The 1,138,690-nt window shown below is 45.3% G+C and overlaps 33 protein-coding genes, 3 non-coding genes and 2 pseudogenes across 60 annotated transcripts; 15 read left to right on the top strand and 23 right to left on the bottom strand.

The window, feature by feature from the left end:
• Positions 1-242: 242 nt before the first annotated feature.
• On the bottom strand, positions 243-3,161 carry SIGMAR1 (sigma non-opioid intracellular receptor 1). Its single transcript, XM_056117257.1, has 4 exons — positions 2,903-3,161; positions 2,566-2,766; positions 2,335-2,427; positions 243-1,281 (listed from the first exon to the last, which is right to left on the bottom strand). Exons 1-4 carry the CDS (start codon positions 3,039-3,041, stop codon positions 1,055-1,057), a joined length of 660 nt encoding a protein of 219 aa, XP_055973232.1. The 5' UTR covers positions 3,042-3,161; the 3' UTR covers positions 243-1,054.
• A 171-nt stretch (positions 3,162-3,332) lies between these two features.
• On the top strand, positions 3,333-15,516 carry GALT (galactose-1-phosphate uridylyltransferase). 4 transcript variants are annotated; one of them, XM_056117256.1, is made up of 11 exons: positions 3,333-3,473; positions 11,162-11,331; positions 12,545-12,620; positions 12,711-12,759; positions 12,886-13,015; positions 13,169-13,225; positions 13,383-13,505; positions 14,344-14,476; positions 14,570-14,653; positions 14,935-15,089; positions 15,352-15,516. In XM_056117256.1, exons 2-11 carry the CDS (start codon positions 11,224-11,226, stop codon positions 15,430-15,432), a joined length of 996 nt encoding a protein of 331 aa, XP_055973231.1. In that variant the 5' UTR covers positions 3,333-3,473; positions 11,162-11,223; the 3' UTR covers positions 15,433-15,516. The 4 variants fall into 4 exon arrangements, 3 of the variants coding, with proteins under 3 accessions (XP_055973231.1, XP_055973229.1, XP_055973230.1); XM_056117254.1 differs by lacking the exon at positions 3,333-3,473 and adding an exon at positions 10,769-10,894; XM_056117255.1 differs by lacking the exon at positions 3,333-3,473 and adding an exon at positions 10,769-10,887.
• A 2,083-nt stretch (positions 15,517-17,599) lies between these two features.
• On the top strand, positions 17,600-28,003 carry IL11RA (interleukin 11 receptor subunit alpha). 2 transcript variants are annotated; one of them, XM_056117183.1, is made up of 13 exons: positions 17,600-17,709; positions 20,921-21,020; positions 21,263-21,323; positions 22,497-22,663; positions 22,828-22,942; positions 23,072-23,104; positions 23,200-23,366; positions 24,380-24,543; positions 26,046-26,187; positions 26,448-26,567; positions 26,651-26,747; positions 26,980-27,062; positions 27,641-28,003. In XM_056117183.1, exons 2-13 carry the CDS (start codon positions 20,921-20,923, stop codon positions 27,679-27,681), a joined length of 1,290 nt encoding a protein of 429 aa, XP_055973158.1. In that variant the 5' UTR covers positions 17,600-17,709; the 3' UTR covers positions 27,682-28,003. The 2 variants fall into 2 exon arrangements, with proteins under 2 accessions (XP_055973158.1, XP_055973157.1); XM_056117182.1 differs by lacking the exon at positions 17,600-17,709 and adding an exon at positions 20,247-20,374.
• Positions 28,004-28,581: 578 nt separating this feature from the next.
• Positions 28,582-29,356, bottom strand: CCL27 (C-C motif chemokine ligand 27). Its single transcript, XM_056117425.1, has 3 exons — positions 29,174-29,356; positions 28,900-29,032; positions 28,582-28,741 (listed from the first exon to the last, which is right to left on the bottom strand). The coding sequence occupies exons 1-3, from the start codon at positions 29,241-29,243 to the stop codon at positions 28,582-28,584; spliced, it is 363 nt and encodes a 120-aa protein (XP_055973400.1). The 5' UTR covers positions 29,244-29,356.
• A 4,048-nt stretch (positions 29,357-33,404) lies between these two features.
• Positions 33,405-34,488, bottom strand: LOC130026500 (uncharacterized). The gene is made up of 4 exons (XM_056117347.1): positions 34,426-34,488; positions 34,055-34,122; positions 33,737-33,796; positions 33,405-33,567 (listed from the first exon to the last, which is right to left on the bottom strand). The coding sequence occupies exons 2-4, from the start codon at positions 34,099-34,101 to the stop codon at positions 33,411-33,413; spliced, it is 264 nt and encodes an 87-aa protein (XP_055973322.1). The 5' UTR covers positions 34,102-34,122; positions 34,426-34,488; the 3' UTR covers positions 33,405-33,410.
• A 15,134-nt stretch (positions 34,489-49,622) lies between these two features.
• Positions 49,623-51,450, bottom strand: CCL19 (C-C motif chemokine ligand 19). The gene is made up of 4 exons (XM_056117426.1): positions 51,329-51,450; positions 49,980-50,100; positions 49,740-49,833; positions 49,623-49,643 (listed from the first exon to the last, which is right to left on the bottom strand). Exons 1-4 carry the CDS (start codon positions 51,387-51,389, stop codon positions 49,623-49,625), a joined length of 297 nt encoding a protein of 98 aa, XP_055973401.1. The 5' UTR covers positions 51,390-51,450.
• Positions 51,451-63,644: 12,194 nt separating this feature from the next.
• Positions 63,645-64,780, bottom strand: CCL21 (C-C motif chemokine ligand 21). Its single transcript, XM_056117362.1, has 4 exons — positions 64,655-64,780; positions 64,451-64,571; positions 64,158-64,328; positions 63,645-64,078 (listed from the first exon to the last, which is right to left on the bottom strand). The coding sequence occupies exons 1-4, from the start codon at positions 64,719-64,721 to the stop codon at positions 64,045-64,047; spliced, it is 393 nt and encodes a 130-aa protein (XP_055973337.1). The 5' UTR covers positions 64,722-64,780; the 3' UTR covers positions 63,645-64,044.
• A 14,382-nt stretch (positions 64,781-79,162) lies between these two features.
• On the bottom strand, positions 79,163-99,983 carry LOC130026583 (protein SPATA31F1-like). Its single transcript, XM_056117427.1, has 8 exons — positions 99,945-99,983; positions 99,351-99,512; positions 97,556-97,601; positions 96,981-97,041; positions 95,781-95,887; positions 92,945-95,615; positions 92,338-92,833; positions 79,163-79,225 (listed from the first exon to the last, which is right to left on the bottom strand). Exons 1-8 carry the CDS (start codon positions 99,981-99,983, stop codon positions 79,163-79,165), a joined length of 3,645 nt encoding a protein of 1,214 aa, XP_055973402.1.
• Positions 99,984-146,622: 46,639 nt separating this feature from the next.
• LOC130026584 (protein SPATA31F1-like) lies at positions 146,623-153,137 on the bottom strand. The gene is made up of 6 exons (XM_056117428.1): positions 152,997-153,137; positions 152,005-152,050; positions 151,226-151,286; positions 147,477-150,327; positions 146,905-147,227; positions 146,623-146,680 (listed from the first exon to the last, which is right to left on the bottom strand). The coding sequence occupies exons 1-6, from the start codon at positions 153,135-153,137 to the stop codon at positions 146,623-146,625; spliced, it is 3,480 nt and encodes a 1,159-aa protein (XP_055973403.1).
• A 118,287-nt stretch (positions 153,138-271,424) lies between these two features.
• PHF24 (PHD finger protein 24) lies at positions 271,425-297,476 on the top strand. Of its 3 annotated transcripts, none has more exons than XM_056117388.1 (8): positions 271,425-271,571; positions 288,750-289,134; positions 290,436-290,621; positions 294,986-295,064; positions 295,491-295,696; positions 296,000-296,160; positions 296,661-296,756; positions 297,216-297,476. In XM_056117388.1, exons 2-8 carry the CDS (start codon positions 288,754-288,756, stop codon positions 297,310-297,312), a joined length of 1,206 nt encoding a protein of 401 aa, XP_055973363.1. In that variant the 5' UTR covers positions 271,425-271,571; positions 288,750-288,753; the 3' UTR covers positions 297,313-297,476. The 3 variants fall into 3 exon arrangements, with proteins under 3 accessions (XP_055973363.1, XP_055973362.1, XP_055973364.1); XM_056117387.1 differs by lacking the exon at positions 271,425-271,571 and adding an exon at positions 272,091-272,215; XM_056117389.1 differs by lacking the exon at positions 271,425-271,571 and adding an exon at positions 288,636-288,662.
• Positions 297,477-309,240: 11,764 nt separating this feature from the next.
• On the top strand, positions 309,241-317,958 carry DNAJB5 (DnaJ heat shock protein family (Hsp40) member B5). Of its 5 annotated transcripts, none has more exons than XM_056117386.1 (5): positions 309,241-309,387; positions 309,894-310,188; positions 312,834-313,078; positions 315,728-316,329; positions 316,513-317,958. In XM_056117386.1, the coding sequence occupies exons 3-5, from the start codon at positions 312,868-312,870 to the stop codon at positions 316,744-316,746; spliced, it is 1,047 nt and encodes a 348-aa protein (XP_055973361.1). In that variant the 5' UTR covers positions 309,241-309,387; positions 309,894-310,188; positions 312,834-312,867; the 3' UTR covers positions 316,747-317,958. The 5 variants fall into 5 exon arrangements, with proteins under 5 accessions (XP_055973361.1, XP_055973357.1, XP_055973360.1 ...); XM_056117382.1 differs by lacking the exon at positions 309,894-310,188 and adding an exon at positions 310,248-310,389; XM_056117384.1 differs by lacking the exon at positions 309,894-310,188 and adding an exon at positions 310,245-310,389 and having other exon boundaries at positions 309,252-309,387.
• A 22,191-nt stretch (positions 317,959-340,149) lies between these two features.
• LOC130026684 (U6 spliceosomal RNA) lies at positions 340,150-340,257 on the bottom strand. The gene has a single exon (XR_008792886.1). It is a non-coding gene; the product is annotated as a U6 spliceosomal RNA (small nuclear RNA).
• Positions 340,258-346,166: 5,909 nt separating this feature from the next.
• SPATA31G1 (SPATA31 subfamily G member 1) lies at positions 346,167-350,447 on the top strand. The gene is made up of 3 exons (XM_056117429.1): positions 346,167-346,289; positions 346,716-349,998; positions 350,248-350,447. The coding sequence occupies exons 1-3, from the start codon at positions 346,167-346,169 to the stop codon at positions 350,445-350,447; spliced, it is 3,606 nt and encodes a 1,201-aa protein (XP_055973404.1).
• LOC130026680 (small nucleolar RNA U3) lies at positions 350,296-350,507 on the top strand. The gene has a single exon (XR_008792883.1). It is a non-coding gene; the product is annotated as a small nucleolar RNA U3 (small nucleolar RNA).
• Positions 350,508-354,198: 3,691 nt separating this feature from the next.
• VCP (valosin containing protein) lies at positions 354,199-374,056 on the bottom strand. 2 transcript variants are annotated; one of them, XM_056117137.1, is made up of 17 exons: positions 373,777-374,056; positions 368,937-369,048; positions 368,578-368,750; positions 367,256-367,398; positions 366,355-366,485; positions 364,413-364,544; positions 363,017-363,119; positions 362,271-362,404; positions 362,052-362,187; positions 361,265-361,377; positions 360,419-360,583; positions 360,207-360,329; positions 359,323-359,535; positions 358,621-358,929; positions 358,129-358,284; positions 355,283-355,437; positions 354,199-354,841 (listed from the first exon to the last, which is right to left on the bottom strand). In XM_056117137.1, the coding sequence occupies exons 1-17, from the start codon at positions 373,791-373,793 to the stop codon at positions 354,736-354,738; spliced, it is 2,421 nt and encodes an 806-aa protein (XP_055973112.1). In that variant the 5' UTR covers positions 373,794-374,056; the 3' UTR covers positions 354,199-354,735. The 2 variants fall into 2 exon arrangements, with proteins under 2 accessions (XP_055973112.1, XP_055973113.1); XM_056117138.1 differs by lacking the exon at positions 373,777-374,056 and having other exon boundaries at positions 368,578-368,850.
• Positions 374,057-375,439: 1,383 nt separating this feature from the next.
• Positions 375,440-383,643, bottom strand: FANCG (FA complementation group G). The gene is made up of 14 exons (XM_056117168.1): positions 383,289-383,643; positions 382,994-383,084; positions 382,288-382,419; positions 381,876-382,078; positions 380,286-380,421; positions 380,004-380,134; positions 379,757-379,903; positions 379,262-379,413; positions 378,509-378,575; positions 377,977-378,266; positions 377,799-377,845; positions 377,431-377,586; positions 375,978-376,101; positions 375,440-375,821 (listed from the first exon to the last, which is right to left on the bottom strand). The coding sequence occupies exons 1-14, from the start codon at positions 383,409-383,411 to the stop codon at positions 375,713-375,715; spliced, it is 1,908 nt and encodes a 635-aa protein (XP_055973143.1). The 5' UTR covers positions 383,412-383,643; the 3' UTR covers positions 375,440-375,712.
• An 18,041-nt stretch (positions 383,644-401,684) lies between these two features.
• On the bottom strand, positions 401,685-410,567 carry PIGO (phosphatidylinositol glycan anchor biosynthesis class O). 2 transcript variants are annotated; one of them, XM_056117220.1, is made up of 11 exons: positions 410,544-410,567; positions 409,001-409,628; positions 407,587-407,730; positions 407,299-407,422; positions 406,852-407,011; positions 406,519-406,698; positions 404,780-406,304; positions 403,843-404,049; positions 403,394-403,617; positions 402,754-402,824; positions 401,685-402,604 (listed from the first exon to the last, which is right to left on the bottom strand). In XM_056117220.1, exons 2-11 carry the CDS (start codon positions 409,509-409,511, stop codon positions 402,475-402,477), a joined length of 3,276 nt encoding a protein of 1,091 aa, XP_055973195.1. In that variant the 5' UTR covers positions 409,512-409,628; positions 410,544-410,567; the 3' UTR covers positions 401,685-402,474. The 2 variants fall into 2 exon arrangements, with proteins under 2 accessions (XP_055973195.1, XP_055973196.1); XM_056117221.1 differs by lacking the exons at positions 401,685-402,604; positions 402,754-402,824; positions 410,544-410,567 and having other exon boundaries at positions 403,443-403,621; positions 409,001-409,916.
• A 4,555-nt stretch (positions 410,568-415,122) lies between these two features.
• STOML2 (stomatin like 2) lies at positions 415,123-419,557 on the bottom strand. Its single transcript, XM_056117156.1, has 10 exons — positions 419,407-419,557; positions 419,044-419,181; positions 418,531-418,630; positions 417,484-417,542; positions 417,293-417,394; positions 417,011-417,145; positions 416,726-416,870; positions 416,526-416,605; positions 415,921-416,049; positions 415,123-415,381 (listed from the first exon to the last, which is right to left on the bottom strand). Exons 1-10 carry the CDS (start codon positions 419,449-419,451, stop codon positions 415,259-415,261), a joined length of 1,056 nt encoding a protein of 351 aa, XP_055973131.1. The 5' UTR covers positions 419,452-419,557; the 3' UTR covers positions 415,123-415,258.
• Positions 419,558-421,033: 1,476 nt separating this feature from the next.
• Positions 421,034-433,660, bottom strand: ATOSB (atos homolog B). 5 transcript variants are annotated; one of them, XM_056117200.1, is made up of 9 exons: positions 433,562-433,660; positions 424,966-425,109; positions 423,754-424,723; positions 423,556-423,614; positions 423,276-423,381; positions 423,007-423,165; positions 422,704-422,772; positions 422,440-422,615; positions 421,034-422,318 (listed from the first exon to the last, which is right to left on the bottom strand). In XM_056117200.1, the coding sequence occupies exons 3-9, from the start codon at positions 424,645-424,647 to the stop codon at positions 422,165-422,167; spliced, it is 1,617 nt and encodes a 538-aa protein (XP_055973175.1). In that variant the 5' UTR covers positions 424,648-424,723; positions 424,966-425,109; positions 433,562-433,660; the 3' UTR covers positions 421,034-422,164. The 5 variants fall into 5 exon arrangements, with proteins under 5 accessions (XP_055973175.1, XP_055973174.1, XP_055973176.1 ...); XM_056117199.1 differs by lacking the exon at positions 433,562-433,660 and adding an exon at positions 433,080-433,179; XM_056117201.1 differs by lacking the exon at positions 433,562-433,660 and adding an exon at positions 428,579-428,640.
• Positions 433,661-464,807: 31,147 nt separating this feature from the next.
• On the top strand, positions 464,808-717,738 carry UNC13B (unc-13 homolog B). The gene is made up of 40 exons (XM_056117067.1): positions 464,808-465,139; positions 519,547-519,576; positions 524,075-524,174; positions 527,983-528,100; positions 531,869-531,992; positions 533,494-533,567; positions 544,250-544,307; positions 599,418-599,652; positions 617,135-617,449; positions 619,029-619,119; positions 678,754-678,800; positions 681,135-681,213; positions 683,952-684,026; positions 684,779-684,998; positions 687,652-687,879; positions 688,428-688,569; positions 690,197-690,366; positions 690,812-690,927; positions 691,672-691,835; positions 694,275-694,425; positions 695,885-695,953; positions 697,459-697,548; positions 697,856-697,984; positions 699,727-699,854; positions 700,472-700,557; positions 707,978-708,104; positions 708,352-708,448; positions 708,995-709,138; positions 709,400-709,477; positions 710,202-710,279; positions 710,521-710,609; positions 710,851-711,003; positions 711,128-711,251; positions 711,363-711,419; positions 711,604-711,684; positions 712,900-713,047; positions 714,403-714,459; positions 715,661-715,753; positions 715,903-716,062; positions 716,227-717,738. The coding sequence occupies exons 1-40, from the start codon at positions 465,118-465,120 to the stop codon at positions 716,510-716,512; spliced, it is 4,833 nt and encodes a 1,610-aa protein (XP_055973042.1). The 5' UTR covers positions 464,808-465,117; the 3' UTR covers positions 716,513-717,738.
• LOC130026693 (uncharacterized) lies at positions 508,612-508,734 on the bottom strand (annotated as a pseudogene).
• On the bottom strand, positions 563,215-563,596 carry LOC130026311 (lymphocyte antigen 6 complex locus protein G6c-like; annotated as a pseudogene).
• A 1,285-nt stretch (positions 717,739-719,023) lies between the features above and the next one.
• On the top strand, positions 719,024-876,244 carry LOC130026586 (phospholipid-transporting ATPase FetA-like). Its single transcript, XM_056117430.1, has 28 exons — positions 719,024-719,059; positions 789,434-789,547; positions 790,388-790,486; positions 792,391-792,452; positions 797,410-797,482; positions 798,348-798,418; positions 800,842-800,924; positions 802,397-802,555; positions 804,754-804,842; positions 829,913-830,109; positions 831,827-832,035; positions 836,052-836,092; positions 839,038-839,203; positions 841,845-842,033; positions 843,415-843,530; positions 845,468-845,632; positions 846,851-846,962; positions 849,562-849,667; positions 850,023-850,158; positions 850,706-850,889; positions 851,596-851,819; positions 854,466-854,549; positions 856,196-856,441; positions 856,623-856,761; positions 857,507-857,637; positions 857,730-857,910; positions 874,665-874,697; positions 875,817-876,244. The coding sequence occupies exons 1-28, from the start codon at positions 719,024-719,026 to the stop codon at positions 876,242-876,244; spliced, it is 3,873 nt and encodes a 1,290-aa protein (XP_055973405.1).
• Positions 751,124-751,229, top strand: LOC130026686 (U6 spliceosomal RNA). The gene has a single exon (XR_008792887.1). It is a non-coding gene; the product is annotated as a U6 spliceosomal RNA (small nuclear RNA).
• On the top strand, positions 875,959-944,527 carry RUSC2 (RUN and SH3 domain containing 2). 2 transcript variants are annotated; one of them, XM_056116986.1, is made up of 12 exons: positions 875,959-876,257; positions 930,559-932,655; positions 938,619-939,227; positions 939,570-939,752; positions 939,901-940,041; positions 940,972-941,048; positions 941,227-941,401; positions 941,496-941,601; positions 942,306-942,352; positions 942,722-943,526; positions 943,616-943,756; positions 943,835-944,527. In XM_056116986.1, exons 2-12 carry the CDS (start codon positions 930,627-930,629, stop codon positions 944,034-944,036), a joined length of 4,515 nt encoding a protein of 1,504 aa, XP_055972961.1. In that variant the 5' UTR covers positions 875,959-876,257; positions 930,559-930,626; the 3' UTR covers positions 944,037-944,527. The 2 variants fall into 2 exon arrangements, with proteins under 2 accessions (XP_055972961.1, XP_055972962.1); XM_056116987.1 differs by lacking the exon at positions 875,959-876,257 and adding an exon at positions 876,736-876,829.
• Positions 944,528-944,557: 30 nt separating this feature from the next.
• CIMIP2B (ciliary microtubule inner protein 2B) lies at positions 944,558-946,366 on the bottom strand. Of its 2 annotated transcripts, XM_056116989.1 has the most exons (6): positions 946,249-946,366; positions 945,658-945,881; positions 945,370-945,575; positions 945,185-945,236; positions 944,919-945,110; positions 944,558-944,667 (listed from the first exon to the last, which is right to left on the bottom strand). In XM_056116989.1, the coding sequence occupies exons 1-6, from the start codon at positions 946,308-946,310 to the stop codon at positions 944,579-944,581; spliced, it is 825 nt and encodes a 274-aa protein (XP_055972964.1). In that variant the 5' UTR covers positions 946,311-946,366; the 3' UTR covers positions 944,558-944,578. The 2 variants fall into 2 exon arrangements, with proteins under 2 accessions (XP_055972964.1, XP_055972963.1); XM_056116988.1 differs by having other exon boundaries at positions 944,919-945,236.
• Positions 946,367-961,532: 15,166 nt separating this feature from the next.
• TESK1 (testis associated actin remodelling kinase 1) lies at positions 961,533-965,864 on the top strand. Its single transcript, XM_056117037.1, is given in 12 exon segments — positions 961,533-962,009; positions 962,149-962,270; positions 962,398-962,446; positions 962,913-963,059; positions 963,335-963,417; positions 963,585-963,675; positions 963,866-963,949; positions 964,096-964,185; positions 964,318-964,432; positions 964,725-965,392; positions 965,394-965,555; positions 965,557-965,864. Coding segments are annotated over 12 exon segments (1,887 nt in total). The 5' UTR covers positions 961,533-961,790; the 3' UTR covers positions 965,614-965,864.
• A 1,511-nt stretch (positions 965,865-967,375) lies between these two features.
• Positions 967,376-972,784, bottom strand: CD72 (CD72 molecule). Its single transcript, XM_056117431.1, has 7 exons — positions 972,706-972,784; positions 972,519-972,620; positions 972,192-972,275; positions 971,657-971,746; positions 971,019-971,354; positions 968,097-968,245; positions 967,376-967,477 (listed from the first exon to the last, which is right to left on the bottom strand). The coding sequence occupies exons 1-7, from the start codon at positions 972,782-972,784 to the stop codon at positions 967,376-967,378; spliced, it is 942 nt and encodes a 313-aa protein (XP_055973406.1).
• A 13,252-nt stretch (positions 972,785-986,036) lies between these two features.
• SIT1 (signaling threshold regulating transmembrane adaptor 1) lies at positions 986,037-987,058 on the bottom strand. Its single transcript, XM_056117432.1, has 5 exons — positions 987,004-987,058; positions 986,741-986,912; positions 986,592-986,650; positions 986,397-986,458; positions 986,037-986,279 (listed from the first exon to the last, which is right to left on the bottom strand). Exons 1-5 carry the CDS (start codon positions 987,056-987,058, stop codon positions 986,037-986,039), a joined length of 591 nt encoding a protein of 196 aa, XP_055973407.1.
• A 12,922-nt stretch (positions 987,059-999,980) lies between these two features.
• CCDC107 (coiled-coil domain containing 107) lies at positions 999,981-1,003,799 on the top strand. The gene is made up of 6 exons (XM_056117239.1): positions 999,981-1,000,107; positions 1,000,199-1,000,347; positions 1,002,903-1,002,966; positions 1,003,063-1,003,153; positions 1,003,246-1,003,358; positions 1,003,478-1,003,799. The coding sequence occupies exons 1-6, from the start codon at positions 999,981-999,983 to the stop codon at positions 1,003,720-1,003,722; spliced, it is 789 nt and encodes a 262-aa protein (XP_055973214.1). The 3' UTR covers positions 1,003,723-1,003,799.
• Positions 1,003,800-1,004,241: 442 nt separating this feature from the next.
• Positions 1,004,242-1,007,797, bottom strand: ARHGEF39 (Rho guanine nucleotide exchange factor 39). Its single transcript, XM_056117346.1, has 9 exons — positions 1,007,512-1,007,797; positions 1,007,239-1,007,333; positions 1,006,906-1,007,026; positions 1,006,566-1,006,684; positions 1,005,966-1,006,036; positions 1,005,579-1,005,707; positions 1,005,210-1,005,439; positions 1,004,913-1,005,001; positions 1,004,242-1,004,549 (listed from the first exon to the last, which is right to left on the bottom strand). Exons 1-9 carry the CDS (start codon positions 1,007,647-1,007,649, stop codon positions 1,004,534-1,004,536), a joined length of 1,008 nt encoding a protein of 335 aa, XP_055973321.1. The 5' UTR covers positions 1,007,650-1,007,797; the 3' UTR covers positions 1,004,242-1,004,533.
• Positions 1,007,798-1,015,597: 7,800 nt separating this feature from the next.
• Positions 1,015,598-1,024,446, top strand: CA9 (carbonic anhydrase 9). Its single transcript, XM_056117349.1, has 11 exons — positions 1,015,598-1,015,952; positions 1,016,706-1,016,735; positions 1,016,979-1,017,149; positions 1,017,335-1,017,477; positions 1,017,565-1,017,657; positions 1,019,077-1,019,143; positions 1,022,809-1,022,966; positions 1,023,175-1,023,334; positions 1,023,540-1,023,566; positions 1,024,089-1,024,170; positions 1,024,278-1,024,446. Exons 1-11 carry the CDS (start codon positions 1,015,598-1,015,600, stop codon positions 1,024,348-1,024,350), a joined length of 1,359 nt encoding a protein of 452 aa, XP_055973324.1. The 3' UTR covers positions 1,024,351-1,024,446.
• Positions 1,024,447-1,026,943: 2,497 nt separating this feature from the next.
• On the bottom strand, positions 1,026,944-1,036,559 carry TPM2 (tropomyosin 2). 4 transcript variants are annotated; one of them, XM_056117017.1, is made up of 9 exons: positions 1,035,614-1,036,559; positions 1,035,122-1,035,247; positions 1,031,483-1,031,616; positions 1,031,273-1,031,390; positions 1,031,107-1,031,177; positions 1,030,904-1,030,979; positions 1,030,149-1,030,211; positions 1,029,951-1,030,020; positions 1,026,944-1,027,081 (listed from the first exon to the last, which is right to left on the bottom strand). In XM_056117017.1, the coding sequence occupies exons 1-9, from the start codon at positions 1,035,725-1,035,727 to the stop codon at positions 1,026,999-1,027,001; spliced, it is 855 nt and encodes a 284-aa protein (XP_055972992.1). In that variant the 5' UTR covers positions 1,035,728-1,036,559; the 3' UTR covers positions 1,026,944-1,026,998. The 4 variants fall into 4 exon arrangements, with proteins under 4 accessions (XP_055972992.1, XP_055972989.1, XP_055972990.1 ...); XM_056117014.1 differs by lacking the exon at positions 1,030,904-1,030,979 and adding an exon at positions 1,030,590-1,030,665 and having other exon boundaries at positions 1,035,614-1,036,558; XM_056117015.1 differs by lacking the exon at positions 1,026,944-1,027,081 and adding an exon at positions 1,027,936-1,028,236 and having other exon boundaries at positions 1,035,614-1,036,558.
• Positions 1,036,560-1,043,298: 6,739 nt separating this feature from the next.
• On the bottom strand, positions 1,043,299-1,074,749 carry TLN1 (talin 1). Of its 3 annotated transcripts, none has more exons than XM_056117077.1 (57): positions 1,074,397-1,074,749; positions 1,068,155-1,068,317; positions 1,067,900-1,067,997; positions 1,067,545-1,067,674; positions 1,067,304-1,067,456; positions 1,066,615-1,066,757; positions 1,066,407-1,066,534; positions 1,065,658-1,065,718; positions 1,064,933-1,065,037; positions 1,064,423-1,064,578; positions 1,062,916-1,063,017; positions 1,062,723-1,062,799; positions 1,062,404-1,062,584; positions 1,062,011-1,062,124; positions 1,061,809-1,061,917; positions 1,061,494-1,061,702; positions 1,061,249-1,061,347; positions 1,059,924-1,060,091; positions 1,059,340-1,059,634; positions 1,058,212-1,058,378; positions 1,057,245-1,057,373; positions 1,057,000-1,057,116; positions 1,056,803-1,056,916; positions 1,056,412-1,056,546; positions 1,056,160-1,056,288; positions 1,055,734-1,055,836; positions 1,055,440-1,055,648; positions 1,055,016-1,055,135; positions 1,054,635-1,054,832; positions 1,054,145-1,054,284; positions 1,053,871-1,053,964; positions 1,053,684-1,053,773; positions 1,053,480-1,053,602; positions 1,053,200-1,053,343; positions 1,052,572-1,052,733; positions 1,052,212-1,052,352; positions 1,051,943-1,052,124; positions 1,051,647-1,051,779; positions 1,051,251-1,051,352; positions 1,050,976-1,051,146; positions 1,050,747-1,050,896; positions 1,050,548-1,050,649; positions 1,050,349-1,050,468; positions 1,049,685-1,049,831; positions 1,049,396-1,049,562; positions 1,049,124-1,049,307; positions 1,048,883-1,049,008; positions 1,048,639-1,048,755; positions 1,046,160-1,046,345; positions 1,045,949-1,046,056; positions 1,045,358-1,045,463; positions 1,045,063-1,045,187; positions 1,044,840-1,044,965; positions 1,044,491-1,044,553; positions 1,044,224-1,044,406; positions 1,043,986-1,044,114; positions 1,043,299-1,043,890 (listed from the first exon to the last, which is right to left on the bottom strand). In XM_056117077.1, exons 2-57 carry the CDS (start codon positions 1,068,282-1,068,284, stop codon positions 1,043,765-1,043,767), a joined length of 7,626 nt encoding a protein of 2,541 aa, XP_055973052.1. In that variant the 5' UTR covers positions 1,068,285-1,068,317; positions 1,074,397-1,074,749; the 3' UTR covers positions 1,043,299-1,043,764. The 3 variants fall into 3 exon arrangements, with proteins under 3 accessions (XP_055973052.1, XP_055973051.1, XP_055973053.1); XM_056117076.1 differs by having other exon boundaries at positions 1,074,354-1,074,749; XM_056117078.1 differs by lacking the exons at positions 1,065,658-1,065,718; positions 1,066,615-1,066,757; positions 1,067,304-1,067,456; ... (2 more) ...; positions 1,068,155-1,068,317; positions 1,074,397-1,074,749 and having other exon boundaries at positions 1,066,407-1,066,526.
• An 87-nt stretch (positions 1,074,750-1,074,836) lies between these two features.
• On the top strand, positions 1,074,837-1,079,652 carry CREB3 (cAMP responsive element binding protein 3). Its single transcript, XM_056117085.1, has 9 exons — positions 1,074,837-1,075,137; positions 1,075,275-1,075,415; positions 1,075,507-1,075,571; positions 1,075,694-1,075,807; positions 1,077,645-1,077,751; positions 1,077,875-1,077,943; positions 1,078,763-1,078,847; positions 1,078,942-1,079,026; positions 1,079,110-1,079,652. Exons 1-9 carry the CDS (start codon positions 1,075,002-1,075,004, stop codon positions 1,079,487-1,079,489), a joined length of 1,182 nt encoding a protein of 393 aa, XP_055973060.1. The 5' UTR covers positions 1,074,837-1,075,001; the 3' UTR covers positions 1,079,490-1,079,652.
• On the bottom strand, positions 1,079,559-1,090,655 carry GBA2 (glucosylceramidase beta 2). Its single transcript, XM_056117084.1, has 17 exons — positions 1,089,935-1,090,655; positions 1,087,150-1,087,241; positions 1,086,731-1,086,846; positions 1,084,054-1,084,272; positions 1,083,608-1,083,847; positions 1,083,345-1,083,447; positions 1,083,053-1,083,206; positions 1,082,830-1,082,955; positions 1,082,513-1,082,682; positions 1,082,206-1,082,310; positions 1,081,926-1,082,033; positions 1,081,664-1,081,815; positions 1,081,441-1,081,547; positions 1,081,170-1,081,312; positions 1,080,961-1,081,076; positions 1,080,346-1,080,537; positions 1,079,559-1,080,122 (listed from the first exon to the last, which is right to left on the bottom strand). The coding sequence occupies exons 1-17, from the start codon at positions 1,090,252-1,090,254 to the stop codon at positions 1,079,853-1,079,855; spliced, it is 2,733 nt and encodes a 910-aa protein (XP_055973059.1). The 5' UTR covers positions 1,090,255-1,090,655; the 3' UTR covers positions 1,079,559-1,079,852.
• Positions 1,090,656-1,090,684: 29 nt separating this feature from the next.
• On the top strand, positions 1,090,685-1,094,797 carry RGP1 (RGP1 homolog, RAB6A GEF complex partner 1). 2 transcript variants are annotated; one of them, XM_056117086.1, is made up of 9 exons: positions 1,090,685-1,090,830; positions 1,091,519-1,091,653; positions 1,091,885-1,092,021; positions 1,092,275-1,092,358; positions 1,092,462-1,092,611; positions 1,093,108-1,093,254; positions 1,093,503-1,093,630; positions 1,093,818-1,094,007; positions 1,094,435-1,094,797. In XM_056117086.1, the coding sequence occupies exons 2-9, from the start codon at positions 1,091,538-1,091,540 to the stop codon at positions 1,094,656-1,094,658; spliced, it is 1,176 nt and encodes a 391-aa protein (XP_055973061.1). In that variant the 5' UTR covers positions 1,090,685-1,090,830; positions 1,091,519-1,091,537; the 3' UTR covers positions 1,094,659-1,094,797. The 2 variants fall into 2 exon arrangements, with proteins under 2 accessions (XP_055973061.1, XP_055973062.1); XM_056117087.1 differs by lacking the exon at positions 1,090,685-1,090,830 and adding an exon at positions 1,090,900-1,091,012.
• A 34-nt stretch (positions 1,094,798-1,094,831) lies between these two features.
• Positions 1,094,832-1,095,759, bottom strand: MSMP (microseminoprotein, prostate associated). The gene is made up of 3 exons (XM_056117088.1): positions 1,095,630-1,095,759; positions 1,095,332-1,095,440; positions 1,094,832-1,095,020 (listed from the first exon to the last, which is right to left on the bottom strand). Exons 1-3 carry the CDS (start codon positions 1,095,757-1,095,759, stop codon positions 1,094,840-1,094,842), a joined length of 420 nt encoding a protein of 139 aa, XP_055973063.1. The 3' UTR covers positions 1,094,832-1,094,839.
• Positions 1,095,760-1,138,690: the final 42,931 nt, after the last annotated feature.

Below are 1,138,690 nucleotides of genomic sequence, written 5' to 3' on the forward strand. Positions count from 1 at the left end.
AGGCAAATGCCCTACCTGCTGTACTATTGCTCCAGCCCCAAACAAGTTGATTTCTAGGCTTGACTCCAGAACCAAATTCTGGGCACTCAATGAGGGTCCTACTGCAAGGCCAGGCAGGTCTTAAAGACTTGAACACAGTAAGGGAGGGCTGCCTGAGGCCCTGCAGGAGGCAGCAGGTTCTTGTGCTGCTCAGACAAAGAGAAACAAAACTGTTCAACAGGTCTTTATTAAGAGACAGACAGGGGGAGACAGAATGCAACGGGGTCACGGCAGAAAGCTGTGATGGAATGTGTGCACAGAAAGGGCTGTCTCTAGGACTTGGCCCACCTCCCCAGGTTCTCTTTCTAGTAGTTGGGCCCTGGGCTGAGATCAGTGTCCCCCTCACACTGCCATCTGCCCCTGGAGGAGGGGCAGGGTTCTTCCAGCTTTCAGGACATTAGGCCCCTGACCTCAGCACTCTCCAGACAACGTGATTTGAGAGGATGGAGGCCGGGCTTCAAAGGGCGCTTGCATAGCAAGGGACCGGAAAGGGGATAAGGCATTTGGTGAGGACAGGGAGACGAGGGGGAAAGGCATCATAGCTGCAGGTGAAGGGGGCCTCCAAAGGCAGCTCCTCTTCCCCCCCACTCACCCTTCGAGGCCAGGTCGAGTGGTCAGACCAAGGCAGAGGGGAACACCCATCTCCATCCCTCACTCCAGAGCCCTGCTGGGGACAGGGAAGCTCTGGGAAGGCCTGAGGTCATGAGTCGAGCTTGCGGCATGTGTGTCTGACATGATTGGTCTCCCTGGACTATCTGGGGCTCCCTCTCTGGATGGGTGTGAATGGATGAGGCCAGGGAACACACGGGTTTCAGTATCTAAGTGCACGGCCCGTGAGTCCCCACACATCTCTGGGTTTGGTTGCAGAAGCATGTAGAGGTCCCTGCTCGGACCGCAGGAACTCAGCAACCGCATGTTGTGAAACGCCCTGTCTTTTCACCAGGGATCCAGCCGGTGGATGTGCGCGGGCCTGCCCGCTCCTGTTCATCCACAGGTCCTCCTTCAGGCCCGGCAGTCAGGCATCCTGGCCGAAGAGGTAGGTGGTGAGCTCAAGCCGGAGGCCCCGGGCATAGGCGCGAAGAGTGTAGAAGAAGGTGAGGAAGTCCTGGGTGCTGAAGATGGTGTCAGCCAGCGCAAAGGCCAGGGTAGAAGGGATGACGCCCCGGCCGTACTCCACCATCCAAGTGTTTGGTCCCCACTCCACCGCAGTAGCCACACCACGCTCGTGCACCACTGTTTCTCCTGGGGACAGGGAGCACCCACATGAGAACCCCAGCCCGACCCTTTTCCCCACTGCTGCTACCTCCCGGGCCTGTGGTTTAAGAGATAAGAGAGCAGATTAGGTGCCACAGGAAACAAAACCCTTCCTCTCTGGCCTGGGCTTGCTCTCTGCAGGGTACGAGGCCAAGACAGCCATCCCTAAACTTTCCTTGGTGGTATCACCCGGCTCGTGTCCTCTCTTGGGGGAAGCCAAGAAAGACCATCTCACCTGGCCATTGGATGGTGTTGTGGAAGTCTGCACTCCTGTTAAGACTTCCTCATTCATGTCAAGAAAAAATTATGGGAGCCAGAGCAATAGTGCAGTGGATAAGACATTTGCCTTACAGATGCTGGATTTAATCCCCAGCATCTCATATAGTTCCCAGAACCTCCCAGGGATGATTCCTAAGTACGGAGCCAGGAGTAAGCCCTGAGCACTGCTGGGTGTGCCTTCTCCCCCTCCATCCCCCCAAATTTATCTAAAACAGGCTAGGCCTATTAAGGAGAGGTACTCACTATATTTGAGAGGCTTTTTGAGAAACATAGCTATTCAATTACAAAGCAGCTCAAGCTAGGGTCACTAACCTCAAGTTTAAAGCTCTGCTTTCTCTTTTTGGCCACACCTGGCAATGCTCAGGATGCTGGGGATTGAACTTAGCTGCATGCAAGGCAAGCACCTTACCCACTGTACAATCTCTCTGGCCCTAAAGCTCTATTTTTCTATGCAAACTGCAGTTCTCTGCCTTGTGTTTGGGGACATGCGAGCACTTCTGATTAGCCACCTGTCTCCCCCATCAACTGCTGGAATACCATGAAGAATGCAGTCTCCAGGGAAGTCATGACAAACACAGCTAACATGTGCCCTTTTCACAGATCAAAGCAACCAGGGTCCTGAGTCGGCCTCAACCAACCACCTGCGGCTTATATGACACTAAAGGAACCAGGGAGAGCCCATTCACCCATCCCTTTTCCAGGTCATGCATTGCCCCGCCCCCAAAAGGGACCCCCCCCCCCAAACAGAGCACCCCTACCCACCTGGATAGAAGACCTCACTTTTGGTAGTGCCCTCTCTCCACTGGTGGAAGGTGCCAGAGATGATGGTGTCTGAGATCTCTGCCCAATAGCGCCCTGGGGGACAATCAGGGTGACACCGAGTATCAGGACGTCCGCGCCTTCAACACGGCCGGACCCAACACGAGGAAAGGAGGGCAGCTGGAGCCCTGGTACAGCCCTCGCCTCCCACTCCGGCCCGCCGCCAGCACTGACCCGAGTGGCCGCCAGAGCCCAGGGCGGTGCCGAAGAGCAGCACGTACTCGGTCAGCGACGCGTGCAGAAGGCACATGGCACCCATCCAGCCACCCGCGTTCACGAACACCCACTGCAGCTCCTCGTCCGGCAGCACATGGCCTGGGTGCAGCCGCCGCAGCTCCACGATCAGGCGCGAGAAGGCCAGCTCGTGGTCCAGCCCTGGCGGGGGCAAAGCAACCCTAGTCTGGGGGAGTCTGGGGGGCGCCTGCACGGGCCGGAGCCGCCGGCTGGGCCCCCCAGCCTCCCGGGCTGCCCAGGCCTTCCCCCACCCGCCCACCCAGCAGCCCCGGCTCACCCGCGTACTGCCGCGCCAGCTGAGCGATCTCTTCGGGCTGGAAGACGAAGCTCGGCGGCCAGAGCATTTGCGCCAGCACGGCCGTGGCGGCCAGAAACAGCGCGGCCCACGCCCACCGCCGGCTCACGGCCCACTGCATCCCGGCAGACGGCCTGGGCGGCGGAAACGCAGCGAGCCGGGGCTGCGGGGTCTGACGGCCGCCGCCTCCGACCTGCGGCGCATCCACGGCCCGTTCCCCCGCCACCGCCGTGGTACGGCTCGCGCGGGCCAATCGGAACGGGCCCCGGCGCCAGGCCCCGCCTCCCGGGCAGAACCATTTTCTCGCGGGAAGTTGGGGCGGCGCGTGCGCAGGAGGCGAGGGGGCGGGGCAAGTCCGCCTAACGCTGCCAGATTCTGGACCACCTTGGGGAAGAGTGATGGGTTGGGATGGGTGGAGGTGAGAACGCCCCTCTCTCTCCCGCAGGATGTACTGGCTCGCTTGGGCTCCTGGACTGGTGTGTCGCCAGCAAGCCCGGAAACAGAGCTTTTCGGGACTCGTGATCGTTAAGGTCCGCTTTTGCTAGCACATCAGGTGGGAGGAGGCACTTCTCTAGGAGGGGCTGGGGGTGGGTGCTTAGGGAGTCTCTCGAGGCGGTGACACCTCAACTGAGTCTTTAAAAGAAATGAAAAATTAATTTTAAAAAATCGAGCCGCCCGGAGTTCAGTGGTGGTGCGGCATGCTACCCATCGATGAGGCCCTGGGTGGAATTCATCCCCCACCCTCCTAACCCCATTAAACTAAATCAAAAACAGGGAAAACATTGCTACGAAAGAGACAAACTCCAAGGGCAAAATGGTGGGGACCTCAGAGGCCTACAGTCTATTCTTTGATCGCAAGCCCAAAAATGTCAGAGAAAGCCTTGAAAATCATCAAGGGTCATTCTCTTTTTTTTTTTTTTTCCGGGTCACACCCGGTAATGCTCAGGGGCTACTCCTGGCTCTGCACTCACGAATTACTCCTGGCGGTGCTCAGGGGACCATATGGGATGCTGGGGATAGAACTTGGGTGGGCCACATGCAAGGCAAACACTCTTCCCATTGTACTATCGCTCCACCCCAACTAGAGTCATTCTTAGGGGAGATAGGATTAGATTTGATTACAGAAAAAATGGGGTGCTGTAGGTGAAAGAGATCAAGATGAGTTAGGTAGACTAAGATCCAGCAGAGGAGAGATTTATGTAAGTGAAGATGAAACAAATGATCTTGAGAAATATTCTGGCAGACTTGATTTCTTCTTTTTGGAATACTCATCCTCTCTCTCCTTTCTAACTGCCTTTCATGAGACTCTTCCCCCACACCAATTTCCCTTGGTTAACACCATTTTTTCATGTCTAATGGGCAATCAAGTGCCCGGTCTGGTGTTCAGATCTTGTGTAGAGTGCTGGGAGTTGTTAGACAACAGCTATTTTGTTAGCACCTATATATGCCAAATTATGAGACAACTAGGAATATGGCCATTAAAACCGCATCATCCCATCTCTGCCTAGGCTTCTCCCTGGAAGCCTAAGGACAAAGTGGTAATTAAAACCCAAAGAGTGGATAAAGTGTCACATAAGAGATAAATGACTAAGATAAGGCTAAGAACAGAGAACACCAACAGTTAAGGGGGAGGCAGGGGAATAAAAGACGGAAGAGGAAGAGAAGTACAAGAGAGAAAAGAGACAGCATATAGCAGTGATTAAGAAACCGGAGCTTGATGCTGGAGGTACAGTGGGTAGGACATTCACCTTGCATGCAGCTGACCCAATTTCCATCTCATAGGGTCCCCCTGAGCCGCACCAGAAGTGATCCTGCAGTGCAGAGCCAGGAATAAGTTCTGAGAATCATCAGGTCAGCTTCAAAAAACAAAACAGAAAGCATGAGGGTGAGGAGGAGGAGGAGGAAGAGAAGGGAAAAAAGGAAGGAAGGAAGGCCATAAAAGACACTGGAACTAGGGGTTAGAGAGATAATATGGTAGGTAAGGCACTTGGCTGGAGCGATAGCACAGCGGTAGGGCTTTCGCCTTACAAGCAGCCAACATGGCCAACCCGAGTTCGATTCCTCCGCCCCTCTCGGAGAGCCTGGCAAGCTACCGAGAGTATCCGATATGCCAAACACAGTAACAACAAAGTCTCCAATGGAGACGTTACTGGGCCCGCTCGAGCAAATCGACGATCAACGGGAGGGCAACGGGAGGGCCTTTACCTTAAGGCACTTGCTTTACACACAACTGACCTAGGTTTGCATCCCAGCACCCCACGTGATCTTCCAGGCACTGCCAAGAGTAATCTCTGTGTGCAGAGCCAGGAGTAAACTTTAAGCACTGCTGATGTGGCTCCAAAAAACAAAAAGAAAAAAAGAAAAGAAACTGGTGTTGGATTAGTGGGTTAAATGCCTGTCTCTTGCTCTCTATTTGTTGTGTGATCCTGGGCAAGTTATTTAAACTTCCTGTGACTCAGTTTCTCACTCACAAAATGGGATAGCTAAAAGTAGCCATCTCATAGTACATACCTTCATTGTGAACATTAGATGAGTTAATATATTTGTAAAGCAATTAGTGACAGGCACATGGTGTTATATGTGTTCGCTGTATAAATACAACATAAAGGAGAAGGCTCTGGAAGAGGGTAACCAACACATGAGATGATGGAATGAAGGATCAGCACAGTCAAATGTAATTGACGGGCCCAATAAAATGATGGGAATTCGTAATTAGGTTTCTCAGTAGGGTCACAGAGCAGGAGATAATGGTAGACTTTAACAAGCCCATTTGTTTTTCGCTCTTGAGCAGCCAGGTTACATTCCACGGTTACCTCTATAGTTAGAGGAAGCCCCATGATTGCGTTCTGGCCAAGGAAATACAGACTTAAATGACGTATGCCACTGAATAGCAGGGGGACTGGTCCCCAAGTCTGTGCTCTGGTTCCTCGTTCCAAGCAGAGCACTCTGGTGCTGTGTAGATAGGCAGCTCCTCATTCTGATCTCTTAGAAAGCTTCTCCAGACACACTGATTTGTTTTGTTGTGTTGTTTTAAATAAGAAATCATTAAGAGCGTCTTGAAAAAAGGACTTATTAAAGGGATTGCAGGGGACTGGGGATCACAGCCATATTCGTTGGATGTGGTAGCAGACATCATTCCCCTGGGATATTGGAGAAAAAGGGTTGGGTAAGCCCTATCTCAACCATTCTCTTTTTCCCCAGCACCCCCACCCCTCCAAGACCTTGTGTAGATAGGGAGAGGGAAGGGTGATGTTCCTAAGATATGGTCCTGGGACTGGGAGATAGTGCAGTTGGTGGAGCGCATGCCTAGCATACACAAAGTTCTAAGTCCAATCCCCAGCACCATATAGCCCCCGAAGCACTGCTGGGAGTGGCCTCCATGTGAACAAAATGAAACAAAAAAAATTTTTTTTTGGCTTTTTGGGTCACACCCGGCAATGCACAGGGGTTGCTCCTGGCTCTGCATTCAGGAATTACTCCTGGTGGTAGCTCAGGGGATCATATGGGATGCTGGGAATAGAACCCGGGTCGGCCATGTGCAAGGCAAACGCCCTACCCATTGTGCTATCACTCCAGCCCCCAAATTTTTATTTATTTATGTAAAAAGAGCAATTCCTGTAAGAGTGAGGAAACTGTTGTTTTGGTCCAGAAAATGATACTGAAACATGAATATTATTGAGAAAATGGGACTGTCTGCACAAACTGTCACTCCAACACTAGAGAGGGTAAGTGGAGGCAGGACTGATGTACATATTTTGCATGTTGGAGGCCTAGGTTTTGTTCCTGAACACTGCTGGGAGTAGCCACTGAGCACCACAGGACATGCTCCAGTAATAAAGGAGAAACAATAAAAGGTACAAAAGCAGGTCTCCTACCCTCCCCCGCGGGCAATGAGATAGATAAAACTGAGTTTACTCTGCTCTCTGCTCCCTGTTCCCCGTTAGAGGCCTCTTCTGATTCCAGTCTGAGGAACTTAGGGCAGAGATCAGGTAAATAACCAATGACCCAGTTTTTGCATCTGAGCTATAAAACTGCATGGGCTGACTGGCTTGGGGGTTAGGGCCTCCCTGCTGCTGCCCGACTCTTAGCTCACTCTTACTCTCCTCTCCCCATCCCAGCTCCAATGAGCCACACGCCCCGTCCCTAGGTTTCTGGATTGAGTCTCACTGAAGTCTCAGAGGCATTTCAGAGTAGTTGGAAAGAGCCTGGGAAACTAGAGCTCAGATCTCAGCGTGGCCACTCATCCTTTGGGTGACCTTGTGATGGCCACATCCCACTGTGATGGGATGAGGAAGTTTAGACAATAGATGGTTCTTTAGGGGTCAGCCATGCCTGAGGCCCTGAATTTTATTCTTAATAGGGCCCAAAAAAAAGAAAAAAAGGGAGGCATGGAACTACAACTATGGAATGATCTCTTCAATGTGTGCAAACACTATAACTAAAGAAGAGTGACCCCAGAGGAGAACCCCACAAGCACCACGGCTAAGTGAGCACTGTAATTGAGATTGTGTGCATCCCCTGGTCATTGGGGTAAGATCAACATAGGGACAGTAAGGGGGAAAGTAAATAAATTTTATTGTTTTTGTTTTGTTTTGTTTTTGCTTTGTGGGTCACACCCGATGATGCTCAGGGGTTACTCCTGGCTCTGCACTCAGGAGTTACTCCTGATGGTGCACAGAGGACCATATGGGATGCCCCAGGTTGGTGCGTGCAAGGCAAACGCCCTCCCCCACTGTACAATCACTCTGGCCCAGTAAATAAGTTTTTTTTTTTTTTTTTTTTTTTTTTGCTTTTTGGGTCATACCTGGTGGTGCACAGGGGTTACTCCTGGCTTATGCACTCAGGAATTACCCCTGGCGGTGCTCAGGGGACCATATGGGATGCTGGGAATTGAACCTGGGTCACCGTGTACAAGGCAAAAGCCCTACCTGCTGTGCTATCGCTCCAGCCCCCAGGAAATAAGTTTTAAAGGCCAGGGGCTGGCATACATGCACACACGATCTCTGGGACCCCCTCGGATTACACCTGAATCACTTTCAGATGTGGCCTGTTGGCCCCTGTAGGATAACATTGGTTTGTCCTTTCTGCCTTGCTGCTGGGAGTTTAGGTTTATTGGTTTATTGCCATCACAGTGCTCCCATTCCTCTGTGTTTATTTCTTACTTCTTTCTTTGTGCTCTGTTAATTTGTAAATATTGTTTTTCTCTTCTCCTTAAATCCTTTGTATAGTTAATTCAGAACAATGTCCTTTTTATATGGACACAGGAAGACAGTAAACGCTATGCTTTTGTAACATGGGAGTTAATTGACTCCATATAATATTATCTCCGGGGCATCTGTTCTTTCCACACCTAAGCCTCAGTTGCCCTTACTTCCTAGCACTCCAAAAGAATTGTCCCGAGACGAGGAACTGGATGACCTGGGGCAGTGACTATGTGCTACCCTGGCATTGAAATGGGCCAGGGTATAGTTAATGCTTAACTATAAGTTAAAAGCATAGTCATGGACAAATTCTGTCATGATCCAAAAAGTAATAACTAGATTTGGACCCTGCTAGGGTTGGGAAAGATTAATTTAGCCTGAGCACTGTTGTCTGAGTTAATGGAAAGATGTTCCCAGGAGAGCCTCCCTACAAGCCTCAATGTATATCTTACTGTATCCATACCAAAAAACCCCTAATAATAATAGGTTGAATTAAGGGGCTGGAGCGATAGCACAGTGGGTAGGGCTTTGCCTTGCACACCACCGACCTGGGTTCTATCCCCAGTATCCCATATGGTCCCCCAAACACCACCACGAGGAATTCCTGAGCGCAGCGCCAGGAGTATCCCCTGTGCATCACTGGGTGTGACACCCCCCCAAAGAAAAATCATGAAGTAGAATTAAAATGTTAATTAAGTTATTAGACTAAGGAGAAGAGGAACATCCCTAGGTAGTGTTTCCACCCTTGAGCCTGATGGGCAGTCAGGAAGGGCTTTCTTATGTTGATTTTGCTACTGAATCTGTGTGTAACCCAAAGTGCTGGGGGTGGAGAGAGGAGAGAGTTTAGGAGATGAGAGAACAGGGCAGCAAGATGGAGTTTTGGAGAGGTGAGCTGGAGAGCTAGGAGACGGGAATGAGGAGCAGTGTGAGACTAGAATGGGGAGCTTAGTGAGACTGGAATAGGTGCCTGGGTAGAGTGGAATAGATGACAACTGAACAATCATCCGACTTGGCCCTTGTTTCCTCCTTCTGCCCCATAGCCTGGGCCGCCCTGGGTGGGGGAACTGCCTAACACCACTTAATGCGGGTGGAGAGAGAGAGAGAGAGAGAGAGAGAGAGAGAGAGAGAGAGAGAGAGAGAGAGAGAGAGCGCGCCTCTGGGGCTTCCCCTAGCTGCCTGGAGATTATACAGGTCCTCCCAGCACCACTGAGCTGTATGTATTGCTATGCCAAGCATGGAACCATCAGGCCTATACAGCTGGGATGGGCAACTGAGCAGAACCTGAACTGGTTGAGCATTGCCTGGGTCGTCCCCATCTTCTGCCCTGAAAACAATGTACCTTGGGAAGAGTTTGAATCCTCTACCAGTGTTAGCCAAATGATTTGATCCCAGGAAAAGTTAGAGAAGGAAAGAGGATGTGTGAAGGAGTTGCTCCTGCTCCATTTAGATGGTGGCTGGAGCACCTGATTGTCAAATCCATATTTTCTGGGTTATGTTTTTTTCTGGGATTCTCCAGCATAGCTGGGAGCAACCAGGGCTATACCCACTGGTATACATTTTCAGATTTCTTCTAACCTTTTTCTTGACTTTGTCTTTTTTTTTTAATAAAAGTTTTTTTTGGGGGGGGGAGGGGGCACACCTGGTGGTACTCAAGGCTTATTGGTGGTTCTCCTTTTGTGGGAGGACTCAGAGGGCATATGGAGTGCTGGGGATTGAACACAGGTCTGCGGCATGCAAGGAAAATCCCCTACCCATTGTGCTCGAGTGGGCCCAGTAACATCTCCATTGTGTTTGGCATATCAAATATGTCATGGGTAGCGTGCCAGGCTTTACCGTGTGGATGAGATACTCTCAGTAGTTTGCTGGGTTCTCCGAGAGGGATGGAGGAATCGAACCCAGGTCAGGTGGGTGGGCTGCGTGCAACGCAAATGCCCTACCCACTGTGCTATCGCTCCAGCACTGCTATCACTCCAGCCCGTGCTTGGGGGTATGCATACATATGTGCATGTGTAGGGGTGTGTGCACGTGCACGTGTATTCCCAAACCTGTTGAGAATGAGGTGAAGTACCAGCTCCCCCAGGATTCAGGATTCTTACCCTCAGTGAAACAGAGTAGGTCAAGCCCTGCTCCCCTTCCCTTCAATCCCCACCCTCCCTAGATTGCCTCTTCTCCACTGCACCCATAAGGGAGGTCCCCTGGACCCAGGGACCAGGACACCTTTAGCTTACCCTACAGTGTAAGCTCTGAGAGAGCAAAGGCCATATCTGCCTTGTGTACACAGGGGCGTCCCTTTCGCCCACTGGGAAGAGTCCAGAAGACTACGGAGTAGGAGGTAATAAATATTTGCTGAATGAGTGACCAAATGAATAACTGAACACGGGAATTTTGTAAGCACGGTGGAGCTGAGAGGCCTGCAGTAAGCATTGCTGGGGGAGGTTCTGCCTTTGGCCCCGGGTCAAGATCCGTAGGGACCACGCACGCACGTCTTCCAGCTACAGTGCGCCCCTGCCCGGAGCCCCGCCCCCAGGTGGCCGGCCCAGACAGTCACGTGCTGGAGACTGCCAATCAAAGTGGGGCGGGGCGGGGAACGGCGAGGTCCGAGAAGGAGGCGCTGGCGCGGCGGCTCGGACATTCCTCACTCTCCCAGCGTCCTCGCTGCACCTTCTCTGCGGCTCCCCGGGCAGTGGCCCCATGGCGCACGGTGGAACGGGCCCCGAGCAGCGCCAGCAGGCGTCCGAGGCGGACACCACGGTCACGAGCTTCCGAGCGAGCGGTAACTGCAGGGCGACCGCCGAGACCCTGCAGGTCCCCCCAGGGCTGGGCGCGCCCCATTCATAAGTGAGGAAGTTCTGATTCCTCACCCCAACAGTGCGAGATACCCACCCCCGGCCTGGCCCACGTGGCCACGGAGCTGCAGGCTGGGATCGTTGGCTGGGAACGTCTAAGCCTGAGCAGGGAGGAAGGGGGCCCGAGCTTGGGCTTGCTGCTGGGCCCAGCGGCCAGAGTGCTCTGCTGACTAATCTCGACGCTCTATTCCTAGAACATCAGCATATCCGCTACAACCCGCTGCAGGACGAGTGGGTGCTGGTGTCGGCTCACCGCATGAAGCGGCCCTGGCAGGGCCAGGTAGAACCCCCGCTGCTGACGACCGTGCCCCGGCATGACCCCCACAACCCTCTGTGTCCCGGGGCCACCCGGGCCAATGGAGAGGTAAGCCCTTCGCATCTGCACCTGCAGACCCTGCTCTCAGTGCGCCCCCTTTCCCCCGCCCCCAACACACACACAGGGACAGTGCACCTACTTCTGGGTCTTACCCAACCACTTATTTTTTTTTCCCTCCCCCAGTTTTTGAGCCACACCCTCCAGTGCTCAGGGACTGCTTAGTGCTGGGGAAGGAAGGTCACTTCTGATGGTTGCCAATACCAGGGGATCCAACTGGGTCTCCCGTATGCCAGATGGGCTCTCCAGTTCCTTGAACTCTGCCTCCCACCAAGTCTTTGTTTTGGGGCCATACCCAGTGGTTAGCACAGCGGTAGGGCGTTTGCCTTGCACGCAGCCAACATGGCCAACCCGAGTTCGATTCCTCCGCCCCACCCGGAGAGCCTGGCAAGCTACCGAGAGTATCTCGCCTGCTCGGCAGAGCCTGGCAAGCTACCCGTGAGGTATTCGATATGCCAAACACAGTAACAACAAGTCTCAAAAAATGGAGAAGTTACTGGGCCCGCTCGAGCAAATCAATGAACAACGGGAGGACTGTGGACCGTGACCCAGTGGTGCTCAGGGTTTATTCCTGCCTCTGTGCTCAGTGGTCATTCCTGGCAGGACTCATGGGACCATATGGGGTTCCAGGGATTGAACCCTGGTCAGCCGTGTTCAAGGCAAGCGCCTTATTCGTGCTATCGTGCTATCCCTCCGTCCAAGTCTTTTTGAACCCAATATTCAAAAGAACTACTGGGGGGCTGGAGAGATAGCACAGCGGATAGGGCTTTTGCCTTGCACGCGGCCAACCCGGGTTCGATTCCCAGCATCCCATATGGTTCCCTGAGCACCGCCAGGAGTAACTCCTGAGTGCAGCGCCAGGAGTAACTCCTGTGCATCGCCAGGTGTGACCCAAAAAGAAAAAAAAAAAAAAACCTACTGGGGCCGAAGCGATAGTACAGCAGGTAGGGTGTTTGACTTGCAAGCGGCTTGACCCGGGTTTAATTTCCAGCATCTCATATGGTTCCCCGAGCACTGCCAGGAGTAATTCCTGAGTGCACGAGCTAGGAGAAATCCCTGTGTATCGCCGGGTGTGACCCAAAAAGCAAACAAACAAACAAAAGAACTACTACTCCCCCCCACCCCCCAGAGCCTGTTCAGCCCCTGAAGCCCACCAAAGGGGCCTGTGGGGCAGTGGTTGCTTCTAGCCCATCTTTGTCAGTAGGTGAATCCCCACTACGATGGCACCTTCCTGTTTGACAACGACTTCCCGGCTCTACAGCCTGACGCCCCTAGTCCAGGTAACTGGGCTCTTGCCGCTGTTGGGAGGGAGAGAGGCTGGACCTCTTCGGGGATTTCTGTGGGCAGAGAGTGATACCCCTTTGTCTCAGGACCCAGTGATCACCCCCTTTTCCAAGCAGAGGCTGCTCGAGGAGTTTGGTAACTATGGATTTTCCCTTCTTGCCCCTTTCACCCCAGGGCCTGAACTGAGACTGGGGTTGGGCTCCTGCCCCTAGCACAACCAAGCCCTCTACCTCTGATGTCCCTCCCTCCTTCGCCACCCAGTAAGGTCATGTGCTTCCACCCCTGGTCGGATGTGACACTGCCACTCATGTCAGTCCCTGAGATCCGGGCTGTCGTTGATGCGTGGGCCTCAGTCACAGAGGAGCTGGGTGCCCAGTATCCCTGGGTGCAGGTCTGTGAGGTTCACCCCCACTTCCCTGGAATAGTAGGGTGGATGTGGGTGCGGCTTGGGTTGGGGGAGGCTTTTCTTGCTTCCCTGGGCTGTGGTCAGAAGGGTTAACGGGTGTGTCTTCAGCTACTAAAGCTCCCTGCCTCTACCTGACAGATCTTTGAGAACAAAGGAGCCATGATGGGCTGCTCCAATCCTCACCCTCACTGCCAGGTAAGCGTGTCCGGCATTCCACTGGCTTTCTGGGCTGAATCCAAGCCAACAGGGCACAGAGGCGACCTGAAAAAGGGAAGGCACAACATAAATAGGTTAGCAACGTCGAGGCTTTGGGGTGAATGAACTGCCTGTTCTTGACCTTGTCCCTTAATAGGTGTGGGCAAGCAGTTTTCTGCCGGATATTGCCCAGCGTGAGGAACGATCTCAGCAGGCCTATCGGTGTCAGCATGGAGAACCCCTGCTTATGGAGTATGGCCGCCAGGAGCTGCTTAGAAAGGTGGGCGAGGGGCCAAGAGATAGGACAGTGGGGAAGGCACTTGTGTTACACATAGTCAACCTGGGTTTGATCCTCGCATCCCATATGTTTCTCCAAGCAGCTCCAAGAGTGATACCTGAGCACAAAGGAACCAGGAGTAAACCCTCAGTACCACTTGGTGTAGCCCAATGCCCCCACCAAAAAAAAAAAAAAGTTGGAAAAAGCCAGGTGCTGTGTCTCCAAAGAGCCCCTAACCTCATCCCAAAAGACAATGAGAAGAAGAAAAGTATCAGGGCTGGAGCGATAGCACATGGATAGGGCGTTTGCCTTGCACGAGGCTGATCTAGGTTAAATTCCCAGCATCTCATGGTCCCCTGAGCACTGCCAGGAGTAATTCCTGAGTGCAGAGCCAGCAGTAACCCCTGTGCATTGCCGGGTGTGACCCCAAAAACAAAAAAGCAAAAAAAAAAAAAAGAATGGAAACAAAGTATCAGAGAGACCCACTAGGAGAGCATAGCACTAGTCTGAAGGGGTCTGAGAGATAGGAGAGCGGTTAAGGCACTTACCTTGCATGAGGCAAATCCAGATTTGAATCCCCAGGACCATGTAATGGTTCCCTGAGTGATCACCTCTAGGAGTGATCCCTGAGTACAGAACCAGAAATAGCTCCTGGTCCCCATCGGGTGTGGCCCCAAACTCCCAAATTAATAGTTATCTGTAGGAAATATGATGGTGGCTTAGATTTGGGTGGGAGTGGTAAAAGGCAGTGAGAAGCCATCTGATTCTGGGAACATTTTTTTTTTTTTTTTGCTGACCTCACCCTTGCCTTGACGCCGCCTCTCCATTCGGTTTGTCCCAGGAACGTCTGGTCCTGATCAGCGAGCACTGGTTAGTTCTGGTCCCCTTCTGGGCCGTGTGGCCCTTCCAGACACTGCTGCTGCCCCGCCGCCATGTGCGGCGGCTGCCTGAGCTGACCCCTGCTGAGCGTGACGGTGAGCGTCCCGGTGGGGACATGGGGCTCTGTCTGGAGATGGCTCTGGGAGCACCAGCATCTGAGTCCCTATCTGCTTCGCCTCTGATTCCAGACCTAGCCTCTGTCATGAAGAAGCTCCTGACCAAGTATGACAACCTGTTCGAGACATCCTTTCCCTACTCCATGGGCTGGCACGGTGAGAGTTTCCAAGCACCCTTTTGAGCCCTGACACCGTTTCTGCAACTCCTAGCAGGCCTGGAAACACTTGCTGGGACAAGTGTCCAGAGTCGGGATGCTGGGAATGAGCGTGGAGCAAGCAGCCTGCTGGGTGGAAGGAACCATGTCCCCTGGGTATGCTTTCAGATGCTCCATGATCTCTCACAGGGAATGCTGGGAGATGTAGTTTTCAGCCCTCTATCCTGGTATGGAAGCAGAGGGTGGGACCTTCCCTAGCCTTCTCTGCCTTCTTCCTTTCAGGCGCTCCCACTGGATCAGAGACTGGGGCCAACTGGGACCACTGGCAGTTGCATGCTCACTACTATCCTCCACTCCTGCGTTCTGCCACCATCCGGAAATTCATGGTTGGCTATGAAATGCTTGCCCAGGCTCAGAGGGACCTCACGCCTGAGCAGGTTAGGACCCGGATCACCCCGGGGCTGTGTTCTCCCTTTTTTCTCCCATTGCCTCAGAGGATCCCAATAGATGTGACCGAGAACCCCTGGAACCTGGGCTCAGGGACTCAGGAGCTGCTCAGTTCCTTCATCCTCTGGTGATGCCACCAGCCCTTAGCGCCAGCTTCCTGGCCCCTCCAGCTCTTGCCCCAGTAGACATTCAGCTCCACACCTCTATTCTGCAGGGTGCTTCCCATTCATGACTGCCCTGTTTCCTTTCCAGGCTGCGGAAAGACTAAGGGCCCTTCCGGAGACTCATTACAGCCTGCGGCAGGAGGTCAGCGAGGCAGCGGCTGATGCTTGACCATACTGACCACAGCACCTTCGGCTTGAAGGAACAGGGCCTCAGGCGTGGACAGATGTGGGATCAATAAAACTGCTTCTCAAACTCTAACCATGTGTTCTAATGCCAGGGCTGGAGCGATAGCACAGCGGGCAGGGTGTTTGCCTTGCATGCAATTGACCCTGCCAACCCGAGTTCGATTCCTCCGCCCCTCTCGGAGAGCCTGGCAAGCTACCGAGAGTATCTCGCCCGCACGGCAGAGCCTGGCAAGCTACCTGTGATGTATTCGATATGCCAAACACAGTAACAAATCTCACAATGTTACTGGGCCCGCTTGAGCAAATCAGTGAACAACGGGAGGACAGTGCTACAGTGCTCTAATTCCAGAGGAGTAGGAGCCCTAACTATCAGGGGCCTGTGAAGGAATCCATTGGCTATAACTTCTTCAGTCTGCCTACGTATATGCAAAAGTATAAAGATTCAAACATTCCACTTCAAATTGCTGAGCAATATTGAGACTCAATATAGATTCTTAGGCTCCTGGAGCAACGAAGACACATCATTTTAAGAAATGACTTTAAAATTAGGGGCCGGAGCGATAGTACAGTGGGTAGGGCATTTGCCTTGCACATGGCTGACCAAGGTTCAATCCTGGCATCCCATATGGTCCCCCCCCAGCACCGCCATGTAATTCCTGTAATTCCTGAGTGCAGAGCCAGGAGTAACCCCTGAGCATCGCCGGGTAAGATGCAAAAAAGATCTAAAAAGAGAAAAAAAAATGACTTTAAAATCCTGTGTTCGTGACTGTGACAGACTGGCAAGACCAGAGTTTGTTACTGCCCCTCCCAGGTTATCATCTCACCCAGGGTCTGAGGGTTTGGTGGGGAGCAGCTGAGCACCCAGTGGTCAGTGGCCAGCCCCTGGGCCATAGGCCAGAGCCCTCGCTTGGTGAGTGACTGCAGCCTGGTTCCGTTCCAGCCCACAAGGCTAGGGAGGGAACGTGTAGTGGCTTTGTCTCTCTGACTTGCTCCAAACTTCCCATACAGCGGGGGTGGACACTTCTATCGTTCCTGGACCTTGAACACTGATGCTGGGGGGGGGGGGGGCAGGGACTGTCAGACTCAGTACCCCCAGGACTGAGAAGGAGGGAGTGGTTGTTGGAGTGACCCCATGTCTGCTACCTCCCCTCTGGATCTCTCTCCTGGCAAAACAATGCCTGCAGGAACATCAAGCCACACAAGCCAGAACACCTGATTCTACCTGGGGTCTTCTAGGCTTTGCGGTGAGGATGGGGCTTGTGAGCAGTGCCACATGTGGCAATGACACTTTTGCCTCATCTCTGAAAGGGGAAATCATGCCAAAGCTGGACAGTGATGATTTGGCCTTGGCTGGGTTCTTTCTTGAGACAGTGGAGGAAAGGTCTGGAAGTGTAAACAGAATGTGCATGTCTTGTGAGCTCCCCTTGCCTGGGGAGTGGATGAGAATTGGAAGGGTGAGTGGTTTCTTAAGGCATATACCCGTGAACACCTGCACGTGCATGCACACAGCTGAGCGCACACCTTTGATTCAGCTGCGTTTTGCAATCATCTGAGAAATTTTAAACAATATTGATGCCGGGCGCCTGCCTCCAAAGGTTCTGATTTCATGGGTATGGAATGCGGCGTGGCATTCCAACCACGATGTCCAGCCGGTGTTGGAGAACCGCTGCCCCTCTTTATTTTTTTTGCTTTTTGGGTCACACCCGGCGATGCTCAGGGGTTACTCCTGATTCATGCACTCAGGAATTGCTCCTGGCGGTGCTCAGGGGACCATATGGGGTGATGGGAATCGAACCTGTGTCGGTCATGTTGGCTGCGTGCAAGGCAAATGCCCTACCCGCTGTGCTATCACTCCAGCCCTGCCCCTCTTTATCTTATCTGGAGTAAGGGCACCTTCAGTCACCTGCCCAGTGGCTACTGGGCCAGTGGAATTGTAGTTATCATTTCGGACCGCTGAGGGAGGGCCCTGGAAGCTTCTATTGCAGCTGGCCGGGGGAGGACAGTCCTTAAGTTCAGGACCAAGGAACCCAGCTCCAGTCTCTCCCGGGCAGCCTTCTCAGTCCGGACAGGACAGGAAGTGTCCGGCAGAGGTGGGGGTGGAGGTGATTGGCAGTTGGAGGCTCCAATAGGCCGAGACCCCCCCCTAATTCACGCCCCTCCTTCCATTGGTGCTGGGGCGGAGCCGCCCCAACTGCGGGGCCTCAAGGCGGGCGCGAATAGAGGCCGGGGCAGAGGGTGCAGGCGGCGGTGGCCGCGGAAGGTAAGACCGGTGGGGCCTCCCCGTGGGTGCAGGGCGAGACGCGGCCAGGAGGGGGCGGGCCGGGCAGGGTGGATGGATCCGAATGGGCTCGAGGGATGGGCCAGAGGATTGTGTGTGTGTGTGTGTGTGTGTGTGTGTGTGTGTGTGTGTGTATGTGTGTGTGTGTGTGTGTCCCCGTAACTGTCACTTGGTGCAGCTGTCAGCTAACGTGGCAGTGCGTGTCTGCAAGTTGTGCAATTGTGGATCTGATGCTGGGCATCTGACTTGTGGCGTGTGCGTGTGCGTTGCTGTGTGTGTTGCTCTGGATGTGTGTGTGTGTGTGTATGTGTGCGCACGCGTATGCTTGCGCGCGGGCCTGAAGGGACACGGGGGCTTCGTGTCTGGGGGATTTCTGTGGCAGCCCCGAAGTGCGCGGGAGGTGGGTTTGCGGGCTCCCAAGCGTGACTCCCACAAGAGCGGACTGTGTGTGCTGTGTCCTGCGGGGCTGCGTGCCTTGGGGGGAGCCCTTGCAAGCAGCGAGGGGGGCTGAGGTTCCTTCCTTGTCCAGCGTCTGCCTTCCCTTCCCTTGAGTGCTGGGGCCCTGGGTGACAGTCCCGCGTCTGCTGTTTCCTCCCACTTGTCTCCCCAGTGGAGTTTACTTCTGCTTTTCACTTTCTCTGCATCTCTCTCTCGTTCCCTCGCTCGCTCCGTCTCTGCATCTCTCACTGTCTCTCTCGCACACTCTCTCTCTCTCGTTCTGTTCATACTTTCTCTGTCTCTGTCTCTGTCTCTCTCTCGCTGGCTTGCTCTCACTCTCTGTGCCCCCCGTGCCTGACTGCAGAGCTGCCATTGATAAGAGCTTCTGGAAAGAGGGGGCAACTAACGCTGGTGGTGGGGGGAGGGCATGTAAGGAGATATTCAGCAGGTGGCAGCAATGCAAGCTTTGCATCCAGGATGCCCGGGCTGGATCCCTGACACCGTATGGTCCCCAGAGCAAGGCAGAGAGCAAGAATTGACTCGCCGCCCCCCCGCCCCCCCATCTCTCACACTTTGCTGGGAGTAGCCCTTGAACTCCACCAGGTGGGGCCTCAAAACAAGACAAAACAAAATAACAACCAAAAAGTCCCCAAACCTAATGAGCAGTGACTTTTAGGGAGTGTGGGATTCACCCCCACCCAACAGGAATGTGTGTGTGTGTGTGTGTGTGTGTGTGTGTGTGTGTGTGTGTTAAGGGTCCTGGTCCCAATAAGGATTCTTCATGTACTCCATGTGACTGTGGGGGGCTGTATCTGAGTGTGGGTCTGAGGCCTAAGTGTGGGTCTGTGTATCTTGCACCACGGGACCAAAGGCATTTCCTGGTGCAGGGGCTTAAAGAGGGGAAGGGGGGAGAAATGCAGGGGGAGGTGAGAAATTGGTGGAATGTCCAGGGAGGGGAAATTGGACTCTTTGGCTTTTCTTCACATCCCCCAACTAGGGCCTCCTTTCCCCTCAAAACAGTCAGCTGTGCCCGAAGGAAATATTTCCTGGGCTTGTGAAAAGAGTGTGTGTGTGTGTGTGTGTGTGTGTGTGTGTGTGTGTGTGTGTGTGATAGCTTGTTTTGTCACGTCCACTGGTGTTCAGGGAGTGTCTTTTGGTTCCTGTGCCTAGTGGTCCACACAAGGCCGTGGCCGTGTGGCTGAGCACACAGGGCATGGCTCCCCCCGAGGGGACACAAGCCACCCTCCTGTCCCTCCTCTGGCCCAGTGCTGTGCTGCGGCTTCCTTTCCAGACTGGGGGCAGGCCTCTTCCCTTCCTGGGGCCTCGGGAGGGAGGGAGGGAGGGGGTGAGGGGAATGGAGGGAGGAGCGGGGACGAGGGGAGGGGGCCTGGCTAGGGGACAGAGGGGCGGGGGCTGGGACGGGAAGACAGAAGATTCTGGGGTCCCAGAGCTGAGTGGAGCGAGCGGAGCTGGAGCTGGTGGGAGGAGGACCCGGAGCCATGGACACTCAGCCGCAGAAGTAGGGTGGGCTCAGGAGGGCAAGTGTGGTGGGGGCGGGGGGGCCTGCGGATACCTGCTGATGGACACAGGCCTGGACACCTCTGCCTCTCCTTGGCAAGGGTCTGTTGCTTCCTCCTCTGGCCCCTCACCTGGGGTCCTCACCATCACACCCTTTTCCTGTCCCCAGGGCCACTTTCCTACCACTTTTCCTGCTTCCCTTCACGATTTCCTCCCTCCCCCCACCTCCAGCCCCTCCACCCCCATGCACACCCCACGAGGGCCCTCTTTCAGGGCCTCTCTGAGCTCCTCACCACTTTCCCATCACCTCCCAGTCCTGCCCGGGGACCGTCTCCTGCCCACCCCCCACCCCTACCGTGGGGCCCCCCTGCCCTGCCGTGGACCCCTCGAGCATGCAGGCTCCCCACTTCTCTCAGCCTCCTCTCCCCTCCCCGCCACCCTGTCTCCATCTGCTGGCTGCCCGCCCGCCCCCAGCCTCTGGCAGCAGCCAGGGCATCTGGATCTGTTTAACTCAGCCTCAGCCTGCACCCTAGCCCCGTCCAGCCTCCCCGGCTCCAGCCCAGCGAGATTCCAGAGGCAGGCCCAAATAAGTGGCCGGAGTAGCCAGAGCAAGGAGCCAGGCCAGGCCAGGCCAGGCCAGGCCGGAGGAGTCCTGGCAGCCAACATGGGGCGAGGCCTCAGGGCCTGCCAGGTGGGCTCAGACCAGCAAAAGATGCCCCCCACCCCCACTCCGGGGGGGGGCGGGGGTAAGAGCTGCCCTAGATCAAGTCAGAGGCTGCATCTAGCAGTGGGCCAGGTGGGATTGACCCTCAGAACCCCAACAGCTGGATTGGAGGAGTTAACAGGAGCAGCTGAGCCAGTGCCAGCACTTGGTGCCAGGGGTGGGCGCCAAGGGTGTGTGTGTGTGTGTGTGTGTGTGTGTGTGTGTGCGCGCGCGCGCGGGTGGCGGGGGGGTGGGGGAGGGTGGTGCTGGCACAGTCTGTTGCCTCCGGCTTTTGTTCTGGGCCCTCAGCCCAGGACTCAAGTGGAGGGGGTGAGGGTGTGAGCGTGTGTTTTCATGCCTGTGCTACTCTGGGGTATGGCCGGAGAGGAGACCTTAGTGAGACCACCCCAGTGATTGGCGGTATCCTCACCTCTCTCGAAACCTCAGTTTCCCTCCTGGAGAGTCTGGCATGAGGGGCGGGGGCGGCGTGAGCTTGGGCCCAGGGAGCCGCTGACCTTGTCTCTCTCCCTGCAGATGAGCAGCAGCTGCTCGGGCCTGAGCAGGGTCCTGGTGGCCGTGGCTGCAGCCCTGGTTTCTGCCTCCGCTGCTGGCCCCCAAGCCTGGGGCCCCACAGGTGAGAACAAAGGCCTCTGCTCTGGCCCCTCCTGACTTGCGCTTTTCCACGTGTTGCTTCCCCATAACTGACCAGTCACCTCCTCACCTGCCCCTTCTAACCTGTGACCGCCTGCCTCACCTGTCCGCCGACCTTTGTCTCCACATTAGAACAGGATGCTTTGACCCAATGACCAAGGGTTTCACTCACATGGGTTGGGGGAGGGGGGAGGAAGAGCCTCTGCTCAGAAATATCCTCCACAGGGGTCCAGTATGGGCAGCCTGGCCGGCCCCTGACGTTGCATTGCCCTGGAGTGACTGCTGGGTAAGTGAACCCCTTCACCGTCGACCCTGACCCTCATGTCCACTCCCGTCCTTGCTCCTTCAGCTCTCTCTCCCTTTAACCCCAAACGGCCCCCATTCAACAGCCAACAGGAGGACTTGCTAAGGGCCTGGTTTCTTGGAAACCCCGGGGTCCAGCTAGCACAGGCCCTGCAGGCCAGACCTCTGCCCTCAGAGTTTGCATCTTAGGTGGCAGCCAGACCATAAGTTGAAAAGAATCTTACCAGGCAGTGATGCCTTCAGGGCCCCAAAGCAAGACTGGCTCATGGGGAAAGGCTCTGTGGGGAGTTGATATGGAAGATGATTTCCAGAAAGTCAGGAAGGAGGACCCCCCTGCCACCATATCCCAATATCCCAGTAGTGCATAGTGGTGGGGGGATAAGTATTCCTGACTGGGGGAACAGCTTGTGCAAACGCCCTGAGGTGGAATGAACTCATTCGGTCGGGACTGAGAAGACTAAGGGGACTGGAATGCGGTGGGTGAGGGGTTAGGGCGGTGGGAGCAGAAGGCAGGCAGGCAAGAGCTGGATCACAGGGTGGGGTGGGGGACCAGAAGGGAAGGGGGGGCTTGGTAAATCAGCAAAAGGAATTTGGGGTGTTTTTGTTATTCATTTCCTGAGCTTCTCCAGCAGAGCTCAGGGTGCCATTGGTATAACCCGTGAGGTCTGATGGCTCAGGGCTTGGTCTGCGGGTGCTGGGGGTCACCCACACTACACTCAGCAGCTCTGGGGACCATATGGTGCAGGGACCGAACTTGAGACCTCGTGCTTGTATTCCCTGGCCCAGGAGGTTTTGCTATTGCGCTGTCTCCCAGAGCAGGAGCTGTTATTGTTTTGCCCCCAATTGCCGCAGTTTAATAGGAATTTGGGTTTTGTTGCAACAAGTCGTGGCATCGTTTAGTTGCCACTGAGGGCTGTGGCATGGTCTGACTTACATTTTTTTCTTTCTTTTTAAATAAGGGCCAGTCGTACTGGGTGGCCCAAAGCCACTTGGGCTGTGGTTCTGACCTCACCGTGTTCAGTGCTTGGCCTGCTGGTGCTGGTGGCCACGGGGCCACAGCTGTGCTCTGGGGTCAGTGCCCTGCTCGGGATGGAACATGTGAGTGCCATGTCCTGCTGTCGGTCTTCCATCTACAATCATCTGCTCTCCCCCACAGAGTCCCTGTGTCCTGGTTTCGGGATGGAGAACCAAGACTGCTCCAAGGACCTGACTCTGGGCTAGGGCATGAGCTAGTCCTGGCCCAGGTAGACAGTGCTGACGAGGGCACCTACATCTGCCAGACCCTGGATGGTGACAAGGGTGTCGTGACCCTGAAGCTGGGCTGTGAGTTTGGGAGGGAATATGGTGTGTGTGTGTGTGTGTGTGTGTGTGTGTGTGTGTGTGTGTGTATGTGTGTGTGTGTGTGTAATGAGACTTGAAGTTCCTCAGGGGATTGAGGCCCATGGAAGCTATTGGGGTGAGGCTCCAGCTGTGCCCTCTGCCCCTAGACCCCCCAGCCCGCCCTGTCGTCTCCTGCCACGCGGCCGACTATGAGAACTTCTCCTGTACCTGGAGCCCCAGCCAGGTCAGCGGCCTGCCTACCCGCTACCTCACCTCCTACAGGTGTGTCACAACGGGGGTGAGCACCCATGTGTGCAGGGTGCCAGTCCGACATGGGTCTGGGAGGCGGGGGCGAGGGGGGCGAAGGCCCTTGTTTTGCTTCCTGACCACAGATGTCACCCTCCCTGCCAGGAAGAAGACCATGCTGGGGGCTGAGGGCCAAAGGTAGGACACCAGGCAGAGGTGGGGCAGTGTGGGGGGTACCAGCTGGGTCCTTCAGGCCGCATTTTCAAAACCCAAAACCCTCTCCTTCCTCCTAGGATGAACCTATCCACAGGGCCCTGGCCCTGCCCGCAGGACCCCCCCGGGGCTGCCCGTTGTGTGGTCCATGGGGCAGAGTTCTGGAGCCAGTACCGGATCAATGTGACCGAAGTGAACCCCCTGGGGGCCAGCACGCGGCTGCTGGACGTGAGCCTGCAGAGTATTTGTGAGTGCCCGCCCTGACATCTCCCCCAGCAGAACTCAGACGCAAACCAATCCGACACAGACCTCTCAGCCCTACACTGCCCTTACTCATGGGCCTAGCTCAGCACACGGATGGGCCCCGTGCAGCCAGGAAACCAAAGGGATGGGAGCACCAGAGGGGCTGCTGCTGCCCCCGCCCTCCACAGGTCTTCCTGGCTGTCTCTCTCTCTCTCCACTTGGAGGCCCCGCACTGAAGACAGCCACAGCTTCTGTCCCCTCTGCTCCATGGATCCCTCACCTCCATGGGGGCCCCATTTCCTCTTGCTGTTTGTGTGGAAGGCGGGCCCTACAGCTCTGATTGGCATTTGGGCCCATTTCCCCTCTTTGGGGAGTGGAACGCAGAGTCGCTTATTTTTACTTTTATTTTATTTTTGCTTTTTGGGTCATACCCGGCGATGCTCAGGGGTTACTCCTGGCTCTGCACTCAGGAATTACTCCTGGCAGTGCTCAGGGGACCATATGGGATACTGGGAATCAAACCTGGCTTGGCTGTGCTCAAGGCAAGCACCCTACCTGCTGTACTATGCTCCAGCCTGTATTTATTTATTTATTTATTTATTTATTTTGCTTTTTGGGTCACACCCAGCAATGCACAGGGGTTACTCCTGGCTAATGCACTTAAGAATTACTCCTGGCGGGGGTTGGGGACTGTATGGGATGCTGGGAATCGAACCTGAATTGGCTGCGTGCAAGGCAAACGCACTACCCGCTGTGCTATCGCTCCATCCCCCTCACCTGTTTTTAGAGCCCTGTCCTAGACCTCAGGTCCTGTCCCCAGATCTCAGAGCAAGGACGACAGCCTGGAGCTGCCTCTCACTTGGGCTCCTAGTGAGAGGCAGTTCCAGGTCTCTGCCCTACACTGGGTCTTGCTACATTCAATCGCCCTTAGGCACACACCTACTGCCCTGGGGAGGTGGTGGGTCAGGACAGGAACCCACTGCCTGCCCTGATCAGCTGTCTCCAATCCCTCTCCAGTGCGCCCTGACCCACCCCAGGGGCTGCGGGTCGAGTCAGTCCCTGGATATCCCCGGCGCCTCCATGCCAGCTGGATGTACCCGGCCTCCTGGCCCCGCCAGCCCCACTTCCTGCTCAAGTTCCGACTGCAGTACCGCCCAGTGAAGCATCCAGCCTGGTCCACGGTGAGGCCTGGAGCTTGGTCCCATCCAATGGTGGCTCCTGTCTTGGGTTTCCTGTTCCTTGGTGTTCTGACATCATTAGCAGGGCACCTGGACCTTGTCACCTCCCTCACTCCAGCAAGTTCTCCCTGGGCTGGGCTCTGCTCCGGGTGGGACTGACCTCCTGAGTCTCTGCCCTTCAGGGCTGGAATGCTGAGATAGACCCATGTGTTGGAAGGCAGCAGCAGATTATTTTTTATTACTGATTTTTGTGTGTGTGTGGTTTTGATTTTTGGGGCCATCTGCTTGGGGGCTACTCCTGGTGGTGCTGGGACCCAGCCATGGGGTGCTGGGGGTAAAATGTGGTCCTCCCACCTGTGGAACATGGGCCCAACCCTTTGAGATCCCTCCTCCACCCCAGCGGTGGCTTCTTAAAAAGAACTTTTCTTCGAAAAGCACCCTGCCCCAGAGGCACACCCAAACACTCCCGTCACCAGAGAGGGCAGTAGTGAGTTCCCACCCCTGGGGGCTCGCGTGGTGAGGTTAACCCCCCAGGACTCTCAGCCTTTACTATTTCGGAGCTGTCTGTCTGCTGGACACCTCGCTACCCATTGCACATGTAGGATCTCATGTAGATGCAGACAGAGATCTCTACTTTCCAAAAGAAGGAACAAGCACACCCATAGGCCCAAGGTTACCCAGTAAATGATTGTTTCTTCTTTGGGTCACACCAGGCGATACACCGGGGTTACTCCTGGCTCTGCACTCAGGAATTATTCCTGGTGGTACTCAGGGAACCATACCAGATGCTGGATCGAACCCGGGTTGGCTGCTTGCAAGGCAAACGCCCTACCTGCTGTATTATGGCTCCAGGCCTAAAATGATTTTTTTTGGGTTAATACTTTTGTTTTTTGTTTGTTTTGGATTATACCAGGCAGTGCCCAGGGCTTACTATTGGCCCTGTGCTCAAGGCTTACTCCTGATAGTGCTCAGGGGACCTTATAGGGTGCCTGGGAACTGAACCATGGTTGACTGTGTGCAAGACCAGAGCCGTAACTCCTGCCTTATCTCTCCCAGTTTGACCAAAGCTCTGAACTCAGGCAGTCTGACAACAGAGCTTGTTTACAGGACCACAATGCACTTTTTGGAGTGTGTGTGTGTGTCCTCTATGGGGCTCAGAAGCCACAAGGGCTACTCCCAGGGGTGCCATATGGTGCTGGGGATCAGGTTCATGCAAGGCATGTGCTCCACTTCTCTGAGCTGGCTCCCTGGCACCCCATGCACTTCAGTTTTATAGACACTAGTACAGAACTGACCCTTTTAAGTGACCCCATTGTGAAGCGCAGGCTGATGGGCTCAGGAATGGGCGGAAGGGGGAGTCTTTGTACAGAACTGACCCTTTTAAGTGACCCCATTATGAGGCGCAGGCTGATGGGGGCAGGAATGGGCGGAAGGGGGAGACTTTGTAGACTGGGACTTGGGACTAACAGCCAGGATGAGGCACAGCAGACCCTCTTCACCCATAGCTGGAACCAACTGGACTGGAGGAGGTGATCACGGATGCAGTGGCAGGGCTGCCCCATGTCGTGCGGGTCAGCGCCCGGGACTTTCTGGACGCGGGTACCTGGAGTGCCTGGAGCCCCGAGGCCTGGGGAACCCCAAACAGTGGTGAGAAACTGGGCCACGGGGAGGAGCAGAACCCACCCAGCCTCTATCAGATGGAAGGGGTGCCAGGAGCTGGCAGGTGGCAAGGCCCTGCCCACCACAGCATGGTGCCCTGCCCTGGCTGCCTGGAACCCCAGCCCAGCCCTGCTTAAGGCCTGCCCCTCCACCTCCACCCTGCCAGGTCCTCTCTCCAGGCCCCACCTTGTCCCCCTGTTCTGGTCTGCACCCCACTACACATGGATAATCCTCTTCCTTCTCTTCAGGACCCCCACCGAGAGAGGTACCTGCTGGGCTCCCACTACACAGTGAGCCTGAGGAGGAGGTGCAGGGTGACAGCCCCACCCCGTCACGGCCCTCCCTGCAACCAGACCCTCGGCCACTCGGTAAGCATGGGCAGATGCTCGGGGGCCAGACTGGAGTCTGCAAGATGGCTTGGACTGTCTTTTAGTGGCCTGTGATTCCCCAGACCACAGGGACCTCCTGGAGCAGGTGTCCGTGCTGGCCTCTTTGGGGATCTTCTCTTTTTTGGGACTGCTGGCTGGTGCCTTGGCGTTAGGGTTCTGGTGAGTACCCCCTGTCCTTCAGCCTCTGGTCCCACTCATGCCCCACGCCCCCCAGACCACACCGCTCCTGAGCTCCCACCAGCCTGTGCCACTCTGGAACTCCTCACCCCGCCTTACTCGGCTTTTCATGATTCTCATGGATTTCTCTCCGGACCCTTTACTAAGAAATACTTTTGGCGAGGGACAGAGATACCCCGATTGTTAGGGAGACAGCTGCCTCTTTCTGCTCCAGGCTGAAGCTGAGGCCACGAGGGAAAGATGGATACCCAAAGCCTGGCTTCTTGGCCCCGATGATTCCAGTGGACAGACTTGCAGGTGAGCGGGACTGCTGACAAGGAGGGCTGGGCTCAGAGATGTATGCTTTCCTTTTTGAGTGTGTCGGGGTGAAGAGCTTGATGTCCTGGTCATTATAGCGGTGATGGGAATCAGTTCTGTCTCTTAACACCCTTGCCACCAGGGCTCAGGGATGAACCTTTATTCCTGGAGTCCCTGCGCTTTGTGTTGTGTTCTTCTTCATCTGACTGAGTGCTGGGACTTCTAGGTGAACCCCTTCCTCATATTCAGGGTGTTGCTATCAGAGCTGGCTATCTGTCCTTATCTCTGGGAAGTCTGTGACCAGAACTGGGTCTTTTTTCTTCTTTGATTCTATTGTAGGAGGGGGGCCATGCTGTGCCCAGGGTCTCACCCATGCAAAGCAGGCACCCACCCCCCATTTGAGCCACACCCACCTCCCCTCTTCGTTCTAGGCTCGGAGCTTCATCAGCGTCTTCATCTCAGACAGAGCAGGGCTTCCCTATTTCCTCTGAGTGTTGAGCTCAGAGGTCCCCCTTCCTCCTTCTGAACCCAAATCCAAGTCTTATTCTAATTCTTGGTTTACCTCCTGCCTCTTCTAGGAGCCCCCACCCTGCCGAGGACTCAGGAGGTCTTCAGCTGATCTCTCACTGTTTTGCTGGTGTAGATGGATGGACAGATAGAACCCAGGCAGAAGAGTAGAGCCCAGTGGAGGGGCGTGTCTCAACTTCAAGTTCTCGTTGGAGTCCATTTCTGTGACTTTTTTTCTGACTTGCCGGCAGAAATGTGCTTGGATTTCTGATCACATCCCAGGGCAGGAAGAAGAAGTGTGTAGGGTGTGTGTGTGTGTGTGTGTGTGTGTGTGTGTGTGTGTGGTGCCATGTGTATTCGGGGCAGGGAACAGTGTACAGGTACATCAGAGTGTATGGCTTTGCCCGGTGCGGGTGGTGATGGTGTGAATAAAGAATGAGGAGGTTATTTGTTTTTTTCTTTTTTGAAAAATAATTGTTGGACCAATTGTTGGGTCTGGAGCGATAGCACAGTGGTAGGGCGTTTGCCTTGCGTGCGGCCGGCCCGGCCGAGCCGGGTTCGATTCCTCCGTCCCTCTTGGAGAGCCCGGCAAGCTACCGAGAGTATCTTGCCCATATGGCAAAGCCTGGCAAGCTCCCTGTGACGTATTCAATATGCCAAACACAGTAACAACAAGTCTCACAATGGAGACGTTACTGGACCCGCTCGAGCAAATTGATGAACAACAGGACAGTGCTACAGACAATTGTTGGGCCACATCTGGCAGTGCTCAGGGCTTACTGGCTCTGTGCTTAGGAATCACTCCTGGTGGGGCTTGAAGGACCATATGAGATGCCGGGATTGAACCTGGGTTGGCCATACGCAGGGCAAATGTCCTACGACCCCCTCTCCTGTTGCTCCGGCCCCTCTTTTGTTGCTTGACTGTCTCCCAGCTCTAGATTCAGGGCCTCCAGGAAAGGGCAGAGAACTTGGACACCACACCACACTCAGAGAATATTGTTCCAATGCTGCTTTATTGTTTTGGCTTGGGGGACCCCTGTATTTTTTTCCCCTTCAGCCCCAACTTCAGAGTGGTTGGGGTCCCCTGAAGCCTCTTCCCTCGGCGCTCAAACCAGCGTGCTAGGCTGCGGTTCTTGGGGTGGATGCAGACGGTGCGGTGAGTCAGGTGAAGCCTGGGGAAGGAAAGGTCCAAAGACTTGGTGGGGGCTTGGGAGTAAGGGGTGAGGGGCAATGGCTAGGTGAAAGCCTGAGGAGGAGGAGGAGCAGTGAGAGTTGGGCTGGCAGCAGGGGTGGGAATGGATGGTCCTGCAGGGGCAGGGCTAGTGCTCACACAAAAGCTTGGAGGTGACAGTTCCCATCAACCTTCTGCACTTCTACCCGGACGACCTTCCTCAGTAGCTTGGCTGACAGTGGCTGACGGTAGAGCTGAGTACAGCATGTGGCGACGGGCTGCAGGGGGAGTCCTTGGAGACGGGGGCGGGGGGGGCACGGACTCAGAGGGCTCCTGGCGCTGAGCCCCCCTCTCAGAACAACCCCTCAGCTGCAGACTGGGCTTCCTGAACCCCCACTTTTCTCTCCATCCCGTTCAGCCCCAAAGTCCTCACCTTCTCCAGGGTGCAGGTTCAGGAGCAAGAGGAGCAGTAGGACGCTGCCGGTGGGTGAGCGCCCCTTCATGCTGTCCTGGCGGGATGCTTCCTGCTCGCTCCTCCTCCGCCCCTACCTTTTATCTGGGTGCTTTTACCTGGGGCACCGGGTGAGTCACAGACAGGTGAAGATGTGTTCGTGGCTCATCCTGTTGATGCTCCTGGCCCTAATTGCCCCAGGCAATTCAGACCCCCCCCTTCCTCCTTTAGGACTGCCGTTTCCCAGGGGCCCCGGAGGTCCAGCAGAGAAGCTGGGGTGAGGGTGTAAGAGGGGAAAAGGATGGCACTGTCACTGAGGACAGGCATCAAGGACCCGCAGTGGCATCCAATCGTGGACATTCACCCTCCCATACCCCTAACCACACGTGCAGTCACACCTCACTCCATCAGCCTCACGTGGCCAGGCATCGTTAGGCAGAATCCTGCATTCCCAGTGATACTCCGACGCCCTCTCCGGCCACTGTGTTCTCACAGCAGCCCATCACTCAGCCACATCAGCACATACAGATTTGGATGGGGGAGATATGGGTGGGGTGGCAGCCAAGAGCAGGCAAACATCAGCTTGCCTTCGGCTTCCCTTCCCACTCCTCTTGCCAGCCGCACTTATCAGGAGAAACTGATGGGAACGGGGCCCTATTGCTGATGGAGAAATCTTGGCCGGGATGGCGTGCTTTGAGTCAGAAGCTGGAGTAGGCCCTTTTTTGGTGGTATTGGTTGGTGCCTTGGTCATGCTGAGGTGGGGGCTGTTTTCCCTAGGAAGACTGATGGGAAGAGGGCTAGGGAGGACAGAGAGGCCATATAAGGGCACGTAAAAGTCTTTGTTGTTTGCTGCTGTCAAACAGGTTAAAAAAAAAACAAATTTTATCTTCCTATTTTTGCCCTGTCCTGTCACAGGAATGCCAGCCTCCTGCCAGCAGTGGCCTGGGCTTTCCAGGCCACTGTGACTTGTTTGAAACAGCAGACTCAGGAATACAATGATCCCTTCTGCTCTACTGAAAATTCTAGCCACTGGCCACTGAGGGGCTAAGGGAACATTCATCCCCCCTCCTGACTTAGGTGTAGTAGTACTGCCTCCACTTCTGCACCCTCATGCTGTGGGCTTCCCCTTCCTTCCCCTTCTGGTTCCTTCTCTCCTCATCCCATGCCCAGCCCCCATTCTCCTTAGCCCCTCTCGAAGGCCCCTCCCTGCCCCCTGGTCCCTTCAAGGAATCTCCTTGTCCTAGGGCCTGGTTGCTAAGTGGAGGGCCCCTGGCACCTTGAAGGATTTTCCACCCCTGGTCTGGGCATTTCAACCCTTCAGCCCTGTTCTATAGTGGAAATGTAAACTGAGTCATAATCCGGTCCCTTTCTGTTCGTGGCAGTGATGTCGTTGTGACCTTTTGCTCTGTGGTCAGCTACCTTGTCAAGACAGGTCTTCTCCTGGACTTTGGTGTCACGTTTTTCCTGGGCATCTTCCTGCCGCACGGCTGCTCCAACAGTCAGGAGGGACCTTCGGCTCCAAGAGAGGACCAGCTCCCCTTGTAGGCTGGACAGCTTGAGCATTCCCTCCCTGTTGTACAGAAGTTGAAAGCCCTTTCCTGGCATTTATCTAGTGGATGCCCTGGTTCTCTCTCTCTTCCTTTCTCCCTCCTTTCTCTCCTCCTTTCTCTCCTCTTTCTCTCCCCTCTCTCTCGCCTGTCTCCACCCTCCCCCTCCTCTCTCCCCTTTCATTTTTGGATCACATCCAGCTGTTCTCAGGGCTTCTACTGCCGTGTTCAGGAATCACTCCTGCTGGGGGTCATATGGAGTGCTGAGGAATCAAACCCAGGTCCTCTGTGTGCAAAGCAAATGCGCTACCTGCTGTACTCCAGTCCCTGCCCTGGTTTCCGACAGTGTCCTGATGAAGTTGCTCAGTTCATTTTTGGAAACAGTTTTTTTTTGGGGGAGGGGCTCTCAAGTGATGCTCAGGGGCCACAGGTCCCTCCTCCTGATTCTCTGCCAACTAGGTTTTCAGTTCAATGTGAGGGCCAGAGGATGTGGTACTGCTGGGGCTCTGTAGTATCAGGGATTACCCAGGTCACCCTGGCAGTGACAGGGTCACCCCTGATGCTGCTTAGGAGACCATGGGGTACCCAAGACAGAATAGGTATTGGTCACATGCCAGGTCTGCCCCTTAACTTCTGTAGTATCTCTCTGATCCCTGGGAAACTGTTTTTTGGGGCCATACTTGGCAGTGCTCAGGAGTTATTCCTATCTGTGCTCAGGGCCTGGGGGACCATATGTTGGTGCTGGGGGTCAAATCTGAGTCCATCATGTGCAAGGCAAGCACTCTACCTGCTGTACTATCTTTCCAACCCCAGGAAACACCGTATTTTACTTTCTTTGAGTTTTCCTGGGTGCTGAGGGCTACCAGGATTCCACCTACATAAAGGGGCCATGTGGTATTAGGGATCAAACTTGGGGCCACTCTCATGCTGGGTGGTTCACTTTTTTTTGTTGTTGAAATAAATAGATTTTATTTGGAGGATTTCTAAGGTGTGGAGGGGGAGAGAGAGAGAGTAACGTAGTCAAGAGAGAACAGGGGCTTCTCTAAGGGCGGAGAGAGCCCCTACACACATCTTAGCATTAGACACGAAAACATGAAAGTACACATCTCAAGAGGGGAGATCGGGTGACACATGTGCTCAGTCCACATGTGCTCCGCCACGTGGGCGCAAGCAGCACATGGGCTCAGGCAGCATATGCCACTGGGTGGTTTACTTTTGAAAGGGTCTTTGTGACAGGCAGTGTGAGGGAGTTGGGGCCCAAGAGATGAGTCCTAAGGTGGCCACAACCCAGAGGTCACTCTGTGTTTGCTTTGGGACAAAGGGCCAACTTGAACTTCTTGTACCAGTGGCCTTCACTCTCTCTCCTACCATCCAAACTTGTGCCCCAGAATAGGCACCGCCCTTGAGGCACCATCATCTTGTCACAGAATCTCCCCATCAGCCTCACTCTTTCCTGTGCTTGTCACCAGAGATCTGGAGGGCAGGAAATAAATTCTTTCAGTATGCCTCCACTTTTTCCCTTTGAGATCCATTAAGATAGAACTTGAGGGGCTGGAGCGATGGTACAGCGGGTAGGGCGTTTGTCTAGCACGCAGTCGACCCAGGTTCGATTCCCAGCATCCCATACGGTCCCCTGAGCACTGCCAGGAGTAATTCCTGAGTGTATGAGCCAGGAGTAACCCCTGTGCATCGCCGGGTGTGACCCAAAAAGCAAAAAAAAAAAAAAAAAAGAAAGAAAGAAAAAAAAAGAGATAGAACTCAACATGTGATCTGCTTGAGCAGTGGCAGCCACAGGCCTGTATGTCAGTGTAACCCCATCCCTGGGGCTCTCTACTCCTCAACCTTTTCCCAGCCAAGACCTCCATCTAATCTTGCTTCCTTCCTGGGCACCCTAGGCTGGAATATCCCAGAGGCCCACAGGTGCCCACCTGACCCCCTGGCGAGACATACTGCCTTAACATAACTTAATTCTCTGGTCTCCTTGATGTCACAGCTGGCGCTGAGCTGAAAGCAGGTCCACCTCCCACTGCCTGACCTTTAGCACTGCAGGAGGCAGTGGACCAAGCAGGCAGTTCTCCTAAGGGAAGGAGCTCCAATTCGGGAGGTTGGTGCCAAGAGTTTCTAAATCCTGGGGGTCAGACTGGAGGAGTCAGAAGCTGGGCTACAAACTGCAGGGGAAGATCCCTAAACAGTGCCATGTCAGTCCCCTGTGGCAGGCTGGGGGTACCTCCTCTCTCTGGGACTGCTTTCGTTCCCCAACTCTGGTCTGAGAACAGCACCTGAGCAGACACTCTCTGGATACCTGGAAGGTGTGGTCGAGGAGGAGAGAGCACATCAATGCAGGGATAAGGCTGGGAGGTGACCGGCCTGGAAAACCGTCTGTGGTCACCCTGAGTGGGGCCGAGGGGTCCCATTGATGACTGTGTAGAAAACCGTGGAGGGCCTGACACCACCCGAATGCGAGGCCTGGTAATGGATGATGAAGGACCCTTAGGAATAAGGCGGTCTTGACAAGGAAAGGCACTGGGGGTGGGGGGGGTGGGGTTATGGGAGAAAGGGGACCCCCATGAGGAGAGGAAGGAAAGGAAGGACACCCGGGGCTGGGGAGGCGGGAAACCCAGCCCGCATAGACACAGCAGCGCCAATGAGCAGGCCATCACGGTAGCTTGGGTTTAAATCTTTAATGCACTGGCTGGCTGGGTAGTGGCGGTCGGGGGCCTGCGGGGAAGGCCTCGTCCAGCGCGCTGCGGAGCGGGACCCAGGCCACTTGATAAACAGCTCATCAGGCCACGCAGCGGCTCTAGTTTCTGCTCCCGGGGGTGCGGCGAGCTGTGGAGGGGACCGGGGAGGGTGCGACCGGATACGGGCATGAGCGCGTGGGGTGTGGTCCAGGGACTCCCAGCCCGCCCCATCCCTGCCCTGGTTCATGCACCCGCCCTCTTCCCCTCCTGGGACCACCCCGGGCGGGGGTCCGCGGCATCGCAAGCCGCCCTCTCACCTCCGCTCCCTCCGCCACATGCGCAGCCAGGGGAAGAAGTAAAAGCAGCCCCAGTAGATCCTGCGGGGAGAGCGCAGGGGCGGGCGGGCGGGGCGGGGCGCCGCTGACCCCACTGCCTCGGCCCCGCCGCCGCCGCCGCCGCCGCGCCCCGATCGGGAAGGTCAGGCCCCGCCCCGGGGCGTGTCTCCAGCTGGCCCCGCCCCGGCCCCGCCCCCAACCCGCCCGCCTCCGGCGGAGTCGCGCCCTCCTCCCTCCCCCCCCCCCCCCGCATCCCGGAGAGGCCGGGTTCCTCCTCCGCAGAACCCCGCCTCCACTCACTCCTCCTCCGCCTCCAGCGCCACCTCGTATCGCCTCAATCCCGACATGTCCCGGGCTCCGAACGGCTCCTGGGGAGCGGCAGGGTTGGGATCCAGGACTCCCCAAGCCCAGATCCCACTCTGTCATTCTCAGGGGCAGCCTCACATGGTCTCAGGTAACCTGGGGCAGGTGCCCCCGGGAAGCCTCCATGGCCACATTGGGGACGGGGTGCGGGGTGGGGTTGGAGATTTGGCAGGTACTAAACGTTAAGGGATTAGGAGGCAGGTCGAGACAGGGGCCTGGGGGAGGGGGTTCCGGAGGGGAGAGTCGGGGTGATCAGGGGGTTGGGATATTTGGGGCCCCGGGTGCGGATTTTCGGGGGCTGGGGTCACCTGGAGGGGGCTGAGGGGTCGGCGCTGCCTAAACTCCCCGCCCTCTCTTGCTCCACCCCGGAAACTGACCGTTATCGTTACGTCACAGGGACTCCGTCTGCGCATCAGGGGTGGGGTTTGCCTAATTTCCGGAAGGGGCGGAGTCAAATGTCATTCTCAGGAGGTGGAGGCAGGGTCTTCGCCTAAAGGGATGGAGTCCGGATCTTTGGGAGGATGTGGTGGAGTTAAGGACCCTCTCGGAGGGATGGAGCTGGATTTGGAAGCGCGGGGACCTCGGAGCCAGGCAGAAAGGAGATTTGGGGCCTGTCCATCACTGCTTCCCAGTCTCTTCTTCCTCTCCTTGACTTCTGCCCCACCAGTTGCCTTTCTTGGCTGCCCTTTTTCCATTTGTATGACCCTGGGTCAAGAAGGAGTAGGCCTCCAGAGAGGGCCTAGTATAGACAGATCCAAGCTTGGCAGTGGGCCACTAGTTGTTGGCAGTGGCCTTGGCCAAGTCACTTAGTGACCGACAATCTGCAGCCCTTCCTTTCTGAGTTGGGCCCTACCTTTTTGTGACTTTTGTTCCCAGGGCCATTCAGTAGTATTGAGTGTCCTGCATTTCAGGGCATAGGATGCAGCAGTAAAGAAGACAGGCAGCCCTGAACTTCAGAGACGTTTTCTGGCTTGGAGATGGGGGTATGGAAAGAGACTGAGCATGACAGTAAATGTCTGACTGGGGGATAGAGAGTGTGCTGTTGTAGTGCCCAGAGAGAGCAATTAAGCCTGTGTAAGAGGTAGGAAATAGCTGCAGGAGTTGCTGAGGAGGGAAGGGGGGAGCCCTGAAGCTGGACTGTAGGGAAGAATGGCCAGAAAAGAAGTGAAATTTCAGACTGAAGTGTGGAAAGTGGATACACCTACTCTCTCCATTCATCCCACCCTTTCTCTTTCTCTTTCTTCCTTTTGTACCTGTCTATCTGCCTGGGCCATAAACGGGTGCTAGACCAGTGGTTTTCAACCTTTTTATGCCTGTGGACTGGAGTTGTCCATGCACTGGTAAGTTGAAAACCCGTTGATAGGCATGTGGGTACCAGCTGGGCTTTATTGGAAGCATTACCACAGTCTGGGCATGGAGACAGTATGCTCCTGCCACATGTACACACACACACACATCCTAGGCCCTTCCTGCCACATGTACACACACACACATCCTAGGCCCTTCCTTGGTCGGTGGTGCTCTGCTGCAGAGGGGCCCCAGTGCTGCAATGATTCAGACCATTCACACACCAGGCTCTCACTGGGGAACTTGGGACTATTTCTGCTGAGGGGCTTGTAGGAGAGGCTGGGGACATGGATGAGAGTCTTGGACAGGGGCTTAGAGGAAGGGGGCAAAGGATCAGGCTTACCTTGCCTGGGTGCTCCTGCAGTCTCCGGATGGTAATCTTCACCCAAGACTGGGGTATGCAGAGTCACTGGTCGTGACCTATCCATTTGAACCAGCCTGGAGTGGGAGAGAATGAAATAGCTCTAGAAACTAGGGTTCCTGGAAGGCATGGGTATATGGGCTAGAAGCTGAGGACCATCTTCAGGACCATTTCAGAGGCTTCCTTGGAGGGAGGGCCTCCTCAAGAAGGAAAGTAGATGGGAATCCAAACCCCATGGGATGGAGGAGGTGATGGGGAGGGGAAGAGCCTGTTTAATCTCAGTATCTGCAGTCATCCTTAGTTTTTGGATTTTTGGTTTATGTTTTTGGACTACACCCTGTAGTACTTAGGGCATATTTCTGGCTTTGCACTCAGGGATCACTCCTGGTTGGCCTTGGGAACCATATAGGGTGCCAGGGATGGAACCTGGATCAGCTGTATGTGAGAAAGCATCCTACCCTCTACTATCTATTTAGTCCCTGTAGCTAGCCTTGAGGCGATAGGGGCAGCAAAGCACCAGAAACATCCCTCAGAATTGGATTCTGGTTCTCTAAGAAGCAGAGTTTTTTTTTTTTCTTTTTGGGTCACACCCTCCGATGCACAGGGCTTACTCCTGGCGGTGCTTGGGGGACCATATGGGATGATGGGAATTGAACCTGGGTTGGCTGCGTGCAAGGCAAATGCCCTACCCGCTCTGCTATCGCTCCAGCCCCAGAGGCAGAGTTCTTGTGAGATCTTGGCAGCACTCAGAACTCTAGGGCGGGCAGTAGCATTAGGATTTGGAGGGGGCTGTAAGACGGGAAGGCCGTACCCCTGACTGCAACTCAGGACACCTGTCTCCAGTGCTGCTGCTTTGGCGTTCTTTTCCTCCCCACAGTAGGGCACTGCCCTCCTCCCTGTTTAGAGGAGATGGCCACTAGAGAGGACTCCAGAGACCCCAGGTTCCCTCTAAGCACTGACACATCTGGGAACAGGTGGGTGCAGACACAGCAACATCATACAGCATCCATACTGGACATAGACACCCTGCACCACACACACAGATGAGGGGAATGAGCGTGTTGCACGGGTGTCCCCCCCAGTTACCCACAAGGTATGTTATTGATACCTGTACCCTCAGCTTCCCAGATACTCCTGGACCTCCATGCTGACCTGAACTTGTCTCTTTTACAGACTCTCTGCACAATGCACTGGTCCCTGCTCTGTGCTCCCTCTTACCAGTTTACCCTCTTTCCTTTCCAGGGGCACCAAGAAATCTGCATGCTGTGAGGAAGGGCGGTGAAGGACGGGTAGAGATGGACAAAAGGGTAGAAGCTTCAGCCGCAGCAAGGTGGCCTGCTTGTTGGGGAGCCTGTGTAGGACTGGATGTGGGGCTGGACGGGGATAGCGCCAGAGTGATGAGGGTGAGGGGAAGTCCCCAGCATATGTGTGTGTGTGTGTGTGTGTGTGTGTGTGTGTGTGTGTGAGAGAGAGAGAGAGAGAGAGAGAGAGAGAGAGAGAGAGAGAGAGAGAGCTTGTGTGAGGCCCCTTCTCCTCTGGCCCTTGAAGCTTGGACCTCCCATGGAGCACCAGGACCACACCTCCTGGTGCAGGGGGATGGGGAGAGGTGGGTGGCGGGGCGGGTGGAAGGGAGTGTGTCATGTGTTGCCAGGGTCTGATCTGGGCCCAGCACAGGACAGGCTTTCACAGGTATTTTTTTTTTTTTTGGCTTTTTGTGTCATACCTGGTGATGCACAGGGGTTACTCTTGGCTCCTGGCTTTGCACTCAGGAATTACTCCTGCCGGTGCTCAGGGGACCATATGGGATGCTGGGAATTGAACCCTGGCCGGCCACGTGCAAGGCAAACGCCCTACCCGCTGTGCTTTCGCTCCAACCCCTCACTGAGGTATTTCACCACTGAAGTTATCTCCCAGGCCCAGATGATGAAATCTTAATAAACACATGAATAAAAATACTGATACCAGAGCTCACATAACTTCCTGTTTGGTGAACACCTGGGTGTGCCGGGAGGGTGTGATAATGTGATTGATAGAAGTTTATGTGTTCATTCAGGTGGCCAAAATATTTTTTCCCAGAATTTTTTTGTTTGTTTTTTGGGCCACACCCAGCAGTATTCAGCACTTACTCCTGGCTCTGCACTCAGGAATGACTCTTGGCGGGCTTGGGAGACCATAAGGGGTGTCAGGGATTGAACCCAGGTCAGCTGTATGCAAAACAAGCACCCTATCTGCTGTATTATCGCTCTGGTCCCTCTCCCAAAGTCTTATCTGCACAGTTCCAAACCTAAAAACTGGCCAAACTGAGGATTCTATACCAACAGATACCTTTAAACTTCCTTTTTACCCTTTTCTCTTTTTCCTTTGGTATATTTTACCACTGAGATATGGTTTCCTTTAGACCTAGAAGTAGCTTATTTGTTTTTGTGAGGCAAGAAAGTTTTTATTGAAACTTATTTAGAAAGATGTGAGGGGAGAGAGAGAGAAGCACACGTTTGAGAGAGAACACAGGCTTCTCTGAAGAAACATCGAGACAAGCAAGGGAGATATGAGCTAAGGGAGAACATGAACTTGTAGTAGGAGCCGAGTTTACTCATCAAACTTCATTGGGTCCCCTCTCAGGATATCATCCTGTCTACCAGGTGCCTGTTTTACATGTTGATTCCAGCACATGCTCCTGTGTAAGTGGAAGAAGAATTGTGTCCATGTGTTATATGTTTGTGTCTGCATCCTTGTGTTTGTCTTGTGACAATACGGTTAAATATCCATGGTGTGTCCTTGATGTATCTATGCAATTGAATGCATGATTTATTATGTGCCTGTGTGTGTGTGTGTGTGTGTGTGTGTGTGTGTGTGTGTGTGTGTGTGTTTGGATGGACATGTAGGTGGGTGAGGGTATAAATTGGTACTTTTTTTCATTTTATTTTGGGGCCACATCTGTTGATGCTCAGGGATTACTGCTGGTTCTGCACTCAGAAATTACTCCTGGTGGTGCTCGGGGAATCATCTGGGATGCCAGAGATTGAACCTGGGTTGGCCCTGTGCAAGGCAAATGCCCTATCCGCTGTACTATGGCTCTGTGGCTCTGACCCCTAGATTACTTACATGTGTGTTTGTGGATATGTGTTTTGGCTACTTGCTCTTTCCCTTTGAGCTCTTGCCTCCACAAGGCCTGCAGGGGGCATCTCGTGCTTAGGGAAAAAAAAATATTGGGGCTTCTGGTGTGTGTGTGTGTGTGTGTGTGTGTGTGTGTGTGTGTGTGTGTGTGTGTGTTGCAGTGGGGAGGGCATGCTCTTGCTTTAGAATGCTAAACTGTTTGGTTCCAGACAGGAGCTGGAAATGAACAAGACATGAGATGACTCAACTCCTGAAAGTCCCCGATCCTGGGTGGGGGTGTTTTTTATTTGTACCCCATCCTTCTCCAAACCCTCTGGCTATGTGCAGACTGTCCTGGCCCAAACAGGAGGGCAGAACTTGGCCCTGTGTTCCCAGAATGTGGGTGGAACATGGCACAGGACTTCTGGAGGTGACAGGACATGGGGATGGGGGGAAGTCTTGAGCAATAGTATATACTCTTTCCTGCCTCCTGCCTTCTGGGGCCTGAAGTAATACTACTGCCAGGGGTTCCCGAAACCTCCCTCCCCACTTTGTTTCTCACAATTTGGACCATTTTGATCCCAGGGCTCTGGGCCTGGGTTTGGGAGAAGTTCTGGAAACAAGAGCTCCTGAAGCCAAAGCAGAAGGTGACTTATATGGCTGAGATGGGGAGCCCTGCAGGGTCCAGGAAGGCTGCCTGGAGGAGGGAGCTCTGCCAGCTTTGGCTTTTCCCCCTTCCCTCCTCTTGCTGTGTGCGGTGCTCACGTGTTTGGTTGTGTGCTCTCTGGGAGTGACTGTGGAGCTCCCTGGGGGATGCTCGCGTCTTTACATGCAGTGCTTGCTGGAGGCTGCACCCTTTGGTCACCCAGCTGCAATACTCTGGAGATCATATGCTTTACAGTCAGTGGAGCTGCTGGTGCCAGCGGGAGGCTCTGGGGATAGGATTTGAGGCCTCATGCTTGGCCGGCTGGCGCTTTTGCCACGAAGCCCTCTCCCAGACCTCTCTTCCTGAGGTTTGAGGCTGGGTGAGCAGGTGAGAGCAGACTTTAGGTAGAATGAACAGCAAGCACTAAGGTCGAGAGAAAGCACCAGGGTTGTGATTAATCTCAGTGTGGAGGCAGGCAGGGGAGGGTGAGCAGTCAGAGAGGTTGTGTTTGGGTGGGAGGTGGAATCTGGTTCTTTCTGGCCAGATCTCCTTTCAGAAAGATTCTTGAGAACTGAGCCCTAGGGGGCCCTTCAGGACGGAGGCCTTAGCGTGGCGCTGGGAAAGAGGCCCAGATGCCAGACACTCACTCAAAGAGATGGAAAGCCTGGTGCTAGGTGACAAATCGGAGCTATTTGGTCCCCGACAAATTGGGGACCAAACTGGCTGAGGAGTGAGGAACTAGCAAATTGATTTCTGGCTTCCAGACTGCAGAGCCAACTGCCTGCTTGGGCCTTTCTCTCGGCTTGTTCCCCAAACTTCGCTCTCCACTTGGCAGTGCTTTCTCTAGTCACTCATCTCAGAAAAATGTCACCTCCATCTTGCTCGCTGCACAGGCCTGCAGCCTGGTGCTGTCTGGTTTCCTTCCCGCCTCAGTTCGCAGTTCTTGACTCAGCCCCTCCCCTGTGTCCCAAGTGTGTCTCCTGCCCTTTGCTCTTCCCCTTGCCGCCAGCTTGCCAAGCCTGCACATTTGAGGTGTCCTCTGACTTCCCCACTGCCCAGTACAAGCCATTTTCTGGACTCCCAGGAAGGTCTTCAACTCATCTGAGATGTTTGTCCTCTGAGTAAATATTTAAGCACAATCTACAGTCCTCCATGTAGCCTTCAGACACTTAGACCAGCGTGTGCCTGGGGGCTGCTGTTGGCCTCCCCACATCCCCTTTCCTCCTGTCTGGCATGGTCCAGCCACTCTTGGTCTTTGCTCCTTGAATGACTGCTTCTCCTTCAGATGTTAGCTTAAATGTCATCTTGGGTTGGAGAGGCAATAGAGGGATCTAGGTGCATGTTGATGACCCCAGTTCAATCCCTGGCACCACATGATCTCCTGAGCACCACTGGGGCAGCCCAGGTAACTTCCAGCACTTCAGGGTCTGAGCAGCTCTGCATTCTCTGACCCTTGCGTATAATTTTTGGCTTGGTTGACTGAAAATTGCTGGGAGGGACCATGACCTCTTGAGCCCACTCAGGAGACCCTGTGCTCCCTCCCCGAGTTATCTATTCAAATACATTTTTCTTGGCCACCTATTTAAATTTACAAATGTACCAATGCCATCTCTGTTGTTGGTTTTCATCTTTTTTGTCCATTTATTGTACCTTTCATATGCATCTCCAATTTGAAATTCCCTTCAAATTTTTTTTTATTATGGGGTCAGAGTGATAGTACAGTGGGTGAGGAATTTGCCTTGCCTGGGTTATATCCCTGGCATCCCATATGGTCCCTCAAGCACTACCAAGAGTAATTTTGAGTGCAGAGCCAGGAGTAACCTGTGAGCATTGCCCCAGGTGTGGCCCTAGAAGACAAAATAAACAAACCAACAAACCAAAACCTTTTGCTACCATGCTTCTGGTTGTACTCCACTGCTCAGATGAGTCTCGTCCAGAAATTGATCTGTTGAAAAACTCAGGTATTCGAGTTTTGTGACTGAAATCTCCAGGCTTTCACAGAGTTGGGGATGGGCTACTTCTCCCCTATCTTCCTGTACTTCTGGAAGCCCCAGCAGTTACGCACATGCCCTCAGTTAAAAATTTGACTCTAGCTATATCATTTTTCATTCATTCATCATCCTGTTATTCGTCGATTGCCTCGAGCGGGCCCCAGTAACGTCTCTTTCATCCTAGCCCTGAGATTATATTCAAGGCTCTTTAGGAGAATGAGACCCATCATTGTTACTGGTATTTGGCATATTTGGTACACCACGGGGAGTTTGCCAGACTCTGCCCTGGCAAACTACATTCGATAGCCTGCAAGTTTGTCCAAAGTAGGAATGAGATAAGATGTCATAAAAAGATGTCATGATAAGATGTCGTGCGGCCGCAAATGCGGCCGCGCGGTTCCGGGAGCTGAATTTTATAGTCTCTGAGTCTTGGCCGCTGATGGGATTACACGGCGCCAGGGGGCCAGGTGGTGGGTGTGACCCCCGCCTACTGGAATTTGGAGGATCTGGGTGGAGGATGCTTGACTCCAATTCGAGTAGGCTTGGAGATCTTGGTCCCGGAACCCGCGTGGCTTTGTCCCTCTGCCAGTACCTTCATGTGTGCGGAGAGTGGTCTCAGCATGGTGGTGGCTGGTCCTGGAGGTCTTCGGCTGCCGGAGCCCTGGTCGGGGCAGGGAGGAAAGCTCAACCCGCTCCCCTCCAAGGGACCCCGGCGAGGAACAGCCAGGCGCAGGGGCAGGAGACTGCACTGGTCTCTTCCGGGAGCTGGATTTTATAGTCTCTATATTTTTATATTTTTTATTATTTAATATATTTTTTATATTATATTTTTATATTTTATAGTCTAGCTATATCACCCCGTTAAAAACTTTGGACACCCTGGATTGTACCAGCTGCATCTCTAACTCTGCAACACTGTTAAACCAGGAGTAGCATATCAGATTGGGTGGGATGTAATGTAGAAGGGCAGCTAATCGTGATTAAAAAATATAAACACACAGAAGGCTTAACCTGTCATTTTAGTAATCTCAGTGATTTTAGTAATTTCTCCACAAAGGCTTACTGGCTCCATGGTGAGATACAATAATTTTACTATCTTTCTTTTAAGGAAACTATTGGATTATTTTTTTAGCAAATTATTTATAACAAGCAATATAAAATAAAGTATTGAGGGTTTTGGATGCAGGCTTAAGAAGTGGTTGGTAAAATTGGAAATAATGGTGGTGGGAAGGTGGAATGGTGGTGGGATTGGCATTGGAGTATTGAATATTGAATGTGACTAAACTGATTTAAAATTGGAAATAAAATAAAATGAATAATAAAAAACAATTTCTAAAAATTATTTTGGTGGGAGAGTTTGGCTCTGTGCTGAAGGTCACTTCTCTGGTTTGTTTGTTTTGTTCTGTTTTGGTTTTGGGCCACACCTGGCAATACTCAGGGGTTACTTTAGCTCTGCATTCAGGAATTACTCCTGGCGGTACTTGGGAGTATCATATGGGGTGCTGGGGTTTGAACCCAGATTGGTCATGAGCCATCACCCTACCCACTGTATTGTCACCCCTCCCCTTCTCCCTTAAAATTTTAGGGAACGTTTGGGAAATAGGACATTGAATGCCACAGAATATACAATGAGATGTTTATCTTTTTGCTGTTTATCTTTTTCTCTTACAGACTTAGCTCCTTTTTATTGGCATAAGTCACTCATGGAGCGAATTTCATTGTAGAAAGGTCACATGCTAATTTTTCTAATCTCCTTTGCAGCTAGGGCATTTGGTTAAGTGTTTCTCTTCAAGGACTGTTGGTAAGGAAGGGATGTGGAAGAAAGTTAGCAGTGACCCAGGGCAGTGGCATTACGGAACCCATTTTTTTGGGTGGGGGGTTGTTTTTGGACTATACCAGGTGCTGCTCAGAACTTACTCCTGGCTCTATGCTCAGGGATCATTCCTGGCAGGCCTGTAGTGCTGGGATTGAACCCAGGTTGGCCACGTGCAAAGCAAGCACCCTATCCATTGCACTACCTTTCCATCTCCTAAGGAATCAATTTTTATGGTGGTGGGAGTGTGGTGAAAGCTATATCCACTTTCCAGAGGACGCTGTAGCTGTGAAGGTGAAATCTGAGAACCGGCCACTCCCTTAACATTTTGTGTCCTTGGGGCAGCAGTACCAATGACAGCCATGCATCTAAAATATTTCCAAGTTATAAACCAAACCAATAAGTTGTCGAATGAACATGTGTCTATCTTCCTGACTTAAAATATGGAATATTTTAAAATTAACTTGAAGGAAGTTCTGGTTCAAATGGAGAATTTTTTTTTTTTTTGGTGTGTGTGTGTATGTGTGTGTGTGTGTGTGTTACACATCCAGCAGTGCTCATGGCTTACTCCTGGCTCTGTATTCAGGGATCAGTTCTGGGGGGCTCAGGGAACCATATGGGGTGCTGGGGATCGAACCCTGGTTGAATTCATGAAAAGCACGCACCTTGCCTGCTGGAGTACATGAATGGAGAGTTCTTGGGCTTCCTGGAGTTTTATGCTGGAAGGATGTGGTCAGGGAGAGCCACATTCCAGCCAGCATCAGCCTTGTCCCCTTCCCTTTGTCCACTCTCCTCTTCCCATCTTCAGTTCCACAACGTACCATGAAAGGTACAATATAGGCACTTAAGACCCTTGCATACACCCCCTCTATGGTGTGAGTGGCCGTGCAGCCTCAGAGTCTTGGTCTCCTCCTACAGAATGGGACTAGTGGTCTCTCCTCACCTGGCTGTTCGGGGAAGGCACAGGAAGGAAGACCAGGCTAGAGGAGACACAGACACGGTGGTGGACAACGGGCATCTTGGTGATGGTGCAGTGTAGTAACTTTGTGCATCAATACTTTTAACCTTTAACACTATTGGAGCTGCCTAAACTCTAATAAATAGAAACAATGATTTTTTCAAAAAAAGTTTGATAAAGAAGATGCAACGTACAGAAAGCATTGAGTTTAGAGCCTGGCATGTGGTCAGCACCCCAAAGTAATTATTGTCCTTCTCCCCAAGGATCACTTTCTTAGACCTGGCCCTGTTGGACGATTCTTCATTTTCACTTTGGAGATGGGTTAGCTCAGAGAGGGAATACATGCTAAGAGTATGGAGCTGCCCAAGGAGGACCCCCTGCCTGGCCATGTTACCAGCTTCCTGTCTGGCGAGTTATTGTATCTCTGTTGCTCAGTTTCCTCCTGTCATATGAGAAAGTTCCAGGTCCCTTGAGGAAACGGCCAGAGTACACAGCCCCGTCCTTTCGTGGGGATGGTCTCAGGGCCCTGGATGTTCTCTGGCTTGAGCAGGGTCTGTCCATCCGCAGGGGTCTCCTGGAAGAAATCCCCAAGGGGAATCCTGCTTCTTTGTGAGATACTGATTTTTGAAGGTTTTCTGACTGTCTCTGAGTTTCCCGGAGGCAAAGAAGCGGGGCATGGGGTGGGGGGCTTATCGGAAAAGAAAAACCCCAACATGATGCGATGAAAACATGATTGGAATCATATGGCAGCTCTGATCAAACACAGCCGGGCACAGAGGCACAGCCATGGCTGGGAACTGGATGTGCTCCGGGAGTGTGAGGGGGTGGGGCCGGCCTGTGGGAAAGGACCACATTCGGTTCCAGTGGCTGGGAATCAAATGTGTTCTGGGACGAGTTCTGTGCCAGACCCTGTGCGGAACGCTGCTGCCAACAGAAGCAGACAGGGATCTTTTGTTTTGTTTTGAGCTCCCAGGGGTGCTCGGGGCTTAGTCCTGGATCTGTGCTCAGGGAATTGAACTCAGGTTGGCGGTGTGCAAGGCAAATAAGTGCCTTACCCGCTCCCCTGTCTCTCCAGCTCCCAGACTGGCTGGAGCTTTTCGTCCCGCATACAGGCTGTGTGGTGCTGGGTTTAGGTGGACAGCTCCCTGAGCTTTAGGCTGTTACTGGCAAGGCTGCAGCAGGCAGCAGCATCCTGGCGGAGAAGCTGGGAGTCCATTCCATCCGGCCCAGAGCCACCAGCCCTCCTCCTGGCCAGGGAGGGAGGGAGGGAGGGAGGCTCCAGGCCTGAAAAACTCAGGCTCTGTCATGATGAAAGATGTCACTGAGTCCCCGTGTGAGGTCAAAGAGGGTGTGGAGTGATTGAAGTCAAGAGCTGATTCCATCCTTGGAGTGGGACGTGTGATGTGACAAGTGACAGGTTGCAGGGCTCAGCCTTTCTGGGAGATGAAGAGATAGGCGCGGCTGAGCAGTAGGTGGTGGACGGAGGGTGGGAAAAGGGATGGAGATTCCCAGCCAGCTGGATGCTTGGATGCAGGGGACGGAGCCCTTGGCTGGAGAAGCGGGGGTGGAGGGCTGTGGGCTTGCTCCCTCTGGGGGACTCTGGTGTCAGCCTCCTCAGGCTTCTTCAGAACTTTTATCCCCCAGACTCCAGAGCCCTCAGGTGGCTTTGCTAGCTCTAGATCCTTGTTCTTGGTTCCTGAGCCTCAGCTTGCCCTTTGTTCCCTGAGGGAGCTCCCTGGGGCCCCAAGGAAGCAGGTATTTCAGAGTGAGGGTTTAGTTTGAGACAAAGATTTGGAGTTAGTCTTTAAAGAGAGGTCTTTTTATTATTATTATTATTATTATTATTATTATTATTATTATTATTTTGGTGGGGAGGATCTGGGGAAAGGTGTTGGTCCACATCCGGCAGTGCTCAAGGCTTTTTTTTTTTTTTAAATTTTTATTAGTGAAACACCATGAAGCAGTTTTTGTGCTTGGGTTTCAGTTATACAATGATCGAGTACCCATCCCTCCACCAGTTTCCATTCTCCACCACCAATAAACCCAGTAGCCCTCCCGCCCCCCCATCCCCTCGTCCCATCCCACCTCTGTGGCAGGGCATTCCCTTTTGTTCTCTCTCTCCTCTTGGATGCTGTGGTTTGCAAAAGAGGCATTGAGTGGCAATCATGTTATGTCTATAGTCTACTTTCAGCCTGCATCTCTCATCCTGGAAGGATCCTCCCAACACCTCAGGGCTTACTTTTGGCTCTGCAACTCAGGGATCACTCCTGGCGGTGCTTGGGAGACCATATGGAATGTCGGGGATTAAACCTGAATCAGTCTCCTTGATTCCTTCCTATCTTTCTGGCCCAGATTGAAGGGATTCTTAAAAATTAAGTATTGGGCTGGAGCGATAGCACAGAGGTAGGGCATTTGCCTTGCTTGCAGCCAACCTGCGTTTGATTCCCAGCATTCCATATGGTCCCCCAAGCACTTCCAGGAGTAATTCCTGAGTGCAGAGCCAGGAGTAACCCCTGTGCATCACCGGGTGTGACCCAAAAAGCAAAAAAAAATTAAGTCTTTATTTCCATGTGACAGCAGATGGTGGACAGGAAGTGCCCGGGGTTCCACAATGAGGGGCCAAGTGGGATTAAGAACTGGTGGTGGGAGGGGGCAAGGCACTGAGATCAGGTTCCAGTTGTCCCCAGGGACATGTTAGGGGCCTCTGACCTGGTAGTACCTGTCCCAGCACCCCACCTGCTTCCCTCTTCTGTCTGTGTACCAGGGCCCGAGGGACGGTGCTGTCACACTGGGCAGGATGCTTTCTGCTTGGCCTGCTGGGGAAGAAGTGAGTCCTGTGCACCCCCCATACCTGTGCTCATCTTCAGTCTGCTGGATGCAGGGCAAGGGGCCAGGAGGTCTGGAGGTCTGGAACTGGGCCTGCTGAACTCCGTGGCCAGTTGCCTTGATGGATGGCCTAATGGACGTGGGGAGACAGGGGTGACAGGAGGTAATGGCTGGATGCGCAGATGCATGAACGCATGGGTGGTTTCTCCCAGACAGCCCCTTCCCAGCCAGCTCACCGTTTCTCGTGAGCTCAACCTTCCCTACCCCTTGTACCCTTATGACACCTACACTTGGGCTAACTGAGAGACTCAAGTCCAGCTGAAGGAGAGTCCAGGGAGAGGCTTCCCTGGGTCCTGCTCGGTGAGGGGGTCCCGCAGTTTCTCCTGTACCCCGACCTCCAGCTACCTTGGCCTGACTTTGCTCCCACATGTAGGGGACCGGGACTAATGACGGCTGCCCTTCCCCAGACCTGGGGCTCTGTCCCGCACCACACAGACTTGCTACTCCCAGCTGGACAGGCCCATGGACGAGTCATGGGGTGTCCACAAGCAGCTCCTGAGCACCAGCTAAGCTCGAGCCAGAGTAACCAGCAGTGAACTTGAGTCAGAGGAAGTTTTGTCCTCCATGATGCTTTTCTTCTCCCCCTTCTGGGAGAATGTCCCTCATCTTGGGATCCCCTGGGGCTGAGGTAGGCTGTGGGGCCCTGGTGGGCGCCTCCATGCTCACTTTTCTTGCTCCCACGTCTATGCTGGCTCGTGCAGCTGTCCATGAGGATTCCTGAGAATCCAGTTCTCAGACATGTCTTTGGGGCTAGACCTTCCCCAGATGGCCCAGCTGGAGTGGTGGTCATTCTAGCTTGTTTTCCCGTGTGGTGCTGGAACCTCACATAGGCAAGGTGGGAGCTTTGCCACTGAGCCATCGCACCCCATTCCTTGATTTTTATGTTTTTTGAGACCATGCTCTGTTTATAATTTTTTTGTGGGGAGGGCACACTCGGCGGTGCTCAGGGCTTACTCCTGGCTCTGCACTTAGGAATCACTCCTGGTGGGCTCGGAGGACCATATGGGATGCCAGAGACTGAACTGGTCTTAGCTGTGTGCAAGCCCTACCGCTGTACTATCTCTCTGGACCCCCTGAGAACACACTCTATTTGAACAGGTGAATCTTCACTCCAGAGTCCCAGTCCCTCCTCACATAGTTATTTCTACCTTTCATGCGATGTGAGGGATTGAATTTAGGGTCTTGCATGTACAGGGTGAGTGGGCCACCAGTGAGCTACAGCCCCAGCCCCTCATGCAGTTATTCACTCTCTCTCTCTCTCTCTGTCTCTCTCTCTCTCTCCCCTCTCTCTTATTTTGGGCCACACCGAGCAGTGCTCAGGGCTTACTCCTGTGCTCAAGAGTCACTCCTTTGGTGCTGGGAGACCATTTGTAGTGCCGGAGATCTAACCGGGGTCAGCTGCATTCCAGGCAAACACATAATCTCTGTACTATCTCTCTGGCTCAGTTATTCATTCTCAAGACAATGTTCACCGAGTGGCTACTTTGTGCCAGATCATGGACTGGTCACCAGGGATATGGTGGAAGCCAAAATAGATTCTCACCCAGGAAGGCTGACAAACCAGAAGTATAACTTGGTGTGATGGAGGGGGGCAGGTGGGGTGGGAGAGCATCTCTGGATGCTTGGCAGGGACAGAGGTCTGTCACCCAGTCTCAAGTCAGGGAAGGCTTCCTGGAAGAAGAGTCATCTAGACCCAGATGGGAAGTCAGGAGGGCAAAAGAGAGGACTGATGTAGACGGAGGGAGAGGCCTGGGTGGGTGGGCACTTTCCCCCCTAGACACTAGCTATGGGGGTGGGGTGGGGGAAATCCTTGCCCCACCCCCCCATGAGATCAGGTTCCCCACAAACTCTCCACAGGGATACCTGATCCCTGACACACCTGGACGGCTGAACACTTGGGAGCATGAGACAGTCTGGCTCGGTCAGGGAACCGGCACAGGTTGAGTGTCGCTGAACCGTGGAGAGGAGGAGATTGTGGGAACTGACTGGGAGAACTCGGGGCGTCTGCTGGGCTGCAGGGTGGAACTTTCCTGCCAATCCGCCTCCCGCTTCCTGTCCCAGCCTTCCCACACAGACGACAGACAGTGCTCAGATCTGGGGGGTGCCAGCTGGGTTTTATTGGCAGCGTCGCAGTGTGGGAACTGAGGCACTGTGTACCCGCCAAGCACACGCATGCATGCACATAGGCATGTATGCTTGCACGCACGCACGCATGCACACACGCAGGCAAGCGCACACGCACGCACGCACGCACGCGCACTCCCCGACATCCCATGCCCTGCCCCGCTGAGGTCTCTGCGGAGGCACTGGAGCTGGAGATCTGGCTTTCCCTCTGATTCTTCGTTCCCCAGGACCACGGTGATGCGATACCTCACACAGGTGGGGTTCCTTCCAGGGCAGATGCAGGGAGCTAATTGCCCAGGGGCTTGTTCTGCAGGTAGGAGAATGGGGAAGGAGACACAGGTAATTGGAGGGGTGGAGGTGGGGGGTCTTAGGCAGAGGTGGGGAGGAAAGGACTCAGGCTTGCCTTGGCGTTTTGCTTCTGCAGTCTCTGGATGATGCGGTTCACCCAGGGCTGGTCTGGGGGTGCGCAGAGCTGGTGGTCTCTCAGCGTGGTGAACCTGGAGCGAGAGGGCACAAGGTAGAGAGGATGGAGCTAGGAAACCCAGCTTCCCGGAGGGCCATGCTCGGGTGGGCAGGGGGTTCCACAAAGGGGTTACACTTGTGAGGAAGAGAGGGAAGAGTGGGGCCGTGCCCCGCAACTCACACCACGGCAGGCATCCTGCAGCCGTCCTTGAGGTAGCGGAAGGCCTTCACGATCTTCCAGGGAATGAGGCGCTGAGTCACTGAGAGACAGCAGTCTTCTGCGTCATTGGCGCCCGCCAGAGCTGGGGGCCGGAGAAGAGAGGAAGGTAGTGTTGGGCACAGGGGACCCCAGGAGTCGAGGTTACTGTCACTGTAGGGGATGAAAATCTCCCCTTTCTCAGTGTGGGTGGAGATCCCCAGGACCAGTTTGCACCTACGGTCCATGGTCTTGCTGATTATTATTATTACTATTATTACTATAATTGGTTTTGGGACCTCACCTGGTGATGCCCAGGTGTTACTTTTGACTCTGCTCCTAGGAATTATTCCTGGCAGTCCATGGGGTACCATGTGAAATGTGGGGGGCCAAATCCATGTTGGCTACATGCGTGACAAGCGCCCTATCTGCTGTACTATCGCTCCCGCCCCTCCTGCCGGTTATTGAAGGTCTCAGAGTACTTCTTTTTTTTTTTGTGGTATGTTTTGGGCTACACCTGGGGGTGTTCAGGGATCACCTCTGGCTCTGAACTCAGGGATCACTCCTTATGGTGCTAGGGGGACCGCTATGAATGCTAGGGATGGAATCAGGGTTGGCTACATGAAAAGCAAGTCCCTTACCCTCCACTACTGTCTCTCTGGCCCCTGAAGTATTCTGAGCTACTGGGTAGCTGTCCTATCACCCCACCTCTTTCAACTTCCTCTTGACCTCTCACAAATTGGTGCTAGTCATCAGTGGGCTTGGGGTAGGGTGGGGAATGGGGTCGCAGGGTTGGGGTAGCAGGAAGATGGTGGCCAAGGCTTCAGGAATCGCCGAGTATTTGGGTTATGAGCCCTGCCTCTGTGTTTCCCATCCCTCCACCTCCAACCCAGATATACTGCTCTCTGCTTCTGCCTATGAAACCGAGGCAGCAGGAAAGAGAGCCTGCCAAGAGCAGGGTAGATATAAACTTTGAGATACTCCAACGCATACATGCAGTGGAATTTTGGGACCCAGATATACCCACAGGGCTGGAGAGATTGTACAGTGGGTTGCACATGGCCAACCTAGGTTTTATCCTGAGCCCCACCAGGAATGATCCCTGAGCACAGAATCAGGAGTAAGCCCTGAGCACCCAGGAGGGTGTCCTGTACTAAACACACACACACACACACACACACACACACACACACACACGACCAGATACATCCACATTCAGAAGGGAACCCCAAATTCACAGGCAGCCCCAACTTGCACGATGCTTCACGCCTAGCAACAAGAGCAGTCAAACGTTTAACCCCCACTTCCTGTCCCTCTAACCTTACCGCACTTACCCGGGCTACTCCAGAGGAACAGCAGGCTGAGGACCAGTAGGGGAGCCACAGGAGAGGCCATGGGCGGCAGGCGAACTGCAAAGAGTGTGAGCGGAGTGACGGACTGCAGAGCAGGAGTCTGCAGGGTTGCTGGAGAGAGGTCCTATCCTGGGATGGACGCAGGGGACTGGGTCAAGTGTGGAAGCCGTGAGCCTGTGGACTGTGACCGCTTCCTATTTATGTCCCTGGAACTTTCACTTTCTTTGCTCAGAAATCCCCTCACTGTGTTCTGTGGATCCCCCCTGCGCCCTCCTCCCTGGATGGAACCTGACCCTGCCCTCCTCTTTCCTGCCTCAGAGCCCCCCTCCCTACCCAGACCCCCCTCTTCTGCTTTCCTCAGCTTCAGCGCTGAGAACCTAAACTGACTGCAGACTGACCAAGAGAAGGAGAATCTGGGGGGCTCGCTCTGGAGATGGGGGTCTGATTGTCACCTCTTGGGGTGGGGGAGTGTTGGGCTGGCCGTCAGAGGTGATGGTCAGGATGGCGTCAGATGATGTTCAGGGTGGGAGGACCTGAGTGTGGAGTTGTGCCCCCTTTCCTCGGTGTGCCCCCACCTGTACTACCTTCTCTGCATCCCTCTCCTCTCTCTTCAGCTGCTGGTGAAGATGAAGATGACTCCTTGGGACCCTCAGGACAACCTTGGTGCCCAAGGTCACCCCTGACCTCAGTTTGGCTGGCATCTGCTCAGCCATCATCCGGGAAACTGCATCTTCCTAGAGACAAAGCAGAGCAGAAGGGAAGCTGCCTCTGATGGAGGCCTGACATGCCCTGCCCCCAAGACTCAGCCTTCTGCCTCAGGGACCACCATTAGTTCTTTCAGCACCAACATCTGGGTCAACCACAGAGCAACAGGGCTCTAGTCCCGGAGCTCCCTTCCTTGTACCCTTTTCCTGAATCCTGGGAACCCAGAGGCGATTTCTAAAGAGAGTGGCTGTTAGCTCATTATGAGGTGAGACCCCGGATTTCAAGGAATCCACAGCTGAGGGAGGGGAGGCGTGACTTCCCAGCCTTGTGAGAAATACCAGAGATAGACTGCAAGAGCAGAACCCAGCCAGGCTGAAAGAGCAGAATCCAGACAGGCTGGAAGAACAGAACCCAGCCAGGCTGGAACAGCAGAACCCAGCCAGGCTGGAAGAGCAAATCCAGAGACGGGCTGGAAGAGCAGGTCCCCACGCAAGGAACATGAGGTGTTCTGTTTCACCCACCCACATAGGCTCTGTGACCCCTTCTCCCAAAGGAATGTGTGTTTCCCTGAAAAGTTTCATTCTTATCTTTCTTCCCAGCTGCTGATGATAATGATGATGATGGTAATCATATTTCTGATTGATTGCACAGTGCTGGACTTTTGTTCAGAGACCTGTCTCCACTCCCTGGCTGAACTTGCCCAACCAAGCTTTGCAGTAGCTCTTAGTGCTCAGCACGTTATTCTCCGCGTCCCGCCTAAGGATGAAAGGCTTAGAGCAGTTCACAGCAGGTGTCCTGATCTCCCCAGTCTCTGTGCTAAGGTTTCCCAGTGACGTTGGGCCTATGGGCTTATGGGCCCAGTGCCAAACTATGTGATTGGTAAATCATAGAGTTGAATGTGCGTCCAGCATTTCTGTTTGATGGACACAGGCGTAGAGGTGCCTGCTGACATGCATGAATGTATGGCTGGTCCAAGTCCTGCTTCCTACTGCTGCTTCAAACACAGTTAAGTCTTCACTCGAAGTTAAGGAGGGTGGAAATGCTGGGTCTTGATTTCTCAGAGGGTGTTGGCAGCTGTCAGATGTACACGATTGCTCACAGGCCACCCATGGGTGACCTTAAAAGATAGGGAAGTCTCAGTGGACAGAATTTTAGGCAGCCCATGAATTTGTTGACTTACTTTTGGTTTTTTGGGCCACACCCTGCTATTTCTGGCTCAGTGCTCAGGGATTACTCTTGCTGATGCTAGGGGACCACGTGTGCATGTTATTCTAGTAAAAGCACAGAACAACGGAAGGCTTTGGACTTTGGGCCTAGAGATAGAGTAGTAAGTAGGGCGTTTGTCTTACATGTGGCCAGTCGGGTTCTATCCCTGCACTCCATATGGGTCCTTGAGCCCTGCCAGGAGTGATCCCTGAGCACCACCAGTTGTGGTCAAACCTCACCCCCCCCCACAAAAAAAGAAAAGAAAAGGAAACACATCTTTATTGGCAATAAAACAACTTGGGGAGCCTATCCGCCAGCACAGCCTGGAAAACAACTTCAAAGAGGGAGTAGTGGGTCTGACTTTATGCCCCGCAGAGGTTGAGTGATGTAACAGTGCATACACATATTAGTAGTTTTTCAATAAACTTCCATATATTCATGAGGGAGAGCAGTGAGCATGCACAACTGAGAAATATACAAAGCACACTGATTGCCTGTTTAGAAAATGGCAGAGAACCATCATGGAGGTGTGGAGTTAAGTATTGTAAGGAGAGAAAAGCAAGGATACTGGAGGTTGAACTGGATTCTACTGTGCAGTTCTTTCTTTCTTATTTTTTTTAGCTTTTTGGGTCATACCCGGCGATGCTCAGGGGTTACTCGTGGCTTTTCACTTAGGAATCACTCCTGGCGGTGCTCGGGGGACCATATGGGATGCTGGGAATCGAACCCGGGTCGGTCGCGTGCAAGGCAAACGCCCTACCCGCTGTGCTCTTGCTCCAGCCCACAGTTATTTCTTTAGTTTTCTTTTTTTCCCCCCTTAATGTAGGAGTACTGCCATTTTAGCTTTTTCTAAACCCAAAACATTTCTGGTTTTTTTGGGGGGGTAGGAAGGGAAAGAAAAGAGTTGCAAAAAGCTTTGACATGGGTACAGGGATCAAACATGGGTTAGCCACAGGCAAGGCCTTACCCACTTCCACCACCTCTCTGGCTCCTGCTCTGAGTCCTCTTTTTTTTTTTTTTTTGGAGGGAGGTCACACTCAGCAATGCTTAGGTCTTACTCCTGGCTCTGTGCTCAGGGGTCATTCCTGATGGTCTTGGAGGATCATATGGGGTGCTGGGGATTGAACCTGGGTTGGTCATGTGCAAGGCAAGCACTATACCTGCTGTACTCCTGTACTATTGCTCCAGGCCCTCTGTGATCTTTCTTGAACATGTCTCTCTCTCTCTCTCTCTCTCTCTCTCTCTCTCTCTCTCTCTCTCTCTCTCTCTCTCTCTCTCTGTGTCTCCCTTTCCTATTTCTCTAAGTAAACATTTTGAAATAAAGCTGTTTTACTTGATTATTTTGTTTCCCTGAAATTCTTCTCTCTTTCCTTTTTCTTTTTAGTTTTTGGACCACACCCAGCAGAGCTCAAAGATCGCTCCTGATGGGGCTCAGGGGACCATATCATTGCCAGGGATTGAACCTAGGTCAACAGTGTGCAAGGCAAGTGCCCTACTTGCTGTGCTATGGCTCCGTCCCCCTGAAATGCTTCTCAGTAAGTTCCTGAAATGCCTGTGCTAAGGCTAGGGCAGACCTTCCTTTTCCTGCAAAGGGCAATTCCTTGCTCCATCCTGAATCTACAGCTTCTCAGTGTCTCTGTGGTGGGACCCTTCCTGTGTGTGTAGATCTTTGGGCACAACCTGATTGCTGCCTTATGGGGCTTGTGGGATTTGAGTGTCCATGCCATATAGGTGCTCCTTGAAGCTTTTATTAGTCCTGACTCATACTAGGCATTTCCCCAGGTGGCTGAGTTGGAATGAAGAGAGGTGAGCAGTTAGTTTTAGTTCGTTTTCTCAATGCTACCTCCCTTGCTCCCCTCTTTACGTAAGCTACGTTTTGAAGGTAGGTCATTGGGATTTAAAAAAAAATTGGTACCACAACTGGGAGATTCTCCCAACTTAGTGCTCAAGGGATCCCGTAGTGCCAGAGATCAAACCTGGGCTTCCTACACATGCTCCTGCCCTTTGTGCTCTCCCAAGCCCAAGTCAGTAAATGGATTTTGCTGAGGGGTTCAGCATTCGAAGAGAGAGAGAGGGAGCACCAGCCAGTGAGAAAGCCAAAGAGAGAGAGAAAGAGAGAGAAGGAAGGAGGGAGGGAGAGGGAGAGAGAGAGACGGCAAAGATACTGCAATATTTTTGGCTTGAGTAATGAGATGGATGGAGTTATATTTACCAAGATGCGGCTGACTGCAGAAGAGTGAGCTTGTGGGAAGATCAGGAACCTTGTTTTAACTTGTTAGAATAAAGCTGCATTTTAGACCTATATGGGGAAGTGTTGAGGAGGTAGTTAGTAATATGAGCCCAGAGTTCAGTGGAGAAATTCTGGCTGAAGACAGGAACTTGGGAGCATATGGATGGTTTTTAAAGCCAGAAGACAATGAGATCACCAAACCACTGAGTGGTGATAGGGGCTCTAATGGACAGATCTGGGAACTGAAGAGGAATCGGGAGGAGGGGGCCTCGAGTGTTCTGAAAAGGCAGAGGTCACAGGGCCCCTGCGTGGCAGGTTCATTTATTTATTTTGAAATAAATAGATTTTATTTGGAGGGTCTTTAAGTTGTGGAGGGGGAGAGAGAGAGAGAAAGAGAGTGTAAAATGTACTCAAGAGAGAATGCGGGCTTCTCCATAGGTGGAGAGAGCCCCTAGACACATTGCAGCATTAGACACAAAAGTATGAAAGTACACATCTCAAGAGGGGAGATGCGGGTGATACATGTGCTCAGGCACCGCATGTGCTTGGCCATGTGGGCACAAGCAGCACATGGGCTCGGGCAGCATATGCACTCCGTGGCAGGTTTAAAGCACCTCTGTAGCTCTGTAGTGACTGGTAGGGGGGTAAGGGTAGGGAAGGGTGGGGGCCAGCAAGATGGGCTTGAAACGGTTTCCAACCCACAGAGCCCTGTGTCTTGGAGGGCAGGCTGCCTTTATGGGGATCCGGTTTCATGTGAGCCTTGCTTTAGTTTGGTTCCAGCCCAGGGCAGATCACCCCCTCTAGTCCCACCTTTCTCCTAACCTCCATGGTCCCTTTCTCACCAAATTCATGGTGATTGTGGGGATGAGGTGTGTGGAGATCCTTGGATGGAGGACTCCTGGGCCACTGGGGGTGGTGATGGTGGTGACAGCTGGATCTGGGAAGTCTGCCAAGACAGCTGGAGAGAGTAAGGGAGAGTAAGGGAGTGGATGATTGCAGGGAGAGGACCTTGCCTAGATGTTTAGTATTTGTGAAATGAGTGAATGTATATATCCAGAACTGTATCATGTAGAGTGGTGTGGTGTGTGCAGTTATGTGTGTATGGTGAATGGTTTGTAAGGTATGTGGTGTGTGTGTGGTGTGGAGTGTGTGGTCGTGTGTGAGATATGTGTGTATGATGAGTAGTGTGATGTGTGTGAAGTATATGTGTGGATGCCCACTAACCGTCTCTGGTGCCGTGTAAGTTCATTAATGGCCATGATTCAGAGACTCACAGATAAATCTCGGAAGAGAGCAACAAGCTGCAGAGATGCTTCTGGACTCCAAAGTCACCTCTAGTTGTATCACCTGATTTAAAATTTTAGAATTCCTGGAGTGACATCTCATACTCTATTCCACTGATGTACCAAGAGTAGCACATCATGTTTGTAAAGTAGAAGGCAACTGATCTTGATAAAAAAAATTAACACATAAGGCTCAACATGTAACAACATGTTAGTAATTTCTTATACAAGAATTTAAGGGCTCCAAGTTGAGATACAATAATTTTTTTAAAAATTTTTGTTAGTGAAACACCATGAGGTACAGTTGTAGACTTACAAATATTTGTGCTTGGGTTTCAGTTATACAATGATCGAGTACCCGTCCCTCCACCAGTGCCCATCCTCCACCACCACTGATCCCAGTATCCCTCCAACCCCCCATTCCCACCATCCCACCCTGCCTCTGTGGCAGGGCATTCCCTTTTGTTCTCTCTCTCTCCTTTGGGGTGCTGTGGTTTGCAAGAGAGGCATTGAGTGGCAATCATGTTTGGTCTATAGTCTACTTTCGGCATGCTTCTCCCATCCTGGGAGGATCCTCCCAACACTCCCTTTATTTGGTGCTCCCTTCTCTATCTGAGCTGCCTTTTCCCCTAGAGTGTGCGGCTGGCTCCAAGCCATGGAGTGAACTTCCTGGTACTTATCTCAGCTATTCTTGGGTATTAGTCTCCTATGTTGTTACTTTAGGTTCCCCAGATGAATGCAGTCTTTCTATGTCTGTCCCTCTCTTTCTGACTCATTTCGCTTAGCATGATACTTTCCATGTAAGAGGTACAATAATCTTTATACACTTTCCTCTAAGAAAACCTTTTATTTTATTTAATTAATTAATTAATTTATTTTTGCTTTTTTGGGTCACACCCAGCGATGCTCAGGGGTTACTCCTGGCTCTGCAGTCAGGAATTCCTCCCGGCAGTGCTTGGGGGACCATATGGGATGCCGGGGATCGAACCCAGGTTGGCCGCGTGCAAGGCAAACGCCCTACCCGCTGTGCTATCGCTCCAGCCCCAAGAAAATCTTTTTGGATCATTTTTGGCAAATGATTTATAACAAGCAATACAAAATAAATTATTTACTACCTGCTTTTGGGTGCAAGCTTGGGTGGTTGTGGGAAAATTAGAAATAATGTTGGTTGGAAGGTATAATGATGGTGGGATTGGTGTTGGAACATTGAATTTGAATGTAATAAATTATTGTGAGCAACTTTATAAAAATAAAATAAAAATTAAAAAAATAAAGAATCTTCTGAGGCAACAAGAAAGTATGTATATGGAGTATTCTGTGGTGTATGCATATGGTGTGGTTTTGTGTGCGTGGTGTGGAGTGTGTGCATGGTGAGTGGTGTGTCTGAGTGATCTGTAGTGTGTGTGGGATGCGTATGGTACGTGATCTGTGTGTGCTGTGTGTTATGTATGTATGTATGATGACTGGTGCGGAGTGTGTGGTGAATGGCATGGTGTGGGTTTGTGGTGTGATGTGTGTGTATAGTCATGGTGTGTGTGACGTAGTGTGTGTGGGGTGTGTATGGTATGTGATCTGCGTGTGTTGTATGTTGTGCAGGTGAGTCATGCTGTGCGTGCTGTATGTGTGTGTATGGTGAGTGGTGCGGAGTGTGTGATGAATGATATGGTGTGTGCTTATGGTGTGGTGTTTGTGTATGGTGAGGGATGAGTGTGAGTTGTGTATTTGTGATGCGTGTGGATTGCGCACGCCCTGGTGCCCTGTCGCGTCTCCTTCCCTGCCATGCCCCAGAGCTGCTTATGCCCCGTTCGGCCACCAGATGGCGGCAGTACCGCCGTTGGTCGTCGTTGGCTGACCGCAAGTTTGCGGGCTGAATTCGATTTCCTTCGGCCTCTTGGAATAATACACCAGGTCACAGGGCATGCGGGGCCTCCCGTCTGCACGTCCTGCCCGATGGGAACCCGGGGCGCGCTCTGAGGAGGGGACAGTTGGGGGGCTCTGGGGGCTGCAGAGGAGGGTCCTCTCTAGCACGGCGCCACAGCTGCGCCCCCTCCAGAGAGTCCCTTCCCCGCAATTTCAGGCCACAATTTCAGTTCATCTTCTAAAATGGGATTAGACAGTAGCTATCCACGGCTCTAAGGCAAGAAGTCTACAAGGACACAGAGTATTTCGGGGCTGTTTTGCTTTGCCACCGAGAATGCAGTGTCTCTGCATGCTGGAGCCCCAAAAGACACCCAGTGTTGGGAGCTTCCCTGGACATTCAGCCATGGCAGTCAATAGAAGAGGAACGGAATTCCACTTCTGGTTTCCAGAGCAGTCCGAGCAATTTCAGTTCACAATGTCCCAGCTCCCAGCCTCCTACCAGTGAGCCCCCGCCTGGGCAGTCAGCTGCTCACTGGTGGTAGTAACCCCTGAGCACTGCCCGTGACTCCCAAAACAAATTGCATAATCATGCCTTCAGATCCAGGGGTTCATCCATTGGTTCATTTTACTTTGTTGTTATTTATTGTTGTTTGGGCCCACACCCAGCTGTTCTCAGGGATTACAATTCCTGGTGGTGTTCAGGGCACCATACGGGGCATTGGTGATTGAACCCCATTGGGCAGCATGCCAAGAAAGTGTCCTATCTGTTTTGCTATCCCCCTGGCCTCTGGCAGGGTGGCATAGTTTATTTCTTTATTTTTAAAGCTGTGATGCTCTGGAGTGGTACCCATTAGGTTACACATGCAGGTTTGCACGGCTTTGGTGGCAGAGCTCACACATGCTTGCTGGGGTGGCACTCTTTTGCTGAGACATAACATTTGTGCATTTGTGGCTGTGGTGCTCACAGTGTCACACAGTGCTATCCAGGGCTTGCCCTCTCTGGCTCTCAGGGTCACACATCTGGGTTTTTTGTTTGTTTTTCAGATTTTGCACTCAGTAATTACTCCTGGCAGTGCTCAGGGGACCATATGGGGTGCTGGTGATTAAACCCAGGTTGGCCACTGCACTATGTCTCCTACCCCTGTTGTTGTTGTTGTTTTAGTTTTTGGGTAACACCTGGTGATGTTCAGGGCTTACTCCTGGCTCTGGACTGAGGAGTCACTCCTGCCAGTGCTCCGGGGACCACATGGGATGATGGGGATCAAACCTTGTGAGCTACATACAAGGCAAGTGTCCTACCCACTATCCTATCTCTCCGGCCCTCACATCTTTTTTAGTTGTGCTGTTTGCTGAGGGCCACACCCCTCTGTGGTGTTCACACAGACCTGACTGGATGTTGCTGGAAATTTTCTTTCTACCTCAAGTTTGGGAACATATCCATCTATACATTTTGTATAAAAATAATTATGCATCATCATCATCTATTTCTATTAAAAATTTGGTGAATGTGTGTGTTTAGGCCATACTTGGGGGTTACTTCTGGGTCTGCACACAGGAATTACTCTTTGTGGTGCTTGGGGGACCCTATGGGATGCCAGGAATTGAATCTGGGTCGACCCGGAGCAAGGCAAATACCCTACCTATTGTATTGTCTCTCAGTGTCTCTCAGGCCCCTATTTTTTTTGTTATATTTATTTATTGAATCACTGTGGGAAAAGTTACAAAACTTTCAAGATTAAGTCTCGGTCATACAATGATCAAACACCTTTCCTTTCACCAGTACTTATTTTTCACCACCAAGAACCCCAATATACCCCCTTCCCACCTCTCCTAATACCTGTGAGGCAGATGATTTCTACTTAACTCTCTCTCTACTTTGATTACATTCATTATTTTGAAAAAAGATGCACCATTATTCGTTAGAATTTCCCCCCAACAATCAGAACTGCTGAAAAGGCATTGTGAAATAATTTGTTTTCTATAGCTGGTTATGAGAACCATATGATGTCATGTGGCCGAGATAGCGGCCGCGTGATTTTGGATTTCTGATATTTTACTAGTTAAGTCTGGAGGGATTTCTGCCAAGAGCCAGATAATTACGAGATTGGTTTCTGTGTGTTTGGTGTTATGGCCATGCTGGAGAGCTGCTTGTGGGGGGCAACTCGTGACCTCGGTAGGGCGTGAAAGACAACCAGTACCGCCCCCCCTTCCTATGAGGTTGCAGTTGTCCTGTCACTGCTGGCTCATACCTGGCTTTCCAGTAAGCTCTGAGGCTGCGGCCACCTTGCTGCGGGGACGGGGGGGGGGGGGGGGGGGGGCAGAGGCGGAAGGGAGTGACACCCTTTCCTTCCTGGGGAGGCATGGAGCCGTAGTTTAATGCATAGTCCATTCACTTTTCTTCCGCAAGCTGCTGGGCTCTGGATTAAGTCCTTTTGCCTCTGGAGCCATGGCTGTGCTGGAGAGCTGCTCGTGGGGAGCAACTCGTGACCTCGGTAGGGCGTGAAGGACGTCAGGTCCCTATTTCTATTTGTTAATAGGGATGGAACCTGGTAGTTTTCAGGGACCCAAGTGGCTGTCATGCTGGGCTGGTCATGCATTGTTATATTTATTTATTGAATAATTATTGTTATATTTATGCAGAGGCCATGCATAAATATGTCATGCAGAGGCCAAAGAGATAGGACAATGGGTAGAGTAGGGTGTTTATCTTGCATGTGGCTTTCCCAAGTTTGATCTCGGTATCTCCTCCGAGCACTGCCAGGAGTAATTCCTGAGCACAGAGCCAGGAGTAACCCCTGAGCATTGCTAGGTGTGGCCCCAAAACTACACACACACACACACACACACACACACACACACACACGATGCATCTTAGGAATTGGGATGCATCAAAGGGCTGGAGCACGTGCTTATCACGTGGGCAGCCTGGGTTTGATTCCAGGTACTGTATGTCCTCTGAGCACCACTAGGAGCAGCTCCTGAGCATCGCTCTGAGAATAGTCTGGAGTTCAGGAGGTAGCTCAAAGAGATGGAGCGCATACAGACATGTGAGAGGTCCTAGTTTGGATCTCTAGAACATCCTAACCCCGAAACATTGATGGGTGAGGCCTCTAGAGCCCCCCAGCACTGCTTTGCCCAAGCTCTGAACCAGCTGGCCTTGTTAGCCAAATATCACCAGAAGTGACCCTTCAGGCTCCCAAGCTCCCTAACCGCTCCCAAACCCACATCTTGCAGAAAGGAGCAAGAACAGGCTGGTCTTGTGGAAGTGGAAGACCTCAGAGTGGCCCCTTGTTCCCTGATCAAGGAACAGTGAAAATCAATGCTGATACATTGCTGGCCTGCCCAGGACAGGGCTCAAGACAAATGCCAGGCAGCCAAGTGTGGCAAGATGATTTAAGGAAATATGATGTTTTGTTCGTTCTCTTTCTCCCATTGCTTGAAAACAGGCAAGGGTTTTTGGTCAGCTGAGGACAGAGGCGTCCTGAAGTCAAGGGCCTGTCTGCCTTTTGTCTAAGTCCAAAGTAAACTTGAAGGAAGGTTATGGCCTGGAGTGACTGAAGGCTGGGGGGAGGGCTTGGAAGAGAATTTGGCAAGACTGAGAGGAGACTGATGGTCCAGCCACTTGGCAACGGGCTCTAGAGGTCCTAAGGCACAGGCTGGGGTGGTGGGGTGGGGACTTCAGAGGCAGGGAGAACCCCAGAGCTCGCACACCTGCATCTCCATCTCAAACGGGGAGCTGAGCTGAGAGTCTGAGACTCCTTCCTGCCAGCAGCCTTGGGGAGACCAGTGAGGGGAGTGGGGGTTGGGGTTGTGGGAGTGTGGGGAGACATGCCTCCCTAACCCTGGATATTCTCTGACCGCTGCAGGGCCCTTGGCAGGGCTAGTGGGGCCCCAGGAGTGGAACCTCTCCAGTGCTCTGGAGTGGGCACTTGGGGATGGAGTCAAGTTCATGGAGAAACATTTCAACACCGTCATTCTTGGGGGCTGGAGATAGTGATAGGGGTTAAGGCTCTTGCCTTGCTTAGGGTTGACCCTCGATTCTGGTTTGAACCCAAAATGTCATATGGGTCCTTAGTGTTGCCAGGAGTGACACCCGCTTCCCCCCTCCCCCGCCCCCAAGCACAGAGCCAGGAATAGCCTCTGAGCAGTGCTGTATGTGGCCCCCAAACAAACAAACAAGTCTAATTCTTGGGGCTGGGAAGACAGCTCAGGGGGCAAGCCTGCGTTCTTTGCATGCACAAGAGCCCGATTTGGGGTCCAGCCCCAACATCTCTCCCCCTGCTATACTAAGTACAGCCTTGGAGGCTCCTGAGGAGGAGCAGCACAAGACCAGGCTTCCAAACGAAGTGGAGGGAGTGGGGTCCAGCAGGCATGAAGAGCACAGGATCGCGTGACGCAGAGAGGAGAGGTCAGAACCACTGCTCCACTGAGGGGGCGTTGAGGGGGTCTCTTGGGCCTTTGGGAGAGAATGGAGATGCAGAGGGGCTGCTGGGCAGAGCCGTGGTGGGCAGTAAGGTCTGTGTTGTACAGTAACCGGGAGGTCCAGGCTGCAGCCTCCCTGAGGGGTGTGGGGTGGGGGGAGTTTGCATTTTGCGGGTCCCATGGAAAGGGGGGTTACTTCCTGGCGGCACTGGGGAAAGTTGGAGCTCACTCCCTGGCAGGAGAGGAAAGGAATCTCTTTGGGTCTCAGGAGCCTGCTGAGCCTTGAGGGGTGGAGGTGGGTGGGTGGGTTGGGGGCCAGGGGTCAGAGGTGTGTGTGTATGTGTGTGTGTGTGTGTGTGTGTGTGTGTGCGCGCGCGCGAGCGTGCTCCAGGTCCACTGTCCCCCTAATGCTCAGAATTTCTCAAAGATGAGGAGTGGTCATGCCACATTCCTTTCAAGTCTGTGCGTCAGGAGGCAAGGAAACGCCTGGATATCTGAGAACATAGAATTTGTCAGCCTGAACCCCAAGTAAAGGGTCAGGGATCCCTATAGATACACACATGCACACAGGCCCAGGACTGGTGGAGGTTTGAAAGCATTTTATTCGGGTAAGTCTGCTCCCTCTTTACAAGGAAGAAGTGGAGCGTGGAGGGTGCAAAGGCAGGTCCGGAGCCCCGAGTAACCATTCTTCACAGGGGACAGTCCTGCTACCTCCTCTCAGACTTCCAGGAGATGTCACCTCCTCTGCCTCCTGGGGCCTGGCCTGAGCACCGCGCAGCCATGCAGAGGGTACCAGGAAGCCAGATGGGGTGGGTGATACAGGAGAAGGGGTGAAGCAAGGCCAGCAGGGTGGCTGTGGGGGGGGGGGGGGGACTCGAATCTCCTCTCTCTCTCCTGGCCCACTTCTTGTCCCTTGGGGTGGGGTTCCAAGCCCTGGTGAAGCTGTCCGGGAAGGGAGGGTGGTCCTGGGTTCCAGGCTGATCACAGAGCTACTATGGCCCTTTTGGGGTTCCTGACTGCTTGGTCCTAGGAAGGCAGAAGAGAAGTGTGAGGGGTTGATGGAGGTCCCACTTCCCGCTCCTCCGCATCCCTGGGGCGGCCTCACCTCCTACAGCCTTTGGGGCCCTTCCCTTTCTTGCCAGACTTGTCTCTCCGGCAGCCCTTGGAGGTCTCACGGAGGGCGGGAGGCTGGTCCAGTAGGCGCATCAGTTGCTGCACCCAGGCCTCCTTGGGGTCTGCGCACAGCTCGGGCAGGGAGTGCTTCTTAGGCGAGAACCTGGGGGCCGGGGTGGGGGGGTGGGGTGGTCAGCAAGCTGGTCCTAGTCTTGCCCACCAAGCCTCCCCATTAAATGAGGATGAGCCACCCACTAACTTGCAATCTCCCCCGACCCCACTCACAGGATGGCAGAGAGGGGGCAGCCCAAGCTCGGCTCCTGCTTGCGGTAGCTGCGGACCACCCGGGCGGGAATCTTCTTGCTGCTGTACTTGAGGCAGCAGTCCTGTGCCCCTCCGTCATTGCCTGCAGGGTGGGGGTTCACGGGGAAGTTGGGGGCCTCCCTTCCCCTCCCACCAGCCAGCCCCTCACCCCACTCCCGGGAATACCTTGGGTCCCGGGGGTGCAGCAGCCCAGGAGCAGGACAAGGAGGCTCAGAATCCGCCAGGGAGTCATGGCCGTGGTTTGAGCAAAAGAGGCCTGAGCTGGGGGCCAGCTGGTCAGCTGCAAGTTGGGGGGTCTGTGTGTGGGCTGGAATGGGTCTGATGCCTATTTATCATCTCAGACACTTTCACTTCTCCCATCCCCCCAAATAGGAATCTCCCTGCTTTTTCCTTCCTGAGAGGGAGAGAATGCCTGGCAGTCAGCCTCACCAGTGTGCCGGAAATCAGAACTTCACACAAGCCAGTCAGCCCGGCCGAGTATAGCAGGACTAGCGTCCTCCCTGACTGGACTCTGCACCCGGGACACCGTGACTAACCCTCGCTTTCTGCAGGCTGAGGACTTTTTCTGAAGGCCAGTGTGCTGTGGCTCAAGTGGTAAAGCACGTGCCCTTCGTGTGTGAGGCCTTGGGTTTGACCCCTGGCACTACTGGGTGCTGCCTGGTGGCTCCCCATCCCTGCAGCATTGCTGAGGTGTCCTCTATTTAGAGAGTTTTTTTAAAAAACATGAGAAGTGTGAGGGAGAAATTAATTGCAAGAGGTCTTTTCTTTGTATGTTCTGAATAATAGAACTTTCTCAGATTTGATTCGCAAATATTTCTTTGAATTGTAGCTGGTTTTTTTTTTAAATATATTTTAAAATTTTATTTATTTATTTATTTATTTATTTTTACCTTGAAGCAATATCTTTTATTATTATTTTTTTTGTTAGTGAAACACCATGAGGTACAGTTAAAGACTTACAGATTTTTGTGCTTGGGTTTCAGTTATACAATGATCAAGTACCCATCCCTCCACCAGTGCCCATTTTCCACCACCATGGGTCCGAGTATCCCTCACACCCCCCCCATCCCCCCATCTCACCCTGCCTCTATGGCAGGGCACTCCCTTTTGTTCTCTCTCTCTCCTTTTGGGTGCTGTGGTTTGCAAGAGAGGCATTGAGTGGCAATCATGTTTGGTCTGTAGTCTACTTTCAGCATGCTTCTCCCATCCTGGGAGGATCCTCCCAACACCCTTTATTTGGTGCTCCCTTCTCTATCTGAGCTCCCTTTTCCCCTAGCACGTGTGGCTGGCCTCCAAGTCTTGGAGCAAAATTCCTGGTACTAATCTCGGCCACTCTTGGGTGTTAGTCTCCTATGTTGTTACTTTATGTTCCCCAGATGTTTTTACAATCGTTTAAAAGTCTCCCTTTAAATGCAAATCAAAATGACAATGACAATGGTTGGAAATTACCGCAGGGGTGTGGGGGGTGGAGGAAAGTTAAGATAGAGGAGGGTCCTGGCTCTGCACTCAGAGTTGATTCCTGGCTGTGCTCAGGGGTCCTAGAGATCAAACCATGTGCAAGGAAAATACCCTATCTACTGTAATATCACTTCTGCCCCCTAATTCCCAGTTTTTATTTTTCAAAAACTAGATGGAAAATGGGTTCATTAGCCAAGAGAAGGCAAAGAGGCAGTAAGAATATTTGGAGAAGAAAATTATGTGCAAATATTGATGTGTTTTATTTAAATCACCAATAAAACATGAAAATGGTCTGTAGGTCATTGGAATATGTATTAGAAATAAGAAGTTCATGAACTATCACGACAAAGTCAGTTCAACAAGAATCACCAGGAACACTAATGTATTCTCACAAAGATAGATTTATTTAAGTTACCGCAACAAAGAAGAATGGCCATTGTGAAAAATTTTGGGGCATCTAGGTTATAAGGAATAATAAAGGGTTTTTTGTAAAGTAAAAAAAAAAGATAGAGGAAGGTCCATTATGACATTAGTTGGAAATGATCACTCTGGAAAAGAGCTGAGTGTTGGAAGTAGGTAAAGGGATATAGATGATAACCTTTCAGCATCAGTACCACAAACCACAATGCCTAAAATGACAGTGAGCGAGAGACAGAGAGAGAGACAGAGAGAAACACACACACAGAAAGAGAGAGAGAGAGAGAGAAGAGGTGCCTGTCCTAGAGGCTGCAGTGGGGGTTGGCTTGTGGGAGGGTTGGAGGGAACCTGGGGACACTGGTGCTGGGAAACTACACTGGTGGAGGGATGGGTGTTGGAACACTGTATGACTGAAACCCAATCGTAAACATCTTTGCAATGCTCTATCTCACAGTCATTCAATAAAATAAAAAATTAGTATAAAAAATAACAATGACTTATCATCTCACACCAGTGACAAGGGCACACATTACATGCACCAAACTTTCCCTTCCTGGTTAGTCCTTGTTGCAAATGCCAGGATTTCCTTGTCCCGTTCTCATGCTTAGTAATTTTTTTTTTTTTGCTTTTTGGGTCACACCCGGCAATGCACAGGGGTTACTCCTGGCTCATGCACTCAGGAATTATTACTCCTGGTGGTGCTCAGGGGACCATATGGGATGCTGGGAATCAAAGCTGGGTCGGCTGCGTACAAAGCAAACACCTGGACCGTTGTGCTATTGCTCCAGCCCCTCATGCTGAGTAATTTGCAGATATATAGCCATATATTATATCTATGTCATATCTTCTTTATCTATTCATCTATGGGGTTGGGGTTGATGTAAGTAGGTAGGCAGATAGGGAAGCCCCCATCCCAAGGCAATAGCAGAAAATTTCTTGGGAAAAACAGCTCTGAAGTTGAGAAAACCTGCTAAGAGCTTTAGCAGAAAATAGGAAAAAAAAAACCTCAGAAGCTAAGGCCTGATAAGACCCTCACCTGGTGCCAGCAATAGACCTGGAGAAGCCCCAGCAGAAATAAAAGGTCAGGAAAGGAATTTCAAAGAAGACCGTCACCACTTCTAATCCCCTTGGTAACTTCTTTAGCAACAGACTTTGACCTAGGTAGAAGCCTGTGGCAGCAGGTTGGCGAAACCCTATAAAAGCCACCTTGAACAAAGGAAGGGTACACATCTGCTGCCTGACCCCATGTGCTGCTTGCTCCCATGTAGCTGAGCACATGTGATATCTGAGCGCATGTGTCGCCCACATCTCCCCTCTTGAGATGTGTACGATTTCATGCTTTCCTGTCTAATGCTGGGTTGTGTGTATGGGCTCTCTCCACCCTGGAGAAGCTCGGATTATCTCCAGAGCACGTCATTTTCCACTCTCTCCCAGTTTTTCTTCCTCCTTCCCTTCAAAACCTCCAGATAAAATCTGTTTTATTTCACTTCTTGTTTACTCCTGAAATTCTTTTCTGCAAGGCGAGACAAGAACCCAGTAACTCTGGGTCCCTGATGGCAGAGGTGGATCTGGAGAAAGTGACCATCTTTCTCCTCTCTGCTTCACATGAGGCATCTGTGGGGCCTACTGACATCAGGGTGACACACATAGGTTGTTTTCATAGTTTAGCTATTGTGAATAATGCTGCCGTGAAGCAGGGTGTACATGTAACACTTAAAAGTTGTGATTTTATTTCCTTTGAATAAGTCCCCGAGAGAATTGCTGGATCATATGGTCGTGCTATTTTTGAATTTGGAGAAAATGCCATACTATTTCCCACAATAGCTATATACCAACCTACAATCCCACTGACAAGATTCAAGAGTTCTTTTTTCTCCACACTCACTTCAACCAACATTGTTACCTCATATCTCTCTGAGAATAGCCTCACATTATAAGAAGTGAGAGGTGATATCTTGTTATAGTTTTGATTTTTATTTCCTTGATAAAAATCACACTCAGCAGCTCACATAATTTGGCTCTGAGTTCAGGGTTTACACCTGGAAGTGCTTGGAGGATCATATGTGGTGCTGGGGATCGAACTGGGGTCAACTGTGTGCAAGAGAAGTGCTTTAATTTTTGTACTATCTCTCTGACCCTATTATTTATTTTTAATACCTGTGTTTACTTAAAGGTGGCCAAGGACAGTTCAGCAGATCAGTTTCTCAGCAGCTTGGGAAGGTTCATGACAGGATTGGACACAAAAAATAACATGAAGGTAAAACCTCTAGTGAACCGTTCTCTTTATATTATATATTATTCTCCTTATATATCAATACTCAAGTAGTTTCAGCTCATGGCAACTTTGGGAGGGTTATTCGTGTCCGAGCAAACTAGTAATAGTTTTAGTTAGGGCACATGCTATGTAATGCTCAGGAACATTTGCTTTACTACCATATACAAGTGAATCATTGTGACCTTGACCAAGATTTTTAATTTACCTAAGCCTCAGTTTCCTAATGATTGTAATGGATTAGCCATGTCAGTCTTTGAGCTGTGCTGAAGGAAGCCGGCATAGTACTTGGCATTTTGGTCAATTATCAACATTCTCTGGCTGTTGTTACTCATTTCTTTGTTTTCTGACTATAATGTTTCATCATGGCATATGACTAGAATTTATGAAATTTATATGAAATTTATGTGAGTGAGTTTGTATGTGTGTGTGTGTGTGTGGGGCTAGAGCGATAACACAGTGGTAGGGCGTTTGCCTTGCGCACAGCCAGCCTGGCCGAGCCGGGTTCGATTCCTCTGCCCCTCTTGGAGAGCCTGGCAAGCTACCGAGAGTATCTCGCCTGCACATATTCGATATGCCAAAAACAGTAATACAAATCTCACAATGGACGTTAATGGGCCCGCTCAAGCAAATCAATGAACAATGGGAGGACAGTGCTACAGTGTTTATTTTAAATTTATTTACTTAAAATTTTTCCTCTCTTTTCTCTGTTGCTGCAATGATTGGACACATACACACACATGGCTATGACGCTTTGCAAAGTTGTAGTGGTTGTAGTGCTGTAGTTATGGTTATAGTTTGGTTGCATTGCTTCCTGGGTCACACACTTTCGTTACAATGCTTGGACATATTCTGTTTTTATTTTTATTTTATTTTTTTTCCCACACACCCAGTTGTGCTCAGGGCTTATTCCTGGCTCTGCACTCAGGGATCACTCCTGGCAGGGCTCGGGGGACTATATGGGGAATCTGACATATGGGATGCGGCGGAATCAAACCCGGGTCAGCTGCATGCAAGACAAGCGCCTTACCTGTTGTACCATGTCTTCAGCTCCCACAATCTGACTGTAGTGTGGTCAGAAATGACTTGTGTTTGGGGCTGGGGAGATGACTCAGAGGACCAGAGTGCATGTCTGGCATGCAGATCCTCTGGGTTCAATTTCCAGCACTGACCAGTCCCCTGAGCTGTTACAGGGGAGGTCCTGGTGACCCCCAGCACTGGGAGTAATCCATGGGCACCTGGAGCACTGTTTGGAAGATGTTCCCCCCAGGGATTGCTGGTGTTGCTGAGGATCAGAGACACTAGGGCTGCCAGCATTGTGCCGAGCACACACAAGTGGCACCAGGTCTCAAAATTGCAGCTTCCTGCATAGAGGGGGACACCTCAGGCAACTTCGGCTGTATCTCGCAAATTAGGCAGGCGCTGACCTGATGTTTCTGACTTCTAGTACTATGTTAAACAACATCTTTATTTCCTTTTTTTTCAGTGTCCGTGTCTAACGTTGGTATCAGGGTAATGCTGCGTTGTGCAATGAATTTAGGAGAAATCCCTGCTCTCCAATGTTTTGATAAACATTGGGGGGAAAAAAAAGGTTGTTAATTCTTTAAATGTTTCACCAGTGAAACTACTTTGTTCTGAATATTTCTCTGTTGAGAGAATTTTGTTTATTGATTTAACATTCTTACTTATTATAGGTCTATTCAGGGTTTCTCTTCAGGAATTCAAGATTCATTTGGTAAGTTTCTGGTAATTTGTGTCTTCTTAGATTATCTAATTTGTTGTCATAGATTGTTCATAATGGTCTCTTATGTTGGTGTGATAATTAGAAAGTGTTCTCTTTTATGTTTTATTTTATTAGAATCTTTATTTTTCTTTTAACTCAATGTTAGCCATTTTTATTTTTAAAAATGAGCTTAGTTTTGTTGATTTTTTTGGTGTTAATTTCTTTCTTTCTTTCTTTCTTTCTTTCTTTCTTTCTTTCTTTCTTTCATAGTTTTGAGAGTTACACCAGAAGTTCACTTAATCAAGCACACCAAGACAAAGTTTATGGCAGGAAAACAAAGACGTTTTATTCATCTGTGGACTGAGTCCAGACAGCATGATTGTCTGAGAACTTCAGTCTAGAGATGTGATCTCACAAGCTAGTTTATAGGGCATTTCTGCAAACCTATCCCCTTTCTGATTCATGCTCAGTTTGACATGTTAGCATTGTGGGGGTGTTAGCATTGTGGGGGTCACGATCATGACCATCCTGTTGTTCGTCGATTGCCTCGAGCAGGCACCAGTAACGTCTCCTTCATCCTAACCCTTTTAATTTAATTTAATTTAATTTTTTTGCTTTTTGGGTCACACCCGGCGATGCGCAGGGGTTACTCCTGGCTCTGCACTCAGGAATTACTCCTGGCGGTGCTCAGGGGACTATATGGGATGCTGGGGATCGAGCCTGGGTTGGCCGCGTGCAAGGCAAACGCCCTACCCGCTGTGCTATCATTCCAGCCCCTGTCCTAGCCCTTTTCAAAGCTCATTCAGGGTTAGGAGAATGAGACCCATTATTGCATTATTGTTTCTGGTATTTGGCATATTGGGTACGCCACGGGGAGTTTGCCAGACTTTGCCGTGTGGGCAGGTTACATTCAGTAGCCTGCCAGTTTGTCCAAAGTAAGAATGAGATAATAAGATGTCGCGCAGCCGCATTTGCATCCGAGCGCTTCCAGGAGCTGGGTTTTATAGTCTCAGAGTCTTGACCATTGATGGGATTACACGGCGCCAGGGGGCCAGTTGGTGGGTGTGACCCCTGCCTACTGGAATATGGAGGATCTGGGTGGAGGATGCTCAGCCCCGATAAAAGCAGGCTTGGAGATCTCAGCCCTGGAACCCGCATGCCTTTGTTCCTCTGCCGGTACCTTCATGCACGTGGAGATAAGATATGGGGTTACAATTATGGCTACAGCAAGAAAGGTTTGGCAAGGTCCTTTACAGAAAATCAGGGGATCTTGTGGTTTTGTACAAGTTACGATTCACACATTACAATATTGTCTTCTGCTGTCTTTTGATCTAATTTTTGTTCCTTGATGTATAACGTTAACTAGTTTGAGATCTTTTTTATTTTTTCTCTCTTTTCATTTTTTGTTTTGTTTGATTTTGTTTTGGTGTATTGCTGGGATTGAGCCCAATTCCTCATACATGCAAGGTAAGTGCTTTAGAACCATTAAAAAATATGTCTAGTTTCTTATTTTTTCTTTCTTTTTTTTGATCTTCTACAAACAGCTTTATTCTTGAAAAAGGACAGCTAAATTGTACCAAATGGAATTTGTTATGGAAAAAGTACCCTTGCTCCAGTTATGGAGAGAGCACCCTTGACCCGAATGTTTGTACACGTTTTAGTAGACAGAAAGGAAAAATAAAGCCCTCTGGTGCTGCCCCAGTCCTATTTTTCTTAAAGTAGACGCTTACCCATAACTTCCCTCTTAGATCTGCTTTTATTGCATCACATAAAATTTAGCATGTTGCATTTTCATTTTGGTTTGTTTAAAAAAATTTTCATTTCCTTTGACCTATTGGTTGTTTAGGAATATGTTAATTTCCAAAAAAAATTGTGAATTTGTTAACTCTCCTTCTGTTTTGATTTCTTATTTCATACCATTGTGATTAGGAAAGATACTTGATATAATTTCAGTATTCTTAAATTTGCTAAGACTTGTTTTGTGACCTGACATAACATTTATTCTGGGGAATATTTCATGTGAATTGAAGAAGACTATGTATCTTGTTGCAGCTGAGTTCTTTTCTTCTTCTTTTTTTAAATTTTGGGTTTTCAGGACATACTCCTTACTCTGAACTCAAGTATAACTCCTGGCGGGCTTGGGGGGACCATATCGGATGCTGGGGATCAAATCTGTGTGTAAGGCAAGTGCCCTACCTGTTGTACTATTGCTCTGGCCCCTGCTGTTGAGTTCTGTACCTGTCTATTAGGTCTCTTTGGTCTAGAGTGTTGTTAAAACCTCCTACTCTTTGTTTACTACTGACTTCAGATCTGTTAGTATTTACTTACCAGAGTTAGGTGTCTGATGCTGGGTACATACAGTTGCTATATATCTTGATTAATTGTCACTTAATACCTCATATTACTTATTAAACTATATTTTCATTTAAATCTCTTGCAAACACTATATAGCTGGATTTTTTTTTTAAACTGGATTTTTTTTTCCCCACCTGTTTGACTGGGTTAATTTACAGTTAGAATAACTCTTGACAGATAAGGTCTTGCTATTGTCATTAGTTAATCATTGTCTGCTTCTTTTGTAGTTCTGGTTTCTCCCTATTGTTTTACTTTTGAACCCCACCCAGCTGTGCTCTGAGCTTACTGTTCATTCTGTGTTCAGGGATAACTCCTGGCAGGCTTGGAGATGTATGTGGTGCTGAGAATTTAACCCCAGTCAGCTGCCAGCTGTACTATCTCTCTTGCAACCTCCCCTGACCCCACCACCGATTCCCCGCTTGTTCTTTAAAAAAAAAACAACAAAACTTAGTTCCTTATTTTCTCTCCTCTGGTCCGGTGATTTTCCATACTGACACTTTTATTCCTTTCTCTTTCTCTTTGGTGTATCTTTGATAGATTATCATTTTGTGTTTACCATGAGACTTAAAATATGTTAGTTATAAAATGCTATTTTTATGTGATAACAATTTTGATTGTTTACAAAATATATATCCCTTTACTTTTAATATTCACATTTTGTGTTTGGAGTATTATAATTTATATACATATGTACATGTTGCAGACAGATAGCTCGGGGATGTCTGGTAATGTACTTTTGAGAAATAATAAAATTAAGAAATTTTCTAACCCTTAAGTAGGCCAAAGGCATGTAGATCACATTACTCTGAAATACAAGTCCTGAGTTCTTCGGAGAGGAGAAACTGAGGCACCACCCAGATGCAGAAATCTGAGGCCTCACCCAGAAAAGGGTGGATCTCCTAGAAAAAGGAGAAGCTACAGAAGAACCCATGAAATTATAGAGACCACCCATACACACAATGCAAGGGATGAGATTATGAGAAGACCATCAACAAAGCAAGGCTTTCCTGTAACAATGCCCAGTTTTACTTTTATGCATGCAAAACTTCAGAAAAAAATATTGGAAATAATTGCATAAAAGCTTCCCCCAAAAGCCATTTACGGTTTTTCTTCAAATCCCTGTTCTCCCTCAAACACATTCTTCGCTTGCTTATCTCTATCGTTCTTTTTTTTGGGGGGGGTCACACCTGGCAATGCACAGGGGTTACTCCTGGTTCTGCACTCAGGAATCACCCCTGGCGGTGCTCAGGGGACCATACGGGGTGCTGGGAATCGAACCCGGGTCGGGTGCGTGCAAGGCAAACGCCCGGCCCGCTATGCTATTGCTCCAGCCCCTCTCTATGGTTCTTTGCTTGCTTATTTCCAATCTGGAGAAGCCTGTGTTCTCCCGAAAGCACATTTCCCCTCTTTCCTCTCACATCTTTCTAAGCAGTTTCATTCAGGATAAACTACCTTGCTTCACTGTTTTGCCTGTGCTGAGATTAAGACCTACCATCAATCCTGATCTGTGCCAGGCATTTCCCAGAGCACCAATGGCCAAAGAGAGTTGAGCAGAAAGGTGGAAGCACTTTTTTCTTGAGTCTACTTCCTTCATTTTCACTCCCCACTTTACTGAACCACTGGCAATATATATATCTCTCCATACTTAGTAGTGCTTAGGGGACCATACGGTGCTGCGGGTCAAACCCAGGTCTTCCACCTACTATGAGTGCATTCTAGCCCTTTGATCTATCTCCCTGGATCCATAATTTACATTTTAAAATATTATGTGTTCATTAAAAATGATTTTAAGAACATATGTATAGAGGTACCAGAGCATACACTACTGTTAATCTTATATGTGCATATATTCCAACTCCATACTCATCAGCAGAGAGCCTGCTTCCTTCCACATCCCAAGGACCCCTCCCAATTCTCCCAATCCATGCAAACTCAGTCTGATAGACAAAACCTTCAGTTCCAATGACTTTGACCAGGGAAAACATGTAGAAGTCTGCCAAGTTTAATGAACATAAACAGTATCATCGGGGACACAAACACCACCAACCAGCTCAACAGATGCTCCAACAATGACTTTATTGACACCATGGTGAGGATGTTTAATGAACTCAAAGAAATGATAGCATAGGTAGCTAAGCACTAGATAATATGAATCAAAATAAGAAAACTAAACGCAAAGATGACAGAAATAAAGAGTACGGTAGGTGATATTTTAAAAAATTCATTAGAAGCTCTGAGCAGTAGAATAAGAGCAGCTCAGGAAAAGATCAAGAAGCTCTAAGATGAGATGGAGAAAACTCTAGAAAATGACAGAAGATAAAAAAGGTCTGAAAAAGAAGGAAGAAATATGCCAGAGAACTATGGGGTGAGCTTAAAGAAGAATAAAAGAATCATCAGATCCTGAGGACAGGAGGGTAGATTTGATGAAGAACCAAGAGTTAAATGGTGGTTAAGAATTTCCCAAAGTTGAGGAATATAGGCAATAAAATATGAGAGACCCAAATGCTCCCAGCAAAAATAAACTCAATTTGGAAAACTCCGAGACATACTGTACACAGTATGACAAAAACCAAAGACAGAGACAGCATCTTGAAAGTAGCAAAATTTAAAAAAAAAGCTTACATACAATGGAAAACTTGTAAGAGTCACAGCAGATCTATTAAATGAGATCCAACAAGCCAGAAGATAATGGAAGGATATAAAACAAAAGCTCAATGAAATAAACACCTCATCAAGAATATTCTATCCAGCTAAATTATCATTCATATTTGAAGGAACAATACAAAGCCTCATGGACAGGCAACAATTTAGGGAATTAATAGCCTTGAAAACATTTTTCAAGAAACATTAAAAGAGCTTCTTTACAGGGTAGGGCAAACTTCCCAACATATAGCATGGAGTATGGCACTTACTAATGGTGCATATGGTTGTCTGCTACTAGATTAAGAAAGGTATGTTTACTCCTAGTTTGTTAAGGGATTTCATACATTTTCAGTAATGAATTAATGTCCCATTGACATTGATTGTTCAATGTCTGATAAATTATTTTATTCAGAGATTTTTATTGCAATATTTTACTTATTAATTCAGACATTTAAGCAGTATTTACAACATAATATTTCCATAATATAGCGTTGTAGCACTGTCCTCCCGTTGTTCATCAATTTGCTCGAGTGGGCACCATTGTGAGACTTGTTACTGTTTTGGGCATATCCAATACACCACGGGGAGCTTGCCAGGCTCTGCCATGCGGGCGGGATACTCTCGGTAGCTTGCCGGGCTCCCTGAGAGGGACAGAGAAATCAAACCCAGTCGGCTGCGTGCCATAGTATAATAATAAATTTCATTTCATTTTCATTTCATCATCCTGTTATTTGTCGATTGCCTCGAGCAGGCCCCAGTAACGTCTCTTTCATCCTAGCCCTGAGATTATATTCAAGGCTATTTAGGAGAATGAGACCCATCATTGTTACTGGTATTTGGCATATTTGGTACGCCACGGGGAGTTTGCCAGACTCTGCCCTGTGGGCAGGCTACATTCGATAGCCTGCAAGTTTGTCGGGGCTGGAGCAATAGCACAGCGGTAGGGCGTTTGCCTTGCACGCAGCCAAATAATAATAAATAAAATCAATATTACCTTACCTAGGATAAAACACAGTGTTTATGGGCCTATTCATATTTTTCATCTAATTTTTATTAATTCTCTTCACCTTTTTTAAATTCTCTGCACTTTTACTAAAATTTACATTTGTAAGTTTTGTCTATTTCATGGAAACTCTAAAATATATTAAATGTGCAGAATTTAAAAAAAAGTCTTGTGGGGGCTGGAGCAATAGCACAGTGGGTAGTGCTTTTGCCTTGCACAGTGGTAGGGCATTCGCCTTACAAGCGGCCAACATGGCCGACCCGAGTTCGATTCCTCCACCCCTCTCGGAGAGCCCGGCAAGCTACCGAGAGTATTGGATATGCCAGACACAGTAACAACAAAGTCTCCAATGGAGACGTTACTGGGCCCGCTCGAGCAAATCGATGATCAACGGGAGGGCCTTTACTTTACTTACTTTACTATATGTATATAGGTAGTAGCCATCTTCACCCCTGGGCATCTTCCCAGATCTTGGAAGTGCAACTTTTATCGGGATAGGAAATAACAATGGGAGAATGGAGACACTTAAGCGTTTGAGTCTGAAGTTTCACAACAGGCTTTTTGCTGGGCAGGAAGAGCACTGAAGGGTATCCTGGGACATGCCTGGGCTGGAACAAACAGAGATTTTTTCTTTCTTTCTTTCTTTCTTTCTTTCTTTCTTTCTTTCTTTCTTTCTTTCCTCCCCTTCCTTCCTTCCTTCCTTCCTTCCTTCCTTCCTTCCTTCCTTCCTTCCTTCCTTTCTTTCGTGTGTGAAGCAAGAAAATTAAAAAAAATTTTCCTTATATTTTATTAGTGGGCTGGAGCGATAGCACAGTGGGTAGGGCATTTACCTTGCATGCGGCCCATGCAGTTGACCTAAGTTCGATTCCTCCGCCCCTCTCGGAAAGCCTGGCAAGCTACTGAGAGCATCTCCCCGCATGGCAAAGCCTGGCAAGCTCCCCATGACGTATTCTATATGCCAAACAAGTAACAACAAGTCTCATGATGGAGACATTACTGGGCCTACTTGAGAAAATTGATGAACAAAGGGAGGACAGTGCTACAGTGCTATGTTATTAGGGAAGTGCCATGAGGTACAGTTGTAGACTTACAAACTTTCGTGCTTAGGTTTCAGTTGTACAATGATTGAGTACTCATCCCTCCACCAGTGCCCATTCTCCACCACCAATGATCCCAGTAGCCCTCCCACCCCCCACACCATTGCCCCCACCCCACCCGGCCTCTGTGGCAGGGCATTCGCTTTTGCTCTCTCTTTCCTTTAGGGTGTTATAGTTTGCAATAGAGGTATTGAGTAGCCTTTGTGTTTGGTCTATAGTCTACTTCCAGCACGCATTTTGCATCCCCAGCGAGTCCTCCAAACATCCTTTACTTGGTGGTCCCTTTTCTATCTGAGCTGCCTTTTCCCCCAGCAAGTGCCGCCAGCTTCCAAGCCGTGCAGCAGACCTCCTGGTACTTATCTCAACTATTCTTGGGTGTTCGACTCCCATTTTGTTACTTTATATTCCCTAGATGAGTGCAGTTTTTCTACGTCTGCCCCTCTCTTTCTGGCTCATTTCACTTAGCATGCTACTTTCCATGTAGAACCACTTGTATATAAATTTCATGACTTCATCTTTTCTAACAGCTGCATAGTATTCAATTGTGTAGATTCCATTGTGTAGATTCCATTGTGTAGATACCAAAGTTTCTTTAACCAGTCATCTGTTCTTGGGCACTTGGGTTTTTTCCAAATTTTGGCTATTGTGAACAGCGCAGCAGTGAACATAGAAGTGCAGATGTCATTTTGACTGTACTTTAAAAAGCCTCTCCGGGATATATTCCCAGGAGTGGTATTGATGGGTCAAATGGGAGCTCAATTTCTAATTTTTTTGAGAATCACCTATACTGTTTTCCAAAAGGGTTGAACCAGTTGGCATTCCTACCAGCAGTGAAGGAGAGTCCCTTTCTCACCTCATTCATGCCAACACAGGTTGCTTTTGTTCTTTTGGATGTGGGCCAGTCTCTGTGGTGTGAGAGGATATCTCATTGTTGTTTTGATCTGCATCTCCCTGATGATTAGTGATGTAGAGCACTTTCTCATGTGCCATTTGAAGCAAGAAAATTTTTATTGAAACTTACTTAGAAAGATGGGAGGGGAAAGGGAGAAGTACATGTTTGAGGGAGAGCACACACAGGCTATTCCTGAGGGGAAGCAGCAAGTAGAGAAAGATAGCGACAAGCAATAGAGTTACATGTTCCAGGTAGAACAGGGGCTTGAGGAACAAGTTGATTTTTTTTCTTTGGGGTCACACCCAGCAATGCACAGGGGTTACTCCTCGCTCTGCACTCAGGAACTACTCCTGGAGGTGCTTGGGGGACCATAGGGGATGCTGGGACTTGAACCCGGGTCAGCTGCGTGCAAAGCAAACACCCTACCCGCTATACTATCACTTTAGCCCCCAAATAAGTCAATTTCTTGGGTCTTTCACTTGGTCTCATGGCCGGAAATCCCAGCTCTCTAGTCGCCTGCTCGACCTGCTACCTCCTCTGTGAAAATCACTGCGTATGTAGTGGGCAGTTTCTGAGGAGTGGCGGGCCGAGAGGTAGGTTAGCATGGCCAGGAAGGTTGTGTGTGTGGGCGGAATGTAGATGATTCTAGAGTCTTGCCATGTTAGTTTATTTTCATTGTTTTTAACCCTGCCTGCACTTCAGAACCATGTAAGGTGCTAATAAAAAACGTGTAAGAAGCTAATAAAAGAGTAAGAGGCACCGTCTCAGATCAGAAGCAAGGGATCTGTTGTTTTACTAAGTTCTTCAAGTCCTCTAAGCAGTTTGTGGGGTGGGCCCATTTTGCTCCACCACCTGAACTCCAGATGGACACAGAGCCTGTGGAAAGGAGCAAAGCTGGTGGGGAAGAGGTGAGACGAAGTTGTTGTGATACACCCCTAACCTTTCTGGAGTGTGCGTGTGTGTGTGTGTGTGTGTGTGTGCGTGTGTGTGTGTGTGTGCGTGCACACGCTCTGGCCTTGCACAGCTTGTGGAATAAGGGGAAACAGAGCTGGATGAGGGCCCCAAGGGCTGGAGTGCATGCTTTGCCTGTGGGAACCCTGGGGTCCATCCGGCCCTGCAGAGCCCCCTGAACATAGTCCCCTGAGTATCCTGGGTGTCCCCCCCCCCACCTCTCCTCCCCCTCCTGCTCCAAGGCAGAGGGTGGCAGGGAACAGGTGGGAACTGTGCTACTTTCTGTGGAAAACCCCAGCTTCCTTCTCTTTTGGGACCGTCTATCTTTGCTGTGTGTGCCACGTGTGTGTGGGCATATGTTATGGGGGTTTATGTTGTGGAGGTGGTTTCAACAAATGTCATGTGTTGATAGTGTCCACAGTCACTTGGTTCCATCCTCAACCACTTTTCTCCACTCAGGAAACTCCTGGGGATATATTCTGCGCCTCCACCTCTGCACCTGAGGCTGTAGTGTAGATCATTGTTTCTTGACCTTTTTCTGACTCTAGCCCCCTTCAGATTTTTCTGCTTTGTCCCAGGCACCTTCCCTCCTCCTGTGGGTTGGTCTACTAGTGTTACGCCATGCACCCCTGTGCTCCATTTATACAGTTTTAAAACTTGTGATCCCCTTATTCCAGGGGATCCAGGGGGAGCCATATGGCTTCAGGTTGAGAACAATGGTGTAATGTAATTTTTGTTTGTTTGAGGGCCACACTGGCAGTGCTCAGGGCTTACTCCTGGCTCTGAGCTCAGGGATCACTCCCATGGGGGGCTCAGGGGATCCTATGTGGTGCCCATGTTGTCTGTGTGCAAGGCAAGTGCCTTCCTCTCCGTACTTTCTCTCTAGCCCTGAGAAGGCTGGTGTAGACCAGGACAATCTTAGAGATGCTGAGGCCTTCCCACCTGCTATAAGGGCTTAGAACACAAGTTAGGGGTTCTGGGGAGGAAGAAAACCTTTGGGAACTTTGCCAGATATAGATCACTGGCAAGACAAGAATCCAGGGCTGGGAGAGTTGCTCACACAGGCTTGGGGATGGGAGTCACTGGACAGGGAACAGGGGACATCCGGGACACTGGACTACAGTTCTGGGAGCCTATGGGGCTCAGGTGAGCATGAGAGGGAGGCACAAGGGAGCCAGAAAAGGAGGGAGCCCAGATATAGCCCTTTTCTCCTGGAGAGGGCAATGAGGGAGTGGGGACCTCCACACTGCACTCCAACCCCCAACATTTCTCTAGCCATAGCTTCTGGCTGGGCTCATCTCATTCTAGAATCCCAGTTGAACCCCAAGCTTTGTGCAAAAACGTGGAATATGTGGCTCAGAACCAAGCTGTTTTTTTTTTTAATCCTGGTGATTAAGGGTCCTCAATCTATCTAAATTCTATCTTGCCCCAACAGTTCGTAGTCTCCGATTTGAGGAATTGTCTCTCCAGATTTTTAAAAATTATTTTTTGTCATTGAATCACCACGAAATACACAGTTACAAAGTTGCTCATGATTGCCTCTTAGTCACACAATGGTTCTAACACCTGTCCCTTCAGTATATATTTCCTACCATCAATACATCCAGTTTCTCTCCCATCACTCCGTCCCTAGCCCCTTTTCTTCTTTCTCTCTTTCCTTTAGGGTATTGATTTGCAATACAGGTACTGAGAGGTTGTCACATACACCCCTTTATCTACTTTCAGCACTCAATTCTTGTCCAGGGCCATCATTTCCAATTATAATTGTCATATCTCTTACTGTCCCCCACCCATCACTTGTGAAAGGCTTCTAGCCATGAGCCAGTCCTCCTGGTCATCGTTTCTACTGTTCTTGTGTATTAGTCTCATACTATGTGTTTTTTTTTAAAAAGTCATAAATGATATTTTTGAATATCATAATATATATATATATATATACATATATATATATATTTGCTTTTTGGGTCACACCCAGCGATGCTCAGGGGATACTTCTGGCTCTGCACTCAGGAATCACTCCTAGCGGTGCTCAGGGGACCATATGGTATGCTGGGAATTGAACCTGGGTCGGCCGCGTGTAAGGCAAACGCCCTACCAGCTGTGCTATCGCTCCAGTCCCTCATAATGATATTTTAAAAAAATACCATAAGTGAATGCAATCATTCCATGTCTATCCCTCTTCTCTGTCTCATTTCATTCAAGTCCCTGTCTTTTTTTTTTTTTAAAGTATATGTGCTGCTAAAGTGAGAACCCAAATCCCTCTCTTGGTCCTCCGGTCAGCCTGGATGTTGGTAGAAGGGGGCTAGCAGACCCACAAAGCCACATCCAGAGAGTCTGAGCATCAAAAGATTTCAGTCCAATGACCAGAGCTTTTTGATTGGTCTGTTCATGAGGGAGTAGGGGTGTCAGAAACCTCTGGGCTACCAAGATGTGGAGGAGTGTCATGTGAGCCCTGAAGTCAGGGCAGTAGGTGAGCGGGGGAGCAAGGGACAAGTGACTGACTTCGGCTTGATCAGTAAGTTCAAAGTGAATACTCTTTATCACGCAGCTGGAGAGGCTGGAGCAGGAGAGAAGGGTATACGGAGCCGCACACCCCTCACCCTCACAGCAGGTACACAGTCTTTCTCTCTTGCCCACTCACTCGTTTGCTCGCTCTCTCATTCGCTTGCTCATTCTCTCACTCGTGCTCTTTCGTTCTCTCTCATTCTCTCTCTCTCCTCCTTTCTTTACTCACAAACAGTGTTCAGAGGGCATGAAGGCTCCTCTTGGGCAAAACTCAGCCATTAAGGCCAAAGGGTTCAATGTTTGATTCCCACGATGTGGTACCATACAGACGTGGTGCTGGGATGAAGTGAGAGAGAATGCTTTCTAAAGGACAGGTGCCTGGACAGACTAGATAGATGGCCAAGGTGTGGGAATTGCAAAAGTCTAGAAATTTCTCCCATTGGAAAGTAGCCAATCGCTTCCATCCTAAGCCCATGCTCCCGCCCAATGGGAGTTGCAAGGCAACAGATGCTCCCAGCTTGGCAGGCAGGCTGGGAGGGCTATGGCAGGAATTTTCAGCTCAGAGGTCGAGCTCGTCCCGGAAAAGGGCTTGGGGTGGGCTGGACCCCTGTAGTGTTGGATGTCTAGCAGGGCCAAAGGGTCTGAGTACTTCAACTCGCCTAGGTTCCCAGCAAAGCACTGGGCCCGTCAGGGCCAAAATACGCTGCTGACATTGCAGCTGCTGCCAAAGAGCCCCTGAATTCCTGGGATGCAAATGTGACAGTGGTCTTGATATACGTGTGATTGAGTGCTGTGTAGATCATGTTTTGATGTGTAGCCACCCAGGATAAGGGTTAGCGAGGACTGTGTTTAGGATTACACTGACATGGTACTAAGTGGGCTTATGTGTGGGTTTTGGGGGGTAAAACTTGGCAGAATTATCTTCACTGGAGGTGTCTGCCTGGTCAGCTGCACCAAAAGATGCCAGCATTCAGGGCGCTGAGTAAGCTGGGAAGACACAGGGATTGGTGTGCAGATGGGAGAGGGCTGCTGAAGAGACAGTGGATCATTGGCTGACCTGGTCATTTCTATCTTCTCTCTTGAAGAGAAACGTTTCTTGGAGACCAGGGGTATACATGTGGATTCTAGATTATGATACAAGGAAAGCAGGAGGACAGAAATAACAAACTAGAGCTTAGAGGAGAAAGAGACAGGTCTGGTCGGAGCAGGCCAATGAAGCTGTGTGAGGGGAGCGGCTTTGAAGGATGTGTTTGGACTATGTGCTTGTGGATCTGCAAGACAAGCAGTGTCTAGGTCTATATACACCTCTGTGTGTGTGTGTGTGTGTGTGTGTGTGTGTGTGCTTGCCACACAGTTTACTCCTGACTCTGTGCTCAGGGTTTACTCCTAGTAGCTTTTGAGGGATCATTTGTGATTCTAGAAAGTGAACCAGGGTCGGTCTATGTGCGGTCTTTGTTTTCGTATGTGCTTAAATTTTTTTTTTCTTTTCCATTTTTGGACCACACTTGGAGGTGCTCAGAGTTTACTACTGACTCTGTGTTCGGGGACCTGGGCAGCATTTGAGGGACCCTATGTAGCACCAGGAAGTGAGCCAGGGTCTGCCACATGCAAGGCAAGCCCCCTCCCTATAGCACTCTCTCTCCAGCCCTGTATTCACGGTGTGTCTATGCCTGTGTCTGATGGTGTGGAGGCGACGGCAGAGGCATATGCACACATTCATGAGTATGCAGGTGCATTTCTATGTGACATCACTGAGTTTGTCCCTTTCTGGTCATGCATCTGTGTGGCTGAATATGCATGTCCATTCTGTGGACTCTGGCTATGTGAGGTTCTGCTCTGCTCTGTCTCTTCACCTGACCCCTCTGCCTTGCTGCACCCCGGCTGCCAGCACATTTTACTCCATGGAATCTCTTTCGTTCCCATTGCTTCCCTTCCCAAAGTCTGCATTCCCTTGGGTCCAGCTGCCTGCTGGGGCCCTGCCCCCGTGGCCTCTGTAGTTGGCTTGACCTTGGGAAGGCTACACTGTGGAAATCCCCCAATATGTACTCTGCCTGGCCATGGACCCAGAGAGTTACAGGGGTGGAGAGGACAAGGCGGGAAAGGGGGCCAGTTGGCAGCACCTACCCCTCATTCTGGAAAGAGTGTGCTCCCTGGGGCCCCTTGCCAGGCCCCCTTTTTCACTGTGTGCGCTCTCATCCGGATCAAGTATTAGACCCTGCAGTCTGTTTCTGGGGTGGGAATGTAAGCCCAGTCAGACCTGTTAGGGATCTGGTTTTGCGTGTCCCCAGCACCTTAACTTCCATCTCCCCACCTAAAGCCACGCTTGTCCTCTCTTCTCTACCTCTCTGCAGTGAACACAGGAACCACTCAGGTCCCTGATCTATGAAACAGGAGGGTCTATACCACGGACCCAAGGTGCAGATGCAGGTGTGCTGGGATTTTTGGTGGAAGAGGGCCTCTCACACAATGTCTCCACAGAGTTTATGCGTTTGTTTCCTCTCCTGTTGGATGCATGCAGCGGAGAAAAAATGAAGGAACCCTAAAAATCTCTCCTCTTGGTCTCAGTATTAAAGAGAAGAGAGTCTGTGAAAAATCTCTCTCCTCCACTGCAGACAGTGAGAGACTGAAATTTCCACTGGAGAATTCTGAAGTGCCTTTAGGGGAGCTCAGGCTCAAGTCTGGAGGGGGCAGAGCCATTTACCATGGCAAGAGGCTACCTCAAAGGTGAACTCCAAATTTCCAAGGAAGAATTGACATATGGATTGGGAGATATCTCAACAAGCTGAGTGCATGTGGTACATGCAGAGGGTCTGGTTCATTTCCCAGCACCACACGGTACTCGGTCACAGAGTGGAGACTGACCTCTGGAAATAGAACCAAGAGCAGCTCTGAGCACTGATGCGGGTGGCTCAAAACAAAGCAAAGGAAAAATCGTCTAATTCCCAGCATCTACCATCAATTCCAGAGCAGTGACTCTTAACTTTGTGCTCTCCCTGAGGGTCTTGTTTTCTGATTTTCTCTCTCTGGCCTAGAGGGAATGGGAGGGAGGAGATTTTGCCTGAGCTGGGATGGCCTGAATGATTCTTTCTCCCTGCCTAAGTCACAGGCTCTGAGTCTTCGTCTCTCAGTCCTGACTGCTGAGAAGTCAGAATCCTGAGGGTTTCAATTCCAGATCCTTCTCTGAAGTGAACCCCACAGGATTCTGACTTGTAGGACTTGGTTAGAACTTTGTACTCATGCTGCTCTGGAGCAGGTATGAGCATGGTGGGGAAGTGGGGGACGGGGGGAGGGGGGCCATGGGAAGGACTGGTCCACCTAAGCCAGGATGTGTGCACACTAACCTCGGTCTCGCACCTGACACTGACCCTTCCCAGTCAGTTCCTTTCACTGTTGCCTCCTCCTCCTCTCTGTGCTGTGTGACTCCCTCCCAGCTCCCACTAGGCAGGGAGGATGTGCCTGTCACGAGACCTCCTGTGATCTCTGGGTGCTTTGGGAAAACACCTGGAGGATGTGGCTCAGCAGGCTGGAGTTTGGACCCCTTACCCTGGTGGTTCCACAGAGCTGGGCTTTCAACTCCGAGGTACAGAATCAGCAAAGACACGTTTATGCTTCTTCCCAGCCTTGTTTTTCTGTACCCTTCTAGCAGCAGACACATTGGACTAAGTGATGGGGTCCTGTCAGAGAAATGGAATCCTCTTGTTCATTGGGATGAATCACCTGGGATATCTTTAGGAATCGGTGAGGCAGGGCATCCCTAGTCCTCTATAACACAACAGGATGAAGCTCCAGCTTAGTTAGTTCTTCTTTCTATCCTCCACGGGACTGGGAAGAATTTGAAATTACAATCTGAACCTGACTCTAAGTATAATATATATATGTGTGTGTGTGTGTGTGTGTGTGTGTGTGTGTGTGTGTGTGTGTGTGTGAGGTTCTTCCCTTTTGCTCGGGGCAGCCTTTCCCCTTCCAACTTGGCATATTTATCTTCCCACACCTGAATAACCTGGTCCCTGACCAAATACTAAGATGCCACATTTGCGTTTTCTTTGTGAAGACACATTCTTATTTCTTGCTAGCAAGCACATTTTATGCTCTCTGTCTTATCCTGTCTTGACCACAAACTTCAATCTTCTTTTCTGCTTTCTGCTTTTACTTGCTGCTATCTACTTTTAATTATTTAATATAATTTTTAAATTTTATAAAGTAGTTTACAATATTTCATTACATTTAATATTCAAACACCAATCCCACCACCATTACACCTTCCCACCACCATATTTTGGGTGTTTTCACCTTGAATCCCAATCCCTGTTCCAAAGCAGAACCAAAATAATGTATTTTGTATTGTTTGTTATGAAAAACTGCTGAAAATGCTACAAAAAAGTATCCTTAGAAGAAAGAGGGTGCGGATTGTTGTATTCCACCTAGGGGGTCATTAAACCCTTCTATGAGATCATTAACATGTTGTTAGAAGTTGAGCCTAGTGCGCATGTATATATGTATATATATATAAAATAACTGTAAAAAATATTTCCCTCTAAGATTGGTTGCCTCCCACTTTGAACCTCATCAAATGAGGTGCGGTTCTCTTGGAGTATGGGCAGGGTGTGTGGTATGAAATGTCATGCCGCCACAAATATGGACATGTGGTCCAGTAATAGGTTCATTCATGGGTGAGGCTTGGCCTGAGCATGTGGAGAGCAGCCATGAGCGTGACGGCGGTCGAGTTCTGGAGGTTTTTGGCTGCCAGTGATAGGTCCCTTGGGGCTGGAAGGGCTCTCACTCACCCTCCTCTGGGGCGCCCCTAGTGAAACAGCCTGGCTCAGGGTGCGGCAGCATGGTTATGGTGAATGTCATGTTATGCTCCCTTCTGGGAGAGAAGGATATGCAATCTCGCTATCTACTTTTTAGACCATTAAAAAAACTTTAAAAACTTCCCTTCCAAAATTCCTCTCATCTCTGTGGCTATTGGCTAATATTCTTTGTATCTCTATCTGTTCTCACAGTTTATTCCTCTTCTTGACTCTTTTTCCATCAACATATCATAGGCCATATCTCCTCCTTTAAACAACCGATTTAAGTATCATTTACTTGTATTTCTGCATTTCTGAGAAACAAAACAATTCTGTTATCACATATTCTTCCATTCTCCTTTGCATCCACTCCAGTCATCCCTTACCTCCATCACCTCAATTCCATTGTTCTCAAGATTACCAGTGCTCTATATTCTAAATATAAGTGCTAAGCTCTGAGTCCTTATCTTACTCAACTAAATGGTGACTTTTCATGTATTTAGTTTCTCTGAAAATATTTTCCTTTCTTGACTTCTAGTGTATCACTAGAAGTTAATGTTTTCTTTCTATCCTTCTCCTGGAGCTTTATATTTAGATATCTTCTTTTTTAAAAAATATTTTAGACCTTATTTAAACACCATGATTTACAAAGTTGTTCATAATAGTTTTCAGGTATTCGGCATTCCAGCACCAGTTCCACCAGGATGATCTTTCCTCCATCTATATCCTTAGTTACCCTCCACCCTCCAAGCCTGAGACCTTAACAGACACAAAATAATTTACTTCATATTGCTTATTATAACATATATCTCACAATGGTATTACTCAAGTCCTTTTCCGAGTAACTGAGATGTTAGGTGCTAGCTGAGACTTTAGTGTTATTATTTATTTTTTTTAGCTCACTGAGCTTATTGGGTGAGCTTAACTTATACAAAGCTGAACTGAGCTTAACTTATACAGTGTTCCCATCAAATCTTATGTGTGCCTACTGGACTGTCACTACTGTGAACTTTGAAGATGTAGTGTGGTCGCACATGCAACTGTGTGCTCCAGGAGTTGTGGAACTGAGATGACTCAGCAGCATGGGTTCTTAGCTGGACTGTTTATATGCCAAAGAAATCAGGTGTGGATGGACAACTGGGCCTTTTATCAGGGCAGAGACTTTGCCCACTTCCATCCTAAGAAGGTTTCAGAGGTCTGGGCCAGGAGATCAGGTTTACCTGGGTTAACTCAGCTGGATTGTCTCTCTCTAGATCTCTTCTTTTAGTGATCTTTATCCAGTTTTATGATTTACATATACCTATCTATCTCATTCTATTCTTATCATTTTTCTTCTTTTTTGTGGGGAGTCATACTTAGTCATTCTTAGAACTTACTCCTGTCTCGGTGCTCAGGGATCACTCATGGTAGGGCTCAGGGGACCATATGGGATGCCAGGTACTGAAACCAACTTGGTTGGTCGAGAGCAAGGTAAGCAGCCTACCCAATGTACTATTGTACCAACCCATTACCCATCATATTTCTGTCATCTATGACTATTACTAGCCACCTGCACTGTCAGGTTTTTGTGTTAAGAACATAATGTCATAAGTGTAGTTTGGGGACTGGAGCAATAGCACAACAAGTAGAGCACTTGCCTTGCATGCTGCCTACTTGAGTTCAATCCCTGGCATCCCACAGAGCTTACTTGTGTGTTCAGAAGCAAACCCTGAACACAGCTGAGTGTGGCCCCCAAACAAAACAAAACAAAGTGTAGTTTTGAGTAGTGGGTGGAGGGTAGGTATGTTATTTTAGAAATTATAGCATCAGAAGTAGGAGAAGTGGGGGCAGAGAAATAGTATAGTGGGTAGGGTGTTTACCTTGTATGTTGCTAACCTGGGTTTGATCCCCGGTACCCCATATGGTCCCCTATCCCATCAGGAGTGATTCCTAAGTGCAGAGACAGAAATAAAAACTGAGCGCCGCTGGGTGTGGCCCTCCCAAAAAACAAAACAAAACAAAACAAAACAAAAAGTAGTGGGAGGTGGCAGTGTTCTGAATTTATGTTGATGGTAGATAAAACAGGATTCTGATGGATTAGGTTTTGTTAGGGGAAAAAAGTCAAGAATGACACCAGGCCCGAATAAAGATAAAGTTGCCATTAATTGATGCAGTGAACACTTGTGATTGGAACATGCTGGTATGTGTGATTGGTGTTGTTCAGATATAGGAATTAGGCATTCATTTTTCTGTTTGAAATTGGATATCCAAATATATTTGTTGAAAGACAATTTGAATATGTGAGGCTGTACCTCATGAGATAGAGCTCCATTGTGCAGTCCTACATCCTGTTCATCATGTTGGTATAATACCTTGTATATAGCTTAGTACTAACATAATTTAAATGTTGAAATTTCTCATGATAAATTTACTATGCATATTCTGGAGTCCTCCATTAGATACATTGTCCTATTGAAGAATCCCTTATTTGACAGTTCTGATAATTAGGGTGCATCCCAGCCTTCAATTTGAATTCAAATACTGTATTAATTGCTACTCACTGTTCAAAATTTTGGGGATATGAGACACTATTGCAATCATTCAGACAGCAATGTATGAAAAATGAGACAGTAGAAATAAAAGAAACGTGTGTCTAGAGATGATAAAGTAGGTAGGGCACTTGCTTTTCACATGGCTGACCCTGGTTCAATCCCTAGCTCCCCCATGGGTCCCCCTAAGCACCACCAGGAGTGATCCCTAAGTGCAGAGCCAGGAATAAATTCTGAGCATAGCAGAGTGCTACCCTAAAACAAAACAAAAACAAAAAACAAAACAAAAGGAAGGCCAAAGTTGAAAGCTGTCAAAATTGGAACCAGAGACTAACAACATTTGGACTGAGCAAACAAGAGACAGTAGAAATAAAAGAAATGTGTGTCTAGAGATGTATGTATAGTGGGTAGGACATTTGGACTGAGCAAAAGCATGGGTTTATAGAACATGATTTCTTTATATTATAGAACAATATTTTGGACATGCGCACCTTGAAGCTCCTCTTGAATTTCTCCCACTTGGTGGGGCCCAGGTCCCCAGTGCCTTGGTCCAGCTCCTGCCTCTCAGAGAGCCTGGCAAGCTACCGAGAGTATCCCTTCTGCACGGGCAGAGCCTAGCAAGCTTCCCGTGGAGTATTTGATATGCCAAAACCAGTAACTATAACAGGTCTCATTCTCCTGACTTTGAAAGAGCCTCCAGTCACTGGGAAAAGATGAGTAAGAAGAGGCTGCTAAAATCTCAGGGCTGGGAGGAATAGAGACATTATGGTGCCTGCTTGAGTAAATTGATGATCAATGGGATGACAGTGATACAGTGATAAAACAATATGCTGGGTAAAAAGTGACTATTTAAAAAATTTGAATTTATCTGCACAGACTTTGACAAAAAAGCTCTATGCATATGGACAAAGTGAAACTTGGTATATTCACCTCCAAAATCCTGAAAGGACTTGATCTTGACTTATATTTGTTGCTCTGGGCTGGAGTGATAGCAGAGCGGTAGAGCATTTTCCTTGCACGCAGCCAACATGGCCAACCCAAGTTCGGTTCCTCTGCCCCTCTCGGAGAGCCCGGCAAGCTACCAAGAGTATCTCACCCTCACGGCAAAGCCTGGCAAGCTACCCGTGACATATTCTATATGCCAAACACAGTAACAAATCTCACAATGGAGATGTTACTGGGCCCGCTCGAGCAAATCGATGAACAACTGGAGGACAGGGACAGGGACAGTGACAGTGATTTGTTGCTCTATTCTTTTGAGTCTTTTTTTTTCCTTTCAGTTTTTGGGTCACACCCAACGATGGTCAGGGATTACTCATGGCTCTAAGCTGCTCAGGAATCACTCCTGGTGGCCCTCAGGGTACCATATGGGGTCCCGGTGGTCAAACCTGGGGCAGCTCTGTGCCAGGCAAACGCCTGACCTCTGCACTATCGCTCCTGCCCTTATTCTTTTGGATCTTTGTGAAAGCAAGAGAGCTACAGAAGATTCGCAGATGAATTCTTCAAAAGATCTAAGAGCTAAAGATCTTTTGAAGGGAGCAGAAAAGACTGATATTGTGCTTTTGACATCCTGTTATTTTAGTTGGATACTTTGTTGTGTTTTTGATCACACCAGAAGGGCTCAGGAGCCATCTGTAGCAGAGTATTTTGTGCAGGGGACCATGCAGTGCTGAGGATAAAACCTGGACCTCCTGACCAGCTGGCCATTCTAGGGGAAAGGGCAGCTCAGATAGAGAAGGGAGCACCAAATAAAGGGTGTTTGGAGGATCCTCCCAGGATGGGAGATGCATGTTGAAAGTAGACTATGGACCGAACATGATTGCCACTCAATGCCTCCTTTGCAGACCACAACACCCAAAAGGATAGAGAGAGCAAAAGGGAATGCCCTGCCACAGAGGCAGGGTGGGCTGGGGAGGATGGGGGTGGGAGGGTTACTGGGATCCATGGTGGTGGAAAATGGGCACTGGTGGAGGGATGGGCATTTGATCATTGTATAATCGAAACCCAAGCACAAAAATTTGTAAGTCTACAACTGTACCTCATGGTATTTCACTAATAAAAATCTAAAAAAAAAAAAACAAAAAAACTTGGACCTCCTGAAGGCAAAGCATGTACTCTAGCCTTTTGAGATATCTCCCTGGACCTGGGTGTGTGATTTTGATAAGCACGGAGCATTTCAAGGCTGGGGGGCACTGTAACAATTCCCTAAAAACCTTCCCTTCTAAAGGCAGCTCAGATAGAGAAGGGAACACCAAGTATGCGAGCCGAATGCAGACTATAGATCGAACACAATGGCCACTCAGTACCTCTAGTGCAAACTACAACACCCAAAAGGAAAGAGAGAACAAAAGGGAATGCCCTGCCTCAGAGGTGGGGTGAGATGGGGTGGGGATGGGGTGGGGTGGTGGGAGGGATACTGGCATCACTGGTGGTGGTGAATGGGCACTGGTGGAGGGATGGGTACTCGATCATTGTATGACTGAAACACAAGCTCGAAAGTTTGTAAGTCTGTAACTGTACCCCACAGTGACTCACTGATAAAAAATTAAAAATAAAACAAAACAAAACAAAAAACCTTCCCCTCTAGAGTGTGAGATTCCTGACTACTTATCTGTACTATCCTGCACTCTACATTACTCTTTGGGTCAGGGACACTAAAGAAAACAATGGCAGAAACCACACCAGGCTTTAACTTCAATGCATCTTAGACAAGGTCCTTCCTTCTGAAGTGCTCTTGTCCTTTTTTTTTTTTTCACTGCCCAATATAGGGCTGGAAGTTGTGTGGAATGCTGACCCAGTTTAAGTGCGAGGCCCTTTTAGCCTCCTTCCTGCTTTTCCCTTAACAAGTCACAGTGGAGAGAGGGAGCAGACAGACAACTCTTGCTTAGAGAAATAAGTGCTTTATGGATGGTGCTCTAGCCCACCTACATATGAAAAATAATTGACAGGAGCGGTTCTCTTCATGGGACGCAGACCCTGGGAACCTACAGACTTTTTTGATTGTGCCAGTCTTCTTGAGCAGACCAGCTTTCCCTCTAAAGAGAGTTGAATTATGATAGGTTCCTTAGTTGGGTGGCAAAGCCCTTCGAGGACAATGCCGAGGGCAGTGGCGGGGAAGACCCGGGGCTGAGGCAGAGTGGAGGTGGTGGGAGCAGGAGCGGCGCTGAAGCTTATTGTCTGGGAAACGGGGGCCATGCAGAGAGGCCATGCTCACCTGCTTCGGAGTGGGGGGACATTGGGCCTTGGGCTTCCCTCTTTGCTCCATGGGACTCTTGGCTGGAGCCAGGTTCCTTTGAACATTTTCTTTTCTGGTTACTTTCTCTGCTGAATAGAGCATGTGCTCCTCATGCCTATTGGCCATTGTCTTGGGGGGGTTAATAGAGTGCAGAAAGGATTTCATCTTACTTCTCAAGTCTGATTCTGCAAGGCTGGGCCTTTTGTGAGTAGGGACTGGCATTCTCTGGCCTTGCACAACTCGATTTTGCAATGTTTGGCCCTGCAATGGCTTCCTCTGCAGGGGTTGTTTCAGGAGAGCCTGGCCCTGAGACATGTGAGGCCGTGTGGACTGGGCATACTGAGCAACCCTTGCTGGTTTGAGGATGACATTCTCTTTGGTTTGGCTGCCTCTCAGGTTACTCTTCTCAGAGTGTTTTCTGTCATGGGTTCCTAGAGTCTGCTTTGGAAGCGTAAGCTGAAGGTTATCCCGGGGACTGCGTGGACAGGGCACATCCTGGAGAAAGTCAGGGCTTTGGTTCTGGAAACCATGGGATGCCCTGTGGTCTTCATCAGGGAGACTTTCTCTTATTGAAGCTAGTACAAACCCAGCATCCTCTTCTCCCTGGTTGCCCACATTTTTGGGTATCTCTCTATCTTCTTTCTTTTCTGCCAGTGTGGAGACTTGGGCTGAGTCCATACTTTTGCCAGAGCTATGAGACTCATGATCCGAAGGCTCTTCTACAATGGGGTTGCTCACAGTGGCTTCCAGTTGAACACAAAGCACCTGGGTCTCTGTGATCTCTCCACTGGGCTGTGAGATCTTGGCGACCCAGTTGTTAGAATCCTGGGGTACTTCACTGGCAAGAGGTTGCTTCTGATTCTGCAGTACCGCCTTTAACTCAATGCCTGACTGTGTTTTATGGTGGAGCTGGTCTGGATTTAGGTCACAAGGAGTATCTGCTGGGACGATGATATCGTCGGACAATGTTTTCTCTTTCTTGTTTAAAGTCCCAAGAGACTCCAGTGTGGTTATGATTTCTAGATTTCTTTTCCTGGACTCCTTTGCCTTAATAGGGATTCCCAACTGTACCTCGAGGATCTTCTTTTTCAGATGGAAATTGAGTTTGCCACATTTAGTGTTTTGGAGTAAGATGGATCTAAGAGGCTCTGACTCACTTTCTAGAGTCACTGGCTCAGCTACTTCTTCCATTTGTGCTTCAGCCTGGAAGTCATCTGCAGCATCAGCACAAGTGTTTTCAGTGTCTCTTGAGCATGGTTCAGGACTTAGACACAGCTTTTCTGATGAGATCTTCTGAGTCAGAGATTCGGCTGGGCTTTCTACAGCCTTTGGAAGCATCTCTGTCATTATAGCTTGGGTAATTCTTTCAGGGGACATGGCCCTGGAGAGAGTCACATAATAAAGAGCAGGAAACCCTGACAAGAAGGCCATATATTTGTGCCTCAACGTTACCTCCAGCTTCTCAAGGGCTGCCTTAGACAGGATTTGGGGTACCTTCGAGTGTGCAGGGACTGCATCTGATGGGTCTTGTTTCTGTTGATCAAGGGTCACTGGACTCCTGGGTATTGGTTCATCTTGTGAACCTGAATCAGTTGCTGCCTGTAACTCCAAGTTCTTGCTTTCTGGGATGCAGGTGAAAGGAGCTACTTTCAGATTTTCAGGAATACTATGTCCCCAGGAACTATATATACAGGCAGGGACGTTGCCCTGGAGAATCTGCCCACATTTTGAATGTATGTGGCTCTGTAATATTGCCTTGGCCTGGGCAAACAAGTGTGGTGTGTGAACTACCTCTGTGTGCATGAGATGTGAGAATGGCTCACCAGCTAAAGTGGCTTCTAGGTCTGTGGGCTTGGAGACACTCACATTGGTGTCTACTCCTGTTTTTCTCCATGACAGAGGCTGCTGGTCATTGTGGGACAGAACCAGCTTTCTGGGCTGCTGGGTCTTCTCATACAGGCTCCAGGGATGATGAATCAACTGCCTTTGGAGGTGAAAATCCAGTGGCCTCCTGGAATGCTCCAGAAAGAATAAGAATCCCCTGGTGTGGACTGAGGTAGGCTCCTGTGGCCAAGAAGTTTCCACTGTTCCAGAGGATGGGGATTTGTCATAGGGCATATGTTGCATGGGGCTCAGGACATGCTGAGAGCCTTGAAAAATTGCTGGCAAACCCCACTGCAGTTGGAATTGCTTCTGTAGCAAGTGCCACTCCAAAGCTTCACACTCAGCTAAAGTCAAAAATGGGACATTATTCTGAGTTTCCTGGCGTTCTGATGAAGGGATCTCATTTGAGGATGGTTGGAAAGAGGGTTGGACTGACTGGGGTGGTGTTTTAGGTAATAAGGGGAGAAGAGAGAGCTTTTGAAAGAGAAAATGATCCTTCATGGGCAGCCTAGACAAGCTCTCATTCAAGGACAATTCTTGAGAACACCATCCTGAATGCAGGGACTCACTATGCAAAGAAGGGAGGCCACAAAATAACTGTCTGTATTTTTGCTGCAAATCACTCATCGAATCATCAATCTGTTGGCCAGGAAGTGTATAGAAACTGTCTAAGTCTTTAAAAGCTGGAGAGGGTAAGACTAGAGACAGGTGGTTTTGGATTCGCTGATAGTGGTATTGATGTGCTGGGTCAATTATGGACCATTCTGAAACCCAGAAGGCCTGGGTGGGCTGGCCAGCCATACATGAACCCCAGGTCTGGTAAGATAAAGTCCCAAATCTTTCTATAGCCAAATTAGGAGGATAATGCTGGATGAAAGAAAGTGGTTGGTTGTTTTCAGGTTGGTAAAAGAGTGGTGGGTGTGGCATAAACTGCCTCATTGACTCCTCCACTCGTCTAGGAAGCCCCCACCTCTGGAAGTGCATCCATTTTTTCATATGTACTTCAAGCAGCCTCAGGATTTCAGGATTATAAATTGACGGGTGGGTCGGGTGCACAGTGACCATGTGCATGGCCACAGGGTGTGCCAGAGTATTGGCAGTTATATTTTGGTTCATAGTCAGCATTGGGACTGGGGGATTCAGGCCTTGATACCCACAGATAAAGTTGGGGCTTCTTTGCATCACTGCCTGCTGGATGTTAGGAGCATTAGGGTTTTCTGGCCTTAAATATAAACTGGTCTCTGGATCCTTGGGCACTTCTTTGACTTGAAATTCCTCGTTTAGCTGGTTGTGCTCAGCCCAATAATCATGGACGCTGGCTAAACTAGGTGACGGAGCATGCAACTGGGTGACGGAGCTCTGACTTTTGGTGTCTGACACCACAGGGTCGTCACATGGATGTGCCAGCTCGGTGGAGTGTGACAGGGATCGGTGCTCCAAATTCTGCTCAAAAGTCACAGTAGATTTGGATATAAACTCTGGGCAGGAAGTGCTCTGTAATGGCCTCTGTGCATTTTTGGAGATTGGAGTGTGCTCACCTGCCAGTAGCTGCTGAATCTCCAGAGCCACATCATTGCAGATGTCACAGCATGGATTTGCGCACAGGAGTTGCCGCACACTTCCTTCCTGAGGGTGCCAGCCCTGGCTGGGGAAGGAAACAGAGAAACAGTTATTAAGGGAGTGACACATACCTGCTTGGGCCTGTGTGGGCTGGGGCTGGCGCTGCTCTCCTCTAGGGCTGTAAACAACCCTGGGCTCAACACCCCATGGCTGTCTGGAGTACCGCTTTTTCTCAGAAACATGCAGCAGGAGTGGATTGCTGTCTGAGGAGTTGGGGCTGGTGGACAAAGTGTCTGACAACCACAAGCATGATAGTCCAGAAGTGGTGGGAAGTCTTTGCTGACCTGGAGGGGTCTGCCAACCCAAAAGCGGAGGATGTCTCTATTGACTGGGAAGTGGAGGAAGGTCTCTGCTAAGTGGGAAGTCTAGGTCTCTGATCACCCGGAAGTGTATGTGTAGGAAATCTCTGCTGCCCCATGTTGAGAAGCTGAAGCAGAGGAAGGGAAGCTGCCCATGGGGAGCTGGTGATGAACCTATGGGGCAGCCCCAGGAGATCACCAGCTAGTTCCTGGAGTCAGTCTTATTTGGGAATGAGAAGGCCCACAGCCTGATTCAGTGCTTCTACACTGAGGCAATGTGTCCAAGTGGGGACTCTGTATTCTGGGGACTGTGGGGTGAGCATGGTCTCTCTTGGGAACCCACCCCATCCTCTGGACATTTAGGCAGAGGATAAAATGCTGGGCTGGGGTCTGTGCCGGCTACTAGAGTCTCTGAAGGTGAACTAGAGAAGCCATCAGCAGGGGCAGCCAGACTCCCAGGCACCTGTCCTTGAAAGGTGCAGCTGGACAGAGATTGTGGCCATGGTGACTGATTTATGCACTCATGTATCCATTCTCTGGTGGCTGACAGCAAAGGTGTGTAGAGTCTTTCATGAACTCTCATGGAATCCAGTCACACCCGAATTTCAGACCACTATGAACATAACCCAGAGCAGATCTGAGTGCTTCTCCTGAGACCTGAGACTTCTCATCTCCTGGGCCCGGTAACCCATCTGAAGAGTGTTCCATCTCCAGTGTGCCCCTGCGCATATCCTTCTCCTTAGCCTCATCCTAGGCCAAGCTAAGAAATATTCACAGGCTTGGCAGGGAGTAGGACAATTGTAACAATGAATAAATCACCTTTTAATCACAGAAAGCAGTTTCTTTGGCTTCTCAAATTCTTCTTCAAAATGACTCCTAGCTGAGAAATCAGGAAAGAGTGTTACATTAGGAGAAGTTTCAAAGATGTGTGATAAGAAGCTGCAGATCTTTGAATGAAAGGAGAATTGAAATCCCAACCCCCAAGGATCTATGGCCTTCCTGTACATAACTTTATCAGCTATATGTGGTGTCTAAGACTTTTGATTGTAACTATCAGACTGAGGAAGGTAATATCATCAATGCCCATTTTATGAATAACAACACAGAGATAAAGTGACCTCCTTGGGGTCACAAAAGCCATAAATGACACAGTTGTAGAATTTCACCCTGCTTCTTACTCCCAGGAAGAAAAGTGGAGAGTTTTGGGATATTCCCAGGTTATGATTTCCCACTCAAGAAAGTCTTCTTGGAGAATTTTCCAATTTGTATCTTGAAGGCTTCAGTGGTGAGAGCACCTGGTTCCTGGCATAAGGGCTCTTTGAGGGCCAGGATCCATGATGCCTTCACCCTCAGTGCAGGTTATGAGAGATGACGGGCAGAGAATGGAACTTTACCTCTTGATGCTGCGTTTCTTGACCTTAGCTTAACTTTCCGGTAATGCTTAAAGAGAAAAAAAATTAGTGGGTAAATGTAGAATGCCATATTTTAAAAAATTGTTTTGGGGTCATTCCTAGTGATGCATGGGGGCTACTCCTGGCTTGGTGTTCAGGGTTGTCTCTTGGCAGATCCAGACCCATGTGGTATAAGGACTGAAGTGGGGTCTCTACACCCAGCACAGGTACTCTATCCTTTTGAGCTCTCTTTCTGGCTCCAAATTTTATATACTTTTTCTTGCCTAAAATGAGAAAAAGAATAAAGCAGTTCCTCATCATTGTATTCAACTACTTCTATTTTAATTTACTTTCCTATCTTTCCTTCCATACTCCTAACTACATTTTCCACTTCTCTCCTCTCTGAATCATTTTGAGGTTCCTCCTTATTCTAATCCTCCCACTAAATTCTCACATAAGTACTATTAAATGAGGCTTCTATTGGAAAGAGAGAGAAAAGAAAAAGATTCAAGGCTGGGCAGCTCTAATCACAGCAGACTGTTGGGACAAAGAGATGTTTAGATGCTTGCCTTAAATGAGACCCACCAATCAACAGAACTGGGAATGGGTGACCTCCCCGTATCTCCTACTGTTTCTGGCAACTTGGCAGTCACTCTGGCTGGTGCCATATAGTCTCATCAATGGCCATGATCTAGAGACTCAATATAAATCTCTCAGAAGAGAGCATAAAACAACTCACCATAGCCATGCCGCCGGATCCCACGCCAAGCTGTTTCATTTGGGGCAACCCAGAGGGGGGTGGGTGAGGCCCCTCCGAGCCCCAAGGAGCCAGCTCTGGCAGCCAAAAACCTCCAGAACTCAACTGCCGCCATGCGTATGGCTGCTCTCCACACGCTCGGACCGAACCTCACCCACGAATGAACCTATTCCTGGCCAAGGAATATCTCATACCTCACACCATTAATATTCCAAGAGTAGCACACCACATTTGATGGAATTTAAAGTAGAAAGCAACCAATCTTAGAAGGAAATATATTTTTACAGATATAAGTACACAACGCTCAAACTTCAATAACATGTTAGTAATCTCTTATAGAAGGCTTAATGGCCCCTGGGTGAGATACAACAATCTACACACACTTTCCTCTAAGGAAACTTTTTTGTATCATTTTCAGTGTTTTTTTTTTCATAAGAATAAAAAAATTATTTTGGTTCTACTTTGGGGCAGGGGTTGGGGTTCGGGATGGAAACATCCAAAATATGGTGATGGTAAAATGTAATGGTGGTGGGATTATGGTCGAATATTAAATGTAATAAAATATTGTGAACTACTTTATAAAAATAAAATTAAAAAGTGAGATCCACTAAAATTGGATCTTCTGTACTACACATATTCCCCTGAACACTGCCAGGGCTCATTCCTGAGTACAAAGTCAGGAGAAGGCCCTAGGCAAGGTGTGTCCCCAAAGCAAACAAAAAAAAAACCCAGAAATAACAGGAGACTTATGTTTACAGCTGTCTTAATAGACTGCCAAACAGAATAATCTCCCATATCAGAAGGTTTTCTGTATCTTTTGAGATAGATTTCCTCTAAGAACTCAACCTAAAGCAGGTAGATATTTCAATTCACATTATAATTAGATTACACTGCTGGGATGTCCTGGTAATCAATGATCTGGGCTCTGAGAAGGAAAATACTCCAAAGATGAACTATATGTGTGGTATTCAACTTGTCTGGTAGGTAGAAGATTCTCCTCTGGGGTTTAGTAAGTTCAATGGAGTCGTAGTTTTTCCCTACCTGGCAGTAGCTCCTTTTAGATTTCAGTGTAATTCTATGGTAATTCCTTTTAAGTTGCCAGATAATTAGGATAATAATAAAAATAGAACCATATATATATAGGGGATAGCCAACATCCCACAGAACAAAAGTAGGGCTCAGCATGGCCTCAGCCACATCAGTCTGAGACCAGTCATGTGTATAGGCTTTCAGATTCCAGGTGCCTAGTATCTCCAATACTGAGCTGTGTCATGGTAACCTCACAGATGATGGAACCAGGGCTCACAATGCATCACAAAGCCCTCCTATATCTCAAGGAAGTGCTGTGTTCTAGACCTTCCTTTGAGGAAACCTTTTTATTTTTGGTTTATTTGTTTGTTTTGGTTCAGGGGCCAAACCTGGTGATGCTCAGGGGTTACTTATGGCTCTGCACTCACAAATTACTCTTGGCTGTGCTCAGGGGACCATGTAGGATACTGGGCATTGAATAATCTCTCTGGCCCCCTGAGGGAAAGTGGGTTTAGGCTATATATGAGAGTGTCTGTGTTATTGTTATTTTTTTTTGGTAAGGGTTACAGAGGGGACTAAATTGTCCTCTCACCGTGTCTGTGTTACCACTATCTCTTCATTTTCCACACTGTAATCCAGCCCCATGGCCCAGTGTTTTCCTGCATGGTAACTCTCTGGAAAATGGGTGTTTAGGAATCAGAGTACTTCTGAACAATCATGACTGATAGGGGAAACTTGACAGATTTTCCCACCTATACTGGAAATACATCTATTAGTGTACAAAAGCATCTACACAGACTATGGGGATAGCACAGTCCAGTTAAGATCAAATGGACAACTTTGATCTTATAGGTGATGGATGATCATTATGCAGAAGTACTAAAGGGAAGCATGAATAATATGGTAGGAAAATGTCAAGTAGGCTTTTTTGGGTCCTGTGGCAGTGCTTGGAGCTGCTTCCAGTGCTTAGGCGGGACCATGAGGTCTAGGGAATCCAACCTGGACATCCTGCATGTAAAGTATGCATTTCATCAATTTAATTATATTCCTGGATCCCTAAAGTTGACTCTTTTTTAAATGTAAATATTTAGAGGAAGGGGATTTTCCAGTCTGTGTTGGGTGAAGACAAGACATATATGCTCATGCATGCATGTATGCGCTCCCTTCTGGTGCACCATTCAGAGTTTTGTTTTTCAGAGCTGAGTCTAATTTTGTGACTCCATTCTGATGTCAGGAAGATTAGTTTTTGTATAGATTAGTGGCCACTTCCAACTAAGAGGTACAAACTAATTCGTATCTGGTAACTTATTTTTTTGTTGTTGTTTTTGTGTCACACCCGGCGATGCTCAGGGATTACTCCTGGCTTTACACTCAGGAGTTACTCCTGGCAGTGCTCAGGGGACCATATGGGATGCTGGGAATTGAACCCGGGTCGGCCGCATGCAAGGAAAACTCCCTACCCGCTGTGCTATTGCTCCAGCCCCTCGTCTGGTAACTTATTTATCTACTCTGGATATATGATACTAATCAGAGAGAATATTTTCTTTTCAACCTGAATTTTGGGAATGTATGCAGAAAGATATTTGTTTTGTTGGTAAGAAATAATATCTGTTTCTAATCAGCACCTGAATCAATCACTCCTCCACCCTGACTATACTACCTTATAACTTTAATATACAAGGATTCTGAAATTGTTTGAGAAAGTCTTTTTCTGGTGACAGTGACATAGGCGACATAGGCCAAAAAAATTATTAGGCATGAAAATTCTGAAGAGACAATTTGGTTCTACTTTCAATAACAAATCCTCCAACTAGCTGGCATGGCAAGCCCTCAGTTCCCTAAACTGGGCAGTCTCAAGTGTATAAAAAATCTAGTCATGTTGCCTTCCTATTCTCAAAACATGTAACTACTATCTAGTTTCTAAATAAATATTAATTCACCCAAAGTTAGAGCCAAGAATCTAGAATAAATAGAATCATATACTCTCTTGTGAGGTACAGGTTACAGATATTATATTTCAGAGAGTGAGCATGGTTAAGATCAAAGTGGTCAGAGGAACTTGTGGATAAAGAGGGACATTGAAGTTAGAGGTGCAGCCTGTGGAGGCTGCTATATTTATATATTAAATATATATTTAATATATAAATATATATATTTAATATTTAATATATAAATATAGCATATATTTCAGATGGGATAGAAATTTACCAGTAAGTGCAGGGTCACTGAGGAATAGACCACAGAGAGTATATGTTAGTAAGAAATGAATTCTAAAGTTGGAGAGATATAACAGTGGGTAAGGCATTTGTCTTGTACCTGGCCATTGTAGGTTTGATCCTCAGCATCCCATTGGTACCCCAAGCTCTACCAGGAGTGATCTTTAACTTCGAGCCAGGAGTAAACTCTAAGTATTGCTGGGTGTGGCTCCAAAGCAACAAAACAAAACAAAATAAAAAGAAATTATATATCTAGTAGATATTGGGCAGGTGAAGTGGAGAGGATGTGGGAAAATATTGGAGGAGGAGAGATGAAGTCTCTTTCTCTCTCTCTTTTTTTTTCTTTTTGGGTCACACCTGGCTATGCACAGGGCTTACTCTTGGCTCTGCACTCAGGAATTGCTCCTGGTGGTACTCGGGGAACCATTTGGGATGCTGGGAATCGAACCCAGGTTGGCTGCATGCGACACAAACTCCCTACCTTCTGTGCTATCACTCCAGCCCCTGGGATGAAGTCTCTTGGGGAGGTATTTCTTTTTTAAAAATGACAAATTATTTAAAAAATCAGTTGAAATACATCCAACTGATTTAAGAAAAATTCTAAAGGTAGGAAGTATATACAATATCTGTTTCTCATCCTTGCCATCTCTTTTCTCTTCTCTGTGTATCTTTTAGAATCATCAATAGCTCAGAGCCAGGAGTTTACCCTGAGTATCGCTGGGTGTGACCCCAAACCAAAAAACAAAACCAAAACAAAACAAAAATAGAAATGAATTATCAGCAATTTGTTGGAGAATTTATTTTAAAACATTGTTATTGACTAATTGTCCCATAAACTGAATAAATCTGTGTTCTTTTGAAATATGTGTGAGGGTGCCTCTTTTTCCACACTAGTGCAGTATAATAGAATTTTGCCAATTTTGAAATTCATATTTATATTGCCAATCCAAGAAATGACAAATTGTACCCTTAACACCTCATATAGCTCCCCGAATCCCTCTAAGAGTGATCCCTGACTGCAGAGCCATGAGTAAGCCCTGACCACCATCAGGCTTGGCTCAAAGAACAGCAGCAACAAAAGAAATAAAAAATAAATACGGGCTAAGGACAGGGAAAATGGTCCAAAAAGTTGTAACATATTTTTCATGCAGAAAATGTGGGTTTAGTCATTAGTATTACATGGTCCACCAAGCACCACCAAACTAGTTCCTGAGAACCACCATATGTGTACTACCTCCCAAAGGAAATAATGGTCAAGAAAATTCCCAAAGGCTGAAGAGATAGTACAGTGGGTAAGGCCTTGCATGTGGTCAACTCATGTTTGATCCTAGGCACCACACATAGTCCCCTAACCTGCCAGGAGTGATTTCTGAGTAGAACCAAGGGTTATCCATGAGCATAATATTCTGTGGCCTATAAACAAACAAATAAAAAATCCCCCGAAAAATAAAGGTTTTAAAATAAATGATAGATACCAAACAACTTAATCACTTAATCACTTAACTTCCCGTTAGTCGTCGATTTGCTCGAGCGGGCGCCAGTAACGTCTCCATTTGTCCCTGTCGCGTGCTAGTGTAGCCCAATGGCATCTCTTCGCTCCGGGAACATGGAGGGCCTCAAACCGATCGTTCATGATCTTGACAAAGAAGTCTGACCATCTGGTAGGTGGGCGGCCACGCGGTCTCTTGACATCCCGTGGAATCCAATCAGTAACAGCTCTAGTCCAGCGGTCGTCTTTAAATCTCATTACGTGACCAGCCCATCTGATTTTCGACACCTTGGCATATGAGACAGCGTCCCTGATCCTTGATCGTCGACGGATGTCAGAACTCCGGATTCGTTCTCTCATTTGAGTGAAACGTGTTATTCCAAGCATAGCTCTTTCTATTCTTCTTTGGGAGACCTGAATGGCGTTCTCATCTTGTTTGCGTAGGGCCCAGGTCTCTGAGGCATATGTTAATGCAGGAAGAACAGTGGAATCAAAGAGATGTGCCCGGAGCCGGAGGTTCTTCGTCCTCTTAGCTATTTCTTCTATGTTCTTGAAGGCGTTCCAAGCCGCTCTCTTCCTCCTGCGCAGCTCGGGTGCCAGGTCATTTCTCATGTTGACCTCTCGACCTAGGTACACATAGCTGTTGCATTCGGAGATGGTCGTTCCATTGAGAGCGAATGGGGCGTCAGGAACAAGGCTGTTTCTCATAAACATTGTCTTCGTAAGATTCAGCTGTAGTCCTACCTTTCCACACTCACGGTCAAAGTCGGCCAGCATTTGTGCCGCTTGGCTGATGTTTGGTGTTATTAAAACAATGTCATCAGCAAAGCGGAGGTGGTGTAGTTGCCGACCATCTATCTTCACTCCCATTCCTTCCCATTCCAGTTGTCGCATGATGTTCTCGAGGGTGGCACTGAAGAGTTTCGGTGAAATGGTATCACCCTGCCGCACCCCTCTCTTGACATCAACGATCACTTCTTTGTAGAATGGTGAGATCCTGGTAGTGAATCCGCAATACAGCTCACGGAGGATCCTGATGTATTGGGCTTGAATGCCCTGATTGGCTAGGGCTTCAATGACCGCTTCCGTCTCAACAGAATCAAAGGCCTTCTTTAAATCAATGAACGTTAAGCAGAGTGGCATCTTGAACTCCTGAGAAACCTCAATGAGCTTGGTTACCGTGTGGATATGGTCGATGGTGCTGAATCCTTTGCGGAACCCTGCTTGCTCGCATGGTTGTCCTTCATCTAGTGTTCTGCCAATCCTATTCAGGATGACTCGAGTGAACAGCTTGTAGATGACAGAAAATAGGCAGATCGGGCGATAGTTGCCAATGTCATGGATGTCTCCCTTCTTGAACAGTAGTACGGTCCTGCTGGTTTTCCATTGGGACGGAACCTTGCATTCAGACAGGTAGCGAGTGAAGAGCCGAGCCAGTGTATTGATGAGTACTGACGGCAGGTTCTTCAGGTGTTCAGGTCTGACCTTGTCTGGGCCGGGTGCTGTTTGCTTCTTTACCAACGAAATGGCGTGTCGGATTTCGGAAGGGAGAACGGAAGGGAGATGCCATTGTTGACAACATTGACGAGGAATACGATCGACTGGTTCAGCACCTCCATGAATGTGCGAGGAACGCCAAGAGAGAGATAGCCACAAAAAGTCGCCTATCTTCGAAAACTCTTGAGCTAATTCGCCAGCGTGGTTTGGCGCATGCCTCAGGCAACCGCAAGCTAACGTCTGAGCTTGCAAAGCAGTGCAGAGATGCGATCAAGGAAGACCTCAAAGAGAGAAGAGCAGAAGTACTGGTAGATGCGGCAGAAGCCGGGAAAAGTATTCGTAAGGCCCGCCTGTCCTTCGCCAACTATAAGAGCAAGATGACTGCCCTCCGACGTCCTGATGGATCCATCACATCCTCCAGAACGGCAATGGAGAAGATTATCCATGACTTCTACTCAAATCTCTTCGATAGCCATGTCCACTTGCCAACATACCAAATTCCACAGGATGGGTATGTCGTTCCTACCAAACAACAAATCTAAAAATATCAAAGACTTACAAAGAAATCTCAGAAGAGATCAACAAGTTGCAGAGATGGCTCCAGACCCTGTGCCAGGCTGAACTTCATATCCAGGGCATCACGGGGGTGGGGGACAGGTGAATCCCCCACCAGCCCAAACAGAACCCTGGCAGGCAAAAACCTTCAGAACCCAATCGCTGACATGCTCACAGCCAATCTCTACAGGCTCGGATGAGCCTTATCCATGAATGAATCAGTTGAAAAGCTCAGATATGTGGGTTTTGTTACTGAAATCTCCAGGCTCTCACAGAGTTGGGGATGGACTACCTCTCCCCATTTCCCTGTTTTTCTAGGAGACTGGTAGTCAATGCCCACAAACTGCCCAGCACTACAAAAGCTCATTAACGAACCATGATCCAGAGACTCACAAATAAATCTTGGAAGAGATCACTATGCTGCAGAGATGCCTCCAGATCCCAAAGTCACCATCCAGTTAAAAATTTAATTCCAGTTCATGACCTTATTTAAAATTTTAGAATTCCTGCAGCATGACTTCTCATACTCTACACTACTGATATACAAGAAGTAGCACACAATGGATAGGATGAAAAGTAGATGGCAACAAATCTCGATTAAAAAAATGTTAGCACAATTCCTGGTACTAATCTCAGCCAGGGCTTAGAGGCCAGCCACACATGCTAGGGGAAAAGCGAGCTCAGATAGAGAAGGGAGCACCAAATAAAGGGTGTTGGGAGGATCCTTCCAGGATGGGAGAAGCATGTTGAAAATAGACTATAGACCGAACATGATTGCCACTCAATGCCTCTTTTGCAAACCACAATACCCAAAAGGAGAGAGAGAACAAAAGGGAATGCCCTGCCACAGAGGCAGGGTGGGATGGGGGGGATTGGGGGTGGGAGGGATACTGGGATCTGTGGTGGTGGGAAATGGACACTGGTGGAGGGATGGGTATTTGACCATTGTATAATTGAAACCCAAGCACAAAAATTTGTAAGTCTACAACTGTCTCTCATGGTGTCTCACTAATAAAAATTAAAAAATTAAAAAAAAGTTAGCACAAAAGGCTCAATCTGTAACAATATGTTAGTAATCTCATACAAGGGCTCAATGGCTCCAGGGTGAGCTACAACAATTTTCACATACTTTCTCCTAAGGAAAACTTTTTTGATCATTTTTAGAGAATTATTCATAACAAGGAATATAAAATAAATCATTTAGGGCCTGCTATTGGGGGCAGGCTTGGGTGGTGGTTGGGGAAAATTCAAAATAGTGGTGAGAAGGTGTAATGGTGGTGGGATTGATGTTGGAATATTGAATGTAATAAATTATTGTGTACAACTTTATAAAAATAAAATAAAATTAAAAAAATCCAAGAATATCAGGCAAAAACTAACAAGACAAACATCTAAATACACACCTAGCCATAGTCTTTGAGCTGCTAAGAACTAGAGACAAAGATATGAAGGCAGTATGAAGCAAAAAGATTACATAAAGAAGAACAAATATGAGAATGTAGTAAGTCTCATGAAAAACTAAGCGAAAAGCAGGCAAATAGTATCTAGAATTGTTGGAAAAAAGAACCTATAATTTTTTTTTCTTTTTGGGTCTCACCCGGCGATGTTCAGGGGTTAACTCCTGGCTCTGCACTCAGGAATTACTCCTGGCGGTGCTCAGGGGAACCATATGGGATGCTGGGAATCGAACCCGGGTCAGCCACGTGCAAGGCAAACGCCCTACCCTCTGTGCTATCACTCCAGCCCCCAAGAACCTATAATTTTATACCAAGCAAAAATACACATTTCCAAATGAAAAGGAAATAGTCTGAAATAAACTTTTAAAGACTAATATGGTTTCCTTTTCTTTTTTTGTTTGTTTGTTGGACCCACACCCCATGGTGTTCAGGTCTTACTCCTGGGTCTCTGCTCAGGGGCCACTCTTGGTGCTGCTCAGGGACCTTATGCAATGATTGGGATTGAACTGAAGTCAGTTATATCAGTTTGATGAAAAACAAGTGCCTTGAACTCTCTGAACCACCTACTTTTTTTTTTTATAGACAAAATTAACACAGATTCACCATTTAACCATTGAAAAATGTACCATTCAGTGATTTACTGCATTCACAGCATTGCACAACCACCACCACTACTTCCCGAACACTTTCATCACTCCCCAGATTAACTCTGTAATGCTTAAGTGGTCCAATCCTCATTACATTCCTTCCCAATCCTTGCAATCATCAATCTGCTTTAGGTATTCATGCAATTTCATCTTCTTATCATTTACTAGAAATGAAATAATACAATATGTGATCTTCAGTGTTTTTCACTTAGCATGATATTTCTAAGGTTTATAGAACATATATAGAACATTAATTTTTAAGACTGAATAATGTTTAACTGTGTGAACATATATTTTGAAAACTTTCATTCATGGGGCAAGAGAGAAAGCACAGTGGGGAAGGATCTTGCCTTACACACAGCCAACCCAGGTTTGGTATCTGGCATCACGTGTGCACCCAACCATTGCCAGGAGTAATCCCTGAGCTCAGAGGCCCTGACAACAGCTTGGTGTGGTTTCCAAGCCCCTTCCAAATATTCCAAATATTCATTCATCGGATGGTAGAAATTTGTGATATTTTTATTTTAAGGCTATTATGAACAATGTCAATGTAAATATTCCTGTGTAAACTTTTGTTTGAATAACTGTTTTCAATTATCTTAGGAATCTGCATAAGAGTGGAAATTGAGATTTGTGAGTGCTTTATAGATCTTGAATATTAGCTCTTTACATGGGAAAGCCTGGCAAGCTACTGGTGACGTATTCAATATGTCAAACACAGTAACAACAAGTCTCAAAATGGAGAGGCTACTGGGTCCGCTCGAGCAAATCGATGAACAGCGGGAGGACAGTTTACCTGATGTATTATGTTCATGTATTTTCTTCCATTCAGTAGGGTGTCTTTTTATTTTGGCTTGAGTTTATTTTGCTCTGCTTTTTAATTTGATGTAGTAAAATTTGTTTATTTTTATTTCTGTTGTCTTTTCCTCTATAGTAGTCTCTCTGAAGACACCCCTGAGGTAAATTTTCTGTACAGTCATGCCAGTTTTCTTCAATGTACCTTATGGTCTAATCCTGACCTCAATTCACTATAAATTAACTCTTGTGAATGGTGTGAGATGCAGTTCTAATTTTTTTTAACATGTGGATATCAACTTTTCCCAAAACACTTGAAGAGATTTTCTGCACTCCACTTCATGTACTTAGCTCCTTTGTTGTAGATTAACTCTATACCATAACTCTGAAGGTGTAACTCAGTATTCCCAATTCTGTTCCATTGATTCGTAGGTCTATTTTTATTTCAGTACCATGTAGTTTTGCTTATGTTATAGTTTTGCTTTATGTTATAGTTCAAAGCTGGGAAACACAATGCCTCTCATTTTCTAAGAATGGCATGTATCAAAAGTTTGGAAGCTGTTGTCAGGGTTGTTTTGAGAAAGGAACCTTCATTTGCTATTGGTGGAAATGTTGTCTTGTTTAGCTTCTATAAAAAGCAATATGAAGATCTCTCAGAAAATGTAAGAGTAGAAATCCTATACTACTCTATGATACTACTTCTTGACATCTACCTCCAAACACAAAAACATTAACTATAAAGTATATATGCACACCTTTGTTTATTGCAATGCTTAGTATAACCAAGATATGGAAACAACTCAAATGTCCAACTATAGATGAACAGATCAAGAAGTTGAGATGTATATACACAAGGGAATACAATACAACTCTAAGAAAGAATGAAATTATTCGATTTGCTGTGACATGGGTGATACTAGAGGATATCATGTTGAGTGGTCAGAAGGAAAGGGATAGACATAGAATAATCTCTCTTATATGTGGGATTTAACGATATACATTAAAGATTTCTATCTTTAAGGGCCAAAACCAACATAATTGGAGAGTTAGTCCACGTAACTGAATTTTCAGTGCAGCACTGTAGCACTGTCCTTCCGTTGTTGATCGATTTGCTTGAGTGGGCCTAATAACGTCTCCATTGAGAGACTTGTTAATGTGTTTGGCATATCGAATACATCACAGGGAGCTTGCCAGGCTTTGCAGTGCGGGCAAGATACTCTCGGTAGCCAGGCTCTCCGAGAGGGGCAGAGGAATTGAACCCGGGTCGGCCTGGCTGGCCATGTGCAAGGCAAATGCCCTACCACTGTGCTATTGCTCCAGGAGCTCCAGTGGTGCAATCGGTTAGTATGCGGTACTTATATGGCAGTGCGAGTTTTTTTCAGGGTATGGGGTTGAAAAGGAGGGGCTTTGGGATTGAAAAGGTGGAGGAAAGTGGATACTCTGGTGATGGGTGTGGTAGTGGATACACCACATAAAACCATCATTAACAGTATTGTAAATCACAGTACCTCAATAACATTTTTTTTTAAAAAAAGAGTGGACTTGGGGTAGAGAGATAGTACTTGGGGCTGGAGAGAGAGAACAGCTTGGGCATGTAGCTGACACAGGTTCGATTCCTGGCTCCCCAAAGGTACCCTAAGTACTACCAGGAGTGATTCCTGAATGCAGAGCCAGGAGTAAGCCCTGACCATCACTGGGTTTGACCCATTCTGGCCCCCCCCAAAAAAGAGTAGCTATCCCACAATCCCTGGCATGTAGACTATGTTGTAAATGGCCCAGCTTCGCAGCCTCATGACTTATCTCAGAGGAAATGCCAAGCTGATAAAATTCACAGGGACACCTGTTTTTGGACTGAAAACTTTGGGAACCTTCTTGGAAGGACAGTGGACTGAGAATAATCCCAGTTCTACAGATCCTGGAGTTTCTGGAGCACATAGCCACATATCCAATCATGTGACACTGCCAAATTCCACAATACTGATGGCCTACAATAAAATGTACATAGTGGCTGTACATTTTATACCACACTAGCAATTTATGGTGAACCTTAATTTTTATTGAGGGCTGCAATATACCAAGTTCCTCAAAATGAACCATAAATAACAAATCATTTGAAGGATCTATCTTTGAAATATGGCCATAACAATATTTCCAGTCTCACATGCTTTTCTTGAAACTTATCACTTTATCATCAAGAGATGGAATCTCTTCTTTCCTTGAAATGATCTGGTATTTGTGACTCATTTAACAGATAGAAGGCAGGAAGGTGTAATAGTGGTGGGATTAGTGTTCGAATATCGAATGTAACCAAATATTGTGAACTGCTTTATAAAAATAAAATTAAATTTAAAAATAAGCTGCAAACATTTCATATTAAAAAAACAGAAGACAATTTAAGCAAGGCTGTACGATTTCTGATGCTATGTCATAAAAGGCAATGTGACCTATTGCTAGCTTCTGTTTTTAGGATGTATATCCTGAATCTCTGAATAACCTGTAGGAATTTCAGAAGATCATAAAGATAGATTGCACACAAATAGAACGGGATACCCAAAGGAACCCCACTTTCTCCAATCCCACTTGTTATGTTCACAGCTCAGGACCAGATAGATGGGTGAGTAAATTTTCTGATGATTTTAGTAATACTATGATCTATTTTTTGGTGGTAGTAGTGGTGGGGGGTAGAATCGTAAAGCAGGTAGGACATTTGCCTTGAATGTGGTCGACCCATATTCGATCCCCAGCACTACTTATAGTCCCCCTGAAGCCGTGCCAGGAATGATCCCTAAGCCCAGAGCTGGGAGTAAACTCTGATCTATATCTGGAATAGCCCTAACACTCTCCTACTCCCTAATCCCCCAAATAGTCACAAATTGTGATGGGAAAGCAACTTGTGTATGCCTTGCACAAGGCCTCCATTTAGCCATTTTCTACATCCAAATAACCACATTTGACAATTACCAATAATCAGCGTCTGCTTTGTGAAATGAATTATAGTTTCAGTATCAAGCTGACAGGAAATAAAGTTATATTGGGACACGGTTATGCCCGTTTGTTTGTGCATTGTCTATGACTGCTTTCTCACTACAGTGGCAGAATTGGGTCATTGCAACAGAGGCCTAGCTTAAAATATTTATTATCTGAAAATGTGGCTTGCATCAGCACTATAGGAAGTCAGCAGTAAAGTTTCAGTAACAATATATTATCTCATGCACTTGTAGTGCACATTTCCCCCAAGTCTTTGTGCAGGTGTCTGTCATATTCTCTCTTTTTTTAAAAAAATTTATTTATTTATTTATTGAATCACCATGGGAAAGGTTACAAAGCTTTCAGGTTTAGGTCTCAGTCATGCAAATATCAAGCACATTTCCCTTTACCCAAACTTATTTTTTTACCATGAAGAACCCCAATAAAACCCCACCCCCCACCCTTCCCAGTCCCTATGGGGCAGATGAATTCTAGTTAACACTCTATCTGCTTTGATTAGATTCATTGTTTCAATAAAAGATTCACCACTATTATTTAGAGTTTACCCCCCACCCCCAAATCAGACATGCTGACAAAGCATTGTGAAGTGATTTGCTTTCTACAGCTGAGTTCAAGAATTATATGTTGGTTTTGGATTTCTGCTATTTTACTTATTGACCCTGGAAGTATTTCTACTGAAAGTCAGATAGTTAAGAAATTGGTTTCTGTGCTCTGGAGTCGTGGCCGTGCTGGAGAGCCGCTAGTGGGGGGCAACTGGTGGCCTCGGTAGGGCGTGAAGGGCGGACCGAAACGCCCCCCTTCCCATGAGGTTTTAGTCGCCCCCACTCCCCCGGCTCATACCTGCTGTCCACAAGGCTCCCATGCGGCCGCCATCTTTCTTTCCAGAGAGGAGAAGGCGACTGGGGCAACACCGTTTCCCCTCCGGACAGACCTGATGGCCTGGATTAACGCATAGTCCGTTCACTTTTCTGCTCCAAGCTTCCGGGTTCTGCATTAAGTCCTTGTGCTTCTGGGGCCGTGGCCGTGCTGGAGAGCCGCTCGTGGGGGGCAACTGGTGACCTCGGTAGGGCGTGAAGGACGGACCGGAACGCCCCCCTTCCCATGAGGTTTTAGTCGCCCCCACTCCCCCGGCTCATACCTGCTGTCCACAAGGCTCCCATGTGGCCGCCATCTTTCTTTCCAGAGGGAGGAGGGTGGAAGGGACCAACACCCTTTCCCCTCCGGGCAGACATGATGGCCTGGATTAACGCATAGTCCTTTCACTTTTCTGCTCCAAGCTGCTGGGTTCTGCATTAAGTCCTTGTGCTTCTGGGGCCGTGGCCGTGCTGGAGAGCCGCTCGCAGGGGGCAACTGGTGACCTCGGTAGGGCGTGAAGGACGGACCGGAACGCCCCCCTTCCCATGAGGTTTTAGTCGCCCCCACTCCCCCGGCTCATACCTGCTGTCCACAAGGCTCCCATGTGGCCGCCATCTTTCTTTCCAGAGAGGAGAGGGCGAATGGGGCAACACCCTTTCCCCTCTGGACAGTCATGATGGCCTGGATTAACGCATAGCCCGTTCACTTTTCTGCTCCAAGCTGCTGGGTTATGCATTAAGTCCTTGTGTTTCTGGGGCTGTGGCCGTGCTCCAAACTTAACTATGATTTTCAGAGAGAAACGTTGGGTCATTTACTTCCCATGGATCACTTTGTATATAGAGAGATTCCTAGTTCCCGCATACTCGAGCTGTGTTTGTAGAGGCTTCTGGTCACCGGGGTTCCATCTGGGGGAGGCGGGATGCGGTACCTACCCCATCTGGGACTTCCCGATGATCTCGGCTCTTTTTGGAACCTGTTTTTTTTTTTTCCTTCGGGATCTGTGGATCCCGCCCTCCATGTTGTCCTTCTCTTTGGCTGAATCTGTCATATTCTCAAAGACATATCTCTAAATGTTAGCAAGATATAAAAATCTTTCCTTACAAAAGACTCGTCTTTAATTTTTGAAATTTTATTTAAAGACAGTGATTTACAAAGTTGTTCACAATACAGTTGTTTCAGGTATTCAATGTTCCAGCACCAATCCCACAAGTGTGACCTTCCCTCCACCACTGTCCCCAGCTTCTCAACCACCCCCCAAATCTGCTTTCTTGGCAGGCACAAAATAATTTATTTGATATTGCTTTCTTACAACCAAATATTAAGTAGAATTAAAAACTAAACTTAGTAAAAGAAAATTGTTATATCTTACAATGTTGTTTTAAAAGTCATTGTCTGAGGATTTACTGAGCTCTTTGTTGCTAGTTGAGCATTCTACATTGTTTTGCTTCTTGAGCTTAGTTGGCTTTTATGCTACTTTCCCATCTAATTTGTTGTGCTCCTATTGGACTATCAGTACTGTAGAATTTGGAGGTGTCATATGACTAAATGCAAGTTTGTGAGCTCTAGGAACTCTAGGATGTATAGAAATGGAATGATCCTAAACCTGTCCCCTTCCCAAGACTGGCCCAGAGTTTTCAGCCCCCAAAACAAAGACTGGAGTATTTGTGAATGGACATGGTTTGCATCTCAACTGAGATTAGTGGTGAAACTGTGAAGCTGGGCCATTGTTTACCAGGTGGACTCAGTGGGATGTGGGTGTGACTGCTGGAGCTTCCAGCATTTTGGGGAGGGGGTGTTAGGGGTGGTGAGGGAAGCTGCCAGTCCTCGCTCCAAGCAGCCCCAGAGTTTTCAGCTCAAAGATTGATTTAACTGGGAATTTGTCAGCTAAGGACTGTTCTGAGATAAGCCATGAAACAGTGAAGCCAGGCAGTTTACATGGTGGTAGCTGTGGGATGTGAGGGTGACTACCAGGAACTTTGGTATCGTGGGGTCTTGGTCCATCACCCTCCAGAGGGCACTCCAGAGTTTTCAGCCCAAAGACCAGTGTACCTGGGAGTTTCACTAGGTTGGTGTCTCTACAGAGAATCTCTTTATAAAAATACATTATGTGATGCTCGGGATCACATTCAGGGTCTCACACAGGCAAGATAAGTGTTCTGCCACTGAACTACATATATCTCTAGCCTCTGAAATGATTGTTTTTCAAATTCACTTCCTCCTCTTTTTCCTGTAGTGACAAACACTTGGTTGTGATTCCAGGCATCCCAAATAGAGAAACTGCTGGGATCACACCGGGTGTGTGGAATAGTGCCAGGGACGGATTTATGATCTCACTAGCCTCAGGCTTGTAAGGCAAATGTTTTACTTTTCTGCTGAGCTATTCCTGGCCCCCTCACTGTGATTTTATCGTGTTGGGGGCGGGGTTTGGGCTATTGTGTTGGGGGGAGTGAGTTTGACTTTGTGCTCAGGAATCACTCCTGGAGGTCCTTGGAGGATCATATATGGTGCCAGGGATTGAGCCTGGGTCAGCAACAGCCAAAGCAAGAGCCTCTACTATCTCTCGGAACCATCAAGATTGTCTTAAAAGTAAAAATTTGTTAAGGATTTTAACAATTTTTAGCATCCGTAAGTAGTGGGCTGGAATGATAGCACAGCGGTAGGGCGTTTGCCTTGCACGCAGACAACATGGCTGACCTGAGTTCAATTCCTCCACCCCTCTCGGAGAGCCCGGCAAGCTACCAAGAGTATCTCGCCAGCATGGCAAAGCCTGGCAAGCTCCCCGTGATGTATTCGATATGCCAAACACAGTAACAATTGTCACAATGGAGACATTACTGGGCCCGCTCGAGCAAATCGATGAACAACGGGAGGACCGTGACCATGACCATGAAGTAGTTGGGAGCCACCAGGGATACACCCACTGGTGTTCTGGGGACCATATGGTGCCAGGAACAGAATTTAATGGCCACTGCATACAAGGTATATGCTTTACGTTGGATGTATCTTCCTAGACCTGATAACTGACTTTTGACCAGTGTTTCTGCTCTCTTTGCTTCTGTAATACTTGAATTTCTCACTAACCTGAGTTTCTCACTAACCTGATCCAGTGTGGCCCCATGTTGCTTCAGATGTCTTCCCTGGGCTGTGATTGTTCTGCAGAACCGAGCTCACCAAGGTGGAGGACATGGGTGGGGCGGTAGGTGGAGTGCGGACACCAATCAAGTGTGTGGTGTTGGAAGAGTGTATGCATGAATACTATCATTAACAGTCTTGTAAACCTCAGTTCATTAGTTAAAAATGAAAAAATCAAACTTCTACAAATCTCAGCGTTCCCATATTGTGTACCACCAAACTTTGGGATGGAACTCTCTTCTTCCCCAGTGGATGGGGTGAAGAGGAGGTGAACAGAATGTTCTCCCCAAGCAGCCCCTATTTCCTACAGGGGCCGCTGCCCTCTGTTTCACTGCATAGTTCTCAGGCTCCCAATAGCCTAATCCCTGACCCCAGGCAAAACCGTCAAGTTCTGTAAATTTTGCTCCTGCTCCAAGCTACTGCGCTGGGCAACTGACAGATAACCCACAGTCACTGTCATCCACTAAGCTGTTAAAATCATCTGCTGCAGGCCTCCATTCTTGGCTCTGGGCTTAGGGATCTCTCTTGGTGGGGTTTGGGGGAACATGTGTGGTACAAGTAATAGAACCTAAGACAGCTACATGCAAGGCAAGTACTTTACTCACCAGACTATCTCTCGAGCCCCCGAGGATGCCTTGCATATAACTTGTTGATTAGACAGATGTCCACTAAGAGCGGCTACCTGTGTAAACAGGATGGTGAATCAATGGTTCCCGAATAAGGGCAGATTCTTGTATGGAACACACTGTCACTTTTAGTAACATGTGGGTACAGATCTTCACATTTGCCTTTCACGACTTATAGTTTATAGTGAGGAACAGACAAAGGAGATGCAGTATATATATCCAAAGCCTCTGTGAACTCTAAAAGCGTTAAAAGTTGTGAAGGATTCATGTTTATTCGTTTCTGGATCACACAGTATGACCAGACTCTGCTCCCATGATAATTCCGAAGTGCCATAAATTGTGGGAGTTTAACTTCTCCAGGAAACCCTTCAAAGTTCCTGATTCCATGGACAATATGGTGTCATAGAGAAAAACTCTGACAGACATAGGCGTGAGTTTCTGACTTCACACAGCCTTAGGCAAGAGTTTTATGGTGTCTTTTTGTTTGTTTTGTTTTGGGGCCACGTTTAACAATGCTCAAGGTTTACACCTGGCTCAGTGGCTCTGCATTCAGGGATCACTCCTGGCAGTGCTCGGGTGCCCATATGGGATGCTGAGGATTGATCTCCAATTGGTTGTGTGCAAGGCAAGAGCTCTACCTGCTGTGCTATTGCTCTGGTCCCTGTTGTGTCTCATTCTCAGAAAATAATAATGAACACCTTAGAAGTGTCAAGCATTATTTTAGGTGCATAGAGAAAGGAACGTCGATTTTCTTAGCACCAATATCAAACTTTCTTTTAATTAAAAAACTGTTAAACAACCCATAGCATAAATTTTGACATTTTAACCACCGTACTGTTCACTAATATTAATTAAATGTATTGGCATTGTTGTGCTATTGTTGTTATCGCTAGAAACTTTTTTTTTATTTTTGGGTCATACCTGACGATGCTCAGGGGTTACTCCTGGCTCATGCACTCAGGCATCACTCCTGTCGGTGCTCGGGGGACCATATGGGATGCTGGGAATCGAACCTGTGTTGGCCATGTTGGCTGCATGCAAGGCAAATGCCCTACCCACTGTGCTATCGCTCCTGCCCCTATCGCTAGAAACTTTGTATTTTGAAAAACCAAAACTCTTTGAACAACATGTCTTCACCTCCTTGATTTACATTTATCCCTAAGAATTTCATTCTTTCTGATAAATTATAAATGGAATTATTTACTTAAATCTTTCCATATTGTATCATCTTTTAACAATTTTTTGTGTTGAAGCACCAACATTTAAAAATATGAGCATTTTTTATTAATTCCCAAGAGCCAAGATTTCAAAAAAGTTGGACTGGAAGCCCCAAAGCAGAGTCTGGAAGCAAGACCACTAATACTCTGCAGAACAGTAGTAGGACAGCCATTGCCACTAGAGGACAGCACCTACCCACCCAATGCTCTTAGTCCCTCAGCAGTGACAGGAAGTTTATAAGATCATGTTTCCCTCTGTCTCTCTCTCACTGTTTGGTCCCCTGAGCACTGTGACAGAAATGGTTCCTAAGCATTGCTGGGTCTGACCCTTGCCCCCGAATAAAAAGAAAGAAAAAGAAAAACTTTAGTCAGGTTCTTTTTTTTCTTTTTTTTTCTTTTTTGGGTCACACCCGACAATGCACAGGGGTCACTCCTGACTCATGCACTCAGGAATTACTCCTGGTGGTGCTTGGGGGACCATATGGGATGCTGGGAATTGAACCTAGGTCGGATGTGTGCAAGGCAAATGCCCTACCCGCTTTACTATCACTCCAGCCCATAGTCAGATTCTTTATGTTCATCTTTGTATATTAGATATCAAGAGCATTTCACTTTTAAGCAGAATCAGCAACGTTAATTATTATGAAGCTTATTTATGTATATGTACTTATCCTTGTCAGAATAATGGAAACAATAAGGCCCTAGTAAAAGTAAAGGCCCTCCCGTTGATCATCGATTTGCTCGAGCGGGCCCAATAACGTCTCCATTGAAGACTTTGTTGTTACTGTGTCTGGCATATCGAATACTCTCGGTAGCTTGCCGGGCTCTCATGAGAGGGGCGGAGGAATCGAACTCTGGTCGGCCATGTTGGCTGCGTGCAAGGCAAACGCCCTACCCGCTGTGCTATCGCTCCAGCCCAGTGGAAACACTAATATTATATATTTAATATATTCATTAACATACTCATTATATCATATACTCATTGATATATCAGCATTAGAATTATACTCATTCTATATTATAATATAGTCATTAATATCTTAGCAAATATATTTATTTGTTTGGGGGGCCTCTCAAGCGATACTCATAAGGCTGAGTCTCCTCCTAGGGATACTTGAACAATCAAATTGTTGGTTCAATGTGAGGGCTTGAGGATGCAGTGCCGCTTGGATGCTGTGGTGCTTGGACCTGGGCCACCCTAGTGGTGCTCAGGGGCCTCCAGGGTTGCATCTGGAGATGCTTGCGTGGGGGCATGTGGTCGAGGATTAAACCAGAGTTGACCACATGCAAGACAAATGCCTTAACCCCTATACTAGCTCACTGGTCCCAATTATTTTTATTTTTTTGGACCGTACCCAGTGGTGCTCAGGGTTTTCTTCTAGCTCTTTGTTCAGTGGTCACTCTTGGTGATGCTTGGGTGGCCATGTGGTGCAAGGATTGAATCCAGACCTCCTGCATGCATAGCATGCACTTCAGCTGGTTGAGTTATCCTGTGGCTCTGATTGTTTTAATTTTCTTTCTTGTTAACATCTAATTGCATTGCATGGAAGTTAGTAGCTTTCTTAACATGCTTGTTTACCTTATGTTCATTTTGAGTCTTGAACACCTCCCATACATTATGAGCCCACCAGAATTCTGTGTTTATGGGAACACTGCCTTTCACATATGGAAGACATACATGAGATTTATTTTGTTTATGAAAAACCATCAGACATCAATTGCAAAATACAAATTCAAAGATAAAATTACTTCATTTAAATGAGTGCCATCTCAGAGGTAATAGGCAACTGGAAATTTATTCAGAATCTCTAGGGAGCCCAAGTAACCCAGTTAAGAATGGGTTTGAGGGGCTGGATGCCTATTGAACATAGATGCAAAATCCTCAAAAAACATGAGTGAAACAAATGTAACAGTATGTTGAGGGATCATACATCATGATGAAATGGGATTTATTTCAGTAATGTAAGAATGGTTCAATATATGCAATTCAATTAATGTAGTATACCACATCAACAAAAGGAAAAGGAAGGATTAAAACCATATAATCAAATCAATAAGTAGGAGCTAGGGAGATAGTATAGTGGGTACAATACTAGCCTTGCATGGGACCGATCCAGGTTTGATCCCCAACATCTCATATGGTTCACTGAGCACTGCCAGGAGTAATTCCTAAGTGCAGAGCAGGAGCAACACCTGAGCATATCTGGGTATACCTCCCCCTCAAATAATTAGTAATTTAAGAGAAGGATTTTGACAAAATTCAATATTTATTTGTGATTTTCAAAATCTCAGCAAAATGCAGTTAAAAACATATATTTGGAAAGGGTGCACCCAAGCAGTACCCTAGTGACCTGGAGGTCACTCCTGGCAATGTTTGGACAACTATGTTACAGTTCAATGCTAGAGTCTGAGAATGCAGTGCTGCTCAGGCCTTGTAGTTCCAAAGACCACCAGGGCCATCCCATCAGTGCTAGGTAACCTCCAGGGCCACATTGGTAATGGTCTGGAGCCATGTGGTGCTGGGGACTGAACTCTGGTCAGACTCATGCAAGGCATGCACCTGAATCACTAAACTATCTCCTCAGTTCCTAGAAGGACATACCTTAAAAGAGTCACTTGATGCATACATCTGGGGAACATAAAGTAACAAAATAGGAGACTAACACCCAAAAATGGCCGAGATTAGTACCAGGAATTTTGCTCCAAGATTTGGAGGCCAGCCACACGTGCTAGGGGAAAAGGGAGCTCAGATAGAGAAGGGAGCACCAAATAAAGGGTGTTGGGAGGATCCTCCCAGGGTGGGAGAAGCATGCTGAAAGTAGACTATAGACCAAACATAATTGCCACTCATTGCCTCTTTTGCAAATCACAACACCCAAAAGGAGAGAGAGAAGAAAAGGAAATGCCGTGCCACAGAGGCAGGGTCCTGTGCCACAGAGGGGGGGATGGGGGCCGGGAGAGATACTGGGATCCATGGTGGTGGGAAATGGGCACTGGTGGAGGGATGGGTATTTGATCATTGTATCATTGAAACACAAGCACAAAAATTTGTAAGTCTACAACTGTACCTCATGGTGTCTCAGTAATAAAAATTTTAAAAAAGTCACTTGATCACTTGACATCCCGTTATTCATCAGTTTGCTCAAGCAGGCGCCAGTAACATCTCCATTTGTCCCTGTCGCTTACTAGTGTAGCCCAGTGGCATCTGCTTGCTCCAGGAACATGAAGAGCCTCAAACCGATCGTTCAGGGTCTTGACGAAGAAGTCTGACCATCTCGTAGGTGGGCAGCCACACGATCTTTTGATGTTCTGTGGTATCCAGTCAGTAACAGCTCTAGTCCAGTGGTCGTCTTTAAATCTCATTACATGACCAGCCCATCTGATTTTTGACGACTTGGCAAATGAGACAGCGTCCCTGATTATTGATTGTCGACGGAGGTCAGAACTCCAGATTTCTCTCACTTGAGTGAAGCATAATACTCCAAGCATAGCTCTTTCAATTCCTCTTTGGGAGACCCGAACAGCGTTCTCATACTGTTTTTGTAGGGCCCAGGTCTCTGAGGCGTATATTAATGCAGGAAGAACAGTGGAATCAAAGAGATGTGCCCAGAGCCAGAGGTTCTTCATCCTCTTAGCTATTTCTTGAAAGCGTTCCAAGCTGCTCTCTTCCTCCTGCGGAACTCAGGTGCCAGGCCATTTGTCATGTTGACTTCTCGACCTAGGTACACATAACTGTTGCATTTGGAGATGTTTGTTCCATTGGGAGCTAATGGAACGTCAGGAACGAGTCCGTTTCTCATAAACATTGTCTTTGTGAGATTCAGCTGTAGTCTGACCTATCCACACTCATGGTCTAAGTCGGCAAGCATTTGTGCCACTTGGCTAATGTTTGGTGTTATTAGAATGATGTCGTCAGTGAAGCGGAGGTGGTGTAGTTGCCGAATGTCTACCTTCACTCCCATTCCTTCCCATTCCAGTCATCGCATGACGCTCTCGAGGGTGGCACTGAAGAGTTTCAGTGAAATGGTATCACCCTGCCGAACCCCTCTCTTGACATCGATGTTTACTTCTTTGTAGAATGGTGAGATCCTGGTAGTAAATCCGTAATACAGCTCACGGAGGATCCTGATGTATTGGAGTTTGAACGCCCTGTTTGGCTAGGGCTTTGATGACTGCTTCAGTCTCAACAGAATCAGAGGATCAGAATCAGAATCAGAATCTTAAAAGAGTAAAAGCTCATATATGATCACTAACTTCATACTCAGTAGGGAAAAAAAGACAAAGATTTTCTATAGGATCAGGCACAAGAATGCCCATGCTTATCATTATTATTCAATGTACTGGAGTTCAGTCTCAGCAAATAGGTGGGGAACAGAAATAGAAGGAAAAGAAGAAGTAAAACTCTTATTATTGCAGAAAACTCAGTATAATACATAGAACCCACAGCCCCAAACACCACTAAAATGATTAGAAGCAATAAACCAATAAAGCAAAATGAGGATACAAAATCGATGTATCTATTGCATTTCTATGTGCAGGCAGTGAATTAGAAGGTTGACCTCTGTTTTATTATTGAGGCCACATTTTGTCCCTGAGCACTGCCAGAAGTGACCTTGAGCACAGAGCCAAGAGTAAACCCTGAACAGTGCTGGGTATGGGCCGCCCCAAACAAAAATTTAAAATAAAAAATAATTTACTCATGGGGTCAGAGAGATAGTACAGTGGGTAGGCTGCTTGCCTTGCATATTTCCAACCCAGGTTCCATCCCCAGCATCCCATATGGTCCCCCGAGCACTGTCAGGAGTAATGCTTGAGTGCAGAACCAGAAGTAACACTTGAACATCACTGGATACAGTCCAAAAACAACAAGAAAAATTGGCTCAGTTTTTGTAGAGAACAGTATGGAGATTTCTTGAAAAATCAAAATTGTAATTGCCATATCTTTAAGTCCATTCTTGACATCTACCCAAAGAACATGAAAGCACTAATTTTAAAAGATATTAATACACCTAAGTTCACTGCAACACTACTTACAGCAGCCAAGATATGGAACTTCAAGTGTCCAACTGACAGGTGAGTGGATAAAGAGGGTATTGTATATAAAAACAATGAAATTTTTTATGTTTTAATGACTTTTCTAAGTCAGTAGAAAAGATGAGGGGATAATTAAAAATGAAGTGAATCTCTAGGAGAAAAGATCTCTATTGATTTCATATACATATTATAAAGAAACAAAACAAGGGATCAGACAATTGCTCCTGCAAAAGAACCCCTTAGATTCTTCCCACAGAATTTTTACTAAGGAGAGGGAGAGGAGTGAGCTGAAAGTTCTGATGGTCTGTGGTGGAGGGATACTGACACTTTGGTGATGGGTGGAATGTAGTAACACTGTAGCCCTGAAACACACAATTTACACTCTTGGAAACCATTATTATCTCGATAAAGATAGGTTAAAAGCAAAAAATTTTAGGGACCTGGGGATGTGGTTCAAAGGCAGAGTGTACGCCTTCTCTGTGTAAAGCCTTGGGTCTCATACCTGACACTGTCTCACATCAAGTGCGATCTCAAGAACTACCAAGTGTGATCCTCCATCACCACAGCTGCAGCAACAGCAACAATTTACTGTGGGAAATGAGAAGATACAGTCTGGAGTGATGAAAAAACATTATACTTATATTCATTAAGTAATGTTAATATTTGGTATACTTGTTTTCAGTCTTTTTTCCTTACATATAGTAACAAACGAGTAATAAATGAATAGAACAAATATATTGCTGAGGAAGTGGCAAACATAAATTTAGACATATAAATAATAGTAACAAGTGAACTGATTATGTAATGTTATTTTAAATGCTAAGTTGGTCTCGTGGTCCCTCTGTTGCATTTGGCTGTCCATTACAAAACCTCAAACTTTGTTTCAAAATAAACTTAAGAGTCCTTAGGGTGTTGACTTCTCTGGTTTGCTTTGACCTTTATTCACTTCATCCAAAAATCCTCCTCCAGTGGCCTGTTTGCAGACTTGCAGCCACAAGAGTCTCCAATTCAACATGAACTAATGCTGGACAGAAGGACATGTCATACTTTCTATATTTTTATTCTCCTTGTGTCTGGTGGATTTTCTTACATATTTGTTTCACTTTCTGGGAGCTTTCATACCCTATGTCAGGGGACATATCTGTCCCATGGCCTGGCAGGGAGCCATTTAATAATAGTGGGGGTCTTTTTGTGCCACATCTGGCTATGCTCAATGGTCACTTCTTTTGTTTCTTTTTTGTTTGTTTGTTTTTTAGCTTTTTGGGTCACACCCGGCAATGCTCATGGGTTACTCCTGGCTCTACACTCAGGAATTCCTCCTGGCAGTGCTCAGGGGACTGTATGGGATGCTGGGAATCGAACTTGGGTTGACCGGGTGCAAGGCAAATGCCCTTCCTCTGTGCTATCGCTCCAGACCCTCAATGGTCACTTCTGATGGGGCTCAGCGGACCATCTGTTGTGCTGAGTATTGAACCCAGGGGAGCTGTGTGCAACCTGAGAGCCTTACCTACTATCCTATATCTATGGCTCCTGATTAAAAAAAAATTACAGATACAGAAAGATAGTTTCCTCTTTCCTCTGAGACTCCTAATCTGAGATGACATAATCCTGAAACTTTCTGTAGCTTTGTTTCTAACTGTCCTAGCTTGGCAGAGTCTAAGCTCAGTAGAACTGATATTAAAGGAAAAAAACTTCTCTCTGTCTGTCTCTCTGTCTGTCTGTCTCTGTCTCTCTCTAAATATTTATATCCTTCTACTGCCCTTTGTTGTTGTTGCATTGTTGTGACCAGAGGTCACACAAACTTGGCTGCTGTGGTCACACACTTAGCTCTGTGCTCACCAAGGTTGCACTTCAGGTTGTAGTGCTTGTACCCTTGTTCTCAGTGTTCACTGAGGCTTATACCTCTCCAACTATGATACTTTCACAATGCTCTCAATATTCCTTGAGGCACCCATTGTGGTACTTGCTGGGGGTCACTTCAGTACCCACACATGTGCTCACTGACTGGGTTTACATTTCCAGGTTATGGAACTTCCACATCTTTTTAATTGTGCTTGCCAGGGTTGCAACCCTTTTTATGGTGCTTACATACACCTTACTGCAGTGCAGCCAGCAATCTCCTGTGGTACCAGAAAATGCAGATGGCAGAGCTGCCAGATTAAATAGAATGAAAGAATTTTGTGTGGGACATAAAAGATATGAGGGGTTTGATCTCCTAAGAATACTCCTGCAAGGCAGGTTATTTAAGCTGCTGTACTTTCTCTCTGATCCCACATAATATTGTTGAAGTATTTTATGGCACACTGTAACAGAGAGACTATCACAGTAAATATTGGGACCTCTGTAATAGACCTTTGCAGTAGGGAAGAAAGATTGGGTTTCACTTTCTGAATATAATAAGAGAAAAGTAGGAATTTATAGCCAAGGTGGGGACCTGTGGGTGGGAGATTAGTTAGAGGAAATTTCAGGGCAAGAGAGATTGTGGGTAAAGCTATTCTTGCAGGAAACGTAGTTGAGATCAAATATCACCTGAGAACTAAAGGAAATTGAGGAACCCAATCAGATACTGAGGCCAATCAAGGATGTGGTTTTCTGGTTAAAATGAGTTAGCAAGAGGGGGCAAGCTAACTTCTGCCCTACCAAAGCCCCAGCAGCCCTTCCCACACCCCAAAGCCACTGCTAGGCCTCCATCTGGACTCTACCACTTCAGGACTGAGCCTCACAGACTGCCCAGTGAAATACACTGGATTTCTGGAGCACACGGCTGCATTTGCAGCCACTTGAGATCTCCAAACTCTACAACACTGACACACCAGCAGTAGTGCACCAGATTGGATGGGTTGTAACATAGAAACCAAATAATCTTGATTAACAAAACATCACACAGAAGGATTAATTTGCAACAACAGTATAGTAAGCCCTCAGACAAGGAATTAATGTCCCATGGTGAATTACAGGTGAATGAGACCAGTTGTAGTTACTGGTTTTGGCATATCGAATACACAACGGATAGCTTGCCAGGCTCTTCCGTGCGGGCGGAATACTCTCGGTAGCTTGCCAGTCTTTCCAAGAGGGATAGAGGATTTTGAGGCAACCTCTAATCGCCCTTGTAGGTGTTACCATATTTGAACCCTATCAGATATGGTACGACAATTCCGGAAGATGGGTATTTAGTGTCTTATGATGTGTTGCGCGGGTCCGGAAAGCATCCTGGAGTGTGGCGGCGGCTGGGTAGTGGAGGTAGTGTCGATAGTGGAAGTCTGCCAGTGGGGTATTTATCTGGGTAGGGTGGGTCTTCTGTGCGCAATCCGATTCCTGGGTGGTTGGTGGAAGCAGACAGGGCAGGCTAGGGTGGGGCTCCTGATTAGAATCCCTTTGTCACCTGTGGTTGGTGGGAGCAAGCAGAGAATCTCTGTCCCTGAGTCCGCTGAGCCTGGAGTCCAAGGTCTCAGAGAGTTCCGCTTATCTTGTTCTGTGGGTCTTCAGTTGTGCGTGAGTCTTGGCCGGAGCTGCCATGCGGGTCCGGAAAGCGTCCTGGAGTGTGGAGGCGGCTGGGTAGTGGAGGTAGTGTCGATAGTGAAAGTCTGCCAGTGGGGTATTTATCTGGGTAGGGTGGGTCTTCTGTGCGCAGGATCTCACCATTCTACAAAGAAGTGATCGTTGATGTCAAGAGAGGGGTTCGGCAGGGTGATACCATTTCACCGAAACTCTTCAGTGCCACCCTCGAGAACATCATGCGACGACTGGAATGGGAAGGAATGGGAGTGAAGATAGATGGTCAGCAACTACACCACCTCTGCTTTGCTGATGACATTGTTTTAATAACACCAAACATCAGCCAAGCGGCACAAATGCTGGCCGACTTTGACTGTGAGTGTGGAAAGGTAGGATTACAGCTGAATCTTATGAAGACAATGTTTATGAGAAACAGCCTCATTCCTGATGCCCCATTCGCTCTCAACGGAATGACCATCTCCAAATGCAACAGCTATGTGTACCTAGGTCGAGAAGTCAACATGACAAATGACCTGGCACCCGAGCTGCGCAGGAGGAAGAGAGCGGCTTGGAACGCCTTCAAGAACATAGAAGAAATAGCTAAGAGGACGAAGAACCTCCGGCTCCGGGCACATCTCTTTGATTCCACTGTTCTTCCTGCATTAGCATATGCCTCAGAGACCCGGACCCTACGCAAACAGGATGAGAACTCTATTCAGGTCTCCCAAAGAGGAATTGAAAGAGCTATGCTTGGAATATCACGTTTCACTCAAATGAGAGAAAGAATCCGGAGTTCTGACATCCGTCGACGATCAAGAATCAGGGACGCTGTCTCGTTTGCCAAGGTGTCAAAAATCAGATGGGCTGGTCACGTAATGAGATTTAAAGATGACCGCTGGACTAGAGCTGTTACCGACTGGATTCCACGGGATGTCAAAAGACCGCGTGGCCGCCCACCTACCAGATGGTCAGACTTCTTCATCAAGATCATGAACGATTGGTTTGAGGCTCTTCATGTTCCTGGAGCAAGCAGATGCCATTGGGCTACACTAGTAAGCGACAGGGACAAATGGAGATGTTACTGGTGCCTGCTCGAGCAAATCAACGACTAACGGGAAGTTATGTGATTAAGTGATTAAGTGGTGAATTACAACAACTTTCACAAATTTTCTTCTATGGAAATATTTCTTAATCATTCTATTAATCAGTTACTGGTAACAAACAATATAAAATTAATTTTTGTGGGCCTGCTATGGATGGTTGGGGAAATGGAGACAATGATGGAGGGAAGGTGACAGTGGTGGTGGGATTGGCATTGGAATATCAATGCCTGTAACTAATCCTCTTGAAAAACTGTAAATTATGGTGTTTAAATAAAGTGTGTGTGGTTGGGGGGAGAACATAGCAAACATAAATAAATAAATAACAATGTCCTCCCGTTGTTCATCGATTTGCTCCAGCGGGCACAAGTAATGTCTCCACTGTGATACTTGTTACTGTTTTTGGCATATCAAATATGTCACGGTTAGCTTGCCAGGCTTTGCCGTGCGGGAGCAATTCTCTGGGTAGCTTGCCAGGCTCTCCGAGAGGGGCGGAGGAGTCGTACTGGGGTTGGCCCTGGTCGGCTATGTGCAAGGTAAGTGCCTTGGCACTGTGCTATTGCTCCGCCCAAATAAATAAATAAATAAAATGACTTAGCAAGATTTTTGCTAAAATTAGATAATGTAGATATCAATATGAAAGCAAAAATTTAGGGCTCTTAGCTAATAGTTCATAGGAGTCTAAAGTTCGAGTTCTTTAGTTTGACCAAACTGAGATTCTGAGTAAAAAGGGCCTCAGAGAGAAAATTAGATCAAAGATTAGAAAGAAATGATATTTTGTTTTTCTGGGCCATAGTCAGCAATACTCAGTACTTACTCCTGGCTCTGAGCTAAGGGATCACTCTTAGTGGGGTCAAGGGACCATATGGGGTGCAAGGGATCAAACCTAGGTCAGCTACTTGGAATATAAGCGCCCTACCCACTGTACTCTCACTCTGTCTCCCAGAAATGACATTTTCTTTTAGAAATGAGATTTTTTGGGAACTCAGACCTACATAATAAATTCACCTATACAAATTTAAATAATTCATTGCTTTTGTCATATTCAGATATATATGTATATATATATACATATATATAACTGTAGAATAATATATATGTATATATATATATACATATATATAACTGTAGAATAACATTGCCACAGGGAGCTTAGGTTTATCGGGTTACACTCATCCCAGTGCTCCCGCGTCACTCCCAGTCCTCTGTTTATCTGTAAACTCTTCTCTGTGCTCTCCTCCCCAGCCAGTTAATCACCTTTTCATCCTAATCAGATTCTGTTAGCTTATAAGATCAGATCCTTCTAAGGACACTGAACTTGTATTGTAAGTTATGTCCTTTGCATAGTTTACCTTAAAGCAATGTCCTTTCTGTGCGGACACAGGAAGACAGTTAATATTATGCTTTGTAACTTGGGAGTTGATTGACTCCAAATAATATTTGCTCCTGGGCATCTTCTTTCTTGACTCAGTTGCCCTTTGTTCCTAGCACCCCAAAAGCAGGGTCCCGATGAGGGACTGAATGGACCCAGGGCAAGCTGTGAGCTACCCTGGCATCGAAATGGGCCAGGCCAAAGCTCCATGATACTCAACTATAAGTTGAGGGCATGATCATGGACAAATGCTGTCATGATCCAAAAGTAAGTAACGACGAGACTAGGACCCTGCTGGGACTAGGAAGACTGGCCTGAGGACTGATATATATATATATATATATATATATATATATATATATATATAGCGGAATATATAGTGAGATATCCTCAGGAAGAGCCAAACTGTAAGTTTATCTCTTACTGAGCTCATACAGAATGACATTGCTAGAAATATTAGAAGTAGACTTAGTACAACTATTTAAATAGATTACTAGCTGAGGAAAGAATACACCCTTGTTGGGATCCCACCCTTGAGCAGATCTCCTAGTAATCTGGAATTAATCTCTTTAGATGAGATTTAATCCTTGAGTTAATCTCCTCGAGGAGTGGTCTTACCTCTCTTTGCTGATGTGTTAATGTTCAACCCACCTTTGTGTCACCACCCTACGTGATTGCTATATAAACTAATACTGTAAGCTTGAAGGGGGCTTGGGCTCGAGAGAGCAGAGACTGAGGCTCAGGCTGAGGCGTGGGCTTGGGTTTGGGTTCGGGCTCGGGCTCGGGCTCGGGCGCTTGGCTCCAGAGGGTAGACAGAGGTGAGAGTGAAGATTGGAATGAACTACAATTGATACCAACCAGCCTGACCCTCCTTCGTTCCTTCATCTGCCCATCGCCATCGACCTCCCTGGGGTGGGGGAAATGGCTCGAGACTACCGAACACGGGTGGAGGGAGAGATAGAGCGCCGCCGGACCTTCAGAAAACACACATATAACCACTACCACAATTTTAAAATATTTTCATACTCTCAGAATAATGCCACATATTATTTAGCCATCATCTTGGTCCCAATCCATTTTTCTAAAAATAAAGTTTGGGTCACATCCAGAAGTGCTCAGAAGCTTCTCCTGAGACTTACAACTGAATCTTGGAAGAGAGCAGCATGCCCCAGAGATGGTCTCTCTACCCCACGCCAGGCTGATTTAATCTGGGCACCTCATAGGGGGCCAAGTGTGTCCCTCTGCCAACCCCAAATGAACCATGGCAGCCGCAAACCTCCAGAACCCAATCCCCGACATGCTCACAGGCTCGTCCTGAGCCTCCCACTCATGAGAATGAATCCACCTAAAAACCCAGGTATGTGGGACTTGTAATTGAAAACTCCAGGTTTCACAGAGTGGGGGTATGGGCTCCTCTTTCCATCTCCCTGCCCCTCCAGGTGCCTGGCAGTCAGGGCTATAAACTGCCTCTGGGCGGTTCTAATGCATTTAAGTGCATTAATGGCCATGATCCAGGGACTCACAAATGAATCTTCGAAGAGAGCCATATGCTGCACAGATACCTCCGGACTCCAGATACTGAAACTTTTAGAATTCTAGGAGCGTGCAGCTTCAAAAGTGACTGAAAAACATCTCATTTTATTCATAACAAGCAATACAAAATAAATTAGCACTTTCCAGTGGGGCAGGTGGTGGTTGAAATATTCAAAATAATGGTGGTAGGAAGGTGTAATGGTGGGATTGGTGCTGAAATATTGAATGTAATCAATAATTGTAAATAACTTCATGAAAACAAAATTTAAAAATCATAAAAAGAAGTTTCTCATGGCTCTGCACTCAGGAATCACTCCTAGCAGTCTTGGGGACCATATGGGATACTGGGGATTGAACTTGGGTCAGCTGCTTGCAACGAAACCTATCTCTGACCCCTTCTAGTAAAAATTGTTTTGTATTTTTTAAAATATTAGGCACTGTGACTTGCAATATTGTTAATAGTGTTTCATGCATTCAGTGTTCCAGTACCACACTTTCCAACTTTGTTTCAGTGTTCTGAACCACACTACTCTCCATATCCCCATCCCCAAGTACTAAACAAATGTTTACATAAACTTCCTTTTCTTTTTTTAATTTTTAAATTTTATAAGATAGTTTACAATATTTGATTACATTTAATATTCAAACACTAATACCACCACCATTACACCTTCCCATCACCAAATTCGGAATGTTTCCATCCCAAGCCTCAATTCCTGCCCCAAAACATAACCGAAACAATATATTTGTATTGTCTGTTATGAAGAAATGCTGAATAATGCTTACAAAAAAAATGTTCATATAAGAAACCGTGTGAAGGTTGTTCTATTTTGTCAGAAACCATTAAGACATTCTATAGGATATCACAAATATGTTGTTAAAGTTTGGATGATGTGAGCTTTGGTATATATATATCTGAAAATATGTATATATACATATATATATTTCCCCTCTATGATTTGTTGCCTACTATCTGAACCCCATCAAATATGGTGTGGTAATTATGGAGAGTGAGTAGGGAGTGTCTATGATGTGTCTCGGGGCTGCAAAAGCGGCCTCAAGGTCCAGGAATATGTTCATTCATGCGTGAGGTTCGGCCCAAGTGTGTGGGCAGCAGCCTTGACCCTGGCAGTAGTTGGGTTGTGGAGGTTTTTGGCTGCTAGAGTCGGGTCCCTTTGGGGTGGGGAGGGCTCTCACCCGCCCCCCTCTGGGGTGCTCTGAATGAAACAGTCTGGTGCAGAGTCTGGTGACATGACTACGTGGGCCTCATGTTATGCTCCCTTCTGGGAGAAGTAGCCATGTGATCTGGATGGTGACTGATGATGAGATTATCTGGTCATAAACTTTATTTTCAACATTCATGTAGATGGAATCGCAAGTGATCTTTTATTGTTGGCTTCTTTCACTTAATATTATGTTTTCAAGATTCATTAACATAACTGAAAACTTTAAATTTACCCTCTATAAAAGAAACTAAATAATATTCCATCATATAAACTATATTTTCTTACATATGTTTATTTTTTGATAGGTACTTGTTTTGATTCCATCTTTTACTATTATGAATAAAGTTACTGAAAATTGTCATGTACAAGTTTCTATTTTAATTTTTTCTTGAGACTACATCAGAGTAGAATTGCTGGGGTTATATGGCAAATGTTTAGTCATCTGAAGAACTGCTAGAATGTTTTCCAAAGTTTTTGCATCATAATCTGCAGCATATGAAGTTTCAACACTTGGTGTTACATGATTCTAGTCATTCTTTTTTTTTTTTAAATGGGCATGGGGTTAGGCCACACATGGTGGTACTTAGGGGCTATTTTCAGCATTCTGTTTTAAGGTTACTCCCAGTAATACTGGGGAGCATACTTGGGTCAGTGTTATGCAAGACTTTAACCCTTGTACTATCACTTCAGCCCCCGATTCTAGGCATTTTAATGGGTGTGAAGTGGATATTGGAATTAGACCTAGGCCTTTAGGTGCCAAACATCATACATCGCAGCCCTTTGAGTCATCACCTCAGCATGTGACAGTTTACATATATATATATATATATATATATATATATATCTCACTGTATCACTGTCCTCCCATTGTTCATCAGTTTGCTCGAGCGGGCCCAGTAACATCTCCATTGTGACAATTGTTACTGTGTTTGGCATATCAAATACATCACAGGTAGCTTGCCAGCTTTGCCGTGAGGGCGAGATACTCTCGGTAGCTTGCCAGGCTCTCCGAGAGGGGCAGAGGAATCGAACTTGGGTCGGCCATGTTGGCCGCTTGCAAGGCAAACACCCTACCTGCTGTGCTATCGCTCCAGCCCATATATATATATATATATATATATATATATATGTGTGTGTGTGTGTGTGTTACCCATTACCCAGATATTCATTAATAAAGCATTGTTTCTCCAATGGGGCCATTAACTTTATAATACATACCTTAATGGAATTGTTTTATTTTATAGTACATATCTTAACTAAATTGTTCGAATAATCAAGGTCCCTTGCAAAAACAGATTTACCTGGGATCCTGCATATCCTCAAGAGGTCTTGATGGTAGTACAGACTCTAAGTTAATTACGGAGCTTCCAGTTATTAGTTACATGGTCTCAGAAAGGTTGTGTAAACTCGTGCTTCACTTTCTAAATCTGTATAATTCAAACAATGACACCTCATGATGATATTGTGACATTAAAATACCTTATAGATATATAATGTTTAGTATCTGGTATAAGGAATACCAATAAATGCTGTAGTTCTTATATTCCCTATTCCTCTTTGTATCCCCAAAAGGTAAAGTGAATTATATTCATGACATAGATACTGAATTTATGAAAACACGAGGTATATTAAAATATAGAAAAATATTTTAAAATAATACTGATCTTTAGTATCCCATTTGTATTTCTTCTATCATTGCTATATAATTGACTGTCAGAGGCTTTCTGACTTTTGAGTGAGGTGAAATATTACAAGCTTAATCAGGTTAAAGGGCATTTGTATCTTGCTGGTTGTCATCTGGGAATTATTTTTTTTCATTTTTTATAATTTTATTTATTGAATCACCGTGAGAGCAGTTACAAAGCTTTCAGGTCTAAGTCTCCGTCATACAATGAAACACCCATACCTTCACCAGTGCCATTCTCCACCACCAAAAACCCCAGTATACCCCCATCCCACACCCTCCCCCTACCTGTGGGGCAGATGATTTCCATATTACTCTCTCTCTACTTTGATCACATTCAGTATTTGGAGACCAGGCCCACCATTATTATTTGAGATTTTACCCCAACGCTCAGATCTGCTGAAAAGGGAACAGTAGACAATTTGTGTTCTATTGCTGGTTATGAATATCATATGATGTCGAGTGGCTGCAGTAGGGCCATGTGATTTTGAAATTCTGAAATTTTAACACTTAAATCTGGAGGGATTTCTGCCAAAAGCCACAGGGTTTCGAGATTTGCTCCTGAGTCTCTGGGATCATGGCCGTTGAGCAGCTTGATCAGGAGCCAGAAAGGCCATTCGTGGGCGATGACTTGGGGTCTCGTTGGGGTAGGGAGGACAGGCCCGGCTCCCCCCATCCCCCATCCCGTGAGGCCCAACAAGTTTCATCACTGAGGGCCCAAACCTGACTGTCCAATGGCCTCTGGAGGATGATGGTCACTGAGTCGCCAAGGGGGAGCAGGCGGAGTGACAACACCCTTTCCTCCCTGGGGTGGCCCAGCGACAGTAACATACTGTGGGGTCTGGATGTATTTCTGCCAAAAGCCACTGGGTTTTGAGATTTGTTTCTGAGTCTCTGGGATCAAGGCCATTAAGCAGCTTGATCAGGAGCCAGAGAGGCCATTCGTGGGTGATGACTTGGGGTCTCTTTGGGGTGGGGAGGAAAGGGTCGGCTCCACCCCCATCCCATGAGGCCCTGCGTGTCTCATCACTGGGGGCCTAAACCGGACTGTACAGTTGCCTCTGTAGGATGGTGGCCACTGGGCCTCCAGGGGGAATAGGCCAAGGCACGAAACTTATTCCCACCTGGGTTGGCCCAGCACCGGTAACCTACTGCAGGGACCGGACGCATTTCTGCCAAAAGCTGCTGGGCTTTGAGATTTGTTTCTGAGTCTCTGGGATCATGGCCATTAAGCAGTTCAATCAGGAACCAGAAAGGCCATGCCTTCAATTATATAGCTGAGCCGGAGGTGGTTTGTGGGTGTGTTTCCCACATACCTAACTTTTGGCCGTTTACTTTCTTGGTAAACTTTGCCCCAAGTTTTTGGGGTCTGGCCAAAGGCACAGCAGCAATTTTGGGGTATCTGGATTTCTGAAGGCTCCATCAGGTTGCTGATGCACTTGCCTCACAGGTACAGATTGACCTGCTGGCGGCACCATACCTCCGGTGGAAATTATTCTTGACGTCTGAATACCACCTGCAATTTCTAGAGATACCTTGTGTTTTTTTGCTACATGAGCTTTCCTGACATAGGCACTCATCAAGTCAGAAAAGTAGAAAAGTGAATCTACTGACCAAATATGTAGAAGAAAGTCTTAACACCATGTAAAGCAACCACAGGAAAGACAATCTATCACCTCTATTATGTTCTGTCTATTTGAATCAGATCAAAGTTCTGCCTACACAAAAGAGAATGGGATTAAACAAAGCATGAACATCAGAAAGTAGAAATCCTGGGCATAATGGAGGGCATGTGTGCCACCAGAGAAACGGTCTCTACAAACAGTACCAAGGAAGGATTTAGGTTGTGATTTTACTCTCATTTCTTTCTTTCAACCAGATGGGACTTCTGTATTTCCTGTTCCCACTGTTATTTATCACTACCTGCCTCTGTCCCCTGAAGGTTTTTCAAAGCTTTTCTCAAGTTACCACAAATTATCCAATATTTACATTGTTCCTGTATTAGTATCTTATATCTCTCCTTTCCTTATTCTTTAAGGAAATAGAAAACACCAATTTCATTTACTAGCTAAAGAGATAATCATTAAATATAATCATTAATATAACCCATGGAATCTTTATTATTGATTTTTCCTTTTGAACTTAGTGTCTCTCTTCAAATAGCTTGTAATACAGGGAAGGCCAGTTTTTTTTTCCCCTCTCACAAGCCATTTTTTTCCTTTCTCTTTACTCTTGGAGGATGTAACTCATCTTGAGCCTAATGTTTTTACTGGTTATTTCAAGAATGCAAGGCCCTTATTGTTTTCTAGGCTATTCCTATGAATTCTATTTGAAACAAGAAATCTTAACAAATAAAGTAACACTTTCCCCTAGCAAAGACCAGGCTTATTTCATTACAAAAGTAAGAATTCTCAAAACTCAGTGTTCTTCATCTGTAACACTGCCTAATGTGTATTCGGTTTCTATCACAAATCCTGTGTCAATGCCAAAATTGATGCAAAAAAAAAAAAGCTAAAATTCAAGCTTGACTGTGTAAGAGTAATTAAGTCCATTATATTGGAGCCAGAAGTCGTGTGTTTTCTGCTTGGGAAAAAGAGATTAGAAGCTAATAGTTTTCTGAGACAATAACAGAATAGCTCGTTAACTTGTAAGTTGAATAAAGTCCTATCTCATCGCTGTTTTTGAGAATCAGTACAAATACATGTATTTTGAGAAGTTAAAGAGAATATTGTAATTTCACAGGTGCACCGTGAGCAACCCTTAATTCTCTCTATTGCTCCTCACATCAAGAAGGAAGTAAGCATTGGGGGAGAGAATAGAAGCTCAGATGGACTGCAAAGATCAGAAGCGAATGTTATCCTAAGAGCTCTAGTTCTATTGCTGAGTTTTGTCTTAGTGCAATCTCAAGAGAGCCATGCATGCTGTTAGGAAAAATGAAGTCATGAAATGTGCCTATAAATGTAAGGACATGGAGAGTATCATGCTGACTGAAATGAGTCAGAAGGAGAGGGATAGATATAGAACAATTGCATTCATTTGTGATATACATAAATATAATATATGAATACTAATATCAATGGTCATGGAAAACAGGGGTTAGGGGGACTGGTTAATGGTTGAAACTAACCACAAGTGTGTGTGGGGCTGAGGGTAGTTAAGATAGAGAAGAGATGAGTATGACAATAATAGCTGGAAATGATCACATTGGACAAGAACTGAGTGTTAAAAGTAGGTAAAGGGATATTCTTGATAACCTTTCAGTATTAATATTGCAAACCACAATGCCAGAAGGAGGGAGAGAGAGAAGGAGAGGGAGAGAGAGAGAGAGAGAAGGAGAGAGAGAGAGAAGAAAAGTGCCTGCCATAGAGGCACACAAGGTGGGAGATGGGGGGATGGGAGGGAAACTGGGGACACTGGTGCTGGGAAATGTATACTGGTGGAAGGATGGGTGTTGGAATACTGTATGACTGAAATCCAATCATGAACATCTTTGTAAGGGTCTATCTCACAGTGATTCAATAAAAAAAGTAAAAAGAAAAAAGAGAGTTCCGTGCATGTATGCGCGCGCATGTGTGTGTGTGTGTGTGTGTGTGTGTGTGTGTGTGTGTCTCCATCTGTGCCTTCAGCATGACTTGACTGACTTCATGAACGTAACTTATCACCATACTGAAAGCTTAAAGCAGGAAGAGAAGATAGCTAATGAGGATTGACGGTATCTCCTCAGAGCAGCAGCAGACCATTCTCAATAACATGGCCAAGCTGCCACTTCCAGGAGACACCCTGGGCAGTGCATTCATGTTCCACTCCCAACCACCAGCCTCTAGGCCACTCCCTCCAGGTGGCAGACCCTCCAGGACTACATGACTCAGCTGCTACCCTGAAGAGATCCCCCAGGAGGCACCCCTCTTCCTCTCTCCCAGACCCTACCCAGGCCATTCTCCCCTGGCCGCAGGCACCTTCTTCTTGGGCTCTCACCACTCAGGAAGAAACCTGCGTGGGCATCTGAGTGCCTCCTCCCCTTCCTGCCTCACTGTGCCTTAGAAAAAGAGACTCGGGGAAGAGGCAAAGATCTCGCACTCCTGCAAGGCTTTCTGCCTATGCTCCATCCTGAAATCATACAGTGCTGGCTCGAGCATATGGCAATATATGCAACAGATGCTCCCAGTTTGGCAGACAGGCTGGGAGGGCTATGGCAGGAATTTTAGCTCAGAGGTCAAGCTCGTCCCAGAACAGGGCTTGGGGTGGGCTGAGACTCTGTAGTGTTGGATGTCTAACAGAGCCAAAGGGTCTGAGTGCTTTGATTCTCCTAGGTTCCCAGCAGAGCACTGAGCCCCCCAGGGCCAAAGTACACTGCTGACATGGCAGCTGCTACCGAAGAACCCCTGAATTCCTGGGATGCAAATGACAGTGGCTTTGACACGTATGTGATTGTGTGCTGTGTGGATGAGTTTCAGTGTGTTGCCACCCAGGGTAAGGGTTAGGACTGTGTTTAGAATTGCATTGATGTAGTGCTTAATGGAGTCTTGTATGGATTTTGGGGGGTTGCACTTGACCACATTATCTTGAAGTGACCAAGGTACAGTCTAGTCACTGCTCCAACGATATTGGGGTTCAGAACCCTGAGTAAGCTGGGAAGACCCAGGGTTTGGGGATGGTGTGCAGGGTGGAGTGGGCTGCTGAAGAGCCAGGTGACCCTTGGTTGACCTGGTCATTTCTATGTCCTCTCTTGAAAAGAAACAAGTTTCTTTGAGGCCAGAGCTATGCGCACGAACACTAGATTATCATGACACAAAACAAGCAGCAGGACAGAAATGACAAACCAGAATTTAGAGGAGGAAGAGACAAGTCTGGTCTGAGCTGGCCTAGGAGGCTGTTTGGAGGGGAGCAGCTTCGAAGGATGTATTTGGACTGTGTTTGTGAATCTGCAAGACAAGCGGTGTCTAGGTTGGTCTATGTGCATTTGTTTTTGTATGGGCTGGAATGATAGCACAGTGGTAGGGCGTTTGCCTTGCACGCAGCCCACATGGCCAACCAGAGTTGATTCCTCTGTCCCTCTCGGAGAGCCTGGCAAGCTACCGAGAGTATCTCGCCCGCACGGCAGAGCCTGGCAAGCTCCCCGTGACGTATTCGATATGCCAAACACAGTAACAACAAGTCTCACGATGGAGACATTACTGGGTCCACTTGAGCAAATTGTTGAACAACAGGAGGACCGTGACCATGACCGTGACCATGTGCTTAAAAATTTTTTGTTTTGTATTTTTGGGCCATATTGAAGGTGTTCAGAGTTTACCACTGACTGTGTTTGGGGACCTGGGCAGCATTTGAGAGACCCTATGTAGCACCAGGGAGTGAGCCAGGGTCAGCCACATGCAAAGTAAGCACCATCCCCGTGGCACTCTTTCTCCAGCCCTGTATTCACTGTGTGTCTGTGCCTGTGTCTGCCTGTGTGGAGGCGACGGCAGAGGCAGATGCACACATTCATGAGTATGCAGGTGCATTTCTACGTGACATCACTGAGTTTGTCCCTTTCTGGTCATGCATCTGTGTGGCTGGATATGCACGTCCATTCCATGGACTCTGACTGTGTGAGGTTCTGCTCTGCTCTGTCTCTACACCTGACCCCTCTGCCTTGCTGCACCCCGGCTGCCAGCACATTTTACTCCATGGAATCTCTTTCGTTCCCATTGCTTCTCTTCCCAAAGTCTCCATTCCCTTGGGTCCAGCTGCCTGCTGGGGCCCTGCCCCCGTGGCCTCTGTAGTTGGCTTGACCTTGGGAAGGCTGCACTGTGGAAATCCCCCAATATGTACTCTGCCTGGCCATGGACCCAGAGAGTTACAGGGGTGGAGAGGACAAGGCGGGAAAGGGGGCCAGTTGGCAGCACCTACCCCTCATTCTGGAAAGAGTGTGCTCCCTGGGTTCCCTTGCCAAGGGCCTTTTTCACTGTGTGCGCTCTCATCCAGATCAAGTATTAGACCCTGCAGTCTGTTTCTGGGGTGGGAATGTAAGCCCAGTCAGACCTGTTAGGGATCTGGTTTTGCGTGTCCCCAGCACCTTAACTTCCATCTCCCCACCTAAAGCCACGCTTGTCCTCTCTTCTCTACCTCTCTGCAGTGAACACAGGAACCACTCAGGTCCCTGAGCTGTGAAACAGGTTGGCCTATACCATGGGCCCAAGGTGCAGATGCAGGTATGCTGGGATTTTTGGTGGCTGTGAAGAGAAGAGGGCCTCTCACACAATGTCTCCACAGAGTTTATGCGTTTGTTTCCTCTCCTGTTGGATGCATGCAGCAGAGAAAAAATGAAGGAACCCTAAAAATCTCTCCACTGGGACTCAGTATTAAAGAGAAGAGAGTCTGTGCAAAGTCTTTCTCCTCCACTGCAGATAGTGAGCAGACTGAAATTTCCTGTGGAGAAATCTGAAGTGCCTTTAGGGGAACTCAGGCTAAAGGCTCGAGAGGGGAGAGCCGTTTACCATGAAAAGGAGCAACCTCAAAGGTGAACTCCAAATTTCCAAGGAAGAATTGACATATGGATTGGGAGATATCTCAACAAGCTGAGTGCATGCGGTGCATGCAGAGGTCGTGTTCGATCCCCAGCCCCACGTGGTCCCCAAGTCACAGAGTGGAGACTGACCTCTGGAAATAGAACCAAGAGCAGCTCTGAGCACTGATGCGGGTGGCTCAAAACAAAGCAAAGGAAAAATCGTCTAATTCCCAGCATCTACCATCAATTCCAGAGCAGTGACTCTTAACTTTGTGCTCTCCCTGAGGGTCTTGTTTTCTGATTTTCTCTCTCTGGCCTAGAGGGAACGGGAGGGAGGAGATTTTGCCTGAGCTGGGATGGCCTGAATGATTCTTTCTCCCTGCCTAAGTCACAGGCTCTGAGTCTTCGTCTCTCAGTCCTGACTGCTGAGAAGTCAGAATCCTGAGGGTTTCAATTCCAGATCCTTCTCTGAAGTGAACCCCACAGGATTCTGACTTGTAGGACTTGGTTAGAACTTTGTACTCATGCTGCTCTGGAGCAGGTATGAGCATGGTGGGGAAGTGGGGGACGGGGGGAGGGGGGCCATGGGAAGGACTGGTCCACCTAAGCCAGGATGTGTGCACACTAACCTCGGTCTCGCACCTGACACTGACCCTTCCCAGTCAGTTCCTTTCACTGTTGCCTCCTCCTCCTCTCTGTGCTGTGTGACTCCCTCCCAGCTCCCACTAGGCGGGGAGGATGTGCCTGTCACGAGACCTCCTGTGATCTCTGGGTGCTTTGGGAAAACACCTGGAGGATGTGGCTCAGCAGGCTGGAGTTTGGACCCCTTACCCTGGTGGTTCCACAGAGCTGGGCTTTCAACTCCGAGGTACAGAATCAGCAAAGACACGTTTATGCTTCTTCCCAGCCTTGTTTTTCTGCATCCTGCCAGCAGCAGACACATTGGACTAAGCACTGGGGTCCTGTCAGAGAAATGAAGTCCTCTTGTTCAGTGGGATGAGTCACCCGGGATTTCTATAGAAATCAGCGAGGCAGGGGAATTCACAGTTCTCTCTGCAACATCATATAGAACTTCCAGTATTTTCATTGTTTCTCTAAGTCTTGGCTCCCTCTGCTGAAGCTCAGATAGGAATGTAGAGGTACCAACTTCTGAGACATAGTGAGTGATCAAAATACACTGGAAGTAGGTTTGTTCCCCAGTACAACATTCACAAAGAGATCATTTTATTCACTTAGAGCAACTTCTTTGGTTTGTTTCCCATTCTCTCCTTCCACCCCAAATCTCCCTGGGCCTGGTCAAACATCAGGATGCCCACTGACCTGCTCCTGATTCTAACATTGTCTTGTAGACTTACTGCAATTAGGACATCTGAAATCTCTCCCACTGCTCTAGTCTCTCTAGTCTTCAGAGGAAACTGGATCAGCACAGCCACACATTTAAGCAGCATCAGCCACCTTTTCTGCTTTTCTGTTGGAGATCCACTCCTGGGCTTCTTTTTTTTAAGTGGGGTGGAAGCACACCTTCCAGTTCTCAGGACTTACTCCTGACTCTGTGCTCAGGAATCACTCCTGGCAGTACTTGGGAGTCCATCGGGCATCCCGAACACTGAATCTGGGTCAGCTCTGTGCAAGGCAAATGTCCTATCCACTCTGCTATTGCTTTAGCCCCCACCCTGGAGGTTCTAATAGTAACTTCTGTTACCATAGAGTACAACAGAATACATCGCTACGTTTTTTTTTAGTTGTGAATAATCCACCCTACCTCCTTACCCAGCTTTAAGCCTATTTCTTTCTTTCCCCTTGGAGTCTTTGCCCTCATTCTCTTAGATTTAAGAGAAACTATTATAAGCACACTATCCCTCATTAATGTTATCCTCACTCTACTTACACATTTGAAGTGTTTGTAGTGTGTTTTTAGCTAAGATCTTGCCTGGACTGGGCATTTTCTCTCTTCCTTTCACCTAATATCACATAAATTCAGCAGTTCTTCCTTTGTTTTGCACCATCTCTCTTGATTGCATAACATATCCATGGCAAACACAGTTTCTCATTTTTAATAAGATTCATCTCTGCAGTCTATTCCCACCTACAGCTATTTGATTTATCTGCACCTCTGTGAAGCAAATCTCCTTAAGGGAGTTGATTATGATTACTATAGCCAATTACCTAATTTTTCCTTGCATCCACTTTAGTCATGTCTTCACCATCATTTATCCAAATCTGTTCTCAAAGCAATAAAACATCTTTAATTTTTTTAAATCTAATGGTCCACTCTTAGCCTTCATCTGGTTAATTTTAAGCTTTTCATACAGTTGGTCACGTTTTTCCTTTCCTCTCTTGGCTTCCCCACTCCCTTCCTTTTCCTCTGTTGATGTTGTGATGACTGGCGGTCAGTTGGGGTGAGGGAAAGCAGAGGGGACACACCCTTGCTTGCAATGCTTACGCATTTTGTTGTGATTTTCACTAGGAGTGTCACAATTCTTCAGTTGTGTTTATTTTTGGACTGTGCTCAGGGATCAGGGCTAACTTTAGGTTCTGTGCTTAGGGATCACTACTGGAGGTGCTCTAGGGACATATGTTGTACTGGGGAACAAACCTACTTCCAGTTTTTTAGTGTTTTAATATCCAAGAGTCCTTAGATCTCTCCCTTATTTCCTTGGTGATCTTGGTTTCATAGTTTCATGCGCATTACTACATCAGTTAATTAATTATTTGTAGCCAGATCCTCCCTGGGGATATTGGGTTTGTTCATAATAGACTTGGGAGGTACAATCAGGTAGAAGCTTTGGGATTAGGTATTAACAGTATTCACAGGAGCAGAAGGAGTGAGAAGTAACCATCTTCCGAATTAATTTTTAAATTTGAGACAATAAGATTTTCGATGGTTGGGATGTGGACTATTAAAAGGTAAAACTACAATATAACATCAGTGTTTGGGGCTTAAACTAGTAAGAGAAAGTTACTGCTAATGTGGAAAATATTGTGATTGGAGCAGATTTGTGTGACTGAGAGGTGTGTGGGCAGTCAAGGAATCCGCTCACTTTTGAGATAAATATGGAGATCCAATTGTATCGGTTGATTAGATAACTTGGGCATGTGAGACTCTTCCCCACCAGATCAGTATCTCCATGGAGACAGACTGTTATGTCTAGCATAGTTCCTAGCACACAATTAGTACTCATATATTTTAATTGTTGAATGCAAAATGCCACTTAAGGTAATTTTAACTGTGACTTTTCGGTGACCCTAGGATCCTTCTCATCAGCTTATGTGTGGGGTCCTGTAGCATAACCCCATACATCACAGCACTCAACAAATTGATGTAATGATTTTTATGCTTCCTCAGTCTACATTTTGTTTTCTTCTGTATCTTTTTTTTCTCATTCTAAATTTTGGACTAAAGTACTTTTTTTTTGGGGGGGTCACACCCGGCGATGCACAGGGGTTATTCCTGGCTCATGCACTCAGGAATTACTCCTGGCGGTGCTCGGGGGACCATGTGGGATGCTGGGAATCGAACCCGGGTCGGCTGAGTGCAAGGCAAACACCCTACCCGCTGTGCTATCGCTCCAGCCCCTAAAGTACTCTTAAGGTAAACCACATATCAATTGTATTAGTGTTATAGTGTTGGGGGTCACACTCTTTGTGGCATTCTGGTGTCACACACTTGTTGCATTCCTAGAGGTTGCACATTTGGGTGTGGAATGCCTGGGTTTGTACTTGTTTTGGCACCAGGAATCACACATGGCAGTGCCAGTGATCCCCTCAGTGAAGTGAGAGGCAGTGCCAGGAATTAAACTCACTGCCTCACTTATGCAGGCACTTTTCCACTGTGCCACTTTCCCAGGGTCCTATATGTCAGCTCTTGGGGCATGAGATACTACTATAATTACTTAGGAAAGGGTGACAAACTATAACAGGTACAAGCAGATGAACTGAAAATGAAAAAAAAAAAAGGGGGCGGGGCCAAGTCAAGATACACTAAAATTAGAGCCCAGTGACTGATTTGATCTGTAGTCAGAAAAAAAAAATAGTCCTGCTGTATAGTGATACCATATCCCGAAATTGATGCGTTGGTGAAACAGTATTTGAAAGTTTTAGATTAATTTGCATTATCTTTGGAGAAAGTAGTTATTTTCCACCTCTGGCCCCTGGGCTTTTGGAGTTGAAGCTATGTAGAGTTGGAGGTCAGGGAAATATTATCACTGTCACTGTCACTGTCCTCCCGTTGTTAATCGATTTGCTTGAGCAGGCACCAGTAACATCTCACAATAAATTGTGAGACTTGTTGTTACTGTTTTTGGCATAGTGAATACGTCACGGGTAGCTTGCCAGGATTTGCTGTGCGGGTGAGATACTCTCGGTAGCTTTCTGGGCTCTCTGAGAGGGGTGGAGGAATCGAACTCTGGTCGGCTGCGTACAAAGCAGACACTCTACCTGCTGTGCTATGGCTCCAGTCCAAGGGAAATACTAGAATAAATAAGTTATTTTGGGAATTACTAGCGCATTAATAGTGATTGAACTTATTGCTAAGGAGATAGTTATTCCCCTTTCTCAGATGAAGAATAAGCATAGCGATGTTGTTAACCATGTTGTTAACCATGGCAGATGTTAGAGTTCTAGACTCCCGAGAGAAAGCACAGGAATTAAGTCAAGTTACTGGTATGTGTCCAGCCTTGGCTTGAATCCCCAGCACCACATATGGTCCCCTGAGCATTGCACAGAGCCAGAGGTAAGCCCTGAGCACTGCCTGTGTTAACCATTCCCACCCTTCCCTGTTTCCCTGCCCTGGTGCCATGCTCCCACCCCCAAAATATATTAGGGTTCTAACTTTAATATTTTCCACATTCCATTTTTGTGACTTTGACCTTAAAATCTGCATCCTCTCTAAGGGTCACGCATTTGGCCTGAAAATTATCAAAACACATGGTGAAGGATTTTGTAATGTTTTTCTTACTATAATTTTGCTGCTCTCTTTTCACACTTACGGTATTTCTCTGAAATCATTTTATAGTCACTTTAACCAGAAGCGTCCTTCCACAAGGAAATGAATAAATCTAAATCTGTTATGTATATTCAATCTAACACTGAATAGCATAAACACTACTTTAAGCCATGTTCTGCCATGGCCCTCTTATCATTTGAGTTTTTGTTTTGATTTTGGTGCCAGGAATTGAGCCTAGAGCCTTACATGCAAGTCAAGTCTTCTACCACTGAGCCACACTCCTGGCTGCAGTGGCCTTAAAGGTTTAAAGGCTTCAATCCCCAACCTAATAAGCAGAAGGTAGGAGAGCATGGCTCATGTTCTCTCAGGGGGTCAAGGGAATGTGATTATTATATATCTACAGTTAACTAAAAAGCTTAATAGGGTTTTAAAAAATGTTTGCTTGCTATATTATTTTTGGGCTATACTTGGAGGTGGTGAGGACTTATTTCTGGTGCTGGGCTCAGGGATCTCTCCTGAAAGTGCTGAGGGATCATATGTGGTGGCAGGGATTAAGTTTGAATTGGCAGTGTTTAAGGCAAGTGCTTTTATACACAGGGCAAGTGCCTTAACCCCTGCAGTATCTCTCCAGCTCTTGAAGTTTTGTATTTAATAGCTAATATATTTACTTTTTACAAACCAAACCAAACCACCACAACAAAAACAATATAGTTAAATATAGTTTGGAGAAGTGGATTTATATTTCTTAGCAGTTGCTTACATCTTAGATTACCTTTGATTTTTTTTTCTTTTTGGGTCACACCTGGAGATGCACAGGGGTTACTTCTGGCTCTGCACTCAGGAATTACTCCTGGCGGTGCTCAGGGGACATATGGGATGCTGGGAATTGAACCTGGATCAACTGCATGCAAGGCAAATGCCCTATCCGCTGTGCTATCACTCCAGCCCCACCTCTCAGATTTTTGACTTTCACTATGTCATTGCAATGGTTTCAGAGAATTTTCTATGATGGTTAAATTAATAAATATTCCCCTGAAATATCATATTACTAGGTGTTCCCAGAAATAGGTGAAGGGTATCTGTTCGTTTCTGTTCTGAACAACTTCATGTGACTCATGTATGACATTGAAATCTAGATTCCTGGGCAGGGAGAAAGCTCAAATAGGTTAGCAAATACTGGCATGTATGAGGCCCTGAGTTCAATCCCTGGCACCTCAGGCCCCTTGACAGTACTGTACTGCTTTCCCCACTCAGTACAAGTGGCTGCAGGCCCCTGAACCCTCAGTATCTCTGGGTATGAACCCTATGAAAAAAATGTAAAATAACTCAAGATTCCTTGTTTTCAGTCTCTCGTTTTTGTAAAGTTCATTTTACAAAAACAATAAAGGTCTTTTTCTCTTTTTTTTTGACAATTCAGGTGACGACTCTGATGCTTTCTGAAAAGTAAGAGGTATGATGCAGAAGATAGGAAAAGATGATGGGAATCTAGGGCTTGGTTAGGAATATATGAAGTAATCATTGACTGAAGAAAAGACAGGTGTCATTCACTGAGCAGACACCAGAAAAATCCTGGAGGGAATGCAGTGGTTGAGTTCAGTGCTATATAATATACATGAAATCCATAAGCACTTGTGTGAATATTCAGAGGCAATGGTGGCAAGGTGAGAAGGATCCTGGTGAAGGTGGTATAGAACAAAGAGGAAGGAACAATCGCTCATTGTAACTCATGACTTGAGTTACAAAAATCCTTATGTGTGGTTCTTTACAGGAAAATTCAATGCTTAAATTGATACTCCTTTACCACACTATGGGCAAGCAGACTGAAATCCACCTAAAAAGGACTTGGATCTTGGCTTGACTTCCTGGATCTAGATTATTCTCAATGCAAACCATTGACTTTTCTCTCTTATTGTGCCTAGGAAGATGTAAGTCCATGAACTAGGTGCTCAGAGCTTTATCAACAAGGTCCCTTCTTTTGATCTCCCTTCCTGCCTACAACTGAAGCAAGGAAAAAGCCTCTCCATATCCTGCTGTGATCTTTATTCCAGGAAGCAATTGTTCTCTGTAGCCTTCACAGTGAGTACTCCAAAAGAATAGCTGACTGGTAAGAGAGGAAAGATATAGTGTGCTTCTGACTTCCTATAATATTAGCTGTATGCTCTTGGTAAATACCAACCATCTCCTCAAGGCCGGAGCACTTTAATATTTCACTAAAAACCCGCTTGAGTATGGGCATAATAGGTATCATCAGAAATTTTCTTTTCCTCTGAGATTCCTGACTATTTATCAGTACTATCCTCTTGTCTATATTGCTCTTTGGGCCGAGGACACCATGGGGAGCCACGGTAGAAACCAAACCAGACTTTACCCTCAATGTACCTTAGACAAGGCCTCTTCTTCTGAATAGCTCAAATCCCCTGGGCCTCCTCCCCACTTTTTTTTTAATAAGTTTTCAGACCACACCCAATGATGCTCAGGAGTTATGCACTCAGGAATAAATCTTGGCAGTGCTTGGGATACCATACGGGTATACCATACGGATGCCAGAGATCAAATCTGGGTTGGCCGTGTGCAATGTGAGCATCTTATCCCTTGTAACTATCTCTCTAGCCCTTTAAAGTTCCTTTTTTCATTGCCCAAGTGGGGCTTGGAGTTGTGTGGAAAACCGACCTAGCTTAAGTGTGTACTAAAGGCCCTTTTAGCCTCCTTCCTGCTTTTTCCCTTAACAAGTCACAGTGGAGAGAGGGAGCAGACAGACAACTCTTGCTTAGAGAAATAAGTGCTTTATGGATGGAGCTCTAGCCCACCTACATATGAAAAAAAAATTGACAGTAGCGGTTCTCTTCATGGGACGCAGACCCTGGGAACCTACAGACTCATTTGATTGTGCCAGTCTTCTTGAGCAGACCAGCTTTTCCTCTAAAGTTTCCTCAGTTAGGTGACAAAGCCATTCGTGGACAGTGCCGAGGGCAGTGGCGGGGAGGACCCGGGGCTGAGGCAGAGTGGAGGTGGTGGGAGCAGGAGCGGCGCTGAAGCTTACTGTCTGGGAAACGGGGGCCATGCAGAGAGGCCACGCTCACCTGCTTCGGAGTGGGGGGACATTGGGCCTTGGGCTTCCCTCTTTGCTCCATGGGACTCTTGGCTGGAGCCAGGTTCCTTTGAACATTTTCTTTTCTGGTTACTTTCTCTGCTAGATAGAGTATGTGCTCCTCATGCCTATTGGCTATTGTCTTGGGGGGGTTAATAGAGTGCAGAAAGGATTTCACCTTACTTCTCAAGTCTGATTCTGCAAGGCTGGGCCTTTTGTGAGTAGGGACTGGCATTCTCTGGCCTTGCACAACTCGATTTTGCAACTTTTGGCCCTGCAGTGGCTTTCTCTGCAGGGGTTGTTTCAGGAGAGCCTGGCCCTGAGACATGTGGGGCCGTGTGGATTGGGCATACTGAGCAACCCTTGCTGGTTTGAGGATGACATTCTCCTTGGTTTGGCTGCCTCTCAGGTTACTCTCCTCAGAGTGTTTTCTGTCATGAGTAACTAGAGGCTGCTTTGGAAGCGTAAGCTGAGGGTAATCCTGGGGACTGTGTGGACAGGGCGCATTCTGGAGAAAGCCATGGCTTTGGTGTCGGTGACTAAATAGTGTTTTATTCAAAAGTGTTCTTTCTTGAGTGTGGGCTTCAGCATGGAGACTTTCTCTTATTGAGGATAGTATAAACCCAGCATCCCCTTCTCCCTGGTTGCCCACATTTTTGGGTCTCTCTCTATCTTCTTTCTTTTCTGCCTGTGTGGAGACTTGGGCTGAGTCCATGCTTTTGCCAGAGCTATGAGGCTCATGATCCGAAGGTTCTTCTACGATGGGGTTACTCACACTGGCTTCCAGATGAACACAAAGCACCTGTGTCTCTGTGATCTCTCCACTGGGGTGTGAGATCTTGGAGGCCCAGTTGTTAGAACCCTGGGGTGCTTCACTGGCAAGAGGTTGCTTCTGATTCTGCTGAACTGCTTTTAACTCAATACCCAGCTGTTTTTTATGGTGGAGCTGATCTGGATCTAGGTCGCAAGGAGTATCTGCTGGGACGGAGAGATTGTTGGACAATGCTTTCTCCTGTTTGCTTAAACTTTCAGGAGGCTCCTGTGTAGTTATTTTGGTTATGTCCTCTGGGGTTTCTAGAATTATTTCTCTGGATGTCCTTGCTTTTATAGGTATTCCCAATTGTGCCTCTAGAATCTTCTTTTTCAGATGAAATTTGAGTTTGTCCAAGATGGGTTTCTTGACAGAGATGGAGCTAGGAATTTCTGACTCGCTCTCTACTTTCACCAGCTCAGTTGCCTCAGTTGCTTCTTTAATTTGTTCTTTTGATGATGTCTTCTGAGACTGAGGTTGTACTAGGCTTTCTTCAGGCTTAGGCACCGTCTTTGTGGTTATAACTTGGGCAATGGTTTCAGGGGACACAGTCCTGGAGAGAGCCACATAATAAAGAGTTGGCAGGCCTGATAAGAAGGTCAGATATTTGTGCTTTAAAGTCATTTCCAGTTTCTCAAGGGCTCCCTTAGACAGGATTTGGGGTATCTTAGGGTGTTCAGGGACTACGGCTGATGGGTCTTGTTGCTGTTGATCAAGGGTCACTGGACTCCTGGGTCTTGACTTGTCTTGTGAATCTGGGTCATTTGCTACCTGTAGCTCCAAGGTCTTGCTTTCTGGGATGCAGGTGAAAGGAGCTACTTGCAGATCTTCAGGAATACTGTGCTCCCCGGAACTATATATACAGGCAGGGACATTGCCCTGGAGAATCTGCCCACATTTTGAGTTTATGTGGTTCTGTAATGTTGCCTTGGCCTGAGCAAACAAATGTGGCATATAGACTAACTCTGAGTCCATGACATGTGAGAATGGCTCACTAGCAAGAGCAGCATTTAGGTCTATAGGCTGAGAGACACGCACACTGGTGTCTTCTCCTGTGTTTCTCCATGACAGAGGCTGCTGGTCATTATGGGACAGAAGCAGCTGTCTGGACTGCTGGATCTTCTGGGGCAAGCCCCAGCGATGATGAATCAACTGCCTCTGGAGGTGAAAATCCAGTGACCTCCTGGAATGCACCGGAAAGTATAAGAATCCCCTTCTGAGGACTGAGGTGGTCTTCCCTCCACAAGAAGTTTCCACTGTTCTAGAAGTTTCCGCTGTTCCAGAGGATGGGGATTTGTCATAGGGCAAATGTTGCACGGGACTCAGAACATGCTGAGAGCCTTGCAAAATCACCGGCAAGCCCCACTGCAGTTGGAATTGCTTCTGTAGCAAGTGCCACTCCAAAGCTTCACACTCAGCCAGAGTCAAAAACGGGACATTATTCTGAGTTTCCTGGTGTTCTGATGAAGGAGTCTCATTTGAAGATGGTTGGGAAGAGGGTTGGATTGACTGGGGTGGAGTTTTAGGAAGCAAGGGGCTAAGAGAGAGCTCTTGAAAGAGAAAATGATCCTTCATGGGCAGCTTAGACATGGTCCCATCCACGGAGAATTCTTGAGAACCCAAGATGCTGACAACCAGAGACTCACAATGCAAAGAAGGGAGGCCACAAAAGAGCTGTCTGTAATTCTGCTGCAAATCGCTCATTGAATCATTAATCTGTTGGCCAGGAAGTGTATAGAAACTACCTAAGTCTTTAAAAGCTGGAGAAGGTAAGATTAGAGACAAATGGTTTTGGATTCGCTGATAGTGGTATTTATGTGTTGAATCAATTATGGACCATTCTGAAACCCAGAAGGCCTGGGTGGGCTGGCCAGCCATACATGAACCCCAAGTCTGGTAAGAGAGCGTCCCAAATCTTTCAATAGCCAGATTTGAAGTATACTTCTGGATGAGAGAAAGTGGTTGATTGTTTTCAGGTTGGTAAAAGAGTGGTGGGTGTGGCATAAACTGCCTCATTGACTCCTCCACTCGTCTAGGAAGCCCCCACCTCTGGAAGTGCATCCATTTTTTCACATGTATTTCAAGATATCTCAGGATTTCAGGACTAAGGATTGGTGGATGGGTTGGGTCCACAGTGACCATGTGCATGGCCACAGGGTGTGCCAAGGCCTTGGCAGTTACATCTTCATTCACAGCCAAAGGTGTATAAATTGAGGGAGAGGAATTCTCTAGCTTTGGCTCTTGATTTTCAGAGATAGTGTCTGGGACTTTCAGCACAGTTGTCTGTTGGCACACTGAAATTGTAGACTCTTTAGGCTCTGAAGAAAATCTAGTATTGGAGTCATAGGTTTCCTCTGTGACTTGAAATTCCTGCTTTAGCTGATCATGCTCAGCCCAATAATCATGGACACTGACTACACTAGGTGACGTGGCACACAACTGGGTGACAGAGCTCTGGCGTTTATAGAGTGACATCACACGGACGGCAGATGGAAGTACCAGATCATTGGAGTGTGACAGGGAATGGTGTTCCGAAATCTGCTCAAAAGTCACAGTAGATCTGGACATAATCTCTGGGCAAGCAGAGCTCTGTGATGGCCTCTGTGCATCTTTGGAGATTGGAGCGTGCTCACCTGCCAGTAGCTGCTGAATCTCCAGAGCCACATCGTTGCAGATGTCACAGAATGGATTTGCGCACAGGAGTCGCCGCACATTTCCCTCCTGAGGGTGCCAGCCCTGACTGGGGAAGGAGACAGGGCAGCAGTTATTGAGGGAGTGACACATACCTGCTTGGACCTGTGTGACCTGGGGATGGTGCTGCTCTCCTCTAGGACTGTAAGCAACCCTGGGCTTGACACCCCCTCGCTGTCTGGATCACTGCTTTTTCCCCAGAAATATGCAGCAAGAGTGGACTGCTGTCTGAGGAGCTGGATCTGGTGGACGAAGTGTCTGACAACCAGAGGGAAGTGTCCGGACATGATGGTCTGGAAGTGGGGGAGGTCTCTACTGATTCAGTGTGGGGGAGTCTTTACTGACCCCGTGTTGAGAAGCTGAAGCAGAAGAAGGAAAGCTGCCCATGGGGAGCTGGTGATGAGCCCTTGGGACAGCCCCAGTGAGCATGCTCTCTCTTGGGAACCCACCCCATCCTCTGGACATTTAGGCAAAGGATAAAATGCTGGGCCTCTGTCTGGGTGCTGTGCCAACTACTAGAGTCCCTGAAGGTGAACTAGAGAAGCCATCAGCAGGAGCAGCCAGACTCCCAGGTACCTGTTCTTGAAAGGTGCAGCTGGGCAGAGACTTTTGCGGTAGTGACTGATTTTTGCCCTCATTTATCCATTCTCTGCACAGTTTCTTTGGTGTCTGACAGCATAGGCATGTAGGGTCTTTCATGAACTCTCATGGGATCCAGTCACACCTTGGATTACAAGACCACCATGAACATAACCCAGAGCAGATTTGGGTGCTTCTCCTGAGGCCTCTCACCTCCTAGGCCCTGGAAACCCTCCCAAGCAGTGTTCCAAATCCAGTGTGCCCCTGCCCATACCTCTCTTCTTAGCCCTGTTCTAGGCCAAGCTAAGAAATATTCACAGGCCAGGCAGGGAGTTGGAAAATTATAAAGATCAATATGAGTAAATCACCTTTTAATCACAGAAAGCAGCTTCTTTGGCTTCTCAAATTCTTCTTCAGTATGACTCCTAGCTGAGAAACCAGGAGAGAGTGTTACATGAGAGGATTTTGGGTTGCCTTTTACCAAGCTGAAGAATGGGGCAGACTGATAGTACAGCAATTAGGGTTCTTATCTTGTATGTGGCCAACCTGGGTTTGATCCCCTGCAGCCCCATATAGTCCCTTGAGCCCTGTGATGAGTGACCCTTGAGCACAGATCCAGGAGTAAGTCCTGAGCACAGCCAGGTGTGGCAGCAAAACAAAACAAAACAAAACAAAACAGATGAAAAGAAAGGTGCAGACCTTTGGATGAAGGGATACTGGAAATCCCATCACCCAAGTGTCTAAACCCTCCTGTACATAACTTCACCAGTAATATGTGCTTTCTGGTGTCTTAGCCATTTGATGGTCACAGCCACATTGAGTGACATGAAATCATCAGATGCCCATTTCAAAGATCAGGCAACTGAGAGACAAAGTGACTACACAGAGTCATTAAAGTAGCAAATTACAGTTAAAGACTTTGGCTCTACTTCATTAGCCTAACTCCCAGGAAAAGAGGTGGAGAGTTTTGTAACATTCCTAGGTTATGATTTTTGCCCAAAAAAAAGTCTCCTGGAAGATTTGTCAATTGTGGAATTGAAAATTAGGTCAGAACACCTGGTTCCTGGCACCAGGAGTCTTCAAGGGACAAGATCCATGGAAAACTCACCCACCATGCAGGAGATGAGGGGAGAGAATGGCACTTTACCTTTTGATGCTGCATTTCTTTCCTTCTGTCTGGCTTTCCAGTGACGCTTAAAAGACAAAGAGTTTATATGTGAAGCTTGGACACATTTCTTTTTGTCCAAAACAACAAAAAAAGGAAAAACAATTTTTCTAGTCCCTATTAGTCTGCCTCTATTTTAATTTTTGTTCCTAAATTTCTTTTTATACACTTTTAAAGGACTGGAGTGATAGCACAGCAGGTAGTACATTTGCTTTGCACACGGCCGACCCAGATTTGGTTCCTCTGTTCCTCTCGGAGAGCCCAGCAAGCTACCGAGAGTAGCCCATGCAGCAAAGCCTGGCAAGCTCCCCATGGCTTGCCATTCGATATGCAAAAAAGGTATTCGATATGCCAAAAACAGTAACAACAAGTCTCGCAATGGAGACGTTACTGGTGCCCACTTGAGCAAATCGATGAACAACAGGAGGACAGTGCTATGCTTTTAAAGCCAAACCTTTCTCATTTCTCTCTTTTCTGAATATTTTGAGGTGTCTCCATAGTCTAAACCTCCCATTAAATTCCAGGGAATGTGAGGATCATGATGAAGGAATAGAGAAAGACAGGGAGTCGCTTATAGGACACAGCACATGCTCCACATGCAGGTGGTCTCGATCAATCTCTACCAACTTATGGTTCCCCAAGCACTGCCTAGAGATACCCATAGGCAATATATCTGTCTTAATAGTCTGCCAAACAGAATCATCCACCATATTAGATGACCTTTTGTATCCTGTGAGGCAGATTCAGTGTCAGATAGCTCTCTACCTAAGGCAGATAGATATTTCAATTGATATTTCAATCAGAATATTCTCCTGGGATTTCCTGGGGAGCAGTGATCTGAGCTCTGAGATGGAAAGTACACAAACAAGGCATGGTATTAAACTTGTCTATTAATGTCAAGTTGAAACACTGATTGCTAAAAGATTCTTCTTTGAGGCTTAGTAAGTTTAATGGGATCGTAGTTTTTTCCCTACCCGGCAGCAGCTCCTTTTAGGTTCCATTATTCTATGGTAATTCTTTTTCACTTGCCAGATAAGTAGGATAATAATAAAAATAGAGCCAAAGGTATATAGGGGATAGCCAACATCCCACAGAACAAAAGTAGGGCTCAGCATGGCCTAGACCTCATCCATCTGAGGAGACCAGTCACACATCTCTAGGCCGTCGAGATTCCAGGTGCTTAATTCTTCAACACAGTGCTGTGTCATGGTAACCTCACGGAGGACGGAACCAGGACCCACAGTGCATCACAAAGCCTCCTGTTTCTCAAGGATGTACTGTGTTCTAGCCCTTTCTTCGAGGGAGGATTTCTGGTTTTAGCCTGGGACTGAAGTCATCCCCACTCACAGTTCCCACTTTCTCTTCATTCTCCACACCCTAAAGCAGCCCAGGTGACAACTCTCTCCTACATGACAACTCTCTGGTGACGCATACCAAAGAATGGGTGTTCAGAGAATCAAATCACCTTTTTGAAGAAACATGATTGGAACAGAGGGAGTTTGACTGACCTCCATAACTATTCTAGAAATTCTCAGTAGTACACAGGGGCCTGAGGGCGGGGCAAAGTCTAGTTGTAATCTGGTGATGACCCCCTCTGATAAATTACTTCCATTTACTTGTTGCTTTTTTGTTTTGTTTAGGGGTCACATTGGACGGTTCTCAGAGCTTACTCCTGCCTCTGCACTCAGGGATCACTCCTGGTGGGCTTAAGGGACCATATAGGGTGCCCAAGAGCAAACCCGATTGGCGGCATACAAGGCAACTGCCCTGCCTGCTGTACTATCTTTTGGCCTCTTTTTGCATTTTTATTATTATATTTCTAGCCCTCAGGTTTCTCTTTTCTTTTATAATTTCGACATGTTGATATGCTCATTTTGTTCATGCCGTTTTTATAGCTTCCTTTCATGTTTACCTGAGTTCCTTTGGTTCTTTTAGTATCTTTAACGTAGTTGTTTTAAAATCTTCATGTAGTTAGTCCATTAATGAAACTTAGGGAAAGTTTTTCTTCCTTTAGATGGACCTTTCTCTTCTCTCTCCTGGTTTTGTATCTGTTCTAATGTTTGTTGTTAAGGATTAGACCTTTCTAAATGTAACCACCCAAGTCTTTACCTTGTAGACCTGTTCCCTAAAAGGAAAGCCTGAACCTTCACTAATTAGTTGGCTTGTTATAAGTAGGGATTAGGTTCAGATAAAAGTTCACTGTCTTTTGTGAACTTTCTATTTCTATTGGACCTATATCACTGTATCACTGTCATCCTGTTATTCATCAATTTACTGTAGCAGGAGCCAGTAATGTCTCCATTCGTCCCAGACCTGAGATTTTAGCAGCCTCTCCTTACTCGTCTTTCCGCACTTATTGGAGGCTCTTTCAGGGTCAGGGGAATGGGACCCGTTATTGTTACAATTGTTGGCATATCGAATAAGCCACGGGTAGCTTGCCAGGCTCTATATATTGGACTTATATAAGGTGTTTAATTTCCCTCTGTATCTGATTGCTTTTGTTGGTTCTTTTGTTTCTTTTTGTTTTGGGGTCACACCCAGCAATGCTTAGGGGTTACTCCTGGCTCTGCACTCAGGGATCATTCCTGGAGGCATTTATGGGACCATATGGGATATCAGGGATGGAACCCAGGTTAATGCAAAGCAGATGCCCCACCCGCTGTACTATGGCTCTGGCCCCATCTGATTGCTTTTGAATGAACGTCCACCTAAAGACTCTCACCTTCGTTTCTTCTTTATTTGATGGTCTGTTTTATGTCTCTACTCTGGCCCTGGTGGTGGGTGTGGGAGTGTGTTTCTATAATCCCTTTTCCCCTTGCATTTTTCATGAGCAGCTTTCACCTCTCTGCCTGACATCCAAAATAAAGGCGACAGAGACTGGCTCCTCAGTCAGTTCTAGGGGAGCCTAGATTCAAATAAGGTCTTAACGTTCCCTTCAGTTTGAGAGAAGAATTGGGGAACTGTGCTGTTAACTTCCTCCAGACCAAAACTGTACCACATGGGGTGGGGGTGGGGAGCATGATGAGTAAAAACATTTTGAAATTTTCTGCTGCTTTGAATGTAACTTTCTCTTATAAGTCCTCAAACAGCCCCTTCTGTGGTAAGCTGGAGACTTACCTATTATCTACTGAAGATGGTTCTGAGTTTCTGTTGCCTTTGAATATGTTATTTCCCCTACTCTGTTTCTTTATATTCCCACCCATGAGAGAAATGGTTCTGTGTTCTGTGGTTCTGTGATGCACCCATATAGCAGCAAGTTGATTCGTCTTTTCTTATAGCCGAATAGTAGTTCATTGTCTAGTTGTATCATAGTTTATTTATCCAGTCATCAATTCTTAGACACTTGAGTTGTTTCCATATTTCGTCTGTTGTGGATAATGCTGCAATGAACATTATCATAAGAACACAAAAGTCTTTTCGGAGTAGGGTGTTTTTGGCCCTTGAGGTAGATGCCAAGAAGTAGAATTGCTAGGTGATACAAAAGTTCAATTCCTAGTTTAAAAAAAATGTGTCCATATTGTTTTCCCAAAAGTAGATATTTCCATTAACGTTGAATGAGGGTCCCTTTTCCCCCCACATCTATGCCAATACTGGTTGTTTTGTGTTTTGTGTCTTACCAGTGTGAGATGATCTTTTGTTGTTTTGATTTTTTTTTTGAGAAATTGACAAGCTTATGCTAAAATGTCTGTAGAAATACACAGTCCTTAAAATAGTCAAAACAGCTTTGCAAAAAAATAAAGTTTTAAGAGTAATACTAAGTAATATAAGACTTTTTTTATAAAGCCATAGCAATTAAAACAACGTTATTTTTTTTAATCTAATTTCAATGTTTTATTTGACTTTTTACTTTTTTTTTTCCTTTATTTTATTTTATTTTTTTTAAAGTTGTAGATTTACAATTTTTTGTGCTTTGGTTTCAATTATACAATGATCAGATACCCATCCCTCCACCAGTGCCCATTTTCCACCACCATAGATAATATCCCTCCCACCCCCATCCCTCCATCCCCCCTGTCTCTGTGGCAGGGCAATCCCCTGTGTTCGCTCTCTCCTTTTGGGTGTTGTGGTCTGCAAAAGAGGCATTGAGTGGCAAACATGTTCAGTCCATAGTCTACGTTCGACATGCATCTCCCCTCCTGGGAGGATCCTCCAAACATCCTTTATTTGGTGCTCCCTTCTCTATCTGAACTGCCCTTTCCTCTAGGATACCCGGCTGGCCTCTAAGTTATGGAGTAATCCTCCTGGTGCTGATCTCAGCTATTCTTGGGTATTAATCTCATACTTTGTTACTTTATATCCCCCAGATGAATGCAATCTTTCTATGTCTATCCCTCTCTTTCTGACTCATTTCGCTTAGCATGATACTTTCCATATTGTACCACTTGTATGTAAATTTCATGACTTCATCTTTTCTAAGAGCTACATAGTACTCCATTGTGTAGATGTACCAAAGTTTCTTTAACCAGTCATCTGTTCTTGGGCATTCAGGTTTCTTCCAGTTTCTGGCTATTGTAAAGAGTGCTGCAATGAACAAACAAGTGCAGATGTCACTTCGACTACACATTTTTGCCTCTCTGAGATATATTCCCAGGAGTGGTATTGCTGGGTCAAATGGGAGCTCAATTTCTAATTTTTTGAGAATCGTCCATACTGTTTTCCAGAAGGGCTGAACCAGTGGACATTCCCACCAACAGTGAAGGAGTGTCCCTTTCTCGCCACATCCACGCCAGCATCGGTTGCTTTTGTTCTTTTGAATGTGGGCCAGTCTCTGAGGTGTGAGATGGTATCTCATTGTGGTTTTGATCTGCATCTCCCTGATGATTAATGATGTAGAGCATTTTCTCATGTGCTTTTTTGCCATTCGGATTTCTTCTTTGAGAAAGTTTCTGTTCATTTCATTGCCCCATTTTTGGATGGGGTTGGATGTTTTCTTCTTGTGGAGTTTAACCAGTATTTTGTATATCCTGGATATCAACCCCTTGTCAGATGTGTATTCGGTGAATATCCTTTCCCATTTTGTAGACTGTCTTTGTATTTTGGTCACTGTTTCTTTGGAGGTGCAGAAGCTTCTTAGTTTAAGATAGTCCCATTTATCTATCTCTGTTTTCACTTGCTCGGCCAGTGGCGTGGCATCTTTGAAGATACCATTAGCTTCAATGTCATGGAGGGTTTTGCCAACTTTATCTTCAATGTACCTTATGGTTTCTGGTCTGATGTTGAGGTCTTTAATCCATTTTGATCTTACTTTTGTACATGGTGTTAGGCAGAGTTCTGAGCCTATTTTTTTGCATGTAGCCGTCCAGTGATGCCAACACAATTTATTAAAGAGGCTTTCCTTACTCCACTTCACATTACTTGCACCTTTATCAAAGATTAGATGAGCATATGATTGAGGAGAGATGTCATTGTATTCAACCCTGTTCCATTGGTCTGCAGTTCTGCCTTTATTCCAGTACCATGCTGTTTTAATTATTACTGCTTTGTAGTACAGTTTGAAGTTCGGGAGGTTGATTCCTCCCATTTTCTTTTACCCAAGAATTGCTTTAGCTATTCGTGGGGGCTTATTGTTCCATATAAATTTCAAGAGTGTTTGCTCCATTTCTTTGAAGAATGTCATGGGTATCCTTATAGGGATTGCATTGAATTTATACAATGCTTTCGGTAGTATTGCCATTTTGACAATGTTAAGTCTCCCGACCCATGAGCAGGGGATATCTTTCCATTTCCTCATGTCCTCTTTTATTTCCTGAAGTAGCGTAAAACAACGTTATTAACATAAAGATAAATATAGTTTAGTGGAACAGAGAACCTAGACATAGACCCACTCATGTAAGGACAACTGATTTTCAATAAAGGACTTAAATCTTTAATCATGCTTAATAACTGGCTATCATTCTGTGGAAATAAATTTTAATTCCATATTATGTTAGATGCAAAAACCTAACCAAAAGAGACCATAGATCAGGTATAAAATCGGAAACTATAAAAATTTATTAGACTACCTAGGAAATCTATGTGAGTTGTGTGAATATTTCTTAGATATAATTATAAAAGTATGACCCATAAAAGATGAGATGATACTTTATTCAAAATAAAAATTTGGGGAGGATGGAGTGCCACACCTGGTGGTGCTCCTGGCTCTGTGCTCAGGGATCACTAAGGCAAATGCCCTATTTGCTATACTATCACTCTGGCTGCATACTTCATCAAAATTTAACTATTTCTACTCACTGAAGGAAAGTTAACAGAAGGAGGAAGTCATATAGTGGGAGATATTATTTGCATATTAAGTATCTGAGAAAGAACTTTTTTGTAGATTATATTAATAACTCAGGATAGAGAGCAAAACTTCTGCTTTCTTTCTCCAGCTTTAGAGAAAAGGAAAGCATTTAAATAAAATTTTCTCTAGAGAATTGATGTTTCACAGAAATGTATTCCAAGACTCCCCCGCCCTTTTTTTTTCTTTTTGGGTCACACCCGGCGATGCACAGGGGTTACTCCTGGCTCTGCACTCAGGAATTACTCCTGGCGGTGCTGGAGGGACCATATGGGATGCTGGGAATCGAACCCGGGTCAGCCGCGTGCAATGCAAACTCCCTATCCGCCGTGCTATCACTCCAGCCCCCAAGGCCTTTCCCTTAACTGCAGGGTTTATAATAACAATCCTAGAACTTGTATACTTGTCTCCCTAGTATACATCAGTGTTACTTTAGCCATATAAAAGTTTACCTTGAATTTTGTATTTATTATTTTGTGGCAAATGTGGAGCCAAGAATCCAGGCATAGCTTAGCTGGATCCTCTACCTCATGGTCACTCATAAGGCAAAAAGTCAAATTATGAGTTTAGCAAAGTCTCATCTGAAGTTTTACTGAACTTCCAAGCTTACTCAGGATTCAGTTTGCTCACATTGGTTTGAATTGATACCTTCAGTTATCACTGCCTATTTGCTATAAGCCACCCTCAGTGCCTTGCAGTGTCAGCCTAATATGGCAACTTGCTTTATTAAAATATGCACACCAAGAAAGCAAGAGAGGGGCTGGAGCGATAGCACAGCGGGTAGGGCGTTTGCCTTGCATGCAGCCAACATGGCCAACACAGGTTCGATTCCCGGCACCCCATATGGTCCCCTGAGCACCGCCAGGAGCAATTCCTGAGTGCATGAGCCAGAAGTAACCCCTGAGCATCGCCGGGTGTGACCCAAAAAAAACAAAAAAAAAAAGAAAGCAAGAGAATGGTTTGACAGGAGAGTGCAGTGAGTAGGGCTTTTGCTTTCCACACAACTGACTCAGGTTTGTGGGGGGAAAAAAACCCCAAAAGTAAAAAAGAAGCAAGGTGCCCAAGAGTATTATTAAATATTGCGATTATCAAGAGACAGGGCTCAGAGAAGGCATCTGAAAGGACCACACTAGCTTCAGAAAATCTACTTCTCTGGTCATTTATTTATTTTGGTTTGGGGGTCACATTTGACGCGCTCAGAGTTTATGAAGGGCTCTGAGTTCAGGGATCATTTTGAAGGGTTGGGGGCCATATGAGATTCTGAGGATAAACCCAGGTTAGCCATGTGCAAGGCAAGCACCTTACTTGCTGTACTATCTCTCAGGCCCCTGGGTCACTTAAGTTTTGGTACTTAAATCCATGGTCATACATCCCTCTTGATCACTTTAAGCATGCTATTTCTAAACAATTCTTTGGGCTAATAATAATTCTTTTTTTCCCCTTTTTGCGCCACACCTGATGAACAGGGCATACTCCTGGCTCTGCACATAGGAATTACCCCTGGTGGTGCTCGGGGGACCATCTGGGATGCAGGGAATCAAACCCAGGTCGGCCGCGTGCAAGGCAAACACCCTAACTGCTGTGCTATCGCTCCAGCCCCTGGGCTAAATAATAATTCTATGTGAAAGCATGTTTCCTTGCCTATTTCTTCCCAGATCCCATCTGGTTTCATTCTCTTGGAGCCACAAAGAGATCTTTATAAATCAGGAAAATGCCTATATGTTCTTTAACCTTATCCTGGGATGACTGTTCTTTCTTTATCCACTATAGAAACTTATCTTTCAAAATTTAGCACATGCAGTGCCATTTTCTAAAATCTTATGGTTGGAGATATGGCTCAGAGGTAGAATATATGCTTCAGTGTATGATATCCTGGGTTTGATCCCTAAGACCCACCTTCCCATCTTCCATTTTTGTCCCCTAAAATATTTGGATTGTACTCTTTTGGAGGACCTTCTCAACTGCATTGGGAGTACCAAGGATATACCTGACAGTGCTGGGGAGGCTGCGAGTACCAGGAATAGAACTTAGAGTCCTAAGCATGCCAGATATGTACTTTTGAGTTATTTTATTGACCCACTCAGACTGTATTCTAAGTTTTGCATAGGTCCCCTTTGTTCACTTTTACCAACATTGGTTAAGTGGTTAAACTTTCCTAATGTATTTCCTAGTATATTCAGCAAATGTTTGTGAAAATTAGAAAACAAGTTAATGATAATAAGTATAGTACAGGGAATAGATTAAATAAGGCTAATTTCGTGTTTCAGAGGCCCAAAACAGGAAGTGCCTCTCTATCTTACTGAAAAGCCCTGCTTACTAAGTGCAGTTACACCAGCCAACCATGGATGGTTCAGTGTTCCTTAATGGTTGCCCTGCTTCTGCAGGAAGTAAGTACTGGAACTTTTCATGGAGATGCAGCCTAGGCTCTCAGGAGCTCAAGATCCTACCGTAATTTTGTCCTCATAAATTAGAGCTTGTGAGGTTTTAGTGAAGTATAAACAACAATAATCTTCCCCTATACTTCATTCTCTTGAGTCAAGTCCTGAAGATTCAAATTGAAGTCCTTGGAATCCCCCAAATAACTCAGTTAAATTAGGGTGTGTTTTCTTGGCTAAAGCTGGTAACTGCTGTTTCAGATAAATAGGGGCAAGTGGAGGGACACTGGGTCTACAGAGTGGACCTAAAAATAATATACAGGCTATTGCCAAGTAACTTAATAGATGCGCTAGGAATAGACTCCAAAAACACTGCTGTGAAGTGCTGGATTCTAAACCAAAGTCATTCACTGGCCACTCTGTCAGTTTTTGGCAGATCACTTCAGGGCTGCTCTTTTTCAAAGAGCAGTGGTCTCATGTAAGGTTAAAGAGACTCTTATTTTTTCACTTTTAGGGTTTCATCAGGCTTAATAACCCATATGTGCAACAAGATGCAGGTTTATCCTGCATTTTCAGCAGACCCTGATTCTACTGGTTTTCTACATTTTTATCTTAGCTATGTCTGTGTCTGAGGATCTCAGAACACCCTTCTGGCATAATATAGGAGCCAATTATAGACCCCCCTGAAATTTTCCATTGTTATGTGCAAATGCCGGTCATGCTAAATTTCTCCAGTCCAAACCCAGAACAGAAGAGATGCTTTTTAAAGCTTCCTACATATGCCATTAAGGCAGCTGCCCTCCTGTGGACTAGACGACAGTGCCACAGGATATAGAATGAATGCAGGTCACTTTAGATTTTGATCATTTTTAGTCTCTCATCATTGTGGCAGAAGCTGAATAAATTCCAGAATGTAGCTTTCTCTTGGGTCAGAGAAATCACTGATAGCTACTGTACATGTTCCCTGTTCTCATCCCCACAGGCTGACTCACTGCTTAGGCTTCACCTTGGGGAAAGCAAAATGAATGCAATGAACTATTTGTGCATAGTTTCTAGAACTGAATTTTGAAGGTTTGTCTGATCAGTTTTTTATTTTGAAGAAAAGAAAAGGCAGTGATAATATCATCTCAAACATCTTCTGAGACACAGACAGATGCATTGGTGCAATAAAGACAAAATGCATGCTCTGTAGGAGGCAGTGAAACCATCTCTGTAGTTTTGAGATAAGTATATTTCTGTCTATCTCAACAACATGTTTGGGCTTCTGTTTCCCTCTTTTTGAGTCCTCTGTGGTTACTTCTGTTATTTATTTTGGTTTGGTTTTTGGGCCACACCTAGAGGCTTACTCCTGACTCTGTGCTCAGGGATCACTCCTGGTGGGTCTTGAGGGCCTGAAATTAAACAGTCTGATGGTGTGTGAGTGCCCAGCCCAGTATTTATTTTGTGCTATCTCCCTGGCCTTCTGTGGCTACTTATACCTGTTTTTCCTTTCAGAGGTTTGTTTTTGCCTAATGAATACCTCTCACTTATCAGGAGAGATCACTGTTATTTATTTTTTAATCTTTCCCAAACAGTTGTGACTCTGAGAGTATCAAGAATTAAATGAAAGCAAAAGCTCTGCCTGCAGTCTCCTTTTTTTTTCTTTTTGGGTCACACCTGGCAATGCACAGGGGTTACTCCTGGCTCTGCACTCAGGAATTACTCCTGGCGGTGCTCAGGGGACCATATGGGATGCTGGGAATCGAACCCGGGTCAGCCGTGCGCAAGGCAAACACCCTACCCGCTGTGCTATCACTCCAGCCCCTGCAGTCTCCTTTGAACCCGTATCTCACTTGCTTATCTCTGTACTTCTCTGCTTGCTTATTTCCCCACTCTGCAGAAGCCTGTGTTCTCTCTTGAACACGTTTCCTCTCTTTCTTTCTTTCTTCTCACATCTTTTAAAGCACGTCCATCCTAGAAAAATAACTTTGCTTCACTATTTTGTCTCCTCCTGAAATTCTTTTCTGGGAGGGAAAGGCAAAGAATACCTGTGCTGAGGTTCAGACTGATTTTCCCGCAGCGCAATTCCTCGCTCCAGCCTGAGTCATGACCCCCTGAGAAACTGAGTGGCTGGGGTTATTATCTCCCAGAACAAGTGGACTCTAGGTGCAGTTTGATGGCTATCTTGTGGGGCTGACAGGATGTGAGTATCTTTGCCATGTAGGCATTTGTGGCAGACTTTACCAGACCTGGTCCAAGCCAGGCATTTTCCTGAGCACTGGTGGCTGATGTGGGTTGAGCAGAGAGGTGAAACTCTCTTTTTATAGACTCTACCTCCCTCACTACTCACTTTGCCAAATCAATGGCAACAATAGTCGGGGATCTAAATCAGTCAAAGTCATACTTCTAGACAGAGGACCCATCTCAGGAGTCTAGAAAACCATTGAGATGCAGAATTCCAAGTCAACTGCAGGAAAGGATCTCAGAAAGGAGAAGCAGCTGGACCCTGAGCAGGAGAGCAAACAAAGGCCACTCTAAGAGACCAAAAGACCATTGGTTATTCCATGCTCTCCCTTTGGCAACCACCCTAGCAACAGACTTGGTGGGGAGTGGGGAGCACTTTGGGCAAACTGTATGCAAACTAACTTGGCAAAGGTAAAGGTGCCTCTTTGGCCAGCCTCTTGCCTCTTGGGCCTGAGATGTGTACTTTCTTACTTACTCTGGGGTGCATTTCCCTATTGCTTGGGAGGTGTACGTGCATTTTCATACTCTGGAGAAGCCAATGTTCTGTCTCTTTTTTCTCTTTTCCTTCTTTCTCTTCTCATTTTCTCTCTCCCCTCCCTTTACTTCCTGAATAAACTTGTTTGACTTCATTAAGAAATATCAATAAATTTGTATTTAACATAGAATGAGAGTCCTCTGGTTGCAGCTGATTGGGAGGCTGCTCCTCTGGTTTGCTACACAATTAATTCTTATAAAGATCCCAAACTGCCTTTAGAACTTAGATCCCCACTTCTTTTCTTCTGCTGCGTAGTAGTCCTCCCCTCAATTTTGCCTTCATAAATACACATTTCCCTTAAAAAAATTTTTTTTGAATCACTGTGACTTACAAAGTTGCAAAGGTATTCTTTTTTTAAAAAATTTTTATAATTTATTTATTGAATCACTATGGGAAAAGTTACAAAGCTTTCAGGTTTAGGTCTTAGTCATGCAAATATCAAACACCTTTCCCTTTACCATTACTTATTTTTTACCACGAAGAACCCCAATAAAACCCCACCCCCACCCCTCCCAATGCCTGCGAGGCAGATGAATTCTAGTTGACACTCTATCTGCTTTGATTAGATTCATTGTTGCAATAAAAGATGCACCACTATTATTTAGAGTTTACCCCTCCCCCCAAATCAGACATGCTGAGAAAGCATTGTGAAGTGATTCGCTTTCTACAGCTGGGTTCAAGAACTAAATGTTGGTTTTGGATTTCTGCTATTTTGCTAATTAACCCTGGAAGTATTTCTACTGAGAGTCAGATAATCAAGAGATTGGTTTCTGTGCTCTGGAGTCGTGGCCGTGCTGGAGAGCCGCTAGTGGGGGGCAACTGGTGGCCTCGGTAGGGCGTGAAGGACAGACCGGAACGCCCCCTTCCCATGAGGTTTTAGTCACCCCCACACCCCCGGCTCACACCTGCTCTCCACAAGTCACCCATGTGGCCGCCATCTTCTTTACAGAGAGGAGAGGGCGAATGGGGCAACACCCTTTCCTCTCCGGGCAGACATGATGGCCTGGATTAACGCATAGTCCGTTCACTTTTCTGCTCCAAGCTGCTGGGTTCTGCATTAAGTTCTTGTGCTTCTGGGGCCGTGGCTGTGCCGGAGAGCCGCTCCTTGGGGGCAACTGGTGACCTCGGTAGGGCGTGAAGGACGGACCAGAACGTCCCCCTTCCCATGAGGTTTTTGTCGCCCCCACACCCCCGGCTCATACCTGTTCTCCACAAGGCTCCCATGCGGCCGCCATCTTTCTTTCCAGAGGGAGGAGGGCGGAAGGGAGCAACACCTTTTCCCCTCTGGGCAGATATGATGGCCTGGATTAACGCATAGTCCGTTCACTTTTCTGCTCCAAGCTGCTGGGTTCTGCATTAAGTCCTTGTGCTTCTGGGGCTGTGGCCGTGCTCCAAACTTAACTCTGATTTTCAGGGAGAAACGTTGGGTGATTTACTTCCCATTGATCATTTTGTATATACAGAGATGTCGCGCAGCCGCATAAGCGGCCGTGCGGTTTGGAGGAAAAGTCCTAGTTCCCACATACTCGAGCTATGCTTGTGGAGGCTTCTGGTCACTGGGGTTCCATCTGGGGGAGGTGGGATGCGGCACCTACCCCATCTGGGACTTTCCGGTGATCTCGGCTCTTTTTGGAAGCTGGTGCCTTCTCCGGGAGCTGTGGAGCCAGCCCTCCATGTGGCCTTCTCTGCGGCTGTATGCTGTAAAGATGGCGCTGGGGGGCGGGCCGTGGGTGTGACTTCCGGGATCAGAGGTTATTTGGGGGCCGGGATGGTCCCGGCGGTTTGGAGGAAAAGTCCTAGTTCCCGCATACTCGAGCTATGCTTGTGGAGGCTTCTGGTCACCGGGGTTCCATCTGGGGGAGGCGGGATGAGGCACCTACCCCATCTGGGACTTCCAGGTGATCTTGGCTCTTTTTGGAAGCTGGTGCCTTCTCCAGGAGCTGTGGAGCCAGCCCTCCATGTGGCCCTTCTCTGCGGCTGTATGCTGTAAAGATTGCAAAGGTATTCTTGATAGAGTTTCAGGCATACAAGCTTCCAACACTAGTCCTTTCACCAGTCCTCAGTTTCCCTCCACCCTCCAGCCTGCCTTTATGGTGGTACTAATTTCTTTTTCCTTATTTCCTGCCATCCACCTTCCACTCCCATTTTAGAGACTGTGGTTTACAGTATGGTTTCCTTCCTTCCTTCCTTCCTTCCTTCCTTCCTTCCTTCCTGCCTGCCTGCCTGCCTGCCTGCCTGCCTGCCTGCCTGCCTGCTTTCTTTCTTTCTTTCTTTCTTTCTTTCTTTCTTTCTTTCTTTCTTTCTTCCTCTCTCTCCCTCCTCCCTCCCTCCCTTCCTTCCTTCTTCCCTCCCTCCTTCCCTCCCTTCCTCCTTCCTTCCTTCCCTTTCTTTCCTTGTGCCCAACCAATTTTCCCAACACCACTTACTGAAGAGGTTTTCCTTTTTCTATTTCAATTTTTTGTCTGTTTGTTTGCTTTTTTTTTTAAAAATCAAAGATTCATGGACCACATACCTGAGAGTCTATCTCTGGATTTTCAATTATGATTCCACTAATCTGAAGCCCTAGCCAATCAGGGCATTCAAGCCCAATACATCAGGATCCTCCGTGAGCTGTATTGTGGATTCACTACCAGGATCTCACCATTCTACAAAGAAGTGATCGTTGATGTCAAGAGAGGGGTGCGGCAGGGTGATACCATTTCACCGAAACTTTTCAGTACCACCCTTGAGAACATCATGCGACGACTGGAATGGGAAGGAATGGGAGTGAAGATAGATGATCGGCAACTACACCACCTCCGCTTTGCTGATGACATTGTTTTAATAACACCAAACATCAGCCAAGCGGCACAAATGCTGGCCGACTTTGACCGTGAGTGTGGAAAGGTAGGACTACAGCTGAATCTTACGAAGACAATGTTTATGAGAAACAGCCTCATTCCTGACGCCCCATTCGCTCTCAATGGAACGACCATCTCCGAATGCAACAGCTATGTGTACCTAAGTCGAGAAGTCAACATGACAAATGACCTGGCACCTGAGCTGCGCAGGAGGAAGAGAGCGGCTTGGAACGCCTTCAAGAACGTCGAAGAAATAGCTAAGAGGACGAAGAACCTCCGGCTCCGGGCACATCTCTTTGATTCCACTGTTCTTCCTGCATTAACATATGCCTCAGAGACCTGGGCCCTACGCAAACAAGATGAGGATGCTATTCAGGTCTCCCAAAGAATAGAAAGAGCTATGCTTGGAATATCACGTTTCACTCAAATGAGAGAAAGAATCCGGAGTTCTGACATCCGTCGAGGATCAAGAATCAGGGACGCTGTCTCATTTGCTAAGGTGTCGAAAATCAGATGGGCTGGTCACGTAATGAGATTTAAAGACGACCGCTGGACTAGAGCTGTTACCAACTGGATTCCACGGGATGTCGAAAGACCGCGTGGCCGCCCACCTACCAGATGGTCAGACTTCTTCGTCAAGATCATGAACGATCGATTTGAGGCTCTTCATGTTCCCGGAGCGAACAGATGCCATTGGGCTACACTAGCACGCGACAGGGACAAATGGAGACGTTACTGGCGCCCGCTCGAGCAAATTGACGACTAACGGGAAGTTAAGTGATTAAGTGAATCTGAAGTTCTGTCTTTAGTCCTATTTACTACCACTTTGTAGTACAGCTTGAAGTTGGGAAAAGTAATGCCTCCCATTCCCCGGCCCCCCCCTGCCCGAGGATTGACTAAATATGCTTCTGAGAGAATATACATTTGAAGTTTCCCTATGTATCTTACTACCTGGCCAACATATCTAGACCATTTTCTTCATTGTTAATAGCACCATGGAAAGATTCAGCCTTTCCTCTAATTTTATTTCCTTTATTTTATGCAGCCAGATGTCTTTTTTACACCCTTTTTGTCCTTGTGGTTCTTAAAATTGAATGGACTTTTCTGGGGCTTTTGCCTCTTTCTACAAACTTTAGAATAAATTGTCGAGGGCCTGGAGGATAGCATCTGCCTGGCAAGGTATTATCACAATCCAGGGTGTCCCACATGCACAAAACATGATTCTGGCAGCTCTTCCATCTGTTCTCCCCAATATCCCAGGCAATTTCTGGCCATACTGCAGCCAGGTACATGGGAGCACTGCAAAAAGTGGAGCAGCCCCCATCCAGCACCACAGCTAAAACTCACACACACACACACACACACACACAAAAACTATGTGCAAGCACTCTGACCAGGACATGCAACCTCTGGCAAGCACTGTGTGAGCACGGCGCAAGCACTACAGTCATAGATGTGTTGCCTTGGCTGCAGAGTGCAACCCCCAATGAGCATGCATGCAAGAACCAGAGCAAAAGGAGTGCGAACCTCAGGGAGGCCTACAGGCAAGTGTGTGAGGTTTGTCAACCCCAGTCGTCACACCAAGAACAACTGTGATGAACAGGAGGAACTAATGATAGCAAACAAAATTTCACTGGGGATAGTTTTTAAAACTCAATTTTTGCTATCTATAAGATAACCAGTTGGGACTTTGATATTATATGAATTTATAGACCACTTGAGAACTTCTTGTTAACTGTTTTTTTTTTCTTTCTTTGAACATAGAATATATTTATTTATTTCCTTTTCCATTTATTTCCCTTTCCTTTCCTTTGATATCATTCATGTTCTATAGTTTTTCTCATACATATATTCTGAACATATTTTGTTAAATTTGTATCTAAGTACTTCTTTTTGGAGATACTTATGTAAATGGAAATGCTTTTAATTTCAAGTTCACTTTTTCATTCTAGTATATAGGAAAGCAATGAGCTTTTGCATATTATTCACCTACCCTTCAACCTTGCTATGATTACTTACTCCAAGGATTTTTATTGTTTTAAATTCCCTATATGTTCAGTCAGGTTATCTGTGAACAAATCTTTTGATTTCTTATTTCCAAGGCTTTATGTAATTCTTTCCTTTTCATGTCTTACTATATTAGCTAGGACTTTCCACAGCTATATTTTTACCTGTTACTAACCATTATCACTTGTTTCTGGTGATTAGTTGATTTTTAAAAAATGTTTTGAATTTAGCAACAAAATGGGAGACTAACACCCAGGAGTGACTGAGATTAGTACCAGGAATTTTGCTCCACAACTTGGAGGCCATCCACATGTGCTAGCGGAAAAGGAAGCTCAGATAGAGAAGAGAGCACCAAATAAAGGGTGTTGTGAGGATCCTCCCAGGGTGGGAGAAGCATGCTGAAAGTAGACTATAAACCAAACATGATTGCCACTCAATGCCTCTCTTGCAAAACACAGGACCCAAAAGAAGAGAGAGAGAACAAGGGGGAATGCCCTGCCACAGAGGCAGGGTGGGATGGGGGGATGGGGAGGTGGGAGGGATGCTGGGACCCGTGGTGGTGGAGGATGGGCGCTGGTGGAGGGATGGGTACTTGATCATTGTATAACTGAAACCCAAGCACAAAAATTTGTAAGTCTATAACTGTACCTTATGGTGTTTCACTAATAAAAAATTGAAAAAAAATGTTTTGAATTCTTGATGTATAAACATTATAATTTTGCAAACATTATAAATTTGCAAACATTTATTTTTCATATTATTGTACACAGATTTGATCCTCTCCTCCACTCACCATTACTGGTTTTGACCTCATTTCTTAAAGATTAATTCTATTGTGGGGCTGGAGAGATAGCACAGCAGGTAGGGCATTAGCCTTGCACGCGGCTCACCCGGGTTCGATTCCCAGCATCCCATATGGTCCCCTGAGCACCGCCAGGAGAAACTCCTGAGTGCAGAGCCAGGCGTGACCCAAAAAGGAAAAAAAAAGATTAATTCTATTGTGTGTGTTCTCAAAATCAAACTAACATCAATTTAGAATTAATTTTATTTTAAATTTTTATTTTAAAAAAATGTTATATTTTACATTTTCTTCCATTATAGAAAAAAAATTTCAATACACCCAGAAAGTGGCCTGATCTTAGGTAAAAAGTTCATAAGTATTCTTAGAGCATAGAGTCAGGATTTGAAAGCAGGGCGACATCGTTTTGGAGGCTGATGCAGGAATGAATTATGTGCTTGTTTTACTGGTGAATGTAAGCTTTATTTCATATAGTTGCTATGGTTCCCCAAGGGCTGAGGATGCAGCTCATAACTTGCATCCCTGAGGCCCAGAGTTTGATCCCCACTACTGGAAAATAAATTTCAAATCACTGTCCTCCCGTTGTTCATCATTTTTTTGCTCAAGCGGGTCCAGTAATGTCTTTATTTTGAGACTTCTTGTTACTGTGTTTGGCATAGCGAATACATCACGGTAGCTTGCCAGGCTTTGCCGTGGGGGTGAGATACTCTCGGTAGCGTGCTGGGCTCTCCGAGAGGGGCAGAGGAATCAATCCCGGCTCAGCCGGGCTGGTTGTGCAAGGCAAATGCCCTACGCTGTGCTATCGCTCCAGCAAAATAAATAAATAAATAGACTATGCAAGTCACTGAAATGGCATTATTAGAAATTGGGGTAGTTTGGGCCTGGAGGAATAACACAGGGGCTAGGCCATACTCTTGCAAGGGTGTGGTCACAAGTTCAAATCCTGAGTGTCTCACATGTACAAGTACAATCTTGATAGCTTTGTTGTGAGCCTGGCTGTCTGTGATCCCTGGCGTTATAAGAGATTTCCAGTTGTAGTTAGGTCTGGGTGAGCTCCACAAAGAGAGCTGTACCTCTCTCCCCAATGACATAACTAAGAAAGTCGTGAGATTTTTGGTCAGGAAGTGCAACTCCCATTGAGCCCCACAACCATAGTAGGTGTGGCTTGACTAAGAGCATCACCACTGGTGGAGCACTTGTTGAAGCACCAGAACTGAAAGGAGGGAAAATTTTGATGAGCTCCTTGGCTGAAAGTGAGCACTGCAACCTGATGTGTGACCATTGGTGAGCACCAGAGCCAGGCTTGTGTGTGGCCCCTGGTCATCAAAGCATCAATAACAAAGAGAAAGGAATAGGGAAAAGAGAATGAAAAAATATTTGAGGTAACTTGAGAGCGATCCTTATAGAGAATATTGGCTGAAGCAGAACCCCAAAGCACTAGTTGGTACCTTTAAGATTGACCCTCTTAATTTACTGCTTTTGTTTAGTAACTTGTATTATGTTATTTGAAAAAGTCAATTAGAACCACAAACACATCCTTGATTTTCCCCCAAGGATTCATTCTTGAAGTTTATTTTTCTAGTTTGTTTATTTGAGTTTGTAAAAGTGTTTGTCAATTGTTTTAAGAGTGTTTTTTGGTGTGTGTGGGCAGTTTAGACCACGCAATGCAATAGTCAGGGGAGTGTGTGGTGTGCCAAGGTCTGAGCCCAGACCTCTCACATGCGAAGCGTGTGATCAGCCCTTTGATCTCCTTAGCCTGTTTCTCAATCTGAAAAACCGGAAGTACTGTAGTTTATAACAGTGTTGATGATATGATTTCTGTGTCCAATAGCATAATCTACACCATGTTTCTGCTTACCTCAGGTCCCCTCCCAAATATTCTCTACTCCCTTGAATTTTTATTTATTTTTTCTTTTTTTATGTAGGAGTACTGCTATTTATTCAGCCACTGATTAGCTGATTGAACTGGGCATGAACTCCACTCCCTTGAATTTTTAAAAACAAAATTCCTATGGCTGCTTCCTGATGCTTACATTATAATGTCTCAGAAAGGGTCTTCTTCAAACCATTTACAGGGATAGCACCTTTTGAATTTCTCTAGAAATAAGCAGATACTTTAAACCTTTGCAGAGAAGTATTCTGTACCAAAATAAGAGTAATGACTTTTATTACTTGTTTTCCAACCACAATATGTTTTCCAACCATAATTAGAATAATTTTATTTTTTATTTTCCCCTTCTTCCTGGAGTTTCTTAGGTGTATTTTCCAAAACTGCTTCAAATCTAGCCAGTTCCTGTTTAAGAATCATTGCTTGAGGGCCAGAGGGTTAGTCCAGCAGGTAGGATATTTGCCTTGCATACGGTTCAGGCTCTATAGCTAGAACTCCATATGGTCCCTCAAGTACTGCCAGGAGTGATTTCCGAGTGCAGAGCCAAGAGTAACCCCTGAGCATCGTTGGGTGTGACCCAAAAGCAAGCAAGCAAAAAATACAAACGTGGGCTGGAGAGATAGTACAGAGAGTAGGGAACTTGCCTTGTACATGGTTGACTTGAGTTCCATCCCTGGCATCCTGTATGATTCCCCTGAGCACTGCCAGGAGTAATTCCTGAATCCTGAATGCAGAGCCAAAAGTAACTCCTGAGCATCACTGAGTGTGACCCATAAACAACAACAACAACAACAATAATAATAATAATAAATAATAATGATTGGTTGAGAGCCAGGAAGAAAGCTCCAGTGGTGAAGCATGTGCCTAGCATGTGAAAGGTCCTGAAATTCAATCAGTGGCACCACATGGCCAAGGGCAGCTCTGTGGTTCTTAAGAACTATTGTGTGGCCCTAGTGGACATAGTACAATCACACTTCGGTGAAACTGGAAAGTAGCCGTGGTGTTTCAAGCACTGCCAGTTATAGCACCTATTTGGAAAAAAAACACAACACTTTGTTCTAGACTGTTGTTTCCCAAAGTGGGCAATACTGATTCTCAGGGAGAGCATTGGAATGATGCTAGGGCGGTCGTAGCCTTGGGTCCAGTTGGGGGATATTTTCTGTTTGCTGAACAAAAGTAGATTTTAGGGACAGAGTCCTTTTTTTTTCTGAAAAGGGAGTATAGGTTAAATATGTTTGGGGGGCTAGAGTTACAGTACAGTGGGTAGGGCACTTGCCTCGCATGTAGCCTAACCCAGGTTCAACCCCTGGCACCACCCCTGGCAATCCCCTGAGCCCCACAAGAAGTGATCCCTGAGTTCAGAGCTTACCCACATAGCCCTGAGTACTGCTGGGTATGGCCCCCAAACCAAAATAAATTAAAAAATAAATGAAATAAGTTTGGGAACCTTTGCCCTATACTTGGCATTCTTATTGAGTTTGTTTTTACATTATTATTATTATTATTTTTGTTTTTTGGGTCACACCCGGCAATGCACAGGGGTTACTCCTGGCTCTGCACCCAGGAATCACTCAGGTTCTCGGGGGACCATATGGGATGCTGGGAATCAAACCCGGGTTGGCCCCGTGCAAGGCAAACACCCTACCCACTGTGCCATCGCTCCAGCCCCATTTGTTTTTACTTTAAATAACTATAAACAATTGACTGATTTGAAACAATTCTATAGTAAATGTGATTTCGTTTTGGCTTTATCTGGGGGTTGTACCTGGTGGTACTCAGAGTTTATGCCAGGCTTGATGCTCAGAAGTCACTCCTGATGGTGCTTGGGGGACCATACGTAGTGACAATGATTCAAATTAGGATTGGTTGCATGCAAGATAAGTGCATTACCATCTACTATCTCTCTGGTCCTCTGAAGACTCTTAAATATGTCCACATGTCTAAGGATTAGCCTACCATTATAGTAGTTCTCTTTAGCCAAGGTGTATTAGTAGTTCTCCATCTCTTATCCAACAACAAGAATCCCAAGACAAGCTTAAGGATTCTGTTCTTCAAAAGGGAATGCCCTGCCACAGAGGCAGGGTGGGAGGGGGGAGATGGGGGGGATATTATCCATGGTGGTGGAAAATGGGCACTGGTGGAGGGATGGGTATTTGATCATTGTATGACCGAAACCCAAGCACAAAGATTTGTAAATCTACAACTGTACCCCATGGTGCTTCACTAATAAAAAAAAATAGTATAGCATAGCAGTCCTAAAAAAAAAAAAAAGGATTCTGTTCTTGTATTATTCCTGCGAAGAATAAAATTTACCTTATTCCCAGACCCACTCCCACAAACCCCACACACCATAATGTTGTCTGCCATTTAGAATAACCACCTTTAAATCATAGCTCTCTAGGTGCTGGAGAGATAGTACAGTGCGTAGGGCACATGCTTTGCGCTCAGCCAACCTAGTTCAATCCCAAGCACCCATATGGTCCCCCAAGAGCCACCAAGAGTGTTCCCTGAGTGCAGAACTGTAGGATAACATTGGTTTGTCCTTCCTGCCTTGCCACAGGGAGCTTAGGTTTATTGGGTTACTCCCATCATAGTGCTCCCATTCCTCTCTATTTATCTGTAACCTTTTTCTTTGTGCTCTGCTTCCCCAACCAGTCAATCACCTTTATCTACTAATCCTACTAATCAGACTCTGTTTACTTGTAAATATTGTTTTTCTCTTCTCCTTGAGTCCTTTGCATAGTTAATTTAGAGCAATGTCCTTTTTGTATACACACACAGGATGAAAGTTAATGCTAAGCTTTTGTAACTTAGGAGTTAATTGAGTCTGAATGATATTCACTCCTGGGCATATGTTTTCTCAATCTAAGACTTAGTTGCCCTTACTTCCTAGCACTCCAAAAGCAGGGTCCCGATGAGGACTGGATGGACCCAGGGCAAGCGGTGAGCTACCCTGGCATTGAAATGGGTCAGGCCAAAGAGCCATAATAACTAACTATAAGTTAAGAGCATGGTCCTGGACAAATTCTATCATGATCCAAAAAGTAACAACTAGATTAGGAACCCGCTAGGGTTAGGAAAGATTAATCTGGCCTGAGCACTGTAGTTTGAGATCTATAGCAAGATGTTCCCAGGAGAGCCACCCTACCAGCTTAATGTATCTCTTCCTGTGTCCATACAAAATAACTAATATTAAAAAGTAGAATTAAGATGTTGATTAAGCTCTGGAAAGAAAGATGGCGGCCGCAGGGGAGCCTTGTGGACAGCAGGTTTGAGCCGGGGGCGGGGGGCGGCAGGGGCCTCATGGGAAGGGGGGCGTTCTGGGCCGTCCTTCACGCCCGACCGAGGTCACCAGAGCACAGAAATCAATCTCTTAACTATCTAACTTTTAATAGAAATACTTCCAGGGTTAATAAGTAAAACAGCAGAAATCCAAAACCGCGGGGCCGCAATAGTGGCCTAGCGACATCATTTTATTCCTAAACCAAGCTGTAGAAAGCAAATCATTTCGCAACGCTGTTTCAGCATATCTGATTGGGGGGGGGTCGTAAACTCTAAACAATAATTGTGCATCTTCTATCGAAACAATGTATCTAGTCAAAGTAGATAGAGTATTAACTAGAACTCATCTGCCTCACAGGAATTGGGAGGGGTGGGAGGTGGGGTTCTATTGGGGTTCACAGTTAAAAATAAGTATTGGTAAAGGGAAATGTGTTTGATACTTACATGACTGAGACCTAAACCCGAAAGCTCTGTAACTTTTCCCACAGTGATTCAATAAAGAAATAAACTATTAAAAAAAAAGATGTTGATTAAGTTTTTGGACTAAGGAGAGGAGAAACACCCCTAAGTGGCATTTTGCCCTTGAGTGGAAGAAGGGCTGTCATATGTTGATTGTGCTACACAACCTGGGTGTGTGGTGGCTACTCCCAATGCAGGGAGTTGGAGAGAGGAGAGGAGAGATGAAGGACAGTGAGTGGGAGCACGAAGAGAGAAGCAAGGGGGACAGGAGGAGACTGGAATGAAGGGCTTAGTGAGACTGGAACAGGCATGTTGGGAGAATGGAATAAAGGGCAACTGACCACCAACCAGCCTGACTCTCGTCTCCTTCCTCCACACACCACTGAACGCATGTAGCAAGAGCCACGAGGGGATTCCTAGTCACTTGGTGATTACACACCGATGTCGGTGGACCCCACGGGTGGCTCACGTGAGTCATGAGGAGAGAAAGACAGTCACTTTCTCCCACTCCGCCTCTGCCACCCAGGTCCTCCTGGGAAGACTAGGACTGGTAAAGTCTGCAATGCTTTCAGGAAAGGAGATACCAGTCCCAGGCCTTGCCCAGGGTTTTCGGGGTTCTTGTCTCACTCCCAGAAAAGAATTTCAGAAGTAGACACGCAGTGAAGTAAAACAGATTTTATTTGGAGGGTTTAAGGTGTGGAGGGGGAGAGTGAAGGAGAGAGAGTAACATGCTCAAGAGAGAACATGGGCTTCTCCAAGGGCAGAGAGTGCCTTGAATGGGCTTTTGGGTTAGGCTTTATGGGCTCTTTTTGGGATATCTTGGTCCGGAACATTCTGGATTCTTCTCTGGGCTGAATCACTAAAGTTGGAGTATTCAAGGAATTTTCTTCAGGGGGAGGGATCCAATCTCCTCAGGATCAGCTGCTCAAGGTCTTATCCATATCCACAAGGTGGGTTAGCCTTGGAATTTTCCTCCCAGAAGTCTTGCTGACCTGTATCATTGTCCAGGGCCTTTCCCTATCTACCTGCCTACATCAACAGAACCAGGAGACAGCCCTGAACACTGCCAGGTGTGACTCCCCACCAAAACAAACAAACAAAATTTTAAAAGGTTGCTCTCTAATTGAAAATGTAAAACGGGGGAGATGGCTCAAAGGGCTGACGTACATGCTTTGCATGCAGGAGCCTAGGATTTAATTCCTGGCACCTCAAGTTCCCCAAGCACCACCAGGAGCACCTCTTCCTCCCTCCACAAAGGTAAAATGATCCTTAGGCTGTGTTTTTCAAATTTTATATACAGACTCATTGAGATGTCATGAAATCACTTTAGAAAGCCACTTCCATCATTTAATGAAATGGGTAGAAGGCAGGAGACATGGTTTAAAGGACTGGAGTACATGTTTTGCATGCAGAAGTCCCAGTTTTGATCTCCAGCATGATATGGTCCCCTGCAGACTGCCAGTGCCAACCCCTAAACTCTGAGCTGGGCATAACCCCTGGGCATTGAAGAGTATGGCCAAAAAAAGAAAAAAGAAAAATAGATAAAACAGGGATAGAGAGGATAGAAAATATCAGGGAAGGATGTAAGACAGTACGCGAGATAAAGGTGCTTGCAGTGCATGCAACCAAACTTCATTGGCATCATCTACCTCTGCTCAGTGAAGGTCTGTCGCAGAGAATGAGGACTGAGCAAGCTGAAGGACCGCTGGGCAGCCGTCAGTGGTCTCACAGGCAGGCCATTTATTTAATACAGTCTCATTTTCCTACCCTGGATTTGTTATTCTTGTTGACAGGAACATTAAGGACATTTAGTAAGTACATCAAGATAAAATAGGTACCTGAGGAGCAGAGGCTGGGCTATTTCACCTAGCCATGCAGTGGGCATCTAAAAGACATTGAACTCTTTATACTATTCTTTCCTGGGTGCATTTTTGTATTCCCTATTATCTGTTATCTATTCTATCCTTCCCTGGGTGCACATTTGTAGACCTTTTGTGTTTTAAGTCTTAAACTCTTTTACCTAGTGTAATATCCCAACCTTGGGGTTTTTTGTTTTGTTTTGTTATAAGTGAGGTGATTTCCCACATCACACCTGGTTCAATTCTAAGCACCACATCTAGTCCTCAAGCATCACCAGGTGTGATGCCTCCACACAGAATCAGGAATAAGCCCTGAGCACTGCTGGGTGTGGCTCTCCCCCATTCAAAAAAGATTAAAACTAAAGAATTAAAAAAGAAAATATAAGGGAGCACCATGTGTACTGAAAGTAGTACTATTTCACAAAACAGGTCTTGGGTTCAATTATATAATAGTATATTGGCATTCGGTTATAAATCTATTTAGAACTGTGTGTACATGGTCATATCATAAGCTATATTTCTTGCTGTGAATTAGAGTAAAAAGAATTTATTTGTTTTGGGACCATACCTGGTGATGCTCAGGGATTACTCCTTGATCTGCACTCAGGAATTATTTCTGGTGGTGCTTAGGGGACCATATGGGGTGCCAGGGATCAAACTTGGGTCAGCCTTGTGCAAGGCAAGCAACCTATCTGCTGAAGTTGATAGGTCCCCACGGTGACTTATATGAGGCACAGAGGAAAGAGATGGTCACTTTCTCCTGATCTACCTCTGCTACTCCAGGACTGGCTGGGAAAGCTAGGACTGATAAAGTCTGTAATGAGCCCCTATGGTGCATAGACCAGAGTCTCACCAGTCCCAGTAGGTAGCCATCAAGCTACACCTGATGTCCACTTGTTCTGCCTGGCATGGGACTTAATCCCTACCACCTGATTTCTTAGGGAGCCATGGACTCAGACTGGAGCAAGGAATTGCTCTTTGTAGAAGCAAAAACCCATTTTATTTGGAGGCTTTGAGGAAGGGGAAGGATAGAGAGAGAGAGAGAGAAAGAGAGAGAGAGAGAGAGAAAGAGAGAGAGTCAGAGACAGAGTCAGAGACAGAGGAGGGAGACAGAAAGAGAAACATACTCAAGAAACATCCCGAGCCCCAGTACACATCTCAACGGGGAGATGTGGGCAATGTAAGTGCTCAGGCACCACATATTCTTGGCCACGTGGACATAAGCAGCACACGGGCTCAGGCATCATTTGAGCATACTTACTTTGTTCAAATTGACTTTTATATGGTTTTTCCCAAGCTGCCCACGTAGGTGTTTTCTAGTTAGGTAAAAGTTCATTTCTAGAGTGATTGTCAAGGGGGTAGAATTGAAAAAGGAGTTGATGGTCTTTGAAATTTCTTTTCTTGGTCTTTGTTCCTACAAGAGCTTCCCTTGGGCGGGGGGGTGGGGGGGAGTCCAGCCTTCTCTGGTCTGTGCTGGCACCAGGTGAAAAAATATTTTTTTAATCATTAAAAGTCCTGAGGAAAGTGCATTGGTGTGGGAAAAAGCAATTGATTGCAGCCAAGGATCACAAAAGAAGATTGTGAATCTGTTGTACACTTTCTTGTTTGGTGCACCTGTTTCTCTGTGTGTCAAGGACTTGCTTTCCTGTCTGTCTGTGGAATACAGTTGGAGCATGTGAGGCATGTGGGTAGTGTCTGGGGATACAGACTATTGGCCCAGCTTCTCACATTAGGAAACTCTTAAGTGAGTAATCTAGAAAAAAAGTTTTGTCACACCAACCAATCCCGGAACCCAACGGCTTCTGGCATAAATCCCTCTGGACTTAATTACTAAAATATCAGAAATCCAAAATTGTGTGGTTGCTATTGTGGCCATGCAACATCATATGCTCTTCATTATCAGCAATAGAAAACAAATGATCTAATGATGCCTTCTCAGCAGGTCTGAATGTTGGGGGAAAATTCCAAACAATAATGGTAGGTATTCTGTCAAAAAAGTGTATGTAATCAAAGTAGAGAGAGTAAAGTGGAAATCATCTGCCACACTGGCAGGGGGAGGAGTGGGGGTTATACTGGGGTTCTTGGTGGTGAAAATGTGCACTGGTGAAGGGATGGGTGTTTGATCATTGTATGACCGAGATTTAAACCTGAAAGCTTTGTAACTGTTCTCACAGTGATTCAATTTAAAAAAAAGTTTTGTGTGCACACGTATATACTCTTTTTCTATGTTGGGTGTATCAATGAACAGCATGAACTCAAAAGAACTTGACAAAAAAACCATTATAGATGCTTAGAGGAAATTCTTTGACTCTGTTCTAATCTAATTAGTAGATAGGGAAACTGAATCCCAGAGCTAAACCTATGTTTCTGGGTCACAGAGTGCTTTGTGTAAAACGAAAAGAAACCACTATGTTACCAACATGGAAATTAAAAATTATGTAATTAAGCATCTAATTAATTTGCAATATAGGAAATGAGAACATACAGATTAGTGAAATTATGTTTTAAAAAAGCCTAGCAAATGGTTTTTCTTTATTTTTTTCTTTCTTTCTTTTTTTTTTTTATAAAGGAGATTATGAGAAAGCCTGTAAGACTTTTGGTTTGGTGGTGACTTTAGAAACCTAAACTCCAATCCACTTCTCAAAACAATGCACAGGGCTTACGCCTGGCTCATGCACTCAGGAATTACTCCTAGCAGTGCTTGGGAACCATATGGGATGCTGGGAATCAAACCCAGGTCGGCTGCGTCCAAGGCAAAAGTCCTACCCGCTATACTATCGCTCCAACCCCATGGAGATTGTTTTAATCTCTAGTACCTCATAGTCCCCGAGCACCACAAAGCTACTCAAAGTTGGAGTAGCCCCTGAGTAGTGTCAGGTATACCTTCAACATAAAACAAACAAAACCAAAGATAGTTAAGGGAGTGAAGAGACAGGCACATTTGGAGAACATATTTGCTAAACACATACCTGACTTTATTCTTTTTTAAAGTGAAAGGAAACTTGTTTCTCTATAAAGAATTCTTAAGACCTAACAATGAGAAAATGAACAGACAAATCTAAAAATAGATGAAAGAAAGCCAGAGCTGTGACTCACTGCTAGCGTGCATGCCTTGCATGTGTGAAATCCTTCAGTTTGATCCCCAGCAGCACAAAAATAAAGAAAAGAAAAGAAAAGAAAAGAAAAGAAAAGAAAAGAAAGGACGGGAACAATATAAACCCCTCATCAAAGAAGATACCCAGATGCCACAGAAACCTATCAAAAGATGTTTAAAATCATCATTTTAGAACTGATGATTAAATCAACATTTTAAAAGTGTTACATTATAAAATGACTATTTGGAATGGCCAAAATCCAAAACAACGCCGACAGCGCCAGCACTAGCCAGGATGTGCAACAGCAGCAATTATTCACTGCTGGTGGGAATGTAAAATGGAATGAACACTTAGGAGCACAGTTTGGCAGCTTTTTTTTTTTAAATATAAAATTAAGATTACTTTTACTGTACAGAACAGCAGGTATGATCCTATATATTTACTCAAATGAATTGAAAGCTCAATTCATAACTGCCATAACTTCTTCTATATTTATAGAAGAAGCCAACATAAACTTCACTAGGTTAGTAGGTAATCAAGCTGTGGTAAATCTATACAAAGGAATATTATTCACATTTTAAAAAAAATGAGCTTAAGACTAGGAGGAAATATGCATTGCTAAGTGAAAGAAGGCAAGTTGAAAAACTCTATACAATATCACTGGACTCTGACATTCTGGAAAAGTAAAACTTAAGATGGCATGTTAAATGGCCAAAAGGGACATGGAAAAAATGCTCTACATCACTAACCATCAGGGAAATACAAATCAAAACAACAATGAGATATTATCTCACACCACAGAGACTGGCACACATCGAAAAGAATAAGAACAACCAGTGTTGGCATGGATGCAGGGATAATGGAACTCTTATTCATTGTTGGTGGGAATGCCATTTGGTCCAGCCATTTTGGAAAACATTATGGGTATTCATCAAAAAACCTAGAAATTGAGGGGTGCTGGAGAGATAGCACAGTGGGTAGGGCATTTGCCTTGCATGCGGCCAACCCGGCTTCGATTCCTAGCATCCCATATGGTCCCCAGAGCACTGCCAAGAGTAACTCCTGAGTGCAGAGCCAGGAGTAACCCCTGTGCATCGTCAGGTGCGACCCAAAAAGGAAAAAAAACGTAGAAATTGAGTTTCCATATAACCCCAGCAATACCACTTCTGAGAATATACCCTAAGGGCCCAAAAACACATTGCAGAAAAGCCATCTGCACTTCTATGTTCATTGCAGTACTATTCACAGCAACCAGAATCTGGAAACAACCTGAGTGTCTTAGAACAGATGACTTCATAAAGAAACTATAGTACATCTACACGATGGAATACTACATAGCCACCAGGAAAAATGAAGCCATGAAATTTGCTTATAGATGGACACAGAGAGTATCGTGCTGAGTGAAATGAGTCAGAGGGAGAGAGACAAACATAGACTGATTGAAATGAGGGCCAGGAGGACGGGTCCATTGTTGGAAGCTTACTGTTAAGTAGAGGGTGGTGGTGGGTAAAGCGGGAGCGGGGGAAAGTCCACTACGACAGAGAAGAGACCTCTATGACCATGATAGTTGGAAATGATCATTATGGACAAGATATAAGTGCTGAAAGGAGGTAAAGGGATATACATGATAACCTTTCAGTACCTATACTGGAAACCATAATGCCCAAAAAGGAGAGAGAGAGAGAGAGAGAGAGAGAGAGAGAGAGAGAGAGAGAGAAAGTTTTTAGGCTATATCCTATATAATAGTGTATGGTGTAACACTGTAAATGTGTCATTAGACATTCTTTAAAATCTGTAATGTGATCAGAGAGAGAGCTCAACTCAGTAGAGTGCATGCTTTGCATTCAAGGGGTTGGTTTTGATCCCCAGCACCACAGGGACCTGAGCACTATAGTGGGTGTGGCCCTCCAAATCAAAAAAGTCAAAAATACATAAATAAATCTCATGATATGTATAACAAAGAAAACTACGAACTTTAGTTAATAATAACATGGGGCTGGAGCGGTAGCACAGCAGGCAGTGTGTTTGCCTTGCACGCAGTCAACCCGGATTCGATTCTCAGCACTCTATATGGTCTCCCGAGCACCGCCAGGAGTAATTCCTGTGTGCATGAACCAGGAGTAACCCTGTGCATTTCTGGTGTGACCCAGAAAGTTAAAAAAAATTAAAAAATAATATATCTAAGTTGGCTTATAATTGTAATAAAGTGCCACGCTAAATTCATAAAGGAAACTTTATGAATAGCATATAATAAATATACAAATAGCCAATGAGCACATGGAAAGCTGCTCACTAGTCTCTGACTTCAATAGCTATTAGAAACTTGTGACCAAGGGCAGGAGATAGACGGAAATTCTCTGTACTTGTACTTGTACTATTTCTCCAAATCTAAAATTATTTTAAAAATAAAAATATTACTATTTACCTATCCTTATTCATATTTTTAAATGGGACTATAATGGGAATATTTTTTCACTCCTTTGTTTACTATGTTCAATCATGATAAACATCTTTCCAGAGGTTCAGACTGGATAAGTGGGGGAAATACAGGGTGACAAAAAGGGAAGGACTGAAAAGGCTGGACAAGCTGTAAGAGAAGATGAAAATCCAGGGCATGTGGGAGGTGAGGGACATTGGATGTTTTACCTAAAGCCTCACAGAGCAGGAGTAGAAATTTAAAGGATGAGAGGAGAATTTCAAGCTCAAGGAGTCTTCTTGGTCCCCTGCCAGCAAAAGAATGGCAAGACAGGATTGAGCAAGAGCAAGACAACAAAACGATGAAGTCACACTACTCCAGTACTGGTCCTATATTGTGACCTCCCTTCTAGCGTGGAGTGAACAGGTCTAATAGTCAAGTGGTTATGATACTTGCCTGCAATTTCCATGATAGATATCTGCAGGGGCAGGTAGAATTCTGTGAGGAATCATGGAAAGAATCTGTTCCGCCTCAGTCAGATATGTACGCATTAACCTCAGCTTTCCACCTGACATTGCTGTGACCTTCTGAGTCACTTTCCTACTTTTGGGTATCCTCTGTAGGATATGCCCAATTCCCATCAGAGACAGAGCATATTCCTGTCACAAGACCTAAGGTTTCCCATGAACTTGGGGGATGTTTAAGGAAAACACCTGGGATGTGCTGACTCAGCAGACCTAGCCACGTGCCTCCTCTCTCTCAAAGCCACAACAGAGATACATCCGTTTCTCCTCTCTCTGTGCCTCTTTGTCTGCCTGCCTATTTTCTCTCTTCTCTCTCTCTCTCTCTCTCTCTCTCTCACACACACACACACACACCTATGCATTATCTATCTTTTTACCTGTCTAAAGCTAGAGGCCTTCCCTGAACTTCATAGTCATATGCCCAAATCATCTAATCACCACATATACTTCAATACTCAGTGTCCATCTGCAAAAAAGGTGAACTCTTGGGGCTGGAGTGATAGTACTTGAAGGGCATTTGCCTTGCACGCAGCTGACCAGAGTTCAATCCCTGGCAACTAACATGGTCCCCCAAGACCTGCCTTGAATGATCCCTAGGTACAACTAGATGTGGCCCAGAACAATTTTTTTCTTTTTTCTTTTTTTATTTATATATTTTTAAATTTTTATTAGTGACAAACCAAGAGGTACAGTTGTAGGCTTACAAATTTTTGTGCTTGGGTTTCAATTATACAATGATCAAGTACCCATTCCTCTACCAGTGCCCATTTTCCACCACCATGGGTCCCAGTATCCCTCCACCACCACCCCCCATCCCACTCTGCCTCTGTGGCAGGGCATTCCCTTTTTGTTCTCTCTCTCTCCTATTGGGTGTTGTGGTTTGCAAAAGAGGCAATGGGTGGCAATCATGTTTGGTCTATAGTCTACTTTCAGCATGCTTCTCCCATCCTGGGAGGATCCTCTCAACACCCTTTATTTGGTGCTCCCTTCTCTATCTGAGCTCCCTTTTCCCCTAGCATCTGTGGCTGGCCTCCAAGTCGTGGAGCAAAATTCCTGGTACTAATCTCAGCCACTCTTGGGTGTTAGTCTCCTATTTTAAACAAAACTCCAGAACAATTTTTAATGAATTCATTATATAAACAATTTTAATCTCCTCTTCTGCTGCCATTATTGGAATGACCTCTTGACTAATCTCTGCTTTTGCATATCAATCTAAGTGATCCTTTAAAATATAATTCAGATCTAAGCAGATTCTCTAATAGCTCCTCATTTCCTCAAAATCATCATCTTTGCAATGACCTTTCAGACCTTACCTTATCTGGCCCTGTCACAGCTCTGACATCATCCTCTACTGCTTTGTCCCTGATTGCTTCAGGATCACTGATGGTTTCTTGAAATAGGCGGGGAATGCTCTAGCCTCTAGACATCTGTGCTGGCTATAAATTCTCACTGGACTGCTCTTCCTTGGATGTCCATATGTTTTGCTCTCATCCTCCCCCAGTCAATGCGCTTTGCCCTCAGGAATTACTCCTGGCAGTGCTCAGGGGACCATATGGGATGCTGGGAATTGAACTCGGGTCAGCCGCGTGCAAGGCACATGCCCTACCCGCTGTGCTATCACTCCAGCCCCTTGCATATATTTAATCACTTTCCATATACTATATAAGTTTTACTTAGGTTTCTCCTATTACCTTCCCTAGGATACTACTGCTGTTAGTCTTTGGGGAAATTTCCACCCTCTTTTGTCCATTGCTGTGAGTCCAGTACCTAAACAAGTGCCCGGCATATAGTAAGTTCTCAGTATTACTTGTAGGTATGAAAAAGTGGGTGCAGGAGTGCAACTTATTCTTCAGCTTGGCTACCTCATTTAAATCCCTCAAACGTTTCAATACTATTCTTGTTTGATTATTACAAGTACCTAGTCAAGAAATCTAATGTGACTTGTCTAACTGACAACATACCTTTATTCATGCCGTGATCTCAGCCCGAGGATGTCTTTCTGTTCCCACTTTCTTCCTGTCTAACTTCTCATCCAGTGAAATTCAGTCTATGTTTCACTTCCCCTGGAAAATTCCCATAACTCCACCACAAACACTAGGACATGTGTGCTCCTGTACATTTCCACCCATTTCCTTGCTTCCTCTAACCATCCTTAACATTGCTTTTGTGCATGGGGTTAGAGGGAAGGTTTGGGTCACAACTGGAGATGTTCATGGATTATTCCTGATTCTACATTCAGAAGTAACTCCTGGCAGTGCGTGGGGGGGCCTTACTTCACAGTCCTTTTGTTTGTTTTTGTCTTATTGGGTTTAGTTTGGTTTGGGGCCATGCCTTATGGTATTCAGGGCTTTCTCCTGACTCTGTTCTTAGGCACCACTCGTGGAGCTGCTCAGGGACTACATGCTGTGCCTGAAATCACATTTGGGGCTGGCCATAATTAATCCCTGTACTAGCCTTCCAACCTATGCTTTTAATAAATTTTTATTTGACTGTTTACCCCATAATTCCATGAGCTCCATGGAAAAACGCCTGGGAGCTATTTTGTACCCCCAGAGTCTGACAGTACGTAGTACATAGTAGGGACCTATATAGTTGAACTGTTGAATGCAACACTCAGCTAAAGACCCTTCCATCAACTATCATTTGAGAGGCCATTCATTCCACATATGTGAAACGTAATGGGGATCAAACAGGCAACAGAGATACAATAGACTTTTCCAGATATGCTAAGGTTCAGAAGAAAGGTTCTATCTATCCTTTGTGGCATCTCTTTGTAAACAATGTGTTTTTGACAAATACAAAAGCACCACCCCCTCCCCCCAAATGAGTTTTTAAGGAACTTTTTAAGGAACTCTCTTCTAGATTGTGGGCATACATGGAAGTAATTGATATATCATACCCAAGGGCCCAAAATGCACTGGATTCATGATCACTAATTCTTTTACAATCATCATGTCCATAGAGCTTCTCTGAGGCCCCAAAATCACCATGGGAAACCATTAATGAATTCAAGCATGACCCTGACCTTCAATGTGACCTTAATGAGTCTTCCTTCCCTATTCAAATCTTTTCTCCGTAATCCTGCTAGAGCTAGAAGAATTGTATAGCATGATGACCCATCAGAAATATGGACTTAAAACTCTTATATACTATGGAAATATTATCTTCTTCTTTGCTCTCTCCCCATCACACAACTTATTGAAAATAAGGAAGCACAAACAAGTGGTTCTTTGCTTAGAGGTATAGAATATATTTGGAAAGAGCCTTGCCTCACCTGCTTATTAGTAGAGATGATGCTGATAGTCCTTTCAGAAGGATGCAGAGATTTAGGAATCTTTGCCTTCCTTTTGCCTGAACTGGGGCTTTCTTGTGTAGCCCAGTGCCTTCTGCTGACACGAGATGGGAGCCCTGGAAATTATTTTCTGCATGAGTGGCACCTGTCAGCTGAGAATTATGCTTCTTGGTGTTCTTTGCAGGGCATAGGAGCAAGGAATGGCTGGCATGCACAGAGTGCTACTGGAGCTCACTGTGTGGGCACTGGGGGGCATCAAAAAAGACCAAGCTCTCTGCATCTGCTGTCTCCTCTAACTTAGCTTCCTTCTTTTGTTTGGTGAGGACTAGTTCTGTCTCGGATGTTTTTCTTGTGATTTGGGTCATTGGCTCATTCTTAGCGATGATAAAGGAGTCTTTAGGTGCTTGACTTTTCAACTCACAGTTAATCTTGGGGTCTGGAGAATCTTCCATCTTATTTCCCGTACCAGTTTCTGCACCTTCTGGAAGGATTAAGACTCAAGTGAGTATGGGATGGCTTTATCATACCTTGTAGCTCTTGGCCCTATACATTTTGGTCCTGCAAATTTTGGATATTTAAAATGTGACTCCTTTAAATACTGGGTTTGCAAAATTCAGTGAAACAAGTGATGCCGCAGTAAGTTGGCTCTGTGAGGACTTGCCCTTTAGGCTATGAGTATTCTATATTTGGTACCTCAGAACATGTATTTGTGGTGCGGGGGGGTGTGTTGATCTTGCTCTAACATCTTTAACAAAACACAAAACATTCTTATTTGTATGTTTGCTTGTTTGAGCCACCCAGGGTGCGCAGGCCATACCAGTGATGCTCAGGGCCATACCCAGTGGTTCAGAGCCACACTTTTAGCTCTGAATTCAGGGATCACTACTGGCAGGCTTGGGAGAACTGTTTGGGGTGCCAGAGATCAAACCTGGGTTGAATGTACACAACGCAAAATGTACTATCATTCTGGCCCCTCGAAACCATTCTTATCTGGAATCCTGGGTTACACTCCTAGGAAATCAAGGTGAGGGAGAAGCTGGTAAAGATACTAATGGAGAGCAATAATCTGAGAGGACAGAGATGGTAGCTCTACAGACCCAGCAGAACCTCCCCATCCCTTCTCTCTCAAGGCACCTTCATGAAAAAACCAAAACTCTACCTGAAAAGTCCAGGGAGTATATTTGGGAAGTTGGAGATTCTCGAGGATGTGCTTAGGAATGCTCCTAATTGTTCCCTACTTGTAGCAGGGTCAATGTTAGTTTAGGGACAGCCTAACACATTTCTTCTCTAAGACCCTCTATGTCTGAGTTTCCCTGGGTCCTAGTTAATCTTGCTGAGAAAAAGGAATTGTTCTTTCAAAGACGTGGGGCTCAGGGCTCTAGGACTTCCCTTGGCTGGGCTTGTTCACACTGGCTCTAACTGAACACAAAGCACTAGGGCCTCTGCCACAGGCTAGGAAATCTTGGATGCCCAGAGATTAGAATCAGTGTGCTCTGGAATTGTTTTGTCTTAAGTCTACAGTTGTAAGCTCTCCTTTAAAATGGACCATCTGGGGCTTGATGGATATCTTAAGGGATGGGAAGTAATTCCTGAAATAATGTTTTCTCTTGGTTGTTTAGACTCTTAGGAAATAGATTATCTGGGACAGCCACAGTCTGTGGGGCTCCTTTCTCTTTAAGAGACTCCCCAAATGTATTTCCAGAAATTTCTTTTTCGGATAAAAATTCAGTTTGGTAAAGACGTAGGATCTAATAGGATCTTTCTCTAGGGGCACCATTTCTATTCAGTGTACTTCGGTACAGTGCACTCTGTACAAATCTTCCTGGCATCTTGAAAGCTTAGCCCATGACCTACAATTTATTATTTAGATGAGACTGAGCACTGACTCTATGATTGCAGATTATGATTTCTAAGGCCGTGAATTTGGAGAGAGTCACATTTTAAAAAAAAACTCAGCCACAGATGACACCAAGGCCAAAACCTGCCTCCAGTGCCTCAGTGTCTTCCTGGAGGGCATCAGGCAGATGCTGATCAGAGCATTCAGTGACAGTATCTGAGGAATATCTGCACTCCTATGTTCATTGCAGCATTCACTGTACACTATAGCCAGAATTTGGAAACAACCCAAGTGCCTGAGAACAGAAGACTAGATAAAGAAACTATAATACACATTTACACAATGGAATACTATGCAGCCATCAGGAAAAAAAGAAGTCATTAAATTTGCTTATAAATGGATGGACATGAAAAGTATCATACTGAGTGAAATGAGTCAGAAGGAAAGGGACAGGCATAGACTGTTTGCACTCATTTGTGGGATATGAAAAACATAGTATGAGACTAATACCCAAGGATCACAGAAATGAGGGCCAGGAGGATAGAGTACCCAAGGACAGTAGAAATAACTGTGGTTGGAAACTTGTCACAGTGGTGGAGTGTAAGGGCAATTAGAATAGAGGAGGGACCACTATGTCAATGTTAGTTGGAAATGACCACTCTGGACAAGAACTGAGTGCTGATAGTTGGGGATGTACATGATCACCTTTCAGTGCTTGTATTGTGAACCATTATGCCTATGTCATGTGGTTCCCTGCCTCTGCAGAGATTTCAGGGTGATAACTGGAGAGCCCCTCCTCCTCTCCCCCTCCCCCCCGCCCCAGGAACTGCATCAGTTGCTACCCCAAGGGCTACCTGGCTGTCAAGAGGCAAATGCCAAATTCAGGAATGTGGGAAGTAGGTGGGGAGCAAAATGAGGTGGAGAAAATTTAGGCAGCTTGAAAATTAAGAGAAGTCATTGAAGGAAAGGAACAAGGGCTCCCTTTGTACGGCGACTGTGAACCAGAGACTCATTCAGCAAAGAGGAGCCAGAGACCAGAGGTGAATTTCTGCAGAGAACACAGTGAGAATCCCATGTGTTCCTCTGCAACGACAGAGCCACTTACAAACTCACAGGTGCTAAGGGTAGAGACAGTCATGAAGTTTGGGTTTGTTTGCAATGGTATTTGTTCCAGTGAATCTTTTAAAAATTCAGAAAATGTGAATGCACTGGCTGACCGCCCCTTACCACCAAGCTTTTCTCTCCTGGGCAAATCAAAGCTGATTTTTTCAATGGAGGCCTTACAGGCAGCATTCTATAAAGTCCCTAGTGAAAGAGAGGGGCTGTACCACTCATTACCCCTTTTTCCAATCTGGACAATACTGAGACATTGTGATATAAGCTACTAGAGGAACTTTCCCACAAATCTTGGATACTTTTAAGTACAGGTATATAAATTCAAGTACTTAAACTCCTTTGGGACCACTGAAGCTACTACCAGGTAATGAGAAGGAATGGCCAGAAGTGTTTAGCTCTATGATCTCGGGAAAGGAGGGATTGGGTATTCAGGACTGCTGACCTTTTTTCTCCTGGACATATTTAGTGTTGGTCTTCTTCTCATCCTTTTGGTTCACAGGAATCGAAGAGTCCTTAGAGATTGAAGAAGACTGAGCTGTCTTGTCCTGGCACACATCTGGCACTTGAAATCCCAGCCATGGGTGGTGAGGGCCAACCCATAAATCCTTGATGTTGTCTGTATAAGGTGACTGGGCAATGGACCGAGTTATAGAGTTCTTAGCAGCTACTTGGGACACGTTGGTGGTTTTATGTGGAGATGGAACCTCTTTGGTGAGTGAGGAATCCGCATGCTTCTCGAGAGACAGATTAGATGTGGACCCAAACTCTGGGCCAGAGGAGCCCTTCGATGATGCTAATGAAGTTTTGGAGGTCGGAGTGTGTTCACCCGCCAGTAGCTGTTTAATTTCCAGCACCACATCATTGCAGATATCACAGCTGGGGTCTGCGCACAGGAGTCGCCGCACACTTCCCTCCTGAGGGAGCCAGTCCTGGCTGGGGAGGAAAACAGAGCAACAGTTAATGAGGGAGTGACACTTGGGCCTGTGTGGCCTGGAGCTGGCACAGCTCCCCTCTAGGGCTGTAAGAGGACCCGACACCCCCAGGCTGTCTAGGGTACGACTTTTCCCCAGAAACATACAGCAGGATTGGACTGCTGTCTGCAAAGCTGGGGCTGGTGGACAAGGTGTCTAACCACCGCCAGAGGGAAGTGTCCAGACATGATGGTCTGGAAGTGACAAAGGTCTCTGCTGACCCGGAAGTGTATGTGTGGGACGTCTCTGCTTACCTGTGTTGGGAAGCTGAAGCAGCAGAAGGGAAGCTGCCCATGGGGAGCTGGTGATGAACCCTGAGGCAGCCCCAGGAGATCACCAGGTAGATCCTGGAGTCAGTCCCATTTGGGAATGAGAAGGCCCACAGCCTGATTCAGTGCTTCCACACTGAGGCAACGTGTCTTAGTGGAAACTCTGTATTCTGGGGACTGTGGGGTGAGCATGGTCTCTCTTGGGAACCCGCCCCATTCTCTGGACATTTAGGCAGAGGATAAAATGCTGGGCCTCTTGTCTGGGGACTGTGCCAGCATCTAGAGTCCCTGAAGGTGAACTAGAGAAGCCATCAGCAGGAGCAGCCAGACTCCTAGGCACCTGTCCTTGAAAGGTGCAGCTGGGCAGAGACTTTCGCTGTGGTGACTGATTTGTGCCCTCATTTATCCATTCTCTGCACAGTTTCTCTGGTGGCTGACAGCAAAGGCATGTAGGGTCTTTTATGAACTCTCATGGGATCCAGTCACACCCTGGATTCCAAGGCCACCATGAGCTTAACCCAGAGCAGAGCTGGGTGCTTCTCCTGAGGCCTCTCCCCTCCTGGGCCCTGGAAGCCCTCCCAAGCAGTGTTCCAGCTCCAGTGTGCCCCATGCCCTTATCCTTCTCCATAGCCCCATCCTAGGCCAAGCTAAGAAAGGAGTTGGAAGATTGTAAAGATCAGTATGAGTAAATCACCTTTTAATCACAGAAAGCAGCTTCTTTGGCTTCTCAGATACTTTCCAGGGCAGTGCCTTAGCTGAGAAATCAGGAGAGAGTGTTACATGGATCAGCAGAGGAGTCAGGAATGTCTGATAAGAAGCTGAAGATACTTGGATGAAAGGAGAGTGGAAACCTCAACAGCCAAGGGTCTAAGGCCCTCCTGTACACAACTTTACCAGTTATATATGCTATCTGGTCTCTGACCCATTTGGTTGTCACAGTCCCACTGAGTGAGGTGGGCTCATCAATTCATCAATGCCCATCTTAAGGCTTGGGGGTTTTTTGTTTGTTTTTGCATGCCAAGCAATGCTCAGGGGAACTCCTGGCTCTTCACTCAGGAATTACTCCTTGCAGTGCTCAGGGGACCATATGGGATGCTGGGGATCGTTGGCTGCATGCAAGGCAAGCGCCCTCCCCCCCTGTACTATTGCTCCAGCCCCAATGCCCATTTTAAGGATAACAAAACAGAGACAAAGTGACCTCAACAGGATCATAAAAACAGTAAATGACACAGTTAAAGATTTGGTCCCTTTTCCTTAGTTTCACTTCCACAAAGAGGTGGAGAGTTTTGGAACATTCCCAGATTCTGATTTCCCATCCAAGAAAATCTTCTGGGAGAACTTGTCAATTTGTGGAACTGAAGCCTTAAAGGGACAAGATCTCTGGGACCTCACCCATGGTTCAGGGGAGTACAGGGGGAGAGCTGGACTTTACCTCGAGGTGGTTGAAGTTGTTTGATGATGACTTTACTCCCTGGTGGTTTGTCTTTAGCCTTTTGTTGGACTTTTGGCTGTTGCTTAAAGAAAAAAAAAAAAAGGAAAAAATTGAAGCTGGCATGCCCCTTTCCAGAATCTTGTAAAATCCACAAATGTTTTCCCCAAACTCCTTCTGTACTTCACTTCATACATTATACTTTCATTTCTCTATTTTAACTCTCACCCCAACATTTCCTTTCTTTTTCCTGCTTCATTTTTAGGTTCCTTTGATACTCCATACTCCCACCCTCATTTCATTGAACAAGTTCTTCAGGGAGATCAGAACGAGGCCAGAGAAAAAGTAGAACTGACTCATGAAGACTTTTGCCATCCAATATTTTAAATATTTATCAACCCAAAGAATCACCCAATTTGGAAGCTGGTCTGAGATTTGGTAAGGAAACCAGCACTTAAAAGCTAGGGGCAAGAATAATAAGAGAAAAATCAGGGAACAAAATCTTGTTTGAGGCTTAATCAGTTTGGTCAGGTCAGAGGGTTTCCCTACCAGGCAAATGTTCTTCTTACGTTCCAACTTAATATTTTTATGGCTCTTTTTCACACGCCAAAAAAGCAATACAATAACGATGAGGGAGCCATAAGTGCATAAGGGATATGCAATTTCCCACAGAGTTATGACGGGAAATACCATAATCTAAACCTTATTAGCCATCCCTCTTCTTAAGCTTTGGGGCTTGAAAACTAATGCCTCCACACTCTGGGTCTTGTCATCTCTGCCTCATAGAGGACTGAACCGTCCTCCACCCCAGTCTGCATCACAAAGCCCTCCTGTTTCCTGAGGTAGGTGCTGTGTCATAGCCCTTTATCTGCCACAGGAAAACTTAAGTGTTGATTCAGCCTGGGATGTGGTTTAATAGAGTGTCCATCTACAGCCCTATGTTGAGTGTGGTATGTTTGACCTTTCTGAAATCCTAAAGTGGAACTCTCCTTCACCAATGGGATGAAGTGGAGGTGAACAGAACACTGTATCTCTTACCCAACCAGCCAGTTTCCTACAGCTGCTGCAAAAATTCTCAGGCTTCCATTAGTGTAACTCTGACCCCAGGCAAAACCACTAAATTCTGTAGATTTTGTTTCTGCTACAACCGGTCAGTGCACTCTCTACCTGACAGATAGTCAACAGCCACCACAGCCTCTGTCATTCACTAAGCCATCAAAACCATCTGCTGCAGGGCTGGGGAGATGGTTCACAGTGCTGAAGTGCACAAGGATCAAACCCAGAATTTGATTCCCATCACTGCCTGGTCTTCTGAGCAGCTCAAGGGAGTGGCCTTGAGCACTGCCACATACAAAAATCATTTGCTACTTTATTCATCATAGTCAAAACAATGTCCAACAGATGACTTGGTAAAGAAGCAATGGGACATATACTCAATGGAATATGGTTCTACATTTTAAAAAGATGAAAACCTGCGTTTTGGTACAAAATGGAATGATTTTACAGAATAAAATATGGTTATAAATGGTTATCAGGTGGTCTTATTCATATGGGGAATATGAATTACTAGAAAAACATAAACTGGCAAGAAGTAAAAAAAACTAACTCCTTGACTCAGTGAAAACTATGGAAGTTATGAGAAGGAAAGGGGAAAAGTGGATGAAACAATGAGCCAATGGATTTTTTTGGTGGTAGTATGATACTATTTTTAGAGGTGGAATGATAGCAGTCACATACATATAGCAGTATGAAGCTAACCACCTAGCATGCCTTATTATTGTATACCAATGATGAGTCAGTGAAAAAAGTTAAGCACCCACAAAATTTATCAGTAAATATGAAGAACTTTTAAAAAGTAAAAAAAATAGGGGCTGGAGCAATAGCACAGTGGGTAGGTTTGCCTTGCACACGGCCGACCTGGGTTTGATTCCCAGTATCCCATATCGTCCCCCAAGCACCGCCAGGAGTGATTCCTGAGTGCACAGCCAGGAGTAACCCCTGAGCATGGGCTGGGTGTGACCCAAAAAGCAAAAAAAAAAAAAAAAAAAAAAAAAAGAATAAAAAATAAAAAAAATAGAATCACCTACAGTAAACTCACCTTTGGCAATTCATCTAGCCCTTGCTCATCTGTCCTAGGCCTGAGGAATTAGAGCCAGAGATTGTTTTATGCTTTCTTCAGACTAGACCTTTAGTCTTATTGATTGAAGGTCAGTGATGTGGGGTATCTGTGTGGATAAGCGGGTGGACCCGTGGCTTCCTAAACAAAGACACATTTCTATAAAGAACACACTGGTTTTTAGTAATGTGTGGGATGGATCTTCACATGTGCCCTTCGTGCCTCATGGTTTCTAGTGAAGAGCAGACAAGGGAGACACAATACATCAAAAGCGTCTGTAGACTCCACAGGACTACTTAGTTGTGAAGGACGTATGTTTCTAGCCAGACTCTGCTTCCATGACAATGCTGCAATACCTGAAGATTAACTTCTTCAGGAAACTCTTCACAGTTACTGATTCATACATACCATGGGTCATTTCATAGTGAAAATTTCTGACAAGGATGAGTTTGTATTTCCATACATGCCTGATCTCCACATAAACCTTATCTTCACACAAGTTTGGCCGTGTTCTTGTTCTCAGCAAATAATAACGAACACTTAAGATAAGCTAACTGGGGGCTGGAGCAATAGCATGGCAGGTAGGGCATTTGTCTTGCACGTGGCTGACCTGGGTTCGATTCCCAACATCCCAAGTAGTCCCCCGAGCACTGTCAGGAGTAATTCCTGAATGCAGAGCCAGGAGTAACCCCTGAGCATTGCCGGGTGTGACCCCCCCCAAGAAAAAAGATAAGCTAATTGGCTGGTGCTAGAGAAGCATTGACATCTTTATTAACGCCCGAGAGCTCTGATATTTAAGTAGTTGAGGCAGTAAGTAAGTAACTAAGTAAGTACTTAAGTAAGTAAGTACTTAAGTACTTGAGTAAGTACTTACTTAAGTAAGTAAGTTACTAAGTAAGTAAGTAAGTTGTTGGGGCAGTAAGGCCAGAAGCACACAAATGTTTTTACTTTGTTATGCAGACGTGTAACCAGCAGCCAGAGGCACTAGAGGGCAGCATGTACCCACCCAATTCTCCTAATCACAAGGATTTGTTATGAGAAATTAATTTTTTTGGTTTTTTTTTTTGGGGGGGGGGCCACACTCAGTGGTTCTTAGGGTTCACTTCTGGCTCTGCAGTAGGGAGTCACTCCTGGCGGTGCACAGGAGACCATATGAGATGCTGGGGATCAAACCTGGGTCTGCCATGTGCAAAGCAAGTGCCCTATGCACTGTACTATTGCTCTGGCGTAGTCATGAGAAATTTAAATGTTGTCTTTCATTTCTGGTGGCTCTTAAACCCTGTCTTACATCAGATGCACTGGGAGATTATAAAATAATTAGATATTTGAGTCTAATACCAGATGGAATGAATCAGAATCTCTTGAAGTAAGGTCTATTAATCCCTATAAATTAAATAGGTATCACTGTATCACTGTCATCCTGTTGTTCATCGATTTGCTTGAGCAGGCACCAGTAATGTCTCCATTTGTCTCAGCCCTGAGATTTTAGCGGCCTATCCTTACTCGTCCTTCCCAATGCTGCCGTATTGGAGGTTCTTTCAGGGTCAGGGGAATGAGACCGTTAGTGTTACTGTTTTTGGCATATCAAATACACCACAGATAGCTTGTCAGGCTCTGCTATGCAGGCAGAATACCCTCAGTAGCTTGCTGGGCTCTCTGAGGGGAACGAAGCATTCATTCGAGGCTGCACTCCAGGAAATACTGCATCACTCTCTTCCAGGAGCTTTGTTTTTATAGTCTCTGGATCTTGGTTGATGAGATTACATGGCACAATGGGGCAGTTTGTGGGTGTGGCTGCCAAGCTACTGGAAAACTGGGGATCTGGGTGGAGGAGGCCCAGTCCAGATCTGAGCAGGCTTGGAGATCTCAGCCACGGGTCCCGCATACCTGGATTCCTCTGATGGTTCCTTCATGGGTGAGGCTCATCTGAGTGTGTGGAGAGTAGCCGTGAGCATGGCTGTGGCTGGGTTCTGGAGGTTTTCGGGTACCAGGGCTCTGCCTGAGGCAGGGAGGGAAACTCAACCCGCCCCCCTCCGAGGGGGCCTCAGTGAAGACAGTCTGGTGTGGGGGCGGGAGAGTCTATTAAATAGGTATAAAATATAATCCTCAGACTTCAGATCACTTAGTTCTAGATGTGCGTTAAGGAGCAATTGACCTCCAAAGAGCAACATTAGGTCTGGAAAGATAGTAAAAAGGTTAAGGCACTTGCATGCTGCTGACCCTGCCGACCTTGGTTTGATCCTCAGAGTACTGCCAGCAATGATTCCTAAACTCAGAGTTCTGAGTAAACCCTGAGTGCTGAGTAAGCCCTGGGTGTGATCCCAAATGCCCCTATCCCAATCCAAAGAGCAACATCTCTTTCCTCCCATTCCTCTAATTCATGAGATAAAGTTGACATGTAACATTCCTGGTTACAATTTTTCTCCCCATCTAGCCTCAGGGACTGAGCCCAGTGAGGCATATAATCTACTTTGGAGAAGCGTGGTGGGGGTGGGGAGGGAGTGGGGTGACACTGCGATTTACATATTGTTAATGCTAGGGCTTCATGAATACAATGTTTCAACACTTTGTCACCAATGTGTCCTCTCTGTCATCCTACCCATCCCCCCTCCCTCCCCACCAAGCAACACCATGGTAAGTTCATTTCTGTAGGTCTGCTCTCAAGCTATTGCACTGGCAGTTTGTTATCATCTTCCTATGCTTCTTTTTATATCCCACATATAAGAAAGATTATTCTGTATCTGTCCCTCTCCTTCTGATTTACTTCATTCAGCATGTTCCACTGACTTCCAGATCCATCCAGGTACTAGTAAACTGCATGGTTTCGACAGCTGAATAGTATTCCAACGTGTCTCTATACCACAGTTCCTTTATCCAGTCATCTGGTCTTTGTACACTTCATTGTTTCCATATTTTGTCAGCCATATTTTTGGCCACATGAACTTTGAAAATCTACTTTCTTAGTAACTGTCAAATGTAGAATATGGTGTTGTAAGCAGTTACAGTGCAATACATGAGATCCCCAGAACTTATGATCTTATTTGACCTTCCTGCCAGCCTGTCTGCCACACCTGGCAATGCTTACTCCTGTCTGTGCTTAGAGGACCATATGTGGTAGCAATCGAACCGAGGTTGCTGACATGCCCTATCCACCTTACTATCTCACCAACACAACTCTTGCCTCTTCCATTCCCCACTGTCACGCTAGCTCCTGCCTTTGGAGAACACTAATCTGTTCTCAGTCTTCCAATTTAGGTTTATTTGTCTGGTTTTTAAATTTCATATATAAGTGAGATCACCTTTGTCTTCTTAATCTGATTTAGTTCAGTTAGCCTAATAGTCCCAAGTCTATCTATGCTGCTACAAGTGGCAGGGGTTTCTTCTCCTTTTATAGGTGAATAATTATCTATTGGTTTAGATAAAACCAGTAGATAATTAGGCTGTTTCCATCTCTTGGCTGCTGTAAAGAATGCTGAAATGAACATGTAGATATACATTTTTTTAAGATTTATTTTTGTTTTGTTTTTTTCCAGATGCTGGATCACGTGGTAGTTTCTTTGTGTGTGTGTTGTTAGTTTGTTTGTTTGCTTGTTTAAGGGGGACAAACTGGTTATGTTCAGGGCTTACTCCTGGCTCTGCACTCAGGAATCACTTCTGGTGCTCAGGGAACTATAAAGATGAATCTCGGTCCATAGAACACAAAGTAAGTGCCCTGCTAGCTATACTTATACTATCTCTCTGGTACCAGTAGTTGTATTTTTAAATTTTTAGAACCTCCCCACAGACAAATTATTTGTTACACATGTGTTTAGGATGAATTTTGGTGTATAGTTTTCTATTATTGTAATGTCTTTGTCTGAATTTGGTGTCAAGGGAATGCAGTTCTCAATGGAATGAAATGTATTTTTATCGAATTTGGTGAAAGAATTTATGTATGAATGGAATTATTTCTATATTAAATGTTTCATAAAATTCGCCAGGGGAAGAAATATGGGCCTAGAATTTCTTTGGGAAAAAATAATTCAGAATATTTTCACTTCATTGCACTTTAAATAGAATGGTGGGTAGGGCACTTGCCTTGCACAGGGCTGACCCAAGTTCAATTCCCAGCATCAAATATAGTCACCTGAGACCACCAAGAGTGATTCCTGAGAACCAATGGATGTAGCCCAAATCCCGCCCTTCTCTCCTGCCCCCCAAGAAAATAAAGTAAGGCACATGGAGTGTGTGTGTGGGGGGGAAACTAATGTGAAGTGGTAACAGAAGCTTTAACAATTTAAAGCAATATTCAAACTCTCTTAAATGTTATCAAATTCTAGGAAGGTGAGTTTGGCCATTTCCAGCAATGCCCTAACTTAGGTAAAGAATTATAAACGGAGGTTAAGAATTCAGGAACAGGCCAGAGAGCTCAGTGGCTGGAGTGCATGCTTTGAAAGAGGCTCGGGTTTGATCCCAGACACCATATGAGCTCCAGAGCACCATACTGGGAGTAGACCCCAGCACTGCTGGATGTGAACCCCTTCCCAGAAAATAAAACAACAAATTCAGGGACAGGGTATTAGCTCTGATATGGTGGAGTAAGAGGGGAACCACAGGATGGGGAGGAGCCACCAAAGACCCTCTACTTTCCTGAATCACAAGCTTGACCACTAAAGTGCCTGGAGGTAAAGACTCCAAAGTCTGCACAAGCTCCTGCACACATGGGCACTCTAGTCCTGCCGGCCCCACAAAGGCAACTGCCACACTGCACCGGGACCCACCAGATCTGCAAGGTTTGGGAACTGGGCCGTCACCTGCATTTTCAGAAAGCCACAGTTCTCAGGCTGAGACAACATTCTGGGAAAAAAGTCAGTCCTGACCTCCATCCAGGTTTCCCAAGTTTGTTGTATATTCTCTTAGAAAGGAATTTCAGGGGAAAATAATAATAAAACAGAGAATTAATTAAGAAGGAGTGAGGAGGCCACGGAATGTTGCTTAGTGGTAAAGTTCATGCCTTGCATGCTTAAGGCCCTGGGTTCGATCCTAAGTACTATCACCAAAATAAATAAATTAATTAATTAAAAGAAAAGAAATGCATTTAAGAGAAAATTCAGCCCTTGCTAGAGAAAGGAGAGAGTCCCAAATGACTTTTGGGAAGGAGTTATATACAGGTTATCTCCAAGTTCCTCGGACTTGGATTTCTCTGTGCATATAAGAGTTGTTTCTAGGGCATTATTTAAGGGGAAGTATCTATAACTTTAAATGGTATCATTTCATAATATTTGGGGGGGGGGGGTTGGGCACATGGCTTACCCTGCACAACTCCAGTCAGTGCTATGGGAATCTAGAAACATGTCTAAAAGACATGCTAGAGCAAATGCTTTACATTTGGGAACCCTGGGGTTGATCCCTGATACTGAAGTTGCCTGAGAACAAAAAAGTTTGTTTCTAGACTCCACCAAGCCTTGCAACCTCCACTTCCATGAAGTTGAGAGGTTCTAGACACACAGATATAAACACAGATATAAGTTCCAGACACACAGATAGAGCACATGTCTCAACTGTGTGAGGTTCAGGATTGCAGCTTACCCACATGTCCATGGGTAAAACAGAACATCAGCACAGAAGCGAAAGAGCAAGACTGCATCCAAAGGTCTTCAGTGTCATTCAGGCCCCTGCTCACTTCCTCTTACCAGGGGTGTACCTTAGAGACAACAGATCAGCATGTCACAACCTGGTGATATTAAGGCCTGAGAGGGTCCCACTTCTATCCCTGACTTGATTCTAGACTCATCTAGTACCTCCTGACCTAGATGTAGCTTTCAGTGCAGAAAGATAGCTAAGAAGAGCATACAGTCAGCAGCAGGTGGGAGTACACCATGCCAGTTTCCTTGGCGTTAAATGTCCCCATACTGTTCATTAATTGGCCTCTTGGTGCCTCAGACCTTTTATCCACTTAATTATAGTTGCTCCGTCTGAAGAAAGCATCCAGCTCAGGTGACCTGGATGAGAACGAGGTTTTTCACAGATTAAGCTAATGAACCTTGACTCCACCTTTCCCCTCCTTTCTGCTCCTCTGCTCTAGTTGTTCTCACCCTCCTGAGCAGCTGCAGAAGCAGGGAAAAGGAGTCCTAGACTTCAGGTTGCTGAAGTGACCCCAATTCCCTATTTCTTTACAGAGGAGGGCTGGCGCTACGATCTCTCTATTTACCTTGCCTTCCTCTTGTGTCCCTTTATCTGCTCCCATTAGTATAAAGTAGTATCTACTAAAGGCTGTTTGTTGAGTAAAGCATGGGGAGCTGTATTATCTAGAAGCAAATCCTAATAACTTAAAAGTTGTATGCCTGAAGCCCAGTAGGAAATAATAAGTAGTTATACAAAAAAAGACTCAAAATATCTCAGCATGTGCCTGCTACAGATTAAACTGCCATATAAATCTATAAATGGGAGAGATTATTTTTGGCTGAAATGATCTCAGAAAGTTTCATGTAGAAGATGGCATTTCAGCTGGTGCCTGAAGCAGAGAGAAGATGTTAATATGTGGAAATGGAAGCTGGAGCGATCCAAACACAGGAATCAGCGTGTGGAAAGCTGCTGGCATCTCTGTGATAATATGTGGGGCCCACAGAAGGATTCCTGAAATATTTATTTTACTCTGGGTACATTTTATTTTGAATATATTCTAGCTCAATGAGGCGAGGTTTAGACTTCATTTTGTCTTTGTGTGGAAACTGAGGTGGTGGATGTCTCCTGTGGGTGTATTCTTCTGTATCACATGGACATGGACTGTGGAGATGAGTCTCCTGAATCTGACCATATGTGTTTCTAGGTATAAACGTCTGTGTGGGTGCATCTCTCTACAGAAATTTTTGGTCTTCGTGGGTGTGTGCACATGCAGTCCTGAAGGATGAGAAGGAAAGAGAGACGAAGGAAGGAGCAGAAGGGAGTGGCGGAGTGGTGTGAGAAGTGGATGGAGGGAACCTCTGTCTGAAAAACAAATGCGAAACACTTACGCATCATTCGTATTTTAAGTTGATGGATTGATTGCCCCAATGACCTCAGAGTCTTTTTCTAATAATACATTTACTGGTAAAAGGCTAGTGTTTCAAAATGCCATTTTTCATCTATTGATTTCTCTTTCATTTTTTTCTTTCGTCCAACTTAGTACACTTTTTTTTGTTCTCAATTTTGGTCTCAATTTTTTTTGGTCTCAATTTTGTTCTTTTCTTCTTGCTCTCTTTCTTATCCTTTCAGTTCTATTCTTTGTTTTATTGGAGTTTTCACTTTCTATAAGTTTATCCTTTCTCTTTTCATTTATGGAGTTAAGATTACACCACAGCCAACCTCCAGAAGCAAATGGTTTTTGTTGGTTGGTTGATTTTAGCACCTAGTGGTGCTTGGATGGGGGAGGTACTCCCTGCATGGTGTTCCAGGGCCCTCCTCCACTCCCCTCCCCATGGCTCCCAGTAGTGCTTGGGGGATTCTGTAGTGCTGGATCAAATCCAGACTTCCAGCATGCAAAGCACACACACACTAGTCCTTCATACTATCTCTTCACCCAAGAAACAGATGTCTTTAAATTGAGAAAGGAGATATATACTTTTTGTTATTAAGAAATTTTAAACTTAATGGGCTGGAGCGATAGCACAGTTGGGTACGGCATTTGCCTTGCACATGGTCAACCCAGGTTCGATTCCCAGCATCCCATATGGTCCCCTGAGCACCGCCAGGGGTAATTCCTGAGTGCAGAACCAGGAGTAACCCCTGTGCATCGATGGGTGTGTCCCAAAAAGAAAAAAGAGAGATAAGAAATTTTAAACTTAAATCTTGGGGTTTTTATCTTCACTGTCACTGCTATAGTCGATTTTTTGATGCACCACACCTTAATAGGTAAGTATACTAAAGGCATTGCTCTAGCTACTGTAGAAACAGAAAAAATATATACCATAGCTAATTAATTATATTTATTCTCATATTTTACTAAGGTAACCAAACTTTTACTTTCTACAGAACATAAAAGAGAAGTAGAAGACAAAAACCCTAGTGATTTAGCTGTTTCTTTCACATGAGCATCTGCTACATATCATCTTAAGAAAATTGAGGTAACAATCACCAAGTATATGTATGTATTATTTTCATGTTAATATATTTTCATTTTAAGAAATAAGATTAAATTAAAACTATATTTAGTGAGATATATTTGCATCTACTTCCTACAAATAATTCAGACAACAAAAATTAATTAAAAAAGCAAAAGTTTATAACTATCCCATGGTCCCTTTCTCCTTCCCACTCCCTAGTCTCCTCAGGTCCCAGTTCTATTGATCATGTCTCAGAGTTTGTTTGCATTGGGGATTGTCTAATCTCTTTCTTTACACACAGCATATGCGTGACATTGGTTTTTATCTTTTACTTTCTAATGTCATTAGTTCTAGAATAATAAGAATTCCATAAATTCTTATTATAAATTCCAAACTCTGAGACATGATCAATAGAACTGGGACCTGAGGAGACTAGGGAGTGGGGAGGAGAAGGGGACCGTGGGACAGTGATGAAGAAATCTGGAAATACCAGTGGAGGGATTGGTAGCTCTGCAACTATAAAATGATGACTTCAATACGATTGCAAACCAGTATACTAAGAAATTTCATTATTTGAAAACTATGATAAATTTAAAAATTAAATTAAACCCCTTTGAGAAGATACCCATGATTATCATTTCCTTTAGTCTAATATATATAATATATGTGTGTATATATATAGTATATATAGTATATATATATAAAATCCAAAAACAGATTTTAAAAAATAAAAGTTTCCCAGGTTTGGTGAAAGTCACACTTTTATGTAGTTAAAAAGTTCACTGAGGCTGGGAAGATAGACCAAATAATAGAGCACATGCCTGTCATATCCAAGCTCATTTCCAGTACCAAACGCCTCTCCCACCAAGTACCACCCCATTGCCCTGGTGGCCTTTGAGTATCTCTTACCAGGAATGACTGCAGGCTGCTTGAGCACTGCTGGAGGAGTCCCCTATTTTAAAACAAAAAAGTTCTGTTAATCCCAATCAGAATAAACTAAAAGAAAACCATGCCCAGATATTTCATAACCAAGTTTTTAAAACCAAAGATAAATCTTGAAAACAACCAGAGAAAAACAGTATCTTAGTTTGAATGACTGTGGATTTCTAATTAAAAACCCACATAGATGCCAAGAAGTGAAATGGCTGGGTCACATGGAAGCTCTATTCTTAGTTTTTTAAGAAATCTTCATAACCATTTTCCATAGAGGCTGAATTAGATGACATTCCCTTCAACAATGAATGCGGGTTTCTTTTTCACCGCATCCCCACCAACACTGGTCACTTCCAATCTTTTCACTATATGCCATTTTCCCTGGTGTGAGATGATGTCTTACTGTCATTTTGATTTTCATTTCCCTGATAGCAAGTGGTAATGAACTCTTTTACATATTTCTACTGACTGATAAAGTATCCTTTTCGGTGAAGTGTTTTCTAATTTTTTGGCAAGATGAGTCACACTCAGTGGTGCTCAGTTATTATTCCTGGCTGGGCACTCCTAGAGGCACTCAGAGGACCACACTGTGTCAGGGATGCCAAGCTTGCAGACCAGCCCTCTGAGCTATCTCCTCAGTTTTGAAAAAGCCTTTTAGTTTGTTATAATCTTATTAGTTTATATTTGCTTTTGTTGTCAGTAGGATAACATTGGTTTGTCATTTCTCCCTGGCTGCAGGGAGCTTAGGTTTATTGGGTTACACCCATCACAGTGCTCCTGAGGCACTCCCATTCCTCTGTGTTTATCTTTAATCTTTTCTCTGTCGATTTGCTCGAGCGGGCCCAGTAACGTCTCCATTGGAGACTTTGTTGTTACTGTGTCTGGCATATCGAATACTCTCGGTAGCTTGCCGGGCTCTCCGAGAGGGGCGGAGGAATCGAACTCGGGTCGGCCATGTTGGCCGCGTGTAAGGCGAACGCCCTACCCGCTGTGCTATCGCTCAGGCTGGATTCCTCCGCCCCTCTCGGAGAGCCCGGCAAGCTACCGAGAGTATTCGATATGCCAGACACAGTAACAACAAAGTCTCCAATGGAGACGTTACTGGGCCCGCTCGAGCAAATCGACGATCAACGGGAGGGCCTTTTCTCTGTGCTCTCTTCCCCAACCAGTTAGTCACCATTTCCCTCTAAGCAGCACAAGTGACTTGTAGACACAGAAAGACAGTGAATGCTATGATTTTGTAATTTGGGAGTTAATTGACCCCAAATAATATTCACTTCTAGGCATCTGTTTTCTCCACTTAAGCCTCAGTTGTCCTTAGTTCCTAGCACCCCAAAAGCAGGCTCCTGACAAGATACTGGATGGACCCAAGGCAAGTTGTGAGCTACCCTGGCATCGAAACAGGTCAGGCCAAACACAATAATACCTAACTATAAATTAAGAGCATGGTAATGGACAAATTCTGCCGTGATCCAAAGAGTAATTACTGGAATAGGACCCTGCTAGGGTTAGGAAAGACAAATATGATCTGAGCATTGTAGTCTGGGATCTATCGCCAAATGTCCCCAGGAGAGCCACCCTACAAGCTTAATGTATCTCTTACTATATATATATATATATATATATATAATATATCTCTTACATACAAAATGACTAATATTATTAAGAAGTAGAATTAAGATGAATGTTTAAATGGTTGTTGGACTAAAGAAAGGAGAAATATACCCCTACATCTCTTGAGGTCACCTCCTAGCTGCAGGAGAGCTTTGTCTTACCTTTGAAGACAAAGATAAAGACCATGCCCTGCAAGGAAGGGCTTTCATATGTTGATTGTGCTACCTGACCTAGGTGTAGTTGCTACCCCCAAGGTTTGGAGGTTGGGCGTGAGACCAAGGCCCTGAGACAGAGCGCAGAGACAAGCATGGGGGACAGGAGGAGACGGGAATAAGGGGCAGTGTGAAACTGGAATGGGGTGCTCAGTGAGACTGGAACAGGCGAGTGGGGAGAATGGAATAAATGGCAACTAATCACCTGGTGGCCCTGTTCCCTCCTTCATGCGTCTGTTGGCAGTGGCTGCAGGTCTGGGTGGGGAAAGCAGCTCCTGAGAGCGCATGTGGCAGGCGAGAGAGGCCACACCACCACCGCCAACGCCACCGATTACTTATTTATTTTGTGATTACACAGTTGTCCATGCCTTTGGAGCCAAATCCCCAATGATCCCACTGGAACCATTATCATGGAGTGTTTTGCCAGTGTACTTTATGCTCATTGTCATCACAGCTGAATGAAAATGTAGCTTCTCCCTATTTGGCCACCTTGTCCCCACTTTTCTCCCAGATTTTATTTTAAAATAATAATCTGTACAACATGTTACTTTCTAGAAACGTACTAAAATGCATACTCCAATGGATCATACATCCATAAATGTACATAAATTTATATATATTATGTTTGTATATGGTCAATTAAAAATATGCTGTGCAAACACTAATCAGAAAATAATACTAGATCAACTCCCTCCATATTGGACAAAATAGACTTAATAATAAGGAGAAGTAGGTGCCAGGATTTGTGGTAAAACATATGTCTCATATGTTTGAAGCCCTGTCTTTGAAGCCCAGCAGCAACAAAAAGAACAAGAGCAAAAAAAAAAAAAAAGAAATTGATAGTAGTAATGAAAGAAACTATACTGTGATGAATAGGAACAACCACCCAAAAAGGCATAACAATTATTTATTTATTTATTTATTTTTGCTTTTTGGGTCACACCTGGCGATGCACAGGGGTTACTCCTGGCTCTGCACTCAGGAGTTACTCCTGGCGGTGCTCAGGGGACCATATAGGATGCTGGGAATCGAACCCAGGTCGGCCGCAAGCAAGGCAAACGCCCTACCCGCTGTGCTATCTCTCCAGCCCCCAACAATTTTTAAATACTTATTTTTACGTAGTTCAGATAATGTTGTTCCAAGCCTGATAATGTTTATGGACATCTAGTTCCTTCTCAACTCCTCCCAAACTCCTACACTTATTAGCTGGTAATCTCCATTTTTGTTTTGATTTTGTTTTTGACCCACACTCAGCAGTACTCAGAGTTTACTCCAGACTCTGTGCCCAGGGATCACTCCGGGCCATACCCGGGGGTTTGGGGGATTTAGCTTCCAGGGTTGGGAGCATGCAAAGCAAGTACCTTAACCCCTGTACTATCTCTCTAACTTTGGTAATCTTAGTTTTATAGCCACAGTCCAAGGGTTTGTTATCATTTTATACTACGCCCTCATTTGTTTCTTTACATACCACAGATGAGTGAGATAATCTGATTTATGTCTTTCCCCCTCTGATTTATTTTGTTTAACATGATACTGTCTAGTGTCACCTAAGTTGCAGCAAATGGCAAGATTTCATCTTCTAGCAATATAATACTCCATTGTAAATTTTTCTTTACCTATTTTTTAAATTTTTTGCGTCCACACAGTAATGTTCAGTGGCTGCTTCTGACTTTGTGCTCGGGGACTTCTCCTGGCAGCGCTTAGTGACCATATGGTGCTGTGATCAAACCTGGGTCTCTTGTGACATAATAATTTAAAATATACATACATGCACTTAAAAGAGCTTCAGAATACATTAAACAAAAACTGAGAAAACTGAAAAGAGATCGATCAAATCCGCAATTATTCCTGAAGATTTCAATACTCCCCTCTCTGTAGGAGATAATTAACAAGAATATAGAAAACCTGAACAATACTACCAACCATATCTACCATATTGATATTGATAGAGAAGACTATAATTCATCTCATTCATTACACATTCAGATGCATGGTGAATGTTCATCAAGATAGACATGTACCAGTTAATAAAGTAAAAGTAAAAGTAAAGTAAAGGCCCTCCCGTTGATGATCGATTTGCTCGAGCGGGCCCAGTAACGTCTCCATTGGAGACTTTGTTGTTACTGTGTCTGGCATATTGAATACTCTCGGTAGCTTGCCGGGCTCTCCAATATAACTTAATTTTTTTCAAATGGAAATTATAAAAAGTATTTTTCAACCCATAAAGGAATTAAACTATAAGTCAATTCTAGAAAGATAACTGGGAGGCTGGAGTGATAGTACAGCAGGTAGGTCATTTGCCTTGCACACGACTGACCCAGGTTCAATTCCCAGCATCCCATATGGTCCCCCAAGCACCCCCAGTAGTAATTCCTGAGCGCAGAGCCAGGAGTAACGCCTGAGCATCGCAGGGTGTGACCCAAAAAGCAAAAATAAAGCAAAAACAAAAAACAAAAAAAACAAAACAAAAAAACCCCCAGAAAGATAACTGGAAAATTCCCAAACATTTGTAAATTATAAAATGTTGATGAGAGAAATCAGAGAAGACGTAATAAACAGATATATTTAGTTCAAAGATTTGAAAAATTAATATAGTTGACGTTTAAATTTCTCCAAATTGATTTATATACTCCCAGTAGATTTTTCATTTTAGATTTATGTGCAACTACAAGAAAAGTAAAATACTCAAAACAACTGAGGGGTCAAGTAGGTCAAAGGGCTGGAGTATATTACCTGGGAAGCCGCAGGTTTGATAGTATATGTGATCTCCTGAAAACCACCGGGTGTGGGTCACCACCTTCAAATAAAAACAACTGAGGAAAATAATACAGTGAAATACATTCCTAATTCCAAAAATTTGCAGTAGCAGTGTGGTACTAAAGAAAAACACAAAAATAAATGCAATAAAATCAAGTAGGGAGTTGGAAAACGAATGAACTCTTTACATTTTGAAACAAAGTTTCATGGAACACAGTCATGCACATTTATTTTCATAATGTCTATGATTTCTTTCATACTAAATAGCCAGGTTCAGCAGTTCAAACAGAGACCATCTAGGCTACAAAGTCTAAAATATCTATCTGATCCTTTATTATTATTTAATTTTCAGAAAAGCCAGCGTCCTCACGGCTCTGCTGTGACCCCCCCCAAACCCTCCTAATTCCCCCAAATGTATCTGCAATTACCTGTGCCCCCATTCTTTCCCAGAGTTTCTGACTTCTCCCCAAACTTTCTTTTTCTTTCAACCTTTGGAACTCCGCCCCCGCGGCCAGGACTGCCCTAGGCACCCTCATCTCTTCCTGCTTCCTGTGGCTGAAGCTAGGGTCCTCCCAGAGAAATTGGAGGTTTGAGGAGGTTTGGCAGGACATGCCGTCCCCCCACCCGCTCCACCAGGGATGTTTCTCCAACCTGCTTCGGGCCTCTCTGCGCTTTTATTTTTACTTTTGGGCTATTTTTCCTTTGGCGGTGCTTAGAACTGACTCCTGGCTTTGTGCTCAGGTATCTCCCCGCCTCTACCACCACAGCAGGGTTTGGGGAAGCCTATAGGATGCCAGGGATCGAACCCGGGTCTCCCACGTGCAAGGCCACGCCCTCCCCGTTGTCCTATGGCTCTAGCAGTCTGTCCATTTCTTCTTCTTTTTTTTTTCTTTTTGGGCCACACCCAGCCCATCCTCAGGGGTTACTCCTGGCTCTACACTCAAGAATTACTCCTGGCGGTGCTTGGGGGACCATATGGGATGCAGGGATCGAACCCCTGTCTGCCACATGCAAGGCAAGCGCCCTACCCGCTGTCCTATGGCTCCGGCCCTCTATCTGAACCTTTAAACTAAAATAGAGACTCTAGTAGTCAGACGATTCTTTGCTTTGCAATGGTTTTGTACTTGCAATGGAGAAATGATTTTATGTTAACAAATGAATAACTGGTATTCCTTTGCCCCCCTTTTCTCCAGAAATCAGTCTTTTATTTATTTATTTATTTATTTATTGAATCACTGTGGGAAAAGTTACAAAGCTTTCAGATTTTAAGTCTCGGTCATGCAATGATCAAACACCTTTCCCTTCGCCAGTACTTATTTTTCACCACCAAGAACCCCAATATACGCTCCTCCCTTCCCTCCCAATGCCTGTGAGGCAGATGAATTCTACTTAACTCTCTATCTACTTTGACTACATTCATTATTTCAACAAAAGATGCACCATTATTGTTTAGAGTTTACACCCAACAATCAAAACTGCTGAAAAGGCGTTGTGAAATAATTTGTTTTCTACAGCTGGTTATGAGAACTATATGATTTTGGACTTCTGATATTTTGCTTATTAAGTCTGGAAGGATTTCTGCCAAGAGCCAGATAATTACGAGATTGGTTTCTATGGCTCTGGAGCCATGGCCATGCCAGAGAGCCGCTCGTGGGGGGCAACTCGTGATCTCTGTAGGGCATGAAGGACGAGCCGGGAACGCCCCCCTTCCTATGAGGTTGTAGTTGCCCAGTCACCGCAGGCTCATACCTGGCTTTCCTATCAGCTCTGAGGCGGCCACCATCTTGCTGCCCGAGGGGAAAAAGGCAGAAGGGAGCGACACCCCTTCCCTCCCAGGGAGGCATGGTACTGTGGATTAACGCATAGTCCATTCACTTGTCTGCCACAAGCCGTCGGGCTCTGCATTAAGTCCTTGTGCCTCTGGAGCCATGGCTGTGCTGGACAGAAATCAGTCTTGACCTATACCTCACACACTCCAGAATAACTCAAAATTGAGTATAGTCCTAAATGCAAAACATAAAACTATTAGAACAAATAGAAACTCTTTATAAATCTTTGAACTAGGCAAAACATATTTGGTTATCCGTTCAAGCAAGAGCCATAAAAGACACATTCACAATCACAATCACAACCATCCTGTTATTTGTCGAATGTCTCGAGCAGGCCCCAGTAGCGTCTCCTTCGTCCTAGTCCTGAGATTTTTTAAAAAGTGCCATATTCAAGGCTCTTTCAAAGACACATTGGTAAATTGGATTTCAGCAATTTTGAACGTCTGTGCCAGGGAGAAAGCTCAATGACTTTGCATACAGAGTTCCAGGTTTGATCCCTGGCATCACATAGTCCTCCAAGCACCACTAGGAGTGACTCCTAAGTGTTGGACCAAAAGCAGCCTTTCAATACCATTGGGTGTAGCCCAGAACAACAGAACACAACAAATCTAAACTTCTGTTCATTGTAAAACATTGTTAAGAGAATAAAAAATAAATGACACACTGGGAGAAAATATTTACAAATCAGATATTTGATAAAAGATTTGTCTCCAGAACATCCAACTGTCAAAACTCAAAAGTAATTTTTAAATAATCCAATTTTTAGAAAAAGATGCTAAGCCTCTGAATTATCCCAGGTGGATGGATCGCCAGTTGAAATCTGAGGGCTTCTAGATTGGGAATGGGCAAATTCCCCCCTTCAAGAGACTTTGGCAGCTGTCACACCTAATCTCCTCTCGCATATAAACAACCCAGCCCTATGGCTTCTGGGATTATTTTTAAATTACTTTTGATGGGCTGGAGCAATAGCACAGCGGGTAGGGCATTCGCCTTACAAGCGGCCAACATGGCCGACCCGAGTTCGATTCCTCCGCCCCTCTCGGAGAGCCCGGCAAGCTACTGAGAGTATTCGATATGCCAGACACAGTAACAACAAAGTCTCCAATGGAGACGTTACTGGGCCCGCTCGAGCAAATCGACGATCAACGGGAGGGCCTTTACCTTTACCTTTACCTTTGATGGAAAAGTTGTACAGAAGCCCACCAAGCCCAGTGAACAAAAACAACATAAAAGGCATTACCAGCTCAGAAAATTCTCAGACAATGACATTAGTAACACCATTGCAAAATATTATAATGATTTAATTTTTTACTTATTTTCTGATCATTTTATTTTTTATTTTGTTGTAACAAGTAATATGAAGTAAAATTTTTGTGCATACTAAGGGGGCAGGCTTGGGGGTAAATGGGAAATTGGGAACATTGATGGAGAGAAACTGACACTGGTGGTGGGGTGGGATTGGTATAGGAATGTTAAATGTCTGATGCCTGAAACAACTGTATTGTGAACTTTGTAAATCACAGTGTTTGAATTTTTTTAAAAAGTCATTTTTTCTAATGGGCAAAGGGGGCTGGGAATGTGGGTCAGTGGTAGAGTACATGCCTTGTATATATGAGGTTCTGGGTTCAGTGCCCAATACCCAAAATAAGTGTGTGTGTGTGTGTGTGTGTGTGTGTGTGTGTGTGTGTGTGTGATGATTCAGAGTAGTACTTCGGTAGTGTCAATGGGATTGTGAAATGACCTTTATTTGTTTATGTCTTTTAGAATCCAGATATTCCTATACTCTTCAGCCTGCAGTGTGTTCTGCTTATTCTTGGTCTGTTCTTCACTTGCCTCTTGCCGTTTGTGCCCATTCGAGAACAGTTTTTTGAAATCCCAATGCCTTCTATCATGTTAAAGAAGTGGTGACGTTGTTTTCATCAGTTCTCAAATATAGGGGGGATTAAATAAAGGCTCAGTATGTGTGGTATAGATCACTGTAGTTATCTCCATGTTCAGTTAACTGGCCTATATAATAATGCAGGTACTTGTATGTGTGTAATGGGTAAAAGCTTTTAAAAAATGCACAGTAAAGATACTCCACATCATATGTTATCATGGAAATATAAATCAAAATAAAGAAATACTACTATACTCTTAAAAGTGGCCCAAATCTAGAATGCTGATACCCACAATGTTGGCAAAGCTGATATCAAAAATGTTGAGCTTTGCTGACGGGAATGCAACACAGCACAATTATTTTGGAAAAAATCTTTAAGCAATTTCTTACAAATATAAGAAGCACCATACCAGTAATCCCAGCCATGGATACTTTTCAAAGTCAAGTGGAAGCCTCTGCTCACGCAAAAACCTGTGTGTGAGCTTTCCTCTCATTTTCAGCTTGGATCCTTCCTCCAGATCCTCAACTGCCTCACTTTAGGCTTCTCAGCTTTGCATATATACTTTTTAAAAATAATAATAACTCTATCTCTATCATCCTGCCTCTTACTGTGTTTAGTAGGTTATACCATCAGTCTCTGGAACCCATCCCCTAGCACCAGCGAATTTTCCACCTAGTACTTTCGATTTCAATTATAAGCATGATATCATGCAAGTACATTTGGTGTTTTCAGAGTTTTAGTATGGCAGTTGTAGAGTCTTCTCAATAAGCATTTTATGAGAGAGTGTAATGGTATAACAAACTCTAGCTTCTCTTTTCTGTAACTGTTTCACGTTATTTATATTTATCAGCTCCCTAATTTATTCAAGATTCCAGAAAATGGGGGGCTGGAGTGATAGCATAGCGGGTAAGGTGTTTGCCTTGCATGTGGCCGACCCAGGTTCAATTCCCAGCATCCCATATGGTCCCCCAAGCACCACCAGAAGTAATTCCTGAGTGCATGAGTCAGGAGTAACCCCTGTGCATTGCTGGGTGCTACTCAAAAACATAAACAAACAAACAAACAGAAAAAGATTCCAGAAAATGGGACTGTGCTGAGCATTAATAACCAAACAAAGGATCTTTTAAAAATATCAGTTGGGCAGGACACCCCAGAGGGTGAGAGCCCTCCCCAAACACATCATAAGACACATGCTACTCATTCTCCAAGAGTACCACACCACATTTTATGGGGTTCAAATAATAGGCAATCAATCATAGAGGGAAATATATATATACATATATATATACATATATCACGATCACGCTCATCCTGTTGTTCGTCGATTTCCTCGAGCAGGCACCAGTAACGTCTCCTTCTTCCTAGCCCTGAGATTTTTAAAGAGCCATTTCAATGCTCTTTCAGGATTAGGAGAATGAGACCCATCATTGTTACTGGTATTTGGCATATTGAATACGACACGGGAAGTTTGCCAGACTCTGCCGTGAGGGCAGGATACTTTTGGTAGCCTGCCAGGTTCTCCAAAGGAAAATAAGATTATAAGATGTTGCGTGGCAGCAAATGCGGCCGCGCACTTCCAGGAGCTGGGTTTTATAGTCTCTGCGTCTTGGCTGTTGATGGAACCAACCTGCCGCTGGCGGCAGCTGGTGGGTGTGATGCCTACCTACTGGAAGATGGAGGGTCTAGGTGGAGAAGGCCCAGTCCCAATTCGAACAGGCTTGGAGACCTCAGCCCCGAGACCCGCACGCCTGGGTTCCTCTGCCAGTTCTTTCCTGCACAAGGCCCATCCAGACATGAGGAGAGTGGTCCCAGCATGGCCGTAGCTGGCTCCGGAGGTCCTCAGCTGCTGGGGCTCTGCTCGCGACGGGGGGAGAGGGGGAGAGAGAAACTCAACCGTCCCCCATCCAAGGGGCCCCAGTGAGAACAGCCAGGCGCGGGGACAGGAGACTCTGCGCTGTTCTCCTCTGGGAGCTGGGTTTTATAGTCTCTGCGTCTTGGCCGTTTGTGGGACCAACCTGGCGCTGGCAGGGGAGAAGAACAAGGCTCAATCTTTAACAACATGCTAGTGACATTTTATAGAAGGTCTTAATGGCCCCTGCCAAAATGTAACAATCTTCACACTCTTTCCTCTATGGATACTTTTTTTGTAGCATTTTTAGCAGTTTACCATAACAAACAATACAAAATATATTATTTAGGTTCTGCTCTGAGACAGGGATTGGGGTTTGGGATGGAAACATACCAAATATGGTGGTGGGAAGGTATAATGGTGGTGGGACTGGTGTTTGAATATTAAATGTAATCAAATACTGTGAACTATCTTATAAAATAAAAAAATTAAAAATATATATCAGTTGGGGCCAAAAAGATGGTATAGTGAGCAAGTTACTTGCCCTGCATGCAGGTGACCTGAGTTCAATCTCCAACACTGCTTGTAGTCCCCTAAGGACGTCTAGGAGTGATCCCTGAGCACAGAGCCAAGAGTAAGCCCTGAGCACTGCCACGTGTGTCTCCAAAACATAGATATATGTGTAGTGTTGGGGATCAGTTGGTAGTGGGGTGTGTTGCCCATGGTAATTGGGATTTGGAAAGTCTTGCATGAGCTCCTTCCCATTTGGGCACTAAAAGTCCTGCCGACTTCAAAAGCCAAAATAAACAAATGGGACTACACCAGATTAAAATGCTTCTATACAGAAGCTAGAAAGAGGTATAGTGAGTCAGGTGCTTACTTTGCACACAATTGACTGGGTTAATTACCCAGCACCCTGTATAGTCTGCCAAGCCTGCCAGGAGTGATCCCTGAGTACAGAGCCAGGAATAATCCCTAAGCACAGCCAGGAGTGGCCCCAAAACAAAAACAAATGTGTATAGGAAAAGAAACTCAAGTATAATAAAAAGATACCCTACTAAATGGGAGAAAATATTTCAATACAATGAATCAATTAAAGGGCTAGTATCCAAGACTTGTAAAGAACACACAAAACTCAACCACACACACATACACAAAAACCTAACAACCCCATTCAAAAATGGGTAGAGATGAGAAATACTCTCAGAGAAGACATATGGATGACCTAGAAGCATATGAGAAGTGCTCATTATCATGATTAGGGAAATGCAAATCAAAACAATATTGAGATATCGGGGCTGGAGCAATAGCACAGCAGTAGGGCGTTTGTCTTGCACGCAGCCAACATGGCCGACCCAAGTTCGATTCCTCCGCCCCTCTTAGAGAGCCTGGCAAGCTACTGAGAGTATCTCGCCCACACGGCAGAGCCTGGCAAGCTACCCGTGACATATTCCATATGCCAAACACAGTAACAAGAAGTCTCACGATGGAGATGTTACTGGGCCCGCTCAAGCAAATCGATGAACAACGGGAGGACCATGACCTGTGACCGTGATTGAGATATCATCTCATGCCAGTGAAAATGGCACATATCAAAAATTCTGGAAACAGCAAGCATTGGTGGATTATGATGAGAAAGAATCCTTCGTCTACTGTTAGTAGGAATGTCATCTGGTTCAGCCTCTATGGATAGCAATACGGTGACCTCTCAAAAAAAGAAAGAGAACTCCCATATGACCCAGCAATACCACTTCTTGACAAAACACAAAACATTACATCTTCAACCCCTGAAACATAAGTACATTCATTCAAAAGAATATGTGGTTATCGATGTTCATTGTCACACTTAGTACAATAATCAAGAAATGGAAACAACCCAATTGGCCAACTACAGATGAATGGATCAAGAAGCTGTGATATATATATATATATATATATATACACACACACATGTATATGTATATATATATACACACACAATGAAATATTATATAGCTTTAAAAAGATCAAAATAATGTAATGTCCTGTGATATGGTTAAAACCATAGGATTTCATGACTAGGGAAGTCAGTCAGATGGAAAAGGATACATACAGAATGAGCTTTCATCTGTGGGACTTAAAAACACGCAGGAAGGCAGCAACAAAGGGCCAAGGCAAACAACAGGAAAACTGATACACAGAACTGAGTTTGTTGGAGAGTGAAGTGAAAAGGGTGAGTACTGGGTACCTTGGGGGAGGGAGGTGGGTACACCATGATGGATATGGTGTTGGAATTATGCACATAGGAAACCATCACTAACAGTACCGTAAATCACAGTACCTCAATAAATTTTTTCTAAGTTAAAAAAAATAAAGGCCTGGCAGCCAGTCAATAAAGTAGCCATCAAATGTACCTGAGACCCAACCAAGTGCTGGTCACCTCCACACGAATTTGCGGGAAGATTTGGTTCTCATGCTGAGGCCATGCTATGCTCTTTGCAGGAAAAGAAGTTCGTTCCCATCTGTACCAACATTTAGGCTTTTTGACTCATTGTCTCAGGGAAAAAATAAGGTTTCTGGAGAAGATAAGAAATGTAATCTGATCGTTTTATTCAGGAAGTATGAGAAATGAGTGAACCCTGGAACTCTGCACCAGGCTGTTCTCACTCGGGGCACCCCAGTGTGGGGCGGGTGAGAGCCCTCCCCGCCCCAAGGGACCCAGCCCTGGCAGCCGATCTCCACTATCCAACCGCCGCCACGCTCCAAGCTGCTTTATGGAACACATGGCCGTGAATTTTCCATGATTACCACACCATTTTTGATGGGGTTCAGACATTAGGCAATAAATCATAGAGAGAAATATATATATATGTATATATAAATATATATACACAGTAACAAGAAGTCTCACAATGGAGACGTTACTGGGCCCGCTCGAGCAAAGCGATGAACAACGGAAGGACAGTGTGACATATATCTTTATCTATCTCAGAGAGCCCGGCAAGCTACTGAGAGTATCCTGCCCACTCAGGCAGAGCCTGGCAAACTCTCTGTGGCATATTTGATATGCCAAAAACAGTAACAATAACAGGTCTCATTTCCCTGGCCCTGAAAGAGCCTCCAATCATTGGGAAAGATGAGTAAGGAGAGGCTGCTAAAATTTCAGGGCTGGGAGGAATAGAGGTGTTACTGGTGCCCACTTGAGTAAATTGATGAGCAACGGGATGACAGTGACAGTGACAGAGTGAACCCTCTAAAACTGAGGAAAGAAACTATGTAGCCCAAGTTGGGATGTGTGGCAATTTCAGAACAGGGTACCGCTAGCTCCTTTGGGAAACTGATTTTACAGATTTTCTTTCCAATCTGCATAGGCTTGGGCTAAAGGTCATTGCAAGGAAGTTGTCAAGGAGAAAGACTTTTAGCTCACTAGAGTGGTCTGGCCTTTGTCCTGTGCTAGCATTGGGATACTCCATATACTTTCTCCCCAAATATCTCTTGGTTTTATGGCTTTTTGTCTCTCCAAACATTTCTTCTTTTTTTTTATTACTTTTTGTCTCCCCAGTATTTCTTGGTTTTTATGGTTCCTGGAAATTTACTGCCAAGGGGCCCTTCTCTGACTACCTACTTCAGCTCTAGCTGGGCTTTCAGCATCCTTGAGGCATCTCCTCAGCCTCTGTATGTTTACTGCTGTATCTCCAGCACAAGTTTGTTCTGCAAATACTTACAGAAAAAATGAAGAAATGAGTGAATGAAACAATGACTTATTTGTGCTATTGGCGCCAGGATTCATTAGAGGAATTCATTTTTATATTTTAGGGTTTGACATTTTTGTTTGTCTAATTTTCAGGTCACACTCAGCAGTGTTCATGAGCTGTTGCCTGCACAGTGCTCAGGAGTCACTTTGCTGGAAGAACCATGAAGTGTTGGGAACTGAACAAAGGCTCCCGCATGCAAAGCCCATATTCAGACCTTTGAGTTATCATCCTGCAGGGGTTTGACGAGGATCACAGCAATCATTCTTGCAGTCTATCAAATGTCTTTGTTATGAACTAAATGTTTATGTCCTTCCCTGCTGCCCAATTTATGTGTTGAAATCGTAATCACACTGTCACGGTATTAGGAAGTGGGGTCTTTGTGAGGCAAATAAAGTGAGGTGAAGTTACACATGGAATTTGTACTGTTATAAAAAAAAACACAGAGAAAGCTTCCTTTCCATTTCCCATTACTAGAGACAAGATAGGAGCCTATGAACCAGAATGTGGACCCTCACCAGACAGCGAATCTCCTGGGAACTTGATCTTGGACTTCAAAGCCTCCAGAACTGTGACAAATAAGTTTCTGTGTTGATGAGCCACCTGGCTTGTGGTATTTTGTTAAAGGCATCCAAATGTACCAAGACAATCTTCAAGCTGTCACGGTAATCACAACTCATCAATCTGTGTATTAGTCCTTCGTGAAACAGGCATGAAATCACCCTCAAGTATACAAACAGCAGTGGCTAGTTCACTGCTGTAAATATGCAGGTCCACAAACGGCTTCCTAAGAACCTAAGAAGCTGTCAGCTGCTCACACAATTGCTCCTCTCTATGTCCTTTCTTTCCCATCTCCTCCTTCTTCCCTGGGCCTCTTAGCTGAACCAGCCTGCCCCTTCACAAAATTTCAGCTGCGCTCTGGCTACCCAGCTGACTCTGATGTGGCATTTGTATTTCATGCTTAGTTTATCCGTAACATTACAAATTTCATACTCCTACATTTCTACTGTTATAATTATACTATTTTTGGATACTTCTCTTTTGCAAGTGAAATGAGCATTTCTGCATAAAATAGAAAGATTGTTGGTCGTTTCCCTTTTGTGTCCTGAAACAAGTATTCAGGCTGGAATTGAGATAGAGTGATGACTGGGCTTGGGCTTGTCACCCTTGTGAATTACCTAAACATTTCTCAGAAAATTTACCAAAACAGACCCGGGTCAACAAATTCTTCAAAGCAAGCTAGTCAAGATTTTGAGGACAAACTTCCCCCAAGCTGAGTAGAGATGAATTCCTAACCCTGGCGCTTGCACAATTCATCCTGTGTAGGACTTTCCTGAAGTGGCAATAATGAGAAAGTCTAACATCTTTTGGTGGGGAGAGAGGGGACACCAGGCAACACTCAGGAGTTACACGGGTCAGTTGCATGCACCATTGTCCAGCCCAGCTTTGCCATCTTAGGCCACGTGCTGTTCATCTCCAGTAGGCATGCGTAGGTGCTCCTGAGTGCGCAGTGCCAAGATGACTCCAGTTCCTGGAGGACAGTGTGGTGCTTCCCAGCAAAAGGATAAGGGGATAGCCAGATGGGATAGACACTTTTGAATCCAACACGTTAGAGCTTACTATCATTTTAAAATAATTTCTGATTTCCTTTAAAAATAAAAGTTAATATCATTTTGACTTTATGCCACCGTCACCACCTCCCTGCACACACACACACACACATACACACACACACACACACACACACACACACACACACACACTTGTCTTCCCTCTGTTGCTGCTGCAGTGACTGGGCTTACACACACACTTGGTCGTACTATTCTCCAAGAGTCTACCGTTGGGCTGGAGCGATAGCACAGCGGGTAGGGATTTGCCTTGCATGTGGTCAACCTGGGTTTGATTCCCAGCATCCCATATAGTCCCCCGAGCACCGCCAGGGGTAATTCCTGAGTGTAGAGCCAGGAGTAACTCCTGTGTATTGCCAGTTGTGACCCAAAAAGCTACGAGGAAAAAAAAAAGAGTCTAACATCTGGCTGTGAGGCTGGGAGTCTGGGGTTGCTGTGCTGCTCACACCTGTGCCTGGGGAAGGGAATGCACTTCTGGAGGTGAAGCTTGATTATCCTTCTCTCACAGTATCACACAGTGCTCACACACATCTAGCTGTGTGCAGAAAATTGCTTGTTCTATTGTTGAGGGCAGTGCCAGGCAGTGCCAGTCACTGGAGCCACTCATATGGGCAGTCTTGTGTGTAATCCCGAGGCAACTAGGAAGTCCAGTGGCTCTCTTACTGCCTGCATTCAGTGGTCTCCTGCCTCTTCCCCACCAGAGATGGCCGATACTATAGGTAGATGAAGGAGGAACAAGTGCCAAGCTGGTTGGTGATCAGTTGCCATTTATTCCATTCTCCCCACGTGCCTGTTCCAATCTCGCTACTCACTAAGGCCCCCATTTCAGTCTCCTCCGGTCCCCCTAGCTAGTCTCTCTGTGCTCCAACTTGCTGTCTTGATCTCTCTCTCTCTCTCTCTCTCTCTCTCTCTCTCTCTCTCTCGTCTCAATCAACATATCAAAGCCAACATATCACCGATCAGGCTCAAGGGCAGAGTACCACTTACCAGTTTTTCTTCTTTCCTTAGTTCAATAACTTAATGAGCATCTTAATTAGCATCGTAATTCTACTTCTTAATATTAGTTATTTTTTATGGACACAGTAAGAGATACTTTAAGCTTGTAGGGTGGCTCACCTGGGGATATCTAGCTACAGATCTCAGACTACAGTGCTCAGGCCAGATTAATCTTTCCTAACCCTATCAGGGTCCTAATTAGTTCTTACTCTTTGGATCATGACAGAATTTGTCCATAACCATGCTCTGAACTTATAATTAAGTATTATGGCGCTTTGCCAGACCCATTTCAATGCCAGGATAGCTCACAGCTTTCCCTGGGTCCATCCCATTCCTCGTCAGGACCCTGCTTTTTGGGTGATAGGAAGTAAGGGCCACTGAGGGTTAAGTCAAGAAAGCAGATGTCCAGGAGTGAATATCATTTGGAGTCAATTAACTCCCAAGTTACAAAAGCATAGCATTAACTGTCTTCCTGTGTCTATACAAAAAGAACATTGCTCTGAATTAACTATGCAAAGGACTTAAGGAGAAGAGAAAAGCAATATTTACAAGTGAACTGAGTCTGATTAGTAGATAAAGGTGACTGACCAGTTGGGGAAGGAGAGCACAAAGAAAGAGGTTACAGATAAACCGAGAGGAATGGGAGCGCTGTGCTGGGACTAAGCTAAGCTCCCTGTGGCAAGCAAGGCAGAAAGGACAAACCAATGCTATCCTACAGTTCTGGGGATGGGACTCACGGTCTAACGTTTGCAGGCAGGGACTTAGCCTCTGAGCCATCTGCTGGACCCCATGTGAAAGCTTAAAACTGCCTTCAGGCAGCCAGCCATGACACTGTTCTCTGTTGCCTCCTGTGTACTCAGGCACAAGCTCCTTCCCACAGTAATCTCCATCTGGAAAAAATACCGCTATGGCCCTTTGTACATTTCTCTTTCTAGAGAGTCAAAGAGCCTGGGTGTCAATACGATGAATCTGTAAGAAGGTGTTTGTAGGGATTTTTTCATACATTTAAATGTCTTGTGGATTTATGACTGCGTTTCTTCATGTTACTCTTTAGTAAAACAGGACCAGAAATTACAGACCCTCATATGGGAACTTTTTCCTGCAATGGCTTTAATCTCTTGTCCCTGAACATTTCACAGCTAGTATTCACCTCCAGAGAAGAATCGAAGATAAGGGCTCAGGATAAGGGCTAGAAGGAAGCAACAGGACAGTCAGCAAGAAATCTCTGTGGCTGGCGGGCTCTTGCCCCTCAGCATGAAAACTATGCAACAAGGCTGGGGTATGTGAGAGCAGGTTTATTTTTTTCAGCCAAGAAGGAATTCTTGAGTGGGGGAATCTAGGCCCCAAGGGTAACACTGAAGGTTCCCAGGCACATTTCTTTTTCTTTTGTTTTTGGGGCCATACCTGGCTACACTCAAGAGATCACTCTTGGCATGGCTCTGGGGACTATATGGGGTACTGAGAATCAAACCCAGTTCAACTGCATGCAAGGCAAGCACCAAATCTGCTGAAACCTATTGTACTATCTCCCCAGCCTCCAGGTAGAGTTTTTTATTGAGGTGGGGGGGAGGGGAGGGGACGTACCCAGCTGTGCTCAGCGTTTATTCTAGGTTCTATATTCAAGGATCATTCCTGACAAGGCTCAGGGGACTATGTGGGGATGTAGGGTACCAGGGATCAGCTGAATGTGCCTGGTCAGACACATGCAAAGCAAGCTCCTTACCCTCTGTACTCCCTCTCTCTGATACCCAGGCAGAGATTTTTGTTGTTGTTGTTAGTTTTGTTTTTGTTTTAGTAGTTGTCTAGGTATGAGGCCAGGTTTTGATGTGGATCCCAGTTTGGTAAGTTATCTTTAAAAAGGTAAACTAAGGAAGAGATCAGTTGGGATTTAAAGTCCTTGCTCAGTTTCCCACTCTATACTGGTGGGGGAAAAACAGCTGGAATTTGAAATGCCTTTTTTAGTTTTTCTGTCAAGCACCTTTTAACCAGGCTGAAACAGAAGTTCCTGCCCCACCCTGAAAAGGAATTTTGCATCGACTTGCAATAAATGGCAAGGTGTATTTAAAAATAATAGCCCCATACTAACATTAACAAATTCCTCCCTGAGAAACATCTATTCTGGAAATCTTCCAGGATGTCAGGGTATAATGTCTCTTCTGTAACTACTTCCTGCTGAGACAGGGTGCTGGTCCTAAATCTGGACTAGAAATAGAAGTCTTTCTCTTTGAATAGATGACCTTTATCAGCTGCATACTCACCTGGCAAGCCAAGGTACATATTTGAGTGATTTGGGTCCCCAAATCTCTAGTGAAGTGGGCAGAATGAAGCCCAAATTTATTTTGTCCATTTCCTAAAGCAACCAGCAAGGCTTTAGAAAATGGAAAGGATGGGCTGATTACTTAATAGGGATATATGCACTTACAAAGGGCCAAGAAGGGCTGCCTTTTTAGACATCTCTCTTAGAACAAGGAAGAGAGTATGGGCTGGAGCGATAGTACAGCACCTGGGGTATTTACCTTGCATGTGGGCGACCCAGGTTTGATTCCCAGCGTCCCCTATGTTCTCCTGAGCACCTTCAGGAGTAATTCCTGAGTGTAGAGCCAGGAGTAACCCCACGAGCATAGCCGGGTGTGATCCAAAAAGCAAAAATAATAATAATAATAATAATAATATAATAAAATAAAAGGAAGGGAGTAGATGCAGACAAGAGTTCAAGGATTTTGACCCACATAAAACAAACAAACAAAAACAGTACAAGTTTTAGGAGCCAGAGAGATAATGCAGTGATTAAAGTACTTGCCTTGCATGTATCCAATCCTGGTTTGGATACTGCATCATTGCCTGAGCACTACAGGAAGCGATCTTAAAGCACAGCATTGGTAGCAGTCCTCAGCACTGGCTGCAGATGGCCCAAAACTCCAGCCCTGACCCCAAAGAAAAGCAGTACCAGTTGTTTTTTTTAAATTTCAATGTGATTGTGTTGAGGATAGGCCTTTTCACATCCATATAAACATACGATCCAATGTATGATGAAATGATGGAGGGTGGGAAGCAAAACCACTGAAGACGGAGGCTCAGGAGACGAGTCAGCTGACAACAGTGGAAGATCATAGAATTACCATGTGATTGTAATTATTTTGGCAGCTGCATTTCCAAAGGAGGGAGGGCCCCTCGTTGCTGAGTCAGGGTCCCTCAGTGTCCTCGCTGGAGGAGAGGTCAGCATCACAGGTGTGGAGTTCAGAAGATACCTCAAACTTGACCCAATGAATGCCCCATTTTTTTATAAATACCCAAATTTATTTATTTTATACCCCTTGCCCACTTTCCCTGTATTTTTTTTTTACTTTTTATTTTGGGTACTGTGGTTTACAAACTGTCACTAGTAGGAATTCATACATGAGCTATTCCAGCAACCTCCATACCACCCACTCATGTCTACCTCCCTCCACCACTGTCCCAGCAAGCCACCCTCCCCAGCCCTCTTGTAAGCATCTTGCTGAAGACAAAGTACAAGTTTTGTTCAGTGAGTAGAATCATTGCAATGATCTCCCTGAGGTTTATCAGATTCTTTACCTCCAGCTTGCATGACCTTTAGAAAAGGCTAGTTACAAAAAGTGTCTAAGAGGACTAGAATCTACTTTTTAAAAAAGAGGGAAAAAAGATATATTACGGATGTGGTCAGAGACATAGTATCATAGGTAAGGTGCTTGCCTTTCACGTGGCTGACCTGGGTTCAATCTAGGGTACCATATATGGTCCCCCAAATAATGGCAGGAGTGATCCCTGGGCCCACCCAGGTGTGCCTTAAAACAAAACAAAAGTTTATTACTGAAACACATTTTTTCTCTACCTTCTACCGACAGAAGCCTGGGATTCTTACCATTCTCACCATCTTAAAAAAAAAAGTATATTACCAAAACACATTCTCTCTCTACTTCCTTCCAATGGGAGTCCAGGTTTCTGGACATTACTATCTGTAAGCAACAATTATTCTATAGATACTGGGTATAAGTAACAATAAAGCAACAATTAGTAAATCAACAAGAACTTCTCCCAGCAAGAGGTTGTCACACCCTCCAAGTTACAGACCTTGGGCTAGACTGTTTAGGCTCCTTAGCCCCATAGTCCTTTAAATTAATAGTCCTTTAAATTAAGACGATTATTCCAGAGAGGCAAAAAAGTATAATCAAAGTGACCTCTGCACTTGTTTGTTCATTGCAGCACTCTTTACGATAGCTAGAATCTGGAAAAAACCTGAGTGTCCGAGAACAGATGACTGGTTAAAGAAACTTTGGTACATCTACACATTGGAGTACTATACAGCTGTTAGAAAAAATGAAGTCCTGAAATGCATATACAAGTGGTACTACATAGAAAGTATCATGCGACTCTGGAAAGAAAGATGGCGGCCACATGGGAGCCTTGTGGAGAGCAGGTATGAGCTGGGGGTGGGGGAGGCGACTAAAACCTCATGGGAAGGGGGGCGTTCCAGCCCATTCCTCACGCACAATCGAGGTCACCAGTTGCCCCCCACGAGTGGCTCTTCGGCACGGCCACGACTCCAGAGCACAGAAACCAATCTCTTAATTATCTGACTTTCAGTAGAAATACTTCCAGGGTTAATAAGTAAAATAGCAGAAATCCAAAACTGCGCGGCCGCTATGGCCACGCGACAACATTTAATTCTTGAACCCAGCTGTAGAAAGCAATCATTTCACAACGCTTTTTCAGCATGCCTGATTTGAGGGGGGAAACTCTAAATAATGATGGTGCATCTTTTATGGAAACAATGAATCTAGTCAAAGTAGATAGAGTGTTAACTAGAATTCATCTGCCTCACAGGCATTGGGAGGGTGGGGGTGGGGCTTTATTGGGGTTCTTCGTGGTAAAAAATAAGTATTGGTAAAGGGAAATGTGTTTGATAATTGCATGACTGAGACCTAAACCTGAAAGCTTTGTAACTTTTCCCACAGTGATTCAGTAAATAAATAAATTATAAAAAAAGAAAAGAAAGTATCATGCTAAGTGAAATGAGTCAGAAAGAAAGGACAGACATAGAACAATTGCATTCATCTGGGGAACATAAAGTAACAAAATAGGAGACTAACACCCAAGAATAGCCGAGGTAAGTACCAGGAGGATTACTCCATGGCTTTGAGGAGAGCCGCACATGCTAGGGGAAAAGGCAGCTCAGATAGAAAAGGGAGCACCAAATAAAGGGTGTTGGGAGGTTCCTCTCAGGATGGGAAATGCATGATGAGAGTAGACTATAGACCGAACATGGTTGCCACTCAATGTCTCTTTTGCAAACCACAGCACTCAAAAGGAGAGAGATAACAAAAGAGAATGGCCTGCCACAGAGGTAGGGTGGGATGGGGGGATGGGGGGTGGGAGGGATACTGGGATCAGTGGTGGTGGAGAATGGACACTGGTGGAGGGATGGGTATTCGATCATTGTATAACTGAAACCCAAGCACAAAAATTTGTAAGCCTACAACTGTAACTCATGTTGTTTCACTAATAAAAATTTAAGAAAAAAAAAAAGATTATTCCATTTCCTCTTCCTGGTCAGAGCAAGCCCCATAGGACAGCACCCTTGACCAACTACATTGCTTTTGGGCCCTTGTGCGCTGAACCCCCACCCCCATCCCCCACCCACCACCCCATTTCATAGCTAGAGTGATGTGGCAGTTTTGCTCAGGGTCCTTCCAGACCCACAGTGCAATTTGTATTTGGGTGTTAGGGAGTAAGACCAATCTAGGGAAACTGAGGCTTAGGCTTGACTAGTGACAAAAGTCCAGGTAGGGCTTCATAAAACAATGTTTAGTTCACCCTCATGATCTACCTTTAACACCTATATTTGGGGATTAATTCTTCCATTCTTGAGTTCCCAAAATGTCCTGGGGTTTCTGATCCTACTAAAGGGCTACCTTTTTGCCCTCTTGGTAGACTGGATCCTTTTAAACAAGACAATAAGCTGTTTCTCTTTGTTCGCTCTGAAATCAATCATAATTCCTGAAACATGACATTCTGTCAAAGCCTCAGCAATACAACCAGTTTCTAAATTATCTTTTACAAAGAGAAAAAGATTTCTTCCTGGAATTATGTAAACACAGTGCCCCCAATGTAAAAATACATACTAAAGGTGTCAGGAAGAGCGAAAAGCAAATGTTTTAAAATCTTTCAGTTTGCTACAGGTCATAAGTAAAAAAAAAAAATTTAAATCTGTATAAAGTGAAGCATACAGTTTGAAATAATTTTTTTAAGTCCTGGGGCTGGAGTGATAGTACAGCAGCAGGTAGGGCATTTGCCTTGCATGCAGCCGACCCGGGTTCGATTCCCAGCATCCCATATGGTCCCCCGAGCACTGCCAGGAGTAATTCCTGAGTGCAAAAGCCAGGAGTAACCCCTGTGCATCGCCGGGTGTGACCCCAAAACAAAAAAAACAATAAAATAAATAAATCCTTAAGAATGCTGTATATTTGTAATAGTTCATTTAATTCCAGCAGAAAATCACAATTTCCTGCACTTTTTGAGAGTTCAGGTTTGTGTGTGTGTGTGTGTGTGTGTGTGTGTGTGTTTTGTAGGAGTACTGCTATTTATTCAGCCACTGATTAGCTGATTGAATTGTGCATGAACTCCACCTTACTTTTTTTTTCCATTTTTTATAATTTTATAATTTTATTTATTGAATCACCGTGAGAGCAGTTACAAAGCTTTTGGGTCTAAGTCTCGGTCATACAATGAAACACCCGTACCTTCACCAGTGCCCATTCTCCACCCCCAAAACCCCCAGTATACCCCCATCCCACACCCTCCCCCTACCTGTGGGGCAGATGATTTCCACATTACTCTCTCTCTACTTTGATTACATTCAATATTTTGACACCAGACCCACCATTATTATTTGGGATTTTACACCAACACTCAGATCTGCTGAAAAGGTAACAGTAGACAATTTGTTTTCTATTGCTGCTTATAAATAACATATGATGTCATGTGGTTGCAGTAGTGGCCGTGGGATTTTGAAATTCCGAAATTTTAACACTTAAATCTGGAGGGATTTCTGCCAAAAGCCACTGGGTTTCGAGATCTGCTCCTGAATCTCTGGGATCATGGTCATTGAGCAGCTTGATGAGGAGCCAGAGAGGTCGTTCGTGGGCAATGACTTGGGGTCTCATTGGGGTGGGGAGAACAGGCCCGGCTTCCCCCCATCCCGTGAGGACCAACAAGTTTCGTCACTGTAGGCCCAAGCCTGAGTGTCCAATGGCCTCTGGAGAATGACGGCCACCAAGCCGCCAAGAGGGAGCAGGCAGAGGGACAATACCCTTTCCTCCCTGGGGTGGCCAGGCAACAGTAACGTACTGTGGGGTCCGGACGCATTTCTGCCAAAAGCCACTGGGTTTTGAGATTTGTTTCTGAGTCTCTGGGATCATGGCCGTTAAGCAGCTCGATTGGAGCCAGAGAGGCTGTTCATGGGCGATGACTTGGGGTCTCGTTGGGGTGGGGAGGACAAGCCCAGCTCCACCCCCATCACATGAGGCCCTGTGTGTCTCGTCACTGGGGGCCCAAATGTGACTATCCAGTGGCCTCCGAAGGATGGCGGCCACTGGGCCGCCAGGGGGAACAGGCCAAGGCACGAAACCTATTCCCACCTGGGTTGGCCCAGCACCGGTAGCCTACTGCAGGGACCGGACGCATTTCTACCTAAAGCCGCTGGGTTCCGAGATTCGTTTCTGAGTCTCTGGGATCATGGCCATTAAGCAGTTCAATCAGGAACCAAAGAGGCCTTGCTTCCAATTATATAGCTGAGCCGGATGTGGTTTGTGGGTGTGTTTCCCACATACCTAACTTTTGGCCGTTTACTTTCTTGGTAAACTTTGCCCCAAGTTTTTGGGGTCTGGCCAAAGGCATAGCAGCAATTTTGGGCTATCTGCAAGTCTGAAGGCGCCATCAGGCTGCTGATGCACTCGCCTCACAGGTACAGATTTACCTGCTGGCGGCACCATACCCCCTTGTGTGTGTGTTTTAAAATAAACTCTGCAATTTTTTTTTTTAATTTGGGGCTGTACTCAGTGGTATGCTCTGAGGCTTCTCCCAAGTGCAGTGACGCTAAGTTGCCCCAGATGATACATGGAAGCTAGGTGACGCAGGTGATTAAACCTGTGGCTCTCCCACGCAAAGCTCCATCCCATCTACTCCATCCTTGAGCCATCTCCCCAATCCAAGTTCTGAAAATTTTATCTTCAGTTTCATAAAAAATCTATACTCTGTAAAATTTGTCAAAATTCTTTTTCTCTGGATACCTCTGAAGTTGAAACATTTGAGCAGTTCTGTAAATGGCAGGGGTTTCTAAATCTTTGTAAGTAAAGACATCACTGCATCACTGTATCACTGTCATCCCGTTGTTCTTCCATTTACTTGAGCAGGCACCAGTAACATCTCCATTTATCCCAGCCCTGAGATTCTAGCAGCCTCTCCTTACTCATCTTTCCCAACATATTGGAGGCTCTTTCAGGGTCAGGGGAATGAGACCTGTTATTATTATTGTTTTTGGCATATCTAATACACCATGGCTAGCTTGCCAGGCTCTGTCATGTGGGCAAGATACTCTCTATAGCTTGCTGGGCTGTCCAAGAAATATATATAAATATGTATATATATATATATATATATTTCTCTATCAAATATCATGTGGTAATTATGGAAATGGGTAAGGAGTGTCTTATAATGTATTGTGTGGTCGCAAAAGTGGCCTGCAGTCCAGGAATATGTTCACTCATATGTGAGGTTTGACCGAGTGTGTGGAAAGCAGCCTGGAGCGTGATGGCGGTTGGGTAGCGGAGGTCGGCTGCTGGGGCTGGGTCCCTTGGGGCAGGGAGGGCTCTCACCTGCCCCCCTCCCCCCCCCCCCCCGGGCACCCCAAGTGAAAACAGCCCGGCATGGAGTCCAGTAAAGACATATTATAACACAATTGAAGTTTGCTCAATTTTGTAATGTACTGTTTCCTAGAATAATACCCAGGGCTAACCAGATTGCATCTGACTTTGAGTGATTACACATAACTTTAGAATATATGTATTATTATCCATATATATGTTAAGGAGGTTAAACATATATCCTTATGTGACAATGCTTCCCCTCAATCTTCAAATAGGCCTGATCCAGGTGGCAGCTATGGCTACAAAATTCCATAGAGTTAAAAGCAAAGGGGTGGGGGGGAGGAAGAGAAAAGCAAAATATAAAACATAGCCTACGAATGTCACTCCCAGTGGTGGGGGGACTCAGCCAACACTCAGGTTCACTGAGCACTTTCCCCTGGGACCAGTGAAGGGAGGCAGCAGGTTGACAGAACCTCAATTAATTTCCCTCCAAGGCTGGTTGATGCTTGTAGGGGATCAGCCTCAAGTCTAATGGGGACTTTCCCCTGGGACCAATGAAGGGAGGCAGTAGGTTGACAAAAATCTCAATTAACTGCCCTCCAATGCTGATTGAGCCCTATAGGGGATCAGCCTATAAGGGAAGGGGCAAGTTCTCATGAGGAACTTCAAGATATCTAACCAGGACCAATCCAAATACCAGAAGGACTTGAATCACCCTAAATGAAGAAATTAGTGGACGAAGGGGGAAGCAGACATATAGGCCAATGGACAAAGACAGGCTTGGATAGCGTAGACAAATGGCAGAATTTCACTGATGTGAGGTCCAGCTGGGAACCCAGTGTTAGCAGGATAGAGCTTGTGGGACAAGGAGTCAGCTGTGCTAGTGGGTAAGAGTTGGCTCCCAGGTGCTCTAACAACTGGGGTTCTAACCCGTTGTTAGAGTTTCAGATGTCACTCTGTTAGCAGGATAATTTCCCAGAAAGAGGGTTCTCATTCTGGACATGAGAAAAATAACTAATCTATATAGACTTTGAAAATTGGTTTTATATCCTCCAGCCAAGGTGGGGTGGAATATCATGGATTATTCAAATGGAGAAAGCCCAGACCATTTGCCCTGAAGCTGTGGTTCTCGGAAATAACCTCCCTGCATCGCCTTGTATCACCCCTGATCTGGGACAGGTCCAGCAATAATGCAGGATTTAATGGTGATGTCTTTGTGCATTTAGTCCTGACCCTTAGCATTTGAAAACCCCCAGGTTACTTTATCTCTCTAAGCAGGAAGTAGAGAACAAAGCTGTTAGAAATGGAAACAGGCCTCTTTTTCCAGTCCTTTAGTTTAAAGTGCTAGGCTCAGTCGTAGCAAAGTTATGTGCCAGTATTATCTCTTGGCACTGATAAATAACCAGTGAAAATAAAATATATTAACAACTATAACATAAATACTAGGATGAACTGATAATAACACAATTAGGCCTTGGGTCTGCCATTGCAACTCTGAACCTCAGGTTGTTGAATAACTTGTCTGCCCAGCTATTCTTATTTCAGACTTCCTGAAAGAAACCCTTTTCCAGAACCAGAACCCAAAGGCCACTGCCAGATGTTTCTGTCAATGATCCAAGACCTACAGCTGGTGCATGCACAGAACACAAAGAAAATGACCTTCGAGGCTGAGAATGCAATGCCATCTCCACCCAGGGAGCAGTTTAGCCACCATTTCTGGAACATGAAGTAACATTGTGTGACCCTCTCGTGGGCACAGAACAAATGCAATCACCTAGTAGCAGACTTCCCAAGTTCTTGAAACCCCTGACACAGATAAGTTTTCCCCACGAACAAGCTCAGGGGGGCAGCACTTGGAAACACTGGCGTCCTGTCTCCATGACTTGCCATGAGCAGGAAACTTTTTCGTACCTCCTCCTGCTTGGTCATGGCCATTGATCCAGCACTCACCAAGAGGCAAACCCAGAGAGTTTGATAACAGTTTCAGTGTCTGAAGTGCAGAGTGTAAACTGTCAAGGAGCTTCCGGATTTGAGTTGCAATTAGGCAAGGACCCAATCTGGAAAGACACCAAGAAGCAAAACCCACCGCTTATAGAACTCAGAGTTGTCTCAAAGGGATCAGGCTCAATCTTAGTCAAAGAACCCCAAGGGACACTATTTCCCCAGAAATCACTTCAGAAGGCAACTGGAGAACCTGGAGGTGCTCTCTGCACCGCTCTCTGGCATGACTTAATCCAGCTCCAGTCTTCATCACGAAGAAGACTCCTCTCCCTTTATCTCACTCATCCTTTCAAAGCAGGCCTAGGGCTAAGGGAGCTGAGAATGTGTCTATGCAATATTCTCTCCCATCACTGCCCTCTTTCTGAGCCACCAGGACCCCTGAGCTACTCCTAGGTGTCAGGAAACTGAGCTCATTTGATCCATACTGGGAAATGTTTGGTAAACGTGCATTAGATAAACTAAGTACAGATACAGGCTAAGGCAGTTTTAAAGGAATCATTATGATGAAATTATAGCCAATTTTCCTACTCGAAATTTTCCTAGGTAGTTAGAAATTAGTTTTTTGTATATGGGACAAAAAGAAACATAGCAAGGGACAAACAAATGGCCAAAGATAACAGAACAGAAAACTGGTCTACAGATCTGAGCTTACCAAGGGCTGGTTTGGAGGTAGATGGGAGGGGACCCGTGGACAGTAGTGGAGGGAAGCAGATACTTTGGTGGAGGGTGTGGAGTTGGAAAATAATATACATGAAACCTTATCATGAATGATATTGTAAACCACAGTGTTTCAAATTTTTTAAATGTATTTTTAAAAATAAAAAATAAAGAAAAGAAATTTATATACTGGGGGGGGGCAATCATACTGGCAATGCTCAGGGGTTATTCCTGGCTCTGCACTCAGGAATTATTCCTAGTAGTCCTGGGGGACCATATGGGATGCCAGGGATCGAACCCGTGTAGTCCGCATGCAAAGCAAACATCCTCCCTACTGTACTATCACTCTGGCCCCCAAATTTATATACTTTTGAATGGAGGATTACTACCAAGCCTCTAATAGGATTAAGTTTTGCAAACTACCACTCAATTAAATAATAATATATTGTAAAATAAAAACTTTTTTCTAGGTAGTGGTGTTATTTATATAATAATTAATAAAACATTTCTTTAAAATATTTTATAAACTGGTATTTGTTTTTAAGACAATATATACAAGTATATGTGTGAATACTTTTCTAGAAAATTAATAACCTAACTGGAACAAAGGCAGAGCTGCAGACCAATGGAACAGGGTCAAATATACTGACATCTCCCCCCAAGCATATGTTCATCTAATCTTTGATAAGGGGGCAAGAAATGTGAAGTGGAGCAAGGAAAGCCTCTTTAACAAATTGTGCTGGCAAAACTGGACAGCTACATACAAAAAAAGTGGGCTCAGATCTGTCCCTAACAAAAGTAAGATCAAAATGGATTAAAGACCTCAACATCAGACCAGAATCCATAAGGTACATTGAAGACAAAGTTGGCAAAACCTTCCATGACATTGAAGCTAATGGTATCTTCAAAGATGTCACACCACTGGCCAAGCAGGTGAAAACAGAGATAGACAAATGGGACTATCTTAAACTAAGAAGCTTCTGTACCTCCAAAGAAACAGTGACCAAAATACAAAGACAGTCTACAGAATGGGAAAGGATATTTGCTGAATACACATCCGACAAGGGTTGAAATCAAGGATATACAAAGTACTGGTTGAACTCCACAAGAAGAAAACATCCAAACCCATCAAAAAATGGGGCAACGAAATGAACAGAAACTTTCTCAAAGAAGAGATCCGAATGGCTAAAAGGCACATGAGAAAATGCTCTACATCATTAATCATCAGGGAGATGCAGATCAAAACAACAATGAGATATCACTTCACACCACAGAGACTGGCCCACATCCAAAGGACCAAAAGCAACCGGTGTTGGTGCGGATGTGGCAAGAAAGGGACTCTCCTTCACTGCTGGTGGGAATGCTGACTGGTTCAGCCCTTTTGGAAAACAGTATGGATGATCCTCAAAAAATTAGAAATTGATCTCCCATTTGACCCAGCAATACCACTCCTGGGAATATATCCCAGAGAGGCAAAAAAGTATAGTCGAAGTGACATCTGCACTTGTTTGTTCACTGCAGCACTCTTTATAATAGCTAGAATCTGGAAAAAACCTGATTGCCCAAGAAGAGACGACTGGCTAAAGAAACTTTGATACATCTACACAATGGAGTACTATATAGCTGTTAGAAAAGATGAAGTCATGAAATTCATATACAAGTATTACTACATGGAAAGTATCATGCTAAGCAAAATGAGTCAGAAAGAAAGGGACAGACATAGAAAGATTGCATTCATCTGAGGAACATAAAGTAACAAAATAGGAGACTAACACCCACGAATAGCTGAGATAAATACCAGGAGGATTACTCCATGGCTTTGAGGCCAGCTGCACATGCTAGGGGAAAAGGCAGCTCAGATAGAAAAGGGAGCACCAAATAAAGGGTGTTGGGAGGTTCCTCTCAGGATGGGAGATGCGTGGTGAGAGTAGACTATAGACCGAACATGGTTGCCACTCAATGTCTCTTTTGCAAACCACAGCACCCAAAAGGAGAGAGATAACAAAAGGGAATGGCCTGCCACAGAGGTAGGGTGGGATGGGGGGATGGGGGGTGGGAGGGATACTGGGATCAGTGGTGGTGGAGAATGGACACTGGTGGAGGGATGGGTATTCGATCATTGTATAACTGAAACTCAAGCACAAAAATTTGTAAGTCTACAACTGTACCTCATGTTGTTTCACTAATAAAAATTTAAGGAAAAAAAGAGTAGAAAACATTTATTTCAAAGATTCAAATGAGATTTTCACAGTTGAAACTACAATATCTTACTTTTTTGGTGGTTGGACTCCTAATCCTTGGGCCCTTTACAATATGGTTTGACTTATGTGGATTTAAAAACTGTATCATTTGATTAAACAAATAAATAAATAAATAAATAATAAATTAAAACTATCATTTGAAAAAGGAAAAAAAGAAAATTAATAACCTATATATGTAGACTTAAGCTACTGCTATATTTTTTTTTAGGTTTTTTTTTTTTTTTTTGCTTTTTGGGTCACACCTGGAGATGCACAGGGGTTACTCCTGGCTCATGCACTCAGGAATTACTCCTGGCAGTGCTCGGGGGACCATATGGAATGCTGAGGGTCAAACCCAGGTCGGCTGCGTGCAAGACAAACACCCAACCCACTGTGCTATTGCTCTAGCCCCCTATTGCTATACATTTATTTTAAAAATTAGAAGAAAAGTTTCCCCTCACATTTTCTAGATATACCCTAATCATGCTCCCATCTGATCTCTCCCAGCCTAAAACTCTCCCCCAGGATGATGTGTATCCTTGCTTGGGCCAGACTGTCTGCTCAGTGAGAACAAGAAATCCTTTTTTGGTTCACCACTGTATCCCTAGTTTCCAGAACAATGTCTAATAAACTGTTCCCAATAGTTAATAAATACTGCTGAATAAATAAATGTAATAAATAAATAAGCTGCATGCATCTTTTTTCAGACACGAAAGCCAGGAAATAGAGACAATAAGAATGCATATATTTTATGAGTCATATTTCAGTATTAATAATGAATAATGCTTACAAAGCATTTATTAAGTTAGGCATTATGCTAAAACTTGATAAATCTATGATAGACTATTATTTAATTTTTTAAAATTTTTGTTTGGAGGCCACAGCCAGTATTGCTCAGGGGCTGATAGGAACAAAAGGGGATTAGGCAGGGTTAGGGATCCAGCTGGATTTGGGATCCAGTCCTAAAGAAAAGGAATCACAGATATGGAATATCACTAGGACAGCCGAGGTGGTATCTAATAACCTGGATGACCCAGGCCCTTCTGGATCTGCACCAGAAGATAATCATCTCAGTATCCTCTCCCCTGTTTTAACAGCCAACATTTTTGGAACATAAGTAATGTTCGCCCACCCACCTTTGTTAAAAGAGCGTAAAAATTCCAGAGAAAAGGATTACTTTTACTTTCTCTGGACTCCTTCTTCAGGAGGTCCCTCCCATAATCTAGGAGCTTCCCTGCCTTCTTTTTTATATTTTTTTTCCTTTTTGGTTCACACCCGGTGAGGCACAGGGGTCACTCCTGGCTCATGCACTCAGGAATTACTCCTGGTGGTGTTTGGGGGACAATATGGGATGCTGGGAATTGAACCTGGGTTGGCTGCTTGCAAGGCAAATGCCCTACCCACTGTGCTATCGCTCCAGCCCCCTGCCTTCTTTTCTTTTGTCAGTCTTTTCTGAATTTGGCCATTTGAGTCCCTTGCTTCCAGCCTTGAGGACAAGAACCTGAGAATTTGCACCTCTATATATAAAAAGGATACTCCTGGCTCAATGCTCAGGATCTATGAACGCTGGGGTATCAAACCAGGCCTCCTGCATACAAAGGATGTGCTCAACCTTTTGGTTTATCGCTTCAGCCCTATTTTTATTTTTCAAAAGCATGGAGGAAGCTGATTTTTAGAGGGGTTAGTATTGTTATGCATATCAGCTTTTATCTTTGGGGGGATTTTGGACTACAACTCATGATGCTTGGTGCTTACTCCTGGCTCTGCACTCAGGGATTGCTCCTGGCAGGGTTCAGGGACATGTGGGATGTCTGAGATGGAACCTGGCCTGTCAAGCGCAGAGGAAGCACCCTGTTCACTGCACTATCTTTCTGGACCCTCCTTTTATCTTTCTTTAATTTTGCAAAGCATTTGGCCTATCATCATGAGTTATTGTTTATAATACAACCATAATGACCAGGGAGATGGCTCAAAGATGGAGCTCACGCTTTGCATCTGGGCCAGAGTCTGGGTTCAATTTTCAGCATCACAAATTCCAGCACACTAGTTGAGTCCCCCCCACGTTCCTCAAAGATTATAATAGAATGAGAAAGACAATGTCCAAGTATTGGATTCTCAAAGTCAGCGAGTAAAAGAGACAGAATAAAGATTTTGATTCTCTAATCCTCGTTGATGGTCAAAACAGCTCAGATTTCTTCTCCAGAAGACAAACAAAAGTGGCTGCAGTACTGTTGCCCCTGTCACAAGGTTCTGGTGGGGAAGAGTTAATAAGTGATTACAAAATTCTTTGTAAATACAAAGTGCTGTGGAAATGCAAAACATCTACAACAACAGTAATTAGTTCTAATCACCATCTCTTTTCTGTGTGCAGCTGTCTCTCAAAATTCACTTTGGGAGTTTAATCGCCCATCTCAACAAATAAAGTAACCTCCTCTTTTCAGCCCTTACTAAGAAGCAGTCCTACCCCACCCCCATCTGTTGAAGCTCTTCCCCGTTTCCCCAATCCCTCAGACAGCCCCCTCCACCACCACACACACTTCCTACTCCCAAGTAATCAGCAAACTGACATCAAGTCTTCAAAATCCGCAAATTACAAAGGAAACTGGACCCAAGAGATACACATCAGGATAGGACTCCCTGCCCTCTGCTATTCATGAAAGAAACTGTTCCTCCCTCTGAATCTAGTAATATTCAGGTAACTAATTAAAACACCAGCTTGACAAATAGCTACTTAGTAAGCACTGACTAAATATAGGACTCAGAACAATGATCAGTTTATCATTCAGTAGATGGTGTCTATGGTTCTTGAGTAGTTAAAACAGAAGCCATATAGCAAACAAAGCAAAAAATCATACTTACCAGCCCCTTTACAAAAGTGGTTTGGCAACTCCTGATATAGGGAGTAAATATAGATAAAGGAGCAAGTCTTGACGCATTCTGCTCTGGTAAGAAATATGAGAGGGAGCAGTTCATAATATAGAAAAAAACTGGGGGTGGGGTGGGGTGTTGTATCGGGTGTTGTATCTCCAAGGTCAATCGAAGAGAATTTTTAGGCTAAGAGGGAGAAATCAGCAATGTTAGTGTTGCCTTGAGAACAAACAAGATGTGGATTGAGAATTGAATGCTGGGTCTCATCGTTTGAAGGCCACTGGGGCTTTTGACAAGAGCATTCTCAGTGAAGTGGTAGGAATTAAAGTCTAATTGATGTGGTGGATTCAAAAAGAATGGAATGAACTGCAGTGGAGACAGATAAGTGTTTTTGCTTGAAGGGAGAACAGAGGAAAAAGCCATAAGGGGAAAAAAGCATCACACAAAAAAGTGGTAGTTGGTTTTTGTTTGTTTATTTTTTAAAATGGTCTGGCCAGGCATATTTTTGTCTGATGAGAAGATCAAATGGCCCAGTTGAGATGAGAAGGAGGATGAGGACGATGGGAAGAGGTTAAATTAAGTGGCAGATGTCCTGCAGACGCTGCGTCTCTATGGGCAAGGGAGAGTGTCAGCATGGAGTTCTCTCCGTGACTTTCGGTTTCAAACACCAAGCATGAACAAGGGTTCTTGAAAAAGAAACTGATGATGAAAATGGTGAAAATAGCCCCAAAGCAAAAAGCTCTTCGGCCTTCCTCCAGTCACAGTGAGTGTTTTTTGTTTTGTTTTGTTTTCATCTAAAGGAGAGCCTGTGAGGACCAAGAAGAAACCCAGGTGTGGTGCCCAAGACTGTAAAGTGTCCTGCGGATTCTGAAAATAAATGCATGTTGCCAGCCACATACCTACATTGGGCCCATGAACTCCCTGGTTGGATTCCCCCAGGTTACCCTGTACTGATATCCCACGCAGATGCTCCACTTCTCAGACAGAATCTAATGGAAGCCCATGACCACCTGAGAATGAAACTGTCAGTAGCATCTCCTTGAGGCCAATGTGGGGAAGGGAAACTGATCAGGAATTTTACAGGCACTGTGGAAAAGTTATGGTTTGGGGGCTGGGGAGATAGTACAGGGGACAAGGTGCCTGCCTTGCAAGTGACCAACCCTAGGTCAATTCGTAGTACCACATATGGTCCTCTGAGCACAGAGCCAGGAATAAGCCCTGAGCACTACCAGGTAAGGCAGGCCACACCCCAAAGGAATGAATTAATTATATTTATATTTTATTGAATTAAAAAGAGAAGGAAATCTTACAAAACCATAGAAAATTTTGTGCAAAGGAGGGGCATGTTCTAATGTGTGGATATAAAATATATGGTTTTTCTACAAACAATAGCAAAACTAAACTTTCACAGTTTAACTCTCCAGGGAGAAGCTTGCCAAGGATGGTCCAATACCTTTCCAGAGTTTCTTCTTCCCCAGGGCACTCTCTTATCTTGAGAGTTATTACAGATGCCAGAACAGTGCTTGTCCTCTCCCATTCCAAGAGTAGTTAAGAACTAGTCCTGCCTTAGCAAGACAGAGACTAACTAGAATATTCAAGAGTCTCTCTAGGAGGCTAGGGGACAGTGGAGGAAACAGGAGCTGCATAAGCAGGAAAACAGGAACCGGAATCAGGGCTTACCTTCTCTGAAGTCAGATCATGCCAGATTTAAATCAGGGCCCTGGGGCTGGAGCAATAGTATAGCGGTCGGGCTTTTGCCTTACACCCAGCCAACCTGGTTCAGTCTCTGGCATCCTATATGGTCCCCAGGAGTGCTTCCTGAGTGCAAAGACAAGAGAAAGTCCTGAACTCTGCTGGGTATGGCCAAAACAACAAACAAGCAACTCCTAGAGTAACCTCTGAGCATCACAAGGTGTGACCCCAAAAGCCAAAAGAAGTTAAATTAGGGTCCCACCACTGAGGGTTGTGTTACTTAATCTCTCTGAAATGTTGGCAGTGAGTGCTTAGGAACGGAAGGGAGCAGAAGGGAGATAGAAGGAGGTAGAAGGAGGAGAGCAGGGCTGGGCTCTGCCCGGATAATAAATGTCCCACCAGTTTCACTAAGTCTTTTCAAAAGCTGCACTTAGGACTCACCCGATCTTTGCAGATGGGGAGCTGGTCCCTGCCCCCTCCACCCCCCAGTTCCCAGGCTGAGGTGAGGTTATTGGTCTGTGCAGGGGAGGGGAGGAAACACAAAAGTCAGTGCCTTGAGGCCAACCCAGGTTTGATCCCTGCCATCTGATCTGGTCTCCTGAGCACTGCCAGGAGTGATTCCTGAGTGCAGAACCAAGAGCAAGTCCTGAGCACTGCAGGGTGATAAACAAACAAAAAAAAGTAAAGAAGTCTATGCCAACCTCCACCTATATTCCAGGTTTCTTGTCTTTCAACATAGAAAAGAATTTCCCAATATAGTGAAGTAACAGATTATTGGGAAAACATAAAAGAGAGAGAGAGAGACAGAGAGAGAAAGAGAGAGAGAGACAGACAGACAGACAGACAGAGAGAGAGACAGAGAGGCTGAAGCAATAGCACAGCGGGTAGGGCATTTGCCTTGCTTGCGGCCGACCCAGGTTCAATTCCCAGCATCCCATACGGTTCCCTGAGCACCACCAGAGGTAACTCCTGAGTGCAGAGCCAGGAGTACCCTGTGCATCGTCGGGTGTGACCCAAAAAAAGCAAAAGAGAGAAAGAGAGAGACAGAGACAGAGAGAGACAGAGAGAGAGAGAGAGAGAGAGAGAGAGAGAGAGAGAGAGAGAGAGAGAGAGAGAAGAAAATCCCATAAAGGACAAACCTAGAGAGGGGTACTGGTGACTCTGGAATAGATAGCCCTGTATTGCCTCCAAAAGTTGTTCTGTCAGTCAGAATTTCTTCCCCAAGCTCCTTCAACTAGCCTAAGGGTCGTTAGCAGGTAATAGTCAAGGAGAACATTTAACTCTGGTGGTCTCTCCCAGATGGGGTATGAGCTGACCGTGGACTATTTTTCTCAGAATATGACTGCTATCTCCAAACATTCCTTGGCTTTTACAGCTCCCTGCAATTTACTGCTTAAGCCATCCACTCAAGATAGCCCATATAGAAGCAGTTTTTTCAGCTCTGCAGATACATTTATACCCGCCTGCATTCACTCAGGGCTTCCACGATGTGAACACCAAGATCAGAATAGACTTCTAAGAAATTGGGGGGAAATCTGTGAAATTATATGTGTGTGGGGGGGAGGGGGTGGAAAACATTGGAAGAAGCTGGGACCAGAGAGATAGTACAGAGGGAAGGGCTTGCCTTGCAGTCCACTGACCCCAGTTTGATCCCCAGTGCCCTGAGCAGCACCAAGTATCACTCCCGAGCATGGAGCCAGAAATCACCCCTGAGCACCTCAGGGTGTGGCCCCCAAACAAAAATAAACAAAAGATTGGAGAAAGTGAGATTGGTTGGACCATAAAGCACTTGAGACCCTTGAGCAGAGATGAATAGAGGAAGATAGGATAAGTAGAGCCTCGAGGACCATGAAGCTTCCAGAGAGTCTCAGTGACGCTGTTGGAGAATCCTCAGGCCTCCATCTGTTGGAAGACTGTCTGCCAGCAGTGGGTCTGCCATGAGGTCCCTGCTGTGCACAGTTACTGACTGGAAAGGGAACATGAGCAGTGTGGCCTCAGAGCTAATGCGCTGTGCCGACGAGATCACAGCTGTGAGGGGCCAGCCCAAGGTCATGCTCCCCACAGCAGGAGGGTCACTCTCTGGGGTGCACACATCTTCCCAGCAGGGAGTTAGGAAGCAGCTCCCCCACGATGCCCCGCCTTTCTGAGGGTACACTCAAGGGGCATGCTGAGAGGAACAAGCTGTAGACTTCATCCCTGCTGTTGATTCTATGTCTGCCTCTGCCTTCTCTGTCCTAAGTTCCCCCTCAACTCTAACACCTCATCGGGGCTTTCTGGCCTCCTGGTAGAGGAGCTGGTGACCCTACAGTTGAAATCACACACTTCCCAGGCTGGAGTTGTTGAGTGTAGATGAAGTAAAAGAGGACCAGGATGTTCCTAGTTGCATCCTCTGGGCTTTCACACACATTCAGTCTAAATCTTCACTGCAGGGCCTCTCGAGCAGTGCTCAGAGGACCCTGTGGAGTTGGAGCTCAAACTCAGGTCTGTTGTATGCTCACATGGTCGCCCTATGTGAATGATCTGATCTTTTCTTGCTGATCAGGGTCAGTTATTTCTGCTGAATAACATGACTCTTCTCTCAGACTAGTCCCTACATATGAAGTATCCAAACACCCCCACAGTACTCAGAGCTGATTCATCAGTATGCTCTTGTATACCTTCCTTCCAGACCAAGACCTACAATTTTGCAGAACTCAGAACCGGAAGGATAGGAAGACCCATGCAAATCCCACGCCATGGAAAGTTCTCTCTATACTGTATGTATACTGAACCATGCTGCTCTGTCCAGGCAGTGTTGTGATCAAACTGGCTCCTTAACTGAGCTCTCTAAAGACTGTTCAGGGGAGCTGAGAGATAACTCTATAGATTGAGGCTCACGCTTTGCATGTGAAAGGCCTGGGTTTGATCCCCTGCACCACATGGTCCCCCGAGCACTGCCAGGAGTTATCCCTGAGCACTGCTAAGTGTGGCCCAACAACAAAAATAAAGGTGTGTGTGGGGGGTCTCAGAGATAGTTTGGTGGCTAAAATTGCCTCCTTGCAAGAGTGTGACCGAGAATTGGATCCCTGGATCCCAGTAGGGCAACAAGATTTGTAAGGTCTGTTATGCGGTCAAGTGTGTGTGAGTTCTACAACTAAAGTATGTGATCCCTGGGGAATACCAAAACAAACAAACAAAAAAAGCTCCATGAACACTGTGGCCAGGAATGGAACCCCCAGTGAGCACAGTTAGGATGTGCAACAGCATCACAATCTCTAAAATAGTATGATGCCTGGTAAGCACATATGCCATCACCACAACTGAAGTGTGTGACCCTGAGGAGCCTGTAGCCAAGGGTGGGAGTGCCACCACCAAGCACACCTGAGCCCTGGACATTGCAACAAAAGCAGCAAGGGAAGAGGAACCAATAAAACTAATAACAAAAGGCTGTACAAAGGCTTTCTGGGGGCAGCTGTCCCCGAGTGGGTTGCTATGTGGTGTATCTATGTGGTGATACTCTGGTCAGGGCCCATTTTCTATGTCCTTCACCAGATACTTTGATATTGCAATTTGTAAGAAATATATAGCTGATCTCATTCAGATTACCAAAATAGAGTTCTCATATATTTTTGATTAGCATAGTTCCCAGATCCCAGCTCTCAAACCCTTGGCATTTTCTATGTGTTAAGAGAGATCAAAGTAGCTTTGTTGGAGGACAGAGCAATAGTACAGCAGGCAGGGTACTTTCCTTGCATGTGGCTGACACAAATTTAATCCCTGACACTCCATATGGTCCCCCAAGTCCACCAAGAGTGATCCCTGAGTGCAGAGCCAGGAGTAAATCCTGAGCACAGCAGGTGTGTCTCCAAAACAAAACCAAAAAGAAAAGTATCTCTTGTATGTTAATCAGGTGACTTCTGGAAGCATCCGAGGACTGGACTAGTTGCCAAGGAAACGAATCCTGGGATTTCAAGGTTGGAACTTGCAGTCCCACCCCCAGACTGCAGGGAGCTAAGAAGGGTGAAGACTGCGTTCATCTGCCAATGACAAATGATTTCATCAACTGGGCCCAAGGGACCATGTTGCCATAAGCACCCAGCATGACAGATTTTGGAGAGCTTCCAGGGTGGCAAACACGTGGTGATTTGGGGACATGGTGGTATCCCTGAAAGAGGGCACAGAAACACCATACTCTTTCCCCAAGCCATGCCCTTCTCCTCTCCCTGGTTCTTCCTGAATTATTCTTTGTAATAAACTGGTGAGCTGATGAGTCCATGGGTATCTTGAGTTCCTGGAGTCATTCTAGCAAGTTAATCAAACCTGGGGAGGCAGGTGAAGGAAGCTCAGATTTGTAGCTGGTTGATCAGAAGCCCAGGTAGCCCTTCGGGGCTTGCAACTAGAACCTGGAGAGGAGGGTGGCCCTGAGCCTGAGCCCTAAACTTTGGTAGCTGGTGCTAGCTTCTGGTAGAGAGGGCAGATCTGAGCAGAGTTAAGTTATAAAATACCCAGCTGGTGTCCAAGAGTTGTGTGTGGGGAACATTGGGAAGGGGTCGCCGAGCCCCTATTGAGATGCAGTGCTGCGAGAATCCCTGGCTGTGGAGCAAGCATTTCACAAACCCCTAAACAGTGGCACTGACAGACAGGCAGTTCAGGTAGGAAACACAAGTGCAGATCTCTTGGGTGATGAGCACCAGCTTGTCCACTCTGGGCAAGGCCCACAACAGTTGAATCAACAACAAGTAGCTGGATGGTTTCTTTAGGGAAGAAATGCAGACCAGGGCTCTGTATTAGTTCCTGTTGTTGTCATATCGAACATTCACAGGCAGCAGGAGCCAGAATTCCAAAGGCCTGTGTTGTGATTGATTCCTTCACAGGGGATGAACATGAGCTCCCTATTGAGTCTTTCCGTGCCATTGACTCCCAGCACCATATGGGGCTCCAGATCCTATTGGTCAAACTGCTCTCCCACAGTCTGAATGTACTGCAGTGCCCTTTCCTCTTCCGAGTCACACACAAAGCAGAAAGTCTTCCATGTCACCTGTATATGATCTGGAGCGATGTTCCAAGGTGTAGACTATACCGTTTCCAGAACCGAAAGCACTGTGCTTTTATCTTTGTGGCAGATGATCCAAGGTTTTGGCTTTGGAGAGCTATTCCAGTGTAGTCTTTTCTTTTCTGTTTGGTTTTGGGGTCACACTAGGCAGTACTCAGGGGTTACACCTGACTCAGTGCTTTGAGGTCACCCTGATAGTGCTCAGGGGATCATGTGGTACCGGGAAGGAATGGGATCTTCTGCATGCAGTGCATGAGCTTGACCCATTAGGGTGTTTCTCTGGCCTTCCCAACAAACTCTTGACCATTGGACTCAAGAAAACATCAGTGAAATGTCAGGTTTCCAAATCTGTAGGGTTTTACCTCCTATCCTCTGGTGCACAACAGCATGGCACCAGTGAAATGGATCAGCACTACTGGTTCTGTGGCTCTCCAGGCAGTCCTGCTCTCACCTAAATAAATTCTGACAGTGGGCAGGAAAGTTTATAGAACCCTACGGCCAAACTAAATAAGTATAGTTGGCAATCCCATGTGAATACATATTGTTCCTGATCCTCTTTCTTGATTGGAATTGAAAAGAATGCTTTTGTCAGCTCAGTGGCCATATACTATGTACCTGAAGACCTATTGATTTGCTTAGCAATTAAACCAGATTTGGCATGGTAGCTCTGATGAAGGCTATGTCTTGTTTAAGCCCACAGTAGTCTTCAGTCATTCTCCAGAAATGTGATGTTGTTTCTGATTTTCTATACTGGCTATATATTGCATGGACAATCTAGGTTTCAACTTACATACATATAATACATATTATATTATCATATTATATGTGTGTTGCTGTTCATTGGTTGGTGGGGAGGTTGTTGTCACAATCTGTGGTGATCAAGGTCTACAATCCAAAAGATATAACAAAAGATAAACTGCTTTTGACTTCCCAGCATTGCCCACGTGATCAAAGCATGGTCCTGCTTGGATTTAAGGAGGTTGGACTCCGCTCCTTGGCACCAGCTGTGTGCCATCCCCTGCACACAAGAGGTGTGTGTGTATAAGAGCAAGAGAGAGAGAGAAAGAGATAGATAGAGAGATAGATAGATAGAGTGGGAGGATCCTCCCAGGATGGGAGATGCATGCTGAAAGTAGACTATAGACCAAACATGATTGCCACTCAGTGCCTCTTTTGCATACCATAGCACCTAAAAGGAGAGAGAGAACAAAAGGGAATACCCTGCCACAGAGGCAGGGTGGGATGGGGGGGATGGAGAGTGGGAGAAATTCTGGGGTCACTGGTGGTGGAGAATGGGCACTGGTGGAGGGTTGGGTATTCGATCACTCTATAACTAAAACCCAAGCATAAAAATTTGTAAGTCTACAACTGTATCTCAGTTTTTTTTCTTTTTTAAAAAAGAAAAAGGGTGTGGGCACTGTGGCGAGAATACAAATCGAGGAGGCCCGTGCAGGATCCCCACAGGGGCCAGCAGTGAGCATATGACCAATAAATACTAATGCAGGCACCACTAAAGAATAAGGAACCTAGTCTGCCCCATAGCCCAGGGTGTGAGCACTGCAATCCAGTCAGCGTGGGGCTGGACTGCATGGGGGCATCATGTAATTAACAGCAACAGATAGAAGAGAATGTGAGGAGGAAATAAAACATTTTTTAAAAAAAGAATTTACCAGGGGCTGGAGAGATCATGCAGTGGGTAGGGCACTTGCCTAGCATACAACTGACCCGTTAGATTCCCAGCAACACATCTGGTCCCCCATGACAATCAGGAGTGATCCCTGAGTGCAGAGCCAGGGAGTAAGCCCTGAGCACACAGCTGGGGAAGAAGAAGAAGAAGAAGAAGAAGAAGAAGAAGAAGAAGAAGAAGAAGAAGAAGAGGAAGAGGAAGAGGAAGAGGAAGAGGAAGAGGAAGAGGAAGAGGAAGAGGAAGAGGAAGAGGAGGAGGAGGAGGAGGAGGAGGAGGAGGAGGAGGAGGAGAAGGAGGAGGAGGAGGAGGAGGAGGAGGAGGAGGAGGAGGAAGAAGAAGAAGAAGAAGAAGAAGAAGAAGAAGAAGAAGAAGAAGAAGAAGAAGAAGAAGAAGAAGAAGATGGAATAAAATTAATAAGAAGTTATTTTTGGTTATTTTTGGCTACAGAATTGGGGGACTGGTTTATAGACAAGGTAAGGAAATTAATTAGGAATTTATGAACAAATACCGGCAGGAAGTCTCAAAGATATAAACTAGGATAACGCATTATCTCTTGTATAATGGGCAGGAGGAGAAAGGTGGGAAACATTGAGAAGGAGAAATTACCAGAAATATATTATTAATTTACTCTACCAGATGAAGGAAAAGTGAAACAAAAAGAAAGCAAGATCTAAAATAAAAAAATAAAAATAAAAAAGAAAGAAAGCAAAGATCAGGGCCTGGGGACTGGCTCTGAGATAGTGCTGAACGCATCAGGCTAGAGTTCAGTTCCCAGCACTGCCCTTACCACCAAGCACAAATCCCCCACTCCTCTGGTATGACCACAGTCTCACAAGCAAGTGTGAAAGACCCTGGATCACCATAATTGTGTGTGTGTGCCTTCCAACACAACACAGCTGAGTGTGTAGGTGCTGCAATCAACTGTGCAACTCTGGACACACAAACAAAAGGGAAAAATAAATGAGAATGAGAAGTTAAGGGGCTAGGGTGTGGCTCAGTGGTACGGTGCATGTCTCACATTCATAAAGCCCTGGGTTTGACTCCTAGCACCACACACACACACACACACATACACACACACACACATACACACACACACACACATACACACACACTAAAAAGGTTAAGTAGGGTGGAAAGATAGTGCAGTGGATGGGGTATGTACCTTGCATGTGGCCAATGTGGGCCAATTCAAAGCACCTCATGTGGTCCCCCAAGTATCACCTGGAATGATTTATGAGTGCAGAGCCAGGAGTAAGCCCTGAGCATCACTGGATGTACTCCCCGGCCCAAGACAAACATAAAAAAGAGAAAGTGAGAGAAAAAGGAAAGAAGGAAGGAGGAAGAAAGAAAGGAAGTTGGGAGGGAGGGAGGAGAAAGGGAAAGGGAGGGAGGAAGGAAGGAAGGAAGGAAGGAAGGAAGGAAGGAAGGAAGGAAGGAAGGAAGGGAGGGAGGGAGGGAGGGAGGGAGGGAGGGAGGGAGGGAGGGAGGGAATGAGACGGAGGGAAGGAAGGACAGAAGGAAGGACGGAAGGAAGGAGGGAGGGAGGGAAGGGAGAAAGAAAGGGAGGAAGGAAGGGAAATCAAGATTCCAGGTGAGGAATGAAAGGGTAAGAAAGAAGATGGGGATGGGTATTTGATCATTGTATAATTGAAAACCAAGCACAAAATTTGTAAGTCTACAACTGTACCTCATGGTGTCTCACTAATAAAAATTTTTTTTAAAAGGTGGGTAAGTTTAGAGGATAGAGATTAATTTGGGGGGCTTTGTTTTTGTTTTAGGATCATATCTGGCTGTATTCAGGGATCACTCTTGGTGGATTCCGGAGACCACCTGTGGTGCCAGAGATCAAATCTGTGTCAGCTGCATGCAAGGCAAGCTCTATATCCTCTGTGCTATCTCTTGGAGCTCCAAGAGATTCATTTTTATTGCTGTTGTTTTAATCAGACTGTTATCCCTTCTTCTCTTCTATTAACAGCAATCTTCTGCTTTGGAGAAATTTTCTCACTCCACCCCATGTGGTTCTCATGGGATTCCCTCTTGGCATTTCCTCTTTTCTGGTCTTTGAGGGAACAGGAGCCCCAGGCCTAGCCAGTGGCAGGGTTCCACCCTCCTGACCATTGCAGTTACCCCAGTTATAAGTAGACATGACGCAATCATTTCCATCCATGAGCTTACCTTTGATTATTTTTTTTTTACAGGTGCAAGGAGAAAGGTGTTTTCTCTTTCTCCTGCCAAATTGGGATGACATAAATCCAAAGCTGTTCCCAAATTCTCACATTCTCCAGCTACGTGTGAGAAGTCAAACCGCAGTCAGATGGAAGTGGGAGTGAAGGGAGCCACAGAGAGGAAGACAAGCTTCAGAGATGGCATCTTTTGAGAACCTATACCCCACTCCACCCCTGACATTCCAATTACATAAACTGCTGCTCGAATTTGTTTTCCTTGGCTCTAATCTGTTTGAATTGGGCTTCTGTCATTTGTAAGTGAAAGAGAACTCAGATATCTGAAGACAGAATTGATTTGATGAATAAATTGGAGGTAATGGGAGATTAAAAGGAGCGAATCAATGGTGGAATAAGGAGGTCTGTATTTTTAAGTGAACAGGTGCTCACATACAGGGCATAAAAGTATCTAGCCCAGGAAATGACTCAAAGGGCTGTAGCACAAGCTTTGCAAGTGTGCCCCAAATGTTTTTCAAGTACCATGAGAAATGAATCTCGAGCACCAAGCAGGGTGCAGGCCCTCACACCACCATGTGTGATCCCTCTCAAAAAAAAAAAAGAAAGAAAGAAAGAGAGAAAGAAAGAAAAGTTATATACTATTATACTATTCCTACCATGTCTGTATGGTAAGAGACTTAAGGAAAATATTGCATAAAGAACATAGCAATATTTGTGAAATCTATACTCTATACTTCAACTATTTTGTAATCTTGGGCAATATAACAATTAACACTTGGTATGCATATTTTATGCCAAGCTATTAGGTAAAACAAAAGCTTCGTGTTAATTTTGTTTAATCATCTTTTCACACAAAATTTTGAGAGGCAGGAAAGTTTACAGAACCCTGGCATACAGTGGGCGCTCACTAAATATTCACTCAAAGGTAGACACAGGAATCTCCATGTCTCCAGCAGGACCCAACAGCTCAGGACTGTTAACAGTTCAAAATCTACTTTGCCAGTCATATTCCAGTTTACTTCCTGACTTGTTTATGGACATGACCCTTTACTGTCACTCTAACCATCTTAGCTCCAGTTGGCTCATGTCTTGACCAGGCTACTGCAGCAGTTCCCTAACTCAAACCTCAGTCTCCTCTGCTTTAGCCTATACACCTTTTCCAGAATGGTCTTTCTAAAATCAAGTTAGATCATTTCACTCCCAAGCTTAAGGACCTGGGTGAGTTCATCAGGGCATTCCTGTAGGGGAGTCTCAACCTGAGTATGGAGATAATGGGAGATTAAAAGGAGAAAATCAGTATAAATAAGCCCCATGCTCTGGCTCCTGCCTACTTACTCCCCAGTAACTTCACTCCCTGCTCCCCCAAAGCGCTCACCCCCTCAGACTGCAATCCCCCTACCCTCTGCTCTAACTCACTACTGTTCTTTCTAAATGTTTACTGAGGGCTGGAGCAATGGGACTGGGGTGATATGGCTAGAGTACAAGCCAAGATCAGGGACTTGCCTTGTACATGGCTGTTGGAGGGTTCAATTCCTTGCATCCTGTATTGTCCCCCGCGCACTGCCAGAAGTAGTTACTGAGTGTAGAACCAGGAGCAAGCCCTGAGCTTCGCTGGGTGTGGTCAAAAAATGTTTACTGACCACTTGATATGTACCAGGTGATGTTCTGGGCACTGGAGATTATAGAGTGAGTCAAAGGAGAAAATTTTGGGCATGAATTCTTTCTACTCAAACCCACCTCGATCTGGATGCCTTTCTGCAGTGCATCTACAGAACTGTCAGAACATCTTTACGATGCTTTATTACAGGATGCTGTGATTGTTGCTATACCTGAATTCAAGGATCCATGTAGGTTTTAGAAGCCTAAAGCTAATGTAATTTGGGTTTTGTGGGAAGGGACATCTTTGAGGGACAGAATAAAAGAAAAAAAAAAACACTCGGAGCTATAGTACAGTAGGCAAGGTATTTACTTTGCATTGCAGCCAACCTGGGTTCAATCTCTGACATCCCAAATGGTTCCCTGAGCCCTCCCAGGAGTGGTTCCTGAGTACAGAGATAGGAATAACTCATGAGCATTATTGGGTGTGACCCTAAGACAAAAACAAAACAAAACAAACAAACAAAATTCTCTAATACAATATAGTGATATTCTTTCCACTGCCTTGGAAGGGGTATGGACTAAGTCTTTTTGTAATAAAACCACTCCTACTTATCTGAATTTTACCCTAGTCTGAACTTCTCCTTTCTGTACCCTACTCAATTGTCCTACTCCACATCAACTCAGCGTCCTTTGTCCCCACCCTACTATGTCTACTGAGGACCCACAAAGACCAGGTCAGCCTGCCTCTCCAGGGTGATTGACAGTGCCCTGACTCTTGCTCACCATCTCCGAGATCAGCCTCATACCACATTCCAACTCCTGCAGGCCTGACTCAGAGATGCCTCGCAGCTTTCCAGGGACCTCCAGACATTCCAGGTCCTGTTTTGTTTTGTTCAGTTCATGTTTGTTTATAGCCTATTCCCATAAGGCACCAGGCCTCTTGAAGCAGATTAAAAGCTGATTACAAGAGTGTCCCCCAGAATACCAAAGTATTTAAAACTGTTTACAATAGACACTGTCATGAGTACAAAGAACAGATCCAGAGTCCAGAGTTGGAAACATTCTTTCTGGCTTCCTCACTCAGGTCAGAGCAAGACTTTTAAGCCCCTAAAGTTAGTCTTTTGATTTTTGTTGTTTTGGGGCCATACCCTGTGATGCTCAGGAGTTACTCCTTTTTTTAAAAAAAAATCTCTTGAGTTTATTATAAACTACTTTCACAGGCCCCAAGGAAATAAAAGGACTATGTACAGCTTTTTGGGAAGCAGGCAGGGAGCTGACGAGGGCCAAGTTGAATGTAGGACCTTGATGGGTGCATCCTGGGGGAGGCGGCCCTGAAAGGGAAACTAGACAATCCAGAGAGACTCCACCAACAACACCATAAGAATCAAACAGGTTCACGGGTATATGGCCTTGCAGAACAGGGCCCACACTTCTGTAGAGCTACTTTCATATCTCTGTGACCAAGGGTCAAAGGAGGCCTCTCATCCCCAAGGAGGAGCCTGCATTCCTAGAGTGGGTATGCCCATCAGAGTTCCTCAACCAAGGGGTATTCCCATTGGGGGGGACCCAACAGTGGCCTCATGCTCAGAGGTGGGGCCATCATGCCTGGAGGGGGCACCACTTGACCCATAGGTGGGGAAGGAACTCCACAGCTGGTGGGTACTGGGTGGGAGCCCTGGGATACCAGCGATGGCAGCAGCAGCAGCTGCTGCCATAGTGCCTCTTCTTTGTGGGATCATCGCCCGTTGGGATGGTCCACCAACCCCACAGACTGGCCCAGCAAGTCCTGCAGGTGCCTGGGGCATTGGGAACACCAGTAGGGATTCCTCTGCCAATAGTCAGGGGTTACTCTTGGCTCTGCCCTCAGGAATCACTCCTGGCAGTACTCGGGGAACCATATGGGATACAAGAGAATGAACCTGGACCAGCCACATACAAGGCAAGTGTTCTACGTGCTGTACTATCACTCCAGCCCCCATAAAGTTGCAGTCTTGTCCAAAATTACTTTGTTTCCTCTGGAAGCATGTATCTCACATTTAAATGCATGTATGCTGCAATAGATATACATGTATTTATTGTATATACGTTGGTCTAAACATTTCTTAAATTTTCCAAAATCAGAGACCTGAAAGTGCAAGAAGGGACTAAAGTATTTTTTTAAACCAGCAACTTATTACACGTTAAAATTGTTCTGCGTAGGGTTAGTGACAGTACAGAAGGTTTAGTAACATATCCTAGAAATCAGCTAAATTTAATTTGTTATATGTTTAATTGTAGACTGAGTGAGAGCTTCCAGAAGGTCCCCAATGGCCACAGCATGCTTGCTAATGGACACACTCTACCTGCTATCAATTCAACTTCGAGCTAAATAAAGAATTTAAGTATATAACATGAAGTGTTCCCCAAAGCATGTATGTGCCTGCATTTGAGTTACCACTAAATCCCAGATATTAAAAATAAGACACGGGGGGAGGGGTCCCAGACAGTACAGGGGTTAAAGTGTTTGCCATGCATTCAGCCAACCTTGTTTCAACCCCCTACACTGCCTGTAGTCCCCATTTCCCTGAGAACTCTCTGACATGACCCAAACAAAACAGCTCCACCTCAAACCCCCTCTCCCCCCTAAAAAAAGAAATCTAGATTGCAGCTTTTTCTTGGGGTCCTCCTTTGGTGCTTGTGGCATCTCTGAATTCCCAGCACTGATGTTAATTTTTCTGTCCAAATGAGGGGGGCTCCTGGTGCCCTTGAGGCTTTACCTACCTCCCCACATGTGAGTGTGGGGAAACATCTACCAAGCCACCTGCCTGTCCCAGAGCTGCACCCACTTTTTCTGGTTTGTCCATGAGATGGTCTTTAAGGAACTGACCAAGCATTGGCTCTCGCCTCTGCAGCCTATTTTAGTTTAACTGTTACTGAGACGTTGCACAGCCTTGGGTCAGCTTCCTTGAGTCTCCACGAACCAGTCTTCAGTAAAATTTGTTGGCACTGTGTCCCTCCTCCAACTCTCTTCCTCTCCCAAGTGGTTTTCTATGAAAACAGCAACAAATGGTTTCAGTTCTGAACTGGATCAGGAATAGTGTGGGCAGGAGGGTGGGATGAACACCATCAGAGAACTGAAAATTAGTTTTCTTTCTAACATGTTTTGATTAGCAAATATAAAGTAAAAAAAAAAGTAAAGAATCTGGAGAGACAGTACAGTGAGTAGGGCATTTTCTCTGCACATAGTCAACCTCTGTATGGTCTCCAAAGCACTGTCATGTGTGATTCCTGAATGCAGACTCATGAGTAAGCTCTGGGCATTGTCCCAAGCCAAAAACAACAAAAATATAAAATATTAAATGAAAACCAAGATAGACATATTAGGATGCTGCATTGAATGAATAAAGTAAAAAATCACCCCTAGATAACCAGTTCACTGAAGATGCTGCTTCAAGGTTTGCATCCTGGTTCCTTTCATTGCTGATGTGCCAGTACTAGATAGAGGAAGCTGGGGTTGGGTATTGTGTGCCTAGTGGTCACTGTGGTTGCTTCCTTGGTATCCTTCAAGATTCATGAAACTAGCAATAGGAAGGAGTTTTCAGTGCCAAAAATTAAAATGGGGGCAACATAACAACATTCTAAGTAGATGAGAAGGCAAGCGAAGACACATAACTAAACATCTGTAATGGAAAAAGATAACCCCAAGTCAATAATGTAATTTTTTTTTTTGCTTTTTTGGTCACACCCAGCGATGCACAGGGGTTACTCCTGGCTCTGTACTCAGAAGTTACTCCTGGAAGTGCTCAGGGGACCATATAGGATGCTGGGAATCGAACCCAGGTCGGCCGACCCGCTGTGCTATCTCTCCAGCCCAATAATGTAAGTTTTAAACCCAAGAAAGAAAGCATGTGTTAGGCATCTTATCAAATAAGACATACAAATTGCCAACAAACATATTATCAACATCTTTAGCTATTAAGAACATGAAATTTAAAACCACAAGAGACACACTTCATACCCGCTAAAAAGTCTATAACATAAAAGATAGGGGCTGGGAAGTCAGCTTCATGGGCTGAAGGAAGGATTTGCATGTAGGAGGTAGGGGATCAATCCCAGAACCAAACGGTAGTCCAGCACCACATACAGTGACCCCTGAGGACCAAGCCCAGAGTAACCCCTAAGCACAATTGAAGGTGAACTCTCCACCACAATTCTAAAAATATACAACAGAACATATTAAAAGAGGCATGAGGCACTGAAGTGATAGTACAGTGGGTAGGGCATTTGACTTAATAAAACCACTGGCCTGGGTTTGATTTCCAGCATCCCCTATGGTCCCCCGAGTAAGTTCTGGGTGCAGAGTCAGGAGTTACCCCTGAACATCACTGGGTGTGACCCAAAAAGCCAAGAAAAGAGAAGAAAAGAAAAGAAAAGAAAAGAAAAAGAAAAAGCATAAAGTGTGGGCTGGAACAAATAGTACTAATAAAAATTTTTAAAAATTAAATAAAAGCTAAATTGACGCCCTAAAAAAGATTGAAAGGCCAGAAAAAAAATAGTACAGCAGGTAGGGTATTTGCTTTGCATGTGACCAGCCCGGGTTTGATCTCTGGGACCCTATATGGTCCCCCATGAGCACCACCAGGAATGATTCCTGACTACAGAGCCAGGAGTAAGTCCTGAGCGCTGCTGGGTGTGGCCCCCAAACCAAAAACTTAAAAAGGCATAAAGAAACTGAAATTCTTATACATTGCTGGTAGAAATGGTATGACACATTTAGAGAGCTTTTTAGCTTCTTAAAAAGCTAAAGAGAGGCACAATAGTGAATCCCAGAAGACAGCAGCTCACCTGAGATCTCTCCAGACCCCATACTGAACCAATTCCACCAGGGCACCTCAGATGTAGCAACTGTGCCCTCTCTGCCCACTCCAGACGAAACTCCAGTGACCACGAGCTACCAGAAGAAAAACCCAGGTATGTGGGTTCAGGGATTAAGACTCCAGACCTCATGACGGTAGCGGAGATGGGCCATCCCTTCCCATCTCCCTGAGCACTTGGGGTTCTGGCTGTCACACCCATGAACTGCCTCCAGGCACCATCTCAGTGCACCAATAGCCTTGATCCAGAGATGCACAAATGAATCTCAAAATGGATTAGCTCCCTACGGAGATGTTTCTGGAGTCCAACCATTTACAATTTTAGAATTCCAGAAGCATGAGACCGCTTTTGCGACCACATGTCCTCTCATGATATTCATAATAAGCAATAGAAAATAAATTATCTAGCATCTGCCCCCGGCAGGCAGGCTTGAATGGTGGTGGGAAAATTCAAAATAATGGTGGTGGGAAGGTGTAATTGTGGTGGGATTGTGTTGAAATATTGAATGTAATCAATTAATGTGAACAAACTTATGAAAATAAAATTTTTTTAAAAAAAGCTAAACAGAGTGATGAAGACAGACCAAAGGGCTAATGGGTAGACTTTGCATGCAGGAGGCCTGGATTCAATCCCTAGCACCATATCGGCTCTCAAACACCACCAGAAGCAACCCCAAGCAACTTGCTAGAAGCAATCCCTGAATATTGATGGATGGCTCACAAATACAACAACTGAAAGCCAAACACAAATGTATATCTTCAGCAATTCCACTCCAAGGTGTTTATTCAGGAAAAATGGAAACATATCCACACAAAGACTGTATCTAAATGTTCACTGAAGCATTGTTTATAATAGCCAGAAACCTGAAATAAGCTAAATGTCCATCTGCTGGGGAATGGATAACAAAAACATGGCATAGTCATACAATAAACTAATACTGTCACTGTCACTGTCCTCCCATTGTTCATTGATTTGCTCAAGCAGGCCCAGTAACGTCTCCATTGGAGACTTTGTTGTTACTGTATTTTGCATCTCGGGTTCTGGAGCCGAGATCTCCAAGCCTACTCGGATTTGGGCCGAGCATCCTCCACCCAGATCCTCCAAATTCCAGTAGGTGGGGGTCACACCCACCAACTGGCCCCCTGGCGCTGTGTAATCCCATCAGCGGCCAAGACTCAGAGACTATAAAAACCAGCTCCCGGAACCGCGTGGCCGCAGTTGATATCATATGCTATGACATCTTATTATAACATCTTACTCATTCCTACTTTGGACAAACTGGCACACACGGCAGAGTCTGGCAAACTGCCTGTGGCGTACCCAATATGCCAAATACCAGTAACAATGCTGGGTCTCATTCTCCTAAAGAGCCTTGAATATAATCTCAGGGCTAGGATGAAGGAGACGTTACTGGGGCCTTCTCGAGGCAATCGACGATTAACAGGATGATTTGTGTGTGATTTGTGTTTGGCATATCGAATACATCACAGGTAGCTTGCAGGGCTCTCCGAGAGGGAACTAATACTAAGAAATAAAAAAGAAAGACACGCCCACAAACGGCCCTCGGCTACTTATTAAGCTCCTTAAGACCATGATCCCAGAGACACACAAACAAATCTAGGAACTAAGCAGCTCTTGGCAGAAATGCCTCTGGTCTTTGCATTAGGTCACCTTTGCTGGGTCACACCAGACTGGAGCAGGTGCTGTCCCTTTTCCCTGGGAATCCAGCAGCTGCCATATTCCAGAACTCACTGGAAAATCCAGATATGGGCCAGCGGTGACAGTATATACCAGTCCTCACAAGAATAGGAGAGGAGCTGGCCCTTCTCCCCCCCCCCAACAGGACCCTGAGATGACGCCCATGAACAGCCCCTGGCTACTTATTAAGCTCGTTAAAGGCCATGATCCCAGAGACACACAAAGGAATCTCTGAACTGAGCGGCTGTTGGTAGAAATCTCTCTAGACTGTAATTAATAAAATTTTAGTATTCCAAGACCACACGTCTGCTCTCTCAACCATATGATATCATATGCTATTCATAACCAGCAATACAAAACAAATTGTCTAACATTGTCTTTTCAGCAGGTCTAAAGTGTTAGGGAAAAATTCCAAATAATATTGGTGGGACTGGTGTCAAAACATTGAATGTAATCAAAGTAGAAAGAAAGTAATGTGGAAATTATCTGCCACACATGTAGGGGTAGAGGTGGAATGGGGGGTGTACTGGGGTTTTTGGTGGTGGAAAATGTGCACTGGTGAAGGGATGGGTGTTTGATCATTGTATGACCGAGACTCAAGCATGAAAGCTTTGTGACTGTTCTCACGGTGATTCAATAAATAAATTTTTAAAAACTAAAAAAGAAATAAAAAATAAAAGAAATGACACTACAACATGTAGCACAAAGAAACATGCTACAACACAGAACCTCAAAAATATGCTAAAATTTCAAAGGAACATATCAAAGGTCATCTAACGTATAATTCCATTTTATCAAATATCCAAAAAAGGAAAGTCTGTACAGACAAACAGTAGAATGGTGTTGACTATTCTATCCTTTGAGACAGTAAGGAGGAATGAGGGATAATAAGGAGGAATGAGGATTGAAATTCAGAATAACTGCGAACACACAGGAGGGGCATTTCTGCTGCTCTGCTGAAACTATGCAAAAATTGTGATTATGGCTGCACAATGCAAAAAATGTACCAAAACTCATAGAATTACAAACTTTTATGAATTATATTATCTGTAAATTAATAATCAATAAAGATTTTATTGCTACATTGCTACATTGCTAAAATAGGAATATGATAAAAAGAGACCTAAATCCACTCACCAGTAACCATGTTAAATGCAAACAGTATAGGGGCAGGAGAGAAGCAGAGATTATGGCACTTGCTTTCCCTATCCAATTCCCCAGCACTACATATGGTCCCCTGAGCACCAGGACTGATCCCTGAACACAGAGCCAGAAATAAATCCTGAGCACTGCCAGATGTGGCCCATCACACACACAAGAGAAAGAAAAGCAAACTCACTCCAAATAACAAGATATACATAAATTAGAAGTTAAAAGGTGGAAACTATAGACTGTGGAAATTCTAACCAAAAGAGAGCTGGAGCGGCTGTCTTGCCATCAGACAAAGTAGTCTTCAGATCAGGACCTACCACGAATGAACAGTCACAGTGGGAAATGATCACAAGACGAAATAAACACAATCCTATTGCTGCAACTAACAACAGAGGCTCAAATATATATAGTAAAAACTAATCTCACTAAAAAAATCAAACATATAAATATGCTTGAAAGCTTAAACACTACTCTCTGTGGTCAATAGAACAAGTAAATAGAAAATCAGTAAGGATATGGGAGATCTGAACAATCCTATCAATCAATTTGACCTAATTGACATTTACAGAGTACTCCGGCCAACAAAATTCTTTGAGAGTGCACATGAAAGATTCACCAAGAGGAACTAGATTTCTAGGCCATAAAATAAATCTTAATGAATTTTAAAGAATTGAAATCATATAGAGTATGTTCTTAGACCTTAATATAATGAAAATAGAAGTCAATAACAGAAAAAATAGCTGGGAAAATCCTAAAATAGTTGGAAATGAGACAAGAAACTATAAATAATCCAAATATCAGAATGCAAGACTCAAGGGAAATAAAAAGGAAATATTTTATGTGTGATCACAGGAGCCAAACCTAGGGTCTTATACATGCAAAACATGTATATTGCTGAGGCTACAATGCCCAGTACAAGAAAATATTTTGTTGAATTGAACGAAAGACACATCAGGAGCCAGAGCCATATAGTACAGAGATAGGGTGTGTTTGCCTTGCACATAACTGACCCAGGTTTGATCCCTGGCACCCCATATGGTCCCCCTGAGCCTACCAGGAGTAATCTCTGAGTATAGAGCCAGGAGCAAGCCCTAAGCATTGTCAGCTGTGCCCCTCAGCATCCCCCAAAGGAATACACATCTTTTTAAAAAAATTTTATTGAATCACCCTGAGATAGTTATAAGCTTTAATGTTTGGGTTACAATCACACAATGATCAAACACACATCCCTCCACCAGTGCACATTCCCCACCACCAATATCCCCAGTATAACCCCCCTTTCCCACCCTCCCTCTGCTTCCATGGCAGACATGATCCCCCATAATCTCTCTCTACTTTTGGGCATTATGGTTTGCAATACAGATCCTGAGAGGTTATCATGTTTGGTCCTTTATCTACTTTCTGCACACATCTCCCATCCCGACCGATTTCTCCAGCCATCTTTTTCTTAGTGATCCCTTCTCTATTCCAGCTGCCTTCTCCCCTTTGCTCATGAGGCAGGCTTCCAGCTATGGAGCATTCTATCTGTCCCATGTATCTACTGTCCTTAGGTGTCAGTCTCATGTTATGCTGTTTTATACTCCACAAATGAGTGCAGTCCTTCTATGTCTGTCCCTCTCTTTTTGAGTTATTTCACTTAGCATGAAACTCTCCATGTCTATCCATTTATAAGCAAAGTTCGTGACTTCTTCTCTCCTGACAGCTGAAGAATACGCATCTTACCAGATTTATGTTCCTGGCTCTCTGCTCCTCCCCATTCAACAGAAACTGTCTCTGCTAGTGCAGTGCCAGCCACATGCCTGAGACATGGGTGAAGGCTGACAGAATGAATTTGGCCGCATTTGGCACCAAGTTACCAGTGGAAATTGTGGGCCATTGATGACCCCCTCAGACATCAACTCATGGTCTATGTTTTCCTGTGTGATTCTACCCACATCAAGTCCAGTGGCAGTCAAGGCTGAGAACAGGAAGCTTGTTCATCCATAGAAAGACCATCTCCATCTTCCGGAATCAAGGTTCACTCACATCACGTGAGGTGATGCTGGCACCAAGTATGTCCTGGAGTCCACTGGTGTCTTCAAGATCCTGGGGAAGGTTGGGATTTACATGAAGTCCAGAACCAAAAGGGTCATTATCTCTGACCTTTCTGCCAGTGCCACTATTGTGTGTGATGGGTGTGAACCACAAGAAATATGACAATTCTTCAAGATTGACAGCAATGTCTCCTGTGCCCCCAATCACTAACTCTCCCACCTCTCGGAGAAAGTTAACAATACAACTTTGACATTGTGAAGAATTTCATGACCACATCCTTGCCGTACAGAAGACTGCAGACGGCCCCTCTGGGCAAGCTGTGGCTGGCTGATGGCTATGGGGTCATCATCTAAGCTTCCACCTTAAACTGAAAACTAAGCTTCCCACCTCAAACTGAATCTAAATCTAATCTGAACTGAATCTAAATCTAACCTTAAACAGAAAGCAAAAAAGCAAGGGGTCATCATCCCTGCTGCCACTGGCACTCCTAAGGCTGTGGGCAAGGACATCCCAGAGCTAAGAGGAAAGCTAACCCGGATGTCCTCTGCATCCCCACTCCCAACACGTTGGTCCTGGTTCTGACCTGCCATCTGGAGAAAGTAGCCAAATAAGACAACCCCAAGAAAGAGGTGAACCAGTAGCCAGAGAAATCATGCAGTGGGCAGGGCACTTGCCTTGCACACAGCCAGCCCAGGTTCAATCTCCAGCATCCCATATGGTCCTTAGGAGTGATCCCTGAGTGCAGAGGCAGAAGTAAATCCTGAACACCCCTGGGTAAGACACAAAAAAGGGGGAGAGGGGGTCAGGGAACAACCAGTTCTCACACGGCCCCCTCAAGGGCATCCTGGGCTACACTGAGGACCAGGGGTTCTCTTACAACTTTAACAGTTATACCCACTGCCACTGTACTGGGAAAAACAATTTGGGATATTAATCAAGAAGAATGTTCTGGGGGCTGGAGCAATAGTACAACAGGTAAGGCATTTACCTTGCACACGACCGACCTGGGTTTGATTCCCAGCATCCCAGATGGTCCCCTGAGCACCGCCAGGAATAATTCCTGAGTGCAAAGCCAGGAGTAACCCCTGTGCATCGCCAGGTGTGACCCAAAAAGAAAAAAATAAGAGAAAGTTCTGAAATTATATAGTGATGACAGTTGTGTAATACTATAAATATACTAAAAATCAGTGTTAAAGTGCCCGCCTAGAAGTCATGACACCGTGAATTCAATCCCTGACACTGCCCCACATGCCACATGCAATCCCAACACCACAATCCAGTGTGCAATCGGCACACAGCCAAGTGTGTGTGAGCATCACAACTAAAGTGTGCAAGCGCCAAAGCCAAAAGTGTGACTCTCAGTCATTACAGCAACAACAAAATGAAGACAAGGAACAGGTCAGGGATATGACTCAAGTGGCTGAGCATATATGTAACATGTACAAGGCCCTGAGTTTGATTCTCAACACCTGATGACTCCCAGACCAGCTTCAGGCATGGCCGAGGTAGCCCCCAAACACAGCCAGGGTGGCCCTGGAGGCCCCTAGTATGACAGCACCGGGCCTCAAGCTCTGAATCATGAAGCTCACGTCTTGAATCACAGGGTGAGCATCACTGGGAATGACCCAGCAGTGCTGGGTGCCTCCCTTATTTAAAAGAATAACAGCATGGCTAGAGAGTTCAGAAGGTGAACTTGCCCCGCATGAGGCCGCTACAGCTGTGACCGTTTGGATCTCCTGCACTTCATATGATCCCCTGAGCACCACCAGGGGTCACTCCTGAGCACAGAGGGCAAAATAACCCCTGAGCACTGCCAGGTATGGCCCCAGACCCCCAGAAATAACAACAAAGGAAAGGGTAAAAGAAAATAATGAACGTAAGAGAAGAATTTAATACAATTATAAATACTTCCCCCACCCCGTGTTTTTTTTTCAGTGCCAGAAACTGAACCCAGGTCCTCTCACCTGAAGCAGATGCTCTACTCCTTAACTTCACACCAGGTCCCTTGATTACTTTTTTTGGTGTTGGTTTATAACACACTGAGTCAGAAGAGCTTCATGTCTTCATAAGTATACACAAGTCTCATCATATCTACCACAAAAGCTATAGTGCCACCACACTATTCAACTGAACCCCAGTTAGAACACTATATGACTGAAACACAATCATGAACAGCTGTGTAACAGCCTATCTCATGGTGATTCAATAAAAAAATAATAGAATAAAATTTTTAAAAAAGTAACTCCCCAAACATCCTTCCTACTCCCCTTTTCCTCTGGTAAGCCCCATAGTTTTCACGGTTCAAAAGTTATTTTTGTTGTAATATGTCAGCTCTTTGCTTCGGTTCTTCATAGTCTATGTGAGTGAAGCTATCAGTAATTGTCTTTCACTTCCTGAATTATTTCATTTCCCATAACCACCTCCAGTTACCTCCAGTTTAGGCAAAGATGCGATTTCATTGTTTTGAGCAGTAGGGTCTTATTCTGTTGGGTCTATACACCACAGCTCATGCATCCAACACCATTCAGCAGGCATTTAGGTTGTTTCCTTGCTTTTGAGAATAATACTGCTATGCACATAGGGGAACAAGTATACTTCCAGACTAGGGATTTCATATCCTTCAGATAAATGCATGGTATAGCTGGATGATATAGCTATAGCTGGATCATATAGCATCTCCTTCGATTTTTTTCCTCAGGAATCTCTATTTCATTGCCACAGAGGATCTTGCTTTACATCCTTTCCAATAGTAGTAGGGGAGGAAAGTTCCTTTTATTCCACACCTTCAACAACACTGGTTTCAGGTCTTTCTGTTTTTTGTTTTTTGTTTTCTTTTTGGGTCACACCTAACAATGCACAGGGGTTATTCCTAGCTCTGCATTCAGGAATTACTCCTGGTGGTGCTTGGGAGACCATATGGGATTCCAGGGATCGAACCACATGCAAGGCAAACGCCCCACCTGCTGTATTATCGCTCTGGCCCCTCAGGTCTTTCTGATAAGGCAGTTTCACTGGTGTGATGTGGAATTTTATTGAGGTGGGGATTTTTTTGGTGTTTTTTTTATTGTTGTTGTTTGGTTTTTTTTGTTTGTTTGTTTGTTTGCTTTTGCAGGGACAGGTTCATACTCAGCAGTGCTCAGGGTTTATTTCTGGTTCTATACTCAGGGATCACTCCTAGGAGACTTGGGGGACAACATGGGGTGCTAGAGACAATCCTGGGTTGGTTGTATGCAAGGAAAGCACCTTACCTGGTGTATTCTCTCTGGGCCCCATTTTGACCATTTTAAAAATTGGGCTGTTTTAGATGACTAGTTAAAGAAACTTTGGTACATTTACACAATGGAGTAGTATGTAGCTGTTAGAAAAGATGAAGTCATGAAATTTACATACATAGCTCTTAGAAAAGATGAAGTCATGAAATTTACATACAAGTGGTACAATATGGAAAGTATCATGCTAAGTGAAATGAGTCAGAAAGAGAGGGATAGACATAGAAAGATTGCATTCATCTGGGGGATATAAAGTAACAAAGTATGAGATTAATACCCAAGAATAGCTGAGATCAGCACCAGGAGGATTACTCCATAACTTAGAGGCCAGCCGGGTATCCTAGAGGAAAGGGCTGTTCAGATAGAGAAGGGAGCACCAAATAAAGGATGTTTGGAGGATCCTCCCAGGAGGGGAGATGCATGTCGAAAGTAGACTATGGACTGAACATGTTTGCCACTCAATGCCTCTTTTGCAGACCACAACACCCAAAAGGAGAGAGAGAACACAGGGGATTGCCCTGCCACAGAGACAGGGGGGATGGGGGGATGGGGGTGGGAGGGATATTATCCATGGTGGTGGAAAATGGGCACTGGTGGAGGGATGGGTATCTGATCATTGTATAATTGAAACCAAAGCACAAAAAATTGTAAATCTACAAATTTAAAAAAAATAAAATAAAATAAAGGGAAAAAAAAAAGAAATTTACATACAAGTGGTACTACATGGAAAGTATCATGTTAAGTGAAATGAGTCAGAAAGAGCGGGATAGACACAGAAAGATTGCATTCATCTGGGGAACATAAAGCAACAAAATGAGAGACTAACACCCAGGAGTGGCTGAGATTAGTACCAGGAATTTTGCTCCATGACTTGGAGGCCAGTCACACGTGCTAGGGGAAAAGGAAGCTCAGATAGAGAAGAGAGCACCAAATAAAGGGTGTTGTGAGGATCCTCCCAGGGTGGGAGAAGCATGCTGAAAGTAGACTATAGACCAAACATGATTGCCACTCAATCCCTCTCTTGCAAAACACAGGACCCAAAAGAAGAGAGAGAGAGAACAAGGGGGAATGCCCTGCCACAGAGGCAGGGTGGGATGGGGGGATGGGGAGGTGGGAGGGATGCTGGGACCCGTGGTGGTGGAGGATGGGCGCTGGTGGAGGGATGGGTACTTGATCATTGTATAACTGAAACCCAAGCACAAAAATTTGTAAGTCTATAACTGTACCTCATGGTGTTTCACTAATAAAAAAATAAAAATAAATTTTAAAAAATGTTTTAAAAAAATTGGGCTGTTTTTGTTGTTGTTATCTGTGTGAGTTCTTTGAAAAAATTAGGCAACAATCCCTTGTTGAACATATAACAAGCAAATACCTGCTCCCAATTAGCAGATTACCTTTTTTTCAACATGATCTCATGTTCATATATCTATTGTGGGAAGGGGACTGGGTCATACCTGGTGGTGCTCAGATCATACCAGGTGGTGCTCCTGGCTCTGTTTTAGGGATCACTCCTGGTAATGCTCTGGGGACCATACACAGTGCCAGGGATTGAACTCATGTCAGCTGCATGTAAGGTAAGAACCTTACTCACTATATTATCTCTCTGTTCCCTCAGGTTTATTTAAGCTTCTATTTCCCTGGCATTTAGAGCTGTGTTTCCAAATGCACCTATGAGGTCAAAGTCCAGGAAAAAATTACCTAACTTTTATTCCATTAATGTTAAGAGTTGAAACTATTAAAATTGGACTGGAATGATAGCACAGTCATTAAGGAGCTTGCCTTGCACATGGCTAACCTGGGTTGGACATATGATGCCCCCAGCACTGCCAGGAGTGATTCCCGAGTACAGAGCCAGAAGTAATCCATGAACATTGCCAGGTATGGCCCAAAGAGAAAAAAATATTTTTTAAGAGTTTCAAAAATTATGCTCAAATCTTTCATTCATATTGAAATAATATATGTGCTTGGTATTAGTGATCTAGTTTCACCTTTTATGCATATGGCTTTTCATGATCATATTATTTTTATCTATTCTTTGTTGATATGCTGTAATGTTAATTGATTTGCATGCATCAAACTATCTTGCATCCTTGGAATGAATCCTATTTGATCGGGGCATATGATTCCTTTGATATATTGCTGGATTTGATTTGCCAAGATTTTGTTGAGAATTTTTTAAAAATCTGTGTCCATAAGAGATATCGGTCTATAATTTTGTGTCGTCATTATCCGGTTTTGAGATCAGAGTAATTTAACCCTTATAAAAAAAAAGGTAAAGGTAAAGGCCCTCCCATTGATCGTCGATTTGCTCGAGCGGGCCCAGTAACGTCTCCATTGGAGACTTTGTTGTTACTGTGTCTGGCATATCAAATACTCTCGGTAGCTTGTCGGGCTCTCCGAGAGGGGTGGAGGAATCGAACTTGGGTCGGCCATGTTGGCCGCGTGTAAGGCGAACGCCCTACCTGCTGTGCTATCGCTCCAGCCCAACCCTTATAAATATATTGAAAATTATTCTGTTTTCTTTAATTTTTTTGGACATGTATAATAAGGGTATTGTTACATCTTCTTTGAAAGTTTGATAGAATTCACTAGTGAAGCCATTTGATCTTGTTCTTGAAGGTTTTTGATTACTGTTTTGATTTCTGTAGTTATAATTGATCTGTTTAATTTTTTCTTCCTGGCTCAGCCTTGAAAAACCGTATGATTCCAAGAATTTATTCATTTCTTCTAGGTAGTTCAATTTCTTTCTGTATAGATAATCATAGCAGTTCCTTTGGTAATATCCTTTTTCATTTCTGATAGGTTTAAATAAGGAGTTTTGCTCTTACTTTCTTAGTCATCCTAACTAAAGTCTTATTCATTTTGTTTATTCTTTTATAACAAAACAATTACTGGTTTCGTTGCCCTTTTGTATCTTTTTTATTTCAATACATAAAATAAAATGAATAAGAAAACTCAAAGGAGCTAGAATATCTAAGATTATTTTGAAAAAGAATAAACTTAGAAACTTGAAAAAAATAAAAAAATAAACTGATTTTATGACTTACTATAAAGCCAGACTAATTTGTACAGCATTGTGGTATTTGGGAAAAGAAGAGACACAGAGCAAAAGAGTGCAATAAAAAAACCAGAAAAGTGGGGCCAGAAACAGTTCAATGGACCAGAGCACATGCTTTGCAGGCAGAAAGCTTGAGTTTAATCCCCTCCACACTGCTCCTTGAGCAGCACTGGAGTGATGGCCCTGAGCACCAAACTGGGAGTAGCCCCTAAGAACTTCTGGGTATGGCTCCAAAACTAAACAAAGTGAAAAAGAATCTAGAAATTGACCTGCAAAAAAGATACCAACTGATTTTTTTAAAGGTACAAAGATAATTCAATAAAAATATTTCCAACAGGGTGCTAGGATAATTGGCTATCCATATACAAAATAATCTCAATTCATATCTCATTTTTCATGCAAAGCATAATTCAAAACAAATAATGAAAATATTAATAAAAAACTATAAAACTGTTTTTTCCCTAAAAGATGGGACAAAGTCTTTTGTGATTTTAGGTTAGGCAGAATTCTTAGATATGACACCAAGGGCGTAACCTCTAACAGATAAAAATGATACATTGCTTTTCATATAATTACAACTGAGCCCTGCAAAGGACACTATTAAAATTAAAGAAGACAAGTTACCATTTGAGAGAATATTTTTGTAAATCACTTAACTTGAAAGAGACTTGTATCTAGAAGACCTAAAGACTTCTCAAAAGTTAACAATAAAGACAAACAACCCACTTTTTAAAAACAAACAATAAGTGTGTGAACCTTGTTGAGCAAGTGTTTGAGTGTGCAAGCCCCACAACCGGATCAAGAACCACATGTGTGACCACCACAGTCAGATGCATATGAAACTCTGACCATTGCAGAAGAGTGGAGGGGATAATAAAAATAAAAATAATAAATAGGGTAGGTGGTAGGAGGAGGAAAACTTGGGACACTGGTAAAGGGATGAGTGTTGGAACCTAGTATGACTGAAACCAAATCATGAACAACTTTGCAACTGTGTATCTCACGGTGATTTAATTTTTTTAAATGCTGCTAAATAACAACCAGCTAAAGAGGAAACCGAATAATAATAATAGTCCATAATAATGATAATAGTTGAACAAATATTCTACCAAAAATGTTAAATGGATAGTAAATAAGTACAGGAAAAGGAGTTCAACATCAGGACCAGAGAGAGAGAGTACAGTAGGCAAAGTGTTTGCCTTGCACACAGCTGGCTGACCTGGGTTTGATTCCCAGCACGTCAAATAGCCCCTTTAGCCCCACAAGGAGTAAGCCCTAAAAATAGAGTCAGAACCAGAGCCAGGTGTAAGTCCTGACCTCTACCAGATGTGGCCAAAAAACTTTTTAAAATTTTAAAAAATCATTACTCACTATAAAAATTCAATGAAAATCAATGAAATACTAATGCATAGTTGTTATATTAGCTAAAAACAAAACATAAAAATTAACAATACATGGGCCAAGGTGATAGTACAACAGGTAGGGTGTTTGCCTTGCATGTGACCAACCCAGGTTCAGTCCTCGGCATCCCATATGGCCCCCGAAACAACACCAGGAGTGATTCCTGAGTGCAAAGCCAGGAGTAACCTCTGAGCATCGCAGGGTGTGATCCTCCCACCCCAAAAATTAACAATACCAAGTACTGGAGAGGACCCTGAGCAGTTGGAAACTCATACATTGCTGATGCGAATGCAAAACGATACACTCATTTTGGAAAACACTTTCAAAAGAAAACCTTTACCACACCACCCAGCAATCAGACTCCTAGACATTCACCTAAATGTAATGAAAACTGAGGCTATAAAAATCCATGTGGAAAGGTCTCTTGTGATTCATGCACAATCACACAAAACTAGTAACAAGTTCTACTGTCACTCAACCAGCTGGCAGGAGCCTAAGGTAAGGGATGGATGAGAGGAAGAGAAGCAGTCGCCACGGGCAACGCAGGTACTACACAGCTGGGGAGCGTGCCGTGCCGCGGCAGCTCATTAACTCAGATCCAGCGATTCTCCCTCTCTGCTGCTCTGCTGCTTGGTGCTGAGTTTCACATGCCTGGCAGAGACGGATATTATTCTAAAGTAACTGGGGATCTACCTCTGGATGAAGTGCTGGTGCCTGGGGACCAACCTGAGTTTAAAGAAGACGCTGGGGCGTCTGGAACGATAGCACAGCAGGTAGGGTGTTTGCCTTGCTCCTGGCCAACCGGGGTTCGATTCCCAGCATCCCATATGGTCCCCCAGCACCGCCAGGGGTGATTCCTGAGTGCAGAGCCAGGAGTAATCCCTGAGCATCGCCAGGTGTGACCCAAAAAAGCAAAAAAAAAAAAAAAAAAAAAAAAAAAGACGTTGGGCATTAGCTATGGGGCAGGCTCGGGTGGAGGGAAAATTCAAAATAATGATGGTGGGAAGGTGTAAGGGTGGTGGGATTGGTGTTGAAATGCTGAATGTGAATAATTATTGTGAACAACTTTATGAAAGTAAAATTTTAAAATTAAAAAAATAAAAAAGAAGTCGCTCAGTAATCTCCCTGTGCATTGGAGTCCCTCAAAGCCCAGACGAGCTGTTTTATCTCAGAGATAATTGCTCTGAGAGATAGATGTGTATGATAGGAATGAAGGGTGACTGAGTCCCTGGCCCTGGACGTCATTATCAGAATGTGAAAAGGACTTAATGTTCAGTGCCATTCTGGTATCTTTTTTAATATTCTTTAATCTTCTTAATATCCCATAATCTGTTTAATGTTTCAACAAGCTTTTGCCTAAGATCTAAGAGAATTTACCTACAGGGTTGGTGTGAGGGTCCAGTGGGTGAGGTACTTGCCATGTGTGTGGCCAACCCAGGTTCAATCTACAGCACCACATATAATCCCTGAGCACTGCCAGAAGACCTGAGCTAAACCAGGTGTGACACAAAAACCAAAACCAAAAGAAAACAACAACAAAAAGAAATTACTTCAGTTTCCTGTTTATATTTTTAATTTTTGTTTAAACCACTGATGAAATAGCCTATGTACTCTCACTCATCTCTTCATGGGAGAGATTATTTCTAAATAATTAATCATCAAAGTATTGATCCTGCCCTACCCATCTGATCACCCCTGTTATCCACCCTATTACAACATCTAAGCATTTAGAGTTCCAAAACAAACAGCAGCTCTCTGCCCTCGACACTCCAATTTAATTAGACATGTGTTGAGCAGATGTCTAGACATGAAAACAGATATGGGAACCATATTTGTCCATCTTCTTAACAAGAACTATAGGTATTGGGAGCTGGAGCGATAGCACAGCACGTTCGCCTTGCACGCGGCAGACCCAGGTTCAATTCCCAGCATCCCATGTGTTCCGCTGAGCACTGTCTGTGCTTTACTGGGTGTGACCCAAAAATGAAAAAAAAAAAAAAGTATAGGTATCAGAGATTGCAATATATGAATTCAGACAATTCCAGGAATTCCTGGTATAGGTTTGTCATAACTAAATAATGTGGTGGGATTGGTTCAAAACACAAACTCTAAGGTCAGGCTACTTTTACAGTAATCTTTCACTGTCTGGTCAGAGTCTTCGCTGCCCGCAGACCTCTTTATTCATCCCTGCTTCTTCCTTTACTATTTCTTTGACTTTAAAATCTTTTTTGTTTTGTTTTAGAGACAGACCTGGCAATGCTCAGGGCTTACTTCTGGCTCTGTGCTCAGGGATCACTCCTGGAGATACCTGGAGAACTATGGACAGTGCTGAGAATCAAACCCAGCTCAGCCACGGGCATGGCAAACACTTTACCTGCTGCCTCCAGCCCTAATCTTAACAATCTTGTCTTGTGCTGCCTCATTATTCAATTCTGTGTCCCACACTTCAGATAAAGTGAGCCATCGCGAAAACGTTTGTGTTTTGATACTCCTAACCTTTTGATATTCCACACAGTCCTTTTAACACCAAGCAGTTCTTTTCCAGTCTGGATTAACAGCATAATGGCTTCGAGTACCTGCCTTGTAAGCGAACAGTAACAGATTCCGAAACCCAGTGTCCCACATACATTGAGCGCTATCCCGGCAACTCTGTAATTCATGGTGCCCCAAGCAATTTCCAGTTGCTCTAAGGCTAACAGCATGCAAGCGCCACAAACAGGGGTGCAACCTGGTAAGTACTGCAACTAAAAATAATAATAACAAATGATGTGCAAGTTCCGAGGCCCGGAAGAGCCACCTTTGCCAGCAGGAATATAAACATTGCAGCAGCCTCCAGTGAGCATCCCAGCAAAGCTTGAGTGCAAGTATGTCTCCCCTAAACCCATTACATCAGTAGTATCAGCAATAACAAAAACGGGAAAGGGGAGGGAAAGAGAGTTATTTTTAAGTTGTGGGGACAATAGTAAATGGCAACAGTAAAGCAGGTCGGGCACCTGCCTTGCGGAAACTGACCGGAGTTCCTTCCCCAACACCAGAAATGATTCCTAAGAAAAGAGCCAGGAGTAACCCCTGAGCACTGCCAGATGTGCCCCCCTCCAAATAAAGAAAAATACTGCCCAGGATCAAAGAGATGTTTCAATGGGCTGAGCACATGCTTTGCTGCAGGAGGTCCAGGGTTCAGTCCCCATGAAGCCCTCGGAGAAACTCCCCAGCATAGAACCAGGAGTAGTACCTGGGTAGTGCTGAGTGCAGCTTCCCCCCCAAAAAAAAAAAAACTTGCGGTTTTTGAACACGTGAAGAAGCTGAATGTAATTATAAAAGAGATTTTGATCAACCTTATGACCCTGAGCACAACAAGATAAATACTAATTATGCCTATTTCCTTAAGGTATCAACAGCAATATCAACAGCAAGATAAATGCTAATTATGTCTATTTCCTTAACCCAAATGCCTTTATAAAGTAATCTGCCTCCTTGGAACATCTACCACAGTCATTCCTCTATTGAACACAATTTGCTGTCATTCAATGCTTAGTTTCTCTGTGAGGTGACAGCTCCTTGAGAGAAAGAAAACTGTGTCTCATTCTTAGATGCCCGGGTTCTCTCTCGGGGAACAATGGCTGGCACAGAGAAGTGCTCAATACATTATTTTTTTCTTGAATGAAGGAATTAACCAGCAGAGATTTCTATAGTGATGTTATTACAAACTTCTCTTCACATAACCTGAGCAAGATTATAAAAATAACACTGAAAACAGTTCAGAGAACCCAAACTGGGAAATTGTTGGTATGATAGAACCCTGAAGGTTTTACCCCGCTTCGCATAGACTAAATGGAAAGCTGCTTCTTTTAAGTGACTTTGACTGGCAAGAATGGGATAGTGGTTTCTGAGAAGGTGGGACTGAGTTTGAAACTGCCTGTTAAAAGTTTAGCTTCTCAGGCTTAATGACCCCCTTGGTGAAATACAATAATCTTCACACTCTTTCCTCTAAGGAAACTTTTTTTGTAGTATTTTCAGCAGTTTTTCATAACAAACAATACAAATATTATTGTTATTTCAGTTTTGCTTTGGAGCAGGGGTTTGGGTTTGGGATGGAAACATCTGAAATATGGTGGTGGGAAGGTGTAATGGTGGTGGGTTTGGTGTTTGAATATTAAATGTAATCAAATATTGTGAATATTGTGAATATACGTAAAGTAAAGGCCCTCCCGTTGATCATCGATTTGCTCGAGCGGGCCCAGTAACGTCTCCATTGGAGACTTTGTTGTTACTGTGTCTGGCATATCGAATACTCTCGGTAGCTTGCCGGGCTCTCCGAGAGGGGCGGAGGAATCGAACTCGGGTCGGCCTTGTTGGCTGCGTGCAAGGCAAACGCCCTACCGCTGTGCTATCGCTCATTTAAAAAAAGTTTAGCTTCTCCTGATTGTACAATTCAGTTCACTTCACTGCCTTTGACTATCCAGGCTCCGTAGAGGGAAAGACCAGCTGATGGTTGACAAAAAGGCCCCAGTGGAATTCCCAGCAAGATGCTGCAGGTACCAATTCTGAACACACACACCATATAGTGAGGCCAGCTGAGGCCCGCCGGACCCTGGGAGCACACTGCTAGGTTTTCCATTTAAATTTGATCTTGTAAATAGCATTGGGGTTGCTCCCTGCAATGCTCCAGGAGTGAAAACACAAGATGGGTTTAAAGCATTTTTCACAACCAGTTAATCTACCATGAAAAGTCTCTGTAAATGACAATGTGTACAGATTTTTTCTGTTCAGATGCCCAATTGTAAATTTCTTGTTGAGATTTGTTTCTATTGCTTTTGTATGGAATTACATTGCAACAATAAAGAAAAAAGTACCTTAAAACAATAAAGTAAAAAAAAGAGTTTAGCTTCTCCTATAGCAGCAGCATTATAACAAGATGGTTAAGAGTCCTGGGTCTGAAGTTCAAATACCTAGGTGTCAATCTCCATAAGACAGTAGTTATATTCTTAGGCAAGTTCTTTCATCTCTTTGTGCCTCATTTTCATTGCCACAATAAGTTGCCTCCGCAATCCCTCAAAGGGATGTTGCTAAAGCTACAATCATATTTAAGGGGTTTGGAACAGTAACAGGCACTTCATTTTATTTTTGGTTTGGGGGATCACATCTGGTGGTGCTCAGGGCCTACTCCTGACTCTACAATCAGGGATCACTTCTGGCGGTGCTCAAGGGAACATATAGGGTTCTAAGGATCAAACTCAGGTCAGCAGCATGCAAGGCAAATGCCCTACTCAGGGTCATATCACACCAACCCCTGGCACTTTGCTAGCTATATAGAAGCCCCATCACACCTTCTATTTGACAATGTAAGTTCCAGGATGTTAAGGATAAAATGAGTTTGTTGCTTTTGTTTTTTTGAGGGTGGGGATTCTCAAGTCATGGGGTCCCTCTGGGAGACTCTCAAGCAATCTAGCCAGTGGTTCAATGTGGATCCCCAAGAGGTTGCAGTGTATCTTGTGCCTTGAGCACAGGGGATTAGCAAGGTCACCCTGCTGGTGCAGGGGAACCCCAGGGCCACACCCAGCAGTGCTCATCAAAGCATGTAGTGCTGGGGATTCAGCCTGAATCTGCTGCATAAAAGGCAAGCACCTTAACGCCTATACTGTGTATCAGTTCTGGTATTTTAAAAAAATTTCCTACGGTTCCTAGCAACTAAAACAAAAACTAGAGGTTCCAAAGGAATGTGAAACGTATTGGAGGTAACAGAAACAGGAGGCACGAGAAAATGAAGATAAGTTCCGAGTCTAAACGCAGCTAATTTAAATAAAAGGGCTCTTGACTTGTTCTTTGCAAATCTGCAGTCCTTTCTTTGTAGTGAGTCGCGAGGTGTTTCATGATTTGGTGTCTTCCCTGCCCTCTTCCGAGCACGTAGGTTGGTGTGATGCACATTTCAGCCCTTAGAACTGCTGGCCTCCTGACAAGCGGCTGTTCGCATAGTCTGAGGGATGAGCTTGCTGCAGCAGAAAAAGTGGGTTACATTACAGTATTGCTTGGCTACGAGAGATGAAGGGCCAATAATTTAAGAAAACAGCGCACAGAGAGGTTTGGGCCAGCCAAGCACTTTGCGAAAGGCTCGTCTGGACACTCTCCAGCGGGGTACTCGCGAAGGTGAGTTGCCCTAAAGCCGGCGGCGGCGTGCCCAGAGAGGGCCCCCGCCCCCATCTCCAGCAGAGACCCCGCTGTGGGGAGCCGGAGGCTCGATGAGTCATTCTCACCTCCCCAGCAGGTGCGGACGCCCGGGCGGACGCTCGGACGCCCGCAGCGCCCCTGCGGCGCCCCCTCCCGGGCAGCCTCCTCTCCACGGGCTCTGACCTTGCCGCGGGCAGCCAGACTGGCGCAGTCCGCGCGCCGCAGAGCCGGGGGCGCCGCCGGGGCCGGGGGCAGGCGTGGGGAGGGCGCCCCTGGACGACCCGGCCTGCCGCCCTCCCGCCGGGCCCGGCAGACTCGGCCGGGCGGCGAGGAGGAGCGCGCGGGGCGGGGCGGGGTGGGGCGGGGCGGGGCGGGCGCGCCCACCGGCCGGCCAAGGGCTGCGGGCGCGAGCGCACGCGCGGCGCGGGCCCGGGGGGCGGGGAGGGTGGGTGTGCTCGGGGCGCGCGCGCCGCCGCCGCCGCCTCTGCCCGCCGCGCCGCCCGCGCCGCCTGCTCCCGACGTCGGCCCCGGCTCGCCACTTCCCCAGCGACCATGGGCGGCGCGGAGTCCGCGCCGTAGCGGCCGCCAGTCCCTGACCCAGGGTCCCGCGTCTTGACAGTCGGGTAAGCGGGGGCGGCGGGTGGCGGGGCACCCGGCAGGCATCCTGAGGGGCGGGTCTGCGCGCACCCCTCCCGGTATTCTGAGATGCCGGTGGACGCCCCCCACCCCAGGAGGTCCCGGCGGCAGGGGAGATGCCCCGGGCGCTGTCTGCCTGGGCAGCCCTGCGGAGGCCCCGGGTGCAGGGCATCGTCCCCCTGAGAGCCCCCTTGATTGCTGCAACTCCGCGTTTGCAAGGGTGGTGAGTGCAGTTGCCTCCGTAGAAGACCATTGGGGGACGAGAGGAGCCCCCGGAGCCTGGAGGTGGACACGGACCACCCCCACGGAGGCCCCCCTATGGAAGGGGGAGCCGTGACCGTGTCCGGGATGTGCCCTGGGGGCCGGGCAGCAACTTCTCCTTTAGGATTCAGTGTACCCTAGCGTGTCTTGGTTCCAGGGTGAGAGGTGGAAGTCCAACCTGGGCCGGTGCCTTTGTGCATGCCCCCTCCCCCTGCACCCCCAGTATTAGGATCCTTCTCCATCCCCCTCGGTTGCCCAGCTGACCGCAAGCTGGATTTGTTGCAGGCAGGAACTTCTGGAAGCGCAGAGGGTTAAGGGAGGGGCCAACTCCTGAGCACCCCCCCCCCCCCCAGCAAAAGAATAAAGGAATGATCTGAGCCCCTGGGTTTGGCCAGGGAGGATAAAACTTGGAAGGCCACAAGGTATGGTATATTGGGGGAAAGTATCCCTGGGAGGCAAAAAAAAAAAAAAAGCAACGAGAAACCACGTTTGTGATTATGTTGCATTCGGGTTGCCAGCATTGGGCTTTGCAGTAGTAGGTGCTCAGTAAATGTGACGGTGTAAAGTAAGTGGGCGAAGGCGGTTTCACTGGGAATGAGACTTTGCAGTCACTAATTGCCACAGACGCCTGGGTTTCAGGGTGTGGCTTCCTTCCCTGGCAGTCCCACGGTCTTGATGTCTTAGGGTGGAGAGACCTCTGACTGTGTCTCTGGGGGGCTGGTGGAGAGAATGAGGATGGGGTGTTCTGAGACCACCCTCTCTGCCACAGAGGGAGAGCACACAGTCCGTAGCAGTAGACTGGGGGTCCCCTGATGGCTGCCTAGGGTACCTTTGCCCGTCAGTAACCTGCTGGCGAAGGAAGTGCAGAGACTTACTAGAGCCTGTTGTCTGAGGAGTGATGCACCCTCACCTTTCCCAGGTCGCTGCTAGCATTTTCATTTCACCCAGATCCCAAACTGCAGAACTAACAAGAGGTTCTGGTTTCTTGAATGGGGTGGGCTTTTGGGGGTGATGAGGGCCAGTGGCTGCGTCTCTCACCTGCTGGTGCCTGGGGGACTAAGCCATGCTGGGGATCGAACCTAGGGTTCCTGCATGCAAGGCATGCACTCAGCCCTTTAGGCTGTTTCATTGGTCCTCCATTCTGGTTTCTTATTCAAACTGGAATTGGGGAGAGGGGGGATGTTTGCTAACCAATGGAATTCTCTAGAAGAGTTGTCCTTGCTCATCCTCCCTTCTTCCACACAGCCAAAATGAATGACATTCTCCTTTAATAGAAGTGGCTTCTTCAGATGCTTGAAGAGAAATCATGTTTGTGAGAGAACAAAACAACCAGTTTGCTAATCATTTGCTAATTATTTGCTTCCTACTGCCATCCCCAGGTACCAACCCAGGGCCTCATACATGCAAGGTAAAGGGTCTGTCCGGGAAGCAGAACCATCCATTAGCTTTGATTTTAACCAATGGCTGCCTGAAGCATGGGTGTGGCCCCTCTCACAGTTCCAGCCGGTGAACCCTAAAATTTAGATTGGCTAAGCTGAATGGTTTGTAATCCCCATTCAGCGCAAACTCATCATTAGACAGCCAACAGGGTTGTGTATAGAGAAAACTCAGAGGGAACCAGACTGCAAATATGGTCTGTACTACAATTTAGAGATTTGTCCTAAGGGTGATGAAGAATGGGTGTTATTCCTAAACTGGGCTGTTGGTATCACGCCCATTGTGACCCTGGAAAAATAGTTAAATAGCTTCCACTGCTTCTGGGGTATTGGGCCTTGGATATCTTTTTAATGTCTGTCACTTGATAAACATTAAGGTTACACAATTCCTGGACTGGAGGGTGGCTCGGCAATGGAGCGCTTGCCTTGCATATGTGAGGCCCTGGGTTCAGTTCCCTCATTTTACCAAGGGGGGGAAAAAACCTTATAAAATCCTAAGAATACTATCTAATCTTTTCTAAATACAACATGAGTCTGCAAATCAAAGTATTCCAGAATGAGTGTGAAGGATATCGCCATGTGGACTTAATCTTTAAAAAAATTTTAAAAAATCTTCAAAGGAAAAATTTAAAAAAAGGGAGAATAAAAATAATAATAAATTGGTCCTTTCCCATCTCACATGCATGTCTACAAATGTTTCTGAATTTTAAGAACCGAGTCTTCAAGCTTTGACTTTCCATTTCTTCTGCAACTACACTCTCATGGTTTTGTTTTCCTCCTTCCCCCATCCCCACCCCCTCCATCCCTTCCTCCCTTCCACAGGGCTTCCCTTTCTTCACCTTGCAGAGCAGGACCTTTCCAGGCCCAGTTCCTACATTCCCTGTATTTTTCTTCCAGTACACCTGTGCTTAAGTGGATACTATTTATGCAAATAGTTGCCTTTCTTTTTAGCTCCAGAATTCATTATCTTCCAGCCCCACCTGCTTTTCTCCAGCAGCACTCCTTGGTTTCATCTTTCATCATTTCCCAAATTGATTTATTCATTTCTAATGGGAATAGCATGACCCTCTCCACCCCTCAATCTTAATGACCAAGTTCTGACCGGAAGTACTTCCCAGCTTTGGACCAAGAAACCCAGCCTTTCAGCGTGCCTCTGGAGATGTGATGCTTTTCTCCCCCCCATTTAACATCCCTCTTCATCCTTCTAGCAATTCCCCCTCAGAGACCCACAGACATTTACTAGGTGCTACCTACTTACTGGGCTCTGAGAAATAACCACAGTTCCTGGCCCTTGAGGCTTTCACATAGAATCAGTGTCATTTCTCTAATAATTTACTATAAGCAGCAAGAGAGGGGTAAATTACAGCTTTACCGAGTATCTGCAGGAATCAATATAGAGTATGCCTTTTCTCAGGCATCATTGAAACACAACTTCTGTGCCTCCTCTAGCAGCCACATTCGTAGCCCCCGCCCCCCTCCTCCTGCAGCCATTGCTCTGCCAAAAGTACTTTGCCCATATGCTTCCAGCCAGTCCCGCATACTCCCAACTTCATAGGAGAATAATGACAGTCTCTTATATGTTGGGAGAACAGGTTATAATTTACAGTCTTTACCTATCTCATCTCTGTTTGGTTTTAAGTATTTCAGCAGGGGTCTTACTGCTTTCCCAGCAGTGCATGGCTGGCGCGCTCTCTCTCTCTCTCCCTCTCTCCCTGTCTCTCCCTATGTCTCCCTCTATCCCTCTCTCTCCCTCTCTCTGTCTCTCCCTGTGTCTCCCTCTCTCCCTATCTCTTCCTCTCTCTCCCTCCTTGGTCTCTCTCTCCTGCACCATTCCCTGAAGCTTCTTTTGAGCCTCCTAATCAGACTTACAGTAAAGTGACCAGGATATACTACAGTTATCACCAAACAACTCAATCTATAGAGTCCTCAAATCAAACAATGCACTCACTAGTCAGTCCTGTGACTAACCAGCACTGTCCTCCTTCCCAGCCTCAGATATTTCAATTCTCTGTGTCTTTTTCTCCCTCAAATCCAAATTACTCCTTCCCTGCTAATCAAATTAATACCTTAAACGTGATCTCAGATCAGTTTGGGGGAATGATTCTGAGGAGAAGGCACATTTCCTTCCAGCACCCAGCTGGCTTTAGACTATGTAAACCATGATGGAGTCCCCATATAGCTCCATGCCTTGGCATGTGCTTTTACTTCTTCCTGGAATGCCTTATCCCCCCCACCCTTATCCACTGGGGTAACTCCCACTCACACTTCAAAATTTAGCTCAAGCAACACCTTTTTTTTAATCCTACACTTATGCCCCCTACACATGCACATACTCACTGCATCCTCACAGGCTGAGACTCCGTGTGTCCGTTCTACCAAGTTACTAAGTGCTTGAGGTGAGCATAGCAGGCTGCCCTCAGTAAACATTCATAGAATCAACAAGTAAGCGGTGAGAATGAAGGTGTATTAAGTGCCTTGCGAGCAGCTGAATCCATGCTTCAGCACCCACCTCCCCCTACTCCATCCCCCAGGCAGGGAACAGGGAGTGCCTCTCCATTCTCCATCTTGCTAAAGAGCCCTGCTTGCTAAGTGCAGTCACATCAGCCAATCACCGATGGTGTAATGTTCCTTAACTGTTGCTCTGCTTCTGCGGGAAGTCGGCACTGGAGCTTTTCTTGAAGATGCAGCCCCGGCTCCCAGGGACTCAGGATCCTGCCATCATTTTGTCCTCATGTCTATTAGTGCTTGTGGGCTTTCAGAAAAAATTAAGTAGCAGTGGGACCTCCCTCATGCCTCATTCTCAGTTTTACTCAGTCTTTAGCCCTTCTGCTTGGAAACCCCAAGAGAAACCTCTGTATTTGGAAGTGATTACATCCTCTGGGCTGACTTGAAGCTAGTGCTGATGTGGTGGGTAATTGGGAGGACAGGGAAGATGGCAGGTACCTGGGAGAATCCTCAGGTTTTATAGACATGAAAGCTAAAAGCTTGGGTTGCCAGTAGACAGCATGGCTGACTCGGAAAATGCTCTAGGTTCCAAGAACCCACTGAGGAAACGCTGTATTCCCAAAACAGTGCCCAGTAACTAGAGAATAGGCAAACTGTTCAGGCTTGAACTTTCCCTGAGATCTGCAGAGGGTACGGGACTGTTAGGTAATGGTTTTTAGTTTAAGTCTTTTTGGTGAAGGGAGTGGGAGGTCTGGGAAGGCATTGGAGGGCACTCAGTTTTGATCAGGGCTTACTCCTGCCTCTGTCCCCTGAAATCAGTCCCGACAGTGCTCAGGGGGACCACATGGGGTGCTGGAGATTGAATCAGGGTCAGCTGCACACAAAGTACCTTAAGCCCTGTGCTACCTTTCTGGCTCCTTTAAGGTCCCAAAATTGATATGGAATTGCACAGGGCATGTGCTTAAAGTGCACAGAATGAGCTCTTTTGTGCTCTAGCCAGGTCCTGCTCCTGCTGATCTTCCACCCTGTTATGTCCCCTTATTGTTTCTGCATTAGGTGTGTGACTTGTCCTGAAACTCTTGATCTTTCACACCGGTGCTTCCTGGAAGCACACGTTGTCAGCCACCTTGAAATGGTTCGCCTGGATGCTCAGATGCTGCTCATACTAAATTTTTTTCCAGCTCAAACTTGGGAGGGAGAAGGCACAATCTCACACTTCCTACTATCTGCCCATAAAACAAAGGCCCAACCACAGAGCGCAAATACAGGCAACTTTTGTGGCTAGGAAAATGGCTGAATCCTGAAATTCTATACTTTTCCCTTGTGTCAAAGAAATCACCTCTAACTGCTTCTTGGTTCCCTCATCCAAAGTGGTCTTGAAACTCCAGGAAGGAGCTCTCAAGAGCAATAAACAAAGCAGATGTAATACAACGGGCTACTACTGATGGTGTAGTTTCTAGAACTGGGCTCTGAGTATTTGGTCTGATCATTCTCTCTGGCTAACTTTGAGGAGAAGAAAGCTTTCTGTCAACCATCCTCACAAGTGAACTTTTCTTTTTTCTCCTATTTTGGTGGAATTGAGCCCAAAGCCTCACACATACAGTGCATGAGCCTTACTGCTTAATCACTTCCCTAGTAGCCCCCGAGAAACTTTCATTGTCCAATCAGCTCAGCAACTTTGGTTCAGCAAAGGTGGATGGATTAAAGGCAGTGGGAACCATCCACATTTTTCTTCTGGGGGGTGAAGTGGGGGGAATGGGCCTCATCTGGTCGTGCTCAGGGCCTGTTCCTGACTCTGCACTCAGAGATCACTTCGGGCAGGACTCAAGGATCTGTGTGGGGTGCCAGGAGTCGAACCTGGGTCAGCTGCGTGCAAAGCCAGCTCCTTATCCATGGTACTGCCTATCTCTCTGCCCACACCCCCCGCCCCTCACCTGCACATTTTTCTCTCTTTAGTTTCAGTGAAAAGCTCTGGAATTCTTTTTCCCACCTGCTCGATTCACTCTCTGGTTTCCCGACCCCCACTTGGAGCTTTCCTTTGCCCCGTCTCTCCCACGGGAAACCCTCCTAACCTCCAGGCAATGGCTTCTGCGCTGCCAGTCCCATATCAAGAATCTGAAGGAAGCACAGAGCTGCTTTCTGTTCAGATTTAGCCTGCAGAACCCGGAAGCTCCTGCCCCTGCGGGCTGCTCCAGCTTCATCGCAGCTGTGAATCTTCCTAGAGAGACTAGGAGGAGAGGTTCCCAGCTGCCTTCCCCTTCCTTCTGTCTCCACACAGCATCCCCTCCCCTCCGACTCCCACCACTTTGCCCTTATAAGTAATCCCACCGTGTTGTAAGCATGTGCTCGTCGGAGAATGGGTGTGTCTTGCACACACAGATTCCAAGCTGCCCACATATGTCCTACTGCCTGGCAAACACATCAGGACAGACTTCTTTCACCTGAAGGAAAATTCTGCTCGTCATCTATTCTTACTTCCCCTAGATCCTGGAGTCAGACAGGCTCTCTTAATACCTTCTTGTCCCTCTCTTCTGCACCACACCTGCTCCTGCCCCTTGAGAATTTTCCCACCCTCCCTGTGTACCAAAAATGCTTGGACAGTCGCATTATTCTTTTAATTTGTTGTTTTGTTTGAGGGTCAGGCCTCACTTTGCTCAGGGCTTAATCCTGACTCTCTGCTCAAAGATCACTACTGTCAGGGCTTCAGGTGCCAGGGATTTCACTCAGGTTGGTTGCATGCAAGGTGAGCACCTTACCCACTGTTCATCTCTTCAACCCTCAGCAGTCACATTATTCCTAGCATGGTATTTTTTTTTTAAATCTCACTTTCATCTTTGTTATGGAAGCATAAGAAAACAATTCCAGGGGTCAGAGAGATTGTACAGGAGGTACGGTGCTTCCCATACCCCAGTTTGATCCCCGGCATCACAACTGGTCCCCAAACAGCCAAGAGTGATCCTTGAGCACAGAGCCAGGAGCATCACCAGATGTGACCCGAAAAACAAAACCAAAGCAGACATCCCCAATCACTTCCATCCACCATCCAAAGAAGTAATTATTAGATATAATCTTTGAGATCTTTGCAACTTGATTTCCTTTTAACTCACTCTTATTCCTATTACTTCCTCCAGCACAGGAGAAACCAGGTTTTTCTCACGAGGCCTTTGTTTTTTTACCCAGCATTAATCACCACCACTTGTTTCTCTAGAAATTAGAGCTAATTTTGTTAATTCTCCAAACACCCCAGGTGCATATCCTGTGCGTTTCAGCTTGCTTGCTTTTAATCAAGGTGTGCTTTATGTACAGGTCACATCCTCTCCATTAAGCAATAAGGGTTTTAACCTCACTCTTGAAATCTAATTCTGTTGTACCCTCAGCTTGCTCTCAGAATGAAAGCCATATTGATGCAAAATGACTTGTGGTCTTGTTTGGATTTTAGTAATTTCATTTGAATGGTTTTGCTCTGTGTTTCTGCCCTTGTGGGCATAAAGTGGCCTGAGAAATCAACCCTCTCAAGACAAAAAAGAATAGCACTAATCCAAAAACTTGCGATTACACCTGGAAGGTGATTTCTTTTTCTCATCCATTTGTATGTTTGTTTTGCTCATGGATTTTATCTTTATTGAAATTTCCTTTAAGGATAAATTCCCATAACCACTCAGTGACATCATTAACACTGACATAGCTTAAGAGTGATTCTTGCTACTCTGTACAGGGTAATGATTGTAGCAGAATGGGAGTGTGTCAGGAGATGCCTGTGGTGAGTTTGCTGATACACTATTAATGAGTCAGTTCACTCAGAGGAACCCTCCTAATTGCTAGTCTTTGTTCAGAACTCTTATTACATTATCTGAAAAAGCCAATAAGCACTAAATGCATACCACTGATTTTCCTCCCATGAATCATTCTTGAAAGAGTGATTTTATATGGTTATTTCAGTTCTAAAAAAAAAAGTGCTCCTCGGTGTATTTTTTTTCTCTCAATGCATGCTTGCTTGCTCATAAACATAAATGTCTTATGAATGCTTCCCAAAACTTAAAACAACTCCTGAGCAGGGGATTGCTCCCAACTATTTGAAGAGTTAGTATCTTCCATATATCTCATTCTGTGATTTTATGTCACCCAAACAAAAAATGATGACTTAATTTTACTTTTCAAATATTTGTCATAATTGCTGTGCTTTTTCTTTTCTTTTTGCAGTAGGGTCCCCTGTTCTGTGTTCAAAAGCCCTGGGGTCACTCTTTGGGATACCAAGTGTGACCATTATGTACTGCTTGGTCCTGCAGGGTTGGGGGGCTACCAGGGCTGCTCCCGGAAGTGCAGAGGAGGCAGTGGGTAGGGGATGTGGTGTCAGGGGTGTTATACCTTTGAACTCTCCATCTGATCAGCCTTTTGGTTCACAGTTTCTCGCCTCTTTCCAGACCTCTGATAGACTCTCTACCTGCCCAGGTGGGTTCAGTATCCAACCAATGAGAATCGTTGCTCTGATTTCTGACTTTCTATTCGTTCAAATAATTTTTCTCACTTTACTTTCATAGCATAAATACATAACAAAGTATTCAGTATATTCCTATTTTTAGGTTATTTCTACCTTTCAGCACAGAAAAATGCTTAGATAAATATTACTTTTAGGCCCCGGAGTGATAGCGCAGAGGGTAGGGTACTTTCCTTGCATGTGACTGACTCAGGTTCAATCCCTGGTACCTCGTATGGTCCACTGAGCACCACCTGGAGTGATTCCTAAGTGCAGAGGTAGGAGAAGCCCCTGAGTATTGCCGGGTGTGCCCCCCAAAAAAATTTGTTTTCAAGGGTCCAAAAATAGTACAGTGGTAAGGTTAGCCTTTCACGCAACTAATTGGGGTTTGATCCTGGCATAAGGCCCCTTGAGCACCACTAGGAATGATTCCTAAGCACAGAGGCAGGAGTAAGCCCTGAACACTGCCAGTGTGACCCCAAAATCAAAAAAATAAATTCTTTTATAACTTATTTTTTATAAGGAAAAAACTTTAACGTTTTTAATCCACAAAAATACTGTGACCTGGAAATAGCGTTGGTCACGAGACCGAACCACAGCGACGATGGGTTGTGTGTCTGCTTCGCATTTTCCCTCAGTGTGCAGTGTGCCTGTTTCTCTCACTGTGCATCGGACACTTGCTTTCCCGCCCACCCGTGGAGTACAGCTGGTGCTCATGCGGCATGTGGGCAGTGTCTGGGGACTGTCGGTCCAGAGAACCAAGTCCACAGCTTCAGCAAGAGCTTGGGCAGCAGTCTCCTCTCAGACAGCCCCGACCCCATACCTACCTGCACTCCACCATGCACAGCACATGGATTTCTGAAAGAATAGGGAAAAAATAGCTCCAGGTCCAAGTGGGTTAGGTACTTGCCCTGCACACAGGCATCCCAGGTTTGATCCCTAGCGTCTTATTTGTGAGTTCTACCAGTAGTGATCTCTGAGCACAGAGCCAGAAATAAGCCCTACGCACCCCCAAGATGTGCTCCCCTCCTCTCAGAAAGGAATAAGGTTGCTCAAAGGTCTGGAGCACATGCCTTACATATGGAGGCTCTAGGTTCCATCCCTGGCATTGCAGAGGGCTCCAGCACCACTTGCCCAGGTCTTTAGGCCCACAGTTGCCCACATATCAACCCTAGGGGCCCTTGAGCATTACATGGGAAGTCCCCCTCAAAAACAGAAATATGAAAAAGAGCACAAACATCCGAAGTATTAGGACTGAATATTCCACATAGGGCCATTAACAGATAGAACTGCTGTCCAGATCAGTAAAACAACATCTGTGGGGCCACAGAGCAGTTCCAGAGCTAAAACAAGTCACTGGATTGCTAACCCTAGGGTTTTCTTACTACAAAGTTATTGCACAGTGAAAGAAAATTAGATTCACAAAAAAGATTAAAAATGTGTATTCTTACAAAAATTAGATAATGTAAACATTGCCACAACTTTTTTTTTTATTGAATCACCATGAGATAGTTACAAACTTTCATGATTAAGTTTCAGTCATATAATTTTTTTTACTTTTAATTTCTTAATTTTATATACTTTTTAAACTTTTTTTGCAGCCGCGTGACATCTTATTATCTTATTCTTACTTTGGTAAACCTGGCAGGCTACCGAATGTAACCTGCCCACACGGCAGAGTCTGGCAAACTCCCCGTGGCATACCCAATATGCCAAATAGCAGTAACAATGATGGGTCTCATTCTCCTAACCCTGAAAGAGCCTTGAATATGGCACTTTTTAAAATCTCAATGCTAGGACGAAGGAGACATTACTGGGGCCTGCTCGAGGCAATCGACAAACAACAGGATGATCGTGATCGTGATTGAAACTTTTTTATTGAATCACAGTGAGATATACCCTTACAAAGCTGTTCATGATTAGATTTCAGTCATACAGTTGTCCAACACCCATCCTTCCTGCCACAACTTTTTTATTACTAGTGTTCATATATTTTTAATATCTTTCCAGAGGAATAAATATACATCAATGTTTTTCCATTGTTCAGTCTTCCATTATAACATAATTTAACTGTCCCCATTCTGTCCAGTATTTATTTGCAACTAGGGGAAATTGGATTTCTTTATCATACTTATCCACTGGACATTAACACCTTAAGCAATTTCCTGAATTTGATCAATAAATCTCTTTTCAATAAATCTCCCTGACCATATTCCTGTAATAAACATTACATAGTCTTGGGGCCGGAGAGAGAGTACCTGGCCTGGGAGTCCGCAGTGACGTCTAAGAGAAGCGGTGCTTAGCCTAGCTCGGACAGAGCAACAGGCACTAAATAGGGGGAAGGAATGTTCAAAGTTGCCAAAAATAGAAGGTGCCTGGCAAGCAAAGGCTGAAAGAAGGCCGGTGTGTCCGGAACACAAAGAAGGGAGACCAGGGCCTCACAGCGCACGGGCAATAGCCAGAGCTAGAAGAGTTGATCCTGAAAGCTGTCTAAAGCTGTTGAGAAGTAATAAGCAGAGGCCAATGTTGTACCTAAATGCCCAAAGATACTCTTTTTGGGGGGAGTGGGAGATACTTTTGGGGGGGGATGGGAGGAGGGACAGGGCTGCTCCTGGCTTGGTGCCGGGGGGACCACGTGGTGCCAGGAACCGAACCTGGGCCTAATGAGTGTTAAGCTTATGCTCCCACCCTCTGACTTATCTCCCAAGCTCCCAGAGACAATGAAAGTATAAAATCTATTTTTGTTGGCCCTTGTTCATATTTCCCATTTCAGTGAGTGCAATGAGCTTTCTTCTAGGCAGTCCCTTTAAGACTGGCTTCTAGGTTCTGAGAGATAGTACAGGGGTTAAGGCACTTGCTTGCACATAACCCACCTGGTTCGAGCCCTAACGCCACCAGAAGGGACCCTGAGCACAGCAGGTGTGAGCCTTCCCCCCAAACCAGACAACTGCCTTCTCAATAAGTCATCCAGATAGACTGAACAGATACTCTTTATTTATTCCCCAGATTTCACACATATGTGGACTATACTGACAAGAAACACAAAGGGAAAAAGAATGGATTGATGATTGCCAGGGGGCTGAGGGCTGTGGGGAGGGGGAGATGCTGTCCAGAGGGTACAGGTGTTCAGACATAAGATGCCGGTTCCAGCACCTGCACTGCAGCCTGGAGCATGTAGCTAGCAGTACCTTTATGTCCTTGAAATTTGCTTCGAGGAAAGAGCTTTAATGTTCCTTAACAACAACAACAAAATGGTGATTATGTGAAGGGAAGAGAGCATTAGCTTACCTGATTATGGTGAGCATTTCACAAAAGACACATTGATCAAGCCGTCACATTGTCCAGACCTACATCATCATGCTGCACAAATACTGCTCAGTTTTTTGCTGTGGCAGCCCCATTCTAAACAAGTCTTTAATTCCATTTTCCCAACAGTATGTGTTTGCTTCATGTCTCTGTGTTACCTATTGATAAACCTCAAATATTTAATATTTTAGACTCTGTTATTATGTCTATTACGGGGATCTGTGATCTGTGAGCTTCAATGTGATTATTGTAATTGTGTTGGAGTACTGTGAACTCCAGTCTCTCCCTCTCCCCAGGTCTTCCTACTTCCGGAGACACAACAATATTGAAATTCTAGCAGTGACTAACCCTGCAGGCCTTGAAGTGTTCCAGCTAAAGGAAAAGTACTATTCCTCTCACTTTAAATCAAAAGCGAGAAGTGATTAAGCTTAGTGAGGAAAGCATGATGAAAGCTGAGATAGATTGAAAGCTAAGCCTCTTGCACCAAAAAGTTAACCAAAATGTCAATGCAAAGGAAAAGTTCCTGAAGGAAATTAAAAGTGCTACTCCAGTGAACACAAGAATGATAAGAAAGTGAACAGACTTAGTGCTGATACAGAGAAATTGCAGCTCTGAATAGAATTTAAAACCGGTCACAGTGTTCCCTTAAGCCACAGCCTATTCCAGAGTAGAGGCCCAGCTCTCTGCAGTGGAAGAAGGCCGAGAGGTGAGGAAGTTGCAGGAAAGTATTTTAGAAGTTACAGAGGTTGGTTCATGAGATTTAAGGAAACAGTCTCCAGAACATCTGAACACAAGTGAAGCTGATGGAGAAGCTAGCTAAAAGAGTCAGTAAAGGAAGCCATGCCTAACAACAGAATTTAATAATGCATTTATTTCCTCCCCCCCACTTCCTTTCCCTTTGTTGTTGTTACTGTGGTAACCAGGGATCACACACAGGCCTGACCTTTCCTTTGTATTGACAAAGATACTCCTTTAATTAGCCCCCAAAGTCTTTGCACATGGGACTGGAGACATAGCAGAGCAGAGAGGGCATTTGCCTTACACATAGCCAACCTGGGTTCGGTCCTGGTATCCCGTATGGTCCCCCATGCACTTTCAGGTGTAAGCCCAGAGAGTCGCCAGGTGTGGCCCATAAACAGAGTGCTTACAGATGCGCTCCCGGGGATTAGCAGGCTTTAGTTGTGCTATTCATGAACATTCTGGTTCAGGACTCGCCAGGAGGCATGTTGTGCCCATGCACAGACTTGCCAGGGGTCACCATTCCTGGCTGTGGCTCTCTCACCTCTGTCCTTTGTGCCTGTGAAACTACTAAAGCACAGGACCCACTGCACATCAAGCCCACTGTTGAGACCTATTGCCCAAGGGGAAATTTTTTTTTTCTTACAAAATGATACTGATCAGTGACAATGCACCTGTTCACTGAGGAGCTCTAAAGGAGATGTGCAAGGAGATGAGTATTGTTTCTATGTCTGCAGACACAACACCCATTCGCAGCCCACAGATCAAGGAGCAACTTCTCCCCCAAATCGTACTGGTACCGAGACACACTTCCTAAGGCAGTAGGTGCTGTCGATGGTGATTCTTTTGATGGTTCTGAGGAGAGTCCCTTGCAGACATGTAATGGCATTCTGGAGGCCATGAATAACATTCATGACTCATGGGAGGACGTAAAAACATCAGCATTAGCAGGAATTTGGAAAGAGCTAATCCCAGTGCTCGGGGATGACTTTGACAGATCTGAAGCTTCAGTGGAGATAACTGCAGGTGTGGGAATAGCGGGAGAACTAGAATTAGAATAAAGATGTGGGGCCAGAGAGAGTACAGAAGGGGAGGTGTTTGCCTTACCTTGACTCGTGTGTCTTTTGGGGGCGGAGGGAACAGTGCTCAAGTAGCCTCGGAGCCCCTCTAGCTACAAAGCCAGCTGGGCTGGTGTCAATATGAGGGTCCAATAAACGGTGCTGTGCAGACCCTGCAGTGCCAGGCCTCCCTGATGGTGCTCAGCGGCCTCCAGGGCTGCAGCCAGCAAAGCCCAGGAGATCATGTGGTGCTGAGGACCCAACCAAGATCAGCACCTGCTAGGCATGGGCCCTAACCACTGTACTATCTCCCCACCCTCAGAGGGTTTTTTTTTTTAATTTTAAGCCATCATGCTATTATATACTAACAGATTCCAGTATAATGTAAACATGTCATTTATGTGTACTGGAAAGCCAAAAATCATGTGTGACTCGCTCTATTGGGGTATGTGCTTCATTGTGATACTCTAGAACTGAACCTGTGGTATCTCTGAGGCATCTGAAGACCTTAAACTTACACAATGTTACATGTCAGGTATAGCGCAATAAAATGGGGGGAGGGGAAATCTAAATAATACTGCTCTCTCCCTTTATCCTTTCTCCAGTCACCTGTTCATTCCTAAATGCCTTCCCTGGTGGCAGAGAGACGCTGCACCATACCCGCTGCCTCTTCTAAATATCTTCTAACTGGCCCCAACCTGTTCTCTGTCACCAGCCCCCCGCCAAAAAAACCTGTGAATATAACTAAAGAGATAGAACAGTGGGTAGGGCACTTGCCTTGCACACAACTGACCCAGGTTTGTTCCTTGGCACCCCATATGGTCCTTTGAGCCCCACCAGGACTCACCCCTAAGCATAACTGGTTGAGGTCCAAGAATTTTTAACTGAACTAGGACTAACTTCCTACTCACCCGCCAAGATCCATTCTGACTCCCGGAAAGGTGGCATGGCCTTTCTTTATGCACTTTCTACTCTTTCTTGTCTTCCTCCTCTTTGAGTTCTAATATTAAGTAGCTGGAGTGGCGAGACTCTTCTCTCTCCCATTTCCTGTGATGAGCAGTTAGGGCCTTGCACATAGTGCTGTTCAATAAGCCTTGATTATAATGGATTGAGAGCTAAAAGGGACTCTCTGCTCCACTTAACTCCAAGCAAGCGTCCTCAGCTGAATTCTGCCCAGACCTTTCTTGCTCGGAAGAGCGGGTCTGCTCTGCCCTTGGCCATGTCATGCCCTCCCTTGCTAGGGCTGCACCCTGGTCCTATAGAGGAAGCAAAGGAGGAGTGTGAAGTTCTAACCTAAAGCAGTTTAGGATAGCAAAACAGAGGATGTGTCTGTGACATCCATGAAGCTTTACAAACCTGAGACTTGCCAGTAGTTTGCATTAGACCAGCTTCTGTGACAGACACCCAGAAGGAAGAGTGGTTACAAATCATTGTCTTATTTTTTCTATATATCTAAGGCTCCTCTTTGTAAAGTCTATTTCACAACTATATTGAAGGACCAGAGAGATGATAGTTCAGGAGCTTATTACTTTGCAATGTGTCTGCTCCTGTTTGATGCTCAGTACCACATTGGCCCCTGAATATGACCACAAGACAATTGCCTTAACTCCTGAACTCTCTCTCTGGCCCCAAGGTATATAGCTTCTTAACAGTGGTTTAGAACTCTTTATGGGGGGTTGCATAACCTCTTTAAAAAACGTTTTAAAATAAATGTATTTGTGACAAAAAAAAAAGTAGTTACAAATGAGGCAGAGGGCACCAAAGCCCACTGGTGCCTTGGCCTACCTTGGCCTCATGGAGAGCAGGTAGTTTCCTGGCTCCCGAATTCAGAAGATTTCTAAGAACAGCACATTCACTTGGACTCAAAAAATAGGCATTTGGATATAGATTATTCCTGGATGGACTGTGCACAGTGCTTAATGGAGGGCTGAAATGTGGTACTGCAGCCTTGCTTCAGGCCTTGGGCCATCCTGAGGGACAGAGAGGCCTGGACTCTATAGCCTCTGCCTGACTCGAAGGAACAGGGGCCTGGGACCCATGTCCTGAAGGCTGCATGCTGGAAAGACAGATGTGTTTCGTATGTGAGGCTGCTTTGCAGCAGGGGAGCAGAGAGGGTGAGGGAAGGGAAAGAGAGACAGACAGAGAGAGAGAGAGAGAGAGAGAGAACAGGCAGGAAGTCTTTATGGCATGAGAGGGGGGAGGTCTCCTGAGAAGGATTCCTGAGAAAGGCAGAAAATGTTTTCCTTTCAGACCTCAACTCGGGGAATGGGTGAGCACTTTTTTTGTGAGTTTATATTGAGGATAGCGACCAGAGAGATACTGCAGAGGTTAAGGCACTTGCCTTGCATATCCCTGAGCCAGGTTTGATTTGATTTTGGTGGGGAGGGGGGGCACATCCAATGGTGTGTAGGGATTACTCCTGGCAGGCCCCGAGAGAAACACCCTCCAAGGCAAACGCCCTGCCCATTGTACTATCACTCTGGAACTCTGGAACCCTGAGCCAAGTTTTATCCCTGGCACCTTATGGTCCCTTGAACCCCAACCAGGAGTAAACCCAGAGATCTTTCAGGTATAGCATCAAACCTCCTCCCAGTTTGACTCTGCCTCAGTTTCCCCTATCCCTATCATGCCCCCCCCCTTAAGCTGGAGGCTCTGCCACAGTTGAACGGCCTTTTCTGCCTCACCCAGGACTGCATTCCAGAAGAGTTGAGCACAGGTTAGCGGCCCCAGCCTCTTTGGTGGGCGGCTGAAACTCACTATCCTGCTCTGCTGAACCTTGATTGAGCCCACTCTCTCCCCACAGCGCCATGGGGGTGCTGATGTCCAAGCGGCAGACGGTGGAGCAGGTGCAGAAGGTGAGCCTGGCTGTGTCTGCCTTCAAGGACGGGCTGCGGGACAGACCTTCCATCCGACGTGCAGGCGAGCTCCCAGGGTCCCGCCGTGGCACCGTCGAGGGCTCTGTCCAGGAAGTGCAGGAGGAGAAAGAAGCCGAGGCCAGTGGCCCAGTACTCCAGGAAGAGAGCAGCGTCCCGCGGGGCGCCTGGGAGCGGCTCCGAGATGGGCGTGGGGTGGAGCCCGAGGACTTGGACAGGAGCAGCCGCTGCTTCACACCGCCCGCCTACATCCGGCCTACCCGCCAGCTGGATGATGACAAGCCCCCCGACATCTGCTTGGAGTCCAGAGACGCCGTGAGTGTCCTTGGGAAGGAGTGACTGAGTCTTAGACCAGCTGAGGATGGGGGTGGGGTGGGGCCAAAGCGAAATGCAAAAGCCAGAAAGAAGGGCCAGGGTCCAGAGCACTTTTGAGTTTCTTCCCCCGAGAAGACCAGTGTTCGTCCTGTCACTGACTAAGGACTCAGGACTCAGGCAGTGGATGAGGAGCTCAGCCCTCTGGACGAGCAGGTGGGGTACTGGGAAGGGAGAGATCCAGGAGGTCCCAGTAATGGGGAGATCCTGCTGGCATCTGTCCAGGGGAGCCAGGGATGGTCAGTATTCTGCCTTTCTGCCTTGCCTAAGAATTCTCTCCAAAACCTCACAGTGGGGCCAGAACAGTAACATAGCAGGTAGGGCATTTACCTTGTACATAGCCAACCTGGGTTTCATCCCTAGAATCCATTATGGTCCCCACTAAGAGTGATCTCTGAGCACAAAGCCAGGAGTAAGTACTGAGCATCGCTAGATATGACCCCCCCAAAAAAAAAAAAGTAAAAACACTCATAGTGCCTGTTCAGAAAGCTGGATGGAGAGACTTAGGCAGCTAGAAGCGCCTGCTGGCCCTTGTCCTCTAGAGAGAAAGCTCCGTTACCCCGACACTGGCTTCCCAGGGAGCGGTTGCTCTGGGTCAGCAACCCACTAGCAACCCCTTTTGCCCAAGAAATTTTTACAAGACCCCAGGTAAATGTAGTTCTAAAAAATATACAAACCAAACATATTTTGGGATCACATTTGGCAGTGCTCAGGGGTTACTCCTGACTGTATTCAGGAATTACTTCTTGTGGTACTTGGGGGACCACATGGAATGCCAGGGATGGAACTCAGGTCGGCCACATGAAAAGCAAATGCTCTGGGTATTTGACTATCCTCTGGCTCCCTACAAACCAAACACTTACTGATACTAAATCATAAAGAAGTTTATTTCAAAATAAATAGTTAAGATTTTTTTATAACTTCCATACTTAGTTATGTGACCCCGGTATAAGACAGTAGGCTAGGCTGGGGGTCAGAGAGACTACAGCAGGTAAGGCAATGGCCTTGCCCACAGCTGACCCAGGTTCGATCCCCAGCACTCCATACCGTCCCCTTATCACTGCCAGGAGTGCTCCCTGAGCATAGAACCAGGAGTCAGTCCTGAGCACTGCCAGCTGTGGTGCCCAATAACAAGACACAAAGGAGCAGAGGAACTCAGCGCTAGGATGTTCAGGAAGTCTAGCCTCACTCTTGGGACCATCGGGTCCAGCCGGTCTCTGTTCACTTCTGATCTCTTTCCCCAGATTGTCAATGATGAGATGTGTGACATCTGTGAAGTCTGGACAGCCGAGAGCCTCTTCCCCTGCCGGATCTGCTCCAGGGTCTTCCATGATGGCTGCCTTCGCCGCATGGGCTACATCCATGGAGAGAACAACGCGGAAGTGACCGAGACAGCCCACACGGACACAGGCTGGAGCTGCCACTACTGTGTGAGCCTGAACAGGGTCCGGAGGGGGGCTACACCCCAGAGACTTGTCACTCTTTCAGAGGCTCACTCAGAGCTCTGGAGTCTAGCCAGGATAAAGGGTTCCCCACAACAGACTCAGGTCCTAGGACTAAGTCCTGCTTTTCATGCCATGTTGCAGTAATTCTTTGTTGGAGAGACTATATGCATTATAGGATGGTTACTAACATCCCTGGCTTCTGTGGCCACTAGATGTCATCAGTGTATACACACACACACACACACACACACACACACACACACACACACTTGTGCCAACCAAAATTATCTCAGCTATGTCCTGGGAGAGCAAAGTTACCCCCCCGCCCCCAAGAATCTTTCAGTTAGAGGACTGATCGGAAAGGCCACTACCTACCTGAACGGAACTTTGCTTGGAGCAGTGCTTGCTCTGAGAGTTTGGGATCCAAAGTCCCAGACTGCTTCCGGTGGAGCTAGATCCTCTACAGGAAACTTCTTAGTCTGAAGGCCCTCATTCAGCCTGTGCTCCCTGAAGTGATCAGTAAGTGAATGAAGTAGCAAAAGTCTTTTGGTTTAGAACACTGCATGTTATCTATAAATGCCTTAATGCCTTTTTTCCTTTCTTTGGCAATGCCAGAGATAAAACCCAGAGCTTCACATAGGCAAGGCATGTGCTGTACTACTGAGCCACGGCCCTGGCTCCCCATCCTCGCAACTTTCAGTGGAAGACAAAAAAAGGAAAATGGACATTCCTTCCGTTGCCATCACATCCAAATAGAGTTCAAGCCTTGCTTTATTGATCTTCTGTTTAAAATGTTCGGATTTCAGAGCAGGGAGCATCAGCTGAGCCCTTTCTTCTTGCTGCTTAGAGTGAAAATGTGTCACTTTCTGATAAATAACGCTTTCTCTATGGGTTGTCCATAAAAGGAAGTGTATCTTCAGCCAGGTACACACTTTTGTTTTGTTTTGGTTTTTTTTGGGTCACACCTGGCTTTGCACAGGGGTTACTCCTGGTTCTGCACTCAGAAATTACTCCTGGCGGTGCTCAGGGAACCATATGGGATGCTGGGAATCGAACCCAGGTCGGCCGTGTGCAAGGCAAACGCCCTACCTGCTGTGCTATTGCTCCAGCCCCCAATTACACACTTTTGCCCTGCCTATAAATTCACACCTACTTTACGAATGATCTCTAGACTCATCCACCCCTCCAAGAACCAGTCTTTTCACTTATGGCCTTTGCTTTGCAGTGTCCTGCTGATGGGGGCCTGCTGGAGGGGGATTCCCTCCTCCGTGCTCCCTTTCCAGCCGTCAACACCTCCACTCTCCAGAAGTTTCTTTATTTTGGCTTTGGGGCCATGTCTGATGGTGATTAGGCCTTGCTCCTGGCAATGTTCAAGTGACCATATATGATGCTGGGGATCAAACCCGGGTCGGCCACAGGCAAGGCAAGTGCCCTACCACTTTTCTATCTTTCTGGCCCTCTACTGGACTTCTTAGAGGTTTCTTCCAGGCTCCTCCTTTTTCTCTTTTTCCCAACACAGGCTTCTTTAAAGGTCTTTGTCACCTCCTTGTGGCTCCTCAGCCACCTCATAATCTATTTTAACTTTCATCCTTCTGCTGAGTTGGTTCCTCCTAAGGTCACGACTGACCTTATTGTCAAGTTCAAGGGCCTTTGCCCAGCTACCTTCATACTTGACCTCTCCAGCATATTTAGCACTTTTTTGTTGCAGTTTTGGGGGGAGAATAGAGAGTATATTTTGTTTGTTTCTTTTCTTTCTTTCTTTTTTTTTAATTGAATACAGTGAGATACACAGTTACAAAGCTGTTCAGGATTGGGTTTCAGTCATGCAATGTTTCAACACCCACCCCTCCACCAGTGTACATTTCCCACCACTAGTGCCCCCAGTTTTGCTCCTGCCACCTTTTACCTCCTCCTTGCCTCCCAGCTTGCCTCTATGTCAGGCACTTTTTTTTTTTCTTTTTGGGTCACACCCGGTGATGCACAGAGTTACTCCTGGCTCATGCACTCAGGAATTACTCCTGGCAGTGCTCGAGGGACCATATGGGATGCTAGGAATTGAACCTGGGCCCGCTGCATGCAAAGCAAACGCCCTACCTGCTGTGCTATTGCTTTAGCCCCTTTTTTCTTTCTTTTTTTTTTTTTAGGCACTTTTCTTCTTAAGAGTATTTTTATCAGTGTGATTATACAAAATATGAAAACTAGGGAAAATAGAAAATCAACAGAATTTTTATCCTCATAGAACCAACCATGGCATTGTTTCCTACACGTGAAGTTAACTCTCTTTTGTTGGTCTCTAGTACTCTCTCCCAATTCCTGTCTTACTTCCTCCTTCTCTGACAGTTCTAAGAACTTTTAGTTAGTTTCCTGTCCATCTTGAAAGCAGGTATAGGAGAGAGCTTGATGGGTTCCGGCCTTGCATGCTGGAACCCCAGGCTCAGTCTATGGTACCACCTGCTTCCCCAGCACTGCCAGTAGCTTCAGAGCACCCAGAAAACTGCTGGATCTGGGTTTTCCCCAATCCCCCAAATTGCTGGCGTTTCTCAAGATCCTGTTAGAACTTCTTTCTCATTGGTACACACTCTGGCTATACATGTTCGCTCCAGCTATATCCAACATCTAAACAACAATGACTCCTCACCTTTGTCTGTCCAGTTCCACGTGCACTGGTGCCTTGGACGCATAGCTCTCCTAAAGTTGCCCAGGTACCTCACACAACAATTCCTCAAATGACTCTGTCTTTCCATTATTTGTTCTGTCTCCATCCCCGACTTCTGCGAACACTTGTACTACCAGTTACTAATCCTGACTCAGTTTTCTCCCTCTTCTCTCACCTCGGTACGTCAACAAGTCCCACTGATTCTACCTCCTAATAGGACTAAAATCTCCCCCATTTTTGCATTCTCGTGTCTTTGTTTAGCAACTTTTCTCACCTGTGGCAACCTCCACCTAATCCTCACCCCCATGGCTTCAGACTATGCCGCTCCAATCTGCTCTCCATATTGCATTAGGGAATTGGAGCCTGGTGCTCTGCAATGAACCCCCCTGGGGCTTCCCTTCATTCAAAATAAAGCCCAATCTCAGGGGCTCAATAAAGGCATTGAAGCACTTTAATCTGCCTACCTCTCCTTCCTCAACTTTTAGCATTCTTATGCATGCATCTCTTTCTCTCCCTCCTCTGTCTCTGTCTCTCTGTCTCTCTCTCTGTCTCTCTCTCGCTCTCTCGCTCTCTCACTCTCTCGCTCTCTCACTCTCCCCCCCCCTTTCCCCTCTCTCTTTCCCAGCTACACTGAATAGCTGTTATAGTCCCAGTTTGTACTTGGCACTGTGAAGTCAAGAATGATTTGAGTTCTTTATAAAACCCATAAGTAGGTAATCATGAAATGCTTGCACCTGTTTTGACTTTGGGGAGTGGGAGTGGGGTTGTGGGGTGGTAACCTTCTTCTAGAAAATATTTTTTCCCCTTTTCTGGGCCACACCCACCATGTGCTCAGGGCTTACTCCTGGCTTCGAGTTCAGGGAGCACTCCTAGAGAATCATATGCGGTGCTGGGGATCCAACTGGGTTCAGACATGTGCAAGGCAAATGCGCTACCAGCCCCAAAAAGTCTTTTTAAAGTTTGGAGGACCCTAAATTATTGTTAACAAAATAACAGTGCTCTTTTGGAATTAAAACTTAGGTGGTACCACCAAAAAAAAATCATTTGGTTTTACAAAGTTTTGTTATAATGGTGTCTCATTCCAAATCAATCTTCAAAATGATACAATACCTGCACTAGAAGTAGATATGAAGTTACACCTTAAAAAAAAACCTAAATGAAAACACTTGTTGAACACAGTCCTTACTCAGAAGCCAAGTGGATCAGGTGGAGAGGCCAGCAAGACACTAGCCCGCTCCACATAACCTCTGCACTTCCTGAGGCTCTTCTGAGAACTCCCCAGGGCCTCTCTCTTTTTTTGTCTTTATTTTTGCTTTGGGGCTGTACCTAGTAATGCTCAGGGCTTACTCCTGGTGGTGCTCCGGGGACCACTTGGGATGCTGGAGATCAAACTTGGGTAATCCGTGTGCAAGACAAGAGCCCTAGCCACTGTACTATGACTCCAGCCCAGAGCATCTCAGAGTAATTTTAAAACCCCTTTCATGGGATTCAGGGCTGAAGGCAGGTATCTAGGGTCCACCACAGCTTCCAACCAGGAAGTGGAAACTGAGCAAGTTGTCTCTCCCTTCTAAATCCTTCATCTGACCTGGCCTGAGGCAGGGATTAGGTGACCCTAGCATGGTCCTCCAGTGAGCACCTCCCCCACCCTGGCTTCTCAGCCCAGAGCTCTAATGGGCACTCCCTCCTGTTTCAGGACAATCTCAACTTGCTGCTTACCGAGGAGGAGATGTACAGCCTCATGGAGACCTTCCATCAGTGCAAAGTCATCCCTGGTAAGGCTGCTGCGTGCAGCTAGGGGGCGCAGGGCACTTCTTCAGCTGTGTTAGGATGAGCCAAGAAGTGGCACTCAGCGGGGCTGGAGCGATAGTTGCTGCCAGTAGGGTGCTTGCCTCCCACATGGCCAACTCAGATTCAATCCCCAGCACCACTGTGGTCCCCTGAGCCCCACCAGGAGTGATCCCTAAGCCGGAAATAAGCCCTGAGCCCTGGTGAGTGTCGGGAATTTGGGGCCTGGGAGTAAGCAGATCCTAGTTCCTGGGTCACCAGCAGGGTACTCCCCAGCCCCTGGCCATAGCCCAAGTTATCCTGTCAGGGGGCGGGGGTTGAGGGGGAGGCTTTAGGGGGAGATCTCTGAGTGAATGGAGGAACCCCAGAGGCCATGGCAGGCGGGCCGGAACATGTGTGTTGCCTCCCTGCAGACTGCTCCCTGACGATGGAGGACTTCCTGCGCTACCGCCACCAAGCAGCAAAGCGGGGGGATAGTGACAGGGCCCTCAGCGAGGAGCAGGAAGAGCTGGTGGGCCGCGATTTCGCAGCCCTGGACCCTGAGCGTAAAGGCCACATAGAGTGGCCGGACTTCTTGTCCCACGAGTCCCTCCTGCTCCTGCAGCAGCTGCGACCCCAGGTGAGCTGGCATGACTGTTCCTGAGACAACAGTGACAGGCCAGGAGACATGCTTGGTGGGGGAGGGGGAGGGCAGGTAGGGATCAGTGTGAGGAAGGGGCTGCAGTTCTAGCCAGTAAGAAGGGGTCGGTACTCGGCTGGGGGAGGATTGGTTTTTTCCAGACCCCACTCTGGAAACGCTGGTGACCAGAGGTTCTGTCTGGGTGGTGCAAAGGGCAGGAGGTGGCTGAGGCACAGATGGGGGAGGATGTTCCGGGCTTGACCGTTTGCCAACTTTTCCTAACTGTGCCCGCTTCTTCTCCAGAACTCTCTGTTAAGGCTTCTGACACCCAAGGAGCGTGAGCGAACCCGGGATGCATTCCTGGCAATAGGTGGCGGGGCCGCCATCAGTGAGGCCGAGTGCCACCGCGCACAGCATGCCTGGTTCTGCAAACGCCCGGCAGAGGCCTCGTCCTGCAGCGTCAGGTTGTCCCCAAGTCCCCACCCCACTCACACGCACCTTCCATTCCCATGCCTCATGGCCCTGAAGTAAAAGGTGCCCCCACCAGGGGCTGGAGCAATCAATAGCACAGCAGGTAGGGTGTTTGCCTTGCACACAGCTGACCTAGGTTTGAATCCCAGCATCCCATATGGTCCCCCCGAGCATCACCAGGAGTAATTCCTGAGTGCATGAACCAGGAGTAACTCCTGTGCATCGCTGGGTGTGACCCAAAAAGCAAAAGCAAAAAAAAAAGGTGCCCCCATCTCCTCCAGGAGAGGGTCCCTCTACACACTGTGTGTGTGTTGGTGGCGGGGGGGAACGGGGACAGTGCTTTCCACCTCATTAGGCAAAGTGTGGCACAGTCTTGACCCCCTCTCACCAATCAGAAAAGCCTGCAGTGTCCATCCAGAGCCTCGGATTCACAGCTGGGGGGACAGGCCTCTCACACACCCAGTCCTAACACACATCACTGTGTGTTCCACAGTGTCAGCCACGTGGGTACCATAGCCGACAGCAGCCCGGCCAGCAGTAGCAGCAAGAACCAGGACAAGGCTCTGCTGCCCACTGAGCAGGAGACCAGGTAAGTAGGGCTCCTGCCCCTGAGGCTGCCCACCCGGCTATCTCTGGGGCACTCATATCCAAGCAAGGAAGAACGACACCTCTTGTACCCACTAAACAGCAACCATCCAGTGCAGACTCCAAGAATGCATGTTTGAGGGCTGAAGAGATAGTACAGTGGGTTGGGTGTTTGCCTTGCATGCAGCCAATCCTAGTTCTATTCCCCGGCACCCCATAGGGTCTCCTGAGCACTTCCAGGAGTGATTCCTAAGAATAGAGCCAGGAGTAAACTTGAACATCATTGGGGGTGGCCCAAAAACAAAACAAACAAGCAAACACACACACACACACACACACACAGGAGCTCAGACCCCTCTGACCTGTCCACTCGGAAACACAGAGCGGGTTGGCAGGCAGGAGCTGGGCCAGGAGCCTCAGGGTTCTGCTGCCAGTGTCTTAGGCTTTCTTTGCTTCCCTCCAGATCCGTGGACTGGCCGACCTTCCTGCGGGAGAATGTCATCTACATCCTGGCTGCGCGCCCCAACAGTGCAGCCATTCACCTAAAACCCCCAGGATAGTGTGGAGCAGAGAATGTCAGCCTGGGGAGAGGGGTGGTGTTCTCTCCCCGCACCCTCTCTCTCTCTCTCCCCTTCCCCCACCAAAGTCTGACATGGAGACTCACGGGGATGGAGCACTGCCAGCATCTCAGTTTGTCACTCAGCTTCATGACACGAAAATCCTGTCCCCCACCCACCCACCCACCCCATGCAGAAGCAGCCATGTGCTCTCACGGGGCAGCCGGAGCTGAGGCCACATCTGCCCCAGCCCCTCCTGCACCACCTCCTTGACTGAACCTGCCACTCACACACACATAGGCTGCGCTGTCCCTGGTTCTTTTGGGTTGAAAAAGGACCAAAGTCCCTTTGTGAGATCCCTGGAGGCTCTGCTTACTCCACCTGTGACCAGTTCTGGTTTCCGTTGGCCAAACACTGCAGAAGAAGGAAGCCTTGGGTTCCACGCTCCCTTGAGCCGGCCCTGGCTCCTTCCTTCCTCCCTCTGGCCTGGAAGTTGTGTGTTTGGGAGGTGGAAAGAGGATGAAACCCACACCCATTGTTTCAAGAATTCCAGTTCCCAGAATGTAAGAGTCCTAATCTGTAAGGCTCTAACCAGATAAAGAGGGGCACCAGCCCCTCTCTGGGACCTAGAGTTCTAGGGATTTCCCAGGAAGACATCCAAGTGCAGAAGACTAGCCAGTCACTCAATCCACAGGTGTGAGTGAGCCATCCTGGCCACTGCTCATGGCCCCGAGTCCCAGGGCACTATCTAGAACAGGTGAGTGGAATCCTCACCTCTGCATTAGTTGCTTCACCCAAGCACCCAGAACCCGGGCGACAGGGTCCAGATGGAGAGAAGAGAAGGCCTGTGCTTTCCCCACCTTCCAGTTTAACTCGGCTGTAGACTAGAAGCGTCTGCTGCTGTGTGGCAAAGGAGTCAGCCTCTCCCGACGCCCAGCGAAAAGTACCACAGACGCCTGAGCACAACGCCCCCTCGCCGCCCTGACCACGAGAGTAAGAACCTGGTGCCAAGATGATCCGCATCTCAGCCCTCTTGAGCAGAGAGTTCCAGCCAAGCCCCACGGAGGAGGAAGCACTTCCTTCTCTCCATCCTTAGATGCTGCCTTTCCCTGGGGCTCACAACATCCTTCCCTGCCAGGTAGCAAGCACCTGGGCAGAGCAGGAGGGGACTTGGAAGACATGCAGAGGTCCCCAGGGATGCCATGTCTGGCCTCCAGGCCCCAGCTTCCCCTCCTTCCTGAGTCCTCATCAGATTCCTCAGTCAGCCAGCGGGACCCCGGGTTTCCCCTTCCAGCCTAATGACAGGGTCAGCCTCCTCTGATGGCTGAGTGTTGATGGAGAGGTTCAGTCCCACTGACACAGGCCTCGTGGCTTATGGTCCTTAGAGAAAACCGGGCACTCCTGAAGGTGTCAGGTACAGTGCTGAGACTCGGGAAAGGAAGGGACTGCAAGCAGGGGCCCAGTCGGAGAACTGTGGGTGCCCTCCCTCGGAAACTGCCTGTCATACAAGCAGGCTAAGAAGATTTTTCAAGACTTGAACTGAGAGGAATGAATCTGGGTTCATGCAGATGAGCCTGAAACCTTTCCAAGCCCACAGCTATTCTGTAAATACTCCTTAGCCATACTCCCAAGGATGGTCATTATCCAATCTAACCAAAACAAACAAAACCAAGCACATTACTCTGGGGCCCAAGAACTGCATCCGAAGCAGCTGAGCCCGGGGTTTTGCACTAAGATGATTAAAGCACATTAAGCCCAGGGGCTCTTGCTGCCTTTCCTGGCAAATGATCCTCTGTCCCAGTACCTGGGGCTCCCTGATCCCGCCAGGCAGGCCTCTCTTGAGTTGAGGTGAGCTCTGGGCTTTGAGAGCTAGACAGGCCTTTTTGCCAGCCCCTCTAGCTTCCCGATCCTGCGCAGGTCAAGGTGATGGCCCCCTGTCTGGAGCAGCAGCGACTCGCCCATGGCTGCAGCACCCCAAACCAGGCAGGCTTCTTCCATTGGGCTTGCCTCTTCCTTTGCTGGGACATGAGCCTCCTTGGTCACAAGATGAGACAGAGGGCCTGGGGGTGGGGGGGGGAGGGAGGACACTGCCCCCAGCAAATTGCATTTCCAGTCCACAAGAGCTGCAGGAACCCAGAGGGTGGATTGGAGCCACATTTCCATAGGCATTTCACATTTTACCAAAGGGGGAGGGGGTTTCCCATTGCTTCCCCAGACCAGAGCTTCAGAAGCTGCATCTCAACCCTCCCTTTGTAGTGTGCAAATCTGTGGAGTCCTTTGCAGTACATATGGAGATGTGCAAACTTTTATCACCCTAGCGAAGCCCCCTCTTTCCTTAGCAATCCCCCTCCCCCCATCACTGTGACTTATCTGAAATTCTGCTCAGTACGTAAACTCCTGTCTAAGGGAAAGGAATGTGTTTCATGCTTAACTTGGCTACCCCAATTCAAAACTTTTTTCCAACCATCCCCTACTCCACCCAAGAAACTGGGGTAACCCCAACCTTGGAAGACAACTTGCCCTCAACCTGTTTTTCATCCAGAAGTTCTCCCCAGCTTTATTTAAACACGAGGCAGCTGGATGTCTGGAGTGGGGGGTGGAGGGGGGTGCTGCAGGGACAGGTGGGTCGTGGCTGTGGCCACATAAACTCCGGGGCTGCTCTGTGGCTTCCCCTTCTAAGACCAACTTTTCCCAAAGTTTCAGGCTCTGTGCTTTTGAGCAAGGGCACCTTTGGGGTCCAGAGATGACACTCACTCCTGGGTTCTGACCCACTCACAAGTGCTCTGTCTGGGAGGATGGCCACAGCTGAAGCCATGACACATGGCCTGTCCCGCCTCTCCACCCCAGTGCCAGGCTGCAGGGCAGTCACTAGCCTTTCTGGTGCTGGTGCTCCCCAAATGACATCACCCTTGCCTTGTCTGAGTGGCCAAATCTGAGGGTCCCCCCATTCCTTCCACCAGTACTGGAAGAACAGCATAAACTGTCTTGGGGAGGGCACCTCACTTGTGGACTGAGGCCAGCACTGTGCCCAGACCTCGACCCAAAGCACAGCCTCGCCAGCAGCGGGTTTTGTGGCTTTAGGAAGTGGCCTCAGGAAGCCTGAGAGACAAGAAGCTCTCTGGCAGGACCCCGAGCTATCCAATAGTCAAAAGTAATCTCAGGATTGAGAATGGATTGCAGCCACATCCCCCTCAAACCAGCAGAGTCAGGGAGAGACTCGGCACTGAAAGACAAATCACCTTGAAGCCAGAATTTCAGAACCCTTTGACAGACCTGGGTTCATGTCTCCTTGTTACCTGCCTATTTACAGTGGAAGAAGTGTCCCTGTGCCACTGCACAGGATTTTGTCCAGGTCTTTTTTTCTGGGGTTCCCAGCTACAGCCCAGATATCTTTACATTGGGGTTATTAATGCTTGGCCCTGGCATGAGGTAGGTCTAGGCACTTTCCCTGCTATCACTGTTGTAGGCAACCTGAAAAGAAAGGAGTAAAGTTTGAGAATTCCCTCCAGGCCAAACTAGTGAAGAGGATAAGTTTTCCTCAGAGCCACGTGCTCTGCCCCCCATACTTGGATTGTGTAGAGGTGCCTGGTCAGATCTGGACCAGTGACTAAGAAACCCAATCCTATTCCAGACTGGAGACCAGGGTTGGCGTGGCCAAGGATGAAAACACCAAGGCACAAGCAGCAAGATGGCCCCGTATACTTGGGGAAACAAAGGTCTGTAACATTAGCCTCCTTAAGAGAAGACTAGAATCTGTCTTCCAGCCACATACTGGTGACAGGGGTTGGTACTACTGATCTCTGGAGAGTCTGTCTTTTTGGCCCCTCATGTGTATCCTGCTATTTGCTGTAGACTTGAACTCGGCAGTAAATGGAGGGGAATAGCAACCCCACACACACCCCACTACCACCCAGAGCCCTGTCTTCTCTCCAGTTGCATGTTCCTCCCTGTGGCTTAGCCCCTCCCTCCAGAAGGAGCCAATGCTCCCGGAGGCTGGCACAGTGGAATCATAATAAAGATTGTAATGCTATTTTGACTTCCTGTTTCCTGTTTGGGAGCACGTGGTGAATTTCCATGTGGTTTCCTCTCATAGGCCAATTCCTGCATCTGAATCTAAGACAGGAAGAAATCACAGATCCAAGAAGACCACAATAACACCATGGCTCTCTTTCTAGAACTTTCCTGGTGCCAACTTTCCCAAGAATCAAGTTGGGGAAGTCAGTGGGAGGGATCAGAGCTCCTCCTGAAAATGGGAAAGAGGGTATTTAAGGCTGGAGTTGGTTTTTGGAAAAATTAAGTGAGGTCTCTGAGCCTATCTGCAGTGTATTCATGCCCCACACATGACCAAATGTCAGACACTTTTCTCACTTCTTGTTGAGCTACAAAGTAGGCTAATTCACTCTGCTTTATCATGAACTTCTGGGTCCTCCCTGGTCTAAGCATCTCTTCGCATTTCTGCATATTGTTTTCATATATGATTGGTAAACAGGGCCAGAGAGGTAGTTACAGGGTAAAACACTTGCCTTGCATGTAACCTACGCTGGCTCAATCCCCGGCACTGCATGTGGTCCCCCAAGCACTGCCAGGGATCCCAGAACACCACTGAATGTGGCTCCAAACCAGAGAAAAAATTAGTAAATGAAGACCTGTAAAAGCTTCTGGAGGACTGTGGAACCCCATTCATCTCTTTAATTGTGAAAATGAAACCAATATTTGCATTCAGAAAAGCATCTCTGTGAGTCAGAGGCAGATTACTCGACCTCCAAACCCCATAATCCCCAAAACACCTACTTGCTAACATTTTGGGGTATTAGCTATGCATTTGGACAGTCCTAAGGGTGTTGCATAAGGTATTTAACAGTCAAAACCACCAAGGAAATGTGTGTTCCCGAAGCATGAGGAAGAGAGGCTGAGCTCTCCCCAGCAAACAGGGTTGCCCTGCTCAGGAAGCAGGAGAGCCAGGCAGTCTAATTCCAAAGCACTCAACTACTGTGTGTCACCTGTCAAAGTAACTTCAAAGGTAGCACCTCTCCTTTCCATCCCCAAAAGCAGACATGCACAGGTAACAAGGCCTGCAGTCAAGTCACAGGACCCCCTGCGCTGCCTTGCTACCCCTGCTGTTCACTCACAGGGCTTTGTCTCTCTCCTCCATGGTGTTTTACCATGGAGATCCACTAGGCTTGAAAAATACCTTGATGACAGGAAACCTGCAGCCTCCTGGCTCAGCCATGCCAAGCACTGCCATAGGAAGAGGCATAGGGGACAGAACAGTAGTACATCAAGTAAGGCATTTGCCTTGGCAGCTGCTGTTTTTTGATACCCAGCACCAAATATGATCCCTCGAGCCTGCCAGAAGTGATTCCTGAATGCAGAGCCAGGAGTAAACCCTGAGCACAGCTGGGTGTGATCCCCCCACCTCAGAAATAAAAAGAGGCATAAGAAGCCACACGTGTGGGTGTCAGTGACTAGCAAAGTTTCCCCATCAGTCCAGCAGTCCTGGACGCAACTTTACACTTTCCTAGCACTGTTGCTTTTATCAGGTACCACTCTGTCTCAGGTCAGGCTGGAGCCTTGGTTCCACACACACTTCCACGCAGCCCATTCTGAGGGCTCCAGGGCACATGACTCCTGGAGAAAGTCTCTCTCTAAGGAGAAACAGGGCTTTGCTATTAGTATTAGTGCTGACTCTCCAATCCTCCCCACCCGAAGGGCTGCTTGGAGTTTAATTTTGCCTGCTTTGTCCTCTATAAAACTGGGGGGAAACAAATGGCAGAGAGAGAAGGGGAGAGAGAGAGAAAGAGAAAGAGAGAGACAGAGAGAGTGTATGTGAATGAGTGTGTGTGTGTGTGTGTGTGTGTGTGTGTGTGTGTGTGTGTTCAGGGGGTTAGATGCTTGCCTTGAGTGTGGCCAATTCCAGCTCAATCCTGGGCACCCAAGCCCTGTCAGGAGTGACCCCTGAGCACAGAGTCAGGAGTAAGTCTTGAGCACAGTCAGGTGTGGCCTAAACTACCCCCACCTCAAAAATAAAAATAAATAAAAATTGAAATAGGGGAACATAATCCCTTTCCTGTCTGATTCCGAGGCATAGAGCTATTGAGTAACCAAATAATTTGCTTGGAGGAAAGGGTGTTCTTTATCAGTGCCCAGGCACTGAATGAGCAGGGGGAAGAGCCCCCCACCTTCCCCCAAGACTGTTTCCCCTCCCACAGGATCTGACTCAGCACCTCTGTGGTATAGCCAGTGGCCTCTGTCCACAGTGCTGAAGTTACAGCCAAGTCAGCCTAGAACGGTGTTTGCCCTGGAATTCAGAATGTGTTTCATTTATTTCAAGTATCTTTTTAACAAAACTTTTAATTTAAGCATTGTAATTTACAAACATGTCCATAATAGTGTTTCATGCATAAAATGTACTGACACCAACCCCAGCACCTATGTCGGCTTACCTCCAGCTCTGTCCCAAGGTTCCCTTCCAACCTCCAGCCTGTCTCCTTGGCAGGCACATTGTAAAGTTTAATTACTGTAGTCCCGGGTTTACATCACTGATGACCCTGTGGTACAGATATATACACATAGCACACCTCTACCCCACCAATGTGTCCAAGGCCTCTGCCCCTTGCCCTTACCTTCTGTCCATCTCTCTGTTGTTTTTTGGGAGGTGGGGGTTTGGGGGACACACCTGGCAATTTTTAAGGCTTACTCCTGGTTCTGTGGTCAGGAATCACCTCTGGTGGGACTCAGTGATCCCTATGGGGCGTTGGGGATTTAACTTTGGTGAACTGCATGCCAGGCAAATGTCCTACCCACTGTACTATTGCACCAGCCCCTTCCTTGCTTGTTTTTTAAAATATAATTGTCCTCTCAAAATTATTGTGGAAAACATGATTTTCATAACTCAGGGATCAAAGCTATAGTGGTCCCTTTGTCAGGTGCATAGTAAGCGGTGATGTCCGAAAAACTGATAGAAACGAGGGCTCCGTGCAATGGGGCTGGACCAACAGTACAGTGGGTAGGGCTCTTGCCTTGCAGATGTATGACCCATATTACATCCCCTGTGCCCCATAAGGTCCCCCGAGTTCTGCCAAGAGTGATACCCAAGCACAGGGTCTGGAGTAAGCCCTGAGCATCAACGGGTGTGCCCCCCCAAAAAAAAAACCAAAACCCTGAGTCTCTGTGAAAAGAAGTTCAGAATGAGAGGAAGGAGGGTAGCCGTGTTCCTGGAGAAGCTTATCGGAGACAGACAGCATGAACTGACTCTAGGTCAGAGGCACATGGTCTTAGTGACTGGAATCAAACAAGGCAGGGGAGAGCCAATGGCCTGTTCGCCACAGAGAAGGTGAGCTGGAGCAACCCTAGGGGACCAGTAAAGCCAGCATAGCCTCAAGAATGGAACTAGGACAAAACATGAAGGAGAGGCAAATCTGGCTCATTAGGACCAAAGTGCAACAGAAGTGCCAGCAAGAGGTTAAGCAGTTTCAAGTACATGCCCAACCCTAAACTCCACTGAACTGAAGGGAAATCTGTGATTGCATTGACCCACGTGATCAAAGTATTGGCATCACTACGTTTAGAAGCTCTCAGACCTACCACTGAACCTGCAACTCTTTATCTTAATCTAAAAGGGAAGATCCGAGATTCCATTTTGCAAGGTGCAGGCGCGGGTAGCTGAATTTCTAGAACTAGATGTTTTGCGCCCTCTGCTGGTCATCCCTAATATTGTCATCTCACCTCAAGGCAAGAAATAACCCCTACAAGTAGTGCCTGTCCCTTTAGACTCAGAACATGCAACTCTAGTGGAGATGCTACACCAAGTGTTAGGAATTTCACTGACCCGCATTCAGTCAGCGTACAGAATAAGAACAGAATCTGCTCGTGAGTTCAAATATTTTGTCTCCAGATTGGGGTTCACCCAAACTGGGTCTGGGTTTGGGTTTAGTCTGGCCGGGACCAAGATTTCAGACAGTGGCCAAAGATGGGATTCAGTGGGCCAGAGCTATAGCACAGCGGGTAGGGCGTTTGCCTTACAGGCGGCAGACCTGGGTTTGATCCCCAGCATCCCAAATGGTCCTCCGAGCACTGCCAGGAGTAATTCCTGAGACCCAAAAAGGAAAAAAAAAAATGGGACTCAGTGTGAGATCAAAGATTGGGCTCAAGTGCCAGCTGACACTTGAATCCAAGTGAGATGCTGGAAGGAAGAGTTAGTCGGCTTCAGACGCTGGAGAACTCAGGTAGAGTCCCTTCAGATGGCCGGGGAGGTGGGGTGAGTGCAGCAGATGGCAGTGGTCTTCAACTACTGATCCCTGCAGCAGTGCTGGCCCACAGACATGGGAAGCTTGGAAACCACCGGTCACTACCTTGGTTGTCACTGCTGACTTGTGCACTGGTGTGAGGGGGCAGGCGCTGCCCACGGTGTAAGAAGGCTGAAGAACAGTGGCAGAAGGGACAGGAGGCAGGATGAGATAGTTACTCATTTCAAAGTTCTCCCAACTGTAAAAGATGGCCATGGATAGGCTAGGGGCCCCCTTTTCCTCTAAGATAGATCTCAATAGTCCGGTTTCAGCATCTACCAACTCTAATGCTGCCACATTTAGGGCCAGGAGAGGCCCAAGAGCAGTCCTGTCACTGCAGAGAGCTGGCAGCTGTGGGGGTAGTCTTCCTTTCCCCCCCAGATCCTCTATTTCTACTGGCAACAGGGCCTGGCAGCCTCCCACACCCAGATCTTAGCAACAGCGGGAGCCCCTGGCAACCGCTGCCATGGAGACAAGACTAGGATCTGAGAACAGGCTGGTGGGGGGGACTTCCTCTGGAGCCTTCAGGATCTGTGTGAGAGAAGGGTCCCCCCCCTCCTCTCCAGTCTAGGGAGGGAGCATGTGCTTCTGTCTAAACACCTCCTCATGCACCCACCCCCACCCCTGCCCCCGGGTTCCGGTTCCCTCAGGGTGAGGAAATGAGGGACACCTAGGGTTATGACGTCTCCATGGGAAGGGAGGGTAAGTGGGGGTGTTTGGAACTGACATGATCACAGACATGAGCATACACCAGCAGACAGTGTCAATGTGTCAATAGCCACAAGGCCGCCCTCCGTCCACCTTTGTCAGAATATCCCACACAGCCACTGAATCACACATGTGCACTAACACACAATCATGGACCTAAAGCGATGAGTGGAACAGGACACACCACCACACAAAAATAACTACACTGATACACTCACAAACCGTGCTACCAATACAACAACGTGAATAACTCCCAGACTCACACGTTTACAGATGCACTCACACACCCAGCTACATGTGAGCAGCGTAACAGTTAACTTAGCTGAACATGACCTACATGTCAAACTCCGAAATAGGTGCAGGACATGTGTTACCTTAATTAACCTTTAAACAAGTGTCAGAGGACTGCCGTTGTCTGTCTCCATCTTACGGAAGAAAATGGGCACAGATTCAGCAGTGCCCTCACCACTCAACTGGGTGACTCGGAGATCCTCTTTGCCTCCAGACTGCAGTGTGTCCGGCCCAGTTCCTCACACATGCCACAGGTGCCCTGGACGGTGGGAGACAGAACAGCTCTAGCCAATGGCATCTGTACTCCGGCACCCGAGGGGGATATCCAGCCCCCTTGAAGTCCTCAGCCTGTACATCAGCGTTCACTGACCAGGTAAAGGCCAGTGACTAAACTCTCTGCCTCCGTTCTGGCACAGGCAAGGCTGGAGGAGGCGACATAGACAGAACTGGAATAGGAAGAAGCAGAGCCACCCACACCTCAGGCCCCATTAGTCTGGAGGTGGGAGATTGAGGGACTCAGAATCTGAGGAACCAGCACCAGTGCAGAGGAAGTGGGGGTCTGGTCCCACCTTACCCATCTCTGTGTTACACTATCCCTGTCCCTCCTAACATCTCTTTTCTTCCCGTCCGCATTTCTCCTCCCCCCACCTCTCAGGCATGTCCTTGTGCTGCCTCCTTCTGTGGCTGGTCCCCACTTTTCCTTCCCGTCTCATCCCATTCATACTTCCCAGCCTATCTCCCCTCCTCTTCCAATCTCTCCCTACCCATCTTCCCACCCTCCTTTCCACATCATTTCACCCCCTCTCTCCTCCCATCTCCCTTTCCCCATCTTCCCACTCTTCTTGCTCATCCCCCTAACCCCACCTACTCCTCACAATTCCCACTCTCCTTCACACCTCACAAGCTTTACCATTCACACCTCACAACCTTTACTTCTCACACCTCACAACCTCTACTCTTCACACCACACAACCTTTACCCCTTCACACCTCACAATCTTTACCCTTCACACCTCACAACCTTTACCTCTCACACCTCACAACCTCTACTCTTCACACCACACAACCTTTACCCCTTCACACCTCACAATTTTTACCCTTCACACCTCACAACCTTTACCCCTTCATATCTCACAACCTTTACACCTCACAACCTGTGCATCTGGGAAGAACCGGAGAGCTGACAGGTGGTTGAGAACTTGCAGGCCTAATCCCTGGGACCCCTGTACTCTCTGCTGCTCCACTCTACTCTGGGCCTAGCTACTGGTGCTCTCTGTGCCTCAGTTTCCAGCTTTATCCAGTTTATGTGACCTCAGCGTGACCAAACTCTGTTGCTGGGAAACAGCAAAAAAGAGAAGGAATCCAGAACTTCTGTACTGGTCCTTCCTTTGTCCTTAAACCCTCCAAGTATTCCCTCCCCCTTCACCCCCGGATTACCCCCTCCCCACCCCCGCTCCCTCGAGCACAGATGGGCCTGGGAGACAGTGACGTGGGCGCGCCAGGCACCGTGTCTGCTCAAGCGTCGGCTTCCGCCGGCTACCGCCTCCGCAGCCCTGCCTGCTCTGAACAGCGGGGACACTGGGGCTGAGATTTAATGGGGGTGGGGACCTGAAATGGGAAATTCTAAGGGTGTGAACCGAGGAGATCATGCGGAACTGAGATGAAGGGTTAAAGAGGGGCGCTAGAATAGGTGAGATGATGGGCCGAGGGGCAAGGATTCAGAGGGAAGAGGAAATGAGAGAACCAAGGGGGAAAGACAGGTGTCGTACCAGGCCAAGAAACGGATTAGGGGCAGGGGCTAGAGTGCAGGTACGCAAAGTGGAAGGACAGAAACACAGAAGGAGAATTCCTGGGGGCTGTGGAGGTTGCTGAGATGGAGCAGGGATGAAGGGACCATACAGAGGATGAACTGGGGTCTGAAAGGAAGTTCCTAAATCGGAGAATCACCAGGCGACAGCGGAGAAAGAGGAGGTATTTTAACTGCTTGGCGACCAGGCTCTGTTCTGACACTCAGTTAACGGGTCAACTCCAGGTCAGGGTAAGGTAAAGCTAAATCAGGTCAGGTCGAGGTGAGTTCACGGGTCCATGGAAAGAAAAAAAAAGGGATGATCTCTCACCCAAGTTCAAGAACTACACCTCCCCGGGAGCACAATACTCTGCCGTCCCTTGGGGGTGGGGGGTTGGGAGGGACCGCGGGGTGCGGGGGCGGAAAGAATGCCCAGAGTCACGGCCAACAGTGTCATTTTCCTTTAAGGCCGACTTTGACGTTGCACAGGTTCCAGAAGTGTCTCCCGGGATTCAAGCGGTGGCCAGTATGTCCCACCTTCTCAAACCGGAGATTGGACTAATATAAATTGTCCCCCCGGGGCTCGGGTCTGAGCCCCGCAAACCAACCAATGAAATCAAAGGGCGCGTGGAATTTCCACCCTCTGTCCCTTTCACCAATGGCACGACGGGATGGCGGAGAGGTGTGGTTGATTGATCCCCGAGCGCACCAATCAGACCCACGCCAATCACTGCTCGGAATGTGTGCGCGTGTGGCCGGGTGACAGGGGCGGTGTATGGGGCGGCCACTCGTTGAAAACCACCCAATGAGCGAAGAAGCTGGGCTGAGTGACGGGCGGGCAGCGCAATGGGCTGCGCGGAGGCGGAGCCGTGGGGGCGGGTTCCCGGGCCCGCTGTCTGCGGCCGGCGGGCAGGCGACTCCTGTCCCGAGTGGAGGCGGCGGAGCCGGAGCCGGGGGAGGGGGCAGCGGCTGTCTGAAGGACCGCGGCGTCGCCCGCAGCTCCTCATCGGTGAGGGTGCCCAGCCAGGACTCGGGGGGGCCCGGGAGCGGGGGGCGTCGCGAAGCCAAGGGGTCCTGGTCTGGGGGCCGCGGGGGGCAGGGGGAGGGTTGGGACGCTGAAAGGGCCCATCGCGGGTGCGGGGACCTGGAGTCTGCACGGTGGCGCTCGCTGTTCGCGACCCTCTCCCCCGGGGGCCGGGGGCAGCCCCGGCGGGCCGGGTCGGGTCGGATTGGGTTCGGCGGCGCGGAGGCGTTTTCGGAGCTGGCCCAGCCTGCCAGCGCGGTGACATCACCGACCACCCTCCCCCGCCCGAGCCCCCTCCCCGCTCCCCGCTCCCCGCGTCCTCCCCTCTCGCCGCGCTTTTGTCCCGGCGGAGCTCGGCTCTGCCCCGCCCCTCTGCGAGGGAGGAGACTCCCCGTCAGCGATTTCATTGAGTAGGTTTCTCGGGGATTGGGGTCGGGTCCTCGGGGAGAGAGGCGAGAAGGGCTAGCTCACTGCCTCTCGGGCCCTCGCAGACAATCACACCTGTCGGCGGTGGCACGCACGCTCGCTGCCCCTCTCCGCTGCCCGCCTGCACCCGCCTGGCCGGGCCACCCGCTCGCCGCCGCCGCCGGCCGGCGCCGCACCTGAGCGCAGGTGGCCGCTGGACCCTGTCCCTTCCGTCTGCACACCTTGGGATCCGATCCAGCCCTTGCTGCACCGCACAGGGCCCTCAGGGGCCTCTGAGATCCCCTCACCACCACCCACCACGAGGAGGTGCCTTCCAGGGCGGCCGCAGCTTGCAGCGCTCCGGTGGTGGAGCGATCCGAGGTGAGGGGCTGGGCAGGGCATGTTTAAGCGCACAGCGCTCTCCTGCCCATCCCCAGCAGCACCCCCACTGCAGGCCCGAGGCGCTTTCCGGAGCTTCCCACACTTCTGGGGAGAAGACTTCTTAGCCAGCTTGATGTTTAAAATTCAGCTGGAGCCCTTAAAACTTCGAGCGTGGACGCTGAATGGGTTTGTAAAGTTTCGGTAAGTCCCTCCCGAGAAGGGCGCTCATACCCATGACCGCGTCTCATCCTCCACACCCCTCCATCCTTCCATCTCCTTCCCGCACCCTCCAGCCCTTCCGGCCTCCTCCCTGACATGAGACCTCTGAGACCCACCATTTCCACTCCTCGGCCATCGCCCTTAGCCACTCCTTTCGGTTCCCGTTCCCACCAGTCGTGTCCGCAACTCTTGCATCTCTTTCAACCCAAAGGAAACATTTTTGTTCGTTTGGGGGCCACACCCTGTGGTGCTTAGGACTTACTCCTGGCTCTGTGGTCAGGGGCCCTTCCTGAAGGTGCTCAAGGGGGCTGTGTGGTGCTGGGGATCGAACTCGGGTCAGCTGCATGTAAGGCAGGCGCCTTAACCCCTGTGCTGTCTCTTCGGTCCCTGGAAACCCCTTTTCCGCCCCAGCCACCCCTCTCTGGCATTTGCCCTGCCCCACCACCAGACCTCATCCTCCGTCTCCCCTCTCCTCTCCCCGCAGCTCAGGCACCCTGGCCATTCCCTCCCCATTTGTCCTTCCTGCCTCCACACATCCATCTTTTTCATTCTTTCTCATCAAAGGCAGTGCCATGCCATGGGGCTCCTTTGTCATTTGAACACATGGCTTATGGGGAAGGGGAGGGGAGAGCGGGGTGGGGGCTGGAACCCACGTTCCTGGGAGGACCCTGTGGATGTGGGGGCTGGAAGATTGCAGGTCTAGAGCCACAGGCCAGGCAGGGCTGGTGTCTGTGGGAAGGGAGCCTGGTGAGGAGGTGATGCGGGGACAGCGGAAGGATGCTGGGAGTCCTGGTGGTGATCCCTTTGGCTTGTCCTTTGCCTAGGAACTGCTCTTGGTTCTCTGGGGTCTCTCTTGGTGTGCTAGGGTGTGGGCCGGGGCTGAGATGGCAGACCACCCCCAGCTCCCTCTCAGACGGCTTTTACTGCTGCTTCCGAAAATGGCTGCCCTCCCCCAGATGCTCTTTCTTCTCTGCCTCCTCCCACCCCAGCCTCCCCCACCAGGCGTGACATGCTGGTAGGGGGAGAAGGGGGAGTACCCGCCTTTATGGAGCCTTCTCCTCATCAGAGTGGGGTGACTCCAACACCGTGAGTCAACCCCGCCACCTGCAACCAGCCCTGTGGGGGCCAGGGTCACCATCCCTTCTTGTCCCTGCCAGCCTGGGGGTCTTGCTCCTGCCAGGGAGCCCTGGACACTCAGAAGCAGTCAGAAGCTGAAAAACAGCCTTGGCTGTGGCTGCCAGCCCAGGACATTGCTAGAAAGACTCTGGTTCTCCCAGCTTTTTGGCAGGGGTTGGCTAAACCTCCTAAGGGCTACAGAGTGGCTTCTGGCCATTCCCCCAAATAGCTCGAGTGACAGGAAAGTCCCCTTTCCTCCTCGCCACCCCAGAATCATTGTTGGAACGAAAGCAGAGCAGAAGAATGAGCGTGCTTTGCTCCTGCCTCTCCAGGTTCAGGGTGAAAGAACCATTAGAAGAGCAGGGGGTGGGGGGCGGGGTGCTGGCACCGGGCCAGCTTCTAAAGCAGGGGCAGGTGAAGCAGGGGACTGGCAGGCAGGTATCCACAAAGGTGGTGAGTGCTTGATTGTCTCCCAGTGTCTAGCCTTAAAGGCCCTGCCCCCAGGCTGTGCCTGCTCACCAATGCAGGAGTGCGTGTTCATGCACAGTTGGGTGTGTAGATGCTGGGAAGTGAGTAAAGGGACCGGTTGCCTGGGCTGGGGGAGGAACCAGTGTCACACACTCACACATACACACACACACACACACACACACACACACACACACTAGTGAGGGGTTCAGAACAGAGTTTCTGAAGGCTGCCAGTCACCCCACCATCTGAGTCATATGTGACGCTTCGAAGAGTCTGGGGGCTGAGACAGGGAGGCCCAGGGACTCCAGCAGGAGAGAGGACTTCCGGTCCCCACAGCCTGACTCAGCCGGGCCGCCTAGGACAGCTGGCTGAAGAAACCGAGGTTCGTCTCCAGACCAGCCACTGCCCCAGCTGCCCTTAGCTGGGCATTGTGCCTAAGGCATGGCGTAGGAGACCACGAAGCTCAGGTGACCTCACCCAGCACACTCATCTCCACCAGCCTCCGTGCACGGGTGTGCCAGTCCATGGTGCCACCTCACTCAGCAGGGCTGCTCTGGGGGTCTTCGGTCCGACCCCAGGGCCTGGACCTAAGCCTAACCCCAAGGAGGAGGCCATAGCCCACCGTTTCCTGCTGAGAAAATCCGAGCACTGAGGTGGGGGATCACAGAGCTCTAGAATGTCTGAGCCGGACGAGGTCATCTAGTCAGACCTTCCCTTCACTGATGGGGAGACAGACACGCAGGCTGGGCCTGACCTGCTGAGAGTGAGTAGCCGAGGGGCTGCAGGGCCGGGGCGGGCGGGCACGGGAGCCTCAAGAACTGGCCCTGGGTTTCTTTCAGAAACAAGGAGACCAGCGCCGGTCCAGTAGCCGTAATGGGAAAAGACTATTATAAGATCCTGGGGATCCCGTCAGGGGCCAATGAGGATGAGATCAAGAAAGCCTACCGGAAGATGGCCCTCAAGTACCACCCAGACAAGAACAAAGAGCCCAACGCTGAGGAGAAGTTCAAGGAGATTGCTGAGGCCTACGATGTGCTGAGTGACCCCAAGAAGAGGGGCCTCTATGACCAGTATGGGGAGGAAGGTAAGAGGGCAGTGTTTCCCCTGGAATGCCACCCACTCTTTGGGGTCCCGGGTGACCCAGTTCTAGCATAGATCTGGAGGCTGGGGTGGGGGTGAGGGCGGCCAGCATTCCTAGTACTGACCCCGCAGAGCAGAGGACAGACACCCTCACACACACCGGCCCCCATGACCCAGTCTGCTCGGTGACAGACTCACTGCCTCTTGCTGCCCTCTCCGTCCTGAAACTGAAGCCTTGGAGAAGGCTGAAGTGACCGCCAGAGCCTCTCCCACACCCCCCATTCTTCCTCCCGGCCTTATTAGTCCTGCCTGAAGTCTCTGCCACTTCATTGGCTGACAGGAAGGTTAGGGAAAGGGGGTGTGTAGAGGACAGAGCATCTCCCTTCATCAGCAGAAAAGTTTGGCCCTTCGGCAGCCCGGGAATTAACCGCTCACGCTCTGAGCTCCAGAGACAGTTGTCCCCTTCCCGGTTCCCTCCCTGCCCACTCCACGCCAGCAGAGCAGAGATGGAGCTCTGCCTCCCGCAGGAAGTGGTAGGGCTCTGAGGGTGGATGCTGTTGGCATCTTACCCCCTCCCTGGTGGGGACGCGGGTGGCCACGCACAGGGCGGCAGGAAAGGCCCAAATAAAGGCTCTGAGAGGGTGGCCCCTCCCCACACATCCCACGGGCATGATGTAGCTGCTAATTCTGTGCCTGCCCCTCAGGGCCGCCTGCCACCGCCAGCCACAGGCACCTGTCAGGCTATATTAAGAGACATTGTCACAGCTGAGGACTCTCCTTCCCGGGAGGAACTGTCCTGCCTGCCCAGCGGCACACACCTTCCTTCCTCATCCTCTGCCTCACTCGCCCAGTCCCAGCCTCCAAATGAAATCAGGTCCCCTAAAAGAACCGGAAGGAAAAGGTTCTTTTCTTCCTCTCCTCCTTGCTCTATGGATCCGAGTTTCCAGGCTCCTGCTCTTATTCCCAAGTGCCACGGACTCTTTCTGGCTCCCCTTTCTCACCTACTAGATGTGCTAACTCCCAGACAGACAGGCAGCGGGCAGAGTCCTGTATTCTCTCAGCTGAGGGGACAGAGAGTGCCGGGATGGGGAAGGAGTCTGGACACCAGGCTCCGTGGGACCTCCCTAGGGATGGGGCTCGCTCCTTCCACCCTCACCTCTGTTTAGGAAGAAGGTGGGGGCTGGGGGAACCAAACTGAAATGAAGGACGAAGCTCAGGCTCGCAGGCCGGGTGAGCCATGGGCTCCGATGCAAGCCTCCAGCCAGGAGGGATCCTGGGGCTGCGCTAACCCACCAGCCCAGGAGGGAGAGCAAAGGAAGCAAAGTAACGTTTCTGTCTGCCCGGCCCCTCCCGTAGCCAGCAGAACAGTTGTGCGCATGGACCACGTTGTCCTGGCTGGGGACACTTTGTTCCCAGCTTGCATGAGGGTGGCCATGTGCCGAGCCATCCCCTCTCCTTTGTCACCAGCCCCACCCCACCCCCCACCCCTAGCTCTGCCCACGTCCCTTGCACTTACCTGATCTCAGACCCTCCAGAGAGGAAGGAGAGAGACTGGGGCTTTGGGGAAGGGTGAACTGTGTGCCACTTGGCCTCCCTACGGAAACTGAAACCTGCGGCAGCCCCGGGAAGTAAAAGGCTAATTTAGGCTCAGGGCTTCCCACAGCCAATGGAAATTCAAGAGAAAAGGCTCCAAAGGTGCCTGCACTCCACTCTGAGTCCATCTGTTCTCTGTGTGAGCCCCACTTCCTGCCCTTGTCACCATCCCGACCACCCCCCCCACAACCCAGCCACCTTCTCACCCCCACACTCCCAAAACTGCTTCCAGGAAGCTGAGCCCGTGGGGAGCTGCCTCCAGTGAGAGCAGCTGGGGTCACCACCCGGAATGTGCCAGCTCATTCATGTGTTTTGGTTGCCCTGACGCCAGGAGTGGGCTGTGGGGCTTGGTGTTGTATAACTTGCAAGAGCTTCTCTCCCCGTGGAGCCTCTGTCTCACGTGCGAGCGCCTGGCCTAGTGCCACACTGCCATCCCCAAGCGTGCCAACAAAGCAGTTAAAACCTTTTTCAAGAGAAACTGCTTAACGAGATGTCCTGCTTGGGGGAAACCCTCCTGAGCTCCCATCCCAGGGGGGTATTGGGTGGGGAGAAAGAGACAGGCAGAGCAGGAGTCATGTTGAAGTAGAGAGAGAGAGACCAGCAGGTGGCCCCTGGACTGTCCCCCACCCTCTAAACCCTCCCCATCAAGATGAGACAGGGCAGTCACTATTGCCTCCTGCCCATCAGCTCTTTGGAGAGTGGCAAAGATTTGAGAGCAGGTATCATGAATAAGGGGGCCCCAGGCCAGCCACTAAATGCTTTGTGAGACAGTTTGGGGTCACAGGTCCACAGAAGAGATGACAGGCCTGGAAGTCACATCTTCTGAGTCTCCTAGTATTAGCATTTCCACATAGGGAGAAACTTGACCTCTCTGCCCCTCAGACACTCTTCCTTACCAGACACATCATTAGAGCAGGAATAAACATTACCAGAGACTTCTTCCTCCAGAAGGCCAGGCTTCTCTCTCCAGGTCCAGGAATTGGAATTGAGAGTGTGGGGGAAGTGCTGGGGGGGAGGTACTGGGAGATGCCATACTGCCCCTAACTTCTCCTCCCTCCAGGCCTGAAGACCGGCGGTGGCTCATCGGGTGGCTCCAGTGGCTCCTTCCACTACACCTTTCATGGGGACCCCCACGCCACCTTTGCTTCCTTCTTTGGTGGCTCCAACCCCTTCGATATCTTCTTTGCCAGCAGTCGCTCCACTCGCCCCTTCAGTGGCTTTGACCCTGATGACATGGATGTGGATGAAGATGAGGACCCCTTTGGTGCCTTTGGCCGCTTTGGCTTCAATGGGCTAAGCAGGGGTCCAAGGCGAGCCCCCGAATCGCTGTACCCTCGGCGCAAGGTGCAGGACCCCCCGGTGGTGCACGAGCTGCGGGTATCCCTGGAGGAGATCTACCATGGCTCTACCAAGCGCATGAAAATCACAAGGCGGCGCCTCAACCCAGACGGGCGAACTGTGCGCACTGAGGACAAGATCCTGCATATTGTTATCAAACGGGGCTGGAAGGAGGGAACCAAGATCACCTTCCCCAAAGAGGGCGATGCCACCCCAGACAACATCCCTGCTGACATTGTCTTCGTTCTTAAAGACAAACCCCATGCACACTTTCGCAGAGATGGCACCAATGTGCTCTACAGTGCCCTGATCAGCCTCAAAGAGGTAGGACCTGATTGTGCGTGCGTGTGTGGTGTGTGTGTGCATGTTCATGTGCGTGTGTGTGTGTGTGTGTGTGTGTGTGTGTGTGTATGCATGCGAGTGCCTACATTGGACTGCAAGGGAATGCCAACATGATTCCCAAACTTCTCCTCCCTTTTCCTCACATGTTTTCACCATTTCCACCAGGCGCTGTGTGGCTGCACCGTGAACATTCCCACCATTGACGGCCGTGTGATCCCTCTGCCCTGCAATGACGTCATCAAGCCAGGCACCGTGAAGAGACTCCGTGGGGAGGGCCTGCCCTTCCCCAAGGTGCCCACCCAGCGGGGAGACCTCATTGTCGAGTTCAAAGTTCGCTTCCCAGACAGATTGACACCACAGACCCGACAGATCCTTAAGCAGCACCTCCCCTGTTCCTAGGCTCTGCCCCGGCCAGCCCAGAGTCTTCCACAGCAATACCCCCAACTCTCACCCTGCCCACATGCACCCGGCTTGATGTCCACTGGACACTGGCAACTTTTTCTAAAATGAAAAAAAAAAAAACAAGAAAAGAAAAAAAAAGGTTTTTAGGACAATGTTCCTGTCCCTGACCCCTCTCAGAGCTGGGCTGTCTTGGGGGAGTGGGAGGGAATCGGGGAGAGCTAGCCCAGGCCTGGGGTCAATTTTCGTGTCACTTGCTTTGAATCCAGTTCCCACTCTAGTGGCTGGAGAGAGACCTGAGTGCTACTTGAAGATGCAGAGGTTCCTCGTCCACGCCTGTAAATAGCATGCCCTCCTCCCCTCTCAGCTTCGCAACTAATCTGTCCTCCCTCCCTGCCCTGCTTCTTCCCATTGCGGAAGAGGGGAGCAAGGACTCTGCTTTGCCACCACCGCCTGGTCCCTGGGCCGGTGTCTGAGGTTCCTGCACTCACACTCTTACAGATACACACACACACACACACACACACACACACACACACACACACACACACACGCTCACTTCAAGCTGTCTGTGCCTCTCAGAGTGGAGAGAGGAAGAGAAGGGTCCAGAAACCCTGAGCTGGGCCACTGAGCACGAGACACTTTTCATTTGGGGGACAGTGAGGTGAAGGGGGCCCTCAGAGCCTCCCCGTCAGCCCTCCTGCCTCGACCCCACAAAACTGGAAGTTGAGTCCTCAGGAGCCTCAAAGGAGGAGCGAGGGAGGAACCTGCTAAGCGCAGAATTCGGGGCAAGGGATGGGGGCCACACCCCAGCCTTCCTCAGGACCGGAAAGGGCTTCAGGGTCAGGTGGCAGCAACACCCCACCAAGAGATTCAGCGTCACAGGTTTCTCCCCACACCTCTGAACTCAGGGCCTAGCCACCCCCAAACTTCCAAATCCCATTTTTGTGCTACATGGAGCGATTCTGACCCTTTGTGGAGGCTGCTGAGGGGGACTGTCATCCCTCTGAGCCCATGTGAGCCACCCCACTCCCACGGCTGCAGGAAGGTCTAATAGTGGGGGAGCCAGGGAACTGGCTTCAGCGAGGTCCTGGGGTGGGGTCTTTAGGTTTTCTCACTTTGACAAGCCCCTGAATGTTTTTATAGTAGTTTTTTGTATTTTTTTGTAATGACAGTATTATGGAAAAAATAATAAAGTATTTTAAAAATAAGACATCTGAGAGACGCACTGAACCTGGGGTGGAGGCAGGTGCACAGGGCCCCTTTTCAAGTGCTCCCTACCCCACCTTGCCAGGCCCTGACTACCATCAATATAAGTGGAAGCTGGCTCCTTCCTGCAAGCCCAGATTTCCAAAACATACCTCAATACAGAAAATACAGAAGATACCATTCAGTGGCTAGAAGAGCTTTGGACCAGAGAGTATAGCGGGTAGGGCACGTGCCTTGCATGCAGTCAACCTTGGTTTGATTCCTGACACCATATACGGTCCCCTAAGCACTGCCAAGAGTAAGCTCTGAGTACCACTGGGTGTGGCCCCAAAACAAAAACCAAACTAAACAAAAAGAATAAATAGTCTTGGTTATGAGAAATAGACCATCCTCTTTGGAGGACGTGCTAACATGGTAACTGATAATTCTCTGTATAGATTAGAATTTGCCTTTCAAAGAAAGTGTCCTTCTGGGACAGGGCAGAAGAAACACATCCTCAATGACAGTGCCTGGAGCAGAGGAGAGAGCAGCCTGCACTGGGGGAGCAGGATCCCTGGAAGACATGAATTCTGTTGCTGATCTTTAAGTCACAGTTTCCTGAGGATGGTGGTTTCTGGTCTTATTTTTACTTATTCTTAGCTTTGGTGCCACTCCCAAAGTGTCTGGGGACTGTGTGGTGCTGCGGTTGAACCTGCATGTGTTTCAGTCCTCTCTGCACTTGTCACATTGTTTGGACCCCCATAGTCACCCACTCACCCCTTTGCAGACTCAGCCCGGGTGTGGACTTTCTCCTGAGCTGCCTTCCTTCTCTTCATGCCTGACCCCAGATTCCTTTACAGGATTAGGCCCATAAAATTGATAGCTCCTGGTGCCTGCATCCTGGGTACCAGAGAAAGGCATCTCTGCCTTCCCTAAGCCTGGGTTCCATGTGCAGATGGATATTTGGTATGGCTCCACTCTGAACACACTAAGGATGGGACCATCAGACTTTTAATACCTATGTCATGGAGAGACGGGGGGGAAGGAGAGGGAGAGTGGGGATGGAGTGGTGGAGAGAGAATGTGCAAGTCTAGTGAGTGGGATCACTTTAAGAAGCCCCTGGATCTACTGAAAGTAGATGTGTCCTTAGTATGATAGAATTTTCTCATTTGCTCCTCCATAAGACAGTGACAGGTTCTTTAAGGCCTCCCCGCCCTGTATTGTGGGCAACCAGCATTCCTGGTGGTTCAGGGGGCATTGTTGGCCACTCAGTTAGCCATTGACCTTCTGGGCACCAGCAAGTTCGCTAACCGTCAGAACATCTTCCACTTGTGGCTTAGGAGCTTCTTGGACATCAGTGTCGCTGGACTCTGGAGCCTGTGTAGGAATACAACCTTCATCTTCCACGTCCTTCTCCTAAACTGTCCTTTCTGAAAGATGCTGCTCTCTGAGGAAGTCCCTTCCCCCCAGACGTGTTCTTATTCTCTGCTTCTGGGCTTTGTCGCTCCAGAATTGCTGTTTGTAAGGACATACCTTCCCTCTTGTCCCTTGGGTCTTGTCCTGCCATTGTTGGACTTAGAGTGGTCCTGGGTGGCTTCTTTTGCTCCTTGCTAGAGTCTTCCTCTGCTACTCGAGAACCTACTGGGCTCGTCTGCTCATTCTCCAGGACTGCGGGCCCTCAGCCAAACTGACCAACATCTCAGGATAGAGCCCTCAGTCTTTCTTGCTCACAGTTGAAGAGGCAGAGAAAGAAAATGCAGGTGGGAATTTGTTTTTAATTTGGGAGCCATACCCAGCAACACTCATGTCACTTGAGGGGGTGGGGGATGGAGGTCACTCCAGTGTACCGCTGGGAACTATGCAGTTCTGGAGACCAAACCCAGGGCCCTCAGGCCAGAGAGAGAGCGTATCAGATAAGGTGCTTGCTTTGTACGTGGCTGACTCAGGCTCAATCCCCAATGTTGCAAGAAATGATGTATCATTAGATGGAGGTGTAGAGGCAAGACAAGCGAGAGGAACGCAGAAGCTTGGAAGGCCAAGGCTCATTCTGGCTCTGTGGCGAACAGAAGCTTTTGGTGGTCTCCTTTTATTTGTTCCCCTATCGTAAACCTCTCCAGAGAATTCAGCAAGGCAGAAAAAATCATTAACAAAGGAATATTATTGGAGCACAGACACACATGTCTCACAAGGACACCAAAGCATCCAAAGCATACATTGTTCTGTCATGTCCATGAAGCAAATGGCTACAGTCTCTGGGGAGGAATGCAAGGTCTAGCACGTAGGCTCTGTGCTTCCAAAGGTCATGACCTCCTTGGGGGGGGGGGGGCTCTGAGATAAGCAGGAGGGATGTTTTCTTGTGCTGTCAGGAATTAGTGTACGGCCAAGGCAAATGTAGGAAGACCTGTTAACCCTTTCCAATCAATCAGACTCACAAGCTTCAGCTTGCCCCCTTAATTAAAAGTGGGGTCCTTGTTCTGCTTCCTGCTTTCAGGGCAGCGTCCAAGGACTTGTCGTAATGATCTGGCTAGGCACCAACACCCCAACACCACATACAATCCCCCAAATATCACCGGGAGTGATCCCTGAGCACAAAGCTAGAAATAAACCCTGAGCACTAAGGGGTGTGGCCCCAAAATAAAAACAAACAAAAACCAGGACTCCCACATGAAAAGCATATATTTATTCCAATCCATTAAGCCATCTCGCCAGCCCAAATGTTTGTTTCATTCTGCCTTCTGGGTTTGGGGTCGATACCCAGTGGCACTCCTCCCAGTCCTGTATTTAGTCAGCAGTGCTCAGGAGACTATGAGGTGCCAAGAATCAAACCAAGGTTGGCCACATACATAGGCAAGTACCTTAACCCTGTATTATCTCTCTGTTGCTTGTCATTGCTTTTTCATTGCATACTGGGGATCAAACCCAGATTTCACACATGCAAGGCATGCACTCTACCATAGGAATACCCCAGCTCAATTTTCTTCATTTATTTTTAATATTTGTTATTTTTTTTTCACAGTGGTGTTGAATGCTATCTGCCCCATCTACACCATCCCTCCCTTTCTCCACGTGACTCCCATCAGCAATCTCAGTTCTTTTGTCAGGTTCCAAGCTTTGTTTTCATTGTCCATTGTCCATTCCTTTCCTGTGTTTCTTTATATACTACTGATAAGTGAGATCATCATCATTGTCCTTCCTATGATGTATTTCACTTAACATAACACCCCCTAAATATAACTTATCATGTTAAAGTTTTTTTTTATGGTGCTTGGGATTGAACCCCGTTATACATTCATGGCATGCACTATGCCTGCATACACTGTTAAGTCACTTCTCCAGCCTTGTAACTGACTTTTGCTGCAGTGAAGTATTTCCTGACTTGCCTAAGGTTTTTTCCCAAAATGATAAGAAACCTTGTCTTAGTCACCCCTCAAGGAAGTGAAACTGAAAAAGAAAAATGGACTGGGGAAGGGCCATAAGGAAGTCTCTACTAACAATTTTATGGATTCAGGAACCTGAGAGGTAAGTTTTATCTCTCTTACATTCAAAACTATATCATCTGGGTTTTCTAGTTCCGGTATAATGCCTCCATCAAGAAAGAAAAGCTTCTAAGGGTAATAATTGTTGGGGCTGAAGTAATAATACAACAGGTTTGCCTTGCAAGTGGCTCATCTGGGTTCAATCACCAGCATCCCATATGGTTCCTGAGCATGGCCAGGAGTGATTCCTCAATGCAGAGTCAGGAGTAACCCCTCAGCATCACTGGGTGTGACCCAAAAAACACACCACACACACAAAAAAGCAATAATTGTTTCATTGAAGACAACCATATTTCCAACTTATTTCCATTGGATATGGCCTTCCAAAAAAGAAAACAAAGGGGTATGGTGCCGTAAGCAGGTCAATCTGTACCTGTGAGGCGAGTGCATCAGCAGCCTGATGGCGCCTTAGACTTCCAGATACCCCAGAATTGCTGCTGTGCCTTTGGCCAGACCCCAAAGACTTGGGGCAAAGTTTACCAAGAAAGTAAACGGCCAAAAGTTAGGTATGTGGGAAACACACCCACTAACCACCTCTGGCTCAGCTATATAATTGGAGGCATGGCCTCTCTGGTTCCTGATTGAATTGCTTAATGGCCATGATCCCAGAGACTCAGAAACAAATCTTGAAACCCAGCAGCTTTAGGCAGAAATGCGTCGGGTCCCTGCAGTAGGTTACCCGTGCTGGGCCAACCCAGGTGGGAATAGGTTTCGTGTCTTGGCCTGTTCCCCCTGGCGACCCAGTGGGCGCCATCCTCCAGTGGCCACAGGACAGTCAGGTTTGGGCCCATAGTGACAAGACACACAGGGCCTCAAGGGATGGGGGTGGAGCCGGTCCTGTCCTCCCCACCCCAACGAGACCCCAAGTCATTGCCCACGAATGGCCTCTCTGGCTCCTGATCAAGCTGCTTAATGGCCATGATCCCAGAGACTCAGAAATAAATCTCGAAACCCAGCGGCTTTTGGCAGAAGCACGTCCTACCACCACAGGTAGGTCGCCAGGCCACCCCAGCGGGGAAAGGGTGTTGTCCGTACGCCTGCTTCCCCTGGCGGCTCGGTGGCTGTCATCCTCCAGAGGCCATTGGACAGTCAGATTTGGGCCCGCAGTGATGAGACACGCAGGGCCGCACAGGATGGGGGTGGAGTCGGTCCTGTCCTCCCCACCCCAACGAGACCCCAAGTCATCATCCACAAACGGCCTTTCTGGCTCCTGATCAAGCTGCTTAACGGCCATGATCCCAGAGACTCAGGAGCAAATCTCAGAAACCAGCAGATTTTGGCAAAAATCCCTCCAGATTTAAGTGTTAAAATTTCAAAATTTCAAAATTGCGCGACCACTACTGCAGCCACGCAACATCATATGTTATTCATAACCGCAATAGAACACAAATTGTCTACTATTGCCTTTTCAGCAGATCTGAGTGTTGGGGTAAAATCTCAAATAATAATGGTGGGTCTGGTGTCAAAATATTGAATGTGATCAAAGTAGAGAGAGAGTAATGAGGAAATCACCTGCCCCACAGGTAGGGGGAGGGCGTGGGATGGGGGTATACTGGGGTTGTTGGGGGTGGAGAATGGGCACTGGTGAAGGTACGGTGTTTCATTGTATGACCAAGACTTGGACCCGAAAACTTTGTAACTGCTCTCACGGTGATTCAATAAATAAAATAAAAAATTTTTAAAAAGTAAGATGGAGTTCATGCACAATTCAATCAGCTAATCAGTGGCTGAATAAATAGCAGTACTCCTACATAAAAAAAAAAAGAAAACAAAAGCTAAAAAATAAAAATTGGAAAATTTTATCTTAAAATATATATCTATACACTGTTTAGAAGAGACACTTTTTGAATTAATAGATGTAAATAGTTTAAAAGCAAAAATTTATGGGCTAGAGCAATAGTTCAATAGCCAGGGTATTTGCCTTGCATGTAGTCAACCCCAGGTCAATCCCCCAGCATCCCACATGATCCCCCAAGCACTGCCAGGAGTGATTCCTGAGTGTACAGCCAGGAGTAACCAGTATATCCCCCCCAAAAAAATTAAAAATAAAATAATAAAAGTAAAAATTTAGTAGCAAACAATAAGCAAAATACAGCCCTATGGTAGTTAATCTATTACCAGACAAATTAGACTTTCAAAGAAAAAAAGTGGGGCCAAAGAGATAATAGCATGCATAGGAATGCTTGCCTTGCATGTAGATAAACTAGGTTCTATCTCTGATACCCCATATGGTACCCCAACACCAGCAGGTGTATTCCCTGAGCACCAGTAAGTCTGACCCCAAAACCAAAAGCAAACAAATGAAACAAATTATATACATATATATCTTGAGGCTGGGTCAGAGCAATAGCATAGCGGGTAGGGCATTTGCCTTACATGCGGCCAACCTGGGTTTGATTCTTTCGCCCCTCTCGGAGAGCCTGGCAAGCTACCAAGAGTATTCCGCCCACACAGCAGAGCCTGGCAAGCTCCCCATGATGTATTCAATATGCCCAAAACAGTAACAACAAGTCTCACAATGGACACATTACTGGTGCCCGCTTCAGCAAATCGATGAACAATGGGAGGACAGTGCTACAGTGCTATATCTTGAGGCTGGAGAGATAGGACAGGTATAAGGCACTTGCCTTGCACACAGCTGGTTCCAGTTTGGTTTGTGGCACCACATACAGTTCTTCAAGCACTGCCAGGAGTAAGCTTTGAGCATGCCAATCATGGCCCAAAAAACACTGTCACTGGCACTGTCCTCCCCTTGTTCATCGATTTGCTCGTGCAGGCCCAGTAACGTCTCCATTGGAGACTTTGTTGTTACTGTGTTTGGCATATCGAATACATCACAGGGAGCTTGCCAGGCTCTGCCGTGCGGGTGAGATACTCTCGGTAGCTTGCCGGGCTCTCCGAGAGGGGCGGAGGAATCGAACTCAGGTCGGCCATGTTGGCTGCATGCAAGGCAAACGCCCTACCGCTGTGCTATCGCTCCAGCCCCCCCAAAAATAAACAAACAAAAAATAAAGATCCAAAATAATAACCTAATCTTAACCCCTTACTAAATTAGAAAGGATTTTATCTATACAGTAAGTTCCCAGGCCAGTGCCATTCATATTCCTGTAAAATCACAGATCAAGAGCAAAGGGCAGGGGCTGGAGTAATAGCACAGCGGGTAGGGCGTTTGCCTTGCACGTGGCTGACCAGGATTCGATTCCCAGCATCCCATATGGTCCCCAAGCATGTCCAGGAGTAATTCCTGAGTGCATGAACCAGGAGTAATCCCTGTGCATTGCTGGGTGTGACCAAAAAAGCAAAAAAAAAAAAAAAGCAGAGCAAGGGGCACATCAGCCAGTCTGGAAGTGCCAGCATCCCAACCTGGTGCATGTAATTCCTTTCTTTTATTTTGTGGAGCTTTTGCCTGTCTCTGGAGAAATCCATACTCTCTCTAAGCACATTTTCTTTTCTCTTCACTTTTATAAAAATTCTTTACCTCAAAAACTTTAATAAATAACAAGACAATGAATGAACATTCAGCAATCTGAAGGAAGAAAACACTAAAATCTAGAACAGAAATAATACAACATATATAAAAACAAATGAAGGTCACAGAAAAACAACTAAAAGTTGGTTGAAAAGATGATTGCTAGATTGACCAAGAAAAAAATTTCAAGTTAACTAAAATGGGAACAATACTACCTACTCCACAGCAATAAAAATGAGAAAAACTCTGGGGGCTGGAAAGATTGTAAGGCATAATATAAAAATAAAACAAAATGGGGGATAGGGAGATAGTAAAGGGGTTAAGATGCTTCCCTTTCATGTGGGTGACTTGATTACTATCCCTGACACCCCATATGGACGTCCAAGCCTGCCAGTAGTGATCTTTGAGCACAGAGCCAGGAATAAGCCCTGAGCACTGCTGGGTGTGCTCCCTCCCCAGCCAAAAAAATAGAGATTCTACAAACTATACATCAATGGAATAGATAACCTAAAAAGAAAGGGACAAGTTCCCTGAAGCACACCATGATGGTCATTCTATGTGTTGACGCGACTGAGTCCCAGGGAACCAACTATTTGGTTTAAAAAAAAAATCACTTCTATGCATTTCTATGAGTTTGCCTTTTTAGATGAGATTTATATTTAAATCAGAAGTCTAATGGGACAGGAAGACAATTCAGGGGGCCGGAGTACATGTGTTACACACACAAGGCATAGCCCCCGAGCACTGCTGGAGAGGCCCCTTCCACTCTCCCACCCCAAATCAGTCATCTGAATAAAATAGATCCATTTCCCTGCCACGGATAGTCCTCATTCATTCCGTTGAAGGCCTGGTATAGAACAAAAAGGCTAACCCTCTGCCAAGTTAGAAATAAGTTTTCCTATCTGATAGCCTTCAAACTGAAATAGTGATTTTTCCCATCCATGTGGATTCAAACTGAAACATCAGTCCCAAATCTGCCAAACTTCAGACTGGAAGTACGCCTTGGAACTTCCTGATTCTGAGGCTTTTAGACTAAGACTAACTCTAAATCAACAACTCTCTAGAGTGTCCAGCTCCCCAACTTCCCATACAGATCTTGTGATTTGTCAGCCTCCATCCCTGTGTAGCCAACTTCTTGCAATAATGAATCTCTTTATTAGTTGGTTTATATATAAACACACACACACACACACACACACACACACACACACACACACACATTGGTTCTGCTTCTCTGAAGATGCCTGACCAATAGACATACAATACCTTAACTTATTCAAAAAGAAACAGAAAACGTTATTAGAATAATAAGTGATGGAATCAATAATCAAACACTTTCCACAAAGAAAATTCCTGAATCTGAAGGTATCACCAGTATATTCCACCAAACACTGAGAGAAAAATAGACACTAATTCTTATCAAAATTCTCCCCTTTTAAAAAAAAACTGAGGGGCTGGAGCAATAGCACAGCGGGTAGAGCATTTGCCTTGCATGTGGCCGACCCAGGTTCGATTCCCAGCACCCCATATGGTCCCCTGAGCACTGCCAGGGGTAATTCCTGAGTGCAGAGCCAGGAGTAACCCCTGTGCATCACCGGGTATGACCCAAAAAGGCAAAAAAAAATTAAAAAATAAACCTGAAGAGCGAACATTTTATAATTCATTCCAGAAAATAATAACCTTTTTTCAATTGGGGGAGGGGGTTGGGACCATACCCTGTGGTGTTCAGGGCTTATTCCTGTTTCTGCACTCAGGAATCACTTCTAACATTGCTCAAGGAACCACATGGGATGCTGGGCATCAAACCTTACCTGATGCACTATTTCTCCAGCCCCCAAAATAATAACTGAAAAAAAAAAATTAGGGCCAGAGCTATAATACAACGGGTTGGGTGTTTGCCTTGCACATGGCCAACCTGGATTCAATTCCTAGCATCCCATATGCCCCCCCCCTTGCCCCGAGCACCACAAACAGTAATTCCGGAGTGTAGAACCAAAAGTAACCCCGTGCATAGTCAGGTATGACCCCAAAATCCTAAACAAATAAATAAATTAAAGGGAGTTATAGTAGAATGTGTAGGGCATTTGTCTTGCATGTGCCAGACCTACGTTTTAACCTAGCACTACTTTACCACATATAGTCCTCCAAATCAACCAGGAGTAATCCACGAGCACAGAGCCAGAAGTAAACCCTTAGCTACCACCTGGTGTGACCCCAAAACAAAAACAAATAAATAAAAAGATAAGAAAAGAAAAACGAACTCAAAAGTACATTTTACTGTAGTCGGGGCTTACTTCTGGCTAACACCAGATAACTTTTGGTGGTGCTCAGGAGAGCATGTGCAGTGCAGGAGAGCAAACCATGCTCTGCTGCTTGCAAGGTAAGCGCTAGACCAACTATACTGTCTCTGATCCCTCAAAATCACATTTAAAATATTATTCATGGGGCCAGAGAGATAGTACAGTGGTTAAGGCATTTGCCTTGCACACCACTAACTCAGGTTCCGTCCTCATTATCCCATGTGTTCCCCCAAGCAGCACCAAGAGTGATTCCTGAGCGAAAAGCCAGAAGCACAAAGCCTGAGCACTGCCAAGAGTGGCCCCAAAATTAAATAAATAAAAGATTATTCACAATAACTAAATATGATTTAATACAGAAGTGCATGAATGATTTAACCTAAGAAAATTAACAAGGGTCAGAGAGATAGTGCACTTGCCTTGCATCCAAAGACCCTGGTTTGAATGCCCCCAGCACCACCTATGGTCCCCAGACACTACCAGAGGTCACTTCTGAGTAGAGCCAGAAATACTTCTTGAACACCACAGGGTGTGACCCAAACTTCACCACCCACTCAAAAAAAAAAAAAACAAACTTAACCAGATCTGGAGTTGGCCTGCAGCTTTTGGTGTGGCCACCCCTGACAGCCCTAAGAAGCCACAGCTGTCTATGAACCCAGAGGAAGATAATCAGTTTTGGAAGGAGGTGCTGCAGGTTTGCTTGTGTGCAATCAAGCAAAAGCAAACCAAAAATCTCACCCTGGATTAATCTATGAGAGCCACCAACCCCCGGGGCTTTCTGAAACCCAGATCTTAGCGAGTTTGGCACCATTACAAGATTCAGACTGTCCAGAAGTGTCAAGACTGGGAATAGGCAAGGCAATGCTTTCTGGAGCTTGAGTCTGAAGATCTTGCCAAAATAGTTGCTGGAACAAAGAACAACTACCATTTTGGTAAAAGACTCCTGCACTGCCATTGTATGCCACCAGAAAAAGTACATGAAGAACTTTCTAGAGAGCGGCATATGCCATTTAAAAGGCCATAGTTTCTAGCAGTACAACGATATAATCAGAATCAAAAGCGCAGATGGAAAAGCAATTTAAGAAGAAAGAAAAATTACTCAGGAAGAAATTATTTTTACAAAGAAATTGATTATAGTTTTCCTTGTTTGGTTTTACATAAAGAGATGAAAAGGGCATCAAGGGCTGGTCTTAGAAAGTCTACAAAGAACAAAGTTTTATTTACATAAGAAGAAAAACTTTCAATCATCCTCAGACTCCTGGGAAGACTGGGTAGCTGAGGCCTCACACCAGTTTATATGCCAACATTTTTTGAGAAATAAAAATCTGAAGTAGCTAAGATAAATTATGATGATAAAGATGATGAAATAGTTTTCAAATAACTCATCTGGAGTAAAAGAAAAAACACCAGTCCCAAACACCTACACATTTAAAGCAAAATGATAAAGAAAAACCAGTTATCCTAAATTCACTGTGTATATTATACTAGAAAATGTGATTTTATTATGAGAAATAACTTTTTGTATTTAGATACAACAGAATATAAACACTGACAAAAAATTTGGAGAAAAAAACTGTTAGTTAAAGTCAGTAAGGAAAACAGTGAGTAATTTTGTATTAAAATTAAGCCAAATGCAGAAATGAAATGCTGAAATACAGGACTGTAATATGCACTCCTGGGAACCAGTTTCACACTGCGTATTTGTCCTCTTCTCTTGCTTTCTTTCCATGTTTCATAACTCTTTAGTGACTCTGCCTCCATAGAAGGCCACTGTTAAATGTAGGCTGAAAGACTAAACTGTAGCCTTTGTTGTTACGATCCAATAAAAAAATAAATAAAAAACTCACCTGATCATCACATGGAAAGGAAAGGAGAGGAGGGGAGAAAAAAAAGAAAGCAAGAAAGCAAGCAAGCGAGCAAGAAAGAAAGGGAAAAGAAAGGAAGAAAGAAAGAAAGAAAGAAAGCAAAGAACAAAAGAAAGCAAAGAACAAAAGAGAGAGGAAGGAAGGAAGGAAGGAAGGAAGGAAGGAAGGAAGGAAGGAAGGAAGGAAGGAAGGAAGGGAGGGAGGGAGGAGGGTGGGAGGAAAGAAAAGAAGAGAGCCACTTAGAAAAGATGAAGTCATGAAATTTACATACAAGTGGTACAATATGGAAAGTATCATGCTAAGCGAAATGAGTCAGAAAGAGAGGGATAGACATAGAAAGATTGCATTCATCTGGGGGATATAAAGTAACAAAGTATGAGATTAATACCCAAGAATAGCTGAGATCAGCACCAGGAGGATTACTCCATAACTTAGAGGCCAGCCGGGTATCCTAGAGGAAAGGGCTGTTCAGATAGAGAAGGGAGCACCAAAGAAAGGATGTTTGGAGGATCCTCCCAGGAGGGGAGATGCATGTCGAAAGTAGTCTATGGACTGAACATGTTTGCCACTCAATGCCTCTTTTGCAGACCACAACACCCAAAAGGAGAGAGAGAACACAGGGGATTGCCCTGCCACAGAGACAGGGGGGATGGGGGGATGGGGGTGGGAGGGATATTATCCATGGTGGTGGAAAATGGGCACTGGTGGAGGGATGGGTATCTGATCATTGTATAATTGAAACCAAAGCACAAAAAATTGTAAATCTACAACTGTAAAAAAAATAAAATAAAATAAAGGGGAAAAAAAAAAAGTAGAGAGCCAGAGAAATAGTACAGTTGGTAAGGCACTTGCCTTGCATATGGCCAACCCGGGTCTGTACCTCATATGGTTCCCCAGCATCACCCAGTATAATCCCTGAGCACAGAGTCAGGAGTCAACACTGAGCACCATCAGGTATGACACAAAAACTAAATACCATATATGGTTCCTGAGCACTGCCAGGAGTGATCCCTGGGCACAGAACCAGGAGAAATCCTAAATAGAGCTGGGTGTGACTAAAACCCCCCTCCCCAGAATTTAAGAACTGAGGTTCCTAATGACCCAGTAATTCTACTTCTTGGTAATACTTGGATCCACCTCAAGGACCCATAAACATTAATTCAAAAAGATATTTGCAGTGTTACTTTTATAGTAGTGTTATCACAATAGCCAAGATCTGGAAATAAACCAAATTCCTAAGAAGAAATAAGAGGGGCCTGAGCGATAGTACAATGGGGAGGGCAATTTCTTGCACAAGGCGGATCTAGCCCTGATCCCCAGCACCCCCCAAGCCTACCAGGAGTGATCGCTGAGCACAGAGCCTGAGCACTGCTGGGTGTGGCCCCCAAACAATAAATAAATAATTGAAAAATTAATCTCTTTTGGGAATGAAGAATTTGAAGAGTCTAGTAACAAAAATCCTAGATGGAAAAAATGAGGTATGGAACGGAAGAAGGTTCACTAATGACAAGATCTCCGGATGACAAGCAAGAGAGGTGGGGGACACAATGCTATTGGCAGATGAGGAAAGCCAGCCAGTGAGAACAGTGGGCACCTGGCAGAGCAGCCGCTAAAGTCAGAGAGGCAGGAGCAGAGCAGTGCAGCAGGTGGGGCATTTGTCTCACATGCCACCAACCTGGCTTGATCCTCAGCTCCCCATATGGTCCCCCAGCACTACAAGGAGTGATTCCTGAGCACAGAGCTAGAAGTAGTCCTTGAACACCGCCAGGTATGGCCCCAAACCCAAAATAAATAAAGTCAGAGAGGCAGCCAGAAATAGGTTTGAGAAGAGGGATTTTCATTTGGAGCCCCCTGAAAAGTCAAAGTAACTAACTGAGCAACAACAACTGAAAAAGGAAAGGAAAGGGCCCTTTTGGGGGGGTGGGAGGAAATAATAATAATAATAAATAATCACTGTCATCGTCCTCCCGTTGTTCATCGATTTGCTCGAGAGAGCACCAGTAACATCTCCATTGTAAGATTTGTTGTTACTGTTTTTGGCATATCGAATACGCCACAGAGAGCTTGCCAGGCTCTGCTGTGCGGGCGGGATACTCAGTAGCTTGCCAGACTCTCTGAGAGGGAGGAGGAATCGAACCCGGGTCAGCCGTGTATAAGGCAAACACCCTGAGTAAATAATAATAATAATAATAATAATAATAATAATAATAAAAAATAATCTCCCGGGAACTGACCCCCTGAGCTTCGAGTCACTCCTGAGAGGGGGTTTCTTTTCTACTGCTCCCCCTGTGGACCCCCTTCCGTGTCAACCTCAGCTGCTCCAGGACCCAGAAGTCAGGCCAGGAGAAAGGAGAATTGACAACTCCTGTCTTTCCAATGGGCACGTGCTCCTGACTTCCAGCAGCTTCTTCCCAGCAAGCTCCCCTGGGACACCAGGAGACTCCAGGGCAGGTGTGCCAGGCGGGAGTAACGCCACCTTGAAGAAGACCCAGGAAAGCTGCCCTGGGCAAAGTCCACTGAGAGCATGAGGCCCCAGGGTCAGCGCCACCCGCCACTGGCTAATGGGCAACTGTGCGCTAACGCGTGAACTTCAGCCCCACAGACCCTCGCAGCACACAGCCTCCTGGAACCCCGAGGAGGAGTCTGAGTCACAGTGAAACTGCCAGGCAGGACCTGAGAGGTGCCCCCTACCTCCAGAGAGCAGGTCACCGCGTCTGCACTGCCATCTGGTGGGCAAGAGCCGCAGGCCCGTCCACCTTCCTTCTCTGGGAGTCAGAAGAGTTCCACACACTTCCGGCTGGGAACTCTAATTTCTGAGCTGACCGGGCTCAAGCAGCTGAAAGTCTCAGGACCCAGGTTAACCCTTAAGGTTAACTCTTAAGAGTCCTCTAAGTTGGCGAAAACTTAGCTGCAAATGCCCTTTCTCATGCTCTGCTTTCCCCCTTTGCAGTAAAGCCCAAAGACAAGAAAGGAATGAGGAGCATGGGTTAAGTTCTCTGTGGACGGGGGAAGACTTCCCAAGCAGTGCTCAGGGTACTCGACCCTTCTTAGTGAGTCTCAGCCAACCAGACCAGTGGTTCAATGCTAGGACCCGAGAGTGTGGTATTGGTTAGGGCTTTGGTGTGGAGTCACTGCAAGTTTCCAGGAAAACACCTGTGATAGGGGACCTGGGATGCCAGGACTTAAACTGAAGCTGGTGGCATGCTTATGCCCTAACCTCTATTCTATCTCTCTAGCGTCTGAATCAGATTTGTATTCTCTTCTCTCTAGGAAAGTAGAAGACATTCATTATACTGTTTTTGTTTGGGGGCCACAACCAGCAGCAGTGCTTGGAGGCTATTTCCTTGTTTGGGGGTTGCTCCTGGTAGTGCTCAGAAAATCATACAGTACTGGGGATCAAGTCTGGGCCTCCTGTATGCAAAGCATAACCTCAATCTGCTGAGCCATCTCTCTGGTCCCCAATTCTCTGATTTGAATTAATAAATCTCTATGTACTTACATTGAAATTCCCCTTCCTTTTTTTTTAAGCTTCTGGTTTTTGTGCCACACCTGATAGTACTCGGGACTTACTCCTAACTATATGCTCAAGGATCGCTCCTGGTGGGCTCCGAGAACCGTAGTGTGCCAGGGACCAAACCCAGGTTAGCCATATGCAAGGCAAACACCCTACCGACTGTACCATCTCTGGCCCCTGAAATTCATTTTTTAATGAGTATTTTCCATTATTTCCTTCTCTGAAAATCTCAAACAAATATTTTTTTTTGCTTTTTGGGTCACACCCGGCGATGCTCAGGCATTACTCCTGGCTCTGCATTCAGGAATCACTCCTGGCGGTGCTCAGGGGACCATATGAGATGCTGGAAATCGAACCCAGGTCGGCCATATGCAAGGCAAATGCCCTACCTGCTGTGCTATCGCTCCAGCCCCTCAAACAAATCTTTCTGCACGTGATCCTCAGCTGATTTTTAGTCAGTGGTCCATGCATGTTGAAAAAAAAAAATCTAAGACCAAGTGCATATCTACACTGTTCACAGCCAACCCGGGTTTTAATCCCTGGTACCACATACAGTCCCCCTAGCCCCACTAGTAGTGATCCCTGAGCACAGAGTAAGGAGTGATCCCTAAGTACTGCCAGGTATGAAAAAAAAAAACCCTAGTTAAATAAACATAAAGCCTAAATCACTGTCACTGTCCTCCCGTTGTGCATCGATTTGCTCGAGCGGGCCCAGTAACATTGTGAGACTTGTTACTGTGTTTGGCATATCGAATATATCACGGGTAGCTTGCCAGGCTTTGCCGAAAGCCTAAATATATAAAGTAATTAAAAATAAAATCTAAAAATCATTTTATTTCTGGCCATTTAACTAAACTAGATATTAAGAAATGCCTTTTGGCTATAAGACCCCAGTGATGGCTACATTAGAGCAAATATACTTTTAAGTATGTTTTTTTAGTTAAAGGGAGGGCAGGGACAAGGAAATAAAAGAAGAAAGAAATTCTAGAACCAAAATTAGATGGAAAGCCGACCCAGACACTAGGGTTTCCCTAAAAATATAACCAACCCAGAAACCTAAAGCTTTGATAGCTACTAGGGCCTCTGAGTATTTAGACAAAACACAGTGGGAGAGCTAATCTAAGGGTTCCACATAAAACCAGGCCCCTGAAAGGGCAATATCTTAAATAGGTGAATAGAAAAATCTGTAAATAGGCAACAAGAGAATAAAAACATCTGTCTCTGGTGACATTAATAACAGAGAGGAGGACTAAGAAAGCGAGGACAGGGGTAAGGTGCTTGCCTTGCACACGACTGATCCAGCTTAGATTTCTGGTACTGCACCTCCCGGAGTGAGCCCTGAGTACTGTCAGGAGTAAGTTCTGAGCACCACCAAGTGTGAACGAACCTTCCAAAAACAAGATGGGAGAAAGCGCCCCACAGCTGACTTGGCAGCAATGAGTTTAATGCCCTGTGAGCCCACATGTACTGAGCACAGTCCCAGCAGCTCCATGGTTTGGGGTATCCACGGTGATCTTGGATCCTCTGCAGTGCAGCCAGTGTACAGTGCATAGCAACTAAAGATGCATGAGCATCATGGCCAGGAGCATAATCCCCAGCAAGCACAGTAGGGGGACAACCATAACCCCTGACAAGCATTGTAACAAGAGTGTGTGTAAGCACCACCACTAAAGGTATGAAATCCCAAATAGCATGCACGCAAGCAAGCACTGCAGCTAAAGTGTGCACAAACCCCAGCAAGCACCACCACAACCAGGCATGTGGGATCCAGAGTCGTTGCAACAACAAAGGGAAAGAGGGGCAAAGAGTGGGGAGGAGGGAGGAGGATAACATTGCTTTGTCCTTTCTCCCTTGCCACAAGAGCTTAGGTTTATCAGGTTACACCCATCACAGTGCTCCCGGGTCACTCCCATTCATTCGTTTATCTGTAACCATTTCTCTATGCTCTCTTCCCCAACCAGTTAATCAGCTTTTTCCCCTAATCAGAATCTGTTAATTTGTAAGGTCAGATCCTTCTAGGACACTGAAATTGTATTGTAAGTTAATATTGCCTTTCCCCTCTCCTTATGTCTTTTAAATAGTTTACTTTAAAGCAATGTCCTTTTTGTATAGATACAGAAAGACTGTTAATACTATGCTTTGTAATTTAGGATTTAATTGGCTTTGCATATTATTCACTCCCGGGCATCTACCTTCTCAAATTAAGCCTCAGTTGCCCTTAGTTCCTAGCACCCCAAAAGCAGGGTCCCAACGAGGGACTGAATGGACCCAGGGCAAGCGGAGAGCTCCCCTGGCATTGAAATGGGCCAGGCCAAAGCGCCACAACACTCAACTATAAGTTAAGAGCTTGATCATAGACAAATGCTGTCATGATCCAAAAGTAACGACGAGACTAGGACCCTGCTAGGGATAGGAAAGACTATCTGGCCTGAGCACTGTAGTCTGAGATTGAGATGGCCCTAGGAGAGCAATTCTATAAGCTTAAGGTATTTCTTACTGTATCCATACAAAATGATTTTATATTATATATGCTTATATGTTTGTTAGACAAGGAGAGGAGAAACACACCCATGGGATTCCGCTCTAGGGTGGGTCGTCCTGCTGAGAGAATATCTGTCCTAGAAACGGCTTTCCCCATGGGAAAGAATTCTACCCCTATTGACTGTGACCACACCTATGTGTAATTGTTACCCCAACCCCTCATGCTTTGGGATTTAACTGTACTGTAAGAGTGGGCTGGGGGATCAGAATCCAGACACCAGAGCAAGAGGAGAAAGGGAATTGGGATCAGTATCCAGATTCCAGAGTCAGAAGGAGGATGAAGGGGCATCGGAGAAGGAGAATGAAGTAGCATGGGGGAGGCAGAGAGGAGAGACAGGAATGTATGGAGAGAGGATTGGAATAAATCAACTAAGACCAACCAGCCTGGCCCCCATTTCCTTCCTTTGCCTGCCCAACGCCATGGACCTCCCCGGGTTGGGGAAGCGGCATGAGACTACCGAACGCGGACAGTGGGGGAGATAGACTGCTGCCGCTGCTGTCTTTTTTGAGTTTACACAGGAGGGGACTGGAGAGATAGCACAGCTGGTAAGCACTTGCCTTACACATGGCTGACCCCACACCCCATATGGTTCCCCAAGCTTGTCAGGAACTATTCCTGAGCACAAAGTCAGCACTGGGCACAGTCTAGTGTGGCCTAAACACACACACACACACACACACACACACACACACACACACAGTGGAAAGGAGAGATTGGAGGTGCAGCTCAATGGCAGCGTACATGCCTTTCGTGTATGAGGTCCTGGGTTCAACCCCCAGCATCCTCCACTCCACACATCACAAAAAAAAAAGAGAGAGATTTGAGAAATAGACAAAATGAACAAATATAGATGAATTCAAAGGCTAACAACATTAATATAGTTTCCCCTAATGATTGATAATCATGCTCTTTATAATAAATTATAATCATAGCCCTGTGTTACTCAACCCCAAGATTTGGTTTATACCATATATAGCGTGAGAAATCCCAATCCAAGAAATAGAAGGGGCTAGAATGATAGTACAGTGGGTAGAGCACCTGCCTTTCATATGGCCATTCAGGATTTGATCCCCAGCATCTCATATGTCCCACAAACCCCCACAGGAGTAATTTCGGGTGTGGCAAAAATAAGAAATAGAAATGGTTCCAGGCTGGAAGTATCCCCGAGTACCAGGAGAAACCAAGGCAAATCACTTTAATCCACAGCCTTCAAGATTCTTCAAATTAAAGTATTAACTAAATACATCAACATATCAAATATATGAAGAAATGGACCTCCACAAACAAGAGACAAGAGGCACTGTGAACTTAAAAATAAGACCTGCCTAGACTAAGATTAATACAAGAGATAAACAGATTGGATGTGTTTTAAAGGCTATTTTGTTGCTTTGTTTGATTTTTGTTTTGAGGCCGCATCCAGCAGTTTGGGGGGCTTGCCTCTGACTGCATTCAGGATCACTTCTGGCAGGTCTCAGGAGCTCCAGAGATCGAACCCAGGAGGGCTGTGTTCAAGACAATCTCTCTTGCCTTGCACACAAATATTAACTGTTGTACAATTGCCCACTGAGCTCTCTCTCAGTGTGTAAAGGTCTCTCCAGTTTGTAAAGGTAGCAGAGCCTGGCAAGCTACCCGTGAGGTACTCGATATGCCAAACACAGTAACAAGTCTCATGATGGAGACGTTGCTGGGCCCACTCGAGCAAATCGATGAACAATGGGAGGACCGTGACTGGACCATGACTGATTTTAACTAAAAAGACAGATGATCAATGTGAGCAGAAAAAAAAGAGACATTTAGCCCAACCTGAGCCTTCCAGATAGGCTCCCTAAGAAGATGACTTCTGAAGGTCACTTGCAGGACAATTGGAAATTGGCCGGGTAGTTAAGAGATATGTGTATTCCAGACTGAGAAATCAAAATCATGATGCAATAACAGAAGCAATAAACAGCATGGGTGTGCAAAGGGGAAATAACAAACACTCTCCAATAACCAGAATAAATAATGTAGAACAGGTAATGGTAAGAGAAGCAAAAGGAGAGAAATCTGCAGGTGGAGTGCCTGATACCTTCTAGGAAGTCTGGTAGTGCTAAAAAATGTAAAGGAGGGGAGTATCATCATCATCACTTTTTATCTTAGGTAGACTGCTTTGGCAATAGTGAGAGGAAAGGATTAATAACAAACAGAGAGGGACTGGAGTGATAGCACAGAGGGTAGGGCGTTTGCCTTGCACGCGGCCGACCCGGCTTCAATTCCCAGCATCCCATATGGTCCCCTGAGCACCGCCAGGGGTAATTCCTGAGTGCAGAGCCAGGAGTAACCCCTGTGCATCGCCAGGTGTGACCCAAAAAGAAAATAAATAATAAATAACAAACAGAGATCAGGAAAGGTAGAACAGGGTTAAGGCACTTGCCTGGTACTGCACATGGTTCCCTAAGCATGAGTCAAATGTGGCCCAACACTTCCCAATCCATGCATTTTAGCAAACTTGTTTTAAAAAAAATATGATGGACAAGTTAGGCTCCTACAGTTTATGGGGAAAGGATGATCTGCATTATGGGGGTGATAGGGAAAAGAGACAGATTATATGGGAGTAAAGACAGATTTGAAAAATCTGTTTTTCAAGTCAGCAGACACAATCAGCAAAAGTTGGTGACTATTTACGGAAAGGATAAATGAGCAACAGGGAAGAAGAGCTCCTGTGTTTTCTTGCTTGGGTGATTAGGTGGTACTACTTGCTTTAGGGAAATATAACAGAAAGAGCAGATTGGGAGAGTGGGGGAAAGATCTAAATTATGAAGATGTTTGGGCCTAGGGCACCTGTGGGAAATTGAACAGGAAGATGTTTAGCAAGCAATTAGATTTATGAGATTGAAGTTTGTCCTGGTGAATGACTCATTATGAGTGGCTAATTCCCTGCTTGAGAGAAACCACTTGAGGGAATAAAAGTCATTTTAAATGCTGTTTAGGAAGACTTTACAGACTGCAGAAAAGGTTTATATTACACTTGTTTTATACCTTACACAAATCTTCCTCTATTTAAACAGAGTAAAACATGAATAGCAAAGTTTGGGAAAGTCACCAAAATGTTATAGAAATTATTTGAGATTAGAATTTGATAGGATTCTTCCCCTTTTTCTGGGGGGGGGGGGGGTTGGGGGTGGGAGTGGGGAAGGCTCCATGGAATGTCCTCAGGGCTTACTACTGGCTCTGCACTCAGAAATCACTCCTAGTGGCCCACAGGAGATCATATAGGGTGCCGGGGATCAAAGGGACCAGCACGTGCAAGGCGAGTGCCCTGCCCTCTGCACTATTGCTCTGGCCCCTCATCCTTCTATTTTTGAAAATCTTAATTCAGCCTACTTGTGATGTTGTGGAGGAAGGGAGGGGAGAAAGGATGGTGATTTTTTTTTTTTTTTTTTTTTTTTTTTTTGCTTTTTGGGTCACACCAGCGACGACGCACAGGGGTCACTCCTGGCTCTGCACTCAGGAATTATCCCTGGCGGTGCTCAGGGGACCATATGGGATGCTGGGAATTGAACCCGGGTCGGCGGTGTGCAAGGCAAACGCCCTACCCGCTGTGCTATCACTCCAGCCCCAAAGGGTGGTGATTTAAAAAAAAAAAAAGCAACATTTCTACTTAACTCTGGTGGGTCAGTTACTTGAGTTCCAGGCAAACACAGGACCTGACACACAGAAGCCCCTCAATAAATGCAATAAAGTACTAATACCTGAGAATTGAAGGAAGTTGGCATTATCCTCCCTTATAGAAGCCTGCCGGGGCCCATCCGGTCTGCCGCTGCCTCACGGGGGTCTCTGGTCCCCCCCAACCTCCCGCCCCGCCTCCGCAGATGCAATCCTGGGGTTGCTCTGCCCCCCACCACTCGGTACTGATGGGCCGGTGTGGGACCCCGACCCAGCCTATCCCCGGGCCACACGGCCCCTCCCGGGGACATTAGCCCCACGGACAGTTAGAAAAACTGCCTTCCTGTGAGGTCTGGCTGTCCTGCCCAGTGTCAGGACATGGGTCTCCCGGGGACACCGGATCAGACAGCGCCAAGGCCAGTAGATAACAAGCTGGGCCTCCCGCCCGCCCGCCGAGCGTTTCCGAAGGTCCCAGCAGAGGGGGTGGAGCAGCGCCGCTGGGGGAGCAGAAGTGCCCGCGACGCTGAGGCCGCACGTCCGCTTAGGGGGCTCTGTGGCCCGTCCCGGAGGCGGTCCATCACTCAGCGGGCCAAGCTGGGAAGGGCCCAGGGTGTCGGCAGCCTCACTGCCCGGCTCAGGGTCTCCAGAAAGCCCAGGAGGCTTCTTTTGGCGTCCTGGAGGCGGTGGATCGCTAAGGGACCGCAAAGAAAACTGAAGGCGACAGTTCCGAGGCCACAGTCCCACTGGCAGCGAGACTCTGAACCAGGCCAGGCCTACCTGAACAAGACACACGCCCGCACCCAGCCAAGCCTGAGCGTGACGCGCCCCAGAAGCAAGGCACGCCCCCACCAGCTCCCTTAGGCACGTCACGCCACGCCCCCCTGAGCGAACACGCCCCCTCCACGCCCTGAAGCGCGACACGCCCCCTCCAATACCCCTGGGCGATCCAGGCCCAGTCCCCGGAGCAACAAGGAATGCTGCCGGGAAATGAAATCCCGTCCTTCTTCCTTATTTCAGCCACAAGGTACTGAAATCTCGAAAATAGTAAGCACGCCATACGAATTGAAGCTGTGAACTGGATCCCTACTCTCAGATACCTTTTCTTTTTCCCCATGATTTTATTTATTGTTTTTCTTCTGATATTTATTTATTAAATCACTGTGGGAAAAGTTACTAAGCTTTCAGGTCTAAGTCTCGGTCATACAATGATCAAACACCTCTCTTTTCACCAGTACTCATTTTTCATCACCAAGAACCCCAATATACCCTCCCAATGCCTGTGAGGCAGATGATTTCCACTGAACTCTTCTCTGCTTTGATTACATTCATTGTTTCGACAAAAGATGCACCAAAAATATGGAACGCTTCACGAATTTGCGTGTCATCCTTGCGCAGGGGCCATGCTAATCTTCTCTGTATCGTTCCAATTTTCAGTATATGTGCTGCCAAAGCGAGCACAGATACCTTTTAAAAATAATAAAAGTTTAAGGGGCCAGAGTGATAATACAGCCTTGCACACGGCTGACCCGGATTCGATCCCCAGCATCTCATACGATCCCCGAGCATCGCCTGGAGTAATTCCTCAGTTGTAGAGTCGGGAGTATAACCCCTGAGCATCACCGGGTGTGCCCCCAAAAAAGTAAATAAATAAAATTTTTATTAAGACATCGTGATTCGTAATTATTCATTGGTGAGTGAGTTTTAGGCATATTCAAGCACCAGTCCCACCACCAGTGTAGCTAGAGTGCCAAGTTCCCTCCCACTCCCAGGCCCCCACAGTGCCTGCTTGACAGGAACATTTTTAAGAGGGGTTGTTGTGGTTTGGATAATTAAGATACAAGTTAACATCAAATGAAGAGGAGGAAAGGGCTGGAGGGATAGATCAAAGGTCTTATGTTCTGCACATGCATAAACTAGATCCCTTGCAAGGTTTTGTCTCTGACTGAAAGAGACATGTTCCTCTAGTACTGGCAGGTGTGGCCCCCAAATAAAAACAAAATGTAGGGAAGGGGAGACTTGGTGTAAGTGAAGGACAGGAGGCTTAGAAGAGTCTCATCCTAGATTGGGAGAGTATAAGGACTGCAAGAGGAACAAGACAATTTAGAAATTGCATGCAATATGGTTTGTTTCTATTTGGGAGGGGTTTTTTGTTTGTTTTTGGGTCACACCTGTCTATCATTGTATGACTGTCATTCTGTTTTTCGTCGATTGCCTCGAGCAGGCCCCAGTAATGTCTCCTTCATCCTAGCCCTGAGGTTTTAAAAAGTGCCACATTGGAGGCTCTTTCAGGGTCAGGAGAATGAGACCCATCAGTTACTGGTTTTTGGCATATTGAATACACCACAGGGAGTTTGCCAGACTCTGCCGTGTGAGCAGGATACTTTTGGTAGCCTGCCAGGTTCTTCTTCAGAGTAAGAACTAGATAAGAAGATGTTGCGCGGCCGCATTCGTGGCTGCGCGCTTGTGCTTCCAGGAGCTGGGTTTTATAGTCTCTGGGTATTGACCATTGATGAAATTACACGGCTCCGGGGCAGTTGGTGGGTGTAACGCCTACATACTGGAAGATGAGGGGGGAATCTGGGTGGAGGAGGCTCCAGTCCCAATCCAAGCAGGCTTGGAGATCTACGCCCCGGGTCCTGCACACCTGTGTTCCTCTGCCGGTTCCTTCGTGCGTGAGGCTCGTCCAAACGTGTGGAGAGTGGTTTTAAGTATGGCTGTGGCTGGAACCGGAGGTCTTCAGCTGCCGGGGCTCTGCTTGGGTGGGGAGGGAGACTCAATGCACCCTCCTCCAAGGGGCCCCAGTGAGGACAGCCAGGCGCGGAGGTGGTATGTAGGCATTACACCACGGCGACATGTAATCACATATACGGCCAAGACCCAGAGACTATAAAACCCTGCTCCCAGAAGAGAACACACTTGTCTATGCCCTGGCTTATTCCTGGCTCTGTGCTCAAAGATTTCTTGAGCAGGGCAGGGGTGGAGGGTGGGTGGGAGTCTTGGAGGTGCTGGGTCAGTTGTGTGCAAGGCAAGCGCTCTAATCACTGTACTATCTCTCTGCCCTGGTAGAGTGATTTTGATGGTTTCAGATACAGCTAACGCTGGATTGGAGCACAGGTAAAGGATGATGAGATGGGAACCCGAGAGACAGTACAAGGTTTAACGTGTTTGTCTTGCAACAGGCTATCCCAGGGCTGGAGCTACAGTACAGTGGATAGGGCGTTTGCCTTGAACACAGCCGACCTAAGTTCAATCCCTGGCATCCTATATGGTCCCCCAAGCACTGCCAGGAGTAACCCCTGAGCATAGCTGGGTGTGACCCAAAAAGAAAAAAAAAAGGCTATCTCAGTTTCCATACCTGGCATAGCATGTGGCCCCCCAAACACTGCCAGAAATGATCCATGACCAAAGAGTCAGGAGTAAGTAAGCACTAACCACTGCCAGGTGTGGCCCCCCACCAAAAAAAAAGATGCTGAGGTAGTCTGGGAATTGAGAATCTAGGTTATTGGTTGGTTTTTGTTTGGGGTTTTTTTTTCGGGGGGGGGCAAGAGAGGGACACTTTGACATTCTTGGCAGTGCTCATGCGACTATGTGATGCTGGGGAGCCAACCGGGTTGGCCCTGCCCACTGTACTGTATCTCTGGCCTCAAGAATCTAGCCCATTGAATCAGATTTAGGATCCCTCCCTGCATCCCAACCAGTCACTTCTCTTGCACTTACACGCCAGCTTAAGACCCTAAAATGGCATCTTGACCACAAAATAGAATGGAGCTGTGATGGGCATTTTTTTGTTTGGGGGGTTAAGATTTGGACCACATACTGCAGTGCTCAGGGCTTCCCCGACTGCTCAAGGATCTCTCCTGGCAGGGTTTGGGGAACTATATGTTGTGCAACTGGGATCGGCTGCATACAAGGCAAGCATCTTAATTTACCCCCACACTATCTTTTGGCCCTGTACATTTTTATGTTTTGTTTTGTTTTGGGGTCATACCCGGTGATGCTCAGTGGTTACTCCAGGCTCTGCATTCAACTACTCCTGATAGTACTTGGGGGGCAATATGGGATGTTGGGGATCAAATCCAGGTTGGTCATGTGTAAAGGAAGTCCCCTGCCTGCTGTACCTGCTTGCACATTTTAAGCTGTGATGCTCACCCTAACAATGACAGTTCAGGTTACAGTACTTACTCAGCCACAGTGCTCACAGATGTTTGTACTCCTTTAATTGAGGTGCTTAGATACATGCTTGATGGGCATACAACTTATGTTTATGGTGCTAGTAGGGGTCATTGCATTACTCATACTTGCCAGAGACTTTACTTGCTGGCTGTGGCACTCATACATCATATTTTAGTAGTGGTGCTTTGGTTCAGGAATGTCAACACTCCTTTTTGTGGTGCTTGCAACACATCCTGGTTGTGATATAGTGAGTAATCATTCTGGTGACAGCTCTCCTGGTCAGATAGCAGTAGGGTTGGGCTCAAATAACAGAGATACCAAGATCATAGTGATTACAGACACTAGGGACTTGAACTCATGTCCATGTGCACACAAGACAGGAGTTCTAGGCCTCTATGCTCTCTGGGGTATCTAAATTAAATCTGGCCCATCCAACATTGATCTTGACCAAGACCTTCCCCTCCCACCCCTTTTTGAGCATGGTATCACTGTCCCCTCCCCACCTCTCAAAAAATATCTTTGGAAAGAACCTCCAATTTTGATTCTTCCATAGTAGCACTGGAATATACATGCAAACTCATATGGTCCCTTCAGTGATGAGTGCTTGAAAGCTTTTCTGCTAAGTATGCACACCAACATCTTCCCAAGACTCTATGTTTAATGATCTGTTAAGGCTTATTTTTATTTTGCAGTTGTGGAGATGGAACCCAGGCCAGTCCTCGAACACGTATGACCAGTGCTGCTTAGTCACTAGTCTACTAAATCTACTGTATAGCAGAATTCCTGCTGCCGCTTAGTGGATTTCTGTACAGACCTTATTATATCCTAGTAATATATATTATTATTTTGTTTGGGGACCACTGTAATGCTCAGTGGCTATTTCTGATGTAGTGTGGGATAGGGGGGGGGGGGGTCATTCCCAGCAACACGGAGTGTTGGGGATCTAAGGAAACCGGGCCTCTGGCTTAGCCCTTGTGCTATCTTTAACAGGGCTCAAACTCTATCATGTATTTTCTCAAATCTCTCAATTCTTACCTAGTACCTCCTCCATCTTCTCCTTTTTCTGTGGGGGTGTGGGGGGAAATACCCATCATTTCTGGCAGTGCTTGGAGAACTATATGTGGTGCTAGGAATGGAACACATATGCTCCCCTGAGCTCACCTGGAGTAATTCCTGAGTACAAACCCAGGAGCAACTCCTGAGTATCACTGGATATGACCCAAAAATGAGATGGGAGGGATGGGAAGGAGGGAGTGGGGGGGGGGGGGGAAGAGAGAGAGATAAAGGCGGGGGTAGGTCACGGTCATGGTCCTCCCATTGTTCATCGATTTGCTGGAGCAGGCCCAGTAACGTCTCCATCATGAGACTTGTTGTTACTGTGTTTGGCATATCGAGTACCTCACGGGGAGCTTGCCAGGCTCTGCTGTGCAGGCGAGATACTCTCGGTAGCTTGCCGGGCTCTCCGAGAGGGGCGGAGGAATCGAACTCGAGTCGGCCATGTTGGCTGTGTGCAAGGCAAACGCCCTACCGCTGTGCTATCGCTCGAGAGAGAGAGTGTGGAACTTAAGTCTGTTGCTGAAAAGAACCAACATAAAACAAAGTATTTTGAGGGGTAAGAGAAGTAAATGAAGAAAAATGACCAAGTTCTTCTGATTTATTTAGCATTCTTAACATGAGTACTTATCTACAAGGTCTCATGCAATCTAATATCAAATTAGAGAATTCACAACTGAGAGATGAAAGGAAGGAGAATGCAGGCAGAGGGAGGGAGGGAAGAAAAGAAGAAATGAGAGGGAGAGGAAAGGAGACACAGACAGGCTCTGAGAGAGGCTGGTTGGATAGGACAACGAACAGGGCATGAGGCAGACCTTGATTCAATCTCACCACCCACCCACCCATTATGTTCCCCCAAATCCTGCTATGAGTGATCCTTGAGAAAAGAGCCAGTAGTAAGCCCCTTAGTACCACCAGATGTGGTCCCCAACTAAAGACAAAAACAAAAATGTAGAGTCCATAAGCAGTCATCCAAAGTGCAGCTTGGACTTTGGGAGCTCCACCCTACAGTCACCCACATATCCCTACTTTGGGATGCCTAATTACTTTACTGGATTCTCTCTCCTCTTTTTTCCTAAATAAAACTTTTTTAAAAAAGAAAACCGGGGACAGAGTTATAGAACAGTGGGGGAGGGCATTTATCTTGCATGTGAGCTGGAGTGATAGCACAGCGGGTAGGGCGTTTGCCTTGCACACATCCGACCTGGGTTCGATTCTTCCGCCCCTCTCGGAGAGCCCAGCAAGCTACCGAGAGTATCTCGCCCACACGGCAAAGCCTGGCAAGCTCCCTGTGGTGTATCTGATATGCCAAAAACAGTAACAAGTCTCACAATCTGTTTTGAGAGGTTACTGGTGCTTGCTTGAGCAAATCGATGAACAACGGGAGGACAGGACAGCGGCCAACCAGGGTTCTATCTGTGGCATCCATATGGTCCCCCGAGCACTGCCAGGAGTGATTTCTAAGTGCAGAGCCAGGAGAAACCCCGAGCATTGTCAGGTGTGACCCCAGAAGTCAAATAATCAATAAATTCTGTTCTTTAAAAAAAGAAAGAAAAACTGCTTCTTTAAAAGACAAGACAGTAGGGTGGGGGTGGCGGAAGGGATTAAGTGGGGACATTGGTGGTGGGAAATGTATATTGGTGGAGGAATGGGTGTTCATTGTATGACTAACTCAATCATGAAAGCTTTGTTAACTATCTCACAGTGATTCAATAAAAAAAGACAAATTTCTTAACATTTTGCCATTGAGTATGGTATTCACTCATGACACTTATATTTGCCCTCTACAAGATTAATAAAGGTCCATTTATTCCTAACTATTCCCATTTTTACATATGAGAAAACTGATACACCAAAGAGGTAACGTAGTTTGAGATTTCATGGCTGGAAAAGGCAGACCTACAATTTGAGAAAAGACAGTTTGTTGCCAGAATTTTTGTTCTTAACCAAATACCTAAAAATAGTTCTTAGCAATCAAAAAAAAAAAAAATCACCTAACTTTCACTGTGTTGAGTATGAGTTGGCCTGTAGAGACAACTTTTGGGCCCTGAATTGAGAGACTGTTTAACCTGTGGGCTGGGAATTCTTTGTTCCATGATGCAGTGATGACCTCAGAGTAAACTGCCACTAAGCTAAGGAAAATGGACAGGCTGTTTGAAAGCCTGCTCGAGGTTGAGGACACGAAGCTTCTCTGGGAGCAGCTGACCCATGCCCTGGTCTGTAGACACTGTGGCAGCAACTGCCTCCAGAGTCCAGGAAACCTGGTAACACTATTCTTGTTCATGGTTTGGCAGATTCGGAGATGGTGGCACGTTGGGAAGTGGCAACAACTTCAGCTCTGGTACTCTGGGAACATGCTTCAAGGCAAGGTGGGTGTCAGACAGGGATGAATGACTTTTGGTATGTATGAATTCAGGTGTGAAATCATTAAATAATGTGACCCTAAGTGAATAACAACAATCTCTAAATGTGAAACAGCTTGAGTAATCACTGACACCTATTTAAAGTCAGATGAAGGATCACTGGCCTTAGAGGTATGATTGTGGAAGGAACACTCTTCTAAAATACTAATAATACCCAGTTATTGTGGATAACTGCTGGCTCAGGTGTGGGGCCAGAGAGCTGTTTTACTCTGGATATGAACAGAGTCTGAAGGCTTAGTGCTTGATAGAATCTTTTTCCATTCCCAGGGTCTATCATTTCTGTATCAGATGGCTTTTCTTGATCACTTGTGGAAACAAAAGTCAGAAGAGGAAGATGAGGAAGAAGAGGAAGAGGAAAAAGAGGAATCTGTGTATCTACTGAAGCCAGGCTGTCTACCCAAAGAAAATCCTGTTGGACAACAGGCCACCATAGTCCCATCCCAGTCATTCTGTGGTTCTGAAGGCCTCCACAAGGGCACAAGGACACCAAAACAAGTACTAATGCAGACCCCAAGTAGATCCTTCCCCACCTTTCAGACCCTTATCAACCTACCTGTAAGGTATAAGACAACACCTGGGAGCCATCTACTGCAGAGAAAAAGCCAGCTCTACTGGGGTCTCCCCTCACTACACAGTGAATCCTTGGAGGCCATCTTTCTAAGCTCAGAAGGCTCCTCTCCCAGGAAGTTGTCTGTTAGTCCTTCTGTTTTATTCAACAAACTTATCACCATGTCTAGTTCCAACTTGCTTTCACAGTACTGCTCCCTAACCCAGCTTCCAAACCTCAAAGATGTAGAAGGGACAGCCCCTGATCCTCAGCAACTCTCCTCACCATCTTTCCCTCCTGTCCCATTACTTCCTCTTCATCTTAAACTCTATCCCACGGACCACAAAGAAGTCCTATGTGTCACTGAGCAGAGAAGGGTTCCAAGGGTCTCTGAGGATCAAGTCTTGCACTCACAGCTTAACCTTCAAACAACCACACCCTCCAAGCTCCCCTATTCATCTGAGGTCTCCTGGGAGGTTACACGTGATCCAAGTCTCCAACATATTCCAGATCTACTCTCTGCCTCTCTGTTCTATCCCTCTAGTCATCTGGAAACCCTGACCAGGCTTCAGTCCCCAAGGAAAACAAAGGAACAAAGTGAGAATCCCAAAGTCTCCAATCCACCAAGATTAGCTCCCAGCTCATTTACAAATTCATGGCCAGAATTCCAGGGAACTACTTCTATAAAAGGTCTATTTGGATCTCATGTTCTCTGGGAAACCAAAAGGCAAAATGACAATCATCAGATGGTTGGGCCTCCAATCCTGGCCTCTTGCCAACCTATAGCCCCCATTTTGGAACCTCAAGAAACTAGTCACCTGGGAATTCCTCCTCCTACAGATGAGACTAGGTGGACAAGCATAGGACATACAGAAAATCCTCAAACCCCAGAGTCCCCACTGCTAGCCCAATGTTATCATCTGGATTTTCTGTCAGAACTCAACAACATCAGCCCCGAAGGCAGACTTTTTGCACCTATAGAATCCTGGGGGCACAGAGAGAACCCTCAGTCTTCTGAGTCTCCATTACCAGCCCCAGCTCCTCCAAACCTCCAGTCTGGAGTTCAGGAAGACAGCCCCCTGGGAGATTCAACTGGGTGTAAATCCCAGGAAGCATGCAGAGAAAACTCAGCAATCCCCTGGGACTTTGAGCCCCCACCCTTGGACCTCAACCTCAGGTTCTCTACAAATAGGCCTGTATGTTCCCCTTTAGGAACTGAGACTCTATTAAAGGGCATGCAGAGTCAAAAAAATGTTTGGATCTCTGCAAACTCAGTTTCACCTCCCAGTCTTCTCTCAGTCCCCACACTGGACTCCCTAGAAAAGATCCCCAAGAATCTGTTTGAGTCCAAAGCTTTACAGAAGACCGAGGGGCAGAGAGAGAACCTCTGGACCTTGGAGTCCTCAGCACCTAGCCACAACCTACCTCTAGCTCCTGTCCTGGAACCCCCCAGAATCAACCCCATGGGAGGTCTCCCTAAATCAGATACTGCATGGAAGGGCTATGAACATTTTAGGAATTCCTGGGCTTGTCAGCTTCCAACTCTGGCTTTCAGTTCACCCCCAGTTCTTGTACTGGAGTCCCCCTCAATTAGACCAATGGGGATTCAGTTTGATTCTGATAGATGTGGAGTTACACATAGAAAAAATTCTTGTGCCTCTGAGCCTCTTGCTTCTAATTTACCCCAACATCCATATGCCACGCCCTTGGGACTATCAGATTTTGAGCCTGTTTCAGGAGACACGGAGCAGAAAGAAATCTGTTATGTACGTATGTCCCAATTGTGCGGCCTCAGTCCAACCTATAACACTATGTCAAAGTTTCACAGAAGTGAGTCTACTGGAGATAAACCCAACCATAAGCTTGAGGGGCCAGCAGTGGAACAGGAGAACTGGGTTCCAGTCCCCAACTCATTTTCTGCTACTTCATCAAATGCAGGTGACAATGACCTTGGGTTTATGGGGAAGAATGCACGATTCAAAGAATTTCCCCTGAGTCCCAGTCCTCCGACAGTCAATTCCCTGCAGTCTCCCTGGTCTCCCATTCCTGAGGTTCTAAGAATTGAACCTGACCAGAGTGACCCACCCAAGAGAGGACTACCCCCAGGAGCTAAGATGGAGGCTTTACCCTCCCAGGGAGATGGTCCACAGGTGCCCAAACTGCTTAGGATCCAAGCTTGGCATTGGAGTAGACAGATGGAACTAAGGCTGCAGAAACTGCATCAAAGACCTATGTCTAGATTCCCTGACTCGAGTCGACTTGTCAGCCCCCCTGCCCTGGGCTCAACGCTAGGAACCTGTGGACTTCCTTCCTGGTCCCCACAGCAGACTCATCCCCTCATCCTACACCCCCACTCTCCAAGTTACCAATCCTTGCAAAGTCAGAGCACAGGAACTCAGCCTGTCCAGGTTTCTCCATGTCTTCACTCTCTCATCTCTCCTCAAGCTCACGTGGAAGGGCATGGAAGAGCAGAAAAGGAACTTCAGACAGGGGAAAAAACGAGAGGAAAGGCAACAGCTGAGGTGTCACCTCAGGGGCCAGTTCACAAGAAGGCTGGAAAGAACTGCCAGGGCTTGGGAAAGCTCTCAAACCTTGAGGTGCCAACATCAAGCAAGAGAAAAGACAAAGCTTCAGTACAATCTCTAGCCCAAGAGAGAGAGAACCCCAAGAAAACCATAGCAAGAGATCACAGGGGAGGAGATGCAGGATTAGGGTCACCCAGAATTACAGGGAAGAGGCACACAACCCAGACCTCTGTCTGCAGACCTTCCCCAAGATATTCACACAGACACCAGTGCTGTCAATACACTGCTTTCCTCCAGCAGCTTCACTCCAAGGCTACAGGTCCCCAAGATCAGCGAGGGGCAAAGACGGAAGCTGGTGACATTCTGACCCCTTGGCATTGTAAGTTCTGCCCTCAGGCCCACATGGAGAAGCAGGTGGTCTCCACACATCAGACTGCCTTTAGCAGGGGTCTTCAAAGGGTGTTAGCCAAGTTTGTGGGTACCCACAGACCGCTGCACAACAAACTCAGGAAGAGTAGTTCTAGCACATAGTATCTCTAAAGCCACAGTAGTCTGTTAGGGGTGAAGAATAAAGAAAACCAATAAACTAGCTGAAATAGATAAATCCCATTGTTTTTTTTTTTTTGGAGTCTGGGGCGCTAAGAAGGAATTATGGCTGCTCTTGTATCCCATCTCAGGGCAAGACCCAGTGGAATTTAGGATTCTTGAAGGTTCACCTCTTTTTCAGTCCTTCAGATTGTGAAATCTACAACCCTTATTCAACATAAAACCAAGACAGCCCAGTACTTTCAGGGATCATTTCTACAGTTCATTACTAGAAGTTTCTCTAATCTTGTAGCGCACCCGAAACCACAAGGAGGAGCCAGAGCATCCTCTCCTGAGGATGAAGACTGTTCTAGGTCTGTTGCAGCTGCCTTTTACCACTGATGGTTGTGTCTCACTAGGTTAAAATCATGAATTTATTAAGGCTGCACTTCATTTTGTAGATGTTTTTGTACACAGGATTCCTTTTTCCTCCCCTGACTTCAAGAGGCTACCCACATTCCTTAGCTAATCCTCTTCCTTCATTTTCAAAACTAGCAAAAGTCAACTTCTCTCTTACTGCCTCCCTCTTCCACCTTTTTGTTGTGATGGTCACACCCAGTGCTCTGGAGGCCCCTGATATGAAGCCCAAAGCCCTACCACATGAGCCCCACCCTCTTCTACTTAAAAGGACACACATTCTATTGCCATAACCAGATCAAACTGGCTATTAAACAAAATCAACCCTTCATTATGAAAAATGTCTCAGATTTCAGGAGTTAAAATGAGGTTATTTTGGGGCCAGAGTGATAGTACAGGGGTTGAGGTATTTGCCTTAAACACAGGTAATTCTTTTGGCAAGCCCCTTAAGCCCCTGTACTATGTCTGTGGCCCAGAAACTTCTGACACTTATATATACAGGAAACTGACATATATATATATATATATGTATATATATATATGATTTGAAATGTAAAATTGCAGATGAAAATCTAATTCTTCTCTTCTATTGCCTAAGAGATGTACAAATTTCACCATTTTTGCGTTATCTTGAATCAAGCAAGGATTACTTTTCCCATTTTTTGATGCCAGGGATTGAAGTCAGGGCCTCATCATGACATCATGAGAAGCAATCATATCCCACCTCCACGTACCTTATTATGGAATATAGAGGTTGGAGAGAGAGCACAGTGGGTAAGGTACTCTCCTTGTATAAGGCTGACCCTGGATGAATTTCAGGCATCATCCATGATCCATCCCAAATACTGCCAGAAGTAATCCCTGAGCACAGAGCCAGAAGTAACTAACCTGAGGACATCGAGGTATGGCCAATACCCCCCAGTTCCCTCACCCCAAATACCAAAACACTGGTCCAGCCAGTGATAGTGGTGGCTCGCCTTATAAGAGGCCAGCCCAGGTTTGATTACCAGCACGCCATATGGTCCCCGAGCCTCACCAGGTGGTGATCCCAAAGCATAAAAGCAGAGCCAGGAGTAAATCTTGAGCACCACCAGGTGTGGCTCCCCCAAACAAAACAAAAACATCAGTCATGCCCCAAGGGTAGAGCATTTGTCTTGCATGTGTGAGATCCTGGGTTCGATTCCTGGCACCTCATGATCCGCAAACACTGATTAGAACAACCCTGCCATGCACTAAGAATGTCCCAAAGCCTAAACCAAAAACTGAATACGGCTCCATATTAAAAACAGAAACACACCACACACACTCTACATCATAAGCCTTTTTAACCAGGCGTGGCACGCCCCCCCCACCCCCTCACAAAAAAAAGTGAAAAGTAAAAAAGAAAAAGTTAGAAGGCTTAGTTTGTTTTTGCCAGTGTATCTTGCTGGTCTTTGTGATTTTAATCACTACTATGAATTAAAAATTCTTTTTTGTTGTTGTTGTTTGTTTCTGTCATACCAGGTGATGCTCAGGGATTACTCCTGGCTCTGGCTCTGCACTCAACAATCACTCCTGGTGGTGTCCAGGGTACCATAAGTAATGTCGAGGACTGAACCAGTTTGGTTGTGTGCAAAGCAAGCGCCTTTCCCACTGTATTAACCCTCTAGCCCCAGAAATTCATCTTTTGTTAACATTTATCCTTTAAGAAGTGGTTAGCTACACTGAGATTGTATTTTAATTTTCTTGGAATTAAAGTAACTCTAATCTTCCCATGAGGAAAAAAGAGAAGGCATCTTCCCTGGTTTAACTATGCAGCCTTCTAAGCTATAAATTGACAATAGATGTAAACTGACTATAATCAATGACAATAGTCATTGATACTGCTTTCTATTCTACAAAGTACTGTTAATGATTTGATTAAGAAACTTGAGGTGCCATAGAACCAAGTACCTTGTCCAATGCTACACTGTTATAAGCTCAAGTGCAAGAACTAAAAAAAGGTCTGCTCTTCATCTTTTGTCTTTGGGGCACACCTTGCAGTGCTCAGGGCTTACTCTTGGCTCTGTGCTCAAGATGACCAATCAAACCTGGTTAAGGCCATGTGCAAGTGTCTCACCCACTGTACTTTCTCTCCAGCCCAATTTTTCCCCAATTGTAGAGTTCCAGCTATCTTCTCAATTTATACTTTTGGTTTTGGAGCCACACGAAACAGTGGTCAGGACTTACTCAAGCTCTCTGTTCAGAGATCACTCCTGGCAGTGGTCAAGGGACCAAGCGCAATGACAGAGATTAAACTTCGGTAGGCCATGTACAAGGCAAGCACTTTAGTACCTTTACTATCTCTCTGGTCCCTATTTATACATTTTGTTCCACAAGTGAAAGCAAAACATAATTCCACCTCAAGTTTTGATCACATCTCAACTAATTATCTAAACAAACTTTCTGAGAAAATGCCACTTGTCTTCTGTTATGTTTCCATAGCTTGAGTCTTACTCTAAAAAATTCTTTTCTTTATCCCTTACTAAGGATATAAAGTTTCAGCGGTATAAGAGTGATCATGTTCAGAATATAAAGACTAAAGCTGCAGTCAGATAGTACAGAGGTTAATCAAGTGGTTGGCGCTGGAGGGACAGTACAATGGGTAGGGTATTTGCCCAGCACGCGGCAAACTTGGGTTCGATCCCTGGCATCCCATATGGTCCCCCGAGCACTGCCAGGAATAATTCCTCAGTGTAGAGCCAGGAGTAACCCCTGAGCATCAAAGCCAAAACAAGACCCAAAAAAAAAGTGCACTTGTCATGCAGTCAACCCTGGTCCAATACCTAGGCATACATGGTCTTCCAAGATGCCAATCTGAAAGCTCCAAGCATTGCCAGTTGCAATTTGAAGGTCCCAAGCATTTTCAAGCCAAGCACCAATGGAGTGGCCTGGATAATCCCTGGCAATGCAGGACCCTTGCACTGAACTGCCAGCCAGGTTGGCCAAGAATCATTCAGATACTTAAATAATAGGAAATCCAAAGATAATAACTATAGAAAACTGGAGTACATTCAAACCTGCACACAAACTGGAGATGCCCTAACCAGCCAATGTTTTTACAGACACAGACTAGAGGTTGGTACAAGTACTAACAATACAAATTTGATTCCATGGAGATTTTTTCTTGGCACCATAAAGCCTCTCTGGGCATCTGATAATAACACTATGTGAGAGGATATCCTATAGCTAAACAAAATGGTGCAATCATCTCAAAAACTGAACAAGGTAAAGGATGCTTAGTTTAGGAAAAAACACATCCAATACTAGAATTTTATATAAGGAAAATGCCATTTTTTCTTTTATAAAACAAATTACATAAAGGTGGACATAATTGTTATAGAGATCCTTAACCAGAGCATGAATGTTTAAGATTTCTATCGTTAAACAAAGATCTTTCTGCACTCCAAAATTTTTGGAGGACACCCCAAATCAGTCCTTGGTCAGAAAGTGAGGCGCTGCAGGACTAGCCTTACCAAGCACATCAAATGTAGGTGGAGTTTGCCACATTCTCCACCACCGGAGTTCCCTCAGAGCGATCCCCATCTACTGCAGTCGGTGGGGTGAAGTATCATTACCATAACTGACGTCAATCATGATGAAGGTGAAGCGGGTGTAATCTTCAAGGATTTCACATTTGGAAGAGTGCCTGGGTAGTGAGAAGTAGCCCAAGGCCCTTCCCAGGAAAAGAAGCAGGCACAGGGGCCAGGACTCAGGCTCCATTTTGACCCAACATTTATTGTCCTTTTACAACATGTCATTTTTGGTTTAGAAACTGCTTGTGATTAGTTTTCCAACATTAACTCAAAAGCATGTAAAATGAAATCAACCTACTCTCTATATAAACACCCAGCAACTGTGGCCCTTCACCCTCCTGCCCAGGTTGAGTAGGAGGAAGAAGGGGGGGTACAGGCAGCATTGAGTGAAGTGCAGATGCCTACTGTGGGAATGGCAGTAGAGCCTTGGTTCAAACCCACAGGTTCCCTGCACTGCCCCAACCTACAACAGAAATGGCGTAGGTACAAGGCCCAATTCCCTGTTGGTAATTCACTCTGCTTCCCAAATGAAAATCGCTTTTATTTTATCGCTTTTGTATATTTTTGCAACAGAAACCCCCTGTCCAAAGTCTGACTGTAGCTGAACTGTTCAGACTGAGGAATGGAGCAGGCCGTGGGCGCACCCCCTGGTCCCTCCTGGGCGAGCGCCCCCACCCTCAGGGAACAAGGTCCAGCCAGGCCAAGCTGGCTACCACCACTTAGCCATACAGGTCATCATCATTGTCTTCTGTGTACACACTGCCACCTGTGCCACCTCCACTGCCCTGACTGGGGCCAGCTCCACCCTGGTTTCCTGAAGGGAATCTGTGTGCACAAAAGCAGAGCAAAAAAAAAAAAAAAAAAAGTTAAGACAGAACCTACTGGTCCAGAGAGAGAATACAGGAAGCAAATAGCTGGTCTTACATGTGACTGTACCTCACATGGTCCCCTGAGCACCACCCAGAGTGTTCCCTGATTATCATCAGTGTGGCCCAACCCCCAAAAGACAGAACTCACTTGGGCTCAATAGGCTAAGCAATACTTTACATACTGGAGACTCAGGTTGTTTCCCAGAACATTGTCAGAAGTGACCATAACCACAGAGCTGGGACTATATCTTTAAGCACCACTGGGTGATGCCACCTCCCCATCCCCAAGACATAATCCACTAAGGATTTTCACAATCACCCATTCTCCTTCTTAGGATACCCACTTTTCTTAGTTGTAAAGTTTTGTAAGATAACGTAAGCACTCCCCATAAGTTACCTGAAGCTGCCAAAGCCCCGACTTTGCTGAAGAGTCTGAGCAAACATCTCGTACTTCCGAATGTCATTGTCACTAACAGAACGGCGGGCAAAACGCATGGCTTCCTCAAAGTGATCTCGGCGAATCTCAGGCACTGGATCATCTTCTTCTACCTCCTATAGAGAAAACACAATCAGGGTCAAGACAAGGTCTCCTTAGATTCAGTCCCTGATCTTCCCAACGCCATTATTAGTGTACTTCACCTGTCTCCCAATCTCTCCAAACCAACCAATCTAGAAATCTGTCAGGCCAACCAACCTAAGCCCTAATTTTAAAAACCTGCATTCTATAATAGGATCATATCAGAGACTGTCAGGGGCTTATATGGAGAAAAGGAGTCACTAAAGTGAAGGAAGTTCCTGTAATTCAAGCTGGAGCAACATTAGAGCATTTATCTTGAGCATGCCCACCCAGGATTGATTCCTGGCATCCCATATGGTTCCCAGGTATGGTTCCTAAGTGAAGAGGCAGGAGTAACCTGATAATTGCCAGGTGTGGTCCCAAAACAAAAAGACTCAACAAAATTTCTGTAATTCAACTGTGATAGCATTTCTGTGTAAATATTATGTAAACAGTATGGTACAGCTAAAATGGGAGAAAGTAGGCCAGAGAGACAGTATATGGGTTTAAGGTCCCTGCCTAAAAACAGCCTCCCAATCTCTCCAAACCAACCAATCTAGAAATCTGTCAGGCCAACCAACCTAAGCCCTAATTTTAAAAACCTGCATTCTATAATAGGATCATATCAGAGACTGTCAGGGGCTTATATGGAGAAAAGGAGTCACTAAAGTGAAGGAAGTTCCTGTAATTCAAGCTGGAGCAACATTAGAGCATTTATCTTGAGCATGCCCACCCAGGATTGATTCCTGGCATCCCATATGGTTCCCAGGTATGGTTCCTAAGTGAAGAGGCAGGAGTAACCTGATAATTGCCAGGTGTGGTCCCAAAACAAAAAGACTCAACAAAATTTCTGTAATTCAACTGTGATAGCATTTCTGTGTAAATATTATGTAAACAGTATGGTACAGCTAAAATGGGAGAAAGTAGGCCAGAGAGACAGTATATGGGTTTAAGGTCCCTGCCTAAAAACAGCCTTCCCTGGTTCTACTATGCCAGCACTGTACATGGTCCTCTGAGCACTGCTGAGCCCAGAAAGAGCTACTGAGCATCACTGGGTCTGGCCCAAAAATTTAAAGAAGAGAGAATTTTGCCAGAGAGATAACTATTGGCTGGAGTACGTGATCTCCATCTGGGTAACCTTGTTTTGACGTGCAGCAGGGTGGCCCCCTCAAACACCAAATCAGGAGTAGCCCTTCAATATGACCAAAAAACAAAAATGAATTTCATAATAAGTAAATGAAGCCTTAATACACCTAAGATTTTTTAATTTTATGTGACGGTTTCTCTCAGTGCTTGTATCTGGATTACACCTTCCCTATCCTTACCTAGTAGTCTCACTTTCAGTATTACATCCTCTTAAATCAACCCCATTTTTCCTAATTCCTACAATTCTATTTCTCATTTGTTTAGGGGCTTCACTCAGTACTATTCCTCACTCTGTGCTCAGAAGTGAGCCCTGGCAAAACTTGGGGTTATTAATTAACCCCAAATTAATTCAGTGCCAGGGATTCAGTATTTAAGACTGCCATACTATTTAATTGCTTATTTACTTTACCCAAATTTTATTCTTTTTCCACAGTTCAGCTCAATTCCATCCTCTGCTGAGCCACTTTAATTGCTGTGATTTAAAGGACTATTTACGAGAATTAGTATATCAGTTAATTTGTTTTAATTTGGCAGGGGAAGGGGCTAGAGGGACCATACACTGGGTAGGGCATCTGCCTTGCGTGTGGCTGATCCTTGGCAACCCATATGGTCCCGAGTACACGAGGGGTAATTCCTGTGTACAGTCAGGAGGATACCCAGCGTCAATTGCCAAGTATGAACCCAAAACAAAACAACAAAAAAGTAACTCCTGAGGCTAGAGTGATAGTACAGCGGGCAGGGCATTTGCCTTGCATGCGGTTAACCTAGGTTCAATTCCCTGGCATTCCATATTGTCTCCCAAGCACTGCCAGGAGTAATTTCTGAGTGCAGAACAAGGAATAACCCTTGAGCATCGCCAAGTGTAACCCCACCCCCCAAAAAAGGGGGGGGGGGGGACAAATAAACAAACAAACAAAACTCCTGAACATCACTGGGTATGACCCAAACACTAAAAAAAGTTTGGCAGTGGGCAGTGTGAGGGGGTTGAAGGGGTGCATGTGGTATGTAGAGATTTCACAGACTCAAATCCAGTGCTTTCATATACCCAAAGCAAGTGTTCTATAGTTGTCTTACATCCCCAAACCCTTATAGGGATACGAAGAAGCCAAGGTCTAACTGGCTTCTGCCTGTCTGTACACAATGTAGAGTGCCAGAATGATGGACATGGTAGTAATCTGAGTTACTATCAGATGGGTGCTTTCTGTTTAAAGGTGGATCACCGCTGGGGTACTGTTTTTTGTTGTTGTTGTTGCTGTTGTTTTTTTTCTGGAAAAGGGGCAGTAGGCCAAATGTCTGAGAACCTCTGACCTATATAATCTTTGTTTTTCCTCATGGACTTTTTTCCTTAGCTCAGACCAAGTTTGCCCATCCATCTGCATGTGCAGCAACTCCTGACTAAAAGGGTTAAAGTGGAGTTTTCTTTCCCTTTGATATTCTGCTAATTATCTTGATCAAATGGCCAAAACATGCTCTTTAAATCTAAGTGTGATGAAATTTACTTCTGGTTCTCCAATTCATTCTAAAAATGGATGCACACTTACCATGGCTGATGGGTTTGTCTGTCTCTCCCGTTCTCGCCTGATCTCACTCTCAATGGATTCACGAATGGCAAGCTTGCAAGCACGTTGGCAAATCTCTGTCAAGTCAGCTCCAGAGAAGCCATTAGTCATCTTAGCCAAGAACTCCAGATCCACATCCTAAGAGACAGAACAGATGATGTAGCTCAATGATAAAGCATTTATCTTTTATGTGTAAAGCCCTAGGTTTGATCCCTAGCGCAAAAATTAACAAAGCTACTCTCCTATATATAACACACTAGGAGTTAATGCAATCATTATAAATCTTAAGTTTGTCTCATCATTCACTGCCCCATTTTGTTCTTGATTCTAGATTTTCCTAATAACCTCAAATTTTCTATCTCCCTTTGGGGAAACTATAGCCCCAGTAATCCCTAATAGTCTCCCTTCAGTCAGGAAATCAAAGCACACCACACAGTATCCTGAGGATTCATAGAGTTCCCTGACTACACCTGCCTTGGCTACTGGGGATTTGCGTAGGTTGGCCTTGAGGATGGCAACACGAGATTTCTCATCAGGAAGAGGGATGTAGATGAGTTGATCAAGGCGACCAGGTCGCAGGATGGCAGGATCAATGATGTCAGGCCGGTTGGTAGCGCCAATGATAAACACATTCTTTTTTGTAGACATGCCATCCATTTCTGTCAGTATCTGGTTGATTACTCGATCAGCAGCCCCACCACCATCTCCAATGTTGCCACCACGGGCTTTGGCAATTGAATCCAGCTCATCAAAGAACAATACACATGGGGCAGCTTGGCGAGCCTGAGGAGGAACAGATTTACTATGCATTAGCCTAACTGGGTCTCTCAGATCTAAGAAAGGAAAAAAGGTGACCTTCACTGACCCAGCCGAGTTGTCAAGAAGATTTTAGTTTTAACTCTTACAAAGAGCCTCCTGTCCCCAAATAGGTGAACAAAACTTAATTTCCCCCCAAACCCCGCTTTGTATTTTGGGAGGACGTCAATGGTGCTCAGGGCTTACTCTTGGTTCTTTGCTCAGGAGAACACCTAACAGGGTTCAGGAGACCATATGGGGTGCTGAGTGATTTAATATAGCACAGATCAGTCACATACAAGGAATGGCACATAAGGCATATCCATACCAGGTCTGCTCTACTATCTCTCTGGGCCCCAAATTCTGTCTATTATAGCTTACCTTGTCAAAGATTTCCCTGACATTGGCCTCAGACTCCCCAAACCACATGGTGAGCAACTCAGGGCCCTTGATGGAGATGAAGTTGGCCTGGCACTCATTAGCAATGGCTTTAGCCAACAGAGTTTTCCCACAGCCAGGAGGTCCATAGAACAGAACTCCCTTGGAGGGTGTCATGCCAAACTTGAGGAATTTGTCTGGGTGTTCCACAGGATACTAGGAGAAAAACAAAGGGAGTTCAGAGATATTCCTATAGACTGAAAGAAAACTAAGCAAACAGAAGCATCTGTCTTGCTACCCCATGGTGCTTACAGACTACTATGCCTCAAACTAAGAAAAGCAAGTTCCTATTCATTTGTGGAATATAAAATAGCACAATATGAGACTAACACCTAAGGACAAGGATCAAGAGGATTTCTCCATGGTCTGGAAGCCTGCCTCATGTGCTAGGGAAAAAGGCAGCTGGGATGGAGAAGGGACCACTAAGTAAATGGTTGGAGGGATGGCTCAGGTTGGGAGATGTGTGCTGAAAGTAGCCTAAGGACTAATACAGTATCAGTACTGCAAACCATAATGCCCAAAAGTAGAGAGAGAGAAAGGAAGGTGCCTGCCACAAAGGCAGGGGATGGGATGGAGTGGAGGTGGCAGGAAGAATACTGGTAACACTGGTGGTGGAAAATGTGCACTGGTGGAGGGATGGGTGTTCAATCATTGTATGACTGAAACTCAATCATGAAAGTTTGTAACAATCCCACAGTAAAAAGAAAAGTAGGTTCCTGAATTATGTTCTCACAATTCCTACAATGAACATGCCAACATTCCTAGACCCCAGCTCTGTTAAAATGTATTGAGGTAGTAACTCACCCTAAACCAGACTATTAGCCTACCTGGACCAGCTCCTGAAGTTCACGTTTGACATCCTCCAGGCCCCCGATGTCCTCCCAGGTAACCTGTGGCACCTCCACTACGGTTTCCCGCAATGCTGATGGATTGCTCTGGCTCAGGGCCCACTAAAAAGAGTAAACACCTGGAAATAAGACTCTATAGGGGAATAGTTGGAGTACACATGTGTATCTTGAGATACAAGTAGAATCCTTACCCGGAAGTCGTCCATAGTAACTGCCAGGGAGTTCATGACTTCAGCATCAATGGTCTCATCCTCTAAATCAATAAGATCCATCTTCTTGCGGATGGCCTGCAGAGCGGCCTCAGAGCACAGCGCCGCCAAGTCAGCACCCACATGCCCATGAGTCTCATTGGCTACCTGTGGAAAGAGTATCTACTTACTATCCTGCCTCTAAGACCTAGCTACCACAGGAAACTTAGAGACCATAGAATCCTGAAATCTTCTGACCCTGGAAACTACCTACCTCTTTCACAGGCTAGGTTTTAAGCCTGTACTGAAAGCCTAAGAATTAAAGCTGCCTCCAGGGGCTGAAGCAATAGCACAGCGGGTAGGGCGTTTGCCTTGCATGCCACTGACCCGGGTTCAATTCCCAGCATCCCATATGGTCCCCTGAGCACCGCCAGGGGTAATTCCTGAGTGCAGAGCCAGGAGTAACCCCTGCATCGCCGGGTGTGACCCAAAAAAAAAAAAAAAGTTGCCTCCAGATTGTTTGGTTTGTTTTTACTCCAGGCTCGGCACTCAGGGACCAGTTATACCAAGGGCTTGGGAATCAGATGCAGCGTTGGGGAACTGAACCTGGGTTGGCTGCATGTACCTGACCTGCTGTACTGTATCTCTGGCCCTCACCAAATTCTGATTTAGTCTAATACAGTATCAACTGAGATACACATCAACTTCAATTTCCTGGATTGAGGTTTTACTTGAAGTTCTCCAGTTCTTCCCCAACCCAGGAATCAAAATTCCTTCTGGGAAACTTCCAGTTCCTTTCTACCGTCTGCAGAAATCCAAATTCCCAGCCAACCCTCATCACTACTTCACCTGTTCTAGGTCCACATCATCTGCCAACTTCATGTTCTTTGTGTGAATCTGAAGAATTTCCAAACGTCCTGTGGCATCAGGAATTCCAATATCCACCTCCCTGTCAAAACGACCTATGGGACAGCACATGAATATAAAAGGGGATTGTTTTTGGATCAGAAGAAGGAAGGAATAGGTTTGGCCTCATATTAACACTGAAATATCCTTATCAGGGAAAATGGAAGATCCCAGAGTCTCAGGCAAGCCAGTTATGACTGATCACTTCAAAAAGAACATGGAAATACTCTAATTGATAATTGTTGTACTGTTTTAAAAATAACACTAGCATAGTTGGGGGCGTGAAGGGAATGGATGGGACACCACACCCAACAAGCTAGTTCTGGAGGTTGTGGAGGATCACAGGATTACTCAAGGGCCACTCCTGAAGGTGGTGGGTGATCAGAGCAGTGCTTGGGATATGACTAGGGTTGATGGTATACAAGGTAACCAAGTGCCTTAACCCTGGATTCTATCCACTCGTGGGACAATTTTTAACAAAATAATCTCATAATGGTTGTCCCCACTTGGGGGATGGAGGGAACTGGTATAAAACTGTGGTGGTTATATGGTAAAATGTGGCAAAGGGCTAGTCCCTGGGCCCTACTACTGAAAATATGCTAATAAGATTTCAAGAAAGCTTCAAGACCCGTGACTGAAATGAAGGACAAATGAGATCAAGAATAATCTCAATAAAGTCATTATCTCCCTGTGAGCAAGGACAGGGTTGAAAGAAATCTGGTTTCTTTACCAAACCGTCGTAGGGCTGGGTCAATGCTGTTTGGTCTGTTGGTTGCTGCCATAACAATCACATGGGCTCTCTGCTTTAAGCCATCCATAAGGGTCAACAACTGTGATACAATACGTCGCTCCACCTCCCCATGGGTCTGTCAAGACAGGATATCTGGTCAGAAGTCAAGCCTGGAGCTCTAAACCCCCCACCCCCAGTGGTCCCTCAGGTAAATCCTACCTTCTCTCTTTTGGGAGCAATGGCGTCTAGTTCATCAATGAAAATTATAGCTGGAGCATTTTTCTCTGCCTCCTCAAAGGCTTTACGAAGGTTGCTCTCAGACTCACCAGCCAACTTGCTCATGATTTCAGGACCTGACACAGCATGAAGGCAATTACAAAATTATACCCTTCTTCACTCCGAAATAAATCAGAAATTTTTATTTGTCCAGCCTAGGAAACACTCCAGGTGAGAAGGTGGTACCTTGCCTACTTTCTCACACTCTACCAACCATTCTCCCAGAACAACCAACAGGCCAGGCTAGAAAGAAGGGACACGTGCATATCACAGAAGAGCTTATTATGTGAAGATAATAAATGCTCTGGGATCTGATGCCCTCCTACCACCAAATGCCATCTCGAGAATCACTGATCTCAGCCAATCTTCCCTTAAGCACTCTCAAACAACAGCTTCTTCCATTTGTGTGTGTGCACACGTGCATGTGTTCTACCACTGAGCTAAACTCTGGAAAAGCAAACCTTTTGACTTCATTCTAAATTATTCCCCACTAAATGCCTTTAGTCTATTCATTTTTATCAAGGAAGACTAGATCAGATGCATCAGAGTTGTTGTTGCTTATCTGTCCATAATGTACCCCAGTAGTGGATGCTAATCTGTACACAAGAACATATATGCAAATGAACACAAGACTCCGTTATGCTCAATTCAGGATTGGGTCCAAACATAAAGTAAATAAAATCTCATACCATTAATCAAGAAGAAGAAGGCTCCAGTCTCATTTGCCACAGCTCTAGCAATCAGTGTCTTCCCAGTCCCAGGAGGTCCATAGAGTAGGATTCCTCGAGGAGGCTTAGAACCAATACAGAGGGTGTCATCAGGTTCAGACTCTAACCTCCCAATCCCCACCCACTTGAAAATGGCTGGACTAAGGCTTCTAGCTGGAAAGCAAGCATCAGAGCTCAACCCTCACAACAGTAAAAATAAACCTTTAGCAGTAGCTGCTAAGAGAATTTAGATTTAATTCAGGGCTTATTCCTCTTATCAGCAGAGAAAACACAACTAGAAAGTTGGCACATTTATGATTACTTGTTAAGAGCAAAAAACTCATTCTAAGAAACAGATTAGTAGAGTTTATGCCCAATTCAATTAGCTTAATCAATGGCTGAATAAATAGCAACATTCCTACATTAAATTGGAAAAAAAAGAAAAAAGAAACTGAGGTTAAAGATCCACGAACTAGGAAAAAGAAAACTGGGCTAGGAACTTGACTTTAGAGACAAACCAAGGAACAAAGACTAACTTAACCATTAAACAAAAACTGCTGTCAGAGGCTCAGACTCCTGAAATTCCAACCATCCAGAATTACAAACTGGAATGCTCTCCCTTACGCCCAAACCACGAGTTTCTCCCTCTTTGAAATTATATTTTCTGTGTTCTCATCCACAAGAAACACAAGGAAGATAGAACTAATCAATTTTTTATACAAGATTGTTGGGGCCGGAGCAATAACACAACGGGTAGGGCATTTGCTTTGCATGCTGCACTCCTGTGTTCAATCATCAGCATCCCAAATGGCCCCCTGAACCCACCAGGAGTAATTCCTGAGTGTAGAAACAGAAGTAAACCCTGAACATTGCCTGGTATAACCCAAAAAGCCGATAAATGAATTAAAAAAAAAAAGACAAAATTGTTTGTACACTGCATACTAAGGAAAGAATGATTGTTCAATTAGTATATCTCACTGATATAAAAAGTTGGAAGTTACATTACTGGTGAGCAGTTCTAATAAATGTTTTGAACTCAGGACCCTTTTCATAGTCTATTACCTTAACCCCTATTTCTATTGGACAGCATCATTCTAGACAGTGAACTCTGATCATATTTTTTTAAAAGACCTATGAAATCTTTTTTTCAGTTTTAAGGGTTATAATAAAAAAAAATTTTAAAAATTAGATACATGACAAAGAACCTTCAAGTCTTGCTCTGTCTAGACCATTAGCACCTTCTATGAATTTGGGACCCTCTATATATCCCTTTCTGTATATCAGTACCTCTCTAGCCCAAGATAATAATGAAATGTATATAATTCAAATCACCCCATCACCCTCTTAGGCTTGGTCCCAGAAAGTCCAGAATGCTTACCTTCACACCAATTGCCTTAAAGAGGGCAGGATGTCTCAGTGGCAGCTCCACCATCTCCTTAATCTGGGCTAGCTGTTTTCTGCAGCCACCAATGTCATCATAGCCTACTTCATTCAAAGACTCTTCCTCATCCTGAATAAGAGGGCAGGGTCAGAGAGATGGTCTAAGTACAAGGGTTGGGGCCAGAGCAGTAATTCAGTGGACAGGGTGTTTGCCTTGCACGTGGCCGACCAAAGTTCAATCTCCGGCATTCCATATGGTCCCCCAAGCACCATGAGGAGTAATTCCTGAGTGCAGAGCCAGGAGTAACACCTGAGCATCACTGGGTGTGACTCACAAAGAAAAAGAAAAGGGTTAAGGTGCTATCTTGGATGTAACTAATTCCAATTTGATTCCAGATGGCACCATATATGGTCTCCAAGCACCACAACGAGTGTTCCGCACAGAGCAAGGGGTAGTCCCTGAACACCACTAGTTGTGACCATCACTTAATCCTAAGCATTGAACCATATGGTTCCACTAGAAGATTATCACCAAGAACGACCTACCAGACCCCTGATCATTGCTTAGCAGCACCCTACCCCCTAAAACTGGATTCTAAGGCAAAGACTTCTAGACTAGACTTTCCCTAAGACCTAAAACTAGAATTTTTTAAAAATGGGAATGGGTATAATTCTTTCCCCATCACTTCTTCCAAATTATCCGAGGAAGTCAAAGAGAGAGAGTACAGCAGGTAGGGCACTTGTCCTGCACACAGCCAACAGAGGTGCTATTCATGGCACGCCTAAAGGTCCCCTGAACACCACCAGAAGTGATTCCTGAGTGCAGAGCCAGGAGTGATCCTTGAGCATTGCTAGGGGTGAACCAAAACAAAACAAAAATATTCCAGGAACCTGAGAGATGGTTCAAAGGATTAGAGCTTCTGCTTTCTATTTCATATGGTTCCCCCAAGTATACCACTGGGGGTAACACCCTAAGCACCTCCAGGTATCCCCCAAACTTATCCTAACTACACAGATGCTTTAGGCTCCATACACATACGCATATACACCTGTTTATATTATTGGTTTTTTTTTGGGGGGGGGGTCAACATTCAGTGGTAACAGTGGGTTAACTTACGGGCCTGACATACGAAACATGCAAACTAACAACTGTAGAGGTAGTATAGCAGGTAGGATGCTTGCTTTGCACACAGCGGATCTGGGTTTGATGCCCAGAATTTATTATACAGTCCTCCAAACACTGCCAGGAGTAATTCCTGAGTGCAGAGTCAGAAGTAACCCCGATGCATCACTGGATGTGATCCCAAAACAAAACAAAATGTACACTAGACCTCTGAGCAATTACCCCTGCCATGAGTTCCATTTATTCTTTTGTTTTGCTTTTTTGAGGACATACCAAACAGTGCTAATGACTTATTCCTGGCTCTGTGCTCAGCAATCACTCCTGGCAGTGCTCAGGGGACCATGTAGGTCACTTGGGATGGAACCGAAGCAAATCTAATGCCTGACCTGCAGCACTATCTTTTCCTTCATTCCCAGGCTCCACATATTTTGGAAATTATTGGTACAACTTAATGTACTTTTAATTAAAACAACGTATTTTAAAAGGGAGGAGATAACTCAATGAGCTGGAGCTTGGAACATATGTTTTGCCTTCAAGAGGCAGAGGTTTGATCCCTGGTACTGCATGAATCCCCAGTTGTCTCCTGACATTGCAGCCTGACATTGTGCACTGTTGGGTGTGTACTAAAAGCAAACAAACAGAAAAACTAATACAGGTATCAGATATCCTCAAAAAACACGTTGGCCTAAAAATGAATACCTAGGTTTCCTTTATTACACAGAAATCTACTTTCAAAAAGCATCCAGTCTTGACAGTTATCAGGACTGTCCCCACTAAGTAATCACGAAATCCATACTATTATCAGGTAAGCACTCACCTCTCGTTTGATGGGTTCCCCTTCACAGTGGATCACTGTGTCTGGAGCAACAATGCAATAAGGACTGGGATCTGTCTCCACTACTTTGAATTCTACAGCACGCATTCCACCCCGGACAAGAAAAATGTCTCCTGTGAGAAAAAAAGAGCACAAAGACAGTCAGAGATGTTCAGTTACCAGACCAAGCCAAAAATTTCTCATAGGAACTGGGAGTCTAGAATGTCATGTTTACAAAATATTGCCCTACTTTCTTCTTTCTAGTCCCCTCAAGAAGACCTTATTGATCATAAGGCAAGAGAAAAATCAATCTTTGAGGAATCCTTCTGCCACTTGAGAGTACAGTGAACATAACAGTATGTGCCAATCCAGATGACTGTTAATTCTCGTTTTTTTGTTTTGTTTTTGGGGGAAGGGGTTGGTTTTTGGGCCACACCCAGCAGTGCTCTGGGGTTACTCCTGGCTCTGCACTCAGGAATCACTCCTAGTGGATTCAGGGGCCCATATGAAATGCCAGGAATCAAACCAGTACAATCTTGCTGGCCCCAAGATTTGTACTTTAGGGACATAAGCAATCTAAGCTTTCAAAACCATCACCTATACCAAATGGAGAGCTGCCAAGTACAAACTACACTTTGAACAGCAACATAACCAAAAGGGCTCCCCTCTTCTAGACAGAGGAGAACATAACTCACTCTCCTGGATCAAGGACTAGGGGAGTGGATGTGAGAAAATAGGGAACTGAGGACAACAGACAGGAGGGAGAAGAGACTACACGTGAAAATATGCGCAGAACTTGTTTGTACACACCTATAAGGAAACAAAGGTATTCCAAGGTTAACTTACTCCCAAGCATCTCAACAAATAACCACCCTTAAGCTAAATCCTTAGAATTCCCTATTACCTTTCCGAATGGGTCGGTAAGCTTCCAGGAAGTACGGCTTTAGATAAACCTCGAAGAGATTGCCAGTGATGCCTTCCACCGTGTCATCGATGGGTAGCACATGGATACGTTTGCCGTACTTCACATCAGGGCATGGCTGGATGCTGAGGATGACAAGCAGACTCCACATTACCAACCACACTGCAGCCCCAAGCACTGGGTGTCCGAAAGGGCCTGGCACAGAGAGCTGATGGCAAGTGAAAGAGAAAAGGCAGGGGTGGCTTTAGGTGAAGAGGCAGGGGGATAGGGTGGAACTGAGGGTAAAGCAATAGCCAAGCAGAACTAAGACAGGTCATATTCAGGGAAAGACAGTAGAGTAAGTCATTAGGAAAAGCTACTGGGGCTACTCTCAACCTCTGAGAAGACCCACACAGCAAAAAACTCCAAGGACATGAGGAAGGGTCGTCAATGAGAAACATCCAAGAATGACCCTTTCTGGTCAATCAAGTATCAGGGTCAGAAGTGAAAAATAACTTCAGAGAAAAAGTGACTAGGTACCTCCAGGAAGAAGGCCACATAAAACCTAAAATCCATGGGGTAAGAATCAGAAGGCCCAATTGTTTCTGTTCAGGTCATGGGTGGGTAGGTAACAGTGCAAGAGATGATTCGAAGATGAGGACTCTTGCAGCTGGAGCAAACTATGTTTCTCTCCTAGATATATATGGATGCCTAAAAAAAGACTTGCCAGATCTACCTTCCACACCCACTTCATTTCATTCTCCATTCTCCAAACAAGTCACAAGCGAGGTTATGTGGCAGACACACATCCTCAAAAAATTTTAATGAGGATCTAAGTTGTAATAATTCTGGATGAATGAAAGCTTCAAGAGGGCCAGAGATATGGCTCAAGAGGTAGAGCAAATGCCTTGCTTCTGTGAGGTTCTGGGTTCAATCCTCAGCAGTACATGGTCCCCTAAGCATAGGCTGGAGTGTATATAGCCCTGGTGGACCCAGCACTGCCAGTATTACCTCTCCTCTACTCAACAACAAGGTATCTAGAAAAGTCATAAAAAAGCCAGCTTTCATATACAGCTCAACAGCAGAGCACTTGCATTCTGTGCCTGAGTCACCGGGTTCAATTCCCAGCACCACACACCAAAATTTTCACAAAGATTTTGAAGTCCCAGAGTAATAGTTTCAAATACTAAAAACAACCTGAGGGGAAAACTACAGTTAGAAAGCTTCTTATATCTGTAACTGCCAAGGCCTTCATGGAGGTCCTGCCTGTAATGCAGGCTGTCTCTGGCCTCCCCTCCCTGAGGGGCCAAGAACCCCACACACACCTGATAACATCCCCTAGGCGTACGCGAAGGTTATTCCGAACAACTCTATTCATTCGAATCTTCTCATCAGAACATGTGTCATCAGAAAGCACAATGCACACAGCTTCCCGCCTCTTCTTTCCTTTCAGCAACACTGTGTCACCTCGGAACAACTGGAGTTCATCCATCTTGGGCTGAGGAAAGAAGGTTAAGGCCTTTGGGTGACTGGGCCAGGGGATAAGCAGCAGCCCTGGAAGTTGGGATGCCCAGTAAACCCCACTCTATCTGTGGTCACTGCAAGAAAAAATGAGAAAAGAAACCTGGGAAAAATCCTCAGGTTAAGTGCAATAAGGAAAGTTTGGACTGTAGACCCATCTTACCTGGGACAGTGACACCACACTGTTGTCCTCATTGATGGCTTCATCAACAATTAACCGATTGGGACGGTTCTTCTGTTTAAGAATGGCTGTAGATAAATCATCACCTTTTGAACTAGAAAGAAAAAAATGGGGCAAGAGACAGTACAAGGGTTAAGGAACTTGCCTTATATCCTACATCCCAGGCTTGACGCCTGACCCCTGCACCATCAGGAGTCACTCCTGAGCACCAAGTCAGGAATAACCCCTGACCACTGAGTGAGACCCAACTCTCCAAGAGAGGGGGAAAAAACCAAAAAACCCTAAGGCCAAAGAGACAGTACTGATGGGTTAAGGAGCTTGCCTTCAAGTGGTAATCTCAGTTCAATTTCTGGCACCATGTATGAGCTGAGTCAGGAGTGACCCCTTTACCTGAGCACCACCAAATAAATATGATCTAACCTCCCAATTCCGCCCCCTGCACCCCAAGAAGTCAACCCCAATGTTCCATATACCAGTGCTACGAACACCACCCGTCTCTCAAATTCTCCTAGAATTTGTAACAGAAATTCAGTCAATATCATGAAAAGTAATATCTAGTACATGTCAGAGATTATAATTTCTATTCCATCAGTTCTTGGCATTCTGAGCACTGATAACTATAAAGCCTTAAGAGACCTTCTGCCAGGGTCAGGGAACTATGGTCTACAGAAAAAACAAAGTGAAGACTGAGTAACAATCAGAGAAAATTAAGGTAGTCTTAGTACAGAATAGTGATTAAGACTAGGGACTATGCAGTCAGATCTGCTTTGTCTGAATCCCAACCCCACTGCTGCTTTAACTATGAGCTAGCACTAATGTCCTACTCTATAAAAAGGAGACTACAGTTCATACCTATCTCAAAGGGTTCTTAAAGAGAATAATACTGAAGGAAATGAGCCAAAGGGCTGGAGTGCATGCTTTGCAAGAAGTCCCAAGTTCAATACCAAGGTATCACAAGATCCTAGAGTTACCTGGGAATAATTCCCAAGCACCAACTCCAGGGTGTAGGCCAGCAACTACTGGGTATAACCCAGAACCAACCATAACAGATAATACAACTATACCAAGACTACAAGACACCATCATAATATAACTTACTATATTGTCACTATGATTAGCACTATCCAACAAAGCGTCAGAGCATACGCTTTACATGCAGGAGGCTGGACTAGATTCTTAACACTACAGAATTCCCTTCAGTAGCACAGTTGTGACTGCCAAGCACCTCCAGCCAAGTGTGGCCCAAATGCCACACACACCCTTCCCAAAGAACTAAATAAAAACATAACCCGAGGGGCTGGAGCCATAGTACAGTGGGCAGGAATGATCCCTTAGAGGCAGGAGTAAACCCACCACTGAATGTGGCCCAAAAAACAAAACCCTAAAGCCAGAATGTCCTATTTATCACCCAATGCTAATTTTAATTGGTGTGTGTGTGTGGGGGGGGGGAACACAAGAAAACAAGGAAACAAGTGAAAATTAACAAATTTGAACCCTTCGGAGAGGTTGAAACTCAAAAAATAATTTTTCAAATTTCCCAGTCATTTCTTCAAAGTCACAAAACTCCTGGGAAGTTGGTTCAAAGTCAGAATCAGAAAATGCTGAAACATGAAACAAATTCATGCCACTTATCCAAAAAATTATCCAAACTGTAAAAACATATCCTATTATATCCTAGAAGCTAATTATATTTGCAATACTAATTTCTTACCTAGTTTATCTCCAGCCATCAAAACTAGATTCAGTTGATTCTTCCATTTAATTTTTTGTTCTGGGGTTACATCTGGTGGCATTGGGGCTACTTCCAGGCTTGGTGCTAAGGGGACAGGCATTGCCAGAGGTGCCAAGTATTGAATCCAGGGCAGGCTTTCACATGTGAAGCATGCACTCCAGCCCTCTGAGTTATCTCCTCAGCCCTGGATTCTTCCTTTAGATTACAGTTTCTTAGAAAATGTTCAAGAATGCGAGAGCATTACCAAAACAGAGAGGCCAGACAGTGGAAGAAATGAGTAAGTAAAATATTTTTCATGAACTAGTTCTCTAAAAAATTAATGACTAGGGGAGCTGGAGCAATAGCTCAGCAGGCAGGGCGTTTGCCTTGCACGCAGCTGACCTGGGTTCGATTCCCAGCATCCCATATGGTCCCCCTGAGCACCACCAGGAATAATTCCTGAGTGCAGAGCCAGGAGTAGCCCCTGAGCACTGCAGGGTATGACCCAAAAACAAAAACAAAAAAAATAATGACTAGGGGGCTGAAGTGATAGCACAGTGGGTAGGGCATTTGCCTTGCACGCAGTAGACGTTGGTTTGACTCTCAGCATCCCTTATGGTCTCCTGAGCACTGCCAGGGATAATTCCTGAGTGCAGAGCTAGATGTAACCCCTGTGCATCGCTGGGTATGACCCAAAAAACAAAACAAAACACACTTAAAAAATTAATGATAATCAGGCAACGTTCTAGGATGGTGGGGGGATTCATACATCAACAAACCAAAATAATATCCTTTCTTCTGAGAAATATCTTCACAACTTCGCCAAAAAATAAATGTCATTTAGATTCTAGAATACCAGCTCGGGAGTTACGAAATTTTACATCTTTTAATTCTGATACAACCAGCAGAAATAAAACTCTACTCATCTAACAAAATTGCTGACTCTCACATAGGCTGTATTTTTAATCACCATCACTTTCTGGGTTTGGTGTCTGGACTATATCAGAGGTGCTCCAGGAGGTGACCAGGAACCAAGCAGTGCTGGGGATGGAACCTAGGGTTCCCAAAGTTCCAGCCCATTTAGTCATCTCTCTGGCTCTTTTAATTATGACTTTTGTAGAGGGGAGAATCACAGCCTTGTGGCAGAGCACTTGCCCTGCAAGTGTGAGAAAAGGTCAATAAATAAATAAGCTAATTCCCAAAAGTGGACTTTCCTCAGCTTAAATGTGCTTCCTCTAACAAAAAGCAAGGTACCAACAGAGTAGGGTAACACAAGGCTTATCAACACCCTCAAAGCAAGTTCAGTCATGTGATAACTAAAGGCATAGGTAAGAGAATCCATAATCTATAGGTCGTCTTCCCCACACATCAAAAATAAAATATCAAGCAAAGACTAACATTTTCCTGCTTAATCCTAAGAACTAGGGCAAGAGAGGGAAAAAACACCAGGTCACACCAACAACCCTATTTTGTTTTGGGGACAGGGTTTTCTCCAAACTGTGCTCTGGGAACACTCCCGGCAGAGCTGGGGGGCAACCTTAAGGGGATAAAACCCTGGATCTGCACATGTCAGGCAAAGGCCTTACCTGTTGCTCTATGTTTTAACTATGCAGTCTAGGAAAACCTCCAATCTGCCTATCATTTCTAGCGCTGGCACTGGAATTGAAATTTATGATTTTTTTAAGGCAAAAAGACCTTTAATCCCACATCTAAGGAGATTAAAGGAAATAATCTCAGAACAAGATTTTGGCCTGACCACAGGCCAAAGGCATCACTGGAGACTCTTGGAGATGCTCCTCATTGTCTCCTGCATGAGTCAGGCCCTTTCCAGAACCTTGGTGGGCCACAGGGGACTTGGAAAGTTGGGATACAAGTCATCAAGATGACCTAGGAGCTAAAAACCCACCTATGATGCCAGGTTTCAAGAATTTTCTATTTTTATTTTCAGTCCTGAAAACGAAACATAAAAATAACACACCAAACTCACTGGATAATTTAAGAGAATGCTTTAAGTCCTTTAACATGACAACCAGGTGCTGAGGGTGTGGCTTAGTGGTAAAGGATCACCCTTGCTGGTGTGAGGCACCACCGGATAATGGGTTTAAAAAAGAAAAGAACTCACGACTAAATCTGGATTTAGAAACTTGGAAGGGAAAAAGCACACACCTCAAAAACCTGAACTCCAACCCGGAAGGGGATTTGCATATTCGAGTTTCCTTTCCGTAGGGTGGCCTTTTTGGGGGGCGAGGCTGGGGGGGGAGGGGTAATCTAAAGTTCCAGATTTGAAGTTCAGCGGGAACAGGTGGCCCGGTTTGGTCGGGTGTTCTGCGGGGGGCTGGGGGGTGCCGTCTCACACCCCAACAACAACTTGGGGTAAGGGGCGTGTGTAAGCGCCGGAAGCATTAGCGTCCTCAAACCCCCGCGCCCCGAAGGCGAGTCCAGAGCCCCCGAAGAAGCCCTAAGCAGCAGCGCGCCGCGTGAAGAGCGGACGCGGACCCCACTTCCTCGCGCGAGCCTCAGGGGGCCAGGGCCGCCGACCCCCGCCCAGCCCCCCTCCCCCCACAAACACACACCCGGCCCCGGAAGAGCCGCCGGCGGTGCCGGGGCTCCGGCCTCCGGCCCGAGGCCTTCACGTGGGCCCTAGTCCACGCCCACCGGGCCCGGCGAGCGCGTCGGGCCCGTTGGGCCTGCTCTCTCGGGGGGCCCGAAGGCTTTCCCGCCGGGAGTCCAGTCCTGAGGCCGGCGGGCGCCCCTCGAGCCGCGGGCTCGGCGCCGAGCGGGCGGGCCCGAAGCCCGCAGAGGCCGGGGCGGACGTTCCGAAGGAGCCAATCAGGCCGGCCGGGGCCTGCATGACACAGCACGATCCGGCCCAGGCCCCGACCCGGGCCCGACGCAAGCCCCGCCTAGGGGGCGCGCGGGGCCGCAGCCAGGTCCGGCCCGGCGCGGCCGAGCCCCGCGGCCCCCCTCGCTCGCCCTCCTCCCCTCGGGCCGACTCCCCCTCTCCCTTGTCTCCACCTCTTCAGACGCGCCCACGGCCCGGCCCGGCGGGGCCTAGTCCGCGCCGAGAGCCCGCGGCGCGCGCGCCCGCGGCGGGCGCGTGCACACACTCACTCAGCTCCGGAGGCCATGGCGCGCGCCTCTCCCGGCCGGCGGCTGTGGCGGCCCGCGGTAACGGCTACGAGGGCTGGCAGGCGACCGACGCGGTCGGGGCTCGGCTCGTGGGGGAGGGGGCGGCAAACCCGCAGGCGGCCTCCCTCTCGCTTCTTCCCAGTGGCACCCGGGCGGTGAGCGGGCGGGAGACGCAGGCTCCGGATCCGCGAGGGGGCAGCGGCAGCGACGACTCAAAACGACGGCTGCAGACGCTTCGCTGAGACTGAGCAGAGAAGAGCCGAATCATCGGAAGGAGAGGTGCCTTCCCGCTAGCCAATCAGCGGCAGTCCTGGGGACTACCGCCCGCCTCGCCGCGGCTCTCCCCAGCAACGCGCGGACCGGAGCCAATCAGGAAATTCGCTTGTGGCCTGGCTCCCGCCTCTGGGATGCAACACGCCTAGTAACGCCACGTCAATTGGCCGCAACGCCACACTTCCTCGACGGATCGGGACTCTCGACCAATCAGCGACAGGAATGGGGCCGGATCGACTGGCGTAAGGAGAGCCTGAAGTCCTTCGGAGGCGGACTCCCCCACTTGGCTCCAGTTCATTGGCTCCCGAGTTCATCCTGGTGGAAGAAGCTGGCACAATGGGTTGAACCGCGTATTGGTCTGTTTAGTCCTGTGGTAGTGATAACCTACACACCCACCTTTCCCTCCAGACACGAGGGTTCACGCTAGTCTCTCGCTTGACTTCTTTAAAACGCAGCCTCCTCTTCTCCTTTCCTCCTGTACCCCAGTCCCGGATCTTCTCCGTTCTCGTCAGTGCACCCTCAGTAACCTTAGACCCATCGGTTTTACGTTTCTTCAGGCAGTATCAATACTAATATTAACATAACTGTGTGGAGTAGAAGGGCACTCAAGTCCACAGAGGTCAAAAGGCAGCTACATGCCAATGAAGTTCTTTCTCCAAGCCCCACACCCCGCCCAAAAGGCAACCACAGCCAAACACAGTACATTCAATAGAGCTCAAAGTAGCAAGAAAATGGAATGGTAACTTGAAGCTCTTGAGCCCAAAATACCATCTACCTTATTGAAATATCAGCATTTTGATCTGATGCTGATGCAATTCACCCCCTCATTCGCCTATCCAGGCACACTGACAGAGACAGTGAAGTCCTAAATTTCTAGAATTTGGGATTAGGATGGGGGAATGATGAGTCATTTTGTGAGCCTCGGGTCTACCTGTCCCCCCCCTCTTAAGAACTAAACACTGGGGCCGGAGGTATAGCATAGCAGGTAAGGCGCTAGCCTTGAATGCATAGCTGATCCAGGCTCGATACAGGTACTCTGTATGGTCCCCTAAGCACAGAGTGATCCCTGAAGACAAAGCCTGGAAGAAACCCTGTGCTCCACTGTGGCCTGAAATAAAAACAAAAGAATTAAATACTTGCCCTTGTCCAGAGAGGTCTTACCTTTCAGACCTTACTCCACTCATTCTTTCATCTTGCATAAAATATGTGGGCTTTTAGGCAACAAGAATAACTAGATCCAAAGCTTTCTGAGCAATGATTCCCATAAGCCTCTCTCCTACCCAGCCTCAAGCTCCTGAGATAGAGCATACTGGGAGAGATCATCTTAGATAGTCAGCAGTCAGCTGAATTGGACCACCTTATCATTCATGTATATGTAGTAAGCAGACAGACATAAACATATTTTACTCAAGGGAGGGGGAACAGGAAAAAAAGTACCACAAGCAAAGTCAGTGTTTTGTTAGGTGAAGGGGAGTTTCATCTGGAACCAGAATGGCAGTCACAAGGACAAATTTCATAGGTCTCTTTGCCCATGTTAAACATACAGGAATAGCTGCAGTCACATTCCCCTTGGATGGTATGGCAGAAAGTCTTCCCTGACAGATGGTCCCTGAGGCCCCAGCTCAGACTCTATAAAGCAGGGCAGCTACAGGTCACAGAGCTCCAGTAGAGATGTCCGAAATTCTTCAACAAGCATTTCACGGTCAGGAGGATGGATCCAACTCAAACAAATTTCTAGGTACAGTGGGACAGACCTGAAGATCAAAGAAGGTGACATCTAAGTATGAAGGATAAGCAGAAGGTTGGCAGCCATTACTTCCCTTTCATTGACCATCCCCACTCCTTCGGCTCAAGGACTCCAGGACATCAAATGCCCCTAGGCCCCAAGCCAGCAGGCCTTGGAGCTTTACCATGTAGCATTCTCCTGTGGCAACTGAGTTTGGGCATCAAGTTTCCTCCAGAAAGCAATGGCTTCATCTCTCCGGTCTAGCTTCCTCAGAGTCTGAAGCAGGTGAAAGGAAGTGTCTTGATCACCTGTAGCCCAACCCCAGAGAAGAGTGCCTTAGAACTTTAGAACTTTATACGACCTATCACATTACTTTTTTTGGAGGGTAGAGATGGGGGGTGTCACACCCATGGTACACTACGCAGGGCTTACTTCTTTTGTTTTGTTTTGTTTTGGGATCACACCCAACAATGCTCAGGGGTTACTCCTGGCTCTGCACTCAGGAATCACTTCTGGCGGTGCTTGGGGAACCATATGGGATGCCAGGGATTGAACCTGGGTTGGCCATCTGCAGGGCACATGCCCTACCCACTGTACTATCGCTCCGGCCCCATGCAGGGCTTTCTTCTGGCTCTATACTCAGGAATCACCCCTGGGGGACCATATGGGGTGCTGAGGATCAAACCAAGGTCAGCAGCATTCAAGGCAAGCACCTACCTGCTGTATTATTATTGCTCCAGGCCCCTGCACCTTTTCATAAAAGGGAAAACAGAGAGGCTGCTGGAGAAACAGTACAATCAGTAGGGCATTTGCCTTGCATGTGGCTGACTCGGCATCCCATCTGGTTCCCCAGGCACCGCCAGAAGTGATATCTGAGCACAAAGCCAGGGCCAAGGAATAAACCCTGAGCAATGTTGGGAACGACGCATAAACAAAACAAAAAGGAGAAATAAGCCTAAAGTGAGGAAGTATCTTGCACATGGAACAAGATCATTTCCAACCTGTTTTCGTTTGGAGGCCACATCTGTGGTACTCAGGGCTTATTCTTGCCTCTGTGCTCAGGGATCATTTCTGGGAGTGTTCAGGGAACCAAATGCAGTGCCAGGGATGGAACCAGGGTCAGCTTTTGTAAGGCAAAAACCTTAACCCCTCTACCATCTCTCTGGAACAAACTTTTTTTTTTGAGGGAATGGGGATATATTTGGGACCACACCAGGAAGTACTCAGGGTTTACTCCTGTCTCTGTGCTCAGATACCATTACTGGAGATGTTTTGGAAGACCAAGGATTGAACCAGGATCAGTTATGTGCAAGGCAATGCCTAAACTCCTGTGCTGTCTCTCCAGTCCCAACCATTTTTGTCTAACGGCCTGCCCAGAATGAAGGGCTCAGCTAGCTCTGCTCCTTCCCAACACTTTCAGCACAGCATGGACTTTCTATCCAAGAACACTGAGGCGACCAGAAAAACTCCCAGGAAGAGCTCAAGTTACACTTGCATTTGTCTTGTATATGTCTGGACACCTGGGTCTAACACGACTCATATCACTACTTCTAACAAGAAATACTACTCACACACATATACCAAAGTACCTCCCTCTATGGGCCCCTCTCCTTGCCTATGGGGTGAAGTATACAAACCTGGACATATCTGCACAGCCAGGAGGAAATCTTGTAGGGCTTTGGTGTCCTGTCCACTAGCCACCCACTCTAGTCCACGACTAACCAGGGCAGCTTTACGAAACTGTGCAAGTGTGACTTCTGACAGAGACTCCTCCTCACAGCTGGAACCAGGCCCTAGGGACCATCCCAAAGTCAAGAAGTGTATTGTCAGTCAGAGAGTCACCAAGACACCCTCCCTGCCCCCAAGTTCCCCTGTCTTGTCTTGTATTTTTTTTAATTTAAGTTCCTTTTTTTAAAAAAAAAAAAACTTCTCCTAGTTGGCTGGGACACAAAGAAAGGGAACCGACATTTCAGGGAGGAAAAGGAAAATTTAAAATCTAGATCACCTTGTCCCTTATCCTCTGGTATAGTTCTGAAGAGCAGTTCAAGGCACCTGAAGAGAGATATGGAAGAGGGATGAAGAGGAGTCAATCTCAGACATTCTGGGAGAAGAATGGTACTTGATGCCTCAGGTCTCAGTCAGAAAATTGGGCCTCCACACTTCCCCTTGTGTCCTGGGCTCACCGGCTAAATTCACTAATTGCCTCCTTGTGGGCCTCCAGTTTCACCCAGGCATGGCCCTGCAGCAGGTAGGCAGCAGAGATCCAGAGTGGGCAGTGCGGTGACTCCATGGTTCTTCTCTCAGCGTCCTCACATAGCCATGGCATCCTGGGAAGTAGCGGTGAAATGCGGCCAAGCAGTTCCTCACACATAGTCAAAGCATCGTGGGCTCGACCTGCCTGGATCAGCGCTGCTGCAGCCTCCAGAAACACCTCAGGCATCCTGGGGCCTGGGGGGCCTGGGGGTAGGGAGAACTGGGATGGAAGAAAGAAGCAGCATCTTGAAGAGGTGCGAACTCCCACCCCCAGCCTTTTCATCAGAGACCACTCACTACTTGCTGTCCTAGACTCTTGCTCTGGGAAGCCTTTCTCATCTGGCCCATGAATCTGGATGGTCAGAACAGCAGAGGGGAAAAGACAGAAAGCAGCACTGCTCTACCCCCAGTGGGACTCCAATCCTTCCACCCCTCTACAGAGAATATTACCGAGAGACTCACCTTTGGCTCTGAGTCATCTAGCAACAGGGCCAGCAGATCCAAATAATGTTCAGCAGCAGCTTCCGCCCTAGGAATTATATAAGCCATGGTCTCACCACGAGCCCTAGTAGGGTCTTCCAAGGCTCTTAACTACTGAAAAGAGGCTCTAGGGCCCTAGGGAGAGAGGGGTGGGGTCTATAAGCTCTACCCCTAGCTCAGCATGGATCTATCCCTACTTGCAGAATGAATTGGGGAGACTTCAGAATTTTATTTCAGGAATGGGGGAGTTTGGTTATACATGTCAGTGCTTGGGTGCTATTCCTGACTCTCTGCTCAGGAGTGACCCATGACAGTGCTCTGGGAAACACATGTAATGCCAGGGATTTAACCAGTGTCAGTGGGATACAAGGCAAGCACCTTTAACCCTTGTGCTATCTCTTCAGACCCTAGATTTCTGAACTTTTTGTTTGTTTATTTTTGGGCCATACCAGCAATACTCAGGGGTTCCTCATAGATTTGCACTCAAGAATTAATCCTGGTGATGCTCAGGGAACATATGGGATGCTAGGATCAAACCTGGGTAGGCAGAGAACAAGGCAAACACCCTAACCACTGTACTATTGCTCCAGCCCCACAGATTTCAGAATTTTAATGTCACAGGTTAGTGTCCGGGTGAAGTGTCCTTGATTCAGGAATGGGGGTCTACAGCACTGATTCATCTATCCCATGAAGAATGAATCCCACTAATATCAAATGAGCAAGGTGAAATCTTACCTCCCAGTCTGTAGGTATCGGCTTGCTAGTCGGTACTTGGCCTGGCTGTGTGTGCCACAGTGAAGGGGTGAGGCTGGGTCAGGTGGTGGGAGTAGCAACTCTACCTCAATGAGAAGTGGAGGGGCTTCATGGTTCCGAGTAATACTTAAGGCCTAACAAGGGAAAAAGGAAGAAAGCAGTATCTATAATCTTCAGGAGCAATACTTCCTTCTACTTACACCAACCAAGCACCATAGTAATTTTCCAAACCCTATATCTTACATGGCATAATTCTTTTTTTGGCGGGGGGGATGGGAGGTGGGGAGTGGGGGTGAGTATTATGCCACACCTGGCAGTGCTCAGGGGATACTCCTAGGTCACTGCTCAGGGGTTACTCCCAGTGGTGCTCTGGTGATAATGCAGCACCAGGCGTCAAACCCGGACTTCCCACATGCAAAGCGTGCATTCCAACCCTTTGAGCTATCTCCCAGGTCCTAACCTGGTGTATTTCTTTACCTCAACTAGCAACTCCAGACTCTTCAGCTCTGCCTCTCTGTTCCCTACTTGCTGATATATCCTAGAAGCTTCCAGAAGCAGGGGACCACTGACTGATCCCCCTTTCAGGGCTGTAAGCAGGTACAGCACAGCTGTCTGTGGATTGCCCTTGAGGGGGAAACGGATAAAGTCTCAGCTACTCTCTCAAAGCAGAAAGTTCTCCTGAACAATCTGCAGTTTCCCCAACCCACCCACGGACCATCTTTACCAGCTTTCGAAGACAGGTGCCCAGGGCTGTATACACTTGGACCATCACAGGCCGGGAGCACAGACCTGAGGCCGCTTCATGCAGGTTGTTCAGTGCCTCAGTCAGGCTCCCTGAAATCAGGTCCTGGAGGCCTGAGGTAAATAAGGTGATGAGCTTAAAGACCACCATATGGCGGGGAGCAAGAGCCCAGAGAAGCTCCATCGAGCTGAATGAGAGCTGAGGTGGTCAGGAGATTAGAGGACTCAGCAAGACAGGGAGTGGGCAGGAAGGCATCAAGCTGACCTTGGCGGAAGGCAAATGCTGTCAGTAGGACACCCCTCAAGTGACAAGCATCCTGCAGAGTCAGTGGGGCATCTGACCCCACCGCTGGGGGAGCCCAAGTTTTCAGAAGTAGCAGTAGGTCTTCTGAGGCCCTATTCTGAGAAGAGAAGGATAATGAGAGGCGCCAAATTGATAGCCAGCTTGGCTTCTCCTATCTTGGTCTGCCCTAGCTGGACCCAGAGCTCAAGGGTTCCCCAGATTCTCGTCCCCTTGATTCTCAGAGACAGACAGCTGTGAGTCACAATAAGGAGATGAAATAAACAGTCTTGAGGCAATGCTGATCTAGTATGGATATCCTCACTAGGACACAAGGCAAGATCCATCTTGGTTGTGATTCATGGCATGCAATACATGCACTTTGCCACTGAACCCTATCCCTGGTTCTACTTTTTTTTTTTTTTTTTTTTTGCTTTTTGGGTCACACCTGATGATGCTCAGGACTTACTCCTGGCTCTGAACTGAGGAATTATTCCTGGTGGTGCTCGGGGGACCATATGGGATGCGAGGGATTGAACCCAGGTTGGCTGCATGTAAAGCAAATGCTGTACCCACTGTACTACCACTGTGGCCCTCCATATTTTTTTTTCCTTTCACATTTGAGCTCTGATGAGAAGCTAGAGTTTAGAGGTGACTTCACTAAGGTTATGAGAGACCTAATCTAACCCAAGATCATATAACTATTAAAACACACACAAACAGACACACACACACACACACACACACACAGAGGCTGGAGAGCTCAATGGGCTGGTGCATATACTTCACATGCAGGATACCTGAGTTCAATCTCCAACATAAAAAGGTCCCCTGAGCATTGCCAGGCTCAACCCACAAAAACAAAGCTGAAAATAACCCCTGAGCACCATGGGGTGGCCCCCAAATAAACGAGCAGATTGATTTTTTGTGGTTTTTGTTTTTTAGGCCACACCCTGCTTTGCTCAGGAATTACTCCTAGCTCTGCACTCAGGAATTACTCCTGTCAGGCTCAGGAGAACCATATGTGATGCCAGGGAAGCAACCCATAGGGCTGCATGCAAGGCACCTACCCCTACTCATTGCTCTATCACTCCAACCCACAAACAGATTGCTCTTTTTTTTTTCTTTTTTTTCTTTCTTTTTTTTTTTTTTCAGATTGCTCTTAAGAGAATTCTCAGCCTACCTCCAAGAAAAAAAAAAGACAGAGAGAATTCCTCCCAATGGAAGACCAGCCAGAGCAAGGCCATGTAGAGTCTCTGAGAGAGGAGCTGGAGAAATAGTACAGCAGGCAGACATTTGCCTTGCACATAGCCTACCCAGGTTCGATTCGCAGCATCTCATCTGGTCCCCCAAGCACTGCCAGGAGTAATTCCTGAGTGCAGAGCCAGGAATAACCCCTGAGCAACACCCAAGTGTGGTCCAAAAAGCCCCCCAAAAGAGAGTCCTTGAGAGAACTTGGGTGTCCTGAACACCATAAAACTCAACAACTTTAGCAGGATACGACAGCAATGCTATAACAGCTAAAGGGGTGGAAGGATGGAAGAATTGTTGAACCTGGGTCCCATCCTACATTACCTGACTGCCGTTCAAGGGTTGCAGCAGCAAGGTCAGGTCCTTAAGGCGGTCAGTGCTCAGCCAGAGGGCAGCTTGCAGGCCAACAAGGCAGTGCAGGGCAGGGAGCAGCTGTGGTAGCTGGGAGGAAGCATGCAGGGCAGAGTCCCACAGCCCCTGGAGCCCACGCTCCAGCCTGGGGCCCTGCTGCTCCTGGATCTCCAGCACTGTAGAGTAGACACAGACACAGCTGAAGTGGGACTTCTCCGGCTTTCCTTTGTGCCAAAAGACCCCAAATGGCTCAGTGGCACTAGTGAAGCACATTGCGGTTTAAAGAAGGGCATTTCTATGAAGATTAACAGATTGTATGGGTTCTCCACCCCCTGGCTAAACCAACCCCAACTGTGAGGCACGGAAAACAATCTCTGGTCCTCACCTCTTTCCAGGCCCTGCTGGATATCCTGGGCCAGGTCCTCTGTGAATCCCCGGGCCAGGCTCACCCTCAGGGTAATCAAATTGCAGGTGACAGTCAGTTCCAAGGGGAGAACAAAAGGAGCCACAGGCAGCCCTGGAATGATAGATGTGGGTCTCACGAAAGGCTCCAGGGAAACATCCCCAAGTGAGTACCCAAACTAAAGAATTCTCCACCACAACCAAAATGCCCTCAATACAGGCGGCTCTGGGGAATGGTGGGAGGGAAAAGGGGAACATTGGTGGTGGGGAATGTATACTGGTGGTGGAGAGATGGGTGCTGGATCATTGTATGACTAGCCAATCATGATAAAAAATTTAAACAAAGGGAAAATGCCCTCAATAAGACCCTTCCCTTGGGACAGAGTTTGGAAAGAGCACAAAGTTCTCTAGATCACACCATTCTGAAACGAAATCTTCAAACGCTGCTCTCTCTCTCTCTCTCTCTCTCTCTCTCTCTCTCTCTCTCTCTCTCTCCTCTCTTCTTCTTGCATCTTAAACAGAACTCTCTCCAATCTTCCGCCTGTCCATGCCCCCCAAACCACCTCCATCCAGGACCCGCAAAACTGACTCCGCAGTGAAGCAGGGGAACTCCCAGTCCTAGTGTCCTGGGGTACAGAGAGGGAGGGAACACGCCGGAGGGGATGCACACCTCCTCACCCCTCCCTTACCTCGCAAACTAAGGAGAAGTCCCGTGAAGCCTTGCAGTGCCTCCTGAAATAAATGCTGTCGCCTCCAAGTCAGATCCGAGTTCCAAGCCACCTGTCAAACGTGGATGGCAGTCGCTGAGGACCGGTCGTTACCTCTGCTCTTGCAAGAGTAGCAAGGGAAGCCCTTCTCCAGGCATGTCTTGGCTATCTGGGGGAGGTCAAACCAGGCCCTCCACTTCGGCGAGGGGAAATCCACGCCAAACCCTCTTCCTGGTAAGTTGAGGCTGCAACACAAGGGTCCCAATAGCTGCGTTACCTTAAGCTGTCGAACTAGCTGGTTATTTTTCTCCTTCCACATGTCCAGGCAGCTGGCATGCGGAGGTGAGGAGTCCAGAGGGGTCTGGAGAGACATGCTGGCCCGGACTCCCGGAGGGGGCATCGAACAGGTAGGCCTGGCCCCGACCCGAGTTCCCAGCCGAATGGGGGGAGGGTCGATAAACGTCCACACTCACGCAGTTCCGTGCTCCCTCCGGGGTCGCAGCCCGGGAAGCCTAACCGCCTTTCCGCGGAGAAACAAACCCACGCCTAGTCCCCCAGCCGCCTCCCGCCCCGGCCTTTTCCACCCTCGCCTCTGATTGGCCCGGCCGGAGACACTCTCGGCTGCGATTGGTGGACGACAAGGGCTCAGCTCCGCGGGAACTCGAGTAGGAAAGCCAGGAAAGGGTGCTAGAGGGAGGCTGGTAGAGGCGGGCCTGCCGGGGGGAGGTGGAACTCCCTGCTATTCCGCTAGCTCGAGCCACGTCGGAGGGCAGTCTTGAGAAATCGATCTCAGCACCGGGGTTCACCGGAACTGCCTTTCCTCGATCCACACTCCAGGTCTACATGACTCGCACCTTTGCGGTGAGCGGGGCCGCGCGATGCACTCTGGGAGTCGTAGTCCTGCGACGGTTGGCCGAGAAAAAGTCCCGCCCCGCTGAGTGTCCACCAAAGTCAAAGCTCAGACCTAGGCCCTGGGGGAATTGCGTAGGCAAAATTTACAGAACAAAATAAAACTAGCTCTTGTCTTACGTAAGTGGAGACATTGGATTTTTAATGAATGAACATATATACGTATTCAATTTGGACTTTATTAAAACAAAAATCTGTGCTACACCATCAATAAAATTCAAAACCAAAAAGGGAAGAAATTATTTGCAAGTCATAATGAACTTGTATCCTCATGATGAACTCAGGAGGACTGAGTCCACTATTGTAATTCATTGCATGCACAATAAGTAACTCTCAAAGGTCAATAATTAAAGGATTTTTATAAAACATTTTTAGGGTCCAGAGAAATAGTGAAGTGGGTAAGATGCCTGCCTTGTGCAACTGACCTGTGATGGCCTGCATTCTCCTGCCCACCTTCTTCCCCAGCCCACCAGGATTTCTGAACACAGAGGCAGGAGTAAATTCTGAGCACTAACAGGTATGAGTCCCCAAAAAAGCTAAATGAAAGAAAAAAAAATAAGATAGGCAATAAAATATTGAATGAAAAGAATGCAAGGTTTAAGAAAAGGACTCCCAGAACAACCACCAACTGGGAACTCTTTGGCTCTGTTGCGGCAACATGGGAAGATGCCGTCATTGACAACATTGATGAGGAATACGATCGAATGATTCAGCACCTCCATGATTGTGCAAGGAATGCCAAGAGAGAGATAACCACAAAAAACCGTCTTTCTTCGAACACTCTTGAACTTATTCGCCAACGTGGCTTGGCACGTGCCTCAGGCAACCACAAGCAAACGTCCGAACTGGCAAAACAGTGCAGAGAAGCCATCAAGGATGACCTCAAAAACAGGAGAGCAGCAGTACTGGTAGATGCAGCAGAAGCTGGGAAAAACATTCGTAATGCTCGCCTGTCCTTCACCAACTACAAAACCAAGATGACTGCCCTCCGACGTCATGATGGATCTATCACATCTTCCAGAAGGGCAATGGAGAAGATTATTCATGACTTCTACTCAGATCTCTTTAATAGCCACATCCACTTGCCCACATACCACATACCACATGATGGATATGTCGTTCCCAATGTTCTCCCTTCCGAAATCCAACATGCCATCTCGTCTGTAAAGAAACAAAGAGCACCTGGCCCAGACAAGATCAGACCTGAACACCTGAAGAACTTACCATCAGTACTCATCAATACATTGGCTTGACTCTTCACACGCTACCTGTCTGAATGCAAGGTTCCATCCCAATGGAAAACCAGCAAGACTGTACTACTATACAAGAAAGGAGACATCCACGACATTGGCAACTATCGCCCAATCTGCCTATTGTCTGTCATCTACAAACTATTCACTCGAGTCATCCTGAATAGGATTAGCAGAACACTAGATGAAGGACAACCATGTGAACAAGCTGGATTCCAAAAAGGATTCAGTACCATTGACCATATCCACACAATAACCAAGCTCATTGAGGTATCTCGGGAGTTCAAGATGCCACTCTGTCTAACATTCATTGATTTAAAGAAGGCCTTTGATTCTGTTGAGACGGAAGCGGTCATGGAAGCCCTAGCCAATCAGGGCGTACAAACTCAATACATCAGGATCCTTCGTGAGCTCTATTGCGGATTCACTACCAAGATCTCACCATTCTACAAAGAAGTAAAGTAAAGTAAAAGTAAAGGCCCTCCCGTTGATCATCGATTTGCTCGAGCGGGCCCAATAACGTCTCCATTGGAGACTTTGTTGTTACTGTGTCTGGCATATCGAATACTCTCGGTAGCTTGCCGGGCTCTCCGAGAGGGGCGGAGGAATCGAACTCGGGTCGGCCATGTTGGCTGCGTGCAAGGCACCCTACCGCTGTGCTATCGCTCCAGCCCTACAAAGAAGTAATCATCCATATCAAGAGAGGGGTTCGGCAGGGTGATACCATTTCACCAAAACTCTTCAGTGCCACCCTCGAGAACATCATGCGACGACTGGAATGGGAAAACATGGGAGTGAAGATAGATGGTCGGCAACTACACCACCTCCGCTTTGCTGATGACATCGTTCTAATAACACCAAACATCAACCAAGCGGCACAAATGCTGAAAGACTTTGACCGTGAATGTGGAAAGGTCGGACTACAGCTGAATCTTACGAAGACAATGTTTATGAGAAACAACCTTGTTCCTGACGCTCCATTCGCTCTCAACGGAACCACCATCTCCGAATGCAACAGTTATATATACCTAGGTCGAGAAATCAACATGATGAATGACCTGGCACCTGAGTTGCGCAGGAGGAAGAGAGCGGCTTGGAATGCCTTCAAGAGCATTGAAGAAATAACTAAAAGGACAAAGAACCTCCAGCTACGAGCACATCTCTTTGATTCCACTATTCTTCCTGCATTAACATATGCCTCAGAGACCTGGACCCTACGAAAACAGGATGAGAGCACTATTCGGGTCTCTCAAAGAGGAATCGAAAGAACTATGCTTGGAATATCACGATTCACTCAAATGAGAGATAGAATCCGGAGTTCTGATCTTCGTCAACGCTCAAGAATCAGGGACGCTGTCTCATTTGCCAAGACATCAAAAATCAGATGGGCTGGACACGTAATGAGGTTTACAGACAACCGCTGGACTAGAGCCATTACTGATTGGATTCCACGAGACATCAAAAGATCACGTGGACGCCCACCTATAAGATGGTCAGACTTCTTCGTCAAGACCCTAAACGATCGGTTTGAGGCTCTACATGTTCCTAAAACGAACAGATACCATTGGGCTACACTAGCACGCAACCGGGATGAATGGAGACGTTACTGGCACCCGCTCGAATAAATCGATGAATAACGGGGATTAAGTGATTAAGTGATTAAGTGAATAAAATATGAACAGAAATTTTACCATAAAAGAAATACACAAATGGTTAAAATAATTACATAAAGAAGTGCCAAAGAGATAGGTTAGCAGGTAAGGAGATTGCCCTGATTCCCAACACACTCAGGTGTGGCCCAAATACAAAACAAAATAAAATAAACAAACGGGAAGGAAACATTTCCACTGATAATGGAAAATGTACACTGGTGAATGGATGAGGATTGTAACACTGAATTATTGAAAACCAATCATGAACAGTTTTGTAACTATGTATCGTATAGTGACTCAAAAATTATTAAAAAAATAATAATTACAGCAACCAGAGTGATCATACAGCAGGTAGGGCATTTGCCTTGCACATAGCCAACCAGGGTTCAATCTCCATTATCCTGTATGACTGGCCCCCTGAGCCCTCCAGTAGTGATCCCGCACAGCATGGGTGTGTCCCCTCAAGCCACCTCCCCAGAAGAATTACATAAACAGATACTCAAAATTCTTAGTCCATTATAATATTACAAAATAAAACCAGGATCTATCATTATGCACAAACACTAGTTACAATAAAAAGCACAGATAATACCACATGTTGATGAGCATGTGGAGAAATTAGATCCTTCATACATTGGCGGTGGGAATATAAAATGGTATACTTATTTTGGAGTCAGTTTGCCAGTTCTTAAAATGTTAATCATATGCTTACCATATGACCAAGTAATTCTACTCCAAGGAATCCTCTCAAGAGAAATGAAATATGGCTATACCTAAACTTATATTTAAATTTTTATAGCAGCTTAAAAATATTCATAATAGCTAAGCAGTAAAAATAACACAAATGCCCAGTAGTCAGTAACAACCATAATGGTATAAAATGGGGTTTATTCTTTCTTTATTCAGCAACCCCAAAATGCGGCAAAGTGGGGCCAGAGAGACAGCACAGTGGGTAAGGCATTTACCTTCTACACAACTGACTCAGGTTCGATTCCCAGCATCCCATATGGTCCCTAAGCACCACAGGGGTAATTCCCAAGTTCAGAGTCAGGAGTAAGCCCTGAGCACAACTGGGTCTGGGAGTACCCCTGCGCCCCCCCCCAAAAAAAGGGGGAAAGCGATATATTCACCAACAAAAATGAACCTCAAAACTACATTCTAGGAGGCCGGAGCAATAGCATAGTGAGTAGGGTGTTTGCCTTACATGCGGCTGACCCAGGTTCGATTTCCAGCATCCCATATGGTCCCCTGAGCACCGTCAGGAGTAATTCCTGAATGCAGAGCCAGGAGTAACCCCTGTGCATAGCCTGGTGTGACCCAAAAAGCAAAAAAACAAAAACAAACAAATAAACAAAAAAAAAAAACCCTCCATTCTAAGTCAGGAAAGTAGATGAAAAGACTATATATTGCATGATTCCACTTTATGAAATTTTCAGGGGAAAATGAAGATGAATCAAAGGACAAGAATAGAAATGCAAAAATAAATTTTCTTGTTTTGTTTTAGGGGCCATAACTGGCAATGCTAAGGGTTACTCCTGGTGGTGCTTGGGTGACTATGGGATAACTGGGACTGAACCTGGTTTCGGGCTCATACAAGGCAAATGTCCTACCAGGTGTACTAATATTCTAGCACTTGGAGCATATGGTGGTGGCTGGTCCTGGAGGTCTCCGGCTGCCGTAGCCCTGGCCGGGGCGGGGAGGAAAGCTCAACCCGCTCCCCTCCAAGGGACTCCGGGAAGGGACACCGAGGCGCGGGGGCAGAGACTGCACTGTTGTCGTCCGGGATCTGGATTTTATAGTCTCTGAGTCTTGGCCGCTGATGGGATTACACGGCGCCAGGGGGCCAGGTGGTGGGTGTGACCCCCACCTACTGGAATTTGGAGGATCTGGGTGGAAGATGCTCGACTCCAATTCGAGTAGGCTTGGAGGTCTCGGCCCCGGAACCCGCGTGGCTTTGTCCCTCTGCCAGTACCTTCAGGTGTGCGGAGAGTGGTCTCAGCATGGTGGTGGCTGGTCCTGGAGTCTCTGCCCCCGCGCCTCGGTGTTCCTTCCCGGAGTCCCTTGGAGGGGAGCGGGTTGAGCTTTCCTCCCCGCCCCGGCCAGGGCTACAGCAGCCGGAGACCTCCAGGACCAGCCACCACCATGCTGAGACCACTCTCCGCACACCTGAAGGTACTGGCAGAGGGACAAAGCCACGCGGGTTCTGGGGCCGAGACCTCCAAGCCTACTCGAATTGGAGTCGAGCATCTTCCACCCAGATCCTCCAAATTCCAGTAGGCGGGGGTCACACCCACCACCTGGCCCCCTGGCGCCGTGTAATCCCATCAGCGGCCAAGACTCAGAGACTATAAAATCCAGATCCCAGAACCGCGCGGCCGCATTCGCGGCCGCGCGACATCTTATCAGAACTTTTCTTTATGACATCTTATTATCTCATTCCTACTTTGGACAAACTTGCAGGCTATCGAATGTAGCCTGCCCACAGGGCAGAGTCTGGCAAACTCCCCGTGGCCTACCAAATATGCCAAATACCAGTAACAATGATGGGTCTCATTCTCCTAAAGAGCCGTGAATATAATCTCAGGGCTAGGATGAAAGAGACGTTACTGGGGCCTGCTCGAGGCAATCGACGATTAACAGGATGATGAAATGATGAAATGAAATGAAATGGAGCATATGATTTGTGTGCAGGAGGCCTGGGTTCAATTTCCCAGCACCACTGAGAGTGACTCTAAACACTGTTGGCTCAAAACTTGAACAACAAAAAAAAAAGCTAACCTACAGAATGAATTAAATGTTTGAAAAATATATGTCTGATAAGGTAACTGTATCTAGAATAGATAAATAACACTTATTAAGAAAGGTAACCCAACCCAAATAGAACACGGGTTAGAAAAGACAGTTCTTTAATAAGCTCAAAATCATTAATCATCAATATGAAATAGGGACTGGGACGATAGTACCGCATAGGGCAAAGCACGTGGCCAACCCAAGTTCAATACCTGGTATCCCATACAGTACCCTCAAGCACTGCCAGGAGTGATTACTGAGTGCAAAGCCAAGGATAATGCTTGAGCATCACTGTGTGTAGCTCCAAATCAAAAAGAAAGCAAAAGAAAAAAGTATGAAAAATAATACCACCAGGAGTATATATATACTTCATATATACCTGGATAATTAAATTCATAGAGGTAAACGTATTATGAATGTTTAGAAAGTGGCTGGTGTAAATGTAAAATGGTGTAGCACCTCTGAAAACAAACTGGCAGTTTCTCAAAGTATTGAACAGAGCTACCATATAGCACCTAGCAACTCTACCAAATACCACTATAAAGCTATTACAGGGAAATGAAAATATATCTCAAACAAAAACTTGTACATGAATGTGCATAGCAGCATTGTTCATGGTGCTAAGGGGTAAAACAAGCAAAATGGTCACTGATGGGTGACTGAATAAATAAAAGGTGTGACATCGTACAATGTAATATTATTTGACCATAAAAATAATGCAGTTCTGATACATTCTGAAATAAGATGAACTCTGGGGACAGAGAAAATAGTACAGCGGGCAGGGTGCTTGCTGTGAACACAGCCAACCCAGCACCACACATGGTCTCCAGAGCCCCGCCAGGAGTCATCCCTGAACACAGAGCCAAGAGTAAGTCCTGAACACCAGGTCAGGGGTATGGATCAAAAACAAAACAAACAAAAATAATTAAGATCAACCTTGAAAACAAGCAGAATGAAAGAGGGAAGTACAGAAAAGGCCATATTATTTTATAATTCCATTTATATAAAATGCCCCAAATAATTCCTGAGTGCAGAGCCAGGAGTAACCCCCAAGTATTGCATGGTGTGGCCAAAAAACAAAAACAAAATAAAAATGAGACTTATACATCTGTTAAGAAGGGTATGCCTAAAACAATCATAAATAACTGTTGGATGATGTTGGTTTTGATGTAGGCAGATAGACAGGGAAAGCCCCTTGGCAATGAAACTTGGTCAACAGAACTTCTGGGAGGAAAAATCATAAGACTGATCCACCCTGTAGATACAGAAAACAGACCTGATAAGACCTTCAGCAGACCCTGAGGAGGTTGGACCCCTCCCTATGAAGTTCCTCAAACCCTCTGACTTCTCCCTTAATCTGATTAAAATGTGATCCAGTCTTGAGAAGACTCCAGAACTTCCGTATCAAGACAACCCATGAAGAGCCTATAAAAGCCACCTTGAACAAAGGAAGGGTGTGCATATGCTGCCTGAGCCTGTGTGCTGCTTGCATCTGTGTGGCCGAGTACATGTGGTGTCCAAGCACATGTGTCGCCCCCATCTCTCCTCTTGAGATGTGTACTTTTATGCTTTCCTATCTAATGCTGGGGTGTGTGTAGGGGCTCTCTCCGCCCTTGCAGAAGCCCATGTTCTCTCTTGAGCATGTTTCCCTCTCTCTCTTCTCTCTGTCTCTCTTCTTCCACACTTTCAAAAAACCCTCCAAATAAAATCTGTTTCACTTCACTGCTTGTCTACTCCTTTTTTGTGAGCGATACAAGAACCTAGAGACACTTGGTCCCTGATGGCAGAGGAGGTTGGGGAGAAAGTGACCGTCTTTCTCCTCCCTGCTTCACATAAGTCACCCATGGGCCCACCTACATCATTTTGTCCTCGCTCCTCCTGCAGAGAGTTTAGGTTTATTGAGTTATTCCAACCACCCAATTCCATCAGGCACTCCTAATCCTATACTGCTTTTCTTTTTCCTTTATGACCTTTGTATAGTTTAAAGCAATATCCTTTTTGTATAGACACAGAAAGACAGTTAATGCTATGCTTTTGTAACATGAGGAGTTAATTGACTCTGAATAATATTTTACTCCTGCGCATCCATCATATTTACCTGACTTAAGCCTCATTTATCCTTACTTCCTAACACCCCCAAAAGGAGGGTCCCAGCAAGGGACTTAGATGGATCCAGAGCAAGCTGTAAGCTACCCTGGCATCGAAAAAGGACAGAATAAGTGCCATAGGAAGTATAATATATTAAAGCATGGTCATGAAACAAACTCTGTCATGACCCAAAAAGAAGTAACTGAATAAGGGTCTTGTTGGGGTTAGGAAGGACTTACTTGGCCTGAGGACTATAATCTGCGATATAAAGAGAGATGTCCCAGGAAGAATCATCCTTTTAAGTTTATCTCTTACTGTGTTCACACAGAATGACTAGAAGTAGCAGGTAGACAGGGAAAGGGAAAGGCCCTTGGCAATAAAACAGAACTTCTGGGAAGAAAATCCTAAGATTGATCCACCCTGTGGATACAGAAAACAGACCTGATAAGACCCTCAGCGGACCCAGAGGAGAATGGACCCCTCCCCATTAAGTTCCTCCTCCAAAATCCTCGGACCTCTCCTTTAATCCTATACTGCTTTAGTAACTTTAGTGATTCAACCCCTAGAAGACTCCAGAATTTCCGGATCAAGACAACCCATGAAGAGTCTATAAAAGCCACCTTGAACAAAGGAAGGGTGCGCATATGCTGTCTAAGCCCCTGTGCTGCTTGCCTTCAAGTGGCGGTGAAAGTACACATCTCAAGAGGGGAGGTGTGGTTCCTGTACTTGGCCCGCATCTCACCTCTTTTTTTTTTTGCTTTTTTGGGGTCACACCCAGCGATACACAGGAGTTACTCCCGGTTCATGTACTCAGGAATTACTCCTGGCGGTGCTCGGGGGACCATATGGGATGCTGGGAATCGAAACTAGGTCGGCTGCATGCAAGGCAAACGCCCCACCTGCTGTGCTATTGCTCCAGACCCGCATCTCACCTCTTGAGATGTGTACTTTTATGCTTTCCTATCTAATGCTGGGGTGACTGTAGGGGCTCTCTCCGCCTTTGGAGAAGCCTGCATTCTCTCTTAATCTGCCTCTCTTACTCTCCACTTGCTCTTCCTCCTTTCCTTCAAAAACCCTCCAAACAAAATCTGTTTTACTTCACTGCTTGTCTACTCCTGAAATTTTTTTCTGAGAGCGAGACAAGAACCCAGTAACCCTGGGTCCCGGGTGGCAGAGGCAGATTGGGAAAAAGTGACTGTTGAAATTTCTCCTCCCAGCTTATGTGGGTCCACTGACATCAGAAGTATTATAAGAAGTAAATTTAATATAATTGTTTAAATGGATTACTAGCTGAAGAAAGGGGAAAACAATACACCCTTAGATGGAACCCCACCTGCAAGTGGATCTTCTAGTAATCAAGAGGGCTGAGCCCCCAGATGAGATTTTGTCTTTGAGTTAATCTCCTAGAACTTCACTGGAAGGAAGGGCTTATATTTGCTGTTATACTAATATTCAACCACACCAATGTGTACCCCCATCCTTTATGATTTCTATATAACTAACAACCAATGCTGTGAGACAGGAATAAACAGTCACTGACTACCAACTAGCCTGTCGCCCTGTTCCTTCCTTCATCCATTGCTGTCGGTCAGCTTTGGAGACTGTTCTCGGCCACTGAAGGAACCCACACTTGAACTCACAAGTAACTTTGTAACTTGGTTACTTGGTGATTCAACTAAAAAGAATTTTAAAAAGTTACACACAGTGGAATTTAATATATATAAAAATTCTGATCACTTGATCACTTGACTTCCCGTTAATTGTCGATTTGCTCGAGCGGGCGCCAGTAACATCTCCATTTGTCCCTGTCGCGTGCTAGTGTAGCCCAATGGCGTCTGTTTGCTCTAGGAACATTCATGTTCCTCATTCATGAACCTCAAACCGATCGTTCATGATCTTGATGAAGTGTGACCATCTGGTAGGTGGGCGGCCACGTGGTCTTTTGACATCCCGTGGAATCCAGTCGGTAACAGCTCTAGTCCAGCGGTCGTCTTTAAATCTCATTACGTGACCAGCCCATCTGATTTTTGACACCTTGGCAAACGAGACAGCGTCCCTGATTCTTGATCGTCGACAGAGGTCAGAACTCTGGATTCTTCCTCTCGTTTGAGTGAAACGTGATATTCCAAGCATAGCTCTTTCAGTTCCTCTCTGGGAGACCCAAATAGTGCTCTCATCCTGTTTGCGTCGGGCCCAGGTCTCTGAGGTGTATGTTAATGCAGGAAGAACAGTGGAATCAAAGAGATGTGCCCAGAGCCGGAGGTTCTTTGTCCTCTTAGCTATTTCTTCTATGTTCTTGAAGGCGTTCCAAGCCGCTCTCTTCCTTCTGCGCAGCTTGGGTGCCAGGTCATTTGTCATGTTGACTTCTCAACCTAGGTACACATAGCTGTTGCATTCGGAGATGGTTGTTCCGTTGAGAGCGAATGGGGCGTCAGGAACAAGTCTGTTTCTCATAAACATTGTCTTCATAAGATTCAGCTGTAGTCCGACCTTTCCACACTCATGGTTGAAGTCGGCCAGCATTTGCGCCCTTGGCTAATGTTTGGTGTTATTAAAACAATGTCATCAGCAAAGCGGAGGTGGTATAGTTGCTGACCATCTATCTTCACTCCCATTCCTTCCCATTCCAGTCGTTGCATGATGTTCTCGAGGGTGGCACTGAAGAGTTTCGGTGAAATGGTAACACCCTGTTGAACCCCTCTCTTGACATCAATGATTACTTCTTTGTAGAATGGTGAGATCCTGGTAGTGAATCCGTAATACAGCGCATGGAGGATCTTGATGTATTGAGCTTGAATGCCCTGACTGGCTAGGGCTTCCATGACCGCTTCCGTCTCAACAGAATCAAAGGCCTTCTTTAAATCAATGAACGTTAAACAGAGCGGCATCTTGAACTCCCGAGAAACCTCAATGAGCTTGGTTATCGTGTGGATATGGTCGATGGTGCTGAATCCTTTGCGGAACCCGGCTTGCTCGCATGGTTGTCCTTCATCTAGTGTTCTGCCAATCCTATTTAGGATGACTCGAGTGAACAACTTGTAGATGACAGACAATAGGCAATAGTTGCCAATGTCATGGATGTCTCCCTTCTTGTACAGTAGTACAGTCCTGCTGGTTTTCCACTGGGACAGAACCTTGCATTCAGACAGGTAGCGTGTGAAGAGCCGAGCCAGCGTATTGATGAGTACTGACAGCAGGTTCTTCAGGTGTTCAGGTCTGACCTTGTCTGGGCTGGGTGCTGTTCATTTCTTTACTAACCGAAATGGCGTGTCAGATTTCGGAAGGGAGAACACTGGGAACGACATATCCATCCTGTGGAATTTGGTATGTCGGCAAGTGGACATGGCTATCAAAGAGATTTGAGTAGAAGTCATGGATAATCTTCTCCATTGCTTTTCTGGAAGATGTGATAGATCCATCAGGACGTCAGAGGGCAGTCATCTTGGTCTTGTAGTTGGCGAAGGACAGGCGGGCGTTACGAATACTTTTCCCAGCTTCTGCCGCATCTACCAGCATTTCTTTCTTTGAGGTCTTCCTTGATTGCATCTCTACACTGCTTTGCGAGCTCGGATATTAGCTTGCAGTTGCCTGAGGCATGCGCCAAACCACGTTGGCGAATTCTGAATATATGTATAACTACTGAACAATATGAAATTATACAAGTAGGAGAGCAGCTTAGGCAACACTGAAGCAGATAGAAATATGATCACGACCTGTGTCCATACTTCTGTGGGTCCCTGTGCAGCCAGGAAAGCCATATCCTCCAGGCATCCACTGAGGACACCATTGTTGAGAGGTTAGATCTTATGTCAGATTACTTAGTTTTCCCTTAAACCATGCCATGGGACTCCTGGTCTCCACCTTAGTATGTAATTCTCCTTTCACCTTGAGTAAAAAAAAGGTTTCTATCTTAAAGAAAGGTCACACCAAGGGACAATGGCACAGCAATGGAGAGTTATTGGCACTGGGGGAGGGGGTCAGTACCATTGCAAGAATATGAGTCTGTTGTAAATCACATTATCTCAATACAAATGGCGATTTTTTTTGTTTGGTTTTTGATTTTTAGGGTCACACCCAGAGGTGTTCAGCACTTACTCCTGGCTCAGAGTTCAAGGATCACTCTTGGTGGGGCTCAGGGCACCATATATTTTGTCCAGATGGAAACTGGGTCATGTGCAAGGTAAAGACACTATTTTTTTCTTTTTTGGCTTTTTGGGTCACACCTGGCAATGCTCATGGGTTACTTCTGGAGGTGCTTGGAAGACCGTCTGAGATGCCAGGGATCAAATGCAGGTTGGCCATGTGCAAGGTACAAGCCCCATCTGAAGTACTATCACTCCAGCCCCTCTTTTTGGGGGGAGTGAGATGTCTTGTGCTAATTCATATTCTTGGAGATCTCAGCCCCGGGTCACGCACATCTGGGTCCCTCTGCCGGTTCCTTTCTGAGATCTCCAAGCCTGCTCGTATTGGGACTGGGCCTCCTCTACCCAGATCCCCCATCTTCCAGTACTAGGAAGTTACACCCATCAACTGCCTCCCCCTCCCCCCCCCCCCCCCCCGCAGTGTAATTCCATCAACAGCCAAGATCCAGAGACAATAAAACCAAGCTCCCGGAAGTGCACGGCCACATTCATGGTCATGAGATCTCTTATTGTCTACTTCTCTTGGAGAACCCTGCAGGCTACTGAGAGTATCCTGCCTGCACGGCAGAGTCTGGCAAGCTCCCCGTGTGTATTTGATGTGCCAAAACCCAGTAACAATGATGGGTCTCTCCCCTGACCCTGAAAGAGCCTCCAATGTTGCACTTGCTAAAATCTCAGAATTAGGACAAATGGAGACATTGGTGCCTGCTTGAGGAAATCAATGAACAACGGGATGACAGTGAATTCATATTCAAATTTTTTAAAAATATTCTTTTTTGTTAGTATATACAGATTTTCTTTTTTCTTTTTTTCTTTTTTTTTGCTTTTTGGGTCTCACCTGGCGATGCACAGGGATTATTTCTGGTGGTGCTCAAGGGACCATATGGGATGCTGGGAATTGAACCGGGGTGGGCCATGTGCAAGGTAAACGCCCTACCCGCTGTACTATCACTCCAGCCCCCACATTCTGATTTCTAATGATGCATATATGAAACTTACATAATGTTATAATGCAACATTACTTTAATAAAAATAATTTTTAAAGGGAGGGGGCAAAAGAGATAGTACAGGTGGTAAGGTACTTGCTTTCCATGTGGCTGTGGTAGCTGTACCCCTAGCTTGAATCCCTGGCACCACATATGGTTATCTGAGCACTGCCAGGGTTCACTCCTGATTACCTGAGCCAGGAACAGCCAGTGAGCACTGCTGTGTGAAATTCAAAACCAAGAAAGAAAATAAGAATAAAGTGACATGCTGACATGCATGATACCCTAATAGTAAAATATTATAAAACCACAATGCTTAAAAGTGTGGGGTTGAGGGGAAGAAAAGAAAAAGCAAAAGTGCCTGTCATAGGGAGGCTGGAGCAATAGTGCAGTGGATAGGGTGCTTGCCTTGCATGTGACTGACCTGGGTTCAATCCCCAGCATCCCATATGGTCCCCCGAGCACTACAAGGGGTAGTGCTGATAAAAGGCAGCATAAGGGGCAAGAGCCCAGTAGCCGGGGTGGGCAATGGGGTAACTCCTGAGTGCAGATCCAGGAGTAACCCCTGAGCATCACCAGGTGTAACCCCCCCAAAAAAAGTGCCTGTCATAGAGGCATGCTCAAGGGTGAAGGGAAACTGGGACAGTGGTGGAAGGAAGTGGGCACTCAGGAAGGGATTGGTGTTGGAATATACCTGAAACTCAATCAGGAATAACTTCGTAACTCACGGTGATTCAATAAAACATCTTTAATAAAATAATTTAACATTTTAATTTTTCTCTATTTTTCTTTTTAAATATTTTTTTAAGAAAATAATTTTTAAGAAAAGAAAATTAACACCACACACATACAAAAAGAAAAAAACACATGAACACATGGTGAGAGGCCAGAGCAAATATAGGGGTCAAGGAGCTTCCCTTGCATCTGCCACCACTGCTGCTGCTGCTTCTTTCCCTGAGCACTGCTGGGAATAACTCTAGAGCACAGAGCAGGGAGTAGCCCGAGCACTACTGGGTGTGGCCCAAGTCCACCCTTCCCAAACAAACAAGAACCCATGTGACTGTCCTAAGGGACCACGCAGCACTCTGAGTACAGAATTTGTGCCTCCGTACATAGCATTGTGCCCACCTAGACTACACACTTTGTAAGTACCTATACATGCTGTTAGATGGGTGAACCTTAAAAAATTTTGCCAATGGAAGAAGCCAGTCAGAAAAGGCCTTACATTATGTTATCCCAGTTCTATGAAACATCTAGAATGATCAAACATAAACTAGTAATCACTTGTCCATGATGTCTTTGTTCCACTGGATGCCTGAAACCTGGAGAGTCCAAGCCCTATACAGTTTTCCCCTACACATACCCAGGATAAAGTTTAACTTATAAATTAGGTATAGTAAGAGTTTAACAACAACAACAATAATACATTGGGGTAATTACAACAATATACTGTGTTGGTGTGACTATGGTCTTTCAAAATATCTGTAGCACTGTAGCACTGTCTTCCTGTTGTTCATCGATTTGCTCGAGCAACACCAGTAACATCTCCATTGAGACTTTTTGTTATTGTTTTTGGCATATCGAATAAGGGAGCTTTCCAGGCTCTGCCATGCAAGCAGGATACTTTCTGTAGCTTGCCGGGCTCTCCGAGAGGACATCTCTCTCAAAATGTCTAATACTGGGAATTGAGAGCTCAAAGGCCTGGAACAAGCTCTACATGCCTAAAGCCTGACTGAAACCCCAGGACCCACGATCAGCTGAGCACTGCTGGGAGGACTCCAGAGCTGAGTTGGGAGTAGCCCTTAATCACCTCCAGGTGTGCTCCCCCACCTTCCTGATCCCCTGCCAAAATACTCTAAACAAAAAAATCTGTATCTACTGTTTTGGGGCCATACGTGGTAGTACTCGAGTTTATTCCTGATTCTGTGCTCAGGGGACCATATACGTGCTGGGCACTGAGCAGGGGCATGGCTGAAACAGCCGCATGCAAGGCAAATGCCTTATCTCCTGTACTATCTCTCCAGTCCACATCTCTGCCTCTCATACTGAATTTTTGTTGGCTACAGGTAGCTGAGAGCATGAAAAGGGAAACAGCAGTTAAGGTGGACTGCATAGTCACAAAGTATTATGACTGGATCTTTAGCTAGGATTAGAAGTGAGAAGGATTAGGTGGTGTTAGAGTATCGAGTTTCTTTTGTTGATGAAAATGCCAAGTTGATTGTGTAAAATTTATGGTAAATTGTGTGTTAATTTTTTTTTTGGGGGGGAGGCTTTTTATTTTGGGTTTTTGGGTCATCTTTGGCATATTTAGGGGCTACTCCTAGTTCTGGAATGCCGGATCTCAAACCTGGGCCTCCTGCATGCAAAGCATGATGTTAATAAATGAAGGAACCATAAGAAGCAGTTAAGTGAAAAACCACCACAAGAGGGAAACACAATGAGCTAAACAGAAAACCGCTTTGGCTAGATAATTGCCAATCAACATAAGGACTACCTGGCCTCTCCGAGAATGAGCGTATGAATGGACTTGTTCCTGAAATGCTTGGTCTTTTACCTTGTCATAACATTGAATTTTAACACCTGCTTAGCATCTTTGATCCCAGATGCCTTAAAGAACCACTGCTTTTTTTTTCTTTTTTTTGGGGGGGGGTTGAGGGGGGGTTAGTGGTCACACCTGGCAATGCTCAGGAGTTACTCCTGGCAATGCTGGGGCACCATATGCGATGCCGGGGATCAAATGCAGGCCAGCCGCGTGCAAGGCAAACGCCCTTCCCACTTTATCGCTCTGCCCACAGGAAACACTGCTTTCAATAAACCAGGTTCTACTCCTGTAGTGGATCCAAGGCTCCTTGCTCATGTGTCCCCTGTCATAGGGACCAAATGGTAAAACTGCCAAAAATAAAACTGGGGGTGGGGCAGAAGTTATAGATTAGAATGGAATGGGTTCCACTACACTAGAATGCCAAGGGATTTAAAAAAAAAAAAGAAATAATGTCGGGGCTGGAGCAAAAGAACAGTGGGTAGACTATCTGCCTTGTATGTGGTTGACCTGGGTTCGATCCTTGGCCCCCATATGGCGCCCCAAACCCCTCCAGGAGTGAACTCTGAGTGCAAAGCAGGGGTAAACCCTGAGCGTGGCCCAACTCCCCCACCAAAAAAAAAAAAAGAATAATTTTGGGGACAGAGAGATAGTATAAAGGACTGAATGCATACTTTGCATGCCAGAGTCCCAAATTCGGTCCCTGGCACTTCCTGGTCTCCCAAGAACCACCAAAGCATTAGCTGAGAGTACCCCTTGAACATTACCCAGTCTGGTCCCAAAACAGTAACATTTTAATAATGCAAATCAATGTGCTAGTATCTCTAAAAATCTTGTAGTGAGGCAGAGAGGTGGCTAAAAGGGGTGGAATGCATGTTTTGTATGCAGCATGTTTTGTATGCAGAAGGCCTAGGGTCGATTCCCAGTACTGCATATTCCCTGGAACATCAGAAGCACCCCCCCCCCCCGTCCCCCCGTCACACACACTACAGAGCCAGAAGTAGCCCCTGAGCACTGCAAAGTGTGCCCCCCCAATTAAAAAATATAGAGATAAAAGAAATAGTGGAGGACCAGAGCGACACTACAAAAGGTAGGGTGCTGCCTTACATGCAGTCGACCAGGTTTGATCCTCAGCATCCCTATGGTCCCCTAAGCACCACCAGAGTGTTTCCTGAGCTGTAGAGAGCCAGTAATTCCCAAGAATTTCTGGGTGCTGGCCTTAAACCAAATAAATAATGGGACTAGGGATGTGGCTCGGTGGTGGATGGTCCACAATGGAGGTGTAAGTCTTGCACAGGAGAGGACTTGGACCAATTCCTAGCACTGCAATCAGATTATCCTTAGGCACCAAGATTGGGGCCAGCAATCACGTCTGAGGGCAGAGTGAGGGGTGGGCTGGGCTCCGAAGTCCTTCCCTCCAGTGCTGGGAATGGGGCACAATGGGCACTCAAGTCTTCTCCCAGGGACACTGCTCATTAAAGAATGCTTGTGAGCTCCGTCCACCAGATTAAGGGGCTCTGCTCTCTCTTATTTTGTAGCTGGGGCCTGGCATTATCTCCTCCTCCACTAAACCTGCAGGGGATACCAATGTCCTAACCTCCAGTGTGAGACACAGATCAACACCGTCATCTTTGACCTGTAAGAGTGACTGGAACTCTGCCCCCAGCAGGGCCTTGACTCCACAATCATGGCTGCCGAGCTGCTTCTTCCTACCAGAACCCAACACTTTTTGTCTTTCAGAAGTCTTAGCTCCTTCTTCCCTGGGTTTCTTGAACCTTCCTTTGAACGACCCTTCTCCTAAGAGCTTCTTCCTCACTCCTTTAATAGACATTTCCACAACATTTTCTCACTTTATCATGACACATGTGTAGTGAGGAGGAAGAGGAAGGAGACAGGAGACACTCAAGAAAAGCATTAGGCCCAAGCAATTTTGGGTTTTAAGTCAGGAATGAGCCATAGGACACAGTGGAATGCCGTGTAAGATAGGCAAGTCGGTCTGATAAAAGGCAGCATAAGGGGCCGGAGCGATAGCATAGTGGGTAGGGTGTTTGCCTTGCATGCGGCCGACCTGAGTTTGATCCCGGCATTCCATATGGTCCCCCAAGCACCGCCAGGAGTAATTCCTGAGTGCAGAGCCAGGAATAACCCCTGAGCATCACTGGGTGTGACCCAAAAAGAAAGAAAATAATAAAAAAATAAAAATAAAAGGCAGCATAGATTGAAAAACCAGGGAAGCTTTCACAGAAATGTTTCCTTTTTGATCACACCCAGTAGTACTTGGGGTGCCACTCTTGTGGTGCTTTTTTGCCATACTGGTTCTGCACTCAAGGGTCACTCTTGGCAGTGCTCGGGGGAACATATGTGGTGCAGAGATCAAACCGGGGGCATGCAAAATAAGCACTTTAACTGGAGGACCATGATGTACAGGGGATTGAACCCGGGGCTCCTGAAACCCAAGCATGTGTTCCAGAACTCTGAGCAAGTTCCCTGGTCTAACCACCTCAGATGAAGGGCAAAGGGTGTTGTCAAGCGAAAGAACATGTAGAGGGGGTAAAAAAAAAAAAGCACACAATATGGGGCATTAGACAGTGAAAGTCTGTGTTTTCCCTCATGCTGGCGCTGCTTTTCAGCCATCTGTCATCACACATGTTGCATTAAAAGGGAAATGGAGGTGCAATACGAGGAATGAGCTGGGAAGAGGCAGGCATGAACCAGTCCACTCCAGCCACTTCCCCGCGGTTCCCAGAGGGAGTCAAGTCTGTATCAGATGGCTGATCTCTGGGTCTGCCCCTTCCCCCTATAGAATAGGAGGGACCCTCCTGCCCAGCATCTGAGATGCACATACTTCCATTATTACTTTATTCCAATTTGGAGGTATCCTATCAGCACAGTCCTTTGGATGCCTCCAAAACAGGACTCAGGCGGCAGGCTGCCCCTTATGATCCTGAATATAAAACAGTGAAGTCTCAGAGGCCAGGAGCTCCAGGCAGTGTGGTAGCAAGAGGCATGGCTAAGCTGCTCTTGCAGATGATCCAGCACCCGTGTGGGCCAGGCCAGACAGCTCTCCAGCTTTCCCCAGGGCCAGAGGCCAGCACCTGCAGCCTGAGCTACCTTTGGTGGGACTGAACCAGCTGTCTGAACCAGGAGCTCACAGCACTGTCCACTCGCATCACCAATGCAATACCCAGGAAAAGTCCCATGCTGCTCACAATGAAGCCCACGGCCTCAAAGATGAACCTGCAGAGAGAGGGGAGGATCTCAGGGGACACGGAGAGCAGTTCCAGAGGCTATTCCCTGCAGAGGCGAAACCCTCCCCACTCCGAACGCAGTCTGTGCTCCAGGCGCCACCTCCCCACTGCCTCTACCCCTCAGGCAAATCCACTCACTTGGGGGCGAACACCTTCCAGACCATGAGATGCCTTCGGAGGATGGAGGCTGCCAAGGCACAGGCCAGAATCTAAGGGAAAGAAGAGGAGGTCAAGTTCCTGGGGAAAGGGGAGGTGGCAGTGGGTCCAACAGAGAGCCACCAGAGGTGCCTGTGAAGACGGGGCCAAGGAGGAAAGCCAGGTGTGTCAGTGGAATGAATCATATGCCAAGAGGCATAAAAACTTCATTCCTGCCCTGATTCCCTGGACTCTCTGCATGATTCTGAGCAACCACGTCCCACTCTGCCACTCACTGATGCTCAGGCTCTGCCTCCAGGGGTGGAGGAAGGTACCTTCTGCATCTGCAGGAAGGAGGGTCTGTCTCAGCTTGGGACAGAACCCTGGCCATCTGCTTGGTCCGCCCAACACTGAATAGCCCTCAGTATAGCCAGCTATTCTGGTCTAGCTTGGAGAGAAGTAACAGTTCCCAGGCTTGGATGGAGACTTGGGCTCAAGTCTCAACATTGCTGTCGAAGGCGCTACCTCTCAGGTGCACCTCAGTCCAATCTTTCTCCTGGAGTTTTGGGGAAGTATGAGATAAAGACTGTGATGTGCGCACATGAGAACAGGCTATGCACCCCAGGACCTCACCCTCACCCACCTGAATGCCGAGGACAAAGAGGTACTTGAGGCCCAGCTGAAGCAGCGCCGCGTTGAAGAGGTGAGGTGCGTCCCGGAGCCGCATCTCCATCAGTGGCTGCTCCTCTTCCTCCTCCTCCTCTGACCTAACTCTGGCCTCAGCTTCATTGGCTGGTGGTGGTCGCTGCTTCCGGGGCCCCGGGCTCTCACACAGGAAGGGCCACAGCAGGAGCAAAGGGCAGCCCACTGCCTCAGAAGCAAGCAGGGTGAAAACGAATGAAGGTCCCAAGGCCCAGTGGGTGCCCACCAGCTATTTCCTAACTATCCAAGTGGCTGGCTCAGGCTCTGACTAGCATAGCTCCGGGGGGTGCCAAAGATCCGACAAAACCCCTATCCCCCAACTGAAATCCAGGAATTTCCTTCTACAAATTTAGAGAAAGCAATGGAGGCGTGGGAGAAATGAGGAATTACCTGCAAAGAGGAGGTGGGAGGCAAAGGTGTTGGCGCCCACCAGCAGAGCAGGCAGCCAGGTGGAGGAGTCGTGGCCTTCTGGGAAGCCCACAAAGGCCGCATGCCAGTGGATGGCTGGGAAGACAGGCTGGTGGCCTGTGGAGTAGAAGGTCTGTGCAGCCAGAAGGGCCCACGCAGAGACCGCCTGCCACGGCACAGTGAAAGGACCTGCGGGAAAAGGATGGCCTCTTTCACATTTCCTAACCTGCGACGGCCCCACAAGCAGCTGCTCCTGCCACTTGAGCATTACTGCTCACACCCACACGGCTGATGGCACATCATCCTGACCATCGCTGACCACACCGTGACCTGAACCCTTTGGGCGACGTGGGGTTCAGATGAACCTTGATATGCTCAATCACTCTCTCACCCACCCCCATTTGCACACGGCTATTAGGTACAGATAACTTACTACTTCCACAATGGGAAAGTTAAGAGAATGCCCTCATGGGGCCAGAGTATAGTACAGCGGGGAGGGCGCTTGCCTTGCACGCAGCCAACCGGGGTTCGATTCCTGGCACCCCATATGGTCCCCCGTGCCCGCCAGGAGTGAGTGCTCCTTGAGTGCAGAGCCAGGAGGAAGTCCTGAGTACTGCCGAGTGTGGCCCAAAAACAAAGGAAAGAAAATGGCCCCGTGAGCAGGCATCATTTCCTTAAGGACAGACCTCAGAACTCTCTTGGCTGCTCTCCCCGCAAGAACCCTGCAGACCCCAGAACCAAAGGGAGGCCTGAACTCCTCTGCAGATGCGCAAGCACTCTGAGACCCCTCTCCTCCCTTCCCCCCAGCTGCGTGGGGCCTGAGGTTCCAAGTCAAGGCCAACCAGCTGGGGAGCAACATCAGCCTGCAAACGAGGGGCTGGACGGTCCCTGGGTGCTTCATGGCTGGAGGTTTACTTACCCGTGGTGCGGATGGGGATCCCAGCCGCCAGGAGGTGCAGGAGGAGGAAGCTCTGCAGGAAGAGGAGCAGGAACACCAGGCTCAGGCGTTCTGCGTGCAACAGCAGGAGCGGGAAGGCCAGGAGCGTAAGGGCGGTGACCAGAGCAGCCGAGTACACACTCCCCAACTGACAGGCAGCCAGGGTCAGTGGGCCTGAGGGCCTGGCCTGCTCCAGGCGGCCCCGGAACTCCTCCTGCATGTGTCGGTAGATCTGTGGCACCACATAGTCCAGGTCGGCCTGGGAAGTGGGGGGGCCTGAGAAGGGAGTAAGGATTGTCCTGGTTCTTGGGGCACCGGACACCGCCTTCACCAACACTGTCACAGGTCTCCAGAGCAGCAGCAGGAGGCCCGCAGCGGCCAGCCCCACCACAGCCCTTGGCAGCACAATGGATGCCCCGGCCACCAGGGCCCGGAGCCGGGGGGGTGCTTCCTCTGCCCCCGATGCCAGGGCCCAGTAGGCAGCCATGCCCAGGGCCATGACGGGCAGCCCCCAGCGCACGAAGAGCACCGGCGGCTCTGGGCTCTTGAGGTTCCCGTAGCGGCGAAGCCACAGCCGCACAGCCATGAGCAGGCTCACCAGGGACCCCACGCAGGCGAGGTACCACAGATTCTTGGCTCGACCCCCCACCATGGAGGCCAGGGGACTCAGCCAGGGGGAGGAGTGGCAGATAGGCGTCTCCTCAGGGCAGCGATGAAAGAGCCCGGCCAGCCTGATACACAAGAGCAACCCAGCTCCCAGCCCCAGGGCCTGGACGGCATGGCGCCGAGGGGGCACTGGGTGGCCCGCGGAGCCCAGGCGGGGGGCTGTGAGGAGCTTAGCAGGCAGCAGTTTGCCTTCCCAGTGAAGCCGGGCCACCAGGAGCAAAATGAGGGAGATCAAGAGGAAGCGGGTGGCCCCGGCCTCGGCTACCACAAAGCTATCAGAGAAGAAGGACGCGAAGCGAATGAGCAGGAGGGACAGGATAGCTCCCGGGATGGGCAGTGAGGCAGCGAGGGGTCTCTTGGCCCCCCGGTCCGCCCAGGCTTTCCACAGGAAAGGTAGGAGTGAGCCCGCTGCGACCAGGGCTCCGAGAACCACAGGATCCAGCCGGTGTCCGGCAGTTACCAATAGTCCAGCACACACTAACGCCCCAGCCAGTCCCCAGGCCATGGATATCAGAAGAGGGGAGAAATGGAAGCTCTGGGCTGTGGCCCACTGGGAAACCACCAGGCAGAGGAAGCAGGCAGCAGCCAAGACAGCAGCACCCCCTGCCATGCGGACCAGAGAGAAGCGAGCCCAGGACTCAATGCACAGGGCCCGAACTCCCCGCAGGTACTGCTGCAACTCCATCATCACAGTCTGCAGGGCCGCTTCGGCACCCTGTGGGCTTTGCAGCAGCCGCTGGAATTCGGCAGAAGCCTTGGAGAAAAGATTCTGCAGACGATGCAGCTCCTGCACTGGGAAGTCCTGAGCAGCAGCTGAGTAGGTGCGAAGAAATCGGGACACCTGGCAGAAACAATCAGAGGTCGGAGGGAAGGGCTCAGAGGTGGCACCTGGGAGAGAGGCAAATACTAAAGCAGGGACGAGGAGATGAGGAGCTAGAGGGAAGGGAGGGAAGAAGCAGGACACACAGTGGCCAGTGGCAGTGAGACTAAACCAAGGACGGGGGTGGGGGGTGGTATGGCCGTTCCACTTCCCCCACGCACAGCCCTGCACCTACCTGCTGAGCATTGAGATGGAGGGCAGAGGCCTGGGCCAAAGCAGAGGAGAGCGGCTGGGAGTCTGTGGCCTCTGAGAACAGGTCGGCTATCACCTCCCCGATGTTCCCAAATGGGATGGGCAGACCCAGCAGCAGGGCCAGTGTGGGCACAAGGTTGATTTGAGGAACTACCTCTGGTTCCTGGAGGACATGAACAGGGATCAGCAGGCTCCCCACAGCGCTGAAGCCAGTGTTTGGCAGGGGGATAGGGGATGAATTTAGGGACTTCAAATGGAGGGTCCCATAAGGATGCTACGATCTGGCTGAACACCAGGTTGAATATTGAGGCCTCACCTCTGGCGGGGCGCTGGAGAAGAGGGCCGTGGGACTGTACAGGAAAAGTGCAGCCGAGACCTCCAGCTCGCTGTCCCCTCCATGGTCCCCATTTGTGGTCATCCCATGGTCCCCAATCACCACCAGCAGTGTATCATTCTGCAGGCGCTCCACAAGTCCCCTGAGGAACAAGAAATGTGCCAGAGGGGAGGGATGGACAAAGGCTCTTCACGGAGTGGGGCACACTCACCCTCAGCCATAATTTCCCCCAGAAGGGCTGACCTTTGGAACAGTGACACCTCTTTGGTCACCACCCGACTACTAAAGCCACGTGCCGAGAAATGAAAGGTAGGTGAGACCTCCAGCTTCAGAAACACAACACGGTGAAGACTGAACTTGGCCAGTACACACAGAAAGGGGAATTTCTCAGACACAAGCACACTTCCCCCGCCAACAGCCCGCACTCACTGGATCACCTGGTCCATCTGGCTAAGTTTCTTGGCCATTTCAGGATGATGAGGGCCAAGCTTGTGGCCACAATGGTCCACACCAAGGAAGTGAGCAATCAGCACATCCCATTCACCACCGTCCACTGTGAAGGGGAGAACACAGAGCAAAGGGGACAAAGGGCCACTTCTCAGCCCCAGGCAGGCTCTGAGGTCCAGGGGCAACAGCCCAGAGAGCACAGACTCTGAGACCTGATGCAGTCCTCCCCAATTCCTGGCCCCCAGCGGCCAGCGCTGGGTCCATGCTCACCGGTTGGGTAGAGGTGTTCCAGGATGCCGTTGTCCACCGTGTGCAGGTCTCTGACATTGAAGGACGGGAAGAAGAAAGCCTGGGAGAAAGCTCCAGGAAAGAGATCTTTCCAAGTATCGTCTCCCATGAAGACCACGCGCCTTCCTGCAGGGACAAATGAAGGACAACAGTATGAGCAGAATCAGAGCTGGGAAAACGAGAAGATAAGGCCTTTAAGAGCCCGTAGGAAAATGCACTCTGGGGCAGGCATTCTATCCAGCCATGCTCTATCCTTTAAGGATGAACATTTTTCAGGAATTTGGGGAAGCTTTCCTTGATCACCACACCTGATCCCTTGATCCCTGACCTCTTTACTCCTTGTTTTGTTTTTGATTTTTGGCACTGCTGGAAATTGACCTCAAACATGGCAGGCAAATACTCTACTACTGCACCATTCCCCCACCTTCTTGCTTCTACCCAAGGCTCTGTTTTTATTTTTTTCTTTTTGGGTCGCACCTGGCAATGCACAGGTGTTACCCCTGGCTCTGCACTCAGGAATTACTCCTGGCGGTGCTTGGGAGACCATATGGAATGCTGGGAATGGACCCAAGGTTGGCTGCATGCAAGGCAAACACCCTACTCGCTGCTCCAGCCCCTCTGCTCATTCCTGATCAATTCTGATGCTTCAGGGGAGAGAGGCAAAAATCAGAGGCTACGCCTACCTCTGTGCTCAGGGGACCAGATGCAGTGCCACAGAACAAACTGGGGTCACCTTAACCCCTGAACTATTTCACTGGCCCCTGTTGCTCCATTTTCCCTTCACCCTCTCCTCCATGCTGAGATCACCAAGCCCCTATTTTCTCTTTATCTCTCCAGTCTTTAAACAGAGAGCTCCCATAAAGCTACATGGACAAAATCCAGAGCTGCACTCCCTCAAGCAAGGCTCTGGTCTCCTCCCCATACCCCACCACACACCACACACAGGAGACAGGAGGTACCCCAGGAACCCGAAGTCCCAGATTTTTTGCTTCTATACAGTCTTCAATTTTTCATTTTCCTTACAGATCAGGTAACAGGGTGGTTACAATATTGTTAACTTTCATGGAATTTTTTGTTTCTTGGGTCACACTCCCAGCAATGCTCAAGGGTTACTCCTGGCTCCACACTAGGGAATCACTCCCGGCAGTGCTCAGGGGACCATATGGGATGCTGGGGATCAAAGCCAGGTTTGATCCCACAGAGTAGTACCCACTGTACTATCTCTTTGGCCCAATTTTCATCGTTTTGATATATCAAGTGAGTGCACCTTCACTAACACCAAAGTGCCCAAACCCTCCACCACTATCCTCATCTCAGTTTGTCATCATTTGATACTGTCCACTTCCCTCGTGTGCTCTGATTTCTAAAGAAATATGCCCCAGACGCCCAAACTAACCTGCATTGGAGAACTGCTTGATGAGATTGTCTTCCACTATAGCATAACTGGCAAAGTTATTCCCAGCATCGACAAAAGTAGGCAGTGATCCAGTGGTAAGGGCTTTAAGGCGCTGCATGGTGGTTGTAGGGGGGTCAGCCTTAGACTGGTAAAGCCTGGCATGGTGAGGCTGAGTCTCCAGCATCCTCTGCAAGGTACCCAGCTTGCCCAGGAAGGGCAGGGAGACAGGAGGTACCCCAGGAACCCGTGAGTGCTGGGGCTGGGCAAAGTCAAATCGAAGAGCATCAATCAGAACTAAAACGACTCGGGCAAACCGGGAAGCCATCCAGCAGCCTCCAGGCCCCCCATGGCTTCCCCATGGCAGAGGTCCAGGGCCTGGGGGCTCCTGGCAGCTACTATGGTTGGTGAGCTCCAAACGGGTGAGCAGGAAGCCACTGGTGAAGAGGGCAATGCCAGCGTAGAAGATGAAGCTGACCCAGGTCAGGAAGAGCAGCACTGAGATCTTCTGCATCCTGATAGTTGGGGGGTGGATGGAGGGAGGGAAGTCATCACAATGGAATCAGGACCCAGCAGATATTTTGGTTCCTCAATAACGACCAACTAGAATCATATCCTCCTGGACACCTTTCTGAAGACAAACAGTCCCGTAACCAACCCCATATCAATTTCCTCTCCACTTAAACCAATGTTTCTGAAGAATATGGTCTTCAACTCGGAGTGATGTTTAAGATGCTGATTTTCAGGGCTGAAGCAACGGTACAGTGGTTAAGGTGCTTGTCTGGCATGAGGTTCACCCTTGTTCAGTCACCAGCACCTCATATGGTCCACAGGCAGGCCGGGAATGACCCCTGAGCACAGAGCCAGGTGTAAGCCCCTGAGCACCCCCTTCCTCACCAAAAAAAAAAAAAAAAAATGCTGATTCCCAGGGGCGGGAGAGAGTAATGGGTTAAGGCGTGTGCCTTAATTGGACCCTGTTTGATCGCCAGCACCGCATGTGGTCCCCTGAGCACCGCTGGATGTGACCCCTGAGCACACGGCTAGGGGGTAAAAAAAAAAACAACAAAAAAACAAATGCAGATTCCTAGGACTCGCAAGGGACTGATCTTCGGTGGGTGGAGCAGAACACCCTTGTAGATCGGCCCTTGTCCCGGAGGTCCTGGTACTGAAAAGCAGAGCCCGCTAGGGGGGCTGACAGTGCTGACAGCCGCTCTCCAAGCCGAAGCTTAAGACCCCGGGGACGACCACACGCGAACGCCGAGCGGGTGACGGCGCCGCCTGGCGGGGGTCGAGAACACGAAGAGGAGGAGTCACGCACGGCTTCCGGACGGTGCAGCTGGCCCGGAGCCCCGGGCCGCGGTCTCCCCCTCGCTCGCAGCCGAGTAGGCTGCGCAGAACCCAGGCGTCCAGGCGGCTCTGCCTCCTTCGGTTCCTCCCCGGCCTCCGCGTGGGCACCCTGACCCCGGTACTGGGCACCCTAGCTGCGCTGTGCAGGGATGGAGGGTCCGAACTGAAAGCCGAAGGGGGTCCTGGAACCCTGGCTCACCTTGACCGGCGCCCGGAAGTGTGGCGGCAGCACCGGCTGCCTGGCACCACCGATGCGCACGCACCGGGCAGAGCGGCCTCCCGGGCCTCCCCCAGCGCCATCTGCCGGCACCTCCGACGAAGTTCTGCAAAGTGCGCCTGGCTAGGAGACGTAGTTGGAAGGCTAGTTGGAGATTCTAGAAATTGAGCTTGAGACTGGGGAGTAGGGTTCAAGCAGCTTTTACATGAAGAACATGTTTCTGGTCTCAACTTGAATCCTACCTATACCACTCTGTCATTTTTGGAATCATCTGTAAAATATAGACGAGCAACATTTTTTTTCTTTTGGGGCCACATCCAGCGGTTCTCAGGGGTTATTCCTAGCTCTGCACTCAGAAATTACTCTCGGTGGTGCTTGGGGGACCATGTGGGATGCAAGACATTCAGCCCTAGTCAGTCAGCCGAGTGTCCGGTAAATGCCACACCCACTGAACGATCACTTGGCCCTATATTTGGTTTTAACGGACTCCCAACTAAAAGACTAAGATTTTATTATTCGTTCTCTTCAAGTCTCTCAATCGAGTCTTACAGTTTTTTTCTCTTTCAAAATTTATTCTTGTTTTATTTATCTTTAATTAATTTTTAATTTTTATTTATTTATATTTTTGCTTTTTGGGTCACACCTGGCAATGCACAGGGGTTACTCCGGCTTTGCACTCAGAAATTACTACTGGAGATGCTCAGGGGACCATATGGGATGCTGGGAATCGAACCTGGGTCGGCCTTGTGTAAAGCAAATGCCATACCCGCTGTGTATCGCTCCAGCCCCTTAATTAATTTTTTAATTGCATCACAGTGAGATACAGTTACAAAGTTGCTTATGATTGGGTTTCAGTTATATAATGTTCCAATACCCATTCCTCCTTCACCAGTGTACATTTCCCACCATCAATGTGTGCAGTTTCCTTCCTGCCATACCCCCTACCTCTATGGCAGGCACTTTTCTCTCTTTCTCTCTCTCACTTTCCTTTTGTTCATAATGGTTTGCAATGTAGATAGTCTTACAGCTTTTTTGTTTTGTTTTTGTGGCCACACCCAGAGCTGCTCGGGGGACCGTGCAGTGCTGGGTGATCTAATCACAGGGCTCTGCCATTTGAAGTATGTGCTCTTTAAGCTTTAAGGTCCCAGGACCCTTACAGTTTTATTTATTTTTGGTTTAGAGGCCACACCCAATGGTTCTCAGGACTTCCGGCTCTGCACTTAGAGATCACTCCTGGAGGTGTTCAGGGGACCATATACAGTGCTGGTCCTCAACCGGGGTCTGCTAGGCAAGCACCTTAACTCCTGTACTATCTCTCCAGCTCAAGACAATTCAATTTTAAAGTAGACAAAGAGGGGGCCAGATCAATAGTACAGTCAGTAGGGCACTTGCTTTGCACATGTCTGATCCAGGTTCGATCCCTGGCACCACACATGGATCCGTGACAGCAGAGCCAGGAGTCAGTACTGAGCACCACCAGATGTGTCCCAAGTGTGCACACATGTGCGCGCGCAAACACACACACACACACACACACACACACAAAGTACTACTACTCTATATTACTCCATGGGGAAATGTTAAGCAAAGTGATAAAAAATCTGTCACAAATTCCACGCATTGTAGTGCACCATGCATTGTACTATCTCAGTGATATGAACACATAAACACAGAGAGATAGCATAGGTTAATAGACACCTAAAGCTGGCTGGAGAGAAGTGCCTGCTAACTGAATCTGCGTGGGCAGGGCACATCCTACAATTGTGGTTGTTCTGCTGTGTGATCATATGAAAAAATGACTGAATTCTCACCTTAAATGGGAAAACTGAAACGGAATTATATCTCAGTTAAGCTATAAAAGCTAACAAAACCCTCTCCCCTGACTTCTCATCTCAGAGTAAAGCCTATGCTCCTATAGACACCCCCACACACTCACTACATACTTCCTGTTTTCATCTAGCTGCCACTTCTTTGCTCTTTTTGGGGGTGGAGGGGTGGGGTTCCCAAACATTGCTGAGGACCCAAGGTCGCTCCCAGCAGTTCTCAGCCAGATGATTCTGTGCCACAAACTGAGGATATAGTGGTGCACTACCAGGGTCCATCAAGGCCACCCCAATGGTACTCAGAGGTCACCATGATTATAACCAGCAATGCATGGGGGACCATGCAATGCTGGGATCAAACTAGGGTGAGATGCGCAGAAGATATACACCTGAATCCTCCTCCTCCTCCTCCTTTCGAAATCATTTTTATTGGAAGAAATTTAGAGAGGGCAATGTGAGGGGAAAGAGAGGAAAACGTGTTCAAGAGTAACCACAGACTTTTCCTGAGTGGAAAAAGGCCCATTTTTTTCCAGTTCCAGGTCTTTCCTCAAGACCTTTGCATTTGAGGTTGACCAGTTTTACTCCCAGATGTCCAGATGGGTCTCCCTCTCATCACTATAAACTCAATTTTCTGCAGCTCTCTATAGATTGTTAAGGTTCCCCATCTCCCTGATTCCCAAATCTTGAAAGGGAATATCCCTTTCAATTTCCAGTGACTGCAGCACAATCCATCGTATCAATGAGCTGTTCCTTCTAGCCCCAAATAACCTAACTTTATTTTTTGTTTGTTTTTTTTGGGTCACTCCTAGTGGTATTCAGGGCTTAGTCTGGGTTGTGCACTAAGGGATCACACCTGGCAGGTTCAAGGGACTATATGGGGTACTACAGGTTGAACCTGAGTCAGCCACATGCAAGGCAAGAACCTAACCTGCAGTACTATCGCTCTGGTCCTAGGGACCCTTCTAAATAGAATGTAAAGTTCATTGGTTGGGATCAGAGGGACAGTACATTTAATAAGGTTCTTGCCTTGCACATGGCTGACCCAGGTTTAATTCCTAGGACCCCCATATGATCCCCTAAGCATTGCCAGAAGTGATTCCTGAGCACAGAGCCAGCAGTAAGCCCTGAGCATCACTGGGTATAACCCAAAAAAAACAAAACAAATGAAGAAAAACAGAGTGCAAGTTCATTAAGTAAGGGATTCTTTTATTTCCTTATGCTCAGTGTCTGACATTTAGTTGGAGTGCAATAATTATCAAATAGAAATGTAAAATTCCAATGCAGAAGTAAGCAGCTTCTTACTATCCTTCAGACTTCCCGCCTTTCCAGTCTCCCATGCACATCGTAACTGGGCAGCTGAATCTAAAACTCATGTGACCACCTTAATCTTCTGAAGGTTCTTCTCAGTCCCTCGCTTGGCTAAGGACAAAACCACTGGAAATTGTCTGGCATCTATCACATGGCTATCTATCACAGGGCCCCCACACCACACTCTTCAGCCACAATAAACAACTCTTTGAATATTCCAACTTCCTAAAGCTGTGGGCTTGCCTATTCTAGTCCCAGATCCTATCCTGGTGGATTCATTTTCCCAGCCATGGTGGCAGAGACGACAACCTGTCCATGATCTTGTACCTTCCCCCCTGCCAGAATTTCTGTCTGTCACAGCACTTAGCACCATCAGGGGGCTCTGCCTGAGCTTGGATTCTCAGAAAACAGACCCGTGAGCCTCAGTTGCTTTAGTAGCTTACTGTCTCGAACTGATTTTTAGTCTGTGGTACACATCATTATTTTATTGTTTTAAACCCAGGGGATCATACACGCAAGGCAACTTCTTTTTTGGGCCACACCCAGATCAGGACTTACTCCTGGCTCTGTGCTCAGGGTGAACTTAGGGGGGCATATGGGGTGCTGGGGATGAACCCAGGCCAGTTGCATGCAAGGCGAATGTCCTACTTACTGTACTACCACTCTGGCCCTCAACCCCATTGTTTTTTGAATAAATGGATGTCTTCAATCTCTGATACGCTCAAGAGTATGAAGAGAAAATACAGAAAGATCTCTCTTATATGTGGGATATAAAGAAACATAGTAAGGGAATTACAAATGGCCAAAGGCAAACAGAACCTAAGAACTGGTTTACAGGACTCAACTTACCATTCAGGGGGTAGGTTTGAGAGGGGGACACTCTGGTGCTGGGTTTGGTATTTGAAGATTGTAAGCATGAAACCCTACTATTAACAGTATTGCAAGGTTGAAGTGATAGTACAGCAGGGACAGCAGTCTTCTTGCTCAGCCAATCCAGGTTTGATCCGCAGCACTACATATCAATCTAGAGTCCTGTTAGTAGTGATTCTTGAGCACAAAGCCAAGAGTAAACCTTGAGCATTGAGTGTGGCACAACCCTCTTCTCCACCACAGTCTTCAAGGAAGTCCTTTCCCATGAAACACCCCCCACCCCCCAACACCTACCTCCACTTCTCAGCCCCACACTTAACAGGAGGGAGACTACACTTTCCATCTGGCTGCTGAGCAGACATGTGGCTCAATCCTTCTACCCTCTCCCACAGCTTCTTCTGAATGCAGAAGGATGAGAGCACTTTCCATGAGGCTCCTTCTTGCTCATGGAGAAATCCACGCCTAAGTCTCAACATGTGTGGATGGTGGAGGGGGACAGCCAAGGAAAACACAGCAGATTCCCCCAACTTCATTTCCCAATCAAAGAGGACAGCGGGAGCTGTTTGCCAGTGGCGAGTTTATTACATGATTAAAGTTCAAATAAAAAAATAATAACCAAAATCTCAGCAGGGAGGCTGGAGCCTGGAAGCGCTACTCCTCTGTCGCCAGCTTCCCTGGCCAAGGCTGGTGGCTCCATTAACTCAGCTTCACTCGATCAAGTTCATCCTCATCTGTGCCCTGGACCTCTCTGTTGCTCCTGTTGGAGTCCTGGGCCCCCGACACTGGGGCTTTGGTGAGGGCCCCATACACACCCATGGCCTGCGAGTCAAGACAGAAAAGCATGAGGACACAAAGAAGCAGGCACAGCCCAACCCACTGGCAGCTAAAAGAAAGGGGAAGCTGGGGGGTGGGCAGGATCCTCCCCAACTCCCCACCTTCAGTCTGGGCTTTGAGTCATTCTAAGAATCTTGTTTTTGTTTTTCTTGGGCCACACCTAGTGGTGCTTAGGGCTTACTCCTGGCTCTGTGCTGGGAGCACATATACAGTGTTGGGGATCAAACCCAGGCAGGTCGAGTGCAAGGTAGGCACCTGACCCTCTGTACAATCTCTTTGTTACTGATCTGGGAATCTTAAACTTTACCAGAGCAGGGGTAACCTTTACAATACCAGAGGAGTTATCTACAAGAACCAAAATGAGCCTCAAGAATTTCCCCAGTTCCCGGGGTCTCTTTCTGACAGATATGTTCATACTAGGAAGGAAGATCTTAGCACACACTGAAGGCCTCGATGGCAGGTAAGTGGGGGTGGTGGTGCTGGGGTGCCTGGCACTCAGCACTGGGCTGTCAGGGTGCTCTAACCTGAGCCACCATGCTGGAGACATCGCCAGGATTGGAAGGCAGCAAGACAGTGTTGGAGTCCTTGGCCAGTTTGGAGAACGCGCTAACATACTGCTCAGCCACGGTCAGTGAGGCCGCTGCATCTCCATTCTTTGTCCATGGGAGGGAAGAAATCAGAGAGTACAGTTGAGCTGGAGAAGCAAGGGGAAGGCGGGGTGGGGGGAGATAGGGGTGGGGAAGTAAAGTTCTGAAAAGAGGATATACAGACCACAACCCAGATATCATACAATTGGCTCAATGGAACCCATTAGCCAAGAACTTCTACCAAGGGCCAATGAGCTTAACCCCTTCTCCTGGCAATTCCCATCTTCATTTTTTTTCTTTTTAGGTCACATCCAGCGATGCAGAGGGGTTACTCCTGGCTCTTCACTCAGGAATTACTCCTGGCGGTGCTTGGGAAACCATATGGGATGCTGGGAATCAAACTCGGGTTGGCCGTGTGCAAGGCAAATGCCCTACCCGCTGTGCTAAATGGAACCCGTTAGCCAGGAACCTCTCCCAGGGCCAATGAGAGAACCCCTTCTCCTGGCAATTCCCATCCCCACTCTCAGCCAAGGGCCTCTCACATGTTGTGTCAGCGCTGCAGCCAGGATGCGAATAGCTTCAGCTTTAGCTTTGGCCTTGGCCAGAACTGCGCTGGCCTCTCCTGGAAGAAAAGAGACAAAGCTTGATCTTGTGAGGTCAGAGTAGCCCAGAGCTCCTAACTCAGCACCAACCCTCAAGTCCCATGCCCCTGCTCTTCCCTCAGCCTCTACCCTCTGCTGACCTGCTGCCTGATTTATCTGCTCAGCCTTTTCTGCCTCTGAGGCCAGGATCTGTGCCTGCTTCTTCCCCTCTGCCACGTTGATAGCCGACTCTCGGGTCCCCTCAGATTCTAGAACTGTGGCCCGTTTCCGCCGTTCTGCCTCCACCTAGAAGCGCCCAGTAACCTCCATCAACAAGATCTCAGGGTAAACCCTTACACAGATTTGCAATTGTACCCATCAAAACAGGGGAGGGAGGTGGGTCCCTGTGTGACCGAAGCACCAAGAAGTCCTTGTCCTCATCCCACCTGCATCTGCATGGACTCTTTCACCCGCGGTGGTACATGAATATCTTTGATCTCATAACGAAGGCAGCGGATGCCCCAGCAGTCAGCAGCTTGGTTGATGGCATCTACAATGTTGGCGTTCAGGGACTCCCGCTCCTGGAGAGAGAGAAGAGCTGGATGGCTTCAACCAACCCACCGGAAGCCTAAATGGACAAGGACTTCTGACTGGCTTTGATCTCTAGACAGAACTGAAGAGTGCCAGGTCTGCATCTTCAAACCCAACTCCGGCTCTAAAGTCCTTACCCGGAATACTTTGTCAAGAGAGAGTTTGCCGAGCTCGGATCTCATGGTTGTCTGAGCTAGCTGGGTGACGGCATACTCGGGGTCCTCTACACCATAGCTGGCCTGAAAGGGGCATGGATGAGTTAAGAAGCTTGAATGAAGGGTATCAGTTAGGAGAGTAACTCAGGAGCTGAATAAAGTAGGGCAGATACCTTGTACGGATCCATGATACGCAGATAAAGGACTCCATCAATCTGTAGGGTTACGTTGTCTGTGGGGAAAGGGGGAGGAAAGAAAAGGAGCACCGTCAGGTCTCTAGGAGCCAACCTACTGTTTCTCCTAAGCACTAGATCTCCAACAGTCACATCCTTTTTTTTTTTGTTTTGGGGCCATACCCTGGGGGCTGGAGCGATAGCACAGTGGTAGGGTAAACACCCTTGTGTGCAGCCGCCCGGCCGAACCAGGTTCTATTCCTATGCCCTTCTCAGAGAGCCCGCAAGTTACTGAGAGTATCTCGCCCACACGGCAAAGCCTGGCAAGTTCCCCATGAGGTAACGTATTCAATATGCGAAACACAGTAACAACAGGTGTCACAATGGAGACTTACTGGGCCCACTCGAGCAAATCAAATCGATGAACAACGGGAGGACAGTGCTACAGTGCAGTGCCATACCCTGAAGTGTTTCGGGCTTCCTCCTGACCACTCAGTGGTCACTCCTGGTGCGGCTTGGGGGACCACATGTAGTTCCAGGGATGGAACCCAGGTCAGCCACGTGCAAAGTTAGTGCCTTACCTGCTATACAATCTTTCTGGGCCCCCACATTAAAAAAATTGGAGGGGGGAGGAAATAAATAAATTGGGGGGGTGTTCAGGCCATACCTGGTGATGCTCAGGATTTACTCCTATCTCTGTGCTCAGACATCACTCCTGGTGAGGGTTGGGGGACCCTATGCAGTGTCAGGGATCAAACCTGGGTCAGCTGCATGCAGAGCAAGTGCCTTATGCTATACCATCCCTCTGGCCCCAGCAACCATCTTTTTCTTTTTTTTTTTTGCCTTTTGGGTCACACCCGGTGATGCACAGGGGTTACTCCTGGCTCATGCACTCAGGAATTACTCCTGGCAGTGCTCGGGGGATCATATGGGGTGCTGGGAATTGAACCTGGGTAGGCCGCGAGCGAGGCAAACGCCCTATCGCTCCAGCCCCCAGCAACCATCTTAATGACCTCAGGTGTAGCCAGTTCATCCTTCAACCCTCACCAAGTGTCACAGCCGACTGCTCAGGCACGTTGATGACAATTTCCTTGAGGCTTTGCACATATCGGATCCGGTCTAACACAGGGATGAGGATATTCAAGCCCTGGGAAGAAGAGTCGTGGGTCCTCAGAAGGATGGGATGGTAGTGCTACGAGCCAAGTTAGGCCGGGATTTGATAGGGAATCAACTTAGGGGGCAAGTCCAGAAAGGGAGAAGGCTGGGGATGCCATGGGAAAACCACGAAGGCAGTATGTTGAGGCCTCTGAATGGAGGCAGTGTCAGATTCTCCCCAGAAACAGGTGGAGGAGCAGGTGGGTAGGAGACACTTGGAAGGAGGAGGGGGCAGAGGGAGGGGACTATGGGTTCCTAGTGCCCAGAAGGAAAGGTAGTCACACAGGCTGACGGTCAGCGGTCAGACTGGAGTCAGTAGCCAAAGCTGGGGACGGGGCCCACTCCCGGGTTCGTGAGGGAACCGGGATCAGGCCAGTCCGGGGGAGGAGGGGCGAAGACTCTCACAGGTTCCAGAATCCGGTGAAATCGACCCATCCGCTCCACCACCCAGGCCTCCTGCTGCGGCACGAACAGTACCACGGTGTTTCGGGGCAATCCGGAGGAGGCGCGGCGCGGAGCGCGGCCAGAAGCCTGCACAGAGCCCTGAGGGGTGGAGAAATCGATCAGAGACCCCCCAACCTACTCGCATCTGCTGGGGAGGCACCTCCCCAAACCGCGACCCTCAAGGGTCTTCGGAGAATCACTCACGTGGTCACCGTGACCTCTGACCTCAGCGTTCTTCCCCCAAACTTAGAACCCCGCTCCTTCCCAGCCAAAGACACTAGTGATCACTAGCCCGACCCCTGGAGAAGGTTGTCTTGCTCTCACCCTCAGTAAAAGGGCCCCAGTGCCCCGCGCCGCGCGCGCCAGCATTTCCCACGGCCGCAGCGACCTCCGGAACCAACGAGACGTGGAGCAGAGCGGTCGCTCTAGCTGAACAGACCGGAGCCTTTCCTCCCGTATTTCCACTCCCCCGGGATGACTTCCGGTCGTCCCTTCGCTTTCCGCACTCAGCCAATCAGCGTTCCCGGGCACAAGTAGTTCCTTAAGTAGTTCTCTGAAATGCAGCCGTAGAACTGCCCGAAGCCGAAGCGTCTTCTGATTCTTGAGGTTCAAGTCCAAGATCCTGACTTAGTGGTAGCGATTTCCGGTGTGCAGGTGGCCGAGAAACACGTCCCATATAGTACTATAAATCCCACCTAGACTCGATTTACCCTTCTGAACGTAAAATCACTCCCATCTGTCACCATGGCGACCAAGGGACTGGCGCTGACTCGTTGCCATGGTTGCCATAGAGACTTGCTCTCGTAGTCCTGCTGTGTAGTATCCAGCCCTCCCACTGGGGACTGACCCCATTCCTGTTGCTATGGTAACTTGGCCTAACAGTGCTTGATAATAGGGTTGATATTTCTCCCTTCCCTCTTGAGGCACTACAGCTTATTATCTATTGAGGACCTATCGAGACTGGTCTCCTTGCACGGTGCCCTACCTTTCAGCCTTGTCTGGAGCATGCTACCTTGCACATATCACTGATCGTCTGGCTCATTCCTTAAGAGACAGCCACCCTCCTTTTACTTATCAGGGCACTCAAGCTCAGAAGTGCTGGGGCCAGAGAGATAGTACAGTGGACAGGGTGCTTGCATGCGGTGTCCTGGGGTTTGACTCTGGGAATAACCTAAGGTCCCCAGAGAAACTCCAGGAGTGACTCCTGAGTGCAGAGCCAAGATCTCGTGTTCCCTTCCAAAAGATTTAAAAAAAAAAGTGCTAAAATCGTTAAGAAGAGAATCAGCATGAATCCACATCTGAGGGCCCAGGATGTAGCTCAGCAGTAAATCCCAGAGTTTGATATCCCGCGCTGCTGCGGGGGGGAATCCAGGGAATGGAGAATTGGTACAGTGGGAAGTAGTTTGTAGGGTGCTTGCCTCCCACACAGCTTACCCAGGTTCAACCCCTGCCATCTGTAGTCCCCAAAGCAGTACCAAAAATGATCCCCGAGCACAACCAGGTGTGGGTTAAATACCCTCTTATTCCCCCCAAAAAGCAAAAAGCCAAAAAACGATCCAGATTAACGTTCAGTGAGTGGGGTTTCTTTTTGTTTTGTTTTTTGGCTTTTTGGATCACAACTGGTGATGCTCAGGGGTTACTCCTGGCTCTGCACTCAAGAATCCGTCCTGGAAGTGCTTGGTGTGCCATATGGGATGCCAGGTATCAACCCTGGTTGTCTGCGTGCAAGGCAAACACCCTAACCATACTATCACTCCAGCCCGTTTTGTTTTGTTTTAATGGGTGATCCTAAGAATCTGTGGGCCCTTATCTATGACCTCATAGCTACCACCTCATGGTCTCTGGTCTATTGTCCCCTTTCTGGGTGGAAGGAAAGAATACCAGTTCCAGATGAAGCATCCATTCCTATTTCCAAGCTCTCCCCAACAGAAAAAGTAAGGCTTAGTTCAAGTTTCCAAACAAGAATTTATTCTTTTTTTCCCTAAAAAAAAAAAAGTACCAGGTACAATTTTTCCTGCGGTTTTTTTTTTTTTCCTTTTTCAAGTTTCAGCAAATGCTTGTTCCCCTCAGCCCAGTCCCAAGAGTCAGGGCTAAGGCTCGATCAAAGTGTGGAGTGGGAAGTAGGATAGTTGGGAACCACATGTCTGAGTTTGAGGGGTACCCCTCACCCCAGCTGAGGTAGGTTGGGTCAGAGTCTGGCCGGGTGAGAGGAGGCACCCCAGTCCATGGCCCTGACTCTGCCCCCTGAACACCTTCCTCAGTCAGGACCCCAAAGTAAGGAGTCAGAGGCAGGAGGAGAAGGACAGTGGGGTCTGGAGCCCGAGATGAAGGGTGGTTAACACTCAAGATGTATGTGCACACATTATTCTTTCTCATTCACACCAACACCACACACATACACACACACACACATCATACACACAGAGGCTGTACATAAGCCTGTGCACACACATATAAGTTGGTTTTCAGAGAGGGGTCAGAAGGTGGGGAACATGAAAAGACTAGGAAAGACAGGGGAGGCTGAGTCTTTGGCTAGCGACTCAGAGCTTCTGGAATAACCTCTCTGCCATCAGCTGAGGGATACCAGTTCTCCCACAGCTACCACCTCAGTCTATTCAGCCCCTGAGGGCGGAGTAGTATCTGAGAGTGGGAAAGGAGGGGGGGGGGGGCAATGGCAATTTTCAGGTTTGGGTGGTTACCAAGGCAATCCAATTGGAATAAATTATAAATTAAAAATAAATAAAATAATAAGTGGCCCCTGCCCAGGACAGGGAGGCAACGCTGGCATGACTTGCCTGGGAACTTGGGACAACCTCAGGGTAGCTCTGATTCCTTTCTCCCCACTATCTAAGCTGGCCTGGAAATCCAAGGGGGGGCGGGCAGGCACGTGGAGTACTCAGAGTAGGGCAGAGTGTGGCAAGGATCTGAAGCTGGAAACACCCAAATAACCAATTTGGTCATGAGCACGGCGAGGGCTTTACTTCGAGCCTGGAGAGTCTCTCGCCTTGATCCACATGATCTCTCTGTCCAGGATGAGCAGATGGGCAGGTTCCCGACCCAGAGGAGTTCAGGGCACTGGTAATCAGGGCAAAGGTGAGTAACGTGGATTGTGAGGGGCCTCTGTTACAGCCTGCAGTTCGTAGGGGAGCCCTGTGTCCAGTTCCAGGCTCCGACGGGAAAAAAGCAGGCGGATGTCTCCATGTAGGCTTAAGCGGCCTGAGCGGGAGCTTCGGAACCTGGGGGAAGACGAGATGAACAAGTAGTCAGTGGAGAGAAGACAGGAAAAGAGCAAAGCGCAAGCCAATTTGGAGTAGGGTCATCTTCATTGGCCTTCCACTGCCCAGAGCTTGTCCTCACCTGAGGTGCAGCAAGTAACAGAGGAGGCGGCGGGTGGGGTCAGCATTTCCCTCCTCACCCACAGGCACCAAAAAGAGGCGATGGCGCAGGAAGGTCATGTGGGCAGCAGGCATGTCCGAGAAGTCAAAGGTCACGAGGAACATCTTCACCACAGTCTGGTTGGGGTTAAATAAGGTCTGGGGGCAGGCAAGAGAAGCAAGGTCAGTAGAGACTAGGAGCTGTCTGCCTCTCTCCCTACTCCCCTGGGCCTGGGGGAAAACTCACCACTTGGATGGTACCCATCTTGGGCACGCTGTAACCCTTCCTCCCCAGTGGGTTCAGGTCCACGACGCCCTGGGAAGGCCATGGAGCCATCAGCCATGGAGGGTCCCAAACACTCATTCACTCTGTAATCTTTCACTCTGCCTCCTGGCCTGGCCCTGCCTCTCTCTCTGCTTCTCATGAGAAGGCACAACCTGGCTCGGAAACACTCCCAAATGAGGGACATCAGAAGATCGTGTCCTGTCTCTATCCTACCCTCTAGCTGTTCTCTGATCAAGCTCACTCTGGGTTGGGGTTAGGTCATACCAAGAAGGGAGCCGGGGCATTTTGCTCAGAAACATCGAAGAAGGTGACAGTGACAGGCAGCGTGACATGCTGGGGGCAGTAGGATCCACTAGCTCCAATCTCTGCTGTGAAGCCCTCAATGTGGCCAGATGGTGCAAAGCGTCCTCGCAGCAGTGATTCCTAGGGCAGGCATGAGAAAAACACGTTATGAAAGAAGGGCCCCGCCCTTTCCTTATCCACCAACCCACTTCCCCCAGGACCCACCAATCCCAAAACCCAAGGGGAACTACCTCAAAGTTGCCCAACAGGGTACGGCTGACGGCAGGGGTAGGAACAGGGGAGGCACTGGGGGAGCTCAGCAGGCCTGGCCCCTTCCGGAGGCTTCGAAGAGAGCTCCTGGCAGGGGAGGGGAACACACAGTGGGCAGGCTGGAGGTGATCTGGGATGCCTGCGCCCACCCTCCCCCATGAGGCTCCTGCCCTGGGGTCCCTGCCTGGTCTTGGAAGGGGATCAAACAGACCTTTGCCCCCATTTTCATGGACAGGTTAGAGGGAAAAGCTGGTCACTTACAGCTTCAGGCGACGGGCACCTTTCAGCCTCCGCCCCATGGGACTGCAGTCTGCTGGGTCCTATGGGAGGGGAAATCAACAGGTGAGATGGGGTATTGGAGAACACACAGTGTGGGCTCAGGGGTTCATCACAAGCCATCCTAGGGACAGGCCCCAGTCCTTTACTTTTTCCCACACGTTGCTTCCACTCCCCACTTACCGGCACAGGCTCTTTGGGCCCAGGCAGCAGGTGACTCCAGAAGGGTGTGGCTTTGGCATCAGAACTGTTGGCAGCAGGAGGTTGGTCCAGGGATCCCCGGCGCCTCCGAGGGGCTGGCCCCTCATCCTCAGAGCTGGCATCCAAGGTTTCTCCAGCAGGAAGCAGCCTTCGCTTGGTGGGGCAGGGGCCTGGAGGTCCAGGGCCAGGGGGTGTGTGCTCGGGACTGTGCCCATTGGCAGTGCCAGGGGATTCCCTAGGCCAGGGGCTGCCCCCATTGCCCACCCCGGCTACTGGGCTCTTGCCCCCTATTTGTGCAAGACGGTGCAAATCAGTGTCAAGTGTGTGCAGCTGGCCGGGAGGGGCTGGCCCTGGGCACTCCCCCAGCGATCCTTGTCCCCCTGGATCTGGGGCAGCCCAGTCTCTGGTGTGCAAAGTATCGCAGGAAGCATTTGATGGGGGCCAGAGGGGACTCTGGAACCCGGAAGTCCAAGGTGAGGTGGTGCTGCCTCCCTGTTCCACAACACAGAGGCCGTGATGGCAGAAATGTTGGCTGGCCACGCCCAGTCTCGGTCCCAGTCCCTCTGGCCCCAAGAGCCCTGTGGTAGGTGGGTCTTCAGGGGGGAGTCCCTCTCGGGCCCCCAGCCCAGGGCCTCGCTTCAGCTCCCGGGGCCCTTCGGTGGGTGGGGCTGGCCGCTTCAGGACCCTGTGAGGTTCGGAGGCACCAGATGGAGGGGAAAAGATGGATACCTGGTAGACCCCGGGGGACACTGCCCCCCCTGCCGGGCTGTAGCCCATGAAAAGGCCACCCTGGAGGGCCCCCTGCCTGGCTGCGGGCTGCGAAGGGCCAGCCTCTGGCTCTGAGGATGGAGACGGCTCCGCCTGCACGTGGCGCATGAAGCTCCCCCTTGGGTCAGGGGGGCCCCCCCACACAGCCTTTATGCTGGGCCTGGGCTGGGGGGCCTGGGGACATCTGTGCAAAAGAGAAGAGAAGTACAGGAGGTCAGACGAAACAAATAATCTTGTTCCTTCCTGCTGAGTCCTGCTGGCCTGAAGTGACCTTCTGGAGTCCTGGTGGAGTGGAGATGTACAAAGGCCCTGAGATGAAGGACAGAGAGAGGCCGCTCCCCAGGTCTGGTATGAGGGGATGCTTAGCTCAGATGTCTTCTTGGTTCTTCCCCCACCCGACTCCCCCAAGCTCTCCCAGGCACTCACCCCGAAAAAGAGGCCTGAAGCCTAGCTGTGTATTTCCTTTTCTTGACTGATGCCTTGCTCTTCTAGGTTGCAGTCTGGTCCATGCCCGCTGCACTGGCAAGGTGACTGCCACCATTCCGTGCAGCTCCTGGGCTCAGCCAGACCCTGAGGAGAGAAACACAGGCATGAGCCAGAATCTTTGAAGCTGGAGCTAGGGCTCCTCTCTCACCGTGGGCCCTCTGCCTTCCCAGTGAGGAAAGCCTCACACCAAATGGGTAAGCTTGGGGTCTGGGGCCCGGGGGTGCGCAACAGTGCTGGGCTGGCTAAGGAGTCAGAGACAAGATGGGTCTTGGCTCCATGAAATAAGGATGGAGAGAAGTGGGCTGGAGAGTCAGTGCTGCCTTGCATGAGGCTGACCCAGATTCAATACCCAGCACCCTAGGGGAGAAGTAAATAGAGACAGGTGCTTAGTAGTCAAGGTCAATACCTACTACAGGCTTAGGTAGGGAGGGTCACCCCTGCCCTGAGTGAAAACAGAGGTCAAAAAGATGCTTGAAGATTGTGCCCAGAAACCAGCTCAAAGGGTTGAAACACATATTCATAAGCGAGTCCTGAGTTCAGTCCCCAGCAAAGCATGGAGACCCCTCCTCCATCCAGTACCAAGGAAAACGATCCCTGAGCACAGTTTAGGAAGCTCCCAAAAATGCTGGATGTGGCCCCCACACCAAGACCAAAGAAAAATGATACCCAAGATCCAAGAGACCATGCCAGCTAAGAGTTGGCAAGGGCAAAAATTCAGCCCTTCCATTCAATTCCTCAGTGGGCCCTAAGTTATACAACTCCCTTCCCATATGTCTAGCATCAAAGGACCAAGAACCCAACGAAGGGCAGAGGTTTATACAAACTCACCCCATCAGTCCTTCTCAGAAGAACAAACCTCAGTTCAGCTCAAAGCAGGCCCTTTCTCCTTAAACTCCGAAAGGCAACAGCAGTCCGTCCCATTAACAGAACCTAAATCTAACCCCAAACAAGTCTGGGGAGGACGAGATACTGCCAGCAGGCATTTTCCAGGGCCGCCCCTCAGAGGCCCTGCAAGCTAGAGATAAGGTAGCAGCAGTCAGAGAGCTGGAAACAACTAGGAGAGCCCCTCTAGCCCTCCAGCACATTCAACACCCCCTCAACTCCTTGCTTTTCTGCCAGGTCACAAGATACTCTTCACTGACTGGTCCACTAGCCTAGAGCCCAGAGTGGGTGAAGGTTATCTCTCTTAGAGGGGAAATGTAGCCCGGGATCTGATCCTCTTCTAGACAGTAACTGTGCTGCCTGCTATCCATGATGCCCTTTCAGTTTCCAGGAATACACCCTGTATGTGAGCCCAGGCCCTGTCCTTCCTTAGTTAGGCCAATGTTCTGGCAACCCCAGACCCCACTTGCTCTCCTCTGAGACCTCACCCTTGGCAGTGTGACTACTTCCTGTAACCCAGTGACAGTTCTGCTCCACCCTGTGGGTAAGGCCTCTAAACTGATCAGAGGGTTCTTGAGGCTACCACCGGACCTCACTCCTCTGCCCAACCCCAACCACAGGTGTAAGCACATAGCAGGGCTCAACCAAAGGTGGAATGATGGGGGTTGGCAAAAGTACCTGCCGTGCAAGCATGAGGCCAAGAGCGGATCCCCAGAGCTGACCACCCGTGCAGAGCAGGGTCCAGGAGGTGCTGCTGTTCGGGACCCTGGTGCTGTAGCACAGTGCAGCCTCTGAAGCACCATGACCAGGTGGGTGTTAGCACTCCAGTGGGTGAACTCCACAGCCAGATCTGCTACCCCCAACAAGCATGACAGCAAAAAAGTGTGCGTACAACTAACAAGTCTGATCCCAGGAAAGCACATGTGTAAGCACTGCAGTCAGACCACACGACCCCTTGATGCCAGTATGGCAGCTTTCAAGCACTATAACTAACTGTGCTAAGTGTGTGGCCTCAGCCCACACCAACATAAACAACAACAGCAAGGAATGGAGACAAAAAATAGTAGAATGCAAGCCTCAGAGATCTGGGTAGCACTCCTAACAGTGCAGAGGAAAACTCCCAGAATGAAGCTGATGAATTGTATGGGGGGACATCGGCAACCACAGAGGTGGGAGAGGGGTAGGGAGAAGAGGAAGAGGGGTACTATAAAGCACTCCTACCCCAAATTGCCATCACTGTACCCCACACTATGCTATTTCACCGAGTTCACATTAGAACTGGGATCCCTGTGGAAATTCTTGTTCCCTGAGGTGGGTGGAGCTACTGGAAAGGGCAGAATGCCAAGGGCAGAGCTGTCTGAAGGTACAACCTGTACTAATCTCGGTCCCTCCTTTCCTTTACCGGAGCCACACAGATTCAGGAAGAGCCTCTTCCTTAGCACTCCCCCCACCAGGTCCTTCCTCCCAGCGGCTTCCTGAGCCCTTGCCCTGGGGGACGCCAGGTGATGACAAGCTGCCCTCCTTGACCCCAGCGTGCTTGGTATCTGTTTATTACCCCTGAGCCCTCTCGGTTCCTGCCCTGTCAATAAGAAGCTAGAAGACTCATTTCCCTGCCACCCAGTCAGTCTGGCTCTAGATCATGACTTCAAGCTGACTCATGGGGCAGGACTTCAGGGCGGGCGGAGAGGGGACGCAGTAGGCCAAGCCTCACTCTGTGTAAGGGGGTGGGCAGCAGCTGGCGTCCAACAGCTGTACCAGGCTGTGACTGGCAAGGACTACAGCTCCCAACATGCCAAGGGAGCAAGGTCGGCAAAAACAACAAGTCCCATAATACCATGGAGTCTGTACCCTCATACACCTGCTAGGCCTGGGAGGAGGGGGAAGTAGGTGTTGGTTTAAGAACAAGCTCGGAGCTTCTCCTCTTCCCTTCAGAATTTATAATATCCAATCGGACCCAGAACGAGGGTGGCAGGAAAAATTCCTCTGCATGTGCTTTCCACACTCATCCTGTTGGGGAGAACTGCTGGCAGCTGCTCCACATTTTGTCCTACACAGACCCACACAAGCCAGGGCAGTTCCCAGAGACCACCACTGAGGGAGGAAGGTCAATCTCACCAATTCCTTGGTTGCTGGCTAGACCGCTCCACCTTCAGAAGCAGAGGCGAGCCGACTGCACCTCCTCTCAACAGGCTGGCAGACTCATGTCAGCTCCCGTGTTCCTGGTTCTGGTGGATCCCCCACCCCCACCCCCACCCCGCACCCCTCACTAGCCTCCCAGGTTAATCTCGCACCCCTCTCCTCCCCACACAGCCTGGGACAGGCCCCACTCCCGAGAGGATCTTCAGAGATTCGCTCATTTCCCCTAGCACACACTCACCCCGCTCCCAAATTGGCTCCGCCGCGGCGGCCGCTGCTCCGGGCCCTTCCGTCCCGTCCCGGTCCCTCCCCTCGAATCCCTGGTACCTCCCCGCCACGGGCCCCCAACCCAGACAAAGGGTGGCTCAGGCTGAGCCCTGCTCTGCTAGGCGCTTCTCAGCTCAGCTTCGTGTGCAACACTAGCGGGCTCGGGAGCCCGCAGCCCCCCAGCTGCTGCCGCGCCCCTCCCCGCGACTGTCCCTCCCGGCGGCCGCCCGGGCTTCGCGCTGCAGACTCCGCTGCCCCTCTGACTCACAGGCCATTTCCTACCAGCTGATGGGGCCGCCCGCCCCGCCCAGCGCTTCGCTACCCCCTCCGCCGCGGCAGAGGCCGCCACGCCCCCCTAAGACCACGCCCCCCGCACACAGCGCCCGGGATCATTGGCTCGAGCGGGGCCAGCCTTCCCAAGACCTCAAGTATGAAGCACGCCCCCTTCAGGGGACGTGCTCCCATTGGTTCGCCAGGGGGCAGGCCTACTCAGAGTCGCCCCGCCCACCTCGTTAACCTCTCCGCTGCCAGAGTCCAAAGCTGCTCCTTGCCCTGCCATTTAACCCTTTCAAAGACGTAAGCCTTAAACTTCTTACCCCGCCCTCCCTCTTCCGAGACAAGTTAATAGGACGCCCTAGGGCTTTCATAGACACAGTTTGACAACCTTCAAAGTCAGTCTGCTCCTGCCACACCAGACCCCAAATATCCTCACTCCCATTCATCTCTCCCTGCTTTGCAAACCATAGAGACCAGAAGGCTGTTGGAGATCAGGATGCTGCCTTTATACTGGAGTATTTAAATGAAAAATTCATTAAGTTATTCTTATCTTCTTTCATTGAGAAATGTTTACTCTTTTCTTTCTCTATATTTAAGTTTTCTTCGCCTTCATTAGAAGAGTCCCCAAGGCTTCTGAAATAAGAGTATATTTAATTAAAAATTTTAAAAAAATTTTGGTTTTGGCCACACTCTGCTATGCTCAGAGTTTACTCCTGGTAGTGCTCAGGCATCAAACTGTGCCAGGATTGAGCCCGCGTCTGCTGTATGCAAGGCAAGCACCTTACATTCTGTGTACTATTTCACTGTCCCAGGGATACATTTTAATTCAGGGGCCTAAGCATCAGTTTTTGTGTCTCAGAACTTTCATTCTAAGATCAGGCTGCTTAATCCCCTCAACCAGTTTTATTCACAGGTCCTGGATCAAGGAGGCAGAACACCTGGGGTGGGGGGATAGGAAGGTGGATGCCTAGAATGGGGGAAACGTCCCCAACTCTTGAGCTCATCTCTATGACTCATAGTTCTCTTGAAACTCCCTACCTACTCCCTGAGTCACTGGGCCCCAGGCCCAGCCCAGACCCAGCCATACTAAGTGGCAGCAGAACCAGCATTCCAAATTCTTGTCCTTCTGGTCTTTAAATGACTAGGATAGAAATCTGCAAGGATTAGGCCTTAAGTGACACTCTTTAAAAGGGGCTGATGGTGGGGGGGACTTAGAAAATAAATTATCTTTCTCTCTGCACTTGTCAGCAGGTCAAACAATTTGGGGTTTAAAGGGCTTTTAAGCAAACATCAGAACCAAAAAGAGGGAAGACTCAAATGGAGAATGGGCATCTGCCTGGACCAGATTCACGGCTGATTCTCCAGAAATGTGGGCAGAGGAGAATGTGTGTTGACATTCCTCTAGAGTTCAGAGGCCACAGAAGGCCTAAGATTATTTCTTCTTGGTGTAGTGAGGTCTAAGGGCCACAAGCTGTAATTGGACAGTGAAAGAGGTTTTTCTCCCCTTACTTCCTCCTTGTGCCTTAGACTTAGAAAGGACAAGCAAGTAACAGTTTGTTCCTCAAGGCCCCCTTCTCACCTCAGACCACAGGGAAAATCCTGAGAAAGGAACCAGTTGTCATGGCTTGCTATTTCTGTAAAGCGAAGAAACGGGATCAAGAAAATTTCCAGCAGTTTGAATAAAACTGCAGATACCAACATAAGAGCCTATTTATCTTAGTAAGATCTACTGGGAGGGGCTGGAGCGATAGCACAGCTGGTAGAGTGTTTGCCTTGCACGAGGCCAACCCGGGTTCGATTCCCAGCATCCCATATGGTCCCTGGAGCACCGCCAGGAGTAATTCCTGAGTGCATGAGCCAGGAGTAAACCCCTGTGCATCGCCGAGTATAACCAAAAAGAAAAAAAAATCTACCGGGAAACCAGGTAGACAAACAGCACTACAGGAGAGAAACCTTGATGACGCCACCTTTTTCTATCTTACTGCCTCTACTGTAGGCCCAGCCTTTATTATCTTCAAAGGTCAGAGGGCAATAGTTCAGGAATAAGGATCAAAGCTATTCCAAGCTTCAGTGTGTGCATGGAAAAACAGCACGGTGCAATCAATAGCCTTTACCTGGCTGCGCAAAATTCTTACCCTGTTTTGTATTTTGGTATGTTATCATCAATAGTCAGTCACTCTTCTTTCCCCCTGCAGTTTCTCCCTTTATTAAAACAGAAGCTCTATGAGAGCAACAACTTTGTTGTTTTGTTTAAGCTGGTATTGTCAGAATCAACACCACTGCCTGGCACACAAGAGGTGCTCAGTAAGCTTTGAGAGAACAAAGAGCCTTGGCCCTACTGAACAGTAATCAGGAGATCTGGGTCCTAACTCCTGCTCTTTCACTGTAAAACAGGAAATCATGGTCTCTTTGACTTTGAATTAGGATTGGTATAACTGATGATAACAGAAGGTCTCTCCACTTAATCTATTATAATTCAGATGAAATTTCATATTCAACTTCCAGAGGATGAGTCCAAGTGTCTGAATGCTGTGCTGCTTGTGCAAAGCAGAAAGGTTGTATGTTCCAGTCCAAGCAGAAGCAAACTGAAGCCCTTTCTCCCCCACGCCCCCCCACTCAAACAAATGCCTCAGATCCAAGGAAGTTGAACTGAGTCTACTCTAAACCAGCCAGTGAGTGACAGGCTGGGAAGCTGTGTTACCATAGCAATCAGCTCCTCCTCAAAAGGCTTCAGCCAGCTCCTTTACCCCACCCTACCCCAAGGCTTTGTCTGGCCTCAGCACCCCCTCCCTTTCCAGCCAGTCTCAGCTAAGAGGAGTTTGGCTTGGGGCCCCTTTCAGCAGCACTGTCACACTCATTCAGCCACTGTGTGGAAGGCAGGCCTTTCCCACCCTCTCTCAGGCAACCCAGGGGTGTGTGAACATGCACAGTTCCCTCCACCATCCCCCCAAAAAAGAAAACCCTGGCAGTAAATTAAGTCCCTTAAGGAAAATTAGGAGCCCCTTACCCTCAAACTAAGTCCTTGTCTCAGTTCTGACGGCTTCCAAGTCTAGGAATGTGGAAAGCCATTCTTCTTCCAACTGTCTACAATACCGCATCCCCTCTCAATTTCTGTCTACAATACCGGGCCTTTGCAAAACACAGATCAAAGACCCTTAATACTTCTCACCATTTCCCCCTTCCCACAGAAGCCCAGATTTTTTTTTTTCTTGGTGGAGTTAGGAAGGGGGCCACACCTAGCTGTGCTCAAGGCTCCATAGTCTGTACTCAGGGGTCACTCCTGCAGGGGCTAGGAAGACTCTATCTGGTGTGGGGGATTGAATTTAGGTCAACAGTGCACAAGGCCTTACCTGCTATACTATCTCTCTCACTCAAGCCCAGAATTCTTGAGGGTCTCAGGGTTCCCCGTTCAGAAAAAGGAAAGGGGTGAGAAAATCAACTTGGCAAGTGGTAAAAACGTAACTTTTAGTCATTTATGGGTTGGGGGCTTTTGGGAAAAACTGGTAGTGCTGGGGAGTAAGATCTGGATCCTTGCTTCTGGCAACTGGGGTCTCTGGCCCATGAGTACAAAGTCCCTGGCAGGGCACAGCTCCTAGATGGGCAAGGACCAAGCCAGGCCTCAGGGTGAGGAAGGAAGTGGGAAATGAGCACACCCAGAACATAAGGGCAGGGCAAAAGCAGGGGGGAGGGGGAAGGCAGGGACCAAGGCAGGCCTCTGAGGAACAGTAACTGCAGTGGAAGGTTTACAAGAACTGAATTGGGGGGTGGGGAGGGGGAGTCCCCAAGGATATTAGCTAGGGGGAAGAAACACCAGTTTCAAGATAGACATATCACAGAGGGTTCAGGAAAGAGTCACAGCACCCGGAGGCTCTGGCAGAGTGCTCAAGCCAGAGGTGGAGTTAGGAGTTCAAGAGCCAGGGGCACTGCAAACAGGCTCCTCCACTCCACTCATTTCATCTCGTTCCTAGAACACTGTCCGCGGACAACTTCCTGGAGCCTCCACAATGCAGATCGTTATTTTCCCAAAGCCCTAGAATTGGGACCTGGAATCCCATCCCCCACCCCCACCCCCACCGCTCAGTACCGGCACAGCCCCATCCCTGAGTCCTACTGGGTCCCACCAATCTGGACCACCAGCCAGCCTTTCGTCATCACAGCACCTTTCCTCCCAAATTGCCTTCAGATCCCCTCCCCCTCCAGTAAGGCCTCCAACCCCTCACGTTAGCCAGCAGCCCTCGACCCTCTCGCTGTACCTCCCACCTCCACAAAGCCCTCTCGCGCCTCTCCACCCCACCAGGGCCCCAGGAGAGGGCACCTCCTTGGCCATACTGTGAACCCCCAACTCCTCCCCTCAACTGTCTCCTTTGCCCCTCCCCCCCACCACAGTCGCTCTAGCCTCTCCTTCCCTTACGTGCCTCCCCCCACCTCCTCACGTCGGCCAAAGCGCACCCCCAGTCCTTGCCCCCGGCTTCTCCGCGCACCCCGCCCCACACCTGTAGTTCCGTGAGTCCCGCTGCACCTGGGGAGGTAGTGGATTAGGGGAGTTACTGAGCGGCCCTAGCTGCAGCCTCGATCGGCAAACCTCGCCCCTTGCTCGAGCCCCGCCCCCCCCGCAGGCCCGGGCCCGCCCTCTCCCTGGTCCCACCTCCCGTCTTCCCCCTCCAGTCGGTCCCCTTTCCCCGTTTCTGTAATTCCTCAGACTCCTCCCCGGCGTGCAGGCCCCGCCCCCAGGAGGTGGCCCCGCCCCTTCTCCCCAAGATCCTCGGCTAGCGCCTGGCTTGCCTCCTCATCCTCGCCCCCTTTAGGTCGCTCCGCCCCTCGGATTCCAGCCCGACCGAACCGGTGCCAGGCAGCCCCCCTTCCAGCAGCAGCAGTAGCATAGCAGCAGCAGCAGCCCCCTCCCCTCTGGATCCCTCGGCTTTCCCGCAGTCCCCCCCCATTGATCCCCCAACTCCTTTTTCCAGCTCGCCTTTACCCCCGGGGCGCTCGCGCTCCAGCCCGGATCCGCTGGTTCTGATGGGCGGCGCTGGCCCCAATGACTGGCTGCGGAGACAAAGTGAAGGCTGCAGGTCGCCTGAGGTCCCACCCCGGCCACGTGCGGCTTCTGTGATGACAGGTCTAAGGGGCGGGGCTTCCTGCTGCTGGCCCGGGCGCTAGACTGACCAGCTCGCTCCGGGCTGGGGGGCCACTGCGAGCCGGGCCTTGGCCTCCGGGCGCTGAGCCCGAGCGGGCTTTCGCGCCTGGACAAGCCTCTAACTGGTATAAGTCATTGCAAGGAGTCTCAGGGGCTCTGTGAAATAGGGGCAGTGTGTGTGGGTTGGGGGGGGTCCAAGAGTTGTTTTTTCCCTTTTTTTTTTTTTTTTTTGTGGGGGAGAGAGAGGGTACAGCGGGTAATGCGCTTGCCTTGAACGCCGCTGACCCAAGTTCGATCCTCCGGCATCACCTATGGTCCGCCGAACACCGTCAGGGTGATCCCCAACCCCCCTCTCCCCAACCCCCTCCCCCCCCCCACACACACACACAAACAGATGAGAGGTTTCTGCCTACCCTGTACGAAGTCTGTCTGGTGCGCGGGCAGTACCTGTGGAGGTGGTCACTGAGGAACCATATGAATAGTACAAGCCTGTGTTTATGCCCCGCATAAGAGGGTCTCCAATCGGAGGAAAGGGTCTATGTACACATCTCTAGAGAACTAAGCAATTCAGTTAGCTCAGGAATCTTCCAACCCCTTCCGTCAGTTGCTGGGATGCTGCGAGGATTTGTGTTTCCCAACCATCGGTAGGTGGCAGCACCGGAGCCGTGACCCCGATTCGCAGGGCAGCCTCTGTAAGCAGCCGGGGGTATTGATGGATCGCACCTCATCAAGTTAGATCAAGAAAGAATCACATAGTTAGGTACCTGAATTTTTTTTAATTCTCTTTCATGGGCCCGCTCGAGCAAATCGATGAACAACGGGAGGACAGACAGTGTTTTCATGCATTTAACTTAACCCAGTTGCTGATTCCTCCGCCCCTCTCGGAGAGCCCGGCAAGCTGCCGAGAGTATCTCGCCCGCACGGCAGAGCCTGGCAAGCTCCCCGTGACGTATTCGATATGCCAGACACAGTAACAACAAAGTCTCCAATGAAGACGTTATTGGGCCCGCTGGAGCAAACCGATGATCAACGGGAGGGCCTTTACTTTACTTTACAGTTGCTGAATACAAGTGTATGCTAAAGAAGGAAAGGAGGGAAAAAAATTATCTGCCTTTATAAACTCTTTTTGGTTATTGTTTGTTTGTTTGTTTGTTTGTTTTTACTCATTCACCTTGAGATACACAGTTACAAAATTGTTCTTGATTGAGTTTCATACAATGTTCCAACACCAGAGTATGTTTTCTGCCACAATGTCCTGGGTTTCCCCCTACCTCTCCCACCAGTCTGCAGACGCTTTTCTTCTTTTCTTTTTCTTTCTTTCTTTCTTTCTTTCTTTCTTTCTTTCTTTCTTTCTTTCTTTCTTTCTTTCTCTTTTTCTCTCTTTCTTTCTTTCTCTCTATATTTTTCTTTCTCTTCCTTCTTTTTTTCTTTTTTTTTTTGCTTTTGAGGTCACACTCAGCAATGCACAAGGGTTATTCCTGGCTCTGCACTCAGGAATTACTCCTGGTGTTGCTCAGGGGACCATATGGGATTCTGGGTGGGCTTTGTGCAAGGCAAATGCTCCTCTACCTGCTGAACTATGGCTCCAGCCCCCAGAAACTTTTCTTTCCCCTCTCCAATCTTTTTCCTTTTAGGCACTGAGGTTTGCAATACTGTTACTGAAAGGGTATCATGCGTTATCACCTTCCCTCCTTTCAGCACTCAGTTGTTGCCCACAGTGCTCATTTCCAACTATCATTGTTATAGTGGTCCTTAAGGAACTTGTTTTTATTTAGTTAGTTATTGGGGCCACACCCAGCAGTGCCCAGGGGTTATTTGTGGATCTGTGCTCAAGGGACACTCCTGGTGGTGTTCAGGGAACCATATGTGGGACCCCAGATAGAACCATGCAGAGTTTAACACCCCCCCCCCTTTTTTGGCTTTTTGGGTCCCACCTGGCGATGTTCAGAGGTTACTCCTATCTCTGCATTCAGGAATTAATCCTGGTGGTGCTCAGGGGGTTATATGGGATGCTGGAGATTGAACCCAGGTCGGCTCTGTGCAAGGCAAAGGCACAAAGGCACTGCCTGCTAGACTACCGCTCTGGCCCCATATTGAAATCTTTTAATCTTAGCGAGGGTAAAATTGGAAAGGTTTTGCATAGGGAAAAAAACCACTGGGCTTGTAGTGATTTGTATTGGTGTAAGGACTTTAGGTACTGTATAAATTTGTATAATCTATACAGATTTGTTCAGCTAAAAAAATCTTCCTTATTTATTGCAGTAATTAGGATCAAATCCAAACCTTCACACATGCAAGGCATAGACTTTCCAGAGTAAGCCATAACTTGGCCTCCATAACAACTTCAAAAAAAAGTGGGAGGGTTAGCAGGGAAATAATATAGAGGTTAGGATATTTGCTTTGGACATTGCCGACCCAAATTTGATCCATTGGCACACTTACAATCCACTGAGCACTGATAGAAGTGCTCCCTGAGCATAGAGACAGGAGTAAGTTCTAGACACAGCCAGGTGTGGAACAGAAACAAAACCAAAAAAGTATGCGATCTCTGGTGGATAATATTGCTCATGTGAGATATAGAGAAACAAAGCAGAGAAACAGACAAAACCAAGCAAAAACAAAACCATGTACTCAAACCCCAGAACTGAGGTCACCATATTAGGAAAATGGTGAGGGGGAAGGGATCCAATGAACTGTGTTAAAGGGATGCTGGTACTTTGTTGTTTTAAGTTTTGGTTTTAGAGACAGAAGAGGAACATGGTTTTCAGAAATGAGAACATTTATATAGTCTTGTTAAATTTTGCGGGGGGGTGGGGAGGGGGAGGGTGGGGAAGGAGGGTCACAGTCGGTGTTGCTCAGGTTTTGCACGTGGGTAACCTGAATTCAATCCCTGATACACCCTGTATGGTTCCCTGAATCCTGCCAAGAGTGATCACTGAGTAAAGAGCCAGGAGTAAGCTGAGTGTGACACAATACCCCTGTATTTCACCCCCACGCCCCCTGGACATAAGCTACAGATATATTATTGATTACAATGTCATAGGATCTTGAGGCAGTGTCTAGCATTCTGTCTGACCTAACAGGCTTCAAATGGAACTTTGGTTGGTAGATGCTACTTCTCTCATCTCAACAAAAATCTGGGAGTTATTATCAGACATAAGGATACACAGGCTTCTCGGACTGCTGTACAGAAGGAAGTTTCTAGACTGACCCTTCCTATAGGATAAAGTCACCCTTTCCCTCATATTTTCTCTGAGATCTCACAGCTTCCATTACTGTTGTCTCTTTTCTAGCTTCCTCCTGTTTTCTCTGCTCACAGAATTATATAAGTCTTTCAATTGATTTTGGTTTTTGAGCCACTCCTGGTATGGAATAAAAGGAGCTCTCACACACTGTTTCTAAGAATGTAAATTGGTACAACCTTTATGGAGAATGGTATGGTGATTCCTTAAGCTACTAATAATAGAGCTCAAAAGACTGAGCTATTTGGACTGTCTGGGTTTGACCCTTGGTACCACCATTACCACTACTGTATGGGAGCCCTGAGTATGGGAGTCACTCTGGAGCACAGACCCAAAAGTATCCAGTACTGCAGGGTGTGGCCCCCCAAAAAACAAAAAAAGCAAAAATAAATCCCTAGAAATAGGACAAATGCTGTATACTGGTGCTGCCTAGCACCTCAGGGTGTGGCACCCAAAACAATAACAAACTAAAAGTAGAAACTCTCTATGACTCAGCAATACCTATTTACTTAAAGAATATAAAAACACTAATCAACAAAATATATATTTCTATGTCATGGTAGCATTATTCACTATATCTGAGATATCTACAGCTGAATAAAGAAGCTGTGGTATATATACACTCAGTGGAATAGCCAGCTCCTAAAGATGAAATTCCTGCCCCCTTTTTTGGGGAAAGTTGAGTCACACTCAGAAGTGCTTGGGGATACTCCCTGTGTGCTGCTTGGCATTTCCTACTGGTGGCCCTCAAGATACTATACTATGGTGGGGATCAAACCCAGGTCTCCTACAGGCAAACATGCACTCCAGCCCTTTGAGCCCCCAAAATGACAACTCTTGCCTTTTGTGACATGGGCAGAACTTGAGGCGAACATTCTAAGTGGAATTAGAGAAAATGAATGACTATTATTTACAAATCACAAACAAATCACAACAAAAGCAAGACTGAAATATAAAGTGGTTAGCAGAGGGGAAGGAAATGGGAATGGAAAGATAGAGAAGGGACTTTCGATCATAAGCTTGGCACTAGAACCTTGATGGTGAATGCTAAAAGGATTCGCTACATAGCAGAGCTAGGGATGTGAAGCGGTGCTTCTGAAATTTATATAGAATTATAAAACAAAGGGTAAATAATAATAAAAGTAAACACATTTGAGTATTTAAGTTTTGCCACTTGATGTTGTTTTCCTTTTTTGTTGGGAAAGATGCATATACAGCAGTATTTGGGACTTACACCTGCTTGGGGATCACTCTTGGTGGAGCTCAGGAACTATAAGGGGTGCTGGGAATTCAACCTGGGTCAGCCACGTGTGAAGCAAGCACCTTACCCACTGTACTATTGCTCTGGCCCCTGTTGTCCTTTTTTCCACATATGTGTGTGTGTGCACTTATATGTATATGCATATATAGTATTTAATTGTTGGCTTTAATTTAAAATTTTCTAATATCCAAGGTAAGAGCGATAGTACAGGAATTAAGGTGTTCCCCTTGCATGTGAGTGACACTGATTCAATCCCCAGCACCACATATGTTCCCTGAGCACAGAGCCAGGAATAACCCCTGTATATTTCTTTCTTTCTTTCTTTCTTTTTTTTTTTTGCCTTTTTGGGTCACACCCAGCAATGCTCAGAGTCACTTCTGGCTCTGCACTCAGGAATTACTCCTGGCGGTGCTTGGGGGACCATATGGGATGCCAGGGATCAACCCAAGTTGGCCTCATTCAAGGCAAACGCTGTGCTATCACTCCAGCCCCACCCCCGAATATTTCTAGGAGTGACTCCAAAACAATAACAAAAAGAGGAATCTACCTTAGGAGCTCCTGTTCCATACTATGGAGGCTTTCTGCCCTTTTCCCCTTATTTCCATTCTCTTAACTATCTCTTATGAATTAAGATAAATTGTTTATTTTATTTATTTATTTATTTTTTTGCTTTTTGGGTCACACCTGACGATGCACAAGGGTTACTCCTGGTTCTGCACTCAGGAGTTACTCCTGGCGGTGCTCAGGGGACCATATGGGATGCTGGGAATCAAACTCGGGTCAGCCGCGTGCAAGGCAAACGCCCTACCCACTGTGCTATCTTTCCAGCCCTAAATTGTTTATTTATTTTTTTTTTAATTTGTCTTCATTAAATATTTTAATAGATTTAAATCAGTTGGACTAAATATTCGTTTGCTAGATACTTGCAATGGATTAAATATACAGGAGTAGATAGAAGAACGACTGGACGAAGTTTGAATGTCCCAAATGTTAGCCTAAAAATGGCATTTTATATAGACATCAGAGGAGAACGTGGTCTCTCACCTCCGATGACAGCAACTCCATAAACTCAGATGACTGTCCTTAACTAAAATTATGACACGATGAACTGTACCCATAGAATGAAACTGAGTCGTTTGTTTTTTTTTTTTTTTCTGCTTTGATTAGATTCATTGTTTCAATAAAAGATTCACCACTATTATTTAGAGTTTACCCCCCCCCCCCCAAATCAGACATGCTGAAAAAGCATTGTGAAGTGATTTGCTTTCTACGGCTGGGTTCAAGAATTAAATGTTGGTTTTGGATTTCTGCTCTTTTACCTATTGACCCTGGAAGTATTTCTACTGAAAGTCAGATAGTTAAGAAATTGGTTTCTGTGTTCTGGAGTCCTGGCCGTGCTGGAGAGCCGCTCGCGGGGGGCAACCGGTGGCCTGGGTAGGGCGTGAAGGGCGGACCGAAACGCCCCCCTTCCCATGAGGTTTTAGTCGCCCCCACACTCCCGGCTCATACCTGCTGTCCACAAGGCTCCCATGTGGCCGCCATCTTTCTTTCCAGAGAGGAGAGGGCGAATGGGGCAACACCCTTTCCCCTCCGGCAGACTTGATGGCCTGGATCAATGCATAGTCCGTTCACTTTTCTGCTCCAAGCTGCTGGGTTCTGCATTAAGTCCTTGTGCTTCTGGGGCCGTGGCCGTGCTGGAGAGCCGCTCGCGGGGGGCAACTGGTGACCTCGGTAGGGCGTGAAGGACGGACCAGAACGCCCCCCTTCCCATGAGGTTTTAGTCGCCCCCACACCCCCGGCTCATACCTGCTGTCCACAAGGCTCCCATGCGGCCGCCATCCTTCTTTCCAGAGAAGAGAGGGCGAATGGGGCAACACCCTTTCCCCTCTGGGCAGAAATGATTGCCTGGATTAACGCATAGTCCTTTCACTTTTCTGCTCCAAGCTGCTGGGTTCTGCATTAGGTCATTGTGCTTCTGGGGCTGTGGCTGTGCTGGAGAGCCGCTCTTGGGGGCAACTGGTGGCCTCGGTAGGGCGTGAAGGAATTGTTTATTTTTAATAGATAATAAAGTTAGACATTTTTCAAGTCTGCTGTACATATTTTTTCATGACTTTCCTGATAAAGTGCTTGAGCTCATATTTCTATTTTATTGTCTCCTTTTTCTATTTCTTTGTGGGAGCTCTTTATGTAGTCAGGATATAATTCCTTTATTAGAGGGATCAATTTCAAATTTCAAATGCCTTTCCCACTCTATAGCTTACTTTTAAAAATTCTGTTAAATGTGATTTTTTAGTGATCTCTCTCTCTCTCTCTCTCTCTCTCTCTCTCTTTCTTTCTCTTTGAGGGGGGTATATACAAGTAGTGCTTGGGGTCACTCACTCCTAGTGGTGGTGCTAACTTGACCTTTATTAAATGTTATTCCATGTATACTGTAAGGATATTTCTGGAGGTTAAAATGAGTTTAATACTTGAATAGGTGGACTAAATGACATCAATTATTCTTTATTCTCAATTATCAATTATTCTTGAGAGGGGGGCCCTCTCAAGCAGTGTTTGTGGGCAATCAACCATAAGTGAGTGTTCAGGGGAACCATGTGGTTTTACCCCTTAACCCCTGTACTACTATACAGGCTTAACCCCTGTACTACTCTGGTTCTGAAATGGATTCTTCTTGGGGCTGGAAAGACAGGACAGTAGATAATACACACAGACAACCACGGTTGGATTCCTGGCATCCTATATGGTCTCCTGAGTAATTCCCGAGTACAGAGTCATGAGAGACCCCTGAGAATCATGAGTGTGGATAAAAAATAATCATAAATAAATAAATGGAATAGATTATTTTTCTTGATATGGGTAGGCCATACTCAATCAGTTGAAGACCTGATTAAAGGGGCTGAGTAAAAGAACTTCTCTTTGACTGCCTTTGTGCTGGGACCTTGTCATTTTTTTCTTGCCTTTGAACTCAAACTGAAACATGAGCTTCTTCTGGGTCAGAAACTGCCTTGACGCCTGTATTTATCTCTTTAGTCCTGAGCCAATTGCTTATAATATCTCCATCTCACTGTCTCTTTCTATTCCCAATTACTGAGCCAGCAATAACTTCTGAGCACTGCCAGGTGTTGCCCCAAATCAAAACAAACCAATAAGATACAGATTTAGTGTCTGTGGACATATTCATATAGCAGATATCTGTGGGCAAAATAAATTTGTAGGAGAAAAAAACAGAGACTTGGGTCTCTTTACTGTAGCACTGTCCTCCTGTTGTTCATCAATTTGCTCGAGTGGGCCCAGTGACGTCTGCATTGTGAGACTTCTTGTTACTGTGTTTGGCATATTGAATACATCATGGGTAGCTTGCCAGGCTTTGCTGTGCGGGTGAGATACATTAAAAAAATTTTTTTAAAATTGAATCACCATGAGATACACAATTACAAAATTATTCATATTTGGGTTTTAGTTTGACCCGGGTTCGATTCCTTTGTCCCTCTCGGAGAGCTTGGCAAGCTACCGAGAGTATCTCACCTGGATGGAAAAGCCTGGCAAGCTACTGGCAAGCTACGTATTCAATATGCCAAAAACAGTAACAACAAATCCTACGATGGAGATGTTACTGGGTCCGCTTGAACAAATCGATGAACAACAGGAGGACAGTGCTACAGTGGTACAGTAGGCTTTAGTCACACAATATTCTAATACCTGTATCTTCACCAGTGTACTTTTCCCTTCATACTTATTCTTATATTAATCTGATGGAGGAAAATTAGTCTCAGGAATAGCAGAGGAAAAGGGGCCTCATATCATAGACTTTGTGTGTATTTTTTTTGGGGGGGGGGTGGTTGGGGTGGGGGTGGGGATGGTGGGTCACACCTGGTAGTGCTTAGGTTCTACTCTGGGCTCTGGGATCAGGGTCACTTTTGGCATTGTCCTGGGAACCATATGGTGCTGGGAACCAAACCTGGGCCTCCTCCGTGCTTTGCATACACTAAGCCTGATGAGCTATCTTTCTGACCCCCTGTGTATGTATGTTTCATGTATGTGGGGGGTTGGAGGCTTTTGCAAGGTGGGGTATCTTGACTGCTAGTCAGGGCTATGTCAGTCCTGAGTTCCTTGACCATATCATATGAATAGAGTTATAAAAATGAGAATTGCATCTGAACTTTTTCTTTTTTTGTTTTGGGGCCATACCTGGTGGTGCGCAACTTTTACTCCTGGCTCTATGATCAGGAATCACTCCTGCTGGTGTTCAGGGGATTATATGAAGTGCCAGGGATCAACACCAGGATGCTTGCATGCAATGCAAGCAGTTTACCTGCTGGATTATCCCTGTGGCCTCAAATTTGAAATTTTAAAAGGATTTCTTCTTGCACACCCTTTGTCCTTTGTCCTTGTTAGCTCCTGTTACCTGTCCCATACTTGGATCCATAAAAAAAATTTACTGGTGCCAGTAACAAAAGATAAAAATTTATTAGCACACACACACAGGTACAGACAAGCCCCAAAGTAGAGAGAGTTGCTCTTATTAGACAGCATGGCATAGATTTTTATTTTTGGTGAAGTAAAATAGGTTTATTTATAGAAATATGAGAAGGGGGAAGGGAGAAAGAGAAGAGAAAGAGAAAGTACACATCTCAGGTAGCGATGTGGATGAGTCTCTAAGATAGAGAAATATGCACATGGTATAGATTTTAAAGGGGAATGGTTCTGGGTTTTTGTTGTTGTTGTTTTAATGAGGGGTGGTCCTGGTGGAGGGTTTGGGTCACTTCCGAATGTGCTCAGAGGTTATTCTTGGTTTTATGATCAAGAATGACCCCTGGTGGTGCTTGGGGGACTATATGTGGTGCCTGAGATTTGACCATATAAAGCATGTGCTCAGTCCATTGCACTATTTCTCTGGCCCCCACACGTGGATTTTATTATTTTGTTTGTTTTTGTGTTTGGGCCACACCTGAAAATGCTCATGGGTAACTCCTGGCTCTGCACTTAGGAATTATTCCTGGCAGTGCTCAGGGGACCATATGGAATGCTGGGGATAGAACTTGCCATATGTGGCAAGTTCCTTGCCCTCTGTACTATCACTCCAGCCCCCAATAGTTGGATTTTAGACAAAAACCACTAAACTTTGGAATCCACCAGAATTGTCATGGCCAGGACATCTAAATTTTCTATGGAGACATATAACTACACTGACCCTCAGGAAAGGGAGAAACATCTTCAAAATGAGGATAATGAGCATGGATTCATACAGCCAAACTTCTGTTGCCTGCTGCATCATGCTTTGAGAGCCCCCAAAATCAAAACTTGTAAAAAAGATAAGAGAATTTCCCATATGAGCCACCCAATAGATTATCAGTCCTTTACATGGGTCTGTAAAAGAATTTAGCAAAGTCAAAAACAAAAGTAAGTTTTTTAGGACACACACACACACACACACACACACACACATACACACACAGGTGTGAGCTCTGTACTCCTCAGGAATTACTGCTGGCAATGCTTGGGGAACCATATGGGATGCAGGGGATCGAATCAAGGTTGGCCGCTTGCAAGGCAAATGCTCTATCCACTGGATAATCGCTCTGGTTCCCACATAGCCGAGATTTTAATGGGAGGATTGAGAGTAGGCTGGTTGTATAGTAGAATGTATGTCGTTAGGGTTCAGTGAAATAATCAGGGAGTATCCATGAGACAGTCCTTTTTTGGCAGTCTTGAGGGTGGTCTGATAAGATGATAGAATGAACGTGGTCAGGGTTTATTGAGAGAGTCAGGTGGTACCAGCTAGCACCACAAGACAATTCTTTTTGGTTATTTTCCATGAGTGCAGTTTTGAGCACCGTTGTGAAAATGTTAATAGAATAGGACCATTAATTACCACCTCTTGATATTATAGTTCCTTTCATTCATTTGTTCAGCCCAAATTTTGTCAAAGTCCTTGGGAATCCTTGGCTCTTATGTCAATAGAAGGGTGTTTTGGTGCTAGAGAGAGTTCAAGAGTGTATTTCTTCTTAGCAGGTGTGAGGTCCTGACAGAGATCCGCAGCTTACTTTACCTTTTGGCCAACTGCTGATTGTGGTCCCTATTAATAAGTAAAATTAAAAATAGAAAGAAGTTGATACAGTCTATTTGCAGGTTGGTCCGGAGAGATTGTGAAACTTTTGTTTATGCAGGGGGCCAACCCATGCTTTGTGGACAGAACATCAGGGATGAAACAAGCTTTCTGTACCAGTTGAAACTGAGATGTTCTTTGAACTCACTCTTATCTTTAAAATAAAAGATTTATTTTTGCACCATACTTGGAAATGTTCAGATCTTACTCTTGGCTCTGCTTTTAGGGATCACTCCTGGAAAGGTTAGGGGGACCATGTGTGGTGCTAGGGATGGAACCTGGGTTGGCTTAATGCAAGGCATGGTCCCGACTCACTCTGGCCCCTTTAGTCTTACTTTTTTTTTTAAACGTTTTGCTCAAGCATTACTATTTATTTCTTTATTTTTTGCTTTTTGGGTCACACCTGGCAATGCACAGGGGTTACTCCTGGTTCTGCACTCAGGAATTATCCCTGGTGGTGCTCAGGGGACCATATGAGATGCTAGGTCTGCTGCATGCAAGACAAACACCCTACCTGCTGTGCTATCGCTCCAACCTCCTTCAGTCTTACTTTTGAGATTAAATAGAATTTAAGTTTAGCCCTTTACTTCACATCAGTGGAAAGTTCCATGCATACCTTGATCCTTCTGTGAGTTGGGGAGGAATATATATATATATATATATATATATATATATATATATATACACACACACAAATATACATATATATGTGTATTCCCCCTCCCCCCCCGCCCAAAAGGGGATGGTAGGCTAAATAGGTTTGGAAACTTCTGACTTAAGAGCCCTTGCTCTTGTTGAATGTGCATATCACTAATGTTTCACCTCCTTGCTTTTCTAACCTAGATACGGATCTATGTATTTCCTTCCACAACATCCACCCACATGTTTGATTGGCAGGCTTTCTTAAAGTAGTAAGGGTAATTAATATAATGAGATGTAGAAATAGTATCTATATAGCACTGTAGCACTATCCTCCCGTTGTTCATTGATTTGCTCGAGCGGGCACCAGTAAATGTCTCCATTGTGAGACTTGTTGCTACTGTCTTTGGCATATTGAATACGCCATGGGGAGCTTGCCAGGCTCTGCCGTGTGGGCAGGATACGCTCGGTAGTATCCTTGCCAGTCTCTCCGAGAGGGGCGGAGGAATCGAACCCAGGTCAGCCATATGCAAGGCAAACACCCTACCCATTATGCTATCACTCCAGCCCTATATAAGCAACTTAAAATTGAAATTTGAACATCCTCATTCTTTAAATATCCTTAAAACATATCTATATTATAGTATTATAATATAGCATATAGCATAATATATAGTTATAATGTATATATTATCAATGTAAAACAATATTATAAGTTCATTAACATAGTAGACAATATGAGGTAAACATACAATATAATTATAAGAATATAATTCTTATTCTTGTTTTTTTTTTTACCACACCTCCAGTGTTCAGGGGCTATTCCTGTTTCTGCTCATTAGTGTCCTCTTTCCGGAGGACTGGCAGGGGACCATATGCAGTGCTGGGGATTCAAACCTGGGACAATGGGATAGAAGGCAAACATCTTTTTTTTATATATACAATTTATAATCTTTGTATTTTAGAGATAGCAGGTGTTTTTTTATTAAAAATTTTTTTAATAGTGAGACATCATGAGGTACAGTTGCAGACTTACACATTTTTGTGCTTGGATTTCAATTATACAATGATCAAATACCCATCCCACCACCAGTGCCCATTTCCCACCACCACGGATCCCAGTATCCCTCCCACCCCCCATACCCCCCATCCCACCCTACCTCTGTGGCAGAGCATTCCCCTCTGTTCTCTTTCTCCTTTTGGGTGTTGTGGTTTGCAAAAGACACATTGAGTGGCAATTATGTTTGGTCTATAGTCTACTTTTAGCATGCTTCTCCCATCCTGGGAGGATCCTCCCAACACCTTTATTTGGTATTCCCCTCTTTATCTGAGCTCCCTTTTCCCTTAGTATGTGTGGTTGGCCTCCAAGTCATGGAGTAAAATTCCTGGTACTAATCTCACCATTCTTGGGTGTTAGTTTCTTATTTTGTTACTTTATGTTCCCCAGATGAATGCAATCTTGCTGTCTATCCCTTTCTTTCTGAGTCATTTTGCTTAACATGATACTTTCCATGTAGTACCACTTGTATGTAAATTTCGTGACTTCTCTTTTCTAATAGCTACATAGTACTCCATTGTGTAAATGTACCAAAGTTTCTTTAACCAGTCATCTGTTCTAGGGCACTCAGGTTTTTTCCAGATTCTGGCTATTGTAAAGAGTGCTGCAATAAACAGACAATTGCAGATGTCACTTCGACTATACTTTTTTGCCTTTCTGGGATATATTCCCAGGAGTGGTATTGCTGGATCAAATGGGAGCTCAATTTCTAATTTTTTGAGAATCGTCCATACTGTTTTCCAAAAGGGCTGAACCAGTCGGCATTCCCACCAACAGTGAAGGAATGTCCCTTTCTCACCACATCCACGCCAGCAGCCAGCACCAGTTGCTTTTATTCTTGTGGATGGGCCAGTCTCGGTGGTGTGAAGTGATATCTCACTGTGGTTTTGATCTGCATCTCCCTGATGATTAATGATGTGGAACATTTTCTCATGTGCCTTTTAGCCATTCGGATTTCTTCTTTGTGAAAGTTTCTATTCATTTCATCTCCTCATTTTTTGATGGGGTTGAATGTTTTCTTTTTGTGGAGTTCAACCAGTACTTTGTATATCCTTGAAATTAACCCCTTATCAGATGCGTAGTTGGCGAATATCCTTTCCCATTCTGTAGACTGTCTTTGTATTTTGGTCACTGTTTCTTTTGAGATGCAGAAGCTTCTTAGTTTAAGATAGTCCCATTTGTCTATCTCTGTTTTCACTTGCTTGGCCAGCGGTGTGACATCTTTGAAGACACCATTAGCTTCTGTGTCATGGAGGGTTTTGCCAACTTTTTCCTCAATGTACCTTATAGATTCCGGTCTGATGTTGAGGTCTTTAATCCACTTAGATCTTACTTTTGTACATGGAATGAAGCAGAGATCTGAGCCCATTTTTTTGCATGTAGCCGTCCAGTTTTGCCAACATAATTTGTTAAAGAGGCTTTCCCTGCTCCACTTCACTTTTCTTGCCCCCTTATGGAGGATTAGATAGAAGGTAAGCATCTTAACCCTTGTACTCGTCCTCCCACCCCCATCACACACCACACACACCATTTTTTTTTTTTTTTTTGCTTTTTGGGTCACACCCAGTGTTGCTCAGGGATTACTCCTGGCTCATTCACTCAGGAATTATTCCTGGCAGTGCTCGAAGGACCATATGGGATGCTGGGAATTGAACATAGTTCGGCCACGTGCAAGGCAAATGCCCAACCCTCTGTGCTGTCACTCCAGCCCCGACATACACACCATTATTTTTGCTTGCTCTTTTAATTCCCACTTTCTTCATTCCATTGCTTAATCAAACCAAGTAATTTCTCTACTCTCATCTCCCAGCTTATTTTGCATATCAAAAGGCTCATTGTTACAGAAGACAAAAACCTTAAAGAAAACCTCTTTATGGGACTTTAAACATGACACTAATCCAGAAATGAAGTGTCCTCTTGTGGTAAGCAAAAATAACAAAATTGGATTTTTTTTTGAGGTTTAGACAAATCTACTGAAATATCCTGGGTATTAGCATGGACATTACCAGTAGTATATTATAGCTTGCTATTACCTTATATTTTAAAGTTCTAACTATATAGACTATAGCACTGTAGCACTATCCTCCCGTTGTTCATTGATTTGCTTGAGCGGGCACCAGTAACATCTGCATAATATGCTTTTGATCAACAAATTAAAGGAAAGTCATTGACACATTTGTGAAATGCCAGTAGGAAATGGATTTTGAACCTTAGAAAGATCAAGTCACTGAATCAAATAGCCTTGACTCCTACTAATCTAGGATTTACTTTTGTTTTTTGTTTTTGGGCCATACCCAGTGCTCAGGGTTATTTCTGGCTCTGCACTCAGGAATTATTTCTGGTGGTGCTTAGGGACCCTATGGGATGCCAGTGATTGAACCCACATTGGCTATGTGCAAGGAAAGCTTCCTGTCCACTATACTATCACTCCAGCCCTAATAGGATCTATTTTTTTTTCTTTTTGGGTCACACCTGTTGTTGCACAGGGATTACTCCTGGCTCTGCATTCAGGAATTACTCCTGGTGGTGCTCAGGGGACCATATGGGATGCTGGGAATAGAACCCGGGTTGGCTGCATGCAAGGCAAACGCCCTATTCGCTGTGCTATGGCTCCAGCCCCTGGGATCTACTTTTTAAAGTTAGAATCCACTTTGTTTTAAAATAGGATTTAAGATCTGGGTCTCCTTTCCTAGAAGAGAGGCTACAGATTACAAAAAAGAAGAAAAGATTTAATATGTACACATAAATTGGCAAAAGCCTTTGTTTTGAGGTTTTGCTGATTGGTTTTGCTGAACTCTTAAAAATAGAGTTCTGGGGGTCAGAGAGATAGTACAGTGGGTAAGGCACTTGCCTTGCATGCAGCCAACCTGGATTGGATCCCTGGCATCCTTTATGGTACCCTGAGTGTGGCACAAAAACAGAATAAACAAAGAATAGGGTTTTAGCTGGGGTTTTGGTTCTGTTACAGAACAGAGTTTTGTTACAGCTCCAGGGGCTAGAACACGTGCTGCGCTTCAATTCCCAGAACAGCATGATCCCCTGAACACCCTACAAGACCACTGAAGCCCCTGAATATTGTCAGGGTTATGGCACCAAAACAAAACAAGCACAAATAACAGGATACTAAATGAAATGGGAGAATTGTAAGTGCCTGTCACTGAGAAGACTAATTTTGCCTCTGGACAGGTTGTAAAAGGCCTCAGGATGCCTTGTTGCTCCCTTCTCCTTAAATCTGCAATTACAGTACAACAATCCCTAGGACCCAGGCTGCAAACATATTCTTTAATAGGTCATTTACCACTGTGAAAATAAATCTACAAAACAAATTTAAGTGCTATCTGAAGGTCAGAAGAGAGTTCTCACACATGTGTGCAAAATAGCAAACTCTTGCACTTAGTATTAGACTGAGAGTGATGCTGTTTTCTACCCCAACAAAAGGAAGACTTCCCAGAAATAGTTCAGACTGCAAAAGAATGCCAAGTCAACAAATGAAATCCATCCCTCCCCAAACCCTCAGTTGTCTGGTACAAAAGCTACTGTAGGGCCCAGAGGATTAGCTAGCTCAGTGGCTTTGACAGCAGGCCTTCAAGTGTATGGTCATGAGCATGGTTCCTTTTTTATTTTAAAGGAGCACGGTTCCTGAGGATGTGCTCTGCAACTCAGCTGTCTGTAAATGCTGGCTCTGTAAGTAATTTACAGTCACGGCAACCACAACAAAAAGGTGCAACATTTGCAGAATCCCCACACTCTCAAGCTCACCAGGAAAGATCCCTGAGCATAAAGCCAGAAGTAAATACTGAGCACTGCTTGGTATGATCCAAAAAAACTATAAAACAAACAAATAAACAAACAAACAAACCCCCAAATAAAAAAAAAGATGTGCAAGTGTCTTGAATCAGGAAATGTGATCCTTGGTGAGCAAGTAAGTGAACATGGCAGTAACTCCAGGTGAGTGCTACAACCTGATTCTGTGTCACAACTAAAGGATATGACCTCAGACAAGCATATGTAAAAAAATGGGGCAAGCCGGGTGAGTACCACAGCCTGGTGTGCAATCTGATATAGCTAAAGAAATGAGCACAATAGCCAGGTGTGAGTGCAGTAACACTGAAAATAATGGAAAATGATGGGAATGAAGAAAAACCATTACATGTATTTATATAATATGCACAACTTATATAAGTTGGCCTGAACTTTTGTTCTAGAAAGGGGTATATGTATATCACACAAGACTGAACTTTTCATATTATATTTTTGTTATTGTTATTTCTAAATTAAGGTTTTAGAAATATGGTTTGGCATATTGAATACTCTCGGTAGCTTGCCAGGCTCTCCGAGAGGGGTGGAGGAATCGAACCCTGCTCGGCCGGGCTGGCTGCGCGCAAGGCAAACGCCCTACTGATAGCACAGCGGTAGGGCATTTGCCTTGCACACAGCCAACATGGCCGACCTGAGTTCGATTCCTTCGCTCCTCTCGGAGAGCCCGGCAAGCTACCGAGAGCATCTCGCCCGCACGGCAGAGCCTGGCAAGCTCCCCGTGATATATTCAATATGCCAAACACAGTAACAACAAAATCTCCAATGGAGACGTTACTGGGCCTGCTCGAGCAAATCGATGAACAACGGGAGGGCCTTTACCTTACCTTTTTATTTCTAAATAAACCTATTATTTTGATTAAGTAATGGGTTGTTTTATTGTTGTTATTTTGGGGCCACACCTTGTGATGCTCAGGGGTCACACATGGTGGTGCTTGAGGGAGCACATGGGATACCAGAGATCAAACCCAGGTCAGCAGTGTGCAAGGCAAGAACCTTAGCCTCTGTGCTGTTACTCCAGCCCCAGTGGGTAAAAGAGGGAGTGTAGATAATTATTGACAGAAAACAAGGAAGAGAGGATGAAAATGCCAGACATTCTGTTGTCCTTGGGGTTACCAGGTTCTAATCATAAGGAAATTCAGAAGAATTAGTTATAATCTGGTTAGTGTTGCATATTCAGTGAAGAGAACTCTGACTCTGATTTTGTCTTTTTCCTTCATTAAGACCAAAATACATGTTAACTCACACATCACTTGGCCACATAACATGGTAATGAGCAAGCATGCAATTCCAGTAGTCTATATGACTCCACCACTGCCCAATCTAGCCCAACCCCTTCAGGAATATCTTTGCATTAGCTAACCCAAACTATAAAATCCTTAGCCCCAGATCCATCAGAATCAACTTTCCTTAGGATTATGTACCCACAACTCAGAATGTATACCTTTGCCTTAATAATGCCTTTTGCTTTCTGCTTATTCTTCATCTTGTTCTTGAATTCAAGGCCTACTCCTGGTTCTTTCTCAGGGATCATTCCTGGTGGGCTTGCAAGACCATATCGGGTGCTGCAGATCATACCTCATGCAAGGCAAGCACTTGCTGTACTATTCCTTTTGAATTCTTTGTCAACCAAGACAAAGAATCTGGTGTCCAGGTGGAGGTCATTCACTTTCCTTTCCTTTGACCTAGAAGTAAAATTTCCTTGTGACTGAAGTTGCATGGCTCCTGAGCCCTAGGCTTCAGGGTGGGAGGGACAATCTCCTAGGCCTTACAGAACAAGAAGATTTGAGTGTAGCCTGCAAAGGCAGCCACGCAGGTCTGGCAGGAGCATAGCCTGGGCTGAGCAGGAACTTTCCTGGGTTCTTTTTAATTACTCTGACTTCCTCAAGAAAGGCCCTCTGGCAATACCAAGAAATGCCATATTAGGGCCCCAAATGGTTCTTGACAATTAAACCATTCTTTTGTATTCCCTAGCCCATCCAGCTATAAAGAAAAGTTCGATTATAGCTGAAGAAATATGTCAAAAATTAAAAAAAAATAAAAAGGATGAGGGATGTAGGTCAGTATAGCACTTGTATTTTTTGTTTCTTTGTTTTTGGACCATACCCAGTGGTGTTCAGGATTCATTCCTGCCTCTAGTTCAGGGATCATTCCTGGCAGACTTGGAGGACCATGGAGCGTTGGGGGATCAAAACTGGGATCAGATACATGCAAGGCAAGTGTCTTAACCACTGTACTGTCTCTCCACTGTACTATAGCAAAGATAATATAGACTTGTTAGATTTGATAGCAAAGATGGTTAGACTTGTTAGTATTGACTGTTAGATATCTATCTATCTATCTATCTATCTATCTATCTATTTTTGGTTTAGGGGGCACACCACAGTGCTCAGGGCTTGCTCCTGGCTCTATACTCAAGGATCACTCATGGCAGGGTTTGACTACATGAGATGCTGGGAATTAAACTCAGATGGGCCCAGATAAGGCAATGCAAGTGCCTTACCTGTCATATTATCTCCCTGGTCCCCAACTGTTAGATATTTAAATGAGAGCTTCTTTGGAGCTTCTTTGGAAATGTTCAGGAGATTACAAGAGCTACAGTGAGTGCTGGGTGCGCATCCCTGGTACTGGTTGCTGCTACAGCTGCATGTGCTATCATGATGGCTCTGAATTGTTTTTTGTAGCTCTGCTGTTTTGGATCCCCAGTGCAGCAAGAGAATTGGGTAATTGTACAACCAGCTGGGGTTGAGTACCGCAAGTAAAGAGTATGACCTTGGGCAGTCACAACTCAGAGAAGTATAAGCTCCCCAGTGACCCCTGGCAAGCACTATCAAAATGTGCAAAAGTACCACAATTGAGTGTGACCCCTGTAGAGCACACTGGCCAAGTCCCCATTAGACCTTTGGCAAGCACTTCAACCAAAAGATGTGTGAAACCCTATCATAAACAGCTTTATAATGGCCTAAAAAATACAACCAGGCATTTGTGACCCAATCATTGCAACACAATAATGAAGGAAAGTAGGGGGAAGGAGATGCAGTCATTTTCTCTTGAGGACATTATTTTGATTTTCTTTTCTTTTCTTTCTTTTTCTATTTGTTGTTTTGGGGCCCTGGTTGCTCAGAGTTTACTCCTGGATCTGTATTCAGAGATCACTCTGAACAGCGCTCAGGGGACCACATACATATAGTGGGGGGCTTTTGCCAGCATACAAAAAAAGTCCCACCCGCTATACTATCACTCCAGTCCTATCATTTTGTTTTCTGCTAGAGACAAAGGGATTTTATTTTCTGTTGACCACATACATCTTTTTTTTGCGGGGGAGGGGGGGGTCGGGCGGCCGCACCACCAGTTGTGCTCAGGGCTTACTCCTGGCTCTACACTCAGAGATAACTCCTGGAGAGGCTTGGGGGATCATATAGGATGATGTGGATTGAACCTGCATATGCAAGGTAAGCACTCTACCCACTGTCCTCTCCCACCAGCCCCACATACATCTTTTATACATGAACTAGCAAACACAATTATTCTTCACCAAGATAGTATTCCTCTGCTTTTTTGTATAAAAGGTAAAGGTAAAGGCCCTCCCATTGATCGTCGATTTGCTCGAGCGGGCCCAGTAACGTCTCCATTGGAGACTTTGTTGTTACTGTGTTTGGCATATCGAATACTCTCGGTAGCTTACCAGGCTCTCTGAGAGGGGCGGAGGAATCGAACTCGGATCGGCCATGTTGGCCGCTTGTAAGGCGAACGCCCTACCTGCTGTGCTATCGCTCCAGCCCTTTTTTTTTTATCGCTTTTTTGTATAAATTATGTGAAATTAAAAAAAATTTTGGCCATTATAAAGCTGTTTATGATAGGGTTTCAGTCATATAGTATTCCAACACCCATCCCTCCACCAGTGTACATATCCCAGTACCAGTGTCTCCAGGTTCCCTCCCATCACCCCCAACCCTCCACTCCCTACATGCATGTATGGCAGGTGCTTTTCTTCTCTCACTCTCACTCCTTTAGGGCATTGTGGTTTGCAATAAAATTAAAATAAAAATATATAAATACATATGTATATTTATATGTATAAAAGTTACTGAAAGGTTATCAAGAATGTCCCTTACCTACTTTTAACCCTCAGATCTTGTCCAGCCTGGTCATTCCCATCCATTATTGTCATAGAGGTCTCTTCTCTATCTTATATACCCTCATCCCCACACATTCTTGTGGTTAGTTCCAACCATTGACTGGTCCTCCTAACCCGTTTTCCCTGGCCATAGATATGATTCTTCTGCTATATATATTTTTATATATACTCTATGTGAAATTTTTATTCTTTTTTTCAGTTATTTTTAGAATATCATATAAGTATGCAATCAGTTTCAGTGCTTCTCTAATAATAAACTATTTATACTTACTCTTCTATATTGTCATGTCATATTCTTTCTTCTTTTTTTTTTTTTTTGTGTGTGTATGTTGGTGTGATTGCTTTATTTCCCCTCAAGAGCAACACATGGTAAATTAAAAAAACAAAGCAAATGCTTTGAGTGACTTTCTTGACTCTTGCTGAGTCCAAGACTATTCAGTTGTTTATTTGACAGGTCAATGTTGAATTTGAAAGGACAGAAGAATTAGACTTCATGAATAACTGCACGAAGCAATTACAGGTAAAAATGTTTCCAGCAGGGGCCAAAGCTATCACTCCAGCCCCCTTCTTTTTTTTTTTTGAATTCACACTTTTATTTTTTAAATTTTTTATTTATTTGCTTTTTGGGTAACACCCAGCTATGCTCATGAGTTACTCCTGGCTCTGCACTCAGGAATTACTCCTGGCAGTGCTTAGGGGACCATATGGGATTGCTGGGAATTGAACCCTGGTTGGCAGCGTGCAAGGCAAACGCCCTCCCCGCTGTACTATTGCTCTGGCCCACACTTTTACTTTTCAAAAGTTTTATTTACCACTGATCCTACAAACATACTTAAAAATAAAATTGAAACACCCTGGGATATATAGTTACAAGGTTGTTCATGACTGGGTTTCGGCCATACAACGTTCCAATTCCATTCCTTCACCAATGTACATTTCCTACCTCCAGTGTCCCTAGTTTCCCTCCTGCCACCATCCCCACCTCCTCTGCCCCTCATCCTAGCCTGCCTCTATGGCAGACACGTTTCTTCTTTTTTCTCTCTTTCCTTCTGGGCATTATGGTTTGCAATATAGATTCTGAGAGGTTATCATGTATATCCTTTTTTTTTTCTTCTCCTTTTTTTTTTTTATCATGTATATCCTTTTACCTACGTTTAGCACTCATTTGGGGGATATTTGTCCAGAGTATCCATTTCCAACTATCATTGTTTTACTTGTCTCTGTTTTACCCTAAGAAGTTAAATTTTTTTTTTTTGGTCGGGGGAGCGCACGTCTGGATGGTACTCAGGGGTTACTCTTGGCCCTGCACTCAGGAATCACTCCTGTGGGTTCGGAGGACCACATGGGATGCCAGAGATTGAACCCGAATTGGCTGTGTGCAAGGCAAGTGACCTCCCTGCTGTGTTATCTCTTTAGTACCAAGAGTTCAATTCTTGTTGCTGCCTGCCTGTGCTGAGCCTGATTATGTTTGCTCTCCTGGAAGTGCCTGGCAGTCCTGCCTTTATTAGCCCCAGCCTTGTAAGCAATTTCCTGCCAACCTGTAGCCAGGTGTGTTCAAGCACCTCAACCAAATGGTTTGCTCTGTGGGGAGCTCTACAATCTAAAAGATGTTTGAATGCGATAGCCAGGAGTGTGATCCCCTGGATCGCATGAAGAACAACCATGAGTGAAATGTTTGGAACCTCCACTCTCCAGTGTGTGCAAGCAGCACTGTGACTAATGGAGTATAATCCCGTGAACACTTCTGGCAAACAGATAGGTACCACTGAGATGTGTGTGTGCGTGCGTGTGTGTGTGTGTGTGTGTGTGTGTGTGTATGAACTATGGTCATCGCGACAACAACAGGGAGAAGGGAAGTAAGAAAAATAATTTAAAAATTTTTTAATTAAAAATATTTGGGGGCTGGAGTGATAGCACAGTGGGTAGGGCGTTCGCCTTGTACACGGCCAACTTGGGTTCAATTCCCAGCACGCCATATGGTCCCCCAAGCACTGCCATGAGTAATTCCTGAGTGCAGAGCCAGGAGCAACCACTGAACATTGCTGGGTGTGATGCAAAAAAAAAAAAAAGAATTAAAAATAATTAAAGAAAGTTGAGATGCTAGTGATAGTACAGCAGATAGAACACTTGCTTTGCACATAGGCTACGTGGGTTCAATCTCCAGCATCCCATATAGTACTCCACTGAGAAACACCAGGAGTGATCTCTGAGTGTAGAGCCAGGAGGAAGCCTTGAGCACAGGGGTGATCCAAAATCAAAATAAATAAATAAAAATTTAAAAAAGAACAAGAAGGTTGAGAATATACTGATATATTACAACCGGAAGGGGTAAATTCTAAGGTGTGTTATAATGGATAGTGACAAAAATGTGAGTAGTAAAAAGATTTAGTTCAAGTTTATGAGGCTTGTGAACATGTAGGGTGTTCAATATACTATTCATTGCATAAGTGATCTTTAGACATATTTGAATCTCTCACAGTTATTATGGGCTGTATGACAACATTTTTAATCAAGAATGGATGACATTTATGATGGTGGTCTCCAAATTCCTATTCCTTGGTGATGTAGCAGCCATTGTAAAGTCAGAGAATTTCATGTCAGCAGTATCATTCATCTCCATTTTTTTCTTTTTCTCTCTCTTTTTTTTTTTTTTTTTTTTTGCTTTTTAGGTCACACCCGGCGATGCACAGAGGTTACTTCTGGGTCTGCACTCAGGAATTACTCCTGGAAGTGCTCAGGGGAACATATGGCATGCTGATAATTGAACCAAGGCTGGCTGAGTGCAAGGCAAATGCCCTACCCGCTGTACTATCACTCCAGCCCCTCATCTCCACTTTTGTGCAATGTCAAAATCACTTAATGACACATTTCTCATAAAACATTCCTGTCATTAAGTGATGTATAATGTAGAAGAGTATCAAGACTAAACTTTATTCTCTCTCACACTCTGTGTGTGTGTGTGTGTGTGTATGTGTGTGTGTGTGTGGTATTGGGGATCACAGACACAGTTTCCAGATTACTCTCAGTGCTTATGAGTCAATGGGAACACTCATGAACATATGATTATAAGAATTCAAGGCAGATGTTCTAAAACAGTGTTTCTCAACCCTTTTCTGACCATGGACCCCTTATTTTTCCTTCCTGTTGTCCATTGATCTACTGGTTGTTCCCCTAATCTTGTGCCATACCCTATCATTTATGTAATTTTCACCTATAGTCTTCTTGAAATATAATCTAGAGGCCATATGACTACTGGTTGAGAAGAGCTGCTCCAAGCCACAGTTCTTTTACTCTGACCTCTTATTCTCATATTTATCACTATTTCCATGTATTTTTTGGATCATAAATTTAACCTTATATTTTTATTATAGTAAACTTTGTTTTCATTGATGTTTGATTTAACATAGTTTCAAAGCAGATCTGCTTTAAGATGAGCAAAAGAACAGACAGTACAGGTGCTTGCTTTGCATGTGGCTGAGCCCAGTGTGATTCCCAGCACTGTATAGTCCCAAGTGCTTCCCAGAGTGATTCCTGAACACCGCTAGATGTGGCCCCAAAACAAATCACCCTGTTTTTTAAATTTTTTTCCTTAAATTTTTATTAGTGAAACACCGTGAGGTACAGTTGTAGACTTACAAATTTTTGTGCTTGGGTTTCAGTTATACAATGATCAAATACCCATCCCTCCACCAGTGTCCATTCTCCACCACCACTGATCCCAGTATCCCTCCCACCCCCCATCCCCCCATCCCACCCTACCTCTGTGGCAGGGTATTCCCTTTTGTTATCTCTCTCCTTTTGAGTGCTGAAATCACCCTGTTTTTTTGATAAATTGTATTTCATCAAATGGAATCCTTTCATGTCTTAAAAACACTGTTGAGAATGAAAAGACTAATCACAAACAGAGATGGAAAATTGCAAATCATTTATCTTATAAAAGACATATACCAAAGTGGGTTTTTTTAAAAAAATTTATTTATTTATTGAATCGTTGTGGGAAAAGTTACAAAGCTTTCAGGTTTAGGTCTCGGTCATGCAAATATCAATCACATTTCCCTTTACCAATACTTATTTTTCACCACGAAGAACACCAATAACCCCCCCCCCCCCAGTGTCTGTGGGGCAGATGAACTCCAGTTAACACACTCTGTCTACTTTGACTAGCTTCATTGTTTCGATAAAAGTTGCACCATTATTATTCAGACATTACCCCCTCCCCCAAATCAGCCATGCTGAAAAAGCATTGTGAAATGATTTGCTTTCTACAGCTGGGTTCAAGAATTAAATGATGTTGCGCGGCTGCAATAGCAGCCGCGCAGTTTTGGATTTCTGCTATTTTATTTATTAACCCTGGAAGTATTTCTACTGAGAGTCAGATAATTAAGAGATTGGTTTCTGTGCCTCTGGGGCTGTGGCCGTGTCGGACAGCCACTTGTGGGGGGCAACTGGTAACCTCGGTAGGGCGTGAAGGACGCAAAGTGGGGTTTTTTTTGGTTTGCTTTTGGGCCACATTGGCTGATGCTCAGGGGTTACTCCTGATTCTGCACTCAGGAATCACTCCTGGCCTTGCTCAGGGACCAGATGAGATGGTAGGGATTGAACCCTGGTTTTCTGCATGCAAGGTAAGTGCTTGTAGTACAGTAGTGCTGTACTGCCTCTTTGGGTCCCAAAAGTGTTTGAAGAAACTTCAAATCATAATAATAAAACAAATAGTCAAATATAAGATAAACAAAAGATGTGGACAGACATTTCACAAGGATATATATGAAAGACAAAAGAACACATGAAAAAAAGTTCACTAATCCTTTTATAGTTATTTCTGTTCTGTCATTTTTCTGAAGGAAATTGCAGCAGATCCTAGTTTCTTCAATTCTGGGTTACAACCTCATGTGGGATCATGTAGCTATGGGGACTGAAGAGACGTTCGGTAAAAGCAAAAGTTTTCTGAACTCAATGACCAAAAATGAATAAAAAATCAAAGAAATGGGCCAGAAAGACAGTGAAGGAGGTAGGACACTTGCCCTGCAAGTGGCTATGGTGGTCGCAATCCTGGTTTAAATCCCTGTCACCATATATGGTACCCTGAAGACCCCAGGGTCACTCCTAAGTACAGAGCCTGGAATAATCACTGAATCCTACTGGATGTGGCCCCAACCAACTCCTTCTCCCCCCAAATCAACAATAACAAAATATAAATGTGATGAATCTGGTATCTCTGGCTGGCTTGCCTGTGTTGCATTTCTCAGGGGGGGAAAGATATCAGGGAGGGGAAAAGTTTTTTTTTTTCTTTTTGGGTCACACCCAGCAATGCACAGGATTTACTCCTGACTCTACACTCAAGAATTACTCCTGGCGGTGCTCAGGGGACGATATGGGATGCTGGGAATTGAACCCGGGTTGGCCATGTACAAGGCAAATGCCCTACCCACTGTGCTACAGCTCTAGCCCCCAAGGGAGGGGAAAAGTTTTAGAAGGCCTGTGCTAGGTGAACTCTGAGTTCCACCCAGCTCCATTCTGAGCATCAGAGTTAACATGCATGAACAGAACTTGGAGGCTTGGTTCAGTGCTTATTCTCCTATTTTACTCTTCCTTTTTTGGGTAACATCCTGGGAAAGGTAGGATAGACAATGAAGCTGGCAAATTTGCCTAAAATGAGCTTCAGGGATAATCTGTGGATTCTGTTAGTATAATATATCTAATTTTTCCAGGGTTACACTCATCAAAGAGAGGCATATAGTCTTTTATTTTGTTTTTCCACTAGTGGTGCTCATGGCTTACTCTTATTTCTGTGCTCAGGGGTCAGTCTTGGTGGTGCTCAGGGGACCATATGTGGGACTGAATATTGATCTGGTGTTGGCTTCTTTCAAGGCCAGAGCCTTGACCCCTGTATTATCTCTCTGCCTCATCCCCATTTATTTAAAATAAGAGCTAGGCCCAGCTGTGCTTGAGCGGTGTGTGTGAGTATTACTCCAGTTGGTGATACAAACCTAATGATTCAGTGCTCAGGACTGGCACTGTGGTGCACTTAGGTTGGTCACTGGGTACCACCATGGTCATACTTAGCGGTGCTCTTGGGGTCATGAATGCTAGGAACGAAACTCAGGGTTTTGCATATGCTAATCACATTTTCTACCACTTGAGCTATCTCCTCATTCTTCCTCTATTCCTGAAGTAAGTGTGTTTATTTGAAAAGCAAAATAAAAAATCAACTTCTTAATATAGTTAAACAATTCTGGAGAGTGTAGGGTAGGCCATTTGCATTGATCCCCCAAGCAGACCAGGAGTAAGTCCCGAGCACCACCAGGTATGAACTCAAAACAAAACAAAATAAAAAAGCAATTCTAAAACCCTTAAGTCCATATGGACTGTTTCTAATTGGTCAAGTTTCATTCCTAGGATGACTTTGGTTTCCTTAAAGTGCTTGGCTGAGAAAGCTCAAGGGTTTTCCCAACCTGACCAATTATTTTTTTTTTGGGGGGGGGGGTCACACCTGGCTGTGCTCAGGGGCTACTCCTGGCTCTGAGTTCAGGAATTACACCTGACAGTGATCAGGGGACCATATGGATCTCAAGGATCAGACCTGGTTTGACCTTGTGCAAGCAAATACCCTGCCCACTATACTATTACTTCAGCCCCAACCCCAAATTTTTAGTTTCAGTGAACTAAAACTTTTTCTCCCTCTCACTCAATCATTTGTTACAAAAGAAAGAATATTCTCAGACTAAAAAGATTACTCAAAGTCTGGAGCATATGTTTTGCATGTGGGAGGTCCTGAGTTTGATTCCTGCCATTGTATGATTCCCCAGAAGTAGACCCTTGAGCACTGATGAATATGACCTGAAACCAAATAAACAAAAAAAATAACTCTTAATTATATCTTAGAATTATGTGTCCAAGCCCATCACTTTTATCTCCTTAATACTATAAAAGGTGTTAAGGGGTTGCTACTTTTCCTTCACTGTCAGTTCTATATTTACTGCCTGAGCTTCTTTTCCATTATCTCTAATAGATCTTTCCTATCACTGTATAAACAATTAAGGATAGTAAATATGCCTTCCTTACAGATGTATCCTCCTACTATGCCTAGTCTAAGAAATATTTAAAAAAGATTTGTGGAATTGAGTTCTTAATATTAAATTTCTCTTGAAAGGAGACTAGAGAGTACTGGGGTTAAAGCACTTGCCTTGCCTGTAGTTAACTCTAGTTTGAATTCTGACACCAAGTATGGTTCATAATGCACTAACAGGAATTACTCCTGAGCATAGAGCCAGGAGTAATCCCCAAACACAGCTGGTTATGTTCCAAACTTTCACCCCCATATTTTCCTTCTTGAGGTATTAGAAGACATTGACCAAAGATATGAAACTTGAAGGAAGAGTGAACTTTTATATTCTTGGCAATCAGGATCAAACCTGGGGATCCTCATGTAAAGCATGTGCTTTGGCCCTCTATCTCCCTGACCCAAGTTTTTGTTTTGTTTTGTCTTTGGATAACATCCAGAGTTCTCAGGACTTACTTTTCTTGGCTTTTGTCTCAGGGATCACTTCTGTGGGGTTTGGAAGACCTTATATGGTGCCAAGGATCAAACTTAGGTTTGTCACATGCAAAGTAAGCACCCTATCCACTATACTACAGCTACTGCCCCAAGAGTCAAATATAATTGACCCAGGAACATGGTTTAAAGATAGTTATAGAATTTGTGGTGGGTTCTCTTGCAATTAAGTTCTTATCCCAATCTCCTGCTTGATGGTTCTCACAAATACCATACCTGGGTATTATGGCAGTATTTTCTTGAGATTTTTTTAGGTCCTTCAGTTCCCTTTATTACCTACTTTATGATATTAATTTATGCTAACATTACTTTTGCCACATGAAATATTTTATTTCCCTTTCCCTTTGTGTTGTCACTGTTGACATGTTCAGGATTGCATGTACACTTGTGGTGATGGATTACATCTGAAGAGCTGCCAGGTACTTGGTGATATGAGGAGGTTTTGGGGTTAGATTTCATGGTCACACACAGTAAGTGCTCTCCCACCAAGTCACATCTAACAATTCCCACCTGCTCTCTTTGATTCCTTCCTTCCTCCTCATCATTTTCAGGATTTCAGAGAGGGTAAGCTCTGAGCTCCTACCATTATCCTGATGAACAGACTAAAGTAAAAATGAGGGAATGAGGTTAGTCAAGATTACTAGCTTAGGGCAGAAGTATAGCACAGTGGGTAGGGTGCTTGCCTTGCATGTGGCCGACCTAGGTTCATTCCCTGGCGCTACATATGGTCCCTTGAGCCCCACCAGGAGTGATCTCTGAGAACAGAACCAGGAGTAATCCCTGAGCACAGCCAGGTGTGGCCCCCAAATAAACAAACAAAAAGATTGCTAGCTTACTGTATTGCTTCTTCCCCACTAAAGTTTTAAATAGGCCCAGCCCTGCTCAGCTTCTGAAATCAGGTACATTCAGGATGGTATGGCTACACACTTCATTGCCTTCTTGACTTGAAGCTTTGTTGGAGAGACCCACATGACAAGAAACCAAGATCTGCTGGTAGCCAATAAGGAACTGAGGCTCTAAGTCCAACACCCAGGAAGAACTGAGTCCTGCCAACAATCACATAAGTGAGGTTGGAAGTGGATTCTTTCACAGCCAAGCTGGCACTTTGATGACAGTTAGTAACCTTGAACCAGAGGAGTCAATAAGACATATTCAATTTTCTTACCCACAGAAACTTTGAAATCATGATTCAATCCTCTAAACTTTGGGGTAGTTATTATAGCACAAGAGATACATACCAGGTGAATCTGGTTGATTCCAAAGTTCATATTCCTCAGCATTTTATTAGGTTATGTCACACTTCTTTATTCTTTTTGTTTGTTTTTCTATTAGGTATGGCTCTGTACTCAGAGAGTACAGAGTGGTGGGTTTGGGGATTGAACTCGGGTTGGCCACATGCAAGGCAAGTACCCTACCTGCTGTACTATTGCTCCTGTCCTATCTATTCTGAGGACACAGTGGTTTTCCATTTTTTATTAGACACAGATTCTAAGGACACAGTGGTTTTCCATTTTTTATTAGATGGTCTTACATTCCAGTAATCTTCAACCACTGCTCCAAAGACTGGTGCTGGTCTTATAGGTATATAAAGGCTAAACGCCAGTGGTCTACTGCAGTGGACATAACTATTCCTCCCTTCCCCCCACCTTTCAATGACTACTGGTTTGTGGACCATTGTACAGGCCAGGTGCTGGTTTGTAGGTGTAAAAAAGTTGCAGAATGCTCTTTCAGGAGAATCCCTTGTTCAAAAAATTTTTTTAAGAGTCTATTCTCACACAGTCCCAGAATACAAGATCTCAATTACATTTGTTTACATTTGGGATTTCTAACAGTTAGGCTAAGAAGCTCAGCTTTGGTGGCTCAGAGACTTCATAGTTTTTAAGATCAGACATCTCTGTTGATTAGGCTAATTGAATTGGCCTGCTCAAAATCTTTCTCAGGGTATTGTTCCAAGTTTGGATAAACAATGGAGAGATCATGGACTCTCTAGTGTCCTAGTACAGCCTTTGCTCTTTCTTTCATTGCATCCATTCATTAAGAGGAAGAGTATGTATGGTAGGTAGATTTGCTTTTGGAGGGCAAAGATACTGTTAGATTAGTATAGTGGTTCTTAAAGTGGATTAAACATTCAAATAATATAAACAGATGTAAAGGTCTTCAAGCTTGGGTCCCATCCTTAGAGATCTTCTGATGTCACCATCATGATTGTGGTCTGGCCCTCAACCATGTTATTAGGAATATTAGACATTAGAAATTTTAAGAGCTCTCCAAGTGATAAGAAGGAAAATTTGAGGACTGGATTTAGAACATCTCGGGTTTGGCAGGCAGAATTCTATGGGAACTGAAACTTGAACCGGGCTAATGAGATCTTAGAAAGCTTTTACTATAATGATGCTCAACCCTGACATCGTTTTGGGGCTTTTAAAAAATAAAATGCAGGGTCTGGAGAGTTAGAACAGCAGGTAAGTTGTTCGGCTTGCCTTGTATGCAGACAACCTGACTGACTTCCCTAGTTCAATCCTCCACACCCCATATGGTCCTCCAGCCCCACCAGAGATGATTGCTGAGCACCCCTGGGTGTGGCCCCAAAACAAAAGGATGCTGAGTGCTACCTCAAATTTATTACCTCAGAATTTTGGGATAGTGGGTTTTGAATCTGTACACCACACAATGTGTCCTCTGCTTTCTGCTCTGTTCTGCAGTTCCTCTTGCGTTGTCTTTCCAGAAATCTTTTAACATAAAAAAAGTCTCTTCCCTCATCCTTCAATAGTCACTTACTTGCTCCCCCTATGCTAGGCACAATTCCTTACGTTGGAGACACCAGAGGTTAAGTATAGATGAGAATCGAGGTCTTCAGACACTTCACCTTGCGCTCACTCATTTTCTTCCTTTCCTCCACCCAACCCCACAAGTTGCTAATTGAAACTTCCTTGCTCTGTGGTTCGAGCTCGTTGAATTATTACAGGGAAGTACCCCGTCAGCTGAGACCTTAAGGAAGTTCAATGAAAATTCTTCAATGAAAAAGATCTGTTCTTGAGTGGATGCCTCGCCCACGTGGGAGGAGGCTTGAGTGCTTCGGCGCTCGCCTCACACAGGTGAGGGCAATCCCCGCCCCCTCCTCGCTCTAAGCCTTCCTAATGGACCGAACCGCTTTCCTTCTCCCACGTAACGGGGATGGCGAGGGGATCCGCCTCCCCTGTGGGGCGGGGCCGGCGGACTGGGCGTGAGTTGATTGGTTGGGAGGCGGGGCCTCCGCGGTGGGCGCTCGTCCAGGCGCTCGCAGGGATCCCGGTGGAGTGACGGGAGAGTCCTCTCAGCTCCTGCCTCCCAGCGATGGCGCCGCGGTGCCGCGCCCAGTCCCTTGCCCGCTGCTGGCCAGTCCTCCAGACTCTGCGGGGCTCTCGCTGAGACCCTGAGACCAGCGGAGCGGGTCCGAGGGAGCGGCCGGACGCTCGTCTGCCTGCGCCGGGGGACCATGAGGAGCGGCCAGCGCGGCGGGGCTGACCGCGGGAGCCGCCGCGGCACCTGCTGAGGAGGAAAGAGGGAGCGGCCGGGGCGCGGCGGCGGCGGCGGCGGCGGCTCGGCCATGTCGCTGCTCTGCGTGCGCGGTGAGTGGAAGCGCGCGGGGTGAGCGGGCGGGAGCGGGCTCGGGGAGGGAGGGCGCCCCACTCGCCTCCAGGGGACGTCGAAACACCACCTTCTCCCCCAAACTTCCCTTTCGAGCCGGGCCTCTGGGGGGACAATTCTGTGAACTCGGTCGCGAGCGTTTGAAGAGAGTTCTTTTTTTGGGGAGGGGGTGGGTTTCCTCTCCCTTCGGTGGAGGGACGGTCACCTCTCGATTCCCGCAGCCAGGGGACAGTGTGACAGGGCTGGCGGACCCACGACCGATGCCTGCCCGGGGCGTGGGGGGGGGCGTGGGGCGGGGAGCGGGCGAAGCGGGGAGGCCGGCGCGCCCCACGAGCGCGAGGGGGGCGGATGGGCTGGGAGTCAGCGGATAGTCGGTGTCCGGCGATAGTGGGCAGCTTCCCGTTGCCCTTTCCTTCCTTCTCCCGCCCCGCGAAGCTACGCTTTAGCCCTTAGCAGCAGCCGGTCCTCCCCCACCCCACCCCACTCCCCCCTCCCCGCTTTTTAATCCTCTTTGAACGCGCAGTGGAACAATGGTTACATCCTAGTAAGGGATTTCTTGACTTGCGCCCCGCTATTGCTTGTCGGTCCTCTCCCCGGTCCTTCCCTGTGAACTAGGCTAAGGTGATACTCCTGTGTTGGAAAGGTGTGTTAGCAGCTTTCCTGACTTTCCATGAATGCTCAAGGGGCCGGGAGAGATAGTATAGCGCCTAAGACTCTTGCCTTGCGCGCAGCAACCTGGGCTTAGTTAGATCCCTGATCCCCCTTCCCCCCATATGGTCCCCGGAGCCCCATCAGGAGTGACCCGTGAGCCCCACTGGGAGTAGTCCAAATACAAAACATAGAACCCCCAAACCAAACAAAAACAAAACAAAAAAGAGTTATTGTGTTTAGATTTTTTTTTCTTTTTCAGTCCCCACGAGCACCTTTATTGATGTATTTCTTTTTCCCACGCAGGACACTTGACTCTTGAGGAAGTTAGTTTAGGTGAGAGCTGTGGGGTTTAAGAGGAGGCAAGCAGCATGGATTGAGTACCACGAGGGAGGATATTGTTTCTAAGTGCTTTTTGTATTCCCGGTGGTGACATAGTAGATGCCCATTCCCACTGGGTGACACAGTAGATGCCCAGGGCTAATTTTGAATGAATGAAAGGACTGTAATTTTAGAGATTATCTGAGAAGGAAAAAAAAAGGCAGGGTTTGAAATATCCATTAAATTTGATCTTGAGAAACTCATGAAATTCAAGTTACCAACTCTGTTGAGCAAAGCAGGATAAAATGATTTGATTGTGAGCAACGAAAAGAATTTATTCAGAAGAATATTTTTATTCTGGTGTGTTTTACTGGATAGATAGAGTTCAAGTTTTCTTTGGCTCTGGGAATGACAAGCGCTTTAAAAAACTCTGTCTCTCTTTTTGGGTCACACCCGGCGATGCACAGGGGTTACTCTTGGCTTTGCACTCAGGAATTACCTCTGGTGGTGCTCAGGGGACCATATTGGATGCTGGGAAACGAACCTGCATGCAAAGCAAACATGCCCTACCCACCATGCTATCACTTTGGCCCCCAAATCTCTCTCTCTTATCTAAAGTGTTTTCCCCAACTTCTGGCAAACTGAAATATTTTGCTCAGTTCTCTCCCACTGTTTTGTTAAATCTGCACTAACCCCAAGTGGATTTACCTATTTCTGGGGATTATTAGAGAATTTTTCTTCTGTCATGCTTGATCTTTCATTAATGAGAATTTTGTTTTGATTTTAGTAAGATATTTTATCTCAACAGCTGGGAATCTATTTATTTCAGATTTCCACTGTCAAGTAGCAGGATTTGGGAGCAGTTGGGTTTGGTAATGTCTGTTGGAATTTAAATCTCTACTGCCACACCATTTTACAGAGCTGGCTCTTATGAATGAGTCTTTAGGTAGTGACACTCTTAAATTAGAAACTCTTATTTGACAGAAAATAAATAAATTCATAGAAGGAGCTACAGTTTTATTCATTTGTCCTAATACTAAGGAATTCTCATTATCTAGAAACTATTTAGCTAAACTTTCCCCCCTTTTAATGTTATATTAATTAAATTTCTCTTCTTTTGAGTCTGGGGAATTGGAGAAGAGCAGGTGATTATCTTTTGAGTGGTGCTTTTGGAGATTATTAATTTCTGTACAAGTTTCCGTATATACTTTGTTCATTGATTTGCTCGAGCGGGTCCAGTAACATCTCCATTTTTGAGACTTGTTGTTACTGTGTTTGGCATATTGAATATGTCACAGGTAGCTTGCTAGGCTTTGCCGGGTGGGGAAGATACTTTCGGTAGATTGCTGGGCTCTCAGAGAGGGGCAGAGGAATCAAACCCGGCTTGGCCGGGCTGGCTGTGTGCAAGGCACACACTACCGCTGTGCTATCGCTCCAGCCCTTATATACTTAAAAAAGTATTAATCTTGATTTATTAATATGCATCTCTTTTTTTAATGTAAGAATACTGCTTTTTATTCAGCCATTGATTATGCTGATTGAATTGGGCATGAACTCCACATTACTTTTTTTTAATTAAAATTTTTTTAATTGATGAGACTGGAGTGATAGCACAGCGGGTAGGGTGTTTGCCTTGCACGTGGCCAACCTGGGTTCGATTCCCAGCATCCCATATGGTCCCCTGAGCACCACCAGGAGTAATACCTGAGTGCATGAAGCAGGAATAACCTCTGTGCGTCGCCGGGTGTGACCCAAAAAGCAAAAAAAATTTTTTTAAATTGAATATCATGAGAGAGACCATTACAAAATTATTCATAATTGCGTTTCAGTCATACAGTGATCCATCACCCATCCCTCCACCACTGTACATTTTCCACCACCAACGTCCACTGTTTCCCTACCACCATCCCCCACCTCCCCATTCCCAGCCTCCCTCTATGGGAGGCACTTTACTTCTCTCTTTCTTCTTTTTTGTGCATTATGGTTTGTAATACAGGTGCCAAGAGGTTATGGTGTTTGTTCAGGGCATTCAGTATTTTTGTCGGTATTTTTATCGGGACAGTAAGATTGGAGAAGCTTTTCAATTGGGTGGGCGCTTTGGAGTGTGGATGTGACTGCTGAGGCTTCTGGGAGTACAGGGAGGTGGGGAAGGTAGCCCATCCTGACCCCCAGAAAGCCTGGAGATTTTAGTCACAAAACCCACATCTATTAATTTTATAAAAGTATCCTAGGAAAATTTAGAGAAATGAATCAAAATCTTTCTAAAATGAAACATCAAAATCTAAATCAAAATCTAAATCAAAATCTTTCTAAGTAGAAGTAATAATAATCCTTTTATTATATTTTGGCAGTTAGGAATGTATAGAAATGGATTAGAATCTTTTCAAAATGACATTCTTTACATTATATTGACAGAAATGTTATTCATATTTTGAAAGAAGTCTGTGTAGTGATACTGTATAGCAACTCAATTTCAATTACTCTTGGAGCAGAATCTTCCTCATCTAGTCAAATTTCAAACAGTGGTTAAAGAAGTAATTGACTTAATTACCAACAATCTCATTGAAGAGGTTTCTTTCCTTTTTTTTCTTTTCCCCCCTCACTCCTTCCTTCCCTTCCTTCTTTCCTTCCTTCTTCTTTCCTCAGTGATGCTCAGGGACTACTCCCACCTTTGTACTTGCACAGGGGTTACCTGCAGACATTTTTATTGAGGTACCAGGATTTACAATGCTGTTAATTATATTTTAAAGCATACATTATTCCTACACCACACCCATCAACAGAATGCCTATTTCCTTTCACCAGTGTCTCAAGGGTCCCCTCCATTTAAGCTCAGTTCTATGGACAAAATCTCCAATTCTGAAGACTTTGATCATTTGTTTTTTTCTTACTATGTTTATTTATATCCTACATATGAGAGATGCCTTTTTTTGTTTGTTTTGGGGCTACATCCAGCAGTGCTCAGGGCTGCACCTGGGAATTACTCCTGGTGGAAAATATGGGGTGCTTGGGATTATCCCAGGTCTACTATGTGCAAGACAAGCACTCTACCCACTATAGTATCTCCTTTTTTTTTTTTTGTTACCGGCCCATTTTAAATTTTTATTTATTTATTTATTTTTGGGACCATACCCAGCTGTGCTCAGGGCTTACTCCTGGCTCTGTGCTCAAGTATAAAACTGGGTTGGCTTCATGTGTGGCTCTTGTACTATCTCTCTGGCCTTAAATCATTATTTACTGTTTTCTAGGCCACACCCAATGGAGTATTGGCTTTATTCCTGTCTCTGTGCTTAGGGATCACTTGTGGCAGGACTTGGGGAACATGATGGCATGCTAATGATCAAACCTGTATTGGATGTAGGCAAGGCAAACACCTTATCTATTGTACCATCTGTCCAACTGCTAAGATATTTTTATTATTTGATTTTTGGGTCATACCCAGTGATGCTTAGAACTTCCTTCTGGTTCTGTGTTCAGGAATCACTCCTGGTGGGGCTCAGGGGGACCATATGAGATGCTAGTGATCAAACCTGGTTTGGCCATGTGCAAGGCAAGTGTCTTTGGCCCACCAAAATAATTTTTTAAAATGACTGCAGTGAACTCATTATGAGAGTGTATAGTCTGATCAACCTCATGTTTTTGGACATTTATGATTTTTATTTTTGCTCTTATAAAGTCTACAATAAGCATGTTTACAGATGGTTTTCCTTATGTATTTGAAGATTTCCAGTCAGTCTGAGATTTGAACTGTGTGGTTACTGATCACTATTTTTTCTTTCCTTTCTTTTTTTTTTTTCAAGTAAAAACAGGTTTTATACTGGCTTCTCTAGAATGAAGAGGGAGCCTCCATACATATCCCAGTATTAAAATACGAAAGCACAGGGGCGTTTGCCTTGCACGCAACCAACATGGCCAACACAGGTTAGATTCCCAGCATCCCATATGGTCCCCCGAGCACAGCCAGGAGTAACCCCTGGGCATCGCCGGGTGTAACTCAAAAAGAAAAAAAAAAAAAACCCAAAAAACGAAACCACATATCTCAAGAGAGGAGATGCAGGGGACACATATGCTTGGGTAGCAACATATGCTTGGACTGTATATACATAGTTTTTTATTTTTCAAAACTTTATTTAGGGGCTGGAGCGATAGTACAGTGGGTAGGGTACTTACCGTGCATGTGGTTGATTTGACCTGGGTTCAATCTGACATGGTCCCTTGAGTGGGCTCTACCAAGAGTGATCCCAGAGTGCAGAGCTAGGAGTATGTCCTGAGCACCACTGGGTGTGACCAAAAACCAAACCAAACCACAACATAGTAACCCAAATAAACTTTATTTAAATATTGTGGTTTCCAAAGTTGTTCAAAATACTGTTGTTTCAGGCATTCAGTGTTCCAGCACCAATCCCTCCAAGAGTGTGATCTTCCCTTTACCACTCTCCCCTGTTTCCCACCCACCCCCAAACCTGATCTCTTGGCAGCACAAACTAATTTTATTAATACTGCTTGTTACAACAAAATAGTAAGTATAATGATAAAAAAAATAGTTCAGTAAAAGAAAGCTTGTGAAAATTGTTGTATCTCACAATGGGGTTATTAAAGTCTTTGTCTGAGCTGTTTGCTAGTTGAGCTTTCTGCATATTTATGAGCTCAGTAATTTTGGTTATTGAGCTTAGTTGGCTTCTATGGTACTTTTCCATCTAACTTGCTGTGCTCCTATTCTATTGGGCTGTCCGTATTGTGGACTTCAGAGGTGTTGTGCAGCTAGCTGCTTATGTATGTGCTCCTGGAACTCCATGATCTGTGTTACTGGGAGGGTTCTCTGCCTGCCCTTTCTGGATGGCGCCCAGAGTTTTCAGCCCAAGGACTGGTGTACCAGTCTCATCGACTTGGTTTCTCTTTTGGGATTTATTTATTTATTTATGGTTTTTTTTTGGGGGGGCCACACTCGGTGCTTACTTTTGGCTCTGCTCTCAGAGATCACTCATGATGGACTCAGGGGAGTGCTGGGCATGGAACCCGGGTTGGATGCGTGCAAATCCCCTACTTGCTATACTTTCATTCCAGCTCTCTTGAGAGAGTAGCTGTGAAGCGGGGCTGTTTACATGACTGTGGGATTGTGGGTATGATTGCTGGAGTTTCTGAAAGTATGAGTGGGTGGTGGTGGTGGTGGGGCATACATAGTATAGTAGTGGGGTTGTGGACACAGGCTCCTTACCCCACTCTGAGATGATTTCAGAATTTTCAGCCTGAAAAGTGGCATACTTGGGAGTTTTGTGGGCTTGGTCTCTCTTCAGAGATTAGTTGTGAGGCAGTGAAATTGGGCCATTTGTATGGTGCAGCTGTAGGGTGTGGGTGCAGCTGCTGGTGCTTGGGCAAAGAGGAGATTTGGCTCTCTTTCCTCCTAGGTAATCCCAGAGTTTTCTGCCCTAAGATCGAAGACTGTTGTATTCGTGAATTTCATCAGTTTGGCATCTCTTACAATATTAGGTGTGAAGCTGTGGTGTTCACATGCCAGTGACTGTGTCTCTGGTTGCTATTTTCTTTCATGTTTTTTTTTTTTGGGAGGCAGATTGGTACCCCAGTCATGCTTTGGGACTACAGCTGGCTCTGTGCTTGATAGTTACAGGCAGTGCTTTGAGGACTGCTCAGTGTTGGGAATTGAATCCAGACCTCCTGCATGCTAAGCATGTGCTGGTTGAGTGATCTCACTGGCTTGTCTTTTTTTTTTTTTTTTTTTGACTCTGCTGGAGAGTGAACTCTGGACCTGACATATGCAAGGCAGGTGCTTTATCTCTGAGCTGCATCCCTGGCTCCATTGTTTTCTTTACTCAGCTGGACCATTAAAGGATCCAGATGCCTTAGCATAAGAGCAAGTCCTTCACCCTTAGATAATATTTTATACTCATCAAAAAGATGAAACCCCTTCATTCTTGTAAATTTGACATATGACTTCCGTGTCTTCTTTGTATCCTTATCTTCTTTATATTTAAAACTATTTTCCATGTTGAACATGTATTATGTGTTTAAAACAGAATGTGTGAGTCCTAGTATCACTTTACACACCCAAGTGTTATCCCAACAGCTTTGCTGTTAAGGATCCCCGGTGCCTAAACAAAGTGTGATCTCTGGTGTGTCACAAACAAAATATATGACTCCTGGCAAGCACTGCAAACCAAATTGTGTATAAACAATGCAATGAAAGTAACTAAAAAGTATGAACACTGAAGTCAAATGTATGACACTTAATGATAACAAGTCAGCTGTATGTAACCCCAGTCATTGCAGAAACAGCAAAAGGCAATGGGAAAAAAAAATGAAAAAAGTTTTAAACTAAGAGTAGAAGAGTTTGTCATGATTTACCATTGCTTATTAGCCATTTACTTTTCTGAAAGGTTAACTGCTGGTTAACTAAAATTGATTGTGGTTCCTTTTAGTCCAGGGTGACCCTAAAGATGTATTTTGGTTTATTCCCATTGTGTAAATAGTAATGCCTATTAGAGTTTTCAGATATAAAAACAGATTTGTCAAGTACTTTGTTCACATCTTATTTTCTCCCTCAACATTATCATCTGCCTCAGCAAATTTTTTGCTGTTGGGTGTCTATCATTCAGTAGTCCCTCCTGCCTTATAAGTAAAGTTGCTGCTGGGTGCCTTTTGCTTAGCTATGGTATCAGGAAGTTGATTGTGCCTTGTCTGTGCCAGGCAGCAGTGAAGGGGGAAAGTACCAATTTCCTCTACCATAGATAGTTCATGTTATAAACTGTTCTCTTCCTTATGAGCAGTATCTGCATTCTGTAATTTCTAAGTTTCTAAAAATGGGGTATCTGGAAGTTGCACTCTGGTTGAATTGTCTCCTATTTCACTGGTGGTATTTATTTCAGACTTTGCTATGTGAGTTTGTTTAAAGTTTGGGCTGTAAACTTTAAATACGAATTAAATACCTTCTCTGTGCCTATTTATGATATAAATCTATATAGTAGACAAGAGAACTAGTAATCTAGGCAAGTTTTAAAACAGTTCTTAAAAAATATAAATCTGGAGTCCATTGGAACTATCAGCTCTGACTTGGCAAAAGCAGAATAAATTAAAAGTGAGAGAATAGAGACCAGAGTGATAGTACAGTGGGTAGGAAACTTGCCTTGCATGTGAATGACTTGAGTTCAATTTCTGACACCCCATTTGGTTCCCTGAACGCTGCCAGAAGTGAACCTAGAGCTAGAAGTAAGTCATGAGCACTGTTGGATGGGCCCAACCCCTCCCCCCCGAAGAGTGGGAGAATAATACTGTTCATTTTTCTTAATATAAAGTTATTGTCTTTCCCTACCCCCACAATGGGAGAATGTTTTATATCGTATCTTCTAGTAGACTGTCTTCATTGAGGTCAAAAAAGATTTTCTATTAGAATATTAAAATTTTATTTTTATTGCCTTATAGCATACATATAGAAAAGTACCAAGTCTAAAATATTTAACTCTCTGAATTATTCATTAAATGAACATACCTAAGTGACTACTTCCTTGGTAAAGAAAGAACATTACCCAAACAGTCCAGGAACCCACTTTACCCTTCCTCTCAGTCACTATTTATCAGATTTCCCCAGTTGTAACCTTTTTCATTCTAACCTCATAAATCAGATTTTTTGGGGGGAATTGTGTATTGGAGGCCAACAATGCTGTAGGGTTGTTCCTGGCTCTGAGTTCAGAAGTCACTCCTAGTGGTTTTTTTTTTTTTTTCAATTAAAAATTTTTTTTTGGTCACATCCAGAGATGGTCAGGGGTTGCTCCTGGTACTGCACTCAGCAATTAGTCCTGGCAGTGCTCAGGGGACCATGTGCGAAGCTGGGATATGAACTCTGGTCATCCGTGTGCAGGGCAAACACCCTACTGGCTATATTGTGGCTGGTGTTGTCTAAGGAACTCAGTCTGGTGGTGTTTAAGGAACTCATTGCTGTGTCAGGGGTTGAATCAGGGTTGGCCATATGTGAGACTTTAAGCATTATCAAGCTTAAACCACAGAGAAGCAGACATTCTGGGCCTTCTGAATCTAACATCCTGTAAACTACTTTCATAAAATAAAAAGGTAGAAAGGAATTATGGCAGGAAATTAGGCTGAGAAAGAGAGAAACAGGAGAGAGAAGGAATATGGGAAAACTGAGCAAGTCTCTGAATCTAAAATAATTTGAAATAAATAAATAAAAAATGTTTTTTGTTTGGATCATACCTGGTGATGCTTAGGGGTTACTACTCCTGGCTCTGCACTCAGGAATTACTCATGATAGTGCTTGGGGGACTATATGGGATGCTGGGGATAGAACCCAGGTTGCTCATGTGGAAGGCAAATACCCTATCAGCTATACTATTTTTCCAGTTCCATCAAAATCTTATTAATCTATGCCACAACCAGCATATTAGGACATGCAAAAATAGTGACGTTCTAATTTAATCATTTTCCACTTATTAACTGGAATACTTTAACCAAGATAAACTTCCTTATGTCTACTCTTTAGGTATCAGTTGGATTTACTGTAGGAAATTAAGGATAAATGCTTGATTCTTTCCTTTTATTTTCCTACTTTCAAAAGTGGGCTGGAGTGATAGCACAGTAGGTAGGGCATTTGCCTAGCACGTGGCTGACCCTGGTTCGATTTCTCTGTCCCTCTCAGAGAGCCCGGCAAGCTACCAAGAGTATCTCACCTGCACGGCAGAGCTTGGCAAGCTCCCCGGGGCATATTCGATATGCTAAAAACAGTAACAACAAGTCTGTTGGAGACGTGACTGGTGTCCAGTCTAGTGAATCGATGAACAATGGGAGGACAGTGCTACAGTGCTACTTTCAAAAGTGTTTTGGGGACTGGAGTGATAATATAGCAGGTAGGGCTTACCTTGCATGTGGCTGACTTGGGTTCAATTCCTATACTATATAGTCCCCTGAGCCCTCCAGGAGTGATTTGAGCGCAGAGCCAGGAATAAGCCCTGAGCACTGCCAAGTGTGTCCCCCTGGCCGTCGTTTATCCTCCCACAAAGTTCTTGGCCCCTGACCATCTTCCAGCAACGCCCAAGTAGTTGTCTTTATTTTTCTCTTGTTTCCTCTTCACCCTCTGCAACTAATAAGCACCTTTTGAGAATCACTTAAAAGCCATTCATGTAACTTGCTGAATGTGATTGTTGTGAGGATAATGAAATAACTTTAAATGGTGGAGCCATTTGTTATGCATAGCAGTTTCTTTAATTTGAATCTTCCTGGCATAATGAAAGCACCATTTTGTGTATTTATAAATCTGGTAACAAGTAATAGGTATATTGGATTGAGTGAGGGAAGAAATTGGAGGCACTTATAGCAGAAGTAATTTACATGAGCATAATTAATATTTCTGATGAGATTTGGACTGTCACGGGAAAGCTGTAAAATCCACTGTACAAGTGCTTTTGAGAAATAAGCCCTATTTTCTTCTGTATAGGATACTAAGGTGTTGGGGCTGGAGAGATGTAAGGCAGGTAGATGTTTGCCTTGCATGAGGCCAACTGGATTTGATGCCCAACATCCCATATGGTCCCCTGAGCATCACCAGGAGTAACTTGAGTGCAAAGCCAGGGAGTAACCCCTTAGCATTCCCTGATGTAGCTCAAATCCTGCCTCCATAAATAGCAATAAAAAATAGAATGCTAAGGTATTGCTACTCTGGATGAAAAAGTTAGATAACCAGCTTTCCATTTTCAATTTTGTTGTGTTCCCCCATATGGTACACAATGTGAAAAAGGAAAAAATGAACTTATTGGGTAGAATTTTGTGTTCATCATTAGAAATGAAATAATTTCATTCTTGCCTTAGTTAAAATGAAAGAGTTCATTTTCAAAAATGCTCATTAATATTAAAAATATGTCCATAATACAAAGGAAAAGACACATAGGACTTAAACAATAAAACAACAACCACAACAACAACAACAATCTTTGTGTCACCTGTTGGCGCTCCAGTCTTGCTCCTCTTAATTTGTGTGTGCGCGCGCATGCGCACTGGTGGACCTCACAGTAATAAAAGGTGGGTGAAAATAAGACAGGAGGGACAAGAGATAGTAAAGGGGTTAAGCCCCTGCCTTGTATGAGGCTGACCCTGTCTAGATCTCTTGCATTGCATATGGTCTCCCAAGCACTCCTAGAATGATCTCTGAGGGGCTGTGGAGATAGTACAGTGGGTCGGACATTTGCCTTGCATGCAGCTGACCTGGGTTCGATCCTTGTCACCCCATATGGTTCCCTAACCACCTCCAGGAGAAATCCCAGAGCTCAGAGACAGGAGTAAGCTCTGAGCACTGCAGGTGTGATCCCCCAACATGCAAACAACCAGGAATGATCCCTGAGCATGTAGTCAGGAGTAAGTCCTGACCACTGCCATGTATGGCCCCTATTCATCCTCCAAAAAAAAAGACAGGAGACTTTTGTTTATGCTGGGTAGTATATATGAAAACTATTTTCTCCTAAAGAGTTATTTTAAAATAACTTTTATTGCTGCTTTTGCTTCTTTTCTTTGTATTTACTGTGAATGTCTACAGGTAAGTCTTCAGATTGTGATAGGCTACTAACATATATTTTGCATCTTTTGAACCATTCATAGTGGTGTTTGGGGGCTACTTCTGACTTGCTGTATTGCGGGTAACTCCTGATGGTTCTTGAGGGACTGTTCTTGCTTGGGTTTAATCAGGGGCTTTAGCGTGTAAAAGCAGTGTTTCATCCTTTTGAGCTATCTCCCTGGTCCTGTTTGCTTTATGTTTTTTTTGGGGGGACTTGGGAGTTTTTAGGGTCACACTGATGAATACCAGGAGCATGTGGCTGCTTTTGCTTTTGCTTTTGATGCTCAGGGGTTACTCTTAGCTCTGTGCTCAGGAATTAACTCTGGAAGTGCTCAGGGGACTATATGGGATACCGGGGATTGGACCATATGGGATGCTGGGGATTAAACATGCGCAAGGCAAATGCCCTACCCACTGTACTATCACTCTGGGTCTCCTGCTTTATGTTTTTAGCCTTGTTTTTTCCCCACCACTTTACTTCCCTCTGTAGATGTAATGTTGACTGGGGGGCGGGGCAGGGCAGGGCAGGATGGGGGTGTCATACACAGGTTTGATTGTAGTGTTCACACATTTGGTTGTGGTGCTTACTAGGGGATCACACATGTAGTTGTGATGCGCACACACTTGATCATAGAGCTTTCTGGGAATCACTGTTTTTTAGTTGTGTTCACAAACATGCTTGCCAGGAAGTTGCACTCTTGATTCTGTGGTTTTCACATAGCATTTTAGTTGCATTGCTCACTGGGAAGTTGCATGCTTTATTTTTCTTTGTGATGCTGATTATTGAAGCTAGGGATTCACACGTGCGCATGGTCTACTGCTGAGCTACATTTCTAGTCTTTTCTCTTTCTTTTCGAAGGATCATGCAATTTATTTTATTTTATTCTTTTGTTTTTGGACCACACTTGAAGGTATTGAGGGCTTACTCCTGGCTTTGTGATCAGTGATCACTCCTGGCAGACTTGGGAGACCATATGGGGTGCTGGAGATTGAACCCTGGTTGTCCACGTTCAGATAAATACCTTACCTTCTGTACTATCACTCTGGCCTGGATGATGTGTTTTAGTTGTGGTGCTTGCACACACCTGATAACAGTGTGGCCAGAAAGTGCTTGCAGCACTGTTTATTATAGGCAGTAGGGCTGCTGGGACCACTTGGTTCCTGCAGACAGCACCAGGGATTGAATTTACGTCTTTGCAAGATAGATACTTTAGCTGCTGACCCATTAGCCTCTCCCAGCCCCACATTAATTTCTATGGTACTTCACCATTGAGTGATGCTGGTCAGTGGAGAGGAAGATGTGCTTACCAAATAAGGAAGGGCTGGAAGTTGGACAGTGGGACAATTTTTTAAAAAAAATTTTATTTTCATAAAGTTGTTCACAATAATTGTTTACATTCAATATTTCAACATCAATCCCACCACCATTACACCTTCCCACCACCATTATTTCAAATTTTCCCACCACCACTCAAGCCTGCCCCACAGAGAGGTGATAGATAATTTATTTTGTATTGCTTGTTATGAATAGCATGAGATGTTGTGTGGCCACAAAAGCAGCCACATGCTCCTGGTATTCTAAAATTTTAAATAATTAGGGTTTGGAGAAATTTCTGCAGCGAGCGGCTTGGTTCCAAGACTCATTTGTGAGTCTCTAGATCATGGCCATTGATGTGCTTAAATGGCCGACAATAATTGCTTTTATATGTGATTCAAAGTAAGATGAAGATGATTTAATTTAAAGACATTTATATATTTGAGTACATCTTTTAGTTATGACTCAAGTTTATTGATTTCTCAGTTACAAAAGCATAAAGGAAATCTTATCAAGGATTAGAGGTATTTTATATAGGCCAATGATCTAGATCTAAACCTCTGCTCACCTTATTTTATCCATCCACATCTATGATCATGTTATAGAACATCTTCTTGGGATGATGCTCTGCTTTGTAATCTAAAATTTTATCACCTGATTTATGCTGTCCAGTTTTTTTCTCATGTTCTTACCTCTCTGACATAGGGTAGATGTTAAAACTTTGACTATCTCAGATCTGCCACTCAGGAGCTATATACCTTTATACATGTTATTTTATTAAATCTTAATTTCCACATCTTCAAAGCTCATAATCCAATAAAAAGATGAAGTTCTATTTTTGTTCTTGTTTTTTTCTTTCTTGTTTTTGGGCATATCAGGCAATCCTGTCATGATGCTTGAGGGTTACTTCTGGAAGGACTTAGGGAATCTGGATGTGGAGTATTGAACCTGGACCTCCCACATGCAGAGAAAATGCTCCAATCTTTTGAGACCTCTTTCCAGCCCTGAAGCTCTTATTTTATTTTTTATGTAGGAGTATTGCTATTTATTCAGTCATTGATTAGGCTGATTGAATTGGGCATGAACTCCACCTTTTTTTCTCCTTTTAATAAATTTATTTATTGAATCACTATGAGAGCAGCCACAAAGCTTTCAGATGTAAGTCTCAGTCATACAATGATGAAACACCTGTCCCTTCACTAGTGCCCATTTTCCATCACCAAAGCCCCCAGTATACCCCTCATTCCACACCCTCCCCCTAACTGTGGGACAGATGATTTCCACATTACTCTCTCTCTACTTTGATTACATTCAATATTTCAACACCAGACCCACCATTATTATTTGGAATTTTACCCCAACACTCAGATCAGCCAAAAAGGCAACCGTAGACAATTTGTTTTCTATTGCTGATTATGAATAACATATGATGTCGTGCAGCCGCAGTACTGGCCACACGATTTTGGAATTCTGAAATTTTAACACTTAAATCTGGAGGGATTTCTGCCAAAACCTGCTGGGTTCTGAGATCTGTTTCTGAGTCTCTTGGATTTTGGCCATTGAGTAGTTTGATCAGGAACCAGAGAGGCTGTTCATGGGCGGCCACTGAGCTGCCAGGGGGAACAGGCCAAGGCATGAAACCTATTCCCACCTGGGATGACCCAGCACCGGTAACCTACTATGGGACCGGATGCATTTCTGCTAAAAGCTGCTGGGTTCCAAGATTTGTTTCTTAGTCTCTGGGATCATGGCTGTTAAGCAGCTTGATCTGGAGCCAGAGAGGCCATTTGTGGACAGCGACTCGGGGTCTTGTTGGGGCCAGGAGGAAAGGGCCAGCTCCACCCCCATCCTGTGTGAGGTCCTGCGTGTCTCATCACTGAGGGCCCAAACCTGATTGTCCGATGGCCTCTGGAGGATGGCGGCCACTGAGCTGCCAAGGGGGAGCAGGCGGACAGCACCCTTTCCCCCCTGGGGTAGCCCAGTGCCGGTAACCTGTAGTGGGGACATGACACATTTCTGCCAAAAGCCAAGTTTCAAGATTTGTTTCTGAGTCTCTGGGATCATGGCCATTAAGCAGTTTGATCAGGAACCAGAGAGGCCTTGCCAGAGGTGGTTTGTGGGTGTGTCTCCCACATACCTAACTTTTAGCTGTTTACTTTCTTGGCAAACTTGGCCCCAATTCGTTGGGGTCTGGCCAAAGGCACAGCAGCAATTTTGGGGTATCTAGAAGTCTGAAGGCACCATCACGCTGCTGAAGTACTTGCCTCACAGGTACAAATTGATCGGCTGGCGGCACCATACCCCTGTCTTATTTTATTTTTCTTCTTCTTCTTTCTTTTTTTTTGGTTTGTTTTTGGGCCACACCAAGGGGTGCTTAGAGCCTATTCCTCACTTTGCATTCAGAAATTACTTCTGGCACTGCTCAGGGGACTACATGGGATGCTGGGGATCAAACCATGGTCAGCAGCACGCAAGGCAAATGCTCTACGTGCTGTACTATTACTCTAGCCCCTGAAACTCTTATTCTTAACAGAGTTTCCTTCTATTAAAGGAAGATACTTAACTAAGTAATTTAAGATATATGTGTAGTGAACAGAAGCAAGTAGGGTTAAAAAGGGATTGATTTTGGAAGCAGGTGTTTTGTCCAGGATTGATTTTGGGAGCTTGTAGTGTTTTGTTGCAAGCACTGAGCTCAGGGATCATTCTGAATGGTTTGGGCATTAGAATCAGGGTCAGCAGGTGCAAGGCCTTAACCATGTCCTACTTCTCCAGCCCCTGGGTAAAGGGACTGAGTCATTGTCCATGAAGGCCTCATCAAGGAGGCGACATTTGAGCTGAGACCTAAATGAGAAGGAATCATCAGTTAGAGATATGAGATAGTTTCAGGCAATGTGAGTTGAAAACAAATATTTTGAGGTGAAGAAGAAAAAGAAAGTGTTATTGGAAAGGAGAATGAAAAACTATGCAGCTGTTAGAAAAGGTGAAGTCATGAAATTCGCATAAAAGTGGATCAACATGTAAAGTATCATGTTAAGTGAAATGAGTCAGAAATAGAGGGACAGACATAGAAAGATTGCACTCATTTGTGGAATATAAAGTAACAGAATGTGAGTCTAACACCCAAGGATAGTAGAGATAAGTACCAGGAGGTTTGCTCCACGGCTTGGAAGCTGGCCTCATATGCTGGGGGAAAAGACAGCTCAGCTAGAGGAGGGACCACCAAGTAAAGGGTGTTTAGACGGTCCGCTCAGGATGGGAGATGTGTGCTGTAAGTATACTATAGACCGAACATGGTGGCCATTCCATACTTGCATTGCAGATCACAACACCCTAAAGGAGAGAGAGAGTAAAAGGGAATTTGCTGATCACATAGGTGGGGGGAAGAGGGTGGGTGAATGGGAAGGGGGAGGGACGGGAGGGATACTGGGAGCATTGGTTTGGAGAACGGGCACTGGCGGAGGGATGGGCACTCGATCATTGTATGACTAAAACATAAGCATAAAAATTTGTAAGTCTGTAACTGTACCCCATGGTGATCCATTAAAAAAATTAAAAAAATTTAAAAAAAGGTGTTATTGGAAAGGAGAATTGTATACAGAGAAGAGAGGTGGGCAGAAAGTAAAACATATAAGAACTGTTAGTTCATACCAAAGAGTTTGGATGTTATTGTAAATAGTATTGAGAGCTATTGAATGAAGCAAGAGTAATGCTTTGACTTACTTTTCAAATGACCAGTTTGTGATGAATGAATTGTGGTGGGAAGCCATGGTTAACAATATTGGTAGTGGGAGCCCACTTAGTAGGCTAATGGAATAGTGAGATGGATAGTGTTTTGGACTAAGTAGTAATACTGGAGATGGTGAAACTATTAAACTATTATAGAAGAGAATTGTTGACATATGAAAATGGCTAGCATCAGCCCAGTTATAGAGTGATTTTTTTTTTTTTTGCTTTTTGGGTCACACCCGGTCATGTGCAGGGGTTACTCCTGGCTCTGCACTCAGGAATCATTCCTGGCGGTGCTCAGGGGACCATATGGGATGCTGGGAATCAAACCCGGGTCAGCCACGTGCAAGGCAAATGCCTTACCTGCTGTGCTATCACTCCAGCCCCTAGAGTGAGCTCTTTAAAAAAATTTATTTATTTATACTTTGTTTACTTAACAAACTATGGTTTACAAACTTATTATATTTTTAGGTTTATCTATTTGTTTGAGCTGGCGCAATAGCACACCGGCTGGGACGTTTGCCTTGCACGCGGCCAACCCGGGTTCGATTCCTTCATCCCTCTTAGAGAGCCCGGCAAGCTACCAAGAGTATCCCGCCCGCATGGCAGAGCCTGGCAAACTCCATGTGGCATATTTGATATGCCAAAAACATTAAAAACAAGTCTCACAATGGAAACATTACTGGTGTCCACTTGAGCAAATCGATGAACAACAGGAGGACAGTGCTACATTGCTATCTATTTGTTTAACATTTGCTGAATTAATGTAAATGGATCCAGGTCTATATTACAAACTCATTGATAGTTGAGTTTTAGGCATATACTATTTCAACACCAACCGTACCACCAGTGTCAACTTTCCTCTACCAGTGTTCCCATATTCTGCCCCCACTACTACCCCACCCCTCTCTGTTCCAGTGGTTGCAGCTAAGATCTCATATTTTTAATATTGTTGAGTCTGTGTTTTGGATATATGACTATATCATTCTTCCACATCACCTGCATAACTGAAGCCCATACCCTGTTTGCCCATTATTTCCCTGTATAGTAAGTTCTCATTAAGCACAGTATTAGCACTCCCTTTGCAACTTTTTATCCTTACTTTTTCTTTTCGGTGGTACCTGTGATTGAACTGAAGACTTCACATATGCAAGGCAAGTGCTCTACTGTTGGGCCACATCCTAAGTCCCTTAATTCAGACTTTGTTGCTTGTTTTTGGACTACACTCAACTATGCTTAGAGGTTCTTCTCAGCTCATGGGGGTTTTGATTCTAGAGTTGCTGGGGGAACCTTACATTGTAGGGAATTTAAAACTGGTCTCCTGCATGTTAAAGCTTGTACTCTATGGCTCTCATCCAGCATTGCGACTACCAACTCATTTTAGGAGACTTTAGGTTATCCTTGATTTATCAATTGAGGAAGAAAGTATATAGGATGGAAAATTGTTAAGTTCAGTTGAGTTTATGGTGTTTGTAATCATGTTGACCCTTGAAAATTACACCTGAAAATATAGATCTTTAGTAAAAGCTTGTGCTGATTTTGGAGTTAGTGGTAATGGGTAGTACAGCTATTAGCTTGAATAAAATTGCCTGTGAAGGATAAGAATAAGCTCATGAATGCAACAGTTTAAGGAATAGTGAGAATGGTTGAAACGATGTACAGGAAAGTGGAGAAAATGTCAATGTTTGAAGTCAGTAGCTGAGAGAATTTGTAGAGGTCACTTTTCCTTCTATGTAGGAGACCTAGGTTTGGTTCTTTTTTCTTTTTCTTTTTTTACTTCTTGGGTCACACTCGGCAGTGCACAGGCATTACCCCTGGCTCTGCACTTAGGAATTACCCCTGGTGGTGCTCAGGGTACCATTTGGGATGCTGGGAATCGAACCCAGGTAGGCTGCGTGCAAGGCAAACACCCTACCTGCTGTGCTGTTGCTCCAGCCCCTAGGTTTGGTTCTTGGCACCTCAAAAACAACCTAAAATCCAAACAACAAAACAACTGGCAGCCTTTTTAGGTTTGGGGAAAAACTCAAAGGGCTGTGTGAATGCTTTATCTGCAGGAGGCCTGGATTGGACCCCTGCTCTGCATGGTCCTTTCAGCACCTTCAGGGGCAATGCCCTGCTACCTGTACAGAGCTAGTAGTTGCACTTGAGCACTGCTGGGTGTGACCCTAAAACCTAAACAAACAAAAAACATTCTTAGAGTTGGGGGAGTTTCTAGAAGGAATGACCAGATGACAGTGGCAAATGATATTCCTTGAGTATTTGAAACACTAATATCTGTGGATGAAGATTAGAGCAGTTTCTTTAGTGTGATGCAGGTATCATATCACAATAGTTAAGAGTATTTGGGACATGAAAAAGGGGAATCTACAACTGCAAGCTACTCATTCAGAAGATTTGCAATCAAGAGAATGGTTGAAAATCAATAAAAAGAAAAAAATTATAAATAAAAATAAAGAGGCTAAAAATGAAAAAGAATAAATAATAAAGAGAGTGGCTAAAAGTGATCTTGAGTGATCGCTTGAATGCATGGAGTCTGAAGTAAAGGAATCAGTAAGAAGGGAATAATTAAAAAGGAATGGGACTACTGAGAGAACTGATTTCTCTTTAGAGTAGGATGCAGAATTATCAGCTGAAAGTGAGGTGGTAGAGAGGATTTAGTGAGCTTGAGGCAAACCCTAAAGGTTTCATTCCTTTCATGTGGGGTGAAGATTGGGCCACACTTGGTGATACTCACAGCTTACTCTTGGTTCTGTGTTTAGGGATCCCTGGTACTTTGTCGGAGCTCAGGGTATCTTCAGTGGTGCCAGGGACAGAACTGGGGTTGGCAGCATGCAAGGCAAGTGCCTTACTTCCGTACTATCTCTTGCCTTTATTCATTCTTTCAATAGATTTTGTGCTAGATACTTGGGTATATTGATGATTTAAAAAACATCCTGTCTCAATGCCTCTTTTGCAGACCACAACACCCAAAAGGAGAGAGAGAACAAAAGGGAATGCCCTGCCACAGAGGCAGGGTGGGATGGGGGGGATGGGTGTGGGAGGGATACTGGGATCCATGGTGGTGGAAAATGAGCACTGGTGAAGGGATGGGTATTTGATCATTGCATAACTGAAACTCACGCACAAAAATTTGTGTCTACAACTGTACCTCATGGTGTTTCACTTATAAAAATTAATAAAAAAACATTCTGTGTATTACAAGTTATATAGCTTAGCGAGGAAGCTAGAGACATAAAGCAAAAATCATGAATTAATATAAATTACAAGTATGAAGGAAACACAATTGTGATTTCTTCTATAGAGTTTATGTTATGAGAAAGTGTGATAGGCAAGGTAACTTACTCGGGTCAGAGAAACCTTTCCTATGCAGTGAAGATTGAACTGAGATCTGAAGAAGAGGTGATCTTAACCAGGCAATGGAAGAATGTTTGGGGCAGAGGACATAGTACATATAAAGGTCTTATGAGGAGGAGATGAGAAAACAAATATAGCTGGTATGAGAAGAGGAAGGGAAAATAAGAGTTAAGATGAGGCTAGGAGGATAGGTTAAGGCCCAACCTTGTAAGCCACATAAGGGTGAAAAGTTAGTGGAAATAAGTTGGTGGAAGGGAACAGAAGACAGGTTTGTAAAGGATTTGTGATTAAAGTTTGAATATTTTTTGCCTACTACTGAAAACTTTTGACTTCTTGATTATTAAACCACAACCCCAAAACAAAGTATTAATATATTAAATATAACTCAGAGTTGAAAACTTAAGTGAAATAATTTGAGCTACTTTTATTCAGCCTTTTTCTGTTTATCAAAGCTTAATTATTCTGAAACTTATAAACAAAGAAGATGTGATCATTTCCATAAACATTTATTGAGCTCTTAACCATGGGTGAGGTCTTGAAGTAGTCACCCTGAGTATATAAAAATGAGTAAGAAATGGGCTGTGCCTTCAAGAAACTGGAGCCAAAATGGGGATACAGACAAGTTTACCCTGAAATATATTACAAGAACTGTTTAGTAATTTCTAAAATAGATGTACAAAATAAAGTGAGGTGCATTAATGGAGTGATTAATTCTAACTGATAGGAGACGACTTACCTGGAAGAGAAAGAAGGAATATCCTGGATTTGAGATTTTTATTATGGTGTCATAAATTGCAATTGGGCTGGAGCGATAGCACAGCGGGTAGGGTATTTGCCTTGCATGGCTGACCCGAGTTCGATTCCTCCACCCCTCTCAGAGAGCCTGGCAAGCTACCGAGAGTATCTTGCCCTCAAGGCGAAGCTTGGCAAGCTACCCATGACGTATTCGATATGCCAAACGCAGTAACAACAAGTCTCACAATGGAGGTGTTACTGGGTCCGCTCGAGCAAATCGATGAAAAACGGGGTGACAGTGACAGTGAAATTGCAATAGAAAACAGAACATAGCTGATATGCACAGAGGAAGGGAAAATAAGGGTTAAGATGAAGCAAGGGGACAGGCTATGGCCCAACCTTGCTTATGGTGATTCGACTTTGTTTTTAGACTTACTGACTTCGAGTTTCTGCAATTTCTCCATTTCTAACAGTTGAAAACACAAATTGGGAAGTCAGGATTGGAGGTTAAGACTTGTTTTATTCATAGTGGATCTGTTGGGTGGAGGGATGGTAACTGAGTAAACATTTACTAGGCATCTTCATAAGATAACTGCACTTCATTGACTGAAGATATCTGCCAGATGGGCCTGGAAGAACAGTGCAGTGTTAGTCAGTTTTTTTTTTTGTTTTTTTTTTTTTTTTGCTTTTTGGGTAACACTCGGTGATGCACAGGGGTCACTCCTTGCTCTGCACTCAGGAGTTACTCCTGGCGGTGCTCAGGGGACCATATGGGATATTGGGAATCAAACCCAGGTCAGCCACGTGCAAGGCAAATGCCCTACCTGCTGTGCTATCACCCCAGCCCCTAGAGTCAGCTTTTTAAATAGTGTGTAGCCAAATGTGGGGTTCTCAAAATGATTGGCAACAGTAAAAGCTTTCTGAGAACCAAAAATCAATTCAAAATTAACCAGTATTCGGAATCCAAGGTGTTTCTGGTAGCACTTGCTCATGTTGCATCTCAGGGGTGAAAAGGGGTGGTGAATAGAAGAAGCTTAAGTCCTGGCTTAGAGAGCTTGCTTTGCAAGGCTCTGGTGACTGACATTTTCAAACGTCTTGTGTCCCGCTTGTGTTGAACATGGGACTGGTGGTAGCTCTGCTGTTTGAAACTGTGGCAACTCTGCTGCCTGTGATTTCCAGTCATAGTTGTATGTAAGCAGCACAAAAAGAGGGACAATTTGTGCAAGCATTGTAATTGTGCAGTCCTTGAGTAGAAAGTGATCTCTGCCAAGCACATTGTGTGAGCACTGTAGCTGCCCCCAGTGAGTACCACCAACCATATCATGTGAGCCTTAGCTGAGAGTATGACTGGTGTTAAAATGTGTGCAAAAATCTTTGTGAGCACTGTAACTCCATGTACAAGCACTGCTACCTGATGTGTGACCATGTGGCCATGGTGAGCACCACAGCTAAAATTGTGAGTACACAGCCAGCTGTGTGTGCCATACCTGATCATCACAAAACATCATCCCCACAACCATAACAAAAGGAAAGGGGAGTAGGGAAACCAAAAAAGAAAGTCTCTGTCAGAGATTTTAAGGTATATAATTATTTTTTAAACAACTATTAACAATATTATGGCATAGCATTGCTGATAAGGTACACTTGACTTATTCAAATTTTATTTTGTTTTTGATAGGTTTTTTGTTTTCATACCCACTTGGTATACAGGTCTTGCTTCTGGCTTTGTGTTCAGAGATCATTACTATCAGTACTCAGGGGACCATATGTAGAGCTGGGGATTGAGCTTGGGTCAGTTGCTTGCAAAGCAAGTGCCTTACTTGCTGTACTGTCCCTTTGGCCCTAATTACTTCTTCCTCTTCTTCTTCTTCTTCTTTTTTTTTTTTTGCCACATCCAGTGCTCCAATATTCAGTATTATTCCCTCCTCTGCAGTCAGGAATAACTCCTGGTAGGATTCTGGAGACCATATAAGGTGCTGGGAATCAAACATGATTTCACTTTGTGCAAGGGCAGGTGCCTTACCTACCATACCCACCATCTCTGGCCCCTTACTGCTTATTTTGTTGAAGTAATATTGCATTAAAATGTAAGTTTTAGGTTTGCTTTTACATCAAGTCCACGGTTAAGTTTACCTCTGAAAGTCAAATTTTCTGAATCATACATTTGCCCCCATTTCCCTGATTCCCTTCTGGTAACCACTGACTGTTTTATAATGCAGAAGTTTATTTGTTATATTTAGCTCATCTATTTTCTCTATATGTCACATTTGAATGATATCATATGGTATTTGTCATTCTATTTCTAGTTTGTTTTAGTAAGCCTAACATACTATCAATCCAGGTCCATCAATGTTATTGTAAATGACAGGATTTCATAGTTAAAAAAACTATTCAGTATTGCATTGAGTATACCACATCTTTGTGTGTGTGTATGACATCATGCTCTCCATGGCCTGGCCAAACCCATACCAGATCAAGATGGACATCCATGGCATTTTGATTTTAGAGTGGTTAAAATATGACAACATGTCCCATTATCTTAGAATCAATGAGATACTAAAGCTTACATTTCAGATTTTTTTTTTTTTGCTTTTTGGGTCACACCAGACGATGCACAGGGGTTACTCCTGACTTTGTACTCAGGAATTACTCCTGGCGGTACTCAGGGGACCATATGGGATGCTGGGAATCGAACCCGGGTCGGTCGCGTGCAAGGCAAACACCCTACCTGCTGTGCTATTGCTCCAGCCTCTTACATTTAAGTTTTAACTTTGACTTTTATCAAGTTGTTTGTTAATAAGTAAGGACAATACTTAGTGTAATAACCCTATTAATCTTTGATCTCATTTAAATAAGGGCATTGGGCCCAAAGAAATTAATAGATTATATGCTTTACTAAAAACTATAAAATAAAAAGGCATAGGATAGTGCTTTGAAAATGAAAAATAAAGTCTTATAAATAATGTTTAGGGGGAAAAGCTTGACTCCCCAGTGTCAAGCTTCCTACTGAAAAATAAAGTCTTATAATAATGTTTAATGTTTTGTACACTGTTGGTTGTAAATTAAGAATCTTCACTGTACTGTGATTTCTGTTTGCTTAGATTGTATTAAGGATGTTAATAGATTGTCTTATAGATTGGAGAGTTCATTATACTCTAGGCAAATAGGGTTCATGACTTAATTTCCAGGATTTCAGATTCAGGAGAATTGTTTTGAATCTCAGTAATGACTACAATTTTATCTGTATGTCCCTTAACTTTACTCAGGATCATTTTCTTCAAATGGGAAAAATAGTGCTTATGCCAGATAGAAAAATACTCTGCATTCTAAGACTCAGAAAAAAAAAGTGTAGATAGTGCTGCCGTGTGTATAACTTTTCTGAAAAGTTAATCAGCTAGGGATTATTTGTAAAGCCTGAACTAAGAATTTACTTGGGAATTAATCAGGCATGAAGTAAAACTTACCTGGGAATTAGTCAGGCCTCCAGTGGCCTCTTTCTTGTAAAATAAGTAAGGTAATCATTATTTTGGGACATTATATACCAAGTAAATTCAAGAGATAATATCTAGACTTTCATAAATGGCTAGATCTGATAAAGTTCTGGTTTGCTGGCCTTTGGCAACAGATTCTTGAGATTTGGACACCCACTAACCTTGAAGATATTTAAGAGAATTGTGTTGGTATCTTCATTTATAATATGTATTGCTTTTGTTGTGAATTCAACAAGAGTTTATTTAAGGAACTAGAAATTCAAAGTTTATGTTTAGTTCTTTTTAAAAACTTCAATCACCATGAATTACAAAGTTACAAAGATATTTGTAATTAAGTTTCAGGTATACTCTATTGCAATACCAGTCCCTCCACCAGTGTCCCCAATTTCTCTCCCACCCACCCAATCTGCCTCTGTGGCTTGTACTTTTCCTCTCCCCCCATTGTTCTAGTGTTCCCTTCCCTAATTTATCCTCACCACTCTTCACCCCCAGCCCTTCTCCAGTGTCAAGCTTCCTACTGGAAGATCAGTTCTTCTGCTCTTCATTTCTATTGCCTTTGGATGCATTATTGGGTCACATTGGATGCATTATTGTTTATTACTGAGTAGTATTCCATAGTGTATTCCATTGTGTATCTGCACCACAGTTTATTCAGTCATCTGTTTGTGGACATTTGGGTTGTTAACATATTTTGGCTATTGTATTCAGTGCTGCAATGAACATAGGCATGCAGATATCTTTTCTACATTATGCTTTTGGTCCTCTGGGGTGTATTCCCAGGAGTGGACTTGCTGGGTCATATGGAAGTTCAATTCCTAGTCTTTTGAGGAATGTTCATATTATCTTCCAAAAAAGCTGGACTAGTTAACATTCTCACTAACAGTCCATTACCCCTATATTCTCACCAACAGTAGTTATTCTTTTTTGATGAGTGCCAGTCTCTGTGGTGTGAGATCATATCTCATTATTATTTTAATTTTCATCTCTTCTTGCCATTTTTTTATAGGGTTGGATGTTTTTTTCCTGTTGAGTTCTACCAGTGCTTTATGTATCTTGGATAGTAATTCTTTGTCGGATGTGGGTTTAGTTCTGTATGAAGTTAGCTTAATATGCCTATTTACTTTTTTTTTATTAGTGAAACACCATGAGGTACAGTTGTAGATTTACAAACTTTCGTGCTTGGGTTTCATTTATACAATGATTGGGTACCCATCCCTCCACCAGTGCCCATTCTCTACCACCAATGATCCTAGTAGCCCTCCCACCCCCACACACCATCCCCCCACCCCACCCTGCCTCTGGCAGGGCGTTCCCTTTTGCTCACTCTTTCCTTCAGGATCTTGTAGTTTGCAATAGAGGTATTGAGTGGCCATCATGTTCGGTCTATAGTCTACTTTAAGCACGCATCTCACATCCCGAGTGAGACCTCCAAATGTCCTTTACTTGGTGTTCTCTTCTCTATCTGAGCTGCCTTTCCCCCCAGCATGTGCTGCCAGCTTCCAAGCCCTGGAGTAGATCTCCTGTTACTTATCTCAACTATTCTTGGGTATTTGACTCCCATTCTGTTACTTTATATTCCCCAGATGAGTGCAGTCTTTCTGTGTCTGTCCCTCTCTTTCTGGCTCATTTCATTTAGCATGATACTTTCCACGTAGAACCACTTGTATCTAAATTTCATGACTTCATCTTTTCTAACAGCTGCATAGTATTCCATTGTGTAGATGTACCAAAGGTTCTTCAACCAGTCATCTGTTCTTGGGAATATGACTGTTTTCAATGAAGCACAACACAACCTGTAAGAATTTATGCTAAAGCATTATTGTGTGCACCATACTGTGTTGCTTACAAAAATAAACATGTCTGTCTGTCGATCTATAATTCTTTAGAAGTGAGGATTACACTCAGCTTTTTTTTTTTTTCCTTTTTGGGTCATACCAGGCGATGCACTCAAGAATTACTGCTGGTGGTGCCTGGGGGACCAAATGGGATGTTGGGGATTGAACCTGGGTTGGCAGTGTTCAAGGCAAACACCCTACCCGCTGTGCTATTGCTCTGGCCCCTCATATTGGTATGGTGTTCAGGCCTGGTGAGTACTTAGGGACTCCTGGGGCCATACCTGGTTGTACTCTGGATTGAATTTAGGGCCTTACAACATGCTTGGCATGGGCTCTACTACTTGAGCTATCTTCCTTGCCCTATCCCAAACATTTCATTTTTTATTTTTTATCCTAATATTTTAATACAATTTATCCTGATTTCATTTTCCTAGAAGTCTATTATATAGAGTAGAATTTCAAAAGTTTATATTGTTTGGTTTATATAGTTAATTTAAAGAAATTAGAAAAAATATTTTGGAGGGGGCTGGAGCAATAGCACAATGGGTGGAGCGAGTGCCTTGCATGCAGCTGACCCAGGTTTTATTCCCAGCTTCCCATATGGTCCCCCAAGGACCTCCAGGAGTAATTCCTGAGTGCATGAGCCAGGAGTAACTCCTGTGCATTGATGGGTGTGACCCCCCCAAAAAAAAAAACATTTTGGAAACCTCTAGTAAGCTAAAAGGTGCCAATGACTGGCTTGAAATTATAGAAGTTTAGAAGTCACTTGAAAATATATGTGAAAATCAACTAAACAGACAAGAAAGGGTCTTTGTTAATTGCTGCATTGATAATTCTGATCTCATAGCTAAAAACTTACTGTAGGGGCTGGAATGAAGTACAGCAGGTAGGGCTCTTACTTTACATGTGGCTGACCCAGGTTTGATCTCCGATATCCCATATGGTCAGCTGAGCACCCCGAGGAGTAACTCCTAAGTGCAGTCAGAGATAACCCCTGAACTTTACTGGGTGTGTCCTCCCAACAAATTACTAATGAAATACATCACTGAAATGTAATAAAGCAAACTTATTTTATACTTGAGGATTAATTGCCAAACATATGTATGATATATTAGTATTTATTACTCGCTTGGAAAGAACCAGCTATGTCCAGAAGAACTTCAATCTAGTTATTTAGAATCTCTGTTCATTCAGTATAATGGATATTTCATACTGGGAATCTTGGTTTGATAAGGTCTAAAAAACTTGCTTTCTACATTTTTTTGAGATCAAACTCTATATTCTTCATTGCAACTGGAGGAGAGAATTACGATCACGACCATCCTGTTGTTCGTCAATTGCCTCGAGCAGGCCCCAGTAACGTCTCCTTCGTCCTAGCCCTGAGATTTTTTAACAAGTGCCATATTCAAGGCTCTTCTAGGGTTAGGAGAATGAGACCCATCATTGTTACTGGTATTTGGCATATTGGGTACGCCACGGGGAGTTTGCCAGACTCTGCCATGTGGGCAGGTTACATTCAGTAGCCTGCCAGTTTGTCCAAAGTAAGAATGAGATAATAAGATGTCGAGAGCTGGGTTTTATAGTCTCTGGGTCTTGGCCGTTGATGGGATTACACGGCGCCAGGGGGCCAGTTGGTGGGTGTGACCCCTGCCTACTGGAATATGGAGGATCTGGGTGGAGGATGCTCAGCCCCGATCCGAGCAGGCTTGGAGATCTCAGCCCCGGGACCCGCATGCCTTTGTTCCTCTGCCAGTACCTTCATGCATGTGGAGAGTGGTCTCAGCATGGTGGTGGCTGGTTCTGGAGGTGTTCGGCTGCTGGAGCCCTTGTCGGGGCGGGGAGGGAAACTCAACCCGCTCCCCTCCAAGGGGCCCTGGTGAGGACAGCCAGGTGCGGGGGCAGGAGACTCTGAGCTGTTCTCTTCCGGGAGCTGAGTTTTATAGTCTCTGGGTCTCTCTAGAGGAGAGAATAAGCTGTTGTAAACTATACATTCATGCAAACACATTCTTCTTCTTCTTTTTTCTTTTGCTTTTTGGGTCACACCGGCAATGCACAGGGGTTACTCCTGGCTTTGCACTCAGGAATTACTTCTGGCGGTGCTCAGGGGACCATATGGGATGCTGGGAATCAAACCCAGGTCAGTCGTGTGCAAGGCAAACACTCTACCCTCTGTACTGTTGCTCCAGCCCCGCAAACACATTGTTTTGTTTTTTTCTCAGGGCTTACTTCTGACTCTGCACTCAGGGATCATTCCTGGCAGGTTCAGGGAACCATATGTGGTGCCAGGGAATGGACCAGAGTCAGATGCAAGCAAGGAAGCACCTTATCCACTGTACTCTCTCTCTGGCCCCTGCAAACACACTTAATAATTTTTTGGGGGGCCATACCTGGCAATGACAATTGTTGCTATGTTTGGCATATCAAATATGTCATGGGTAGTTTGCCAGGCTTTGCTGTGCAGGCGAGATACTCTCAGTAGCTTGCCGGGCTCTCCGAGAGGGGCAGAGGAATCAAACTCGGGTTGGCCATGATGGCCGCTTGCAAGGCAAATACCCTATCCGCTGTGCTATCACTCCAGCCCAGTCATAACTGGTATAGGTATTTTTATTATTTTTTGGCCACATTGTGTGATTCTTGGGGATCCATGCAGTGTTAAGAGTCAAACTTGGGTCTCCCTTATGCAATATTTGTGCTGCTACCTTTAGCTATTACCCTGGCCCTGGGATATAACTATATGGATTTTAGATCACTTGATCATTTGACATCCCGTAACTCATTGCTTTGCTTGAGTGGGCGCCAGTAACATCTCCATTTATCCCTGGAGCGTGATAGTGTAGCCCAATGGCATCTGCTCGCTTGAGGAACATGAAGAACCTCAAACCGATCATTTAGGGTCTTGATGAAGAAGTCTGACCATCTTGTAGGTGGGCGGCCACATGATCTTTTGACATCCCATGGAATCCAGTCAGTAATGGCTCTAGTTCAGCAGTCGTCTCCAAATCGCATTATGTGTCCAGCTCATCTGATTTTTGATGCCTTGGCAAACAAGACAGCGTCCCTGATTTTTGATTGTTGATGAAGGTCAGAACTTTGTATTCTTTCTCTCACTTGAGTGAAGCATGATACTCCAAGCATAGCTCTTTCAATTTCTCTTTGGGAGAACCAAATAGTGTTTTCATCCTGTTTTCGTAGGGCCCAGGTCTCTGAGGCGTATGTTAATGCAGGAAGAACAGTAGAATCAAAGAGATGTGCCTAGAGCCAGAAGTTATTCTTCCTCTTAGCTATTTCTTCGATACTCTTGAAGGCATTCCAAGCTGCACTCTTCCTCCTGCGCAACTCAGGTGCCAAGTCATTCGTCATCTTGAGTTCTCGACCTAGGTACACATAATTGTTGCATTCGGAGTTGTTCATTCCATTGAGAGTGAATGGAACATCAGGAACGAGTCTGTTTCTCATGAACATTGACTCCATGAGATTCAGCAGCAGTCCAAATCTTTCCACACTCACAGTTGAAGTTGGCCAGCATTTGTGCCACTTGGCTAATGTTTGGTGTATTAGAATGATGTCATCAGCAAAGCGGAAGTGGTGTAGTTGCCGACCATATATCTTCACTCCCATTCCTTCTCATTCCAGTCATTGCATGACGTTCTCAAGGGTGGCATTGAAGAGTTTCAGTGAAATGGTATCACCCTACCGAACCTCTCTCTTTATGTTGATGATCATTTCCTTGTAGAATAGTGAGATCCTGGTAGTGAATCCGTAATACAGCTCACGGAGGATCCTGATATATTGAGATTGAACACCCTGTTTGGCTAGGGCTTCGATGACCGCTTCAGTCTCAAAAGAATTAAAGATCTTCTTTAAATCAATGAGCATTAGACAGAGTGGCATCTTGAACTCCTGAGAAACCTCAATGAGCTTGGTTACCGTGTGGATATGGTCAATCGTGCTGAATCCTTTTCAGAACTTGGCTTGCTCTCATGGTTGTCCTTCATCTAGTGTTTTGCCAGTCCTATTCAGGATGACTCGAGTGAACAGCTTGTAGATGACAGACAACAGGCAGATCGGGTGATAGTTGCCAATGTTGTGAATGTCTCCCTTCTTGTACAATAGTACAGTCCTGCTGGTTTTCCATTGGGACAGAACCTTGCATTCAGACAGGTAGCTTGTGAAGAGCCGAGGCAGCGTATTGATGAGTACTGATGGCAGGTTCTTCAGGTGTTTGGGTCTGACCTTGTCTGGGCTGGGTGCTTTTCACTTTTTTTTCCTCCAGTTTCTTTTTTTTTTAATTTTTAATTTTTTTAAAAAAATTTTTCTTCCGGCAAGCTACCGAGAGTATTCGATATGCCAGACACAGTAACAACAGTCTCCAATGGAGACGTTACTGGGCCCGCTCGAGCAAATCGATGATCAACGGGAGGGCCTTTACTTTACTTTACTTTAGTGAAACACCATGAGGTACAGTTGTAGACTTAAAAATTTTTGTGCTTGGGTTTCAGTTATACAATGATTGAGTACCCATCCCTCCACCAGTGCCCATTCCCCCCTCCAATGCTCCCAGAATCCTTCCCATCCCCCCACCCCTCCATTCCACCCCACCCCTGTGGCAGGGCATTCCCTTTTGTTCTCTCTTTCCTTTTGGGTGCTGTGGTTTGCAAAAGAGGCATTGAGTGACTTGGAGGCCAACTGCACATGCTGGGGGCGAAGGCAGCTCATATAGAGAGTGGAGCTTTTCACTTTTTTACCGATGAAATGGCATGTCAGATTTCGGAAGGGAGAACATTGGGAACAACATATCTGTCCTGCGGAATTTGGTATGTGGGCAGGTGGATGTGGCTGTCAAAGAGATCCGAGTAGAAGTCATGGATAATCTTCTCCATTGCCCTTCTGGAAGATGTGATAGATCCATCAGGACATTGGAGGGCAGTTATCTTGGTTTTGTAGTTGACAAAGGACAGGCGGGCATTGCAAATGCTTTTTCCGGCCTCTGTCATGTCTGCCAGTACTGCTGCTCTTCTCTCTTTGAGGTCTTTCTTTATCGCTTCTCTGCACTGCTTTGCAAGCTTTGATGTTTGCTTGCAATTGCCTGAGGCTTGCGCACTGTTGGCAAATGAACTCGAGAGTTTTCATAGACAGGCATCTTTTTGTGGCTTTCTCTCTCTCTGCGTTCCTTGCGCATTCATGGAGGTGCTGAACCAGTCGATCATATTCCTCGTCAATGTTGTCAATGATGGCATCTTCTCATGTTGCTGCAATAGTGCCAAAGAGCTCCCAGTTGGTGGTCATCCTGGGAGTTCTCTTCTTAAACTTTGAAGCCCTTTCTCCCCACTCTGTGAAGTAGAATTTTGCACAAAGAAGACGGTGGTTCGATCCTGTTCGGAATTTTGGGACAATAGTGACATCTGTCAGGCAAAACTGTGGATTAAATATGATGTGGTCAGTTTCATTGTGGAACTGTCATATCATAAGACACATTATAAGACACTTAGTACCTATCTTCCAAGATTACCGCACCATATTTGATGGGGTTCAAATATGATTTGAACCATGAGAACACCTGGAAGGGCTATTAGAGGCCACCCTAAAAGCCTCTATCCCTCTCATAGAGCCCGGCAAACTAATGAGAGTATCCTCCCCGCACAGCAGAGCCTGGCAAGCTATCCGTGGCATATTCGATGTGCCAAAAAACAGTAAATACAATGGGTCTCATTCCCCTGACCGTGAGAAAGACCCCAATATGGCAGTGGTAAGAAGGATGAGGAAGGAGAGGCTGATAAAATCTCAAGGCCAAACTAGGCTGCCAAAATGAAGGACTAAAGTGACTGTACTTTCAATGCACGTATGCTCGCATTGGATGCATCCATTGAGGCCCTGCTGTGCAAGCGCAAAAGATCAAGTACGGCATCATTGGTCTGACCGAGGTGAGAAGGCATCAACCCCATCACGCCATTTTCGACACTGGAGAACTGTTCCTCGGAACATGTGACAAAAGAGGCATCAGTGGTGTCAGTGTCCTTTTCAACACGAACTTGGCCATGAACATTGATTCATTTGAATGCCTAATAACCTTAATCAGATGACTACACTTGAATAGATGTGGCTCACTGTCAGCTGTTTCTATCTTTGTTGTCTACACACCAACATCCAATTAAGGTAAGGTAAAGGTAAAGGCCCTCCCGTTGATCGTCGATTTGCTCGAGCGGGCCCAGTAATGTCTCCATTGGAGACTTTGTTGTTACTGTGTCTGGCATATCGAATACTCTCGGTAGCTTGCCGGGCTCTCCGAGAGGGGCGGAGGAATCGAACTCGGGTCGGCCATGTTGGCCGCTTGTAAGGCGAACGCCCTACCCGCTGTGCTATCGCTCCAGCAAACATCCAATTATGATGAAGAAATTGGGAAGTTCTACATGGAGCTGGAGAGGTGTAGAAGGTGTGGTCTCTTTTATAGAAGACCTTCTACAAGATCATTGTTGGTGATTTTAATGCCAAGGTAGGACTGAGAAGATCAGCCAAAGAACTCCACATTGGGATCCATGGCCTAGAATGGAACAAACAGGGTGAGAGATTGAGTTCATCATGTCGACCAAGACCATCCATGGTAACTCACAATTCCAGAAGGCCGAATCTAAACTTTGGACATGGGAGTCTCTAGGTGGACAGTTCCACAGTGAAATTGGATTTTAGCTATTATAGTTAAAATACTAAACTAAGTGACTTAAAATATCCTAACCTTGGGGTAGGGTAGTAGAGGGCACCTGGAGCACTGATGGAGGAAAGTTGATATTGGTAGTGGGATTGGTGATGTAATATTATATATCAGAAGCTCAATTATGAATAACTTTTTAATTCACCATGCTTTAAATACAATTTTTGGAAAAAATGTCCTACCTTTCTTATATCTCAGTCTAGCCTCTAAAAATTTGTTGCCTAATGAAGGAATTAGGTGGATAGACAATTAAATGGACCCTGTGCTGTGCATGGCCAAACTTCAATTATTTATGATAAATAGTAACCATAGAAATCTGATTGCATATTAAAGTAAACTCTATTCCAGCTGAGGTTTATTTATAAAACATTAAAAACTATATTTGAGCACTTGTACATTCTCAGTTATAACTTGGATTATGTTTACTTTGGAATTAGTCATTGGTTTTGTTAGTTGAAGCTTGACGTCAGTCCTTATTTGTCTTTTGGTTTGAGAAGGAGCTTACAGGTAGTCAATTTTGTTGATTCTTTGAGAAATTAATTTATGTTTTTCAAATATAGGGCAGTATATTTGTATATACTGCATCAGTATTCTCTTTAAGTCATGATAAATAGCTATGAAGTAAAATGAAAGCTTAGCAATGATATTTAAGATGTTATGAAACATATCTGACTGGCTGAAATCATAAGCATGTTCTTGTCTACAGATTTGGCTATATTTATAACTCTATCCACACTAACAGTTTTTTTTTTGGGGCCACACTTGGCTGTGCTTGAGGGTTACTCTTAACTCTGTCCCTGGGGTTTCCTCCTGGTGATGCTTGGGGGAACATGAAGTACCAGGGATCAAATGGGGGTAGACTGCATACAAGGCCAGTGCCTTAAGCCCTGTACACTCTCTCCAGTCCAACACACCAACGTATATTTAGAGAATTTATTTTATTTCTCATTGCCTATTTCATATTAGTTATTTTAGTTAATGTGGACCTGGTATAAATTCTTCAGGGAGAAAGATGTAGATCTTAAGAAATGTGGGTTTTTGAGTCTGGATTTGAATTTCCATTTTCACTGTTTATTTTTCTGGGCAAGTTATTTAACCTTTGTGTCTTGGTTAATCTGCAAAGTTGAAATTGTGCAGTATAGCAGTGTTGTTTTCAAACCATAGACATGATTCATTAGTTCTGAAATCAATTCAGTGGATGACTAGCATTAGGGAAATCTGTTTTTCCCTAAGGTCTTTTGTTTCATAGTCTATATATTTACATAAAGCATATGTAAACAAGCAGGTATATTTTTTGTTGCAGGGGGCTGGAGATATAATACAGCTGGTAGGACTTTTAAAAGCCTTGTATGTGGCTGATGTGGGTTCTGTCCCCAGCACCCATATGGTCTCCTGAGTCTGCCAGAAGTGATCCCTGAGCTCAAAGCCACGAGTAAGCCATGAGCTCTGCCTGGTGTGGCCCCAAAACAAACAAAAAAATTTTTTTGTTGCAATATGTTTCTTACCATAGGCTGGGTTTTTAAAAGTTTGGAAAATATTCTTTTCTATTTTTGTTTTTGAGATACACCCAGTAATGCTTAGGGGTTACTCCTGGTTCTGCACTTAGGAATCATTCCTGGTGGTGTTTGGGATACTATATGGGATACTGGAGATTGAATCCAGGTCAGCTACTTGCAAGGCAAGTACCTTACTCATTGTACTATCTCTCTGGCCTCAGTCTGTTTAGAGCTGATTAGGTACACAGGTGGTCATATTCTTCCTTTGTATGTTTTAAATATTTAATTTTTCTTTATTAAAAGTTCAGTTCTAGGGTAGTCCAGTGAGGTCACAATTTTGATCTTTGTCACTGTCCCACACATGCTCAGGTACTCTACCTGTTTGGGATCCCTGTGCCACAAAAAGTTGACTTTTTTCCCATGCCACACAAGTGTGTTTAAGCACCACAATTAAAGTGTGAGAGCCCTGGCAAATATTGTAGCTAACTATGAGCAATAAAATGTTTTAACCCCAGCAAACACGATAGTCAAATGTGTGTGACCCCTGGTTATTGCGGAAACAGTGAAAACAATACAGGGAAGGAAATGGCAAAATTAAGTACATGGTACAGATTAACACATTGATATTTATTAAAAATGACACATTGGGGGCTGGAGCGATAGCACAGCGGGTAGGGCATTTGCCTTGCACGCGGCTGACCCGGGTTTGATTCCCAGCATCCCATATGGTCCCCTGAGCATCGCCAGGAGTAACTCCTGAGTGCAGAGCCAGGAGTAACCCCTGTGCATCGCCGGGTGTGACCCAAAAAAGCAAAAAAAAAAAAAATGGCACATTGTTTTGTGATCTAAAGAACAATTTTTTTCTTGTTTTTTGGGGCCACACTTGACTGTATTCAGGGCTTCCTCCTGGCTCTGAGCTCAGGGATATTCCTGGAGGGCTCAGGGGACCATATGGTGTGACAGGGATTGAATCTGGGCTATCCATGTGCAAGGCTAGCACCCTACCTGCTGTGCTGTTGCTCCAGGCCTAAAAAAAAACAACCCTTGGCCAGAGAGATAGTTTGATGGACTGGAGCCTGTACTTTGCATGCTGGAGATCCTGATTCAATCCCTGGCAATACATGGTCCCCAAGCACTACCAGGAATGAGCATAGAGATGGGCATAGGCCCTGAGCACCACTCCGTGTGGCATCTGCCATGTCCCCCTACCTCGAAAGAGACTTTTCTGAAAACTAGGACTTAACACACTAAAATCATCTTCCAGGCATTCCAGTTATTTACATATAGTTCAAATATCTAGAATAGTCATTGGGGAGATAACATAGCAGTCAAAGGTATATGCTTGGCGTGTGCTGGGGCCCAAGGAAAAAGCCTGCAGCACATGGATTTGAGCACCACTAGGTTTGCTCGTGTGTGTGTGTGTGTGTGTGTGTGTGTGTGTGTGTATGCATGCATATATAGCTTTTAGAATTAGTGTTTTTGTGTTTTGGGATAGATGTCCAGAATTAGAAACATTTATAGTAACATGTGATTAGAAGAATTCAATCATTCATTTTTAGAAGAATCTCCATAGTTTTCCATAGATGTTGAATCATAAAGCATTCCCACCAATAGTGGAAGATGTTTTCTTTTCTTTTCTATTTATTTATTTATTTATTGCTTTTTGGGTTATACCTGGTGATGCACAGGGGTTCCTCCTGGCTCATGCACTCAGGAATCACTCCTGGCGGTGCTCAGGGGACCATATGGGATGGGAATGGTGGGAATTGAACCCGGGTCGGCCACGTGCAAGGCAAACGCCCTACCCGCTGTGCTATCGCTCCAGCTTCGATGATGTTTTATTTTAACCACATCCCTGCCACTACTGTTTGTTTTGGTCATTTTAGATATATGCTATTCTCACTTGTGTGAGGTAATATCTCTGTCATTTTGATCTGCATTTCTTTGCTTACCAGTGACAATAACACTTTTTTTCATATACCTGCTTACTATCCCTACAACCTCTTTAGGGAGGTATCTATTCTCCCTTCAGTTTTGGGTGCAGTTACTGGTTTTGTTGTGCTTTGTGAGAGATTTATATACCTTGGATATTAACTCTTTATATGATGTATGGAGTGTTATGGAGTGTTAATATTTTTCCCTATTTAGTAGGGTGTCTTTTAATTTTAGTCTGAGTTTCTTTTGCCATGCCTTTTAAATTTGATGTAGATCCACTTGTTTAATTTAGTTTTGATATCTTCATCAATAGAGTTAAACATTGAAGGTCCATATAATGGACAGTTCTACCTACGTTTTCCTCAGTGTATTTGATAGATTTTGGTCTAATTTTGAGGTCTTTAAATCCCTTTGAATTAACTTTTGTGTTAGTAGAAGATATGGATCCAGTTTATTCCTTTTATTTTTGCTTGTGGCTATGCAATTCTCCAGTACTGTTCGTTGAAGATGCTTTCTCAACTTTATGCACCTATCTCCTTTGTCAGAGATCAAATAAAGCTGAGGGTCTGTCTCTCTTTCTCTTTCTCTCTTCTCTCTCTTTCTTTCTCCCTCTCCCTACCTTGCTCCCTCTCTTCTCTTTGGGTCATACCAGTGATGCTCAGGGGTTGCTCCTGCCTCTGCACTCAGGAATTTCTCCTGGTGGTGCTTCGGGGACCATATGGTTTGAAGATAGAACCTGGGTCTGCTGTGTATAAGACAAATACCCTACTCACTGCGCTGTTGCTCTGACCCCAAGGGTTTAATCTCTGGGCTCTCAATTCTATTATATTTGACAAGAGTTAATCTACATATAGAAATTTTGAACATCTTTCCACATACTAAAGATAAAATTATACTGTTGTGAAGATTTTTATATAATATTCCATTATATTTATGATAATTACTAAATTATGCCCTCACTAGTTGATTATATCACTTGTATCACTTTTCATCTCATTGCTCATCGATTTGCTTGAGCAGGCGCCAGTAATGTCTCCATTCATCCCTGTCGCGTGCTAGTGTAGCCCAATGGCATCTGCTCACTCCAGGAACACAAAGAGCCTCAAACCGTTCATTCAGGGTCTTGACGAAGAAGTCTGACCATCTTGTAGGTGGGTGGCCAAGTATTCTTTTGACATCCTGGGGAATCCAGTCAGTAACAGCTCTAGTCCAGCGGTCATCTCCAAATCGCATTACATGTCCAGCCCATCTGATTTTCAATGCCTTGGCAAATGAGACAGCATCCCTAATTCTCAATTGTCAATGGAGGTCAGAACTCCAGATTCCTTCTCTCACTTGGGTGAATCATGATATTTCAAGCATAGCTCTTTCGATTCCTCTTTGGGAGACCTGAATAGCATTCTTGTCCTGTTTTCCTAGAGCCAAGGTCTCTGAGGCGTATGTTAATGCAGGAAGAACATCTCTGAATGCAGCAGTTATGTGTACTTTGGTCGAGACCTCTTCCTGCAGTAATTATAATTTAGAATATTTCTAATTTCTTGGTATTACATAACTATGACACTATACTTGCAATTAGAATTTTTTATGGTACATTTAAAAAGTACTCATAGGTGAGCACAAGCAATAGTACAGCAGGGAGGGCATTTGCTTTGCATGTGGTCAACCCAAAAGCCTCTATCCCTCTCGGAAAGACTGGCAAGCTACCGAGAGTATTCCACCTGCATGGAAGAGCCTGGCAAGCTATCCGTTGTGTATTCGATATGCCAAAACCAGTAACTACAATGGATCTGATTCACCTGACCCTGAAGGCTTCACCGACATGGCAGCACTGAGAAGGATGAAAAAGGAGAGGCTGATAAAATTTCAAGGCCGAACTAGGCTGCCACAACGAAGGAAGACAAAAATGATCGTCTGTACTTTCAATGCACGTACGCTAGCATCAGATGCATCCATCGAGGACCTGATGGTACAAGCGCGAATGATCAAGTAGGACATCATTGGTCTAACCGAGACAAGAAGGCACAAATCTCACCATGCCGTTTTCGACACTGGAGAAGAATTGTTCCTCGGAACATGCGATAAAAGAGGTGTCGGAGGCATCGGTTTGTCAACACAAACTTGGCCAAGAGCATTGATTCATTCGAATGCCTAACAACCCGAATCGGACGTTTACATTTGAATAGATGTGGCTCACTGCCGGCAGTTTCTATTTTTGTTGTCTACGCAGCAGTTTCTATCTTCGTTGTCTACGCACCAACATCTCATTATGATGAAAGAGAAATCGAGAAGTTCTACATGGAGCTGGAGAAGTTCTATAAAGAAGACCACACCTTCTACAAGATCAATGTGGGTGATTTTAATGTCAAGATAGGACCGAGAAGATCAGCTAAAGAACTTCACATTGGGACCCATGGCCTAGAATGGAACGAACAGGGTCAGAGACTGTCTGAGTTCATCATGTCGACCAAGACCATCCATGGTAACTCACAGTTCCAGAAGGCAGAATCTAAACGTTGGACATGGGAGTCTCCCAGTGGATGATTCTACAATGAAATAGACCACATCATATTCAATCGACGGTTTTGCCTGACCGATGTCACTGTTGTCCCAAAATTCCGAACGGGATCGGACCACTGTCTCCTTCATGCAAAATTCTACTTCACAGAGTGGGGAGAAAGGGCTGCAAAGTTTAAAAAGAGAACTCCCAGAACAACCACCAACTGGGAGCTCTTTGGCACTATTGCGGCAACATGGGAAGATGCCAGTGTTGACAACATTGACAAGGAATATGATCGACTGGTTAAGCACCTCCATGATTGTGCGAGGAACGCCAAAAAAATGCCTGTCTTCGAAAATTCTTGAGCTTATTCGCCAGCGTGGTTTGGCACATGCCTCAGGCAACCGCAAGCTAACATCCGAGCTCGCAAAGTAGTGCAGAGATGCGATCAAGGAAGACCTCAAAGAGAGAAGAGCAGAAGTGCTGGTAGATGCAGCAGAAGCCGGGAAAAGTATTCGTAACGCCCACCTGTCCTTTGCCAACTACAAGACCAAGATGACTGCCCTCTGACATCCTGGTGGATCCATCACATCCTCCAGAACGGCAATGGAGAAGATTATCCATGACTTCTACTCAAATCTCTTTGATAGCCATGTCCACTTGCCGACATACCAAATTCCACAGGATGGATATGTTGTTCCCAACGTTCTTCCTTCCGAAATCCGACACGCCATTTTGTCAGTAAAGAAACGAACAGCACCCGGCCTAGACAAGGTCAGACCTGAACACCTGAAGAACCTGCTGTCAGTACTCATCAATATGCTGGCTCGGCTCTTCACATGCTACCTGTCTGAATGCAAGGTTCCGTCCCAATGGAAAACCAGCAGGACCGAACTACTGTTCAAGAAGGGAGACATCCATGACATTGGCAACTATCGCCCAATCTGCCTATTGTCTGTCATCTACAAGTTGTTCACTTGAGTCATCCTAAATAGGATTGGCAGAACACTAGATGAAGGACAACCATGCGAGCAAGCCGGGTTCTGCAAAGGATTCAGCACCATCGACCATATCCACACGATAACCAAGCTCATTGAGGTTTCTCAGGAGTTCAAGATGCCGCTCTGTTTAACGTTCATTGATTTAAAGAAGGCCTTTGATTCTGTTGAAATGGAAGCAGTCATTGAAGCCCTAGCCAATCAGGGCATTCAAGCCCAATACATCAAGATCCTCCGTGAGCTGTATTGCGGATTCACTACTAGGATCTCACCATTCTACAAAGAAGTAATCATTGATGTCAAGAGAGGGGTTCGGCAGGGTGATACCATTTCACCGAAACTCTTCAGTGCCACCCTCGAGAACATCATGCGACGACTGGAATGGGAAGGAATGGGAGTGAAGATAGATGGTCGGCAACCCCACCACCTCTGCTTTGCTTCTGACATTGTTTTAATAACACCAAACATCAGCCAAGCGGCACAAATGCTGGCTGACTTTGACCGTGTGTGTGGAAAGGTAGGACTACAGCTGAATCTTACGAAGACAATGTTTATGAGAAACAGCCTTGTTCCTGATGCCCCATTCACTCTCAACGGAACGACCATCTCTGAATGCAACAGCTATGTGTACCTAGGTCGAGAAGTCAACATGACAAATGACTTGGCACCCGAGCTGCGCAGGAGGAAGAGAGCGGCTTGGAACGCCTTCAAGAACGTCAAAGAAATAGCTAAGAGGACGAAGAACCTCCGGCTCTGGGCACATCTCTTTGATTCCACTGTTCTTCCTGCATTAAGATATGCCTCAGAGACCTGGGCCCTACGCAAACAGGGTGAGAACGCTATTCAGGTCTCCCAAAGAAGAATGGAAAGAGCTATGCTTGGAATATCACGTTTCACTCAAATGAGAGAAAGAATCCGGAGTTCCGACCTCCGTTGATGATCAAGAATCAGGGACGCTGTCTCATTTGCCAAGGTGTCAAAAATCAGATGGGCTGGTCACGTAATGAGATTTAAAGACAACCGCTGGACTAGAGCTGTTACCGACTGGATTCCACGGGATGTCAAAAGACCGCGTGGTCGCCCACCTACCAGATGGTCAGACTTCTTCATCAAGATCATGAACGATCAGTTTGAGGCTCTTCATGTTCCCAGAGCGAACAGATGCCATTGGGATACACTAGCACGCAACAGGGACAAATGGAGACGTTACTGGTGCCCGCTTGAGCAAATCGACGACTAACGGGAAGTTAAGTGATTAAGTGATTAACCTGTGTTCAATCTCTGGCACCCCGTATAATACTCTGAGCCCTTCTAGGAGTGATTCCTGAGTGCACAGTCAGAGAATAATCCCTGAGGACTTCTGGTGTTTACCAACCACTCTCCCTGTCCTTCCCCCACAATCCCCCTACTAAGTATTCTTGGTGTTGGAAGCAGGGAGATAGCTCAAAGGGATAGAGCCAGTGCTTTGCTTTAGGTTCAATCTCTTACACTGTGTAGTCCCCCAAGCACCAAAGTCTGAAGCACAGCTGGATATGGCCCCAAGCAAACAAAAGCATTCTTAGTGTTTTGCAAAGAACACCTGGAGTTCCAGAACTTCCTAGAATAAACACTTGGGACATTGCCCCAAGGTAGTGTATGAAATACTGTTCCAGCCACAGAGACCATTTCTAAGTGCTAATACCTTTGCTTATGTTCTGTCCTTGTCTTTCTTTTTATGTCCATTTTCCATCTGATAAATGTGTTCTTTTGATCCTGCTTAAATTGCCTCCCCTTTGCCACATCCTAAATAAAACCAAATCATAACAATCAAAACCACTTTTTTTTTTTTTTAACTTCTCACTGAGGACCCCAGACTAGGATAGTCAGGATGCTCTTCATTCATGTGTAGTACTGGGAGTCACATTTACAATCTCATGCTTGCTCTGGGTGCTTTCTAAATGGCAGAATCACCTTTTAGGTCATTTTTCAACTGGTGGTCCAGAACAATAGGGTTATCAGAATTGCCTCTGTGCATGTGGCACTGGGATTTGAACTCAGCCTTAAAGTTGTTAGGGGAGTGATTTAAAGCCATTGAACCATCTTCTGACTCTTTCAATGATACTTTTTAATAGAACAAAAATAAGTACTACATATAGTTGTTTTCACTCAGGGTGCCACAGAGGGGGGTGGGTGAGAGCCCTCCGCACCGCAAGGGACCCAGCCTGGCAGCCAACCTCCACTACCCAACCACTGCCAAGTGCCAGGCTGCTTTTCACATGCTTGGGCCGAGCCTCACTTATGAGTGAACATATTTCTGGACACATTATAAGATACTCCCTACCCATTTTCCGTAATTACCACACCATATTTGATGGGGTTCAGACAATAGTCAACAAATTATAGAGGGAAATATTATATATATACATATAATATATATATATATATAACTCCTGATGGTGCTTGGGGGACCGTATGGGATGCTGGGGATTGAACCTGGGTTGGCCACATGCAAGACAAATGCTTTACCTGCTGTACTATTTCTCAGGCCCCTGGGTGGTTTGTTTTGTATCTTTGGTACACAAAGGGGAAATCATTCAATACTTAACATTTTCCTTCTGACTTGTTTTGTGTATTTCCCTCAAGCTCCTTTCATTTTGCTTTAAATAGCAAATTCATCATTTATTTTTCAGGCCACACCCAGCTATGCTGAGGGTGTACTCTTGTCTATGTATTACAGGATTACTCCTGGCAGTGCTTGAGGGACCTCGTGTGGTGTTGGGGATCAAACCCAGTTTACCATATGCAAGTCAAGTGCTCTATCTATTGTATTATCTTTCTAGCTCCAAGATTTCATCCTTTTTTCTTTGTAGTTGGCTACTATTTTATTGTATAAATGTACTCTCTCTTCTCTCCCTCTCCCTCTCCCTCTCTCTCTTTCTCTCTCTCTCTATATATATAGTAGTGTTTTTGTTTGTTTATTTTGTTTGGGTCACACCCAGTGATGCTCAGGGGTTATTCCTGCCTCTGCATTCAGGAATTAACTCCTGTGGTGCTTGGGGTTGGATATGTGCAAGGCAAGTACCCTATGTACTCTACTCTTGCTCCAGCCCCAGCTATTGTATTTTTTAAAGTTCAGTCCTTTATATATGTTTGAAGGTTTTTTTTTTTTTTGCTGTGGGTGAGTTGGGAGAGATGGGGGGATTTGCTCCTGGTGGTCTAGGGAACCATGTAATATGTGGGATCAAGTCCAGGCTTCGGAACCGGAGCGATAGTACAGCGGGTTAGGGCTGTACTATCTCAGGGTTTTTGCCTTTCATATGGGAGCCGAGTTCAATCCCGGCATCCCATATGGTCCACCAACCACTGCCAGGAGTAATTCCTGAGTGCAAAGCCAGGAGTAACCCCTGAGCATCGCTGTGTGTGACCCAAAAAGAAAAAAAATCCAGGCCTTCTGCATACAGTTTTGCAGTGCATGGGCACTTTTTTTTTTTTTGAGAGAAATCTTTTAGGTCTCTGAAGCTTCTTAATAATTTGTTATTGTTATAAATCTCATTTTGTTTGTTCATTATTTTTCTATTTTCTTTTTTTTGTTTTATTTATTTTTTTATTAGTGAGACATCATGAGGTACAGTTGCAGACTTACAAATTTTTGTGCTTGGGTTTCAATTATACAATGATCAAATACCCATCCCTCCACCAGTGCCCATTTCCCACCACCACGGATCCCAGTATCCCTCGCACCTCCCATCCCCCCCATCCCACCCTGCCTCTGTGGCAGGGCATTCCCTTTTGTTCTCTCTCTCTTATGTGGTTTGCAAAAGAGGCAATGGGTGACAATCATGTTTGGTCTAAAAATATGGAAGGAGTAGCTGTGGGTTTGCTTCACGAATTTGCGTGTCATCCTTGCGCAGGGGCCATGCTAATCTTCTCTGTATCGTTCCAATTTTAGTATATGTGCTTCCGAAGTGAGCGCTATTTTTCTATTTTCATAAAACGTTATTATAACTTTAAATTCTTCAGGCAGGCTTCTCAGTTCCACTGCATTTTAAAGCTTTTATTTGAGGTTTTGTTCCATATTTTGTGGCAAATTCCTATTTTCTCATTTAATTTAATATCGTATATGAACTCCTTTGTATTGAGTTGAGTGACTGTCTTCCCTTTACTGGCTATGCTGGTCTTAGATTTGTATGCTGCAGGATGAATTCTTGGATACTAACTCAAGATTGGTGTCTGTTGCTTTTTATCCTGCATCAATTTAGATGATTGGCAGTCTAGTAATTTTATCACAGGTTAAAAGCTGAGGTGGCAGAGAGTGGAGCAGTTACTATTGTAGGGGATCACTTATTCTGTTGTTTCTAGGGGCTGCTAATATTTCAGCTGAGTGGGGAGATCTGCATCTTACCTTTCTTGTAGGCTGGGTCTACAGTCCATGCTTTTGCATCTTCAGCTAATTATCCATCTTCTGTGGTCTTAATTCTGATCCGCAGGTTTTGCAATGCAAATCTTTCAGAGGATTATGAACTATTAGAGAATGCTCTAAGAGCTGTGGGTTTGACTTTAGTTAGGCTACAATTTTTACAGATAAAGTGAAGATGATTATAAAAATTTATAGGTGTTTTTAATAAAAAAAGTTCTCCTGGATCAGGAGATAGTAAGTACAAGGGTTAGAACATATGCTCTAAGTTTGCTCTATGTAGTACAGTTTGATCCCTGTACTACATAGCCCTTCAAACATATCCAGGCATAGTCCTGGATATCCTGAAGTGCCATTGGGATGGCCTTGGTGCTTCTCAGAATCACAGGTCTCAAGCAGCACTTCATCCTTGGGCCTTAGACTTGAACTTTCATACTGGGTTGACTGAGCATCATCAGGAGTGACCCCTCCTTCTTGGAGGGTTCCTCCTTGGGAATTCTTCCCAATACTCTCCCCCTCTACCCTCCCCATCCTCCCAAGCCCAGTTCCTTCCCTTGGAAGCCTTGTTAATTTTTTTTAGTAAAGCATCATGATTTACAAAATTATTCATATTTGGGTTTTAAACATACTATATTCCAGCACCAATCTCACTATTAGTGTCTTCCCTCTACTAGTTCCCAGGTTCCCTCCACCTCCCTTCTCATCCTCCATACCTCTATCCCCATACCCAGTCTTCCACCTTGACAGGCACATTTTTTTTTTCTTTTTGGGTCACACCCGGCGATGCTCAGGGGTTACTTCTGGCTCATGCACTCAGGAATTGCTTCTGGCGGTGCTTAGGGGACCATATGGGTTGCTGGGAATTGAACCTGTGTTGGCCATGTTGGCTGAGTGCAAGGCAAACGCCCTACCTGCTGTGCTATCGCTCCAGCCCCTTGATAGGCACATTTTACATTTTGATTATTGAAGTTTGAATCTCTTGTTTTTAGTGTTGTTGACTCTGTGATTTGGACAGTACTACTCCCTTATACCACTGGTGTACTGGATCCCCTTGAAACCATTGTCCGTTTATATGCTCAAGACTAGACTAGAGTGGGGAACACCTAGGTGAATACTATCCCAGCAGTGGTCCCAGACCGAGATTGAATAGGTGCTTCAAATAATCCACGGTCAGTTGTAGAGTGCAACCTCTTAATCTCTAAGTTCACAATTGATCCCTTCAAGGTTTGAACTCCAGTGGCATAGACCCCACCCCCCATCACCACCCTAGCATTGAGAATGTCACACTAGCCACAGGAATCATTCAACTGACCTTAGGCACCCCCCAGTGTCAGGGTTTCTGAATGTCTCCCCTTTGATGTTTGCTTTTGCCTGTTTATTGGCTGTCTGATGTTTGCTGTTGCCAGAATCTGTCTCTCCCCCAGTTCTCAGCCCTGGCAACTCACTCTCCAGTGTCTTGCTGATCTCTGGAAGAAAGCCTCTCCCTTTTAGCTCTGTCTGTGCATGCTGTGCATGTGCTCTAGGCCCTTGAGCTATCTTCCTGTACATAATTCCTAATTCTTTTTTCTTTTTTTGCTTTTTGGGTCACACCTGGCAGTGCACAGGGGTTAGTCCTGGCTCTGCACTCAGGAATCATTCCTGGCGGTGCTCAGGGGACCATATGGGATGCTGGGAATCGAACCCGGGTCGGCCGTGTGCAAGGCAAACGCCCTACTTGCTGTGCTATCACTCCAGCCCCAATTTCTAATTCTTAACATTGTATTTTACCAGACTTTTTAACTGTCTTTAACTCTGCAGCATTTATGTAAGCCTCCATTGTCCCAAAGAATATGGGTGTGCATATATTCTTTTTTTTTCATTGTAGTACTAAAAATATTACATTAGTGTTAAGGAATATTAAGGCATCACTTTTTTTGCATATATTCTTTTGAATGAATGTTTTTGTATTATAGGGGTAGATGTTGAAAAGTATGATTGCTGAGTCATATGGGAGTTTTATTCTTTTTTGGAGAAATTTCATGCTGCTTTCTAAAGAGGTTGAACCAGACAAAATTCTCATTAACAGTGGATGAAGGTTCCTTTCTCACTACATCCCTGTCAATACTAGTTGTTTCCAGTTTTTTTTAGAAAAAATAATGTATTATTTCATGATCATGATCACAATCACGATCACCCTGTTGTTCGTAACGTCTCCTTCTTCCTAGCCCTGAGATTCTAAAAAGTGCCACATTCAAGGCTCTTTCAGGGTGAGGAGAATGAGACTCATCATTGTTACTGGTATTTGGCATATTGGGTATGCCACGGGGAGTTTGCCAGACTTTGCCGTGTGGGCAGGTTACATTCGGTAGCCTGCCAAGTAGTCCAAAGCAAGAATGAGGTAATAAAATGTTGCACAGCTGCGAATGTGGCCGCACGCTTCTGGGAGCTGGGTTTTATAGTCTCTGGGTCTTGGCTGTTGATGGGATTACACCAATAATGTATTATTTATTGGAAACTAAATAAAGTCATTGTTGAAATATTCAATACAATGTTGTCTACATATTTTCATAGATTCGAACATGCTATTTTATTTTTTAAATTTGGTTTTTATAAAGTTATTCATGGTTGTTTTATTACATTCAGTATTTACATGGTGTTTTATTACATTCAGTATTCCAACACCAATCCCACCACTGTTATTTCCAATTTTCTCACCACTACCCAGGCCTGTCCCAATAGCAGACTCTAAATAATTTATTTTATATTGCTTGTTATAAATAATTCACTAAAAATGATCAAAAAAAGATTTCCTTAGAAGAAAGTGTGTGGGGATTCTTGCATCTCACCCTAGAGCCATTAAGCCCTTCTATAAGAGATTACTAAAATTTTGTTATAGGTTGAGCCTTGTGTGCTAATATTTTATTAATTGAGATTGGTTGCCTTCTACTTTACATTTCATCTAATGTGTTGTGCTACTCCTGGAATATCAGTGGTGTAGAGTATGAGATGTTGTTCCAGGAATTTTAAACCTTTGAATGGGGTGATACAGCTGGAATTAAATTTTTAACTAGATGGTCACTTTGGGGTCCAGAGGCTTCTCCGCAGCTTGTTGATTTCTTCTGAGATCAGTCTTTTTGATATAAGTCATGATTCTCACTGGTGTGAGATGGCATCTCATTGTTTTGATTAACATTTACCTAATAATAAATAACAATGAGTACTTTATCATATGCTTGTTACTTAGTATTATAGTTTTGATAGCATTAATATCATTAACACAACATTTATTTTCTACTTAAAGTATATCTGAGTCTATTCTAAGGTTACTTAGTCCTTATATACCTGTTACCTATTTTTCTGTTCATTTGCTTATTTTTGTTTGGGACCACAGCTGGCTGTACTCAGCGCTTCCTCTGTGCTCAGGGATCAGTCAAGTTGTCTGCATGCAAGGCAAGCTATTTCTGTTGCTCCAGGCTTTGTGTGTGTGTGTGTGTGTGTGTGTGTGTGTATGTGTGTCTGTTGCTTCCCAAGCAGTGCTCCAAGGACCCTACAGAATCCCCTGGTGCTTCTTAGACAACCTGGTGGTTCATTGCAAGCACCAGAGGATATGGTGTTTTGGCTGTTGGATTATCTCTCTGGCCCTTAAAATGTTAACTTTTATTTATTAATTTATTTTGGATTTTTGGGACACACCTGGCAGTGCTCAGGAACTCTTCCTAACTCTGTAAATGAACTGAGGTGAACTGCATGCAAGCTACTGCTGTACTATCTTTGTGGCTCTAAAATGTTAACTTTTAAATGAAAAGGAAATGGTGATTTTCTTTCTCAGAAACAAGAACTATTTTCTTATTTTAAATATTACTATATTTAAAAGGTAATACACTTTTTTTTCTGATGGATTCTGAACCTGGAGGGTTGTAAATAAGGAAACTAGGTCCGGAGTGATAATATAGAAGGTAGGGAATTTGCCCCAGGTTCGATCTCTGGCATCCCATATGGTTCCCCAAGCACCACCAAGAGTAGTAATTCCTGAATGCTGAGTCAAGAGTAAACCCTGAGCATCGCTGTGTGACTCAGAAAGCAAAAAAAAAAAAAAAAAAAAAAAAAAAGGGAAATTAGAGGTTTTGGAATTTTTTCATGAATATGACAAGAAAGGTTAGCTCTTTTTCCCCCAGTTATTAAAATTGAGTCATGTGAATTGCAAAGTTATAAAGTTATTTATGATTGAGTTTCAGGTGTACAATGTTTCAACACCATTCCCATCACCAATGTCTAAATGTCTACTTCCCTCCACCAGTCTCTGCAGTTTCCTTCCCTTCTCCCAGCTTGGCTCTGTGACAGGCACTCCCCCCAATCCCCCTTTTTAGGCCATATGATTACATTACTGTTACTGATAATCTCATGCATGTTGCTTCACCTACTTGCAGCACCTAGTCCTGGTCCAGAGTGACCATTTCCCTCTGTCTTTAAGACAGATTAGCTATTAAGTGTTCCTGAAAAACCAGGTCAGTGGATACAGAGTCCATGTGAATGGGATTATGTCCTGTAATCTCAAGGGTGCCTATTAGAGTATTTTTCAGCAGAGTCACAGAGATTCAGGAGCTGAATTTCTATTTTATTTATTTAGCAATTAACCTCTCAGTGTATCTTATTTCTGCTTTATTTTTATTTATTTTTGGTTTTTGGGCCACACCCAGTGGTGCTCAGGGATTATGCCCGTCTCTGCACTCAGCAATCGTTCCTGGTACGCTCAGGGGACCATATGGGATGCTGGGGATCAAACCTGGGTTAGTTGCATTATTTCTGATTTTTTTGTAAAGAACCTGGGATCAAATAATTGGCTCGTGTGTACTCCTTTAGCCTTGAATTTCAGGGTTTTCATGTAGGCTGGAGTCTTAAAGAGCTTGTGCTCAATTTAGTTAAGACTATTTCTTTTCTACATATCTTTCCTCCCGTTAATAAAACACATAACAACAGTGTGAAATTAGATAATGAAGATTTATGTGCTGTAGCTCTGATTTCTTCTAGTTTTGACTGAAAATACTTCTTTTTACGTTGTTCCTATAATTAGGTATCAAGTGTGTGTTAATTGGGCTTTTCTTTTTTCTTAAAAAAAAAAAAAAGAGTTCAGGGTTGGAGAGGTAGTACATTGGATAGGGTGTTTGCCTTGCATGTGACTGATCCGGGTTTGATCCCTGATGTCCCATATGGTTCCCCGAACTCCACCAGTAATGGTCTCTGAGTCCAGAGCCAGGAGTAAGTCCTGAGTTTCTCTTGGGATGTACCACAAACAAACAAAAGCCAAGTAGTAGAGTAGTATTCTGTTGTGTATATGTACCATAATTTCTTTACCCAATTATCAGTTCTTAGACGTAGGGTTGTTTCCAGATTTTGGCTATTGTGAATGATGCTGAAATGAACATAGGAGTATAAATGTCTATAACTTGCTTATTTTTTGAGGAACACCTGTTTTAAATTCTTAATTTAAATTCTTTTTTTTTTTTTGTAGGAGTACTGCTATTTATTCAGCCACTGATTAGCTGATTGAATTGTACATGAACTCCACCTTACTTTTTTTTTCTTTTTCCATTTTTTATAATTTTATTTATTGAATCACCGTGAGAGCAGTTACAAAGCTTTTGGGTCTAAGTCTCAGTCATACAATGAAACAGCCGTACCTTCACCAGTGCCCATTCTCCACCACCAAAAATCCCAGTATACCCCCATCCCACACCCTCCCCCTGCCTGTGGGGCAGATGATTTCCACATTACTCTCTCTCTACTTTGATCACATTCACTATTTCGACACCAGACCCACCATTATTTAAGATTTTACCCCAACACTCAGATCTGCTGAAAAGGCAACAATAGACAATTTGTGTTCTATTGCTGGTTATGAATAACATATGATGTCGTGTGGCTGCAGTAGGGCCATGTGGTTTTGAAGTTCTGAAATTTTTTTTTATTTTTTTTATTTTTTTTATTTTTTATTTTTATTTTTTTTTTTTATTTTTTATTAGTGAAACAACATGAGGTACAGTTATAGATTTACAAATTTTGTGCTTGGATCTCGGTCATACCACGATCAAATACCCATCCCTCCACCAGTGCCCATTTTCCACCACCAGGATAATATCCCTCCCCCCCATCCTCCCATCCCCCCATCCCCCCCTGCCACTGTGGCAGGGCATTCCCCCCTGTTCTCTCTCTCCTCCTGGGCGCTGTGATCAGCCAAAGAGGCATTGAGTGGCGAGAAGTTCTGAAATTTTAACACTTAAATCTGGAGGGATTTCTGCCAAAAGTCACTGGGTTTAGAGATCTGCTCCTGAGTCTCTGGGATCATGGCCGTTGAGCAGTTTGATGAGGGGCCAAAGAGGCCATTTGTGGGCGATGACTTGGGGTCTCATTGGGGTGGGGAAGACAGGCCCGGCTCCACCTCCCCCCCCATCCCGTGAGACCCAACAAGTTTCGTCACTGCGGGACCAAGCCTGACTGTCCAATGGCCTCTGGAGGATGACAGCCACCAAGTCGCCAAGAGGGAGCAGGCGGAGGGACAGCACCCATTCCCCCCTGGGGTGGCCCGGTGACAGTAACCTACTGCGGGGTCCGGACACATTTCTGACAAAAGCCGCTGGGTTTCGAGATCTGTTTCTGAGTCTCTGGGATCAAGGCCATTGAGCAGCTTGATGAGGAGCCAGAGAGGCCGTTTGTGGGCGATGACTTGGGGTCTCGTTAGGGTGGAGAGGACAGGCCCGGCTCCACCTCCCCCCCCATCCCGTGAGACCCAACAAGTTTCGTCACTGCGGGACCAAGCCTGACTGTCCAATGGCCTCTGGAGGATGACAGCCACCAAGTCGCCAAGAGGGAGCAGGCGGAGGGACAACACCCTTTCCTCCCTGGGGTGGCCCGGCGACAGTAACGTACTGTGGAGTCCGGATGCATTTCTGCCAAACGCCACTGGGTTTTGAGATTTGTTTCTGAGTCTCTGGGATCATGGCTGTTAAGCAGCTTGATCAGGAGCCAGAGAGGCCATTTGTGGGCGATGACTTGGGGTCTCGTTGGGGTGGGGAGGACAAGCCCGGCTCCACCCTCATCCCATGAGGCCCTGTGTGTCTCGTCACTGGGGACCCAAATGTGACTATCCAGTGGCCTCAGACGGATGGCGGCCACTGGGCCGCCAGGGGGAGTAGGCCAAGGCACGAAACCTATTCCCACCTGGGTTGGCCCAGCACCGGTAGCCTACTGCAGAGACCAGACGCATTTCTACCTAAAGCCACTGGGTTCTGAGATTCGTTTCTGAGTCTCTGGGATCATGTCCATTAAGCAGTTCAATCAGGAACCAAAGAGGCCTTGCCTCCAATTATATAGCTGAGCCGGAGGTGGTTTGTGGGTGTGTTTCCCACATACCTAACTTTTGGCCGTTTACTTTCTTGGTAAACTTTGCCCCAAGTTTTTGGGGTCTGGCCAAAGGCACAGCAGCAATTTTTGGGGTATCTGGAAGTCTGAAGGCGCCATGAGGCTGCTGATGCACTCGCCTCACAGGTACAGATTGATCTGCTGGCGGCACCATACCCCCCTAATTTAAATTCTTAATTCTAATTTAAATTATCCAACTTGAAAAGACATAATCCCCTGATCTCTAAGCTATTTCTTTGACCCTCTATGATGGGTTTTAATAAGAAATTTAACTTTAGCAAGTGACTTTTCAACCTTTAACATCTGTGATTGGCAATGGGCAGTTAAAAACCACTCTGTTGACAGTAGCTTTTTGAGGACTGGCAGTAAATTTCTGCAGATTGGCAGTGATCACTGATGAGCAGTGGAAAACCACTGACATAAGCCTTAGATAGGATAGGAAAATGGTTGTCTGCCACAAGAATAACAACTCTTTTACCTCCTTGTTAGGTAAGAGAGTTTTTCTGTTAAATGAGATTACACTGGATGTTTTCTAAGGACCTTTCTAACTCTATGCCTCCACTTTTTTTTTAATTTAATTTTTTAAAAAATTAAATCACTGTTACAAAGTTCATGATTTGGTTTTAGTCATACAATGTTCCAACACCCATCCCTTCACCAGTGTACATTTTCCACTACCAATGCCCCCAGTTTTCCTCCTTCTACCGTCCACCCCCAGTCTGCCTTTATGGTACATGCCTCCACCTTTGACCAGAAATTCCAGTTTTTGGGTGGGAACAATAGTCTAGAGGGTAAGGTTGGCCTTATATGTGGCCAACCTGGGTTTGATGCCTGGCACACCATATGGCCCTCGAAGTGCCCTCAGAGCCATCCATGGGCACAGAATAGGATTATGTCCCAAGCACTGTGAATGTATGTGTGTTTTTAAAAAAAAATTTATTATTTTAATTGAGTCACCATGAGCTAGATTGTTAAAAAGCTGTTTATGATCAAGTTTTAGTCATACAATGATTCAACACCCATCCCTCAACTAGTGTCCATTTCCCACCACCAATGACCCCAGTTTCCCTCCCAACCCCTGCCCCCAATATGGATGTGTTTAATAAGAAACTTAAGCACTATGGATGTGCCCACTGCACCCCCCATAAAAGTTCTAGGTATTTTTTTTCATTTTTCAATTATGAAAAAGCTCTGATTTAAAAAAAAAAAGGAATGATTTATTGAATCACCGTGAGAGCAGTTACAAAGCTTTTGGGTCTAAGTCTCAGTCATACAATGAAACACCCATACCTTCACCAGTGCCCATTCTCCACCCCCAACAACCCCCATCCCACACCCTCCCCCTACCTGTGGGGCAGATGATTTCCACATTACTCTCTCTCTACTTTGATCACATTCAATATTTTGACACCAGACCCACCATTATTATTTGAGATTTTACCCCAATACTCAGATCTGCTGAAAAGGTAACAGTAGACAATTTGTTTTCTATTGTTGGTTATGAATAACATATGATGTTGCGTAGCAGCAGTAGTGGCTGTGCGATTTTGAAATTCTGAAATTTTGACACTTAAATCTGGAGGAATTTCTGCCAAAATCTGCTGGGTTCCGAGATTTGTTCCTGAGTCTCTGGGATCATGGCCATTAAGCAGCTTGATCAGGAGCCAGAAAGGCCATTCGTGGGCGATGACTTGGGGTCTCGTTGGGGTGGGGAGGACAGGACCGGCTCCATCCCCATCCCGTGAGGCCCAAAATGCCTCATCACTGCAGTCCCAAACCTGACTGTCCAATGGCCTCTGGAGGATGATGGCCACTGAACAGCCAGGGGGATGCAAGTGGAGGGACAACACCCTTTCCCCCCTGGGGTGCCCCGGTGACAGTAACCTACTGTGGGGTACGGACGAGTTTCTGCCAAAAGCTGCTGGGTTTCAAGATTTGTTTCTGAGTCTCTGGGATCATGACCATTAAGCAGCTTGATCAGGAGCCAGAGAGGCCATTCGTGGGTGATGACTTGGGGTCTCGTTGGGGTGGGGAGGACAGGACCGGACAGAAATGTGTGGTCCAGACTCATTTCTGCCAAAAGCCACTGGTTTTCAAAATTTGTTTCTGAGTCTCTGGGATCATGGCAGTTAAGCAGCTTGATCAGGAGCCAGAGTGGCTGTTCGTGGGCGATGACTTGGGGTCTCATTGGGGTGGGGAGGACAGGACCGGCTCCACCCCCATCTCGTGAGGCCCTGCGTGTCTTGTCACTGTGGGCCCAAACCTGACTGTTCAGTGGCCTCTGGAGGCCGCCAGGGGGAACAGGCCAAGGCACAAAACCTATTCCCACCTGGGTTGGCCCAGCACCAGTAACCTACTGCAGGAACCCGACGCATTTCTGCCAAAAGCCGCTGGGTTTTGAGATTTGTTTCTGAGTCTCAGGGATCATGGGCATTAAGCAGTTCAATCAGGAACCAGAGAGGCCATGCCTCCAATTATATAGCTGAGCTGGAGGTGGTTTGTGGGTGTGTTTCCCACATACCTACCTTTTGGCTGTTTACTTTCTTGGTAAACTTTGCCCCAAGTTTTTGGGGTCTGGCCAAAGGCACAGCAGCAATTTTGGGGTATCTGGAAGTCTGAAGGCACCATCAGGCTGCTAATGCATCTAGGTATTTTTTCCCCTTTGAAACATAAAGACTTTGACTTAAAAATCTAGTCTTGGCCACACTAGGTTCTCAGAAATGTTGGTTAGGGGCCAGAGCTATAGTACAGCAGATAAGGCATTTGCTTTGCATGTGGCCATGCCCGAGTTTGATCCTCTGTACCCCATATGATCCTCCTGCATGCCAGGACTGATCCCTGAGCACAGAGTCAGGAATAATCCCTGAGCACAGCCATGTATGACTCCCAGATCATGCATATGCCCACACAGAAATGTTGGCTAAATATGTTTGCAAAAATTCTTATGGTGGTCTCTCTCTCTCTTTTCTCTTGCAGTTAAAAGAGCCAAATTCCAGGGTTCACCAGGTAAGTGTAGCATTCAGTGATTTAAAAATTTTTTTTTTTTTTTGCTTTTTGGGTCACACCGGCTATGCACAGGAGTTACTCCTGGCTCTGCACTCAGGAATTACTCCTGGTGGTGCTCAGGGGACCATATGGGATGCTGGGAATTGAACCTGGGTTACCCACGTGCAAAGCAAATGCCCTACCCACTGTGCTATCAATCCAGCCCCCTAAAAACATCTTTTACTCTTCATGGATTAAACTCACTAAATTATTAAAAATAAAGATGAGATGTTGATCTAAAAGTATGAAATTTTAGTTACCTAAGGTGAACAGTGTCTGGAGATTTACTTGACAACAATGTGTCTGTTGTCAGAAAATTAAAAAAAAATACATATATTTTGAGAGTGGATTTAAAAAAAAGTTGTAGTTGAATCAATCATCATGAGATAGAGCATTACAAAATTGTTTATAATTGCATTTCAATATTATAATGTTCCAACACCCATTCTTCCACCAGTGTAATTTCCCAGCACCAGTGTCCCACCCCTTCAAGCCCCCCCCCCCCCGCACCCCAGCCTGTCTCTATGGTAGGCACCTAAGAGTAAGTTTTAAGTATGCTAAAATACAAACTCCTCTAAGAAATGGTAACAATGTGAGGTAGTGACCAATATGTTAATTAACTTGAGTGTGGTACTATTTTGAAATTTATGTAATGTATACATCTTCAAGTTATATACTTTAAATATGTACTTTTAATAGTCAATTATGTTTCTATAAAGTTGAAAAAAAACTAATGCTATTGTACAACTTTAATGAAATTTTCTGTCTGTTGTCTAATTTATCTAATGAAAGTATGTCTCTTTCCTCTTGATCAACTCAGTTCTACTCAAAAGTAATTAGAGAAGGGTTGGAGTGTACAGTGGGTAAGATATTTGCCTTGCAAGAAGCTGACTCAGGTTCCATCCCCTGCATCATATATGCTCACCAAGCACTGTCAGGAGTGATCCCTGAACACAGAGCCAGGAGTAAGCCTGGGGAACTGGTGGGTGTGGCCTGGAGGACTATAGAGCATGCATTGCTTATGAGTTTAATTCCAGGCATTGTTTGGCTCCCCTGAATTTGCTGGGAGCAACCCCTATGGACTTTGCCTGTAGTACTTATTACTGATAGGTATGGCCCCCAAATAAAAAAACAAAAACCGAAACCAAAACCCAAGAAAACAGAATTAGAGTTTATTATATATGTCTTTTTAGTTTTTCCAGTGTATGTGCATGTATTCAAAAATATGTACTTATGTATATCTTCGAGTAACCCACTTTTCCCATACATATCACAGAAGTCTGTTCTTACATATGTGTATATATATGTATATATATAATGTAGATAAACACATAATTTAGGTACACAAATATATGTCTCATTTTTTTTCTCTTCTTCCTTCTGTTGTGATGGCCTGATGACCCGGGGCTATGCATATGCTTGATTTGATTGTAGGGGCTAGCCCCTCACATCTGGTTCTTTAAGTATACAGAATTTTGTTGTAGGTTCCTGCTGTAGATCCTTGATAGAATATTTAGGTTGTTTCCATTTTTTTTCTATTAAAAGCAGATGATTCTGAGACTTTTATTATGGTCTGCTTTTGTAAATATGTCTCTACAGTAGAGTCCAAAAGTAAAATTGCTGGCCCAAAGGTATAATTTTAAAAAGATATGTTGGGGCTGGAGCAATAGCTCAGCAGGTAGGGCATTTGCCTTGCACGCAGCCAACATGGCTGACCTGGGTTCGATTCCCAGCATCCCATATGGTCCCCTGAGCACTGTCAGGAGTAATTCCTGAGTGCATGAGCCAGGAGTAACCCCTGAGCATCGCCGGGTGTGACCCAAAAAGCAGAAAAAATTATGTTGCCAGATTTTTCTTTAAATTTTTGTAGATATTTGAACCAAACATATGGGAAAATTTATTTCTTCAAAATTTATTGACATCGAATACTGTGAAACTTTATTTTTAATTGATTTACCATAAGATACACAGTTACAAAGTTGTTCATGATTGAATTTCAGTGATATAATGTTCCAACAGCTGTCCTTTCACCAGCGTACATTTGCCACCACAAATGCCCCCAGTTTTCCTCCTGCCACCCTTACCCGCATCCTGTCTCTATGGAAGGCACTTTTCTTCTCTCTCTCTCTCTCTCTTTTTCTTTTGGACATTTCTTTTGGGCATCTCTCTCTCTCTTTTGGACATTATAGTTTGCAATACAGGTACTGAAAGGTTATCCTGTGTATATCTTTACCTACTATTGTGAAACTTTAAAATTTTTTTTCCCTCTGAACATGGCATTTTAAAAATGACATTTTCTTGTTTTAGTACACATTTCCCTAATCATGAATGTCAATTTGAGATAAAATTAAGTTGACCTTAAGCCCACCTCTTTTTGGAGGTCCTTGGATGGTAGCTTGGTCCTGGTCCTGTTAGCTATGTTTGGATGTTGGCTGGATTAAAAAAATGTAAAAAAATATAGCTCAGTGGACTACTCTACTGCTGCTACTTAATACAGATAGAAATTCCTCATATGGGTGATCTTTGTATTTTAATATATTTTTATTACAGTTGTAAACATTTCATAAGTATAAAATTATACATACTTTATTTTGGGTGTTTTAGGCTATATATGGTAGTGTTCAGGGATCCTTCCTAGAGGTGCCCAGAACTGAAGTAGCACATGCAAGGCATACTAGATATGTCCAACCTGGCATACTAAGCTTCTCTTTCATTCATTAAATTATATAGTGTTAATATTTAATAAATTTACTTTCTTGGACGTACACAGTGGGGCTAATTTTCTCATACTTCAAATAGTATGTGTTAGAAATATGCATTTTAATGAAAAGTCCAAAATGCTATTCTGTTTTTTATTTTCCAAAATTACAATTTCTTACACTGAAAACTGTATCTCAACTCAGTGTCCCTCTTGCTGGCTGATGCAGAGGTAAGAGGGTGAATGCAAAATATGCTGTGGTAAGCAATAATTCAGTTGTTGGAGTTTTGAGTTTCAGTTCACCTATTTTTGTTTTATTCTCAACTTTTATACTCAGGTTAGAGAATTTCCTTTTCTCAGCTCTTTGATATATATATATATATATGTATATATATGTATATATACATATATATACACATATATAAGTATATATACATATATATATATATATATATATATATATATATAGGCATTTTGGATCTCACCCAGCGATGCTCTGCACTCAGGAATTAATCTAACTCAGGGAACCATGTGGGATTCTGGGGATCAAACCTGGGTTGGCCATGTGCAAGGCAAACTCCTTATCTGTTGTACTATTGCTCCAGCTCTGATATTTCTTTTTGTATAAGTTTTGATATACGCCAAATTGAACAGGTTAAAATATTTCTTTTTATGTAAGTTGCACTATTTAGGACAAACTGAACAGGTCAAGCTTGAAACCTATTGTATAGATTTTCCCTCATTTTTCATACTAGTCAATGGCTAGAGTTAACTCTAACTCTCTAACCTTGGCAGTTCTTTATTGCTTTTTCTCTTGTGCTTATTTTTTGTACATTTTATTTATTTTCAGTTAAAAAAAAATTTGAGGGCTGCACCTGGTAGTTTTCAAGGCATACTTCTGGTTCTGTGCTTGGGAAAACATGTGCCGGGGATCAAATCCAGGATTCCTTCATGCAAAGCATGTGCTCAGCTATTAAATTATCTTTCTGAATCTCTTTCTACATTTTATTAAATTTATATCTTTCCTACTAATAAGTTTTTTTTTTTTGGGGCTGGAGCGATAGCACAGTGGGTAGGGTGTTTGCCTTGCATGCAGCCAACTAATAAGTTAGATCAGTGTTTCTCCCCAAACTTTAGGTGGGCTATAAAAGCCAGTTAGTAATGATTATCAGCTAATAGAATAAATTATCATTGTATTACATCTGGCTCATGAAGCTCTTCTTTTAGCTTATACATATGTATATGTATGTCTTCTACTGGGAAAATATAAAATGTAGTTCTTAAATTTGAAAATAACTTTATAGGCTATATTTGTGAAGATATTATGTATTCTGGGCTGGAGCGATAGCACAGCGGTAGGGCGTTTGCCTTGCACGCAGCCAACATGGCTGACCTGAGTTCGATTCCTTCGCCCATCTCGGAGAGCCCAGCAAGCTACCGAGAGTACCTCGCCCACACTGCAGAGCCTGGCAAGCTACCCGTAATGTATTCGATATGCCAAACACAGTAACAACAAAGTCTCCAATGGAGACGTTACTGTGTCTGCTCGAGCAAATCAATGAACAACAGGAGGACAGTGACAGTGATTATGTATTCTATAATTTTTTTTGAACTCTGTGTAAAATGATGCTATATTATACTACATATCTGTCATTTTTTTTTAAATCTTTAATTTGGATATTACTTATTTCCAAGGGTTTTGTGAGATTGGGAAATAACCATAACACAAAGATTACATCTTAATTTTGCATTTTTCTAAAGATAAATTTAATACATATGTGACCCTGAAAGTTCAGAATGTGAAGAGCACAACAGTAGCAGTGCGTGGGGACCAGCCTTCCTGGGAACAAGATTTTATGTTGTAAGTATTTTATAGCGTCACTAGCCTACAATAATGGATACATTTTCAGACTTCTTGAGCCTGAATATTTTGTGTATGTATAAGATTTATAAAATAAGCTAAGTATTTCAGGCAGTATTTCAGTTGCACTCAATGGACTGAGTGCAACTTTGCTTGTAGGAAGCCCAGGTGCTCCACCCATGACTCCCTAGCATTATGCTAGAATAGCCCCTGAGCTTTGCCTGGTATAGCCTCAAAACAAAACCAGATACATATTTCCAAAACATTTAAATCTATTAACATGTTGAATATTCTTTTTAGAAACTATAGTTGTAGGAACAAGAAATGTATGTGATAGGTGAAGTGCATCTGTAGTTCTCTCTTTTGGACTTGCAATATGTTCTTAAAGATAAATTTTAAATATCCATAAAAATAAATGAATTTATGTGAGAAAATATCTAGTGAGATTTCTTCAGTGGTCAGAATTAGGATATGATACAATGTACTTAGTATGATATTAAACATGACCATTCTCTGATTATCAAAAGGTTACTCAAAGGAATGTAGTATTGTATTTGTAACCAGATCATCTGCTTAGGAAGAGGATTTCTGAGCTCATAATTATTTTTCTTTCTTAAAAGTGTTTTATGCATTTAATTAATTCATCTACTTAATAAATGAATAAAATTTAGAATTTCTTTCATATGACACAAAATTTATTGTGACTATAAACTTTGGCTATAAAAACTTGATATTCCTTTTTTCCTTTAAATTTCAGGAAAATTTTTTCCCTACTTTCATAAAGGGGCAAGAAGTATAGAATATTATTTTGGAGGACTGTATAAATTATTTAGCTATTTTGTCAGTTTTCTTATCTATAAAGATCAACCTTTCTTAAAAGTATATGCTTGTTTTTTTGAGAGGTTGGTATCAGGTGATTAAACAATAAAATGGATTACTTTTTTTTTTTTTTTTTTTTGCTTTTTGGGTCACACCTAGCAATGCACAGGGGTTACTTCTGGCTCTGCACTCAGGAATCGAACCCATGTTGGCCGCTTGCAAGGCAAAGGCCCTACCCGTGGTGCTATCGCTCCAGCCCCAATGTATTAAAATTTTTATGAAATTTGAAATTAGAGTGAATGCTTTGCAGGTTTTATACTGTGTATCAGAAACAGAAATGATAACTCTTTATGGGAAAGCAGTTCATCTGGATTTTTAATATAAACCTTTTTTGTGTTTATGAAACTTTAGGCAATAAAGAAAATAGTAAGGTTTTAGGTGGTTGGGCTAAAATAGTTGTAGAAGGGATAGAGAGAAAAATTAGATACTATTTAGGAGGTAGAATCAAAATCTGTCTTAAATGATTGAACAGTTGGTGGTGTTCTACTCACTATTATGGGGGATAATCTAAGATAAGTTATGGACCTTATTTTATAAAATCCTCAAAACTTATTTTTGAGGGTTTTTAATAAGGTTTTATAAAAATTAAAAAATTTTTGCGAGTTTTATAGTATAAGGTCCATAAGTTATTTTACTTTTGAAGGTCTTATAAGATAAGGAGTTGTGAGCTTCAGAAGACAATTAGAAAGCTGAATGTCACACTTAACTAAGAAGTTTAGATTGAAGAAATATTTTGGTGAGTTGAAGATGAGGTGTAGATGAGAAAGGTTAGTGGGGAGAGGGGAGCGGGCAGGTATAGGGTGAGAGAAGGGCCAGAGCATGGAGAGCACCAGCATTTACTATTTATTTATTTATTTATTTCACCACACCTGCAATACTTAGGGATTAAGTATTCCTTAGGGATTAAGGATCCTGCCTTTGCACTCAGGAATTACTCCTGGTGGTGTTCAGAGGACCATATGGGATGTAGGGGGTTAAATCTCCATCGATCATGTGCAAGGCAAGTACCCTACCCACTGTACTATTGGTCCAGTCCATCTCCAGACATATTTAAGATTTTCAGAGACTGAAACTGGACCCTAAGCTATATGTATTGTATATGCTCAGGAAATTCCCCACCCCCCATTTCTTTTGCAGTATTACATATACAAATCTTATTTCCTGAAGTTGGAGAAATAGCATAGCAAGTGTTTACCTTGCACATGGCCAACCCAGGTTTGATTTCCAGCATCCTATTTGGGCCCCCAGACTTGCCACAAGTGACCCCTGAGTGCGGAGCCAGGAGTAACCCCTAAGCACCACCAGATGTGGTCCCAAAGCAAAAAACAAAAAAAGAAACCAGATTTCCTGCAGGCAGGCATGTACTTTACCACTGATTCACATTTACAGTCCTCTCAGAAAATACTAATTGAATGAACAAATGAAGTCCTTAGATAATTTTCTGTTTAACCATATTTATGTAAAAGATGAAAAATTTTTTTGCTTCACTTGTTTTCAACACAAACATAGATTTTATATAAATTTGATGACCATGTAATATAATTTCCCAAACTTGTGAATCTGAGAACATATGTCTTAATAATATAACAGGGAACCCAGGCTTTCTCTGAAGCATACACTTGAAGTTTTATATATAATAAATTGTTGTTTTCTTAAGATTAGTTTTTAGCTTTTTTTTCCTTGTGGAATTTGCTTTGAGTCACATTTCTTATGTTTTCTTGGGAGGGCACACCATGTGGTGCTCTTGGGCTACTCCCTGAACTAAGCTCAAGGGTTTCTCCTTATGGTTCTTGGGGAAACATGTATTGCTGGGGATCAAATGTGTGGATTCCACATGCAAACCATGTGCTCGAGCACCCCTGCCCCCTTTTTTGGCTTTTTAGGTCACACCTGGCTATGCTCAGGGGTTACTCCTGGCTCTGCACCCAGGAATTATTCCTGGTGGTGCTTGGGGGACCATATGGGATGCCATGGCTCGAACCCAGGTTGTCCGCATGCAAGGCAAATGCCCTACCCGCTGTGCTTTCACTCCGGCCCCATTCTAGCCCTTTATCTATTGCTTTGACCCATTGTATCATTTTTCTTATATTCCCTTCAGTAACATTATATTCTAATTAGAGCTTTGTAGTAAGGGATTTATTTTGAGCATTAATTTAAAGTGTTTGTTTCCAATTTAAGATGGATTATACAGGGATTAGTTCTTCCAAGCTGATATTTGACCATGCATGACACTGATTTTGTTTGGTTTTGTTATAGCTGTTTTTGGAATGATTTTATTTCAAATATTTTTCCTAATTGCTTCTATAGGAAAATTATTGTTTACCACTGTTCTGTAATAATTTTTAAAAAATTAGTGATAGTCAACTTTAACTGGTTATGACTAGCAGGTTCACTAGCAGCTGAGGAGTATATTCTGGCAAATTACAGTGTTCCTCACCTGCTTGTCATTGTTCCCATCAAACTTAGACCTTTTCAGAAGCCCCTTTACTTGTGCTTGGACTCTTTCATAAATCTGGTATAAGACTTTTTTTTCTAACAGTTTCTTGCATTTGGTCTATATTACGTCTATAAGTATAAATTGGGAGCAGTGTTAGTTTTTGGCAAATAAAACATAAAACTATTTAAAAAGCATAAAACTATCATTAAAAGTTGGAGATTGTTGGTAGACAGACTTGTTAGTAATGTTCTCATTGATAATGTCCTCAATGGCCTCATAGGTTTCTGTGAAATGCTGATCAGGCAGACAGGCATTTTTCTGAAACTTACCTAGGTTTCTAGTAATCTAGAGTGTGCTTGCAGTCTTCTAAGACATTTTGATTTTCCCCAGTAACAAGGTCCTGGTGAGAAAGTATTAATGATGTGAAATTGGAGGTACTACTGTTTCTTTCATATTATGTGATTGTTTAAAGGGCTTTCTTCTTTCCTTTAGTGAGATTAATCGCCTGGACTTGGGTCTAAGTGTGGAGGTATGGAACAAGGGACTGATCTGGGACACCATGGTGGGAACTGTGTGGATTGCACTGAAGACTATTCGTCAATCAGATGAGGTTAGTGAGCTCATTCCGAGGAATAGTTCTTGCCTTTGTCTCTCCCTTTTCATAGATCCAGCTAATAATCACCTCTGAATCTCAGATTGCTGCTCCCTTTTTATTTTTATTTATTTATTTTATCACAAATGGAATTTTATTGACTTATTTTCTGATAATTCTTTTTGCCATTCTTTTAAGTTTTTTTTTTTAAATTTTTTTTTTTTTTATTAGTGAAGCACCATGAGGTACAGTTGTAGATTTACAAATCTTTGTGCTTGAGTTTCGGTCATACAATGATCAAATACCCATCCCTCCACCAGTGCTCATTTCCCCCCACCCCCCCCTCCCACCCTGCCTCTGTGGCAGGGCATTCCCCTTTGTTCTCTCTCTCCTTTTGGGTGTTGTGGTCTGCAAAAGAGGCATTGAGTGGCAATCATGTTCAGTCCATAGTCTACTTTCAACATGCATTTCCCCTCCTGGGAGGATCCTCCAAACACCCTTTATTTGGTGTTCCCTTCTCTATCTGAACTGCCCTTTCCCCTAGAATATCCGGCTGGCCTCTAAGCTATGGAGTAATCCTCCTGGTGTTGATCTCAGCTATTCTTAGGTATTGATCTCATACTTTGTTGCTCTATATCCCCCAGATGAATGCAATTTTTCTATGTCTATCCCTCTCTTTCTGACTCATTTCGCTTAGCATGATACTTTCCGTATTGTACCACTTGTATGTAAATTTCATGACTTCATCTTTTCTAAGAGCTACATAGTACTCCATTGTGTAGATGTACCAAAGTTTCTTTAACCAGTCATCTGTTCTTGGGCACTCAGGTTTCTTCCAGTTTCTGGCTATTGTAAAGAGTGCTGCAATGAACAAACAAGTGCAGATGTCACTTCGACTACACATTTTTGCCTCTCTGGGGTATATTCCCAGGAGTGGTATCGCTGGGTCAAATGGGAGCTCAATTTCTAATTTTTTGAGAAACGTCCATACTGTTTTCCAAAAGGGCTGAACTAGTCGGCATTCCCACCAACAGTGAAGGAGTGTCCCTTTCTCGCCACATCCGCGCCAGCATCGGTTGCTTTTGTTCTTTTGAATGTGGGCCAGTCTCTGAGGTGTGAGATGGTATCTCATTGTGGTTTTGATCTGCATCTCCCTGATGATTAATGATGTAGAGCATTTTCTCATGTGCTTTTTTGCCATTCGGATTTCTTCTTTGAGAAAGTTTCTGTTCATTTCATTGCCCCATTTTTGGATGGGGTTGGATGTTTTCTTCTTGTGGAGTTCCACCAGTATTTTGTATATCCTTGTTATCAACCCCTTGTCAGATGTGTATTCGGTGAATATCCTTTCCCATTCTGTAGACTGTCTTTGTATTTTGGTCACTGTTTCTTTGGAGGTGCAGAAGCTTCTTAGTTTAAGATAGTCCCATTTATCTATCTCTGTTTTCACTTGCTCGGCCAGTGGCATGGCATCTTTGAAAGTACCATTAGCCTCAATGTCATGGAGGGTTTTGCCAACTTTGTCTTCAATGTACCTTATGGTGTCTGGTCTGATGTTGAGGTCTTTAATCCATTTTGATCTTATTTTTGTACATGGTGTTAGGCAGAGTTCTGAGCCCATTTTTTTGCATGTAGTCGTCCAGTGATGCCAGCACAATTTGTTAAAGAGGCTTTCCTTACTCCACTTCACATTTCTTGCACCTTTATCAAAGATTAGATGATCATATGATTGAGGGGAGATGTCAGTGTATTCAACCCTGTTCCATTGGTCTGCAGTTCTGCTTTTGTTCCAGTACCACGCTGTTTTAATTATTACTGCTTTGTAGTAGAGTTTGAAGTTAGGGAGGTTAAAAAATTTTTCAATGAATCACCGTGAGGTACAGTTACAGACTTACAAACTTTTGTGCTTACTTTTCAGTCATTCAATGATCGAGTACCCATCCCTCCACCAGTGCCCATTCTCCGCCACCAGTGATCCCAGTATCCCTCCTACCACCTCCACCCCGCCTCTGTGGCAGGGTATTCCCTTTTGCTTTCTCTCTCCTTTTGGGTGTTGTGGTTTGCAGTAGAGGTATTGAGTGGCCATCATGTTCGGTTTATAGTCTACTTTCAGCTCGCATCTCCCATCCCAAGCTGGCCCTCCAAGCACCCTTTACTTGGTGGTCCCTTCTCTATCTGAGCTGCCTTTTCCCCCAGCATGTGAGGCTGGCTTCCAAATCGTGCTGCTCCCTTTTTAATCAGAAGACTTGTAACCAAACTGTTTCTGACCTTTCCCAAAGATTCAGGAGATTTTTTAAAGTCTGTATTTTCAGTGAAGAAATATGTAGGTGCCAGCAATATCAGGTATGTAGTCCTTTCTTGTGTGTGTGTGTGTGTGTATTATGAACTAAAGTGGTTTCTATGCCCCCCCCCCCCTTTAAATTACTGACCAAGGAAAAGACCCATCAGACTTAATCTGGATTCGATTCTGTTATTTGTTTGTTTGTTTGTTTCTTTCAATCACCAATTCCCAGGGAACTAATTTTAATATTATGGAACTATCAGACATGGCACTTGCTGTTCACTTTTATTTTGAAGAATAAACTAAAAAAAAAAAAAACTCCCACTTGATTTTCCCAAGTTAGACTATAACTCAACTCTCACTTTGAACTTGGATATAATCTGTTATATTCCATTATTGGGTTTTTTTTTTGTGGTGCTGGAGGTTGAACCCAGGACTTTACATGTGTGAGGCATACATTCTTGTACTAAGCTACACTCCTAACCCTATTATATTCCTATTTGGCTTTAACATGGACTCTGAGTTTTCTCTGGGAGTAGGAATGGTAAAGATGTGTTTTCTTTTTGTTCCTAAATTGTTTTTGAGTTCTGACTAAGTCTCTATTTTCCCTAGTAGATGGGCAGTTCAGCTTCATTGTGGTCTAGTTTAGGTTTATTTAATTAACAATATTAGTAAGTCTTTACAGTAAGAACTAGATAATAAGATGTCACGCTGGGGCTGGGTTTTATAGTCTCTGGGTCTTGACCGTTGATGGGATTACACGGCGGGGGGCAGAGTCTGACAAACTCCCCGTGGCATATTCAATATGCCAAAAACCAGTAACAATGGTGGGTCTCATTCTTATGACCCTGAAAGAGCCTTGAATGTGGCACTTTCAAAAATCTCAGGGCTAGGACGAAGGAGATGTTACTGGTGCCTGCTTGAGGAAATCGATAAACAACAGTATGACAGTGATACAGTGAGTCTTTGCTAATTAGAAGTGGTGCGGTGGGGGCCAGAGCTATAGTACAACAGACAGGGCATTTGCCTTGCATTCAGCTGACCTAGGTTTGATCTTGGGCATCCTATATGGTCCCCTGATCTCTTTCAGGAATAATTCCTGAGTGCAGAGCCATGAGTGACCCCTGAGTATTGCCAGGTGTGGCTCAAAACAAAACAAAATATAGAAATGTTGAATGTCATTAAGTAATCATTTAAGAATTGTGCGTATTAAATGTTGATAAATATTGATTCATGGACAAGCTTGGTTTTGAGTTTGGCACTCTGGAAATGATACCCAGTGGGCCTCCAGAGAGCTGAGTACAATGAAAGCCATTCTACAAACAAAGAGAGAGAACATAGGTCATATTCAGCAGAGGCAGGTGATGACAGTGATGTTTACCTCATCAGGACATGAGTGCACCTGAAATTTTCCCACCATGGAACTTCAGAGAAAAACACCCGACTCATAAAGCAAGAGGGAAGTCTGAAAGAATAATATTTAATCTTGGAACCCTGTTTTCTAGGAAGGACCTGGGGAGTGGTCTACCTTGGAGGCAGAGACATTAATGAAAGATGATGAGATCTGTGGAACTAAAAACCCAACTCCCCATAAAATTTTGCTTGATACAAGATTCGAACTGCCTTTTGGTGAGTCTATTTGATTTGATAAACTTTACCAAATTGTTTGAAATGGTTTGCTTGCTTGTTTGTTTTGGATGGATAGACTTCCCAAGCAGTACTCAGGGAAACTGGGTGCCCCTCCCAGTGATATTTAGTCATCTGTGCTGGTTGGTTCAATGGTTGGGCCCACAGATGTGCTCTGTGTGGATCCTGCAATTCCAGGATTACTAGGACCACCCCAAAGGAATGTGGAGCTTCCAGGACCACGAATAGCAGTGAACAGCAGGGCACAGATGTGGTGCCAGGGTTTGAATTTGGGTTCAAGGGTTTCTCCTGGCTCTGGGAGGGCCTGGAGGGGACCATATGGGCTCCTGGGGATTGAACTCAGTTTGGTTGCATGCAAAGCAAGCACTAAGGTTCTTTTTAAAAGAAAGTTAGTTTGTTTGTTTGTTTTTGTTTTGGGCTGCACCCAGCATGCTCAGGTATTTGTCCTAGCTTCTACACTCAAGGATTACTCCTGGCAGGTTCAGGGAACTGTATGGGATGCCAGGAATTGAACACAAGAAAAACACTTTACCTGCTGTTCTATTGCTCCAGCCCCCGAAGCTTGCCTGGTATTTGAGGTCTATTAAGTTTCATATGAATTTTAGGATGGGGTTTTCAGTTTCTGAAAAAACATTTTTGTGATTTTGTTAGGAATTTATTAAATTTGTATATAATTTATTTATTTATTTATTTTGCTTTTTGGGTCACACCTGGCAATGCATAGGGGTTACTCTTGGCTTTGCACTCAGGAATTACTCCTGGCAGTGCTCAGGAAACCATATGGGGTGCTGGAATTTGAACCTGGGTTGGTCGTATGCAAGGCAAATGCCCTACCCACTGTACTGTCGCTTCAGCCCCCAATAATTTATTTTTTAATTTATATTTTATTTTTTTGCTTTCTCCAGCTGTACTAAGGGCTTACTCTTGGCTCTAAACTCAGGGGTCACTCAAATTAATGCTTGGGGGCCATACCATTTGCTGGGAAACAAATCCTGGGTTGGCTGTGTGCAAGACAAGCACCCTACCCCAGTTTACTACTCCATCCATTACCACTACCACTCCATCCCTCAAATGAACTAAACTTTTTTTGTTGCTGTTATTGTTTGGTCCAGACCCAGCGGTGCTCAGGGACTACTCGTGGCTGTGTGCTCATAGATCACTCCTGTTGGGCTCAGGGGACCATAATGTAGAATGCCAATGGATCAAACCTAGGTTGGCCCTGTGTAAGGCAAACACCCTTATTCATTGTACTATATCTCTCCAGATTTTATCATTTTAGATTGTATTGACATCTTCACAATACTAAGTCTCAATTCAATGGGAACAGTGGTATATTATTGAGTATATGAAAGAACCAATCTACTAGTAAGACTAGACTAGTAAGACTACTACTCTTCTGTGATCATTTGATTGCATAAAGTATTTTTCTTATGATTAAATCATTAACCTGGTAATGCAATTTTTTTCTTTTTTTTTGTGGTAGATATCCCAGAGGAGGAAGCCAGATATTGGACCTACAAATTGGAGCAAATCAATGCTTTGGGAACAGACAATGAGGTAGGGATTGCCTTCTTTTCTTTTCTTTTCTCTTTTTCTTTTCTTTTTTTTCTTTTTTTAAATCTTTATTAGTGAGAGACACCATGAGGTACAGTTGTAGACTTACAAATTTTTGTGCTTGGGTTTCAATTATACAATGATCAAATACCCATCCCTCCACCAGTGCCCATTTCCCACCACCACAGATCCCAGTATCCCTCCCACCCCCCATCCCCCCATCCCACCCTGCCTCTGTGGCAGGGCATTCCCTTTTGTTCTCTCTACTTTTGGGTGCTGTGGTTTGCAAAAGAGGAATTGAGTGGCAATCATGTTCAGTCTATAGTCTACTTTCAGCATGCTTCTCCCATCCTGGGAGGATCCTCCCAACACCCTTTATTTGGTGCTCCCTTCTCTATCTGAGCTGCGTTTTCCCCCTAGAATGTGTGGCTGGCCTCCAAGCCATGGAGTAAACCTCCTGATACTTATCTCAGCTCTTCTTGGGTGTTAGTCTCCTATTTTGTTACTTTATGTTCCCCAGATGAATGAAATCTTTCTATATCTATCCCTCTCTTTCTGACTCATTTCGCTTAGCATGATACTTTTCATGTGGTACCACTTGTATGTAAATTTCATGACTTCATCTTTTCTAACAGCTACATAGTACTCCATTGTGTAGATGTACCAAAGTTTCTTTAACCAGCCATCTGTTCTTGGGCACTCAGGTCTTTTTCAGATTCTGGCTATTGTAGAGTGCTGCAATGAACAAACAAGTGCAAATGTCACTTCGACTATACTTTTTTGCCTCTCTGGAATATATTCCCAGGAGTGGTATTGCTGGGTCAAATGGGAGCTCAATTTCTAATTTTTTGAGAATTGTCCATACTGTTTTCCAAAAGGGCTGAACCAGTCGTGGATTGCCTTATTTTCAATATAGAGAAATGGGGAGGAAATCTCTTTATAGGACACATTATTATTATTTTATTTTATTATTGTTTTGGGCTGGAACGATAGCACAGCGGTAGGGTGTTTGCCTTGCACGCAGCCAACATGGCTGACCCGAGTTTGATTCCTCCGCCCCTCTCGGAGAGCCCGGCAAGCTACTGAGAGTATCTCGCCCGCATGGCAGAGCCTGGCAAGCTACCCGTGACGTCTTCAATATGCCAAACACAGTAACAAGTCTCACGATGGAGACGTTACTGGGCCCGCTCGAGAAAATCGATGAACAACGGGAGGACCGTGGTACCGTGGTGGATTATTATTTTGAGGATTCATACCTGGTAGTGCTCAAGGCTAAATCCTGGTTCTGCACTCAGGATTTGCTTCTGGCAGGGATCAGGGGCCGCTTCTGGCAGGGATCAGGGGCCATTTGGGTTTCCTAGGATAGAACCTGAGTTGGCTGTTTACAAGGCAAACACCCTACTTGCTGGAATGTATCTCTAGCCCCAAGAGCACATATTATTAAGGAACTGGGCATCTGGGAAAATGTTGAAGAAAGAAAGAATTTTAAGTACATTTAAGAAAATGGGCAGTGTAGTAGTTTACCTGAAATTTCTTTGGCAGGACATCTTCTACCATTTCTGTTACTCCTTTTGTATCCCATAGGTGTTAAATTGGCACTAGTCTGGATGTCTTTGGGGTGGGTGATGGGTGGTTTTGAATTATACCTAGGAGCTCTTCCTGGTTCTGTGTTGAGGGATTTCCTCCTTGGTCTTGCTGTCCTGACATCTTCATAAATGAATGTGATATTCAGAATATAACTCAGCCTGGGCCGTCAGGTTGGAGAACAATTTTGGTGTTGATTGGTGGTGGGGAAATAACATAAAATTTTACTTTTTAACATTTTGGGCTATTGAAAAACTGGTCTGATTATAAAATAAAATTTTGAGTGCCAGAGGTTATCTTAGTAAACAACTTCATGAAAGAACCTTCATCTGAGGTTGCATGTGCTTAGGGAACTATAGGTAAAATATTTTTTGTTTTGGTTTTTGAGCCACACCCAGCTTTACTCAGGTTACTCCTGGCTTTGCACTCAGGAGTCATTCTGGTGGGCTCAGAGGACCATATGGAATACCGGGAATTAAACCTATGTCAGCTGTATGCAAGACAAACGCCTTACCCACTGTACTATCTCTTTGGTCATTACAGGTAAAATTTGGGTTCATACCATATTTGTAGCAACTGAATAGAAATAAAAAGAACTCACTTAGGTAGCTTGTATAGAAAAAACATTGAAGAACAAGGAAAAAATCTTAGAACACATTAAAAATAAAATTCTAAAAAACAAAAGAGATTGAGAACAATTACCTAGAAACAAGAGAACTGAAGTAAATTTTATGGAATAAGAAAAATATCTTAAAGATTTTTCTCAAATGTTACAAGAATTAAGAAGATTAGTAGGGACTATTTAAAAACTGCATTTGTTAGGATTAGAGATGAAGCTCAACTATAGAGCACACATCTCTGGGTTTAATCCATGGTAAAATGCTATAAAAAGTATAGAAAAATTTATTTGCAAAATATCCAATTTTTAATCGTGAGAAATTTTTTCTGTTTCCTGACTATAAGAATAATGCTTTATAAATCAAATTTTTTTCCTGTGGATTTTGATAAATTCATTCTATCATATTAAGAACATTTTATTTAATTTCTACTTTTTCCATGTGATTGACCACATGATGGGCTGGAGCAATAGCACAGCGATAGGGCATTTGCCTTGCACGAAGCCAGTCCGGCCAAGCTGGGTTCGATTACTCCGCCCCTCTCGTAGAGCCTGGCAAACTACCAAGAGTATCTTGCCCACATGGCAAAGCCTGGCAAGCTACCAGTGACATATTCAATATGCCAAACACAGTAACAACAAGTTTCAAAATGAAGATGTTACTGGGCCCGCTCGGGCAAATCGATGAACAACAGTGTTGTTGTTGTTGACCACATGATAGGCAAGTGCCTCACCTTCTACACTCTCTCTCTGGCTCTATCCTTGCATTTAGAGTCTCATAGGTCATACATAAGACATCTCTTCATCAACATTAATATATGCTCACATATACATAAAATTCACATAAATACTATAATATTTATGGTGGATAAAAGTATCAAATACAATGAATTTGACTTGATAGCTTAGTATTTTTTCTTTTTTTTTTAGGGAAACTTGTGTAATGTATTCAAAAACTATAAAAGGTTACAATATAAATTTATTAAAATAAGTTTTTAAAAGTTTAGTATATATCCAATCTTGAACCAAATTAAGACAACAATCCAAAGATGGAGAAGAAAAAGGAAAAAAAAGCTATCCAAGGAGCAAAAAAATTAATAGGAATGCCATCAATACATAAAGTAAAGTAAGTAAAGGCCCTCCCATTGATCATCGATTTGCTCGAGCGGGCCCAGTAACGTCTCCATTGGAGACTTTGTTGTTACTGTGTTTGGCATATCGAATACATCACGGGGAGCTTGCCAGGCTCTGCCGTGCGGGCGAGATACTCTCGGTAGCTTGCCGGGCTCTCCGAGAGGGGCGGAGGAATTGAACTCGGGTCGGCCATGTTGGCTGCGTGCAAGGCAAATGCCCTACAGCTGTGCTATCGCTCCATCCACCATCAATACATACTACATAGATATACAAATCTACAGTTTTAATGTAATATGACCAAACTCTAAGTACATGTATTTGCTACCTTTCCCCAACATTAATGTTTTCATATTTAGTAAAAACATACAGAATGTACAAATCCTTCAATCACATGTAGTCTAACATAAATCAAGTTAGAATGGAAGGTTTCTTTTTATGTACAATTTTGAAAGAAAAGTTGAAATAAATCTGTTACCACATGTATTGTGAGGGTGGCCCACAAAATATTCATTGTTTGCTATTGTATACAAAGAGCAAACTGCCCAGAAATTATACTAAATTATATAGGGGCTGAAGCAATAGTACAGTGGGTAGTGTGTTTGCCTTGCACACAGCTGACCTAGGTTCGATTCCCAGCATCCCATATGGTCCCCCGAGCACCACCAGGAGTAATTCCTGAGTGCATGAACCAGGAGTAACTCCTGTGCATCGCTGGGTGTGACCCAAAAAGCAAAAAAAAAAAAAAAAGTATGTAACATGAGTTAAAAAAAGTATGCAATGTACAATTGCAAGATACTAGAAAATTGAATACTGTGGAAAAGATTTATTAGTCTGTATAATTTGGTTTTGATAAACTATTGGCTACTTGCTACAGTAAATTACCAAGATTTTCATTGTAAATAATATGTTCCCAGATCCATCAAAATCAGGAAGCAATAAGCCTTTCTCAAACTGTCATTTAGTGTTTTATTTTACCCAACCAACAAGACACAGAAATAGATTTTTGAGTATCAACTAGTCATTGGTCATCGACATACAGAGAGGGGTTTGGCAGAGTGATGCCATTTCACCGAAACTCTTCAGTTCCACCCTCGAGAATGTCATGTGATGACTGGAATGGGAAGGAATGGGAGTGAAGATAGATGGTCGGCAACTTCACCACCTCTGCTTTGCTAAAGACATCGTTCTAGTAACACCAAACATTAGCCAAGTGGCACAAATGCTGGCCAGCTCTGACCGTGAGTGTGGAAAGGTTGGACTGCAGCTGAATCTCACGAGGACAATGTTCGTGAGAAATGGACTCGTTCCTGTCTTTCCATTCGCTCTCAAGGGAACAAACATCTCCGAATGCAACAGTTATGTGTACCTAGGTGGAGAACTCAATATGACGAATAATCTGTCACCTGAGCTGCAGGAAGAGAGCGGCGTGGTACGCCTTCAAGAGAGTCGAAGAGGTTAAGAAGACGAAGAACCTCTAGCTCCATGCATCTCTTTGACTCCACTATTCTTCCTGCAATAACATATGCCTCAGAGACCTGGGCCCTATGAAACCAGGATGAGAATGCTATTCGGGTCTCCCAAAAAGGAACCATGCTTGGAGTATCATGCTTCACTCAAGTGAGAAAAGGAATCCGGAATTCCGACCTCCATCGACGATCGAGAATCAGGGATGCTGTCTCATTTGCCAAGGTGTCGAAAATCAGATGGGCTGGACATGTAATGCAATTTGGAGAAAACTGCTGGGCATTAATAAAGATGCCAATGTTTCTCTAGCACCAGCCAATTAGCTTATCTTTTTTTTTTTCTTTTTGGGTCACACCCGGCGATGCTCAAGGGTTACTCCTGGCTCTGCACTCAGGAATTACTCCTGGCGGTGCTCGGGGGACCATATGGGATGCTGGGAACCGAACCCGGGTCGACCGTGTGCAAGGCAAATGCCTTACCCACTGTGCCCCTGGGTGGATTTTTTTAAATCAATGATAAATGTAAATCATAAAATCCAATGTACTGATAAAGGTACATCTATTTTATTTACATAAAAATGGGAGACTGCAAACTGTGCATGCTTACTATATCATTTTAGCTGGGACAGCAGATGAGTGGGATTTCTTGCAAATATTTACTGCCATGATACATAACAATTATTGTTCACAGATGATACTTTTGATCCAGAACTTGCAGCAACAATAGGTTTTGACTTTAAGGTTTTGACACAATCTTAGTGGATGGAAATATGGCAAAACTTGCAATATAGAGTTTTCAGTCTGAAAACGGATGTATCTGGGAGTTTTATCAGCTTGGAGTGTGCGGAGATTAATACTGAAGCAGTGAAGTTGGGATGTTTGTATGATGGTGGCTGTGGGGTGTGTGGCAGCTTCCAGGGCGTCCACAGGGTGGGGACTCAGCCTGTCTCCCTCCTGAGGGAGCCTCAGTTTTTTCAGTCCTAAAACTAGTATGCCCCTGAGTTTCAGTTTGTCATCTCTTCTGAGATTATTTGCATCTATATTTATAAATAAATTTGACACATAATTTTCCTTTTTTAATTGAATTCACATTTAATTGAATCAACAAGAGTTACAAAGTTATTCATTATTATTTCAGGTTGTACAATGTTCCAACACTGATTAATGTCCACTTCCCTTTACCAATGTTTCAGTTTCCCTCTCACCCTCCAGCCCACTTCTATGGCAGGAACTTTGTCTCTCCACCATTGTCTCAGTATTCCCTTCCCTGACTTATCCCTCGTATCCCACCCCAGTGGCAAGCTTCACACTGAAGTCCAATTCTCCTGCTCTTCATTTCTATTGCCTTTGGGCATTTGTTATTCTCCTATGCTTCTTTCTTTTTTTAAAATTTTATTTTTGAAGAGTTGTTCACAGTAATTGATTACATTCAATATTTCAACACCAATTTCACCATTACACCTTCCCACCTTTATTTTGAGTTTGCCCATTACCACGCTAGCCTGCCCTGAAGGCAGATGATAACTAATTTATTTTGTATTGCTTGTTATGAATTGACTAAAAATGAGCCAAAAAGGTTTCCTTTGGGCTGGAGCGATAGCACAGCGGGTAGGGCGTTTGCCTTGCACGCAGCCAACATGGCCAACTTGCCTTGCACGCAGCCAACATGGCCAACACAGGTTCAATTCCCAGCATCCCATATGGTCCTCCGAGCACCACCAGGAGCAATTCCTGAGTGCATGAATCAGGAGTAACCCCTGAGCATCGCCGGGTGTGACCCAAAAAGCAAAAAAAAAAAAAAAAAAAAAAAAAAGGTTTCCTTTGAGGAAAGTGTGTGAAAGTTCTTGGAGGCATTAACCCCCTGAATTAGAGATCATTAACATGTCATTAGAATTTTGAGTTTTGTTGTTAGAGTTTTGAATACACACACACACACACACACACACACACACACACACACACATCTTTTTGTTTTGTTTTGTTTTTTGGGTCACACCTGGCAGTGCACAGGGGTTACTCCTGGCGGTGCTCCACACTCAGGAGTTACTCCTGGCGGTGCTCAGGGGACCATATGGGATGCTGGGAATCAAACCTGGGTGACTGCGTGCAAGGCAAACGCCCTACCCGCTGTGCTATCTCTCCAGCCCCATATCTTTCTTTTTTTTAAAGTCAAGATTGGTTGTCTTCTACCTTATACCCACCAAATGTGGTGTGCTTCTCTTGGTGTATCAGTGGCATAATCATGTGTGAAATGTTGCATGGCTGCTTTGCAACTGCACTTCTGGAATTCTATTTTTTTTTAATTTTTAAAATTTTTTTGCTTTTTGGGTCACACCCGGCAATGCTCAGGGGTTACTCCTGGCTCATGCACTCAGGAATTAGTCCTGGCGGTGCTCGGGGGACCATATGGGATGCTGGGAATTGAACTCGTGTCGGCCATGTTGGTTGCATGCAAGGCAAATGCCCTACTCGCTGTGCTGTCATTCCAGCCCCACTCCTGGAATTCTAAATTTTTTTTCATAGACTGCTAGAGGATGGTGATTTTGGGGTCCAGAGGCATCTTTGCAGCATGTTACTCTCTTCTGAGATTCATTTCTAAGTCTGGATCATGGCCATTAATGTGTTTAAATAGCACCCAGAGGCAGTTTGTGAGCATGACTGCCAGGAAGGCGGAAGCCCCTCTAGGAAAATGGGTGAAGGGGCCCATTACCCACTCTGAAAGCCTAGAGATTTCAATCACAAGTCCCGTATACTTGGGTTTTTCAGTGGATTCAGTCTCTTGTGTAGGGGGTTGGGGGCGAGCCTCTGAGGGTTGACCATGAGTGTGGCAGTGATTGGGTTCTAGAGGTTTGCAGCTGCTGGGGTTCTTTTGGGGCAGATAAATCTTCCCTCCTCAGAGGTGCCTAGGTGATATCAGCCTGGTGTGGGGTAGGGAGGCATCTCTGTAGCATGCTGCTCTCTTCTGAGACTCATTTGTCTACCATGTTTCTTTATATCCTGCATGTGAGAGAGATCATTCTGTGTCTATCCCTCATTCTGACAAACTTCATTTAATATAAAAAAAATCCATGTACTCAGCAGTAAATTGCATGACTTCATCTTTTTTATTCTTTAAAGGCTAAGTATTATCCCATTGTATGTATGTACTTTATCCAGTCATCTGTTCTTGGGCTCTTGGTTTGTTTCCATATTTTGTAGTGCTGCAATGATTTTAGGAGTGCAAATTTATTTTCTGCATCTTTCTTTTGGGCCCTTGGAGAATATTCCCTGGAGTAAAATTGCTGGGACACATGGAAGCCCCAAATCCTATTATTCTGAGGAATGTTTGTCCATATTGTCTTCCCAAAAGGCAATACATTTCTACTATCACTAAAGGAGGGTCCCTATTCCTTTCACATTGATGCCAGTATTGGTTGTTGTCATTCTTTTTGATTAGTGCTAGTCTCTGTGGTGTGAGGTGATATCTCATTTTTGTTTTAATTTGCATTTCCTGATGATTAGTGATTTTAGAGAGTTTTTTCATACGCTCTTTGCTATTTGTAGTTCTTCTTTGAGGAAGATTCTGTGCATTTCTTCTCCCCATTAAAAAATTTTTATTGAATCATCTGGAGATACAAAGTTATAAAGTTGATCATGATTGAATTTCAGTCATACTATGTTCCAGCTCCCATTCCTTCACCAGGGTCTAGTCCTTCCACCTATACCCCCAGTTCCGCTCACCAGTCCACCTCAATAAAAGGTACATTTCTTTTTTCCCCTTTTAGGCACTGTGGTTTGCAATACTGTTGCTGAAAGAGTCTCATGCATATCACTTTACCCCCTTTCAGTACTCAGTTCTTGTTCAGGATGATCATCTCCCACTATCATTTATAGTGGGTCACTTCTCTGTCCTAACCACTCTCCACCTTGTGGCAAGCTTCCTACCAAGAATCAGTTTTTTTGACCTTCATTTCTATTGTCTTTGGGTTCTTCCTATTTTTGATAGGATAATTTTTCTTTCTAATGCCACTTTTTCATCTTTTTTTAAAATATAGATCTTACAGATGTTTTCTTAGTTGTCAACATTAATTAGACTGCATTTCAACTTTTTGATTGAATTTCAATTTTTGCTTAAAAGATATTCATTAAATGTTTCTGAAAATGCCTTCATCTTTGTCTGAATTCTTCTAGTTTAGCAAAGTTTTAGGATTATCTCACTATTATTGCCTATGTTATGGCTACAAAAATTATTGTGATGGAGGCTATATGTAACTAAGTATAAGTTCCTTTGTAAAATGACTTGGACATTTTTATAATTGGTAGTTTTTAAAATATTGAGAGATCATTTAAATTGTGCTTGACTTATTGTCATCTTTTAGCACTAGTAGTAAGAATATTTATCTCTGATATTTGTATCATAGTTTATTGTTTATAAGGTACTTTACATATACAAATCTATTGATAGATCAATATGTATTTGTTTAATTTTTTAAAAGTTATTTATTAGGCCTTCCAAGCAATGCAGAGTAGGCCAAGGGCCCCTTAGATATGTGAGGAATATGCCTTTGCCCCTGTTCTCTTTGGTCCTTTGTTATTTTGAATTAGATCACTTGAAATGTTCTTCACCATTAACACACTCGTGTAAGTCCCCATCAACGATGTCTAGTTACTACAATATAACTACTATATATTCCCTCTTTCTTGTCTTTTCTTCTCACACAGCAGTCATTTTTTAAAAATTGTAATTAAAAGTCTAAATGTCTTCCCCGTCTACTAGAATAAAATGGGAAATCCTTACCCTGACTTACTAGTCTTATTTTTGGTCCTTAGAATTAAAGTCTTGCACTTAGTAGGTTCTTGAGAAATACCTTTTGAATGAATGATATAATTATTGACAGCTTCAGATAAGCTCTGAATTACTCAGCTTATCAATAAGTGGAAGATTCTCATGAGAACTCTAAATATTATATTTGTAAATTGGACCAACATTTCTTTCCAAACCGCCACTGGGCTTTGAAACCCAACTATTTTGTCTTCTTAACTCTGTGAATCTTTGTAACTTGTTTATGACTCTCTGCTTTTGTTTTGACTTTCCAAATTTTGCCCATCCTCAAGACTTGTACTTAATAAGAATCAGTATAAAATTAAAATAAAAACCTTTGATACTTTTGTATACAGTGTTTGTTTTTGTTACTTATGGGACACTGTTGATTTTTGGATGGTGAGTTGAGTTGGGGAGGGTAAATTCTAAGTGGGAAGGGAATTCTAGATACACATGTTTATTTCATGTTTGAGTAAGTAACTTCACCGGTTTTGGTTTTGCTCCACATGCTGCTCCACAGCATCCTGGCGGTGCTCAGGGTTACTCCTGGCTCTGTGCTCAGGGATCACCCCTGGCAGAGATCAGGGGACCATCTGGGGTTCTGGAGACAATGCATTAGCCTTGTTCAAGGCTTTTACCCTCTGTGCTATTGCTATAGCCCCAAGTAATTTCACTTTTCTATGTGACCTCGAGAGGGAAGAAACTCTATTACTCCCCTGCCCCCCCCCCCAACCTCCCCATTAAAAACTTAATTTTCAGTGAGGAGAAATTGGACTGAGTTTTCTTAGTCCTCCAAGACTTACAAAACTATGCTTTCTACAGCTTTATGGCAGAGCTGGAAGGTGGGGTACCCAGAAGTCTTTGTTTTGAACAGCTCTCTGTTATCTTGCTTGTAGCCTGTTGCAGTGGGCCGATACCTTATTGATAGTCTGACCTTGTATGTCAGGATTGCAGAGGGCAGTCAGCAAGATGTTTCAGTTCAATGAAAGGCTGCCTCCAGTCAAATGCTAAACATTATAATGGGTATCTATGATCTCCTCTCTTTATTTGGATCTCTTACACTTTTTCCCCTTCTTTCTGCTTCTAGTATTCTATTCAAGAAGAAAACCAGAGGAAGCCATTGCCCACTGCTGCCGCCCAGTGTTGTGAGTGAGAATTTGTCTCTGAATCTATCTTAACTACAGTTTCTCTCTGTTCTCCAAATTGTGCTTTAATTTTGAGTTGGAAAAGATATAGATATGCTCTATAAACAAATATAGCCACCAAATATACCTATTCAACCTGTATTTCCAGTGTTTGTCTGCCAATTAACTTTAGGAAGAGATTATTTTTTTCTTGTTTCACAGTGCAGTGGTACCCGTAGATTTTTTTTTCTCCGTTTGCCAGCATTTACTCCAGAAGGAATGATTTCTTTCCCTTCTCTCTCCACTCATCTGTTACTATTTCTTAAGGGTTAGTTAGAATGTCCAGAGCGATAGCACAGCAGTAGGGCGTTTGCCTTGCACGCAGCCAACATGGCCGACCCGAGTTCGATTCCTCCGCCCCTCTCGGAGAGCCCGGCAAGCTACTGAGAATATCTCGCTCGCACGGCAGAGCCTGGCAAGCTCCCCGTGACGTATTCGATATGCCAGACACAGTAACAACAAAGTCTTCAATGGAGATGTTACTGGGCCCGCACGAGTTAGAATGTCATCACCTCTAGAAAATCTTTTGTCTAATTCTTCCTTCATCCAGATCTAGCATATGTGTCTTTCCTCTATGTGCTCTTAGTATCCAGTATACATCTTACTTTCTGTTGTCTATGTATGTTTCTTTTGTAAGGACAATTTTTTAAAAAGCACAGACATTCTTTCACTTATGACCCTAGCATCTTGCTTAATACCCGATGTATAGTAAATAATAAGCCTTAATAAAATTTGGTGAGCACTGAGAGATAGTTTAAGGGGGTAAGGTGTTTGTCTCGCATGTGACTGACCTTGATTAATTCCTTCCCCTACATATGGTCCTGCCAGGGGTCGTTTCTGAGCTCAGTGCCAGGAATAGCCCCTGAATACTGCTCGGTGGTGTTCTTTCCAACTCCCCATTTGTTTTTTTGAATGATTGAATGCATTTCTCTTGAGATTAATTTATTCAGACCACATAGTTTTTGTTGTTGTTGTTGTTTTGTCTTGTTTTGTTTTTGGTCACACCTGGTAATGTTCAAATTCGGCTTTTGTGCTCAGATACTACTCGGGGTGGTGCATGGGTGACCACATGAGATGCCAGGGATTGAACCCAGGTTGGCCATATGCAAGGCAATCACCCTACCTATAAAACTATCTCTTTGACCCAACAGATTTTTTTCTTATAGTGAGAAATTCATTCTTTGTGTTTGGCTACTACTTTCTCAGTTACTCTCAAAATAGTTGAGAACACAGAAAAGGACTGATCTGGAGTCTATTTTTTTTTTAATTTTTATTACTGAAACACCATGAGGTACAGTTGTAGACTTACAAATTTTTTTAATTTTTATTAGTGGAACACCATGAGGTACACTTGTAGATTTACAAATTTTTGTGCTTGGGTTTCGATTATACAATGATCAAGTACCCATCCCTCCACCAGTGCCCATTTTCCACCACCATGGATCCCAGTATCCTTCCCACACCCATCCCCCTATCCCACTCTGCCTCTGTGGCAGGGCATTCCCTTTTGTTCTCTCTCTCCTTTTGGGTGTTGTGGTCTGCAAAAGAGGCATTGAGTGGCAATCATGTTCAGTCCATAGTCTACTTTCAACATGTATCTCCCCTCCTGGGAGGATCCTCCAAACACCCTTTATTTGGTGCTCCCTTCTCTATCTGAGCTGCCCTTTCCCCTAGAGTGTCCAGCTGGCCTCTAAGCCATGGAGTAATCCTCCTGGTACTGATCTCAGCTATTCTTGGGTATTAATCTCCTATTTTGTTACTTTGTCCCCCAGATGAATGCAATCTTTTTATGTCTATCCCTCTCTTTCTGACTCATTTCACTTATCATGATACTTTCCAGGTGGTACCACTTGTATGTAAAATTCATGACTTCATCTTTTCTAAGAGCTACATAGTACTCCATTGTGTAGATGTACCAAAGTTTCTTTAACCAGTCATCTGTTCTTGGGCACTCAGGTTTCTTCCAGTTTCTGGCTATTGTAAAGAGTGCTGCAATGAACAAACAAGTGCAGATGTCACTTCGACTACACATTTTTGCCTCTCTGGGGTATATTCCCAGGAGTGGTATCGCTGGGTCAAATGGGAGCTCAATTTCTAATTTTTTGAGAAACGTCCATACTGTTTTCCAAAAGGGCTGAACTAGTCGGCATTCCCACCAACAGTGAAGGAGTGTCCCTTTCTCGCCACATCCGCGCCAGCATCGGTTGCTTTTGTTCTTTTGAATGTGGGCCAGTCTCTGAGGTGTGAGATGGTATCTCATTGTGGTTTTGATCTGCATCTCCCTGATGATTAATGATGTAGAGCATTTTCTCATGTGCTTTTTTGCCATTCGGATTTCTTCTTTGAGAAAGTTTCTGTTCATTTCATTGCCCCATTTTTTTAAATGGGGTTGGATGTTTTCTTCTTGTGGAGTTCAACCAGTACTTTATATATCCTTGATATCAACCCCTTGTCAGATGTGTATTCGGCGAATATCCTTTCCCATACTGTAGACTGGTAAACTTACAAATTTTTGTGCTTTGGTTTCAGTTATACAATGATCAAGTACCCATCCCTCCACCAGTGCCCATTTTCCACCACCATGGGTCCCAGTATCCCTCCCAACCAACCCCCATCCCCCATCCCTCTCTCCCACCCTGCCTCTGTGGCAGGGATTCCCTTTTGTTCTCTCTGTCTCCTTTTGGGTGTTGTGGTTTGCAAAAGAGGCATTGAGTGGCAATCATGTTTGGTCTATAGTCTACTTTCAGCATGCTTTGGAGTCTATTTTTATTTGAAGGAGGTTGACTCCAGGTGTGAGTATATGGTGTATTCATATAGTTTTTTGGTATCAAATGCTAAACTTTTTTTTTTAGGAATGTTTATTGTGACACCATGATTTACAAAGTTGTTCATAATAGAGTTGTTTCAGGCGTACAGTATTCCAGTGTCAGTCTCACCGCCAATATCCCCTTCACTATATCAATTTTCCCAGGTTCTTTCTCACCCCACCATCCTACCCACTTGTAGGCATATAATGAATTTATTTCATGTTACTTGGTTCAACAAAACTTAAAGGAACGGCAAATAAAATGATCAGAAAATAATAAAACTCAATTTGTGTTGATGGATTGCTATGTCTTTAACCTTTCTTAATCTTTACTAGATTAAGAAAGACAACCATATGTGCCATTAGTGAGTGCCTTACTCAGTGCCTCATAATGGGAAGTTTTCCTGCCCTTTAACTGTCCTTTAACTGACTTTTAAAAAGTATTCAAGCTCTTTTAATGCTTGCAAAACTGGTTTCAAGGCTACAAATTCCCTGAGCTTTTGCCTGTCCTTGAACCTCAAATCTGAATGATAACCTAGCTGGGGAGAATATTCTTGATGAGGTGTTCATTATGTTGAGTTTTTGTATTGTATTCTTCCATATTCTTCTGACTTATAGTCTCACTTGATAGATTTGCTGTACATTTAATGGGCCTTTCTTGGTATATAAGTACCTTTTTTGATCTTTCTGCATTCAGTATTCTATCTTTGGATTTTGTAATTTTGAGTATATGTCCTGAAGTTTTCCTGATTGGTTGTATTTTCATTGGGACTCTTTGGACTTCTTGGATCTCAGTGCCTGTAATCCTCAACTTTGGGAAATTCTTACCAATGATTTCTTTAACTTTTGTTTCTTTATCACATTTGCAGTCCTGTTTTTCAGGGTCTCTGATGATTATTATATTGCTCCTCTTGTGTTGGGATCGGGAGTTCCCTAGCACTGGGAGGCGCGGAGAGACCAGATAGACACAATTCCTGCAGGAGTAAAAACCGGGGTTTATTTAGACCAGCATGCTGGGGCTCCGCAGCATACCCCAAAAACGGGCAGTGGCTGAGAGCCCCGAACTTCTTCAAAGGGGATCTTATATAGGCCTTCACTGGCTGTTACAGCAAAGCCCGCGCATTTCATAGCCAATAGATTTGTAACAACATATACTTTCTTAACCAATCCATTTAAAAGTACCTCACTCCTTAGCCTATAGATTCAAAGATCAGCATTTACGTACATCGATTGTCAGCACAAGCAAGGTTATACCTGGAATCATTAAGCCTTAGGTAATCTCCCTTGACCATCCTCCTTTTGAGTTACCAAAGTCTGCAGGGTGCTTTAGTGAGACAGTACATTCCAGGAAAGGGCAATTTCCCCCAACCACCCGCATCCTGAGTTATCCTTTACCCAAATCTGCAGGGTGCTTTACTGAGACAATACATTTCAGGGACAGTAAATCACTTTCCAAGTCCCCTCTACCCCAGGTGCAAAGCAGCCAAGCAGTTTTACAGAAAGCAATGTTGCAAGTTAGCTAAAGTACACAAAAATTTGATGCCCTAATATGGATTCTTTCATTTGAACTCATCCCATAGTTCTCTGGTGTGCTGTTAAATTTATTTTCAGGCTATCTTCTACCTTTTGCTGTTTTCCTAGAAGTTTCCTCCTCCTCCTTTTGAAACTCCTTTCTCTTATTCTGCGGTTCAAAGCTTTTATGACTTCTTTTTCTTTTTTAATATTATAATTTTTAAAAAATTTTATTGAATCATCATGAGATAGTTACAAGTTTTCATGTTTGGGTTACAGTCACACAATAATCCAACACCCATTCCTCCACCAGTGCACATTCCCAATGTAAAAAACTAATCATGTGGGAGGTTATGTGTTTGTGGGCTCTCTGGACGGCTGTCTCTCCACCTGCATTCGGTGCCCTTGAGCTGCTGTGTGTGGCCTGGATCGGGAAGGCTGTTGGCCAAGGGCAGATGAAGGAAGAAGCGAGAACCAGGTTGGTTGGTCTTAGTTGCAGTTTATTCCAATCTTCTCCTTCTTCACTCCTGTCTCTCTCTCTTCATTCACCTGGTCTCTCTCCAACTCCCTTGTCTTTCCAGGCTGACACACACCCAGTCAGGTAGCCAAATCAACATAAGAAAGCCCTCCCTGAGGGTCCATCAAGTTCAAAGGGAACACCACCTAAAAGGCATACCAAAGCCCTTCCTGACTGCCCAAGGGCAAAATACTTCCTAAGGTGTTTTCCTCTTTTCCTCAGTCCAATAACTATCCACATTTTAATACTAGTTATTTTTGTATGGACACTGTAAGAGATAACATTGAAACTTGTAGGGCAGCTCTCCTGGGAACATCTTGCCAAAGACTCAGACTACAGCACTCAGACCAGATTAATCTTTCCTAACCCTAGCAGGGTCCAAATCTAGTTATTACTTTTTGGACTGCTGGAGCTTCCAGCATTTTGGGGAGGGAGTGTTAGGGGTGGTGAGGGAAGCTGCCAGTCCTCGCTCCAAGCAGCCCCAGAGTTTTCAGCTCAAAGATTGATTTAACCGGGAATTTGTCAGCTAGGGACTGTTCTGAGATAAGCCATGAAACAGTGAAGCCAGGCAGTTTTCATGGTGGTAGCTGTGGGATGTGAGGGTAACTACAAGGAACTTTGGTATCCTGGGGTCTTGGTCCATCACCCTCCAGAGGGCACTCCAGAGTTTTCAGCCCAAAGACCAGTGTACCTGGGAGTTTCACTAGGTTGGTGTCTCTACAGAGAATCTCTTTATAAAAATACATTATGTGTTGCTCGGGATCACATTCAGGGTCTCACACAGGCAAGATAAGTGTTCTGCCACTGAACTACATACATCTCTAGCCTCTGAAATGATTGTTTTTCAAATTCACTTCCTCCTCTTTTTCCTGTAGTGACAAACACTTGGTTGTGATTCCAGGCATCCCAAATAGAGAAACTGCTGGGATCACACCGGGTGTGTGGAATAGTGCCAGGGACGAATTTATGATCTTACTAGCCTCAGGCTTGTAAGGCAAATGTTTTACTTTTCTGCTGAGCTATTCCTGGCCCCCTCACTGTGATTTTATCGTGTTGGGGGCGGGGTTTGGGCTATTGTGTTGGGGGGAGTGAGTTTGACTTTGTGCTCAGGAATCACTCCTGGAGGTCCTTGGAGGATCATATATGGTGCCAGGGATTGAGCCTGGGTCAGCAACAGCCAAAGCAAGAGCCTCTACTATCTCTCGGAACCATCAAGGTTGTCTTAAAAGTAAAAATTTGTTAAGGATTTTAACAATTTTTAGCATCCGTAAGTACTGGGCTGGAGTGATAGCACAGCAGTAGGACGTTTGCCTTGCACGCAGCCAATATGGCCGACCCGAGTTTGATTCCTCCGCCCCTCTCGGAGAGCCAGGCAAGCTACTGAGAGTATCTCGCCCTCACGGCAGAGCCTGGCAAGCTCCCCGTGACGTATTCGATATGCCAGACACAGTAACAACAAAGTCTCCAATGGAGACGTTACTGGGCCCACTCAAGCAAATCGATGATCAACGGGAGGGCCTTTACCTTTTTTTACCTTTACTTTTTGGATCATGACAGCATTTGTCCATGACCAAGCTCTTAGCTTATAGTTAAGCATTATGGCGCTTTGGCCATGCCCATCTCGATAGAACCAGGGTAGCACATAGCTTACGGCTTGCCCTGGTTCCATCCAGTCCCTCATCGGGACCTTGCTTTTGGGGGTGCTAGGAATTTAAGGCAGCGGAGGCTTAAGTGAAAGAACAGATGCCCAGGAAGGAAATATCACTGAGAGTCACATTACAAAAGCATGTCTTCTTATGTCCATACAAAAAGGACATTGCTCTGAATAAACTATGCAAATAACTTAGGGAGAAGAGAAAAACAATATTTACAAGTCAACAGAACACAAAAAAAAAACAAATAAACACAGACGAATGGGAGCACTGTGATGGGAGCATCAATAAACCTAAACTACCTGAGACTGCAGGAAGGACAAAACTGTGTTATCCTACACCCCACCACCATTATCCCGGGTATACTCCCCCCTTTTCCACCCTCCCCCTGCCTCCATGGCAGACATTATTCCCCATTATCTCTCTCTATTTTGGGGCATTATGTTTTACAATACAGACACCGAGAGGTCATTATGTTTGGTTCTTTCTCTACTCTTTGCACACATCTCCCATCCTTCCTGATTCCTCCAGCCATCATTTTCTTAGTGATCCCTTCTCTATTTCATCTGCTTTCTCCCCTTTGCTCATGAGGCAGTCTGCCAGCTATGGAGCAATCTACCTGTCCCGTGTATCTACTATCCTTAGGTGTCAGCCTCATGTTATGTTGTTTTATACTCCACAAATAAGTGCAGTCCTTCTATGTCTGTCCCTCTCTTTCTGACTCATTTCACTTAGCATGATACTCTTTTTTTTTTTTCTTTTTGGGTCACACCCGGCGATGCACAGGGGTTACTCTTGGCTCTGCACTCAGGAGTTACTCCTGGCAGTGCTCAGAGGACCATATGGGATGCTGGGAATCGAACCCGGGTCGGCCGTGTGCAAGGTAAACGCCCTACCCGCTGTGCTATCTCTCCAGCCCCAGCATGATACTCTCCATGTCTATCCGTTTATAAGCAAAGTTCATGACTTCATCTCTCCTGACAGCTGCATAGTATTCCATTGTGTAGATGTACCAAGGTTTCTTTAACTAGTCATCTGTTCTAGGGCACTTGGGTTGTTTCCAGATTTTGGCTATTGTGAACAGTGCTGCAATGAACATATAGGTACAGATGTATGACTTCTTTTTAATCACCTACCATGTTCTTTATTTCTGCATTTCTGTGTAGTTTTAAAAATTTTGAGTCTCATGCTTTCTTGTGCTTTTCTGACTATCTGTGCTAATGTTTCTTTGAACACATTGAACATGCTCATCATAGAGTCACTAAAGACGCTGCCTGAGGATTTACTGGTGTGCGTTATGTCTTTAGTTACAGTTGTTTTCTCGCATCAAGCTTGTGGGCTTCTATATTCTCCATTGGTTTTCTAGCGTTCTTATTGTGCTCACAGTGAGCCTTTGTAGCTACTCCTACCCCTATGCCCAAGAAAATACTGAGGGATTAAGCTGGAGATTGCTCTCTTTTCTGCCTGTTCATGAATGCGGAGCCTCAAGGTTAGGCAGGAGCTGTGATGTGGGCCCTTACTATGGCCCAGGTCAGATGTGGAGGCTGCTGGGACCTACTCAATAGGGAGGGGCTTGGCCTTCTGCAGGGGGCCCCCGGTAACCACTCTCTGGCCCGCGGAGGTGGCCCGAGGATTGATCCGATGGTGCAAGGAGGGACCAACCGAATGAACAAGACACAAGAGACAGAGTACAGTTTAGAAATAGAAAAAGAGAGAAAAAGGGACAGGCTTTATTGAGGGATACAGGCTGTTTATATAGGGTCCGGGCAGCTCAGTCAGGAGCAGAGGCAATATAACCATATATGGTAAGGTCAGCAACAAGAGCTTTACCTAATATTCAAGGTAGACATTTGCACATCAAAGGGTCTTGTGGCAGTAGGTGCATCCTGAGCTTTACATTTGTATATCAAAGGGTCTTAGGGAGTAGATGCATCCTGGAGGTTACTATAGATAAGGCCAGATAAGCTGTCAGCCTGATGTGTGGCTATAGATCAGGTATCTGCTGAGATCAGGAAGTCCTGGGAGACTGTCACCAATGTCTGTCCCAAGCAGTTCCTAACATGGGAACCATGACCAGGGTCTATGAGAGGGCTCTTGGCTTCCCACAGCCTTCTGCTCTGGAATATGCCCAATGATATAAGCCTCACCTGGTGTAGAGGAGCATTAAGCAGTTCAATCAGGAACCTCCCACCCCTCCCAATGCCTGTGAGGCAGATGATTTCCACTTAACTCTTCTCTACATTGATTACATTCATTGTTTTGACAAAAGATGCACCATTATTGTTTAGAATTCCCACCCCCCCCATCAGAATTGCTGAAAAGGCATTGTGAAATACTTAGTTTTCTATAGCTGGTTATGAGAATCATATATATAATCTTGTGTGACTGTGGCCGCAATAGCGGCCTTGCAATTTTGTATTTCTGCAGAGAGCCAGATAATTACGAGATTGGTTTCTGTGCATCTGGTGTTATGGCTGTGCTGGAGAGCCGCTAGTGGGGGGCAACTCGTGACCTCAGTAGGGCGTGAAGGACGAGCCGGTACCGCCCCCCTTCCCATGAGACTGCAGTTGCCCCTTCATTGCAGGCTTATACCTAGCTTTCCTATAAACTTTGAGGCGGCAGCCACCTTGCTGCTGGGGGGGGGGGGGGCAGGAAGGCGGAAGGGAGCAACATTCTTTCCCTCCCGGGGAGGCATGGCACCATAGTTTAACGCATGGTCCATTCACTTTTCTGCCACAAGCTGCCGGGCTCTGGATTAAGTCCTTTTGCCTCTGGAGCCATGGTCGTGCCAGAGAGCCGCTCATGGGGGGGCAACTCGTGACCTCGGTAGGGCGTGAAGGACGAGCTGGTACCACCCCCCTTCCCATGAGACTGCAGTTGCCCCATCACTGCTGGCTCATACCTGGCTTTCCTATAAGCTCTGAGGTGGTGACCACCTTGTATGTGGTCCAGATGCATTTCTGCCAAAAGCTGCTGGGTTTCAAGATTTGTTTCCAAGTCTCTGGGATCATGGTCATTAATTAGCTTGATCAGGAGCCAGAGAGTCCATTTGTAGGCAGCGACTCAGAGTCCCGCTGGGTTGGGGAGGAAAGGGCTGGTTCCACCCCCATCTGGTGAGGCGTGTTTCGTCACTGCAGGCCCAAACCTGACTGTTCAATGTCCTTTGGAGGATGGCGATCACTGGGCAGCCAGGGGGAACAGGCCAAGGTACGAAACCTATTCCCACCTGGAGTGGCCCAGCACCAGTAACCTACTGCAGGAACAGGATGCATTTCTGCCAAAAGCCTTTGGGTTCCGAGATTTGTTTCTGAGTCTCTGGGATCATGGGCATTAAGCAGTTCAATCAGGAACCAGAGAGGCCATGCCTCCAATTATATAGCTGAGCTGGAAATGGTTTGTGGGTGTGTCTCCCACATACCTAACTTTTGACCATTTACTTTCTTGGTAAACTTTGCCCCAAGTTTTTGGGGTCTGGCCAAAGGCACAGCAGCAATTTTGGGGTATCTGAAGGTCTGACGGTGATGTCAGATGCTGATGCACTCGCCTCACAGGTATAGATTGACCTGCTGGTGGTACCATACCCCCTACTATTACATTTTCTATGAATAGCTTATTCCTATTTTTGCCTACTTCCACATATATTTTTATTTTGAAAACTTTTTAACTCAGAAATGTTTAGAGAGCAGTTCAATTAGGACCCATTTGCCCTTTAGTAGATTTAATGATTAACACTTCATTTCCTGCATTTTTTTCCCTCTCCTTGTTACACTTCTCATCTTTTTTTGCAGGGGCTGGGCGTATACCTCCTGATGCTCTGGGGTACTCCTGGCTCTCTAAGGAAATACTTCTGACAGTGCTTGGGGGAACAATATGGGATGCCACTGATTGAACCGGGTTGGCAGATACCCTACCTGCTGTGCTATTGCTCCGACCCACATTTCTCATCTTTTATGTTTTTAAACACGTATACACAAAGTACACACATACATTTTCCGAAACATTTGAATGAAAGTTTCAGATTTTATGACATCAGAACATTCTTTTTTTTTTTTCTTTTTTTGATTACACCCAGCGATGCTCAGGAGTTACTCCTGGCTCTACACTCAGGAGTTACTCCTGGCCGTGCTTGGTGGGTCTATATGGAATGCTGGGGATTGAACCCAGGTTGGCTGCGTGCAAGGTAAACATTCTACCTGCTGTACTATCGCTCTGGCCTCAGATCATTCTCTTAAGGGCTAGGACAGTCTATATCACCAAAATATTATTGTCAGAATCTAGAAATTTTACATTGATTCACAATGTTATCTATTATATAGTCCATATTAAGAATTTTCCAGTTATCATCTACATCAAGAATGCAAAAACATTAATTTGAAAGGACATGCCCATTGCAGATGTAACTATAAAATAGTACAGGCTTGGCAGTGTGTGCCAGGATTCTAAAAAAGATTTATAACCTTTGATATCAGTAGAATTTTTGAAAATGTTTTCTATGAAGGATGTTAAATGTAAAGTAACAGATTACATTTGAAACCATTGTAAAATTATTTGAATAGCAAAGTTTCAGAAAGATTTAGGTTAAATCTGTTTCAGTTAAATTACGTTTTAGAAATTTAAACTTTTATGTTTTAGAAAATTAAACTTTGAATAGTAATATTTCAAGAAACTTTAATAGTATATGAAATATAACTTTTTGTGTATTTGTGCATATGTATATGCTTTTTTGGGGGGAGGGGCACACCTCATTGTGCTCAAGTCTTATTTGTGGCTTCAAGGATCTTTCCTGGTGGTGCTGGGGAATCATAGCATTGTAGCACTGTAGCATTGTCCTCCTGTTGTTCATTGATTTGCTCAAGAGGGCACCAGTAACGTCTCACAACAAATTGTGAAAGTTGTTGTTACTGTTTTTGGCATGCTGAATATGTCACATACCTTGCCGGGCTCTGCCATGTGGGCGAGATACTCTTGGTAGCTTGCCAGGCTCTCTGAGAGGGGCGGAGAAATAGAACTTGGGTCAGCCATGTTGGCCGCAATCATAGATGGTGCCAAAGTTTGAACCTGGTTTGGTCATGTGCAAGGCCTTACCCCTGTGCTATTTTCTGTTCCTGTATATACGTTTTCATCTTTATTTTTTGTCAGTGCTACTTGATTTTGATGTAGTTGCTATTCTGTTTCAGTGTATATACATTAAAAAGTAGGGGTTATACCTGAAGGTACTCAGGGGCTACTTCTGGCTTGTTCTCAGGGTATGGATTGAACCTAGATCTTCCATTCTTGGCTATGGATTGAACCTAGATCTTCCACATGCAAAGCATACACTCCAAGCTTTTTTTTTCTTTCTTTCTGGGTTACACCCAGCGATGCTCAGGGGTACTCCTGGCTCTGCAGTGAGGAATTACTCCTGGCGGTGTTTGGGGGACCATATGGAATACCGGGGATTGAACTCGGGTCAGCCGTGTGCAAGGCAAACGCCCTATCCACTCTACTATTGCTCTGGCCCTACACTCCAGCTCTGAGTTATCTCTCTGGCTCTATACATGCATACTTACTCCTTGAGGGGGCTAAGGGATAGGGCAGAAAGGGAGCACATTTATGGTGGAGGAAAATGTTCAACCAGAAGGAGGAGAAGGTAGTGCTGAAATGTGATTGTTGTTTATGAAACCCTATCAACAACAGTACTGTAAACTAGATTGCAAAATCTTATTTTTTAAAAACAGCACCTCTAGCAGAAGCAGACTGGTGGATGGGAGGCAAATGCAGGTGAAGGGGCATTATTGGAAGGAAATGGACACTGCTGAAGGGATTGGTGTTGAAACATTGTATGCGTGAAATCCAAATATGAAAACTTTGTACTTTCATGGTGACTAAACAAATAAAAAAATATATAAAAGACATTGCTAAATACTAAATGCATCCCCTCAACAACGTTGATACCTAACCCCCATTATGTCTATATTTTGGGGTGGGGCCTTTAGGAGTGATACATAAGAAAGTGTCCTTAATTTGATAGGCTTGGTGCCCTCTTCAGAAGTAGAGTTTCAACAGATTTCTCTGTGGAGCTATAAGTAAAAACCAGGAGGAGAGCCTTCACCAGGAACCAGTATTTCCAGTAACTTGATCTTGGATTTTCTGGCTTTTCAAACTTGTGATATGAATTTCTATTGTTTAAGTCACTGAGACTGTGGTATTTCGTTATGGCAGCTTGGAAAAATCAATATAGATTTTGGTTCCAAGTGGTGGAGTGCTGTTAGAAGACCTAAAAATGTGAAAGTAGTTTTAGATTGGGTGAACAAAGGTTGGAAAATTTTTGAGATGCATGCTAGAAAAACCCAAGATTTCTATGAAGAGAATTAGGTAAAAGCCTCGATTAATATGAGGAATAGTGTAACAGAAATTCCAAGAAAGGTAATTTTTGTTATAATGTGGCAATCGGTTGGCTTGTGTTTTGCGGAAGATAGAATTTTTAAATGATCAAATTGAATATTTGAAGATGTTTCTAAGAATCATAAACATAGCTTGAATCTTCCTTTGCTTTAAAGCAAAATATAAAAGGAGAGTGCTAAAGAAGGAATAATTAAGCAAAAAGGAACAAGACATTGAAGGTCTGAAAAATTCTTAGCCAGTATGTGTTATTAAAAAAATGAGAAAGCTTGTTCTCTGTGTCCCATTGCACATGGGAAGATGGTTCTACAACATCTTATAAAATTAAATTTGTTTATTCACTTCCCTTTGCTTTTATTGTTGTTGTGATGACTGGACGCCACATACACTTTACAGTATTTGCACAGTTGATTGTGATTCTTGCCAGTAGTTTCACTCTTAGAGTTGCGTATATTTGCCTGATTGCAGTGCACCAGGGAGCAGTGTTTTCCAGTTGCATTTGGTGCATGTGGATTGGTACTTGAGATGAAATCTGCAGCCTCACAATTGTGAAGCATGCGCTTTACCACTGAGACAGTTTTAGTTATACATGGGCTTCTCCTCCAAATATTTTTGCCTTTGGCTTCTTTTAAGGATATGGTCAGAGGTTTGACTTTATGTACTGTGAATAAATGATTTACATCTTTTTGCATGTGGCTATCCAATTGTCTTAGCATCATTTATAAAAGACTGTTTCCCTACTAGTAATTATCATTGCGTTTTTGTTAGAAACCATTCTTTCTACCTGCATAATACCCCATTAGTCCCTTCTAGAACTTAAAAAACAAACAGGCAAACAACACCAGGTCTGGTTTTTCATATTTCCTAAAAGAGAAATTTTCTATATTTCCTAAAAGAGTGACCGACTATCTCATCTTTTGGGATATGTTCCTTAGTTCTTTTAGTGAGGTTTGTTGGCATATACCATCAAGAGAAGTATGCTTTAGCTTGCTTGAATCCCAGCACATCATGTTTACCTTTTCAGATTTAATCTGCATTCCATCATTTCCATATTTGAGTAATTTTTGCTTCTCAATCTACAGAGATATTTTTAGGCTCTGCAATCTGGTCTGCATATTTGATACAAATCTCATATGAAACAAACTGTATAATGTCAGCTTTTATTTTAGCTTGGGACTAAATTTAACCAGAAGTTGAAGTCCTGAAGAAATTGATATGATCATTCCTTAAATGTCTCTTAACTAATCTAATGCCTTAAAACTTTATTCACCAGTAAGGATATTTCTGTCTTGTCTACGAATGCAGTAGCACATTATTTTGCCAGACAGTCATTATGATAACTAATTTCTACAACTTGGTACTATTTTCAATTTTCAAATGTTTACTTTCTCCCTGTTTTACCCACTGTATTATCAATGATGGTATCACTTTTCAATTGAGAAATGAATCAAATGTGATTCAGCATCTGGCAAGAATTTGATGAGATGAGTACACACATATACTGTTGGTATGTGTAAATTAGTATAATTTTTCTAACATGGTAATTTCACTTATAGGATGTATTCAAGGAAAATTACTTGACATGCAAAAACAGACTTGTGTGTAGAGTTAATTAATAATGATGATATTGTAAGAATAATGAAATATGGGCAGCATTACCATGTGATGGTTAATATACTCTTAATATTTCTGAGATATAGAAAATATATATTTATATGAATATATTTAATAATAGAACCCTAACTTACTAAGCAATATGTCTATTATCTAAAAACTATATACGCATAGGTGGCACTGCACTGTAGCATGTCCTCCCATTGTTCATCGATTTGCTTGATCGGGCACCAGTAACATCTCCATTGTGAGACTTGTTGTTACTGTTTTTGGCAAATCAAATACACCATGGGGAGCTTGCCAGACTTTGCCATGTGGGCAGGATACTCTTGGTAGCTTGCTGGGCTCTCCGAGAGGGATGGAGGAATCGAACCCGGGTTGGCCACGTCCAAGGCAAATGCCCTATCCACTGTGTATCATCCCAGCCCATACACATAGGTGCAGGATAAAAATATTCAAGGAAGTATGATAATATACATTTTGAAGAGGTGTGAAATTGTACCTTAACAGTACAGTCTTGTGTACCATTACCTTAAAACAAATCCAAGAAAACACAGTAGGATTTATAAAGAGAAAAAACAATCAGTTTAGGTAGTGACTCTCAGTAGTAGGATTGTAGTTTTCTTTTTTTTTTTTCATCTTTCCAAATTTTCTGTTATTATTAAAAATGATCTTCGGACTGACAATGTACAGCCAAGTTGTTATAAACTTACAAGTTTGGATTTGAAATTTAACTGATCAATGGTGGCTTTGATGCTGACATAGTTTAGTATACTAGTATTAATAATTCCTGGTAGAGAATTTATTTTTATTTTTGGACTGCACCACACCCAGTAATGCTCTTGCCTCAGTGCTTGGTGTTTGCTCCTGGTGGTGGTTGAGAAACCATTTAGTGCTGGGAATAAACTTAGGGCTCCTGCATAAACAACATAGAGAATTTTAAATTCTTAAAGTTTGTTTCTCCTTCTCTGGTGATATCTATATATCTCTCATCAATTATATCTAAAAATCAGAAGGTTTGGGGTATATGGTATTTTTATTTGTAATGTACCTCAAAGATAGTTAAATTTTTGAGATCTAGTCCACCATTGGCATTTAAAAAAATTTTTCTTTGTCTGGGAGGAGAGTTTGTTTCTTTGATTTTTTTCCCCATATTGCCTATAAATAGTGGCATATTAGATCATAACTTAAAGTTTCCTGAATATGAATCTGTTTTTTAGCTAGTAAAATAGGGCATAACTTAACATATTGTTTAAAATTTGTTCTTAAGGAATGAATCAGTTTTCAACAGTTGGAAATGACTCACATTCATGCTAGTGGAGATTAAACATCCAGAAATGCACTGCTTGGCTAGCAAGCAGTGACATCTTACTTGACCATCACTAATTTCAGAAGGACTTATTTTGCCAACATGTATAGAAGAACCACGATTATATGAAATGACTTTTTCTTTCTATACTTTTTCCTTACTATATCATTAGTCTGCACTGTTTTCAAATATTCCTCTTATTTCCTATAATTTTATTAGTTACCATCTTAAACCATTCGCTTCCATGCATGAGTCCTCCTTCTCCTCCCTCTTCCTCTTTTTTCTCCTCTTCCTCCTCTTCTTCCTCATCCCTTTTCCTCCTCCTCCTCCTCCTTTTTTTTTTGGGCCACACCCAGTGATACTCAGGCTCCTGGCTCTGCACTCAGGAGTCACTCCTGGCAGGCTCGGAGGACCATTTAAGGTGCCAGGGATTGAACCTGGGTCCACAGCTTCAGATACAGAGAAAACTCAGCTATAAGAAGAGCTGGTAATTATTTTCTATATTGTTTTCTGCATGACAGTAGTTACCACGCTGATGACTTCTACCAGAAGATCATTTCTTAGAGACCATTGTCATCTTTTAATGTCAGCTAGTATAAGTATCTTTTAATAGCAGATGTATTCAGTAGTAGCTCAGTCATTGGTTCTAACAATGTCTTGAAGAGAACCAGAATTTTTTACCATAATTTTGAAAGGATCATCTTTTATAACAATACCCAGTGTTATATTGAGGAATAGGCATATAATATAGTTTCGGGAGACCTGAGAAATTATTGAATTCTCTTCTGTACCCCAAGCTCCTTTGGGACATGGATAACTTAGAGTTAATACATTTTTGTTTACTCCTCAAACTCATAATACCTATATAGGAAACCTCAACTTAGGCCTTATAGGTAGGCCATTTAGACTCTATACCAATTGACCTTTAGCTTAATTCATTGTTGTGCCATCTCATAAAAAAATGACTCAATTTTTTGAGTCATAATGAAACTTTCAGTACACATCATAGATTTTGAGGTTCTAATCAATACCCTCTAGGTTAAATTTTCTCATGTCAAGTTTCTGTGGTGAAAAGTTGCAGAATGTATTGGTTTCCTTGCTTTGCATTCTTTTTTTTCTTTTTATGGATTTTTTTTTGCTTTGTTTTCTTTTGCTTCTTTGGGGTCACACCGGGCAATGCTCAGGGGTTAACACTTTGTCCCAACCTGCGGGAGTAGTCAATGTGGATAATCGGAAGTGGGTACACGAGTGGGAAAAAGTTAGAGACAGAAGAATGGGAGCAAGTCAAGACTCTGATCAAGCTCCAAATTTTTTTCTCTCAAGCTAGCTTTTCATAATTGATTACATGAGGAAGTGGGCAAAATGGGGAATTAACAAAGCATGCAGATTTTCAATAAATCATGGTGTGAGCCCTAGTGGTGGGCTCATGGCACTTATCCTGGGCATAGCTCAGAAACTTACACAATGTATTTTAACATTTTTCCAAGAAGAGATTAGTTCTTAAATTGCAGGTCAGGCTGTACTGACATTTTGGCTCCTGGTAACTCTTGGCTCTTCACTCAGGAATTACTCCTGATGGTGCTTGGGGGGCCATAATGGGATACCGGGAATTGGACGCAGGTCAGTTGCATGCAAGGCAAATGCTCTCCTGGCTGTACTATTTTTTTTCATTTTTTCATAATTTTATTTATTGAATCACCATGAGAGCAGTTACAAAGCTTTCGGGTTTAAGTCTCGCTCACACAATGAAACACCAGTACCTTCACCAGTGCCCATTCTCCACCACCAAAAACTCCAGTATCCCCTCATCCCACACCCTCCCCCTACCTGTCTGGCAGATGATTTCCACATTACTCTGTCTCTACTTTGATTACATTCAATATTTTGACACCAGACCCAGCATTATTATTTGGGATTTTACCCCAACACTCAGATCTGCTGAAATGGCAACAGTGGACAATTTGTTTTCTATTTCTGGTTATGAATAACATATGATGTTGTGTGGCTGCAGCAGTGGCTGCGTGATTTTGAAATTCTGAAATTTTAACACTTAAATCTGGAGGGATTTATGCCAAAAACTGCTGGGTCCCAAGATTTATTCCTGAGGCTCTGGGATCATGGCCGTTAAGCAGCTTGATCAGAAGCCAGAAAGGCCATTCGTGGCCGATGACTTGGGGTCTCGTTGGGGTGGGGAGGACAGGACCGGCTCCATCCCCATCCCGTGAGGCCCAAAATGCCTCATCACTGCAGGCCCAAACCTGACTGTCCAATGGCCTCTGGCGGATGGCGGCCACCGAACCGCCAAGGAGGAGCAGGTGGAGGGACAGCACCCTTTCCCCGCTGGGGTGGCCCGGCGACAGTAACCGACTGTGGGGTTCAGACGCATTTCTGCCAAAAGCCACTGGGTTCCGAGATTTGTTTCTGAGTCTCTTGGATCATGGCCACTAAGCAGCATGATCAGGAGCCAGAGAGGCTGTTCATGGGTGACGACTCGGGGTCTTGTTGGGATGGGGAGGAATTGGCAGCTCCATCCCCATCCTGTGAGGTCCCGTGTGTCTCATCGCTGTGGGCTCCTGGCTATACTATTGCTCTGGCCTCCTCTTTTTATGCATTCTTTTTTTTTTTCAGACCCAGACTAAATTTATTATTCAAAATGGTAAAGGGTAAGCATGGGGACGGGGTACACTGGCAATCAGAGTTTGGGGGAACAGCCCCAAATGATCAGGTCCTTCCTTGGAGCCTCCAATGGAGACAGGTGAGAAGCCCCATTTCAGGGCCAGACTCCAATCACTTCCAAGTAGGGCACAGGTGAGTGCAAGAGACAAAGTGGGTACCCCTTCTAGGAGGCAATCGGGACTTCTAGGGGTCTACAGGGAAGGGACTTGATAAAAAGAGTAGAGGGGAAGGAGGGATTAGGTGGACAGAGAGACCACTCTCTAATTACAGAAATGTGAAGGATCTGGAGAAATGATTCTCAGAGCAAAGATGGTGAGGGTGAGACCCTTCTGGAAAGTTGGGCACAGGGAGCGGGGCTCAGGCTAAGGCAGGTGGGAAGAGAGGCAGCCGTGGACGACGTCTCAGTGCAGCAACCAGAGACCAACATCAGCCAATGAGATGAGGAAGACAAGGGCCAGGGCAGGGGTGGGCTGAGGGGCTGGGTTATTGCAGTTGTTCTTATCGCAGCAAGTGGTATTGTAGTTGAGGCCCAGCTTGTGGACGGTTTGATTGAAGGCCTCCTGACAGGGCTCTTCCGGTGTGCCACATTGAAGGTTGGAGTAAACCCACATCTGACCACAGTACACATTAGTTGTCAGGCATGCATTTGTGTCCTGGTTCCAGAAGACAGGACTGCCAGTTCACACAGCCTCGCGTGGGGACATTGTAGCAAGAATAATAGTAAATGTCAGCAGAGACCCTGCACAGCAGAGAAGACAGGATAAGCAGCAGGAAGCCTTTCATGGCGAGGGTCCTGGGAACAGCAGCAACTGCCGCACCTTCCGAGATTCTTTTTTATGCATTCTTGATGGTCACATTGCATTGTGTTATGAAGAACAACTTAGTCTTTTTTTTTTTTTTTTTTTTTTAGATTTCCACCAGTTATTTTCTTTTTTGTGCCACTTATTTGTTGGAAGTGGGGTTAAGATTGTTTGAGGAATGGGAAGACAGTACTGATGTCAGGGTGGATGCCTTGTATATGTCTGACTCTGGTTCAGTGCCTCACACACACTACCTTGTTCCACCTAAAGAGCACTTTAGGGTATGTTCTGGTAGTCTCTGAGCACTGCTGGTACTTTCAATGGGGTCACTAATCATTGCGGGTTTACTAAGCTGTTTGTTAATATTTGAGCTTTCTATGTTACTATTTTTGTCTATTGAGCTTATCTCCTATGCTTCTTTTCCATTTAATTTGGTGAGTTCCTACCGGACTATATTGTGGGATTTGGAGGTGTTGCAGGTGGCCACATATATGGCCATGCACTCCAGGAACTCTAGGATCTGTAGATCTGGACAATTTTGAAATTAATTTATTAAATAGGTATATGCACAATGCTAAAATAATTTAAAATTTTTTTTTTTTTTTTACTTTTTACTTTTTTTTTTTTTTTTTAATTTATTTATTGAATCACTGTGGGAAAGGTTACAAAGCTTTCAGGTTTATGTCTCAGTCATGCAAATATCAAACACATTTCCCTTTACCAATACTTATTTTTTCCCATGAAAAACCCCAATAAAACCCCACCCCCCACCCCTCCCCGTCCCTGTGAGGCAGATGAATTCTAGTTAACACTCTATCCGCTTTGATTAGATTGTTTCAATAAAAGATTCGCCACTATTATTTAGAGTTTACCCCCCCCCCCCCCCCAAATCAGACATGCTGAAAAAGCATTGTGAAGTGATTTGCTTTCTACAGCTGGGTTCAAGAATTAAATGTTGGTTTTGGATTTCTGCTATTTTACCTATTGACCCTGGAAGTATTTCTACTGAAAGTCAGATAGTTAAGAAATTGGTTTCTGTGTTCTGGAGTCGTGGCCGTGCTGGAGAGCCGCTCGTGGGGGGCAACTGGTGGCCTCGGTAGGGCGTGAAGGGCGGAGCGAAACGCCCCCCTTCCCATGAGGTTTTAGTCGCCCCCACACTCCCGGCTCATACCTGCTGTCCACAAGGCTCCCATGTGGCCGCCATCTTTCTTTCCAGAGAGGAGAGGGCGAATGGGGCAACACCCTTTCCCCTCCGGCAGACTTGATGGGCTGGATCAACGCATAGTCCATTCACTTTTCTGCTCCAAGCTGCTGGGTTCTGCATTAAGTCCTTGTGCTTCTGGGGCCATGGCCGTGCTGGAGAGCCGCTCGCGGGGGGCGACTGGTGACCTCGGTAGGGCGTGAAGGACGGACCGGAACGCCCCCCGACCCATGAGGTTTTAGTCGCCCCCACTCCCCCGGCTCATACCTGCTGTCCACAAGGCTCCCATGTGGCCGCCATCTTTCTTTCCAGAGAGGAGAGGGCGAATGGGGCAACACCCTTTCCCCTCTGGCAGACTTGATGGCCTGGATCAATGCATAGTCCGTTCACTTTTCTGCTCCAAGCTGCTGGGTTCTGCATTAAGTCCTTGTGCTTCTGGGGCCGTGGCTGTGCTGGAGAGCCGCTCGTGGGGGGCAACTGGTGACCTCGGTAGGGCGTGAAGGACGGACCGGAACGCCCCCCTTCCCATGAGGTTTTAGTCGCCCCCACACCCCCGGCTCATACCTGCTGTCCACAAGGCTCCCATGTGGCCGCCATCTTTCTTTCCAGAGGGAGGAGGGCGGAAGGGAGCAACACCCTTTCCCCTCTGGGCAGAAATGATTGCCTGGATTAACGCATAGTCCTTTCACTTTTCTGCTCCAAGCTGCTGGGTTCTGCATTAAGCCCTTGTGCTTCTGGGGCTGTGGCCGTGCTGGAGAGCCGCTCGTGGGGGGCAACTGGTGACCTCGGTAGGGCGTGAAGGACGGACCGGAACGCCCCCCTTCCCATGAGGTTTTAGTCGCCCCCACACCCCCGGCTCATACCTGCTGTCCACAAGGCTCCCATGCGGCCGCCATCCTTCTTTCCAGAGAAGAGAGGGCGAATGGGGCAACACCCTTTCCCCTCCGGCAGACTTGATGGCCTGGATTAACGCATAGTCCTTTCACTTTTCTGCTCTAAGCTGCTGGGTTCTGCATTAAGTCCTTGTGTTTCTGGGGCTGTGGCCGTGCTCCAAACTTAACTCTGACTTTCAGGGAGAAAGATTGGGTGGTTTACTTCTCATTGATCACTTTGTATATAGAGAGATGTCGCGCGGCCGCGTAAGCGGCCGCGCGGTTTTGAGAAAAAGTCCTCGTTCCCGCATACTCGAGCTGTGTTTGTAGAGGCTTCTGGTCACCGGGGTTCCATCTGGGGGAGGCGAGATGCGGCGCCTACTCCATCTGGAACTTGCGGGTGAACTTGGCTCTTTTTGGACCCTGTTTTTTCTTTTTTTTTTTCCTCCGGGATCCCGCACCCTCCATGTGTTCTTTCTCTTATCAATAATTTAAAATTTTGTTTTATTTTGCTTTGTTTTGGGATCACACCTGGTAGTGCTCAGGGCTTACTCTTGGCTCTGTGCACAGGGATCACTCCTGACAAGACTCAAAGAACCATATGGAGTGCTAGAGATGAACCCAGGTTAGACATGTGCAAGATCCTACCTGCTGTACTATTACTCTGGCACCATCAATTGAAAAAAATTTAAAGTACTACTCCTGTGCACCCCGCCACTGTGTCCTCTCCCCAGAGACTTTCTTAGATATTTCTTAGAAGTCATTTGAGAGATTTTATACATGCATTTATATATTAGAGATACCTTTTGAATTTGTCTGAGAGTATCATGTACTGTCAAAAAATTTTGCATCTGACTTCTTTTTGATATTTGAGTACTTTTTGAAACATCAGTGCCCCTCTTGAATTCTTATGATGAATTTATTGAAGCAACAGAGATTGTTATTTTCTAGATTATTTTCCCATTTTCTAGATTATTTTCCCTGGCAATTACCTATTTCCCTGAAATCCTGGCCTTGAATATAAGAGGAACATTTTCTCTGTCCTCATTTACACTTCCAGAATGACTTTCAAATTTGTTACTGGGATAAGAACTTTCAGCTGTTTATGGACACATACTGTGTTTTTAAAAATTTTTTTAATTGAATATCTGTGAGATAGACGATTACAAAGCTGTTTATAATTGGGTTTCAATCATACAATGATCCAGCACCCATCCTTCCACCAGTGTACATTTCCTACCACCAATGTTCCCTGTTTCCCTTCCACCATCCCCTAACACTCCACCCACACCCCCAGCCTTCTTCTAGGAGAGGCACTTTCCTTCTTGCTTTCTCTCTCCTTTTCCTTTTGTACATAATGGTTTGCAATAAGGTATTAAGAGGTCATGGTGTTTGTTCAGGGCATTCAGTATTTTTATTTGGACTGTAAGACTGGAGTAGCTTTTTAACTGGGTGGCAGCTTTGGGTGTGGATGTGACTGTCGAGGTTTTTGGAAATACAGGGAGGTGGCTGGAAGTAGCCCATCCCGACCCTGATAAAGCCTGGAAATTTCAGTCACAAAACCTGTATACTAGAATTTTCAGCAGATTATGTCTTGGTGAGGTCTGTCCTGAGACAGTGCAGTCAGGCTGAGGATATGGAGGTGATTTTTCTTTTTTTAATTGAATCATTGTGAGATAGTTACACAGCTTTCATGTTTGAGTTTCAGTCATACAATGATCAAACACCCAACCCTCCATCAGTGCACATTTTCCACCACCAATATCTCCAGTATCTGCCCCACCCCCCCAATCCCACTCCTCCTTCTGCCTTTATGGCGATTTCCCCCAGACTCTCTCTACTTTGGGGCATTATGGTTTGCAATATAGATACTTGAGAGGCCATCACGTTTAATCCTTTATCTACTTTCAGCACACATCGCCCATCCAGAACCATCCCTCCACCCATCATTGACTTAGTGTTCCCTTCTCTATTGCAGCTGCCTTCTTCCTCAGCTTATGACACAGGCTGCCAAACATGGAGCAGTATTCCTGGCCCTGTCTCTACTGTCCTTGGGTGTCAATCTCATATTATGTTATTTTATATTCCACAATGAGTGTCGTCATTCTATGTCGGTCCCTCTCTTTCTGACTCATTTCACTTAGCATGATACTCTCCATGACCATCCACTTATAAGCAAATTTCATGACTTCATCTTTCCTAACAGCTGTATAGTATTCTCATTATGTAGATGTACTTAAGTTTCTTTAACCATTCGTCTGTTCTTGGGCACTTGTGTTGTTTACAGATTCTGGCTTTTTTGAACAGTGCTGCAGTGAACATACAGGTGCAGATGTCATTTCTACTGTGCTTTATTGCACCCTAGGGGTATATTCCCAGAAGTGGTAGTGTGGGGTTATTTGGAAGCTCAATTTCTAGTTTTTGAAGGAATGTCCATATTGTTTTCCAAAGACGCTGAACCAGTCAGCATTCCCATCAACAGTGAAGGAGCGTCCCTTTCTCCCCACATCCACTCCAATGCTAATTGCGTTTGTTCTTTTGAATGTGTGCCAGTCTCTGTGGTATGAGATGATATCTCATTGTTTTTATTTGCATCTCCTTGATTAGTGATGTAGAGCATTTTTTTCATGTGCCTTTTGGCCATTTGTATTTCTTTGAGGAAACTTCTGTTCATTTCTTCCCATTTTTTGATGGGATTGGAGGCTTTTTTCTTGTACAATTCAACCAGTGTCTTGTACATTCTGGATATTAATCCATTATCAGATGGGTATTGGGTAAATATTCTTTCTCATTCCATGGGCTCTCTCTGTACTTTGGTCACTGTTTCTTTAGAGGTACAGAAGCTTTAATGTAGTCCCATTTATTTATGTTTGTTTCCACTTAGTTGGTCAGTGGTGTTTCATCCTTAAAGATGCTTTTAGCTTCAGTGTCATGGAGAGTTCTGCCTAAATTTTCCTCCATGTGCCTTATGGATTCAGGTTTGATATTGAGGTCTTTAATCCACTTTGATTTGACTTTTGTGCCTGGTGTTAGACAGAGGTCTCAGTTCATTTTTTTTTGCAGGTAGCTGTACAGTTCTCCCAGCACGATTTGTTGAAGTGACTTTCCTTGTTCCACTTCACATTTCTTGCTCCTTTATCAAAGATTAAATGATCATATATTTGAGAGTCTGTGACAGATTATTCAATTCTGTTCCATTGGTCTGCAAGTCTGTTTCTAGTTCAATACCATGCTGTTTTAATTACTACTGCTTTGTAGTACAGTTTGAAGTTAGGGAAGGTGATGCCACCCATCTTCTCTTTCCCAAGGATTGCTTTAGCTATTTGTGGGGGGTTATTGTTCCTTATTAATTTCAGAAGTGTTTTGTCTATTTCTTTGAAAAATGTCATGGGTATCCTGACAGGGACCGCATTAAATCTGTATAGTGCTTTGGGGAGTATTGCCATTTTGATAATTTAATCTTCCCTATCCATGAGCAGGGGTTGTGTCTCCATTTCCTAGTGTCCTCTTTTATTTCTTGAAGTCGTGTTTTGTAATTTTCCTTGTATAGGTCCTTCACCTCTTTAGTTAAGCTGATTCTGAGGTACTTTATTTTCTGAGCTACTATTGTCAACTTTAAAAAAAAAAATCTCTTTCGTCTCTTTCATTATTTGTATATAGGAAAGCCATGGATTTTTGGGTGTTGATTTTGTAGCCTGCCACTTTACAATACAAACCTATTGTTTCTAGGAGCTTTTTTGTAGAGTCTTTAGGATCTTCTTAGTATGATATTGTCCACAAATATTGATAACTTGACCTCTTCCTTTCCTTTCCCTTGATATGGCAGTGATTTTGGATTGTGGGAGCAAGCGGCTGCTGGGGGCTCTTCTTGGGTGGGCACCAGACTAACCTGCCCCCTCTGATTTACCCCAGTCTGTTCAGCCATGAGCAGGTCCAAGATTAACTGTGACTTTTGACCTCTTGAGATTTATTTCTGGGTCTCTGAAGCAAGGCTGGTAGTATAGCTTACATGGTGGCACTGGAGTTGGTTCATGGGGGTGACTCGCAGTGCTTCCAGGAGTATTGGGAAGTGGGGGGAGGTAGCCCATTCCAACTCTGAGAAAGCCTGGAGATTTCAGACACAAAACCTGCATACCCAAATTTTCAGCAGATTATATCTTGGTGAGGTTCATACTGAGATGGTGGAGTCAAGTTGGGGTATGGCTGCAATTTTGGATTGTGGAAGCAAGTGACTGCCAGGGGCTCTGCTTAGACAGGCTCTAGGCTGACCTACCCCACCTCCATTTACCCCGGACTATGCACTGGTCCGAGATTAATTGCAGCTTTTTGATCTCTTTCAAGATTTATTTATGAGTCTCTGAAAGAAGGCTAATAAATGAGCTTGTATAGCTGATCTGGAGGTGGTTTGTGGGTGTGGCTCCTCCATAGCTAACTTTTGGCCATTTAGTTTCTTGGTAAACTTGGCCCCAAGTTGTTGGGCTCCAGCCAAAGGCATAGAGGCAATTTTGGGGTATCAGGAAGCCTGAAGGCACCATCAGGCTGCTGATGAACTTGCCCCACAAGTACAGGTTGGCCTGCTGGCAGCGCCATAGCACCGTTAATTGAAAATTTTAATTAAAATTAATTTTTGCAGTAACATGACTTTATAGCATTATATGCTCTAGAAGTATAGTTTTATACTTCGAAGGTATGTTATCATAACACATTAATTTTGAATTCGTGGTGCTCAGTATAGTATTGTGAATAATTGCTTCCCTCCTCACAGTGCACTAAATCATCCCACTTTTTACTTTGTGGGTATGTTGCGCGGGGGAGGGGGGCATACCTCATGGTTCTCTGGGCTTAGTTCTGGCTCAATGCTCAGGGATTACTCTTTGCAGTGCTCAGGGGAGTATATGTGGTGCTGGAGATCAAACTCAAGTTGGCCACGTGCAAGGCAAGTGCCTTACCTGCTGTATTATCTCTGTGGCACAGTTACTTTTTACTTGAAACAGAAAACAGATATTTTACTTTCAACAGCTTAATTTTTCTTTTTTATAAATTTAGAATTTTCATTTTATCTTTTAATATATCAAGAATACATGCCTATTTTGGAGCACAGTAGTGGTACTAATAACTATGAGTTCACCATTCATATTTATTTTTAGGTAGCTTAGCAATATGTTCTAAGCTTTTTCTTAGATTTGCATTTGCTCTTTGAATGACAGGAAACAACCCTCCCCCTCATAGTATTTAGTTCTTAGTTTCCTTTGGAATTTGTGCTGGTATTAGTCTCTCTCGCTTCGGTAATCAGGGAGTGAATCTGGTTGTTTGCCTGTGAAGAGCATCATTCTACCAGTGTTTAAGGGAAAGAAATTTAGTCTTTCTGGGAAAAAAATTCTGCAATATTTACTGAAAGATAGCATTCTTTTGATCTGTGTTGAAAAGTTACTTTCTCCAGAGTTTTGATTCCTTGGTACCTCTGTCATAGCTCATACTCAGGCAGTAACTAAAGCTTTGGGCTGTGTTCTAGTCTGTAAGCTACAGAATGCTCCTGTTTATCCTTAGAAGACATAAACTTTTTAACAGATGCCAGATAGAACGAGAATAAGTCTTTTAAATGTTTCTTATTTTGGGATACTAGACCGGCATTGCAGAATGGAAATTCAAAGCTCCCTAGGACAGGTTTATTACTTCCTTTGGCTTCTTCCTCTTCAAAGTCAATATATTTTCTTGGAATATTCTTGTTCTTAATGAATAGACACAAGATCAGGGAGTTTATTTGTGGAAGAGTCTATGGGATGATGCAGAATGAATCAGAAAGCCTCTATCATAAGCTAGACTCAGTTGAGAAAAAGAGAAAGTTGGCCTGGAGAGATAGGGCATTTTTGTCTTTCACGCAGGTGGCCTGGGTTCCATCTCTGGCATCCCATATGACCCCTTGAGCCCACCAGGAGTGACCTCTGAGCTCAGAACTAGGAGAAATCTCTGAGCACTGCTGGGTGTGACCCACCCCTGATACTCTACCAAAAAAAGGGCACAAATGCAGCACTTGCACATTACTTATATAATAAGCTGCAGCAGCTGCATAGCAATAACCATGGAAATAGAAAATGATGAGGTGATGGAAGAAAATTGAATCATTAAGAGGGACAAAAAGAAGGCTTTCTAGGGTGGTAGGTTTAGAGAAACTTTTTTTCATTTTTTTTTCTTTTTGGGTCACACCTGGAGATGCACAGGAGTTACTCCTTTGAACTCAGGAATTACTCCTGGCAGTGCTCAGGGGACCATATGGGATGCTGGAAACTGAACCTGGGTTGGCCTTGTGCAAGGCAAACACCCTACCCACTGTACTATTGCTCCATCCCTGGTTTAGAGAAACTTTTTTTTTTTTGGCTTTTTGGGTCACACCCAGTGATGTTCAGGGTTATTCCTGGCTTTGGACTCAGGAATTACTCCTGGTGGTGCTGGGGGCACAATATGGGATGTCAGGGATTGAACCTGGGACAGCTGCGTGCAAGGCAAATGCCCTACCTACTGTACTATTGCTCCGGCCCCTAGAGAAACTTTTAAGGCACCAATTGAAAGGTGTTTTATTGATTGAATGGAAGTCTTGATTGAAATGAAAGATTGTCACAGGGTAATTGAAAAGTATTGGGAGAAGGCATCAAAAATTATATGCAGTTATATTGACTTGGAGTAATATCAAAACATACTTGCTGTTCTGCAAATGGAAATGAATCCTCTTTGCTGTACAGTTATCAATGAATAAAGAATGCAAAGTTGGTTTAATTTGCATTCTTTTCTGTTTTCCCTTTTCTGTGAGGGGGTGATATTTTGGCTTACCTGACAGTGCTTAGGGGCTACTCCTGGCAATTCCTGGGTACTGTACTGGGATGGCCACAATCAAGGCAAGCACCTTTACTAGCAGTAGGGCGTTTGACTTGCTCACTGCCGGCCTGGCCGAACTGGGTTTGATTCCTCCACCCCTCTCGGAGAGCCCAGCAAGCTACCGAGAGTATCTCGCGAGCATGGCAAAGCCTGGCAAGCTACTCGTGATGTATTTGATATGCCAAACACAGTAACAACAAGCCTTACAATGGAGACATTACTGGGCCTGCTCGAGCAAAACGATGAACAACAGGAGGACAGTGCTACAGTGTTTTAAATTTTTTTAAAAAATTTTATTAGTGAAACACAATGAGGTACAGTTGTAGACTTACAAATTTTTGTGCTTGGGTTTCAGTTATACAATGATCGAGTACCCATCCTTCCACCAGTGCCCATTCTCCACCACCACTGATCCCAGTATCCCTCCCATCTCAATCCCCCCATGTTTTAAATTTTTTTAAAAAATTGAATCACTGTGAGATAAACCCTTACAAAACTGCTCATAAGGATGGAGCAGTAGGACATTAGATAGGGTGTTTCCTTGTCTTGCATGTGACCTACCTGGATTTGATCCTCGGCATCTCATATGATCCCCTGAGCACCGCCAGGAGTAATTCCGGAGCATTGCTGGGTGTGATCCCAAAAGCCAAAAAGCAAAACATAACTGTTTATGATTAGGTTTCAGTCATACAGTGATCCAAATGTATACTCCACCAGTATACATTTCCCAGCACCAATGACCCAGTTTCCTTCCCATCACACCACCCACCCCAGCCTGCCTCAATAGCAGGCACTTTTCTTCTCTCTCTCTCTCTCTCTCTCTCTCTCTCTCTCTCTCTCTCTCTCTCTCTCTCTTTTGGGCATTGTGGTTTGTAATACAGATACTGAAAGATTATCATGTACATGTACCTACTTTACCTACTTTCAATAATCAGTTCTTGTCCAGCGTCATCATTTCCAACTATTATTGTCATACTGATCCTTTCTTCCCTTCTCTATCTTACCTACCCTCTGACCCCCGCCCCCCCTGCCCACACACACACACACTTGTTGTAGATTCCAACCACTGACCAGTTTTCCTGGCCTTGAATATTAGTCTAATGCTTTTTTTTTTATGTCCCACAAATGAAGTCATTCTATATCTGTCCCTCTCCTTCGTACTCATTTCACTCGGCATGATAACTCTCTATGACCATTTATAAGCAAATTTCATTCTTCCTAACAACTGTAAAATATTCCATTGTGTAGATGTACCATAGTTTCTTTATCCAGTCATCTGTTCTTGGACACTCAGGTTATTTCCAAATTCTGACTATTGTGAATAGTGTTGCAACGAACATAGGAGTGTAAATGGTGTGTTTTGTGTTTTTGGGTCCCTGCGGTATATTCCCAGAAGTGATATTGCAGGGTCAAGTGGGAGCTCAATTTCTGTTTTTTTTTGAGGAATGTCCATATTGTTTTCCAAAAAGGCTGAATCAGTCAGCATCCCACCAGCAATGAATTAGAATTCATTAGAATTCTCTTTCTCTCTGCATCCATGGCCCAGGACCTTTCCTTTCACTTTAAATACTTTGTATTTTGTGTGTCACCTAACACTCTCTCCCCTTATTGGTGCCTTGTAGAATTAAAATTTTTTGTCCCATGTAGAATTTCAGTATCTCTAACCAAAGACTAATTTCTCTGTGCATTTGGAAGCAGAAAAGCAAGGTGATGTTATCGAGTACTTTCACTTACTAATCTAGGACTACATGTCCTAAAGGAAAAATGGCCAGAACTTCTATCGAGTAGATTATTTTTCCTCAACAGTGTTTTCTATTTTCCCACTGTTTCTAAATTCCCTGAAGACAGACGTCCCCAGTTCATATTTTTCTTTATCACCTTCCCTCTCCCCCACCTCCACTTATCATTTTCACCTGAGTTTCCTATTCTGGTTTTTGCATAAAAGTATCCTAATCATTCTGATATTCCCTGGATAGCTTATTCTTAATCACCTCATACTTAACATTTCCCAAATGTCCACACACGTATTTTTTTAAAAAGAAGCTATATCTATGAAGTTCATTTTTATATCAAGGCACAAAAATTGGCAAAACCAATATTTTTCTTTAGTTTATTCTTTAGCTTTGTAATTTCTGTCCAGAGTCATATACTATTGTTATCTTCTGTGGATTTCTCTAGAAATAATTTATACATTCACAAACATATAAATATGTTTATATTTAATTTATACATCTATATTTTACCCCCTATGGTACTGTGCTTTGCAGTGTTATAATGTCTTGCATTTGCAAGCTTAATATATTTAACTATATGTAGGGATGGGCATATAAAAAAGGTTGAGATGAAATTCAACTTTGCATAAAACTAACCATTTTAAACTATATAATTCAGTGACATTTAGTATTTTCATAACATTGTGGAATAATCACCTCAGTATAATTCCAAGACATTTGCATAATGCCTAAAGGAAGCTTGTATTATTAAGCAATCACTCTCCCTCCCTGTGCCCCCCCCACACTGCTCCTGACAATCACCATATTATCTCACAATGATTGCTTGTTCTGAATATTTCATATATGTTATTATGTTATTCCATATGACTTCTTTTGCGATTGGCCTTCAATTAGCATAATGTTTTCAAGGTTTGTTATTAAATATTTAAGCCTTTTTCTTCCCTTTGTTGCAATTTCCAGAGATTGCACATATTTAGTTGCAGTGGTTGTACATGTATTTCCTGACGTTCACAATCTTTGAAGTGCTCACACTTTTTAGTTACAGTATGTGCCATTGTTTGCACACTTCAGTTGTTATATGGGGAAACCCAAATGACAATGCTGCATAGCCAGTATTGTTGGCATGTGGGACAATACTAGAGGTTAAACTGTGCATTACATTTGAAAGTCAGGTGCTTTTGCACTGAAGCTGTCCATGGCCACCCTCCCCCCTGTTTCTTTATATGACTGAATAATATTCAGTTGTATAGGTATATTAAACTTAGTTTTTCCATTCATAATTAGTGGACATTTGAGATTTTTTTTTCAACTTTTGACTACTGTGAATAGTGCTGCAGTGACTAATTGTGTACTCGTATTTTTAAAAATGCTGTTATCTGGGGGCTAGAATAATATAGTGGGAAAGTTGCTTGCCTTGCACACAGCTGACTTAGGTTCAGTCCTTAGCACTCTATACAGTATCCTAAGCCCTGCTAATTAAGTGATCCTTGAGCATAGAGCCAGGCATAAGCCCTGAGCACTGTATGATGTGGCCCAGAAACAAAATATGAAATGAAATAAAGTACTTATCTATTTTGATTTTCTTGGGTATATATGTAGAATTATAATTTTATTAAGATACTTGAATTTCATGTTTTCTAATATATAACTAAAATTTGTTACTGTATGCATACAGTTTATACATACAACCATATAATGTGAATAACTGTTGGATGAATAACTATAAATGGGGTTACCTCATCAAAGCAATGTACATTGAGTAGTACATTTAACATTTGAGAAGACAAAATTGTTCACAATTGAGTTGGTACTAATTTCATCTCTATTAGCAAAACATGAGCAGGCTTTCCTTTCCCTTATTCTTTAGGGCTATCTAGTCTTCCTACAAATCATATTAGAGAGAACACAGTATAAACAGACTGCAGACTGATTCACTCATATTTTTTTACCTGCTTGCTTGCTAGCCTTTCTTATCCCCTACTGGTCCTCCTGTTTCCTAATTTCCATTTTGGTTCTTTATATCTGAGTCCTCTTTAGTATCTTCTTTAGTTAAAACTAAACTTCTCCAAACTCTCCAATTCAAATGAATTTCTCCAACTTATCTTTCTGCTTACACTTAATTTGGGGCAATTTCTTTCATTTCATATCTTCCCCTTCTTATTTTTCCCTCCCATCCCTTCTCTCCCCTTCCCCTTTTTGGGCCATACCTGGCAGTGCTTAGGGCTTACTACTGGCTCAGGGATCATTCCTGGTGGGGCTTGGGGTGTCTGTTATTGAACTTGGGCCAGCTGAAAGCATCTTACCCATTGTACTATCTCTCTGACTCCTTCATTTCATTTTCAACAGTAGCACATTGAAAATAAGAAAATGCTGAATGGTAGAGGAAAAAGTAAATGTTTATGAATGCCATGTAAAGTTTATTCAGTAAACAGAAGACATGAGATGTTAAAAGTTAGAGATGAACTATTAAAAAAGCTATTTGCAATATATTGGCTAAGAAGAAAGCCAATATATAATAAAAAGTATAGAGGATTAAAAATACAATAAAAATATAATAAAGGGGGCTGGAAAATATACACACATACTACATTAAAAAAATCCATGAATGGGGGCTTAGATTTTTATATTTATGCTCTTGCTAATAATGCTAATGCATACAGAGATGTATTTATAACTGAGTCCTCTTTATTATCTATCCTCTTTATTTTTCTGTTAAGTGTGTGTGTGGCTTCTACCAAGAAGTAATTAGGAGACAAAGGGAATCTATCGCCTGGTGATTCTCTGCCAGCCAGGGCAGTGGTTCGATGTGAAGGCCCAGGATGTGGTGAAACTTAGGCTCCATAGTGATAGGGGTTACCTGGCTACCCTGTCAGTGTTTGAGAGGCCTCAAGGGTCACACTCAGAGGTGGTTGGAATCATCCAGGTCTGCAGCCAGCAGTGCTCAGGGAGACCATGTGGCGCTGGGGATTGAATCAGAGTCGTCCTCATGCCAGGCGTGTGCTTTATTCTTCTACTCTTTCTTCAGCTTCTCATATATCTTTTTGGATTCATGTTTACATATTTTTTGGATTAAGACTTAGAAGTAGAATTGCTGGATTGCTGGATCGCATGGTATTTCTATAAATTTTTTGAAGAATTTCTTACTGTGTTTCTAATGACAACCAATTTATATTCCTTCCAACAGTGATGGAGATTCTTTTCTCTCTACTTCTTTTATATCTTATTGTGATGAATGTATTAATCAATTTCTATTAATAAATTATCTTTGCCTTTATATAAAAGCTTGGAATTATGCTAGGTTTGATTTTCTTGCATTTTAGTTTTAATTTTTGTCTTTGTTCAAAAGAGAGGTTGGTTAATAGTTTCTTTTTTAATTTTCCTTTGTTAGGTTTGATGTGCTTTTCTTTTTTTTTCTTTTTGGGTCACACCCGGTGATACACAGGGGTTACTCCTGGCTCTGCACTCAGGAATTACTCTGACTATGCTCAGGGGATTATATGGGATGCTGGGAATCGAACCCGGGTTGGCCGCATGCAAGGCAAATGCCCTACACACTGTGCTATTGCTCCAGCCCCTGATGTGCTTTTCTTAATTATAGGTTCCTCATGAAGGTTTTCCATGAAGAGGAATTCAATGATACTTATTTAATATCTATCTAGAAAAGGGAGTGGGATAGATAATTTCTAATGTTTGACTTTAGTATCCTTTTTTGAGCTACCTCTTAATAACTACAATTTAGCGATTGTAGTTATTAAGTAATTGATAGGTGAGTTCTTTTTTTTCCTGGTCAGATGGCTTTTCACTCAGAGTCTGAGGCTCAAATATTCTGCTATCTTATTGTCATAAAAATTTTGGCAGCACTGGATTATTGATTGGTGATGTAATCATTACAGGAGGATATTTTGGTAATACAGAGTTTATATTTTTAAATATGACCATAATTGACTTCTTAAATTATGTAGAGCTAGATAGATAGTATAGGAGATAGGACACATGTCTTGATCACTAACACCACATGGACCTGCACCCCTGAACATTGCTGGGTACGGCCCTGGTGGCCCCTGCTTACCATTCAGGTGAGCCTGGCTGTTCCTGAGGAGCACCATATCTTCAGGTTCTTGCATTCAGCTCTCTGACCAGGAAGGCTGGGGATTACCCAGAGTGGCCATAGTTGCCCCTGAACACCTCTTGGGAGCCTCATTTTTCATCACCCCCCCAAACATAGGAAAAAAATATTACTATAAATAAGATGAAATGGGCAGAAAAAGTAGACTGAATATGCTGTTATAACCTATTCAACAGGGGTTAAGTGTAAAAACTTTGACCTCTAGGAAAGAGTATAATATCTATAAAAATTTAAAAAAAAATTTTGGTGGTACTGGGGATTGAATCCAGAGCCTCACACAAGCAAAGCAAATATACTACCACCGGGCTACATCCGTGGCAAGGATTTGTTTGTTTATTTTTATAGTGGTTTTTGAGCCATACGTGGTTGTTCTCAGGATTTATTCCCAACTCAGGGATCACTCCTTGTGGGGCTCAGTGGACCAAATAGGGTTCTGGGAATCAAAGCTAGGCTGGCTTTGTGCAAGGGAAGTACCCCACCCACTATATATCTCTCTGGCCCCAAAGATTTTTTTTTCTTTCAACAATACTCTTTATTTCTTCTGTTCATTTTGGCGAGCATTAGATACATTGCAATTAAGTATTCTACAGTCTTGAAGCAAAAAAAAGAAAAAAGAAAACCAAAAAACCAAACTAAACGAAAAAAATGACAGAAAAGGCATTTTACATGAATTGGAGAAAAATGAGTCCAATATTATACACCCTTTCTATTTTTTTAATAAGTTAGATTGTCTAGTGTATATAATTTCCATTGGAACCCAAGTTCATCTAAAATGATATTTCTATGTGAAAAGTAAAGTTGGGAATAAAAGTACCAAAATAAAATGTATTTGGGGTAATTATTCAAAAATTACTCTTTATTTTCAGTTGAAGGTCAATAAATAAGCACTATCAAAAGTTGGAACAGATTAAATTATTTGCAATATAAATTTCCCATTTTCCCTTTGAAATAAAATCTCACCACCAACATCAGCAAAAACAAACTTGCAAATAAACATTATAGGATATATAATTATGTTCTTCAAAGATTTTTAATTAGGTCCTGGACCTCCTAGAATTGTTTTTCTTTCATTGCCAGGAATTGAACCTAGGGACTCAAACCTAAAAGGTGAATGAAATTTTTTTTTAGGGGATCTTCTGAGCACTGCTTAGGGGGCTTGGGGAGCTGTTTATGCCCTGTGGTGCCAGGAATTACCCAGACCCCCCTGGTGCTTAGTTGTCTTCATTACAACACTCTGGGGACTATGGAGTGTCAGAGATTGAATCTCTGATCCTATCAGAACATACAAAGCATGTGCCTTAACCCCTGTGATATCTCTCTGAAACTGAGAATTTTTTAAATTTAATTTTTATTTAAACACTGATTTGCAAAGTTTTTTATTTTATTTTTTTATGATGAGATTGACAAAAGGAAGAAATTTAATGACACAACTGGATATATTTTAACAAATTAAAAGATAACATTAAGAATATAGGTGCTGGAGAGATAGCACAGCAGGAAGGGCGCTTGCTTTGCATGCGGTCAACCCAGGTTCGATTCCTGGTATTCTTTTTTTTTTTTGCATTTTTTATAATTTTATTTATTGAATCACTGTGGGAGCAGTTACAAAGCTTTCGGGTTTAAGTGTCTCTCATACAATGAAACACTCGTACCTTCACCAGTGCCCATTCTCCACCACCAAAAACCCCAGTATCCCCCCATCCCACACCCTCCTCCTACCTGTCTGGCAGATGATTTCCACGTTACTCTGTCTCTGCTTTGATTACATTTGATTACGGGGAGGAAAGGGCCGGCTCCACCCCCATTCGGTGAGGCCCTGCGTGTCTCATCACTGAGGGCCCAAACCTGACTGTCCAGTGGCCTCTGGCGGATGGCGGCCACCGAGCTGCCTAGAGGAAGCAGGCAGAGGGACAGCACCCTTTTCCCCCTGGGGTGGCCTGGCAACAGTAACCAACTGCGGCGTCTAGACGCATTACTGCCCAAAGCCACTGGGTTCCGAGATTTATTTCTGAGTCTCTTGGATCATGGCAGCTAAGCAGCTTGATCAGAAGCCAGAGAGGCCGTTTGTGGGTGATGACTCGGGGTCTCGTTGGGGTGGGGAGGAAAGGGCCGGCTCCACCCCCATCCCTTAGGCCCCACGTGTTTCGTCAATGCGGGCACAAACCTGACTGTCCAATGGCCTCTGGCGGAAGGAGGCCACTGAGCCGCCAAGGGGAGCAGGCGGAGGACAGCATGCTTTCCCCCCTGGGGTGGCCCGGTGACAGCAACCTACTGCGGGGTCCGGCCGCATTTCTGCTAAAAGCCATTGGGTTTCGAGATTTGTTTCTGAGTCTCTGGGATCATGGCCAGTAAGCAGCTTGATCAGGAGCCAGAGAGGCCATTCTTGGGCAGCGACTCGGAGTCTCATCGGGGTGGGGTGGAAAGGGCTGGCTCCACCCTCATCCCGTGAGGCCCTGTGTGTCTCGTCACTGTGGGCTCAAACTTGGTTGTCCAGTGGCCTCTGGAGAATGGTGGCCACTGGGCCGCCAAGGGGAAGAGGTCAAGGCACGAAACCTATTTCCACCTGGGTTGGCCCAGCACTGGTAACCTACGGCAGGGACCAGAGACACTTCTGCCAAAAGCCGTTGGATTTCAAAGTTTGTTTCTGAGTCTCTGGGATCAGTCTCTGGGATTAAGCAGTTCGATCAGGAACCAGAGGGGCCGTGCCTCCAATTACATAGCTGAGCCCGAGGTGGTTTGTGGGTGTGTCTCCCACATACCTAATTTTTGGCCGTTTACTTTATTGGTAAACTTTGCCCCAAGTTTTTGGGATCTGGCCAAAGGCACAGCAGCAATTTGGGGGTATCTGGAAGTCTGAAGGCGCCATCAGGCTGCTGATGCACTCACCTCACAGGTACAGATTTACCTCCTGGTGGCACCATTCCCCCTGCAAAGTTTTTTATAATAGGATTTCTGGTAGACAGTGTTCCCACCTTCAGTTCCACTATCCCATGACCCTATTCCTCAGTGCTTGGGGATGATTCTTGGTGGTACCCTGGAAGACCATGAATTACTGGAGATGAAACCTAGGCCTCCAGTATACAGAGCACATGCTTGGCCTTTGAGTTATCTCTCTGGCTATCACATAGGGAGTTCTATAGCTATTTTTTTTTTCTTTTTGGGTTACACCCAGAGATGCACAGTGGTTACTCCTGACTCATGCATTCAGGAATCACTCTTGGTGGTGTTCAGGGGACCACATGGGATGCTGGGAATCAAACCCGGGTTGGCTGTGTGTGAGGCAAATGCCCTACCCACTGTGGTATCGCTCCAGCCCCAGCTATTTTTTTTTTCTTAAATGTAATTCAAGAACCATTGGCATGAGAGTTCCCAGGGTAGATTTTTTTTTTTTTCAAATGTAGGAGTACTGCTATTTATTCAGCCGCTGATTAGCTGATTGAATTGGGCATGAACTCCACCTTACTTTTTTTTAAAAAATTTTTTATAATTTTATTTATTGAATCACTGTGAGAGCAGTCACAAAGCTTTCGGGTTTAAGTCTTGGTCATACAATGAAACACCCAAACCTTCACCAGTGCCCATTCTCCACACCCCAAAACCCCAGTATACTCCCATCCCACACCCTCCCCCTACCTGTGGGGCAGATGATTTCCACATTACTCTGTCTCTACTTTGATTACATTCAATATTTTGACACCAGACCCACCATTATTATTTGGGATTTTACCCCAACACTCAGATCTGCTGAAATCCTAGCCAATCAGGGCATTCAGACTCTACATCAAGATCCTCTGTGAGCTGTATTACGGATTCACTACCAGGATCTCACCATTCTACAAAGAAGTAATCATTGATGTCAAGAGAGGTGTTTGACAGGGTGATACCATTTCACCGAAATTCTTCAGTGCCACCCTCGAGAACATCATGCGACGACTGGAATGGGAAGGAATGGGAGTGAAGATAGATGGTCGGCAACTACACCACCTCTGCTTTGCTGATGACATTGTTTTAATAACACCAAACATTAGCCAAGCGGCACAAATGCTGGCCGACTTCGACCATGAGTGTGGAAAGGTCGGACTACAGCTGAATCTCACGAAGACAATGTTTATGAGAAACAGCCTCGTTCCTGATGTTCCATTCGCTCTCAACGGAACGACCATCTCCGAATGCAACAGCTATGTGTACCTAGGTCGAGAAGTCAACATGACAAATGACCTAGCACCCGAGCTGCGCAGGAGGAAGAGAGCAGCTTGGAACGCCTTCAAGAGCGTCAAAGAAATAGCTAAGAGGACGAAGAACCTCGGACTCCGGGCACATCTCTTTGATTCCACTGTTCTTCCTGCATTAACATACGCCTCAGAGACCTGGGCCCTACGCAAACAGGATGAGAACACTATTCGGGTCTCCCAAAGAGGAATTGAAAGAGCTATGCTTGGAATATCACGTTTCACTCAAATGAGAGAAAGAATCTGGAGTTCCGACCTCCGTCGATGATCAAGAATCAGGGATGCTGTCTCATTTGCCACGGTGTCAAAAATCAGATGGGCTGGTCACGTAATGAGATTTAAAGACGACCGCTGGACTAGAGCTGTTACCGACTGGATTCCATGGGATGTCAAAAGACCGGGTGGCCGCCCACCTACCAGATGGTCAGACTTCTTTTTTTTTTTTTTAAATTTTTTTTTATTAGTGAAACACCATGAGGTACAGTTGTAGATTTACAATTTTTTGTGCTTGGGTTTGATTATACAATGATCAGATACCCATCCCTCCACCAGTGCCCATTTTCCACCACCATGGATAATATCCCCCCACCCCCATCCCCCCATCCCCCCCTGCCTCTGTGGCAGGGCAATCCCCTGGGTTCTCTCTCTCCTTTTGGGTGTTGTGGTCTGCAAAAGAGGCATTGAGTGGCAAACATGTTCAGTCCATAGTCCTCTTTCGACATGCATCTCCCATCCTGGGAGGATCCTCCAAACACCCTTTATTTGGTGTTCCCTTCTCTAGCTGAGCTGCCCTTTCCTCTAGAATGCCCGACTGACCACTAAGCTATGGAGTAGTCCTCCTGGTGCTGATCTCAGCTATTCTTGGGTATTAATCTCATATTTTGTTACTTTATATCCCCCAGATGAATGCAATCTTTCTATGTCTATCCCTCTCTTTCTGACTCATTTCGCTTAGTATGATACTTTCCATGTTGTACCACTTCTATGTAAATTTCATGACTTCATCTTTTCTAAGAGCTACATAGTACTCCATTGTGTAGATGTACCAAAGTTTCTTTAACCAGTCATCTATTCTTGGGCATTCAGGTTTCTTCCAGATTCTGGCTATTGTAAAGAGTGCTGCAATGAACAAACAAGTGCAGATGTCACTTCGACTATACATTTTTGCCTCTCTGGGATATATTCCCAGGAGTGATATTGCTGGGTCAAATGGGAGCTCAATTTCTAATTTTTTTAGAATCGTCCATACTGTTTTCCAAAAGGGCTGAACCAGTCGGCATTCCCACCAACAGTGAAGGAATGTCCCTTTCTCACCACCTCTGCGCCAACATCGGTTGTTTTTGTTCTTTTGGATGTGGACTAGTTTTCAACCGTTTTACACCTGTGGACCAACATATGTTCTACGTGCTGGTCCACTGACTGGCAATTATAATCAAGGTGGTAGACTAGTGGTTTTCAGCCTTTCTACCCCTGTAGGCCAGAGGTTGAAAATCACCGATCTAGACTGCTTAAATATTAGCATAGATGCCTTTGAGCTAGAAGGTAATTGGTTATTCATTTTTGTTTTATTTTTGTTTTTTGGACCATACTTGGCGATGCTTAGGTATTACTCTTTGCTTCGTGCTCAGGGATTACTCCAGGAGGGAACTCATATTGGGTGCCAGGTTGGCAGTGCCTGACCTGCTGTACTATTTCTCCAGTCCCAGGCTATGCATTTGTTAATGATGTGGGCTATAGACATTTATAAGCTTCCTGGGAGTTAAGAAACATTAGCATGTTCATTAAAATCATTAGTTTGACATTCATTTGCTATGTGTGAATGCCCAGTTTGAGAATGTTTCTGGTTTTCTAATGAGCCCTGGTATACTCATGTTTTTTTTCTGTAATGCATTTGGGCTTTTGTGTTTTATCTGCTTGTTTTCTCTTTGGCATCCTGTAGAAAACAGTTCACTTTACCTTATCATCTTTAACTTTTTACCATATGAACTGTCAAATCTCTTGATGTCTCTATATTCCCTTGCATGTGCTTCCATTCCTTAATGACACTATAACTTAAATTCATTGAAATGTTTGTCATTAACATTATTAGCAACCTCTTTATTTTAAAATCTGGTCTACTAAGTAGGCCATTTTCATTTTTCTTTGAATACTCTGTAACATTTAACACCTGGTTAACCATTGTGTTCTTGAAACCTGGTTTTTCCTAACTTCAGTATTACTATATATATATTTCATAGTTTGCATATTGCATAGTTTCCTTATCTGTTTGGCTTTTGCAGTCTCCATTTATGGCCTTTTTTTTTTTTTTGCTTTTGGGTCACACCCAGCGATGCACAGGGGTTACTCCTGGCTCCTGCACTCAGGAATTACTCCTGGCGGTGCTCGGGGGACCATATGGGATGCTGGGATTGGAACCTGGGTTGGCCGCTTGCAAGGCAAATGCTCTACCCGCTGTGCTATTGCTCCAGCCTCTCCATTTATGGACTTTTAAACTTTTTTGTTTTAAAGTAAGATTTATTAACATACAATTTATTTATTTCCTAGCAAAATTAATTTTTTTCAAAATTTTTTTATTTGCCTATCACTACTTCCCATGTTTCCAACATTTAAAAAATTTTTTTAAAGTTGTTCGTGATGATGTATTACATTCAATCTTCCAACACCAATCCCACTACCATTGCACCTTCCTACAATCATTATTTCCAGTTTTTCCAACCACCACGCAAGCCTGCTCTAATAGCACGCCCTATATAATTTAATATAGCTTGTTATGAATAATTTGCTATAAATGATCAAACAGATTTCCTTAGAAAAATGTGTGTGAAGATTGTTTTATCTTACTGTGGAACCATTAAGCCTTGTATAAAACATTACTGACATGTTACAGGTTAAGACTTGTGTGTTAATATTTCCTTAAATGAGATTAGTTACCTTCTACTTTATATCCTATCCAATGTTGTGTCCTACTCCTAGAATATCACTGGTGTAGCGTTTGAGATATTGTGCAGCCATGAATGTGGCTACACTCTGGGAATTCTAAAATTTTGAATGGTGTGGTACAGCTGGAGTTAAATTTTTAACTGGATGGTGGCTTTGGTTCTTGAGGTATTTCCGCAGATCATGGCCTGTTAATGAGCTTATATAGTGCCAGAGGCAGCTCACGGGCATGACTGCCAGTCTCCCAGAAGCACAGGGAGATGGGAAGGTAGCCTATCCCTGACTGTGAGAGCCTGGAGATTTCAGTCACAAAACTCTCTCTCATACTTGAGGTTTTCAACAAATTTACTTTTGCATGAGCCACATCCTGAGCCGGTGGATTCCAGCCATGAGTGTGGCATTGATTGGAGTATGGAAGTTTTTGGCTTCCGGAGCTCTTTTTGGGTGGATGGTGGGCTCACCAACCCTGTTCTGGGGTGCCCTGAATGAGACTCAGCCTGGTGGTGAGTCTGGAGGCATCTCTCTCTCTCTCTCTCTCTCTCTCTCTCTCTCTCTCTCTCTCTCTCTCTCTTTGCTTTTGGAGTCATACTTGGCAATGCTCTGGTGTTACTCCTGGCTTTGCACTCAGGAATTACTCCTGGCAGTGCTTGGGGGACCATATGGGATGCTGGGAATTGAACCCAGGTCGACTGTGTGCAAGGCAAATGCCCTACCCACTGTACTATTGCTCCAGCCCCTGGAGGCACTGCTCTCTCTCTCTCTTTTTTTAAAAATTTTATTGAATCACCGTGAGATAGTTACAAGCTTTCATGTTTGGGTTACAAATCACACAATGATCAAACACCCACCATGGAAGCATCCATGGAAATCTCTCCACCATGGAAGCATCTCTCTTAATGTACAATTCATATTCTCTTTTAAGCCCATAGTCATGTTAGTTTTGATAAATATATACAAATATGACTACAGCCAGTCAAAATCTCCAACAATTTCATCAATCCCAAAATATCTGAAACTTTTCTTTGGGAAAGCCTACTTATGAACCATGGCAATAATTAATCTCTACTTTATCCTATAAGTAAAGTCTTTTATAGGAAGTAACATAAGTCAAATATATAAGTGGAATAATTTGAATCTTATTTTACTTATTGTAATACATTTGAGATTCATCCATGTTAGTAGTTCATTCCTTTTTACTTCTGAATCATGTTCTACTGTGTGTTTCATACTTTATCAGCTGAAAAATTTATGTTTCCAGCTTTTATTAAATATAAATTTAGCAACATTTATGTATAAGGGCTGGAGCGACAGCACAGTAGCTAGGGAGTCTGCTTTGCATGCAGTCGACCAGGGTTCGATTCCTCCATCCCTCTTGGAGAGCCCGGCAAGCTACCGAGAGTATCCCATCCACACGGCAAAGCCTGGCAAGCTACTCATGATGTATTCAAGATGCCAAAAACAGTAACAACAAGTCTCACAATGGAGACGTTACCAGTGCCTGTTTGAGCAAATCAGTGAACATCGGGAGGACAGGGCTACAGTGCTACATATATAAGATTTTGTGTGAACACATTTTGTTTCTCTTGGGTAAATATATAGGAGGTGGATTGCTAGGTTGTATGGTATATGTATAATTTTATAAGAAATGTTTGGTTTTTCAAAGTTTCCATTTTGCTTTTTTATTGATGATGTATGAGAATTTCGGTTGCTCTACAGGTTCATTAGCATGTTATATTGTCAGTTCCCTCTTGAGAATTTTATTGTCTGCTTTTGTGTGTGTGTGAAATAAATAATTTTATGTAGGTAATATGGAAGAAGAGACAGGGAGAGAGATGCATAAGGTAAAGGAATAGGAATTATACATCCCATAGGATGGAATGCTGGCGACTCCAGAATGAAGTGTGCCTTATCTGTCTTATAAATATGGCTATTCATTTAGTACTCCCCCAGCCCTTTATATATTTTTTCCCTTTTTTCTTGTCTTGCATTCTCTGCCTCATTGTTCTTATTCACTTGTTTTTAATTTTTAAATTTTTTGGTTTTTTGGCTTTTTGAGTCACAGCTAGCAATACTCAGGGGTTACCCCTGGCTCTGTACTCAGGAATTACTACTGGCATTATTCAGGGAACCATATGGGATGCCGGGATTGAATTCAGGTTGGTTGCATGCAAGGCAAACACCTTACTCTTTGTACTATCACTCCAGCCTCTACTTGCTTTTTAACTTTCGTAAATTTAAACGTTTATTGAGCTTTTTTTCTTGTCCCAGCATTTTTTAGGCACTGAGGATACAGAAGGAACAAAGCAGAAAATTGCTGCCCTCATATGTACTTGTATTCTGAGAGCTTCTAATTTTGCTCCACATCTTTTACTGAGCTCTATATCCATGTATTCATCTGTTTACTGAAAATACTCATTTGAGATGTCTCAGTGATACCTCAGTGAAACCTAGTCAATATATCTAATAATCCATCATCTCATTTAGCTTTCCCCTCTTTTGTATTTCTCTCCTTAACGCCTAGGCAATTTGTTTTAATTAGTTCTTATTCTTCTCATTTATTACATCCAGTTACTTAATAAACCCTATGAATTTTACCTTGAAAGAATCTCATAAATGTATCCACTTCTTCACCCCCTCTGCTACTTCCCTAGATTGAGATGCCATCAAATGAGTGGATGTAGCATACTCTTACCGACTGACTGCCTTGACACCATCCTCAGTTCCTATACCCTATCAGCCATTGACTCCTCTGTACCATGGTTCTCTTTTTAAGAATGACAAATATGACAATCTCTCTCCTGCTTAAAAGCTGTGAAAGCTCCTTATTACCCTCTAGAAAATCCCGAATTTTTCCCATATAATCATTATATTAATTATTAATAAGATTTGGTTTTTATAATCTTGCATTCTCTCATATATGCTAGAACTATTTTCAGTTTCATTAAACGTGCCTTTGCACGGGTACGTAATTTCCCTTTCCTGGAATATTTCCCTCTTCTAGTCCTGGTACTTATGCCAAACAAAATATGACTGTTCTCAGTTATTGTTCTGCTGCCTAATTAAATGTTTTAGTACATTTGGGGGGTGGGTAGTGAAGGAAATTTGCTTAATTAAATTGTTATTTCTCACAGTGGTACTAAAGTGAGAATTGGGAACTAGATGGTCATAGAGCATAGCTTGTTTATTTACATGGGTTAGAGATAGATTTAAATAAGTTAGATCAGATCACTTATTTACTTAATTCATAAATATGTAATGATTAAACCCCTAATATGTATAAGAAACTGCTATGCTGTGCTGAGGGAACACTGAATTTAGCAGTGTCCAACAAGAAGAGGCTTTTTCTGACCTAGATTTTTAATGAGAAACAGCATTATCAGTTACTTGGGGCAATCTAGGTTGGTAGAAATATTCTGAAGTTCTATATGATTATTTTCCAGTTTTCTTTGTTTAAACAGAAATAAGATAATTACCCTCTAGCAGTTGCTATGACAACTGGGGAATTTCTCTCCATCCCTCTCTCTGTGGTTAGAAAATTAAATAAATTATTAAAATTTTAAAAGAGGCATACTAAAACCAATGCATTTTTTTCGCTGAGAAGTGAGAGAAGCATTAAGGAGGGAAGAACATAAGTACATAGGAAGACAAATAGACTCTCAGTGTATAATTAAACAGCCTGTGAATGATTCTTACTAGTTCAATATCCCCAGGATTGGTGGTTAGCCCAAGTAATGAAACAAGACTGCATCCTTGGCCCCTTGTGCAAACTTTTTTTCCTTTAAAAATGTTTTTAAATTGAATCACTGTGAACAACAAAGTTACAAAGTTATTAGTGATTGAGTCACAGAGGTACAATGTTCCAACACCAATTCCTTCTTTACCAGTGTCCACTTCCTTCTACCAGTATCCCTGGTTTCCCTCCTGCCACCAGCCTGTCTCTATTAAGGGCTCTTTTTTCTTTTTTCATCCACCTGCCCCCTTTAGGCACTGTGGTTTACACAATTGTTAATGATAGTAAATTTTACATGCCACTTTATCTCCTTTCAGCACCTTGTTTTGGTCCTGAGTGACCACTTTCCTCTACATTGTCATAGTGGTCTTTCTTCTCCACCCCATTCCCCAACTTCAGTAGTAAGCTTCCTATAAGGACCAGTTTTCCTGCTCTTTTTTTTTTTATTAATTGTCTTTGGGCTTTAGTTTTTCACCTAATATGTTTCGCATAAGTGAGATGTCCTCTCCTTCTGACTCATTTTACTCAGCATGATACACTTCAGATCCATGCACATATCAGCAAATTGCATGACCTCATCTTTTCTTATAGCCGAGTAGTATTTCATTCCATTATATGTACCATAGCTTCTTTCTCCAGTCATCTGTTTATGGTAGTTGGGTAGTTTTCAAATTTTGGCTATTGTGAATAATGTTGCAATAAACATAGGAGTGCAAGTGTCTTTTCTACATTGTGTTTTTGGGCCCAGAAGTGAAATTGCTGGGTCATTTGGAAGCCTCAATTCCTAGTTTTTTGAGGAATGTTCATATTGTCTTCCCAAAAAGGGTGGACCAGTGGACATTCCTACCAGCAGTGAAGGAAAGTCCTCCTTTTCCCCATTTCCTTTTTCCCTGCATCTCTGCCATCACTTTTTGTACTTTTTTTTTGATGAGTGCCAATCTCTGTGGTATGAAGTGATATCTTATTGTTCTCATTTGCATTTCCCTGATGATTAGTGATTTAAAGGATTTTTTTCATGTCCCATTTGGCCATTTGTATTTCTTCTTTGAGGAAGTTTCTTTTCTTCTCCCCATTTTTTAATTCTAATTTTTAAAATTCAGTCACTGTGAAATTACAAAGTTATTTATGATTGGGTTTCAGGTATACAATGTTTTAACACTGATCCCTTCATCAGTGTATACTTCCCTCTACTAGTGCTCCCTTTCCCGCATAGCCCCATTTGCCTTACCTTCACCAGTCTGCTTCTACAAGAGGTACTTTAAAAAAAATAATGTTTTTGCACTGTGGTTTACTGCTGCTGATAAGGTTTTATATATAACACTTTACCACTTTTCAGCATCACATCCTCCCAGTTGATTGCTTCACTTCATCATAGACATTGCCGCCTCCCTGTACTGTATTCCAGCCCACTCAAGTGGCATGTTTCCTCCTGAATACCAGTTCTCATGTTCTTTGTTTCCATTGTCTTGGGGTATTCTTTATTCTACCACTAATTTTCTTTACACACTGCATATAACTTCTCCCTATTTTTGGTGGGGTTGGATTAATGGTTTTATATTATTTTGGGGTGAAAGAACGGAATGCCACTCCTAATGGCATTTAATATAACACAGAATTGTCTATTGAGCTGTCTTTCTGACCTCTGGGTCATATAATTTCTAATTTCATTTTTTAGAAGCATTTCCATACTGTTTTCCATAATGACTACCAATTTACAACAATATTTTGGGGCACTCTTTTTCCCATAATGTTTCCAACACTTTTTCCTGTCTTTTGGATAATAGCTTTTCTCACAGGTGTACAGTGCTATCTTGTTTTGATTTGCATTTCCCTAATAAGATGTGATGAACCTTTTGGCCAATTTGGGTTCAATCCTGGCACTATATGATCCTCTGAGCACCATCAGAAGTGATTCTTGAACATAATTTTATATGCTCCCTAGCCATATGCATGTATTTCTGGAAAAGTATCTATTAATATTTTATGTCCATTTTTAATAATTTTTGGGGGGACACCATGGTAGCTCAGGAGCTATTCCTGTCAAGGTACTTGGGGGACCATGCATGGCTGGGGGATTGAGCCTGGGGATCCCACATGCAAAATGTGCATTCCAGCCTTTTGAGCTATCCCTCAGGCCTTCTGTATGTTTTTGTTAACATGTGTGAATTCTTTATATATTTTGAGTAGCAACACTTGTCATATGATGTGAAAATGTTTTACCTTCAGTAGAATGCTTTTTTATTTGATATTTTCTCCAGGGTGCAGAAGTCTTTTAATAGTTTTATTTATTTTCCTTTTGTTTCTCTTGTTTTTGGAGTCAAATCCCTATAAACATTTCTAAGGCTGGTGTCTTGGTATGTATATTCTTACGATAAAGCTAAATTATCCCTTGTTTCTTAGGAGAGATGCCTATTTTTAGAGATTTGTCACATTCATTGCCTTAAATTCAGTTTGATTATAGTATAGGATTTAAATTTAACTAATATTGAATTACTCATTTTGAGAAATGAATAATATATTTTTAGTTTTTCTTATTAATAAGATTCTATTTTAATAATTTTGTTAGAATTTTATAGACAATCATAAAAGCATAGCTATTTCTGAATATCAAGTTACTTTTTTTGTACATTGGAAAATTTTATATATATATATATTTTTGGGTCACAACCGGCAATGCACAGGGGTTACTCCTGGCTTATGCATTTAGGAATTAATCCTGGTAGTGCTCAGGGGACCATATGGGATGCTGGGAATTGACCCGGGTTGGCTGCGTGCAAGGCAAATGCCCGACCCGCTGTGCTATCACTCCAGCCCTGAAAAATTAGACTTTAAGGCATTTCTTTTGCTTTTTAAATTTCAGTGAAAATCAGCAAAACTGGACATTATCATTCCCAGACAAGGGAAATTATTCTTTTCTGCTGTCTCAAGCCTGAGCTTCTTATGAATATGTTGTGGTAGGCTTTTGTTTGGTGAACTCAGATCAGAAAGATTTCTGAGGGACTGGAAAGATAGCTTTTAAGCAGGATTGGAGCCTCGGGACCACAGGGTTCCCCAGGCACCACCGGTGTGATCCCTGCAAGATACTCTACCCTCCACCCAGAAAAACCCAAATACCAAAGCCAAAACAAAACTCAAAAATCAACCAAACACACTAAAACAAATATGGGGTTTTTTTTAGATAAGAGATCAAATTTTTCATGTTTTGAATAGGGCATGGTTTATTAGTTCCTAAATTATAATATTCTGAGAGAAAGCTTGGCCAGAAGAAAGAACATGAAAGTAGTTTAAAAAAAATTTTTTTTTTTCCTGATAGAGTGCTTAGCAGACAGCAAGAGATTTGACTTATGCTTGGTAGAAGACAGATGCTTTCTACATGTTATGTAAAATTAATGTAATATAAGTAGTATATGCTCAGTAAGATAAGGTACATAATAATTTGTTATGTGGGGAAATGTTTGAGTTCTGTTTAAAATTGTCTTTCACTCTTCCTCTTTGTTACCACTTGCTATTTTCTTAGGTCACTGGACCTATTTGGGCTGGGGAGAGCAACAGAGTACGTAAGAATTTGAATGCCTTAAATTTTTCTTCATTTTACCCTTTAACATATTTTCTCTGAACTGTAAAGTTGGATATTCATGCATATTAGCACATATAATTTATTCCCTTCTCTTCTATGGATACAATTACTGATAGTAGACTGTTAAGTTGGTTTCTTAATGATATCTCTCTTTCTCACACACACATGCACACACAACAGTGAGAGAATGAGCAATTGAGGGAGAGAGGGAGAGATTGAGATCTAATTGATTAGGTATCTCATAGATTGGTTTATTGATGTTGATGAGAGAGAGAGAGAGAGAGAGGGAGAGGGAGAGAGAAAGAAGGAGGGAGAAGGAGGAAGAGAAAAGGAGAGAGAGGGAGAGGGGAAGAGAGAGAGAGGTTTCCAATAGGTGCTAAGGAGAGTCAAATTAAGTATGTAAAAGTAAGCTGTGAAAAAAGAAACATTGAAATTCTTACTCATTTCTCTGATAAAATCCTAACTATATTCTGGATTTAAAGATAGGTATTCAAGGTAGGAAGATAGTTCATGTGATAGAGCACAAACCTAGCACATGTGAGGCCCTAAGTTCTGTCCCTAGAACTATTGGTTGTACCAACCACCAAACTTTCAGGCACACTAGGCTGAGTCTTACCAGAGTAGTTAGTAGCTTGCCCCCTCTACTTCTACCCACCTCAGCATGCTGACTATGGACACTATAATTAAAAAATAATAATAAAATCATGGACTCAATGCAGGAGCAGCACATATTAAGAGCAACATTGTTCAGTATTTCATTCAGTCTTCTTAGAAGTTATGACTACTTTATGCCTCTTTTCCCTAGCTCAGATTACGGTCCTCAGCCTGCTTTGCCAAGGTTTTTTTTTCTATCATTCATTTCCATATCTTTTTATTATATATCAAATAAGAAATAAAATGTTTCTCAGCATTACCAGTTTTTCCTACCTCTATACTTTTAGTCATTCCATTGCTATCTAGATTCCAGAAGGTATTTCTCTCCAATCATAATTATTGAAAACCCCACCAATCTTTCAAAACCACCTCTCCAGAACACTTTTTCTAGTGACTCATGGTGTTTGATTTATAGTGTTTTCTTTTTTTTAAAATCTGTCTAAACAGTACTTTTATAAGGGGACACACAAAGATAATCATACAGCAGTTCCACACCTTCACAAATACACTATGTATACATCTTATTAACTGGACTCTGGAGTCACATATACAAAAACACATACAGTTCACTGAAATATACACTAACACCAAGAAACATAGGATCCCTTCACACATAGACCCCCACATTTACACATAATAAACTCCCTCAACATATATTGAGCTCACGTATAGATATAATTGTTGTAGATATAGTTATGCCTCTCTATAAATATCTAATATGCCTGCCATCACACATAAATAAACATTTGCACACACATATTCAATCACTCAGGAGCATATATGCTTCTTTATCAACTACTCACACACATATGTACATACATTATTTGTTCACACACATCGTCTTATGCCTACACAGATACAAAAAATGCATACATACCCATGTATTTTAAATCACATACATATGTAAGCCTATGCTTATCAACACTTGTACCACCAGTCCCAGATTATTATATCTATTCCTAAGTGTAATGTCACAGAAAAATGTGTCCATGAATACCCCTCACCTCTATACTCACACACATTTACAAATTTATCAATACACTCACCATGATGTATGTACTCCTTACCCTGCACTCTTGCACATAAAATACACAACCCATCATATGCATACACACAAATACATATACTACATTCACCTTGTACATTCTTAAAGGTACATATCCATACATTAATCCCTCACCCATGCCTTCCAAAACTTTTATATATACAGATACCACCACATATGGAGACACGTATAAGCCAAGTCCCATCATCAGATCACCAAACCATACCAGACATATACAGTAATTTAGGGATATGCTTTATTTATTTACTTAACCTGGTAAATGATGTACTTTATTTATTTATTTGATTTTTTTTCCTTAAATTTTTATTAGTGAAGCACCATGAGGTACAGTTGTAGACTTACAAATTTTTGTGCTTGGGTGTCAGTTATACAATGATTGACACCCATCCCTCCACCCAGTGCCCATTCTCCACCACCACTGATCCCAGTATCCCTCCCACCCCCCACCCCCATCCCATCCTACCTCTGTGACAGGGCATTCCCTTTTGTTATCTCTCTCCTTTTGAGTGCTGTGGTTTGCAAAAGAGGAGTTGAGTGGCAATCATGTTCGATCTATAGTCTACTCTCATCACACATCTCCCATCCTGAGAGGAACCTCCTAACACCCTTTATTTGGTGCTCCCTTCTCTATCTGAGCTGCCTTTTCCCCTAGCATGTGCGGCTGGCCTCAAAGTCATGGAGTAATCCTCCTGGTACTTATCTCTTGGGTGTTAGTCTCCTATTTTGTTACTTTATGTTTCCCAGATGAATGCAATCTTTCTATGTCTGTCCCTCTCTTTCTGACTCATTTCGCTTAGCATTATACTTTCCATGTAGTACCACTTGTATATGAATTTCATGACTTCATCTTTTCTAACAGCTACATAGTACTTCATTGTGTAGATGTACCAAAGTTTCTTTAACCAGTCATCTGTTCTTGGGCTCTCAGGTTTTTCCCAGATTCTAGCTATTGTAAACAGTGCTGCAATGAATAAACAAGTGCAGATGCCACTTCGACTATACTTTTTTGCCTCTCTGGGATATATTCCCAGGAGTGAGATTTATAGTGTTTTCATTAGGACTTCCCTATGTATCCATATTTTCTTTCTCCTATTAGACCGATATATTGATGCTCCATTATTTTAATGTGTAATTTTTCCTTTTTCTTTCTTTTTTTTGTTCACACCCAGTGATGCACAGGGGTTACTCCTGGCTTTGCACTCAGGAATTACTCCTGGTGGTACTCGGGGGATGCTGGGAATCAAACCCGGGTCCATCACGTGCAAGGCAAACACGCTACCTGCTGTACTATCGCTCCAGCCCCCTGTAATTTTTCTTTATCTGTTTTTCATATAGACTTTACCCAGGGTTTTCAACTTTTGGAAGTAGTGTGCCTTACGCTGAAAAATTAAACTTATACTTAGCTTTTATTTGAAGCCAGAGGTTTCATATTATGACTGAAATGGTGCTGTAGCATAGAATATTAGAACCCTTGAGAGACTAAAAGTACAATTCTTTCATTCAAGTTCTTCATCTCCTTTTTCAGTTTCTAATTATCTTTGGTAGTATCAGGAAGTTTGCTTTTTAAGAATATTGATGGTGTGAGGGGTAGAAAAGCTGGCATTTGTCTTCTTCCTACTCCCCCCCCCCCCACTATTTCTTTTGTTTCACCTCACAGCCTTTTATTTCCTTCTGTACCCACCTATTTTTCATGTTATATTTTTTCTGTTCCCAACTACTTTAAATCATTTCTGAATAGCACAGCGGGTAGGGCGTTCGCCTTACAAGCGGCCAACATGGCCGACCCGAGTTGGATTCCTCCGCCCCTCTCGGAGAGCCGGGCAAGCTACTGAGAATATCTCGCTCGCACGGCAGAGCCTGGCAAGCTCCCTGTGACGTATTCGATATGCCAGACACAGTAACAACAAAGTCTCCAATGGAGACGTTACTGGGCCCGCTCGAGCAAATTGACGATCAACGGGAGGACCTTTACCTTTACCTTTACCTCTTTTTAACTATAGAAATATTAGGGATTAGAAAAGTTTCTGGGTATAAATGAAAGAGAGAACAAAAGGGAATGCCCTGTCTTTGAGGCAGGGTGGGGTGGGGAGGATAGGATGGGGGTGGTGGGAGTGTCATTGGTGGTGGAGAATGGGCACTGATAGAGGGCTGGGTACTCGATCATTGTATGACTGAAACACAAGCACAAAAGTTTGTAAGCCTGTAACTGTACCCCACAGTGATTCACTAATAAAAATAAATTAAAAAAGAATAAAGAAACATTTCTGATTATTCCTCTCAGTGTCTAAAATTTAAAGGAGCGTTATTTAGGATTACTAAACCAGATGCAATGAGAAACTAAGGGGTACCAAGTGACTGGATCGCAGGTCCCCCTTCTCTTTCTGGTCAACAGGTTGTCTTTAACCGCTCCCTCTTTCTAGACTCAGTCTTGGTTGTCTGGGTCCTCTCCTCATGTTTCTGCTGGAGTCTAAGTAGACTTCACTTTGTTTCCTTTTGGACTTTGCCCCATCATCTGTATGCATGAATAATCCAACACTGACTTCTTCACATTTCCTTTGTGGATTCAGAAAGGAGATCTAAAAGGCATACCGGGGTTTAGTCTTTGATGGTTTCCCTCAGGTTTGAATAACAAAGGCTTCTGGATCTAAAACTAGTAGCTCCAGTGTTTCTTTTTCCAGATCTGTGATCATGTCCTATTTTTTGCATGTCCTATTGTTTTTTTGGTTGTCAATCTTTACTGTGTTTCCTCTGCTTTCATTGGCAAAGTGTTACTTATTGTTCCTTGGGCTTTTGAAAGTTAGTTTATATTATGTTGATTTCCACTGATATCCTGAGCATTCTCTCTCTCTCTTTCTTATTTGAAGGGGGTGGAGTAAAATCACACCCAGTGATGCTCAGGGGTTTACTCCTGGCTCTGCGCTCAGGAATTACTCCTGGCAGTGCTTGGGAACCATATGGAATGCCAGAGATTGGACCTGGGATTGGCCATGTGCAAGGCAAATTCCCTACTGGCTGTACTATTGCTCTGGCCCCATGCAAATGGGTGAAAGCTCATTAGATCTTCTTACCCCTACTACTCCCATTTATACCCATAATAGTTTGAAATGTAATGCTTATGTTTTCCTGTTTGTGAAATCCATGTTTGTGTTCTCTTAGTAGAACTAGGTTGTTTAAGAAGCCGTGTGGTTTTTTTTTTGATTACCTTCCCTAAGTTTTATTACTTTTGTCTTGATTTTTTTTCTAGTTAATATTAACATTCCAATTTCTATTGCTGGGATGTAAGTACTTCAACATGAGCAATTATAAAAATCTAATCTTATGGATTCAGAAGGTTTCTGCTGCCCACATTACTATCAAAATTAGTTTTTTTTTTAAAAAAATACTAATGTGAGGACTCCATCATCTGCTAAAAGTATTTTTATTCTTGGATAGTGAATGTTCCTTTTCCTCATTGTAAGCCAAATAGGAACTTGGCAAGAAAGAACATAACGGGACCTTGTTAATCATACACATATGGGGATAGTGTCAAAAATCACTTTTCTATAAAATAATTTACAAAGCACTGTTAGGTTGAGCTCCTGTTTCAAAATTGTGTTGCACATTTTTGTTTTTATTTGAAGCAGGATTTGTGATCATTTTAGCAAAAGTTGAGAATAAAACTGAAGAAGCTAGTGAGATAGTACAGAGGTTAAGGCACTTGCTTTGCATGAAGTTAAAGCTATGGCAATGGTTTAAATTTCCTGAGCACAGAGCTGGGAGTGGCTCCTGAGTACCACTAGGTGTGCCCTTGACCCAAATGAACAAAATTTTACTTAATCGGTGCTGCTCTGAATATCTGAAATAATCTTTAAAATGGTAGTCACTGCTATTAAGGACTGGAGTGATAGCACAGCAGGAAGGTGTTTGCCTTGCACGTGGTTGGACCCAAGTTTGATTCTTTCATCCCTCTCGGAGAGTTCGGCAAGCTACCGAGAGTATCCTGTCTGCATGGCAGAGCCTGGCAAGCTCCCTGTGGTTTATTTGATATGCCAAAAACAGTAACAAGTCTCACAATGGAGACGTTACTGGTGCCCTCTCAAGCAAATTGATGAACAATGGGAGGACAGTGCTACAGTGCTATTAAATAAACTTTGTTTCATTGTCCACAGGATCTGACTGGCAGTATATATGTTTTGCTGTTCCTCTTTAATCCATAATTTGGGTTGGAATGATGACCCCGGAGTATAGGTTTGATAGAAAAACTTTATACGCAGTTAGAAAAAAACATAGATTATCATTTCTCAGCTGTCTCTAGAGTTTGGGGCTTGATTTCTTTAGCTTTCCTAATTTCCTGGTCTATGTTCTGATATTGAACCTGCTAATTTGGTTCAGTTGTATATTTTAAAATCTGAAAACATCAAGCCAACTTCAAACAACAATTTTATCTTTTCTAAAATGTGGAGAAACAATTTTTTTCTTTCTCTAGCCCTTTTTGATAATTATAGAGGACCAAAATCTGCTCATGTCATTTACAAAGCATATTTTATTTAGGGTTATGATAGCTAGAGAAGAATTATAAACAGATTTTACATTAGGAAAACGTGACTTAGAGCTCCTCTAAAAGTTGGCACTGAGATCTTTATCATTTGATTAGAAGAGACACTTTGGGTTTTGTGATAGTCTATACATGACTTTGAGATTATTGGGTTCACATGCTGCTCAGCTTGGCCTTGTTCTCCAGGCTGTGGTTACCTGAGTTTGAAGCAGAAAAGGTGTTTTTGAGAACTGAATAAAGCTGGGATGCTTTGATTGACTGTGCTTATTCCACAGCCTTTGAAGATGCTGATAGTGCCGTTGATGATCGAGATAGTGACTATCGCAGTGAGACCAGCAATAGCATCCCTCCTCCTTACCATACGACGTCCCAGCCCAATGCTTCTGTGCACCAGTTCCCTGTGCCTCTACGATTGCCACAGCAGATGCTGCTTCAGGGCAGTTCTCGGGACTCTTGCAATGACTCCATGCAGAGTTATGATATTGATTATCCCGAGCGTCAAGCCCTCAGGTAGGTATTGGAAACAGAGCATTTTCTCTTTCATCATGGATGATACTGGCAACAAGTATTTAGGTACTTTAACATAAGATTGTAGTGAAAATATAGCAGAATGATGGGCCAAATTTTAAACATGTTTTGTGTAGATTATTAGTTATTTTTATTTTCCTATATTTGCATTTATACATTTTCCATCAATAAAAAAATCTCTGAGTGATTGTCATTTATGAAAGTGCATGCCCTTTTAGAGTAGGTGGTTAAAAATAAACAAACAAACCTGTTGCCCCTTTGCCCACCTCAATGATTTTGGCATATTTCCTTCATCAAGATTTCAAAAAGAAAATTATAGAAATTAAATATTTGGACAATCCTTTCTGCATAAATATTTTCTTGATAACTTCAGAATAAAACCAATATTGTATCAACAGAACAGATTCAGTAATTTTGCTAGAACTTGAAAAATATATTTTGTCCTTTAATATATAAACGAGCGGGCCCAGTAACGTCTCCATTGGAGACTTTGTTGTTACTGTGTCTGGCATATTGAATACTCTCGGTAGCTTGCCGGGCTCTCCGAGAGGGGCGGAGGAATCGAACTCGGGTCGGCCATGTTGGCCGCTTGTAAGGCGAACGCCCTACCCGCTGTGCTATCGCAAACATTAAGGTACAATACAGCATAGAATTAAAAAAAATCTCTCTTCCATAACTATTATTCTCTACCCAGTTCCATTCCTATTTTCTTATTGATTTAAAAAATTTTTTTATGGTAGTTTAGGTACTATTATTACAGTAGTGTTGACTTTCATGGTTTTGATGAATAAAGTTACAGCTCCTTTGCCACTCAAACTGTTGTATTTTTGTTTCCTTCCTTAAATACTAGTTCTATGAAAGCAAATATGTACATAAGTGCATACTACTCTCTAATTAAAATTTAGAGAAAGAATAAAACAATATTCATGCTGCCCAGATTCATCAGTTATGTTAACATTTTTAATTTACTTTTATCTCATTCGAATGTGTATTTATATATACAGGGTTTCTTTCATGTTATAGACACTGTGTTATTTCACCAAGAAGTACTTTAACATGTAACTCCTGAGGAAAAGGACTTTCTCTACATAATCCTGTGATCACACTGAAAGAACTTTAACGTTACAGTTTGATTTAACATATAGACATATTTGAATTTCTCCAGTTATTCTGGTATTTTTTATTTTTTGCTTCCTTTCTTTAAAATTTTTTTTTCCCGGTAATTTTCTTTTTTTTTCCTTTTTTCTTTTTTTCTTTTTGGGCCAAACCCGGCAATGCACAGGAGTTACTCCTGGTTCATGCACTCAGGAATTACTCCTGGCGGTGCTTGGGGAACCATATGGGATGCTGGGAATCGAACCTAGGTCGGCTGCATGCAAGGCAAATGCCCTACCCATTGTGCTATTGCTCCAGCCCCTTTCCCAGTAATTTTCAATATGAAGTTTTTCTTTCTGGATTAGGAGCTAAAAAGGATCATGGTGCATTATACTTGATTTTCCTGTTTCTATAGTTTTCTCCAATCTAGCAGAATTTCCCCACTTTTTTTGGTTATCCTTTTTTTTGATTGTTGTTATGAGAGTGCCTCATAGTTCTGTTTTGTTTTATCACTTATTTTAGTTTAGAATTAAATCAAAGATTTTTGGTAAAAATTGTTAGATGATGTTTCCTTTGCAATGCATCAGGGTTCACATAATGTTACTTTGTCACACACATATTATTTGTGATATTTAGTTTTGATCTCTCGGTTACCAGATTTTTCCAATATAAAGTTGCCTTTCCCCTTTTGTAATTTAAATATATAAGTGATATTTGTTTTGTTTTGCTTTTGTTTTGTCCACACCCAACTATGCTCAGTCAGAGCTTATTCTTGACTCTCTGCTCTCAGGGATCTCAGGGAACACTCCTGGCAGTGCTCTGGGGACCATGTATGGTACCATGTATGGTACCAGAGTTGGTTGCATGCAAGGGAAGCACTTAAAGCCCTGGACTATCTCCCTGACCTCTGAATGATATTCTTAATCATTAATAAGTGAGATAATAAGTGAGATACTATCAATAGTCTGCTTTCCCAGCAATATTTCAACCATTGTTTTTATTTTTATTTATGTAACTGAGGAATTGAACCCATATGAGACCTTAAAGATGCAATGTATACACTTTACTACAGAGCCACATTCCCAACTACCCATTGGTTTTTAGCATCTATTGATAATCCATGCTCATTTTTTCATCATTCATCATCCTGTTAATCGTCGATTGCCTCGAGCAGGCCCCAGTAACGTCTCTTTCATCCTAGCCCTGAGATTATATTCAAGGCTTTTTAGGAGAATGAGACCCACCATTGTTACTGGTATTTGGCATATTTGGTGTGCCACGGGGAGTTTGCCAGACTCTGCCCTGTGGGCAGGCTATATTCGATAGCCTGCAAGTTTGTCCAGAGTAGGAATGGGATAATGAGATATCGTAAAAAGATGTTCTGATTAGATGTCGCGCGGCCGCAAATGCGGCCGCGCGGTTCCGGGAGCTGCATTTTGTAGTCTCTGAGTCTTGGCCGCTGATGGGATTACACGGCGCCAGGGGGCCAGGTGGTGGGTGTGACCCCCGCCTACTGGAATTTGGAGGATCTGGGTAGAAGATGCTCGACTCCAATTTGAGTAGGCTTGGAGGTCTCGGCCCCGGAACCCGCGTGGCTTTGTCCCTCTGCCAGTACCTTCATGTGTGCGGAGAGTGGTCTCAGCATGGTGGTGGCTGGTCCTGGAGGTCTTTGGCTCAAATCAGTTATTTCATTGATTGAAGGGTATTTTTTTATTTGTTTTTCCTCAAAACCATTCCATAGCTGGAGATGTAGCTGAGTTGTAAAATATACACATTAGAAGTGTGAGAACCTGAATTCAATTCCTAGCATGTCAAAATCCCAAACCAAATAAAAAGAATAAATAAATAACATTCCAAGTTTTCTCCTACTTTTGATTTCTGAGATTCATCATACCATAGGCTGATTTTTTTGTTATTGCTTGTTTACTTCACTAAATGGGTGAATATATGTTCTGAGATTCAGATGGCATCTTCATCCTAGACAACAACCTGATCAGTATATTATCTGAATTCTGAGAATATAACCAGTGAATTTTTAAAAAATCTATTAGCCATTGTTTAAAATCTCAATTTTTATCTGCTTCTCAAAAGAAACACATCAGGAATTTTACTGAAGTTTCCCTCTCTTCTTTGCTGCTTTATTAATTTAGCCATTTCCCACTAAAGAAAAAATTATAGCAAAAAATATTGGGGGGCCTTTTTCTCCCCCTTCTGTATTTGCAAGTGTTCTTTGTGCAGGTCAGAAGTAATAATCAAGTAAACAACTGCATGAACAATAGCAATTAATCTAGAAGTTTTCCTATTAACATTTCAATTTTTTTCTGGGATAGTGCTGTAATAAATAACAGTATCATTGTAACACTGTAGCACTGTCCTTCTTGAGTGGGCACCAGTAACATCTCCATTGTGAGACTTGTTGTTACTGTTTTTGGCATATCGAATACCTGATGGGTAGCTTGCCAGGCTTTGCTGTGCAGGTGGAATATGGGCTCTCCGAGATGGATGGAGGAGTCCAAATCAGGTCGGCCATGTGGAAGGCAAACACCCTACCCACTATGCTATCGATCCCACCCAACAGAATCATTAGTCAATAAAATTACATTTTTCTTTCCATATTTGGGGGATTCTTACACAGTGCTCAGGGACTTAGGGACCCTTCTAGTTATTCTTAGTCAGCTTGGCCAGTGGTTTAATGTGAGGGCTCAAGTATGATTCTCAGTAATTCTCAAATCAGAAGAAATGTTAACCTGATTTTATTTATTATTATTGTTTATTTAATTTTATTTAATTTTTTGATTTGGGGACCAATCCAGAAATGTTCAGGGCCTACTACTGCCTGTGTGCTCAGAGGTCATGCCTGGCTGGGCTTGGAGTGCAAGGCCTGATTCAGGTCAGCCACATGTAAGGCAAGTGCTCTACCTGCTCTTCTAAAGTAAACATACAATTTTGAGGGGGAAGGTGGGTCACACCCAGCAGTGCACAAGTACATATATTTCTTCCTTTTTCTTTCTTTTTTTTTTTGGACTGTATCTGCTGACTCTGCACTCAGGAATTATTCCTGACAGTGCTGACCTGGGTGTGATCTCTGACATCCTATATGTGTGTCCCCTCCGCGCCCTTCCCCCTCCCCCCTACCCCCCCCCCCACACACTGCCAGGATAATTCCTCAGTGCAGAGTCAGGAGTAACCCCTTTGCAGTGCCGGGTGTTGGACCCAAAAAGCTCCCCCACCAAAAAAAAAAAAAAAAAAAAGAAGAATTCCACCAGAAAACTTAAAAATAAAACACACAAAAACCAAATAAAGTTTCTTCCAGGTTTGAGTTAGATTTTGAAGATACTGGAGATACTGGAGACTAAAACAACAGTCTGTAAGAAAAAAGTGTTAACAGTATTTTCTCAACTAAATGGCCTTTTCCTATTAAGTCCAGAATAATAGAATACTGTAGTATTGAGAGTTGTCAAAAGAATATCAATCCTTCTCTTGAATATTTTTTGTATCTTAGCACCCATTTTCAATTTGTTTTATCCCAAAATATTGTTGGGTGTGAATAATAAAAGAACACACTAAGCTGAAATGTTTCTAGTGTTCAGCCTCTCTGTATTTCCCGTCCTTATAACACAGAAAGCAGGCAGTCTCTAACCTAATTAAAAGGTCAACTCTCTTCTTTTAAAATTTTTTAAATTTATTTTTTATTTTATTTATTAATTTTTTATTTATTAATTTTATTTATTAATTTTTATTTATTAATTAAAAATTGAATCATTGTGAGATACAGTCACAAAGCTTTCATGTTTGAGTTTCAGTCATACAATGATTGAACACCCATCCCTCACCAGTGTACATTTTCTACCACCAATGTCCCCAGTATCTCCCCCCAACCCCAATCCCACCACTCCTCCTGCCTCTGTGGCAGACAGTTTCTCCCATACTCTCTCTCTCTCTACTTTTGGGCATTATGGTTTGCAATATATACTTGAGAGGCTATCCCGTTTGGTCCTTTATCTACTTTCAGCACACATTTCCCATCTGGAACTATCCCTCCAACCATCATTGACTTGGTGATCCCTTCTCTATTCCAGCCGCCTTCTCCCCCAGCTCATAAGGCAGGCTGTCAACATGTGGAGCAATATTCCTGGCCCTGTCTCTACTGTCCTTGGGTGTCAGTCTCATATTATGTTATTTTATATTCCACAAATGAGTGCAGTCATTCTATGTCTGTCCCTCTCTTTCAGTCACCACTCTTTATTCCTTGACTTCGTGGATATGTCTGCTTTTGTAAACAGTATAAAGAACATTTTCATTTTACTGTGAACTCAATATGTTGATTTCCAAAAAATTATAATTCTTTAAATAATTTACTGCTTTTGGTATTGGTAAGGTTTGATTGTCAAAGATTGCTTTTAGAGGCTGGAGTACCAGTCAGATAGGGCATTTGCTGTGCATGTGATTGACCTGGGTTCAATCTCTGGCACCCCACATTGACCCCTGAACCTTCCAGGAGTGATCCTTGAGTGCCGAGCCCAGAATAAGCCCTGAGCACTATTGGGTGTGTGGCCCCCCTCACAGCTCCAAAAAAAAAAAAAAGAATTGTTTTAATTTTGTATATATTATATATACAAAAAGTATCTTCGTTTTTCAAAGAAATATTTGACCATATTGACTATATCATACCCAAATTCATTAACAAATTTAAGTATCTTGAAGTTCCTATTGTTTTCATGTTTCGATTGTTCTGAACATTGATATTATAAGTGCATATTCATTATTGATAGGACATGTTCATTTTGTTAGTGATTTTTTTTAATCACTTTTTTTATTAGTGAAACATGATTCTTTTTATTTGTTTGTTTTTGGGACTCCTGGTGGTGCTTAGGGTTTACTCCTGGCTCTGCACTACGAGATCACTCCTGATGGGTTTGGGGGACCATATGGAGTGCTAGGGATTAGACCCAGGTTAGCAGGTGCAAGACAACTGCCCTACTACTGTACTTTCTCTTTGATCCTAATTCTTATAAACAGATTCTAAAAAGCTCATCAATTACAAATGATACCAAGTGAAGTATTTAAAATTTATCATAGCTACTCTTTTTTGGTAAGTTATAAACCTCTTTTACTTTATTAATATAATATTAATATTAAAGAATATACATATCTCTTATGTTTTTCAGTCTGAATAATAATTTTTTAAATCAAGTTGTAGCAATTTTACTTTTATCTTTCCATTAACAAGCACTAAGTCTTATCATTTGTTTCTTCCTTTTTTTTTTTGTTTTACTCTTTCTCCAATTTTATCCCTTTATATCAGGCAAGGCTTACAAGCTAAAAATGACAAAACTAGAATTATTTCAGCTTTCTCTGATGTTGGTTTTAAAGAGCAAGAAGGTAAATATAACAAGTTAGAAGGGGAAATTTCACAAGAACTTCTAAAAAACAGTAACACAAATGAAACAGAGGTAAGAGAAAGTAGAACTCTTTCAAAAACTGATAAATACTACAGTCAACAAGAATCAAAGTACAAGAATTGGAAAAAGATATCTTTTCAGAGCCAGGAAGCAGAATTCCCTGCTCGCTTTAATTTTGACCTTCAGTTTGAAGCGTCTCTTTTCTCCAGATATTCTCAGAAATATAATACAATGGACAGGCAAAGAAAGAAGAAATCTTTACATAGTCATTATGGGAATAGTGAAAGAAGACAATATAATAGATCAAGAACTAAGACCAACTTCAAAAGTACATATCTTGACACTGAAAGTTGTAACTTTTGCCACATTGAAAAGAAGAACCATGATCACACAATTTTACATCCCTGCAAAAATGGATTTGTTGTTGAGAGTGGCATGCCATCTACTAAATTGGAAATTCAAAATCATGACCTTCCTGGATGTTTTGAGAACTATGAAAAATCACCTGATTGTAACCAGCATGTCACTAATTTCACTGCATTAGATATTGAAGATCCTACTACCAGTTCTTCTGATGAATGTCTGGGTTCTCCTATTTCTGATAAACAAGAATGTTTACTATCACCAACGTGGTATTCATCCAATGTACGTCATAGCGGAGGAACTCCTGAAGAGTGTTATTTACTAAGCCCTGAATTTTCTATACAAAGGATGAACTGTGATGGAAATAGACTTCAGAGCCCCATCAAAGAGATGATTCCTTCCTCTATTGAGGAGCCTAAGGATGACTATATTGATACTATGGATGAACTTCAATGTTTGGTAGATACAGTATCAGACTATCTAGTAGAGAAAGAAGAGGAGATTAATAGATTTGGTTCCCATTTAGAAACTAAAGTAACATTTAAACACAACAGTACAATTAATAACGAACCAAAAATTCTTGAAGATCAAACACCTTCTTTTACCAATGTCAAGTATGATAAAGACAAGTCCTTTTTTTCTGAGCTGAATGGAATGAAATGTGCTGTTGGCTCTTTGTTTGGCTCACTCTCAGAAAAGATGGGGTCTGGTACAAAACAGCTAACAACTTCTGTGGGGAAGTTGGTTTATTTGGTTCCAGAGAAAACAGAAATTATTAATCAAACAGAGACAATTAATTCGGGATCTGAACCCAAAGTCAAGTCAGTATTGGACAAGGAGCTTTTCATGCAATGTCCAGAAGCAACTCAAACAATTGCTAATAAGGATATTGGCAAACAAGGTAAAACCTCTGAAGATGTGCAAACAGATAATAAAACCAAAAGCTTAAGCTTTCAAAATGCTACAAAAACTATTGGAAGGCACTCAACTTCAGAGAGTCAGAGTTCAGTTATAAAATCTTTTCTCAGCATGCTAAGTCCATTAAAACTCTTTTCAGAAAAAGAGGATTCTAAAAAAGATGAGTGGAGTAAACAAACAAGAGAGGAAAACTTTATTGCATGTAGTTTGGAAATAAATCAGAGGGAGGACCCCCTGGTCAATGATTGCAGCATTGTCCCTTTAGAAAATAGTGATGGAGAAGCTACCAACATATCAAGTGAGAATTTGTTTTCCCAAGTGACCGAAGAACCTTCAAACCTAGTCAGTTCTGAAAGTAAGGAAGATGATATTGAGAGTCTTTTGGAAAGAACACCTTGTGAAGATGTCTTTCTTTTACCAGATCAATCAAAAATATGTGTCAAAAGTACTTTGAGACATCCTTGGATAGTTCGCAGTAGAAGTACAAATGAAGAGCCTTGTTTAAAGCTTTTAGAAGGGGATAAATTTATTAGTGATGATGATGATTTCCTTGAGCCACTCAGAAAATCCTTTAGCCATTTTTTGCTCCCTGCCCCTGAGGAATGTTCAAAAGAAACTTTGTCAGAATCTGTGAAAACTCAAGAATTGGAAGAAGATGTATTAGAAAGGTTCCCTAGGAAAGGACACTCCTTTTCCTTCCATGGAAAACTACATATTCCATTTTCAGGAGTTCTGAGTCATTCCAAAAAACAGCAGGATTTAAAAGAGAAAAAAAGCATTTTTCCTTTGTTTAATTTTCTTTTCACTGATAGTCAAATGGATATCAATGACCAGCCTATTTATGATTCAGCAGTAGCCATTAATGAAGAGAGCCAAAGAAATTGCCTTAAAAATCCCATACTTTGTTCAACAAAATCTAGTTCAGTTTCAAATATTTCTAAAAATCTAGGGAAACATAGTTGTTCAGATAAATTAAATAAAAAACAACAACAAAAATTCCCTGAAGCTGCCAAAATTAAAATATTAAAGTGTGATTCAGTTCCAAATATTTATAATGATCTTGGGGGATTTGAAAGTAAAGAGGAATTAAATCCAAGCGACAACATAACAGTAGGTAATTGTGAAAGAGATAACTTAGGCACCCCTCAAATTATACCTAAAGAATATATGCTTTCACATTCTTCAGGAAAAAATAAAAATTTTACACAAGTGGTAACGATACTGGACTCTTTGGCATTTACTTCTACCATTACAGAATCTACTTTAGTTAATGTAACTAATCAAGACAAAGTTTTAGATAAAGGTTACAAGAAAACCAAGGAAAGTAGTCTTTCTGGTCTGTGTAACAAACTTTCTTCTCTTGAAAACTTTTCTACAGGACAAAAATTAAATTTGAGAAATGATGACTCCTGTAGCAGGAATAATATCCCAAGTTTACCCTCTAGAATTTTAGATCCAATTTTATATAGCAATATGGCTGATTGTAAGCCAAATGAAGTAAAGTCTCTGTCTTATGATGACAATACGAGTTTGAATGGAAATAAGCATTTCACTTTGGATGAGAGTTCTGTTACTTCATGTATGACTTCTGAGAACAAGAGGAATCATGCTGAAAAACAAACTTCTGGCTCCATAAAAAACATCTTACCATTACCTAAAGAAAGCTTACCATTATTTGATGATTGGGTTAGCAATAATTGCTCTCCTACATGGAAAAATCAGCAAAGTGAAAAGTGTTCGTTCTCTTCTGGGAACAATGTACTCTACTGTGCTCCAAGAGCTCAGCAGGGTTTCTTAGAGAAATCTTTGACTAAGAGGCTAATGCCACATCAGGTTCTTGGGGCAAGACTACATGAAAACGCAAACAATTTAAACCCATCTATCCTAACTACTCACGTTTCTAATAAATCAAACCAGTATCAGGTTTTTGAAGAGATGAATGATCTGTTCTGTTATGAATGGGATTCTGACATAAAAGATTTCTCAAAAAGTTCCAAAAAACTCCAGTCAGTTTATTACATGTTGAATCAGAATACACTATCATCAACTGATGTTTTTTTATGGCCTGATTTAGAAAACCCAGCAATAAATTTTTATCAAAAAGATCCTAATGCAAATATCTTTGATTGGAGAATGAATCCAAACAGTGTCCTTTGGTATGACTTACCATATGAATCATTCAACCAGTCATCATTTAATGAAGTTTGTTTAATGAGAGGTGATATGTGGCTCACTAACTCATTACATGAAAATTCAAATCTTCTAATTAATGATAGTAAAATCTTATTAGAATTTCCTATAGACTTAAGTTGTTCAAATTGTGAAACTACATGTCCTGTGGTTGATCAAGCATCAAGAATAGATGAAAACTTTGGATGTTCAAGTGTTGGTTATGAATACCAGGAATGGCTGTCATGTCTTGAAAATGGAGTGTGGTGGCCATCAGATAGTGGAGATTGTGGATATTATATGTTCCACGATGGTCAATATGTCTATTCATTTCTCACTGATCCTACTGGTGAGTATGCTTATTTATTTATACCTGATTATTATTATCAAGAATATATGAATTGGGATTTTCAGTCAGATGATCTGTCAAACACAGTATTAGGTGACAACATTACTTCTCCCTATAGTTTTAAAGTACTTGACAAAGAAGATGAATTATTGTGGTATGTTGAAGAGGAACCAGTTGATGATCCCCTTGATTTATCGGTAGTTTTGCCAAGAAGTGAGGAATCAATATATATAAATTCAGAAACCTTTTCACAAGTCTTTGAAGAGTCAAGTAATGACCAAAGGGATAAGGCAATAGATTTTTCATGCTATAATACTAAAAAAATTAAAGAGGATTTTGGGCCTTCTGAAGACAGGTTCTGTTATTCTGAAGACCTCAAATGTACATTGGATCTCAGAAATCAGCCTCAAACTGTTGGTTATCCTGTCTTAAGTAGAGATCAAATTATAGAGGGAGACATTCAGTCTTTAACTAAAGATTTATCATTTCACCAATCCAGTTTTCAGTGGCCTCATTTTTATTCTAAAGAAAATGCCTCTTTTGTTCATCTTGAAAATATGACTAATATCTCTCAGCAAGCAGATGATATTTCATCATTGAGCAGTGTGACATCATTGTTTCCTACTCTGGGTGCTTTGGTTGAAAGTACCTTGAATTTTGATAAAAATGAATCCTTAGAGACTCTGGTCATGCAGAAAATGAAGAAAATGGATCAACAGTCTAAATTAGAGCTTACAAGTGATAATGTTCAGTCATTGATCTTGAGTAAGCAATTAGAGAATAACTCTCAAAATGAGCAGAAAATCCTTCTCAATATTTCCGAGAAAAAAATATTATCCAATGTTCAACAATCAGAACTTACTAAGAATATAATGCTAGAATCTCCTTTAAGTAAAAACATTCATGTGAAAAAACAAAATTTGTTAAAAAATGTGTTTCAGGTAAGCCAAACAACTCCTCACACTAAATCAGGAATAGGTGATGATGAAGTCATCAAAGTTGATTCTATTTCAGTTCCTTTTTTATCACAGATTAGTACTGGTGAACACAAGAATTCTAAGTTCTCCCAGGACCAATCTTTCAATGAATCTGAGAGAACATTATTTAAAAGTGCATTGAAATTCTTTGGTAGGGGAGAAGACACTTCAGTAAGTTCAATAGGAAATGAAAAACATGCACCTGGATTTTTGAACCTCTTTAAAACCCAGGTGAATAAAGAAGAATCCTCAAACTTTGGAAAGAATGGTGATAAAAATAGAAAGCTATCTCATGAAAAGAAGGAGTCTGGTATTTCAAATATTTTTGATATGTTTGGGGACTTTTTAAAAAGCAATGTAACTCATACACAAACATCTGAAAATATGTCTGTGTTTTCAGCAACTAATAATGAAGTCAAGTCAAATCTTAAATCTGAACAAGCAACTAACCAGGTTGTTGAGAATTCTCCTGCTGAACCAATTATCTCTAAAGGGAAGGTTAAAGTTAGAAGTTTGATTAAACAGAGTACTATTGATGACAGTATGCTAAAAGAATCACCTGTTAGGGAAATTCAGGGTAATCATTTGATAGAAAAAAATGAACCATCCAGAGATCACCTAATCCAGCAGTCATCAAATATATCTTTCTTATCAAGTTGTCTCAAAGAGTGTCCCAAACATTCATCAGTAGAAACTAGTAGTGTATCTATAGTGACAGAATCTCCAGTAAGCAATAAAGTATCTTCTGATATTCTGAATAGAAGAAATTCAAATGAACAGGATCAGTTTTCTGACAAAGACTGGGGTTTTTCAACTGCCACAACATTTTCATCTCAACCAGAGTTCCCAGCCAGAAAAGGTATATTTTCTTTTCTGACTGGATCAAAAAAATCTAAGAACAGAGCCTTTCCTATTGTACCAAGAATGAAAGATGCCTCTCCTAATAGCTCTTTTGGTTTCTTTAACTTACCTTTTTTTGATGAAAAACAGCAGTCTCATGGAGGACAACATAACCTTGCAACTATTGCTCCAGTGACTACCCAACCTTCTAAGAAGCCAAATGCTTTTGTAGACATGTGTGATACAATGACAAAAGGTTGCAGTGGAAATAAATACAACATAGTCCAGGAAGTAATTCATGAAGAACAAATGACTCCTTGTGCTTCTATTAGCAAAATCACTGAAGTTACCTCCCTTCCAGGTGAGATGAATGTAGACGAAAACTATCAGGGAAAACTGAGCACCCCTCATGGGTCAGAGACATCTCTAGCAGTTTTCCAGGTAAATCAATTGCAAAAAGATACTGTTCCTTGTACCCCAGTATTTGAGTCACAGGCTGAAACACTAATAATTGATCCAGAGACCCTGGGGGTAGCTCTCCATAAAAAAGAGACTGTCATTCAGGAAACCCTCCCAAATGACTCACTGACCAAGTCTCTTTCACAGGGAAACCATCTGACTGAAAAGCTAAACAATTTTGACACTAACAACCACCAAAATGAAAGTTTTACTAGTGACCCTTTCAACTTGCCATTAGAAAAGGTCCCTGAAGAGACCTTAACACAGACCTTGGAGACAGCCTGTTCTTCTGCAGAGCTAGGGTGTACAAAGGACTTCCAAAACCAAAATAGAGATAAAGATGAAGACCAATCTGTGTTGGGCTCTTCAGTAGAAGTGCTATCAGAGTTTGTAACCAAAGTGAAATCTTTTTCTGGATGTTTAATGGAATCTCCCAAAACTTTCTCTGGACTTTTCTCCTCTCTGCAACATCCAAAGAAAAACTCCGTTTTCTCTCTTTCCTCTGGTGCATCCTCTCAGCCCCTCAAAGGTGAGTTATTTGGAATTTTCAAGAATATCAAACCAGAGATAAATGTACAAAAATCACCTGTCTCAACTTCTTCATGGCTTCAAAATGATAGTTCCAGAGAAGGTATAGGATCAGTATCTCCAAAAAATTTGTGTGGAGATGTTCCCTCTGCAACATTAAACTCAGAATTTGCTCTTTGTAACCATACTATGACTGTGGTTAGTTCAAAGTCAGACTTGGAGACTTTGATAAATGATTCTAAACTAATGACTGAAATAGAAAACAATAGTATTACTGGCAGTATTAAAGAACCCAATGATTCTGAAATATTTGGGACTTCATCTTTCTCAGGGGATGACACTGGGCAAGGAGTATTATCTCTGAGTGATGAAGGAGATATGGGAATATTGCAGGCTACAGATACAGAGGCATCAATGGAAGCAGAACATTCATTGTCAGCACAAATGAATTCAGATCCTATCTGTATTGCCAGTGATCATCTTTCTTCAAGTCAATCACCTCTTTCTTTTTATCCAGAACAAGCTATGCAGTCTTCTTCCACAAACCAAGACTTTTTGTATTCACAGACAATTGAATTACCAGAAACTAATTCTATGATTTCCAGTGAGGCAGATGTCAGCCAGAGTACCACACTGGAAACCCAACGGAACCTTTCTCACCCTCTGTTGGAGGAAACTCTGCTTTATTCCAAGAAAAGTTGTGTGATACTTGATGCCCAGAGAAACCCATCTGAAGTCCCTCAGGAAACAGAGCAACCAAGACCTTTTTCAGTACAAAACATGAGCAGTTGGACAAAGCTCAATTTTCCATCTTATGCTACTGGCTATAGGAAATCGTTGAGCTCTTTCTTTTCCCCACCTTCCTCTTCTGTAAACAGAGCAGTGGATATTGGTTTAATATCCAGTTTTAAGAAGTTGTCAACTCTGTTTGAAGGAGGAAGTGACAAGAAAGGAAATATAGAGGTAAATGATACAAAACCAAGTTTTGGAAAAAGTCAAGATATGTCAAGTCATTGGCCAAAAGAGAACAAAGAGGACCATAAACAAATGCCTTCAGAAACCTCCTCTCTGGTTTTGGTTATCAACAGTCATCAGAACCTTAACTCCATTGAGACTGACAAAGCTTGGGAGTCTTATCAAATGTCTGTAAGCAGTGCTGAGTCAATTAACTCCTGTTCTCAGCCTTCTTGGAACTCTGAGCAGATGGAGGCCAATCCAAGTGTATTTACTCTTGAGCTTGCCGTTTCTGGAAAAATGGAAGACCAGCAAGAAATTCAAGCATCTGAAGAACACTGGGATACCAAAGACAACCTCTTTAATCCCACCCATACTTTAGGTAGCCATGAGAAAAATCATTGTACTGCCCCTCCATTACCTTACCAGTCAGAAGAACAAGAGGAGGAGATGGTGTCTGCTAGCACCGACTCTGTTTTGAATGAACAACATCCAGTTACTCTGCATGACAGCAAGGAACTGAAGATCATCCAAAGGCCTGTTCTTAGCTAAAGCATCATAAATGATTTTAAGGATTGGCCATTTATGATGCAGATGAATTTGTGCTATATTAGTCATAGACTGCTTTATATCCTTTTTGTCTTTCTGTGTATTTCCTAGCCCCTGAGCTTCATATTAGCTTCATGTTAATACCAAGAAATAATGTGTTGGTCTTTACATCCTTTACTTTTCTAAAAAGTGCTAAATCTAACTCATTTATCAGGACAAGATTTAAAGATTTAATTATTTACTTGTGGTTTCTTCTGCCTTTAGTAATACAGAATGCAGATGGGCTGGCAGGAAGTCATTGAATGTTGCATGTTATAGCCACATTATGTGCTCCAGTGCTTCTTTGAGCCTTAGGCACTTGCATCTGTAATACATAGGGAAAAACCAACTTTTCTAAGTCTTCTAGCATGCAATGAGGCATTCCAGTGGCAATGAGGGTGTTAAATGAGGTATTCCAGTGGCAATGAGGGTATTAAAACACAAAGCACGTGATTGCTTGGTATAATCTATATTTTATGTAATATAATATATATTCCACATGATTTATATAGCTTCTTCCAGAGTATCAGTCTCCTTCCTTTCTTTCTCTCTTTCTCTCTCTCTTTCTTTCTTTCTTTCTTTCTTTCTTTCTTTCTTTCTTTCTTTCTTTCTTTCTTCCCTTGGGGCTAGTGTCTGGTAAATGCTTTAAGTCTTATAAGAGCTCAGGGCTATTATTTGCTATAGTCTAGTCCGGGGTCTGTTTACAGAGGATACTATTATTCCCCTTAAAGCATCTAATGGATCCACAAGGAGATAGAACACACAGTATAGCACATGCCTAGCATGTGCGAGGCTCTGAATTCAGTCCTTGGTACTGCATTCCCTTGAAACCTCCCAGAATTGCTGGCTTGAGCATCAGAGTAGCCCCAGCCCTTCCAAAACCCTTATATCCCAGCACCACTACTAGGTTTGGCCCCTCTATGTGTATACACACACACACACACACACATACACACACACAGAGCCTAAGTGGCGCAGGTAAGAAACACTGCCTTGACCTTTGTTCAAAACCTGTCAAAGGACTGATGAGGACCTATAGAGACGAGAAACTATATAGAGATATTGTGTGTATTTTTAGGTATTGGAAAATCAGAGTGGCCTGGTGCCTATCTTGCTGCTATGGGATGAAGGATTAGAAAACAGCCTGAAGTACATAATTATGTGGAACCATAGATAGAATCTCACTGGAAAACAATTTTATTTGCCCAAGGTGAAAATAAACCTTTGGTTAGACTCTGAAGCAAGAAAATTCTCTGTCCTTTTTCTTAGAGGCTTTTCAGTAGGATGCCAAAAAGAAAATGAAGGCCACTTTGAATAAAACAGTCTGAATGGGTTGGGTTAGGTCTTAAAAATTGTCACCAACTCACTTTGGAAAAGGATTGAATCACTTAGATTTAGTGAGTGATTTAAGTAATTTCTAGTTACTGCTTTTCTGATTATCTACTACAGTTGATATCTCTGATAGAAGGGAAACATTTCCTTCTCAGCATGGAAATTTAGGTCATGGAGAAAGGGTTAAATTGGCCTTCCTTCAAGTTCAGAGAGCCTTTCTATATGGCTTTTTAGAGTTGGACTTTTCCTGCTTTATTAAAAACTGATCTTAATCCTCATAGGCAAGTTCATCTTTAGAATGCTCCCTATACTACCAGGAATATCATTGTAACATGTAACATCCTTTTCTGTAAGACCATTCACCCCAGGACTTTATTGATTCTAGCCTCCATCTTACAATGACTACCATTTCCAGTCACACAGGTGACTTGAGAAATGATTGAAGGAACATGTCACCTATCCTTTGCATATTTTTTGGGACAGACATTTAAATTATAAAGAAATAAAAGCCCTAAATTTAATAAAAAGCAGGAAAGGGAATGGAAATTTTTTTGGTTTTGGGTCATACCCAGTGATGCTCAGGGGTTATTCCTGGCTCTGCACTCAGGAATTACTCCTGGCAGGGCTTGGGGGACCATATGTAATGCTGGAGATCAAACCCAGGTCAGCCACATGCAAGGCAGAAGCCCTACTTGCTATACTATCACTCCAACCCCAAAGGAATGGAATTTTTATCCATTTTTACCACTAAAGAAAATTAGGACACTTAAGACACAGCCACTGGACAAATTCCTTTAGATGACTGAATAAAGAATTTTCAGCATTGTTTTAATCATTCTTTAATATATATATAATTAAAATTATAGTTTGGGTAATGTGGTTATAGTAATGCTCATGTTTTAATTATTTTTGGACATAAAAAATTGCAGGATAAAATATTTTGTCTTTAGGCAACATCTGGTGGTATTGGGGCTATTCCTGGTTCAGTCCATGGGACACCATATATTGAGATCAAACCCAGGGTTCTAGCATGCAAATCATGTGCTCTAGTCCTTGGAGCTATCCCCAAGCTCAGGATAAGGCATTCTCTTTGCTTTCTGTTTTTGGGCCACCACCAGCACTTGTTTGGGCTTTGTGCTCAGGGGTTGCTCCCAGATGTTCTTAGGAACCATTCAGTGCCAGGAATGGTCTCGCATGCTAAGCATGTGTCCCAGCCTGTTGAACTGGAGTCCAGCCCCAGGATAAAGTATTCTTTTATGTCTATTGCAGTGTTGTGGCAGTGTTAGAGAACACAGCTTGTTTAGTTTTCCCTATTGTTCTGCTGTATAGAGCTTAGTTTTTCTAGATTATGAAGTATGGTCCTCTCTTCCCATGAGCCTCCTATTTTTGATTCTTGCTTCTGGTATCATTATTTCTTGGGTTTATCAAAACTTTTGTCCAGGTCTTTAGTATGCATTATTTACTCATTCCTCTTCTTTTCACTCCCACAGCCCCACTGGCAGTAGTAGATATGGCTCCTCCTGTAATGTGAGTCAAGGAAGTTCTCAGCTGAGTGAGCTAGACCAATGTCCTGAACAAGATGATGACTGTCGGGAGAGGGAGTCAATTCATTCCTGTCACAGCTCTGGCAGTTTCTCCAAAGATGGCCAAGTTGGTTTTGGAGAACAAGAAAAAGACTTAGAAGTGATAAGTGAAGCTAAGAAGGAAATATCATGTGAACTGAAGGAGATAAAAGAAGGTACAACAATCCATCATCCTCCAGATCTGGTGCTACACAAAGACCATGTTCTAGACCCCCAAGAGAGGTAGGTAATAGCAGCCATGAAGAGTTTATATGGTTTCTGCTGTATCTGCTGTGTAGTGTTGATGAATAAATGATTGTCATTTTGGTGCCAACAATCAAATATCATGGTGATTAGGCAATCCAGACTCAACTCTGCACTGTTCCTCTTGAATCATCTTGTAATTCATGATCTCTTTTGAGGATCTCTAAAGAATATGTGAGTTCTTTGTAGTCAACAGACATTCTTGAGCCTTTAGTTCTATTTTTTTATTAGTTGGCCTCACTTATAATGGCTTTTGAACAATTAGAATCGGAACTGATTTGAGTCCTGCAGGTTATTCCATTCAAAGAAATTATTGGGGGGGGGGCTAGAGAGATTGTATAGAGATTGAAGTATTTGTCTCGCATTTGCTGACCCAAATTCTTTCCCAGTAGAGAAGCCCCTGAGCACCACTGTATATGACTCAGCCCTCCTCTAAGATTACCCTCCGCTGCCCCCCCCAAAAAAACCCCAAAGAAATTGCTTTAGGATGTCTTTACAGCATATTAGTATTTTTACTTCTTTTATTAATATTGCTTTCTGCTTTTTTTTTCTCACTTTGAAAACCAGTGTAGAGCTAAAGAGGTTTTAGTCTAGAAGTTATAATCTACTTTTGTTTCCCCAGGGCCTAGAAGTGTATCTGGCAATTGGTACATTTTAAGATAGCTCATTTAACAGTCTTGTAATAAAGCTCATTGCAGAGTTTGATTTATGTTATTAAATTAAATTGGTCATTTGAGTAACTGATAGATTGGGGCAGAACATGATTTCTCAGTCCTGACACCTTTGGCATTTTGGGCTAGATAATTCTTTTTTGTGGGGAACTGTTATGCTACTGAATTCTGTAGGATGTTTAGTAGCAGCCCTAACCTGCACACTTGAACCAGTAGCTGCCCTTAGTTGTGCCAAGCAAAAATGTCTTCAGTTATTGCTAGATTTCCTGGCGAGAACAAAATTACCTCTGACTGAAAACCACTGGAGGAGAGTGATAAGGTCTTAAATTCTCAAATGTAGCCTAATATTTATTAGACTTAATTATTATTAGATTATTTTAGAATATGTTTACTCGACTTACTAGTTAAAATATAAATCTAATAATGAGACCTCTCACTGAAAGATAAAAGTAGACAGCTCTTTCTCTCTCTCTCTCTCTCTCTCTCTCTCTCTCTCTCTCTCTCTCTTTTTCTTTCTCTCAGCAAGGGGTAAGGGGCATGCCTGGCAGTGCTCAGGATTTACTCATGACTTTGTGCTCAAGGATCACTCCTTTGAAGGATCAGGTGGCCACATGGGGTGCTGGCGGTGAAACTTGGATTGACTGTGTGCAAAGCAAACACATTATCCACTATCCTATCTCTGCAGCCCCTGGAAAACAGTTCTTCGACCTGGAGAGATAGCTTAGTGAACTGAGTGTATGCTTTGCATGTGGGAAGCCCAGACTCTGGCATCACCAAAATTGTTTTGCAGTTCCAATATCCTCATGCACACATGCAAGGCAAATGAGCCACCTCCCTGGCCCATGACTTGAACTATTTTAAAGGTATGTTCTTTTTTTTGTTACAAGTTTTTCGGAGGAGAATGCATCTTCACCATTTACCCAAGCCAAAGCTCACTGGATCCGAGCAGTCACCAAGGTTCGACTACAGCTGCATGAGGTAGGAAATCTGTTAATTTATTATCAGCTGGATGATTTTTCCTTTGAACTTGGGAGACAAGTTGCTGGAGATACAGTCAGTGAGAGCTGTCTTACAGGTGCTTCTGGGAATGCGTGGATATGGTAAGCTAGAACTATAAGAGAGGAAGTGGCTGCTGGTTTCCGTCTTTGCAAATTAATGGATATATAATGTATCTAGTGGATTGAGAGACTGAAGTAAAGTTAAAAGCTTTTCAAAATCATTGTCACCTTGAGTCACTTCATTTTCTACTAGATACAGGGAAACTATTTCAAGACTTTTTACTTAAGTCAGCTATCTACTATGTCCAGTCAATTAGTTAATATCAGCTGAACTGTACAAGGTCAGAAATTTTAGAGTATTTATAAAAAATCTTCACATGTCTAAAGTCCAAAACATCAAAATATTAAGATCTGAAGTTCTACATGTAAAAGAATAAAAATGAAGAGTAATGCTTTTCATTTTCAGTGTTTCAAATATCTGTCAGTATGGTCATTTAGACAGACATTTTAATTCTCTTTTCATTTTACACTTAGGTGGTAGAATTTAAAATATTTTTAACAGTAGTTTCAGATATACAGTGTCCAACACCACCCCCACCACCAGAGTGCCAGCATCCCTTTTTGTCCCCCAAACCTCCAATGATTTCACAAACTGTTTTGTAGGCTAACTCTCAGACCATTGGCTATTTGGTATTCCTTAACTATGTTTTGTTTTTAAATGATAAGTTGTAGTCTGAAATACAAAACCTAGAAGCTGTTAAAAATGCACGCAAACTCACATGAACACAATATTTTGAAATAAAAATTAGGGAAACATTGTCAAAATAGTAGTATAAAGAACTCTCTTATCTATCTCATCCAGATGTCCCAATAGTTAATATTTTACCATATTTCCTTTATCACCTTCCATCATTATGATCTTTTTTTGGAAACCCTTGAAAGAAAGTTGGAAAGCTGATGTGGCATCACTTCTGTCACCTCTAAATATTCCTGTTTGGTTGTCCCGAAAAAGTAAGGTTATTTTCCTTATGAGGAGAGTATAATAATTCAAAGCATTAACCCAGCCACTATTAACATTTTTATTAAGACCCCATGTAAATTTTCTAGACTTTCTAATAAAGTCTCTTTCAAAGGTGTACTATTGGTGCAATTTGTTTAGTAACTGTAAAATACTGTTGTATAAAATTAATACTTTTAAAATGTTTGTTTTGTACTTTTTGCATTTAAATTTTGTATTGTAATACCTTAATAAAATTATACATGTATATATTTTTATTTTTTAAATTTATATAATTAAAATTTTTAATTCTTTAAAAATTAAGCACCATGATTTACAAAGTTGTTTATAATAGAGTTGTTATGTTTCAGCAACTATCCCACCACCAGTTTCCCTCTCCCTCCATCAATGTTCCTAGGTTCTCTTCCATCCTCCAGTCTGTCCCCTTGGCAACTATATAACAAAGTCATTTTATATTACTTGCTCCAACAAAATTTAAAGGAATGGCAAATGGAATTACCAGAAAATAATATAAGTCAATTTGTGATGATTGATTGCTAAGTGACTTTAATCAACATAAATAAGACATTAGTTCATTACTGAAAATGTACAAAATTCCTCAACAAGCTAAGAGTAACCATACCTTTCTTAATCTAGTAGTGAGCAACCATATGCACTGTTAATGAGTATCACACTCAATAGCACAGGTTGTGTAGTTTGTCCTATACTAAAGGAAGCTCTTCTAATGCTTCTTGCAAAACTGGTTTCAAGGCTATGAATTACCTAAACTGTTGACTGTCCATAAAGCTCTATATTGTTCCTTCAAATCCAAATGGTAATCTAGCTAGATGGAGTATTCTTGGTGAAGTGTTTATTTCATTGAGTTTTTGTATTATATCCCTCCATATTTTTCTGGCTCTCAGAGTTTCATTTAATAGATAAGCTGTATATCTAAATAGGCTTTCCTTTGTATGTAAGTTTCTTTTTTGATCTTGCTGTTTTCAGTGTTTTGTCTCTATATTTGGATTTTATCATTTTGATGACAGTGTGTCTTGGAGTATTCCTAGTTGAGTCTGTTTTCACTGGAACCTTTCTAGCCTCCTGGATCTTGGTGCCTGTAATCCTCAACTCTGGGAAATTCTTCATAAATAAAAGTGGGAAAAAAAGAATAAATAATATTCCTTATTCCCACAGGGCAGAGTCTGGCAAACTCCCCGTGGCCTACCAAATATGCCAAATACCAGTAACAATGATGGGTCTCATTCTCCTAAAAAGCCGTGAATATAATCTCAGGGCTAGGATGAAAGAGACGTTACTGGGGCCTGCTCGAGGCAATCGACGATTAACAGGATGATGAAATGAAATGAAATGAATATTCCTTACCCTCTGCATGTTGTAGCACCAGGCATTGAATTTGTAACCTTAAACTTACATGGCAGGCATTCTAAGCACTGAACTATTTCTCTGGATCCCTGAGAACTATTTTTTTTCCCAGCCATTGAGGAATTACATTTTCCCAAGCCAGAAAATGGGTGAAAATATTATCTGTCTCTTAGGATTGAAAAATCATCTAAAAAACCTATCATATAAAAAAGAGGAAAACTAAAAAAAAAATGTTGTTCAGCGGTTCCACATTACTTTCATGAAAGAGTAAAACTTTTGTGATATTAACTTACTATGACTTAAAGTGTGAACTAGCCCAGTCCAGGAAATGTTTCTAGTCTAGATGAAATAATTACTAAAAATTCCTTTCCTCCCCTCTTATTTGGCCACCTTCACCAGTGCTCAGTAATGCTGTTGTTTCTGAGCTCAGGGTCACTCCTGGTAGTGCGTGGGGGAGCATATGTGGTGCCAGGGATAGAACTGGAATTGACTGCATAGCAAGACAAGTGCCTTAATCTCTCTCTGTATTAGCTCTCTGGCCTGTAAGATTGAGTTTTAGGAGGCAGTTTGGATTGCCATGACATCAAGCCTATGATCAGTTACCTTGTTTCACTGAAGAATCAAAATACTGGTCCATCACATATTTGGAATAAAAATCCAGATACAATCAAAAGATTTGGAAAGCATTATTTGGAAAACATAGATGCAGCTTGCCTTTCTATTCTGTATAGTAAGCACTTATAGAAATATTTTTCAAAATCTCAGGCTTAATTCTTGCTGTTTCTCCTGCATAAAATCCTTTTATCTCTCTACCTACTAACTTTTAATTCATGTCATTTAAAACTCTGTTTTTTATTTTTTATTTTATTTTTTTTTTATATTTTGTATTTATTTGTTGAATCACCGTGAGAACAGTAACAAAGTCTTTCAGTTCAAGTCTCAATCGGTCATACAATGATCAAAGACCTGTCCCTTCACCAGTGCACATTTTCTGCCACCAAAAACCCCAGTATACTCCTCCTCCCACCCACCTCCCACCTGTGTGGCAGATTTCCACTTTACACTCTCTCTCTCTCTCTCTCTCTCTCTCTCTCTCTCTCTCTCTCTTCTCTCTCTCTTTCTATTGATCACATTCAATATTATGACAAAAGACGCACCACTGTTATTTGGAATTTTCCCCAACATTCAGACCTGCCACAAAGACATCATTAAAAAAAATTGATCTTTCAGTCTTTTTCTTTCTTTTGATTTTTGGGCCTACCCTTCAGCGGTAAGGACTTACTCAGGGCTCAGGGGACCATACTGGGTGTCAGGGATTGAATTTCAGTTGACCTTGTGCAAGGGAAAACCCCTACCTGATGAACAAGTTCTCCAGTCGAACCTTTTTTCCCCTTTTTTTGGTGTGTGTGTGCGTGTACATGTGAGTGCGTGTATGCCTGTGTGTGTGTGTGTGTGTGTGTGTGTATGTGTGTGTGTGTGTGTGTGTGTATCTGTATCTGTTGGGGCAGCAGGGAGAGAAGTACATTCCCAAGCAAACTTAGGGGCCCAGAGTACTCTCGGACATAGTCAACAGGGTGATGGTTAAGTACTAGGGCTTCCAGGCCTTCATGTAGTGAAATGTGAATTGAACCTAGATCTTGCATGTTCCTGGCATAGGCCCTAAGCACTATATTCTCTACCTGGCCCCTGTGCATACCTTTTCTATGTTGGTATTATCACAGTGTAATTGAGGTAATTGTTTACTATTACATCTTTATTTTTATTATACTTGTATGCTCCTTGAATGCTGGGACTATGCTTTTTATTGCTAGTATTTTTGAACCCACTATAGAATCTGGTAGAAAGTTTAACTCACCTTTTGTAAGAGGCCTAATTAGTCAGAAATTCCCATTACCATTTCCATTGAAGTCTCCATGTGCTTCTTTCCTTCGCTTAATTAGTTCTGTTTTAATGTACTAGCACCTAAAGTCAGTAACAGGAAAATATTAAATATTAACATAGTTTTGTTTCCTTGTATAATTTTCATATAAATGAATATAAAGTTGCTGAATTTGGGCCATACTGTATAAATTTATTTTTCATGTATATTGTTTTTGCTTTGTTCTTATTTCTTAAAAATATAATTTAATTAATAGACTAATAATATTTCATCATGTCATTATTGTAATTTTTGAGGGGGTTCACACCCAGTGTTTGTTTGGGAGCTACTCCCAGCTCTGTGCATGGTTGCTCAAAGTAGTGCTTAAGGGACTGTGTGATACCAGAGATTGAACTGGGATTAGTAGGATGCAAAAAAGTGTTTAACCCCTGTCCTCTCTCTCTAGCCTTCCTTATATTTCTTTACTATCATAAATACTGCTTTGATGAACACCATTTTGCATATTTGCTTTCGTTTTCAACTTTTTTTCTTTAACTTAGTTTTCTGAAAGTAAATTCAATGAGTGTCATGCTGAATTTAAAGGTTTCTACTACATGTATTTTTAGAAATTTTTCCAATTTGCACTTCCTGTATTTAAACATGCCACACCACATTGAATATTATTATTTTAGAAAATTTTACCAATTTGGCAAAAGAATGGTAGTCTATCATTTTGATTTGCATTCTTTTGTTGATACTTCAGTAGACTTTGAGGAACTAGCATAAGAACTAAGCTACAGGTTTGTCATTCCTATAAAATTGTCAGAATTGGAAGAGATCATCTAAGTGATAAGTTCAATTTGGCCTCTTTTTCAGAAAAACAAAACAAAACAAAGTACTGAGTGTCCCCTTGGAAATTTACCTTCTTTAGTGAACAAAAGGAAAGTGTGCTCTCTTACCCATTGCTCTTGAGGTTACTATACCACCTGCCTCCCATCCCTTTGTTCCACAGTGGGTGGCAGGGTACAGTTATTGTCTACTTTGGGAAACACTGATCTAGGTCATCTCTATCTGGACTGGATGAACGTCTGACCATATGTTCTTAATAAATGTTTGGTGACATTGCTAATGCTGATGAGGCAGTAATGTTGGTAGTGTGGGTGGTAATGGATATGAATTTGTACCTTATTTGGCTTAGCTGCAGAAAAATCTGGAGGAGGAGGTGAGACATTTAGCTCTAGAAACGGAGACTGTGATGGCAGCAGGTGGGTGGGTGTTCCAGGTGGAAGGGATACTGAAAGAGAAGACATGGAGGTAGGTCGTGAGAAAGCCTTGACAGAAATTCCTAGGGTACTAAAGAAAGCTGAGAAAGGAAAGACTTATAAGCAGAGGAAGAACTAAGTAAATAGGTTCAAAGTCCCATGTTTGAATGAAGCAATACCAGGAAACCAAGATTGCTACTCGTCAGTCTGAGATTCGATCAGTATCTTCTTGGGATGATCATTAAGATAAAACACACATTGGCTCTCTCCTGTGAAGTTTCTTTCTTTCTTGCCACTCTCTTCAGAGCAAAGACTTTTCTTCTGCTATTTTGGAAGTATCACTGTCACTGTCATCCTGTTGTTCATCGATTTCCTCGAGCAGGCACCAGTAACGTCTCCTTCGTCCTGGCCGGTCCTGAGATTTTAGAAAGTGCCACATTATCGAGGCTCTTTCAGGGTCAGGAGAATGAGACCCATCATTGTTACTGGTTTTTGGCATATTGAATACGCTACGTGGAGTTTGCCAAACACTGCCGTGCAGGCAGGATACTTTTGGTAGCCTGCCAGGTTCTCCAGAATAAGAGCTAGATAATAAGATGACACACTGCCGCAAATGCTGCTGCGCTTCCAGGAGCTAGGTTTTATAGTCTCTGGGTCTTGGCCATTGATGGGATTACACGGCACTGGGGGCAGTTGGTGGGTGTAATGCCTACATACTGGAAGATGGGGGATCTGGGTGGAGGAGGCCCAGTCCCGATCTGAGCAGGCTTGGAGATCTAAGCCCCGGGTCCCGCACACTTGGGTTCTTCTGCTGGTTCCTTCATGCGTGACTCGTTTAAACATGTGGAGAGGGGACTTAAGCATGGCTGTGGCTGGAACCGGAGGTCTCAGTTGCCGGTGCTCTGCTCGGGGTGGGGAGGGAAACTCAACCCACCCTCCTCCAAGGGGCCCCGATGAGGACAGCCAGGCGCGGAGGCAGGAGACTCTGCACTGTTCTCTTCTGGGAGCTGGGTTTTATAGTCTCTGGGTCTTGGCCATTGATGGGATTACATGGCGCTAGGGGCAGTTGGTGGGTGTAACGCCTACATACTGGAAGATGGGGGATCTGGGTGGAGAAGGCCCAGTCCCAATCTGAGCAGGCTTGGAGATCTAAGCCCCATGAGTGTGGAAAGGTGGAAGTACTAAACAGAAAAAAAGGAAATACCTGTAGGGAAAAAGGGAAATAATGATGAGTTAAAATGAAGGCTCCCGAATCCTGTTCTTCACTGTTGCACTGGGAAAGCAAGCTTACTATAATTTCTTTCTTTTCTTGTTCTTTTATTTTTTTGCTTTTTGGGTCACAGCTGGCAATGCTCAGGGGTTACTCTGAGCTCTGCACTCAGGAATTGTTCCTGGCTATGCATAGAGGGACCATATACGACATTGGGGATCAAACCCAGGTTGGCCCCATACAAGGCAAATACCCTCCCCGCTATATCATTATATCACTCTGGCACCTAACTATAATTTCTAACTCTAGGATTTTGTTTTAATCTTGGCTGTCTGTCTTACCTTCCACCTTAACTCACTCCCTTCACAGAGACAGTTATCTTTACTTTTTTCTTATAGTCTTTCTACCAATTTTTCTAAGCATTGCTACTTTAGCTCTTAACCACCAAAAGAATGTTTGAATAAGTAATAGACATAAAAATTATACATAAAGGATATATTGAATGTGAAATTTCCCTCCTAATTAAGATTCTAGACCTAGATTACAACTCTTTATCTTATTGTTATCTGTTTTTTTTTAAATATTTTTTCATCTTATATTTATGTATTGAATCACTGTGGGAAAAGTTACAAAGCTTTTAGGTTTAAGTTTCAATCATACAGTGATCAAACACCTTTCCCTTCACCAGTACTCATTTTTCACCACCAAGAACCCCAGTATACCCCCCACCCCTCCCAATGCCTGTGAGGCAGATGATTTCTACTTAACTCATCTTTACATTGATTACATTCATTATTTTGACAAAAGATGCACCATTATTGTTTAGAATTCCCCCCCACCCCCCTAAGAATCAGAATTGCTGAAAAGGCATTGTGAAACACTTTGTTTTCTATAGCTGGTTATGAGAATCATGTGATGTCGTGCAGCCGCAATAGCAGCCTTGCGATTTTGGATTTCTGGAGAGACCCAGATAATTACGAGATTGGTTTCTGTGCATCTGCTGTTATGACCGTGTCTAAGAGCCACTCGTGGGGGGCAACTCATGACGTTGGTAGGGCATTAAGGACGAGCCGGTACCGCCCCCCTTCCCATGAGACTGCAGTTTCCCAGTCACCACCAGCTCATACCTGGCCTTCCTCTAAGCTCTGAGGCGGCAGCCACCTTGATGCTGGGGGGTAGGGGGGAAAGGCGGAAGGGAGCAACACCCTTTCCCTCCCAGGGAGGCATGGCACCGTAGTTTAACGCATGGTCCATTCTCTTTTCTGCCACAAGCTGCCGGGCTCTGGATTAAGTCCTTTTGCCTCTTGAGCCATGGCTGTGCCGGAGAGCCACTCGTGGGGGGCACTCGTGACCTCGGTAGGGTGTGAAGGATGAGCCGGTACCACCCCCTTTCCCATGAGACTGCAGTTGCCCCATCACTGCCGGCTCAGACCAGGCTTTCCTATAAGCTCTGAGGCGGTGGCCACCTTGTATGCAGTCCAGATCCATTTCTGCCAAAAGCTGCTGGGTTTCGAGATCTGTTTCTGAGTCTCTGGGATCATGACCTTTAATCAGCTTGATCAGGAGCCAGAGAGGCTGTTTGTAGGCGGTGACTCGGGTTCTCGTTGGGATGAGGAGGAAAGGGCCAGTTCCACCTTCATCTGGTGAGGCCTCACGTGTCTCGTTACTGCAGGCCCAAACCTGACTGTCCAGTGACCTCTGGAGGATGGCAGTCACCGGGCTGTGAGGGGGAACAGGCCAAGGCATGAAACCTGTTTCCACCAGCGCCAGTAACCTACTGCAGGAACAGGACGCATTTCTGCCAAAAGCCTTTGGTTTCTGAGATTCATTTCTGAGTCTCTGGGATCATGGTCATTAAGCAGTTTGATCAGGAACCAGAGAGGCCATGCCTCCAATTATATAGCTGAGCCAGAGATGGTTTGTGGGTGTGTCTCCCACATACCTAACTTTTGGCCGGTTATTTTCTTTTTCTTTTCTTTTTTTTTTTATTTATTTATTGAATCACTGTGGGAAAGGTTACAAAGCTTTCAGGTTTAGGTCTCAGTCATGCAAATATCAAACACATTTCCCTTTACCAATACTTATTTTTTACCATGAAGAACCCCAATAAAACCCCACCCCCACCCCTCCCAGTCCCTGTGAGGCCGATGAATTCTAGTTAACACTCTATCTGCTTTGATTAGATTCACTGTTTCAATAAAAGATTCACCACTATTATTTAGAGTTTACCCACCCCCCAAATCAGACATGCTGAAAAAGTATTGTGAAGTGATTTGCTTTCTACAGCTGGGTTCAAGAATTAAATGTTGGTTTTGGATTTCTGCTATTTTACCTATTGACCCTGGAAGTATTTCTACTGAAAGTCAGATAGTTAAGAAATTGGTTTCTGTGTTCTGGAGTCGTGGCTGTGCTGGAGAGCCGCTCGTGGGGGGCAACTGGTAGCCTCGGTAGGGCGTGAAGGGCGGACCAAAATGTCCCCCTTCCCATGAGGTTTTAGTCGCCCCCACACCCCCGGCTCATACTTGCTGTCCACAAGGCTCCCATGTGGCCGCCATCTTTCTTTCCAGAGAGGAGAGGGCGAATGGGGCAACACCCTTTCCCCTCCGGACAGACATGATGGCCTGGATTAACGCATAGTCCTTTCACTTTTCTGCTCCAAGCTGCCGGGTTCTGCATTAAGTCCTTGTGCTTCTGGGGCCATGGCTGTGCTGGAGAGCCGCTCGCGGTTGGCCGGTTATTTTCTTAGTAAACTTTGACTCAAGTTTTTGGGGTCTTCCAAAGGCACAGCAGCAGTTTTGGGGTATCTGAAAGTCTGACGGTTCCATCAGGCTGCTGATGCACTTGCCTCACAGGTACAGACTGACCTGCTGGTGGCACCATACCCCCTTATTTGTTTCTTATGGATTTGTTCTGAAATTGTTTTAGCATTTACAAGCTTGTGTGCTCATGTATGCATTCATGTATATATTTAATATATTGTCTTTTGCCCTTTTTTATTCATTACTGTATATTATAGTTTTTTTTCTTATTAGTTGCAAATAGAGCTACTGAATTCTTTTTCAGTAGCAGCAGAGCATTTTTCCCCTGTGGATATATTGAATTTATATACTGTCCTCTATTTATGGATCTTTAAGTTGGTTCTTTAAGTTGGTTGGTTATTTTGCTACAATCACAGTGTTGTGATGCAAATTCTATGGCAAGGCCAATACTTCCAGAATTTCATTAACCACAGTTTTAGCATCCTCTTTAAATTTTGTGGTAATCCTTACTTCCAAACAGATCTTAGTACTGCCAAAAGCCAGAGATCTATCTCTACTCAAGGATCCTTCTAGCTGCTGCTCCCAATAGGCTCTTTGTGCCTTTTGAAAAACTGTAGAGTCCTTATCTGATATTTGAGACCAGAATGATTACATTCTCTGCTGAAAATTGGCTGTTTGCTAAAATCTTTTTTGTGTAAAAATATGCCTCTTTTGGTCCTGTGAACAAAAAGGTCAGGAGCAAGACTTGTTTTTCTTAGATCATTGCATAACTGGTTTTCATACCCACCTTCTTATAATTAAATCCCAACTTTTTCATAACTCCCCATTCATTCATTGGAAATTTTGATCACTTGACATCCCATTACTCATCGGTTTGCTCAAGCAGGCGCCAGTAATGTCTCCATTCATCCCTGTTGCATGCTAGTGCTGAATCCTTTTTGGAAGCCGGCTTGCTCTCATGGTTGTCGTTCATCTAGTGTTCTGCCAACCCAGTGGCATCTGCTCATTCTAGGAACACGAAGAGCCTCAAACTGATCATTCAGGGTCTTGATGAAGAAGTCTGACCATCTCGTAGATGGGCGGCCACATGATCTTTTGACGTCCCATGGAATCCAGTGAGTAATGGCTCTAGTCCAGTGGTCATCTCCAAATCTCATTATGTGTCCAGACCATCTGATTTTCAATACCTAGGCAAACGAGACAGCGTCCCTGATTTTTTTTTTCTGATTCTTGATCGTCAATGGAGGTTGGAACTCCAGATTCTTTCTCTCACTTGAGTGAAGCATGATACTCCAAGCATTGCTCTTTCTATTTCTCTTTGGGAGACCCCTATAGCATTCTCATCCTGTTTTCATAGGGCCTAGGTCTCTGAGGCGTATGTTAATGCAGGAAGAACAGTAGAATTGGAAGAGATGTGCACAGAGCTGGAGGTTCTTCATCCTCTTAGCTATTTTTTTCAATGCTTTTGAAGGCGTTCCAAGCCACTCTCATCCTCCTGCGCAACTCAGATGCCAAATCATTCATCATGTTGACTTCTCGACCTAGGTACACATAACTGTTGCATTCGGAGATGATCATTCTGTTGAGAGCTAATGGAACGTCAGGAATGAGTCTGTTTCTCATAAACGTTGTTTTCATGAGATTCAGCTGGAGTCCGACCTTTCCACACTCACGATCAAAGTCACCAGCATTTGTGCCACTTGGCTAATGTTTGGTGTTATTAAAATGATGTCATCAGTGAAGCGGAGGTGGTGTAGTTGCCGACCATCTATCTTCACTCCCATTTCTTCCCATTCCAGTCGTCGCATGATGTTCTCGAGGGTGGCACTGAAGAGTTTCATTGAAATGGTATCACCCTGCCGAACCCCTCTCTTGATGTGGATGATAACTTCCTTGTAGAATGGTGAGATCCTGGTAGTGAATCCATAATATAGCTCACGGAGGATCCTGATGTATTGAGTTTGAATGCCTTGAATGCCCTGATGACCACTTCAGTCTCAACAGAATCAAAGGCCTTTTTTAAATCAATGAACATTTAGACAGAGTGGCATCTTGAACTCCTGAGAAACCTCAATGAGCTTGGTTATTGTGTGGATATGGTCAATTGTGCTGAATCCTTTTCAGAACCCGGCTTGCTCTCATGGTTGTCCGTCATCTAGTGTTCTGCCAATCCTATTCAGCATGACTTGAGTGAACAGCTTGTAGACAACAGACAACAGGCAGTCCAGGCGATAGTTGCTAATGTTGTGGATGTCTCCCTTCTTGTACAGTAGTACAGTCTTGCTGGTTTTCCATTGGGACAGAACCTTGCATTCAGACAGGTAGTGTGTGAAGAGCCAAACCAATGTATTAATGAGTACTGACGGCAGGTGTCGGATTTTGCAAGGGAGAACATTGGGAACGACACATCCATCCTGCGGAATTTGGTATGTGGCAGGTGGATGTGGCTATTGAAGAGATCCAAGTAGAAATCATGATAATCTTCTCCATTGTCCTTCTGGAAGATGTGATATATCCATCAGGATGTCGGATGGCAGTCATCTTGGTCTTGTAGTTGGCGAAGGACAGGGGGGCATTGTGAATGCTTTTCCCGACTTATGCCGCATCTGCCAGCACTGCTGCTCTCTCTTTGAGGTCTTCCTTTATCGCTTCTTCGCACTGCTTTGCGAGCTTGGACGTTTGCTCGCGGTTGCCTGAGACTTGCGTCACCAAGCCACATTGGTGAATGAGCTCAAGAGTTTTTAAAGACAGGCATCTTTATGTGGCTATCTCTCTCTCTCGGCGTTCCTCGCAGTGCTGATCCAGTTGATCGTATTCTTCGTCAATGTTGTCAACAACGGCATTGAAAATTTTAGTACCAATATTAGTTTCTCTTTTAATCTCAACCACTGTCATCATCCTAATAAAAGTGAACTCAACGTAGATTTATAATCATCATCATCAAAGCTATATTTATTGACTGTTATTTCTCAGATGTCAGTTATTTTACAGGCATTCCCCAGTGATTTCCCACTATAATTCTATAGATTAGATTTTTGTTATTGGATACATGTTTTAGATTAAGAAACTGAGGAAAGAAAAAAAATTGCCTAGATAGTAAGAGTTAGAACTGGGTCAAATTTAGATCTTTTTAATCCCAAAACCTAGATTCTTAATACTGTTTTTTTACCATCATAATCTTAGGATTTTGTTTTTCATGTGTGTTTCACGGGATCCAGTTTCAGAACCATTGGTCATATGGTTTCATTTATCATATGATAAAGAGTTAAATGGTCAAATAAATATGAGTTCCAATGAGTAGAGCACCAGTTTTTTCCTCCTTTTTAATTTTTTTTTAAAAATTTGTTATTGAATTACTGTGAGAATCAGTTACAAAGATTTCACGATTGAGTTGCAGTCACACAATGATCAAACACCTATCCCTCTACCAGTGTGCATTTTCCACTACCAATGTCCCCAGTATTCCTCCCACCACCCCCACCCTACCTCACTCCCAGCCTCTGTGACGGGCACTTTCCTCTTTCTCTCTATTTTGGAGAATTATGATTTGCAATACAGATACTGAGAAGCCATCATGTTTGGTCCTTTATCTATTTTCAGCACATATCTCCCATCCCAAGTGATTCTTCCAACCATCATCGACTTAGTGATTCCTTCTCTATTCCAGCTGCCTTCTCCTCCAGTTCCTGAGGCAGGCTTCCAACCATAGAGCAGTCTTCCTGGCCCTTGCCTCTACTGTGCTTGGATGTTAGTCTCATATTATGTTACTTTATGAGTGCAGTCATTCTATGTTTGTCTCTCTCTCTTTCTGACTCACTTCAGCTAGTATGATAACTCTCCATGTCTATTCACTTACAAATAAATTTCATGACTTCATCTTTCCTAACAGCTGCATAGTATTTCGTTGTATAGATGTACTTTACTTTCTTTATCCAGTTGTCTGTTCTCGGGCACTTGGGTTGTTTCTAGATTCTGGCTATTGTGAACAGTGCTGCAATGAACATACAGGTGCAGATGTCCTTTCTAAGTGTGCTTTTTTTTTTTGTATCCCTGGGCTATATTTCCAGAAATGTTTTTTTTCCTTTTGGGTCACACCCAGTGATGCCCAGGGGTCACTCCTGTCTCTGCACTCAGGAATTACTCCTGGTGGTGCTTGGGGGACCATATGGGATGCCGGAGATTGAACCCAGGTTGGCCGCATGCAAGGCAAATACCCTACCCACTGTTTATTGCTCGGCCCCCAACAATGGTATTGCTGGGTCATATGGAAGTTCAATTTCTAGTTTTTTGAGGAATGTCCATATTGTTTTCCAAAAAGGCTGACCATTTGGCGTTCCCACCAACAATGAATGAAAGTGCCTATCTCCCCGAATCCATACTAGCAGCTTTTTGGGTAGGATTTCTCAGAAACTTGAATATACTTAGGCTTGTTATAGTGCTTTAAGAGAGGATTATAATATGCACAGCATTATTGAACATTTATTTGACTTTGAAACTCTTTGGGAGTAACATTCAAGTAGAACTATTTTTTTTTTCAAAAAATACTCTTGAAAGTTTTAAAGAAAACTAAAAAAATCTCTCTTTTTTTTCCCATACTCAACAGTGCTTAGGGTTTATTCTTGACTGTACTAAGGGATTAGTACTGATAGTATTCAGGTGACAGTGTATGATGCTTGAGATTTGAAATGACAGGATAGGAGTGAGGGGGTAAGAGAGGAAACCAGGGAACACTGGTGGAGGGAAGTTGACACTGATGATGGGAAGTTGACACCAGTGGTGGGATTGGTGATGGAACATTGAATGTTGGAAACCCAACTATAAATAACTTGGTGCTTTAATAAAATAAAATTTAGGAAAAAATAAAGCTAAATTAAAAGAAAAAAGAAATGGGTTCTTCTTTGTGTAACCTATATTAATAAGGTTAATATAGGCCTTAACCCCCATATTATCTCTTTAGTCCTTGAGGAAGCTCTTGAAGAGAGTTTTGCTTTGGTGATTTAATTGTTATCTCATTAAAACTGCATTGATGAGTATCATTAATAATCTTAGCTACTTAATCTAGTAGTTGTTTTAAGTCATATAGAACATCTCTGTAGTAATTTACACTTCTGAAAAGGCCTTTCTTTTTTTTTGATCATGGAATTTAATTTTTAATTTTTAATTTTTTACATTTTTATTAGTGAAACATCATGAAGTACAGTTGTACACTTACAAATTTTTGTGCTTGGGTTTCAGTATACAATGATTGAGTACCCATCCCTCCACTGGTGCCCATTCTCCACCTCCAATGATCCCAGCATCTCTCCCATCCCCCCAACCGCTCACCCCCCCATCCCACCCCACCCCTGTGGCAGGTGGTGTCCTTTTGTGTGCTGTGGTTTGCAAAAGAGGCATTGAGTGGCTATCATGTTCGGTCTATAGTCTATTTTAAGCATGCACCTCTCATCCTGAAAGAGTCCTCTCAACACCCTTTACTTGGTGCTCCCTTCTCTATCTGAGACGCCTTCTCCCTCAGCATGTGTGGCTGGCCTCCAAGCGATGTAGTGAACCTCCTGGTATTTATCTTGGCTATTCTTGGGTGTTAGTCTCCCAATTTGTTGCTTTATATTCCCCGGATGAGTGCAATCTTTCTATGTCTGTCGCTCTCTTTCTAACTCATTTCGCTTAGCATGATACTTTCCATGTAGTACCACTTGTATGTAAATTTCATGACTTCATCTTTTCTTTTTTTTAAAAATTTTTTTTTATTAAATTTTTTTAATAGTGAGACATCATGAGGTACAGATGCAGACTTACACATTTCTGTGCTTGGGTTTCAATTACACAATGATCAAACACCCATCCCTCCACCAGTGCCCATTTCCCACCACCACGGATCCCAGTATCCCTCCCACCCCCCATTCCCCCCATCCCACCCTGTCTCTGTGGCAGGGCATTCCCCTCTGTTCTCTCTCTCCTTTAGGTTGTTGTGGTTTGCAAAAGAGGCATTGAGTGGCAATCATGTTCAGTCCATAGTCTACTTCCAACATGCATCTCCCCTCCTGGGAGGATCTTCCAAACACCCTTTATTTGGTGCTCCCTTCTCTATCTGAGCTGCCTTTTCCCCTAGAATGCCCGGCTGGCCTCTAAGCCATGGAGTAATCCTCCTGGTACTGATCTCAGCTATTCTTGGGTATTAATCTCCTATTTTGTTACTTTATGTCCCCCAGATGAATGCAATCTTTTTGTCTATCCCTCTCTTTCTGACTCATTTCGCTTAGCATGATATTTTCCATGTAGTACCACTTGTATGTAAATTTCGTGACTTCTCTTTTCTAACAGCTACATAGTACTCCATTGTGTAAATGTACCAAAGTTTCTTTAACTAGTCATCTGTTCTCGGGCACTCAGGTTTTTTCCAGATTCTGGCTATTGTAAAGAGTGCTACAATAAACAGACAATTGCAGATGTCACTTCGGCTATACTTTTTTTGCCTCTCTGGGATATATTCCCAAGGAGTGGTATTGCTGGGTCAAATGGGAACTCAATTTCTAGTTTTTTGAGAATCATCCATACTGTTTTCCAAAAGGGCTGAACCAGTCGGCATTCCCACCAACAGTGAAGGAGTGTCCCTTTCTCACCACATCCACGCCAGCACCGGTTGCTTTTGTTCTTGTGGATATGGGCCAGTCTCGGTGGTGTGAAGTGATATCTCATTGTGGTTTTGATCTGCATCTCCCTGATGATTAATGATGTGGAACATTTTCTCATGTGTCTTTTAGCCATTCGGATTTCTTCTTTGTCAAAGTTTCTATTCATTTCATCTCCCCATTTTTTGATGGGGTTGAATGTTTTCTTTTTGTGGAGTTCAACCAGTGATTTGTATATCCTTGAAATTAACCCCTTATCAGATGTGTAGTTGGCGAATATCCTTTCCCATTCTGTAGACTGTCTTTGTATTTTGGTCACTGTTTCTTTTGAGGTGCAGAAACTTCTTAGTTTACGATAGTCCCATTTGTCCATCTCTGTTTTCACTTGCTTGGCCAGTGGTGTGACATCTTTGAAGGCACCATTAGCTTCTATGTCATGAAGGGTTTTGCCAACATTTTCCTCAATGTATCTTATAGATTCCGGTCTGATGGTGAGGTCTTTAATCCACTTAGATCTTACTTTTGTACATGGAGTTAGGCAGAGATTTGAGCCCATTTTTTTGCATGTAGCCGTCCAGTTTTGCCAGCATAATTTGTTAAAGAGGCTTTTCCTGCTCCACTTCACTTTTCTTGCCCTCTTATCGAAGATTAGCTGCTCATATGCTTGTGGGGGGACATCAGTATATTCAACCCTGTTCCACTGGTCTACAGCTCTGCCTTTGTTCAGTACCATGCTGTTTTAATTATTACTGCCTTGTAGTAGAGTTTGAAGTTAGGGAGGTTGATTCCTCCCATTCTTTTTCCCAAGAATTGCTTTAGCTATTTGTGGGGGCTTATTGTTCCATATAAAATTCAGGAGTGTTTTCTCCAATTCTTTGAAGAATGTCATGGGTATCCTAATAGGAATTGTATTGAATTTATACAGTGCTTTGGGAAGTATTGCCATTTTGACAATGTTAATTCTCCCGATCCATGAATAGGGGATATTTTTCCATTTCCTCATATCCTCTTTTATTTCCTGACTTCATCTTTTCTAACAGCTGCATAGTACTCCATTGTGTAGAATACTTGAACCAGTTTCTTTAACCAGTCATCTGTTCTCAGGCACTCGGGTTTTTTCCGGATTTTGGCTGTTGTGAATAGTGCAGCAATGAACATAGAAGGGCAGATGTCATTTCGACTGTACTTTTTTGCCTAGCCAGGATATATTCCCAGGAGTGGTATTGCTAGATCAAATGGGAGCTCAATTTCTAATTTTTTGAGAATTGTCCATACTGTTTTCCAAAAGGGCTCAACCAGTTGGCATTCCCACCAGCAGTGAAGGAGAGTCCCTTTCTTGCCACATCCATGCCGATACGAGTTGCTTTTGTTCTTTTGGATGTGGGCCAGTCTCTGTGGTCATCACCCTATTTTTTGATGGGGCTAGATGTTTTCTTCTTGTAGAGTTGAACCAGTGCTTTGTATGTCCTTGATATCAACCCTTTATCAGATGGGTATTAGGTTAATACCCTTTCCCATTCTGTAGATTGTCTTTGTATTCTGGTTATTGTATCTTTTGAGGTGCAGAAGCATCTTAATTTAAGATAGTCCCATTTGCTTATCTCTGTTTCCACTTGTTTGGTCAGTGGAGTGTCATCTTTGTAGATACTATTAGCCTCAACATCGTGGAGAGTTTTACTGACCTTGTCTTCAATGTATCTTATGGATTTTGGCCTGATGTTGAGATCTTTAATCCATTTTGATCTGACTTTTATGCATGGTGTTAGGTCGAGACCTCCTTTTTTGACCCCAGCATTCCTCTTTGATCTTTCTTGTTTTGTTTGTTTGATTTTTATTTTGGGACCACACCTGACAGTGCTCAGGTCTTACTCCTGGCTCTGCACTTAGGAATAACTCCTGATGGTGCTTTGGGAACCGTATGGTATGCTGGGGAATCAAAGCTGGGTTGGTCACATGAAAGGTAAACTTTCCTATTTCCTACTTGCTGTACTATCTCTTTGGCCCCTCTTTGATTTTTTCTGACATTAGACTATTAAAACCATCATTATTTTTAATCATTTTAAAAATAAACATACTTAAAAATGATTTTCTGGGCTGGAGCACCAGTATAGCAGGTAGGACAGTTGCCTTGCACATGGCCAACCTGGGTTTGATCCCCAGCATATCATATTGTCCCCTGGGCCCACCAGGAATGATTCCTGAGTGCATAGCTAGGAGTAAGTACTGAACACCACTGGGTATGGCCCAAAACCAAAACCAAATGAACAACAACAATAAAAGTCTGATTTTTTTCCCTAAAATAATTAAAGGAAATTTCTTTATGTTTATATTGTAAGACACGCGTAAGTATGTCTAATATGATATCTCTTTATCATTTTTCAATTCTTATTTTCTCCCCCCCCTCTTTATTTAAATACTGGTTTACAAAGTTTCCCTCCACCATTGTCTGCAGTTTCCCAATCACCTCTCAAGCCCATGTTATATTGCTTGCTATCACTGAATGGCTAATGAAATGATCAAAAAATTCTTCAGTAAAAGAAAATTTGTTAAAATTGTTGTACCTCACCACTGGGACATTAAGTCTTGGTCTGAGGGTTTTACTAAGCTGTTGTTGCTAGTTGAGCGTTCTGTGTAAGTGTTTTTATTAGTTGAGCTTAGTTGGCTTCTTTGTTACATTCCCATCCAACCCCTGTGCTCCTACTGGGATGTTAGTATGGTAGAATTTGGAAATATCACTCCATAAAATCCAGAATCTTTAACTGGGTAGTGAGCTTATATGATGACTATAGGAGAACATGGGTGTGGCTGCTGGGGCTTCTGGAAGTATGGGGACGTGGCAGGAGGTTGCCTACCCTGACTCCAAGAAGGTCCGGAGTTTTCAGTCCCCCAAATTATATTTCTTATATCTTCCTTTTCTGAGTTCTCTCTGCTCACATTTTAAATGTGTCTCCTGGGTTTTTTCCTCTAACCTCATCATGCAAGTCTATATATCTATATATGAAATCTCATTCATCACATAAAGTATCACTACAAGGTGGGTTGCATTTCTGTATGCACATCTAGCCTAAAGGTTTCTCCTTAATTTCTGATTTATGATTCTAATTGCTTGTATTCCTAATTACTTATTCCATCAGCACCTCAAATCTAACATTATCTAGACAACGCAATTTCTCTCAAAACCTGTTTGGGGTCCTTGTTTTGTTTTCATGATCCCTAAAATACCCCAAGCCCCAGATGTGAGTGGGCTCCTGAGAGCAAGAAAAAGCAAAACCATCCTGGTAATGAGTAGAAGAATTAGGGACAGAAGTTTCACTTATCTTCAAAGACAGAAAAGTAAAGTCTTTTGTCTTATGAACATAGGGTAATAGTACATTGTAGCAAATAATCTCCAATTCCTTAAATTTCCAATTCCCTTTGCTGGTTGTCATCTTCAAGCGTGGTAGGAAAATGTGTTTATTCAGTCTATATCTGAGGACACTTGAACATAAATGGCTAAGAATGAAAATTTAGGAGGGACATGCTAAATGAAAACCAACATTCTGGAGTGTAAAATTCCCTGAGCTCACTCGGAGCTGTGTAAAATCCCCACCCGCAGGGTGTGTAATCCCCTCACTTGAGTGGGGATTACACGTGAAAGGATGTTCTCGGGCTCTCTGGGCAGCTCTCACTTGCTGCCCGAGTTCAGTGCTCTCGAGCTGCTTCTCCACCCGGGACAGCGGTTGCCTTGGACTGACTGACGAAGGAAGAATGAGGGCTAAGCTGGTTGCTGATTAATTGCCATTTATTCCATCTCTCATCTCTCCCAGCTCTCTCTAACCCTGTCTCCAACTCTCTCTCTCTCTCTCTCTTTCTGTCTCAGTGTGTGTCTATCTCTCTCTAATCACACAAATCACACAATTCTTTTTTCCTACTGTACCCATGTCCTCTCTCTCTTCTTCTCTCCTTCAATAAATCAATCAATCCATCAATCAATCCATCCCCAACAATCCAATTTTCCAACCAACAGTCCATCAATCCCATTTCTCCAACAACCAATCTAACCCCAAAGGTGCTCTTTTTATCCTCTCACCATGCCTCCTCGACCACACCTCCCCATGGGAAGCGTGATCAGAAATGTTTTTCCAGACTTCCCGACTACCTGCAGCCCATAAGGGTAAAACAGCCATTAAGGCGTGTTTCTCCTTTCCTTAGACCTGCAATTTAATTAGCATCTTTAATTCTCCTTCTCCATATTTATCATTCTGTGTGGACACAGTAATAAACACTTTTAAGTTTATAGACTTTCCTGGGAAAATCTTACCACAGACTCAGGCTACAGTGCTCAGGCCAGATCAATCATTCCTAACTCCAGCAGGGTCCAAATATAGTTATTATTTTTGGATCATGACAGAATTTGTCCATGACCAAGCTCTTATAGTTAAGCATTAGGACACTTTGGCCAGGCCCATTTCGATGCCAGGGTAGCTCATAGCTCACCGCTTGCCCTGTGTCCATCCAGTCCCTTGTTGGGATCTTGCTTTAGGAGATCTAGGAAGTAAGGGCAACTGAGGCTTAAGTCGAGAGAGCAGAGGTAATATTATCAGAGTCAATCAACTCCCAAGCCACAGGCTTGTCTTTTTAACTATCTTCCTGTATCCATACAGAAAGCAAGGGCTCTGAAATAATAACAATGCAAAGGACATTAAAGAGAAGAGAAAGACAATATTTACAAGTCAGAGTCTGATCAGGAAACAAAGATAATTGACAGGTTAGGGGCAATTAACAAACACAAGTTCCCAGCGGCCAGAGAGGAAGGGCAAACCAGCATTATTCTACACTGGAGCTTTTTTTTTTTTTTCCATTTATGTCTTATTTTTTTAAAATTTTTTTTATTTAATCATTTTTTTTATTAGTGAAACACCATGAAGTACATTTATAGACTTATAAATTTTTGTGCTTGGGTTTCAGTTATACAATGATCAAGTACCCATCCCTCCACCAGTGCCCATCCTCCACCACCACGGGTCCTAGCATCCCTCCTCCCTCCCCCCCTGCCCCCCGTCCCACCCTGCCACTGTGGCAGGGCATTCTCCCTTGTTCTCTCTTCTTTTGGGTACTGTGTTTTGCCAGAGAGGCATTGAGTGGCAATCATGTTTGGTCTATAGACTACTTTTAGCATGTCTCTCCCACCCTGGGAGGGTCTTCACAACACCCTTTATTTGGTGCTCTCTTCTCTATCTGAGCTTCCTTTTCACCTAGCACATGTGGCTGGCCTTCAAGTCATGGAGCAAAATTCCTGGTACCAATCTGAGCCATTCCTGGGTGTTAGTCTCCCGTTTTGTTGCTTTATGTTCCCCAGATGAATGCAATCTTTCTGTGTCTATCCACTGGAGCATTTTTTGAGAGAGATGAGATAAAAGCCATTGACTTTTTTTTTCATTATGACATCCTTTACCTTCAGTTCTTTTCTTATTTTTTTTAAATTTTTATTATTTTATTTATTTATTTATTGAATCACCGTGGGAAAGGTTACAAAGCTTTCAGGTTTAGGTCTCAGTCATGCAAATATCAAACACATTTCCCTTTACCAATACTTATTTTTTACCATGAAGAACCCCAATAAAACCCCACCCCCCACCCCTCCCAGTCCCTGTGAGGCCGATGAATTCTAGTTAACACTCTATCTGCTTTGATTAGATTCACTGTTTCAATAAGATTCACCACTATTATTTAGAGTTTACCCACCCCCCAAATCAGACATGCTGAAAAAGTATTGTGAAGTGATTTGCTTTCTACAGCTGGGTTCAAGAATTAAATGTTGGTTTTGGATTTCTGCTATTTTACTTATTGACCCTGGAAGTATTTCTACTGAAAGTCAGATAGTTAAGAGATTGGTTTCTGTGCTCTGGAGTCGTGGCCGTGCTGGAGAGCCGCTAGTGGGGGGCAACTGGTGGCCTCGGTAGGGCGTGAAGGGCAGACCGAAACGCACCCCTTCCCATGAGGTTTTAGTCGCCCCCACTCCCCCGGCTCATACTTGCTGTCCACAAGGCTCCCATGCGGCCGCCATCTTTCTTTCCAGAGAGGAGAAGGCGACTGGGGCAACACCCTTTCCCCTCCGGACAGACCTGATGGCCTGGATTAACGCATAGTCCGTTTACTTTTCTGCTCCAAGCTGCCGGGTTCTGCATTAAGTCCTTGTGCTTCTGGGGCCGTGGCTGTGCTGGAGAGCCGCTTGTGGGGGGCAACTGGTGACCTCGGTAGGGCGTGAAGGACGAACCGGAACGTCCCCCTTCCCATGAGATTTTAGTCGCCCCCACACCCCCGGCTCATACCTGCTGTCCACAAGGCTCCCATGTGGCCGCCATCTTTCTTTCCAGAGGGAGGAGGGCGGAAGGGACCAACACCCTTTCCCCTCCGGGCAGACATGATGGCCTGAATTAACGCATAGTCCTTTCACTTTTCTGCTCCAAGCTGCTGGGTTCTGCATTAAGTCCTTGTGCTTCTGGGGCTGTGGCCGTGCTGGAGAGCCGCTCATGGGGGGCAACTGGTGACCTCGGTAGGGTGTGAAGGACGGACCGGAACGCCCCCCTTCCCATGAGGTTTTAGTCGCCCCCACTCCCCCGGCTCATGCTTGCTGTCCACAAGGCCCCCATGTGGCCGCCGTCTTTCTTTCCAGAGAGGAGAGGGCGAATGGGGCAACACCCTTTCCCCTCCAGCAGACTTGATGGCCTGGATTAACGCATAGTCCTTTCACTTTTCTGCTCCAAGCTGCCGGGTTCTGCATTAAGTCCTTGTGCTTCTGGGGCTTTGGCCGTGCTGGAGAGCCGCTCGTGGGGGGCAACTGGTGACCTCGGTAGGGCGTGAAGGACGGACCGGAACGCCCCCCTTCCCATGAGGTTTTAGTCGCCCCCACACCCCCGGCTCATACCTGCTGTCCACAAGGCTCCCATGTGGCTGCCATCTTTCTTTCCAGAGAAAAGAGGGCAAATGGGGCAACACCCTTTCCCCTCCGGACAGACATGATGGCCTGGATTAACGCATAGCCCGTTCACTTTTCTGCTCCAAGCTGCTGGGTTATGCATTAAGTCCTTGTGTTTCTGGGGCTGTGGCTGTGCTCCAAACTTAACTGTGATTTTCAGAGAGAAAAGTTGGGTGGTTTACTTCCCATGGATCACCTTGTATATAGAGAGACGTCGCGCAGCCGCATAAGTGGCCGCGCGGTTTTGAGGAAAAGTCCTAGTTCCCGCATACTCGAGCTGTGCTTGTAGAGGCTTCTGGTCACCGGGGTTCCATCTGGGGGAGGCGGGATGCGGTACCTACCCCATCTGGGACTTCCCGATGATCTCGGCTCTTTTTAGAACCTGTTTTTTTTTTTTTTCCCTTCGGGATCTGTGGATCCCGCCCTCCATGTAGTCCTTCTCTTCGGCTGAATGTCTTTTCTTATTTTTGACAATGATATATATTTTTTATTACAGTTTTCTCTCTATTTACTCCTTAAAACATTCTGATTTTCAAGGCCCCCTTTTCCATTTTAAGCCTTTCTTCCTATTTTCTCTTCGCAAGATTTCACCATGTCCTTACCCATATACCATTGAAAATCAAATTGCTACCTTTACCTCAGCTCTCTTTCATGAGCTTCATACTTCTATATCTAGCTGCCTATGAATATTGCCACCTGAATTTTCATAGACATCTCACAGTATATTCAAACTTTACTCATCATTTTTTCTCTTCTCCACCTCATCTCCTATATGTGTATCTCTTAGAATAATGCAGACCTCTTTTCTTTCAGGTATATCCTAACAGAAAATCAAAGACACTGCTCCCTCAGAATATATATTACAGATGTAGAAATGCCATAATGTTTCCCATATTAAGTTATGAACCCCTAAAGGACGGGGTTTTACTATATATAAAAATATAGTAAATGTTCATTTATTTTTTTTAATAGTTAAGGGCAGAATTATATGGTAATTCTGAAATGCACTCTATTAGCTTCTCAGACCGTCATATCCACAAACCAAATGTTGGAAACAATAGAAATTTGTCTAACAGTATTTCTTGATGCTAGCATGGTGTCAGCAAGTTGATTCTATCTAAAGGATGTGAAGAAAAGATTGTCCTTTGCTTGGGTTGCAGATCATCTTCTCCCCATGTCTCTTCATTTTGTCTTCTCAGTATACACATTTGGTTTCACATTTACCATTTTTGTAAGGACACTAGTGATACTAGATTAGAGTCTGTATCAATGGCATCACTTCTTTTTGGTTTCCTCTATAAACTCCCTATTTGCAAGCTATGGCACAGTCTGAGCCAGTGAACATTATAACTTCAACATTTGAATTTTGGTGGGAATTCTTTTCAACCTACAGAAGAAACCAGAGTAGATTTTACTGTTTTGGTTGCAAGTCTTGTTTTCTGACAAGTACTTCATGAGGTTGTTAGCCTTCTCACCATACTGAGATTTACTTTCTAACAGCTTTCTAGACAGTGCCATATGGAAATGTAAAGGATAGGATATCATATTCAGTGAGCAGCAAAAATTTTGTTTGACCAAAGTTAGGGAATTGCGATGATTGGTCCCTTCAGAAAGGATCAGGTCAAGGAAGAACTTAAATGATATGTGAAGGCTCAGGCTTTTTTTTTCCCCACCTGAAAAAAGTGACAAAAGGTTTTAAGAAAAGTAATGAAAAATTTGGGGCCTGAGCAATAGTGCAATAGATAGGGTGCTTACCTTGCATGCAGTCTACCTGAGTTCAATCCCCAGCATCATACATGGTCCCCTGAGCACTACCAGGGTAACTCCTACATGCAGAATTAGGAGTAATCCCTGAACATTGCTGGTGTGGTACCAAAACAAAAGGATAAAAAGAAAAATGAATGACAGACTCTCTTTAAAGGCAGATCTCAAAGATAATTTGAATTTGTACCCAAATAAATTTCTTCAAGTATTGTAATAAAGCAAGTACCATAGACAGGTTATCTTTACCAGTGCATATAAAGGTTTATACTATATTATAGTCTATAAAGTGTGCAGTTGTTTGTATCTAAAAAAAGTGCAAATACATTAAGTCAAAAATTCTTGTTGCAATATGGACAGTCCTTCAAAAAATAGAAATTGAGCTTCCATATGACCCCGCAATACCACTTCTGGGAATATATCCCAAGGTTGCAAAAAAGCACAGTAGAAATGATATCTGTACCTATATGTTCATTGCAGCACTGTTCATAGTAGCCAAAATCTGGAAACAACCCAAGTGCCCTAGAACAGGTGACTGGTACTTTGGTACATCTACACAATGGAATACTATGCAACTGTCAGGAGAGATGAAGTCATGAAATTTGCTTAAAAATGGATAGACATGGAGAGTATCATGCTCAGTGAAATGAGTCAGAAAGAGAGGGACAGATATAGAAGGACTGCACTCATTTGTGGAGTATAAAATGACATAACTTGAGGCTGACATGCAAGTACAGTAGATACAAGGGCCAGGAAGATCGCTCCATACCTGGAAGCCTGCCTTATGAACGGAGGGGAAAAGGCAGCTGGAATAGAGAAAGGATCACTAAGAAAATGATGGCTGGAGGAATTGGTTGGGATGGGAGATGTGTGCAGGAAGTAGATAAAGGGCCAAACATGATGACCTCTCAGTATCTGTATTGCGAACCATAATGCCCCAAAGTAGAGAGGAAGTATGGGGAATATTGTCTGCCATGGAGGCAGGGGAAAGGTGGGAAAGTGGGGCTATACTGAGGATATTGGTGGTGGGGAATGTGCACTGGTGGACGGATGGGTGTTTGATCATTGTGTGATTGTAAAACAAACACGAAAGCTTGTAACTATCTTACAGTGATTCAATAAAATTTAAAACAAACAAACAAAAATTCTTGTTGCTGAAAACACCAACCATCATAAAATCCCTCAAAGAGTCATAATCTTTTTTTTTTTTGCTTTTTGGGTCACACCCAGCAATGCATTGGGGTTACTCCTGGTTCTGCACTCAGGAATTACTCCTGGCGGTGCTCAGAGGACCATATGGGATGCTGGGAATCGAACCTGGGTTGGCCACATGCAAGGCAAACGCCCTACCTGCTGTACTATTGCTCCAGCCCCCCATAATCTTTTTGCTGGTGGAAAATATTGCCTTGATGCTGATGGTTACTAACTGATCAGGGTGATGGTTCCTAAAAGTTTGATGTAGAGACAATTTTCAAAAACAAGACAATGACATTTTCACAATTAATTGATTCTTTTGCAAAAAGATTTCTGTGCAGCATGTGATGTCATTTGATATCATTTTCATCACAGTAGAGCCTATTTAAAAATTAGTCAGGGCTAGGAAGGTAGCTCAGAGAGCTGGAGCACTTGTATGCTGAAAGCCCTGAGTTTTTAAAGTCCCTTGTCCTTAGCACTACCAGGTGTAGCCCTGGTGATCCTGCACACTGTTGTAACTCCCCCCTTCCTCAAAAGAATAGGGGGATCACAGATTTTGTCTCTGATTTATTATTTAAGTTTATGAAATATTCTAAATCTTTAATTGTTGATTCAACAGTCTTTAAAACATCTTCATCAGCAATCCATTTCAAGAAAGCACTTTTTTTGTTAATCCCTTGGAAACAACTTATTCATTCTAGTTTTATTAAGTTTTATTATGAGTTTTCAGAGATAATGTGATTTTGGGCCCACATCTTCAGACACTACTTCTAATTATTATTTCTTTGCAGTTTTTAACCACAACTGCAATTATTTCCTCTACTAAAGTCTGGAACCCCCTCAAATTTATTTATGACTTAGAATCAACTTTCAAGTTACTAGTGTTGTTATTTTGACCTCTTTCTATGAGTCATAGATTTTTTTCATCACATTCTTTTCAGAATTATGAATACTTTCAGAAGCTTCTCAGTTCACTTTACTCAAATCCTCTGGAAGAATCACTACCTGTGGTAGCTATTGACTTATAAAATGTAATTTTGAAATAATTATACCTCAAAGCTAGGACTATCCCTTAATCTGTGGTTACATTCATGTTGTGTTAGCAGATATGAAAACATGATTCCTTATGTACACCTATATCAGAAATCTTGGTTAACCAGGTACAATTGTCAATTATAGTAATAATATTTTAAAGTTTTTTTTCTTAGTAGTAGGTCTCAACAGTAGCCTTAAAGTATTTAGTAAACTGTATTACAGATAAATGTATTGTCATCTAGTTTTTTACAGAGGATAAGCAGAGTAGATCTAATATCCTAAGATCCTAGGACTTTTGAAATGGCAATTGAACATTGGCTTCAGCTTCAAGTCATCATCTGCATTAGTCCCTAGAACTAGAGAGTCATTCTGTTTTTTGACTCTTTAAATACAGGTATGAAGTCTTCTCTCTAGTTATGAAGTCCCAGATGTCATCTTCTAATAATATAATACTGAATCTGCATTTTATCTGCATTGAAAATCTCTTGATTAAGTGTGGCCATCTCCGTCAATACTCTTAGCTATATCTTTCGGAAGAGCTGCTTCAGGTTCAATGCAGCACATGCTTTACTTTAGCACAGTAGCCCCACTGTAGCACATTTTGTCGTGGGGTTAGCTTCTTTATTTAAACTTTATCAGTCAATCTCAACTTGCTTCATACTTTTCTTCTGTAACATTGTACTCAAATTTCATGGAATTTGAAGAGAATTAGGATTTGGCTTAAGAGAAGATTATTAATGATTTGGTCTTCTATCCAGACCACTAAAATTTTCTCCATATCAGCAATAAGTAAGGTGATTTCTTAGCATTTATATGTTTACTGAAGTAGCACTTTTAATTCCTTTAAAAGCTTTCCCATTAAATATACTACTTGCTAAAGTGTCTCAAAAGGCTCAATTTTCAGCCTATATTTGTTTTAGTCATGCCTCTCTAAGGTAAATGTAATATTTTATACCTTTTGACTTAAAGCAAAAGATGTTTGACTCTTCCTTCCAGTTGAACAATTAGAGGTCATTGAAAGGTTATTAGCTACCCTAGTTTTAATATTAAAATTGTGTGTCTTAGGGAAGAGGATGAATGGGTAAGGAGAGAGAGAGAAATGGAAATGGCTGGTCAGTAGAGTAGTCAGAATATACATATCATTTATAGATTGTCAGAATATAACCATCATTTATAGATTGTCAGAATATAAATATCATTTACACATTGTTTTCAATATTATTTATATAGGCACAATTCATGCTACTCAAAACAACAGCAATGGTAGCATCAAATATTACTGACCAGAGATTATAACAGATATAGTAATAAGGAAAACATTTAAAAATATTCTAAGAATTATGAAAATGTGAAACAGAGACACAAAGTTAGCACTTAACTTTACAAAAATGGCACTTGCTAGATAGAGGGCTGCTACAAACCGTTCATCTATAGAACAAACAGAAAACTAGTATCTCCATATTACAGTAAAACTAGATATGCTTACACATTTTCAACATGTCCTTTAACAGATTTGAAGAAAGAATCACAAATGAAGAATCATGGGGGAGTTGGTTCTAGAGAAAGGGAGCAAGAGAGGATGAATATTTTGTGGTTACTCTAGAAATGATGAAGCATAGATTAACTATTGTAAAGAATATGAGTGAATTGCTAGGAGAAAAGGAAACAGATTACTTATGGTGACTTATGTGATTAGAACAAAGAGTTTTTCAGGGGATTTTAAATTCTGGCTTTCTATTAGAGAATTCTCAACATGTGGTCCTTTGGCTTCTATGATTATAGAGATCAAGGCAGAATAGTGTACTTTGTGCATCAGAACTGGGACATATATAAGCAATACTAATTCAGGAGTAGCCTTTTACTTAAATCTAGTAGCTGTGACTAGATTTATATGAGAGGGCAACAGAAATATAGACAGCATTGTTGAGGATTGGGGGGGTAGGAGCTGGCTGGTGGTTGGACTACAGCTTGCAGTCCTCAGGGGCTACTCCTGACTCCCTGCTTAGGAGGACTGCTGGTGGTGTTGGGCACCTCACAGTGCCAGGATCAAACTGAGGTTGGCTCAATGCAAGGCAAGCACCTCATTCATGTACTGTCTCTTTGGCCCTGTTGATGAATTTTTAATAATTTCCTGGGATGAAAATGAGACCTCAGCCTTTGTAAGTACAGGCTAAAAACCGAAACATTCCATTGTGCAGTCCTGTATTTTTTGGCATTTTATGCTCAAGTTTTTGCTAACCAAGAGTAGGATTTTACCTGCTTGTAAAACAAATTGGTCAGCAATTTGTGATTCCTTAGACCTGCCTTGCAACTTGTCAGAACTAATTTAGGCTTGAATTTAGGCTATGTAATAGTTATGATGTGTCTTACTTAGCACATCAGTAAAGTCAGCACGTCTTTGCCTGGCTCATTGCTCCCCCTAGGATGGCGTTATCCTGAGGGAAGGAGAAAAATCATTGCCCATTGCTCATTATCCTCTGCTGCATATATTTTGAGTAGTTTATAGAGGGCATAGTTATATAGAGGGGAAGGGGGAATCAACTTCTGGTATTAACAAGAACAAACCATTTTCCTCATGAAATAAATCCCTGTCAGCTTCTTCATGTTTTTTCTGAGTTACTTAGTGATAGAAAAGAGTCACAAGCTGACCTCTCCTTTGCATCTTGTTTCTATGGTATCAACAACCTGACCGACCACTCTGGCAATAACACCTAAAAAGGCAGGCCAGGAATGGCATATTATTTACTTCCATACCAGTTGTGTCTGGGTCCAGGGAGGCATAGACTGATTTGTATGAGGGGAGTGTTATGACTGGTTGACACCCCCCCCCCCCCCCGCCTTCAGTGTCTCTAGGACGTCACTCAGATGCTTTAGCCAAGAATGAATTTTCATGCGCCAGGTGGTCTTCTGACTAACCTACCCATTTGGTTTTCCTTTAGAGCTCCTGCAGCTCTGAACCTTCCCACAACTCTGCGTGAGTGTCAGTGTCTCATGTTAAATTTTCATCTTGACTCATCTGTCTCTAGGCGAAGATCTCTGCAAGGATTTAAATTGGGAGCCAGACCTTGAGAATGTCTGTTTGAAGCATTTCACAGCTTCTGGATAAATGCCTTTTCCTTCTTAACCCAATCTATTTTCTCAATTCTGCCCAACTAACTCTTAGCAGCCCTCCTTTGCGGAAGCTTCCCTTCTAAGGTAGGTGATTGTGCTATTCTTACCTAAGCATCCCCATCATTTTAGCCATTGCAGAGTTCCTAATAGCTGGTTTCATTGTGACAAATGAGGATTTTAGAGGTGCTCATATGGCTCAGGTAACACATTTTGGAATATGGCTATCCCAAAGGATTAGTCCACTGATGAGATATGTCTGATTGTTCTTTGGCCATATGTTTTATATGGATCCCATGGAATAGAGACTTGAGAAGGAGCTCTGCTTTTTACCCTCTTTTCCTTAATCCAGAGCTTAAATTGACTGCTATCTACCATTTTCCTGTTTATTTTCCTCCTTGATTTTGCTGAAACATAGGAAAGTAGAAAAATACAAAAACAGTTAATGGTCATAGCCATACGTGCTCTCTTGTGAAGTTTTACTTAACAGAGTGATTTGTTGTACCTCTTTTTTTTTCTTTTTGGGTCACACCGAGTGAGGCTCAGGGGTTATTTCTGGCTATGTGCTCAGGAATTACTCTTGGTGGTGCTCAGGGGACCATATGGGATGCCAGAAATTGAACCCAGGCTGGCCGTGTGCAAGGCAAATGCCCTACCTGCTGTACTATCACTCCAGCCCCCTTGTTGTACCTCATTTTTTTGGTACCTCATTTTTTATCTGAAATTTTATTTTTCAGGAAAACTTAAATTGCTTAGATAGTGGACAGAATGTGTTTGGGGTAGATAGATGTGCTGGACAGAGTGACATTAGTTGTCTCATCCAAGGTTCTGGAGTCTCTAGTGGTTGAGGCAAGAAAAAGTAAGTTCTTGAAGAGAAAGGAGGTGTTGGTGTTGGAGTAGAGAAGGGCAAGGTAGGATTGGGCCACACCTGGTTGTGTTCAGGGCTTACTTCAGGCTCTAAACTAAAGGATCACTTTTGGTAGTGCTCATGGAATCATATGTGGTGCTGATGATCAGACCAGGGTTGGCCATATGCAAAGCAAGCCACCTTAATCCCTGTACTTTTCTCCAGTCCAGGAAGTAGGTCTTTATACAATATTCTGGCTCTGATGATCTTCTCCAGTCTTGAATATTTGAATTTATCCTCAATCAGGAGATTTAGACCCAAACCTGATAATGATAGCTTCTGTTCTGGGCTCTGAAAAAGCAGTTGCAGAATTGGGGAGGGAATTTTGATTTGATAAGTCTTTTCCATATTTCTCATTTTAGACCCTTTACTTCATTTTCAAGGCTGAAATATGGGATGTTCTACACAATAAATTGGCCATGACTTTCCGTGAAATCTGACAATTTTCAAGTTATTTTTCCCCTGTATGTAAATGTGGTTACAGTGACACTGTCAGTCCTTCTCTCTTTTGTCATTTAGCCAGCTCCTGACTGGGTTAGGAGTTATGCTGTACTGTCAGTGCTGGCTGCATAATGAGGTAGATGGTTAAGAAATGGATTGTTTAGCATCTCGTGGAATCCAAATTATTTTCCTTAGTTGAGGGGGAAGCAATGTTATTGGAAGGAAGCAGAAGGAAGGAAAATGTTGGCTCTGGAATCAACACTCTCTCCACAGGATACTGGATATGGCAAAGAAATCATGCTTAATTCAAAGTTTATTTAGCATCTATAGGATTGCCTGTTATTCAGTGACAAATGCTAGGGTATCCCCCATAAACTCACTGGATATGGATTGTCATGCGGAATGTTGCAGGGCACCAACAGCAGCGCAGTTTAAGAGCCTGGTTGTGCCTGCTGGGTGAATCAAACATACCTATCTGCTAAGACCTAAAAAAGGTGTATGTATGGTGGAGGGGTTCAGGGGAGCAGGAGGGTGATATTATTATTAGATAAGAATCAGAGGTGGTAGAATAGAAATGATTTCATAGTCATTATGATTAATCTAAGGGCTGGAAGAATTCGAGAATGATTTGAAGGTTCTTCAGGTTCATCAAGTAATGCTTTTTCTGGTCCATGGACAGTGCAAAAGAATTGCACATATTTCATGTATTTGCTATTTTATGATCCAGGGATTTTAGGGTCTCTGGTTTGTGTCTGGGCATTATGTTATAAGAAAATATTTGAGTCCTCTTGGGACATTCAACTTATTGTTATTTTCTTTTACACCATACTTGGCAGTGCCCAGGGGCCACTTCCTATTCAGAATTTGAGAGTTATTCCTGGAAGTGCTTGGGGGAAACATGCAGGTCCCAGGGATTGAACCTGCATGCAAAGCCTATGCTCCAGTGTATTGAACTATCTTCCCAGATTTGGGACATCCATTATCTCGATGAGTCCTAACTAGAATTCTTGAATTATTAGGAGTTATGATCACATGAGTTCAAGTCTCCAGAGAGACAGGACTACTACTGCAATGAAGGATTAGGAAATTTGGAATCTTGATTGAAATCAGGGCCCTGCATTGAGGGCAACTTTTGGTTAATGTGGAATCACTTTAGGTCTTTGGTTTCTAATTCTGGATTGTATACCAAAATAGTTTATTGTCCTGGTTTCTGCTGTAGTGGGTCCATTTTAGTCCACTCTGCTTTCTCTACTTTAAAATAATTATTATACTGGCATGGGCTGGAGCGATAGCACAGCGGTAGGGCGTTTGACTTGCACGCAGCCAACATGGCCCACCCGAGTTCTATTCTTCCGCCCCTCTCGGAGAGCCCGGCAAGCTACCGAGAGTATCTCGCCCGCATGGCAGAGCCTGGCAAGCTACCTGTGATGTATTCGATATGCCAAACACAGTATCAACAAAGTCTCCAGTGGAGACATTACTGGGCCCGCTCGAGCAAATCGATGAACAACGGGAGGATAGTGACAGGACAGTGACGTACTGGCATAACATAAGGGAGGTCTTGTTTTCTGGTGGGTTCTCTTGTTCTGGCTGTTCGAGAGAACTATAATAGGTATTTATTCTGAAAACATGATTCTATATGATATTAACTGCACTTAGATAATTTATCTGTTCTCTAGTTTGGTTAAATGTCATAGTACATTATATATACATACACATACATACATACACATATACATATATACATATGCATATACATATATAATTTTAATATCAAGCCATCAAAAAATAAATAAAAATCCCGAGAACTTATTTTGTACAAGGGAAGATTTCCTTAGTATTGTCCCAGCAGTTTCTTGCTATGTTCTGTTTTCCTCCGAGGCTGAAACACCTCAAAGTACTGGTTTCTGTTTTATGTCTCTTTGTATCTTATAGACCAGATATAAAAGAGGTGGATAAGCAGGGGAGAAGAAAGGAGGAGGGAGAAGAATGAGGGGAAGAAATGGAGGAGGGGAGAGAGTAAAGATCTATATTTAGTGAGAGGGAGAGACACTCACCCAGGGTGTGTGAGTGAGCTTGCTGGCAAGGTTTGTATGTGCGTGAGTGTGCTGGGAAAGGGGGTGTGTGCACCAGGAACGTGTGAGGAGGGCTGCTGCCCTATGGGAGGTTGCAGGCAGGAAGCAGCTGGAGAGGAGGAGGAGCAGCAGCAGGAACAGTAGCAGGAGCAGTAGCTGCCCTGCTTTCTGTCTCAGACTCAGATCCCGGAATCAATTGAGTTAAGAATTCCATATCCAGTTGAAGTTTGGCTGCTTTAGCAGGCTGACCATCAAAATTCCCCTTAGCAGAAGGTGTGGACCAGATTGGATTCCTAGATTTGCAACCAGCAAGACTCCTTCCTAATCCTTCGCTGAGGAGCTTGCTTTGCTGGGCATTGTTCCTATCATCAACTTTGCACGGTGGAGCCAGCCAGCTGGGTGTAACTGAGAATAATAGCTTCTTGGCTCTGTTTTTCTGCTGGGCAAGCAGCAGTGCTGAGGCTTAAAGTTCATCTTGTGGCTTTCCTCTCAAACCATGGAGTGCTTCTGAATGGATTTCTTCCTCTTAAAAACAGCACTTGCATTTTAAAACTTGAAAATTTATGGTTTTAATGTGTTTTTTTCCCTTTTCATTTTTTTAACTCTTATTTGGTTGCAGAAACAAGGTAAGTGATATTGAGTATATAACTGACTCTGAGTGACAAGAGGGGACAAAAACAAAGCATTTGTGGGTGGAATACAGAGCAGTTATATTAATTACATAACTGCTTGAGCCAACCTGCTAGTGAGGGTCATTGTAATGAGTGAAAAATAGTATACTCAGTACAGAGGGTAAAATCTTCATATGCACGTGTTTATTTGCTGATAATATAATCAAGCATTACTTTGATATTTCCTTATATGTATATAAATAACTCATCCACTCATTTGCTTTTGTTCTTATTTTGTATACAAATAATTTTCTTCGTCTTAATATGCCTGCATGTTTATATATTATGTGTTCATTCATCCTTTTGTGTACATAATATAAACCACTCATCCATTCATCTTATATAAGTTGACATAAGCTGTCTTCCTCCATGTACATCCATCTATATATCTCATTTATAGCTATATATCTCGTCCATTTACCTCATGCATATATGTGTGTGCACTCAGATAACCTTCAGATTCTTACATATGCCTCTGTATATTCAGAAACTTTTCAAATTTTCTACTGTAAGTATAGACAGTTTTTATCTCTAGTGTGAGTATTGACTTATCCCTCTCGTGCATTCATATAAGCCATTGGCATATGGCATATGCAATATAAACAGAAAAATCATCTTGAGTTTTCTCAATCTCAAAAATGCTTACACGTGCATAATCTGACTGTTTAGCGCCTTTTTCATGACATAACTTTGTAGATTGAAGGCCTCTTTTAAATCCTAGCTTTATTCAGTGACCTTGGTCAAGTTATTTAGCTTCACTGAGCTTCATCTTCTCATTTATCAAAGAGATAAATTCATTATATATTATGAATATATAATTCTTATATCAAATGTTCTTGTGATGATAAAATAGGAATTATGTAAACTGTAACAATCTATACAAATATAATTTTACTATTATTATGTTTCCTTCCAATATGAGTTGTATAGGATAGCATATCTTTGATCCAGCTACTTTGAGAAGTTCTTATCTCTAAGTGGTCACTAAGACTTCACTTAAAGGATAGCATCTGTTAAAATAGCTTGTCTTATGGTTTTAACCAGATCCTCAGAAAGAAGCTCCACACAGCAATAGGGTAAATAGAAAGGATCAAGGAGAAAGAGAAAGAAAGAGAGAAAAGGAGAGAGAAAAAGGAAAAGAGAGAGAGGGAAGAGAGATTGAGAGGGGGAGGGAGGGAGAGAGAGAGCATAAAGATCTCATCTTTTGCAGATTGGGGCCCTAATACTTCTGTCTTTATAGCCATAAGGAGGATTAAACCTGTAACAAAATGGAAATGTGTGCGTCTAGCTAGTATCAAACCGAGCAAGTAAAAGTTAGAGAACAGAATATTCCCCTTCTCCTGAGATAACAACATATTCTTTGCAGTGAACATCCATTGCCAGATTAGTGAGTCCCCTGCCAACCTTCTAGATCTGCACTGTCCAATATGATAGCCACATTTATTTGCTGAGTACATGAATGGTGGCTGGTCTAAATTGAGATGTAAATGTAAACTACATACCAGAGTTCAAAGACTCAGGATGAAAAAAAGAATGCAAACATGATAGAAATTATTTTGGATAATGAGTTAAAGTAAATACACATAGTTCTGAGTTATGATCTTAATGATATTTTGAGTATTACAATGGTGTTATGCATTCAGAAGAAATTGTAATTGTAATTTAAAATTTTTGTTGATGGCCTAGTGCCTTTATTAGTTATTCTAAAACCTCATTAATATCAGAAGAGAAATTGATGACTCCATTGTTGTAGGATTCCTATTAACTAGTAGTTAATTATAGTTTAATGTTTTTATTCTTCAGACCCAGTTGATCTTTCAGCTGTGTAAATTAGTGGTTGTAATTCATATTCTGTTGTTTAATAAATTACCTTAGATACTTGTAACTTTATTCTAAAATGGGTTTTGTATTAGGCAATCTTGTCCAATTATTAGTTAAGTGTTTTGAGTATGTTTAAGGTAGGCTAGGTTAAGCTATGGTATGTGGTAAATAATGTGTGTTAAATGCATACTTGACTTAATGATATTTTTCAGCTTATGGAGGTTTTTGAGGGATGTAGCTTTACATTGTTGAGGTAAATTCATGTAATAAAGTTAATCTCACCTGTTCTCTTTGCATTTATGACTATTGAAAGTTTTAAAATGTGGCCTACTTTACACTTCTGTTGGACAGTGCTGCTCTAGACCTATCATCAGCACTTGGATCAGGTTTCCTCTTCCAACTGAAAGAGCAAATGGAAATGTTGTCCCTGGGGAAGGAGTGAATCAATACAGGGCTTCTTTCTATCAATTTCATGTGCTGGAGAGAGATAGCAGCTAAATGACAATTCAGCAGAGACTGGTGTTGCCACTACTTTCTGTATTTGTCTTGAGTGAGTTCCTTGCAAATTGACTATATTTAGGGTGAGAGTTTTTAACTAGTCTTACAATAGAAAGGTATAAATCATGAATCAGGAAGGAAATCTGGAACTGGAGGGCAGCATGCTCTTATGGAAATAGGAGTAGACTAGAAATTAAGAGTTTGGATTTGAATTCAACTCTATCACTACTCATTCATTCTTTCCATGGCACTAAGTTTTCACTGTGTTTAGTCATGTGTTATTCATAGGTCATGCCCAGTGCTGAACCTTGGGGATTCAAAAACAAATAAGGCACATTTTCTTTCTTTTTTTCACTTGTTTTCCTCTTTTTTTTTTTTAACTACCATGAGATAGTTACAAAGCTTTCATGATTGAGTTTCAGTCATACAATGATCGAACAACCATCCCTTCACCAGTGTACATTTTCCTCACTACAATTTCCCCAGAATTCCTCCCACCACCTCTACCCCCACCCCACCCCTTGCCTCTATGGTAGACAATTTCCTTCTTTACTCTCTCTGTGCTTTGGGGCATTATGGTTTGCAATACAGATACTGAGAGGCCATCATGTTTGGTCCTTTATCTACTTTCAGCACACATCTCCCATCCTGAGCGATCCCTCCAACCATCATTGATTTAGTAATCTCTTCTTTATTCCAGCTGCCTTCTCCCCCAGCTCATGAGGCAGGCTTCCAACCATAGAGCAATCTTCCTGGCCCCTGTCTTTACTTTCCTTGGGTATAAGTCTCATATTATGTTATTTTATATTCCACAAATGAGTGTAGTCATTCTATGTCTGTCCCTCTCTTTCTGACTTAGCATAATATCTCTCTATGTCCATCCACTTACAAGTAAATTTCATGACTTCATCTTTCCTAACAGCTGCATAATATTCCATTGTGTAGACGTATCAAAGTTTCTTTAACCAGGTTGTTCCCAGATTTTGGCTATTATGAACAGTGCTGCAATAAACATACCAGTGCAGATGTTTTTCTACTGTGCTTTTTTGCATCCCTGGGATATATTCCCAGAAGTGGTATTGCTGGGCCATATGTAAGCTCAATTTCTAGTTTTTTGAGGAATGCCCATTTTGTTTTCCAAAAAGGCTATGCCAGTCAGCATTTCCACCAACAATGAAAGAGAGTCCCTTTATCCCCATATCCACATCAGCATGGGTTGTTATTGTTCTTTTTGATGTGAAGGCACCTTTTCTAATTTAATGGAGTTTGTATTCTCTCTGGCTTGTCAAGAAGAACTTTCCATTTAGGTGTGTCAGAATAAAACAGATTAACTCCAAGAGGTGATCCTAGGGTTATAAGGTTGAGTTAATAGATTTTAGAATCTATCTTACTTGCCCTACCTAAAAACCCTCAAATTTAACTTAGAAAAAACACAATAGCCCAGTGAGCTACTCCATAGACAGTGTAACAATGTAATACGAGATTTGGGACTGAGATATCTCCAAAGAAGCATTTCTCAACTGGGGCCATATGTCTCTCTGGGAGAACTTCAGAGTTATATTTTGGTGGGGCTTCAGGTGAAATTTTTAAAATTGGGACCACCATTAGACTAGGAACAGGGATACTAATCAGAAAAATGATTGAGACATACTGCTATAAAGGACTTCAGCATTCTCTGACTATTTATTTGGTTCCTTTCATTCAAAGGCAAAAGTAATTTGGGGGGAGTCATCCTTTTTTTCTTGTGGGTTTTTTGGGGGTGGGGCACCGTACTCTTTAATACTTAGAGACTACTCCTGGCTTGGTGCTCAGAGGTAGCTCCTGGCAGTGCTCAGAGAAACTTGTGTTGCCAGGAATCAAAACTGTGCCTCTCACATGCAAAGCCTGTGCTCCAGTTGTTTGAGCCATCTCTTTGGCTTTTGTGCACCATTTTTGTATGTACCAGGGATGGTTTTAGGTATTGGATATTTAGCATTGAACAAAAAAGAATCTTTGTTCATATTCCATGAAAGAAATTCAAGAGAGAGGAATATTAGATACAAAATCTATCAGGTCGTAACAGGTTCTGTGAAAGAAAAATACTTTTGTAAGAGTATAGAACAGCATTTCTCACCTGGACACCCTATGGCCCCTTGAGGACCCATCAGACGTTCCATAGAGGTCACAGGGAAAAATCATAAAAATGGGAATGTGCAGTACAAGACTAGGAAGTTAAAACTGGAAAAAAGAGAACCCAGGGGGACTAACCTCCCGCAAAGGGGGGGAGAAGTCTTTGTCATGAATATCAAATTCTGTGGGTGTATTTTCAAAAATTCTTCATGTTCTTTGGTATGATTAACTTTGGTTCTACTAAAAGGGAGCCCTAAAAAGGACAAAGGACACAGAATACACAGTTCTCTAGTATCACAGTTCTCTAGGGTATCTCTACCTGCTGTGGCTCTAAAAAATATCCCTCTCCCTGCGTGCCCTGCTCCCCCCACCCCATCCCCCCTTAGCCCAATGGTAAGTAGTCAAGGAAGGATCCAATCTTCATTGGAGGATGGGATGGTTAGGGCTTAAAGTTCTTGGTTTTCCTGTTCTCTAAGCTTTTTGTTTCCACACAAGTTAAGAACCTGATTCTATTTGTACATAATGTTCTGGCCTAATCCTAGAAGTTCTCTTGTTTTCTCCTAGCTAAGAATTTGCTCAGAAGAAATTTTATGAGAAAAGCCCATATTCCTAATCACGTTTTTCTAATAAATCAGAGGGATGAAAGAATCAGCCATTTCAGAAAACTGAAGAACTTTTTAACTCTTGACTGTTTAGTAAACTGCTGCTGATGCTTTTTTTTTTTTTGGCTGTAAACTGCCCATAGTTCTCAGCTATCTGTTAAAGCTTTACTCTTTTTGATTAATTCATTTTGTTTTGATATGTTCCCTTTCAAGTACAAGTGTCTTTTGAAAGAGCTCTCCAATTTCTCCCAGCCTTAGGTATTCCTTAGGAAAAGAATGCAGGGGCTGGAGCCATAGCACAGCGGTTAGGGCGTTAGCCTTGCCTGTGGCCAACCCGGGTTCGATTCCCAGCATCCCATATGGTCCCCCAAGCACTGCCAGGAGTAATTCCTGCGTACATGAGCCAGGAATAACCCCTGTGCATCGCTGGGTATGACCCAAAAAGAAAAAAAAAAGAAGATATGGTAATTTTTTATATTTTTTATATGAAACTTGGAGATTTGGCTAGAATGGATGCGCCAAGATAGGGCAAAGTATCTTGGACAGGCACCATGAAGGAAACTAATGAGCTAGGTCTGAGTTGGGCACACCCCCAAGTTCTGTGTTTATTTCTCACTTAGGAAAATAAGGCAGAGAGGTCAAGTATTTAATTCAACATCATTGGTAAGTCAGAACCCAAACTTACTTAGAGTTTCCTGATTCTCAGTCTAAGTAGCACCTATTTGAAAAATTTATTTTTATTATAACACTGTGATTTACAAAGTTATTCATAATACAGTTGTTTCAGGCATTTACCAATACCACCAGTGTGACCTTCCTCCACCAGTGTCCCCTTCCTACCCCAACCTGCCCCATTAGGCGTGAAACAAGTTTACTTTATATTGTTTGCTTCAACAAAACTTAAAGAAATGGCAAATAGGTCATCAGAAAATAAATCAGTAAAAGCCAATTTGTAATTACTAGATGATTTTAACCTATGTAAATAAGGACAATAAAACCACTTAATAAAATGCCTATTCTCATTTACATAAGTAAGTTTTAAACTCTGGAATCTATTAATTATTTTTTATTTTTAAATTTTTAAATGTGTTGCCGTGAGGTACAGTTACAGACTTACAAACTTTTGTACTTACATTTCAATCATAGAATGATCAAGTACCCATCCCTCCTCTAGTGCCCATTCTCCACCACCAGTGTTCCCTCCCACCACACCCACCCCATTCCCCCTCATTCCGCTTCTGTAGAAAACACATTCCCTTTTACTTCTCTCTCCTTTTGGGTGTTATGGTTTGCTATACAGGTATTAAGTGGCCATCATGTTCGGTCTCTAGTCTACTTTCAACACACTTCTCCCATCCAAGCGAGCCCTCCAAGCATCCTTTAGTTGGTAGTCCCTTCTCTGTCTGAGCTGCCTTTTCCCCCAGTACATGAGGCCAGCTTCCAAGCTGTAGAGCAGTTTTCCTGGTCCTTATCTCTACTATCCTTGGGTGTTAGTCTCCCATTATGTTACTTTTATTCCACAAATGAAAACCCTGGAATCTAAAATCTATTGCATTAAATTTTATTTTGTACTTGGATCTCATTATGGTAATAATCGTGTCTTACCTGTCATTAATAAATCTTAAAAAAATTGTGCTAATATATTTTGGAGTTTACATGAAATAGGTAAATAGGTAAAGCCGACAGAGGCAAATTTCCCCGCCTACACTTTTGTAATTTACAAAGTTGCTCATGATGATTTGTTACAGGCATTCAGTATTCCAACACCAATCCCTGGAATTGAGGCCTTTGCTACCTAGGAGACTAGGCTCTATGTAAAAGACCTAGAAGGTCTGGTGATGTGTATAGGACACCTTCTCTCTAACAAGCTAGGCAGAGTTAGCCACCAGATTAGTGGTGTGAATGACACTGACCCCTTGAGTTGATGTAGTAAAGCAACAATGGATAAATTTGGTCTCTCCAAAGCCTCAAAGAATGGGTTGAGTTCGTATATGAGGAATTTCTAGGATAAAGTAGACTTTCTAGATGAGTTTGAGAGAAGAAAACATATGAAGTAGAAATTAATTTAGTTTCTGCCTCTGGGTTCTTGGCCTAGTTATTTTTAGTAAAAAGGATCAACTTAATCTTTTTAAAAAAATTTAAAATTTTACATTTAATATTTAAACACCAATCCTACCATCATTACACCTTCCCACCACCATATTTCCTTCACAATTCCCAAACCCTGCCCCCAAAGCGGAACCACAATAAATTAAATTTGTATTGCTTGTTATGAATTATCCACTAAAAATGAAGAGATTAGTAACATGTTGTTAAAGGTTGAGCCTTGTGTGCTTATATCTATATATAAATATATTTCCCCCTAAGATTGGTTGACTTCTATTTAATTCTAATAAACAAGTTTTCTTCGAGGAAAGTGTGTGAGGATTTCAACTTCATCTTTATACCAAGTTTTGTGACTCATTCTTTTGATTCTTCCTAGTCTGGGGAAGTAGAATACTTTCAACTTCCAAACTGATAGACAGTAGATAATGACCTTTTCTGAAGATGAATTGCTTTGGTAGCAGTTTGTATTCATAGACAGTTAACCATTTGAGGGTTAACTTGAGTACTTGGAAAAGAAAAAGAGGCAGTGATTTAAAATAGTTAGAAATCTAGATAAAATCCAGAAAATGGGAAAACTATTTCTGGTTAAAAAAAAAAGTCATGAGGGTAGTGTCTACCATCCTATTTTACTCCTCTCAGTATGACCAAGTAGAGTAGAAGAGTACTAGAAGGCTCATGCATTCCTGGGCTCTCTGCTTCCCACCCTGTCTCTTTGTACCTTTCCATTCTGCTTGTCTCTTAGATTTTGTACTTTTCCAGTAAAAATATGAATAGATGCAACCCCACTGAGGGTAAAAGTCCTCTCTGCCTATGTACCACAGTTGTTGATAGCTTGTGATGTAGCAGGCAGTCCTGTCTTCACCTTTTGGAGAACACAGAGCATCTGGAGCCCTCTCTAATAAAACCAAGTTCCACCCATCCCTAGCATTCTTATCTTGAGGCCAGTCACAGAGCTAGAGACCCTCTTTTACTATAGCAGTGGACAACGGTGGAAAAATTACCTTTCTTTGGCTCTGAAGATGATTTGTGGGTTAGAAAAGTTGAACTTATGTATTGATAAGGCTGCATCATGCCCCTAGGGACTATTTTTATTTTTCTGCCCCCCCTTTTTTTTAAAAAAAAAAATAGAATCACAGTGACATACACAATTATAAAGTTGTTCATAATTTGGTCTCAGACATATAATATTCCAACACCTACCCTAGGGACTATTAAATGGGATACAGGACTCCAGCTGAGCCTGAGCCCTTGAGAGCTGTGCTTGGTGGACCGTATCGGGTACTACATGCAAGGCAAGAGACTTACCCATTGTACTGTCTTGTGAGCCCCTCTCTCTCAAGGTTTAAAATGCATGTCTTGGTCCTTTCTCCAACTGAAGAGCTGCTGTCACTAAATGAAGGGAAAACACTTCATGTTACAAGCTTTGAGGAGCTGTCTGTTTTCTTTTTTCAATTTTTTTTTATTGAATCACCATGAGCAACAGTTACAAAACTTTAAAGTTTCAGTCATACAGTGATCGAACACCCATCCCTCCACCAGTGTACATTTTCCACCACCAATGCCCCAAGTATCCCTCCTCCCCCACATCCTCATCCCCATGCCAAACTCTCCCCCGCCTACTTCTATGGCAGACATTTTCTCTCTCTCACTCTCTCTCTCTCTACTTATGGGTATTATGGTTTGCAATACAAAGAATGAAAGACCATCATGTGTGATCCTTTATCTATTTTCAGCACACATCTCCCATCCCGAGCCAGCCCTCCAACCATCATTGACTTAGGGACTCTTTTCTATCCCAGCTGCCTTCAAGGAACTGAGTCTTCATCAGAAAAATCAACCAAACAAAAGTCATTCTGTGACTTTTCTTTTTCTGTGTATGTGATTTGAGTTTTTTGTTTGTTTGTTTGGTTGGTTGGTTGTTGTTGGTGGTGTTCATTTTTGAGCAGATCCAAAGGTTTGGTTACTCATTGACCATTCCTCCAGGAGTTACTCATCCACCTACTTCCCAGGAATTTGTTCAATCCCACTGCCTCTAGGTACTTGCCTAGAACACAAAGACTTGATTTGATTTTATATAGTCTGATAAGAAGCCTAGGAAAGAGAACTGACAGCCTATATAGCCTTTAAGGCCACAACTGGGAAGCAGGTCAAGGTTGATTCTTACAGCCTTGGGTCATATTCTAATTCCCTAGCTTGATTCAGATTAAAATGATCCTGCTGCTTTCTGACCTGAGTGCACTATTTTCCTTTTTCACTAGCTGCAGGATAAGAGTCAATCCAGGATCCAGAGGCATGTACCAGGTTTGGAGACCACACATGGGACCATTTCAGGCAACACTTCGGGCTAAGCCCAAGGCATCAGCTAGCAATAATTGCTAAAAATAGACTGAAAGGAACAGGACAGGGTATTGCCTTCCAAGAGAAACTCAGTTAACCAGCCTAACAAAAAGTAAAGAAAAAAAAAACATAAAATCCAACTGAGGGAGAAAATGAAGCGATTATTACAAGAGTCAGAGGAAGAAATCATGGTTACCCTGGGACCCTCCTCCAGGCTTTCCCCAACTAAAACTAAGGTAGAATCTGTGTGTGGCATTAAGAGCAAGTCCACAGGACCTGCTGGATCTTTACCAGAGGACAGCTCCCTGCCACCTTTCTGTGAGTCTAAAGACTCAGCCAGTGGTGGTGACAAAGATGGGGGTCTGGCACAGCCTTGCAACTTTGGACATCAGGCCAGCAACCAGCTTCCTAGAGATTCTACTGTAGGTCCTTTAGGATCTGGATCTCAAGACCTCACCTCTACCAGCATTTCCACAAGCTGTCAAGAGACCTCAGAGAGGAATCCAACAAAGCCTTTTTTGGCTAGAGACTACAGCCAAGGATGCACCCATACACAGCAAGAGCCTTTGGGGGATGTAATAGACTATATTGTTAGAGAGTTGCGAGGCATCAGCCATCTTCAGACTGAGATTGCTGAGCTGCGTAAGCACTTGAGCCAAGTCCGGGGTTCAGTAGATGAAGTGTCTAACTGTGTAGACTCAGTTCTAAATGAAATAGAAGGCTTACAGGTGGGCAGCAGCTCCCTGGCCAAAATATGCATAGGAGAAAAAGCTCCAGAACCTCATGTGGATAGACCCAGTGAGGAGGCTGTTCTGTATCTGTATGGACTTCCTGAGCAAGATGGGGAAAATACCATGGCACTGGTGCATAGCTTCCTGGCTAAGCACCTCTGTATTAATGGCATACAATGCAACAGGTACATCAGAGAGGCTTACAGGGCAGGCCAAGCCACAGCCCCCAGGCCAACTGTTGTAAAGCTGACTCATCTAGCGCATAGAGACTTTATCTTACAGAAATCTGCCCTCTTGCAGAATGTAGGGGTCTGGATTTCCACCAGCAATGAACCAGGCTGCCCAAAGAGTAATAAAAATCCCCCAAAAGAACGTTTAACATTTTCCAAACAGCAACTTCAGTATCATGATGTGGATTCTTCAAACCTGGACAAACCATTTCTTCATATAGAAACAGGGGACAGTGAGCTCATGACAGAAGCACACCAAAAGGGAATATCAAAAGAAGCACATCAGAATGAGCATAGAGAATCCCAAACCTCTGAGCAGAAAGTCCTTTGCTTCCCACTGAAGAACAATCTAGCAAAGCAAAGTGATATGTTTAAGCCAGTGGATGAAGTAATAGGAACACCGGGAACATCCCAAGTTTTCAGTGGCAACTGTGGTGAACTGACAGGAAAAGAATCTTCTCTGTCCACCCTTTGCCAATTTGAAGAACCTTCTCTAGTGTTAATTTCAAAAGAGGAAGATTATGGAAAACCCCAGGTTTTCAAACAGTGCAGTCAAGGACTTGAAGTATGTAAAATAGCAAAAAGGGAAAACAACTGCAGTAATAAAAATGAGACCAGCAACTGCCTATCATTATCTGAATTGCTAAAGACAGAGGACAAACTCTTGGCCTGTGAAGCTGAGCTGGGTATTCTGAGCTCAAAGCAATTGGAGGACCTTTTGACAGACAAGTCCAGAGGGTTTACAACTCTGAGCTGTGACAAGATGATGGAGGAAATTTTCACAGGGCCCAGGAATTTCAATGACATGGTTCATATTGACCTGAATGAAGAGGAGTGTGCTGCTCAGGTCCTTCAGGATGTCTTTGAGAAGTCCCCTTGTGGTCTCAGTGGCTCACAGGAGGAGGAAGATGCAGAAATCAAGTATCATACAAGTAAATTGGGTCGAGCAATTCACCACTTTCGTTCAGCTTTGCAGGGAGTGTTTCAGAAGCTGGAGAACAATGAATCCATCAGTCCTGAGGACTTAGAGAGCAACGAGAGTGGTTCACAGTCAGAGAATAGTGATAGACTTCTTGGGACAGTGAGTTTAGGTGGTGTCCATGATTTCTCAGTGGAGAGTCCTGGGAGCCAGGAGAGCTTACTCAGTGTGGTCTCTGGGGGAGTGGACATTTCCATACAGGGAGACCAAAGCTTTCAAGATCACAGCAACTTCTCTCTGGCTTCGAACAATTCACCTCTCCAATGTTCATTGCCAAGTTTCACTCCCTGTCTAGGATCTGAAACTTGCTCCAGGCTCGAATCTCCCAAGAAGGGACAAATAAGCCTAGAGCAAGTATGTGCAGAGACCATCTATCTCAACAAATGCATCAACAATTTTAAAAATGTTCTAAAAGAGAAAAGATTAAGGCAGAAAAAACTTTTGCATGAGCTAGTACAGAAGGAAAACCATCTCTCCATAGAAGACATAGATCCAGGTATTTCAAGTTTTTGTTTCATGGGGAAATGGCCTCCAGTTAGCCAGCATGTTACCTTAGAATGGTGGTGAGTTTCGCAAGTGATAGAGATCTGCAACTTGAGTTAATCTAAATTAAGTACAGATCTCCAATCAGTCCTATGAGGATTGGAATGAAAAAAATACTAAAGCATCAGCAAAAGAGTTCTTGTCCCTAGGGAGCTTCCAATCCATTGATCAGGACATGAGGGCAGTGCGGAGATATGTGGAGCGTTAGAAAGTACCTTTTCAAAAGGGAGGACATTGGGACAGAAGTATTTTATAGCTGCAAGAATTTCAGAATGAGAAGTTGGAAATTAGGAGAGAGAAATGGGGGATGAGTCAGGTTTGTTTTATAGGAACTAGCAGGACTGAGGAAGAATCCCATGCTGTATTTTTAAATTATGCTCCTTGATTTTCTTACTGAGATAAGATTGTCACTTCTCCAGCAGCTAATACAACTTCTCCAATCTTTAGGCCACTGTGGCAGTTTCTCATTACATTGTCTGTCAGCTTCCTAGTATTAAACTTGACAACACAAAACATTATTTCCAATACAGACCTGTCCAGGAACTGCTTATAGAGCTACTCAAGAGCTTGATTTTGCTCTTTATAGCTCACATTTCCTTTCTTCAGCCTCCAGCTATGGACTTCTCGTCCAAGATTTGGAAAATGGGATTGTTTTTGACGACAAAAAATTGAGAGATAATTTTTATAGGCAATATGGAGATATATAGCTCTAAAATTACTTCTTCCAATCAAACTTAAATTTATCAAAAAAGCATATGCTGTATTCATCCAGTTTTTAATGTGAAGGAAATTATTCTCTTGTGCATACAATCTGATTAATCATTCTAAGGCAAAATTTAATTATGAAGCATATAGTATTGGCAAAGGGAACCAGACATTCATGCATAGTTGGTGGGATGGGACGTACATTGATTTGACCTCTAAGCAAGGAAATAGGAATATATATATACATAAATACACACCCCTTTTGAGAATATATCATATCCTACAGGTATATATTTTAACATAATTGGAAGGAACATATGTACGTGGCTATTTTTGAGGCATTGTTTTCAATAGCAAAATTTGAAAGCATCTCTAAGTATTCATTATGAAAGACTGGTTATAGTAACAGGGGTATGACCTAAAGGGTAGAGCACTTGCATATACAAAGTTCTGGATTTGATCCCTGACACCACATAACTCATGCAAATTTAGGTGTGGCCCTTACAGCAGTTTTTTTTTTTTAAAAAAAAAGACTGATTAAATAAATTTCTGGTACATCTGAAGAGTGAAATTCAGTACAGTGTAGCTATCTAAAGAATGAGGTAGCTCATTACTTAAATGGAAAGATGCCTAAGATATATTGCATGTTTAAAAAAAGACAATGTTAAAAAAAAAGACAATGTATAAAATGGCACATATAAGATAGATTTGTTAAGAAGAGGTCTAGAGGTGTAGCTCAGGTAGAGCATATGCTTAATATGTATAAGGTCCTGAGTTTCACCCACAGCACTAAAAAAAGGGTGGGAGGGAGAAGACAAATGCAATGCCATGGTCTTTATTTGTTTAAGTGTAGAATTTGAAGAAAGAATTTGTACAAAGATAAATTTGAAGTTGGCACACAATCATGAGGATTAAAAGGAAAGGTATGTGAAAAATTTTGCAATGGGAAGGAATTTCTTTTATTGTTTGCCCTTTCGTACTTTCTTGACATCTGAATCAGATGAATGTAATACCAAATCATAAAGTTAAATTAAAAAATTAAAAGTTTAAGTTATGTTAGATACCCTTAGATCTGTTCCTTGTAGGTCGTCAATAAAAGTATAAGTTCTTCAGTTGGTCATTCAAGATCATTGTCTTTGAACTCTATACTTCTGTGCTTCTCTACATGGGGAGAAATAACTATCTCACAAATTTTCCTTACACTTGTTATTCTCTACATTTTCACATATGCATGCTACCTTCTAACCTAAAGTGCTATGTTCATTATAGGCTCAGTAAAATTTACATATTCAATATACAACCAAAATATCACCTTCAGGAAGCTAGCTATATATCCTCAGATGTAAGAGATTTTTTTTTCTCTTGGCAAATTTTATTTCTTCTCCATAGGTTTTTAGATATTATAGCAATAATAGAAATGGCAAAATCAAAACAGAGATTTTTAATAAATTTCTTAAATGTTGGTAAGAGTTAATGTTATTAGCACCTGGGAGACTTGAACCTGACTTTTCTAGCTTGCTAAATTATGAGTCTTAACCAACATCATACTGGGCAATCAATTCGAGTGCATTTTCATCATCCCAGAAAGAAGCCTGTTACTTAGTAGGGAGTCACTCCCTATTACTCTTTGCTTCCAGATTCTTTCAATCACCAATTTGCTTTCTGTTTCTATATATTTATTGATTCTGGACATTTGAGATAAAGGAATTTATACAGCAGGTAGCCTTTTGTGACTGGCTTCTTAGCATGATGCTCTCAAGATTCTCCTATAACATGTATTAATATTTAATTTATCTCTCTGAATAATTTTTCATTATATGGATATGTCACATTTGTTTATCCATTTATCAGTTCTTCACGAGGTGCTTGTTATTTGTGCTTGTTATTTTTGGTCTTTATGGTTAATGTTGCTGTGAGCATTTGCGTGTAAGTACTCGGTAGATATATTTTCTCAACTCTCTTGGGTATGTTACCAAAAGTGTCATTGTTGGATAGTATGGTATCTCTGTTTAACACTTTTGAGGAACTATAAAACTGTTTTTCCAATGTGCCATTTCACTTATGAGTCCTAATTTCTCCACATCCTTTCCAGCAATGAAGTTTGTATTGTTTGTTATTCAGAGTGTGAGTGATTTCTTACTATGATTTTGATTTGAATTTCCCTGGTGTCTAGTGACATTGAACATCTTTTTATGTGATTACTGACATTTTTCTATCTTTTTCATAGTAATGTCTGTTTAGATCTTTTACCCATTTTAAAATCGAGGTGTCTTTTTGTTGAGTTGTAAGTTATTTATATATTCTAATTATAAGTTCCTTACTAGATTTATATTTCCTCCTAATCTGTAAGCTGTGTCTTTACTTTCTGATGGAATGCTTTGAAGAAAAATTGTTCTATTTTTAATTTGTTGTGATAAATTTGAAATAACTTGAATGTTTCATTGTAGTTATTTTTAGTTCATTCATTGTGGTATGTAACTATCATTCAGTTTCCAGAACTTTTTCATTTTCATCAAGTGTTCATTAAACACTTAAGTCCTCATTCTCCCATCCCCTTAGCCAATGGCAGTCATCATTTTGCTTTTTAAAAAAAAATTTTAATGAAACACCATGAGATAACAGTTACAGATTTACAAACTTTCGTGATTACGTTTTAGTCATACAATGATCAAATACTCATCTCTCTATCAGTGCCCATTCTCCACCACCTATGTTCCTAGTATCCCTTCCCCCACACCCCCGTCCCCTGTTTTGCTTTTTGTTTCGACAAATTGAATGCTCTAGACACCTCATATAAGTTGAATTATATAGTGCTTATCCTTTTGTAACTGAACTTTTTCATTTAGCATAATATCTTCAAGGTTCATCTATTTATAACATGTTAGAATTTTCTTTCTGTTTTAAGACTGAAGAATATTTTATTTATGTAGATTACACTTTGTTTATTCATCTGTCAGTGGAGTTGGGTAGCTTTCATCTTTTATGTTTTTGTGAAAAATGTTGCTGTGAACTTGGAGTACAGATATCTCTTTAAGTTGCTGCTTTTATTTATTTATTTTTAATTTTTATTAGTGAAACACCATGAGGTACAGTTGTAGACTTACAAATTTTTGTGCTTGGGTTTCAGTTATACAATGATTGAGTACCCATCCCTCCACCAGTGTACAGTCTTGTGTCACTTAAATAGGGAAATACATTCTGAGGACTGCATCACTAGGTGATTTCATCTGTGGACAAGTGTCAGAGACATTTATAGAAACCTCCTGGCTCTGCACGCAGGGATTAGTCCTGGTGGGGCTCAAGGGAACATATGAGGTGCCAGGGATTGATCCTGGGTTGGCCTTGTGCAAGGCAAGGGTCCTACCCACTTTGCCATCCAGCACCCTCTCAAGGCAGATACCTTAACCCCTGTACTATCTCTCTGGCCCCCCAGAACTCTTAGCTGGAGAAAAGACTATTATTTTTTTCATGGGTCTTAGCACCCTTGCTCATTTACCTTTGCAAGTTGGTAAACTTACTAAATAATAAAAATCAACTTACTAAATGTAAATTTTAGTAGGCTCCCAATTCTATTCCATTGATCTTTTGTATAATCTTCTCTTCAGTTGCTTTTTGCATCACTATTTACTTGACATCCAGAAAACCTCTCTTTCTCTCCTAACGTAATAGAGCATCTCTTTTCAGTCATTTTGCTGGTTCTTCAACATCTTCCCAACCGATAGTATCCTAGGACTCAATTCTGATTTAAAAAAAAAAAATTCCCCCTTCCCTTTCATTTCTGTTGTTGCAATGATTAGGAGTTACGTACTTGGTTTTATTGTTTAGTGGGGTTCATACACACTTGACCGTGGTGCACCACAGATGATACACTTTGTTGGGATGCCAGAAATCACACAAGAGCAGTACAGAATGATCACATTTGGCTTGTAGAGCAGTTCTGGAATTAAAAAACTCATTCCTCTTAGTGGCTTCACTGCCACTGAGCCACACTCCCAAGTCCCTGACTTCTTTTATTCATACTCACTAACTCACTTAGCAGTTAATGTCTTCCTGTCACCTCAGTTTCATATTATATATATAAAATCCAGATACCTTCCATGGTCTGACTCCACATATACTTAACATCCCCATTTGGATGTAAATAGGCATTTTAGATTAGAATGTAAAAAGGAAACCAGGCTCCTCCTCTCTTATCCTTATCCTCCTTATCCTCTCTTAACCTTATCTCTCCTTATCCTTCTCTCTCAGCCTCCACCAAACTTGCTTTTCCTCTTCTTTACCAGTAAATGGAAACTCTATTTTTATAGTTGCTCATACAGTAGTCTTCTTTTTTTGTTTAGTTTTTGTTTTTAAGTCACACCCATTGGTGTTCGGGGCTCATTCCTCGCTCTGTGCTCAAGGATCACTCCATGATTTTGACCATCATGTGCTGTGATTTATGCAAGTTTCTTCAGCTGATTTCTGTTTAATCAATAAAACAACAGCAACAAAAACCTGGAGATGATAGTATTAGTAGAATAGTGAGAAATAAATAAGCTTATTCAAATAAAATACAGATATGTAAGGTATTCAATTAATGTTAACTGTGATTGTCAACTTTATTGTTATTATTATTATTAATAATAATTATTGACTATCCTTCCTGCTGGAACAGACACTTTATTTGGTTTGTTTTGAGGTCCTACCTGGAGTTGCACAGGGCTTACTCCTGGCTCTATGTTCAGGAATCACTCCCAGCATGCTCAGGGGACCATATGAGATGTCAGTGATCAAGGCAAATGCCCTACCTGCTCTATCGCTCTAGCCCTAGAAGCATCTTAAGATTGGGACTTTGCTTCATACATATTTTGTTACCAAATTTATAGTAGTTTCTCAGAAAGCATTTTTTAAGGAAATGAATCCTTCTAACACCTGATTTTTACTTATTTTGTGGGTTGGGTCACACCTGGCAGTGCTCAGGGGCTACTCTACTCTCAGTGCTTGGAACCTCTTCAAGTGATGCTTAAGAAACCATGTGATGCCAGGGCTTGAACTAGGGGGTTATCATATGCAAAACATGTGCTCCAATCCTTTGAGTTATTGTCAAGTTCCAACTTTTTACTTATTACTTAAAATATTTCAAACGGTTTTATTTAGGTACACACAAAAAGTAAAAGACCATGGAAGAAAAAGATAATAATAAAAAATTTCAGAATATTTCTCTGGGGGAGAAGAGAGAATAATGTATTTCTTATTCTTTCTGGAATATTCTTATTCTGGGACTTTACCATGTTAGAATTCTCCCTGGCACAACCCTTTTGACCACTAGAGATCTCTAGGCCTGTAGGAAGCACCCCAGGTCTCGACTTCCCTGGGAACCTGGCTCTTGCCAGGGAAACCTGACATACATTAATTGGCCTTGATATACTGGTGGCTGGTGGCTTTAGACATGGGAAACAGACATCTTTCGGTGTGAGTAATACTTCAACCTTGCTTCTGCCTTGGAGCTTCAAGGACAGTGCTCCTCCTCCTAGTCATAACAGTTCACTACCTGCTAGTTAGTGCACGTAGACACATCCCCTCAGTTTCTTTTTAACCATTACAATTCCTAATAAACTTTGTCATATTACTAAAAGTCTATGGCCTGTGTGGGTGACTTCCTCAAGTGATGCTGCATGTGAGTCTCTGAGCACCTGCTGCCCTAGACTGACTGATTGTCTCCTCATTCCCGGGATGTCCTGTCTGTATTTATAAGATAACTGCACCATACTGTAGCAATTTTTTTCTTTTTGGGTCACACCCGGCTATGCACAGGGGTTACTCCTGGCTCTGCACTCAGGAATTACCCCTGGCGGTGCTCAGGGGACCATATGGGATGCTGGGAATAGAACCTGGGTCGACCACATGCAAGGCAAATGCCCTACCCACTGTGCTATTGCTCCAACCCCAATTTTTTTTTTTATTTTAAGGAAGGCTTATTTTTTAATTAATATTTTTCAGGTAGCATACTTTACATTGAAGTAGTATTGAATTTTTTTTGTTTGTTTAATTTTGGGGCCATGCCTGGCTGTGCTCAGAACTTATATCTGGCTCTGCACTCAGGGCTCACTCCTGGAGGGCCTCACAGGACCATATGGGATGTCTGAGATCAAACCAAGTTAGTCACGAGCAAAGCAAGCACCCTTCCAGCTGTACTATCACTCTGACCCCTGAAGTTTTTGTTTTATAGTTGCAGAATTACTATATAATTACTCCAGCATTACCCTACAGTAACAGACTTTTTCAAAGTGAAAGTAATGGAGGCTCACTTGCAGCACCCCAAGTCTTTTTACACTCAATTACAATGAAGTTAAGATTTTTTTAAAGAATGTTATTTCTTGTTTTTAAATTTTCCCCTTCCCACCTTTTTGTTCTTTTTGTTGCAGTGACTAGAGTTGCACACTTTATATTGCCCTACTCTGGACACCTCACTCTTTAGTTGTGGTTATCAGATGTGTTCATGGGGGGTGGGGGGTCACACACCTGTTTTCAGGGCTTGTTATTTTTAGTTTCAGTGCTTGCACACAACAGGCTATGATGTGCCAGAGATCACATACTGTTGCCTTGCTGGGGATCTCAAGCAGCACTTGGGGTCTAAACCTCAAACTTACAAGGCAGGCATTTTTACATTGAGCTACCCCGAAGCCCTTAAGATTGTTCATTTCTGCTCTCCTTTCTTCTGTTCTCCTTACCTTCTTCTTCTCTGCCTCCTCAGTTTTCTTTATTCATTGCTAGGGATCAAACTCAGTTTCCCTGACATGCAGAGCTTTACATCTGAGCTGTATCCTTATCCCCCCAATTTGTTTTGACAATGAGAGGAAATAGGTCATTGCCTCATAACATAAGCTCTTTGTGAGAGATTATTCTCAGGAGTTATTTCCTGCAAAGATAGCATTCTGTAATACTAAAACTGAAAAGTAAATCTGAGTGAAAAAATCTGAAGGCATTTTAGGAAGTTAGTCTGCACAAAATGTTTGATTTTTAATATATTTTTTTGTTTTTTGCGTTTTACATGTCCAATGAACAGAGCAAACTGAACAACTAGGACAGAAATTCCTTGAGATCTGGAAAATATACAGACTGCTTGCTAAGAGATCTATTCTCTGGATATGGACAAACTTTAAAAAACTGTTATTTTCTAAGTTCTGAAAGTTGGAGGTTCCTTTATTGTGTATAAATGATGTGCTAAAATTTTAATGCTACAAATGTTAATGCTTGTTCTCAAGAAATTCATGGTGTGTAAAGGGCCATTGTTTCTACAAATAACTGAAATAAAACAGTACTAGCAACATCCTAACACAGAAATTTACACATAGAAATATGAGCACATGGTTGAGAAGTAACTGATTATGCCTTCGAAAGGAAAGCAGATATTTTCATTAGGCATTAAAATTTCAACTAAGTCTTAAGAGTAAAGCAAACTTGTCTAGTAGATATGAGGGGTCAGGTCATGGAAAGCCTCAACTATCTTGTTAAGAGATTTGGTTTTTATTCTTTAAGCTTTGTAGAAAACTCCAAGAAAGAAAGGGCAAGATCAAAGTAACTTTCAAGTGTGTGCAATGTATTAAGATAATGAAAAAGAGAAACTGTTTTTGGTTTTGGGATATACCCCACAATGCTCAGGAACCACTCCTGGTAGACTCAGGGGCCCATGTGGGGTGTTGGGGATTGGATCCAGGATGGCTGCATGCAAGGCAAACACCCAACATCTTTTTTTTTTTTAATTTTATTAGTGAATCACCGTGAGGTACAGTTACAGGCTTACAAACTTTCGTGCTTGCATTTCAATCATACAATGATATAGTACCCATCCCTCCACCAGTGCCCATTTCCCACCACCAATGGTTCCAACATGCCTCCCACCACCCCCACTCAGTCTCCTCCACCCCACTCTGCCTCTGTGGTAGGGCATTGCCTTTTGCTCTTTCTCTCTTTTGGGGTATTGTGCTTTGCAATAGAGGTATTAAGTGGCCATCATGTCTGGTCTATAGTCTACTTTTGGCCCACATCTCCCATCCTGAGCGGGTCCTCCTAGCACCCTTTACTTGGTGGTCCCTTCTCTATCTGAGCTGCCTTTCCCCTCAGCATGTGAGGCTGGCTTCTAAGCTGTGGAAGCACCCAACATCTTGTACTATTGCACTCACCCCGAGAAACATTTAAAATTTGAGCCACGGGGTCAGTTAAAGTGATTATTTTTTGGTTGCTTTTTTAAAAAAAATTTTTGCAAAAAAATAAAATTAAAAAAAATTTTTTTGCATATGTTTTCTTTTGAGGGTGGAGACCTTCCAAGAGGTGCTCAGGGAGCCCCCTCCCTGCCTGCCCCCCCCCCCCGGGTATTCTCAGCAGGATGTGGTGATATGAGGGCTCTACAGTGCCAGAGAGCACTGGGCTCACACCTTAGCCCTTGTACTATCTTTCTGCCCTCATCTTTTTTTGTCAAGGGAATAATGCTGTGTGGGATGTGGGGAATAGATGGAGAAGAGACACATCATTTCATTTCCAAAAGTATTTTTTATTTCACCCACCTTCCTGGAGTTCAAGTGTTTAAAGAAGATTCAAATCTTTGAGTTCATACTTTTTCAGGTATGAAAGAAAATCAGAAGTAGCTTAAAAAACTTGGAATTTATTAGTTTCTAGTTTCTAGTTCTCCAGTTATATCAGTGGTTCTTTAAAAGAAAGGGATAGAAAACTAGGAGCTATTGGACCAATCTCTATGACTGAAGAAGGAAACCTTGTGCCTATGCATGTGTGGCCTAGAAAGCAGTGTAGTTTCTGATGAATAGGAAAGAAGTGATCTCTATACTTTATTATTCATCTACAGTAGCTTGCTGGGTCCTTCTGGAAATATCCATTTTCTTTGTACTATTCTGGATTGGATAATCAATCCTGATTTTAGTCAGAGATTTATAATCCAAACCATAGTGATTTTATTTAGGGTGATGGCCATTAATCTACAGATTCCCCACAGATTCCCCAGAGTCCAAATCTGTTGAGCATCCTTGCTAGCCATAACTTCAGGTCTTAATTTGACTTAATATAATTTACAGTCTGGGCTGAAGATTCCGGTCATTGGGTCAGGCACTAAATTTAAGATAGATATTGAAATGGGTTAGCTAAATAAGAAATGAGCTTAAAAGGTGTAGAACATGTTCAGTTATTTCTTTTCAGACATATATTTGCCAAATTCTCTGCTGACCAATTGGAAAAATGCTAACTTTTATTTCTCTGTGCAACTGGATGCATATTTGAAAAGTTGTTGAATTTCAAGCATAAACTGTCTTCATATCAAGTGGCAAAATTGTGTTTATATATTTAGGGGTAAGAATTAAGGTCCCATTTCCCTAAAACAAGTCTCCAATGGAGACGTTACTGGGCCCGCTCGAGCAAATCGACGATCAACGGGAGGGCCTTCCCTAAAACAAGAATTCTAATCCTTTTCTATATACATTTCTATGGATAAAATTCTTGTGTTCTCTTGTGATATAACTCTTGTGGTATTACTGGAGATATCTCTTACAGGGTTCTTTCAGGTATAAGTAAAGTAAAGTAAAGGCCCTCCCGTTGATCGTCGATTTGCTCGAGCGGGCCCAGTAACGTCTCCATTGGAGACTTTGTTGTTACTGTGTCTGGCATATCGAATACTCTCGGTAGCTTGCCGGGCTCTCCGAGAGGGGCGGAGGAATCGAACTCGGGTCGGCCATGTTGGCCACTTATAAGGCGAACGCCCTACCCGCTGTGCTATCGCTCCAGCCCCTCTCGGAGAGCCCGGCAAGCTACCGAGAGTATCTTGGCCGCACGGCAGAGCCTGGCAAGCTCCCCGTGAGGTATTCGATATGCCAGACACAGTAACAACAAAGTCTCCAATGGAGACGTTACTGGGCCCGCTCGAGCAAAAGAACTTTCAGGTATAGATTAAAAAAAAAAAAGACACCAGTTATTCAGGATTTGAGGACTTATTCCAGGTCCAGAATGTGCCTATGTAGGTCCTGAGGAAGGAAGATATCCTGTCATCACTCAGCTTGGAAAGCCAAATTGAAAGGTCCATGTTAACAAAACTTATCTTATAGCCCTAAGTCTGCATATGGGTCATTTTGAAAGAGGAAAGGAACAACTAGAATTGCCAGATAGATCTTTTCCTTAGATTTGAGCAACCCTCGGATATTCCAAATTAAAAGGCAAAGATCAGTAAATACAGGAGATGAAAGAGCTAGACTCCATGAATTTTTCAGTTGTTCAGAGGACCTCTCCCTCTTCTCCATGTCCCTTGAAATTTAATTGGCATTTTCTTTGGGTTCCCTGTAATAGAACTGAATCTACTAATCTCTCTGCCCTTTTTTCCTGCTTTTTTCTCCTTGCAGAAGGAAAGCGAGAAAATCTTCAGGTTGTGCTTTTGGTCCTTTGGGCCCTTTTTGTTGTCTCTTTTTCACACACACACACCCCTCCAAAGCACCGGTTGTTGGGAAGGGTTGTGCATATGTGTATGTGTGTGTATGCATGGTCTTTGTCTCTGAGCTTTGGCTCATGCAGATAGTTCTTTTTCTCAAAAGCAGTTCTTGAGCATGCTCCTTGCTTGTGTGTGCTCCTACAGAAATCCCTGGAACAGTGTGAGATATGTGTGCTGGTTTGGCACACATTTAACATAGCATGCGTGTGCTTTTACTCCGTCTAACGCCCTAAACACTAATTGCCCTTCTTTGCAGTGTGTATCCATTTCCCCCCTGTTACTCCAGACTGGCATCTGCTGTAAATCCTTGCTGCGCCCAGCATGCTTGTGTACTTTGTGTTTGAGAACAGGAATTGCTGCAGGCATTTTGTGCCTCTTGCCTGTGGCCCTTTGTGCAAATGTGCTTTATGTTTCTGAGCAGGCTTCCTGACCTTTCTTTGAGTACAAGCTTCTGTAGAACTGTGATGTTGTTTGCCCATGCCATGTGAATGTATAATATATCAGTGGGCTGTGCTTGCAAGAATTGGTTCTTAGTTATTGCTGGTTTTCTTTGCCAGTGATTCAAGCCCCAGTAAACATCAAATCCTCACCAAATGATTATGTGTACATATGCTATAGCCGTAATCTCAGCTTGTGTTTCTGTCAGGCACACTTTGTGTCTATGAGTATACTACCTCCTAAAGGTACTATTCTCACTTCTCTGAGTTTTCTTCAGTGCTCTCTATATGCATGCTCAGGCTTCTGCAGATCCCTTCTAAGCACAAGGAATGTGTATCATCTGGGCCTAAACCTCTGATGTCCGGAGATTTTTTGTGGGTTTGTTTCCTTAAATCAGTGGTTTCTGGCAACTATCTAATTCTGGCTGCTAAATTAAAATTCGCTCAGTATGATATTTCTTTGTAGAGGGAGGATGAGTCCTGGTTGGTGGGATCTGATAATTTATGGAAGACTACCTCTCACAAGCAGCAGATTTAGGATACTTCAGTCACCTCTGGCTCCTTGAGAGGCTCACCCTCCCTTTTTCTGGTATGATTCCACTCCCCTGAGAGCCACGGAGGAGACTCATGAAATGGAACTAAGTTGGTAAAGGACTATGAAGCGTTGGAAGAGAGGCTTGATAAGAGCACAGACAACCTGAGAAGAGTCTTGAATTCACTGTCCATCTTAAGCCTACTGCTGACCCAGCAAAACTCTTACTTTCTAGTACCCATTAAACTGTCTAACCTCTCCCCTTTCTACTTTTTTTTGACCACTTTGTATCTATGATTTCTCCCACCTCTCCCCAAATTTTATCTCTAGTTCAGGGTTATACAGTTTATTTCTATTTCACTTACTTTGGAGCTCATTAGCTCCAGAATAACTAGCTAGATCCCAAATCTCAGGTGGTAGGGAGGTTCTTGGGGCGGGGGGGGGGGGGGGGGTGGTCAGAGGTGGTAGAAAACCCTAGATTTGCTAGCACTAGGTTTGTTGAGCCTAAACGGCACATACGTTGGTTCTTTGGAGAACCCTGACAGCTTGGACCTCTCTCTGTATACTGCCTGATGTATTTGTTTTATTTTATTTAATTTTGTTGAAAGTGTGCAGAAATCTTTAAAAAGTATTTTCAAACTTGAATTATTTGGTGCCTCAATTTTTAACTTCTCATTATAGATCTTTTAAAATTCACCAGCATGCTAATTCAAATGTCAGATCTGCCATGGGTTCTATTGTTATATAGAGTTTATCAAATGTAAAGTATACTCAGTGAGTCAGAGAACTCAGACAAAGACAAATCATCAGACAAGATAGAATTCTAAAAAGATTCAGTGTGACTTTGGGGATCTTAACCAAAGAAACTTATACATGTCACTGGAAAACCATTTTCAAAATGAAGTTGTCCTTTGCTTTAATGATTCTTGATAGCCTACATAGACACATCACCTAGCTTTGACTTACTGTTACATGCACTGGTGAATTTTGCAAAGGGGTTATAAATTCTGGTGACTCTCACACTGAGTGAGCTTAAGGACTCAGATCTCAATGAGTTTATTCTTTACTATCCATTGCTTAGAAGGGAGATAAAGTACTATTCATTTCAGCAGCATATAGTTGCCCTAGCTGAAATGAGCATTGGCATAGGCATAAAGATGGCTGTGTTTCTACATCATGTGACCTACTCTCGGAGCTTGCTACTTTCTCGCTTATGCCCAGCCTATTGTGTGTCTCTCATTTTTCTCAGATACTAACTTTATCTCTTTTTAAAGATTCCAGATGATGGTGATCCTTCCCTGCCCCAGTGGCTCCCAGAAGGGTAAGTGATGATTCCTTGTAAGGGTTCTGTGGTTTCTGTGGAGCTTTCTCCTGGGAAGCAGGGAAGACAGCTCCATGAACTGGATCTTGGGAAAGGAAAAGGTTTCACTGCAGGTTGGTTGGTTCTCTGAGGAAGAGAATATAACTCCATAGACTGATTTTTCAGAGGTAGAAGAAAGAGATTTGTGAAATGATTCTTTTGAAACAGGAGAGGGACTTTGGAATTCCTTCATCCTGATCTCTAGAATTTGTTTTTATCATAGTGTTGATGTACCTTTTAGAAAGAAAAAAAAATACCTATATTTGAATTGTTTCTTTCTATGTCATTGTTGGTGTAGCTAATTTGATCTCTCCTTCAACTACCTCCTGTTTCAACTCTTATTAGTCACCTATTTATTCCATTCTTCTTAAGTCAAGATATAAGTAGCATGCCTTATGAGCTCTGTGTGTTCAGTCTGTGCATCTTGTCTAGAAGTTTAAGACCCATGTGATTGCACCAGAGAGTCATTTTAAGCTGCTCAACTGCTGCCTGTAACTGACTGACTGTTCTTAAGAGAGGAAAGAGTTTAAGTACCTTCCCACCCTCACTCCAACCCACATATACTGCCAATTATTTCTCAAGATCTTCATACTCTCCTTGTTCTACAAAAGCCTTCTGACATCAGAATTCTTAGTAGCTGCCTCCTCTCCCTTGTGACCAAGAAAGAAGAAAGATAGGATCAAGCACATCTTTAATATACTATTTTATGATTTGTCTTTTTTTAAGTTTAATCATACCAATGAGCTTCCCTTCTCTTATTAAAAATTCATTTATGGTGCAAAAAGTTATAGGTTTAAGTGGTACATATTGTATTTTTTAGAATTAGTTACAAACTTAGAGCACCAGTTGCTTTTTGAATAGCAGTTCTTTAGGACTTTAGCTTTTCTTAAAGGCCCTCCCGTTGTTCATCGATTTGCTCGAGCGGGCCCAGTAATGTCTCCATTGGAGACTTTGTTGTTACTGTGTTTGGCATATCGAATACGTCACGGGGAGCTTGCCAGGCTCTGCTGTGCGGGCTTTCCGAGAGGGGCGGAGGAATTGAACTCGGGTCGGCCACATTGGCTGCGTGCAAGGCAAACGCCCTACCGCTGTGCTATCGCTCCAGCCCCTAGCTTTTCTTACTTTCTAACAATTACAAAATACATCCATGGCAATGAAACATATGCAAGCTATTTTTAAATGTAGCCATCAGTGATTTTCTAAATTCTTCTCTGTTGTCTTTTTGCCTTTCCTTCAGTTTAGTCCTTGGAAGCTGTTACAAGTATAGAACTTGGTTATGCCTGCTAGATTCATTGAAAATGAAATTCACTGCCTATGATCAAAAAGCCAGTTCAGGGACCAGAGAGGTAGTAAAGTGGGTAAGGTGCTGGCCTTGGATACTGTTGACCTGGGTCAGTCCCTGGCACTCCATATTGTCTCCTGAGCACCACCAGGAGTGATCCTTGAATGCAGAGTTAGGAGTAAACTCTAAGCAAAACTGGGTGTGGCCAACAAACAAAAAATAGATAAAAGAGGTCTATCTTTTTATCTAGTTTATTAGAAATCAACACAGCATGTTGCCTTTGTGTTTGTTTTGGTTTTGGGAACATCCCTGGTGGTACTCATGGGCTACTCTCCGCTTAGACTTGGGGCGATTCACAGATTCACAGTAGTACTCTGGGAATCATTTGGAACTAGGGATAAAAGCTGGAACTTCTGCATACAAGCCCTTTAAGCTTTCTCTATGGCCCAGGTTGCCTGGCTTTGACCCAATTTGTGACACCATTACTTTCTAGTATTATTTATGAAGCATAAGTTCCTGCATATAAACAGAGAACCCTTAAATAGTCAGTATTGTATAAAAGGAGCCTCAAAGTTTGACTAAAATCACAGAAGACAATAATGAAGGGCACTCTGATGGGGCCAGAGAGATAGTATAGCAGGTAGAGCTCTTGCCTTCCATGCATATGATCTGGGTTTGATCTCTAATATCCCATATGGTTCCCTGAGCCTGCAAGGAGAGATTCCTGAGTATAGAGCCAGGAGCAACCCCTGAGTTACCACTGGCTTTGGCCCCCAAACAAACAACAACAACAATCAAAAAAAAAAAAAGAACAAAGAGTACTACGAGAGGAAGTTCCTTTGCTTACCATTCCATTTTAAAAGTTTTCTCATTTTCTCTCTTACCCTCCTAAAGGGTAAGTTCAATTCTTCCTCTGGAGAGAGGAGAGCAAGGAAAATGGAGACTGGGATGTTGAACCTACCAGTAACTCTAAGCAGAACTGAAGGTCCTGACTTATTTTCTTCTCCTCTTAGGCCTGCTGGAGGACTCTATGGCATTGACAGCATGCCAGATCTGCGTAGAAAGAAACCACTGCCACTTGTCAGTGATTTGGTGAGTAAGCTCTTATGCAGGCTTAGTCTGCAGTCTTGGGCTATCACCCATGGGCTTTGACAAGCCATCAGGACAATAGGTATCAATTCAAGGACTAGTCCTGATCTGATGTACTGGATGGTCTGATGATCAGTCATTTAAATCCTTTGGACTTAGTGATAATTTCAGCTGGACTTTATTCAACCTAGTTCCTTCTTAGAATCCTAGGTACTTTATTAGCTCAGACTGTATTACCTGCAACTTTGTAGGATCTACAAAGTTGAACAGTGGGTCGTCTTCTAGTTATTTCACTCCACTTACTAGATTCTTTTGATTCATTGCACATAGAGTGTGGTAAGTATGATTTGTGCTACACCTTGAGGGTTAAGTGAGCTTCCTAAGACTTAGGCTTTCTACACTTTTCCTTTAGCCTTAACTGAGTGTCTGACACTGAGAGCTAATGATCAGAATTTGTGAAATTGAAACAAAGCAAGGTTAGGGATTATTGAAACTGATCCTAGAACTTCCGGGATATCCAGAAGGTCCTATTTTGTCATGTCTCCTGAGGCAGGATCAAGTGAAGGAAATTTCCATAGCCTTGTTAGTGAATGGGGTATGGGAGAATTTCCCAGATTCCTAGAGCTCTAAAGCTGCATGTTCAATAAGGACTGGGTTTTTCAATAAGAACTGGATTTTCCTTATTCCACTTTCACTTCCTTTTTTTTTCTTTTGGAGGAGAATAGAGAGATCCAGTACCAGGGTTGACTGCAGTCCAGATAGCAGCTTACCTAACTCTGTTCTAACTCTGGTTGTATTTTCTTCCTTCTTTCTTCCTATTCTGTGTATTTTTTTAAATTCATCATTTTCCCATTTCTTCTTTGTCTTCTGTTCTATTTCCCCTGCCCTCCCACCACCACCACCACCAACTGCCCACCTTAGTTGGCTGAAGAAAGTACCTTATGTAATTCTTTTTATTTCTTTATTTCCTTCCTTGATTGTTGCCTGTTTATCTTTTATCTTTTTTCTTTCTCCTCTGCATCTCTTTTCCCACCAGCTTGTCATTGAACTGATTGGACAAATATGTCTTATGTCATCATTCCCTTATTATTACCCTGTACTATCATCTATTTTTTTGTCTGTTCATTTCTCCCTACTTTTTCTTATCCTCTACTACCCTCTTTCTAACCAGCTTTTCTTTGCATGACTGATTAGATAATTGTATTTTATTTATTTCTTATTTTCCCTCCTCTCTCTTTTATCACTGCCTGTATTTAATTTTCTTTAGTAGGGACTCTCAGCCTTGAGATCTGGTCAACTGTCTGGGGTAAAGACAGCTTTCAGTGGATAGAGACTGAGGGGGTTGGGACATGCTGCCTAATTTTGACTATTAAGGAAGACTTCTTAATTGCTTCTGAATGTTTTCATGCCTTCGGGAGGGCTTTAACATCATGTTGTTCCTTTCTCTGCTCTCCTTCCTGCAGGCTATGGTGAGTGTCTCCAGACCTCTTTTCCATCCTCTGTATTAGACTCTACGTTGCTCAGCCCCTACCAGCTCCCATCTGTTTTTCTGGCCTAGGCCTGATACTACTTCGGCCCATCCTGTGTCCACAGCATCAGGAAACCATGTGTACCTCCAGGGGTGTGGCAGATATATCATGCTCCTCTGTAAAAAAAGGACTTAGCAGGGAAGCCCATACTTTCAGCCTTAAACCTCCTCTTGGTTTGACTGAGGCTACATAGCCCCTTTCACTAGCCAAGTTCCTTGCTCATTTGGGCTGCTGTTCTTTAGAGGTACCTGGGATTGGGTGAGCATGGGGTGGGACCAAGGGCTAGAAGATAGTATGGAATCAAATTCTCAGTGATTCTTGAATATGAATCTATGACAGTATACATGTATATCAGATTCCTTTTTTTGGGAGGAGAGGGGTCGTGCTTTTTAGGTCACACCTGACAATACTCAGGAGTTACTCCTGGCTCTGCACTCAGGAATTATTCCTGCTTGGGGGACCATATGGGTGCTGTGGATCAAACCCAAATCGGCTGCATGCAAGGCAAATGCCCTACTGGCTGTACTATTGGTCTGGCCCCAAGTCTGTCAGATTCTTTTTTTTCTTTTTCTTTTTTTTTTTAATTGAATGGCCATGAGATATAGTTACAAAGTTTTCATGTTTGAGCTTCAGTCATACAATGATCAAACACCCATTGTCAGATTCTAAATGACATGATTCCTACTATAATTATAAACTTTTCATTTTCTTTTGCTTTTGCTTTTCTGAAAATATGGAGGGTTTTGTTGTTGTTGTTGGGGTTTGAAAACCCACATATAGTTAATGGAAAAGAAGCCCTTTAGTTATTAGGTACCTGACAAGAAGTGCTATTCTTTTTTTGGGGGGGTGGGGAAGATGAGTCACAGCTGGTAGTGCTCAGTGGACCATATGGGATGTTGGTGACCAAACATGGGTCAACCATGTATAAGTCAAGTGCTATACCCACTGTACTATCTCTCTGACCCCTATTCTAACATTAAGCAAATATTCTCTCACTGTTGGATGTGGCTCAAAAAAAATAGTTCTCTGAGATCTTATGTCTCGGTTCTTAATCTGAGACACTTGCTACCTATTCCACACAGGCAGTCCTGTGAATGACAGTGAAAATAAATGATTGTAAGGTATGGGCAAGTAGCTTTGGCTACTGAACTCCCTCTTTAGACTTTGTCAGCCCTTGATGACATTTATGACTGACAGCAGTCTCTCTCTCAGTCACTGGTCCAGTCCCGAAAGGCGGGCATTACTTCTGCAATGGCTACACGCACCTCTCTCAAGGATGAAGAGCTGGTAAGTAATTTTATGAATAACTGACATAATTGATGATATCTCTGTAGTAACACTAATTGAAACTTTGAGAATGTTAGCCATACATTATTAATGAAAGAGTTAAGTAGCACATGTTTTCAGTTTTCCACATAGGGAAAAGTGAAGGTCAAGACCCGAGGCAAAGCCGCACACTCTAGGGGTAAGGGCAGCTCAGATAGAGAAGGGAGCACCAAATAAAGGGTGTTGGGAAATCCGCCCAGGATGGGAGATGCATGCTGAAAGTAGACTATAGACTGAACATGATTGCCACTCAATTCCTTTTTTGCAAACCACAGCATCCAAAAGGAGAGAGAGAACAAAAGGAAGTGCCCTGCCACAGAGGCAGGGTGGATTGGGGGGGGGTTGGGGGGGAGGGATACTGGGGTTAGTGGTGGTAGAGAATGGGCACTGGTGGAGGGATGGGTACTCATTGTATAACTGAAACCCAGGCACAAAAATCTGTAAGTCTACGACTGTACTCAGTGTTACAGTGGGCCTACTACTCTGTTTTCTTTGAAAGATTGAATGCTGGGACAAAGCTCACACCCAGCATTCAGGTTAAATTTATTCTGGATAATCAAGAGCCTCTACCCTGGGGCCTCTTTTGGCCAGGCTGAAATATTATCTCCATTACATGAAGAGAAACAAGGTAAAGCTCTGCATGGGTCTTACTTATGCCATCTTCCATCAGAACTCTAAAGTCACTGGTGGGTGATGGTGTACATGTCTTTCAGAAATCCCATGTATATAAGAAAACTCTTCAGGCCTTAGTCTACCCTATCTCGTGCACTACACCCCACAACTTTGAGGTCTGGACAGCCACCACCCCGACCTACTGCTATGAGTGTGAAGGTCTCCTCTGGGGCATTGCCCGGCAGGGCATGCGCTGCAGTGAGTGTGGAGTCAAATGCCATGAGAAGTGTCAGGACCTCCTCAATGCTGACTGCCTACAACGTAAGTACCCCTGCTGGATGAGGGGTGGAAGGGAGGAACAGCAGAGTTCTCCAAAAGAGACTGGCATCAAAGATATAGTATGACTGAATTGTCATTCCTTCATTCTATCTGATTCTGAGTTCTTTTCTTTTTAAAGAAAGTAGGATCCTGAGTCAAAGACCAGTGGCATCCCAAAAATAGATCTTAAGGCATTCTCTTAAGCACATTCACGAAAAAATTATTCGACTTTTTGTAGCTCTCTGATGTAAGTAGACTATCTTCTAGGATTCAGATGATCCCAAAGATTGTTCTTGAATAGTGTATATACCAAAAAGACCATATTGCTGAAATGACTCAAGCATATGTTATCAAGGACTAGAACTTATTAGAGTTCTGTGATGTTCTAGACTTCACAGAAGAAATTTAGACCCTAGGAAATTGAGACTCATTACTTGTTTATATGTGAAGCTTTGTACGAGTACCAGGAATAGGAACTCTATATGTGTCAGACAGGGATCCAGGAGAAGAATATTCTAGACCCCAAGGGCTTGGCTAAATATATGACCTATGCTGCCATTGTGTAATAGGTAGAATAGGAGGGGGAAATAAAAGTCTCTTTCAAAGGAGGTATTAGTATTACAATTTTTTTTTTTGGTTTTTGGTTTTGGGGGCCATGCTCATTGTGTTCAGGGATCACACCTGGCGGTGATTGAGAGATCATATGTGATGCCAGGAATTGAACCAAGGTTGGTTGCAGATAAAGCAAGTGCCTTACCCCTTGTACCATCTTCCTGGCCCACGTATTAGAAATTCTTACTCCCTTGTTTTCTGCTTGCCAGGCCTGAAGTGCTATGGCTAGACCCCAGGACGACTAGTGGTGAGGGTCATGGGAAAATATTTTCTTTGCTCTTTAGTTCCCCTTGGTGTTAGATTCAAGCCAGAGAATTAAAACTTCAGGGTTGTGGGAAGCGAAATAAAGACCCCCTTTAGAGTCACAAGGTCTTCATTATCCCAAGGGAAGAAAAAATTCAAAGGGGTCCAGGGAGAAGTCTCAAGGAATTGTTCAATTCAATTGCCCTTCTTAAAAAAGTTGTAGGTTGACACCAGTGATACATGAAGGATAGATATAACAAAGTCAGTAGAAGAAATGGAGCTCTGAAAAGATTTGTTGAAGACAAATTCTGATAATGATTTTGCCCAACCCCACAATAAAGGGTCAATGGCAGGCCCTTCCTTTAATTTCTGAGACCTAACATCCATATTGACTGCTTACTGGAAACCTTCTATAATGCTGTACTATATAGTCAGTGTGTCCATCTTCTCTGAGGTCTTTCAGGTCTTAAAGAAGTTCTCAACTTTTTAGAGATTATTTCCCTCTTCCTGTCCCCCACCATCGAATCTTATTCTTCCCTTCACCATTTATGTGATTTTTTGGCCGATAGTCTCCTTGGAATATCTTGGGGCATTTAGGAAGTCAAATGGCCTTGGTTAAGAAGCACTGCTATAAAGCACAGAGTAAAAGGCAATGTCTGTCAGCTTCCTTCTACCAATGACTAGAATGCAGATGTTGGTTATTTTTGATCCAAGTTTTGTAATAAAGTTCTTTGGAAACTAAAGAGGCAGAAGAGCTAGTTAGCAGGGTCAATGAAGGAAAGATGTCCTCAGCTCTAAGGCTGGATGGTAGAATACACTGAAGTTATCTGTATTCTACCTTTATCCTTAGAAAGCAAAGAAAACCTGATAGCTTCTGAGCTGAGTTATGTGGGACAATGACTAGTGAAGGTGGCTCTTTGTCCTACAAGTATAGCAAGATGGTGGGAACAAGGGGAACTATTTATTGAGAATCTACTGTATGCCAAACATTGTGCTACATATACTATATAATATAATGATATTACAATCCTGAGATTAGTGCCATTTTCTATTTTTAGAAGAATCTGTTTGCTCAATTAGGAGTGATGGAATCAAGATTTGGAATCCTAGGTCTGTTTACTTTGGGGGATTAAAAGCACCTCAGCTTTGGGAAAGAACCCAAATGTGTGCTGTGATGAAATCTGAGATTTGTATCAATGACTTTGCATTTTCCTGGTATTGAGGAGTTTTTAATGCCCATTTACTGCCCTTCTTTGATAATTGAGATACTCATCAGTGAGTTTGTTTTTGCTTTTGGCCACAAATGCTGGTGCTTAGGGGTTGTTCCTGATATCTGGGGTACCATTTAGTACTAGAGTCAAACCCTGCCTTCCTACATGCAAAGCATATGCTCAACTCAAAGAGTTTCAGTTTAACAAATTTTATTTTATTTTATTTTTGCTTTTTGGGTTACACCCAGCAATGCTCATGGATTACTCCTGGCTTTGCACTCAGGAATTACTCCTGGTGGTGCTTGGGGGACCATATGGGATGCCGGGGATCAAACCCGGGTCGGTCACGTGCAAGGCAAATGCCCTACCCGCTGTACTATCGCTTCAGCCCCAAAGAGTTTCAGTTTAAATTCTACTGGTCAAATAAATTCCAGCATGCCACAGAGTGATTAACTTTTCCAAGCAGTATCCCAATTATCTTAAACTTCTAAAATGCTCATTGACCTTTCCCAAACCCCAGTCCTTAGCCTTACCCTGAGTCGAGTAAGTAGTCTGACTAGCCCTGTTTTCTATCTCTAATCATCTTTTAGGGGCTGCAGAGAAGAGCTGTAAACATGGAGCTGAGGACCGGACTCAGAACATTATCATGGCCATGAAGGATCGCATGAAGATCCGAGAGCGAAATAAGCCAGAAATATTTGAAGTTATCCGAGATGTGTTCACTGTGAGCAAAGTTGCCCATGTGCAACAGATGAAAACAGTGAAGCAGAGTGTGTTGGATGGCACCTCCAAATGGTCAGCCAAGATTACTATCACTGGTGAGATTATGGAAAGGAGTCTGAGGCAGAAGTGTGAAGGATCACGGTGCTAGGAAGAATGAAGTGATAGAATGGAGGGGATTAAGGAGGGCCTCATTATTCATTTCCCCTCTCTTATACTCTGGTACAGGGGGTGCTGGAAGAAGCAGGATTGCTACCTAACAACAATATGAGTGATGATATAAAGATTTGGTGACAACCTGATATTCTTGTTTTGGTTAACAATATAATATTATAAGAGCTGGAGTGGGGCAAAGGAATGCAGATTAGAGAACAATTAAACAGTTTTTTTCTATGTGGATGGGTGTCGCTAGATTTTATATGAATCACAGGGAATAAGGATCAGTATGTAGGAGTAAATGGTGAGTCAGGACTCAAGTGGGGAGATTGAATTCTTGAGCTAGGCTTTGAGGCTGTGGCCTAGGAACAAGGACAGATGTGGGGAATGAGATTAGGATTCCTGTACAAGTGCACAGAGGCTGCTCTAAGAACAATGAATAGCGTGATGGAGGTTTTCTTACTTCTTGGAATGTATGTTTGGGTTGCAGTGATGTGTGCCCAGGGCCTTCAAGCCAAGGATAAGACAGGATCCAGTGACCCATACGTGACTGTGCAAGTGGGCAAAACCAAGAAGCGCACCAAGACCATTTTTGGAAATCTGAATCCTATTTGGGAGGAAAAGTTCCATTTGTAAGTTGCAGAGGACTTGTTCTTACCTAGGGCTATGTATGCATCTTTTGGATCTACATTAAATCCCATTTTCTGGACTGAGTCTTTAAAAGGGATGGGGCAGAAGCAGTGAAGAAAAGTCTTTTCTTATATGATAGCAGCAGCCCTGCTTTCCCTGAGTTTCTTCTCATGGTCTCTACTATTCAAGGTTACTTTACCCAAGCTCCATCTTAATTAGACCTACTAAGGGGACCTAGAGCGCCCCTTACTTCAAGTTCTATAAAAAATGTACTGCTTTTCAGTGACTGCACCCTAGGGAATGGACACTTTGTCATAAACTTCTGAGCCCTGCCATCATGCCTAGAAAGGGCGAGATTGTTCTAAGGAGTATGGAAGGATGTCCTACACTGCAAAACTGAAGACAAAAATCTCTTTTTTTTTTTTTTGGCTTTTTGCTTTTTGGGTCACACCCGGCAACACTCAGGGGTTACTCCTGGCTCTCCACTCAGGAATTACCCCTCGCGGTGCTCAGGGGACCATATGGGATGCTGGGAATCGAACCCAGGTTGGCCACATGCAAGGCAAACGCCCTACCCTCTGTGCTATTGCTCCAGCCCCAAGACAAAAATCTTGGGTCTGGGAGTTGTTTCTGTTTTTCTTTAGGGCTCTGCATCAGGGTCCACAGATCATTCTTTATTTTTTTATTATCTAACTTTTTACAGACTATTTTGTAAAACTTGTCAAAAGCTAGCAGATATTCTAGTTACCTAGAACTCAAACTAATGGCTATGCCTGTGTGACCATATGTGGTGCTGGAGATAGAATCTTGTCAGCCATGTACAGGAAAACATCTTACTCATTGTACTATCTCTTCGATCTCTGATTAATTCTAAATAATTGGCTCTGTAGTACATTTGCCTGATATTGCCTATTTATTAAGTAATTTAGTAAGTTTTCCTCAATGAAAGCACAACAGAAAAGGTGACAATTCAAATGTGTGTAAAGAATGATAGAAATTCACCAATGACTTACTTTGGTAGGTGAAGAAGCTAGTAAACGAAGCAGGTAAGAACAATGTACACTGGCATCTTTACTGACTTTATATTGGACTCTGTGGAAGTAAGTCCAGGTCCTTCCTAGGTCTTTATGATATCTTTCCAGCTGTTTTCTTGTTGGTATTATTCATACTTCTGGATGCACAGGAAATGCAAGTTGTCCCTAATTACTTTTCCCTTTTCTCTTCAGTTCTAGGGCAGTATAAATGGGTGGTGTGGGAAGGTGCTTGGTAGGGTAAGAAACCTAGGGGCATTGGTGGAGAGATGCTAAGGAAAATGGTATGCCTGAAAACTCCTGTTATTGACAGCTTATAAATCAAAGTGCCAAAGTGAAAGCAAACAAATAAATGAAAGAATTTAGTAATGAAATGAAAGAAAGTAGTAATAGAGCCATAGAGGATAAGTAATAAAGAGCCATTTACTGGGCTAGCCTGACTCAAGTGGAAATTTCAGTACCATTGTTTTCTGACCCTTTTCTGTCTTCAGGGTCCCCAGTGCAGTAGATCGCACTGTAGGAAATAGTAGTAGGTAATGGTAATAGGAGTGGGATTGCTGGGTCTCTCCCTAACAGAGCCTGCCTAATTCTCTCTCAGTGAGTGCCACAACTCTTCTGACCGCATTAAGGTACGTGTGTGGGATGAGGATGATGACATCAAGTCAAGAGTAAAACAGCGACTAAAACGAGAGTCTGATGATTTCCTTGGCCAAACCATCATTGAGGTTCGGACTCTAAGCGGCGAGATGGATGTCTGGTACAACTTGGGTGAGAAAACAGGATCAGGGAAAGTTGTTGGGAGACAGAGAGCATGAAAGCAACTCAGGGAACATCCTGTCTGCCAAAACTACCACTTTATCCCAGAGCAGACTTCTCTACAAAGCTTGTCTTTCCTGGAGAGTATTGACCATATATCAAGATGGGAGACAGAGGAGTGGGTATGACTGGAACTCACATTGACTGGATATTTTCCAGAGTTTGGAAAGCTCTATATTTAATCTTCATACTTATTCCTAATGCTGTTAGGTTCCTGGGCACTTCTATTGTACCACCTAGACAGTTCTGGGTTTTTTGTGAACTAGGCCATTATTGGAGTGAATTAATGCTTTTAGGTGAACCCTCAGATCATAACCAACTTTTCCTTGGGGTAAGCCAGGTTGGGAGCTGTCTGTTGGTGCATTGGTGTCAATGTCTGGTCTTCTCTCCTTCCTAGAGAAGAGGACCGACAAATCAGCCGTCTCAGGGGCTATCCGACTACAAATCAGTGTGGAAATCAAAGGGGAAGAGAAAGTAGCTCCATATCATGTGCAGTATACATGTCTCCATGAGGTGAGCTATCCTGTAGTAGATGGAGGGTAAGGGGTAGGTGGTTGGAGGGCCTTTGATAATGAATAGTATTGTTAGGGCCGGGGTGATAGTGCAGCAGGTAGGGGGCTTGCCTTACACGCAGCCAACCCAGTCATCCCATCAATCCCTGGAATCCCCTATCGTCCCCCATGCACCGACAGGGGTGATTCCTGAGTGCAGAGCCAGGAGTAACCCCTGAGCATCAACAGGTGTGGTCCCAAAAAACAAAGAAAAAAAGAATAGTATTGTTAGATGATTGAAGATCTGGGACCTGCTTTTTATTTTGTCCTTGATGTTCTTTGTGTTCTCTTAAGAGCCAAAATTATAGTTTTAATCCTTCTGGAGCGATAGCACAGCGGGTAGGGCGTTCGCCTTACAAGCGGCCAACATGGCCGACCCGAGTTCGATTCCTCCACCCCTCTCGGAGAGCCCGACAAGCTACCGAGAGTATTTGATATGCCAGACACAGTAACAACAAAGTCTCCAATGGAGACGTTACTGGGCCCGCTCGAGCAAATCGACGATCAACAGGAGGGCCTTTACTTTACTTTACTTTTTACTTAATCCTTCATTTGTTTTTGGCTACTAGAGTCACAGAACAAAATAAGCAATGATTTGAAAGACAAAATTTCTGTAGAAAGAACCCTGTTCGCATTCTCCTAGACTTTACAATCAGGTTTTGTTTTTGTTTTTATATGTATTTAATTCTTTGCTTGTCTCCTGCAGAACCTCTTCCATTACCTTACTGATATTCAGGGCAGTGGAACAGTCCGGATCCCCGAGGCTCGAGGAGATGATGCATGGAAGGTGTACTTTGATGAGACTGCTCAAGAAATTGTGGATGAATTTGCCATGCGCTATGGCATTGAGTCCATATATCAGGCTATGACGTGAGGCTCCCCTGGGACATTGGGAAATAGCTACTAAAACTTGGGGTGGTTAATAAACGCACACTAATAGGGTGGATATGTTTTTAGAATAGGTTAATGCCAGTGATTCATTGCTTTTCTCTCTGAAAAGATGATGTGGGTGGGTCTATGCACCAAGGCAAATATAGTGTATTTTTAAAGGGAATGTGTTTTTTTGAAACTTAAGGAGAAGGTATTAGACTATCCACTCCAAAACTGAGAGATAAGGGGAAAAAAACATGGGGGCAGAGGTGGGGACTGAGCAAGTACAAACCTGCCCACTTGTCACAGGATCACAGGACTCTGTGTGTGTGTGTGTGTGTGTGTGTGTGTGTGTGTGTGTGTGTGTGTGTGTGTGTGTGTGTGTAAGGGAGAGAGATAGAGATTGTTCTATGTATAAGAATATAGAGAAATAATATGGGATCTCTTCTTGGAGAACTCAATCTAACAAAAAAGACATATCAGTAAAAATCAAACTACAATATGGGATAAGTGCCATGATGGAAATAATCACAGAATATTATGGCAGCACATACATTTTAGGGGAAATATATGGAGTAAGACATTGAAGAATAGACACTTAAACTGAGTCTTGAAATAAAGAATATAAGAAAAAGTGTTTCTGATAGTTACGTGCAGTGCAGGGTTGCTAAAATGAAATAGCATAAAGTATTCAGGGGATTGCAAGTTCAGTATAGAAAGAGAAGAAACATGTAGAAGCATGTTTGAGAATGACCTCTCTGCCATTTTTTTTGAGAGGCAAGGGCACAACCCAATAACATTCAGAATGTGGCAGAGCTACTCCCAGCCAGCTTTATGCAACAAACTGGGTCTGGTGGTTCAATGCCTAGGGCCTGTGAGATGATGTTCCTCAGGCCCAGCAGAGCTAGGGGTCACCATGGCCACCACAGTGGTGTTTAGGTGGCCGTGTGGTCATGCTGTATCATGGATTGAACTTGGGGCCTTATACACACCAGACATGTACACCAGCACTTTGAGCTGTCTCCTTGATCCGCTCTGCTATTCCTATTGTTCATTTACTCTGGGATTAGTTGATTCAAATCTCAACGATTACTTCTGAACTAAGATCTCACAAATATCTTCCTCTCAATCAGAACTTTTCCTGAATTTCAGACCCATTTTCATCTACCTCCTGGGTATTCCACAGATATTGCAAACTTTGAATGGCAAAAATCCATTAAACTCATCATCTCCTTGAAATTTGCTTATTGTTCTATATTACCTACTTTAGTAAATAGAATGATTTGCAGCTCCACTGCCCAAATAAATTCAGGTGTCATGCTAATCTTTTCTATTTTGGAGCAGGGAAGTGGGGCCCCCAGCTGCTCTGTGCTGCTCCAGGGATCAAAGTAAGGGCCTCAGACAATCAGGGCATGTGCTTTGCCACTTACGCTACATCCTCAGTCCTAAACTTCTCTTTATTACCACCATTTTATGTCTCAGCATCCAATCAGTCTCTGTAATCTCTAAATTCTTTCTCCAAAAATGTTTTTATTCTATCACTGTGGCTTATAGCTTAATAAGCTATCACAGCTGTAACAATACCACAGCCCTTATGTAGTATTTTCTTACATGCTAGCACTTTATAGATGTTAATTAATTTAATCCACCTCTCAACCCTCTGAAATCATTGTTTTGATTTCAATATCATTGTTTTTCCCATTTTACAGGTAAGAAAACTGAGGAATACAAAATTGTAGTAATAAGGTCACTGAGTGGAATGGTAGAGTTGAGATTCAAACCCTAGAGTCTGTGTTCTTAACTGCGTCTCTGTTCCACTTAGGGCTTTATTACTTCTTTTATGAATGATTATGGTAACTCTTCAACTGTCCTTTCTGTCTCACAATCATCAAGTCTCTTTTCAAATTTATCATCAAAATTATCTTTCTCAAGGCAAATCTGATTATACTCTGTCTTTGTTTAAACATTGATGGTAGTATTTTGGACAAACTATTGTCTATTCCCAGTCTATTCCTTTCACTTCTTGTTATTCCTCTATCAAACACATGAACAGTACCCATAACCAAGATTTCCCCAGTTGGCTTACTTTCTCATGAGTCATTTCTTATTCTTTGCAATATAATTTCACTTTGCTTGCCCAGTTCTACTTCTATATTTTTCTGATTTAGGGAATCTTCCCATTTTCCACGGTACCTTGGATTATTGACTTCTTTCTGACACCTGTTTTCTCTGCCAGACTATCACATTTTAAAAATTCTTAACACTTAGCATAGGGCCTGGTGCACAGTAAATGTTCATTAGCTGTTTATTTGAATAATTTATGAGGAACCTTGTATAATAAGATGATTAAAACATTATGCATATCAGTGGGATTTTTCATTACTTGGCTTTCACTGCACACCCTAAAGTGTCTTTAAAGATTGGTATGCTGTTTTTCAGGCACTTTGCATGTTTGTCATCTAAATATATGTGTCCTGGTGTGCCAGCAGTAATGAGCACTTTACTGGCCAACATCAATGCCTACTATGCCCACACAACTGCTTTCACCAATGTTTCTGCTTCTGATCGCTTTGCAGCTTCCAACTTTGGGGTGAGTGTGACATAAAAAACTTATGGACCTATTTGTTAGCAATGAATAAAATTTGCCTTCTCATAATCAATTAGTCAATATGCCTAAGTTAAGTTAGCTGCACTTTGATAGATGAATTATATTTCCTTATGGGCATGCAGATATTGCTAGCTTGTCTCTCCATATACCTTATCTCTTCTTTCCTTATGAATGTATAATCTATACTTAGAGACTCTCCTTAGATCTGAATAAATGAGAGAAGGCAGAGAGAGTAGCACACTTTGTTTTAGGGGATGCCACCTGGGCTTTGGCAGAACCTCTGTCACACAACAATTTGGATATGTCAATATGTTCCTAGTCCTGCAGGTCCACCAACAGGACATTCTAGTATTACTCAGTCTCTGACAATTTCATACTAGTTAAGTTCATGTAAGACTGATGTCTAAGTGAGGATACCAGTCTGTACAGAAGCCTATCCTCTTTCTATGTCTGAATTATTTCACCAAACAGAATATGATCTGTTGTGATGTTAAGATACTTTAAAAAGTATTAAAAAAAGTATAATCATTACTCACAATGTCACTTGACATCATTTCAATACATACCTGATAAAATATCTCTGATTCATTGCAAACATTGCCTTTCTAAGTATAAAGTTATTGATATCCCTAAGTCCTGAAGGCCTCTGAGCCCTTTTCTTGGTACATACCACTTTTTTATTGTTATTAAAAAAATCTTTCTGTAGATGAGTTAATGTAATTGAGTAAGCTGTAAGTAAGATACTTGTTTTATTTTGTCTCATCCTATTGTATGTTGCTTTATATCTAATAAAATATTATCAGTATATGAGCTCAAAGAGTACAATGATCAAAGCCTATAGGCATAGGATTTCACATTTCATTATAGAATTTATATTCAAATAATTTATGTAAATTAATTTTAACATTTACTATGAGTAGACTAAGGGAATTAATATAGAACATATTTAAAGAGAGACCCCTTCACATCACACCTCTCAAATGTGTCACTATTTTTCCTTCCCATTATTAATGCTAAGTTGAGACTGTTAACTGTTACAGGTTACCCCTGGATAAGTCAGGAGACCACAGATTCAGCAACAAACTGAAAAATGTGTATCATTTTCTTTATCTAAGATAAGTTAGTGTTCCAAAGGGCTAGAGGTACACTGATAATTTCCTATTGACTTTTACTTAGAGCTGTTTCCGCTCCCATGGATACCTTTTCTCTTACCAGTCCAGAATATTCTTCAGTTTGAGACAGAGTTGCTAAGAGATAGTGTAAGGATCATCCATCTCATTTTTAAAAAATATTGTTTGTTGTTATCATGTGCAGGATTGGGATAGCATATATCCACAATTTGTTTTTTGCCTTGCTAGGAGTTCATTCTGTTTCTATTACAGTTGAGGGGCACTCAGGCACAGAAAATTTCTCTTACCCACTATTTGTTTCCTATATGCAGAAAGAGAGATTTGTAAAACTACTGGACCAGCTGCACAACTCACTGAGGATTGACCTCTCTACATATAGGGTGAGTTAAGACACGACTATGGGTCATGCTAGTGTAGATATCAAGCTAGTGTAGAGAAACTATTGGATAATGTTGTCTATAAATATTGGAAGCAAGGAAAATTAGTCTGTGTTCTTATGCTCTCGTGCATATCCAAAACCACTGACACCCATGATTCCCCAAACCCTAAGAGCCAGGGAGATTCTTTGATTACATTCTCTTTACTTATTTATTTATTTGTTTGTTTGCTTTTTGGGGGAGGGCTCACGTCCGGTGATGCACAGGGGTTACCTCTGGTTCTGCACTTAGGAATTACTCTTGGTGGTGCTCAGGGGACCATATGAGATGCTGGGAATCGAACTCGGGTCAGCTGCATGCAAGGCAAATGCCTACCTGCTGTGCCATCGTTCTAGCCCAGTTACACTCTCTTTAGGGAATTGTCTGAGAATATTCTTTTTCCAGAAATGCCCCATTTATAAAATGAGATCATTACATTTCCTTCCTATTCTTTCTCATGCTCTCTTCATTTGTAGGGGAGGAAAATTCAACTAAGAGAAGAGAGTATCTTGATTAGGGCAAGTAATTTGTAGCTGTGCTATTGTTCATGCCTAGAATGTAGGAAGGAAGTAAATCTAATAGGAGGCCACGTACCAGGCACAGGTCAGGATAGGAAAATAGGTCATATCTTAGTTCTTCCTCTGATCTTATAATGATTTCATTACTTTAAAGTTTTGTGAATTTCCAGAACAGGCAATATTACAGGCAATAAAAAAAAGTAAGTATAAAAATGACCTTAAAGTTAAAAAGTGAGATTTTTGTTGTTGCACTTTGAGTGCACCTCCATATGCATGAATAATTGGAGAGCCTACTGTATATCTTGTATTTGGCATATAAGTAGCCATTTGAAGGTTTAAAAAGGCAACTCTTAAAATGGAGAATGACTCAATTTCTCTCCTCAGCTCTCCTTGGCAGTGTCCTCCTTAAACTTATGCCAAAGGAAATGAAGTGAGGCACAGTGGGAAGGTCATAAAGAACTCTCTGAAAAAACAGTTCTACTCAGAGCTTTGCCATCTGCTGACTTCAAAAAGAAAGAATAACTGGTGTCCACCATACATTTGATCTCAATCTTATCTGAATTGTGGCTCCACTTATATTCCAGGATATACAGTTAAAGTGTGACTTTTGAAGGACTTTTGTTTGGGTGTAAGATTCTTCACCCAAGAAAAATGCACACATAGCACACATATCTAAGTATGTGTATGTTTATTTGTGCGGGTGCTCACATACTGCATGGGAAGGAGGTTTCAGAGTAGGATATGCTACTTTCTGCACTGTGAATTATTAACCCTTGCTTTTGGTGAGGGTCAGTCTGTGTTGGTGGAAAAGATAGTTTTACAGATTTTTTGTCCAATTCAATGAAGGAAGATCCTAATGGATAGTAGAGAAGCTTTTAATTTCATTGTTTTGGACAGGAATAAGCTTTCCTGCTCCATTTTTTCTTTTTATATTTGCTTGATTTGCAACAGAATAATTTCCCTGCTGGGAGCCCCGAGAGACTTCAGGACTTAAAGTCCACAGTGGATTTGCTGACTAGCATTACTTTTTTCAGAATGAAGGTAAGAGATAAACTTATCTGGGTGGTACTGTCCTGGGGACCTGGCACAGACACAAAGAATAAGAACAATCATTGATAACATTTCAATATATCGTTTCTACATAGACATTTCTATATACTGTTCCTAGGTTTCTTGTGAAAGAGAATATAGACAATGTATGAATAAGTTTTCCCCATCACCTATCTTGGCTATTTATCCCAGAGCAAGGTTCAGAGATGAAAAGATCTGCAAAAGATTTGGGGAAAGCTAGAATATCTCACCCAGATGATTAGGATTCTGGGCCCATACTTCTTTTATTAATTGCCAGGTACAAGAATTGCAGAGCCCTCCAAGAGCAAGCCAAGTGGTAAAAGATTGTGTGAAGGCCTGTTTGAACTCCACTTATGAATATATTTTCAACAACTGCCATGATTTGTACAACCGCCAGTACCAACTGGTAAGATGTTCAGAATTAGGTGGGCCAACTATAGTGATTCATGGAGCTCTGTCTTTCTTTTGCTGTGGTCATGATGGAAGAAAGTGTAAAGTTCTTGATGTGATTTGTAGAATGTATATCACCTAGACAATGTGAAATATTGAACGACTGGTAAGATGTTCAGAATTTGATGGGCCAGCTATAGTGATTCATGGAGTTCTGTCTTTCTTTTGCTGTGGTCATGATGGAAGAAAGTGTAAGGTTCTTGATATGATTTGTAGAATGTGTATCACCTAGACAATGTGAGATATTGTAAATGGACAAAGACCAAAGGATGATGTGACAGTTTTATTGAACAGAAGTGGCAAAAATAAGTTTTACTTTGGTGCTAAGGAAAGTGATCTAGGGGCTGGAGAGATAATAAAGCACTGTAACACTGTTCTTCCGTTGTTCTTCAATTTGCTTGAACGGGCACCGGTAATGTCTCCATTGTGAGACTTGTTACTGTTTTTGGCATATCGAATACGCCATGGGGAGCTTGCCAGGCTCTGCTGTGTGGGTGGGACACTCTCGGTAGCTTGTCTTTTTCTCCAAGAGGAATGGAGGAATCAAACCCGGGTTGGCTGCATGCAAGTCAAATGCCCTACCCGCTGTGCTATTGCTCCAGCCCAAGAGACAATAAAGATGTCAAGATATTTGTCTTGCCTGTTTTTCTCCCACCATTGCATATGGTCCCCTCAGCACTTCCAGGAGTGATCTCTGAGAACAGAGCCAGAAGGAAGCCTTAAGAACTGCTTGGTGTGCCTAAAAACCAAAGCGGGGGGGAGGCGGGGAAGAAAATGATCTAAATTTGAGCACAATGAGTTGGCGAATCCTCAGTCCAACCTAGTGTTTATTTAATTTTCCCCAATGTTAGTTTTACTGAGTACACCCTCCTATATAACAGATAGCCTGTCTCTGAGATTGAGAGCTTGTCCCTTTCAGCTACTGGCTCATAGAAGTGTAACTTTTTCCTCCAACCACTTTGTACTGCATGTTTTTCTGAGTATTCATCGGCTGCATATCAAGGTTTACCCTCGCCTGCGATAGCTATTTTACCTTTTTAAGTTAGCATCCAAATTCAGTACCTGGTGACTTTATACATTTTCTAGGTATTTCCAATATAATTCTTTTATTTATTTATTTTTTCATTTTAAAGCCATAGAATATTCTATGAAAATTCAGTTACAACTCTTCTTAAAATGTCCGAAAGCCACACATTGGAAAATAGATTCCCTTCAGTCTAATTTAATATATATTAAATTCTGGGCTAGATCTGAGGAAAGTGTAGCTCTGTGTGTGTGTGTATGTGGTGTGTGTGTGTGTGTGTGTGTATGCATGCACGTGTAGAAAAGTGTCTCCCAACAGTCACTCAACTGACTAAACAGCAACAATCATTTTTTTTTTTTTGCTTTTTGAGTCACACCTGGCGATGCTCAGGGTTTACTCCTGGCTTTGCACTCAGGAATCACTCCTGGCGGTGCCCGGGGGACCATATGGGATGCTGGGAATCGAACCTGAGTTGGCCGCATGCAAAGCAAACGCCTTACCCCCTGTGCTATTGCTCCAGCCCCAACAGCAACAATCTTATAGAAGACAGTTTCTAGGAAAAGAATGGTCCCTGATTCTAAGGAAAGGGGAATTGGGAGGGAAAGATGAAGAGAAGATATTCTTCACATTCTATTTCGACTGTCACTAACTATTACTATCTTCTCTGGAACAAGAAACAGGAGTTACCTCCAGAGGAACAAGGGCCCAGCATTCGGAACCTGGATTTTTGGCCCAAACTCATCACACTAATTGTGTCAATTATAGAGGAAGATAAGAATTCTTACACACTTGTTCTGAACCAGTGAGTATCATCCCTTTAGACCCTGACTGGTTGGTGATTGGCTTGTCCGTCTGTCTAACAGCTTCTTTCCTATCTCTGTATGTTTGCAGTGCCACCTCTTCCTCCTGTCAGTTCGTCTGTCCCTCTGTCCCTTGTATCTGTCTGAGTAACTATTTCTGGAGAAAGGTGTGGAAGCATAATGGGGGGCTCTGCCAGCCTTCCTGGAGTGAGAAGCCTCTGGGAATGGCTGCCATAGGAGTCCCAGGGGATCCAGAGATCATGTGTGTATGTGTCTGTACACTGTGAATAAAGTAGGCCTTCTTATGTCCACCCCTTTTCCCTTTATTATCCAGTTTATTTAGACTGGGATTACATTCCAGTCTCAGTCATTCTCCTCTGGGCCTCAATTTTTTGCCTCCTGGGTATCCTCTCCCCTGGACCCACCTAGCCCTAGAGGATCCTCTGCCCCCGACTTTTCCTTTTACCTGCCTAAAGTTCCTTTTCCCCTGATTGACCCTAGCCCCATTTCCTGGACTTTTCTATTTGACCTCTAATATCTGGGCACATTAGCATTGGAATCAATAAAATCACATGGATCTTGCCTTGTTTTATGACTGTGATTTTTTTCTGTCATGCAGGTTTCCTCAGGAGCTGAATGTGGGAAAAGTCAGTGCAGAAGTAATGTGGCAGCTCTTTGCCCAAGACATGAAATATGCTCTGGAGGGTAAGGTTATGCCCAGAGCAATGGGCTGTGACCCTTAGACCCAAGCACCTTATTTTCTTTCCCTTTCCTATCCCAGATAGCTGCAGATTCTGAGTGAAAAACTGGAAAGCTTGAGAAACTAGAGAGATTCTGGGCAAATAAGCCTCGAGAGATCTTGGTTGGGCAAAACTTTAGCCATAAGAATAATGAAGTTTGGGGCTGGAGTGGTAGTACAGTGGGTAGAGCACTTGCTTTGCATACAACCCACCCCATATGGTCCCCTGAGCCTGCCAGGAGTGATCCCTGAGCACTACTAGGGGAGACCAACACCCCACCCTCCCGTAAACCCCAAGAATTAGGTCTGAGTGTTTTTTCAGTGAAGTCAGTCAGCGGTTATAGAATGGTCTCTCTCATATGTAGGACTTAAAGGTACATAGCTAAGTAGCAACAGAGGGCCAAAGGCAACATAATGGGAGAACTGATCCACATAACTGAATTGGAGAGGGTTGAGAGGGAGAGGTATTAGGAAGAGGGAAGGAGTACACTGGTTATAGGTATGGTGTTAGAATTACATGCTTAAGAAGTATTAAAGCACTAAAAATACAGAATATTGATAGAATAAAAAATTTTAAAGGTAGGAAAAAATAATGTAACTGGCTGTATGATATAGTTTCCTCCTTTCAGCTTTGGATTAAGTGTCTGTTTAAGACCCAGCCCAGAGATCCACTCTACCTGTACTGGGTGTTCTTAGGTGATACTTCTACTGAAGAATAGTCTTATAAAACATATCTTTACGGTTTCAAAAATCATAGAATCTTAAATATGTAAATAGGATTATTTTTCCACACTAGAGACTGCCTGACCTAGATTTCCTTGAAAACTGTTTTAGATTGATGTGACAAAGTCAGAAAGAAAATATGTTAGTTCAGTTCCTTGATCTATGATAATGTTTCTAGATGGAGCAAGAGCAGCACAGGGCAAGGGCAAAGCAGAATCTGGATCTTTTATTCAGGTGAAGTAGTAGAGGAAATGGGTAAACTTCAGAATTTTAAATTTTTGAAGTTTAGGAGCAGCTAGTTTTACGTTAAAGGAGAAGATGCTTGCTAAGTTTGAGATCACCACAAACTGCATAAACATTCTATAATTCCACCTGAGACCAGTGGCTGTCTTCTGCTTACACTGGGTTAAGCCTGGAATGATAGGCTACATCTTAGCATGTCAGGCCTGTATGAAGGTCTTTATTCCCTTGTTATCAGATACCTTTCAATGAGCTTTAGGAGGGAAGTTTTATGGTCCTAGTTCTTGAGCTTCAAGTGACTTTAAGGGGTGGGGATGGAGGGTGGGGAGATTAAAATGAGTGAAATGTGAACCAGCTCCACAAAAGGATAGGGTAATTGAGGTATTGGGGAGAGGTTTTCAACTTGAGGTATCTCAGGAGCTAAAAGAAGGATCCAGGATACTGGGTTCCGTGCCTTTTGTCAGGTACTTGCCAGCTAAGTAAACTATACTTTTAGCAATCTTATATGGAGTTCCCCAGGAGTTTTTTTTTCTTTTTTTGCTTTTTGTGTGTGTCACACCCAGAATTGCACAGAGGTTACTCCTGGCTCTGCATTCAGGAATTACCCCTGGCAGTGCTCAGAGGACCATATGGGATGCTGGGAATTGAACCCACGTCCGCCGCGTGCAAGGCAAATGCCCTACCCACTGTGATATCACTCCAGCCCCAAGATTTATTTTAAGAAGGAAGTTTTACTAATGTTTTACAAACAGAAAAGAGCTGAAAGCCACTTTAAGAGAATGTTGATGCAGTTTCAAGTCTGTATTTCCCCACCAACGCAGCACTATAACCCTCTGTCAAGTTACTTAATTTTTTGTCTCCCCCTTTTTAAGTCCCTTTTTTTTTTGCTTTTTTGGGTCAAACCTGGCAATGCTCAGGGGTTACTCCTGGCTCTGCACTCAGGAATTACTCCTGGCGGTGCTCAGGAGACCATATGAGATGCTGGGAATCAAACCCAAGTTGGCTGCATGCAAGGCAAATGCCCTACCCATTGTGCTATCCCTCCAGCCCCAAGTCCCTTATTTTTTATCTATAAAATGGGAGTGGTAATAGCATTATTTTGTTGAGTTTATAAAGTAATTGAGATGTATTTAACTACTTTATATGTTGCCTGGCATTTACTTAGCACTGAATAAATCTTAGTTATTAAGAACAATAATAAACCATTATAACTTCATGAACGGAGGTGTGATCTGAAGTTTTGTTTTAATAAGATTTTACCTGAGGTAAATATAAGGGCAGTTGGAACTGGAAGAGACTAAAAGTAGGGACTACAGATAATAATATTTAGGGATGCGGGTAAGGCGTTTGCCTTGCATGCAGCCAACATGGCCGACCAGGGTTCGATTCCTCCACCCCTCTCGGAGAGACCGGCAAGCTACCGAGAGTATTTTGCCCACATGGCAAAGCCTGGCAAGCTACCCATGACGTATTCGATATGCCAAAACCAGTAACAACACTGGTCCCTGCTCAAGCAAATTGATGAACAATGTGAGGACAGTGCTACAGTGCTACAGAGGAGATACAGCTGGCCTGTAAATGTCAAAAAGTGGAGGACAAGAGAAGAAAAGCAGTTTGAAGATCTGGATGATAGAAGGATCATGTTGACTTCAACCGTGAAAAATGCTACAAATTACCTAACTTTATTGAGGTGTAGTGCACATACAACTAAATAAAAGCTACTTTCATCATATAATTTGATGACTATTGATTAGTGGGCTGGAGCAACAGCACAGCCATAGAGCATTTGCCTTGCTCGAGGCCGGCCTGGCAAAGCCTAGTTCTATTCCTCCACCCCTCTCAAGAGCCTGGCAAGCTACTGAGAGTATCTCGCCCGCACGCAAAACTTGGTAAGCTACCTGTGACGTATTTGATATGCCAAATATAGTAACAACAAGTCTCACAATGGAGATATTAATGGGCCCACTCGAGCAAATCGATGAACAATGGGAGGACAGTGCTACAGTGCTATTGATTAGTAATCACACCTGTATGTCTACTACTTCAATTAAAATATAGAACAGAAAGTCTCTTCATACTACTTTGCATCAAATTCCCACCCTATTCATCAAGTGTTCGGTATTTTCTCTGTGACAGGTACTTGCTAGTTTCTAGGACCCGAATAAGAAGAAACATTCCAAATCCCTAAGAAGCTCACATATCACTCTAGGAAGCAGGCATGTATATTGACAGTAACAATTCAAAAATATATGTGTCACAAGAAGAATAGCATAAGGTGTTGAAAGTACATGGGAAAAACGTGAGAACCTAAGAAGGTTTCTTGAAGAAGGTGAAGTACAAAATGAAACCTGAAGAATGATAGACCTTAGCCAGTAGGGACAGGAAAGGGAGATATAGGATAATTTGGCAACAGGACACAGTATATTCTAAGACCAGGGGTGCTGAGAGAGCTGAGAGGCCATGCTTGTGGAACTGAAATGTTCAGTGTCACTAGCCGTTTAGAGTGTAGGGAAAGACATAAATGAGAGACAAGGATAGAGTAGGAGGGAAGATCCAGATCATAACAGAGGTAGTAAACCACGTTTAAGCTTCTAGACTATATCCTGAGGCAGTTAGGTGCCATTGAGTTTGTCAAACAAGAGATTGACATCTGAGATTAACATTATCAGATTTATAATGTTAAAAAAAATCATTCTCTGTAGCCAGTTCAGACATTGAATGGTAAAATGAATCACTTTTTGGAGACTGTTATAATCCAGGTTAGAAATGATGATAATAGTACTAGGCAGGTAATAATGTGACTATAAAGAAATGGAAAGATTCCCGAAAAATTTTGAAAGTGCTATCAGTAGAGGTTGGCGATTTAACTAGATACAATTAAACAGAGAGAGGGGGAGAGAAAGAGAGAGAGACAGAGACAGAGAGACAGAGAGGGGGAAACTTGAAGATGTTGTTCAGCCTTGAACCAAGAGGGTAAGATTAATTTGTATGTTTTTATGCATACTTTGTTCTACTTCAGTTGGAGATATTAAGATGGCAAAAAATTAACTAGAGTTAAATCCAGGTAAAGTGAGGGTTTCATCAATTCCTATAGACCTTATTATAACCCATGAAAAATTAGGTAAAGAATGCAGTATCAGCAAGTTTAATAGTTTAGTGAGGTTGAAAGAACTCTTCAAGGATGAAAGATCAGTGGGGTGAAGAAATGGAAGTCAGGGACAGGCTATGGTTTAAATGAGGGTCCCCTGCCGCTCCTGTTTCTTTTTGACATCAGATACACCCGACACAACAGCGCATACAACCCACACAGCAACTGCGACAACAGCCATCGTAAGCAACCATACTGGAACATAACTCCATGGGACTTGTTAGAATAATTTAAAGCATGACCTGTGGTCAGTACTCTACTCCTTGTTAATTTCTATGCTACAGAAATTAATGTAGAAAATGGAGTTTGTGACTTGAGGGACGATTGCCAGAGAAAGGGAGAATTATATATATATAAACCCAGTGATATGAAAGCCTCTAGAAGAAAGTAGTTAGACCCCTCAATGCCTCTACCGGCATCTAGTTGCTAAATAGGAAGGAGGGAGGACCCTCCAGATTTTATATTTTTGGTTCCTAGGCGCTTTAATTCTTTTTCTTTTTTTTTTTTTTATTAGTGAAACACCATGAGGTACAGTTGTAGATTTACAAATTTTTGTGATTGGGTTTCGATTATACAATGATCAAATACCCATCCCTCTACCAGTTCCCATTTTCCACCACCATGGATCCCAGTATCCCTCCCACACCCATCCCCCCATCCCACCCTGCCTCTGTGGCAGGGCATTCCCTTTTGTTCTCTCTCTCCTTTTGGGTGTTGTGGTCTGCAAAAGAGGCATTGAGTGGCAATCATGTTCAGTCCATAGTCTACTTCCAACATGCATCTCCCCTCCTGGGAGGATCTTCCAAACACCCTTTATTTGGTGCTCCCTTCTCTATCTTAGCTGCCTTTTCCCCTAGAATGCCCGGCTGGCCTCTAACCTCCTGGTACTGATCTCAGCTATTCTTGGGTATTAATCTCCTATTTTGTTACTTTATGTCCCCCAGATGAATGCAATCTTTTTATGTCTATCCCTCTCTTTCTGACTCATTTCGCTTAGCATGATACTTTCCATGTAGTACCACTTGTATGTAAATTTCATGACTTCATCTTTTCTAACAGCTACATAGTACTCCATTGTGTAAATGTACCAAAGTTTCTTTAACCAGTCATCTGTTCTTGGGCACTCAGGTTTTTTCCAGATTCTGGCTATTGTAAAGAGTGCTGCAATGAACAAACAAGTGCAGATGTCACTTCGACTATACATTTTTGCCTCTCTGGGATATATTTCCAGGAGTGGTATTGCTGGGTCAAATGGGAGCTCAATTTCTAATTTTTTGAGAATCGTCCATATTGTTTTCCAAAAGGGCCGAACCAGTCGGCATTCCCACCAACAGTGAAGGAGTGTCCCTTTCTCGCCACATCCGCACCAGCATCGGTTGCTTTTTTTCTTTTGGATGTGGGCCAGTCTCTGAGGTATGAGATGGTATCTCATTGTTGTTTTGATCTGCATCTCCCTGATGATTAATGATGTAGAGCATTTTCTCATGTGCTTTTTTTTGCCATTTGGATCTCTTCTTTGAGAAAGTTTCTGTTCATTTCATTGCCCCATTTTTTGATGGGGTTGGATTTTTTCTTCTTGTGGAGTTCAATCAGTATTTTATATATCCTTGATATCAACCCCTTGTCAGATGTGTATTTGGTGAATATCCTTTCCCATTCTGTAGACTGTCTTTGTGCTTTAATTATTTCTAAGGTAACAGGGTATGGGGAAGAGAAAAGGGACATTCTCTGAAAGTGTGTATCTGATATCCCTCAATTTTTTTTCAATCTCTTTATCGCTTATTGGTGCCTCTGCTCTGTCATGAGCATCCACTGTAATTTGTATTTGAAAGTTTCTCTTGCTGGGTGGCAAGAACTTCCAGTGGCTGTCCCTTTATTTATAGCCTTATACCCTGATACCCTTACTCTTCTCTTGTTCAGTGCATTATAGAAAAGACTACAAATGCAACTGCAGGTGGGATACTGCCTGTAGTATTAAAGGAGTAAAATTCCTGAGACCAGGAGTCCTCAGAAATTTCCTCCCTTTTTCTCCTTGAATGTCTGCTATGCTAGTTAGAAAATACCAGGTACACCAAAATAGTTGTTCTGATGTGACATGGAAGAGCATCACCCATGGCACCTCAAAGTTGAGCAATAGAGTTATCAGGGATGCTGGCCATCCCCTTTTCTGTAGCTCATACTCTTTCGCATTTTGTTTGCTTTTGCCACTATGTTGTATTTTTATTATTCAAATTAATGCTTCATCTATTTGAGGGCTGGAGCGATAGCACAGCGGTAGGGCGTTTGCCTTGCATGCAGCCAACATGGCCGACCCGAGTTCGATTCCTCTGCCCCTCTCGGAAAGCCCGGCAAGCTACCGAGAGTATCTCGCCTGCACAGCAGAGCCTGGCAAGCCACCTGTGATGTATTCGATATGCCAAACACAGTAGCAACAAAATCTCCAATGGAGACGTTACTGGGCCCGCTCGAGCAAATCGAGCCTTTACCTATTTAAGGGTGAATGAAGAGACCCTTTAGACAGCACTAGTGCTCCAATTCTCTGATAAAGCTTTAATATTGTCCTAGATATTTCAGAAAACCCAGGAGATCTAGCTGTTTTACCTTTCCAGTCCATAATAAACATCCCATTTTCTGTGGAATGAAAACCTTTCATCTGACTGTGTTTCGATGGTATCCAAACTGACATTTCTCATTTGCATATTTCTTTGAGAGTTCATTATTTCAATGTTTCAGCTCTGCTTTGTTGCTCTTTAATTTACCTTAAGATTCTATTAAACTATGACTTTTCAATTACTTTGTCAGCTGGCTCCACTGTTTTCTGTGTAATTGTCATTGACCCAGTCATTTCATGTATAACTGCTCATCTCAGTATATTTAAGCTGGTCTGAGGGACTGACCATGCAACTATGAGTAGAAAAATCCTCAGTGGGAGAATCTTATTCCAGTTCTGAGTATCTTAGTTCCCACTAATCAACATTAACACCCACGTTTCTTTCTCCTCCTCACTTAAGGCCATTCCTTTGGTTGACACTTCCAAAAACTAGTACAAAACTATCACCTTATATGGGACTTTCAGTCTCTGAAAGAAGATTTAGACCAGGATCTTAGAGATTACAACATTGGTGGCAGAGAGAGAGGGCTGCGAGAAAGTTATTGGGGGTCACCATAGTTCTAAGACAGATGACAGAATCTCCTGTCTGAATCTATTCTTTGGGAAGTCCAGAACTCAGAGCCTCTACTCCCACAACCTGACCCAGCCTCCCTTCCACCACTAGAGCATGAGAAAGATCGACTGTGTAAGAGTGCAGACTACATGAACCTGCACTTCAAGGTGAAGTGGCTACACAATGAATATGTGCGGGATCTGCCTGCCCTCCAGGGACATGTGCCCGAGTACCCAGCGTGAGTCATATGTGGGCACCATGGAGGGGATGGAAGAGGGACCCACTGGATTGGTAGGGGTGGGGGAGGGCAGAGTCAGTTCATCAAGCCAGATTTGTTCCTATTCTGGGCACTTTTCTGGGCACTGCTGTAAAAGGAGGAAAGTATCAAGTCCTCCCTGCCTTGCAGAAGACTTCTATCAAGAAGTGTGCAGGGGTGTGGCATATTCCAACTAGCTCCAATCTTTACTTCTCATGCCTCATTGCAGGTGGTTTGAACAGTTTGTTTTACAATGGTTGGATGAAAATGAAGATGTGTCCATGGAATTCTTGCATGGGGCCCTGGAACGAGACAAGAAGGATGGGGTGAGTCAAAGACTTACATTGCATAGGGGTCAGACAATGTCAAGTCTCCCAGGAAGTAGCTGTCAGCAAAAGTTCCTGTGCTTTAGGTAGCATGGCCCCTGGAATCCAAAAGGAGCACTTTTTAAAAAATTGAATCACAATTACAAGGTTGTTCATAATTGGTATCAGTCGCATGATGTTGCAACACCCATCTGTTCACAAGTGTAAGCTACCCACCACCAATGTCCCCAGTTTCCTTCCCTGCCCTCCGCATGCCTCTATGGCAGGCATTTTTCTTTCTCTCTCTCTCTATCTCTTTCCTCTCTCCCTCTCTCTCTTTCTCCCTCCTCCTTCCTTTTGGGTATTATGGTTTATAATCTAGATACTGAAAAATGATCATGTATATCCCTTTACCTACTTTCAACACTCAGTTCTTGTCCAGAGTGATCATTTCTAACTATTATTGTCTTACTGATCCCTTCTCCATCCCTGCTGGGAAGATCCAATTTGAACCTTACAAACTTGGTTAAAGATAACTGATGGTGACCTTTGTGTGCCCTTCATTAGTTCCAACAGACATCAGAACATGCACTCTTTTCTTGCTCTGTGGTGGACGTTTTCACACAGCTCAATCAGAGCTTTGAAATCATCCGGAAGCTGGAGTGCCCAGACCCTACTATACTGTCTCATTACATGAGGAGATTTGCTAAGGTAACCATGACCATCACTCCCTCCTTCTGTTACTTCATTTGTATTCATAGCCTATTTATAGACCTAATCTCAACTCTTTTTGCTTGAGTATGGGGCAGACAGGTGGGTTTGTCTAACTGCTGTTCTGGGGTTGAATGAGAATTTTGTACATTAATGTGAAATACCTTTTTACCTCCCATTAATGTTCTGGGATGGGAGGTGTGACTTTGAAGATACCTGTAAGGAGAGCTAAGAGATTCTACTGCTTTTCTACTTTCTCAGACCATCAGAAAAGTACTGATACAGTATGCAGATATCTTATCAAAGGACTTTCCAGCTTATTGCAAAAAGGAGAAAATGGTAAGTGTCAGGCCCTGGAACTTTTGGTAAAAGGAAAACATTAGAATCCTTCATGCTTTTAAAACTTTTCTCTGAGCTAAGGAGAGAAATCATATAGCTGACTTGTGATTCCCACCAGAACTTGACATAGAGGTTATGCTAACAATGATTAGGAATTACTCTGTGCCTCTCTTTGGTATTTTATCTTCTACTGAGCTAGATCTTTACTAGGGCTATTTGTTAAATTTAAAAAAAATATTAAGGAATGTAGTTTAATTATCAGGAGCATGTGCAGGGATTTGAGTTTGAACTCTGGTTCCACATGGCACCCTAAGCACCACTAGATACAGACCTGGAGGCCTTCAAGCACCACTTGTCCTGAGCAACACTGGATTGTCAGGCTTGAGTATTGAATGGTCTATCCAGTTTGGCCTAGTATTTCTGTGAGTAACCCCCTGAACTACTGAGCCTGTACCCACCCCTGCCCACTCCCTGGAGTGTTTTAAATATTAAAACATTTAAAACTATAAAGAATATTACCATGAAATTTGGAATCCACCTAACTTAAAAAATTAACATGTTTCTAGTTATCATTCAAATTATTTGACTTGATTTCAAATCTTAATACTTAGTAACATGCAATATAGTATGTACTGTAAGTTCCCTATGACTTTTGGAGTAGTATGAAAGAGGGAGTACCTTAATTGATAAATCCAAGACTCACTGGATCCATCTACCCCCAAAGCCCTGCATCCTGATGAACAATATGCAGCAACTGAGGGTCCAGCTGGAGAAAATGTTTGAGGCCATGGGAGGCAAGGAGGTAAGTTTTAGGGTTTGGGATTAATGTATTTTCCTGTTGTTCCTGAAATTACTGGCTACAAAAACTCACTTAAGCTCTTCCTGTCTAAGTACAGGTGAGGATTTTAACTTGTGCTTAACAGATTGAGCTAATAGATTTGTAGCGGTGGAGTAAAGGCCCTAGGAGAGAGGGGTGGTAAGGCACAAGAGGGGATAGAGGAATAAGAGGAGCAGCTTTGCAATCTAATCTCCTGTGGATACAGTTGGACCCTGAAGCTTCAGACAGTCTGAAGGACCTGCAGGTGAAACTGAATACTGTTCTGGATGAGCTCAGCATGGTGTTTGGAAACAGGTTAGTGAAACCCGAAACATGATTCTCAAAGCTAAATTTGGTTCCTATCTAATCCCAAAGCCTCTGTTCTTTGGTGGAGGGATCTCCAGACACCTATAGGTGTGTGATCTTCCCTCTCTTCCTGTTGGCTGTCCCTACTGGAGCTGCACCATGAATGGTTGGTGTGGGGCCAAGGAGATGCTGCACTTTAGTGCTAATGTGTGTTTGGCTGGGAATGGCTTCACTATAGGCTCATGTATAGTTTCCAGGTACGGATTGAAGAGTGTGTTCGACAAATGGCTGACATCCTGGGCCAGGTACGCGGCACAGGAAATACATCCCCCAGCGCCAGGGCCTCTGTGGCTCAGGATGCAGATAGTGTACTCAGGCCACTCATGGACTTCTTGGATGGAAAGTGAGTACAACACTTATAACTGTCCTGTAGGAACAAGTAAGGCAGTCAGTCAGATGGATGAGTCTTTCAGGGAGGAGGTCTCATAAGCTCCCACCCCAGACTTACCTGTTGTCTGGACCTACAGCCTTACACTCTTTGCCACTGTGTGTGAGAAGACAGTCCTAAAGCGTGTGCTGAAAGAACTCTGGCGGGTGGTAATGAACACAATGGAAAGGATGATTGTTTTGCCTCCACTCACTGACCATACGGTAAGAACACTGCCCTGCCTTCCACTTCCTCCTACTGTCACCCTCACCTTGCTCCATGATTTCTGATCAAGTCTAGAGTCCTTGCTTTTGATTGATTTTCTTTCTACCCAGGGAACTCAGTTGATCTTCACCGCTGCTAAAGAATTGAGCCATCTTTCCAAACTCAAGGTACTCTGGATATATGGGGTCCTTCTAAGACCAGAGAGATAGGTTATCTGGGAGGAAGGAAAGTTGAGCATTGATGAATAAAGAGGAGGGAAAGAAGATATAACTGTGGGTTGGCAGGTTTGGGGGGAAGAATTCCATCAAGTTCCAAACTGTCCCAATACTCTTGTTTTCTCTGGGGCTCTAGGATCACATGGTGCGAGAAGAAACAAGAAGTCTCACCCCAAAGCAGTGTGGTGTTCTTGACCTCGCCTTAGATACCATCAAGGTAGAGACTTCTCCCCTTCTCTAGATAGTATTATTACCACACCCTCGTGGCCCTAGCATTTCTGTCACGTGAGTGCCCCCTAAACTTGTGTTATCTCACACTGAAGGGAGTAGTTTTATGTTTAATTTTTTTCCTTTTCTATATACCCATATTTCTTAGGAGAAACCATAATGGGCTCCTACTTTGTGATCTCAGGTGGCCCCGAAAAATTATTTCTGGGTTTTGAGAAAGTTTAAGTGACTTTATTTTGCATTGCAATTCCTAAATATTTTACACTGGAAATTAATCTTAATGATCTTGATACCATACGTTTAACTGACATATCTCAACTAGACAATATATGCACTAGGCCTTATGCATTATGAAATAATACAGATTAGTAGATATGGTTATTATCCTCAAGATGGTTTTTTTTCTTTTTCTTTTGTTTTTTGGGTCACACCCAGCGATGCACAGGGGCTACTCCTGGCTCTGCACTCAGGAATCACTCCTCACGGTGTTTGGGGGACCATAGGGATGCTGGGAATCGAACCCGGGTCGGCTGCATGCAAGGCAAACACCCTACCCGCTGTACTATCACTCCAGCCCCTCCTCAAGATGTTTAAAAAATGGGCCTGAGCGATAGTATAGTGGGTAGGGCACTTTCTTTGCACTTAGGTGACCTGGATTCTATCCTCAGCACCTCATATGTCTCCTAAGCCAGAAGTATTCTCTGTGTGTAGAGCAAGGAGTAAGCTCTGAGCATTTCCAGGTGTGACCCAAAAAAGCTAAAAAAAATGTAAAAGCTTAAAACTTAAGGCAACATTGTGGCAGCTATAACAAATCAGATATTCAGGACACTTGAGATATGTCATGTGTATAAAGTTGATGAATTCAGAAGAACAAAAGAGCATTTCTGGCTATTGTTTCTCTCTCAAATTCCTTTGTCTCATATCTTTACTTATTAAAATAGATCTATACACCTAACACTACATCCAGGAATGAGACCTTCCTTATACTCCTCCTAGATACCCAGATAATAATCTAGCTGAGAGGCTGTGTGTTTTATTTCTGATCATGTTTATCGAGTGATTTGTTGTCCTCACCATCCTCTTCTGGCATCTTTGTAGATGTAAATATCTGAACCTCTGGCACATATGTTTTTCTGAAAATAGTGTTAGAGAGATGCCTCTCTATAAGGGGTGTGGCAATAGTAGATTCTCTCTTCTCTTTCAGCAATACTTTCATGCAGGAGGCAATGGACTGAAGAAAACCTTCCTGGAGAAGAGCCCAGATCTGCAGTCTCTACGCTATGCCCTGTCTCTATATACACAGACCACAGACACACTCATCAAGACCTTTGTGCGCTCACAGATTGCCCAGGGTAAGGCATAACTAAAAACTTTGGGCCCCTAACTTTTCTCTTTAGTACAGCGCTTCTCCTTAGGTAGTCAGTATCCTCTAGCCCTTAGAGAGGATCTGGGATTTCATTAGGGAGACTCTCAAACTCAGATCCCAGATTTTTTGGTTTGTTTTTGTTTCTGAGCCACACCAGTGCTTTGTGCTCAGGGATCACACCTGATGGGCTCAGGGACCACATGGAGTTCTGGGATCAAACCCAAGTTGGAGGTGTGTAAGACAAACACCCTATTCACTATCACTCTGGCCTCATCAGACCCCAGGAATGTTTTCAGTGCTTAACTCTTCCTCATACATGTACCAGATAGGTTAATGACAAGGCCCTCGGTAATGTATCTGGCATTTCTTTTCTTAGGTATCCTGGATATTTTGTGTTTATTAAACTCAGAATATATCCCATCTTATAGGAAATCTTTGAAGGAAGCCTTAAGAATGAGTTGATGAGATACTTATTAAGACTCATCGCTTTAGGAACCTTAGTTGGAAGTTGTCCGGCTAAGAGAAAAAACTAAAGACTTTCTTAGATTCTCCAGCATTGGACTAGAAGACTAAAATGGTCAATTCATGGGAAGAGGTAAAGGGAAGGTACAAATCACAGGGTTCTCCATAACTGAGCTTCAGTCTCGGGTAATATAGGACACCTGGGCAACTTTGTATATCTGAACTGCAGAGTTAATTTGGTAGGAAAAAGGGATCTGTGCTGTTAGATTGGAACATCTAATCTAGTAGGAAGGTGAAGAAAAGTTGAGAGAGACTGGAAGTACTGTGCCATTTTTCACATCTGTTCTTATTTCAAGTTCAGGGTGAGGGGAACGGATAAAAAGAAGACCTTTGATTAAAAGGACAAGGAGAATATTTACTGGATTGAGTGCATGGTAAGGGAGGAGCTCAGACTTCTTAGAAACATTCAACTATAACTACATATAAACATGAAAAGAGGGATGGAATGCACACAGGAGATTAGAGCAGGAATGGATACTGAAAGGATAATCTTGAGTGTAGGTGTGCACTTCTACCCACTGCTTTAAGGGCCTATGAAGTTAAAGGCAACAATCTCTCTTTTCTGCCCAACCCATCTCAGATACTGTTCTATTACTTCTGCCCATAATTTGGTTGTTTTTTTTGTCATGCATCTAATTTATTGTATTCAGGTACTGACCCCAGCTCTTTGATTTCTTTCTCTGCTCTACTACATCTCTGTGCTCCCTGGTAATATGTATAGAGCTGCTTTAAATGACTGTTCACTCCTCAGATTCTAACTTATTTTCTTTCTCTGTCCTGCTGCTGCTACTACTTCTTGGCTTGCCTGTCCTTACTCAGTGCATGATGGGAAAGGTATTAGGTTTACTGCTAATGAGGACATTCGGCCGGAAAAGGGTATGTTAATACACTGTGCAGATGTCAATTTAATATGGACTAACACTGAACTAGAATCAGCTTCTTATGCTAGGAGTGAGAGAGTCAGGCATCAAATTTCGGGGGTTAAAACCGTTACAAGTCAACTATTTCATTTATTTAACTGTTTCACGTTGTTTATGGAATCACACTGGGAAATCTCAGATTTTCTTTTTTCCGTGTTTTATCTAAGAAAAATGTGCCGATCTCTTACAAATACAATGACCTTTACTTTGAAAAAAAAAAAACTGTTACAAGTTTTACTTGGATAATTTATACATACAGCCCAGGATGCTCAGGATGGAGTTAACAATATTTATGCCCCCAGAATTCCCCAACCTCTGTGCCATAAGACAAAGGTATTTTACCTATAGTTCCAAGGTACTGGTTTTTGTTTTTCAAGATAAAGTGGAGTCTCTGCTATAAGGAGACTGAAACTTAGCTCTTTCTTGAGGCTGGGATTAGATTGCTGTTTGTATAGAGGTTCAGGTTTGAGTACAACAGACTTTCTGGGTGTGTCAGCCTTCCAAAAAAGGGGCTATCAGGAATCCAGGTATAGGTATTAGGGTTCTATTTTTTTCTAGAAGATACCCACTGTGATACTGAGACACTGAAGTAGACATAGTCCCCAGACAAAGATTCAGGGTGGCAGCACTGTCCTTCCTCAAGATCCTTCAACGAGAACTTCTTTAGCCTGGAGGTGAGAGGTTTGAGGAACCTCAGAAATTCCTGGTGTATTCTGGAAAGAAATCTTGCCTAAAATGTTGCCAGTTTAATGTATATTTTTATACACAGTCTTATTCTTTTTAATCCCTTTGTTTCTCTTCATCCCCCTTCCCCCTTTTCCCCTATCACCTGTGGGTGTTTGCTTTTTGCTATAAGGTGGTATCCTCTTAAACCTTTAGAGTTTGGGTTTTTGTTTCAAGTTTTGGTTTTGGAGCCATACTTAGTGATGCCCAGGGGCTACTCTAAGCTTGATACTCAAAATTATTCCTGGTGATGTTCAGAGGACCCTACAGGGACCACACAGCTCAGGGGATTGAACTCAGACTTCTTGTATGCAAAGCACTTGCTCCAGCCCAGTGAGCTATCTCTCATGCCTCCTAATACCTCACTTTTATCAGGAATAATAAGGACTGATGCCCCAGAGTTTTCCAGTGGGAATCATTTGTCTGTTCCTTAGGTTCTGGTGTGGATGATCCTGTGGGAGAAATCTCTATTCAGGTGGACTTGTTTACACACCCTGGTACAGGAGAACACAAGGTTACAGTGAAAGGTGAGTAGTATGGTCTGGGAGTCACAGACCTTTCTTGCCCAGTCTTGTCAGGGGCTGTTAATCCCAGCCTTCCCTTTTCGCCCTCCTCCTAGTACTATGCTGGGAATGCCTGATGGGATCCTTTACTAATTTTCCCTTTTTTGGGGCAGTGGTGGCTGCCAATGACCTCAAGTGGCAGACAGCGGGTATGTTCCGGCCTTTTGTGGAGGTGACTATGGTTGGTCCACACCAAAGTGATAAGAAGAGAAAGTTCACAACCAAGTCAAAAAGCAACAACTGGGCCCCTAAGTACAATGAGACATTTCATTTGTAAGTTATGGTGTGGGGACCTTGGTGGGAGGGGGGAAGAAGGGAGTGAGGAGGCAGGGAGGAATCAGACTTGAAAGGGGAGAGGAGGGATGGCCTGAATGGCAGCTGGGATAATTTCTCTGAAGACTCTCTCAGCTATTCTACTTCCTACCTTGTGCTCACAGCCTCCTGGGAAACGAAGAGGGGCCAGAGGCCTATGAGCTGCAAATATGTGTGAAGGATTACTGTTTTGCCCGAGAGGATCGAGTTCTGGGGCTGGCTGTGATGCCTTTGAGAGATGTAGCTGCCAAGGGCAGCTGTGCCTGCTGGTGTCCCTTGGGCAAGAAGATTCACATGGATGAGACAGGCATGACCATTCTTCGAATTCTGTCTCAGAGGAGCAATGATGAAGTTGCCCGAGAGTTTGTGAAGCTCAAATCTGAGTCACGTTCCACAGAGGAGGGGAGCTGAGAACCTTGACTCCTGTGCCAACCAGATGGCAAAATTTCCACAAAACGGCCAATGGAAGTTAACAGTGTCACCAGCTTGGGATACTCCTGGTTAAGAGACTAGCTCCATCAATTGGGAAGATTTAGGAGTGCTGAGAATATGTCTATTCACAGAAAAAGTGGTTATGAATCCTTGAGCAGCAGGGTTTTGGTGCTAGGAGCTGGACTGTGGGGGATTACCACAGAGAAAGATTTCTTTTTTTTTGGAAAAAGAGGAATGCATATTTGAAAATGTCTGCTATTCTTGGCCAACACTCCATTACACCATGTCTACCCCTTTCTAGACTAATACCTTATCCAATTAGATACATATCCACCCAAAAAGTAATCAGTTGAGTGTATGAGTAAACCTGGATCTAGTATCACAATTGGAGATGCCCAAAGCAGAAAGCACACAAAATAAAATTCAGATTTTCTCTTGAACAGAAACTACTGGTTTTGTTTGGCTCCAATAAGAACAAGGTTTTGAAATTGAACTAGAAACCTTCCATAAATGGGTTGTGTTACTTCCTTTTCCAAACCAGGTTCACATGGTGCTTCAGAGCTCTGAGCAGAATATTCTTTGGAACACAGCACCAGGGACCACCTGCCCAGGAGTTTCCCTACCTCACTCCTGTAGGAAGGGGAATGATGCTTTAGAACATTAGGGACTATTTTTTTTTATGTGTATAGACCTGAAGGACCAGGAGAGGGAGCTGTATTTTCTTCTTGGGTAGGACCTGAACAAAGCCAAAATTAGTGGAAATGAGGCTAGAAAAAGTCCACCTCACCTATAGTCACTGCCTTTTTACGGTCCTTCCCCTTGTAGAGGAATTTATCCTTTGGCCTCATTCTCCTTCATGTAGGTTAGCTGCTATTCCCTTCAGAGATGTTCAACCAAACAGAAGGAGCTGGACTATGGTTTCTCTGTATAAGATGAATAAAGGAGGCCTCAATACTCCCTTGGAGATCAGAAATAAACTCAGGGGTGTTTATGGACTTACCAGATCAATGCTCAAAGATGTGATGTGATCCCTGGGTATCTCCAGTAGCAGCCTTCTGGACATCCTGAGGACTCTGCATTGTTCACAGATATAAAGGCCATTCCATGAAATGATAAATTAAGCATATTTGATGTTATTAATTATTATATGTGCCATTGTTACAGGAGATTTTTGCTAGTATATAATAAATTATCTTATAACAGCCTTTGGGGTCTTGTAATTGACTAATAATATCTATATCCACACCTTAGTGTGGAGAGCTATGAGAATTACTGTTCTATATAATGGCAGATTTTTTTAAACATTGGCCTTTTGGTGCTCTCCCAATTCCCCTTTTCCCCCTGCTCCCCCTACCTCCAACCAAGTTTTCATCAAATGGTAGAATCTAATGCAGCTTTGGATGAGAAGCAAGCAATGAAAACAGCACCCTTGGTTTGAAGCTGAGATCATTAATTCAGTTCACAAAATCACTGAACCCAGGGAAACTTTATTTCTAGTTGCTTGCTAAATAAATCCTTAGAATTCAATTGCCCAGTCATTTTTAAACTTCATAATCCTTTCCCACTTCTCTGTCTCAAACCAGTTAGCTTCTACCTGAAACTCACCTGATGAATCCATTGTGTCACCTGGGTTCCCAGGACCACAGATGGAGTAAAAGCTTATAGTTCTTTTCGTCTGGATTCCCATAGTCATCATTCTTTCTTCTGCCTTCTTCTCATACTCTGATTATCCTCTCTCCTGAGAGGTTAGTTATTGGTGATTGTCTATTGTAGTCTTCAAATTGACTAACTTACAAGACCTTCCAGTAGAACACACACCTCAGATACCTCTCCCCAAAGCCCCTTCCTGCAACTTCTGAAGTTCTTTTTGCAGTGACTACACCACACACACACACACACACACACACACACACACACACACACACACACACTTTTCTACTCTTCTGTACAATGGCTTACATATTGCATTCCCTCTTACTGGAGTGATGTAATCAATCTAGACTCCCCCCTATTTAATTCTACGTTGTTGAAATTTGTCTTTTTGTTTATTTGGGGGGTCTCCCCCACTGGTACTCAGGGCTTACTCCTTGCTCTGAGCTGGCGGGGGTCCACTCCTAGTAGGGAATGGGGAACCATGTGGAGTAATGAAGATCGAACGTCAGTCAACTACATATAAGGCAGGCATCTGACCTGCTGTACTATCGCTCTGGCCTCTGTATATTTACTTGTCTTAACTTATTAATTTGTTACCTACCCAAGACAAGATCTGAGTATTTCATTTCCTTTTCCCAGTGGCCAGCACAGAGAAGGGGACTCAGGTACTATTTAAGCTGCTGCTGCCGCCAAAAAAAAAAAAAAAAAAAAAGTCTTCGAAAACCAAGCAGGGAGCCAGGACACCCAGGGATTAAGCATAGTTTCAAGGTGGGTTTGTGGGGGAGGGGTGTGTCGGAAGTTGAAAAGTTCTGCGCCGGCGCAGAAAAGTGCGTTAAGATGGATGTCGCTGAAGTTGACCGCTGCGCAGCGATGGTGAGCAAGAGGCCCCTGAAAGTGGCTCCGGAGGAGATGTAACTGCCTTCTCCCTTTTGAAATTGTAGACACAGTATACTTCGTGCTACCCAACCTTTGTAAAGCTCTGTGTATTTCCCACTAGCTGTCACACTTTTTTTTGTAAACTCTCCTCCTTAGACTCGCCAGGGTTACCACCCCCGTCCATACTTGAATTATATATGGGCTTTTCAAACACTTAAGATGGATTTAAGATACCTAGCAAAGTGGATCTTTATTCCCCCCAAATAATTCCCAAGGGGGGCACAAATTGATCCAAATATCTCAGGAAGCAGATACCAACCCCTTATCCCCCAGTAAAGACACATTCCTGTTAATTAAGGGCATTTGTCAAATTTTCCAGCACTTTTCAGTTTCTGTAAGAAGCCATAAATCTTTCATACCACATTTGACTTCAAAGTGCCACCTGTGCGATCATTTCCTCTCTCGTGAGGCAAGAGACCTACCCAGTGAGGGAAAGTCAAATTGACTTACCCAGGTTTGAAATTTGAGTTAGTATATATTCATTATATATGTATATATATGTATGTATATATATATTCAAGTGGTATACACATACTTAAGATTTATAAAAATGCAGGATTTCAGCGTGTTTTTCATATGGAGGATCTAGTATCTCTTAGATCACATTTCCACAAAGAAACTGGGAGTTAGAGCTGAGAAGCAACTGTTAAATTAGTTTACTATGGTTTATTACAGATTCCGATCCTTATTTTCTTGCACAATGACATTGCATTATTAAACACCTGGTAGATAGTTGAGTTTGTCCACAACTTTGTCTCATTTTCTGAGTCAGTACTGGTAACTCTAAATGGAAACAAATCTGAAGTTGGAAATACATTTTAGTTTGTCTTTGGCTTCTATAATATTAGATCTGAAATCATCTTAGAAACAAAAAATACCAGGTGAAATCTGTACCAAACTATTTTTTTTCTAAGAGAATTTATTCAGAATATCTATAGGCAAGCTCATGGTACATTAGACCTTAAAGAAATCCAACATGCTAACTCAACTTTTGTGGAATCAAAGCAAAAACAGGGTGTTATTTGTTGGCCTATACAGGAATTAATGTCCAGAAAGTAATGTCTTCTTTACTCCAGAACTCCTGCATAGTTTGAGCCCCTGTACTCTGAGGGAAATTGGAGACTGCATAGTATTAAGAATTGGGTATGTTTTGCAGACTGTATGTAGTCAGATAGAAGTAACTTTGATGCTGTTTTTTTTTAAATTATTTATTTATGGGTTTGTTGCCACACATCTCAGGGCTTATTCCTGGCAATGCACTCTGGAGTCACTTCTGGTGGGATGAGGCAGGGGTATATGGGATTCTGGGGATTTGAATCTGGGTTGAATTTGTGCAAGAGCCCTACCCACTGTATTATTGCTTAGGCCCCAATACTGGTTTGTGTTTATTTCAGGGCCAGGGGAATGACAGTAACAATAACGGGTCTCATTGCCCTGACCCTGAAATGAATAAAGAAATAAAATTGTCTGTTCCCTTTTTCTCTTTCTCTGTATAACACCGATGAGTAAGATCATCTAGTATTTGTCAGCCTTCTGACTTATTTAACATTTTCAGTTCTATCTGAAGTAGCTGTGACCCACAAATTTTATCTTTTCTTATAGTTGTGTAGCATTCCATTGTATTTATATACCATAGCTTTGTTATCCATTCATCAGTTGGACATTTGGATTATTTGCATTGTATTTAGTGTTGCAGTGAACATAGGTGTGCACATATCTTTCAAATTTATACCTTTGTGCTCTTGGAGTAGATTCCAAAAAAATGGAATCACTGGGTCATATGGAAGCTTTTTTCTTTCTTTTCTGAGAAGTCTTCCCACTATATTTCCCATAGAGACTGAACCAGATGATAGTCCCATCAACAATAAATGAATGTTTCTTTTCACCACATCTGTGCCAACACTGGTGTATCCAATTGTTTTGATAAATATGTCATTCTCACTTACATAATATCTTATTGTCATTTTGATTTGCATTCTTCATCAGTGATAATGAAGACTTTTTCTTATTATGGCCTATTGGCCACCTGTATCTTCTTTAGGAAAGTGTTTATTTCTCTCTATTTTTAGATGAAGTTAATATTTTGTTATTGATGAGTTTTATTTGCTCGAGCGGGCCCAGTAACGTCTTCATTGGAGATTTTGTTGTTACTGTGTTTGGCATATCGAATACATCACGGGTGGCTTGCCAGGCTCTGCCGTGTGGGCAAGATACTCTCGGTAGCTTGCCGGGCTCTCCGAGAGGGGTGGAGGAATCGAACTCAGGTGGGCCATGTTGGCTGCGTGCAAGGCAGACGCCCTACCACTGTGCTATCGCTCCAGCGAGTACTTAGTATATCTTGGTTATTAGTCCTTATCTGGTATGGTGTAGAAATATTTTCTTCCATTCAGTAGGGTGTCTTTATTTTAGCTAGAATTTCTTTTGTCATGCAAAAACTTTAGTTTGATGTAGTCACATTAGTTTTTTTTTCTTTGCTAACTGATTCAGCATTGAAAATATCTTTGAGATCCATATCCTTCCTGGAGCATTCTGCCTATTTTCATCAGTGTTTAATAATCCCTTCTCTTTTTTTTAAGTCTATCTGGTCCTTTGTTTTGGTATCTTGCAGTTTTCTATTGAGTAATATGCTTGACTTTGGAGAACAAAATGAACCCTCTGAAATTTTACCCTTCTCTCTTTTCTATTTCATCAAGTTTTTTTTTTTTTAGCTATATGGCTTTTGTCTAAAGATGCTTAAATATCTGTATACAAGCTCCCTAGAATTAGTAGCCATAGTCTGGAAGAAATTAGAAACAACAAATTGAGTTTGAAGATATTTGAATTTGGTCATAAAGGAAGATTTTTCAGCTTCTGGTAGTTCAGAAGTTCAGAGAGCTTTGGAAATCTCAAATTACATAATATTGATAAATTAGTGCAGTATCTTCTTAATTTTATCTTTGCAAGAATATTGTATAGTAATTGAGGGTATAGATGATGTCATATTCATATGCACATCTTCAACTAATAACTAGGCATTCAGTAAATACTTACCAAATTTAAAATATATGAGTCACAGAAGAGAAAAATTTTAATTCTGGCCCTACCTCTAAGCAGCTGTGAGTTTAGTTGATCTCTGAATTCCTCATCTGTAAAGCTAAGAGACTTTTCCCTATCTACTCTCCAGTGTCTTTATTAAGTTCTACAAATATCTTCATTTTTCCTAAACTTTTTTTAGTATTTCATTGTGTAGATGTAACATAATTTCTTTAACCAGTCATCTGTTCTCAGGCACTTGGGTTATTTCCAGATTCTGGCTATTGTGAATAATGCTTCGATGAACATAGGAGTGCAGATAGTGTTTCTGCTGAGTGTTTTTGGGAACCCAGAGTATATTCCCAGAGGTGGTATTGCTGGATCAAATGGGAACTCAATTTCTAGTTTTTTGAGGAATATCCATATTTTTTCCCAAAAGGCTGTACCAGTTGACATTCCCACCAGCAATGATTAGAGTCCCTTTCTTCCCACATCTGCACTAGGACTGGTTGTTCTTGTTCTTGTTTGGATGTGTGCTGGTCTCTGTACTGTGAGATAATATCTCATTGTTGATTTTCTTTACATCTCCCTGATGATTAGTGATGAAGAGCATTTTCCCATGTGCCTTTTGGCCATTTGAATTTCTTCTTTGATGAAGTTCTGTTCATTTCTTCCCATTTTTGATGGGATTGGACTTCTTTCTCTTGTAAAGTTCTACCAGTGTCTTATATATCTTTGATATTAACCCCTTATCAGAAGGATATTGGGTGAATAACCTTTCCTATTCTGTAGGCTGTCCTTGTAGTTTGGTCACTGTTTTTTTTTGGGGGGGTTACATCCGCCAATGCTCAGGGGTTACTCCTGGCTTTGCACTCAGGAATCACTCCTGGCGGTGCTCAGGGGACCGTATGGGATGCTGGGAATCGAACCAGGGTCGGCCGCATGCAAGACAAATGCCCTACCCACTGTGCTATTCCTCCAGCCCCCAGTCACTGTTTCTTTTGAGGTGCAGAGATTCTTAGTTTAATGTAGTCCCATTTGTTTATCTTTGCTTCCACTTGCTTGGTCAGTGGTGTTTCATCTTTGACGATACTTTAGCTTCAATATTGTGGAGGGTTTTGCCTACATTTTCCCTCATGTAGCTTATGGATTCATGTTTGATGTTGAGGTCTTTTTTTTTTTTGGCTTTTTGGGTCATACCAGGTGATGCACAAAGGTTACTCCTAGCTTTGCACTCAGGAATTACTCCAGGCAGTGCTCAGGGGATCATATGGGATGCTGGGAATTAAATCCAGGTCGGCCATGTGCAAGGCAAACACCTTACCCACTGTGCTATTACTCCAGCCCCTGATGTTGAGGTCTTAATCCATTTTTATATGACTTTTGTGTATGGCATTAGATAGAGGCCTGAATCCATTTTTAAGCATGTAGTTGTCCAGTTTTCCTAGCATCACTTGTTTAAGAGACAAGTTTTTTGCTTCACTTCCCATTTCTTGCTCCCTTATCAAAGTTTAAATGATCATATATTTGAAGGCATGTGTCAGAATATTCAACTCTAATCCATTGGTCTGTAGATCTGTCTTTATTCCAATACATGCTGTTTTAATTACTACTGCTTTGTAGTAGGTTTGAAATTGGGGATGGTGATGCCTGCCGCCATCTTTTTTCCAAGGATTGCTTTAGTTTATTGTTTCATAAATGGATGGACATGGAGAGTATCATGCTGAGTGAAATGAGTCAGAAGGAGAGGGACAGATATAGAATGACTTCATTTGTGGTATATAAAAATATATAGTAGAAGACTAATATCCAGTTCCTGGGGAAATAAGGGCTAGGAGGACTGGTCAGTAGTTGGAATCTACCACAAATATGTGTAGGGAAGTTTTTAGATAAGATAGAGAAGGAACCAGTATGACAATAAGGTAAAGGTAAAAGCCCTCCCGTTGATCGTCGATTTGCTCGAGAGGGCCCAGTAACATCTCCATTGGAGAGTTTCTTGTTACTGTGTCTGGCATATCGAATACGTCACGGGGAACTTGCCAGGCTCTGCTGTGCGGGCGAGATACTCTCAGTAGCTCCGCGGGCTCTCCGAGAGGGGCGGAGGAATCAAACCCGGGTCAGCCATGTTGGCTGCGTGCAAGGCAAACGCCCTACCGCTGTGCTATTGCTCCAGTATGACAATAATAGTTGGAAATCACATTGGACAGGAACTGAATGTTAAAAATAGGTAAAAGAATATACATGACAACCTTTCAATACCTGAATTTCAAATCGCAGTGCCCAAAGGGAGAGATAGAGAGAAGGAGGGAGGGAGGGAGAGAGAGAGAGAGAGAGAGAGAGTACCTGCCATTGAGGCAGGCAGGCTGGGGGTGGGTGGGGGATGATGGGAGGGAAATTGAGGACACTGGTGCTGGGAAATGTACACTACTGGAGGAATGGATGTTGGAACATTGTATGACTGAAACCAAATCATGAACAGCTTTGAAAAGGTCTATTTCACGGTGATTCAATTAAAAAATTTTTAATTAAAAAGTTCTACAAATATCTATAAAGTACTCTTAAATATCCAGAGAGCTTGGAAATGTGAAGTTACATATTAATCTTGATCCAGATGCCTTCTTCCTTAGAATATTTGGTTTAATAGAGAGAGATTATGGGGAATCATATCTTCCATGGAGGCAGAGGGAGGGTGGGAAGGGGGGTTATACTGGGGATATTGGTGGTGGGGAATGTGCACTGGTGGAGGGATGGGTGTTTGATCATTGTGTGATTGTAACCCAAACATGGAAGCTTGTAATTAGCTCATGGTGATTTAATAAAATTAATTTTTTTAAAAAAGAAAAAGATGGCTGGAGGAATCAGTCAGGATGGGAGATGTGTGCAAAGTAGATACAGAACCAAACATGATAACCTCTCAGGGTCTGTATTGCAAACCATAATGCCCAAAAGTAGATATTATGGGGAATCATGTCTGATATGGAGGCAGGGGGAGGGTAGAAAGGGGGGGTTAGGGGTATACCGGGGATATTGGTGGTGGGGAATGTGCACTGGTGGAGGGATGGGTGTTTGATTGTTGTGTGATTGTAACCCAAACATGAAAGCTTGTAACTATCTCATGGTGATCCAATAAATTTTTTTTAAAAGAATATTTTGTTTATTTTGAATCATGGAAAGAAAAGAACATAGCAGTGGTAAAGATGTCAAACAATACTGGTTCTAGTCCTAATTTCAAATTTGGTGGGATTAGGGTGGGGGTCTTCATCTCTTTTTGTCTCAAGGAAGCAAATATTAGATAAGCACAGTTGTTCTCAAGTTTGGTTGCATATTTGAGTCATCAAGTATAGAAAAGTACGGATACCTGGAGCCCACTCCTATACTTTTTATTTAATTGGACTGAACATGCAGGACCTCTAGATTTTAATTCACCATGTATAGCTAAGTTACTAATTTTAATTTGAAAAATTAGTCAGATGACATCTTAACATAAAACTCCAGGTTACAAAACACATACCATTTGAGAATCTGTTGTTACTTTCTTTTTAAAATAGTGCTTGGAACTGAACCCAGGATTTACACAGGCAAGGCAAGTGCTCTACCATTGTTATATCCTTGGAGATATTATTACTTTTTTTGAGCCTTTAAATTTCAGTCCACAATATTTTTCCTCATATTCTATTTAGAACTTCAAGGCTTTTTGAACACATTCTTGGTGAGACATCAGGAAAAACCATTTATAAGATCATTTGTAGATCCAAAACACATACTTATGAACTATACCTTTTTTGGAAAATATCTCTGTTCTGGTTCTGTGTTTTTCTTTTTTTTTTAAATTTTTATTCTGTGTTTTTCTTAATATCAGACTGGTTGTTCTAGAAGCTAGATTTTTTCCCCTTCTGATTACCTTAACTGCTTTGTTTTAAAGCAATGAATATTTGTTATTTTTACCTTGTTTTATTTTTTAAAAATTTTTAATTGAGATTCTGTGATTGACAATGCTATTAATATTGCTTCGTTTGCACATAATTCCAAAACCATACCCAAAAACAATTTTGCCTCTTCCTCTCCCAAGAACCCCAAGATCCTTCCTCTTATCCCATCCTCACGACTCAATTGTGTGGATCAGTCCTTCCATTATGTTGTCTTTGGACCCTTATTGCTACTTTGCTCTGTATCTTTTAACTTCCATATGTGAGAGACTTCATTCTGTATCTATCCTTTTCCTCTGACTTCACTCAGCATGTAAAGGTAAAAGGTAAAGGCCCTCCCGTTGATCGTCGATTTGCTCGAGCGGGCCCAGTAACGTCTCCATTGGAGACTTTGTTGTTACTGTGTCTGGCATATCGAATACTCTCGGTAGCTTGCCGGGCTCTCCGAGAGGGGCGGAAGAATCGAACTCGGGTCAGCCATGTGGGCCGCGTGTAAGGCGAACGCCCTACCCACTGTGCTATCGCTCCAGCCACTCAGCATGATATCCTCTAATTCTACCCATGTTGTTGAAAATTGCAAGTGTTTTTTCTTAGAGATGCATTGTATTCCATTGTGTATATATCCACAAACTTTTGATAAATTCATCTATAGTTGTGTGTTTGGATTGTTTTCATATCTTGGCCATTGTATTAAATGCAGCGGTGAACATAGATATGTATATATCCTTTAGAATGAATTTTTTTTTGTTTTGGGGGGATAGATACAAAAATATTGGTATTGCTGGATCATATGGAAGCTCTATTCTTATTTTTAAAATAGATCTCTATGTTGTTTTCCATAAGACTGAGCCAAATGACATTTGCACCAACAGTGTATGAGGGTTCCTTTCTCACCACAACCCTGCCAACACTGGCTGTTTCTAAACTTCTGAATATGGGCTATTCTTACTGGTATGAGATGATAGCTCATTGTTTTGATTTGCATTTCCCTAATCATGAGTGACAATGAGCACTTTTTTATATGCCTGTTGGCCATGCATATATCCTCTTTGGGAAAGTACCATTCATCTCCTTGCCACACTTGTGGGTAGGGTCATTGGAGTTTTTTGTTACGTTTTTGTGAGCTTAAAGCAATGGGTATTCTAAAGTTTAGTAGATAAGCTCTTTGGTTTCTTGCCACCCAGATATTTTGATCTGATACATCCAAGGATGGAAGTCCAGTTATCTTTATTTTCCATGTCTTTGAACCATTTGGCTCATGGACTTTGGCAGAAAGTTACTCTAAAAGGCCCTAGGTTCGGGCTGGAGTGATAGTATAGCAGGTAGGGTGTTTGCCTTGCACATGGCCAACTGGGTTCAATCCCTGGCATCCCATATGGTCCCCCGAGCACTGCCAGGAGTAGTTCCTGAGTGTAGAGCCAGGAGTAACCCCTGAGCATCACTGTGTGTAACCCAGAAAGCAAAAAGAAAAAAGGAAAAAAAAGGTTCTAGGTAAAAAATAAATAATACTGAAACACAGGGATATAGAAGTATGTATTTTTTTCTCTCTGAGTTCATGTGATAGATAGTGAGGGTCATCTGGATCTTAAGACTATAATTCGACTTTTTCTGTACCATGATACTCATAATCAGTTCTAGTTACTGCCCTGGAAACTAACTTCACAAGTTGTTTTCATCTAGCCAACATTGTAAGAGATGATATATAATTATGATCAAGAGCAGTCAAGTAAGCCAGAATTCAAATTCTTACTCTACCATTTTCTGTTTATATGATTTTGAACTAGTCACTAAGCATTCTTAAGCCTCAGTTTTTTCATTTGTAAAAGCGAATCATATCTGTCAAAGCACATTGTAAGGCACACAGTAAGTTTCTATAATGAGAGAAGGGCATGAACTGACAAAGAATTTTTGTTTTTTTCTTAGGTGGTGTTTCTCTGAGATGAAAGACATAAAATCTTTCATTTCAGGTAAGTTCATATCTCCTGTGATACCAAAAGTTCAGTAATAGATAATATTAAATATTTGCGTATTATTATTCCCTCCCTCAGTGGGAACCCGACCCTGGCAATTCACTTCTGGCAGGTAATCCCCACCACCATTTCTTCCCCAAACCAGCCCATGTGCCAGTGAAGTCTGCAGCATATTATGTAGGAAAACCTTCCTGAGTTTCTTCTGATATGAAGAATGAGGATGTATACCCCAGGTCAGGTTTTACTGGACCAGGGGCTACAGCTCAGCCAGAGAACCTGTGCTGAGAATGGTAACAGCCCTAACCTCAGTCCTAGTCTCTGCCAGGGCTGTGGCTGCCATTGCCACTGGGGCCCAGAGGGTTAATCTGGACATGGAGGATGGGGACATCAGCAGCCTGATGATGCCCTCAGCCTTCCTGACACCCAAAAATTGCCACTATGCCTCTAATGGACTCCAACAAAACAGGACCAAGTTTTCCAAGAAGTTAAACTGCCAAGATTTAGGTATGTAAGAGCCATGTCCACAAACCATCTCCAGCTCAGCCATACAGGCCCATATATCAACCTTACTCTGGAGATCCAAAAATAAATCTTGAAAGAGATCAAATGCTGCAGTTAATCTTGGGCCCAGGCAAGGTTGAACAGACCAGGGTAGATTGGAGGGGGGTTGTTTTGCCTGGTACCCTCCCAAGCAGAGTTCCCAGCAGCTTCTCACTCCCACAGTCTAGATTGCCACCATGTCCCCGGCCAGACTCCACTGTCTTGGGACAGACCTCACCAAGATATTAATCTGCTAAAAATTTGGACATGCAGGTTTTGTGACTAAAATCTCCAAACTTTCTTGGGTCAGGATGCCCCCAACTCCCCGTACCTCTGAAACCCCAGCAGTCACGACCTCAACCCAAAGTTGCTATTTGGTTTTAAAAAGCTACACCAGCTGTACCTTCCCAATAAAAATACTGAATGCCCCAAATAAACATGATGACCTCTTAACACCTGTATTGGAAACCATAATGCACATAAGGGAGGGGGAGAGAGAGGGAGAGGGAGGGAGAGAGGGAGACATAAGGGCAGGTGAGGGGGTGGCAGGAGGGATCTGGGGGATATTGGTGGTGGGTAATGTACACTGGTAGAGAAATGGGTATTGGTACATTGCATGACTGAGACCCAGTCATGAAAGCTTTGTATCTCACAGTGATTCAATAAAAAATACTAAAAAATAAAAATAACATTGGAGTAGTCCTATTTTAATTTCACGTTTTTTTAGAGAGGAACCCTGAAGTCTCATGGTGAGATTTACTTCAGCTATTCTTCCATCTTATAAACACATTTATAAGTCAGCTCTTAGATTATTTTGGGGTTTATTGCCAAAGAAGGTTAAATATATTAAGTTGTATCTTATTGACTTCCTTTCAAGACATTTCAAGGATGGGTGTATTTATATTCTGGTCCACAAATAACACTCTTCAGACTTTTTCTTTTTTAAAAAAATATTTTGTACCCTCCCTCTTAAGTATGAATCAGTTTCTAAAGATTAACCATAGTACTGACTATTAGGCATGACTTAGAAGAAACTTATTAGTATTTACTTCAATAATTCAAGGAGTATCAGACTTTTGTTAGAGTTGTTGAGAAGGCCTGTAAGAATGAATAATCTGCTTGATTGTCATGGTTTAGTATTTAAGTAATTCAGAGAGTGTCAGGCTTTTGTTAGAGTTGCTGAAAAGCCTGTAAGAATGAATAATCTGCTTGATTGTCAGTACAGCAATGAACAGAACCACAACTTTTGCTTCAAACAGCATTTGTCTGAACAGCTGACCTACCACATGATTGGAATTTGATGCACAGGAATTAAAACGTGGAGTGAATGTCAATAAGATTATTGGAAATATCTGAGAATTATATTGGAAAACTGAAATCCCTAAAATTAGCTAAGGTTGGATAAGATTGGAGTGCAGTGAGTGTACTTAGAAATTAGGGCAAGTAGAAGATACAGTGTCCTAGGTTTGTGTTTATAAACAAGTAAAATGCTTATGATTCAATTTACTGGCTGTTGCTCATGTATTTGTTGGGTGAGTCAATCAGATTTTAGGTTTCAGGATGCACAGCACCTAGTTTAGTGACCTCCCGATGGAAGGTGATGATAGGCAGAAGCACATTCAAGCATTGGCTGCTTACTCGCCTTTGTGTGCCAGCTGGGAAGAGATGGAAGGTAGAACTTATGTACGTGTTGCTATCACAATAAAGAGAAATTAAAATAATAAAGGAATTGATAAAGCTATAAGAAAATGGAAAGACTTTTTTTTCTTTTTAAAAAAATTTTTAATTGAATCACCGAGATGCACAGTTTCAAGGTTGTTCATGATTGAGTTTCAGTCATTCAATGTTCCAATACCCGTCCATCCCTTCACCAGTGTACATTTCCTACCACCAGTGTCCTTCCTGCCACCCTCCCCCCCCCCCGTCCCCGTCCCCCACCACCTCACGCCACCCTGCCTCTATGGCAGGCACCATTCTCTGTGTGTGTGTCTCTCTCTCCCTCTCTCCCTTTATCCCACTCCCCCTCCCTCTTCCTCTCCCTCCCTCCCTTCTCCCCTCCCCCCTCCCTTCTCCCCTCCCTCCCTCCCTTCTCCCCTCCCTCTCTCTTTCTCTCTCTCTCTCTCTCTCTGTCTCTCTCTCCTCAGCCATTTTCAGAAAGTGATTTCTTCTTTACTTGAAATATTTAAGTATAACCACGGTTGTTGCTAATCAAAGATAATTACTGACTTGGGTGGAAGATGGAATAAATGTCTCCTAATGCCTTTTCAGTTGTGAAATTTTATAATTTCCAGAATCAGAGTAATCCAGATCCAGGATAGCATCTGATTCCTGACATTACAGATGGAATGAAAGTCATTCTGAAAATAATATTTTTTACTTGGAATTAGTTTAATTGGTGATTCTCCTTAGACCCAAGAAACTGTTCCATGAGATCTGAGAAAAACCTTGAAAACCTTTGCCATTGTGATCTAATGATGTTACCAGTTTGGATCTCAAAGTAAGAGAGACAGTATACTAGGACAGGGAGCCTAATATTAGAACCACTTAAACTATTATCGTTTGTTGACCTGGTAGCATTAGAAGTGTCCTTTGAAATAGGATAGACTGCCATCAGAAAGGTGATAAGTGAGGCCCAGAAAAATCTCTCATAGTTCAGAATTTTGGATTATGTTAGTCACAGATGCTGACCCACTTTAAAGTTACCACATTTGTATCTAATGAAGTATGGCAGCTCAGGGGAATGTTTTTGTGGATTGATTTTAACAGAGAAATTCAAATAGAGAGCTGATTTTCCACATCATCAGATAAGTGTTTGTATTGTGTAGTAATTATCTGGTTAAAGTTATCAGCAGGAGACAACCTGTAACACGTGTTTTTTAAAAAGTATTTCCTTGGACTGCTACTCTTAATCACCTTATCTGCTCCTGGTTTTCATTATTTTTTTCAAGTTGTATTTATTGGCGTTTCTTAATTATTTTATTTTCAGCAATCCCCTTTTCTAGGTCTTTAGAAGATACAGAAATTAATCATACATGACCTCTTACTATCAATTTAGGCAAAACTTTTAAAATAATAATACAATAAAATAATTCATTGTAGGAGAATAATAACAAAAAAGTGATATGATAGTTGGGAATGACTGGGAATCTGGCTCAGTGGTAGAGTCTTGCATGTGTAAGACCCTGTGTTTGATCCTCCAAACTGTATCATCCTCTAAGCACCACCAAGAGTAACCCCAGAGCACTGAGCTAGGAGTAGCTCCCAAACACTTCCAGGTGTGACCCAAATACCAAAAGATGAAATAAAAATAATAAGATACGTTTTTCATCCAGGGCAAATATGAGGTATTAGTGAGAATAGAAAGGAGATGCTGGCTTCAAAAGATCTTCAAATGGACTATGAAGGGTCACAGGTGATTTGAGAAGGAACTACAGGTTACTCAGGTTTTATGAGAAAATTACAGAGTAGAAAGGGAGAGGAAGATGTTCTTGATTTGGAAAAGACATGGTGAAATTTCGGATATTATTCCAAAGGTAAAGCCAAAAGTACTTGCTAAATTGTTGAAGGTAGAGTGAAATAAATGGAATGATCTTGTAATGCTAATTATTTTTGGCTCAAGCAATTGGAAAAATAGGATTACTATTTACTAAGAATGAAGAAGAAAGTTTTGAAACATGGAACATGTTAAACTTGAGATGTCAGTAACCCTTAATAGGAAATGGCTAACAGTATGAGTTTGAGATTAGGACATAGTTTGAGGAGTCAGGGATCAGATCCAGTGAGATCTCAGGTTAAGTACACATAGAACAGAGATAATAATGTTTGAAGGAAAAAGCATCTGTTATGTGTAGGCAGTATAGAAAATGATATTTTATCTTTTCTTTTCTTAAACTTGTTTTATTTTTTACCATTTTTGAAGTGCCATGACTTTTATAAAGCTAATAACAGTTTAACCATACAGTTTAACTAACCAACACAATACCCACACCCTTCTCCAAAGTCCTAGACGTCCTCCTCACACGCCCTTTTTGATAAAATCAGTTCTACAGGAAACCTCAGATTTTGTTTTATTGGCCATTAGTTATTCCCTTTTATGTTTCTTATATCCCACACATGAGATTGTTCTGTATTTGTCACTTTCCTTCTGACTGATTTCATCCAGCATGATAACCCACCCACATAATAGCAAATTGCATGGTTTCATCTTATAGTGAATAGTATTCCATTGTGTATGTTTTATGTAAAGATGAAGGTAAAGAGGTTTTCTATTTGCAATGGATAAGGAGACTGAAGTTCAGAATGCTTAACCCAAGATCACACGTTTGATGTGTTTTGACTTTAAGGTTGGAATTCATTTCAATCTAATTCCACTACACACCACTGTAGAACTGTCAAAGAGGTAGCACTGTAGCACTGTCCTCCCGTTGTTCATCAGTTTGCTCGAGCGGACCCAGTAACGTCTCCATCGTGAGACTTGTTGTTACTGTGTTTGGCATATCGAATACATCATGGGTAGCTTGCCAGGCTTTACTGCATGGGCGAGATACTCTCAGTAGCTTGCCGGGCTCTCCGAGAGGGGTGGAGGAATCGAACTCAGGTCGGCCAAGCTGGCCGCATGCAAGGCAAATGCCCTACTGCAGTGCTGTCACTCCAGCCCCTGTCAAAGAGGTAGTAAGAGAAAGTTAATTGTCATTAAAACAAGATAAGACTAGTGAACTAATGGGGTGGCTATAGTAATAGAAGAGTAAGATAGGGAGGGAAAATATCTGTATAGGTTCCCTAGTAATTCCAGATTTTGTTGGGAATTATGCCATTTCTCTTAAAGTTGCTCAAGCCAAAAATAATTAGCGTCACTAGATCATTCCATTTCTCTCACTCTGCCTTTAAAAAATTAACAAGTGCTTTTGACTTTACCTTTGGAATATATTAAAAATTTTCGTCACTTCTCACCACTTCTGTCTCTCCTATCTTGGTTCACACTATTGTCATTACTTACCTAGATTATTACAGCAACCACCTACTAGCATCTGTACTTCTACCTTTATAAATTGTGTGCTCGCAGTCAATGATACTCTAGTACTAAGAGCCATTGACTATGCTGATATTACAAGTGCACCAGTTAGATTTCATTGTTTTTGTTATATTTCATGTAGTGTTCTGACTGAGATAAACTTAAAATGTCCTCCAAAACTTTGTTCTTTGTAAATTCGTCAGTCTCCTTTGTTTAATTAAGGTAGGAGAATATGGGATTCTGGCAGCACAGAATCACAGCTGTGGTTTGGGCAACTTCAAATTTGTGTGCAGAGTGATACTGTTTAGAAGACTGGAGGCCGCTAAGTAAGTAGACCAGTACCTTCACTCCAACCTAAGTTTCTGTCTGTTTTGTTTATGTATTATTGCAATTCGATTCAATATTGAGAAGGGCTGAACACTCTTCATTCAAATTGGGATATATTATTCACCTTTGTGCTCTAATGTCTAAATGAAAGACATAAGAATCGTTTAGTTACTGTCTTATAATGAAAAACATAAGAATGGTTTAGTTCATATCCTGCAGAGGTTAATGCTACTCCTTGACTTCTCTATACATACATATATTTATGTTTCTATACATACATATATTTAAAAATATAATGACCAAATATTTAGTAATTAATAAGGGGGAAAGAGTAAGGTTACAGTGAAGAAACCTGGTAGACATCACATTAACAAAGTTATCTAGGCGCACATCACCAGCATGAATTCACTGAGAAGGGCAAATTAGACAAAGTTTGTAGACTATAGAACAAATAGCAAGTATCCTTCTAAGATGTAAAGGCCATAAGAAGCAAGAAAGGAACAAAAAATTCACAAGTGGGAGGCAACTTAAGACATAGCAATTCAATACTATGTTGTAGAATTCTGTTTTGTTTTTGTTTTGTTGCCACACCTAGAGGTGTTCAGGGATAACTCCTAACTCTGCCTTCAGGGGTCACTCCTGGCAAGACTTGGGGGACCATATATGGTGCCCAAGATAGAATGCATGCAAGACAAGCACTTTACCAGTTGTACTACCTCTCTGGCCCCTTGTGAAATTCTGGATTAAGTCCTAGAACAACAACAAAAAGATAGTGAACAAAATTGGTAAAAGAGGAATAATCTCTATATTTTAGTAAATGTTAATATAAGGTCAATATCTTAATTAATTGTTATTTGTTTATGAAAAAGGTCAGCATAAGACTATAGAAAATGAAGAGTATAGCAAATGAAAACTATACTCTTATGCTTTAAACTACTTTAAATAAAATGTTTCTAAATATTTAGTAACCTAAATAGGACCCACTCCTGCAATAAGTCATTGAAAAAGTTCTCTCCTATTATGGGGAATCATATCTGCCATGGAGGCAGAGGGAGGGTGGGAAAGGGGGGTTATACCGGGGATATTGGTGGTGGGGAATGTGCACTGGTGGAGGGACGGGTATTTGATCATTGTGTGATTGTAACCGAAACATGAAGTTATAACTATTTCATGGTGATTCAATAAAATTAATTTTAAAAAATTCTCTCCTAATTGAGGTAGGAGGAATAATTACTACAGTTGGCATTTCTTACATTTTATAATTCTTTTTAATACTATAAGTTGAAAAATTATAACTAATAGTGTAAACTCACACAAGGTGGGGGGCACGGCACCCACACGGCGGCGGCTCTATCTCTCCCGCCACCCGCGTTCGGTAGTCTCACCCTTCTACCACCCCGGAGAGGTCGATGGCGATGGTCAGGCGGAGGAAGGAACGAGGGCCAGGCTGGTAGGTATTAGTCGTAGTTTATTCTGATTCTCTCCTCATCTCTCCTTCTGTCTCTCCTTCTCTCTCTCTGCTCCCATCTCTCTCTGTTTCTCCTCGTCTCTCCTGTCTCTGCTCCCATGCTACTTCATTCTCCTTCTCCATCCCCCTTCATCCTCCTCTTCCTTCTGATCCTCTCTGAACTTCTGCTTCTTCCTCCTGCCCCAGCCCGCTCCTACAGTATAGTTAAATTCTCTCTCCATGAGGAATTGGGGAAACAATTACACATAGGTGTGGTCACAATCAATAGGGGTGGAGATCAACAGGGGTAGAAATCTTAGCCTCAGGGAAGACCGCTCCTAGGACAGATCCTTCCTCAACAGGAGGACCCACCCTAGAGCAGAATCCCATGGGCGTGCCTCTCCTCTCCTTGTCCGACAAGCATACAAGAATATAAATCATTTTGTATGGATACAGTAAGAAATATCTTAAACTTATAGAATTGCTCTCCTAGGGCCATCTCGATCTCAGACTACGGTGCTCAGGCCAGATAGTCTTTCCCACCCCTAGCAGGATCCTAGTCTTGTCGTTACCTTGGATCATGACAGCATTTGTCTATGATCAAACTCTTAACTTATAGTTAAGAATCGTGGCACCTTGGCCTGGCCCATTTCGCTGCCAGGGTAGCTCACTGCTTGCCCTGGGTCCATTCAGTCCCTCGTCGGGACCCTGCTTTTGGGGTGTTAGGAACTAAGGGCAACTGAGGCTTAAGTCGAGAAAGATGCCCGGGAGTGAATAATATTCAAGGCCAATCAAATCCTAAGTTACAAAGCATAATGTTAACGTTCTTTCTGTGTCTATACAAAAAGGATATTACTTTAAGGTAAACTATTCATAAGGCATAAGGAGAGGAAAAGGGCAATATTTCATTCATACATATAAAATCATAGATTTCTGGGAAACTGATCTTACAAATTAACAAAGTCTGATTAAGGGGAAAGCTGATTAACTGGGTGGGAAGGAGAGCATAGGAAAGACTGTTTACATGTTTACATGTAAACACAATGGAAGTGGAAGTGCCTCTGGAGCACTGTGGTGGGTGTAACCAGATTGATGGGTGTAACCAGATAAATGGGTGTAACCAGATAAAACCTAAGCTTCTTGAAGGACAAAGCAATGTTACCCAACATAATAGAAGTTGTAAAAAGTTTTTTAAAAACAAAATATAAAACATGAGATCAAGTACTTGAAGTTTTCATATCTTTCTCTATCCTGTCTTCTTCTTTTCCCTTCCACTCCCTAATCCACACCCTGAATTTTCTGTTTTTATTCCCTTATTTTTCTCTTTAGACTTACCTTAAAAAATATTCATTCCTAAATATCTGCTTTTACACAATATTTACCTTACATAAATGAAATAATACAGTATATATCTTTTTGGAGTGTGCTTTTTACACACACTGCAAATATTGTATTTCTGATGTTTAACAATGTTAATACATATTTCTGACGTTTATTCATTTTCACCACTGTATAGCTTTTCATTGTGTGACCATGCCACAAATGACACTCTATTCTACCAATAATGGCCATATTTCTTGCTTTCTAGTTTTGTCATGACAGTTTTTCAGCCTTATGTAGACATTGTATAAAAGTTTCCCTAGAGTACACCTAAAAATGACCTTGCTGAGTCACAGCTAGATATAGTTAAATGTACTATCAGCTTTACTAGATAAGAGCAGTTGTTTTTTTCCAAAGTAAGGTAAAAGGTAAAGGTAAAGGCCCTCCCGTTGTTCGTCAATTTGCTCAAGCGGGCCCAGTAATGTCTCCATTGGAGATTTTGTTGTTACTGTGTCTGGCATATCGAATACGTCATGGGGAGCTTGCCAGGCTCTGCTGTTCGGGCGAGATACTCTCGGTAGCTTGCCGGGCTCTCCGAGAGGGGCGGAGGAATCGAACTCGGGTTGGCCATGTTGGCTGCGTGCAAGGCAAATGCCCTACCGCTGTGCTATCGCTCCTTGTTTACTTTTTAATATCACTAACAAGTGAGTGTTCCAGTAGTTCTGTTTCTTTTTTAATACAATATTAATACAATATTTGATACAATATTACTAGATTTTAAACTTTTTACTTGTCTGAGCTTCAATATAAAATTTTAAAATATTTTCTTTTACTAATCTTGCTTGCGCAGCAAAGCCTGGCAAGCTACCCATGACATATTCAATATGCCAAACACAGTAACAATAAGTCTCAAAATGGTGACATTACTGGGCCCACTGTAGCAAATCAATGAACAACGGGAGGACAGTGTGACAGTGTGTGACTAATTGACTATTTTTCATCAAGCACTGTAAGAGGCAGTTTTATATTTCTTTAATTATCCCATAGCTCTTCTTCTTGGCCCATAAGGGAGATAGTTTATAATGCATCATTACAAGACCTCTCTCATACAAATGTGTTATTTAGTGAATTTTTGTCATATTTTATCTGCTTATTTCCTTAAGTTAATTTTTTGAGACTCATTATAGAAATTATTTGAGACTTTAAGTTGTCAGTAAGTTACCCAAGGTCACATATCACTAATTAGTAGCAAACTCTGAAAAAACAATTTCTTCCCCTTCCTTCTTGTCCCCAATGCCACACCCGGTTTTCTCCCTCTCCCAGGTCAGTCAGTATTCAAACCCGGGACCCCCCGCCTCCCCAGCGTACACACTCCAGGCGTCCTCTGGGACCCTGGGCTGCCCACCATCCCTGAGCCCCTTCCCGCTCATCCCCAATGCTGCGCCTGGTTTTCTCCATCTCCCAGGTCTGTACCCCCCCACACACACCAGGTACCCGCAGGGGGCGCGGCCTCTTCAGAAGTGGGCGTGGCCTATTTGGGGGCCCAGCAATCTCCTGTAACATTTCAGTCTTCATACCACCACACCAACATGAAGAAACAACGCAAATCCCCACCACAAGGAGAGGAGGATGAAAAGAGTCCAAAAGCCTCATATATGTTACTCACATAAGGGAGCTCTCTGATAAAGAATTCAGATATGAAGTAATGAAGATGTTCAATTAACTCAATGAAACAGTTGGACAGATATCCAGTAAATTAAAGGAGGATATGAAAGAAACAATCGAGAAAATACAGGAAGAAGTGAGAGCAGAACTTGGAAAGCTACACACAGAAATGTCACGAATAAAGGATTCAGTAGATGAAATAAAAAAACTCATTGGGTGCCCTCAACAGTAGAATGGCTACAGCTGAAGACAGAATCAGTGAGCTGGAATATGAGCTGCAGAAAGCCTACAGACAACAACAAACAATGGCAAGAGACCTCAAAATAGCTCTAGAGTGAATCAGAGTCCTAGGGGATGATTTGTTCCGTTGAGAGCAAATGGGGCGTCAGGAACGAGGCTGTTTCTCATAAACATTGTCTTCATAAGATTCAGCTGTAGTCCTACCGTTCCACACTCACGGTCAAAGTCGGCCAGCATTTGTGCCGCTTGGCTGATGTTTGGTGTTATTAAAACAATGTCATCAGCAAAGCGGAGGTGGTGTAGTTGCCGACCATCTATCTTCACTCCCATTCCTTCCCATTCCAGTCGTCGCATGATGTTCTCGAGGGTGGCACTGAAGAGTTTTGGTGAAATGGTATCACCCTGCCGAACCCCTCTCTTGACATCAGTGATTACTTCTTTGTAGAATGGTGAGATCCTGGTAGTGAATCCGCAATACAGCTCACGGAGGATCTTGATGTATTGGGCTTGAATGCCCTGATTGGCTAGGGCTTCAATGACCGCTTCCATCTCAACAGAATCAAAGGCCTTCTTTAAATCAATGAACGTTAAACAGAGCGGCATCTTGAATTCCCGAGAAACCTCAATGAGCTTGGTTATCGTGTGGATATGGTCGATGGTGCTGAATCCTTTGCGGAACCCGGCTTGCTCGCATGGTTGTCCTTCATCTAGTGTTCTGCTAATCCTATTTAGGATGACTCGAGTGAACAACTTGTAGATGACAGACAATAGGCAGATTGGGCGATAGTTGCCAATGTCATGGATGTCTCCCTTCTTGAACAGTAGTACGGTCCTGCTGGTTTTCCATTGGGACGGAACTTTGCATTCAGACAGGTAACGTGCGAAAAGCCAAGCCAGTGTATTGATGAGTACTGACGGCACGTTCTTCAGGTGTTCAGGTCTGACCTTGTCTGGGCCGGGTGCTGTTCGTTTCTTTACTGACGAAATGGCGTGTCGGATTTCGGAAGGAAGAACGTTGGGAACGACATATCCATCCTGTGGAATTTGGTATGTCCGCAAGTGGACATGGCTATCGAAGAGATTTGAGTAGAAGTCATGGATAATCCTCTCCATTGCCGTTCTGGAGGATGTGATGGATCCATCAGGACGTCAGAGGGCAGTCATCTTGGTCTTGCAGTTGGCGAACGACGGCGGGCGTTATGAATACTTTTCCCGGCTTCTGCCGCATCTACCAGCACTTCTGCTCTTCTCTCTTTGAGGTCTTCCTTGATCGCATCTCTGCACTGCTTTGCGAGCTTGGACGTTAGCTTGTGGTTTCCTGAGGCATGCGCCAAACCACGCTGGCGAATAAGCTCAAGAGTTTTCGAAGACGGTCTTTTTTTGTGGCTATCTCTCTATTGGCGTTCCTCGCACATTCATGGAGGTGCTGTACCAGTCGATCGTATTCCTCATCAATGTTGTCAACAATGGCATCTTCCCATGTTGCCGCAGTAGTGCCAAAGAGCTCCCAGTTGGTGGTCATTCTGGGAGTTCTCTTTTTAAACTTTGCAGCCCTTTCTCCCCGCTCTGTGAAGTAGAATTTTGCACGAAGGAGACGGTGGTCCGATCCCGTTCAGAATTTTGGGACAACAGCGACATCGGTCAGGCAAAACCGTCGATTGAATATGATGTGGTCTATTTCGTTGTGCAATCGTCCACCAGGAGACTCCCATGTCCAACGTTTAGATTCTGCCTTCTGGAACTGTGAGTTACCATGGATGGTCTTGGTCGACATGATGAACTCAGACAGTCTCTGACCCTGTTCTTTCCATTCTAGGCCATGGGTCCCAATGTGAAGTTCTTTAGCTGATCTTCTCGGTCCTATCTTGGCATTAAAATCACCCACAATGATCTTGTAGAAGGTGTGGTCTTCTTTATAGAACTTCTCCAGCTCCATGTAGAACTTCTCGATTTCTCTTTCATCATAATGAGATGTTGGTGCGTAGACAACGAAGATAGAAACTGCCGGCAGTGAGCCACATCTATTCAAATGTAAACGTCCGATTTGGGTTGTTAGACATTTGAATGAATCAATGCTCAGGGCCAAATTTGTGTTGACAAGGACACCGACGCCTCCGACACCTCTTTTATCGCATGTTCTGAGGAACAATTCTTCTCCAGTGTCGAAAACGGCATGGTGAGATTTGTGCCTTCTTGTCTCGGTCAGACCACTGATGTCGTACTTGATCATTTGCGCTTGTACCATCTGACGCCCCATTCGCTCTCAACGGAACGACCATCTCCGAATGCAACAGCTATGTGTACCTAGGTCGAGAAGTCAACATGACAAATAACCCGGCACCTGAGCTGCGCAGGAGGAAGAGAGCAGCTTGGAACACCTTCAAGAACGTCGAAGAAATAACTAAGAGAACGAAGAACCTCCGGCTCCGGGCACATCTCTTTGATTCCACTGTTCTTCCTGCATTAACATATGCCTCAGAGACCTGGGCCCTATGTAAACAGGATGAGAATGCTATTCGGGTCTCCCAAAGAGGAATTGAAAGAGCTATGCTTGGAATATCACGTTTCACTCAAATGAGAGAAAGAATCCGGAGTTCCGACCTCCGTCGACGATCAAGAATCAGGGACGCTGTCTCGTTTGCCAAGGCATCAAAAATCAGATGGGCTGGTCATGTAATGAGATTTAAAGATGACCGCTGGACTAGAGCTGTTACCGACTGGATTCCACGGGATGTCAAAAGACCGGGTGGCCGCCCACCTACCAGATGGTCAGACTTCTTCATCAAGATCATGAATGATCGGTTTGAGGCTCTTCATGTTCCCAGAGCGAACAGATGCCATTGGGCTACACTAGCACGCGACAGGGACAAATGGAGACGTTACTGGCGCCCGCTCGAGCAAATCGACGACTAATGGGAAGTTAAGTGATTGTGTTTAAGGGGATGATTCCAAGAGGAACAACATTAGAATTTTTGGAGTACCAGAAGGTCAGGGAAACAATTCCAGTGAAAAAGCCACGGTTAAAGAAATCATTGCTGAAAAGTTCCCAGAGCTGGATAATGCAGGCATCCAGATTCAAGGAACCCGAAGAGTGTCAGCTAAAAGAGACCCTAACAAAAATACTCCAAGACATATCATAGCAAGCAAGGGAAAAGAAGGAAATCAAATGCACCCCTTAGATTCACAGCAGACCTATCAGAGGAAATCCTCCAAGCCCGAAAGCAATGGTGGGATATAGTGAAAAAACTCAGTGAAATAAACACTTCACTAAGAATACTTTATCCAGCTAAACTCTCACTCAAACTCGAAGGAACAGTACACTATTTTGTGGATAACAACAGCTCAGGAACCTCATAGACTCAAAACCAAACCTAAAAGAAGGGCTAAAGGGGCTACTGTAAGACAAGACAAACCCCTACAAGCACAACAAACTCTTACAGAAAGGTGACACAAAAACATATAACAATAATTTCTCTCACCATCAATGGTCTAAATTCACCAATTAAGAGACACAGACTGGCAAAATGGATTCAAAGACAGAACCCAATATTCTGCAGCCTACATGAAACACATCTGAACAGTCAGAACAAATACAGACTCAAAGTGAAAGGTGGAAAACGACCCTGCAAGCAAGCAACCCCCTCAAAAAAGCTGGAATGGCCTTACTAGTATCAAACAACATAGATTTCAGGTTGAAAAAGATTAGAAGGGGACAGTGAAGGTCATTTTTTATTAATCAAGGAATATGTACAGCAGGAAGAAACCACACTCCTTAACGTATACACACCCAATAAGGGATCAGCCAGATACCTACAACAACTGATAACAGACCTTAAGAAGGACATTGCAAGCAACACAATAGTAGTTGGAGACTTCAACACTGCCTTATCACCCCTGGATAGATCAAGAAGACTAAAACTCAGCAAGGAAATAATGGCTCTGAAGGAAGAAATAGAGGACAGAGGGCTAATATATCTATACAGGACTTTATATCAGCCCCAAAAAAGAGTACACATTCTTTTCCAGTACACATGGAACATTTTCCAGAATAGACCATGTGCTGGGCCACAAAGCGTACCTCAACAGAATCAGGAAGATAGACATCGTATCAAATATCTTCTCAGACCACGATGCACTGAAGATAGAAGTTAATCATGTACAGATGCAGAAAACCAAATAAAACAGCTGGAAATTAAACAAATCAACGTTGGACAATGAATGCGTCAGGGAAGAAATCAGGGAAGAAATCAAAAGATACCTGGAAACAAATGAGAATGAAGACACGAGCTACCAGAATCTGTGGGATGCAGTTAAAGCCGTGTTAAGGGGAAAATTTATAGCTCTGCATGCATTTCTCAGGAAGGAAGAAAGGGCCCACATAAACAACTTGACTAAATAGCTCAAGATCTTAGACCAACAAAAGGGGCCAAAACCAGGCAGAAGGAAAGAGATAATAAAACTTAGAGCAGAAATCAACAACATGGAAACCAAAAAAACAATGCGAAATATCCATGAAACCAAGAGCTGGTTCTTCGAGAAAATAAACAAGATAGCTAAGTCACTAGCAAGACTCACAAAGAAAGAGAGAGAGAGAGAGAGAACCCTAATAAACCGAATCAGAAATGAGAAGGAGATATAACAACAGAAACCAAAGAAATTCAAAAGATCATCAGAGACTACTTTGAAAGTCTGTATGCCACAAAAGAAGAGAACATAGAAGAAATTGATAAATTCTTTGATTCCTATAATCTCCCAAGGCTGAATCAAGAAGATCTAGAATACCTGAATAGTCCTATTAATATCAAGGAAATTGAAACTGTAATCAAAAGTCTTCCCAAAAACAAAAGCCCAGGTCCCGATGGATTCACTAGCAAATTTTTCCAAACATTTAAAGAGGACCTATTGCTAGTTCTTCTCAAGCTTTTTTTTTCTTTTGAAGAGACAGAAACTCTCCCAAACAGTTTCTATGACGCTCATATCTCTCTAATACGAAAAGGAAACAAAGACACCACATGAAAAGAAAACTACAGACCAATATCCCTAATGAACACGGATGCAAAGATTCTCAACAAAATACTAGCAAATAAAATTCAACAACTCATCAAAAAGATCATACACCATGACCAAGTGGGATTCATCCCGGGGAGGCAAGGATGGTTTAACATTCAGAAATCAATCAACTATCCCATCATATAAACAAAAGAAAAGATAAAAACTATATGATCATATCAATAGATGCAAATAAAGCATTTGACAAGATCCAGCACCTGTTTATGATCGCCAAAATGGGGATAGAAGGGACTTTCCTCAATATAATTAAAGCCACCTACCACAAGCATACAGCAAGCATCATCCTCAATGGGGAAAAACTGAGAACCTTCCCTCTAAGATCAAGGATGCCCACTCTCTCCACTGCTGTTCAATATAGTACGGAAGTACTTGCAATAGCAGTTAAGTAAGAAAAATATATTAAGGGCATTAAGGTAGGAAAGGAAGAAATCAAGCTCTCATTATTCGCAGATGATATGACAGTATATTTAGAGAACCCTAAAACCTCTACCAAAAAACTCCTAGAAACAATAGACTTGTATAGTAAAGTTGCAGGCTATAAAATCAATACTCAAAAGTCCATGACTTTCCTATACGCAAATAATGAGAGAGAAGAAAGTGACATGAAAAAAACAATCCCGTTCACAATTGTGCCCCAGAAAATGAAGTACCTAGGAATAAGCTTAACTAAGGGCATAAAAAACCTGTACAGAGAAAACTACAAAATGCTACTTCAGGAAATAAAAGAGGACACGAAGAAATGGAAAGATATCCCTTGCTCATGGATCGGGAGAATTAACATTGTCAAAATGGCAATACTCCCCAAAACATTGTACAAATTAATGCGATCCCTCTAACAATATCCATGACATTCTTCAAAGAAATGGAGCAAACACTCCTGAAATTCATATGGAACAATAAACACCCACAAATACCTAAAGCAGTTCTTGGGGAAAAGAAAATGGGAGAATGATTGCCACTTAATGCCTTTTTTACAAACCACAATACCCAAAAGGAGAGAGAGAACAAAAGGGAATGCCCTGCCACAGAGGCAGGGTAGCGTGGGGGAATGGGGGTGGGTGCGAGGGATACTGGGATCCGTGGTGGTGGAAAATGGGCACTGGTGGAGGGATGGGTATTTTATCATTGTATAATTGAAACCCAAGCACAAAAATTTGTAAGTCTACAACTGTACCTCATGGTGTTTCACTAATAAAAAAATTTTTTTAAATGGGAGGAATCTACCTCCACAACCTCAAACTCTACTACAAAGCAGTAATAGTTAAAACAGCATGGTAATGGAACAAAGGCAGAGCCGCAGACCAATGGAACAGGGTTGAATATACCGACACCTCCCCCCAAATATATGATCATCTAATCTTTGATAAGGGAGCAAGAAAAGTGGAGCAAAGAAAGCCTCTTTACAAATGGTGCTGGCAAATTGTGCTGGACAGCTACATGCAAAAAAATGGACTCAGATCTCTGTCTAACACCATATGCAAAAGTAAGATCGAAATGAATTAAAGACCTCAACTTCAGACTGGAATCCATAAGGTACATTGGAGACAAGGTTGGAAAAACCCTCCACAACATCGAAGCTAATGGTATCTTCAAAGATGACACGCCACTGGCCAAGCAAGTGAAAACAGAGATAGACAAATGAGACTATCTTTTTTTTTCTTTTTTATTAGTGAAACGACATGAGGTACAGTTGTAGATTTACAAATTTTTGTGCTTGGATCTCGGTCATACCCCGATCAAATACCCATCCCTCCACCAGTGCCCATTTTCCACCACCAGGATAATATCCCTCCCCCCCCATCCTCCCATCCCCCCATCCCCCCCTGCCACTGTGGCAGGGCATTCCCCCGTGTTCTCTCTCTCCTCCTGGGCGCTGTGATCAGCCAGAGAGGCATTGAGTGGCGAACATGTTCAGTCCAGTCTACTTTCAACCTGCATCTCCCCTCCTGGGAGGATCCTCCAAACACCCTCCACTTGGTGTTCCCCTTTCTATCTGAATTGTCCTTTCCCCTAGAATACCCAGCTGGCCTCTGAGTTATGGAGTAATTCTCCTGGTGTTGCTCTCAGCTATTCTTGGGTATTAATCTCATATTTTATTATTTTATATCCCCCAGATGAATGCTATCTTTCTATGTCTATCCCTCTCTTTCTGACTCATTTCGCTTAGCATGATACTTTCCATATTGTACCACTTGTATGTAAAGTTCATGACTTCATCTTTTCTAAGAGCCACATAGTACTCCATTGTGTAGATGTACCAAAGTTTCTTTAACCAGTCATCTGTTCTTGGGCACTCAGGTCTCTTCCAGTTTCTGGCTACTGTAAAGAGTGCTGCAATGAACAAACAAGTGCAGATGTCACTTCGGATACACGTTTTTGCCTCTCTGGGATATATTCCCAGGAGTGGTATCGCTGGGTCAAATGGGAGCTCAATTTCTAATTTTTTGAGGAACGTCCATACTGTTTTCCAGAAGGGCTGAACCAGTGGACATTCCCACCAACAGTGAAGGAGTGTCCCTTTCTCGCCACATCCGCGCCAGCAACGGTTGCTTTTGTTCTTTTGAATGTGGGCCAGTCTCTGAGGTGTGAGATGGTATCTCATTGTGGTTTTGATCTGCATCTCCCTGATGATTAATGATGTAGAGCATTTTCTCATGTGCTTTTTTGCCATTCGGATTTCTTCTTTGAGAAAGTTTCTGTTCATTTCATTGCCCCATTTTTTGATGGGGTTGGATGTTTTCTTCTTGTGGAGTTCAACCAGTATTTTGTATATCCTTGATATCAATCCCTTGTCAGATGTGTATTCGGCGAATATTCTTTCCCATTCTGTAGGCTGTCTTTGTATTTTGGTCACTGTTTCTTTGGAGGTACAGAAGCTTCTTAGTTTAAGATAGTCCCATTTATCTATCTCTGTTTTCACTTGCTCAGCCAGTGGCGTGTCATCTTTGAACATACCATTAGCCTCAATGTCATGGAGGGTTTTGCCAACTTTGTCTTCAAAGTACCTTATGGTTTCTGGTCTGATGTTGAGGTCTTTAATCCATTTTGATCTTACCTTTGTACATGGTGTTAGGCAGAGTTCTGAGCCCATTTTTTTGCATGTAGCCGTCCAGTGATGCCAGCACAATTTGTTAAAGAGGCTTTCCTTACTCCACTTCACATTTCTTGCACCTTTATCAAAGATTAGATGATCATATGATTGGGGGGTGATGTCAGTGTATTCAACTCTGTTCCATTGGTCTGCAGTTCTGCCTTTGTTCCAGTACCATGCTGTTTTGATTATTACCTCTTTGTAGTAAAGTTTGAAGTTCGGGAGGTTGATTCCTCCCATTTTCTTTTTCCCCAGAATTGCTTTAGCTATTCGTGGGGGTTTATTGTTCCATATAAATTTCAAGAGTGTTTTCTCCATTTCTTTGAAGAACGTCATGGGTATCCTTATAGGGATTGCATTGAATTTATACAGTGCTTTCGGTAGTATTGCCATTTTGACAATGTTCAGTCTTCCGACCCATGAGCAGGGGATGTCTTTCCATTTCCTCATGTCCTCTTTTATTTCCTGAAGTAGCGTTTTGTAGTTTTCTTTGTACAGGTCCTTTACTTCCTTAGTTAGGCTGATTCCTAGGTACTTGATTTTCTGGGGCACAATTGTGAACGGGATTGATTTTTTCATGTAGCTTTCCTCTCTCTCACTGTTTGCATATAGGAAAGCCATGGACTTTTGGGTATTGATTTTATAACCTGCAACTTTACTATACAAGTCTATTGTTTCTAGGAGTTTTTTGGTGGAGGTTATTGGGTTCTCTAAGTATAGTATCATATCATCTGCGAATAGTGAGAACTTTATTTCTTCCTTTCCTACCTGAATGCCCTTAATGTCTTTTTCTTGCCTAATTGCTATTGCAAGTACTTCCAGTACTATATTGAACAGCAGTGGAGAGAGTGGGCATCCTTGTCTCGTCCCTGATCTTAGAGGGAAGGCTAAATGAGACTATCTTAAACTAAGAAGCTTCTGCACCTCAAAAGAAACAGTGACCAAAATACAAAGACAGTCTGCAGAATGGGAAAGGATATTCGCCCAATACCCATCCAATAAGGTGTTTATATCAAGGATATACAAAGCACTGGTTGCACTCCACAAGAAGAAAACATCCAACCCCATCAAAAAATGGGGTGACGAAATAAACAGAAAGTTTCTCAAAGAAGAAATCCAAATGGCAAAAAGGCACATGAGAAAATGCTCTACATCACTAATCATCAAGGAGATGCAGATCAAAACAACGATGAATATTATCTCACACCACAGAGATTGTCCCACATCAAACAAAAGCAACAGGTGTTGGTGCAGATGTGGCGAGAAAGGGACCCCCTTTCACTGCTGGTAGGAATTCCGACTGGTTCAGCCCTTTTGGAAAAGAGTATGGATGATTCTCCAAAAATTAGGAATTGAACTCCCATTTGACTCAGCAATACCACTCCTGGGAAGATATCCTGGAGAGGCAAAAAAGTACAGTCGAAATGACATCTGCACTTCTATGTTCATTGCTGCACTGTTCACAATGGCCAAAATCTGGAAAAAGCTCGAGTGTCCATGAACAGATGACTGGTTAAAGAAACTTTGGTACACAATGGAATCTACACAATGGAATACTATGCAGCTGTTAGAAAAGATGAAGTAATGAAATTTAGATATAAGTGGTTCTACATGGAAAGTAGCATGCTAAGTGAAATGAGCCAGAAAGTGAGGGACAGACATAGAAAGACTGCACTCCTCTGGGGAATATAAAGTAACAGAATGAGAGTCAAACACCCAAGAATAGTTGAGTTAAGTACCAGGAGATCTGCTCCAGGGCTTGGAAGATGGCAGCATATGCTGGGGGCAAAGACAGCTCAGATAGAGAAGGGAACACCAAGTAAAGGACATTTGGAGGACTCACTCAGGATGTGAGATGCGTGCTGAAAGTAGACTATAGACCGAATACAATGGCTACTCAATACCTCTACTGCAAATTACAACACCGTAAAGGAAAGAGAGAGAAAAAGGGAATATCCTGCCACAGAGGCAGGTGGGGTGGCAGTGAAAGGGCTGCTGGGATCATTGTTGTTGGAGAATGGGCACTGGTGGAGGGATGGATACTCAATCATTGAATAATTGAAACCCAAGCACGAAAGTTGTAAGTCTACAACTGTACCTCATGATGTTTCACTAATAATTGTCACTGTCCTCCCGTTGTTCATTGATTTGCTTGAGTGGGCCCAGTAACTTCTCCCCTTTGAGACTTGTTACTGTATTTGGCATATTGAATCCAGGCTTTGCCGTGGGGGCGAGATACTCTTGGTAGCTTGCCGGCCTCTCCAAGAGGGGTGGAGAAATCAAACCTGGCTCGGCTTGGGCTGGCTGTGTGCAAGGCAAATGCCCTACTGCTATGCTATCACTCAGCCCCTAATTTTTATTATTTACTAATAATAAACATTTTTAAAAAACACATTTCTTTGGCTCCTGGTCATGATTTTTTCCTTCACAGCTTACTTTTCCCCATTTGTATCCCATCTCTTTCTCCCTTGTCTGACATTCTTCCTCTGGTCCTCTGAATCTAACAGCCTAAATGTACTTTCCAGTTGGCTGCTATGCAATGAGTACAGATTCGGTGAACACTAATAGTTCCAACTGGAACAGTCATTTGTCAGCCTCTGTCTAGCTGTTAAAGACCTTACACATTCGACACTATACTGCTTCTGGGAATTTCAGAGTATTCAAAGTTTTGGTGGTTCAGGGTGTTAGAGAGATCTCAGAATGTCAGTACACCCTGTCCTTGGTTCTCTTGACTCTGCAGCAGTAGGGACCCCAGGGATACTGTGAAGTAGTCACCTGAGAGTAGAAATGGGTGCCTAGAGAATGGTGATGTTGGAACTGCTAACATTGGTTAGGTAAACATAGATCTGTTGAGGAGGAAGAACAGACTTGGGATACAAAGCTTATATTCCATAAGCATGGTGTATTTTGTGTAGTCTGTAAAGGTAAAGGTAAAGGCCCTCCCGTTGTTCGTCGATTTGCTCGAGCGGGCCCAGTAGCGTCTCTATTGGAGACTTTGTTGTTACTGTGTCTGGCATGTCGAATACATCACGGGGAGCTTGCCAGGCTCTGCCGTGCGGGCAAGATACTCTTGGTAGCTTGCCAGGCTCTCCGAGAGGGGCGGAAGAATCGAACTCGGGTCGACCATGTTGGCTGCATGCAAGGCAAACGCCCTACCGCTGTGCTATCGCTCCGGGGTAGTCTGTGCAATCTGTACAATATTTATTTTTCTTTATTTGATTAGCTTTATAGAAAGCAATCACCTGCTAATTTGTCACTTCATTTCTTATTGTTTTGTATTCAGTTACTATTAGCTCTCTGACTTCCAAAGCTATTTGATGCAATTCTAGATTACTGACTATGTTTCTGAAATATGAATTATATCCTAAATAAGGCTCCTTGGGACTCTCTAAGAGTAGGATTGGAAGATGCATTCTCATTTCAAAGTGAGGATCCATTTGAATCACAACTATTTAGGTTATTTGTTGTTTCCTGGAACTTGAATATTTCCTTCTTGAAATACTCATTTATTTCAACTTTATGCTCCCCTCAATATTATTAACATTTCCTGTATAATCTTGTTTGGGATAACTAAATAGAAAATATCACTAAAATTTTTAATTCATTCATACTTAATGATTTAGGAGCTATGAAAGAAATTAATTATCTAAAATACTTTGGGCCTCCACTGAATTAGTTGAAGAATGGAGAGAAAGAGAAGGAAAGGAGTTATGCCAAGTCACATATCATTAATTTTTCTGGGAAGTATACAGAAAATATAACGTAGATAAATATGAAATTAACACGTGTTAAAAAAATTTTAATTCAATATGGTAGGAAATTTGATTCCTCCGCCCCTCTCGGAGAGCCCGGCAAGCTACGAGAGTATCTAACCCGCATGGCAGAGCCTGGCAAGCTACCCGTGACGTATTCGATATGCCAAACACAGTAACTACAAGTCTCACGATGGAGACGTTACTGGGCCCACTCGAGCAAATCGATGAACAACGGGAGGACCGTGACCGTGACCATGGTAGGAATAAGTAATATCAGGCCAGTTCAAATAAAAGTTTAAGACTATTTATAAATAATTAAAAAATAATTTTAAGATATCTGAATTATATATTATGTAACATATAATATAATTATTATATGTTATATAATATATTATATATTATATATTATATAATATATATTATATATAATATATTATATAATTAGTTATATATAACTATATATAATTATTTATATATAATTATATATAACTAATTAAGTGCAAAAGTCATAATCTTTGGAGTTATACTTTCCAGTAAGTATAAAATATTTATTCTTTACTGGCTATATGTCTACAAGTTAATATTTGCTCTACAAAGTTAAGGAATGATACATAAAAAACTAATCAAGTGCTCACTTCGGCAGCACATATACTAAAATTGGAACAATACAGAGAAGATTAGCATGGCCCCTGCACAAGGATGACATGCAAATTCGTGAGCGTTCCATATTTTTGTAACAGAATGGGAGACTAACACCCAGGAGTGGCCGAGACTAGTACCAGGAATTTTGCTCCATGACTTGGAGGTCAGCCACATGTGCTAGGGGAAAAGGAAGCTCAGATGGAGAAGGGAGCACCAAATAAAAGGTGTTGGGAGGATCCTCCCAGGATGGGAGAAGCATGCTGAAAGTAGACTATAGACCAAATGTGATTGCCACTCAATGCCTCTCTTGCAAACCACAGAACCCAAATGGAGAGAGAGAGAGAGAGAGAGAGAGAGAGAGAGAGAGAGAGAGAGAGAGAGAGAGAGAACAAAAGGGAATGCCCTGCCACAGAGGCAGGGTGGGATGGGGGGGGCATGGGGGTGGGAGGGATGCTGGGACCCATGGTGGTGGAGGATGGGTGCTGGTGGAGGGATGGGTACTTGATCATTGTATAACTGAAACCCAAGAACAAAAATTTGTAAGTCTATAACTGTACCTCGTGGTGTTTCACTAATAAAAAAAAATAAAAAATAATCAAAGGCATAATCCCAGAAATGCAGCAAAAGATCATCCAATAGTTTTTTTTGGCCTGTTTTCAAATTTCAGATGGCTTCGTGGCCAGGAAGTAGAATTTGTGTCCCAATATTTAAAAATATAATTTTATGACAATGATGTATTGAATTATAAAATGTAACATGTATCTTAGTTATAAATAAACTATTTTTTGTCTAGGATAACTTTGGTTTGTCCTTTCTCCCTTGCAACAGGGAGCTTCAGTTTATTGGGTTGCACCCATGAAAGTGCTCCTGAGGCACTCCCATTCCTCTGTGTTTATCTTTAACCTCTTCTCTGTGCTCTGCTTTCCCTATTGGTTAATCGCTTATATCCCCAAATCAGACCCGGTGACTTATAAGACCAGATTCTTCTAAGGACTCTGGGCTTTGTATTTGTAAGTGAAATATTACTTTCCTCTTTCCCTTATGTCCTTTGCATAGTTTACTTTGGACCAGTGTCCTTTTTGTATAACCACAGGAAGACAGTTAATTCTATGCTTTTGTAACTTGGGAGTTAATTGACTCCGAATATATTTACTCCTGGGCATCTGTCATATTTACTCAACTTAAACCTCAGTTGCCTTTAGTTCCTAGTACCCCAAAAGCCCTCTGGAGCGATAGCACAGCGGGTAGGGCGCTCGCCTTACAAGCGGCCAACATGTCCGACCCGAGTTCGATTCCTCCACCCATCTCGGAGAGCCCGGCAAGCTACCGAGAGTATTCGATATGCCAGACACAGTAACAACAAAGTCTCCAATGGAGACGTTACTGGGCCCGCTCGAGCAAATCGACGATCAACGGGAGGGCCTTTACCTTTACCCCAAAAGCAAGGTCCCAATGTAAGAACCGGATGGACCCAGGGCAAGTTGTAAGCTACCCTGGCATCGAAACAGGACAGGCCAAGCATCATAATACTTAACTATAAGTTAAAAGCATGGTAATGGACAAATTCTGTCATGACCCAAAGAGAAGTAATTGAACAAAGACCCTGCTAGGGTTAGGAAGGACTAATCTGGCCTGAAGACTGTAGTCTGGTATCTGTAGCAAGATGTCCCCAGGAGAGCTACCCTATAAGCTTAATTATCTCTTACTGTGTCCATACAAAATGACTAATATTATTTAAAACTAGTATTAAGATGAATGTTTAAATAGTTATTGGACTAAAGAAAGGAGAAGTACACTCCTAGATGGTATTTCCCCCTTAGGTGGATCACCTTGCTGGATGAGAATTTGTCCTAGAAGAAGCTTTCCCTGAGGGAAGGACTTTACATCTGTTGATCATATAACCACACCTATGTGTAATTGCTACCCCAGTCCCTCATGATTTTGGGCTATAACTAAGGCTGTAGGAGTAGGCACAAGGAAGAGGAATACGGGACTGGGTGAGACTGGAAGAAGGCAGAGGGAATCTAGATTGGAATAAACTGCAACTGATCACCAACCAGCCTGGCCCCCATTTTCTCCTTCTTTTGTCCATTGCCATCAGCCCTCCGGGGTGGGAAAATGGCCTGACTACCGAACACACGTGGAGAGAGCACGGCATCTCACTTATTTTGTGATTACACATTTTCGGATTTCAGAGATTGAGTTCCAAGTTGAGTTTTTTGTTGTTATTCTGTAAGTCCCAAGTTTTTTTTGGGTGTAAAAAGTAAAGTAAAGGCCCTCCCGTTGATCATCGATTTGCTCGAGCGGGCCCAGTAACGTCTCCATTGGAGACTTTGTTGTTACTGTGTCTGGCATATCGAATACTCTCGGTAGCTTGCCGGGCTCTCCGAGAGGGGAGGAGGAATCGAACTCGGGTCGGCCATGTTGACCGCTTGTAAGGCGAACGCCCTACCTCTGTGCTATCGCTCCAGCCCCTTAAATTCCAAGTTTTTTAATCACGTGTTTAAGTGAAGTGATATAAGTATGAGAAATTTTCATTTTGAATATTTTATTTCCCTTTACAGAAATTCCTTGGAATTATAATTGATACTACTCTGCAATGTCTTTTTCTGAAAACCAATATGAGGACAAAAGTAGAGGTAGGAGAAGTCAAGTAAAAGATATTTCATTCTACATGTCATTATTTGTGTTTGTGTATATGCATACGCATGCATGCTGGTATGGGCACATGTACCAAATTGCCAGATAAACAGAGTAATCAAAATACTAATTAAACAACCAAGATACCAAACAAATAACCAGAAAAGGAATTACACATGCAGAAATAAATATTCTTTTCTGGCTAGAATAAACTCTTTTGTTTTATCACTCCCAAAATTCTAATTTGAGTAGTTACAATCTCTCTTTTATACCTTCCCAATTTTGAATGTTCAATGAGAAAAGCATGTGCTTTTTCCCCCGCTAGCCATCATTCAAACCTCCTCCCCCAAAAAAGAAGCAATGTGAAAACTTGCTGAACCACAGAAGGTTATCCTTTTGCAGCCTTTTGGACACAGAGCAAATGGATCTGGCTATGGTATTTGGGAGAATTTCCACACCACTTTCATGCTTTCTTCCGGTGAATTAAAACAGGGAACTGGGGTAATCCATTTAAACTGTCTTTCAGAATGAAATATGGAAAAATACAAACTTTTTTCCCTGTTTAAAATTTTGAAAAAGCAAACCAAAATATAGCCCTATATTTAGGCTTCCTTTGAGGAATGAAAAAAAAAATACAGATGATGAAATTAAGTCACTCTTTTTTGCCCACACTACACTTTTTTTTTAACTTTCTGTCATATACAGATATTTTTATTCCTGGAGGGAGCCAATTCAGATGCAGCTTCTGATTCTAGAGAGAAGACAGGGAACTCCCAATAGAGGGAACCAGGGAGCCATCTCCTATTCTAAGAACAGCTAAAAAGAGATGGCTGAGGAAAACAAGTTAACTGACCTATTTTTCTGTATCATTTTATAAACAGAAAATCTGGAGAACAAAATACTTTATAGAAAGTTCAAGGAAAATGAAAAAAGTGAAAATTATAATAAAGTTTTAGTTGTTAGAGAATATATATTGATCACTGAGTGAGAGATCATCACTGTGCTACATGCTGGCAATACAAAGATTTAATTAGACAGAAAACCTGGTGCCATAAGATCTTCCCCTCCCCCCAAGCAATGTTGGTAGGGACCAGGCTCTGCTGATTGTGATCCCTATTAAAAATTAATAAATTAGGGTCCAGGAAATTATCGTTTAATGGGGACTGCCTTTAATTAAGTTATATCACAGAAAAATACCAGATTATAGGGGCTAGAGAAATAGTACAGAGGACAAGATTCTTGCCTTGCAAGGGGCCTATCCAGGCTCAATCCCCAGCACCCTATATGGTCTCCTGATCCTGCCAGGAGTGATCCCTGAGCTCAAAACCAGGAGAAAACCTTGAACACCGCTGAGTTCTGAGTGTGGAGGAGAGAGAGAGAGAGAGAGAGAGAGAGAGAGAGAGAGAGAGAGAGAGAGAGAGAGAGAGAGAAAGCAAATTATATCTATATAATAATTGATGTATAGTAAAGATTATATAGGTGATACAGTGATTAAGAGCATGGATTCTAGAACTGTGCTGTCTAGTACTAAATTCTAGCTTCACCACATTTTCTTGGAAAATTTCTTTTTTTCTCTTTACTACTTTCTTGTCCATAAATTGGGCCTTAGCAGAGCCAGGGAGATGACTCAAATAGTAGAGCACATACTTAGTGTGTGCAGAGAACTAAGTTTGATTCCTGGCCCCACAATACCTTCAAAGCACTGCTGCAATTGGTTAAGGTCTGCTGATTGTTGTCCCCACAAAAATTATATAGGATCAGAGAAGTAACTCAAAGGACTGGAGGTCATTTTTTTGCATGCAGGATCCCCAACTTTTGTTCCCAGTACCACATGGTTCCTGAACTCAATGCTTGAGTCGCTACTGAAAACAACCATGTGTGAGATAGCCTCAAACCTATTAATTCATTAGTAATAGTGCTAACTTTTAAGGCTGTCACTGTCACTGTCCTCCCATTGTCATCGATTTGCTCGAGTGGGCCCAGTAATGTCTCCATTGTGACAATTGTAACTGTGTTTGGCATATCGAATACATCATGGGTAGCTTGCCAGGCTTTGCCGTGCGGGGGAGATACTACCAAGAGTATCTCCCAGGCTCTCCGAGAGGGGCAGAGGAATTGAACTCGGGTATTAAAAGAATTAAATGAGGCAATATTTGTAAGAAATTTGGGGACAGTATCAGGCAAATGGTAAATGCTAAATAAATGAGTAAAAAACAGTCTCTAAGAGCTTTATGTTTTTATTCAGAAAGATTAACAGGATCTGGGGCTGGAGCAATAGCACAGCGGGTAGGGCATTTGCCTTGCATGCGGCTGACCCTGGTTCGATTCCCAGCATCCCATATGGTCCCCCGAACACCGCCAGGAGTGATTCCTGAGTGCAAAGCCAGGAGTAACCCCTGAGCATCGCCGGGTGTGACCCAAAAAGCAAAAAAAAAGAGAAAAGATTGACAGGATCTTAAACATTTACAAATGTGGATCATTTCTAAGATCAATTTATCTCTGAAAAATATTTGAAACCAATTTTCCTGGCCTGGTAGTCTCAGCCCACCTACACAATTTTACTGTTTTAAGCAGTAATTGATATAACTCCATTTAAGATGGTGGCCTACTGGCCTGAGTGAATAAAATAACAGTGACAAATTTGAGAGTTCCCTCTAACCTTTTTTAGGCTTTAAGCTATTCTGGTTAGAAAACATAACAATACAAAGAGGGAACACTGACTGGTTTTCACGTCTTGTTTATTCTCTTCTTTCTTCCTTACTACTTATTAAATTCATACTCTCATCACTTCATGTCCTGATTATTAATGCAGTCTCTTAAATTTCCTTTGTATCTGCAATCTGTTCTTCTGTAACCTATCAGATTAAACTTTCTGAAATTTCAGTTGCATTAGTTTTCTGTATTTTGGTAAATAGCCTTTCTTTAATAAGTAATACTGGGGCTGGAGCAATAGCACAGCGGGTAGGGCATTTGCCTTGCACGTGGCTGACCTGGGTTCGATTCCCAGCATCCCATATGCATATGGTCCCCCGAGCACCGCCAGGAATAATTTCTGAGTGCATGAGCCAGGAGTAACCCCTGTGCATAGCTGGGTGTGACCCAAAAAGCAAAATAAATAAATAAATAAATAAATAAAAAATAAGTAATACTTATGTCTCATTGTTAAACTATTAAAAACATATTACATCCATTTGTTTTATTTCAAAATTAGGTATTAAACCATAAAAATGAAAGTGAGAAAAATTTCAACCCTGTTATTTGAAACTTGGAGTATCAAAGTAGTTTTTAAAAAATTTTTTTGTAATTTCTTGCTCTATACTAGATGAAACTTAAGTCCTTGGCATTATAGTAAAGCCCTGTTTTTTTTTCTTTTTGGGTCACACCCAGCGGTGCACAGGGGTCACTCCTGGCTCATGCACTCAGGAATTACTCCTGGCAGTGCCCGGGGGACTATATGGGATGCCGGGAATCGAACCCAGGTTGACCGTTTGCAAGGCAAACGCCCTACCCGCTGTGCTAAAGCTCCAGCCCCAAGCCCTGGTTTTATAGTCTCTTTTCCTACTTTCTTCAAACTCTTCTTAACCAACTGTATTGTAATGCAGTTTGTCCCATCTCAGTGTCAACCTTCATTTTTCATTAGATAGTTCTTCCTTCTTAGACATTTTTCTCCCGCTTTTATGTTAAACCTATATATATATATATATATATATATATATATATATTTTAATTTATTTATTTATTTATTTTTTTATTGAATCACTGTGGGAAAGGTTACAAAGCTTTCAGGTTTAGGTCTCAGTCATGCAAATATCAAACACATTTCCCTTTACCAATACTTATTTTTTACCATGAAGAACCCCAATAAAACCCCACCCCCTCACCCCTCCCAGTCCCTGTGAGGCAGATGAATTCTAGTTAACACTCTATCTGCTTTGATTAGATTCATTGTTTCAATAAAAGATTCACCACTATTATTTAGAGTTCACCCCCCCAAATCAGACATGCTGAAAAAGCATTGTGAAGTGATTTGCTTTCTACAGCTGGGTTCAAGAATTAAATGTTGGTTTTGGATTTCTGCTATTTTACCTATTGACCCTGGAAGTATTTCTACTGAAAGTCAGATAGTTAAGAAATTGGTTTCTGTGTTCTGGAGTCGTGGCCGTGCTGGAGAGCCGCTCGTGGGGGGCAACTGGTGGCCTCGGTAGGGCGTGAAGGGCGGACTGAAACGCCCCCCTTCCCATGAGGTTTTAGTCGCCCCCACACCCCTGGCTCATACCTGCTGTTCACGAGGCTCCCATGCGGCCGCCATCTTTTTTTCCAGAGAGGAGAGGGCGAATGGGGCAACACCCTTTCCCCTCCGGCAGACTTGATGGCCTGGATTAACGCATAGTCCATTCACTTTTCTGCTCCAAGCTGCCGGGTTCTGTATTAAGTCCTTGTGCTTCTGGGGCCGTGGCTGTGCTGGAGAGCCGCTCACGGGGGGCAACTGGTGACCTCGGTAGGGTGTGAAGGACAGACCAGAACGCCCTCCGACCCATGAGGTTAAACCTATATTGAGCCAAGGAGATGGCTTAAAAGGCCACACAAGATGCAGAGCATTCCCCGGCAACACAAGGTCCACCAAGCACAGAACCAGGCATATTCCCTGAGCACCATCAAGTACGGTACTAAAGCAAAAACAAATGATATAGATTAAAAATAATAATAAACCTATATTGACCTTTTAGATTTAGTTCAAAACCTTCCTCCACTAAATTTCAACAATTTACCCCTCTGCCATTATCTTTCTTTCCTAAAATCTTATAGTACTTGGCTTCTATAGTTTTTAAAAATAATAGAATCATTGAGATCCAATTCACATGCAGTAAAATATCATTTTAGTCATACAATTCATTGACTTCAGTATATGCGCAGAGTTTTACAACCATGATTTAATTTTGTTTTCAGTCCACACTTAGTGATATTTAGGGCTTTCTCTGGGCTCTGCACTCCTGGTGGTGCTCAAGGGACCATTATGGGATGCCGGGGACTGAACCCGGGTTGGACACATGCAAGGCAAGTGCCTTACCTGCTGTACTATTGCTCCAGTACAAATGATTTAATTTTAGAACATTTTCAGCATTCATAAAAAAAACTCATTTTTAGTACTCCCAGTTTTTTCCTCCTCCAGCACCTACCTGGAAACCACTAATCTACTTTCTTTCTATAAATATTTGCCTATTTTTGGAGCAGGATATACCTGTGTTCAACAGTTACTCCCTGCAGAACTTGAGGAACAATATGGTGGCAGGGATTGAACTCATATACAAAGTATATTTTCAGCACTTTGAGCCATCTTCCCAGTTACATTTGCTTATTTATGACATGAACTTAAAATTGTATGACTTTTTGTGACTTCTTTCACTAAAAGTTTTCAAGATTTGTTCATATTATAGCATATATCAATACCTCATTCCATTTTATGTATGAATAATGTTTCATAATATATATATCAAAAATTGATAGGCACTACAGTTATTCCTAATTTTTTGTAACTATGAACAATGTTGCTATAAATATTTATGTATAAAATTTTTAATGGGCATATGATTTTATTTTTATTGGGCCTCAACAAATTTTTAAAATTTATTTATATTGTACCTTAAGTTCTTGATTTATAGTTTTGCATATATATAATGGTACTATTAAATTATTACGTAGCACAGTACCTACAGAGCTTTCTTTGTTCTGAAGAGTTCGAAGGCCTGTCCCATCTATTATTTTCTTTTTCCTTCCCCATTCATGCATATCTATAAACATCACAATTTCATCATCATTTCAGCCACAACTTGTTTTAAGATATATGTGGTTCTTTTCATGGCAGACTTTCTTAAATGTGCTTAACTAAATTTAAATTAAATCAATTATTTGAAAAATCTGTTGCATACAGAAATCATGCTAGATGTTATGAGGGGATAAAACATCGTGCTATGAGGGGATAAAAAATGAATTAGATCTGTATTGTTACACTTCTGCAAGAGTTTAGTATTAGAAAGCGAAATCAAATTATTTTCCCCTAGGTATGGAACAGAGTTTTCTTCCCCTAAGATGCAAATCATCTTAATTTGTTAGAAGAGTTTTAACCACAGAAATTGTTTTATTGACAGTGGGATATTAATCAACTTTGTTGTGTTACATGTACTACCTAAAGCAGTTTTCCTTTATTCAGTAACTCTCCTTTTTCTCTTCTGAAATAACAAATGAAAAAGCTTTCATTTACTCTTCTCTGCCTTTAAACTGACTGTAACAGGCTGATTCCCTCATTAAAATGTTGTCATTCGGCTACATGCAAAAAAGTGGGCTCAGATCTCTGCTTAAAGCCATGTACAAAAGTAAGATCAAAGTGGATTAAAGACCTCAACATCAGACCGGAATCCATAAGGTACACTGAAGAAAAAGTTGGCAAAACCCTCCATGACATTGAAGCTAATGGTATCTTCAAAGATGTCATACCACTGGCCAAGCAAGTGAAAACAGAGATAGACAAATGGGACTATCTTAAACTAAGAAGCTTCTGCACCTCAAAAGAAACAGTGACCAAAATACAAAGATAGTCTACAGAATGGGAAAGGATATTTGCCGAATACACATCCGACAAGGGGTTGATATCAAGGATATACAAAGTACTGGTTCAACTCCACAAGAAGAAAACACCCAACCCCATCAAAAAATGGGGCAAGGAAATTAACAGAAACTTTCGCAAAGAAGAAATCCAAATGGCTAAAAGGCACATAAGAAAATTCTCTACATCATTAATCATCAGGGAGATGCAGAGCAAAACAACAATGAGATATCATTTCACAACACAGAGACTGGCCCACACCCAAAAAAACAAAAGCAACCCGTGCTGGCGCAGATGTGGCAAGAAAGGGACCCTTCTTCACTGCTGGTGGGAATGCTGACTGGTCCAACCCTTTTGGAAAACAGTATGGACAATTCTTAAAAAATTAGAATTGGAGCTCCCATTTGACCCAGCAGTACCACCCCTGGGAATATATCCCAGAGAGGCAAACAAGTATAGTCAAAGTGACATCTGCACCTGTTTGTTCATTGCAGCACTCTTTACAATAGCCATAATCTGGAAAAAACCCGAGTGCCCAAGAACAGATGACTGGTTAAAGAAACTTTAACTGGGTTGGCCACACGCAAGACAAGTAAGTGCCCTACCCATTGGTACATTTACACAATGGAGTACTATGTAGCTGTTAGAAAAGATGAAGTCATGAAATTTACATACAAGTGGTACTACATGGAAAGTATCATGTTAAGCGAAATGAATCAGAAAGAGCGGGATAGACACAGAAAGATTACATTCATTTGGGGAACATAAAGTAACATGATGGGAGACTAACACCCAGCAGTGACCGAGATTAGCACCAGGAATTTTGCTCCATGACTTGGAGGCCAGCCACATGTGCTAGGGCAAAGGCAGCTCAGATAGAGAAGGGAACACCAAATAAAGGATGTTGGGAGGATCCTCCCAGGATGGGAGAAGCATGCTGAAAGTAGACTATAGACCAAATATGATTGCCACTCAATGCCTCTCTTGCAAACCACAGAACCCAAAAGGAGAGAGAACAAAAGGGAATGCCCTGCCACAGAGGCAGGGTGGGCTAGGGGGGGATGGGGGGTGGGAGGGATGCTGGGACCCGTGGTGGTGGAAGATGGGTGCTGGTGGAGAAATGGGTACTTGATCATTGTATAACTGAAACCCAAGAACAAAAATTTGTAAGTCTATAACTGTACCTCGTGGTGTTTCACTAATAAAAAAATTAAAAATAATGTTTTTCATGTAAAGGTAAAGGTAAAGGCCCTCCCGTTGATCGTCGATTTGCTCGAGCGGGCCCAGTAACGTCTCCATTGGAGACTTTGTTGTTACTGTGTCTGGCATATCGAATACTCTGGGTAGCTTGCCGGGCTCTCCGAGAGGGGCGGAGGAATCGAACTCGGGTCGGCCATGTTGGCCGCTTGTAAGGCGAACGCCCTACCCGCTGTGCTATCGCTCCAGCCCATGTAAAAAAATAAAAAAATAAAAAAACAAATGTTGTAATATAATAAAAAAAAAACAAGGTGCACTAAACAGAGTCCCTGACTTGTAGCTTTGTAGCAGTGAATCTGACACAACAAAAATATAACACCCAATGAAGTCATCATATCAAAACATACATATTTGTTTTGGAGTCACACCCAGAAATGCTCAGGGGTTATTCCTGACTCTATACTCAGGAATGACTCCTGGAAGTGCTCAGGAGATGTTATGGGATTCCAGGGATAGAAACTGGGTTGGCCACATGCAAGACAAGTAAGTGCCCTACCCACTGTACTATCTCTTCAGTCAGTTTCAAACTTTTATAAACATCAATTCCATTGCCATATTAGGATTTTGACTCAATGGTAAAGCTAAGCCTCATATAATTTAGTCTTGGATTAAAAAACAATAGTAAGCGTGGACCCAAAGGTGCTGCTGAAATTGACCTGTGAAGGAGAGCTCTATTTGGCAGTAATGTTGGTACAGGCTCTCCTGATGCCTTTGGATATCTAATTTAGGATTGCTAGAAGCACTAATGATGGTGAATTCTTCAAATTTACTTGTCCTGTTGCTTTTAGAAAACTGGAACACTTAAAGGTTTCCATTTTTATTGTGTTTATGGTATCTTTGAATAAAAACGCAAAGTTCTACCTATGTACAGGTATTCTCAGAGAGAAAGTGTGGGCATCTAGTGAGTAACAACCAGCTGATATTCTATACAGGGGCATCCTTCTCATCATTTCTCTTCCATTTTTCAGGAAAAGGGAGAGTTTTGAAAGCCAACAACAGAAAATTCAACACTTCGTTTCAATATCCAGTGAGTACCATGCCTTTAGTTATTTCAAAAGGTTCTGTTAATTCTCCTCTGAAAGTCCCCTTGTTTACAGAACAGGATATTCATTGTAAATTAGAAAATCGGTTTTGCTTTCTTTTAAGCTTTTATACAGTGAGGATTGGTGCAGTGGAGATCCAGAAAACCTTGATGCAGGGGGAAAACTATCAATTTTTGGCTATAAATGTATATATATATATGGGCTAGAGCGAGAGCACAGCTGGTAGAGCATTTGCCTTGCACGTGGCCAACCCAGGTTCAAGACCTCCATCCCTCTCAGAGAGCCCGGCAAGCTACAGAGAGTATCTCGCCCACACGGCAAAGCCTGGCAACCTACCCTTGACTTATTCTATATGCCAAAAACAGTAACAAGTCTCACAATGAAGATGTTACTGGCGCCTGCTCAAGCAAATAAACAACGGGGGCACAGTGCTACAGTGCTATATATAGAATACATACATATATATATAATGAAAATGAATTCTATAGCTTTTTCTTGCATGGATAAAAGTAGAGTTCCACCGTCTTCTTTTTTTACTTTGACAACTATGTAAATACATAAAGATGTTTGTGTGTTTCTGTGTAGACATCTATGAGACAACAGGTCTCATTCCCCTGGCCCTGAAAGAGCCTCCAGTCGTTGGAAAAGACAAGTAAAGAGAGGCTGCTAAAATCTCAGGGCTGGGAGGAATAGAGATGTTACTGGCACCCGCTCAAGTAAATCGACAATGGGATGACAGTGATACAGTGATATGTAGACATCTATGGCTATTTATATGAATCAGCCAATCATTTAAAAGTCCCATAGCTTTCCATTGTCATAAATACATCTTAAGCTATTTAACAAGATTCCTCTTGATGACTTAAATATCTCCATTTGAGTAGGACAGAGAAGGAAAATAAATGGGGGGGGGGGCAGGGGCATAGACACAGATATGAAGCAACTGGAGCAGGGGTCATGGGGCTCTGATTACATGGTGGTGTATAAGAAGTGCTATAACTAACTATCCAAACTATAGAATCAACAACACTGAAAACAAGAGATCCAGACTTCAACAGTCAGACTTAAAAATGGGTCTCTCACAATGGCAGGCTGGGGGTTGGGTGCGGGAATAAGGGTGGGAGAGGGAAACTGGGAACCCTGGTGAGGGAAGGTAAAACTGGTGGTGGGATTGTGCTATAACATGGTATGTTTAAAACTCAACTCTGGATAACTTTGTAAATCGTGGTGCCTTAATAAAATTTTAAAAATTAAAATTTTTAAATAAATAAAAAGTAAAAATCATGTGGATAAATGGTATTGAGATAACTGGTTAGCCACATGCAAAAAAAAAAAGCAAAATTGGATCTCTATCTCACATCATATGCAACCATTAATTCAAAATGGACTTTAAACCTCCTCTTAGATATGAATACATAATATACATTGAGGAAAACATAGTTCTTTTCATAATGTTGACCTCAGAAGATTACTCAATGATTTGACTCCATTGGTAAAGATAACAAAAGTACATTTTGACTCACTCACCAGTCCTGCTCTCCAGATTCATGATTGAATCTCCGAGGAGATGTAAGCCAAGTCACTACAATTAATGGACATACCAGTTTCCTGGCTTAAAATCCTGGGGGGCTCTCAGGAGGAAAACAGGTTAAGTCCCTATCCTGCTGGAGCCCTGGTAGCCACACCTACAACCCTACAGCTGCCTCTATACCAACAACTCAATTCCACATTATCATGAACTCTGTGGTAAGACAAAACATTTTGCACAAATTTTCTTAAAAGTATTTTTTATAATTCCATTAGTCAGTTGTAACAAGCAATATAAAACAAATTATTGTGTGCCTGCTAAGGGAGTAGGCTTGGGGTTGTGAGGGGAATATGGAGGGAAGGTCACACCCATGGTGGGATTGTTGTTGGAACAGTGAAAGCCCAGAACAGCTGTATTATGACAACTTTGTAAACCACAGTGCTTAATTTAAAAAAAAAACACTTTTAATTAAAAATAAATAAAACAAAATATCAAGATAAAAAGACAGCCATGAAATGGGAAAAATTACTACCCAGTACACGTCAGATAAGGGGTTAGCATCCAAGATATATAAGGCACTGGTAGAACGTTACAAGAAAAAAATAATCCAACCATATTAAAAATTGGGGAGAAGAAATGAACAGAAATTTCCTCAAAGAAGAAATATAAATGACCAAAAGGCACATGACAAAATACTCTACATCGCTAATCATCAGGGAGATGCAAATCAAAACAACAATGAGATATCATCTCACACAACAGAGACTTGCACACATCAAAAAGAACAAAAACAACTAGTGCTGGCATGGATGTGGGGAGAAAGGAACTCTCTTTCACTGCTTGTGGGAATGCCACTGTTCCATCCTTTTTGGAAAACAATATGGACATTCCTCAAAAAACTAGACATTGAGCTCCTATTTGACCCACTTCTGGGAATATGCCCTGGGGTGCAAATACACACAGCAGCAAAGCCATCTGCACTTACGTGTTCATCACAGCGTTATTCACAATAGCCAGAATCTAGAAACAATCCAAGTGCCTGAGAACAGATGACTGGTTAAAGAAAAATTGGTACATCTACATAAGGGAATACTATGCAGCTATTAGGAAAAATGAAGTAATGAAATTCACTATAAATGGATGAACATGGAAAGCATCATGCTGAGTGAAATGAGTCAGAAAGAGCTGGACAAACAAAATGATTGCACTCATTTGTGGTATATAAAAAACGCTATATGAGTCTAACACCAATAGACAGTAGAAACAAGGGCAGGAGGATTGGTCTATGGTTGGAAATCTTCCTTAAGTGCTAGGGGAGAGGGCTTTGGGATAGAGAAGGGACCACTATGACAATGATAATTGGAAATAATCATTTTGGATAAGAACTGCATGCTGAAAGTAGGTGAAGGAACAAACATGTTAACCTCTCAATACCTGTATTGAAAATCATAATGCCCCAAAGGGAGGAGTGGAAAGAAGGGAGAGAGAAGAGAAAGGAAATTGTCTGCCACAGAGACAGGCTGGGTGGAGTTCATTCACAATTCAATCAGCTAATCAGTGGCTGAATAAATAGCAGTACTCCTACAAAAAAAAATTTAAAAAAAAAGAGACAGGCTGGGGTGAGGTGAGGGGTGGTAGGAGGAAAACTGGGACATTGATGGTGGGAAATATACAGTGGTTGAGGGATGGGCGATAGAACATTGTATGACTGAAACCCAACTATGAACAGCTTTGTAACTGTATTTCACAGTTGTGTCAATAAAAAAAATAAATGTTTTAAATATCAAAGTGAAAAAATAGAACAAAAGTAAAAAATAAATGATTGGACTACATCAAACTAAAATGCTTCTGCACTGCTTAAAGAAATAATGGCTAAGGTTTGTTCCCACTTGGCGCGCAACCACACCCAAACTCGGGACCCCAAAAGCCAGCTGCCGCTGGGACCCCAGCCTGGGGCACCTGCCTCCACCTCCACAGGGAGCACCAGCCCAACTAGTTGCTGCCCCTCCCCAAGAGATCTGTGGACTAGCATCTGGACTGGCTGGGGGTGTGGCCACCACTGTAGGGGTCATGGCCTCCTGAAAGTGGGCATGGCCTCCTCAAAGTGGGTGTGGCGCTCGCTCACGCAACCGCAGTTACATTTCCCACTCCCACCACTCTTGACTTTCATCCCAGCCTATATCACCTAATTCTGTGGAAAAATTCCTGGCCACCTCAACTACAACAATTATCCACTGGTCTACTCCAATTCTAACAAAAGACCAGTATGCAAGAAGCTGTACAAGCCCAATATTAAAAGAACACCTCCTCCAAAGCTTCAGTAGACGCCCATCATAAGCCAAAAAATAATGTCTGAGAGGAAGGTCAGACTCTAGAAAGGGAGAAGGGTGACCAACATCGACCGACCTTATCCAGAATCCTTTCCCACAATAAGAGGGAACAGTGCTAGTGAATTCCAGGGTTTTACCGCTAGACAACCAAAGCAACATGAAGAAACAGCACAATCTCCACTACAAGGAGAGGATGAAGAAAAGAGTCCCGAATCCTCAACATGGGTTATCCACAAATATGCTCTCTCTGATAAAGAATTCCGAGATGAAATGCAGTGGATGGTCAAGGAACTACTCAAAGAATCAGTGGAGGAGATATCCAGAAAACTAAAGGAATAAATGGAAGAATAGAACGGATAGTCGAGAAAATACAGGAAGAAATGAGAGCAGAAATAAAAAAGCTACAAAAAGAAGTGTCACAAATAAAGGATTCGGTAGATGAAATTAAAAACTAAGTAGGTGCCCTCAGCAGTAAGATGAATACAGCTGAAGACAGGATCAGTGAGCTTGAAGATGAGCAACAGAGATCGCATAGGGAACAACAAAAATTGGGAAAAGACCTCAAAATAGCTCTAAGGAGAATAAGAGACCTAGGGGATGATGCCAAGAGGAACAACATTAGAATCATCAGAGTGCCAGAAGGACAGGGAGGCAACCCTAATGAAAAAGCCACAGTCAAAGAAATCATTGCTCAAAAGTTCCCAGAGTTAAAGAATGCAGACATACAGATCCAAGGAACCAGAAGGGTGCCAACTAAAAGAGACCCTAATAAAAACACTCCAAGGCATATCATAGTCAGAATGATGGATGCTGTGGACAGAGACACAATGCAAGCAGCAAGGTCAAAGAAGGAAATCACATACAAAGGAACACCCCTTAGATTACTGCAGACCTATCAGAGGAAACCCTCCAAGCCCGAAGACAATGGTGGGATATAGAGGAAAAAACTCAATAAAATGAATGCCTCACCAAGAATACTTTATCCAGCTAAACTCTCACACAAACTCAATGGAACTATACATCATTTTTTAGATAAACAACAGCTCAGGAACTTCATAGACTCAAAACCAAATCTAAAAGAAGAATTAAAGGGGCTCCTATAAGGTAAGAAGGAAAACACTTATAAACAAAACCAACCCCTACAGAAAGATGGCACAGAACCCCATGACAATAATCTCTCTCAATGTCAATGGTCTAAATGCACCAATCAAGAGACACAGAGTGGCAAAATGGATCCAGAAACTGAAGCCAACATTCTGCTGTCTACAAGAAACACATCTGAACAATCAGAGCAAACACAGACTCAAAGTTAAAGGATGGAAAACAATTCTGCAAGCAAACAGCTCCCTCAAAAAAGCTGGGGTGACCATACTAGTATCTGACAACATAAATTTCAGGTTGAAAAAGATTAGAAGGGACAGCGAAGGCCATTTTCTATTTATCAAGGGATACGTACAACAGGAAGAAATCACACTCTTAAATGTATACACACCTAATAAGGGAACAGCTAAATACTTAAAATAACTGCTTACAGATTTTAAGGAGGACATTGCTAGCAACACAATAGTAGTTGGAGACTTCAACATTGCCTTATCACCTCTGGATAGTTCAACAAGAACAAAACTCAACAAGGAAACATTGGCTTTGAAGGAAGAAATAGAAGAGAGAGGGCTAATAGACCTATACAGGGCTTTACACCCAAAAAAGAAAGAATACACATTCTTCTCCAGTGCACAGGGAACATTTTCCAAAATAGGCCATGTGCTAGTTATGTTTCAAAACATACCTCAATAGAATCAGAAAGATAGAAGTAGTATCAACAATCTTTTCAGACCACAATGTGCTCAAGATAGAAGCGAACCACACAGAGACATCGAGAAATAAATCAAACACCTGGAAATTAAACAACTCAATGTTGAACAATGAGAGGATCAGGAAGGAAGTCAAAGACGAAATAAAAAGATACCTGGAAACAAATGAGAATGAAGACACGAGCTACCAGAACCTATGGGACACAGCTAAAGCGGTGCTAAGAGGAAAATTTATAGCTTTGCAAGCATTCCTAAGGAAAGAATAAAGGGCCTACATAGATAATCTAACCACACAGCTCAAGATCTTAGAAAAAGACCAACAAAAGTAACCCAAAATTGGCTGAAGGAAAGAAATAATAAAACGTAGAGCAGAAATTAACGACATGGAAACCAAAAAAAAAAAAAAAACCCGAAAGGTCAATGAAAGCAACGGCTGGTTCTTTGAGAAAATAAATAAGATCGATAAACCACTAGACTCACAAAGAAAGAGAAAATAAATAAGATCGATAAATCACAAGACTCACAAAGAGAGAGAGAGAGAGAGAACCCTAGTAAACCAAATCAGAAATGAAAAAGGGGACATTACAACAGAAACCATGAAATTCAAAAAGATCATCAGAGACTACGATGAGAGTCTGTATGCCATGAAACAAGACAACCTAGAAGAAATGGATAAATTTCTGGATTCCTATAATCTTCCAAGATTGAACCAGTAAGACTTGGGATACCTGAATAGACACATTCATATTAAGGAAATTGAAGCGGCAATCAGAAGTCTTCCCAAAAACAAAAGCCCAGGCCCAGACAGATTCATGAGTGAATTCTTCCAAACTTTTTTTAAAATTCTTATTAGTGAAACACCATAAGGTACAGTTGTAGACTTACAATTTTTTGTGCTTGCGTTTCAGTTATACAATGATCGCATACCCTCCACCAGTGCCCATTCTCCACCACCACTAATCCCAGTATCCCTCCCACCCCTCCTCCCCCATCCCACCCAGCCTCTGTGACAGGGCACTCCCTTTTGTTCTCTCCTTCTGGGTGCTGTGGTTTGCAAAAGAGGAATTGAGTGGCAATCATGTTCTGTTTATAGTCTACTTTCAGCATGCATCTCCCATCCTGGGCGGATCTTCCCAACGCCCTTTATTTGGTGCTCCCTTCTCTATCTGAGCTGCCTTTACCCCTAGAGTGTGCGGCTGGCTTCCAAGCCATGGAGTAAACCTCCTGGTATTTATCTTGGCTATTCTTGGGTGTTAGTCTCTATTATGTTACTTTATGTTCCCCAGATGAGTGCAATCTTTCTCTGTCTGTCCCTCTCTTTCTGACTCATTTCGCTTAGCATGGTACTTTCCATGTAGTACCACTTATGTGTAAATTTCACTACTTCCTCCTTTCTAACAGCTAGATAGTACTCCATTGTGTAGATGTACCAAAGTTTCTTTAACCAGTCATCTGTTCTCGGGCATTCAGGTTTTTCCAGATTCTAGATATTGTAAACAGTGCTGCAATGAACAAACTAGTGCAGATGTCACTTCGACTATACTTTTACAAAACACTACTTCAGGAAATAAAAGAGGACACGAGGAAATGGAAAAATATCCCCTGTTCATGGATAGGGAGAATTAACATTGTCAAAATGGCAATACTTCCCAAAACATTGTACAAATTCAATATGATCCCTATTACGATACCCATGACATTCTTCAAAGAAATGGCGCAAGCACTCCTGAAATTTATATGGAACAATAAGCCCCCACGAATAGCTAAAGCAATTCTTGGGTAAAAGAAAATGAGAGGAATCAACCTCCCTAACTTCAAACTCTACTACAAAGTAATAATAATTAAAACAGCATGGTACTGGAACAAAGGCAGAGCTGCAGACCAATGGAACAGGATTGAATATACTGACATTGCTCCCCAAGCATATGATCATCTAATCTTTGATAAGGGGACAAGAAAAGTGACGTGGAGCAAAGAAAGACTCTTTAACAAATTGTGCTGGCAAAACTGGGTGGCTACATGCAAAAAGGTGGGCTTAGATCTCTGCCTAACACCATGTACAAAAGTAAGATCAAAATGGATTAAAGACCTCAACATCAGACCGGAATCCATAAGGTACATTGAAGACAAAGTCAGCAAAACCCTCCATGACATTGAAGCTAATGGTATCTTCAAAGATGTCACACCACTGGCCAAGCAAGCGAAAACAGAGATGGACAAATGGAACTATCTTAAACTAAGAAGCTTCTGCACCTCCAAGGAAACAGTGACCAAAATACAAACAGTCTACAGAATGGGAAATATCCATCCTGGTTGGAATACACATCCAACCAGGGGTTGATATCAAGGATATGTAAAGTACTGGTTGAACTCCACAAGAACAAAACATCCAATCCCATCAAAAAAAGGGGTGACAAAATGAACAGAAACGTCCTCGAAGAAATCCGAGTGGCTAAAAGGTACGTGAGAAAATGCTCTACATCATTAATCATCAGGGAGATGCAGATCAAAACAACAATGAGATATCATCTCACACCACAGAGACTGACCCACACCCAAAAAAACAAAAGAAACCTGTGTTGGCGCAGATGTGGCGAGAAAGGGACCCTCCTTCACTGCTGGTGGGAATGCCAACTGGCTCAGCTCTTTTGGAAAACAGTATGGACAATTCTCAAAAAATTAGCAATTGAGCTCCCATTTGACCCAGCAATACCATTCTTCCAAACATTTAAAGAAGACCTTTTGCCAGTTCTCCTCAAGCTTTTCCAGGAAATTGAAAAAACAGGAATTCTCCCAAACAGCTTCTATGATGCACATATCTCCCTAATACCAAAAGCAAACAAAGACACCACTAACAAAGAACACTATAGGCCAGTATCCCTGATGAACACGGATGCGAAGATCCTCAACAAAATATTAGCAAATAGAATCCAACAACTCATTAAAAAGATCATACACCACGACGAAGTGGGATTTATCCCATGGATGCAAGGATGGTTTAACATACAGAAATCAATCAACATAATCCATCATATCAACAAAAGTAAAAATAAAAACTATATGATCATATCAATAGACGCAGAGAAAGTTTTTTGACAAGATACAGCACACGTTTATGATGAAAACTCTCACCAAAATGGGTTTTGAAGGAACTTTCCCCAAGATAGTCAAAGCCCTGTCATTGTCACTGTCCTCCTGTTGTTCATCGATTTGCTCGAGTGGGCCCAGTAACGTCTCCATTAGAGACTTTGTTGTTACTGTGTTTGGCATATCGAAGACATCACGGGGAGCTTGCCAGGCTCTGCCGTGCGGGGAGATACTCTCGGTAGCTTGCCGGGCTCTCCAAGAGGGGCGGAGGAATCGAACTCGGTTCGGCCATGTTGGCTGCATGCAAGGCAAATGCCCTACCGCTGTGCTATCGCTCCAGCCCTAGTCAAAGCCATCTACAATAAACCTATGGCGGGCATTATCCTCAATGGGGAAAAAAACAAGGACTTTTCCTCTAAGATCAGGGACACCACAAGGATGCCCATTATCACCACTTCTGTTTAACATAGTGCTGGAAGTACTCGCAATAGAAATTAGGCAAGAAAAAGGCATTAAAGGCATACAGATAGGAAAGAAAGAAATCAGCTCTCACTATTCGCAGATGATATGATACTATATCTCGAGAATCCTAAATCCTCTACCAAGAAACTCCTGGAAACAATAACTTGTACAGTAAAGTCGCAGGCTATAAAATCAATGCCCAAAAATCCATTGCCTTCCTATACGCAAATAATCAGAGAGAAGAAAGTGACAAGAAAAAAATAATACTGTTCACAATTGTGCCCCAGAAAATCAAATACCTCAGAATCAGCCTAACTAAAGAGGTAAAGGATCTCTACAATGAAAACTACAAAACACTACTCCATGAAATAAACGAGGACACGAGGAAATGGAAACATATCCCCTGCTCATGAATAGGAAGAAATAACATCGTCAAAATGGCAATACTCCTAAAAGCATTATACAGATTCAATGCGATCCTTATAAGGATACCCATGAAATTCTTCAGAGAAATAGATCAAGAATTCCTGAAATTTATATGGAATAACAAACACCCATGAATAGCTAAACCAATTCTTGGGAAAAAGACGTGGAAAAAGACTCCCCAACCTCAAACTCTACTACAAAGCGTTAATAATTAAAACAGCATGGTCCTGGAACAAAGGCAGGGCTGCAGACCAATGGAACAGGGTGGAATATCCGTACATGCAACCCCAAACGGATGAACATCTAATCTTTGATAAGAGAGCAAGAAATGTGAGGTGGAGCAAGGAAAGCCTCTTTAACAAATGGTGCTGGCATAACTGGACAACCACATGCAAAAAAAAAAAATGGGCTTAGACATCGACTTAACACCATGCACAAAAGTCAGATCAAAATGGATTAAAGATCTCAACATCAGGCCAAAATCCATAATGTACATTGAAGACAAGGTCGGCAAAACCCTCCACGATATTGAGGCTAATAGTATCTTCAAAGACAACACTCCTCTGACCAACCAAGTGGAAACAGAGATAAACAAATGGGACTATCTTAAATTAAGAAGCTTCTGCACCTCGAAAGATACAGTGACCAGAATACAAAGACAACCAACAGAATGGGAAAGGATATTAACCCAATACCCATCTGATAAGGGATTGATATCAAGGATATACAAAGCATTGGTTGAACTCTACAAGAAGAAAACATCTAACCCCATCCAAAAAATGGGGTGTTGAAATGAACAGAAACTTTTCCAAAGAAGAAATCCGAATGGCTAAAAGACACATGAGAAAATGCTCTACATCATTAATCATCAGGGAGATGCAGATCAAAACATCAATGAGATATCATCTCACACCACAGAGACTGGCCCACATCCAAAAGAACAAAAGCAACCCGTGTTGGCGCGGATGTGGCGAGAAAGGGACCCTCCTTCACTGCTTGTGGGAATGTCGACTGGTCCAACCCTTTTGGAAAACAGTATGGACGATTCTCAAAAAATTAGCAATTGAGCTCCCATTTGACCCAGCTATACCAGTCCTGGGAATATATCCTGCAGAAGCAAAAATGTAGTCGAAATGACATTTGCACTTCTATATCCATTGCTGCACTATTCACAATAGCCAAAATCTGGGGAAAAAAAAAAACCTGAGTGCTCAAGAACAGATAACTGGTTAAAGAAACTTTGGTACATCGAAACAAAGGAGTACTATGCAGCTGTCAGAAAAGATAAAGTCATGAAATTTACATACAAGTGGTACTACATGGAAAGTATCATGCTAAGTGAAATGAGTCAGAAAGAGAGGGACAGACATAGAAAGATTGCATTCATCTGGGGAATATAAAGGAACAAATTGGGAGACTAACACCCAACAATAGCCGAGATAAGTACCAGGAAGTTCACCCCATGGCTTGGAGGCCAGCCGCACACTCTAGGGGTAAAGGCAGCTCAGATAGAGAAGGGAGCACCAAATAAAGGGTGTTGGGGGGATCCTCCCAGGATGAGAGAGGCATGCTGAAAGTAGACTATAGACCGAACATGATTGCCACTCAATTCCTCTTTTGCAAACCACAGCACCCAAAAGGAGAGAGAAAACAAAAGAGAATGCCCTGCCACAGGGGTAGGGTGGGATGGGGGTATGGGGGAGTGGGAGGGTTACTGGGAACACTGGAGGTGGAGAATGGGCACTGGTAGAGGGATGGGTACTCAATCATTGTATAACTGAAACCCAAGCACAAAAAATTGTAAGCCTACAACTTACAATGGTGTTTCACTAATGTTTCACTAATAAAAGAAAGAAAGAAAGAATGGCTAAAGTAACTGGCACTGTATAGTCCCCAGAGTACCACCATGAGTGAAACCTTCTCTCAAGGAAGGATTGAGCAAATCATTGAATAGGCATTAATCCCTGAGCACCACTGGGTATACACAAAAACAATTATCATGTTGGAATACTACTCAGCTATAAGAAAAAGATTTAATCCTACATTTCATTTCACTTAGATGGATTGGAATACAATATGCTAAGTGGGTCAGAAGAAAGACACCAGATACTCTCTCTTTCTTACATCACTGATATACCAGGAGTAGCACAACACAATAGATGGGATGTAAAGTAGAAGGCAACCAATCTCAAGGAAATACTAACACACAAGGATCAACCTGTAATAACATGTTAGTAATCACTTATTTGTATAAGTGATGTATAAGTGATGGGCTCAATGGTTCCAGAGTGAGATATAACAATCTTCACACACTTTCTTCTAAGGAAATCTTTTTTGATCATTTTTAGCAAATTATTCATAACAAACAATATAAAATAGTTTATGTAGGACCTGCTATTGAAGCAGACTTGGGTGGTGGTTGGGAAATTGGAAATAATGGTGGTGGGAAGGTGTAATTGTGGTAGGATTGATGTTGGAGTATTGAATGTAATAAATCACGTAAACAACTCTATAAAAATAAAATTTAAAAAAGACAAAGGGCTATTATCCAAGACATATAAAACACTCTGAAAACTCAGCATCAAAAAGAAAAAAAAGTAATAAATAGACCTTTAAAAAATGGGGAATGTTATCAAGAATATCCTTTCACCTACTTTTAACCCTCAGTTCTTGTCCATTATGATCATTTCAAGCTATTATTGTCATACTGGTCTCTTCTCTTTCTTACCTACCCTTTGCCCCACACACACATTTGTGGTTCCATTTGATCAGTCTTCCTAACCCCTGTTTTCCCTGGCAATGGGAAAACTATATGTATATGTATAGTCTCTACATGAAAACTATATATATAGTTATATATAAAAACTATGTTTTATATATAACTATATATAAAAAGACTATATATAGCCTTCTACTGTATATATATATTATATACCACAAATTAATGCAGTCATTCTATATCTGTCCCTCTCCTTCTGACTCATTTCACTCAGCATGATACTCTCCATGTCCATCCATTTGTAGGCAAATTTCATGACTTCATTTTTTTCTAACAGTTGCATCGTATTCCATTATGTAGATGTGCCATAGTTTCTTTATCCATTCATCCGATCTTGGGCACTCAGGCTGTTTCCAGATTCTGGCTATTGTGAATAGTGCTGCAATGAACATAGGATTGCAGATGCCATGTCTGCTGCTGTGCTTTTGGGTCCCCAGGGTATATTCCCAGAAGTGATATTGCCAGGTCAAATGGGAGCTCAACTTCTAGGAAAACGGGTATTCTTTTTTTTTCTGGCTCAAAACTGTGTTTTAATTTTCGTAAATGGATATTCTTGATAACCTTTCATTATCAATATTACAAACCACAATGCCCCAAAGGAAAGAGAGAAAGAGAGAGAGAGAGAGAGATGGAGAAAGAGAGAAGAAAAGCACCTTTCATAGAGGCATGCTGGGGGGTGTGGGTTGGGGGATTATGAGAGGGAACCTGGGGGCACTGGTGCTGGGAAATATGCACTGTTGGAGAGATGGATGTTGAAACACTGTACAACTGAAACCTAATCATGAACAGCTTTTTAAGGGTCTGTCTCACAGTGATTCAATTTTTAAAAAAGTAAAAAAAACCTAGGGAGTGGAGATAAAACACATAATTCTTCAAATATGATATAAAAACAACCAACAACCATATAAAAAGTTTCTTATCACTGATTATCAGGTATTGAAAATCAAAACGACAGTATCACACCACCAAGAATGGTCTATATCAAAAGGTCCAGAAAAATTAAGTACTGGTGGAGGGATGGGTACTTGATCATTGTATAACTGAAACCCAAGCACAAAAATTTATAAGTCTATAACTGTACCTTATGGTGTTTCACTAATAAAAAATAAAAAAATTAAAAAAACAGAAAAATTAAGTACTGTTGGGGATATGGTGTAAAGGGAACTTTTATTCACTGCTAGTGGAACTGTTGCTTGGTTCAACCTCTTTAGTAATCTGGAAACTTTTCAAAATAGTAAGAATAGCACTTCCATTTGACCCAAGAACACAAGAATAGCAATCCAAAAGGATATATGCATAACCTGTGTTTACTGCAGCATTCTTTACAATAGCCAAGAACTCAGAACAATCCAATGCACAACATATGAGTGGATAAATAAATTGTGGTTTATATTTACAATGCAATACTATTCAGAGGAAAAAAGTATGATAAATTGTGAAATATTACAGTTTACTGCAACTTGAACACAATTGGAGGAGTAATGCTAAGTGAATTGAGTCAGAAAGGAAAAGACAAAACACCAGATGACCTCATTTGTTTGCAGAATATTAAGAAGCAAAGCAAGGGATTAGAGGGCCCCAATAGAAACAGCCCTGAGTTATAGTTAATGTAACTGATCTGAGGATTCTAGGGAATTGGTAGGTGTATATGTATGGGGGGAGAGGGACTTTGTGATAATAGTGGATGAATCCTAATACTCTGGTAGGTAGGTGTGGTGTAGCAGCCCTGAGAGTATAAACAATAATGTTGTACTATTATACTATTGTAAATAATGGTAAAATGAAATAAACCTAAAAAAGGTTAGAACATTTTTTTGCATTCATCTGGGGAACATAAAGTAACAAAATAGGAGACTAACACCCAAGAATAGCTGAGATAAGTACCAGGAAGATTACTCCATGGCTTTGAGGCCAGCCGCACATGCTAGGGGAAAAGGCAGCTCAGATAGAGAAGGGAGCACCAAATAAAGGGTTAGAACATTTTTAAATTGAAAAAATAACAAGCCTAAAGAATAGACAGTAGCCAATAAAAGCAAAAACTTAGATACTTGACAACAGAACTGAGAAAGCAAAAAGGAGGTAAGAGGAGACCTAGGAAGATATTGCCACTTTGGTAGTGGATATAACAAAGTAACATTGTATAAGCATTATAAGAACATGAATATTAATACTACTATAAATAATTATGCCTTAGTAGCGCAGCAGGTAGGTCATTTGCCTTGCATGCGGCTGAACCAGGTTTGATTCCTCCATCCCTCTCGGAGAGCCAAGCAAGCTACTGAGAATATCCCACCTACACGGCAGAGCCTAGCAACCTACCTGTGGTGTATTTGATATGCCTGCCAAAAACAGTAACAAGTCTCACAATGGAGACGTTACTGGTGCCCGCTTGAGCAAATCAATGAACAACAGGAGGACAGTGCTACAGTGCCACAGTGCCTTAGTATAAAAAATTTTATTGAAGAAAGTCTCCATTTGTATCCACTTTAAGAAAAATTATTTACATGGTTTTGCTACAGTGGTTCTGAGTGAACATTTTATATCATTTTGGCACATTTGTGTGAATATTAGGGGGGAGGAGACCACACCTAGCAGTCCTCTGGTGCTGCTCCTAGTAGTACTTGGGAGACTAGGTATTACTGGGTATCAAACAAGATTCCACAGCATGCGAAGCAGGCACCTTCACCTCTCCACTTCTGTGGTCCATGTGAATATATCTTTTACCTGTGTGGGGGTTTTTTGTTGTTGTTTTTACTCAATAGGATAGGTACTTTATTTTTTTAACTTTTATTAGTGAAACACCAGAGGTACAGTTTAGACTTACAGATTTTTGTGCTTGGGTTTCAGTTATACAATGATCAAGTACCCATCCCTCCACCAGTGCCCATAAAAAAAAAAAACAGAAATAAGTTATACTTTATCAGACACACAAAAGAATCTCGGGACCAAGCAGCTCGCTGCAGAGATGCCTCCAGACTTTGCACCAGGTCGATTTCATGGGCTACTCCAGACAGGAGAAGGTGCTGTACCTCCGCCTGCCTCCTAGGAATCCTGTTGGCCACCATCTTCCAGAACCCAGTAAGAATCGCAGGTATGCGAGAGTAGTAACAGAAAACACCAGGCCTCATGGGACAGGGGATGGACCAGTCCATCTCATCCCTCCGCCCCGATGGGACCCTGAAATGATGCCTACAAACTGCCTCCAGCTACTGTTTAAGCTTCTTAATGGCCACGATCCAGCAACACACAGAAGAATCTCAGAACCAAGCAGCTCACTGCAGAGATCTCTCCAGACCCTAATTATCTAAAATTTTTAGAATTCCAGAACATCTTATGCTATTCATAACAAGCAATACAAATTAAATTGTCTAGCATTGCCTTTTTGACATTTTTGAATGGTGGTGGGAAAATTCCAAATAGAATTGACACCAAATATTGAATGTAACCAAAGTAGAGAGGTATCGTGGAAATTGTCTGCCAAACAGGCAGGGTAAGGATTGGGATGAGAGGGGCCACATACTGGGGATTTTGGTGGTGGAAAATGTATACTGGTGAGGCTATGTGTGTTTGATTATTGTATGACCGAAACTCAAACATGATAGCTTTGTAACTATCTCATGGTGATTCAATTAAAAAGTTATACTTTATCAAAATTTAAAACTTACAAAAACACTTTTAAAAATCAACTAAGAAACTCACAGAGTGTAGTTTTTTTAAACTCACAAACCATGCGTCCTGATAAAGGTATTGTTCCTATCTAATACAAAGAACTTTCACAACTCAACCATAAAGAAAACAACTTAATTTTCAAATAAGGAAAGGATTTGGATACATGTAGCTGTAAAGATATATAAATGGTCAATGAGCACATGCCAAGATTTTCAATATCACTACCTGTTATCATAGGAACTCAAATGTAAACCGTGATATCCCAATTGATACCCACTAGGATGGCTATGATATTTTTTTAGCACATTTTGGTGAGGAAGTGGAAACCAATAAAATGCTATTTCATTTCTGGTGAGAATGCAAAACTGCAAAATTGTGCAGCTGATTAGGAAACAACTTGGCTTCAAAAAGTTAGAAATACAAATGACCCAGTAATTTCACTAGCTATAATTTTCTAATCATATACTCAGTATACTTGAAAACATAAGTTTGCGAAAATCTGTACAGAAATATTCACTGCAACATTAGTCATAGTTGTGAAAAAGTGGGACCACCTCAAATGACCATGAGTTGCTAATAGATAAAAAAAATATGGTATGAAGTGGTACTGCATGGAAAGTATCATGCTAAGCGAAATGCGTCAGAAAGAGAGGGATAGACATAAAAAGATTGCATTCATCTGGGGGACATAAAGTAACAAAATAGGAGATTAATACCCAAGAATAGCTGAGATCAGTACCAGGAGGATTACTCCATGGCTTAGAGGCCAGCCGGGCATTCTAGGGGAAAGGGCAGCTCAGATAGAGAAGGGAGCACCAAATAAAGGGTGTTGGGAGGATCCTCCCAGGATGAGAGAAACATGCTGAAAGTAGACTATGGACTGAACATGACTGCCACTCAATGCCTCTTTTGCAGACCACAACACCCAAAAGGAGAGAGAGAACAAAAGGGGAATGCCCTAAGTTAGATTATAAGTAGTCCTCTGAAGAATATATGGTGGTGTTTCTCTTTGTTAAAATGAGAATTTTACTTTTACTTAATTCTAGTTATCTGTAGTTAAAATAATGCTTGAATAAAACAAGTTATCTAAAGCAAAATAAAAAAAAAGGAATGCCCTGCCACAGAGGCAGGGTGGGATGGGGGAAGGGGGAAGGGGGTGGGAGGGATACTGGGATCCATGGTGGTGGAAAATGGGCACTGGTGGAGGGATGGGTATTTGATCATTGTATAATCGAAACCCAAGCACAAAAATTTGTAAGTCTACAACTGTACCTCATCGTGGTTCACTAATAAAAATTAATTTAAAAAAAAGAATATGGTATGTCCTACCTGTATTTCTATTGTTATTATTCACCATGACTTACAAAGTTGTTGGAATGATAACAGTGTTTTGGACATTCAGTGACCCTATTCCAAACCTAATACATGTGTCAGCATTCCTTCACCAACAACCCAAGTTCCCTCCCTCTCCCTGTCTTTTTAGCAAACTACTCTTTGAATTAGATTATTGTTCGGGTCCTATACTTAGACTAGTGTTGTCTCTCATGGTTTGGGTATACCTAGTTACCTCACATCCACATCATCAAAATATTAAATGTCTTGACCAGTGCCTTTATGTTGGGTTTTTTTTTTAATTGAATCAATGTGAGATCCAGTTACAAAGCTTTTCTGTTTGAATTTCAGTCACACGATGATGAAACACCTATTTCTCCACCAATGCACATTCTCCACCACCAATGTCCCCAGTATACCCCCAGTTCCCAACCCTTCCCCTGCCTCTATAGCAGACAATTCCCCCCTTACTCTCTCTACTTTGGGGCACTATGGTTTGCAATATAGATACTGAGAGGCTATCACATTTAGTCTTTAATCTATTTTCAGCACACATCTCCCATCCCCAACAATTCCTCCAACCATCCTTGACTTAGTGATCCTTTCTCTACTCCAACTGCCTTCTCCACCAGCTCATCAGGCAAGATTCCAACTATAGACCAATCTTCCTGGCCCTTGTCTCTACTGCGCTTGGGTGTTAGTCTCATATTATGTTATTTCATATTCCACAAATGAGTGCAGTCATTCTATGTCTGTCCCTGTCCCTCACTTTCTGACTCATTTCATTTAGCATGATACTCTCCATTACCATCTACTTATAAGCAAATTTCATGACTTCATTTTTTCCTAACAGCTGCATAGTATTCCATTGTGTAGATGTATCAGTTTCTTTAACCAGTTGTCTGTTCTCGGGCACTCAAGATTATTTCCAGATTCTGGCTATTGTGAACAATGCTGCAATGAACATACAGGTGCAGATGTCATTTCTACTGTGCTTTTTTTCACCCTCGGCATATATTCCCACAAGTAGTACTGTGGGGTGGTATGGAAGCTTGATTTCTAATTTTTGAAGGAATGCCTATATTGTTTTCCAAAAGGGCTGGACCAGCCGAATGCCTTTATGTTATTTCCAGCCCCCACCCCCTTTTTTTCCTTGGCATTCTCATTTCTTTAATTCAGTGCCAAGGGTTTGCCATCATTTGATACTTTATATTTATGTGAATATATCTCATAAGAGTTTCCTAGAAGTGAATTGACTGAAAAAAAATATTAAAAATTTTTACACATACAGCCAGATTGTCTTTTAAATGATAGTCTTTCTTATTTCTATATATAACAGACTATACAGTTTTATATTTCTGCCAAACTTGATGTTATCCATATTTTTCATCTTTTCCAGACTCTTAGATGAAAAAAATTGGCATTGTTATCTATCTTTTCTTAATATTGAGTAAAATCAATAATTTCTTTGTTAATTAAGCGTTAGTGTTTATTTTTCTAAAAACTACCTATTAATGATACTTGTTCCTTGCTATTGGGTTGTTTTTTTCCACACTTATTTATTATTGATAAAATATTAATGTAAAGATATATATTAAAAACATTTTGGGAGCCCCGCCGGAGGACAGCGCGGACCCCAGCGCGCGTCCAGCTCCGGGACCGGCGCGCCCAGCAGCCCACCGGCCCCCGCCCCCCATCCAGGATCCTGGGAGGGAGTGGCCTGGGACTGGCTAGGGGCGTGGCCTCTAAGAATGGGGCGTGGCCTCCTAAAAGTGGGCGTGGCCTGCTTCCAGGCGGGCGGCGGCCGCAGGTATATCACTCCCTCCAAGCAATTTGGACCTTCATCCTTTCATCCTTTTCATCAACTTGTTACCTAATACCAACCAAAAATTTCTCACCTCTTCTACTATAATTCAACAAAATCCCACTCGCCTACTCCATTTCCAACAAAAGTCCTGTTTGAAAATAGCTATACAAGCTCAGTAGTAAATAGCACCTCCTCCAAAAGTTTCACTCAATGTCAGTTATAAAACAAAGAATAACGCCTGATTGAGAAGGTCAGACTCAGAAAGGTAGAAGAGGCGCATCTAGCAGCAACAAAGCTGAACGGCTCCTGGCAGTCTCTCCTCACTCAACCAGAACAGTAACAGCGAGTGTGAAGGACCAAACCACACTGGCCACAATGGTAAAGCAACGCAAAAGCCCACCAAACTTTCTTATTCACGAGGCTAGCCCAGAAGACACCAACAGTACTATAGCGTTAGACAACCTCTCTGACAAGGAATTCAGAATGGAGCTACTCAGGATGATTAGGGAACTAAAAGAAACAATGGAAACCAATGCCAATAAAAGACAAGAGGATTTGAAGGCAGAAATGAGGAAAATGCAATCGGAAATGTCGGACCTGAAAAACCTGGTAGCCGAATTGAAAACCTCAGTGGAAGGCCTCAGCAGCAGAGTAACAGCGGCTGAGAACAGAATCAGTGAGCTCGAAGATCAAGTTCAGAGACTTGTCAGAAAAGAGCAGAAAATGGAAAAGAGACTCACAGTTCGAGAACAGATGGCAAGAGAAGATCGTGATGAAGCCAAGAGGGTTAACATAAGAATTATTGGAGTCCCAGAGGGACAGGAAGAAAACCTTGATGAAGAAGAAACTGTCAAAGAAATCATTGCTACAACGTTTCCAGAGCTGAAGAAAACTTGTGACCACATCCAGGAGGCCGAAGGGTACCGGCTAGAAGAAATCCAAATAAAAATACTCCAAGACACATCCTGATCAAAATGACCAAAACCTTAGACAGAGACAAAATTCTGAAAGCAGCAAGATCGAAGAAAGAAATCTCTTACAAAGGAGCATCCTTAAAATTCACAGCTGATTTTTCTGATGAAACCCTCAGGGCCCGAAAACAGTGGTGGAACATAGTGAAAAAACTCAATGAAATAAATGCTTCTCCAAAAATACTTTTCCCAGCGAGACTCTCATTCATAATAGAAGGAACAACACACAGTTTCACAGAAAAACAACAGCTCAGGAACTTCATAGACTCAAAACCATGGTTACAAGAACAACTAAATGGGCTACTTTAAGGCAAGACAGGCCTCTCAAATACACCACATTTCAACAGAACAATGGGACAAAATCCCATAACAATAATCTCTCTCAATGTCAATGGGCTAAACGCACCAATTAAAAGACATAGAGTGGCAGGATGGATTAGAAAATTGAACCCAACATTCTGCTGCCTGCAAGAAACACATCTCAATAGTCAAAGCAAACATAGACTCAGAGTCAAAGGCTGGAAAACAATCCTACAGGCAAACAGCTCCCAGAAAAAAGCTGGGGTAGCCATCCTAATATCAGACCACATAGATTTCAGAGTGAAGAAGGTCATAAGAGACAGTGAAGGCCATTTCCTATTGATCAAAGGATCTGTACAACAGGAAGAACTTACAATAATAAATGTATATGCACCTAATGAGAGACCAGCAAAGTACTTAAAACAACTACTCATAGATTTGGAAAAAGACATCTATAGCAACACAATACTAGTGGGAGACTTCAACACCGCTTTGTCACCTCTTGATAGATCAACCAGACTCAAGCTTAGCAAGGACATACTTCATCTGAGGGAAACAATGGAAGAAAGGGACTTAGTAGATGTATACAGGACACTTCATCCACAAAAAGCTGAATACACATTCTTCTCAAGCGTACATGGAACGTTCTCCAAGATAGACCACATGCTGAGCCACAAAACATGCCTCCATAAAATTAAGAAGATAGAGATTATATCAACAATCTTCTCAGACCATAATGTGCTGAAATTAGAAGTAAATCACACACAAAAACAGAAAACTAAATCAAACACCTGGAAATTAAACAGTGCGCTATTAAACAACGAGTGACTTAGACAGGAAATTAAAGAGGAAATCAAAAGATTCCTAGAAACGAATGAAAATGAGGACACGAGTTACCAAAACTTATGGGACACAGCAAAAGCGGTTTTAAGAGGAAAGTTTATAGCTCTACAAGCATTCCTCAGAAAGGAGGAGCGAGCCCACATAAATAAACTAACCTCACAGCTTAAGAACTTGGAGAAGGACCAACAAAAGGAGCACAACCCTAACAGGAGGAAGGAAATAATAAAAATCAGAGCAGAGATTAACGAGATGGAAACCCAGAAAACAATCCGAAAGATCAATGAAACCAAGAGCTGGTTCTTTGAGAAAATTAACAAAATCGATAAGTCCCTAGCAAAACTCACAAAGAAAGGGAGAGAGAAAACCCTAATAACCCGAATCAGAAATGAAAAGGGGGTCACAACAACAGAAACTACAGAAATTCAAAGGATCCTCAGGGAGTACTTTGAAAAGCTTTATGCCACGGAACATCAAAAGCTCGAGGAAATGGATAAATTCCTAGACTCCTACAGACTCCCAAGGCTGAACCAAGAAGACCTGGAATACCTGAACAAACCTATCACCATCAAGGAAATTGAAATGGTAATAAAAAGTCTCCCCAAGCACAAAAGCCCTGGCCCGGATGGATTCACCAGTGAATTCTTCCAAATCTTTAAAGAAGACTTACTCCCAATCCTCTTTAAGCTTTTCCATGAAATTGAAATATCAAATACACTTCCGAACAGTTTCTATGAAGCAAATATCACACTGATACCAAAAGCAGACAGAGATAACACAAAGAAAGAGAACTATAGGCCGATATCCCTGATGAACACAGATGCAAAGATCCTCAACAAACTACTAGCAAATAGAATCCAACTACTCATCAAAAAGATCATACACCATGACCAAGTAGGATTCATCCCAGGGATGCAAGGATGGTTTAACATTCGGAAATCAATCAACATAATCCATCATATCAACAAAAGAAAAGATAAAAAGCATATGATCATATCAATAGATGCAGAGAAAGCATTTGACAAGATCCAGCACCCCTTTATGATGAAAACCCTAGCCAACATAGGTATAGAGGGGACTTTCCTCAGCATAGTTAAAGCCATCTACCACAAGCCTACAGCAAGATCGTCCTCAATGGCGAAAAACTGAGAGCCTTCCCTCTAAGATCTGGGACGAGACAAGGATGCCCACTCTCTCCACTGCTGTTCAATATAGTACTGGAAGTACTTGCAACAGCAATTAGGCAAGAAAAAGATATTAAGGGCATTCAGGTAGGAAAGGAAGAAATCAAGCTCTCACTATTCGCAGATGATATGATACTATACTTAGAGAACCCAATAACCTCCACCAAAAAACTCCTAGAAACAATAGACTTGTGTAGTAAAGTTGCAGGCTATAAAATCAATACCCAAAAGTCCATGGCTTTCCTATACGCAAACAGGGAGAGAGAGGAAAGCTATATGAAAAAATCAATCCCGTTCACAATTGTGCCCCAGAAAATCAAGTACCTAGGAATCAGCTTAACTAAGGAAGTAAAGGACCTGTACAAAGAAAACTACAAAACGCTACTTCAGGAAATAAAAGAGGACATGAGGAAATGGAAAGACATCCCCTGCTCATGGGTCGGGAGACTTAACATTGTCAAAATGGCAATACTACCGAAAGCACTGTATAAATTCAATGCAATTCCTATAAGGATACCCATGACATTCCTCAAAGAAATGGAGCAAACACTCCTGAAATTTATATGGAACAATAAGCCCCCACGAATAGCTAAAGCAATTCTTGGGAAAAAGAAAATGGGAGGAATCAACCTCCCTAACTTCAAACTTTACTACAAAGCGGTAATAATCAAAACAGCATGGTACTGGAACAAAGGCAGAACTGCAGACCAATGGAACAGAGTTAAATACACTGACATCTCCCCTCAATCATATGATCATCTAATCTTTGATAAAGGTGCAAGAAATGTGAAGTGGAGTAAGGAAAGCCTCTTTAACAAATTGTGCTGGCATCACTGGACGGCTACATGCAAAAAAATGGGCTCATAACTCTGCCTAACACCATGTACAAAGGTAAGATCAAAATGGATTAAAGACCTCAACATCAGACCAGAAACCATAAGGTACTTTGAAGACAAAGTTGGCAAAACCCTCCATGACATTGAGGCTAATGGTATGTTCAAAGATGACACGCCACTGGCTGAGCAAGTGAAAACAGAGATAGATAAATGGGACTATCTTAAACTAAGAAGCTTCTGTACCTCCAAAGAAACAGTGACCAAAATACAAAGACAGTCTACAGAATGGGAAAGAATATTCGCCGAATACACATCTGACAAGGGGTTGATATCAAGGATATACAAAATACTGGTTGAACTCCACAAGAAGAAAACATCCAACCCCATCGAAAAATGGGGCAATGAAATGAACAGAAACTTTCTCAAAGAAGAAATACGAATGGCAAAAAAGTACATGAGAAAATGCTCTACATCATTAATCATCAGGGAGATGCAGATCAAAACCACAATGAGATACCATCTCACACCTCAGAGACTGGCCCACATTCAAAAGAACAAAAGCAACCGATGCTGGCGCGGATGTGGTGAGAAAGGGACACTCCTTCACTGTTGGTGGGAATGCCGACTGGTTTAGCCCTTTTGGAAAACAGTATGGATGTTCCTCAAAAAATTAGAAATTGAGCTCCCATTTGACCCAGCGATACCACTCCTGGGAATATATCCCAGAGAGGCAAAAATGTGTAGCCGAAGTGACATCTGCAGTTGTTTGTTCATTGCAGCACTCTTTACAGTAGCCAGAAACTGGAAGAGACCTGAGTGCCCAAGAACAGATGACTGGTTAAAGAAACTTTGGTATGTCTACACAATGGAGTACTATGTAGCTGTTAGAAAAGATGAAGTCATGAACTTTACATACAAGTGGTACAATATGGAAAGTATCATGCTAAGCGAAATGAGTCAGAAAGAGAGGGATAGACATAGAAAGATTGCATTCATCTGGGGATATAAAATAACAAAATATGAGATTAATACCCAAGAATAGCTGAGATCAACACCAGGAGGATTACTCCATAGCTTAGAGGCCAGCCGGGTATTCTAGAGGAAAGGACAGTTCAGATAGAAAAGGGAACACCAAATGGAGGGTGTTTGGAGGATCCTCCCAGGAGGGGAGATGCAGGTTGAAAGTAGACTGGACTGAACATGTTCGCCACTCAATGCCTCTTTTGCTGATCACAACACCTAAAAGGAGAGAGAGAACAAAAGGGAATGCCCTGCCACAGTGGTGGGGGGGATGGGGGGATGGGGAGGAGGGATATTATCCTGGTGGTGGAAAATGGGCACTGGTGGAGGGATGGGTATTTGATCATGGTATGACCGAAATCCAAGCACAAAAATTTGTAAATCTACAACTGTACCTCATGGTGTTTCACTAATAATAAAAAAAAAAACATTTTGTAACACTCCTTGTCTAAATTTTCTCCCCATGGGATTAGTAATTTTTATTTGTTTTTTTTAACCAGTTCAAAAACAGTTTTATGAATTTCTTATGTACTCATCACTGTCTCACTTACAAAGCAAATAAGAATATATAGTCCTTATTTTTTCTCAACTACTCTGAACTTTAACAATATGACCTAGAGATGTTTTCATAACCATAATTTCATAACAGCTATTTTCCCCTCTTTTCTATTTTTGACTGCATAGTGTTTAGCATAGTTTATGTAGTGTTAGCATAGTTATGTAATTGGTTCCTTATGAATCGACATTTAGGTTCTTTCTAGTCTTTCCTGGTTACAAGAAATGCTTTTATACATGTGTCACTCTGCCATGTGTATATCTAAAAGTATATAAAATTAAATATGGTAATGCATATTTGTAGGCTTTATAGATATTAGTTTATGATTTCTGACAGAGAGGTTCTGGATAACCATGTACAGTGTTAGGCCAAGGAAGCAGGTTTTCTCTTTCTCTTCTAGACCTACATAAGGAGTTCTGTGGTACAAAAAGCTCTATTTGTGTAATACAGAAAATCTCAGACAGACCCAAGTTTGAACACAGCATTCTTAGGCATGTAGTTTAACTTCTCTGATCTTTTTTTCCCCTCATCAATAAAAAAGACCTTAATAATGTCTACCTTACTTAGTAGTAGTATAGTTGTTAATGGGAGTTAAATATGGTTGTGAAAGATGTTCTTTTGCCTAGAAACTATTACTCTTGAAAAAAGGAGGCCCTGATTTCATTCATCTCTGTTTCTATATCCATATCACAATGTTTGGCATATAAATGGCATTCAATAAATATATATTGGATAGTTAATGAATAAACACATTTAACTAATTATTCCTGACAACTCATTTTTCTACCACTTCTCTAATTTTTTTCATTCCTATACCCTTTTCTCTTTCCAAACTGTAACAACTCATTCTCATTATATTCTTGGCCTCTATTTTCCCCATTTTAGCCACCAGTCTCACTAAACAATAACCCAAAACAAAACCTACTACCTTTATTATGGTTGTTTATTATTTTTTTTAATTTGTGCCTCTTTTTAAAACAAATTTATTTTAATTTAGTCATTGTGAGATTACAGTTATTCATGATTGGGTTTCAGGCATACATTATTTCAACACCAATCTCTTCGCAAGTGCACACTTCCCGCCACCAATTCCCCCAACCCCTACCCTGCCGATCCCCCCCCCCCACACACACACACATATTTACCTCTCACCTACCAGTCTGCCTCTACAAGGCGCACCTTTTAAAAAAATATATAAGTTTTTTCACTGTGGTTTACAGTACTGTTGCTAACAGAGTTCCATACTTCAACATGGTTGTATTTTATCACCTCTGCCAAAAGAACCAAATAAAACACTGTGGGATTTCATAATTAGGTATATAATTTCTACATTCTTAGGATATTGCTTCTGGAGGCTAAAGTGGTAGGACAGTGGATAGGGCACTTGGATGGCACATAAGCTGAGCCAGGTTTGATGCCAGGCATGCCATATGGTTCCCCAATTCCCACCAGGAATGATTCCTGAATACAGAGCTAAAAGTTACACCTGTGCATCACTGGGTGTGGACCCAAAGCAAAAACAAAGAAAAGGAGATATTTCTTCTGCATTAATGCTAAAAGTAAAAGAAAACACTCTAGTAGCCAAGCTAATAGAGAAGTACTGGTATTTCTATCTTGAGACAAGAATCAGCGTGACCTTTGACTTTTCTGAACAAATGCTGAGTGAGCTCATTAGATTTCATAGTTAATGTATTTCAGGTTTCTGCTCACTCAGCCCATGCCAGTATAATAATTATTTTAAAGTAGAGAAAGCTACTAACCAAGTCAATTTTAAACTCTTTGGTTCCTTTAAATGTGCTTTTCTTTTTATTCACAGAACAATACCATCAAGACCTCAAGATATAATTTCTTTAACTTCTTGCCCCTGAACCTATTTGAACAGTTCCAGAGAATTGCAAATGCATATTTTCTCGTATTGCTGATCCTACAGGTATTTCTTTGGTGTGTCTTTTCCAGAGTATAGTAATTACCTGATCGGGAAGGGTAATCAGTCCTTCCCCGCCCCCCAAACTAAGAAAGGTCTTTTCTCCTTAGAAAATAGGAAAATGGATGACTGGAGTCTCAGCCAATCCTCGGGTGTAGCTATGGTCCTTCCTTGTCAGGATAAAACAACCCTTCTCTAAGAGGAGGAAGACAAGGTCACCAAATCTCAAGGAGGAAAGCTACCTCATCATGGCTGTTGTTAAAATTCAGCTTGAACAGTAGATCACAGAGTCTTTACCCCAACCACAGATGCATCCCTATTCCTCCTGGTCTCAACCTTCCTGGTAAAAATTAATATGCAGGAGTTCTGAGGAAGGAGAATAGCTTAGAGTAAGAGACAAGGTGGTAGTCCCAAATTGGAATAGAGGTACCAGATTATCTCATTTTACCTCATGCTGAAGTAGTATAAGAAGCTATGTGGTTTTCCTCTGTCTAACCACACAACCCTTCACCCCCACCATAGCACCTTCATTATCAGAGGAGAAATGGCCCAATGCCCTAAGACAAATTTAGCAGAGTTCTAGATAGATAGGTGGAAACTTAAAGCTTCCCCCTTGATTCTTGAGAAGTGTTTGTTCATTTGAGGAGCAAACAAATGAGATGAAGGCTACAATAGTGGAATATATCTAGGACAGTTGGATTTCTTAGGAATCTATAAAGGTAGAAGTGGTGGTGAAGGTTGGGGCTATAAGGAAAATATATTGGGAGGAAATCTATTGTCCTGCAAGAAAATACTTTGTCCCTTATACTTTCTGACTCAACTTTTTCTACCCTTTCCCTCTCACAGTTGATTCCCCAGATCTCCTCTTTGGCATGGTATACAACTGTGATACCCTTAATGGTGGTGCTAATCATAACAGCAGTGAAAGATGCCAGCGACGATGTGGTGAAATGACTTCCTGGGTCTTTAATTTCTCACTGTATCTAGTCAGGATATTGGGCAAGAAAGACTTCCACAAACTACCTAGTGTCAGGAAAAAGAATAAGAGATGTGCTTCCATTTTTTTTTTGCTTTCCTTGTTTATCCCTGAAGACTGTCATTCCTTTTAGGCTCACGATTGGTGATCTATCCATGGCCAGAAAGGGGTGATGCAAGGCCATTATCTTTCCCCACCACCATTTTTTTGAGCTCTTTGTCCAGATTTTCTTCCTTTTTCTAAGACTAATGTTCCCAAGACTAATCCTTTTTAATAATTCACTTCTCCCTTCATTCCCCTATTAGCTTTTTTTGTTGTGTTTGCTCTCATTCTTTCCACATTACCTCCTTTTCCCATTTTAATATTCTTCTTCCTTTCTTTCCTGTCTCCTCTTTATCCTATATTCAGTTCTATTAGGTATGCTCAATTCGGTACCCTCTGGTTTTAGAATATAAACATAGTAAAAGCTGAGTCCTTTCCTGGCCTTGGAAGGAGAAACTGGTTCCCAGTGAGTGTTGCATAGCCTCCTCTTTGCCCCTTTTATTTGGTGCTCCCTTCTCTATCTGAGCTGCCTTCTCCCCTAGCATGTGTGGCTGACCTCCAAGCCATGGAGAAAAATTCCTGGTACTAATCTCGGCCTTTCTGGGTGTTAGTCTCCTATTTTGTTACTTTATGTTCCCCAGATGAATGCAATCTTTCTATGTCTATTCCTCTGCCTCTTCTCCAATTGTCTTTAACAGGAGCCCAAACCTTGCCAATTCAAGATTACTTGCTAACAGTTTAGAATTCGGTTCCTTTTTCTAAATGGAAGTACTAGTTTTTATTTTAATTTATTTGGACACTGACCTCAGTGCTGTTAATATAGAGTTTCAGGCATAATAATGGAGTTTCAGGCCAACTCCAAACCAACCACCAATGTCAGTGTCCTTCCACCAGTGTTCCCCCATACCTCCTTAGCAAACTCAGTATCTTCATTTATTATAGTTTGAATGACATATTTACAATAGTATTAATTCTTACAGTTTTGAAGTACACAGTTTTTGTCTCTATACCACCAAAGTGCCCAAGACCCTTACCATCAATTTGCCTCCACTTTCTCCCTTTTGCATAAATATTCTGACAAAGACAGGATTTATTCTGTTCCCTTCCCAGTCCCACCCTGTTCCCAGGGAGTAATTATAACCAGAAGAGTGAATTCGTGTGAGTTCTAAGATTAGAACATCCCCTGTATTTATTTGTCTTTCTCCAACTTGGTCTTAGAATAGAATTCCTGTATTCCTGTTTTCCTTTTGCCCCTCCTATAAAAGATTTTTTTAATGACCACTACATTGGTGGGGGGTTGATAGTATGGTCAAGAATATTTTGCTGTCCCTGTAGCTATCAAGGTATATATAATTCTAGTCTTTCCCATCATTTTGTACTCTTTCCTCTGTGGCTTTAGAAATAACTTTCTTGTTTTCATTCCCCTGGGTTTTGACTTTTAGTACCTAAAGCTAAGATTTAGACTCTTCTTCCTGTTTTGAGGTTGGTAAGGGGGGGGGGGGGGCGGGGGGCATGTTTGTTTTGTTTTCTTTTCTTTTTCTGATCTTCTCCAGCTTTTTAGAGATAATGAGGCTTTTGGTATTTTCTCCCTGCCACACAATTTTATTTTAGGTTCCATGATTTACAGTACTGTTAATGGTAGGGTTTTATGCCTAAAATGTTCCTGCACCACACTATCCACCAGAGTGTCTACATCGGGCAGGGAGAGGGTAGAGAGTGAAAAGGAAAAATTTTAAAAAGGGGAAACAGCTTTGGGTATTATTTCAAAGTGTTGACTTCTTCAGCCATTTTCTCAGTGCATGATCCTGTCTATTTTCTTGTGTAATTTTAGAAAAGGCACAAAAATGACAAGCAAATCAACAACCGTTCTGTTCAGGTTTTGATGAATGGCAAGTAAGTCCTACAGAGACGGGTTTAGGAAGGACTGACTCTGGGAAAAGATTCGTCTTGTTAAATCATTGGTGTGCTGGGTGTTTGGGAAGATAAAAAGTACAGTGATAAAAACCTTTGGTTGGACATATAAATTATTTGTTTCTAGATCTAACCATACCCCAAACATACCATGTGTCCTCAGACTCTCTGCACTTTATAATTCTCACCAAATGGAGATACTATTCTCTACCTAACAATGACTTGTGAAAATTAAAGTGAAACAATATATCAAAGTGGTTAATAGCTTACATATGCAAGTGATTTTTATTAATGTACTGGCCAGCATGAAGAACTCTATCTCTAGAATGGATTTAATGGATTTAATGGATTCTAACATGGCTTTTTGGCCTTTCTATTGTCACCTTTATTCAGATCATCTTTCTTTTGTTTTCCTTTGGTGAACATGTAAAAAGATTTATTTATATAGCAAAAGAATATGAAGCAAGTCAAATTAATGGATAAATTGGTAAATTAAACCATGGTACATCATACAGCAGAATAGTAACAGTACTCAGCAGTTAAAATATGCAACCTGAAGATACTTCATCTCTTCTCCCTCCGGTGGGCTAATTTAAGAATAAATTAAATTTAAGTCACTAATTATTAAATTGGTACTCTCCTTCCCATTACAAGGTCTAGAAAAGTTTCAAAACATGCTTGCTATATTAGATTTTAGTCCCATCTTTTGCCTGGCTCCTTAATTTTTAATTGATATGTCACAATTTACAATAGCATTGACATTAATATCATAGGCATACAGTGTTACTGTACATACCACCAGAATGACAAAATCCCACCCTCAACCACAGTCTGTAGGTCCTTTCTCATACATTCCCATACCCTGTCCCCCAGTTCCGACTATAACACCACTGGCAGACTCAGCTCTGTAAGCATTATCTCAGGGTTTATTTACATTGATCATTGTTGGTTCCTTACTTTAATTTTATTTTAGTGTTCATTTTTAATAATAACAATATTATTATTTTATACTTTCTTGTTGGCTTTATTTTATCTATCATGTCTAAATATTTGTAGTACCCAGTGTGCTACAGAACTCCAGAAGATAAAATTTACATGAAACAGAATATGATGTGAATAGTCTTCTGGAGTCAAACCATTGCCTTCTCTAACTCTAACCTTCGTTTATAAAGAGAAAGACAGTTATACCTAGACTTTAAAATGTAATTATGGGCGACCAGGGATAGTTCAGTAGTAAAGCACCTGCCTTGCAATCAAGAGACTGGGAGTTTAATCTCCAACACCACTCCACGTGCCTGAGTGCAGTAACAGTGACTCTGCTATTGAGAGTCCCCAGTGCTACAGCAAAATGTGTTATCTCTGGCACACTACAACCAAGTATGTGACCTTCCCCATAAGCACTATAACCAAATCTCTGAACACTGAAGCCTCTCATCACTACAACAAAAAGGGAAGAGAAAGGTGAGGAAATAAAACAAACTTAAAGATAATATGTAGTTATTATATAATATGTAATTATGAAATTCTTTAAATAATGAGGGAACATGAGCTTATTATAATGTCCAGAAACAAGTTGGTTACAGTTTTTATACCTCCTTCTGTAATGAAATATTAGTTATTAGATCTCTAGAAATCAGATGTTGTAGGTTTTATCTCTATGTTTCACTGCTAAGACTTATAGCAGGCAGGATGTGCAAAAAAAATGAGCAAAAGTGAATTTCAAATCAAGACAATTTTTTTAAAAACCTCAAATTACTTTTTTTGAGTCTTATAGTTAGTACCATTCATAATATTAATCAGATTTGAAAATTAGAAACAAAATAAGAAAATATGTTGATACTTATCTGCCTGATAACCAAGAGGAGATACAAAGATGAAAGAGTCATTTCACAGTAAGTACTTACATTTATATTATCTCTTTCGTGATAATTTGTAGTAGAACATAAAAAATAGAACCCTGGAAATGAGTGAATTCATAAAGAATTTTTTTCTGGAAGAAAAACAAAATTGGCCCTTCTCCAATAATTAGAAAAGATTCTGAGACAACAAAATGTTTCCTCAGACATTTGTCTCTGGCAAAAGGGCCATACATGTTATGCCTACAGAAAACAAGACTTCATTCATAGGTAAATCAGAATATTAATAGCCTATAGATGTGCTTCACTTTCAGGGGTTTTTTTGGTGCTTAACATAATAGAATTACTTTAGAGACCTAGCTCATTCCAAAATTCTTGTGGTAGGACTGGAGTGATAGTACAACAGGTAAGGCACTTACTTACCATGCATGCAGTTGACCTGGGTTAAATCTCTGATGTGTCATATAGTCCTTCATGCACATCAGGAGTAAATTCTGAGGGCAGAGACAGGATTTACCCCTAAGCACTGCCAGCAGTGCCCCCCTAAAAAGCAAAAGACAGGGAAAAAAAACAGCAACAACAAAATGCTTGTGGTGATATGTATATCTTGCTTGATCCTAATAATCAAAAAGAAGGCTTTATGGACTACTCAAGTGGAGAAACTGAAAAATAAGAAGGAATTAAATCATGGTACCTCAATTAAAGTGGGAAAACAAGAGGAAATAAAAATGAATTGCCTTAAAGAAAATAAAAGTCATGGGGGTGGATCCGGCTCTTTCCTCCCCACTCCAATGAGACCCCAAGTTGCCGCCCATGAACCATCTCTCTGGCTCCTGATCAAGCTGCTTAACGGCCATGATCACAGAGACTCAGAAACAAATCTCAGAACCCAGTAGCTTTTGACAGAAATGTATCCGAACCCACACTAGGTTACTATCGCTGGGCCACCCCAGGGGGGAAAGGGTGCTGTCTCTCTGCATGTTCCCCCTAGGAGGCTCAGTGGCTGCCATCTTCAAGAGGCCATTGGACAGTAAGGTTTGGGTCCTCAGTGACAAGACACATGGGGCCTCATGGGATTGGGGTTGAGCCGGCCCTTTTCTCCCCACCCCAACGAGACCCCAAGTCATCACCCACAAACAGCCTCTCTGGCTCCTGATCAAGCTGTTTAATGGCCATGATCCCAGAGACTCAGAAGCAAATCTCGAAACCCAGCGGCTTTTGGCAGAAATGCATCCAGACCCTGCTGTAAGTTACTGTTGCCAGGCACCCCACGGGTAAAGGGTGATTTCCCTCCACCTGCTCCCCCTAGGTGGCTCAGTGACCACCATCCTCCAGAGGCCATTGGGCAGTCAGGTTTGGGCCCTCAGTGATGAGACACGCGGGGCCTCACGGGATGGGGGTGGAGCCAGCCCTTTCCTCCCTATCCCAACGAGACCCCAAGTTGCCGCCCACAAACGGCCTTTCTGGCTCCCAAGCTGTTTATCGGCCATGATCCCAGAGACTCAGGAACAAATCTCAGAACCCACCAGGTTTTGGAAGAAATCCCTCAAGATTTAAGTGTTAAAATTTCAGAATTTCAAAATCATGCGGCCACTACTGCAGCCACATGACATCAGATGTTATTGATAACCAGCAATAGAAAACAAATTGTCTACTGTTGCCTTTTCAGCAGATCTGAGTGTTGGGGTAGAATCCCAAATAATAATGGTGGGTCTGGTGTCAAAATATTGAATGTGATCAAAGTAGAGAGAGTAATGTGGAAATCATCTGCCCCCACAGGTAGGGGGAGGATGTGGGATGGTGGTTTACTGGGGTTGTTGGGGGTGAAGAAAGGGCACTGGTGAAGGTATGGGTGTTTCATTGTATGACCAAGACTTAAACCCTAAAGCTTTGTAACTGCTCTCACTGTGATTCAATAAATAAAATTATAAAAAATGAAAAAAAAGTAAGGTGGAATTCATGCCCAATTCAATCAGCTAATCTGTGGCTGAATAAATAGCAGTACTCCTACATAAAACAAACAAATAAATAAATGTCAATATTATTGTCAAATCTGCTCCAACGTCAAGATTGCTTTTTATGGGAAGTAAGGATTTAGAGTTCAGAAGTAACCTGATTTTAACTTAGGTAAATAAAATTAGCATAACCATATGAAAAGATTTTATGGGGAGGATATTTGTGTTGCATCATGTAGTATGTAAGAGTTATTTCCAACTGTGCTCAGGAGTCACTCCTAGTGGTCCTGAGGGGACCATGCAATGTTGGGCATAGATGATTGCTAGGCATGTGCTCCTGCCTGTTGAGCTGTTCAGGGGGATAAATCATGCCAGAGCAATAGTACAGTGCATAGGGCACTTGCCTTGCATACCATATGGTCCCACCAGGTGAGGCCTCCAAACAAAAACAAAACAAAAGATATATTGCTAAATTAAAATTTGAAATAGAAATAAGTTTGTATCTGTGTAGCTTTTAAACATATATGTTATATTTGATTACATGGATTGATATTTTCTAGAAGGAAATGCAAAAAATGCTAATAGCAGCTCTCTTTGAAAAATAAAACCTAAATATGGGTATTTTTTTCCTTTTCCTTATATGTTTTTCTTGATTATTTGAGCTTTTTGCCATGTGCATATATTATTTCTACCAAATGAATAATTATGTTTTTTTATATTTTCATAGAGTTTTAGAAAATTCAACCTGACATGCAGAGAAGTAGGCCCTATTCTTGATTGTAACTGGGATATGTCACAAACCAGTCTGGGCCTCTTCTGATACCTTAACTTTTTTTTTTTTTTTGCTTTTTGGGACACACCCAGCGATGCTCAGGAGTTACTCCTGGCTCATGCACTCAGGAATTGCTCCTGGCGGTGCTCAGGGGACCATATGGGGTGCTGGGAATCGAACCTGTGTTGGCCATGTTGGCTGCGTGCAAAGCAAATGCCCTACCCGCTGTGCTATCGCTCCAGCCCCTGATACCTTAACTTTTTCTCAGCTGTTTTTGTTTGTTTGTTCTTTCCTGATTTTTCAAAACTACATCAGAAACATTCTAAGACCAAGCATTTAAGAGTCATTTCTTACAGGATAATGCAAGAAAAGTGGATGAACATCCAAGTGGGAGATATAATAAAACTAGAAAATAATTCTCCTGTCCCAGTGAGTACCTTTCTGACTCTAGATTTTTCTTTTTCAGTTGGAATGAGTAGGGAATCCATTTAGCACTTCTGCTACTGATGCTTTTCGTAAACTTTATCTGACTTACTTTGCATATGGAGACAAACAGCTCCTATAATTAAAAAAAAGTCTGTTCCTATTCACCTCTTAACCATAGCTATAGTTAAATTATACTAGTTGGAGTTAATCAGAGGGAAAGAAACAACACTCAATGATCTCTCTCATATGTGTGATATAATGGTTCAATAAAGAATACCAAAGATAGTGGAAACAAAGAATACGAGAACTGGTATTCAGTAGGAAACATACCACCTCAGAGGGCTGGGGCATAGAACAGGGAGGAGGCAATGACCATGGTGGAGGAAAGTGTTCAGCTGGGAAGAGTTGGTGCTGAAAGGTGGTAAAGTGTTATATATGAAACCCTATCAACAAAAATATTGTAAGCCACAGCACAAAAAGTTTTATATATACATATATATATATTTTTTTTAAGTGCCCCTCGTAAAGGCATACTGATAGGTGTCAGGCAAATCAGAAAGGGTGGGCAATTGGTTGAGGGAAACAGGCACTGGTAAAGGAATTGGTGTTAAAACAATGTATGCCTGAATCCCAGTCATGATTAGTTTTATGATATCATGGTGATAGAAGTATTTTTAAAGAAATGAAAATAAATTGTAAATAGTTTATGGGAAGAGGTATTTATAGTAATGATGATGAATCCTAGAAAAGAAAATAAAATGTCTGTAAAGTTGTGAGGTTGAATATCAATTACTAGGAAATTGTTTTTATCACAACACCATGTTGAAAGTCTTTCTTTTCTTATCTTCTCTGACTTTTCTGACCACAGGCTGATATCCTTCTACTCTCTAGCAGTGAGCCCTATGGCCTGACGTACATAGAAACAGCAGAACTGGATGGGTGAGTATACCCTCCTGATAGTCATTAAGATAGTTGACTCAATTTAGAATGGTTTCCCACTAACATGACGCAGAGAATGAATTTTATTCCCAGATGGACATTGTGTGGTATGAACTGAAAACGCTAGAAATATCTGGATAAGAGAAAATAAGTCAGACTTTTAGGACCTCAAGTCTATGGCTGAGCTCTTGACATCAATAAATCGAGCATCTACTGGGTGCAAACTCAGCAAATATACTCCAGAGTCTACATCTCTAAACTTCAAACATTCTGGTTATATTCAATAGTGCTGAGTGGCAGGAAAGAGATTAATAGAACTTTAACATTTCAGAGTAGGGTCCCGATATTTAAGCGAGTGAGATGGACATAAGGAAATTATTTACTGACCAAATAATGTTTTCTGTAAAAGATTTTAGGTAGAAATGCATCAAACTATAATTCCCAAAAGGGGAGGGGGAGGAGAGAGAGAGAGAGAGAGAGAAGTACCTGCCATGGAGGCAGCTGGTGGTGGGGGGGTGCGGCAGGAGGGAAACTGAGGACAGCTGTTGGGGGAAATGTACACTGGTGAAGGGGCAGGTGTTGAAACATTGTATGTTTGAAACCCAACCAAGAACTTTGTAAATGTATATCAAAAAGTAAATTAAAAAGTCGAAATGCATTAACATGCAAGTACCAAGATCTTTTTTAAAAATTTCAATAAAAATTTTCACAGTAACTTATTACATTCATTATTCCAACATCAATCTCACCACCATTACACCTTCCCACCATCATTATTCCAAAAATTTCCACCACCCCCACCCTGTCCCCAAAGCAGGATCTAAATAATTTATTTTGTATTGCTTGTTATGAATAATCTGCTAAAAATGATCTTAAAAAGTTTCCTTAAGAGAAAGTGTGTTAAGATTGTTGTATCTCACCCTGGAGCCATTAAGTCCTTGTATAAGAGATTACTAATATGTTGTTACAGATTGACTCTGTGTGCAAAAAAAAAAATTTAATTAGGTCGACTGCCTTCTACTTTATACCCAATTAAATGTGGTGTGCTACTCTTGGCACATCAGTGGTGTCGAATCTGAGATGTCACATGGCTGCAAATTCTAAAATTTTATTGATTTTTTAAATTTTTTAAATTTAATTCTCATAGGTTGTTCACATTGATTACAACACCAATCTCACCACCATTACACCTTCCCACCACTATTACATCTTCCCAACAGCATTATTTCGAATTTTCTCACCACCATTCAAGCCTCTCTGCCACAGGCAGATTCTAGATAATTTATTTTCTACTGATTCTTATGAATATCATGAGATTTTGCGTGGTCACAAAAGCAGCTGCTCGCTCCTAAAATTCTAAATATGTAAATGATTGGGGTCCAGAGAGATCTCTGTAAGGAGCTAATCAGTTTTGAGATTCATTTGTGAGTCTCTGAATCAAGGCCAGTGGTGTGCTTAAATATGGCCCAGAGGCAGTTTGTGGGCACCAGGACCCCAAAGTGGCTGGGAGACAGGAAAGGATGAACCATCCCCACCACCATGTGGCCTGGCATCTTCAGAGCCTGTTCCTGCATACCTGGGATTTTCTTCTGAAAGTTTGTGGCCACCAGGGGTTCATCTGTAGTGGGTGGAGAGGGGACATCTGCTCCATGTGAGGAGCTCCAGTGAAATCAGTTTGGCATGGGGTCCGGAGAGATCTCTGGCGAGTTGCTGTCTTCCGGATTCACTGCTGCATCTCTTGAATTCTAAAATTTTAAATAGGGTGATACAGCGAGGGTTGGTTTTAACTGGATGGTGACTTTGGGATCCAAAGGAATCTCTGCAGCTTGTTGCTCTCTTCTGAGATTTATTTGTGAGTCTCTAGATAATGGCTGTTTATGAGCTTATAGGGTGCCAGAGGCAGTTTATGGGTGTGACTGCCAGAAGAATAGGGGGATGGGGAAGTCGCCCCCTGCTCCACAAGCGTTTTGAAATGAATATTCCTGTGCATACCTGTCTCAATAAATGGCTTGTTGACATGTCCATTTGCAGTGTGTGCAGGTTCTGGGAATCTGTTCCTTATTCTTGATGAAGGTTCCAGCTTCATGTTGTTTTTGTGACATCTCTTCAGTTTTCTCCAAAGCATGTGACCAGCAACATCTTGTGGGCTGATTGAATTATTGGTAGTGAATTAACAAGAAGTGAGAGCAGGGAAGAGAAGAGAGTGACTGGGTTAGCACTCAGCCTTCTTATAGCTTCTGCATATAGTACTATCCTTGAGAGAACCGCGGGAATGACTCTACCTACCTTTTATAGCTTAACCCTATATCACAATCTCTATTGGCAACATCCACTTTGTAAAATCCCAAGAAGTAAGGGAACGAGGACCTTTGCTGTGGTTGTGTGTGTGCCCTGTAATGATGACTGCATGTCCTTTACTCTAGCGAAACCAACCTGAAAGTGAGACAAGCCACCACAGTTACTACTGAACTGGAAGGAGACATGAAGCTGCTATCTGCCTTTGATGGTGAGTTTTAGGTAAAAAGTTTGCTCAACCAATTTTTTTTCTTAATAGAAAAATAGACTAGTTACCACCTCAGAGCTTATTGTACAGCCAGGTATGAGCCAGAATTGACGGGGCAACTGCAGCCTTATGGGATGGGGGTGCAGAACCAACTCGTCCTTCACGCCCCACCGAGGCCACGAGTTGCCCCCCACGACGGCTCTCCGGCACAGCCATGACACCAGATGCACAGGAACCAATATCGTAACTATCCGGCTCTTGGCAGAAATCCCTACAGAGTTAATTAGTAAAATATCAGAAATTCAAAATCGTGCGGCCACTATTGCGCATCATATGGTTTACATAGCCAGCAATAGAAAACAAATTATTTCACAATGCCTTTTCAGCAGTTCTGATTGTTGGGGGAAAACTCCAAACAATAATGATGTGTCTTTTGTGGAAATAATGAATGTAATCAAAGTAGAGAGAGAGTTAAGTAGAAATCATCTGCCTCACAGGCATTGGATGTGGGGGAGGTGAAAAATAATTACTGGCGAAGGGAAGGGTGTTTGATCATTGTATGATTGAGACTTAAATCTGAAAGTTTTGTAACTTTTCTCACAGTGATTCAATAAATAAATTTTACAAAAAAAGAAAAAATAGACTAGTTAAAATAAGTACTATCCAGACAGTGGATTCTATATAACCAACTAAAAATAACATGCAAGTTTATTGACCTAAAACTTATAGCATATTAATAAGAGGGCTCAGATTATAATAAATGATGCATGGTCTTTGTAATATACATTTGTTTTTGTAAACATGTTTATGAGTATATGTATGAGAAAAATTGGGGGGATATACTTCAAGAAAGTTAATAACAGTTTTAGTCAATGGGTGAGTTTTACTACTTAGCCTCCTAGTATATATAATTATGAAGAGCCTGTTTTACCTTACTAATTAGGATAAAGTCCAATTATTCTCATTTTGCAAATGGAAATAAGGTTTTCTTTAAGGCCCTCCCATTGATCGTCGATTTGCTCGAGCGGGCCCAGTAACGTCTCCATTGGAGACTTTGTTGTTACTGTGTCTGGCATATCGAATACTCTCGGTAGCTTGCCGGGCTCTCCGGGAGGGGCGGAGGAATCGAACTCGGGCCGGCCATGTTGGCCACTTGTAAGGAGAACGCCCTCTTTAAGATGCTTTAAAAAATTGTTTCCAATTTCAGAGCTCATATGACCTGGTAGTGATAAGTTGTCATGTTGATTTTTCTCTCCCTGCATGATACTTGAGACTTGCAGAGTTACTTTTTATTTTTGTCTGTCTAACTTGAAGAAACCAGGCAGGTGAAATTGGGAAGCTACTAATAGAGGATAGGAAAAATATGTATATTATTTTTGAAAAAAGGATGTTCTTTCCTTTTTATGTTAAGCTTCCTGTGGGGAAAAAGCCTGAAATTACAGTATCAGGATTCTTTATTTTTAATTTTTCTTCAGGTGAAGTGAGTTGTGAGGCTCCCAATAACAAGTTGGACAGATTCATGGGAACACTGAATTATAAGGGAAAGATCTACTACCTGGACTATGACAAAATGGTATTCCGAGGCTGCATCATCAGGAACACAAATTGGTGCTATGGCTTGGTGATTTTCACTGGTATGACTCCCCGGAGCAGAGCGTGTATATAAATTGCATGTATATGATACATACTTATGGTGTTTATGATATTGTGATTAGTAGGTCTATGATACATAAATGATGTGTAGGTATATCATAACCCTCTGATTTTGAGATAGCTAGAAAGGGAGGAGCCCAGGAATGTCATTCAATGGTAGAATATATTTCTTGAACATGTAAGACTCTGACTTAATCCCTGATACCACAAACTCACACACACACACGCATACACATATACACACATACACAAAGAGATAAGGAATGTAGTGTTGAATGAATGGATAGGTGAATATATGAATAATTTAAGAACAACATCTTATAAGAGCCAGGGAAATAACTCATAGGACTGAAATGCATACCTTGCATGCCAGAGACCCTGAGTTCAGTCCTCAGCAATTCATACCTCCTACTCTGCTCAATATGCAGTGTGTAGCTTTGGTGATCTCCAGTACCACTGGACCCAAGCACCATGCATCAACACCTGTCTGAGCACTAAATCAGTCAGCCAGGTTGGCCAAGTATCACAAGAAGAAGCCGTAGGACCCCCTGAGCATTGCTCAGGGACCCCCAAAAAGAAATAGTTTCTTTTTTTCTAAAAAAATGAACTGCCAGCATATCAACTCTCTGCCCTTGTTAGTGAAAGGTTTATGTTCTAAGACCATAAAGCATGCATGAGCCTTTCCAGTTATACCTGGTCACAAGAATAGTATATATGCATAAAGAAGAAAAATTAATTAACATATTAAAGGTGAATGTGTGGAAGGGGAGAGGAAACATGGAATTACATAAGAAAATGGTTACATAGATCATTATAGTGAATAATATGGAAAAAAACACGAAAGGTTCATGCCAGAGAAAAGGCACATCTGGAACATTAACAGTGGCCTCTCTTAAAATAGCATTTCAAACCATAATTCTTTCATTTTTTTATTTTATAAAGTAGTTCACAATATTTGATTGCATTTAATATTCAAACACTGATCCCACCACCATTACACCTTCTCACCACATTTCAGGTGTTGCCATCCCAAACCCCAATCCCTGCCCCAAAGCAGAACTGAAATAATATAATATTTCCCCTCTAAAGTTGTTTGCCTTCTGCTTTGAATCCCATCAAATGCAGTGCGATACTCTTAGAGTATGGGGTAGGGTGTGCAGTATGAAGTTTCACTGCCACGTGGTCCAGGAAAAAGTTCACTTGTGGGTGAGGCTCAGCCCAAGCATGTGAATAACGGTCGTGAGCAAGGCAGTGGTTGAGTTCTGGAGGTTTCCGGCTGCTGAGGTTTCCTATAGTATGTATAGGAATGGAAAGAGGCCAGAGAAATTGCTATTTACACTTTCTTCTAAACCTCTTAAATTTTCTCTGCAGCAACATCTTTGGTCAATAATTTCCAATACTCAATACACAGTATTGTGAAAACCTCTACTTTCTGCATGTCGTAAAGAAATGCAGAATCTCTGTCTCTCAGTCCCAGAGAAGTCTCAGCTTCCCTTGGGGGAGTCACTTCATTTTCATTTCCTTTTTCTCATTCTCATTTAGAAATTTTAAATGTAGCCTTATCAAGTAGTGAATTTTCTCAGAAGAAGCTAGAGTCTTTTTTTTAAGCCAAATAAACCAGCTGATAAACGAGGGAGAAGCTTGTGGTTCCTGTTTTGATTTAACTCTATGTAAAAGACTAGACTCCAAGATGCTACAAAGATAGGTCACTGTCACTGTCACTGTCCTCCCGTTGTTCATTGATTTGCTCGAGCGGGCCCAGTAACGACTCCATTTTGACACTTGTTACTGTGTTTGGTATATCGAATATGTCATGGGAGCTTTCCAGGCTTTGCCGCACCAGCGAGATACTCTCGGTAGCTTGCCAGGCTCTCCAAGAGGGGTGGAGGAATCGAATCTGGGTCGGCCAGTTCAACCACATGCAAGGCAAATGCCCTATCTGCTGTGCTATCACTCCAACCCACAAAGATAGGTATCAGCATTTATGTACTTTGCAATAATAGTAATTATTCCTAGAAGCATTTAAAGTTATTTGATTTATTGCCATCAACTATGAGCCTTTCCTCCAAGGTCTGGCATTGAAAATAATTAGGTAGCCACAAAGTCCATTTTGATTCAATTTCAAGACTATAGATATATTCAATAATTATAAAAGTTGATGTTTCCCTATTTTATTTAGGGCCAGACACTAAATTAATGCAGAATAGTGGAAGTTGCGCCTTTAAACGAACACACATGGACCATCTCATGAATACCCTTGTTCTCTGGGTAAGTTAAAGATTTTTTTCTGTCTCTTTATAAATAGATACATTTTCCTACCTCCATTGTAATCACTGGAATTTACAGTGATTAATTGTAAATTAGGTCTTGGAATTTAGGTCTTTCCTAAGTTTCAAGCAGTTTTAGGATGCCACATTCTATTGCTAAAGCAGGAAAGAACACAACCATTTTTTTTTTAATTTTTATTAGTGACAAACCATGAGGTACAGTTGTAGACTTACAAATTTTGTGTTTGGGTTTTAATTATACACTGATCAAATACCCATCCCTCCACCAGTGCCCATTTCCCACTACCACGGATTCCAGTATCCCTCCCACCCCCAATCCCCTTCATCCCACCCTGCCTCTGTGGCAGGGCATTCCCTTTTGTTCTCTCTCTCCTTTTGGGTGTTGTGATTTGCAAAAGAGGTATTGAATGGCACTCACGTTTGGTCTATAGTCTACTTTCAGCATGTGTCTCCCATTCTGGGAGGATCCTCCCAACACCCTTTATTTGGTGCTCCCTTCTCTGAGCTGCCTTTTCCCCTAGCATGTGTGGCTGGCCTCCAAGCCATGAGCAATATTCCTGGTACTAATCTTGGCCATTCTTGGGTGTTAGTCTCCTATTTTGTTACTTTATGTTCCCCAGATGAATGCAATCTTTCTATGTCTATTCCTCTCTTTCTGACTCATTTCACTTAACATACTTTCCATGTAGTACCACTTCTATGTAAATTTCATGACTTCATCTTTTCTAACGGCTACATAGTACACCATTGGAACACAGCTATTTATAAGGGAATCTTTATACCTCTCTTACAAAGACTACTTACAGTTTAAAATTTAGTGCATTGATTAGTGACAGCATAATGGAGCAAGGATGCCTGCTTTATTTTTATTTTGGTCTTTTTTTCAATTGAATCACCATAAGATACACAGTTACAAAGTTGTTTATGATTGAGTTTCTCATAGAATGTTTCAATACCCATCCTTTCACCAGTGTACATTTCCCATCAGCAGTGTCCTCAGTTTCCCTTCCTTATTTTTTATTATTTGGGTTGCTGGGGGTGGGGATGGGCCAAACCCAGCTATATTCAGGACTTACTGCTAGCTCTATGCTCAGGAATCACTCCTGACAGTGTTTGGGGGGACCACATGCAATACTAGGGATTAAAGTTGTGTCAGTCTAGGGACTGGAGAGATAGAGTAGAGGGTGGGGTACTTTCCTTGCATGAGACAGACTTGGTTCAATTCCATCATCCCATATGATCCCCCAAGCACTGTCAGGAATGATTCCTGAGTGCAGAGCCAGGGGTGACCCCTGAGTATCACCTAGTGCAGCCACAAAACAAAACAAACAAAATGTAGGTCAGTCTCATACAAGCACCTTGCCCCCTGTTCTATCCAGTCCCAAGGATCCTGCTTTAGAAATTAAGACACATTTGTATTTTATCATAACTAGTTTTACTCATGACCACTTGAATAAGACCTTAATAAACTAGTCACAATTAACCATATTAACACCTTACTTAAGTAGATTATTTTCTAGCTCCATTTTCTTAGAGGAACATAAGGTCTACTTTAGGAAGAATAGAGGAAATTAAATGAGCTTTGTTCTGGTCTCCTCATTCTTATGTTACTGCTTCCAAAAGAGAAGTTTCCCTTTTACATGTCCTATGAGATTTCACTTGGAAAATAACATTTTCAGCTGCTAAGAAATGAAAATGTAAAAGCACTATAACAGATAATAATCCATTTTGATAAGTTTAAAATGAACAATAATTATTTCCATCCAAACATATAGCTATTCCCTTTATTTTTTTAGATATGAATGATTTGTTTCTTCAGTTCTTTGTATAACCAAGCAGTTTCATGCCTCCAAATTCAAAATTTTATGAATTTTTTATACCAAAATTTTTAATTTATTCATTGTATTTCCCAGGGGAAAAGAAAGGAAATGGGAAAAGAATCAGCATGTATGTAACAAAATGATAGCAAATGAGAAAGGAAGTAACAAATACAGCAACACTAGCCATCAAATAATTATTTCTCAATAATGGAGTCACCAAAGCCCATGGGCTTCAGTCTCCTGTAGTTAAGGGCTGAGAGACGGGGATCAGGAGAGAAAAGACGTATATGCTTCCTTTCTCTCCTGCCCTCTCTCTCCCCATAAAATTTTATGACTTTTTAAATCATAACCTCCCATCTTATCTACACCCTCCTCCTCAGGTAACTTTAGTTCTAATATCACTGTCCACAGCTTTCTATTTTTTCTATCCTTATATTGAACATATAAATGACATCATCCAGTATTTATCCTTTTCATTCATACTTGTTTCACTTCATTTAATTCCCTTCCACTTTGCTGCAATTGCAAAATTTTTATCTTTTTATAGTCAAATAGTATTCCATAGTACCACATCATCATCCAATCATTTATCAATAGCACTTCAATTGCTTTCATCTGTCACTGTCACTGTCACTGTCCTCCTGTTCATCAATTTGCTCGAGCAGGCCCAGTAACATTGTGAAACTTGTTGTTACTGTGTTTAGCATATCGAATACATATTTTCACTATTATTTGTACTCTTTGAATTTATATCCAAAAGTGTGATTGCTGGATTCTATGACAGTTTTATCCTTAGCTTCTTGAGGAATTTTTCATAGCATTTCCCAAAATGATTGCACCAATGTATGTTCCTATCCCAACAGAGGGCAAGAGTTTCCAGCACTTGTTGCTGCTCTTGAGGCAACCCATTCTACAGATGTGAGATATTTTGTGGTTTTATTTTGCATTTCTTTGATGATCAGTTATGTAAGCATGCCAGCCATCTATATATCGTCTTTAGACAAGTCTTTATTCCATTTTTCTGCTGTTTTAAAAATTGGGTTGCTTGGTTTTTGTTGTTAGCCATGAGTTTTCATTTTCTCTATCCCTTAGACTGAAAATTAAAAAGTATCTTTTCTTTACATGTTCTTTCTTTCAATTGTTAATATGTGAACTATTAATTGCCTGTTCTCCATTATTTATCATGGAGAAGGTCAAATTTCTTTTTCTAAATATTTTTAAGTTTAATAAATAGGGTTTTAGAAAATTAGGAATGTTCATTTAGCTTGAGACAAGAAAGGACCCGCTATCTACTACCAACTATTGCTGTTAGAACCAGGTGACATTCCTAATTTATTGTTCTTTGTCGACCACACTGGTGATGCTCAGGTGAGGTTTCTGGCTCTGAATCACTCCTGGCAGTGCTCAAGGGACCATATGGGATTCTGGGGATCAAACCTGGGTCAACCATGTGCAAGGCAAATTTCCTACCTGCTGTACCATCATCATTCCAACCCCCCAGATTTGTTTCCCATAGATGCTGAAGACCATCAGGGGCTATACCTATCAATTCTTGGATGGCCAATTGATGCGGGGAATTAAACCTGAATCTCTGTGCATACCAGCTGGCTCCTCAGCTTGCAAGTTTCTTAATGAGGCAGGCAGTCACAGTTGAAGGCTGATACAAGTAGACAAATAGACCTTTGATGATACTAGGATAGTAATATTGGGTAGCAATGTGGGCCATTTAACCTAAGCTTGACTTCAAAATACTATTTCTTCCATATGCCTGAGAAGGTTCAGTTACTTGTTTATCTAGGTGAAGGGCAGTGATAATATTTGACATCCAGAGAAGTATTTTGGGGGGAATAGAGTGTGTCATACCCCACCTAACTCAGGACTTACTTCTGGCTCTACACTCAGGGATCATTCCTGGAAGAACTCAAAGGCCCATATGAGTTCTGGGGATTGAATCCTTATTGGCTGAGTGCAAGGCAAACACTCTACCCACTAAATTATCACTCCAGCCCCCAGAGAGGGATTTTAATTGTTGAGAATATTTTCACATAATTCACTTACTGCAACTTTGCTATATCTATGAACATAAAGGAAGTCAAGAAGTTTTCCTAACTTCTTGATAAATTTGCAAAACTGAATCATAGGAAAGAGAAATGCACCCAAAAGGAGAGAGAGAACACAGGGGATTTCCCTGCCACAGAGACAGGGGGGATGGGGGATGGGGGTGGGAGGGATATTATCCATGGTGGTGGAAAATGGGCACTGGTGGAGGGATGGGTATCTGATCATTGTATAATTGAAACCAAAGCACAAAAAATTGTAAATCTACAACTTTAAAAAAAATAAAATAAAATAAAGGGGAAAAAAATCAGAACAAGGACATAGTCTAATGGAAAATCAGGGGGAGGCCACAAAGCTTTTAACTGTGTAAAGCCAAGTGCATTCAAAGGTAGGCTTTGAGGGCAAAGGAGCAGTGGAACTTTCTTGTCAGAGTTTTTCAGCATCACTTCCTAATTAGCTGAGTGTTGGTACCCAGAGGAAGCAATTTTCAAAATGAGTCTGAAAGCTAAGGTGACCCCCCCCATATGGTTGAGAAAAATTTGGAAATAGAATGTTACCTGTCCACTATTGCTGTCACTTAAAATGGTTAACTAGGTTATATTTCCAATAACATGTATAAAGCTGTCTCATATTTAAAAAAAAAAAAAAGAAAGAGAAAGAGAAATGTCAGAAGTAAAACCCCACAATAATATCATGTTGAAGAGAATTCTATGACTCATTAACTCAGCAAGACTTACTTGTTGAGTGTATATATCATGTGCCCATTTTGTGTCAGATATTATGACAATCACCAATAATATATAAGAACTGGGTATAGCACTCAAGTGGGTAAGTCTGTTTGGTCTATTTGAGCAAAATTCAAGCATCAATACCAGTCAGATGTTTTGTGTTTGTATATATACTTTTATTTATTAATCACTTATATTTGCTATATAGTCAAATTTTTCAATGTTTTTTATTGATAGATTATTTTCTCTCTGGGGAGACAGAATTAAAATGCATTACTGGGCTAGAGCGATAGCACAGCAGTAGGGCATTTGGCATTTACCAGCCCAGATGACCCGGGTTCGATTCCTCCGTCCCTCTCAGAGAGCCTGGCAAGCTACCCAGAGTATCTTGCCCTCGCGGCAAAGCCTGGCAAGCTACCTGTGACATATTCGATATGCCAAACACAGTAACAAGTCTCACAATGGAGACGTTACTGGGCCCCCTCGAGCAAATTGATGAACAACAGGAGGACACTGCTGCAGTGATACTGGTTTGTTTAACTTGGAACATTAATCACACATGAAGAACTTATAAATTTAGAAAGAAATTTTAAAAGCTTTCAGAAAAAACTAAAAAGTCATATGCAAATATCAAAGATTATAATAGTGTGCACCATCTTAGTAGTAATAGATGTCCTCAAAGTCTGTCAGAAAATTCTTTGCAGCTCTATTTCTAATTCAGTGAAGCTATCAATAAAATGCAAATATATAAAAAGTATCCACATGTACAAAGACTTTTTATTTTTTAACTATATGAATTTTTACTTTATTATTTTTGATAAATTACATTTTCTTTAATTGTCTGCTCTCTTCCCTATCCTTTTATTTATTTATTTATTTTTGTAGGAGTACTGCTATTTATTTAGCCACTGACTAGCTGATTGAATTGGGCATGAACTCCACCTTAATTTTTTTATTTATTTTTTTCTTTTTATATTTATTTATTGAATCACTGTGGGAAAAGTTACTAAGCTTTCAGGTTTAAGTCTCGGTCATACAATGATCAAACCCCTTTCCCTTCACCAGTACTCATTTTTCACCACCAGCAACCCTAGTATACCCCCCTCTCACCCCTCCAAATGCCTGTGAGGGGCGCTGGGACTCCACCGCGCAAGTGTCTGCAGGCGTCCCCCCCCCCACGCTGGGAGGAAAGGGGATCTGCGCCTGTCTGCCTGTCCCTTTCGGCCGCCCAAGCTGAGCCCCTCCCTTGTCCCCCCACCCAGTCTTTACTTCCTGGACAGAAACCAGGTATCCGTGGGCGCATGGCCACTTCAGAGGTGGGCGTGGCTTTAAAAAGTGGGCGTGGCATAAATTTCGGTGGGACAACGCTTACGCGGCCACAGGTACTTCTCTCAAATCAAGAAATATTACCCCTTCACATACACAACAACATGAAGAAACAATGCAAATCCCCACCTCAGGGAGACCACGAGGAAATAAGTCTAGAAGCCTCAGTAGGTGCTAGCCACCTTAGGGACCTCTCTGACAAGGAATTCAGATATGAAGTCATCAAGATGTTCAATCAACTCGATGAAACAGTCACACAGATATCCGCTAAACTGAAAGAGGACATGAAAGAAACTATCGATCGCACAATTGACAAAATACAGCAAGAAATGAGAGCCGAAATTGGAAAGCTTCGCACAGAAATGGCACGCATCACAGATTCCATAGATGAAGTCAAATCCTCACTCACTGCCCTCAAAAATAGAATGACCACAGCTGAGGAAAGAATCAGTGACTTGGAAAATCAGCTGCACCAAGCCAACAGACAACAACAAACAATGGCAAGAGACCTCAAAATAGCTCAAGAGCGCTGATTCTACGAGACATCCTATGAGACAATTCCAGAAGAAACAACATTAGAATCATTGGACTACCAGAAGCTCAGGGAAACAATCCCAATGAAAAAATCATGCTTAAACAAATTATCGCCGAAAAATTCCCAGAGCTCCATAATACAGCCATTCAGATTCAAGAAGCCCGAAGGGTGCCAGCTAAAAGAGACCCCAACAGAAACACCCCAAGACATATTATAGTTAGAATGATCGATGCTGCCGATAGAGACACAATACTGCAAGCAGCAAGGGCAAAAAAGAAAATCACATACAAAGGAGCACCCCTGAGATTCACAGCAGACCTATCAGAGGAAACCCTACAAGCCAGAAGACAGTGGCGAGATATAGTCAAAAAACTCACTGAAATGAATGCTTCACCAAGAATACTCTATCCAGCTAAACTCTCACTCAAAATAGATGGAACACTACACTATTTTCTAGATAAACAGCAGCTCAGGAACTTCATAGACTCAAAACCAAACCTAAAACAAGGACTAAAGGGGCTACTATAAGACAAGACAAACCCTACAACCACAACACACCCGCACAGAAACATGACACAAAACCCCATAACCATACTCTCGCTCAATGTCACGGTCTCAATTCACCATTGAAGAGACACAGAGTGGCAAAATGGATACAGAGACAGAACCCAACATTCTGCTGCCTACAAGAAACTCATCTCAACACTCAGAGCAAACACAGACTCAAAGTCAAAGGATAGAAAACAATCCTGCAAGCAAACAGCTCCTGTAAAAAAGCTGGAGTGGCCATACTAGTATCCGACAACATTAATTTCACCTTGAAAAAGACTAGAAGGGACAGTGAAGGCCGTTTTCTATTCATCAAGGGATACGTACAACAGGAAGAAATCACACTCTTAAATGTATACGCACCTAATGAGGGAATAGCTACATATTTAAAACAACTGCTAACAGATTTTAAGGAGGACATTGCAAGCAACACAATAGTACTTGGAGACTTCAACATTGCCCTATCACCTCTGGACAGATCAACAAGAACAAAACCCAGCAAGGAATCATTGGCTTTGAAAGAAGAAATAGAAGAGAGAGGGCTTATAGACCTATACAGGGCTTTACACCCCAAAAAGAAAGAATACACATTCTTCTCCAGTGCACACGGAACATTTTCCAAAATAGACCATGTGCTAGGACACAAAACATACCTCAACAGAATAAGGAAGATAGAAATAGTATCAGCCATCTTTTCAGACCACGATGCACTGAGGATAGAAGTGAATCACACACAGACACGGAGAACCAAATCAAACACCTGGAAATTAAACAACTCGATGCTGAACAACGAGTGGGTCAGGAACGAAGTCAAGGACGAAATCAAAAGATACTTGGAAACAAATGAGAATGAAGACACGAGCTACCAGAACCTATGGGATGCAGTGAAAGCTGTATTAATGGGAAAATTTATAGCTCTGCAAGCATATCTTAGGTCTGTAGAAATGTTGCACATAAACAACTTGACCTCACAGCTCAAGTCCTTAGAAAAGGATCAACAGAAAGAGCCTAAATCAGGCAGAAGGAAAGAGATCATAAAACTTAGAGCAGAAATCAATGATATGGAAACCAAAGAAACAATCCGAAAGATCAATGAAACCAAGAGCTGGTTCTTCGAGAGAATAAACAAGATAGATAAACCACTCGCAACACTCACAAAGAAACAGAGAGAGAGAACCCTAATAAACCGAATCAGAAATGAGAAGGGGGATATCACAACAGAAACCAAAGAAATCCAAAAGATCATCAGAGACTACTTTGAAAGTCTGTATGCCATGAAACAAGAGAACCTAGAAGAAATGGACAAATTCCTGGACTCCTATAATCTCCCAAAGCTGAATCAAGAAGACCTGGAGTATCTGAATAGACCTATTAACATCAACGAAATAGAAACTGCAATCAAAAGTCTTCCCAAAAACAAAAGCCCGGGCCCAGATGGATTCACTAGCGAATTTTTCCAAACATTTAAAGAGGACCTGCTGCCAGTCCTTCTCAAGTTCTTTCAGGAAATTGAAAAACCGGAAACTCTCGCAAACAGTTTCTATGAAGCCCATAGCTCGCTAATACCAAAAGGAAACAAAGATACCACGAGAAAAGAAAACTACAGGTCGATATCCCTGATGAACACGGATGCGAAGATTCTCAACAAAATACTAGCAAATAGAATTCAACTACTCATCAAAAAAATCATACACCATGACAAAGTAGGATTCATCCCGGGGATGCAAGGCTGGTTTAACACTCAGAAATCAATCAACATAATCCACCATATCAACAAAAGAAAAGATACAAATCATATGATCATATCAATAGATGCAGAGAAAGCATTTGACAAGATCCAGCACCCATTTATGATGAAAACCCTAGCCAAAATGGGGCTAGAGGGGACTTTTCTCAATATAGTTAAAGCCATCTACCACAAGCCTACAGCAAGCATCGTCCTCAATGGCGAAAAACTGAGAGCCTTCCCTCTAACATCAGGGATGAGACAAGAATGTCCACTCTCTCCACTGCTGTTCAATTTGGTACTGGAAGTACTTGCAATAGCGATTAGGCAAGAAAAAGATATTAGGGGCATCCAGGTAGGAAAGGAAGAATTCAAGCTCTCACTATTCGCAGATGATATGATACTATACTTAGAAAACCATAAAACCTCTATCAAGAAACTTCTAGAAACAATAGGCTTGTATAGTAAAGTGGCAGGCTATAAAATCAATACCCAAAAGTCCATGGCTTTCCTATATGCAAATAGTGAAAGAGAAGAAAAAGACATGAAGAAAACAATCCCATTCACAATTGTGCCCCAGAAAATCAAGTACCTAGGAATCACCTTAACTAAGGAAGTAAAGGACCTGTACAAAGAAAACTACAAAACTCTACTTCAGGAAATAAAAGAGGATACGAGGAAATGGAAAAATATCCCCTGTTCATGGATCGGGAGAACTAACATTGTCAAAATGGCAATACTTCCCAAAGCACTGTATAAATTCAACGCAATTCCTATTAGGATACCCATGACATTCTTCAAAGAATTGGAGCAAACACTCCTGAAATTTATATGGAACAATAAGCCCCCACGAATAGCTAAAGCAATTCTTGGGAAAAAGAAAATGGGAGGAATCAACCTCCCTAACTTCAAACTCTACTACAAGGCAGTAATAATTAAAACAGCATGGTACTGGAACAAAGGCAGAGCTGTAGACCAGTGGAGCAGGGTTGAATATACTGACTCCCCCCCGCCCAAGCATACGAACATCTAATCTTCGATAAGGGGGCAAGAAAAGTGAAGTGGAGCAGGGAAAGCCTCTTTAACAAATTATGCTGGCAAAACTGGACGGCTACATGCAAAAAAATGGGCTCAGATCTCTGCCTAACTCCATGTACAAAAGTAAGATCTAAGTGGATTAAAGACCTCAACATCAGACTGGAATCTACAAGATACATTGAGGAAAATGTTGGCAAAACCCTTCATGACATAGAAGCTAATGGTGCCTTCAAAGATGTCACACCGCTGGCCAAGCAAGTGAAAACAGAGATGGACAAATGGTACTATCGTAAACTAAGAAGTTTCTGCACCTCAAAAGAAACAGTGACCAAAATACAAAGACAGTCTACAGAATGGGAAAGGATATTCTCCAACTACACATCTGATAAGGGGTTAATTTCAAGGATATACAAAGCACTGGTTGAACTCCACAAAAAGAAAACATTCAACCCCATCAAAAAATGGGGAGATGAAATGAATAGAAACTTTGACAAAGAAGAAATCCGAATGGCTAAAAGACACATGAGAAAATGTTCCACATCATTAATCATCAGGGAGATGCAGATCAAAACCACAATGAGATATCACTTCACACCACCGAGACTGGCCCATATCCACAAGAACAAAAGCAACCGGTGCTGGCGTGGATGTGGTGAGAAAGGGACACTCCTTCACTGTTGGTGGGAATGCCGACTGGTTCAGCCCTTTTGGAAAACAGTATGGATGATTCTCAAAAAACTAGAAATTGAGCTCCCATTTGACCCAGCAATACCACTCCTGGGAATATATCCCAGAGAGGCAAAAAAGTATAGCCGAAGTGACATCTGCAATTGTCTGTTTATTGCAGCACTCTTTACAATAGCCAGAATCTGGAAAAAACCTGAGTGCCCAAGAACAGATGACTGGTTAAAGAAACTTTGGTACATTTACACAATGGAGTACTATGTAGCTGTTAGAAAAGACGAAGTCATGAAATTTACATACAAGTGGTACTACATGGAAAGTATCATGTTAAGCGAAATGACTCAGAAAGAAAGGGATAGACATAGAAAGATTGCATTCATCTGGGGAACATAAAGTAACAAAATAGGAAACTAACACCCAAGAATGGCAGAGATTAGTACCAGGAATTTTACTCAATGACCCGGAGGACAACCACACATGTTAGGGGAAAAGGGAGCTCAGAAAGAGAAGGGAACACCAAATAAATGGTGTTGGGAGGATCCGCCCAGGATGGGAGAAGCATGCTGAAAGTAGACTATTGACCAAACATGATTGCCATTCAATGCCTCTTTTGCAAACCACAGCACTCAAAAGGAGAGAGAGGGAAATGCCCTGCCACAGAGGCAGGGTGGGATGGGGGCTGGGGGGTGGGAGGGATACTGGGATCCGTGGTGGTGGGAAATGCGCACTGATGGAGGGATGGGTGTTTGATCATTGTATAATTGAAACCCAAGCACAAAAATGTGTAAGTCTGCAATTGTACCTCATGATGTCTCACTATTTAAAAAAATTAATTAATTAATAAAAAAATAAAGAAACTTGGGTACATCTACACAATGGAATACTATGCAACTGTTAGGAGCAATGAAGTCATGAAATTTTCTTATAAGTGGGTGGACATGGAGAGTATCAGGCTAAGTGAAATGAGTCAGAAAGAGAGAAATAGACATAGAAGGACTGCACTCATTTGTGGGATATAAAGTAAAATAATATGAGACTGACACCCAAGGACAATAGACAAAGGGGCTAGGAATATTGCCCCATGGTTGGAAGCCTGTCTCATGAGCTTGGGGGATAAGACAGCTGGAATAGAGAAGGGACCACAAAGACAATCAAGGTTGGAGGGATCGTTCAGGATGAGAGATGTGTGCTGAAAGTAGAGAAAGGACAAAACGTGATAACCTCTGAGTATCTTTATTGCAAACCATAATGCCCAAAACTAGAGAGAGAATATGGGGGTAGTTGTCTGCTATGCAGGGGGAATGTTGGAAAGGGGGGGGGTGTATACTAGGGACATTGGTGGTGGGGAATGTACACTAGTGGACATTGGTGTTTGATCATTGTAACGATTGAAACTCAAACATGAAAGTGTGTAATGTATCTCACAGTGATTCAATCAATCAAGTAAATAAATAAATTAAAAAGAAAAAAAACAAATGCCTGTGAGGCAGATGATTTCCACTTAACTCTTCTCTACATTGATTACATTCATTACTTTGACAAAAGATGCACCATCATTGTTTAGAATTCCCCCCCCAACAATCAGAATTGCTGAAAAGGCATTGTGAAATATTTTGTTTTCTAAAGCTAGTTATGAGAATCATATAATGTCTTGTGGCCACGATTTTTGATTTCTGCCAAGAGCCAGATAATTACGAGACTGGTTTCTTTGTGTCTGGTGTTATGGCCATGCCAGAAAGCCGCTTGTGGGGGGCAACTCATGACCTCGGTAGGGCATGAAGGATGAGCCGGTACCACCCTCCTTCCCATGAGACTGCAGTTGCCCCGTCCCCACCGGCTCATACCTGGCTTTCCAATAAGCTCTGAGGTGGCGGCCACCTTGCTGTCGCGGGGGGAGGGGGAAAGGCAGAAGGGAGCAACACCCTTTCCCTCCCGAGGAGGCATGGTGCCGTAGTTTAACGCATGGTCCATTCACTTTTCTGCCACAAGCTGCTGGGCTCTGGATTAAGTCCTTTTGCCTCTGGAGCCATGGCCGTGCCAGAGAGCTGCTTGTGGGGGGCAACTCGTAACCTCGATAGGGCGTGAAGGATGAGCCGGTACCGCCCCCCTTCCCATGAGACTGCAGTTGCCCCATCACCACCAGCTCATACCTGGCTTTCCAATAAGCTCTGAGCCGGCGGCCATCTTATATTCAGTCCAGATGCATTTCTGCCAAAAGCCACTGGGTTTCAAGATTTGTTTCTGAGTCTCCCATATCATGGCTATTAATCAGCTTGATCAGGAGCCAGAGAGGCTGTTTGTAGGCGGCGACTCGGGGTCTCGTTGGGATAGGGAGAAAGAGTCAGATCCACCCTCATGTGGTGAGGCCCCGTGTGTCTCGTCACTGCAGGCCCAAACCTGACTGTCCAGTGGCCTCTGGAGGATGGTGGTCACCAGGCCGCCAGGGGGAACAGGCCAAGGCACAAAACCTATTCCTACCTGGAGTGGCCCAGCGCCAGTAACCTACTGCAGGAACAGGACGCATTTCTGCCAAAAGCCTTTGGGTTCTGAGATTCGTTTCTGAGACTCTGGGATCATGGTCATTAAGCAGTTCGATCAGGAACCAGAGAGGCCATGCCTCCAATTATATAGCTGAGCCAGAGGTGGTTTGTGGGTGTGTCTCCCACATACCTAACTTTTGGCCGTTTACTTTCTTGGTAAACTTTGCCCCAAGTTTTTGGGGTCTGGCCAAAGGCACAGCAGCAATTTTGGGGTATCTGAAAGTCTGACGTTGCCATCAGGCTGCTGATGCACTCACCTCACAGGTACAGATTGACCTGCTGGTGGCACCATACCCCCTTACAAAGACTTTTTTAAAAGTACTCATTATGTATCCTCTCTTAGGTAACTTTTGGTATGTAGCACTGTCCTCCTGTTGTCAATTTGCTCAAGTGGTCACCAATAATGTCTCCATTGTGAGACTTGTTGTTACTGTTTTTGGTATATCAAATACGCCACAGGGAGCTTGCCAGGCTCTGCCCTGCGGGCGGCATACTCTCAGTAGCTTGCCAGGCTCTCCGAGAGGGACAGAGGAATTGAACCCAGGTCGACCCACGTGCAAGGCAAACGCCCTACCCGCTGTGCTACTCAAGCAAATAAGCCAAGTAAAACTATGTGATAGCCAGGCTGGAGAGATAGCACAGCAGGTAGGGCGTTTGTCTCGCATGCAGTCAACCGGGTTTGATTCCCAGCATCCCATATAGTTCCCTGAGCACCGCCAGGAGTCATTCCTCAGTGCAGAGCCAGGAGTAACCCCTGTGCATTGTTGGGTGTGACCCCAAAATTAAACAAACAAACAAAAAAACCAAAAAAACTATGTGATAGCCAAGGAAAATGGAAGATGCAAAAGGAAGTCCTAATATGATAGTCGAATAGCAATTTAGAGCATACTGGTGCAAATTAGCACAGGTACAGTCTATAATGGGAGTCTTCAGAGAGAATGTATTTCTCTGATCAGGCTCTCATTAGGTGGAGACAGCAGAGTGGTGATGTAAATGGCACTGATAGGTTGGCAGAGCAACTGCCATAAATTCCTGTATTTGTGAGAGTATTCATGGAATCTTCACTTTCAGAAAGAATGAAATATTATCTGGATTACAATGTACACTTTGGGGAATCTAGTTTAAGAACGACATTGATACTTCCTAATGAAATGACTGGAAAGAGTTATTGCTCATCACCAGCTATTCATTTGTCTGTCTGCTCCTCCATCCCACCATCCTGATTCTCTGCCCTCTCAGACAATGTCCTTCCAGCTCAGCATCGTAAGTGGAGTCAGGGAGTGGATCTCAGGGCATCACTTTGCTTCATCAAGGATCTGCATGTTACTTCTGTCTTTGCTTTTTACTAGCTATGGAGGTTTATTTGTTTGTCTGTGGGGGCTTTCCATGCTGTACTCACAGGAGTCCAGAGACTACTCTTACTGACACTTGGCCAACTGAGTGTGACATTTCAATGCTAGGGCCCAAGAATGCTGTTCTGGCCCTGTGATACATGGAGACATTTGGACTCCCGGGGGTATTCTATGCACAGTGCTTGGAGTGCTCCACAGCCACACTCAGTGTGCTTGGGAAACCATGTGGTTCTGGGGATCAAACCAAGGTTGGGCAAAGCATGTGCCTTAACCCTTGTACTATCTCTCTCACCCCATGTCTGTGAAAGTTTTAAGATCATAGTGACAGTGGGGTGGGAGCGAGGGTGGCAGGGAAACTGGGACTGGTGGTAGTAGGAACAGTGCACTGGGAAGGTACGGATGTTAGAAAATTATATGACTGCAATCCAATTATGAACAACTTTGTAAATTTGTATATCACTGTGATTCAAAAATAAATAATAAGTAAATGATATACTACAACTTCAGCTGTTACTGTCACTGTCCTCCCATTGTTCATCAATTTACTCAAGCGGACCCAGTAACATTGTGAGACTTGTTGTTACTGTGTTTGGCATATCAAATACATCACGGGTAGCTTGCCAGGCTTTACCATGCGGGTGAGATACTCTCGGTAGCTTGCCTGGCTCTCCGAGAGGGGGGCAGAGAAAATGAAAGTGGAGGAATCAAACTTGGGTCTGCCCAGTCAACTGTATGCAAGGCAAACACTCTACCCACTGTGCTATTGCTCCAGCCCACAATTTAAACTAAAAAGAGAAAAATAGAATGGTGAGGATTTTTTCCATTATTTTAATTTAATTAAAGAACTGTGATTTACAAAGCTATTGACAGAGTTAGTATTGGGCATAGAATATTTCAACACCAATCCCACCACCAGTGCCAATTTCCCTCCACCATTGTTCCCATATTCCCTCCCTATCCCATCCCCTGCCTGTCGATTTGACATGCATATTAAAAAGTTCCAGTGGTTGCAGCTTAGATATCATGTTTTCAGTGCTGTTGAGTCTGTGATTTGTATATATGGCTATACCACTCACCCACATCACCAATATAACCGAAGTCCTGATGCCTGTTACCCATTACTTCCCATTATCTTCTTCCTCCCTTGATTTATTTTCTTTTCTGCCCTTCTCTCTAAACACTGGGACTTTTTTTCACTTTTATTAGTGACAAACCATGAGGTACAGTTGTAGACTTACAAATTTTTGTGCTTGGGTTTCAATTATACAATGATTAAGTACCTATTCCTCCACCAGTGCCCATTTCCCACCACCACGGATCTCAGTATCCCTCCCACCCCCATCCCCCCCCCATCCCACCCTGCCTCTGTGGCAGGGCATTCCCTTTTGTTCTCTCTCTCCTTTTGGGTTCTGTGGTTTGCAAGAGAGGCATTGAGTGGCAATCATATTTGGTCTATAGTCTACTTTCAGCATGCTTCTCCCATCCTGGGAGGATCCTCCCAACACCCTTTATTTGGTGTTCCCTTCTCTATCTGAGCTGCCTTTGCCCTAGCACATGTGGCTGGCCTCCAAGTCATGGAGCAAAATTCCTGGTGCTAATCTCGGTCACTGCTGGGTGTTAGTCTCCCATCATGTTACTTTATGTTCCCCAGATGAATGCAATCTTTCTGTGTCTATTCCGCTCTTTCTGATTCATTTCGCTTAACATGATACTTTCCATGTAGTACCACTTGTATGTAAATTTCATGACTTCACATTTTCTAACAGCTACATAGTACTCCCACCCCCCATCCCCCCCACCCCACCCTGCCTCTGTGAAAGGGCATTCCCTTTTGTTGTCTCTCTCCTTTTGAGTTTTGTGGTTTGAAAAAGAGGCGTGAGTAGCAATCATGTTCCGTCTATAGTCTACTTTCAGCATGCTTCTCCCATCCTGGGAGGATCCTCCCAACACCTTTTATTTGGTGCTCCTTCTCTATATGATCTGCCTTTTCCCCTAGAGTGTGTGGCTGGCCTCCAAGCCATGGAGTAAACCTCCTGGTACTTATCTCGGCTATTTTTGGGTGCTAGTCTCCTATTTTGTTACTTTATGTTCCCTAGATGAATGCAATCTTTCTATGTCTGTCCCTCTCTTTCTGACTCATTTCGCTTAGCATGATACTTTCCATGTACTACCACTTGTCTGTAAATTTCATTACTTCATCTTTTCTAACAGCAGCATAGTACTCCATTGTGTAGATGTACCAAAGTTTCTTTAACCAGTCATCTGTTCTGGGGCACTCAGGTTTTTTTCAGATTCTGGCTATTGTCAAGAGTGCTGCAATGAACAAATAAGTACAGATGTCACTTCGACTACACTTTTTTGCCCCTCTGGGATATATTCCCAGGAGTGGTATTGCTGGGTCAAATGGGAGCTCAATTTCTAGTTTTTTGAGAATTGTCCATACTGTTTTCCAAAAGGGCTGAACCAGTCGGCATTCCCAACCAGCAGTGAAGGAGGGTCCCTTTCTCGCCACATCTGTGCCAGCACCGGTTGCTTTTGTTCTTTTGGATGTGGGCCATCTCTGTGGTGTGAGATGATACCTCATTGTGGTTTTGATCTGCATCTCCCTGATGAGTAATGATGTAGAGCATTTTTGACATTCGGATTTCTTCTGTGCCTTTTTGACATTCGGATTTCTTCTTTGAGAAAGTTTCTGTTCATTTCGTCGCCCCATTTTTGATGGGGTTGCATGTTGTAAACCCCTTCTTGTAAACACTGGGATTAAGGTTGATCTTGGTATCCCCCTTTACTACAATTCCTTATCCGGTATTCTGTGTACCACAGATAAGTGAGATCATCCTGTCTTTGTATTTCTTCTGGGTAACTTCACTCAGCATGATATCTTCCAGTTCTAACCAGGTTGAAGCAAATTGCATGACTTCATCGTTCCTTGCAGGTGCATAGTATTCTATTGTGTATATATCCCACATCTTCATAATTCATCAGTTGTTGGACAACTAGATTGATTCCATATCTTAGCTTTTGTATTCAGTACAGCAATGAATAAGGGTGTGCCTGTGTCTTTTTGAGAGACTGTATTTTTTGTATTATTGAATCACGGTAAGATACAGTTACAAAACTTTCATGATTGAGATTCAGGCATGCAATGATTGAACATCCATTCCTCCACCAGTGTACATTCTCCACAACCAGTATCCATAATATCCCTCCCGCCACCCCACTCCACCTAGCCCCCTGCCTCTATGGCAGACAACTTCCTCCTTACTCTCTCTCTCTACCTTGGGGAATTGTGGTTTGTAGTACAGTTACTAACAGTCCATCATGTTTGGTCCTTTATCTACTTTCAGCACACATCTCCCATGCCAAGCGATCCCTCCAACCATCATTGACTTAGTGATCCCTTCTCTATTTCAGCTGCCTTCTGCCCCAGCTCATGAGGGAGGATTTTAACCATGGATCAATCTTCCTGACCTTTGTGTCTATTGTCCTTGGGTGTGAGTCTATTATTATGTTATTTTTATATTCCACAAATGAGTGCAGTCATTCTATGTCTGTCCCTCTCTTTCTGACTCATTTCACTTAGCATGATACTCTTTATGTCCATTCACTTATAAGTAAATTTCATGACTTCATCTTTCCTAACAGCTGCATAGTAGTCCATTATGTAGATGTACCAAAGTTTCTTTAACCAGTTGTCTATTCTCGGGTACTCAGGTTGTTTCCAGATTCTGGCTAATGTAAACAGTGCTGCAATGAACATACAGGTGCAGATGTTCTTTCTACTGTGCTTTTTTTTCACCCTCAGGATATATTCCCAGAAATGGTATTGCTGGTTCAATTTCTAATATTTTGAGGAATGTCCATATTGTATTTCCAGAAATGCTGGACCAGTCGGCATTTCCACCAACAATGAATGAGAGTTCCTTTCTCCCCACATCCATACCAGCACTGGTTGTTCTTGTTCTTTTTGATGTGTGCCTATCTCTGTGGGGTAAGATGATATCTGATTATTTTGATTTCCATCTACCTTATGATTAGTGATGTAGAGCATTTTTCATGTGCCTTTAAGTCATTTGTATTTCTTTTTTTGAGAAAGTTTCTGTTCATTTCTTCTCCCCAGTTTTTGATGGTTTTGGAGGGTTTTTTTCCCCTGTACTAATGTCTTGTATATCCTGGATATTAACCCCCTTATCTGATGGTTTTTGGGTAAATAATTTTTCCCATTTAGTGGGCTCTCTGTGTATTTTGGTCACTGTTTCTTTTGAGGTGCAGAGGCTTCTTAGTTTAATGTAATTCCATTCTTTTATGTTTTTCCACTTGCTAGGGCAGTGGTCACGGTCACGATCACGGTCCTCCCGTTGTTCATCAATTTGCTCGAGCGGGCCCAGTAAGGTCTCCATCATGAGACTTGTTGTTACTGTGTTTGGCATATCGAATACAACACGAGTAGCTTGTCAGGCTCTGCCGTGTGGGCGAGATACTCTCGGTAGCTTGCTGGGCTCTCGGAGAGGGGCGGAGGAATCGGACTCGGATCGACCATGTTGGCCGCTTGTAAGGCAAACGCCCTACCGCTGTGCTATCGCTCCAGGTGTTTCATCCTTAAAGATGCCTTTAGGGGCTGGAGTGATAGCATGGTGGGTAGGGAATTTGCCTTGCACACAGCCGACCCGGGTTCGATTCCCAGCATCCCATATGATCCCCAAGCACCGCCAGGAGTAATTCCTGAGTGCAGAGCCAGGAGTAACCCCTGTGCAACACTGGATGAAACCCAAAAAGCAAAAAAAAAAATGCCTTTAGCTTCAATATCATAGAGGTTCTGCCTAAATTTTCCTCCACATGTCTTAGAGATTCAGGTCTGATATTCACGGTCACGGTCCTCCCGTTGTTCATCGATTTGCTCAAGCGGGCCCAGTAACGTCTCCATTGTGACACTTGTTACTGTGTTTGGCATATCGAATACATCACGGGGAGCTTGCCAGGCTTTGCCATGTGGGCGAGATACTCTCAGTAGCTTGCTGGGCTCTCCAAGAGGGGCGGAGGAATCGAACTCAGGTCAGCCATATTGGCTGCGTGCAAGGCAAACGCTCTACCACTGTGCTATCGCTCCAACCCAGGTCTGATATTGAGGTTCTTTATTCCACTCTGATCTGACTTTTGTAACTGATGTTAGCAGAGGTCTGAGTTCATTTTTTTTGCAAGTATCCATCTAATTTTCCCAGCACCATTTGTTGAAGAGGCTTTTCTTATTCCACTTTACATTTCTCAAAGATGAAATGATCATATATTTGAGAGTCTGTGACAGAATATTCAGTTCTGTTCCTTGGGAGTTTATTGTTCCATATGAATTTCAGTAGTGTTTTATCTACTTCTTTGAAGAATGTTATGGGTATGTATCCTTATAGAAACTTCATTGAATCTGTATAATGCTTTGGGGAATAGTGACATTTTGACAATGTTAATCCTCCCGATCCATGAGCAGGGGATGTATCTCCATTTCCTAGTGTCTTCTTTTATTTCTTTGAAGTCGTGTTTTGTAATTTTCTTTGTATAGCTTAACCTCTTTAGTTAAGCTGATTCCGAGGTACTTGATATTCTGAGGCACTGTTATGAACAGGATTGATTCTTTTAAATATATTTCTTCTCTTTCATTATTTGTATATAGGAAATAGTATATACAAATAATTACATATTATATATCTTCCTTTCCAATCTGAATGTCCTTGATATCTTTTCTGTGCCTAACTGCTATGGCACGAACTTCCAGCACTATATCGAATAGGAGTGGTGAGAGTGGGCAACTTTGTCTTGTCCCGGATCTTAGAGGGAAGGCTTTTAGTTTCTCCCCATTGAGAATAATACTTGCTGTGAACTTGTGGTAGATGCTTTTGACTATACTGAGGGAAGCTCCTTCAATTTCCATTTTTTAATCATGAACAAGTGCTGGATCTTGTCAAATGCTTTCTCTGCATCTATTGATATGATTATATGGTTTTTATCTTTCCTTTTATTGATAAAAGAAATGCTGATTGACTTGTGAGTATTAAACCATCCTTGCATCCCTGGGATGAATCCTATTTGGTCATGGAGTATGATCCTTTTGATGAGTCGTTGGATTCTTTTTGGTAAGATCTTGTTGAGGATCTTTGTGTATGTATTCATCAAGGATATTGGCCTGTAATTCTCTTATCTCTGTCTGCTCTTGGTATCAGGATGATAATCGCCTCATAGAATCTGTTGGAAGTGTTTCTGGTTCTTCAATTTCCTGGAAAAGCTTGAAAAGGATTGGGAATAGTAAGTGCTCTTTAAATATTTGGAAGACTTCACTAGTGAATCCATCTGGGCCAGGACTTTTATTTGGGGGGAGACTTTTTATTGCCATTTCAATTTCCATTGAGAGACTGTTTTTAATATCCTGAGCATAGAGGCCCAAAAATAGAATTGCTAGGTCATATAGAAGTTCAATTCTAATTTTCTGAGAATTCTCCATGCTGTTTTTTACAGGATGAGTCATACCAGACAATATGCCCACCAGCAATGGATAAGAGTTCCTTTTCACCACATCCCCACAACAGTTTGTTCCTATTATTTTGATATGTGCTATTCTCACTGGTATGAGATGGTTCTCATTGTCATCTTTATGTTGGATTTCTCTGATGATAAGCATTTATTTTTTTATCATCTCTGATGATACTGAGCATTTTTTGATGTGTCTACTGGCCATCTGCCCATCTTCCTCTGAGGAGTATCTATTCATTTCCTCTCTCCATTTTTGGTAGGTTTTATGAAGCATAATGTCTTCAGCTTGGTTATTCTTTCTTAGGGTTGCTTTGGTTATTGAGGGTTTTACATAGTTCTTTCTTAGGGTTGCAAGGATGTTTTAATACTCACAAGTCAATCAGCATTTCTTTTATCAATAAAAGGAAAGATAAAAACAATATAATCATATCGATAGATGCAGAGAAAGCATTTGACAAGATGCAGCACCCGTTCATGATAGAAAAAAAAACTCTCAATAAAATGGGAATTGAAGGAGCTTCCCTCAGTATAGTCAAAAGCATCTACCACAAGCCCACAGCAAGTATTATTCTCAATGGGGAGAAACTAAAAGCCTTCCCTCTAAGATCAGGGACAAGACAAAGCTACCTACTCTCACTCTATACCAATTTGGGAAAATTTTTTTGTTTCTGTATTCTATCTACAGATGACCAGGTAGTATTAACATTTTAATAATGCTAATTCTTCTAATTCTAATATTTGAACACAGGATATCTTTCCACTTATGTGTGTCTTCTTCATATTCTTTTAATAACATCTATTCAAATAACATCCCATTTGCTTATAGTGCATACCCTTTTACTGTAATGTGAATTTATTTTGCTAATGCAACAGTCCCTCATATCTATAGAGCAGTAGCTTCCTGAAACTGAAAGTACACAAAAATTAGAGTTTTTTGTTTATGTGGTAAGAACCACTTATTAATTGATGGAGTAGTTGATGAAAAAAAGATATTATAGTCTTGCTAATAAATGAAAATGAAGCTTTAATTTAAAAATGTGCTGTGATTTTTTTTTCTACATGTAATACCTATGATCCTGTCCTCCCATTGTTTATAGATTTGCTCGAGCGGGCCCAGTGACGTCTCCATTGGAGACTTTGTTGTTACTGTGTTTGGCATATCAAATACAACACGGGGAGCTTGCCAGGCCCTGCCGTGTGGGCGAGATACTCTCGGTAGCTTGCCTGGCTCTCCGAGAGGGGCGGAGGAATCGAACTTGGGTCGGCCATGTTGGCTGCATGCAAGGCAAATGCCCTACCGCTGTGCTATCACTCCAGCCCACAAGTAACAAGTAACTGAAACAAAGAAAAATAAAACCATATGAAAAAACAATTACAGTTTTTTAAAATGTAAGAGTACTGTTATTTATTCAGCCACTGATTAAGCTGACTGAAGCAGGCATGAACTCCTTATTACTTTTTTTTTAAAAAAATGTTATTGAATACCTGTGAGACAGTCTATTACAAAGCTATTCATGATTGAGTTTCAGTCATACAATGATCCCAACACCCATCCTTCCAACAATTACATTTTCCACCACCAATGTCCCTCATTTCCCTCCCACCTCCCCCAACACCCAACCCCCAGCCCCAGCTTTTCTCTATTTTTGTGCATTATGGTTTGCAATACTGGTACAAAGAGGTCATTATGTTTGTTCAGGGCATTCAATATTTTTATCAGGCTGAAGTAAGGCTGAAGTAGCTTTTTAAAGTCAATTTTTTTAATTAATTTATTTATTTATTTATTTATTGCTTTTTGGGTCATGCCTGGCAATGCACAAAGGTTGCTCCTGGTTCTGCACTCAGGAATTACCCCTGGCGGTGCTCAGGGGACCATATGGGATGCTGGGAATCGAACCCCGTTTGGCCACATGCAAGGCAAACGCCCTACCCGCTGTGCTATTGCTCCAGTCCCTGAAGTAGCTTTTTAACTGGGTGGCAGCTTTGGATTGTGGATGTAACTGCCAAGGCTTCTGGAATTATAGGGAGGTGGGAAGAGGTAGCCCATCTCAACTCTGAGAATGCCTGGAGGTTTCAGTCACAAAACTCACATACCCAAATTTTCGATAGCACAGCGGTAGGGCATTTGCCTTGCACGCAGCCAACATGGCCGACCGGAGTTCGATTCCTCCGCCCCTCTCAGAGAGCCCGGCAAGCTACCGAGAGTATCTCGCCTGCACGGCAGAGCCTGGCAAGCTCCCCGTGACGTGTTCGATATGCCAGACACAGTAACAACAAAGTCTCCAATGAAGACATTACTGGGCCCGCTCGAGCAAATTGATGAACAATGGGAGGACAGTGATATACAGTGATACAGTGATATATTTCTATGAAGTCCGTCCTGAGACAATTGTCAGGGCGGGACGCATGGCAGTGCTTTTGGATTGTGGAAGCAAGCAGCTGCGGAGGCTCTGCTTGAGTAGGCACGAGACTAATTTGCCCCCCCTCCAATTTACCCTGGTCTGCTCAGCCTTGTGTGGGTTCAAGATAAACTGTGGCTTTTGATCTCTTTTGAGATTTATGGGTCTCTGAAGCAAAGCCCAAAAATGAGCTTATACAGCTGAACCAGAGGTGGTTTGTGGGCATGACTTCCACATACCTAACTTCTCGCCATTTAACTTCTCAGACAATTTGGTCCCAAGTTGTTGGGGTCCGGCTAGAAGCACAGTGGCAATTTGGGGGTATCAGGAAGCCTGAAGGCACCATCAGGCTGCTTATGCACTCACCCCCACAGGCATAGGTTCGCCTGGTGGCAGCACTGTACCCCCGATTAAAGTAGTTTTTTAGAAATTTTGCATATATATTTATCAGACAATCATCAAAAATATTGGCCTATAGTTTCATTGTAGTATCCTTGTCTAGCTTTAGTATCAGGGAATGCTGGCCTTGTAAAACAAGTTTAGAAGTATTATTTCCTCTCCCTAAAAGTTCTTTATTAAACTTAGTTTTCAATTTTGTCTTATTTCTTTTCTGCCTTTCTCCTCCATGTCCTTATATCCTAATATCAAGATTGAGATTGGGGCAGAAGCAATACTACAGCAGGTAGGGCACTTGCCTTGCTCATGGCTGGCCCAGGTTCAATCTGCGGCACCCTTATATAGTCCCCCAAACCTGCTAGGAGTGATCCCCAAGCTCAGAGCCAAGAGTAATTCCCAAGCACCACCTGCTGTAGCTCAAAAGTTAAAAAAATTAAAAATTTGAGATTATCTGGAATAATCTTGGGTAGGGAAATAATATCATCTTGATTTTAAGTTTTGCCTCCAGTTTAATTCTGTTTATTCAGTTGGAAGGAAATTTGTACCTCTTTCTCTTTGGTATCTAAATAGGCTTTTCCAGTCCTTGATGACCCTGATGTCTCTTTATTTCTTTTCATTTTTGTTCACTCATTGGTCAGTTTTTTCACTAGTGCAATTATTTATTTTAATACCTGTCAAAGGCAACCTCACACATGAATTTCTAATTTTTTTTAATCTTTTACTTCTCTCAGAGCTAAGGACTTTGTTGTCACATAGTCTGTCTTTCATTTTTTATCAGATTTTTACTGTTAGCCTGGCTACTATGTTTTCAACATTTTATATCAATTTCTTTACCACCCACCCATTTCCAATTGCTAAGTCAATACAACACATTTTAGATGTCATTTGAGCAGCAACTTAATGGAACACTGTTATGGAATGATTGAGAGTTTGTTTCAAATATTGCTCAAATCCTGACTCCACTAGTTAGTAGGTACGTGACTTTAGATAAAATATCTTATCACTTTTAACATCAAGTTTCTAACTTATTAGTGAAAGAAAGGTTATAAATATTGAATTAAAAGATGTTTTAAAGTTTTTAGCTGCTACTTATTTTTAAACTAAGTACAGTTCCTGATACTTAATTTTAAATTGATATGTTTAACTTTTGTGAATAAAATTGTTTTATTTAAATTGTATATATTATCTCCCTTCAAAATCCTAAGGCTAACTCCTGCTGGAATTTCTTTTTGACCCTGTGTACTAAATGCCAGAGCCTACGAATTTCCCTGAACTTTATGAAAAGAGAGAAGCTTTGTCAAGATATAACACTCCAAAGGTAGAACTGAACTAGCACATGCCTGTGTGATAAAATGTTAATTCTTTTTGTTTGTTCACTTCTAGATTTTCTTGATTTTAGCCTGCATGTGCGTAATCCTAGCGATTGGACATGGCACTTGGGAGACCCTAAAAGGCTACCAGTTCCAGGGTTTTCTGCCATGGCAAAGATATGTCCCTTCATCAGTTGTCTCTGCCATGCTAATCTTCTGGTCCTATTTCATTATTCTCAACACCATGGTGCCCATTTCCCTTTATGTGAGGTAGGTTTCTTTGATCCTCGTGGATTATGAATAAGGAAAAAGCATCACACTTTGTGAATATTCCTCAATAAAATATGAACTTTTAGAAAGTGCAGGCTGTGTATTCATTGACTTCATAGGGTCAGGTATATAAAACACTCTAAAAACTATTTAGAGATTATGTAAATGCTCTCTATATTTAAATTTTATGCTAGTTACTATGTATATTATACAGATTGTAGAATTATCCTTGCTCTCAAAATAGAAGAGAATACAATGTAAGTGACTAAATAATATATACAGATACATGAAATCATTAGAAAACGTGCATACAAATTTGGTTATGCCAAAGCCTATGCCAGGCATCCCTTCGATAAATGAAGGGTTTATAAGACAGATTCAAATATTCACACAAATCAGTTAGTTAGAACTCAGAATGCACTTTTCAAAAACAATCTGACATATGGTTAACAGGTGCAATTTTAAGTTAAATTCTGGCTGCTAAAATTTAGAAAATAGAAGGATGTTTCTTTAACCACCCTCCATTAGCATCTTGTACAAAATGTGAAATACATAAAATATGTCTTTACTGCATTCTGATCTGATTCTGTTTGTGTCCACCAAACCTTTTCCCATGCATATACCTTCACTTCTTTCCAGGTTTTTTAAACACTGTACTGTGGTATTCCATCCTGAAAGTTTCCTTATGTAACAAAATTATCTTATTAGTCAATAGATATGAAGTATCTGCTATGCACCAAGTCCTACAATAGAAACATAAATAAATGAGACTAAGAGCCAAGGTCAGAAAAAAACAAAACAGGAGGACTGGGTCATGGTTGGAAGCTTACATTATGTATGTGGGGGGTGGAGGGCAATTAGAATAGAGAAGGGACCAACATAACAGTAATAGTTGAAAATGATCTCTCTGGACAAGAATTGAGTGCTGAAAGTAGACAAAGGTATAAAGATATCTCTCAGTATCGGTATTTCAAACCATAATGCCCAAAAGGAGAGAGAAAGAGAGAGAGAGAGAGAGCTTGCCATAGAGGCAGGGGGCAGGGGCGGGAGGGTAACTGGGGACATTGGTGGTAAGAAATGTACACAGGTGAAGGGAGGGTGTTGGAACATTATAAGTTCCTTTCTCTTTCCCACTGGATTTATATGATAGCATAATCTTTTAATTAAGCTAAGGCAACCTTTTATAAAGTTTCATAAAGTTAAACTCTTATAAACTTTTTAAAAGTTAACTCTTGGGCTGGAGCAGTAGAACAGTGGGTAGGGCATTTGCCTTGCATGTGGCCAAGCCAGGTTCAATCCCCAACATCTCATATGGTCCCCCAAGTACCGCCAGAAGTGATTCCTCAGTGCAGAGCCAGGAGTAACCCCTGTGCATCGCCAGGTGTGACCCAAAAAGCCAAAAAAAAGTTAGCTCTTAATTACTTTCAACACTATAGAATTTAAAACATTCCCCATATGGATTTTGGCAAAAGAAAAAAGTGAAAGGGGATATGCCTCAAAAAATTTAATCTAGTATATTTGGATCTAAATGATGAAGTTTGTTTTAATAGATAAAATCAGAATTACAATGTGTTGACTAGTGGGAAAGGACCTTCAAGGTCATGGGTTCTCAAGGAAGATACTCTGATTTTTAGATGCAGGGCCTTGCTACCACAGAAATGATAAGAAGGAAACCAGGATGATGTATTTACTTGTCCTTTTCTTGCTTTCTCCTTAGTGTTGAGATAATAAGATTGGGTAACAGTTACTATATCAACTGGGATCGGAAAATGTATTATGTGCCAAAGAATATACCAGCACGGGCTCGTACGACCACCCTTAATGAGGAGCTGGGCCAAGTTCAATATATATTCTCCGACAAAACAGGAACCCTGACTCAGAACATCATGGTTTTCTCCAAGTGTTCTATTAATGGGATATCATATGGTATGCATGCCTTCTCCTTTTCCTGAGTTACCTAGGGAAATTCCACTAGGACTTTTGTGCATATTGTTTTTTAAGAATAATCTAGGTCCATATCTATACAACTCTGAAATTAATATTTCTCTTTCATTTGCACAAGCTTCTTTATTTACTAAGATCACCCTTCAGTCTAATTAAACATTTATTTTACAATTTATAATTGCAATTCTTTAGACACTGGAAATACCAAGATGTTTAAGACTTAATCTCTATCTTCAAGGAATTCCCAATGTCAGAAATATCAGTTCACTCTTCTTAAATCAAATGGAGACCACAGATCAATGAAGCTGCTGATCTAATTCCCCCTCAGAACAATAAACAGACATTGAAGACTGCTTCAAAGAATAGTCAGAATATAGTGCCTCCTACACTCAAATTACTCATCTATGCCATAGCTTAACCATGAGCTTGTTTTTGTGATAGTGTTATATTCTGATGTGTCTAAACGTTTATGCCCAGGTGCTAAGGAACAGAAGAAGGTGATCATATCTAGAGGACATGCAGTATTTTATAAGTGGTGAAAAACTTTCAAACTAGAGAAATAGGTTAGTTATACAACATAGTAAACACATTAAATACTCTTGCACTCTATATTTTTAACACATTTAGCACAGATTGCAATGTCAAGCATGTATTAAATGGTGAGTTTTATGTTGTGTAAATGTTTTCTATATAAATTAAAAATCATTTTAGTGGATGGAGAGATAGTGCAGCTGGTAGGGCAATTGCCTTGCACACAGCCAACCTGTATTCAATCCCCAGCACCTCATATGGTTCCCAGAATCCCACCAGTAGTGATCTCTAAGTGCAGAGCCAGGAGTAAGACCTGAGCACTACTGAATGTGGCTCAAGAACCAAAAATAAATAAATTATTTTTAAATGTTTAAATCTAGAGCACTCTAATATTTATTTTCCCCTGACAACCAGGTTTTCCTATGTAAAAACTATGAAAGTTGATTTTTAGAGGATTTCATTTGAATGAGGATCTTAATTCTCTGACTCGCTGTAAGACTTGACCACACTTTGGGGAAGGTTGGAAACTGTCCTGGGTGCTTCTGAGCTTGGCACCAGTCATCCACCCCAATTCTGTCCCTTCCACTCCTGTAGCAATGTCTGCTGCACTATCTTTTTTGTTTGTTTGTTTGTTTTGGAGGCGGGGACATTGGGCTACATCCAGTGATGCTTAGGGTTAGTCATGGCTCTACACTCAGGAATTACTCTTGGTGATGCTCAGGAGACCTTGTGAGATTCTGGAGATCAAACCCAGGTCAGCCACATGCAAGGCAAATGCCCTACACACTGTACTGTCTCTCCAGCCCAGCAGCTGCACTGTCTTTATCCCCTAAACATTTAACACAATTTTCACATTTCTTCTAGGTAAATTTTCTGATTCTAGGGATTTTCTGAAGTCTCTGTAGATCCAGTGACTAACCCCTAGTATTCTCATTTCAAGGGAAAAAGTTAGGGCCTAACCTTACTCTTGACTTAGAGAAAGGAGCAGACTGGAGCATTGAGAATTTTTTTTCTTTTTGAGTCTGCTTGACTACAAATCTAGTTTGATAGAATCAAAAGGGGGAAAAACCTCCTTTAAATTACTATATGACTCAGTGATTCCTTTACTTATTTATTTAATTTTGGGTTTCAGTGGTGGTGCTCAGGGGTTACTCCCTGTTCTGTGTTTGGTGATCACTCCCAGAAGTGCATAGAGAACCAGGCCTCCCACGTGTATTGAACCATTCCTCCAGACCCTGTTCCTAAATTTCTACCAAAATAAATGAAAACACAGATTCAAGTTGCCAGTGTTCATTGTAGCATTTCAGAATAGCCCAGTCTGTAACCTACTGGTGGAGCACTTGCTATGTGTGAGGTCCCTGAATTCTATCCATGGCAACACCAAAACCAAACAGAACAAAAACATATAAACAGACCAGTCCAAATGTAGAAATGACTCATGTATCTTATCAACAGATAAATGATAAAACAACTGTGATGTTACTTATATCAGAGAATATCACCATTATACAAAGTAATGAAGCTTTTTGACCCATGCCACAACATAGATAAATAGTGAAAACATTTTACCAATTGAAATAAACTAGACATAAAAGAAAAAATGACTCAACTTACATAAAATATCTAGACTAGACAAGTTCAGACAAAAAGTAATTAGACATCAAAGGCTGGGAGTAGGGAGAAATCAAGTATTTCTGCCTAGGATTCTGAAAAAGTTGCAGAAATATAAAATAATAGTTGAACAATATACAGTACTGTCAGTGTAATTAATGCACTGAACTGTATACTGAAGAAATGATTAAAATATGAGTGGCAGAGTGATAGTATACTTGGTAGGGCATTGTCTTGCATGCAGCTGACCCAGGTTCAATCCCTGGCCCCCATGTGGTTCCCCCCAAGCCATCAGGAAAGATCCTGCACACAGAGCCAGGAGTAAACCCTTATCACTGCTGGGTGTGGCCAGAAAAAAAGATTAAAATGGGAAATTTTAGGTATATGTGTATGTGTGTTTTTTTTTATGTAGGAGTACTGCTATTTATTCAGCCACTGATTAGCTGATTGATTTGGATATAATCAATTTGGGTATAATCAAACTCCACCTTACTTTTTTTTCATAGTTTTATTTATTTTTCTTCTTATATTTATTTATTGAATCACTGTGGGAAAAGTTACTAAGCTTTCAGGTTTAAGTCTCGGTCATACAATGATCAAACAGCTCTCCCTTCACCAGTACTCATTTTTCACCACCAAGAACCCCAGTAAACCCCCCTTCCCACCCCTCCCAATGCCTGTGAGGTAGATGATTTCCACTTAACTCTTCTCTACACTGATTACATTCATATTACAACAAAAGATGCATCATTATTGTTTAGAATTTCCCTCCCAACAATCAGAATTGCTGAAAAGACATTGTGAAATACTTTGTTTTCTATAGCTAGTTATGAGAATCATATAATGATTTTGGATTTCTGCAAAGAGCCAGATAATTACGAGATTGGTTTCTGGACATCTGGTGTTATGGCTGTTCCGGAGAGCCGCTTGTGGGGGGCAACTTGTGACCTCGGTAGGGCATGAAAGATGAGCCGGTACCTCCCCTCTCCCCATGAGACTGCAGTTGCCCTGTCACCACCAGCTCATACCTGGCTTTCCTATAAGCTCTGAGGCGGTACTGTCCCCCTTCCCATGAGACTGTAGTTGCCCCTATAAGCTCTGAGGTGGCTGCCACCTTGTATGCGGTCCAGATGCATTTCTGCCAAAAGCTGCTGGGTTTTGAGATTTGTTTCTGAGTCTCTGGGATCATGGCCATTAATCAACTTGATCAGGAGCCAGAGAGGCCATTTGTAGGTGGTGTGACTCAGGGTCTCGCTGGGATGGGGAGGAAAGGGCTGGTTCCACCCCCATCTGGTGAGGCCCTGCGTGTCTGGTCACTACAGGCCCAAACCTGACTGTCCAGTGGCCTCTGGAGGATGGTGGTCACCGGGCTGCCAAGGGGAACAGGCCAAGGCACAAAACCTATTCCCACCTGGAGTGGCCCAGCACCAGTAACATACTGCAGGAATAGGACGCATTTCTGCCAAAAGCCTTTGGGTTCTGAGATTCGTTTCTGAGTCTCTGGAATCATGGCCATTAAGCAGTTCAATTAGAAACCAGAGAGGCCATGCCTCCACTTATATAGCTGAGCCGGAGGTGGTTTGTGGGTGTGTCTCCCACATACCTAACTTTTGGCCATTTACTTTCTTGGTAAACTTTGCCCCAAGTTTTTGGGGTCTGACCAAAGGCATAGCAGCAATTTTGGGATATCTGAAAGTCTGACAGTGCCATCAGGCTGCTGATACACTCACCTCACAGGTACAGATTGACCTGTTGGCGGCACCATACCCCCTAGGTATATGTTTTTAATTGTAATTAAAAAAAAAGTTTAATCCTTCTTTAAAACCCACACCACTGCTCTATTTCCTTACCAACAGGTCCTATCACTGACAAGGATGAAGTGATGAATATCACTAAGGTGAGTGATTACACCCCTTAGTGAGATGCTTTCAGAAACTGGCAAGACCCTAGCTACACAGAAGTATTTTTAATACAAATTGAGACTCCTTAGTGTCTGAAATATTAAAGTTTTTACTAGCTTCATTATCTCTGAACTTTATTTATAAATGACAATATTTAATTTTAGAGGATTTGGATTTGTGCTTTAAAATAAATATATCTATTGATCTTTATTTAAAAAAATATGTAAGGAGTCTTGAGATGACTGAGCATCAAAAAGCTCCTATCTTTCAACCATCGAGTTGTAAGTTCAATCCCCAGTTCCACCCACATGTGTCAAGTACAATCTGGGCCTTTTTGCTCTCTGGCACTCCCCTGATAGCTAATTATTAATAGCTCACTATCAGAAAAAAATCACCAATAGAGTATGAAATCTTCAGCATGCACAGCCAGAGGTATTTGAGCACTGCTACTGAAGTGTGTGATCCCCAGCAACCACCAAACCTAAAAAGTTTGTAAGCATCATGCCAGAATTTCAAACCCCCAGTGCAGACATGTGCAAGCGTCTCAAAGGGTGCAGTCCCTGGCAAACACCAAACCAGACATGTAACCCCTGGCAAGCAGCATCACAACCAACAGTACATACCACAACCAAGCCTGTGTCTGATCCCTGGTCATTTCAATAACAGAAGAAGGGGTAGGGGGAAATCACCATCACCATCATTATTGTCATCATCATTCATGGGCTATGGATGAGACTCAGTGATAGAGCACATGTATTACACGCATGATGCCCTAGGTTCAGTCTCCTTGCATTACAAACTAAACAAACAACAGCAAATGTCCCACACTTCTTCTCCCACTCCTCCCCCCTCACTCCACCCCCTAGAAACCACAGCAGGAAGGAAGGGAGAGTCGAGAGAGAGAGGGATGAATAAAAATAGATAGCTCACTATAAAAGTTTCCAACCAACATACAGATCTGTGAGGAAGAAAGTTCAAATAATTTGATCCTGAGGCCAGGGATATAGTACAGGGTTAGGCCTCCAGGGCCATTCCCAGTGGTCCTCAGGGACTACCAGATGACTTTCAAATCCATATATCCAAGGAACCATTCAAAGCTCCTTCCCCCGTCATCACCAAGGCATAAAAAATCATATAAAAATTTTTAGAGCTGGGAATGTGGATCAGTAGCACCTCACATGTCTTAGACCCTTTGATCCTCAGCACACAAGACATGCATGCATATACATACATACTATTTATAGCTGTATCACAACATCACAAAGAATTCTCCCAATTGTCGCCTCTACTCTCCATTCTGAACCCACTTCCTCTCAGCTGATATCTCAGGTGAGATTTCTATCCTTTTGACTCAACTGGATTTGTTTTTCTACTTTTTTTAATTGGATGTTTGGCTTTCAACTTTAGTTATCTATAAAAATATTCTCACTGTCCATTCAGGAGCTAAATTTGAAAATGTAAATTTATTCATAAATCCTTCTCATTCACTCCTCATATTCCTGGCATATCAGTTCAGGCCCCCAATGTTTTCAAGCCATCTCTTTGTATTTATTTTCTCTATTTCATCACTTCTCTAGTAAATAACTCACTGGCCTCCTAGTCACAAATTGTTCTTTAAGACACCAATGATTTGGCACAGTGGTAGAGCATTTACTTGCTTTGCATATATGAGGTCTGAAGTTTGATCCCCAGAACCTCATGAATCAAAACAAAATATATTTTCCTTGTTGGGAAAATATAAATATATAAAATCCTCTTAAGGATTTTCTCTGACACAATTATAATTATGTCACTTACAACAGAAAATTGCTAGGCCCCCCTGTTGTATCTAAGTTGGTAATGCAAAATTTGTTTTTTGACTCCTTACTAGTTTCTCTCATCACTGACCAGTTCTAATTTCAAAGAATGTGTCATAAGAATCCAATTCTACAAGAACCTCGAGGAATGCTATATGAGTTTTTCTTAAATTTCCCAGCCTATAAGTTTCTCTATTCTAATTGACCCTGTCGAGGGTTTGGCTCTGAGCCTATTTTCTCATGGCTATGACAAAATTCCCTTTAAGGAAGATCTAGAAAGTCAGTGTAGCTAACTACAAACTTACCTTTCCCAGCATAGCACCAAATAAGACAAGTATTTCTCTACGTGACGTAACAATGTCCAAAGCAGGTAATAACACAACTACAAAGATCTAGAGGAATGTGCTTGAGAATTCTAGGATTGACTAGAGAAATCTTTTAATAGCATCATGCTTCAGAGTGGGAATAAGATAGTTTTGGACCCAATTTTAACAGAAAAAAAAAGCCTGAAGCAAGGTTTAAATATAAAATATGAGTCAACCTCTAAAGGAGCCAAGGTCATAGCCAGGAAAATGGTAGTGAATGCTACCTTCAAAAGTTAAGGCAAGGCTGATGACCATGATGACTATAAGCAGGAAGGAATCGATTATGTTAACAGATCAAGAAAACTGGTTTAAAGTTAAGTCTGTGAACAACAGGAATATACTGAGTCCTCCTTGTTATAAGGCATTACCTCTATATTGCAAATACTGCAAATTGCTAGCCTACCTGAGGGTTTAAAAGAAGTAAGGTAACATGGTGATGTTATTTTACCTATGATTTAGTACTCTTTCCCAGCTCCCAGAACTAGCCAGAGATAAAGACTTTTTCCAGAAACTATTTACTAATAAGGAACAATACTCACTTGTATCCTCAGGTTTGATTATCATGAATTTGAAGGAAAGGACTCAAAGATGTTTGGTGATCATTCAGCATGGTTGGGATAGAAAGTGGGCAAAGGGTTAATTGTCTTCTGTGGAGCTACCAAGGCCATTTATCTTGCTTTGCTTTTCCCATCCTCCTAAGAGTTCTTTTCACATTCTAGATATTTTTTGTTTTGCCATATTCTAAGTACTGATAAGTTTGTTCTCCCTTACATATTACAGAAAACAGAAAGGGTCGACTTCTCCTTCAACAAACTAGCTGATCCTAGGTTCTTTTTTTATGACAAGAGTTTGATGGAAGCCATACAACAGAAAGATCAGCATGTGTGCTTGTTTTTCCTCTCACTGTCATTGTGTCATACTGTGATATCAGAAAAGGAAGTAGAAGGTAAGGAGGGGCCTAGATCTCATGGAATGAAACTATGCCCTAGCTTAGACTGGTTGGAAGAGGGGGTGGTTTGGTGTCATTTGTAATGCTTGACCTAAGAAGGAATATTTCAATAGGCAGTATTCCTCAGCAATGAAATGGATATATTCAATGTAAGTAGTGAGCTTCCATTCATTAGAGATATTAAGATAACAAACAATCTTTATGGTCTTGAAGATTCAGGCATTGGTACTCTCTAGAGAGCTTGAATTTCTTCTTTTTTTGTTATTTTTTTATGTGTGTGTGTGTGTGTGTGTGTGTGTGTGTGTGTGTGTGTGGTATTGGGATCATTCCCAGCACCTCCCACCTCCCACTTGCAAGGGAGCTTCTGATATGAATATGCTCTGTCACAAAGTACACCTGAATTGTACCCTAGATCAACCCCACTATTTGATGAGACTTCCTGAAAAACTGAGTTGTCATTCTTTTGTCATTTAACAATTTAAAGGTATCCACACAAATCTGAGTTTTTTTTTAGTAACCAATTATGACAGTGCCATCCATAAATATATCTTTTTAGAAACAATGATAAATGACTAATTGTTAAGATTATTCTTCCCTTCACCGGGGCTCCTCAGATGGAGCAGGTGTCCCCTCTTCACCCACTCCAGAGAAACCCCCGGTGGCCACAAACTTTCAGAAGAAAAACCCAGGTATGCGAGAATGGGCTCTAAAGATGCCAGGCCACATGGCAGTCCCTTCCCATCTCCCTGCCCCTTCGGGATCCTGGCTGTCATGCCCACAGACTGTCTCCAGGCCATATTTAAGTGCACCACCTTGATCCAGAGACTTACAAATGAATCTCAAAATGGATTACCTCCCTATAGTAATGTCTCTGGACCCCAATCATTTACATAATTAGAATTCCAGGAGTTCACAACCTCTTTTTGTGGCTGCGCAACCTCTGATGTTATTGACAATAAGCAATAGAAAATAAATTATCTTGAATCTGCCTGTGGCAGGCAGACTTGAATGGTGGTGGGGAAAATTCAAAATAATGATGTTGGGAAGGTGTAATGGTGGGGGATTGGTGTTGATATGTTGAATGTAATTAATGTGAACAACCTTATGAAAATAAAATTTTAAGAGAAGATTATTCTTCCCTTAAAAATCAAGAATTTAGCCTAATAGATCACATGCTTTAAATTCAGTATTCTCTTAATATCAGTAATAAAACTGTATTTTTATTACTCTTTACAGTTTTACAAGTTAATGTCATTTATATGACATTATGTCATTTATATGACATTATGTATCTCCCACAATCTTCAAAACAGTCCTCTGAGGAAAACTGAACAAAAAGATGAGTCTAGTTTTATAGAGAAGGAAACTGAAACTAGAAGAGATAAAAATAACTTTCCTAAATCAAGGTGGGAAGAAGAGAATAAGAAGTCATGGGTGAAACAGGCATCAGGGCTTCAGTTATTCCACTGATATGAGTGACTGGCATAGCCGTATATCTAAAACACAGACTCAAGAAAACTAAAAGTGTGAGATCTAAGCGGCAACTCTGAAATTTTATAATGTGTCTGGCAAGTTGACAGGCGCAGATAGGGTGGGGGCAGGGGTGCAGAGGGAATCTGGGAACACTGGTGGAGGGAAGTAGACACTGGTGGTGGGATTGGTGTTGAAATAGTATGCACATAAAATTCAACTCTCAATAACTTTGTAAATCACAATTTCTTAATAAATATTTTTTTAAAAAAGACTTTCCTAAAATCCCCTAGCTAGAAGAAGCATAGATAAAAAACCAATTCTATTATCTCCCAGCCCCAGAAGCTTCCACCCCAATCTAGGCCTCTCTGGGGCCCTTTCATTCCAATAAATTTTTATTCCTTGAAATATATTTGGACTCGTCTTTGTTTACTTCTCTGAGTAACATGTAAGGAAAGCATAAAAGAGAAAACTCATTATGCCACAAATAGATCCTGTATCTTAATTTAAAAGTGTATTCTCCCACCTACCTTATTTACAAGTATAAGACTCTGATGTTGTGTAACTTTTTTTTAAAACTAATCTAAAATGCACCTCAGATTACTGTGATAATCTAAAAGAGAATCCCAGAAATGTATTTAGTAATACTAGATCAAAAGATTAATTCTATAGAATGAGTCATTTAGCATCTCCAGGTGGAAGTTTCAAAGGTGATAATATTCATTTATTAATATACCTTAATTATTTGTTAAATCATCAATCTCATTATCTTATTGAGTGTTATCTTAAAAACCTTTCCTATCCAAAGTGGTTTACATAGGAACACCTGTTTGAGATTCACTCAGTTTTCAACCTTCCTCCCAGATTTTTGTGATTCTGGATTTAATATGTTTGCTAGAGGCCATGAACTATATTTTAAACAACCCCCTGAGCTGGAAGTTGAAGAGTAACTGGCTCTGTTTTATTTTTTGTGTGTGTGTACCTTGAATATACCATGTATCTCTTTTAACACTGACTCAGGCCTATGAAAGGAGTTGAAAACATTGGAAAGGAAAGTAAGACCTGTGAGAAGTTTTGAAGTGAGATGCTTCCTGTGCTCCATCTTTATATAAGCCACTTGGAGGATAGTCACTTCTGGACGGACAGTCACCCTGTTCTCTCCTTCCAGATAAGCTGATATACCAAGCTCAGTCCCCAGATGAAGGTGCCCTGGTCACTGCTGCCAGGAACTTTGGCTTTGTGTTCCATTCCCGCACCCATAATTCAATCACAATAGTCGAAATGGGGGAAACTAAAGTCTACCAACTGCTGGCTATTTTGGACTTCAACAATGTGCGCAAAAGGATGTCTGTTATTGGTGGGTGCTCCTACTGGTCAGTTCTCTCCTGTTACTTGGCTTTCATATACATTTATAAGTTTTCTCTTTTATTTGCACAAAATTTTTTTTTAAATTTTATTGAATCACTGTGAGATGGTTATAAGCTTTCATGTTTGGGTTACAATCACACAATGATCAAACACCCATCCCTCCACCAGTGCACATTCCCCACTACCAATATCCCCAGTATACCCCCCTTTCTCACCCTCCCCCTGCCTCCATGGAAGACATGATTCCCCATAATCTCTCTCTACTTTTGGGCATTATGGTTTGCAATACAGACACTGAGAGGTTATCATGTTTGGTCCCTTATCTACTTTCTGCACACATCTCCCATCCCAACCGGTTCCTCCTGCCATCTTTTTCTTAGTGATCCCTTCTCTATTCTAGCTGCCTTCTCCCCTTTGCTCATGAGGCCAGCTTCCAGCTATGGAGCAATCTATCTGTCCCATGTATCTACTGTCCTTAGGTGTCAGCCTCATGTTAAATTGTTTTATACTCCACAAATGAGTGCAGTCCTTCTATGTCTGTCCCTCTCTTTCTGACTCATTTCACTTAGCATGATACTCTCCATGTAGTTCATGACTTCATCTCTGCTGATAGCTGCATAGTACTCCATTGTGTAGATGTACCAAAGTTTCTTTAACCAGTCATCTGTTCTAGGGCACTTGGGTTTTTTCCAGATTTTGGCTTTTGTGAACGGTGCTGCAATGAACATATAGGTACAGATGTCATTTCTACTTACACAAAAATATTTTCGTCAATCACAAGTTGTCTCACAAGTGCCATCATATAAATTTGCAGCCATTTCTACTACTTCTCTCACATACTCTATGGTTTGGTTTTGCTTTTTCCTCACACATATATGAGGCTTACTATACTAGGACCCTTTTTTTTAAGCATTTCAGGGTAGTGACTAGTTATAACCCCCCAAAACTGAGATAAAAACAGAGAATAAATCCATAAAGTCTGAACTTAGAATAAAATATGGAAACAGATAATCAAGGATGATTTACACTATCTTGCTCTCAGTTTGGGCTTCCTTCTACAGAGGGAAGAAGGTATTCTTCATGCATTTTACTAGGTTAGTTGTTGGTCTGGGATTTGACTTGAGAAACTAAATTTGATTCAAGTCAGAGCCTTCTTTCCATGAAATAGAACCCATGGAAGAATTGCTTCCATGGGTCCTTTATACTCTCATCAGACCTCACGGCATGTGTGAAGACTCTAAGTACTTAGCCCTCCATAAATATTAAAAAGAAATGTCATGGGAACAGCCTTTGCCATCCCTCAATTATCTAGACAAGTTCTTATATTGATAAGCCTCTATGGTTATTTTGCTTAATTTGTTTATTCCTAGTAAGAACACCTGAAAATCGGATAATGTTGTTTTGCAAGGGTGCAGACACCATCATCTGTCAGCTGCTCCATCCATCCTGTAAATTCCTCAGAGACGTGACCATTGGACACTTAGATGTAAGCATTTAAGTTTCAGAAAAGCGAAGCTGTGGATGTTTCTCTGTCTCTGGACATGTGACTACGTATATGGCTCTATGTCAGTACATTTCTTTATGGATGTATGTTAGTGTTTGTGTCTCTTTAACTGATGAAACAAGAAAAATAACTGGATGTTGCCTGGGAAGATTGCTCAAGTGGTAGAGTCCTGTGTTTGATGGCTGGCAGCATATGGCCTCCCAAGTACTCCTGAAAGTGGTTCTAGTGAGTGAGCCCAGAGCCTCACTGGCATAAGCACCAGCAGATGTGATCCCTATTTTTTAAATTACTGTATCCTATAGGATTCTCTCTGACAGTAGTGCTGACTTTTGTTTAAAGGAATTGTATGGCCCAGGATATCATGGACATGATATGAATCATGTCTGTGGAAACACATGACAGTAGTAGAAATGGCTGTAAGTCCCTGGGGGAGCTTCAGCACAAGCTTTGCATGCAGGAACCTCAGGTTCAATCACTGGAACCTCATGGTCTCAGAGCACTGAACTAGAATGTAGCCCATAAGCACTACCAGTTGTGGCCCCAAAACACAAACAGCAGCAACAAAGAATAATTCTCTTTATGATTTCCATTATCATATCAAAAAAATGAACACCAAGGATAAAATAAAAAGTAGGTATCATCTAACAATACCACTCATTATCAAAGGACCACACCCATCTACCACAGGTCAGCTTACTTCACAGAGACATGTATACTGCATGTGATACAGGGACATCTGCTCCTCCTCCTTGATTTGTAATTAGATAGCCCCTAGCCCCCAGGCTGGCTTACTGCGAGGAAACAAGGGTTTTGATTGGAGGATTCACCAAAAGATAAATTTACTCCAATGTCTGTAGCCTAGTTTATAGATAACCCAGAACTGCCTAGGTGACACAGTAAGAGTAGCCAGGATTCTATAACATTGGGGATAAATATGAAGCTTAATTAAAGAGCTTTGTGAACTCTGAAGAATGGCTATCCAGTGTGAATTGCAATCACCCCCACCGCACCCCCACTGATCCTTCTCCAACACTTTGCAGTACCTCAGTTATTATTTAGAGTAAGTATTTTATTACTTTATTTATATGAAATGTCTATTACATGCAGATTTATAAAAATGGAAAATAGATAAGTGGTTTCCTTCTCCTAGAAAGCTAGGAGAATCTAGTGAGATGACTCTAAGGGCTGAGGTTGATCTCAGCACCCTATGGTCCACTGAGCACCACAGGGAACAACCTCTAAGCACTGAGTCTTAAATAGCCTGGAGAATCCCTGAACACCCGTGGATATGGCCTCCAAATCAATAAAAGAGATACTATCTCACACACAAGAATACTTTGGCAATTGCCTCATTAATACTGTTGCCTCAACCTGAACCAACCAGCTAGATAATACATATGTGCCCATTTGTTTATTTGTGTATATTTGAAATGCCCATTGGGTATTTGAAAGAAGGCAGGAAGAGAAGAAAACAAAACATATGCTTATAAAAATGGTAACACCATTGATTATTTTATAAGTTTATTCCTCTTTTTAATTATTTACATATTACATCATTATCCTCTCTGAAAGAGATGCCAATTTTTAAAGAAAAAAATCTAGAAGAGTTGATTCTCGCTGCCCCTCCCCCCATCACCAGCAAAAATCACATAGCATTCACCTAACTACAACTAAAAACTAGAACCTTCTATCTCTCAAGAGTACTCAGGAATTCATCCCTTGCTATGCTGGCTCTATCATTGAGGCATTTTGCTGAGAAAGCTCAATGCTTGCTTGTGGGTTGGGCTAGATAGTAGTCGCATGATAAAGATCATTAAACCTCATTCTGTGGTCAGATGGCATCTGTGCAGTTCAGCTTCCACTCCCTTGCCCCATCTCTAACAGTCCCCATATACTGGGTCCACACACTTGTCTTTCAGAATTTTGCCAGTGAAGGCCTTCGCACCCTCATGGTGGCCTACCGAGAGCTGGATGAGGCCTTCTATGAGACCTGGAACGAGAAACACAGTAAAGCTTTCCTGACTTGGGAGAATCGAGAAAGTGAAATAGCATTTGTCTATGAAGAGGTCGAAAAAGAATTGGTGGTTAGTGTGACAAAGCCAGCAACACACTAAGGGCAGTATGGGAGTTGTTAGTCCGCAACTGAAAAAGAGATCTAAGAATGGCTTCCAGATGATCAAAAGCTTGAGGCTCAGTATATCCAGGGTCTTTGAATCTGTTAATAATGATAAAAGATACTAGTAAATTTCATCTTTCTGGCAGTGTTTCTTATCCCAAAGCTGCTCATAGAAGATATATAATCTACAGATGCCAGGATTTGGATAATGTATAAATTAAATAGTCTAGAGCCATTTGATAGAATTATCAAGGCAAAAATATTCACTCATTAGTTCAACATTCACTTGTTAAGTGACACCTATGTACTGTTTTAAACCCTGAGCATGTAGCACTAGGCAAAATAGATAAGAAAATAAGTTTTCTTTGGGGGATACACACACAAATAAAAGAAAAGCAAAAATAATAAGCTAGATGGTAAAAGTGTTATAGGGAATAAAATAAAGCTAGAGAATGCCGTGTGTGTGTGTGTGTGTGTGTGTGTGTGTGTGTGTGTGTGTGTGTAAGGGAAGAGTATAGTTGTTATTTTAAATTGATAGCATAGTTCTCACTGTGAAGGAGACATCTGAGCAGAGTCCTGAAGAAGATGGCAAGCCAAACAGATCCCTGATTTACTTTCCAGACAGACTGTACAGCAAGCCCATAGACCCAAAAACAGGGTAGGCCTTGATTGTTAGTTGAACAGCAGTGCATCTTCCATGGCATTATGGAAGTATTGACAGAAAGAAAGCATGGTGTTTGACAAAGATGCTTATAAAGGATACCTTAAAGAGTACTAGTATGTAGAATCAAATGAAATTCACCCAAGTTCTCGTAAGGTGAAAGAAATATGAGGATTCCTTGTCTAAATCCAACTTTTGGATTCCAATGTCAGGAAACATCTTATATAAACAAGGGCAAAGCAGTTTTGAGAATCAGACAATTTAGAAACAACACATAGCATTATCTGTGACCTAAGCAAGTCTTTTCCCTCTATGATTTATAATTTTCTATTCCTAAATTTTATTTTAGTGTATGATTTAAAAGTCATTGTTGTTAAGAGGCAAAATGCACTGAATGTTATATAATTGGGAACCTCATGCAAGGATAGAGCCAGCTTACTAAAAAGGATGTTTGTTGAGGTGACAGTTGAATGATACTAATGATCTGATTCTCTTTTTTTTAATGACTTATATTTATATTTGAAGCTACTAGGGGCCACAGCCATAGAAGACAAGCTGCAGGAACACGTACCTGAGACAATTATTAGCCTACACAAAGCAAATATTAAAATATGGGTTTTGACTGGAGATAAACAAGGTAAAAGAGGAGCTCTTTACCTGATGGATCTTCTTTCCTGTCCATATTAGTCATTTACTTATTTTCTTTTTCTTTTTCTTTTTCCCTAACAATTTATTTAATAATGTCCCAGGTCAAGTTCTTATGGGATATCTTCACTCCCAACCTTATATGCACTTTGATAAATATAAATTTTATGCAGTATTAGGCATTCTAGACATGTATTAATCAATCAATTAATACATACCTTTTCATTTAGGAACTTACAGCTTTAAACTTAATAGTCTTTGACTACACACGGTCTATTCCAAAAATTTATTTTTCTTACCATGCCCTGCCAATCACTCTGAAACTCCTCTTGATTATGCAACAGACTTTGCTCAGTTTGTCCTCTATTATCTGTATCCTGAAAAAAAATCTGAACTTATCTGTCTTTTGCTCTTACTCATTTAAGCATAGTTTACAAATATTAGTTTGATACTCCTAAAATATACCACTTTTATGATGTTTTCCTTTACTCAAATTATCTACAGTTACTCCATGTGATAAAAATGAACTTCTCTGTTGCCTTCAACACCTTGATAATCTATTCCTATCTTTCTATCTTTATATTACCATTATCTTTAACACAGCCAAACAAACCAGTTCCTAGAGCTGGAGAGATAGCACAGCGGGTAGGGCTTTTGCCTTGCATGCAGCTTACCCGGGTTCAATTCCCAGCATCCCATATGGTCCCCTGAGCACCGCCAGGAGTAACTCCTGAGTGCAGAGCCAGGAGTAACCACTGTGCATCGCTGGGTGTGACCCAAAAAGAAAAAAAAAAACAATTCCTGTTCTTGAGACTCTGGGTTGTTTCCCCATTTGAATTTTTTCTTCCCCTAAACAAATATTACTATCCATCAAGGCCTTCTTCCAAAACAGTACCCATAACAACTGCTATTTCTGTTCTGAATGTGGATAGTATTTGTAGCCAGTGGACTTATTTTTTTTAATATTTTATTCTGTCTCTCTGTCTGTCCTCCCATTGTGCATTGATTTGCTCAAGCAGGCACCAGTAACGTCTCCATTGTGAGACTTGTTGTTACTGTTTTTGGCATATCGAATACCTCACAGATAGCTTGCCAGGCTTTGCTGTGTGGGCGAGATATTTTGCTGGGCTCTCTGAGGGGGGCAGAGGAATTAAACCCGGGTCGGCTGCATGCAAGGCAAATGCCCTACCCACTGTGCTGTCACTCTAGCCCAATTTTTTATCAATAAAATAAATTCTATTAATTTGTTACTGTGAGGTACAGTAACAAAAATCTCATGTTTGAACTTTGACCATTCGATCATCAAACACCCATCCCTTCACCAGTGCACTCTTTCCACCACCAAAATCCCTAGGTTCCCCCCACCACATTCCACACCTCCCCCTGCCTATATGGCAGACAATTTGCAAAATATTCTTTCTCTACTTCAGTTACCTTTGATATTTCAAGACTAGTCCTACAACTTCTCATTCCTGTTGAAAATGCAATGCTAGACAATGTGATTTGTATTGCTTGTTATGGATAAAATATAATGTCATGCGGCCACAAGAGCAGCCACGCTTTCAAGGAATTCTAAGATTTTAATAATTAGGGTCTGAAGAAATCGCTGCAGCATGTTGCTGGGGTCCAAGATTTGTTTTTGTGTCTCTGGATCGTGGCCACATGGGAGCTTACGTAGATTGTGGGCAGTTATGACATCACCTCGGCATCCTATCGGGATGGGAGGAAGGAGGACCCACTCCTCCCCTGTCCCAAGAGACTTGGGGTTTGCCATCACCCCAAACTCATACCTGGTGCTTCTCACTGGCTTCTAGAAAATGGCGACTACTGGAGATCTTAGAGGACAGGCAGAGGGACAACACCCGTCCCCATCTGGAGCAGTCCAGCAGAGAAGGCCTTTTGCAAAGTCCAGGGCCATCTCTGCCAAAAGTTGCTCAGATCCGAGATTCATCTGTGTGTCTCTGGATCGTGGCCACGTGGGAGCTTAAGTAGATGGTGGGCAGATGTGACATCATCTTGGTGTCCCATCAGGGTGGGGGGAAGGAGTGGACTTAATTTTTTTATTACCTCCTTAGTTATAAATGTATTCCAAATTCAAGGTTTCTTAAAAGAATAAATGAAAATTTAATATAAATATATTATTTATTATAAATAAATAAATATAAATTCACATAAAATCTAGTATAGTGGGCTGAGGATGTGGCTCAGTGGTAGAGCACATACCTTGCATTGGGGTTCACTACCCAATGCCACAACAAAAAGAAAAAAATGCCTGACATAGAAATTGGTATGGTAATATTAAATAAAATGCATCTATCCTAATTGATATAAACTAAAATTATTTCAAGAAACAAAAAGACTTTGTGGAGAAGTATAAGTCAGATTGGTCTTAATTAATGATGTTACTACCAAGTCTGTACAAGTATAAGTCTCCTTTGACTTGAATATCATCTCCACCGACTCATGAAAATTAAAATTTTAGCTGCATTCAAGACAAACATGGAAAAATGGGTCCCACATTCCACTGTTAGAGCCTCTGTACACTGTGAAAACCTAGCCCTAATGTGATCTGTGTTCCCCCTGCCCTGCAGAGACAGCTGTGAACATTGCTTATGCTTGTAGAATATTTGAGAATGAAATGGATGGCATATTCACTTTGGAAGGCGATGATTATGAGACTGTTAGACAAGAACTCAGGTACATATGGGAAGATGGCCACAGTTTCTTCCTCAATTCAAGATTTCCCAGATCCATCTCAGTACCTGCTATGGGTCTCAAATTCCAAGAAGGAGCAGAAAATAACTGTATTTTAAAAAAAAAACCTAAACAAAATACTTGAAAGAACTTTGTGGCACATTAAGGAGTTGGAGTATAAGAGGGAGAGAAGTGTGAAATGGGGCACCAAAGGCCGAGGCGCATCTTGGGAGGCTGAGGTCTCCCTGGCTTCACAGTGGCCCTATACCCACATTGGACACTTTCCCTCTGGGGCACATTTCTCTTCCTAAGGTCTAGGACTTTGGTTCAGATTCTAACAAGTACTCTTTGCTTTCAGATCTGCAAGGGATCAAATGAAAATTGAAAACAACTCAGAATCGAATTCTTTCACAATGGAGTCAAAAATGTCTGATAGTCACCCTGATGAGATGTCCAGGGGCAAATACGGCCTGGTCATCAGTGGCTGCGGTCTGGTGGGCAAAACAGAATGAGAATACTGTTCTCTTCTTCCAAGGAACTTTTTCCTAGGTCCAACCCACTTCTGGGAAATTTCAGTCCCTTGCCCCGTGAATCACCTTATTCTCCCTCCCTTTGAGTACCCTTGCCTGACAGACTTTTTCCCAGTCTTCTGTAGAAATATAACAGCAACAATAATAATAATGAGGAGGAGGAAGAAACCAATGTTTTACTTATCCAAATGCTTCATAACTTATATGGTCTGTCACTAGGGGTAAAGGAGAGAGAGCAGAGCCAGTTCTTCAAAAATGTCACTTGGACTTCTGGCTCTTTTCGCTGCTTTGATTCTGTGAGGGCCCCTAACTATTTTCCCACTGGAGACTGGATCAGAAATGAGGATGCCTAGAACTGACTTGGCCTCCTTGTGGGTAGAACCCCTTGGGAGCAGCTTTGCCTGACCTATACGTAGTACAGGCACATGTAGATGGGAGGGGAGGGGCCTTAGAAGATCCTTTATTGAGTCTTTTGGGGTAGCCTGAAGGCTGGGTGTGTCCTGGTCTACAGGCCCGTGCTCTAGAAGGGAACATGGAGTTGGAACTGCTGCAGTTGGCGTGCTTGTGCAAGGGTGTGATATGCTGTCGGATGACACCCCACCAGAAGGCCCAGATGGTAGAGCTGGTGAAGAGGTACAAGAAGGTGGTGACACTGGCCATCGGGGATGGGGCCAATGACGTCAACATGATAAAAGGCATGTGAGGGGTAGGAGACAGTAGCCCCAAGCCATGAGCTTGTTCTTTCCTTTCTCCCATAACAGAACTGGTTGCACTGGCTGGCTCTTGCTTCTGCATTTCAAATGCATTATACATATGTGTGTGGGAAGGAGGGTGCCCAAGCAGTGTTCAGGGGTCCTCAGGACCTTTACCAATGCCAACCAGGTCAGCAAGGTCAAGTGAGGGTCCAGGGATGCAATGATGCTGAGGGCTATAGTAAGTACAAAGATCATCTAGGACAACTTTGAAGTACTAACTAGGCCAAGCATTGTTGAGTTACAGCATCAAAAAGTTCAAGGGACTGAAGAGTGCTGGTACACATGTTTCTAAGTCTAGAACCCTGGGTTCCATCCTTCACACTGCATGGTCTCCTAAGCACCATGAGGAGTGACCTCTGAGTCCTAAAATGGGTGAAGTCCCTAAGCACTCCCTGGGTGGCCAAACAAAAAAGCAAAATAAAGTACAGATGAAGGGGGCTGTAGTCTAACATGCAGGGGAAAGGCAATCCACTAAAGAGAACATACTCCCATTAGGAAGTACTAGTCTAAGCTGAGCCTAGCTGTGTTTTCCAAATGTGAAATAAGGGGTTTGTTCAACAAGAACACAGCCTTCTTTTATATGCTTCAGGCTGGGAACCCAGCAGACAAGTTCTGTGGCTGAGAAGCTTCTGGGGTTTCTTTGCAGCTGCTGACATTGGGGTTGGCATCTGTGGCCAGGAAGGAATGCAAGCCATGCTCAATAGTGACTTCTCCTTCAGCCAGTTCCACTATCTTCGGCGTCTCCTGTTGGTCCATGGCCGCTGGTCCTATATTCGCATGTGCAAATTTCTCAGCTATTTCTTTTACAAAAACTTTGCCTTCACTGTGATACACTTCTGGTATGCTTTCTACAGTGGATTCTCTGCACAGGTAGGTGAGTTGGCACTCTGGTCAACTGCATCTTCCCTTGTAATTCCCTTGCCCCAACTTTATACCCTTTTTTCTATAGTAACTAATGTGTGATACATGGTCATCCATCCTTAATACTGATACCGCCCCCACCCCTACACTTTACTTCATTGTCACTGTCATTGTCACTGTCCTCCCGTTGTTCATCGATTTGCTCGAGCAGGCCCAGTAACGTCTCCATTGGAGGCTTTGTTGTTACTGTGTTTGGCATATCGAATGCGTCACAGGGAGCTTGCCAGGCTCTGCTGTGTGGGCGAGATACTCTTGGTAGTTTGCCGCGCTCTCCGAGAGGGGCGGAGGAATCAAACTCGGGTCAGCCATGTTGGCTGCGTGCAAGGCAAACGCCCTACCACTGTGCTATCGCTTCAGCCGGGCGTGGTGGCGCGCGCCTGTAGTCCCAGCTACTCCGGAGGCTGAGGCCGGAGGATTGCTTGAGTCCAGGAGTCCTGGGCTGTAATGCGCTATGCCGATCAGGTGTCCGCACTAAGTTCAGCATCAATATGGTGACCCTCCAGGAGCGGAGGACCACCAGGTTGCCTAAGGAGGGGTGAACTGGCCCAGGTCGGAAACGGAGCAGGTCAAAACACTTTACTTCAGATTTCTAAATTCCCATTTTTTTTCTATGCCTTGGGCTTGATATTAACTGATCTTTTTTTCTGGAAGGGGTTGCATGGTGCTCGGGGGCTATGCTTGGCTCAGTGCTCAGGAGTGACCCCAGGAAGTGCTCATGGGACCATATGCAGTGACAGGGGTTGAACCAGGGTCAGCCACATGCGAACAGGCACTTTACCTCCTATACTATCTCTCTAGTCCCTAGGCATTGACTCTTCGAAACACTTCTTTAAAGTATCATACCATTTTTCTGATTTTGAGACCCAGAGTTTTTACACATAAATAATGGGGGAAGATGGGTGAATTCCTGGGTTTGCCGACAGCTTTAACATCTAAAGTAATCTTTATGGTTTGTATGTGCCTTGCCATACAAACCAGTTATAGGATTTTGTAGCCATACTGGTTGGGAAAACTGCTTCCATTTATTTCTCCTTTCCCATCCCAACATACATATCCCAAACACACAATTGTCCTCTGTTAAATTAATTCATATCCACATCTCAATACAAAATCCCTCCCAATAGACACCCTGATTTTTATGTTTTAAAGGGGGCTTTTTCTTATGAGAAGATTTTTCAAGAATTTCTCCAATATTCCCCAACAGGAACAACCTCAGTTATCTTTGATCATCCTTGCTGCTTTGGGGGAGCCCAGGGGAACAGCCCACAATATTAGATGCTTGCCCCTCTCTAGCCTAGCAAAGCTGTTCTGTAGTTGTCTATATGAATGTGTAACTGATGACCCCTTGTGGTTAGTATGGAAAGAAATTCCCTAGGTCTTTGCTTGTCAGTGTGAGAAAGTGTCTGGTGCTATCAGATGAGTATCATAAATCAGATAGAAAAGAGTCACACTGGAGCCTCAAGGCACCTGCGGCTTCTGGTGCACTCCCAGCTTCCTGTCCCTATCCCCTTGGTAATGGCTACTCTCTTGCCCCAGGGCTCCCTTCCACTTCTTGCTTCTCTGAATTAAATTTAAAGAGCATCACTATCTGCCCTTATTCCTTACTTGATTTCATAGTCATATTTTTTTTGGCTTTTTGAGTCTTTTTTTTTGGCTTTTTGATGCTCAGGGGTTGCTCCTGGCTCTGCAACTCAGGAATTACTCTTAGCAGTGCTTGGGGGACCACATGGGATGCCAAGATTCAAACCTGGGTCAACTGCATGCAAGGCAAACACCCCACCTGCTGTACTATTATTGCTCTGACCCCGCCAGATATTTTTGCTGAAAATTTTTTCCAATTCCTCTCCCCAAAAGGTGAGCTGCTATATTAGTAAATTGGAACAGACACTAACTTGGGGGCTTCAAATCAAATCAAACAGACTCTTCCTGTTAGGGGGTGCAAGTCTCAGAAACTCTTACTCCCACCCCTAGTCTGCAGAGAAAATGTACCCCCCCCACACACACACACCTTTCTCCCCCAATTCCCACACTGTTAGTGTGAGGTATTTCCTATTTTACCCAAAGCCCTCTGCCAGCCAACCCCTAGCCAACAATAAGGGTCTAAGCCAGGGCCTTCTGTCCACACTCCCTGACTCCATCCCACACGCCCCTAGGGAATACCAGATCCCCTTGCTGTCCACATACTGTAGCATTCATTCTTCATCTCCCTCACCTCTCATCCGTGGTAGTTTATGGGTATGATGGAGGTTTTTAAGATTATTATAAATCAGTACTTTAAAAAAGAGAAATAAAAGAGCTATGGGATTATATGCATGACAGAATTTTCCAAATCAGTCTTTAAGGGCTAGTCACAAATAAGCTTGATGTGGTCTTGTCTCAGATCTGGGGCCCAGGTCTGAACAGAATAGAGACAAAGAGAGACGGCCTCAGCCTTCTTAGATCTCTGAACTGTCTATCCTGCTTTAGATTTGTGTGGTGGTAGATGAGCCAAGGGGAAATGAGAACTAGAATGTCTTTTACCTGAGAAGTGGAAGTGGAACTTTAGATATCCTGAGATATTTAGATACCCTAAGATATCTCCTTGTATTCTTCCAGACAGTTTATGATACCTGGTTTGTTGCTTTCTACAACTTGATGTACACCTCCCTCCCTGTCCTTGGATTGTGTCTATTTGACCAGGTAAGATCACAACAAAACTTTCAGTCAGGACTTGAAGCCACTGGGCCCCTGATGAGTATTTGCCAAAATAAGGAGGATTGCAAAAGCTGAGTTCTACAAAATCAAATGTAAATGGAATAATTTCTAGAGCAAGGAAGGAATGCGTAGAGGTAGAATGGGATATTACCTAGAAACGTATCATGGGATAAAGAATTTTCCACAGAGTATAATCATCAGTTTCAGAAATCCAAATTTTCATTTTAACTTTGTAAAGGATAACATGAAAATTGTTCTAACAGGACAACTGATCCACACAACAAAGAGCGGTGAAAGGGTGGAAGGGGAGGTGACTAAAGAGAAGGGTGTTGGAAATGGGATAAATGTTCTTTATCCCACTGGTGATGGGTGTGGTGTTGGAACTGGAAGCTGTCATTAACACTATTGAAATCACACAACCCTAATCATTAAAAAAGAAGATTTTTAATAAAAAGAAAGAAATTTGTGCTATAAAATCAATTGGGTGAGGAAAAACAGTGAAAGGAAATAGGTATTGTGAAATAACCAGGTAAAGCAAGGAGCTTTAAGAAAGAAGGGACTCATACAGAGATAATGAGATTATTGACCAAATGCAGGAAGGTGTAGGTGAGTGTACTAAAGACCAAACCTGGAAATGTGGATAGAATATCTTGAATTAGAGAGATTACTTAAGGAATACCATCTGTAATATCCAGAAATCCCTGGGCATTGAGGGTCCTAATGCTTCTTAACTCTCTCTCTTCTTACCCAACCTCCAGTCCTAGCACCTCAAAAGAAAAATTAACTAGCTGAAATATTAAGATATCAAAGTTCCTGGTCTCCATCAGAGTAGGGAAAAAATCTCTGTCAAGTAATAACCAGTCTCAGAGCAGCAAAAGAAATGAGTTATGTCACTCAGTAGTCTTATCTAGGCTGGAGATGTGACACTTAGCATGTTTGAGGTCCTGGGTTTGATCACTGCTACTGCAAAAAGTAAATACACAGCGCCCCCAAATGTCCTATCCAGCTTCAGTGGTCTAGATATCTACAATCTCTCAAAACAAGTCCAGAGCTTTATTATCCAGAGTTTTAGATTTAGAAGGTAAAGATGATCCCGAGTTCTCCATCTAGAGAATCCTCTCATCTGAGTTCATCAGTAGCTATGGAAATGGGAGTAGTGTCATAGTACACGAATACTCCAAGGAAGTGATTGCTCCCTGTTGGCCTCCCCTCTCCTTGCACTCCTTGTTGGCCTCCCCTCTCCTTGATTTTTGACACAGAGAAAACTAAAGAAACACTAATAACTCCTGACCCAACTGGCTCCATCCCAAACTCCACTCCTCCAACCTATCTATTAATGGTCCCCTTTACCAACTTCTCAAGCCTAACTGCTTCCAGGTCCCACCCACCTCCACCCTATCCACCCCACCCCCACACCACACACATGGTACTAGCTTTCTTCCATGACCTACATCTTTGCTTAGAGAGTAGGACTTCAGGACGGTCTGTGGTCACTGCTCTATTCTCTGGTTCAGCTTCTCAAGTAATCCTTGAAGAAGCTACTAGGCAGCCTGGCAACAGACTCTCTGATGAAGATGGAACCTTCTATGGAGAGACCCTGAGCCTTCTGCCTTACCCTCTGGTACTTCCAGGATGTGAATGAAACATGGAGCCTGAATTTCCCAGAGCTATATGAGCCAGGCCAATTCAACCTATATTTCAACAAAAAGACATTTGTGAAGTGTTTAATACATGGCATCTACAGTTCCTTGGTGCTGTTCTTTATCCCTCTGGGAACCATTTACGACACAGTGCACAGTGATGGGAAGGATGTTTCCGACTACCAGTCTTTCTCTCTGATGGTGCAGACCTCCTTGCTCTCCGTGGTCACAGCACAGGTGTGTCCAGTGGGAAGGGGGCTGGGGAGAAGATTGGAAAGGGGGACTGCCTGGAAGAGAGGGAGGAAAGGGTGGAGAGAAGAGAAAGGAACATCCTCCATTAGAAATTGATTAGGGAGGTGGCTGCTAGGTGTGACTATAAGTGATTATAAAGTATTACATGTAAGACGATACTTTTCAGATTGCCCTCGAGACAACCTGCTGGACCGTGATCAGCCACGTAATCACCTGGGGTAGCCTGGGCTTCTACTTTTGCTTCTCATTCCTACTGTACAGTGATGGCTTGTACCTACTGTTTCCGAGCTTCTTCCCATACCTAGGTAAGGCTCTGCCTGGTGTTTAACAAAGGATTGGACTGAATATATTTATTTCAGTAAATTTTACTAAGTAACTGTCATAGGTGCTGGGCTCTGTGAATATGTGTATGCTGTCTATCTAAAAGAACTTAAAAAATCTATGGAAAAGAGTTTACCTTATTCAATGTCTAAGATATTCTCAGATGGTTTATCTAATTTGATCTTTGTAAGTATCCTATGAGGTAGGCAGGGAGAAAATTATTAGCACAATTTTAAATTTTAGAGATTTTTTTAAAACTATATTTGTTAAATAAAAGCTCCTGGCTCCCAATTCAACAAGCATCATCTTATTGTTTTCCCCAATAATTTTCCTACTCTCATCTCCAACTGATGAATAAAAAATACAGGATATAGCTATGTAGATGTCAGATGGCCCCACCTCTTGTTAAACCATACATTTCCCCCCTTCCAACACCCTCTACCCTGTTCCGGTGTCAAAGCAATATTCTAGGAGTCCTTTTCATCTATACCCACCTCTTCTACCCTGCCTTTAGAGGGAGGCAAAGGTGACTTTGACTGCACAAAGGTCCTCACTGCAGTTCGTTTGCATTTGTTTTAATTCTCAAGAGACCAAACTCTCCAAATTAGTAATTCCTGTCTTTGGACTGGAGAGCTCACTTCTGGCTGACAGTTGGGGGAGCCCATCCCACAACCACCTCTACCCCAAAGCTTAGGTTCAATCTTCCCCCTCCTGGTTCATTGTTTACAGGTGTGGCCAGGAACACGATGAAGCTGCCACAGATGTGGCTGAGCCTTTTCCTCTGCATCGTCCTCTGTACGTTGCCTTTTACTGGGTACCAATTTCTCAAATCATTAATGTGGCCTATAAGCACAGACAAGGTGAGTGCAACAGGAAATCTACCCAGATATAATTAATTGTCTTTGCCTATATCTCTATGAATAAAAACTATGTCCCCATTCTCTAACTGCAGGTTATTGAGAGAATTCATCATAGGATGAAAGAGCGAAGGCCAAGACTAAAACAGACCAGAACAAGACAGTCAAACATTCGCCGTTCTGCCTATGCATTCTCTCACACACAGGGCTTTGGGGCCCTCATCACTTCTGGCAAGACAGACAAGTTCAAGGAAGACCTTGATACTCAAAAAAAATGTAGATATCCATAGGGAAACCCCAAAGGACTCTGTTATTTTACTTCCTTTCTTATATTGACACAATTTAGTAAGGAGGAATTAGAGCCCCTGGGAGCCCAGTGTGAACCTGCTTCACTCTTCAGGGGCTTTAACTCTTTATTCGGTGTCCAGGAAAGGTAAGGAAGAATCCCCCACATATCTATCAGAGATGGGACATTTCAAGAAAGAACAACATCGAACAACATGGAAAAGGACCTCCCTTCCACCAACCTTTCCCAGTTTTAATCCAGAGAAGCAAATGGGAAGAGGCAGGTGAAGGAGGGTAGCATGGAAAAGGAGGAGGTGGGAGGAGGACCCAGTTTCCTATAGCAGAGCAACTGTGATCCTATACAAATGTGCTCCTATCCAGGCAACCTTTCAGGTTTATCTCAGAAACTCAGAGTAAGTCTTTTGACTTGTCCTGGGTTGCAAAGGAAATAATTATGAAAAGCTGATCATAAATTAATGAATAGGCTTCTGGAATCCCCAAAAATGGAAGAGGTGCTTTTCTCGATAGGACAACTCAAGATTTTTCTTTTTTTCCCCCTCTCAACCCCTGGGACCCTAGAACTGACATCTTTTTAGGATGAGGACTGAGAAGCAGTGACCAGGATATTTTTTCATCTTTTCTTGAGGGAAACACAATTGGTGAATATTTGTCTTCATTCTACAAATTATTTTGAGAAGAAACTATGTATTTGGAAAATTGTTTCTAAGAAGTGTATGGAATAAAATGCTTATTTTGGAGTGTAAAGACTTGTATGATTTATTAGCCCCAGTGAAAATACCATAGTCCTAGCAATATCATTGGTTTCCCAAGACCCTTTCCTTTTAAATTAGACCAAATATTCTCCTCCCTCCCCTTTTCTCCCTCTTATTCTCATTTTACAGCTACTTTTCTCATTTTCCATTCCACTTTTCTACTTCTGTTGCTTAACATTATATATTGGCCTGTGTCTTTTAAACATATTTTAGCTAAAATATTGGTACTCAAAGCTCAATCCTAGATTCTCTGTTCATCTTTCTCTGTAAGTCTTTCTTTTTTTTTTTTTCATTTTTTTGTAGGAGTACTGCTATTTATTCAGCCACTGATTAGCTGATTGAATTGGGCATCAACTCCACCTTAATTTTTATTTATTTTTTTCTTTTTATATTTATTTATTGAATCACTGTGGGAAAAGTTACTAAGCTTTCAGGTTTAAGTCTTGGTCATACAATGATCAAACCCCTTTCCCTTCACCAGTACTCATTTTTCACCACCAAGAACCCCAGTATACCCCCCTCCCACACACCAAATGCCTGTGAGGCAGATGATTTCTACTTAACTCTTCTCTACATTGATTACATTCATTACTTCGAGAAAAGATGCACCATTATTGTTTAGAATTTCCCCCCAAACAATCAGAATTGCTGAAAAGGCATTGTGAAATATTTTGTTTTCTATAGCTGGTTATAAGAATCTTATAATGTCACGTGGCCACGATTTTGGATTCCTGCAAAGAGCCAGATAATTACGAGATTGGTTTCTGTGTGTCTGGTGTTATGGTGGTGCCAGAGAGCCGCTCGTGGGGGGTAACTCGTGACCTCAGTAGGGCCTGAAGGACGTACTGGTATCGCCCCCCTTCCTATGAGACTGCAGCTGCCCCATCACCACCAGCTCATACCTGGCTTTCCTATAAGCTCTGAGGCGGCAGCCACCTTGTTGCCAGGGGGGGAAAAGGCAGAAGGGAGCAACACCTTTTCCCTCCTGGGGAAGCATGGCGCCATAGTTTAACACATGGTCCATTCACTTTTCTTCTGCAAGCTGCTGGGCTCTGGACTAAGTCCTTTTGCCTCTAGAGCCATGGCCGTGCCAGAGAGCTGCTTGTGGGGGGCAATTCATGACCTCGGTAGGGCGTGAAGGATGAGCCGGTACCATCCCCCTTCCCATGAGACTGCAGTTGCCCCATCACCGCCGGCTCGTACCTGACTTTCCTATAAGCTCTGAGGTGGTGGCCACCTTGCTGCCAGGTGGGGAAAAGGCGGAAGGGAGCAACACCCTTTCCCTCCTGGGGAGGAATGGCGCTGTAGTTTAATGCATAGTCCATTCACTTTTCTGCCACAAGCTTCCAGGCTCTGGATTAAGTCCTTTTGCCTCTGGAGCCATGGCTGTGCCAGAGAGCCGCTTGTGGGGGGCAACTCGTGGTCTCAGTAGGGAGTGAAGGACAAGCCGGTACCGCCCCCCTTCCCATGAGACTGCAGTTGCCCCGTCACCACTAGCTCATACCTGGCTTTCCAATAAGCTCTGAGCCGGCGGCTACCTTATATGCAATCCAGATGCATTTCTGCCAAAAGCCGCTGGGTTTCAAGATTTGTTTCTGAGTCTCCCGTATCATGGCTATTAATCAACTTGATCAGGAGCCAGAGAGGCCATTTGTAGGCGGTGACTTGGGGTCTCGTTGGGATGGGGAGAAAGAGTCGGCTCCACCCCCATGTGGTAAGGTCCCGTGTGTGTCGTCACTGCAGGCCCAAACCTGACTGTCCAGTGGCCTCTGGAGGATGGTGGTCACCAGGCCGCCAGGGGGAAAAGGCCAAGGTACAAACCTATTCCCACCTGGAGTGGCCCAGCGCCAGTAACCTACTGCAGGAACAGGACGCATTTCTGCCAAAAGCCTTTGGGTTCTGAGATTCGTTTCTGAGACTCTGGGATCATGGCCATTAAGCAGTTCGATCAGGAACCAGAGAGGCCATGCCTCCAATTATATAGCTGAGCTAGAGGTGGTTTGTGGGTGTGTCTCCCACATACCTAACTTTTGGCCATTTACTTTCTTGGTAAACTTTGCCCCAAGTTTTTGGGGTCTGACCAAAGGCACAGCAGCAATTTTGGGGTATCTGAAAGTCTGACATTGCCATCAGGCTGCTGATGCACTCACCTCACAGGTACAGATTGACCTGCTGGCAGCACCATACCCCCTGTAAGTCTGTCTTGACTGAATTTATTTAATAACAAAACAAAGATTCCTAACTCTACTACATCTCCTAGAGCAGATCTATATATGAACCTGACTCCAAAAGATTTCACTGGTTTAAAGCTTAGTGTTTATTTTTGGTTTGGGAGCAAAACCTGTATGTACTCAGGAACTACTCCTGAAACTGCTCAGTGAACCATTTGTGGTACTAGGATTTGAACCCAGATCATGGCCACAACCACATGCTAGGCAAGTGCCATGTCTTTGTACAATTTCTCCAGCTCCCCCTTTTTTTAAATTTTTTTTAATTTTATAAGGTGGTTCACAATATTTGATTACAGTTAATATTCAAACAGCAATTCCACCACCATTACACCTTCCCACCACCAAATTTGGGATGTTTCCATCCCAAGCCCCATCTCTGTCCCAAAGCACAACAGAAATAATATTTTGTATTTTCTGTTATGGAAAACCACTAAAAATGCTACCCAAAAGTATCCATAGAGGAGACAGTGTGAAGATTGTTCTACTTTGGCAGGTGCCATTAAGATATTCTTTAGAATATCACTAACATATTGTTAAAGGTCGAGTGATGTGAACTTTTGTATATGTATCTGAAACTCTGTATATATGCATATATATATATATTTCCCTCTATGATTTGTTGCCTGCTATCTGAACCCCATCAGTGTGGTGTGGTACTTATGGAGAATGTGTAGGGAGTGTCTTATGATGAGTTGCATGGCCACACAGTCCAGGAATACATTCACTCGTACGTGAGGCTTGGCCCAAGCATGTGTGGTGGCTGCCGTTGGTTCTGGAGGTTTTCGTCTGTGGGGCTGGTCCTTTGGGGTGGGGAGAGCTCTCACACGCCCCCCTCTGGGGCACCCCAAGTGAAACAGCCTGGCATGGAATCCAGCAGTCCAGCGGCATGGCTATGGCAGGTGTCATGTTGCTCCCTTCCGGGAGAAAAAGCCATGTGATCTGAATGGTGATGAGGAGATTATCTGGCACCAGCAGGAGGTGGCTTGTGGGCATGACCCCTGGTTCACTGGAGATGAGGGGGAAATGGGCAGAGGATCTCCACTCCCAGTCACCAGCTCCCCTTTACATTGTTAGATCACAGAAAAACTCATAGCTTCCCAACCTGTGTTAATCATTTTCCCCAAAACTTCATCCCAGCATACCACTACCATCACTCTAGTCACCTAAGACAGAATTGTGGGAATTATATTCTAATCTTCCTCTACTCTGATATCAAATAAATCATTAAAAAGCATAAATCTTACACCTATATTATGTCTTGTTTTCACTTCCTTCCACATTATTACCATTGTCCTTGGTCAGACTTTTATCATCTGTCACTTGAAGTATTGCATAAAACTTCCCGACTCAGCTTCCTTGTCTTCCCCTATCTAAAATATCACCTACATTACATTCATAGTAACTTCCTGAAAGACTAACTCATTGGTATCAAGCTCCAACTTGGTATCAAGCCCCAATATTCTTAAAGAAATTCCCCTGCCCCTGGATCAAGTTGAAATTGGAACCTTTTACTATGAGGCCCTCTCAGTCTTGTATTCCATTCCTCCTCCATGTGCCTCCTCCAATACTATTTGTACCACCATTTGTGCCACCCAACATGCTGTTTTTACATCCTAAAATCCTGTTTCTTATCTTCTTCTAATCTAGTAAATTCCTGGTTACCCTTCAAAACTCAGAAAACGTGGAACTAGATTGAGAGACAGAGACAAAGAGAGAGAGAATAAAAGTGCCTGCCATAAAGGCAGGCTGGGGTGGGGGTGGGCAGGAAGAAAACTGGGAACATTGGTAGCTAGAAATGTACATTTGTGAAGAGTTGGGTGTTGGAACATTATATGACCGAAACCCAATCATGAACAACTTTGTATCTGTGTATATAATGGTGATTCAGTTTAAAAAAACTTTTTAAAGAAATAGTGGTTTCTCAATGCCTCTTTTGCAAACCACAACACCCAAAACGAGAGAGAGAACAGAGGGGAATGCCCTGTCACAGAGGCAGGGTAGGATGGGGGTATGCGGGGTGGGAGGGATACTAGGATCCGTGGTGGTAGAAAATGGGCACTGGTGGAAGATGGGTACCTAATCATTGTATAATTGAAACCCAAGCACAAAAATGTGTAAGTCTACAACTGTACCTCATAGTTTGTCACTAATTTAAAAAAAAAGAAATATTGGTTTAGGCCAGGGCAATAGTTCAAAAGGCATGCATAAATAGTTCTTGCATGCATTCTTTGCATGCAAGAATACTGGGGTTTGGTCTCCGCAGCACATGCTCCCCAAAACACGACCAGGAGTGACTCCTAAACACCCAGTTAGAAGTGGTTTCCTGGCACCAACTAGTGGGTTCCAAAGCTCCCCTACCAAAAAATAAATAAATAAAAACTCCAAGGAAATGGGAAATGGGGCTGGAGCAATAGTACAGTAAGGAAAGCACTTGCCTCGCACACGGCTAACCCTTGTTTGATCCTTGGCATTTCATATAGTGCCCCCCTCTACCCCTCTCCTACCCACTGCTGCCAGAGCCTGCCAGTAGTGATCCCCTGAGCTACAGAGTCTGGAGTAAGCCCTGAGCACTGCCAGGTAGGACCCAGAAAGAAAAAAGAAAAAACTCTGCAAAGAAGTTATGTTTTAAAACATTGTGAGTGTACTAAGTGCCATAGAATTGTATACTTTAAAATTGCTACATTACAGATGGGGCAAGGAGCACTGAGCCACACCAAGCTCTGTGCTCAAGAGTCCCTCCAGCAGTGCTGGGAATAGAACTGGGGTCGTTGGTGTACAAGGCAGGCACCTTAATCCTTCTACTTTTTCTCCAGCCACCCATGTGGTTATTTTTAGGTATTTTTGTTTGTTTTGGTAAGACAGAATATGGAACCCAGAGCCTCATACATCTACAACAAGTACTCTTGGTTCTAAGATGGTTAATTTTTATGCTATATAAATTTCACCTCAAATTTTAAAAATAGAAGCGCAATATTAGGCTTTATCACTACCAACAGTTCTCCCTAATTCTTCAGTGTGGCTCATACATCTGTCCCTTTTATTCCTTTGCTCTGCCATACATACTTCTATCAGTGATATTTAATGTCCACTGAAATAATGAATATGCTTATCTATTCATAGCATGTAATGAGCCTTTAATAAATGTCTGTAGAATAAATGAACACACTGAGGCAAGCAGGTAGTAAGGTAGAGGACCCTTGGCAATGACTTTCAGGAAGTAATAAGGCCATATATGATTTTAAGGAAAAAAGGAAGTTATTCTGTTACCAGCCCTTTTGCAAGCTCAAAAGTGTGACAGTTGAATCCCTGGTAGATTGCAGGAACTGAAGCCTAATTTTCCCAACTAGCCCAGAGAAGGCAGAGTTCCTCAGACAAAGGACTATGTCTGCATTAATAAAGGGCCTTGATAACAATTTGAAAGAGGACCACCAAAGATCTAATTCTTTTTTTACTTGGCAACACCCTAGCAAGCACTTCTACCTACAAGGAGAACCCTGAGCTGGAGCAGTTTGGAAAACCCCCTATAAAGCCAACTTTGCAAAGCAAGAGGCTTGCACTCCATTCTGCAGTCATCCACACCCCAGTGTGGAAATGTGTTTCCTTTCTTTGACTTATGGGGTATCCTCTATTCTCAGTTCTCTCATATTTCTCTAGTTGTTACTGCCCCTCTGTTTCATGGCTTCCCGTGCTAACTATCAACAAACAAATGAAGTAAAAGAATGTTTCTCTACCTCTTGCTTGCCTGATGTGCATCATCACCCAATTGCTTAAATCAAAGGTCAAGGAGTATTTCTGGACTCTCCCTTTCTATTTATTTAGTTACCAAGTTCCATTCTTAGAAATATCTTCAAATCTCTCCCTTCCTACTTGTCCCCAATTTTCTTTCTTTCTTTCTCTCTCTTTTTCTTTCTTTCTTTCTTTTTTCTTTTTATTGAATCATCGTGAGATACAGTTATAAAGCTTTTGTGTTTGAATTTCAGTCATACAATGATCGAACACCTATCCCTCCACCAGTGCACATTTTCCACCACCAATATGCCCAGTATCCCCTCATCCCAACCCTCCCCCTGCCTCTATAGCATACAATTTACCCAATACTCTCTCTCTACTTTTGGACATTATGGTTTGCAGTACAGACACTTGAGAGGCTATCACGTTTGGTCTTTTATCTACTTTCAGCACACATTTCCATCCTGAACGATCCCTCCAATCATCATTGACTTAGTTATCCCTTCTCTATTCCAGCTGCCTTTTCCCCAGCTCATGAGGCAGACTTCCAACTATGGAGCGATATTCCTGGCCCTTCTGTCTACTGTCCTTGGGTGTCTGTCTCATGTTATGTTATTTAATATTCCACAAATGAGTGAAATCATTCTATGGCTGTTCCTCTCTTTCTGACTCATTTCACTTAGCATGATACTCTCCATGCCCATCCACTTATAAGCAAATTTCATGACTTCATCTTTCCTAACAGCTGCATAGTACTCCATTGTGTAGATGTATCAAAGTTTCTTTAACCAGTCATCTGTTCTTGGGCACTCGGGTTGTTTCCAGATTCTGGCTATTATGAACAGTGCTACAATGAACATACATGTGCAGATGTCATTTCTACAGTTCTTTTTGGCACCCTCGGGATATATTTCCAGAAGTGGTATTGCAGGGTCATTGGAAACTCAATTTGTAGTTTTTTAAAGAATGCCCATATTGTTTTCCAGAAAGGCTGGACCAATCTGTATTCCCAACAACAATGAAATAGAGTCCCTTTCTTCCCACATCCGCACCAGCTCTGGTTATTCTTGTTCTTTTTGATGTATGCCAGGTGTGAGATGATATCTCATTGTTGTTTTGATTTGCATCTCCCTGATAATTAGCAATTAGAGCATTTTTTCATGTGTCTTTTGGCCACTTGTGTTTCTTTTTTTGAGGAAACTTCTGTTCATTTCTTCTCCCCATTTTTTGATGGGGTTGGAGTGGTTTTTTTGTACAATTCTACTAGTGTCTTGTATAGTCTGGATATTAATCCCTTATCAGATGGGTATTGGGTAAATATTCTTTCCCATTTCGTGGGCTCTCTCTGTATTTTGGTCTAACGCCAGGCACAAAAGTCAGATCAAAGTGGATTGAAGACCTCAATATGAGACCTGAATCCATAAGATACATGGAGGAAAATGCAGGCAGAACCCTGCATGTCATTGAAGCGAAAAGCATCTTTAAGGATGAAACACCACTGACCAAGCAAGCGGAAACAAACATAAACAAATGGGATTACGTTGTCCCCAATTTTCATTCGCTGTTTCTTGCTTTGTTTGGGGCTGCCTCCTGGACTCCCTGCCTGTGAATCTGCTTCTTCCCGGTCCATTAGTCATGTAGCAGAAAAATGATCTTTAAAAAATACAAATCAGGGGTCTGAGAAGGTAACTCAGAGGCCAGAGGCACATGGTTTGCATGTGAAGGACCAGAGTTTGATCCCTAGCATCACATTGCCCCCAAACTCATCCACATATAGCCCTGGAGGCTCTTGAACACTTCAGGTGTACCCTGGTGGCCCTAGCACTGCTGAACCCGAGTGGAACCACCACACTTCTGGGCCCTAGCATTGAACTCTCTGGACCATTTGACTGCACCAAAAGTGGCCTTGAGTCCTCTAAGCATGACTTGGGAATCTCCTCTAAAAATATTTTTAGTACAAATCAGATCATGTCATTTACCAGTTTCAATTCCTTTAGTGACTCATCACAGCTTGCTTTCTTTGGTGTGGCCTACCTCTCCAGCTTCATTATCACTTTCTGATGCATATCTATTATCTCTTGGAGCGTGGTGGCAGCTGGGTAGTAGAGGTTGCTTTGCGGCCATGCGACACATTATAGGACACTTAATACCCATCTTCCGGAATTGCCACACCATATTTGATAGGGTTCAAATATGGTTTGAACCATGGGAGCACCTACAAGGGCAATTAGAGGCCACCCCAAAAGCCTCTATCCCTCTCGGAGAGCCTGGCAAGCTACCGAGAGTATTCTGCCTGCACGGCAGAGCCTGGAAAGCTATCCGTTGTGTATTCGATATGCCAAAACCAGTAATTACAATGGGTCTCATTCCCCTGACCCTGAAAGGTGTCACCAGTACGGCAGCGTTGAGAAGGATGAGGAAGGAGAGGCTGATAAAATCTCAAGACCGAACTAGGCTACCAAAACGAAGAAAGACAAAAATGATTGTTTGTACTTTTCAATGCACGTACACTGGCATCAGATGCGTCCATCGAAGACCTGATGGTACAAGTGCAAAAGATCAAGTACGGTATCATTGGTCTGACTGAGACAAGAAGGCATCAACCCCATCACGCCATTTTCGACACTGGAGAAGAACTGTTCCTCGGAACATACGATAAAAGAGGCATCGGAGGTGTCAGTGTTCTTGTCAACACAAACTTGGCCATGAGCATTGATTTATTTGAATGCCTAACAACCCAAATTGGACGATTACACTTGAATAGATGTGGCTCACTGCCAGCAGTTTCTATCTTCGTTTGTACACACCAACATCCAATTATGATGAAGGAGAAATTGAGAAGTTCTGCATGGAATTGGAGAAATTCTGTAAAGAAGACCACACCTTCTACAAGATCATTGTGGTGATTTTATTTATTTGTTTATTTATTTATTTATTTATTTGCTTTTTAGGTCACACCTGGCGATACACAGGGGCTACTCCTGGCTCTACACTCAGGAATTATTGAGTCCTGCGTCCTCAGGAATTACTCAGGTCCCTGGCGGTACTCAGGGGACCATATGGGATGCTGGGAATCGAACCCAGGTTGGCCGCGTGCAAGGCAAATGCCCTACCCGCTGTGCTATCGCTCCAGCCCCTGTTGGTGATTTTAATGCCAAGATAAGACCGAGAAGATCAGCTGAAGAACTCCACATCGGGACCCATGGCCTAGAATGGAACGAACAGGGTGACAGACTGTCTGAGTTCATCATGTCGACCAAGACCGTCCATGGTAACTCACAGTTCCAGAAGGCCGAATCTAAACGTTGGACATGGGAGTCTCCCGGTGGACGGTTCCAAAACGAAATTGACCATATCATATTCAATTGACAGTTTTGCCTGACCGATGTTGCTGTTGTCCCAAAGTTCCAAACGGGATCAAACCACCATCTCCTTCATGCAAAATTCTACTTCACAGAGAGGGGAGAAAGGGCTGCAAAGTTTAAGAAGAGAACTCCCAGAACGACCACCAACTGGGAGCTCTTTGGCACTATTGCTGCAACATGGGAAGATGCCGTCATTGACAACATTGATGAGGAATACGATTGACTGGTTCAGCACCTCCATGATTGTGTGAGGAATGCCGAGAGAGAGAGAGAGAGAGAGAGAGAGAGAGAGAGAGAGAGAGAGACACAAAAAAACACCTGTCTTCGAAAACTCTTGAGCTTATTCGCCAACGTGGTTTGGCGCATGCCTCAGGCAACCGCAAGCGAATGTCCGAGCTCACAAAGCAGTGCAGAGATGCGATCAAGAAAGACTTCAAAGAGAGAAGAGCAGAAGTTATGGTAGATGCGGCAGGAGCCGGGAAAAGTATTCATAATGCCTGTCCTTTGCCAACTACAAGACCAAGATGACTGCCCTCTGACGTCCTGATGGATCAATCACATCTTCCAGAAGGGCAATGGGGAAGATTACCCATGACTTCTACTCAGATCTCTTCGATAGCCACGTCCACCTGCCCACATATCAAATTCCGCAAGATGAATATGTCGTTCCCAATGTTCTCCCTTCCAAAATCTGACATGCCATTTTGTTGGTAAAGAAACGAACAGCACCTGGCCCAGACAAGGTCAGACCTGAACACCTGAAGAACCTGCCATCGGTACTCATCAATATACTGGCTCGGCTCTTCACACGCTACCTGTCTGAATGCAAGGTTCCATCCCAATGGAAAACCAGCAGGACTGTACTACTGTACAAGAAGGGAGACATCCACGACATTGGCAACTATTGCCTGATCTGCCTATTGTCTGTCATCTACAAGCTGTTCACTCAAGTCATCCTGAATAGGATTGGCAGAACACTAGATGAAGGACAACCATGCGAGCAAGCCGGGTTCTGCAAAGGATTCAGCACCATTGACCATATCCACACGATAACCAAGCTCATTGAAGTTTCTCAGGAGTTCAAGATGCCTCTCTGTCTAACGTTCACTGATTTAAAGAAGGCCTTTGATTCTGTTGAGACGGAAGCAGTCATTAAAGCCCTAGCCAATCAGGGCATTCAAGCCCAATACATCAGGATCCTCCGTGAGCTATATTATGGATTCACTACCAGGATCTCACCATTCTACAAAGAAGTGATCATTGATGTCAAGAGAGGGGTTCGGCAGGGTGATACCATTTCACCAAAACTTCAGTGCCACCCTCGAGAACATCATGCGACAACTGGAATGGGAAGGAATGGGAGTGAAGATAGACGGTCGGCAACTACACCACCTCTGCTTTGCTGATGACATTGTTCTAATAACACCAAGCATTAGCCAAGCAGCACAAATGCTGGCTGACTTCGACCGTGAGTATGGAAAGGTCGGACTACAGCTGAATCTCACGAAGACAATGTTTATGAGAAACAGTCTTGTTCCTGATGCTCCATTCGCTCTCAATGGAACAACCATCTCCGAATGCAACAGTTATGCGTACCTAGGTCGAGAAGTCAACATGATGAATGACCTGGCACCTGAGCTGCGCAGGAGGAAGAGAGTGGCTTGGAATGCCTTCAAGAGCTTCGAAGAAATAGCTAAGAGGACGAAGAACCTCCGGCTCTGGGCACATATCTTTGATTCCACTGTTCTTCCTGCATTAACATATGCCTCAGAGACCTGGGCCCTACGAAAACAGGATGAGAACGCTATTGTAAGTAAAGTAAAGTAAAGGCCCTCCCGTTGATCATCGATTTGCTCGAGCGGACCCAGTAACGTCTCCATTGGAGACTTTGTTGAGAACGCTATTGAGGTCTCCCAAAAAGGAATCGAAAGAGCTATACTTGGAGTATCACATTTCACTCAAATGAGAGAAAGAATCCAGAGTTCCGACCTCCGTTGATGGTCAAGAATCAGGGATGCTGTCTCTTTTTTTTTTTAATTTTTATTAGTGAGACACCATGAGGTACAGTTGTAAACTTACAAATTTTGTGCTTGGGTTTCAATTATACAATGATCAAATACCCATCCCTCCACCAGTGGCCATTTCCCACCACCACGGATCTCAGTATCCCTCCTACCCCTCATTCCCCATCCCACCCTGCCTCTGTGGCAGGGCATTCCCCTTTGTTCTCTCTCTCCTTTTGGGTTTTGTGTTGTGGTTTGCAAAAGAGGCATTGAGTGGCAATCATGTTTGGTCTATAGTCTACTTTCAGCATGTGCCAAGGCATTGAAAATCAGATGGGCTGGACAAGTAATGAGATTTGAAGACCACAGCTGGACTAGAGCCCTTACCAACTGGATTCCACAAGATGTCAAAAGATCGCGTGGCCGCTCACCTACCAGATGGTCCGACGTCTTCGTCAAGACCCTGAACAATCGGTTTGAGGCTCTTTGTGTACCTAGAACAAACAGACGCCATTGGGCTACACTAGCACATGACAGGGACAAATGGAGACGTTACTGGTGCCCGCTCAAGCAAATCGATGATTAACAGGAAGTCAAGTGATCAAGTGATCTATTATCTCTGCCATATCAAACTATTCACAGTTCCTCAAAGGTATTTTTACCTTCAGAAGCCTCTGAGCCTTGGCATTTCCTATAATGTCATCTTGGAATACATCCCCTCCTGTTTTCTAACTCTTGTCTGTCTCCCTTCACTCTTAGCCTTGGGAGTAGTCACTGACAACCAACCTCCTATTCTGAATTGGGTACCTCTGCCTTGCCTTGCCTAGGCTACTTTGTATATCTCTTCAGGTCTCAAAGTTTGATGGTATTATTATCACTCGTGCCTTTATTAATTGTTTTGCTTCTGGGTCTCTGCTAGACCATGGATGAGAGCTTTGTTCCTTTTTTAATATTCCTATCACCCAGCAGAGTGCCAGCACTTAGATTACGGATGTTTTTTACATTAATAATGAATGAGTAAATGAAAGAATTCTGTCTTTCATTTGTTCTGAGCTCGATTCTTACTCTGTCCTTTCAAACTGAATCCTGTCCTTTGGTGTCCAGTTTCCATTATACTTGAAGGACCTCATTTTAGGATACAGGAGTGTTTTGAGGAAATTACTTGAAGATTAATGTGTTTGGGGAACCTAACAGATTCCTGGAAAATCTTAAAAGCAATAGAAGAATTGGCTCTCTATTCTGTGGCAGAGCAAGAAAAGGTGGCTGTGGTGAAATTGATCTGTGCACCCAGGGTTTTTTAGACTAAAGGAGTACATGAGTAGTCCTCATAGAAAATACTTGGGTCTTGTGAGCAATTTGGGATTCCTTTAGTATGAAAGGTGGAGGTGACCACAGCAGAAGGAAGCAGGAGATAAACTGGCAAATGCCTAGCTGTTTCAAATTAACTAGAAAGAGCCTGAGGGTAGGGTTACCTGTCAATGAAAGGGCATGATGCAGATATTCTGTATATTAATTTTGGAGGCAGCCACCTGTCAAAATTCATCAAAAAGTATATTTAAAGTCTGTGCATGTTATTGTATTTAAAGTTTTACTTCAATAAAATTAATATTGAGGCTGGAGCAATAGTACAGCGGGTAGGGCATTTGCCTTGCATGCAGTCGACCTGTGTTTGATCCCCGGCATCCCGTATGGTCCCCCAAACACCGTCAGGAGTAATTCCTGAGTGCAGAGCCAGGAGTAACCTCTGAGCATCGCTGGGTGTGACCCAGAAAGCAAAAACTAAATAAATTTTTTTTTTTTGCTTTTTGGGTCACACCTTGAAATGCACAAGGATTACTGCTGGGTCATGCACTCAGAAATTACTCCTGGCGGTGCTTGGGGGACCATATGGGATGCTGGGAATCGAACCTGGGTCAGCCGCATGCAAGGAAAACGCCTTACCCACTGTGCTATCGCTACAGCCCCAAAATTAATATTTTTAATGTCTAGGGATTTCTAAAGCAGTTGTAAGTGGTGAATGAGAGTTCATTCATTCATACTCGAATATCTAAGATAGTTTAGGGAATGTGACTTATTAGTAGACCACTTTCCTTGCCTGTGTGAAGCAATGAGTTTGATTCTGCTAGAATAAAAAAAAAATTCACTTGGAAGAATTAAGTGAAGTATCACTGTCACTGTCCTCCCGTTGTTCATCGATTTGCTCGAGTAGGCCCAGTAACATCTCCATTGGAGACTTTTGTTGTTACTGTGTTTGGCATATCTAATACATCATGAGTAGCTTGCCAGGCTCTGCCGCGCGGGCGAGATATTCTCGGTAGCTTGCCGGGCTCTCCGAGAGGGGCAGATGAATCGAACTCGGGTTGGCCATGTTGGCTGCGTGCAAGGCAAACGACCTACTGCTGTGCTATCGCTCCAGCCCCATCCCAGGGAAAGTGAAGTATAAGAGAATTATTTCCACCCACAGAGAGAAACTCTAGAAGATTTACAAAAGGGGTCCTTAACAAATAATTCTCAGAGCCTAAACAGTGTAGCATGTAGATCTTTTGCCTTACATGCAGCTGACTGGGTTCAATCCCCAGCACCCCATTCGGTTCCCTGGGCCCGCCAGGAGTGATCCTGGAGCAGAGCACAGAGCCAGGTAAAATCCCTGAGCAATACCAGGTGTGACCCCAAAACAAAAAACAAAAACACAAAAGGAATTCATGTAGAGCCCAGCACTCAGGCTGGTTTGTGGCAATCTTAGTCAAGTACGACTCATCTCTTTCCCCTCCTAATTGCTCAAGCTCTGGAGAAAAGAATTTACCACAGAAGTGTAACAGACCCCAGTCCAAAATTTCCTCTGGGAAGTTTTGCCGCTTAACTAGTCAGCAGCTTGGAAGGGAGAAGAGATAAGTGAGAAATGATAAACATCCTCTGAACACATCCCCTTTTCCACTGAGCCTGACCATTCACAGAAGGCCAAACTGAAAGATAAAAATGACTTAATTTTAAAGTTTGCTTTTCAATACCAAGGAATTGAGGCAGGCCACACACATGCAAGGCAAGTGCTATGCCACTGAGCCATATCACAGGGCCCTAATTTTATTTATTTTATTTTTCTTGGGGGGCCAGACCCAGTGGTGCTCAGGGTTTATTCCTGTCTCTGTGCTCAGGGGACCATAGACAAGTTCCAGGGATTCCCACCAGGGTGAAGGCTGATGAAGCCACCTGCAAGGCAAATCCCTTATCTCCTATATTCTCTCTGGCTCTAAGGTCCCCAAATTTAAAGTTTAAAAATTATTTCATTAACATAACTGTTAATTTAATTTCTTTTTGAGGTGCCAGAAATTGAAACCTGGCTAATTATTAAAGTAAAACTTAAACTGACAAAAGTATTGGTAAAATCTAAAAATGGTCAGAAAATTCATGAAGTCCAGTCTCACCGAGCAGTTCTTTTTTCATTGGATCATTATGAGATACAGAGTTACAAAGCTGTTCATGGTCAGGTTTCAGTCATATGGTGCTCCAATATTCATCCCTCCACCAATGTACATTTCCCACCACCAATACCAATGTCCTCAGTTTCCCTCTCCTCTCCCTCCCCCAGCCTGTCTCTATTGCAGGCACTTCCCTTCTCTCTCTGTCTTTCTCTCTGTCTCTCTCCTCTCTCCCTTTCTCTCTCTTCCTCTATCTCTCAATTAGAAATCTGAGAAACTAAATTAATGATGAGGGCAGGAGCTAAAAATCATAGTTGCCAGGAATCAGGCCTCAAATTTAAAGCACCCACAGTTTTCTGTTGGAATCTAACAGAAAATAAAGAATGAAGCTGAAACTTAAGTGGACAAAACAATGTTAAAAGAAAAAAAAAGACAAATCACTGTTCCATTCTGAGTCCCATGTGGGGTTTTCTGACGTTGTGTTCAGTGAGGACATCCTCGTGCTTGAGCTCAGTTAAAGAGTTCCCAGTAGCAGAGCCACAGGGGAGTCCCAGCTGGGTTATGCAGCATGATCATCCACAACCAGAAGAGGTCAAAGAACTGACTAGCTCATATGGCACACTTTAGTTAAGAACTTGTGTGTCAGTGGGAATAACTTCATTTTACCATTTCCAGAAATAGAGAAAGTAGGAAGCATTGTCCTAGAACCAACATTTCCCTGGAATTCTTAGCCCCAGACCTTGTAACAAATATGTGAAGAGTTTTAGAGAAGATTCCGCATCTGGAGCCTCCTGGGACTCAGCCTCCACTATTCATTCTACTGTATGATCCTCCAGCAACACATTAAACTAACCATTGCATTCTCTGGATTTTATACTCTAAATTTCTTTGATCCCTTTTCTTCTTATAACCCCCGAGTTAGACCTAATTCAGAATCCCTCAATTCTCATTGTAATTGCCAGAATTCTCTAACTGGTCTCTTTATTTTCTTCAAATTCAGCATCCACATCCCTACTAGAGTAAGATTTCTAAAGTGTAAGCTTGTTCTAATCACTCTCCTGCTTCAACTAACAGTGCTTACAGCCTTCAGAATAAAAGCCAAACTCATGAACATATGTTTCCTTCCTATTCCTTCAGAACCTACACCCCCTATACTTCACCCATTCTTAATTTCTTGCAATCATATTGTTCATATTTTCATATTTTCATTTGTCCTTTTATTTACCAGTATCAGGAAAAGGTGTGGAAGATTTTGAAATGGGTATCCTTTTGAATGAAATGTTAGATGCTATCTAATAGAATGTTGAGGATTATTTAATTCTATTAGAAATATGGGCCTTTGATAGCCCTAGAGTAAGCTCCAATTTTACTACTGGCCTACTTTATAACTATTAAACAAAAGGAAAAAGTTAACTTTTAGACAACCAGTGTGTACCTCAAAGAACTAGAGCACACACTCGTATGTGGGATGCCCACGTTCGCCTCTAACACCACATCACACAGTCTCCAGTGTCCCTGAGCTTTAGACATAATGGGCAAGGAGCCACGCTCACAAGGAGAAGCCCCTGAGCTTCACTGGGTATGGCTCAAAAGCAAACAAAAATCACTGTCACTGTCATTGTCCTCCTATTATTCATCGATTTGCTCCAGCGGGCCCAATAACATCTCCATTGTGAGACTTGTTGTTACTGTGTTTGGCATATCGAATACTTCACGGGGAGCTTGCCAGGTTTTGCTCTGCGGGTGAGAGACTCTCGTTAGCTTGCCGGGCTCTCCGAGAGGGGCAGAGGAATCGAACTCGGGTCGGCCATGGCCGATTGTAAGGCGAACGCCCTACCGCTGTGCTATCGCTCCAGCTTTACCTGCATAAACTAGAAATTTCTGAAGAAATGGCACTGCTGACACACTCCAGCTACACTGAGAAGGTTCTCTCTTCAAGCAAACTCTTACTTATAACCATTGTTTCCCTCCTTAGGTTACACCTGGCTCTAAGTCTTAGGTAAGCTATTTAATTTTTTTAATTCTTGGAGGCGTTCGGAGACAGCGTAAGGGGTGTCGAGGATCATACGGGGGTCGGCTGTGTGCAAGGCCAGCGCACTACCCGCTGTACTCTCTCTCCAGCCCCACGTGAGCTATTCGTTCATGAACCTTTCCCTGTGCTTGATTTCTCTGGCTTGCGCTAGAATTCCTTCCTGTGTGTGTCTAAGGCACCTGGTCCTCTGTTCAGGCCTTTGAGGGCTTTAACACCTCAGGGAGCTCTTCCAGTAACATTTGTCTCGCTTGCTTCTATATTCGCCGCGAAATTCCAGAGGGACGTCAGCAGGGGGTGAGACTCGCTACCTTAGGGGAAGCCGTGTACCCAGACGCACCTGCCCTGCAGGCCAGCAGGCAGGTGCCAGCCGCCTTCTGCGAGCGCGGTTCCAGCGCGGCCCCCGGGGCGCTTTGCCTGGCTCCGCCCCCCAGGGGGCGGGACGCGGGCCGAGAAGGCGGCGCCCCGCCGAAGCCTCGCCGCTCCCCTCGCGGGAAAACACTCCGCGTGACTCGCGGCTCCCGGCGCAGCCGGAGCGCGGGAGGTGGGCGAGCCCCGCCGGTCCAGCGGAACGAACCAACGCGCCGTCCACCAGGGGCGGCATGCGGGCAGCCCGATCGCACCACCGGCACCACAGCTGCAGGGGCGGGGCCCGGCCGTTACCAACCCGCGTGGAGAGGACGGGGGGCGCCGGCCTGAGTCCGAGGCACCGCGACCCTTCGAGGAGGGCGCGAGACGCCGCCGCCGCAGCCGCCGCCCGCGCTGAAGGACCGCGCTGAGGCGACAGAGGAGGTGAGGACGCCTCTGCCGGGGCGGGCCGGGCTCCGCCGGGGCCGCTGTCCACGCGCTGCACGGAGGGCTGAGGAGAATCGAGCCGCGTGTCCGCGCCCCCTCTCCCGCCCTCGGCGCCTCCGCGGGTCCCCCTCGGCGCTTCCCGCCTTCCCGGGCCCCCTCTGCCGCCGCGGCCCTCAGCGCTCAGACCTCAGTCCTCCCGCTTGCCCCCGCGGGCAGACCACCCTCGGGGCCGTCCCCGGCGGTCATCCACCCTAACCGCTCCTGCACCCCACCCCACCCCACCCCACCCCCAGGGACTCGCGCCTTGTGTCATCCTTGTCCCCACGTCCCCTGCTGGGAAGTGCGATGCCCCCTCCCCCCCCACCCCGCATCCTGGCTCGCCGCTGCAGCGGGCGCCTCCGCACAGCCATTCCCAGACGGGACCGGCGCGCCACGGGACCCCCAAGTTGGCGTCTGGGCCTCGGTGGCTCCCGCGCCCCCGGGTTGCTCTGGGAAACAGCCTTCGGTTGGGCGCTGGGCCAGCCCCCCCAGCCTCTGCATTTACCTGCGCCAAGGGCACCGCGATCCCGGTGACCCTCCCCCCACCCCCACCCCCGCCGCGCGCGCACACACACCAGACACACACACACACAACACACATATCCGAGGCACACTCGGAACCACCGGGCTGGCCCTGTGCACAACCACGAGGGCTGCCTGGAGGAAGGGCTGCGCTTTGTCGCGTCCCAGGGGTGGGGGTGGGGGGGGGGAGGCAGCACCGAGGCTGGCACAAGGGTCCACTCGCTAATTGCGGGGAGGACGCATGAATGAGCCCAAAGACGAGGCTGCCAAGCACACTGCTTCAGCGGGGAGGGCAGCTGGGGAAAGGGGAAGGGAAAAGCGTCTGGCAGGGTACGCGTGGCCCCGCATGAGCGTGAAGGACGATTCTTGGTCGTTCAATTCCTGGCTTTCATTTCAGTAGGAGAGAGAATCTGCGGGTCCGTTTCAGTGTACGATCTGCTTAGGAAAAAAACAACCACAGCAGAGCAACAAAGCCAGGGGCTGGGACAGCAGCAATTCTCGGTGCTTAATACCTTAAAGACGGCCTGGATAATCTTGAAAGCTTTGCCCAGGTGACCAGCTCCTCTTGGACTCTGGAGAGACTAACAGCCCCCCCTCTTTGAGGAAGAATGCTGGTGGCCACCACGGCCCTTGTCAGCTGACCCGGTGTATGTAGCTGGTCAGCTTCGGGACAGGTCGGGGAATGAAGGCCTTCACTTACGCTACCCTTTTCCTCCCTGTCTCAGACTGGAAGGATAGAGCTCTGGAACCTGATGTGACCGGAGATATCCTGTGGTTCCTAAATACCGTTGGGGTATAATCGGGCCCTCTGGGCCATTTATATCGTAGGAAAACGGAGCCAGACAGATTACTACTCTGCAAACAGTGTCAGTAATAAACTGACCTTTTAAGGATGGTGCTCTTGAAGAATAGAGAGGGAGAAGCCTGTTTTTGGTTAATTCTTCAGGAAATGACCTGAACAGTTTTAGTTTCCAGAAGACAAGGCAGGATTCTGAAAATATCAAAACCATACACACACACACACACACACACACACACACACACACACACACTTTAAAAATTAAAAGAATAAAAGATAGGATTAGAAAATCTCTAATTTCTAATTTCTGGCACAGGTTCTGTGGGGGAAGTAGATATCGCTAAGAGATGGATGAAACGACTAGAAAGCCATGGGAGTTTTATAGGGTAAGAAGTCATTGCCTAACTAGTTGTGGCATTATTTTTAGTGGGACTCAGAGTATTGGTAAGTAAATACAGTGATCTGAGTTTCTTAGGAGGCTCCTTGGAAATTAAGGAATGGTCTGATAAAGTGGAATGAAGATAAATTCCTGATGTTCTGTTACCCATGCCCCCTACTGGTGTGTGACTCTAGGGTACCACTGTTTAGTCTAGTCTCCCTATTAAGATCTCAGTAAGGTAAGGTAAAAGGCCCTCCCGTTGATCGTCGATTTGCTCGAGTGGGCCCAGTAACGTCTCCATTGGAGACTTCGTTGTTACTGTGTTTGGCATATCGAATACTCTCGGTAGCTTGCCAGGCTCTCCGAGAGGGGCAGAGGAATCGAACTCGGGTCGGCCATGTTGGCCGCGTGTAAGGCGAACGCCCTACCACTGTGCTATCGCTCCAGCCCAGCAGGTAGGGCGTCTGCCTTGCACGCAGCCAACATGGCCGAAGATCTCAGTAACCCCAGAATACCACTGTGAATTTAAAAATATTTTTTTCTTCACTCCCAATACTCTAGAATGGTGCCAGATAAAATACAGTTTGCCAAGTTAAATTTGAATTTCAGATAAACAGCAAGGGTGTCCTGTGTTTTTATTTGCTAAATCTGGCATCCCTAGTTCATGGAGAGGCTTATGTGTTCTATTTTCTCTCTGCATATTTAAGACAATAACTCACCCATTTATTCTGTTACTCATACACAGTGACTGAGCACCCTGTTAAAAGTCACTTGACTGAGATGGCTCACTGCATGTTTAGGACAAGCTCTATGGAAATAGTCTAGTTTCTCAGTGTTGAGGTTATCCAGAAAACACCCACTCAAACATTGGCATATGATACTGTAGCTCCTATCAAATGAGTTGTCATCAAAATGAGCATATTTTTAAGTGGCCGGATATCAACATTGCTCTGAGAGAGCTGCCTGGGGAGTAGGATGATTCTAATAACCTATACTCGCCAAAATAATTATTGATAAAATATAGAGGCAGAAGTCTAAGGATATTATTAAAGCATAGTTAATGGCATGATTCGGCTTAATTTAACTACTTAAAGACATATAACAATGTACTCAACAATTCTCCTTAAAAACACAGAAAATTTACAAAAACAAACTATATGCTTGTATCTGATATAAATCTCAACAAGTTTCAGAAGATTCAAATCAAATATAGTATGTTATAGGTTCACTATGAGATTAAACTATAAATTTAAAAACTATAAATCAATATAATGAGATGCTTATAATCTATATATTTAGTAGTTTAAAACTGTAGCACTGTCTTCCCCTGGCTTACCGATTTGCTCAAGCAGGCACCAGTAACGTTTCCATTGTGAGATTTGTTGTTACTGTTTTTGGCATATCCAGTACCCAAGGGGAACTTGCCAGGCTCTGCCATGTGGGCAGGATACTCTCAGTAGCTTGCTGGGCTCCCAAGAGGGACAGAGTAATCAAACCTGGGTCAGCCCAAGACAAATGCCCTACCCAAAACTATAAGTATAAATTATGGTTCAAGGCAAATAAAATTTATAACTGAAATTTGAAAATTTTTAATAGATTTACTAAATTATTATATATTAATATATATATAACACAACTAAAACTATGCTTAAAAGGAGATTTATAATATTTTTTTATTTGTAATATTTCTCATTTGGACCAAATTGGGTCACACCTGGCCATGCACAGGGGTTACTCCTGGCTCTGCACTCAGGAATCACCCCTGGCTGTGCTCAGGGGACCATATGGGATGCTGGGAATTGAACCTGGGTTGGCCACGTGCAAGGCAAACGCCGTACCCACTGTGCTATTGCTCCAGCCCCTGGACCAAATGCTTAAAACATCTATTATGACTGCATTCAATGATAGAATAAATAAGATCTTCTTTAAAAGAAATAAAAAAAATTAGAAATGGAAAATAAATCTGAAATTTTAAATTATCTAAATTTAACAGGTAAAGGTAAAGGCCCTCCCGTTGTTCGTTGATTTGCTCAAGCGGGCCCAGTAATGTCTCCATTGGAGACTTTGTTGTTACTGTGTTTGGCATATCGAATACATCACAGGGAGCTTGCCAGGCTCTGCCGTTCCGGCAAGATACTCTCAGTAGCTTGCCAGGCTCACCGAGAGGGGCGGAGGAATTGAATTCGGGTCGGCCATGTTGGCTGCGTGCAAGGCAAACGCCCTACCACTGTGCTATCGCTCCAGAATGGAGATAATAAAAGATTTAGGAGCCAGAGCAATAACACAGTTGGTAGGGCATTTCCCTTGCATGAAGCTGACCCGGGTTCTATCCCTGGCACCCCATATGGTTCCCCACCTCCACCAGAACTAATCCCTAATCACAGAAATAAGTCCTGATCACCACCAGGCATTGCCCAAAACCCAAAAGAGGAAAGGATTTAGTAAATTTGAAAATAAAAGAGTCTCTCCATCATTACTCTCCTCTTCCATATTTGATTTTTTTCATACATCATCTTCCATATAGGGTTTGTTTTCCTTTTGCAGAGGTCTTTTAAGTATTTCTTGGAGAACTGCTTTAGTGCTGATGAATTCCTTTAACTTTTTTGTCTGAAAACCCCGTTGATCCTCCTTAAAATCTGAGTGATATCGTAACTAGATAGAGTATTCTTTATTGAAGCCTTTTTCCGCTTAGCATTTCGTATTTATCATGCCATTACCTTCAGGCCTGTAGAGTTTCTATGATTCTCTTAATGGATTTCCTTTTACATGTGACTCTGCTTCTACTGCATTTAGAATTCCCTTTGACTTGTTATTTTAGTTATATACTATGACACGGTATGCATCTCTTTGAAATTCTTTTTTTTTTTCTTTTTGGGTACCAGCTTTGCGCAGGGGTTACTCCTGGCTCATGCACTCAGGAATTACTCCTGGCAGTGCTCAGGGGACCGTATGGGATTCTGGGAATCAAACCTGGGTCAGCCGTGTGCAAAGCAAACGCCCTACCCGCTGTGCTATCTCTCCAGCCCCTCTTTGAAATTCTTTAAGCTGATTTTGGATGTCCAACTCTCACATTGGGAAACTTTTTAGCTAATACTTTTTCAAATGGGAATTTTTACCCCTGGAATTCCTGTGATATGAATGTTATTCATCTTAATACTATTCCATACAGTTCTTATGTTATCTTTATTATTTTTAAGTTGATCATCTTTTTTGTTTGTCTTTTGAGTTGTTTCTACCACTTTATGACATCACTGATCAATTTTTCAGCTTCTTCCATTCTGTTGAGTCCCTCTGTATCCCCCTTCCCCCTTTTTTGTTGTTGTTGATGTTGATTATGATGTGATTATATGTGTATCAGGTTGCACATCAGGTTGTGGTACTAGAACACTGCCACAGAGCTCACTAAGGTTTGGAATCCTTTACTTATGCTTCCAAAGCTCACACGTTTAGTTGAGGCTCATAAATCTTCAAGTTTCATCCTTATTGTGACTTGTATTCAAAATTTCGTTCCTTTTGTGGGGCTTTGTGGGGGAGTCACACCTGGTGATGCTAAGGATCATTCCTGACTCTGTGCCCAGGGATCACTCCTGGTGGGGCTCAGGGACCAAAAGGGATGCGGAGATTGAGCCCAGGTTGGTGTGTAAGCACATTACCTGCTGTGCTATTAACTCCAGCCCAAAAATGTCTCTCCTTTTTAAGGCTAAGTAATATTTTTTGTATGATATACCACATTCTGTTCATCCATTCTGGTTTGCTTTTCTGCATATTGTGAATAATACTGTTATGTATATGGATATGTAACTATCCAAATTTCTGCTTTTAGTTCTTTTGAGTACCCAAAAACTAAATAGCTAAATCATGGAGTAATCTGTTTAACTCTTTTGAGGAACTGATATAACATTTCCACAATGACTAATAAAAGTGTCAGTACTTTTATGTTTGTTTTAGGGCCACACCTGGAAGTACTCAGGGTTTGCTTCTGGCTCTTCACTCAGGGATCACTCCTGGTAGGGCTTGGGAGACTAGGGTGCAATTATTCTAGCCCTATCCCTATGCTTATAGTGCTAGAGAGTGCAGAGAGCAGAGCTGCCAGACCTAAACACCAGAACTGACAGGATAGTGCTTGGTTCATGAGGGACACTGAGGATTTGAACTTGTCAACACATACTTGCAAGGCAGGTATTCCAAGTTGCTACACTATTTCTCTTTTTTTATTTTAATAATAGCCATCTGATGGGTATGAAATAGAGTCTCATTGTGGTTTTTACTAAACATGTTGGGCATCTTTTCATGTATTTATGATATTTTGTCTTCTTTGGAAGAAAAAGATTTATTGAAATCTTCTTTGAAATGATCTTGGGTATTGAACTCAGGCCTCATTCATACAAGGCAAGTCTTCTACCATTGAGCTACATCTCTGGCTTATTAAAATATTTTGATGATTGGGGGACTGAGGTGATAGAGTGACAGACTCTGTTCTCAGGAGTCATTCTTCATGGTGCTATGGGACCATATGTGGTACCCTGGATCAAGTCAGGGTCATCTGCATGTAAGGTAAGTACAATGTTCATACATATTGTTGAATACTGCAGATATTTACATCTTAAGACTATTGAGTCTTAATCTATTAACATAGGCTGTATTTCCACCTGTTTCTTCTTTAATTCCTTTCAGCACTATTTTTTAGTTTTCAGTACACACTTCATAAACTTTATTCTTAGTATTTTATTCTTTTTGGTGTCATAAGTAGAATTGTTTTTCTTAATATACCTTTCATAATATTCATATGATGAGTAGAAGCACAACAAATTTTTGTGTTATTTTGTGTCCTAAAACTTGGGGCTGGGAAAATAACTCAGTGGTCTGGGATACATGCTTTCCACACAGCAAGTCCCAGGGTCAAACCCTCGTATCACATAGCCCCTGAGCACTTCCAGGTGTGGTCCTGGAGATTCCCAGGGATCCTAACACTATAGGACCCAGGAGGCTCTCTGTCCTCTGGCCCTCTTATTGATCTACGTTGGGCAAGTATTGATGGGGGTGGCTTCCTGGGTCCCCGAGTACTACTTGGGAGCTCCACCACAACAAAATACTATTTTGCTTCATTCATGTATTAGTTATTACTGTTTTAGGGAAAAATTTTTACAGTTTTCTAAATGTAAGACTGTAGGGAAAAGAGACTTAGTACAGTGTCTAAGGTGCTCACTGTGCATAGAGCTGACCCTGGCTTGATCCCCAGCATCACATGTATTGCAATAATGCAGTACTGAGTGCTGCAAGGGGTCACTTCTGAACACAAAGTTAGAAATACCCCCTGGACCACTCTGAGTGTCACCCTAAAACAAAATAAAAGTTTATACATTTTATAAGGTCATAGCTGCCATAGATAGTTATTCTTCTGATGAATCTGGGCAAAGTCATTGGAAATTCCTCTGGAAAAAGAATCATCATTCTAGGTGAACATTTGTGACACAGACAGCAACATTAATAGGAATTTAGGAGAAGTTGACTTCACCTTTCATGGACTTTGAAGGCTTCAAGACTTCAGTGGAAGAAGTTACCTCAAACATGGTTGAAATTGCAACAAAACTACAATGAGAAATGGAACCCAAAGATGAGACTGAATTACTTTAAAGCAACCTCATATTAAGGAATTGTTTCTAAAGATGCATTAAAAGCAGTTGTTTTTTGTGGTGGAATCTACTTTTTGTGAAGAAACTGTCAAACTTGTGAAATAACAACAAAGAATTTAGAATATTATAGAAATATAAATAATATATTTTATATATATATATATATATATTAGGGCTGGAGTGATAGGTCAGCAGGTAGGGCGTTTGTTTGCCTTGCATGCAGCCAACCCGGCTGACCCAGGTTTGATTCCTCCGCCCCTCTCGGAGAGCCTGGCAAGCTACCGAGAGTATCTCATCTGCACGGCAGAGCCTGGCAAGCTACCCGTGATGAATTCAATATGCCAAAGACAGTAGTAACAAGTCTCACAATGGAGATGTTACTGGGCCCGCTTGAGCAAATCGATGAACAACAGGAAGACAGTGATGGTGACAGTGATAGAAACATAGTTGGTAAAGCAGTGATAGGATTAGAAGGATTGATTCTGATGTTGAAGGTTTGTCTGTGGATATAATGCTATTGCAGCATCACATGCTACTTTCATGAGAGGAAGGGTCAATCAGTGAGCAAACTTCATTATTTTAAGAAACAGCCAGCTTTCACTGACCACTGCCAGTTGTTCAATCAATAGCCACTAACACTGAGGCAGGACTCTCTACCCATAAAAAAAAATTATGACTTGTCCAAAGGCTCAGAATAATTAGAATTTTTTAGAAACAATATTTTTAATTAAGGTACATATATTTGTGGGACATAATGCTCTATACATTTGACAGACTATGGTATAACTATATTTCTTATCAGTACTGGGAAACCAAAAGCTTTGTGTGACTTTGTTTTAAATTCATTTTACTGTAATGACCTGGAACCAAACCCACAATGCCTGTGAAGTATATAAAAGCAATTTTAAAATAAAATGATAGTAGTAAAAAAATGTAAATTACCTATACTCTTACCTTTCCATTCATTCAGTTTACATACATATATAAATGTAAATTGTAGCTTTAGATATTCTTAGAATGTAATTGAGCACTAAAATTATTTATCTCTCTGCATTCTTTTAATTTGTATTAATTATAAGAACTTATCCAAATTGCTAATTTAGTCTTCATGTTTTGTGGCTTAGTAGACTCTTTTCACTTAAAGTAACTTCATTGAGGTCTGGAGTCTTAAGGTCAAAGAGCTGAAGCACATACTTTGCATGCTGGAACCCCAAGTTCAATCCCTGGTACTACATGGTCTCTCAAGCACGAAGACCAATGTGCCCTCGCAAAAAAATAAAACACCTTAACTGGTACCCTTATCTTCCCTAAAATGTTATTGTTATTATAATCATTTTTGTATATAGAAATACTTTCCTAGTAAAACACACTTTTTTCCTTCCATACACATTTTTGAGATTATTTTTATATTCATACAGCAGAGTATATTACCAAAATAATAAGCTTTTTAGGATACCACAAATATATTTTTGTTTTAGTAAAACTTGGGCTGGAGCGATAGCACAGCGGTAGGGCATTTGCCTTACAAGCGGCCAACATGGCCAACCCGAGTTGGATTCCTCCGCCCCTCTCAGAGAGCCCGGCAAGCTACCGAGAGTATCTCGCCCACGCGGTAGAGCCTGGCAAGCTACCCGTGACCTATTCGATATGCCAAACGCAGTAACAACAAATCTCATATCATGGAGATGTTACTGGGCCCGCTCGAGCAAATTTATGAACAACGGTAGTAAAACTTAGTGATTGCCATTCAAACGAAATTTCAAGGCAATCCTTGATGCCACTGCTTTCCTACTTCTACTTTTTGATCTGATCTGTTTAATAATCATAAATTCAACCTATATACAAATTCTGAAGCCACTATTACTTCTTTGGTTTTGCTACATCATTTAATAACTCTGTTGTAGGGCCAAAGAGTTAGACCAGTGTGTTAGGTGTTTGCCTTCACTGTCACTGTATCATTGTCATCCCATTTTCATCCATTTACTCAAGTGGGTGCCATTTGTCCCAGTCCTGAGATTTTAGCAGCCTCTCCTTATTCGTCTTTCCCAATGGCATTAGAGGCACTTTCGGGGTCAGGGGAATGAAACCCATTAGTTATTGTTACTGTTTTTGGTGTATCAAATACACCACGGGTAGCTTGCCAGGCTCTGCCGTGCGGGCATTTGCCTTACACAAAAAAATTTTAAAGTAATAATAACTCCCTTCTAAACATTCAAAGCAGTGGGGATGATGTTGCTTTAAAAGTAAAAAAAAAAAAAAGCCAATCATGAACAGCTTAGTAATGCTCTAATGCTCTATCTCATGGTGATTCACTGTCACTCTCCTCCCTTTCATCGATTTGCTCGAGTGGGCCCACTAACATCTCCATTGTTGTTACTGTGTTTGGCGTATCAAATACGTCATGGGTAGCTTGCCAGGCTTTGCCATGTGGGTGAGATACTTTTGGTAGCTTGCTGTGTTCTCCGAGAGGGGCAGAGGAATCACACCTGGGCCGACTGGGTCGGCCACATGCAAGGCAAATACCCTACCCACTGTGCTATCTCATGGTGATTCAATAAATAAATTTTTTAAGTGAAAAGAAAAGGCCAGATCTCTCTTACAGCAGGTTGGGCATTTGCCTTGCATGTGACCAACCCAGGTTTGATCCCCTACCTCCAGATTGTCCCCTGAGCACTTTCAGGAATAATACCTGAGTGCAGAGCCAGGAGTAACCCCTGAGCATCACCAGGTATGGCCCCAAAACAAGCAAAGAAACAGGAAAAAGGGCCAGGATGAGTACATGCTATACATGTAGACATGTAGGAGACCCAGGTTTACTCCACGTTTAGGAGTTCTTCCTTATGGTGCTAGGGATTAAACTGGGGTCAGCCACTTGCAAAAACGAGTGCCTTAACCCCTGTACTATTTCTGTCCCCACAAAACTCTTCCTTTTAAAAAGAAAAAAGTTTATATACAAATATCAAAAATCAAAATGGCATTTAGATTTTAAAATATCTAATTAGTAAATATGGGGCAATTCTTTCAAATTTATGAAAACTTATTTCTGGCCTAGTATTTTATGCACTACCAAATTACCAACCATGAAAGTTAAAAAGTTTTCTTAGACATTTCTTTCAAATATGTTCCTGCTGTTAGGCATGGCTCATGGGGATGGCTCAAAGGGCTGGAACACAAGCATGTGGAAACCCTGAGTTCTATCCCAGTACTGTGTGGTCCTCTGAATACTGCCAGGTGTAGTCCCCAAAAAAGAAAAAACAACCAAAAATGTTCCTACTGTGTATCCTTTCTTAGGAAGCAACTATAGGATATGCTCCAGGAACATGAGTAAACAAAAAGAAATAATGGAATCTATAATCCTGCTTCTTAAATTGTATGTTGCAGCCCCATATGCAGTCATGTCACTTTAAAAAAAAAAGAGAAATGTTTTTAAATAAATAGTTGGGGGCAGGGAGATAGTAGTGCATGTAAGGTGCTTGCTAAGCATTTGGCTTATGTAGATTTAGTCACCAGCAACCCTATGATTCCCCCAAGCCTTGACAAGAATGATTCCTGAATGCAGAGCCACAACTAAACCCTGAGCACCACTGGGTATAGCCCAAAAGCCAAAAACAAAACAAAATATATTTATTTATGATTTATTATCAGTAAATATTTTATTTATGTACTTCTCAGGGGACCAGGCAGCCACTGAGAAACACTTGGCTGGCATTCCAGTGCAAGGGCCCAAGGATGCAGTACTCCTCAGGGCCTCCAGGGCTAAATTCAGTGATGGTCAGGAAGCCCTGTGATGCCAGAGATTGAATTTGGTTGAGCATATGTCTTGCTTGCACCCTAATCCCAGTACTATTTTCCCAGCCATTTGGTTATAATTTGTTCAGTCCTCCAATTGAATTACATGAAGGTAGGTGCCAGGTCTGTTTCATTCACATAGTACATGACTGGGTGCTTCTCAGCTACTCAGTGTTATTGACTGATTCATCTAGTCCTTGTGCAATACATTGCTTCTGATGTTCTCCCAACAAATTCCTCCATACCTCTGTCTAAAGCAGGAAAAGAAGTCAACCCAGAAGGCTGTTGATATGCTGCTTTTATGCAGCTATTAGACTCCTCAGGCCCTGCCTCATTTGGGCGGGGCCCCAAAGACTTGGTGCCATTTAGACTGATTTTGGCAGTGGAGCTTGTCTGTGTTCTGAGATTTTAATTATAAATGGATTACGCTATTTCCTATCCAAGGGGAACACAGGGGCTACAATGGAAGGTCAGTGAGAACCCAGTTACTCTTTTTCCACTGGAACCTCCTACCTCTACCCAGAGAGAGTTCCAATGTCAATGGCCAAGCAGTAAATTCCAAAACCTTTTCCTGAAACTTCAAACAGCTTGGGGAATCTCTCCAGCTGGAGTTGGAAAAACTCCCAGCTAGGAGAACCATCTCTTACATAACTTCATAATTGCCCTTTTTTAGGAAAAAAACAAACTCGCTCCAGTACTGCTGGACTTTTTGCAACACATCCTGCATTCTTTCCTGGCTGCTCAGCATTCCTATTGGATGCAGCCAGCAGGACAGATGTGAAGACCAGTGAGGTTAAGGGAGGAAACGTGAAGAAAGAGGGTGGGAGGGATGCCGATTTTGACTGGAGCATACTATTCTGGTTCTCAGGCTGAAGCAGGAGAGAAAGTGGGGAGTGCTGGGTGTGACAATTCTGGGAGAAAGAGGAGAACTTTCTAGACAGACTTGCCCTGCACATTCCAGAAACTGATCACAGAACCCCCCGTTATCCTTTCAGTACCCTACACTCCAACAAAAAGGGCTAGTTCTAGGTGTGTAGAATAAATATGTACATAGCTATCATAAATCAAATATTGCTCAGAAAAAAAGACTTTTTATTTGTGGTACTAAGGGTTTAACCCTATCACTGTGCGACATCCCTGACCCCTGTAAAAAAGTTTTTAGGTAAGAGACAGTTCCACTTTAACGCAATTCAGTGAATAAGCATCAACCAGCCCAGTCCTAGGCTAGGTTAAGTAACTACAAAGATAAACAAGATAGTCATAGTCCTCAATGTGCAACCAAGAAGAGAAGATAAAATGTATATAAACCCTTCTAATACGCTTCCTGACCTCATTGTGTTTCATGTTATTATTGTATTCTTAACTTTTAAAAAAAGTGACCATCAAGTTAGTACTCAGTGCAGGGGCCTTCCACGGACCATGCCTGGGACCACCAGGCTACTGGTTGCTCAGGAGACCATGTATTGCCAAGGATCAAACCTGGGCCAGCTCCTCTAGCTAGGCCTTTTGTTATCTCCCCGTACCCTGCTCATACTGTTTGTTTTATTGGAGGCACAGAAAGGAAGGAGGCCACATCCATCAAGTTGTGTTCAGAGGCTATTCCTATCTGCTCAAAAGTGATCTCTGATGATACTCAGAGACTTTATGTGGTACCAATGATGTGAACAAGATTACAGTCACTGCAGCCCCATACAAGGCAAGCGCCTTCACTCTTTCTCTCCTGTCCCATGCTAAGATGTGTTTAGCTATGGTGCTCACCAGAGGTTGCACATCAGGTTGTGGTACTTACACACTTGGCCATGGTGCTCTCCAAGATTTGCACTCCTTTAGTTGCAATGATGCCTGGCTGCTACTCACTGGGAGTCACACTTTTTCATAGGTGCATGTGTTGTCACTGTGCTCATCAGAGGTGGCTGAAGTGCTGGACATGATGCTGGCACATTTTCTTATTTTTTTCTTATTTTTTAATTTTACCCTTACACTTTTTAAAAAAATTTTATTTTTTAATGAATCACTGTGAGGTACAGTTACAGACTTACAAATTTTCATGCTTACGTTTCAGTCATATAATGATCAAGTGCCCATGCCTCCACCAGTGCCCATTCTCCACCACCAATGTTCCCAGTATATCCATACACTTTATATAAATACCTTGTGGTTTACAAAGTTGTTCATGATGATTTGTTACAGGCACTCAGTATTCCAACACCAATCCCACTACCATTACACCTTCCTTCCACCATTGTCTCCAATTTTCCCAACCACCCCTTAAGCCTGCCCTCATAGAAGCCCTCAGTAATTTATTTTATATTGCTTGTTATCAATAATTTCCTAACATAATGATAAAAAATGTTTCCTTAGAAGAAAGTTAGTGAGGATTTTTTCTATCTCACCATGGAGCCAGGTCCTTGTGGAAGAGATTATTAAGATGTTGTTACAGGTTGAGCCTTCTGTTAATCAAGATTGGTTGCCTCTACATTACATCCCATCCAATCTGGTATGCTACTCCTGGTTTATCATTGTTGTAGAGTTTAAGATGTAGCTCCAAGAAGTCCAAAATTTTTGACAGAGTGATACAGCTGGAGTTAAATTTTTAACTGGGTGTCAGCTTTGGAGAATGTGTGTAACTACTGGAGCTTCTAGAAGTACAGGGAGATGGGGGAAGTAGTCCATCCCCAATTCTGTGAAACCTAGAGATTTCTGTCACAAAACCCACATTCCTGGGATTTTTAGTGCATTTATTGAGGCTCGTCCAGAGCAGTGAAGTCTGGTCGGGAGCATGGCAGAAAAAGGGGCTGGAGTGAGGACCCGATTAGAACCTGAGGAAGTTCATCGATTTGCTTGAGTGAGCACCAGTAACATCTCCATTGTGAGATTTGTTACTGTTTTGGGCATATTGAATACACCACGGTAGCTTGCCAGGCTCTCCCGTGCAGGTGGGATACTCTCAGTAGCTTGCCGGGCTCTCCAAGAGGGACAGAGGAATTAAACCCTGGTCAGCCGCATGCAAGGCAAACACCTTACCTGCTGTGCTGTCGCTCTAGCCTGAGGAAGTGTAGTTTAGTCCAAATCCTTACAAGATGGTCTGAGGATATAACTCAGAATGTAGCTCATTGTCTTGCATATGTGAGGTTCTGAGTTCAGTCCCCAATGTCACAAAAAAAAAAAAAGTGGCATTGATTACACAAAGATATAAAATGCTATTGGAAAGAGATTTTTTTGATCCAGTAGACAGAAATTTGGGGGGGTGTGAACTTTGAGCCACATTCAGTGGTGCTCAGGGCTTAACCTGGCTCTGTACTCAGGAATCACTCACGTGGGGCTCTTGGGACCATAAGGGATTCTAGAGGTCAAACCCATGCAAGCCAAGGACTCTACCTGCTGTCTTCTCTTTAGCCCCCCAATAGACATATATAACATGTTAAAAGTTCTGTTTATTTAATTTTGGTCTGGGGACCATGCTCATCAGTGCCCAGGGGTTATTCCCAAAGAGGTATGTGAGTAACCATCTGGTGCCAGGTTCAAACCGGATCTTCACTCTAGCCCCTGAGCCACTTTTCCAGCTTTTTTCTTAATGCTTGTTTGTGGTTTGGGCACCACACTCAGAGGTTGTCAGGGATTATTCCCAGCTCTGTGCTGAGAGTCACTTCTGTAGATGCTGGGTTTCTGGCTTGCGAAGCCGATGCTCAGCCCATTGAGCTCTCTCTGTGTTGCTGGGATTGATCTGGAATCCATCATATTCAGGGCAAGAGCCTAACCCCCTATACTATCTCTCCGGCTCCCCCCCCCCATTTATTCTTATAAACAAGCACTCACTCAAATAAGATTCCAGCATAATGTGACTATAACTTTTGGTTTAACATGAATAACTACCACACAAAATTGCCATGTTTTTAATTTTAAGCACCTTATTCATTTGTATTCAGTCTGTAGAAAAGGACAGATCTATATAGCTGCTATTTAGAACGAAGATTAACTACAGCCTAAACTACAATATTTGCTTATTGTTTTTCTTGACTGAGGATATCAGCTATATATTATAGTGGAATGACCAAGCGCTTTAGAGTGAATCAAACAGGAGTTCCAAGCCTGACTCCCCCATTTTCTGCCTTTGTAGTCTTGGTTAAATTTATCTCTATGAAAGCTTCAGTTTTCTCACTTTGGAAAGTGGGGATAATAATATCTACTTTGTAAACTTATTCTGAATATTTGAATGGTATTTTTCACAAACATGAAACACTGTGTAGGAAATAGGAATAGTTGTTATAAGTCTTAGCCTTTAGTTTGTGATATGTGGGGAGGCATCATTCCATTTGCTCCTGACCCGTTCCACATTATTCTTGGGTTACTTTCAAAGCAATTTGATTCCTATTTACAAAGATTATCTGTTTGTAATAGAATCTAACAAGTGTGAAAAAATTGGGGCTGGAGTGATAATATAGCAAGTAGAGCATTTGCCTTGGACTTAGCTGATCATGTTCAATCCCCTGCATCCCATATGGTTCCCCAAGCACTGCTAGCAGTGATTTCTGAGTGCAGAGCCAGGAGTAACTTCTGAGTATGGCCCCCAAGCAGAAACAAAACAAGTGTGACAAGTTTATGTCAGTTTTGGACAAAATGAGTTCACCCCCACCTCACGCGTTTTATCAGTATTAACTGTTTGAAACATCTCTGACTGTTGACATTTTCTTGATCTCCACAACCATACCTCAGATGGAGAATAGGAGGAGAAAGGGAGTTAGGACCTGCATCTATTCAAGTGTGGGTTTCCAAACCTGTTTAGCAGAGAGATGCAAGGTCTTGTCGAGGCTTGGATAGTGTTATTAAACAGACATAGAAAGATAGACTTTTTATAGCCCTGTCTGCACTCCAGAATGATAATGCAATGAGTTAAATTCCATAGATGTTTTTGAAATGCTTTATATCAGAGGAACTAGCCAATCTGTCAGCTGTAATACAAATAACCTCAGAATTCTTTCTTCACATTCCTCAGTGACTCCTTAAAGGGGAGCTGCCTCTAAAACACATTTCTCGGGGCTGGAGCGATGGCACAGAGGGTAGGGTGTTTACCTTGCACGCGGCTAACCCAGGTTCGATTCCCAGCATCCCATGTGGTCTCCCGAGCACCGCCAGGAGTAATTCCTGAGTGAAGAGCCAGGAGGAACACCTGAGCATCACCAGGTGTGACCCAAAAAGCAAATAAAATAAAATAAAACAGATCTCTCACCCTGTGGGAAGAGGAAAGAGGGTTTTATCAGAGAACAGGCCCAGCAGTACCTGAATTTGAGATACAGACCTTCAATAAAAAGGCCTTTAATGTCTGTCTAGTGATCAGTAAGGCATGGTTCCTCCAAGGGTCATTTTATATAGCCCACAAATCAAAACTAACTCTTACATTTCTAAAGCCAGATGTATATAAAGAATTTGCGAGCCACAAACCCTCAATATTTACTAGCTAGTTGTTGGCAGAAAGAGCTTGCCAAGTGGAAGGTGGGTTTTACCAGAGGCTACGAGATGTTGAAACATCTGTTTGGATCCCAGGGTAGGCACACACAGAAAAATAGGTGTCAGCATCAGAGAAGAATAGATTTCTATTTTTTGAAGAGCTCTGGAGACTGGGCAGAATAACCCCATGCTGAGGGATTTCTGAACTAGAAAGAGTGGAGGCTTGTGTTAGCTTTAGAATACAGCATTGCCTTTGTTCTGAACAGTGGAATCCATCCTTTCATTAATGCTGCTTTCTCAGCTCTTTAAGCTAAGTCTGGTTTATATGATCTGCTGCTGAATGCTGTGTCAGTAGGATGGAAGCATCAGATCTGTGTCTGAGGCCCATTTAGAGGGAGAAATTGAGTTTGTAAATGGAGCAAAGAATTGAATGGAGGTTGTCTTTTTGTTTACATATTTCTACATTAGAGGGAATTACCAACTAATTAGTTAACTCATTGATTAATATCTAAGTCATTGACTTCCTAATCATTTTAACTGTTTCCTATATCACACCTCCAGGCACAGACCAGGCCAACTTCCCAGTGTGGCCATGGAGACTGAGAAGGAAAAAGTCAGCAGACCAGGGCTCTCTACCTATACGCTTGGATGTCAGCATCAGTGAAGAATAGATTTCCATTTTTATTTATATTTTTATTTATTTCTATTTTATTTTATTATGTATTTCTTAAATACTTTGGTCCAAAGAATTTACAGCATTTACAGATCCTTGTTATTTTGATTGTTCTTACCACAACAACAGAAGGTGGATATAGTTAGTCCTTTCCCCAGATGTAAAGGTGGAGCTTTAAGAGGTAGCCAGGTAGCCTGCCCTTAACTGACCCAGAAAGTCAGAAGAAAAACTGAGAATGAAAGCAGTGTTCTCTCCTTGGGCATCCTGCCACTGTCTCGGGCACGGATAGGTTCCAGAGGGAACTGAGATCCATCCTCGTATCTCTCTAGTCATCAAATATGGCTGTTTCTGAGGCTGCATTGTTGTTCTGATGACCATGCGGATAAGCCCTGAAGGCTGGAGAAAATGGATGAAATGAGTGGTTCTCTAGTCTCATTTCTTGCCAGTACGCTGGCACCTCGAGACATTGATATACTGTGTCCCTGGTGATGGTTCTGAGTCAGCCACAGGCAGGAGTCACTGTTAGTGTGTGCTTGGCACTTGGCTGCTCTCTCTGTACTTCAGCATTCCTACCTGGTGTGTGATACATTGTTATCATTCCACAGCAGGCTGCTGTGTGCGTGGCCCTTCTACACACCAGCCTTCATCTATTTACATCAGCTGTCCAGCTGACAGCCACCACACACTTCTGTCTGCCTGATAGGATAAGATGAAGTCTTTTTGAGGAGCAGTCTTTTGGGGAGCTGAGGGGGAGGTCTAATGAGTAGATCTAGGGGCCAAAGTAGAAAGTCCCTGTGACTTTTAGTCTCTAGACCAACGGGATAAAGAGGCTTTTATCCAAGATTTTTTAAGCTCCTGGACAGATAGGAACTGGTTTCTTGGTGTTTCTATTCTGTTGAGGTCATATCTATAAGAGGAAGTCTGGGCAAATAAATTTTCAAGGGATTTTATAAATATGGGGGAGAAACCCTAAAAAAAAATAACCACTATCCAAATCAAGAACCCTCCTGCAAGCCTTTGTTTCAGCTATCTTATAAAATCTCCAGGGGAGATGGGTGGTGCACGGGAAGAAAATACAGTACAGCAGTTATGATGCTTGCTTTGCAACCTTGATTTAATCCCAATCGCCATATATGGTCCCCTGACCCCCATCAGAAGTGATTCCTGAGAGCAGATCCAGGAGTAAGTCCTGAGCATAGCCAGGTGTGCACTTCCTTCCCTGACCCATACCCCCCAAAAAATCTTCCTGGGCAGACTGTTTTCTTTTTCTTAAAGTGTCAACCCTCACTGCACTAATGTAGAACTTCTGACTGATAGGCTGGAAGCCTAGTTGTTTAAGAAATATTCTTCCCTTGATTTTATTCAGATCATTTCAGTGCAATTAATTTGTGTGTATATCTTTGGGTACATACTTCCAAAGCAATATATTTGGTATTCTGTTGAGAACCTGACTCAGAAGAATGCTATGAACCACAATCCTCAATTGAGGTTCACCTGGTCTCCAAGATTTAGGCCCAGACAGCTAGACATATGACAGCTGTTTGTTTCCTTTCCCCTTCCCAATGAATATTGAATTTTTTCAACAAGACTTGCTTCCTACAGATACAAGCAACCTGGAGAAGCCTGAGGATACTCCTATAGCAGGAAGCTGGCCTAGATTTGGCCAGTAACCAGTAGAACTTGATACTGACGCCAGAGTGTAAAAATAAACACCTCCTACAGAGCTGTCTTAATCCATTGGCATCAGAGTTGCTATTATTAACCTATAGGCCTCACAAGCAGCTGTGATGGGCAGACAGCAGCCTGGACACAGAGCTATTCTGCCAGCTTGGGATCAGACTGTTTCTCTCCAAGATCTACAGGGATCCGATCTGGGGCCCCAGGAGAAGCACCATCAGTCTGGGAGTATGTCCCACAACAGGTAATACTAGAGGTGGATACATAGCTTTGGTTTGGGAGAGCGTTAGGCTTCTAGGACCAGCCTTCCAGTCTAGAGCAACATGGGCACAGAGTGACCAGTCTAGAGTGACATGGGCACAGAGTGACTGATTCAGCGCTAGTGCAGGGAGGGATAAAAGGAACATGACTCTTTCCATTTCCTTTGGCTCTTTTAAACAGGTTTTTGCCTGCTGGTTCCCCAGCTCTGGCGCTTTTGGGTTTTCTGAGAAAGGGACTTCATTTGTCATCTGCCAAAGAGAGAATAGTAATCAGTGCCATGACTGAGCACTTAACTCTTTACATACTCTTTACATACAATGTTGTATTTAATCCTACTGCAGGCTTTTGGGGAAAAATATCATGACAATTCTACAAATGAGGAAACTGAAGTTGAATGAAGTTGAGTAACTTCCCCAAGATCCCAGCTGGCAAGTCACATGTCACATTTGAACCTAGACCTGTAAGCACCAAAGTCCATACTCAGGTTTATTCCAGAACTTGGGCTCCTGGGCTCAGGGCACCTGATTTAAAAAAAAAAAAAATTAAGTAAACATCCGCTTACTGTCATTTTTTATCTCATAAGCTAAAGCAAATACAATAACTGGGTACCCAAAAATAGTCTTGACTGTCACCTGGCAGTGCAGTAACCAAATATGGTGAGCTGAACTGGAAATCTCAGGAACAGTGGGCCTCTGCTGAGCGTGAGACCAAACTAGACCCTAATTTCCTAAGGGAGCAAGGCTTTGATGGCCTGCTAACACTGTAGAGAGGCTTGAATGAAAACATTTCCTTGAAGAGCCCCTAGGCGTCTCCCTCCTCTTGCTCTTACCTCCCCCACCCTATCTTCACAGCTGACTCGTGTAATTCAATCTAGACTCTTCTCAGAGCCTACTTCATGGTGCATATGTAGCTTTTTATTTACAGCTTTTGACAGACTGAAGAAGAACCTCTTATCAGCCTGCACACTTCACTCTGCTGCCTTGGGGTGGGGAAGCAGAAAATACTCTGGCCCGGTTTCACGGAGCCTAGGAGCCAAAAGGACCCAAAGAAAGGGCTGGAGAGAGACCACGCTAAACAGTTGAGACAGGGCCTACATGCTCTTTCTCACTTCACGTTCTTGCTCCTACAAACACCAAAGCTGTCCTCCTAGGCAAGTAGCCTATGCTGACGTGAGGCTTGATCCTCCACCATAATGCACCAGTTCTGGCCCTGGTTGTTCCCTGCTCCTTTGCTGCATACCTCCACATAGCTCTGGGAGGCTTTACCTGTGGGCATCATTCACTGCTGCAACCTCTACTCCATCCTCTGAAGAAAAGGTAGGATTTTACTCTTTTTTACTCTTTTCTAATTCTCAGTCTTCTCTCTCCTTCTTTACCCTATACTTTCCAAAGAGATCAGATTTACAGCAAATTTTCCATGTTTTAGCATGTAGATGTTAGGACTGAGGCACCTGGGATTAAACAGGAGGACAAGGAAGAGGGCCTGAAGAGCCCCCTTTCAATTGGCTTTATTTGTAATTGATGCTGACAGGGATCTTCAGAGGACACTGAATTCAACCTTCTGCCTCCAAACTGGCACTATGAATTGAGCTAAGGAGGGAATCAAATGGTTTACTTAATGGAGAGAAGTATACACTTCCTGACTGGAAAAGAAGAATTTGTTTTCTAGGTATAATCTCTTTAAGCAGAGAGAGACTTCAGGTCAAAAATGGGTCTTCTATTATGAAATTTTTGTGGAGTAAAAGGAAATGACCTTTTATGCTCAGTGGAGAGTCAGTGGCTTTTAGTTATTCTTTTTCTGGTTATAATTCCCAGGCTGCTGTCTCCATTCATTGAATTGGCTCCTTGGGAGCTACAAACACAGCAGGGCCTAAGAGATAAAAGACTTGGAACCAATTCTACCTCTAGATATTCTCTGTGATTTAGATCATGTTAAAGGTATCTACCTATTTCCAGTTGATCAAAAAAGGAAATAATCTTGGGGTAAAGAAGATTTTTATCATGCCAAGTTAACCTCCGAAAGCACAAGTCCACTTTAGAACCAGACCTCTTCTAGAGTGTTTGTGTTTGACTTTTGGGAGTGGCAGTTTAGCTAAAATTGTTCTGTTACATATTTGAGAAGCCAAATGCAAAGCAAGCTCCATGCTTCGAAAGATGACTCTATATTAGGGAGGCCTCCTAAGGGAGCTTCTGGGTGTGTCAGGGACAGCCCTCCAGGCAAAGCCTCTAGTTCTAAACACACTCCCCTACCACAGGCTGGAAGGACAGTCTTATAAGCACAGTGGCTTCCTCAGCTAACAACAACCACACATAGCCACAGGGAAAGACAGATAAGCCCAGGGGTGTTGGCTCCTGTTCCATTTATGGAATCATACTCCTGATGCCACATCCAGGTGCTCTCAGACATCTAGGGCCTATTCATTCTTTCCTTGCAACTCGGCCACATGCCCATAAGAATTTCTATTACCAAGTTTCAAATCTCCAAATTCTTTCAGCATCTCTCACATATTCCAGAGAGAAGTACTTGTCTTGTGGGAAAGTCAGACTCACCATCAAATCTCGTATCTATAAAGACAGAATCTTGGCAAGGGTGGAGGAATTTATGCAAGTTGAATTTCCTGTATTCATCTGAAAGTTCAGTTCATTTCTATACTAGAGAGTAAGTTCTGTTTATCAACATCAATTAATCATTTGTTTTATTCCTATTTTCCTGACCCTATAAGCCATACTTAATTTGTCCTTACCCAGAAATTTTAGAAATTTTTCTGTTAAGCCATAAGGTTCTCTGTGGATACTTTTTGTTTATTTTGTTTTGTTGTTTTAGGGTCATACCCAGCAGTGCTTAGAAGCCACTTCTCCCAGGCTCACCTAAGGTTCTTATGGGCACCTTATATGGTGATTCAAACCCCAGGGTCGACCTAGGGTCAGCACCACATTCAAAACCTATGCTCCAGCCCATTGAGCCATCACGGGTACAGCCTCACACAGACAAGAAGGGGTTACATGTATAAGACTTTGGGTCTCCCTGTTTTACCAAGACTAGCTAGTTCTGTTTTATTTATTGGAACTGACAAAACATCGAAATGCACTGTTCTAATCTCCTTCTCTCCCTGAAATGTCTTTCTTGCTGCTTCAAGTCTTTCCAGAAGAACCCTGCAATGTAAAAAGAAAAATTATGGTCCCTTGTCAAGTTGAGCTTTTACCCCTGAATACCCAGTACAGTAATTTTTACATAGTAGAAGTTACTGATTTGTTGATTCCTGGGATATTAATTAATTACCTTGGGATGTTTCTATATCAAAGAGTATTTAGATTATCATAGTTTATTTTGATTTATTGTGCTTTGAGCACTTTTGACCTTTTCTACTGGAGTCAGTCATGCAGTCTGATATGTAAACATACCCCAAAAGAGTTACCTAACATTGGTTTCTGGTGTAACTACCAAGTCATCATGACAAAATCATTGCCTACTGATTTCCAAAGAAAAATATCCTGGGGTCAAACAAGGGTACAAAATGGTTCTTTTGTTTGTTTGTTTGTTTGTTTGTAGAGCCATAGCCAACAGTGTTTAGGGCTTGCTTCTGGCTCTGTGCTCCCCAGTCACTCCTGATGGGCTGGGGGGTGAGGGGGAAACCATATGGGGTACTAGGGATAGAACCTGGGTCAGCTGCCTATAAGGCAAATGGTGTTCTTGCTATGCCATCATTCTGGCCCCAGCAGAGTGATTCTTGGGAAAGACTGGGAACAGGTTTACTCAGATCATATATCTTAACTATTTTTAGAGAAGATATGTCTCAGCCAGCTGGGACTGAATAAGCAACTTTACTCTAGGGTTGGCTAGTTGTCTCTAATGGGAGTGTTTGTATTTCCAATAATATGGGAATAGACTATTTGCCAAAATTCATTTAGAGTAAGAAATTTTTTAGATCTGTGAAGGCTGGAGAAGGCACAGGAATTTTAGAAGTAAAAGTGTTAAGATGTGAGGAAAAACACTCTAGGGGGGTGGAAAGGTAGTAGAGCAGGTAGAGTGTATGCCTTATATGAGCAAGACCCGGCTTGATCCCCAGCACCACACATGGTCCCCCAGGCCCCACCAGAAATGATTCCTGAGTGCAGAAGTAAGCCTCAGCACAACCAGGTATGGCCCAAAAACCAAAAAGACTTAAGAAGGGGGCAGGGGGAAGGGATGGGAAAAGCAAAGGAAAAGCACTCTAGATGTCTAAAAGAAATGAGCTTGGAGAGCTAGGGATACAGCTCAGAGGGATGGAGCATATGCCTGGCATCTGAGAAACCCAGTGCCTTGTGCCAAGCACGGAATATAGGGTTTAGAAATAGGAGTATAAATTAAAATTATGTAGAAATATCAGGTATAGTTCTGCTGACCCCTGAGCACTAAAGAGGTGGCCCTGATAGTCTTAATCACCAGTGGGTTATAGCACCGCAGCACACAGACCAAGAACTGAGCAACACTGAACCACCAAGCCAGAAGTGGTCCTGAGGCCCCTAGCACTTCTCAGTGTAGCCCTTTGGGAAAAAAAAAATTTAAGGAAGAAATAAGCTCAAGATTTGAATGAACTATAGTAGCAGTTGAGCCAGATCTTTCATGAAATTTTCAAAGATATAAAAAGTGTCTTTTTTTTAAAAAAAAATTGTCTTGTTTTAAAACACTCAACAAAAATAACAACAAATGAAAATAAATCTAAACGTTCTTAGAAAAGAAATGGTCTACAGAAAGGACTACTGTTAGAAGCAGAGTTATTCCTTTAGAATCTGACAAATTGAGATAAATATCCTCTGAAATTAGGTTGAAGAACCAGGCAATTTAAAATATGGTTGTTTAAAAAGTAAGGTCTGTAGAAGAAAGCATTAGACCTCCAATCCCCAACCCTGAGCCCACAGAACCAGTTCTACCTAGTCCTGCTCTCTTAGAGCACTGGATATTTTACTTTCCAGAGCAGTGGGACTTAAAGTGGAACTTTATTAGAATTAGAATGGGGGTAGAGAAAGCAGAATAAGGGGCCGGAGCGATAGTGTAGTGGGTAAGGTGCTTGCCTTTCATGTGGGTTCGATCTCTGGCATCCCATATGGTACCTAAAGCTCCTCCAGGAGTAATTCCTGAGCACAGAGCCAGAAGTATGACCTGAACATCACCTTGTGTGACCCCCCCCCCCAAAAAAAAGAAAGGAAAGGGGACGGGAGGGTAAGTGGAAAGGGAAGAAGAAGAGAATGGTTAAGGGAAGCAGAATAAGGATTCCTCTAAAAACTTAGGGAAAGTAGAATAAGTACTTCCCTAAAAACTTAGGGGAATAAATAAATCTCTAAATAAGAAAAGAAAATTCCTGGATTCCTTCCTTCTACATTTGAGTAATACTAACAGCCAGACTTATGTCCTCCTCCTAAAGACTTAATTCATTCCAGATGACTTCTCTGAAGACATGAAGTAGGCATTCCATTCTGGAGTGACCAACACAGGTCAACTGGAAGGATTGTATTTCTTAACTTTCGGAACTCTATCTTTCCCGTTCCCTCTTCTCTCTTCATCTTCTCTCTCCTTTTTTCTTCCCTCCCTCCCTATCCATTTTTTCTCTTCCTTCCCCCTTTCCACATCTCAAATTTTTAAATAAAACTATTTCATTCATAAGCATTACTATTTGTCTTTTGAAATTCCTTTCTTCAAAACAGTGAGCCTAAAAATCCAGATGGAAATTGGAACTGATTTTTCCTTTTCTCGAAAGAGCATAACCTCACCTCAACCTGAGAAACATCACTCCCTGTAAATTTGTTTGGTAAGGTTTAGCTCCCATTAAGATATATGGGATTCAGCTTGATAACTGCTCTAGTGAGATTTGCAGAACCTTGGGGTCAGATCTGTGTAGGAGCTTATACAAACTTTTACCAGTCCTGACCTCTCCAGGCACTCAATCCACCAACATTTCCAGTGAGCCAGGCAGAATAAAAAATGAAGTAACCACATCAAATTCTTTCTCCACTAGAGAGGTATAGCACTGTAGCACTGTCCTCCTGTTGTTCATAGATTTGCTCGAGCAGGCACCAGTAACGTTTCCATTGTAAAACTTGTTGTTACTGTTTTTGTCATATCAAATATGCCACGGGGAGCTTTCCAGGCTCTGCCATGGGGGCGAGATACTCTTGGTAGCTTGCCAGGTTCTCTGAGAGGGATGGAGGACTCAAACTCGGGTCGGCCGAGAGCATGGCAAATGCCCTACCCGCTGTGCTATTGCTCCAGCCCACTAGAGAGGTATACCCCATCAAAATCCGAAGAATTATCACTGTCTTACTCTACATTTAGGATCTAGGTGTAATACTTTAATTCTGTTCTCAGAACTGAAAAATTGATTCTATGGAAATATCAACCTCTAAGTAATAAGATTTCTCAAGAAATTCCAAAGGTCTCCATCATTTCATGAGCCTGAAAGAACTCATATGCCACATAGCACTGCCATTGGTACATAGGTTAGATAGATACTCAGAGAATTTCATTCCCATCAATAGGTAAGCTGCTGCCCATATGCCAGCAGAAAGTAGTTCCAGTAGACTGCTGGCCGTATACCCTTAATTCTGGAGTAATATTAGAAAGAAGGCAGTTAGGTAGGTGGGCCCTTTGCCAGTGAATTTCAAGAAGTCATAATGCCATTGTGTGATCTGAAAAGGAATTATCTTGCCCAGCTATAACCCAAGGCTCAAGACTTCAAAAGACTAGGCCAGACTTAGGGTAGCCTGCAGTTCCAAATTAAGATGAATCCAACCTAAACCCAACAAAGTCCTTGACATGTTCTAGCAATACGTTCTTATCTGCAGAGAGCTCTAGGCCTAAGTAGCTTATAAAAGGCATTTGGCCAACTTCCTTTTACTACATTTTGAAGTTGTCACACACTCCAGCTTTTCTTTATTTTATGGGACTTTAACTTTTCATTCTCTCCTCTTTCATAAAACAACAACAACAACAAAACATTTACTTTAAAAAGAAGAAAAAAATTAGCTAGTCCAAAGGAAGAACTGCTAGACATTTGTGATTTTTGAAATCCCTATGAAAAAGCCAACTAGCTGTAACTACCCACCATACAAGGTCAGCAGTTACTGTGCTTACTCATTCACAGAATTGTCGATCAGATTTATTTATTTATTTATTTGTCTATCTATCTATATAGTTAGGGCCACACCAGTGGTACCTGAGGACTACACTGAGCTCTGCACTCTAGTATCACTCCTGGCAGGGCTTGGGAGGCCACATGGGGTGCCACATCTCAAACCCAGGTTGGCTGCATGCAAGGCAAACACCCTACCCATTGTACTCCCTCTCCTTCCCCTCCCAGTCAGATTTTCAATTCCTCATCCCTACCAGACATCAAACCCTAGATCTAAGAGAAATGAGGCATGTGATCTACCACCAGATAACATGCCTGGCCCTGGCACCTCAAAGATTGCCATACATTTTTTTTTCCTTTTTGGGTCACACCCGGCGATGCACAGGTTACTCCTGGTTTTGTACTCAGGAGTACTCCTGGTGGTGCTCAGGGGACCATATGGAATGCTGAGAATCGAACCCAGGTCGGCCGCGTGCAAGGCAAATGCACTACCCACTGTGTTATCTCTCCAGCTCCGATTGCCAGACTTTTGAGGCTAACCTCCAATATAAAGACTAGAACCAAAGCAGAAAATAGGAGTCTAGGAGAAACAGGGAAAATGCAGAGAAGAAAAAAGCAAAATAAAACAACCTGATTATGAGGGTTGTTTGGTTTCTGTCACTTTGATCATGTTGAACTTTGAACCTCTAGTTAGATGGTATCTGCCAGATTTCTTCACTGTGAAGTTACCCCTTTCTCCTTTAAAATATTATGCAATCTATGGGGAAATACTCTTTTGTTTTGTTTTGTTTTGTTTTGTTTGGGGACCACATCTAACAGTACACAGGGACTCTCCTGGGTCTGTATTTGTAGGTCACTCTTGACAGTGCTCAAGATATCATGCGGTGTTAGGGATGGAACCCAGTCTCTGGCATGCAAAACATTCAGTTGGACTATGAGCTATTTCTCCAGCCTGGAGTAATACTTTGCTACTGTATAAATACCCTTTTCCGTGAAATTTTGGTGGGGAGGAGGCACACCTGGTGGTGGTCAGGAATCACCCCTAGTTTTGCTCAGGGAACCATATGTGGTTTCAGGGATTAAAACAGGGAAAATCGCTTGCCTTAACCCTGGTATTCTTTACCTCCCCTGCAGTCAGACTTTCATCCAGTTTTATTTTGTTTTTAAACATCCATTAATGGCTTTTGTATGAGTCAGTTATTTACTGTGATGGTTGAAAAATGATGATTTTTCTCTACTTTGTTCCTCCTGTAGTTAATAATTGACATACTAAGAACAAAATATAATTTCTTTGACTTTATTGAAACATCATGGTTTACAAAGTTGTTCATAATACAGTTGTTTCAGGCATTCACTGTTGTAGCGCTAATCTTACTACATGTGGCCTTCCTTCCTCCATTATCCCCAGTTTCCCACCCACCCTCCAAGCCTGCCCCCTTGGCAGGTAAAAAAATAATTTGTTTTATACTGCTTGTTACAGCAAAATAATAGCACTGTAGCACTGTCCTCCCATTGTTCATCGATTTGCTCGAGCGGGTACCAGTAACGTCTCCATTGTGAGACTTGTTGTTACTGTTTTTGGCATATCGAGTACGCCACAGGGAGCTTGCCAGGCTCTGCCATGCGGACGAGATACTCTTGGTAGCTTGCCAGGCTCTCTGAGAGGGGCGGAGGAATTGACCCTAGGTCGACTGTATGCAAGGCAAATTCCCTACCCGCAGTGCTCTCGCTCCAGCCCACAGCAAAATAGTAAGTGGAATTATCAAAAAATAGTTCAATAAAAGAAAGTTTGTAAAAATGGGGTTGTTGAAGTCATTGTTAGGATTTACTGCATTCTTTGTTGATACTTCAGTCTTCTGTGTTACTGTTTTTGCTTATTGAACTTAGTGGGCTTCTATGCTATTTTCCCATCTAATTTGCTGTGCTCCTACTAAGCTATCAGAAGGTGTAACATGGCTGTGTATGTGGCCAGGATCTCCAGGAACTGTAGAACTGGGACACACCTCAGCCCACCCTGCCCTCCCACCCCTCTGAAAATCAGTGTACCTGGGAGTTTCATCGGCTTGGCATCTCTTCAGAGGTTAGTCGTGAGGCAGTGAAGTTGGACCATTCATATGGTGGTGGTATGGTAGTGGCTGTGGGGTATGGGTGTGGTTGCTAGGACTTCAGCAAGCAAAGACTCAGCCAACTCCCCTCTTTTTCTTTTTTTTTAATTTTTTTAAATTGAACCATAGTGAGGTACACAGTTATAAAGTTGTTCATAATTGGGGTTCAGTCATATAATGTTCTATTTCCCACCACCAGTTTCCCTCCCAGCCCCCCTCCACCTGCCTCTTCATTTATTTAGGAACTTTTCTTCTCTCTTTCTCTCTTTCTCCTCCTCTCTCTCTTTCCACTTTCCTTTTGGGCATTATGATTTGCAATAGAGATACTGAAAAGTTATCATTTATATCCCATTTATACTTTCAATACTCAGTTCTTGTCCAGAGTGCTCATTTCTAACTATTATTGTCTCACTTGTCCCTTCTCTATCCTAACGACCCTTCATCCCACACACGTTTGTGGCAATGATTCCAGCCATGTGCCCCAAGGTTTTCAGCCTGAAGACCTATATACCTGTGAGTATTATCGGCATGGCATTTCTTCTGAGATTCGTCATGAAGTTGGATCATTTACTTGGCAGTGACTGTGAGATCTAGAATTCTTTTCTTCATTTATTTAGTGTAAGGACAGAGACTTGAATTCTTTTTCTTTCTTTGTTTTTATATATTTATTTTGCTAGTTCAATAGTTTGATGGTATTATTGACTTTGATTTTCTCAGATTTGGCACTGTTTAGATTTTTTTCTAAACAAATCTTTGTTAGTGAACATCCTTGTTACTGTGTATAACCTTTTATTTTAACTACAGCAGGTGGTTCTCAGGGTTTACTCCTAGCTCTGTGCTCAGGGACTACTCCTGACAGAACTCCTGATGGGTCTTCTGCGGGACTCAGGGGACCACATGGGGTGCCAGGAATTGAAACAAGCTTGGCTTCACAGAAGATTAGAACCCTACCTGCTCTAGTATTTCTCCAGCCCCAAGTGTATAAAATTTTTGTTTTGTTTGTTTTGGGGCCATACCCAGCGATGCCCAGTGGTTACACCTGGCCCATACTCAGGAATTACACCTGGTAGTGCTTGGGGAAAAAATGAATGCTGAGGATTGAACACAGGTTGGCCACATGCAAGGCAAATTTCTACCTGCTATACTGTTACTCTGGCCCTAAAATTTTAAAAGTTTACCATTTATTTTGGAATAGTTTCTAGAAAAGTTGTGAAGATAGTTAAGAGTTCTCTTATTTTTTCAACCAGTTGCTCTTATGTTACTCTATTACATAATCATGGTACATCTGTGGAAACAAAGAAATTAACATTCATTATATTACTATTAACTAAACTTGCAGACTTGATTCGTATTTTGCCAATATTCTACAAATGTTCTTTTTCTATTACTTGCTTTTAAGACAACTAAATATAACTCTTATGAAATATGTAAATCAAAGGCAATAAAACTACCCCTCCCTCCCCAAAACATGCAGATATATACTGGAAGCTGCAGATAAAAAACATGATTGGTGTTACAAATGTAACTTAGTGAAGAAAAAGATCTACATGTCCACAAGCAAGACACAGAGTAGTTTTGGGGTTATCTAGGAATAAAACAAGGATGTTTGAAATGTTTTGAGTTTTTTTATTTGGGGGCCACTCCTGGTGATGCTCAGGGATTACTCCTGGCCTTGCACTCAGGATCACTTCTGGTGGTGCCAGGGATTAAACCCAGGTCAGCCACGTGCAAAGAAAGCACTTTAACCACTGTACAATCTCTCTGATCTCCTGTTTCAAATGTTTTTAATTTTATTCTCTAGATTTTTTCTAAATATTTGTTTAGTAGATTTTTATAATTATCTAAATAAATCACTGCATAAATGTTTATTAAACATTTGTTATGTTCAGTAAGTTGTGTACCGAGTACTGGAAATGCAGAGGTGAAAGACATGATTCTTGATCCTAAATGATTCAGATTCTATTTGGGTAAACATACAGGTTAACTGATACATCTTTTGTGATAGCAATTTTTCAATGAATGATATGAACACACATAGGGTTGAAAAATCTAGCCCTAAAAGTGCACAGTAGATGAAAGAGAACACAGAACTTTTGAGAACTTACATAATCTTATGTAATGCTAAAAGTTAGAACAAAAGAGGACACTTAAAAGATAGGGTTTTTTTCATAAACATGACAAAGAGCTAATGAATTTGACACAGGAAAATGATGACCATAATTGTGGTCTACAAAGATTGTAATTGTAGGACAGACTAGGTAGGGAAATGGATTCTGGGTTGTTTGATCAGTAGTGAGAAAGGGAGAATTTGAAGATGACTTCTGTGTCCACTTTTGGAGTAACTGGTTTGGATAGGCCAAGCCACATAAAATACAAGATTTTTTGTTTTGTTTTGTTTTGTTTGGGGACCACACCCAGTAATGACCAGGGGTTGCTTTTGCTGGTGCTCAGGGGACCACATGGGATGACAGGGATCGAACCAGGTCAGCTGCGTGCAGGGTAGCTCCCAACCTGCTGTACTGTCTCTCTGCCTCCAAACTACAAAATGTTTTATTTGTGTTTTTTTACATACAAAATGTGACTATTAGGCTGTTAACCTTGCAACATTTGATCAAGGGTCCTAACTATGGAAATAATGGTAATGTTCTGACTGAAAGACCTGACTCTGTCAGGCCAAGTATCACAGGGACTGACCTCTGTGCTTCCAAGCACAGATGGGAAACAAAACTAAAAAATAAATAAATAAGTACTGATTGAATACGTGGCTGCTCAGTCATCTTTTCATTATGTGAAAAAGAGAAGCAAATGTTTAAGATTTAGGGTCTTTGCATTAAATATTAATTTATTAAGCACTTTACAAAGGCCTACCTCTTTGGTTTACATTTTCCTTCCTCTCTTTTCATCACATATGCTATTCTCAGACTAAGCCAACTTTCCAAAAACTAATTTGGGTTGAGCTAACTAGCTAGACTTGCCTTATAATATCTTTATCAAACATCAGTAGTTCAGTGGTGCCCTGCTAAGTTCCAAGGCCCTGTACTTAGAATTACTTCTAAAGATATGACGTGTGCCATCATCAAAAGACAAATAGAATAGTACAATGGCCAGAACTACTTGGTATCAAACGAGTTGTATATACAGTTAATATTGCATAGGGGGCTGGAGCAATAGCACAGCAGATAGCGCATTTGCCTTGCATAAGGCCAATCTGGGTTCAATTCCCAGCACCCGCTATGGTCCCCCGAGCAACGCCAGGAATAATTCCTGAGTGCATGAGCCTGGAGTAACCACTGTGCGTTACCAGGTGTGACCCAAAAACTTTTATAGCAAAAGTTCAGAAGGAGTTCCATGACAGAGAAACTTTCCATAGATATGGAATTTGAGCTAGATCCTTCGAGGGGATTTTTTTTTTAATTTTTTATTAGTGAAACACCATGAGGTACAGTTGTAGATTTACAAATTTTTGTGCTTGGATTTCGGTCATACCATGATCAAATACCCATCCCTCCACCAGTGCCCATTTTCCACCACCAGGATAATATCCCTCCCCCCCCCCCCATACCCCCATCCCCCCCGCCACTGTGGCAGGGCATTCCCTTTTGTTCTCTCTCTCCTTTTGGGTGTTGTGATCAGCAAAAGAGGCATTGTGTGGCAAACATGTTCAGTCCAGTCTACTTTCAACCTGCATCTCCCCTCCTGGGAGGATCCTCCAAACACCCTCCATTTGGTGCTCCGATTTTTTTAAATGGCAATGTAAATAGAGCATTTCTTTTTCATTCTCCCATTGGTTTTTGGGTCACACCTGGATATACTTAGGGAGAACTGGCTTTCTGCTCAGGAATTACAAACCTGGCAAGACTTGGGGGCCCTGTGTGGTGCCGGGAACTCAGGTGGGCCATGTGCAAGGCAAGCTCTCTACTGCTGTACTATTTTTTTGGCCCCTCCACATATTCTTCCATGGAGAGAGACAAAACTCAGATTTAGAATTTGGAATGTTGAAACATGGTTGGATAAGTAAGAATGATCTTTAAGCCACATTAAGGAATTTGGTTTGCCTGAAAGACAACTGCTGGCTTATTAGTGACAAGATAATATATTAAAAGCAGTGCTTTAAAAAAAAATTTTAATAAATAAAAGCAGTGCTGGGACCGGAGAGATGGTACAGTGGGCAGGGCAGTTATTTGCCTTGCATTTATGTGGCTGATCCTAGTTCTATCCCTCGCATCCCATATGGTCCCTTGAGCACCATCAGGGAATGAAGAGCCTCCTGAGTGCAGAGCAAGGAGTAACCCCTGAGCATCCTGGGTGTGGCCGCAAAACAAAAATAAATACAGTGCTTTGGCTCTGAGCACTGCATAGATGACCCCGGTGGTCCATGGCACTATAGGATCTGAGCAGCACTGCAGCTTCAAACCCAGGCATTCTAAGTAGAGCCTCCAGCCCAGTTGGTCAAGTAATGCTGAAAGTGGGTGCTAGGCCTCCTGAGCATTGCTCAGAGACCCAAGAAATAAACATCAAAATCAATAAATAAAGATATACTTTGGAAAAGTTAATCTTTGTCCTATATAGGAGGGCAGGAAGGAAAGAGCCAAAAAACTATTTTAGGGCTGGGGATGTAGCTTTGATAGAGCCTTGCATATTTGAGTTCTTTAAGAACAAACAAACAAAATCATTATCTGAAAGACTAGTAACTATGTGCTGGAATCATACTGCAGCAGATTGGGCACTTGTCTTGCACATAACCAACTACCCAGGTTTAATCCCCAGCATTCCACATGGTCTCCCGAGCACTGCAAAGAGTAATTAATGAGTGAGCATACAGAAGTCACCCCTGAATATTGATGGGTGTCATGCAAAACAAAGACTAATAATTAAAAGGAGAGATAGTGCAGGTATCATTTAGGATGACAGAAGTTGAAGTAGAAACTTGAGAGGCACTATAACAAGTGGTTAAGAACTTGAAATCAGCTTTGTAACTGAATCCCAAATCAGACATTTATTGAATGAGCAACCTTAGGAAGATCATTTAACATTTTCGAACCTCTGATTTCTCATCCATAAAACAGATAATAATATTTGATGTGGAGGGTGGTTATATGAATTATATAATTGCTAGTTGGAATACTGTTCTTCTTTGACTCACAATAAAATTATAATGAGCTCATTTTAATTATAAATTGAAACTATCCTAAGTCAAAAGTACATTGACTATAACCTCCTGAACATCATAAGAGCTTATCATAATCTCTCTTAAACCAAAGAACACTTATATTAGTCTAGAGTTGAGCGAAGTCATCTAACACAAATTGACTATAATAAAGTGTTGTATCTTCATTAATGGGGGGCAAAAATTAGGCCTCAAGAGTCTGCATCTTGTCGAAAGTAGACTATGGACTGAACATGTTTGCCACTCAATGCCTCTTTTGCAGACCACAACACCCAAAAGGAGAGAGAGAACACAGGGGATTGCCCTGCCACAGAGACGGGGGGATGGGGGGATGGGGGTGGGAGGGATATTATCCATGGTGGTGGAAAATGGGCACTGGTGGAGGGATGGGTATCTGATCATTGTATAATTGAAACCAAAGCACAAAAAATTGTAAATCTACAACTTTAAAAAAAATAAAATATAATAAAAAAAAAAAAAGAGTCTGCATCTTCAGGGGAAGTAGAGATGATAGTAGTTATACCAGAAAAATCAGAGTGGGATTTAATTACCAGAACTTGTCACCATTAATCTAGTCTTGGTTGGTGGCAGTGAAAAAAGTAGATCCCTTAATAAATAATAAAGTAGCACTGTAGCACTGTTCTCCTGTTGTTCATCAATTTGCTCAAGCGGGCACCAGTAACGTCTCCATTGTAAGACTTGTTACTGTTTTCGGCATATTTAAATACTTCATGGGAAGCTTGCCAGGCTTTTCCATGGGGGCAGGATACTCTCAGTAGCTTGTCGGGCTCTCCAAGAGGGGCCGGGGAATCAAATCCGGATCAGCCACATGCAAGGCAAACACCCTACCTGCTGTGCTGTCGCTTCAGCCCAATAATAAAGTATAGTCTTCAAAATAAATAAAAATGAAGGTTCCTGCCTGTGAAATCTATTGAAGATTATACTGAAAAATGAAAGACAGTGTCCCAGCTCTCTCTGTACCCCGTGACTATGTGACTGAGCGCTGACTTTCAGCCACTGCCCAGCAGCATGAGTGTTTTACTGCATATCACTCCCCAGGAAAAGATTGAACTCAAGATTGAAAAGACAGTTCCTACTGAATACATAGTCACACTGTACCATTGTAGACTTGGGTTCATATGTATAGTAAAAGCACAATAAATTATTAATCTAAATTGCAAGGAAGACTCAGCATGACTTTGTGCTTTTCTGATGAAGAGTCTAGATGACTCTTACATTTTCAAACTTGTGTTACTGGTAGTCCAAAGAAAGCTGATTGAAATAGAAAAATCAATTTGACTTTTGATGTGTTGAATCTGAGGTCATATAAGAAGTATTTAAGGGACTGAAGCGATAGCACAGCAGGTAGGGCTGTTTGCCTTGCATGCAGCTGACCCGAGTTCGATTCCCAGCATCCCATATGGTCCCCTGAGCATTGCCAGGGGTAATTCCTGAGTGCAGAGCCAGGAGTAACCCCTGTGCATCACTGGGTGTGACCCAAAAAGCAAAAAAAAAAGTATTTAAAAGGGTCCTGGAGACTTGATTATGGAAATTCAAAAAGAACGTGAGATTTCTCAGTAGCATTGTAATTGAGAAACTTCAGGTACGAACCTTGCTGTAAATCTACCTTTGCATATGACCCAGGTGTTATTTTTATTAAACAATTAAGAAATAATGATCTAAGAAATAGAACTTGGATTATAGAAGTTGAAGGAAAAGAGGGTTTCAATAGGAAAGAGGTTTGGGGCGGTGGGTAAATATCAAACATTTTAACTATGATCACAGTCATGGTTCTCCTGTTGTTCATCGATTTGCTTGAGCGGACCCAGTAACATCTCCATCGTGAGACTTGTTGTTACTGTGTTTGGCATATTGAATACATCACGGGTAGCTTGCCAGGCTTTGCCGTGCAGGCGAGATACTTGCCAGGCTTTGCCGTGCGGGCGAGATACTCTAGGTAGCTTGCCAGGCTCTCCGAGTGGGGCGGAGGAATCGAACCGGACCTCGGCTGGGCTGGCTCCCCGCAAGCAAACGCCCTACCGCTGTGCTATCGCTCCAGCCCTTTAACTATGATATAAGTTAAAATGTTTTCTGCTTTGGATAATTCAGGCATTACAAGAAGACAACTTTTGGTAGTTAGGAAATGGTTAAGGAGAAAGTGGAGTTCACACAGTTCATTTTTTTTTAAGTTCATATAATTTTTTTTAATGTTGATATCGAGAAGACAGAAGAAATGTGAAATTGTGTTTGAGGTCCTTGGGTTGAAAGTCCAGTGACACCTCTGATTTCTGGGATACTTGAGTTCCACCACTTCACCCCAACTTCACCCTTTTGCAGTCTTCAAAGACTTTAATGTTTGGGGAGTTGAGCAAACTGTTTCTTTACTGCCATTGGTTAAAAACAACTTTATTGAGATGTAATTGACATGTGTTTTGCTTCACTATTTAAAATATGTAACAACTGTTTTTTGTATATGCAAGAAGTTGTGCAACCATCACTATAAACTAATTTGAGAACATTTGCATCATCCCTGGGCTGGAGCAATAGCACACCGGGTAGGGCATTTGCCTTGCACACAGCCAACCGGACCGACCCGTGTTCGATTCCTCCACCCCTCTTGGAGAGCCCGGCAAGCTACCGAGAGTATCTCACCCAAACAGCAAAGCCTGGCAAGCTACCCATGACGTATTAAATATGCCTAACACAGTAAACACAGTAACAAGTCTCACAATGGAAATATGCCTAACACAGTAACAAGTCTCACAATGGAAATGTGCCTCACAATGGAGATATGCCTAACACAGTAACAAGTCTCACAATGGAGACGTTACTGGTGCCCACTCGAGCAAATCGATGAACAAGGGGAGGACAGTGCTACAGTGCTTGCATCATCCCTAAGGAAATCCCATACCCATTAACAACCACTGCTCATTTCTGCCCTCCCCCGCAGTCCCCAGAAGCCACAAATCTACATTTTAATCTCCATATAGATTTGCCTACTCTGGACATTTCATATAATTGCAATACTAATACTATGTGACCTTTTGTGCCTGACTTACCATAATGTTTCTAAGGTTCATCCCTTGTATAGCATGTTTCAGTAACATGATTCCTTTTTATTGCTTGATATTTCATTTTATGAATATCCCACGTTTTATCCATTCATCTGTTGATAGGCATTTGGGTTACTTCCATTTTTCACCGTGAACAGTCACATGTAAGCTTTTGCATGAACTTGCTTTCATTTGGGAGTGATAGTGATGTCTAAGCTCGGAACTTCTGGGTCACATGGTAACTCATGTTTAATTTGGGGAGTTGCTACAGTTTGCCAAAATGATTGCATCATTACCATCACTGTTTAAGGTCTTTTTTTTCACATTGTCATCAATTGTCTTTTATTTTAGCTATTGTAGTAGGATAAAATTATATTTTAGTTTTGATTTGCACATCTCTAATATCTAAAGATGTTTTTAAAAATATGTGAATTTAGATGTAAGAGGTTTTCTTCTGTGTTTCATTTTCTTTAGTTTTATTTATTTAAAGCATACTGTTTTGTGACATAAGAGATAATATAGGCTAAAGTACTTGCCTTGCTCACAACTGACCTGAATTTGATCCCCTTATGGTCCCCTGAGCACCACCAGGAGTGATCCCCGTGCACAGAGCCAGTAGTAACCTTGAGCACAGCCAGGAGTGGCCCAAAGACAAAAATGCAACACCTGAAGTTTCTGACCATAGTAATCAAATTGAATCTTATTTTCATCAACTATGAATGTCTTTCAGGAGTTCATGCCCAATTCAATCAGCTTAATCAATGGCTAAATAAATTGCAGTGCTCCTACATTATAAAATTTTTTGAAAATTATTTCAATGTCTTTTGACTTCTACTAGTACAACTGGTTTTATTTAAAAAAAACATTTTATTAGGTGACATGTTTACAATAGCATTAACATTTGTTGTCTGTTTTTGTGTTTTGCTTTTATTTCTTTTTTGTTGTTGTTGTTTTTGCCACACACAGCTGCTCTATTCAAGGCTTCATCCTGGCTCTACACTCCGGAATTATTCCTGGTGTGGCTCAGGAAATGGTATAGGATGACAGGAATTGAACTCAGGTCAGCACCATGCAAGGCAAGCACCCTACCCACTGTGCTGTTTCCCCAACCCCCACCATTCATGGTTTTAATGTATAGTTACTGCACCTCACCACCACCAAAGTGCCCAAGACCCTCCACCACTGCCCTTATGTTACTTCTAGTCCAATTCTTCGTTGGTACTCTTGGTTTTGTAATCAGAGCCAAGGGTTAGACATCGTCCAATACAGTTTATTCCTTTTTTTATATTATTATTTCTCTGTATACCACAAATGCCATGTTTCATTCCATATTTGTCCTTTTTCCTGTCACTTATTTCACTTAACATGACATCTTCCTGTTCTATCCAAGTTGCAGTCACCTGCAAGATTTCATATTTCATCATTTCTTAGAGCCACATAGTATTCCATTGTGTATATACATCACAACTTCTTTATCTGTTAATCTATTTTTGGAATTTGGATTTCTCCATATCCCATAAGAACTGCATTGGGCATAGGTGTACATATATCTTTTCAAATTAATGTTTTTATGTTTGAGGGGGTAGATGCTAAGAAATGGGATTGCTGAGTCATCTGGAAATTATATCCTAATATTCTGAAGAATGTTTTCCATAGAGACTGAATCAGGCAACAGTAAATAAAATTTCTGCTTTTACATCTTCACCTGATGTTGAGATGTTTTTGTTGTTGTTATTTTGGGCTGGAGCGATAGCACAGCGGGTTGGGCGTTCGCCTTACAAGCGGCCAACATGGCCGACCCGAGTTCGATTCCTCCGCCCCTCTCGGAGAGCCCAGCAAGCTACCGAGAGTATTCGATATGCCAGACACAGTAACAACAAAGTCTCCAATGGAGACGTTACTGGGCCCGCTCGAGCAAATCGACGATCAACGGGAGGGCCTTTACCTTTACCTTTGAGGCCACACCTTGTAGTGTTCAGGGCTTCCTCCTGGCTCTGCACTCAAGGATCACTCCTGGTAAGCTCAAGGGACCAGATGAGGTGCCAGGGATCAAACTTGGGTCAGCCACATGCAAAGTAAGCCTCTACCTGCTGTATTATCACTCTGGCCTCAGATTATTTTTTTAATGTGCTTATTGTGAGGTTGGGAGAAGACCAGTGGGCTGGAGCACGTGCTTTGCATGCAGGAGCCTAGGGTTCTATTCCAGTTTGACATGATCCCTCAGGCACCACTAGAAGTGATTCCCAAGCACTGAACCAGGAATTGTCTCAGAGATCCACCGTGCATAGCCCCAAAACAATAACAAAAATGCTTATTGACCATTTGTATGTTGTCTTTTTTAGAAATGTTTGTTCATATTCTTTGTCCGTTTAAAATTATGTTTTATGTCTTTTCGCTATCTGAATGGTGTTCTTTGGCATACAAACATTTTCACTTTATGAAGTCCTCATTTTTTTTACTTTTGTTATTTACTTATACTTTTTATATTGTGACTAAGACTGATTTGACTAACTCTAGTTCATAAAGAGTTAATCCTTATTTTCTGAAGTTTGTTTGTTTGTTTTGTTTTGGGGCCACACCCAGCTGTGTTCTGGGCTTACTCCTGGCTCTGCATTCAGGGATCATTCCTGGCGGGCTCAGTAGAGCAAATGAGGTGCCAGGGATTGAACCCAAGCCAGCTGCTTTCAAGGCAAGTACCCTAACCACTGTACTATCTCTCCAACTCATCTAAAACCTTTATTTGACTTTTTTTTCTTCCCCCCACATGAAAACAGGGGTCTTTTCATCTAAGCTCTTTGAGACAGATTTGAATACTAACCCATGGAATATCTCTTTTTAGATCACTCTTATTCAACTCCTATATGCAAAGTATTTATTGGGTGACAGGGGAAACAAAATTAAAATCACATATATGTTGTATGTTAGGTTTATAAAAATTAATTTAACTTGGATCTTGCCGTCTAGAAGAGAGATAAGACAAATTTGATCTGTAAAAAAGATCAACTAACCATATCAAATGTCCTATAATCTAATCAAAACCTGTCATTGGACTAATGCTAGCTTCTGATGAAGTTTGTGTCAATACTCAGTGAAATGAGAAGTGATTTATACTTTTATGAAATGGTGGTGATTCTAGATGTAAGGGGTTTATTGTTGCTGTTGTTGTTTTGTTTTATGGGCCACACCTGGCTGAGCTCAGGGCTTGTTCCTGGTTCTGTGCTCAAAGATCATCCCTGGCAGAGTTTGGGAGACCATATGCAGTGCAGGGATCAGCCGTCTGCAAGGCAAGTGCCTTACCCACTGTGTTCTCTCTAGCCCTGTGGGATTTTTTTTCTTATCTATAAGATAACCTGCAATGAGGGCTTCAGAAGACCAAAAGACCAATGAAGACTTGATGAAAAGTTGATCTGTGTCTTTCAGATTTTAGATAATTCTAAAGATAGACAGGACAAGCAGGGAAATGTGAATTTAAAATGGCAGAAAAGCGGAAATAAACTTAAGAAATTGATTTGAAGAGACCAGACATACAGTACAGTGCGTTGAGGGCACTCACCGTCAAACGGCCCAACACATAGCCCCCCAGCATTGCCAGGAGTGATCCCTGAGCACAGAGCCAGGAGTATGCCCTACGCACAGCCGGGTGTGGCCCACAAAACAAAAGAACCAAAAAAGAAGTAGGTTTGAAGTACCTTATAGTGGGTCTGATCTTAATTCTCTGGATAATGGAAAACTATTAAATATGAGGAGAGACATTGAAAAAGATGGTACTTTAAGGAATAGAGAATAAGTATAGGAGGTAAATTATGCAAGTAAGAAAGATCATTAAAGACAATTGGCATTCACATTGTTACAGTATTTATTTTCCTAGCCAGAAAGAAATTTGATCCTTCATCAAGGGCTCTGTAAATCATTGGCAGTAGAAACTAGCAAGTAGATGAAGTATGATCTGTCATGCAGTGAAATAAACCTTTCTAGGCAGTTCAGAACATTTCCTAAGTAGTGACTCTCCCATGCAATGCATGGCTTTGCCTCATAGAAATTTCAGAGACAAAGACCTTGAATTTGACCTGAAAGTTCCAAAGTCTTACAAGGGGCTAGAACTGCAAGTACTTGATTATGGAGTTGACTTATTTTACTTGCTGTAAGATCTGTATCCTAGAGGAGAGGGAAGTAGAGTGACACCATTTCTGTTCCTTTCAAGGTCACTAGTGGTTACTTTGATTTGTTTTGTCTTGTTTTGTTTTGTGGAGAATTTGGTCCACACCCTGTAGCATTCAAGCCTATTCCTGGCTCTGTACTTAAGAACTGCTTCTGGCCATGCTCATAGACCATGCTCAGAGGTTAGAACCAGGGACTGCAGGATGCAAGGGTAGGGAATTTTAACCTCATACCATCTCTCCAGTCCTAATTGATTTTAGGAATCCCCTTCCCTTCTTCCTGGTTATGGGAGGGAGCATGGCCAGTAAAGAAAGTAAAGTAACAAGTAAAGAAAAGGAGATAGTCTGGGGATCTTTGGCGCCTTCTGTTCTCTTTACAATTTCGTTCATCGCAGCAAATCTATAGTGAGCACGTGGATCTCATGATGAACAAAAGAAGCAAGAAGGGCAAAGAAAGTCCATCACTTCCAGAACCTGAGATGGCTCTGTGGTCTTGGCTAGTTAATTCAAGGGGATTTTTCTAAGGGATTTCAAAGTCAAGGGTGTGGGGGTGAAGCTCATACCATTCCCATGGGAGGCACCCTGAGCAATGCCAGTGCTTGGCAACTGGCTAGATACTGGCTCTGACCCCGGTTAAGTGAATCCCCAAGAGTTGACCCAGAACTAAGGAGGGTGAATGAAGCTGGGCAATGGAGGGGTCCCAGGCAGAACTGGAGGGGTCCCAGGCAGAACTGAGATTTTTACCCCCTGACCTTAAGGAGACAACTCCTCAGCCTTCCTTTCCTAGGAAAACCGCGTTCTGAGCCGTGAGCCCAGTTAAGTGGATTCTGCCTCCACACAGGCCCCCAGGCCCCACTCAGCACCCACCAGAAACTAGGTGAGAGAAGGATTCTGGGCGCACCGCACTAGTTCCTGGGGGGAGGAGGGGGGAAGAAGGGGGGCGTCCCCAGCCTCTACAACCGATCACCAAGCCTCACCCCATCACAGAGTCACACCCAGTGCTGCGGCCAGCCGGGAGACGCGAGCTCAAGTAAGAGCTCCTTTGGGGAGAACGATGACCTGGTCCTGCAGGCTCCATCCCCACTGGCGATCGCTGGAGCCTCAGCGAGTGGAAAAAGGCTAGAAAACAAGGAGTCATTCACAGTGGGCGCTCCGAGGCGGGAGAGGTTTCTGGCTGGATCTGCGAGGAGGGGCCGAAGGAAGGAAGGAAGCTTTAAAGCCTCTGCCCTGACTTCTTCCCTGCCGTTACGAGGCGGGGCGAGGGGCGCCGGCTAGCGTCCCCGCGTCCTCTGCGCAGCCCCGCCGCCCCGGGCAGCCGCACCGGCCTCCCCTCCCCCTGCGCCGGGCTGAAGGGCCCGCGGGGAGCGCCGGAACGAGGCTGAGCGGTGCCGTGGGTCCGCCCGCCCCGTTCCCTTCCCCCACGCTTCCCGGGGCAGCAACGTCACCGCGGCACCAGCGGCGGCAAGGGGACTGGGGCCGGGATTGCGCAGCCTCCCTGCAATCCCGGCGATGCCTTTGTATTAGCCGAAATCAGCTCGTAGGAAAGCGACCCGGCTTCCCGTGCGGTCCCGGCAATTGGTGCCTCTGCGGGAACTGTCAAGGGAGAGCTCGGGGGCAGTAAGAGGAACCGAAGGCTCCCATCCGGCTCCAGGCTCCGTCCAGAGGTATGGCTCCCCCCCGAGCTGGGGGAGGGGCAGGGCCGGGACCGAGGACCGAGAGAGAATCACACCGTCGGGCTCGTTTGGGCCCTGGCTTCCGAGGGTTGGCTTTGTCTTTCCGAGGGGGTGCTGGGGAAGGGAAGGAGGGGGCGCCTAGGTTAGGCGTGGGTGAGTTTGGATTTGGATCCGTGCATCCATCTGGCGGGGGTGCTGTGGTGCAGAGATGGGAAAAGCAGAGCCTTGGGCGCGTGCTGTTTTGTCTGGAAGCAGATCCTCTCCCTCCCTTCTGGGCCTGCCTAAGGAACCTGCTGTCGTGTGGACCAAGGAGGAGGGGGCATGTCTAGGAACAAAGACTGTACCCCTCCCCCTGCCCCAAGTTTATGATGGTGGCATGCAGGGGTCTGTCACCAAACCCATCCCCTCCCCACACAGCCATGCTCATAGATATACACCCTGTCTCCTGGTGCTGTGAGAGCCATCACCCGCTCCTGGTGAGGATGGAATCAAGATAAACATTGACAGGATATGGGGATAGGCAGTAGTGGTAATGCCTCCTGCACCCGACCTGCTAATCTTCTTAGACAGACTTGATTCCCAGCAGAGTCATAACAGACTGACTTACACTCCCAGACTCACCTCTTGCTCGCTTTCCTTCAGCTCTTGCCCTGAGAGGGTCCTGGGAGGAAAAGGATGAGCAGTTCTATTAGGGCTCCCCCTTGGAACTTCAGGTCAAGGTCAGATTGCCAGGGAAGAAGAGCAGCTGGATTCCAGTCTTCCCTGTTTTCCTTCAAGAGGCCAGTACAGAGGGAGGGAGTCCTGTATGACTGACAGAAAGACACCGAGGGTCACAGAGAGGGGAACCTTTCTTCCAGCAGTTAGAAAGTTTTTCTGCCCAGACTCTCCCTAGTGCTGAGTAGATAGACTTCCTTAAATTCCTATTTCTATTGACCATCTTGGTGGAGGATTCACAAGTACGGACTGATGGGAGTTGATAGTTTCCCAGAAGAGAATATTGCAGTCGGGCCTGTGAATGGGGCAGGGGATGAGGACTAGAACTGGGGGAGAAGATAGAATTGAAGAGTTTTTAGAGAGGTGGGCGAATTCTATGCATGTTTGTGGAGATTGGGAGTAGGGGCTTATCCAGGAAAGCAGGGAGGGAGCCATTTTGGTAGCAAGGGGGTGTAGGGACTTTAGGAGGAGGGTGTGGTCCTGATCATTCTCTCTGGGAGTCTGTGGGAGTGGAAATGATTTAAAATTGGGAAGATCTAGTATGCACCCCATCTCAGCTTTGTCATTGTGACCAAATTTTAATTTTTTCATGAACGTGGAAAATGAGAGTGAGCGTGCCTACTTTAAGGAGGTTCTAATGGAATCAGATGGCATATGTACATCCCTACCATCTCAGTACACTGTAAACAATCACTAATGGTGTTGATAAGCTCAACTGAGACGGCAAGGGAAGGGACTCTTGTGCCCAGCTTTCCCTGTCTCTGGGGAGAGCTGGACTTCGTAGCTGAGCCATGGTTCTGCCTGCCTAGTAGACCCAGCTTCTAGACCCCATCTCAGAAAGAACTGCCTTCCAAGTTCCTCCTGTTCTGGGTTCTGTGTTCTATCATCTCTCCCATAGAGTCTAGCATGAGCCCTTCCACCTCATTGTTTTCATGTGTATTAGCACTGATGAGCCATGGTATTAAACATGTGCTGTGCCAAGGAAAGAGGGCTGTGAGACATGCTCTCAGTAAGTGTCATGTTTGAAATCAAGTCACCTGCATATTTATTCACTCAGTGTTCTTGAACAGGTCATTTCATTTTCCTGGGTGGCAGCGTCTTTTTGCTTTTTTCCTTTTGGGGCTACAACTGGCAGTGTTTGGAGACTGCATTGCTGAGGATCAAACCCAGCATTTCTACATGCAGAACATTTACTTCAGTCTTTCTAACCATCTCCCTTGACTCCTTTTACTTAAATGAAAATGATTCTGTTTACATTGTTGAATAGTTGTCATGATGATCAGTGAAATGACATACATTAAAAAGTACTCTGTAGCAGCCAAGAGAGATGGTAGGAGTTGAGGCACTTGCCTTATACCCGGCCAACTCCAGTTTGGTCTCCAGCAGCACATATGGTCCCCTGAACACCACCAGGAGTTAATCCTGAGTAAAGATCCAGGAGTAAACCCTGAGCACCCCTGGGTATGGTACAAAAACAGTACAAAGTGCTTTGTAGTCTGGAGAGATAGTACAGAGTTTAAGGCACTTACTTGCCTTGCATGCAGCCAACTCCAGTTCAATCCCCAGCCTAACATATGATTCTCCAGCCACCAGAGGTGACCCCTGAGTACAGCCATGAGCAGCCCCTGAATACTGTTGCATGTGGCACAAGCCCCCTATAATTCTCCCCCACAAAAAAAAAAGAAAAAAAAAGAAAAAGAAACTACTTTGTAAGAAAACCAAGTTGGGGCTGGGGAAATAGCTTGGGGACCAGGGGTACATGCTTGCATGTGCAGGGCCCTGAGTCATGTTTGAAATCAAGTCACCTGCATATTTTCATCTACATATTTATTTATTATGGTCCCCTTCCTCAGTATCACCAAGGGGACTCTGATGACCTTTAAGAACCCAGGTCCAGCATTGAACTGTCTGGCCCAGTTGACCAAGTATCACCATAAGTGTTCCCCTAAACTCCCTGCGCACTTCTTGTGAGTCCCTTACACACAGAAAAATGAAAGTAGAGAGAGAGGAAGGCATGAATTCAAAAATCTCACAGGATACCTACAGAATTTCACCTTAGTAGACTGAACTGGAGGTTTTTGTTGCCAAGTTCTGGCAGGCATTTGGTAGACAAGATTCATACACAGAGTAAAATTTAAAATCTCTTGCAACCTAATAATAAGAAAAGTTTCTTGTTTTGTTTGTTTGTTTATTTGGGGGCAACACCCAGCAGTGCTCAGGGCTTACTCCTGGGTCTACATTCAAGGATAACTCCTACCGGTGCTCAGGAGACCATATGGGGTGCTGGAGATCAAACCCAGGCCGGCCGTGTGTAAGACACTGCAGTATTGCTCCAGTCCACAAGTCCATTTCTTTTTTTTTTTTTCTTTTTCGGTCACACCCAGCATTGTTCAGGGGTTATTCCTGGTTCTGCACTGAGGAATTACTCCTGGCGGTACTTGGGGAACCATATGGGATGCCAGGGATCGAACCCAGGTCAGCCGCATGCAAGGCAAATGCCCTACCTGCTATGCCATCACTCCAGCCCCCATCAAGTCCATTTCTTAAGAGGATGAAACAGGAGTCAAAAAATAATCGCGGCCCTGTCATGTTCTAAGCACTGTATATAGGTTCTGGGGACATAAAACTGACTATGTCATCATTCCTGATCCCAAAAAACTGAACCTCTAGTCTGGGAACAGATATGTACACCTAACAGCAGGAAACCCTGTCCATTATAAATGTTGCTATTGCTACTGTTACTGTTATTTTCTTTCTTTATGTTTTGTTTTAGTTTTTTTGCCACACCCAGCAGTGCTCAAAGGTTTCTCCAGCTGGTGATCAGGGATTGATCTGTGCTGGGGATTAAACCTGGCTCCAACCCTTCAGCTCTCTCCCTGGCCCACCTTTGTTCTTCATCCCTGCTTTCGAGGATCTGCTTTCTAGATTGCTTTCTGTGTCACTATTTTTCCATTTCACTGCACATATGACCCAATAATGGTTTTGTGGGTCAGAATAATTCTTATATGTATATACTTGTGAATGCCCCTTGAAAATGATGCTTTGAATGGGGGAAGTGGGATAGCCATTGAAGATCAATGGGTGACTGTAAGCCATAAAACCACCTAAAATTATTGCTGTGTTTATCTCTGTGCTGCTTAGCCCAGACCTCAGATTATGTCCTGGACGCTGGGGAAACCTAGTGCTATCTATAAGTGAAGACCTTCACTTTAAACTCTTAACTCACAGAATCTGTGACTCTTAAAAAAAAGATGTAAATATGTATAAATAGGTATTTATCATACCCAAATGAGAAAATATAGTTGTAAAATATCAAGTTAAATTAAAAGGAATTCAAAATCACTCAGCAGAGATAAGCACTTTTAATATCTTGTTGGAATCACTTTCAGATTTTTTGCCCATGCATATTGCTATGAAAATATTCCCCCAAATGTACCCCCCTACCAATTCAGTTTAATGCTAAGTCCCAAAGACAGTTGTCTTAAGAGGTAATGAGGCAAGGAGATGACTCAGAGGACTGGAGTGCATGTGCACATGCAGAGGTCCCAGGCTCAGTCCTCAGCACCACATGGTTCCCCAAACATCAGCAAGTATAGGCAGCCCATAATACCACTGGGGTCACAGCACTGCAGCATGCAGTCCAGCATAAGACTGTCTGGCCTGCACAGCTGGACCAAGTATTGCTAAGAGTAGCCCCCAGGCTCTCTGAGCACTGAGTGGAAGCTCCTCCTCCAATAAAAGTGTGATCTTTGGAGGGAATTAGGTCTTGAGGACTGAGTATTCATGAATGGGATCAGTGTTCCTCTTATAAGAGAGTCCGGAGGGATCCCTCATCCCTTTTGAGGACGCAGCCGCGAACCAAAAAGAGATCATTCACTGGAATGAAACCATGCTGGTAGTACCTTGATCTTGAACTACCCAGAACTGTGAGAAATAAATGTTTGCTATTTATAAGTGACCCGGTTCCTGGTGTTTTGTTAAACCAGCCTGAGAGACTAAGACTGAGATAGACAATTTTTCATTTACAAAAAAGAGTAGCACTGTAGCACTGTCCTTCTGTTGTTCATCGATTTGCTCAAGCAGGCCCAGTAACATCTCCGTTGTGAGACTTGTTGTTACTGTGTTTGGCATATCAAATACTTCATGGGTAGCTTGCCAGGCTTTGCTGTGAGGGTGAGATACTCTCGGTAGCTTGCCAGGCTCTCTAAGAGGGGCTCGGGTTGGCCAAGTGGGCCATGTGCAAGGCAAACGCCCTACCCACTATGCTATCACTCTGTTTGTAATTTCCTAATTTTACTGATTGAACTTGAGGCCTTACACATGCTGGGCACGTTCCCCTGACCCCTGAAAATCTCCCTGACTCTAGTGTATCAACATTTTTTCCAAGTAAACAATCATCTTAACTATCATGATTTTAATGAGACACTGTTCTGTGTCTCATAATGTTTCTTATTATGGCTAGAATCTCAGTGTGTTCCCAATTTATGTTAGCTTTGTGGCATATATGTTGAATCCAAAGTTTTCTTACTTTGAACAAAGATATGGGAGGACTGAAGGAGAAATTATGTGTTGTACGTCATATCAAATCCTCCCTCTCTGTACATATTTTTTTCTTACTGTTTTTATTGAGGAACCATGATTTACAATACTGTTTATTATACTTTTCCTGCAGTACATCATTTCAATACCACATCCATCACCAGAGAGCCCCCTTCTCTCCGCCAAGTGGCCCAATGGTCCTTCCTAGACCCACAGCCCCACACCTAGGTTTACTCATTTCTGTAGATAAAATCAACACTTCCAATCAATTTGGCCATTTGTTGTTCCCTTACTGTGTTTCTTTATATCCCACATATAAGAAAACCCTTTCTCTTTCTTTTTTGTTGTGGAGGTGGTAACATATACACATATATAGATGAGTTAAGCTAAATTTCTGAAATTTCGCCAAATTGTAAATCAGTGATAGCTTAATAAAAAAAATTTCAAAACTATAACTTTCTCTTGTACAAGTATGTAATTTTAAAAATTATTAATATAAATAATTCTATGCTAATCTATATTTTTCATATAAAATTTACATAAAATAACTACATCTAATATACAATTTTTTTTCAAATAAACAATTTGGAAAGAGGAGAGGACAATTTAAAAGAGGAAAATTTGAACAGACCTCTAAAAGTATGAAAGTGTGTTTTATCCTAAGAAGGGAATATGATATTGTAATATGGATAATACTTAAGTATCTTCATTAATAATAAAAGATTAGAATAAAATCTCTTTGGATATGAAAAAAATCACCTGAAAAGACATAGGACATTCAAGAACGTCCTTTAATGCTTCTTGTAAATAATAGAAGCTTCTTTAACTCTTCTTGTAAACTAGTTTGGTAAAGGTAAAGGCCCTCCCGTTGATCGTCGATTTGCTCGAGCGGGCCCAGTAACGTCTCCATTGGAGACTTTGTTGTTACTGTGTCTGGCATATGGAATACTCTCGGTAGCTTGCCGGACTCTCCAAGAGGGGCGGAGGAATCGAACTCGGGTCGGCCATATTGGCCGTGTGTAAGGCGAACGCCCTACCCGCTGTGCTATTGCTCCAGCCGGCTGTGAATTCCCTAAACTTTGCCTATCCATGAAGTTTTGTATTATTCCTTCAAATATGAATGACAGTGTAACTGGACAGAGTATTCTTAGTGAGTTGTTCATTTCATTGAGGTTTGGTTTTGTTTTGTTTTTTCCTATATGCCACCATTCTCTTCTGGTTTGTGGAGTCTCACTTGATAGATCTGCTGTGACTCTTCTGGGCTTTCTTTTGTATGTAAGTTTCTTTTTTGATGTTGCTGCTTTTAGTATTCTCTCAGAGTTTTTCTATTTGGGTCTATTTTCACTAGGCCCTTTGGTTCTATTGAATCTGGGCGCTTGCATTCCTCAACACTGGAAAATTCTTAGCTATGATTTATTTAACTAGTGTTTGTTCATCAAATTTTCCTTCCTGTTCCTTAGCAACTCTGATGATTCTTACATTGTTCCTCCTGAACTCATCCCATAGTTCCCTGATGTGCTATTCATTTCTTTTCAGACTTTTTTCTGTCTAATGTGGTTTTCTAGAGATATTTTCCCTGAACTCATCCCTGGTGTGCTGTTCATTTATTTTCAGGCTTTTTTTTTTTTTGTCTTCTGTGGTATCCTAAATATTTTCATCATCTTATCTTGGAGCTTACCCATCTTTTCCTCAGCTGCTGTTGTTTTGCTGCTTAGACCCCCTATTAAGATTCTTATATCACATACTTTGCTCTTTATATGTCACTTCTGATTATAGTTTTCTCGTTTCCTTTCTCATACTTTGTGCTTTGCTGACTACCTGTGCCATCATTTCTTTGAATTCATCAAAATTTCTCAACAGGGTGTCATTAAGGTCACTCTACGAGTTTGCAGAGCTGGTTGATGCTGGTAGAGCACCATGCCTTTATTTTCACTGATTGTGCTTCATGGGCACAATGTGTTTGCTCTGTGCTTGCTGCGCTGAGGGTGAATCTTTATAGTTAGCCCCATGGGAGTCTCGGATTGGGCTGGGTGTGGCTCTTTCCCTTCCCTGCTGATCTTCACCCAGTTATGGGAGGTATAAGTGTGAGCTCTGTGAGGTATGATGAGTCTAGGTGTTGTGTAGAGACTATACTTCAGGGGATCTGAAGTTAGGCTTGCAGAGGTGGCAGAGATCCTAAACCCCACACTTGATAAGGCAACTGTACCTCTGTTTTTTCAGTCTCTCTCTCTCTCTCTCTCTCTCTCTCTCTCTCTCTGTGCCAGGACTGAATCCAGGGTTTCTCACATGCAACGCAAGTGTTCTGCCACCTAGCCACATCCCTAGTCCCTCCTTCTTAACTTCGTCTCTGCAAAGCCAGCTTCCCTTCTAAGACTTTGTTAAGATATGGTTCACATACCTTAAAATGCTATTGTTTCTTTGGGGGGTGGCTCTATTTTGTCACGGTGGAATGTGATTTGCAGTGCTGAAACCAAATACAGGATCTCACACATGTAAAGCAAGAGTTCTATTACTGAGCTACATCCCAAGCCCCAAATTATGTAGTTTTGATTTTGTTCACAGACTTGTACAGCTACCCTAAAAAGAACCTCTATATTCATTAGCAGCCACTCCCCAGCCCCTGAACTTCCCAGGCTACCACTAATCTACTTCTATTTCTGTGAATTTGCCTATTTTGACATTTCATGTAAATGGAATCATACAACATTTTACAAAGGCACATTTTATGACTGGCTATTTTTGCATAGCATTTTTAGTTTCATTCACCTTGTAGCATGTAACAGCTTTTCATTCATTTTGTTATATTTTATTCACTAAAGTTTCATTACAAATACATACCACATTGTGTTTATCCTTTCATCAGTTGATGGGTATTTGGGTTGTGCCCGCTTTGGGCTACTATGAGTGATGCTGCTATGAACATTTGTATACAAGTTTTTGTATGAATGTATGTTTTTATTTCTCGTGGGTAGTGATATAAGATTCTTATATCACATACTTTGCTCTTTATATGTCACTTCTGATTATAGTTTTCTCATTTCCTTTCTTGTACTTTGTGCTTTGCTGACTACCTGTGCCATCAGCAAAGGTATATTGCTGGAATATTGCTGGATTATGTGGTGTTTCTCTGTTAACGTTAACATTCTGAGCAACTGCAGCACTTTCCCCCAAATTGGCTGTATCATTTTGTAGTGCTTTTAGCAATGTTTGAAGGTTCCAATTTCTTCCCATCCTCACAAGCATTTGATACTGTCTTTTATCTTAGCCATCATAGTTGAGATGAAGTGAAAAATCACTGTGGTTTTTATTTCTTTAATGACTAATGATATTCAATATGCCAAACACAGTAACAACAAGTCTCACGATGGAGACGTTACTGGGCCCGCTCGAGCAAATCGATGAACAAAGGGAGGACCGTGACCGTGATGTTGAGCAGCTTTTCATCTGCTTATTGGTCCTCTGTATGAATTCTTTGATAAAATGCCTATTCAGGTTTGCCCAGTGTGTGTGTATGTGTGTGTGTGTGTGTGTTATATCTTATTTTGATTAGATGTTTCATCAGATATATTTCTTGCAGATATTTTCTTTCATTGCCTTTTTTTAAGGGGAGGGGTTGGGTTGGGGAACTCCCAAGCAGATCCCTCCCAGTGATTCTCAGCCAGTTAGGTGAGCAGTTCAATGCTTGGGGACCTCCAGGGCTGTACCTGGTGTTGCTTGGGGAACAATGTGGTAATGAGGATCAAGCACCTTAACCCCTGTACTATCTCTCTGGACCTTCATTTTCTTGATGGGAAGAATGAGGTTTTAATTTTTTTTATCATTATTATACTTTTAAATAGGTTCCACTCCCAGGAGAGCTTGGTCCGATGTGGCCAGCGGTGCTCAGAGCCATCAGGGCTACACCCAGCAGTCCAAGAGAGGCCATGGCAAATGACAGGGACACACCTCACACGTGCTAGGCACACACTCTGACACTTGAACTATCCCTAACAGTCCCAAGGATTGTCACTTTTATATAGCCCAACTTATCTCATATTTACTTTTGTCACTTGTGCTTTTAGTGTTTACCTAAGAAACTGTGACTTCAGCCAAGATAATGAAATTTACTCAGCTGTTTTCTTGGTAGTTTCAATCTTGTCACTCAGTTCTGCCTCTAGTTTCTGCCTTTCTCCATCCCTACCCACCACCCCCATCAGCACACAAAGGCTGAGGATCACAACAAAGGATCCTCTCTCTCAGAAAGGAGGAAGATGGTAAATGCTTGTTTTTAAATTTTAATCTAGCAGCACAAACAGTTGTGATTTAAGATCTTGTCCATCATACATATTAGTCAGTAGAATTTTCCCTTTTATGTAGTACCTGTTTATGTCCTTGAGCAATTGCGACTTGCCTCACTCTTTGCTACCCTCCACATGAAGAGCCAAGATCCTATGGTCTAATGAGTACATTTTTCCAATTGATGGTTTTAAGTGTCCAGCTAAATGATGGAAAACTTGTGATGGAGAATTTGGATTCAGAGTGAGTAGGAGGAAGGAGGAATGAATTAGAAAAAAATGATGGAGGGTCTGAGTAAGCAAAGACCGTTGGGACTGGACTTGGAGGCATTCTGCCAAGATAGCCGGATTTGCCCAGGAGACAGGTGCTCAGAGTGGAGCATCCTCAGGTGTGTTCTTGAGGCCAGGAGATCTTGATCAAGAGAGCTTTCTGTTTGCCCATCAGAAGGAGAACTGGGAAGAAAAGACTTCTAGAGGACCGCCCCTTCTTCCCTCATCCTATCCCTCAGTTCTAGAAAGTTCTAGCCTAAAACTATACAGAATTGGGTACTGCCAGATCATCTATATTCTGAGCTAGAGCTAGACTGCTGGGCCTCTGTCAGGCTTTCTGCACTGGCTGTGCTAGAGTGATACCAGAAGAGATAAAGTAGTCTCCACCCGCATTGAGAAGGAAAAGTTTAGCCTCAGCCATTCTTGCACTCTCTAGTGCCCAATTCTGTCTGAGCTTACAAAGCTCCAGTGTAGTCACTGGAAAAGGAGGACACTTCGCGCACAGCATCAGAGAGGCAAGGATTCTGGGGCTCAGGAAAAAAGCTGTCCGAGGTAAAAGCCACTTGGTCAAATGGTAACAATATGGGTTTTTGTTTGTGTTTATCTGCTGTTTATTGTTTGGGGGCCACACCAGGCAGTGCTCAGGGGCTACTCCCAGTTCTGTACTTGGGGGTTTCCCCTGGTGGTGCTCTGGGGACCAGACAGTGCTAGGTTTCTGGGCCTCCTGCATGCAAAGCATGGACTCAGCCTGTTAAGCTACCTCTCCAACCTGGTCATAGTTTTAAATTTTTTTCTTGCAAAAGTATGTTTTTTGCTGTGTGTGTCATATGTATTATTTGTAATCTTCCTCCTCTGTAAACTTGTCTGCTATGGCTATATCTGAGGCATATCTGTGCCCTTTTGTGCCTGGCACCCTTTCCCAGTATCTTTGGCAGTTCCGTCTTCATTGTCACTTGTCCTTTTTAGTTTATACTTAGAACTAGTCCATGTATACTATTTTAAAAAATGGTCTGTGGGGATCAGAGTAACAGTACACCCTTGCATGTAGCTCACCCAATCCCATATGGTCCCCCAAGCTCCTCTAAGGAGTGATCTCTCAGTGCAGAGCCAGGATTAACCTCTGACGACACCACATGTGACCCAAACCCTCCCCCACCCCCCCCCAAAAAAAGAAAGAATGGTTTGTGAAAAACAAGGGGTAGAGGCTGTTCCTGAGATTTTCCAACTTCTATTGGTGGCCAGCCTTCACGCCAGGGAGATGTTCAAAGGGCTGGAGCATATGCTTTGTATGGTGGAGCCTGGGGTTCAATCCCTGGCACCACATGGTTCCCCAGGAACAGCTCCCAAGCAATGAGCATGACTAGGTGTGACCAACCAAAACAAACGAGCAAAAAAAAAATTTTTTTAAATATATATATAGTGGGTAGGGCCCGCCCTTGCCATGGCTGATCCAGGTTCAATCCCCAGCACTCCATATGGTTCCCTGGGCCTGCTAGGAGTGATCCCTGAATACAGAGCCAGGAGTAAGCCTTATGCATCACCAGTTGTGACCCTAAAACCCAAAACTAAAAAATAAAAGAAATAAAGACCAATCAGGACATGGGCCAAGTCTTTCGTGACAGTGGAACTTGGTGATCTAAAGTGAAGGGGAACTCCAGAGCTGTGTGCGTCGGTGCAGATGACGTGGTGGGCCTATCGCTATTATCACTGCCATTTTGACTCCAGTCTTTTCTCCTCCTCAATCTTCTCCTTATAAAATGACATGGGGAGAGGGATTGGAGCGATAGTACAGTGGGTAGAGCGTGTTTGCCTTGCCGACCCGGTTCAGTCCCTGGCATTCCATATGGTCCCCTGAGCATGCTAGGAGTGTCTCCTGAGTGCAGAGCCAAGAGTAACCCCTGAACATCTCCATATTCATTCCCAAAACCAAAAATAACAAAGAAAAGAAAATGACATGGGGAAGGGTCAGCCCCTGGCTTTCAGGGAGGTGACCTCAGGTTCCCTTTCTCTCCCTCTCTTTCCAGGTGCCAAGGTCTCCTGATGAAATGTGTTCTGCCCCACTGGGCTCCGGGGGCAGTGTCTGGTGCTGTTGATGCCCTTGTTCGAACTTTCCAGAATGGATAGTCCCCCAAAGCTGTCTGGAGAAACCCTCATCGTCCACCACATCCCCCTGGTACACTGTCAGGTTCCAGACCGGCAGTGCTGTGGCGGGGCAAGTGGAACGAGCGGGGGCACGAGACCCCATCCGTTCTGTCCACCTGAGCTGGGCGGCCCCCAGACCGATCAGGACCTGGGCCAGGCCGACTCCCTGCTCTACAGCCTTCACTCCACCCCAGGGGGACCCGCACACTCTGCAGACAGTGTCAAGAGCAGGGCTCGGGATGGAAGAGGCACCGGGGGTCCCAGACGGCACAATCCCTTCTTGCTGCAGGAGGGTGTGGCCGAGCCAGGCCTGGATGACCTGTATGATGACAGCATGGCTGACGGTGACCCCCAGCAATCCTTCCACCTGCATGAGACTGGCCAGCCCACCTTCCATCTGTCCTCGTTCCAGTTGCCACCATCCGGCCCCAGAGTGGGCAAGCCCTGGGGGGCAACACATAGCCGGGCGGGAGTGGTAGAAGGCCAGGAGCAAGAGCCAGTTGCCACCTTGAATGCCCAGCGGTGCGGTACTAACCACTGCTGCCAGCCAGAGCTGGACACTGAGACCATGGAGTTGGACGAGTGTGGAGGGCCTGGCGGGAGTGGCAGTGGTGGCGGAGCCAGTGACACCTCTGGCTTCTTTGAGCAGGAATGGAAGCTCAGTTCAGATGAGTCGCCCCGGAACCCCAGATACTCGGGCTCAGGGCCCCAGCACTGCCGCTGCAGCAGCACATCTAGCCAGTCGGAGGCAGCCGACCAGTCTATGGGCTACGTGAGCGACTCTTCCTGCAATAGCTCTGATGGAGTGCTGGTCACCTTCAGCACCCTCTACAACAAGATGCACGGCAGCTCCCGAGCCAATCTCAACTCCGCCCCCCAGTCCTGCAGTGACTCCTCTTTTTGTAGCCACTCAGACCCCGGAGCCTTCTACCTGGACCTACAGCCCTCCCCGGCAGAGTCGAAGATGTCTTGTGAGTCCCACCACCCTGACAGCGGAGGGAGGGAAGGCAGCTACGGCTGTCCTCATGCCTCCTCGCCTGAGCTCGATGCCAACTGCAACTCCTACCGCCCACACTGTGAGCCGTGCCCAGCTGTGGCTGACCTCACCGCTTGCTTCCAGAGCCAGGCCCGTCTGGTTGTGGCCACGCAGAATTACTATAAACTTGTCACCTGTGACCTATCCTCCCAATCCTCCCCAAGCCCAGCAGGCTCTTCCATCACCAGCTGCTCCGAGGAACACACCAAGATTAGCCCTCCACCCGGCCCTGGCCCAGCCCCGGCCCCAGACCCTAACCAGCCCTCCGAGTATTACCTATTTCAGAAGCCAGAAGCCCAGCCAGAGGAACAGGAAGCAGTGGGATCCACAGCCGAAGCAGCCGCTCCTGTGAGCCCGACTGTGATCGAGGGACAAGTCTACACCAATACGTCACCCCCTAACCTTAGCACAGGACGCCAGCGCTCACGAAGCTACGATCGCAGCCTCGAGCGTAGCCCTCCAGTCCGCCTGGGCTCGCTGGAACGCATGTTGAGTTGCCCTGTGCGCCTGAGTGAGGGCCCTGCCACCCTGGCAGAGCCTGGCTCCCCACCCAGGCGAGTTACCTCCTTTGCTGAGCTTGCCAAGGGCCGGAAGAAAGCTGCAGGATCTGGCTCCCCGCCACTTCGAGTGAGCATTGGGGACTCCTCCCAGGAGTTCTCACCTATCCAGGAAAACCACCAGGATAAGGTGGGCCCGCTGAATGAGGGCACTCACTGTAGCCATAGCCTGCCCCCCATGCCTTTGGGGCCAGGCTTGGACCTAGTCAGCCAAGACCCTTGGGCCATCCAGGTGTGTCAGGGTCCCCAGTCTAATGAGATGCCATCTGCTGGCCTCAGAGCTTCTGGACAAGATCCACTGGGCCAACTATTGGAGCCAGAGCCTGCTCTCCCAGGGAGCCCAGCCAACAGCCATACCCAGAGGGATGCACGAGCTAGAGCTGACGGTAAGGAACCTTGAGGCTGGAGAATGCCAGGAGATGTGCACGGGTACCCCTGCCAACCATAAATCTAGACCACCAGCATCACTCAGCCTAGATCAGTCACCATTCCAGTCCAGGGCATGCCCTACAGTAATGGGGGACAAAGGGTAAAGAAAAAGACACCAAGGAGCTAAAATTAACAGGCCATAGAGATTAATGTATTAGAAAAAGAAGTTCTTGGGAGTATGATTCTGAGTGTGAATGATACTACTAAGGACTGTAATCACAGACAGGATTTACTGGGAAAAGAGCTCAGGTGGAGTCCAGTTTTAAACACTGAAGAATTTGCAGCATATGTTTATCCAGCAGGCAAACAGTCTGAATGTCCATGACGTTCATTCTTTGGTCAGTATGAGCCATTGTCCAAAGAGCCAGAGACCAGACACTGGGCCTTCAGGCCTAGGACACCTCTTTTGTTTTTATTTCATTTAAGGTAATTATCTTATAAAGGCTTTGTGCAGAGTAGATGCTGGTGATAGATGAGGGGAATAAGTTCTGCCCTTGAGGAATAATTCCCTCTTGGGATAGAGACCATAAGGGAAGGATAGCATTAAAATACAGTGATGCCATGTAGGGCACCGAGCTGTGAGTGGAATCTTGAGATCCAGCTGTGCCGTGAGAAGGATGCAAACACAGTTAAGTGCAAGCACAGTCTGGAAAGGACTTTGTGGGCACTTGTGAGAATATTATAGGCACATAGAATAGACTCTACAAAAACAGATAATTTGATGCTTTTCAGAAACTGCAAATAATTGGGGATAACCATGGAAGGATGTGAATGCAAGGAACCACTGAAGCATTTCAATCTGGGAAATGATTTTTTGTTTATTTAGAACAAGTTGGAGGAATGTCTTGAGTTTCATTTTAGAAAGATCACTGGTTTGGGTGGGAAGGTGGATTGAAAGGCATGCCTCCTGGGAAGTGAGGAGACCCCCAGGATTGGTGAATGATATGAAATAAAGGGGATAGTGGAAGTGATGAGTGGATGAGAGTATCTGGGAAAGTGTGTGAAAGTATCTAAGGAACAGGGACACAACACTCAGATACAATGATTTAAGGGCTGAGCAGAGCAACTCTCCAAGTTGACTGTGAAGAATTAGCCAGCAAAACACTGGGAAAGTCAGGTGAGAGTGAAGTCATAGGAACCAGAGAGAACATTCCAGAAAAGAATGTGGTTCAACCAAATGAGGTCTAGGGATAAATTACTAATATTAAGGCTAAAAAAAATCTTTCATATTTTGTTTTTTGGGTTGCTTATTTTTGTTTTGGTTTTGATCGAAGAGACATCCCCAGATGTGTTCAGGACTTACTCATGGCTCTGTGGTCAGGGATCAATCCTGGGAGAGCTTGGGGAGACCACATATATGATACCAGAGATCAAACCCAGGTGTGTGCAAGGCAAACTATACTATCTCTCCATCCTAGGTTAGGATTCTCTAAAGCAACACTGGGGAATAGTAAAGGCAAAAGCCAGATCTGAAAGGGTTTGTAAAGGAAAGGGGCAGGAACTATGCTGTAAAAGTTAGGCCTGTTTGCTTTCTGAAGGAAATTGGTTTCAAAAGCCTTCACTGGTGCCCAGAATGATAGCTTGAAGGACTAGTGCCCAGGCTTTGCACACAGAATGCCTGGGTTGGATCCACAGCCTTCAAGGTCCCTAAGCACTACAGGGAACAATCCCCAGGCACTGTGTCAGCAGAGCCCCTAAGCACTGCTACCGGGGTTCAGTAGCCACAAAACAAAACAAACTCCATAATTGGTTTAGTCTCTGCTATCACAGAGGTCACAGATCTGCAGATGACCCCATGTGCCTCATCACATCTAGCAGTGCAGCCTTCGTAATGGGGATGGAAGGGAGCTCTAGAGAGGGTCAGGAAGAGCTGGGATGGGTCACAGTCCTTTGCAACCCTCTCCCCTGCAGGGTGAGTGCTTCTAGCACCAGGGATGCTGTGTCTGGATTCCCAAGGGCAAGAACCATCCTGGTCAGAGACAGGAGGAAAGGCAGTAGTGAGTTTTTCCTTTCAGATGGTCCCTGTCACACTGTTTCATGGGTCTCCAGTGATCCACTGCAGCATTCATTTTGGTGATAATACATTGATGGGGTGGGGTTTTTTCTTTTTTTTGTACCTTTTGTTTCTTTTTTCTTTAATGTTTTCATCAAAGATTGACAATTTATTAAGTTTACGAATGGTCTAGGACCTGAGATATTTTTAAGATACTGAGCAACATGATCAAGATCCAAAAGGATCTTGCAGAATCTGGAAGAAGGAAACTGAGGAAGCAGGGAGCACTGTGAAGGCAGATCCCACAGCTGGAGTTGATTTTGGATATTTCATTGATCGCCAACACAGAATGCATCAGCTTTTGGGGAAGACTTCCAGTCTTTCCAAACGAAAGTCAAAATGACTGGCTTCATTCACAGCGCCCGACGGGAGCTGAGCCCGGTCACCTCGCCTGGAAGTTCGAGGTTCTCCACTTCCAGAGGGGTTGAGGGACAGGCTCTCTCCCCTTGAAAACAGACGTAGGTGAATGTGGTCTCTGTCCTCAGTTGTCTTATGGCCTGGCACATAAGAGAAGTGCAAACCTGATTCTTCCCCGAGGATGAAACTGAGACACATTCCCCACAACGGGCCCCTCTCTTCCTGCATCTCATTCTTCCCCCTCCTCTCCTACGCTGGGAATCTAACAGGAAGGATTTTTAAGTGAGTAGGAATAAGCAGTCTCATTCAAACTTATATCTGATTCAGACTATATCCCAGTTTTATGTAGGAATATAATAAAGATGCAGGGGGAGGGGAGGCATTGAGGGGTGGATGTCTAATCTGAGAGCCAAGGTGGGCTCATCCTTTAAGCTTGATATTTAAATGGGTAGATAGGAGAAGTTATTCCCAGCTGGAGAGGTGGTGTGCTGAGGTCGACCAGGGTGGAGAGTGATGAAGAATAGCAGGCCTGGCAGTTAAGGGGACAGTAGCCTCATTTGTGGCAGGCATGGACACCTATCTGACTGGGAAGGTTACACTCCTTTCCCTAGTCAACCTAGGGATCAGAGTGGGGACATAAAACTGGTAGTTTAGGAAGCAAACTGGTTTATGTTAGAAGATTCTAGATGTAGTGAGACTAGACTAAACCTTGTGTAACAAGAGAATAAATTCATTTTAAAAAATGAACTTACTCAGGTACTTAGGATATAGAAATCAACAACTTTTTTTTTAATAACCTATTTTTCTGGAGCTCCTGTCAGGAGCAACAATTAAAAAGTAAGATAATTTCTGATAGTGAAAAAAAAAATATGCTAAAAGGAAAATAAAACAGTAAGAGACTGAGGAGGTAGTTCACTGGATAAAGCACCTTCTTTGCATGTGGGAGCTCTGTGTTTGATGCCCGTCCCCACCTTATCCCCCAAGCAGAATCTGGAGTAGCCTCTGCCAGGTGTGACCCCTCCAACCACACTGCACACATTTTTACTCACACAGTCTCAGTAGCCCCTGTGCACTGCCAGAGGTCTCTAAGCACAGAACCAGGAATAGCTCCTGGACACCTTCAGGTATGGCCCAATCCCCATTCTCCAAAGAAAGAATACCAGGTGACAAGCCTCGGTCAGCCAAAAAAAACTAATAAAATAAAACCAGCAATGAGATAGACCCTGACTTGTCAGGGGTCTCGTTGGTCCTCCCTGAGGAAGTCACATTTGAGTTGAATGTTCAGAGGATTTCAGGCAGAAGGAATAGCTGGTACAAAAGACCCAGGTATGTACATGAACTCGAGAGAGAAGGGAAGGGGCACCCAGAAAATGATGCTTTTAAGGTGCTTTCCCACAGGGCAGTCCAGTCAGGCCCACTGTTTGTGATCTCCCACGAGAGGGGTCCAGAAAATGGCTTAATGGCTTAAGGCGCTTGCCCGGCATGTGTGGGGCCTCGAGTTCAAACCCCAGTGCTGCCTGCACACACTTGAGGTTATCCCTACTGCCCTGCTGTGAGAAAGGGCCCCCAAAGGTGGCTCCAGGGCATAAAGAAGCACACGGGGAAGGGCGAGGCCATGAGCTCAACTCCGAACCACCCCAAGGAAGACAGGAAAGAGGACTGTTGGCAGTGAGCAGGGGCCTGACAAGAGGAGTAGTTCAGAAATATCCCATGGGTTGATTCTGAAACAGCTCCTTAATAGGGCTGTGATCACCGTCCACTTAAGGATCACTGAAGGGCCAGAGTGACTTGCGCACAGCTGGGCTGGTTTAATCACCAACACCACATTCGGTCCCCCCAAGCCACCATCAGGTCTGATCCCTGAACACAGAGCCAGGAGTAAGCCCTGAGCACTACTGAATATGGCCCAAAACTCTCCCCTTTCCATCCCGTCCCCAAAATAAAGCATCACTGAAGTCAATTAAGAAGAGATGAGGGCTAGGAGGTGAGCCTGGCAGCATTCCCTGTGCAGTGCAATGTGGTCAAAAGAGCAGGAACCCTAAAGTCAGACTCTAGGATGGACAGAATTCTAGCTCTTCCACGTGTGATTTTAGGTCAACGATTTAATCTCTAAACCGCCAATCCCCAGAAACTCTCCTGAGGAATCCCCAGATTCCTGCCTCACAGTCCTTGAGCCACCACCGCCATTGCCCGCAAGCCACACCCAGGGCTTGCAGCAGTCTGAGCACGTAGAGCACCACCGTGTGTTCATTCTGATGTTTACAGCATCGTGCTAGGATTTTTGTTGTGGTTTGGTTTGGTTTGATTTGTGGTGTCAGAGATCAAACTACACACTAGCAGGGCAAGTGCTTTACCGCTGCGCTACACCCTTGGTCTCAGTTGTTCCTCATCTTAAAGAATAGTGACCTGAAGATTGAAGGAGCAGGAGAGTTCTGGGGAGCCACTGTGTAGAGGGAGCAAATGTGGCTTCTGAGGCCCCCAAAATATTTAATGTAGTGAAATTTACATTTCAGAGCTTACATGGAGAGAGCATAATAAAAAGCTTAAAAGGGGGGCTGGGTAGGGCATTTGCCTTGCCACACGGCCGACCTGATTCGATCTCCGGCATCCCATATGGTCCCCTGAGCCCCACCAGGAGTAATTCCTGAATGCAAAGCCAGGAGTAACCCCTGAACATCAATGGGTATGACCCAAAAAAGACCAAAAAAATGCTTAAGGTAAATATCATCTGGATCCCAAAAGTCTGTGGTTCTGACTGCAAGTTTTTGAAAGCAAAGAAAGTGGTGATCCTGCCATTGACAGAAATGGAAATCATCGGGAGTGCGGAGAGTTGTGGGGAGCTGTGGCAAGGGAGCCATCTTTCAGGCTGGGATGTGGCTCATGTGTGCCCAGCCTGACCTTGATTTGATTCCAGCACCTCATACCTCTCACCCCCAGCATCACCACTTGTGACCCCCCTACAACAACAACAAAATAATAAATCTTAAATGAAAGCAGAATGAATTGGAGCTCCAGAGTAAGATCAGAGCAAAAGCTGGGGATTCAGGAGTCAATCTCATGAATGTCTGCCTTGAAAATGCAAAAGGGAAAATGTTAAAGGGGGCCCAGAGGATTGAACCATTAGAGAAACACACCCGCCTTTGAAGTCATGGACCTTCTCCCGCCAAGAGGTGCCAGACTGCTCAGTACTCTAAAGATAGTCCGAAAAGATTTCCAAGGTGGGGGAGTGCTGCCCTCCACAGAGGTGGCTTGCCCACCTCCTTTCCTCTTCTGCACGCCAGGCCCTGCCCTGCTTGTCCCCCTCCCTAATGAGGCTCATCTGTCTTTTTGCTTCTCCTGTGTGGATCTTGGGGCCATATGTTATTGCTCTTGAGGTGACATGGTTACAGTAGCATTAATGTGACTGCTTTTGGGGTGCAGTCACTGCACCCTCTCCCACTCTCCTGCCCCCCCCCCCGCTTCCAGTCTGCCATTCAGTGTCTCATGCCCTCTCCCTCACTGTTGCCACAGGGGGTGGTGCTGAGAGCAGACCAGTTCTTCGCTACAGCAAGGAGCAGAGGCCAACCACGCTGCCCATCCAGCCCTTCGTGTTCCAGCACCACTTCCCCAAGCAGCTGGCCAAGGCCCGGGCCCTTCACAGCCTGTCCCAGCTCTACAGCCTCTCGGGTTGCAACCGTGCACAGCAACCAGCACCCCCAGCTGCTCAAGCCCAGGCCCCCGTGACATCAGGAGACTCCCAGGCACCTACCAGCCGGGGGGCCAGGAAAGCGGGGCCTGAGCCAGAAACATCACGGCCGTCCCCCCTGGGTAGCTATTCCCCCATTCGGAGTGCGGGCCCCTTTGGACCCAGCACTGACTCTTCTGCCTCCACTTCGTGCTCGCCACCCCCTGAGCAGGCCACCGAAATCCCTCCACCATGGAGCCACTCCTGCCCCGGCCGCCCGGCCACCACACAGCAGCCACAGAAAGAGGAGCAGAAGGTCCTGACCTTGACTGAGTACCGACTCCATGGACCCGGAAGCCTGCCACCGCTGGGCGCCTGGAGATCCACGCTCGGCCGAGCAGAGAGCCTGGCCCGCGCAGGTGGCGAGGGCAGCATGGCCTCCAGGCCCAGTAATGGTATGAGCATTGGTTTGTTTGTGTGCTTTGTTGGTTAGTTGGTTCAATGGTTGGATGTTTGGAAACTGAACGCTGAGCCTTCTAAGTTCTTGTCCAAGACAAGTGCTCATCCCCGGCCTCCTGGTCTGAGCTGTAGTTCCTGTTTCCCACCCTCTCCCTGGCACTTCCACACACGTTTGAATGGTTTTAGACCCCAGCCTGTGTCACACGTTAAATGTGTGCAGCTCTTTCCCCAGTGTCTTGTGGATCCACCACTTGTTCCCCGCCTTCACGTTCTCTCTGGGCCCCCTGGGTGCCTAAGACCTGGTCACTCTCACCTGTCTCTTCTCCCTTGTGTTCCAGCCAACCACCTATCCCCTCAAGCACTCAAGTGGCGGGAATACAGGAGAAAGAATCCACTCGGGCCCCCCGGTCTGTCAGGGAGCCTGGACCGGAGGCCACAAGAAGCACGGCTGGCCCGGAGGAACCCCATATTCGAGTTCCCTGGCTCCCTCAGTGCTAGCCATGTGAACTGTCGATTGAATGGTATGTGAGCTCAGTTCCCAGGGTGCCTGAGCAGGCTCTGTTGCTGCAGGGAGGGACTGGAGAAGGGGTCAGTGCCTGCATGCTCGGAGGTGAGGTACCACAAGCTGCAAAACGAGAGACGCTCAGGATTGACTTTCTCCTCTTCCAGGCCAGATAGGAAAGCCATTACTGCTGACGTGCCCTGACTTCCAGGACCCCTTTTCTCTGACTGAGAAGCCCCCAGCTGAATTCTGTCTGTCCCCAGATGGCAACTCGGAGGCTGTTTCCATTGACCTGCTTCAGAAAAAAGGTGACTGTTAGCCTCAGTGCCAACCGGGAGTTCTCTTGTCACTGCCTGTGTGTGCCCATTGTTCTGCTCTCTAGCCCTCCAGAACCTTTCCCCAGCTTTAAACTCTGGAAGGAATTAGAGAGCACAGGAGTGGAGCAGACCGCGCTATGAGTGTGTGTGCATGTGCAGCAGAGGTCTCAGGAACAGGACGGCTCCTTTGGGTCACCAGGTGTATGAGGGGGACTGCTGGGTATCCCATCAGTGCTTTAACAAAGGGCTTCCAAGCACAACACCAGGAGTCCCGATGGAAACATCGAGAGAGGGGAGGATCAGGGAAGACCTACTCTGTTTAGCAGAAAAGGAGCCACTGAGTTAAAGAGAACATTTCCAGTGAGATGAAGGGAAGAATTGTGCAGATTTGAGCAGAATTGGGCTGAAGGGAAAGCAGACTGAATTGGGAGGAAGGAAAATAAAGTTTGGAGGCAGAGTGGGAGATAGCGAAACTTTGAGGCACAAGAGAGCGATGGAGCAGGTGGGGGACAGTGAACTGTAGTTCTGGTGTTGGGATGGGGGGGGCGCTGGAGGACTTCCCAACAGCACCCCTATGGGAAGTTACCCCAGCGCTTGGGAATGCTAGCCTTCTCCAGCAGCAGCAGCTCATACCCAGTTTCTTAGAGCAGAGACTGCTCAGGATGGGACTGAGAGAAAGTTAGGATATTGAGGGTCTTGCTGATGGAACCATTGAGAATGGGTCCGGGCTGGGAGATTAAACAAGTGGGTCTTAGAACTGGGCAAGACCAGGAAGGGGCCAGGGCCCTGGGGCTTTGTCAAGACCCAGGTGCAGGGAGTGTGGACATGTTTCTCTCTCCCCACCACGGGCTCATCCCAGCTACGTTCCCCAAAGCCCCTTTCTCAAGCACCTTTCGGATCATGTGAAATGCTTGCCCGCAGGACTGGTGAAAGCCGTCAACACTGCGGTGGACCTCATTGTGGCACATTTCGGCACCAGCCGGGACCCTGGCGTGAAGGTAGGCCAGAGGCCGTGGGGTCTTGCCAAGTCTGCTTCCCTTGCTTTCAGGCATTTAGAACCCAGAGTTGGGTGCTTGGGGATGGAGACCTGCAGAGAAGCACCATGAGTGCAAAAAGGCAGAGAGGACCAAGCACAGGCTTCAAATGAGTCCCTGTACTTCCTGCCCTCATCCTCAGGCGAAGCTGGGGAACAGTTCTGTGAGCCCCAATGTCGGCCACCTGGTCCTGAAGTACCTGTGCCCCGCGGTCCGCGCCGTGCTGGAGGACGGGCTCAAGGCCTTTGTGCTCGACGTCATCATTGGGCAGCGGAAGAACATGCCATGGAGTGTGGTTGAGGCATCCACACAGCTAGGTAGGTGCTTGGTGACAAAAGCGAACTCCAGGCTGAATAGGGGGTTTCCAAGACTGGGCAGGTAAGCGCCATTCTTGGCTTCTTTTCTGCACAGGACCATCCACAAAAGTCCTCCATGGCCTCTACAACAAGGTCAGCCAGTTCCCAGAGCTCACCAGCCACACTATGCGCTTCAACGCCTTCATCCTGGGCCTGCTCAAGTGAGTGTGAGGGTGCAGGACTCCGGCCCAGCAGCCCCCTTCCCAGGGCTCCACCCCCTCTGAGGAACCAGTTTCTGAGCCAGATACACACAGAGGGGCCCAGACTCACGGCCCCATTGCATGACAGCTGCTCCCAGTTGACCAGCAAGGTCCTCTGGCCCCCACAGCCTCCCAGCCCTGATCCCCTGCCTCCTGTGTTGCCCAATCCACAGCCTGGCTTATGTGAAAATTGAGCTGATTCTTCAGTTTCTCTGGGTACAGTAAACCCTGACCCTCTTCATGCCCACACTCCTTCCAAACCCTGCCACACTCCTTCCAAACCCTTCCAAACCCTTCCACACTCCTTCCAAACCATTCCACACTCCTTCCAAACCCTTCCAAACTCAGCCCACCTCAGGATCCACACTGGATTGTTCTTTGACAAGTACAGTCCCAGCTTCTTCCTTTGTGGGCCTCTGCAGCCCCGCACTCACAGTCTGTAGCTGCCCTGATTTCTGGGGTCCTCCAAAATGCACCTGCGTTCTGGGAGGGAATAGGTCACGTGTCCATCTCATCCCCACTGACTTTCCAGGACTCGAACCAATATAGCATCCAGGCCACAGGCAGGAAACACCCACCTCTCTGGGCCCCATGTCTGTCCTCAACTCTTCATCGTCTGGCTCTCACCACACGAAACTCAACTCTCTTCACTTGTCTCCCTACAGCATCCGGTCCCTGGAGTTCTGGTTCAACCACCTCTATAACCACGAAGGTAACACTGGGACTGTGCGATGCCAACTCAGTGTAGGCAGAGCCCCTGAGCCCACAGAGGGTGGCATAGCCCCTTCCAGGGGCTTGAGGTTGGGGATTGGTGGGGGAGGGGCGTGTCCCACACAGGTTCCCCCCATATGTACTGGGCTTCAGCCATGCGCTGACCCTCCCTCTGGCAGCAGAATGTTCAGGCAGTGTTGAGGTCAGAGTGGCCTGGAACCCCAAGTCCTCTCTCCCCTGTGCTTGGGGCCACACTGTAGAGCTTCTGCGGTGCACTCCTTCCTGGTCCCTGCGCCCGAGGGCACGGGCTGGGCCCTGGCTCTGCGTCCAGTGGGCTCAGCCCCGTCTCCCCCTGCTTTCCCACCCCCAGATATCATCCAGACCCATTACCAGCCCTGGGGCTTCCTGAGTGCCGCACACACCGTGTGCCCCGGCCTCTTCGAGGAGCTGCTGCTGCTGCTGCAGCCACTGGCCCTGCTGCCCTTCAGCCTCGACCTGCTGTTCCAGCACCGGCTGCTGCAGAGCGGGCGGCAGCAGCAGCAGCGCAAGGAGCTGCTGCGGGAGTCGCAGGACCTGCTGCTGTCCGCACACTCCACGCTACAGCTGACCCGCGCCCGGGGCCAGGAGGGCCCTGGGGACCTGGACCGGGCCGGCGATGGGGAACGGGTGAAGGGGGTCGGCGCCCCGGAAGGTGGAGAAGACGAGGAGGAAGAGGAAGAGGCGGAGGAGGCCACTGCAGCTGCTGAGAGCTCAGGCCGCAGCAGGGGGACCCGAGGCGGGCAGACAGGCTGGTGGTATCAGCTCATGCAGAGCTCCCAGGTGTACATCGAGGGCTCCGCAGAAGGTTCTAGGTTCCCCCGTGGGGGCAGCAGCAGTGAGAAAAAGAAAGGCACAGGCGGCGGGGGGCCACCGCCCCGAGAGGGAGTTGTGGAGGGGGCTGAGGCCTGCCCGGCCCCCGAGGAGCCCCTTGTCCGGGACCGGGGCTGGCCCTTCTGGATGGGGAGCCCCCCGGACTCGGTGCTCGCTGAGCTGAGGCGCAGTCGGGACCGGGAGGGGCCCCCTGCACCCCCGGCAGGAAACGAGGAAGGAGCCTCAGAGCCTTCTCCTGGGGGCATCAAGTGGGGACACCTCTTTGGGTCTCGAAAGGCTCAGCGTGAGACCCGGCCCGCCAACAGGTAAGAGCCAGACAGGCATAACAGGGGGTTAAGGGTCCCAGGCAAAGGCGGGGCACAGAGAGAGCCAGAGCCCCAACTGTGTCCCTCAGGCTCCCCTCAGACTGGCTGAGCCTGGACAAGTCCATGTTCCAGAGAATGGCGCAGACAGTGGGTGCACTACGGGAGCCCCCCGAGCCCAGGGAGTGCCCACAGGAGCCGCACTCCCCAGCCCCGCCTGCCAAGCCTCCCTGGTGAGTCTGAGAAATGGGATGGGGTGGGAGGTGCTGGCCTTATGAGGGGTCTCTGACCTCCCTGTGTTGTTTCCCCAGTGAGGTGAAGGCACTATGCCACCATCTGGCCACCGGCCCAGGACAGCTGAGCTTCCACAAGGGGGACGTCCTGCGGGTCCTGGGACCAGCTGGAGGAGACTGGCTGCGCTGTAGCCGGGGCCCCGACACCGGCCTGGTGCCGCTGGCCTATGTCACCTTGACCCCGACTCCAAGTCCAACCTCTGGAGGCAGCCAAAACTGAGGTCCTGTGCATGCTGGTGACCTCAGGGACCCTCGTTAACCCTCAGACTCGGGGCCTGAGAGCCCTTTCCCAGCCCTCTGACTCGCTCAGAGAGCAGTGGGAGCAGGGGCACATAGTCCTGTACTCAGTATTAATTCTCCCGTGACTGTCCCGGGGCCCTTGCCTGGCCCCCCACCCAGGGAGGCAGGGAAGACAGGAGGCCCCGGGCGTTCGGGATTCCCTGATCCAGGGGGCCAGCACGTCCATGGGTGCAGACGAGCACCTCCCGACACAGGGAGGGGACCGGAAGGCCTGTTTTCAGAGTTCCCTTGGCCAGGTGGTGAGGAGGATGGGTGACAGTACTGGGGCCAGATTCCTCAGCCCCAGAGCTGTGAATGGACTGTGACCAGTGCCTGGTGGCCAGAAGGACGAGGAAGAGCCCAGGCTTCTGTTTATGTACTTATTTATTTATTTATTACACCTATTAATAAAAAAGGTGCTTGGCCTCCAAACCAGTTTCTCTTTGGCCTAGCTGGGAGAGGGGAGGAGTGGGCTGTGGGGGCTTATGTCAGGAGCTGCTTCTGCACGGTGCTGAGGCCCAGGGCATTCTGGGTGAAGTGCCCATAGGTGCGGCCGAACTGGAACTTGTACCCTGTGCAGAAGAGAGTATGTCGTGTGGAGCCAGCACCACAGAGACGCCAGACATGTCTCAGCCAGTTCCCACTGCCCTCCAAAATCTGATCCTCCCCATTCTGCACAGCCTCAGTTTCCTTTTCTTCCCAGTGATAAATGAATCAAAAGATCGGAGATCCATGTCCTGTCTCCCCGCCCCACCCAACACACACACACACACACAAGCTACTGTGCCTGTCCCCCTAAGCCTCCCAATGGGGTGCCCCTTACCTGGCACGTAGCCCCCATAGTGAGGTAAAAGGCCCAGGCTTTGAGGGTAGATTCTGGGCAGCGGGGGGCGTGCAGCACCCTTGCTGCTTCCATGCGTGCGCATCTGCCCAAACTCTTGCAGCGCCAGGTTGGTGAGCACTGGGAAGCCGGAGCCAAAGAGGAAGCGTGCACGTGGCACATAACCGGTGAAACCTGGGGGTGCCGAGGACATCCATGAGTCAGAGTGCCCCTCCCCACCCTGTTGGTCATCACCATCCCCAACTCACCGGACATGAAGAACTTTTGAGGATCTTTATCATCCATGGAATAAGGTGAAGCCTTGTGAGGGGAAATGGAAAGAAGCAAAGCAGAGCTGTGAGAGGGATACGCGCCCATGCCCCCGGGCCGGATAGCCCCACTGCCCCTGAAACCCCCAGGCCAGCCCCCGGCTCCCCACAAGCCTTCTCCTCACTTGCTCTGCCTTCTGCCCCAGCTCTGGGTCCGTCTCCGCCTCCAGCTTTGGCTCTTGGTCTTTTTCTGGGTCCTTTTCTCTCTTGTCCTCCTCCAGCTGCCCATGTGCCCCCTGACCCCGGTGCCTCTGGTTGAACTCGCTCAGAGCCTCGGCCCAGGCCTGGCTGCAGTTCTTAGCAAAGATGAACTGTGCCTGGGGTATGAAACCTGGGGGGCACAGGAGGGCTCTATCAGTGTGCAGAACAGTGGTGCTGGGACAGGGGTACCTGTTCATAACCTGTACACGCACCTGTGTACCCCGGCACCAGGCTGGAGCTGAGCCTCTCGTGGCCACGCCTGACAGGGAGGTGGTCCATGGGAACCTCGGGAAAGCTTGGTGGCCGAATGGGAGGCAGAAGAGTGCGGTGGGCAGGGGGCCAGGCTAGGCCCGGAGCGCCTTGGAGGAGCTTCCCCGTCGCCTGCCCATAGGTCTGGCCCATGGTGAACCGAAGTAGCGGGCAGTGTCCAGAGTACCTGCAGCACAGGCCTCAGCGCTCACCCCGGCCCCTGCCCTGGCATCCCCAGGGGCAGGAGCAGAGATCTCTGTCGGTCTGTCTCCCCCGCACTTGATGGATGTCCATTTGGAACAAGCATTTCTCGGTCCTCAGTTTTCAGCCCTCCCCTCTGTCGCTGCCCGTCACCATAGAGAAGACAACAAAGCTTCCTGACAGGCCCGGCTCCCACATTCTCTTGCTTTTCCTTCCAACACCGTAGGTATCCCAGCAGCCCTGGGCCTCCCAAACCACCATGTGTATTTGTCCCTGGAGACCCCGGGGTCCCCTTCCCTACATGCCCTAAACCCCTACTCTCCAAGGGACCGACCTCTGGAGAGAAGGCTTACCCTGGCAGATAGTGAGGGTGCTGAGGGTTCAGCCCCGGTATGAAGGTGCTGGCCCCCGCCATGGGAACCCTGGCAGCTCCTTTTGTTTGCCTTGGAGCCGGCAAGGCAATGCTGGCTGCAGAGGCTGCTGCGGTCTGGGGTTGTGACAGTGGAGACGGGAACCCGGGCAGGAGGCGGGGCAGTGGGAGGAGTGGCTAGAGGGGGCGCCCGGGAGGTGTGACTGTCACGACTCTCACGTCCCAGGCCCGAGCACAGGTCTGAAGACCCAAGAGGAGTACAGCCTGCCTGAGGGGCACAGCCTCCCCACCCTGGGAGCGAAGGAAGGTTGGAGGGGGAGAACACACACCCAGCCCCCTCTCAGCACCTACCAATACCTGGTTGTGGACAGTATTTTGTCTTTGAGAGTCTTGGTTGAAGGCGATGGAGTTCCTGGGAAAAGAGGGACTCTGAGAGGAAAAGGAAAACCTAGAGGAGCCAGAGTGATAGTACAGCAGGTAGGGCGCTTGCCTTGCACACTGCAAACCGGGGTTCAGTCCTGGCATCATATGGTTCCCTGAGCCTACCAAGAGTGAGTACTGAGTGCAGAGCCAGGCCCCCCGGCATGTGGCAGTCAGAACCAGAAAAGCAGCCAGAAAACTCTTCAGGAGTGTGGGTGCTATGGGTGCTACGCTCCCCTCCACACGTGTTTCACCATGAGAACAGCCATGGAGCCAGCACGGCAGGCCAAGGGAAGGGGGCACCCGGGCATGAGGTCAAGCAGCCATAGTTCCTCATGTCTAGTGGCCATAAGCCAAGGTGACCTTCTCCAAGCAGGTGACTGAAATTCTTCTGCCCCTGAATTCTCTACAGGCTAATATGAAAGTTAGGAGGCCAGAGAGATGGCTAAAAGGGCAGAGCATGTGCTTTGCATGTGGGAGGCTGTGGTCCAGTCACCAAACCCTCATAGAAGTGACAACCCTCAAGCACACTGAACCAGGAGTAGCCTCTGCGCACTGCCAGGCCTGACCCCAGAACAAACATTAAAATAAACTAATATACCCAGGATATTACTATATACTTTTAGGATACAGTCAGACTGTGTGTATGAAAGAACTGCCCCCAGCACACAGCTACAGAAACTGAATTTCCTTTCCAAATGTCTGGTATTGTCTGGCAGCTTCTAACATGTGGGAGATCTGTGAATAGTTAATAAATTCAATGCATATGAGTTTTACTGCCAGAGTTCAAAGGAAGGCGTTAAGAGGATAATTGGGGAGGGGGGAGCGATAGTAATCGGGTAGGGCGGTTGCCTTGCACCTGGCTGACAGGGGCTGGGTCCCCAGCATCCCATATGGTTCCCCCAGCAACTCCAGGAGTAATTCCTGAGTGCAGAGCCAGGAGTGACCCCTGAGCATTGCTGGGTGTGACCCCAAAAGCAAAAAAAGAAAAAAAAGGATAATTGGGGAATGGGGGGTAAGTAAGATTAGTGGGGTAGGGGAGAATGGGGCTGGAGAGGGTAGGGTGCTTGCCTTACATGAGGCCAACCAGAGTTCAATCCCTGGCAGCCCATATGGTCCCCCAAGCACCACCAGGAATAATTTCAGAGTATAGAACCTCGAATAAGCCTGAACACCACTAGTTGTGGCCCCAAATCCAAGAAAAATGGAAGGGGGCAGGTTAGCATTGTTATGAAAACAAATCAGATTCCAGAAGACAAAATAGAGATGAGGAAGAGATCTCTGAGACAGGAGTCAGAATGAACACACTGCGGGCTGAGACAAGCCCCTTCAACCTCTTTCCAGAAGGCAGGGCCCAAACCTCCCCTCTCTGACCACACACAGAGCCCTGACAGCTCAAGTACTGCTTTAGCTCAGAGCCCCTAGAGACACATGTTCTGCCAAGAACACCCTGAGTCTGTGTCATTCAGAGATGAAGTTTTAGGAGACTTGGCTCACAGGTAAAAAAATGTGCTAGAGGATGGAGACCCAGAATAGAGGTATTGAACTTCACTCCTTAGACTTCGGGATTCTATAACGGATGCTATTGGTTACAGCTCAGATGAGAACAGGGAGCTTGGAGCTAGCCCTGGAGTGAGTCTGGATTCATCCAAGCCCATAACAGTCCTGTTCCCTTTGCCAGCATAGGCTGGTGGCACTCAAGACAAGCAAAGGGGTTGTCCATGGGAAGGAGGGAGAATTCTGGGGAAAGAATCCTGGATCTTTAAAAAGGCACGCAACAGATGAGAGTGAGGGAAAGAAGAAATGATACCTATTCCTGCCTCTATAAATTCCATGGGGAGGATGATGAGATTAAGCTGGGGCCAATTTGTGAACCCCAGTACCCCATAAGGTTCCCAGAACCCGCAAAGAGTGATCCCTGAGCATAGAGCCAGAAGTCAGCCCTGAGCATAGCTGAGTATGGCAAAAATATTAAAAGTTAGAAATAAACCATTGTTGTACATTAGATATCAATAGGTTATTTGCCAATTTCTTTTTGTTTTGGTGGGGTTTTTGGGGGGTGGGGTTACTCCCAGCTCTGCATTTAAGAATTACTCCTGAAAGTGCTGGGGGAATGGGATACTGGGGATCAAATCCCGATTGTCCCTGTGCAAGACAAATGCCCTACCTGCTGTATTATCTCTCTGATCCCTCAAATTCAAAATTGAACAGATTATCAAAACTATACAGATCCCAGCTCAATGATTTGATTTTAAGTCAATACTGGGCAAACCTAAATTCCTCCCCAGAAGGATAAATGTAAAGGAATCATGGAAACTCTCAAAATCATAAATGAATAAAATCCAAAAGATTACTGTCACTGTCACTGTCCTCCCATTGTTCATCAATTTGCTCAAGCGGGCCCAGTAACATTGTGAGACTTGTTACTGTGTTTGACATATCAAATATATCATGGGTAGCTTGCCAGGCTTTGCCGTGCAGGCGAGATACTCTCAGTAGCTTGCCAGGCTCTCCGAGAGGGGCGGAGGAAAAGATTACATACAATGCAAAACTCTTTCGGGGGTCCACACTTGGCTGTGGGGGCACTCCTGGCTCATTGCTGCTAAGTTGATCTGACAGCACTCAGGAGACTATGAGGTGCCAGGGACCCAAACTGGACCTACTGCATATAACACAGTCCAAACTGTGACCCCAAAGCAAAACTTTTACTGAGGGATCTAGGTGAGTGCTCAGTGTGCACACCTTCCACTTTTCTGAGTGTTTTACTTTTTTTGTTTTAATAATAAAGCTATGGTACAGGGATCTGTTTGAGAAGAATACATAATCAAATAAATTCACTTGACTTCTCTTCCCTAAGATGAAATAGCCTTATTCCCGTGATACCCAGGTTGCGGTCCATTTTCAGCTAAAAGAAACCAAAGATCACTGGGGTAACTGCATAAGATGGGTCTGGAACATTTTAATGTATAAATAGCAAGAACCAATGGTCATGTCAAAAAGATTCAGGAGCCAACTTGAATAAGTTCCCACGGGACAAAAGAAGACAATTTAAGCATCAAATATAATTTTTTTAACACTAGATTGGGCCGGAGCAATAGCACAGCAGGTGAGGCACTTGCATTGCGATCGACCCAGGTTCTATCCCTAGCACTCCATGTGGTCCCCAAGTTCTGCCAAGAGTGATCCCCAAACACAAAGTCAGAAGTAAGCCCTGAGCACCAGTAAGTGTGGCCCCAAAAAAACAAAAATAAAAACACTAAATTGAGATGGCATTTACCTGCCTTGCTGCTGTGGCCATGACACTGGTTGAAATCCCAGCATCGTATTTGGTCCCCCAGCACAGAGCCAGGTGTGGCCCATGAATGCTTCCAGGTGTGACCCAAAACCCAAAATAAATATATAGACACTAGATTGCAGTGTAACACATATGTTTTAAAATTATGAGTTCATAAGGGTACTAAAATACCTCATTGGTCACTTTTAGGGTGCTAGGGAACCAGTGTCCTGGTAAAATAAAAAGAAAACAAGCACTTGCGGGGCCAGGGTGATAGCACAGCAGGTAGGACGTTTGCCTTGCGCGCAGCTAACCCAGGGTTCAATCCCCCCACATCCCATATGGTTCCAAGAGCATTCCCAGGAGTAATTCCTGAGTGCAGAGCCAGGAGTAATCCCTGAGCAACACCAGGTATGGCCCCAAAACAAAAAGAAGCATATTTTTTTGTATCTCCTTCCCTATATGAAATATATTTGGATAACAAAAAGTTAATGTGGAAACATTTTCATTGCAAAAGTATTCTACCTAATAGACAAAAGAGTCATGACAGAAAGAAAACAGTTTCAAACTTCTATATCAATGAACAAGTAGTTCTCAAGTGAGTACAAGTTGTCCCCCCAGTGGGCTACAGGCCATATGGGTCTATACATACTTGGGGTTAATACAGCTGTGGGAGCTGCTACCAGACTCCAATGAGCAAAAACCAGTGGTACCCTCCAACACACAGGATGGGTTGGGGCAGGTAGGGCACTTGTCTGGCATGTGTCCGGCCCAGGTTTGATCCCTGATACCCCATATGGTCTCACAAGCACCACCAGGAGTGATTTCTGAGTGCAGAGCCAGGAGTAACCCCTGAGCATCGCCAAGTGTGACCCCAAAACAAACAAGAATTCTCAATCCCAAGAGTCAACTGTGTCAGGTTTGAGGAAAGCGGGGCTAGACAATGACCACCATCACTGAGCATCTGAGAGCATCAAAGACCACCATGGGGAACCTAACCAGCAAATACTAAAACCAACCATGAATAAGTTCTGCCAAAAATAAATCCAAATCTGCTTGAAGTTTCTAACAGGCTAACAGAAATAGCAGGGAAAGAGGAACATACCAAATCAGAAACATTCAAATTTTGAGAAACTATAAGACAAAAGGCTTGACTGCTTCCATTAAAAAAAAAATAGTTAGAGGGACAAAAAAAGACTATAATTTTTAAATATTCAGAAGATGTATCAGGGGCTGAGTGATAGCACAGTGGGTAGGGCATTTGCCTTGCACATGGCGAACTGGGTTCGATTCCCAGCATCCCATATGGTCCCCTGAGCACTGTCAGGGGTAATTCCTGACTGCAGAGCCAGAAGGAATTCCTGTGCATCACCGTGTGACCCAAAAAGCAAAAAAAAAAAAAAAAAAGAAGAAGATGTATCAGGGTCAGAGCAATAGTACAGCGGGGGGACGGGGGGGTAGTGTGTTTGCCTTGAATAAGGCTGACCTGGCACCCCATATGGTCCCCTGAGCCTTTCCAGGAGTAAGCCCTGAGTGCCACTGAATGTGCCCCCCAAAAAAATTTTAATGTAAATAAAAGATATATAACTAAAAAGCATATATCTTACTTAGATTTAAATTCAGGGATGAGGAGATAATACAGTAGGTAGGGTGTTTGCCTTGCACACAGGCAACCTGGGTTCGATCCCTGGCATTTCATGTGGTGCCACGCATACTGCCAGGAATAATCCCTGCAAGCAGAGCCAGGAGTAACCTCTGAGCAATGCCAGGTGAGGCCCCAAAACAAAGCAAACAAAAATATTTTAATTCAAATAAAGGTCTTTTTGGACCAAACCCATGCCTCATGCGTAGAAAGAATGTGCTTAAGGGGCTGAGCACATTCTCTCTGTCCTTCAAAGTTTTTAAAACTAAGCACTTATGAGCCACACCCACCTCCCATAGCCTCCTCCATATAAACGCATTCATAGACCCAGCTTTTCAGATTCACTAAATCTCAGAAGTGATACAAGCCACGAAGATTCACGGGTACACAGTTCTCCCAGCTGAAAACTCTAGAGTTCCCTCTATATTACTCTTCTATCTAATTTGCCCTGCTCCTACTGGGCTGTCAGTATTGTAGAATTTGAAGGCATTTGTAGCCACATACTCTAGGAACTCTAGGATCTGCAGGACTGAGCCACTGAGTTTACATGGTGGTGGCTACGGGATGTGGGCTGCTAGGGCTTCCAGAAGGACAGGGATGGGGAGTTGGGGCAAGGCTTCCCAACCTCACTCCAAGAAGATTCCAGAGTTCTCAGCATGAAAACTGGTAGGACAGTTTCAAATTCCACAATACTGTCAGCCCCGTAGGAACACAGCAAATTAGACAGGAAAGTAAATAGAAGCCAACTAAGCTCAATAAATTAAAACAACGGGGCTGGAACGATAGCACAGAGGGTAGGGCATTTGCCTTGCATGCAACAAACCCAGGTTTGATTCCCAGCATCCCATATGGTCCCCTGAGCACCGCCAGGAGTAACTCCTGAGCGCAGAGCCAGGAGTGACCTTTGTGCATCACTGGGTGTGACCCAAAAAAGCAAAAATAAATAAATAAATAAATAAAAACAACACAGAAGGCTCAGCTATCAACCAACAGTTTAGCAAACCCTCAGACAAGGACAAAGGTGAGACCCTATGGTGAGATATAACAATTTTTATATTATTATGTATAAAATTTATATATAAAAATATATAACAAAGTTTCTCTTACTGAAGTATTTTTGATAATTCCATTATACATTTAGTTATAACAAGCAATATAACAATAAATTATTTTGTGTCTGAGAAAACAGAAAAGCTAACATTTATTTAAAGTTTTGGGTGAAAGGGATCAACTCAGGGCCCGGTACTAATGAGGCATGTGCACTGAGCTACATGTTCTAAAACTAAACATAAGACAAAAAGGAATATGTGAGAGATAGTACAGTGGGGTAAGGCACTTACTTTGCATATGATCAACTGGGTTAAATCCCTGGCACCACCTGTGTACCCCAAATGCCACCAGAGTGATCCCTGAGTACAGAGTTAGGAGTACAGGGCTCTGAGCACCCCCAGGTGTGGAAATATACATGTATATATATATTATATATATTATGTATAGGTTTATCTTAAGGAATTATTTTATGATAATTTTTGTGTGCAATGGTACTGTGATTTTACTTTTCAAAAGAATCTATCTTTCAAAGACACTATACTGAAATATGATACACCAGAAATATGGACTGAACAGTCAGGGCGGGCAAGAACATGGGACTGGTGAAAATAGATTTTAAACATTCAGTGCTTTCCCAAAAGGAGAGAGTAAACAAAAGGGAATGCCCTGCCATAGGGGTGGGGTGGGATGGAGGGATGGGGGTAGTGGGAGGGATACTGGGAGTACTGGAGGTGAAGAATGGACAGTGGTGGGTGGATGGGTACTCAATCATTGTATAACTAAAACCCAAGCACAAAAAATTGTAAGTCTACAACTATACCTCATGGTGTTTCACTAATAAAAATAATATTAAATAAATAAATAAATAAATAAACATTCAGTGCTTCATGTCCAACTACAGTTTGACTGTTCATTCAGTATGAAAGGAAATAACATTCATTGATACTGACATTTCTAAGGCTTGACTCCAGAAATACGTTTCTTATAGAAGAACAAAAGCTTATGCAATTTTTTATTTGTTTTTGTTTTGTTTAGTTTTTGCTTTTTGGGTCACACCAGCGATGAACAAGGGTCATTCTGGCTCTGCACTCAGGAATTACCCCTGGTGGTGCTGCGGGGACCATATGGGATGCTGGGAATCGAACCCGGGTCGGCCATGTGCAAGGCAAACGCCCTACCCGCTGTGCTATCGCTCCAGCCCCCTATAAATTTTTTTTAAAGTGCCAAATTGTGGTGAACTCTTTACATGTTTTCCTCTAAAGTATGAAGGAATGTGTGATAATATGCTGTATAGAGGCATCTGGAACCGAATTTCCAAGTAAAATGGAATTTTACTTTACAAATATTCTTTCCCATATTCCCTTCCCACCCCCACCCATTCCCCTTCTTTTTTTTTATGTAGGAGTACTGCTATTTATTCAGCCACTGATTAGCTGATTGAATTGTGCATGAACTTCACCTTACTTTTTTTTTCATTTTTTATAATTTTATTTATTGAATCACCGTGAGAGCAGTTACAAAGCTTTCAGGTCTAAGTCTCCGTCATACAATGAAACACCCGTACCTTCACCAGTGCCCATTCTCCACCCCCAAAAACCCCAGTATACCCCCATCCCACACCCTCCCCCTGCCTGTGGGGCAGATGATTTCCACAATACTCTCTCTCTACTTTGATCAATAGCACAGTGGTAGGGCGTTTACCTTGCATGCAGCCAATATGGCAGACCCGAGTTTGATTCCTCCGCCCCTCTCGGAGAGCCCGGCAAGCTACCGAGAGTATCTCGCCCGCATGGCAGAGCCTGGCAAGCTACCCGTGACGTATTTGATATGCCAAACACAGTAACAACAAGTCTCATGATGGAGATGTTACTGGGCCCGCTCGAGCAAATCGATGAACAACAGGAGGACCGTGACCGTGACTACTTTGATCACATTCAATATTTCGACACCAGACCCACAATTACTATTTGAGATTTTACCCCAACACTCACATCTGCTGAAAAGGCAACAGTAGACAAATTGTGTTCTATTGCTCGATTTGAATAACATATGATGTTGCATGACTGCAGTAGGGCCATGTGATTTTGAAATTCCGAAATTTTAAGACTTAAATCTGGAGGGATTTCTGCCAAAAGCCACTGGGTTTCAAGATTTGCTCCTGAGTCTCTGGGATCATGGCCGTTGAACAGCTTGATCAGGAGTCAGAGAGGCCATTCGTGTGCAATGACTTGGGGTCTCGTTGGGATGGGAAGACCAGGACCGGCTCCACCCCCATCCTGTGAGGCCCAACAAGTTTCATCACTGCGGGCCCAGACCTGACTGTCCAATGGCCTCTGGAGGATGACGGCCACCGAGCCGCCAAGGGGGAGCAGGTGGAGTGACAACACCCTTTCCTCCCTGAGGTGGCCCGGCGACAGTAATGTACTGTGGGGTTCGGACACATTTCTGCCAAAAGCCAATGGATTTTTGAGATTTGTTTCTGAGTCTCTGGGATCATGGCCGTCAAGCAGCTTGATTAGGAGCCAAAGAGGCCATGGGCAATGACTTGGGGTCTCACTGAGATGGGGAGGACAGGACCGGCTCCATCCCCTTCCCGTGAGTCCCTGCGTGTCTAGTCACTAGGGGCCCAAACCTGACTGACCTCTGGAGAATGGTGGCCACTGGGCCGCCAGGGGGAACAGGCCAAGGCACAAAACCTATTCCCACCTGGGGTGGTCCAGCACCGGTAACCTACTGCAGGGACCGGACGCATTTCTGCCAAAAGCCGCGGGGTTTCGAGATTTGTTTCTGAGTCTCTGGGATCATGGGCATTAAGCAGTTCAATCAGGAACCAAAGAGGCCTTGCCTCCAATTATATAGCTGAGCCGGAGGTGATTTGTGGGTGTGTTTCCCACATACCTAACTATTGGCCGTTTACTTTCTTGGTAAACTTTGTCCCAAGTTTTTGGGGTCTGGCCAAAGGCACAGCAGCAATTTTGGGGTATCTGGAAGTCTGAAGGCGCCATCAGGCTGCTGATGCACTCATCTCACAGGTACAGACTGACCTGTTGGCGGCACCATACCCCGCCCCCCATTCCCCTTCTTAAGATGGACATGAAGCTGCAAAGACTAACACATGAAAACTACTGCTCTCTTTTTTTACTGCTTCTCAATTCATCAATAGCCTTTTATGGTATGAAATACAATTCTTTCAAACATGATTACTGCTCAGTATATTGCAAACCATAATGCAGAGAGAGAGAGAGAGAGAGAAAGAGAGAGAGAGAGAGAAAGTGCTTGCCATAGAGACAGGCTTTGTGTGGAGGGTGGGGAATTGCAAGGGTGGGGGTGACAGGAGGGAAACTGGAGACATTGGTGGAGGGAAATGTACATTGGTGGAGGAATGGGTGCTAGAACATTGTATGACTGAAACCCAACAGCTTTATAATTGTGCATCCCACGGTGATTCAATAAAAGGAATTTATCTTTTAAAAATTAAAGATAAAATTACTTTATCACTATTGTAAACTATGATACCAAATTATTTTTAAAATTAAAGAATAAATACTAATGTAAAATTCACTTCAAATATGGATTACCTACCAAAGAAAATTAAAGACATTTTAATTTAAAGCCTGGAGCGATAATTTTAAAAAAATAATAAAATAAGGAGGAGGTATGCCGCCAGCAGGTCAACCTATACATGCAGGGTAAGTGCATCAGCAGCCTGATGGTGCCTTTTATAACCCCAAAATTGCCGCTGTGCCTTTGGCCAGACCGCAACAACTTGGGACCAAGTTTACCAAGAAATTAAACGGCCAAAATTAAGATATGTGGGAGCCACACCCACAAACCACCTCCTGCTCAGCTATACAAGCTCATTTATTGGCCTTATTTCAGAGACCCATAGATAAATCTCGAAAGAGATCAAAAGCACAGTTAGACTCAGACCCGCACATGTCTGAACAGACCAAGGTAAATTGAAGGGGGGCGGGTTGGCCTGGGGCCGGCCCAAACAGAGCCTCTAGCAGTCACTTGCTCCCACAATCCAAAATGGCCACCACACCCCCAGTCTAACTCCACTGTCTAAGGATGGACCTTACCAAAATATTATCTGTTGAAAATTCTGGGGGTATGTGGGTATGTGGGTTTTGTGACTGAAATCTCTAGGCTTTCTCGGGGTCAGAATGGGCTACCTCCCCCCTACCTCCCTGTACTTCCAGAAGCCTCGGCAGTCACATCCATACCTCAAAGTGGCCACCCAGCTGAAAAGCTTCTCCAATCTTACCATCCTGATAAAAAAAAAAAAAGAAGTGACCTCTTAGCACCTGTATTGTGAACCATAATGCATAAAAGGGAAAGGAGAGAGAGAGCAAAAAGTAAAGTGCCTCCCATAGAGGGAGGTTGGGAGTGAGGGGGTTGGGGATTGGGGGATGGTGGTAGGGAAACAGGGGACATTGGTGGTGGGAAATGTACACTGGTGGAGGGATGGGTGCTGGATCATTGTATGATTGAAACCCAATTATGAACAGCTCTGTAATGATCAATCTCATGGATATCCAATGAAAAAATGTTTAAAAAAGTAATGTGGAGTTCATGCCCAATTCAATCAGCTTAATCAATGGCTGAATAAATAGCAGTATTCCAACATTAAAATAAAAAAAGGTCCTCCCGTTGATCGTCGATTTGCTCAAGCGGGCCCAGTAACGTCTCCATTGGAGACTTTGTTGTTACTGTGTCTGGCATATCGAATACTCTCGGTAGCTTGCCAGGCTCTCCGAGAGGGGCGGAGGAATCAAACTTGGCTCGGCCATGTTGGCCACGTGTAAGGCGAACGCCCTACCCGCAAGAATAAAATAGAGTGCTTTATTATTGCTTACAGAAAAAAAATACAAGTTCTTTGATTTTATTCAAGTACCATGGGAGTGTGCATTCTTTGGTCATTAAATACTCTTAGACCTCAAAAATATTGGGCAGAGAAGAGAAAAAGGTATATATGCAATATTATTGGTCATAAATGGATCACTGGAAAATCACTGGAATAATAATATATGAAGTACCCTCAGCCAGGTCACTGTGTCAAAGTACAACTGAGGCAAGAGTCTAGGCTTTGACCTGTGGGTCTCCACAACTCCATGGTCCTACTAACCCAAAAGAAATAAGAATTCATTGCTCTATTCTGTTCATTATTTCCATTTTTCCATGCTTGCCATTTTTCATCATAAAAATTGAAAACCAAAGGATCTCTTCAAATCACGATCACGATCATGATCATCCTGTTGTTCGTCAATTGCCTCAAGCAGGCACCAATAATGTCTCCTTCGTCCTAGCCCTGAGATTCTAAAAAGTGCCACATCCAAGGCTCTTTCAGGGTTAGGAGAATGAGACTCATCATTGTTACTGGTATTTGGCATATTGGGTACGCCACAGGGAGTTTGCCGGACTCTGCCATGTGGGCAGGTTACATTCGGTAGCCTGACAGGTTGTCCAAAGCAAGAATGAGATAATAAGATGTCACTTCCGGGAACTGGGTTTTATAGTCTCTGGGTCTTGACCATTGATGGGATTACACGGTGGGGGGGGAAGGGGCGGGGACAGTTGGTGGGTGTGACCCCCGCCTACTAGAAGATGGAGGATCTGGGTGGAGGATGCTCAGCCATGATCCGAGCAGGCTTGGAGATCTCAGCCCCGGGACCCGCATGCCTTTGTTCCTCTGCCGGTACCTTCATGCATGTGGAGAGTGGTCTCAGCATGGTTGTGGCTGGTTCTGGAGGTCTTTGGCTGCTGGAGCTCTGCTCGGGGCAGGGAGGGAAACTCAAACCCCTCCCCCAAGGGGCCCCAGTGAGGACAGCCAGGCGTGGGGGCAGGAGATTCTGCCTTATATCTCTTCAGATATAAGGAACATATAAATACATCATAACAGGTCCCTCTATGCCATTTAGTGCTGCTCATTACCCCCTCCCTTACCCCCTCCCTTACCCCACTTCTCTTAAAGTCCTTGAATTCCATGGCACCAGGCTCTCAAGAATTTTTACAGGGCTGGAGCAATAGTACAGCGTGTAGGGCGTTCACCTTGCATACGATGGTTGACCCAAGTTCAATCCCCAGCCTCCCATATGGTCCCCGGAGCATTACCAGGAGTAATTCCCGAGTGCAGAGCCAGGAGTAACCCCCAGCATAGCCAGGTGTGAACCAAAAAGAAAAAAAAATGAAGACTTTTTTCCATCTGTCAGCTTGTTTCTTTCCTGTCCTCATGGACTTGTCTTTGTCTACCCACGCTGTCCTGTTGGCTTCCACAGGGTTCTGTTGTCAGCCTACAGCCCCTCTTTTCCCTGGATGATGGCCTCACCTTTGAAGCATCCTTTACCCTCCTCCTCTGTTTACACAATCACCTACCTTCCCCCACCCACCTTTCCTGGGTTCTTTCTCTCCCTGGAAGCCACCCAGACATCTAAGCTTCCTAATAGTTACTCTGGCTGAGGGCTGAGATGTGGCTCAATAGTAGAACACATGCCTCGCTCCTGCAAGACCTTGGGTTTGATCCTTGGATGCATGCTCCCATCCCCCATCCACCCAGCACACTGGGTGCAGCCTTGGTTATTCACCACATGATATCACCACCCCTGGGAATGCCTTCAGCCCTCTCTCTCCAGTTATCCTGACTCTTTCTGTCCAGGGAGTTACTGGATACAAACCCACACCAGCAAGTTTTCCCGCGGTGGTTGAATGCTTCCTCCTCTCCCTCTCCCTATTATAATCCCCCCAGTTATCCCATCCTTGCTCTGCCCCTCAGTCCTCTCCTGAGGCTTCCTTCTTTCTAATCTGTCTAATCTGTCTCCATACAACTGTGATCTTTCCAAAGAAGGAACCTGACTCCCCGGCTAGGCATTATTACCACCAACTATTCATTACCAGTAATTCTCAAACCTGTATAGAACATCGGACATGGATTGATTAAATTATCTATCATGCTATTCACCCAAAATAAAGCCTAAATTCCAAGGGTACTTAGATCTCATACAAGTGTAGAAACAAAACTCACAAAATTTTAAAAAGACATCAACACTCATTTAAGTGATAAATGACGGACGGTACTTCGCTGGGATGTCTTCCAATTTGCCTCTGGAAGAATATGATGCACATGGCCCGGGAACAAGTTGTTCTTACCCTGTCGCCACGGGTCCTGGGAGGACTCACCCTCTCCATTTGTCTGCCCCAGCTTGTGTGAAATCCTTCCTTACAAAGGGGGCATAGGTGGGGTTTGCCTCCCCCTGCACCCAATACCATGGTCAATAGCATGATCAATCATTTAAGGCAGCAGGGCAGGGGTGTGGTTCAGAGGCAGCCTTAGCACACGTCTTATTCGTGTAATGCCCTGGGTTCGGTCCCTGGAATCTGCAGGAAATGAAGCAAGAGAGGCTTTTAACTGAAAAGCACCTTTATTCATTTCTCATCGGTCCTGGACAATTTTACAACGGGGCAGTTAGGAGGCGGTCACCCACGCACGGATGCTGACTGTGCTTCTATTTCCTTTCAGCATATCACAGAAATAGTACTTTAGACTTTTATATCGATGAGTCATCGGTTAACAATACACCAAGAATTGCTGGAGATAAATGAGCGTCGCCGCCTCTTCTGCTCCAGAAGCCCGCAGCCTCCATGCCCGCCGCACTTCCTCATTCAGTCACTAGATGGCGCCGCGGGGCCCACCCACACCCACAACCGTTTGCCCCGGGGCCGTTCGCCGGGAGGGCTCGCGAAGCCTCGCAGCTGATTGGCTACTTGGCCGAGCACCGGTGGAAGGGGGAGGACCCAACGGAAAACCGGAAGCGCCGGGTACGGCGCGCGCCGAGGATCTCGAGGCTCTACTTAACGCGCTCGGGTCCCCGCGCCGTCTTAAAGAGGCCGTCGCAGCTCCTCCTCCAGGGCTGGGAGGGGGCAGATGGAATTTCTAAGTGGGGGTGGGGGGTGGAACATGCAAAGAGGGGAGTTTCACTGCAGGAGGGTTGGGCCACATCTGGGGGAAGAGTGCTATAAGAGGCGGAGTCACAGTGACTGATGGGGTCACACTAAGAGGTAGGGCGGGGAGGGGGGGTGTTTCTGCGTCGTGGGGAAGGGGTCGCCCTGCGGGGTTCTGACAAGCCCCGCGGGGTGCTGACAGCGTGAAACGGGCCACAGTGGAGCAGGAGGGCTCTCACCTAAGAGGAGGAGGGTCCCCCGGGAAGGGGGCGGGGCCGGGGCGGGGTCTCGTGAGGTGGGGGCGGGGCCTCCCTGCAGGTGGAGGTGGCGCCCGAGGGAAGTCCCGGCCGGGTGGTTCCCCCCACCCCACCTCTGGCTGGGCTTTGCTGGGAGGCGGGTTGGAGTGAGGTGGCTTTGAGAGGCACACCCGGGCGGAGGCCGGGAAGGTGGGCGGGTTGGGTGGGGGGCTGCCTCCGACGGTAGCTGCGCTTAAGGGGTGCACTTTTGTCCTGCTGGTGCACGGAGCGCAGATTCGGGGCTGCTTCCTAAGCCGGGTCCTCCTCCTGGTGGCCTGAAGGTGGCGGAGGAGAAAGTCACCTCCCCCACATACGTACACACACACACACACACACACACACATCAGAACAGCCGAGACGCCCTCTCGCTGTCTCCACTCTCGTTGTCTCCGGTTAGGCGAGCCGGACGCCCCCCACTCCCCGCCCCCAGGAGGCCCCGTAGCCGGGGCGTCTCGGGCCCGCGGCCCCCCCTTCCCGGAGGGGGCGTGGCCGCGGCCCGGGTGCGGGCGCGAAGGAGTTAAGCGGCGGCGCGCTCGGCCCCGCCCCCGGCAGGCCGCGGAGCCCGAGCCCAGCGGCGGAGCCGAGCCGCCGCCGCCGCCGCCCGTCGCCCGCCGCCCGCCGCCCGCCGCCCGCCGCCCGCCTCCGCCCGCGGGGAGCCCGGGAGCGCCTCCGCCAGCGCCCGGCCCAGGCCTCGACCCGGCCCTGCGCAGCGCCCAGCGCGGCGGCGTCCCCCGGGCTCGGCCGGCGGGGGCGGGCCCGGGCGCTCCGCTGCTCTTCCATTCTCTGCGCGGGAGCGGGAGCCCCGGCGCCCGGGGTCGGAGCTGCGCCCTCGCCCATGGCGAGCGCGGCCTGCCCGGGCCCCGGGGACCCTGCCATGTGAGGCGGGCCCGGGCTGGGGCCCGGCCATGGCCGGAGAGCGGCCCCCGCGGCGGGGCCCTGGGCCCGGGCCCGGGGAGGCGCCGGGGGAGGGGCCCCCGGGGCCGGGGGGCGCGGGCGGAGGCCCGGGCCGGGGCCGCCCCTCCTCCTACCGTGCCCTCCGCAGCGCCGTGTCCAGCCTGGCGCGCGTGGACGATTTCCACTGCGCCGAGAAGATCGGGGCCGGCTTCTTCTCCGAGGTCTACAAGGTAAGGGCCCCGGCGAGAGGGCAGAGGGGCGGGACCGAGTCGGAGACGCGAGGCTGCAACTCGGGAGGGTGGGGGGCTCGGCTCCACCCCCCTAGCTTACCCCCTCGGCTACCGGCCTGGTCCCTGCTGCTGCCCCCAGGTTCGGCACCGACAGTCTGGCCAAGTCATGGTGCTGAAAATGAACAGGCTCCCCAGTAACCGGGGCAACACGCTCCGGGAGGTGCAGCTGATGAACCGGCTCCGGCACCCCAACATCCTAAGGTGATTGCCTCCCCACATCCCCCCGGCCGCTTACTGGGGAAGAGAAAGGGGCGAGATGCCTGGTGGGAGGAGTAGGGAGTGTGGCGGGCCTGGGGCGCTTCCAGCCAACTCTCTCCCCCTCTTCCAGGTTCATGGGGGTCTGTGTGCACCAGGGCCAGCTGCACGCTCTCACAGAGGTGAGCATGGACCAGGAAAAGGGTATCCTCCCCGCTCCCCCCCCCCCCCCCACACACACACACACTCTTCTATTAGCACAGGTTGTGGCCAGTTGCATCTACTAAGGAATCACACCTGGGGGGCTTCCCGGATCTCTCCCTTGGGCAAACCACAAAGAAAAGCCTCAGCAGCCCCATCCCCCAGTCCTGGGGAAGAGTGCTGCCCAGCGGAACTTTCTGCAGGCGTGAAAATGTTCTCTGTGCTGTTTAGAGCTGCAGCCACGGCCCACGGCCGGCTGGTATGAAAAGGAGCGAGTTCCTTTAGGCTGACACAGCTGAGCCTGGAGGGGCCGTCCTGAAAGAATGGGGCCTAGGGCAAATGCTCCCTTCAGGTAGTTGGGGTCCCCTGAAGTGTCCCCTGACTCATGCAGGGAAGTCGCGGAGTACTGCCTGAAGCCTGACACTCCTTGTCCTTCCCGCTACTCAGTACATGAATGGGGGCACCCTGGAACAGCTGCTCAGCTCCCCGGAACCCCTGTCCTGGCCTGTCAGGCTCCGCCTGGCTCTGGACATTGCCCGAGGCCTGCGGTATCTGCATGCCAAAGGTGTCTTCCACCGGGACCTCACCTCCAAGGTAGGCGGGGAGTGTCGACGATTGTTGGGTGTGCCTGTCCCCAGGATGTCCAGATCAAAGGTGTTAGGGTCACCAGGCTTTGGAGAATGGCGGGAGCTGGGGTGAAAGGTTGCCCTTAGGTACTGAGTGTCCCGTTGTATTAGCTGCGATGGGTGATGTTGCAAGATTAGGGGGCACTGGAGAGGGGGGATGTTCTCTCGTGGCGGGAATTTGGGGGCTATACCAGGGGGTCAGGGAGCAGGATATGATGGGTGTGGGGGGCTTGTGTGCGGCAGAACTGTCTGATCCGGCGGGAAGACCAAGGCCTCACGGCTGTGGTGGGCGACTTCGGACTGGCTGAAAAGATTCCTGTGTACAGGTGAGGTGAACACCCTTCTCCTTCCCCCCGCAAATTTCCCCGGGAACACTCACTAAGTACAGCCCCACCCCTCTCCAGACATTGCCCTTGTAATGGGGAAGGGGTTCGCTGGCTCCTCTTTGTTTACGGGGAGTCTGAGAGGGATGCTTGTTTCTGCTGTGTCCCAGGGAAGGCGCGCGGAAGGAGCCACTGGCTGTGGTAGGCTCCCCATACTGGATGGCCCCTGAGGTGTTACGGGGTGAGCTGTATGACGAGAAGGTAAGAATCCTGCCCTACGGACCCCCCAAGGCCGTCCAGAGACCCCAAGACCCCACAAGCCCCACACTCCTCAACTTCCTTACCAGACACCCCCAAGATCCCGATTGCTCCCTAGGGGCACCCCTCCAACTCTGAAAACACAGGATTCCCACCCCCTCTGATGGGGCTTGATGGGGTCTCCCACCCCCAGGCTGACGTCTTCGCCTTTGGGATCGTCCTTTGCGAGCTCATCGCTCGGGTGCCCGCCGATCCTGACTACCTGCCTCGCACTGAGGTGAGGTGGGCTCTGGGGCGGGCGGGAGCCTCAGGCCCAGCCCCTCATCACCACAGGCAGGGGTGGAAGGGTGGAGAACGGTCCTGCCAGGGCCAAGAGGGGACCCAGAGAAGGCTGACACAGAGCCCCGCTCCCTGCCCCCACAGGACTTCGGCCTGGATGTGTCTGCATTCCGGGCGCTGGTGGGCAGAGACTGTCCGCTGCCCTTCCTGCTCCTGGCCATCCACTGCTGCAGTGTAAGCCCCGACATACATGCCCCTCTCCCTCCAGCATCCCACCAGGCTGCCCTGTCTCCTGGGCACTGGGAGAAAAACTTGGGGACCCTCTTGCCGGTCACTGAGTGAAACTGCCCCATCTCCACCCATCAGATGGAACCGGGCACTCGAGCCCCCTTCAGCGAAATCACCACACACCTCGAGTGGATCCTGGAGCAACTGCCCGAGCCTGACCGCCTCAGCAAGGCACCCCTGACTCACGCCCCAGGTACGTGAGCACCCCTCATCCCGCAAAGCTTCTGCCTCGCTCCTGCCTGGAGCTCGGGAACATCTCACTAGGGATAGCCAGGCAGGCGGGGAAAGAGGCATCCCAGGAAGATAGTTTGTTGGCTCTAGAACCAGAAGGGGGAAGGAAGAAGTCAGGGGCTCCATGCAACCGCTCCCCTGTCCAGGGCACCTGTGACGCCCTTTCCTAAGCTCGTCCACCAGCCACCTGAAAAGCCCCTCGGGAATGAAGCCCTGCCCGGTGCCAGAACAGTCACCCCGACTTCTCTCTGCAGGGACTGTTCCAAGAGGGGGTCCCTCTGCCACGCTTCCCAGGCCAGACCCCCGGCTCTCCCGAAGCCGGTCAGACCTCTTTCTGCCCCCATCGCCAGAATCACCCCCTAACTGGGGGGACAATCTGACTCGAGTCAACCCCTTCTCACTACGGGAAGATCTCCGGGGCGGCAAGATCAAGCTCCTGGACACCCCCAGCAAGCCTGTGGTGCCCCCGCCCCTGGTGCCGCCCTCACCGCTGCCCTGTGCCCCGCCACCCCTCGTGACCCTTCCAGACATCCAGCTGCAGCCTGCCACCCCAGCCCGCCGCTGCCGCTCCCTGCCCGCCTCCCCAGAGCTCCCACGGAGGATGGAGACAGCGCTGCCCGGCCCAGGCCCCGCTGCGGCCGGCCCCTCGGCCGAGGAGCAGATGGAGTGTGAGGGCAGCAGCCCCGAGCCGGACACCCCAGGAGCAGCCCCACAGCTGCCCTTGGCCATGGCCACAGACAACTTCATCAGTACTTGTGCCTCGGCCTCCCAGCCCTGGTCCCCTAGATCGGGACCTCCCCTGAACAATAACCCCCCTGCCGTGGTGGTGAACTCCCCACAAGGCTGGGCCGGGGAGCCCTGGGACCGGGCCCAGCACAGTTTGCCCCGGGCGGCGGCCCTGGAGCGGACAGAGCCCTCGCCGCCCCCCTGCAGCCCCCCGGGAGGCCGACGAGGGGCTGCCCTGCCCGGGCTGCTGCCTGGGCCCCTTCAGCTTTGGCTTCCTGTCCATGTGCCCCCGCCCCACACCCGCCGTCGCCCGCTACCGCAACCTGAACTGCGAGGCAGGCGGCCTCCTCTGTCACCGGGGGGCACCATGCCAAGCCCCCCACGCCCAGCCTGCAGCTCCCCGGGGCGCGCTCTTAGCACAGGCCTCCAGCTTCGGCCTTCAGGATGCCCCCGAGGACAGGACACGTGCTGGACAGTTGCAGCCCCCTTGGGCTCGCCGACTTTTCTCCCCGTGTAGGGGACCTCAGCGTGGACTCGAGGGATGGGTCATGCTTCTTGGGACCCTGGGCTCCCTCTTCCGGGGATCACTGACCCAGACACAGCGTTGCTGACACAGACTAACACGTGCGAATTATTTAAAAAGAGTTCAATAAAGCTGCCTGGCTGGCTCCGGGCCGCCCCATCCACTCAGCCCGTGCACCCCCACCCCCCCACCCCATTTACTCGGGGAGACTGGAATCTCTGCTGAAGGCTTCTTCGCCCCATTCCCAGCAAATAGGACTGCACACCTGCAGCAGGTTGGTGAGAAGTGTGGGGCACGGATCTGCTCTTGGCCAAGCTGGCACTGTCCAGGCAGGATGAGACACTGTCAGACCCCAGGCGGAAGGTTAGCCGTGAAGGGCTCAGGCTCTGTAGGCCCGAACAGAAAAGCAAAGCAGCATTAGCTCAGCTCCTGCAGTTCACCCAGCTCCCTTTAGCCTTGCCCGGCACAAAAACACCTTCCCTGATCCAGCCCCTGGAGCCTGTGGACAGGACATGACTCACTCCCAGGAACAAGTCAGATCCCCCCAGCCTCCCTCTCCCTCTGCCTTTCCTCCACCCTCTCCCTCCCTCCTCCCCCCCCTTACCCAACTCAGTGCAAAGGGTCCTCCATATATGAATGTCTGACAGCTTCCAACTCACAGATGCAGGGTAGTAAGGTATCACAGTTATCATACTTCAGCTGTAGTTTTGTGCTCCAAGAGTTTTGTATAGTGACACACAACTTCTTGTAATCATTCCTACAGAATGAAGTGTACTAGGATAAGCTTTCTCCTGCCCCTTCCCTTCTCCTCACCCTACATAAAGCTGATCCCAGCCCTAATTCTCCCTCTCTAAGGCCACATCAGTATGATTGGGGTCACATGTCTGGACTCCCACTGGAAGAGGCTTTAGGGTGGGGTAGGGATCACCCAAGATGGAAGTTCCAGCTAGGGAAAGTGGATGATAACTGTTTCAGCATTGATTCGCAAAAAAAAAAAAAAAAACATTGCTCCCTCACTTTCCTGGGGCAACAGTAGTGCCCAAGAGGCTCAACTGATAGTTTCATTGGGGTTGGGTAACCTGACCAAATAACAGAAGTTAGGGGCAGGAGAGAGTATAGTGGATATTTTAATTTTGCATGCAACCAACCCAGTTTCAATCCTTACGACCTCCCCCATGCACTGCCAGGAGTAAGCCCTGAGCATTGCCAGGTATGTCCCCTCCCCACCCCTCACCAAAATGAACAAGTTAGAATGCCAGCATTCATCAGTTGTGAGCTTCTAGCAAAATCCTCAGCTCCTATCAAGAAAAAGATGGCAAAGTCCAAACCTAGTAAAAGTATTTGCCACAGTCTGCTAGAGACTGGGAATAATACAAATAACAAGACTACTCTAAAGTGATTAATCAAATACAGGAACAAGCAATTACAGTGCTAATTTGTGGAGATTTGGATAAGAACATGGAAATACTATTTTAGGGGGGGGGTGCTCTTTGGGTCACATCAGGCGGTGCTTGGGGAGCATATAGGATGTTGAGGATCAAACCCAGGTTAGCCGTGTGCAAGGTAAATCCCTTCCCACTATACTATGGCTCCAGCTCAATATTACTCATTTTTTTTAAAGAATTGTGGAGTTGGAAATGCCCAAAAGTCTTAAACTTACATTTTACCATAACTCATGTATCTGTAGCTAATCCAACAAAATCCAGGCCTGGGAAGGTGCTCCAACAGTGAATATAAGGCATCACTAATATATGAAATCTGATAGCAGAGAGTGGAGGTGGAAAATGAGAATAAAAAGTCAGGTGATTCAGATCTAGAGCATTGCATGTGGGAACCCCAGGTCTGGGCCCCAAAACACCTTTGGGTGTAATCCCCAAACAGCATGGGGTAGGGAAAAGGGAAATCAGGCTAATAGAAGACTGACACCAGGAAGCCCACCAGCTTTACTAAGGGACAGTACCGGCTTCAGCTCAGCCACTCCCAGGGATCTGTCCCACAGCTCCTGCAGATGCAGCTCACCCTCCACTTCCCTCCCCACTGTGGCAGGGATTCTGATGGCCTTGAATGACAAGGTCATTCTGATCCCCAGAAACCAGCCCCAAAGACCTGTCCCCCCCCCCCCCCCCAACCCGTGCAGTACCCTCCAGTTGGGAGAGGGGGAACGAGAACCTATAAAGCGGCTCGGAGAGTTGACAGCTGAGATGAGACAGACTCAAGGTGTAAGTCAGCTCATGCTAAGTCTAATCAGTTAAGAGCTGCCTGGAGGAAGCACTGTGTGTGGGAAAGGCAGGCCATGGCCTGTGTGCCATGTGTGTGCTGCCACTTAACTGGATGCTACGTCCCCTCACCAAGAGGCTGGGCGTTAAAGTGTGCTTACTGAATAGAAATTATCGTTGGTGGCCAGCTCAGATGACAGAGATCTACAATACTCTTGACTCTCTTGCCAAGTTCTCTTTGTAGGTGAGAAGTGAAAGCAAACCCTCTTGGGGCCCTTGCTTGGTATCCATCCCACAGGACAGCAGGAGTCTAAAAAGTAGAAAGAAAGTGAAGCCACGTTGAGTGCAGAGGTGAACCCCAGCACGGGGTGGGAGCAAGTCTCCACACTCTGGCTGCAACAGCCTCTCCTGGGCCCTTTCCCGGCACCCTCACCCATGGCTGGTCCTTGATCTTTGCAATCTTCTTGCCTCCCCTGGAAATGCCATTCCTGGTATTCTGGTTTGCTTTGGTGCCAGGAGTCAAACCCAGGGCCTCACATATGAGATTGCTCTACCACCAGCCTAATCCCCAGCCCCCATCCCTTGTATTCTCAGTAAGAGCCTTTTCCATTCAATATGACTTCTTAATCTGCAAGGCTGCTGTGTCAGGCTGCCGGCACTGTGCCCAGCTTCTCCACTACAAATACCCCACCTTTTAGCTGGCCTCACCTGGGTCCCGCATTAGGGTCACCAGCCTTCTTACGCATCATATCCACCCCATAAACACTTCCCCTGAATATTCAAAATGTTCTCACATCCTGCAAGCTGCTGGGCTCCCTTTCTCCTCTCCTCAAGCTAGACAGCCTTGGTCCCCATTTTACCTACTTTGTCAAGACACTTGTGAATTCTCTTCACTTCCCTCCTCCCCATCTCACAATTTGTCTCATTCCTGCTCTTTATTCCTGACTCTGCATGGGAAATAGAAACCCGCACCCCAGCCTGTTCTCCAGACACACCTGCCTCATGGTTGTCACCCATCTGTCGTACTTCTGTCTCTCAAGAATCACTTTCTAGGTGCACTAGATGTAGAGCAAAGCTGCCTTTTGAGTGAGAAGCAGAGCAATAAACTGATGGGCATTTAAAGGAATAAAAAGACATTGACGTGGCTTGATGGAAGAGGACCAGGGCATTCAGCACCATGAAAAGTTGCAAGGACCCTTCAGCTATGTCAAGAATTTAATATTTTCAGATCAGAGCAAGAAAGAGTTGATGGAGGACTTTACACTGTGTCAGCACCCAGACACAGTGCTGTGAGTCTTCCATAACCTTTGATGCAATTAACAGGGATGGTATCATCTGGTCGGGTTGATAATACATGATCAACTTTTTGTTCTCTGAGGATAATCCTGGCGGCAGTTTGAAGAGTGGATTGGGAATGGGAGGGAATGTCAATGGAAAATATCCTAAAAAACATCAGCTAGCTGTTGAGGTTATCAATGGAAGTGAAGGCAGTGGGAAAAGGTGCAAATGTCTACAGAGACTTGGTGGTGGGAACCCAGGGGATTCCCTTCTGATGGAGCATCTTGCTGAGTGTGAAGAAGAACGTGGTGGGGTAAGGCGCTCTCCTGAGAGTAGGTCAACCCCAGCGCAGTTGCCCACAGTGCCAAGGGCCAGCTGAGGTTGAGAGGCTGGCACTAAATGGAATGACCAAACCATGTGCCAATCCTGGATGCAGGCTAGGGGGCACTTGGTCCATCCCAAGAAGATACAGCAAGGATGAGCACCAGAAAGACAATAGAATCGTGAATGGTTGGTGACAGAGTCCAGAGTCCAGAATAAGGACAGGGGGCAGCTGACAGAATGGAAAACCAGCAGGTTTGGGGGGGGGGTCTCGCTGAGAGTGAAGTAGGGTGGAGGGGGGACATCCAAGTGGAGTCTAGAAGGGCCCTTCAGTGAAAGGAGTCAGGACTGGGGTGCAACTGTGTCATCAGGGGCTGGGACTGGGTGTGGACAGTAAGAAGGTTTGAGAAATGGGGTTCGAGTTGCTGCACATAGCTTCACTGTCTTCAGTCTAGGGGAAAAACCAAGATGCCCCCAGATCCTAACTTCGACCCTAAATCACCCCTGCAGAAACCTTCCAGCCCCTTGAGCTGGGCACCCTGCCTCCACTCTCATCGCTGTGACACTGCCTCTGCCTTGGCTTGTCTTCTTTATCCCAAACTAGTTGGGTTCCTGATTTCAGGAGTTGGGGGATAGGTCAGTGAAGAGCACTTACCTCGCATGGCTTCAGTCCCCTGCTCTGCAAATTAGAAAAAAAAATGGATGAGCAACCCAACCGTACCCCACCCCCACATAGTGGGTGCCACCCATCCTGAATACCACTGGTCACCTTGCCCACCCACCCCCAGACTGACTGCCCTCTGCCAATTAGTATTGCCTATTGTTTGGAGGACCTCAGATGTGGTGAGACGAAAAGCTATAGGCCCTCAAGAAAATGTGCAAGCAACCAGCATCACATCCAAATTCAGGCAGTTCCCAAAGCCTTGGCATTGAGGTCAAGTCAGGTGAGTTGGCTGCTTTGGACAGTGTGAGGGCTAGCCCTCTCCACAGGAAGATCGGCTTTAGAGCCCAATGACTCCCCCTAATTAAGTGTACCATTGGTGTCAGCTTCTTTATGGCTCACTATCCCTTTCCTGACCATCCCCAGAGAGGTGATAGATAATAGAAGGCTAAGGAGACAGATGAGCGATTGGTGATAGATGAGGGATTGATACATAATTGGCGGCTGGGTAAGTAGGTGAGAGAATGATGGACAGATAGACAAGGGGTTGATGGATAGACAGATGAGAGATTAATATATAGGTGAGGGATTGAAGGACAGACAAATGCAAGATAGATGATTGGTAATAGATGGGTAGGTAGGTGGTTGGTGGAGAGATTGGTAGATGGAGAGATAGGTCGATGAGGGGTAGATTATCCGTGGATAGAGAGGTGGTAGATGGTGGATAGAAGATGGGTAGATAAACGAGAGGAAGATGGGTACAGAGACCCACCCCACCCCTCACAGAGGCCCCCTCTCCTCCCACTGTGATTCCTGGCCATACCTGGGCTGGTACAAGTGAAGAGTCGCCTCAGCTTGTCCCTCATGCTATCCAGCCTCTGCTCCAAGCTACTCCTCTGTGTCTGTTCACTCTGCAAAGTGGCCCTTGTCTCGTCCCGCTCCTTGTGGCAGTCGTCCAACTGCCCTTGGGTGTTCCAACTGTCCTGCTGCACTTTGTTTAGGGACATCTTACTCTGGATCAGCTCCTGCTTGGTCTCCTGCAGCTCCTCCTCCTGCTGCTTCAGTTTTGCTTCTGCCTCGTGGAGCTGCTGCCCCAGGCTGCTGTTGGTGAATTCCAAATTCCTGTGCACCCGCTGGAGCTGCTGAGACACCTGCAGATCTGTTTGGCCACAAAGAAAATTTTTGGGGGGTGGCTTTCTGCCTTGTGCTTCTTGCAAGCTTCCTGACTGCAGGCAGTAAGGAGGAGCTGGAGGAAGCGGGAGGAGATGACCTGCAACAAAGCTGGAGTTCATAACCCACAGGGGGAGGCCCGGTGAGACCCCAGCACCCAAACCCCAAAGTTAAAGAGACCTGTCAGGGGACAGTCAAGATTCGAGGTGTGGCAGCAGGGTAGGAGGCATCAGGGAGGAGGGGTGAGTAGTTGTGGGGGTAAGTGGGAAACACAAGCATTCCCATACTCACAGCGTACCCCCAGGCCGATGGCGGCCACCCCCAGGAGCAGGCAGCCGAGGAGCAGGCCCAGAAGGACGTACTTTGTGCAGATGGCTCGGCCTGGGAGAGGAGGACGAGGGGCATGAGATCATGAACCCCGGCAAAGTCTGTGCACCAAGGGGGCAGGGGGCATGGGGTGGGGTCATGGGAAAGTGCACCCGAACCGGGCAGGGGCCCTCGGGGGGGGGGCAGGGAGCCCTTGGTGGATGTTGGGGGGAAGGAGGGAGCGTCACTGGTGAGCTGCCTGATAATGGGGAGGGAAGACTTAGATACAGAGGGTGGAGGTGGGGATCAGGGGAGGTCCCTTAGTAAACGAAGGACAGGGATCAGGGTCTGGGTGTCCAGGTTGGGGCATAGATGGGATGACAGGGGTAGAGCTGGAGCAATTTCAAAAGCGGGGCTGCGGCTGCCCAAACACACACACACACACACACACACACACACACACACACACACACACCCCAACTCACAAGTGGACCAGATCGGTCTGGGCCACCAGACTCACCACATAGGACCCGCCCAGTGGCCAGGGGTGTCACTGAAGGCCAGGGAGAGGGATGCTGCTCGGAGCCCAGCCCTGTGCAGGGACCTATGAAGAAGAGGAGCCCCAGGAAATGCCCAGGTCCCCACCCTGCCATTGTCCACGCCTTTCCCCACCTCCATCCAGGTATCCAGATTCCCTCCTCACTGCCCTGTCCTTCACCAGAGCTCCCCACTGACCCCCATACCCCCCTACCCTGGGGGACACGCACCCCTCGCCTCCTCTTTTCCAAACTCCCCTTCCTTTCCCAGGGGTATGGGGACTCCAGTTCATGTCTGAGTGCCCCTTTACCTGCATTGTCCCCTGGTCCTGAGGAAGCCAGGCTGGCAAGGGCCCCCGGGGCCGGGCACACCTGTACATTCTCATAGGTGATGTCCCCGTCCTCATCCACATCTGCTGGGAAAAGGGGGGGGTTGTGGAAAGGGGACATAAAGGAACCACGGGAAGAAGAGAATGTGCCCCCCAGGTACCCCCTTACCTTGGCCCAGTTGGCAGGCGACATTCTTTAGGGGGGCCTTGACAAACCGCAGGTCCGCGTAGGTGATGGCCTCGGCCATGGCCAGACACGCTGGCGCCCGCCTGCACCCTGGGCTCTGGGGATCGGGGAGTGCCCCTTGCTTCTCCCTCTGTCACTCTCACTCGTCACTCAGTCAGTGTGGTGGAGCTCAGCTCACCCTGTGATTTCCAGTCACAAAAGAGGAAGAGGAGGCGGAGCCTCAGGGGAGAAGAAACAGCACAACTAGGAAGGGAGGGTCCCTGGAGCTCTTCTGTGGCCTGACCCTGCTCCTGTCTGTACCTTCCCTGTACGCCCCCAAGCCCCTTCCCAGCACTGTCCTCCTGAGCATCTACCCTCTGGGTGGGCTCCCTTCCTGCTGCCCAGTCAGTTGTCAGAGCTTTGTGCCTGCAAGTCCCAGAGATGCTCTAGGCAGAGCATCATCTGCTCATCCCCTGGGGTTCTGGGGGCTCCAGAGATGGCTCTGAGCACTGGAGCAGATGCTTTGCCTTCTTGATCACCTCATGGTCCCCAGAGCATTGCTGGGAGTGAGCCTCAATCACCAAAGTTGGGAGTAGCCCCCCATGAGCTACCCCCCAAAAAAAACAACAAAAAAAGTGTTGCAAGGTTCTAGCATAGCTTCTAAAGCCTGCACCTCCTCATCATCCCAGAATTCCCTGCAGACATGGCCTCCAAAAAGGGGTTCCTGCCTGACTGGCTCTCATCTCCCCCACATCTGGGGCTTCAGGGCCCGGCTGTCCTCCTGCTCCAGCAGCGCTAAGACTGTACACTGCATTCCTCATTCCCACGTTCCTCCTGGGAAGGGTGCAGCCTCCGGGGTTGGAGGTGTTGGAGCCCTGGAGCTGTCAGTCTCTGCTGATACCTAGATCTCTCCTCAGCCCCTCCTGTGGCCTCTTCCTTCTTCATCCCAGGCTGTTCACGAGCCTGTGGCCTCTCTGAGTGCCGGGACACAGGGTCTTGGGAGGTGCCTGCCTGGACAGGTGAGAGAGAACCCCAGCTCTGCATTTCTGGAAAAACTAGCGACCAAGGAGGGGGAGAGTAGGGAGCTGGGGAGGGTAAGAGGGGCGGCAGACACTCTTTACAATAGCCAGAATCTGGAAAAAACCTGAATGCCCGAGAACAGATGACTGGTTAAAGAAACTTTGGTACATTTACACAATGGAGCACTATGTAGCTGTTAGAAAAGATGAAGTCATGAAATTTACATAGAAGTGGTACTACATGGAAAGTATCATGTTAAGCGAAATGAATCAGAAAGAGAGGGACAGACATAGAAAGATTGCGTTCATCTGGGGGACATAAAGTAACAAAATAGAAGACTAACACCCAAGAATAGCTGTGATAAATACCAGGAGGTTTACTCCATGGCTTGGAGGACAGCCGCACACTCTAGGGGTAAAGGTAGCTCAGATAGAGAAGGGAGCACCAAATAAAAGGTGCTGGGAAGATCTGCCCAGGATGGGAGATGCATGCTGAAAGTAGACTATAGACCGAACATGATTGCCACCCAATGCCTCTTTTGCAAACCACAGCACCCAAAAGGAGAGAAAGAACAAAAGGGAATGCCCTGCCACAGAGGCAGGGTAGGATGGGGAGGATGGGGGGTGGGAGGGATACTGGGATCCGTGGTGGTGGGAAATGAGCACTGGTGGAGGGATGGGTATTCGATCATTGTATAACTGAAACCCAAGCACAAAAATTTGTAAGTCTACAACTGTACCTCATGGTGTCTCACTAATAAAAATTTTCTTAAATTAAAAATAAATAAATAAATAAATAAATAAAAAGAGGGGCTGCAGAAGAGAATGGAAAGGCTGGGGAGTGGGCGTTGCACACGGGAGCCCAGGAACAGCAGCGTGGGTCTGAGTGCTCCGATTCTGGACTCGCTGAGAGTTTGGAGGTCTTGTTTTCTTCTTCCTTGTCAGTACGTTGGCTAGCAGTCACACAACAGATGATAGTGCTGCCAAGCTAGTGTGCTGGCCAGGAGACTGGGGGAGACCAAGCCCACACAGGCCGCTGGGCCCATGCTGACATGTGGGCTGGGCTGGGAACTCAATTAGGCCTTGTGGGCTTCTGGCTTTCACCTCTCAGCCCTTCTGGGTCTCCCCAGAACAGTTTCTTCGGTCACATCCAAAATCACTCAAGAGCTACTTTGGTCCAGTGCTCAGGGGGCTGTGCAGTGCTGGGGTGGTGCCTCCTGCGTGCAAGCCTGTGCTCTGGCCCTTTGAGCACGCTCCTTGGCCCCAGGGAGCAGATATTTTCTTGGTTTGGTTTTGGCTTCTGTCTTGCTTTCCTAGTAAAATCCTTCCTTTGAAAAGTCCAACACTGCGCAGAGAGAGCTCCCAATGGGATGAGCATATGCTTTGCGTGCAGGACGCCTGGGCTTCATCCCCAGCCCGCATAGTCCAGAGAGCACTGCTGGGTGTGACTCAAAAGAAAATCCCCCCTCCAAACCCACAGAAATTCATAATTCCAACACTGTCCTTTTATATGCAACTCCACAAAATATGGGGCCTGGGTGGGGGTAGACAGGGCTGAGAGGCCTTAAGGAAAGGAAAGAGAGAGACGGGGAGGGCTGCAGGGTGCAGGGTGGTTCTCTAATGTTCTTTACCAGGGTGTTGTCTAGTATGTGATGGAGCCACAGAAGGGACCACTTCTGGTGTAAGAAGAATCTCTAGAGTGGGTGTCCCCAGCCCATGCCCCCGAGCCCCACCCCAGCCTGCAGCTGTGGGGAGGAAGTGAGGAGGGGGTGCTCACCACACACTCAGCCCATGTGTGAGATTAGTGGGGTGTGCAACATACTCAAGGGCCCACTGAGGCATGTGCCTGAGTGTGTGTGAGCCTGAGTGTGTGTCTGAGTGTGTGTGTGTGTGTGTGTGTGTGTGTGAGAATGGGTGTGAGAATGTATCTGAATGTGTATGTGTGTGTGTGTTTGAGTGTGTGTGTATGTGTGTGCTCCCCACATCCTTGCCGTGTGTTGGGGTGTCCTCCCACGTGTCCATCCATGTCAAACCGTGGGGGCATTTGCATGTGACCTGCTCCTGTGGCTCCAGGTGGTCTGTATTGTTTTTCCACCACGGAATGAGGGGACATTTTCAGAAGTCTTAAAAGGTCACGGGATCAGTCACAGTCTACAGCTAGTTCCTTTTCAAGGTCCACTGATTCCTGAGGTGTCCCTGCAGCTGTTAACTGTCCCTCTTGATGAAAGTTTCCAGCCGCTGATATTCCCCCGTGCCCCACCCCAGGCACACTGGGCCCATGACGGCGGCCGTATGTGTCCGTGACTCCCTGGGGACCTCTAGGGACTGTGAAAGTGAGTGGGAGCGAACAAGCAGCTGGTGGCACCGGTGGGTGGGGGCAGTCAGGGTGCGTCCTGAGGAGGCGGGGCAGGAGTACTCACAGAAATTCTGGCCCCGTCCAGTTCTCAAAACCCGAATACAAGTGAGCAAGCTGTGGGGGGCCTGGTCAAATGCCCAGACATACTGCAGGAAGTGAGTGGAAATACCTCCACACTCACCATGCCTCAGATGTGGGAAGCAGCCTGGTGTGGTCTGCCTTTCCCTTGGGCTCTCGGCAAGGGGGTTTCATGTCTCCCATGTCCCTTCGTCTTAGACGAGCGTGCGGTCTCTCCTGAGCAGTGTGGCTCGGAGCCTTCTCCTGCCCCATGTGTGCCTCATGATGCCTCTGCAGGGTTGACACCTCATGGCCATTCCAACCTGAAATGAGGAAGCCACAGGCATCTCCCCACTCCTCACTGCTCACCCATCTGGGGCTGCTTAGAGCCATAGTACCTGTGCTGGACGATTCCACTTCCCTGGGACCCAGAGATCATCCAAGAACTTAGAGAGCAAACACGAAAACCATATCCAGGCCCCTCCGGACAGGGAAACTGTGAAGGAAGAAAAGACAGAGGAGCCCACCAATGAGGCATCTGGGAAGAATTGGCCTGTGGAAAGGGGCTGATCTGATAAACGCGAGAGAAGAGTGGCCACGTCAGGCCTCCTCTGACTCACACTGTCGGTGAGACGGCCTTCTCTGTAGATTTGTTGAAGCAGAAAATGATCTCCCACCAAATGTTTGTAACTAAATCCAGAACCTTGAGGCCAGGTAGTTAGCACAATAGGTGTGCTGCTTGCCTTCCACATCCTCAGCCTGGGTCCAATCTCTATCAAAATATCTGCAGAGTCAGGAGGGATACACCGTTTAACTAACTCTGATCATTAAAGCCAGTGTGTTTGTGGTCTACCTCAGCTCTCAGAGGGTTCCAGCCCATCTCCCATCATGACTGTAAAGCAGTACCTTGCATTCCTGAAAATTGTAAGTCTAGGGCTGAAGAGATAGTACAAAGGTTAAGGTGCTTGCCTTGCATGCAACCATTTCAAGTTTGATTCCCATGTATAGTCCCCTGAGCACAGCCAGGACTGACCCATGAGCACAGAGCCAGGAGTAAGCCCTGAGCTCAGCTGGGTTTGGTCTAAGCCCCACACCACCTCACATAATAAATTGTATGTCCCCAACTCCCAGTGAATTTGAATATATCTTCATCTTTGGTTGCCAGATGAATTTATGCTATCTGTACTAGATACACAGTACATAGTTTTACACACACACACACACACACACACACACACACACACAGATGTGCACACACACCACCCCAACATTCTGTTTCAAAACATTTCAAGTTTAAAGAAAACAGCAATAACAATACCTTGACTACTTTTACACCCTTTATCTAATGCTTGCCAGGCAGGTTAGACGGCTCTTAAGCCCAGTGGGCATCTTTGCATGAGGGAGGCCTAGGTTCTAAACCTGATACCACCTGGTTCTAAGAACTACCAAGAGTGACCCCCAAATACTGAGCTGGAAATATCCCCTAAGCATACTGGGTCAGTTTCCACGCCCCCCCAAACAATAGCAACAGTAAAGACTAAATCCAAATGTCCAAATGTTCTTACCATAACAAACAACAGACCCCCAGGAATAGGTTAGAGGCACAAGCCCCAGCCCTGCAGCCCACAAATGCTGACTGTGATCCCAGCAGCTCTTCTATTTGGAAATTTCAGCCCCAGAGAAATTATTACACTCTCAATATTTATAAAAAGATAATTATGTAATGTGGTAACCATAGTAGTAATCAGAATGCAATATATAACTATAGCAAATCAACAGTGTTTGCACCTTAAACTTGGTGTTATGTCAATTATTACTCTTTTTTTAAATAAAAGAAAGTCTAAGTCAGAAAAGTAGAACCATTAGGATATACACATTCATGCACACAGGTTTGTTTTTCCATTAAGAGATACATTACAAGACTGGAGTGAGACAAGGCTCTTGTCTTGGATGTGGCTGACCCAGATTCAGTCCCTGGTACCCCATATAGGAGGTAAGGGGTCATCACCTGCAGGAGTGATCAGTCCCTGAGTGCAGAGCAAGAAGTAAAACATCGAGCACAGAGTGTGGCCCAGAATCCAAAAAAGAAAAGAGAGGCGAGATTTGTTACACAGGACTTGTCCTTCCACAGTTATGCAGTTCTGAGAGATGGTTAAATAGCATTCAAGCCCACTGGCTGCTTCTGATGTGGGAGCTCCCAGTCTGCAGGGCCAGCTGAAGGCAAGGGAATGGTAGCTGATAAGAGAGACGGAAAGTGGGACTGCAGGTAAAAGCCAGGAGAGAGGGAACCTGGGCATTTCTCATTGCCTCGTCAGGTGGTGTAAAGCTCTGCTTGTCTTGCTCGGGCATCTGACATGCTTTTACCATCTTTTGAACTCTATTTTGGCTGCATCTGAAAACCAACTCTTCATCTCATTTCCCCCCTGTTAATTACTAATAGTTGCCATCCCTTCCCCCTGAGATAGCCACGAAGGATTCTTCTAGCATGTGAAAACAGAACAACTATTTCCATCCTACCCTCAACTTCCTCCTCACCACAACCAGAAGTGTCTTCAGATTGCTCTCTCCCCACTTTCTCTGCACCCCTATAAACCCTGTAACACTGAACTCCCCTTTATTCCCACCCCCTGATCCCAGAATGTCATTGAGATCCATCAGTTCTTATTAAGAATTTTCTTACAAGTGCTCTATCTTTTTTATGACCTATCTAGCATTTGTATTATACTCTATAAATATACAGAGATAGAGATATAAATACAGAGATCATGGTTCGATGCTCCCCACTGCTCTCTTTCCTCTTCTCTTAATCTCCTATCTATTCTAATGACTTTATTATTTTTTTCCTTCAAAGGTTTTGTCTTGGGGATTTGGAGGGGGAGACCAAAAACAAGTTCAAAACATTTTTTAAGCTTTTAATCTTAATAAGGACTAAACGCTCTCAACAAAACTCTGGAATCAGGGAGTGGGGCTAGAAGGGAGGAGGTCGCCACTCCAAGATCTAGGGTGGGAAGAAAAGGAGGAATGAAAAAAAAAATAGAGGGAGGAGCAAAGAAATCTAAACTTTCTCTCCACCTGGGCTAAGTCGAAGTTACAGAGTTTTTCTTTCACTATCTTACATTTGGTTTTACTGGTTTTTGCTTTTGTTAGTTTGGTTTTTTTGCAGTGCCAGGCATTAAACCCAGAGCCTTACACATGCAAGGCAAGTGCATGCTCTGAGTCACATCCCCAGCACCTCCTACTTCCCACCCACCCCGCCTACCGAGATTAAAAAAAGGTAAAAAGGTAAAGGCCCTCCCGTTGATCGTCGATTTGCTCAAGCGGGCCCAGTAACGTCTCCATCGGAGACTTTGTTGTTACTGTGTCTGGCATATCGAATACTCTCGGTAGCTTGCCGGGCTCTCCGAGAGGGGCGGAGGAATTGAACTCGGGTCGGCCATGTTGGCCGCTTGTAAGGCGAACGCCCTACCGCTGTGCTATCGCTGTTGTTGTTGTTGTTGTTCAACATTATTTTTATTTATTTTTTTTAATTTTTCTTTTTTTATTAGTCAAACACTATGAGGTACAGTAGTAGATTTACAATTTTTTGTGCTTGGGTTTGATTATACAATGATCAGATACCCATCCCTCCACCAGTGCCCATTTTCCACCACCATGGATAATATCCCCCCCACCCCCATTCCCCCATTCCCCCCTGCCTCTGTGGCAGGGCAATCCCCTGTGTTCTCTCTCTCCTTTTGGGTGTTGTGGTCTGCAAAAGAGGCATTGAGTGGCAAACATGTTCAGTCCATAGTCTACTTTCAACATGCATCTCCCCTCCTGGGAGGATCCTCCAAACACCCTTTATTTGGTGTTCCCTTCTCTATCTGAGCTGCCCTTTCCTCTAGACTGCCCAACTGGCCACTAAGCTATGGAGTAATCCTCCTGGTGCTGATCTCAGCTATTCTTGAGTATTAATCTCATATTTTGTTACTTTATATCCCCCAGATGAATGCAATCTTTCTATGTCTATCCCTCTTTCTGACTTATAGCTTGTAAAATGTATGGTTCTATAAATTTTATATATCTTTTGAACTATGACTTTCCCTTTTCTAATTGCAATTTAATAAAATAATCTTAAGTCTGAACCAAAAAAAAAGTCTTCTTTTAGTTCAGGGACATTGCCTTTATTATTTAGTTATGACATTTCTTCTGTTTTTTTTTCTTTTTTTTTCCCTTCTGGAACAGAATTTGCAGCTAAAGTCTCCTGGGTCTGTTCCAATTTCCCATTTTCACCACATGATTTACATCTGCAAATTTTTGTGGCAGATTTTGAACTACTTCATCTACTTCATCTACTATTGGGGCTAGAGCAGGACCCTCCTCTCCTGTGAATCACTGATGGCAAATAAATGTGCTCAGTTCTGCTGCCCCTTGTGCTAGTTCACGGTAATTTTTTGCAGTTGAGCTTCACAAATCTCTTCCAAGTCTGGTGTCAGGATTCGGCAATTGCTAGTTTTCCCCTGGTCCCAGGGCCTGCATGTCCCAGTCTCAGGACAGAAAATCCAACCATGGCTCATTTGGGGAGCAATTCTGAGCACACTGGAGGCAGCTGTTCTGATTTGGGGGGTTCTTTTTTTTAATTTTTATTAGTGAAACACCATGAAGTACAGTTGTAGACTTACAAATTTTTGTGCTTGGGTTTCAGTTATACAATGATTGAGTATCCATCCCTCCACCAGTGCCCTTTCCCCACCTCCAGTGCTCCGAGCATCCCTCCCAACCCCCTACCTCTCTCCCCCCATCCCACCCCATCCCTGTGGCAAGGCATTTCCTTTTGTTCTCTCTCCTTTTGGGTGCTGTGATTTGCAAAAGAGGCATCGAGTTGCCACTATGTTCGGTCCATAGTCTACTTTCAGCATGCATCTCTCATCCTAGGAGGATCCTCCCAACACCCTTTACTTGGTGTTCCCCTCTCTATCTGAGCTGCCTTCTCCCCCAGAATGTGCGGCTCGCCTCCAAGCTCCATAGTGAACCTCCTGTACTTGTCTCGGTTATTCTTGGGTGTTGGTCTCCCATTTTGTTACTTTATATTCCCCAGATGAATGCAATCTTTCTATGTCTGTCCCTCTCTTTCTGTCTCATTTCACTTAGCATGATAGTTTCTATGTAGTACCACTTGTAAGTAAATTTCATGACTTCATCTTTTCTAACAGCTGCATATTACACCATTGTGTAGATGTACCAAAGTTTCTTTAACCAGTCATCTGTTCTCTGGCACTCGGGTTTTTTTCCAGATTTTGGCTATTGTGAATAGTGCAGCAATGAACATAGAAGTGCAGATGTCATTTTGACTGTACATTTTTGCCTCTCTGGGATATATTCCCAGGAGTGGCATTGCTGGGTCGAATGGGAGATCAATTTCTAATTTTCTGAGAATTGTCCATACTGTTTTCCAGAAGGGCTGAGTCAGTCGGCATTTGGGTTGGGGGTTCTTTTTTTGTTGTTTTTTTGTTTTGTTTTGTTTTGTTTTTTTGCTTTTTGGGTCACACCCGGCGATGCTCAGGGGTTACTCCTGGCTCATGCACTCAGGAATTGCCCCTGGCGGTGCTCAGGGGACCATATGGGGTGCTGGGAATTGAACCTGTGTTGGTCATGTTGGCTGCATGCAAGGCAAACGCCCTACCCGCTGTGCTATTGCTCCAGCCCGGGTTGGGGGTTCTTAAGGATTGAGGAGACCATCTATGGGGAATCCACAAACCCAGCAAAGCCAAAGATGCCGGACAAGTGGGGGACTCACTGCTTTTCTGGAAGTCCTGATACTTGTCCATAAACATGCAAGGAATTCCCTCCACCTGCCCAGCAAGCCCACTTCCAAGTCAGGAGTGAACAAAGCCAGGGAGCATCAGAAAGGAGGTGCGGAAGGGAGTCTGTGAGCTCCCAGTGCTCCCCCAGTCCCCGCCTCTGAGGAGCCCATCTTATTGACAGAGGCAGAGATCAGGGTCAGAGTAGAAAACAGAGTTCCTGGTAGTAGTTTCCTCTGGGAAGATGGTGGGGAAAGTCCCTCTTACGTTTTTCACTCCCAGGACTATGATTCCTCAATCTTAGTGCTTTTTTGTTTTTTTTTTTTTGTTTTAGGGTCATATCCAGCAGGGCTCAGGGGACCATGTACAGTACCAGGATTTGAACCCGGGTTGAGGCCATAGCCACATGTCAGGCAAATTCCTTAACCTTTGCACTGTCTCTCCTGCCCAACCTCGCCACCTCTGACTTTCTGCACCAGAATTTCTTTGTTGTGTGAATCAGGAACATGTGGGCTGTTTAGCATACCCCACCATGTACCAATGTCACTCTCTCCCCAACTTCAGCAACCAAATAAATATTGGGGTCAGGATGTGGCTCAAGTATAGAGCACAAGCCTTGAGTGTATATGTGAGGCCTGGGCTCCATCCCTGGCATCATGTGTCCCCCAAGTACCACCACCATCATCATGTTGTCAAATGTCCCCAAGGGGGCAAAGTCACTTCCGGTTGAGAACAATGGCCTGGAACCTTTGTTTTTGTTTGCTTTTTTCACTGAGTGCTCAGACTCAGTGAAAGTAACTGACCCTTTAGTAAGGACATGCAACAGAGGAGGAAAAGTGAAGCAGTAGAGGGAAGCAGAAACATGAAGTAAAGAATATATAATAAGGATGGGGAAGCAAAGCAGCCAAGGGGGAAGATGTGGGCATAGAATGTGAAGAGAAGAGATACACATGTGTGATGAGAAGACAAACTCCTGTCTCCCAGATCCCCAGTCAGGCCATGATTGGAGATCAGCTGACATTCCACGGGGTCCCTATTACGTCACAGGGACAGTTCTGTACTTATTATTCCACCTGTCTTCCCAATTGCATCATCATAAGCTTCTCTCTACTTTGGAAATTAGTGGAGATTTTGTTTGTTTGGGGGCCATAACTACTGGCACTCTGCGGTCTCTTGGGGAAGTATGCAGTGCTGGGAATTGAATCCGGGGCTTCCATATGCAAAGCATGTGCTCTGAGTTATGTTCCCAACTCCAGATGATGATATTTCTTACAAAAAGAGACCTTAAAGACATTAGTGCCCAAGAAATGAGCACCCCTCTTTCAAAGTGAGTACTTATATATTCAGTTCTTAGTCTCAAACTTTATAAGAAAATTCTTATTGAACCAAACAACGGGACTGTGAATGTAATGCAAATAAAGTATGTCAAAGAACTGTAGAGGGAACTTTAGAATGCTTGTTCTAAAGTTGTTGTTCTGGGTCTAGAAAGATAGTACAGGGGGTAAAGTGTCTGTCCTGCATTCAGCCAACCCCGGTCCAAAGCCTGGCACCATACATGGTCCCCCTGAGCACAGACCCAGGAATAAGACCCAAGTACCACCAGATGTGGCCCAAACACATACACACAGACACACATACACACACATACAGAGAAAGAAAAGAAAAAAATAGAAATAAGTGAGTAAGTGTTTGGTGATGTAAGGGAGAAGTTCCTTGTGTGGTACCTACAATGGGCGTTTAGAACAGATATGACTGCTTCCTGCCAGCTGTATAATTCTAGACATTTCTATTTATTATGGTTTGGGGGCACACTGGGCTATACTCAGAAGCTTACTCCTTGCTTTGGGCTCATAGATCACTCTTGGCAGAGCTCAGGAGCACTGGAGATCGAAACCAGGTTAGCTGTATGCAAAGCATGCACCTTATCCACTGTACTATCTCTCCAGCCCCAATTCTAGACATTTAAAAACTTGACAGGAGACCACGTCAACACACACATTAAACAGAAAAATCTTAGAGCTAAGTGGCACAATAGGGCATTAAAATCAATCAGGAAAGGATGGCTGGTGGAGAGTTTGAGCAACAGAGGAAGATCTCAGCAGTTCATCATCTTGAGCTTTTGGGCTATTGGTCTTTCCCCACAGTATTAGTCAGAACTCGTGGCTGCAAGTGGTAGTGTCTAATTTAAACTCATTTAACCCCCATTCTCACCACGAAAAGAAAGGGAGGGGGTGGAGGGGTTGTATTAGTTTACACAACTGGAAAGCTCAAGGAATGACTAGACTCAGGGTTTCCAAAGAAGTAAGAGTTGGTCTCTCTCCACGTCTTAGCTCTGCTTCTCTCCTGGGAACCCAAACCTGGAAGTTTTATTCACAATGACACGGTGCAGGGCAAAAAACAAAGACAGAGCATCCTAGATTGGATGGCTCCAAGCCTCACTGCTTCTGGGGTTCACTAAGGGCTTCTGCTAGAACCCAGTTAGATGATAGACAGGGCAAGAAAGAAATAAAGGACTGCGGGGGACTGAGATGGTACATGGTCCAGGTTTCAGAGACGGGAAGAAAAGCAAACTTCAAATCACACCCAGTTCTCAGAACGAAAAGCTCAGTTCTGAGAACATCTGGAGGCGATTGCTCTGGGCTGGAGGTTCTCCAGGATTCAGGTGAGCCGTCGGGGGCGGGGGGGGGGGCGGGGGGGGGGGCGGGGGGGAGGGGAATGGGGCAGCGGTGCGAACTACAACTCCCAGCATGCCGCAGGCTGGGCAACACGCCGCCAGTGCAGAGGTGGTGGCGTGCCCACCTCACGCCAGCAGGGGTCACACGAGGTGCAGCCGTGGGCCCACAGGACAGGACCCGGTCACACCCGCGACCGCGGAGATCGGGTGCCCAGGCCGTCGGGGGGCGCCCGTGGTGTGGGTGTTTTGAGGCCCTGTTTGCTTTTCGCGGCTCGGCCCGGAGAGGTAGCGGAACTCCAGAGGCAAGCTCTCACGTGCCCCAGCGGCCGGCGCCCTGCTCCTTCTTTAGCTCAGCAGCCCATAGAACCCCACATCCCGCTGCGAGTGGTTCCCCGCATCCGGGCCCGCCCCCGACGCCAACCTGCCTCCCCCTCAGCCCCTGCAGCCCGCCCTTAACTGCACCTGCGGCTCCTGGGGAGGCCGAAGCTGGGGTCCTCAGAGATCCGGAAACCCCCGGGGAGTTTGCTTATTGGGAGTGTCTGCGGGTGATGGGGGTAGGGATCCCCCTGGGAGGGGGGGTCCCCTTGTCCCTGAAGACATCGGGCCCAGGGCCCCCTGCTCTGTGGTTTCCTGGGATTCTAAGTGGAATGCAGTTTGAAAGTAAAGCTTCATCTACCCCATTCTTCTGCCCCTCCGACCGCAGGAAGACCGAGAGCCCAGCCTGTGGGGTTAGTGGTGCAGTCAAGGAGTGAGCAAAAAGGATGGGGACGAGGGACCTTGCAACCTCCCCCAATGAATGCAACCTCGCAGCCTCGAGCAGCTGCCAGCGCCCACCCCTGCAAGGGTGCCTGAATGCTGCCCCCACCCCCACCCCTACCACGTGACTCCTCTTCCTGGCCAGCTGCCCCCAAAAGTGCCTCCAAAGTTCATAGCAACACTGCCATGGGAAGCCCGTGGCAGAGATGCAGCCCTTTAGGTCAATCTCAACATTCTCGATCAAGTTTATTTTTGAAAATCCGGGGACAGGACAGAGGCAGCAAGAGGGAGACCAGCGTTCTGCCAGGGTTTCCAGATCAAAAGCCAGACTGGGGTTCCTCCTGCTGGTGGCTTCGTTGCTGGGGCCCCTTCCATCTGCCGCCCCACCGCATGCCCTTGGACTGTTACCCCTCCCCTGCAACCCATTTCCTGCATCTGAACAGGCACTGAGGTGTCAGGGTGGCCTCAGTGGGGAGGATCCGGTTAAACTCCAGAAGACAGACAGAAGGTGGAAGTTGGGGTGGGGGTGGGGGGCTCAAAGGAATAGGGAGTCTGATGGGAAGGGTTCCTGCATTCCCAGGAGACCAGGGGCCTGCCCTTCAGCTGCCACTGTCCTCACCATTCAGGTGGGTGGTTGGGGAATCTGGTCCCTGGGTCTGGCCAGGACAGTCAGCTGGGCGCGGGTTGGAGACTCAGCTGGGGCTCGGCTGGCTGTTGGCATAGGCCTCCTCGTTGCGGAAGGATGCACGGGCCCTGCGGGTCTGGGCACTCACAGACGCGTAGAGCTCGGGCTCCGGACCCGAGCTGGCCGCGGGCGCTGGCTCCGAGTCCAGCACCACCTCTGAGTACTTGATGGGGGCGCTGGGGCTTGGGGTGCGGCCCCGAGGAGGAGGCCGCAGCTGCAGGCTGGTGTAGCACGTTCCCTCCTGCGCAGCCTGGAAGTGCAAAGCTATTTGAGCATCCCTGACCACACACAACGAAAGCCCCCCTCCACCCCCCTCCCACCCCCACACATCCTCCCCTTCTTTGTCCTGCAGCCGCAGCCCACTCACCCTCTCGGACCCTCCAGAACTTGGCTCTGGCTGCTCTGATCCTGATTCTTGACACAGGCGTCCTGGGGTAGGCGCAAGAATCGGGTCACCTCCTGTCCCTCCTTCTGCACCTTATTATCCCCCAGGCCGTCCCCTCTGCGCCCTCGCCCCCAGCTACCACCCTCCCCCCCCTCACCCCGTGTGCCGGCTCCCCACCTGTCTGCAGATAATGCAGGTTCCCATACAGCGGGGCTTCCTCGGCAGGCTCTCCACACCTGTAGGAGTTTGGGAGATGAGTGAGGGCCTTCTTGGTAAGGAGGTGGGAGTTCTAGACCGGCCATCTCTGGGGTCTCCCCTCCACTCACCGTTCCTGTCTCCTATGACGGCTGCGCCAGGCCCGCGCCCACTGGTACAAGTGCGCAGTCAGCGAGATGAGCAGCAGGAGCGTCGTGGCCCCGAGCAGGGCCCACAGGCCCCAGGCCTCCGTGGCGGTGGGGATTCCTGTGGAGATGAGATGGATGGGGGTATAGGGGGATGGGGGTGGGGGGTCCACACTACCCAGCCCCCTCCCCTTACAGGTGGCCAGGCCCACGTGACTCCTCCTCTTGCCCCTCCCCGCCCGACTCACCCGGTGCTAGGCGTTCGCACTGCTGCTGCTGGTGCTGGGGCGGTTCCTGATTCATGGTGAGATCCCCGACCCCGGTACCGGTAGATGCAGGAGCCAGGGGGTCAGCCTGGTTTAAGACCTGACAGCTGCCAGTGCTGCCCCTCCCTGGGCCTGGCCCCCACGGCTCAGCATCCCCGCCGCTGGTGGCAAAGTGGCTGGTTTCCGGGGAGGAAGGGGGAGGGGAGGGATGAATGAAAGAACGGAGACGCCGCCCTGTGTCTGCACCTGCACCACCTCAAGAGTTCCTGAGCGTCCCAGCTTCTATCCCACTGGGCCCTGGGTCCCCTTCAGCCGGAGGGGAGAGTTCCTGGGCCCCTTGCCTGTGCTCAGAAGACTCCCCAGGAGACTCCACTCGAAGAGGGGAGAAGTGGCCCGAGGCCAGCCCAGTAAGAGGAAAGGAAGTCTTATGATAGTAACTGCCTTCTGCCCTCAGAGCTGCAGGCTGGGAGCGGATGGGGAGGCCTCTCCGCTACCCCTGAAGGCTGCCCTGAGGGGAATGGATAGCAATGACCACTGATATTGCTACATGTTCAGCCATGTGTGGGTATTTAGAGCTACTGCCCCACTCTGCGGCTGTGTACCATCACTGTCCCTGTGATGGAGGGAGGAGAGCCCTCAAAGGCTAGTGCCCAAGCTTTGTATGATGGAGGCCAAGCTCAGGACTGCAGGGAACAACCCCTGCTGGAAGCAGCCCAAGAACTGTCATTCTCCACAGATGAAATTTTTTTTAAATATAGGAGTACTGCTATTTATTCAGCCATTGATTAAGCTGATTGAATTGGGCACGAACTCCACATTGCTTTTTTCTTAATTTTCTTAATTGGATATCGGTGAGATAGACCATTACAAAGATAGACCATTACAAACCCAATCATAATTGGGTTTCAGTCATACAGTGATCCAGCACCCATCACTCCACCAGTGTACATTTCCCACCACCAATGTCCTCTGTTTCCTCACCACTATCCCCAAACCCCTCAACCCTTACCTCCAGCCTCCCTCTATGGGAGGAACTTTCCTTCTTGCTCTCTCTCTCTCTCTCTCTCTCTCTCTCTCTCTCGTTTTCCTTTTATGCGTTATGATTTGCAATACGGGTGCTAAGAGGTCATGGTGTTTGTTCAGGGCATTTGGTATTTTTATCAGGATGGTAAGGCTGAAGTAGCTTTTCAATTGAGTGGCAGCTTTGGGGTGTGGATGTGACTGCCAAGGCTTCCGGAGGTACAGGGAGGTGGGGAGAGGTAGCCCATCCCGACTCCAAGAAAGCCTGGAGATTTCAGTCACAAAACCCACATGCCAAAATTTTCAGCAGATTATATCTTGGTGAGGTCTGTCCTGAAACGATGGAATCAGGCTGGGAGTGTGGCAGCGATTTTGGATTGTGGAAGCAAGTTGCTGCCGGGAGCTTTGCTTGGGTGGGCACAGACCAACCCACCCCCTCCTATTTGCCCCAGTCTGTTCATCCATACGTGGGTTTGAGATTAATTGTGGCTTTTGATCTCTTTCAAGATTTATCTATGGGTCTCTGAAATAAGGCCAATAAATTAGCTTGTATGGCTGAGCCAGAGGTGGTTTGTGGGCATGGCTCCCACATACCTAACTTTTGGCCATTTAATTTCTTGGTAAACTTGGTTCCAAGTTGTTGGGGTCCAGCCAAAGGCAGAGTGGCAGTTTGGGGGTGTCTGGAAGCCTGAAGGCACCATCAAGCTGCTGATACATTCTCCCTGCAGGTACAGGTTGACCTGTTGGCAGTACCATACCCCTCACAGATGGAATTAATGAAACCTCTGACCTGTTAAAGCACTTGTTCACTGGAGCATTGTCCAGAGACATGAAGGCAATGCATGTGGGAAGGGGGATCCTATAGTCCAAATTAAAACTTGACATGTTAAAGCTCATTAATGACCATAATTCAGAGACTGATAAATCTCACAAGAAAGCCACAAACTGCAGATGACCCCAGGTGCTGTGCTAGCCTGAACTTCATCCAGGACAACTGGAGGGCCCAAGACTCTCCACCCATCTCAGCAGAACCCCAGCAGCTGCAAACCTCCAGAACCCAATTGCCACTAGGCTCACAGCCGACCTCCATAGGCTTGAGTTGAGCCCTTCACGCTTGAGAATGAATCCACTGAAAACCCCAGGTATGCAGATTTTGTGACCCCACCCCCCAGGCTTCAGAGTCGGGAATGGGCCACCTCAACTCATATCCCTGTTTTCCCTAAGCCTGCAGCATCGCCCACAAACCACCTCCAGCGCCATATAAATTCATTAGCATCCACCATCCAGAAACTGACAAAGAAATCTCTCAAAACAGCTACAAGTTGTACCATCCTACCCAAATCTCAGAATCCCTGGAGTTTTTATACTCCACTCCACATGACAGGCTTGTGGCAGGTGGGGGCGGGGAGGTAACTAAAGGTGGTGAGAAGGTGCTATGGTGGTGGAATTAGTGTTGGAATACTGGATATAGTAAATTACTGTGAACTACTTTATTAAATTAAAATAAAATCGGGGAGAAAAAAAAACCTTGTCCTCAGTGGGATACTACTCTGCAGCTGTAAGGAAGGTCTTGCCGTTTGCTGCAACATGGGTAGATAAGGAAACCATTGTGTTAAGTGAAATAAGTCAGAAGGAGAAGGACAAATGATGGATCTTCTGTGATATAGAGAGATAAACTAAGGGACTAGACAGTATCCAATGATGACAAAATCTTGGCCTTGAATTTCAAGACTCAGATTGCCTGGCAGTTGGGGGACGGTGAGGGAATGTAGAGATGGACTAGAGGGTACATACAAACAGTGGGGGGGTGTCTTGGGCTTGTTTTTGGTGGTAATGAAAGTGCATAATGTACATAAAAGGGGCTGGAGTAATAACACCACAGGTAGGGCGCTTGCCTTGCATGCAGCCGACCAAGATTTGATCCCCAGCATCCCATATGGTCCCCTGAGCACCTCCAGGAGTAATTCCTGAGTGCAGAGCCAGGAGTAGGTCCCGAGCATTGCTGGGTGTGACCCAAAAAGCAAAAAAAAAGTATATAAAAAACATAAACTAACACTATTGTAACTATGTGACATAAACCATAATAATTATGCCAATAATAACAATACCTTAAAACAGAGGTCAGGTGATATGTTCTATCTGGACTATGTAAATTTTTAAATTAAGATTATTCCAAGGATAGTAGTGATTCAATTCCAGGTAAGAAGAGGATGTTTTAAAATATGACCAATTAAACATCAGCCTCCTCTTTATTATCACTGGGTTCTAAAAAACAATCAGTGTCAAGTACTATTCCCTTAAAATGTCTATGCAATCTAAGTTCTAAACTTTGTGGTTATTGATGAGTTTTAAATATATATATATATCCTTATCCTTTAAAAACATGGTAATCTACATGGAAGTTAAACTGAGAATGCCCAGTTACACAGTGGTCGGGCTGTTAACACAGGCTACTCACCTTCCTGTGTTCATAGAGTAAGTTCTTAGCAGTCTCAAGGTGCTAGGTGCTGAGATGGAGCTCAGTGAGAGGGCACAAAAGCCTTGGACAAGTGAGGTTCTTAGGTTTGATTCCACATCCCTGGTTCCAGAGCTTATGCAGGCCACCCTGGTGGTATCCCCAGATCTCCCCAGCAGTGCTAGGGCCCCTCGGGGTCACACCCAGAAGTACTGGAGAGGCCAAGTGGTGCCAGGAATGTAACCCCAGTGCACCCTAACCCTGACCCCTGAACTATGTCCTGTCCCCAAACCATCTTCCTCCTCCTCCTCCCCTTCCTCCTTCTCCTCCTCCTTCTTCTTCCTCTTCCTCCTCTTCCTCTTCCTCTCCTTCTTCTCCTTCTTCTCCTTCTCCTTCTCCTTCTCCTTCTCCTTCTCCTTCTCCTTCTCCTTCTCCTTCTCCTTCTCCTTCTCCTTCTTCTTCTTCTTCTTCTTCTTCTTCTTCTTCTTCTTCTTCTTCTTCTTCTTCTTCTCTTCCTCCTTCTCCTCTTTCTCCTCCTCCTCTTCCTTCTCCTGCTTCCTTCTCCTCCTCCTCCTCTTCCTTCTCCTCCTTCCTTCTCCTCCTCCTCCTCCTCCTCCTCCTCCGCCTCCTTCTCCTCCTCCTCCTCCTTCTCCTCCTTCTCCTCTTTCTCCTCCTTCTCCTCCTCCTCTTCTTCTTCTTCTTCTTCTTCTTTTTTTTTTTTTTTTTGGTTTTTGGGTCACACCCGGTGATGCTCAGGGGTAATTCCTGGCTCTGCATTCAGGAATTTCTCATGGTGGTGCTCAGGGGACATATGGGATGTGGGTATTGAACTCAGGTCATCCGCATGCAAAGCAGGTGCCCTACCCGCTGTACTATTGCTCTGATCCCTAAACATTCTTATGTTTAAGACTCCCCAAGGTGTTTGTACTTATGTAGATTCATAGGAGAGAAGCTTTTCTTTCTTTCTTTCTTTCTTTCTTTCTTTCTTTCTTTCTTTTTTTATTAGTGAAACACCATGAGGTACAGTTGTAGATTTACAAATCTTTGTGCTTGGGTTTCGGTCATACAATGATCAAATACCCATCCCTCCACCAGTGCCCATTTTCCACCACCATGGATAATATCCCCCCCCCATCTCCCCCCCACCCTGCCTCTGTGGCAGGGCATTCCCTTTTGTTCTCTCTCTCCTTTTGGGTGTTGTGGTCTGCAAAAGAGGCATTGAGTGGCAAACATGTTCAGTTCATAGTCTACTTTCAACATGCATCTCCCCTCCTGGGAGGATCCTCCAAACAACCTTTATTTGGTGTTCCCTTCTCTATCTGAACTGCCCTTTCCCCTAGAATACCCGGCTGGCCTCTAAGCTATGGAGTAATCCTCCTGGTGTTGATCTCAGCTATTCTTGGGTATTAATCTCATATTTTGTTACTTTATATCCCCCAGATGAACGTAATCTTTCTATGTCTCTTTCTGACTCATTTCGCTTAGCATGATACTTTCCATGTTGTACCACTTGTATGTAAATTTCATGACTTCATCTTTTCTAACAGCTACATAGTACTCCATTGTGTAGATGTACCAAAGTTTCTTTAACCAGTCATCTGTTCTTGGGTACTCAGGTTTCTTCCAGTTTCTGGCTATTGTAAAGAGTGCTGCAATGAACAAACAAGTGCAGATGTCACTTCGACTACACATTTTTGCCTCTCTGGGATATATTCCCAGGAGTGATATCGCTGGGTCAAATGGGAGCTCAATTTCTAATTTTTTGAGAAACGTCCATACTGTTTTCCAAAAGGGCTGAACTAGTCGGCATTCCCACCAACAGTGAAGGAGTGTCCCTTTCTCGCCACATCCGCGCCAGCATCGGTTGCTTTTGTTCTTTTGAATGTGGGCCAGTCTCTGAGGTGTGAGATGGTATCTCATTGTGGTTTTGATCTGCATCTCCCTGATGATTAATGATGTAGAGCATTTTCTCATGTGCTTTTTTGCCATTCGGATTTCTTCTTTGAGAAAGTTTCTGTTCATTTCATTGCCCCATTTTTTGATGGGGTTGGATGTTTTCTTCTTGTGGAGTTCAACCAGTACTTTGTATATCCTTGATATCAACCCCTTGTCAGATGTGTATTCGGCGAATATCCTTTCCCATTCTGTAGACTGTCTTTGTATTTTGGAGGAGAGAAGCTTTTCAAATTAAATTAAAACATATTCTTGGATCATCTATAAGTGGAGATGGACAGATAAAATATGATGAACATATGAAATAGCTCTGTTCTCTATTGAAGATGAACATAGAGACTAAAAAATTTAATTTTAAATTTTATTCTGTTTTTAGGGCTGGAGCGATAGCACAGTGGGTAGGGTGTTTGCCTTGAACGCAGCCAACCCGGATTCGATTCCTCTGCTCCTCTTGGAGAGCCCGGCAAGCTACCGTGAGTATCCCGCCTGCACGGCAGAGCCTTGCAAGTTCCCCATGGTGTATTCGATATGCCAAACAATAACAACAAATCTCACAATGGAGACATTACTGTTGCCTCGTTACTGGTGCCTGCTCGAGCAAATCAATGAACAACAGGAGGACAGTGCTACATAGTATTCTATTTTTAAATTAATATTTTAAATTAATTTATTAAAAATTATTATTACTACTTTTGGTTTGGGGGCTACACATGGCAATGCTCAGGGATTCCTTCTGGCTCCACAGTCAGCAATTACTCCTGGCGGTGTTCAGGAGACCATATGGGATGTAGGGATCAAACCCAGGTCTGCTGTGTGCAAGACAAGTACCCACTGTACTATTGCACCTATATAGACTGTTTTTTAAAAACAATTTTATAAAAATTAATGATCACAAAATAAAATTGGGGCCCGAGCAATAGTACAGCGGGTAGGGTGTTTGCCTTGCACATGGCCAACCAGAGTTTAATACCCAGCATCCCATATGGTCCCCCAAGCACTGCCAGGAGTAATTCCTGAGTACAGAGCTAGGAGTAATCCCTGAGCATCGCTGGGTGTGACCTAAAAAGAAAAAATATTAATAAAATAAAATACTCATATTTATCTTTGGGAAAAAAAGAAGAAATTGTAATATTATTCCTCACCCAGACAAATTGATATGTGGATACAAGTTCTTTGCTCTGCTCTCTAAAAATACGATGTAATTAAGTCATTGCCTTTTCCTTTTTTGTTCTGTGATTTTATTTAACTTTCACTTTATCACTTTTTAACTGTTCTTTATTTTCCATATTGGCGTGGTTATAGATACAGAGTTCAATTAAAGAAAATTCATTGAGTTTCTGGTACTTTTTAATTTAATTTAATTTTATTTTTGCTTTTTGGGTCACACCCAGTGATGCTCAGGGGTTACTCCTGGCTCTTCACTCAGGAATTCCTTCAGGCGGTGCTGGGAGACCACATGGGATGCCGGGGATAGAACCTGGATTGGCCGCATGCAAGGCAAATGCCCTACCTGCTGTGCTATCATTCCGGTCCTCTGGTCCTTATATTTCTATCTTGATTATGACTAAAAATAATAGGAGATGAATTTCTTTAGTTTATTCACTCAGAGATAAAATATGCTATGTAAGCATGCAATGATTTCTCGTCAAAACTTAAAACAAAGATTTTCAATTTAAAATATCTTGATTTGGGGCTGGAGAGATAACTCCAAAGCACAAGTGTGCGTGCTTTGCAAGCAGGAGGCCTGGATTCAGCCTTAGCAAGTCTATCCCCCCAGACATCACCAGGAACGATAAAGGGAATCTGGTTCCCATCAGGGAGAGCCTGACTTTCACCACATGTACGTATTGTCTCACCCAAGAAGGGAAGTGTGGTCCCAATCAAGGAAACCTGCAAATCTGTGTCTTACCCTGACATTTTTGTGTAATTTATCACTCACCCTGTGATATATCATAGCGAGGAAAGCTGAGCCTGCACCCACCTTCCCCTCTCCAGCTCTCAGTGCAAACTCCTGTGTAAGTGTCAAACCCAGGTTGGAGAGATAGTAGGCAGCGCGCTAGCCTTACTCATGGCAGACCTGGATTCAATCCCGTGTACCACATATGGTCCCTTGACCTTTTCCAAGAGTGATTCCCGAGCACCGAGCCAAGAGTAAGCCCTGAGCATCTCTGGTTGTCTCCCAAACCCCACCCTCCTCCCCCTCACCAAAAAATAAAAATATAAATAAAGAAACTCAGGATGCTCAACCTGTGCAGACAACTCCACTGGGCCAATGCCGGTACTAAATAAACTGAGATTTTTGTTGTTCCTCCAAGCACTGTCTTTGTCTCTGCCCTTTGCCAGACTATTCCACAGCAGAACGAACGATCTCAACATGCTTAGCATAGGCCCCTAGCACTGCCAGTGTGGTTCAAAAAATGAAATAATAAAGATCTTGGTTTGTTGACTCTTTTGGAAAAAAAAAATCAGGAAATATGGCTATTGTGGGTCAGAATTCCTTAAAGGCAGCTATCAGATTTGGAACATTCACCATAATTTTACCTGGCCTGATGCACTTATTTACATAAACTTAGGCTATTGGTTTAGATCTCCCTGCTCTATAGCCCAGATGGCCTCTCAGAAATCAGTTAAACCCTGGTTTTTAAAATTGTGAGTGGCCATTGTGTTTGATCTATAGTCTACATTTGGCATGCATCTCCCAACCCAAACAGGTACTCCAAACCCCCTTTACTTGGTGTTCCCTTCTCTATCTGAGCTGCCTTTCAGCATTTGAGGCTGGCTTCCAAGCCGTGGAGTAAAACTCCTGGTCCTTATCTCTACTATTCTTGGGTGTTAGTCTCCCATTCTGTTACTTTATATTCCACAGATGAGTGCAATCTTTCTATGTCTGTCCCTCTCTTTCTGACTCATTTCACTTAACATGATACTTTCCATGTTGATCCACTTATATGCAAATTTCACGACTTCATCTTTTCTAACAGCTGCATAGTATTCCATTGTGTAGATGTACCAGAGTTTCTTTAACCAATCATCTGTTCTTGGCCACTCGGGTTTTTTCCAGATTTTGGCTATTGTAAACAGTGCAGCAATGAATATACAAGTGCAGATGTCATTTCTACTATACTCTCTTGCCTCTCTGGGATATATTCCCAGAAGTGATATTGCTAGATCAAATAGGAGCTCAGTTTCTAATTTTTTGAGAATTGTCCATACTGTTTTCCAAAAGGGCTGAACCAGTTGGCATTTCCACCAGCAGCGAAGGAGAGTCCCTTTCTCCCCACATCTGCACCAGCACCGGTTGCTTTTGTTCTTATGGATATGGGCCAGTCTCTGTGGTGTGAGATGATACCTCATTGTTGTTTTGATCTGCATCTCCCTGATGATTAGTGAAGAGCATTTTTTCATGTGCCTTTTGGCCATTCAGAAGAGCCATGTTTTTTTGTTTGTTTGTTTGTTTGTTTTGCTTTTTGGGTCACACCCAGTGATGCTCAGAGGTTACTCCTGGCTTTGCACTCAGGAATCACTCCTGGCAGTGCTTCGGGGACCATATGGGATGCTGAGAACCAAATCCCGGTCGGCCGCATGCAAGGCAAACCCCTACCTGCTGTGCTATTGCTCCAGCCCCAAGCCATGTAATTTTTTAAGGCTTGTTTTAGAATAAATGTTTTTTTGTTTTGTTTTGTTTTGTTTTGGGGTCACACCTGGTGGTGCTCAGGCTTACTCCTAGCTCTACACTCAGGGATCACTCTGATGTTGGTGGGCCCCACTGGTGACTTCTGTGAAGGGGGGAGAAGACGGATGGTCACTTTCTCCCCATCCGTCTCTGCCACCCAGGATCCGGGGTTACTGGGTTCTTGTCTCACCTCACAGCAAAGAATTTCAGGAGTAGACAAGCAGTGAAGTAAATTTTATTTGAAGGAGAGGAGGGAGAGAAAGTCAGAGAGTAAGGCACCCATGGGAGAGTGAGGGCTTCGCTAAAGATGGGGAAGCCCTTCATGGTCTTTACAACTAGCTTTTATATGCATATTCTTAGGGATGCCTTAGTCTGGAGTTTTCTGACAGAGGTAGAGGTTGATCAGGTATTTTATCAAAGGAACAGCTTTGAAGTTCCTGGTGATTCTCTTTCAAGTCCTTAATCGTGTCTTTATCTCTGCTGAAATTGTTATCTCTGTAGGAGTCCAGCCTCCTCAGGGTCTGTTATGGACTGGCTCCAGGTGGGGTCTTATCAGTCCTTAGTTCCTATTTTCTACAAGGTCCACTTTTGCAACTTTTGGGCTATGACTTCCCAGGAAATTTTCTGCCATTGCCTTGGGAGGGGGCCTTTCCTATCTGCCTGCCTACTTACATCAACTCCTGGTAGGGCTTAGGGGACCATATAGGGAGCTGAGATATAGGCAAGCATCTACCCACTGTAATCACTCCAGCCCCTAGAGTCCTAGAATAAATTTATTTATTATTTATTTTCAGTAAATGTTTGATATGTATACATATTTTTATATGCCTGTGTGCCAAGGGTCATATAAAAATTTTTCAGGCAAAAAGGGGGTTGCAAGCAAAATAAGTTTAAGTCCTGTGGGGCCTGAGAGAGTACAGGGATAACTTGCATGACACCATATATGGTCCTTGGGTATAGAGCCAGGAAGCCAGGAGTAAGCCCTGAGCATGGTGTGGTCCCGCTTATCCCACGCAATAAAAAAGTAATGTTTAAGTGCTGAGTTGGAGAATGACAATATCTTGAGTCTGGTTCTTTCCCTGCCCTGCCCTGTCCCGTCCTTTACCAAAAAGATAAGAAAATACACCCATGTTTCATTTATCTACTTAGCAAAATGTGCTTCATTCATTTAATTCACTCCTATCAACTGCTTGTTTGTGTGCCAAACTCTGGAGAGATAATTGAGAATGGGAAATGGTTTCTTTCCTCAAAGAGCTTTTGGTCTTCTTAAGAAGATGGTCCTTTAGGGGCTGGAGCACTAGCACAGCGGGTAGGGCGTTTGCCTTCCACGCCGCCGACCTGAGTTTGATTCCCAGCATCCCATACGGTCCCCTGAGCACCTCCAGGAATAATTTCTGAGTGCAGAGCCAGGAGTAACCCCTGTGCATCGCCGGGTGTGACCCAAAAAAGAAAAAGAAAAAAAAAAGAAGACGGTCCTTTGAATTCTTAGCAATTAACTAAAAGACAGTATGCAGGGACCCTGGACTTGGCTCAAAGGGCTAGAGCTCATGCATTACTTGGGGTAGCCAAGGGTCTGACTCCCCAGCACCATCAGGAGTAGCTCCAAACATAGCCCCAAGCACCACTGAATATGGCCCCCAAAGTAAACAAATCAGAAAGAATGTGTAATAATGAATCCCTGAATTTTATATTATAATTCAGTATTATTTCAGACTTTTAAAAAATGTGGAACAGGGGCTAGAAAGATAATACCTCTGAGGGTAGGACACTTGCCTTGCACACTACCGATGTGAGTTTGACCCCTTGTTCTCCATATGATCTCTGAGCTTGGCCAGGAGTGATCCCTGAGCACAGAGTCAGGAGTCATCCCTGAGCACAGCCAGGTGTGAGCCTAAAGCAAAGAACAACAAAATGTGGAACAGAGAAAGGCTACGAAGGGGCGTGGGGAAATCATGGAAGGCAAGGCGGGAAAAGGTGGGTGAGTGTCTGATTAATATGACTAAGATGATATACAGACCGAAAAGGGTGGAAATCCCCACCCTGTCTGATAATAAAATAACTTACTTAACTTTAATGAACCTTAATTTCCTCATTCTTTGAAAGAGTGTAATTATATTTACCTTTTGGGTTCTTTTAAACAGTCATGAATTTTATCTAGCAATGATTCACTGGAACTCTAGGAACAAAATGGTTTAGAAAAGCAGATATGGAACCTGATCTGGCTACTGGTGATTTTTATAATTGATTTTTTAAAAAAATTGACCTTGAATTTAGTTTTTCTAGTTTTATTGAAATAACCAGCACATAATAGTGGTATTAAAGAGAGTATAATAGCTTCACTAAGTAAAAGTTGGGGCTGGAGAGTTAGCACAGAAGGTAGGGTGTTTACCTGCACCCATCTGAACTTAACTGGATCCCTGGCACCGTATATGGCCCCTTTGAGCCCCGCCAGGAGCCATCCCTGAGCGTAGAACCAGGAGTAAGCCCTGAGCACAGCACAGCAGGGTGTAGCCCAATAATAAACCAATGAATAAATAAAATAGAAGAAGCTGAGTGAAGGGAGCACATCTGAACTGAGCGCTGAAGATTGTGTAGACAGACGCTATCTGTTCAAAAGAAATTGGCAGTGGAATGACCAGAAGAGTTCATAGAATCTCAGATGTCTTGCTCATGGGATCCACTTGGGTCAAAATCGTTAGTAGCTTATTGTTCCATTCGCTCATAACTACTGAATGAGATACTCACATGCTCCTTTTGTCCCTTTTCCTCAGAAACGCGGGGCACAAGGAGAGAGCCGGCCAAAATCGTTTCATTTTATTTTATTTTAATTGAATCACTATGACATAGACTTACATCGTTGAGTTGATAGACCATTACAAAGTTGTTCATGATTGGGCTGCAGTCAGACAGTGATCCAACCCCGCCTCTAGCAGATTTCTAGACTAGAGTCACTATTCTATTAGATAGCAGTTGATAGTCGTCTATAAAGGGAGTCAATAAATTCAGCAATAAATGTAAGACTATGTAAGAAATTGCGGGCGAGGAAGGAATTGTCTTTTTATTTATTTACTTATTTTGGCTTTTGGGGTGACACTTGGCGATACTCAGGGGTTACTCTTGGCATTGCTGGAGTGGGGGGGAGGGGCGGGCCATAAGGGATGCCAGGAGGGCCTACACGCAAGGCCTACATGCCCTACTCGCTGTACTCCAGCCCCAGGAAGTCTTGAAGCAAGCAGCAAAAGTACAGGGCCGTGCTGAGAATGAGCCCCGTTCGGTTGGCACGCTGACGCGCGCTGCCTGCGTAACTAGGTTAGCTGACGGATGACCCCCCACCGCCACACGCCGCTCAGCTCCTCTGCCCGGATTGGGTAGGCTCGCTTCTTGGCGGAGTTATTTGTGAGACGCGGGGAAGGTCGACGTGCACGCGCACGTGGCACTCTCTGCCGGAGGTCCGGGGACTTTCCCCTGGGCGAAAGGAGTAGGAACTGAGTCCTCAGTTTGTAGCCCAGGCAACAGGCCTTCAGCACGAACCGCCCTGCAAGAAGCGGCCATCTCCCTTTTATAGGGCTGTACAATTATTCCTTTTTAGATTAGGGTGATAAAATTATAGCCTTTTTTTTAACCGTTTCCTATAATTATAAAATCATAATACTTAGTACTGGCGTATCCTAGAGGCATTTGTCTCATAAAGTTTTCACAAATGGCAAACGAGTTGATTTAGGAGCGAAGGACCAGCAGCCGTATGCAAATAATCAGGTCCCGCCCTGCCGCTTACCGGGCCTGCCTCTCCTGGGAGGAGCTAGCGGAGGTGGGCGTGCCCACGCATGCGCGCCGGGAGCCGGAAGTCGGCGGCGGGCGATGGCGAACGGGCGGGTGCTCGCAGCAGTGCTGGGGTTGCGGCTGCTGCTGCTGCTGCTGCTGCTGGTATCCGCGCTGCCCCAGGTCCTGGGTGACAGCGCCAGCCCCGAGCGCCGGGTACACGCAGGTATTAAGCAGGGCTGCGAGAGGGAGGCCGGGACGGCCCCCGGGTCCCGGGCCCCAAGTTCTACTGACCTGCCTGTCTGCCTTTCCCATAGGGGACGCTGTCCGGCTGGGCCCCGGGAGCTCGGGAGCCCGGCGGCCGCCTCTCCAGGAGCAGCGCGAGCGGGCCCGGGCCGGGGCGCTGCCGTGGGGGTCGCTGTACACCGCGGCTGTGGTGGCTTTTGTGCTGTACAAGTGTCTGCAGGTGCGGGCCGGCCCGGGGTGGGGTGGCAGTGCGGGGGGTGTCCCCGGGCCTGGGTCGAGGCCAGGACGGTAGTTTCCCACCCTACCCCCCTACCCCCCTGCGAAATTTCCTGGAGCACCCGGCGGGGGTCACTATGCGAAGGGCACGTGATCAACTGTAAACAAATACTGATCATCACATTTGATCCTTCCAGCCATCCAGCGAAGATGCTTGTCTCTCGGTCAGGGTCCCCCAAAGCAAGTGATTGGTGGGACTGAGATTCGAAACAACGTATCTGTAGACTGGCAGAAAGGTGATTGATGCTGGTGAGATTCCAGCCCTGGGCCCATCGGTGTGTGGCTGTTGGTCAGAGATTCAAGGTGCTAGGGCTACAGGGGGCTCGGATTCTTCTTGGAAAGGAGGGGACCTTGGGATGGGAACTGACACCCTAGATAAAACTGGGGTGGGAAGGGAGGGGAAAACGGTAATGACTCCCCGCGCCCAGCCTGAGTGGGTTTCACTGATGCCAATAAATAAACGGCTGAACCAGTTCACAGAAACAGGAGTCAGGGACCCAGATCCCAAATAAGCCTGACTGCTGAGGATGAGAAACTTGAATATTTTTAACCCCTGTGCTGGGGAACAAAATCAGGAGGGCCTTATGCATGTGGAAGTTTGTACCACTCATATCCTTTCTGGAAACGGAATTTAAAGATGAAATAAAGCTATTTGTTTTGGGGCTACACCCAGTGATGCTCAGAGGTTACTCCTGGCTCTCACTCAGGAATTACTCCTGGTGGTGGTAGGGGAACCAATATGGGCTACAGGGGACCTATCCTGCTTCACCACGTGCAAGGCACCTGCTGTACTATCACTGTGACCCCAAGGGTTGTTATTTTTGAAGTAATTCAAATTTTTGACGTTTTTGTTTTGATTTATACAAAGTGATTTATTATGTTTATATTGCTAAATTATCAAAATAAGCCAAGTTAATATTTCACCAGTTGCTTTTTTCTTCAGTAACTTTAAAATGTGCAGTATAGTATTTGAAACTACAGTCATTGTTGTATATGACATTTTTGTCACATATTAGGAGTTTGTACCTTTTGAGACTCTTACCCAACTCCATCTTCTCTATAAGGTAGGGTGTGACTGTTTTTAAGATTTTGCTTATAAATGAGGTAATTTGGTATTTATCATTATTTCACTTAGCAGAATACCTTCAAGATTCATCACAAGTGGTGCATTTCTCTTTTTTGTCGAATAACATACTGTGCATACATTGTCATTATCCATCCATCACTGGAAATATAAGTTGTTTTAATAACTTCAACTCTTGAAGTTATTAAGCAGTCTAAAACATAACTTAGTTCAACTAGTAGCAGCCTATTGAAGTTCATATTCACAGACTAACAAAGCTTAGCTGTATGGTGAGATGTGACTCTCTACATAATAAGACAACCTATTTCCTTAACCAGTAGCAGAAACAAGAAACTGTTCTGCTTTTTGTTCATATTGTTTTGGGGCCATACCTGCCGCTGCACAAGGGCTGGTTTTAAGTGGGGAGAAGGCAACACTGAGTGATGGTCAGGGATTATTCCTAGCTCTGCCCTTGGGAATCACTCCTGGCAGGGCTTGGGGGACCATTTTGGGCTTCCCGGGCATCAAACCGAGGTTGTGTAAAAGGCAAGTACCCTGCCCACTGTACTATCTCTCCTGATCCTCAAAGACTACTTCTGGCATGATGCTGGAATAGAATAGAGTTCTATTCCACATGGTGCTGGGATAGAATCCAGGCCTCCCACACTCAAACCATGTGCTCTAGCCTTTTGAGTCGTCTCCCCTGCCTGAGAATATCGTGCTTTATCTCCTGAGCAGCTCACTCCTGGAGAATCAGAATTCCCATTTGGGCACTGCTTTATGAGTCCTACATGCTCATGAAAGCAACCACAGAAGACTGTCAAATAATCGCTGAAAGATGTCCAGTGTTACACAGAGATGACATGGAGAAGGGGTACAGGGTGGAGGTGTAAAATCCAGTCTTCAAGTTTTTTAGGTGCTGTTGTGTTGAAAAGACAGGATATAGGAAGACTAATCAGCACCATGGGAAGAAGAGGTGTTTTTAGCTTTATTTGCAGGGTACTTTTAGCTTTGCATAACAGCTACTGGATTTTATTTTTCCTTGTGGTTTCAGGCCACCTGGGCAGTGCTCAGGGCTTACTCCTGGCTCTGTGCTCACAGATCACTCCTGGCAGGGCTCAGGGGACTGTAAGTGGTATCAGGGACCAAACCTTGATTGGGCACGGGCCAACCAGCAAGACAGTCTCCATCAACCAGCTCTTTAGCAAATCAACAAGTTGCTCCTTCCTGGGAGTGCGGGGTGATGTTGCATTAACTGATCATGGTGCAGGGGGATATCAATGTCACTTCAGGTCCAGGGGGAAGAGCTGGACTGGATGTGACTCAGCAATCAGAACCAATTGTCTTTTCTCCCTCCAACTGTCCTCCCCTCTCTGGGGGAGACAGAGGAGCTGGAGAAAATGGTTATTGCAGTGACCCTTTTCCTTCTTCCATAGCAGGGGAAGGATGAGGCTGCCCTGCTCCAGGAGGAGGCAAGCAGGAAGAAGTCATTCCAGTCAGGTGGGTTTTGCAGCCACCTCAGCTCACTTGGTGGGGCTTCAGGGACCTGCAGAAGTTTAAGACTCCTTTGCTGTCTTTTTCTACCTTTTTCCCCAGACCAGGAGCTGATCCGGCTCACACAGCAGCTGGCCCAGACAGAACAGCACCTGAATAATCTGATGGCCCAGTTGGACCCCCTGTTTGATCGGTAAGGAAAGCAGCGATGCGGGTCAGGAATTTGTGCCAGGCAAGAGAGGAGGGGGCAGAGACCCATCCATCTCTGAGTGGACGTTTGTGCAGTGTGACCACGCTGGCCGGAGCCCAGAAGGAGCTGCTGGACTTGAAGCTACAGACCATCCACCGGCTCCTAGGAGAGAGGAAGCCAAGCCAGGGTGCAGAGGTCACAGAAACAGGTACGGGGGGGGGGGGGGGGGGGGGGGGGAGGAGGGGGGTGTGGCGAGGGTGGGGGCAGGAGTCTGGCAGACCATTCCTCCAACTGGACAGTGTCTGATTGCTTCCCGCCTCTCAACAGAGACCAGCCTCCCTTTTCCTGAGGACTTGGAAATAGACAAGGCTGAGGAGACTGGTGGCACTCCTGCCTGGGAAGAGCCCCTAAACTGGAGCCCAGAGATGAGGAACCTCACTGCCCAGTGCCACACGGAACAGGGGCTGAGAAGAAGATGCAACAAGGCTGTTGTGAGGGGCCCCAGCTGTAGCCCCTGCGGGGAAGGTGGGGTCAGAGCAGAAGGTTTAGTAAAACAAAGTCTGTTCTCGTGACTGAACTCTCATATCTGCTTTGCCCCATTGCAGCTGGTCACACAGACCCATACTAGGTGCCTCAGAACCACCGGGCCTTCTGGTTGGTTTTTTTTTTTTGTTTTTGTTTTTTTTGTTTCTTGGGTCACATCTGGCAATGCACAGGGGTTACTCCTGGCTCATGCACTAAGAAATTATTCCTGGCAGTGCTCAGGGGACCATATGGGATGCTGGGAATCGAACTCAGGTCGGTGGCGTGCAAGGCAAATGCCCTTCCCACAGTGCTATTACTCCAGCTCCTCCACCCGGCCTTCTGGAAAAGCTTTCCTTATTAGGACAGAAAGGAGAAGGCTGTCTTGCGCCAACACTGAGGCACAGAACGAGCACGCTCCAGGGCTTTGATTCCTCTGGTGAGGCCTCACGTCAGCCTTCAGGGCACAAAAATCTCTTTTTCTTCACAGAGCTGAGATAGAAAGGCCTTAGTGGGGGGGAAATAAAGCACCAACTTTATTAAATACAATCCAGTGGGGAATAAATCATAAAAACAACAACATAACATAAAAATAGCCCCATTTGCAAAGCTGCAACCTTGAGAACTCTGGTCACACACTCAGCTCTGCTGCAGGGCTGGTGCAGTTGGGTCTGCGTTGGTTCCTCATCCAGAAGAGTTGGCCAGATGTCCCTCAGTGGCTCAGTCCCAGGCAAACACAGAACGACCCTTTCTCAGACTCTGAGGAGGTCTGTTCTTATTATTTTAATACTGAAGTTTCCTTGGCGCTCCTGACCCTGACCTATCCCGAGTAGCCTGGACTCCGGAATTTATTAAACGCCTCTAGTTCCTCTGGCTGCTGTGGAGAGAAGACAGTTCAGACATGGGAATGAGCTTGCTGTTTACACACAGCCACCCAGGGCTGGGCATACGCTGGATAATACAGCCTGCCCTGCAGGCAGCCAACCCAGGTTCAATCCCTAGCATCCCATATGGTACCTGCACCCCCCCCCCCCCGACAGACACACAGCCCGAAAAAAGAAAAGCAGTAGCTAGAGCACAACTCCCAGCTCCCAGGGTGTGACCCCTTTTCCCACCCCTGACCAAAAAAATCTCCCACAGGGTAGGGGTGGACTCGGGCGCAGGACATGAGACAGGCTCAGAAGCAGAGTCCAGCTCTGAGGCCTCCGCACGGCGCTCTTTCCGGGGGGAGCCCGTTTACCTGATGGCTAGAGTCAGGCTGTGGTGCCAGCGCTGCATCTCCTCCCGGTCCGTGGACATGAGCAGCAGCTTCTCGTGGGGAAAAGACAGCTGGGGAGAGAGGACCCCTGAGTGCACGGCTTGGAAAGGTGCACACTCGCACAGAGAGCCTTGCGATATCCGTGGAGCCGGATCAGGGCTGAGGCGGGAATACAGGAGGATGAACCCCAAGCCCCCGTTCTCCAAACAACCAAGACAGCTTAGCTCTCGGGTCTGTGTTGGCCTCTCCTCCCTTACCTGACCCCCACCTCTTACTTACGCTGAGTAAGCCTCCACAGGGCCCCTCTGAGTGGCCAAAGACCCTTTGGAGTTGACACTGGGCCATGGGGTAGAGCGCCCGGCAGGCGAAGGTGCCACTCTGCAGCAGGTGCAACGGGGGGCGAGGTTTGGCCATGAGGAGCACATCAGAGAAGAGGAAAAACATGCGGGGCCGAGGCTCTCCCCGAGGGGGCACCACCAACAGCCAGCCCTGCCGGAGGAACCAACGACCTGTGGGACAGGTGAGCAGTTATCTGGGGGCAGCTCCAGCTTAACAGGAAGCTGCAGAAACCCAGGGGTGCAGGCTCGCGGTGCAGAGGAAACTAGTAAGGAAATGGCAACTGAGGTGTGAAGAGAAATAGTGACCTACCTGCGGTCAGTCCCTTGGCCCGGCGGCCACAGAGCAGAGCCTGGACACGTCGGAGGTGCTGGTCGTTCTTGTGTGTCTGCCCGATGGCATGGACTCTCTGGACTGTCTCACTCATCAGCCTGGCCGCCCCTGGAATATACGCCCGCCCCAATCACTCCCATGTGACTTGGGTAACCCCAGAAAGAGTCTCTTCTGGAGGAGACCAGTCAGGGATCAACTGCAGGACCTCACACAGACAGGCAAAGGATGCGCTCAGCCACTGAGCTACATCCCCGCTACATAAGGTGACAGAAATTCTGTACATGTCAGTGGGTCCGTGGATGACAGGCAGGGCAGATAGGACCAGAGGAGTGAACACAGGAGAGTGGAGGACGGGCAGGAACGTACGCGTGAGCTGTTGGTGGTCAGGGCTGTTGGGACTTGTGTTTTCGGCCAAAGCAACGACAAGATTTTCATACCTGGAACCAAACAGGAGGAAGAGAGCTGGGCCAAAAGCCCCTCTTCCCTGCCATACAGATCACCCCCTGCACGGCCAGTGACATCCTGCTTCAGCTATGGGGCTCTTCCCTCTCATCTGGTCCTCACAATACAGTCCTCTTCCATCCCACACTGAACATGTGGGCCACACACCACAGCGCGGGAGGCCAGAGCCCATGTGCAGGTTAATCCACAGCTCCAGGATGCTGCCTGGCTTGCCTTAACTCCCCTCAGGGGCAGTGCACCTCCCCTTGCAACCAACTCAACAAAGTATCTTAACGCTGTCTCTCCAGATACTGTGGCAACAGTCCAAGGACAACAGACCTCCTGGTTTCAATGTAGAGTTCCACCAGCCCAGCTAAGGGGCCCAGGGGCCCAGGATGTTTACTCTTGCCAAGGGTGTTAGGAGCAATTTGTTCCAGGAGAGAGGCTCGGGGACAGACCTCATGGTGTCCCCAGAACTGAGGGCCAAAGTTAGAGACCCGGGAAGTCTGAGGCTGATGCACTTACTGCTGGAGCCTTTGCAGAGGCAGAGGGAGCAGGTCCTGGAGCTGAAGGCCCCCAAATTCGGGGCGGCCTTCCTGAAGACGCACGAACCTCCGGAAACGTTTGCTTTTCTTGAGTTGTTCCTAGAGTGAGCCGGGAGAGGCAGGCTGCAGGGGGAGAAACTACTCCTCTGTGTTGTATTAATTTGGGAACAATCCCCAGCCCCAGCTGGGGCCTCAGGAGAGCAGCTCATCCTCTACAAAGGGACCCAGAGGGTTTCCGGAACCTTGTGTGACGGAATTTTGGGTCTCCCCAGAAAGAGGAAAGATGTGAGGGGCAGGATGTGAGGGCGTCTTCAGGTTACCTGCAAGGTGGTCTGCGACCTCTCTGCGTTGGCAGCAAACTGGGTGTAGAGCTCTAGGTGGGGGCAGAAGCTCTCCAGGCCGGGACCCCAGTGCCCTTCTTCCAGGTAGGGAAGCAGCTCTCTGCGTAGGGGAGGATAATAAAAGAGCAGCCCAGGCGCCAAGTCCCTCAATTCTCACAGCCTTGCCAGGGAGGAAGTCTTATGGGCCCATCGCACAGATAGCAAACTGAGGCACCAGCCCAAGCTTTAGACCCTAGTTAGTCTTTCAAGTGGGTAGCTCGTACTGCAGAGGCCGGCGTGCTCCCCGCTCCTTCCCGCTCCCCTTCCACTCACAGGCTGGCTTGGTAAATGTGCTCCCAGGGGCCAAACAGGGCCTGGCGCTCAGGAGGTCGCAGGGTGCCCTTGGCTCTCAGTATGGCCACGAAGTACTACGGGAGGAGAAATACTGGCATCCAGTCTGGAGGAAGAGGAGACTGTAGCGCGCAGGTGTAGCCGGAGAGCAGATGTCAGCCCAGTGTGCAGACGGACAGACCGAAGCCTCCCCCCAGGCCCCCGAAACTGGGTCCCCGGGGCCCCACCCCTCGGGAAGGCGGGCCAAGCTCGTACCGTGGCCACCAGCCCCAGCTGCTCCTGGTAGCGCCGCTCGGTCTCCAGCAGCTCCCGGGCCGTGCAGGCACGTTTGCGCTCCCAGCGGGCACGCTGCTCTTGCACCGGGCACCGCGCGCCGGGGGCCGGGCTCGCCATGCCGGGGTCCACGGCTCCACACCGCTGGCCGCAGCCCGCCGCACTTTCAAATCCCAACCGCTGCGGGGGCGGGGCCGCGGCCGGGGACGGAAGGGGAGGGGAGCGCGCCCCCTGGCGTCGGGAGCCTGAGCGCCGCGGGGACCCCGACCGCGTCCGGGCTCCTTCGCCGTGGCCGTACCCCACCGCCAGGGCGGCGCTGTAGGCGCGCAGATCCCGCAGATCCCGCAGGTCAGCGCGAGGAGCGGGAGGCGGAGCCGCAGTCAGGGGTTTGAGTCAGAAGAGCGGGTGCAGACACTGGTCCTCACTGCACCCTCCTGTCGCATTGGAAAGCTGGCAATCGCTGCAGCTCATCAGTTGCACTGGGCTCAAGCCAGGCTCTACGTTCCTGTTGTTTCCGATTATTCGGTGCAAGATATACTCAGGTGTTCAAAATTGGGTGCCAGAGAGGTAATACGGCAGGGAGCGCTCTAGCGTTGCACGCAGGTGTCCCGGGTTTGTCCCTGACACTCCCATAGGCTCCCCAGAGCCCTGCCAGGAGTAAGCTGGGAGCACAGGTGGGTGTGGCCCAACTCCTGCCCTCTCCCCCCCGCACCCCCCCCCCCAATGAAGTCTTTGGCTTCTCTGTCAAAAGTTTATCGATTTTAACTTATTTTCTTGCTTCATACTGATCTAAACTGCGAGTTAATAGCAGCAGAGGCTAAAAACTATTGTGATGGCCCAGAATCACTCTAATTCTAAATAAAGGCAAACGTTTGCATTGCACGACCTAGTCGAAGAGAAACATACCAGGATTTTCTGACCTAAGTCTTTTGAAAAGTTGTCAGTAGCCAAGGGTAAATTGGAAGTGCGCCTTGTTATGCTTTTATGAGAAATCTCACGTGCCTTTTCCTAGCAATTCTACTCTAAGAATGCCTTCTTGGGGCCAAAAGGGATAGCACAGCCAGTAGGCACTTGCCTTTCACATAGACCTGGGTTTGGTCTGTGGCGTAGGCACCACCAGGATTAAGCCCTGAGCAGCACTGGATGTGGCAAAAAATCAAAACGCATTCTTTATGGGTATGTGGACGAAAATATATATATCAAGATGTGTACACAAATCTTTTTAACTTCAAAATGAGTTTATAATAATTTTACAAACATCTTTCATGATTCTACATAGATAACTTGTATCACTCGTCATCCCGTTGCTCACTGATTTGCTCAAATGGGCAGCAGTAACATAGATATATTAGCTAATTCTATCTTATGACACATAAACATCAATTCTTTGATTAATCATTTTATCAGTGTAGTGACCAACTGGACTCTGTCAGCCTGTTGAGAACAGAGATAAACCTAATGTTTGCTGTTAACTTGCCATCATGTTAAGTGTATTCAAAATTATGAATAAACATTTCACTTCTCAATTTTATTTTTGTAACTTTTTGATTGAATCACTGTGAAATAGACCCTTACAAAGATGTTTATAATTGGATTTCAGTCATATAGTATGTGTGGAAGAATCTTAACATAAAACTGTGTTTCTAAAATATATAGTCTTTTAAACAATGTACCTGAAAACAAACAAAACATAAAACATTGAAATCACCCAAATGACCAGAGGCAGAGAAATGGCTAGGAAATTATTTTCCTTCAACAGAAAAAAAATATGGTAATCATTTGAAGAAATCATATGAACACATTAAAAATAATATTTTTAAAGGATTTCAATGTGGGGAAATTCACATTGTATAGGAGGGTGAAATCAGACTACAAAATTCTTACACTATGATCCCATTTGGGTATAATATACATGACTCAAAGGATAGATAATCAAAAGGTAACTGTGGTTTTTTATCTCTGAGTGATGGGATTGAATTGAACTCATTCAACAAATATTTGCTAAGCTCCTAATCTGTGCCAGGCACTGGATCCCTAAGGCTTAAATGGGTGAATGGAAAAATTTAGGGTAATTAAAATTCTCTTACACTTTCCTGCCATTTCTAAGATTTCTGCATTGGATATGTATGCATCATTTTGTAATTAGAAAAATAATACACTAAAACCCCCAAATGGTAGATAGAACCTTAGACTGTTCCTGTCACTATGGACTCCTAGAATTCAGGGTCCCAAGCCAAGAACCCCAATACTATGTCAGAGTTCTCTGACTCTCTGTCATGCTAAGAATTCTGAGAAAGGAGAAATGTTGGACTTAAGGAAGAAACAACTTGAAGGGCCTGATGAAGGAAAAAATGTGGGACAGACTGTGTGGACCTTGGATTCAGGTTCCTAGGAAATTGACGCTGACTGGTGACACCATCTCAAGTGGACCCAGGACAGTGTGCATACAGAACCTGAATGGAAGGGGGCAACAGCACCATAGGAACAGGCATCTCTTTGCATCCTGGGGATGGAACTGAGCATAGCACCCAGGGATACGTTTAAGTACGCACCACTGTCTGCTTGGGAGTGGGTGGAACAGCCTACTGTGAGCTCAGCAGGAGAGAATCATTCAATTCTGAAGAAAAGAGAGGTCAAGCAGGACACTTGGAGACAGCTGATTCCCAGGGGATTAAGTGTCCCACAGAACAGAAATCAGGGTACCATATTCTACTTGGAACACGTGCCAACTCTTCCCCCCCCCCACCCCCCCCCCCACCACCAGTGCCAAAGATCGGAGGAGCTGAGGGAGGAGTCAGAAGGTAACAACATGAATTAGCCTCAACCTCCAACTTCCACTGACTGGAGGCTGGAGAAGCCTGGAGGGTGGGGGTGGGGGCTCTGAGCAACCATCAGCAGCCATTCCACACGTGGTTCTGTGCTAGTTATGGAGATGGACAAAATGTACCAGCATGGACATATCCATGACAGTGATAAACAAAAGAAGACCTCTAAGTCTTTCTGCAGGCTGATCGTCCAGCAAGGCAGACATAGCAACGGAGGCAGATGTCAAAAGGGAAATACTGGCTTTTCTGCAAGCAGGAGTGAAGGGAACTGACTGTCCAGCAGCCCTCCTGGAGTCCTGCTGTAGTTCCTTCTTCTCAGAGAAAGTGACAGATGAACTGAGACCTGAAGAATGAGGAAAACCTGGCTCATCGGGGCTGACAGTGGAGAAAGGGGACAGAGCTAGACAGCATGGTAAAAGACTTGAAAGTAAGTCCCTATGCGGAAAGTACACACAGAGGAAGGTACGCACTCATGCAGTGCATTCGAGGAATTGCTAGAAGTCCACTACAACTAGAGCATAGATTGCAAGAGTAATGGGAGTGGAGAAGTAGAGGTCAAACAACACAGGGTATTTACATTAGTAAGATGGATGATGCAAGTAATGGTCAATTCAAAGCAGTTAAACACAATTTATTGGCTCACGCAACGGAGAGGTCTAGGAGAGATGCACAGTTGACAGTCCAGCAACGCTGTGGTATCCCCATTTCCGCTTTCCACCAACCCACTCTGCCATGGTTTTTTCTTCATTTTAAGATTGTGGAAAGCAAAACCCTAAAGGGCCAGGGACGGGTATAGCTCAGCAGGAGAGCACTAACCTCACCTGTGTGAGGCCCCTGGGCTCCGTCACTGGCACTGAAAAATAAAACAAAACAAACAAACAAACAAAAAAAAAACAAGACCTTTTCCATTGTGGCTCTAAGACAATGTACAAAATACAAAATACAGCAGGCCCAGAGCATCCCCCACTGACTGAACTCACCAGGTTTCTGGCTTAGGCTACCGAGTGGAGTTACAATTACTGAAGGAAGAGGAGGTTTGTGGGAAGGACAAATTCAACAAGGGGCCTGTTGAACTTGACACACTTGTGGCACTATCCCTTAGGCAGGTGGTTATGAGGAGCAAGTCCAACCTGCAAATACATGATTCTGTCAACGACCAGAAACCACAAGAGTGGGTGAAACTGCCCACAGAGTCTGATAGCCGTCTGGGGCAGAAGGCACGTGTGTGTCCAGGACAGATCCATCCTCTCATTCTGTGTTTCCGTTTCAGTTCCAGTATGATTGATGATGTAATGGGTTAAGTGGGTGCTCCCTCCTTCCTCCCACACTGTAGTCACCCAGTTATGGGTCATTTCCTCTTCTTTATGGGGTCTGTCTGCCTCCAAAGATATGTTCATGTCTAACCCAGGGAACCTGTGACTGTCACTTAACTGGACTTACATGGAGAAAGGTTTTTTGCAGATGTGACTATCCTGGTAGGCGATAAATTCAATGACAAGTGTTCCTGGTAAGAGGCACCCAGTAGAGGGCCTGAGGGATAGTACAGAGGGCAGGGCATTTGTCTTGCATGCAATTGACTTGGGAGTCTGACATCCCTGAGCCCACCAGGAGTGATTCCTGAGCACAGTGCCAGGAGTAAGCCCTGAGCACTGCCAGGCGTGGCCCAAAAACAAATCAAAAAAGACACCTGGTGAAGGGACAAGAGAAGTTCTTAGGATGTTGGAGGCAGAGACTGAAGTGATGTGTCCATAAGCTGAGTTGCCTGGAGCCACAGGAAGCAAGAGCACAAAAGGCTTCAGAAGCAGCAATTTCTGCCTACTGACCTCCTGCATCTGAACTTCTAGCATCCAGATAACATCCATGTGTGGCCATTTGTTATTGCAGTCCTAGGAAACTGAGGCAGTTGGAGAGCTGGCCCAGAACTGCAGGTCAGCCTCATGGGACCTAAAGGGCTTTGATATGACTTTGCAGCTAATCCCTGGCTGGGAAGCAGGAGTTGGGGGCTCCCCTCCTAGCTCACCAGTGAAGTGCTTCCTTCTCTACAACCCTTAGAGAGACACAGAATTTTCTTGCACAAAGACTTGACCTTAAACCACCACACAGAGGCCCTGTACCAGGCAGGGGGTGCCCCAGGCAGTCAGTCTTGAGTACACTCTGTTCCACCCTGGGGAGGCTCAGGAAACAAAACTCTGGGAGCTTAAACCTGTTTTAGGGTTTGGCCGACTCCCAGCTGCACAGGCATGATCCAGGGTCAGAGTCTACATTCCCCTCCAGACCACAGTTGCAGGGGGAGAGAGAGAGAGAGAGAGAGAAAGAGAGAGAGAGAGGGAGAGAGAAAGAGAGATAGAGAGAGACAGAGAGGGAGACAGACACACACAGAGAACAATGGGTAATGGTATTTAAAAATTCAGGGGAGAAAGAGAGAAATGGAGAAAGAGTAATGGAGAAAGAGCTGCACCAGATCAGGGCTCTGAGGAGAGAGCCGCAAAGACAGAGAGACACTGGGAAGTATCAAGACGTTGACAAGAGAGCCTAAAAAGGAAAAAGACAGGAAACCTGTGGAACATTTGAACAGAGGCTGCTAAAATAAAGCGAGATCTCCAGGCAGCCGGGACTCCAGTTAGTGTGTTGCTCTTCTGTTCTGTGCTTCCCCTGACCTCTTCCACCTCCAGGAGATCAGTGTTACCAGGCTACTTCCATGTGTTAGAGTTCAGGCAAAGGGCTCACTGACCACTGTCATGGGGACCGGACCAAATGGAGAGAGGGAGGGGGAAAGAGAGAGAGAAAGAGAGAGAAAGTGCCTGCCTTGGGGTGGGAAAGTGAGGGGGTAGGAGGAAAACTGGGGAGATTGGCAGTGGGAAACATACACTGGTGAAGAGATGGATGTTGGAACATTCTATGACTGAAATCCAATTATGAACAACTTTGTAACTGTGTATCTTACTGTGATTCAAATTTTTTTCCTATCCTCCCCCCAACCCACCCCCACCCCCTGCAAATGTTTACAAAAAGGCAAAGAGGCCTGGAGCAATAGTACAGTGGGTGGGGCACTTGCTTTGCATGCAACCAACCCCAGTTAGATCTCCAGCACCACAGATGTTCCCCCAATCTTCACCAGGAGTGATTTCTGATCAGAGAGCCAGGAGTAACACCCTGAGCACCACCAGGTGTGGCCCCCAAACCAAAAAGCAAGAACAGCAACCACGATGGGTCATCTAAAATCACTGCTTGGAGATTGTCTGTTTATCAGTATACACATGTTGGGTGTATAGTATGATAATTGCTCTGACAGGGCAGATCGTCTGGGAGTGGGGTGCACACAAATGTGCTGTCTTGCTATTGGAATGGTTGAGTTTGCATATGCACAGGGAACTGACAATGAGCTCCCTGAACTAGGGAAGCCATCTTGGTCATTTCATTTTTCTCTAGCACAGCAAGTTGATCTGCAGAAAGTGCTCACTGAGGACTGACTCAATCAATGAATGAACCCTGTCCTTATGGAGCTCAAGGCTGCTAGGCTAGATAAAGTGTCATAAATCACCCTAATAAGGGTTAATGGGTGGGCAGAGTTATTAGAGAGGGCTGACAAAGACACTGGAAATCTCTTCCAATGGTGCAGAATTGGTGAGGACTTCCTGGAGGAAGTTGCCTTTGCAGAGTCTAGAATAACAAGGGATTTAGACACAGGAGGTAAAGAGGACCTTATTTTCACAAGGTAGTGGGTACTTCAGAGTAGAAGTTAGCGGAGGTGTTCAGGTGGGGTCATGGGCCTTTACTGTGCCAAGCATGACCATGTTAGAAAAGAGAAAATGAAGAGGTGAGAAGAGGCCCCAGGGAGAAATACGCAGTCAGGAGCATCTTGGAGCCAAGTACTGAACAATACTTCAGTGCATTTCATCTCTGCACCTAGACTGGCATGGACTTACTAAATGCTAGCCCTAGGCAGAGCCTCCTGACACAGCCTTACTATCTTCTGCTTTGTGCTAGCCAGAGGGGCCAGCTAGAATTCGAGCACTGGACAGTAGAACCTGCTCGTGTTCCATGATGCTTCCCAACGCTCTAGGACAGCAAGAGGCTCATTTATGGTTCATTCATGGCTGAGCAGATGAATTGGGAACCCCAGTCCATTCCTGAGGTCCCATCTTCATCGTCTTGCGCTCTCCTCACTTCTCCCCACCAACACATGCTGCACATGGGTTAATATGAGAACTGGACCTGCCATTCCCCTGCTCCATGTATCTGATGCCCTCCCCACTAGGCCCAGAAATATCTATCTATCCACTGTTTTTTTACCAACTCAACTACTTCCAGGCCCTTATCAATCTGTATATTTCTGTATGACCTTCAGAGTGAATATCTCCCCTCTAAATGCCATGAGTGTTGATCATCACGCACTGGACAGTGGAAGCACAATGTCTTATTCATGTCTGTGCTACTGGTTTGTAGCCTGGTGCCTGACATATGGCCGACTAAACAAATATTTGTTGAAGCAAAGCGTGACTAGCCTTCCACGGTGGCAAGAACTACCTGAACAAAGGTAGTAAAAGGTTTGGGGGAAACAGGACCAGTTTCATTGGACTGGAGGATGAGGGAGAGTAGCGGCAGCTAAGACGGAAATGTCTTGGGTAAGATTCTGCAGGGACCTGGTCAGTTAGATGGAAATGGGCAGAAGGGAGATAGTTCCATAGGCAGGGCAAAGCCAATGGAGGTTCTAAGTAGAGGTTACATCTGAGAAATCAATGTGACTGAAATCCATCAGAGTCATTCTCATACCTATGTTTCTCATTCATACTCAAATTCACCTCTCAATTACTCATCCAGCCACCGTTCTTCTAGCAGCTTGTTCTACCGGCTTTATGCATCTGGGTCAGGATATATACCTAGACTCCCCTCTTAGGCAGAAGCTGGGGGGCCCCAGCTGCCTGTCTTTTCCTTCCCTGCCTGGGGCTGGGAAACAGGCCAGGGTTAGCTGACGTTGGCTGGTGAGCAGCGGGGAGGTGCCAGGGAAAGCCCATATAGTGCCAGGTGGTGCTGTGGTTCCAGGCTGAGCCCATGACCCCGATAACCTTGTGGCTGCACATATATATAGCAGCCCCTCACCCCACCCCCTCTGAGCTTTAGGTCAAGGGAGGGGGGGTGGCCAGCAGCACCATGGGACTTTGGCTTCATTTCTACAAAAGGGCACTCTGAGTCAGCCTGCTCCCCTCCAGGCTTGCTCCTCCCCCACCCAGCTCCAGTTTCCAATGCACGTACAGCCCGTACACACCCCAATGCACCGTGTCTCGGGACACCCCACAGTCAGCCGCATGGCTTCCCGGTGTCCCAGGCTCTGGATCCCTCTGTTGATCCCAGTCCCAGGCCCCGCACTGCAACTGCTGCTGTTACTGCTGCTCCGGGGTCTGCCCCAGACCCAGGGGGCTCCCCCAATGGGAGAAGACACCTCTGGAGAAGAGCCCCTGGGTAAGGAGGACCTGCACAATGAAGAGGCACCGCCTGGAGCAGAAGGTTCACTGGGAGAAGAGCATGTTCTAGTAGAGGATCTCCCGACTCCCGGGGCTCCCCAGGACCCCCCAAATAATGCCCACGAGGATCACAAAGGTAAGTGGCTCTCAGGCCTGGAAATCTGGGTTCCGGGAAGTTCAGGCTCTTCTCATTCAACCCCTGGGGTGATTCAGGGATCCTGCGACTGACATCAGCCTCCCCTGCTTTCCTTTGCAGAGCTGGGGGACTGGAGGTCAGAGAAAGGGCACAGGGGGAGAAGTGAACAGGGAACAGGAACAGATGGGCACTCACAGAGGAGGTGACCGGAGGAAAAGGTGCAAGGCGTGGAAAGTGGAAATGCAGGTGGAGAGAAGTGAAGATCCCAGGGGAAGAGGAGATGAGAGATTGGAGGCAGGGGAGGTGTGGGGGGGAGGGGGGAATTCTCCTCTCCTCAGCCTGAGACTGGGACATGAAAGAGGAAACAGCAAAATAAGGGAGCTAATATCTGGACCCTCAAGTCAGAATTTTGGAAAGGAACTTGGGGACCAGAAAGGGAAAAGGGGGTGAAGAGGGAATGGGGAGAAGAAGGAGAGAAAATGATGATTATTCACTGAGCCTGGAGCCTAAGCATCACCACCCCCCACCCCAGCCCCCAACATGGGGGTGCCAACTGGCATCTCTGGGACCTGAGGCTGTATGTGTGGCCAAGTTAAGATGTTATGTTTGGCGATCATCTGCAGTGCTTTTACCTGTCATGCCCCAAAAGGCATATGAGTCTGGGAACCCCTCCTGGAAAGAAGGATCCCCTTCTTTCTGGACACTCGAGAGGAATTGGGTTAAATGCTGAACTCTCCTTTTTCGTTTATTCAGGGAATGACCAAACTCATTGGCGCTATGGAGGTGAGACACCCCATCCCGTGCACGGTCCCAATCTGAGCACCAAGCTCTGCCCAACCCTTCCTGCCACCCACCGCACCCACGCTGCCATCCAGTGTGAACACCACCCTCTGTCTGCCCCTGCATCCCTGATTTCTATTTCCCGCCCGGACGCCACCTGACTCCCCACCCACTCCTTTCCCTACCAGCTTCCTAAAAGTTCCAGATCTTGTCACCAGATTTCTCATCCTTCCTCTCCCACACCAGGCGACCCGCCCTGGCCCCAGGTGTCCCCATACTGCGCAGGCCGCTTCCAATCACCCGTAAATATCCGCCCGGAGTTCGCCGCTTTCAGCCCCGCGCTGCAACCCATCGAACTCCTGGGCTTTGAGCGCCCGCCAATCCCGGAACTGCGCCTGCGCAACAATGGCCACACGGGTGAGCGGGTCTGGGGCGGGGCCTCGGCGGGCGGGGCTTAAAGAAGGGGCGTGGTCAACCGCTCTGCGGTGGCTCTGGGTGGGCGGGGCTGGAAGAGGCGGGGTCTCGGGAAGAGGCAGGGCTACCTGCCCTGCGATCAAGGCCCAGTCTGGACCGGTCTGGTTCACCTGCTTCTCCCACTACAGTGAAGCTGACTCTACCTCCCGGGCTGCAGATGGCCCTGGGTCCCGGGAGGGAGTACCGAGCTCTGCAGTTGCACCTACACTGGGGGACCTCTGATCGCCCAGGCTCAGAGCACACGGTTGATGGCCATCGTTTCCCCGCTGAGGTGAGCCCACCTCTGTCTTCTGAGAGGTGATAGGTGCGCGGGCCTGGGAACGTCCTCATTCCTATTCCTGCCTCATGTTCTCGACAGATCCACGTGGTTCACATCAGCACTGCTTTTGACAAAGTTGAAGAGGCCTTGGGGCGTCCGGGGGGCCTGGCCGTGTTGGCTGCCTTTCTGCAGGTACCAAGCCATGGACCAACCCCCTTCTCCCAATCCCCACCACTCCCTTTCCCTGCTTCCCAGATCACTGTATCTTGCTTCCAGAGACCCCAGTTCAACAGGTTCGTCCTCCTGTCTGCCTGTTATTCTGGTTTACTCACTGTTCATTCATTCGAAGCCCTTCAAGCAGACTCTGCAAACAGGGGGTCCTTAAAGAGTTCCACAGTCGGCAGGGCAGGGCAGGCTGACACAGGGGAAAAGAGGTGATCAGAGATTCACAGGAGGTGGGGTGCAACTTGAAGGCTTCACCAGTAGGAGTAAGGATCCCAGCAGAGCCCACACATTCGGAATACCCAGGAAGAGTAGTTTCTCCAGTATTCCTACAGTTCATAATTTCACCTTTGTGAAATACAGTGAAGTTTAGAGAACCATGCGGTGATCTCTTTGGACCTGTGGTGATCAAAGCTGCCTACATATTAATGATTAGAGACTTGTAAACCGGAGGGCTGAGTAACACCTGCCAGTCGCCTCACTTTCTGATTCCTTCACACCAGCCTCATAGCCCAAAGTCCAGAGAGGTATCTCAGAAACAGTGCATTCTCAGGCAGCAGTTATACACACAAGCTGTTAAGGTGAATTCAAAGGGAACATGAAGGCAAAGTTGGTAGTGGTTTTCTTTGGAGAAAGTGTGTATGGAGGTAGGAATGAGTTAGACTGAAAAAGTTCATTGGCCCAAAATTATTGAGGGTTTTGAATCCTGGACAAGTATCTGGTCAACTCTGTTGAAAATATCTCCAGCAAGGGGCCAGAGTGATAGTAAAGCAGGTAGGGTATTTGCCTTGCACAAGACCGACCTGGGTTTGATTCCAGGCATCCCATATGGTACCCCAAGCACTGCTAGCCATCATTCCTTAGCACAGAGCCAGGAATAACCCTGAGCATTGCTGGATGTGCCCCCACCAAAGAAAATAAAATATATCCACCAAGGTTAAGTTTGTTAAAATAAGAATGGGGCCCCAGGGGTTGAAGAACTATTACAGGTGGCTGACCCAGGTTCAGTCCTGGCAGCATGCACAGACCCCTCAGCACCACCAGGAGTTACCTCTGAGCCAGGAGTAAGCCCAAGCACCACTGTGTATGTCCACTCCAACCCCCCCCCCCCCAGAAAAGAGTAGGGGCCCAGAAAGATTGCTTGATAAGCCAAGCACATGCTTTGCATGTAGGAGGCTTGGATTCGATTCCTGTTACCACATGGTCTCTGAGCACTGCTGGTGTGACTCCCAAAATAAGAGTAGATCAACACCGAGTAACACATTCGATTTGGTGTTCTCAAAGCTTAGGAACAGAGGTCGAGTGTTTGTGGGAAACCCACTCCCCTTGCTTTCTGCCTCCAACCAGGGCCCCTGGGTGTTTGTATGAAGCTGTCTTGTTACCTCCTAGGAAGGTCCAGAAGAAAACAGTGCCTATGAAGTGTTGCTGTCCCATTTGTCAAAAATTAATGAGGAAGGTTAGTGCTTTTGTCTTTTTGTTGTTGTTGTTGTTTTTTATTTTGGGGCCCCACTTGAGGGTTAGATTTTTTTCTTTATCTGATCATCTCTATAGTTTAGAAAGAACCCCTCTGGGGCACCTCAGGGCCGAGGAGGGTGATGGATTTCCTCACCGGAGGGAGATGGTGCATGTGTGAGCCAGAAGAACTGTGAGGCTGGACAGAGGCAAATAGGCAAAGGCAATGTGTACACAGCTTCATGGTTTCAAACCTTCAAACCAGACCAAAACTAAAATAAGCCTAGGGTGTGAAGTGAGTTAAAGTTAAAAGGTGCAAACTCCCAGTGTTAAAATAAATAAGCCAGGGACTGGAGAGATAGCACAGCGGGTAGGGCATTTGCCTTGCACGCGGGCGACCTGAGTTCGATTTCCAGCATCCCACATGGTCCCCTGAGCACCGCCAGGAGTAACTCCCGAGTGCAGAGCCAGGAGTAACCCCTGTGCATCTCCAGGTGTGACCCAAAAAGCAAATAAATAAATAAATAAATAAAATAAGCCATAGGGATGTTATATATTGCTCGGTGATTATTATATGTTTCAGCATTGCTAGGGGAATAGGTCTCCTTTTGATTCGTGTGTAGGGTTTCCTTCCTTCCATTCTCCCTTTTGTTCTTCCTCTCTTTCTTGATATTTTGTGTGGGTCAGGATTTGAACGCCGGGCTGTCTACATGTAAAGCGTATGTTCTACCACTGACTCTTTACCCCTGATAGAGTAGGGGGTTTTCATTTGTTTGTTTGCTTTTGGACATAGCTCTGCTATGCTCAGAACTTACACCTGAGGCTCTGCTCAGAGATCACTCCTCAGGGTACCATATGGGGTACCAGGAATCAAACCTGGGTCAGCCCAGGCAAGGCAAACTCCCTACCTGCTATGCTATCTCTCCAACCTAAAGAGAATAGACCTTAAATCTGTATAGCAAGGGAAAACAATGTAACTACATCTGAGAACAGATGTTAGGTTCATTGTAGTAGTCAATGAAGTATATTTCAAATATGAAAGTATTTGAAATATAGGTGAAACTAAGATTTATGTCATAGTTGAAATTATAGTTGGAACTAAGATTTAGTTGAAGTTAACATTTATGTCATATGTCAGTTATACTTTATAATTTATTTAATTAATCTTTGTTTGGGGGCCATATCCAGTGATATTTAGTGCTGGGGCTCATTCCTAGCTGTGCTTGGGGAAACAAGTAGTGTCGGAAAATGAACCCAGGGCTTCTGCATGCAGAGCATATTATGTTCCAGCCCTTTGAGCTCTTTCCCCGACTCCTCATGAAATATTTTTAACAGTAGCATTTAAAAAAAGAGGAAAATAAATAAGACCCCAAAAAGTGGTATATGGAACTTCAGGAATTGGTCTGGAGAGTGAAAACATTTTTAAAACTATTTTTTCTTCATAAACATTAACCACTTTAAATTTGTAAATATTTTTGTTAGCAATCTTTCCTTTCTCTATCCTGGAGTTATTTTATATTTAGACTTTTATTTAAAATGTTTTGTTTATTTTTGTTCCCTCCCGCCTCCCCCTTCCCTTGTTGCTGCAGTGGGGGTGGCCGGATGGTGCACTGGGATAGCTGTGGTGCATGCGCGTTTGCAGTGCTGATGCGTGATGGAATTTGTGGTGCTCTCATTGCTCTGTTGGCTTGGGATTGGCCATTTGCTTGAGGCACACAAGGACTGGTGCTCACTGGGGCGATTGCAATGTTCACACATGTGCTTGCGAGGAGTCACACTTCCTAGCCTGGGAGTTCCCACACCTTTTTAGTTATGGAGCTCACTTGGAGGTGGGGAGGGTGCAGGTGTTGTACCTCTTTTTGTGGTGCTTACACACATTTGACTGGGGTGTGACAGAAATTACTTGTGGTGACTGGGACCACAACTAGAGTTGTCAGGCTCAAACAACAGTGCTTTCGCGACAGAGAGATAGTCCAGTGGATAAGTCTCTTGCCTTGCATGCCACTGACCCTGGTTTGATCTACAGCATCACTTATGGTCCCCCACCAGGAGTGATCCCTGATCCAGGACTAACTCCAGAGCACAGCTGTGTGTGGTCAAGGCTCATACTGCAGAGCTGCCAGAATCATTTGGAACACTGAGGATTTGAATTCATAACCAGGAACTTGCAAGGCAGGCATGCTAAGTCACCCTACTGTTCCTCTGATTCCCTAAAATCATTTTTGTTTGATTACTTGATGTGGAGGTTTGGGTCACACAAGGGTGCTGAGAGCTATTTATTGGCTCTGTGCTCAGGAGTGACCCCTAGTGATGCTCAGGGGACCATAGGTGGTGCCGGATTTGAATTCGGGGTTGACCTCTTGCAGGTATAATTACCTTACCCCTGTACTATGTCTCCGGCTCTCTGGAGTCATTTTATTTTTATTTTTATGTTTGTGTATATACTTTTTGTATTTGTGGCCACACCTGGCAGTGCTCAGGACTTACTCTTGACTCTGGGCTCAGGGATCACTCCTGGCCATGCTCTACGATGCCAAGGATCAAAACCAGCTGTGTTCAAAGCAAGCACCCTACTATTTCTCTGGCTTTGGAGTCATTTTAAACTTCTTTAGTCTACTAGACCTTATATTTTGCTAAAGAATATTGTGCTTTTGTTGGTTTTGGGACAATATTGATAACTAACCATAGTTATAAATATTTCTATTTATGTTACTCACATAATTTCCTCTGTTTTTTTGGGGGGCATCTAATTTTATTTAAACACTATGGTTTACAAAGTTGTTCATAATACAGTTGTTTTTGGCGTTCAATGTTCCAATACCAGTTCCACCACCAGTGTGACCTTCCCTTCATCGTTTTCCCCAGTTTCCCACCCACTCCCAACCCTGCCTCCTTGGTGGAAACAAAATAGCTTATTTTATATTCCTTATGACAACAAAATGGCAAATGGAATTATCAAAAAATAGTTTATTAAAAGAAACTGTGAAAATTGTTCTAGCTCACAATGGTGTTATTAAAGTCACTGATCATTTACTAGGCTGTTTGTTGCTAGTCGAGCCCTCTGTGTTGTCATTTTCACTTACTGAGCTCAGTGGGCTTCTATGCTACTTTCCCATCTGATTTGCTGTGCTCCTACTGGGCTGTCAGTTTTGTGGGATTTGAGGGTGTCACAGCTTCGTGCTCCAGGATCTGTAGAACCAGGACGATTCCTTGGCTTAGCATCTCTTGAAATTTGTCATGAAGCTGTGAAGTTGGGCTGTTTATATGCCAGAGACAGCAGGGTTGTGGGTGAGGCTGCTGGGGCTTCCAGCAGTAAGGGGTGGGGAGGCCTCCCGCCCCCACTCCTGGAAGGCCCCAGAGTTTTCAGCCCAAAGCCCTGTATACCTGGGCGTTTCATTGGCTTGGCATCTTTCCCATGATTCTCTCACTTCCCCCATTGGGTTGATTCTGGGCTCCAGTCTAGCCCAGCGTGTTAGTGCAGTGGCCAAAGTTGGAAGACAGAACTGGATGGGAGACCATTTCCTCGATACTCTACGCCTCGGGCTGAGTTGTGGGAAGCCAACAAAGAAAGGAGGGGTGTCAGGAGATGCTGGAACTGTATCCCTGTACCCCAGAGCTTCAGGAGTGAGGACATGATGCAGGTTGGCTCAGCATTGACCCCTTCCACAGACTCAGAGACTCTGATCCCAGGACTGGATGCATCAACCCTACTGCCCTCTGACCTCAGACACTACTTCCGGTATGAAGGCTCTCTGACCACCCCACCCTGTGCCCAGGGGGTCATCTGGACTGTGTTCAACCAGACAGTGAGGCTGAGCGCTAAGCAGGTGGGGCTGGAGTGTGGTGGTGGATTCAGGGGATATATGTGTATGTGGGGAGGGGGTTCCAAATGGGGTGAGAGGAGTCATAAAGTGATGAAGGAGCAGGTGGGGGTGAGGGGAGATGTGGAGGGTGGAGCTGGAGGTATTAGCTATACCGTGAGTCCTCCTTGCTTCCTCGTTCTGTGCTCACCTCCATGTGTTCTGACCACCCCAGCTCCACACCCTCTCTTCCTCCCTGTGGGGACCTGAAAATTCACGGCTGCAGCTGAATTTCCGAGCCACACAGCCTCTGAATGGACGCATCATCGAGGCCTCCTTCTCTGCTTCTGCAGGCGACCATGTTGTGGACAGCAGACCTCGGAGCATTGAGTCAGGTGCAGGAAGGCGACTGGGGAATTTCCACCATTTCCTGCCTCCCACCCCCACCCCAACCATCACCCATGGGTGTGCGCACGTGCGCACGTGCGCACACACACACACACACACAATCTCCCTCCTCTGTTCCAGGATCCTTATTTGTGCTGTGTCTTTACTGGTGGCTATAGCGCCCTTCTCTAATGCCTGTATTTTTCTCCTTAGCTCATTTGAACTCCTGCTTTGCCACTGGTAAGTTTGTCCTGATGCTGGGGGATACCTTAGGCATCATTCGGCCCATGTCTGCTTCCACTCCTTTTCTGCAGACCTGCAGCCCTCGTAGGAGAGTGTCAGGTCAAGGTGGGGAACGCCAGGGCCTGGGAGATGGCTTGGGCTCAGGGGACTAGAGCACATGGTCCGCCAGCAACACTGGGAGTGAGCCTCAAGCACTGGCCCAGAGTAGCCACTCGGTGTGGCCAAACAAAAGGCAAAAAGCATTTTTGTGTGTGTGGTCAAGGTAAACTAGGATCCAACAATCTAACACCCTTCTTTCCACATACCCTCTTTTACTTCTTTGTTACGGAGGACAAAAGGGTTAAGCTTCACCTTATTCCTTCCTATAGACCCACCTGCATCCTTTTGCCAGGTTTTTCTGAATTGAGATCATGGGGGCAGCTAGAGAATGTGGGGTAAGAGGTTGAGGATAAACTGAGGCTTCTTGGAACTCTCGGCCCTCCTCTTGAGCCCCTGAGCCCTCCTCTTCTGTCCCTCCAGGTGACATCCTGGCCCTGGTGTTCGGCTTCCTCTTTGCTGTCACAGGCATCGCCTGCCTTGTGCTGATGCGAAAGTTGCTCAGGTAGGAGAGAGGCTGACCATGCCCCCCAACCTAGGGGCGGCGCCCAGGGGTGTCATGCCAATAGCTCACCCTGCTCCAGTTTTCCGATGAGGCTTCCTGTTGTGTAGACGCCAGAGTGGGACCAAAGGGAACATCAGTTACCACCCTGCAGCTTCCACCGAGGCTGAGACTGTCACCTAGAGACTGGAGCCCGCCCTAAGTAACTCAAGGAAGCGGCGGGGCAGCTGGAGACCTGAGCCCCCCTGCGTCTGTGCCGCCCATGACCTCACTTTCAAACCTCTGGAGATTTTTTTTTTTTAATAAAAGTTTCTAATAAAATATATGGAGCATACATTTGTTTCTCCTAATCAGAAGGATGGGATATTCTTTCTCATTACTGAGGTAAGAAATTTCCAGGCAGTTCATGACACTGTCAGTGTTTTTCCCTGTCTGACTTCTGAGGCTCAGAAGTCCAAATAGGTGTTGCCAGGGCTGGTCCCTGCCAGGGGCTCTGAGAGAGGAATGTCTCCTTACCTTTTATGGGGGCCACACCCAGCAATGCTCAGGGCTTACTCCTGGCTCTGCACCCAGAAATCACTCCTGGCGGGCTCAGAGAACCATATGGGGTGCCAGGGATCGAATCCAGGTGAGCCACATGTAAGGCAAACCCCCACAAGCTGTACTATCTCTCCAACATACCCTCTCCCCACTCTCCTTACATTTTAGCTTCCAGAAGCCCCATACCATACTCAACTCATGACCTTGAATTGATTCCAATCTTGTTTCTATCTTACAGCTCCTACAGTTGCCTTTGATCATCTTTCCTCCCTCTTTTTATTTTCTTTTGAGGTCACACCTGGTGTTGCTTACCGGGTTCTGCACTCAGGAATCACTCCTGGTGGTGCCCAGGGGACCATATGGGATGCCAAGGATTGAACTCTGGTCCAGTGTGTACAAGGCAAATGTTTTACCTACTGTACTAACTCTCCAGATCTTGACTCCCTCTTATTTTTTTTTAACATAGGAGTACTTCTATTATTCAGTCATTGATTAAGCTGATTGAATTGGGCATGAACTCCACATTACTTTAAAAATTTTTTTTAATTTGATACCCATGAGATAGATCATTACAAAGCTGTTCATAATTGGGTTTCAGTCATATAATGATCCAGCATCCTTTCTCCACCAGTGTACATTTCCCACCACTAATGTCTCCCATTTTCCCACCACCTTCCCCCAAACCCCCACTCCCACCCCCCAGCCTCCCTCATGGGAGGGAGGTACTTTCCTTCCTTCTCTCTCTCTCTCTCTCTCTCTCTCTCTCTCTCTCTCTCTCTCTCTCTCTCTCTCTCCTTTTCCTTTTGTGCATTATGGTTTGCAGTACAGGTGCTAAGAGTTCACTGTTTATTTAGGGCATTTGGTATTTTTATCGGGATGGTAAGGCTGGAGTAGTTTTTCAATAGGGTGGCTGCTTTGGGGTGTGGATGTGACTGCCCCAGGCTTCCGGAAGTACAGGGAGGTGGGGGTCCTACCCCCATCCCGACCCCAAGAAAGCCTGGAGATTTCAGTCACAGAACCCACATATCAGAATTTCCAGCAGATTATGTCTTGGTAAGGTCCGTCCTGAGACAGTGGAGTCAGGCCACAGGTATGGTGACGATTTTGGATTGTGGAAGCAAGTAGCTTCCAGGGGCTCTGCTTGGGTGGGCCCCAGGCCAACCTGCCCCCCTCCAGCTGAACCCAGGTCTGTTCAGCCATGCACGGGTCCGAGCTTAACTACGGCTTTTGATCTCTTTTGAGATTTATCTATGGGTCTCTGAAATAAGGCCAATAAAAGAGCTTGAATAGCTGAGTTGGAGGTGGTTTGTGGGCATGGCTCCCACATATCTAAATTTTGGCCATTTACTTACTTGGTAAACTTGATCCCAAGTTGTTGGGGTCCGGCCAAAATTGCCTCCCTCTTATAATGGTTCTTGAGATCATATTGGGCATACTCAGACAAGCTAGAGTAATCTTTGCCACTTCAAAATTCTTAGTTTAATCACAGGTTACCCCACCCATGTGTCATAGCTCAGTATCAGGGAGTGACATCTCTGCTGCAAACATTATTTTGCCTACCACAGACTCTGTTAGGAAGCGGGTGAAAATGATGGAGAATCATGAGAAGAGACACAAGTGTGCATAGGCCATATATATGTGTCAAATAGAGAGAGGGCTGGCTCAGTCTCTGGGCTCCAGATCATGATGAAGGGCTGGTGATTTGGCCCAAGGGTAAAGCACACATTTGCCTGTGTGAGAACTGGGTTCCTTTCCCAGCACCACAAGAAAGAAAGAAAGAAAGAAAGAAAGAAAGAAAGAAAGAAAGAAAGAAAACACACACACACACACACACACACACACACACACACACACACACACACCAATGATCCAGGTGAAGCTTTTGAGCTTTCAGCCCACTCAGGTAAAATCTCCTCAGCTTCTTACAGTGTTGTTTCAGATTGTACCACTGGGCCTAGCTGCCCCCTGGAACAGTGGCTGACAGCAGTTCCTTTGTCCTGTGGGTGCCAGGGTCAGGAGCTCCCCCTACCCCATTGGGTGTCTCTGCTTTACACCACCTGCCCACATTTCCCCCTCAATGAGCCAGCCCCACCTAAAGGAAGTCATCCCAGGGCACAGAGACAGGCCCTGAGCTCTCCACAGCCAACTCCATCACTGCCCTCAGGCACCCTCGAAGCCGGCTTCATTTTGAGCAGGAGCCCCTGAGGGACAACACCCAAGAAAGGTTTCTAGGGCACTGAGATGTCAGTAACATGGTTTTATTGGGTCGGGTGTGGGGCGGGGAGGCCCCCTCACATGTTGTTGAGTTCCAGCAGAGTCTGGTCGAGGGTCTGGTGGATCTCCACGTTCTCCTCCTTGGCACTGGCCAAGGTCTCTGTGAGGGGAAGCAACACATGAGGAAGGGGAGGGAGGCACAAGGGGCTCGGTCAGGGAGACACGGTGGGTGATGGGGGGTGGGGCATGACTCGACATGGAGTGAATTGAAGGCACAGGAAGACACATGTCTTCGGAAATCCAAGGGGCTCTGGTGGGGGAAAACGGACAGACAAACGAGGACGAGGGAATTGGAATGAGCAAAGAACACCTCACTCCAGCCTTTAGGGCCATAGAGCTGGGCAGGGGAGGCCTGGCGCCAGGAACTACCTCAACCCACCTTTGTGAGAAGGTGTGAGAACTGGAAACAGGAGGAAAGACAAGGAAAGGGAGCCAGGACAGAGACAGACAGACAGTCTCGAGGCATAAAACAGACCTGCAGGGAAAACCGCAGTTGGCTGGCATCGAGGGTTTTTCCAAACTTCATCCCAGACCTTTGGCAACCTCTGGCCCTCCCCTGCACCTCAACACCCCATTTCCCTTCAGTCTCTCTTCCTCATCCAGGAACCCCAGCTGAGTGGGTCAGAGTGTATGTGTGTGTGTGTGTGTGTGTGTGTGTGTGATGGGGATGGGGGTCAGTAGCCAGCGGTGCAGGCCGGGGTCTGCAGGGGTCTGTGACTTACAGAGGCCTGGGGGTGGGGGGCTGATAGTGATACACATCATACACGGATCATGTATGGTACATGCAGCAGTGAGAGAGAGTGGCAGGCAGGGAGGCAGTGACCATGCAGAGGGGCTTTGCGAGTGTTGGGGGAGGTGCTCAGCTGGAAGGAATCATAGACTGGAGGTGTCTGTGAGAGCCAAAGTGGTCGGGGGGTGACGGAAGTGCTCTCCCAGGAAAGCAGGAAGACAGTGTGGAGACAAAGTTGAGTTTATTGAGCAGCAGAGAAGGAGAGACCGGGTTGTGGGCAGGGAGAGTGAAATGGAGGATGAAGCAAGAGGCAGGTGGGTGGTGGGGGGTGCTGGGGCTCTCCTAGGCTGCGCCCCACTTGGCCGGGTAGTACTGGCAAGTTCTGCTCCTGCTGCCTGAGAGAACAGAGGAGAAGGGCCCGAGAAGCCGCCCTGGGAGGGGCTCAAAGGGAGGTGATGTCATTGAGTGCGTTGTCCAGCTCCTCACTGATGGCCTTGTACTTCATCTTCTGCGCATAGACTTCATCTGGGGTCCCATGGGGGGATGGGTGGAGGAAGGGGGCATGTCAGGGGAGGGAGTGGAGGGAATAAGGAAAGGAAGGACGGGTGATGGAGAGAGAACAAGAGTCAGAGAGAGGTAGACAAAGAATAAGTGCAGGAGAGCAAGGCCAGAGAATAGACAGATCAGCCATCATGGCTTCCTCCTCCTCCTCCTCCTCCTCTCTCTCTCCCCCTTTCTCTCTGGTCTTTCTCTGCACCCCAAATTGATTCCCATCCGTGTCCCCACTGCCAAGGAGTTCTTTGCCCACAAGCTGGGGCACAGTGCTTTGAAAAAGCAAGAACCTTTGCTTTAAGGGGCAGGGACTTGAATCAAAAAGGTTTAAAGGCACAAAGTTGGAGATAAAAATAGAGTTGTGCCCCAGAAGATGGGAAGCAGAAGTGGGGGTTACAAAGGTCAAAGGGCATCATAGACTCAGCAGGAAAGGCAGTTTTAGGCACAACTGTTATTAATACAGTTAGAAAGTGCCACTAGTAAATACCTGGATGTTTGTTCTCACCAAATTAGCTTAAAAGCCTTTTTGTTTTTTCTGTTAGTGTTGTCATGGAGACCTAGATATTAAACCTGATTACGGTCCACTTCATAAAGAAGTCTCTGCATGGCTCTGCTGCATCCCGCTGGGAGATGGGGACTAGATCAAGGTCAGGGGTCCCAGGACTAGCAGTACAAGCTTCGCCAGGGAGCTCAAGAGAGCCCCAAATTCTCCAGCACAAAGGCAGTAGTTGTTTCAGAGTCAGATCCACGTGCCTGTATTTTAGACACTCTAGGGAGGGCAGGGAGATGGATCGATGGGCTTGAACACAAGCTTTATATGTGGAAGCCCCAGGTTAGATTCCAAGCACAGCATGGTTCCCTGAGCACCATCAGAAACAACCTCTGAGCACCACTGAGTGGCCAAAAAATAAAACCAAATAAACAATAACAACAACAAAACCCCAAGCCAAACAAGCACTTCACTGGGGATTCATGTGCACCCTAAGCTAAAGACACTCCGGCTGAGTTTCACTCCAGCTACCACTATTGATTGGAAGGAACAGACCACACCTGCTGGGGGTCCTCGGCTGTTGTCGCTATGGGCAGCAAATGGAACAGGGTGGGAAGACAAGGAACAGATGGGCATGGGCCTGCATGGGCCTAACTCTTCCTGAGGGGCACATTCTTCCTTCTGAGGGTCGCCTGCACCTCACCTTAGATGTGTCATTTCTTTCTTCCTCTCTGGGGTTTCTCTCTCCCCTTTGGAGAAACCCCTGTTCTCTCTCCTCTCTCTCTGTTTCTTTCTTTCTTTTTTTTTTGGCTTTCTGGGTCACACCCGGCGATGTACAGGGGTGCTGGGAATCGAACCCGGGTTGGCTGCGTGCAAGGCAAATGCCCTAACCGCTGTGCTATCACTCCAGCCCCTCTGTCTGTTTCTTGGGGCACACCTGGCATGCTCGGGGCTTACTTCTGGCTCTGCACTCAGGAATCCCTCCTGACGGTGTTCAGAGGGACCATATGGGCTGCCAGGATTGAACCCATGTCCTCTGCGTGCAAGGCAAATAACCTACCTGCTGTCCTATCACTGTGTCACCTTCCCCCTTCTCTCTTAAATACTTCTCTCCCTTCTCCTAGTTTCCTAAACACAGCTATTTTTCTTTGAGGGAGTTTTTCTTTCTTTAGGAGTACAGAGGAGTATCCCTTTTACCTTCCAGGTCATCGATGGTTTTCTCCAATTTTGCCACAGACCTCTCGGCAAACTCAGCTCGGGTCTCAGCCTGGGAGTCAAGGCAAGATGGGACAAGATCACAAATCAGGTCTTCCCAATCACAACCACTCTCCCTCCCCTGTAACTGCCACAGGGGTGGGGACTCAGGAGGAGGGCGTGGGCTGGCTGGCCTCTCACCTCCTTTAGCTTCTCCTCCAGCAGTTTGATTTCCTCTTCATACTTATCCTCTTTGGTGGAATACTTTGGGGACAGACACAGATCATCAGCGGACCATCTCCACAAAACCCCCTCATATTCCCACTGAGTTCCACTTTGACACAGCATTGTGGGTTTTTTCTTTTCTGTTTGTTTTGGGCCACATCCAACAGTGCTCAGGGGCGACTCCCTGCTTGGTGCAGAGGGGTCATTCCTGGCAGGACTGGGGGAGACCCCTGGTGCCAGGGCTGCAATCCAGGCATCCTGCATGCACCGTCTGTCCACTAGGCCTTAGAATCACTTCCCGGGCCCATGGTTCCTGAGGTCTCGGCCCCTTCAAACCTCCCCATTCCTCCTGGTCTGGGGACCCTGCCACCCCCGCCCCCCCCCCGCCTCCAGCCTCACTGCCCTCCCCCCCGCTACCTTGTCTGCTTGAGCTTCCAGGGATTTCAAGTTGTTGGTAACAATTTTCAGCTCCTCCTCTAGGTCCCCACATTTACTGCAGGGGGTGTGTGGCAGGGTGGGGTGTGAAGGCACAGTGGGGTGAGACAGTGGAGATGGCAGAGTGCGGGAGGGGAGAGAAGAGAAAAGCCAAGATGTGAGAGTGATAGCCAGCGGCGTGCTGGGGGGCCCTGGGCCCTCCCCAGCCCCAGCAGGTGAGAGGCAGCGGCCCGAGATGGAGAGCTGTGAGCCGAGCAAAGACACGGTTGCCCAGGAAGGACCACAGAGGGCTCTACCTCCTCCTCTGCGGCCATCAGGGACTTGAGGGCCTGGTCCATGGTTCGCAGTTCCTCCTCCAGCTGCCTGGCTCGGCTGGGGGCAGCGGGATGGGGTCAGAACACAGGATGGGTCCCTGCAGCCCTGAGCCTGGAAAAGCACCACCCCGAGGTGCAGGGCCCCCTCAGAGCATGGACTCCTGCCGCTCCCCAGGGACCCTCACCTCTCAGCCACCTCAGCTCTCTCCTCTGAGCGCTCCAGCTCTCCCTCCAGGATCACCAGCTTCCTGGCCACCTGCGGGCAGGACAGAGAGAGAAGGAGATCCATGGTGGACAAAGCGGGGTTATAGAAGGATCCGAGGGATGAGGTGGGCGGGGCAGGGCTGTCACCTCCTCATATTTGCGATCTGAGTCTTCGGCGATGTGCTTGGCCTCCTTCAGCTGCATCTCCTGCAGTTCCATCTTTTCTTCGTCTTTCATGGCTCGGTTTTCAATGACCTTCATTCCTCTGAATGGCAGGGAGATGGTGAGGTCAGGACCAGCCAGGACAAACTCCCTGCCCCTCCTGGCCACCAGTCCCCCCCTAGGCCCCCTGCCTACCTCTCGCTCTCATCAGCAGCTTTCTCTGCCTCCTCCAGCTTTTGCAGGGCCGTAGCCAGACGCTCCTGCGCCCGGTCCAGCTCCTCCTCTACCAGCTGGATGCGACGGTTCAGGGAGGCCACATCTGCCTCGGCCTATATATCAGAGGTCACAGGTCAGAAAGGCTTTGACCTGGGGCTGCAGTGATACCACAGTGGGTAGAGCATTTGCCTTGCACACGGCCATCCCGGGTTTGATTCCCAGTATCCCATATGGTTCCCCAAGCACTGCCAGGAGTAACCCCTGTGCATCGCCAGGTGTGACCCAAAAAGCGGCCCCCACCCCCCTCCCAAAAAAAAGAAAGAAAGGCTTTGACTACCTTGGATGAGAGTTTAGAAGGGCTTCTCAGGATGCTAAGAGTTTTACAAAACCAAAACCAAAACACTAGGCTCCCTGACTTCTAGATTTTCAACCTAATTTTTCTTCTAACCAGACTCTGCAGCCCAAGACTCCATGCTCCATGCCGAAATGTGCATTCCTGCAGAGGCCTCCTCCTGACATTGTGTATTCATTTCCCTCTGTCCCCAGGGACAGCACAACTGCTGGGACCCCAGTGTGTAGCTTAGTCTCAATGGCAGAGCCTGACCCTGGTACCAGGCTTGGGGAACATCAGATCAATCAGAAGGCACCATTGCTACAATCAACCAATCACAGAATGAAGTTACATGGTGTCACCAGCTGCCAGGCAGACTTTCAGTGAGGAACCCATGAAGCAAGCCAGGCCAATAAGCGAAATTCATGGTAGTACCCAGGGGCATTTGGGGGACAGTGTAGGTTGGCAGATACTCCGCCCCTGGTCCTGCAATATGGAGACAAAACCATGGCGGTTTGGGTAAAGATTCATGGGAACTGATGGCATCTTGAGAAAAAGAAGGCCGAGAAGGGCCCCCCAGAAGGAACTTGAGAGGGACTGGAGAGATAGTACAGTGGACAGGGGACTCGCACTCAGTCAAACTGGATTTATTCCTGGCATCCCATATAGTCCTCCAAACTCTGCTAGGAGTAATTCCTGAGTACAGAGTCAGTAGTAACCCTTGATGTTGCCCAGGTATGACCCCATTCAATCCTCCCCCAACACCCCTTCCCCTCCCCCCCACATATACAAAAAAAAAATCCAACCAAAGGAACTTAAGAGAAGCAGTGCAGTTTGGTGTTAAGAAGAGCATTGAAAGAGTCACTCTTGGAGTCATGGTTCAGCTACTCAACACTTATATGACCTTGGGCAACTTCTTTAGTCTCACTAAGCCTCATTTTCCTCCTTTTGAAATCAGAGTCCGCGAGGGCTGTTCTGAGATCCCACAGAGCTCATAATACGCTGTTAATCAACCGGGCCATCTGGGAGGCTTAGGAAACTGAACAGGTTCTCTGGCTCCAGGCTCAAGCCTCTAAATTGAGATCTCCAGGGCCATGGCTTGCACCCTTCATCATCTCCCCCCCCCACTTCATGCTTCCAAGTGAATCTGATGATAAGACAGATTTGGGAAACGGTATAACAATATGCAGAAAACACTTGGACACTTGCCTACACCAAGTCCACACTCCACAAATGTTGGATTCTCCCTGGGTCTCCCTCAAAGACATAGAAACCTTAAGGTTTAAGACTGGGGAGGAGAAACGGTCAGTGCAGAAGGGACAGAGGGACGAGGCAGGTGGCAGTGGGGGGACAAGGTAGGAAACAGTCCCTGGCAGTACTCAGCACCGCATTTACAGGGGGATTTAAAGAGTCCTCCAGGGGCTGAAGGCCACACAGAATGACAAGAGCCTGTCATGGGTACAGCCTGATGACTCAATATGAAAGGATTCTGGGAACAGTATTGGAGGTTGGGAAGAAGGACTCAGAGGATGGTGGAGGACTGCTCTAGAGACAAGACTGTAAATGAAGGGCTTTATTTGTTTTGTTTTTGTTTTGGGGTCACACCTTCAGTGTTCAGGGTTTACTCCTGGCTCTGAGCTCAGAAATCAGTCCTGGTGGACTTAGGGGACCAAGTGGGGCGCTGGGGATCAAACCCAGGTCAGCTACATGCAAGACAAGCACCCTGCCCACTGTGCTATCTCTCCGGCCCCAAGAAACTCTAAGTTGCCCCAAGGTCACATAAGTGTTGAGTAGCTGAACTAAGACTCCAAGAGTGATTCTGCCAATGCTCTTAACATCAAACAGCATTGCTTCTCTTAAACTCCTTTTTTTTTTTTTTTTTTTTGCAGGGGAGAGGAGATGGTTGGGATCACACCTGGCTACTCTTGATGATAGTGGGTGACACATGAGTTTGCAGTCTTCAACTCTAGGCAGACATTTGCCTCTTTTCTGCTTCTCAAGCTCTTCATAGTTATGGATGATACTTTCTAAACACAGGCCAGGCAATACTGTCCCCACTGGACAAGTGGGAAGAAAGGAGAAACTGAGGCACTATGGAAGTGCATGATGTCCAAGGTCGCAATAAGCCTGAGGAGTGTTGCCTACCTCCTCCTGGCATGGCTGCTTGGCCCTGTCTCTCCACTGTCCTCTCTGCTCCCCCACCCCCACCCCAGCTCCTTGGGTTTCCAGCCCGGCTCCAGCTGCACTGGGCTTTGGTTATTTATAGAGTGTCAGGTGCCCGGGGTCGTCTCCACTAGCAGCTGCAGGTCAGTTGTTTCCCAAGTGCCAGAGTTGATGAAGAAACAAAACCAAAAAGTGGAGGTCAGAGAAAGTAACTTGGGCGGTGGGGGGTTGGGACCATGGATAGTGGTCCATATGGACATATGGCATCTCTGATCTCAGGGATAATCAGATCACACTTTCTGCTACCCACCACGCCCCCCCCCCATGCCCCACCAAAGGCTCATCTTAAACTTAAAACAACCCTGGGTGGAAGGCAAATGGGGATGTGGAGGCAGAGATGAGTGAGAACACCGTGTCCAAAATCCTATGGTCATTTTTCTGCCTCAAGACAAGGGTTGGGAATGGCAGAAAGGGCAAGCTTGGTTCACGGGGTAGGGGTGGACAGAAGTGAATAGGACCAGCCACGGTGGCTACCCTTGGCATTTGGGGCTATGCCCTTCTTCTACCCTGTGCCCTAGCATGGTTTTGAAAGTGACAGCTTAGAGAGGGCAAATGAGGGGCCACGAGAACCTGAGCTCTGGCCTCCGAGCAGTGCGGAGCTGCTGGAGCCAGATGTCAAGGCCAGGGAATCTGTGATGGTCCCTGCTGAGTGAAACTCAAGTCAGGGCTCATCTCTGGATTCCTCTCCCTCCTCCTGCCTGCGCACTCTCACATCCACACCCCGCACACCCCCGGTGGAACTGCAGCCTCCTCTCCCTGTTCAGCTGGAGGATTAGCTGAGGTGGATGGTAAATTCTTGCACTACCCACCCCCACGATGACTCACTGCTCGGTCACTGTACAGTTCTCAGAGCTGAACTGAGCAGAATGACGTGCTCTGCGGGAAGTGGTAGGTGGTTTTGATTTACCCTCGGCCTGGCATTGTCTGTGCAGGCTTGCCCTAGTCCCGGTGCATGAGAGGAAATCATTTGGGTGCTAGTGCCATTCTCCCTGGGGTCCCCGTAGCTGAAAGTGCTCCCCATCTGGGGGACCCTCACAGTCACTGCACCTTGGGCCCCTACTTACGTCGGTGGCCTTCTTCTCGGCCTGCTCTAGTTTCTCCTGGGCATCCTTCACAGACTCAGAGTACTTCTCCACCTCGTCTTCAGTCCCTTTGAGCTTCTTCTGCAGGGCCTGCTGCTCCTCCTCCAGCTGTGAGAGAGAGGACTGGTCAGCCAGGCCCCAGGCTTGTATGAGGGGGTCACTAAGAGATCTAGGTAGGCTGTCAGGAAGAGGGACCAGAGGAGGGATGGTGCACGTACGGGTGCAGGGTGGGGGGTGGGGGTCCGAAACTGGTGAAGGTGGAGAGAAAGCTTCTAGCCTCAAGGAGCTGGATCCAGCTCCGCAATGGCAGGAGGGGACATAGAACCTGGTTATGGAGGGTGAGACTTGTGTCTCTGGCTAGTGCTCTTAGGAGCACCCTCAAGACCGAGCCCCCACACTGGAGGGTCTTGGGCAAGTAGGCCTATACCCGCCTCCAGATGCCGGGCAGAGGGTCGCCTGTGCCCCGAGCCCCACCTGCTTGCAGCGGTCCTCAGCCTGCTTCTTGTCGGCCTCGGCCTGTTCGGCGCGGTCGATGGCATTCTCCTTGTCCAGCTTGAGCATCTGCATCTTCTTCTTGATGGCGTCCATGGCTGCGGTGGGTGGTGGGCCGGCCGGCGGGCGCTGACGACTGGGGTGGGGATCGGGGCTGGCTGCGACGACGACAACGACGGGGTAGCCCGGGTGGCGAGTGAGGAGGACCGAGCGCGACTGGGATGTCCCGGGGGCACGAACGTCTAAAAGGCGGGGAGGAGGCCGGGCGGAGCCGGGGGCCTGGACCCTCCCCCACCGCGGCCCAAACCTTGTAGGGGCAGAAGCACAGCCGGGACCGGGGGCGCGGTCGCCCCCTGAGCCCAGCCCTCTCGGGACCGCCCCCAAGGAGCCCCGCCCCGCCCCGCCCCCGCCGTCGGAAGGGCGGGTGGCCGGGCAGTGCGGGGCGCGAGCCCGGCCGCGGGGAGGGGACCCTGGTCTGGGGGCTCCGGGCTCTGTCTGAGTGACAGCCCCGCCGGGTGGCAGCTGCCACCGCGGTCCCAGTGGCTATTTTGGGGCTTGAGCTCACGGCAGCTGCCCGGGGCGCAGGGAAGGGGAGCCCCCCCACCTCCACCCCCTCAGCTGCTGCAGCCGCTGCCCTTAATTTAGAAGTTTCCTGCAAATCCCACCAGGGATTAAATGTCTCTTGGGAGGCGGGGCTGCTTCGCGGGCCTGCTGCCTCGGTTTCCCCCCGGTGCCAGACCTTGGGTGCGCCTTGCCGACGTTGGCGGTGGTAGTGGTAGTGGTAGGAAGGCTTGCAAGGGACCGGGGAAACTGAGGCAGGAGCTCAGCCCCCAGGCCCGGCTTGCCGCCCCAGGGGGCGGGTCTGACCTCGCCTCCCCTCAAGTCCCCTCTGCACGGCCGCTGGGCCCCGCCCGCCCCCACGTGCCCCGCATACTTTCCGCCCCCCGCTAGCCCGCCCCGCGCGTCCGGGAGCGCTCCGCACTCGCTCTCCGGTCTCCGCCTCTGCTCCCGGCCGCCCGCGTCCTTCCCGGGTGGGCCAGCCTGACGCCGAAATGTCTTTTCTGCCCTTTTTTGGGAAGTTTCCCTGTGGGGAGGCGGGGCCGCGGCGAGGGCGCGGCGGCCGAGCTGCGGGAGGCGGCCGGCAGGGCTGATGCTGGGGGACCCGGACAGCCAAGGCCGAGTCGCGGGTCCCGGGGCTCCCCCGCTGGGTCGGGGCAGGGGGTGTACTAGGGGCGGGGAGAGGCGCCTGCGGGAGGAGGCAGGCGGGGAGATGAGCCCGAGGGAACCGGGAGGGAAGCGGTGTCGCTCCGCAAGGCCCGGGCTTTGGCTGGTGCGGCGTCACCGTGGGAACCTGGGCCCCGGCCTCCGGGAAAATGTTGGCATCTGCCCACACTGAAGAACCCGCGCTGGACGGTCCGCGCCTCTCTCGCTACTTCCCACCAATTAGCTTTTTTTTCTAGATGCCGCTGGGGTCCTTATATTCCCTCCTGTCTGGGACTGTGGTTGCCCTGCGGCTTATTCCTGCCTGCCATCGTTCCTCCACACAGTTATCAAAGATACTATAAAAATTTAATGCAGCTAGGGGCTTAAACTTCTCCCAAGCCCCTCCCTCCCCCCTCTCTCTCTCCTCCCTCCTTTGAGGATAAAAACCCACATTTCTTAATATGGTATAGAAGGCCCTTTGTTTCCACCCTGCCTAGCTCACCAGCCTCATCCCTTTTCATGCCCAGCCTCATCCCTGATACACAGACATGGGTTCAGTATTGTTTACAGAGTGCTTCTGCAGGAGCCAGAATTAATCACACTTTTCTTTTCTCTTTCTTTTTGTATTGGGGCCATACCCAGCAGTGCTCTCGTGGTGCTGTGGGATCCATATGCTGAAGATTCAATACTTGTTGGCTGCTTGTAAGGCTTAGTGCCTGACCCACTGTTTTATCTCTCAAACCCCTAGCCAGGCCTGCCTTTCCTTCCTTCCTTCCTTCCTTCCTTCCTTCCTTCCTTCCTTCCTTCCTTCCTCCCTTTCTTTTTTTGCTCTCTTGCTTGCTTGCTTTCCCTTTCATACTTTCCCACGCCCCCCCCCCTTTTTCTTGCTATCCTGTTTGCTTTCTTGCTTTTCATTTGGGGGGGGCATAGCATACTCAGTAGTGCTCAGGGATTACTCCTGGCTCTATACTTAGGAATCACTCCTGATTGTGTACCCATTCCTCCACCAGCGTACATTTTCCACCACCAATGTTTCCAGTATCCTTCCACCACCCCCTCCTCGCCTGCTACCCCTACCCAAAGCGTCTGTGGCAGGCACATTCCCTTTTACTCTCTCTCCTTTTGGGTGTTATGGTTTGCAATGCAGGTCGTAAGTGGCCAACATATTTGGTCTATAGTCTGCTGTCAACACGCATCTCCCATCCCGAGAGAGCCCTCTAAGCTTCATTCACTTAGTGGTCCCTTCTCTATCCCATCTGCCTTTTCCCCCAGCATGTGAGGCTGGCTTCCAAACTGTAGAGCAATTCTCCTTAGCCAGACTTTTCTTAAGCTTCTACCTTGTGCACTGTGTTCCTTCTCCCTAAAATGCTTTTCTCCCAGAAGCTTCAGCTAGAGCTTCTGGGAAAATCCTGGCCATTTCTCCCTTCAGACCCTCCACCTAATAGCTGCAGGGCTGGTACAGTCTCCAGCCCTGGATTCTGAGAGAGCTTGGCTCCTCCCTTGCCCCACAACTCCTTCTCTAGAATAGGGGCTTCCGGCCCTGAGTTCCCAAAGCTGAGCCAGCACCACAGTGGTGGCACTTGATAAACGTTTGCCAGGTGGTTTTTCTGGAGAGGTTTCCGGGTACACAAAGAACCTGGCAGAATCCATGGTCTAATCCTTTGCTTCTCAAACTTGGATCTTAGAACTTCTTATTCTTTTAAATTACAAAGACCCCCCCCCCAAGCTCTTATTGAGGGGGGTTTTGTTTATCAATACTTACTATGTTAAAGTAGAAGCAGAAAAAAATGGAAGCAGAAATTTACATGTTAGTCTTTCTGTTTTAGATTTTTGGGTTACAGGGTTGTGCTCAGGGGTTACTCCTGGCCTTACTTGTGGGACCACAAGTGGTGTTACAGATTTGGCTGCATGCAAGGGAAGCAATTTAACCCATGCACTACATCTCTAGCTCCTGATTTTAACTTAGTAATCTATTAAAAAAATAACAAAAAAAAACAGAGATTGGAGAATTAGTACAAAGGTTTAGGCACTTGTCTACTATATAACTGATCCTCGTTCAAGCCCTGATGTAGCTTATGGTCCCTTGAGCACCACCAGGAGTGGTTCCTGAGCACCTAACCAGGAGTAAACCCAGAGCACAGCTGGGTATACCCTCTCCCCCAAAACACACACACACACACACACACACACACACACACACACATAAACACACATCCTTCAGTTAATGAAAAAATAGAAGTTATTAATACTTAAAAAAATCTCTTTAATATTCTGGCCTAATAGAAGACAATGCGCTTCTCAAAAATCTCCTTGTGGAGCAAGGGATGTGACTCGGTAGAAAACGTGTCTGCATATGTCAGGCTCTGGTTTTACTCCCCAGTGTCTGAGCACATGTATCTACACACACAATTTGTGCTTTTCTGTCTGTTACTGCAAGTCGTGTATCAAGAAAATCCAGTCACACACATATTTGGAAAGTAGCATAGCCTTTTCAGATAATTGTGGCTATTCTTTGATAGCATACTCTGTCTTTTATTTTTAACTTTTAAAGTTAGGAGATGCAAAGTCTGGAACGCCATCCTCAGGCTTTTTAAAGCAAGAGTTCTAACTCTTCGAACTCTCTCCTCCGCTCAGAAGATAGTTTCTTAGGGGTTAGTAACCAGGGAACCTAAAACTGTTATCAGTAACTTCTTTGTGCTGCTTTACATTACAAAGCACTGTTTTGTCAAACACTTGGGCTGGCTCTTTTACCCGGGGCTAATTTTGTAACAACATACATTGCCTCACTGGGCCCCATAGGTCTTCCCAATGCTGACACAATTTGATATAGGTAAAGGTAAAGGCCCTCCCGTTGATCGTCGATTTGCTCGAGCGGGCCCAGTAACGTCTCCATTGGAGACTTTGTTGTTACTGTGTCTGGCATATCGAATACTCTCGGTAGCTTGCCGGGCTCTCCGAGAATTTGATATAGACACATTTAAAATTTATTTAACTCCTTTGAGTCTTTTTGTCATTTTTTTTCTCATTGTAGTCTTCACATCTTCTTATATAAAACAATTTTTCACTTTAGGGGTCTGAGAGAGAACAATGGTGAAGTATATGCTCATCACTGGTAGCACATGGTCCCTTGAACATTGCTGGGTGTGACCCTGAAGATCACCTGAACACTGCTAGGAGCATCCTGGTCTGGAGATGCCTGTGCAGTACAGGGGCGGCCCAGGTAACCCCCTGACATGATGGGTCCATGCAGGACTGATAAGAACCATGGGGAGAGGTGACCCAGATTTCCTGAGCACTGCTTATATGACCACCCTGCCAAAAGTTTCTAATAAAAAACATTTAAAAAAAATCTTTGCTGAGGGTGCCCTGGGGAAGAGGTGGTGCCAGGAATTGAACTTAAGTCTTCTGCTCCAGTTCCCTGAGACATCTCAAAAAATTTTTTTCCCCAATACCATTCAAACTGAGGCCTCACACATGCAAGGGATGTGCTCTACCACAGAGCTCTGTCTCCAACCTGTATAAACATACAAATAAATAAAATAAATAAAATAAAATCACATCTCGGGGGCTGGAGAATATAGTACATCAGGTAAGGCACCTGCCTTGGGTTCAATTTCCCGAACCACATACAGTCCCCTGGGTACAGCTGGGAAAGAGCCCTGAGCAGAGTCAGGAGCAGGCCCTGAAAGCCTCTGGGTGTGGTCCGAAAACCAAAAGCGAGACATAAAGTGAAATATCACATTCCTCAGGGGGCTGGGGTTATGGCTCAAGTGTACATGCCTTGAGATTGGGCACGGCCCCACCACAACAAAGCACATTCTTTAGCATCGAGATTGATTTACACAGAAAAGTCTGGAGCTGGAGAGATAGTACAGCGGTAAGTACTTGCCATGTTCGCAGCAAACCCAGGTTTGATCCCCAGCACCATATATGGTCACCCCAATCCCTGCTGGGTGAGGTTTCCCCACTTACCTCCTCCCAAAAAATTAAACAGAAAACTCTCAGTTTTAGATTTTGCGAAGCTGTGAAACTCATGGTGGCAGACACAAGTTTTCTGAAATTTGAAATTTTTGAAAGCCTGAATCATACAAGAAAAATTGTATTTTCCCTGAAGTGAGTCTCACTTGATTCCCTTTTGAGAAAATATCTGCCAGATATTTCAGTCTGCTAAGCATGCTTTGTCTAGCAGTCGTTCTCCCAAGTTAAATGTGTTGCATGAAGCACACAGCTAATTGGGCTCAGAGCCTCAAGATTAGTTCCCCAAGACAAATGCACCAAGACAAGACAAGAGCCCCAAGACAAGAGCCACCACCAGCTGGGCAGCAGGTGCGGACACAAGCTTCTTGCTTCACAGAGAGCTGAGAGGACTTGCTTATTAAGACTTAACTAAAGTCATAGCTTCTTACTGCCTCATGAAGGCCTTTGATATTTGAGTTTTTTTCTTTTTTTTTTTTGCCTAGTGCTGGGGATGGGATTCAGGGCCTCAAGCCTGTGAGGCTGCCTCTCCATATCATTAGTGCTTAAAAGCATTCTTGGGCAATGCTCTGGCCACCAAGCAGTGCCAGGGATTGGACCTGGACCTCCTGTAAATGATGTGTTCAGCCCCTTCTTTTTAATTTTTTTTTCAGCCCCTTAAACTGAACTTTCTTTGCTCAGAGGATATTCCTTGCTGTGCTCAGAAGTGACCCCTGGTGGTGCTTGGGAGACCATCTGTAGTGCCAAGGATTCAACCAGGGTCCCATTCAAGGATAGTGCCTTACTTCATATACTACCTGGCCCTGTTTAGTTAACTGCTGGCATATATGGAAGTGAATATTTATAATATAGAGGTAATATTAAGTAGTTTGGGCCTTTATTTTGATTTTTCTTAAGGTAATTTTACCCACTAGTGTTTTTTCCTTTTTTGGCTTTTGGGTCACACCTGGGTATTCAAGGCTTACTCCTGGCTCTGCACTCAGATTTCACTCCTGTTGGGCTCAGGGGACCACGGGGTGCCAGGGATCAAACCCGCATTGGCTGCATGCAAGACAAGCACCCTACCTTTTGTATTATCTCTCTGGTCCCCCACTCGTGTTTCTGCAAATAAATGTTTGACACCATACAAAAGGAAAACAATCTTAGTGGTATCATGCAGATGATTTTCTGATTGGGAGCTGGAAATTCCTAAGGAAGTGACAACCATCTTTTTTTGGGGAGGAGAGGTCATGCTTAGCTGTGCCCAGAGATCACTCTGGGCAGGGCTTGGGGGACTGTATGTGGTGCTGAAGCTCGAACCCAAGTTGGCCGTGTGCAAGGCCCTGCCCTCCTCACTGTACTCTCTCCAACTCCTGCGGGCCATCTTTGAAGATGTAAGACTCGAGTGATATTCAAGCCTCTCCCGGCAGAAGACATGTAGACATGTTTGGCCCTAGTGCCTGAGGACTGGGCAGGGAAGCGGACGGAAGCAGTAGCTGGAGTGGCAGCTGCTTGGGCTTCACAGCTGGAAGGCTTCAAATAGTTTGGTCTCCCCCTCAATGGAAGACTTGATCCTCCAGCTCCTCAGCTCGCGCCTGTGTGACACTGAATCCGGGCTGGGAGGACTCTGGCGTGGCCTCCCCAGTCCTCTGTGTCAGAGGTGATAATGCAGCCCTAGCTTCCAGTGCTTAGCACAGGCATGGCTTAGTAAAGATCGAATGAATTAACTACAGGGACAGGCATGATGGTAGGATTCTGGCCCCTTCCCTGAGGGGCTGCCCTGGGGAGTATGTGGTCTTTGCAGTAACTTTCTCTGGTACAATGGCCTTAGTCCGCCCAGTTTCCTGGAGGCAGAAGGTACTTAGAGGATCAGTAGGCAAGTGGCCTTTGGGTTCTACTTGGAATCACACCCTGGGCAAAAGGGTTAGAAAACCACGTAAGGGCACAGTGGCTGAACTTGAGCTGCAGAGCGAGCACAGTGCAGGCAATGGGAGGGTGGTGGATGCACGCGGTACCCACCTTCCTGACTACATTAGCCGCAGCTGCAATATGGTCACCAGCCGAGCTGTGGCCACCAGGGGGCCTCTGCCCAGGACTGACCCTGTCTCACACCTCGGTCTAGTTTTTTCTATTCATTTTCTTCTGCTACTGCTCTAGGCAGATAATGACAAGGCCCAGCAGGGCCTAGGAGTGCCTCATCCCAGCCCACCCCAGCCCACCGGAAAAGTGATGTGAGCAGCCTCAGGGCCAACGGCCTTGACTGAGCCTGTGGCCAGGGACTCCTGTTATCTAACCGGCTCTTTTTGCTTTTGAAGGGCCTGGATTTGCTCATCAACTCCAAGCTGCTCTAAGGAACAGCATGTACCGGGAGTGGCAAATCGCAGCTTCTGTGCCCGCCACAGAAGCATGACAGTGAAGAGTGAAGGTGGAGGTAAAAGCCTGGCAGAGAGGGGACAGTCCGCCCCCACTCCAATGACCATCTCCTCAGGAAGCCGGGCAGAGGTTGGAGGAAGAATCACCTTTATTGGAGCAAAACCTACTCAGAGCCTGTAACACTGCAGCTCCCAAAGGTAGCCAGGGATGGGGGGTGGAGGGAATATTTCCTCTCCCTTGCCCCCCCCCCCCCAAATAAGGACGAGGTGCGGCAAGGCTGGGGAGCTGGCTGGAAGCTGCTGGCAGGGAGCAGCGGGCTGGGGCCCCGGCAGGTTCAGACTGAGGGACAGCAGCTTAATACTCACGGCGTGTTAATACTCTGGGGAGGGGCAGGCACTTAGGGGGCCCTAGGGCATGAAGGCACTTGGGGAGTTGGGGAGCGGGCAAGTGATGTGCAATGGGACGGGCAGGGCCAGCCCCGGGGTCTGGCAGGCACTTTGGGGCGTGCTTGGGTGGGGCGGGGCGGGCCCGGCAGCCCAGAAGGCTTTGGTAGTGGCAGGCACAGTCTCTGGGCTGGGTCTGCGTTAAATAGATGGGGCTGCCCTAGTGCTCGTCTCGAAGCTCCGAGGGCAGGAACTTGTACTGCTGTTGCCGGATCTGGGCCAGCTTCTTCCGCGCCTCCTCCAGCTCCCTTTCCTTCCGGAGCATCTCTTCCTGGGCGGCAATGATCTGGGGGTGGAGGTCAGAGGCTTGGCTCAGCTCGGTGGGGGGGTGGTGGGGGTGGAAAAAGGCCAGGGGCCCTCTGAGGGTCTGGCGTGGCTCACCTGGGCGATGCCTCCCACCATCTTCTCCTTCACCACCACCGTCTCATTCTCTTGGTCCTCAAAGGCCGCTGCTTTCTGGGCTGCCTTCACCAGGTTGTCCGAGGCTCGCTTCACTGCATTGCCCGCCGCCTGGGCACAGATAGAGACGGCGGAAGAGGCTGAGGTTGCAGGGAGGGTCCCGCGGAGAGCCCCTCGACTCCACCCCCTGGCTGCACAGGCTGGGTTGGGACCCGCTCACCTGGAGCCGCTTCATTGCCTCGGAGTCCTGGTCGGCCTTAACCTTGCAGGCCACGAGCAGCTGGGCGGTGGAGGCGGCAACCTGCTTGGCCGACGAGATGAGCTTCTCCTGGCTGGCATGGCCTTGCACGGCAGCATTGGCGGCCTCACACAGATTGTTGGTGGCTGCGGCCACCATACGGGCCTACGGCAGGGAGACAAGATCCATGCCGAGCCCAGGGGCCCAGCCCCACCCCAGCCTGTGACCCCGTGGCTGTTGTACACTCACCGCAGAAATGAGGCCCTGGGACCACTGGCCGTCATCCAGGGCGTTGGCTGGGATGGCGCCCACCTGTGGAGGCAGCAGGTGCATCTGCTTAGATTTGCCCTTGGGACCTTTCTCTTTCTTTTTGGGGGAATTTTTGTTAGGCTGGGTCTGTGCTCAGGAGTGACCCCTGGTGGTACTCAGGGGGACGAATGGGATGCTGGATATTCGAACCCGAGTCAAGGCAAGTGCTTTCAGCCCTGACCCATCTCTCTGGCCCTCAGGACTCTCCCTTCTTAAGTGCCCCAGCCAGCTCCCCTGCAGGGATGAACATCAAAGCTCACGGTGTCCCCCTGAGTATCTCAGTACATACCTTCCCTTGGGCCACCAGCTCCCTCTGAGCCGCCGAGGCAGCCTTTACCAGGGCACTGGTGGCAGCTGCAATGGACTTGGCAGCTTCCAGTATCTGCTCCTCAAAGTTCAAGGACTCATCAGCCTCCTGCAAATGAAAAGGCACGGGTAGAGGAGAGAGGCGGGTCTAGGTGGGGACACCGCGCCCTCTGGGGGGCAGGGACAGGGGTGCCAGGGGGACTAACCTTGGGCTTGGCCCGAGGCTTCAGCTGCTCTAATTTCTTGGCCGCAGCCTCGATGGCCGCTGCAGCTCCCAGGAGCTCATTCTCTGCAATGACTGTGGGGTCCTCCGGGTCCACCCATTCTGTCCCTGGCGGGTTGAAGGGGCAGAGGCAGGGATCAGGGAGTGCAGGGGAGACCTGCGTAGCACAGTTCCTGTCACAGGCCCTGGGCACAGGCTGGCTCAGAGTTGGGCCACCGGCAGAGATCTCCCAGGGCAGGGGTCCCTGCCGTCCCCTCCCCCACTTGTCTGCCCCTCACCCTTCATGGCCTCGGCAGCCTGGATGAGTTCCGTGACCGAACCAGCCACGCGCTTCGAGTGTCCCGTCAGCTGCTGCTTCAGCTCTGGGTTTGGCTTCTGTAGAGTCTGGAGGAAGAGGAGGGGAGGGAGCAGGGACCCTCAGCCCTTCACTTGGACCCTGACCTAGGAAATAGGCCACAACACGCACCCTTCCCAAGACCAGGGCCCACCCCATGCCCCCGCCCGCAGTGTGGCACCCTTTGGGCTTGCAGGGGCAGGAAAGGACACACACAGTGGACACGGCTGGGCCATGTCACTCACCGGCTGACCGGGAGCAAGGACAGTGATGGAACGAGGACAGAGAAGAGATGACGCAGAGAAGGGAGAGGTCAGGTGGAAGGAGAGGAGATAAGAAAGAGAGGTGGAGGTGAGCAGGCTAGCAGAGGTGGGCAAGCAGGACGGGGTCCCAGTGGGAGGAAGACTTGGGAAGCTGAGTGGGGAAGTGGAGGGTGGTGAGGCGGGGAGGGGAGGGAAGGGGGACCCTGGCATGAGAGAGCTGGAGTGCGGCTTGGGGGCGGGCGTGAAGGACAGACAGACAGATGGCGCCTCACCAGGAGCACGTGGTCCAGCAGCTCCAGGTAGCCGTTGGCACACTCCCGGCCATAGTGCAGGGCTCGCAGGCGCACCTCTGGGGCCACTTCAGGATGATAAGCCGCTTCCTGGACCGCAGAGAAGAGGTCAGCTTGAGAACCCCCTGCCCTGCTGCCCTGAAGCTGGCCCCCTGACTCCAGTGCCAGCCCACCCGGCTCCGGGGGCTCTGACCTTGCAGGCCCGGAGCATGTCTGCGATGGCGCGCCGGCTCAGGTTGGCCGTGGCCATGACGTCTTCCTGGCGACAGGAGTTGCCCGCCGCGACAGCCTTGGCTGTTGCCATGGTGATACCCTTGGTCATCCGGATGAAATCCTCTGGGGTTGAGGTCTTGGCGGGTGGCTCAGGGGAACAGAAGACCTGCAGGGGCAGAGACGGTTTTGTTGGGTTCGGTGGGGCGAGGGCCTGCCCGGCTGTGCTTAGGACCTACTGCTGGCGATGCCAGGGAGCAAACTGGGGCCTCCTGAGTGTGAAGCTCCTGTGCTGTCTCCCCAGAGAGCGGCCTGAAACGACACAGCACTCTTGCCATGCGGTCTGTTCCATTCAGCAAGCATTCACTGAATCCTTACGGCAGGCCAAGTCCCAGGAGACATTTGTGCATTTGCAACTTGTGTTCTAGAAGGAAGGTGGCCATCATTTCTGATGAAGCGATGGGGAGAGTTGTTTATTTATTTGATACCAAAAAGGGGCTTGAGAGCTGGGCTTTCATTCCTAAACCATGAAAAAGCTCTGAAAGGCCAAGTGCAAAGGCGGGGCAAGGTGTTGGTGCTTGAGGGAGAATAACAGGCAGGAGGGCATTTTACATAAATGGTTGAGCATGAATCACAGGGAAGTGGAGTGGGAGAGTACCTAGGAATGCTCTGGAGTACAGAGAAGGTGAAGGAAAGATTCTTGAATATCAGCCCAAGGAACTTAAAATTTACATAATATGTAAAAGTTCTAAAAAATATTTTGGTGTTGTTTTTATCCAGAAAGTTCTTAAAGATCAGCTATGTGGGATAGAGAGACTGCTCAGTAGACTGGAGCACATGCTTTGCACACAGAAACCCTGAATCTGAATGTCACTACCATGTGGTCCCTGAGCACCACTGGGGATGACTCTTTTGCCCCAGCAGAGCCAGGAGTAGCCCCTGAGAACTGCTGGGTTTGGACACCCCCTACCCTAACCTCCCCGCCAAAGAAGTTTTCTGGGCTGGAGAATACTATAGCAGGTAAGGCACTTGCCTTTCATGTGGCCTGCTTAGGTTTGATTCCCGGCTCCACTGACCAGATCCAGGAGTGATCCCTAAGCACTGCCATGGATGGCCCAAAAACCCAGTCTACACCCCCACCAATAAATAGATAAATGCTAATTCTGGAACTTAACCCAAACCATGGAGGGTGAGCGTGGAAGCAGGGGAGCTGGGCAGGGGCTAACATATGAGGTAACGAGGACACGAATGACCGGGTGTGTGTGGGATGTGCTGAAAAGGTGCGAGCTTTTGGAAGGGCACCTATGACAAGACTTGCTGGAGGACTTGGGTGTATGGAATGAGAGAAATATTACCGAGAAGGTGAATTTCTGACTTCAGGAACCGAGTCAGGACTACAGGGTGGGACTGTAGTGATGAGGGGATGCTCAGGTCTGGGAGGAAGAAGGCCCAGAGCTCCAATTCGGATTCCACAAAGAGATGGTGAAAACGGGACATCAGAGAGATCAATCTGGGAACCAGAAAGCCAGGTGGGAGAGGTGGGCACGAGAGAGCCGAAAGGCAGCAGGGACCAGGTGGGGACAGGCTCAGAGACCAAGTGAGGCTTTGCTAATGGCATCTGTGCCCCAGTGCTGACAGAGGCGCAGAGGAAGGACGACAGGAGCCTGGGCAGCAGGACCTGGGTGGACTACAGTGACAGAGACAGTGAAGTCACAGGGATAGATCCTGCCATGCACTTGGCACACCAACATTAATGGGAAGGAGCTTGCCGGGTGGGGAGAAGGCCCCAGGCTCCCTCTGCCTCTGCATGTCAGGAGTGAAGTCCAGCAGGCAGCTGGAAATGACTAGACGGGAAACGTCTGGCCCCAGAACCTGCCAGCCTGTCTGAGAAGGTCAGGAGCGAGATTCAACTTGCTCCTCACTGGAACCCAGGAAGAAGGCCGTTGGCACAAAACCAGAAGGGCAATAGATTTTTGGGGATGAAAGTGAGTCTAGGTGAGGACTCCATTGGGGAGAAATGTGTGTGCGAGACTCTGGAGAAAAGCCATGGCTGAAGGGGAGCAGGAATTTCCCAGAGAGGCTTGTTAACAGCCTAATGGTTTGTAAGTGTTTGAGGAAGAGGAGGAGGAGGAGAGTGGAGATGAGGGGGGCTGAGCAGCGCTCGGGATGAAACACTAAGTGAAATGCTGGTAGGAATAAACAGTGGGGAAGGGGGGCCTGAGTTAGGTTCCCGACACACGTCTGGCAATGAGGGAGAGCGAATGTGACCATTGACTTCTTTTGTGGAGGAGGGAAGGCGGTTTTTAGGATCAAACCCAGTACCTCATCCATGGAGAGCGAGTGTGAGATCTACATCCTGGGCTCCCACCACCATCGGGGACTACATGCAAGCTTCCCACTTTTTGTCTGGCACAGGCCCTCTCTGACCTGGTGCTTTCTCCAGTGGGCCCCAGACCACTCACCGCCAGCTCCTGCCGTATGTGCTCTGTGGTGGCCTCCAGGGCCCGCGTGCCTTTGGTGGCCTCATCCTCCACAGCCTTCACAGTCTTCAGCAGGGACGTCACATTGGTCACCATGACCTGTGGGCATGGGGGTAGAGCAGGGTGTGTGGGGGGGGGAGGCATTTTGTTAAGGAACGGGAGTTAGTGCATCAGTGAGTCGCTGTCAGAGCATCAGGCACCCGATGCTGCTCCCAGTCCCTCCCACCTTGGCAGAATTCTTGAGCTGCCACACGGCAGGGTCATCTCCAACTTTGCCGGCCGCGGCCTTGGTGGCGCTGATGAGGTCTCCCAGGGCCTTGGCCACGTCCTTCACTGCATTGATCAGCACCACCTGTGTGGGAAGAGGGGCGGCTGCAGTCTGCAGGTGGCTGGGGGTGGGGGTGGGGGGCAGTGTGCAGGGGCACAGGAAGTGGTTTGGGTCAGAGGGAGGGATGGAGGGTGGCTACCTGGGTCTCGGGGTCCTCAGCGCCCAGGCTGGCGGCCCCCAGCTTGACCACATCGGCGAGGCGGGTGATGGTGGCCACAGACGACTGGGCTGCCTGGGCCAGCTTCTCCTGGCTCCCGGCCGCGTTCTGCACCAGCACTTTCGTGTCTTCCACAAGCACCTTTGCCGTCTTCAGGATGCCCTCCCTGGGGGTGGGGGCACCGGCACGTCAGTTCTCCCCAGGCCTCCTGGGCGCCCCTGCCCCCGCCTCCTCTGTCCCTCAGCCCCCCTCACCGGTGGTCGGCGAATGTCTCGGTGCCCTCACGGTTGAGTGTGCCGGCCGTGGCGAACATGATGGTGGTGTCAAGGTCAGCGATTATGCCTGACACGGCGCTGGCGGCCGTGATGCAGGCCTGCGTGCCTCGGTTTCCAGCCTGCAGCGCGGCCAGCACATGGGAGACCTGCGGCAAGGGTGGGAGGATCAGGCGGGGGGGGGGGGGGGGGCGGAGGGCAGCCTTGGGGAAGGGACAGGGGAGAAGGGCAGAGTAAGGGGGGGATGGCTCCAGGGTGGGAGTGTGGTCACCTTCTCCGAGACTCTCCGGGCACACTCGATGAGCTCCTTCTTGGTGTAGGCATCACTGGGGCTGCACTGCAGGGCACCTGCCTTGGTGACCAGAGCGGCACAGCCGTGGCCCAGCTCCTGGACCCGGTGCTTGATGTGGGCGCCAATCTGTGGGTGGGTGGAAGGGAGAGGGTTTTCTCCAGGAGGCACGAACCACCTCCACCGTGCTGGGAGCAGGTCAGCAAAGAACAAGTGTTGTGGATTCCAGGGGACCCACACAGAAGGCTCTCCCTGCCTTCAGGCAGGGGGTCAGCGTCCATAGATGGGGGACAGCATACACCAAGGGGGTGCGGGCTACAGCAAGCATGGGTGGGGTGGGGAGCACTGGAATTGGAGGATCATGGATGAGAGAGTGCAGGGTTTGGAGTTGGGCTGAGACCCAGTCACTGGCCTTCCTGGACAGCCAGGTTCTTAGGGAATGAAGACGAGCTCTGAGGTCACTCCTGATGGGGGTCCCTATGTGGTGCCAGTCATCCAGGCTGACCACACATGAGGTGAGTGTCCTGCCCAGGGAAGTACAGCTCCTTCCCTTCTTGAGGGAAGCCACCCCGTGGCAGGGCAGTGGGGACGAGGAGCACGGCAGAGGCGTGTACCAGGGGAAGGGGCAGGGCGCTGCCCTGGTTACCTCTTCATTTTCAGCTGCCACCGCGGCAGGCTTGGCTTGTGAGGCCAGACGGCCATAGTCACTGGTCAGCTGGTTAGCGAGGGGGCCCAGCTCCTCAGGGCTGGTGTTTGACTTGGTGACCTGGTAGTGGAGGTGAAGCGCTGAGCCACATGGAGCTCTCGGGGGCCAGCCAGCCCTCCGGCTCTTTACGCCGACTCACCATCTCCTGAACAGTGACGGCAATGGCCTTGGCCGTGCGCACCATCGTGGTCTGGTAATCCACAAAAGAACCTTCCGGCTCTCCCATGGGTCCTTCATCTAACTGAGGGGGTGGACAGGGGCAGGGGGCAAGTCCATCAGGGGCTCTGCCACACCATGCGGAGACCCTCCTGTCCACCCCCACAACCCCCACATCTCACCTGATTGATGGCCTGAGTGATGGAGTCCACCATGCCCCCCACCACCCCAGCGGCACTGGCCGCCTCATTAAGGGTCGTGGTCAGGTCCTCGACGGCCTCGGTCATCATCTGCACGGCCTCCTCCAGGGCCTCCTGGGTGTGGGCTGCTTGCTGTGGGGGCAGAGTGAGGTGGGGGAGGGTGCCCTGGCGCTCCCACCTCTCCCCGCTCCCTCGCCCGGTCCCTCAGTACCTTGGGGTTCCCGCCTGCCTCCTTGGCAGTGTACAGCAGCTGCAGGGCCGACTCTGCCAAAGTCTTGGTCTGGTCCAGCAGCGCCATCTGCTGTGGGTGGCTCAAGGTCTTGGAGGCGGCACCCACTGCGGCCAGGGTGAGTGGCTCGAAGTACTGAGCCATCTGGGATACCTGAGGCATGGGAGTGGGGTAGGGGGTCAACAACGGGAGTCGCTGCTGACCCACGCTCACCCGACCCGCCAGGTACCGCACGCCACCCTGCTCTTCCCTGGTACCTTGTGGCCCAGCTGGGAGGCCTCGGCCCGGGCGGCACTGGCCAGCGGCTCGATCAGGTGGGAGATCTCCTGCACGGCTGTGAGCATCTGCGTGTGCAAGGCCTGAGGAGGAAGCAGAAGTGAGACTCCGCTGGCACCAGCACCAGGAGCCTCCCCTGAATGACTCTCGGGGGCCCAGCCCTGATCCCCAGTCTGTTATCTCCTTGCTTCTTCCCTAGAATCCTCTTTCCTGCACACCTCTTTTTTTTTTGGGGGGGGGGTAATAGGGTGACTGGGGCCACACCCAGCTCTGCTCAGACTTACTCCTGGCTCCATTCTCCAGGATCATGCCTGCTGGTGCTCGAGGGGCCAAGGCAAGCGCCCTGCCCACTGTGCTCTCCCTCGCCCTCCCCTTACCTCCTGAGAGATGCCCTCGCGGGGAGCCAGCTGCTGGCTGACCGCAGCCAGGGAAGCCTGGTCCAGGTCGCGTAGGCAGCTGTTCAGAGCTGCGATCGCCGTCTCACACTCCAGCTGCCCTGGGGCCTTGTCCCTGCGGACACATCACAGGCTCCAACAGAGGCTTACCGCACTGCCCACATCCTGCCCAGCCTAGACAACCGCTGGCCTTTCGCACAATCCCATCTTATACTCCCTCTCCCCCCCACTGCTCTGGTAACTCCCGTCTCACTATCCCCTCCCCCTCCCCAATACACCTCATGCTCGTGATCAGCTTCTTGATGGAGTCAGAGACTGTCCGGGAGTGACCGGCCAGCACCGACCAGCGTGGAGGGTCCCGGGGATTGACGGCCAGGGCCCGGGCTGTCTGGATGAGGCCCCCAGCACTCTCCAGCATGGTTTTGGCAGAGATCACGATGGGCTCCATAGCCGCGCGGCCCTGCCAAGGGCGGGGGGGGAAACAGGGCAGGTGAGTGTCAAGACTACGGGCGGGGGCAGCTGAGATGAGGGTCTCACTGGGCCTCACCTCGGGACTGATCTGGGCCGGGACGCTGGAGAACTCGGGGTTGGATGCGAAGGCGCTCAAATTGTCCACAGCCTCCAGCAGAGGGGCAGTGGCCGCACGGCACTGGGCGCGATTCTCCTCAGTGAAGGCCCCGTCCAGCGCCTGGCAGGGCCATGACAGGGACCTCAGGGCGGGCACGGGGTGCAGGGTAAAAGTTCGTGTCTCCATCCCGGGTGTAAGCAGGGGGTAGAGTGTGGGGGATGAATGTGTGGGAGAGGTTTGGGCAGAAGGGCTGTGGGCGGCCCATTGCCTTAGGGAAGGGGCCAGGGCTGTGGGGGTGGGAGCTGGGTGGCCAGAGGCTGGGAATTCAAAGGCAGGAACCTTGATGGTCTTGACAAGGTTGGCAGTGCTGTTGGCCACCTCCTTGGCCGACTGCACAAACTGCCGCTTGGCTGTGGGGTTGGTGGTCCGGGCTGAAGCCAGGCGACAGCTGTTACACAGCGCTGACGTGTGCTTGGCCACAATGGTGGCTGCGGAGAGCACCTGAGGAGATGAAGGAGTTAGCGGCCCCGATGAGGGCAGGTGGACAGGCAGGCAGCTCTCAGGAGGAAACGCGTGGCAAGTGGGGTAGGGCGGGGCAGAGAGGGGGCACGGAAATGAACACCTCTGGATGGTTGGCTGGGAAAGACAGGCGTTTGGCCGGGGAAACGGGCCGCGGAAGTGGAGCTACTGAGAAACAAGACTCCACGAGAGGCTGAGAGGGGCCCGCAAGGGAGAGGCCACTCAGACCCTGACAGCACGGGGCAACAGGACAGGGGACGATGGTCTTCCGGAGGAGACGAGTGCGGACGGAGAGAGAGGGGTCCCTGTCTATGCCTGGCCCACTTGGCGCCCGCCTCCCCCGCATCTCTCCCTGTCCCCCACCCCACCTGCCCCAATCCCCAGGGTCAGTCCACCCAATCTGGTCTGCCTCCCTCAAACTTGTCCTGGCTCCTGCCCCCCGCATTACCTGGGCCTGGGTGCAGCCCGGCTCTCCCAAGCTCTGGCAGGCCATTTGAATGGCCTGGTTGGCGCGGGCAAACTGGGTGGGCTCCACTAGTCCCTGCTGTCCAGCTTGGCTGTTGGGGTCGGAGACGCCCACCAGGTAGGCGGCCTGCAGAGAGAGAAGAAGCGGGCATGAGGAGGAAGGGGTGTGACCCTGCACCCGGGAACTGAGCAGCTGACCGTGGGGACAGGGAGCGGGAACAAGTGTCCTTAAGAGGAAAGGGACGCGGGGGCTGGACAGTCACCTGCGCGGCTGCCTCGGTGAAGCCACACAGGGCCTTGGAGGCTGTGGCGATGGCCTCCCCAAACTCGGGCAGGTTCCCGTTCTTGGCGTTTTGCGAGATGCCCGTCATGGCCTCCCCCAGCACCTGTGGAGCGGAGACCATCGGCAGTCAGGGGTTCGCCCAGCCCATCTACCCTCACTCCTCCCTCAGCGGGACCCGACCCACCTTTGAGTTCTCCATGACGCTGTCCAGGCAGCCGAAGTAGGACATGTCGTTGATGGGCTGCACTGGGTTCTCCAGCAGTTCTCGGACAGTCTGCGGAGGGGGCAGGGGAAGGGAGAGTCAGGTCCCCCTTTCCCTTGCCCGCCGGGCCAGGACACCCCCAACAGCCCTGGGCCTGTCCCATGCGCACCTCCAGCTCCCGCAGGGCATTATCACACTCCTTCTGGCCTGGGGCCTGCTGGGTGCACATGGTGATGAGCTGGTTGATGCTGTCGGTGACGGCTCTGGGGGACAGGGAGTCAAGTAAGCAGCTGTCTGGGGCCACCACACCTGCTGCCTACAGGGGGGCAGTCTTGAGCTCTTTCTCCTTTGTCTGGGTCCCCTCCCGAGATGGGGGCCTGATGGTGACATGCCCGCCCAGCCTCCCCGACATTCTAGACTTGGGCTTCCCGGCCCCTGCTGACCGGGCAGCTGCTGCCAGCTGAGTCTTGAGGTTGGGGGCAGCAGGGTCTGTGGACAGGGCCTTGGCCGCCAGCAGAAGCTTGCTTGAAGACATGGAGATGCCCTTCAGGTTGGACACAACCTGCGCCCGGTCCTCCTGGCTCTGTGGAGGGTGAGAAGGTCAGCACATGGCTCAGTTCCTCCTTCTCTGTTTCTGAGAGGAAGTGGCTTTGCCCATACACTCAGGGACTCCTGGAGACTGGGCAGTGGAGGTCAGGGCCGCAGCATGCAGCTGTGTTGTGCCGGATATGTGTACCAGCCCCTGAGCCTCTCCCTTTTCTGGTCACACCCAGCGATGTTCAGGGGTTACTCCTGGCTCTGCACTCAGAAATTACTCCTGGCAGTGCTTGGGGGACCATATGGAATGCTGGGAATTGAACCCGGGTTGGCTGTGCACAAAGCAAACGCCCTCCCTGCTGTACTATCACTCTAGCCCCCCGAGCCTCTCCATACTGGCGCCTGTGCTGCCATCTCCACGCCAGCCTCCAGGAAGGTGCTGAAGTCCTGTCCAAAGCGGCCCGAGGCCCGCGCCAGGTCCTGCGGGGTGCCTCGAGAGGCCTGCACCAGCTCCGTGGCGGCCTGGTTCAGCCCTGCGGCAGCTTCATTCAACCGGCTCTGAGCTTCCTGGAAGGTCCCAGTGCTGGGGGGCAGCTGTGCGGTGGGAGGGGAGCGTCAGAGGCAAGAACAGGAAACAAGGGGTGGGGGGAGAGCTCAAGGAAGAGGGGACATGAAGGGGGAAGAGGGGGGGCGTACAAGGGGGAAGTCCCAGCAGCGGGGGGCAGGGGGACCCTAGCGGGACGGAGGAGCCGCCCCACCACCGGCCTAGCCTCCTACCGAGTCGCTCAGGAGCCGCTTGCTGGCGTCGCCCACGGCCCTCAGGGCATTGTCCACATCGCGCTGGCCCGGCAGACAGCTGACACAGCGGTTCAGAGCCTGGGTCACTGCTTTAGCCACCTGAGGAAGGACAGGGATGGGGGAGGAGTTGCCAAGATGGAAGCACTTGGGGGGACTTTCCCCTCTGCCGCGGGGCCATGGGAGACAGGATGGCCACTGCCTTAGGAGGGGCAAGAAGGGAGGTGCCAGGCACCACAGGCTGCAGCTGTAGTTACCAAGTGTGTGGCCAAACTTCCCAACCCTGGGCGCTGAGGTGGCCCCTCAGCAGGAGAGAAGAGGGGAGGGCTCAGAGCAGGCAGGGAGGGAGGTGACTGACACAGCTCTGAGGAGGGCAGAGAGTGGCTCCTCCTGACCCCGGACTGACCTGGGCGAGTCGCTGTTGGCTCTCGGGGTCCCCTGGCCGGCCGGCTGCCTTTTTCGCCTCCTCCAGGAGACTATTGGCCTTGTCCAGCACATCACTGGCCGTGTCGAGCACGATGGCCTGCACCGCAGGGTCGGATGACAGGGCTGCAACACCCCTTGCAGCCTGGGCCAGGGCCCGCAGACCCGCTGCCACGTCCCGAGCAGCAATGCCTGGGGAGAACGGAAATGGGGAGTCAAGAAGCCGACTCGGATCTGAGCCCCCGGGCGCACCCCCTCCCAGGCCCTGCTCACATACCCGCGTAATTCTCGTTGCCCTGGGCGACCTCTCCCAGCAGCTGGGCAATGGCGGAGCTCACAGCCTTGGTGCTGGTGCCCAGATCCTGGGCACATTTCTCCATCTAGGGGTAGAAGGGGGGACTCAGGGGCTCTGGGGCTAGAAGACCTGGGGAGAGGGAACCTGAGAAGTGGCTGGGGGTGGCCATCTCTGGGGGGGCACAGCAGAAGGGTGGCTTTGGGGTTCATGGAAGGGCGAGTGCGGTACGGGGGCAGGGGAGATGGCTCAGAGAGCTGGGCCCCAACCCTGGCACTGTGTGATATTCTGGGCATCCCCTATGTGCCCCCACCAAAAAAAAAAAAGAAAAAGAAAAAGAAAAAAACCAAAAAACCAAACCAGGACCACGGCGCGTGGCCCCTGAGCAGAGGGACCACAAAGGAGACTCACCGTCTCCCCCGGCAAGGGTCTCAGCTTGCCGTCCCGCGCTGCTGCCTTCACCTCCTGCAGGTCCCGCTCCAGATTCTGTACCACACTCAAAGCCGAGTCCATCTCCAGGGGCCCGCATGCTTCTTGAGCCTATAGCAATGTGGGGGCGCAGGGTGGGGGCGGGCGTCAGCTGAGGTCACTCCTCACGGGGTTCCCTGTCGCCCCAGGATGCCGCCCTACCCCTTCCACGGAGAGCACCGCCGGCTCCCTTACCTTCTGGGCTGCGGTGCGGAGCTCCGCCAAGGCGGTGCCGAGGTTCTTGGCACACTGACTCAGCTGCATGGCTGAGGCCTGGTCCTGAATGGTGGGCACGGAGGCCTTGGCAGCTGCCACCATCTTCCCGCCTGGCTGTTGGGGGATGAGAGGGCAGATGAGGCGTGTGCCCCCCCCCCCCCCCACACACACACACTGGGCTGGGCTGGGAATGTGGGGGCGGGGGGGCCGGGGCATTGTGGGGAATGGATGTGTGGGGCCCTGGGGCTTGGGACCAGGCAATGGGTGACTGGCAGGGAAATTCGGTAATGGGGAAGAGATCTGGGGGAGGGGGGTAGGTCTTCAGAAGGGATAAGGGTAGGGTATGAGAGGCGGGGAGGGAGCGTCTTGCCTGCAGGAAGCTCTGGCTGGCAGCGATGAGGGCCAGCTGTGCGCTGGGGCTGTCGGGCTGGGCTTGGCTGCCTCGCACACCCTGCACCAGCAGCGGGATCTGCTCAGCCACGGCCTGCGGGGACAGAGATCTGTGAGACGTTGTACCTGAGAGGTGAGTGGCAGCCTCCTCCTTCTCTCGGCCGCCGTGGAACTCACCTTGCAGCTCTGTGCCAGCAGGGGCTGGGGTCCCGCAGATGCTTTGGGGGCGGCAGTGGCGTGCTGGGCAGCAGCGATGGTCTGTGTAGCCGAGGCGGCCGCCTGCTTGGCTGCATGCTGGGAGCACGAAGAGTTGTCAGCAAGGACCCCACTGACCTTGCCAGGCTGCCACCACTCTCCCCACACATCTCTCCCGCCCGGGCAGCCTTGTGTTCTCTGGCTCCTGGGGCACCCTGTGGCCTCACCTCCAGGCGCTGCACCAGCTTCTTCTTGATGGCGTTCTGCGCGGCCGCATTGGTGGCCATGCGCAGGCCCTCAGCAGCCTCCCGCAGCCGCTGTTGCTGCTCCTCACTGTCAGGGTTGGCGGCGGCGCCCTGGGGATGGTGGGGAGACCCGTAACCACCCAGAAGCCCTGCCCCACAGAGGCTCTGGGACTGTGGACTTCTTTCCTGTATACACTTTTTTTTTGTCATACCCTGCAGCAGTGCTCTGTGCTTTCTCCTGGCTCTGCACTCAGGGATCACTCCTGGCAGACTCTGGAGACCACATGGGGTACCAGGGATAGAACCTGGGTTGGCCTCGTGCAAGGCAAACACCCTACTTGCTGTACTTGCTGTACTATCCTACTGCCCCTTTCTGACGCCTATCTTCCCCCTGACCCTGTCCCATGAAGAAGCCTTGGTTCCCCCGCCCCGCCCACACTGCGATGCTGAAATCTCTCCCTCCACTCCCCACACAATTGGGGGTAGTGCAGGAACACAGAAGCAGGGGGCCTGTTACTCCTGCCAACTGAGGAGCCTCCTAGAGGGAGCCCAGGGGTCTTTTGGCTCCTTGCTGATGGTCTTTAGTCCCCTGCAGTCTCTGTACTGTGAGCGGGGACAGCTTGGATTGCATGCTTTTGTGCATGGGTGACACTAGGAAACCAGAGATCCCAGGGGAAAGCAGGGCACAGAAGACAAGTGGACCCTGGGCTTAGAGGGCAAATATGGCAGCCTGTGCTCCAGGAGCTGCACGGGGTCACCTGCAGCCTCGGGTCACAAGCCTTTCCTCGGTGTGCCTATAATTGTTCTCTTGCATTTTCTGCGTTTGCTGGCTCCCCTACATCAGACGGACCCTCACGGCTCAGTGTGTGTGTGTGTGTGTGTGTGTGTGTGTGTGTGTGTGTGTTTGTGGTGGGGGGTGGGGGGGGCGTCTGTGCAGAAGCCTCTGTACCTTGGCAGCCTCCACCATCTTAGCTGTGGCATCAGCCAGGATCTTGGCAGCACTTAAGAGCTTGCGGGAGTTCTCCAGGTCACTCTCCCCCTCGGCGTCGGCCTTGATGGCATTGACCAGGTCTGAGGTGGCTTGGGCCAGGATTCGGGCCTGCCGTACCATCTCCCCTGAGAAGATAAGGCATGGTCAGCAGAGGGAGCTGGTGATTGGGGAGGGGGTGGGACATGGAGTGGGGTGGGAAGTGGCTCCCCCTCCAGAGAGCTGTTAAGGAGCGCAGAAGAGTGAGGGCTCCTCCAAGGGGCTTCCCTGGAGTCACTGCATGCTTGGGGTCATGGAGATGAAGAGGCTGACCTTGGGCCTTGGGAGAGAAATCAGTCAACAACTGGTTATCTCTTTTCTGCGGAGGCAGTGTTTGGGCCATGCCTGGTGGTGCTTAAGGGCTATTCCTGGGCTCTGCTCAGATGTGACCTAGTGCTCAGGGGACCATATGCAGGGCTGGGACAGACCCAGGAAGGGCCCCTCCGCTGGGCATCTTTTGTCCGTGGTCACAGGGGAGAGATGCTCTTGGTGAAGGCTTTTGGGGGTGATGGGGTCAAGTGGACCAAGAAGCCTATTTCTTGTTTCAAGTTTTATCCCGTTCATTTGTTTTAGAGATAGAATCAGGGACTCGCTCATGCAAAACAAGTGCTCATTACTGAGTCAGTCCCGCTCAAGAAGGCCATTTCTTCTTTCTGTTCGTCTGTTTTTGTTCTGGGGCCACACCTGGAGGTACTCAGGGCTCACTCCTGGCCCTGTGGTCATTCATAGTGGTACTCAAAGGATCTTATGGAGTGGCGGGGTTCAAACCAGAGCCAGCCACGTGCAAGTACCTTAGCCCCTGTATGTTCTCTCTGACCCCTGACGCGGCAATGCCACTCTCCATTCCTCTTCATGTGTAATCTTGGTATAACTTGTAAGTGTGCCAAGAAGGGTAGGGTGGGGACCACATTCTTGTTTTACCAACAAGGAGTTGAAAGTTCAGCGACTAAACACCCACATCAGCCAAGCTCAGCAGGAGGAAGTGGGTCTGCAGGGAATGTCCAGTGGGCCTAGGGCAGCTGGGGTGGGGGGCAAGCGGGGTGTGCTTACCAGCATCGCCCATAGAGCTGAAGATGTTCTCGGTGACGGTGAGGATGGTGTCTGTGGCCTGGTCATAACGGCCAGCTGGCCCCAGTCCTGTGGCATGGGCCCTCACGTGCTGTAGCAGCTCGTTCAGGGCCTGGGTGACCGCGGTGGCGGCCGCCCCCACGCCCCTCAGCAGCTGCGCGTCTTCGGTGGCTGCTTGCGAGGCTGACACACAGCCCTCCACCGCCTTGGCCACCAGGCGGCCAGCCTCCACCAGCTGCTCCTGGCACACAGGCGAGCTGATCGTAGGCGCCACCACCTGCAGGCAAACTGCGTGTTGGCAATGCAGGTGAGGGGAAAGAGGTGGGGGTGGGTCTCGGGAGTCTGAGAGGTAAGAATGAGAGGCCTGGGGTTGGGGAGACGGCGCCAAGGGCTGGGGCACACTTCTCATGAGGTTTGAGTTTGATCCTTGGAACCACATCCCCCACCGCAGCACTCCTGGGCAAAGCAACGAATCTCCAGACTCGTGTAGCCAGGCCAAGTGCCTCTGGGAGTGGCTCCCTGATCCCTGAACACCCTGAGGAGGCTACAGTGACCTGGGGGCTCACCTTGGTACAGGCTACCAGCTGGGAGGTGGACAGGGCGCACTGTGTTGCTGCAGCAATGACCTGGGTCTGCAGGCCGGAGTCCTCAGTCCTCTGGGCCACGCTCTTGGCCTTGAGGACCAGGGCAGCGGCGGCACTGGCCACGGCCTTGGCCAGCTGCATCAGCACATCCTGTGAGGAAACAGTGGTTGGTGGCGTGCCCTGGGCCACAAGGGGGCGCGGCACCCGAGGCCCGCTCAAAGGCACAGCTGTTTCATTATTCCCACGGGCACCAATCACAGGACAGGGTGAGAGAAGCCACCACAACCTATGCGAAGCCCCTTGCCTCGAGCACCCAGTAGGCCAGCACCCACACCCGGGAACAGACCCACACCCAGAGACAGAGCCTACACCACCGGGGAGAGGCGTGAGGCGGATACACTCGCCGGCCACGGGGAGGAGGGAGGGAGGCGAGAGGAGGGGGGAGTCCTCCCCGCCTCAGCTTCTTCTCTCCAGGTCTCCAGCTCCTCTTGGCTGAAGTCCTGGGAGCCAACTCCGTGGACTAGCTGCTCCCCCTTCCCTGTGCCTTACACCCCTGCCTCATCTCCCAACTGGCCTCGCTCTCCCGGGCAGAGGCACCGAGACGAGTGTATGCGGCTCAAGAGAGGACAGAGCTGGGCAGGCCCAGGCCAGAGGCCGTTACCGTGGGGGGATCGGGGGGAGATCGAACCCCAGCCCCTCTGGGTGCACATATCTGCGTGGGAAATGCAGGATGACAAGTCAGCGGAGGAAAACGGCACAGGGTGGAGAGGGGGAGGCTAGAGGAAGAGTGGCGTGGTCCTTAGGTGACTTGGTCTGAAGCAGCATGTGTCTACCGGGGCCATATGGTATCCGGGACAGTGCAAGGGTGCTGCAAGTGACAACTGCGAACATGGGGGAGGGGGACACAGAAGAGACTGGGGTGGGGGCACACAACCGGGAGAACAAGGAGGCCACAGGAAGGAAACAAGGTATGAAGGGCATCACGGTTAGGAGAAGGCTAAGACACAGGGGACTTGAGTACTGCAGGGGGTTCCATGAGGCCCTCAAACTGGACGGGGACGACAGGGCAAAGCTGACAGGGGGTTAAAAAACACCAGCAATGTGGGCTGAGGGGGAACAGTAGGACAGCTCTGGTTGCAGGGGCTCTGAATCCTCGTTCCCCTGCAACTGGGGGACCCCTGGGGCTGGCGAGGAGAGCTGTGCTCAGTCCATGGGAACAGGGCTGGGAACTGGATTCAGGATCAGGTCACCTCCTAGAAGCTGGAATTCTGGGGGGTAGAGTGGGTGGTGGTGGTGGGGTCACCAACCTGGAAGTGGGGGTCAGTGTCACTCTCTCCAATCTGCTGCAACAGCTCCCCGCTGGCCTGGCCCACGTTCCCAGCGGCCTGCAGCAAGTTCTGCCGGGGCTGTGGAGGGGAGGGAGGCCAGTGAGGGGCAGGCACGACCCCCTGCTGACCCACGTGTCCCGGGGCTCCATGCTACATTCCACATTGGATCCTGGGCTCGGTCCCCTCTCTTTACACCCCCTTGGCACCGCCCCGGGGCCCCTGACCTCGGCGCTGGCGGGCTGAGCACTGCGCAGCAGCTCGGACACGGCCCCTGCCAGGCCCTTGGCGGCCTGCAACAGTGGCCGCCCGCTGCCCCCCTCGTCCTCCAGCAAGGCGGCCAGCAGCTTCACGCCACGGGACATCTCGGTCAGGTTGGAGGAGATGGTGGTGACGGCGCAGCCCACAGCCGTGTAGTCGGTCTCGGCGGGGTCCCCTGCAGCAGAGGGACGAGGAGAAGGGGCAGAGGGTGAGGGCCAGGTCTGTGGGGCGGAGACCTGGGCTGCTACCCGCCCCGCTGAGCCCACCCGGTCGGCCCCTACCAGCCGTCAGGTTCACCACGGAGGCGGTGCCAGCGGTGATGGCGTCCACCTGGGAGTGGATCTCGTGCTTTGACTCGTCCATCTTGTTCTTCCGCCAGGCCTTGGAGGCCTGTGAGCAAGAGGGGCCCACGTCAGGCTCAGCCCTGGCTCAGGGTCTCAGGCCCCCGCCCCTCCCTGAGGCCCAGGGCCTGTCTGCACTCACAGCGTCCTGGCCCAGGGGCGGCAGTGTGTCGAAGTCATCCAGCGTGGCCTGGGCGGCCTGCACAGCCTGCATGCTGGAGTTGATGGTTCCCGTGAGCGCCTGCTGGGCGGAGGTCTGCAAGGCCGAGAGGGCAGGTCAGAGGGGCAGAGGGACTGGAGTGGTAGGACAGCAGGAAGGGCGCTTGCTCTGCATGCCACTGAGCCAGGTTCGATCCCAGCATCCCATGGGATTTCCCTGAGCCTGTCAGGAGTGATTCCTGAGTGCATGAGGCAGGAGTCAGCCTGGAGCACTGCTGGGTGTGGCACCCAAAGCAAACAAAGGGAGGAGCAGAGGGAGGCAGGGAGGACCTAGCTGAGGGCAGTAGGGGTGGGTGGGGTGGGTGAGGCTTCTCACCAATGGAGGCATGTGTCCTCGGTGCATCTGGCCACTGGTGACTTGCTGCTGGGCGGGGGGCATGCTGCCCACCTGGAAGTTCTCGGGGCCCGAGGCTCCGGAGCGCATGATGGCGGGCAGGGCCACGGAGCCGTGTTCCACCTTCCCCACCCGATTGTACTGCTGCTGGAGGACAGTCGACCTGGGGAGGAAATGCGCGCAAGGTACTGCTCTGTCCCTGCCACCCTCTTAGGAGGCTCCAGGAGTGGCCATCCCCGGCCCACAGAGGCCCCTGGCATCAAGGCCTGCCTTCCCTGCGGCCACCCAACTCCTGGCGTACTTCTTGGGGGACACGGAGTCTTCCAGCATGGTAGATTCTTCATCTCCCTCCAGGCCAAAGTGGTCCTTGCTCTTTTTCTGTCAGAGGGAATAAAGAGGAACAAGGGTGAAAGACCGCCTTTCGTGACCCCTTCCAATGGGCACCCCCAAGAAGCAGGGGGGAGCCAGGGCGGGGTGGGCATGGTGGCCCCCACCTTCTTCAGGATGATATCGATGTAGCCGGCAATGAGCTGTGCGATCTGCTCCCCCTCGGTAGTCTGCACCGAGTAGTAGCCATCCTGGTAATCCCCGAAATCCTAGGGTAACAAGGCAGGGGAGGGGGGCTGTGTGGGAGAGCCCGAATCTCCCTGGGATGAAAAAGGGGCAGGATGGGAACCCCAGGGCCCAACCCTGACTTTCTTCACTTCCTATCCCTTCTTCATTCCCCTGCACCAGAAATCTAGGACTGAGGAGGCCGTTTCCAAGGAAGATGCTATTCATGAAAGTTTGCTCCTCACACATGGTGGCATCAGGAGCGTGGGAACCAAGAGCTTCCGCCAAATGACCACAACAGCCAGCTAACACCAACCCCCAAATGGGTGTCACTTTCGTTCCCTGGGACATGATGCTGGGTTGGTTATCAGCTTTTAATCCACAGCACCAAAATATAAAGCTAGAGAGAAAACCCCTGCACAGAGCTGACGTCAAAGGAGAGAGGCATGCTCTCTCTCTCTCTCTCTCTCTCTCTCTCTCTCTCCCCCTCCTTCCCTCCCTCTCCCTAGCTGTCTTTTCTCCCTTCCTCTCCTTGTTTTCCATCTGCCCATTTTGCTGGCTACAGTTTTATTTTGATTTACTCTTCATTTTGTGCTGTACTTTTGGGGCCACCGCTAGCAGTGCTCGGAGGTTATTCCTGGCTCTGAGCTTAGGGATCACTCCTGGTTGGGGCTTAGGGGATCACATGGGTATTGGGGATTAAACCCAGGGCAGCTGTGTGCAAAGCAAGTTCCCTACCTACAGTATTCTCTCTCACACGCTCTTTTTTTGTTTTTTTGCTTTTTGGGTCACACCCGGTGATGCTCAGGGGTTACTCCTGGCTCTGCACTCAGGAATTACTCCTGGCAGTGCTTGGGGTACCGTATGGGATGCTGGGAATCGAACCCGGGTCTGCTATGTACAAGGCAAATGCCCTACCCACTGTGCTATCGCTCTAGCCTCCAGTATTCTCTCTTGTCCCTGTCTTTTTATTTTTTAATTTTTAAAAGTTGAAATTTTTTTGGATTTTTGGGGTCACACCTGGTGGTGTTCAGAGCTTACTCCTGGCTCTGCACTCAGGAATCACTCCCGGTGGGGCTTGGGGAACCATATAGTATGTGGGAGATTGAACCTGGGTCGGCCGTGTATAAGGCAAATGCCCTATCGCTCTGACCCCCTAGATTAATTTTTTAAGTTGAGGCATCATAGTTTACAGTATTGCTAGAGATATTTCACAGTCACGGAAGCTCTCTACCCACTTCTCCACACTGTCCCACAATCCCTTCCCTCTCTGCTATTTTGCTGACTGAAGAACAAGTCAGCCACCTAGTAGAGGCCCCTCTCTCCCCTGGCCTCCCCGTTTCTGCACTGGCTCAGCCATGGGCTCACACACAGGTGTGGGAGACCCCTCCACAGCTGCTCCTCAGCGGTTAAGGCCAAGCACGCTCTCCGCTGAGCTCCCGGACTCACCAGGGTGAAGCTCTTGGGGGAGGCGGCCCAACGTTTAATGTTGGTGAGGTTCCATTCCTGGATCACCTCCTTGGTCTTCTCATCCACTCGCATCACACACTCCTTAGTGATGCCCAGGAGCCTGGGCACCAGCTTGTTCTTGCCTTTCATTTTTTCCTGTGGGGCAGAGGGAGTTGCTGGGGTTAGACACAGGAGGCTGACCAAGAAGCAGATCATCAGATGGGAATGAGACCCTGAGGGGGGCTGAGGGGGGGGGGGGGGTGGGAGGGAGAGCTCAGCTCAGGTGCACGGACCTAAGGCAAGGCTCTGCTAAGAGAAGGGGAAAGGAGAGAAAACACAGGATAGAAAGGGAAATGGTAGTGGACAGACCACGGGACAAGCACCACAAGGCAGAACACCGCAATGCTAGGAATGACGGGAGATGTGACTGAGGCCGGGGAAGTGAGCCAGAAAAAGGGCAAGTCAAAGCAGGAGGAAACAAAAAGGCACTGAGGAGGGTCTGGCACGTACCTTGACCAGGAAAAAGGAGACGCCATAGGTCTTGAGAGAACGGGCGAGCTTCACATAGCGCACCTTGGCTTCAATCTCAGTCATCGTCCCACAATTCTTGTGTGCCTGAGTGTGTGAAAGGAGGACAAGTTTAGCAAAATATGGGAGAACACCGTCTCAGACAAGGAGTAAAGTTGGCAGGTGAACTCTAGTGCGAGAGTACTATGGGCACATACGCAAGGCTGGTACAGAAACGAGAGTGACAGAATGCGGGTAGACAAGGGACACGCAGAAGCAACAGAGAGAGAGAGAGAGAGAATGAGCGAGAGAAAGACCTGCACCCTGCAGACATTCTGTGATGTGTGGGGATAATTAGGCAGCAGGTCAGGCCTCTGGGCCCAAGTATTCAGAGAGGGAGCATCACCCTGCACGAGTACAAAGATACGCTTTCCACAGTCATTTCAGACAGACTGTCTCCTTTGAGTCTCCTATTAGTCCTTAACATGGCAGCTGACCCATGACAGGAAAAGAAGCCGAATAACACTGAATTGAATTCTACAGCAAAAGCAGCAATGGGGCTGTGAGGAAAAGCTCAGGTCTTCATTCTGCTGGCACCGGAGAGGAGGGAGAACATCTGGGCAGGTGGAAGCGGGGTGTGTGTGTGGGGGGGAGGGCATTTTTAGTCAGTAGGCTCAAGCAGCAAAGCTCCCGGATCACCCCAGACAGTTGCCCCTGGCCCCATTCACCTGGAAAATCTTACGCTCTCCCTTCTGCTTCACATACTCCTTGGGCAGGAAGTCCTTCAGGCTACACCAGAAAAGGGAGGGTCAGCATGGAGCGGCCAGCCGCAGGGCTGTGTGGGCCATGAACTGTGGGCTGAGGGGTGTGAGGGAATGCCTGGGGACGGGGTCCTCTTTGGGGAGAAGGAAGATTCTAAGGGACAAGGGTCTGTTTGGACGGCCTGAGAAACTGAGGGACTTCACTTTAGCTCTTGACTCCAGCCTCTGTCTCTCCCTAGAGGGAGGACTCGGGGAAGTTGCACCGGAGGCTCAGTCCTGAGGGACAGAGGGCAGAGAAGCCTCTCAGAAGCTCACAGGAAGGCTGACCATGAGGGCCCATTCTCAGGAAACCACGGGGACTTCTTTCTGTATTCTGGGGGCAACTTGTGAGACTTTTTTTTTTTTTTTTTTTTTTACTGTGAGACTTTTTAAAGGCAGTGTTTCAGACAGGCAGAACTTGGCCGTTTGCCTCTGGCCACTGTACTCAAATTCTTCAGACTCTTAAACAAACAAACAAATAAACAAACAAAGCACTCTCCCTGGCCTTGGCGGCAGTGATCTGGACTGTGTTCAGATCACACAGGGGGCCAGAGGAGCTGGATGATGGGAGGGACAAAGGCAGGCATGTGGCTCCACCCTCATGCGGTGGGAAGGAAGCTGGGACGTACATGGGCCTGCGGTCCCCAGGGAGGGAGTCTGGGATGTGGATCACTCACTCGAGGAAGCCGGCCTTGTGCTTCTGCTCATTGTGGGGCCCGAACTGGATCTGGCATTGGAAGCCAGCGAACTCACAGGCTTTGTCGAAGGAGACGGGATGAGAGCCGTTCAGGATGTCGTCTCGGGCCTGGTGAGAGCATAAGGAAAGGTGGGCAATGCTCCCTTCGCTGCACCGTGCCCCCTCCCCCAGGCCAGACCTCCCCACACCTGCACATAAAGAAGGTTCAGCTGGACGGGGTCGCGAGAATCCACATTCTGGTCGGAGTAGAAGAATTTCCTCCGCAGCAGAAGCGTCTCGTGCTCCTCCACGCCCTGTTCCCGCAGTGTCCGGCCATGGTCCAGCCAGTTCACTGGGATGGAAGGTTTCCCTCAGTGCCAGCCCCGGTGGGCCTCCCACCAAAGGCTGTCTGCATACTGGCCTTCTGCTGGCTAACCTTGTCTTTCTCTCTCTTCTCTCATTAGCATGTTACTTGATCACACTGGGCCTGAGTGGTAATGGGTAAGGCCCTTGCCTTGTACATAGCCGACCCCAGTTTGGAGCCCACAGTACCACTTATGGTCCCCTGGGCTCTGCCAGGAGTGATCCCTGACCACAGAGCCAAGAGTAAGCCACGATCACTGCTGGGTGTGGCTCAAAAGACTGAAAACCAAAACAAACACAATAAGATTTGATCACATCACGGGTGCTTTCCTGCTTTCCGGCACACTGTGTAAAACATCAGCCGATGCTCAACTATAAGTAATAAATGTACGTGAACAGTAACTGGCTGCTGCCTCTGACCTATTTCCTGTTTTCAGTGTTGGGCAGGGGGCGGGTTGGGCTACAAGCAGCATTGATGGGGGCGGTGCAGAGGATGGTACCTGGGTTGCCCCGTGCCCTCTCGCCCCTGACTCACACTCATCATCTGTGTGCAGTTTCTGCTTTAGTTTCTCCATCTTCTTCTCATCTCGAAGCAGGGTCTTGTCCTTCCGCAAGGTCCCCGTCACCTCCTCCTTCTTCTCTTCCATCAGCTCCCGAACCAGCGAATATTCATCATGGTTGGTGATGCCTGCAGGGGTGATGGTGGTACCCCGGCACTGGAGCCCTCCTATACCCCCACAGGGCCCCCCCCATCCCCTGTTCCTGAGCCCCCATACCAATGCGGGCACAGATGGTCATGAGCATGTCTGTGACGGTCTTGGAGTCATCTACCATGATGGTCTTCACTGTCCCATCCAGCATGCGGATCTTCAGCGGCCGCTGCTTCTTCCTATACTCCATGGTGTCCTGTTGGGGCAGGAAGAGAAGGGAGTCTTACTCCTTCTTTTCTATCCAGCCAGCAGGAGGGAAGTGGATGGGGTTCATTCAAACGCAAGCCTGGGGAAGCCAGACAGTCAGGGCTGAGGGGGGAAGGGGTGTTGGTCAGAGATCTCGCATATGGATGCTCAAAAAGGGAGGTGAGGCGGCAGAAGATGGCAGAGGACTGGTGCTCCCTGCTGGGGTCATACTCACCCCATTTCGAAGCATGTAGTAATCCAGAGCTTTCCCGGCCTCGAGCCATATACCCTTTTTGGGGTCATCATCCGACAGAAACAGCCCAAAGTCAGTGGCTGAAAGAGAAGACAGGCTGGATTTAGGAAGGCCCCCAAGTGGCCGAACGGCTGGTCACACCAGGATCCCCTTCAGACTCCCGCCTCTCCCACTGATGCAGGGAAAGGAACCAGGGAGCTCAGGCAGAGGCGCAGGGCGGGGTGGGCAGTGACTCACGCGGGCCGCTCGGCACCTCTGGGATACGCTCCCGGATCATGCGGCAGGCGTCGTAGACCATGGTGGACGGCTCGAACTGCATGGTCTTCACCACATTCCCGATGCTGATCTTCAGCGACAGCGCGACCATGGTGGCGGCTTCTGATCTCCAGCCTGGCTAGACCTGGCCCGCAGCAGCAGGGTGTTAGGAGTACACTCCCTCGAGGGGAGGCGCGTCCCAGGACAAGGGTAAGAGGAACTCCCCAGTGCTGTTCAGGGGATCCAGAGGCCACTCCTGATGAATCCTGGCCCGCCAGGCAAGCGGCTCAGTGCTAGGGCCCGAGGATGCAGTGCTGGGGATCATCCCGACCTCGGGGGGGGGGGGGGGGCACACCAGGTGGGGCTGGGGCTGGGGCTGGGGTTTCTGGAATGGAGTCACCATAGCCGACAGGATCAGGTGGTGTTTGCTTTAGTCGATCATTTTACAGAGTGAAAGACTACTTACACCCATAAGACAGGTGGGTTGGAGCCATCCACGGCATGGCACGGGGCTGAGGGGTGGGAGGGAGGCAGGTGAAGCTACCCAGAGCAGGTGTGGATGGCAGCAGCTCCCAGACACTGGCCCACCCCCTGGGACAAGCTCCTTTCCCCCGCCCTGCCTCTGCCCCGGGCTGGGTCTATCTCAGTCTCCCGTGCTCAGCCCTGACTCAACAGGTGACCTTTCCTCTCTGAGTATTTTTTGGTTGTTGTTGTTGTTGTTGCTGTTGTTGCTCCTTTCTCTGCAAACTGAAGATGTTCTACTAGCTCATTCCCAAGGGCTAGGCCGGGGAGCCTCCAGGCCTTCCTCGACCTGAGAGGCTGGGGACCACCCCGAGGGCCTTGCCCCATATTCCCCCTTCGGGGACAGTTCACCCAGAACCAGGACTTGAAGCTCCAAAGGGATTTCAGAAGTGCTCGATGCTTTGGTTTTGCTTCAGAGGGGGAGATGGACCTGGGCTGAGGTGTTGCTTCCAGCAGCTCAGGGACGAGCCCCACCCTGCAGGCTCAGTCCTGGCTCCTTCCAAGTCACCCGGTTCCCTGCCCACCCTCACCACTCTGCTTTCTCTCCTCCTGGCCGACTTTCACACCGCCTCCAACGGGGCTATCGGGGTCCCACTCTGCTCTGCCTGGCTCCTGGCATCCCCTTTCGCTGCCTGGAGGAGCCACCAGAGGCAGCAAGTGATGTCCCCGAGCGAGCATGAGGTGACAAGTCTGCCTGGCAGCTGGTGACGCACCTGGATCTCCGTGGGGATTGGTGCCTCCCAATCAAGATGCAAAGCAGATCTGGGCAGCGCTGGCAGACCAGCCAGCACTGGTACCCCCCACCCCCTGCCGAGGAGGGAAGACAAGACCAGGGAGAAGGCTGAAAATGGGGGGTGGGGGGCACAGGATAGCGGAGGCAGTTGAGAAGCAGGAAGTGGGGGAGAGGTGTGTTGTGGGGAGGCTGAAGTGGTTAGAAGTGGTGGGGTAAGGCAGAAACGGGTGGAGGCAGATGGCAGACTGAGTGTGAGAACAATCCAGTCAGGGGGTCTGCTCGATCGTTCCTGCCCTTCTTCGCCACCCAGAGGCTCAGGAGAGAAGCCATAGCTCTATCTCTATCCTCAACAAGGGGGTCCTCCCAGGCTCCCCGGCTCCAGCTCTCTGCCCTGTTCTTGGGGTGCCTCTCCCTGTACCTGGATGATCCTGGCTGTCGGGTCGCTGAGGGCAGGACTGCAAGGACCCTCTACCCTAAGCTGAAACTGCACGACAACCCCCCGTTTCCTCCGGACACTGGGACACCCCCTTCCTCCTCAAGGAAACCTCTGGTGAGACCCCGATAAGGGAGCTGAGTCATGCCTACCCCTACTCCCAGACACTTCACTAGGAGAGGGGGAGGGGGAGGGAATCAAGGGATGAGCTGTGGCGCTGAGGGCACAGAAGGCCCCTGGGAGTAAAAGGAGAAGCTGTCAGTTCCTACTCTTCTCCCCCTTCCATCATGTTTTATAAACAGCACCCCCCCAGGCCCCCTCCCAGGGAACTCCTCCTCCCTCAAGACATTCCTGAGATGCATTCCAGAGGAGTTGGGCAATTGAAGGGGGGTGGGAATGGAGGACAGGAGGTCAGATCCCAGCAAGGAATGGAATGTACTGGGGGTAAGGAATTTGGGGTACATGGAGAAAGGGGTCAGCGCAGATACCCACTATGGGAGCTGCAGAAAGACAGGGAAAGGAGTTAACAGAGAGGGGCAGGAGAGCGAGAGAAAGTGTAGGGAGTCTGAGTATAAGAGGGCTGGGGGAGTAACAGGCTTGTCTGTTACCAAATTTGGCCTCTGAGTCCGCAACCAAGGGGGAGGGGGAGGGCTGTGGGTGAGACTGACATATCCGGCCTTGGGCTGCCTGCCTGCCGGAGGCCCCTGGAGGGCTGGACCAGTAGGCTGCCAGTCGTTGGCAGCAAAGGGCTGGCCAGTAAAGGGCTAGCTGGGGCTTCCCTCAGAACAGCCCCTCCCCATCGACACCCCTGCCCATGTATATTCATTCTCTGCAAACGCACCCAGCCTAGGAAGAGCCACCTCTATGCTTATCAGGAGCAAACAGCCTGGACCCAGATCCCGGAGGGGACGTATAATCTTCCCATAAAGACCCATTCCTTGTGCACACAGCTGTCCCGCAAATACACCTCTATCTTCAGGCAAAAAGGCCCACCCAGGAGGCACACATCCTCCGGCCATTCACCCGGTTTCTGGAGGGTTTCTGGAGGGGCTGTGGTGGGAAAGGCTCGGGGCCAAACTCTCAGGGACTGGGAACCAAGAAGAGAAAGCCGAGGAGGAGTCTTTGGCCTCAAAGGGCTCCACTGGCTGAGTGGAAAAACTAAACGCAGAATTAATACTGAGGGCAGGATGTGGTCAGAGCCCAAAGGTGAGTGAGTGCTCGAGGGAGAGATCCTTTTAGATTAGTGTAGGGGAATCCAGAAGTCTCCAGAAAAGAGTCACTTGAAGCCAGGAATTTAAAATATAAAGGTAATAAAAAAAATTACAACCTATTCTTTATTGGTGATAAACTGCTTTATACGTATATTGACTAATTGCTTTGGATACATCATTTGATTTCATCCTTACAACAACCCTGCAAGGTAGGTGGTGTTATTTCCATTTCACAGACTAGGAAACTGAAGCTCAGTTCAAGGTCCTTGTCCAGAGTCACTTGGCTAATGAATGGGTGGTGAAGCCCGGATCCGAACCCAGGCGTCTACTCCAAAGCCCAGGCTTGCTTGTGAGAGCATTCCAGCAGAGAGAATAGCGTAAGCAAAGGTGGAGAAGGTGGAGATCGTGGAGGGGCATTCGGGGAAGTGAGGAGGCAGGCTGGCTGAAGCACGGGGTACCTGCAATGGAGCAGTGATGGGGTAGTTAGGGTTCGGAGAGAAAGGCAGGGGAGTGCTAGAGAGGAGAAGCAGGAATCCCAGCTTACAGGCACAGAAAGGGGCAAAACAGAACTTTGTCCCGGAAGGTGCTGCTGGCAGACAGTTCCCTTGGTTAGGACACAGCATTAGCATAGTGAGGGGGGTCCAAACCCACATGAGAATGACAAAGGGGTGGTGGCAGTCACCTGTAAATGTTAAGAGGTAAGTTGACAGGACCTTATGATAGACTGTCACCCCCAAATTCAGACTGGGTTATCCATGTCTCCAGGCACTAGGAGAGAGAGAGGGCAGGGGTGAGCCGGGACAAGGTTCACGGTAGACAAGGGCAAAAGATACGAGGTCAGTGACTGAATCAGGCTGGGACTGGGGGAGACAGCATAAAGAGAGGCTGGAGAGGATGATGGTAGGAAAATTATGATATGACTCGACACTGCTGCAGGCTGGGGGATGAGGGTGACTAACTGCTCAGACGGTGGCTAAATCAGGGAATGATGGAGTCAAGTCAGAGGCCAGCTAGGCTGTAGGAGGCAGAGAAGAGATGGGGGAGAGTGAGCGCAGGGACACTGGGATTGGTGGTGGCCTGGGAGGCAGCCAGGGGCTGAGGCCGCCTGGGAAGGGGACAGTGCTGTGGTCAGTGGCAGGGTCAAGACTGGGAGTGAAATGGGGGTGTGGTCAGTGGCCTGGCCGGGCGTGGGATCAGCAAGACCCAATTTCCTCTTTGGGTCTCGTTTCCTCTTTTCTCTTTGGGGAGTGGGGGAAGGGGATTTGCAAGTGGACCAAGAAATGAAGGAGGGGGATTAGAGTGACAGTAAAGCGGGTAGGGCCCTTGCCTTGCGCCGGGTTCACAGCTGACTTGGGTTTGATCCCCGGAAGCCCATACGGTCCCCCAAGCATGGGTAGGAGTAATTTCTGATTGCAGTGCCAGGAGTAACCTCTGAGTATAGCTGGGTGTGTGGCCCCCAAACCAAAACCAACCAAACAAAAAAGAAACAAGAAGAAACGGAGGAGGCTGAGAACCCGGGGATGGCATGGAGCAGGCACTGAGGGGAACAGGGCAGCTGTGCCAGGGGTTTGCAGAAGGTAGCCAGCAGGGATACAGGGATATGAGGAGGTGAAAAGGATGAAGGGTGCTTTAGGGTGGGAAAGCTTGGATTTGGGTAGAGTTGGGCGAAAATTAAAGAAGGATATATGGTTGGTGGGAGAGAGAGGGAGAGGGAGAGGGAGAGGGGGAGAGAGAGAGAGAGAGAGAGAGAGAGAGAGAGAGAGAGAGAGAGACTGAGGCTGGGAAGGTGGATAATGAATGAAGAGGAGTTAAAGATGACAATCTGCACAGAGGTTATGAAATTCTGGGTCTGGGAAGAGAGCTGGAAAAGAGGACTTAAATTCCAGGGCCTGAGGGGAATGGGAGAGAGAGAGGGGTTCCGTCCCCTGCGGCATGTTTCCTTGGTTTGTTCTCCCCCCGCCCACCTTCCGTTGTCACTGGTCTCCTTTCCCCTGGGCAGCCTCCACTGACCACAAGGCCCAGGACAACTGTGCCTTCTCCTCAGTCCCCCGCCTTTTCCTGTCTCATCATCTCCTACACGATACGATACGGCCCAGGAACTCAATGGCCATGGCCACTCAGAGCAGTTTGGGCTCTGAGAGTACTAGAGAAGCTGGAATCTCTGACGCCTGTACCCCAAGCCAAAGCCCAGAAGGTTAGCCCGAAATGAGGTTGTCATTTCTCTGGGCAAAAGGCAGAGCCGGGAATAAAAGCCCAACCCACTGAACAAGGGCATGTTCTTCGGCTAATCTCTCCAGCGATCTGCTCAAGATCACGGCCCTGACCTCAGTCACACCCTCTAATGCTGCCCCTGAATTCTTTGTTGTTATTGTTGTTGTTGTTCCTGCAGTGTCAGGGTTGAACACCCAGCACCACTAACAGGCCAGGCATGTGTCACCCAGCCACATCCCCAGCACCCCGTTCTTCACACCAACCAACCGCGACACTCCACTCCACGTGTGTGTATCCTGATCCTCAAACGCCAGCTTTGACATGTGTGTATCCCTTTCCTTGGGGACACCTCTCTCCAATCCCTGACCTCTGTGATTCTGGTCTCTGTCTCTGTCTCTCTCTCTTTTTCCTTTTTCATCCCCAATACCTAGCCCTAAATACTGTTCCTGCACCAAGTCTCATTGCACTGGCCGCTTCGTTCCTGCATCCCTGACCCGCACCTTCAAGAGTCTTTTCTCTCCAGCAGGGGCTGCGCCGGTGCTAAAAGTCTCTAAATCAAGGTAACACAAGACGTCTACACAAATTCTAGGTGCTGCCACCTTGAACCAACTCGGACTTAACGGGCGGCCGCCCAGGCTAGACAAACAAAAATCAGGACCTTACCCCAAACCTGACCTGCACGAAAACGGATCTGGCTCCCCGAACCAAGTCTGAACTTGAGAACTTCTGAAAGCTAAACTCTTTGAGTCCCAGATCCCTCCCCACCCCCGCAAGTCACCCCCGAGCTCTGCTGAGGCGCACGCAGCCCCGCTATCAGCTAAGCCTCGCCCGCCCCCGCCCCCACCACCACCCCGAGCTGACGGGCGTCCTCCCGCCACCCTGTCGCGGAGAGGCCCGCGCTGCCCGCCGCGCGCCACGGCCTAGGCGGCCGCTGCCCCGACGCGCGCGGGGCGCTGACCGCGGGCGGACACGGCACCCCAAAGCCCAGCCGCGGGCGCTCGGGGGCCCCGCCCGCCTCCCGGCCCCTCCCCGGGACTCCCGCTCCGCCGCCGCCGCCCGGCCTTGCCCTACCTGCGCTGCCCGGCTCCGCGCCCCGCCCGCCGGCCCCGCTAACCCGCTCGTCCTCCCGGGTGGCTCGCGGACTCCGGCCTCGCCCTCTCGTTCGCTCGCCGACTCGCGCGGCCACTTCCGTCCTCGGAACGCTCCCCCGCCCGCGGGCGGCGCCCTGGGCCCGCGCTCTATGGTCGCGGCCGCCCGCAGGAAGCTGCTCTGGCGCCAGCTCTCGATGCTCGCGCCGCCGCCGCCGCCGCCGTCGCCGGGCCCCTCCCCGGCAGGAAGCCAGGGGCGCGGCGCGATCCGGGGCGGGCACGCGGGCCGGCCTCCAGTTCCCCTTCTCGACTCTGCCCTTCCTTTTCCTAGCTGGGCGCGGGGCACGGGGGCGGGGCCGGGTCTCTCTCTCTCTCTCTCTCTCTCTCTCTCTCTCTCTCTCTCTCTCTCTCTCTCTCCCCCACCCCCCTCCCCCCCGCCGCCACCTCCCTCCTCCACCGCGCCGTGGCGCCGCCTCGCGGCCCCGCTTCCGCCCCGCGGGAAGAACTGCAAGTCCCGGGGTGCCTGCGGCCCGCTTGCGTCACTTCTGTCTTGTTGGAAGCTTGCGGGAGCCCTGTCGGAGAGGCGGGTGTGGCTGCGGGAGCGCCGGCCGGCTAGCCCGGGGGTGCGCAGATGGAGCTAGCGTTGGACCCGGGCCACCAGGACCTGCTGGACTTCCTTTTAGAGGACAGCGGAGGCCTGGGAGCCGGGGCCGACCAGCCGGTGGTGGACGCGCCCCTGGACTGGGAGCTGAGTCTTTCGGATGTGGGTGCTGGCCCCCGAGTCCCGGGGAAGCGGGGTAGGGGTGGGAGTGGGGGGTGTCCTGGGTGCAGAAGCGGGAGGTGTGTGTGTGTGTGTGGCGGGGGTGACCGGTCTCTGCCGGTGTTGTCAACCCCGTGCAGGTAGAGAGCGATTGGGAGGTGGAGGATTTCCTGAGCTCTTTGCTGAGTCCAGCGCCCTCGGACGTGCTCAGTGACCCGATCCCCTGCTCCGTGGGCCATGACCACACCTACTCCCTCCCGCGGGAACATGTCTCGATAGATCTAGGTGAGCCTGCAGTTGAGGGGCGTGCTAGCGCCAGAGGGGTCGAAGGAGGGGAAGGACTGCGGGACTGGCTGTCTTATTCCCTCTTTTGCAGATTTTGGAAGCGATGGGCAAGAGGGGGCCTGGATGACACCACTGCATGTGGAGTCTGCAGAGGAGGTAACTTTCCCTGGGGAGGGGGGATTATTTCCGCTTTTGCACGGGAGGGTTGGGGTGGGGTGGGGATGGGCTCAGGATTCCTTCCTGGTTGCTGGCTGACTCTTCCTTGCCACTCCACTCAGCTTCCCACCTCCCCGGAATCTCCCGAGATGACTAGACTGATACTGACAGAGGAGGAGAAGCGGCTGTTGGAGAAGGAGGGGCTTACTCTGCCTGGGACGCTTCCCCTCACCAAGGTAAGACTCCCACAGCTGGAGCCAGGACCCAGTGGTCACGGGGATTCTGTGAAAAAGTGGATCTAACTGAGAAATCTGACCAATCTCTTGCTAAGAGGAAATTGCTGCATGGCTGCCTGGGTGGACCTAGGATTTTGTGGTGCTTATTCACATTTTGGTGTTCTCTTGAAAAAAAAATAAGTCCAAACCCCCATGTATCACTGGTGCCAAAGACGCTGGAAACAGTGGTGTGAGACCACCCAAGGCTTCATTTGAACAGTTTCACGGAAATACACCTCATGCCAAGCGGTAGAATTAAAGTTTGAGAGTTTCAACGAGGCTGGACTAATGTGTATGACAGGAGTAAAAATCACATTAGGAATTATTTCATGCAAAGAATGGCAGTGCCACAAGTGCAACCCTAATTAGAAGTGGATTAGAAGTCCACTGTTCCTGGCAGAAAGCTTAGGTGTGCTTTTATTATGAGGGAGTCCAAGATGAGTCAGCCAGAGTGGCTGGGGCTGAAGGTGCGCTGATGGAGTGAGTGCCGCCCCCCAGTGGGCAGGAACTGTCCTACTCCCTTTCTGCTGGCCAGCTCACTGCAGGCACTGACCTGAGATCCCTCCCTGCCAGGTGATAAAAGAATGAGCTGTTTGTTTCCAAGTGGAGATAATGACTTACAATTTTGCTCAGTTTTTTTTTTTAAACTGAAGAAGCACCAGGTTACTTAAAATCGCTCTGACCTTTGTTCCCTTTAGTCCCAGAGGTCAGGTGCTGGCTCCGCCCAAATGAAAGATGTTAGAGACACAGATGTTGACTTTGGATAAGGGAGATTATAACCCCCACCCCCCAAAAACCAAAGTTGTAAATGGCCTGGCTGTACTTGCCCTCTATGTGAGGCCCCGTTCCCATCCCTGGCATTGTAAGCTGGTACAGGGGTGGGGAGGCCTGGCTGGAGTGGGCAGATAGCCCAGAGGGGTGGAGTACACGCTTTGCCTGTCTGAGTTCTGGCACTGCTGGGGTGGCTCTGGTGACCCCCAGCATTGCTAGGCTATTTCCAGGACAGGCCGTCGGACCCCTGAGCACCTATCTGAGGTTCCTATAATAGAGAACAAGGTCTGGCTTATGAGGCTTTCACTACCTGTTCTCATTGCCTCCCTATCCACTGAGAGATCTCGAGCACCCTGGGAGACTCTTGGCCAAAAGCTGTGTTGCCTACGGGGTGGAGGAGCTATAAAGGGATTCATGCTGTGGAAAGATTAAACAGTTTGCGGTTTTTCTTCCCTTTGGGCCTCCCAGGCAGCACGCAGGAAGCCTAGCGCCAGTCTGGATGGTTCTAGGCTAAGCAGGCTGGACCTGACAAGGCCCTGGCCCAGGAATGCCATGCTGCTTGAGACCACCAGGGTCACAACTGGCAATGCTTATGGGGGCCACAGAGTACTGGGGTCTCTGCATGCGCCCCTTCCCCTCACCTCAGCCTCCCTATTCATTGAGAGATCTCGCGCTCCCTGGGAGACTCTTGGTTAAAAGCTGTGTGCCCACAGAGTGGAGGAGCTATCAGAGGGATTTGTGCTGTGGAAAGATTAAACTTTTTGCTTTCCAGCTGTGCTCCAGTGTTTGTTTTTGGTTTTTTTGGTGTGTGTCTTGGGGTGGGAGGTGGGGCATACCCAGTGATCTCAGGTCACTCCTGACTCTGCACTCAGGAATTACATTACTCCTGGCAGTGCTCAGGGGACCACATGGGATGCTGGGGATTGAACCTGGGTTGACTGCATGCAAGGTGAACGTCCTACCTGCTGTACTATCTTTCTGACCCCTGGTCCAGTATTCTGATACTCCTTTTCCCCCTTTCTCTCAGATGGAGGAACACATCCTGAAGCGAGTGCGGAGGAAGATTAGAAACAAAAAGTCTGCTCAAGAGAGCCGCAGGAAGAGGAAGGTGTATGTGGGTGGTTTGGAGAGCAGGTAAGAAAGGGAGTGGACCTTGAGGGGGTGGGGGAGGGGACTGCCCAGAGCTGGTTGGAAGTGTTGCGTTTTTGAAGGAAGGACATGACTCATACCACCTATATTCTTGTTATTTTCCCGTAGGGTGTTGAAATACACAGCCCAGAACCTGGAACTTCAGAACAAAGTGCAGCTCCTGGAGGAGCAGAATCTGTGAGCTACTCCCCCAGCTGGTCCCCTTCCTGCCCCTCATCTGAGGTGGTCCCTCTTAGCCACTCCACACTCGGGCGCTTGACTGGGTAGCTTTACTGGGTTTCGAAAGTCACTAAGGCTAAGTCGGGTACTGAGATTAGAAAGCCCGTGCAGAGAGGAGGCCTGGGAAAGAAGAGAGGCTTCCCAGAAGGTAGGGAAGGGGAGAACATTCTCAGCACAAAACACAGAAACACAGCACCATCCAGTTTGGTGGGCAGGGGGTATTCCTAGGGAGGAGTGAGTGCCTCGCTGAGACACAGCACAGAGTCAGACAGAGGGCAGGGCCGGAGGTGGTCTGTGTGTGTGTGTGTGTGTGTGTGTGTGTGTGTGTGTGTGTGTGTGAGATCAGGCGGAAATCTGCAAAGTGAGGACCTAGGGCAGGGGGCCGGAGGTGGTGTGTGTGTGTGTGTGTGTGTGTGTGTGTGTGTGTGTGTGTGAGTGAGATCAGGCGGAAATCTGCAAAGTGAGGACCTAGAGCAGGGGGCCAGAGGTGGGGTGTGTGTGTGTGTGTGTGTGAGTGAGATCAGGTGGAAATCTGCAAAGTGAGGACCTAGAGCAGGGGGCCAGAGGTGGTGTGTGTGTGTGTGTGTGTGTGAGATCAGGCGGAAATCTGCAAAGTGAGGACCTAGGGCAGGGCCAGAGGTGGGGTGTGTGTGCGTGTGTGTAATCAGGTGGAAATTATTTGCAAAGCGAGGACCTAGTGCCCAAATTGGTGGGGCAGTCCTGATAGCAGGAGAGCTGCTTTCACTGTGACTTGCTCACCGTGCCCCTCTCCTCTAGGTCCCTCCTGGATCAGCTGAGGAGACTCCAGGCCATGGTAATTCAGGTGGCAAACAAGTCGAGCAGCAGCAGCACCTGTGTCATGGTGAGGGTGGTGATCTTCAGGCCACAGGAGTGCGGGGAGGGGAGGCAGGGGGCCATCCCTAGGCGGTCTGCATCACCTTTCCCCTCTGCCGCAGGTCCTGCTGTTCTCTTTCTGTCTCCTCTTCGTACCTGCTATGTACTCTTCTGACACGAGGGGGCGCCTGCCCGCCGAGTCCAGAGGTGAGCCTGGGGATGCCTTTAGGGACCGGCTGTGGGCACTGTGGGAAGAGCCAGGCTGACCCTGAGAGTCTTTGTCCCCTCAGTTTTGTCCCGCAGGCTCCGTGCCCTGCCTAGTGAGGACGCTCGCCCGCTGGCGGCACTGCCTGGCCTACAGTCAGAGGCACCAAAGGACAGTTCGGACCCTGTAATCCCCATGGCTGGAAACTCTTGCTGCCTCGTCTACCACTCGCTCCAGGCTCCTGGTGGAGAACTTGCCCCGAAGTTGCCACTCCTGGACCCTGTCTCCAAGTCCCCCTGCCTGGGTTGCATCCTACCCTTGCATGCAAATCTCACAGAAGAGGGGATGATGGCTCCCTCCCCCCAGCCCCACACCTGCCATCTTGCAGAACAAATTGTCAGGCTGGACATGCGCGTGGAGGGCACCCCAGCAAAAGCCTGGCGCCCCCAGTCTCTGTCCAGATGAAAAGGGAAGGACGTGGGCTAGCCTCAGTTCCTGGCCTGTCAGAAACCTGGGGGCACAAACACACTACACTTGCTTTCTGGGTCTTTTATTTGTATCTGTGTCTGTCTCTCACCCCGTGCATGGGCCTGGGGAAATCAACTGACCTCCTTGAACATTTCATGCGGTGGGGCAGGGTGGGGTGGGAAATAAATAAGTGATTCTGATGCCGGGGTCACCCTCATCCCTTTTTACTGGCGCAGGTAGGTGGGGAGACTGGAGGGGCTCTGATTGTCCTGGTGGCTCAGGGTCGCAGGAGACTCGGGAGGAGGGAAGGGCAGGCCAGGGGCTGGGCTGTCAGCACACCCTTCCCACAGTTCAGAGGGCTCATTCTGGGCTCAGGCTGGCTGTAACTTCCTTTGGTCCTAACTCCGGTGCTGTGCTTAGTCCTGTGCCCTTCGCCCTGTGTTTGGCTTTGTGCTGCTGCTGCTGCAGGGCCAGCTGCATTGCCCAGATGCTCAGGGGTCGCATGTAGGCCAGCGAGCGGAACACCTGCTGCTGGCAGTACGCCTCGGGAGTCTGGAAGGCCAGGCCCAGGCGCTCCCACACGGTGCGGTAACAGCCTTCCGCTGTCCGGAACCCCTCCCAGGTCAGTCCCTGGAAAGAGAAGTGGCGGTCATGGATCTTGGCAATCCCGTGGGCAGACAGAGATGGCAGGTTTCCGCCCTCAGAGAGCTCTCTGCTGATGGGAAAGACAAATCCAACCCTAGAGGCAGAAGCCTGAAGGCAGCAAACAAAACCGAGGCCAGGAAAAGGGAGGGGGGAAGGACCCTGGGCTAGGCCCCTTGAATTCTAGGGAGATGGGGAGGGAGAGTGTTACCTCCTGGATCATGGTGGCTGCCAGACTGTAGACCACACCCACCCAGACCTCGTCCGACTGTACACTGGACCTATCTGGGACACCTTGTGGCCGCATGCCATTCACAGCACCCATGGCACCGCCTGCAAAGGCCTTGACATTGAGCTCGAAGATGGTCTGAAGAGCACAGACGATGTGTGAGGTAGGAAACACCTAGAGGTTCGAGGACAGAAACAGGCTCTCTTACACCTGCCCCCCACATCCAGGGAAGTTCCCTTCCCACCCCTTGTCTGACTTCTTCCAATTTCTCTTTGTTTTTTTTTTTCTTTTATGCCACACCTGAAGGTGCTCAGGGCTGACTCCTGGCAGGGCTCAGGAGACCATATTGGGTGATGGGGATTGAATTCAGGCTGGCCCTGTGCAAGGCAAGCATCCTACCCACTGTACTATCACTTGGACCCTTCTTCCAGTTTCTCTTTTATGATCTGAATTATAGGGGCTGCACCAGTGGTACAGGAATGGAGCTCAGGGCAACTCTGGGTGATGCCTAGAGTCCATCAGTGCAAGCCTGAAGGTTTGGTGCTCAGGAGGTCATATGGTGGGGGAATGAAGTTGGCTTCCCCTCATCTCATTTACCTCGGTGTCTCCATCCCCTAGGCCACAGGCCCTCAAGAACCACTGCCCAGCACACTGGTCAGACATGATGCTGCAGGACTGAGGCTGAGAGCTGCAGTCGTAGTTGTAATAGCGGCCTGGAGTGAGGGGGAGGAGGGGGCAGAATGAGGCTCTGTGCATTCCACTGCCGCTGCCCGACTCCTCAGCGCCCCTTAGTGCCCCTGGCTCACCATTCCACAGCAGTCTCTCAAAGGCCTCTCGGCCTCGGCTAAGGATGGAGGAGAACTTGTCCTGGATGTCCTGTGCCCCACACAGAGCAGCCATCTGGACCATCACAGCCACAGCTGCCAGCCACAGTCCCCCACAGTATGCACTGGTCAGAGAGATGGGTCTGGGGGTTAGGTGGGCAGCCCCAGCCACTCCCAAGGCGGGTAACAGGCATCAAGTCCGTTGGTGCCCATGTCCCTGCCTCAGGCCCCTGGAAATCCGTAATCCCCCAACCTGGGGCCTGTGGCAATCCATCCATCATAGGTCTGGTCTGCATAGCCTCCGTTCTCTATGAGTCCATCTTGGTCCTTGTCAAACTTCATCTCAGACTCCATCACGGCCTAGAGAGGGACCAAGAGACTGAAGAGCTAGATGCTAAGGAAAGAATAGCCAGCTGGGCTCTCCCCAGCCCCGTCCCACCCACTGGCACTCTGACCACTACATCCACGACCCTTACCAGACACACGGGCCACATGTCCGTCAGGAAGCCCTGGTCACTGGTTAGGTAATAGTCCCGGTAAATCTGCAGCACGAACTTCAGGTTCAGGTCCTTCCAGTCGGCGGTGTCATGGATCAGATACGCATTGACCCGGAGCCATGGCTCGTCATCTGAAGGTGGAGGTGCCTGGCTTTATCTGTACCCAGTACAGTAGGCCTGGCCGTGTGAAACCTGAGTGTGTGTGTGGGGCTGGCGGTGAGCTGTGAGGAAGGGCACTTACCTGGGTCTCCTATGTCATGGGGGATAACATTCTTTGTTTTCACAGGGGCTACCACCCCACTCATCAGGTACCGTCGTTTGGTCAGGTCCTCCCCAAGGGCGGCCAGAGCTGGGGAAGCAGGGAAGGGGCAGACTTGTGGGGGCTCCCAGAGTTGGGAACCATTGAGCATGAAGGTGTATCAGGGACGGGGGTGGGGAGGAGATCCCTTGGGGCACCGCAAAGGCTCGGTCAGGCACATGGGGAACCGAGAGGACAGAAGAGGCTCGACAAGGGCCCTCACCCATGTCGTACTGCAGGCTGAGCTCCAGCTTGGGCCAGAGCATGACGAGGGCAAAGGATGCGTAGAAGTGGACATCGTAGGTATTGTACATGCGGTACTCCTGGCCTGGAGGAGGAAGGGAGAGGCACCGCTGGAAAACTCCTGTTCCTCCCCAGCTGCCCCAATCCCCTCCTTAGTTGTTCTCTGGAGTTGGTAGGCAGCCCCAGGGACCCGCATCGCTCAGTACCTGCAGCTCTGCCCTCAGCTCTCGACCAGTGTGCTCGGGAGGCCAAGCCCAGCCTCCCCCAGGGCCTGCCAGCAGCCGTACCTTCCAGGTAGCCAAACCGGCCGTACTCCAGCAAGGTGGGGCGCAGCTGACACATGGTGTCCCCCAGCGCGGGCAGGGAGTCCTCGGGAACTTCCAGCCACACTGTACCCCCGTCCGCCAGGAAGTACAGCTCGTTGAACAGCGCTGATTTGTACCAGGCAGGCAGGGACCTGGGCAGGCGGGAGGGGGCGGCCCAATGAATGCAGCCCTTCCAGGAAGGATGTGGGGGTCACCAAGTGGCCCTCAGTCCAACTCTGCTGTCTCCGGGGGTGGGGTGGAGAGTGGGAGTGGCCAGGAGAGAGGAGTGAGGGGGGCACCTGTCGTCCAGCACTGGGCTCTGCCAAGCCGAGATCTTCTCTTCCCAGGTTGCATAATGACACAGGGCATAGTGGCTGAGGGCGGGGGCAGCATCGCCATCTGGGCTGAAGAACCTTGTGTATCGCCTGAGGTGGGAAGGAAGGGCAGGATGGGAACAAGGGCCCCCAATTTGAGACCTGGCACTGCCGGCCCTGATGCCTGATGCCCCCACCAGCCCCTCACCTGTAGTGTTCTTGACCCCTGGAGCCAAACATGATTTTGGGCATGTCCCAAGCCAACGAGAACTCCAAGCAGCAGCGGCCTCTGGGTGGCAGCTTGCCCGACGCGCACACAGCCCCCGCAATGCCGACGCCTTTCTGTGAGGGGGCGCTTGGGCCTGAGGGAGGCGCAAGAGGAATGGGCAAGGGGGTCACCCCCCGGCCCCAGGGGTCCCTAACAGGGGAACCAGGCCTCTTCCTTACTAGGTGCCCCCACCCGGCTCTTCCCACCACCTCCTTATCAGAACCCCCATCACCAGTGGGGGAGTCCAGCTGTCCATCATGAAGTAGATCCTGCCACACCTGCTGCCCAGTGCCGTCAGGGTCAAAGGCTGTGACGTGGGTCACCGTGGTATCTGCCTGTTAGGGGCCAGGGACTCCGTGAGGGGCAGTGCCACTGGTGTGCAGCCTCTGGCCCGTGCTAGTGCATATACCCGGGGGGGGGGGGAGGGGGGAGGGCTGTGCTGAAGGGGTGGGCTGAAAGGCTCAGGGGGCAGGGTTAGAGGCAGCTCCTCCATACCGTGCGCCGCGCAGCTACTGCCATGGTGTAGGGATTGTGGGGGCTGGGGTGGTGCAGCAGCAGCCCCTGGACAGTCTCCCCATCGCGCTGCAGACAGAAGGGCTCATTCCACAAACCCCCGGGGCCGTCGTCTCCCCCGCCAAGTCCGTTCCGCATGGAGAACATGATGGACACGTCCAGGGCTTCGTCGCCTTCATTTTCCACGTCCCACACAAAGACTCCGACAGGCAAGCTGCTGTCCTGGGAATGAAAGGTCAGGTCAGGAGGTCCCGGGAGGCCCCTCCGAGCCCTGCTCCCCCGCACTGACTCAGCAGGCCGTGATGCCAGGCCGCCCCCAGGAGCCAGAGACCCAACAGACTGATGGCAGCCCCAGAAGCAGAGCGTGCAAGAGAAACAGTGGCGGGGCTGGGATGGAGTGTGGTGGTGTTGGGGGTAGGGGGGCGCACCTGGTAGTCGTGGGGTAAGATGGGTGTAATCTGGCGGCAGGTGAGGGTGACGCTCTGGCCAGGAAGCTGATAGACAGTCCAGGCTCGGGGGTAGAGTGCGTGGTAGAAGGCGAAGAGCCCGCACAGGCCCCAGTTCCAGCTTCGCAGGACCCGGGGGCGCTCCACCGACAGGACCTGCTGGTACACGGTCTGCCCTCTCCGACGCAAGCACACTGTGAACTAGAACAGGGCCAGAGAGGCTGGGCGCCACCCCCTCGGGCCCCTCACACTCTCGTCGCTCGCTCCCATCCACCGCTTGCCCGGCACCCTGCTTTCCTGTCCTGCCCCAATCTTCTCATAGGACTGGGGCTCGCTCTCATGGACAAACTGAGCTACGTCAGTCCCCCTGGAGAGTTTTTTAAATTTTATTTTTATTTTTTTTGGATTTTTTTTTTGGGGGGGATCATACCCAGCAATGCTCAGGGGCTAGTCCTGGCTCTGCACTCAGGAATTACTCCTGGCATTTCTTGGGGGACCATATGGGATGCCACAGATTGAACCCGGGTTGCCTGCGTACAAAGCAAATGGTCTACCTGCTGTCCTATCGCTCTGGCCCCATGTAGAGTGTTTTTAGTGAGTCCCCAGGATGAATTTCTTCTACTTGGTTTTCAAGGCCCTTCTAGATGTGGCCTCTCTCTGACATTACTTGTTCAAGCACCAGTACAGTGATCATATTACATACTCACTATTGGGGAGAGGGAGAGTGAGAAGGAGAGAGGGAAGGAAGGAGGGAGGGAGAGGGAGAGAGGGAGAGGGAGGGGGGGAGAGAGAGAGAGAGAGAGACCCACCAGTACTGTGGTCATATGACATATTTACCATTGGGGAGAAGGAAGGAGAGAGAGAGAGAGAGCACCACAGGGTCCCCCTGGCATCACTGTATACAGTCCTGTAGCCCTGAGCATCTATAGCCTCCTTGGCACTGAACTACCAGCCTGGTTAGCCAAGAATCACTGGAAGACTGGAAGGGCCTCCTGAGCACTGCTTGGGAAAACCAGAAACCAAAACCATACATAAAGCACCACAAATACTGTTCCTTGAGCACATACATTTCCATCTCCATGCTTTTGCTCCTCTTATTCATTTTCCACCTGGTGAAACCCCTCTTCCTCCAAGGCCAGCTCCTCTAAGCAGGGTGCCCTTTTGCTGTGTGCCCAGCCCCTCACTATGCAGAGTTATAATGTGCTTATTTACATTCTGTCATCCTGACTGCCCACCAAGACCTCCTCTCCAAAATAGGAAGAGAACGTGGGAGTCTGCAGCATGCCCCCATTTCTCGGGGTCCTTTTCCTATCATGTTGGCAGTGGAGTGGCCTCCATCTCCATTCTCTCAAAGCCCAGAATCAAAGTTAGGCTTCCTGATGGTAGAAGCTATAACAAAGTAATCTCTTGCCTTAGTTCAAACTATGACTAAATTTTTTGTTGTCCTTGTTTCTGGACCACACCAGGCAATGTTCATGGTATTGTACTGGGTCTGCAACTCTCATCAGGCTCAGGGCACCCTCAGGGGTTCCGGGGATCAAACTTGAGGTCAGCCATATGCAAGACAATCATCCTACCACCTATCAGCTGGCCCATGTCTAATATTTTTATTGTCTGGATAAAATAATCTTTGACATTGCTGAGGTAGTCAATAATGATTACAACTGGCCTTTAGCCACAGAGACACTGATCTGAAGCTCACTGCTTCCACTGACCTGCCACAGCCCTCAGGCACGCGACTAAGTCTTGCTGGATTTACTTTCTTCATCTGTAAAATGGGCACAAGAACAGTATGTATACCTTACAGGATTGTCTTTCAGTACTAAATAGTATACAAAAGCCTGGCCTATACCAAGCATTCCATAATTACTTCGACTAGAGTCACACTTCTGGAAGGCATTCCTTTTTGGAATACCTGAGGGATGAGCCAGAAAGGAAGCTTGGGCATTGGGCAGGGCTGGTAAACCTGAACTGGGAAGGGCATGGTCATTAACTGGACTCAAGGCCTGCTAGTCATTTCTCCTCTGAAGATGAGCTGAAAGCTGGAAGCACCCTCAGGCAGGAAGCAGGAACTTGGTGGACAACTCAGCACAGGAGGTCACTAGAGATGCTGGAAAGTAGAGCACAGGCCAGGCAATTAATGGCCAGGTATGATAAAGGAGCAGGAGGGACAGAAGGGAAACTTTAGAAAAGGGAAGAAGGCTTGGAAAAGGAAGCCCTGAGCCAGGGAGACCTCCTGAGGCCTGACCTCAGTAGAGAGTGGACAAATGAAGCTGAGGAGGGGTGCTCTGGGTACGTATGTTCAGACTTTTGCTTCTGTTCTCCTTTCTGGTCCTATCCAGTGTTCTTCCACCAAGGGTAAGTGATCTGGGAATATTCTGTACTCTGTACTCACTCAACCGATGGCTGGGAGCAGTGAAGTGGGAAAGATACATTTCCTAGGGAAACGATGCCAGGGCTGTTTATTCCTTCAAGGACTATGTGCTCTTCATCTCATTCCTATCCTACACTCCAGCACAGGGCTGAGCCCATGGAAAACCATTCATGAAGAGCCGACTGCACTGGCTGCGGGCCCATCTAGCCACCACATCCTGCACTAGCCGTCCTTTCTGGCCAGGAGATGAGGTTCCAGGCCTTTCTTTCACTTCCTGGCTCTTACTTGGTCAGCAATGACGGTTCGGTGCTGGTACATTCCAGGATTAAGCTGCCAACGACAGAACTGGCCTCTCCAGCCCCGGGTAATCGTGCCTCCCCCGATGCCACCCAAGGGACAACCTAGAGAGAGAATCAGGATGGTTGGGGGAGTGGGTAGTGGGGGGGGGGGTGGCATGATTAGAGGAAAACAAAACTATTTCTCACTTTCTCTAACTACCAAGATGGAATTCTCTAAAACCCACTGTGACTATCAAATCAGTACATAGTAACCTTGAACATATACATTGTTATACATCAAGAATGGTTCAGCAAAGCTGGGAGAAAGCAACACTTGGGTATAGGGCCTGTAACTTGCAGAAAGGGAAAACCTCTTTGCCTGGCTCTGGGATAGCCTGGGCAGGGCCGAGCATGGAGGAGGCTCACCGTAAATCTGTCTCAGGGGCACACAGTTGATGAGGTCGATGAAAGGCGTCTTTTTCTCCACTTGGGTCTTCCGGTACCACCACCGGAAGTACCTGGGGAGCAAGTGGGAGCATGAGTGGAACGGGTGGGCTTGCTCATCATCTCTCTTTCTCTCTCTCTCTCTCCCCCCCTCACACACGCGCGCACACACACACTCCCTCCCTCCCCCCCCCCTCAGAAATGCACAAACTGTGATTTCCACGGAATGTCCCCAGGACCCATCACCTTTGCTCCCAAATTCTCCTCTCGACTTCTCTCCTGATTCACAGTCCTTCAACCCCCAGATGGGCTGTGTTTCTCCTTAATGGCACCTTTCCAGACTTTTCTAATTCTCTGACTCTCCCATCACAGTTGTAGATCACCACTGGAACTTTTGACTGAGTGGTGTTTCAGGGACTATGTGGTACCAGGGATGGAGCCCAGGGCTTGTGTACGCAAAGCCTGTGATTCATCTCTCCAGCCCTTAAGTTCCTGTTTCTAATGTTAGATGTTTAAAAACTGTAAGCTTTCTGATGCTATTCTTTTATAATATCACAGTAAAACCTTCAAAAAGTGCCATTATTTCCTGAGTGTCATCACAGTTCTGCATCTCAGGGGCACAGTTCTCTTTGGGATTCCAGAGTCTCACCTCTGTCCCAGATCATCTTCACTTTTGAATTCTTCACTCAGCTCTGCCAAGGGTCTCTCCCAACTCCATCCGCCTGCAGGGACTGTGCACTCTTAGGGTCAGGCACACCACTAGGAACCCCTCTGAGTTGTGGTTTCCTTATCTACAACATTGGGACGCTTCTTGCCCTGCCTACCCCATGACTGAAAGAGCAAATGACATGGTCTGCATGAGGGCTGCAGAGAGGAATATCTGTGTCATGTATGAGCATTACTTGTACATCCCCTATCTGAACTCCTCATCAGTCTTCCTACTTCATTGTTTCTCATGTGAGTCTGACATCCTTTTAAGTTCCACAGGGAAAGAGACAATGACAGAAACCAGTTGAGGATTCCCCTAGTGGCTTCAAGCAACGGGGCACTAGAGAGATGTGTAGGGGCAGAAATCAGGGGTGGATGTAAGGGTGATTAAAGAAGGAAGGCACATTCCTAGGGTGGGGGAGGGAAAGAGACAAAGGAAGTGATAAGAGGCAGGAGTCTCTGCCTGGCCTGCGGACTTTGAAACCAGAGGCAAGAAAGGGACAGTTGAAGGGAGGTGCAGAGGGGATGGGCTGGTAGGGAGGAGAAAGGCGAGATATGGAAAGTGGCAAAACAAAGTACTGGCACAGAATAAGCACCCAATAAATATTTATTGAATGAACGACCTTGTAGCAGAGCAATCAAAATGATCAAAACTAACCGGTTTCCCAAACCAAGAGAAGTCTGCTGGGATTGGGATACTTGTCAGCATACCCTCAATTCAACTCCCTCCGTCTTAGGCCTATGTCTCCCCCTTCATGCAGCAGCTGGCCTTTCCTGTTTGGCCTTCTCCATAATTTCAGCTCTAACTTAATTTTACCATTCAGAATTCTTCCTTGTCTCACCCTCCTTCTCAGAGCAGGAACTCCTCCCTGTGTTCCAAAGGCCCTGTGCCAATGACGCCCACCTCTTCCTGGTTCGGCCCAGCTAGTCTCAAGGGGTAAGCACAGCATCAAGTCTCTGCCTCAGCTCATACTTAGTATCAGCGGGGCCACACCGTGTACCTGTTCCTGACCTCAGTGACCCCCTCACCCTCCCACCCCATGCCCCCAGGTGCCTCTCTCAGCATCCATGCCCTAGATCCTGTTCTGATCCAAGAACGTGGGCATCAGCATTGGGCTGGGTCAGTTTCAGACACAGCCTGGAGGGATATTTCTCCTCTGGTCCAAGTCCAACCCTGAGGAACTAACCAATGAGCCACATGTCATGGGGGGGAGCAGGTCCAGGGGACTGCCTGAGGACTGGAGGTCCTTAACCAGCCTCCCACACTGACTGGGAAAAAGAGGGGACACTTCCCCTCCCCCACTTTAGAAGTCTTGCATGCCGGATCCCAGCCTGAATGCCTCCCTCCCAGGCTGTGTTTACAGTGTGGCTGACTCAGGCTGACCTCGGGGTGATGCTTTCTGTCCTCCTATCTCTCTGCTCCTGGTAATAGGACTTGGCACCTCATTCTTTGTCTCTTAACTCCCAAGGGATCTGGAGAGGGCCAGAACTCTACAGAATATGACTTGGGGTGTCTAGGATTCTAGGGGGAGGGATGGAGGAGCTCTGGGGATGCCCGTAACAGTGCTTCTCCTGTCAGAGGTCTGTGCTTCTGTATATCCCCGAATGGAATGAGCAGCACCTCATACGGGGCTGGGTGCACAGGCAGTGGCTTTTTCCTTAGAAATAACCCTTAGCAACTGAACTGATGGGCACAGGAAACGCAGCCCAAGGGAGGTACAGAGAAAAAGGAGAACCCGGCTCCCAAACGTATCAGACAAGAGCAGTCAAACCAATCCTTCCCACTCGACCACAACATACAGCTGACCCCAGCTGGACTGGGAGAAGGAGCGGAAATGGGAGAGGCAGACTTCAGACCCAGATGTTGCTATCATGGAATTAGAGGAAGAGTCAGTGGGAAATAGGGGGTAGCGATGAGATGATAAGATATACCTGGGCTCACCCTGAAGAGCCAAGGGTTTAAAGAACCTGGTGCGATTACCAGCTCGCTTCTCATGTTGTTTCACCTCTGCTGGAACAAAGTGGAGCTAAGGACCTCTAGACAATAGGGCACACTCACCTCAAGCCCATGCCCAGGTGCTTTATCATGTTGCTGAGCGAGACGTTGTTGGCATTGAAAGGTTTTCTTTTCTCTGCAAACTCGTGAGCCAGGCAGATGCGCCAGCCAAAGGGGGGCACCTGGTAACCCTTCGCTTGACCCTCATAGGAAGCCATCAGTTGCCCTGAGTCCATCCCGTCGTTTGGGGGTGGGTCGTCGGCGGGCCTCTCAGGGTCCGTCACCTTTACGGCATCCGTGCCTCCAGTGTCTTCAAGGCAATACGCCTGGGGATCCCTTTGGGCACAGCTAGTCTGCTCCGAGGCTGGGACTCCAGTGCCCATGTTCCCAGGATCCTGAGTTCCCACGATCTCCAAGCTCCGGGTTTCTGAACCTTTTGGATACAATGTATCTGGCTCCCGGATCTTTGGATACAATGTATCTGGTCGGCCCAGCCCACAAGCTGATGCTGGGTGCAGTGGAACGCAGAGCCCAGAGCAGCGATGAGGCTAACGATGGGCCCGCGAGGAGCGAGCCAAGGGCTGCTGCAGCGTCGGCGCGGGCGAAGGCAATGAAGCCTCCCGGGCGCCGCCGCGCTGGTCTCCCTGGGTCCTGGGCGGGAAGGGTCGGGCCTCGCCGTCATTGGGCCGCGGTGATTAGCCAGACTGGCCGAAGGGGGACGGGGCGGGAGGGGCGGAGCCCCGGGGGCCCGCCCGCCCGGCGCCGCCCCCGGGACCCGCCCTGCAGCTCCCGGCCGCCGGCTCCCGGGGCTCTCAGGGTCCCGGCACCTCCAGGCTTCCGCGCGCTGCGCGCCGGGTCCCGCCGGCCGGTATCCGCGCAGCGAGCACGCACGCCCGGCGCAGGTCCGCGGGAGCCGTGGGAAGGTGACCGGGACGGCCTGACGAGCAGAGTCCCTTCCGGTGCGGGTGGCCGGGCGCTTCCGGCCGGAAGCGGCTCGGCGGGGGGCGGGGGCGGCGGGGGAAGTCCCGCCCCGCGCCGCCGCGGCTCACCTGGCGGGGTCCCGGCGGGCGGCCAGGTGAGGGGGTGTGGCGGTGGCCCCCTGGATTGCGACCCGGAGACGTACTGGGACTCGGAGCTCCAGGTGACGGGCGTCCTTGGCCTTGGGGCGGGACGTGGGGCCTTGAGGCCGGCCCGGGGGTGAGGGGGTGCTGGGGGCGGGCAAGAAGAGCCAGAGCGGAGGGAGGCCGGAGGAAGGGAAGCCGGAGCTGCAGGGACCTGGGGCTCTCGGAAAGGTGCCCCTCCCGGATTGCGAACCATAGTACGGTGGTTGAGGCCTTGCTTGCAAGCGGACCCACTCAGGTTCCATCTCCCGCATTCCAGGGGTTCTCCCGAACACTGCCAGGAGTAACTCCTGAGCATTGCGGGGTGTGACCCGAAAGCAAAGCAAAACAAAACAAACAAAAAATAAGAAAGAAGAAAAGAGAGAATGAATCTCTCTTCCTGGGTGGCACCGTGCCCATTGCCACTCACACCTCCCATTCGCTTCCCCGCATCCCAGATCTCTCCTCCTGAATGTGCCCCGCACTCCCCGCGGCTGGCCGCGGACATCGGACCTCTGACCACCCCTTACCTCCAATTTTCTTCCAGACCCAGGCCCTGAGTTGCCATGATCGAAGTGGTGGCAGAGCTGAGCCGGGGGCCCGTGTTTCTGGCCGGGGAGGCGCTGGAGTGTGTGGTGACCGTCACTAATCCCCTGGCCCCCACAGCCACTTCTGCATCCAGGTGGGGGTGCTAGCCCTTCTGGGAGGCTGGCAGCCCTGGCACATCATCTCTCTCACTCCTTGGGGCTGTTTGTTGGCAGCACTCTCCTCTCTGCTTCACTTCTCCCCCACCCTCTTCCCTTCTTGTTCAGTGGTGTTTCTATGGGGTCCTGGGATAGCTGCCTCACACAGTGCGGTGGGGGGCTGCCAAGGTCAAGAACGCCCTCTGATGCCACCTCTTCTTCCCCAATAGTGAAGCTTTGGCCTGGGCCAGTGCACAGATCCACTGCCAGTTCCATGCCAGTGAGAGCCGGGTGGCATTGCCGCCCCCTGACTCCAATCAGCCTGAGGTGCAGCCCGAGAGCCAGACTGTCTTTCTGCCACATCGAGGTCAGAGATGGCACGAGAGGGTGATGGGGTGCCTCTCATCGTGATGGGTGGGGGGCTGACGTGTAGTGGATCATTGTCACTCTGGGGATGCAGAGAAAGACAAGTGTGTCTTTGAAGGTTGCAAAACTGTCTTTATTTTCCCAGAAGAGGGGTGGCCCAGTGTGGCCTGCCTGGACCAACCACTCTTCCTGTCTGTGCTGGCCTTGTGGGGTTCTGACCTCAGGGTCCTTAACCCAAAGTCTTTCTCTTATAGGTGAGAGGGGCCAGTGTATCCTCTCCACTCCTCCAAAGATTCTCTTCTGTGACCTGCGGCTGGAACCTGGAGAGTCCAGATCATGTGAGTGGCTGTCCCAGCCCTGGATAGTGGTACAAGGCTCCAGGGGGAGTGGGAGAGGGGGTTGAACTGACTGCCTGTCGCCCTGGCCCCCCCTCCCACCTAGACTCCTACAGTGAGGTGCTGCCTCTCGAGGGACCTCCCTCCTTCCGGGGCCAGTCTGTCAAGTATGTCTACAAGTTGACCATTGGCTGCCAACGCGTCAATTCCCCCATCACCTTACTTAGGGTCCCTCTGAGAGTCCTCGTGCTGACGGGTGAGTGAAGTTTCATTTTACTAGGCTCATGGAAGGGGCTTAAAGGATGCTTCCTCTTTTCTTTGTTTTGGAGTGGAGAAAAGTTGGGTGCATGAAGGATGGCTTAGCAAAGAGTGCTCAGGGGGGCCCTGGGGGGGACACTCCCTGTGATACTTCACCAACTGAGCTGGGCAGTTGAATGCTTGGGGGTCCATGTGGGTCTCCAGGGCTACATGCTACAGTGCTTGAGGTGTGTGTGTGGGGGGGTGCTGGGAGGGTTCTGTGGTACTAGAAATTTAGCCCAGGGTCTTCCTTCAAAGCATGCACTGCAGTCACTGTGCTCTGTTCAGGCTTCCTGTTCTCCATGAAGGTGTAAGGGAATGGGTGCTGGAAGATTCTGTAAAATGGGTTAAGATCCAAGCCTCCGCTGTAGCTCTCCTTCTGCCCCTCAGCTAGAGTCTAAAATCCTAACATCTGCTTCTGTCCATTCCCTCCTCTCCCACTCTCCTCTCTGCAGGCCTTCAAGATGTCCGGTTTCCCCAGGATGAGTCTGTGGCCCCATCCAGTCCGTTCTTGGAGGAGGAAGAAAGTGGCAAGAAGGACTCTTGGCTCACAGAACTGGCGGGGGAGCGTCTCATGGCCACCACATCCTGCCGCAGCCTCCGTGAGTATTCTGTCAGAATTGCCCCCATCCCAGCCACCATGGGAATGAGAACCCCAAACAGAATTATCCCTTCCGTCCCCCTTCCCACTCTCTCCTCAGGGTACTCTTGTCCCACACAGACTTTCCTCACTGCCACATTTCCTCTCACATTATGAGGAGAAATTCATCCCATTTCTTGAGTCCAATTTCCCATGTCCAGATGTTCCCCAGTATGAACCCCAGGTTTATACTGTGCCATTCCTCCCCAGATCTGTACAATATCAGCGATGGCCGAGGGAAAGTTGGAACATTCGGCATCTTCAAATCTGTGTACAGACTTGGCGAAGATGTGATAGGGACCTTAAACCTGGGGGAAGGAACTGTTGCTTGCTTGCAGGTGAGTAAGGAGGGGACTTTGGAGGCCTGAAGGGAAGGGTGGACGTGGGGGAAGGAAAAGATCCTGCATATATATGGGCAGGGGCAGGGGTGTGGAGAAGTGGGCAGCGGGGTCCCCCGGGGGCCTGGGCTGGCTCTCAGCAGACCAGCACTGCCCAGTGCTGCCCACACTGCTTTGTTCCTCGCAGTTCTCGGTAAGCTTGCAGACTGAAGAGCGGGTGCAGCCCGAGTATCAGCGGCGCCGAGGGGCAGGCGGCGCCCCCTCTGTGTCCCATGTGACTCACGCCCGGCACCAGGAGTCCTGCCTACATACCACCAGGACCAGCTTCTCCCTCCCCATTCCACTGAGCTCCACCCCAGGCTTCTGCACAGCCATTGGTGAGACTCTGACCATTTCGAGGAGAAGGGTAGAAGGGGGCCGAGCATACATTTGTGCTTTGGTATCCCACAGATCCTGCTTCTTAACACGGTGCCCAGCCTACGCCCACCCTGGCCCATCACACTCAGGCCTCACACTTCTGCACACCAGGGTCACTGGTGCTACAGAACAGTGAACTCGCACACCAAGTTGTGCTGTCCCCACACTCGGGTGTGTAGGTCCTGCACACCCTTGCCTTGTAGTCTGATTTCTGGTTAACGCCGTTGATATTTCCAGAGTGACCCTCGAACCTAGCTCCCTGCCCCATGCCTTCCTCCCTCCTTCCCAGTTCACCCCAGACGGTGTTTCCCCTGTTTGCTAACTGCTTGCTGGCATTGGCTTTTACTCCTGGTTCCTAAGTCCCCTCCTTTCCTCTCCCCGCCACAGTTTCCCTGAAGTGGCGGCTACACTTTGAGTTTGTGACATCCAGAGAACCCGGTCTGGTACTCCTGCCTCCCATGGAACAGCCCGAGCCTGTCACCTGGACGGGGCCCGAGCAAGTGCCCGTCGACACGTTCAGCTGGGACCTCCCCATCAAGGTGCTGCCAACAAGCCCCACGCTGGCCTCCTACGCCGCCCCGGGCCCCAGCACCAGCACCATCACCATCTAAAACTGCCACTGCTTTGCGTGCCGGGCCCGGCAACCAAGGCCCGTCCCCACCGGGCCCAGGACCATGGACAATGAGAGGCCAACCTTAAGCGGGAGCATTCACTTATTTATTCAGAATAAAGTGGTAGCTGCTAGTGGTTTCCCTGCACGTGGCAGCAGCAGTGGGCAGCTGGCAGAAGGGTCTAGCTGGAGTGGGGAGCAGAAGCCCCGGCAGCAGGGGTATTTGCGGAGCCCCACTCTGGGTCGGGTCCTCCCCCTTTGCAGGGCAGCCGAGGGTCCGCTTTCTGCACCAGGGAAAACTGGCAGGTGTCTGCCTCCCGGCGGAGCTCGCACTCAGCAGGGAAGTCGATGGGGTGCTGGGACCTGGGAACCAAAGGTGGGGGTTGGAGTCAGTGCAGTCCCAGGCACTGTCCCACCCCCACCCCATCCCACCATTCCTCAGCTCCTGCCCGTATGTGGCTGAAGCTGCCCTCCTTGCCCCTCCTCACCTGGTAGCTGTGTTTCTTCCACACCCACCCCACCCCCCTTCCTCCCTCCCTCCCGCATTTTCAAATCTTTGGAATCTCCAGCTTCCAGCAGCCTCCTGCCGCTGTCCTGCTCCGACTCACAGCCCAGCTGTCTGGTTCCTCCCACTCATCCCTTAGTCACATGGGTCAGTCCCCCAGGTCACTCACGTGTCGCAGCAGCCCACCCCAACGGGATGCAGGCAGGTGCAGTGGAAACAGTCCCCTCGGAGCCAGGACTCGCCCAGGCTATAATACTTCCCCTCATAGTGGCAGGGGGCTAGGGAAGAACAGGAAGTGTTGGCACCTTCGAGGCTGGAGTGCGAGTAGGGTGCACGTCACTCCTGTGTTTAGTCTCTTCTGAGCAAAAGGAGTCAGGGTTCTGACACGGCATCTCCAAGCCGTCCCACCCCCCCACCCCACCCCCTTTTCTGTCCTGGTCCTTTCCTAGTGTCTGACCCAGCTTTACCTTGAGCTTGGAAGTAGCACTTGCTGTGGACTCCCGGGTACTGGAGAAGCAGAGAGACGAGCAAGCAGAGGGGCCCCCAGCCTCCCAAGATCCCCTTTGCCTGTCCCGCCCAGGGTGCCCTCACAGCCATTTTCCCGGCACAGTGCTCGGGGACCGTTCTCAGCTCCCTTTGCAGCTGCTCTGGGTGTTCTCCTGGGCTTTTTCCTGGTTTCTCTCCTTGTGGTCTTAGCCTCTGTCCTCCTCTCTGGGGCTCCTGTCTCACACTATCTTCCTGCCTTCTCCTTGGACAGGCTCAGGGATGTTTATAAAGTGAGGACCCTGGCCCCCTGCTGAGGAGAGCTGGAAAAGTTGTAGCTCCGTTTCCTGAGGTGAGGGCATGAAAACAAGAGGTCTAGCTTTAACAAGCTGTGAGAGCTGATTCATGCCCCAGCACAGCTAGGGGGAGGGAAGTGGCCAGGGAAGGGGCACCGGACCGGGCGCTTGGCCCAACAAGGAGGTGGGAGGAGAGGCCCCCCCAGGTGGTCTCCACATCTCTTCCCTGACCTGGAGAGAAGGAAGCGTTCCACCACTTACTTCCCCTGGCCGCCCTCTCCGCCACAACACACATACACTCCAGGGGTGTGTGTGTGCTGGGATCCCTGCCTGAACCGGAGGGAGGCATTTCCTGGGGATGGTGAACACTGAGCCTCAGCCAAACCGGGGAGCTGCAATGGGGTGCGACGGCCCAAGACTCCAGGGGAGCAAACAGGCACCTGGAGTGAAGAATGTCCCACTGCAGAGTCTCCTGAGTCAGACCCGTCTTGGGGGTGAACCACTATCCCCTCTGCAGGTATCTGTCGCAGAGACAAACTGTCCCTAGATAATTTAGCAGAGCCAGGACCTCCCCAAGTCTGAGGATGGTTCCTTCAAAGAGTGGAACCTCTTCCAAGTGCTTCCCAGGGCGGGGTTGGAGCAATTGTACAGCAGGTATGGTGCTTGCCTTGCATGTGGGTGACCTGGGTCAGCACCCTATGTTGCCCCCCAACCCAAGCTTCTCCAGGAGTGATCCCCAAGGACACAGCCAGAAGCCCTCAGCACTGCCAGCTTTGGCTCAGAAACCAAAAATTAAACTTTAAGCGTCCCTGAGGTGGATATCACTGCACTTCCACAAAAAGGCCCTTTGTCCTCTGATCCCTTTAAGACCCAGGTCTCAGGAGTTTAGCCTCTCACTTCCTTTTCTGGGTTACCTATAGTCTCTGGAGAACCCCAGAATGGGTGATTCAGAGCATAAGCTGTAGAGTTAGACACCCTGAATGCAAGTCCTTACTGCATTTATGTGAGCTGTGTGACCTTGGGCGAGTTACTTCACCTCTCCAAACCTTATCTGAATTGATAAGTAATCAGAACTGAATTCCAATTGCTGTTTTCCTTATTTGAGTTGGTAGAGTAACTAGAATTCAAGGGTTGTTCAGAGGATTTAGGGAATACATGCAATCCTCAGTGTCTTCCTGGGCACACACAACCTTGGCCAGGGTTGGCATCTGTTATCAGGCTAGATTTCAGCCCGGATGCAGAGGGCCCTTGTGTCTGAAAGGCCGAGAGTCACTCACTGAGCTGAAACCTTCTATGGGGAGTTACCGGCTCTCAACACAGACACTATTCCTTTTGTACTCACGTACCATGCATTTCAGGTATAATCCTTCCCCCTTTGAAATTCTGGATACTGATTTGAGAAAAGGGGTTGCAGAAAAACCTGACTTCCTTGGCCAGTACCCTCACTTCTCCCGCTGGACAGAGGTAGCATTTCCTCATCACCCCTCTGGCATTAGGATTCCTGCCTCAGAATCCTGGTCCACTCTTCCCAGCCCCACTCACAGAAAAGGTCAAGTTCTATTTTCTGACCAATGCTGGCCACCTCTTGGTACCAAAAGCCTATGTCCAAGCTGGCTTTTGTTTCCCAGACTTCAGAAGATCCCAGCTCCCCATTCCAGACACTTCCCATCCTGTTTGCAGGCCCAGTCACTTGGGTACTCATTTTTCCTTCATAATCTTCATTTCCCAAGACTTCCCTTTTCCCCAGAGAATGGACACTCCTGGCTGAATTGGGACAGCTACTTGCCTCTGTCCTTGCCATTCGGAAGCTCCATCCATTCACCCCCAGCTCCCTCTCTTGGCCAGTAAGACTGCTTAAGTTTTACAGACTGTGGACTTCCCTGCGCACAGCCCCTCATTAGGCCTCCCTTTTCATGTCAGAGGGGTGCCTGTTTTAAAGGGAAAACCCATAGAAGGCAGTGGGGGCTGGTGTCGCCTGGCAGGTGAAAGACAGTCCCAGGGCTGTTCTCCTGGCTGGAACAGGTGGCTAGAGGGATGGTCCAGCAAGAGGGCCCCTGAGTCCTCCCAGTGTTCAGTAGCTCAGGTGCTGCCTCTCTAAGAAATGGGGTCCAGGGATGGGTGGAGGGGAGAGATGAGAGAAGGAAAAAAACAGGGCTTAGGTGAAGTCTGAAGGCTGGAATTTTTACCTTCTGCTTCTGCAACTTGGAGCCAAGCCAACAGAGGGTAGACAAGAGTGGGGAGTGAGGACCACTATGACAAAGATAGTTGGAAATGACCACTCTGGGTAAGAACTGCGTGCTGAGGGGCTGGAACGATAGTACAGCGGGCAGAGTGTTTGCGGCCGACCTGGGTTCCATCCCTGGAATTCCATATGGTCCCCTGAGCACCTCCAGGAGTAATTCCTAAGTGGAGAGCAAGGAGTAACCCCTAAGCAGCGCTGGGTGTGACCCAAAAAAGAAAAAAAAAGAAAACCCCCAAAAACAAACAAGTAAAAAACTGCATGCTGAAAAGAGGTGAAGGAACAAACAGGATAACCTCTCAATATCAGGGTGTGTGTGTGTGTGTGTGTGTGTGTGTGTGTGTGGAGAGAGAGAGAGAGAGAGAGAGAGAGAGAGAGAGAGAGAGAGAGAGAGAGAGAGAGAGAGAGCGCCTGCCATAAGAAGATAGGCTGGGAGAGGGTAAGAGTTGAAGGAGGAAAACTGGGGACATTGGTGGTGGGAAATATACACTGGTGGAGGAATGGGTGTTAGAACACTGTATGACTGAAACCGGACCATGAACAGCTTTTGTATCTTACGGTGATTCAATTGAAAAAAAAAAAAAACGTGCAGGGAGTGAGCAAAAGCAGACGCTGATACTGATGTGGAATGAAGATGAGCTAGTAAGTTGATGGGGACAGACGTGAGGCGGCTAAAATGAAGCTAAGATGGGTACTTGGGGTCTCCTGGTCTCCTGGAAAGGGGAAAAAAATCCTATAACAGCCAGAATCTCTCTTCCACCAGTCAGGGGGGTAGTGGGGAGCCTTTGCTTGGACCTGCTTGCAATCCTGGAGTCCGCGCCTTTAGCTTGGTGGGGGTGGAGGCCGTGCTTGTGGTTGCCGCGTGTGTGGTTAGGGGGTGGCAGGGTCAAGGCCCAGTGCAACGATTTCTGGGGCAGCAGCCTTTAGGGATGCCAGCTGTGGGGAGCGCGGCGGTTGGCCTTGTGTGTTAGGAGTGGGTGGTTGGCGAGCACCCCTCAGCTCGGGAACAGAAAAAACATCCGCCGGAGGCCCGGCCGGGCGGCACTCCAGCAGCGCCAGGCAGGTGCGCGCCGCCGCGGAAGTGAGCGCATTCCGGGCCCCCTGGCCTCTGTGAGTCACCCCGACCCCCACCGCCAGCGGACAGGAGGGGATAGACCTCTGCTAGGAAGAAGAGAGGGGTGGGCTCCTTGCCCCGGTGCCTGGAGGAGGGGATCCCTGGGAAGAACTCCCAAGCGCCCAAGGACTGAGTACACAGGAGATCCGCGACTTCATTCCGCCACCCACAGGAAGCTGAGCGCAGAGCTTAAATGGGGCAGGTGTGTGCGAGCGCGCGCATTTTGGCATATGTGCACGTGTGAATGTGGAGAGAACACGTCCAGGAACTGTCGGGGCAGGAGCTGCAGGTTGTGAGGCCCAGAAAAGGGCGCGGGAGTGGGAGGGGGCTTGCCTGGGCCTTGGCAAGGACTGGAGATGGAAAGTGGACAATGGCTAGTCCGTAGAGAGCAATTTTGTCCAGCGGCCTGTGTGCTGGAATTAGGGAAGTTTGGGTACAGTTCATGACCAGGTCAGTCAAAGCTTGAAAGCCCCATGTGGCTGTTGGATTCAATTGAGCAAGAAGGGTAGTCACTTAAAAGCAAGGGTATCTGTACCTGTCATTAGGACCTGCCTTTTGCTCTTTGTCAAAAAGGAATCACTGTTCATTAAAACACTGGGGGAAAACTGGAGGGAAAGTTTTATTGTAGTTTAGGTAACTTGGTTACAATAATGTTAGTATTTATAGTTTTGATATACATAGTTACTGCATCTTCACCACTGCTCAACCTCACCCCACTCCATATGTCACTTCTTGTCTGCCTCCACCATCCACCTGCCTCACCCCCTCAGGATGATCTTTTCATTTTTAGAGTCATTTAATTTGTTTTGGGGGCTATTCCCAGCAGTGCTCAGAGGCTACTCAAGGCTGAACTCAGGAGACCATGTCACAGCAATTGAACAAGGTCAGTCCCATGCAAGGCATGTGCCTTAACCTTTGTACTAGCTCACCAGCTCTTGTAGCCACTTAGAATTGCATAGCTATGTTTATCAAAACATTTCAGTAATTGTATTGAAATTCAAAAAGTCGAAAATTGATTAGTCTAATTCAGTATTTGCTTTGGAACCTTGGGTTATCAAGATAGTTCTATAGTGTTAAGTCTATTGGGGACACCCCTGGCAGTACTCAGGGTTTACTCCTGGTCTGTAATCAGAACTGTATGTGGTGCCCAGGACAAATGTGGGTCAGTTGCATGCAAGGCAACCGCTCTACCCCCTATGTCCTGATTTTATGGCAATGTTTTGCTCACTGAACAAAGTTATGTGTTGATGCCTAATTTATTCTATCTTAGTGGACTTGGACTTTTGGTTCTCTCTTTCATCTAAGGCCTCATTTTAAAATATTTTTTTCTGTATAGTCCTTTAACCTGCCTTATGTATCCTGAACCAAATAAAACAATTTTGATATGGGGCATTGGACTACAGGATGCAAAGACAAGTAGCTGTATTTTACATGTCAGATTATTTACTCTCTCCTCTCTCTCTCTCTCTCTATATATATATATATATGTGTGTGTGTGTGTGTGTGTGTGTGTGTATATAATACATTTCCCTATAAATTTCATGGCTGATAAAAAAGAGAGAAAACTAAAGCTAGTTTATTTACCATAGTATACCCATAACCCATAACATAGCAACTTATTATTCTGATAGTTCTTCTAAAATCAGCTTCAAAGTGGCATTTGATACTTATCTCAGAAACTCATCCAATCTTAAATTTTCATCATGATCTTTATAATTTATTTTGGGCCAACAATAATTTTAAGGATCAGGATCTTTCTAACTCATTTTAAAGATCTTGAAATCATGGGGTTAGTGCATGGCTCCAAACAAGATAATCTGGGTCTGTTATTTAAAAAGTAGAAGACACCCATCCTGCTTTTGGCCCCTGTGCTTTCTCTGGTTCTGTTTCAGCCCCAGCGCAGCCCAGCCCACCCTATTCCCAAAGGCCTTCATTTCTTCTCTGCTGGGCATCTTTAGAGGAAAACTTCACACCTACTTCCTCTACTATAAATCCTCTCCCTCCTCTCAACTCTGCGCTTTTCTTTGCCAACATACACTACTACTTCATTACTGATTTTTTTTTTAAGCTCATAGTCCTTTCTGGCTCTTTCCCATCTTTAACACTAAAGTTGAAATCTTTTCTTTTTCCTCCTTTCTTTTTGGTGACACCTCTGAGTTTTTAAAAGTTAGGCTGCATTTATTTTATGCACGACCCCCTTTGTTCTTTCTCTTTAATCAACTGTTTCTTATTCTGCACAATTTCTCAAACCCATGATTTTCATTCTCACCAAGGACTCTCAACCTGCCCCACATGATGAAATGTCCTCCCTCTAGATACAGCAAATGATGTACATGCCTCTACTGCTTATAGGATAAGAAGAGTCCCCAAATCTATGGCAGTCTCCTCCAGGTCTGAAGCATGACATGGTTGTTATTGCAAAATTCATCGAAAGACCACAGGAGCCAGCTCTTGTACTAGGCACTCTACAGTGAGTTTTAGAATCCTAGTTGCCAGATTCTTGAGTGTTTATCCATCGTAGATGGTATTATTATGTTGTACAAATGTTCCCATGTATATATATGCACCAAAATACACAGAATATAACTGTCTGTTAATATATGAACATCCAACATCACAATCAAGCCAAAACACATTTGGGCTGGAAGATGAGATGGATGAATTCATAGCTGGGATAGAAAAAAATTGTTAATGAATTTAAATTTTTATTTTATTAGGGTCATACATGGTAGTGCCCAGGGCTTATTCCTGGTTCTCTGCTTAGGGGTCATGTCTGGTGGTGCTTAGAGGACTATATGTGATGTTGGGGATTGAATCGAGGTTGGCCATATGCAAAACCTTTAATCCTTGTGCTATCTCATCAGCCCAGGTTAGAAATGAAGAGGCAGTGTCCTTTGGAGGTCTGGATTCTGCAGCAGGATTAGAAGGGGCAGTCACTCCTGAGAAGATAGAGACCTCACAAAGCAGGCTAGTTTTTGAGATGACTTGTGAGACTGTGTCAGAGAACAGGACAGGATGTAGGGATCTGAGTCCCAAGAACACACAGCTGCTGTGTTCAACCAGCCTAGAGGTCTTTCTGGCAGTGAATATTAAAGATTGTTCACTAGTAGATTTCAGCTGTAGTCATGTTTTCATTAGGAACCCATGTTGAAGTTTTCTACCCTGCTGCTGCTTCATTAGAACCAGTTTATCTTTTCTGCTTACAAATCACTGTGTTATGAGCACCCCCACCACTAATTATTAACCCTCAACCAACTACCCTCAACTACCATTCATCTTTATGAATTTCCCTATTTACTCTCATGGTAATTGTAGGGGCCTAGAACCATTGTGATGGTGCTCAATTTCCTCAGCTGGTGGTGTTCAGAGAGTCTTATAATGATGGGGACCAAACTTAAGGCGTCACACTGTAGGTTATGGACATCAGGGTCAGAGTAAGGCCTTGCCCATGTAATCCCTTAACTCCTCTGGGTGTGGTATACCAAAGCCAAAAAAAAAAAAACCAAAATAAAACAAACAAAAAGAGGGCTGTGCTTCCCCAGCTCCTGTCTACTTTTATCTTTTATTTATTTTTTTTTTGAAGTTTTGGATGGGGGTGGGGGAACCACACTAGCAGGTTCAGATTTTACTCCTGGCTCTGTGCTCAGGGATCACTCCTGGTGGGCCTTGAGGGTCCTTATGTGGTGCTGGGAATTGGACCTGGCAAAGCAACCATTTTACCTGCTGTACTACCACTCCCAATCAGCTCCTTGGCACCCACCCCTATCTACCTTAGTACTATAATTATCTACTTTAGTGCTATAATTTTTCCTGTTGTCTCCACATTTACTTAAAGAAGTAGTGACTTTCTTTTTCAAATGACTATTGATTGATTGACTTCCCTGCATACCCTTCCTTTTTGTTGTGCTTGCAAAGACTGGGGACCACACCTATAGGTTGCAGAAACTTGCCAGGGTTTCAACACCCCAGCTGTGGTGCTTGCACACAGTGAGTTGCAGGTTTCACCACCGGTTGTGATATTCACTCAGGCAGCTGTGAAGCTCGCACTCATGGCAGTCCTGGGGATCCCAAAGAGCACAGACCCCTGACTTCACTCTGTAGGCTCATGCCTGTGAGGCAGGTGCTTCACTTCAGAGACATCCCTGGGATCAGTAGTGCCTTTTGTTCATTTGTGTTTTGTTTGGGGTTACATCCAACAGTGCTAAGAACTTACTCCTGGCTTTGTGCTCAGGGATAACTCCTGGCAGTGCTCAGGAGCTTTTAATTTTATTTAGTTTAGGAGTCACACCTGGTGATGCTCAAGAGTTATTCCTGGTTCTACACTCAGGAACTGCTTCTGGCACTGCTCAGGGGATTATATTGGATGCCAGGGATTTAACTGGGGTTGGCTCATCCAAGGCAGGGACCCTACTCATATACCATCACTCTGGTACATTTTAACATTCATTTATGACTCTTTTGCAAATTGTTCTTTCCTTAAAATTGTAGAATTGGGCTGGAGAAATAGGACAGGGTTTAAGAAGACACTTGCCTTGCATGTGGCTGGCCCAAATCAGATTCCCAGCACCACATATGGTCTTTCAAGCACTGCCAGGAGTGATCCTTGAGCACAGAGCCAGAATAAGCCCTGAGTACAGCCAGGAATGGGCCCCTTTCCAAAACTGTAGAATTAGAACTCAGAAGGCATCTATTTTTAATCTCTGAAAGATGATCAAGCAGGATGAAATGGATCATTTCCTGTGGTAGAAGCTTCCTGTTTCATTGTTAGTTTTTAGTTACCAGAAAGTTCTCAAGCTGAAATCTATCTCAATTTCTCTCCTTAGTTCTGCTCTTTGAAACAGTATGGAAGAAATCTACTTCTTTTTCAATGTGACAGCTCTTTAAAGATTTGCAAGGTTTGTTTCTTTCATAAGTCCTTGTGTAAGCTTTAATCCAGAATGGTTCAATAGAGCTTTCTCTGGTGATAGAAATGTTCTTTGCAGTGTTGATCACCTAAAGAGTAGCCACAGCTACATGTATATTGGAAATGTAGCTAATGAAACTAAGAAAAGAAATTTTAAATTGTATTTAATTTACTTTATTTAAGTATAAATAGCCAGGAGTGGTGAGCAATTTCTAGGTTAGTACAGTTCCAAACTCTGAGAATGGTGCGTGGGGGTTCTTTTGACTGCTACAGAAATCAGATAGCCACTTCAAACATGGCAAAATCATGAATTACTAGGTTCTGTCTGCAGATCCCTCTTACATGTCTACACAACAGAGAGTAAATGCAGGCACAACCACCAAAGATTTGGTGAGTGATGAAAATTTAAGTCTCCTGCCTCCGCACCTGGCTGTCCTCACTGGGGCCCCTTGGAGGAGGGTGGGTTGAGTTTCCCTCCCCACCCTGAGCAGAGACCCGGCAGCTGAAGACCTCCGGTTCCAGCCACAACCATGCTTAAGACCACTCTCCACATGTTTGGACGAGCCTCACGCGTAAAGGAACTGGCAGAGAAACCCAGGTGCGCGGGAGTCAGGGTATAGATCTTCAAGCCTGCTTGTATTGGGACTGGGGCCTCCTCCACCCAGATCCCCTATCTTCCAGTATGTAGGCATTACACCCACCAACTGCCCTCCAGCGCCATGTAATCCCATCAACGGCCAAGACCCAGAGACTATAAAACCCTGCTCCCAGAAGTGCACGGCTGCATTTGCGGCTGTGCAACATCTTATTATCTAGTTCTTACTCTGGAGAATCTGGCAGGCTACCAAAAGTATCCTGCCCACATGGCAGAGTCTGGCAAACTCCCTGTGGCGTATTCAATATGCCAGAAACCAGTAACAATGTTGGGTTTCATTCTCCTGACCCTGAAAGAGCCTCAAATGTGGCACTTTTTAAAATCTCAGGGCTAGGATGAAGGAGACGTTACTGGGGCCTGCTCGAGGCAATTGATGAACAACAGGATGACAGTGATATAGTGAAAATTTAAGAAAAAATGCTTTTTGAAAAGTATTTTTTCAAAAACACTATACTGAAAAAAATATATAGGCTTCATATTTCATCATGATAAACCAATATCTGTGTATACTTAAAATAAGTACTTTTTTAGCTTTAGAATACAAATTCTAACAGCAGAAATCTTTCAGTCTTGTCAATTAAAAAAAATTGGGGGGGGGGGCTGGAAAGATAGCACAGTGGGTAGGGCATTTGCCTTGCATGCAGCTGACCTGGGTTTGACTCCCAGCATCCCATATGGTTCCCTGAGTACCACCAGGAGTTACTCCTGAGTGCAGAGCCAGGAGTAACCTCTGTGCATCGCCGGGTGTGACCCAAAAAGAAAAAAAAATTTTTTTTGGGCCACACTCAGCTATGCTCAGGCATTACTCCTAACTCTGCACACAGGGATCATTCTTGGTGGGACTTGGGGTACCAATGTGGGGTGCCAGGGATTAAACCTGGGCCAGTTGTACGGAAAACAAGTGCCCTATCCATGTACTTTACTCCGCTCCCTAGTCATACCAATTTTCATTGAAGGTTTCTTAAAAATATAGAAAGGTTTATCTCTCATGTCCCACATTTTAAAAGCAGAACATAAAAAGAAATTCCCCTTTTTTCTCTTTCCTTAGAACAGATTCCCTGAGTTCTCCCTTTTGCCCCTTTTTCTGTGGGCCACCAAAGCCCACACTTCTCTTTCTTCTTTTACTTAGATCTATCTTTCTTGCTCTTGGAGCCCCCTGCCCCACCCCCACACTACCTTCATTAGCCCCCTCCAATATAGCCCACCATGCCTTTCCCCTTTTGAGAGCTTAGGTGTTCTCTTTCTCTAATTTCCCTCCCTCTCCTTACCTCTCTTGGTAAAATGAAGAACTTGCTTTACCCCACCTTTTTAAGAGTTCTTAGGACTATTCATAGTTTTTTTTGGGGGGGGGGCACAGCATGTGGTCAGGGGCTATTCCTGATTCTGTGCTCAGGAATGACCCCTGGTGATGCTCAGGAGACCATCTGTTGTTCTGAGGACCGAACTCAGCTCTCCTGGGTGCAAGGCAAGTGCCCAGCCTGCTGTGCAATCTCTCCAGCGCCCACAATTCTTTTATAGTAAGTCATCTGGGACTCTCAAAAAAAAAGCAGTTTTGGGTAAGGGGACCTCACAAATATGTACTTTGTCCAAAACTTTACATAGCACTGATTTCTGTGAATGGAGGTGGCTTGTGGCTGAGGAAACAGAATGTCCTTCCACCATGGCACTGTTGTTTAGGGCTAGGCATGCCTGTGTTGTGGTGGCAGAGGGGGTCCCCCGCACACTGGAAGTTGTCTAACCACAGACCCAATCTTTATTCATTCTGTTCCAGATATCGGAGATATCTCAGTTGTTGGGACAAACAAAAATGTGTCCTAACATTTCTAAATGTCCCTATTGGCTAAGATGCCACCCCCCACACATTATATTCTTTCTCTCCAACTTCTGATCTGTTTGTTTAGCTTGGATTTTCAAAAGTGTGTTCTTGAGGCTGGAGTGATAGTTCAGCAAGTAGGGCATTTGCCTTGTGCACAGCCGACCCGGGTTCAATTCCCAGCATTCCACATGGTCCCCTGAGCACCGCCAGGAGTAATTCCTGAGTGCAGAGCCAGGAGTAACCCCTGTGCATCACCGGGTGCGACCCGAAAAGCCAAAAAAAAAAAAGCGCGTTCTTTAGGGGCCGGAGAGACAATATAGGGATGAAGGTGCTTACCTGCAGCAGACCTGGTTTGATCCCCAGTACCACATATAGTTCATTAAGCATGACCAGAAGTGACTCCTGAGCACTACTGAGTGTTCCCCAACTCCCTCCCGACACCCCCATCTGCCAAAGTATGGTCTTTGTCTTACTTGGTAAGAAATATCCTGTCCGGCAGCGGAGATGGCCATCCCTCATTGTCTTCCTGCCCACTTGGGGTCCTGGTTGTCACTCCCATGATCTGCCTCTGGGTGCCATCTCAGTTCATCAACAACCTTGGTCCGAAGACTCCCAAATGAATCTCAAAATGTATTTGGCTCCCTACAGAGATGTCTCTGGACCCCAATAATTTAAAATTTTAGAATTCCGGAAGGGTGGGACTGCAAAAGCTGCCGTGCAACCTCTCATATTCATAATAAGCAATAATAGAAAATAAATTATCTAGCATCTATCCTTGGCAGGCAGGCTTGAATGGTGGTGGGAAAATTCAAGCAAACCATAATGCCCCAAAATAGAAAGAGAGTATGGGGGGAATTGTCTGCCATAGAGGCAGGGGGAGAGCTTGGTTGGGGGTGAGGGGGATACTGGGGACATTGATGGTAGAAAATGTGCACTGGTGGAGGGATGCATGTTCCATCATTGTATGACTGAAACTCAAACATGAAAGCTTTGTAACTGTATCTCACGGTAAGTCAATTAAAAAAAAAGTATGACAAAAAAAAAAAAGAGAAGTAGACCATCAAAATTGTTGATTCCTGGACCAGAGCAATAACTCAGTGGACGGTGTGTGCTTTGAATGCAGGTGGCCTGGGGTTAATCCCAGGCACCATATGGTTCCCAGTACATCCAGGTGTAACCCCTGAGTATAGAATCAGGAATGGCCCTTGAGCACATCTGCCTGTGGCCCTAAAACAAAACAAAAACAAATTGTAGATTCCTTAGCTCATCCTAGACTACTAAATCAGAAATGTGGAAAATGGAATTTGGAATTCTAAGATAGTCCTCCCCACCTCCCCAACCATTCAGGTAATTCTTGTGCCCTAGGCCTGACCCTCCAGTGGTAGAACCGTTGCTTTCCCTACCTTTTTCCCTTGCTGCAAGCCTTCCTGGTGTTCCAGCTTTGCTTCCGCTCTTGCCGACACTGTGCCAGCACAAACAGGGAGGCCTCCAGGGTTTACCAGGACAACCAGAACACAGGAAACAGTGAAGGCTCCACGCTCCCACAGACAGCACAGACTGTGACGCTGCTGGCTAGCTTTCTCTGTGGGGACTCAAAGCATGGTACCCACTCCCCAACCTTTGGCTGCCCACACTGGCAGGCATCCAGACCCAAGTCACGGAACCTGATTTTACAGACTCTTGGTATGCAGTGTATGGAATGGGTGGGATGCAGCGGGTGAATGAAAAGTTCATTCTCCTGTTGATATTCCATGTCATCTTAGTGATAAGTGACTTGTTTATTGATGAGAATTATATTCCTGGGGCCAGGGAGATAGTATAGGGGTTAAGGTTCTTTTCTTGTATGTGGCTAAGACTGGTTTTATCCCCAGCACAGTCTATGGTTCTTTGAGCAGTGCCAGCAGTGACCCATGAGCACTCTAAGGTGTGATTCTCTCTTCAAAAAAAAAAAATTAGATTAGCATGAGCACTGATAAAATTACAAACTCTAAAGTTCAGATGCTAACATTAATTTATATTAGTAATGGTTGCTTCCATTGGAAATTGAGCTCTGGTGCTTTTGCTCTCCTGATTATATATCTTCACAATTTGCTTTATATCTAGCAAGCTGCTTCTTACTCACTAGAAATGGCTAATATTTAGAAAGAAAAAAATAGTTCTAGGCTGGAGTGTTAAGGCACTTGCCTTGTACCCAGCTGACCTGGGTTCAGTCTCCAGAACCCTGTATGGTCCTCTGAGCCCCACCAGGAGTGATCCCTGCATATCAGTGGGTGTGGCCCCCTAATAAAATTGAGTTGCATTTCTACGTAGTGAGAAATCTTGCATCTGTTTTAAGGAAGAGCATCCAACTTGGTAAGTATTTGAAGCCATGAGTAAGTGAACATTTAGATGCTTAAAAATTTTTGAATTAATTCATAATTAGACCAGGCCTCTCATGAAACATTCCTGACTGGACAAAGCAAGAAAGAATGAAGACACAGAAGCAATAGTGGCGTTTGCCTTGCACGTGGCTTAGATCCCTAGCATTCTATATGGTCTCCCGAACTCTGCCTCTGTACTCAGAAATAATTCTTGAATGCAGAGCCAGGAGTAGCCCCTTAGCTCTGCTGGGTGTGACCCAAACACACACACACACACACACACACACACACACACACACACACACACCCCACAAAAGAAGGGCCATTGGGCAAGCTTGGCAACTCTTAAGAAAGGTAAATGAGTGCTATGTCCTTTACCTAAATCTGAATCTAAATCCTTTACTTACATCTTTACCTAAATTTAAGGAGGCTTAGATTTCCTAAGGCAGAAGATAGAATAAAGACCATTATTTTAGATGTCAGAGATGGGGGCATATTTTCAGTTTTTCTTATATCATTTTTGAAGGGATGGTTACACAGATGGTGCTGATGGGTTACTCCTGGCACAGTGCATAGGGCCACACACATGGTCCTGGGGGTGGGGATCATGCAGTGCCAGGATTGAACTGGGGATTCCTTAGGCAGAGCATATCCTTCAGTCCTTTGAACTATCCTCCCAAGCACGAAATGAGGTGTTAGAGGTGTTGGCAGCAGATTTTGACTCAAAAAAAAAAAGTTTAGAGGACCTCAAGTTGGAATGAGCTAAATTGTTAGACAGTGAAGTTTTTTTTTTTTGGAGGGGGGGTTGACACCCGGCAATGCACAGGGGTTACTCTTGGCTTTGCACTCAGGAATTACTCCTGACGGTGCTTGGGGGACCATATGGGATGCTGGGAATTGAACCCGGGTTGGCTGCGTGCAAGGAAAATACCCTACCAGCCATTCTATCATTTCAGACCCGGCAGTGAATTATTTTGAACTGTATTATTTATACAGAGGTTATGTTACCATTTATGTTACATTTGGATGAGATTCTGGACTTTAAATTGGGTTTGACCTCTAAGGAAAAGTAGGCAAGTTTATTGGAAGTCAGTTCTCCCTCTCTATTATATAATACTGAGAGTCATTAAAGTCATCTTTGTTTTTCTGGACACCCTTAAGAAATTTACACCCTTTGGTTCCTAGTATAGTCTGCGGTAATTTCTAGAGGCTGTTTCATCATCTTCTGGAGATGGCTGAGGGGTATCTGAGAGAGGGAGCAGTCTAGCGCTCTTCACCCTCGCTTCGACCAGCAAACTTACTTTTGTTTTGCTTTTAGTTTTATTTCATAAAAAAAAGATTTAAAAGAAATTATGCCCATTAATTTTATTAACAAGCAGAGGAAAGCTATGGAATTATATTAATATCCTGGACCTACTTCAAAGACATTTTCTCTGTGTGAGTAGTGCAACAAAAACATTTAAAAAATTTAAATAATATCATAGCTTATATGATAACATAGTATCATAGTCTGTTGATATAATATAATAAAGTCATTGTTTTACAGTTGCAGAGTTAGAAAAAATTGAGTTTTGTTGGAAAAAAAATTTTAAAGGCCCGGCATTGTAAGCATTTTCTATTTTTTTTTTAGTTTAAAAAAAACAAATGAAACATTAAAAAAATGGAGTTATAAATCAGGGAATTGGTTTGCCAAAGGTTCCACAGCTAGTAAACATCAGAGTTGGAAATTATCCTCAGAGTCTACCTTCTTATGAGTCAATGAAGAGTCTCTCTCAATTTCACTACCACCTCTGCCATCCATTATTTTATTTCTACAGATTTATTATTCTCTATTTGTCCCTGAACTCATCTTTCTGCTGTCTAATCTCTTTTTCTTCTGGTCTCTTTTTTATTATATACAATGTTGCCTTGTTATTTTTCATGAAAGTTTGTTTTTTATCATGAGATTTCTCTCCACAGGAACCTTCCCCTTGTTGCCTGTAAGAACTTTCAGCTGTTATTCTTTAATGTCCTCATGGTTCAGCTGAACTTGAGCCCAGATTCATCTTTTTTGTTGTTTTGTTTTGTTTTGGGGCCACATCAGCCATGCTCAAAGCTTGCACTCAGGAATCACTCCTGGCAGTTCTTGGAGGAACAGATGGGATGCTGGGGATCAACCTGATCACCCTCATGCAAGGCAAGTGCCCTACTCACTGTGCTATCTCTCTGGCCTCCCAGATTCATCCTTTTGCGAGTAGCTAATGGGCTATATAATAACAAGATGAACTGAGTTCCTCCCTATGCCTCTACTCATATTTTTTGAGGATTCTTGTTTGTACAGTTTTTTTTTTTTTATCACTCTAGCCCCACCCGGGGTACAAAGGGTTGAGTTAGGGCTGGAGCGATAGCACAGCGGTAGGGCGTTTGCCTTGCACGCAGCCAACATGGCCGACCCGAGTTCGATTCCTCCGCCCCTCTCGGAGAGCCCGGCAAGCTACCGAGAGTATCTCGCCCACACGGCAGAGCCTGGCAAGCCACCCGTGATGTATTCGATATGCCAAACACAGTAACAACAAAATCTCCAATGGAGAAGTTACTGGACCCGCTCAAGAAAGGATAGGGTAGGTGAAAAAGAGGGGTGTACAGTACTTATTTCTCTACCAATGGGATGCCTTACAGGATGGAAGGGAAACCTAAAGAACCAGGCTTGGAATTGATGCAGAAAGAACTGTCCAACTGTTTGTTTTTGGTTTGTTTTGGGACCCACCCGGCCGTGCGTGGGGTTCCTCCTGACTTGGTGCCTGTGGGTCCAGGTGGCACTAAGATTGAACTCAGGGCTCTCTTGTACAAAGCACATGTTCCTGCCCATTGAGTCATTTCTTCAGCCCTGGTCACTGACTGTCTTTGCTTTATTGCACCATTTATTTAGTTCTTTCATCACTCTGCTGTAGAAATAAATTCTAATAGATTATTTGATTGGTTTCACTTTCGTTTTGTTTTTGGGCCACCCTTGACAGTGCTCCAGGCTTACTCTTGCCTCTGTGCTCGGGGGTCACTCCTGGTGGTGCCCAAGGGACCATATGTGGTGTCAAGGAACCAATGTCCTTACCCTTGTACTGTCTCTCTGGCCCCTGATTGAGTTTAAATGCTATTATGACTCTTATCTGGATATAGAGAGAAAGGCTCTGGGGGTGGGGGAGAAACCCCTGGGAACCCCCTTGGTATCTGTTTTAGAAAAGCAGATATTTGATTTTACTTTCCTAACAAGACTCTACCCAAAGGTATGAGTCAATTGCTTTCAAGGATGTCAGAGTCCTCTTATATATTTGTCTAAAAATGGCAAATGTCTACTGAATTCATCACCCCCTCCCTCCTCTGTATCTGTACTTCCACTGGATGACTTCTGTTATGCTAGGCACAGCCCACACTATCGTGTGTGTGTGAGTGTGTGTGTGTGTGTATGTGTGAACTTATTATAGTTCAGGTACATGTTTACAATGGTGTTGACAGTCGTGCATGTAGTAACCTCAACACCACCAAAACCGCCTCTGCCCCCTGCCCATATTTGCTCCAGTATTTCCTCCCATCCACCTACTCTTCCCAATCTAGTGTGTCTTTTAACACGTGGTTGAGTGAAGGAGGTTGGGAGATGAGAAATATAAGGTAGGGCAGGTAGAGAGGGCAGTCATGTTTTGCTTTCTTTCTACCCGTGCCTACACTTTTCTATGCCTAACCATTTTTTTTTTTGCCTTTTGGGTCATATCTGGCAATGCACAGGAGTTACTTACTCCTGGATCTGCACTCAGGATTTACTCCTGGCGGTGCTAGGAGGACCATATGGTATGCTGGGAATCGAACCCAGGTCGGCTGCGTGCAAGGCAAATGCCCTCCCTGCTATGCTATCTCTTCAGCCCATGCCTAACCATTTTTAAAGTGATCATTGTGATAAACATTTGAAAGTCATGTGACTAATAAGAATTTTGTCCATCCATCAGGTTAGGGATCTGCTCTTGGACAGTAAAGACTTTCTTCCCTGTGCCACACAGTGTGCCCAGGGAGCCTGTGTCCAGACACACAGTGATAAATGCCTGACCAGTACTCAACCCTTTCCTGTCTGTGACCTGCTTCCAACCTTGTTTCCTTCCTGTGGCTTCCCTGTCCTATAGTTGTCCACTAGTCTCATGTTTGAGACTCCCCATCATGTGATTTTCTTTTTTACCTGTGACCCCCTTGGAATATTCTAAGGGTGTACACAGTGAGCCCAAAGGCCCCCCAGTTGAGAACACTGCTCTTAGAACTATGGCTTTGCTCTATGCAACTGTCACTTTAGTGGCACTAGCTGTTTCTAGCGAGCATCCAGGCAAAGTCAGGAAAATAGGGCCTCTGTCTGCGATTCCTCAGCTGAAGCACTCCTATCCTTTGCAAGCTACTCTTGCTGTATAATGGAGTAGGAACCTATTTTCATAAAGGGCCACTGGCCTGTACAGAAAAATGAATCTTGGATGGCACACAACCAGTGACAACAGTACCGGCAGTAGCATGTACATGCAGGCCAGAAAGTCACAGCAAGGATCTCACACTCCTGCTCGAATGAAGTCACTTCTACTCGAATGAAGTCACTAATGCTGCCTTGCTTTAAGCAGACCAGATAATTTTTGTGTTACACACATTATGTTTCTGCCAAAAAAGAGTTCACTGATAGCTCTCAGCTGACCTGGGTACGATGCCTGGTACCTCATATGGTCCCCTGAGCTCGCCAGAAGTGCTCCCTGAGCACAGAGGGAGGAGTAAACCCTTAGCACAGTCGGTTATGTCCCCAAAACAAACAAACAAACAAACAAAAAAAAAGAGTTCACTGATTATATCTTCAGAGTATTCTTAGTTTTTTTTTTCTCATTGCTCCAGGGTCAGATAACTTTTATAATTAATATGACATTCATAATGTTCTGTAAAACTGGCTATCATTCTTCAGACTACTCTGAGTAATGATGATGGCTATCATTCTTCAGACTACTCTGAGTAATGATGATAAGTGCTCCTTAGCATTGACATGCACAAACTAGCGTTAATATCAAATAACCAGCTCTATGGTATGGACTGACCCCTCTATCAAAAGTAAAGTTGAACTTGGTTCTGAAAGATGAACTGGCTTTCAGTGGACACAGAGAGGTCAGGTTAATTTGGTTTAATGGATTTGAGGAAGAAGTCATTAAAGAAACAGATAAGCATCAATACGTTCATGACATGCCCCTCCCCCCATCCCTCCATAGTGTTTCTCACTCTCGATGAGCCTGGACACTGCCTGGAAAGACAGGAATGAATGAAAAGGGAAAGGTGGGCAATTAAATAGAAAGTGAGGTTGGAAGAGACCTCAGTGAGAATGGCTGGAACACAAACTGCAGGTCAGGCCCTGGGTGCAGCAGGGAAACCCATGCTGACCATACATTGGCAGCTTTCTGGCTCTCTGGTGCTGAGGAGGGGGCATGCAGGCTCTCAACCAGACTCAGAAAACATTCAGAGTCAGAGGAAGACAGATGGTGCAATTAATTTGACCACAGTGGGCTGGAGAGCTACTACAGGGGTTAAGGTGCTTGCCTTTCGTGAGCTGACCTCAGTTACATCCCCAGCAGAGCAGGGTCCCCCAAACACTAGCATATGTAGCCCCAGAACAAAAGCAAATTTTGCTTGAGTGCACCAATCAGACCGTTTCTATGGTGAGAGTGATAATAGCGTTATAGTAGCCATAACCTTGGGCCACGGATGGGCCAGCAGATTACGTTCCCTAGGGGGCAAAACCTGAGGGCTGCTTGCTCAAGAATCCCATCTCCTGAGGGATTGTGAAGTTTCCTTCATTCCCCTGGAGAAATTCAGTCCCATCACAGGTATAAATGCAGAGAAAGAATAGTTATTGAAGAGACAGGGCAATTTTTAGGCAAGAGAGTCTCAGTAGTATCAGTAGTACTTTTTATTTTTTGGTCACACCCAGCGATGCTCAGAGGGTCACTCCTGGCTCTGCACTCAGGAGTTACCCCTGGTACTGCTTGGGGGACCCTATGAGATGCTGGGGATTGAACCTGGGTCAGCTGCATGCAAGGCAAACGCCCTTCCCACAGCACTATCACTCCAGCCCCCCAGTAGTATCTTTAAGGCACATCTTGGATTGTGTAATGAGGGCAGGAGGATTTCGACAGGATGAGGCATCAACAGCTGGAAAGTGGCTCAGAACCTTTTTGTGAAGAGAAGGGGCTGCCAGCTCAGCCCTCCTGGGCCCAGGGCAAGTGGGACTGAATGAGGAAAGACGTCGTCTGTGTGTGGCTCCCAGAAAGGCTCCATGGGAACCATCTGAAACACGTGAGGTGGATGGTGGGGGCAGACAGTCTCACCAGGCAGATGGCTCAGCGTGCCGAGCCCCAGGGGTGCTGCTCTTCCATGCATACCTGGCTCATCAATCCCAGTACCCAACACAGTGCCAAGGAAGAACTGCATGGTTGCAATGTCCTCTAGAGCTGGCTCTGTCAGGAGAGATTCTTATGGTCTGTTGTTTCCATTGGCATCTACCTCAGATCTCTTCTCATCCCCAGGAGCCCCCCCCTTTTTTTTTAAAGAAAGGAGCCATTAAAATAATTAAAATTACCTAGGTTTTCTCATTTACTCCCCCACCACCATTAATCCTATTATCAATTGCCACATTACTTCTCCAGACAGGATACTATATAAATATATTGTATCCATATGTATACATATACATATATATATTTCTTTTGGGGGTCACACCAATGCTCAGGGGTTACTCCTGGCTATACATTCAGGAATAATTCCTGGCGGTGCTTGGGGGACCATATGGGATGCCGGGGATTGAACTCGGGTCAGCCGCATGCAAGGTAAACGCCCTATCTGCTGTACTATCGCTCTGGTCTAAGGATACAGTATCAAAATTTTTAGAGGTAAAGGGTTGGAGTGATAGCACAACGATAAGCAGGGCATTTGCCTTGTGCGTGGCTGGCCCTGCCGATCCAGGTTCGATTCCTCCGCTCCTCTCGGAGAGCCCGGCAAGCTATCTTGCCCACACGGCAAAGCCTGGCAAGCTCCCTGTGACGTATTCGATATGCCAAACACAGTAACAACAAGTCTCACAATGGAGACGTTACTGGGCTCACTCTAGCAAATTGATGAACAACGGGAGGACAGTGCTACAGTGCAGTGCTAGAGGTAAAGGAACAATTAAATATAATAGTTTAAACACTATTACCAAGAAAGTCGAATATTCTTGGAATATGCATTTTGTGTGTGAGGAAACTCATGAAAGGGTTTTCTGGTGCAGAGACATATTACAGCAGGTAGAGTGCTTGCCTTGCACATGGCCAACCTGGGTTCATCACAGCACCAGATATGGTTCTCACCTGGAGTGATATCTGACTGCAGAGCCAAGAGCAAGCCTTGAGCACCACTGGGTGTGGCTCAACAACAACAACAACAACAAATCTGAAAGGATTCCACCTTAGTCTGCAAAGGAAATAGTGATGTTCACACCATGACCGCATGCATGATTTTACGATGACCCAGTGAAATGTGGAAGAACGTTTCAGCAGGGGAATAGCATGTAGGAAGGTGAGGGATATGAAAGGAATGAGGATCTGTGTGACTGTAGAGAAACAGGGAAGGGAAGGGATGTGATGAGACAAGGAAGAAGGGATGAGGATGGAGGAGGAGATCTTGAAATCAACTACAAAGGTTTTGTAGTTTCTCCTGAGAATTTGGGACTCCAGTGAAGGGTTCCAATGAGAGTAGTGACTTGGCCAGCATTGTGTTCTGGCTGTGTGATGGAGAGTGGACTGAAGAGGATTAACACAGCAGGATGGAGACAAGTTAACCAACTGTTACATTGGTCGCAGTGGGGGGTGGTTAGACTCTAAAGGCTACAGCTGTGGGGAACTGAGCAGACCTGAGGATGGATTTTGTTTTGCTTTTTAGATATATCCAGAGAGACTTGAATGTGAAGAGTGAGAGGGAGAAGTGAAGGGTAACTGACATTTTTAGCTTTAGCATATAGGTCGATAGGGGTAATTTTGAATAAAGAGAATATCGGGGTGAGATGAGGTTTAGAGGAAATCATAAGTCTGACTTGGGAAATTTAATTTGAAATGCTTGGATATATTACTTTAGAGCTGACAGAAATGGACATGTGAGGGGCTGGAATAATAGTATAGCGAGTAGAGTGTTTGCCCTGCATGTGGCTGATTTAGGCTTGATCTGCCACATTTCTTATACTTCCCTGAGTGCCACCAGGAGTAATTTCTGACTCCAGAGCCAGGAGTAAGCCTAAGCATTGCTGGTTGTAGCCCAGCACCTCCCCCCGCAGATTCCCACCCCATCACCCTCCATAAAAAGAAATGAACATGGGGCAGGAGTGATAGTACAGCGGGTAGGGCGTATGCCTTGGCACGCAGCCGACCTTGGTTCGATTCCCAGCATCCCATATGGTCCCCTGAACACCGCCAGGGGTAATTCCTGAGTGCAGAGCCAGGAGTGACCCCTGTGCATTGCCGGGTGTGACCCAAAAAGAAAAAAAGAGAAAGAAATGGACAGGTGATTCATTCTCAGCATGCAGATATGGTTACTGGAGTGGTCCCTGTATAATTGTAAAAAAAATGAGCAGAGGTTAATAAAAAGCTGGTCTATGATTAAAATGAATGTTATCCAGGGAGAGGTAGAGATGGAAGTGTCAGTAAAAGACTGAGAAAGAGGTTCGGGAGATGGCACAGAGGTTTGGAGCATGTACTTTGCGTGCAGGAACCCTGGGTTCACCTCCAACCCCCCATCCCAGCACCTCATGGTTGCCCGAGTTCTTCTGAGTATGGTTCTTAAAACAAACAAGCAAGCAAACAAGCAGCTGGTTGGGAGGAACCTGGGTAGTGTGATATGGGGAAGGTCAGCCTGCAACCTGTCCATGCCGTGGTAGGGAGGTGTGAGCACATCCAGCTGTGCTGGTAGAGGGCACCTCTGTAGATCTCAGCCTGCCCTTAGTCTCTTCCTAAGAAGAAGACAGGATTCCAAGGCAGTCAGTATGGACTCATATGGAGGAGAAGGTGCCCACAGGTGTCATGATTCGCTGCGGTCAGAGTGAATCCCTGTCAGTAGATCAAAACTCCCCAGAACTTATTTATCTCTCATGACTTCTGGAAGGCTGACCCTTGCCCTTCTCTTTCAGCCACTCTGAACCCGATGCCAAGTACTTCTCTTTGACCTCGCTCTTCCTTCAGTTCATTCTCCCTTTCTAGAGAGTAACTGTGATTGGCGTATACTTATGCAGATGTCTAATACCCACTGAGTGGTGGGCCAGCCCCTGAACCAGCTGGCTTAGGTCCAGCCCTCACAGTCACCACGAGCACCAGCTCTTTAGGCCTTAGGACTAGTACTGTGGGGTGCTTTCTGGATCTCGTCTGAGAGTCTCCGTGGCTCTGACCTTAGAAGCTTGGTCCTTTTTAAGGGACTCTGCTTGTCTTTGCTGGTTTGAAGAACATACATTTTTAGCAGGGGAAATTGGGGTACACCTGACAGTGATCAGAAGATACTCCTGGCTCTGCTCAGGGGTCACTCCTGGAGGTGACAGGAGACCATGTGCGATGGCAGGGACCAAACCAGCAAAGTCCTTAACCCTTGTACCATCTCTCTGGCCCTGAAGCATGTTTATTAGCTAGATAGTAAGGCAGCTTCTTCCCTCCACTGAAATTTGGCCTTTTGTCCTCTACTCCTGGCTGGTATCTGGGTCTATTCTGGTTCCTCAGAGTCCTCAAAGTTCACAGCTTCTGATGGCCTTTCCCGTAGTATTCTGCAATGCTTCCTATCACATGTTTTTTGTTTTTCCCCTGCCAAGATTAATTGATTTATAATAAAAAATGGTGGTCTTCCTATGCCTAGAGCCTGTAACTATCTTTTATGTAATGGTTCTGAAGGATGCCTTCTGGAGTCCTTTACTTGTTTTATGATCTATGATTAACATATCTTGAGTCTAAATAGTGAATTTGTAAGCTCAGTAGAGGGGCTCTCTCTTTCTCTCTGTCTCTTTCTCTCTGTCTCTCTCTCTCTCAGCAGAAATCCCTAGTTGGAATGGGAAAGGGAAAATGATATTTTTCTTGAAACTGAGTTCACAAGAGCAATGTGATCAACTGATAGGACAAACAAACCGTCATATCAAAACATAAATGTGAGGGGCTGGAGAGATAGCACAGAGGTTAAGACACTTACCTACCTTACCTGTGGCTGACCCCAGCCCCAAGAGTGATCTCTAAACACAGAACCCTGAAAACCACTGGGTGTGATGCAAAAACAAATAAGATGATTTTTAAAAAATAAAATAAAAATAAAGATATGATTAATACAAATATGTACTTTGTTTATATGAGTTTTTAAAATGTACATCTAGGGCCTTTGAAAAAACTTTCTGTTGGTCAATGATTTCATTTGCTTATTTTCTTCCTTCCCCAAGTAAGGTATGACACCATTAGCCTGAGAATTTTAAACACATGCTTTGCTGGCTCTTTTTTCTATTTATGTATTTTTATTTGGTTTACTTTAGGGGAGTAGGGTGGGGAGGGGGGAAGGAGTTCTTTGCTATTGATGACAACATCCCTTCCTCAAATCCTCCACACAATCTTTTCCTAGGTGAGTGGCACAGTATAATTCTGATCATTACTGTTGTGTAATATCCAAATACTTGTACATGTAGCAATGGTAGCACACATCACCACACCCAGTGAAATAAGGTCATGGTCTCCCTGAAATCACAGCAGTCATTGAGGGGATTGGCAATGCCATGACTGTGGATGAACTCACCAAGGAAATGAGTACAGAAAGAAGAATGTAGAAAGCTGAGGATGAGGGCCTGGGGCGAGGGAAACTCACAGGGTTGGAGGAGGAATTGGATCTTCACCAGTGGGAGCTCGGTAGCTGCCAGCTTGGAAGGACTGACGAGGAGAATGAGTTGTGGTAGGAGCCTCGGTAAGAATTTTAAGAAGAATGTGATGGTCAACAGTGTGGTGTGTGATTGAAGTGCTGCAGAGCACTTCACTGGGTTTTCCCCCAACTGGATCACTTGTAAAAAATTGCACACCATTTGTATCCACCGAGTACTGATGAGCTATATGCTAACTATGGTGGGTCGGATAAAATTGTTTTTTTTTTTTTTTTTTTTATTGAATTACTGTGAGATACACAGTTACAAAGTTGTTCATGATTGGGTTTCCATCATACAAGGTTCCAACAGCTGTCCCTTACCAGTGTACATTTACCACCACCAATGTCCCTAGTTTCCCTCTGCTACCACCCTCCTACTTCTCTCTCTCTCTCTCTCTCTCTCTCTCTCTCTCTCTCTCTCTCTCTCTCTCTCTTTCTCTCTCTGGACACCTTTACCTCCTTTCAGCACTCAGTTCTTGTCCAGAGAGATCATTTTTCATCATCATTGTCATTCCAACCATCATGGTCCCTTCTCTATTCTAATTCCCCCTCCCCATCACCATTTGTGGCAAGCTTCCAACAGTGGAGCAGTCCTCCTGGCCCTCGTTTTTACTGTCTTCGGGTATTAGTCTCATACTATGTTTTTTATATTCCACAAATAAATTCAATCATTCTCTGTCTATATTTTAAAGTAATGGGTCTCTATGAGCAAATATACCAGTAATTTATACATTAAAAACTCCAACAGCTTTATTTTTTCTTCTACTCATCAAGCCCAAAAACTCAAGCTTTTTTTTGGAGCAGGGATATAGCTCAGCAGAACAGCATTTGCCTTGCACCCATGAGACCCTTGGCTCAATTCTCAGCACCACAAGAATAAAGCAACAGAATTTAAATGAAAACAAAATCAAACTTTTTTATTGTTAAGGCAGGGTAAAAAAATCCTTTATCTATCATTAGTTCTGGAAGAAGTAATTCCTTTTCATCACTTTTTTTTTTTTTTTTTTGCTTTTTGGGTCACACCTGGTGACGAACAGGGGTTACTCCTGGCTCATGCACTCAGGAATTACCTCTGGTGGTGTCTGGGGGAACCATATGGGATACTGGGAATCGAACCCGGGTCAGCCACATGCAAGGAAAATGCCATACCCGCTGTGCTATCACTCCAGCCCCTCTTTTTCATCACTTGACCCAACGTAGTTACATATCTATTAACAAAAAATCACCTGAATAAAGACCATCAATTTTTACTGGTATATTAAATGGATATATAGATCTAGTTCAATGACATTACAAGTATTTTGGTATCTTTCACCCCATGATACTTTTATCTTCTAATTTATTTATTTTTCCCTATGATACTTTAAAAATCTGTTAATTTATTTTTATTTATTTATTTATTTTTTGATTTTTTGGGTCACACCTGGCGACGCACAGGGGTTACTCCTGGCTCTGAACTCAGGAGTTACTCCTGGCAGTGCTCAAGGGACCACATGGGACGCTGGGAATCGAACCCGGCTTGGCCACGTGCAAAGCAAACACCCTACCGCTGTGCTATCTCTCCAGCCCCTGTTAATTTATTTTTAAATTATAATGGCCCTATTACATTATCACAAATAACAGTGTTATATCTTCCTTCCAAAGCAAAATATAAAAAGCATTAAAGATACTTCAATATCTTTAAAGTTATTTTGCTCTCTTACTTTTTAACAAAATTTATATTATTTTTTATAAAGTTCTTCACAATAATTGATTACGTTCAATGTTCCAACACCAATCCCACCAACATTACACCATTATACTCACCACCATATTTTGAATTATTCTGCCTTGATTCCCCAAGCCTGACCCGAAGCAAAAATATAATAATTTATTTGTATTGCTTATTATGAATAATCTGCTAAAGATTATCCAAAAAAGTTTCCTTAGAGGAAAGATTTTTGTATCACCTTGGAGCCAGTAAGCCCTTGTATAGAGTATGAGATGGGTATTAGACTCCAGGAATTCTAAGATTTTAGTAGGATGATCAAGCTAGAATTAAATTTTAAACTGGATGGTGACTTTGAGGTCCAGAGGCATCTCTGCTGCAGGTTGCTCTTTCCTCTCCTGAGGTTTACTTGTGAGTCTCTGGATCATGGCTGTTAACGAGCTTCAATGGTGCCAGAGGCAGTTCGTGGGCCTGACTGCCAGGCTACTGGAACCACAGGGAGATGGGGGGATGTCGTCCATTACCGACTCCATGAAAGCCTGGAGTTTTTGGTCATAAGTCCTTCATACCTATTTTTTTCAGCAGATTCCCTCATGGATAAGGCTTGTCCAAGCCTACAGAGACCAGCCATGAGCATGACGGCGATTTAGTTCTAGGGGTTTTCTGCTGCTGGAGCTTTTTGCGGGTGGGTGGTGGGATTCACCTGTCTCCCCTCCACGTTGCCCCAGATGAGACTGCATGGCGCAGGGTTCAGCGGCATCTCTGTGATGTGTTGCTCTCTTCCCTTTGTGATACTTTTTAAAACATTACCCCTCATACACTTTCTGCCATCTTTCCTGTCACCAGATGGTGCGCATGAGTGACCTGGCTGATGTACTTCAGGAGAGAGAGGCAAGTATTAGACTCTTCTAGGCCATTCTCCAAAGTCACCACCTGTTTTTTTTTAATTTATTTTTTGGGCCACATCAAGCAGTGCTCAATTATTACTCTGGCTTTATGCTTAGGAGTCACTCTCAGTGGTGCTCTGGGGACCATGCAGAGCTGAGGGTGAGCCCAGGGCTGTGGTCCAGCCCCTGAGCTTTCCTCCTGTCCATCACCTGTCTTCTCACTGTGATGAAGAAGTGAGGTCACGCTGGCACATTTAAAGTCACTGAAGATTGTCAAGCTTGGGAAATGGTCGCAAGCTTCGCAGGCAGCATAAGCAAATGTGGAGTGAGCAGCCCAAGCTTTGATGTGCAACAAAAAGACTAAGAAAAAAAAAGGCAGAATATTCCTGCTCTCATTAGTTTGGGTTCATTGTTCTGACTTCAGTGAGCTTCCTGGGCCATGAGGAAGCTAGACAAAAAACACTCAAGAGGGAAAATCTTGGGTTTCTTTTCTTAGGGATGTAATATTTATATGCAAATAAAATTTGTTTCCTCAGTGGAGAAACAAGAAAACAAACAAAAAAACCACTTCTTTTCTTATTATAAAAGAAAATGTAATCATTGAAAACATAATTATATGTAAATACTTATTTACATACATGTAATTTAGTATACAACACATAAAATATTATATATATATAAAACACATAAAGTTTGTCACTGTCACTGTCACTCTCCTCCCATTGTTCATCGATTTGCTCAAGTGGGCACCAGTAATGCCTCCATTGTGAGACTTGTTGTTACTGTTTTTGGCTTATCAAATACGCCACACGCTCTGCCGTGTGGGCAGGATACTCTCGGAAGCTTGCCGGGCTCTCCAAGAGGGATGAAGGAATCAAACCTGGGTTCGATAAAATTTGTAATCCATATAATTCCCAAGAGATAGCTATTCTCGATCTTAGGATTTATGTTTTCAGGTTTCAGCTCTGTGTTTGTGTGTGTTGGGAGGGTTGTTTTGGGGATAGCCTCCCAAGTGACACTCAGTGGATCTAGTGGACACTCTCATAATCAACCAATTAGGTGAAATAGTTCCGTTTAGGACATAGCAGGTGATGGTGTTCAGAGCCAGCTCTGTTGGAGGCTACCAGGCCCACTGGGCCAGTGCTCCCAGCGGTTTGTGTGTGTGTGTGTTTAACCAAAGTGGCTCATCACACACACACACACACACACACACACACATATATGTATATATATATTTTGGTGGGGGAGGGGAAGGTGGAGGGCACCTTCTGCTGTGCTCTCAGGTTTAGTACTGGCTCTGTGCTCATAAATCAGTCCTGGTAGGCTTGTGGGAATCATATAGAGTTCCAGGAATTGAATCCAGGTTGGTAGCATGCAAGAGATAGTACTCATTGAACTATCTCTTTGACCCATTTTTAAACCTTTCCGTTTTCACTTGATAGTATGTGACAAGCTCTTTTTGATATCATAAACTTCTGAAATAATAGGCCCTTGGAATTTGATGTATGAGTGCAACATAATTATACAGTGATCTATTATTAGAAACTTAGGTCTTTCTTTTTTCCTTTCTGGTTTTTCGGGCCACACCCAGCCAGTGGCTAAGTGTCTATATTTGACTCTGTGCTCCAGAGTGACCCCTGGTGGTGCTCTGGAGGTATGCTGCCAGGGATCAAACCTGGTTCAAGTTCCTTCCTTACCTTCTCTCCTCTCTCTCTCTCTCTCTCTCTCTCTCTCTCTCTCTCTCTCTCTCTCTCTCTCTCTCTCTCTCTCTCTCTGTCTTTCTGTCTCTCTCTCACACACTCTCTGTTTTTTAGGCCACACCTGCTGGTGCTCTGGGCTTATGACTAGTGGGACTCAGGGACTATATGTGGTGTTAGGGATCAAAGTCAGGTTAACTCTGTTGTGGCCCTCCCCCCACCCAACAAATGAAAATAAAAATAAAATAAATAATATTTATATATTTAATAAAAAAATAAAGGCTGGAGAACACTGATCTAGGTTCTTTCTATCTATAAACCATGGGGGTCCCTGGAAAATTCAAAGATGAATAACACACAGCTTCTGGTTTTTTTTGGCCACACCTGGAGGTGCTCAGGACTTACTTTTTAGATCTGTGCTTAGGGATCACTCCTAGGAGTATATGTGGTGCTGGAGATCAAACCCAGGTCTACTGCATAAAGGGCAAGCACCTTACCTGCTGCACTATTTCCCCAGATCCACAATTTCTGTTTTTAAGTCACTTCATGCCTACTAGGAGAGGGTGATAGCAAGCCACATACTCTGATTTGAGGCAGAAAGTCAACACTTCCACAGAAGAGTTAGAGAAACAGAAATAAGGTTCAGGAGAAAGGTAATTCTCTATTAGAAGGCAGCATTCAAACCAGGCCTTGGAGAATGGTAAATATTTAAATCTGCAAAATACAGGAGGATGGGGAGGATCATCTTGGTGGAAGAAACTGCCTGAATATGAAATAAAACTGAAAATATACATCTACGCACGTCAACCCATGGGACTAGATGCAATCCCATGAGTAAACATGTCATAGAAGGGGGCCAGAGCAATAGTAGAACCAGTAGGGTGTTTGCTTTGCACACTGCTGACCCGAGTTTGATCCTCTGTACCTCATATAGTTCCCTGAGCCCTGCCAGGAGTAATTATTAAGCACAGAATCAGAAGTAAGCCCTGAGCATAGCCAGATGTGGCCCTCAAACCAAAAGCCAACCAACTAACCAACAAGTGAACAAAAAAATAAAACACGTCATGGGTGAATATTGTAGAAGAGCACACATTGAGTACAGAGGTTTAGTGGATTGTTTTTGTTTTGTTTTTCAGGTGTTGGAATTTCTCTGGGGGACACATCCAGCAATACTTGATGCTCAGCTAACCTGACCTGTAGGGTCAGTGCTTCACAGAGCAGGTGCAGGGAGGCCTCCAGGGCTACTCTGTGTAAGGGATCTAACTTGGTTCCCAGCGTGCAATGAAAGGCATGCATCCCTCACTACTGAGCCATCTCTGCAAGCCCATGTTGTTCTGTTTTGGTTTTGTTTTGGGGACCACACCTGGTGGTGCCCCAGGGCTATTCCCAGCTCTCAGGAGTGACTCCTGTGGTGCAGGAGAACTCTGCAGTGTGCAGCTTTGTTTTTAGAACTGTATCTTTACTGCCACTGATAGAGTAATACCTGATATTTTGCCTTTCTGCTATATTTGATCTGATCCCAAGGTGCCTCTGTCGGTGAGTGTGAAACTTAGATTTGTAACTTTGGGTTCAATTCAAAACTCCATCTCTGGACTTTCTGCCCACTGCCACCTTGTTTTGTTCCATCCTTCAGAATGTGGCAATAGTTAAATACTTTTCCGGGAGGCTGGTACCTTTGCTTGGCAATAGTTAAATATTTTTCCAGGAGGCTGGTACCTTTGTTACTGATCATGGTCATTCCCACTTATCTTTCATCTCCACCCCTCCCGCCCCCAATGCTGGTTGATTGCCAGGATGATTCTGATGGACGATGGTTTGGTTGATGGTGTATTAGTTCTTCCCACACATGGACAACTCCGGGAGAGACATCCACAGTTTTCCTTCCTGCCAACAGTTTGAACCCTACATCGATTTGCTCGCGCGGGCCCAGTAACGTCTCCATTGGAGACTTTATTGTTACTGTGTCTGGCATATCGAATACTCTCAGTAGCTTGCCGGGCTCTCCGAGAGGGACGGAGGAATCGAACTCGGGTCGGCCATGTTGGCTGTGTGCAAGGCAGACGCCCTACCCGCTGTGCTATCGCTCCAGCCCCCCTACATATCCTCTGGATTTTAGGGTTGGCATATCAGTGTATCTTCCTTTCTAATGCCCACAGCTCCCTCCCTGCCACCCCTGAGGACTTGCAGAATCTGCCCCCCATGCCTGTCCTGGCAGAAGCTTAAGCAGCATCCCTGAGATGTTGTCCACAGCAGCTCCATGGGCCTATCAGGGGATGACAAAGGGGGCTGGGAACTGACTTAGAGCACCAGCAAGAGAATCTGGACCCTAAATAAATTTAGAGATAAATGTTTTTATATATATTTTTAAAAATTGCTAAATTTAAAGTTCACTACTATAGGTATGAGTCCAAATGAGGTTAAAAAAAAAGTCGAATGGGCATATGAGATGATCTCATTTGTATGTTTTTGTAAACAAAGCAATAAAGTGGACAGTAGAGTGGACAGTAGTTTCTTATGATCACTGACACTTGGTCTCTTTGACTACAAAACTTAAAGTTAACAAATGGTTGGTAAAGAGGGAGAATGAAAGAAAGATGTAGGGACAAAGGTGGAAAGTCTTTGATACTTTGTGATGGTGAAGGTGCTGTACCTTTGTGCACCAAAAGCATAAATGCTAATACTATTGTACTTCTTTGATTTAATTTGTGTGTCATCCTGTTGCCTTAATAACATGTAAATAAAAGAAGTCTAACTTGGAAGTTTTTTTCCACTCTGCAATGCCCAGGGGTTACTCCAGGCTCTGTGCTCAGGAATTACTCCTGGCTGTGCTCAGAGGACCATATGGGATGCTGGGAATCAAACTGGGTCAGCTGCATGCAAAGAAAATGCTCTACATGTTGTACTATCTCTCAGCCCCTGAATTAGGTCTTTTTGGAGGGAGGCACAACACCTAAGGATATGCAGAGGTTATTCCCTGCTCCATGCTTAGAGGTTACTCCTGGTGCTCAGGGGATTGAGTGGTGACAGGGATGGAACTGTGCCCCTTGAATGAAAAGCATGTGCTCTAGTCCTCAGGAGGTCTTTTAGAAGCAAAAAATTCATTTTTGGTTGAGTTCTCAGGTGAAGGCTCTAGCCAGGAAATAGTTTAGATTTAGACTTACTCTAAAGTATTTCAACCAGAGGTGGGTCTTTCAGAGAATTAATTATAAAGGTAAAGAAAGAGCTGAGAAGTCATTCTAGGGAATCAAGATTTGTCACCAAAGGCATTTGTACTTAGTTCCAGGCTGGAACCAGGAGAGGAAACCGGGAGCCAAGAAGACTGAAAATGGAGCTTTGGAAGGATTGTTTCACTGCTGCAGGAGCTACGGGGGACACAGCTTTGGCCAGAGATGTCAAGAGAGAGGAAGAATGGGAAGAAATACTTAGGCTCTTGCTTCTTTCCCGTGTCCCAGGGCCTCTAGGCTAGATTCTTCAGGAAACAGCCATGGCAGGGGCCCTGAGTCTGGATGCCAGTCAGTCTCATTGGACAGGCAGGCCTGAGGCAGGGGTGTGGGTCTGATAAAGCACTCTCAGGCCAAGGACTGACCTAGGAGGGCAGGCCTGCCAGTGGAGAAAGAAGGAACACACGTCTTCCATTTTGCACAATCACTCTGACCCATTAAGCTGGCTTTTATCTCTTCCTTGGCTGGAGTGATAGCACAGTAGGTAGGGCATTTGCCTTGCATGTGGCCGACACGGCCAACCTGTGTTCGATTCCTTATTCCTCAGCCCTTCTCGGAGAGCCCGGCAAGCTACTGAGAGTATCTCGCCCGCATGGCAAAGCCTGGAAAGCTACCTGTGACGTATTTGATATGCCAAACATGGTAACAAGTCTCACAATCTTACTGGGCCTGCTAGAGCAAGTCGATGAACAGTGGGAGGACAGTGACAGTGATAGTGGAAACATACGTGTGTGTGTGTGTGTGTGTGTGTGTGTGTGTGTGTGTGTGTGTGTGTGTGTAAGTTGGCTCTCAGCAGCAGTAGTTGAGGGAAAGCTGGGGGTGACTCCTGGCAGTACTCTGAGTCAATAAGCTGGGACAGTTCTCAGTTCAGGCCTGATCATGCAGAGCTGCTGGGGCCCACTGATGCTGGGGCTACCAGTGCTACTGGAGGTGCTGGAGGTAGTGGGGAGTCAACTGGGGGCCTTGCATGTAGGGCACGAACCCAATCTCTTGAGCTATCTCCCTCCACCCCCACCTCCTATACAAATTTTTGGTGGGGAGGATTTTGAGTCAAACCTGCTGTGCTTGGTGGCTAAGTCTAGCTCTGTGCTCTAGGGTCATTCCTGGCAGTGTTTAGGGAACTTTGAGGTACCAGAGATAGAGCCTAATACATGCTCATGCAAAGCATGCAATCATCCCTTTGAGCTATCTCTTCAATCCTGCCTCTAGTATATTTTTTGTTTGTTTTAAATAAGGGAAAGTATAGCTTATATATACATATTTATATGATTACTAAATAGGTACAGTTAGAAATAAATAACTATATATGTCTATAAATTATGTACTTTATATATGTTTTTTAAGTTTTTTAAAAACTTAAAACCACACTCAGTTTACTTGGGGGTTACTCCTGGCTCTACACTCAGGAATTACTCCTGATGGGGCTCAGGGAATCATATGGGATAACGGGGATAAAACCTGGGTCGACCTTGAGCAAGGCAAGTACCCTACCCACTGTACTATCTCTCCAGCCCCAAATTATTTATTTTTAATTTATTTTGGGGGAGGGCACAATGGTGGTGCTGAGGGCTCACTCCTGGGTCCGCGCTGGTCCTTAGGGGTGCTGGGGACTGAACCCAGGTCAGCCATGTACAGTGCAAGGCAAGCATCCTATCCACTGTACTATCACTATAGTTCCAACCTCATGTGTTAGTGACTTATTTGGTGCTTTGGCCATACCCAGTGGTGCTCAGGGCTCACTTCTGGCTCTGCACTCAGGGATTGCTCCTGGTGGATCTTGAGGGACCATATGTGGTACCAGGAATCAAACCCAGATCTGCTGCTTGCAAGGCAAGAACCCTACCCTTTCCCCTGTATTATCCCTCTGGACATCTAATGTGATATTGTACAGTAAGATTCAAGTATTTAATGTACTTTGGTGACTTCCTTTTTGAGGGTTTGGGCCACACCTAGGTGTATTCAGAGTTTACTTCTAATTCTGTGCTCAGAGGTGAGTCCTGAAGGGGTTCAGGGACATGTGTGATTCCGGGGATCGAATCCAGGTTGGTTACATGCAAGGCAAGTACCTAACTCATGGTGCTACCTCTCCCATTCAACTTTAATAACTTTTAAAAAGAAAACATGTCAGATTTCTTTTCAAGCCCGTGTTCTCCCTGGAACACGTCTCTGGCTTGCTTGTCTCTATGTTTCTTTGCTGCCTGTGTTCTCTTGAACACATTTCCCCTCTTTCTCTCCCTTCACATCTTTCTAAATAAACTTCAATAAAGACTATGTTGCTTCACTTAAAAAATAATAATAAATTAAAAAAATGTTAGCAATGTATTCTAGTTTGGTTGTACTAATTATAGTCAGCCCTATTATGGGCTGTCTATCCCACTTCCAATGCCAAGTTTTACCCTTTACAGAAATCAGCATGCGTTGAAAAAAAGGTAGATAGCCCCAATGTTTTGTTGCTATTGTTATTGTTGTTGTTGTTAGCACAGTGGTAGGGCGTTTGCCTTGTGCGTGGCCGGCCTGGCCGAGCCAGGTTTGATTCTTCCACCCCTCTCAGAGAGCCCGGCAAGCTACCGAGAGTATCTTGCCCGCACAGCAAAGCCTGGCAAGCTACCCGTGACGTATTTGATATACCAAAAACAGTAACAACGAATCTCACAATGGAGACATTACTGGGCCTGCTCAAGCAAATCGAAGAACAACGGGAGGACAGTGACAGTGACAGTTGTTGTTATTTTGGCATGGGGGGTGGATTTTTGTGTCACACCTGGCAATGCTCATGATTCTGTGTTCAGGGGTCTCTCCTGGTGTTAGACCACACACAGTGCCAGGGACTGAACTGGGGTACACTACTTTGTGCAAGTCAAGAGTCCCCTTGTACTAACTCTCTAGCCCTGGATATTCCAATGACACCCAGAAGTATATCTCTGGTTCATCTATAAGGTTCTGTAGGAAAGTACCTTGACTTATCAATGCCTTTGTTGGACATTCCAATGTGCTTTGTACACCCTGGAGTAATTAGGCACAAGATTTTAGTGCTGGGAGATCATGGGTCCTGGGGATAGGACCTGGGCCTTCTAACATGGGAGCATGTGTTCAGCCCTTCCAGCCTGAGGCTTGCTTTTATTTGGTGACCTAGTAGTGAGACTGTGTGAGAATAGGCTCAATCTTGGGTGGATGAGATTTAGAAAAACATATACAGGAAAGGAAGGAATCTGCAAATAACAGCCCTTGAAATCATCTGTACGCACTCACCCTGGAAAATTTCTCAGTGCTCCCCTGTTTGGGAGTGAGTACCCAGAGTTTGAGGGTCTGAAAGCATGTGAGTGAGAAGGCCATAAGAGTGGGCATGGAAGCCACAGGATTGGGTGGGGGAAGGTTTCTGGACCCCAAATTGCTTCTTCATCTGGAACAGCCAAGCTGCTGTTCTGTTTTGCATTTAAGCTTTTGTTTGAAGGAAATGCTTTGTTGCTAAAAATAAGTTTGAACAACACAACTTCCATGGGGAACCATTTAAGGATTTTTAAGCAGGGAAGAAACAAAATTAGGTTTCCAGAGGTCCCACTGGCCTCCAAACTCTGGGGAGGGAAGTGAGAGTGGATGTCCGGAGACTTTCACCCAGCCTACTGAAAGAATCCACAGGAAAAACAGTCCAAACCCTTGGGACTACCTCTCCTCTTTAGAGGGAGCAGGACCTCAAGGTTCATGAACCCCCACCCTGCATTCCTCATGTTCGTGTTTCCTGCTAGGCCTGAGTATCTTCTCCCTGGACTCCCACTCTTTCCTCTCTTGTGGACTAGCCTGCCTGCTGTCCTATAAATTTTGCCTTCAAATGATCTCAAAACTTGTATATGTTTTTAAATATTTTTTACTTTTTTTTCGTTTTGGGGCCACACCTGATGATTCTCAGGGGTTACTCCAGCTCTGCACTCAGGAATTATGCCTGGTGGTGCTCTGGGTACCATGTGGGATACTGGGGATTGAACATGGTGCGCCCCAGCACCTCACCTTTCCTTTTTGGGTCTCTCTGGGAGCTTTGTGGCTGGTCTTTCTGCAGTGGACCTGCCCGACAGGTAGCCAACTGCCCACCTGCCTGCCCACATGCCACTCTCTTTGCTTCTCATGTCCTGTTGCAGCCACCAGAGTGGCGTTCCCTGAAACCTGGCTTGGAAATTCTTCTCATCTTCCCTGTTTCTGGTCTCTCCTAGAGATGCAAAGCAGAGTAGTGACGAGTAAATTTCTGATCTCTTCTGATCTCTTGTGCTTGTGGGTTCCTTTCCTGCTTTGTCCTTTTTCTGGTTTTTGGGTCCTATCTGCCTGTGTTTAGGGGTCACTCCTGGAGATGCTTGGGGGACCATGTATGGTTCTGGGTATCAAACCCAGTTCTGCAGAGTGCAAAGTAAGCATCTTAACTCCTGTACTATCTGGCCCCTCCTTTACATTTTTTTTTTTGTACGAGTACTGCTATTTATTCAGCCACTGATTAGCTGATTGAATTGGGCATCAACTCCACCTTAATTTTTAAAATTTTTTTTATCTATCTATTGAATAACTGTGGGAAAAGTTACTAAGCTTTCAGGTTTAAGTCTTGGTCATACAAAGATCAAACACCTTTCCCTTCACCAGTACTCATTTTTCACCACCAAGAACCCCAGTATACCCCCCTCCCACTCCTCCAAATGCCTGTGAGCAGATGATTTCTACTTAACTCTTCTCTACATTGATTACATTCATTATTTCGACAAAAGATGAACCATTATTGTTTAGAATTTCCCCCCAAACAATCAGAATTGCTGAAAAGGCATTGTGAAATATTTTGTTTTCTATAGCTGGTTATGAGAATCATATAATGTCATGCGGTCACGATTTTGGATTTCTGCAAAGAGCCAGATAATTATGAGATTGGTTTCTGTGTGTGTCTGGTGTTATGGCCGTGCCGGAGAGCCGCTCGTGGGGGGGGTAACTCGTGACCTCGGTAGGGCGTGAAGGACGTGCCGGTATCCCCCCTTCCCATGAGACTGCAGTTGCCCCATCACCGTCGGCTCGTACCTGGCTTTCCAGGTACGCTCTGAGGCGGTGGCCACCTTGCTGCCAGGGAGGAAAAAGGCAGAAGGGAGCAACACCCTTTCCCTCCTGGGGAGGCATGGCGCCGTAGTTTAATGCATAGTCCATTCACTTTTTTTCTGCAAGCTGCTGGGCTCTGGACTAAGTCCTTTTGCCTCTGGATCCATGGCCGTGCTAGAGAGCCACTTGTGGGAGGCAACTCATGACCTCGGTAGGGCGTGAAGGACGAGCCGGTACCATCCCCCTTCCCATGAAACTGCAGTTGCCCCTTCACCACTGGTTCATACCTGGCTTTCCAATAAGCTCTGAAGTGGTGGCTACCTTGCTGCCAGGGGGGAAAAAGGCAGAAGGGAGCAACACCCTTTCCCTCCCGGGGAGGCATGGCACCGTAGTTTAATGCATGGTCCATTCACTTTTCTGCCACAAGCTACTGGGTTCTGGATTAAGTCCTTTTGCCTCTGGAGCCATGGCCATGCCAGAGAGCCGCTTGTGGGGGGCAACTCGTGACCTCAGTAGGGCGTGAAGGACGAGCTAGTACCGCCCTCCTTCCCATGAGACTGCAGTTGCCCCGTCACCACCGGCTCATACCTGGCTTTCCAATACGCTCTGAGCCAATGCCCACCTTGTATGCAGTCAGATGCATTTCTGCCAAAAGCCGCTGGGTTTCAAGATTTGTTTCTGAGTCTCCAGTATCATGGCTATTAATTAGCTTCATCAGGAGCCAGAGAGGCCGTTTGTAGGCGGCGACTCGGGGTCTCATTGGGATGGGGAGAAAGAGTCGGCTCCACCCCCATGTGGTGAGGCCCCGTGTGTCTCATCACTGCAGGCCCGAACCTGACTGTCCAGTGGCCTCTGGAGGATGGCGGTCACCAGGCTGCCAGGGGGAACAGGCCAAGGCACGAAACCTATTCCCACCTGGAGCGGCCCAGCACCAATAACCTACTGCAGGAACAGGACGCATTTCTGCCAAAAACCTTTGGGTTCCGAGATTCGTTTCTGAGACTCTGGGATCATGGCCATTAACCAGTTTGATCAGGAACCAGAGAGGGCATGCCTCCAATTATATAGCTGAGCCGGAGATGGTTTGTGGGTGTGTCTCCCACATACCTAACTTTTGGCCGTTTACTTTCTTTGTAAACTTTGCCTCAAGTTTTTGGGGTCTGGCCAAAGGCACAGCAGCAATTTTGGGGTATCTGAAAGTCTGACGTTGCCATCAGGCTACTGATGCATTCACCTCACAGGGACAGATTGACTTGCTGGCAGCACCATACCCCCTCCTTTACATTTTTTAAAAATGTGAGATATGTACACATTTAGCAGGACTCAATAATGAGTAGACACATGCTCAGTGAAAATATTTTTGTTTGTGAAGTAGAATTTTTTGTCTTCTTTGTTTTTCTATGGGTTTTAGGGATGCAGCCCAGGCTCCTCACTCATGCACTGTATGTGCTGTCCTGCTGGGTCACATGCCTGGCTTCAGAAAGTAGAATCTTAAATGGAGTGGAGAAGGAGCTACCACAGAAATGATATTTGTGGCTGCAATTTAGTACAGGGTGGATAGTAATGGGAAGTGGCTGAGAGGGACAGCTAAGGAGTGTGTGTACCTGGGGAGCAGTGCATGGGAGAACAGAGGGATCCCCATGGCCTGACTGGACTTCCATAGAGGTGCAGGTCCAGGCTTGGGTGGAGTGGATGTGTGAAAAGTGCGTTCCTTGGGCACTGAAGATAAATGTAAGTGGTTACTTCCTCCTGAACTATTTTTTTAGTAAAGTAAAATAATTTTTTTTAAAGTGAGGCATATCCAGCAATGCTCAGGGGTTACTCCTGGCTCTGTACTCAGGGATTACTCCTGGCAGTGATTGGGAAACGATATGGCCTTCTGGGATCAAACGTGGATTGGCTGCATGCAAGGCAAATGCCTTACCCACTGTACTATCTCTCCAGCCCCAAATTTAAATAAGGTAGTTCTTTATCTTATTTCACTACATTTCTCTCTTCTTATAGACTCCTCCTCTTCTTTATTGAAATGCTTCGTTTGAAATATATCTTATGCCTTTTCAAAGGCTTTCCATAGTTGTTTTGTGCCTTCTATTGTAGATTGTCTTGTATATCTTATTTAAAATAATTTATTTATTAAATAAATTATTTAATACATGGAGCTGGAGAAGTTCTATAAAGAAGATCACACCTTCTACAAGATCATTGTCGGTGATTTTAATGCTAAGATAGGACCAAGAAGATCAGCCGATGAACTCCACATCGGGACCCATGGCCTAGAATGGAACGAACAGGGTGACAGACTGTCTGAGTTCATCATGTCAACCAAGACCTTCCATGGTAACTCACAGTTCCAAAAGGCTGAATCTAAACGTTGGACATGGGAGTCTCCCGATAGACGGTTCCACAATGAAATAGACCACATCATATTCAATCGGCGGTTTTGCCTAACCGATGTTGCTGTTGTCCCAAAATTCCAAACAGGATCAGACCACCGTCTCCTTTGTGCAAAATTCTACCTCACAGAACAAGGAGAAAAGAATGCAAGGTTTAAGAAGAGGACTCCCAGAACAACCACCAACTGGGAGCTCTTTGGCTCTGTTGCGGCAACATGGGAAGATGCCGTCATTGACAACATTGATGAGGAGTACGAGCGAATGATTCAGCACCTCCATGATTGTGCGAGGAATGCCGAGAGAGATAACCACAAAAAACCACCTTTCTTCGAACACTCTTGAACTTATTCGCCAACGTGGTTTGGCACATGCCTCAGGCAACCACAAGCGAACATCCGAGCTGGCAAAACAATGCAGAGAAGCCATCAAGGATGACCTCAAAAACAGGAGAGCAGCAGTGCTGGTAGATTCGGCAGAAGCTGGGAAAAGCATTCGTAATGCCTGCCTGTCCTTCACCAACTACAAGACCAAGATGACTGCCCTCCGACATCATGATGGATCTATCACATCTTTCAGAAGAGCAATGGAGAAGATTATTCATGACTTCTACTCAGATCTCTTTAATAGCCACGTCCACTTGCCCACATACCACATTCCGCATGATGGATATGTCGTTCCCAATGTTCTCCCTTCTGAAATCCAACATGCCATTTCGTCGGTAAAGAAACAAAGAGTACCTGGCCCAGACAAGATCAGACCTGAACACCTGAAGAACTTATCAGTACTCATCAATACACTGGCTCGGCTCTTCACACGCTACCTGTCTGAATGCAAGGTTCCATCCCAATGGAAAACCAGCAGGACTGTACTACTATACAAGAAGGGAGACATCCATGACATTGGCAACTGTCGCCCAATCTGCCCATTGTCTGTCATCTACAAACTGTTCACTAGAGTCATCCTGAATAGGATTATCAGAACACTAGATGAAGGACAACCATGTGAACAAGCCGGATTCCGAAAAGGATTCAGTATCATCGACCATATCCACACGATTACTAAGCTGATTGAGGTTTCTCGGGAGTTCAAGATGCCGCTCTGTCTAACGTTCATTGATTTAAAGAAGGCCTTTGATTCTGTTGAGATGGAAGCGGTCATGGAAGCCCTAACCAATCAGGGCGTACAAACTCAATACATCAGGATCCTTCATGAGCTCTATTGCGGATTCACTACCAGGATATCACCATTCTACAAAGAAGTAATCATCCATATCAAGAGAGGGGTTCGGCAGGGTGATACCACTTCACCAAAACTCTTCAGTGCCACCCTCGAGAACATCATGCGACGACTGGAATGGGAAAGCATGGGAGTGAAGATAGATGGTCGGCAACTACACCACCTCCGCTTTGCTGATGACATCGTTCTAATAACACCAAACATCAGCCAAGTGGCACAAATGCTGAACGACTTTGACCGTGAATGTGGAAAGGTCGGACTACAGCTGAATCTTACGAAGACAATGTTTATGAGAAACAGCCTTGTTCCTGACGCTCCACCATCTCAACGAAACCACCATCTCCGAATGCAACAGTTATATATACCTAGGTCGAGAAATCAACATGATGAATGACCTGGCACCTGAGTTGCGCAGGAGGAAGAGAGCAGCTTGGAATGCCTTCAAGAGCATTGAAGAAATAACTAAAAGAACAAAGAACCTCCAGCTACGAGCACATCTCTTTGATTCCACTGTTCTTCCTGCATTAACATATGCCTCAGAGACCTGGACCCTACGAAAACAGGATGAGAACGCTATTCGGGTCTCTCAAAGAGGAATCGAAAGAGCTATGCTTGGAATATCACGATTCACTCAAATGAGAGATAGAATCTGGAGTTCTGATCTTCGTCAATGCTCAAGAATCAGGGACGCTGTCTCATTTGCCAAGACATCAAAAATCAAATGGGCTGGACACGTAATGAGGTTTACAGACAACCGCTGGACTAGAGCCATTACTGATTGGATTCCACGGGACATCAAAAGATCACGTGGACGCCCACCTACAAGATGGTCAGACTTCTTCGTCAAGACCCTGAATGATCGGTTTGAGGCTCTGCATGTTCCTAGAACAAACAGATACCATTGGGCTACGCTAGCACGCAACTGGGATGAATGGAGACGTTACTGGCACCCGTTCGAGTAAATCGATGAATAATGGGGATTAAGTGATTAAGTGATTAAGTGAATTTATTTATTTATTGAATCACTGTGGGAAAAGTTACAAAGCTTTCAGGTTTAGGTCTCAGTCATGCAAATATCAAACACATTTCCCTTTACCAATACTTATTTTTTACCACGAAGAACCCCAAAAAACCCCACCCCCCACCCCTCCCAATGCCTGTGAGGCAGATGAATTCTAGTTAACACTCTATCTACTTTGACTAGATTCATTGTTTCGATAAAAGATGCACCATTATTATTTAGAGTTTACCCCCACCCCTCAAATCAGACATGCTGAAAAAGCATTGTGAAATGATTTGCTTTCTACAGCTGGGTTCAAGAATTAAATGTTGTCGCGGCCGCGCGGTTTTGGATTTCTGCTATTTTACTTATTAACCCTGGAAATATTTCTACTGAAAGTCAGATAATTAATAGATTGGTTTCTGTGCTCTGGAGTCATGGCCGTGCCGGAGAGCCGCCCGTGGGGGGCAACTGGTGACCTCGGTAGGGCGTGAAGGACGAGCCGGAATGCCCCCCTTCCCATGAGGTTTTAGTCGCCCCCACACCCCCGGCTCATACCTGCTCTCCACAAGGCTCCCATGCAGCCGCCATCTTTCTTTCCAGAGGGGTGTTGTATATCTTTTGTGCAGGAGAGATGATCACATAAAGTAAAATCTTTTTACCCCAGGATTAACCAAGTAGAAAGAATCTTAGAAGGCATTTATTTCTCTGGAATCCTCTAGACCTGGGTGACCTGGATGGATGCAGAGCAAAGCTAAGGGTCCTGAATTAGCTGTGGAATCAGGTTAAGTTAAAAAAGTCTTTGGGCTGAACAGGGACTCAGTTTGCATCACAGAGCCTGCCACAGAGATTAGCATGAGCCTGTTGCCCATGTGGTCCTAGGACTCAACGAGGGTCTTGAGACTCCTCTGACCTGAGAGGGACTGGGATTAGGATTTCATTGCACTAAGGAATGGGGCAGGGGCCAAAGTGATAGTACTATGGGTAGTGCACTTGCCTTGCATATGGCTGACCCAGGTTTGATCCCCTGAGCTCCACAGGGCTCTAAGCTTAGAGCCAGGAATAAGCTCTGAGCACAACTGGATGTGCCCCCCCAAACAAATGAACAAACAAACACATAAATAAAAAATGAAGGAACAGGGTCACTTGGTAACCACAGCAGCTTCTAGCAGCTGACCTGATGCCTGACTGTTTAATTCTGGATCAGAACACCTGCCGAAGTGCCTGGGCTGGGCCAGAAGAAATTGTAGGTGGTGTCTGCACAGTATCAAGCCCAGAATAAACATCAAAATTCAAGGTACAGGGGCAAGAGGGACAGTACAGCAGGTAGGATACTTGCTTTACATGCGGCAGGTCCAGGTTTGGTCCCTGGCAACATATATACTGTCCTTTCCCCCCAAACCCTCACCGCAGTCCTGCCAGAAGTAATCCCTGAGCTCAGAGCCAGGAGTAAGCCCTGAGCACAGCTGGGAGTGGCTCCCAAATAACAGTGACAACCAAGTTCCCCAAATTCAAAGTACAATTTCTATG

The sequence above is a fragment of the Sorex fumeus genome, unplaced genomic scaffold (genome assembly GCF_029834395.1).
Source record: "Sorex fumeus unplaced genomic scaffold, SorFum_2.1 ptg000034l, whole genome shotgun sequence".
NCBI lineage: Eukaryota > Metazoa > Chordata > Mammalia > Eulipotyphla > Soricidae > Sorex > Sorex fumeus.

Coding starts and splice junctions, on each gene's coding strand:
- SIGMAR1 (XM_056117257.1), bottom strand. CDS start 3,041: ATGCAGTGGGCCGTGAGCCGGCGGTGGGCGTGGGCCGCGCTGTTTCTG. Junction 2,428..2,565: donor GGGCTCTGGCGGCCACTCGG/GTCAGTGCTGGC, acceptor ATTGTCCCCCAG/GGCGCTATTGGGCAGAGATC. Junction 1,282..2,334: donor AAGTGAGGTCTTCTATCCAG/GTGGGTAGGGGT, acceptor CCCTGTCCCCAG/GAGAAACAGTGGTGCACGAG.
- GALT (XM_056117254.1), top strand. CDS start 10,813: ATGGCGCACGGTGGAACGGGCCCCGAGCAGCGCCAGCAGGCGTCCGAG. Junction 13,506..14,343: donor GCCAGGAGCTGCTTAGAAAG/GTGGGCGAGGGG, acceptor GGTTTGTCCCAG/GAACGTCTGGTCCTGATCAG. Junction 15,090..15,351: donor GGGACCTCACGCCTGAGCAG/GTTAGGACCCGG, acceptor TTTCCTTTCCAG/GCTGCGGAAAGACTAAGGGC.
- IL11RA (XM_056117182.1), top strand. CDS start 20,348: ATGGGGCGAGGCCTCAGGGCCTGCCAG. Junction 21,021..21,262: donor CCAAGCCTGGGGCCCCACAG/GTGAGAACAAAG, acceptor TATCCTCCACAG/GGGTCCAGTATGGGCAGCCT. Junction 26,188..26,447: donor CTGGGGAACCCCAAACAGTG/GTGAGAAACTGG, acceptor CCTTCTCTTCAG/GACCCCCACCGAGAGAGGTA.
- CCL27 (XM_056117425.1), bottom strand. CDS start 29,243: ATGAAGGGGCGCTCACCCACCGGCAGCGTCCTACTGCTCCTCTTGCTC. Junction 29,033..29,173: donor GAACCTGCACCCTGGAGAAG/GTGAGGACTTTG, acceptor CCCGTCTCCAAG/GACTCCCCCTGCAGCCCGTC. Junction 28,742..28,899: donor TGTCACCTCCAAGCTTTTGT/GTGAGCACTAGC, acceptor TTCCTTCCCCAG/GCTTCACCTGACTCACCGCA.
- LOC130026500 (XM_056117347.1), bottom strand. CDS start 34,101: ATGTCGGGATTGAGGCGATACGAGGTGGCGCTGGAGGCGGAGGAGGA. Junction 33,797..34,054: donor GCGCTGGAGGCGGAGGAGGA/GTGAGTGGAGGC, acceptor CTCTCCCCGCAG/GATCTACTGGGGCTGCTTTT. Junction 33,568..33,736: donor ATGTGGCGGAGGGAGCGGAG/GTGAGAGGGCGG, acceptor TCCCCTCCACAG/CTCGCCGCACCCCCGGGAGC.
- CCL19 (XM_056117426.1), bottom strand. CDS start 51,389: ATGGCCTCTCCTGTGGCTCCCCTACTGGTCCTCAGCCTGCTGTTCCTC. Junction 50,101..51,328: donor GTTCCTCTGGAGTAGCCCGG/GTAAGTGCGGTA, acceptor TCCGGCCCCCAG/CTCTGGCGGGCGCCAATGAC. Junction 49,834..49,979: donor TGCAGGATGCCTGCCGTGGT/GTGAGTTGCGGG, acceptor CTCTCGCTCCAG/GTTCACCACGCTGAGAGACC.
- CCL21 (XM_056117362.1), bottom strand. CDS start 64,721: ATGACTCCCTGGCGGATTCTGAGCCTCCTTGTCCTGCTCCTGGGCTGC. Junction 64,572..64,654: donor CTGCACCCCCGGGACCCAAG/GTATTCCCGGGA, acceptor CCCACCCTGCAG/GCAATGACGGAGGGGCACAG. Junction 64,329..64,450: donor TGCCCCCTCTCTGCCATCCT/GTGAGTGGGGTC, acceptor CCCGGCCCCCAG/GTTCTCGCCTAAGAAGCACT.
- LOC130026583 (XM_056117427.1), bottom strand. CDS start 99,983: ATGGGGCTGGATTACAGTGTGGAAAATGAAGAGATAGTG. Junction 97,602..99,350: donor CTAAAAGGAGCTACTGCCAG/GTAGGGAAAAAC, acceptor TTTCTCTTTAAG/CATTACCGGAAAGTTAAGCT. Junction 95,616..95,780: donor GATTCAGCAGCTACTGGCAG/GTGAGCACACTC, acceptor CTGTGGTGTCAG/ACACCAAAAGTCAGAGCTCC.
- LOC130026584 (XM_056117428.1), bottom strand. CDS start 153,137: ATGCTGAGCCCTACTTTTGTTCTGTGGGATGTTGGCTATCCCCTATAT. Junction 150,328..151,225: donor CTGCTTTCTGTGATTAAAAG/GTGATTTACTCA, acceptor CTCCTTCCCCAG/TCAGGGCTGGCACCCTCAGG. Junction 146,681..146,904: donor CCCAAGACAATAGCCAATAG/GCATGAGGAGCA, acceptor ACTCTGCCTCAG/CCCCGGGTCCTCCCCGCCAC.
- PHF24 (XM_056117388.1), top strand. CDS start 288,754: ATGGGGGTGCTGATGTCCAAGCGGCAGACGGTGGAGCAGGTGCAGAAG. Junction 290,622..294,985: donor GCTGGAGCTGCCACTACTGT/GTGAGCCTGAAC, acceptor CTCCTGTTTCAG/GACAATCTCAACTTGCTGCT. Junction 295,065..295,490: donor TCAGTGCAAAGTCATCCCTG/GTAAGGCTGCTG, acceptor GCCTCCCTGCAG/ACTGCTCCCTGACGATGGAG.
- DNAJB5 (XM_056117381.1), top strand. CDS start 310,208: ATGTTTAAGCGCACAGCGCTCTCCTGCCCATCCCCAGCAGCACCCCCA. Junction 310,390..312,833: donor AATGGGTTTGTAAAGTTTCG/GTAAGTCCCTCC, acceptor GGTTTCTTTCAG/AAACAAGGAGACCAGCGCCG. Junction 316,330..316,512: donor CCCTGATCAGCCTCAAAGAG/GTAGGACCTGAT, acceptor CATTTCCACCAG/GCGCTGTGTGGCTGCACCGT.
- SPATA31G1 (XM_056117429.1), top strand. CDS start 346,167: ATGGACAGGCTGTTTGAAAGCCTGCTCGAGGTTGAGGACACGAAGCTT. Junction 346,290..346,715: donor TCCAGAGTCCAGGAAACCTG/GTAACACTATTC, acceptor TTCCATTCCCAG/GGTCTATCATTTCTGTATCA. Junction 349,999..350,247: donor GGTGTTAGCCAAGTTTGTGG/GTACCCACAGAC, acceptor CCTCTTTTTCAG/TCCTTCAGATTGTGAAATCT.
- VCP (XM_056117137.1), bottom strand. Junction 362,188..362,270: donor TTGCTCCCAAAAGAGAGAAG/GTAGGATTTACC, acceptor CTGTCTTGACAG/ACCCATGGGGAGGTGGAGCG. Junction 359,536..360,206: donor AACTTCAGGAGCTGGTCCAG/GTAGGCTAATAG, acceptor TTTTTCTCCTAG/TATCCTGTGGAACACCCAGA.
- FANCG (XM_056117168.1), bottom strand. CDS start 383,411: ATGCCCCCTCCGGGAGTCCGGGCCAGCATGTCTCTCCAGACCCCTCTG. Junction 383,085..383,288: donor AGCTAGTTCGACAGCTTAAG/GTAACGCAGCTA, acceptor CACGTTTGACAG/GTGGCTTGGAACTCGGATCT. Junction 378,267..378,508: donor TAGATGACTCAGAGCCAAAG/GTGAGTCTCTCG, acceptor CTTCCATCCCAG/TTCTCCCTACCCCCAGGCCC.
- PIGO (XM_056117220.1), bottom strand. CDS start 409,511: ATGCAGAAGATCTCAGTGCTGCTCTTCCTGACCTGGGTCAGCTTCATC. Junction 407,423..407,586: donor GGAACACCTCTACCCAACCG/GTGAGCATGGAC, acceptor TCCCCTTCACAG/TGGACGGTGGTGAATGGGAT. Junction 402,825..403,393: donor TCTTTGTCCTCGGCATTCAG/GTGGGTGAGGGT, acceptor TCTTTCCCTTAG/ATTCTGGCCTGTGCCTTGGC.
- STOML2 (XM_056117156.1), bottom strand. CDS start 419,451: ATGCTGGCGCGCGCGGCGCGGGGCACTGGGGCCCTTTTACTGAGG. Junction 419,182..419,406: donor CTGGGGCCCTTTTACTGAGG/GTGAGAGCAAGA, acceptor TCCACCCCTCAG/GGCTCTGTGCAGGCTTCTGG. Junction 418,631..419,043: donor TTCACCGGATTCTGGAACCT/GTGAGAGTCTTC, acceptor TCTTCTTCCCAG/GGCTTGAATATCCTCATCCC.
- ATOSB (XM_056117200.1), bottom strand. CDS start 424,647: ATGCGCCACGTGCAGGCGGAGCCGTCTCCATCCTCAGAGCCAGAGGCT. Junction 423,382..423,555: donor GGTGCCCGTCGCCTGAAGCT/GTAAGTGACCAG, acceptor CTCCCCTGCCAG/GAGCTCTCTTCGAAGCCTCC. Junction 422,616..422,703: donor AGATGGGTACCATCCAAGTG/GTGAGTTTTCCC, acceptor GCCTGCCCCCAG/ACCTTATTTAACCCCAACCA.
- UNC13B (XM_056117067.1), top strand. CDS start 465,118: ATGTCGCTGCTCTGCGTGCGCG. Junction 709,139..709,399: donor ACATGAGGAGATTTGCTAAG/GTAACCATGACC, acceptor CTACTTTCTCAG/ACCATCAGAAAAGTACTGAT. Junction 716,063..716,226: donor TACAATGAGACATTTCATTT/GTAAGTTATGGT, acceptor TTGTGCTCACAG/CCTCCTGGGAAACGAAGAGG.
- LOC130026586 (XM_056117430.1), top strand. CDS start 719,024: ATGGATGTCGCTGAAGTTGACCGCTGCGCAGCGATG. Junction 798,419..800,841: donor GAAACAGCAGAACTGGATGG/GTGAGTATACCC, acceptor CCTTTACTCTAG/CGAAACCAACCTGAAAGTGA. Junction 802,556..804,753: donor TGGCTTGGTGATTTTCACTG/GTATGACTCCCC, acceptor TATTTTATTTAG/GGCCAGACACTAAATTAATG.
- RUSC2 (XM_056116986.1), top strand. CDS start 930,627: ATGCCCTTGTTCGAACTTTCCAGAATGGATAGTCCCCCAAAGCTGTCT. Junction 939,753..939,900: donor TGTGAACTGTCGATTGAATG/GTATGTGAGCTC, acceptor CTCCTCTTCCAG/GCCAGATAGGAAAGCCATTA. Junction 941,049..941,226: donor GCCGGGACCCTGGCGTGAAG/GTAGGCCAGAGG, acceptor CCTCATCCTCAG/GCGAAGCTGGGGAACAGTTC.
- CIMIP2B (XM_056116988.1), bottom strand. CDS start 946,310: ATGGCGGGGGCCAGCACCTTCATACCGGGGCTGAACCCTCAGCACCCT. Junction 945,237..945,369: donor TGGGGCAGAAGGCAGAGCAA/GTGAGGAGAAGG, acceptor TCCCCTCACAAG/GCTTCACCTTATTCCATGGA. Junction 944,668..944,918: donor CTATGGGGGCTACGTGCCAG/GTAAGGGGCACC, acceptor TCTTCTGCACAG/GGTACAAGTTCCAGTTCGGC.
- CD72 (XM_056117431.1), bottom strand. CDS start 972,784: ATGGCCGAGGCCATCACCTACGCGGACCTGCGGTTTGTCAAGGCCCCC. Junction 972,621..972,705: donor CGCCTGCCAACTGGGCCAAG/GTAAGGGGGTAC, acceptor TTTTCCCAGCAG/ATGTGGATGAGGACGGGGAC. Junction 967,478..968,096: donor CCAACGATAATTTCTATTCA/GTAAGCACACTT, acceptor CTCTGCTATCAG/ATTTCATATATTAGTGATGC.
- SIT1 (XM_056117432.1), bottom strand. CDS start 987,058: ATGAATCAGGAACCGCCCCAGCACCAGCAGCAGCAGTGCGAACGCCTA. Junction 986,651..986,740: donor CGTCATAGGAGACAGGAACG/GTGAGTGGAGGG, acceptor AAACTCCTACAG/GTGTGGAGAGCCTGCCGAGG. Junction 986,459..986,591: donor CCTGCATTATCTGCAGACAG/GTGGGGAGCCGG, acceptor CGCCTACCCCAG/GACGCCTGTGTCAAGAATCA.
- CCDC107 (XM_056117239.1), top strand. CDS start 999,981: ATGGCGAACGGGCGGGTGCTCGCAGCAGTGCTGGGGTTGCGGCTGCTG. Junction 1,000,108..1,000,198: donor CGAGCGCCGGGTACACGCAG/GTATTAAGCAGG, acceptor CCTTTCCCATAG/GGGACGCTGTCCGGCTGGGC. Junction 1,000,348..1,002,902: donor TGCTGTACAAGTGTCTGCAG/GTGCGGGCCGGC, acceptor CTTCTTCCATAG/CAGGGGAAGGATGAGGCTGC.
- ARHGEF39 (XM_056117346.1), bottom strand. CDS start 1,007,649: ATGGCGAGCCCGGCCCCCGGCGCGCGGTGCCCGGTGCAAGAGCAGCGT. Junction 1,005,440..1,005,578: donor GGCCAAGGGACTGACCGCAG/GTAGGTCACTAT, acceptor CCTGTCCCACAG/GTCGTTGGTTCCTCCGGCAG. Junction 1,005,002..1,005,209: donor CCTGTGGAGGCTTACTCAGC/GTAAGTAAGAGG, acceptor CTCTCTCCCCAG/CTGTCTTTTCCCCACGAGAA.
- CA9 (XM_056117349.1), top strand. CDS start 1,015,598: ATGCACGTACAGCCCGTACACACCCCAATGCACCGTGTCTCGGGACAC. Junction 1,016,736..1,016,978: donor AACTCATTGGCGCTATGGAG/GTGAGACACCCC, acceptor CTCCCACACCAG/GCGACCCGCCCTGGCCCCAG. Junction 1,022,967..1,023,174: donor TGAGGCTGAGCGCTAAGCAG/GTGGGGCTGGAG, acceptor TGACCACCCCAG/CTCCACACCCTCTCTTCCTC.
- TPM2 (XM_056117017.1), bottom strand. CDS start 1,035,727: ATGGACGCCATCAAGAAGAAGATGCAGATGCTCAAGCTGGACAAGGAG. Junction 1,031,617..1,035,121: donor CCGAGAAGAAGGCCACCGAC/GTAAGTAGGGGC, acceptor TCTGATATATAG/GCCGAGGCAGATGTGGCCTC. Junction 1,031,391..1,031,482: donor GCTGCTGATGAGAGCGAGAG/GTAGGCAGGGGG, acceptor CCTGCCATTCAG/AGGAATGAAGGTCATTGAAA.
- TLN1 (XM_056117077.1), bottom strand. CDS start 1,068,284: ATGGTCGCGCTGTCGCTGAAGATCAGCATCGGGAATGTGGTGAAGACC. Junction 1,067,457..1,067,544: donor GACCATCTGTGCCCGCATTG/GTATGGGGGCTC, acceptor TCACCCCTGCAG/GCATCACCAACCATGATGAA. Junction 1,043,891..1,043,985: donor TGGTGGGAGGCATCGCCCAG/GTGAGCCACGCC, acceptor CTCCACCCCCAG/ATCATTGCCGCCCAGGAAGA.
- CREB3 (XM_056117085.1), top strand. CDS start 1,075,002: ATGGAGCTAGCGTTGGACCCGGGCCACCAGGACCTGCTGGACTTCCTT. Junction 1,075,572..1,075,693: donor ATGTGGAGTCTGCAGAGGAG/GTAACTTTCCCT, acceptor CACTCCACTCAG/CTTCCCACCTCCCCGGAATC. Junction 1,075,808..1,077,644: donor GGACGCTTCCCCTCACCAAG/GTAAGACTCCCA, acceptor CCTTTCTCTCAG/ATGGAGGAACACATCCTGAA.
- GBA2 (XM_056117084.1), bottom strand. CDS start 1,090,254: ATGGGCACTGGAGTCCCAGCCTCGGAGCAGACTAGCTGTGCCCAAAGG. Junction 1,084,273..1,086,730: donor GAACCGTCATTGCTGACCAA/GTAAGAGCCAGG, acceptor GCCCTGTTCTAG/TTCACAGTGTGCTTGCGTCG. Junction 1,082,683..1,082,829: donor AGCCCAGTGCTGGACGACAG/GTGCCCCCCTCA, acceptor CCGCCTGCCCAG/GTCCCTGCCTGCCTGGTACA.
- RGP1 (XM_056117086.1), top strand. CDS start 1,091,538: ATGATCGAAGTGGTGGCAGAGCTGAGCCGGGGGCCCGTGTTTCTGGCC. Junction 1,093,255..1,093,502: donor CACATCCTGCCGCAGCCTCC/GTGAGTATTCTG, acceptor ATTCCTCCCCAG/ATCTGTACAATATCAGCGAT. Junction 1,093,631..1,093,817: donor GAACTGTTGCTTGCTTGCAG/GTGAGTAAGGAG, acceptor TGTTCCTCGCAG/TTCTCGGTAAGCTTGCAGAC.
- MSMP (XM_056117088.1), bottom strand. CDS start 1,095,759: ATGGCTGTGAGGGCACCCTGGGCGGGACAGGCAAAGGGGATCTTGGGA. Junction 1,095,441..1,095,629: donor GTGCTACTTCCAAGCTCAAG/GTAAAGCTGGGT, acceptor GTTCTTCCCTAG/CCCCCTGCCACTATGAGGGG. Junction 1,095,021..1,095,331: donor GGGGTGGGCTGCTGCGACAC/GTGAGTGACCTG, acceptor TTTGGTTCCCAG/GTCCCAGCACCCCATCGACT.